We start from the raw sequence: 1,153,433 nt of genomic DNA on the forward strand, positions 1-1,153,433 counted from the left end.
GATTGGCAACCAGCCAATAGCAGCAGTGCAGATGCTAACTGATGATCCACACTGCACCTCAGCAGGAGTTCTCCACGTGTCTGCTTCTCCTGCCTTCCTGCGGGTCGGAAGGATCCTTACTTGGCCAGGAAGATGATGCCCCTCACAGGGCTGTGAGCCTGTTAGGGGAAAACAAAGACCCTTAGAGCCCTCGCTCGTGATAAAACTATCCTACATTGTACCCTTATGACCCCTGGGACAGTCAGGTAGGTCTGTGGTTCCCAATACTGTGTTGCTTAAGAGTGTTAGGGAAAACAAAACAATATTTAAATTGCACGTGAATGTGAGTGCATTTCTTAATTCCCATCATTTAAAACTCCTCATCTAGAAAATACATATTGCCACTGGAAAATGGTATGCCTAGTAACCAGTCATCTTTAATTTAAACTAAGGAACTGTAGAACCTAAAAAGTGCTGATCTTAGTGGTTCTGGATTAAATATCACCTTCCTCTTGAGTTTGGTCAGTGAAAAGGAAAAGTTGGGAGAAGTTTCTAGAGCACTGTGAAATCTCCACTCTCTTCATCGTAGGTGAAAAAGGAAAATTCCCATCCTTGGAAGCCTTAAACACTACTCAGAGAATGTTTGGCCAGTCTACCAATTGCACAGTGGAATTTGAAGGAAAATTAACAGCATGATTCTTAAGAAAAAGATAAGTGCTATCATTAGTATTAAATACCTTAAACAATGGAAATAGGCTCAAATATTTACAGATGAAATATTATAATGTATGTCTTAGAATTGTTTCAAAGCAATAAAGTGAGAGAGGAGTAAAAGATTTAGAGATGAACAAGGTTGGACATGTTGAAGAAAGTTATGCAAACTTGGAAATAAAAGGATGACTGGGTGTTTTTTCAATGTGTTTCATAGACTATCCTCTGCCAGGCCACCCAAGGATTAATTAGGTCTTACGTTATAGTTCCGCCAACTTTTTCTGTAAAGGCCCCAATTGTAAATGTTTTAAGCTTTATGGGCCATTTAGACTTTGTCACACTACTCAATGGGCTATTGTTGCCTGCAGGCAGCCATGGACAGTCTGAACTAGGATCTGCTTTAAGGCAATAGAAAGACAAGCTTTTATACCTTGACTAGAAAAATTAACTCATTAAAATTTGTCTTCATCTCGCCTCTCTGGTGTGAAATGAAGAAAGTCCAACATATTAATGAGTATAAATGGCCTATTTCTAAGAAAAACTATGTAGATCTATAATCGTTCATCTTGTTTCTAGAAAGTCATAAACAGAGGACAGTTTATAAGTTTGCCAATTTCCTAAGACAGGCCTATATTCAGCTTCTTAGCCACATGGTGGTGGATGCATCAGAGTTGTGATACTGTATTTTCTCAAAACTAAGACATCATCAATTTTATAATCTGCCACCAATTCAAAATGGTTAATTTTTTTCTAATGCACAAGGAGGATGGTAACCCATCATTCGCTACACTCTAGCCATGAGGCAAAGAAAAATATACATGCAATTTGTTCTTAACTATTTACTATGCCTGATGCTGGGTACTATATTCTCCCTTGCTCAAGTAAATCATGTCATCGTTTATAAATGAAGAAGTAATTTTATTCTGCTGTGATTAGAGAACATACTTGTGTGATTGCAGTCCTTTTAAATTAATGGAGGTCTGTTTTATGGCTCTCCTGGAGAATGTTCCATGGGTATGTGAAAAGGATGTGTGTTCTGATGTTGTAGGGTGGAATGTTCTTTAGACTCTATCATGCCTAATTAGCTTGTCATGTTGTTCAAGCTTTCTGCTTTCTTGTTGATCTCCCGCCTGTTGTTCTATCCATTATCAAAAGCAGAATATTAAAGTCTCCAGCTATTACTGTTGAATCAGCTATTTCTCTCTTCAATTCAATCAGTTTTTGCTTCTGTATTTTAGGAATAGGGCTCTGTTTGTTAGGAGGATCTGTAAGTGTTATGTTTTCCTGGTGGCTTCATCCATTTGTTATTAAGTGTCCTTTGTCTCCAGGGACAATTTTTGTCTTAAAGGCTATTTTGTCACATATTTGTATAGCCACTCCTGCTCTTATTTGGTGACTTTTTGCATGGTAAACCTTTTTCCATTCATTCACTTTCAGCCTATTTGTAATTTTGTATTTAACGTGTGTCCTATGGAGAGAATATAGTTCGATCGTGTTTTTAATTAATTATGCCAATTCTGCCTTTTGGTTGGAATGTTTCGTTCTTATATATTTAATGTATCACTGATAAGACAGGACTTACGTGTGCTACTTTGCTGTTTGCTTTCTGTATGTCTGGTGTCTTTTTGCTCCTTCACTGCTTTCTTTTGTGTAAAATAATTTCCACCATACCATTTTAATTCCTTGGCGTCTCTTTATTGTATGAGTTGTTTTCATAGTGGTCATTCTGGAGATTACAATTAACATTTAAAACATGGATCGATGGAAACTTAATTTCAATAGTATGCAAAAACATTGCTCCAATATATAATTCAATTCCTGTCCTCTTCCTTTGTGCTATTATATTATACAAATTATCTCTCACTATGATATATGCCTATCAAAATTTAATAATTATCATTGTATGCAGTTGTCTTTTTAAACTATGAGAGAAGGGAAGAGTTATGAACAAAAATACATTTATACTGCCTTTTCTATTTCTTATGTATGTGCCTCTTACTCTTTCTTTCTTTTTTAATTTGCTCTTTATTTCTTCCTGTGGATTCAAGTGATTTTCTGGTGTCCTTTCATTTCAGCCTTTTAAAGGGCTCCCTGTAACTACTTGTAAAATAGGTCTGCTAAGGACAAATGCTCTCAGTTGTTTATCTGGGACTGCCTTAATTTCTTTTTCATTTTTTATTTATTGATTTTTATTTTATTTATTCATTTATTTTATTTTATTTATTTATTTTCAGACAGAGTTTCACTATGTCGCCCTCAGTAGAGTGCTATGGCATCACAATTCACAGCAACCTCAAACTCCTGGGCCTAAGCGATTCTCTTGCCTCAGCCTCCCAAGTAGCTGGGACTACAGGTGCCCACCACAATGCCCGGCTATTTTTTGGTTGTAGTTGTCATTGTTGTTTGGCAGGCTGGGCTGGATTCAAACCTACCAGCTCCAGTGTATGAGGCTGGCACCCTAGCCACTGAGCTACAGGCACCAAGCCTTCTTTTTCACTTTTTAAAGGGAGTTTTGTTGGATATAGAATTCTTGGTTGACAATTTTTTTTTTCTTTTAGCACTTTAAATATGTCAGCCCACCATCTCTGGCCTCCATGGTTTCTGGTGGGAAACAGTTGTTAATCTTTTTGAGGATACTTGTATATGAGGAGCCACTTCTCTCTTGCTGCTTTCCAGATGTCGATTGTGATGTGTCTACATGTGGCTCTCTCTTACTTTATCCTACTTAGAGTTTGTTGCACTTCTTGAATGTATAATGTTTTTCAACAAATCTGGGGCACATAGTCAATGTTCTGGTAAGCAATTCACAACTCCAGCTAAGCTTCACTTCATGCTTTCGCACAGCCATAAGCTCATCAGGATGGAAGATTAGGGCCTTTTCAGGTCTTTTTCTGGGAACAGGCACCACCCTGTATAATATGCTCAAGGACTCCTATGTCTCCAGTCATATGTCAATGCTTTTCAAAACCCCCTATGGAAATTTTATTCACCACTTTTTCCATTTTTTGGTCATTCTCTTATTAGCCTCAGTTAGTATCACTGCCTCAGATAGGTATGATGTTAAACAACTGTCAGGGATAGTTTCTTTTTCTTGTTTTTTGGGACAGAGTCTCACTTTCTTCCCCCCAGAAGAGTGCTGTGACATCACAGCTCACAGCAACCACAAACTCTTGGGCTCAAGCGATCCTTTTGCCTCAGCTTCCCAAGTAGCTGAGACTACAGGCACCCATTACAATGCCCAGCTATTTTATAGAAACAGGGTCTTACACTTGCTCAGGGTGGTCTTAAACTCTTGAGCTCAAGCAATACACCTGCCTCAGACTTCCAGAGGGCTGGGATGTCAGGGATAGTTTTTAACTAATGCTGAGTAGATAGAGGTGTTCCCACAGAGCAGGTCAATTAAAGACAAGCCTTGAGAAGGGAGCCTTTCCGTGAGCTGCCACACAGGATAAATAGTGACAATTCTCTGGAGATGGGGATTTGGGAGAGAGCTGCAAACCTATTCGACACCCCCAATGGCTGCTATTCTGCTGGTTTTTAGAGTCATGACTGTGAGGTTGTTGGTCGCCCTAGGTAGACTGCCATGGCTACCACAGATCTGGAAAGTAGGGTAAAGGAAGCTGGTCAAGTGAAATGCCACAAAGCTCTCTATTCTCCCTGAGATTTAGCTATTTTTCTTGAATAAATATTCCTCAGATGGTTGCAATCCTTTGGTTAATTTCCAGAGTTCTGAAAAACAAAATGGTTCTCACAATTTTTGCCCATATACTCTGTGCTTGATTATCAGAAGTTTTTATTCTACTATTCTGGAAGCACTTCTCCAGATGAGAAAATAAAAGTTCAGGTAGGTAAACTAGTTGTCCAAGGACATACTGCCAAGCAGTGCCAAAGTCAAGATTTCAAATCCAAAGTTTATACCTACTTTACAACCAACTACCAACCACCACACCAGTTTTCTGTAACTTCTGTTTAGATAATAAAACACAAAACCTCCATTATGTATACCTTTATTTGGATGTATTTTTAACAAAAACCTTTCACATCAAATCTCCATCTTTGAACTTTGCACTGTCATCCCAACAACACCCTCCCAGCACCATTTTCTATAAAATATGTTCTTGTCACAGGCATCTTATTCCCTTTTCGGTCTACTTCCCTTTCAACTCTTTCGTGGCTATACTTCTGTGCCAGCAGCTGCTGAGCACTTACCCCGCAGGTGTATGTTGGTGAGGTTTATCTCCAGGGTGAGACTGAGTGCCAGGCTCCGATAGAAGGCCCTTAGGCAGGGAAGCAGAATGAAGAGCATGTTACGCCAGGGGTTGTTAACCACAGCACCTGAATGTTCTATCCATTTTTCAGGAAAAAGTGAGGAGGGGTAAGCTTTAGCTCTCTGTACATGACAACTAATAGTTAAAGAGGAGAGAGATCCAGAGTCTGGAAGAACGCAACAAAATTATGTTCAAATCCTCTTGAACTAGAAGTGTGCTTAAGGCAGATTCTACATTCTTGAGCAGTAGCCTGTAATAATAGTAATGGTAAAAGCTAAATCTTGTACCGGGGTGCCCAGCTGCACTATTTATTATAAAACTTGAAGTGTCGGGATGGAGAGTCATTTGCTGCAGTGGGGTCAATGTTACAGCTCTTGACATCTCTCTTTATGGGCTCAGTGGCCCTGAACGAAGATGACCATTTCACGTACTAATAGGGCATTTTTTAATGATCTCCTTGACCTTTGCCTCTGGGCTCAGCAAGAAGAGTGATATGATGACATTGTTTAGCAGAACCAAAGAACAAAACCTGAAGAATCTAAGTTTAAGGAAGCTTAAATTCAATGATACAATATAATCCTGAGCATTTAATTAGTTAATACCTGCCCTTTCCCACAGAGCTTTTATAACCTGGCTGCACAAGAAATCACCTGAGAGCTTTAAAAAAAATCCTGCGGACTGGGTTAGACCTCAGACCAATTAAATTAGAACTCCCCAGGGAGGGACCCAGGTTCTTTTCTTTTCTTTCTTTTTTTGGGGGGGTGGGGGTGGGGTGGGGACAGAGTCACACTCTGTCACCATGGGTAGAGTGCTATGGCATCATAGCTCACAGCAACCTCAAACTTTGGGCTCAAGAGCTCCTCCTGCCTCAGCCTCCATCATAGCTGGGACTATAGGCCCCAGCCACCACAACACACTAGTTTTTCTATGTTTAGTCGAGACGGGATCTGCTCTTGCCAAGGCCGGTCATCAGTGCTTTTTAAATGTCCTCCTTGCAATTCTAATGTGAGAACCACTGAGCCCTGAACTAATGCTGGCAGATTTAGCAGACAAAAAATACAAGACACATAGTTAGATTTACATTTAAGATCAATAGAATTTTTTAACGTATGTTATATCCCTTGCCATATTTGGCTTCTGCTCCTAGTAAATTACTTGCTATTTATTTGAAATTCACATTTAAATGGGTGTCTGGATAGCCCAGCTCTGGTGACTGTTAATGAGAATTTTCACCTTTCTTTCTTTCTTTTTTTTTTTGAGACAAAGCCTCAAGCTTTCACCCTGGGTCACAACTCACAGCACCCTCCAACTCCTGGGCTTAGGTGATTCTCTTGCCTCAGCCTCCCGAGTAGCTGGGACACCCGGCTATTTTTTGGTTGTAGTTGTCACTGTTGTTTGGCAGGCCCGGGTTCAAACCCGCCAGCTCCAGTGTCTGTGGCTGGCGCCTTAGCCGCCTGAGCTATATAGGTGCCGAGCCAATTTTCACCTTGCGTTTGTGCAGCTGTTTTTAATCGCTAGGTAAACACCTCAGTAGGAGAGAGCCAGGGTGCTAACCTCAGCGGTTCAGGCTACTCTTAGAGGATGCCAGTTAGGAATTTTCTCGTTAGCCCTTTAGCAACACTGCCCCTTTCATCCCGTATTTTATCTGGAAACCCTACAAAGGACAAAACTGAAAAATCAAACTAGAGAGGAACTAAAGCCCCATTCACAGAGAAGTTTCACCGGGTGTAGGTTCCTGAGGAAACCAGGAAAGGGGATAGGTGAGGGGAACTGCAGAGACCCTCTCCAGGCCCCTCCTGCGGCAAGACTTCAACCCGTTTCCTTTGTGCGTTTTTTGGGGGGAAAGGCCTCCAATGTTAGGAGACTTTGCACAGGAGCAGGAGAAAAGGAAGCTCCATCTTCGTGTTCCAGAACTATTGGACGTCAGACCAATTAAATTAGAACTCGGGCTTGGTCCGCCGTTGGCTGTCTCCATGCAGGTGACCCGGTGCACTGCTGTCGGGCTTGACTCTGCACCATCAGGGGACCCCGACGCGGGAGGACTCCGGCACCCGCGGGCCCGCCGGGCCGGGGGTGGCGCGGGAGGACCGAGCTGCGGGACGCGCCGTCCCGGGGGTCGTCGTCGCGGGCGCGTCCCCGCCGCAGGGAGGCCGGGCGGGCACGCAGGGCCTGCAGCTTCCCGGCGGCGAGATGGGGCTGGGGCTCCGGGGTGAGGTGACCGCACGGCACTGATTCCGTTTTGCCCCATTCTGCGTTTACAAACAGAGTGTGGCGGGGCCGGGGGGCCGGAGAAGGGAGCCGCAGTCCCCAGCCCGGGTCGCCCCCACGCGGCGGGAGGCCGCGCCCCGCACACGCGCGCCGCCCGCCCGGCCGCCCCCGCTCCGCCACGGGCCGGGGCTGCGAGCGCGGCTCCCCGAGGAGAGGCGGAGCTGGCCGGGTCCGGAGCCGCCGGGGGGGGCTGGGGAGTCCCGCGCGCGCCTCGCGTCCCGGAGGCCGCCCGCCCCCACCCCGCTGCGCCCCGGGGCCGAGCGCGGCCGCCCGAGTCATCTCAACCCGCGGCGTCCCCTGGAGGGTCGGCAGGCCCGGCCCCCACGTTTGCTGTCGCGGGTGTAGCGGCGCCACCGAGATGTTCCAGACCGCAGAGGGGACGGCGGAAGCCTCGGGAGGCGCCATCGGCCGTGCGGGCCGCGAGCACCTGGGCCGGGCGCCGGGCCGGGGCCTCCGCGAGACCGAACTTGAACTCGGCCGCGGCCTCGGGGCGGGGCGGCTCAGGCTGCGAAGGCTGAAGATTCCTTGCTTGGCAGAGTCGGGGGACGGGGGGTCGACAGAACGCAGATTCAGTGTGAAGGAGGGTGAAGATCGTTTGGTTTGACTGATTTCCTTTTTCTTCCTTCGTGTTTGTACAAACCACGGACATCAGTGCTTTGCGGGGTGGGAAGGAGGAAAAGTGTTTTTTTTTCCTCTTTCACATTTTGAGTATTGGGGAAACACAACACTTACGGCTTAGAAGAGAAGGAATTTGGGAGAATCAGGGAGCGAGGATTGGGACATGTCTTTAAAGACGTTATTTTCACAATCTGTGTGCGAGAAAAATATTGCCCTTTGAGTTCTGTTCATACATCATAACTGGTATTTATGGGATCTAAGCACACCAATACACCACACTTCACAAGGTCATTACTCTAGGTTACTGTAGTAACTGTCATTTAAATGTCACCATTGAGGGATGCGGCTTAGTTCCGTGAATAAAGGAGTAAATAAGAATATTGGGGAGTTATTCATATTTAGTGGAAATTATTGTCATGTGAATGAATGACAAATTCAGTAGGGGTGGCTATGTGATTTAAATGTACACCCATTTGTTTATTATATTTATCTGTGTGTTTAGGACTGCAGCGTAGACACAGCACTAGGCAACCTCCAAATATAGGACTCTGAGGTGTTAAGGATTATATTTGGACGTCCCCACCCCCACCCCCACCCCCAGGGGGACCAGAACAAAGCCAGAGAGAGCAAGAGAATGTGATTGCTCCAGGGCGGGGACAGACTGGTGTCACACAAGCAATGGCACAATCATTTATTTATAGTTCTAACCAGAAAAGCAGACCCGGAGCAGCACAGTACCAATTTATTTTGCTGCCTGAACCGATGAGCAGTTGCTCAAATGTCATTGACTGGGAAGGTTGTGCAGCTCACTCTGCTGCTGAGTTACAGGAGGCTTTGAAGCTGGTCTAGACACGATCCGTAATAGTCACACCACCTATCATGGCAGGTGCAATCCTGCCCAGTGGAATCAGCTCAGTGGGGGATGATGGCTGCTTGTCACTGCTGACTAGTCTCATCAAATGCTGCTTGGGTAGAAATGAAAGTGGCCCATTTAGTCCCATTAACAGAGCAAAGTGGAACAGAAGTTAAGGTTTACCTCTAACAACAACAAAAGTAGATTTGGAGTCAGGAGCAGGGACAGACTTGTGTGGCCCACAAGCCACAGCACGCCCACACAAGACAGAGGCTCCATGTGTGTCCAGGGCCCTAAATGTCTAACACACCCATGAAATCAGGACAGTGAGCTAGGAAGACAGTACTATGAATAATCAGAGGACAGAGCATTTACAAGTGTAAGAGTTGGCCTGGCGTAGTGGCTCACACCTGTAATCCTAGCACTCTGGGAGGCGGAGAATTGCCTGAACTCAGGAGTTCAAGACCAGCCTGAGCAAGAGCAAGACCCCCACCTCTAGTAAAAATAGAAAAAACTGAGGCAAGAGGATCACTCTAGCCCAAGTTGGAGGTTGCTGTGAGCTATGATGCCACAGCACTCTACCCAGGGCTACAGCTTGAGACTCTGTCTCAAAAAAAAAAAAAGTGTAAGAGTTGGGGAAGGCTTTCACACATGTTGACTGCTGCACTGGTCAAGAAGAAAAGGCCAAGGTCACAATAAGCACGGTGGGCCTAGCACACAGGAAGGAAACCAAGGTGGAGATGGCCCAGGATGCCCACCCTGTGTGGTGCCTGGTGGGAATGCTGATATGTAACTTGAAGCTGGTGCCCCCTCTTCATGAAATTAAATGTTTACAAGAGGCCAGAAATTTCACTCCCTAATAAATATTAGAAGTTAGCGGCCACCTCTGATTTTCTAAATAAATTTTTAAAAAGCTGCAGGCAGGAGTCAGAGGACTGTAGATGTTTCTTTAAGCACATCTGGCCATAGTGATTACAGGGCAAACCAAAACAATAAAGAGAACTAGATGCTGAGATCCTAGTATAATTGTTTTAGTGAAAGAATTCTACTCCACTGAGGTGACACATGACATGAAAACAAATCAGAATACCACCAGCCACCTGCCCTGCCCTCCAGCGTGAACTCTGGAGTGAACAGGGCAGTGGGAGGCAGCCTTCCCTCAGTCCAGCACGAGGCCTTTCCCTGCTGGCTGCGCTGGGGGCACTGCAGGAAACTCACCTCTCATCACACCAAAAATGGGCTCAGTTCATTTGCTCTCTGCAAACGTAGCTCTGTCCCAGGCCACTCAGCAGATACTGAGCTTTCTTCCTTTTTTATTTAGCCTCCTGGTCTCTAGTCTTTCCTCCAAACAGCAAACAGCTCCCTTGAGCAGCTTGCTGAAGAGTATCAGAATTATGACTGCTGCCCTCAGTTAAAGGAAAAAAACAACCCGCTTTTGTCTTACTTCCCCCTCACAGGCTGTGTGTATAAGTCTCTGAAGCAGCTCTGGTTTTCTCTTTACAGACACAGTCCTATTAATTTTGTCTGAGAGAACGCACATTCCCCTGTTCACAGTTGCTGGACCATCCCAAACAGCACTTCCAAGACCCCTACTTTGTCTACCGCCCATTCCCTATCCTATGGGGGCAGGGACTTCCTTCCCTTTTTGGCTGCATTAGTCAAATCCTCTCTGTTGATCTGGAGTGCAGTCTGGGAGAGGTTTTCCTGGAGGATCACGGTGCAGGCACATCACAGGTAGAAGCTTGGGCAGCCCAGGGTCTTACTAGGCTGTGCCTGAGGAGAGCAGTTCTGAGCAACTTGGACAGGATTGGAGTTTTTATCCATTCATTTGCAAATAATATGAAAGCCCTTTCATATATTTCAGAGAATTGGAGATAAGTGCTGTGGGAAATCCCAGGAGAAGATGTTTCCAGGTTTGCAAGGATCAAGGATCCCCACAGACACCACTGCACTGGGGCCTGAAGGACAAAGAGGAGTCAGTCACAGCGAGAGGGGGCGAAAGACAAGGCTGAACTGGGAGGAGAGAGGGTAGTGATACCGGAATTTTGTTTTCAGTGGGTTCTTGGTGTCCGTGATTTGTAGAATAAATCCGCAACCACAGATCAGTGGTAAGACAGGATTTATTTACAGAAAAGAATACAGAGGCTCAGCGCCTGTGGCTCAAGTGGCTAAGGCGCCAGCGACATACTCTGGAGCTGGTGGGTTCAAATCCAGCCCGGGCCCATCAAACAACAACGACAACTGCTACCAAAAAATAGCCGGGCGTTGTGGCAGGTGCCTGTAGTCACAGCTACTTGGGAGGCTGAGGCAAGAGAATTGCTTGAGCCCAAGAGTTGGAGGTTGCTGTGGGCTGTGATGCCATAGCGCTCTACCCAGGGTGACAGCTTGAGGCTCTGTCTCAAAAAAAAAAGAATACAGAAACACCAGAGCTCCTGGCAGAGAGAGAAAACCCAAGTTAGGAGAGAAAAGCTAGCTCGTTCTGTCTCTCTCCCTGTCTGTCTGTCTCTGGGCTCTTTGTCCAGGGGTATACATAGTGGCATGGGGCCCTCTGTAGTTACATTTAGAGTATCTGCGACCCTATGTAGTTACATTTAGCGCCTCTGGGTATGCCTGGGTCAAAAATGAATGGCTACAATTCCTTTCATTCCTAGGCCTCAGAAACTTACATGAAATTGACCAGACCTAGGAAATGGGGGGTTCCCTGTTCAGCAGTAAGTGCAAGGGGAGGGAAACCTAAGATGCTGGTGTCTCCCCAAAAGTTGTCTGGCCCCTCTGGCTACTGGAGCCTCCTGCAGTGTCCCCACCCCACCTGCCACCCCCAGTCTACCCTCCAGACCGCTCGTTTCCCTCTGCTCCCCGCCACCCCACCAATACCGCCAAGGCGGTGGTAGCAGGCCCACCCTCCACCCTCCCCTGCAGCTGGCCCAGAAGCCACTTGTTCTGTATCAGTAGGACAGGTGGAGGGAAGAGGCAGGAAGGACCTACAGATTCTGAGAAAAGAGAGTGAATAAAAGGGAAAGATGAACTGGACAAGATAGTCAAGAAAAACTGGCAATTGTCTCTGATGCCACCGAGTTGCCCCTGCCCCTGGACAGCCAGACGCACTCCTGGGGACAACGCCTTTGTGACTCACAGTCCATCTGCCTCACTGATGGCACTGACGCTCTAGGAAATGAGGGACTTGCCGGTGCGCTCACACTGTGCTACCAAGAGCATCAGGTGGTTCTGGAAGGACCTCAGTAAAGAAAAACCCAGGCACAAATAAAGTTTGGAAGAAAATGCATTGAAATGATATTAGCTGTTAGCTATTATTACCTGTGGGTGGTAGAATTATGAATGATTTTAACTTCTTCCTTTTATATATGTTTATTTTCTGTTCTATGGTGAACATGAATACTTGCACATAAAATATTTAATGGGCTACTAGTGATCTTCTAATAAAAGGGTTCCTTGATTAAGTTCAACATAATGGCATTTGATCCACCTGTATAAATGAAAAATTAGGACCATCTCATATTCAATGGGCAGGTCAGCGGAGGCAATTTGGGGAGTGTCTCATTTATATGTAGAATATTGCCGCTGCCACCACTGCCACCACCCCACTCAAACCACAAGGGCAGGGACAACACTGTCACCCTCTTACTATCTCCTGTACAAGCAGATGTGTGTTTAGTAACTATTGTTAAATGAAAGACTACATATTTTGAAAAGATGAAGCCCTGGCGCATACCCAGCCCACTGGGGGAAATGCGACATCTCCTTGCCATGAAATTATCTTACCTCATGACCTCAGAGCCTGAGGGATTCCCTAGGTGAAAATGAACCCCCAGGATAGTTTCTGACGTGGTCCCAATGATCCTGTCTCCGTGTATCCACTCCACTATGTAAATCTCTTTCCTCAGAGTGTGGACGGGCCCCAGCAACTTGCTCCCAAGGAATAGGATACAGAGATGGTGGTGGGATAGTCGCTTCTGGGACTAGATGACGACAGGTCTTACCTCCATCTTCCCAGCACTCTGTCTTGCCGACACTCCCTTGTCCGCCTGCTCGCTTGTGCTCAGACACCTGATGGAAAGGCCCACACAACCAGGAACTGACCGACAGCCGACGAGGAGCTGACCCCTGCCAGCAGCCAAGTGAGTGAGAAGCCTGCAGCCTTGGGAGAGACGCAAAGCCATTCCCGCCCTCGGAAGAGGCAGGCTAATGAATTAATGCCCTTTCTTTGCTGTTTTCATTTTCCTTGAGTTGTATTCCTTATTTTCTAGGGTTCACTGTGTTGTTGGTTATTCAGCAAAGTCACTTCTCAGTTTACTGTGACGGGGGAGTGGGGACCACAGGTGTGCAAACCACCTGCAGAGTAGGCAATGTTGGAAACACCACAGCCACGTCCAGAGGTGGCCCCTCCAAGGGACACTTTGTGTAGAGGGACAGCCCCTCCCCTCCCATTACTCAAGACAGCAGCTTTCTTCCTTAAACTGTAACCCCTCTTTTTTCTGCCTCTAGACTCAACCTTTTTATCTTAGAAGTAGAAAAACCTAAGTGATACAACTCTCAAGTGCCAGGGAGGGAAGGTGCCCTGCCTAGTCTCACACCACCAGTCAGGGGCAGGTGATGAAGCAGTGAGAAGGCCTGGCTCTCCTGCTTCTGGCCCAGGACAAAGGTGTGTCCCAGATGGAAACCTCACGGCTAATGTTCCTGATCAGAACCTCGAGGCTAGCTCATCTTAGACAGCCGAGCTTGTCTCTCTTTCGGTCCCACTCTTTCTCTTCATGTGGCTTCGCCATCTTGGGTCTTGGTAACTGCAACTCAGCAGCATCACCCTGAAGTCTCCCAGGAGACTTGGTTTTTTGGCTTAAATTCTCCTGGTTTAGTTTTTACCTTTATTAGTGAGGTTATTGAACACATTAATTTTAATAGTTGATGGGGGGTGGTTTCAGCTGTGTCACTGTGAAATTACCGGGTCTCAACAATTATTTTGAAGCCAGCCATTGGTGGGGAAGAGAAGTCTACACAGATGATAATCTAGTACCTGATCTAGGACTGTTGCATGAGCAAACATGCCCCACAGATAGAAGACTCAGCCAGGACAGGAAGAAAAGCCCCCGGCTCTGTGGTAAGCCCTTCTCCCTCATGAGTGAAGAGTCTCTCGTTACTGCTTGGGACCTGCCTCACCGAACATTTGCAATTTTTAAGAATGGAGCTATAAATATTACCTGGAATACTGGCAAGGTTGGTAATTACCATATTACCAGGGTTGGAAGCTCGAGGAAGTTTAAGTAACTTTCTCACAGATATACAATATCAGGACTACAAACCCGTAGACTTTCTGACCTTAAACCCAGGACTCTCCCCTACAAGAGTGATTCTCATATTTTAATATGCACTATACTTATGTGGAAGGCTTGTTAAAATATAGAGTGCTGAGCCCATCCTCAGAATTTATAATTCCACAGGTTTGGGGACAGTTTCTTTCTAACACGTTCCCAGGTGACACTGCTACTGCTGACTCTGCAGCTTTGAGAACTGCTGCATTTTAACAGACTTCAGGCGGATGGGTCCTAAAGGCTGCCTTCTGCCACACATGATTCAAATAACCATGATTTAAAAGAGTACTCTCAAAGATACTATAATGGAGGGTTGTGCGACTCTTGCCTCTAATCTCAGCACTCTGGGAGACCAAGGCAGGTGGATTGCTTGAGCTTAGGAGTTGGAGATCAGCCTGAGCAAGAGCGAGACCCTGTCTCTACTAAAAATAAAAAAAGTAGCCTGGTGTGGTGGCAGGCACCTGTAGTCCCAACTACCCGGGAGGCTGAGGCAGGAGGATTGCTTTAGCCTGGGATTTTGAAGTTGCTGTTAGCTATGATGATGCCACAGCACTCTACGAGGGCACAGAGTGAGACTCTGTCTCAAAAAAAAGATACTATAATGGAAAGTCAAAGCTAAAATAGTTAGCAGAAAGCTAAAATGACTAAGAATAACCTTAGTTTGAATTCAATTACTTATTAATGACATTTTTGTCCTAGGAAATGTTAAAGGAATTACCAAAGATATATTTCCACTCTTTGATATCTTCAAAAATCATAGCATTCAGTCATGGAATTGGATTAGCATATAGAAAATGAAAATAATATGGCTCAGCGCCCATAGCACAGTGGTTACAGTGCTAGCCATATACACCAAGGCTGGTGGGTTTGAACCCAGCCCAGGCCAGCTAAGAAAAAAAGAAAATGAAAATAATAATATACATAGCTGGATTAAGAAAATGTGTGGTATCAGATTGGGCAAGGTGGCTCATGCTGGTAATCCTAGCACTTTGGGAGGCCAAGGAGGGTGGATTGCTTGAGCTCAGGAGTTGGAGACTAGCCTGACAAGCAAGAGTGAGACCCCATCTCTACTAAAAATAGAAAATTAACCAGGTGTGGTAGCGGGCACAGATATTTAGGAGGCGAAGGCAGGAGGATTGCTTAAAAAGGAGTTCAATAAAAATGTATCAATAAGTTGTTTGTTTGTTTGAGACAGAGCCTCACTCTGTTGCCCCAGGCTAGGGTATAGGAGCATTAGCCTAGCTCACAGCAACCTCAAACTCCTGGGCTCAAGTGATCCTCCTGCCTGAGTTCCCAAGTAGCTGGGACTACAGGTGCCAGCCAGCATGCCTGGCTAATTTTTCTATTTTTAGTAGAGATGAGGTCTTTCTGTGTTGCTCAGGTTAGTCTTCAACTCCCGAGCTCAAGCGAACGTCCTACCTTGGCCTCCCAAATTGTAGGATTACAGGCATGAGCCACTAAGCAGGGCCAAGTATCAATAAATTCAATGGAAGCCAGAGAAAGGAGAAATCAATATTAACCGGACTAGCAAGGTAAGGCTTTACAGAAAATTTAGGTTTGAGACTTTGAAGGATTGTATTAAGGGTATCTGCTGCTGTGTAACAAACCACCCTGAAACTTAGTGACTACAGAGCTATTGTCCTGTCACGGTTCTATGAGTGCACCGCTAGTCAGACAGCACCCGGGACTGGAGTTACATCAAGACTCGACGGGAAGGGAGGGGAGGGGGCGGCGTAGCTCTGTGATTAGAGCACTGGCCCCATGTAACAGGGGTGGCAGGTTCGAACCTGGCCTAGGCCTGCTAAACAAATTTTAAAAGACTCAACTGGGCTGGTTGTCCAAGGTGCCATCTTCACTCTCACGTCTGATGTGTCTGCCTACTCCACAGGGCTTCTATTTCCAAAAGAATTGTGGGAGGGGGAGAAGAACTGGATTTCTTAATGACAGTTCAGGTCTCTGAAGAGACAGGAAGTAGGCTTGGTGCCCGTAACTCAGTGGTTAGGGTGCCGGCCACATACACCAGGGCTGGTGGGTTCGAACCTAGCCTAGGCCTGCTAAACAACAATGGCAACTGCAACAAAAACATAGCTGGGTGTTGTGTCCCAGCTACTTGGAAGTGAGCTGTGATGCCATGGCACTCTACTGAGGGTGACATAGTGAGACTCTGTCTCAAAAAAGGGGGAGGGGGAGTAAAAACTGGCACTTGCCTTTAAGAGTAGGCCTGGAATTGGCATTATGACTTCTGCCATATTTTGTTATTGGAACTAGTCACAGGCCAGATTAGAGGCAGGGAAAGGCATAGACGGCATCCCTCCGCGACGTGGATGACGGCCACCTTCAGAGGTAAGTTGCCACTGGGAGGCAGGCAGAGGAGTCAAGGCACAGCATGAAGGAGGAAGGGTGGGCGACCAGCAAGGAGAGACGTGAAAGCTTGGGTGACAGAAAACGGGAGGAGCGAGCCGGACCTGACAACACTGGGAGCTGCAGTGAGCTCCCAGGAGGCAGAGTGGCTTCCAAGTACAGACGTGTCACTGCTTGCCTCCTGGCAGCAGGGCTAAGCAGTTCCCATGCAAATGTCCACGGGACAGGCGTGGCCGGCCACTGTGGATCAGAGTTCCCAGAAGGTGCACACAGGAGGCCAGCAAGCGCAGTTCCGCCTGACGGGAAAGCCTGTCGCTCAGATAAGGGGGTGGGGGGCTGGTGATGTTGTCTTGTCCTCTAATAAAAGCTCACGGCAGGATTGGAGAAGGAGACAGGCGCCCAGGGGACCAGTTAGCAGGCCGCAGCAGCACAGGCATTAGAATTCGGTGTTTGAAACCGCCTCCTCCCTCTCTAATGAATGACAGTGTAGCCCTGATAGGGAGCAGGCCTAGAACATGACGGGCTGTTCAAGTTGTTCCAGGTGCTGTGTCATCTCCGCTAAAGATTTGATTCCGTCTATATGAAGTCATCCGATAAAACTTGTAAAATGACAACACAGGTCGAAATGATTACGGGTATCAAGGCTTTATTGGGCACACCTGGGCGATCACACCCAAAGTGGCAGAGAAACCTGAAACGGAGCGTGCATTGCTCATGATTCAGAAGCACCTACCTGGTGCACAGGCAGCTCCCGGTTGCAGGCTGGCCCTCAGGAGGGATTGTGACTGTTGCTCTCACCCAGCTAAGATGAGCACGTATCTGTAAGACAGGTCCCCAGCAGGCTGCTTGTGTGCTGTGCGTGCAATCCCAGCTGCTCCTGCTCACCACACTCCCTGCCTCTGACGCCCTGCCAAGTACACAGCAGTCTCAATACATACCTGTCTGAGGATGCATCTCAAAGTCTGTACAGCCTGCAGGTGGTGATGGTACGCGCAGATTACTCAGCTCTGCATTCTGGACGCTGCCAAGAGCTCTAAGGATACAGTTAACTATTCAGAGAAACAGAGGCCCTTCCTACTGCCAAGTGCCCAGCACAGTATTTAAACTCAGCTCTGGGATGCAGTGCATTGAACAACTTCTCTAAGGAAAATAGTGGCCCAAAGTCAGCGAGACAAAGTGGCATCTCCCGTCTGTGACCCTTCCGTGACTCTCTATCCCCACTATTTCAAACACCTCTCTCCAGTCTACTACTTCTGTTCTTTGCTGTCATTCAGCATTCTTCCCCATTGACCTTGCAGGTGATGAGAAGGGATGGAGTTGGCAGGTTTGTGCATTTTGCCCCAGCTTGGACCATTGCTAACTCCAGTCTTCCCTAGTAAAGGGGAAAGATGGGGAGAGAAAACAGCCAGGGGAATGGAATAAGAGAGAAAAATGAGGAAGAAGGTGATCACAGCAAGGGGAAAGCACAGTGGAGGAGAACGTGAAGACTGGGGTCATGGAGGGCACCCCCAAAGCCCTGGCAGGCACGTAGTGAACAGAGCTCACGCACCCGGCAGCCAGACAGCCCTGCTCTTCCAGGCGCGTCCTCTGCTCTGCTTTTTTTCTCATTTCACGGCTTAATAGCACTTGTCTTAGAAAGAGAGTTAAGTGATAAAATTTGGGTTAATCAATTTTAGACATTCAGCTGCTTTGCTAAATGCTAATGTTAAATGCTTTCTACTGCTGCTGTAATAACTAATGACAAACTTAATGGTTTAAAACAACACAATATATAGCCGGGCGTTGTGGCGGGAGCCTGTAGTCCCAGCTGCTCGAGAGGCTGAGGCAGGAGAATCGCGTAAGCCCAAGAGTTAGAGGTTGCTGTGAGCCGTGTGACACCACAGCACTCTACCCGAGGGCGGTACAGTGAGACTCTGTCTCTACAAAAAAAAAAACACAATATACTGTCTTGTAGTTCTGGAGGTCAGAAGTCTGGAATGGGTCTCACTGGGCTAAAATCAAGGTGTCACCAGCTTCTGGAGGCTCCGGGGGAGAATCATTTCCTTGACTTTTCCAGCTGCCAGAGGCTGCCTGCATCCCTTGGATGGTCACTTCCTTCATCTTCAAAGCCAGCAGGGTAGCTGGAGCCCTCACATGGCCTCACTCCTATAGTCACATCTCCTTTTTTTTTTTTTTTTGAGACAGAGTCTGTCACCCTGTGTAGAGTGCCCTGGCATCTTAGCTCACAGCAACCTCAAAATCCTGGGCTCAAGGGATCCTCTGCCTAAGTCTCCCAAGTAGCTGAGATTACAGGCCCCAACCACCACAACCAGCTAGTTTTTCTATTTTTAGTAGAGATGGGGTCTTATTCTCTCTCAGGCTGATCTCTAACTCCTGAGCTCAGGCAATCCACCTGCCTTGGCCTGCCAGAGTGCTGGCATTACAGGAGTGAGCCACCGCATCCAGCCACATCTTCTCAGACTCTGCCTCTCTCGACTGCTGTGACTACATTGGGGTCACCTGGTTAATCTCATGGTCAGCTAATAAGCCCCCTAATTCCATCTGCAACCTAATTCTCCTTCGCAATATAATCTAACATATCCATAGGTTCTGGGAATTAGCACGTGAATGTCACTGGGGACCCCATTATTCTGTTCACCACAGATACTTGACCTTGATGAAACTATACAATTTTCATTTCTTCCCTAGTGTTCTTAAAAACCACAAAACCAGGCCGGGCACAGTGGCTCCTGCTCACGCAGGCTTGTGTACGACACGAGTCGACTGCCTCCTTTACTTTTGCAGTAGTGAATACTTTACTTAATGGTGCGCTCTCTCTCCTAATGATCAGAAATCTGTTGCTAAAGTTTGTCTCTCCCGGGGAGAGGACATGTTTGTGTTTTTGTTTTTTTTTTTCCTTTGAGACAGTCTATGTCGCCCTCAGTAGAGTGGTGTGGCGTCACAGCTCACAGCAACCTCAAACTCTTGGGCTTAAGCAGTTCTCTTGCCTCAGCCTCCCAAGTAGCTGGGACTACAGGTACCTGCCACAATGCCCGGCTATTTGTTGTTGTTTTTGTAGTTGTCATTGTTTGGCAGACCCGGGCCAGATTCAAACCCAACAGCTCTGGTGTATGTGGCCAGCGCCCTAGCCACTGAGCTACAGGCGCTGAGCCATGTTTGTTTTTCCTAGAACAGCTGATACCCCTCGCTGGCTCCCTGAAGGGTTGGTAAGACATGGACCCAGAGAAACTTCTTGTGCCACCCGTGAAAAAGCTGAGATTGGCCAGGCGCAGTGGCTCATGCCTATAATTATAGCACTTTGGGAGACCAAGGTGGGTGGATCACTTGAGCTCGTGAGTTCCAGACTAACCTGAGCTACAGCGAGACCCCATCTCTAACAATAGCCGGGCATTATGGTGGGCACCTATAGCCTCAGCTACTTGGGAGGCTGAGGCAAGAGAATCACTTAAGCCCAGGAGTTTGAGGTTGCTGTGAGCTATGACTCCAGGGCACTCTACTAAAGGCAAGGGCAATAAGTGAGACTCTGTCTAAAAAACAAACAAACTAAACAACCCCCCCACCCCCACCCAGGAAATCTAGGGCAGGTGCCGTGGCTCCCACCTGTAATCCTAACATTCTGGGAAGCTGAGGAGGGTGGATTGCTTGAACTCATGGTGCTAGACCAGCTTGAGCTAGAGCTAGACCCTCTTCTCTAAAAATAGCTGGGCTTTGGGGCGAGTGCCTGCTACTTGGGAAGCTGAGGCAAGAGAATCAATTGAGCCCAGGAGTTTGAGGTTGCTGTGAGACATGACCCCACAGCACTCTACCCAGGATGACAAAGTGAAACTCTGTCTTAAATGCAAACAAAAAAACAAAAACAAAAAACCCAAGAAATCTGAATGCCAGTCATTTGTCTGTTTTTCCTTGTAGGGGTTTTGTGGAAGAAGTAATAATCCTAACTGTCTGTCATTTAAATAAAGAAGAGTTACTGTTTTTCACTAAGATGGCATTAACCACAATAACAACGTTACATGGGTCATTACACAAATTTTGAAATACACAGAAATCAAGAAATGTGAAGTCCATGCAGCTAGAAACAAATGAAGCCGTCCCAACAACAATGTCAGGCCGAGCAGGTTGCAACTCGCACGGGGCAATCAGAAGGCTGCTGTGGACTGCGTTTCTTGGAAGAGAAGTCACGGACCGTAACACAGTTGTCTTAGAATTTTTGTAATGACCCATGTACATACTGCAGTGAAGAGAGTCCCTTCTGCAGGGGTTACCGCATGCTGTTGGTGCCACCTGTTCTGGCCAGGGCTGCCTGATTCCCAGGGGCAGCCAGCCAAGGGGGGCCTTAGGGACATGATGATTGGGCAACAGACAGATCCATGGTTACTTGTTTGGGTCAGTTTTGTAGTCTCTGTAGAACTCTGGCCATGCAAAATGTCTCCTATTTATTTGTTGTAAAGCAATGTTGTAAATCGCTGCTGTAATTGCCAGCAAGCAGGGAGAGCGCTCAAGACCCCACCGGCTGGACTCACTCAGTAAAGACTTGGACTGGCTGTTGTTTTTGGCAACGCTGACACCACAATTAGGCATGGAAGACAGAGTTAAAATGAGCAAGGATTCGTTTTTTTTAGGAAAATAATACATTTCTCTTTTTTATTTTTTACTGAGCTCTTTCATAAATATTCCTTTAAACTGGCAGCCAGGGCCATTTTCCTGATTGAAAAGCCCTCTTTTAAAATGATCAGGTGGAGGCACGTGTGTGTGTGTGTGTGTGTGTAAGAGAGATTATAACTGAGATTATATGAGAATAGTCAGCATTTGAAAAAGAACTATTAGACTACTTCAAATACCTGCTGCCATTATGGAACTCCTTCCTGTGCCCAGGACTTTGCTGGGCTTTGTCGTTTGTGACCTTCAGAACCACACATGGTAGATATTACAAATAAGGAACTGAGAATAAAGAGTCACACAGCGATTAAACTGCAGAGAGGAAATAACTCCCTGGCTCCTGACTCCTAAGCCCTGGCCTCCTCTTGCACCGCATAACTCACGGTAGAATCATCTCATGTCTGTAGGTAAGTGGTGGCAATGGAAAGATGGAGGCATTGCACTGCTGAGGTGCTGAAGTCACCAGGTTTCGTCCATGTCTCCTCAATCAACCAACCCCCTAACCCACAGCAACACCCCCAGTTTCCTGATTAGTGACCCATCTGGAGCCCCATAATGAGTCAGCATGATGTGACTCTGAGTCTACCCGTATTTCTGATGCCACCTCACTTCTCAGAGACAGCTGTTTAATACTCAGGAACAAATGAAGAAACTAGGAAACAGGAAAGAATAACGGGAAACTGAGCAAAGAAGGAAAAAAGAGACAAAAACTAGAGCACGTTTTTCTGTGTAAGAGGGAACAGCTCGGTTTTGTGGAACACCGAGAAAGCCACACATACTGTCTGCTGCGGGATGACCAGAGAACCTTGTTCTGTGAAACGTGGAAATAATGATTTTCTATTATTTACTTGGCCTCTTTAAACCTCATCCTCAGAGGAAATATATCTTTGAACTCAAATTCAATATTTGATCAAACCAAACAATTAAAAATGTTAATTAGAAACCAACAAAGCCAAAATCAACAAAGCCTAAATATTAAGGAAAATTCCAGGGCCCGGCATGGTGGCTCATGCCTATAATCCCAGCACTCTAGGAGGCCAAGGCAGGTGGATTGCGTGAGCTCACAGGTTCAAACCAGCCTGATTCAGAGCAAGACCTCGTCTCTGAAAATAGCCGGGCGTTGTGGCAGGCACCTGTAGTCCCAACTAATTGAGAGGCTGAGGCAAGAGACTCGCTTAAAACCCAAGAGGTTGAGGTTGTTGTGAACTGAGATGCCACAGCACTCTACTGAGGGTGACAAAGTGAAACTGTCTCCAAAAAAAAAAAGGAAAATTCCTCTTCTGAATGAAAGTTCCTGAGTAATAAATTCGTTCTTAAGGTTAGATGGTTTATTAAGCCTTTGCAAGCTTTTAGTTTACCGGAAGATGTTATTATTGATAGAATTCAGTTTTCCTATGAACTTGGTGTTATTTTCACATCTAAGAAAGCGTATTGTTGCATTATGAGACATGGCCTAAGATCATGCAAAAACCTTCCCTAAAGTCTGGCAATTTTCCCAGGCTTTACAAAATGTATAGCTTCCAACTGTTGTTGCAACCAGCCTTCAAAATAAGGGGTTTCTGTAACTTACCTTACTGAGGGAGGTGGGTGGGATCACAGAATGATACTCAATTATTGTTAAATAAAGAAATGTATATTTATGTGTATGTTATCTGACTCAGACTTATCTGAGCAACTTATTTTCCATGGCAAAACAATTCAAGTAAAATTGTCTTATTTTCTGGACCCCAATTCCTACTAAAACCCTCTTCCTTTGGAGCTAGACTCCAAAGCTTCACAGATGGCCCATCACATGGAGAGAAGCAGGGACAGACTTTTAGCATAGTCTTCTACATTGTATCATACACCTTAAAAAAATTGTAACTTTTGGGCAACACCTGTGGCTCAAAGGAGTAGGGCGCAAGCCCCATATGCCGGAGGTTACGGGTTCAAACCCAGCCCCGGCCAAAAACTGCAAAAAAAAAAAAAAAAAGGTAACTCTCCATGAGAAAAGAACATGATATGTCATGGCCTGAGTTTCAACTTCAGGATCCTTATCCAAAATAGACTCAAGTGGACAACGGAAGTGCTTGAAATTTTCTGCTTATGGCATAAACATTGCTATTGCATCATCCAAGTAAATAATGTTAACACTTTAGCATTATTCATACCAGCTATCTAATCACTCTGTTGTTTTTTTACTTAGGCAGGTCAGTTCAGAGTCCAGAAAAAGGGTGGGGAGATTTTAAGGGTAGAGGCCCTGGTGAATGAGAAGCCAGAGTGAAGTCACTGGAAACCATGGGTAAAGATAATGCCACTGCCAGGGAGAGAGAGTGATGGAGACTGACACGTACAAACAATAATTATACGACAGGCAGCCTTGTGTTAGGTATCTGGCACATATGGACAAGTAAGATTCAGAGGAAAGAGAATTTTTGTGCTTACTTATAGTCATTCAAGCTACATTCAAATATGTCTTTATGTTGTTTTATTATATGATTTATAGTTAAAAGAAAAAGGAGGAAAGGATGAAGGAATGAAAGGATGAATTTACTTGAGTAAAATATCGATGTGGCAGAAGGTGAAAATGTATTCAGTTTTAAATTTAAAAATATTACACTAGTGGCTCCAGTTTTCTGCTGGTGTATTATAAATCGCCCCAAACCACAATCATTTTCTCATTGTCTCTCATGGGTCTAGGGTTTGGCTGGGCTGGTCAGGCAGCTCTTGCCCAGGGTTATTCACACAGCTGTCATCAGATGGTGCTGGAGTTACTGAAGGCTTGCTAGTCACCCAGCTGGAGCCTGGGCTGAGAAGACTCCACTTGGCCTCTTCTTTCTCTTTGTGATTCTCCTACATGGTCTCCCCAGTGTGGTAGCTTTGGGGTATGTGGTTTTCCTACATGGTAGTTCAGGGCTCCAAAGATACATGTTCTGAGAAAGAACTCAGCGGAAGCTGTCTCACCTCTTACCGCTCCATCTTAGAGCCACACAACAGCTGAGGCTTTTAGTCACAGGCACCACCCAGACCCTATCAAAGAATTAGTGAACACATTTTTAAACCACCACATTATTTACATTCTTCCCACATGCAAAATACACTTACCTGCTCCACCCCCTCCCAAGACCTTTCAAAATTCTCAACTTGCAGGACATTAGACTCAGGCTCAAGGTGCAGAATTTTACCCCTGAAATCAGATTCAGATGTTGATATAAATCCTTGTGTGTGGCATTCCTTCAGGTCTAAAAACCTGAAGAGATAAATCATCTGTCCCTCGCACACCCCATACATGCTACAAGGTAGGATAACCACCATAATCCCATTCAAAGTGGGAGAACAAGCATAAGAGGCATGTAGCCGTCTTACTTGAAGTGGAGAGTTTGACAAGCCTGCTTCCTGACTGCAGAAGGTCCAGGATCCAAAGGTCTTTTCATTTTGAAGCCATTATGTTCCTTATAGTTGATGCTAGAGATATTTCTACTAGTACAATTTTCTTTTTTTTTTTTTTTTTTTATTTTCTTTTTTTTATTGTTGGGGATTCATTGAGGGTAGTACAATTTTCTTAAAAACTTTGTAAGCTGCCTATGAATCTTATTGGAATTAACTTCTACTAAATAAAAGCTACATCCACAGATATTTTTACCTTGAACTCCCTGTAAAGCTGCTGTAGATCAATGCCCTTGTTTCTTAGAATCCCTGTTGTTTAATGGAGAGAATCCTAAGCCTTACCCTTTTGTCTTTTTTTTTTTTTTTTTTTGCAAGAATCCAGATGGCACCACTTTAAATCTGAGGTCCAAAGAAAGAATTTTATGGTCAAATTGCTAGCTTCATCTTCACTTTGATAAGTTCCTGTGAAAGGATCACGGGTTTGACTTTTGTCCTGAGTTTTGTTTTTTTTTTTTACTTTATGAATATTCTGCTGGAAGAGACTAATAGTCACAAAATGGTTTTATTTCTAACCCAGCAAGTCCTAATTCTTTTACATTTCCTCTAAATCTGCTTGAAAACTGAGTAACTTCCTGCATAGCTCATCAGCCTCTATTTGTATTACACACAACTTGGAGAAACAAGGGGAAACTTTCAAACTTCAGCATGAAAACCCCATTGAGGCTGACCCATGAGTTCATTAAGAACACTTCCTATTTTCACATTATCACAGGTAACATTTTTGCTGACACGGTGTTGCACTCATCTGCCACCTGAAGAATGACTTGGACCCCACTTTAGGTATAAATCAGATGATTTATTACACCTGCGCAGGCGGGTTGCTGCCCCAAAGGGCAAACAGCCCCGAAATGAGGAGCAGGCTGATTTTTATACCATTTTTGTGCTGTGTTGGCAGGCAAGCTGGCGAACACAGAAGCAGAACGTGGTCAGTTATCTCAGGGACGGGGTTACAGAGTTGACTCAGGGGAGCTACAGCATGGCTGTTGGCAATGGGACAAACTTAGTTTGAGAAACTAAGCTTGAGAAAGCTTTCACCATTGTTTTACCTGTGGCTAGGAGTTTTGGGAACTCAGAGAACTTCCTTATTCTATTTTGAAACCTATTCCTGGATTTCGCTGGGGGGTGGGGAGGTAGTTGAGATGTGCGGGGACTCAGGCTGAGACACTTAGGGGCCTTTAGGGGCCTTTTTGATGGGTATTACATTCCCCACTGGTATTTTTGGGAATCAAATCCTTGATTCATTTGTGTTGCTGGGAAGGGGCTGATAATGGGTATGTATTCAGGGTTGGGCAGGGAACTTTCATTTTTCAGGTTCAGGTGAGTTCAGATATTCTCTAGGCACAAACTCTCTGAGTTTCAGCAAGGTTATGAACAAAGTAGTTCTAAACATTTTGGATGGTTCCACACTGACTAAGGAGTACACACTTTAATTTTTTTCTCTAGATAAAAACTGCAGCAAAGACCTAATAGACACAGGCCCAACATGAATAATGTCTAAAAGTTCATATTTACTCTTACACTTTCATATTCTCAAAACCAGAACCAGAACACTTTCTCATATAGTTTTTAACAGGCCTGTGGGTGATCTAACACCCCAGAGGTTGATTGGACGTTTGCTTTCATTTTAATGGTGTTTCTGGTGATGGGTGTGAAAACACATTTCTGGGAGCCCCCAACTGGCCAGTAGGGCTGAGGCTCCCCATGCCTCCAAAAGTTTCTGACAGGGCAATAGCTTGGCAACCTGAGGTCCCAGTCTCTTTGGCCTTTCCTTAGAGGCTCTACACAAATTACAATTGAATTTAACAAACAGTTACATGTTTTTCTAACAATTTACAACAAATAAGTACAACAAAAATACCATAAATAATTATACTAATGTCTGCAGACACTAGTTAAAATCAGATGTTAAAGTGGCTTACCTCCAGAGGTGGACTTACAGGTGAATTTAGGAGTGATCCTCAGCCAGTCTCCTGAGGGCTTCAGGTTCTCTGAGGACCCTGGGATGTTTTCCAGGGAGCGCCTCCCCTCAGAGAGACCACAGCCTGTCCCCCTCCTGGAGGTCGCCTGAGGATCAGCAGAATACATGCCAACCACAGTAATGCCAAGTGGCTGCTGTTTTAAAAGTAAAGAATACTGTTTCTTTTCTTTAGTTCTAAATGAGTAATTGATCTTGGGTCTTTTGCTGAATGCTAGCACTTACCTTAAGACTATTTGTAACATAGCAACCATAGTTTTTTAGCAGTCAAAAGGAGGCACAGTTTTACTAAACTTTGTAGTAACTCTTTAATTGCTGGAAAGAGAGGGTTTTAATCAAGTGGGTTAGGGCAGTGGGAGACATAGGGGCTAAAACAAATTGTACATTGACACATTGATAGACAACAAGAAAACAGAGATGTTGTCACTTAGACCTGGAATTGACCAATCTTCGAAAGGAATTTTGACAAACCATTGGAAATAGCAAACACAAATTTAACAAAGAACTCACACACACTAGCCAAACAAATCAAAGACCCACCCTCTGTGAGTCCTAAGAAAAGAAACTGACAGACTAGGGACTCACCCTCTGTGAGCCCAAAGGACAGAAAAAACAGACAAAACGAAGACTCACTTTCTGTAAGTCCTAAAAGGAAAAACTTGAAACAGACCAGAGACTCACCCCTGTAAGTCCAGCATTAGACAGACCCGGGACCTGAGGCATTAGACAGACCAGGCAGACTTGAGACAGACTAGACACAAAGAAGACTGACAGGTTTCACACAATCTCACTGACATGGAAGAGGAAGTTCACCAAGAGACAGAAAAAGGACCAAGAAACCAAGAGAAACAGACTCACATGATACAGACCTGGACTCACATCCATGAGCCCTGCACAGACCTGGGATGGGAAAGACATCTCCCCCCCGCCCAAGGGACCAACCATGTAGTTACATCTAACTGGTCTGGCCCCCCACCCCAAAATCTCTAGAGATCCAAACAAACTTACAAAAATCACCCGGGTATTACTGATTAATCACCAATTACAGAAGTTTTGGAAACCTATGCCCTGGCTCCACACGTCTGAGGACTCTGGGGGCAGAGGAATGTCTCTCTGAGGCCTTCCCCTGGAGCCTTCGGCAGCAGTGGGCCCAGGTTGGGGTCCAGGGGTGGTTATCTCACTGGGACCTCCAGAAATGTTGTACTCATCTGCCACCTGAAGAACGACTCGGATCCCACTTTAGGTATAAATCAGATGGTGATTTATTACATCTGCGCAGGCGGGTTGCTGCCCCAAAGGGCAAACAGCCCCGAAATGAGGAGCAGGCTGATTTTTATACTATTTTTGTGCTGTGTTGGCAGGCACGCTGGTGAGCACAGAAGCAGAACATAGCCAGTTAGCTCAGGGACGGGGTTACGGAGTTGGCTCAGGGGGGCTACAGGGTGGCAGTTGGCACCGGGACAAACTTAGCTTGGGAAACTAAGCTTGAGTAAGCTTTCACCATTGTTTTACCTGTGGCTAGGAGTTTTGGGAACTCAGGGAACTTCCTTATTCTATTTTGAAACCTGTTCCCGCATTTTTCCCAGGGTGGGGGGGTTGAGACGTGTGGGGACTCAGGCTGAGACAGTTAGGGGTCTTTAGGGGTCTTTTTGCTGGGTACTACAACGGGATTTTCCTCCCACTTCCACTTTTTCCTCACTTTCCTTTAAGTACCCACCAAACCTCACAGGTCATGCTTCTTCTGTGTCTCTTGAAGGCCTTTCTAACTGATCCCTGCAGCCCAGCTCCAAAGCCACCACCCTGCTTTAGGCTTGTTATACTAACACTCCATTTCCAGGTCCCCAAGTCAGTTTGGCTTATCTGTTCTTATGTAACAAGTCACCCAAAACGCTGGCTGAAAGAACTCTTTTTCTTCTGCCTTGCGGTTCTGGACGATTATTGTTCAGGCATCTCCCCAGCTGGCAGGCTGAACGGCAGGTGCTGGAATCCTTCTTGGGCTTGTTTGTGGCCACCTTGCCTGATTTGGGAAGACGGAACTTGCAGGGGCAGGCAGAGCAGGCTCTGAGATGCCTAACTCAATGTGATGCTCCCAGAGTCCCTCTAGCTTCCATGCCATCCTCCTGGGGTCCTTCCAGCCTCAGTCCATGCTGTCCTCCCGGGGTCTCTCTGGCCTCACTCCCTGCTGTCCTCCTGGTGTCTCTCCAGCCTCACTCTGTGCCGTCCTCCTGGTGTCTTTCCAGCCTCTCCCCTTGCCGTCCTCCCAGGTCCCTCTAGCCTCACTCTGTGCTGTCCTCCAGGGGTCTCTCTAGTGTGGCAGCCCTACCTCCAAATGCAGGGGGAGGTGGAGAGGGTCGGGAGAAGGGGTGGGGCCACTGCAGGTGGACAGGCTGGGCCACCGTTTATGACTCTGCCTCAGAAGTCACATAGCGTCATTTGTCATTCTCTACTTAAGTGGTCACAAAGGCCATTAAGGTCAACAGAACACAGACTATTATTGTTTTTGAGACAGACTCTTTGTTCCCATCAGTAGAGTGCTGTAGCGTCACAGCTCACAGCAACCTCCAACTCCTGGGCTTAAGCAATTCTCTTGCCTCAGCCTCCAAAGTAGTTGGGACTACAGGCACCCTCCACAACGCCAGGCTATTTTTTGTTGCAGTTGTTGTTGTTTAGCAAAGACCCGGCTAGGTTTTAAACCCGCCACCTTTGGTGTATGTGGCTGGCACAGTCACTAGAGATACTAAAGATGTCAAAGATTTTGCATACATGTTATTAAACCACCACAGCTGCAAAAATAAAAGGATAAAAAGGTAAGCTTAGGATAGGTTTTTGAAAAATCATAGTATATTCTATGGTGGTGGTCCCCAACATTTTTGGCACCAATTTTTTCTTTTATATTTTTATTATTACTTTTTTTTTTTTATTGTTGGGGAATCATTGAGGGTATGAAGAGCCAGGTTACGTCGCTTGCATTTGCTGAGTAATGAAACTCCCTCTAGTAATAGGGGACAGATCACGGTGGGGGAGACCTAGATCCCAGCCGACCCAGTTTGCGGTGGGGTCCGCACTTCTACGAGAACCGAAGAGCTGCTTCTCCGGCAGGTGGCCCCTCGGGAGGGGATGCGCGTGATGGGGAGCAGCCCTGCACCCCGAGGCTCTGCGCACCTGCCACCAGCTGCAGCCTGTGCAGCCCGATTCCTTACACACTGAGGGCTGCTCAGGTGTCACATACACACAAATGCATTAAATCATTTCAACTTTTGTTTTCTGAAAGAGACCTATTTCTTTTTTGACCTATTGAGAGACTGGGAAACTTGTGAGGAAAGCCCACAAGTTCTAAACTAGGGGTCTGCTAACTATGGCCTACACGCCCCTGTGAGACCACCACGCTCTCCTTGCTTACCTTTTCTTACATTAACCGAATACTTTAAGACCTGACATTTTGTCACAACCACCTTTATACATTTCACTGACCATGATTCTTGGAGAAGAGGAATATTATTTTTACCAGTCACATAAAGGGATACAAAAATTATTCTTTAATAGAGAAGAAAAAAAGGGGGGTGGGGACATGACAGACATGATAAAGGAAAAAAGATGGACCCTGGACCAAAATGCCAAGAACTCATTTTGGAACTTTCATACTAACTTTTTGGATAACATGTTTTGTTTTTGTTTTCTGACTTTCCTGGAACCCTTGGAGAATGCTGAATGGTGGAAAAAGAGTGGTGTGGTTCAGATTCCCTGTAATGAAGGACGCCATGAAACAGAATTAGGAGTTTACAGAGTATATTTAGTTAACTTCAGAATAATGAATTCCACAAAGCTCATGGTCAGCAGAGAATACTAACAGTATTAGTTCTAGTATCTATAAAATAGCAATTATCATTAACACTAGAAAATGTCCCTATATGTAGTAAATTCACGTTTGAGTTCAAAGTCTTAACTCTGAAAAACAAACAACAAAAAACCCTCCAAATTTTAACTCTTGAGTCTAGATGGTGGTTTATTAAGCATATCCATGGTAAGAGATACTAAATTAAGATGCTATTGTGAGGCTCGGCCTGTACCTTAGTGATTATGGCGCCGACTATGTGCACTGAGGCTGGTGGGTTTGAACCCAGCCTGCGCCAACTGCAACAACAGAAAAAATACCCAGGCGTTGTGGCAGGCACCTGTAGTCCCAGCTACTTGGGAGGCTGAGGCAAGAGAATTGCTTAAGCTCAAGAGTTTGCTGTGAGCTGTGACACCACAGCCCTCTGCTAGGGTGACATAGTGACACTCTGTCTCAAAAAAAAAGATGCTATTGTGATGTATACCTTGAAATAAAAAGCAAAAATACCAGTACTTCTAACTTTATAAGAATTCTCTTGTGTCTATGAAGATGTTTCCATTAGTTTTATTTCCTTCAGTATTATTACACACACGTGTGTATGTCTAGCATGTGGTAAGCATTTAATAACATGATAATTTCTATGCTTAGTAAAATGTGAATCAGTTTTTTGGTTATAATCAAATTATTGGTTATACCTTTACAGTGTGCTAAAATATTCAAAGTAAGGATAGTACTCAGTCAAATATTTAGATTACTAGATTGGTGGTGTAGATATAGAAGAATGAGCTAATTGGTAAGAATTAATATATATTAATGGAAACACTGTGTTCTGTATTAAAAACATACGCAGTGATGGTTAAGAAAAAAATTAAGAGATTAAGTATTAATAGAAACACAAAAATCTAATTGTGGAACAATTATTATAGTTGATCACTGCACACTTGAACCTGCATAAAGTAAGTAAAAAAGAGACTATGCTTACTGTGCTTTGACCTTCTGAAAATAATTAATGATTTTTAACATTTTTCACAGCATACCTAAGATCCTCTCACAGCACACCGGTTTAAATCACTGATCGAGACCTTTAAGAGTGCACAATGAATACTGTAGCAGATGCCTGACTACCTTGTGGAGAAATTTAAAAACAGTGCACACATTTCGTGATGTATTCTAAACATTTTAAGAGTTCAAAGAAGTGGGCTGGGCATGGGTGCTCACACCTATAATCCTAGCACTTTGGGAGGCCAGAAGTTTGAGATAAGCCTGAGCAAGAGCAAAAGCCTGTATCAACAACAAAAAATTAAGCTGGTGTGGTGATGCACACATGTAGTCTCAGCTACCTGGGAGGCTGAGGTAGGAGGATCACCTGAGCCCAGGAGTTGTAGGTTTCATTGAGCTGTGGATGACACCTCTGCACTCCAGCCTGGGCAAGAGAGTGAGACCCTGACAATCAGCCCAGCAGTCAACACATACATACACAACCATAACAACTTCAGTTCTGGTACTAGGGCTCTAAAGCAGGTGGCTGACTAGAACTCAGATTTTAGAACTAGAAAACAACTCAGGTGGCCTGTGAGTCACTATGTCCTCACTATATGTTTATAATTACTATTTTAGAGAGATGTATTCCTATTAGAATGCAAATTCTGTAACATGGAGATCTTTACTGCATATCCTTTTGTGCTAATTATTATACCCAATACTTTAATAGTTATTAAATTACTTGTTAAATAAAATGAATGAATGGATTTATCTGGAACATATTCATTCTATGAGTTTCATTAAGTAACAAAGAAATTAAAGGCAGACAGAATTCTGACAATTTACCTAAAGTCTCATTAAGTAGTAGGTACATGTGTTTTAAAAATAGGAAAATAGGCCAGGTATGGTGGCGCAAACCTGTAATCCCAGCACTCTGTGAGGCAGAGGTGGGTGGGCTGCCTGAGCTGAGTCCCAGACCAGGCTGAGCAAGAGCGAGACCCCCATCTCTAAAAGTAGCCGGGCACAGCCGGATGTTGTGGTGGGCACCTGCAGTCCCAGCTACTCGGGAGGCTGAGGCAAGAGGATTGCTTGAGCCCGGAAGTCTGAAGTTGCTGTGAGCTACGATGCCAATGCACTCTACCAAGGGCGACAAAGCATAAGACTCTGTCTCAAAACAAAAAACAGGAAAATATATTTTAATTTGCTTTATGTATGTTCTTAAGAGATTAGTCAGCTCCTTCTGCCATCTATTACAGTAATATTAACTCAGTGTTAGTGCTAAGAGTGAAACTAGCCCATGACCTGTACCTATATGGTTTCCTGTTTAATTAGGGCATTTAAGTATACTGTGCACAGCATTGTTAAAACAGCAACCTCTGAATCTTCATACTCCTTAGTACTTACGTTCAAAGTGAATGAAACACCCATAATTGTTTATTACTCATCCAGGCAGCAGTCATGCAATTTTTCTTCAAAATAGAGCATTACAACTCTATTACAACAAAATACAGCATTACAACTACATAAATGATCCAAATTGCCAGTGTCTGTGGACACTTTTCTGTCCTTTAATTTACACTTTTTTGACCCTATTTGGTTTCCTGAGAAACCCTAACCTCTCTGATAAAATACTCTGAATTATGGAACTAATGGAATTTGTAATCTGACTCAAGGATATGGTATATTTTCAGAAAGTATTGTTTGACATACAGTACTAAGAAGTAGAGACTTACCCTTAAAAGCAACAGAAAGTCTGCATCTTAGAGTTGTTCATATCTGAAATAACTAAAGGACTAAAGTTATACTGCTGGGTGTCAATGGTATGGGTTAGAAGGTCCTATTCACAAATTCAGCAGCCAGAAATTGTTTAGGCACAATTCCATCACATTTGAACAAAATAATGCTTTTAAAGAAAGGTAACTGGAAAGTGGAAATTTAACCCAAAAAACTATCACAACTTAAGAAACACTACATTCCACACTACACTAATATTTCTCCTAAATTCAGAGGCCACCTCAGCATCACTGGTAGAGAACACAGTATTACAATGTAAGTCTAGACTATCACTGTGGACTGCAACTGCCACAGCTCCAAGATCCCAGGGCAACAAACAGAACTGAGAACTCTTTAAAACTTCTACAATTCATTAATGCTTTTCTCACCTGAAGTACCTTTTCTGTTTTCCTTTGGGGCAATGACCGAATGGTACCCACCAGTGATAACCTAACAAAAACATCTTATGAAATTCATTAGATAATAACACAGGTTAATTTTCATATTTTTGCCTAAGTATCTAATTATCAGAGACACCGGCACCGATGGCTTTTTGGGTTTTATGGCATTGGTCACAATTCTTTTACCGATCTGATCGAATTCATGTTTGAAGATGACTGTCTTACTTGGCTTTTGTTGGATTAATTATAATTAATTATAAGGAACAGAAACATACTTAAATACTAGTATCTCCTCTGTCAGCTTTCCTTACCAGGGAGGAGGTGAGGTGTTATAAACAATAGGGGGAGACTATGCCAGTTACACAGAAATCTCAGCCTTCTTGCTGAAGAGCTAGTCTCTGCTGTCAGGTCCCTCTGGTTAAGAATCCTTCTGGGGCTACTTCACAGGACACACTGCATGAGTGCACCCTTGCTGTCTTGTCTACCTGTCAAAGGCGGTTTTATTTTAAATATCTTATAAACAAAATTGATATATATAAGATTAACAACCAGGAACTCTTAACTTTGAAGCGTGAAGCAAAACTGTGCTCCTGAAGAATCTTCTTCATATGGTGTGTCTGGAGTACTGTAATGTTTGTTTTCTCCACTTCCACCTGAGGATGGGATTTATTAAAATGTCACTACCGTAACCCAGCTTTTCTTTGGTCTTGTAGGTATTTATTGAGAAAGGCACTCAAAATACTGCTTTGTTCCTTCTCATCAGTGGCTTTTTGCAACTACAAATTGCTCAATGCTTCACAGCAGACCTTTAACAAAAAGTTAATAGTACCAAATAAATTTCAATAAATACGAAGACTGGAAAGCTGTATTTTTGATAAAACATATTCATCTTGTACCAAACTGTCAACAATAAAAAATGTTCAGTTGGTAATTTTCATCAATGTGTAGAGAAATGTTAAACAGCTGATTTATTTTTAAAACAGGAGACTAGACCAGAAACATTAACTACGGGACTTAAAAATTAGCTGGTGTCACTATTTTCTCTTACAACTTAACAAGAAAAACATGGAAGTACCTTTACTTCCAGCAAATCTAAATAAAATATTACTACTGTGTGAGCAATGCATAGTTGTGGATGAAATTTACTTTAAAAACACAAGATAAAAGGACGTAGAGAATTTATTTGCTGATCCATTTAAAGTTCAATAATTACTGGCAGAATTTGTAATACTTTAGGGCACAGATTAACAACTGTTGATTTTCCATAAAAATGATGATGGTGCAGTGGGTTCAATGATTATTTCTGATGGTTGAATGAAGTGTTTTGACAAATGAAATTACAGTACAATTAGTTTTATTAGTTCCTCTACAAATCAATTTAACATAGCACCCCAAAGGTTTTTGGTGTTTTAAGAAAACAGGCGCTTTTAATAAAGTCTTGAGTTTGCTCTTTGATATCAAGAAAGGCAAACTTAAATTACCAATAACCAAGTATACTCTGCATTTTAAGATTCAAGTTAGGTTCTTCCCATTCCTTCCCACAGAGAAGCGGCTCCATCCAGATGAGATCAGATAAAGGTCACACTTAAGGCTAAACCAAAACCCAATCAAGATACATTTGCTAGTCACTGTCAAATTACAAAAGTACCAAACTCCTATTGAAGGGGAGAAAAAGATTTTATTGATCTTGTTATTATTGCCTAATTTTTTCAACGGAACATCAAAAACCACAGAAAATTGCTAACAGTCAAAGCTAATTAATCCTCGTGAATCAAATACCAGTTTTTAAAAAACGTACTAAAACTGACCACCTAACCTACTTCTCGGGGAAAATAAAAAAATACAAGTCTTTTCCAGCCTCCAGAGTTTTTAGAACACCAAGTATCCAAACCACATTTTCTCTACAAAAACTGTGCTTTCTTATCGGGACTCACTCTTGAATCAAAACGGGCGTTTCAAACCTTCCATCCTTTCCCCCCCAACACACAAAAACGCAACGGTATAAACACAGCGCAGAATCCAAGGCCAAAAGACCAACACCCCACCCGCCACACTAGCAGAACCGGAGCACCCAAGTTAAAGGGAGAACAGAAACAAAATCGCTCACAGCAGTTTTTATTTATTTATTTTTCACGTCTTACATTAAAAAATAAGTCTGAAGAGTGCAATTAACCACACATCCTAACTATCTTCTCCTGGAAGGAGTCGCGAAGTTTAAACAACTCGACGTCGTTGTAGGCGCCCGCTGTTAAAGGCACCGCTGACTTGACCGAGCGAGCTCTTCCGAAAACCAGACCCACAGCACCAGGAGCAACTGCGAGTCCGGGTGGACGGCGGGCAGCCCGAGCGCTCCCACCGCGGCCCCGGCGGCGAGTCCGCGGGCGCCGTGACCGTCACTCGGGCGCTAAGTTATGCGTCGGCATGTCACAGCACCCCGCTCTCCCCGAGCCAGCGGCTCCAACGCTCAGCTCCAACCCACGCTCCCAGCGAGTCGCCGTCCGGCTGTCCCCGTGACCGCTCGCTCCGGGACGGCGCGACACTAACGGTTTCCGCGGAAGCGGGCTGTCCCCGCGCCCCCGCAAACAAAGGGGATTCCCAGCCATTGTCCTCGGCGCGCTGAGCATCACCAGCACTAGCAAGGCAGTAGCTTGCGCAGTTATCTCCACAGCGGGCAATGTCACAGCCCGACCAACAGCACAAACTACTACCTCAGCCAGGGCCCTGGTGTCGGGCGGCGCGGGACCCCGGCGCTCCTCGTCCTCCGCCGCCGCCGTCCCTTCCCCGCCGCGTCCGGAGCCCCCGCCCCGCCCCGCGCTTCCCGCAAACTCCGCGCGCCGGGGTGGGGGCCGGGGCAGCTCCCACGTCAGCGGCCGCTCTGAGAAGGGGGTGGAGGGTCCCGCAGACAGAACCGCTGCTCCCCTGCCCCGAGGAGAGCGCGCTTCCCGGGGCCGCTCCGGCCAGAAGATCGGCAGCGAGAGCGCCCTGGACGCCAGCTGAGGCTGGACGGCCCCCGAGAGGCGACGAACGGCGCCCCCACGCGTCGCCCGCTCGGGGCCACGGCCGCGTCTCGGGGCTGCGCCGCCCGCGCCCGGGGTGGGGGCTGGGCGGCCGGCCAGGTGCCCGGTCCCGCCCCCCGCCCGGCTCTCTGCGCCGGCGAGCCCGGGGCACGTCCCGCAGGGGCGGCCGCGGGCCCCGGCACCGCGAGGCACAGAGCCGGGAAGTGCCCAGGCCGCCCGTTCCCGGCGTCCCTCCATGAGATCCCGTGCAGCTCTGCAGGAGGCGAACGCAGAACACACAAAAAAAACCGTGAAACTGAAGCCGGGTTGGGCGGCGATGGCGGCGCGAGCAGACACACGACCCGCCTCGCGCTCCGCTGCTCCAGTGCGTCCAGGCGAACCATAGAGATCACTTAAGAGGCGCGCGCGCTGCCCCCGCCACGTGACCGCCCCGGCCGCCATCTTACATCCGGGGCAGAGGAAGCGGCCCGTGCCCCGCCCGCCGACTCCGACGTGCCGCTGGAGTCTGCCAGAGAGTTGAGGCACGGCGCCACGTCACCGCAGCGCCGAGGCCGCGGGACCGGCCCTTCGCCCGCTCTGCGGGGCAAGGTGGGGCCGTCCGACACCCAGACGCTCCCCTCTCTCTGCCTGCAGATAAGATGGCGGCGCCTCCTGCCGCCTGGTGGACACGTCGCAGCCCGGCCGGGCTCCGAGTTTCCGGCACCTCCGCCCCTCCCCGGCGAGGGCGCGGCCCCGGGCGGGCGGCGCGCCCAGCTCGCGCTAGTGCGCAGGCTCCTGGAGCTTTGGTTTGGGTTCGTTTCTTTAGTTTTTAGTTTTTTTAAGGCTAAGTTTGGGAGAAGGCCGACTGGCGTGAGTCCTCATCCACCCTAGGCCTAGGCAACTTACTTTTTTTTTTTTTTTAATTATTTTTGCCTCTCATTCAGGGATTTTCGTAGGAGATTAAATTCTTTCAAAAGAAATGTTAGAGCTTGTCAGATAAAATACGGGATGCCAGATACGTCCCATGTACTAAAACTGATATATATCTGAAATTCCAACTTAACTGAGGATCCTGTAGTTTTATTTTAGTCTTCATTACACGTAACAAAAGGAAGGAATGGAGGGAAATGAGAAGCGGCAGCCACAACTTGGCGCTGACTTTGATTTCACAGAGGCCAGCAGGCCAAGGTCTGGAGCAAAATTTGACAACAATGCATACGTAACATCCGTGTACAATTCCTTTTCTGCAAAAAATTTTTTTTTTCTTTTAATTTTTTGCTGATACAGAGTCTCACTCTTGCTCTGGATTGAGTGCTGTGGCCTCAGCCTAGGTCACAGCCACCTGGAGTCAAGCCATCCTCCTGCCTCAGGCTCCCAAGTAGTTGGGACTATAGGAACATGCCACAATTCCCCCAGCCAATGTTTTCTATGTATTTTTAAAATTTTCAGTACAGAGGTACTGAGACTTGCTCAGGCTGGCCGTGAACTCCTGAGCTCCAGGGATCCTCCCACTTGGTCTACCCAGCGTGGCAGCTTAGTCGCACGAGCCACCTGACCCACCCTGTGTTTTCTATTTTTTATTTCTTAAGCTATCACAATATAATTTTGGACAACAGTTCCTCTGGGCCAAGAGTCTTATTGCAAATTAAAAATTAACACTTTTGTTTCTATTCTATACAGTATAGATCAATTTCTTGTACAAATTTTTGAATTACAAAGTGACCTGCTGGGCCAGGTGCAGTGGCTCACACCTGTAATCCCAGCACTCTGGGAGGCTGAGGCAGGTGAATAACTTGACCCGGGGAGTTCCAGACCAGCCTGAGCCAGAATGAGACCCATGTCTACTTTTCTATTTCTAAAAATAGAAAAACTTGCCAGTAGTCCCAGCTACTTGGGAGGCTGAGGCAGGAGGATCACTTGAGCCCAAGTATTTGAGGTTGCTGTGAGCTTGACGACACCACAGCACTCTTCCCCGCTTTCTGGCAGGGGTGATACAGTGAGACTTTGTCTCAAAATATAAATTAAAAAATAAGAAATGATCTGCCTGACATGTCTCAATATTCTTATGTGCATATTCAGAAAATAAAATATAGTTGGATATGCTTTTTGACAGATAAATGTTATGCTAATGTTAAACATTTTAAAGTCATATGAAGGTACTTCATTTGAGATAGCCAATCTGAACTATTTTTAAGTATTTGTACATGTGTATGCATATATGATACACTTGCAATTAAATGCCTTACATGACAAAGGATAAACTGTCCATCATAATGATTCTTACCAGAAAATCTGCAGAAACTTCACACCATCCAGTACTGATAAGCAAAATTTGGGCTGCTGTGGCATCATCTCAGCCCCCTAACTGCACAGTGGATCACGTTATTCTGCACCATGGCAAATGTCCTTTGTCATATGGCATAGATTTTTAAATAGCCATTAAAGGGTTGTTTGATTTCGGTATACAGATTTGTTAGGGAAATAAAGTTTACAACAGTCATCACACCACGTTAAGGGTATCACTTAGATTCCTCTCCAGTTAACCTGTTTTTGACAGTGCTGACATCAATATACTCACTATCCACAATGTTCTGTTACCATCAACATTTTATTGTCCTCCACCATATCCAGAATCTAAGTATCCTTTCCAAATAGCACCACACTCAGTCATATCCTTTATCAACACAAGAAAAACCACCAGTTTCCTATGTTAGCTTTCTGTACTACTCCTATTCTCTACCCTGCTTGTAACTTAGTTTAACTTCTTTTGTTTAATAATTTACTCTTCAAAATAATCACTCCAAATCCCTGCCATCTCAAAGCTAAACTACTCTCCTCAGCTAAAGGATTTCATGAATGGCCTTAACTCCTCACAGCCAACCTTGTTTCCCAGGACCAAAGTGGCCCGCCCTCAGTTTCCTTCTAGTTCACAGACCTGCCTGTTCATGTTGTCTTTGGCTGAAATACCCTCCTATATATTCTTTAGACCAGTGTTTTCAACCTTTTTTATCTCATGGCACACTTGAACCTATAAACTTCCATGCTTAAATTAATTCTTAAAAGTATAAAAAAGAATATACTTACTGTGCTTTGAACTTCTTTCAAAGATAATGATATTTAAAATTTTTCACAGCACACCTAAGATCCTTTCACAGCACAACAGCACCCTGGTTGAAAATCACTGCTTTAGGCTTGGTGTCCATAGCTCAGTGGTCAGGGCACTGGCCACATACATGGAGGCAGGCATGTTCGAACCCGACATGGGCCTGCTAAACAATGGCAGCTACAACAACTACAAAAAAATAGCAGGGCCTTGTGGTGGGCACCTGTAGTCCCAGCTACTTAGGAGGCTGAGGCAAGAGAATCACTTAAGCCCAGTTTGAGTTTGCTGTGTGCTGTGATGTCACAGCACTCTACAAAGGGGGACATAGTGAGACTGTCTACAAAAAAAAGAAAAAAAGAAACAGAAAATAACTGCTTTAGGCTCTTCCAAAATCTACCTAGCCATCAAGGCCCATTTTCAGATCCATCTAAGGTTTCCTATTTCGTGATCCTATATTAATTGTCTTTTATTGCACTGTGTACACTTGTTATATTCCCTGTAAACTGTGAACTCCATTAGTCTTGTATTCAGCATTTTATGTTCATGGTTTCCTTGACTAACTGTAGTAAGGACCTGAGAGCCCCTGATGATTTCTGTCATGTACGGCAAGCACAGAGTTATGAGTAACAGAGCAGATTCTTTATACTCAGCATGTGTTGTCCAATACAAGGGTCCTTACCATGGGAAGGTACAGGGTTCGGCCCATATTTTGATGTGTTCCAAATATATTTTATTTCCCTAACTATCACAGACCATGTGCCAGGCACAGAGCTTCACAACACTTTTTTTTTTTTTTTTTTCAGTTTTTGTCCAGGGTTGGGTTTGAACCTGCCACCTCCGGCATATGGGGCTGGCGCCCTACTCCTTTGAGCCACAGGCGCCACCCTACAACACTCCTTTTTAAATTCTAATTAACAACTGTGTTAAATACCACTATGAGCTCCATTTCACACAGGAGAAAACCAAAGCCGTTTACTGAACTTGCCCAAGTTGACACGCTTAGTACAGAGTTAGGATTTAAACTGAAGAAGTCTGGCCCCAGACCCTGTGCTCATAACCACTATGCTGTTACTTACAACATCTTAAAGACCGATAAGATGCTTTAAAAAGATAAAATGTTTTAAACCTGGACGATAAAAAAAACTCAATGAAACTTGGGAGGTCACAGTCATTACACAAATCTTTTCTTCCACAGTATTTGAAGTTCTGTCCAACTATATTTATCTCAATGCCTAGTCTAAGAAGTAACAATTGCCTCACAAGTATTTTCAATTTATTTCAGTAAGGCTTATATTTTAATGGAGTGGGAATAATTTTTATAAAACATGAGACTAACATATTGGAAAGAACTGATTTTGAAAAAGACAGACATGGTGACCTACCCAGACTTCAGGTGTGTGACTCTAAGCAAGTCATTTCAACCTCTGATCCCTGACTTCCTCTTCTATAAAATGATAATAACTTTCTTGTAAGATGAATTGTGAGGTTTAAAAGGAATATGGGTAAAGCCCTAGCTTACATGTGCTAGGTACTCCAGAAATGGTGACTAAAATTAGGAATTAGAAAAATTGTAACTATATCTGGCTATACTACATACTAAGTAGGAATTTTTCTATTTCAAATGTTCACTGCATAACTCGAAAGGAATTTTAAAACAATTTTTCTTTGAAAGGTAGAGAGATGGTCTGTGACATGGATGTAGATAGGCAGTCTCAAAATAGTCTCACCAAATTAAAAAAATTCTCATAAAATAAAGATTAAAGGGGTCTAACCTATACTATGTTTTTTATTTGACCTAGCATTTTACTCAAAGTTCCAAATCTACTTTTTGTTTTTTTTTCATTTTATATATTAATGATTTTAACAAAGCCCTCAAAAACATTCCCTCTTTATTCCATACTCTTTTTTTCCAGATTGACGGTACTTGTTAAACTTCCTAAGCATATCTAAAACATTGCTTATAAAGTGTTTAAACAGACCCGATGACATGAGATGTCAATGATGTTTTGGGCCTAATGGGAATAAGAAAGCAAACACAGAGTATATTAAAGACAAAGCATTGATCAGATCTAAAGGTAAATGACCAAAGTGGTTATGATTTTCAGTTATAATGAAAAAACTAGTACTGCTGTAACAATTAAAAACCTAGAATCCTGCTTAATGGTAACTGTAAAGCAAATTGAAGATCTACACAATTGCAGTTACACCTATGTAGCTCTTCTGAGAAATCTATCCTTGATTACAAAGAAAAGTTGAGTTTGAGGCTAACAGACATTCATGATTATAATATGTAAGTGATACATCTCAACAACATAAAAATTGTAAAGAGAAAGTGTAACAACAGTGGTATTACTTTCAAGAACTGTGCTGGGAACTAAAAAAGAATCTCACAAAATTAGACAAATATATCCAGTCTGACATAAACACCATATGGTAACTGCTTTAAGAGACAGGAATTGTATGTTATGTGTTAAAATTATGACACAGAGGTAGTAAAAGCTGGAAAGCAAACAGAATTTGCAGTTGGGTCTTAAGCCTAATATTTTATTTTTCTGGATAAAAATAAGATTTCAATATTGTAGCTTTGCAATATTAAAGTTTTGTCTAGCAAAACTTTATACAAGGAAGCAGTTGCCATTATATTGCAAAAGTTTCCAAATAATGGCATGCGATTTAGCAGATCCTTCCTGGCTGCACCATTTATTGAATTTTAGTTTAAAATAAAACTTAATGTCACTACATTTGCAGCAACTGAAAATGGTCTCAAAATTCAGTAATTTTCTTTTTCTTACCCAAGGGGCTAGAATGAATCCCGTAGTATAATCAGGAATGTTTTAAGTGCTCTCTGGTCACTGTGAGCACTGAGCACGCGGATACCACACACCTTACAGAGACTCAAAGAGAACTGTAACATTCTAGGTCTTCCTATCAAAGAATACTGTTTTTCAATAGACAAATATTAATAGAAACAGTTGAAATAAATGGGCAATATGCTTCTTGAAAGTAGGCAGTGTCAGTATTATAAATCAATAAATAATACTTAGATAATATAAATCTACAATAGTTTAGTGCTTGCTTCGCAAAATAATCTCCCCGAAATCCTACTAACCCCCCCCAAAAAACCCTGATGTACATAAATTTTAAATACTTACCTTCGAGAAAAGTAGTATAATCTTTCTAATCACATAACAAAAAAAAGACATGCAAGCTCAGCTGCTATATCTATCATATTTGCAGTAGCCCCATTTTGTAAGCAGCTTGGCTGCTGAATCCTGTGCACTCAGAAAGACATTGGAGCTACGGTCTCTAATTACTTAGCCTTGTCCAGCTATTTCAAAATGGCAGAGGAACTTTACCTCTGCAAAAAGGCAACAGTGGCCAGAGTGAAAAGTATCTCCAGCACCTCGTTAACAGAACAGTAGTCAGCAGTGGTTCTACCGCGAATAGCTCTACTTCTTGCAAGGAACAGGGGAAATCAGAAGAGCTGAACAAAAGGCAGCAAAGAAAGAGGAATGAAGGAGAAAGTCAGGACAAGTATAAGGAAGAGGTCAAGGAAAACATAAAATTTTAACACGCACAAGAGGGAAGGAAAAGAGAAAAAGTGATGCCCAAGATCCAGCATCTTCTGATGCTGGAAGAACCAGCAAACAGACTTTCATGATTGTTAACATGTAACTGAGACATCTCAACAATGGAAAAATGGTAACGAGCTGAACCGGAAGCAGCAAAGAATGACTTAGTATACAGTAAGTAACAAGTTTATCCAACAACTTGAAATAATTGGTGATTTACACATTATTATTATTATTTTTAATTTTTTTTATTTTTTGTGGTTTTTGGCTGGGGCTGGGTTTGAACCCTCCACCTCCGGCATATGGGACCAGCGCCCTACTCCTTGAGCTACAGGCGCCGCCCTACACATTATTATTAAAAGGAAGCAGCTGTGACAAGTTAGCATGCCTAAAGTTAAACAAGAGGCAGTGTGGCTCATGGGTGCCTCCCAGGAAGAGATTACTGAGGATTTGCATTCACAAGGGGAATCCCCACGTGTTCTTTTTTTTGTAGAGACAGAGCTTCACTTTATGGCCCTCGGTAGAGTGCCGTGGCTTCACACAGCTCACAGCAACCTCCAACTCTTGGGCTTAAGCGATTCTCTTGCCTCAGCCTCCCGAGCAGCTGGGACTACAGGCGCCCGCCACAACGCCCGGCTATTTTTTGGTTGCAGTTCGCCAGGGCCGGGTTTGAACCCGCCACCCTCGGTATATGGGGCCGGCGCCTTACCGACTGAGCCACAGGCGCCGCCCGCCACGTGTTCTTTTAAAGAGCCGACACTCTGAGCTCAATTTTCCAATCCTGAAAATTGGATTTGTAAGAAATTTATCTAGCTCCTCTGAAATGGTTTGTAAGTCAAGATACAAAGATATCATCTTTCTTTCTGAATCTATAAAAACTTTTCATTCAGAATGAAAGCACTATTCTACTTTCCAGAAATGCAAAAATTTTAATTCAAAGGATCATAAAGCATTAAAAACTTTCCTGTTTACAAATTGGTAACACACCATGTGGTATGAACTCCTGTTCTTTTTATGAATGATAATTAAGAAAAAAAGTAAAATTCACTCTAATAATGTAGATAAATCCACCCCAGGAATACCAAGCATAGTCGAATGTGGTGCTTTATATGTATTATACAGGATCGGTTCATCTGCGAATGCTAAACCTAAGAGGAAATCTAAGGCAATGTTCTCACAGAGACCATTTTGTCCAGGTGTGCTGCAATTTTCTATAAAAAACTGTAACCTACAATATTTTGGGGTTGGACACTTGTACATTTCAGGGTCTTCCACATGTCCACTTAATTTCAATGGAATCACAGGCATGGGGCTCCCGACAGTGTCTGCTCCAGCCGGACAGACTCTGCCTACAGCAGTCTCCTGAGGACTTTGGTGCCCACCTGGATTATTTTACATTTGAGGAAAACAAATTAGTCATTATATAATAACTACACTGCCCCTGACGCTAATGTAATAATGACCACCTCATTTGCACAGAATATACTTTTGAGTTTTCTAACCTTGTTCAATATTTTATGCGGATTTGCCCTCGGTTTTCCTAACTGATCCTTTGGCTCAATGGCTACCTGGGACTAATGGCACCAAACTCTGACAATAAACAAAATACTCAAAGTCATACTGAGAAAGGACAACGGATACTTGGTTGATACTGGCTTGCTAGAGTTTAAGTGAATGCTTCCTCCAGAATGAAATATGCGCACTGAATTGTTCATCTCTTCCCTTTAGATGCTACATACAATTAAACATAGGAAGAGCCAGAACAATAATCATACAACACAGATGTTAGCTGTTAATCTAATAAAAAAAAAAATGAAAGCGTGAAAAGTGGCTCTCTAAGCCAGACTTTTATGCATTTTGTTTATTTTGGCACCTAACAGGCTCCTAATAAATGTCACAATTGTATACAATAAAACTAACAAAACTTTAACACCAGTTATAATGAAATACTAAGTAAGACATTACAAAACCATCTCCCCCTAACCCCCCGGCAGTAGTAGTATTATAGGAAATTAAAAAGTAGTCTATGTAAGTTAACAAGTTATTTTCTTTATAATGGAAAAAAACAGTTAGAGAAGGACTTTATTAGTCATCCAAAGTTGGCATATGCTTGTTGTCCTGCGATGTGTACTAGACAGGCACTCTCAGTAACAGGTCATGAGGTGAGGCTGAAACCCACGTCTAATATATATCACAAAGAACATTTTTACTCCTGTTTCAAGGGCTAGTTATAGAATCCATTTGTGCTATAAAATGACCTTAGCTTTGACAGCTTCCTTTTTGAATCTCTTGGCATCCAGTAATTTCACAGAGCCCTGTTCTTCTGGCCTGAAGAACCCAATTCATACGAATAGGACAAGGGCAAGGTGCTCACCTTTCCAGGGCTCAGGATATTTTAGAAAATGCAACCTATGGGAATGCTTGACTCAAGGAAACTGTAGTGACTGCTGGAGAGTGGCGGGAGATATTCTGGGCAGAAAACTCTCTCAAATAATTATACCACCAAGTGGGCAGCCCACTTGCCTGACACTAAGCTTGGCACTGATTATCACATTACGTGGTGTTAACACACGCAGCACATTCCAGCACAAGGTTAGAAAACTCAAAAGTATATTCTGTGCAGTATTCTGAATTGCTCGGCACAGTCCGGTACTGAAAGCTAACACAGCATTAGCTCTAAGTACTCAGTCTGAATAAATGTGTGTTGCATAAACTAGACTCATATGTAACTTTTTCATGGGAGACTATTCTAATTGTAATTAATCTGTTATTTCTGGAGAAGAGAGATATTTTTACTTCCTATAAATTCGTGGCAATATTTTTAACATGGTACTGAAATGGTATACTGTCCTTGTTATTATATTACAATCCTTAATCAGTGATTTATAGATTTTTCTAATTCCCATTTTAACACATCCAAACATAGAAAATAAATTAAATACACAGCTCAAGTGACTTTTTGTTTTTTAACAACTTTCTTTAAGGAAAATGCTGAAAGCATAAAATGCCATATTTTACCTTAATTTTTGGAGAAATTATAAAATAGAAATTCATTAATTTATGTAAATAAAAATGTCCCCTCAAAAAAAGTCCTCACATTTTTACAGATAATAGTGCAAATTAAATAATTCACAATTACAATAGCCTCAAAATTGTATCCCATTTCATTACCTAATTCTGTTATCTTCTTGCAGTTTTCTGATTATTCTAGTGAGGCTGAAATTTATGAATTCTATTAAAATCAAAGTCTTTATAGTACATTAAAATAATACTGAGACCGCTATGATCTCTTATGAATAATTTGTTTTAAACATCTTTGTCTTCATATAAATTATGAAGATTTAACTCAGAAGAAAAATATTATAATACCATAATCCATTAAATAAAAAATACAGTGAGCTAAGTCAAAGTATTGTAAGAAACAATCAAGGTAATAGACTCAAGAGCACTTTTCTTCTTCATTAGGATGGGAAAGTGAAAATAAAGTTAGCATTTTACTCTGTGACAGCAAGTTCACAGCACTTCTAAACACTTGCCTATCTCCAAAAATACACTTCTCATTGTTTTATAAGAACACGCATTTCATACTGTGAGTTAGCATAGTAATTTCTCTTCTTGAAAAGACGTTACAAAATGAAGCACTGAAATGAACAAAACCTCACAGGCAAACTTTAGGAAATCTGAAAGCATCTTGCCTGGATCATAATTAAAAGACAGTGACAAATGTTGTTAGTCAGGGGGAAAAAATCAGTACAAATATAAAATGCAAAAAGTTTTTAAAAACCAGACAGAATATAAAACAGACTTAAGTGAAAGCTTGGAGAGAGATTTAGAGAAATGAGGTGTGGTGGAGGCACAGTGCTACACTGTATCTCAAAGTGTTAGTCAATAACCTATGTTTCAAAGTTGCAAAATCAACAAATCAGAACGATCTGTTGCTTTGTTTACATGATCTTTCAGGTCAGACGTTTGTCACTTATACATTTAAAATAAGCATGAAGCTAAATGTATGATTACATGATAAGCTCATCTGCTGCATAAGAAGGCAAATTATAAGTAAAGATGTAAGCAAACAATTTTGTATTAATACAGCTTCAAGCATTTAACATTATCAATAATTAAAAAATTTAAATAATAAATACAACTATTTTATACAGAACTGTACCATTTATTATACACACAAGTATATCAGTTCCCTTTGTTTACAAAGGCTGGTTATGGATAATGTGGAATGTTACAGTACCATCTTGCATAAAATTCTAGTACAATTTTGTACTTGAAAAAGGGTGCAAAAACACCAGCCTAATAAATGTGACTGAATTGAAATATCTTTTCTTTCTTTTAGAAAGTACATCATTAATACACACACCACAGACTGTACATAAGCTCACTTTTAAATCCCCAACTGAAGACACAGCAGCAGGCAGACTGTGGTATTAACCGTCCCTCCCACCAGTTTAGTTTATTAAAAGCTTGCACTGCTCCTCATTCAAAAGCCTTTGTTGACATGTAAGCTTGTAAAAGAATTACCGATCCCAGGTAAGTACAATTTAAAGGAGGCCAACAACAGCTGCCGAGATTATTTGTCGTAAGAAATGTCCTTCCCACAGAAGACTCACTTAGGAGCAAACATCCTTTAGGATAGCCTTCAAATACACTGTAGCTGGTCAAGATTCTCCGTTTTGAACTCTGCATGCTGGTGGCTGCATGAAATCCTTAAAGGGCACTAGAGCCTCCTTGAGTGCAGAGCACACTTCTGAGGACGAGCAGGTGATGCATTCTACTAGAGTCGGGTATAAGGCAATTACTTGTGCCCACGTATTTCCATCAACTGTAATGCAAAAGTGTAAAGCCTCAAAAAAGGGTAGATTCAAATAGCAGAGCTTATCCAATTAATATAAAAACAACCCTTTAAATGCAATTGTTTAGAAAAAATTCTGAATAACGATTCTATAAGCTCACAGCTTTTCATTTTTAGATTTCCTGCTATATTTAACTAGGTATGGGAAAAACATATAGTCAGTGTGCAGTCATCAATACCAAGACATTTGAGAAAGTATATTTTAAATGGTACTTTGATTTGTGAAGGCTTGGGAAGCTAACAAAGTAATTCAGAGTATTATCCAAACCTTTGGCATTGCAGTGGGACTGCCAGAGAATAAAGTGCACATCTCAAGAACTATCCACAATTCAATATTTGTTTAGTTGTCTGGTAAAAATATAAATCATTTGAAATATGAAATACATTCAGTGATTTTTCTAATAATGTGTTTAATATTGGTTTTATAGGTCCATTCCTCCACTGTACTGTTCACTAATCTTCAACAGGCATCACTAGAAGTAGGCACCAGTGGGGAGGGACCAGTCTGCCTCCCTCTCCACTACTGTGAATACCTACCCTGTTTCCCCGAAAATAAGACATACTTACAGGAAAGATAAGATGTCCCCTGAAAATAAGACCTAGCGCATCTTTGGGAGCACACCTTACAATAAGACACTGTCATATTTTCGGGGAAACAGGGTAGTATGGCCAAACGCTACTTTCTGAATGGGCCCAATTAGCCACCTTCTTACACTCTGAGACCACACGCTGCATTTCTGTCCTTCGGGAAGCGCTGTGCATGGAGCTGAGCACCAATACACAACGAAACCTCACAGCTTTTTGTTAGACAGGAAATTCTTTGTGGAACACGTCTCAAATCTGTAGAGTCTGAAAGAGTCTACACTAGGTGTAAGGAGCTTTTTAGACTATTTTTCACTCTAATTTACTGGGTGTCAGTTGCTTAAAATTCTTTCTGAAAAAAGGCGTTTGGTGTTTGGTGTCCCTAGTCAAGTCATTTAATTTTTCTTTATCTCAACCTTGTCTGAGGTACAATAAAGGAATGAGTTTCTTAAACTAGTGTTCCTCAATTCACTTCTTAGGGAAAAGTTCATGGTCAAGTAAGTGGCAGATGTTGCATCTCTCTCTCTGTTTGGAGACGAAAAGTGCATATTAATTACAGGCTTGCCGTAAAAGAACAGATTTCACTTCACCTGACCAAGGGTTTCCAGAATTAATTTGATTATGGCAATTTTCCCACCCAGTGTCTACTGACCATCACCCATCATTAATGTCCAGTCCTTTCTGTGTATCTTAGAAATGCTGAACTGTTCTTTTCCCAAACAGGGAAACCTCTTTCACTTGGGGTAGCTGTGGGAAGAAGAAAAGAGGCGTGGGGGTACTGAGTTTGGTGAGGGTGGGGAATGTCAGGAAAGATACTGTTCTGCTTTTGTCTGTCTGTTTATTAAGAATTCAAATCACATTTCAGTTGCAAAAGAATTCTGCTGCTTAACAGAAAAAAAAAAGTATTAAAACCACTGGTCTAAGAAGTTTCTAACAGTCTTCCCCAGTTGCCTTCTGTGACACTTCACACTAGTTATCTAAAAAAAGATAACACAGATTGACACCTGTCCAGGGTGTCCAGATGGGAAGTCAACTGACCACATGAATTTTTGGTTTATCACAGGAAAACGTAAAAATACATTAAAATAAAGCACAAAAGAAGCTTCCAATTCCTTAAACTATAATATATTTGTTTAAAAACCCACCATGCAACTTTGTGGAGACTTTGGCTTAACTATCAAAAAGAATGAAAAAGCTGTAGAAATTGACATGGAAAAATGTGCATGGGAGTCTGTTATGTGGGGAAAAAGGAACACAGGACATGAGGTATGATGTGGGTCACTGTGCACATTCATCTGTACACAGAACTGAGGGTTATCAGAACACGTGCTTTGTATTTACATAATAGACTGGAGGATCTACGAACTAATAAAAATGGTTGCCAATGGTAAGGTAAGAACTGGGCATAGAATAACGGAAAGAACATACTTTAAAAATTCCCCATATAACTTTTTATATATTTTGGATTTTTTTTTTTTTTATTTCGGCGCCTTATTCTGTTGCCAGGGCTAGAGTGCAATGGTGCCATCATAGCTCAGTGCAACCTCCAACTTCTGGGTTCAGGGAATCCTCCTGCCTCAGCCTGCTAAGTACCTGGGACTACAGGTGCATGCCCCCAAGATTGGATAACTTTAAATTGTTTTCTTGTAGGCTTAGCACCCGTAGCTCAGTGGTTAGGGCGCTGGCCACATGCAACGGGGCTGGTGGGTTCAAACCCGGCCCTGGCCTACTAAAACAACAACAACAACAAAAAAGCCAGGCATTGTGGTGGGTGCCTGTAGTCCCAGCTACTTGGGAGACTGAGGCAAAAGAATCACTTAAGCCCAAGAGTTTGAGGTTGCTGTGAGCTGTGATGCCATTGCAATCTACAGAGGGCAACATAGTGAGACTCTGTCTCAAAGAAAAGAAAAAAAGAATTTTTTTTTTTTTTTTGTAGAGACAGAGTCTTTAATACCTGGGCTCAAGTAATCTTCTCACTTGGCCTCCTAATGTGCTAGGATTATAGGCGTAAGCCACTGTGCGTGGTTATTTTTAGATTTCTGAGTCATGTATATGTACACTATCTATTTATAAATTTAAATAAAGTTCAAGTAAAATGATAGAAACAAAATCCCCGAAACAAAAAAGTCCAACAAATGCCTCTTTCCCTAAAACAAATAACGACAGTGCTACGGGTTTTGAGTACTGACTCTATACCTTGAATTCAGCCAGTCCCCTGAATTAGGCTTGGACTGGTTATGAGCAGTATGAGGCTGGGCATTCTTAAGTTACCTTGTTCATTCTGTTTTTTAATGAAGCTTATCAGTTCCTTCGAATAGGTTATAATATCACCATTATCTTGTATAGTTACACTCAATTTAAATTTTCACTTAACATGCCCAGAGGCATAACTGAAATTTGCCTACATAATTTTTAACATTGAGTTAGATCATTTATAATTATTACACTGCCCTATCCATGGCCCATGAGTTTTGTGAGTTTTCCTTTTTTTTCCCCCCTTTATATACATTCTGGTTAAATTCTTTTTTTTTTTTTAATTAAGAGTGGAAGTCTCACTATGTTGCCCAGGCTTGTCTTCAACTGCTGGGCTCAAATCATCCTCCTGCCTTGCCTCCTAAGTGGCTGGAATTATAGGCACGTGCCACCTTGCCCAGCTTCTGTTAATTCTTGACAGCTGCCTAAATATCACACAAAATCATGCAAGTCCTATCCATTTCAATATACTGGCTACATGTAGTGTATCCACAGCAATAACATGGAAAATAGGGCGTTTCCTGTTTATGTCTTAAGCATAGTATGTCTTTAAGAGTCAAATTTATCCTGTGACCTAATACAGATTTTACTGGTCTTTAAGAAGTTAGTGCATAAGCTCTCTCTCTGAAAAAATCAACCAGAACATTTGTTTTTTCTTTGTTTTGAGACAGAGTCTCAAGCTCTCGCACTGGGTAGAGTGCCATGGCGTCACAGCTCACAGCAACCTCAAACTCTTGGGCTTAAGCGATTCTCTTGCCTCAGCCTCCCAAGTAGCTGGGACTACAGGCGCCCACCACAATGCCCAGCTATTTTTTTGTTGCAGTTGTCATTGTTGTTTAGCTGGCCCAGGCCGGGTTCAAACCTGCCACCCTGGTGTATGTGGCTGGCGACCTACCCATGAGTTACGGGTGCCACCCAATCAGAACATTTTTTAATGAAAATCCAAGCCTGGAGCGGTGGCTCACGCCTATAATCCTAGCACTCTGGGAGGCCAACGCAGGTTGATTGCCTGAGCCCAGGAGTTCGAGACCAGCCTGAGCAGGAGCAAGATCACATCTCTACTGAATATAGAAAACTAGCCAGGCATGGTTAGTACTAGCGGATGCCTGTAATTCCAGCTACTTGGGAGGCTGGGATAAAAGAATCACTTGACAAGAGCCCAAGAGTTTGAGGTTGCTGTGAGCTATGACGCCAGAGCACTCTACCCAGGGCAACAAAGTGAGAATCTGTCTCAAAAAAGGAAGAAAAAAAAGAAAACCCAAATCTACTCCCTGATGGAATGAATTCAGGATCCTCCCCCAGGCTTTTTCCTAGACATTCCATCCCTCCCTTGGGTTGAATAAATACAAGTGTACTACTTCTTAGGATATAGTATAATACTCACCTTTTTAGGCCAAAGTACCAATGGGTGAATTTTAAAAGCAGATTTACTTCACTTATATTTGAAAGGAACAAATATCCTGACACTCATTTATCAGTGATTCACTGTAAATCTCTTTCTTTAAGTACTAGAAGTGATGCTACTTAAAGTGCCAGTCTGTCACAAAATGAGGAGCTTGTACCAGAATGCAAACGAACACACTTTCTTTTCACAAAAAAGAGAAGGAAGCTGAAAAAGAAAAGTCAGCGGGACCAGACAGTGTGTCCAGCAACAGTACTGATTTCCATCATGGTGCCAGCTCCTCATCTCGTTCCAGACCAGTAACAAACTCTAAGACCTGTGGTTGGTCCAGTATGCCACACTTTGAAAAGCACTGCTGTAGAGGATTCAAACTAGAAAAAATATGATTCAAAAAGCCTCTCAAGAATTTTACAATTTAAGGGAAGATGAGTCAGGTACCTGTGTAACTGTAATACAAATACGATACTTCAAGACAAAGGAGTACATAAAAGTACTATGAGTTCAATGAAAAGAGAAATGATTTACCTTTAAGAGACTAAAAACAGAGCTTAAAAGTGGGGTGGCTCTAGGCAGGAACATGAAACTCAGGGAAGACTTGAGAATTTTAGTTTGGTAGAAGAGTAGGTTGAATGAAATCTAGTGGGAAACACGGCATGAATAGATGGAGTCAGATTATAGTACTCTTTGCAATCCGGCAGGCAAACGAAAAGGATTGTTTTGTTTTGTTTTGAGGGGATGAAAAAATAAATGAGAAAGGCAATTCTTTGGAAAAATCATTTCTGGCAATAATGTAAAGAATGGATTGGACAAGAATGAGTAACAGAAAGTGGAAAACAAGTTGGCTGTGGTGGCTCACGCCTGGAATCCTAGCACTTGGGAAGTCGAGGTGGGTGCATTGCCTGAGTTCAGGAGTTGAAGACCAGCCTGAGCAAAGTGAGACCCTGTCTCAAAAAATAAATATAGGTCTTAGCACTTGGGAGGCCAAGGCAGGTGGATTGCCTGAGCTCACAAGTTTGGGACAAGCCTGAGCCAGAGAGAGACACTGTCTCTAAAAATAGCCAGGCGCTGTGGCCGGGGCTTGTAGTCCCAGCTACTTGGGAGGCTGAGGCAAAAGGATCACTTGAGCCCAAGAATCTTAGGCTGCTGTGAGCTGTGACACCACAGCACTCTACCAAGGTAGACAAAGTGAGACTGGATCTCAAAAAAAAAAAGAAAAAACAAATAAGAACTATAAAAAAGTTCAAAGACATTTATATAGCTTATATCTAGAAAGTAAATCAGCATAAATAGAAGATAAAAGTCCCCCCCATAAATCAATGATCTTCTATGTTAAAAATGAGATATGAATTGTTCATGCAATACCCTGAATTCAGACCAATTTAAAGAGTCAGCTAAACTGCTACATAAAAAATTAAAACATTACAAATTAATTTTACTTAATTGACATTTTTTTTGAGACAGAGTCTCACTATGTTGCCCTTGGTAGAGTACCGTGGCGTCATAGCTCACAGCAACTTTAAACTCTCGGGCTTAAGTGATTCTGTTGCCTCAGTCTCCCAAGTAGCTGGGACCACAGGCACCTACCACAACGCCCAGCTATTCTGTTGGGCATTTGTTATTGTTGTTGATTTAGCAGGCCAGGGCCAGGTTCGAACCCGCCAACTTTGGAATATGTGGTGGGAGCCCTACCCACTGAGCTACGGGCACCGCCTACTTAGTTGACATTTTAATGGACTTGAAGCTTTCTTGTCAGGAGAATAGAGAAAAGAAAGTCTGCTGCCTACCATGTTTCTAAAATTTAGCTCATTTAATAGAACCAGAAGTGTCCATCACAAATAGCTCATAAACATGGGTTAGAACGAATGAGTTTCTAAGCGCTCACCATTCTCAGGCTGAGTTTTCTTCAGGGAATCGATGAGAGTACTCACTGCTTTTAAAACAAATATGATTTCTGTTACTTGCTGCCTAAAAAAATGATGGGAAATTATTTCCATTAAGATTTTCAAATATGCCATGTGTTTTTTTAAACTAGGTTTGTACAAATAGATGTACGTTGGAAGGATACTAAACATGATAAAATGTAAAGTTAATGTAAGGTTTAAATTCTTACAAAAGTAAAAATCATTTTATTAATAAGTACTTTAGTGTACAAACTAGATTTATAGTTCTTACTATTAGTTATTAATTAAAAAGGAGAAATGCAATCTACTTGTACAAATCTAAATTTATTTGGAAGGTATTTCATGTAACTACTTAAAATTAAAACATTTTAAAATACATACTTTTAAAATTTCTACACAAAAGCACCCACTAATTAAAGAGATTTGCCAAAGTATTTTTAAATGGGAACAAAGACTACTAATACCACCTGGCACGTATTTTACTGTGCTGTTAAAAGTACATTCAAAATTACAATGGTACTTACTTAACTTTCTTTCTTTTTTTTTTTTTTTTTGCAGTTTTTGGCCGGGGCTGGGTTTGAACCTACCACCTCCGGTATATGGGGCCGGTGCCCTATAAATCCTTTGAGCCATAGGTGCTGCCCTACTTATTTAACTTTCTAACATTACAAACAAGAAACGTGTTCAAAAACAATCCTAAGGTGACACTATCTGGAGATGTCAGCAATGAAGAAGGAACTTGGAATAAAGGATCAGCCAGGGTAGCTTGATATGAAGCCCCTCTGCTCTGCAGGGCTCTCTCCCCCACCCGGTCCTTGGTGGGAATCTGTACTACCATTCTATACACAGAACTTTTTAATACTATGACAGTATTCTATTTCAAGCCTTCTTTTTGTTTTGTTTTGAGGGGATGAAAAATAAATGTAAGCACAGAAACATTTCATTGTGTCACAATGTAGCTTTTTAGAAAACAATTTAATGATACTGCAACAAACATATAATGCAATATAATTTCAGAGGACAATTATTAATAGGGCTCAATTTAAAGGCAGTAGTTAAAAAGAAAATACCTAAAACATAAAAAAGAAGTTGCTTTCTGAAGTCAAACAATGTTATAATAAATTATCTAATAAATAATATTACATTCAAAGCAACTTTATTACTGTATTTCCTAGCATATTTCAGAAAGCAATTTTGATTAACGAATTTTCAACCATGCCCATAACCAAATTACTAATATATATCTTTGGAATGTTTTTGTACATAAGTTTAAATATGAGAAATTATAATTTGTGTTCTAGAAATTCAAAATACACTGGATCTTAAAAGATGAACTACACATGGCTAATAAGCACTTGTAATTAAAAAAAGACAAACTACTATGCAACTTTTTCATTCATCAAATTAGAAAAAGATAAAAATGATAAATTAGCAAATAATTTTAAAATGTTAAAAATTGAGAAAAGGGGTACTGATACATACTCCTGGAAGAATGTAAATTGGCACAAATCTCTGGTAGGCAATTTAGTAACATATATCAAAAGCTTTACAACATCTGTATCTTCTGATAGATCAATTCCAACTCCACAAATCTACTTGAGTAAATAAGAATGTGCACAAGGTCTAAGGGCAGTGACCTGCCTCTCCAATACTGCCTGACGAGATGGGAACGAAAATGATGTTCTTTCCTGACTTTGAAAATGGTCTTCTTATGTTATTTTTTGTTTCTTTCCTTTACTTCTTTTCCTCCAACTTTAATTTCCACATTAAAAAAACAGAACTGCACCTGAACTCTAATTTATGACTGCAGGCTTTGATCAAGCCTTGTTCACAGCCCAACCATGATGAGCCTGGCGTACCAGGAAGGTCTAGAGCGCCTTCCACCGACACAGCACGGGCAGATCAATCGGTGTAGTTCCTAGGGCTTAATTAAGCTGATTAGGTGAAAAGAAGAACTAAGATATGGCTCAGAAGTAGAGGAAACCCAGCAATGACCGCAAAGATGTCCCTCAAATGTGGTTTATCTGTGATTTTTACTCTACAGAAATAGCATCATGTACTCGTACCGATCCATACATCCTCACTTGAAGACGTATTTTGGAATTCAAAAATTTTTTGAGACTCAGAAAGGTTATTTGGTACATATATTTGTATGACAGAGGTTATTACTTAACCTTCATGAAGAGTCTGAAAAAGCACCTTGTTAATAAACACCTTAATATGTCTGCAGCAAAACTGATGAATATTTATAAAGTACAGGATATATAAAAGTATGAACAAACTCAGGTTAGTTCAGATCATTTATGAAAACATTTGCTTTTCAGAGTGTTGTTATTAATAATTATGACATTAGTGCATAATAAAATAAAATATATACCTTGGAAGAGGGCATTTGCCACTTAATCTTTCATCTTCTATGTAGTGATGTAGTACATCTTGGGACCTTTTTAAAAGCACTGAGAGTGCCATTCTTGAGATGTAGCCTTCTTGAGGTGTTGTGACTTTATTACTGAAGGAAAACTGAAGCAATGTTTCAAAACACATTTTAGAAAATTCCTCTCTCAAACGAATATCAATCTCTGCTTCTGTAAAATTAATAATTTTTGATGATTAATAAAAGTTAAATCAATGCAAGTTAATGATAACAACTCTTAGCAAACTCAGAAATTCTCCAATCTAATGAAAGGCATCTGTCAAGAACCTATAGCTAACAGCATACACACAGGGAAATTGTATGTTACACATGTATGTGTTTATGTGTGGCTCTCTCGCATTCTGTTAATGTGTATTTTATATACATATCTATACACTATATACATATACACACACACACACACACACACATATATGTGAGAGAGAAACAATTTTTTTCCCTCACGAAATCAAAACAAGGCAATACTGTGTACCCTCAACACTTGGACATTTTTCTTGTCTCGGTCTTTTCATTAACAGCACTATAAAATGCACCTGGCAATGGTTTTCCACATGGTCAAACCTGCACTCATCTCCCCCACTGGCCCCTCTAGTGTAAGGCCCTTTCGGGAACAGGCCCTCTGCTTGGACCTGCGCTCGGTGCTCTGTCTGGCTCTACCTGGAGCTACCTGGGGACTGTTTACATTCTCTTTTGTGTTGGAGCCTACTTCCCAGATCTTAGGCCTCCTCTTTTCTTGGGTAACACCTTTATGTTCATGAAGCATATCCTGAAGTAGCTTCCTAAGAAGGAATAAATGGGAAGTACAATTTCTGAGAACTTATACTTCTGAAAATGTCATTATTTGCTGTGGTACTCAAAGTATGGTTCCTAACAGCATCAGCATCACCAGAGAACTTGCTAGAAATGTGAATTCTAATGCCCCACCTGGTCTTACTGAATCAGAAACTCTGATTATGATGTATGCTGAAATTTGAGAATTACTGTTCTACACTCACACAAAGCCAACAGTGTGCCTGGGCATGAAGCTCCCTGTGAGAAATTCTTCCCATCTGAAGCCCTCACACTGATGCTTCCCTGTCTTCGGCATCCCATACTGCTAAATGTTGTTTGATAACAGCTCTTTTGTGTTTTTTTCTTTCTGAAATCTTTTAGGATCATCTCCTTACCCCAGGTATTCTGATACTTCATGATGATGTGCCTTAGTGTGGGTCTTTTTTCTTTTACTGCTCTAGGTACTGAATGAACATGTTTATTTTTTTAATTTATTTTACTGAGACAGAGTCTCACTTTGTCTTCCTGGGTAGGGTGCCATGGTGTCATAGCTCATAGCAACCTCAAACTCCTGGGCTCAAGTGGTTCTCCTGCGTCAGCCTCCCAAGTAGCTGGGAGTACAGGTGCCTGCCACAACGCCCAGCTAGTTTTTCTATTTTTAGTAGTGACGGGGTCTCACTCTTACTCAGGCTGGTCTCAAAATCCTGAGCTCAGGCAATCCGCCTGTCTCGGCCTCCCAGACTGCTGGGACTACAGGCATGAGCCACCGTGCCTGGCCCGAGTGAACATTTTTAATCTGGAGGTTATTTCTTCAGTTCCTTAGTTTATTGCTTTGAGAATTTCCTCTCCTAAATTGTCTTTGTTCTCTCTTTCTGGAAGGCTTTTATCAAATGTTAGGCTCCCTGGATCCACTTCATTTCTCTCCTTGTATTTTCCACATTTTTTTTTCTATTTACCAAACTGTTTCCTTAATGTGTTCTTCCAACCCTTCTTTGAACTTGCTATTTCAGACATCACATTTTAGTTTTCTACAAGTTCTTTCTTGTCCTTATTGTTCTGTTTTCATAGCATTTTTTCTATAAAAACTTTTTGTTTCTTGGGTGTAAAATCTTTTATCTCTCTAAACATCCAATTATAATTTTGGTTTTATGCTTTCTATGGTTCTGCATTTTATCTGTTTCTGCCCAGTTTCTTTTACTCTCTTTTTAAAAATGTCTGTGAGGTTCAGCTGTCAGATCACAGCTCAAGTGTGGAGAAGCCGTGACCACTGGAACCCGTGTGTTTACAGCCTTGCTTAGCAGGCAGGACTCTATATGTGCATGTGGAAGGCAGCTTCAAGCTGGTGCTGAGAAGACGTCTGTGATCTTTCTTGTCTTTGTACAGAGATCTTATTAGAAAAACCACCAGAAAAGCATAACTGGTAACTCAGTAGCTCTTGTTCACCTCAGGATATTCTTACCTAATTTTGAATATTGTTCTCAATATATATTTTATAAAAATTATCTAGAAATTATTATATACTCTAAAATAAAAAGTTGGCTACATTAAAACAAACGGGCTTTAAAATTTTTTCTCTGAGATTCTCAGGTCTGTTAAATTTTATCATTTAAAAACTGGCATAGGCTCAGCATCAATCGCTCAGTGGTTAGGGCACCGGCCAAAACGCAGGGGTTGGGTGGGTTCAAACCTGGCCCAGGCCTGCTAAACAAGGACAACAACAACAACAACAAAAATAGCCAGGCATTGTGGCAGGTGCCTGTAGTCCCAGCTACTTGGGAAGCTGAGGCAAGAGACTCGCTTAAGCCCAAGAGTTGAAGGTTGCTCTGAGCTGTGAAGCCACAGCACTCTACCGAGGGTGACATAATAAGACTCTGTCTCAAAGAAAAAAAAAAAAAGGTAAGAAGAAAAAGAAATTGGCCTAGAAGAAATAGTTTATGAAGTAAGGATGAGAGACATCTAGTGGTCAAACTGTGCACATAAATGCTCTTTAAACTGCTCAGCATAAAATAATGGAAGCTAATCCAGTAAATTCTGAGTATTAAAAATAAGCATGGGATGAATTTATAATTTCTTAATCTTCTCACAGAAAAAACTGCATTATGATGCACAACTTCATTTAAGACTTGACCTCAGGTTTAGAAAAAGAATAGTAAAAAGCAACTTAGGTATCAGTTCCCAATAAAGGCCGCATGATATAATAAAAAGCATGTAGTTCTTTTTAAGTATGAATCTGGCCTCTAGCCTTAAGATCGTGAACAATTTTTCACCCTTTCTAAACCATTTCTTTTTGTGTAATGTAGTGGTAACTATCCTGATAGAAATGTGAGGAATGAGGTAACATTCTAGCATACTGTGCACATAGTTGGCATTCACTAAATGTTAGTTCCTTTAACAAATGCTAACCCTCATTATTTATTTATTTATTTAGCGACAGAGTCTCACTCTATCACCCTCCTAGAGTGCCGTGGGGTCATCATAGCTCACTTCAACCTCAAACTCCTGGGATTAAGCGATCCTCCTACCTCAGCCTCCCAAGTAGCTGGGACTACAGCTGACTACCACAACATCCAGCTAGTTTTTCTATTTTTAGTAGAGAATCTTTTTTTTGAGACAAAGTCTCACACTTTGTCACCTTTGGTAGAGTGCCACAGTGTCACAGCTCACAGGAACCTCAAACTCTTGGGCTCAAGTGATTCTCTGGCCTCAGCCTCCCAAGTAACTGGGACTATAGGTGCCTGCCACAATGCCCAGGTCTTTTTTTTTGCAGTTTTTGGCTGGGGCTAGGTTTGAACCCACCACCTCTGGCATATGGGGCTGGTGCCCTACTCCTTTGAGCCACAGGCACCACCCATGCCCAGCTATTTTTAGAGAAGAGGTCTCACTCTGGCTCAGGCTGGTCTCCAACTTGTGAGCTCAGGCAATCCACCCACCTCGGCTCCCAGACTGCTAGGATTACAGGCATGAGCCACTGTGCTGGCCTACCCAAGAGTCTTAATCTTGCTTAGGCTGGTCTCAAACTCCTGAGCTCAAAGGATCCTCCTGCCTCAGCCTCCCAGAGGGCTGGAATTATGGGAGTGAGCCATTGCGCCCAGCCTCATTATTTCTTTAATAGACTAATTGCAGGCAGAATGGGGAGTGAAGATCCCATTCTTGGTAAGGGAAAACACTCCCAGAAAAATGGGAAAACAGAGAAATAAGCTGAGCAAGGCAGAATAAGAACAGGTTAGCTAGTTTACTTTTAAACCAGCTGCTAAATTCCTTATCTGAATAGTTCCTGCTTCTCCTGGAAGCCTGGCCTGTAGGGAATACAGCTTACAAACACCCTGCTGGGTCTGTAAATAATCCAAAGAAATCACGGCTGCAGAGAAAGTTGCTAGGCCTGGAAAGAAATATTAACCAGGCCATTTCCTGCCCAGTCAACAAAGCAAATACCCACTGTGGGGATTTGTATTTGAAAAGGGCAGAGATCAAGGTAACAGCCTGAGCCCTGAAATGTGGGGAGGAGGGCTTGTGTACCCCCTTATCAAAGAGGAAGATGCCTCTGGGTGGAGGTCAGAGGAGAATTCTTCTGCTCCACTGATTCTTCTGAGGAGACTGACACCCTCGCATCTGCTCCACACTCAATCAGTGAGGATCAGCTTCTGCAGGAATCTGTGTGTGTGACCCAGACAGGAGGCTGCCCCCACACAAGGCTCAGGGTTCAGATTTCTCAAGGCTGCTCAGACCCTTCAAGTTAATGATTATAGATAGAATGAAAGCTGACATGCTTACTCAGAGAAACTGCTGATGTTTTTGTTCCCTTCCTCAGCTTACCCTTTGGGCTAAAAGAGATAATAGCTTTCGATTTAAGCTGAGTGGAACAAACACTCAGGGTCCACAAGCTAGCGCTGGTCCCCTGTGTTTCCACCTTTGAAAACTCTATTCTGCGTGTCCTGTCTCTTTATCTCTCCCCACTTCTAACCTTACTTTTTATTCAGTCGGCACCAGCTCCACAGGTCTTAAAGGACCCTGCCCTCAGGACAGGACCCCAGTGCTAACTTTGTAATTTATAGTCCTGAGAGCTGGGTATTAATATCTTCATTTTAAAGATTACAAAACTGTGACTCACAGAAGTCAACCAGCTGAAGCAGCAGAAGACACATTCGCTGCTTCCCATGTTCCGCTGCCTTTCAAAATTGATGACTCCCAAACCTGGGAGCCTGTGTCCACCTGCAGTGATGTCCCAGGTCCCACAGAGCGCCTTTCAGTTTAACTCATCAGTGTGTAAACATGACTGCCCATATCCAAAGAATAGTCACAACACGTTCCCCTCATAAAGTTTGACGTTCTATGTTTCATCCCTAAAAATGTCCTTACCCATCTCCAGTTTTACATTTACCACAGAGTAGATTAAATAAATCTATTTTCAATTTCTTTAAAAGTACTTCATACTTTCTAATCAATTAAAAAAGTCATTAAAATAACAAACCTGTGAATGAAGATGACTGAGAATGTATTGAGCCCTTGTTGAGCATGGTCATTATCTGACCAACAAATTCCTTAGGAATGAAGTTGGCATAAGGCAGTATCTCAGTGCTGATGAGTTGAACTACCTGGAACAGAAGGGTACATTCAAATGCTCGTTCTGTGCTTGAAAGAGGTTGACTGATTCAAGCCATAATTTCTAGAGTAAAATTAAAATTAGATTTTAAGAGAAAATCAGTTAAAGAATCCACTTTGACAGCAGTACACGCACATTTTAAAGTTAATACACAAAAGGGTGGCTACCAGTCTGCTTCCCTCATCTGTCAAAGTAAGTCCTTTTGAACTACTGTTTAGGGAGTTTCAAAGGCAGTATGTACAGCTGGTTAAATACGGATAATTCCAAACAACAAACATACTGATCAGTTTGGACCACAGACCATTCTCAAATATGTGCTCCCTGACTGATGGACTTATCCTTCCTAACAGGCGGGACGCACAAACGATGAGGCCCTAACAGACCCAAGGGAGTCACTGTGAAAAGGTCAGTGCCTTTAAAAATCAACATTTAACTTCCACAAGGTTTAATGCTTTTAGGTTCAATCTTAACCTATTATTCTTTTAGCTAACTTACAGTTTTCACGTTTCTTCTTTGCTTTTAATAAATGGTCACAAGAAAATGTTTTAAATAGTTTCCTCACCTCAACATCAATACTTTCGTTTCTTTGAAACTCTTGAATAGAGAGATTATCTGGAGGTATGCTAAAAAACAAACAAAAAAACAATTGATTTTTAAAGGTAAAATATTCCCTGAAAATATAAACAAAAAGTAAATAGTATTCAAATGACAAAAAATTATATTTTCTTACCTAGGTTGGGACATTATTTTTTATTTAAAAGAATATTTTCAATTAAAGTCATTAGTTTAAATGACTAAGCTAACTACAAACACGATACTCTAATCACAAAAACACTTGGCCCAATCCTTAACTAAATAAAATCTGTAGAACTACACTTCAATACTATGAATAAAAAAAAAAAAAGAAAAGGTAGAGGTATTATATCATATATATCATACCACTGTGGCAAAAATTACCATTGTGATGATACTTGAATTCATTTATGTTGGTTGTGATTTAAGAGAGCCTTAGTCAAGCTGAATTATTCACTCAGAGAGGGGCCATTAATCATTAATTTACAATAAATACAACGCATTAAAGATTTTTACAATAAAGATAGAAGACATCTTCAAAGAAGAGGATGGATTCAGATTTTCTAAAACAAAAATTTATTCCAGCAAGAGCCAAGGAAATAAACAGTTCTGAGAGAACCGAGGTGGATTCCAGATGCTATAACTCATAATAAGAACAAAGAGTCAAATGACCATCGACTTATTAAACAGTAAAGTATTAAGTATTTTAAAATAGCTGAGAGTGAGGTGGTAATTCTCACAATAATGACAGCTAATCTGAGAGAGCCAGCCATGTGGTTAGAGCTTCATTTGACTCGTCTCCTATGACCCACAGCAGTGCCCAGGTAGTAATTATCACGCAGTAACAGAGCAGCTGAGGGCAGAATCAGAATGGCTCACAGCATGCCAACGACACACCACGAGCAAATGCTTGGCCACAGCTTGAACCCAAACTTACCTGATATTTGAATCTACATTATTCTCTTGAGCCTACATTATTCTCTTTAATGTTGTTGATATAAAAATAATACGAACACATTCGAGTTGAGAGGTATAATACGTGATTTTATATGCAGTAGGGTACCAGCCCCTGGCTGGCTTGATTGAGATATTCTTCATTCAACAAATGTCTCCTGAGTTCCAACCACTTTGCATCAGGTACTGTATTCTTGGTGTTCGAGATCCAGCAGTGAACAAAATGGACTCAGTTCATGTTTACAAAACTTACATTTTGGGGTCCACACCCTAGACTAATCACAATCTGGTTACAGGAACTAGAGGAAAAAATTTACAGACATGTACCCAAACCTAAACCAGTGTAGGGATTTCACTACCACTCTCAAATAGCTTCACAGATACATCTGTGTCTCTACAGATAAAAGTTATGTTTAATTTCAATTTATAACCAAGTAATTTGTTTAGTAATATTAAAAGATTTGTGAGGTTGATGGAGGTAACTAGTAATGGGCTGATTATTAACAAAAAATAAATGAAAATCTTATTAGGAACATACACTAATAATATTACTTGGGTCATGTATCAGAAACACTGGGCTGGATTGTTAAAATGTCTTATGATGAAGGAAGAGAAGAGAATAAAAACTAAAAGCCGAGAGGCTCACTCCTTCCAGCGCCAATGACCCACAAATCAAGAAATTGTTCAATTGTGTACAGGCTGAGTACCCTGATGCCGGGCCCCAAACTAACGGTATTTTATATTTTACTTTTTTTTTTTACACTTTCCTTATCTCATTACTTTATTGACAGGATCTCTCTCTGTTGCCCAGACAGGAGGGTGGTACCATGACCACAGCTCACAGCAACCTCGAATGCCTCTGCTCAGGGGACTCTCTGGCCTCCAGGTGCATGCCACCACACCTGGCTACTTTCATGGGTTGATTATAGAGATGGGGTCTCCGTATGTTGCTCATGCTGATCTTGAACTTCTAGGCTCAACCAATCCTCCCACCTCAGCCTTCCCAAGAGCTGAGATTACAGACATGAACCACTCCACCTGGCCTATTTATTTTAATTTATACTTAGTATTCTTACAGAATCATATTAAAAAAATACTGGTTGAGCTTTAGAAAATGGTGATGATTTTTTTTTTCTTTTTTTTTATTGTTGGGGATTCATTGAGAAAATGGTGATGATTAACAGAATTTACCAATAAATTGTAAGGGGAGATGGTAAATAGCTACAAATGGGCCACACAAGATCTTTAAATTCTCCGTGTTTGAAAAGTGTATAAGTAATTTGAAAAATCCTTTTCATTAATTTTTATTTAAAAATAGCCTTCAAAATGACAAGTTATTGGTATTTTTTGTCAGTTCTCTCTGTATATTAAAAATGTTTCTATTGTGCTATAACTTACACTAAATTCACCCTTTTAAAGTAATCACTTTAGTGCACTTTAGTATATTCATAAAGTTGTACAACCATCACCATTTACAATTCCAGAATATTTTCATCACACCCAAAAGGTACCGTGTACCCATCAGCAGCTGCTCCCCATTGCCCCCTCCCCTCACCCCTAGGAACTGTGACTATTTCCTGCCTGCATGGATTTCTCTATTCCGGCTCATCCCATACGTGACATTGCACAGCACACGCCCGTGCACCTGCTTGCTACACTTCATGAGCTGTTGCCCATCTGCGTCTAGCCAGGCTCAGTTTTGCATTCTTTTTCCTGACTGAATAATTTTCCATTGTTTAGATGTACCATATTTAATTCATCAGCTGATCGACATTTGGATTGTGTTCATTTTTTTGGCTATTATGAATAATGCTGTAATGAACATTAACATACAATTTTTTTTAAATGTACAAGGTTTTGTGCAGACATGTGCTTTTAACTCTTTTCAGTAGTACTTATTAAATTTTTTTTTTTTGAGACAAAGTCTCACTTAGCGTCCTTATCCACCATGCTCGCTGCTTCTGAAGCAATACATTTACAACATACCCAACATATTCATGGGCAAAAAATTTAAATTAAATAATACTACGACTATAGTAAAATTATATAAAATTTGAAATACTATATTATTAGGCCTTTGGTTCCAGTGTTTACTTTGCTGTGTAAAAAAAGCATATAAAAATCTAAATTTAATAAAATAAGGACAAAATCTGCAAAATGAAGAATGTTTAATAAGAAACTAGAGAATAAGGAAGATGGCAGAAAGATTCAGCTATAGAAAAAAAATCCTTTTTTTTTTTTTTTTTTTTTTGAGACAGAGTCTCACTTTGTCGCCCTGAATAGAGTGCTGTGGCATCACAGTGCACAGTAAACTCCAACTCTTGGGCTCAAGTGATTTTCTTGCCTCAAGCTCCCAAGTAGCTGGGACTACAGGCACCTGCCACAACGCCCAGCTATTTTTAGAGATGGGGGTCTCGCTCTGGCTCAGGCTGGTCTTGAACTCCTGAACTTAAGCAATTCATCCGCCTCGGCCTCCCAGAGATCTGGGATTACAGGCGGGAGCCACTGTGCCCAGCCAGGAAAAGAAATTCTTAACGAAGTTTCACTTAAAACAAGAAAACAAAGAAAGCCCAAAATACTTGTTACCAGTTTGTTAATAGAGGCATCATGCATATACAGACAGGTAATAAGGAAAGAAAAAGAATAAGGTTGAATTTCTTTATATTTGAGTTAACAGTGATTTGGGCTCTTAAGTCCACAAATGAACTCAAATTTTCAGGGTTACTTTAATGCAAGGGCAGTGCCCGTAGCTCAGTGGGTAGGGCGCCAGACATATACACTGAGGCTGGCGGGGTCGAACCTGGCCTGGGCCAGCTAAACAATGAAAACTGCAACCAAAAAAAATAGCCGGGTGTTGTGGTGGGCACCTATAGTCCCAGCTACTTGGGAGGCTGAGGCAAGAAAATTGCTCAAGCGCAAAAGTTTGAGGCTGCTGTGGGCTGTGACGCTATGGCATTCTACCAAGGGCAATGTAGTGAGACTCTGTCTCAAAAAAAAAAAAAAAAAAAAAGAGAGAGAGAAAATAAATAAAGATGAAAGCGAAACTTGTCTGGGTATGGTTTGCTAAGTACCTACAATTTTTCCTCTAAATATAAAGACTAAGCTTGCTGGGCAGTGCCTGTGGCTCAAAGGAGTAGGGCTCTGGCCCCATATACTGGAGGTGGCAGGTTCAAACCCAGCCCCGGCCAAAAACTGCAAAAAAAAAAAAGAATAAGCTTGCAATGGCACCAATAAAATCTCTAGACTGAGAAGTATATAAGAAAACTAAACAAATTCTGACCATTTGCAGAAACAGAAATTAGGATCACCTGTTATTACTCCCAATTCTGAAATACCAGATAAGCTTTTATAGAAAAAAAGTAAGTTAATCTTAATGCCTGCATACCCCCAGTTGTTTACTGAATGACTAACCCACATAAGCATGCTGAGCATCTCCAGTTCAATCACTATCGTGGACCCATCTGATCACTGTCCAGGTGCCTGTGGAATTTTTTTCCTACAAGTTTATCAAATTAATAATTTAAGTGGCTTCAACTTAATAATCTGAAATGGTTATACAGCAGTACATGGTGTGTTGTGTTCATAATCACACAGTTTAAAAAATGATTAATAAATCAAAACACTGAAAAATCTTGGTAGTCACAGAGCTGCACCAGTGCGGCACAGAGGGGCTCACTTGTGTGAGATGGACTGCAGACCGCCTGGCTAGTGCAGCAATTACAGCTAAGTCCATTGTTAATGAAGGACTCACTGCAGGTCGGCATTCCCTATGAAAACCTTCTGTGATGATGGAAATGCTGCCCAGTATCTACACAGCCCACTGTGGCAGCCACTTAGCCATACATGGCAACGAGTACTTAAAACATGCCTGGTGAGTCGTAGGACTTTTATTGAAAGTTTGATTTGAATTAGTCATTTGTAACTGATGACTAGTATTGGTTCTGGGTAGTTTTTTTGGGAGACCGAGTTTCACTCTGTCACCCTGGGTAGAGTGCTATGGCACCATCATAGCTCACAGCAACCTCAAACTCTTGGGCTTGAGCAATCGTTTTGTCTCAGCCTTCCAAGTAGCTGGGAAGCTACTGATTCAATGTCTGCTTAATTTTTTTTCTATTTTTAGTAGAGACAGGGTCTTGCTCTTGCTCAGACTGGTCTCAAACTTCTTTCTTTTTTGTTGCAGTTTTTTTTGGCCAGGGCTAGGTTCAAACCCATCACCCTAGGTATATGGGACCAGCGCCCTACTCCCTGAGCCACAGGCACTACCCAAGGTCTCAAACTTCTGAGATCAAGCAGTCCACCTGCCTTGGCCTCCCAGGCAGCTAGGATTACAGTTGCGTGAGCCACTGAGCCCAGCCTAATGACTAGTATTATAATGGATAGCACAATTACAAATGGACATCAGCAAACTCCTCATTCAGAAAATTTACTGTGTCTTCCAGTCATCCTGTTCTAGGAGGAGGAGTCAAAATAGTGTCCTTAACATAAGCTTCAATTAGGTATCACACAGTGAAAATTCCACCCTTCCACACAAGTGAACATTTAGCTGATCAATACATTGCTACCGGTCCATCTACTCTTGATGTACACTGATTCTCTAAAATTTCCTCTTGTAATGCCAAATGGGCACCGGATTAAAGACTGGATCTTCCAGCTGGGTGCACCAGCTCACATCTATAATCCTAGCACTCTGGGAAGCTGAGGTAGGGGATTGCTTAAGGCCAGAGGAATTCAAGACCAGTCTGAGCAAGAGTGAGATCCTGTTTCTACAAAAAAAAAAAAAAAAAAAAATTAGCCAGGTGTGGTGGTCGACACCTAACATCCTAGCTACTTGGGAGGCTGAGGCAGGAGGATCACTTGAGCCAAGAAGTTGGAGATTGCTGTGAGCTTTGATGATGCCATGGTACTCTAGCCTGGGGTGAGGATGGGTGGAAAGACCCTGTCTCCAAAACACAAAAAGGGATCTTCTTTCATTAAGTTACAATTTTTAGGATACATTCATATGGTCTTATATATAAGACCTGTCTTACAACCAAAAACACTGCAAAAAGCAAAAATCTCTGATGCTCACAGGTAATGCACTCAGTGAATAAATGCCTAATCCAGCTGTTTTGTATATAATCTAACAACCTTATCAATTATGTGTACTTTCCAAGTGAATAAAAATCATTTTTAGAGAAATGATAGAATGTACTACTTCTTCAAAGACTGTCTTAAAAAAAAAATAAAAATTGATAAGCTGACCTTTTAGTAAAGAGAAAGTCTTCAAAAGTACTGGCTAGCTCTGGCCACATGCTGTCAAATCTTCCTGAGGAAGCATGCTGCCGGGCAACAGGCAGGCCGACAGAAAGAACTCTGAGAAGTGAAGACACGGCCAGTCTCCATGTGCTTTCAGAAGGGCAGGAGTACTTCAGACTGAGGGGAACCCTGAGGGTCTGAAAAGGAAGACAGTTTCAGGTGAGTACTAAAACATACACAACTGTACTAAAAAAAAAAAACTACAGCAGAGAAAAAACCAGCATAGGTATTTTCATTTAAAAAAAGGATATCATTTTCTAGAAATACCAATTCTCAGACAAATCCTACTGCCTATCCTACTGCCTAAATACACTTTTAAATCCTGTCTCCATCTTATAAATAAGGACCCTGAATAAGTAACATTTTTGAACCTCAGTTTTTCATCATAAAAAATAGGGATATCTCTGAGAAGTTAAGTGTAAGATGGGAAACTGACAATCCTCCAGCTTTTCTCAGCCTGATGTTACGGAGTTAGAAAATTTTGCCACAGTTCTCTTAACAAAAAATAATTTGGCTGATGTGGATCTCTCATCCAAAAACAGGTCAGTGCTAAAAAACTGTATCTTTCCTCTGTTTAGACACGTTTAGATGCACAAACACCACTGTGTTACAGCTGCCTGCCGTGCCCAGTACAGTGCTCCAGGCCCACGCAGCCAGGGTGTGCAGTGGGCTGTGCCACCAGCTGTAAGTGCACTCTGTGATACACACACAAGGACAGAGTCCCCTAACAACACACTTCTCAGAATGCGTCTTCGTCACCAAGTGATATGTGACCATTTTCCCACCAGCATTTAGGGAAGGACAAGTACAATGAAAAGTATCATTTTGAAGTCTTATGTTTCATCTCTAAAATTCTTTGAATTTTAAATTCTACTCTAATATTTTAATGTACATTTTTTTCCCTTTCCCAAATATTCCAGTAAAATTGAAAATTTAAGGAGATGATTTGTCTTTGACCATTGAGTGTACAGTGTAGCTTCTAAGCTACGGTCAGTGACCATGTATAGGGCCTTATCTTTGCAATAGACCAACTTTTCAGATAAGTGGCTTCTATTAGAAGGACGAGTTTAGTGGGCCAGAGCTGACCTCTCTGGTATAGCTCTATTTGGCAACTAGAACACCAGACTGACCGAAACCCACAGGAACAACCCAGAGCAGCATCAATGAACAGTTCTGGCATACTGTCGGACAATCTGCCCTAGATTGAAAATTCTGCTTTTGCAGAATAATTCTGCCTTGAGCAAGAGAAAGAGTAGAAAAGACAGACTTTCATATTTCAAGAACACAAAACCTAGTATCATCCCCCTCCACAGCAATTACTGAGTATTCACATGGAGAACCTGTGAACCAGTAAGTATTAGCACAATGTGGGTCTCCACTAGCAGATATTTAGCCTACCCAGAACCTATCAGTATTTATCCCCCTCCTGCCCTCCATCTCCACGCAGCCCATGGAGTTCGGGAATTAGGGCAAGGAGATGATTAGTTTATTAAGCCAATCAAATCCTCTCCATTTCCCTGGCCACAATTGCTCATTTGAGTAGGTATGAGACCAAAGCTGGTCCACCTAAGATTAATTTTAGGGACTTACGCAGTATAGTGTGACAGAGGTTCCCATGTGCAGCCCCCCCACCCCCCCACTGGACACATAATCCTTTCCTGGGCTACAAGTGAAGACACACAGAGGACACACACGGCCTGCAGAAAGCAGGACAGAGAGAAGGAGACCTGCTAAGTCACCACATCAACCAATCTCAAAGCCTTCCTTCCATCTTTGAATTTTCCAATTAAGCACACCAAAACAATCTCCTTTATTGTTACAGATAACTGGTGTCTAAATATGTCATTTGCAACAGAAGAATATTAAATAAGGCATGAGCCATTTTGAATTTACATTTTCTAAATCAAGTTAAAATAAAAATATAATTTACTACTAGCTTTAATAGTTTACTGAAATTAAAGAAGTTTAATATTAAGCATAGGTGATCTATTCAATTTACGCATTTTTAAAACATTTAAGCAACTAATGCAGGGATGGGCCCAGCACAGGCTCAGTAAATGTGTGCTGAGCTTGGAATCTCAGTTCCTAGTCACAAGGCTCATGGAAAGAAGAGCCTGTCCAAATAACCACAATATGATGTCATAAGTGGCATCACCAAGTGGGAATACACAAAAGGGATCGTTAATTCCTTTAAAAACACAAACTGATTCATGTCACTCTTAGTGTTCAATCCTTCAGGGTTAAAAAATGAAGTCTGACCTTGTGGAGATTTCTGAGGCTGACAGCTGTCTTCTCAGACTTATTCCAGGTCCTGGATCTCCTTAAATGGAATTTCTCAACATTTCTTAAAAATACACCATGATCTTTTATGGTGCTTTGTTTACTTACAGTGCTTCCCTCTCCCTTTTTTTTTTTTTTAATTGAGACAGAGTCTCACTTGATCACCCTTGGTAAAGTGCCATGGCATCATAACTCATAGCAACTTCAAACTGTTGGGCTCAAATGATTCTCTTGCCTCAGCCTCCCGAGTAGCTGGGACTGGAGGTGCCCACCATAACACCTGGCTATTTTTTTTTTTTTTTTTTGTAGAGACAGAGTTTCACTTTATGGCCCTCGGTAGAGTGCCGTGGCCTCACACAGCGCACAGCAACCTCCAACTCCTGGGCTTAAGCGATTCCCTTGCCTCAGCCTCCCGAGTAGCTGGGAACACCTGGCTATTTTTTTGAGACAAGGTCTTGTGCTGTCTCAAGCTGGTCTCAAATCTGTGAGCGCAGGCATTCCACTCGCCTTGGCCTCCCAGAGTGCTGGGCCATGCCCGGCTGCTTCCCTCTCCCTTTACCTATCAAACTCTTCTTACTCCTTCGAGTGTCACTTCTATAAATTCTTGCCAAAATCCCCTACACCAGCAGTCTCACCCTTTTGGTGCCAGGGAATGCTTTCATGGAAGACAATTCTTCCACAGAGCAAGGCTGAGGGGTGGGGAAGATGGTTTGGGGAGGATTCAAGCACACTACTCTCACCCTCAAATCACCAGGCCTCATTTTCTCAGGAGGAGTGTGCAGCCCAGACCCTCACATGAGTAGCTGCAGCAGGGTCGTCCTGCCCCTGTGACGATCTCGTGCTGCTGATCTGATGGGAGGTGGGGCTCAGGCAGTGACGCAGGTGATGGGGCAGCTATGAATCCAGACAAAGCTTCTGCTCACCTCCTGCTGTGTAGCTCGGGTCCCAGCAGGCCACGGACTGGCTGGTCCCTGGACTAGGGCCTAGGAACCACAGCCCTAGACAGTTTTTGTCTATGGGAAGAACTTTGGTTCAGCATTCACTACCTGGCATCGTTACATGCACATCTCAATGGATTCTCTTTATTATTGTTAAGACATAAGTAGCACTGGTATTACCCGTTTTTTACACATGACAAACACTCTCAGACAAGTCCATTTGTCCAAAATCATAGAGTAGTGAGTGAGCAGCAATGGCCTATTCTGAGTCAGGTCAAGGAGGATGCAAAGCCTCCCCACTCTGCAATGCCCCGAGCACATCACCTGCCGGATGATTTTATTAGTACTTTGCCTTTTTCTATTCCTATATTGAGTTATTAGATGTAAGACTCTGTCTTGTTCATTTTAAAATCTTAGCATTTAGTACCTGGGAATAGAGAAGCTTAAAAAATCACTCAATAACTGAGGAGAAAAGGTATAGTTCTGGTGAGGTAAGCAATGAGGGGTAGAAAGCAGAGTTACAAACGTTAAGGAAGAAAGATCTTTAAGAAGAAAAGGGCAGTACCATGCTAAAGGGCAGACAATTTAAAAAGGATTTAGGATTTGAAGGTTTGGTTTTCTGTAACTTGGGGAAACCAGTTTCTGCAGAGCAATACAGAGCAAAAGGGTAATACTCAGCAGGTAAGAGTGAGAGGTGGCCAGGTAAGGGCCACAAGCTGCTTAAAAGAGTCTGGAGTAAAGAAAACCCAGAAGAGGATTACAATTTGAATAGGCAGTCCAGTGAGGAGAAAGTTCTTACAGTATAAAAGGCTAAAGATGCTGAAAGGAAAATGAAAGGGTCACCAATAAAGACAGGCAGGGAGAGAGAAGGATTTACACAAAGACAAGGATGAGTCCCGGAACACAGAAAGGCCTTCTCCCATGGGGAGACAGTTCAGAGTAGTCTGTTTACTCAAGAAATAGAAGGTACATCCATACGCTCGTTTGTCCTTCAAAATAAAGGAGAAAACGAGAAATAAGCCAAGAGGAATGGGACACAGTCAACAAGAAATAAACTTAAAGCTCGTTTCCCATGCACTAAGGAATTGGCTCAAAAAGACAACATGTGTGATCAGTTAGTGGAAAGGATGGACCGCATGGTGTATTCTCCTCACACGCTTGTCAGGGGAAAGTCACTACAAATAACACAGGTTGTATTTCCTCTCTATCCCAATATAATGATAACATGAATAGTTACTTAGAATAATTTCAATAATATCGTCATCATCTCATGAAAGTGTACAAATGGCAAAAAAGTACCTTGATAATGTTCTGGAGCACTTTCTCGGCCACCACTGCTTTGTGACAGGCTGTTTTTTGGTACAAATCCACAACTACTTCTAAAGACCTTTCAGCAAACGGCACATAATTCAAGGCTACCCACTCTGCCTAGAAAGTAATATTTTCACATGAAGTTAAAAATAAATGGGAATAAATAAAACCATATTGTTTTCAAAAAGAAAGCATCTCTGTCAAAGTTTAGGCCTCCACTTTAGGTCAAAGTACATCACATGCAAAGTTTTCAGAGTATGTACTTCATGAAAAAGTAATTTTCAACCAAGCAAAAATTAAAACTATTGAAAAAACACATAAAGCATTTTATCAAATACTGAGAAAGACGTACTTTATTTGTTGCCAATAGGTAAGGACAATTTGAGGAAATTTAACTCACCGGTGCAAATAGTTGGATCTATTGTGATTCCATTGTGTTGGAAGACAAATAGAATGAGAAAAGTTAATACATATTAAAACTACTTTTTGGTCGATATAAATTGTAATTTTTATGTTGAGTTAACAAAATCAGCATGTGCATGCATTCAGAAATTTACTTTTCCCCTAAGCCAAAACAAAGTTAAATTTGCCAACTATGAATGTAAAAGTCTTCTAAGTAAAATCCAACTAAATTTCACACCAGTAGTGGACACCTTCTAATTTAGCACACACAGATTTCTTCATCTTCCATTACAGGTTAAATAAGATTAGACCTGGGGATTTAAAAGCCATTTTATATGGGGACAGGGGACCCAAGAAAGAAGTGCAAAGGACTGACACTTCTCAAGAAAAGACACATTGTAGAGTAACAGGAAAGGCCAAACTCCCCAAAGAACCAGCTGGAAGAGGAAAAGTCATAAACAAGAGAAAAGGAACAGAGAAATGGTTTCCCAAATAATGTTTCTGTTCAGCTTAAACTGTTGAGAGACATATGTAAGACTGGGAATGAAAAAATTTCTTTTTCTGAGGTTATCAAAGTCCACCTTAAGTGGAACTGACAGAGTAAAAAAAATTTTAATAAATTACCTGATTATATTTTGCATTTGCTATGTGCTTCGTTTCCAGCTGTCCGTACTGTGGAGGTTTACAGGAGAATTCTACAAATGCCAGCAACTGGTCAAATATGGCTGGATACATTATCTGCATGTTTTCTGGCCCTACACAGATGGCCTGTAAAAGCAGAATATTAACATTAGGACAGATAATCTGGACTCCACCATGTACTGTATGTGCACTTGCTTAACCAAAGGATCTTTTTTTTTTTTTTTCTTTTTGAGACAGTCTCACTATGTCGCCCTTGGTAGAGTGCCTTAGTGTCACAGCGCACAGCAACCTCAAACTCTTGGGCTTAAGTGATTCTCTTGCCTCAGCCTCCCAAGTAGCTGGGACTACAGGCGCCTGCCACAATGCCTGGCTATTTTTTGTTGCAATTGTCACTGTTGTTTAGCTGGCCTGGGCCGGGTTCGAACCTGCCAGCCTCGATGTATGTGGCCAGCGCCATAACCACTATGGGCACCGGACCTTAACCAAAGAATCTTTTTTTTTTTTTAGAGACAAAGTCTCACTTTATTGCCCTCGGTAGAGTGCCATGGCATCACAGCAACCTCCAACTCCTGAGCTTAGGCAATTCTCTTGCCTCAGCCTCCTGAGTAGCTGGGACTACAGGCGCCTGCCACAATGCCCAGGTATTTTTGTTGCAGTTTGGCCAGGGCCGAGTTTGAACCCACCACTCTCAGTATATGGGGCCGGTGCCCTACCCACTGAGCCACAGGCCCTTAACCAAACAATCTTAAAGACTGTCACATCACATATATTATACCATCTTTTATAAGCCCTGAAGGACTCCTATTTTAAACTATTAAGAAATTAAGTGTAGGCTAAAGGCATTATTCAGCTAAAAAAATTTTTTTTTGATAAAAGGTATTACTTATTCCTTAACAGAGTGGGAAAGAGCACTTAATGTCCCAGGCCATCCTCTGGTTCTACAACCTAAGAATTTGTTCAGCAATATGACCATCAGCCATGGAGAAGGCTTCACTGACCAAGACCACATTGGCCTCTATCTAACTGGTTATCAGTTGGTTGAAATAACAGCTGATTTCTATACCAGCCCTGGTCCACTGACTTTAACAATCATGAGCACTGCAGTTGGGAAAATAAATCATCTATAAAATTGGTTTCTAAAAGAAAAGCATATATTAAATTTTAATAGGGCTGGGTATACATAATGTCTAATGTATCTGAATATATTGATTTTAAAATATTTTAATATAATAAGATTTTAATGAATAGTAACTAGTTTTTCTAGATTACTCCAATTAACTTGATATTGCATATTTTAATTATTTCAGATGTGTTGAAAGTAGTTAAAATAAATCTTATTTCTTTTTTCTAGTTACAAGTGTATTTTCTCATCTTACCCTTCCATATTTGCTTGTTTTAGTGTCCATTTCTCTGTCATAAAAATATTTATGATATTATTTATAGGGTGTCTAAAATACATTTGTGCTTTACAAAACAAAAAGTATGATCACTTTATGCTGGAGAGTATAATATATCCTCAAAACACTAAGCCAAAATTCAAAGCATTTAAAATCTTTAAGGAATTTCTTTAAAAACATATGTACAAAATTTATTTTTATGGAACCATGGCTTTTTCTTAACTTATCAGATAACAGGTTAGTTTTCTTTTCCCGCTGAGATGCAGCCATTTGGCTGTACCTGGAGCTGTAGAAGAAATCACCCCAGGACGTGAGTGGACAAGCAGGCGGCCCACACCTGCGTCAGAGCGTCTCCCAACCACCATGTGAACGGGTAGAGTGGACACCTCACAGAGTCTCCCAAACGTGGTTATCTGTGTCAGAAACTATGGAGCCTGAATGGTAAAATTTACAGCCTAAAAGAATTCTCTTTATTGAGTATAAAAAACTACACAGTAATGACTGTGGAAAAGAGACTGAATTACTCTAAGTGAATTCTTTTATTTTCAATGACTAAGAAAAAGCTTGAGTGAATACCTGAAAAAACTAAGTATCACAATTTCTAAGTATCTGAGCACCAAGAAATCCCTATGCGTTTTGATTTTCAATGGTTCTTTATAAAAAGAAAACATATGAATAGTATTATAACCGATTTACAGAGCAATTCTGAGATCTTAAAAGCAAAATATGGAACCTACATTTTCTTTTTTACAACAAACTCCACAGAAGAAAAAAAATTTGCTGGCTTTTCTTCAGTATTCTGAAATTTGTACATTAGAAAATCCATAGAATGAACCTGATAAGAAATTGGAGGATCTGTCCTTGAAACTATGTGTGTGAAAACAAGGAACTGGACATGTGACTTCTGACCTGGTTCAAGGTTTTACTTGTTAACTCATTTAACAATGATCGTTCGGTGCCTGCCACGTACCAAGGTCTTTGCTAGAGAAGGTGATGCAGCCACCCCAGCTAACACTTACTGAGTGCCTGACAAATGATCTCATTCAATAGTCGAAAGTTATAGATTTATTAATTTTCTTTTATAGATAAGGAAGCTGAACTACAGAGAGACTAAGAAACTCACTCTCATACTTGTGCACAGAATAGCGCTCACTGCACCACTCCAAGGCGCCACTCGTACACATTGTGAGGACGTCCCATGCAGCCAGACCAGCTAGCCCGGGGTGTGTGGGGGGGTGGGTGGGTGAGGCAGATGGGGTATCTAGCCGCCTGACGTCAGGAAATTTGGCAATAAATAAGACAGATGTAGTCTCTTGACTTCAGAACTTAATAGCACAACACACAGAGAAAGCAGATGATCAAACCCCCAGTTCTGAGGTATAAAGGCATACCTCTCGGGCCAGATGTGCACCTCTCTAGTGACGGCACACTGAAAGCCCTGATGTCAGCACTAGTCAACTCATCCGTATAACAAAACACTTGTACTCCCCTAATATTTTGAAATTAAAAAATTTCCCAATTGCTTTATGTATGCTAAAATAACTGGGCAAAAAAAAAAAAAATCAATTAGCACATACAATAACTAAGTCAGGCTGGCTGGAAGGCAGTGGTTCGAGAACCAAGAGGAGATGGTCAGCCGGAAGCCCTGAACAGCATCAGAGCACCGAGGAGGAACAGCACAGACACTCCTCCTTAGAAAGGGAATGTGAGATCAGAAATGTGCTCTTCCTTCAGGAAGGAAAATAGCTTTTCATCAGTAAAACGTTTTGCGGGATAGCTAATAGTTTAAGGACAAAGTCTCAAAGCAAGTAAATTTTACTGGTGCAAAATTTGCTGACACCTATGGAAGAAAATATAAAAGTACTCCAACTGATAAAATGCTAATTTTTCTGTTAGGAAATATTAGTGAACCATTAAAGATCTCACATTCAAGGTTTATGAAAAATCACAGATAGTCACACAAGTAATAAAACAATGGCTAGTGAGAAAATAAAGCAAAAATGTTACTAATTAATGTAAAAGAACAATAACAAAGTTTCCTAAGTTTCAGACTGAAGGTGTATTTTGTTTTAAAAGCTATTAAAAGCTCAGAACAAATTCCTAATAGTTGGGATAAATGATCCTGTTTGTTTCTCATTGCTAAAGCAGAGTTTATTTTATTATTTTATTTTGAGACAGAGTCTCATTCTGTTGCCTTCACTAGAGTGCAGTGGTATCACCACAGCTCCCTGCAACCTCAAACTTCTGGGCTCAAGTGATCCTATTGCCTCAGCCAGGTGAATAGCTGGGACTATAGGTGCATCACCACACCTGGCTGATTTTTTCTTTTTTTAGTACAGATGGGGTCTCACTCTTGCTCAGACTGGTCTCCAACTCCAGAACTCAAGGAATCTTCTCCTGCCTCAGCCTCCCAGAGTGCTAGCATTATAGGGGCAAGGAACTGTACCCAGCCAAAAGCAGAGTTTTTAAAGAATAAAATTTATTCTACACCTATGTGAAAGACCTGGATGAGGATACTAGGTAATGGGCATCCCAAAGGCTTGTAATTTTCTTTTCTGATCTAACCTCCATTCTCTCTAGGGCAGTCTATAAGCATCTTATTTGCATGCCCAATCTTGGGGAAAAAGTAATTATTAACAGGCTACCTTTTTCCCCACTGAAAATAAAAACAGGTATTTTGATTTCAGTGACGGATAACTGATATCCGTACACTAGATTTGTTTAAATGCCAGATTCTTTTATTTTTATCTATTATTGTTTTTCCACAATTTGTTTCCCTGCATAATGCACTTAAGAGTTGAAAAGATGAAAACTTACTGCTCAGCTAGACTTCCTCCCAAGCTAATTAAGAGGTATCATGGTATATTAGAATTCAGTAAGAAACTTAACGAAAGTTTTCATTATTCTAGTTGGGCAGAATGGATCAGTTAATTGAAAAACATGATTTGCATTACACAAATAGCTACTGATAACATGCATGCTCAGAACCTAGTTCCACTCTAATTTTGTTAGTTCCTGGCTATTCAGTTGGCATGTTTTTGCTTAGCATTTTGACTGTTACAAATTATGCTATTATTTTTCTTGACAGTCTAAAAAATACTGGGTTTGACCTGGTCTTGCTTGTGGGTTTTTTTTTTTTTTTTGAGACAGAGTCTCACTTTGTCGCCCTCAGTAGAGTGCCACGGCGTCACAGCTTGCAGCAACCTCTTACTCTTGGGCTCAAGTGATTCTCTTGCCTCAGCCTCCCAAGTAGCTGGGACTATAGGTGCCCACCACAACACTTGGCTATTTTTAGAGATGAGATCTCACTCTGGCTCAGGGTGCTCTTGAACCTATGAGCTCAAGCAATGTACCCACCTTTGCCCCCCAAGTGCTGGGATTACAGGCATGCGCCACCACACCCAGCCTGGTCCTGCTTGTTAATTGGAACATGTTCAATGATTTTGGGATAATTGTTTTTAACAGTTTTTTTTTTATGTAATTCCAAAATACAACTAAAAATATATCTCTTTTTAAAATTTCTGTGAGAAAAATACTTTTATTATTTTATTCTTTTTTAACATAGGCTTATAACAACTTTGAGCAAAATTCAAATACAGATAAAAAATAACAAAGGGGGGTGGAGCAAGATGGCGGCCGAGTAACAAATTCCCTGCAACTGGACACAGTGAGTCTGGGGAGATAGGACTCCAGGCATCTCTGGCTGGTGGGATCTGCCTATAATCATCCCTTTGAGGATACAGGGAGACAGCGAGGGACTTCTGGACCCCAAGAGGAGGACAAAAACAGTGGAAAACTGGCAAGTGGTTGCATGTGTTCGAGCAACCTAATCCCGCCGGCAACAGTAAGTACAAGCAGCAGTAAGACTGCAAACCGGAAAGGCCTTACTTGTGAACTGTTTCGGTGTTTTTGGCTTGGCACTCAGTTGAACTGCCTCGGGGAGAGCTTGAGCAGGAGTGCAGAGAACTTTGGGCATTATTTAGGGCCCCAGACTGAGCCCCTGAACCAGACGGAGCTAATAGTATTCGGCTGTGGGCCGCAGGGAGCCATTGTGAGAGAACTGCCCAGGCAAGCTCCACCCTCAGGGTCCCAGAGCAAGATCGGGCGGGAGCTAGTAACCTAGTGACTGAGCAGCCTAAGGGCGGGGACTGAGCTGCCTTACAGCCTTAACCCTTAGGGGCAGAGTGAGACCAGTTTTAGCATACTGGAGACTCGAGCTGTTGCCCTGGGTAAAGTGCCATGACGTCACAGCTCATAGCAACCTCAAACTCCTGGGCTTGGCGCCACCAGGACCTCCATAAGAGCTGCACCGCAACCCCCGATCAGTGACCCGTGCTGACTGCTCGTCTGGCCAGGGATACTGGTAGCTGCGTGCCCTCTGGAGGCCTCCTTCCCTCTGCGCAGAGCCCTGCTCCTGGCCAGAGACTGCAGGAGCCTTGGGCTCTCTGTGCCAAAGTCACTGGGTGCCAGGCACTCCCAGAACTGGGTGCACCACCTCCCGCCCTGTTGCTGGATCCAGGTATGTCACACGCCGGAGCTGCTTCCACAACCAGAACTCCCTAGCTGGGACAGCCCCAGAGGAACTACACAGGGTCACGCCCTACAAAGATCCAGCAACAACAGAGTGATCCCGCTGGGGTCTAATCTTGGAGAGACACCTCCCCAACTCTGAAGATGGCCAGAGGCAACGGTGAAAAACAATCAGGAGGTGAAATCAACAGAAAAACTCTGGCAATGTGAATAATCAGAATAGATCAACTACTCCCCCAAGGATCAATGGGGCAGACACAGCACAAGATCCCATGCACAAACAAATAGCTGAGATGTCAGAAATCCAATTCAGAATCTGGATAGCAAATAAGATCGAATTAGAATTCCAAGCAGTAACCCAAAAGATATCTCAAGAATTCAACGAATTCAAAGACCGAATGACCATAGATTTTTTTTTTTTTGTAGAGACAGAGTCTCACTTTATGGCCCTCGGTAGAGTGCCATGGCCTCACCCAGCTCACAGCAACCTCCAACTCCTGGGCTTAAGCGATTCTCTTGCCTCAGCCTCCTGAGTACCTGGGACTGCAGGCACCTGCCACAACGCCCAGCTATTTTTTGGTTGCAGTTTGGCCGGGGCCGGGTTTGAACCCGCCACCCTCGGGATATGGGGCTGGCGCCCTACCGACTGAGCCACAGGACCAAAGATTTTGGCACATTGAGACAAGAAGTTGCAGCCCTCAAAGATCTGAGAAACACAGTTGAATCCCTCAGTAACAGAATGGAGCAAGCAGAAGAAAGGATTTCTGACATTAAAGACAAAGCTTTCGAATGCTCCCAAACTCTCAAAGAGGAAGAGAAATGGAGGGCAAAAACAGATCACTCTCTCAGAGAGCTCTTGGATAATTCTAAGAAAACCAATATTAGTCTTATAGGGATCCCCGAAAGCGACAAAGTGGCTTCACAGGGCACAGAGTCTCTTCTCCATAAGATTATGAAGGAGAACGTTCCAGAAATGCCAAGAGATTCTGAAATTCAAATAGCAGATAGTTTCAGAACTGGTAAATATGAAATAACAACAGACCCCTCAGAAATTCAAAAAATCCTTAACGAATACAAGAAACTCTACTCTCAGAAATATGAAAATTTGAAAGAAATCGACCAATACCTGGAAGTATGCCACCTACCAAGACTTAGCCAGAATGAAGTGGAAATGTTGAACAGGCCTATATCAAATAGCATCAACTATAAAAAATCTCCCCAAAAAGAAAAGCCCAGGACCAGATGGCTTTACGTCAGAATCCTACCAAACCTTTAAAGAAGAACAAGTACCTATACTACTAAACCTCTTCCAAAACATAGAAAAAGAAGGAATATTACCCAGCACATTCTACAAAGCAAACATCACCTTGATCCCCAAACCAGGGAAAGACCCAACAAGAAAAGAAAATTATAGACCAATATCACTAATGAATATTGATGCTAAAATACTTAATAAGATCCTAACAAACAGAATCCAACAGCACATCAAAAAAAAATTATACACCATGACCAAGTTGGATTTATCCCAGGGTCTCAAGGCTGGTTCAATATACGTGAATCTATAAATGTAATTCAGCACATAAGCAAACTAAAAAATAAGGACCGTATGATTCTTTCAATTGATGCAGAAAAAGCAAAATTTTGATAATATCCAGCATCCCTTCATGATCAGAACACTTAAGAAAACTGGTATAGAAGGGACATTCTTAAACTGATTGAGGCCATCTACAGCAAACCCACGCCAATATCGTATGAATGGAGTTAAATTGAAATCATTTCCACTCAGATCAGGAACCAGGCAAGGCTTGCCCATTGTCTCCATTGCTCTTTAACATTGTAATGGAAGTTTTAGCCATTGCAATTAGGGAAGAAAAGGTGATCAAGGGTATTCACACAGGGTCAGAAGAGATCAAACTTTCACTCTTCGCAGATGATATGATCGTATATCTGGAAAACACGAGGGATTCTACTACAAAACTTTTAGAAGTGATCAAGGAATACAGCAATGTCTCAGGCTACAAAATCAACACCCATAAATCTGTAGCCTTTATATATACCAACAATAACCAAGCTGAAAAAACAGTCAAGGACTCTATTCCTTTCACAGTAGTGCCAAAGAAGATGAAATATTTGGGAGTATACCTAAACAAAGGACGTGAAAGATCTCTACAAAGAGAACTATGAAACTTTAAGAAAAGAAATAGCTGAAGATGTTAACAAATGGAAAAACATACCATGCTCATGGCTGGGAAGAATCAACATTGTTAAAATGTCTATACTACCCAAAGCAATATATAATTTTAACGCAATTCCTATTAGAGCTCCACTGTCATATTTTAAAGATCTTGAAAAAATAATACTTCGTTTTATATGGAATCAGAAAAAACCTCGAATAGCCAAAACATTACTCAGCAATAAAAACAAAGCAGGAGGAATCACGCTACCAGATCTGAGACTGTACTATAAATCCACAGTGATCAAAACAGCATGGTACTGGCACAAAAACAGAGAAGTAGATGTCTGGAACAGAATAGAGAACCAAGAGATGAATCCAGCTACTTACTGTTATTTGATCTTTGACAAGCCAATTAAAAACATTCAGTGGGAAAAAGATTCCCTATTTAACAAATGGTGCTGGGTGAACCGGCTGGCAACCTGTAGAAGATTGAAACTGGACCCACACCTTTCACCATTAACTAAGATAGACTCTCACTGGATAAAAGATTTAAACTTATGACATGAAACTATAAAAATACTTGAAGAAAGTGCAGGGAAAACTCTGGAAGGAATCGGCCTGGGTGAATATTTTACGAGGACTCCCCCCCAGGCAATTGAAGCAGTATCAAAAATACACTACTGGGACCTGATCAAACTAAAAAGCTTCTGCACAGCCAAGAACATAGTGAGTAAAGCAAGCAGACAGCCCTCAGAATGGGAGAAAATATTTGCAGGTTATACCTCCGATAAAGGTCTAATAACCAGAATCCACAGAGAACTCAAATGTATTAGCAAAAAAAGAACACGTGACCCCATCTCAGGGTGGGCAAGGGACTTGAAGAGAAACTTCTCTAAAGAAGACAGAAGCACAATCTACAAACACATGAAAAAAATCTCATCATCCTTAATCATCAGAGAAATGCAAATCAAAACTACTTTGAGATATCACCTAACCCCAGTAAGAGTAGCCCACATAACAAAATTCCAAAACCAGAGATGTTGGCGCGGATGTGGAGAAAAGGGCACACTTCTACACTGCTGGTGGGATTGCACACCAATACGTTCCTTCTGGAAGGATGTTTGGAGAATACTTAGAGACCTAAAAATAAACCTGCCATTCGATCCTATAATTCCTTTACTACGTTTATACCCAGAAGACCAAAAATCACAATATAACAAAGACATCTGTACCAGAATGTTTATTGCAGCCCAATTCATAATTGCTAAGTCATGGAAGAAGCCCAAGTGCCCATCGACCCACGAATGGACTAGCAAATTGTCGTACATGTATACCATGGAATACTATGCAGCCTTAAAGAAAGATGGAGACTTTACCTCTTTCATGTTTACATGGATGGAACTGGAACATAGTCTTCTTAGCAAAGTATCTCAGGAATGGAAGAAAAAGTATCCAGTGTACTCAGCCCTACTATGAAGCTAAATTATAGCTTTCGCATGAAGGCTATAACCCAACTATAGCACAAGACTATGGGGAAAGGGCCAAGGAAGGGGAAGGGAGGGGGGAGGTTGTGGTGGAGGGAGGGTAATAGGTGGGGCCACATCTACAGTGCATCTTAGAATGGGTACAGGCGAAACTTACTAAATGCAGAACACAAATGCCTACATACAGTGACTAAGAAAATGCCATGAAGGCTACGTTGAACAGTTTGATGAGAATATTTCAGATTGTATATGAAACCAGCACATTGTACCCCTTGATTGCAGCTATGATTTAACAATAAAAATTAATTAGTTAAAACAAAAAAAGAAAAATAACAAAATATAATCCCCTTGGTTATTTTCTAATCATAAAAATACTTTACTGAAACTATTATTCCAAACAGTCCATCCTTATGTGAAGACACACATGGACAGACCAGAAACGCGGGTGGAGTGAAGCAGGACGCACAGGCCGCTTCTTAAAGACTCAGACTGAAATCACCTTTTAAATATATCAGAAAACCAGTTTTTTAAACAAGTAGATCTTGGCAATTCTGAATATATCCCAAAGTATACACAAATGACTATCCTGATGATCTAGAATTTATCCTCAAAAATATAGCAAAGTAAAAAAAAATTCCAGAGAACCATATGTATCATTGCTTAGACAGCCGCTGAAATCACATTACCTTCTGGAGAACATCTAACGCGGTAAGGACAGCTTCCTGTAAACTTGTCAGAACTGCTTCAGTATAAGACGGGAGGATAAAAGGGGAGGCGTCTGAACTTATGGGGACTGAAATGGCACTGTGCAGTATGACGCCCAACTTCTGCAAGTCATCCATGTTGAAACCAGTTTTTATGTGTTGGTAGAGAGCTGGAAATATCTGAATTAAAGCTGTAAGAAAAGGCTGGCTGGGAATGAAAGTCAGTTTATCAAAAGTAATAGGAGGCTTCGTGCTTTCAGATCCAATTCTATACCAAGTATTCCATGCAGCCCACCAGAGATTCAAATCTTCAAGCTCATCAGTAACTATGGGTGGCTCGGAGCAATTGTATCTTCCAAGTCTTTCTCCAATGGAGTCTGTTCTTATAAAAGGCCTGCTCAGGCCAGTGCCTGACAGGGACCCGATGAGAACAGGCACAGGGACATTAACTACAGGTGGTGTCTCCGGCTTATCTGAGTCTCGGACAGGAGACACAATCTGTAAAATTTCCTGGAAGCTTTTCAGAGCAGCCAGAGACACTTCGTTGTTCTTGCTGAGTGCAGCTGACTGTATGTGGTCGAGAAGAACGTCCCAAGCTCTTGGAAAGTCTCCTATTTAGAAAAGGAAAAATCACCAAAGTGATCAAATGTTCTCTTAATATTAGAGGGCTGAAAGCATATTTGCTTTATTTTTCTGCTTCAATTCCCACAGAACTAGAAAAAAATATGATTAGGTACTAAAATACTAACAATATGAATTAAAATCATCACAACTCAAAAATCCAGTAAAAATTTTCAGATGTAGGGGCAGCGCCTGTGGCTCAAAGGAGTGGGGCACTGGCCCCATATGCCAGAGGTGGTGGGTTCAAAAACTGCAAAAAAAAATTTGCAGCCCCAACCAAAAACTGCAAAAAAAAATTTGTTTTCAGATGTAGGAACAAAGGGCACCAGGAAGAGGATAATTGGTATATTAAATAAAGTTTAGGTCTTATAAACGAAATTCTAGATATGCACGCACACGCTTATACAATTTTCTAGTACACCATTTCCTCTATGGAGAAAACACACCATAAATAAACTGTCCTTTTACAAATGAATTTGTCCCTCTCATGTGAAACTGAGTCTCCTGACCCACTATCAGCAGAGCATAAGCTGAATGACAGCTGCTGGTGTCCACTGACAAGACTAAATTCACTCCTGTGACTGACTAAATACATTTACGACAAAGCTCTCCATGGCCTGTTTGTTTCCATGAGGGTCAAAAACAAAAAAACACACAAAAAAACCCTTTTCCTTGCACAATCAAAACCTATAGCTTTGTTAATAACAAGGATAATTATCCACGTCAACTAAAATAATGCAAGTCAGAGAAATTGATATTTCCCAAAGCAGTATAACAAAAGTGTGCTATGAAGTATATAAACAATGAGGGTTTAAATACTTTTATTTTGCTAAGGCTATAAATGACTAGATTTGTTATTTTAAAAAAAAGGGATAAAGCCAAATCCCTGAGGAAGCATTCAGTTAACAGGAAAACGGAGCAGGTCTGCTATAAACAGTAGGTACCACCTGCCTGCTCTGAGCAAACTGCACCAACAGCCAGTGCCGTGCATCTTCCCCTCCATACGCCTTTATTATTTTTTTCTTTGAATTTTGCTTTCAACTGGCTTTCACTCATCTTAGTCTGAAGGTTTTTTAAAAAATTTTTTTTTTCTTTTCTTCCTTTAGCGATTCTCTTGCCCTTAGCCTCTCAAGTAGCTGGGACTACAGACACCTGCCACCATGCCCGGCTTTTTTTGGTAGAGACGGGGTCTCACTCTGGCTCACTCCATCTCAGGCGCAATCTACCCCCTTGGCCTCCCATAACGCTGGGATTACAGGCGTGAGCCACCACGCCCGGCCTCCATGCTCCTTTATTAAAAATTGAGGAGTCCGGATTATACTTAAGGAGAAATCTATAAACTATTGTTGAAAGATGTTAAAGAAGACATAAATAAATGGAAATACATAAAAAAAATTGAGGGGGATATACATGCAATAAAAACACAGATTTTAAAGTAAACTGTCCAAACAGTTGTCACAAGTTACATTTTAAAACTACCAAACAGGTGGCATCCATAGTTCAGTGGGTAGGGCGTAAGTCACATACACCCAAGGGTGGTGGGTTCGAATCCAGCCCAGGCCAGCCAAACAATGACAACTACAACCAAAAAACAGCCAGGCCTTGTGGCTGGCTGGCACCTGTTCCAGCTACTTGGGAAACTAAGGCAAAAGAATGGCTTAAGCACTCCATGGAGGGCCACATACTGAGACACTGTGTCAAAAACAAAAAAGAGGGCGGCGCCTGTGGCTCAGTGAGTAGGGCGCCGGCCCCCTATGCCGAGGGTGGCGGGTTCAAACCCAACCCCGGCTGAACTGCAACCAAAAAAAAATAGCCGGGTGTTGTGGCAGGCGCCTGTAGTCCCAGCTGCTCTGGAGGCTGAGGCATGAGAATCGCGTAAGCCCAAGAGTTAGAGGTTGCTGTGAGCCGTGTGACGCCACGGCACTCTACCCAAGGGCGGTACAGTGAGACTCTGTCTCTACAAAAAATAAATATATAAATAAAACTACCAAACAGCTAACACACTTCTGCCTGTTGCCATCCCAGTTAAAAAGTCAGATAAAACATTCCATTTGCCAACTGGAGTGGTGACGTAAGCTCAGGTTTAGAGTATCTTGTGACATTTAACACATTTTATGTCTAGAAATACGTCCTCTTTCTAAAAGAGCAGGTATAATTATTTATATGATTATGTTAAAAATAATAAACTTTATTTTAAAATATTACCACTTTCTAGTCTTTAAGTTATTAAAAAATTAGAAAGGCAGAAAAAATGTCCTTTGCCTCCATTTCTAAAAAACTAAATCTGTATCTAAACGTTCTTACCTTTTAAGATAATGTATCACGGAAGTATTAAAATGATGCTTATTTTGTCACAACTCAGCAAATGTAGAATGAAAATTTGTGCATTTCACTGTATATAAATTTTACAAAAAAAAAAAGAAAAACTAAAATTAAAAAATAATATACATCAAGTCCTAAAGTGCAAAATGGACCAGATACCATCAAGTATTTGTTTCTGGGGAAAAGTACAGGAGAAGAGCAGCATACAGAAAGAAGTGCTGTGGGATGAGTGAATGTGCTCGTGCTTTAACTAAGGAGGCTAAAAGCCAAACGTAAAATAGCAAGTGAAACAAATAAACATGCACAGCACACTCACAACTACAACAAAAACATCTCTGCTCACCTTTCTCTACCTTTCCCCCATTACTGCCATCACAATCTAAAGCACAGTGATCAGCACACTAGTATTTAATCTCAGGACTACTGACATTTCTAGTTGGACGATCTTTGTTGTGGGGGCTGTGCTGTGTATTGTGAGATGTGTAGCATCATCCCTCCCCATCTGTGACAATTAAAAATGCCTCCAGAATTGCTAACTATCCTATCTGATATAAAATTGGCCCTTTTTGAGAACCACTGATCTACGCCACCAACAGCCTCTGAGCAATCTGACAGCAGCCTATTGCCCTTCCTTGCTGCTACTCTATTCCACTTGCACCAACCAGAGTGATTTTTAAAATTTTTATCTAATGATGTCACATTACAGCTTGAAACCTTTTCATGGTTTCCGTTCAACGCTCTTAGGAGAAAGTCCTGGCTGTCTAACACATTCTACACGGTCTGGAATCTCCTGACCTTGCGCCCTGACTGGGGATCAGGCTTTTCCTTACTCTTGTCATCCCAGATCTTCAACATGCTGCATCCTCACCATCCCTCTCCCCTCAGTCTTCTGTCTCTTGTTCTATCTGAAACGTTCTCCAAGAAATGAATGAAAACACACACACTCATGCACACAGCACACATAAACACACAAACTGCAAGTTAAGAATTATTCTTGGGTAGAAGCATTACATATATTTTAAAAAAATCTTCTATATTTTCCAAATTTCCTTTAACACGAATTACTTCTATAATGAGAAGAAAAATGTATATATACCTAAAGGCTGAAGTAAATATCTTCTAGTGTTGAAGATTCTTGCTACTCCAGCCAACGTTAACACCCACGTCTCAGCCCACTGCTTCTCTGCTGTGTCCCTTGAATGATGAATGAGAATATTGCCACCTCCAGACTCAATCTTTTCTTTGTCCGCAGTGGTAGAGGACTCTCGAACACGGTCCAATAGATGAAAGAGCACCTAAATATTTATAAAAATGTCACATAAAATGTATTGATAATAAAGCTTAAGAAACAGTGCAAAAATCTAAAAATTATTATAAGAAATATACTTTACAATATTATTAATCCCCACATATTAGAGGAAATTGACCAAAGAAGTAACCACACATTCTTATGTTTATCCTTAAGGCACTGGAATGTGAAAAATAAAAATAAATTGGACAGAATATAAACTAAGACTTGTTGAATCGAGGTATCAACGGAGCATCTGTGGGGCAATGTATAAAATAAGAACAAAAGCTAAGAAGGGGTCTGGGCAAAAAAATAATTAATATCACAAGTGTTATCACCATAACTGAAGCCCTAGGGCTAAATGAGGGTATGTGGGAAAAAACCAACAAGCAAGAAGTAAATGGGATGGGGAATGAAAAAATAAGAGCAAAGAAAAGAAAATAAAAATTCAGCACAAATAAACAATGCTGAATGCTACCAAAATGTACAGGATGAGATTAAGCAGAGGCCAGAAAATTTGGCAAGTAGGAGCCACCTGCAGGATGAGAACAATTCCTGTGTTTCTACAGTGAGGTCTCTGAACCAGCAGCATCAAGCACCCCCACGGAACTTGACAGAAGGCAAATGCTCAGGCCCCGCTCAGGCCAAAGTAACCAGAAACTGGGGGCGGGGCGTGCTATAACAACTGGGTGCTGTAACAAGTCTTCTGGGTGATTCTTCTACACTCCAATGTTTTAAAGACTCTGGGAGAAGCAGAATAATCTGGAAATCAAATTACAAGGGATAAGGGAATGTAGGGGAGGTGAGGAAAAAAAATCATTGAGAATTAGGCAGCAAAATGATTAAAAATGACGCTTGAAAGAAAAATAAGAATCAAGTCTATTTGAGGAAGAGCCAGGAGACGATGCTGATACAGAACACAGAAAAACACAAGGCTTTTACTATAAATACATACAATTTTTACTTCTCAAGAAAATAGAAGAATGAAAAAAGAAAACAGTGCTTTTAATTATTTTAGTAGGGAACACATATTAATTTTTTAAGAAGTCATTTTGGGTCTGTTAAATTGAAAAATTTATGAAAGTAAAAAATTATACATATAATATTAAAATGAAAGAGATGTTAGCAAAAAAAGACTTTTTTTTTTTTTTGTAGAGACAGAGTCTCACTTTACCGCCCTCAGTAGGGTGCCATGATGTCACAGGACTTACAGCAACCCGCGATTCTCCTGCCTCAGCCTCCCCAGCAGCTGGGATTACAGGCGCCCGCCACAACGCTGAGCTATCTTTTGTTTTTTTTTTTTGGCCAGGGCTGGGTTTGAACCCACCACCTCAGGCATATGGGACCGGCGCCCTACTCCTTGAGCCACAGGCGCCGAGCTATCTTTTGGTTGCAGTTCAGCCGGGGCTGGGTTTGAACCCGCCACCCTCGGTATATGGGGCCGGCGCCCTACTCACTGAGCCACAGGCGCCACCCAACAAAAAAGACTTTTAACAAAGAGAGAAAGCTAATAAGTGTGGATTCTATAGGAAACTTTTAAAAGAGAAAAAAGAAAAAAGTTGAAAATGTGTATTTAATACATATGTTTATACATGTATAATGTACCATTTGGAGGTCACTTTTGTTTGTTGTCTACAGTGTAAATAAATTTCATTGCTGATATTCTTTTACTTCTAAAATACTATTTTGATTGCATTTGAATTGCATGTAGACCTCAAAATTTAAAAAAAAAAAAAAAGCTTTCCCCTCTATTGTAAGGGATTGATTATCCCCTATGGTTCAACTTGTTTTACCATTTATAAAAGCAGGAAAACAAAGAGAGAGAGAGAGAGAGAAGGGCAAAGGCAGAAACTGAGGCAGAGGCAACAGATGGAGACAGAAACAGAGAGGTAAGGGTCTGACATCTGACTCTGTGTGAGGTCCAACTGAAGACATGACAAAGCTAATATTTTCTGTTCTATCAAATAACACAAATGCATGAAAATTCTCCTTTAAAATCAATAGGAACAAGTTTAACTGAAAAGAATCTAAGTGCGTCTCAGTTAACAGCTGACTGCTTCAGCTGCTTCCCAGTACCTTCCAGATGACAGTGTGCCAGGTGGAGTGCTGCAGCAGCGTTCCGTGTGCTCCAATGGTGGAGAACAGAGTCTGTCCCGCACTCTTCCTGACAGCAGGGCGGGGGTCCACACACAGTTCACCCAGTTTCGCATAAAGACAGAGCCACAAGCAGTCAAACGGGGGTGCGGGATGGAACGGCCGATCCAAAGCCACGCCCTTCTCTTCCGCCTGCTTTCGCTGTGCTGCCTCTTCCTTATTTAATTCTTTTTCAATAGTGTCCCCTCTTTGGAAAAAATAATCTGAAATATTCCACTGAAAGGCAAAGTAAAAAAAAAAAAAAAAATCACTTTATTCACAGATTTTGTTTTAAGCACATAGATATGCAACACGTGGTTATTTTATCTTTCAGAGAAAAACCTTTAAAAGATCACTTCAAAAAAAACCTCTTTCATGGTAGAACAGATTAAATGAAAACATTCCTTTCTCTGTCAACATCTCTACATGATTTCAGGAGCAGTGAGGGAAAAATCTGTGCTAACACTAATTTTTTATTAGCTTTTTATAATGAAAAATTTCAAGAACATACAGAAAAACAATGATGTAGTGACTAGATTATCATACCCACTACCTAGAATATAACAATTGTTAACTATAAAAACTATGAAACCATAACCATAGTATCATTGCCATCCTAACAAAAGTTAACAATTCCTTAGTATCGTTTAATAATAAATTTGTGATTTCACATAAGAAAACAGCTATTATTGTCTCCAAACATCTCTCAGGATTTCACTGTCCACCACAGTACAGTTTGCAAATGAGAATCACACCAGTGATAAAAACGCAGACAACCCAGTCATCTGAACATCACTGTAAAATGAAGGTGGCAGTGTCCTTCAGGAATTTAAGCAACAATGAATTAACCAACCATTCTTGGGGAGCAATTATATAACAATATGCTTACATTTTTTCCATGACTATTTTTAATAATAAAATATAGCTGTCCCTTGGTATCCATAGGGAATTGGTTCCAGGACCACCAACAAATACCAAAATCCTCAGATGCTCAAGTGGCTTATATGAAATCATGTAGTGTGTGACATACGCACACACCCTGCCATGCACTTCAATGTCTACGCGACTTACAATACTTAACACAGCGTAAATGCCTTCTAAGTACGTGTTCTACTATATTGCTTAGGTAATATTGACAAGAAAAGTCTGTACGAGTTCAGTGCAAACACAGCCATCTTTTTAAAATATCTTCTGCCCCTGGTTGATGAATCCACAGATGTAGAATTGACGCACACGAAGCCTAATTTATTCAGTTTTAAACAAATGCATATTTAGAATAGCTCGTTGCATGTTTATTTAGTGTAATGTTGACTGAGATTTCCCACAGGCATACCTCATTTTATTGTGCTTTACGTTTTCGAGATAGGGTCTTGCTCTGCCTCCTGGCCTAAAGTGCAGCGATATCCTAACAACTCACAGAAACCTCAAAGTCCTGGACTCCAGTGACCCTCCTCCTGAGCCTCTCCAGCAACTGACCACAGGCCTGTGCCACCACACCTGGCTCATTTCCTCCCTGTAAGGGTCTTACTCTTGCACAGGCTGATCTTGAACTCCTGGCCCCAGGTGGTCCCTCCCCCTATCCTTCCCTGTGCCAGGATTACAGGTGTGAGCCACTGCGCCCGGCTCGTGCTTCACTTTATTGCACACGTCACAGATACATTTTTTACAAATTGAAAATCTGTGCCAACTCTGCACCGAGCAAGTCTATTCTATCAGCACCATTTTCCCAATGGCAGGTGCTCTCTTCACATCACAGATTTTGAGTCTCAAGTGTTTCAAATTTCATTATTATTTTATCTGTCGTGGTGGTCCGTGATCATATTTTTGGTGCTACCCTTATAACCGGGGGCACACAAAACACTCCAATGTAAGACAGTAAATACAATCAATAAATATAGGTGTTCTTTACTATTTCATTGACAAGCCACTCCCCCACCTTTCTCCCATTCTTCAGGCCTCCCTATTCCCTGAGACACAGCAATATTGAAATTAGGCCAATTAATAACCATACAATGGTTTCTAACTGTTCAAGTAGAAGGAACAGTTACATGTTTCTCTCTTTAGAACAAAAGCTAGAAATAATTAAGATTAGTGAAGAAGGCATGTCAAAAGCTGAGACAGGCCAAAAGCTAGGGTTCTTTTTTTGTGCCAAACAGCAAGCTAAGTTCTAATCCAAAGGAAAAGTTCTTGCGGGAAATTAGCAGTGCTACTCCAATGACACACAAATGATGAGGAGTTGGAACAGCCTTGCTGTTCACACGGACAAAGCCCGAGTGGCCTGGAGAGATCCAAGCAGTTGCAACACCCCTGAGCCACAGGCTCGTCAGAGCGAGGCCCTAACTCCACTCCAGGAAGGCTGAGAAGGTCTGAAGCCTGCAGACGTTGCTTCGCAAGGTTTACGGAAAGACACTGTCTTCATAACGTGCGAGTGTAAGGTGAAGCAGCGAGTTATCCAACGATTGATCTAACACCCCCAAGGAAGGTGGCCATACTAAAGTACAGATTTTCAGTGTGGACAGAACAGCCTTCAACTGGTAGAAGGTGCCACTTTCATAGCTGGAGAAGCGAAGTCAATACCTGGCTTCAAAGGCAGGCTCACTTCTTCATTAGTGGATAATGCAACTTGTGACTTGAAGTTGAAGCCCATACTCATTTGCCAGTCTGAAAATCCTAGGGCCCTTAACAATTACGCTGACTGCTCTGTTTTGCCAATGAAAAAGCAAAGTCCAGATAACGGCACATCTGCTAACACTTTGGTTTGCTGTTTTAAGCCCACTTTTGAGACCTACCACTCAGAAACCCAGATTCCTTTCCAAATATGACTGACATGACGACTGGTCACCCAGGAGCTCTGATGTAAGCGTACGGGGACATTTATGCTGTTTCACACCTGCTTGACACCACCCTATCCTGCAGCCCAGGGATCAAGGAGTAATTCCAGCTTTCAAGTCTTCTCACTTAAGAAATACATTCTGCAAGGCTACAGCTGCCACAGACAGTGATTCCTCTGAGGGATCTGGGCAAAGTAAAGTATTTACTATTCTAGATGCCATGAAGAGCATTAGTGATTCATGGGAAGAGGTAAAAAATCAACATAAATAGGCATTTGGAAGAAGCTGATTCCAATTCTCAGGGATGACTGTTGAGAGGTTAAAGATTCAGTGGAGTAAGCCTTTAGAGATGTGGTGGAAACAGCGAGAGAAGCAGAATTAGAGGTGGAGCCTGCAGGGGTGAGTGAACCGCTGCCCTCTCCTGACAGAACCTGAATGGATGAGGAGTTGCTTCTTATGCAAGAACAAAGGAAGTTTCTTCTTGAGTTGGAATCTTCTTCAGGTGAAGAAGCTGGCAACATTGTTGAAATGATAACAAAAGATTTCAATTTTAGAATATTCCCTGAAGTTAGCTGATCAGCAACAGGGGTTGGGAGAACTAACTCCAATTTTGAAATAAGTTCAACTGTGGGTAAACGCTACCAAACAGCACTGCACGCTACAGAGAAATCTTTTGTAAAAGGAAGAGTCAATCTATGCAGCAAACTTCACTGTTGTCTTATTTTAAGAAAGCCACTCCCACCTTCAGCAACCACCACCCTGGTCAGCCACCCCCACCTTTAGTAATCTGAGGCAAGGCCATCTACCAGCAAAAATATGAGATTCACTGAAGGTGCAAATAAATACTTTGGCAATGAATTATTTTTAGATTAAGGTATACACACTTTTTAGACAATACTATTAGAAACTTAATAGACTATGGTATAGTGTAACTTTTATATGCACTGGGAAGCCAAAAACTTAGTGTGACTTATTACAGTATCTGCTTTATTGTGGTCTAGAACTGAACCCACAGCATCTCCAAGGTATGCCTGCACTTCCACATTCTAAATGTATAAAATGAGGTTCAAGAGGTTAAAATTTAACAATTAACCAAAGTCGATCAGAATTAAAATACATGTGTACCTGTTTCCAGAGCCCAGGCTCTTCCAAGATGAGACGTCTCCTGACAGCTAACAGATCAGTGTTTACAGCCTGCAGGACTACGCAGAGAGTAAAGCCTCTCACTGCAGCTTTAGTCACTAACTAGCAGGAAATGAAAATGCTGCTACCAAAGTAATATTTCAAATCAATTTTCCTTCACACAAGTCAACAGATTTCCCTTGTGTGTACTATTATTAAATCCTCTCATAACAAACTCTGCAAAAGGCCACTCAATGTATGAACATTGTTTCAAATATTCTCCTGTTAATAAATGATTTCTTTTTTTGAGACATGTGATATAGGTTTGATACTTAGAGGTCATTTAAACAATTCCCATAGAGAAGTAAATGCCATGTTTGCTTAGCTTTCACTCCTAACTGCTTAACAGTGATTTCTAAATCACACTATTTTTCTTTTTTTCTTTTTTTTGTAGAGACAGTGTCTTACTTTATCGCCCTCGGTAGAGTGCCGTGGCCTCACACAGCTCACAGCAACCTCCAACTCCTGGGCTTAAGCGATTCTCAGCCTCCCGAGTCCTCAGCCTCCCGAGTAGCTGGGACTACAGAAGCCCGCCACAACACCTGGCTATTTTTTTGTTGCAGTTTGGCCGGGGCCGGGTTTGAACCCGCCACCCTCAGTATATGGGGCCGGCGCCTTACCGACTGAGCCACAGGTGCCGCCCCTAAATCACACTATTATACAAAAGGCCAGTGATACTTACCAATAAACCTATCGAAGTTAAACTAATATTAAGTTCTTGGTTATGAAGACCAAAGCTACCTGCAACATCTACGACTATTTGCAGGCAAGTGCAAGGCATCGTTGGTAGAAAATCTGTCACAACCAGCTGAAGACACTGGAATGCAGTTCGGATCAAGGATTCTCTGAAAACATAAATGTATACTGATGTTAAAATGCAAGTATAAAAGTACATATCTTACAATAATTTGAATCAAGCAAAATGCTTTCAACTTGAACAAGAAAACCTCTAATATGCATCACAGTACTTCAACATTTATATAAATGTAAAAAAGATATATTAAGAAATAAAATCGGTATACAGTTACTTCCCCCCACTGCATCCTCAGGACTATATGGTGCCTCACACACGTCAGTGCACTCGGCTTCATGAGGGCACTGAGCTCTTTCATTCTTAACTCAGAAAATGAAAATGAAGCTCCCCTACAGTGCATGCCCATATACTGTACCTTACTTAGATCTTCAAACCAATATAAAATTCTATAACTTGTCTGTGAGATAAGAGAACATTTTGAATTTCAAACAAAGAGAGTAAGTATTTGGTTTTGTAGAAAATAATAGTGAAAATGGCAATTACGACAGCTAACATTACTGGGTGCCTAGGGTGTCATGTACTTTCTAAGGATTTTACATGGACTAATTCATTTCATTCTTATAACAAATGTCCTATTTTGCACACTGCATTTTAGGTTGAAAGAAGAAACTTAAGTTTGATCTAAAGTTGATCTCTTTTCACTTTAATCATCTCAGAATTTTATAGTACTTAAGAAAACCTATTACCACAAGTACTGAAGAACAATTAATTTTCCTAATTTTCTCAGGCATCTAAAACCCCTACACTAGTCATCAAAGCAAGACTGTGAATCTTGCTATAGAATTACAAATTATCCAACGTCTGCAAATCTCCCACTGTGATATTCTACCCTAAACTAAACAAGCCCACACATTCCCTCCAAACACCCTGTTCCCTCTGCACTCCCTATTTAGTTAACAACAACACCACCATTCACTAAACCGCCTGAATCAGAAATGCCGGTGTGATTTCTGACTGCTCCTTCTCCCACTGCCTCTACAGTCAGTCTGGTAAGTAGCTGGAACTCATCTCTTATTTCTAGAGAGCACTTGTAGGATCTCTCATTTCTAATCCTCCCCTCCATGCCGCTGTCATAGTGATAGCTGTCAAATGCACATCTGATCACATCATTCCTCTGCTTAAAATTCTAAAACGTCTCCCAAATGTATTCAGGATAAATGCAAATAGCTTAAAAGCATATACGGTCCTTCACAATTTTGGCTCTGCCACCCTCGCACTGGAGCCCTCTTCTCTTGTGGTGTTAACAAACTACAGTTGCATGTCACTTAACGATGGAGGTAAGTCCTGAGAAATATACCACTGGGCTACATCAAGGAGTGAACTTATAGAGACAAGACAGAGTAACCACTGCACACCTGCCATACAGACACACAGCCACACACCCAGCCACTGCTGCTGGCTGCACGCCAACTGAAAGTATGCCAATTATTTACACACCGAACACTATATAAGCACAGAAAAGGAACAGTGACAATACGTTATTGTACTCCATGGGGCCACTGTAGCACATGTGGTCTGCCACTGACTGAAACATCACCGCAGTACATGACTGCACTTGCTTACTAGGATCATATCACCAGGGCAGGAGGTATTTAGCTGTGTAATCAGAATAACCAGCAAGTATAGTATTTGGAATGCAATAAGCACAGGACAAATGTTTAATAAATAAAGAAATTAATAAAGTCATTTCAAGCTATTTCTTAAATTTCCCAGTATATACAGGCAAGTTGAGCAATAAACACTATTTCACATCGTTCTCTTTAGGCAAACTAAACCCAATCTTTTGATATGTCATAAAATTTGTTAGGTTGATTCATTTATCTCATTGTAACAGCTTTGTATTTTGAGGCTGGGTACAGTGGCTCACGCCTGTAATCCCAGCGCTCTGGGAAGCTGAGGCAGGTGGATCGCTTGAGCTCACGATTTCGAGACCAGCCTGAGCAAAAGCGGGACCTCAAATACTAGTCAGGCGTTGTGGTGGGCGCCTGCAGTCCCAGCTACTTGGGAGGATGAGGCAAGAGAATCGCTTGAGCCCAGGAGTTTGAGGTTGCTGCAAGCTAAGACGCCACAGCACTCTACCGAGGGGGACATAGTGAGACTATGTATGTCTCCAATAAAACCTTGTATTTTTGGATGTCATATACATACAATTTTCCCATCCTTCCAAAACAAAGATAATCCCTAAAAATTCCCTATAGTCACTTGATAGTAAGGAAAAAGTATTATAGGTCTTAGACTTCAGCAAGAAGAGCATACATAAAAAATTACCACAACCGTAATGTTTTAGGATGGAATGATTCCCTTTCTACCTTTATCTTTTTAGTATTAATGTTAAACACTTACCCTTGATCATTTCTGATTGCTCCCATGACTCCGAGCACTAACGGCCACCCAGGCCCGAGACTGTCTCCCTGACTCTGCAGAATCTGCAGCACACACTCCAGTTGCTTGAGTCGAATATCCGGGTGGTTGATATTGGACATCTCCTTTAAGGGGTTCAATAAAAGCAACTGCAGCCTCTGAAAAGGAGGCAAAAAACTAATCAGGAAGAAAAGTACAAAAAGACAGGAATGCTTTGCCTGTAGTCCCGGCTATTTGGGAAGCTGAGGCAAGAGAATCACTTAGGTCCAGGAGTTTGAGTTTGCTGTGAGCTGTGACACCATGGCACTCTACCAGGGCAACAAAGCGAGACTGTCTCAAAAAAAAAAAAAAAAAAAAGAAAGAAAAGAAAAGAAAAGACACTGATTACAGACCTCTGTATATTTCACTGAAGGAAATATATCTCTATCTGTACTGGAGAGACAAAACAATCTCCAATTTTTAAAATCATTTTTAATGTATGTCACATAAATTTAAATTTGAAATCCTCAAGTGTGATATAACAATAGAAGCTATACTACTACTAAAAAAAAGAATAAGCACAGATGTTAAACATAACATAAAACTACAAAATCTGTTGGAGAATTAAAACAGAAAAAGCCTTCTGGCCAGGCATGGTGGCTCATGTATGTAATCCCAGTGCTTTGGGAGGCTGAGCTGTGAGGATTATGTAAAGCCAGGAGTTCAAGACAAGCCTGGACAACAGAATGAGACCTTATCTCTACAAAAAAATGAAAAGATTAGCTGGGCATGGTGGCATGCCCTGTAATCCTTGTTACTTGGGAGGTTGATGCAGAAGGACTTCTGGGCCCAGGAGTTTGGGAATGCAGAAGCTGACTGTGCCACTGAACTCTAGCCTGGGTGACAGAGCAAGACCTTATCTCTAAAAAAATAAAATAAAATAAGAATACTCTGTTCTATCCCTTTCAGCATCTGAAAGCACTTGCTTCATTTTTAACTTTTTTCTCTCCAAGGATTCATTTATTTGGTTCACTGAGTAAACATTTTATTAAGTTCTCACTATGTGCAAGGTATTAAACTAGACATTGAGGATATTAAAATAAATGAAAAATGTTTTCTTTTCAAAAAAATTAAACTGTACCAGGAAAAATTACGAACTCGCTAAAAGCTAAGCTCTGTAAGCTCTATGATAGCTCCCCTGTCTTGTCCTTCATTCATTCTGGGAGCTGAACTTCATGATAACATGTGAGGTGGACCTGCGGAATGCGGCTATAATCCCACACGGTGATGAGGGCAATGGGGACAGTTTCTGATGCCACATTTCTGCTAAGTCCTGAAACAATACAATTCTAGTAGAGTTTCTAAAAAATTGTATAAGATATATATGAATGATAAAGTTAGGACAAAGAATTCATGATAAAGTAAACTATAAGTACAAAGTAACTTAAAATTATTAAAAACGAAAGCCCTTTTCCTTGTGAGTGCCTTTCCTGACACTTGTTTTCTCCTCATGTAAGAGTAGTGAGAGAAATAAACTCAGAAGCAGCTAAGGACCAAAGCAAAAGAGGTGCTGAAACAACCCTCAGCACTGCATGGAGAGAGATGCCTGCAGACCAAGAGCCCAATTCCAGCTCATTTAACTTAGCGCAGTGTCACTTATAAGGTGTTTTAAAATGACAATCCTAAAAATCTCATACCTTCTGTAAGGGATCCAGGATTTACATATAAAATAGAATATTCAGTTTAAAAAGCACTACCAGAATATCATCCACTTGATATATAAAGAAAAATCATCTATGAGGGAGGATAATTTTATATTAAGCATTCTTTTAAAATAATGAGATAAGGTTTTTGTTGGGTTTTTTTACCTGGTTTTGTGAAAGTGGAGGGTCATGGTTAAATGTTAATCCTGCTTTAATTAGGGAAGTTACAGCTTCTGCTCCCCACTCTCTCATTCGGGAGTTTGGGTGCTGGCACACCTGAATACAGACATTTAACAAAATCAAATGTTTAACTAAGAATCACACAACAGTTTGAGAAAAGAAACATTAAAACACTGTTTTCTGTTTTTTTTCACATTTTAAAAGTTTTATCAGATGTTTAATAAGGGCTGGAGAAAAAATTATATCTAAAATGTGAGTCAGCTTACCTTCTGAATAGGACCAAGAGGAAGCAGTACAGAAGAAAAGAGATGAAGCCAAGTCAAGTTACAGAAAAGTAAGCGATATGTCAGCACAGTAGAGAAGCTGATAAAGTTCCCAGTTAAATGGACCCTCATAAGCAATGTACTAAAATTAAAAAACTTTATTTGTTGACATTTGAGGACACTGTCCAATAATGAAATCTACATCCATCCTTTAATCATTCATATAAATAATCCAAATAAAATGAAAAAACCCTCACATCCATCTGTTTTTTCCCTAAGAATAATGATTTTATCAAGTTTCTAAAATAACATGAAATGGCCATGGTGACCTAACCCCAAGCTGAGAAGCTGTGGCTATTCAACAGCAGCTAATTACGAAGAATCACCCAACGTGGATACAAAACAATGGAAATTCAGGTAAGATTCTCCAGCACTATCTATAATTAGTGATGTCACATAGGTATTTCCCTGTGTAGTAAGCTATTTCATAACCACAGCGAAGGCCGTGAGTTTGTGGTATTCACACCAACACTCACCCTCAACTGTCCTGATGCTTCAGAACTGCTTGAAACTGAGGAGGACCAAGAGACTGTATGGTAGAAGAACAGATCCCAAGCTAACAGCTGACTTCACGGGCATTCCTCACCTTAAAATTTCACCCATTTGCAGCCATTAAAACCACTCCACTCCTTCACCAAACCAGTTACTACACAACTTTAATCCTTCATAAAATATATAGACAAGTGCAGGATCAGGAAAGGAAAAAACAGTTAATGCTGATTTTTTCAATGGTCATCTGAAATCATTAAATGTTCATGTCTATTAAAAAATTATAATTTTAAGAAAGAGATTTTACCTCAAGCAGATGGCCAGTTAGAGGTCTCCATAAAATTTCTATTCGGTGCATATTAACTAGACCAGTTTCTAACAATTTGGCAACAGCAAAAAGAGATGGCTCCTAGGAAGAAAACACATTGCATAGTGAGTACTCTGACTGAAAATAAAACAGAATATTCTGAAGAGCATGAATGAAAATAAAGTATGATTAGTTAAGATAAAGTTAGCAATAAATGTCATGACATGATATCATGACAAAATGTCAGATATTATGAAACAAGTCTTCTTGCCACCTTAAGTACCCAGAATAGCTCCTAACTGAAAAATTTGGTTAGGAAGAGAATGTTCTAACATTCTCTTCATTTTTGAAAATGAAACTATACTAGATGCACAGACTGGCTAGTCTTCTGACCAGAAGGAAAGAAGTCTTGAAATGCCCAGGCTTTATGTGTGAATGTTAGTTCAGTATTAAAAAAACAGAGGGTCAATTTACACAAAATCATAAACATTAAACAATCTTCTGCTGAATGATTATTGGGTCAAGAATGAAATTAAAATAGAAATCAAAAGATTCCTCAAACTGAATGACAAAGGGCACACAAGTTATCAAAACTCTGTGGAATTCAGCAAAAGCAGTTATGGTGGGAGGAGGGATTCAGAGCCTTAAGTGCCTACATTGAAAAAACAGGAAGACCACAAATTAACAATACACTTTCTCAGCACTTGTTTCCTCCAACCCTTCCTTAAAAGTCACATCTGCTCTTACCACTCTCATAAAATTATACACAGTATTCTTCAAGGACAATACTAAACTATTAATCATCAAATCTCCTATTTTTCTCATTAATTATGATTTCTTGTAACATTTTTCTCTTTTGATTTCCATGAACCTGTCCTTTCCTATCAAATTCTTACCATTTCTTCAATATCCAGCTCCAATCACACTATTTCATTTTGATTCATCTTAACTCATCTTAATAGAAATACACACTAAAAACATGTTATGTAACAAAGAACCAAAAATTCAGAGAATACGTCTCATATCACTTAATCTCTGTATTATTTATTTAGCCTCATGTGCCATCTAACTTAACCATCCAGTAGCAGACATGCTCTTTGAAAGCATTATAGAAACCATGTATTTCTTTTCTATCTCCTAGCAGAATGTCATGTACATAGTAAGACACTCTTCTTGTTGAATGAGTACACAAATTCTCAAGACTACCATCAACTTACATAGAGTTCATTAAAATAGTCTGTTAAAAATATTATGGCCTTATTTCCAAGATATAAATAACCCCAAATTTCCCTATGCTTGCCAAGTATAATGAAAAATGATATTTTTAGTAGTATAGAATTTTTTTAAACAAATTTTTTATTTTCCCTATTGTTTCTAGAGACAGGGTCTTGCCATGTTGCCCAGTCTGGTCTCAAACTCATGGACCTAAGCAATACTCCTGCTTCAACCTCCTAAGCAGCTGGAACTGTAGGGGCATGCCACTGTGCCTGGCCACAAAATGTTCTTGAACATCAATATTCAAAAGTACCACTCTACTCATTTAATCAATTAACAAAGAAAAATTTTGATTTTTAAGGTAAGGAGGACCATTACCTTCAGAAAGAAATGATTGGCTCCTTATTTTCCATCCCAGTGAAGGCGAGAAAGACTGAGACATATATTCCTTGATGTAAATTTTGTATTACCCCAATCATAAATTATAATTACAAGTATTATTGTGGCATTTTACAGAACCTAATTATACAAACTGTATTACATTATTTTACAAAAATATTTTAATGTACAATATATAAAAGAAATGGGCATAATTTAAAATCATATTACAATACTTAAACATATCACAAGCTATGTCCTCTTTATTACCCCTTCAACAAATTACAATTATAAATGGTAAAGACCCAAAAGAATATGGTTAATATATAAGCTGGGTACAAGAGACACACACCTTATATGTATAACTAATGTACCAAATTTAAACAGAAAACTAGAACATCACACCTTATTATTTCCATAGGCCATATCCATTGCTTCTAAAGATAGAGAGCAAAGTGCATTTATTAAATGATGCAATGATACATCATCAAGATACCTAAAAAAAAGATGAAGAAATATGTTATTTTGATTTAAAATATATAGCTAATAAGAATGCTTTTTTATCAATTTAAAAAACTGACTTACTGTGAGCTTTCAAACAATCTTGAAAGTATATTGGAAATCACTGGTAAATCAGTCATCACTGCCGTTGTTAGAACCTAAGAGAAGAATAAAGTTAAATGTTACCGGTGACATCTGGGGAAGCACTAACTAGGTAAGGAGCACTAGAACTTACTGTGCTGGGTCCTTCCACAGCTCGTCCGGGTTTCAAAGCACCGCCACTGCTAGGTTTTAATCCCAAAATCCATACAAGATGCTATAAAATTTTAAAAAATCAAAACAAAATTTATAGAACTATAAAAAATTCTATTAACTAAAATTCAGTAGTAATTGCTAGTGACTAAAATTGAAATCAGTATGCCTTTAGTAACTAAAATTAAAATCATAAAAAATTTTACCAAACTTAGGCCATTACAAGAAGCACTCCATCACTTCCGATTGAGTCATGTCTTTATTTCCTTTCCAACCTGCCTTTTTTCATACTTCCTATTTATTCCTTAGACCTGCCCAAAGCACTAATAGGCATTGCTTAGATTAACTGCTAGGCAACTACATATGAAAACAGCACTGACCTCTGATCCAGACACTATAACGTACCTGGAGAGTTGCCAAGACAAGTTGCCAGGATGTTCCCAGGACAGCCCCGTGGCAGTGCGCCAAGTTAAGTAAAGTCCTCATACACTGGATATTTTTGGAAGTTAGCTATATTTTAAAAAAGGATATATTTTTAAGAATTGTTATGCATTCTTGAAAACTAAAAGCTTATGAATCAGCATTAATATGTTAAAGGATTTTTTAAATAAAAAACAAAAATTTAAGAAAACAGGTTAGGATAGTTTTGTAAGGAACAAATTTATTTGATTAAAAGTTGTTTTATCAGGCAGCGCCTGTGGCTCAGTGGGTAGGGCGCCAGCCCCATATACTGATGGTGGCGGGTTCAAACCCAGCCCCGGCCAAACTGCAACAAAAACAAAAAAATAGCCGGTGTTGTGGCGGGCGCCTGTAGTCCCAGCTACTCAGGAAGCTAAGGCAAAAGAATTGCCTAAGCCCAGGAGTTGGAGGTTGCTGTGAGCTGTGACACCACGGCACTCTACCAAGGGCAATAAAGTGAGACTCTGTCTCTAAAAAAAAATTTAAGTTGTTTTATCATATTATAACTATATAATATGTCAAGTGCATAAACTACTTTCCTCTAAATATATCACTCAGATAACAGAAAGTAAGTGTACTTGGCAAACACAAAGAAAGCGTACAGCAGGTTTCTTGACAGTTAAGTAGTAACCATGAAAAAGCCAAGTCTATTACCATTACTGTCCCCTGAGGCTGGACTGCCAGAGGCTGACCCACTGCCACAACTTGCTGGTGAGACTCACTTGATGGGCTTATCATCATAACATTTTGGCCCTGAATGGAGTATGCTAGAACACAAAGGAAAGCCTAAGTAATTAAATTATACTTTTTATATTGCATTCAAAGTAATATCATATTTTAAAATAATTTGCTTAAACCAGGTTCAGCCATAACACTGACTTAACTATCAGTAACACCTATTCTCCACATGCAGTTTTAAAACTCATGAATTGCAAAAACCAAGACAACTTAAGTAAATATTATATAATTTTCCACATAACTTGTAAAAATTCTAAAACTTTAGTAATTTCTTCATAATCAAAATAGAATTAAGGCACATTAAATACCTTTATACATTACCCGTGGTACACATTTCTAGTTAGTGATAATACATTTTCAGTTTGTAAACTGAGTATCACATTTAAACTTATGTGTAACAAATTTGAGTGTTTCTGAGTGTCAGCTTAACCTAAGAGATTGCAAACATTACTATTCTACTAGTTCTATTTAAAAAAATCACAACCACTACCATTTATTTCAGCAGTTATTTTTAGTTTACAGATTTATTTTATCCTCACAATTACTGTTTAAATTGGTATTACAAGTTGATTATCTCCTAGTTGAAATGTTAAAGATCAGAAGTGTTTTAGATTTCAATTTTTTCAGGATTCTGTGATATCATATTACATATTTATGCATGTTTTTGTATAACACATTTGCAAATACTTACATTTGCATTGTATACTTATTCAGTGAGCATTTCCCTGAGCATCCATGTGGGTACTCAAAAACTTTTGGACTTTAGAGCATTTTGGATTTCAGATTTTTGGATTAGAGATACTTACCTACGTTATTCTCCCACACTCCCATTGTTTTAAATAGAAGAAATTAAAGCTCAGGGACATTAACTTCCCAAGGTCACAGAGGTAATGAGTGGGACAGTGGAGGCTAGAACTCAGAATGTCTACAACCTTTTCTCCACACTACGCCCCCTCCCAGACAGAACAAGTCTGAGGCTTACATTTGTTGGAAAGCATAGCCGCAGTGGTGGTATTCAGTACAGTGAGAGCGTAATGGGGAGGCAGGGAGCCTTTGCATATTGCAGTGATAAAGGCATCTCTTGAAGTTACAAGGCCCAGTCTTCCACAAAGAGCAGCCATGGTCAGTTCAGCTTTCAAAATATTCTCAGTGGCAGCTTCATCTGTGCTGAAAACAAAGTATTTTACTTAATCTGAAAAACTTTTAATTTTTTTTTTATTATTTCAGACTAGCATAAGGGTACAATTAGGTTACATTGTTTGCATTTGGTAAAGTCCAAGTTGTAGTTGAGCCCTTCACTCAGGAGGTGTGTCATATACCCCTATGTTGTACCCATTAGGTGAGGGCTTACCAATATTAACGTATTCTCAAACACAATGTAAAATTAAGTATTCAATGAAGTTTTATGAAAATTTCTATGAAACTGTCAAAATAGTACCATACAATAAAAAAAAATAGTACCAACATACTTAAGAAGGACTTTTGACTAACATAATATTTGAAAATTTGAACTGGGTAAAAGAAATGTATAACACATATATTTATTATTGAAGAAAATGACCAAGAACACAAAGACTTGAAATATCAAACATTTTAAAATGAGCAATTTCTTTAATCCTAAAGGAAAAGAAGAAAGAAAGTGAATAGAACCATTATCATTGCAAAAGCAGTAGTAAGGCTTGAAATGAAAAAGGCACTCTATAGCTCTAGGACCGTATTTCCCACTGAACACCATGACGATTCTGGCAAAGGGGAGGCAGGGCAGGATAAAGAAGGGAGGTGCCAGAAAAGAATGGCATTCCACACACACACAAGCTAACATCAGGAAATAATTCTTGGGACAAATTTAAGTAAACCATCTTAAGGACGGGTTGTTTTTCTGTAACTGACGCAGTGCGTATAAAGCTGAAGGAGACTTAGTACCTGGCATCCAGGAGGAGGGAGAACGCGGCGAGAAGGCCACACCAGCAGGCGTTCACCATCTCTTCCCAAACAGCCCTGCTGACTGGAAGAGAGAAAGCAGCACTTCATCACAATTACAGATGTCAAATTATTTATCAACACGGCAAATTCTAAAATCTCTTCAACCACTTGACTAGATGTAAAATATTCCATCAACAACTCATTTATTAAATCCTAAAATTCAATATTCAGAATGTATCTGAAAACTTAGAAGCCACACTATAGTTTCAGACTTCAAGAAGTTTAAAACTAAGTTGTTTTAAAATACCTATAGTAAGATCTTACCAATTAACTGACTAATTTTGTTTTTAAAAATACCTAACATCAGACCCTATTTCCTTCCCCTTCATCAGGCCAAACTTTCAGCCTGTGTGACCAGGTGGGAGTAAGGTGGGAACAGCATAACAAGCTAGTTCAGCCAGAAGATTAGTTACACCTACTGGAAATAAAGCAAATAAGTAAATGCATTTAGCAAAATGGGATCGGGTTCCTTCCTTCCCTGAAGAAAGGAATTACAAGTATGGAAGAAAAGAATTACAAATATGGAAAGTTAAACCTTGTGGAATTGAACTGGCATGACATCACTGGGTACAATGTAGAAACAGAGAAATGTTTAAAACGTGGAGAGACGTGTAGTGTGCGTGTGTGTATTGCCTACTCAAGTAGTCAGAAGCTACCGAGTACCCATGTAGAGTTTCAATACTATTTTCTCCTAAAAGGAAACATGAATGACACTGGGGCTGGACAAGAGACATCCAAGATAAACTTAGAACATCTTACACTACTAAACAGTAAGGAAGTGCCCAAAAGATGGCAAAAGGACACAGGTCCAGCTTGAAAGGGGTTCCACTGGCCAAGTTGGGGTCAATCTGAGCACTGGACCAAATGATGACAGTCAGAGACTGTAATCCTCTGAATGAAACAGGAGCCCATAATTCTGAATGAAAATAATTTTTTTTTTAACTTGGTAGTATCAATAAATGAACACATTTTAAAAAAATTTTAAAAATGGAAAGGGAAAATCATCTTTTTATAATAGACATCTAGGAGTATTTCTCCACAAAAACTTAATAATTAGCTTTGCACTAAAGAAACAGGCTGATATTATATTAACCAAATGGTAAGAGTGGGTGAGCCAAATTGATACTGTATGCTTCCTAATGTACTGATAAGATAAATAAAACACAGCAACACTGCTGTGCTAGTCCTGCCAAAAATGAACAAATTGAATCTAATTTTGAAGGAAGATAAAATAAACCTAAATTGACTAGCCTGTTCTCTTCAAAGTCACACAAAACAAGGAGAAACTAAGGCACTGCTCCAGACTGAGGGACAGTTAGAGACGTGGTGACTGAATTCAATATCTGATCCTGGACCAGAAAGGACATCACTGAGGCAACTGGCAAGAGCAGAGGCGGCCTGGACGGAGGGGACAACATTGGACTATGTTGAATTTCTGATGGTGACTGTACTGTGCTACACAGGGACTGTCTTTATTTTGAGAAAATACACATTAAAGTTTTAAGGGCTACAGAGTACCGTGTCTACAACTTATTCTCAAATAGGTCAGAACAAAGTATACTCATATGTATGTACTCAGAATGGTGAGACAGGGAAATGGTAAAGCACTAACAACTGAGAAATCAGAGTGAAGGATGTGTGGGAACTCTTTTGCAAATTCACTGTGAATTGCAAATTATTTCAAAATAAGAAGTAAAAACTTAAAATCATAATATCATACCTATTTCCTTATCCATTTGGTCTGATGTTGACTGTAAATCTTGCTGTTCTGATGAGTGTGTTGGTGAAGAAGCTTCTTCGGTGGCCGCTGGACATTCTGTTTCCATCTCTCCTAACTCTCCTTCAATCATACTAGTGATTCCACGAACAAGGTCCAGCAAACAGTGGAATGCCACAGACATGGCGTAACCTTCTGGGATAGTTGGTGGCTCAACCTTGTCCAACATCTCTAGGCTGAAATTATAAAAAAATTAGAATGCTAATGAGTAACCAGATAATGAAAAGATATAAAGCTATTTTTATAATTTATAGACTATAGAAATTAAGATGAACAGAACAGCAAAAATAAAGGGACATGGGTGGTATCTGTGGCTCAGTGGATAGGGCGCCAGCCCCATATACCAAGAGTGGTGGTTTTAAACCTGCCCCTGGCCGAACTGCAACAAAAAAATAGCTGGGTGTTGTGGTGGGGTGTTGTGGTGGGCACATGTAGGCCCAGTTCCTCGGGAGGCTGAGGCAAGAGAATCGCCTAAGCCCAGGAGTTGGAGGTTGCTGTGAGCTGTGTGATGCCACAGCATTCTACCGAGGGCAATAAAGTGAGACTCTGTCTCTACAAAAAAATAAAATAAAAAATAAAGGGACATTACCAAGTTTGTTTCATATGGAGAAGGGATCCCTTCATAGTACTCTAAAAACTAACTAGAAAAGTTAAGGCCTGGCTTGGTGCCTGTAGCTCAGTGGTTAGGGCGCTAGCCACATACACGGCAGCTGGTGGGTTCAAACCCAGCCCAAGCCTGCTAAAGAACAATGACAATAACAACAAAAACATAGCTGGGCATTGTAGCGGGTGCCTGTAGTCCCAGCTACTTGAAAGGCTGAGAAGAGAGAATCGCTTTAGCTCAAGAGTTTGAGGTTGCTGTGAGCTGTAAGGCCACAGCACTCTCAAGGGCAATATAAAGAGATTCTGTCTCAAAAAAAAAAAAAAAATTAAGGCCTGACCATGGCAAAACTAATTTTTTAATTTTTAATGATTTATTTCTTCTTTCTCTCATGTTGTGCCAACATTTTCATTAATTGTTGATATTAGAAAAATATGGACTTACATAAAAAATATAACAAGATTAAAACAGATTATAAAACTTCTCAAATTCTAGCCGGGTGTTGTGGAGGGTGCCTGTAGTCCCAGCTACTTGGGAGGCTGAGGCAAGAGAATCGCCTAAGCTCAAGAGCTAGAGGTTGCTGTGAGCTGTAACGCCATGGCACTCTACCAAGGGCAACAAAGTGAGACTCTGTCTCTAAAAAAAAAGAAAAAAGAAACTTCTCAAATTCTGACTTAGGTGCTTTTAAAATAAGGTGCCATCAAATCAAATCAATGCTACAAAGAGGAAGATACTTTCACACTGGGGAAAAATTTATCCCTTTTCTGTAAGCTCCCCAGCTCACCTATGCTACCAGTACAATCTGCCACCAGGGCAAGAATACTACTTAGAGTGGGAGTGTTTCTAGTTTAAATTGCAGGGCAGTCTCCATAGTTAGACAGAAGGGACAAGGTCTACATCTGACATCTCAGTGGAGTAGCCACAGGTAATAATTTACTCTACATTCCCAAAATAGCATGAAGACACGTGCACTTGTATTAATTTTAAAAGAAAGCAGTTCCACAATCTGGCCAAATACTTGCTCTTTCTGGAGTTTCGTTTTCTCCTTCCTCAAGCACACATCTTCGCTCTCTCCCTCTGAGGTTGAGTCTGCTCAGAATCCTGTCCTCAGAGAGACCCTTTCTGTCCCCAGTCACTCTTCATCCCCTTTGACTTTCTTTCTCTTCAAAAATCAATCACTACCTAAGGTGATACATCATAGTACATCTTTTTTATTTATTTATTTTGAGACGGTCTTACTTTGTCGCCCTCAGTAGAGTGCCGTGGTGTCACAGCTCACAGCAACCTCAGACTCCTAGGCTTAAGCGATTCTCTTGCCTTAATCTCTCAAGTAGCTGGGACTACAGGGGCCTGCCACAACGCCCGGCTATTTGTTGTTGTTATTATTGTCATTGTTGTTTAGCAGGCCTGGGCCGGATTCAAACCTGCCAGCCCCAGTGCAAGTGGGTGGCTCCCTAACTACTGAGCTACGGGCACCGAGCTGGTACATGTTTTTTAGCTACTACTTCAGTCACTAAAATCTAAGCTCAAAGAAGGCAGGAGTTTTGTTTTGTGTTGGGTTTTTAAGGCTGTAATTGAGGCAGGGAGGTAACTACGGCCTCCACTAGGGCCGACAGCGACCCCTGGACAGTTGACCATGACATGCGCGGCACCACCCTCTGCCCCACGGCAATGATGTGTAAGATTAGGTAACTTCAGTATTTTATAAAGAACAGCAACTATTTCATTTAAAATGTTTAGTCCTCTATGACTCTATACTTTCATAATTTTAGGCAAAATAAAGCTACATGGTAAAATTATCACCGTGATCATCTATACTTATGGTCTAAACAAGACTCTGGTTCATGTTTCTTTTTTTAGAGATAAATCTTGTTGTCTGTGTTGCCCAGGCTGGACTTGAGCTCCTGGAATTAGGCAATGCTCAGCCTCCCACTCTGTTTTATATTTTAAGTTTTGATTACTGTCATTAGAATGGTGTTTTGATCATGCATACCGATTACTCAAAATATGTCTAGAACTGTATCACAGTAACTGTAGCAATGTTAACCTGTGTGATACTGGTTGGTTGGTTTCTTTTTTTTTTTGGAGACAGAGTTTCCAAAATGGTAGAGTGCCATCGCGTCACAGCTCAGAGCAACCTCAAATTCTTGGGCTTACGCGATTCTCTTGCCTCAGCCTTCCAAGGAGCTGGGACTACAGGCACCTGCCACAACGCCTATTTTTTTGTTGTTGTTGAAGTTGTGATCATTGTTTCAGCAGGCCCAGGCCAGGTGCAAACCCTACACCCTCAGTGCATGTGGCCGGTGCCGTAACCACTGTGCTACGGACGCCGCACCTGGTTGCTTTATTTCTATAAGCATTTCACTAAGACTTAAGAAAAGCCTGTACTATACTACTGAATATGTATTTGTTTAACTGGAATGGTTAATAACAATAAAACAGATATGGAGTCCACTGGACAATTAATTATAAACTAAAATTTTCATGTGTTAAATAGAAATAAGAGAAATGAAGCAAAACAAGAAAAGATTAATTTGCTTAAGGTAACTCACTTAACTATTGGAAGACCTGAGTCTGAGAAGTCTGCAACCAAGCTATATACTGACACCAAAAAGCTGTATAGGACAGCTGAACAGATTTTGTTTTATCTTGTTAACAGTCTATAAATAACATAGAATAAAAAAATTTAGTCCTAAATAAAATTTTCAAACTACGACAGAAGAAAATGAGCTGTAAAGTACATTAGAAATACTGGGTCCACAATTTAAAATACAATGCAAAGAGAAGCATTTTAGGGTGAAATACCATTCCCAGCAATATCATTCCTGATAAAACAATGCCACTACTTCTTACTAGGTGGCTTTAGCACTGCCTTGAACTGTTATGGTCAGAATAGGTATCCAGGTTCCTCGATACTCAAATGCTGGCAGCAGAGTGACACTTCCGCCAATCCCCACCATCCCTGAGTTCACTGGTGCTGAGACTGAGCCTCCTGAACTGTTGTTTCCTGTCACAGAAGGGGAGAAAAGCGAAGAAACCAATTTACTACTTGGTTACAAATCAATAACATTTAAACAACTTGCCAATCTTTCTTTTTTTTATTTTCTCTATACATATACATGTGTTTATTTGGTTTCCACTTTTTGCCTTCGCAAAATTAAAAAGGCTTAAATTTTTTTTTTTTTTTTTTTGTAGAGACAGAGTCTCACTTTATGGCCCTCTGCAGAGTGCCGTGGCCTCACACAGCTCACAGCAACCTCCAACTCCTGGGCTTTAAGCAATTCTCTTGTCTCAGCCTCCCGAGTAGCTGGGACTACAGGCACCCGCCACAACGCCCGGCTATTTTTGGTTGCAGTTTGGCCGGGGCCGGGTTTGAACCCGTCACCCTCGGTATATGGGGCCGGCGCCTTACGGACTAAAAGGCTTAAAATTTAATAACAATAACAATGTTTAACATAGGGACTGGAAACAAAAATCTCGTAAAGAACGAACAAAGATAAATACATTCAGAAAAGAAATCAGACGATTGGTGCAACAAAATATTGAGCAATAATAATAATAATGCAAAAAAAGTAACATTCACATTGTCAGATAAGAATGTCTATCATAGAATGCTTTGACGCTGAGGTTCAGTACGGAGTTATCAGTTAACTACTTCTTTTTATTTTTTTTCCAAAGTCTCAAAAACTAGACAATATTTATAAATAAAAATAAAAGATAATTTCAAAAAACAGATCATGCCAAATCTTATAGACAACAGAAAAAGAAGAAATACTTCAAAATCATTCTACTTCATCTGGATACACTTAATACTAAAATTGGAAAAAATATATAATTATAAAGGGAAATTACAAACATAATTCACTTATAAATGAGGATGCAATATCCTAAACAAAATATTAACAAGTTGAATTAAAAATTAATGTTCGAGTAATATACTTTGGTCAAAATTAAATCCAATTTATGTGAGAATTAGTCACTATTTTCTTTTCTTTTTTTTTTTCTTTTCCTCTCCCTTACCTCCTCCCTTCTTCTGTCTGCTCGCCCCTTCCCCCATGCCCCACCATGTCATTAATTGTCATTAATTGTCCTCATATCAAATTGAGTACATAGGATTCATGCTTCTCCATTCCTGTGATGCTTCACTGAGAATAATGTGTTCCACCTCCATCCAGGTTAATACAGATGCTGCAAAATCTCCATTTTTCTTAATGGCTGAATAGTATTCCATGGTATACATATACCACAGCTTGTCAATTCATTCCTGGGTCGAGGGGTATTTAGGCTGTTTCCACATTTTAGCGACTATAAATTGGGCTGCGAAAAACAGCCTAGTACAATTGTCTTTATAATAAAAGGTTTTTTGTTTTTTTTTTGCCTTCTGGACAGATGCCCAATAATGGGATTACAGGATCAAACGGAGGTCTAGTTTGAGTTCTTAAAGGTTTCTCCACACTTCCTTCCAAAAAGGTTATTAGTTTGCAGTCCCACCAGCAGTGTAAGTCTTCCTTTCTCTCCACATCTGCGCCAGCATCTGCAGTTTTAAGATTTTGTGATATAGGCCATTCTCGCTGGGATTAGATGGTATCTCAGGGTGGTTTTGATTTGCATTTCTCTAAAAATTAGGGATGATGAGCATTTTTTCATGTTTGCTAGCCATTCGTCTGTCTTCTTTAGAGAAGATTCTGTTCATCTCTCTTCCCCATTGATGTATGGGATTGTTGGTTTTTTTCTTGTGGGTTAATTTAAGTTCTATATAGATCCTAGTTATTAAGCTTTTGTCTGATTCAAAATATTCAAATATCCTTTCCCATTGAATAGACTATTTGCTTTGGTTGTTGTCTCCTTGGCTGTACAGAAGCTTTTCAGTTTAATTAAATCCCATTTATTATTGCTGTTGTTGTTATTGCCATGGCAGTCGTCTTCATAAAGTCTTTCCCCAGGCCAATATCTTCCAGTTTTCTCCTATTCTTTCTTTGAGGATTTTTATCGTTTCATGCCTTAAATTTAAGTCCTTATCCATCTTAAATCAATTTTTGTGAGTGGAGAAAGGTGTGGATCCAGTTTCAGTCTTTTACATGTGGATATCCAGTTCTCCCAGCACCATTTATTGAATAGGGAGTCTTTCCCGCAGTGTAAGTTCTTGTTTGGTTACCGAAGATTAGGTGGTTGTTAAGTTGTTGGTGTCATTTCCTGGTTTTCTATTCGATTCCAAATGTCTATGTCTCTATTTTTGTGCCAGTACCATGCTGTCTTGACCACTATGGCCTTGTAATACAGCCTAAAATCTGGTATGGTGATATCCCCGGCTTTGTTTTTATTACTAAGAACTGCCTTAGCTATGTGGTTTTTTTTTTTCTGTTTCCATACAAAACGCAGAATCATTTTTTCCAAGACTTGAAAATAGGATGTTGGTATTTTAATAGGGATGGCATTGAATTGGTAGATTGCTCTGGGAAGTATAGACATTTTAACAATGTTGATTCTTCCCAGCCATGAACATGGTATGTTCTTCCATTTGTTAAAGTCCTCCGCTATTTCCTTTCTTAGGGTTTCATAATTTTCTTTATAGAGGTCCTTAACCTCTTTTGTTAGGTATATTCCTAAGTATTTCATTTTCTTTGGGGCTATGTTGAAGGGAGTTGTGTCATTAAATAACCTCTCATCTTGGCTGTTGTTGGCATATACAGAGACAACTGACATGTGGACATTGATTTTATATCCTGAGACATTACTGTATTTTTTGATGACTTCCAAGAGTCTTGTGGTTGAGTCTTTAGGGTTCTCTAAGTATAAGATCATGTCATCAGCAAGGAGTTTGACCTCATCTGCTCCCAACGTGCCAATTTTTTTTTTTTTTTGCAGTTTCTGGCCGGGGCTGGGTTTGAACCCACCACCTCCGGCATATGGGGCCAGCGCCCTGCTCCTTTGAGCCACAGGCGCCACCCACAATGTGCCAATTTTTAAAAAAATTTTCTGGACTATCAGAATGGTTATTGCACAAATAAACAAAATTTATCTATTTTGTCTATTAGAGTCTCCCCGTTCCCCCAAAATACCATTTCCTTTTTTATATAAAAGCCACCAGAGTTAAGTAAAAATACTGACAAATTTATTAGTATACCTCTTGTTAGACCACTTTTTATCAGAGGTGACAATAAAGATTGATGATGATTCCCAAACTTAAATCAGGTTAATCCTTTTTGTTAAAAGAGACAAACATACCTCCCAAGGTAGCAACCACTTTACTTCTTTAAAGAGAGGGATCAAATGAAGTTTCTTCTAAAATGAACATTAGCATCTAAACTTTTATTCGTATGTGATTAAAAGAACCCAAAGTATATCAGAGAAGAAAATCTACTCTAGAAAGAAAGTTGCCTCAGTAAGATCAAATTATTCTTCAAGTGTAAATCTTCAGTATAAATGTATTTAGATAATCCAAATTTCTCTAGTCACAGGATTTCTACAAATTGTCCTCTGAGAACAGTGGATTTGTAAATTATGGCAGAATATAAAAAAAACAAATACGAATATGCCTTTACCAGCTTGGTTGGTTGTAGCAGGATTCCCACTAGGAGGGACGAGAAACAAAGACTGGATAAAAGATCCCAGTGCGTTCACAATATCACGAAACACCTTGGTGGAATGCTGTTTCATATCGTAGGACTGGCAAAATGACCTGTAAAATAATTTAAAATGTTTCTGGGAAAAACACGGGACTATATTAAACACTTTTAACATTTTTTATAGGAAGTGATATTTAGGAAAAAGTCTTACTAATTGAGATCAAGTCCCTACAAACATCACTGTGGCTGCATTAAGTCAGTAATTCCAGACTGATGTTGGTCACCAACCTCCCAGTTCTTTCCCACCTTAATCCGGCCCCTCTATAAATATACAATACACTATTTTGTTTAGAAATCACAAAGATTTAAATCCTTCCTAATTTGTAACTTATTGATTAATAAGTATTAACCTATCTACTTAACAAAGTAGCCTGGAAGTCCTACCTTAGTAGCTGAGGCTGTACACACAGTCTGTGTATTGATTCCACTGCGACAGCACGTAACCACTGTGGTTTATCTGCATCCAGAAATTTCACCAGAAGTGACAGAAATATCTCACATTCAGTTACCTAAAAAGTGTATTATTTTCAATCAAAAAGAAGAATTACAAATCACATTCTTATTCTTAACTTAGTGCCATGGATAAAACAATAAAGCCTTTTAGAATTGAAATACGATATATATATATATATACACACACACGTATTTTAAGGGCAGGGTCTTTATTATTCAAGCTGGAGTACAGTGGCACAATCACAGCTCACTGCTGCCTGAAACTCCTGGCTCAACCTTACAAAGTACTGAGATTACAGGCATAAACCACCGCACCCAGTTCTAGATTTGAAATAAAATTCTTAATGGAAAGTGGAGAATTAAAGAAGTGAAAAGTGGTTATATAAAAAAAGTTAAGAGAAAAAACCACAGCATCTCTCTAAATATATCCCTGAAAACGAGAGCAATCTGGTAACATGGTTAACCTGTGAGCCTTACTCTTCAGAAAGCACACGGCACCATCATGCTAACTCCTGCTAATTTCCCAGGAGCAAACACTATGTAAACTGCTGACATGATGTATGTTTACCTTTCAGTAAACCCCAGTTTTCCCACACTTCCTTTTGCAGATTAGGAAACAAAGAGGCAACAAGCCAAAGGCAGTAGTATAAATTCTGCAGGAGCAAAGCAAGAAGGAACCTATAGTGGCTGACAGGTGCGAGGCACATATGGACTTAACACCGGGCCTGGCATCGCGGATTACGTGTTAGCTACACCACTGTGTGTGTTAGCAGACCATCTCAGCAAGCTCTTTGTAAGTGATGTTTAAAGCATATTCAAGTCATAATTCATTATTTGTCTAATGACTGAAGGAACAAACAAAACTAACCAGTTGATTCAAAGGCAAGTGGGTTATTATTGTCATTTATTACTTGAGGACACAGCAGGACCTCTGAGAAATAAGAATTAAGCTAATTTTGTGCTCACTAGGCCAAATCGACCCTTATTTCCAAGCAGATGCAGCAGGTTTTTGGAGGGGGGAGCCTCAAAATGAGTGAGCCATAATGTGAGACAAAATATTTGGGAAACACGGTAGCCCTCAGGACTTCAGCTCAAAGTCTTACCTGCTGATATTTTCTAATTCCTTTAATTATTTTTAACTGAACGCTTAACCACAGGTTCCAAGATAGGAGAGAGAACCACTGATAAAAACAACTTTATCCTCAGACCACTATGACAGAGACAGTCAATGTCCTACACACAATACATTTTAGTTTAAAAGAGCTGGGTCAGAAATTAGACGGCTCAGCCTCTCCATCCAGCAACCTTGTGGATGAGAACACCTAGGAAGCCCCCCCACAACCTGTTTTTTTAAATAAATAAGAAATAAAAAATACGAACACTTTCCTGAGAACTTAAATGAGAAAAATTAAGAATAAAAACATCCCCTAAACGTGATGAAGTGCCACTCGAATGCAGAGAGCATTTATTCTAAATAAATGATCCATGTTTAGGGACGAAACTTAAAAAAAGAAGGAACACAAGAGGCTGCTGCTTCTCTCTATTCCCCACCACGAAAGACTCACACGGGAGGACAGACGAGGACAAACCAGGCCACACATCTAAACGCTGTCATGCTGGGGACCAGGGCTTCAACATACTAATTTTAGGGGATGCACTTCAATCTACAGGACCAAATTTTGTAAAAAGATATATAAGTTGGTAGGTCCTGGTTAGCAACAGAAGCAGAATAGAATTTTGCATTTGATATAATAAAGATGTAACCATATTGTATTTCTAGAGAACAGAATGCTTGGTTCTCCATGACTGACGAATGGATGCAAAACAGAAAAGGAGGCCGGGCGCAGCGGCTCAGCCTGTAATCCCAGCACTCTGGGAGGCTGAGGTGGCAGGATCACTTGAGCCCAAGAGTTCAAGACTGGCCTGAGCAACATCATGAGACCTCCATCTCATATAAAATGATAAGCTATAATGTCTCCTTTGCCACTTCAAATGTCAGTTGAGTATTCTGTGTTTTTAGTCTAGGTTAGGATTTGTCAACTTTGTTAATCTTTTCAAAAAACTAACTCTCAGTTTCACTGACTCTGTTTTTCTATTCTCTATTTTATTTATTTATGCTGTAATCTTTATTACTTCCTTCCTCTGCCATCTTTGGGGTGTAATGTTTTGATCTCAGACCTTTCTTACTCTTTTTTAATGTAGGTATTTATCACCACACACGTCCCTCTTACTACTGCTTTTGCTGCAGCCCGTGAGAGATTGGTATGTTGTGTTTTTATTTTCATTTGTCTCCAGATGTCTTCCAACTTCCTTTGTGAGCTCTTCTTTGACCCACTGGTTATGAGGGTGTTGTTTACCTTCCTCATATTATGACTTTTCCTATTTTCCTTCTGCTGTTGGTTTCTGGTTTCAGTCCACCGTGGTGAGAGAAGATATTTGGTATAATCTCCACCTTTTTAAATTTGTTAGCCTTGTTTAGTGGCCTGCTAGGTGGCTGCCCTGGAGAATGTTCCTGAGCTCCTGAGAAGGACGTGTGCCCTGCTGCTGCCCAGGGGAGTGTCCTGCATGTCTGTCAGGTCCAGATGGGGACTGTGCAAGTCCCCTGTTTTCTTACTGACCTTATGTCTGGTTGTTCTACCCATTATTGAAAGTAGAGTACTGAAGTCTCCTACTATTACTATTTTGGCTATTTTTATTAATTATAAATAAGGTTATAAATGCTAAAAAATTATACAGTACTAAATCTGACTTAACACAAAATTAAAAGAAATACATACTATTCTTTCTGAGAAATATTATTTGAATGTGTAAGAGTGAATCATTATATTATTAGCATTATGGTCATGTATATCACAACATATTCCATGTCCATATTGTGCAAAATAGATACAACATTGGACTGGAAGTCAAAACGACTGGTTTCTTTCTCTCTCACTCTTTTTTTTTTTTTTTTTTTTTTGAGACAGAGTCAGGTTGAGTGCAGTTGTGTCATGGCTCACTGAAACCTCAAACTCCCGGGCACAAGCGATCCTCCTGCCTCTGCCTTCCAAGTATCTAGGATTATAGGTCCCCACCACAATGCCCAGGTCATTTTTCTATTTTTACTAGGGTCAGGGTCTCACTCTTGCTCAGGCTGGTCTTGAAATCCTGAGCTCAACCCTCCTCCTACCTGGGTCTCCCAGAGTATTAGAATTACAGGTGTGAGCCACCATGCCCAACCTAAAAGAACTGATTTCTAATCTTAGCTATTACCAAATTTTTAATGTCTTTGCTTTAATTTGTTTATATGAACAGTATAAATGAAAGCAGTATAAACTACTATCATTTTAATTGTCCTTTAAATGAGGTATGAATAATTAGCTAAGAAGCTCAATTCCTAAACCATAATTCCTATGCTGCTTCAGATAATAGGCTGTAACTCTTCTTGACATATAGTATAGATACCCTATAAACATAAGTAAGATTAAGGAAAGGACAGAAGGACCCTTCAGAGCACCTAGGAAAATGCCTGTAGGTACTCAAGAACAGTCTGCTGCAGTGAACTGAAAAAACTGAACACACTCTCCAGACCACTTTCTAAAAAGAGTGCAGGCTCAGAACCCGTAGCTCAGTGGGAGGGTACCAACTACATACACCGAGGCTGGCAGGTTCAAGTCAGGCCCAGGCCTGCTAAACAACAAAGACAACTACAACAAAAAATAGCTGCGCATTGTGGTGGGCACCTGTAGTCCCAGCTACTCAGGAGGCTGAGGCAAGAAAATTGCTTAAGCCCAGGAGTTGGAGGTTGCTGTGAGCTGTGACACTACAGCACTCTACAGAGGGTGGCATAGTGAGACTCTGTCTCAAAAAACAAATAAATAAATAAACAAACAAAATAAATAGTGCAACCTGCAATTATATGCACAAATGTGTGGAAACTGGTACTCACCAACAGACTGTAAAACTGCTTGATGAGAACAGACACTACTCTCAGCAAACGCATGCAGATGGGAAAATAGGGTTTTTCAACTGGTGCTGGAGAAGATGAAGTGCTGGAACCTTGTCTGAACTTTATATTTGGAGAAAAGAGCTTTATTACAAGAGGACATACCCTTTCTTTGAGGAGGAAACTAAATTCCTGGTGCTATAATGCAAAAATAAAAAAAAAGAAAAGGAAAAAAATTAACTTAGTTTGTACTTGATACTTCCAAAACACAGTCTTACTGAAAAATAAAACTTATTAACTTATAAATTTATATATTTTATAAATATATTATTAATATTTATAATATTAAATAAATGTATTCTGATTAATAACTTAGTTTTATTATAAATTTATGTATTTTATAGTTTACACATGACTTCAAAATTCATGTTGTGCTCAAAGGATCTAAGATCAAAATAACCAATATTTTAAGACATTTTTAAAAGAATATAAATTTCAAAAGAACATTTAATGATTTTAGAATAATTGGTCCTTATTACTAGGAACTTTAAGCTGGACACTAGTAATTAAAAACGTAAGAAACAGAGGATTACACAAATTCAAACAAATAAAGAATTTAAAATAGGCAGCTGAGAAGACTAGATTAATAAAGCCTAATAAGTTACATAATTCACTGATTTTATTTTGCAAGAAACAATTCCATCCATCCAAAGAAAACTTAATAATTAACTTAAAGTTTTGTTCTACTTGAATTGCTTGAACAGAACATGATGTCCTGGTAAAACATACAATGACAAATAAGCATAATTATTTTATAAGTCTGGGCATCCTGCAGAGAATCCTTAAGTTTTACTTACAGGCACAGCATAACCTAATTAATTCTCTGCCTATATAAGCCAGAGTAGTGCCTCTTTACAGCCTGGTCTGTATCTAATGACTAAGTTCAAACATACGCTATTTTGTTGTTTTAATCATCCAAATTTCATTGAACCTATAAACACTGAACTATAAAAAATCATCCAATTTCATCTTTCAATCTTACAGAAAAAGAAACTAAGGCACAGAGCAGTTTAGTTGCTCAGAATCACAAAAAAATTTTTTTTTTTTGTAGAGACAGAGTCTCACTTTATGGCCCTCGGTAGAGCGCCGTGGCCTCACACAGCTCACAGCAACCTCCAACTCCTGGGCTTAGGCGATTCTCCTGCCTCAGCCTCCCGAGTAGCTGGGACCACAGGCGCCCGCCACAAGGCCCGGCTATTTTTTGGTTGCAGTTTTGGCCGGGGCTGGGTTTGAACCCGCCATCCTCGGCATATGGGGCCGGCACCCTACCGACTGAGCCACAGGCTCCGCCAGAATCACAAAAATTTTTAAGTATCTGTAATAAAATTAGATTCAAGAAAAAAAAAAGGAGAAATTAACAGATAAATAAGTCTTACTTCATCTCACTTGAAGATAAGCTGTTAGTCACCACTGACTTCCAGATGTACACTTTTCCACACTTTTACATGTGTTTGAATGTACTTGTCTTCCCCCCAACAAGTGATCTTAATGAGGTGATTTGAAATTCTACTCTCACACCTAGTTTCTTTAACTAACTGAAATGAAAGAGTATAGTTAAGCCCATTTTCACATTTAACAAAAATAATTATTTTATATATTGGTTAATACATAAATACGTCTTCTCTGTTCTGTTTCTCCCTCACCACTCAACCCACTACAGGGGCTCCTGCCCCGTCACCCAGCAGTCCAGGGCCAGCTCTCATCCCAGTCATCACTCCCTGCGGCCAAAGCAAACCAAGCGCTGCCTTTCTGGGGCACGTTGACCAGAGCTCTTATAGGCACCTGACCTACCTGACTGCTTGTTCCTCTTAAACCTCCCTTGCTTTTGTTTTTCCTTCTGTCACCCTCTCTCAGCCCCGCTCCGGCCTGTCCGGCCTCCTGTACACACTCGTCCTCTCCTGGCAGCCATTCTAATGTGGACGCTCCCTAGAGTTCCAAAGGCCGGGCCCTGGGTCTGTGCTCTGTGTTCTCGCCATGGGAGATCTCATTTGTGTTGTATCTTTAATTAACAACCAGATGCTGGGGATGTTTACATTTATAACTTCAGGCCAAAACCTTGAGATGTACAAGTCCAGAGAACATTTTGTGTCTCACAGATACCTCAAAAAGAGTACCATAAAACTGAATACTCTATCCTTTGTGATAAAAATTCTATCATAAAGAGTCCCATCTTAGCAAATGATTCATGATCCAACCAGAAAGCCAGCAGTCATCTTTGGGACTGCCTTTTTCATTGCTCACTGCAATATCTCACTGATTTATTCAGCAATTTCTTGCTTACTGCTTATTATGTGCCAGGCACAGTGCTGGGGAAGAGACAGAGGATTCAGTTTAATTTTCAACGTTCCTGCCTTAAGGCTCACTTTTCTAGAAGAGAAGACAGATCCTTCCTTGGGGTCACTGCCCTTGGAATTCCTCCGCATGGAGCACTCTCTTCCTACCCCACAGAGATCTCCAGCTACTCCTCATCCTTCATGTAGGAGCTAAAGTATCCTTGACTTCCCAGCCCTCCACCAGGTCTGGTGCCCCTTACCCATTTCCATAGCATATTTAACTTTTCCTCACAGCACTCATCATGTCCGATCAATTCAGTTAGTATCTTCCTTCCGCTGATAAGTGCCATAAAGGCAAGGATTTTATCAGACTCATTTAGCTGTATATTGGCATGAAACACACAGACCAGCACATTTTGAGGGACGGGTAAATTTTGGTTGAATGTGTTAAAAAAAAAAAAAAAAGAATGAGAATGAGGAAGGAAAAACATCAAAAAAAAGAGTTATCAACTGAAGCACTTTCACAAAGGACCGAAGGACTTGTGTCAAAAGCTATTTTAGATGTGACAACTACAACAGGGTTGGGCAACACACGCACAACGGAACAAGTCAGGAAGCTAATGCAGCGACTCAGACACCAGGCGATGGCGGCGTAGGCCAGGACAAATGTGGAAGACGCGCAAGAACTGACTAGATCCTGGATATATTTTTGAAGATGATGGCAGAGATGTGGGGTGTGAATGAAAAAGAGGGGAAAGGAGGGTCTAATTTAGGATCTGGATCAGCATGAGTTCAAATCTCAATACCACCACTTACAACCCAAGAAACCTAGGACAAATTACTTAACCCTCTGCCAAGTCATAGCTTTTTCATGTGTACACTGGGACTAACTAGAACTTCTCAGGCATTTGGAAATATTAAAGCAAGAATAACATATAAGGAATTTCACACATAGTTTATAGAAGGCAGTCAAAAAGTGGTAGCTATGATGACTACAATTTCACACGAGACCTTCTGTTACTATTTCCCTGGATCGGCACTGGTTGTTCTATAATATCTGCGATCAAAATAGGATGGTTTTAGGAGTTCATAATGGCCTTTATATATAATAATCATATTCTGTTTAAAAGGTACATTTTAAAAACTTACTTCTATAATTATAAACTTTAATTAATTTTATATAGTATATCTAAATACTGCTTATTCCTAGTATAAGAAAGGGAATCATTAGTAACTACTATTCATTATCACCAAAAGCATTTAACAATGGCCTATTCCAAGCCAAAAATATGAACCATTTAAAAATATTTTCACAGGGTGTGACACACCTATTGGGGGCAGGACACAATTATAAGAGGGACTTTACCTAACAAATGGAATCAATGTAACCTGGTTCTTTGTACCCTCAAGGAACCCCCAACAACAATAAAAAAGAAAAATTTCAGTTCCAAATCCTGAGCTAAAAGGTTTTATGCTGTCGTGGTATCTGATTCACTCATTCTGTAGGTAAAAGCAAACAGTAAAACAGACCACCAGGAAGGCAGCAAAGTAGGCAAAGAAGCTAGATGACCCCTTAAAAGACCAAAGTTACAGTTTAAGATCTGCTCTGCTCGTATCTAAAGAATCCTGTGGAAATCACTCAATCAATTTTGATATTTACTTTTTTTGCATTTAAGTTATTTAAAAACACATAGCTGTATGTAAACAAGTAAAAAAATCAACAATTTCTTTAAGCTTTTAAATACTACAAAAATAGTTCACATATCACCTTTCCTTCATAGATTCATAGGCTGGGAAATGTCTGACTAAACAGTCTCTAAGGAGTCCTTCTACTATTAACATTTTTAAAGTGCTGGGGCACTAAAAGAAGTAAGATAACTCTAAATTGATATACACATGTCTGAAGTCTGAGGCTGTAATTCTTGTATCTTATAATTAATGTGGGGGAAAAATGCATGATACTGTCTTAAAAACAATCTGTAAAGAAAATTAAAGATTAATTTTGTCACAAGAGACAATAAATGGCTTACTTGTAAAAAGACTTGTGGAAAATCATTCAGGACCGACTCAAGTAACTCCAGGCCGAACGTCCGAGTCATTTCCGTCATACCCACAAGCCAGTAAGGGGCGTCAGCATTAACTAACTGACACAGGTCCTGGGAAAACAAATCAAACAATTTCATGTGCTAGAATTAAGTGTGCATTTAAAAATCCATAATTCATAAAACTGACCAAAAAAACCCTCTCTCCTCATATAATAGTTGTTTTTGCTCATTAGAAACCAAGCACTGGTAATTCAAATTTTGACAAACTGTATACTTGACATATTACAAAAGTAAACGTTTAAACTTGGCAATATACATAAGAAAAGAGACAAGTAGACAGATAAATGTTTAATGTAACATACTTTTAATAAAAATAACCTTTTAAACCAAATTGATAAAATCTCAGTATAGATTAATCTTACTTTAATTAAAATGATTTATTCATGACAAGTAAAATAAAAATCAGGTTATTTGTTATATAGACAAGTTTGTTATTTAAGTTTTTCTTGTTAAAAAAAATTTTATAATTTGTCGCCCCTAATACACCTGTTTTCTAGTTGTAGGTTTAATTCATTTTACTTCCTTAAAGTGAGTCATAACATTCTATTATGTTAATTACTAGTAAATGTAGAAGTTGTTCTTTAACGTATTAGAACTACTTTAATACTACTTTTGACATATTTTTAAAAACTTCACATTAAAAAAACTAAATCAGACAAAGTTCCAAAATCAAAACTTTCACTCAAAACTATATTCTATAAAGAAATTACTTTTATCAACTGAAATACCTGAAAAAGCATATACGCGTCCTTAGCACAAGGTCTGAGGGTGCTGACAGACCTTCTGTTACTATTTCCCTGGATCAGCACTGGTTGCTCTATAATATCTGCAATCAAAATAGGATGGTTTTAGGAGTTCATAATGGCCTTCAATAAATCATATCATGTTTAAAAGGTACATTTTAAAAACTTATTTATATAATTGTAAACTTTTAATTATAATTTCAGAACTATGCCTCCAAAATAAAAAAATATAGAAATATATTTTTATATAAAATGCCACAAAAATCACTCTTTATTACTTTACATTTTACTTTAATAAGCTTACTATCTTTTCCTAGCACTCTGGGAGGCTGAGGTGGGTGGATTGCTTGACCTAAGAAATTCAAGACCAGCCTGAGCAAGAGCAGGACCCTGTCTCTACTAAAAACAGAAAAAATAGCCAGGCATTGTGGCAGGCACCTGCAGTCCCAGCTACTCAGAAGGCTGAGGCAAGAGGATTGCTTGAGCCCAAGACTTTGAGGTTGCTGCGAGCTATCACATCATAGCACTCTACCCTGGGCGACTGAGACTCTCTCTCTCTCAAAAAAAACCAAATAATAATAATAATAATAATAATAATAATAATAATAATGCTTACTATCTTTCCATACATTTGATTTTCCCAGTCTCCCATTCTCCAGCCCCTTTTATCTCATGGATTTGAAATTCACATGATCTTTAAATGTACCTTTAAATATCAAACAAACATATAAAAGTTTACCAAAAGGTTAATTCGTCTACTATCTCATCATTATCAAGAGAATTAAGTGTCTGACTGATGTGCCACCATTACTGTGTAAGTTTTGGGCATGAACTAGCTAGGAGTTGGCTAGCACAGCGTTTCCCAGGTTAGCATTTCTTTTTTTTTAATTTATTTATTTTTACTTTTTTGAGACAGGGTCTCCCTCTGTCACCAGACTGGGGTGCACTGGAGCAATCATAGCCTACAGCTGAACTCCTAGGTTCAAGTGATCCTCCTGCGCTGGCCTCTCAAGTAGCTGAGACAGCAGGCAAGGCACCCTGTCCAGCTAATTTTTTCTATTTTGTGTAGAGACAGGGTTTCAGTATGTTGCCCAGGCTGATCTGGAATGCCTGGGCTCAAGTGATGCCCCTGCCTCACTCAGCCTTCTAAAGCACTGGGATTATAGGCAAGGGTCACCACTCACAGCCTCGGGGTATCTTTAACTACTAAAAAATATATCTAAAAGGACCACATTCTCTGTAAGTTCTGACAGCCTGTTTTGAGTAAATGTTGTCTTAATGATTACTTGAAAAAAAAAGAGGTTTTAAGTATTTCTACCTTATTAGAAAGTATTCAGGTGGCGCCCATAGCTCAGTGGATTGGGCACCAGCCACGTACACCGAGGCTGGTGGGTTCGAGCCCTGCCCTGCTAAAACAATAATGACAACTGCAATAAAAAACAGCTGGACATTGTGGCAGTGCCAGTAGTCCCAGCTACTTGGGAGGCTGAGGCAAGAGAATTGCTCAAGCCCAAGAGTTTGAGGTTGCTGTGAACTGTGATACCATGGCACTCTACCCAGGGAGACAGCTTGAGACTCTGTCTCAAAAACAAAAAAGAAAAAAAAAACAGTATTCAATGACATATTAGCATTTAGAGACAAACAGCTTAAAATCACCAGTCCAGGAATTATACTGCGAATTACATTGTGAATATATACAACATTCGAACTGGAGAACTGCCCTGTTTTTTATATAATATGACTTTCAGTATCTTAGCCAAATGTAGTACACTGTAAGATTAATTCTTTAACATTCCAAACTACTAGAATTCTACCTGCATTCTTCCCCAAGGAAAAATACAGAAAAATCAGTATACCAAACTTAGTGAAAATATTCTGAAAAACCAAGAGGTAAAGAATGCGTGAAACTGAGTGAGATAAAGCAGACAGCCTGCTTGTAACTGGTGATCTTTTCAAAAGATCACGCACAAAATTTATTTTTCATACAATAATCACAAATGAAAAAAAAATCACAATTTCTATAGTTAAAAGTTATGGTAGAAATTATAACAAAAGAGAATATCTGTCAGTTTCTAAGTTTTTAGAAAATGTTTTAAAAACACAAAGATCTTTTAATTATAATAGAAGTATTTGATCAAAGCATCTAAAAATTAATCTTTATGTTATATATAAGTATTCTTCATTAACATATGGTTTTTTTGTTTTTTATTTTTGAGACAGAGTCTCACTCTGTCACCCTCAGTAGAGTGCCGTGATGTCACAGCTCACAGCAACCTCAAACTCTTGGCCTTAAGCGATTCTCTTGCCTCAGCCTCCCAGGTACAGGCACCCACCACAACGCCTAGCTATTTTTTGTTGCAGTTGTCATTGTTGTTTAGTTATCCCGGGCCAGGTTCAAACCCATCAGCCTCGGTTTGAGGTTGCTATGAGTTGGAAAGGAAAAGTCAGCGTATGTGGCTGGCGCTGTAAACACTGTGCTACAGGCACCGAGACTCATTAACGTATGTTAAGGGACACAGATTAAAATTTACCTGAGGAAAGCCTACTTTTGAAAATTTATCCTTAAGAAATAAGGATAATGGAAAAAATATATGTATGAAGACACTCAAAACAGTTCTAAAATATCAAAAACAACATAAGGGTCTAATAGGAGGCAAATTCATCAAATTACAGAATAGCTACAAAACATAAAGTGGCCATTAAAATTTCAATTATGAAGATTGAAGAATAAAATGATTAACTCATAGAATGTGATGTTTGGCTAAAAATACACATGATGCAATATTTGGCTTAAAATGTAGTATTAATCATCTTCAATATAAAGTGATGTATATATTAGAAACGACCATGGAAAATGAACAGTCTGCTCCTTAGGGCAGAGTCCCCAAGGGACTGGTTTCATGGAAGACAATTTTTCTACGCACTGGGAGTGGGGATGGTTTCAGGATTATTCAAGCACATTACATCTTCACCTCTGATCATCACAAATCAGATTTTCGGCCTGGCGTGGTGGCTCACACCTGTAATCCCAGCACTCTGGGAGGCCAAGGCAGGTGGATTACCTGAGCTCACAGGTTCAAGACCAGCCTGAGCAAGTGCCAAGATCCCGTCTCTAAAAAAAAATATAGCCGGGTATTGTTGTGGGAGCCTGTAGTCCCAGCTACTAGGGAGGCTGAGACAAAAGGATCACTAGAGCCCAAGAGTTTGAGGTTGCTGTGAGCTATGATGCCACAACACTCTACCAAGGGCGACATAGTGAGACTTTGTCTCAAAAAAAGAAATCAGATTTTCATGAGGAGCAGCAATCTGGATCCCTCACATGCACAGTTTACAGTAGGGTTCCAGCTCTTTGCTGAGACTTTAACGTCGCTGCTTCTCTGACAAGAGCAAAAGCTCTGATGGTGATGCCAGCGCTGGGAGCAGCTGTAAACACAGAGGATGCGCCCCTTGCTTGCCCGCCTGCCACTCACCTCTTACTCTGCAGCCCCATGACCTAGGGGTCAGGGACCACTGCCTTAGGGTAATAAAACTGTGAGGGATTTATTTTTTTAACTGCCATTATTGATATAATAATGGTGTCAAAATCTGTTTTTTAAAGTATTCTAGTTTTTAGGTATTCTAAGGCAAAGGCTGAAAATTAAAGAAATAGCATCATGCATGCGAGAACCACCCACTCAAAGGGGAGCAGCTGTTCACCACTTTACCTCTGTGTCGCTCATCCTCAGCAACCATCCTCTCAAACACAACAGTCACGACTTGTCGTACTGTAGCAGCAGCTGTATTATTTGTAATATTATCTTTTGTGAAGTGTAGTCGAAAACAAAGAACAATTGCCTGAAGAAACAATTTTTATTTAGTGTGAAATAAGACTGAAGATCAAGACCATTATCTTTATTTTATCAGACGTAACCTGAAATTCAATAATTTATGTTTGGTTGCTTCAATCCCAGATATTAAAAGTCTCACTCTTTATATAATAAATCTATTTTAAAAATCCTCAGATTCTGAAATAACAAACTTTCAGTAAATACACAGCCACATAAAATTAGCTAAGGTAATGTGAAATATACCTTTTAAAATTTGGTTCTTTTAACATGTACATAAAAATGTGTCATGTTTTTATTTATCCAGAATGACTTGCTTTGCAAAAGTACTAAACCTTTGTCTATCGCTAAATCATTTGGAGAAATACTATGTGAATTTGCTAAGCACATAAATAAATAAAATTATAATGTTTTTAAAAGGAATCATTAGGTGTCATTTATATGCAACAAACTACACACAGAGCATTTCCGTCCCAGAAGTTCCCCTGTGCTCCTTTGCCATCCGGTCTCTTCCTCCATCCTTAGCCCCAGCCACCCACTTGCTTTTTTCACTACAGACTAGCTGCCTTTTCTGCAATTTGATATAAATAGATCACCCTGTAAAGCGTTCTTTTGCATCTGGCTTCTTTCTCTTGGAATATCTGTGAAATTCACCATGCTGTTCTGTGAATTGTCAGTTTGTACCTTTTTATTACTGAGTAGTAGTCCACATTCTGCTTATCCCCTCACCTCCTGATAAGACAGGTGGGTAGTTTCTGGTTTGGGGCTGTTAAAGAAAGTTGCTATGAATATTCATATATGAGTCTGTGTGAGGACATGTTTTCATTTACCTTGGGTGAATGACTAGGAGATGAATGGCTGGGTCATACAGTAAGAATAGGTTTAACTTTCTAAGAAACGGCCAGTTTCCCAGAGTGATTTTATAATTTTACAATGCTGCCAATAGTATGTGTGAATTCAGACCTATCCCATGTCCTCAACAACAGTTGATATGGTCAATCTTTCTGAACTTTAACTACTCCAGGGGGTATGCAATGAGATCTTCTTGTAGATTTAATTTGCATTTCTGGTAAGTAAAAATGCTGAGCCTCTTTTTCACGAGTTTGTCACCCATGTGAATGTCTGATTTTGTAAAACGTCTGTTGAAATCATGTGTCCATTTTTTATTGAGTTGTCTTATGAATGAATTGTAAGAGTTCATTACATAGTCTAGATACAAGTCCTCTGTCATGTATTTGTGAATATTTTCCCCCATCCTGTGGCTCTCTTGTGATTCATGAATTTTGTGCCCTAAGAAATCTTTGCCTAGTCCAATATAAAAGATTTTCTCTTATGTGTTCTTCTAGAAGTTTTATAATTAAACAACAAATCATTCTTGGGAAAAAACATAGTACTAGTTTAGATTCTACTCCTTATCACCTTAATTATATTAAAAATTTAAAGGAAGCCATTACATTTTAACATAAAGGAAAGGCACAGCACATAATTACATAGAAGCTTCATATTACTCAGTTTTCTATCATTTCTTTCTTTCTTTCTTTTTTTTTTTATTTGGCTGGGGCTGGGTTTGAACCCACCACCTCCGGTATATGGGGCCGGCACCCTACTCCTTTGAGCCACAGGCACCACTCTTTTTTTTTTTTTTTTTTTTTAGACAGAGTTTCAGTTTGTCACCCTTGGTAAAGTGTCGTGGCATCACAGCAACCTCAAACACTTGGGCTCAAGCAATTCTCTTGTTTCAGCCTCCCAAGTAGCTGGGACTACAGGCGTCCGCCACAACGCCCGGCTATTTTTAGAGATGGGGTCTCGCTCTGCCTCAGGCTGGTCTCAAACCTGTGAGCTCAGGGAATCCACTCACCTTGGCCTTTCAGAGTGCTGGGATTCCAGGTGTGAGCCACCATGCCCGGCTTCTATCATTTCATTATACTTGATTTTTCATCCCAAAATATTTAATTTCCAAATTAACTAACACAATCAAATAAATACTATAATCAGTTCTTACCCTTTTAGGTCAAATGATAACCTTTTATAAAGTTTTAAGTATCAAAACAATGATAGCTAGAACTATATATAACAAAAGTGTATATAAAACATTCCGTATAGCAGGTATAAGCTTAAAAGAATAAACCGTTTGCAATTAAGTAAATATCTCAGCTGATCCCAGAACATCACTGAAACAGCCCACACAGCACAAGTGACAGTGCCTCCCTACTCAGAGGCCAGGCCTCCGTAGAGGTCTGCCATCACAATGACAGCTCAGAAAGTTCCTTAGATAATAAATTGTTAACCTAAGGCTATTCTTATATTCCTCTGTACTTTCTGTTCTTTAGGAATATTCCATAATAAAAACACTTCTTAAAAAGTGAAATAATACCATATGACAATGGTTGTATGCTCCAGAGAGGGTGGGGAACAGGAAGAAATGGGAAATATTAATAGCTACCATACATGGACTTTCCCCAGTATGAATGCTGAAAGGATATGTGCTCAATTTTAGCCACTTAGGAGACAAATTACAAGTAGCTGGTTTAATATCATACACGTGTGAAATTATTTTTAATGGGGGGTAGGGAGAGCTACCACAGGAATCTAAAATACCAAGACAACACTCACATCTTCCCTTACTCCACCTTTCCCTGCTCCTATTCTTCTGCTACTTTTACTGTTACCTATTTCCTATTCATAACTAAATCTGTTACTAGTACCCAAGGGGCTTTTCTTAAGTACTATACTCTGACTTTCTCCTAACCTAGAGAAAACAAAGTGGCGATGGCTAGTAACATGCAATGTCAATCATCACAACAGCCACAGGGAAGTTCAAACTGCATCAGGCTTTGACGCCTCAGTCAGCTTACTCAAATACTGCCTCCAAACATTTATGAATTCTGGCAAATAGGTTCCTACCTTAGAAAGTGCCTCGTCGTGAACTACTGTATTGGTTGTTAAAAGAACAAGAACTGTTTGAAGTAACTTAAGTTCTTCAAGACTATTTTCCATTAGCTGCCAAAGCATGTTAATTATATTTCCAGCTGCAGTCTGTAAAATAATTATTTTAATTATGACCAACAATAAAATATAGGCATTTATGTCCCCAAATAAGAAATGATATACAAACCTTTCCTCACTTAGAGAGGATTTCATGGTCATAATAACAAAAAGGGCACTTTTAGACCTATATATTCAAACACATCTCTGAACTAACTTGGGACTTATTAATCAACTAAGTTTCTCCTCAAAAAAGTAAATTTCTTTACAATATAATATCCTAGTTAAATATAAGCAAATGGCAACATGCAAGTCTGAAATACCCAGTCAAAATCAAAGTTCATTTCCATGATAATATGAATCTATTTGGTTTGGACATAAATAATATGGACACATGAGGTCTGACAATTAACTTCACAAACTTGCCAACATGCACTTACAAACGACTTGGTAAGGTCTCATAACCTTGGTATGTCAGTGTCCAACAGCTGTGTTTGTGATGACATGCGGTGGCGTCTTGCTAAGTGCTATTCATTATTGTTGTTGCAAGTTTTTGTGTGCCATTGCAAGAATGCTGGAGCTTGAATTAGAATAACAAACAAACATTAAATTTCTCATTAAACTTGGCAAGAGTGGAACTGAAATCAGGGACATGTTAGTCTAAGTTTATGAGGATGATGCCATGAAGAAAACAGCAGTGTATAAATAGATTAAACATTTTTCTGAGGCCAGAGGAAAAGCAGCACTGATGAAGACCAAGTCAGGGTGCCCAGTAATGAGCACAACTAATGAAAACAATGCAAAAATCCATCAAACTACGTGTCAAAATCATCAGCTGACTGTGAGGAGGGTAGCAGACCAAGTCAACACTGATAGAAGAACAGTTAGGAAAAATCTTAACCAAAACTCTTGGCCAACAACTCATGGCTCTTGCATCATGCACCAGCTCACATGGCACTGTCTATGAAGAAATTTTTAGCCAGTAAACAAATAACTATATTGGAACACCCTCCTTACTCACTTCTTCTGGCCCCCAAATGACTTTTTTTTTTCCTTACCCAAAGGTAGAGGAAATAGTGAAAGGAAAATATTTGGTGACATTCAGGACATCAAGGGTAATACAACCATAGCTCTTGATGGCCATTCCAGAAAAAAGGTTCCAAAATTGCTTTGAAGGGTGGACTAGACCCCAGCATCAGTGCACAGCCTCCCAAGGGGGCAATTCTAAGGTGCTGAGTTGGTACTCAGCAAGGAGGTGGGCAGCACTGTTTTCTAGGATGAGCTCCACAACTTAATTGTCAGACCTCGGACATAAATCAACTGTGAGTCTGCTGTTTCTTATACGTATGTATTACTTCATCTACATTTTACAGTATGTTACAGAAAAAACAAAATACAACTCAAATTAACAACACATTTGTACATTTAATTTATCTAATATTGTTTAGGAAACTATATTAAGGGCAAATGAATGTACCGTGTCTATCCTTCAGAGTACAAAATTAAGATACCACCATCAAATTTGAGAGCAAGATACAAATTCATAGTTATGAAATAGTTTTTGTTTTACCATCATCAGGTTAGGAAAAAAATACACAAGTTAATGAACAACAAATTATCACTTCGGATAATCCAGGAAATAATCAGGGTTTTCTCTCCTACTTTACAAAAAAAACTGTATGAATTAAATTAAGTAACTATTTGGTGACATAGAAAATTTGCTTGATTCTCAAAATTGTCACCTATATTATCAAACTGTAACTTCTCAGGTTACAAATGACTTGACAGAATGTACTTCATCTTTATTTTTATTTGTGAGTGTTTACTGAGAAGACAATTTAGCAATATTTTTTAAATTAAGCAGTTTTCTCCAAGCACACTGCTATTCATAAAATTGTTTTATATTAAGTATCATGTTTGTTACATTTGCCCCTTAAAACTCCTAATTCGACTCTTAGGAGCAGTTCAGATAAAACCTCCGTTATTACCTCGGACACGACTTCATGTGACATGAGTCTCTGAATAGCAGCCAAGCACAGCTGAGTGATCTTCGGTTCTTTGGTCCCACAACCCATGAGAAAAGGCTGTACAACCTCCGAGCTGTTCTCTTTCAATGCTTTATTTAGAACACATACAAAAAAGAGTATTAAATATAATTTATAGTTAGGAATACTTTCCTTTACATAATTACAATCAGTAGTGATAATCTTTAGGTTTTTAGTAGTGACACTCTTAATAAAACCACTTTATGTAAAATAAACATTAAAATAAACACCAGATGTCAGATAAATACTGCAGACTCTGTATCTGCCTATAGCCTGAACTACTAAGCTTTCCCACACCCTTCTCCTAACACTCCGTCCTTTGGTTCTCCTCCATCCTCGGTTACAAACTCTTCAGGATATGGAATCTGAGTTCTGTCCCACCTCAGAGAAGAACTCTGTTTCTTCATACAGAACAGGAGGGAAAACATAAATAAATATTCATAGTCTAGAGCAGAGCCTTAATAGTATACCCAACACTGCCATCACATGTGTAAATAAATATTTAGAAACTCCCTAGAATTTTATTATGTGCATTATATATAATTATTACATTATATTTCCACAGTCCTAATTTCTTCTCCAAGAAACAAGACACATCTCACTAAAAACAATTAATGTTATTTGACATTAACATAACATCTGTTATGACTGAAACAGAACTTTAACGGGTACGTATGCCACAATTCCAGACTTTAACAGGGTGCACATGCCACAATTCCAGACTTTAACTCCCACCTAGTTGACTCGCTCAAAAGTTCGAAGTGCCAACTAAAATGTAAAACAATAGAAAATGCACAAACTATACATAATTGAACTTACAACATTAAATTAAATCAACACATATTTACTGAAAGATGACACAAACATGAGTAAGACAGGTTTGTCATCCTTTGGGAATCTGAATAAATAACATGGAATTCCAAATTAAGAGAACATGAACTTGTAAGTGATATCTGTTTCCAAAGTCACTAACTCCACTATTTATTTTTTGAGGCAAGACATGTAATAGACACATACATTTAAGTTTTAAAATGTTTTTTAAAAGTATTGAAAGTCATCCATAATCACTATTAAAAGCAATAACATTAATTTTAATCATTCAAATTCTCACCTTTCTCTTCCCAAAGCTGTCTTTTGGGATGTTAAATTAAGACTACAGTTTCACACAGTGTGCTCTGCAAAGCCCCTCAGTATGCCTGCATGAATCACTGATTTATTTGGCACAGCTAAAACAGCAACTATGACTTGCAAAGCCAAGTTCCAAATGGGCTCCCTCTCCTAATTCCCTCGCTTTTCTATACACAAAAGTTTTGATTCAAACCTGGAGACACAAATTTTCCTTAACAACATCTCGAAACATTCATATGAATGATTAAAAGACAGCTGTAAAGCTCAGTATAAAGCATTAACAAAGTGACTAACCACCCTGCCATATTCCATCCCGCTGTCAGGATGGATGAGACTACCCCATCTCTGCTTAACACTGCTCACTACTAAATATTACTGAGGCAAATGATAACACAAGCTTGCAAGAGTAACAAGTCACATTTATAACATCTATGACGTCAGCATGTCTTTCTAACTTGGAATCACAATCTTACAGAGTATATAGGGCATGATTTGGCCCAAGAGATGCAGCAAGTAGGTAGGAAAGCCAGAATTTGTAAAAACCATGTATCGTCTACTCCTGGTTCACTATTCTTCCCACAACACTACGCTGCCACTCTTTACGGCCAACAGCAGCCTGATAATAATGTAAATTAAGGGGACCCAATGCTCTTCACTAAGTTATCTGCCTGAAATTTTCAGAAAAATTAAGAAAATGGAACTTGTCTTCATAAAACACCAACAAAAAACGTAGTTATAGAGTCCAAGATGCTAATGATTTTAAGACATACCAGTTAAACTATGACACAATGCTTTCTAGTCACTTAGAAATTCTCTTCACAACTTCATCCTCTGGCCATCAAGAGCTCTGGGCTGCCTCCCTTCTTGGAGGAGTATTTCACTACTATCTCTGAGATTTTCTAAGCCAAGCCAATGACACCCATTCCGCATGCTTTGAGGCTGGTGCTTGTTTGATCAAACCATAAGATGTTAACAGAAAGTTTGGACAACTAGAAAGACATTTTAAATAGCAATTAAACTCAACATATATGATATCAACAATGCATGCAGCTGAACTGATGTGACAGCAACACGGAGAACTGTAAACGAGTTCGTGCACACACTACAAAGAAAACCACACCACCACCTGCTCACAGAGATTCTGCAATGCCACCAACTGCAAGAGGCGCACCAATGTGGGGGTGTTAGAAAGTGAAAAAGCGTATCAAGAAAATACGGCGAGTCATAGTGAAGTGCTGTACACACCAGTTACAGCAACGCCCATCAAGCAGAGGGAAACATAGGTAGGAAATAAAAATAATTTTATAAGTTTTATTTTACTATAACTCAAAGAAATCAAACACCTCTCTCTCACCTCTTCCCACCTTTGTATCCTCCTAATTGATATGAAAATATCATGGTTAAAAAAGGAAGTTTTTATGTTATTCAGAATACAAGATGATCAACAAATCTATTTATTCTAAGTCTTTTGAAGTATAGTTTGAAAAACAAAGATATATCCAACATATCTAAATCACAACTAAGAAAAAAGTTACTGACTTACTTTTCTTTCAAAAGTGAAAAAGGTCCTACAAAGCAGAAACTAATCTAGCTCTTCCAGTTGAGACATATCCTCTCTCTACAATAATTTTAATGATATGTTAATGAAGTACAGCTTTATTTAATTCCTTCCTATGGTTTTAGATCTAAGAAGTCACATTGAGGAAAAGGCTGTACAGCCATACAAGGACATCTTGCTTTAACCATTTTCTCTGTCATTCCAGAAAAAAAACAAAACAAAAAGTAAGATTCTTTTTCATCAAAACGACTTCAATTTCCATAAAATATATAAAAATAGGTTTTGGAGAGGAAGAAAAAAATTTATTTTCCACCTACATCCCTTAATAAACATAACTAACAGAGTAACCCTGTATGTCAATCAATACTGTATTTCCAGAACATACAACCATGAGACCAAAAGACGCACTTCACACACCTGCAAGAGATCCAGGCCCCCATATCCTAGGGAGATCCCCGCTGTGAGCAGTTTCACTGCATTATTATAGTTTTTATCCTGAAAAAAAAGAATTAAACTAGGATACCCCACTATGCATCACATTAAAAGTTTTACTGTGATAAATGTAAACATCGATTAAGTAATAAATTTCAATTCTTGTGAAAAAAATAAAATGTGACTTAGACATTTTTTGTATTCTCAAAATACTAAAAATCTAGTCTGGAAAAGACTGATAGACCTAACAACATTAAAATAATTTTAGTGTGTTTGAAAGGTCTGAAAATATATTTAAATAATTAAAAAATTAGGACAAATCACAGGCAATTCCATATCAAAGGCACATGATGGGTGGCGCCTGTGACAGGCTCAGTGAGTAGGGCGCCGGTCCCAGGTGCCGAGGGTGGCGGGTTCAAACCCAGCCCCGGCCAAACTGCAACCAAAAAATAGCCGGGCGTTGTGGCGGGCGCCTGTAGTCTCAGCTGCTCGAGAGGCTGAGGCAAGAGAATCGCGTAAGCCCAAGAGTTAGAGGTTGCTGTGAGCTGTGTGAGGCCACGGCACTCTACCCAAGGGCAGTACAGTGAGACTCTGTCTCTACGGGGAAAAAAAAAAAAAAAGGCACATCATAGGAAAGAGAAGAACTATCTGAAAACAGAAGTTGGTTCAACTGGTTAGTAATTTTGCAAAAGGAAAAAAAAATTAAATCCTCATACCACCCTACATATTACTAGTTAAGGGAAAAAAAACCCAACCACAGAATAAAAATGACTATCAACTCTGTAGAAAGAGAAGGGCATCCTAAGTGTTGACCTACAAAAAAAATCAGAAAACTTAGTATAAAAATAAAAAGTATCTAGACAGTGAAATTAATATGGGGAAAATATAACATGATAAGAAGTCAGTATTTTTGCTACATAAATAGCTCAAGCAATTTGATAAGGAAAACACAAAAACTCAAATGTAAAATGAAAAAAGAAACAACATGGAGAAAAATGTTCAACAAAAAAAAAAAGTTAAAATGAGAAGTCATCTGCCTGCTCAATTACCAGAAAGATTTTTTAAAATACTAATTCTGGCAAGAATGTTATAAAAATACATTTATATATTGTTAGTAAAGGTCTAAACTTTTACCTTTTCGGAAAGCAATGTGGCAACACATTCCAACAACTTTAAACATATTCATACTCTTCAAATTTGTAATCTCACTTCTAGAAATATATCATAAAGAAATAAATCTAAAGCCAAAACACACCTAAGATAAAGAAATGGTTAAATAAATCACAATCCACTTGCTGAAACATCAAAGATGTACATTTTAAAAGATAGCATTAAAGAAAAATACTCATGATATAATAAAAGATATGAATCGTAGGATATAAAAGGATATAAATTCAAATTCACAAAAGAAAAAAATCCAAGGGAAAAATAAAAGCAGAGTATACTGTAGACAAATTATGTATGTGTAATCTCTCTGCCCAGCAGGCCAACTTATGAACACAGCATTGTTTACAGCTCCTGTTGTCTTCCAGCCTGGATTACAGAAATAGTATTTCAACAGATCTCTGCCTCAGTGACAGTATGGAGAAATATATACTACCCTCTGCTGTCAGAGTAAATTTACTTAAAAATATAAATGTGAATGTGTCACTTCCCTGATTCAAACCTTTCCCATGGTGCTGCTCAGCACAGCAGGTGACGTTCCTCTGATCTCCTGACACCCCGTCCCCTGCATGCTTTATGCTCAGGCAGTACTTGCAGATACGTCGAGCTGTACACACAAACCCTAAGTTGCCCTCTATCCTTTATCTACCTAGCTGACACCTCTTCAGGCTTCAGATTCCCAGGCTGGGATAAGAGCCTCCCTATGTTCCCATAACAACCCTCTCTGTGCTTCCATCTCGGCATTCACCACACAGTATTAGAATCATTTAGAGTCTGTCTCCTTCGTTATTCTGTTACATGATTGACATGAACTAAAGGTGACAAAACTCGCACGCTCAAACAATTACAACATGTAAAACTAAAGGCAGAAAAACAATGGAGGCAGCGCTAAGAGATTCAGCTGCACCTTGATGTGAGTTGTTCATCAGCCTGCAGTTAAGGAGTGCGCACTTCTTCCCACGCCGTGTGCTAAATACCAGCAACACAGGAAGAAGACGCTGACCCTGAGCCTGACCTCAAAGAGTATGTCATCTGGAAAGGAAATTTTCTGGTAAAAGACTTGGGAAAGCATAAAGGAAGGAGCGGATAAGCTAAACAGAATGAATGGCATGAACATACCTGTTGTGCACTTTTCCCGTGTTTCCATAAAGACTGAAGGTGAACTGCATTACCCATCTTTGTATCTCCCTACTGACTCTTACAGAATTATTTATTTATTAAGAAATACTGCAGGATCTATTCTATAGACATTTGTACAATATCACAAGTACATGTACTGACAAGACAAAATATATTAAATAAACAGATAAATTACCTTTTTAATGTCAGAAAAAAATTCCAAAGTATATTTATTTATTGCTACTTGAGTTTGAGAACTTTTATTTTTTATTTATTTATTTATTTTTTCTTTTGAGACACAGTCTCACTTTGTCACCCTCTGTAGAGTACCATGGCATCACAGCTCACAGCAACCTCAGACTCTTGGGCTCAAGTGATCCTCAGCCTCCCAAGTAGTTGGGACTATGGGCAACCACCACAACGCCTGGCTATTTTTAGAAACAAGGTCTCTCTGGCTCAAGCTGGTCTCAAACCAGTGAGCTGAGGCAATCCACCTGCCTCAGCCTCCCAGAGTACTGGGATTAAAGGCGTGAGCCATCGGGCCTGGCCAAGTTAGAGAACTTTTAGTTAGACAAGATAAGAGCAAATGGGCCAAGTACTGTTATGATGAAAGTTAACGAGAACTTTTAGTTATCAGACTGTGTCAATGTGAGAAAGATGAGAGAAAAACATGTAAGAAAATATGAACACGAACCATATGTGGTGATTATTAAAAATTCTGTATGTATACCGACAGGAGCTGAAAGCAGCTATAGGAGAGCCAACCATTATGGTTTGGGGTAGGAATAAAACACAGTTTTAAAAGATCACAACTTCATTGCCTTGTTACAAATACATATTCAAAAATCAAATTACATAATTTTTATATAATACATGCCTTCTCAATTTCTAATATATTGTATGGTAGGATAATAAACACAATTTGTAATATATAATAGTCAAATGTAAGATTAAGGCATGCAGTCTTGTAAATGAGAAGCTTCGTGTTGCTGCTCTCACTTGAGAAGTTTTATCTTTAAAGAAAAAGGGAATTTTGAGATAATGATGATCTGTACATCTGGACCAATGCTGACATTACCTGGCATAGCCTTCCCAGTGATGTCAGCACTCATGACAGCAATGAAAACAAAGAAAAATAAACATTAAAGGAGGATGCTTACAAGAAGGGGAGGTGTAAAGCGAAGATTTATTCTGCAATATAAATAATCTTCCCTCAGGAAATAAACCTAAGAAATCTAGAAATGTGTGCTAATTACCATTAACTTGACTAGTTGATCCTAACTAAGGGCTTTGATTTTTACAGCAACGCTTTATATTTTCTGCATATACAAAGACATATGAGAATTCATTGTCCCATCTCATTTGAGACCCCTCAGTTGTTTGATGTCTTTGATATTCCTTACAGCACATAAGTAGTGTCCTAGAAACTCCTCCAGTCTCCAGTAAATACATGTCAGGAAACAACAACAACAACAACAAAATCAACCAAAATTTTTTCTCAGTATTAAATAAAAGTACACTACCAATGTGGTTTCGAAACTGTATACTGACCATCTTCATTTTAAGAGGCTTAGATTCTCAAGATGACAGTGTCTATAAATCTACAATTTTTAGGCATTAATTGGTATAAACACTTGGTAAAAAGTATTAGGATGAAGTTTAAGAGCTGATATACCTCCTCAAGTACATGGCTCTGGAGACTTTGAAGATTACAGCTGTATGTACAAAGATCTGCTTTAACATTACGTGAATAAAGCTAACTGAATTGAAATTAATAGCCTATCTATATATATGAAACTCATACAGAGCCAAATTTCTATTATTCATCCCTAAGATTAAATAATTAGCCATTTTACCTGGAAAATGTATTCCAGTATAAAACACTGGAATAGATGGTGATCCTCTGAAGAAATCAATCTTTTTATTATTTTTTTAATCTTCTACCAACTATAGTACCAGTGAAAATTTCTATTAGGGGAGAATAATTAGGGACTTACCATGTTACCAGCAATAACATTAGCAGAGGTAAATGTCCACAGTGATACTCTAATATAGTTGGCCTAGGACAAGTCTCCAACACAGAAATATCCAGGTCATAATTTACCTTTAAACACCAATTTCTCCACAATAGCTAATCCAGCAACACGTATCTCCCATTAAAACCTGCCTGCCCACCCTCCCAGTCCAACCACAGACACCTTTGCTTTACCCACCACGTTCACTACACCCCTTCTCATATAATATGTACACACATTATGCACATCTGTCAATAATATTATAAAACTATTTGGTATTTTGATAGACTGTTCAAAATCAGGGAGGAAGCTGTGAGAAAAAGATGCAACTTAGGAGAGTTAACTCTAAGGGCAAATTCAGAAATCCACTCTTGCCCCACAAATTCCCCCCAAAACCTTCATTTCATTTTGTAATGAAATTTTGAAATTTACTGATACCCTTTTCAAAAAATGTAAGGTTTATGGGAGTTAGAGAGTTAGTATCTGCACTCCACATTCACTACTGAACTGGAAGTGCAGACTGAAGAGCAATCAAGTGCCGGCTGCGGGTGAAACACTGGGAGGGGCAGCTGCTCTGGAACCCACCACACCACGCGGCACTCTGCAGGAGGGCAGGGCTCCCAGCACTCCTGAACTTGAATTTGGTTCCAACACTTATCGTATGACCTTGAACAGGTAACTTAAACTCTGCACCTCCACTTGCTCTATTATAGATGAGATAACAGCCATATTTCCCCACAAGGTTGTCTTATGTAAAATACTGGCATAAGTGCCTCACGTACATCAGCTTCTCAAAAAGAAAAAAGCCAGTTTCCCTCTTTTCCATTTTTATTGTAGAGGCAAGAATAGAAGCCACCAAAGAGAGGAGGAGACTGAAGAGAGAGAGGGCGCCAAGGAGAAAACTCTGGAAATCTAAGTTTAATCAAGAGAAGGTAAGAAGCCCTTCTGTTCGCTTCTCCCCACTCCACTCCCATTCTCTCCTCACGAACATACAACCTTGTTCCCAGGACTCAAAACTGACAGCACAACAAATTATACAAAACTACATGATGAACTGTTTATATTCCACTAAAGACAAGACAGGTCTGGGAAGGTGAACTGAGAACTGATCTTTCATTGAATTCAATCAACAAGTAGTAACTGAATGCCTTTCGGGGGAAGGTGTATCTCAGGTGGTCAGCAAGAGGTGAGGGAGAATGCAAAGACGAGCAAGAAAGAAATGACTGCCTTTCAGGAGTCAGTAGTCTAAACTTTCTGAATTCAGAGATTTTACCGCATTCATCTTGGGGAAACAGAGTCAGTTCACGAGTCCGGGCTTTTACCTGTTCTGTACCATGAACATTGCGGGTTAGGGCATGAGGAAGAGACAGTACAGGAGACTGATGGCTTCCTTTTTATAAGATCTTTTTGCTATTAGTCAAATTTTTGTTAATTGTTAAATTTTTAATGTAAAAAATTACCTGCCAAAATTTCGGTGTTTCGTGCAGCTATTGTTTTAACTTTTATTATTCCTGATTCAGCAGCCTGTAAGAATAAAAATAATTAGAGCATAAAAATTATTATCAACATGAATTATCCAGGGAAAAGAAGTTACATTTAATGGATAAGCACACAGAGAGTCGGTCACTATCACCTTTTTTAGTTTTCAAAACATCAGATACTGAGCCCATCAGTGACGAGGACACTGAATGTGATAAAAATACCATTAATCTGATTATCTACATGTAGACTCAGCACCACAGCACACTGCCTCCTCTGCCAGGCAGACACGGAATATCTCCATTCCCTACAATTTAAATGTTCACAAAATAAAAATAATAAAACAAAAACCTAATGAAAATGATAAGGCTCCTCTTCGGCTAATTATTTCACACCTCCCTCCACCCATTAGAAAAAAAAATTGCAAACCACTGCAAAATCAAATAAAACTACTGTTTAGGATAAAAAGAACTGGTTACTTTTTTGAGAATGAATAACCAACCAATTTTTATTACTTTTCAGTTTATCTTTAAACAGTTAAGCTTTCATAATGTGCCTAAAATACTTCACCACAGTATGGTTAGCTGCAACACCTGCAAGTCATACAGCATTCTGCAGAAGGCCACAGAACAGTAGCCACCGGCTACATGTGACTTGTCATACACAGTCTGACAATTAAGTTTGCAAACTTGCTACCATGTGCTTAGGATGACAGCACTGTACCCTTGGTACCCCAGTGCCTCGCAGTTGTGTCCGTGCTGGTATGTGGTGCTGTCTTGCTGAGTGGCCGTCATTACTGTCATGTGTTTTTGTGTGCTGTCATGAGAACATTGGAGCTTGAATTAGAACAGCAAACAAACATTAAATTTCTTGTTAAACTTGGCAAGAGGGGAAGTAAAATCAGGGACATGATAGTCCAAGTTTATGGGGATAATGCCATGAAGAAAACAGCAGTGTGCAAATGGATTAAACAATTTTCTGAGCCAGAGAAAGATGAAGAGAGGCCAGAGTGGCCAGTAACGAGCAGAACTGATGGAAACATCACAAACGTTCATCAAACTGTGAGTCAAAAATCTTTGGCCGACTGTGAGTAACGAGCAGAACTGATGGAAACTTTGCAAACATTCCTCAAATCGTGAGTCAAAAGTCTTTGGCTGACTGTGAGAAACACAGAAGACCCAGTAAACATCAACAGAGAATCAGGGAAATCTTAACTGAAAATCTTGGCATAAGAAAGGTGTGGCTCTCGCATCGCGACAGTGCACCAGCTCACACAGCACTGTCTGTAAGGGAGTTTTTAGCCAGTAAACAAATAACTGTATTGAAATACCCTCTCTACTCACCTGATCTGGCCCCCAATGACTTTTTTCATTACCTAAGATAAAGAAAATATTAAAAGGAAGACATTTTGATGGCATTCAGGACATCAAGGGTAATATAACGACAACTCTGATGGCCATTCCAGAAAACGTGCTCCAAAATTGCTTTAAAGGATGGACTAGGGGGCTGGCTCTAGTACACAGCTTCCCCAGGGGAATACTTTGAAAGAGACTACAGTGATATTCAGCATTGAGGTATATAGCACTTTTTCTACGATGAATTCACGGACTTAATTGTCAGACCTTGTATAGCTAGTCTAAAGTAAGTAATCTGTGCTCTAAGAGTAAAATAGCAAAGTTCTGAAGATTTAGTATAAAAAAAGAATGTAGACTATCCAAAATATTTATAGTGATTACATATTGAAAAAGTATTTTGAAAATATTGGTTTAAATACAAAATATTACTAGAATTAAATGTCTGTTTCTTTTTACTTTTAAATTAATTCAAAAGTACATGTATGAATTTTATTTATGGCACATTATATTTTTATTGGACAGTACTGACATATAATATTGATGTATTATTTCCATCACAGAAACTCACAACATTTTTACTTTCTGGAAACATGGCTATTTTATACATACACTGGTATCTACACCTTCAAAGATAACACATATACTCATAAAAAGTTATATGTCTGAGCTTTCCTATTAATTTGCTCATCCCTGCTCAGTTATTGTTGCCTCTTGCTGCTTGCTAGGGAACTAGTGGCAGAAGGCCCTAGAGGGTTAAACTAATTATAAGAGAACACCAGTGCACTGTGCGCTCTTTGATGACCAACAGATCCGTGCACAACGGAGACGTCGTAGCTGCACCACTGGGAGTGGACCTCCATCATTTTGTTGCCTCCACGCATGTGAAACCCTTGCTTATATTTGAAGAATTCCCAACTTCATTAATTTTGGTACAAGAGCCTACCTTCCACTCCTGAAACGGAAAATGCCAGACACCTGCCTTCCTGCATGCCCTGGCAGCCGCCACTTACCCCCCAGCCCCAGAGACGCCCACAGGGACTGTGAACATGGAGCCTGGCCACAGCAACAGTGGGGGCAGAACCAGGGCCTGGAGTGACCAGTGGGCAGCAGTGCAGCCGGCACCCCGCCGCTGCTCAGCAGACAGCACTGGTCTCACAGGCATGAGCACCGCCCTGCTTCTAGCTGCTCAGCTCCCCTGTTCAGCCTTCTACCAACTCCGAGAACCACTCAATAGCCCACCGGCATATTTTATATCTGCTTAAATCAGCCAGAGTCAGCTTTCATTGCTCACAACTAAAAAGGTTAATAGAAACACTTACTTCTAAAACTTTAAGAAATGAAAATGTTCCAAATTAAATTAACATGGCTACTAGTAGAAAAACACAATCAAAATCAATTACTTTAGGGAAAGATGTGATTTTTTTACTTGAGGCAGTGTGTATTAGAAAGACTAGAAGTCTAAAAAAAATCCCAATGCCCAGATTGCAACCCAATTAAATCTGAATGACTGCTGGTGAGAGTGAGGCACGGGTATCTTAGACTCTCCAGGTGACTCCCATACACAGTAAAATCAGGAGACTACCCCAGTAAAGCAAGCAGGAGATGGTAGTAACTGAGGTGGAGGAAGTGGTCAGATTCTGAATAGTACTTTAAAGATGTACAAACCACAGCAAATTCACCATATAAAAATTAAATAGAAGAAATGAATCTGTGGTCACTGAACTGTCTTCCACCATCATTTTCAAGTTTAACTTCAGCTCTTCTCATTATGCACCTATATACTTTGTGTGTGTCTAACTTCAATATGTGGTTTTGCTTCTGTGTCAACAGAGATTGATTAAACTGAACCGTCATAAATAGTATAATTTGTCCTGACTTCCTGAATTCCACTGATACCCTTTTAGAAAAATTTTTTGCCCCTCATCTTAAGAGTCCAAAGGCAAAAACCTTTATAGTTTCAAAATCTGTCCTGTAGCATGCCAGGTATCAATCAGTAAAGGATCTCAAAACTGCCAGACACTGTTCTGACTTCCTAAGATGAGTAAGAATTGAATCATGGGTACATCTGTAGCTCAGCGGCTAGGGTGTTAGCCACATACACTGGAGCTGGCGGATTTGAACCCAGCCTGGATCTGCTAAAACAACAATGATAACTGCAACAAAAAATAGCTGGGCGTTCTGGCGGGCACATGTGGTCCCAGCTACTTGAGAGGCTAAGGCAAGAAATTTGATTATGCCCAAGAGTTGGCGGTTGCTGTGAGCTGTGACGCCATAGCACTCTACCGCAGGCAACACAGTGAGACTCAGTCTCAAAATAAATAAATAAAAATAAACAACAAGGAAAACTACAACAAAAAAATAGCCAGGCGTTGTGGCGGGTACCTGTAGTCCCAGCTACTTGGGAGGCTTGAGGCAAGAGAATCACTTAAGCCAAAGAGTTTGAGGTTGCTGTGAGCTGTGATGCCACAGTACTCTACCCAGAGCGACTAAGTGCGACTCTGTTTCAACAACAGCAAAAAAAAGTCAAAGACTTAAACATACTGCAGTATTTAACACTTCTTTTTTTTTTTGGTTTTTGGCCGGGGCTGGGTTTGAACCCACCACCTCCGGCATATGGGACCGGCGCTCTACTCCTTGAGCCACAGGCGCTGCCCAGTATTTAACACTTCTTACTCTTGAAAATTAATCTTTCTCAGAAAATAATTTCCTCTTTTTCGCAATACCCTTTGCTGACTCCTCTTTCAAGACTACCTAAAACACTGTCAGCCTCATTTCTCACCCAGTAAACCCTTCCTCAGTGACCCTCCCTGTATCAGCAGGTTCCGCTCTGCAGATTCAGCCAGTGCAGATCAAAAATACTCAGGGTGGAAGGGAACAATAAAAAATAACACAACAATTAAAAAAAAAGAAGAAGAAATATAGTATAACAACAGTTTACACAGCATTTACATTGTATTAGGTATTAGAAATAATCTAGAGATGGTTGAAAGCACATGGGAAGATGTGTGTAGGTTATATGCAAACACTACATTTCATATCAGGGACATGAGCATGCACAGACCTTGGTGCCCCACAGGGATCCCAGACCCACTCCCCTGCAGATACTGAAGGATAACCATAATTCCATGGTGGTTTTTTTTTTTTTTTTTGCAGTTTTTGGCGGGGGCTGAGTTTGAACCCGCCACCTCTGGCATATGGGGTCGGCGCCCTACTCCTTTGAGCCACAGGTGCTGCCAATTCCATGGTTTTGAATACTTTCTAAATGCTAAAACTCAGAAATCATATTCCTATTCTTGACCTGTCTCCTAAATCATATAGCTTATTCATTAAACTAAATGTTTAAAAGTTGTTCAAAACAATTAAGGTTAATAATTAATTAAGGTATAATATTCTGAAGACATTCAAAACAGATGTTATCGTCTCCCCCAAGTCCCACCTCCCCGCAGCTGGAGAGGCCTGTTTCCACTCCCCACAGTCCCTGGGTTTCTACACAGCAGTGTGACTGATCCAGTCACTGCTCAGATATCCAGGTTCCCTCTCCCATCTCAAATCCAACCAGCCACAAAGTCCATTCAGTTAACATATCTTGGGCCGGGCGTGATGGCTCATGCCTGTAATCCTAGCACTCTGGGAGGCCAAAGTGGGTGGACTGCCTGAGTTTGAGACCAGCTTGAGCCACAGCGAGACCCCATCTCTAAAAATAGCCAGGCGCCTGTAGTCCCAACTACTCGGGAGGCCAAGGCAAAAGGATGACTTGAGCCCAAGAATTTGAGGTTGCTGTGAGCTATGACGCCATGGCACTCTATTGAGAGTGGCAAAGTGAGACTCTGCCTCAAAAAAAGCAATATATATATATATATATATATACACACACACATATATCTTGTACTCTCTTTCTTCTCAGATTCCACTTGCACACTTTAGTTCAAACTCTCATCATCAACCTAAAGGCAGAGATATCTCCACCTGCACTCCTGCCCTCCTCTGCCCACTGCCTCAATGCCGCAGCAGCTCTTGGCCTGCAGCGACTAGTGTTTCTCACACTTGAGGACAGTAATAGAGGATGTCTTTTAAAAGGGAAAAAAGTCTCATGGACCTACTCAGTCACTGAAAAATTAAAATGTATGTGTAAATACAATCAGGAATATACTCTCTATAGCTCTTAAACCAGAAAGCCAACAAATTAACAAATGGAATACAAACCCGAATCAGCCCTAACTTAACGGGACAGGTAATGCTCTGCTGAAATTAATCCACCAACACCATGAAGCAGCTACAGATGTAGGTGCAGGTCCTTCGTTCTGTCACCCTTCTAGCCCCAGGAGCAGTGATGGAAGTAGAGTCTCTCACCATTTCTGTCTATGACAAATATCGCGATGTCTTTCCACCTTTAGTACAGTCTACGGCTTGTACCGGGACCTCGCCCCACACATTTGTGTTTCTTCATTCTAGCCATGAGCCCCTCAGCCATCCCTCTGCATCACCAATGCCTTTCACAGCACCGCCAGACAGGAGCTACACAATAAATTTTTCTGAAGAAACAGACAAAAAGTTTTAAATAGTATCAGAAAGACTTGTTGGTGTGTGTGTCTAAATAGCATCAGAAAGACTTGTTGGTGTGTGTGTATATAAATGTACATATATTTATATATACATATATACCAATTCAAATTCACTTGAAGGGTGAGGGAGAGGGAAGGCCTTGAGTATCTCACTAACTGAACATTCCAGAGGAGGTTGGATTCAGAGCCGCGAGGCCATCAGGGCTGCCTCTGCCATGGTCCTGCTCCGCCCAGTTCCCAGGGCAGGTTCATCCTCAGGCTGCTTCCGATCTTGGCCACCCCACGCCTCACCATTTCACATGACACTATCTAGGAAGAAAGAAAGGGTCTCTCTCCGCAGCTCATGAGGAATAAAGAGGAAGCTTTTCCTTCCCAGGAGCACTTGCTAGAGTTATGTAGCTCAGGCAAGAACAGAGGTGGCGATGGGGGGGTGGGGGGAGTTTAAAGTAGATTGAGCTAATTGAGGTACCCCTGGTGTCAGGAGTGAGAACCTGAACAGGTGAAAATGAGGGAAGAGTGTGGCCACTGTAGAAGGAAGCAAACAGGAATGGATGGCAGGGAAGTAATTAACCAGCGTCCACTACTAAGAACTACATACAAACTAAAAAAAAATCAATGCTGCTTCCCTTCACAAAAGTTCTTGTTCTGCTTTTTTAAAACATATATATTTTTACAACTTCTATGAGAATAAAGCCTCAAAATTTAAACAAATTTATCAAAGGTCAAAATTAATTATTCACAGGACACAGCGTAAAACAAGAGCTAAAGAAGAAATGTGAAGACAGGCGTGGTGGCTCAGCCTGTGATCCCAGCACTTGGGGAGGCTGAGGTGGGTGAGCCCAGCCTGCGCCAGAGCAAGACCCTGTCTCCAAAAAAATAAAAAATAAATACAAAATCCAAACTAACAGCAACTTAGATAAAATAATGAACTCAGGGGACAAAAGGGAGGTATAGCGCTGCCTAAAGACCAGAGATTTTAGATGTCAGGTAAAATCAACAGACCTAAGTCAAGTCCATACTTGGAAGTACTTAACAGATGTAGAACACTCCCTACACCACAACGAAACCAAAAAAATTTTCTTCTGTAACAACCTATTATTCTATAACCCTAAAAGCTCCTAAAAATATATACCTACATGATATTCTATTCAGAGCTTCTGGCTTCTAGAAAACAAAATAAATTTTCTTTAATGTAGCAAATGAAAGAATGGAATGCAGATTATGTGAAAATGGCTGAGAATATCCAGGAGGTATGTCTATACTGGACAGGTGGTATGCCTTTTCCTTTCCTTAACAACTTAACCTTCCACAGTTGTTAGTAGCACCTCCTATACACACACAAATGCTCTGCCTTACAATGGATAGAAAAATTAATAAGACCCAATACAGGAGTTACGTAAAAAAGAAAAAATACTTAAAAACTCTATCAGAAAAGAAATATTTAAGAGTTACAAGGAAATAACTTTATAGCTTACAGTTTAACTTACAAGGAAATAACTTTACACCTTAAGAAAGCAGAGGAAACACATTAGACTGACGAGCCAAGGCAGGAGGTGCAGCTTGCACTCGGCACAGTTTCATGAACAAGCACGAGTGAGTGAGTGAGTGAGTGAGTGAGTGACAAGGAAAGAAGATCAGAGAACTGTCTCTAAAGTTGACTCCTTCATGCAACAAATGGATGGGCAGCATTGAAAGTGGGATTCCATGAAAGGCAGCATTTTATTTTAAAAAGAAAAGAGAGGTGGCACCCATAGCTCAGTGGTTAGGGCGCTGGCCACATACACCAAGGCTGGCGGGATCAAACCTGGCCCGGGCCAGCTAAACAACAGTGACAACTGCAACAACAACAACAACAAAAAAAAAATAGCTGGGCACTGTGGTGGGCGCCTGTAGTCCCAGTTACTTGGGAGGCTGAGGCAAGAGAGAGTGTGAAGTTGCTGTGAGCTGTGACACCATGATACTCTATCCAGGATGACAGCTTGAGACTCTCTCAAAAAATAAAATTAATTAATTTAAAAAAGAGAGAAAAGATGAGGGAGGCAATTATAAACCAGCAAAAGCAGCTCAGAAGCCCACCATGAAAGTGGGAGCAACAAGAGGCCTCGGAGACTGGCTGGCAGTGCACTCAGGCTAGAGCATAAAGCAGGTGAGGAAGAGGCCAGGCAGGAGGGGCGGGAAGGTCAGCGGGGTTCAAAATGCTCTGCTTAAGAGTTCTGTAAGTGCAAAGCAGTCACTGAAGGTTTCCGAGTGATTTTAAGTATATAAATTTGCTGGTGACGTACAGAATGGTTTGGGGTCACGTATGCCATTAATGCACATATAAGGCCAGGCATAATATAACACCTGGAAGCAGGATGATAGCTCAGAAAACACAAATAAAGGAGAGGTATGCTAGAAGTCACAGAGCTAGAAGGAGCAAGTGAGGATGGACAGAAAGCACTGAGGGGGAGAAGACAGCCAGGCGCGACCAGAGTGCACAACAGGGCAGCGCAAGAGACCACTAACGAAACAGCAGAGATGGACAAAGGATGTTCTGAGGAAAAGATTAAGTCCAGTTACAAGAAGGTCTATCTGAACTACGTGAAAAGTACGACGGTAGACGTGTTCAATGGACAGCTGGAAATACAGTGAAGAGAGCAGAGTGAGTGGAGGTTTCAGAATCATCAGCATGGTACTAAGGCCAGAGGCAATGGGCGTGGATGACAGTTTCAAGAGGGTGAGCTAGGAGAAAGGTCAGAGGACTGAAGAAAGAACTTGGGGCACAAGTAAAGATTGGGAGAAGGGGGGAGAGGGAAGGGGGAGGGGGAGGAGGAGGAGGGGAAGGGAGGTAAGGTGAGGGAACGGAGGAGAAACAGAAATGTGTTATAAAAATATAAAAGTCAAAATGAAAGTTGCCATGTGGAGGAAATGACTGACCAATAGTAATAAAAAATAAAGTGTGGTAAACAAACGGGAACAAGAATACAAACAAGTTGAGCATGTTTTAAAGGCATATGCAACAGGATGTAAGGAGAAGAGGGTGAGGATGGATCCCCATGGACTCACATCCTAGTCCCCCAACTTTCCAGCCCTATGCAAATTAGTGAACCTCTCTAACCCAGTTTCCTCATCTGTAAAATGAATTTAATGTGGCATGTTGCATTAGAGTCTATGGATATAAAGTTCTCAGCCTAATGCAAAGGCTATTTACTTAACCTTGAGTCAACTTCATGAAAACAAGGGCAATTTCTCTTTGATTTTTGTATTTCCTGCTATGCTGTATACTTACACTAAGTTCTATGACATTATAACAGTAACAGCAAAACCCTCTACTTAGAACATGGTTGAAAAACTATGTTATATAAACTATACTTACATAAAAAAGGAAAATAATTCAATTTTTGAAGTATATCTTCCTTTTTGGTTTCAGTCACAATGTCTTTTATTTCTTCTATGTCACCAAAGCACAGGTGTCAAGAAGGCAATCAATATATTATTTCAGTTCAAAGATTTTAATATATAATGCCAGGATGTATTCTAGTATGCTTGCAGGGGAAAGAACACAACATCAAGAGAAAAATAACGACCGTACATTATAAAATACTAAACCAAGCCACCTCCAAGTAAGCAAGTAAAGATTACCCAGCCTGCGTTCTCTGCTGTCAGAATGTCCTAAAGCTGAGGTCTTAACCCTACAAAGAGCCAATGACTTACTTGAGCCACAATCCCCCCAAAATCTGGTTAAATGGAAAGTCTGTCATAGTAAGTAGAAAGCATATGTCTCCCTCAGCCAGTTAATGTGGAAGAACACTGGATACTGAGAAACTCTGCATTTTAAGGCAAAAATCTTGGCCAAGCAAATTCTATCAAGCTTGAGTAGGCAACAACAGAAAACTTACAGCACATAGTCTGGAGAGACTACTTGCAATTTTTTATTTCCTTGGTTTTGTTGTTGTTGAGACAGAGTCCCACCCTATGCCCTGAGCAGAGTGCAATGGTGTCATAACTCACTGCAACCTCAGACTCAGGCTGTAGGCATCCCCCTGCCTCAGCCCCTGAAGCCCCTGGGATTACAGATGCTCACCTGGTACCCAGTTGGGTTTTTCATTTTTTTAATGAGTCGGGGTCTCACTCTCCCTCAGACAAGTCTCGAATTCCTGAACTCAAACAATTCTCCTGCCTCAGCCTCCCACAGCACTGCGATTAGACGTGAGCCACCACGCCTGGCACCACTTGCAATTTCTGATGATTTATATAAGCCCTTACTGATTCTACAGCATTAAAAATAGAGGGGAAAATCCACACAAAACCCCAGTTCCGACCACCTCAACTCCATTCCCTTTACTCTTCTACCAAAGTAAAGTCTTCCTGGACTTCAGGACCCCAATCTGCAACCCAGCATGCCCACTATTCTCCCAACTCCTACCCATCCAGCTTCTCACTCTCAGACCCCACTGCTCTTTGATTAAATTGGTGCTGCCCAGTCTTAACCCTGCCAACTTCTTCCAATCAGTCAAAACAGTTGGCTTTCCTTCTTTGGGAATCCAACCTAGATCTCACAATCCACCATCGTTTCAACCACTTTTCCTATTAAGACTCTTAAGCCTCCTACAAGTCCCAAGTCAATTTCTCCTCTACTTCTCCTAAGTGACCCACTGCTCTTCTCAAACTTCCCACCCTCCTCTTCTTTCGTCACTGAGTACACCTAGCAACAAGCTTGCTTCCTATCTTACCAAGAAAACAGAGGCTACAGAACAAACTGCCCATGACTTCCTAACTCTCCCCCATGACCCTCATCCAAATCCACTTCTGTTGTCCTTCCAACAGAAGATGCCGCGTCCCTCATCAGACTGAAATCCCATTCACACACAGTGCCCTTGAAAACCCAGCTTTCTCAGGGATCTCGCTCTAGTAAGTTTTCCCCTTTGCTCTTGTATCTTTAACCCTAGTCTGCCCACCTGCCTCTTTTCCTTTGCCGCTGTTGTTCCCCAAACCTCTTTCTCCGGCCCTTGTGTTCTCACTCTACAGGTGCACTCTTCCTGGTCCATCTCACGTGCTCCTGTGGTTTCATGTATAAATGGACATTCCTAAATCTGAAATCCTAGACCTCCCTCTGAAATGTCAACCTATCACTTTCAAACACCTACTGGTCAGTTCCACTTGGATGTCTCACATACATCTTAAACTTAACACATTCCTGTCTATTCACTTCCCCCAAACACCCGCTCCTCCTGTATTCCTTCCCTTACTGACCTACCTGGTTTCCTAGACAGAAACCGGGGAAGCAACACCTATTTCTCTCTCTCTATTATATAAAAAGTCACCATGCCTTGATAACTTTACCTGCTAAATCTCTTTTCAGGCCATGTGCGGTGGCTCACACCTGTAATCCCAACACTCTGGGAGGCTGAGGTGGGTGGACTGCCTAAGCTCACAAGTTCAAGACCAGTCTGAGCAAGAGCAAGACCCTGTCTCTAAAACTAGCTGAGTGTTGTGACAGAAGCTTGTAGTCGCAGCTACTCAGGAGGCTGAGGCAGGAAAATTACCTGATCCCAAGAGTTTGAGGTTGCTGTGAGCTGTGATGGCACAGCATATTACCGAGGGCAACAAAGTAAGAGTCTGTCTCAAAAAAAAAAGAAAAAACCCATCTCTTTCCAGTCCATACTTTCTTTCTCTGCAGTCTAACTCAATGAGAGTAACTTCATGTCTATGCCTACTACCACCTCAATACAGGAAATTATAACTTTTTAAAATTTGCTCTTTTTGCCTCAATCTCAATGCCTTCTAATTAATTTTTCCTGCCAATACTATTAAGGCAATGTTACTAAACAGGCATTTAATCGTATTACTCCCCTTAAAAAGTGGACTCCCTGTAATTTTAAGTATGAAACTTTACATGAAATACAGGCAGTTATTGAGTTACAAACATCCCACTCATGTACAACTTGCACTTACAAATGGGGGCTATTACAGGGATTAGGCAAATGCACCTGTTCCAACTTACATACAAATTCAGCTTAAGAACAAACTTATAGAACCTACCTCATTCATAACCCAGGACTGCCTGTACAAGCAACAAGTATTATTTCTTCGGCCAGGAATGACCGCCACCCCCCCACCCCCAACTTCTGTCAGCTAGCTTCTACTCCTTCTGCAAAACTCAAGAATTAAGAAATTAAATAAAAAATAGGTTGGGTGCCGAGGGTCACGCCTGTAATCCCAGCATTCTGGGAGGCCAAGGTGGGTGGATTGCTTGAGCTTAGGAGTTCAAAACCAGCCTGAGCAAGAGCGAGACCCTGTCTCTTAAAAAAAAAAAAAAATAGCCAGTGTTGTGGGTGGCACACACCTGTAGTCCCAGCTACTTGGGAGGCTGAGGGAGGATGGCTTGAGCCCACAAATTGGAGGTTGCTGTGAGATATGATACCACAGCACTCTACCAAGGGTGACAAAGTGAGACTCCGTCTCAAAAAAAAAAAAAAACAAAGGAGAGAATTAAAAACTTTCTCTGAACACATTTCCAGGCTAAATTAGATTCTCCTCATCTGTGCTTATAACTGAGAAGTAATCAAAGAGTTCTTATTCATGAAATATGTAAAAATAAAAAACTTCAGAGGTGACTGCCTCTAGAGGCCACTGAATATCAGTTACAGAGAAGTGACCACAGAAGGCTTGAAAATAAGCAAAGAAATTCATACAAATACTCCCAAACGAATGAGCTAGTACAGTTATGCTAAAAAAAAAAAGTTATGCTGATAAAGCATGAAGATTTATATTTAAAGACCTAAGAAAAACAGAAAGAAAAAAGAGGAAGTTTATTGCTGGTATTATTTAATCATTCACAACTAGAAAATAGCCAAATCTTATTTTTAATTTCAACTATTATAAAATGACAGAATGAAATTACAGCTACTACAAAAAAAGTGAAGCACTAGAGCCATGAAAAGTACTATTTAATCTCTATTTCAAGTTTTAAAAAAAACTTTAAATAGAGATTAAATATATAATTTCTCAGTTCATTCTTGTATATTTAAAAAGTACTGGAAAATGAGACGCATTCAATTAGAACAGTATTATATCAAGTTCTTGAGTAGCCTTATAAATAGTTCAGCATGGGTACTTTTCAGCCAACCCTGAGAAGACACCGGGCAAGTGTTAACTAACAAACCTTTCTGCAGATGAAAAAGCTTCTTATACTTAGAAGGGCTCTGCCCTAAGGTTTACCTGACACCCGAAGAGAAAAAAAAACAAAAACTTACCAGTTCCTTAAGGAACAAAAGCCCAACCTTGGCACGGCTATTTATTCACCATGAAAAACTTAATTCAACCAAAATCTCTCTTGAAAGTCAAAGCATCCTCCTATTATCACTATTACATCATCCTATTTGTAAAATTTGACTAATTACATCATCCTATTTGTAAAATTATAACATAATTAAGATCATTTTTCGATTCCTAAAGTAAAGCCCCAAGCAAGTGTCACGGGATAAGGAGTCCAAATTCTTTCATTCAATAAATTCTTATAGATCATGTACCATATACAAAATTACGTATCAGAAATAATCACAACAAGAACTACTTTTATTTCACAGAGTAGGTGAAATTACTAAATTACTTTCCCTAGCCAATGTTTAAGTAAAAGAGAATGAGCATTTATTAAAGTCCTAAGACTAGGAATGAGTGGAGTTCCAAAACTTTGTAAGTTACCTGTTTATAACTCCAAATGTATTTTCTAGTAGAAATAATGTAACAAATGGCAATTAAATTCTCAACATAGCCCACAAAGTCATATAATATAGAGAAACCACAGTTTTTATATGAATTCTTAGAACTAGGAATGGCTAGTTCCATAAATTATGGTTGACATTAAAAATAGAATTTGATTTTTTTCTTAATTCAATTATTTTCTAAATGGCAGCATTTCTCTCACAGTTGAAATGATCTAAATCTTTAAAATACACTGAAACAGCCTAATTCTTTAAATTTACTTGTTATAACTAAAACAAGTATCAAAACAAACTAGTGACTATCTAAAATAAAAAACCATCACAATGGCAATCTTTCCAGAAGTAACGCTTCTGGCTTCTATCATTGGGTAATATTTGCTCACTTTATTAAAGAAACAGATGGAATTTGTTGAAGACTGATAGCACTTAAAGAAAAATTAAGACTCCTCACAAGCCTAAAGTTCAAACTTTATCAATCAAGTTCTAATTACAGAATCCTCAAAATAATAAAGGTAAAACATTTAAATAAGTTGAAATATGAAATTCCTTGGCGAATTTTTAGGGCAAATAGTAAACAAAATTGCAGGTAAACCAAACCATATTAAATAGGAATAAAAGTAATTACTTTTATAAAATCACCAAAAAAGAAATATAATTTAAAAAATGAGAAAAAAAGTTGAGCAGAGTGTTTCGAAAACCTTAACAGAATTAAAACGGCATCTTAAAAACCCAATACTAGCTCGATTTTTAAAATTTCAACTCAGAAACTATGTGGAGTATTATTATTAACTTGACCGCTTTAATAATACTCTTTTGCTCTGACGACTTTCCCATACATAATACAATAAAAACACTCTTTAACCCTATTTTACAGCTGAAAAAAAACTTAAGCTCAAGGAGGTTATGACGCCAGAGATTAAATCATTTGCTTTGAGTCCAAACCCAAAGTTCCCACTGCAGTACTGCTCATAAGAAGGTTTAATATGGTTTCTGTGGATCTTCCGTACCTGTCTTGAATTAAGTGGCTCTGGCTACTTCATGGGACCGATAACAGAGCTGAGTTGAATGAATGACACCCGCTAAGAAGAAAAGTTGTTTCCAATTTAGTGACATACTATAAACGTGAGAAGCAGAGACTTTACAACGAGTGGATAATAGTTCTTAGGAGCGACAAACGCTTAAGTTTTTCAGTTCTGGCTTGGTCAGCGAAGGCGAGTATTACCTGAATCGGTTCACTCCACGAACTTTATTTCTCAACCGAGAGGACAGGACAGGGGAGAAAATAAAAGCGCCTCTGCCCTCCCAAAACAACCCACCGACTCACGAGTCTGGAAAGGTGCGGGCCGAATGAAATGTGAGACAAGACGGAGGCTGGGGCGCCTTCTCCCGACGTGGCCTGAAGCTTACCTCCTTGACAGGTGGAAATTTCTTCTTGCACTCTAGTGACAAGGCCCGTAAGTCGCTCTGCATGTTCTCCAGCAGCTTCTTCACCGCCTCGGGGCTATTAGTGCCAGACATGGTCTTCCAAGGTCCGAGCCAATTTCCGAGAGGCACAAACAAGCTCCGAAACTGTCAGCTCCTGGGGGCGAAAAGCAGCTCCCCGCCCGCGCTTCTGGCCCGTAAGGCGCCCGCTGCTTGGGCTCCGCAGGGGTTCTGCCGGGCCTGGGCTGCGAACCGCGAGCTTGTCCGTGCGCCCCCCGCAGCCTCCCTCCCCGCAAACCCTCCGGCTTCTCTCGGAGGCGACCCCGCAGCCGACCCGCCCCGTTAGGCTCCGCCGGCTCTGGCCGAGGAGCCCACAAGGCGGGTAGGTCCCTCCGGGTGCCGCGGGGCCCGGCTGCACAGGGTGTCACCAGCCAACCTAGCTAGAAACGTCAGCCTCGGCTCCTCAAGCCCCCAAGATTCATCGACGCCATTAGCTGAGCCGCCCACAATTCCGAGCGCGGCCGAGACACGTCAGCCGCACTTCCGGACACCGTGCCCCCACCCACCCAACCCGCCACGGCCAATCAGGGCGCGAGCGGCCGGCGGGGCAGGGCCGGGGACGTGGCCTCGCTCGGGGCAGGCGCGCTTCCGGATAGGGAGCCCGAGCCCCAGCCCCGCCCGCGGCGTCCAGTGGGCGGGGAGCAGAGTTTGCTACGTCTAGATTCGCCGAATCTTTCGTGACAAATCCTTGAAAAGAGCCCTTGTATTTCAGTTTAAACAATTTGCTTCCTTTTGGATTCATCTTAATTTGGCTTGTCCCTTTTATTTCTACCTCCTTGAATAGCCTATCTCTTGTCAATTTTTATTTTAAAGCTCAGCTGGTGCACATACTGCTAGTAGTCTCTTATTTTCCTAATCTTAAAATGGACCTGCCCTCTGCCTCGAATCCTCCCATCTAGCTCTCGGTAAAAACCAAAGTCCTTCAGTGCCTGATCGGGCCCTCCCCTCCCTGTCCCGCCCTGTCCCCGCCGGACTCTGCTGGAAGGAGAGTTTCGGTCGAGTCAGGCGCTTCTCCTCCCCATTCATGTCCCGGCTGTGTCTCCAGCGCCTAGAACAGTGCCTGGCATAGCGTGGGTAATCAGTGAATATTTGTTAAATGAATGAGTACCCTACTAAAAATCAGGGTTTGGGGGCTCAAATAAGGAACGGATATAAAAGCATTCATTAGGACCGAGGTGCCAAATAATTTACGTGAGATGAAAGCCAAACAGAATAATCTTCATCTGTGCTACTCCGAAGACCCAGCTTAGTATACTTTTGCGCTGACATTTTGCAACTGCTAAGAGGGAAGCAGAGAAAGGTAGAGAGGAAAGTAGGGTAGAGGTAAGAGATGAAGAAACTAGCACTTTGAAACAGCTAAGTTGATGACACCTTTTCAAGATGAACCCTGAGATCGTCGGTGGGCGGCACTGTTTGTCTGTAAAATGTGAAAATGTTGTAATACACGCACTTTGTAAACTAAATAATTTCATTTTTTCCCTTCTGATAAGGTGGCAAAGCAAGGTTGGATCAAGGTGGCAGATGAGGTGATAGTGGTGAGCTCCTAGAACAGTAATTTGGATCGTTTGTGCCTATTACAACACTTCACAGCTCCTATGGTGTAAGCTTTATGTATGAAAACCTATGAATTTAGGGGAAAAAAAGTTCAGATGGAATATATATGACAGACATTATTCTTGAGGTCCCAGGGTGCTTTCAAAAATGATCCTTTAATAATTAGCCCAGTAATGTAGGGGTCAGTTCTCAGGCCTTGTCTTTCACTGCGTAGCCAACTTTTCATTTGAATTTTTTATTACTGGTAACTTTAACATGATTGACTCAAAATATCTTCAGAGTCTTTTACATCTCAATTACATGCAGTTGAGGAAATGCAATTGGAATTCATTAACTAAAAATAATACTTAAAATTATTTGAAAAGCTTTAAAAAAAAAAAAAAACAAAACCCAGACTCTCTCTTTTGCCTAATTAGAGTGCAATGGTGTCATGGTAGCTCACTACAACCTCAAACTCCTGGGCTCAAGAGAGCCTCCAGCGTCAGCCTCCTGTGTTGCTGGCACATACCACCATCCCTGGCTAATTTTTCTTTTCTTTCCTTTTTTCTTTCTTTCCTTCCTTTCTCTCTCTCTTTCAGTAGAGATGTCTTGTTCTTGCTCAGGTTGGTCTTAAACTCATGAGCTCAAGGGATCCTTATGCCTCAGCTTCCCAGAGTGGTAGGATTACAGGCAGGTGCCGCCTAAGGTATAACAATTTAATTATAGGTATGACCTGTACCTAATGTTCTGTACATTTCTTTTTGACAAATAGCTATGTACATATGCCAAGAGAGATTGCACTCCCCCAGAAACAATGCATGGCTTTATGCCAAACCAAGCAAGTTACCAAATAAGCAAAAATAAGTTTTTATTCTACAAGTTAAGAAATCAACTGAACTGTCTCGACTCCCATAGCACAGTGGTTACAGCTCCAGCTATGTACACCAAGGCTGGTGGGTTCGAACCTGGTCCAGGCCAGCTAAACAACAATGACAACTGCAACAAAAAAATAACTGGGCATTGTGGCAGGCGCCTATAGTCCAGTGGGGATGCTGAGGCAAGAGACTTGCTTAAGCAAGGGTGACATAGTGAGACTCTGTCTCAAAAAAAAAAAATCAACTAAACTTTGAAGTTAGCATTCCAATAAGTAGAATAATTTTCTAGAAGCAAAGACAAATATTCAAATACATACGTTTGTACTCAGTGTTTCAAGAAACACTTACAAAATTATAGCACACCTGTAAATGTTGATATGGATATCAAACTATCTTCTGTGGCTACAAATTGTCTTCATTGAAAATTACATTAATAGGTGACACCCATAGTTCAATGGGTAGGGCACTGGCCACATACAACAGGGCTGGTGGGTTTGAACCCGGCCTGCACCAGCTAAAAAACAACAACAAAATAGCCGGGCGTTGTGACAGGTGCCTGTAGTCCCAGCTACTTGGAAGGCTGAGGCAAGAGAATTGCTTAAGCCCAAGAGTTTGAGGCTTCTGTGAGCTGTGACACCATGGCACTCTACCCAGGGCGACAGCTTGAGACTCTGTCTCAAAAAAAAAAATTACATTAGTAAATGCCTGATCAGGTGGCACCTGTGGCTTAAGGAGTAGGGCCCCGGCCCCATATACCAGAGGTGGTGAGTTCAAACCCAGCCCTGGCCAAAAACTGCAAAAAATAATAATAATAATAAATAAAAATGAATGCCTGATCAAATTAACCTTTTCTTACCATAACTAATGCTTCCCCAGCATTGTCATGTCATAGTTAAACCTCAGGCTTTGAAGTCAAAAAGCCCTAAATTTGACTCAGCTCTTTTGGTTACTACTGGTGACTCTAGAAAGTTATTTAACTATTTATTCTCAACTTCCCCAGGCTAATGTGACCTAATCCAAGTGTATTCCTGAATTCAGCACCATGGGAATAAGACAAACTGTTGCCTAGGTGTCTGTGAAACTCATGGTGTCAAGTGCCCTTATATGCAAACTTGTAACTCCAGAGCTCTTGTCTGAGATCCAGACAAGAATGTCCAACTGCCTGTTGGATATATTTACCTGTCAGTCTCATGGGCACCTCATATTCCTTCCCCAGAAGGAGGTGGTCATCTTCATACCCTGCCTTTCTCAGAGAGAGGCCCCACCATCCACCTGCCTGCCCAAATCAGGAAACGGAGAGTCAAACTGGGCTCTTCTAATGTGAATTGAATCCAGCTGGTTCATCTTCCTTCATAACTTTCTAAGTCATCCACTTCTCTCTATTCCCACTAGCTTAGTCCAAGCATCATCATCTTTTACCTGGTTTAAAATAAGTTACCAAAATGTAATCCCCACCTCTTGCCCAATTAATTTTCTATACCGGTCCCAGATTGCACTTTTTACATTCAAATATGAAGCCTTTTTATGATTTTCGATGGTTGTCAGAATGAAGTTGAAACTCCTATAGGTGGTATACTAAGTATGTTCTTTCAGATACCTGAAGCAGTAGAATGTGAAGGACTAGTCATGTGAAAGTAACAGAGAAAGAAACTCCAACCACAGAGTCAGAATGTCCTGTGGGAACTGGAAAGTCCTTTGGCATCTGTAACTTCCTGATCAATCTCAGAAGCCAAGGTGTTTTGATACCTCCTCCTTTCTCCGATTAATTATTGCCAAGATAGACTCTGTGTTTCTGCTCCTCCCGACCAATCGTCTCTGGCCCGGTTCTGTGAGTCCTCTGGATTCTGCTTCCTGCTGACGTCAGCTTCTCCGTGTCTTCATGGCTGACAACACAGCAGCCTCTCCCGCCTCTCTTCTTTTTGGGTCCATGTACCTTCTGTCTGTCTGCCCTACCAAAGACATACTTTCTCTTTCTGTGTCACGCTTAAATGTCTAGCTAGCAAGAAAGAATCTAAGTAATTTAGCATGTTGAATACTCATAGAGTATTTCAGTTTTGCTGTACATTTTACTGGGCCATGTCCTAGGGCGCTGAAAAGGATACAAGTCACCTGCCAGTGGAGTGGGCTCACACCGCTGCTCCAGACAGCCTGGGTCAGGACAACTGGCTTATGAGGTCAGGTGACAAGTTCACTTGGTACAGAAAATTGGCATCTGTGCTGAAGAAAATGCTTCCCAGATCTTTTTGTTGAAGGGGTTAATAGGGAATGTTATTTGCAAATGTATTTATAAATGCTTTCTTTCCCACTTTTTCTCAGTAATCTTTAAATATTTATAACTTAAAGTTTGTATGATTGTAGATTAAAACTGTTCAACTCTTAATAGCTGTTATTAATTTATTTTATATTTATTTTTAGTTAGTCTCATGCTATTATTTTTTCCCTTCATCACTAATCCCCTATTTCAGAATTGCTTTTCCTGAAATTAATTTATTTCTACAGTTTTCTTTCTCTAAGAATTTTACTTAGTCCAGGAATGATCAATCTTTAATGCCAGTTTGTACTTGCTCTCCATGTATTTCTTAAAACATGTTCTCAACCTTTCGTTTTCAGAATTAAAACTTGTAACCTGCAACTGGTCTAAATTACATACTTGCTGAAGAATGCAGATGATACCGTTAGGGAATAAAGAAATGATTGCAAAGACAAATTATGAGTAGAGAACCTATAATTTGCTACTTCAAATACAGTATTAAAACTGTGTTAAATTGCTTACATGTTTTTTGTGGTTACTCTCAAAACATTTTTTAAACACGTTATTTTCTGTCATTATTGTAACTCCTCTAAGAACATAAACATGATTTTTATATGGGTACATCAAAGTTTGGTCCCTGTTGGGTGGAATGGCAGTGACAGTGAAGCCACACTGAGGCCCGGGTTTGTAACAGGGTGGCTGTTAAATACAGAATGTCTCAAAGTTGGTCCTTCCCAAAAGGATGGTATCATTCAGCTTCTGGAATGCAAATGGTGCACCAATACTCCGCTATGGCTATGAGAAAGCAGAGGAAACAGTCACCCCACAGATGCCCTCCACACCTAGCAGCTCACAGGATGCTTTAACCAGGCAAGGGAGGGGGGTCAGGATGCAAACTTGCAGGATCCCTTGCGTGTGGCAAATGTGGGGATGGAAAAACTCCCCAGCAGAGGGTTCTTACAGACTCTGTCATTCTTGGTGTTGATGACTTCTCTGCTGATATTTAGTGTTAACAATGAATTATGTTTATTGAAAAGAGATATTTCTTCAAGTACTTGTTATTTTATTTTTATTTTTTTAAACTTTATTAAATCATAACTGTGCACACTAATGCATTTATGGGGTACAATGTGCTGATTTGGCCAGGAGGAGAGAGGGTGTTTGGGGGGACCTCACCTAATGTGCACAATGCAATGGTACACTTCAAAACTATTAAGAGTAGAGTACCAATGACTTCTGTTATTTTAACACTGCCTTCGGGCTCTTGCTTTGCTCTCTTAGCTTGCTTTCAGCCTTGTTCTTAAGACCACAGCTGATTGTCTGGACTTCCGCAGACTATCCTAAAACTCTCTCTCCATGTCTCACCCCAGAAACCACACTAATGGAGGCTCTGGGCAGATGTACCCTTCATCTTCACTCTGAACCATCCTCGTGACTTGTTTCCCACCCCTGTCCCTGCCCTGTGATTTCATTAGGGGTTCCCCAAGGCAGCCCTAAGAAGAGATCTGTACCAAGTAAGTTATTAAGGGTGTGTTCCCAGGAGGTACCAGCCAGATAGTAGGGAAAACTGGGACGATGCAGGGGCTGAGCAGGCAAAGCCTCCACCAGGGCAGAGGAATTTCAGGGAACTCACTACCTCACACAAATCGGCCATGGCTAAGGGCCCCTCATACCCTTTGCTCTTTGGTGGGGGGAGGGAGTACTAAGGAGCTAGAGAGGCCCCAGACCAGTCCTCTGGAGGAAAAGCACACCAAAGGCAGGGGAGCACAGAAGTCAGGAGGAGCAGCAGAAATGATGAAAGGGACCACAGTCCAGCAAAAGGCTCACTATGCTGGGCTTTTTTTTTTTTGAGACAGAGTCTCACTTTGTCGCCCTGGGTAGAGTGCCGTGGCATTATGGCTCACAGCAACCTCTAAATCTTGGGCTCAAGTGATCCTTTTGCCTCAGCCTTCCAAGTAGCTGTGATTACAGGCACCCGCCATGATGCCTGGCTATTTTTAGAGACGGGATCTTGCTCTAGCTCAGGCTGGTCTATGAACTCATGAGCTCAGGCAATCTACCCACCTCGGCCTCCCAGAGTGGTGAGATTATAGGCATGGTCATTACACTGGTCTTACGGGGCTACCTTCAATCATCGAGATGAAGGCCACTCACTGGCCTGGTCCAGATCAGTCCTCCCCCAAGACTCCCTTTGTTCACCATTGGAGCAGTGCTCCCCAGACACACTCAGCCCAGTGTGCTCCACCTGGGCCAGGTTCATCCTTCCCAGGTCCCCACTCTTCCTGCACTGGGACATTTGGAGAGACTTGATTGTTACTACTTGCGGGGTGTGCTAACAGCATCTATAGGTAGGACTAATGCTAAACATCTCATAATGCACAGGACAGCCTGTCTTCCTCCTCTCGACCCCAAAGAATTATCCACACCACAGTGTCAATGGTGCTGATGCTGAGAAATCAGTTGTAGTGGTGAGATCACTGCTTGCTTCTCCTGTGTTTGAAACTCTGGTTTGTAACTTCTCTGGCATTCCAGCTTTCCTATGAATCCCCAGACCCCTCCCCAGACTGAGTCCAAGCCCCAATCATGACCACCTGCCTGGATGTCAGAACACCGCCTGCGCCTAGGTCCCCTGTGTCTAGGGGCTTTGTCTGCCCACACGGCTGTACAACCAATTCCTCTAGCTGGAAGTTCTTGAAGTCGGTTATCTGTTCTGAATATTAACGTCATTTGTTGCTTGTTAACCTGTTCTTGAAAACCAAGTGCCGCCTCCCATCTAGACTCCTTCCCATGGCTCAGCTTTAGTCTGGCCTCCTCTGGCCTTTTCTTCCCACTTCTCGCCTGCTGCTGCTTTTTCACCAGATGAACACACAGAGTTTCATACTCTCATCCTTCCCGGGCCCCATCTCATTGCTGTTCACAAGTCTGTGTCCAGCTGCTTTACTAGACACCTGCGCATGTGCTTTAGAGCTAGAAGCAGGCCACAGGAAGCCAGGCATCACAGCAGGAAATCATGCTCGGAAAAATCAGAGAGGGGGTCCATGCAAGGCCGTACCCAGACCAGGTTCTGTCTCGCAATTCCTCCTCTAAGTCAGAAGAGAGATGAGAGTTGCCATTTGTGGGGCAGCTGTGTAGGAAGCTCTGCCCTCAACATGTTCACTATCGTTTAACTTATTCTTCGTGAAAAGTGTACTGTGAATTAAAAATGGAAAAACAAACACCACATGTCCTCGATACTAAACTGGAGCTAGTTGATCACGTCCGTGGAAGCAAAACTCGACAAAATTCAAATAGGTGGGCAGGAGCAGGGTGGGTGAGTTCTCACCCGGCTGCACGCTGTTCAGGTACATTGCACATTTTCTGGGTGAAGGGCACACTTGTAACTTTGACCTAGAATATGTAAAAGCAAATTATGTAACTAAAATCTGTGTACCCCCATAATATTCTAAAATTTTAAAAAATATTATTTCCACTTTACAGATGAGGAAACTGGAGCTCAAAGAAATTAATTCACTCGTGAAATGTCTTCTTGGCAGCAGGTGGTAACTCAGGGTTCCGGGTCAGGAATATTTGACTCAAAATTTGTACTCCAGCCTCGTCTGACATGACAGGTGACCTATGGACTGGGCTCAGTGGCTCACACTGGTAATCCCAGCACCCTGGGAGGCTGAGGCAGGAGGATCACTTAGGCTAAGGAGTTTGAGACCAGCAAGAATGAGATCTTGACTCTATTCAAAATAGAAAAATTAGGCTCAGCACCTGTAGCACAGTGGTTATGGTGCTGGCCACATGCACTGAGGCTGGTGGGTTCGAACTGGCCTGGGGGCAGCTAAACAACAATGACAACTGCAACAACAACAACAACAACAAAAGAGCCGGGTGTTGTGGCGGGCGCCTGTAGTCCCAGCTTCTTGAGAGCCTGAGGCAAAAGAATCGCTTAAGCCCAAGAGTTTGAGGTTGCTGTGAGCTGTGACACCACAGCACTCTACCAAGGGCAACATAGTGAGACTCTGTCTCAAAAAATAAAAAGGAAATAGAAAAATTAGCCAGGGGTCATGACATGCACCTATAGTCCCAGCTACTAGGGAGGCTGAGGCAGGAGGATCACATGAGCCTGTGAGTTTGATGTTGCTGTGAGCTATGATGATCCCCTTGTACTCTAGCTGGGGGGACAGAATGAGACTGAGTCAAAAAGAGAGAGAGAGAAATAAGATTTTCCCATGAAAAAAAAATCTTGAGGCCTGTTTCCTCAAGACCTAAAGCAGTGGCTCTCATCCTGTGGGTCGTGACCCCTTTGTAACAATGAATGAAAATACATTGGGGGTGGTGCCTGTGGCTCGGTGAGTGGGGTGCTGGCCCCATATGCTGAGCGTGGTGAGTTCAGACCCAACCCTGCCCAAATTGCAACAATAAAAAAAAATTAATAAATAAAAAATACAATTGTGGCATTAGGAAGGTTGAGAACCACTGACTAAAGAAAGAAGAAAGGAAGGAAGCGAGGGAGGGAGGAAAGGAAAGACAAAGGAAAGGAAAAGGAAAAGGAAGAAAACTGTCCCATGAAGAAATATCTGGTAAAGCTTAAGGCCTGTCTCCTCCCTTCATCTTCTCCTAACATCATCATACTGATTAGAAACTTCCTTTCAGGTTGCTTTTGTTTGGCAAGAAAGACCCTTGGGTTTGTCATAACCCTCAGTACATTTCCCCTTGTAAGGCATACTCCATTAAATTGTAACATTATGTGTCTGTCTTCCTGCTACACTACAGGTTCTTCAATGGAAAGGCCCTAGTGTGATTCATACTTAAACACTCCTGGCAGCTGGGGGGTGTGTGTGCGTGTACATATGAGTAAGCATGTTACAGATATTGAGGCTTCAATGAACGTATGTTTTAGTTACTGGATTCTTGTCCTTAATCAGAGGAACAAAGGTACTGAGAAGGCATCAGGCAAGGATTTAAGCAAAAGGAAACAAAACAGGGGCCTGGGGCCTGTGCCTTGGGCGACTTGCCCCCACGGAGAGCGCTGGGATGAACCTGCAGAAGGAATGGCCGCCATGCGTCTTTCCCCAGATAGCTGCTTCCTCGCCTCAAGAAAGATTTGTTGAGTGAGTGCCTGTTACATCTAAGACGGCATTTCTGTCTTCAGATTTTCAGATCCTAACTGTGAAAATGCCAAGTCACTGTGAAAACAGCTGTGCGTGTCATATGGTGTGGGTCGGAAGTACATGTCTCAAATCTTTGGAATAAAGAATCAACTTTTTCTGAACTCTGGAAGATAGAGGTTTTTAAAGATCAAACAACTGTTACGTGAAATGCAAACTATCAAGTATACAATAGTGGAGGAGAAATAAACCACCGCAGTAAGAACTCTCATTTGGAAAATGATTCATGATTCATATGGCAGGAGGACCAAAGAATCGCTTCCCTAGCAGTGAAATCAGTTTCTTGGTGGCTCCCTGAGAACACCGGCCTCCTGTCCAGCGTCCTCTGAAGCCCCTGCTCTGCCTTAGGAGGGGGTCCTCCCTGCTCATTACACTTTAAGGCGAGATCTCACAAGGGTAGTAGGGAGGTGGCCTTCACAGCGTTCAGAGCCCACTTTTTGCTAGTACATATTGGGGAGCAGAGTGGCTATTTTAGAGTTTACTAATTTCAGTTTGCTGCAAGTTTGAATGTCTTGCTTTTGCTATCATTTTTGACACATCACGCATATATTTATAGGGTACAGTGAGATATTTTAATACATGCATACAACATGTAATTAGAATATTTGTCACTTCAAATATTTATTATTTGTTCAGGGAACATTTAAAACCTGCTCTTCTAGCTACTTGAAAATATACAATAAATTGTTAATTGTAGTGACCTCGTAGTGCCGTAGAACATGGCATGCGTTATCCTTATTCAACCTCTGGCTTCCCACCCTACGTGGACCTGAGGAAGAAGAGGAAACACCTCCCAGAGGTCCTGAACTTTGATACGAATACAGAGATGGAATACAATTTGGGGATTATTGTATTATTTATTAATTTTTTTTTTTTTTTTTGTAGAGACAGAGTCTCACTTTACGGCCCTCAGTAGAGTGCCGTGGCGTCACAGCTCACAGCAACCTCCAGCTCTTAGGCTTAGGCAATTCTCCTGCCTCAGCCTCCCGAGCAGCTGGGACTACAGGCGCCCGCCACAACGCCCGGCTATTTTTTGGTTGCAGTTCAGCCGGGGCTGGGTTTGAACCCGCCACCCTCAGTACATGGGGCCAGCGCCTTACCTCACTGAGCCAGGGTGCCACCCTGGGGATTATTTTAAAATCTTCTTCTTTAGTAACATCAGTCCACTTTATTTAGACTAGTAATTTATCCAAACGAAGGACATTTTCTAGCTTTCCGTACGGTTGGAGACGGACATGTCTTTAAATTCTGGCCACTGCGATGTAAGTGGTAAGACTGAGAAAGCTCAGCTGAGGGATCGCTGTGACCTGCCGTTCCTTCTGTTTCTTACCTAGAAAGCAGCAGGTGTGAGGGTTGAACCTCTGAGCAGACGCCTTGTACACCTGAGGCTGAAGCCACAAGCTAAGAACAGTGGAGAGAAAGGCGTCCCTGGGTGGCGCCTGTGGCTCAAAGGGGTAGGGCGCTGGTCCCATATGCCAGAGGTGGTGGGTTCAAGCTCAGCCCCGGCCAAAAACTGCAAAAAAAAAAAAAAGAAAGAAAGGCGTCCTTTTGTGATTTCGTGCAGCTTTGTCAGCCCCGTGTTGCCCACTTCTCCGGATTCCTGTCACATGGGAGAATTAGCCCTTATGTATCTCTGCAGACGGGTCTCCGTCACCAGCTGCCACTGAGCACAATTTGTAACTGGTCTGGGTTTCTTTTTCTCCTGTGGGAGATCAGTCACCCGGTCTGATAGAGTAAGGGGCGCTTGGGTTCTTGTCCTTCCTGCTGAGTTTAGGCTGGGGAGGTGGGGAGGGACAGGGCTGAGCCCGGGCTGAAGGTCTCAGCTGTTGACCACAACCTTTCCTTAGAGACTCTCTCACCTCTGTAAAAACAGCAGCACCGAAAGAAGACAAATTCCCCATGCTATGATACAGTAGTTGTGAGGTTCGGGGAGGGAGAAGAGGATTTTGTAGCCATGTACAGATGCCAGACTGGCCACCTCTTCCGCTGTTCTAGGCTAGGATATAGGTCCCTAGCACAGCGGGTTGGGCTGCGTCCTTCACTGCTGTGTCCCCCGTGACTGCACATAGCAGATATTCAATAAATACTTACTGAACAAATGAGGTCCAAGGTGTTAGACGTCTCCCTGCCTCAGGGCTGCTGCATTCCTTTTAATCAAAAACTAAATCATATCATTCAGAAGCACCTGCAGTGCCCCCAAACTGCCCCTGAGCCCCCAGGCTCTGCAGGAATCTGTTGGAGGAGGATCTGTTCTATAGTTTGAACAGTATCATTGTGGGATATATTCATTAGCTCGGGCTGTTATAATGGAATATCATTGTCTGGGTGGCTTAAACAACAGAAATTTATTTTCTCACAGTTCTGGAGATGGGAAGTTTTTTTTTTTTTTTTGTAGAGACAGAGTCTCACTGTACCGCCCTCGGTAGAGTGCCATGGCGTCACACGGCTCACAGCAACCTCTAACTCTTGGGCTTACGCGATTCTCTTGCCTCAGCCTCCCGAGCAGCTGGGACTACAGGCGCCTGCCACAATGCCCGGCTATTTTTTGGTTGCAGTTTGGCCGGGGCTGGGTTTGAACCCGCCACCCTCGGCATATGGGGCCGGCGCCCTACTCACTGAGCCACAGGCGCCGCCATGGAGATGGGAAGTTTAAGATCAGGGGGCCAGCAGGTTGTTTCTCGTGGAGCCTGTCCTCTCCCTTTGTAGAAAGCCCACCTCTCACTGCATTTTCTTTTCTTTTTGTGAATGTGGAGAGAGATCTCAATGTTTCTTCCTCTCCTGATAAGAACAGCAGTCCCATTGGAGTAGGGCCCCACGTTTATGACCTCACTGAACCTTAATTACCTCCATAAAGTCTAAACATAGGGAACGGGAAGTTAGGGCTTCAACATAGGACTTGAACGTGGAATTCAGTTCAGAACTCTAAAAGAGGGTATTTGAGGAAAGCTTAATAAAAGGGCTATTTATAAAGGTTTGCGAGCTTAAAAGAATTCTTAGGGAAGGGAAAGCACTCTGAGCTCAAAAACCTGAGCTATCACGCCCCACCTGCCCCGAAAGGACCAAGTGCTGGACCCTGGGGAGAAGGTGAGCACATAGCCGGTGCTGCCCTTCCTATAAACAAAGCCAAGCCACAGCGCACCTGCGGGCAGGGCCAGGCGTTCTGCCCTCACACCCTTCTCTCCCTCTTTCCTCCTGCCAGTGTCTCCTGTTGGCCAAACCCAAGAAGGAGCCCAAGAAGAGAAGGAGAAGAGACCCTGTCAATAGTTGATTAGGATCAGTTTCCTACAGAAAAGAGAAGGGAAAGGGTGGAGTGGGCTTGGAAGAGAATATAGTAACATACGCAGCACAAGTGGCCGTCACACACCGGGCAGTTACGCGATCTGTATTGCACTTTTCCACGAAACTCTTCCCTGTCTGTCACTGCCAGGCCCTGAGCAGATACCCCGACTGTCTTTGTCAGCATGTCCCCTACCTGCTGGCATCTCCCTGGATCCTACACGTTACGGTCCCTACCTCTGCCCACAGCATCTACCTGTTCTCAGGGACGGCTGCAGGGAGCATGACGCCTTTGATCAAAAAGATATTGTAGTCACTGTGCGTTCCTTTATCTGAGTACATGGGACACCCTGTGTACTGTCCCCTTCAGCCCCTGTGTTAGCAGACACTGACTACCAGTGCCAGAGTTAACAGTATTCTCTGTGTTCTTTACTAAGCATCGTGGGGCCTCTAGTGTCACTTTCTTCCAATTTAACCAAATCATCCTCTTTCTAACATTGAACTAGATAGCTACAGTAGACTTGGAAGATTTTGTGAAAATTAGCCATCCCCAGGATTGTGTAATTCTTGGTCTCTCCCACTTCCTGGCAGGCTGTCACTACAGATGGTTCCACTTGCTACAGCGGGACCTCTGTGTCTCAGGAGGCATGTGGGTTGATGGTCACAAACTAGGAATATCTGTATGAAGTAAGACTCACTCCATCCTGGATCATGAAATCACAGCCCCTTAGCCCAGATCATAAATTTAAATCCTTGCTCTGCCAAGGCAGTAGATTGAAATGGGAATTTTCACCAGCTTTACACCCCAGTCTCTTGGGCTCATACCTCCCCAGATCAAAGTGTGTTAGAAACTTGATCCACCAACTCCCACAGTGAAGTGTGGTGAATTGATACCTGGGTACATCCCAACTTTGTGAGCTCTCCAGGACCCACTTTCCTAGGATTTCACTGGTGTGTGTGTTAGACAGAAAAATGGTCCCCCAGAGATATTCATGTCCTAATGGAAGCTAGGAATATGTTACCTGCTGTGGCAAAAGGGCCTTTGCAGATGTGACTGGGTTGAGGACAGTGAGGCGGGAATATTATTCTGGCTGTGCTGCAGGATGACACTGTGTATGCCACATACACATAGAGAAAAGAGAAACAAGATTAGAATGAAATAGATCTAGACATGTCTTGGTACATTAGTGAGAAGAAGCTCTGACTCTGAGTCACAGAAATCCAGAACACAGTGGCTCTATCAGGATTGGAGATTTTTATTCTCTTATAAACACACAAGTCCAGGTTGGGGGCATGATGGTGGTGGCACCGTGGTGGCATCCCTGCCCACACTCCCAATGAGGCCGGTCACCCACCTCATCTTTGCCACGGATGGCTTTCTTCCGGACAAGCCTGTGGGGAGAAGCCTGAGGTCAGAGGTGGTGACTGGCTGATACCTGGAATGTCCATTGTCACTTCAGTTTCCTGATACCAGAGGAATAGTAATGAGGAGAAAGGAACAAAGCCTTCTGTCTAATGCTGAGTGTTAGCGGGGCTCTGACAGCTCTATTTTCTCCATAAACTCAGCAACTATTATCTGCCTTTTTTATTCTATTCCCTGTTGACTGAAGCCCCTTGAACTGTTCTATTGCCGAGAGCAAGACAAGCAGCTGAACAGAGATGATGGCTGATTCCCGTGACTCCTCTCCGCACCTCCAAGAGCCTGAAGGGATTTTATATGTGAGATCCACCAGGGATGTCTGTGTCACCTCTCCCCTGCTCAAGAGACTCACTGACTCAGACCCACAGCCTCTGAACTCAGGCAGGGCTGAGTCCAGGGCCTCCCCAGCCTCTATAGGAGGCTTTGGGGGCTCAGTACAGCCCTCAGGTCACATGACACAGAGCACAGGCCACTTCGAGGAGGGAGACTGGTGCCGCGGGGCTCAGGGTGTCTCCCACAGAGATCTCCACTGCTCATAACCCCATCCTGGCCTCTGAGTCCCAGCATTTGGTTTTGCCCTGTAGCCTCCTCACACCCACACAGATGGTCTGGGAGCTTCGGACAGGACCATCCTGCCTCTCTAACCTCTCCCTGCCTTAGCTGGGCCTGGAAGGGTGAGGAGGTCCCCATCTCAGGAGGCTCCAGCCAACGTGGAGAAACAGGAAAGGAGAATCATTCCTTCTATGTGAGATCGGGCCTGGGTGGAGGGCTCCTCACCTCGCTGGTGTTTTCCTTCCCAGGCAGGGGTGAGGACGGTTCTGTCCCGATGCAGGGGAGCAACAAGAGGAAGAGCCCCAGCCCACACAGGAAGCCCAGGAGGACGTCTGCCACCCAGGAAGTGGAGCAGGGGTTCAGCCACCTGGCACTGACACTTTGCGCAGAAAAGAGGTGTTTCTCCATCTTCTGAATCCACTGTTGCTCTCAAGCAGCTGAGCCCTGGGTGTTCCTTTGGGCCTCTTGCCTGGGTGGGGCCCATCACAGAGCTGGGGCCTCCCCATCACAAAGGGCTCCTGAGGACGGGGGAGGGGTGGCATGAGGGGAGGGGGGACTTAAAGGGAACTACAGACAGAGTGTGGTCTCTATCAAAATCCTAATGACATTTTTCACAGAAATAGAAAAAAAAATCCTAAAATTTCTGCAGCACCATGAAAGACCCCAAATAGTCAAAGCTACTTTGACAGAAAGAACAAAGCTGAAGGCGTCACATTACTCTATTTTAAACTGTATTACAAAGTTTTGTGCATTTTAATTAAAATAGTATGGTACTGGCATATAAACAAACATGTAGACCAAGGGAACAGAATAGAGAGCCCAGAAATCAATCTCCTTGTTACAATGAACTTACCTTTGACAGTGGTGCCAAGAATCCACAATGAGGGAGTTTTAGCCTCACCAACAAATGGCATTGGGAAAACTGGATATGCGTATTCAGAAAAATGAAATCAAATCCTTATTTCACACTAATAGGCTCAAAATGAAAGAAAGACCTACATGTAAGACCTAAAAACATAAAATTCCTATAAGTAAACGTGGGGGGAAAACTTTACAACACTAGTCTCAGCAATAATTTTTTTTTCTTTGCAGTTTTTGGCTGGGGCTGGGTTTGAATCTGCCACCTCTGGCTTATGGGGCTGGTGTCCTACTCCTTTGAGCCACAGGCGCTGCCCAACAATAATTTTTTAGAATTTACACCAGAAGCACAGGCAGCAACGGGAACACATCAAATGAAAAGGCTTCTGTATGGCAGAGAGCGAGGCATGAGGTTGAATCAAAGTAAATAGCCTCTGCACAGCAGGAAAGTCAGCAGAGTGAGGAGACAACCTATAGAACGGTGAAAGGGTTATACCCAAACTACATGAGGAACACAACTCCAAAGGACCCAAAGAGATAACTTTTCTAAAGAGATATAATACAGATGGCTGACAGGTGTATTAAAAGATGCTCAACAGCACTATCTTAATAAATGCAAATCAAAACCACACAGAGGTGTCACCACACACCTGTTAGGATGGCTATTATAAAGTCAAAGGACAACTACTGTTGGGGAGGATGTTGGGAGGACAGCCCTGTATATATTTGGTGGAAATGTAAGTTGGTACAGCCATTGCGGAAAGCGTATGGAAGTTCCTCAAACAAAAACTAGAGTTACCCTCTGATCCAGCCACTCCCCTTCTGGATACCTATCTCCACAGTATATAAAATCACTGTCTCAAAGAGGGGCCCGCATGCCCATGCTCACCACAGCATTATTCACATAGCCAGGACACGGAAACAACCTAAGGGTCCATTGCCAAAGAAAGGGAGAAATCAACTGTGTGTGTGGGGGACATTACAGAACGTTAAATAAGCCAGCACAGGCTGGGTGCAGTGGCTCATGCCTGTAATCCGACTACTCTGGGTGGCCGAGGTGGGTGGATTGCCGGAGCTCAGGAGTTCAAGACCAGCCTGAACAAAAGCGAGACCCCCATCTGTACTAAAAATAGAAAAGCTAGCTGGGCATTGTGGTGAGTGCCTGTAGTCCCAAATTCTGAGTAGGGTTTGACCTCTGGGAGGCCAGGGACCCTGGTGACAGCTGTGAGACCAGCGGGGAGGGTGATGGCTTGGCCCAGCCCTCCCCATCCGGCGGACGTGGCCCAGTGACAGCCACGTTCTGGAAACGGTGTGGTCCTAGGGTAGCCCGGGGTGGGCCTTCAACCTGGTGCTCACAAACTTATTAACCGAAAACCCGTGGAGGTTAAACAAGGAGCCGTGGCTGCGCAGCGTGGGCGTTTCTCTCCATCCCTGGGATTGAGACTGTCACATAAAATGGAAAGGCAGAAGTCTTTGTTACCCAGAGGTCTGAAAAGGGACCAAACGTCATGGGAAAACCGAATTGGCAGTCAAACCAATGGAAACTTATTTAAACTCACCAGTTTTAACCTGGAAATGCCCGACAATCATTGTTCTACACCCCAGGTGTACAGTTTAAGAGTCTGAAGCTCCCGCACGTCAAGTTAGAAGATTTCTCTTAGCCAAGTCTCGGAGGAATCAAAGGCCGCGCTCTGCACGGCTGGACACGCCTGCCACCTGCCGGCGGCTGGAATTAACTACAACGAGGCCTGGGAGGACAACGCGCCAAACCTCGCAACTTTTTAAATGAAAGATAACTGGTCCTTCTGTACTTGGGTAACATTCTTAGTTTATTGTCTTCAAAAGGCAAAGAGAGAGGGAGAGAGGGAGAATCTCGTATTTCTTACTGCCTTCCCCTCCTCTCCCTCCACCTTACTGCGCTGTAATACCCGGCTCGAGTACTGGTTTGGTTCATTACGGTGTAAGAAGACAGAGCCAGTATGTTTATAATTCAGACATGATCCCCAGTCTAAAGCAACGTCTGGCATATGGAAGGTGCTCTGTAAGTGTTGAGTGAATGAGAGGCAGACAGAGAGAAAGCTGGAGAGAAAGACTGAGAGGGAAGAGGAAAAGAAAAGGGACTTACTCTTCAAGGACTCTTCCCTCTATGCAGGAGGTAGATTTATTTAAGGAGTACTAATATCACCCTACCTGTGTGCCGGGAATAGGAAACAGGAGCCCAGTTAATTTGCCTAAGCAGGCGTTGCCGTAAGCACTTTACAGATACTCTTACCTAGTCCTTATAAGAATCCTGTCAAATGAATACTATTCTTTGTATTTTATTTTATTATTTTTTAAATTCTATGTATTTTACAAATGAGACTAGCAGGAAGAGCTAAATTCCTCACGCCTGTAATCCCAGCACTCTGGGAGGCTGAGGCAGGTGGATTGCCTGAGCTCAGGAGTTCAAGACCAACCTGACCAAGAGTGAGACACCCCCCTCTTTTTTACTAAAAGTAGAAAAATTAGCTGGGTGTGGTCTCTGTTATTCAGGAATCTCAGTTACCTGGGAGGCTGAGGCAGGAAGATCGCTTGAGCCCAACAGTTTGAGGTTGTTGTGAGCTATGACACCTATGCACTCTGTCTCAAAAAGAAAAAAAAAATTAAATCCCCCAATGCTAAATTGCTAGTAAATGGTGGGGGCTGGGATTTGGACCCAGGTGGTCTGGCCCATAGGTCACATTTTCAACCAGCAGCATGACACTTCCTCTCTCCAATGGATATGAAGAAGAGATTGGAAATTGAAGAGGAAATAGTTGCACAGGAATTATACCAAGTGTTTCGGTAACTCACTGGGACGGCGGGAGTGTTGTCTGCTGGTGTTATTTCAAAAGCCATGTCTTCCTCCAACTTCTGACGTTCTCCCTTCTGCTTGGCCTCCCCTAATGTTGGAGCTTTCAAGTACAGTCTGCATTTCATTCAAGGAGTTATTCTGGTCCAGAACTTTTAGTGTTTCTTTTTTATGATACCTCTTTGGTAAATCTCTCATCTTGTTTTTCTGATGTCATTGTATTGCTTTTCGAAATCTCCTGGATGTCCCCAAGCTGCTTCATCACGCAGTGTCTAATTCTTTTCTAGGAGTGCGTGATTTTCCCTTTGACTGGATTTGTTTTGGGGGAACCGCTGCCTTCCTCAGTGGCCCGGGGGCAGTTGTCAGTAGAGGCCGTGGCGACGTTTTGCTGGGCACAGGGGTGTACTGTGGGGCAGACTTCAGGGCCCAGTGGGGGCAGCAGTGGGCAGGAGTGATGACTGCTGACGCTGGTGTCAGCAGGACCAGCCCGGTGGGCTGGTGGCCCCGGTGCCTCGCTCGCATGCCAGTAGTGGCCGTGGTGGGCTACGCGGGGAACTCCAGCGGCGGGCAGGATGACCCTCTGGGTCTCCAGCAGTGCCGGCGGGTGCGGGGTCGACACCTACAGTCCCAGACAGCGCCCCGGAGGCGGGGAGGGACCCCTCTCTTTCCCTGGGACCCCCAGGCACAAAGCCACAGCCCCTAAAGGGGTCACAGTCACCAGGCACAGCCCCTGTCGGGCAGTCCCCGGCTGTGCCTCCAGTAACGCGCAGAGGGAGAGGCGTCCTGCTGTCCACCCGCGAGCCGGAGCGGAGGCTGCCGGGCGGCGGGAGCGGCGTCACTGTCGCTGGGGGTGGGCTCACCTTCCACGGCCCCGGGGCAGGGAGTCCCCAGGCTCTGGAGAGTCCTAGGTTTCCTTTGTCCCAAGGACCGGCTTTTTGCTGTGCCGCGCCCTCCTTTCCCGGGTGGAGGGATAGCGTCCTCCGCGGGCTAGAGTCCCCGGGACCCCGCAGCAGCCCCCGGGGAGGTGCGGTCCCTACTCGGGGCTCTCCCAGTCCGCGGGTGTGTGTGCGTCTGGGTGTGGGCGGGGGGTGACCACCCATGGGACGCAGGGCGCGGACCCAGCCTGTCCCCGCTACGCTGGCCCCTCCGCGTCCCCGTCCTCCTGTCCCCAGCCTGTCCCCGCTGCGCTGGCCCCTCCGCGTCCTCGTCCTCGTGTCCCCGGGTGCTCCGCTGACTTCTTGGTGAGACTTCGGCGTCGTCTCCCTGACTCTCTGTTCCAGGGGGATTATCTACTCGGGATTTTGGTTCTTTCTAGAGAGGGACGAAGTCCAGCCAGTGTCTCTGGTCCGAAGAGAACGTGTCGCAAGAACAGCGCGGTAGGAAGGGCCGGGTGAGCGAATTTTCTCAGGCGCCCGGCGGGCTGTGGGGTCGGATGGAGAAGCCGCGAGTCCGCGATGACCGTCCCAGCCTGAAAACACATCTATTCATTTCTTTAGTTTTGGCTTAATAGAAAAAGGTCCTCAAATCTCAAATTATAGTTTAAAAAGTTGTTAAAAAGACACATGGCATTGAAAGCGCACCTACTCTTTGTTTCAACTTGAGAATTGCACATTTGAGATGAATGATTATAATTAGCAGAACTCAGCAAACAGAAGAGATTAATTGCTACAGTAGAGATGGCCTCAAAGGCTATTTACAGATATTGTGAGAGTTTTTAAGAAAATAAAATGTTAAAACATCTGTGGCAATGTCATCTTTAACAAGAGGAAATGTTGGTTGAATATAGTGATGATATTTATATCATCATATATGCAATACCTTGAAATCTATGTATTTTGTGAAGCTCAGTGTACCATGTGGTACTATACACAAGCCTTACATATATATGCTTAGACCAGCTGTTGGAGGCATTTCTCAATGATGACACTGCAATTGATTTGGTCACCAGTGTGCACCCTCACAGTCTAATAATGCACTAATGCGTGGCTCACATACCTGCAGTATTGGGGGAGAAAGATGTAGAAATTACTCTCAGTGATGGAGATTTGACACAGACCCACAGGAATTGTCCTCCTGAAGAACCTGAAGACTTTCCTGATGATGTATGCCACCTTTGGTTCTAAGGACACCTTTAGTTTGTTGGTACATTAATCCTAGAGGGGTAGAACGATGCCCTTTGTTAACTTAGCACTTTCACTTCATCAGCAGCGGCTTCATTGAGGCACTTCCCCTTCAGATGGCTTCCTGCATTCTTAGTCTGCACATGAGTGTTTTTGGCTTGTTCAGTGACGCCTAACCGTTCAGGTGTATGTAGCAAAGAAAAGTAGATAATTATGTAACATACATGTGTAATTTACAAATACATTAATTTTATATATAATCATTGTTAGGTGAGGCATTACACCCCGTACAAGTTACCACCTTTTGTTTAATCCTCTCATCCAAATAGTCTGATGAGTTAGGATTTTGTTTTTGTTTTTGTTTTGAGACAGAGTCTCACTCTGTTGCCCAGGCTAGAGTGCTGTGGCAGCAGCCTAGCTCACAGCAACCTCAAACTCCTGGGTTAAAGTGATCCTCCCAGGCCGGGCGCAGCGGCTCAGACCTGTAATCCCAGCACTCTGGGGGGCCGAGGCGGGTGGATTGCCTGAGCTCATAGGTTCAAGACCAGCCTGAGCCACAGTGAGACCCCATCTCTAAAAAATTGATGGTATTGTTGTGGGCACCTGTAGTCACAGCTAGTTGGCTGAGGAAAGAGAATAGCTTGAGTCCAAGACTTGGAGGTTGCAGTGAGCTATGATGCTACAGCACTCTACCAAGGATGACAAAGTGAGATTCTGTGTCAAAAAATAAAAATAAATAAAGTGACCCTCCTACCTCTGCTTCCCGGCGTGCTGAGATTATAAGCATGAGCCACCTCACCAGCATGTTTGTCTGCATATTACAAACTACTCAAATAACGCTAGAAATTTTTCCTCTTACATAGAGAAGTCTACACTTTTATTAATAGGGGTTTATTTGAAACAACTAAAAAAGAGCCAGACAAAATATATGAAATAGTATTTCTCAAGATATTAGAAATTCATTAACAAAAAAACAGTCATCACTGAGAGACGGGAAACAAACAAGGTGAGCTTTATAATTTCTCAGCTCACTGCCTTGAGTTTTGGGGCAGAGAGGGAGAAAGTGGGTGGAGGCTGGTGAGCACCCTGGGTTGAGATGGAGCTGAGAGTCCAAGGAAACTAAGGCAACTGCAGTTTGCAGGACAGAGTATTAGAGAGGAGATGTTTGCTCAGGAAGAGCAGCTGTGCAGAGCTCACCCCTTCAGTCCTCTCACTGGGGTACTGCTGGTCAGGGGGCGTGTGTGAGAAAGCAACCTGAGTCTGGGGGGAATATCATGCAGAAGAAGGGCAGCAACTGACTGTCACTCACAAAGGGCTGGGAGGAGTCCCTGTTTGGGGAAAAACTGACAGCATGGGAGGCCCAGAAAGTCTTGTTTCAGTAGCCCTAGACTGAGCCCTCCTGAGGACCTGTCAAAACAAATCATAAAAGCAAGATGTGAAACAATCAAAGTGTTTCCAAGTAATTTCACTGCATCCCAGAACAAAGCTCAGTCGTGTTTGTAGGAGAACAGAAAAATATCCAGTACAAAAAGCTAAAATTCACAGGTTCTGGGATCCAATTGAAATTACCAGGTGTGCAGAGCGGCAGGAAAGCATGATCTGTACTAGAGAGAATAATCAAACAATCGCACCAATTCAGAACTCATAGAAACATTGAATCAGCAGAGGAAGACATCAAAGCAGACATCAAAACTGCCTGTAGGTCCAGACGGAAAGGGCAAACAGGTACTTTTTAAAAGTCAAAAAGTAGATAAAAAACTAATGAAATTATATTCTATCTATCCCAAGTTAGGGACCTGGAAAATATAAAAGAACCCAAAATGAACTGGGAGGTAAGAAAGATACAAAGTATTTGATAAAAAAATACAAATATGGGATTACTGTCAGGTTAGATAGGACAAGAAAAGGTTAGTGAACTTTAATATATTGTGATAAAAATTAACCAAAATGAAACATCAAAAAATGAATTCATAAAGATGAAAGCATCCTCTGTGAGCTATGGGGTGAAATTTAGGGACCAATATATGTAGAATCAGATTCTTCAAAGGATAAAAGAGAGAGATAACAAAATACATTTGAAGAAATAATGGTTGAAAATCTTCTAAATTTGGTGAAATAACTATAAACCCACAGATCAAGAACAACAAACTCTGAGCACATAAAATATTAAGAAGATAAAACTAAGGTGCCTCATGCTCAAGTTGCTCAAAGCCAAGATAAACACAATTTTATTTTTCTTTTCAATCTTTAGGCTTTTTTATTTCTTGCCTATCTAGGACCTCCAGTACAATGTTGAATAGAAGGGATAAAAGCATAGAATTTTGCATTTTACCTGATTTTAGGAGGGGAAACAGTATTTCACCAGGAAGTATAATGTTAGCTGTAGGTTTTCTAAAGATGAGGAAGGTCATTCTCAATCTCAGGTCACTGGGATTTACTCATTAAAAGTATTGATGTTGGCTCAGCTCCTATAGCTCAGCGGCTAGGGTGCCAGCCACATACACTGGAGCTGGTGGGTTCGAAGCCTGGGCCCGCCAAACAACAGTGACAACTACAACCAAAAAATAGCCAGGCGTTGTGGCAGGCACCTGTAGTCCTAGCTACTTGGGAGGCTGAGGCAAGAGAATCACTTAAGCCCAAGAGTTTGAGGTTGCTGTGAGTTGTGATGCCACGGTACTCTTCTGAGGGTGACAAAGTGAGCCTCTGTTTCAAAAAAATAAAAATAAAATGAAAGCATTGATGTTGAGCCATATGTATGTCTTCTTGTTGAAATGTCTGTTCAAGTCTTTTGCCACATTTTTTCTTTTTTTGAGACAGTCTCACTTTGTCACCTTGGTAGATGCCACGGCGTCACAGCTTACAGCAACCTCCAAGCTCAAGCGATTCTCTTGCCTCAGCCACCCAAGTAGTTGGGACTACAGGCACCTGCCACAACGCCTGGCTATTTTTAGAGACAGGTCTCGCTCTTGCTCAGGCTGGTCTGGAATCTGTGAGCTCAGGGCAATCCACCTGCGTCAGCCTCCCAAAGTGCCAGGATTGCAGATGTGAGCCACCATGCCTGGCCTTTCCTTTGTCAATTTTTTTTTTTTTTTTTGTAGAGACAGAGTCTCACTTTATGGCCCTCGGTAGAGTGCTGTGGCCTCACACAGCTCACAGCAACCTCCAACTCCTGGGCTTAGGCGATTCTCCTGCCTCAGCCTCCCAAGTAGCTGGGACTACAGGCGCCCGCCACAACGCCCGGCTATTTTTTGGTTGCGGTTCAGCCGGGGCTGGGTTTGAACCCGCCACCCTCGGTATATGGGGCCGGCGCCTTACCGACTGAGCCACAGGCACCGCCCTCCTTTGTCAATTTTTAATTGGATTAATTTTGTTTCCTTGCTGTGAGTTATAGGAATTCATTATATATTTTAGTAACCAACCCTTTGTTAGATATATGGACCGAAAATATTCTCTCCCATCCCATAGGTTGACCTTTTATTTTGTTGGTGATTTGCTTTGCTGTGCAGCTTTCCAGATTGATAAAGTCCCACTTGTCTGTTTCTGTTATTGGTGTCATATCCCAGAAGTCATCACCAAGACCAGTATCATGAAGCTTCCCCCTTTGTCTTTTAGGAGTTTTACAGTTTTGGGTCATATGTTTAAGTCTTTAACTCATTTTGATTTGTTTTGTACAGTGTTTAAGGTAAAGGTCCAATTTCATTCTTTTGTGTGTGGATATCCAATTTTCCCAACCCCGTCTGTTGAAGAGACTATCTTTTAATCCATCGTGTGTTCTTGGCGTCCTTGTCAAAGGTCAGTTAACAGTGTATGTGTGCATTAATTTGTGGGCTCTCTAGTCTGTCCCATTGGTCTATATGTCTGTCTTTATGGGAATATCATAGTGTTTTAATTACTCTAGTTTTGTAATACAGCAATTTTAACTTGCATATGAGCTTTATGGCCACCCTTTGTTTTTGATATCAAGAAGTGTTATGCTTCCAGCTTTGTTCTTTTTCAAGATTGCTTTGGCTATTCTGAGTTGTTTGTAGTTCTACATGAATTTTAGGATTGTTGTTTTTATTTCTGTTAAAAATAGCAGTGGGATTTTGATGGAGATAACTTTGAATCTATGGGTCACTTTGTGGAGTACAGACATCTTAACAAGGTTAAGTCTTCCAATTCATGAACGTGGGACGTTATTCCATTACTGTGGCTCCTTCCTTCATCAGTGTTTTATAGTTTTCGTTATGCAAGTGCTCTACCTCTGTGATGGTTTATGTGTCAGTGTGACTGGGCCACGGGGTACAGACATGTGTCCAGTGTTACTTTGGGTGTGCCTGGGAGAGTCTTCCATGAGACTAACATTGAGATCAGTAGACTGAGTGAAACAGATTGCCCTCCCTAACGTTGGTGGCTCTCAGCCCATCACTTGAAAGGCCTGAAATGAACAAACAGACTCACCTCTTGAGTTAGGAAAATTTCTCCAGTCTTTTCTTGCCTTTGGACCAGAGTGGAAACATGGGTTAGTCTTGGGTCCTGACCCTGCTGGCTTGTGGACTGGAATTATTTTTCTTCTCTTTTTTCTTTTTGTTTTTATATTCATGTTCTAAATGATGGACTGGAATTTATGGTGTCAGGACTTTGGACTTAGCCTGGAACTGTACCACTGGCATTCCTGTATCTCCATACTCAGCCTCCACATTGCAAGAACCAGTTTCTTATAATTCCCAACCCCAACATTTGTTTTGGTTCTCTGGAGAATTAGGATTAATACAAGGGGTTAGAAGGGAACCTTAAGATATATAAATAGGATCTTGCTTTTTAAAAAAAGCATGGAGATCATCCTGGTAGCAGAGTAGAGAGAAGAGCCTGGTGCTGAAGACACTATCACGGGGAGTGGCCTTGAATGCTTCGTATTTTCAAAAGTGAGATTCTACGTTAGAGGCTGCCAAAGACACACGGTTATTCAATATTGGCTAAACTGAAACACAGGCATGTGTTCCCTTACTCGGTGTCACTTTATTGCAGTCAGGGCATGTTTTCCAGACTGAAGGCTGGGGCAGCCTGCGTCAAGCAGGCCATGGGCACCACTGTCCCAGCAGCCTGTGCTGACTTTGTGTCTGTGTCACGTTTTGGTGATTATGGCGAAATTTCAAATTTATTATTATTTTGGCTATCATAGTGATCTGTGATCAGTGATCTTTGACGTTACCGTTATAACTGTTTTGGGGTACCATGAGAGGCATGCACGTAAGAGAGAGAACAGTCGGTAAGTGCTATGTGTTCTGACCACTCCAGTGACCCAGCTGTCCTCCATCTTGCTCCCTCCCTGTGGGTCTCCCTAATCCCTGAGGCTCAACCATATTGGAATTAGGCCAGTCAGTAAGTCTTCAGTGGCCTGGAAGTGTTCAAGTGACAAGAAAGGTCACGTCTCCCACTTTAAATCCATAGACAGAAATAATGAAGGTTAGTGAGGAAGTGCGTTGAAAGCTGAGATCACAAGACCTCCTGCTCCACACAGTCGGCCACAAAGTGCAGGCAAAGGAAAGTTCTTGAAGGAAACAGTGCTGCTCCAGCCTCACACTAATAGTAAGAAAGCAAGTCAGGCTTACTGCTGATATGAGTAAAGTTTGAGTGGTCTGGATAGAAAATCAAACCAGCCCACAATATTCCCTTCAGCCAAAGCCTCTTCTAGAGCAAGGCCCCAGCTCTCTTCAATTCTAGGAAGCAGAGGTTGCTTTCTGAGGTTTAAGGAATGAGGCCGTCTCCTTAGCACACGAGTGCAAGGGGAAGCAGCAGGTGCTGATGGAGAAGCTGCAGCGAGTTATCCAGAAGATCCAGCTAAGACAATTGAGCAAAGTGGCTACATTCAAGAATGAATTTCCAATGTAGAAGAAACTGCCTTATATTGGAAGCTGCCTCCAGGACGTCCGTAGTGACAGAGATGTCAATGTCTGGCTTGAAAACTTCAAAGAAGAGGATGACTCTCTTGTTAGGGGCTAATGCAGCTTGTGACTTTAAGATGAAGCCAATGTTCATTTGCTATTCCAAAAAACCCAGGGCCCTTAAAATTATGCTGAATCTACTCTGTGTGTGCTCTATAAATGGAAAAACAAAACCTGGATGAACCTCATCTGTTTACAGCAGGTTTACTGAAAATTGTGAAATCAACTGTTGAGACCTACCACTCAGAAGATTCCTTTCAAAATATTACTGTTGACAAATGCACCTACCTGGTCACCCAAGACCTCTGATGGAGGTGTACAAGATTAGTGTTGCTTTCATGCCTGCTAACACAGTATCTATTCTGCAGGCCATGGATCAAGAAATAGTTGCAATTTTTAAGTCTTATTATTTAATGTTTTGCAGGGCTACAGCTTCCATAGATTGTGATTCTTCTGATGGATCTGGGCAAAGTAATTTGAAAACCTTCAGGAGTGACCATTCCAGACACCATTCAGATCATTCATGGTTCATCAGAGGAGGTCAAAATATCATCGTTAACAACATTTAGAAGTTTATTCCAACCCTCATGAATGCTGTTGGAAAGTTCAAGACTTGAGTGGAAGAGGCAACTACAGATGTGGTGGAAATAGCAAGAGAACTAGAATTAGAGGTGGAGTCTGCAGATGGGACTGAGCTGCTGTATCTCATCATAAAACTTGAACGGATGAAGAATTGCTTTTTATGGATGAGCAAAGAAAGTGGTTTGACACGGAATCCTCTGGTGAAGATGTGGACATCAAGAATTTAGAACATTCCATAAACTCGGTTGATGCAGCAGTGACAGGGTTTGACAGAACTGGCTCCAGTTTTGAAAGCAGTTCTGCTGTGGGTAAATGCTGCCGAACTTCACCGTACACTGCAGAGGAATCGTTTGTGAAGGGAAGAGTCGGTCTCTGCAGCAAACTTCATTGCTCTCTTGAGAAAGACACTGCTCACCTTTCAGCAACCATCTCTCTGATTAGTCAGCAGCCATCACCACTGGAGCAGGTCTGTCCATCAGCCACACACAGATTACAATACACTGTTCAGATAAGCATTTTTTGGCAATAAAATATTTTTAGATTAAGAACATTTTTTTAGACATGATGCTATTGGACACTCACTCCAGTGTAAACATGACTTTCATATGCAGTAGGAGACCAAAAATTTGTGACTTTCTTCATTGCACTATTTGATCTGGAACCGAACCCATGATATTCGGTTGTGTGCATGCCCGTACCCATAATTACTACTAAAATGTACCTGCTGCGTAGTGAACTGTGTCACCCCAAAATTCACGTTGAAACCCTAACCCCAACATGATAGTACTTGGAGACGGGAGTCTCTGGGAGACAGTACCTTCAGGAGCAGTCATGTGGGTGTGGGCTTCCTGATGGTATTAGTGTCCTTACTTATTATTGTTAGAGACACAGTCTTGCTCTGTCGCCCAGGCTGTGGGTAATGGCATGATCATGGCTCACCGTAACCTCAAACTCCTCGACACAAGTGATCCTCTCGCCTCAGCCACCCAAGTACCTAGAACTACCAGCACCTGCCACCATGCCTGGCTGGTGTCCACCTCATGCCTTCAAGTGATCCTCACATCTGGGCCTCCCAAAGTGTTGGGATTACAGGACTGAGCCACTCTGCTTGATCTATGCCTTTATAGACACAGGCACCAGAGAGCTTGCTCTTCTCCCCATCACGTGAGACCACAGTGAGAAGACAGCCATCGCTGAGCCAGAAGAGCACCCTCATGAGAACAGCATGCTGGCCCCGCCTCAACTTGGAGGACACGGATTTCTGTTGTTTAAGCTGCCCAGTCTATGGTGTTGTCATGGCAGCCTGAGCAGACCAGGCCTGTATCCGAACAAAATAAAAGCCATAAACTTTGGAGTTAAAATGATCACCTTTAATTCAAATTACTTTAGATGATGATTAATGAAGCCAGGGACAAAAAGGCAACATAGTTACTGTCTGCCACAGGCAAAGGTTCTAAATTTATAAATTGTGAAATTATGCTCATAAATAGCATTAAAATCATATTAGTATGTAACTAGACTCTGATGCCCCAATAACATGTTAATTTTCAAGTTTACAACCACATGAAGATTTTTGCTCCAAGTCTTTTGTAAGAGCTAGGATCAACATAAAAAACACCACAAATATTAATTTGACTCATTTTATTGGTTATTTTGCTAAAATTATAAATGTAAACCTTAACAAGGCCTTCAAAACTGGAATGAGCCTTCTATTACCAAAGTCTTTTATGAGTGCTAATGTACTACTTTAGATGTCCGCAATAGGAAACGCTGCCTCATTTTATAAAACCTGGCATTTTCAAGTGCCACATCTACAAACTCAGTCCTCACAGGAGGCTGGAATAGCTTTATCATGGTGAAGACTAGTTCAGGGGTTCATGGTTTGGAGCTAGCTGTGGTGCAATGGTTCTAATTAAGAATGTTTCCTATCATATTTCATTATAGACATTATTACCCAAATATCTATGATTAACAACAGCTACTGTTCAAATCTGTTCAACGCATACAATAGGCACATGGCTTAAAAGTGAATGTAATTCTGAGTTTTATGAACTGAATAGCTTTACTTTATTAGTTACTCAATATTTAAGGAAGTCCTATAGCAATTTTCTCAAATTAAAATTGTGACTGTAATTTTCCCATCTTTACAATTTTTTTGTTTTCTTAAATGAGGGCAATTCTAAAATAATTCGTATTTGCTTTACATAAATTTTGGTGCACTGATAATTCACTGCAATGTGTTAGAAAAAGATAACCCTTGGCATTTCTATCAGGGAGCTCAGAGGTCTTAGTCTTCTTGGGAAATGAATTAAATAGGCATGATGGGATTACACAGAATTAGGGAATTAAAAAATTGTTCACTTGATGTATTGGAAGATGGTTCTGACTATAAAGAAAATTCAATGCTTCCCTTACAGAAATGACTCATGGTCAGAGCAGAGTAGGCACACATACAAAGTTAGGTGGACAAAAACATTTTAATACTTCGGGCTGAATTATTTAAAACCTAGCATGCCTATGAATCAATGAACAGAAGAGCAGTTAAGAGATGTTAATGTAGCATGTTCCTTGTAGAGTTTAAAAGAAGAATAAGTACTGGGGTGGCGCCTGTGGCTCAAAGGAGTAGGGCGCCGGCCCCATATGCTGGAGGTGGCGGGTTCAAGCCTGGCCCTGACCAAGAACTGCAAAACAAAACAAACAAAAAAAAGAAGACCAAATACTGTTAAGAAAACATTTTAATAACAGACTTGTATTTGAGATGTTACAACGTTGTAAAATTTCTAACAGATTTTAAATAGGAATGAAAAATGCAGTGGTATTTAAGGTTTAAAGCAAGAGCCTGGGAAATATCAAGAGTTTGTGATGACTGAGAAAGATGTAAGAATACACATCTGGGAAAGATTGTTGGGATGTTTTATTTATTGTTTACTTTTATGTATGTAGATTTAACTCCAGCTAGCAACAAATTTGAAGGTCACATCAAATGAAACTAACTTTTTCTTTCATCAAACTATAATATAAAGAACAAGCTACGAGTTCCTGACAAGAGGGAAAAAATTTTTTAGCAAAATTGAGCACCAATTTTAACTAGAATTTTCTACAGCAGAACATAGTCAATTACCAAAACAAATTAAAAGATTTAAAATATTTGAATTTTGTACAAACTGAAAGTCTGTACTATTTCACAGCATTTCCATTTAAAAGAACAATTTCCAAAGAGTTTGTACTTTTTGCTTTGTAGAATAACATATGCTACACGTTTCTAGGAAAAACCCACCAACGCCCATTTGACAAACCTTTCCCCCCATCCTCTGAGACTCTAGTGCAAAAAAGTAAGCCAACTCTGTCTTCCTTGATCAGTTTATCCACATTCTGGACTCCCTTAATAGTCTAAGGTCTTTTCACCACCCTGGCAAGTTACAGGCTCCCCACAGCAGAGATGGGGAGTAATTAGACCGTGGTACGAAGTGGGGTGAGCATGTTTCTTGATGCATATATTTGCCAAAAATAATTTTTGAACTGTCTGTTTTACATTGTCAGTTTAAAAATTCTTTACCCCATCATTAGTGAAAATGAGGCCTGCTCAGTATTTGAGTTTTTACCATTTACATTTGATCTTCCCAATCTGCTATTTTAAAACCCATTCTACATGGCTCATAAAAATTTGAATATACTTAACTCATCTTTAAACAATTTTTGCTACCTGACCTATTTGGAAATGATTTTGCTTAATATGTAATAAATATGAGTCAAACGCATGCGCACACACTTGAAATGCTCCTAACCTTAGAATGCTATCATACATTATTTCTCACTAGAAAAACCTGGTAACAAAACAGGGTATAACACAGAGCTGCAACTGAAAACATAAGGAAACTCAGCAAGGAAATAAATACACTCACCTTTTTCTTTCCCTACTGATGAAGTAGCATTTAAAAGAATTCCTACGTATGGTGAAGAAGAACTTCAGAGTCACTTGGGAATATCAGTGTATTTTTGAGAAGCTGTTTCAAAATGTCTTAGGTTGTTGTTCAAAGAAAAAAAATTTGTTAAAAAATAGAAAATACAAATGAAGGTTTCTGCTCTTAAAATCTCTGGCTCCAGAAATGCGACTTATTTCCTTCTTACTCCGCTGTGATTTAGAGGACCTATGGTTCCTTTCCATAGAAGAACTCTCCACATTTCTACCTTCAGGGGAACCCTAGACAGAATGTGCTCATCTGCACTGCCCAGGCCCAGGAGAGCAGGCGCTCCCTAGGCAGCGAGGAAGTTGGAAGCAGGCAGTAATGAAACGCATTCTCTGTAGAGAACTTAAAATAAGGCTAAACACTGGTGGGCTTTTTCCTGTCACCTGCACCAGTATTAAACACTGTCAGTAACCACATATTCCTCCTTTCTGGGGTGGAGGGCTCCTACTACTCCCCCCTGCTCCTTTGGTACACCATGGAAGGAGACTCGACCGGTATTAAACACTGTCAGTAACCACATATTCCTCCTTTCTGGGGTGGAGGGCTCCTACTCCCCTGCTCCTTTGGTGGACCACGGAAGGAGACTCGACCGGTATTAAACACTGTCAGTAACCACATATTCCTCCTTTCTGGGGTGGAGGGCTCCTACTCCCCTGCTCCTTTGGTGGACCACGGAAGGAGACTGCCACTTTCATCTCCTGGCTTATTTTTTGCAAGATGTCCTCACCTCAGTGACATTAGTTCATAAAAAGCACTGCCCTTACGCTCTATTTTGGTACTTGCTGATTTTCTTCATGCCCAGTGTTTTGGTTTTATATTCAGTTTCAGGAGAGCAAGGACAAATATGGGACGACTAAAAGAACACAAGATTATGAGAGAAAGCAAAATATTTAAATCAACTATCAGGCTGCAACTTTTTCATGGAGTTAAAATTAAAACTAATTTATTGATGGAAAAAAAAAGTCCTAAAATTCAGGTTTGTATTTGGGGAAATGGAAAAAAGGGTACACTTGAGTTAGATGAACAAGAAAACAAGCCACTTTTTATTTACAGTTTAATAAAATAGTAAGAAATGTATATAAATTGACGTTATTTTTAAAAGGAAAAAGTCAATGTTTCAGCTGGTTATCTTATTCAAAACTCAATATATTGAGCTCTAAAGGTACTTTTGTAAACAGTCATGGGACTTTACGATGGCTATTTAGACTGAAGAAATCAGTCACGAATATACCACATAGTTTACAAAGCCCATTCCCGTAAGACAGTTTCTCACTTGAGTTCTTAGACGCTGTGGCACAGAGAGGTAGGTATGAGCTTGAGGACACAGTCTGGCTCTACCACATAGCAGCCGTGTGAACTTGGGAGTATTACTTAAATGCTTTGTATCTTGGTTTTTCCATACGAAAAATGGGGATGATGCCTGTCTCCACCTCATAGCTGTTGTGGGATTAAATGAAATCATGCATATAAACACTTTAATGTAGTGCCTGGTATCTAGTAAATCCTCAGTAAATGCTTGCTAATATTATTATTACTTTACAGGTGAAGAAACAGACTAAGAAAGATCAAGTTTAAAGGCCTATACAATTAAAGTGGCAAAGCTAGAAGCATAAATTCTAGTTTGGATATATCCCTACTACCCTGTATTACCTATGAATATCTCCTTTTAATTAGAAAAGGTATTATTCTTTTGCACCATTTTTATTTTTGCAGCTGAAAATGACATTTGAGTTTGACAGACTCAATGGTATTATTGACATCATTTCTTTTAGAAAAAGAAGTTAATTATAGACATTAAAAGGGAAGGAGTCTCTATGGAGAATCAGGATGCAGATCCTAACCTATGTTCGGAAAGAGTCAGCTTTGACCTTTCTTTAAACCTTGAGAAATGGAAACACAGTCTATTTCTTAGTTGGCAGAGAGGAGGAAGAACGTAAGCTCCGTGAGGGGTGGGATACTTGTTTACTGCTCTATCTCCAGCGTGCTAGAACAGTGATTGGTGAACAAACATTTGTTTAGTGGACAAATATTAAAGTTAAAAAAACCAATTTTAAAACATGCCCTCACCAGCAGGATTCACTTTGCTTTGATGCACTTTCCTTTCTAGGATCAACTGCTACAACTAAGAAGTCCAGCACAGTCATCTACCCATAAAATACGGGATTTTTATCAGAAAACTCAGAGTAAGAAATAAAGGACTACATGAGGCCTTGAGTAGCTTTATTGAAATCTGTATAAATAAACATGCACATTTCAAATGTGAACTCAAGTGAACTCAAGTGCAGACAAAATTTTAACCTCTGTCATGCAGGAGGTTAGTTTACATTAAAAAAAAAAAGAAGAAGAAAAAAAGAAAGAAAAGAAAAAAGAAAAACCCAAAGCAGCTTTTAAAATACCAGGATGAAAACCAGCTTTAATGTCAAGATATAAAGCAAAGCCATGATCAACATACCTCATTTATCCTGGTCAAATGCATTTCTTTTTTTAACTTTTAAATGCTAACATAAATAAATAATTTACCAAAATGTGCACTCACAGAGTGAACTTTTATTTACAATACACAATTTATAATCTATTGTATTTGATCAGTTCAAGTGAAGAACATTATACTTTTTGCTTTAGTAACAGTGGGACACAAAGCAATTTCTCAGGTAGTCGGTATGTGACATGTGCCCCAGCATTTAAATTTTCTATTAAAGGCAGTATTGTATGCCAATTGACAATACATTCTTTCAACTAGATCAAAGGGAAAAAGCAGCAAATAAAAATGTCTCAAATGTTCACACATATTTTTGGCATCCTGGATCCTTGAATGTGGTGAACTGAAATCAAATTCAAGGTGTGTAGCTTTATATACTGTACAGGTGTTGACTCTGGAACATGCAAATGCCATTTCTCTTGTAACGAGTTACTTTCTGAGAAAAGCTGTAAGGCTATGGTGAATTCCATCAGGAACACACAAAGAAAGTTAACAGACCTACCTTTATAGCCAATTGTTCATTAATGATTTAAACGCCAGTATATGAAAAAAATCTCTCATCTAAGCTTGATGCAATTATTACTATGGATACAGAATACTATTAAGTCTGTCCTTATATTACAATAACTGGGAAAGCTAAGGTTGCCGAATTACCAAAAAATGGGGTAGAGAAAAACAGACAGCAAAAATTTTAATTTTGGACCAACACCAGATTAAAGATATGCATTTTAAAGCAAGTGAAACACATTTGAATGTCTAAAGAATACAGCAGTAATACTTATACTAAATAATGACTTTCGATGGAGCGTGAAATCTAAAAACTGTTTCCACAGTGGCAGTAAAATGAATATAACTTTCTGAATTTTTAATGATACTACAAAAGAAAATAACCTTTTCAGGATTGTTTCTTGTATCATGATTTGGTTTTTTAATAGGCCCACGATAACTACCAGGATATATTTGAAAATGTGGTTTTCCAAGAAAACTGCTGCAGTATTTATTATGCCACATTGACACTGCAGCTAAGGATCGTAGTAGTCTATATGGCAGCCCAATGCACGTGAACTAGATTATCCAGAAACTAAGTTCAGCCATAGTTCTCTTGCAGTTATATTAGAGCAAAATAAATGACCAACATTCACAAATTTAACATTTGTCATCAATTAACTCACATCCAAAAAATTAAAGAAAACATAATTCATCAAAACAGCAGCAAACTTAAAAGGGATTTATTTGTGATTTCCTATATATATTTAGCTTGTAAATACAAGACTGTAAATGTAGTAAGAGACAATTTCTGTTAAAGTTTTCATTGTGTTTCACTTCAAGTACTGCACAAGTTAAAATCTGATAAAGGATTTACATTCGGTTATCTGAAACTCCCCATCTCAGACTTGTGTTTTAATGTGGTGGGTAACTTCAGCATCCCATAGACACCACAGCAGGAAAGTCTCTTTTATGGCTTCTAGACTTTCTTCAGTTAGTGTGCATACAGTTCTCGTTTTCCATATCATTGTCATTGTCATTGCTATCTTCATCACTTTCTAATGGGACGCCAGTGGCAGCTGAAGCACCTTTAGTTTCCCGGTCAAGAGAAAAAAAGCCAGTTCCACTGAAAGTGTCTTGTCTCTGGTAGAAGAGGACATAAGCTGCTTTGGACTGTCAAAACAGACGAAGGGCATTAGATGGTCATGCTTCTCCAAGATCACATTACATTTAGGACCAATTTTCAGCTAACCAATTTTGGTGAGAGGACATAAAATCAAATAGAAAAATGAGATTGAATTTAAGATTTTTTTTTGTATATAAAGGAAGAATGGTCACTAGAATTAAAATTCTGTATTCTTGAAATTATTTGGACCAAAAAATAAATGCAATTATATCACAGATGAATCTCGTTCCTCTAACATGAAATAGAATTCTATGCCTGCTTTCCTACTGTCTCTGGGGAAAAGATGAGCTGCTTTCTAATACGAGTCCCTTCCCCCGTGCCTGCTGGAGAATTCAAACATTCCTACTATTACTGAAGGACACGGTCCCATCAAGGATGAGTATCTACTGGACTCTTCTCTTTAGCATCAAAAATTACTTTTGTCTCTTCCCACAATGATCCCTCTCCACCCTGCCTTCTTTTCAGAGGCCCCCTCTGCCTCTTCCTCTCTGCCTCCCATCCCGCACTCTCACACACAGTCCTCAATTCTGATTAATCTGACTTTTGCTCAAGGAATTCTGAAGAAATGACTCTCAATAGGTCAATAACCTCCTAATAAACAACAAGTAAGTGGCTTTTTTAGTTCTTTCGGTCACTCTCTCACTACTTCTTTTTTCCTTAAACCATTTTTGGCTTTGGCGACAGTGCTCCTCCTTACGTCTCCCGCTCTCTCTTCAGCTTCCCCGTCAGAGTCTGCTATGAACTCACCACACCTGGCCCTTTACATCTGTACATCTGCAACTTTATTTATATCTAACATTAACCAAGTGCTATTAATTCTGTCCAGTAACTATCTCATAAATCCATTCTCCCCTTATTCACAGTCACTATCACTGCTCTAATTGCGTCATTACGGGTAGCCTCCCGCACGGCCTGCTTCTTTCCTCAGTGCTTTATATCTGTCTTCCACAGTGTTCTCAGGGAGATGTTCAGACACAAATTTAATAATGTTATTTTATTGGCTTCTTAGTCTTTAAGAAAACCTCTAAAAAACCAGCATGTCACTTTTCTTGATCTGAGAGCTAAATTTATCTTCAGCCTAATTTTTCCTTATATTCCTACAAGAGCTTTTCCTTTCAGTCATACTGAGTTACTTGGCATTCCCTTACAATGTCACGCCATGTTGTGCCTCCCTGCTCCTGTAAGTACTGTTCTCTTTGCTTAGAACACCTTTGCTTCTTTTCTAATTACTCTTATTTGTACTAGCAGACTAGGGTCAAAAACTACCTTTACTACATGACTTCCCTGCAGTGGTCTCCTCCCCTCAAACTCTCCCTCAAGCGGAGGGAGGCAGCTGTTCATTTTGTATGTAGCCACAGCAAGATATTGAATAGTACTCATTATGTTGTAATTGCTAATTTACTTGTCTGTCTTCTTTAGATTGTAAACCTCTTGAAAGCAGAGACGGTGTCTTTTTCACCCTGTTGAGAATGGAGGCTGATGTATAAAACATACACACTCCCCTAGATATAAGGCACTCAAATACTTGTTGACTCAGTGAAGAATCACCATTGTTAAAATATAAAGTAACATCCAATTCATATACTGTACAATGATAAATTGTTGATCTAAAGGCTGGATTAGGGCAGTGTTGTTAAAGAGACTTAGAAGTAGGATGTGGGGATTGTAGGATGTTTGGGGTTACAGTTAAGGAGGAGAAAAGAACTGAGAAGTGCAGGACAAAAGAAATTTGGAGTTTAAATGTAAACCGAAACTGGAATTAACTTATGCAATTATACAGTTAAAAAATATTCATAGTGTTCAAGCCTCTGTTAAATAGACAAAGGGAGACAAGCAGCAGTGTACATGAATGTACGCAGCCCCCGTCTAGGGGACAGGGGAGGCGGAGAGGGGAGGAGGGGAAAAGAGAGAGAAACAAGTCAAAATTATTTCAGACCTAATTGTGTAATGAGAGAACTAAGCTATCTCCAAAGTTGGGCTCAGATGTTTATTAATTTACTCAAATATTTGAAGACTTCAGCATTATAGACTGAATAGCTAGTCCCTGTGGAATATATAATTTAATCTGGGAAATAAAGTCCAGCAGTGTTCCTCACATCAACAAAAATCTTCCGTATAGGAAATGCCACATATGCGAATGCTGAATCTCTCACTCTTTGTTATACTGTAACCAGTAAAATCCATGGGTATGCAAAAATTCATAGAAAATAAACTCTTATCAAGCAATCCTCCCTCATCCACTATCTGAAAATAAAAATCTGCTGTGAAGCACAACTAGGGCCAATTAGGACAATAAACAGAAGTGTGAACAGATGAAACCTCTGCATTTTCTACTATTCAGTAACAAGTACACAAGTATTAACCTTAAATAATCTATGATTTGTTTTATCTAGTTATGTTATTTTGAGCTTAAATGCTTAATTGTCATAAGGTAGGATAAGACTTTAAAGATTATAGGTATAGTGAGGCACTTAAAGGATTATTTTTTTTCCTCCTTTGCCATTCTGATTTTAAGTAGTCAATTCTAGAAAGGTTAAGAGCTGAACTTCCTTTCTAGAGGAAAACTTAATTGTTTTATTAGAACCGCCATTCATATCAAATACTACCAGAAAAAATTTTTCACTTTGCAATTTATGCTTTTGTTAGTGGGCAAATGTAGAAGACAAATTTCCATTTAGTGGACAAGTTTACATTTCCTTAAACCACAGCAGGTCTCTCTTAGAATGGTTAGAATAAGACTGAAGTGTTCTGTGAGCCCTTTAAATTAACGTATATTCACCCTTTAAAACAGTGATTTTTCTAGAAAATATAAGACACTTACCACAATTTGCTCTTCAGATGCAGTGGAAACACTACTGTCATCAAAATAGTACCATTTTCCATCATCTTTATTTTTTGCAAAAGCAGTATCTAATGAAAAAACAATCATTTTTGTGACTAAAATGATCTTGTTTCCTGGGGAACCCTTATCATCTCTATATAAGGAATATCTATTATTAACAAAATTACATGACAATTATCTATTGAAGCCTATTTATTACATATTAAACTGATTCAATTTATTAATTTCAGATGCCTAAAATACTTTTCATAAGTGAAAACACTTTTTTTTTTAATTGAGACAGAGTCTCACTTTTGTCACCCTCTGTAGAGTGCTGTGGCATCAGCTCACAGCAACCTCCAACTCTGGGGCTCAAGTGATTCTCTAGCCTCAGCCTCCCTAGTAGCTGGGACTTCAGGTGCCCGCCACAATGCCTTATTATTATTATTATTATTATTGTTGTTTAGCAGGCCCAGGCAGGGTTCGAATTCACCAGCTCCAGAGTATGTGGCCAGTGCCCTAACACCATTAAGCTATGGGTGTCCAGCCAGTTAACACTTTTAATCCCAGGAAAAAGCAGATTATTATTATTTTTAGAGACAGTCTCACTTTGTCACCCTCAGAAGAGTACCATGGCGTCACATGGCTCACAGCAATCTCCAGCTCTTGGGCTTAGGCGATTCTCTTGCCTCAGCCTCCTGAGCAGCTGGGACTACAGGCTCTGGCTACAACGCTCAGCTAATTTTTTGTAGATACAGAGTCTTTCTTTGTTGCACTGGCTGGTTCTGCCTGGGTCTCCCTAAGTGCTAGGATGTGAGCTATTTCCCTGCCCTACTCTTTAACAAAAATAAAGTCAGTCCACTGTATCTGTGGGTTCCACATCTCTGGATTCACCTACCCAGGGATCAAAAATATTCAGAAAACAAAATTCCGTGAAGTTCCAAAAAGCAAAACTTGAGCCTGCCATACTCCTAATACCACACTGAATCCACGTGTATGAAGTCATGCATAGGTACTGTGCTATGTGTTAGGTATTATAAGTGATCTGCAATGATTTGACTATATGGGAGGATATGGGTGGGTTTTATGAAAATACTACACCATTTTATATAAGGAACTTGAACATCTGTGGATTTTGATATCTATGGGGGATGGTGTTCTGGAATTAATCCCCCACTGATACCAAGATACCCAAGGGATGAATGAATGTACAGAGCAAGAAAAAGATAAAATGTGATTGATGAATCTCCAAAACTTTCACAGATCTGCTTTAAGTTATAAAAAAATGCCCTCTTTCCCATCCCCTACTTTGTGTAAACTACCCTAAAAAGTGACCCTTCAATAGGGTATAGGGCATAGATTCTAAATAGTTCCACCCATTATAAAACTCAAATTATTCTTCTCAAATAAGTTATTGGGGTACTATCCTTGATATGATTGAAATCGAAGGGCAACATTCTCTACTAAGCTACCTGTTTGGGTGATATTCAGAAGGGAAGGAAATGAAATTACTTTGAAAGTAAGGTAAACATGTATGTAAAAGTTAGCCTTCCTAACTGGTGGCCAAAAAATAATCTAAAAGACAAACCAATCAGCCAACCCACAGTAAACAATGGTTTAAACTCTAAGTTGTTTACTTAATAATTTTATTGAAAATCTACCATGTGGAAGTAATGTACCATATTCTACCCACTGTTGGTTCCAACTCCCCGAAAATCAAGCATACAGAAAAACCACAGAAGTAAAGGAAATCTAGGGTCAATGCAACCAACAATAAATCGAGAACCCCGTTGAGAAGACTAATGGCACGTGAGTGTGAACTCCCGTGTGGGTGGGTGTGTGCAAGGTGGCAGAGGATGGCGATAGAGTGGCTGGACACAGCAATGAGAATATAGGAAAAAGCTTAATTTCACTCTGGGGACAATCACTGCCTGGTTCTTCGGCAATACTCAGCTTACCTGAGTCAGTCATATTGTTGTTGCAGAGTCCTGGTAGGTTAACAAAATATTTGACCACTAGTATGACTAAATCCCATGCATTCTGGCTAAAAATCAGCTTTGGTGAGGAGTTATTTTAAAAAAATAGCAATGGAGTGAACACATTCCTTTGAGCATGATCTTGCCAATTTCTCCCCGTCCAGCTACCTAGGGCTTCTCTGCTAAGCTGCTGCTATGATGCTGTGTTGTTTATGGCCCTGTATCCTTTCTTAAGTCTGAATACAGTTGGTGCTGGATGAAATCATTAGTGTGCTGTGAGTCTATCACTGCAGAACAGACGCTGCACTTAGAAAGTAAAAGAAACACATCCTCATACTGAATAAAAAAAAAATGTATGTGATCTTTAAGAGACAAATCCTGCAAAATGGCCCAGAGAGTTTGTAAATTATCAAAAAAAGTTAGTTAATACTTGTTAATACCTGAGAAAAAGACAGAAGGCACAAAGGAGAATATCAACTCATGGTAAAAGGAATAACACAGTAAGAAGAGCTACCTATTATAGACATAAATACTACTAATAGTGCAAAGTAACAATTAATAAAACTGTTGGAAGAAGGAGATAAGTCCCGAAAAATTACTTTCAGGGCCAGAATGAACATAAGAAACAAAACCCAGTGGAGGCGGAGGAAGATGGCAGCCGAGTAACAGCTTCCTTGCATCTGGGCACCGTGAGTCTGGGGATATAGGACTCCAGGCATCTCTGGCTGGTGGGATCTGCCTATCATCACCCGTGAGAGGATACAGGGAGTCAGCGAGAGACTTCTGGACCCCAAGAGGAGGACTAAAACAGTGGAAAACTGGCAAGTGGCTGCGTGTGTTCAATCCGTCTAAACCTGCCCGCAACTTCCACAGGCACGAGAACTTAAAGAGCAAGAGGAAGTGAAAGGAAAATTAGGGCAAGGAAACAGATAAAAGAAATCACCCATGAGGAAGAATCAGCAGAAAACTCCAGGCAACATGAAGAACCAGTCCAGAACAACCCCGCCAAGGGACCATGAGGTAGCTACTGCAGAGGATTCCACCTATACAGAAATGTTAGGAATGACAGAAAGGGAATTTAGAATACACATGTTGAAAACAATGAAAGAAATGATGGAAACAATGAAGGAAACTGCTAATAAAGTGGAAAATAACCAAAAGGAAATCCAAAAACAGAATCAAATCAGAGATGAATGATATGAAGAATATAAAAAGGATATAGCAGAGCTGAAGGAAATGAAACAGTCAATCAGGGAACTTAAAGATGCAATGGAAAGTATAAGCAACAGGTTAGACTGTGCAGAAGAAAGAATTTCAGAGGTAGAAGACAAAGTTTTTGAGATAACTCAGATAGTAAAAGAGGCAGAAAAGAAGAGAGAGAAAGCAGAACGTTCACTGTCAGAATTATGGGACTTTATGAAGCGTTCCAACATACGAGTTATAGGAATTCCAGAAGGGGAAGAAGAATGCCCCAGAGGAATGGAAGCCATACTAGAGAGTATTATAAAAGAAAATTTCCCAAATATCACCAAAGATTCTGACACACTGCTTTCAGAGGGCTATCGGACCCCAGGTCGCCTCAACTCTAACCGAGCTTCTCTAAGACACATTGTGATGAACCTGCCCAAAGTCAAGACAAAAGAAAAGATTCTGCAAGCTGCCAGGAGTAAGCACCAGTTGACCTACAGGGGCAAATCCATCAGAGTGACCGCAGACTTCTCTAATGAAACTTTTCAAGCAAGAAGACAATGGTCATCTACCTTTAATCTACTTAAACAGAACAATTTCCAGCCCAGAATTCTGTACCCTGCTAAGCTAAGCTTCAAAATTGACGGAGAAATCAAATCATTTATGGATATACAAACATTGAGGAAATTCGCCACAAGACCAGCTCTACAGGAAATATTTCAACCTGTTCTGCACACTGACCACCACAATGGATCAGCATCAAAGTAAGAACTCAGAAATTAAAGGACAGAACCTAACCTCCACACTGATGCAAAAGATAAAACTAAGCAATGGACTCTCACAAAATAAGATGAATAGAATACTACCACACTTATCAATTATCTCAATAAATGTTAATGGCTTGAATTCCCCCACTGAAGAGACATAGATTGGTTGACTGGATTAAAAAACACAAGCCATCCATTTGCTGTCTGCAAGAAACACACCTGGCTTCAAAAGACAAATTAAAGCTCCGAGTCAAGGGTTGGAAGACAATTTTTCAGGCAAATGGAATTCAGAAGAAAAGAGGAGTTGCAATCTTATTTTCAGATACATGTGGATTTAAAGCAACTAAAGTCAAAAAAGATGACAAAGATGGTCACTTTGTATTGGTCAAGGGAAAAATACAACAAGAAGATATTTCAATTCTAAATATCTATGCACCCAATTTAAATGCTCCCAGATTCTTGAAACAGATCTTTACTCAGTCTGAGCAATATGATATCTGATAATAGCATAATAACAGGGGACCTTAACACTCCTCTTACAGAGCTGGACAGATCCTCTAAACAGAAATTAAACAAGGATATAAGAGACTTAAATGAGATCCTAGAACAACTGTGCTTGATAGACGCATATAGAACACTCCATCCCAAAGATAAAGAATATACATTCTTCTCATCACCCCATGGAACATTCTCCAAAATTGATCATATCCTGGGACACAAAACAAATATCAACAGAATCAAAAGAATTGAAATTTTACCTTGTATCTTCTCAGACCATAAGACACTAAAGGTGGAACTCAACTCTAACAAAAATGCTTGACCCCACCCAAAGGCATGGAAACTAAACAATCTTCTGTTGAATAACAGATGGGTGAAGGAAGAAATAAAACAGGAAATCATTAACTTCCTTCAGCATAACAACAATGAAGACATAAGCTACCAAAACCTGTGGGATACTGCAAAAGCAGCTTTGAGAGGAAAATTCATTGCTTTAGATGCCTACATTTGAAAAACAGAAAGAGAGCACATCAACAATCTCACAAGAGATCTTATGGAATTGGAAAAAGAAGAACAATCTAAGCCTAAACTCAGTAGAAGAAAAGAAATATCCAAAATCAAATCAGAGATCAATGAAATTGAAAACAAAAGAATCATTCAGAAAATTAATGAAACAAGGAGTTGGTTTTTTGAAAAAATAAATAAAATAGATAAACCATTGGCCAGACTAACGAGGAATAGAAAAATAAAATCTCTAGTAACCTCAATCAGAAATGATAAAGGGGAAATAACAACTGATCCCACAGAGATACAAGAGATCATCTCTGAATACTACCAGAAACTCTATGCCCAGAAATTTGACAATGTGAAAGAAATGGATCAATATTTGGAATCATACCCTCTCCCTAGACTCAGCCAGGAAGAAATAGAGCTCCTGAACAGACCAATTTCAAGCACTGAGATCAAAGAAACAATAAAAAATCTTCCAACCAAAAAATGCCCTGGTCCAGATGGCTTCACTCCAGAATTCTGTCAAACCTTCAAGGAAGAGCTTATTCCTGTACTGCAGAAATTATTCCAAAAAATTGAGGAAGAAGGAATCTTCCCCAACACATTCTATGAAGCAAACATCACCCTGATACCAAAACCAGGAAAAGACCCAAACAAAAAGGAGAATTTCAGACCAATCTCACTCATGAACATAGACGCAAAAATTCTCAACAAAATCCTAGCCAATAGACTACAGCTTATCATCAAAAAAGTCATTCATCATGATCAAGTAGGCTTCATCCCAGGGATGCAAGGCTGGTTTATACGCAAGTCTATAAACGTTATCCACCATATTAACAGAGGCAAAAATAAAGATCACATGATCCTCTCAATAGATGCAGAAAAAGCATTTGATAAAATCCAGCATCCTTTCCTAATTAGAACACTGAAGAGTATAGGCATAGGTGGCACATTTCTAAAACTGATTGAAGCTATCTATGACAAACCCACAGCCAATATTTTACTGAATGGAGTAAAACTCAAAGCTTTTCCTCTTAGAACTGGAACCAGACAAGGTTGTCCTCTGTCACCTTTACTATTCAACGTAGCGCTGGAAGTTCTAGCCAATACAATTAGGCAAGACAAGGTAATAAAGGGAATCCAAATGGGAGCAGAGGAGGTCAAACTCTCCCTCTTTGCTGACGACATGATCTTATACTTAGAGAACCCCAAAGACTCAACCACAAGACTCCTAGAAGTCATCAAAAAATACAGTAATGTTTCAGGATATAAAATCAATGTCCACAAGTCAGTAGCCTTTGTGTACACCAATAACAGTCAAGATGAGAAGCTAATTAAGGACACAACTCCCTTCACCATAGTCTCAAAGAAAATGAAATACCTAGGAACATACCTATGAAATCCTCAGAAAGGAAATAGCAGAGGATATTAACAAATGGAAGAACATACCATGCTCATGGACGGGAAGAATCAACATTGTTAAAATGTCTATACTTCCCAAAGCAATCTACCTATTCAATGCCATTCCTATCAAAATACCAACATCGTACTTTCAAGATTTGGAAAAAATGATTCTGCATTTTGTATGGAACCGGAAAAAACCCCGTATAGCTAAGGCAGTTCTCTGTAACAAAAATAAAGCTGGGGGCATCAGCATACCAGATTTTAGTCTGTACTACAAAGCCATAGTGCTCAAGACAGCATGGTACTGGCACAAAAACAGAGACATAGACACTTGGAATCGAATTGAAAACCAAGAAGTGAAACTAACATTTTACAACCACCTCATCTTCGATAAACCAAACAAGAACATACCTTGGGGGAAAGACTCCCTATTCAATAAATGGTGTTGGGAGAACTGGATGTCTACATGTAAAAGACTGAAACTGGACCCGCACCTTTCCCCACTCACAAAAATTGATTCAAGATGGATAAAGGACTTAAACTTAAGGCATGAAACAATAAAAGTCCTCCAAGAAAGCATAGGAAAAACACTGGAAGATATTGGCCTGGGGAAAAACTTCATGAAGAAGACTGCCATGGCAATTGCAACAACAACCAAAATAAACAAATGGGACTTCATTAAACTGAAAAGCTTCTGTACAGCTAAGGAGACAATAACCAAAGCAAAGAGACAACCTACACAATGGGAAAGGATATTTGCATATTTTCAATCAGACAAAAGCTTGATAACTAGGATCTATAGAGAACTCAAATTCATCCACATGAAAAAAGCCAACAATCCCTTATATCAATGGGCGAGAGACATGAATAGAACCTTCTCTAAAGACGACAGACGAATGGCTAACAAACACATGAAAAAATGTTCATCATCTCTATATATTAGAAAAATGCAAATCAAAACAACCCTGAGATATCATCTAACCCCAGTGAGAATGGCCCACATCACAAAATCTCAAAACTGCAGATGCTGGCGTGGATGTGGAGAGAAGGGAACACTTTTACACTGCTGGTGGGACTGCAAACTAGTACAACCTTTCTGGAAGGAAGTATGGAGAAACCTCAAAGCACTCAAGCTAGACCTCCCATTTGATCCTGCAATCCCATTACTGGGCATCTACCCAGAAGGAAAGAAATCCTTTTATCATAAGGACACTTGTACTAGACTGTTTATTGCAGCCCAATTTACAATTGCCAAAACGTGGAAACAGCCTAAATGCCCACCAACCCAGGAATGGATTAACAAGCTGTGGTATATGTATACCATGGAATACTATTCAGCCATTAAAAAAAATGGAGACTTTACATCCTTCATATTAACCTGGATGGACGTGGAAGACATTATTCTTAGTAAAGCATCACAAGAATGGAGAAGCATGAATCCTATGTACTCAATTTTGATATGAGTACAATTAATGACAATTATGGTTATGGGGGGGGAAACAGAAAGAGGGAAGGAGGGATGTGGGTGGGGTCTTGGTGTGTGTCACACTTTATGGGGGCAAGACATGATTGCAAGAGGGACTTTACCTAACAATTGCAATCAGTGTAACCTGGCTTATTGTACCCTCAATGAATCCCCAACAATAAAAAAAAAAGAAACAAAACCCAGAGACTAATGATTTGAAAAATACAGACTAAAGAATTGATCAGCTTAAACTATCAGATACGCAGAATTCTGTATTTGAATGGGGAATATAGCCTTTTCCCAAGCATTTAAGAAACAGGCCATGCATGTATTAAGCCACCTTGCACAGCTTCAAACTTTTAATGATTAATATAATATAGACAATGCCAATTGTTATGTAACAATATTAAAAACAAAATGACAGCTGAAGAAAACTCCATATATCTAGAAACTAATCGTATGATTAAATAACTCTGGGTTAATTTTAATTAGGAAATCATAAAGGAAATTTAAAGATGCACAGAATTGAAAGATAATGAAAATGATATAGTTCAAAATTCATGGGACAGAGCTAAAGTTGTACTTAGCAGAAAATTTATAGCCTTTAATACAGGAAAAATAATGGAAAACAAAAAGATAAGCATTCAACCCAAGAAGCTGGAAAAAGAGTGACATGGCAAACCCAAAGTGATAGTAAGAAAAATGTAAGGAAGGGAAGGAAAAAAATCCATGAGACTAAATATATAAATACATACAATAATAAAATAAACATTTAATAAAATAAAATGCTAATTCTTTGAACAGACTAAAAATATAGGTTTCTAGGAAGACCAATTAAAAAAAAAATGAGGAAAGGACAAAAAAATAGCACTTGAGCATTATAAAACACTATTCTCAAATAAATTGGAAACCCTAAATAAAATGGATATATTTTTAGAAAAATAGAAAATGTTAAAATATACACAAAAGGAAAAAGAAAACTGAATAGACCAATAGCATTACATAAATAGCAAAATCTATGGTTGTGAAGCCACTGGTGGCTTTGTAGGTGAATTATACTATACTTTCATGAATAGCTAATCCTTATACTAGTTCTCAGCTTGTTCTACTTAATCTTGATTCCAAGTAAGATTACAATACCAAAAAATTACTTAACCATTTCACTCATGAATGAAATTGTAACAACCCTAAATAAAATTAATTTAACCGAACCTACCATGTATCAAAAAATACCTAAAGATAAGGATGTATCTTATATATATCCCAGGATATATCCCAGGAATGCAAAGATGGTTCAACAGACATCTCCCCACTGGCAGACTGTTAGAGTCATCTTGGAGAGCAACGAGCAACCCATAAGCACTCACTCAAACCCTGTGATCTCCCTTTTGTGTGTACAGCTCAAAGAAATGCACAGGAGACCATAAATAATGGTGCGTCTCAGTCTGACGGCAGTAGAAAGTTAAAGGCAATTTAAATGTCCATTATGAGGTAAGTGGAGACATAAGATATGGTAGATGTAAATCCCGAGTGGTGAGAAGCAGCATACTAAATGGATTCAAAGGAACATAAGTAAGTCTTGAGAAAAAACATTAAGAGAAAAAAGTAGGATCTATTGAGATCTACAGTACAGTACCAATTACGTAATGACCAAACGTGCATGATTTACAAGAGTCCATGCATCAGACATATTGGAGAGGGAAGGGGAGGGGGAATGGGGAGGCAGAGGAGCCACAAATGGACCAACGATGTTTCTTCCTGTGCTTTGAATTGAGGAGTATGATTAATTCAATCCTCTATACCTGAAGTTAAAAAAAAAAGGTTCAAAAGCTGATTGCTTCATAAATCAATACTGAACTACTATATGCAAGACACATCACATTTTACTTTTAAATAGTAGTAACTATCTTAAAGAAGAAAGGCTGTAGTTATTCAAACATCATGATCTGGGCTAAAAGGTAAATTATCAACTTACAATGTCCTCCTCCCATCCCTCCATAGTGGTTGGAAACAGCGATCAAATTATAGCGGCAAGGACCTGCATTTGGATTAATTAAGAATTCCGACATATCCAAGTCACTGTTTAAAAAATAAAGCAAATTAATGTTTTCCTTAAATGCAATGAATTCTATTCCCATCTGCCATTGTTGTTACATATACATGTATATGTATGCATATATCTCATGAAAGGCGTTATCAAGAGCCAAATAATTCTATTTCAAAAAAATTTTAATTTATTATTATGGTTACATAATAATTAATGAGCCAAATAAGTCTTATGAAACAAATCATACATGTACTCCCGAAATTTGAATGTTTTGGCAAAAATTTGCTCAGGGGATATGAATTTAAAAATGCCCTACTGAATGTTGTTACTCTGATTAATGGTTTTATGCTAATACATTCGACTCTTAGTGTTTTAGGAAAAAGAGACATCACCATCTACCATCTGGGTCCAAGGGTTGCATTTTATTTTTAAGTCACTTTATTGAATGATTTATATGAAGAAAAATAAAGAAATCATAATAACTTTATTAAAAATTAAAAAAATTTAAATAAACCAAACTTTTTATTCTACTTTTTATTCTCCATTTCCCTGGTTTTGATGACCTATTATGCCCAAGGTGGGCAACATCGCTTGAATGAAACTATTCATAATCCATCATGTATGAACCTAGAAACTATCTTGTAAACTGACTGTTATTATTTCTAGTTCCTCTTGTACCTGTATTATTAAAGAACAATGATTCTAAACTTCAGATATATCTCAAGAAATACTGTATTGTCATTATTTCTGATTCTTTTGCTTGCCTTATATCAAATGTCATAGTCTTGAAAACTTTTAATAGGACACAATTTTGTTAAATATGACCTTTTATGTTTTTGCTCAATTGCAAATCATTTTAAATTTATAAACACTGATTAGAATGAGCAATGCAATGAATATTTTCAATTTTCTATCACTTATTTCCTTCTGGTCACCTCTAGACACATTTGCCTTCAACATCTGTCCACTTCCTAATTGTGTCATGCAAATTTTTGCAAAATGGGATAGTACTGAGTTCTTGTTGCAAAATAATTATGTGATCAAGTTCTTCCTGTTGAATAAAGTGAGCGAGAATACAATGTTCCCTTTGTCTTTCTGAATTCTCAATTGTGTTTAGTGAAAATTAAAAAAAAAATTTTTTTCCCCAGACTTCTTTATACCTTTTTTACAAATATGATGTCTTATAATGGCAATAAGAAATCTGAAGGATGATTTATTACACTACTGTGTTATCCTTCAAAGCAATTCCATTATTCTGTCCTATGTTAGTCTTTTAAAAAAGAGTATATTTAATAATAATTTATGAGTGGGGGCAGTGCCTGTGGCTCAAAGGAGTAGGGCGCCGGCCCCATATGCCAGAGGTGGTGGGTTCAAACCCAGCCCCGGCCAAAAACTGCAAAAAACCAAAAAAACAAAAAAATAAAAAAAGAGTAATTTATGAGTAATGATGAAATCATTTCTGGGAAAAACAAAGCCACTAAGTCCCATAAAATATCTTAGGTTTATAAACAGACCAAGAACATATAAAGTAATTTAACACAAAAGGAATTATTTTTAAAAGTGTCTTTTCTCTTTGGTTTTTGGAAAATCTCTAAGAATAAAAAATATGAAATACCAATCCTTATTAATTGTTAGAACTACTCAAAAATAAACTCAAATACTGGGTATGATGATATTGGATGTTTATTTACTGAGGGGTAATAACAAAAAGCATCACATAAATCTGAAAAAAGTTAGAGCTGCCCAATGCTTAAGAAGTACCAGACAAAACTTACTTGATAGGAAAATCAACTAAGGTATCCAATTTGTCTCTCATGTATCGACTGTAAGAAAATCGCTTGAGATGTACCACAAGTACTGGAGGGAGGGACCATAAGTCCAATTTCTTTGTGGCTTGCTGATGTTCTTTACAATTAGGACAATACCTAAAAATAAATGATGAGGGTTATATTATTTACATTTTAGTACGCTAAAAAGACGTGGGTCAAAAATCTGTGCTAAAGGATAGTTACTGGAAGATCTCAAAACTTCTGGGCTCTAATGGAATAACAGCACAAAATAAAGCACTATAATTTTCCATGTTTCTTTCAAGATGGCTGTACAGCTGAAAAATTTTGGGAAAAAGTAACTGAAATTAATAACCAATAGTAAAATAGCTATTATGGAAAATATAGCAATGAGATTAAAGCTTAGCACAGTAATAACACTTTTAGAGATATTCTCATCCCTCTTACTGGATTATATTGTATAAAGAATGCTAATTGTTATTTAAAATATCAAATATAATTTAGTAATTACTTTTTCACCCTGACATAGCACGTACCTCCGAATAAATACTTAAAATAACTAGAAACAATTATTTAATTTTGTTTCTTACCAGGGATCTTCAGCACCTAGCTTTTCTTTTGTTGTAAAAAGCTCAATGCAATCTTTTAATTTCACGAAGGGTTTTTTTGGAGGTTTATATTCCACACTTTCATGTTTTTCAAAATCCTAAAGAGAAGTATTTCTTGAGTTAAGAGAACAAATGAAATAAAACTCATTTTAGTGATACCATCTTACTACAAATAATAATGAAAACTCCTAAACTTTCTCAAAAGACTAATAAAGCTTATTTCAGATGATATTTATAGAATATACTTCTAAATAACTCCTGTATGTACCTATATGGATGACATGTAAACATAAAACATGTTCAAAACCATCTATGAACCATTTTTTAAAAAAGGTATTTTTGTAAAGATTTTCTTTTCTAGTTCATGACCAATGTTTTTACTGGCAAAATAAACATATTTGTTAGAAGCAAAGGGTGTAACAAAACATGATCGACTCTGGTAATAAACAAAGTATATCAAGAAGAGACAAAAGGAGTGAGTGGTGACTTACTTCAGCAGCATTTTCATCAAAGTATCTTTTTTTCAATTCAGGATCCCAATCCAAAGCAAGAAAAGATCTTTCTAAGATGAAAAACATATTTTTCTTTAAAATTTAATATGCCTTCAGGTTAAAATTACTGTATTTTAATGTTAGGATATATACCAGAATCAGAATAAACACAGAGCAATCTTTTCCACTTGCACTAGGTGATGAGGACAAACATTATTCGATCAGGTATTCAAATAATGCGAATTTTAAAAAAAGATATAAAATTTAAGCAAAAGTTCAACATCCATTTAATAAACATTGACATATACCTTATTCTACTTAGACATTAAGGCATTTCATTTAAGATCTGAAATAGAAAAGTAATTGTCATTTTCGGTGATAGGGCTATCGGTTTGCATCCAAAAAAATAACATACGCTACGCATTGAGTGTTAAAACCATTTTATACAAACACTTACCATCTAGCCTCAGCTGCCTATCATCAAATCGTATATGCCTGGTATCGTCTTTGATGTAGTTGATGTCAGTATTGCCTAAGTTGTTGAACTGGAATGTAAACAGTCGTTTTCTGTGTCCGGTGAGTTGACCTTTGCAAGTTTCCTCAGTACATAATCCATTTTCAGAATCATTATCTCCCCCAACTGAATCTTCAGACTGACTATTCTCATTCTCTGAGGGAAGTTCTTGATCCTGGCTGGATTCATCATCTGGCTCATCCGTTTCCATTTCACCTAGTTTTAGATATTAGAGATCTTTAAGTAAACCCAATGTTACATTTTTAATTATTTTTCTTAGGTTTGCAATTTTTTTAGTTTTTTAATCCCCATCTTCTTAAGTTTTTCTCTGAACAATAACCTAAGTGAAAATTTTTACAATTTAAAAAGAAAGTCTTACTTGGTGAGCCTTCCTCGTGTATGCCGTTTGGGCCATTCCCATTAATATTCTGGTCCTTACAGCAGTGTGGGGGTCCCTCAGTCTCTTCAGTTTCAGTAGATATTTTGACATATCGGCTTAAATAAAATCAGAAATCAAACAAGTTCAGTTCTACATAGGTAAAAACAAAGTATTCCATTCCATCAGTAAAATAAAACCTTAATGCAGTAACAGTGGCCATCCAGTAGATTCAAGCATAAGCTCACACTTAAGATACAGTGCTGTAAGTGTAACTAGTAATTTGTTTGGCTCTCCTTTCTTTTATTTCCAACTATTCAGTGAATAAAAATGTTTTAGTGACATAGATAACTTGCATAATGCTTAAGTCAGAACTTTTAGTGTGCTTGTCACCAGAGTAGTGTTCACTGTACCTGACAGGTAACTTTTTATCCATCACCCTCCTCCCAACCTCCCCACTCCTTGGTCTCCAACATCCTTCACGTGTCTTTATGCCCATTGTTTAGCTCTTATCAGTGGGAACGTGTAGTGTCTGTCTTTCCATTCTTGAGATATTTCTCTTAGGATAATGATTTCCATTTCCATCCAAGGTGCTATAATAGGCATTATTTCTTTTTCTGGTTGAGTGGTACTCCACAGTATATATACACCAATTTTCCTTACCAAATCACGGATTGAGGGACACTTAGGTTGTTTCCAAATCTTTGCAACTATAAATTGCTTGTCTTTATAAAAATAATTGGTTACTTTTAGGGTTTATATCTTTCTTCTATACGTTAAAAATTTGTGGCAAATAATTTCTCAACTTAAAAAGTATATAAAAACATCATTTAGATGATACATATTATTGCTAAGAACACTTATATTTGTATAATGTGATTTTTACGCATGGGTTATAGAATTATAATAATTAGGTATGTAAGAAAGAATATTAAATATGTCAGCTACAAATGATAAAAGAAAAGGATTAAATAGTATTGCTGATTACCTTATAATTCAAGCCACGGTTTAAAGGAAGGCAAAAAATGGGCTGCCTTACCATGTGATCAATCATGAACTAGTAGTGTATATAAAGAAATGAAGCATTTGACATCTGTTAAGATTTCAGAGTACATATGTATTTTAATTATTATTATTATTTTTTTTTAATTTGGCCGGGGCTGGGTTTGAACCTGCTACCTCCGGCATATGGGACCGGCGCCCTACCCGCTGAGCCACAGGCGCCGCCCTGTATTTTAATTATTGAGAAATTCTTATTCCTTTCAACTGTAAACATGTTCAAAACCATCTATTTTGTTTTGTTACCCTTTGCTTCTAACAAATATATTTATTTTGCCAGTAAAAAAAGGGTATAAAATAGCTAAAGACTTTATGCTTCCTGGGTTTGAAATTACCATTGTGTGTTTTTACATGAATAAGAAAGTGGATTAGACTACAAGCAAAGATGAGATAATACAGTTATCCACTAAAATATACCACTACCTTGCATGTTTATTTTTATTAGCTCTTTTATATTTTATTCTCATATTTATTTTGTCAAAGTAGAACTATCTGGCACTTACCACATCCTCAAAAGCAAGAGATTATAAAGTTTATCTTCAGTATTGTTTCGTGGTACAGCCATGAGAAAAGGCTGACCAAAAAGTGAAGACCCAGTATGGTGGGTATAACTTGAGTGTCTGAATTTTTCTCTTAGGCAAACAGGAATAATCACATGCTCTGTATCTTCTGTCCTATTGATATTAATTTCAAACCTACAAGGACAAAACTGATCATAAACTTTCAAAATAAAATAACATAATTTATGTATTTCTTTTAATTATTTTCTCAAGTGATGTTTTACACAATGAATTTTATACTTACACATAAATATCATCCCGTTCCATAATACTACTAAGGTTTTCATCCATGGCGAATATTCTGTGAAATCTGTGATTGTATATATCAGTAACTATCATCTGAAAGAAAATATATTTTTAGTAAGCTGGTTTCAGAACACTGGAAAACTCAACATCAGTCTATACAGTCCAGCCCCAAACAACTCACCTTATCTGCAGGAACGCCTGACAAGGCAGACAGTGCTGCACACAGATCTACTATGTTTCCAATTTTGGGGACAACCACTTTGTACTAAAAAAGAAAAAAAAAAACTTTAATAAGTTTATTACTCTGGAAAAAATATTCAGTAGTGAGAATGACCTTGTGGTCCCTTCCTACATTCATGTGGCTTTTGGCCCCCAGTGTCTGTCTCCAACCTTGCCATCATCCTGGGTGACAACGTCCACATGGATGATTTCTTCTAGCCTGTTACTTGGCTCTCAGTTCAAAGATCTACATTTGCATTCAACTGTAGTCAACTTCTTAGACCAGGAGGACCTTCTTCCTTCTGGAAATTCATTCTTATCTATTTTTGCTTGCACTGAGATTTTAGTCTCTCCCTCTTTCCAGCTCCCTACTAACTCCTTGCCCTTCCATGCAAGCCCACCCAGGCATGTGCCTCCTCATTTCAATTACTCTATGCAGAACCTCTGACATCTTTGGTTCTCAGTTCTAGTCACTCTTGCTATTTACTTCTGTTTATTCAGAGCTGCTCCGATATGCTGGAGAGAATTTTCCACCTTTAGAGGACAGTGTGCTACAAATTTACAGCACCCAGCCTCACTCAACTGACCCTTCAACACAAAATAGCTCTGTGTTGCTTATTTGCTTATTCTCTCATGTCTATCAAGTACTATTTAAAAATCTCTATCTAAAAGTCTTCCTATTTTACTACTTCTCCCTTTATATCAGCAGAATACCCACTTTACTAAGAAAGCAGAAACTATTTTATAGAAAAATTTCCAACTTCCTACACCCCTACAAACTTTCTTGAAACCATACAGGTTCTTTTCTCTCTCTTTTAAAACACATGAAAAGATACGTGTTTCTCTTCCCAATCAAGGCCAATCCTACTATCTGTGTTCTGAATCCCATCTCATTCTGCTGTCTCTGGGGCCTAACCCCAGCTATTCTTTCTTCTATTTTATCTCAACTATTTTGCATAAGCATTAGACTATCTACACATCTCTCAAAAAAACAAAATAGTCTCTCACTGCTCTAGTAATTCCTCTCCAACTATTCCCCCCTTCACAAATAACTTGGTTAACAGCTATACTATCATAACTTCCTTACCTCCCAGTGACTTCTCAATCCACCTCCTAGCTTTTGTCTTCAATGCTTTATATTTTACCTGTTTCCAAGGTTACTGATACTGCTACACAACTTAATCTTTACCAGTCCTTAGTGGTAGGTTACTCTTTGTGTTCATTCTGTGTTCTCCTGTAACATTCTGTAAAAGCACTTTTCACACTATATGACAAGCTTCTTGAGAACAACGACTAGAAACACCATTGTATTTCCGGCGCCTTGCATGGTAGGAGAGCCTAACACATACCACATGTTCAATATGATTATTAATAAATGTCAACGTTTATTAGTCTAACTTTGATGATGAGAAAACTCATCAAACAGACCGACTCAGCTTATTTCACTTTCCTTCCCTACTAGTTAAAGCACAGTGTTAATGAGACTATCATTTTGTAATTGAGTTGTTACTGCTTTTAGGTGGGAGGAAAAAACCACAAACAACCCCATTTCTCTGTTATAACCATGGCTCTAACCTCTAGAAATCTTGGTTACCATGTGAGAAAAGTGGCAATTCAATAAAATGCATGCTCCTGGAAAAATAATTTAAAGCCAGTTTACTGAACATTTAGTACCTATGCCTTATGGACTTCTGGGTATCCCCCAAAGTCCCCATACATAAGGAAAGGGGGAAATTGTAGTGAAATGTACCTTAAATATTTACAAAATATCCTTTACGTGTCTGCTACCTCTGTGTAAAATTTTGTAATGAATATTTTGTAAGTCAAAGTATACTGAGCTACAATCCCCCATTTTCCCTATGTATGGCGACTTTAGGGACACCCTAGAATGTACTGTAACTTAATGCAACCTGCCCCTACATAATACAGTTACCTTATGTTATCAGCATGGGAAAGTATAGTCTTTAACAAACGTGTTGTAGAGAAATACAGCATCTACACTTGTTTTCTATTCCAGTGAACTTTTACTCGCCGTGCTTATATGCTCTCGTTTATTGCACTCTATTCACTGGCATACGTGCAAAGTTACAGGATAGAGAGCTGAGGTATAGTTTAGCACTATCGTAGTTCTCTCCATTGAAAAGAAGATTGACAATTCTGTACTTACAAGCAAGTGAATGACTGAACATCTAAAGGATATTGTTTCAGAAATGTCCACACATATTCCCCAGCCAGAAGTAAAAGCAGACTTTGACTTGCCTTGCTCACATCAAGGCTAGTATTTAGCAACTACCCAATGAAATACTAGCACGGAAATCACGTTCAATGAGTTGATGAAAGGAAACGAAGAAAAGGCACATGAAATGGCTGCAGTCTGCACAACTGAGTGCATGACTGGTCTCTGCTAGACTTCAATTACTTGAATGAAAGGACCATATTTTTATAAACGTTATACATATCCTGCTCTTATTGACAGTAAGCCTAAACACTTTCCTCAATGAATAGTGAGGTCGTAATTTTGTTCTAAGCATAACTGTCATATAGATTTCATGACTATTATGCACTAATAAATTGAACTATTTGGCTAAAGATTTATACAAAATAATCTTCTAAAATAAGAATCGTATCTGCCTGGTTTTGTGAACACAGCTTTATACGTGGTAGGTGCCTAATAAATATTTTAGTAAATAAAATTTTTGAATACTTCTCCATCATATATATATATATATATCTCCCCGTCTATATAGTACAAAGGTTAGAAATGCAAAGATTTACAAGGTTTCCTATCTTCAAAGAACTCATGGTCTAGGGAGAAAGAATTAAGTCAAAGATCATAATAAAATTTGGTAAGTATAAGAATTCAGGAGAACAGAAGGTAGAAGCAGCCTACATTTGCTGAGGTGGGTCAAGTGTCATAAAAGGACTAACTAATTTAAAAAGAAGGAAGAAAATATACTGTTTCACCCCCAAATGTGAAATTATCCAATTAAGTATGCACTAGGCGATGGAATTAGGCAGACAATCAAACTAAGGCCCAGCACAGGGCTTTTGCATAGAATAAGCAAAATGTGATACTTCAGATTATTAAAAGTTAGGGAACATTCCTGAACCAAGTATTTTGGTTAAGTGAATTTATTCTAAGTTCTTAAAATGCCTAAACATGGCTGGTTGTGGGGGCTCACACCTGTAATCCCAGCACTCTTGGAGGCCAAGATGGGTGGATTGCTTGAGCTCAGGAGCTCGAGACCAGCCTGAGCAAGAGCGAGACCCCATCTCTCCTAAAAATACAAAAACTGAGGCAAGAGGATTGCTTGAGCCCAGGAGTCTGAGGTTGCTGTGAACTATGATGCCACTGTCCTCTACTAAGGGCAACAAAGTGAAACTTTGTCTTAAAAAAAACAAACAAAAAGGATGCCTAAACATTGCGGGAATTTAAATATACTATTATTTTATCGCATAAATTAAAATGTACAGTATTAATTTAGCTTCCAACAGCCAATAAAAAAGAAATTATAATTAACATTAAAATTAGAGTTAGAAAATTTCTTAAGTGTAGTTACTCTATAAAATCTCTTATACAAATAAATACTATCATCGAATTGCATTTGAAGATTCAACACTAATTTTTATAAAAATAGTATTAGCTGGGGAAATAATCACTACTTACCTGCATAGGCTTAGCAAGCGGATCCATTCTAACTAAATAAACTTCCAAGGTTCGTTCTTTTTTCATGGGCAATGGAAGTGTCAAGTAACAAAAAGGATCAAATGTTACAGAAATCTTAGCACACTCAGGACAAACTAAAGTTGATTTGAATAGGCCATGAAATATATCTACTATGATAGAATCATTTCGTTTTAAATGATTTTCCCAGGCTTCTTCTGCAACCACCTATAAGGATAATAAACACAAATTACAAAGAGGCTTCATAAAATTATAGCAATGGTGGCAATATTATCGCTCAATTTACCTTATCTGGTCTTCCATCAGCATCTTTTAATTGTATATATGGTTTTTTCCTAATTCTATTCAAATCCTCATGTAATCCATCTAACAGGAAAGCTAATAGTTCTTGACAGTCTTGCTGCTGATATCCAGAGAACTGAGGTGCAAAACGTCCTACTTGTGTCTGTAAGAAAAGTAAAAACTATAAAATCAGTGTGAGGAGAAGCAGCATTGATTTTTTAAAAAATGTACAGTTAAATCTTTGTTATTCACGAATTCCACATTCGTGGATATGTTCAGAGCAGTAAGAAAATTTGAGTCACCCAAGATACGTGGCTCTTGTGCTAACTATAAACAAGCGTCCTTTTGCAGTTTATTTAGTGTTTCAGGTGTTCACATTTTGTGCTTTGTGGTGGTAATTTCAGCATTTCAAACAGCCCTAAGCACAGTGCTGAAGTGTTAGGTGCTGCTCCCAGGCACAAGATGGCTGCAATGTGCCTTATGGAGGAAAAAGATGGGTGGTGAAATGAGCTTCATTATGACAGGAATTACAGTGCTACTGGCCTTGAATTCAAAGTTAAGGACTTAATAATATAGTATATTTAGTAGGTGCCTTTAAACAGAAACACACATAACACAAATTATGCACTGAGTGGCTGATGAAAATGTTGTGACCGAGGCTTGGAGGAATCAAAACCTATTACTTTCCTAGGAGCGATAGCTCAGTATTTACGTTACTTTTGTGTTTGTGGTAACTTCATGGAACACTGCTGTGAAGAACAAGAACTGACTCTACATAGAGACAGTAGGAAATATCTGAGTTGTACTTTGGCATTTCCAGTAAGCACTCAGCAAAGTTCATCTGTGGCAAAACCATTAACACGTGTATTAATCTTTGGTTTCAGATTTTGCTGTCATAATTGTTTCACTATTTGTCAAAGGATTTTCCAGATGTTCTTAATTCTTAGATCTGGGTCTTCCTGATGCCTACTCCTGAAAATGTTTTGATAGGCAGACAGAATGAGACAGGTTCTCATCCCTGCTGCATTACCACATACAAATAATTACATTATCTAAAAGCATTTTAAAAATGATTACCCATAAAATACAAAAGGAGTGTTCACTTGAGGAAAGAACAAGGAGAAAATAAGATAAAGTTTTGTACAAAGGATGGGAAACATGAAGACTTAAAATTAAGTGTTTTGACATTTTGCTCTTGGTCACTAGAAAAAAATTACAAAACTCCTAGTGTTTGTGTGAGTAAAAAGAGGATGATTCATAGCGATCACAGAAATATTTGTGTTCATATGTGATTTTCCTAGTTTTTGTGATACTAAGTATTTAACTGATGAGATGGAAAAGAAAATGAAAAAGTCAGATATTTAAAGCCTATTTAACACATAATTTTAAGAGAGAAAAATCTAACAAAATGAAACTAATTAGAATGATGGGTTTGTTTGCCCTAGTTTGTCCAAAGTTTATAATGTTAAAAAAGATGAATATGGAGTATTCTGACTTGCTGTTTTAAAAATATTTTCTAAAAACATTGTTATGTAGTTAACAAAATGCTGCCTACTTGACACCTTTTAGGAATGCCATTTAAATTACTTATATAAGTTATGGCTTAACTCTGCTTATGTTCTTTAAAAGTTTAAAATTTCTCCTAAGTCTCACCTACATACTTAAATTTTTTAAACAATATAAAGCTAAACTTCAGTTCAATTCTTATTTGAATAATAAACCATGCTACTTAAGATATTGATTCTAAGAAATAACCAATTCATGAATATGAATAAAAATAAAGTCTAAGGATTATATTGAAAATACACTTGATATTTACTGCTTATTTTGCAGACTAGTTTCATCTCAGTAATTTTTCAAACTTATAGTGATTCTCCAAATAAGTTCTTAAGAGTTCAATGATATGCACAAATTTACTCCTTTATAGTCATATAAAATACATTCTCATAAATTTTCCAAAGATGTACTGTACTCTAAAACCCATGAAAATGTTCATTGCTATGTCTTTAAAGTCATTCTTTACCTACTGTGTATATTTCAAGCATACATGTCAAATATATTAACAGTAGAGTATAAATGTCTAAACACAACAATTGAATAAATGAGCTGCATGATGTTTGATGTGAACATTCTAGATTGTATAGTCAGCACACTGTACCCCATAAATGCAGTAATGTACACAGTTATGATCTAATAAAAAACCATATCAGTGTTCCATACAAGTGTTCCTCAATCTTTTTTTCATTATTCCTTCCTTCCTACTTCCAGATTCTTTTCATACCTTTAAAAAAAAAAATTAATCAATTGCCCCATACTCCACCTTGAAATTTTATACCATAGATATACTGTGTATCAATTTATGTATTATGTTTCTTTGGAAGGTCACAGACCACTGTAATAGCTATTATTTTTCATAACCCCTCCCAAGAACCAACTTTCACCTGCTTGGGGGTGATACAGCCCGTGTTAAGAATGCATTTACCACACTAACCTTAAAGGCTCTTGGGGTCACATAGCTGAACTTTCCAGACCACATTTGCTTGATCAGTTCAGCATAAGATTTAGCTATTTCACCTCTCATTCCTAAAGGATTGTCAAAATTCAGTTCTTCTTGGTACTTATCATTGAGGAAATATTCAGTAAGTGGAGGTGTGTTGCTCAAACACTGCAAAGAACAAAATATATTTCCAAGTGTAAGTAACCATACCTACATTTTCCTTAAAAAAAAAGTTAAAATACAAAAATTTACTTGCCATATCATATAAAGAAAAATTTTAATGATGTTCTCTTGCACTAATAACTGGTCAAAGAAACACTCAAATGATGTACTCAACTATTCGTTTCTCAAATTTCAAATCAATTACGTTCAATAAACAAAAATTCTAGTATTTGTTGCTATAAAATCTGTATTAATTTTAACCACAGCAAACTACCTGTTAACTAGGAGATAAGCTTAGAGTTTTCTTTCCTTCTTTTACTTGAATGGTAGAAATTATGGATTGTCTGCTCATCCCAGGCACCTGTACTGAGATACAGCGCAAGGGAGAAATTCACTTAGTAGAAGCCTTTGCTGCTTCCACTGTTAATTCTTTATTGCAAAAGAGCAGCTTTTAAATCTTTCATTTGGTCAACCATTTTTAGAAGGAACAGTACAGACTGGCTGAGCCTGAGCAAACACACTTTAGTTATGTGAACTCTAGGTAAGTGTGTTCTCACTTCTTCCAGCTCTTCTTTAATATCATAATAATTCAATTTTCCTTTATGGTAAAATAAACACTATGAGTAATTCTCCAACTCTTTCCCACTCTCAATTAAAGAATTCAGTATTTACAATAAAATGATGACAGAAGTACAGTTTTCCTACAATATTTTATTTCAAGATGGAGTAATTTTAAGTTAATAATACCATGTAATTTGATCTCAATAGGACCCAATGTTACTTTATCAATTAGATGTCTAGACCATGCAATGGCTAAAACAGACATTCAGTCATAAGTAACATTTTTTTACTGCAGGAAGATATTTGTCTTGGAGTCATGTGACAAAGTGCTGTAAGAGAAGCTAGTTGATAGCATGTAAAACACTAGAAACACACTTTTGTCAGAGCCTGAATTTATATTAAATCAAAGTTTTTCAAAGCTTGCTTATACTAATTGCTATTAAGTTAGATAGGTTTAGTAGCTATGAAAGGTTCAGCTTGCTGGATTTATACAGATACAATATGAACTGTAACTATATACCACGTATGTTTAGCTATAAAACTTCAAAATAAGCATATTCAACTTTTACTTAGATTTTTGAAATAGATTATATGGCTCAGTTTTGTGGTTTCAATGATAAATCAACTTATTTTTACTGAAACAATCATAATACATATTTAGGAATTTTCTACATAATAAAAATATTATTATCTAAATTGTTAGTCTGGCCTCGGAAGGAACAAGGGAGAATTTCTTTTAACACAGAATTGGTTATTAGGTGATTTTTAGGAAATAAAAATAATATAAACAGTCAAAAATGTTTGGGGTGGGCTATACAGACCTTTGGAGTAAAATAAATTATCATTTTTACCAGTAAAAAAGTCTTGTATATATGACCAAGAGAAAGACTCCAGTGCGGGAGGCAGTTAGGGAGAGGGCACTTCCCTATCTTTCTTTTTAACTCCTTTTATCTCTCAACATCTCTCACGATCTTATACTCCTTTTGAGTTTCATTTTCTCTTTTTTTATGTATTCTATGTCCTTTAAATTATAAAACACAGCTTTGGAGGGAGAGCCAGGCAATCTAGAATACATCATGGCTATACAGAGCATAGACACGCTATCACTTAGCATCATCTGATTTAGTGCAAATGGGACCAACAGTAAATAGTCAATTAGGCAATGGGAGGTTAGATAGGAATTTCCAAAAATTATCAATTAGTTTTCAATCCTTATATTTGACTAACTCAGAATTATGCTAAGACTTTAAGATTCTATTATTGTCAGTTAACACAATTATACAATTCATATAAAGAATCACATTTATGGCTTTCCCAAGCATCTCGAAGATCCAAGTTGTACAAATATAAATGACACTGAACTTTAAAAAAAATTAATTACTGAACTTTAATAATTATTCACGTGTCTTTATTTTGGTCAAAGCTTACAAGTATCATTGAACATTTTCTAGCTTTCCAATGGCACCCAGCATGATCTTCCTACAATGTGCAACTAATCATGTCTCTTCCTTGCTATAAATCTTATAATGGGGTTCCTTGTTTACAGATACGAATCTCAAATCCTTAGGATGGTCTGTCTTTTGTTTACCAATGTAGCCTCATCCTTTCCCAAAGCCTTTACTTCATCTTGTTCTAGCCTTATTTGTCATTCCTTGACCTCCATATATTCTCTCACTCAGTATGTTTTCTGAGTGTCTACTTTAACTGTCTACTTTAAAAAGTACCTTTTTGGCCTTACTAACTTCTATTAATCCATCAAAATTTAGGTATCCTGTTTGGCAAATCTCCCTAGATTCCCTTATACTGTTATCTTCTGTATGTTTCCATAATGCTTACTGCTCACTTTTATTATAGCACTTATTTTATAACATACTCACACTTTAATTCTTGGTTTGTTTTGACAAACACACTGACACCTCTAAGGGAGCATAAAACATGATACACTTTATATACACAGCTCTAGCCCTGAGTACTACATCACCTGACACTGAGCATGTGTACAACAGATGTATGCTTACTAAACATGTTTTTGCATATATTTACTTAAGTGTTTTATCCTTTGGCTTTTTACTTTTTTTCTTCAATGTTTAGCGTGTGCTCCATAGAATAAAGTATTACTAAATTAGGAAAAATATATTTGATTGTAACAATTTCCAAAGTATCTTCAAGAACTTCTACCTATATATGAAACCCAAAGGACACCACCCATTCAGAAACTCTGCCCTTTTGACTGACTTCTCATTCTGCACACTATCTGCTCTGTAGTGATCCATTGCTTTGATTTTTAAAAACTCCAAGAAACTGAGACTTATTATCACAGTATCACATGCTGGTTTGAAAAGATTAAAATTCAATATTAAAAACTAAATAATAAAACACAAATAGCTTTAATAATAAGTAATTGCCCATTATCATCTATGAAGACATAATAACTTATATTTAAACTTAAGCTTTTTTAGTATTAAATGGGCCCTAATAAGCATTCTATTTGTTGAACATATTTTAAGAAACTCACAAGCTACACTTTTCTAATAATTTACACAAACACAAATAAATACAGAAATTCAATAGCCAGTGTAACTATTTTACTAATATACAAATCATAATTAGTTTAAAAACTCAAGTGATGTCAGGTGTTTTTCTTTCATCTTGAAAATATCATCAATATACTTTTCTCTCTCATCTTGAAAATACCATCATATTAAGAGTATTTTTTTTTTTTTTTTTGAGGCAGTGTCTCAAGCTGTCATCCTCGGTAGAGTGCCATGGCCTCATAGCTCATAGCAACCTCAAACTCTTGGGCCCAAGAGATTCTCTTGCCTCAGCCTCCCACACAGCTGGGACCACAGGCGCCCACCACAACACCAGGCCATTTTTTGGTTGTAGTTGTCATTGCTGTTTGGCAGGCCTGGGCTGGATTTGAACCCGCCAGCTCTGGTGTTATGTGGCTAGTACCCTTACCCGCTGAGCCACAGGTGCCGAGCCAGGAGTCAATATGTTGTTAAATTAGTATAAAGACAAGTTCAAAATATGAAAGGTTCTCTTATGATTTTTGGTATAAATATAATTGGAATAAAGGTCAAACAACTAAAATATTTTTATGCTCCGGGTGATGTGTTAGTCTGTAATGGCATCATTTGGTAGAATAAAGAAGCTAGTTTCTTAAAGTTGGTTATTATGTAGTTTGAGCCTGCCACAGTGGCTTACGCCTGTAATCCTGGCACTGTGGGAGGCTGAGGTGGGGAATTGCTTGAGTTTAGGAGTTCAAGACTTGTTTGAGAGTGAGACCCCAACTCATTAAAAAAATGAAAAACCCAGCTCGGTGCTGTGGTGAGTGCCTGTAATCCTAGCAGTTTTCAAGGCTGAGGCAGCAGGATGTCCACAGCTCGAGTCTGAGGTTGCAGTGAGCTATGACATCATTGCATTCTGCTCAGGGAATAGGGTAGGACTCTATCTCAACAACAACAACAACAACAAACAAACAAACAAACAAAAATCCCCAAGGAAATATAAAGAAAACAATGTAGTTTGATTTGAAATTGCTTTATGGAATTGATTATTTGACTTTTCACAACAGGTTACCTTATAAACCTGAACATCTTTGGCAATTATAAGAAAATTTGATGCTTTGGCTGGCTGCCATTAAATATGATATGTAATGACAATTTTCTTAATTTCAATAATAGAAATCATAACCAGGGTTCTGAAGTATCTATCTTAAAGATTCTTCTGTTATAAAAATGTCATTTTCCTATCAGCTGGGACTATTTCAAAGCAATTCCTTTCTTAAAAACATGAGTATGTTAAAAGACTTACATATGTATCCATAGAAAATTCTCTTTTTAGCCTGTAAATTCCCTTTTTTCTGAGCGATATATAATATGGACTAAAAATCATATAACATGTCTCTTGCCTATGTGGAAACAGTTCTTACTGTCTATGCATCCTGGACTAAAACAGAACAAAACTCACCCTTTCTTAACATACATGGCTGTTCTTAGCAAAAACAGAATATAGATGAACATATCACGAAAAACAAAAGGGATTATATAAACAGTAAGTATGTCACTTCTGAGGCTACTTACAAGTTTTGTGACAATCTACCAGTTTCATGCTGTTTGGAGCTATGTCTTTGTTAATTTATTGGAGTCCAACTGCCTGACAGTGACAAATGTCAAAGCCTCAGTGTTTTAGGAGGACTTAGGATTTATCACCAATAACCTGGAGTCCAAATGTGATGCAATGTGACTGATCACGAAACACAGATCTTCAACCACATTTTTGTTTATATCAAAATTATATCTAGAGTTGGTCCTAAAACTGGGTAAGACTTTGCAAATATCATGTTAAAAATAAAGCAATAATCAGACTAACATAAAAGATTCTGTACTAACATTTCTAAATTTTAATGTAAAAGAAAAAAAATTTACAACAATGAACAGATAAATGTACTGGTTAACTGGTTAACAGATAAATGTTAAATATTTTTACATTTAGGTTTTTCATAACCCTTATGCAAGTTTAACAGTGCACAAAATTGACAAGAGCACTTGAAGACTGATGGACCGAAAAACTAAACTTTATATTTAGAGTGTGGCAGACTTTTGGCATTCGCTGATTCAATCTTAATGATATGACTGGTTGGAAAGTTCAGGATGGAAGCTATTATGAAAAGCTGTTGATCCGTTAGGAATGGTAAGAATGGCTGGCACGTGTGCAAGCCACTCCTTTAGTGAGCAGAAGTGACCAAGTACCTGTTCCTCAAAGTAGTTTGTGGTTCTCTATTTGTGCTTGCAAATGAATTTTATATGGGAAACTGCAAGGAATAAGAGTATTCTTGAATTTGAATTAGGAGTGGTAAGACATATTCCTTACTCTTAATGTATTAAGATTGAAACTCTGCATGCATTCCAGCCCTTCTTAGAATATTCTTCCCCTATAACAAATTCCTATTTATTTGTTAACACTTTAGCATTTCTTTCTAAATGTTGTATCTTCCTTACTACATCTCAAGGAAAAATTAAGATTCCCTCCTCTGGATTAATGCCAAACCTTGAACTCACTTGAGAGCACAGTACACGTCTTACTGGTCTTTGCTCCCTGGGATCTAGCACGGTGGCTGGCACATAGCTCACTAAAGGCATGCTGAATGAGGAGAACTTGTACGGCAGGAAGACTCAAAGGAGTCCTTCGAGAGACATAGAACAGTGGGAAAGCACTCGACTGTAAAGGAGATCTGAGCTCCACCCTGTTATAACTCTAATCCAAAAGTTCTATAAGTTTAAAAATTAAAGTCCCAATAATGCCTAAAGAGGTTTTCCTAATAAAGGAATATAACCATTGCGAATTGCCCCAACAACTACCAAGATAAATCCACAAGTGAAAGGTACGTGAAGGAAAAACAATTTTTTTTTTTTAGGAAAATTTCTATAAGGACTGTTTCCCCAAAATCTTCGATTTGGAACTAGACATAAAAATTCTAAAGAGAATTCTTCTAAATAATCCAATGTTTCATCCAATGGACATTCTGTGATGTGGGTCAATATATATAGACCTTAATCTACTGCTACCCTGCAGAACTATTTTAAGAAAGAATGTATAAACCATTCAAATATTTTATAAAGTAGTAATTCTCTATGAAAAATTCTCTAGGTATAAACATCTTCCCTTAATCTAAACATTCAAAAACTTAAATGTTATATGAAATACGATTTTCTTTCATAATTACTTGGAAAGATGCAATGCATTGCACGTAACTTTCCTTTATATACACATGCACACATCCTATTGCTCTTACATTACTTTCAAAAGTTCTTACACTAAGGAGGTTCTAACCAATAAAGCTCATGTTTCTAGAGTTCTTTGAGAAAATGTAAGTGATGTAAGAGTCTCAATTTTATATTTTGTTATAAAGTTCTACATAGATTTTTTTTAAATTGATGAAGTCAAATAAAGCACTATATAACCAAATCTCAAGTCTGTAATCAACATATTTTAAAAATGAATAATTAATAGCCATCCCAATAACTTGTAATGAATCTGGAATTTCCCCAGTACCTGGAAAATAGCCAAAGTAATCCCCTTCAAAAAGAGAAAGTTGTCTTTTGTAATGCTGAATATGAACCACTCCCTTTCTGTTCAGGTGCTCCAGAAGCCCAATTCTCAAGTGATCATGTATGCTCACTATTTTAGTAAACCGGTAACTAGAACAGGAAAGAAAACAAACTTAATTTTTGATTACCTAAAGCTTTTGAATTGTGTAACTCATTTTGTAACTGATCAAAATGTAATGCCACTCACAACCTTTTAAAAAAATAGCTACACCTTCTAACTGACCAATACTAAAAATAAAAACCCAATGTAAAATAAGGGATTCATTCTTACTTATTTTCTTATAATTTAAAAAATAAAATCTAAAGTAATCCATGGTTAAAGTCATCATAGAATACCCTCAAGTATTTTTTTTCTACATTTTAAGATTAAATTTTCAGATTTGCCATGTCATTTGTTTTCTAATTTGTCATGATAAGAGCAAAAGCATTTTGAAAAGGTACAATATTGTAAAATTCCAAAGCATTCTATTAATACTGGGATATTGGCTCTAGTTCTGTAATGACACAGTAGATGATATAGGAAGGTCAAGAAACAACTACAAATACAGGCCAATCTCTTTATTAAGTAGATTTAACAAATGAGATATTTTAAGCCACTTAATATTTTTATTTTTGTTACATTTTTTCTAGAAAAAGCAATCTTATTACATTTGAGAGATCAATTCTGAAGATCTTCACATATTCTGTGGAAGCAAATGCAACTACAGACCTGTTTGCTTTACATTTTCATTCTTTCCTCAAGCTTTTAAAAAAGAACAAATTGGCTGGGTGCTGTGGTTCATGCCAATAATCCTCACCCATAGTGAGGTCAAAGCAGGAAGATGGTTTGAAGCCAGGAATTTGAGACCAGCATGGGCAACACAGCAACATCCTGTCTCTATAACAAGTTAAAAAAATTAGCCAGGCATGGTGGCATGTCCTTGTAGTCCCAGCTACCTAGGGGGCTGACGTGGGAGAATTGCTGGAGCCCAGGAGTTTAAGGTTGCAGTGAGCTATGCTCATGTCCCTGCACTTTAGTCCGGGCAACAGAGTGAGACTCTGTCTCCCAAAAGAAATAAAAGGAATAAATAGAGATAAGTAAACCATAAATAAATATAACTTTCCTCTTATTTATTTTTAAAAACTTTTACTATGTTTCCCCCCTTGACTAATTGATTAATAAAGAGAGAACATGATACTCTACTTAAAAATAATGGAATTTTACATAAAGTAAATGTATTTTTAAAGGCAAGGTCTTTGAGCTGGGTAAAGATGTTCTAACACTTTAATAAATATCACTAATCTGGTCTCTATGCTGAAGGCATGAATAAAGTTAAATTTCACTTAAAATCCCTGCTCTTTCCTTCCAATTCTACTGTATTTCTTTTTCACATACTACTTCAACTCAATGAAGAATTATCATCAAAGTTCTTGACACATGAGAACTGATGGAAAACATTCTGTTGGCTAGGAAAAAAGTGGCAACACTTTTCCTCAACAGGACTGAGAAAGTTCTGAGAAGTCTAAGTTTGTCAGAAAGACAACCTATTACCCGCAGTGAGTAAATTCTGTAACTAGAGTGTCAATGTTAAAAAAGCCATGATTAATGTAAAGACCAATTTTCACCTTGTAAGCAAAAAGAAACTGGATAGAAGACTCTTACGATACAGATAACTGTAGAAGTCTCTGCAATAACGATCATTAGACTATCAATAGGCTATAGGCTTCAGGTAAGGTATTTTTAAATAATGTTTAAAAACTACTAGCCTATTATAGGAATGTCTGATTTTATTTTATTTATTTATTTATTTTGAGACAGAGCCTCAAGCTGTCACCCTGGGTAGAGTACCATGGCATCACAGCTCACAGCAACCTCCAACTCCTGAGCTCAAGCGATTCTCCTGCCTCAGCCTCCCAAGTAGCTGGAACTATAGGCACCTGCCACAATGCCCAGCTATTTTTTGTTGCAGCCGTCATTGCTGTTTGGCGGGCCCGGGCTGGAATGGAACCTGCCAGCTCAGGTGTATGTGTCTGGCGCCTTAGCCGCTTGAGCCACAGGCACTGAGCCTGATTTTATTTTTTATTTGTTCAGGTATTCACTTTATGGGAAGTACGCTAAAGCCAAATGATTCTAATAATATTAAGAAAGGTTAGTGTAAGTTATATTTATTTTAAAGAACTAAAGCTTATGAATTCAATTTTAATTAAGTTATTTTATCTCCTACTCCATTAATAATTTAAAACTAGCTAACCATAAAATGAAAGTACATATTATCTTTTTGGGCAGGCAAAATAGCCCAAGGATTTATGAACATATGAACAAGCAGTGGTTCTTTTCAATTTCTTTTATGTTCTGTTCCCTGCATATAAAAGTCAGTAAAGAAATAACTCTGAATAAATGAGTATCAAGAACTGTGTGGTTTGCTGACCTTTAGTTCTCCTGATAAGGCAGACAGGGACAGAAGAAAAATTTGTAAAAAGTTTAACTTACTACATTTTTAAAAAGAAAATAATAAAAAGCCATATAATTCTCTGTATCATTTCATTACAGTAGACACATAACTGACAATAAATAAGCAGCTGAGTTGAAACAGAAATTTAAACATCATGTGACAGCATAAACTATAAAGGTGTCTGATTATTTACATAATCAAAAAACTTTAAGTTTATCTAAATATTTAATAATTCAACAAATATTCAGTAAGAGAAGATCATTATTTCAAGAGCCTCTGTAAGTATACAAATAATGTTCAAGAGATTTTTTCATGTCATTCACTGTGCAATCCTTTAAGGAACTACCTCCATGGTGGTACTGGTACGATCTGTCAAGCTGTGATTAACACAGCAGCCCACTCCAAGTGCTGTCAAATTAGTTACATTTGCAGGACATAAGCTATAATATTTTTTGGGCCTTATATATATTATAGTTCTTTGATGCTTCAGTTGCAAATAAATATATATGATGTGCTATAATGCTTTTAAAAATTATTGTGCTCTTCTAGAGTTTACATGGCTCTGGAAATGTCCTTAATCTAGTACAGCTCAAGTTCCAAGTGTTTCTAGTAAATAATTTTCCTAATGCAGTGATTCTCAAACCATCTGTGTGGTATGACTAATTTTTTTTTTTTTTTGGTCATTCCAAGGCCACAGAATGTTACAGAAGATAACATAAAAGGAACCACTAGAAAAATGAAATTAAAAACACCAAAAAGTGCCCCATTTTTTAATTATTCGATTTAATACATATAAAGTTACCCTAGTAAATTGTTAGAGTTTTTGATCACTTATAATTTTTGCACTCATTTCCCTGCTGCTCAGAACTGTCTTGCCCACAGATACACTGTTCTACTGTGCTTACTTTTATCTGGGATTATACTAAACATTGGGGATATAAAAGAAAACTAAAGACAACCTTGGCTTTATGATTTTCACCATATATTACATATTTCTCCAGGAGAAATGGATAGAAGGGGGAAAGTGTGAGAAAGACAACTATAACAGTAACAGTACACACAAAGAGGTTCGAAAGATAGTGAATTCTTCTTCTTCTTTTTTTTTTTTTTTTTTAGAGACAGAGTCCCACTGTACCGCCCTCAGGTAGAGTGCCATGACGTCACACGGCTCACAGCAACCTCTAACTCTTGGGCTTGGGCTTACGCGATTCTCCTGCCTCAGCCTCCCGAGCAGCTGGGACTACAGACGCCCGCCACAACGCCCGGCTATTTTTTGGTTGCAGTTTGGCCGGGGCTGGGTTTGAACCCGCCACCCTCGGCATATGTGGCCGGCGCCCTACTCACAGAGCCACAGGCGCCACCCAAAAGATAGTGAATTCTAAGAATTAACAGTAATTTTACCTAAAGAGGCATTCCATTAGGTGATGGGAAATTTGTTTCACACTATCATAATCATATTTGCATAAATAGTTGATTTTTAAAACAGTAAATCTAGAAGTAGTGCACTAAGTAGACTGGAAGAGGACAGATGATGGAACAGAGAGACATTTCAACAGTCTGCATGAAGGATGCTGAAATACTCAAGTAACAGATTATCAGGAGAGGACAAGACAAATAGAAGTGATATTTAAGAAGCAGTATAAACAGGACCATGTTTTTACTAGATGAATGACTGTACCTACAAGGAAATATAAGAAATAAAACAAGCAAGCTTAGTCTTAGTTTGAGTTATATGCAGTTTATCTTGGCAGGAATGTCCATTTAACAGTTACATATTGGAGGGAGAGTCAGAAAGCAGAATTATGGTTACAGCAATTTGGGATTTGTCAGTATGCAACTTGATGTCAGAATCTCAAAGGTAAAGGAGTTATGACAAACCTAGCAAACAGGAAGTCAAAATGACCTTATCAAAGCAATTTCTGCAGGGTGGTATGATGGTCACAGTGATAACAGTATTTAAACTTATATATACTTATATAGTGCTAAGCCCCTCTTAAGCACTTTATCTTCATTTTCCAGGTGAAGAAACTAAGAAGTTTTTATCTAGGGTCACACAACTTCTAAGAACTAGGATTTGAATCCTGGTAGTCCAGCTCCCAAATTTATGTTTTTACTCACCATGCTATGTAACTGACAGACTGCAGTGAGATAAGGACCGAATGGGAGATAAGAAACTAGGGAGAAAGCCAGACCCTCCTTTTCAAGGCCATGGGTCCCTCTTACTCTACTGCCCTTTTAGAATACTTGACTAGGCATCTGTGCTGAAAGGAAGAAAGACAGCGAAGAGATGAGGTTAAAGTATAGAAAAGAATACACAATGTTAACAAGCCTCAGGGAAGATGATATAGTTTATAGGAAGACGGTAGTATCATAATGACAGATACATTTTTGGTATGGCATTCAATGAGACTACTGTTAAGCATATGAGGAATTTCAAAGTATGTTTATTATACCAGTGGTTCTCAACCTTCCTAATGCCGCAGCCCTTTAATACAGTTCTTGTGAGACATGACTCACAGATTGAGAACTGCTGTATTATACTATTAAAGATTTCCTTATAAACCAGTAACATTTTTGTCACAAATTTGCTTCATTTTGAAAACATTATTGAAAGCCTTCTGACAAAGTATATAACATAGTACTTAGAAAATTTTTAGAAATTATTCATAATTCTAGACAGCATTATCTATATACCACATCCGGTTTGTAACAGAGGCACTATAAATAAGCATTATATATTGCTCGAAATATTTCAGAACTGGCACAAAACAAAACAAAAAGCAATAATAGCATACAGAACATTCTACTATGTGTTTATTGAGCATATGAACAATGTTTTTTGCTATGGCAAGATAATTTGTGATACAGGGGTTTCTGTGATGGAAAAATATAGGAACAAGCATGAGCTATGCTGTTACAGTTTGTACCTCTAATAACTCTATTTTACAACCAGATGAATAAAATATGTCATATACTTTACTAAAGGAATTCAAAACCAAACTCAAATGTCACCTTCTTGGTGAAGCCTTGCTTATTTCCCAACGACTCTTTATTCTTTGACTCCATGATATTTTGATGATAATGCTTCCCATTATATCACTTTTTTAATAGGCCACACTACCTCACTGTAACCTTGAACTCCTGGGCTCAAGTGACCCTCTGCTTTAGCCTCTTAGGTACCTAAGACTATAGGTACCCACCTATATCTGGTAAAATAAAAATCCCACCATGTCTGGCGAAATCTAAAAAATAAATTGTAGGTATGAGGTCTACTATGTTGCCCAGGCTGGTCTCTAACCCCCTGGCCTCAAGCAATCCTCCTTCCTTGGCATGAGCCACCGTGCCTGGCCTGTATTTCACATTACATCTTATTTATTTATAATGTGCATCTTCATTAGATGATGTGCTAGATCATGTCTAAAGCAATGCTTGCACACAGAGATGTTAATGGGTGTTTGCTGGATCAGCCAAATAAATTAGCTAATAAAAACAAGGAAACCAAGTAAAAAAAAAAAAAAAAACAAAACAAAAGAAATAAAACAAGAAAACCAGTTTACTTGCTCTTAATTCTTTTGCCTGGTTCTCTCTCCAACCCTAGACAAACCTAATCATCTATTTTAGGCATCACGTGACCTAACATTGCTGGAGAAAATCTCAACTGAATAAAATTGTATCATTCTAAATTGATGAACACCAACCTCAAATGAAATCTCAATACTGCTAAGTAACTTACCCCTTTCATTCTTAGCTAATCATCTGGTCTGGTATTTCAGGACATTGAAAGCCATCACAAATTCTAGAAAATACTTGCATCCATAATCCCTTTCTTTACTCCTACTGACACAGAAGGGTCTTTTCTCCAAATGTTGCATTGTAGGGTTTAGTACTGGGACATCTTTTTTTTCACAGATGCCATCATTCCGATGCAACCCTTTCCATGATTTTAAATACCATCTACAACAGCCGTATTTCTATTTCTAGCCTAGGTCTCTGATTTTATATTCCATACAAGTATATCCAACTGCCTATTATCACTCTGCTTGGATATTTCATGGGCATCACAAATTGAACATGCCTAAAATTGACTCATAAATCTTCTCCCCACCACAAATCTACTTTTCCCACTGTGCTCTTCCTCTTACCACTCGATCTCATTAGATGATGAACAAGCCAGAAACTAAAGAAACACCTAAACACCTAAAGAAATTTCCTTTACCTGCCATTACTCTGAGTGTCTTCTATATGCCAGACACTACTTCAAACCATTAATGTGTCCACAGCAATGACTATAGGTCCCTGTACACATGGATCTTACATGTTTGTGTGTGTGTTTATGTATGCTGGAAATCTGGGGAGGTCAGACAGATAAGCCTGCCAGATGGTCATGAGTCCTGCATAAAAAGTGGGTGTTACTATTTTATGTAGTGACTAAGGAAGGATCTGACTGATAACAGAGACCTAATGGAAGAGAGAGATCAAAAGTATAAATATTTATAGAGGAAGAACATGATAGATCTAGGAAGCTGCAAGTCTAGAGATCCTAAGGCAGAAACATTCTTTGCATGTGCAAGAAGTCCAGAAAGGACTGAGCGGAATGAGGGATGTGACTGTAGAGGAAAATGGTAGGAAATGAGCCAGCAGGAGGACAGATAACAGAGGGTCTGACGGTCTCTGTTAAGAACTATGGCTTTTTCTTCTTAGTAAAGTATCTCACGAATGGAAGAAAAAGTATCCAATGTGCTCAGCCCTACTATGAAACTAATTTATGGCTTTCACACGAAAGCTATAACCCAGTTACAACCTAAGAATAGGGAGAAGGGAGAGAGGGAGGGGCGGAAGGCAGAGGGAGGGTGATTGGTGGGATTACACCTGCGGTGCATCTTACAAGGATATATATGAAACTCAGTAAATGTGGAATGTAAATGTCTTAGCACAATAACTAAGAAAATGCCAGGAAGGCTATGCTAACCAGTGTGATGAAAATGTGTCAAACAGTCTATGAAACCAGGGTATGGTGCCCCATGATCACATTAATGTAGACAGCTATGATTTAATAATAATAAAAAAAGAACTATGGCTTTTGTGGAGTGAAAAGAGAAACCATTTAGTGTTATACACAAGGAGTAACAGCAAATGCTTTAAACGTTCAAAAAAGATATCTCTGGCTGTTTTTTTAAGGACAGACTATATGGGTGGTTAAGGCAGAAGTAAGAAAACCAGGTCAGAGACAAACGCAATAAGCAGATGAGATGGGGGAAGCTTGGAACCTTTGAGGGCTTTTAACTCACTGAAATCCAACTCTCCCTATGTGACCTGGCTTTGTTCAAACTCATTTTGTCCCACTCTCCTTCACATATCATTGCAAAGGTACTCCTTTTGGTTCCTCAAACCTGTCCATTGTAGGGCTTTGTACAGGTTTTGCTCCATCTTACTTCAGTTCTTATCCATTAATGTCTGTCTACTCTCCGGTCACAGCTGGGATGTCACTGCAGGTGGGCACAGCACTAGTTTAGACGAGGTGCTCTCAGGTGGGCACGGCACCAGCTTAGAGGAGGTGCTCTCAGGTGGGCACAGCACCAGCTTAGAGGAGGTGCTCTCAGGTGGGCACAGCACTAGTTTAGACGAGGTGCTCTCAGGTGGGCATGGCACCAGCTTAGAGGAGGTGCTCTCAGGTGGGCATGGCACCAGCTTAGAGGAGGTGCTCTCAGGTGGGCACGGCACCAGCTTAGAGGAGGTGCTCTCAGGTGGGCACGGCACCAGCTTAGAGGAGGTGCTCTCACGTGGGTGCAGCACCAGCTTAGACGAGATGCTCTCAGGTGGGTGCAGCACCAGCTTAGAGGAGGTGCTCTCAGGTGGGCACGGCACCAGCTTAGACGAGGTGCTCTCAGGTGGGCGCAGCACCAGCTTAGAGGTGCTGCTCTCAGGTGGGCACAGCACCAGCTTAGACAAGGTGCTCTCAGGTTCCTGGCGTTTATTCAAAGCTCTCTCTTTCCTTCAGTATGCTTATCTCCTCTACTAGTTTATATCACAAATTCCCTGGAAACAAAATCTATTTTCTTCATCATGGCATAATCAGTGCCTATCAGAGTGAAAGGGACCTTGTAGGTATATCTTACTTAGAAAAGTTACTCACCTTGATCAGTCTTAAGATAACACTCAGAATAACCTCTAGTTTTTGAAAATCAACTTTATTATCAAAGGAGAAAAAATACCCACCAGTGATACGATATATTTAGAAGAATGAAAGCAATTATCAAAGGAGTTTTTGGAAGGCAGCTATGCTCACGACTATACTGCCAACGCACTTAAAAAGAGAAGCATTTGGATTGTTTTGAACATTCAGACCATCGAGTGAGTGTGTGTACAGCCTCCTAGAGAGACTGTTTTGAACAGCACAACCATAATGCTCTACTTTTGGGAGAGCATCTTGTATTATGGGGGCCATTCACTTGCCATAAATATAAAAATACTTTTAATGGACGTATAATACTATGAATATACTTAATGCCACTGAACTAACTATACGCTAACAATGATTAAAAATAGTAAATTTTGTTATAGCTGACCACCTGAAATACACTCAAAGCATTTCTTACAAGCTAATTAGAATCATTTTGAAAAAATATTATCTCAGAATGTTCTAACAACAGTTTTAACCCACTAATTAACTTGTTTTAGTGACTGGAAAATTGCCTAAATTCTCTTTGCCCCAATTTCCCTGTTGGTGAAATAAGAAAACTTATGTTCTAACTCACAGACTTCGGTAAAGAGAAAATTAAAAAAGTGAAAATAATACAAAAAGAACAAACTGTATTATACAAAGAAAGGTACTGTTATTATTACCAGAGGTTGTAATTCAATACTGGGCTGTTAAGATTTTAATGTTGACTTATAAGAGAATTAGTAATTTACTTTAGATATTACTACTTACAGTTATCAATGGTTTCAGTGACTCTTTTCCTCCACAGAATAGTATAGTTTATAAATCACTGTACTATTTATAATGTAATCACTATAAAGAAGTAATTGATTTCAATACCAGGATGGAAATTTTAAAAAAAGTGGTTGATAATATTTAGCAACTAGTTTCCATACACAGGAGAACCACTATAAGTTGACCACCCAAGGGACTGTAACCAGTAAGGAACTAGGCCTACTACACCAATGCATGTATACATGTGGTGAAGGTCTGGACTGTGAAAATTAGGTCAACTGAAGGAGGTGTTCGATGTAGGGAGGCAGTCAACTATGGAGGTTCTATATAAAATACTGAACCGAAACATCAATTATTGTCTAAGTGACAATGACATTAATAAAGTAACCATGTGTAGTAAGCACTGTCACAAACTATTTCTACTTATAAAGTAAAACAGAAGATGGTACCAAGATAGTGACATTAAAATAAAAAAAATTCCAATAGGTGAGGGCCTTTTATAAGGAAAGCCTGAACTGACTAGAATATCAGCATCTACACTGTATAAAAGAGACAGGCACAGGAGGACAGCAAGGCAAGCCCTGATGGGGGTCCAGGGTGGCTTTTATCTTTTCAAGGATCTATCAGTACAATCTCCTATATTTTCTAGAGACTGTTCAATAATACCAATTTATACATTAAAACATAAGCGTGACACACTTTAGGATCTTCTAATCAAAAAAGTATTGAATATTAATATATATTTAATAAAGGAGGAAAATATGTATTAGAAAAGATTATGAGATCAAGAGAATGAGCTGCTAGTAAAAGTAAATTTGGAACTAGTTTTCTATTCCTGTTAGTTTTTTTGTGGGGTGGGGATAAATATGTAGTTCCCGTTATAGACCACAGATTGACATTTCTCACGTATTCCTTTCAATCTCAAACAAAGATCACTGGAATAATTATAAAAATCAACAACATAATTCAGTCTAATTATATCAATAATTTCTGTTATTAGATGTAATGACTGCAATACTACCTAGTAAGTATGTTATTAAACTGGTGCTGAGATCTTTTTGTAGCCAGAGTAGTAGAGAACCAATCTGTTTTAGAATCAGATATGAAAAATTGTGATTCCTTAAAAGAATCTCTATTTCTCTGAGATCTTTAGTCATGTCGTTTTCCTATTACAGAGTCATTACAAAACATTTAAAAGTCTGTATTAATTCAGAAACAGAGCATTAATCTTGGAGAAATTTGTTTATTAACTGAGAAGAATGTAAAAAGCAGGCAAATCAGATGCTTCCAACCTGAGATTTAGCAGGGCATATTTTCATGACAAGAAATCACTACTAGCCCAGTTACATAAGTACAAGCTATTTTTTTTGAGCTACCACTTCTTCCCTAGTTGTGAATACTATATATTCTTCAAAACATTTGTAAGATTGTTATAGGCATACAACAGTTGTATATCTTTAGAGGGAACCTAAGATGTTTGATACAATCATACAACATGAATTAATCAAATCAGGGCAGCTGGGCATTCATCACCTCAGGTAGTTCTCCTTTCTTTATGGTAACAACTTAGCAATTCCACTCCTTTATTTATTTTAAAATAAACATAACTCATTGCTGACTATAATCACTTTGTTGTGTTATAAAACACGGTTCATTCTATCTAACAATATTTTTGCACCCACTGGCCGTCCCTACTTTACCCTCCCTGCCCTGTCTACTCTTCTCAGCCGCTGGTAACCGGCACTCTATTCTGTCTCCGTGAGACCACTTGTTTTTAGTATTTAGCTCCCATATAAGTGAGAACAGGTGAGACTTGTCTTTCTGTGCTGGATTTATTTCGCTTAACATAATGTTCTCCAGTTTTACCCATGTTGTTGCAAATGGCAGGTTTTCTTTCTTCTTTAGTGACTGTGTAATAGTGCATATTAAATTCACACAGACCTATACTGCGTATACTCTTTCTGAAAATAGTCTGCCTGAGAATGCAGGTCTTTCTCCGTCCTCGTCTCTCTTTCTAAAAGGAAGGAATACTCCTCTTTTATTCCAGCCCAAATAAGGAAAAAAGTAAAAACATCCATGTTGAGAAAATGAATGGTTCTAAGGCAAGTAACATTGTTCTCATTTTTTGGGTTTTGTCAAAATGTGAAGAACACTGAAGCCATCATTTGACTAAACATATTTTTCATGATAGTGTGTTATACAATTTTTAGCAAATAATGTGAAAAAACTCAAATAACTGAGGTTAATATCCTAGATTAGAATGAAAACCTGCCCTAGAAAAAAGTGGTTTGGATTTTTAGTTAGCTACATACTTGGTTTATCAGAATAAGACATTTTCTTTAAGATCTTAAACTTTTTTAAAAATTGTCTTATGTCTCAAGGGTATTTTTCTTTTTTTGTAAAAACTATATTCATTTAAATATAAGGTTGGTAATTTGAATAAAATTAGAAGTTTCATGTTAAGCTGGGCTTCTGAGAAACTGTGTTCCAGTAAATGCAAAAAAAAAGAAGATCCTAAGGTGAAAGTAGGCTACTTAATATTTAATCATATTTCAAAGCTATGAAACAATGTCACAGAAACAACAGCTTCAGTAATGACTTTTCCACTGTTTTACAATATAATGGAGATCCAGTTTCTTAAAAGAACGCTATTTCTGTGTCTTACTCATTCTCTGAAACCTTCGCAATAACTTTGAACTTTCTCTACTAACATTCTTCTAAATTCACTAAATATTTTTTCCCCTAACTCAACAGATCATAGAGAAATGATTGACTTCAAAAATGCTTGAAACCCCAGCTCATTTTGTTTTACGACAAGAATAACAAGTCTTTGATTAGCAATTTTTTCTTTCCTGCAGTTTTTGGCCAGGGCTGAGTTTGAACCCGCCACCTCTGGCATATGGGGCTGGTGCCCTACTCCTTTGAGCCACAGGCACCGCCCTGATTAGCAATTTTTTTCGATGACTTCCTAGAATCTATTTAAGGAGCCCTATACTATGTCTGAGTAAAAAGACTGAAAACAACCATCTTATGCCATGCTACTTTCCAGACGAAAAGAACACATCACTCCCTGCTTCAAATCCATCTGAAGAGTTGCTTCATCCAGGAAGCCCATCGTAAGCTTCCTAGGTAACCTTCACAGTGTGAAAGAGTTGGTGTGCTCTTCAATCTGCTTAACTAACACTAACTAAAAATATTTCCAATGATGCAAATGTAAGCACCTAGACATTCTCTAACTGGAGGAAAGGAGGTTACAATTATTCTGCCATCCTGTGTGCACCACCAGGACATGTGGCATCTGCCTACTCAGGAGGCTGTGGCAAAGGGTAAACTGAACTCAAGAATTTTAAGTTTCAGAGTGTCCTGTAGGCTGAATATCTGTAAACAGGTGTACATTAGTATATCCCTTCCCTGTCAGTTTGGCTCAGGATAGATAAACTAGCACAGCTCAGAGAGGGCGCAGACGATAAACATCATTATTGGCGATAATACTATGTGAAAAAGAAAAGGCCATTCAATTATTTCTTCTTTGTCTACCAGGTCCTGTCAAAGTAGAATAAGTCGCAGGAAAGGAGAATACAAGAGTTACAGAAGATAGACTCAGAATCTTTCCAGAGTCATTCGTTTAACTCCTTGAATTAAATAAAAAAAAAGGATAAAATAATATCTACCTAATACCTACTCAGTATTTATAATGTGCCAGTCACTATTCTAAGAGCATTACGCTCCTCGATCATTTAACACTTGCAAAATTCCTAAGATACAGATATCATTATTTTGTCTTCTGAAAACAGAATTAACTTGTCTAGGGTAATAGTTAATAAGCAGGAGACCTATGTTCTTAAAAACAGTTCTAATGCTAAAAAGTAAAATGTTTTAAAATCACGATATTTAGACTATCATCTTCCTAAGACCAGGATATAAAGTCCTCAGTCTCTATGGGGGACTGGTTACAGAAGCTCCTCTGCCCTTGTGGATACCAAAATCCACGGATGTACAAGTCCCTGAAAATAATGATGTATTTATAGACAACCTACACAGATCTTCCTACATATTAAGTCATCTCTACATTACTTATAATATGTGTATCTAATATAATGTAATATAATACATATATCTATGTAAACAATTGTCATAATGGACTGGGTGCAGTGGCTCACACCTGTAATCCTAGCACTCTGGGAGTCTGAGGTGGGTGGATTGCCTGAGCTCACAAGTTCGAGATCAGCCTGAGAAAGAGCAAGACCCCATCTCTAAAAATAACTGAGCATTGTGGCAGGCACCTGTAGTCCCAGCTACTCGGGAGGTTGAGGCAAGAGAATAACTTGAGCCCAAGAGTTTGAGGTTGCTGTGAGCTATGATGCCAAACCACTCTACTGACGGCGACAAAGTGAGACTCTGCCTCAGGAAAAAAAAAAAAAAGTCATAATGTATTGTTTTTTTATTTGTATTTAAATTCTTGTTATTTTTAACCTTTTTCAAATATTTTCAATTTGCAGTTAAGTGAATCCTCAAATATGGAACCCATGGGATATGGAGTGCCAATTGTCCAAAAATATCTTACATACCTTTGACATTCAATAAAGGATATTCATCAGAAAAAGCTAATACACTATCACATTAGAGAAAATCTTGTGCATCAATATAATTAAATCAAGTAACAATATAATGTTGAATCTCACACTGTTTTTTTTTAGTTTTTCATCATGGGTGATCAAAAGATTTCATTATCTCAAGGCTATTCACGGGCTAAGCATAACCCTCTACATAAAAAAAAAAAAGAAAAGGTACGTTTTTCACATTCATTTTGTAAGATTTGTCAATAATTACACCACCTGATGTACTTAAATGATCACTCTTTTTTGGGATTATTGGATTAATTTAAGAGATTATATTAAAAGTCAAATTATCAGTAGAAACATTATTTTACAATATTTTCTCAAGTTCATGAATAACCTTCAATTTTAAAGAAATTACAAGAAAAGTTTGGGGAAAAAGTATAACTGAAGAAATGGGTCTGAAAAAAATTATTTAAAGAATCTATTCTATTAGTTCCCTATTACCTTTTTTGTCTCTGGGTCTGGGGACCTGAGACCTCACAAGAGTGTTTGTGAGACAGGACTAAAGGCTGCTGCCACCATTCTGTATTTCCTCTTAAGGTAAATTTTCAACTTGAGAGGTGACATGTAAACCAATTAAAATTCACAGATGTTTAAAGAAAATAAAACTAAAGTCCTAGATTTTCTAATTCTAGATATGGATTAAAAGCCAAAAGCAGCAAAAATAGTAACTCACTTTTCCCTTTTCCAACTTGTCTGAAAAGTTTTACTTTTAGGAAAAGGATAGTTTCCAACTATATTAAGATACAGATATGAAATAATATCTACTGCTTAAAATACTCACTGAATTTTTCATTAAAATTTTGTAATTATTATCCTCAAATTATAAACCATCATCCTTATGGCTATATTTCAGATGAAATAGTGAAATATATTAAAAACATAGAGGGTCAACAATAGATCTACCAAATAAAATATCTTTGAACAGAAGCAAAAATAAGCAAGATGAAGTTTCTTACACTGTAAACATAACACATGAGAAAACTAAACAATGCCAAATCTAGGTCAATAAAGCTGGCTGCAAGATTTAATTTTAATACCCACTTTTAAGAAACTACACTTGACCGAATGGAGACAATACTACACAGACAGATGGAAGGTACAGAGGATGAGAATGCAAACTGCCTTGGAGGAAGACGAGAATGCAAACTGCCTTGGAGGACGTCCTTCTGAAGGCTGGCCCTGGCCTCCCAGGATGATTAGCATGAACACCAACTCTTGTTCTCTTGTCACAGATTCAAATTTCTATTGCTTATGTTGCCAATTTATTTTCTTAATCTTTGTGGAAAAGCACCAAGATTGTTTTTTTATATTAGAGTATTTAAAAAAACTCAAGCTAACATCAAGCCTCTGGTACCAAAGTAATTTTGGCAGAGTTAAGCTTAGCACCCACGCACTTCACTTTGTCATCAAGAATTGAGGATACTAGTTCATTTGGGGTTGTTCTTACCAGATGAGTTTCCTTTTTCCCCTTTCAGAAAAATAAAGATAAAAATTTAAATTTTCTTATGTTTAATAAGGGCTAAGATCCTTGAAAACCAATTCTAAATAAAGTAGTATTCATTAGAGTATGAACGGTATTACTTAATCAAAGAAGATTCAAAGGAAGAATTTATTAACCTATATCGTCTTTGTCTGAACAGACAGCCTATTTCCCAAGTGATTCAACTCTAAACCAAGAAATCAGAAAATGACTTATTATACCCTCCCCCCCATTTCTAAAAGATCACTATTTCCTGACCTATAGAATATGACAGTTAACTTCCAATTTCTAAGAATGCTATGAAGACAACAGTTGATTTAGGGGATAGGATTGGTACAAAAAGTTCACTTAGAATACTGAATGGTGAAGAGTCGTCCTTTCCTCACACAGAAAGGTAAGTAACATTGTCTTTATTAATCTATACTCTGCATTTGATCTCTATCTTTGGAAGCTGCCTCCTGGGCAAAGATGATTCAATATTAAAATAGAAATAAAGAACAAAAATATTAAAAGACTTAAAACTAAAAATTCACAATTCACAAAAAAGATTTACCAAAAAAGGTTAAAAGTACCAAAAATGATCTACCTTTATTTTGGGCTTTTATAAACACAGAAATTTTATCTGTAAAAATTAAGACTGTAATAAAATAATCAGCCCTAATTTTACACTTTGTAACAGTGATATTAAAAATATATAGCTCTTATTACTTCAGAATTAAGGACTTAAATATTTAACAAGTTAAATTGGAATAAAATATAAACAAGAACAGAAAAGGAGGGGAAGCTCCACAGGGAAAAAAAAAGGTGGGGTGTGATCGCTTATATCCCCCAAATTAAAAGACCTTTAAGAAAAAGTGATTAAAAATGTATGTAAAAGGAGGTTCACAAAATTTTCTTTTGTAAAATCAGTTTCCTATTAAAGCAAAAAGGACTTCTATTGAATAAAAGATGGAACTCACTCCTTTTTCCCCCTTTTTCTTAGAAAGCCTAAGTTTTCTGTTTGGAATTCTATTTTTGCATAAGGGGACATTTAATCTTCTACCTTACGGTAATCAATCTCATGTCAACTGAAAATACCTTACTACAAGTAACAGAATGCATGCGTCAGATGTGTATGCTTAAATCTTTCATGAAAATATAAACTCTCAAAACACATACAAAACTTATATTCTAACATAAAAACCCAATTCTATTTTTCTTGTATTACAAATTTCCATGAAACATGAGTTTCACCTTGTTTAGAAAGACCTACCTGAATAGCTGAGTTCATGAAACACGTATTTCCCAAGTTACTTAGGCCACAGAGGCCTGGTTGTTCATTGTTTCTTCCAGGTTCTGAATAATCATAGTTCTTATAAGCAGTATATGATGGGAGACAATAATTTGAGTTTTTCACACTGGAAGAAAAGAAGTATTTTTCATAATGCAGCCAATTGTTTTATAATATAGTTGAAACAAACAGATTAAGCCTATTTATGAAGATAGGTGGTCAACTGTTATTTTTTTTATGAAGCACTCAGGTATTTTTTAAGACTTGAACCTCGAACAAAATACTGCCCCCTTAATTAAGATATTCCTCATCCAGTCAACAAAATCTCTGCCTCATATACCACACCAGCCAACACAAGCCACGATTATATCTTTCTACCCTTGATTAATTGGAGCAACGTCACAGCTCACTCCATTCTTCATTGCTCCGTCAAATTTAAAGCATTCAGACTTTAAACACCACCCACAGCAATAAATCATCTCATTTATGTCCCTTTTGCCTCCTGCTACTGTAACAGAGTGAGAGGAGCAGAGACAGGAAGAGTCGTGCTTTAGTTACAGGTAAGAGCAGAGACTTCCAAAGCCACTGTGAAATCACTGTTCTGAGGTACTGAAGATTCTATTTATAGTTTCTATGCTAGATCAGCAAAAAAATAAAAATAAAAATCTAGTGTTCAAATGTGGAAAAAAATCCTGGGTGATCTAGTGCAAACATGATTCTAAACAAATACATCCCAATATTATTTGCTACTCATTTCTTCTAGTTTGTCAAAATATAGCTTATTCATTTAGAGAAATTGTACTTATCAAGATAATTTGTACTAAAATAAATTTAATCTTTTAAAAACACATAATCTTTTAAAATTTAGAAAATCAATAATTTTAGAAGGAACCAAGAAGTCATTAAATAAGTTAAATGATTCCTTTTTTTAACATATAAAAATATTTATGCTAGATACTCTGGAGCATACTTTATCTAGAATGAAAATATTTATGCTAGATAACTCTGAAGCATACTTTAAATCTTTTTTTATTCATTAGAAAAAACTTGAATGGAAATCAAGACTATTTGCTAAAAGCAAGTGCTGATATAAATATGGCTTTACAAATGAAAATGATGAATCAGTAACTCCAGCAATCTCAGCTGGCTACAATTTATTCCTGGTATTGTTTTTTAAAAATATTTTTTCTTATGATTCCAAATATTTCACTTTATTGTTCTATATACCATTCTTTTACTTTAATATTGTAACAGTTTAAGGGAATTATATACACACAGACTGTTCCCCCCCTGCAAGCAGGTAAAACACATAAAGCCACATAAAAAAATTATACAGAGTGCTAGCCCACTAATATTTCTGCAGTTTTTAAAAGACTACTCCCTTTTCCACAAACCAAAAGAGGTCAACTCCCTGACTCTCAAAAAACAATCTGCCCTGAGATAAAATAAAAAGTAGCAGATCCCAATCAAAAGTAACCTCAATCAATTCAAATTCAGAATTGCTGGACTTGTAGCTATTTATTTGTTTTCAACTAAAAAAATATATAAAGCCCAAATTAGGATTCAAGTATGTTTTTTGTAGATCATTATCCTTATGATTCATGTTATTTTATAATCTAGTAACTAATAAAAGGCAAAGCACCTATTAGCAATTCTGTATTTGTTTACTCACAATTAGATTACTGAATTTAATTCTGGTAAACAAAAAAAGCTGAACTATAAAAAAAAACCTTTTTCTTTTATTACTCTAAGTGATGCTAAACATCAAAGTCTTGTGTAAATAGTAAAAAAAAAAAAAGTAAGCCCTGCATTTCCTGTACATTTTGCGTGTTACAGAAGAAAAAAAACACATATTTTGGCTGTAAAATTATAGTAAAATTTAAGCAGCCAGAGCACACAGGAAAAGTATGCCACACCCCCTCGCAAGGGGACAGACCAGCAGCACATTTACATCAGATGTCTGTCTGCCCACTGGACACAAACGGGTACCAGAAGTGCTACTCTTTTCTGCGGCAACACGATGTGATCTGATGGATAGGAATTTCTATTACTGAGAAATGAACAAAAACGTATTTACAAAGCACAATTTTGGTTTTGTTTTTTAAAATCTGAATCCTTAAATGTTACCTATGTTTTAGTTTAAATGACAGGGAAGGCATATTCACCACTAAAGACTGAGATAGTCTAGATGCTCAAAGATGATACAGAAAACCAATGAATTAAAAATACTTTAATATCATCTTGATTGGTCATTTATAGCCCACATATTGTATAAACTCTAAATTAGTGGTTCTCAACCTTCCTAACTGCCATGTTGTTACAAATGGAACAAAGGGGTTGTGACCCACAGGTTGAGAACCACTGCTCTAAATCAAATATTAAAACTTACCATGGAAAATATCAAAATCTGCAGTTTACACAATTCAACAAAGTACACGGAAACCAAGGCCCTAAATATAGCCTCTATTTTTAATAATTTTCATTACTATTTTTGCTAATTTTTTCCTGAAGATCTTAAGCTAGTTACCATCTTTTAAGGATATACTACTTTACAAAAACAAATTTACATTAATAATAATGAAAATTTTAATACTATACTAATTGTGAATTTTAAGTCTATTATCTTTATAAAGATACATTAAAATGCAATAATTATTTTGTGGTAAAATTGTACCTTATTATTCTACAAAGCTTTCAGACTGACTTGAATTAACACTGACATTCGACATTATAAACATTATAAATACATAATTTAATCCTCATAAGTATAATTATGCCCACTTTGCAGTTAATGAAACAATGCTTTTAGCTAATTAACTTATCAAGAGCCAGATGGCTAGCTCTGGTGGTCTCCAAAATTCACAGTTTTTTTTTCATTGCTTAATCTCATACAGGGAATCATTATCATTTCAAATAAAAAAGATTTAAATGAATTAACAGAAAAATAGAAAGGCACTCTGAGATAGGATGTCAAATTAAGACCATAAGTACATTAAAAATATTTTTCCAAAGGCAGTGTTAGTAATATATCAAAGCAAATATAGCAGGGCAGAAAAATGTAAGTAATATAACTATCACCAGAGAAAAAATTTTTGGAGATATTAAAAAATGTACTTAAATTATAATTGAGGCAAAAACACAAACTCTATGGACTAACAGATAAAATTACAGCACAGTGTAAAGAAACTATGTTCCAGTAATGTACTCTTCATAATACTAGTTTTTAATAAAAATTTTGTTAAATGTGAATTAAACCATTCCAAGTATACTTTGCTATTACCTCTAGAAATGAAAAATTTTCTAACTTAGCAATGTACCAGTGTAGGACTGTTCAAGTCTTAAACCTGTAAATAAATTTCCTATAACCTTCTGTATTATTTATAATTGCAGACTACTTCTACAAACATGAAGTTTCAAAAATGCACTTAATCTAAAAAGGTCACTACCTATTTTACTTTAAATTAAAGAAAATACATTTACCTCTAGTTGAAGTCTTAAGCTGCTATGTAACTCCACCAGTGGAACAAAAATTCAAGAAGCAAACTTTATGTGAAATAACTGTTTAAATTAGATAGTGTTAATTCAAGTTTTTTTTTTTTGGCCGGGGCTGGGCTTGAACCTGCCACCTCCAGCATATGGGGCCGGCATCCTACTCCTTTGAGCCACAGGCGCTGCTCTCAAATTTTTAAACTTAAAAAAAAAAAAAAAACAAAAAACAACAACAAAAAAAACCTTTCTGTTTTATGAATGCTTAAGTTCTGTTCCTTACTAAGAAAGGTAATCTATACATAACATTTACTTTTAAGTACCAAATGATCACAGCATATCCATACTTCAGGTTGGTATTAAAATTCTCTATTATGAAAGGAATATTTTAGTGTCTAAATTAGAAAAATATAAATTAGATCAAAATATAGTCTAACCATAGGAGTAGAAACTTTAAACATGTTTTAAAACATAAAACCTAATTCCTGTCAACAGTTGTTACACTCAGAGGTTTTGAGATTAGATTGTCCTGTCCTATTTCTATGATGAGAGGGGAAATAAGACAAAAACAGTAACATATTAGACCATGTACACAAATATGGTGACTCTGGTCAAAGTCATTTGTGTTCAATACAGTCTATATAATGTTAAAAACCTCTCCAAATTTTGTGTGGGTAAATGAGTTCTCTTTTATTGTAAACGTGGGAGCCATCTACACTTGGTAGAAACATAAAAAATATTTTATTTACTGCAAAAAAGTTAATTTTGATAAATTTAAAGATATAAAATACAAACTGAATTACAGGGGGTACTTGGGATTTCACAGTGTCTTTAATATTTCACTGTTACAGTACTATGTAACGCTGTTACACACAGTGGACATCCCTTTTTATGAGTTAATGAAGTAAGGCTGTGATGTTTTAAATCTTCTTGATTGGCCAGGCACAGTCTGTCGTGCCTGTAATCCCAGTACTCTGGGAGGCTGAGGAGGGTGGATTGCCTGAGTTCACAGATTTGAGTCCAGCCTTAGTGAGAATGAGACCCTGTCTCTAAAAAATAGCTGGGCTTTGTGGCGGGCACCTGTAGTCCCAGCTACTTGGGGGCTGAGGCAAGAGGATAACTTGAACACAAGAGTTTGAGGTTGCTGTGAGCTATGACGTCACAGCACTCTACCGAGGGTGACAAAGAGAGACTCTGTCTCAAAAAAAAAACAAACTTCTTGATTCATACTGGCAAACTCTTCAAGAAATTTGTACTAATATTCCAACCTTTCCAAAAAAACCCCTTTAAGAATACATATTGTTTAATTTTCCCCGAAGTCATTAAGATGGCAGAAAGTATATGGGTTTTTTTTTAAGGTTTTAATTTACTTATCCTTAATTGGTGAATGTGAACATTTAAAATGTTTATGCCTCATCTACTCCTTTTATTTTTACTGCGCAGTGTGTTATTTGCCCATTTTTCCAAATGTCTTAGAAAATGAGCTTTATACATTATGAATATTTATCTTTTATTTATCACTTGTAGCAAGTAATTTTTTCCATTTATTTGACTCTTTTTTAATCCAAACAATTATCTTGGATTTAACTTATAAAGAGAAATTCTCAAGAGTTATTAAACTTTCTCAACAGTATTTCCTGCACATTCTGCCCATATCCCATGAGTCTGAAATGGAATGCTTTCTTATCATAGTGAATCTTCTCCATCCAAAAGTCTGTTTCTGGGCTTTGTGTTTGACCCCACTGATCTTTATGTGTATTCTTGGGTCAGTGCTATGCTGTTTGAATTTTCTTAACTTTATAATATTTTCTTATCTTTATAATCCAGTGTGATATTTAATAACACTATTTTTCTCATTATTTGTTCCCAAAATTATTTGAATTATTTTCATTTATAATTCAGATATGTTAGAATCATTTTATCTAACTTATCCCTCAAAATATGAATTTTAAAGAAAAATTAACTGAGCCTATAATTCAATTATTGGTGTTATTTTAAAGATTATTTTGCAAATAGCTTTAGTCTTTTAGAATTTACTACTGGGATAATCAGATGCCATTTATGAACTGAACAAATAGTGTAAATATTTAACTGCATAAACACTGTTAATCTAATACATAAACCATACTATATGTATTTTAAAAAATAAAAGGAAGATAATCATCTCTAGATCAAAGTTTTTCCCATAATTTGATTGGACTAAGTAAACATAAGAAAGGCTTTCTTTTTACCCTGTGTTTTTTGAGATAGGTCTCACTGTTGCCCAGACTAGAACGCAGGGGTGTCATCATAGCTCACTCAAACATCTCAAATTCCTAGTCTCCATAAATCCTCCTGCCTCAGCTTCCCAAGCAGCTCGGATTACAGGCATGAACCACAATCTCTGGCTAATTTTTAATTTTTTTGCAAAGATGGAGGTCTTGCTATGTTGTACAGGCTGGGCTGGAACTCCAGACCTCCAGTGATGCTCCCACCTTTGCCTCCCAAAGTGCTGGGATTACAGGCCTAAGCCATGACACTTGGCCTCTTCTTTCCTTTTTCAATAAAATATGGCAATTTTCAAAGTAATACACTTAGAGTCAGATGTTACAGTGAAGCCTAAATGACTTCCAACCTTTTCTCTTACACAATATAGCACACATTTTCACAAAATTTCCATAAATTCCAAGATTCTGAATTTTATTTGTCATGGGGCTACGGAATCTCTGGACTTAAGAAAAATTGGTTGCCTTTTTAATAAACATAAAAATTTGTATGTGCTTTCCAATTGAGAATCACTGACCCATACCTTAAAAAAATAATTTATTGGTGGGGCATGGTGGCTAATTCCTGTAATCTCAGCACTCTGGGAGGCTAAGGCAGAAGGACTGCTTGAGACCAGCCTGGGCAACATAGCAAGACCCCTGTACTACCAAAAAAAAATTTAGTTGGTTGTGGTAGGGCACACACCTACACTCCTAGCTACCCCAGAGGCTCAGGTGTGAGATGAGGCTACAGTGGGCTATGACTGGAGCATTACACTTCAGCCTGGGTGAAAGAGCAAGACCCCATCTCTAAATACAGCAAAAACAAAAACAAAAAGTCTTTATTATGAGTGACTATATGACTAGTTCTAAAATGGCATCTGAAGTTCATATTCTTCCTAAAAAAGTGAGTTCTACCAAATTTCTATATTTCAATAGTGTTTTGTATGTAAAATTCTGGAAGTGCTTTCTTTCAGTAAGCTATTTTTATATATATATTAAATGAAGTAGTTTATAACTGCTTTCTTTCTTGTTAAGTTAATCATGGAGTAACTGATAATAATTTGAAAGAAAACCAATTTTAATGCATTAAGTCATTTACCCTAAATTTTAGATACAAGAGATGTTTTGCAACCACAACAGGGTGATCAATTAAACAAAGAGTTTTTAAGATTCAGTGCTTACTTTCTGTTGTTGATGTTGTTATAATTATTTGATAGAGATGAAGGAGAGATCTTTGGTAAAGTTGAAAAATTGGATGCACCTGGGGACCTTTAAAAATATGAAAATGTTAAATTAGATAAAAAAATGAAGAATTTTGAAATTAATTATGAAATAAAGAAAAGAACAGATGACAATGTTTGTAGTAAATGAATGCTGGAAAACAGATTTATGAGCAAAATCACTGTATCTCCTCTGGTTTTCAACTTCCAATATATTTTTCCTTATAAGACACAATGATACAGAAGGGAACTCTTTTCAAATAAAATTTATCAAATTTAATATGCAACTTGCCCTTATTTCTATAAATCTTCTAACCCAATATCCCATTTCTGAGTTTGGGTAAGCATTACTAACATTTTACAATCAATTTCCATAAATCAATGGAATTAAAATATTTTGCTTTGTTTCTTCATAGGTACCATGGCATTCTAATTATATACAACACTGACACAGTTCAGAGAATATTTTCAATTCTTACAAATTTAAGGCAATGGGGATAGAATAGCATTAAGAGAATCCCAAGCATAATCCCAAGAAGTAATATTTGGCCAAAGTTATTTCTGGAAAGATGAAAAAGATCTAAGTCTGATTATATTTACATACCTCACTAATTCAGAATCTTTTTGAAGAAATCTCAATTACTATCAGTTTTTAATCAACAAATATGCTTTAAAGGCATGATTTATAATGAACAAATATGACAAACAGGAATGATTAAATGACTTAAAAGTCTCTGAAAGATTTAATTATCCTTGTAATTTTATAAACAATTTAACTTTCCTAGGCAACATCTAGGTCATGGGCTGTAAAAAGTTAAGTTTTAGTTGAGTACTCAGTGGTAGTAAATTCTGAATCAGTAGGTCCAAGGTGATTAGTTTTTAAAAATTTATCTTCTCTACTCAGGTGCTAATAAACAATGAAATGGTCTATGGGTAGGAAGTATAATCTACAAAATCTGCTTTTAGATATTTGGATATATTTAAATATGTATATTTACAATGTACTATGCAGAATAAATGGTGGTAACAAAAGTTCTTAAATATAAGAAAATTTAACTTTTAAAAGTTTTTCTTTTTATTTCAGAATATTAGGAGAAACTCATGTTGTTTACATACATTGTTTTTGCACAAACTGAGTCAAGGTTATAAATATGCCTCCCACCCAGATGGTGTGCAGTATACTCAATAGGTTAACTTTTAAAGTCTTATACATTATGAAATCTTGGAAAAATTTTTCTTTTTTTGAAAGAGTATTTTTTCTTTTTTTGAAATAGGGTGTCACTCTGTCACCAGGGCTAGAGTGCAGTAACATCATCACAGGTCACTGCATCTTCACACTTTTGTGTTCAGGTGACCCTCCTATCTCAGCCTCTCGAGAGCTGGCACTACCATTCCTGGCTAATTTATCTATTTTTGTGGAGATGGGAGTCTTGTTCTTTTGCTCAGGCTAGGCTTGAACTCCTTCCTGACCTCAGGTTATCCTCCCACCTCAGGTCTCAAAGTGCTAGAATCATAGGCATTAGCCACTGAGCCTGTGCCTTGAAGGAGGCTCTTTCTGCTGATGAAGGGATGGATTACACTAAGTGGGACCTCCAGTTAGGTGCTTTTAACAAGATTTCATTTTATATACTAAGCTTAAACACAAAACAATGACCAAAGTTTTAATATGAAATTATGTAGAGAACATATTTAAAAAGTAATTTTAATAATCTATATCCTGGTCTTTTTGCTTCCTTATTAAGAATTCTAAATTAGGAGGAAAAAATCTAAATTGATTAGATTTGAGTTATAATAAATTTAGGAGGTTAACTTTTCAAAATGTAATCCATTATAACTTTTCAGAAGTACATATTATAAGCCAAAACATTCCCTGAATCTTACTTATAGTATAAATTACAAAATATCATTACTTTATCCAAAAAAGTGGATGCATATAGTATATATTCTAAATATATATATATTTCTTTTGCGTTTCTATTAGTGATTAGCAACTCTACTGAAGGACTGTATTCAAAGAAGAAAGTGAAATGCTGTGGAGTTAATCTGTGTTTTCAGAGCTCCTGTGGAATTCATTCAAACACTCAAACATTTATTACGTGATCACTGTTCTACATAAGCTTCACCCTTGCTAAGTACGGAAACAGAATGACAGACACAGTTCTTGACCTCAAACAGCTCACAATGTAATAGACAAAATGACATATAAGCAAAACAACTATACAACAATATAAGTGCTATAACAAATTTTATTATAAAATCTTGTGGGTAGTGATATGAAGTGATTTAAAAATGATGTGCATTTAGAGGAATAGGAGGGAACTAGCAGTGACAGTATTCTAGGTGTGAAAATATAGGACTGAGGAAACTGTGTTTAGGGAATTACCAGTAAACCAGCTAGACTGAAAGAGGAGGAAGCAAACAGGAACAGGAATGGAGTAAGGCAGCCAGGGGATAAGGAAAGGGCTTTTATGTTCTACAGAGGAATCTGGATTCCATCCGATTGTTCTGAGGCATGTTGACAGATTTTAATAGGGTATCAATAAAACTAGATTTATATTCTAGAAAAATAATTCTTGAGGAAGAGATAAAGAATGGGAGATCAGTTGGGAGACTAAAAGTAACAGAGGTGAGGATTACTAAGGACCCGGGTTAAGAAGGTGGCAGTGGACGAGAGCAACAAGTCTTGATGTTCAGGGAGCAGTTCTCAAAGCATAGCCTGGGGACCCAGGGGTGCTCTGAGGCGCTTCCAAGGTATCCGTGAGCTAAAAACTATTTCCATAACACTACACTGCTATTTAAATGTTATATGACCTCCTTCACTGAGTGAAGAATTTGCACAGATGGAACTTCTAGAAGCAAAGGAGGTAAAACTGTTGATACCTGAATGTGCATAAAAGCAGCAGCCCCAAACTACCTCCCACCGTAAAAACAAAGTTTCACTTAACAACATACACACTGGAAAAATAAAAATTATTGATTTTATTAAATCTTAATCCTTAACTGTACCTTTTCAGAACACTTTTTGAGAAACTGGGAAGTTTGCCTAAAGCATCTCTGCTACATACGGAAGAGTCACAGCTGCCACGAGGAAAATGATCTGAGCTGCAAGTGGTACTAGTCCCTCTTCGTGATGCCAGCCTTTTCACTCTTTTATATTACAGTGTGATTGCCTGTGCTTATTCAGACTTGGCTATCTACCAGGTATTTTCTCAAAAATGAATGAAGAGAACCTGTCACTTCAAGGCAAACAACTGGAAATATTTGCTGTCCATGATAAAATTCAATCTTTCAAATAAAAATTAGCATTTTGGAAAACTGGACTCTGCCCCCATGAACTTCCCAATACTTAGAAGCTTTTCACATGAGATTGGTGATATGCTAACATATGTGATGGAAAGATACTGTCATATAAAAAGGAGTCAACATCTGGAAACTGCATAATTCTGAGTCAATATTTTCCAAATGAACAAAATGCCTGAGTTTATGTATGGAAGACTTTAACAAAATAAATAATGAAGTAAAAAAATTCACTGATAATTGTTTCAGATTACACATTGAAATTAACCTTTAAGACTTAAACCACCACTGTTCAATTTCTGATATGGCATGAATTAACTGAAAATATTCCTCCCTTTTTCAATTATATCTGTGTGAGGCTGAATTTTCTTTATGTACTTCAAGCCAAACGATATGTCATAATAAATTAAATGCAGAAGCACACACAAGAATTTAGCTATCTTCTATTCAGCATATATTAAAGAAATTTGCAAAAATGAAAAATAATGTTACTCTTTTCAGTGATTTTTTGTTTTCAAAAGCAGTTATTTTTTATAAAAATGTTATGTCAACATATGATTTAGTTTTAAAATAAATATCTTAAAATGTACTTTAATTTCTTACATGAAAATCATTAATAGATACAACCCACATAAAAAGTTCTTTAGGTCTTTAATAATTTTAAGGCTGAATTGGGGTATTGAGATCAAAATGTTTGAAAACTTTAGGTTTACGAAATAGAGTCTCTGACTATCAGATGAGAAGTGTGGTTGAAGGAGGAATTCAAGGTAGTTCTGAGCTGGTACGTGAAATAGGGACTACAGGAAATGGACATGGTTTAGGTTGAGGGAATGGGAGTAGGTGGGGTAAAAAGATTTTCTTCAATCTGATATGATGAATCCTATGTGAAATTGAGGAAAAATCTGGAATTCTGAACAGAGGTCTGGGCTAGAAATACAGAATAACATGTATGTGTCAGAGCAGTGAGCACAGAATCTATCACCTACTGTTTGACACCTACTGTGACATGACAAACGAAGTCTTCCCACAGGTAAAGCTCAACTAGAACCATTTCACATGCCGTTACACACGTCACCTGTCAATCAATTCCAATTTCTGACCAAGACTATATACAGCCCTAAGCTAGCAAATATTCGTGGAGTTAATGTCAGGTTATTTAGGGGTAGACTACAGTCCTTCAGTTATCTTTCTGTGATGTAATTTGGAAATTACACTGGTCACTAAATGGTTCTGCTCTAAGTGGCTTTCTAGACAAAGGCGAGAAGAAATGCTTAGAATACTACTCGATGACTGGATACTACTAACCTAGAGTTACCTAATTTTGGCCAGTTTGGGCGAGGTGTAACATAAGGTGTAATGTGTTGTCTCTTAATTAAGACCAAAAAAAGGTAAGACACCATTTAGCTAAGGTGGTTTCATGAACAGAGAAAACTCCACTTTACCCTTAACGGAAGTTTAGCATTGGAATGTCCTTAAATCCACTATGTTTCACGCTCAAGCCTAACTCGAGCCTCTTAATTCAATAGAAAAACACAGCTTGCTCTTGGTAAGTTAACTGAATATTTAACAAACATGCAAATCTAATACCACATTAAGCAACCAAAATATACAGCAGTTAAGCCTATATGAGGAAAAGCAGAGAGGGGGAAGGAGGGAGAGGGGTGGGGCCTTGGTGTGTGCCACACCTTCTGGGAGCAAGACATGATTGCAAGAGGGACTTTACCTAACAAATGCAATCAGTGTAACCTGGCTTATTGTACCCTCAATGAATCCCCAACAATAAAAAAACAAAACAAAACAAAACAAAAAAACGACTTCAAGGCTGGGCGCGGTGGCTCACACCTATAAACCCAGCACTCTAGGAGGCCATGAACTCATGGGTTCGAGACCAGCCTGTGCAAGAGTGAGACCCCTACCCACCCCCGTCTCTAAAAATAGCCGGGTGTTGTGGTATTCAGGAGGCTGAGGCATGGGGATCATTTAAGCCCAAGAATCTGAAGTTGCTGTGAGCTATGACGCACTACGGCACTTTATCCAGGATGACAGAGTGAGCCTTTGTCTCAAGAAAAAAAAAAAAAAAAAAGAAAGGACTCCATATTTTTTTTCAAACCTAACATTATATAAAAACCTAACTTTATAAAATCTAACACTATAAAACAAAAACTATCTTCAACTCTTTTTTTTTTTTTTTTTGTAGAGACAGAGTCTCACTTTATGGCCCTTGGTAGAGTGCCACGGCATCACACAGCTCACAGCAACCTCCAACTCCTGGGCTTACGCGATTCTCTTGCCTCAGCCTCCCGAGTAGCTGGGACTACAGGCGCCTGCCACAACGCCCAGCTATTTTTTAGTTGCAGTTCAGCCGGGGCCGGGTTTGAACCCACCACCCTTGGTATATGGGGCCGGCGCCTTACCAACTGAGCCACAGGTGCCGCCCAACAAAAACTATCTTATTAACAAAAACAAGACTACCTTACATACTATTTCTAGCAATCATCCTAATATAAGTTTTTAGAGACAAAAAAAAATTTTAATTTTGCGAAAATTAAACACTTTTACTGTTGTGAGATACAGATTAGTTCAATTCAATAGCATTTGCTGTGTGCCTCCTACATGCCAGGCAGGCGTTAGGGACTTAAAGATACACAAAAGAGATTTAAGGAGTATATATATAAATTGCATTCTGTAATTTTATTTTTGCTCCTTATTGTGACTGTTTAATTTTATGCATTATATTTATAACATAAAGCATTCCACTTTTTAAAAATAAAACTGCAGTCACTTTTCTTCAGCCATTATCAATCTCAGTACCAAACTTGCAACCCATTTTAATTTTCAACTTTATTATACAAATTTTGAAACATACAAATATTCATGTTCTCATTATCATTCACTCAGTTTCAAAAATTAACATTCTTCCAGCTAAGTCAGAAGTTTAGATTAAAAAAAGTAAAAAAAATTAAAAATTAACATTCTAACATTCTTATTTTGTCTATAATCCTTACATTTCCTTTTGCTGGAGTAATTTTAAGCCAATTTTAGATACTCTTAATTTTACCTGTAAATGCTACGTACACATCCTACCAGATAAGGTATCTTCTTTGTTTTAATCACTCCATACCATTAGCAGTTCCAATTCAACAGCAGTTCTTGTTCTAATTTTTGCCCAACAATCTTGAATTTACTTTTTTCCTCCTAATTGGTTAGTTTGAATCAGGAGTCCCCAAAGGCCCATATGTTTGTAGATCAATTCTAATAACTACATAAGCCCTTACTGCTCCTATCAGTTAACTTCATCTCTGATTTCACCTCTTGTGACTACATTTATTTTCCATTTGTCTTGATTTCTGCATCTATATTGTTAATCTTGATTTACAGGTGTTACTGTAAATTGTTCAAATCCTTTTTGGAACAAACAAGAGAAAAAGGAAGAAAGTATCCAATAATTATTTGGGAGAACCTGTGAATGTCAAGTCTGTATGATAATGATACACTTAAATTATATTCATTTAGACATGTAAATAATTGTTAAAATTTTTTAACTTCCATTAAATTTAGATACAGCTTTTAAATTAAATCTAACCCTAGTTAATCTTGACTGTGATCAGGCTCTGTTTGATAAAACTTGGAAGTCAAAGGCAGCAGTGGCAGTAATCAGCAAAGTTTTATTTTATAGAGCACACTTAAATTCATAAGCAGGTAAGTCGTACTTAAGTTTGTAAGCAGACAGAATACACCTGAGAGGGAGGTGTGAGTCTCTTTGCTGTGAATGAGGAAGGATGCCTTCTCAACTGTTCCCTTTGTAATTCTTTAATTCCTAGTTTTGCTCCACCTAACTTGTTTATGCATTTCTTAGCTCATCTTTATGAATTTCTTTCACCTAGGATCTTATCAAGCTGACTCCACACTATTCTTAACCAGTGTCTCCTTTGGAAAGAAATTTTCTAAGATACTAATAGGGCATTGATTAATCATGGGATGCTAACTAGCTTGTTCTTTAAATAAAGTTTCTATTGATCAAGCTCTCTGTAGGGGTCTTGCAATTTGAGCAGCGTCTGAATTTTAAACCTTCTGACCGCCTAGGTCTGCTTCTGCAGTAGCCCTGAAGAGTCCATCTTCCCTGCCTTGCTCAAGTCTAAGCTTAGGAACTGTTTTCCTCTTACTCAACAACTGCCCACTTTTGTCTCAGCAATTGCCCACTTTCCCTTTCTCCTCCTTACTCTGTCCTCTACCTGTCCCTCATAGTAAGTATAGTGAAATGATAGAAAAATTATTAACTCATAGTTTCTCATAAGGACTAAAATCTCTCTGCCAGCTGTCTTTCTCTTTCTCACCCTACCAGCCCCCCCCAATGGATTTCTGTTTTCACAAATCACTGAAGAATCCAGCAGACAAATGAAGTATAACTTCTTTTTACATTCACTAGTTCCTTTGTTTTTTAGAATGTGTTCCCATAACCTCAAATGATTCCTGAGTGTCCCAGACAAACAATGGAACATGAACATCAGAGCTGAGGATCAGAAACATCCAGAAAAATGTCTTCAATCTTGGAGAAGGAAAAACAGACGTTAACATTCATTCATAACACCTTGTGCATTTTTGTTCTTCCTTCAATTCAGCTGGCCACTAGACCTCCAGTGTGGGCATTCTTTCTTTTCCTTCTTTGGGATGCCATGCCATTTCCCTGCTCTTTTCTTTCTTTCCCTACTCTCTCCTTCCCTGTCTCACTGCCTTTCTTTCTAAGAGAAAATAAAGTCTATACGTTTATATCCTCATCTTGGCCTAGAGAATCTTTTTCTCGTCCTGTGCTCAGCACCTCCCTGGCATTTCCATCTTAACAGGTACTAGGTTACACATTTATTTATTTATTTATTTATGAGACAGAGTCTTAGTATGTCACCCTCTAGGTTATACATTATTTATTTTTGAGACAGAGTTTTATTATGTCGCTCTCGGTGGAGTGCTGTGGTGTCACAGCTCACAGCAACCTCAAACTCTTGGGCTTAAAGTGATTCTCTTGTCTCAGCCTCCCAAGTAGCTGGGACTACAGGTGCCCACTACAACACCTGGCTATTTTTTTGTTACAGTTGTCATTGTTGTTCAGCTGGCCCGGGCCAGGTTCAAACGCCAGCCTCAGTGCATGTGGCTGGCGTGCACATGTGCTACGGGTGCCGAGCCATAAGTTATCTTTATACAACAGAAAGTAGGTAGAAGTTTTAGATGTATTAAAGATCTGTTTAATCTGTGTACATATTCAAAAGAAAATCAGCATACTTATTTAAGATCTCAATGAATAGTAAATTGGGTAATCTCTAAGTACAGAATTTCACAGGTTAGACAACTTAAATATCAGTATGTATAAAAGCAATCTGTTGGTTAGTAGTAGTACATAGGAACTTCATTCTAACATTATTACGCCTTTCCTGTTAGTGACAAAAACCTAGAAGAGATACATATTCAATCAACAGATTTGTAAGTAGCTTCTCTTCCTCTCCTAGAATCCTATCTCTTCAATCAAGTCTCACCTTATTTTTCTTCTTTTAATACATTTCTTAATGAGCACTCTACACCAGCTGTTCCCTTTGCTGACTATTTCTCTCTCTTTCCCTGTTATCTATCACTCATTCCCACCAGCTGTCTGAATACTACAGGTTAAACAATGGTCTCTATTTGTCAAGTGCATTAAACTTTCTGCTCTGTCTCTCCCATCTCTGCAACATTCAGCACTGCTGACCAGCCCTTACTTCTTGGACCTCTTTTCTCTTGGCCTCTGTGACAAAACAGGATCAAAACTTTCCTGAATTTTCATGATCATTTTACTTGATCCTTTAGTCCTGTATCACTCTGGGACACCTTTAAGGTGTTTAGTATTTTGATCTTTACATACAGACTTTCATTTCCCACTACTAGGACTATGACTCCATACCTGCAATTCTCATTACTCTCCAAGATTTGCTTCTCTATCTTTAATTGTATTTTAGGCAGTTTTGTTTGGTTCCATTATTTCAAACTTTAAAGTCTCAGAAAAAGCCATACCATGTCTGTTTCTTTTTTTTGTAGAGACAGAGTCTCACTTTATGGCCCTCGGTAGAGTGCTGTGGCCTCACACAGCTCACAGCAACCTCCAACTCCTGGGCTTAAGCGATTCTCTTGCCTCAGCCTCCTGAGTAGCTGGGACTACAGGCGCCCGCCACAAGGCCCGGCTATTTTTTGGTTGCAGTTTGGCTGGGGCTGGGTTTGAACCCGCCACCCTCGGTATATGGGGCCGGCGCCTTACTCACTGAGCCACAGGCGCCGCCCCATGTCTGTATCTTAATGTGAACAATTATTAGTCTTTCTCTGGCTCGGGTGGGTCTGGACACTTATTAAGCGAACTGAACTCTTCTTGCTTTTCTGGTTCTGTTAAAATATTTCTTCCAGGTCACAGAAGACTTTCAGCAGATAACCCTTGGATCTTGTACGAGCAGGGGACCGTCATCTCTGTCATGGCACGCTGCCACCTCCTGAGCTGCAGGGAACCACATGCTGAGTTGCCTTCCAAGAGGCCCCTCACCTGACTCAGTGCTGTCGCCATTCTCCATTTTTGGCGGCAGCCCATCTTCTTGCTGACGATCTTAGTAAACTTCCACTGTTAACTCTACTCACTCTGGTCCTCTGCAGTACCTTTCCACTTTTCCAGTGGTGGCAAGACCAATCCTGGGACCACTCCAGATCGCATTAGCCCCGCAATGATCAACACCGCATACTAACTTGCTAGGACTCGAGGGGTTGGAGGAAGCAGCTTCTTTGGGAGTCTTGTTTGTCCATCTTTTCTGCTGCAAACCCCTGACTAGGTCAAGACTACCTCCAGGATCTGGGACACTGGTCCCTATTCTCCAGATACCATCCCTTAGGGATGGATGTCTAAGGGACAGACTGGGTCTCTTTCCATTCAGTGCCATGGACCATGCAGGGACACCTGGCTCCTCCCTGGTGAGTATCCACCCTAAATCCTTTCTCTCATCCTATACACCTATACGGGCAATTGCCATTCTGTTCCCCCTCGAGATTCGCCACTGGGCTATCTCCTCCCCACCCTGAAAATGGTTTGATTTAAATATTCTCCGCGATCTCCATAATTTCATAACCCCCAATGGCAAGTGGTCTGAGGTCCCCTACATTCAAGCTCTCTTCTTCCTTCAGTGGCCCCTCCCTTTGTCAGGACTGAACTGGGAAGGGACGGGCTGACTTTGGCTCAGACCTTACTTCTGTTTTTTTTTCTTTAATAAATTCTTCTTTGGTCTCTGGATTAGCCTCTTCTCATTTCCGCAAACTAACACCTATTTTAATCCTGTACCCAACGACAATAACAAGATAAAATGAAAGGAGATTTAAAAAAAATCTGTAAAAACGTAACAAATTACAGATTTGGAAATATTACCCTTCCCGAATCTCCCTTTATGCTTATATTGTCACATTTCAAATTGAAGATGAGTGTTATTAATTTACAACATGAAAGGAAGGAATGAGGAGGAGTGAAAGAATAGTTTGGAGCCACCCTTTTAAGTCCCACAAACTAAAATCACTCAACATTCCACCTCTAGTATTTGAACAGAGTTAAAACTGGTTAACAAACTTAAACTTTCACAGGAATTTTAAGTTTACTTTCTGTAACCTGTGATAACCATGTCACTTTTAGTATAAAAACAAAACTGTACATGACAAAATTTATGAATGTTTCAAGTAATCAGAACCTATTAGGCTTATAAATACTTAAAAAGTCTCAGTACAATGTATTAGTTGTTAAAATGAAATCAACACTTTACATAATAAGTTTCCCAACGTGTATTTTAATAACTTTTAATCAGATAGCTCTATGCACCAACTCTGAATCCATTTAGTTTTGCAGTTATAGATGCAAATTGAGCTTACTCTCTAAAAAAGTTTAAGTGCTAAGTGTGCAATATCAATACAGATGATGCAAAACAAAACAAAACAAAAATAAATACTATAGGGTTGCCTACATGCTTATTACCTACTCCCACTAAACAGCAGTGTGCAACGGCTCTATTATTACAGGCTTCCTGTTCCCAAGCAGCACACTGGAGAGGAAGAACACTGCTATGGCCCTGGATTAACTTTACACCTAGTGTTTCAATATCGATTTGGAATTCTGTTAATCACACCACCACAAATGGTAGGTGGACAGTGTATACATTTATTAGCATGGTTTTTCCATTTGACTTTTTTTTTTTGGTAGAGATAGAGTCTCACTTTGTCACCCTCAGTAGAGTGCCGTGACATCACACAGCTCACAGCAACCTCCAACTCCTGGGCCTAGGCGATTCTCTTGCCTCAGCCTCCTGAGTAGCTGGGACTACAGGCGCCCGCCACAACGCCCGGTTATTTTTTTGTTGCAGTTTGCCCGGGACCGGGTTTGAACCCGCCACCCTCGGGTATATGGGGTCAGCACCCTACTCACTGAACCACAGGCGCCGCCCCCATTTGACATTTTTATTGGCTAAAATGTCAACTCATGCCATATCTAGTTGATGGTGAATTCATCTCTAGATGTTTTCTAGTCCATGAAAATTATCTCTTCAGAATCATCAGTGACTCTGAACATTTTTACACCAAACATCTAATCACATGTCTTTTGTCAGTATTTTTTTAATAACTGAAGAAAATGAATTAATTAAATCAAATTCTAATGCTACTCACAAGAAGAAACTGTTACTTATTTCAGAAGAAAAGCAAAATTTAGATCCTTTTAAAATAATTTCAAATGCATCCTTTGAAATAAATATACCTGAATGATGTAAAAAAAAATTAATATACAATTTGATCAAAATTGAGTACAGTTGTACCTCAGAAACTCTGGCTAAGGAATAATGTTTAACATTACACATTCTGGTTAGAATAAGGGTTAACTCATTGACATATGTTTATTTTCTTTTTTTTGTAGAGACAGAGTCTCACCGTACTGCCCTCAGGTAGAGTGCCGTGGCGTCACACGGCTCACAGCAACCTCTAACTCTTGGGCTTACGCGATTCTCTTGCCTCAGCCTCCCGAGCAGCTGGGACTACAGGCGCCCGCCACAACACCCGGCTATTTTTCTGTTGCCGTTTGGCCGGGGCTGGGTCTGAACCCGCCACCCTCAGCATATGGGGCCAGCGCCCTACTCACTGAGCCACAGGTGCCGCTCTAGGTTTATTTTCTTTTAATGAAACCCCAGGCTTCCAGTTACTCTGCTTTAAAATTAATTTTTGTAAGTACAAAATTTAACTGGCCACACATCTCCCACGGAATAATTAATCTACCCAAAGATATCATGTGTGGAAAATTAAGAGTCATATATTTAACAGAATAAAAGCTTAAAGGAGAGAAAACCTTTTTAAAGGTATCATTAGAAAAGATGTTTTTGAGAGGTTCTAAGAAATAAATTTTTTTTTTTATTAAGTCTTATATACATAGATCATGAATACATTTATGCCTTTGTGGGATTCAATGTGTTGATTATTTGTACAAACTGGAGTGCTTACAGCCTACTAATTAACATAGCTTTCACCTCATTTACTTAATCACGGTGTTAAGACATTTGTGTTCTATACTTGATAGATTTGACTTGTACCCTTGCAATATGCTCCATAGGTGTGGTCCCATGATTAAGAGGGAGGGAGGGAGGTCCCACCATTAACCCTCCCTCTATCGAACCACCCCCCTCCCTTTTCCTCCTTAATCCTAGGCTATAGTTGTGATTAATCTCTCATATGAAAGTGTGAGTGATTATAAATTGATTTCATAGTAGTACTGAGTACATTGGATATTTTTTTTCCATTCCTGAGATACTTTACCAAGAATATTTTCCAGCTCCATCCATGTAAACATAAAACAGGTAAAGCCGCCATGTAAACATAAAACAGGTAAAGCCGCCATCTTTTTTTAAAGCTGCCTAGTATATGGTATAATACATATACCATAATTTATTAATCCAGAAAAAAGATTCTTAAATACTAGCTTAAAAATACAAATTCTTTAGAAACTATTATAAGTTCTTAAAAAATGTAACTAGATTAGGAATACAAGTTCTAAAGATCATTGTTCTTTAAAACTGAAACACGAATATAGAGATGATAAATTCAAGTTATATGTTGATATCTACACAAAACTTCAGTTAGAAAACTTATGAGTATTTTCTTGTAAGTTCTTAAGATTCCTCATACAGACTTTGAGCTGTGTTAGGTGCTGATTAGAAGCTTACACATAAGGGTCGGCCCTGTGCTCAGCAGTTAGGCCACTGGCCACATTCACCAGGGCTGGTGGGTTTGAGCCCGGGCCTGCTAAATAACAACTACAAAAAAAAAAAAAAAAAAAAAGTATATACATATGCTTTTTAAAAATAACTACAAGATCACGTGTTTTAAATACATTTATATTTTACCTTTAGCATTTCCTCCCAGGTAGCCCCAAAATTTATATTCCAGTTGAGGATACATAGTTTCAGTTCTGATAAAAATGAGCCTAGTACAATTTCCAGACACTGAGCACATTTAAGCTTCTCTGTTTCCGGTGGTATAGAACAGCTAGACAAGATACTAACATGCTTTCAGTGTCTCTATCATAAGAAGCCAATAAAATACAAATATGTGGGCTCACTATAAGGCTTGTATTTTGTTGGTTTGGGCTAGGAACCCTGGAAGCTTATTAGAAATAAGTCACATCCAGATTTACTCAATCAGAAATTCTGCAGGTAGGACTCAGTAAACTGTGTTTTAATAAGCTGTACAGTGGCCTTCTATCACCGTAGTACAACTTTCATTATTTTTCCTTGGCCTGTGACATCTTAGGCAGGAACTAGTTATGTGCTACCCAGCATGAGCACTGGACAGATGCCATGTTAGTGGTATTTATTACAACTAGCACTTTCACACTATTTTGAGGGCCAGGAGTCATCTTCTGATAGATATAATGACAATTTTGAGGAGTATAAACAAGCTACTCTATATCTTAAGTTTTTTCCTGAAGACCTAAAATTACATGCCCTCTGTGAGAGTTGAATTTGCCTAAGTTACATCATGTTCTTTTAATGTGCTATAAATGAATACACAGACAGTCCAACTTTTTTTTTAAAAGGTGGCATTCATCCAGAACAAAAGAATCTGTATCCTTGCTTCAACTATACCGAATATAACCAAAAACAAGTGATAACTTCCTCAAACTTTCCTTTTTCCCTCCTCTATCTTCTTATTGTAAGTACATAAATTATATTGAATTATAATTCTCATTCTGTTTATCAATTGTATGTTTTAAAGTTTCATCTAGTTGTTAAGATCTCACCATTGTTACTACCGTCTCAATTTTTTTTTTTTTCATTCTCTATGCCAGTGATAGATATTTGACCAGGCTGTTTCCTACTCCTTACTACAAGCAACACAGCTAAAGAGATATACATCCTCAAAGACCTGTGTGAAAGTGCTTGGTCGGTGCGGGTGCGTGTGTGTGAAGTCTTGATTTAATTCAATGCTGATTGGTTTATGGGACGGAGGTTTTACACTCCCATCATCAGTGCTTCCACATTCTAACCCAAAGTTTGCATCAGCAACCTTCTAAATTATTTGTCATTCTGATGGGTAAAATCTTGCATCTTATACATTATTTCCATTTTTTCTGTTTACCAATGTTTATCTTGGGTGTCCACTTATTTAAACTTTCTTTTCATATCTTTGGTCTATTTTTTAAAAGCTATTTTCCTTTTAGTTTATTTATGGCAGTTACTTATGTCTTATAGGCATATTATCCCTTGTAGGTTTTAAGCAACTTCATTGTCTAATTGTGCCACATCATATATTGAGTTCTTTAATATACATGAGTCTGTCTGAACTTAGTAGTTTATTCCCCCAGCCTATCTGCCTTGCTTTTACTCTCATCATGCTGTTTTTATTATTAATAAAACATATCTATGTAGTAATTCTCAAGATCTAGGAAGTCTAGTCTCCTCCTTTCCTCTTGTCAAAACTGATTTAGCCAACCCTAGACCTGTATCTATCTGCATTAACATAAGAATGAGTTGGTCAGGTTTCTTAAGTAGTCAGAAAAGAATTTGGAATAGGAGGCACTTACATGACTGATTTAGTGAAAACGAATTACTAGGTTAAGTAATTTAGTACATGACAGTCTTTGTCTTCCATGGTAATGAATTTAGAACTTTTCCTGTGATGGTTTTATTCATTCTTAACTGGGTTAGTTTCTGTTACAATTATTTTCTAAGTAGTTCCTCATAGTATACAGCAAAGGCTGGAAACGTGTGGCTCACAGGCCAGATCCAAACTTGCCACCTGCTTATAAAGTTTTATCAGAACACAGCCATGCTTATTTGTCGACACAATGTCAAAGATTACCTTCATGCTACCCAGCAGAGATGGTTGTGACAAAGACCATATGGTCCACAAAACTGAAAATATTCATCTGGTTCTTTACAAAAAAAGATTGCTAACCCCTGGTGCAGAAAAAATCCAGCAGTTTTTATAAATTAATCTTGCATTAGAAAATATTACTGGATTTTCTCAGTTCTAGCAGTCTGCTGATTGTTCTGGATTTATGTAGATGATTATATCATACAGTGAATTTTATCTCCTTTCTTATCTTCTAGACTTCTCTGGATTGTGTTCAAAATTTCTCAATGAAATTATTTTTGCTAGAGACTTTGGGTATACAGGCTTCATCAAGTTAAGAGAATTCTCTTTTATTCTTAATTTTCTGAGAATCTTTTTATACACAGGTACAAATATCAAAAACATTTTTCTTTTGATAAGTATAATTTGATAGTTTATGACATACTGCTACATAATACCATGAATGAATACTTAATGTTGCTATGCCTTAATATTTGGCATCCCTATTAAACTTCAGGCCAGTGAAAACTGGATTCCTACTGGATTTCTGTGCATCTCTGGCACAGTTTCGTTCGTCACCACTGCACTACATGTGTATGGTGTGTTAGGTATTACGCAAGAAATGGTGTTTTCTTTTATTCAAAGTACTACTGTTGTTTGATTAAATACAAATGATGTACTAGCAGATAGGGAAGATAAAAATATAAATTACTCTTATCTTTCAGGTTAAAATCAATAATTTTAAGTAGAAAACATTTTTCACGGCTGGGCATGGTGGCTCACGCCTATAATCCCAACTCTCTGGGAGGCTGAGGCAGGTGGATTGTCTGAGCTCATGAGACCAGTTTGAGCCAGAGTGAGACCCCATCTCTAAAAACAGCCAGGTGTTGTGGCAGGTGCCTGTAGTCCCAGCTAATCAGGAGGCTGTGGCAAGGGGATCACTTGAGCCCAAGAGTTTGAGGTTGCTTTGAGCTATGATGCCACAGCACACTACCAAGGGCAACAAAGTGAGACTCTGTCCCCCCAAACTCCATCCCCCCCCCACAAAAGAAAACATTTCTCAATCTTTGGAACTCTTGGAATTTTTATATGAACCCAGAGCAATTTAGTAATTTCAAAAATTATTTAAAGATATAATAAGTATGTAACAAGTATGTAACAATCTAAACATAAATGAGAAAAAAAAAGTAATTCTACTGTAAAGACTAACAGTTGAGTATTCACCAAGAAAATGTTCCTAACATCCAAATCTTCATCAATTATGAAATAAAACTGATTCACTCCACGTTTTTTAAAATATATTTTATTATAGGTTACACTTTTATACTAGGTTCTAGCCATGTATTACATCTAACTAAGTAGGGTAAGATAAAAAACCACCTCCATGAAATTAATATGTTTAGGCATTTTCTCATGACAAATTTAAACAAAAAAACTTCACAAGACAAAAAGGATAGATAACCACTAAAGCTTTAAGAATGATTGTTGTACATTATTTCACTCCCAAGTAACACAGTAGCCAGCGTCCTTTCCGATTTACCTGTCCAAGTTTCACCCTGCTTGGCCTACAGGTGCTGCTGGGAGTGTACAATCTCCTTGAGGAAGTACATCTCATTTTGGGGTCAGTCCCCACCAAAACAGTATAGCAGAGCACACTCCTGTCTAGGCTCAGGCCCTTCCTCTGAAGTACATGATGATGTCAGATAGTTTGGCACCCAGAAGATGCATTTTAATGTTGAAGAAAATAAAGTAGCAGGCATTTTTTTATTTGCTAAGTTGACATTTATTAAATTATCACTAATTTAATTAAAAATCATTATTTTAGGAATTTCAAAGTACAGCATCACAATCCCATATAAGAAAATCTGAAATTCTGAAGCTCTGAAAATTTAAAAGTTTTTTTCACAATTATTTGGCAGCAACATGACCCTGATATGAGACTATTTACAGTCCCTGTTTATCCCACATAGCGTGAATATTTGCTGAAGGAATGTTAACATTGTTTGATTACAGAGTACCCCCTAGAACTTTATAGAAATGTTATAATAACAGGCAGGACATGCATCATATTACTTCTTCAAAGTTTGAAAACTCTATGTATTCAAATATAACTGGCCTCAAGTGTTTTTGATAATGGAGTATAGATATAATCATTCTAAAACAGTCAAAAAGATTCCTAATTGTTCTCTCATTTATCCTCAAAAGCGTTCATATACTCTTCTATTTTCCACTTTTTTTATTCTAAAACATTTTTAAAATAAAAACTATTTTAACATCAGATTTATTCGGATAAAGAAGCTTGATATTTTCTTGGTACTTTAAAAAAATCATCAAAAAGAGCTTCAAAAAAATTAAACAAAGTTTAATAACATAACTATATTAGACAATGCAAAATTCTCATTTATAACATACACTGTACCTTCTTTTAAGATACTTAAATTGGAAGCTTTTTAAATAGTAATGTATTAACTGAAGTGCAAATTTTAGATAACTTCATACTAAGAATAAAATATTAAAATATAAGTAAGGTATGGATTTTTGCAATATACAATTAGGTTCTTCTATCATTCTGGATTTCATTATCTGAAATAAAAGGCTTCTAAATCATGTAATAAGCCATAGAAGTGGGAGCACTTACTTAGGAGTAGAAGGACCCCTGGGCCATGTTCCATCTTCATTTTTCTGTTCTATTACTAACACCTGCAAATATGACACAATAAAAGAAGTGTTTTTCCATAACTCTGAAGTTAGAAAAGCTTTAGAAAATCAGCTGAATATACTGAGAAACTAGAGCAACTCTGTGATTACTTAAAGGATACAGTAAAATAGGTGAAGTGGTATTTGCATTTTGATTCCAAAGCTGGGCAAGGGAGACAAAAGATCTCAGACATAAGAAATCAGCAATTAGTGTGTGAAGGAAATAAAGCAAACTATGAAAAAGATTAAACCATTCTATGTAAATAGAATGTAAGTTCACTGAGTTTAGGGAGTACATTTTCTATTTGTATTGGTAGCATGCAACATAGAATTGTGCAAATAACAGAGGCTCAATGAACGGTTGTAGTGGTTGTTAAAAATGCTGACACAGGATCTTAGCAAACTGTTATTATGCAAATGCTGAGGAATGGTGACACATAATTCCAAGTTAGAGATTTTATGAAATTTGGGGACTTGAAATGAGTGTACATATACACTATCACTATGTAAATGACATAATCTTTTAATATACAAATGACAGAGTCAGAGCTGAGGAGTTCTCTGTTGTAGCACGGTTGAAGTAAACAAAAATTACCTCTAATAAATGAAAATGACAGGCTTAGGCAGAGCTATACTTTACTCTAAAACATTCCTAAATCCTTCCTCACATCTTTTGATCTAAAAAAAAGTCTTTCTTCTACTTTTTGCTATGGGTGAGTCTGTGCAAAGAAGAAAAACTTACCAAAAATAGTTAAATTAGAAAAATAAATATCTGATAATACCAACAAGAAGTTAGTATCTAAATTTCCATGAAAACTATAATACAGACAATATGAAGTGAAGTAAATTCAAGGCATAAAAAATTTGCATACATTCAATATACTGTTTCATTAATTCTTCCTTAAAGTTGCAACTTTGTAACCTACTCTAACATGCTCTTGGTAATGTAGTTTTATGTACTGTATGTTTCTAGGATATTTAGAAGTTGGTTCTTGGATCCTAACCACACATTTCAGAAAAGATGTCAAATAATAAAATATTAATTATAAAATTTTTGGATCTTTGTTAAAAGAGCATGCTAATAAAACATTAAATTCATCTTTATAATATTTCATACATTAAAAAACTCACATGATGTATTATATATTTACCACATGAAGAAACAAGTTCATCATGTACCCACCATCCTGATCACGCTCCTCTCCTTACCTACTGGAGACAATCATTGTCCCAATTTTCTAATTATCATTCCAATTCAGTCTTATATTTTTTAAAGATTTATAAAGCAGAACTGAGTGACTGATTTTTAACTTCTGAAGAATATTTTCCTTTACTGTAATTCATAGCTATAGCAACACTCACACACAAATGACATGTAAAATACACACACACACATTATAATCATTAGGAAGACTTAAGTTAGTTATAAGAAGAGATTCTAGATATAGAAATTTTCAATGTAGCATTTAATATCATTATTTAACCATAATATTTAATTCCTAACAGTATTTATACTTAAAATTCCATGTTTTTAGAACCACAGATATTAATGTTGAAAGCTATCAGAAATGTTAAAATTCACTATTCAAATGCATAATTTTCTAAATAAAATTTTGCTTCATAGTTAAAATGTTAACTCAGGATGAAAATATTTTTAGAAAGATTTCAAAATATAATTACACACACAAAAGGAGAAGAGGGAAAGACTACCCATTCTGGAAGGCATACTCTTCCATTATACACCTTAGTTTCACTTTCTAATGAGGAGATTTTCAACTGAGTTAAAAAAAAGTCCAGGATAGTGTTTAGTTCATTTATCACCAGTCATAAAAGAACTGGTATTTAATATATATTCTCTGAAATATTCCTATTCTCAAAGACCAAAAGTCCTTATGGATGCTTCATCCTGCTAAACTAATTTATTCTCTCATGCAAACATAAATACATACATACCTGTCAAGAACATTAAATTATTTAACTTCGCTAAGCCTCAGCTTTCTAATGTATATGATGGAAAGGATCATGTCATAGGATCACTAATGAGATTTAAAGAAATAATTCTACATAACCTGGAGTTACCTCAAGGCCAGATGGATGGCAACTAGGGAACGAGGTATACGTCCACTAGAAGATAAAAGAAAGAGCTAGGGAAGGAGCATTAGCTAATTGGTGGAGTTCAAGGTCTTTAATTTCACTACAATCACGCTTTTAATTATAATACACTGAATTTTGTAAGAATTCACTTAAGAATATAATGGCTAAAATAATTTTGAAAATCACTGTGTTTTTATAGCCTAATATAATGCGCAATATATAGTAGCTATTTAATAAAAATTAATTTTCTTGGTTTCCCTGAATTTTTCCACAATTCGGTATCATTGATGTCAATTGGAATTTTTAAATAAAACAGAACTAATCAAAAGTTCTCAACGCACTGTGTTAGGTACTAAAAATAAAAATAAATAGAACACAAACTAACCAAAGCAAGGACCTCAAAATCTAACTGAGAAGCTTAATACACAAATATAATAACTAATACACATATACATAAATTATGGAAGGGAGCATTTTTTTCTCCAAAGTAGAAACATCCTATATTTCAATGGATATTGAGAAAAATAGGGAAAGTTAAAGAGATGACGTGACATTTGAGTTGGAATAGAAGGATGAATAGTCTGATATGGTCACCCTGTAATATATGATGGGATGGGATGGTTAATGTGAAAATCTGTAAGGTATAAAGGGCTTTTTGCTGGGTGGATATAGGACTGGGAAGAAGCACACCTCACACAGATGGAAAACACAATGGAAGGCACAGGAGTGCAGAATAGTACCGTGTGTTTAGGAAACTATAAGTAGTTCAGCTTGGCATTCCCAGAATATACACCAGAAAAAGGATAACATGAAGATACTGGAAGAACAGGCAACAGGTTACACCATGACACGCATGCTGGTTCAAGTGCCTGGACTTTACAATCAGTATGGAGCCAGGAAAGGTTTATGAAAGGAAAATAGTGAGGTTTACATTTTAGAATGAGTATTCTGGCACAAAAAAGATTGAGTGGACACATGAGCATGGAGGTAGAAGGGTCTGTTGAGAGAATATGAAAGTTAAGGGCTAGAATTGGACAGAAATTAATCAAGAAGTGTTCAGAAGGGAGAATAAGTATGATTTGCTGATTCACCATCTTCATTTCTTAACATCTTAATCTCTTTGAATTATACCATAAAAAAACAAACAAAAAACTGGGAGCTGATACCATCTAATAAAGGTTGGCAAACTGTGGTCCAGCTAGCCTGCTGCCCTCTTTTGTAAATAACTAGTTTTGTTAGAACACAGCCACACCTATCTGTCCATGTGTCATCCATGGCTACTTTCATGCTACTACAATGGCAGAGTAACAGTCGCCACAGACACCGTGTGGCCTGTGGAGATGGATATTTATTATGTGTTCTGTTACAAATAAGCTAACCTATATTATATGTTAGCTTTTTAACAAAAACTGGAAAGTCATTTCTCTTGAACAAGTAGATTATTCCCAAGCTCAGGGGTGTGTGGGGGTGTGGGGAATCAAAGTTATAGTTAGTGACCAGCAGGGATAGAAAAGAGATGAGTTTAGAAAGAGGAATCCAGAGACAGTAGAATTACTATATGTTGTCAGGATATCAATCAAAGTTTGTGAATCCAAAAAGCTTCATGTATGGTATGTTTAAAATAAACAGTATACTAAGTAATACCTGTCCTTGGTATAAACCAGCATCCTGAATGGTGCTGTCTGGCTTGTTCAGAGGTTCAAATGTATTACTCATGTATTTGTTCCACAATCTGGTCTCCTTTTCATCTGGAATACTGAAGATTTTTCTTATTTCTTTTTCAATTGTATCTAGATTAAAGGAGGAGAGATAAGTAAATACAATAAATATCTTAAAATATACCACATACAGTTTAATGCTTATCAGCATAAAATTTTAAATTTAAAATATTGATAGATGAACGAACATATTAAAATCTCATGGTAACCTCAAATCAAAAAACCTATAGCAAATACAAAAAAAAAAATAAATAAAAAGCAAGAAATTATAAAACACACTACCAGAGAAAGTGACTTTTAACAAAGGAAGACAAATGAAGAAAGAGGACACGACACAGCCAGAGACGAAATAGTAACACAGCAGCAGTTAAACCCTTACCTAGCAATAGTGACAGTAAATGTGAACTAAACTCTCCAAAGACACAGAGTGGCTGAATGGCTAAAAAAATACGAAAGCCAACCATATGTTGTCTTTAAGAGATACACTTCACCTATAAAGATGCACACAGAAAAAAGATATCCCATGCAAATGGAAACCCCAAAGAGGAATAGCTATAATTCTATCAGCTAAGTAGATTTCAAGACAAATACTATAAAAAGAGATAAAGGGGTTAATTCAGTAAGAGGCTACAACAATTCTAAATATATATGTACTCAACACTAGAATACCCAGATAGATTAAAGCCAATATTATCAGAACTAAAGAGAGAGAGAGACCCCAATACGATAACTATTAGAGACCTCAACACTCCATTGTCAGCAATGGACAGATCATCCAGACAGAAACTCAACAAAGAAACACCGGACTTAATCTGCCCTATAGACAAAATGGACCTAACAGATATTTCTAGAATAGCTCATCCAAAAGCTGTGGAATGCATATTCTTCTCCATATCAAGGACAGACTGCATGTTAGGATACAAAACAAGTGTTAATAATCAAAATCATACCAAGTAGTGCTCTGACCACTATGGCATAAAACTAGTGATCAATAACAACAGGAACACTGGAAAATATACAAATACATGGAAATTAAATAATATGCTCCTGAATGGCCAGTACATCAACGAAGAGATTAAGAATGTAAAAATTTCTTGAAACAAATAAAAAATAATATATTAAAACTTATGAGACACAGCAAAAAGATTAATAAGAGGGAAGTTTACAGCATTAAGTGTCTACATCAAAAAAGAAGAGCTTCAAATAAACAATGTAACAATGCACCTTAAACTAGAAAAATAAGAATAAACCAAACCCCAAATAGAAGACAAAGATCAAAGTAGAAATGAATAAAATTGAAACAAACAAAAATATACAAAAGATGAACAAAGTAAGTTTTTTTTAAAATATAAAGAAAATGGATAAACCTTTTAGCCCAGTGGTTCTCAACCTGTGGGTTGTGACCCACAGGAACTGTACTGAAGGGTCGCGGCCTTAGGAAGGTTGAGAACCACTGCTTTAGCCAAACTTAAAAAAAGAAAGAAGAGCCAAATAAATAAAATCAGAGATGAAAAAGGAGACATTATAACCGATCCTGCAGAAATCTAAAGGATTTAGAGACTACTATGAACAACTACCTGCCAATAAATTGGAAAACCTAGAAGAAATGAATAAATTCCTAGGCACATACAACCTAACAAGACTGAACCAGGGAGAAATCTAAAACTTGAACAAATCAATAACAAGTAATGAGACAGAAGTAGTAATAAAAAGTCTCCCATCAAAGAAAAGCCCAGGACCCAGTGCCTTTAATGCTGAATTCTCCTAAGTATTCAAAGAAGAACTAATAACCAATCTTATTTAAACTATTCCAAAAATTTCCAAAAGATTGAAGAAGGAATACTCTCATTTTATGAGGATTGCATCACCCTGATTTTAAAACTAAAGAAACAACAAAAAAAAGAAAACTATAGGTTAATATCTCTGATGAACAAAATTCTCAATAAAATACAAACCAAATACAACAGATTAAAAAGTTACCCATCATAATCAAGTGGGATTCATGGGGGCACATGGATGGTTTAATATACGCAAATCAATCATTGTGATACATCATATCCACAGAATGAAGGACAAAAACTATATGATCATTTTAATTGATGCTGAAAAAGCATTCAATAAAATTTGACATCCTCTCAAGATAAAAACTCTCAAAAAATGGGGTATAGAAGGAACTTACCTCAACATGATAAAAGTCATGTATGACTAACCCATGGCTAGTATCATACTGAATAGGGAAAAACTGAAAGCCTTTTCGCTAAGATCTGGAACAAGACAAGGATGCCCACTTTCACCACTCTTATTCGACATAGTATTGGAAGTTCTAGCTAGAGCAATCGGAAAAGAGAAAGAAATAAATGGCATCCATATTATAAAGGAAAAAGTCAAATTATCCTAGTTTGCAGATGATATGATCTTATATCTAGAGAAACCTAAAGACTCCCCCCAAAATTATGAGAACTGATAGACAAATTCAGTAATGTCTATATCTGAAAGATACAAAAGATACAAGATAAAAAATAATATGTAAAGATACAAAATTAATATACAAAAATCAGTAGCATTTCTACATGCCAACAGTAAACAATCTGAAAAAGAAATCTAGAAAGTAATCCCATTTCCATAACTATAAAATACAGGAATAAACTTAACCAAAGAAGTGAAAGATTTCTATAGTGGAAACTATAAAACAGGGATTAAAGAAATAAAAGAGGACATATAAAAAAATGAAAAGATATTTCATGCTTGTGGATTGTTAGAATCAATACTGTTAAAATGTCCTTACCCAAAGTAATCTATTAGATTATACACAATCTCCACCAAAATACCAATAACATTCTTCACAGAAATAGAAAAAATAATCCTAAAATATATATGGAACCACAAAAGACTTGAAACAAAGTCATCTGACCAAAAAGAACAAAATTAGATGAAACATATGATCTGACTTCAAAGCTATAGTAGCCAAAAGAGCATGGTACTGGCATAAAACAGACATATAGACAAACGAACAGAACAGGGAATCTAGAAATAAATCCACACATTTATAGTGAACTTATCTTCGATAAAAGTGCTAACAACATACACTGGGGAAAGGACAGTCTCTTCACTAAATGGTGCTGGGGAAATTGGTATCCATATGTAGCAGAATGAAACCAGACACTTAGGTCTTACCATATGCAAAAATTAAAACCAAAATAGATCAAAGACTTAAATCTTTAAGACCTGAAACTATGAAACTAACCAAAAGAAAACACTGAAGAAACTCCACAGGACATCGGCAAGACCTTGAGTTACATACCACCAAAGCACAAGCAACCAAAGCAAAACTGAATGAATGAAATTACATCAGGCGAAAAACCTTCTTCACAGCAAAGCAAAAAAGTGAAGAGATGCCCAATGATATGGGAGAATGTACTTGCAACTTACCTATTTGACAAGGAATTAATCACTAGAATAAATAGGGAGTGGTAACTCGATAGGAAAAAATCAAATAATTTGATTAAAAAATGGACAAAGAATCTTATAGACATTTCTCAAAAGAAGACATACAAATGGCCAACAAGTATATGGGCCTTGGTGTGTGTCACACTTTATGGGGGCAAGACATGACTGCAAGAGGGACTTTACCTAACAATTGCAATCAGTGTAACCTGGCTTATTGTACCCTCAATGAATCCCCAACAATAAAAAAAAAAAAAAAAGAAAGAAAAAAATGCTCAACATCATTAGTCATCAGAAAAATGTGACTCAAAACTATAAGATACCATCTAACCCCAGTGGTAACAGTTTTTATTTATTTATTTATTTTTTTGTAACAGTTTTTATAAAAAAAAAAACAAAACAAACCCAGGCAATATAACGAATGATGCCAAGGATGTGGAGAAAGGGTGAGCCTTCCACACTGCTGGTGGGGATGTAAACGAGTGCAGTCACCATGAAGAGCAGTACAGAGGCTCCTCAGAGAACTGGAAATAGAACCTGGTAAGACCCAGCAATGCCACAGTGAGGTATATACCCAAAAGTAAGGAATTCCGTATACCAAAAAGATATCTGCATTCCCATGTTTATTGCAGCACTATTCACAATAGCCAAGATTTGGAATCAACTCAAGTGTCCATCAATGGATAAATGGATAAAGAAACTGTGGTACATATTCACAGTGGAATGCTATACATCCAAAAAATGACATCTAGCCATTGGCAAAAAACACAAAGAGAACTGGAGAATATTTTGTTAAATAAAATAAGCCAAGCACAGAAAGACAAATCTCCTAAGTTCTTAATAATATGTAAGAACTGAATATTAATCTTATGGAGGCACAAAGTAGCATGATGGTTACAAGAGGCTGAGATGGGTATGAGAGGGGAAAAGTGAGGATAGTTATTGAGTGTAAAAATACAGAGAGATAAAATGAACACTATTTGATAACACAATAAAATGACTATAATCAGCAATAAGTTAGGGTATACTTTAAAATAACTAAAGAGTGGAACTGTAATGTTCCTAGCACAAAGCAATGTGAAATGCCTGAGATGAAGGATACCGCAATTACTCTGGTTTGATTAATTTACATTGAATGCCTATGAGGAAACACCACCATGTATCCTGTAAAGGTATATAACAATTAAGTACCCATAATAAGTAAAAAAAAAAAAAAAAAATTAAAAACACAAACAGGAAAATCTTAAAAGGTTATAAAAAGTTCAACTTTTTATAAAATATAATTTGTGCTATATGGAATGAACTTTAACTTCTGACATACATTTTAATATATTTTCTGAAGACATGCAGTAGTTAAAAATATGATTGAGGGATTTTTAATTATAACATGGCCAATTTAAGAACAGTTTATATTAAACAGAACATAATTTACAGTTCAAATAGCTAAGTAGAATATATGGATACAATGAAAAGGAAAGTGCCCTGTTTGAAGAGATGTCTGTATTACTCAAAATTTCGCATTTTCAATACAACACTATGTGTTTTTCTTCTTTCTAAATCAGTTATCTTAATGAGGTTGTTTTTTAAAACATCAGCAATTTAACCTGCATAAAATAAGACACAGGATCATCTACATATTTGAGAGTACAGATGCAACTTAGTTTTAGTACCTACAGTTAAATGAATTTTAAATTTTTTTAAATGTTAGAAAAATATTAGATAATACTGTTTAATTCTGGTCAATAACCTACCTCAAGGAACCTGTAATTAAAAATTTTTATTATGTAATATGGAATACTTTAAAATTTTAGAATAGTTGGTTAGTTTTGAAAAAGCATTACTTATAAAATATCACACTTAATATATGGTCTCTGAAGAAATATAAAAACCTCTGCCTATCCTACATAATTAAATTTGGCCAATTACAGTGACGATTCAGTTGGCAGTGAATGTTCTTTAACAGTCTTGCTGTCATGAGATTTTGACTAGGGCATTAAATCAGTAGTGAATCTTACAGCATATCTCAGACCTTAAAGCAAATTACCCAGAATCATTAAATAATTACATAAACACATAAATATACTGACAGTATATTTTGCTTTCTATTTTGGTGGGGTTGAATTTTTTTCTTTTTTTAAAAATAGAACGTGGTGTACAAAAAAATGCACTAATCATCTACATATTGTGATAAATTTCCAAAGCAGACACACCCATGTATATAGCACTCACATCCAGAAACAAATGATCTACCTAGGAAGGAAAGCAGAGGAAGAACCCAAGGGAGGGAGTTGTGTTAAGTCTTTCTATGAAAATAGATGTTTTCCAAATGTCAAAAATGCAGAAAGTAGTAACAAATATAAAAGAGACAACCACTGTTAACTTTTGACATTCCTTCTTCCAGACCTTTTTTTGTTTATATAGATATTTATGTACATAATATAATGTACAAGGTAGAAGTTTCTTCCTTAAATTTTGTAATCTTCTCAGACATGGGGAAGAACATTTCGGACAAAAGAAACACAGAGGCCCTGCGCTGTAAGTGTGCTGTATGTTTTAGAACAGCTTGGCACAACCGTGAGGCTGAAACAGAATGAGATGGAAACCAAACCATGAACGTACTTTTATAAGATTATATAGAATTTTGTGAGCTACTAAAGTGTTTCTATGTTAAGGGAAGCTGCCGAGGCGTTTAGGGAAGAGAAGTGGGACAACATTACTGACTTTTTAAAAAAAATTTACTTCTGCTGCTAGGTTGAAGAACAAACTACAGTGAGTTGAGGCTGAGAGACCAAGCCACCACAGTAATCCAAATGGAGGTGGTAGCAATAGCAACAGTGTTAGGTGGTCAGATGAGCATAAATTCTGAAAGAATTGCTAAGAAGATACATTTTAGATTACATGCAGGCTGAAAAATAAAGGGATCAGAATACCACCAAGGTTTTTGGTCTGAGCTATTAGAATAACACAAGTGGCAATTACTGAGATAAAAAAATGATAGGGTAGTAGGTTTTGAAGGGAAGGAAGAGAGCTTAATTTTATAGATGGCAATCTTGAGATGCTCATCAGATACACAAGTGAAGATATGGAATGGCTGAAACTAAAATTATGGAAGAGTTTTGCACAGGACATATACTTTTTTTTTTTTCTTTTGAGACAGTCTCACTTTGTGCCCTGGTGTCACAGCTCACAGCAACCTCAAACTTGTGGGCTCAAGCAATCCCCTTGTCTCAGGCTCCCCAAGTCTGGGACTACAGGCAACCTGCCACAACACCTGGTTCATTTTTCTACTTTTAGTAGAGACGGAGTCTTGCTTTTGCTCAGGCTGGTCTCGAACTCCTGAGCTCAAGCAATCCACCTGCCTCGGCCTCCCCGAGTGCTCGGATTACAGGGATGAGCCACTGTGCCTGGCAGGACATATAAATTTAAAAGATAACAACATGCAGAACATATTTAAATCCAGGAGAATAGATGAAATCACAAAGGAAAAGAGGAGTAAGCATGGAGACATTCTAATGTTTTGAGATGAGGAATATGAAAAGGATCTTACAAAGGATTCTGAAAAGATGCAACCAGTGAGAACCCATGCCCTGGAAGCCATACAAACAACATTTCTAGATGGAAAAACAGTTTACTGAGTTAAATTTTGCTGGCACATTAAGAAAACGGGAACTTTCTAAATTACCACTGGATCTGGCAATGGTGAGTGCAGGAGACACTATAACAGAAGTAATGCCAAAGGACTTACTGGTCCTTCTGGTAGGGTTGAAGCCTAATGTAGTAGGCGCAAGAGAAAATGGTAGCAGAGAAAGTGGCAGCCAGGAAGTAGAGTGCTGAAATTGAGATTTGGCAAGTGCAGTTATAGATAAAGACAGTCCAGAGAATAACTATGGAAACTGGTAGCTGAGGCTAGGTATAGGTCAAGACAATTGGAATTAAGAATGTCAAGGGACTGAGTGCATGTGTTTATTTTATCAGATGTTTATCCAACTGTACTGGCCATTTATAAAACACATACAGAGGTAGAAAAATACTAATATATATAATAGAAATAAAACCATTGTGAAAGACATTTCAAGAAGGAATAGTTAATAAGACTTTCAACCTATTATATTAAAAATTTTATAAGCATAAAGCATTTTTTTAAGTTTTATACCCCAAATTATGTGTTTAGTGGTTATCCTTAAAGGAAAATAAAACTAAAGACTATCTACCTTACTAGAACATATTAAATTCCCAAATATATCAGTTTAGAGAAATACATATTTAAAGACAACTATTTTTGTCCTGACATGGTAAATAATTTAGATCTTGACTATGGCTGTCATTTTTTTTTTATTGTTGGGGATTCATTGATATCATTTTTAATATATAATCAATATAGGTAGTACTAGTTGAAAACAGAACATTTTATTAATTTGGTAATGGAAAATAGGCACTTATATTTCCTAATTCTGTTTATATAGGGTGTATATTTATATACACACACACACAGACACACATACACACTCCCCCACATGTGTGTATATATATATATATTTTTTTTTTTTTGCCATCTTCAGTTTCTTATTATTCAGATTCTTTGTTTCAAATCTCACCTCCTTAAGAAAAACAAAATTAAGTCTAATTAATACCTCCAAAAGAATATTTCTTTAAGAGGTAAGACTCTGGTATAAGAGCCCTGGCTATGAAGTTAAAGTTCTGGCTCTACCACTTGATACCAGGGTAAACTCAGGGAGATTCCTAACCTCAGCTTGATCCATATGATGATACAGGGTTGATGAGATTCAATCAGAAAATTCCTGTAAAATGCCTAAAACACATTAAGTGTTTAATACCTATTAAATTACATAACTTGTAACCATGAAGTCCCTAAAATTCTGACTTAATTTTTGTAAAACTTTCTGTTTAAGAAGATTTGCTCTAACTTAGATTTTCAAACTTTCTAAACTATGAGCTACGATAAGCAACCGTGATCCAGGACACATATTTATCTGTTGATATTTTGTATTTTGATATTTGCCATTCAATTCTCTTTACTCCCCAAACTGTTTAATGAACCACCAAAGTATCGACAATCCAGTTTGAAAAACAATTGATCTAATACAATAAGAAACTGTAGCTATACAAAAACTCAGTTCATATACAATTTTAAGGTATATAGCCAATGTATTAAATATATTACAGTATTAGTATATTTAAACTATGTTGATTAAAATCTGTGCAAGATCATAAACTTTTTGAAGCAGAGATCTTTTGTAAATTATATATCTCCTTGACAAATTCTTACATGGTACTTACTATGAGAAATCCATAATGCTTATTTTGAATTCAGCAACTAAACCAGTTACTGATTTTTGTGATTTTTAAAATACTCAGTAAAATAATGTTCTAAAATAATACTGCTGGTGGTCTCATATTTATATATAATTTTCCTATTAAAAATGAGGGGGAGAAAAAATACCAAATTTCTAAAATAACTAGAAAACATCAACTGTAGTAACTGTTTTAAGAGTTATCTTCTCATTTATAATCCAATTGGCTGTAAATTTCAGAGATTAGCCTGAATAATTTTAATAGACTATCCTTCTTAGACAAATTTATAGATTCTTATTGTGTATATACTCATATAATTAACATAATTTTCATATATTGAAAACTTTCAGTTTTTAGCATGTAGCAATGTTTTATTTTCCTGAATATACATAGTCCATAAATCTGGAAATTCAAAAGTTAAAGAATTTATGCATAATGATAATTATAATGAAATCACATTTATATGTGAAATTTTTCATATTTTATGCATTCATTTTAGAAAGATGACTGTATTTACTGAAATTGAGTCTCGAGCTTATAAATGTTCTAGTTAAATAAACGGTGGGGGGGGATAAATAGTTCCTAACATTAGGTAAAAACATTAGGATTAATTAAGCATTGGGTGCCTGAAAAAATTTACTTCATGAAAAATGGGAGTTAATAGTATTTTCTTCCTGTGAAATAGATGAGTGCTAAAGGAAAACTTATAAAGTACTTTCATTTACTCTTGAGTCAATGTGCACTTACTCACTGGCTCTAACAGAACATGGTACACAGTTCTGTAATGCGTGAATTTGCAACCCTCTCATCCATGCTGAGCTCTGCACATCCTGTGTCCCTGTACTATCCATTGGCATTTCCCAACAAGATCAATGTTATTACCATTAATCTTGTTTTCAACAACTTTATTAGAAATTAAATATATCTACCTCTGATAATTTGAGTTGTGTTTTATGAAAAAAACTGATTTTTACTAAGTTTATAACCATTTATTTTAAAAACACTTGCTCAATATAGTCTTGACCATAAAACGTGGCTTTTATATAAAAAACTCACATATTTTAATACCTATAGGTATTTAAATATAGAATTAGGTCCACTTGTATTTGGTTCCACGGTTTCTTAACCTAATTAATAAAAAAATCAACGTGTCAATGATAAGCCTTAGCTACTTAGCTGTTTTTAAAGTACACACGAATAAACTAAGAGATTAAAAAGAAATAACCAATTGCCATTTTCTGTGCTACCTTACCAGGTTCTATTGAAGTAGGTTTTTATTTACAGGTCTTCTTTATGTTATAAACTGACATATACTTTTCAAGTGCTAAATTAAAATAATATTTTATTAAAAAAATGGCATAAATGTTAAACTCAATAAGTAAAAAGTAGTAAGGAACAATAATAATTCAACAGTATGACAAAACACACTGGCCAGGCGCTGTGGCTCATCCTAGCACTAAGGGAGGCCGAGATGGATGGACCTCCTGAGCTCACGAGTTTGAGCCCCGAGCCTGAGCCCTTTTCTAAAAATAGCCAGGTGTAAAAGAAGATGAAATATCTGGGAGTTTACCTAACAAAGGATGTGAAAGATCTCTATAAAGAGAACTATGAAACTCTAAGAAAACAAATAGCTGAAGATGTTAACAAATAGAAAAACATACTATGCTCATGGTTAGGAAGAATCAACATTGTTAAAATGTCCATACTACCCAAAGCAATATACAATTTTAATGCAATCCCTATTAAAGCTCCACTGTCGTACTTTAAAGATCTTGAAAAAATTATACTTTGTTTTATATGGAATCAGAAAAAACCTGGAATAGCCAAAACATTACTCAGAAATAAAAACAAAGCTGGAGGAATCACGCTACCAGACCTCAGACTATACTATAAATCAATAGTGATCAAAACAGCATGATACTGGCACAAAAACAGAGAGGTAGATGTATGGAACAGAACAGAGAACCAAGAGATGAACTCAGCTACTTACCGTTATTTGATCTTTGACATGCCAATTAAAAACATTCAGTAGGGAAAAAGATTCCCTATTTAACAAATGGTGCTGGGTGAACTGGCTGGTGACCTGCACAAGACCAAAACTGGACCCACACCTTTCACCATTAACTAAGATAGACTCCCATTGGATTAAAGATTTAAACTTAAGACAAGAAACTATAAAAATACAAGAAGAAAGTGCAGGGAAAACCTTTGAAGAAATCGGCCTGGGTGAATATTTCATGAGGAGGACCTCCAGGGCAATTGAAGCAGCATCAAAAATACACTACTGGGACCTGATCAAACTAAAAAGCTGCATAGCCAAGAACACAGTAAATAAAGCAAGCAGACAGCCCTTAGAACGAGAGAAGATATTTGCAGGTTATGGCTCCGACAAAGGTTTAATAACCAGAATCCACAGAGAATTCAAATGTATTAGCAAGAAAAGAACAAGTGATCCCATCACAGGCTGGGCAAGGGACTTGAAGAGAAACTTGTCTGAAGAAGACAGGCGCTCGGCCTACAGACACATGAAAAAATGCTCATCAACCTTAATCATCAGAGAAATGCAAATCAAAACTACTTTGAGATATTATCTAACTTCAGTAAGATTAGCCCATATCACAAAATCCCAAGACCAGAGATGTTGGCATGGATGTGGAGAAAAGGGAACACTTCTACACTGCTGGTGGGAATGCAAACTAATATGTTCCTTTTGGAAAGATGTTTGGAGAACACTTAGGGATCTAAAAATAGACCTACCATTTGATCCTACAATTCCTCTACTAGGTGTATATCCAGAAGACCAAAAATCACATTATAACAAAGATATTTGTACCAGAATGTTTATTGCAGCCCAATTCATAATTGCTAAGTCATGGAAGAAGCCTAAGTGCCCATCAACCCATGAATGGATTAATAAATTGTTGTATATGTACACTATGGAATATTATGCAGCCTTAAAGAAAGATGGAGACTTTACCTCTTTCGTGTTTACATGGATGAAGCTGGAACATATTCTTCTTAGCAAAGTATCTCAAGAGTGGAAGAAAAAGTGTCCAATGTACTCAGCCCTACTATGAAACCAATTTAAAGCTTTATTATAGCCCAAGAATATGGGGAAAAGGGAGAGGGAGGGGAGGGGAGAGGATGGGCGGAGGGAGGGTAATTGGTGGGATTACACCTACAGTGCATCTTACAAGGGTACATGTGACATTTACTAAATGTAGAATATAAATGTCTCAACACAATAACTAAGAAAATGCCATGAAGGTTATGTTAAATAGTTTGATGAAAATATTTCAAATTGTATATAAAATCAGCACATTGTACCCCACGATTGCATTAATGTACACAGCTACGATTTAATAATAATAATAAAAAAAATAGCCAGGCGTTGTGGCAGGCACATGTAGTCCCAGCTACTAGGGAGGCTGAGGCAAGGGAATTGCTTGAGTATAAGAGTTTGAGGTTGCTGTGAGCTGTGACGCCACCATGGCACTATACTGAGAGGGAGAAAGCAAGACTTTGTCTCCAAAAACAAAACAAAACACAAAGACAAGACACACTGTCAAGGGTGGGAATAAATGTTTATGCATAAAGTCTTAAAATGGTTACCATCCAAGTAGCATGTAACAGGGAATTACAATGAAGTATCTAATAGCTAAGGTTTTAAAAGAGAGAATTACCTATTGTGTCAGCTTTGCTAAATCTTCGAGTTACAACATTGTTCATGTTTCCATTTTCACAGAGCTTCAATTCTGTGAGATACACCTCTACTTTGCAGTGCTTTACAAACATACCCTGTTCCACCACCTAAAAAACAAAACACAACAAAGCAGAGTCAGCTACCTCAGCATACTCCACTCTCTCTAGTAGCAGTACAGGAACACCCTGCAGACCTCTAAGGAAAAACAGTTTAACAATTAAAACCAGTGAATATAAAACAGAAGATACTGGACAGCAGAAAATTCAAAACCAAGAAAAATTTTGATATTTGATATAGGAATAATCATTATTTAAAAACACTAAGCTCACAGTTTAGAAAAGCACTCTCGGGCGGCGCCTGTGGCTCAGCGGGTAGGGTGCCGGTCCCATATGCCGGAGGTGGCGGGTTCAAACCCAGCCCCGACCAAATTAAAAAAAAAAAAGAAAAAGAAAAGCACTCTCTTGATCTATGATGATACTTTGGTACACCATAAATAATGAATATATTCAGTTATTTACAATGAGAAAGTTTACCCAAAATGACTTTTTCTTTCTCCCTCTCTATATATTACTAATATAAATACAGCTCCCTTTAAAGATATAGACATAATTCTAGTTGTTAGTAGTAATCCTCAGCAGAAAACCTTTAAAAAGTTAAAGTTTTATACAATTTCATCTAACAATGGCTATCTTATCACTCTGTATGTTAAAATAAATCATTTAAAATGATAACTCCACATTACTGCTGCCAATATCTTCAGCTGTGGCCTTGTAACTGATATGTTAGTTTTATCCAAAAATGACTTTGTTTGACCTTTAAATTCATACTTAGTAATCCTATGCAACAAATTAAAAAAAGAAGCTGTTAAACACGTAAGCAATAAAGCATAAAGGGAGAAAATATGTACATATTAGGGTCACCTTTTAAGTAAGTATATTTCCTTTTGATCTTCTAAAGGTTAACTGTAGGATTTCAGTCCTGAATACTGTTTCTGAAAATAGTAATAGGCCTGATATGTGATACATTAGAGAAATATGGCAAAAGGGAGGCTCCAAATGACTGCTGGGTATACTCACAAGCTTACATCAATTCTGTAAAGGACTTAAAACCTTGTTTTTCACTTGCATGGAAAATTGTTTCTGTGCAAAAAAAATTCAAATGCAGTTTATCTAGCATTGACTGTCTAATCCAATATGAATTTTTATGATACTCTGTCATATAGATTATAATTATGCTTACTAAAACAGGTAACAGCCTGCATCTCTCTTTCTGTTAATAAACTAAATTCATTTATAAATTAAATACATATATATTATAACTTAACTACTAAAGTTTGTTTTAAACCTCTTGTTCTTATTTACTTTGAGATTAAGAATGTAGCAATGTCTTTGTAACTTGTAACTTGTAGTTATATTTAAACAGAAAAACAAGAAATCAAGTATTCTTATCAATCAGAAATTTCTGCTCTAGGAATCAATATCTGAGCAAAATCCCCAAGTAATACTGCACTAAGGTAGCTATAATATCCTGTAGGTTTGTTAAAACTGAGATAAACTGCAGGCTTGGGTTTTATAAAGAAAAAAAAGGCAAACTGTATGATCAACAACAGAGCAGGGAAAGGGATATGTAGGGTAAAATAATAAATAAATAAATAAAAGAAAATCCCTCATTATGATTTATATTGAGGCAAATGTTTTCTAAATAAAATAGCCCTTTTAAAAATAACAATTTTTATAGTACTATTTCCTAGAAAGAACCTGGTGATTTACCTGTCAAAAGTCATTGTAACATTTATGAAAATGAAAACATCAAAATTATTTCAAAATCTACACTACTGGCAATCAGAATTTTTCTTATCTTTTTTTTCTTCTTTCCAACACATTATGCTAAAACCCTCCTCATTACTAGTCAGATATTGCCGCACCCTCGGCACCAAGCCGCAGCGAGGTGGCGCTGTCCGCGTTGTAAAACGACGGAAAGGAGGTCTGTGCTCCCCGGAGCGAAGCCCCCAGCACTCCCAGTGTGCGCAGCGACAGAGATGTTGCCCAGCATGCTGTTTTTTGTCGCATTAACCTAAGGGTATGGCTTTCTGTTACAGTGTACGTGTATGTTAAGCTGAATGTCTGTTTGTCCTGATAAGTAAGCAGTAAGTCCTTGTCAGAATGAACACAATGATAGTTGATCCAGAAACAGCACTAGAAGTATGACTGTGCCAGACTCAGTGGCTCCAAGTAAGCCTGCACAAAAGCAAGTCCCCACCATAAACGCCAGTGGGAATGCAGGCACAGCAAACAAGATGTTCCAACACGACATGCACCATCACCACCCACAGTAAAACTTTCCTTAAAAAACATCTTACTTCACTACATTTCTAATCAATCAAATCACAATAGAATAAGCACATATGATTAATAATAAGCACATAATAAAAGTATATATAACCAACATTAACTTAAAATTTATATATCTAATAAGAGCCTTAAAACAAATTATGCCTTTACTATTACTTAAACACAAATGTAAAGAATTACACTATACTAACATTCCACAGATAAGAGGAAGCAAGAGGAAGCAAGTAGTTTTCGCTGATAACCACTAACCTTTGTTCTCCTTAAGGGCAGGATATTGAAAAATAGTAATGAATAACTACCCACGTTTGCAAACTTAAAATATAACTTGTAAAAATACTTTGTGTAACCTGTAATGCTTTGTGTAAAATGTATAAATACCAACTTCTGAACTCAGTAAAACGCAGCTGCATACTTCACCAAGTGCTGTGTGGCAGACTGTCATTCCTGCGTCGACCTTTCAACTAACCTGACTCCGTTTCCCTGCTTTCCCTCGGACTGAAGCCCACCGACAGGGTGGTCCGCGGCAAGATATGCCTGTATTTCTAAGATGTTACTACCTCTAAAAGTAATATATTAACAAGCTATTCTTTTTTTTTTTTTAGGCGGCACCTGTGGCTCAGTGAGCTATTCTTTTTAATAAAAATTTTGAATTTGCTTGCACACTGTTATTTGAAAGGACCACACTATATGTATTATCGAAGCTACAAACAATAGTACCACAAATGAAAAATAATTAGTGTATTTATGAATCAGTGTTCTGCCCACTGCAGACTGTTTATAGTCTTCTCTATATTGTTCACATAAAATCTACATTCATTACAAATGTTTCCCTGAAAATAACTATTGGAAATGATGGTTATGAAGATTAATAGAAAGAAACAAAGCTTATAAAAAACAAGGTACATAGTTAAATTTACTTAATTATTATAACCATTAAGATATACCTTTGAAATAAGATTGGAAGCGGAATATTCAGAGATAACAGTTACATTTCAGAGTTACGGAAGACAGTTATAATGCTTACTCTAAGTGAATTTTAACACTATTACATTACCACAAATAAAGAGTGAACATAAGGAAATCTAGTTCCTTGTCCAATCAGGGGTCCTCAAACTGCGGCCCGTGGGCCACATGAGGCAGTGGGACTGTATTTGTTCCCGTTTTCTTTTTTTACTTCAAAATAAGATACGTGCAGTGTGCATAGGAATTAGTTCATAGTTTTTTTTTTTAAACTACGGTCTGGCCCTCCAATGGTCTGAGGGACAGTGAACTGGCTCCCTGTTTAAAAAGTTTGAGGACACCTGAAGACTTATGACTATGTTTACATTGGTGAAACCCTTTCACTAATTCACAGCCACAAATGAAGGTGAAGTCTCTTTACAAAGAATGTGAGAGAAATACAAGTTTATGCAGAATTAAAATAAATATAACTTTTATTGTTTATTTTTTGCTATGAATTATAGGGCATTTTGTACAAAGCCATAAATATATTTGACGAACCTTATGTAATCTACTTTCGTATCTATGTGTGGAAGTAGCACAGAAAACTTACTTCATTCCAAGTACCTCCCCACCCTGCAATGGAGTGAGAAATGAAAGTAACTGCTAATGAAATTTGGTACTATGAAACAATTGAGCACCACTGGGCATAATATAGATTTGGTATTTTGGAGGAGCTAGCTACAATTATATCAGAATCATGAAATATTTGTGGATGAAACATTACATGTAGGATTTATTTCCTATGTAATATTTAAGAATTATGATTTCATGTTGTTACTGTTATTTACTTATGTGTCCTTACCATTCACATAAGACGATAAAATGCCGACGTGGTAAGATGAAATGAGGTGAATGATGCAGGCATTACAGTGGAGCTCTCACCAGGGACTATTATGCAGCCTTAAAGAAAGACGGAGACTTCACCTCTTTCATGTTTACATGGGTGGAGCTGGAACATAGTCTTCTTAGTAAAGTATCTCAAGAATGGAAGAAAAAGTTTCCAATGTACTCACCCCTACTATGAAATGAATTTATAGCTTTCATATGAAAGCTATATGAAATATAGCTTTCGCACAAAACATAACCTTATAGATACTCCTATTTTAAAATGAGGAAAAATAGGAGGTATACAAAGAGCCAATGGTAAAGAGCAATTATGAAACCTACTTGGGCAAATACTAGAAGTTCCTTGACTAGGACACAGTTCCACCTTTGCCTGAAAATGACTTTTCATAACATTTGGTTCTGCTCTCTGAGTCATCTTATTTTCAAGACTTAGCACATGTTTACAGCTGAGTAAGTTTAAAGCCTGATTCCTGCATATAACTGCCTGGGAAGTCAAGGGCCTCTTTCAATTTATACTGTCTCTGAGGTTAAAGATGACAGTGGTTCTGATGTACGGTTTATAAATGATTCTCTCCAAAAACAATGTAGGTCTCCACGGGCTCTTACTGGAGTTCACTCCATTAGCCAAAAGTCACACCCTCAAACGCCTGCTAGGGTTACATCCCCTCTACCTTGGCTTTATATAGAGAAGGCTGAGGGACCACCCTTCAGCTTCTCAGGAGCTTTATTGTTCTTGGAAGCCACCTATTGAGAAGACACCCTCAATATTAATGAGAAGACAATCTTTAAGCACACCTTTATGTTTTTTAAAGGCCCTTTTGTTTAAAAAGTACTGAGGCATCAACTTTTGATTTTTTTGAAGGAATTTTATAGTCAACATCTTTGGCTTCAATTTTAGATCATGCTTTTCTGAAAGTGCCCTGAGTTTGATCTCTGCTAAGAAACATTACTTAGTTTTGGCACCATCTGCCATCTGGAAGGGCTTCAAATCTTCAAAACTGGTAAATGGTTGGCTATGTTTCATTTAATAGTCCTTCCTTTAGCTTTGTCTTATCTCACATCCAACTAAAAGTAGAACAAGAGGAAACTAGGCAGTACTTTAACAATTTGACAGATCTCAACTTTTTTTTTTTTTGTAGAGACAGAGTCTCACTTTATGGCCCTCGGTAGAGTGCCGTGGCCTCACACAGCTCACAGCAACCTCCAACTCCTGGGCCTAAGCGATTCTCTTGCCTCAGCCTCCCGAGTAGCTGGGACTACAGGTGCCCGCCACAACGCCCGGCTATTTTTTGGTTGCAGTTCAGCAGGGGCCGGGCTTGAACCCGCCACCCTCGGCATATGGGGCCGGCGCCTTACCGACTGAGCCACAGGCGCCGCCCAAGATCTCAACTTCTTTAGGTGCATTTTTTACTTCTCAGTTTCCTGCAGGCAATGTGTTGCTAAACTTTCTACTGCTACATAATAAAGGCCATTTTCCAATAAGATTTTCCTCACTTTCCTTTAAGTTCTCACTGGCAGCCTCTGCAAAGTATACTATTCTACTAAGTTTGTTCAAGGCCCTTTAGGCTTTCATTAATACTCTTAAAAAGTTCTTACAGCTTCTCCACACTGCTGAGCTCCAAATCTACTACATTTCAAGTTATTGTTATGTCAGCGCCCTACTTTCAGGCACTAGAATCAGAATTAGTTATCTATTGCTACATTAGCTATTGCTGCATAAATTACCTTATAACTGAATAGCTTAACACAGCAAATGTTATCTCACATCATTTATGAGGGTCAATAATCTAGAACATCTCAGCTGACTGATCTGGCTTAGAGGCTCTCACTACTGTCAAGGCATGGACTGGGGCTTCGATTACCGAAACTAGATCAAGAGGTCCACTTCCAAGGTCACTCATGTGGTTGGTGGCAGGCCTCCATTCTTCTCTGTGAGCCAGAGATCTCAGTTCCTCACCATATGAACCTCCTCATGGGCTGCCTGAGTGTTCCTGCCATATGCACTTGAATCCTAAGTAAGAAATGACAGTGCTAGAGTGTGTGTGTGCCTACGAGGTGTCTTTTATAAGCTACTCTTGAGAGAGATAACCGTGAGTTCTGCTATACCCTACTGGGCACACAAGACCAACTGTGATACAATGCAGAAGGGGAGACTGATGAGAATATGGACACGAGGAACTGGGAATCATTAAAGGACACCTGGGGGCTGATATCTTAATTTACAAGATAATATTGCTGTGTAGTTTAATTTTACACATATTTTTGGCTTCATAAGAAGTTAGTATTATTGTTTTAAATAATATATGTTAAAATTTCCTCATAATATTTACATTTTGCCAGTTTACATTTTTCCTAGTGTCGTCAAGCTTTCATTTGGAATAATTTTGCTTCCATTCTAAAGATTATTTTGTACTTTCTTGTCTGCTGGTAATAAATTCTATTGGTGTTTATTTGTCTGGAAATGGCCCTTTCCACCTTCATTTCTGAAGAGTCCTTTCCTAGGTCAAATAATCTTACACTCGCAGTTATTTTCTCCTTCTTAGCATGTTGAAGACAGCACAATGCTTTCTGGCTTCCACTGTTTCTCCTGAGAAATCATTTCTTTGTCTTACCCTTACTTTGAAGATAATATATTTTTTCTTCTGGTTATTATCAGAAATATCATTTTGCAATTGCTTTTCATTATTTTTATTTGATATGGTTTTGTTTTGATTTTTCAGCTTGGGATACATGGATGCATGGCATTTCTTGAATCTTGATACCTTTCCCAGCGCGGGACAATTCTAAGTTTTACCTCCTCAACTATGAGCCCTGTCCTAAGCTTGCTTTCCTCTCCTTTTACAATCTCAATTATACACATATGTACACACATTAAACTTATTCACTATATTCAATGTATGTCTTTGGTTTTTTTTCTTTATATTTTCCATGCTTTTTTCTATAAGTTGCAGACTATATTTTCTATTGACAAATCATATAGTTTACAAATTCTCTTCAATTCCATTTAGTATTATTCTCAAACAGTAAATCATAATTTTTTCATACTATTAGTTTTAGAACTTTATTTGGTTCTTACCCTACTTTGCAATTCTTTTATTTTTATTTATTTATTTTTGAGCATAATAAGCACAGTGTTTTTAAGTCTAATAACTCTATTACCTTCGATTTCTTAGATCTGTTTTTGGTTTTTTCTCTTGGATTTTGGTTCCGCTGTATTTCCTGCTATATATATACATATTTATATGTGCCTGTTTTCTTTTTGTTAAATTTTTAAGTTGAGCAGTGACACTACAAATGAAACATTCTAGAAGTGCCTTGAGGCCCAGGAACATGTTTCAATTTCATTTCTTCATTACAGTTAGTGGTATCACCAATCTTAGATTCCTTAATGCAATCAGAGATGGGTAAAATTCAAAGTTGAATTCAAAGTTGGGCTCCAAAGTTGGACCCTATAAGGCCCCACCTATTTAATTCTTTAAGTTCCACCTGCATCAGTCATGTAGGACATAGTAAAAACGCAAAGTCAAGGACCCACTAATTTAATCTTGAAGGAAGGTGCATCTTTAATAAGGACTCTAGGGAATTTTATACACATTAAAGTATGAAACCTATTTTATAAGCTGAATAAATTCTATTCACCTTATTAAAAGTTAAGTACAGGGCGGCGCCTGTGGCTCAAGGAGTAGGGTGCCGGTCCCATATGCCGGAGGTGGCGGGTTCAAACCCAGCCCTGGCCAAAAAAAAAAAAAAAAAAAAAAAAAAGTTAAGTACATGGTCTCCTAACAGACCTCTCAAACTTTTTCAATTTATGTTAAATTTCCATGATTCTTTTCTCTTAAGAGCAAAAAATGTGTTAGATTTCAAGAAATCTCAACAAAGACTCTTTCAAATAGTAATAATGGCAATAAAATTATTAGTTGATCTGTTTGCCATACAGATTAATGTATAATATTATACATTACACAGTATATAATATACTACATTTATAAGAAAAAAAGTATGTCATTAACATTAAAGTAATATGGTTTAATACATTTTAAGATAATCTGGACACAGATTTTAACTGAGAAATAAAATCCTTCTATACTGTTTTACAACTGAAAAGGCTATCCTTCAAATGGTCAAAACACTTCTTGGCTCGGTGCTTGTGGCGTGGTGGTTATAGTGCCAGCCACATATAACGGCCTGGGCCAGCTCAACAACAATGACAACTGCAACAAAAAAAATAGCAGGGCGTTGTGGTGGGCACCTGGAGTCCCAGCTACTTGGGAGGCTGAGGCAAGAGAATCGCTTAAGCCCAAGAGTTTGAGGTTGCTATGAGCTGTTATGCCATGGCACTCTACCCAGGGTGACACAGTGAGACTCTTTCTCAAAAAAATAAACAAACAAACAAACAAAAAAACCCCCACAAAACAACACTTCTCCGGCAATTGCACATAAGGCAACTAGATCATTTGATAGGTATATAAGGCTAGCATTCCCATAACAGAGGAATTCGAATTTTGAAATGGATCAGTGAAATTATGGAACAAAAGTAAACTAAACTACATTAAATCAAAGATACATTCAGGAGCTATTTAAAATACAAGATCCAAGGTTAGCTTCTAACATACCTAAATCGTAGATATATAAATACAAATTATTAATATGGCAATTCTATAGCATCAGTTCCAAATAACTTCAAGAATGGAATGGTCTACTAGAGGTTTTTTATCTTTGTTTTATCTAATTCAACTGTTTTTTTTAAATTCAACTTCTTGTTTCTATGTAGACCCCCCCAAAACAGATAAGTAATTATGCCAAGAGATTTTAGTCCTCCCCACCCCCGCCACACTCCCCCACTCTATCTTGAATAAATGATCAAATATTTGTGTAAGGTTGGCTGATTTTCCTTGAGTATTTGGTATTCTACTGTAGCAACACCCTCATTATCACTTTTTAGTCCCCCCAGATAAGGAAACTGGTTAGCTTTTAATGTGGCTATAATTTTAAAACTTTAAAATAAAAAATGAGAAAGAAAAATCTACATTTTCAAGTTTAAAAAATGTTTATGTTGAAAAAAAAAATCATCAACTTTTAGTTTCTTCACTGTTTTCTAATTGTTTTATCAAAAAAAGAGTCCAACACAGAAAACAGGGTCACGTTGCTACATCTATAACCTGATGTGACTACAGGGTCAAGCTGCCTACATCTATAACCTGATGTGACTTTTAGAAGACTTTGATGTTCTCTAACTTTGTCCTCATTTCTTTACCTTAAAATGGGGATAAAGTTACTTACCTTGCAGAGTTTTCTCTCTACAGAAAGGGTCAAACTAGCCAATAATACGTAACGTTCTTAGAACAATGGCAAGCTTAAGTAAGCCTTCGTTCTGTTACCTGTTAGATTGTTATTGTAATACAGTGTACAGTGCCATTTTGCTGGCCTTTCTCTCCAGTATATGTGACAAATCTTCACAATCCATTTGAATTAACAATAGAAGTGAATCATTCAAGAAATACATATTAACTTATCATTAAAAAGTACCTTTCGTGCTATTGGCTCCTGACCTTCCATCAATGTATACCAGCTGACAAGTTTATTCCAGCCCTCAGTTGGCAACAGTATATAATCTAGTTCATCAATAAGATGTTCCTTCAGTGACTGGGCATCACCATCTACAAAGGAAAAATAAACCCAGTACATAAAAATAAACAATAATACACACAACTGAACACTTCAGTTTTACAAAGTTACAAATTAAACTCATAAAGACTAATTTAAGTATTTAAAATGGTAAGTCCTGGAAAAAGCTCTGAAGAGGATCAAATACCCCACATATCTCAAAATAACCTATTGCTTTAAAAACTTAATTTGTATCATTAGTCAAAAAGTGCTTTAAAATGTAGTTTTTCTTTATTAGGTTCTTTAAAAAATACTAAAGAGTAATTGTTAGCTGAGAGACTTGACGGAAGAGTGTTTTTCAAGTATTCTGAGTATCATCAACTAATATAGAAAATTGGGAAGCAATTTAACAAACTCGATCACTCTAAGACACACAGGCTGAGAAACCATGACGGAAACCATGAAAGGCAATCTTGCGAACCATCTCATTATTCCAAAGTCCCACAATCTGGATTCCTCCCAAGATCTAAAATGAAGATAATTGTTCAGATGTAGTTCTGATTCTATGATCTACTTTCAAATTTCTTATTAAACTCAAATTTAGTACAGGGAAAGCCAGAGATCTAGAAGAAATATCTGGATTCATACCTATACCACAGTCCTAACTCGAGACTTATTTGTTATGTGGATATTTGAATTTCTAAAGTGCAGAAACAAAAATAGCTCACTGAGTTATATTCAACTTAAAGAAATTTTTCTTGTCTGAGTTAGTCTTAATTAACATATGTGGAGAGCAAAATTATTTCTGGTAGCATTTCAATAAAGAGAACATACTATTCCTAATAAGATTTAACAACAGAAATCAAGCAGGAAAACACTTAAAGAATGTCACTTACTCTGTTTTAAAATAGAATTAAAATTTAATAGAATTTAATAAAAATTTTAATAAAATTTAATAAAATTTAAATTTAATTCTATAATTAAAATTATAGAATTTTGCATTTTCTCGATTTTTATATGAAGATAGCACCTGCTTTCTGTTACTGTAAGCAAATTTCTAGAATCTTATAGAAAAACAGTATGTCTTCTTTTCTGTTTGGTTTCATTCATGCTGTGTAATTATTTTGAGGTCCATCTGTTTTTATGTATTAACAGTTCATTTTAATTGTTGAACAGGATTTCATTATATAGATATATTACAATGTTTACCCATGTGGGTGTTCGTGGGCTAGTCATAATTTTTTCTATTACAAATAACAGCGCATGGACAGTCACATACAACTCTTCACATGGATACTTTTATTTCTCCTGAGTAAACACCTGGGAGTGGAATGACTGTGTCCTACAGTAAATGTATGCTCAGCTTTTTAAGAAACTGCCAGGTTATTTTCTGAAGTGGTTGGACTAGATTACATTTGCAGAAACTGTGTATGAGGGTTCAGTATAGATTAGTCTCCCAAATTTTAACCATCTTTAACACAGTTACAGTGGTACCTTCTTGTGGGTTTATAACCTTCATTTCTATAATACTAATGATGCTGAATATCTTTGTATACTATGTTTGCTTTATAATATTATCTTTTTTTGGCAAACCATTTGTTCAAATCTTTTACCTACTGGGTTTTATGTTTCCTCAAATGGCTTTTAGGTATTACTCTACGTTTTCTGCATGCAAGTCTTTTATCAAAGACATGATTTATAAACATTTTCTCCCACACTGTGGTTTGTCTCTTCATTTTCTTAGCAGTGTCATTTGAAGAAGTTTTTATTACTGATGAAATACAATTTATCAAAAAAACCGAACACGAATAAAAACCATCAGGCACAGTTGCTGAAAAAAACCAAAAAGCAATTCAACATATTATTTTTTCTTTTAGTAATCGTGCTTTTTTGTATCAAAACCAAGAAATCTTTGCTTAATACAGTATCACAAAGACTTTTTCCTATTTTTTTCTTCCTATAAGTTTTAGTTTTTATTGTTAGTTCTAAAAATCCATTTTGGGTTAATTTTATATATGGTGTCATTTATGGATCAAAGTTCAGTTGTTTTGCAAATAAATACACAAATGCTCAAGAAGTATTTGTTTAAAATACCATTTTTTTGCTACTGAATTCCTTTTGTATCTATGCTTCAAATCAAATTATCATATACATGGTATATGTAGATCTATTTCTAGACTTTCTAATCTGGTCAATTGATCTATCTGTCCTTACACCAACATCAGACTATACTGATTATTACAGTTTTGAAATAAGTTTTGAAATCAGAGTTAAGTTCTATAATTCTTAAAAAAAATTCAAAGTTGTTTTAGCCTTCTACAATATGTGTATTTCCATATGAATTTTTAAATCAGGTTTTCAATTTCTATTAAAAAACCTATCGGACAACTGAATATCCAGAAGCAAAAGAATGAAATTAGACTGCTACTGCACATCCTATATAAAAATTAATTTAAAATTGATCGAAGACATAAATGTAATAGCCCAAACTGTAAAACTCTTGTAAAGAAACACACGTGTAAATCTTTATGAGCTTGGTTTCAGTAGTACTTTCTGTCACCAAAACAAAAGCCACAAAAGAAAAAAATTAGGTAAGCTGGACTTCATCAAAATTACAAACTTTTTGGGCGGCTCCTGTGGCTCAGCGGGTAGGGCGCCGGTCCCATATGCCGGAGGTGGCGGGTTCAAACCCAGCCCCGGCCAAAAAAAAAAAACCACAAAAAAAAAAAAAAAAAAAATTTACAAACTTTTGTTGCTTCAAAAGATATCATCAAGAAAGTAAAAAGACAACCCACGGAGTGGGAGACAATTTTTGCAAACCATATACCTGCTAAGGTCTAATATCTAGAATACAAGGAACTCGTAAAACATAACAAGAAAAAGAAAATGCAAGTAAAAAAATGGGCACAGGATCTGAACAGACATTTCTGCAAAGACAATACGTACCCTCACAGAGCAAGCAGATCAGTGCTGTCTGTTGATCTAGGTGTTGGGAGGGAGAGAAAATAAGGCGTGACTGCAAATGAAAACAAAGCTCCCTCCTGGGGTGATGAAAATGTGGAATTAGATGATGTTTAAACAACTTTGTGAATATACTAAAAATCACTGAGCTGTACAATTTAAAAGGATGAATTTGTCAGTATATGAATTCGATCTCAATTTTTAGAAAGGCTACTAGGAATATGATTTGGAACTGTGTGCCACTTTACAATACTGAGTCTTCTGACCCACCAACATAATTTCTCTCTTTATTAAGATTTTAATTCCTATTTGTAGTTTTCAGTGTACTGATCTTATACCGATTTTGTATAATTTATTCTTACGTATTTTACATTTTTGACACCACTGTAAAATGTATTCTTAAAATTGTTCGATAGCTCATTTTTATTGTATAAATTACTATAGATTTTTGATAAATGATCTTGTATCCTGTAAACTAAACTCATTTAATTCTGGTAGTTTTTTTTTTCTGGACTCTGTTGAATTTTCTATACAGACATAGATGTCTATGCGTAAAGACATTAAGAAGTCTATTATTGCTCCCTGTAGGGTCTGTACGCCTTTTGCTCTTCCTCCCTATTGCGCTGGCTAGAACCTCAAGTACAATTTTGATCTAAGAGCTGAATGCACCATTTTTCTTACTTTTTCCTAATGTTCAGAGCATTCTTTTGACTATTGAGTATGTCACCTGTGGGTTTCTCATGGATGTCCACTACTGGTTTAGGAAGCTTTTCAATTTTACTCTTTTATCTGACTTGATAGATCCTTTTAAAATATATTTCTATATTATATAAAAGATAAACAGAATTATAGTTTCTTAAAATTCTGTTACTTTTTACATTTATGTGCATGAAGGACATTGGTCTAGAGTTTTCTTCTCTTGAAATATTTCCATCAGTTAATGATGGTTTCACAGTACAAGTTAGGAAGTGGGCCCTCTCAATTTTCTGAAGAGTTGGTAAAATTGATATTATTTTTTCCCCCAAATGTTTGACAGAACTTCCAAGTGGTACCATCTGAGCGCAGAGCATACTTTGTGGGAAAGTTTTAGACTACAAATCCATTTTTTAAAAACAGAGGGCTATTCAAGCAAATATTCTTTTGGAATGAAGTCTGATTGTGTCTATCAAGAAAATTGTCTTTTTTATTTAATTTGCTAAATTTATTGACATAAAGTTCACTGCCCTTTCAATACTTCTTTGTTCTATATTAATGTTACCTCTTGTGTTCCTGATACTGGCAATTGTCTTTTTCTCATGATGAGTCAAACTAGACATTTATCACTTCTATTGGACTTCAAAGGCACACAGCTTTTGGTTTCATTGATTTTCTAAAGTTTTCTTTTCCCATTTGATTTCTGTTCTGATACTTACTATTTTGTTTCTTCTGTTTACTTTAGGTTTAACTTGCTCTTAGTTTTCCATTAAAGTTGGCAACCAAGGTCACTGATTAAGACTGTCCTTTTGTGTTGAGTGCTATCAATCCCCATCTGCATAGTAGTTGGCTGCCTTCCACAAACTTTACTGTTTCTGTCTTCAATTTCCTTTAGTTTCCTTTTTGAATTGTTGACTGGTCCATAGGTTATACAGAAATATGGTACTTAGTTTCCATGCAGTTGAGGATTTTCCAGCTATTTGGGGGCTATTACTAATAATTTATTGTACTTTGGTAACATATTCTGTATGACTTGAATCCTTTTAACTTTATTGAGACACATTTTATGGGCCAGAATATGGTCTATCTTGGTAATTGTTCTGTGCATACACTCGAAGTGAATTTTTATTTTGCTGTTGTTGTTCAGTGGAAGGTTTGATAAATGTCAATTAGGTCATGTTGATTAACAGTATTGCTCTTTATTCCTTGGGTTCATGAATCTGGACATCTATTTCCATTCCCCAATTTGGAAAGCTGTGGCCATTATTTCTTGGAATAAACTTTCTGCCCTTCTTTCTTTCCTCCTTCTGGAACTCCCAAAAGGTGAACGTTGGTTCATTTGCTAGTGTTCCTTAAGTTCCTTAGATTTCCTTTAGTCTTTCTCATTCTATTTTTATTCCTCTGACTGGATAATTTCAAACAATCTGTCTTCAAGTATGTCAATCTTCTACTTGCTGTCTAAAACGTCTAGTGAATTTTTCAATTCATTGTTATTTATCAGCTCCAAACCCTGTTTGATTCTTCTTTATAATTTCTAGCACCTTGTTGATATTTTCATTTTTCTGATTTTGTTTAGTTGTCTACATTTTCTTGTAACTAAAGGTACAGGGTGTCACAATGCTTGCCATACATATGTAGCTAAACGTACCTTTATTTACAAAATGTTCGTTATATGTTGATATATATTAAAAAATTAAAAATAAAACAAAATATAATATGAGCTGATTAATTTCTCATGTATGGTGACCTTTGGGATACCCTGTACTACTTTAAGACAATTATTTTGAATCCTCTGTCAGGCACTTCATCTCCATTTCTTTAGAATCCATTTCTAAAAATTTATTTTGTTTCTTGGTGATACACTTCTCTGATTCTGCAAGCTCCCGCAGGTTTGCACTGGTGTTGTGCAACTAAACAGCCACCTCTCCCAGACTCTATGAACTGGCGTTGACAAGGAAATACCTTTACAAATCAGCCTGGCTAGAGATTCTGGAAGCCTCTGAGACTTCTATGGATGCATCTTTTCTGTACCAGCCCTTTGAGCGGCACAAAGACTGGGACACTGAAGGCAGACTCTACCTCTTTTCCACTTCCCTCAGGGATAAGGCTCAGGTTCTGTGCCTTCTCCCAATACCGCAGAGCTATGGCATCTTCAGCAAGCCACCAATCCCTTTTCCTCTGCTTCTGACTTCCCCTATGTAAGTGAACTATGACAGTTCTATCAGGCACAGTGATGCAAGACAGTGTGCTCCTCAGGTCGCACACTAAAGGCCACAACACCTCACTCCTCTCCTCTCCTGGGAAAGAAGCCTTGGGTTCTTAGACTTCTCTCAATTTCATAAAGCCTTCCAGCTGCAGCAGTCGCCTGCCCCTTCCACTTTGTAAAATGCCTTCTGGCATCAAAACTATGCTGATTCCAGCAGCATCCCACTGAGGCAAAACAGAAACCACTCTTTTTTGAGTAGGGCACTAAAAGGCTGGGCAGTTAGACACATGCTCTCCTCTCTCTCTCTCCTGCCAAGGGAGAGGTCCTGAGCTGTGATGGTCTCTCTCAGTGCTAAACCACACAAGCTTAGAGGGAGGGGCTGACAGGGGCAAAATGAAATTGTTCTTTTTACTCGCTTCAATGTGGTTATTCTCAGTTTTGTGATCATCTGGAGTAGACATTTAACTGGACCCTGGGCTTCTCATAAAGATACGGTGGTCCATATGTCACTGTTAAATCAGCAATGCTATGGGGAATGTGGGCTGGGACTTCTATAATTTTACAGTTGTCACACTCCTCAACATATTTTCAAGTGATGCCATGAGATGGATGTATAATCCAGGACTATTATGTTCTCTTGATGAACTGTCTCATCCCACGAATCACTATGAAGTGACCCTCTACCCCTGGCCTGTTATTAATACAGGCATTCCAGTTTTCTTCTGACAGTGTTAGCATGTGCTTTAGCTTTTTATTGCTGCCTGCCAAATTCCCATAATAACTGGTAAGAAAACACCACCCATTTATTATCTCCCAGTTCTGAGGGGCAGCAATTCAAGTGGGCTCAAGCGGACTCTATGCTTAGGGTCTCCCAAGGCTGAAGTCAACACATCGGCTGTGCTGGGCTCTCTTCTGAAGGCTGTAGGGAAGAATCTGCTTCCAAGTCCACACAGGGTATCAGCAGAATTCAGTTACTCAGGGTTGTGAGTGAAGCCCTATTTCTTTTCTTTTCTTTCTTTCTTTTTTTGAGAGACAGCGTTTCACTTTGTTGCCCTTGTTAGAGTGCCATGGTGTTACAGCTCACAGCAAGCTCCAGCTCTTGGGCTTAGGCAATTCTCTTGCCTCAGCCTCCCAAGCAGCTGGGACCACAGGTGCCCGCCACAACTTCTGGCTATTTTTTGTTACAGTTTGGCCGGGGCTGGGTTCAAACCCGCCACCCTCAGTATATGGGGCCGGCGCCTTACTCACTGAGCCACAGGCACTGCCCTGGAGCCCTATTTCTTTGCTGGCAGTCAGCCTGAGATCTCTGTCTCTAAAGGCTGCCTGATTTGAGTGTCAGGTGGTCTCTTCCAACTCCAAACTAGTAATAATGTAATGAACTCTTTTCTTGCTTTGAAATTTCTGACTTTTTCCCCACTAGTCAGAGAAACTCTGCTTTTAAAGGACAGGTTTAAAGGGCAGGTGTAATTAGATTAAGTTCATCAGGATAATCTCCTTTTACCATACACCATAATGAAGGGGGTAATATCTCATCCTATTCAAAGGTTTTACCCCTAGTCCAGGGGGAAAGGATTATAGAAGCCTAGGGTACCTGGGGGTCAGTCTTAGAATTTTGCTTTCCAAAGCATGGCATATCTTTTTCCATATCTTACGTTTTATCTGTGTCTTTACATTTAAAGTGAGTTTCTTGTAGATAGTAAATAGTTGGGTCTTAATTTTTTATCAAATCTATAATCTTTACCTTTAATTGGCTGTTTACATTTAATGTGATTATTCATAGTGCTAGGCTTATTATCTTTCCTTGGTTAATTCTTCCCACTCTTTTGAGGGAGAAACCTTTTCAAAAAGGATTGTTATTTCTTCTCATTATGTGTCATATTTTCCTTCTTTGCACGGCAGGTATGATTCAGTCGGATCTAAGATGCTATAAGTTTATGTTGCTGGATTCTGGATATTCTTATATTCTTAAAACACTCAAGTTTTGTTCTGAAATGCAGTTAAGCTACTTGGAAATAGTTTTATGTTTTCTGATTAGCAGGACACAAATTAATTTCACCCAATTACAGAGGTAAAACTGTTCTCAGTAAATTACAAAGTTTTCCATTCTAGCTGCTGGGAACCCAAATTATTCCCACTTTTATATAAGCCTTGATAATTACTCCCTCTGATTCTTTTAGATGGCTCTCTCCCTAGCCTAGGGTAGCTTCCTCATGTACAACATGCTGATCAACACACAACTGAAGACAGCAGACAGATTCTCAGGAGGTTTTCAGGTCTCTCTCTCCAAGCTGCCTGCTCCTCTTTGGTATGCTCCTGAAAATACTAACAGTCTCTCTGCACTTAAAAACTAAGGAAGATGGGTCTGGTCTGGATGGATTTCTCCTTCCTGTGCTGTATCTTGGAAATTCTTTGTAGTAAGCTGAAGGCAAGCTTACCGCATTTGTCTTCCATCTGTCAGGAATCACTGTTTTTTGTTGCCTGACATTCAGTGTTTTAAAAATTGCTGTTTCATGTATTTGTCAAGGTTTTAGTTAGCTCAGGTGGGAGGGTAAATCTAGTCCCTGTCACTCCATATTGGCCAGAAATGGAAGTTCTGGCACTTATGTTTTATTCCCTTTAAATGCAGTAAGAGGTATAGAAAGACTGGCAACTAATGACAATTGCAGAAAGTTAATCCAAAAACACAATAATGTAAATATATATAAGTGCTCCTCAACTTTAAAAATAGGCACATGTTCATTAGGAAAAGCAATATTTTATAGCATTTCCTCAAAATAATCAGAGTGCTTTCTAATTTACAATCTTCATTTAAATATTTAAACAATAAAACACTTACATCATAAATGAAAAACAAAATGTCATGATACAGAATATCCAGTTATAATAGGATAATCTAAGTTCATTAGGTCAAATCTAATCATGCAAAGACATTTCTAATTTATTATCATTTTCTACATTCAATCCAGTAACTTTATTTAACGTATTGAAATTTAACATATTTACAATTTGACTGAAGAAAATAATGACCTTTCAGAAGTCCAGAATTATCAATGGGTCCAGGATATACATTTTGATCTCCCATCTGGTACTTGTCCCAACTGTCAAAGCCAACATATTTTTTCCACTGTTTGAACCAGCGACTATCAACTAGGTACCTAAAAAAGAAAAGAAATCAGTTAAAATTCCAGGAAATACAGAAACAGTAGAAAAGTTATCTATTTTTGGTATTTCATTTTATATTAAAGTACTTATCTACTTCAAAGAACTAGTGACAATAACTACAACAATGACATTTAGTGTTTGGAAGAAAAATACTTCATTTGTATAAAATATTCTTTCTACTGTTCTATAAATATATATACTACTTGAGGATAAGTACTGACATAATTTCTTTTTAATTCTTGATAATACTTCTTTTTTCTTTTGAGACAGAGTTGCCCTCAGTACAGTGCTGTGGCGTCACAGCTCACAGCAACATCCATCTATTGGGCTTAAGCAATTCTCTTGCCTCAGTCTCCCAAGTAGCTGCCTGCCATGATGCCCAGCTATTTTTTTGTTGTAGTTGTCAGTGTTCTTTAGCAGGCCTGGGCTGGATTTGAACCCGCCAGCCCTGGTATATGTGGCCAGCACCCTAACCACTTAGATACGGGCACTGAGCCCTGATAATACTTTTAAGAACATGCAAGTAATAGGCATTCAAGAAAATACCAGGTTTTTTTTTTTTTTTTTTTTTGAGACAGTCTCACTCTGACTAGAGTGTAGTGGCATCATCATAGCTCACTACAACCTCAAATTCCTAGGCTCATGTGATCCTCTTGCCTCAGTCTCCTGAGTAGCTAGGACTACCAACGCTACCACAACACCCAGCTAATTTTTCTATTTATTGTAGAGACAGAGTCTTGTTCGGGCTGGTCTCGAACTCCTGGCCTCAAGTGATCCTCCTACTGCAGCCTCTCAAGTGCTAGGGTTACTGGCCACTCACTATACCCACCCAAGAAAGTATTTTTCAGTTGAACAAAAATTCAAATAATCTTAAGGATCAATCAAAACATTTTAAAATGTAAGGTATTAAAATAAAAAATAATATATTTAATATAATTTTTAAAAGAAATTTAAAAATACAATATGCTCATTTTATGTACTTTACTGTGCCTTTCAGGAGGGAAGAGAAGTTGGTCACTAATGGTGTGCAAGGTTAATTATAATAATTATAATCAAACTTTAAAAAAACCCTTAAAAATAATTGAGCTTCTTTATCAAGAAAAGTTAATAACAACAATATTGTCTCTAACTGTTCCTTCTACAATTGTAAAATCTGTTTGGGCAAGCACAATTGGTTTCTGAATGTTTTCAAAAGGGCGATATACTAAGTACTGTAGGTATTACTGAAACTATATTCATCTTATTTTCAACTACTTATACTTAGCTTCTGATCAGTCAGTGACAGAAAATGTAAAGTAAGTATTCACTAGTAAAGAAAGCATTAAAAGAAACATAAAGCCAAAAACTTAACAAATTTATTCCGACTATAATATGCCTACTATGAAATACTGCTTTGCCACTGGCTCATAATTACTTTAAATTCTTTTCCAGAAACATTTCTTCCACATTTAATCAGGTCAATTACAAACAAAATGAAAAGTAAAGGTTAATGAGATATTTAAAGCTCATATATGTAAAGATGTAGGTAAAAAGTTTTGTTAGGAAATCATCATTCTAATGTTTCTGTGCATACCACATACAGCCCTGTAAGAGTAAACGCCCATAGTTATGTCTGAAAACAGTAAAGAAAAGGCATCAACCTAACTAAATCTCATAATTCTTAAAGAATATTCATGAGCAGTTTAATTCTCTAAAGGTGGATATGCAGAATTATCTATGTACCAGTTCTCCAAACCCACTGTCAGGGTTATGCAACTTAAAGCCTCCACAATGTGGAGTTAAAGATTTCTGAGAAAAGAACTGTAGGACTAAGTCTTAAGAAAACCTTTCTAAAATAAACACAAACTGTTTTCTTTGCAAACAAATGTCATTCTAAGATACATTACTCCTATTCTCATTCAGTTAAGTGTCTATTATTGTTCCAATTTCACAGCGTCTTAATTACCTTATTGATATTTTTAGGGCAAGTTCCTCCAGCTTGTTTTGCCTTAGCTATCTTTGGTCATCTGCTTTTTCACATGAATTTTAGAATCAGTTTATCAGGTTCCACAAAAATTCTGAGTGGAGCTGCATTAAGCTTACAGGTTAATTTGGGGGTAAATAGCCATCTTTATAAAGCTAAGTCTTCTCATCTATAGCCACAGCTTATCTCTCCATTATTCAGGTTAATGTCTCAATAAATTTTATAATTTTTTCTCACAAAGATAGAACTTATTTTGTCAGATTCATTCCTAGAAACTTTATAGTTTTTCTATGTGAAATTTTGTCTTTTCCAATCAATTACATTTTATAACTGTAGCTGAGGACAGAAATGATTAATTTTTTAAAGTGACTAACCTTATATTCATCAGCCTCCTGAACCCTTAATAGTTCTATTTGGTTATGGATTCCTTTGGATTTTTCTATGTAAAATATCTTATTATTGATGCAAATAATGTGTTTTATCTTTTCCTTTTTAATTCTACTCCTACTTTTTCTTGTTTCATCACTGGGTAGGACATCTAAAATAATGTAGGTTAAGATACAGCAGACATTTTTGTCTTGATTTTAATGGAACTATCTAAAATTTCACCATTGGGTAGATTTTTGATAAACATTGTTTTAGGTTTTTGATAAATACTGCTTATTAATTTAGAGAGGTTCTCTGTTATTCAACATTTCTTTAGACTATCATGATTAAGTGTTGACAGTGATGAAAATTTTTTGCACTTACAAGGTTTTTCTCTTGTACTATACTGAATAAAACTAGGGTAGTTTTTCTTCTACTACTTTCTAAGAAAGTAGTTTGTAAGGACAGAGACGATCTATTCCTTGATTTGGAAGTGCTTATATAAAAAGCTATTGTCAAGTCTAACATGTGTATACCTTGAGAGGGTAGATTTGGTCTGCAGTTAATTTCCTTTTTTTTATTTTGAGACAGAGCCTCAAGCTATCACCCTGGGTAGAGTGCTGTGACATCACAGCTCACAGCAATCTCCAACTCCTGGGCTTCAGCAATTCTCTTGCCTCAGCCTCAGCTGGGACTACAGGCACCTGCCACAATGCCTGGCTATTTTTTGGTTGTAGTTGTCATTGTTTGGCAGGCCCGGGCCAGATTTGAACCTGCCAGCTTTGGTATATGTGGCTGGCGGCCTAGCCGCTTCAGCTATAGGCGAAAAACCTCCAGTTAATTTTCTTAAATAGTTACTAGGTTTTGCCTTTAAAACAAAATGGCAGAATTCTCAATTACTTTTCTTAAGTATTAAATAGTAATCCCATATACATTAAAAATAGAAATATGGACTTGAGATAAAATTATGAAATTACTCACACTTTCTTATGAAAGACAGATCACAAGTATAGCCCAGGATGAAGGAGAGAAATGGAGGGGGATGGGAGAGGAGAAGGGAGGTTTGATAGAGGGAGGGTAAATAGTGGGACCACCCCTATGGAGCATATTGCAAGGGTACAAGTCAAATCTATCAATAGAACATAAATGTCTTAACACAGTAATTAGGTAAATGAGGTGAAAGCTATGTTAATTAGTTTGATGTAAGCACTCCAAATTGTATAAAAAAATCAACACATTGTACCCTGTAAATGCATAAATGTATTCATGATCTATGTGTATATGACTTACTAAAAGGAAAAAGAAAAATGTCATTTGTAAAATTTACATTAAAAACTGCGGAAAAGTATTGAAATTGTATTTATATTTACTTAAGAGATATTTCTAGAACATGAAATTCTGTCTTCAAAGTACTTAATAAGCCCTTTAGTTATGTAGTAGTCTCCCCTTATATTAATACATTTTTTCATTCTCCATGGGTTCAGTTATCTGTGGGTTCCATTATCCATGGTGAACTGTGGCCCCAAAATATAACAGTACTACTCTTGTGTGTTGGGCTATTAGTAAGTTAAATAAAGGTTACTACAACATAAACACTATAATACCTCGACATTTGATCTGATAACAGGTGAGATGGCACAAAATTTCATCACACAACTCAGAACAGCATGCAATTTGATACCGATGAATTGTTTACTTCTGAAACCTGCCATTGACATCACAGTGCTTATGTCACTCGCCTCACTTCATCTCATCACACAGACATTTTACAATTTTGTATCATTACAAAAAGGGTGAATACAGCACAATAAAATATTTTGAGAACACATTTGCATAACCCTTATTACAGTATATTCTTATAATTGTTCTATTTTATTATTGTTGCATTCTGTGCCTAACTTGTAAGTTAAACAAATTACTGTGTAGGTATAGTAAAAAACAGTATCTGTAAGGTTTGGTACTATCTGTAGTTTCAGGTATCCATTTGGGGTCTTGGAACATACCCCCACCATTAAGGGTGATACTGTCCTGAACTAAGAAGTAACTTATTTCTGTATAATGATATTATTATGACTAGGGACTTTCCCATCTGATGATATTACAATGCTTTCAACACTACCTTCAGGTGACAAAGGGCATTATACAGTTATTTCTATGACAGGCATCTAGATGTAATTTATAGAATTTGTGGTAATGAATCATCAGGGAAGCAGAAAGAGAAATACATCTACTTCAGAAATGATGTATGATCTTGTAGGTGTATCTAAGACAGACAAGAATGGACAGTGTTAGTTCAATTAAAGATTTTACTCCAGGGCGGCGCCTGTGGCTCAAGGAGTAGGGTGCCGGTCCCATATGCCAGAGGTGGTAGGTTCAAACCTAGCCCGGGCCAAAAAAAAAAAAAAAAAAAGATTTTACTCCAAGACATTTATAAAGATATGTTGCACTGTGAAATCAACGAAATCTGCCAAAATCTCAATGTTCCTCAGTGTGAACTGATAAAAACCTAGGACAGAATCAACAGATGACAAAACTATAAATAAGTGAACAAAGACCCAAATTTATACATTCTCAAGAGCACAAAATGTTCAGTGTACTGTTAGAGTCCCGAAAGATCCTATTGTAGCTTCTGAGTTTCTTTTTGAATAGATGAAACTATTTGTCAAGATTAGAATTTCATGGCTTTTATTCCTAGACTTCTTAGACTAAAAGGCATGAAATAGCAATTGTTACAAATAGTTGCAACTATGATTCTAGGTTGACATTTAGAATCCTTAACATTGCCTATAATGCTCTGCCCCTATCTATACCTTTCTAGTTTCAGCTGTCCCATTTTTGTGTTTAGATCCAGTTAGATCCAGTTACCCAACACCTTGACACATCATTTTCTTGCCTCATGGTCCCCACTATCTAGAATATTCTATCCCTGAATATTTGTGAGCCCAACCCCCAAATTCATATTAAAATCCTAACCCCTCAAATGATGGTATTTGTGAAACGATTAGGTCATTAGGGCAGAGTCCTCATGGATGGGATTTATGCCTTTATAACAGAAGCTCCACAGAGATACCACATCCCTTCCACTACATGAAGACGTGGCTAGAAGGTGCTATCTAAACTCGAAGATAGGCCTTCCCCAGACACAGAATCTGCCAGCACTTAGCCATTTTGGAATTCCCAGCCTTCAGAAATGTGATAAATGTTTGTTGTCTTTAAGCCAATTACTGGCACTTTGTTAGAGTATTATAGCTCAATTGGACTAAGACATACAGTTGACTCCTATAAACGTTCATGTATCAGCCTAAATGTCACTGTCTAGGGGAATCCTTCCATAAACCTCTCCCCACTTTCTCTGTACTTCTGCCCAGTCAGGAAGAAGAAAACCATGATGGCAATTTTATTCTCCTAGATACCAAGGCTCTTTATTAAGTTACAGAAATTACTTTCAATAACAAAATCACTACATTTGGTTGTTACTCTTGAGCTAGATGCATAAATCTGAACACTTTTAATATACTGGCTCATTTACTCCTTTAATTTATCAACGAGGTAGGTTCTTTTATCATAATTTCATAGGTGAAGTGCAAAGGCACAGGGAAATTAACATGCCCAAGGTTATAAAGCGCCAAAGCTGTGATTAAGAAAATGTGATATTGGTATAGATAGAAGCAAAAAGACCAATAAATGTAGCACACATTAAAAAAGGAACCAAAGCTGGACACCAGGGCGTGTGGCTATGTGGTATATAACCTCAGCTACTTGGGAGACTAGGTGAGAGAGCAACGCAGCAAGACCTTGTCTCAAAAAAAGGAAAAAGAAAAAGAAAAGAAGAACCATGCTCACACATATGTAAGGATATGATATGTGTCAAAGCATCATCACAAATTAGTAGGGAAGAAAAGATTATTCTATAAAAAGTACTGGGACAACTGGCCATGAATATGGGAAAAAATAAATTTACAGCTCTACCTCACGTAGGCAGTCTGTTTTAAGGCTTGTTTTGAAAATCTGAATGTTGTTACAACACAACTGATCAACTCAAAACCACAATGAAATATCACTTTACATCTGGTAGGATGGCTATTACTCAAGAAACAAAAGATAACAAGTGTTGGTAAGGATATGGAGAAATCACAACCCTTATGTTAGAACCCAACACTATTGGGTAGGAATGTAAAATGGCACACCAGCTATGGAAAACAGTATGGAGGTTCCTCAAAAAATTAAAAACAGCTGGGTGTGGTGGCTCAATTCCTGTCATCCGAGCACTCTGGGAGGCTGAGGTAGGTGGACTGCGTGAGCTCACAAGTTTGAGACCAGACTGAGCAAAAAAACGAGACCTCTTCTCTACTAAAAATAGAAAAAAACTGAGGCAAGAGGATCACTTGAGCCCAAGAGTTGGAGGCTGCTGTGAGCTATGATGATGCCATGGCACTCTATCCAGGGAAAAGGCTTGAAAGCAAAAGCTTGTCTCAAAAAATAAAAAAAATAAATAAAACAACCTTATGATCCAGCAATTCCTCTTCTGGGTATATATCCAAAAGAACTGAAATCAAGATCTTGAAGAGCTAACATGCACTCCAATGTTTATGGTAGCAATATTCATAATAGCTAAGATGGGGAAACAACCTAAACGTACACTGATGGATAAAATGATTAGGAAAATGTGCTATGCACATACAAAGGAATACTGTTCAGTCTGCAAAAGGAGGAAATCCTGCCACATACAGCAACATGGATGAACCTAGAGAGCATTATGATAAATGAAAAAAGAGTCACAGAGACAAATAACTCCATGATTTCACTTATATGAGCTATCTAAAATACTCATACTCATAGAAATAGAGAGAATGATGGTTCCCAGGGGCCCAGTAGAGTAGAGAGCAAAAAGGAGTTGATGTTCAGAGGGTAACAAAGTTTAAGTTATGCAAAGTAAGTTCTAGAGATCTGTTGTACAACATTGTGCCTACAGTTAACAATAATGTATTGTGCACTTAAGAATTTAAGAGGGCAGATCGCATGTTAAGTTTTCTTACTACAATATAAAAATATGGCTGGGAGTAGGCTCATGCCTGTAATCCTAGAACTCTGGGAGGCCAAGGCAGGAGGATCATTTGAGCTCAGGAGTTCAAGACCAACCTGAGCAAGAATGAGACCCCGTATCCATTAAAAATAGAAAAATTAGCCAGGTGTCTTGGCATGCACCCATATTCTCAGCTATTTAGGAAGCTGAGGCAGTAGGATCGCCTGAGCCAGGAGTTTGAAGTTGCAGTGAGCTATAAGGACACCTCCGCACTCCACCCAGGATATCAGAAAAAAGACTCTGTTTCAGGAAAACAAACAAACAAACAAAAAAAGCTGACACAGATCATCCCTGACCTAGGATAGCGGGGCTTTCTAAGTCTAGATTCTAGACTTCATGATAGCGTCAAAATGACACTCATTAGGTAGAAAGCACTGATACAATGATTCTGTTTTTCATTTTCAGTAGACAATAAAGTGCATGAGATATTCACCACTTTATTATATAATAGGCTGTGTGTTAGATGGTTTTGTCCAAGGATAGACTAATGTAAGTGTTCTGAGCACATTTAAGGTAGGCCAGGTTAAGCTATGTTTGGTAGGAAAGGTGCATTAAAGACTTTTTTTTTTTTTTTGTGATTTTTGGCCGGAGTTGAGTTTGAACACGCCACTTCCGGCATATGGGACGGGCGCCCTACTCCTTGAGCCACAGGTGCCACCTAAAGACATTTTTTTGAGTTATAATATTTTCAACTTTTAACAGGTTTATTGAGCTGTAACTTCACTTTAACTAGGGAAGCTTCTGTATACATTCTTCTGCTGCATAACTACTTTGATCAAAGATGAACAATATATACAATGATGGCCCTATAAGATTATAGTGGAGTTGAAAATTTCCTATTGCCTACTGACATTGTAGCCATTGTAAAAATACAGCATAACACAGCACTGTTCTGTTTATGGTGATAGTGGAAACAAACCTACACATTGCCAGTAGTACATAGCAATACAATTATGTACAGTATATAATACTTGATGATGATAATAACTATGTATATATTTGCTATTTTTTAAACCATTATTTTAGAGTATATTCCTTCTACTTATACATGTATAAAAAAGTTAACTGTAAAGGAGCCTCAGGCAGGTCCTTTGGAGGTATTCCAGAAGGCACTTGCTATCACAGGCGCCATCATGTTATTGCCCTTGAAGATCTTCCAGTGGGAGAGGACATGGAGCCAGAAGACAGTGATGTTGATATCTTAACTCTGTGAAGTCCTAGGCTAATGTATGTATTTTAGTCTTTACCAAGAAAGTTTAAAAAGCAAAAAAATTCAAAATAAAAATAGAAAAAAGCTTATAGAATATAGGATTATAAAGAAAATATTCTGTACAGTTGTACAATGTGTTTGTGTGTTAAGGTCAATTGTTACCACAAGAGTCAAAAAGGTTTAAATTGAAAAGTTTCTAATGTAAAAACATTACAGTAAGCTAAGGTTAATTTATTATTAAAGAAAGAAAAAATACGGCTTGATACCTATAGCTCAAGGGGCTAAGGTGCCGGCCACATACACCAGAGATGGTGGGTTTGAATCCAGCCAGGGCCTGCCAAACAGCAATGACAACTACAATCAAAAAATGGCTGGGTGTGGGCGGTGCCTGTGGCTCAAAGGAGTAGGCTCTGGCCCCATATACCAGAGGTGGTAGGTTCAAACCTGGCCCTGGCCAAAAACTGTAAAAAAAAAAAAAAAAAAATGCTGGGTGTTGTGGCGGGCACCTGTAGTCCTAGCTACTTGGAAGGCTGAGGCAAGAGAATCGCTTAATCCTAGGAGTTGGAGGTTGCTGTGAGCTGTGATGCCATGGTACTCTACCCAGGGCAACAGCTTGAGGCTGTGTCTCAAAAAAGAAAAGGAAAGAAACATATTTTAATAAACTTAGCAAAGTTTATTATTTATTATGTACAGTGTTGTATCACGTCTAAAGCAGAGTATAGTCTTAATGGTTCACATTCACTCATTGCCTCACCCAGAGCAATTCCCAGTTCCAGAAGCTCCATTTATGGTAAGTGTCCTGTACAGGTATACCATTATTTATATTTTGTACCATATTTTAACTCTATTTTTTTCTATTTAGACATGTTTAGACACACAATTACCATTGTGGCAAACTGCCCACGGTATTCAATACAGTAATATGCTGTGGGGGTTTGTAGTCCAGGAGCAATGGGTTCCATCATACAGCCTAGGTGTGCAGTAAGCCAGCTGCGCCATCTAAGTTTAAGTACACTCTATGATGTTCACACAACAATACTGCCTAATGACACACTTCTCAGATGATATCCCTATCACAAAGTGATGCATGACTGTAATGGGGAAAAATTTAAATACAACTTACGCGTATGTTAAGCACTATTTCATTCACAAGCAGGGCCACAACTAAGATGAGACAAGTGAGAGGTCTAGAACCCTAAAGGTCAATGTTACCTTAAATTTTATGCCTTAGGTGTCTTACCCTAGTTTTAACTGAAGAAACACTAGGTGAACACAGAAATGATCCAGCTTTTCTGACCAGCATAGAAATGCACAACACACACACAAGCCAAAGAAAGAGCTGCCTGAATCACGGGTGTTACGAGCCACCTCCCCATCTGCTGTTAAGCCTTCCTGGCGTATTTCAGATCATCACCTCGCACCACTGCACACCCTTCTGAATCCCATTTCCATAAGCAAACTTCATTTTTAAAAGAGAAATGTCATGTTACTGTGGCATTTATATATTTCTTAACCATTTAACATATATAAAACAGGGCTACCATGTTTTAGCCACCTTTTTTAAAAACATGTCTCTGACCAAGCTTTTGAGTGTTGTACCCCAATCCTATTTTCCCTATATGCCCTGTGGTTTTTACTGCGCAATTCTTGTATAGCACGGTGATTTTTAAGAACATATGCTGTGTTACGGCAGAACTAACTATAGAATAGTAAATCAAAGATATATTCACAAAGTAAATGTGAAAAGCAAAAGTACAAATTTTTGAAAAGATACAGAAGAAAATCCTTGTTACCTTAGAATATAGAAAGAGTTAAGGCAAAAAGTAACAAACTTAAAAAGACTGATAAACTTGCCAAGATTAAAATTAAAAGCTTCTATTCAATAAAAAATACCATCAACTAAAGAGATAAGATAGACTAGAGAAGATACCTATACTGCATACAATCAACAAAGGATAGCATACATGAAAAACTCCCTTAAATTAATAAACAGAAGAAAATCGGGCAATTTACAGAACAGGAAATCAGAATAGCCTCTATAGATGAGAAGATGCTTAACCTCATTAGCAACAAGAAAAATGCAAAGTTAACACCACAAAAATACCATGTCATCCCCATGAAACCGGCGAACACATAAGCATATGTACATGTGTCAACAAAATCAAACTTGGAAAAGATGTGTAGTAACAAGAATTCTTATACTTCAGGATGGTGGGGGCAGGGTAAACAAGAATCCTTACTTTAGAAAATAATTTGGCAATGTCTATTAAAGATGAAGACGTACAAGCCATACAATCATGCACTGGCATTGAGTTCTACCCTACAGAAACTCTTGCACATTTTTACAAGAATAAAACCATACAGATATTTACTGAAGCATAATTTGTAAGAATGAAAATTGAAAAAAATCTCATGTGCTATTTATACTATGAAATACTACATAAAAATTGAAATGAAAAATGTTAAGTACATGTATTAACAATAAATCTCAAAACTACAATGCTATCAACAAATGAAAAAAGGAAGCTGCAAAAGCATGTATACAACATATTAAGATAATGTGAATACGTACTTACTGCCACAATAGAAAAATTTGAATATGCCACAAATATTATATATTACTTATAGACACATGCATATGCAGTAAAAGTAGAAACAAAGAATTATAAAGTTCAATTTCAGCAGAGTAGCTGTCTCAGCAAAGGAGGGAAGAGGATGGCATTACAGGGAGTTATTAAACTGTAATGCTTTCTTTTTAACTAAGAGGGGTTTAGTGTATTCAATGTATTTTTGATCTATGACATTTTCAACTTTTGATGGGTTTATTGGGTTGTAACCTCATTGCAAATGGAGGAGCATCTGTATACATTCTTGTACCCAGTAATAAAAGGACGGACTATACTACTTACAAAATTCCCATAAGATTATAATGGAACTGAAGAATTCCTATTGCCTAGTGCCTACCATTGTTACAATGGTAGCTGTTGTAACACTGAATCACAACACAATCAATATTCAACTGTTTACAATGATGCTGGTGTAAACACACCTACAGACACTTACCCTGCCAGGAATATAGCACATGAAATTAGGGATACAATACCTGATAATAATAATAAAGACTATGTATATTTTTGCTTATTTTATTGTACTTTTAGATTGTTATTTTAGACTGTACTCTTTCTACTTATATTTTTAAAAGTTCACTATAAAAGAGCCTCTGGCAAGTCCTTCAGGAGTTGTTCCAGAAGGCACTGTTAGCACAGGAGATGACAATTGTGTTTTAAATTTCTTTATACTCTTTTTTTCTTGAAATATTACACTAAACATGAGTGTATGTTTTCTATTAATATAAAATAATACTTTATGTATATACATCTTCATGTATACGCACACAGAATGAAGTACAGGCAAATGAACAGACTAAGAATAATGTGGAGGCCAGAAAAACGGGCAGTGTTAAATGACAAATGAAATTTCATGTATAAAAATAAGAAAAACAATTATAGTTTAATTTTTTAAATTGGGATAAAAATATATACAGTAAAATGATTAAGATGCATATAGTTTTAGTTCACTACTGTTTGCTTTTTAAAGAAATTCATAATTTTATATTACCTTTTATATTTCTATTTTTCCCAAACAGATGAACTTACATTAGATTTTAATAAAAAACTACATAAACTTTGAATTTTTCTTTGGAGAAGTAGAATTTATTTTTATTTATTTATTTATTTTTGAGATAGTCTCTCACTATGTCACCCTTGGTAGACTGTCGTGGTGTTACAGCTCACAGCAACCTCAAACTCTTGGGTTTAAGTGATTCTCTTGCCTCAGCCTCCCACATAGCTGGGACTATAGGCGCCCGCTACAATGCCCGGCTATTTTTCGGTTGTAGTTGTCATTGTTTGGCAGACCCAGGCTAGATTAGAACCCGCCAGCTCCGGTGTATGTGGCTGGCGCTCTAGCCGCTGAGCTACAAGCGTCAAGCTGAGAAGCATAATTTCTATTACCAAAATATGATTCTGATACATAGTAATGCATACATTCTTGGTAAATTATTTCCTCTGGCAACTAATAAATAAGCCAGAGAAATAAAAATTATGGGACGACAACTCACACCAAAGGAAAAGCACATAAAGTACACATGCTTTGATATCTTGGAAGACACATAGGCAAAACAAATAATAAAAAATCCTGAAAATGACATATTTACTAATTTGAAGATGATCAAACTTTAGTGCCAAATACCACATTAAATCACAGACTTGCAAACACCTAAAACTGATCTAAATACCAATGTGCAACCACTTGTAATAGTCTAACAAACAGAGGAGTAAATAAGTGCTTTATAATGAACCGACTAAATTTCTTATACAAAGTTTGGAATAATATTGAGACATATGATTGTGCTCCTATATGAAAAGTTACAGAGTAAATGTCCCAATGTATGATCTATAAGATCATTTTACGATTGAGGCTTCTGCCTATGGCTTAATAACTATCATTTCCCCATTTCAGTGAGTTACAAGGGATTTTATGAGGATGCCTCATACTTGGTCATTACCCAGGATGTTTGCACACCAGTACATCAGTATGATTAATGTCAACATTTTTGGGGTCCAAAATTACTGCAGAAACTCATGGAAATCAAAGATCTGGGGTCTTCAATCTCTTCAGTCCTTCAAAGATGTTCTGAAATCCTCCAGTATGTCTGCAGCATAGTCTTCTCTATTCTCAGTAATTATTCCAACTCTTTGCCAGTCTCGCCAATGAACCATTAGGTTGAGCAGACAACCTTGCTATCTACTTTACAAGGAAGGTAGAAGCCTCACAGCCTCACTTCCGTCACACTATATTGCACCATCTCCATTAAGTTGAAAAGATAACCTTGCTACTTACTTCAGAAGGAAGTGAGAAGCCTCAACTTTGTAACATGCCTTAATCTTACTTGATTCTCCTACACATCAGTGGAGGAAGTAACTGTCCTTACATTCCAGGCCAATAATTTTCGATCTAATTAATTTCTTTCTGCTTCCTCGGATGCTGTTCACCTAGATAGCTCCTACCCTCTTGTTTTTCTCTCTCTCTCTTCTGGCTTTTTCCATTCATCATATAAACAGAAACAAGTCTTTTCCTTGTTTCCTTCTGATCTCTTGATTCACATACTCATCTCCTTCTCTATACCCATTTTTCTGTCTTGTCCTTACAGTCAGCTTTTCTTAAGTTTCTCCTTCTTCAATTCTCGTCTGTTCTCCCTACCCCAATGGACTCTCACAAAAATCACCAACTACCTCAATAAATCCAAAGGGTCAATAATTTTATGTATCTATTAATCCTTTAAAAATTAACCTCTGTGATCCTACTGTTTGGCTCTGGTATGCAGAGCTGATCTCTGATTTCTTCCTTTACTGTTCATCTTCTCCTATATTATAATTCATATTAATAATTCCAAAATCTGCATCCTCGAGCCAGTCCTCAAGTTCTTGAATCAGATTTCCAATCCCAACTAGTCCATGTTTCTTGGATTTTGCATAGAAATTTCAACTTCAAGTTGTCTATCATCTTCACCTCTGCATTTATTTATTCTCTAGTATTCTTTTAGTAAATGACTTCATCAGTAATTCAATTTCCCAGACCAGAACCAGAATATTATCCTATGTCCCTCTGTCTATAACATCCAGTAACCAAGTACCTTCAGATTATATGTCTGCCCCTCTCGTCTTCATTCTCAGAAAAGTATTTTAGTTCTCTGTACTTCCCCTTTCCCACCATTTTTAGTGGCAGTATAGCAGCTGTCTTATTTATCTCTCTGCTTTAGCTTGTGCTTGCTTACGACCTGTCTTCCATTCTGCTGCCAGAAAATTTTTCTTAATTATTTGGGATTCATGGAGGGTACAAAGTATTAGGTTACACTGGATTGCATTTGTGAGATAAAGTCCCTCTTATAATTGTGTCCCTCCCTCAAGAGGTGTGCCATGCTCTGTGACCCCCATCCCCCTCCCCTCCCCACTTGCTCATTTCCCTACCCCCCCCCCCCCCGTCTATTAGCTCATCTACTGCCTTCATATTAGAATAGAGAACGCTGGATGCTTGCTTCTCCATTCCTGTGATGCTTTGCTAAGAATGTGTTCCACCTTCAACCAGGTTAATACGAAAGATGTAAAGTCTCCATCTTTTTTGATGGCTGAATAGTAGTATTCCAAGGTATACATATATCACAACTTGTTAATCCATTCCTGGGTTGGTGGGCATTTAGGCTGTTTCCACATTTTGGCAATTGTAAATTGAGCTGTGATAAACAGTCTAGTGCAAATGGCCTTATGATAAAAGGACTTTTTTTCTTCTGGGTAGATGCCCAGTAATGGGATTGCAGGATCAAATGGGATGTTTAGTTTGAGTTCTTTGAGGATTCTCCATACTTTCTTCCAAAAAGGTTGAATTAGTTTGCAGTCCCACAGGAGTGTGTTCCCTTCTCTCCACATCCACACCAGCATCTTGCTGCTAGACATTTTAAAACACAAATACTATGTATGATCATATCACTCCTATTTAAACTCTTATTATCTATGGAATATAAATGTTTTAGGTTTATATCAGGTTTGTGTACAAAATGTCTTTCCATTAATTTATTGTAAATTTATTTATCTTCCTTTTTTTATTTAACTGAGTGGGGAACCAAAACTCAAAGAGGTTATGTGACTCGCCAAGGTCAAACAATACCACTCACTGGGGACACAGCCCAGCACTCTCTAGTTTTCAGACTCTGAAGGTCGGTGTTCTTTTCACTACATTAAACTTTATTACATTTATATAACAAATGCTTAGTAAAATCATAAATACCACCCTCCATCTTTATGAAACAGTAAGGGTTCTTATTTAAAAGTGAGGTAGCAGAGGACGTGTTATTTCCAAGCTATTAAGAATTGAAACACTTATTTAACAGACAACTTCCAACAATTTCTATTCATTTTATTTATAGAGAAAATGAGTATTTTCAAAGTGGGGCATCTTCGGTAAATAGATTTCTGCCTATCAGGAACTTGATACAAAGAAAGCCTAGTGTTCACACTACATCTGTATGAGAGTCGTGTTTTCCTATCAGTATCATACATAAGCAAAAACACTATCTTTAAATAAATTTTCTAGAACATGGGTAAACACTAAATTGTGAACAAATTTTTCACACCCAATCTCAACTTGTTTTCATGTTTATATATTCTCTTATTTTGTAAATATGAATTCTAAGTTTACTATAGAAAAAGTATTCCATTAAAATTCCATTTCTGACACTGCTTGCTCTGAAGTCTTAGAAAAGCTACTCGGCAATAAAGTCCTTAGATTTTTTACCTTATAAATGGGAATTCATTCATTCAAAAAAATGCTGAATGTCTACTACATATACGCTATTTTATTACATGTAAAGCGGTTAGCAAAATAGCCCTATGTCCCTCTGTTCATGGAATTCAGAATACAGTGGAGAAAAACAACAGTTATCAAGATAGCAAAATACTATGGTAGGAGCTATGAAAGCTTATAATGGGGGCTCTATTTAGAATAAAGGAAAATCTTTCTAAAAATGTAATGCTGAATAGGAGTTACTACAGGAAGAGTAAGAAGAAAAACCATCTAAATGGAAAGAACAGTGTATTGTAACACCAGAAGAAGTGTGAGAATTTTGTATGCTGGAGAAATTGACTAAACGAAGTTAGAGTTTATGACAAGGAGAGGAAAAATGCTAGATAAGACTGGACAGTGGGCTGGCACTCTCCAGTTTATCTAGCGTTAGTAGACTAAATAATGCCTTTAAGGCAATGATAAGGATTTTCTCCTAAGTACATTGGAAACCACTGAAAGATTTTTAAAAGGGAAAAGATATGATTTAATTCCATGAAGACCACTGGGAATATCTCACAAGATTACTGGGGAGGATTAAACACATGTGAAATGCTTAGCAAATAAAAAATTCACATGTTGTTATGAGTACTTCGAAAGGTCTAAATTGTAATAGGCTAAATCTTCTGAAGGTATCAAGAAAGACGACTTGTACCATGGTCAGGATAGAATAATTTTCAATGGCTCTGGAGAAGCTTGAGGGCTTCTGAGTCAATATTAAGACAGTTTTCGAATGTAGTAAAGCTATGGTAAGAACTAATAAGGCCAGATTTTAGGAGGGCACGAGGAATAGAAGAATTTCAACAGGTGTTTGGTGGTCTTATACACATTAGAAGCAACTTTAAAAAAGATATATAAGAGCCAATAAACAATTCAGAATAGTCTCTGATTTAACAGAGTTTAAAAGCAGTATGGGAAAATCCTGATAGCAGGATTTAAGAAACCAGACAGACAGTGAATACATACTTGTTTTTTTTTTTTTTTTGGATTTGTACACGTTTATGCTGATAACTCCAGATAAACGTTCCTGTTTAATTGCCTAATACTGATATAAAATAATCTTGTTTTTTAAAAAAATCCTGTCTTGCTCTGCAGAGTGGGCACAGACACTCATTATTTCACGAGTAAGAAAGCATGTAAAATTCTCAGTCTAATCCAACATAACACACTTCATCTCAAAAAAATATTTACAACTATTTTGTACAAAAATAACGGTATAAATCATTCTGGATGCTAATTTACTCTTATGACTAATATCCTTAATGAAATATTTAAATTATATTTGAATGTGATAATATAAGCCTATTTTTAACACTAAAGAGATATTGATAGTACCTACTATTTTAAACCATTATCAGTAAGATACTCACTGATTTTTTAAGTGCTACAAACTTAAACTCAGAATTTCATTGTTGCAGTAAATCTTAACTTAAGAAAACTATTAAGTGTTTTCAAATAAACCAGTGGCCTGGTTTACCTCCTTTCTATGGCTTAATTTTGAATTTCAAGCATTTCTAACCTATTTTCTGCTCTGCACATTAAAGGCATCAGTTAGCAAGAACTAATTTTTATGACCTCTTTCAGATCTAAACTAAGACAAATAAGGAACTCAAGAAGGAGGCCAAGTGATAAGGTTTTAAACTATTCATCCAGAATACATGCACACAATATCTTAAATAGTACGCATTTCCATACTAAAGATATCCTGCAACAATATCTGACATGTAAATCTAGATAATTATATATGAAGCAGAAAGGAAATAATAATTAAAAACATTTGACCCCCACTATATATATATTTCCTCAACTATGTTTAACTTTTCTGCATTGGAAGAATTGGGTTTGGGAATAAAATAATAAAAATAAATGAAAAACTGGATCTTCCCTCAAAACATCCTTATAACCAACTTTATTTTTCAAAAAAATTTGGTATCATATGCAGGCATACATTATAATTCTAAGAATAACAACAAGCATCTATGTATATTCCATCAAACCATTCACCTAAGGAAATTATTACAAATACTCGTGTAGCCCCCTATAGACCCCTCTCTTTGCATACCCTTACCCTGAATTTTAGCACTTATGATTCCATGAACATTTCTATACTTTCCTACATAAATGTATTTTCATAAAAAATATATATTATTTTGAATGTTTTTACACGTTCTTTAAATGGTGTGATGTGACTATTTTTTATTGAAGGATTAATGTGGGGTTTGTCCTTTTCAGAATGCCGTATCATTTCCAGTTGCGGCTCTCCCTTTTCTATAGACATGCGGCACTGTAAATGTCTTTGTGATAAGTAGCACACTCACCTATGTTCTTAATGTAGTGGCTGTTTGTGCTTTGGGGGGCCTGAAGTTAGGAGTAAGAGAGAGATCTGTGAGTTATATAACACATAGCATTCAGTGCGTAAATAGTACTATCCGGATACTTCTAAGAAATAAAGGGCTGAGGGAGATTTCCAATGAGAGAAGGTAAGAAGACAGGCTGCTAAAAAGAAAAGTGTATCATTTATGTGGAATAAGAACACATATGTAAGAATATTTACAAGACAACATTTCAAAACAGTATAAAATAAGAGGGCTAAAACAAACTTGAAAAAGTTTCTGGAAGCCAACTTCCAGATTTCAAAATTTACTACACATCTGTATTAATTATGATAGTGTGGTACTGGCGTATGGACAGACAGCTACATCAAAGGGAGAGTCTAGAAATAAACTTTTATTTTTACAGTCAATAGATTTTCAACTAGGGTTCCAAGACAATCCCACAGGAAAAGGATAATCGTTTTGACAAATGGTGCTAGGACAACTGGATAGCCACATGCAAAAGAATGAAATTGGACTGCTGCCTCACACCGATTTCACAAAAAAAAAATCAACTCACTTAAGTCTTTAAATATTAAGAGCTAAAACCATAAAATAGAAAAAAATATAGAAGTAAATCTTCATGAGATTTGGTTACATGAAAGCCTTCTTAAACACAATACCAAAAGCACAAATGACAACAGAGAAAAACAGATAAGTTGAATTCATTAAAATAAAAACTGTTCTTCAATGGAAATCCTCAAGAAAGTGGAAAACCCATAAAACGGGAGAAAATTTTGCAAATCACCTATTTAATAAGGACCCTGTATCTAAAATATATTCATATAAAACAGTCTTTCAACAATAACAAAACAACCAAATTTTTAAAATGGGCAAAAGATCAGGACATTCAAAAGACACACAAATGGGCAACCAACAGATGAAAAGATGCTCAAAATCATTAACTATCAGGGAAGTGCAAATCAAAACACAAGGACATGCCATCTCACACCCACCAAGATGGCTACAATCAAAAAGTCAGTAACAAGCACTGACAAGAATGTGGAGGAAATGGAACCCTCACAGGCTGTTTGTGGCAAGTTAAAATGGTGCCGTGGCTTTGTAAAATAGTCTAACAGTTACTCAAAAAGTTAATCAAAGAGACCCAGCAATTTTCCTTCTAAGTATATACGTAAGAGAAGGGACAACTTGCACATGGATGGTCATAGCAAGATTATTTATGATAGTCAAAACCTGGAAAAGCAAATGTCCGTTAACTGTTAAAAGGATAAATTAAAGGTGTTATATCTACACAATGGAATACAGCATTCATGCACATTCAGTCAACCATTTCAGTCAACAATGGACCACACTTACCACCATGGTTTCATTATATAAGACTGTACTTTTACTGACCTTCTATGTTTAGATACAAGCAGTCCCTAGGTTACGAATGAAATATGTTTTTTAGGTTTGTTCTTAATTTGAATTTGTATGTAAATTGAACAGGTGCATTTACCTATTACTTTGTAATAGCCTCCGTTTGTAAGTGCAAGTCATATGTTGGATGTTTGTAACTTTGGGACTGCTATAAATACCACTGTGTTACAAATGCCTACGGTATTCAGTACAGTAACGTGCTTTTCAGGTTGTACCTTAGGAGCAACTGGCCATCCCATACATCCTGGCAGCACCTAGTGTAAGTACACTTACCATGCTCCCAGGACAAAACTGCCTACTGACACGTTTCTCAGAATGTGTCCCTGTTGTTAAGCAACTCAGGACTATATTATTCAGCAATAAAACAAAGAAATATTGATACAGGCTACAACATGGGTAAGCGTAAAAAAAATTATGCCAGTCATAAAACTACACCTATTATGAGATTCCATTTATATAAAATACCCAGAATAGGCAAATACATGAAAACAGAAAGTAGATTAGTAGCTGCCTATAGCAGGGAAGTGTGGGAAGAAACGGCAGGCAAGCACTAATCCCTTTTGGGGATGATGAAAACATTCTAAACTGTTGGTTGCACAATTCTGTGAATAATACTGAAACCCAGTGAATTGGCCACTTTAAGTGGGCAAGTAGCATGGTATGTGAATTATATCAAAATAAAGCCATTACATACCTATTTTTAAAAAGCAAAGAGTGGAGGTGCCACAGGTTTGGATGGCCTTATTAAGGATGATTTCATAAAGATTGATTTTGAGCTAGGTTTTTGAAATGAAGTCAGGAATTAGATATATTTGAAATGATAGAAATGATGTATAAAGCCCCCCAAAGCAAGAAAAAGCAAAAATTTGCAGAAAATGGGAAAGACCATCTGTATCAAAGCAAAGATACATTAGTCGGAAATGAGACCGCTAAAACTAAAGGCTAAACGAAGTAGCCCAGAAAGTTCTACAGGCTTTTCACGTGGATAACAGATGAAAATAGTATTTAACTAGTCTGGCGACACTGTCAGCTCTTGATTTTAATACTTTCAAGTATTCACCTCTCAAAAAGTTGCTTCCATATTCTGGGTATGACTTTATCATTCACGGGCAAGCAGTACAGTTAACAGTTTAAAATGCAGTCTTCAGAGTTAAGACTGCCTAGGTTAGGAATCCTTGCTCTATGTGTATGAGCATGTACATTCAACTCTATAGCTCAGTTTCTGTGTCTGTAAAATGAGAATACTATCGTTTACTTAATGTATGCAAAAAGTTCTTAACATAGTAAATAAAAAATAAATTTTGTAAATGACAGCCATGACTATATGGTACAAACGACCATTTAGCTACACCTCTCCTGAGAATTAAAAACTTCAGTTTGAAATTCATTCAAATCTATGAATATAAACTTGCCATCTTTATCAAAGATAAATCTTTCAACTAAACTGTTAAAACTTTGTCAAGCTATACTAACATACAAGTAAATAAGAGAAATCAATCCAGATTATCAGGGTCTCTTTCACCATGGTCAAGGAGCTTCATGCCCTTTTTATTTGAGTAATTAACATTGTCTTTAATCAGGTTTTGATTTAACTGGCTCTGTAGAACTTAAAACTGCCTGACTTCAGAGCCACTCTTGGGCTTGCCTGTACCATCCTTTGACTTCTTTCATAAAGGAATTCCTTTCTACAGGTACTTCTGCTAAATGATTTTCTCTAATAGTGGGGAATCACCACACTAATACCTAAGTCTTCTTAAACTACAAGGAGAGTGGAAGGCAGAGCTAGCATTCTTAGCTCATTTTCTTTTGGAGGAAAAAAACAAAGTCATTACTTTATACAATTCTGCAAAGAGGTGGCTGACATGTAGAGAATATTTTGTAAATACTGTGTAAAATTTTGTAATGAACATTTTGTAAATAAAAGTACATTTAGCATAACCAAATGCAGGTTACTTTTCGGCCTTATATTACAATTAGAGTTTACTTCCTTCTTTTGGAGGAGCAATTTTTGATCCTTCCCTCAAATACTTACTTTTAATCTATATCCAAAACTGAGGCCCCTTACTATCAGTCTTGTGCCAGGTTTCTTTACTAGTGACTTTTTTGTCACTTCTGGATGGTGGAATTTAAACTACATTTAAACAGGAAACTACATTTCTCTGTTGTATAAAATAGTTAGGAGAAATAGCCTAGAAAAATGACTTCAGGGGAATAAATATGAGATACACAACGTGAATTACGGTGGTAAGTGAGTAAATGAAAATAAAAGGTACAATACGGACTGACAATACTCAGGGAAGAAAAAACTAGTAATTTCTGAAAAATTCTACATGGGGACTAAGTGTGAAAAGAAGTCCCCATGGCTTAATGAAATACTGTTTGAGTTATATTTGAGTAGTGACAGCATTAAACCATCTTTAATACTAAGAACTTATCCTTAGTATTAGATATCTAGTTTTTTAAATCATTATAAACCAGGAATTTAAACTAGCTCTGAAATCATTAAACATAAAGTGAGGTAATAAGAGCATGTACTTAAAAAGTGGTAAGAGCATGCCTTAAGTGTAAAGCATTTAAAATAGTAGCTGCCACTGATTAAGCATTTAGTAAATGTTCACTGGCAATGGTACTATCTATTACCTGTGGACTATGGGCTAACCTATTAATTTCTCTCAGATTCTTCACTGTGAAAAAGAAATGTAATACATATTTTGTCCTTATTTTGAGGATCAACTTTTATCAGTTATTCTTAACCTTCCCTTTATCTCTCTGCCAAGATATCCAACAGTTTCACTTCACTTTCATCCATAATCATGGCTTAAAACAATGAAATGATTCTCTTTCTTTTTTTTTTTATTGAATCATAGCTGTGTACATTGATATGATCATGGGGCATCATTCATTAGCTTCACAGACTGTTCGTGAAATGATTCTCAAAGTGAGGAAAGGAAGAATCACTCTAAAGTCACATAGAAGGTAGATTCGTTCAATGACTAAGATAGCAAAATTGACTGTTCTAACTAGCAGCCATGCTACCAGAACTACAACTTTTCAGGAAAATGCTCAAGAGGTTTATACCTCTTGTGTGTGATTGTGCCTGTACCTTCCTTCCACTGTCTTAATTTAAATGTTGGGAAACTTCAAAAATTCATTGAAAGAATTGTTTCTGGAAAAATACTAGTTGGTAAACATGGAACATAAAACACCAAACATTCATATTTATGTTCTCTGTGCTGGACTATTCCTCTAGATTTATAATCCCAAAGAAGAGCTTCACATATTTGTGACTTAGAGTAAACCAGTACTTCCTTTTTACAAGACAAGCTCAAAGTATCCTATAAGATCTTACTACCTGCTTGATTTGTTATTTCTATAAAGCTATCTTAAAAGGGACCACATTTCTTCTAATAAAAGTTTGATTATTGATAACTGAAATTTAAAAGCTCAACAGTAAATGATACCAGATTCTTTTGTTTGCATGAACTCTTTTTCTGTATATTGTTATTTATCTATCAATCTTTTAAACATGCTTGAATTTCCAGAAGCAAGATGTGATTTTCTATATATTGTATCATACCTAAACTGAATAGTAACAACAGACAAGTGTTAAAATGGCTGAATTCTGCTACTAAATATAAAATAGATTCCATTTAAAAAGAAAAAAAGGTCTTCTCTCCTACTTTTTAAAGTGGAATGATCTTCTAAAATAAATCTTTAAACTAAGAAGCAATATAGTACTATGATTTAAGGGCATGAACTAAAGATCCAGACTATTTGGGGTCAAATTCCAGCTACAACACTGTGTGAACACTTCTCTGAGCCTAGGATTCCCATTTTGTTAAATGTGAATAATAGCATCACTACCCTAAATTGTGGTGATGAGTAAAGGAGTCAATATGCACTTGCAACAGTACCTGGCACACAGTGTTTTTAAGTGTAATATTATAGGTCAAAGAGGCATGGAAAACTATTTTTTTCTTATTATACTTATGTGCAAACAAAATTAATAACTGTCATAAAACCAGTTTTCAAAAAGGTCACTTATTTAAAATCTTGTATGTGCTAATGGGAAAATGGTGCAATTTAGAAAAAATAACCCTAAGTTTCACTAAATAGATACATGAAATCACTGACTAGGTCTGAATCTTCTTGGCCTAATAAAGTACATTAATTCTGGATTCTTTAACAATTAGAAAAGGCTTAAAAAAACTTGCTCTTTAGATTTTTAAGCAAACTTGCTTTTTAGATTTTTAAGCAATTAAAAAGTAAAAACATCCTGTCCTGATTTTCACCAATTTACCAATGTTAAAAAAGCTCTTCCTTTTGGTTTCATTTCCTATAAATGATGTAATACATATATGCTCCACTCTGGTACTAAACATGATGGCACAACTAAAATTAACTGTAACAGAAACAGTAATACAAAACTTTCTTTAGTATGTATATACTAAACAATTTGGAATTCATGTTGATTAACAGTGTCCCTTTACATTATTAAGTCATTTGTGATTGTAAGAAGGTTCTTTTCTGTTAGTGTCAAAGTTCCACAAAGATAAGGGACCAAATAAAATAAAACCTAAAAGATTTCTAACTAAAAGTAAAATTGGAGGGGAAGTTTTAAAAACTGAAATCAACTGTTCTCTGCCTAAAACCTCTCCAGCAACTTAATGAAATGAAAATGTCATAAGACATTATAAACGACTCTAAACACAAACTAGTTACTCTCCAAAGTTACCCTGAACCTACTAGGTATTACAATTTATACAAAAATGACATGCAGTATTTTGCTAAATTATAAAATTATTTACATATAATCAGCAAATATAATCATACATAAAAACTACTGAAAATGACTGGTAGATGAGTAACATTTAACAAAAGTGGAAAAAATGAAGCAATGATTTGTAGTTACGTTTATTTTCTAATAATAAGATCTATTTTATTTATTTATTTATTTATTTTAGATTTATTTATTTTTTGAGACAGAGTCTCACTTTGTCACCCTCAGTAGAGTGCCATGGCGTGTGATTCTCTTGCCTCAGCCTCCCAAGTAGCTTGGGACTACAGGCGCCCACCCCAATGCCTGGCTATTTTTTGGTTGTGGTTGTCATTGTTGTTTAGCAGGCCAGGGCCAGGTTTAAACCTGCCTGGCCTTGGTGTATGCAGCCAGCACCCTACCCACTGAGCTATGGGTGCTACCAATAAGATCTATTTTAAATGAAATCTCTAATGGAAATATTCTATAGTCCAAAACTTTCCTAAAATACATGTAATGGACTTTAAGCAAATTTTCTTTTTGCTTCATCAGAAGAAACCATCATCTATCTAAAAGTTGTCTTTAATTCATCCTAAGCTAAACAATTCTAGTTCATTTATCCAAAAAGGATATAATTCCTAAATTCTGACTTAATCTTGTTCATGGTTTTCTGACTATTTTACTGGAGCTGAAACAGATCAAAATGAGATCAACTCGGAGACCACTGCTTTACTTCTTATGCAGATCAATGTTAACTTCCTATGTCACCTTTTTAAGAGGTATAACTAAGAGGTATAACTTTTTAAGAGGTATAACTGCACCAACTGTTAACTTCTCAACACAAGTACATCATAAAGTGTGTTTCTCTTCATCTCAGACTTGTATAACTTCATTTCATCCCCGAAAATCAGTATGTAGATAAAAATCATTCGCTGCTGACTAAGGGAAACTACAGTACTCACACAGAATCAAATAAATCTTTATACTTGTCTAAGTATTAGTTACCGGAGCTATTATGAGACAGTCCTTATTTGCAACGTGCTCAAGAACTAATTAGTGAAATTTATTCATTTTAATGCATTTTGACTGTAGCATCAAACATCTGTATTAAACTTTCCTATAAACTTACAATAAACCACCATTTTTTCCTCAATAGCCCAGTCTTTCTGAGATGGTTACATGCATACACCTAGACAATGTTCCGTTTGCCTATGGCTGGTTTCAGCTATAAAACAGGATTTGCTCAAATACCCCAAAGACACTAACCCGAAGACTAACAACTTAGAAGAGACTGAAAAGGCACATATTATGAAAATTTGCTTTTTTAGACTCTTAAGCAATTAAAATGTAAAAAATTCCTTAATGTCACTATTTGTGCCCTTATTTTCACCAATTTACCAACATTAAAAAAGCTCTCCTTTCTGATTTCATTTCCCATAAATGATGTACTATTGAAAAAAGGAACAACTTTCTAGTTAAGTTTCAAAAACATAAGCCCAATAACTAAATTATCACATATCCCTACTAGTTCTGTATTTATAAGCTAATCAAACTTGTACTTATCAAATTATTCTCCTTAAAACACTGAATCAAACTTTTCCTCTACACTATTTTTTTGGACAGATTTCACCTGCTACTTTGCAATTAAACTGGTTTACGTATAAATCAAACTTTTCTGCAACTCTCAGTACCATATTGTTCCTGCAGTGTTTTTGCTTTAAATAAAGGAAACAATGAATGCTCTTATCTAAATATCTATCTGGCCCTCAGTTTCCTTTTCTTTAAAATGAAATGAAAGCACTGAAATGACTCAAATTCATGAACCATCTGCATTTGGTCTTATACATCTATAAAACTATTTACAGAAACTTTGTTAAAAAACAAAACTGCACTGACTCGAGAAGTACCAAACTTTAAAAAGTTTAATGCCTATAATACACGTATTGTTCTATTATCCTGTAATGTAAACAAAATTCAGTATATCAAAGACATACCCACATCCTAATTTAAGAATTTCTATTTTATGGAAATCTGCCTTTATCTTTATATGAGGTAGTAAAAGGCAGGGCAAAAATGTTTAAATGTTCTTTAACCTACAATGGAGAATAGGGATTGGTTTCACCTGTAAAAATCTACAGGCCAAGTTAAACATATTTGTCCTAGGAAATGCCCAGTTTTCCCACAATAATAAATATCTTAGGAACATTCCAATATGAACAATGATTATTAAGTCATTTGAAGGTCCTATTTTTTACTGTAGAACCACAAACACACGTATCTACTTACATCCTTACACATTTTTATCATATGAACACAACAGCCTAACAAATTAAGCGAAAAGTACCAAGACTTAGATCAAGGTACTTAAATCAAGTCCCAAGCCTGCCACTTATGAGCTTACTTGAAAATAATCACAACATCGCAGGTTTGTCAAGAGTAAAGGGTGGAGATAAGAAAGTAAGTAAAATATAGTATCTCATAAATATAAAATATTTAAAATATTTAATTGGATCAGGATGAAACCCCTAAAATAAAACTATTACTGCACTTCATAGAGGAAGATAGTGAGGTGCCATGATTTCAGCCAACTTTCCTCAAAGTCACACCGAAAGACGAATGGTAGAACTGTGATAAAACTGAGGTCTAAATCTTCCGCTCCCGAGAAAACCCTGTAAATTACATACCACTGTTAACATTGGCAGTGGGAAGTGAAAATAACTTTTTATTATAATAAAGAGACACGTTCTCCTCCATCCCCCCAAGAGTACTTTCTCTTCATGTCACACATTCACATATTTAAGTTACTCTGGGCGCCACTTGATATGGCCGACAAGCATGAAAATACCCACACACCTCCTTAAACGCACATCCTTTGGTATTTTGCAAGTTTGAATGTTAGCAAGTTACTTGAGCCTCAAGCGGACTTATCTACTTTTTGCAGGCCTACGTTATCCATCAGGCAGAAGGGCAGGGCTGCACTCGGGCAACGCGCCGCTACAGCACGGACCACGTGGGACCTCTCGCCAGCCCAAGACCCCAGTCCGGTCCCTCCTTCTGACAAGGAACTGGAAACCGGGCTTCCTTCCTGGTCAGTGGAGCCCTGACACATGCCACCTGTGTAGCACAGACCGCAAACATCCTCCCGCCGGCCTCCCGGAAGACCGCAAGGACCAGAATAATGAGGAACTTGGACGCCGACGATTCCGGGAAAGGAACCGACCGGAGAAGTAAAGCCGGAGACACGATGACAAGCGGCCGGACGGGGACCTGTCAAAACAGTGCAGGACTCTGCCAGACGACCGTAACCTCTCATTCAGGAAGGCCTGAGGTGGGAGCGGCGCTACGGAAGGAGGACGAAGAGGACCGCGCGAGCCGGAGCCGCCGGCGCCGCCCGCACGCCGCGCAGCAAGCTCGGCGAGCCGCGCACCCCGGCCGGCACCGCGGCTCCAACCTTTGCCCTAACATTTCGGGAGCAGCTAAAATCCTGCCGCCCAAGGCGGCCACCGCCGGACCTGACCGCACCTGTCACTAGCGAAAAGACACCAGTCCGCAGTTCCCGCCCACTTCTCCACCACCCTCTGGCAACCGCGGCCACTTCAAGCCTTTTTGCTCACCAGGTGTCCCCTTTCCGGAGCGAGGTTTTGAGCAGCGTCGCGATGTCAGAACGCTGGGTGTCCAGATCCGCCGCTCCGCCTTCCGCCATCTTCTTCCACTAGCGGTAGCGGAGGCGGCAGCGACGGCGGCGGCACGCCCCAAAGCATTGTGGGAATGGCGTCCCCGGCCCCGCCCAATCGGCTGGTCGAAACCAAAAGAGCAGTAAGAGGGAGGTGTCTCGGAACAAGAGGCGGCCCTGGGGACCACCAGGGTGCGCGGCCGCGGTCTGCTGCCCCCCATCGGCTCCCGCCCGTCCAGCATCTGGCCGCGGCCGCCTGCGGCCCGGGACTGCCGGATTTTAACTCTACTCGCTGACGGCTCGGCGCGCTCTTGCTGGAGCGAAGCCACCGCCGGGTCGGTTGTTCCCCAACTTCGCCTTCCCCTCCCTGGTTCCCACAGACGCCGAAAGCCCTCATTTGCGCGCTCACTCACGCCGGAGGGTGGAGTGGGGCGGGGGGCGTGGGCACGGCCGAGACATGGCAGAACCCTTGCGGCTCGCTGACTCTGGGCTTTGCGTTGCGAGTGCCAGAACCTGACTCGGGGAATTGGCACAAAGAACAATCCGAAACCGAACGCTTGGCCGCGATGCCCTCCCTGGGTTCCACCCAGCAGTCTTACTTCTGCTGTAGGTGGGGACCTTGTATAGTCTCTTTGTGACACCTCTCGGGCACACCCAGACAACTGAGCTGCAATGGAAAACATGTCCCAGTTCCTCGGTGAACGAGGAGTAAAATACGGGCAGCCTTGCACGAGTCTCGGAACAGCGCGGGAGAGTACAGGGGAAGGGAGCGTGCGCGGCGCCCGTCTCTGCGGCTGAGAGCCTCCTCTCCCCACGGTGTGGTGCACCTGAAATGGAACCACATAAAACCACCTATGTGAAGTCAACAAGTATGTTCCAAATGAGGAAATCGAGTCCCTGAAAAATCAGATGCCAAGGTCACACAGTCGGCATGTGGAGAGGCAGGTTCCAAAGCCCACGTGCTAGACTATTATTAAGGTGTCCAACCTTTTTTTTTTTTCCTTCCGCATTTGGGAAGAAGAAAAGTTGCGTGGGGCCACACGGTAAATACACAGACTAACAAAAGCTGACGAGCGCAAAAAGGTGTGTGTGTGGGGGGGCTTGCATACTTTTTGGGATACTGGACACCACAGATAAGCTAAAACAGTCCTCCCAGAAATCAGCACAGGGCCTCAGGTTGGACACCCTTGTACGGTACAGCACATTCACTACCTCTTAGGAAAAACTGGACTAAAATGTAAGCTTCATAAGAGCTAGAACTGTGTTCATCTACTCCTAGTGGCTGCAGAGATAAAACTTCTGCCTAATAAGTCAAAGCCACTAAATGTTTGTTTAGTGAATGAACTGTACACAATTGCTTCCATATTTCCGAGCGTAAAGATGTCCAGAGATTTGACTGTAAGATAATAATATAATGTAAAAGTGTGTAAAAGATGGACAAGAATCCCCACATAATTTCTCTTGTTTCTCCTCTTTTAATGCCGACTGATTCATTTTGGCAGGAGTGCTGTAAAGCTGGGTATAGTTTTGCTAGTGGGACCTGCTCAACCCTTCCAAGTGAAAGCAGTGTGTATTGGCATTATGATTTGTGTATATCAGCATTTTGATCGCTTGTTTCTGTGTAACAGTCTATTTTGCTTGATCTGACAGTCTCAGAACAACATCAATCTTGATCTGACAGTCTCAAACCAAGTTGCAGTTGCTGCTATTTCTTGTATTACTTGGATTTTTTCCTAATAGGTTAAGAGAGTTTCTCTAACCACAGCTACCCTCAAAAGGTCATATTTCTTTTTCCCTGAGGGTCACACACACACACACACAAACACACATACACACATTTCCACCTATTCTCTGAAAGAGAACTAAATAATTTTCCAAAGAGAGGCAAGCATGATATGGGAAAAATACGTTGGAACTACAAGAACGTGAGTTCAATTCTCACTTCAGCCTGTAGCTGCAAAGCCCTTAACTTTTAGTTTAATCATAAATTTGAGTATAATAATCCCTACCTTAAAGGATTTTTATCAAGAATAAATGAAATAGTGTTTATTCCCTGGGAAAGAATAGCCAATCAATAAACACTGATGTTATTTACTGATGATAGGGTGAATTGCATAGTGTGTGAATTATTGCTCAATAGAGCTGTTGAAAAAAGCAATAGGGTCTTTGAAGGCAAAACTGTGCCCCCTGTCATTTTCTTAACATAATGTAACCAATACTTCATTCCTACTTAGCTGTCCAGTTTCCCTTCGAAGAAAATGCATTTTTGAGGTGTTGAAGCCTATGTATAACCATACAGCAAAGTAAAATCATCTTTTCTTCACTTGTACCATGTTCAAGACAGCAAGGTAACTGAATATAGATGTGTAAATTCAATGTCAGCCTGAATTATACATCACATTTATGAGTTCATTTTGTAGACCTAATTGTCATTGGAGTCAGGAAAGAAATAATTACCAGTATTTTATTTTGAATCTATAGAAGAGGAATTGAGGCAAGTAAATGGCAGAACCTTCTAACCTGTTAGGAAAGAATCCAAGGAATTGAAACCAGGAATTATGGCTGCAAAATCTAGAAGGTTTAGGAAAATTTCTATTTTCTATTGACCTTAATAATTTGTTTACAGCAATCAACTTTTTAGTAACCTCAGTCTATCAATTTGTGGAAATCCTGCATACTTTACTAATGCTTTTTCTCTCAATTATAAAGAGAAAAAAATACTGTTCATAAATACTAAATTGATTAGGGTCTACATGCATACATCCCTACTGAATAAGTAAATAAGTCAATGAAAAAAGCTACTTCACTGTGAATCACAGATAATTGAGTATAAATCAGGATTGCATCTGTTTACTGTTTATGAATGTACTATTTGCTTGGTGACTGGTGTTACCTTCTCAGAACCTCTGTGTCTTTCATTTCTATTTAAAACTTAATTTAGAGATTTGAGTGGGGAAGAGGAGTGTACTGAGAATTTTAGGAATTAGGCTCAACATAAACAGTGTGGACCTTCTATAAAGTCAGAATTTGTTTTGAGATTAGAGATACTTTGGAAAGAATGCCTTGATCTTCTAATAATTCTCCCTCTGATCACTGGTTCTTAAACAATTTCTTTAAGTTTCTTGTGTTCGAGAATTAAGAGATGGGACTTCAAGAGTAAATATTTTAGGAAGAGAGTAAGGCTTAAAAACAGGGGGGTCAAAGAAAGCCATTTTCAGCTGGGGGTGAACCAGAGAAAGAAGAAAAATCACCACTTTTTTTTTTTTTTAACAGATTTGAATGGAGGAACGTACAAAGGAGAATAAGCTTTGCCTACTTCACAATTTTGTGTGGGGCTGGCTACACGAGCCCAAGGGAAAATCTACCTAAAGTCTAAGTGGATTTTGCAAATCATATATATATATATGCACACACACACACACACACAAATACACATGCACGCACACACAGAATTAGCACTTCCCCTAAAAGAACATTGCGTGGTGACCTGGCTGTCTTTTATTTCTCAACTCCTTCTGTCCTTGATCTTCAAGAATAACTGTCTCAGTTTTTCTTTCACCACAGTCCTTCCTCTGCAGTATTCCCCTGATAACCCCACCACCTTCTCATTCTCTTCACCTCTCTTCACCTTTCATGCTTTTCTCTTACATAATTTTATAATTCCCTTAGCCCTTTACCAGCTCTCTGAACAGCTAAAAGGCAGGGGAAAGGCGGGGGAGTAGTGCAAACACCAAAATAGCATGTAGTAAAGTGCTTAATCTGTTAATGATATTTTGAAACTTGAGAGATGAATAAAAATTGTAAGTGCCACGATGCAGTTTTGAAAGCTTAAAAACAAACCAGAGAGGCTCCTTCTTCCAGAAAAGTGTTAGGTTTTGATAAAGAGAAGGAAAGTGTAGTGAAATGAATCTAGTGCCTTTTACAAAGAGCCTGTATGCTTGGGTTTTGCCCCTGGCTGGGTGCCACTACTAGCTGGGTAACCTTGGCCAAGTTATTTAATCTCTGTGAACATTCGTCTTCTCGTTACAAAATAAGGTGATTAGACTTCAGGGGCCAAAACTCAAATACTAGTAGGGATTAGATAAAACTAATGGGAATGAATGAAGCAATTTTTTTGTTGTTGTTAGATAGGGAATTGTGAGGTTGCTGTTGAACTATCTGCCTCAAGTAAAGGTATTTCCATTTTTAAAAATTATAAAAATAAAACTATATCTCTGACCCTATAGGATCTGGAAAGTTTAATTTTGCCATGGGCGTAAAGTCTACAGATTAATTTGGGTTTCTGTTTATCTTTTTTAGAAGCACAAACAACATGCTGTAAAAGCTGCCACTACCTTGAAGTTTGGTGTCAGTCTCCTTTGTAGGAGATTCTCAAGAAATGGTGATAGAACTAAACCAATTTGAATCAATAAACAAATCAAGTAGTCTAATGGGTCTACAATTATGGTAAAATAAATCCTAATTAGACATAAAATATTATGCAGATCCTAGATATTTAAAAATCTAATATGCGTGTATGGTAAGAAACCTTCAAGAGAAAGTTGATTCATCCCATTCAATTAAGGATGATACAGTCAAAGTTGATAGCAGGAAATATCTGCTTAATTTATATTTGTAACTTACATTTATTTACAGAAATCTGTAAACTTTTTTTTGTTATTTACATTTGTTTACAGATTTCAAGGTTGATAAAAAAACTACTGCATACAATGTTAAAGCGGTCTTTGAGTCTTTCTCAAGCCTCATAAGAACAGATGGAATTCAGAAAAGTAAAAATCATTTCAGATGTGTAGATCTTTTGTTTTAAATGGGCAAGTTAGATAACGTGTTGATATTAACATTTTATACTTGATCATTTTTGCTATAAATCAGTTTCATCCAAACGCTTAATGATGTTTTCTTTTCTGCCCATGGATATTGAAAATCCACACAACCGAACCGAAGCAGGGAGCTGCAGCGATCCCATGATTCTGCAGCTATAGAGATTCCAGAGGGATTAAGTTTGTTTTCTCCCAAGAGAGGATTGAATTATTAAAATATTCTGTTTGAGCAATCCATCTCTTCCTTTTGGCTGAGATAGAAAAAAAAAAAGATTTTAAACTGCTTACAGAGAGTTTTAGAACAATGTAATAGCAGATTTCATGTTCCAGAAGTGACGGAAACCTTGGAGTTGGCATTCTTTATGATGTTGTCTTCCAGGCGTCTCTAAGCATCGGGACACTACAGACCACACAGTGGGTTTAGGTGAAATGAAAAGGCACCAGCCATGAAAACAAAACAAGTTTAGAGATTTTTTATACAATTTTGCTGCTAGCCAGTATGCTTCTGTCTAAGCCCTCTTGAACTATTTCAATTATACATTTCTAAAATTATTAATGGCCTGAGGCTGCCGTGTAAACATTGGACATGATTTCTACAGCATGAGAGATGTATGAGATGCACAGAATAATGTATTTAATGGAAATGGAGATTTACTAGGATATAGTGGAAAGATTATACATTTTAGAATCACAAAGACCTGTATCTGAATGCCCCATTCTGCACCTACTCATTCTGTGATATTGGAAACTAATTTTCCAATCTGTAAAAGGGTGATAATAGATTTCTTTTATGCTGGGCGTGGTGGCTCACGCCTGTAGTCCCAGCGCTGTGGGAGGCCGAGGCGGATGGATTGTCTGAGCTCAGAGGTTCGAGACCAGTAGATTTCTTTTATATGATTCATTCTAGAGTGAAGGAAATAATGAAAGTGAAATTCATATAGAGCTCAACGTGTGCTAGCAATTATTATTCACAAAATATTTGTCCCCTTTATGCCACGGGAGCTACTAAATTTGAATGTCTAAACGAATGGCTCACTCCTGTAATCCTAGCACTCTAGGAGGACGTGGCAGGTGGATTGCCTTAGCTCACAGGTTGGAGACCAGCCTGAGCCAGAGCGAGACCGTGTCTCTAAAAATAGCTGGGCGTGAGGAAGGGTACCTAGAGTCCCAACTAGTAGAGAGGCTGAAGCAAGAGAATCGCTTGAGCCCAAGAGCTAGAGGTTGCTGTGAGCTGTGAAACCATATCACTCTACCAGGGGTGACAAAGTGAGACTCGGTCTCAAAAAAGAAAATAATAAAATCACAAAGCTGCTATGCAATGATATAAACAGGTGTGTTAAAATTAGTAGTGCCCATGTCAGAGAAACCCAGTGCTGATGGGGCTGGGAAGGATGATGCTGTTTTTGTTTTCAAGGCAGTCTCACTCTGTTGCCCCAGGCTAGAATGCCATGGCATCTAGCAACCTCAGACTCCAGGGTTCAAACAATCCTCCTGCCTCTGCCTCTTGAGTAGCTGGGACAAGAAGGATAACATTTAAAGTAATATTAAAAGTCTAGCTTTACTCACCATCTTTTCTGTGAAACTATTCTTAGGGATAAAGTAATGTACTTAGAAGCTGATATGGGGGTCATTATGAAAGTTTTAAGATACACAAAAATTAAGAAATGTAAAATCCACATGGATGGAAGCAAATAGAGCCCTCCCAGTACCCCAAATGAGTAGAGCGATTAGAACTTGCACAAGTGAATTAGAAAGGACGCTGTGTTTCTGGGAACTGACAAAATGGGCCATCATGCAGTCTGTCTCAAAAGTTTTCTAGTGACCCATATAGAATATGGTACAAAAATAATTTATACATTGCGAATGTTCTCTAATTCTAGACATAACAGATCAAAAGCATGTTTTAGAACCACCTTTCCTGTGGTGTAACAGCATGGAAGGCAGAATAGTGGCTCCCCAAAGATGTCCATGTCCTCATCCCAGAACCTATACATACGTTACCTTGCCTGGCAAAAGGGACGTTGCAGATGTGATTAGCTTAAGGACATTAAGATAGGCAGATTACTCTGGATTATCTAGTTGGGTCCAGTTTAATCACCCGAATCCTTAAAAGTGGAGGAAACTCCGCTGGCTATGGTTAGAGAGTGATGTGACTGCTCTTCTGAAGCCTCCAGAAAGGGCGAAGACCTTGCCAATCCCTTGATTTTAGTGCAGTGAGATTCACGTCAGACTTCTAACCTATAGAAATGTAGGATAATTCTTCTGTTGTCTGAAATCACCAAGTTTATGGTCATTTTTTCTGGGAGCAATAGAAAACTAACACAGATTCAGCACCCATAACTCGGCACTCCGCCGAGGGCAATGCAATGAAACTCTGTCTCAGAAAAAAGAAAAAAGAGAGAGAGAAAACTAACACAGACAGGTAGTAGAACAGCCACCTTGAGGAAATTGAGATACGGCCGAATATATTCACACATAAAATGGACCTTTGCGTTTGTCTACTCCAGCCCCACACCAACACGTGTTATATTGTGGATTACAATGATAAGAAATTGGACTCACTAAGACATAAACTCTGGACTACTAGTAGACAAAAGTATACAAGATATTTTTAGCAATGAGCTCTAAAAACTAGCCCAGTACAGGAAGTAATAGCCTTACATTAAGCATTCACTGCATATGAAGACAGGCCATGCCGTTGCTTTCCTGCCACGGACGTCACTCCTCCTGGTTGTTGGACCTTGGACGATGCTTTAGTCTGTTCAGCCTGCTATAACAAAATACCATACCCTGGGTATTTATAATCAACAAAAATCATTGCTCATGGTTATAGAAGTAAGCTGGGAAGTCCAAGATCAAGGAAAGAGCATATCTGGTGTCTGGTAAGGACTTGTTATTTGCCCCATAGAGGGTACCTTGTTTCTGTGTTCTTGCATGGCATAAGAGTGGACCACTGTGTCCTCAGAGAGTGAAATTGTCCTGGCAGCTTCCTTTGACCTCTTTTATATGGGTATTAATTCCATTCATGAGGGCAGACACCTCATGACTCTGAGTTCGGGTATGTGAACTTGGCAGAGGCACTGACATTCAGACAAGGCAAACCCATCCTGGGACCTCATCATCAGCTCCCTGACTCTCAGGTCTTTGGACTTGGTCTGGGACTTACACTGTTGACCTTTGGAGTCAGAATGAATTATACCATTGGCTTTCCTTGGTCTCCAGTTTGTAGGTGGGAACTTTACATCTGCATAATCACATGAGCCAATTCCTATAATAATCTCTTATTGGTTCTCTTTCTCTGGAAAACCCTGACTAATATAGTCACTTTATAATATGGTTACATTAAGCTTCTGTGGTCCATGTTCTTAATCTTTTCTATACCCCTTTTATCCAGATGAAATGATCTAGTAGATAACACCTGTAGTAGACACTTTTCTACCAAAAACATTTACCTGTGATTGCATGACAGGTTTCTTATAACCATTTCACAATAAAGGGAGAAAGCTGATGTTTACTTATTCATAGTTTATCTCAATATATGGGTACAAGTCATAAAAGGATCATTTCTGCACTACAGATCCATTCACAGATGGTCATGAAACCCAGCCAGCAGTTCCTAATGGTAGAGCTCTGGGTTCTACTCCTGCTTGTTTACTTTGCATAGAAAGAGTTTAATCAAGGGCCTGAAAGGGGAAATATTGGAAGATCGAGGCCTAGGAAACCTGAGGAAGATGTATGTGAGTGGACCTATGGGATGGGGACAAAGCGTTAAGAATTTTGTATTACATGTGAACCACAACCATAAAGCAAAAACCATGGAAGAGGGTTTGACTAAACAGACTGCCTGGCTCCAGTAGTTGACATCAGCCAGCCTCTGTCTGCAGAGCTGGAAGAGGGAGCCCGAGATTGAGATGCTGCAGTGCAGGGGCAGCAGGGATGGTGACTATCCAAGAGCCCACAGCATGGGTTCCTGTCACCAACAAAGATTCACCTATTGCTTCTGCCATATGTCCAACCTGCCAGGAACAGAGAACCATGCTGAGCCCCTGACATGGACTCATTCCTGGAACCATACAACCAGTTAATACATCGAATCCCTTCTCTTCTGAAAAGTGTGATGCTTCATCTGGATTGGAGTTGATGTATATTACTAGTGTGGACCTTTTTTCCCTGCCAGTTGTGCCTCAGGCATTTCTACCATCTAAGCACTTGTAGAATGTTTGATCTCATGTCACAACATCATTCATAAAATCACATCAAACAAAGGGATTCATTTTATAACTGCCAGGGTGTGGTGGTGAGCACCTGCCTGTGTGATTCACTGGTTCTCTCACATATCCCACCAGCTAGAACTGCAAACGGCTGCTGGCCCGATAGGGCAATGGCATGGCCTATTGAAGGATCAGCTGAAACACTGCCTCAGGAACAAAACCCTATGTGGTATGAACTCTAAATCGATGACCAATGTATGTTGCAGTGCCCCCAGGAAAAAGAATTTACAGGTATGGCAATCAAGGGATGGAAGTAAAAGTGATGCCGTTGACTGTCACCGACCTCAGAGCTGGAACAATAGGAACGAGGGTCGGATAGCACAGTGGCATTTGGCTTCTAGTGCCCACGCACCAGGCAGGGAGGGGAGTGGGCATCTGGGCAGGGCTGTCATCCTGAACAGTAGCTGGAGGTGCGGCTGCTTTTATACAATGATGCAGAGAGGAATGTATTTGTTATCTCTTGGTACACTCTTGCCCAATTTTGACGGTAAGTGGACTAGTAAAGTATCTGTGACCTGAAAAAGAAATAGTGACTCATGAGGATAAGCAACAGGGTCGTCCTGCCAGGTAAGCCACCAAAATCAGCAGAGAAGCCAGTCCAGGCCAGGGGAATTATGAGCGGGCAGACAAGGAAGGATGTGTTGGGGATTACATACGTTGGAGGGCTTTGTGGTGGAAGGTATTTATCTCACAAACTTTCTTCCCAAGTTTTGGAGCTGCTCCCAAACCTTATGCAAAGAAGGAGACCTGAGTGTGCATGAGGTGAACTGAACTGGGTGACGTCCTGAGCCTGGAAATCTGTCAATTCAGATTTCCCTGAGTATATGCTTCAATCCACAGCAGTGACCGGTGGATTTTTGAAGGATAAAATGAGAAGAAGTCAGGGGGCAGTTTCTAAGTTGTTTACTAAAAAATTATCAGGGACATGGATGAATGAGGATCATATTACGCAACTCATGGTAACATTTTAGGTAATTTATCACCTAGTCTGAAACTACAGGGAAGAAAAGGAAAAACAAAATTCCTTTAAACAAATACCCCCAAGCGAGAGACCTGACAGAAGTCCCATGCTCTTTCTGTGCCTGGTAAGTTTTGCATACCTTACATTCCTTAGACTGCTCTGAGTCACTTTTCTTTCTCATTTTCCCCGTTTGATCAAGATCTTTCTTTTCTGCGAGCACGAGGATGGACATTCTAAATGCGGGTTTGTCCCGTGCCACTGGGAAGGCTCATTCCTAGTTTTGTCCCACCTGAGAGGGAGAGAGAAGAGGTAATAAGGCTCATGAATTTAGTGAGGTCTCAAGACCGAGTTGATCCAGGGACAGAGAAATGGGCTTTCAGGCCACCTGCTTACAGAGGAGCTTTGGCATTTTATGTCACATCTAAGTGACCAGCTGTCATGATTATTTGGTTGTTGATTTCAGACATCTAGAAATATAAAACGTAACCAAGCATAAAAGGTACGATGCAAATAAGGACAGTTACTAAAAAGATAATTTGAAATCCAGATCTGAAATTTGTTTGTATTTCTGGAGGTTACCAATCAAACAAATCTCGTAAAGAGGTTGTCTTTCTAACATCTTGTAGCCATTTAGCCTTCTGAGTGATTTTTTTTTCTGAGAATCCACTTCTCCTGAAGTGTTAATGTAGGTACAAGTGAGCTGGGCAACTGCACAGTATCCATCCTGTTTAGCTAATAGACAGTCAAGGGCTTTTCAATTATCAAGGAGTACACAAGGGAATTTAAAGATTTTCCTCAGGCTGCATGACATTTCTTGTGTGTCCAGTCATGGCAGAGAGATTCTGGATTTTATCTCTGTTGACATATACTCCTGCACTTAGACCCAGGATGTTAGAGTGTGCTCAGGCCTGTGCTGTCATTACAGCCTGTTGGGATTCTCTTTAATGTCTGGCGAACAGCTAGGAAGGAAGAGTGTTACGATTTTCCTTAAGAAAAGACAGAGGGATAACGAGTTGTCCTAACAGGCAGAGAGAGTCCTTCCATTTGCCATCTACACAGACATTGATGTGCCCAACCTTGAGTTGGGGAGTCTGTTCCTAGTACACAGACATAAACAAAAAACAAAAGACATATCTTAGTGAGGTGCAAGCTGTTTCTCCAAGGGTGTTTTCATTTGTGTTGTTTGTAGGCAATATAGAGAGTACATTATCAAACCGGGAATGGTTTTTCCAAAGCTTTCCAAAATCATTAACAGGCGCTGCCATAATCAACTTACATTTTGTCCTTTAATGTATTTTGTAAGTAGGTGAGAGAAAGACGAGGAGGTCCTGGGGTAAGTTGTCCCACATGAAGACTTGTAGACACCCTTAACCAAGGGATGGAAACTTTAACACTTTGAACAATTTTTACTTGAAAGATTAAGGTAGGTGGCGGAAATTCTAAGAATATAGTCTCATTGGGAATGGCATCAAAATTGGTAATGGTGACAGCTAATGGCATGTGTTGATCATGATTGATGGTGGAATTAGTGACATATCCAGCCGTCAGCGAGGGTTCCTCCTATTGTAGTGCTTTGGGGGTAGTGTAACTAGGGTATTATCTTTCTAAGTGGTAAATATTTAAAAAAGAGATGGAATAGAAAGTGAATTACCTTCATTTTGGTATAAAAGATGTCAAAAGGAAAATGATAAGAGTCTAGAAAGAATTTTTTCTCTGTGTGTCTGAAATTCTCAGAGACCAGGTCTTGTATCTGGCAAAAATAGTCTATACATATTTCACTTACTTCTCATCCTAGTCTAAAGAATAAGTTGATTGCCTGCGGGTTACCTTCAGTTGGAGATTTTGGTGACAGAAAATATTCTTACGGGGGGTGGTGGGGGCGGCTGCCTTTTTAAAATGAGAAATGTGGATCCGTGAGTCAAGGCCTTTGAGTTTCGCTGTATGGGTATGGGTTAACAATACCTGACGTGGTCCTTTCCAATGTGGTGGAAGGGAGTCCTCTACGTGATGGGTATTGCAAATACGCAGAATCTCTGTGTTGGAGGGCATGATCGTGATGTCTTTGTCTCCCAAGAGCTTGCTGTTAAAAGAATCCTTACTTATACAATTTTTAATGAGAAACTTTAGGCCTTAGCAACAATGAGGACTAGCACTGGTCAGGAAAGCTGGTTTGTAGGCGCATTCATTTAGGCTCATAGATTTTCCTGTTGTTATGTCAAAGAGAGAGGGCTGATGTTTTCCTGATGAGTAGAGTGTAAAGTTAAGTAATACCCATGGAAGAATACCTCAGGCCAGGGAAAGCTGAAAGTTTGTATAGTTTTTTCCAACGGATGTTTTATTATCCTATTTTTGTGTTCCACCAACCAGGAAGATTGGGGGTAGCATATACAATGAAAATGATGAAAAATTGGCTGTAGGTTGCAAACAGACTGAATTATTTGAGCAGTGAGATGGTTTCCTTAGTTGTTGTGAAGCTCAAAAAAACAACAACAACAACAACAACTCCGATAGAAGGAATAATTTTTTTCTGGCAAAATTTTATCTATAATTTGGCCTGTAGCTCACAGCATGGGAATGCCTCAACACAGTGAGCAAATGTGCAATCATGACCAAGATATATTTGTGTCTTTGAGATGGAGGCAGCTGGACATGATCCAGTTGGTATATCTCAAAAGGTCCTGAGGATAAAGGGAAACATCCTAAGATCCGTGGAGCAGTTTTCCAGGATTGTGCTCAGGACAAATAGTACTGTGAAAGTATATGTTTTGAGGAATCATAGGTGATGATTTATATGATATTGTTTTCCCCATGACATCAATTTGTCTGGATTTCAGGGGATTAATTCATGAACATGTGAAAAGGCTAACTGAATTCTAGGGGAAGAATCGGTCTATCATTTGGTCTGTACCATAAACTTATTTCAGGGGAGAATTAGTCCTCCATTACTTTTACAAATGTTTAGCTCTTTTCCAGAAGCCTTTTCTTGTGCTTCCCTTGTGACGTTTTAATGGTGCATGCACCTGAAGCTCAAGACATTTAGTTCTTGAGAGGGGAAAAACATCGAGGGCTGCATTTTTTGTCACAGTCTTTTCCGTGCTTGACCTTACCTTTAGGAGTTTCTAGTTGTAAATATCCAGGATTTTTTCTGGTGGCTAATGATTTAGGTTTTTGAATAGCTTCCAAGAGACCAAACACCTGCTGGCTATTTCCAATGAGTTGTCCTGAAGAAGTCAGGAGTCTGTGTTGTTTCCAGAGCATCCCTGAATCATAGCTACTCTGAATGTGAATCTGCTGTCTGTATAAATGTTGCAGCCCCACTTTTCTGCTAATCGACAAGCTCTGGTTAAGGCAGTCAATTCTGCTGATCGGGCTGCCCTTGCCTCTGGGAGAGTACTATCTTCTGTGACTTTAGTCACAGAGACAATGGCAGCCTGTACAGTGTTTTTCCAGAATCGCTTTTTAAGTAAGAGCCATTGGGAAACCAGATTACATCAGCATTGTCTGTAGGAATCTCCTGTAAGTCCTGTGCAGGAGTAAGGAAACTAAGTCATACCAAGCTACTAAACAATATTAGGAGCATTAAAAGAGAACATAATTCTGAAATGAGAGGTCACTTTTCATTGATAATATGCCAATGCCCGTATGGAAATCCAAAGAGTCAATCCATAGACAGGCAGCAGTGCTGAGCGAGGTTGCTGCACTTAGATCAACACACAGATATCAGAAGAATTATTATTTTATTTTTTGGCCGGTGCTGGGTTTGAACCCACCACCTCTGGCATATGGGACCAGCGCCCTACTCCTTGAGCCACAGGCACCGCCCCAGAAAAATTCTTAACCTAAGCAAGAACCAACTGGAAAATAAAAACAACAAAAAACTCATTCCCATTAATAACATTAACTCTAAGTCACTTGGGATAAATTTAACAAAATTATGTAGATTTTTTATGGTTCAGAATGATAAATTTTTTGAAATCATCTCACAGAGACTAAGTTAATGAAAAGATGTATTATGTTCATGGATTGTTAAACTCATTATCATAAAGATACTAGTTAATTTCAAGTGAACATGTAAAATAAATGTAATTACTATAAAAAGGATGGTAGCATTTTTCATGGAATTTGATAAGGTGATGCTCAGATTTAAGGGTACAACATCAAGAATTGCCAAGTAAAATTTGAAGAAAAAGCACAAGGTGTGATGGGAGAAGTTGTACTGTCTGACATCAAGATTTATAATCTACTGCGTCAAATATTGTGATGTTAGTAAGTTTATGGACAATAGGAAAAAATTGAGAGCTTGGAGTCAAATGCATCCAGGGAAACTTAATATTTGACAGAGGTTCCATCCCACAACAATGGAGCAATGCTGCATGATTCATTAAGTGGTGCTAGGACAATGGAATAGTCATAGGGAAAAATAAACATAAGATTTCAATTTCATATCAAATACAAATTTAATACCAGCTGTGAAAACAGAACTTAGAAATTTCAGAAGTTAAGGGAATGTATTTATATAATCTAGGTAGGGAAATCTTTCTTTTATGAGACACAAAATATCAACCTTGAAGTAAGAGGGTGACAAATTTATCCATACTAAAATGAAAAACTTCTGTACAATCTAATATTAAAACCATTAAAAGATAAGCCACAGAATGGAAGAAGATATTTGAAATGCATATTACTGGCCAGGCACCATAGTGCACGCATGTAATCTTAGCACTCTGGGAGGCTGAGGTGGGAACCAGCCTGAGCAAAAGCAAGACCTGCATTTACTAAAAATAGAAATACTAGCCAGACATTGTGACCGGGGCCTGTAGTCTCAGGCATTTGGGAGGGTGAGGCAGGAGGATTGCTTGAGCCCAGGAGTTAGAGGTTGCTGTGAGCTATGATGACACAGCACTCTACCCAGAGCCCAGGAATTTGAGGTTGCTGTGAGCTATGATGCCACAGCATTTTACCCAGGGTTTAGACTCTGTCTAAAAAAAAAAGCTCCTACAATTTATAAGGAAACTCAATGGAAAAATAAGCAAAGGATGGGAAAATTTATGAAAGAAGAGAGCTTAACAACAATCAGTATATCAAAATTAGTAAATAGGAAAATGCAAAACAAAAGTGCAATAAAATACCATTCCACATCCCTCAGTTTGGCAAATTTTTAAAAAGTTTGAGATTATCTTGTGTTAGAATGTGAAGCAATGAGAATTTTAATACACTGCAGATAGGAGCAGAAACAAGGAAAAACCACCTAGCATGACAATTTCGTATTCAGCAAAGTTGTAGAAGCTCAGACCTCACACCTCCACTATTTTACATCTTGGGATCAACCCCAGTATAACTTCCTCAGGTATCCAGAAGGAGAGACACTCAAGTCTATCTGCTCCAGCATTATTTATTACAGCAAAAATAGGAGTAAACCAAATAGAAAACCTTATTAAACCTGGTTTAATAAACTATTGCATGCCCAGGGAATAAATTATTATGTTTTAAAAATTTATCTCATGAAGAGTATATAATCATATGGGAAAAACCTTGATGTACTGTTATCTGAAAAGATAAGATTAAAAATGTGAATGTGTATATATAGCTATAATATATACGTAGCATGATCATATATACAAGGTGGACATAAAGTTCGTGTGCAACTTAAAATAGTTTAACATAGTAAATTGCCCTTGAACTTTACGTCCACTCTGTGTATCTACTGTATATTTTATTCATCCCCAATCCTCAAAAATAACCTTTATCAGTAAGAAAAAAAAAAGCTAAAGGAAACATCCTGAAACAAAAATGGTTGCATTCAAGTGGTGGACCATGGATGATTTTTTCTTCACTTCTAGTTTTCTTGTGTGTGTGTGTGTGTTTAATTTCCAAAGTAAGCATGTTGTACATTCCTAATAGGGAAAAAAAAAGAATGTTGAGCAACTTGGAGGGTGATAAAAAGAAGATATTGTAATTGATATATTAACTAGGTAAATCCATTTGGCCTGGGCATTTAAAAAAATAATTAGAATGCTGCTAATTACAGTGAATGGTAAATAATACCCATAATGATTAGAAAAGATTGCTACCAAGCCATCATCAGCTTTCTGGATTTACAGTGAGGTTGGTTTATGCTGGTTGAGTCCCTGGCATTTAAACACACAATAAAACACAAAATCAGTCACTCTGTGGTAGCCTTTACAAATGATCACGAGTAGATGCTGTTGTTTGGATGAACTGCATAATGTTTTTTAAAAAATTACTTCATTTGCTTGATAAACAGGAATGGCTGTACGGCTTTATCCAAGACTCCTAGATACAAATGGGTATTTATAAATATGTAATTAGGCAGCTCTTAAACCCAAATCTGCTAGAGCTGCACTTGTAGGTTCAGCATCGCAAGTCTTCAAGCCCTTCTTGCTGCGCCTTCATTAGTGGGGATACAGCAGAGAGGCTTGACAGTCAGACACAGTCTACGTGGGAAAACACGTGATGGAAGACTGACTTCCAGATGGTCTTTCTTATTATGAAAATCTTTCATAAGTAAGGGTATTTTCATTTTCTTAACATCTTAAATATGTTAATATTTAAAAACCTTAATAACTAGTTTAAAGTCTTAGTAATTTAGCCTATGGTTTGATTTGGTTTAACACAAATTTGTTATACGCTTTTCAGGCCATTGGCTCATTTAAAAGGACTAAGCAAATATGGCTTCTGAAAAGAAATGTGCCTTTTCTTATTTATTTATTTATTTGTTAAATCATAGCTGTGTACATTAATGCAATTATGGGGTACAAGGTGCTGGTTTTATATCTGAACGTATTTGAAATACGTTCATCAAACTGGTTAACATAGCCTTCACTGCATTTTGTTATGGTGTTAAGACATTTAGATTCTACACTTAGTAGATTTAACAAGTACCCTTGTAAAATGCACCAAATGTGCCTTTTCTTAACAAAAAGTTTTTGATGAGAGTTTTACAACTTGGTTAGTTTCCATTACTTACAGATAATGTTCACAAGGGTGTGTATGTTTTGGTCTATGTTAATTTTATTACAAAGTACTATATTTTCTCAAACTAGGTAGCTTTGATTTTTAATCCTTATATGTATTGTAAGTATAGTCACAAACTAGATATGCAAAATAGTGTGCAATTAAATTTGAAGAATAAATAAAATTAAAAATATACATTTTAAAAATATAGGAAATTACACAAAGTAATCAAACACACGTCTGTGAAATGACCAAAAATAATCCTCAACAGTTAATATTTTGTTATATTTGCTTTATCTTTTCATAATATAGTGATTAAAAAGTAAGATATGTTGGAGTCTTTTGGCCTCTAATCCAGCCCTGTTTTCTTTTCCTTTTTCTATAATTTTAATGTGTCCTTCTATCTTCCCTTCAAATTTTATCCTTTTACACACATAAAAATATGTCTAGCGAAGTCATATAATACTTTTTTGTGCTTTAAACTTTGTTTAAATGAATTCGTTCTGTAAAAATCATCCTGCCAGCTGCTTTTCTTTGGCATTATTCCTGTGATATGCTCATGTTGATAGATTGTACTGTGGATTGCTTTTACCTGTTACATCATGTTCTGTAATTTGAACACATCAAAATTATTTACTTATTGACTTATTCCTCTTTTGATGGACATTTTGATTTTGGCCAGTATTTTGCTTTTACAAACAATTCTGAAATGAACAGCCTTCTATGTGTCTCCTTGTAAATGTGTAAGAAGTTTTCTAGGGTGTGCATCTAGAAGGAGAAATTTTGAGTAATAAAATGTCTGCATGTTAAACTCCATGTATTTTACTTACTTTTTACCAAAGTACTATGCCTAAATAGTTGAAATTCAATAAATACAGTAAGAAGTATAACATAAAAATTGTAGTCCCTTTTTCTATCATTTCTCATTCTTCTCCTTAGAAGTCACCACTATTTCACTGTTAAGAATTTATTCTTTTTTTTTTTTTTTTTTTTTTGTAGAGACAGAGTCTCACTTTATTGCCCTTGGTAGAGTGCTGTGGCATCACAGCTCACAGCAACCTCCAGCTCCTGGGCTTAGGCAATTCTCTTGCCTCAGCCTCCCCAGTAGCTGAGACTACAGGCGCCCACCACAATGCCCGGATATTTTTTGTTGCAGTTTGGCTGGGGCCAGGTTTGAACCCACCACCCTCGGTGTATGGGGTCCTCACCCTACTCATTGAGCCACAGGTGCCACCCAAGAATTTATTCTTATATTTGTTTCCATGAAAAAATAATATGGGTTGGGCACGGTGGCTCATGCCCATAATCCCAGCATTGTGGGAGTCTGAGGTGGGAGGATTTCATGGGACCAGGAGTTTCAGACCAGCATGAGTCACCTAGAAGACTTGGTAGCTGCAGAAAACATTTTTTAAGTTAGCTGGGTACAGTGGCATGTACATTTATTTATTTATGACAGAATCTCACTAGCTCATTGTCTGTAGGGTAGTAGGGTGCCATGGTGTCTTAGCTCACAGCAAGCGCAAAGTCTTGGGCTCAAATGATCCTCTTGCCTCAGCCTCCCAAGCAGCTGGGCTATTTTTTAGAGATGGGGTATTGCTCTAGTTCAGGTTAGTCTTGAACTCGTGAGTTCAGGTAATCCACCCACCTCAGCCTCCCAGAGTGCTGGGATTACAGGTGTGAGCCACTTGCCAGGCCATGGGCCTTTAGTCCCAGCTACCTGGGGGCTGAGGTGGGAGGATTGCTTGAGCCAAGGAGTTCAAGGTTACAGTGAGCTCTGATCACGGCACTGTGGTCCAGCCTAGACAACAGAAAAAGACCTTGTCTCTGCCATCATCATCATCGTCATCACCATCACCATATGCTGCCATCTCTTGATGATTAATCGTGGACACCCACTGTTTCTATTCGGGAATGTAAGCACTGTAGCTCCTCCCAGCTTCTCTCCGTTGAAAACATCCTTAACACCTTCATCTTGACTTTTTGCCAGTCCATCGGCTGCATCCTCTGCCTCGATGCCCTTGCCTGCCCCTTTCCTATCTTTCTTAGACTTCCCTTTGCTGTCCTTTCCCTTCTTTCTGAGCTTAGATGGAGCCAAGTGGTGGGGAAGGGTCCCACTGCTAAGTATGAAGGCTTTTCACTATCTTCATCTGTGCCTGGTGACCTTCAAACTGGTAACAATATATTTTTTTAACCTTTCTGAAACTAGGTAGCACAGGGACTTACATAGGTGGGTTCATTATATTCAATAAATGTTTGTTGCATAAAAGAACTCAAGCCCCTTGGATGAAATGCTTGTTTTTTCACTGAGAAAATTGACGTTATAAGTCCATGGAATGTGATAATAAGGGTTTTGTTTTTTTTTTGAGACAGAGTCTAACTATGTCACTCTTGGTAGAGTGCCCTGGTGTCACAGCAACCTCCAACTCTTGGGCTTAAGCGATTCTTTTGCCTCAGCCTCCCAAGTAGCTGGGACTACGGGCACCCGCCACAACTCCTGGCTATTTTTGTAGTTGTTGTTGTTGTGGTCATCATTGTTGTTTAACAGGCCTAGTCTGACTTTGAACCTGCCAGCCCGGGTGTATGTGGCTGGTGCCCTAACCTCTGAGCTATGGACGCCAAGCCAGATAATAAGGGTATGTTTAATAGCAGGTCACTATTAAGGATTCTTCCATTTTGAGCGTAGAATTGAAAATAATAAAAGTTTGGTTGGGTATAATTTTTCCAACAATAAGTAACATACAAATCTCCAAGGATTTACCCAAGCCTACAATCAGTTATTTCCTATGTCAGAAAACAACTCTGAAATGACAGCCACCTTTAATTGTTACAGATTTGCATGCCTGATAATTAGGAAACCAATTAAGTATTATTTGCTGACTAAAAAATTACACAACAGAGGAAATAGGAAGTTACAGTGCAGCAAATGAAAGCAGCAGTACTTATAAATTCCCGCTGCCTGACTCAGGCAGCCTTTGCCAGGCGAGTCTACTCTGGTTGAGGCCAGGCGAAAAGCTTCTTGAACCTGAGAACTGCATTTGGCCTCCACTGGAGAAATGCTAGGCTGCTATAATGGTCATTCTTCCCTTTGATTAGCAGCTAGAAAAATCAGGTTTTGACATGGAAAGGAAAATAGGGACAGCTATAATTCAAATAGCAATTACCAGCATGCCCCATTGCCAGCTCTGCAGAAGTACCCTCTATTCTGGGCCCCCAGCTCCCTGACATGGTCATGGTCTTCAGAGGGAGTGTCCAAGCATAGAAATGAGTTTGTTGTACTGTGCTGTGTCCAGTGCTGATGGCGACCCACCAAATCAGACACACCTCTTCAAAGGCTTCATCTAGCATGTTGCGTGGGTAGATGGGACACATTCTGGAATGGAGGCCTTTGTTCTGGTCCACCACTGGAGATGGCAAAATTTGAATAAACTGGTCAAGTAAGATCTATCTATATTCCTTATCAATTTATCTTGGTCCCCACGGACTTGATTTTATCTTGGGACTTAATGACAATATTAATAAAAATAACACCACCAATAATAATAATACATTATAATAATGCAAAAGTTTGTGTAGGGATCTCTATTATAAACTATGGAATAAACTACCTTCTGCCACACAGTGAAGGTATTATTAATGTTAGTATTATTTTTGTTAATGTTATTATATGATGTTCTAATATATTTATACACAACAAAACTATATCATATATTTATTAGATAATATATCACATATATTATATACACCATATAATATATTATCATACAATATATATACCATATGTTTATCATATAATATATTTATTATATAATATGTATTCTATAATGTGCATTTATTATATGACATCTATATGACTGGAAACATTTTATTTTGAGATAGCATCTTGCTATGTTGTCCAGGCTGCTGTCACACTCCTACGCTCAAGGGACCCTCCTCTCTAAGCCTTCAGAGTAGCTGGGATTATAGTTGTGTGCTACTGCACCTGGTTGGAAATATTTTTAAATAATTCCTCTATTTCTTTTATGGAGAGCAGATCTTTAGTGCTATCGAAAGAATCATTTGATAACTGTTCTAGTTATCTTTTCTGTATATAATCCACCCCAAATTTAATGGCTCAAAACAACAATCATTTATTTTTGTCATGAATCTGTAATTTGGACAAGGCTCAGTGGGGATAGTGCATTTCTGAGGAGCCTGGGTAACTCAGTGGCAGGGGACTGGACTTATTTGAAGACACATTTACCCAAGCATATGACAGTTAATGCTGGTTGCTGTCTGCCACTGCATCTGGGGCACTTGGTCAGATGGGTCACTTCCATATGGCCTCTTCAGGTGGCTGCTCTGCTTCCTCACAGTACAGTGGTGCGGAAGCATTTAGCATCCTTCTCACCATCCTCTATTGGTTGAAGTAATCACAATTATCTACCCAGATAAAAGGGAGGGGATTATTACTTGATGAGAAGAGTGTGCGTGTTATTCTATAATAATATTTTTATTATAAAGGTTTGTATAAGAGTATGAAGATGGGAATCATCCAGAAGATTGGGTGGTCATTAGCAGACTGATGGTAGGTAACGTCCAGAGAGAAGATGAAATTGCTTAGGAAGAGTATATCAAGAAAAAGATGTAGACAGAGAGTGAAACGCTAAAATAGAACTTACAAGATGGGCTTATGAAATGAGATATATTGTAGTGTTCACCTTTGGAAAAGAAAATCTTCCATGGTGAGAATGGAAATTGAGTAAGGCTGAGAGCTAAATTGCTATTCACTGTAGATTAAATAGTCATGGAGAAGACTCTGGAAGCACAGAGAACTGAAATTGGCCATGAAGGAGAAAGGAGAGAGACAGCGTGGCTATTGTGGGAATAGAAACTCTGAAAAAAGATCTGTGGTCTTCAAAAGGGATTTGGAAGAACTTTTGCTTTTCCATTTCATAAAAATCTACATATTTATCAATGCACTTGGAATCAGACTTGTTTGTTTGGAATTGCAATGATGTATTCTAATTGGCTTAAAGGAAGCTACAGGGACAGAGCCAGTGTGGTCCAAGGATACCTCGTCGCATTCAGGATATATATATATATATATATATATATATATATGGATATATATATATATATATATATATTCTAAAAATGCACCTACACATACAAATGCTATGGACTGTAGTTCTGCCAATAACTTCCAAATATAAATCATTGTAATTAGATTTAGTTCAAGAAACATTTATTAGGCACTTATAATGTTTCAGACAATCTTAGCTGTCAGAGCTATACAGTCGAATAAAACATATTTCCTTCTCTAAATCTAGTGGGATGGCCAAGTCTATAAATTGGAAGTTTCATTTAAAATCTGTGGGGATTAAAGGTTAGGATTATGAAGCCAAGATGCTTCACTACGAGTAAATTACTTATTTCTATAAGCCTTAGGGTTCATCATTGATAACATGGAAAAGTAATAGTTTTTGCTTCAGAGAGCTGTTGAAAGAATTAAATGAGAAAAAGTACACAATGTAGCACAGACCCTGGCACATAGAAAGTGCCCACGAAAGTGAACAGTAGCACCAAAGTTCTTCCCACTCTCCTCCCTCCAAACACACTCTTCCCCCTTTATTTCCAAAATCGATTACTGACCTCACTATTCACCCAGTTACCCAAAGCAAATACATGGAAATCGTCTTTCGTAATTTCCTTTTCTTCACTTTTTACTTGAAATTAATCAAGGGCTTAGATGATGAGAGCAAAGCCCCCATGATTAAGATTGATGCTCTTATTAAAGAGAACTCAGAGAGCTTCCTTGCCTCTATAGCACGTGAGGACACAGTGAGAAGACAGCCATCTGTGAGCCAGAAAGTGACACCTCAGCAGACTCAGAGTTTGCTGGCACCTTGATCTTGGACTTCTCAGCCTCCAGAGCAGTAAGATACATTTATATCAGCTATAAACCCCCAAATTTATGGCATTTTGTTTTAGCACCTAAATAGATTAAGACTCTCAGATGGTAGGTGGTAGAGATGGAATCATATAGTATAGTATACCATAATCATATAGTATTTGTCTTCTTTGTGACTGGCTTTTGCGAACCAGCATGAAGAGTAAATGAACCAGGGTGGGAATGGTGGGGAATTGAGAAAATAAATCACACAAGAGACATAAATCACACGAAAGACAAAGAGTTGGGATTGGAAGGTCTGGAGCAGCACCCAACTGTGTGAACAGCTTTATTTATATAGCACCTAAACAAGGTTGCTTATATTAACACTGTTGCACATCAGCAAGGGCAGCAAGTGGGAATGTTTTTGTCTTATACAGCTGAGGGGAAGTAATTGGATAAGTAAAAGGAGTTTTATCATAAACAATATTCTTAAGGACATACACATAGGCTAAGATTTTTTATAGTACAAAATACTATCTGGTACTCCCCAATACTAAAGCAATCAAGGAACTCCATGTAAAGATAGCCCACTAGTACATGGGGTGAAGATTAACTTTAGGGAGAGAAGGTTGTGTCCTTCTTCTTTTTTTTTTTTTTTGTAGAGACAGAGTCTCACTCTACCGCCCTCGGGTAGAGTGCCGTGGCATCACACGGCTCACAGCAACCTCTAACTCTTGGGCTTACACGATTCTCTTGCCTCAGCCTCCCAAGCAGCTGGGACTACAGGCGCCCGCCACAACGTCCGGCTATTTTTTTGTTGCAGTTTGGCCGGGGCTGGGTTTGAACCCGCCACCTTCGGCATATGGGGCTGGCGCCCTACTCACTGAGCCACAGGCGCCGCCCGAAGGTTGTGTCCTTTAAGGCAAACGATAGGAAAGTATACAGAAGCTATGTGACTTCTGGCAAAGGGAGTAAAAAGGAAGGACTATTGTTGCTTTAGGAAGAGGGGAGAAGAAGTTCGGGGTCATTCCTTGAACACACCTTCAAGGCCGAGGGGATTTTGCTCCTCATAGTCCACAATGGCTTATTCCACGTAGTATGATGTTGTCAAGTTTCCCCATGTTGTAGCATGTGACTGATGTTCTTCCTTTTTAAAGGATGAATAATATTCCATGTGTGTGTAGGTATATGTACATGTGTGTGTGTTTTTATCTATACACACACACACATGAACACATGCACACGCATGTGCAGGAGTCTGACAATTAAGTTAGTGAATTTGCCACCATGTGCTCACACTGACAGCACTGTACAATCAACTCAGTAAGGTTTCCTAACCTTGGTATATTGGTGTCTCACAGTTGTGTTCATGTTGACATGTGGTGGTGTCTTGCTGAGTGGTGTTCATTGTTAGATGTTTTTGTGTACCCATGCAAGAATGTTATAGCTTGAATTACAGCAATAAACAAACATTCATAAATTTCTAGTTAAACTTTGCAAGAATGGAAGTGAAATCAGGGACGTTAGTCCAAGTTTATGAGATAATGCCAGGAAGAAAACAGCAGTGTACCAATGGATTAAACATTTTTCTGAGGGAAGAGAAAACATTACTGATGAAGAGAGGTTAGACAGGCCAGTAACTAGCAGAACTGGTGAAAACATTGCAAAAATTAGTCAAACTGTGTCAACATCACAGGCTGACTATGAGAGGTAGCAGACCAAGCAAACATTGATAGAGAAATGGTTGGGAAATCTTAACTGAAAATCTTGGCCAACAACTCATGACTCTTGCATCATGACAATGCACCAGCTCACACAGCACTATCTGTGAAGGAATTCTTTAGCCAGTAAACATATAACTATATTGGAACACTCATCTGATCTGGCTCCCAGTGCCTTTATTATTATTATTATTATTATTATTATTATTTTACACAAAAGTAGAGGAAATATTGGCAGGAAGACATTTTGATGATGTTCAGAACATCGAGGGTAACACAGTGACAGCTTTCATGGCCATTCTAAGAAAAGAGTTCCAAAATTGTTTTGAAGAGTAGACTAGGTGCTGGCATTGGTGCACAGCTTCCTAGGCAGAGTACTTCAATGGTGAATGTAGTGATAGTCCAGCAACGAGGTATGTGGCACTTTTTCTAAGATGAGTTCACAAACATAATTGTCATACCTCATTTTGTTTATCAATTCATCTGCTGCCGTATGCTTGGGTTGCTTCCACCTTTTGACTATTGTGAGTAATATGTTCATGAATGTGGGCACACCAGTGTCTGTTTCAAGTCTCTGCTTTCAATTCTTTTAGATAGAAACTCAGAAGTGGGATTGCTGGGTCATGTGGTAATTCTATGTTTAATATCTTTGAGGACTAACTACTGTTTTCTAGAGCAGTTGCACAATTTTAAATGTCCACTTTATTGATAGTGTCTTTTGATGCACAAATTTTAAAAATTGTACTAATGTCCAATTTCTCTTTTTTGTTCATGTTGCCTATGCTTTCAGTATCATATCCAAGAAATCATTTCCAAATTCAGTATCATGAAGGTTTTCCCTGTTTTCTTCTAAAATTTTTCTAATTTTGCCTCTTACATTTAGGTCTTAATCTATTTTGAGTTAATCTTTACATATGTATGTTCAAGGTATTTTTGTGTGTGAAGATCCAGTTTTCCAGGTCCTATTTATTGAAAAGACTGTCCTATCCCAAATGAATGGTCTTGGCACTATTGTCCAAAATCATTTGACCATATATTACTTTTTTTTTTTAATCTATAAAGTTTAGAATCAGCATGCCTATTTGAAAAGTCCTTTAGGGATTGCATTAAATTTATAGATTAATTTAAGGAGATTTTACATCTTGATGAAGTTGAGTCTTTCCCATCAAGGACAGGGTAGGCTTCTTCATTTGTTTGTCTTCATTGTGACCTTTAACCCCATTTAAAAATGGCCTTTATATAGCTGTTGCACAGTTTTTTTTTTAGTATATTCTCAGGTATTTTTAAATTTTTATTTTATTCTTTTTTATTGTTTGGGATTCATTGAGGGAACAAAGAATCAGGTTACACTGATTGCGGTTAGTTGTTTAAGGTAAAGTCCCTCTTGTAATTTGTTCTGCCCCCAAAAAGGTGTGCCATACACCATGACCTCCCTCTCCCTGATTCCTCATTCCCCTGCCTCCCCACCTCATATCAGCTTATCTATTGCCTTCATATTAGAATAGAGAACATTGGATGCTTGCTTCTCCATGCTTGTGATGCTTTACTAAGAAGAATGTGTTTCACTTCCATCCAGGTTAATATAAAAGATGTAAAGTCTCCATCTTTTCAGTGGCTGAGTAGTATTTCATGGTGTACATATACCACAATTTGTTGATCCATTCCTGGGTTGGTGGGCATTTAGGCTGTTCCCACACTTTGGCAATTGTAAATTGAGCTGTGATAAACAGTCTAGTGCAAATGTCCTTATGATAAAAGGATGTTTTTTTCTTCTGGGTAGATGCCTAGTAAAGGGATTGCAGGATCAAATGGGAGGTCTAATTTGAGTTTTTTGAGGTTTCTCCATACTTCCTTCCAAAAACGTTGTATTAGTTTGCAGTCCCACCAGCAGTGTAAAAGTGTTCCCTTCTCTCCACATCCATGCCAGCATCTGCAGCTTTGAGACCTTGTGATGTGGGCCATTCTCACTAGGGTTAGGTAATATCTCAGGGTGTTTTTGATTTTCATTTTTGTGATGATCAGGGACAATGAGCATTTATTATTACTATTTTTTTGTTGTTGTTGGGGATTCATTGAGGGTACAAGAAACAAGATTACACTGATTGCATTTATTAAAGTCCCTCTTACAATTGTATCTTGACCCCAAAAGGTGTGTCACACACCAAGACCCCACCTCTTCTCTCGGCTCTTCCTTTCCCCACCCCTCCCTCCTTCTTTCTCTCTCTGCTCTCCCCTTCCACCACCCCACCATGTCTTTAATTGTCATTAATTTTCCTCATATCAAAATTGAGTACATAGGATTCATGCTTCTCCCTTCTTGTGATGCTTTACTAAGAATAATGTGCTCCACTTCCATCTAGGTTAATACAAAGGCTGTAAAGTCTCCATTTTTTTTAATGGCTGAATAGTATTCCATGGTGTACATATACCACAGCTTGTTAATCCATTTCTGGGTTGGTGGGCATTTAGGATGTTTTTACATTTTGGCTTTTGTAAATTGAGCTGCAATAAACTAGGTAGTGCAAGTGTCCTTATGATAAAAGGATTTTTTTCCTTCTGGGTAGATGCCCAGTAATGGGATTGCAGGATCAAATGGGAAGTCTAGCTTGAGTTCTTTGAGGGTTCTCCATACTTCCTTCCAAAAAGGTTATATTCCTAGGGAGAGTTTGCAGTCCCACCAGCAGTGTGAAAGTGTTCCCTTCTTTCCACATCCACAAGAGCATCTGCAGTTTTGAGATTTTGTGATGTGGGCCATTCTCACTGGGATTAGATGGTATCTCAGGGTGGCTTTGATTTGCATTTCTCTAATAATTAGGGATGATGAGCATTTTTTCATGCGTTTGTTAGCCATTTGTCCGTCTTCTTTAGAGAAGGTTCTATTCATATCTCTTGCCCATTGATATGTGGGATTTTTGACTTTTCTCATGTGGATTAATTTGAGTTGTCTATAGAGCCTAGTTATCAAGCTTTTGTCTCATTCAAAATATGCAAATATACTTTCCCATTGTGTAGGTTGTCTATTAAGTTTCATTAAGTCCCATTTGTTTATTTTTGTTGTTGCAATTGCCACGGCAGTGTTCTTCATAAAGTCGTTCCTCAGGCCCATATCTTCCAGTGTTTTTCCTATGCTTTCTTTGAGGATTTTCATTTCATGCCTTAAATTTAATTCCTTTATCCATCTTGAATCAATTTTTGTGAGTGGAGAAAGGTGTGGGTCCAGTTTCAGTCTTTTACATGTGGATATCCAGTTCTCCCAGCACCATTTATTCAATAGGGAGTCTTTCCCCCAGTGTAGTTTCATTTCCTGGTTTTCTAGTCAATTCCAAATGTCTATATCTCTATTTTTGTGCCAGTACCATATTGTCTTGACCACTATGGCTTTGTAGTACAGCCTAAAATCTGGTATGCTGATGCTTTTATTACTAAGAACTGCCTTAGCTATATGAGTTTTTTTCTGGTTCCATGCAAAACGCAGAATCAATTTTTCCAAGTCTTAAAAGTACAATGTTGATATTTTAATAGGGTAGCATTGAATTGGTTGATTGCTTTGGGAAGTATAGACATTTTAATAATGTTGATTCTTCCCAGCTATGAACATGGTATGTTCTTTCATGTGTTAATATCCTCTGCTGTTTCCTTTCTTAGGGTTTCATACTTTTCTCTATAGAGGTCCTTCGCCTCTTTTGTTAGGTATATATTCCTAGGTATTTCATTTTCTTTGAAACTATGGTAAGGGAATTGTGTCCTTAATTAGCTTCTCATCTTGGCCGTTATTGGCATAGCAAAGGCTACTGACTTGTGGACATTGATTTTATATCCTGAGACATTACTGTATTTTTTGATGACTTCCAGGAGTCTTGCCATTGAGACTTTGGGGTTCTCTAAGTATAAGATCATACTGTCAGCAAAGAGGGAGAGTTTGACCTCCTCTGTTCCCATTTGGATGCCCTTTATTTCCTTGTCTTGCCTAATTGTATTGGCTAGAATTCTCAGCACTATGTTGAATAGTAATGGTGACAGAGGACAACCTTGTCTGGTTACAGTTCTAAGAGGAAAAGCTTTCAGTTTTACTCCATTCAGTAAAATATTAGCTGTGGGTTTGTCATAGATAGCTTCAATCAGTTTAAGAAATGTGCCACCTGTGCCTATACTCTTTAGTGTACTATTTAGAAAAGGATGCTGGATTTTATCAAATGCTTTTTCTGCATCTATTGAGAGGATCATATGGTCTTTGTTTTTGCTTCTGTTAATATGATGAATGATGTTTATGGACCTGTGTATGTTAAACCAGCCTTGCATCCCTGGGATGAACCCTAATTGATCATGATGTATGACTTTTTTGATGATAAGCTGTAATCTATTGGCTAGGATTTTGTTGAGAGTTTTGCATCTATATTCATTAGTGAAATTGGTCTGAAATTCTCCTTTTTAGTTGAGTCTTTTCCTGGTTTTGATAGCAGGGTGATGTTTGCTCCATAGAACATGTTGGGGAAGATTCCTTCCTGCTCAAGTTTTTGGAATAATTTCTGCAGTATGGGAATAAGCTCCTCTTTGAAGGTTTGATAGAATTTTTTTGGTGTGAAGCCATCCGGATCAGGGCATTTTCTTGTTGGAAGATTTTTTATTGTTTCTTTGATCTCAGTGCTTGAAATTGGTCTGTTCAGGAGCTCTATTTCTTCCTGTCTAAGTCTAAGGAGAGAATGTGATTCCAAATATTGATCCATTTCCTTCACATTGTCAAATTTATGGGCATAGAGTTTCTGGTAGTATTCAGAGATGATCTCTTGTATCTCTGTGGCATCAGTTGTTATTTCCCCTTTATCATTTCTGATTGAGGTTACTAGAGATTTTACTTTTCTATTTCTAGTTACTCTGGCCAATGGTTTATCTATTTTATTTATTTTTTCAGAAAACCAACTCTTTGTTTCATTGATTTTCTGAATGATTCTTTTGTTTTCAATTTCATTGATCTCTGATTTAATTTTGGATATTTCTTTTCTTCTGCTGGGTTTAGGCTTAGATTGTTCTTCTTTTTACAATTCCATAAGATGGCTTGTGAGTTTGTTGATGCGCTCTCTTTCTGTTTTTTTGAATGTAGGCATCTAAAGCAATAAATTTTCTTCTGAGAACTGCTTTTGCAGTAAGTATCCCACAGGTTTTGGTAGCTTGTGTCTTCATTGTTGTGCTCAAGGAAGTTAATGATTTCCTCTTTTATTTCTTCCTGCACCCAACTGTCATTCAACAGAAGGTTGTTTAATTTCCATGCCTTTGTGTGGGGTTGAACATTTTGTTGGAGTTGAGTTCCACCTTTAGTGCCTTGTGGTATGAGAAGATACAAGGTAAAATTTCAATTCTTTTTATTCTGTTGAGGTTTGTTTTGTGTCCTAGGATATGATCAATTTTTGGAGAGTGTTCCATGGGGCAATGAGAAAAATGTATATTCTTTAGCTTTGGGATGGAGTGTTCTATATGCATCTATCAAGCACAGTTGTTCTAAGGTCTCATTTAAGTTTCTTCATTTAATTTCTGTTTAGAGGATCTGTTCAGCTCTGTAAGAGGGGTGTTAAAGTTCCCTGTTATTATGGTGTTTTAGGATATCATATTGCTCAGGCTGAGTAAAGTTTGTTTCAAGAATCTGGGAGCATTTAAGTTGGCTGCATAAATATTTAGAATTGAAACATCTTCCTGTTGTATTTTTCCCTTGACCAATATAAAATGACCATCATTGTCTTTTTTGACTTTAGTTGCTTTAAATCCACATGTAGCTGAAAATAAGATAACAACCCTCTTTTCTTCTGAAATCCATTTGCCTGAAAAATTGTCTTCCAACCCTTAATTCAGGGTTTTAATTTGCCTTTTGTAGCTAGGTGTGTTTCCTGCAGACAGCAAATGGATGGCTTGTGTTTTTTTAATCCAAACAACCAATCTATGCCTCTTCAGTGGGGAATTCAAGCCATTAACATTTATTGAGATGATTGATAAGTGTGGTAGTGTTCTATTCATCTTATTTTGTGACAGTCCATTGCTTAGTTTTATCTTTTGCATCATTGTGGAAGTGAGGTTCTGTCCTTTAATTTTTGAGTTCTTACTTTGCTGTTGATCCATTGTGATGGTCAGTGTGTAGAACAGGTTGAAGTATTTCCTGCAGAGCTGGTCTTGTGGTGAATTTCCTCAATGTTTGCATATCAGTAAATGATTTGATTTATCTGTCAATTTTAAAGCTTAGCAGGATATAGAATTCTGGGCTGGAAATTGTTCTGTTTAAGTAGATTAAAGGTAGACGACCATTGTCTTCTTGCTTGGAAAGTTTCATTAGAGAAGTCTGCAGTCACCCTGATGGATTTGCCTCTGTAGGTCAACTGCCACTTTCTCCTGGCAGCTTGAAGAATCTGTTCTTTTGTCTTGACTTTGGACAGGTTCATTACAATGTGTCTTAGAGAAGCTCCGTTAGAGTTGAGGTGACTTGAGGTCCAATATCTCTCTGAAAGGAGTGTGACAGAATCTTTGGTGATATTTGGGAAATTTTCATTTATAATATTCTCTAGTATGGTTTCCATTCCCCTGGGGCATTCTTCTTCCCCTTCTGGGATACCTATAACTCGTATGTTTGAACACTTCATAAAGTCCCATAATTCTGTCAGTCAATGTTCTGCTTTCTCTTTCTTCTTTTCTGCCTCTTTAACTATCTGAGTAATCTTAAGAGCTTTTTCCTCTATCCCTGAGATTCTTTCTTCTGCATGTTCTAATTTGTTGTTGATACTTTCTATTGCATCTTTAAGTTCCCTAACTGACTGCTTCAGTTCCTTCAGCTCTGCTATATCCTTTCTATATTGTTCATGTCTTATTTGATTCTATTTTTGGATTTCCTTTTGATTATTTTCCACTTTATCAGCAGTTTCCTTCAGTGTTTCCATCATTTTCTTCGTTGTTTTCATCCCATCTGTGTTCTAAACTCCCTTTCTGTCATTTCTAACATTTCTTTATGGGTGGAATCTTCTGCAGTAGCTACCTCACAATCCCTTGGGGGTGGGGTGGGTGGGTGTTTCTCTGGACTGGTTCTTCATGTTGCCAGGATTTTTCTGATTCTTCCTCATGAGTGTTTTCTTTTATCTGTTTCCTTGCCCTAATTTTACTTTCACTTCCTCTCGCTCTGTAATTTATCATGACTCTGCCCTAGGGTTTCAATGAGTCCTTTTGGTACAAGACCAGAAGGATGAGAAGATCGAAGAGCAAGAAGGGAAAAAAAGATTTTAAAAAAAGGAAAAAGAAAAGAAAAAAGAGAAGGGCGAGGGGGATTAGTAAAAGGGAATATTGACAAAAAGAAAAGAGGCACAGAAAGAGGGAGACAGAGCAATATCTGCAGAGTACTTTGTCCCAACTTTATTTTTTTTATTTATTTTTTTTATTTTTTTATTTTTATTTATTTATTTATTTTTTTTTTATTAAATCATAACTGTATACAATGATATGATTATGGGGCATCATACACTCACTTCATAAACCATTTGACACATTTTTATCACAGTGGTTAACATAGCCTTTCCAGTGTTATCTCAGTTACTGTGCCAAAACATTTACATTCTACATTTACCAAGTTTCGCAAATACCCCTGTAATATGCACCACAGGTGTGATCCCACCGATTCCCCTCCCTCTACCCACCCCCCCCTTTCCCACTTCCCCCTATTGTTAAGTTGTAGCTGGGTTATAGCTTTCATGTGAGAGTCCCAAATTAGTTTCATAGTAGGGCTGTGTACATTGGGTATTTTTTCTTCCATTCTTGGGATACTTTACTAAGAAGAATATGTTCCAGCTCCATCCATGTAAACATGAAAGAGGTAAAGTCTCCATCTTTCTTTAAGGCTGCATAGTATTCCATGGTATACATATACCACAATTTATTAATCCATTCGTGGATCGATGGGCACTTGGGCTTTTTCCATGACTTAGCTATTATGAATTGGGCTGCAATAAACATTCTGGTACAAATATCTTTGTTATGTTGTGATTTTTGGTCTTCTGGGTATATGCCCAGCAGAGGAATTACAGGATTGAATGGCAGATCTATTTTTAGATCTCTGAGTGTTCTCCATATATCTTTCCAAAAGGAATGAATTAATTTGCATTCCCACCAGCAGTGCAGAAGTGTTCCCTTTTCTCCGCATCCACGCCAACATCTCTGGTCTTGAGATTTTGTGATATAGGCTAGTCTCATTGGAGTTAGATGATATCTCAAAGTAGTTTTGATTTGCATTTCTCTGATGATTAAAGATGATGAGCATTTTTTCATATGTCTGAAGGCCGTGCGCCTGTCTTCTTCAGAGAAGTTTCTCTTCAAATCCCTTGCCCAGCCTGCGATGGGATCCCTTGTTTTTTTCTTGCTGATGCGTTTGAGTTCTCTGTGGATTCTGGTTATTAAACCTTTGTCAGAGATATACCCTGCAAATATCTTCTCCCATTCTGAGGGCTGTCTGCTTGCTCTGCTTACTGTGTTCTTAGCTGTGCAGAAGCTTTTTAGTTTGATCAAGTCCCAGTAGTGTATTTTTGAAGCTGCTTCAATTGCCCGGGGGGTTCTCCTCATGAAATACTCACCCAGACCAATTTCTTCAAGGGTTTTCCCTGCATTCTCCTCTAGTATTTTTATAGTTTCATGTCTTAAGTTTAAATCTTTAATCCAATGAGAGTCTATCTTCGTTAATGGTGAAAGGTGTGGGTCCAATTTCAGTCTTCTGCAGGTTGCCAGCCAGTTCACCCAGCACCATTTGTTAAATAGGGAATCTTTTCCCCACTGAATGTTTTTAATTGGCTTGTCAAAAATCAAATAGCGGTAAGTAGCTGGATTCATCTCTTGGTTCTCTATTCTGTTCCAGATATCTACTTCTCTGTTTTTGTGCCAATACCATGCTGTTTTGATCACTATCGATTTGTAGTAAAGTCTGAGGTCTGGTAGTGTGATTCCTCCTGTTTTGTTTTTATATCTGAGTAATGTCTTGGCTATTCGAGGTTTTTTCTGATTCCATATAAAACGAAGTAATGTTTTTTCAAGATCTTTAAAATATGACAGTGGAGCTTTAATAGGGAGTGCGTTGAAATTATATATTGCTTTGGGTAGTATGGACATTTTGATAATGTTGATTCTTCCTAGCCATGAGCATGGTATGTTTTTCCATTTGTTAACATTTTCAGCTATTTCTTTTCTTAGAGTTTCATAGTTCTCTTTATAGAGATCTTTCACGTCTTTTGTTAGGTAAATTCCCAAATATTTCATCTTCTTTGGCGCTACTGTGAATGGGATAGAGTCCTTAACTGCTTTTTCAATTTGACTGTTGTTGGTGTATATAAAGGCTACCAATTTATGAATGTTGATTTTGTAACCTGAGACGCTGCTGTATTCCTTGATCACTTCTAGGAGTTTTGTAGTAGAGTCCCTAGTGTTTTCCAGATACACAATCATATCATCTGCGAAGAGCGAGAGTTTGATCTCTTCTGACCCTATATGGATACCCTTGATCGCCTTTTTTTCCCTAATTGCGGTGGCTAAAACTTCCATTACAATGTTGAAAAGCAATGGAGACAATGGGCAGCCTTGTCTGGTTCCTGATCTGAGTGGAAATGATTCCAATTTAACTCCATTCAATATGATATTGGCTGTGGGTTTGCTGTAGATAGCCTCTATCAGTTTAAGAAAAGTCCCTTCTAGACCAATTTTCTTGAGTGTTCTGATCATGAAGGGATGCTGGATATTATCAAAAGCTTTTTCTGCATCAATTGAGAGAATCATATGGTCTTTGTTTTTTAATTTGTTTATGTGCTGAATTACATTTATAGATTTACGTATATTGAACCAGCCTTGAGACCCTGGGATAAAACCAACTTGGTCATGATGTATAATTTGTTTGATGTGTTGCTGGATTCTGTTTGTTAGGATCTTGTTGAATATTTTTGCATCTATATTCATTAGTGATATTGGTCTATAATTTTCTTTTCTTGTTGGGTCTTTTCCTGGTTTGGGGATCAGGGTGATGTTTGCTTCATAGAACGTGTTGGGTAGTCTTCCTTCTTTTTCTACATTTTGGAACAGGTTGAGTAATATAGGTACTAATTCCTCTTTAAAGGTTTGGTAGAATTCTGACGTGAAACCATCTGGTCCCGGGCTTTTCTTTTTAGGGAGGTTTTGTATAGTTGATGCTATTTCTGATTTGTCCCAACTTTAAATACCCCCAGCCTCTGGGGGTTCTGGGTTTCCTTGAGGTCAGTAGCTCTTTGCCAGCCTGTTGAGACGTAGTACCACACCTCCACCAAATAGAGAGGAAAGATTAAAAGGCTATAAATCAAACCAAAACAAGCAAACAGAAAACTTCATGGGATAAAATTGGGGGGAAAACCAAATAATAGAGGTAGAAACACTAGCAAAAATGAAGTTCTAATTGTTAAAGAAGGCAACAATGGAAAATCATATTTAAACTAGAAAAATGAAGAAAGAAAAGAAAGATAAAAAGGAAAATCTAGAGGGAAAAATGTTGAAATGAAAAAAACAAAAACAAAAACAAAACCCAAAACAAAGCAGTATATATATCTTGCTGACTATTGCCTGGGCAATAGGTGATCTTTTTTTTTTTTTTTTTTTATTGTTGGGGATTCATTGAGGGTACAATAAGCCAGTTACACTGATAATAGGTGATCTTTTGACGTTATTCACAATGCTGATACAGCTAGATGAGGTGGAGACTGGAGGCCTCTGCTGATTTCTTAAACCCTGCAGGGTGGACAACCTAAATCTCTCCTCAGCCCACTTAAAAGGCACTTTAAACTGTGAAGCTTGGCTAAGCAGAAGCTTTCCCAGGAAAGCATTTGTTGCTGGGATCACTCCTGAAGTGGCTGCATGCTTACCCAGTGTGCCAAAACTGCTCTCAGTCTATGCCCGTGAGGTCCAAGGCTGTAAGGTGTCTCAGTCTCTGCCTTTAGGCTGCTCAGTTGCTAGATTACTCCCTTAAGGTCTCCCGCCAATCCTCACTCTGTAACCCTGAGGGCCGAGCTTGCCAGGGCAGTTCTCCCACAATGGCTCCGTGTGGCCTACAGCTGAACACTATTAGTTCCATCTGGCTCAGCGGCACAGTCTCGGGTCCTAGACAACACTTAAAGGCCTCCATACTCTTGCTCAGGTTCTCCTAAGGTAGTTCAACTGAGTGCCAAGTCCAAACAAAGACAAAACAGCTCATAGGTAAGGCCCTTCCAGACTGCAATCTCACTGCTGCTGTACTTACAGCTGCCAGTGGGATTAGACCAAACGAACACACGCAACCACTTGCCAGTTCTCCACTGCTTTTGTTCTCCTCATGGGGTCCAGAAGTCTCTCAATGACTCCTGTTTCCCTAAAGGGATGTTTCTGGGCAGATCCCACCAGCCAGAGATCCTGGAGTCTTCTCTCCCCATCTCACCATACCCAGTTGCAAGGAAGCTGTTACTCTGATCGACACTTGACAATGAGCATTTTCTTCAAATGTTTTATCTTTTGTTGTTATAGGTAAGATCTTGTCTTGATATCTTTTAACAGGTTGCTGTGTGTATACATGAAGACATTTGAATTCTTTTGTTTTTACTTTGTGGAAAAAGAACATCTTTGAATCTTTATGTTGATTGCATGGCAGAACATGAGGGGTCACAATTTTTACTTATTCTTTAGTAATATTTTTTGAAATTCTTTTTAATCCACCATAAGGCATCCCTGGTAGTTTCTTTGTATAGATCTTGAGCTGTTTTTTTTCCTGAGTACTCATCTTGAGGAGGGTGGCTTTTCCTGGACATGGTACAGCACTGCTGATGGGTCATACTGGGGAGAAGCCAGGCTGGTGAGACAAGGTGAAACTTCTCTAAGATCCCCAATTTTTATGTGTGTGTGTTTAAACCTTTGCTTCTTCCCATTTGATGGAGACTGCATTTGTGGGGTTTCTTATAATGCAGTGTCTCTTTTCATCCCTCTATCACAGGACAGACTGCTTCCTAAAATAAGAGTTGCTTGTTTTAATCTTTTTTTTTTTTAACCACACTCCATCTGTTTCTTGAATTTTTTGTTTAACATGGTTGAAATCTCTACTCATCTCTTTCCCCCAATTTACTGATTTGTAAGAGTTTTTTATATATTTTGGGTACTAACACTTGGTGGCTTTGTGTTGAAAATATGTCCTCTCTTCTCTGTAGGTTCTTTTTTCACTCTTTTATGTTGTCATTTGATGAGCTTAAATTCTTTATTTTAATGCACTAAAATTTTTCACATCTTTTTGTGTGTGGTTTAAAAAATAATTTCTTCATCTAAGATCATTAAAAATAGCCTCCTATGGTATTTTATAAAATCGTTATAACTTTACATTTACTTCTGCAATCATCCTGAAATTCATTTCCATGTGAGGTTGTGATCCAATTTTGTTTTTCCTAATTGTCCCCAGGCCCTTTACTCACCAATTCTCCATGCCATCATATATCAAGTATTCTCATAGAAATAGATCTCTCTGTGATACCAGTTCTGAGTCACTGATTCCGTTGTTCATCCCTGCGCAAGTACCACACTGTCTTAGTTATCAGGGTCTTGATTTTTATTTTTTTATTTTTACAAACTTAATGCCTAGTAAAATAAGTTGAGCAGTATTTCAATATTTTCAATGTTTTTGAACAATGTATAATTAAGAAAGTAAAAATGACCTGTATGCCAGCTACACAGAGATGATTATTTTTATCTTGTAATTTTGTTTAATATATTTTGGTTTCTTCTTCCTTCCTTCTTTCCTTTTTTTCCAAACAGACTTTATTTTTCAGAGCAGGTTTAGGTTACTAGCAAGGCTGAGCAGAAAGTACAAGGTGCCCGCATACCCCCTGCCCCCACACATGAACAGTCTCCTCACTAACAGCACCCCCCCCCCAGTGGTACATTTGTCACTATCGAGGAACCTACACTGGCACATCCTTATCACTCAAAGTCCATGGTTTACATTTAAATTCACTCTTGGCATTGACTATTCTATGGGTTTTGACAAACTATTATAATGTCATACAAAGTTGTTTCACTGCCCTAAAAATCCAGTGTGCACCACCTGTTCATCCCTCCCTTCTCTCTAACTCCTGCTAACTCCTGATATTTTTACCAGTTTCCACGGTTTTGCCTTTTCCAAAATGTCACATAGTTCGGATTTTGCAGTGTCGGCCTTTTGGGGTTGGCTTCTTTCCCTTAGTGATACGTAAGTGGGGTTCCTTGGTGTCTTTCCAAGGCTTGATAGCTTATTACTTTTTAGTGCTGAATAATATTCCGTTGTCTGGATGTACCACAGTTTCCCCACTCATTTACTGAAGGACATTTTGGTTGCTTTCAAATTTGGGCAATAACAAATAAAGTTGGTATAAACATCCATGTGTATAATTTTGTGAAGACATTAAATTTTCAGCTTATTTGGTTAAATACCAAGAAGTGCGAGCTGGATTGTATGGTAAGAGAATATTTAGTTTTGTGAGAAAGGGCAGAACTGTCTTCCAAACTGGCTGTACCATTCTGCATTTCCACCAGCAATGAATGAGAGTTCCTATTTCTTCACATCCTCACCAGCATTTGATGTTGGCAGTGTTTTGGTTTTGGCCATTCTTATAGGTATATAGTGGTATCTCATTGTTATTTTAATCAGATATTTTAAAAACATTTTTTAATCTTAGTTCTTATATGTCATTTCTCATTTTGTTAATTTACATTCTCTTCCTTTTCAATAAGTAGGCTTAATTGTGTAATTTCTTTTCAAAGTAACAGTTTTTAAATTATATTTATTTTTCCTCCCAGTTTATTGTTTCAATGTGACTTAATACTTTGTTCTAGTTCTAACTCCTTTAGTTTTCTTTTTCTTCCCTGACAGTTTCTTTTGCTTTTAGTGAGGTTTTGCCTTTAGTAAAGGCATGCCACACAGTATTATTTTTAGTGACATTTCAATAATTTAGTTGTTTAGAAATGCTCTATAACTTTGTTCGAGGTTTTCTTTTTAACTGTCCAAAACTTACTAAGTATTTTCAGTTTTCATCTCAAATTCTCTTTGCTCTATCAATCCCTAGATTAAAACAAAATGTCAGGTCTCTAGGTTGTCTTGGTGACTCTGTGAAAGAATGAGTTTTGTGTTGTGTTGTAAAGTTAATGTGCTAGAATCATTTGTTTATTTTAGTACTCTGTTCCAGGAGGAATACTTGAAGATACAGTTGCAAACTAATGGGAGAGTTTTTATGTACCGGATGAATTACTTATATTAAGAGCAGTTAGATTATGGTCCATGATTTAATTATAAGTTTGGTGAGCAAATTTATTTATTTATTGAGACAGAGTCTTACTTTGTCACCATTAGTAGAGTGCTGTGGTGTCACAGCTCACAGCAACCTCAATCTCCTGGGCTCAAGTGATTCTCTTGTCTCAGCCTCCCGAGTAGTTGGGACTACAGGCACCTGCCACAACACCCGGCTTTTTTTAGAGACACGGTCTCACACTGGCTCAGGCTTGAACCCATGAGCTCAGGCAATCCATCCACCTCGGCCTGCCAATGGTGAGCAAATTTAAACCCTTATAACAAGTAGTGCTTATCACTTTAAATGAACAAAGCTTCTTTAGCAAGTGTCTCTTTTAACAAACATGCAATCTCAAAACTTCAGGCCCATAGCCCTTGGAATTTTACTATTAATTATACCTTTTAAATATTATAGAACAACTCTTTGTCTTTGGTCTATAGAAATTCAGGTTTATGTTGATTTAGACTAAATATAGATTTAATTTAAATTTCACAGTTGCTGTAAGTAAATATTCTGTAAATGTTCCTGTATCTACCAAAGCTTCACATACCCCAGACACTTGTGCTAGCAACCTCTTCATTTTGTGTTTTCCATGAAGTGCAAATAAAATTGTGACCTATAGTTTCACTTACAGTGTAACCAAAGCCAATTTTTCATTTCTAACTTCAAATAACCAAACTGATTTCTTTTAGTTCTGTATTTGAATTTTTATGTCAAAGAAAGTTTTTATTTTCAGAGCTAAATCATATTTTTCTTCATCAATTTGCAGAGATATAAAATTGATATGAAGAACTTTTAATTTTTTTGTTTTTTCAGAATTGTTTACTCATTTAAAATTTTTTCTTTTGCTATATTCACCTATATATTTACTGTTAATAATTAAAATGCTATTTTGTCCTCATATTTTCTTATTTAGTATAAATTATAGTTTTCATATATTACCATTTTAATCTTATCATCTCAAATCGAAAATGCCAAAATGTCTAGCTACTTTGCAAGTATGATATTATTGAATCTCCTATGTAAATGTGTAACTGCCTGAGAAAATGTCCTTCAGAATATCTTTGGTAAACAGACAACTATTGCAATTTAAATGTCCTTTTGATATCTACCCTGATTACCCTTGCTTTATTGACTTTGTGACTTGCAATGAGAAAGGAACAAAATGTAAAAGAGAAAGAAAATAAGGAGCCACAAATAACATATTATATTCAAGAATATTTGAAACATCTATTTGACTTACAGATTTAAGGGTTTCATAAAGATAGTAGTATTACATTATAAAATACAGAGCAGGGCTTGGCAGGTGCTAAATATTAAAACGAGCAAATGAAATTCAGAATTCTCACAGAAAGCAAAAAAGAAGTACAGTTTGGGTTAAAATGTTTAGCTTCGTCTTTGCTGAATAACAAATGGAGCATTGCTGTGGGCTGACATGGTCCCCCACTTCAGTAACTGGAAAACCAAAAGCCTCCCAAACTGATGACAACAGCATTTCAAGTAATGGCGGAAGGGTGTTAATCAAAGGTGAGGGAGACCCGTTTCCTTTCCCTTTACTGGCTCCTTTTCCTTCCTTCCACTCCTTTTCTTTACAAACAAGACATTAATTCAGCTTTGTTTTTAAAGAATTTGGAGGTAAAGCTTCCTTCCCTCCCCTCATCTTGACCTGCACAGTCAGTGAAGTTTTGATAAGTACATGCGTATCTACCTTAGGTAGGTTTGCAAAAAGTTTATTGACAAATATCCCGGGGATCAATATCCAATATCCACGGGGAAGCCAAGGAAGAAAGAGTGGCCGGAGGCAGGAGTGCACTGTGGTGAGCTGCCGCGCCGTTGCACCCGGCCTCAGCCACCTGGAGGGAGGCTCTGGAGCTGGTGCTGCCCTTCACGTTTGCTCTACCTTGAAGGCAGGGCTGGACCTTTATACTTTTTCATCCAGATTAGTTGCTGGACGGTGTGGTACCCCCAGGAAAGGAACGTGATCTTGGGCAAGAGGCTCTCTTTAGCTGACCTAGGTGGGTCTGGCAGAACTTAACCTCAGTTTTGATCCTAATTTGATCATCCCTGAGAAGGTTCTCTCTCCTCTCTTTGTCTACCAGGGCTCAGTAGCACTCCAGACAGGGGTGTGTGTGTGTGTGTGTGTGTATGCGCGCGCGCGCGTGCAGTCTAACTCACTACCTCAGATGGAATGGTTCATTTCTCCTTAGAGGCTTGCTGCAAACTCCGTACTGTATCTTTTTCAATCAATACCTTTAATACTGAAGGCTCAGCCAGACCACATGGCCCAGCACTGCTGCCAGGCCCTTTCCTTCTCTGGACCCTGCTCACAGCTTGTCACCTTTCATGCCGCCTGGTGAATGGGTCAGAGCAGTATTTGCTGGTGTGTAGTAAATGTGCTGCTTCCAGAACCCAAAGCATAATGCCAAGCATTGTGGTTCCTTTTTCGTGGAGGGAGATACAATAGGCAATAATCATTCTTTAGTTTAGAGAGGATGTGATGGCTCGTCCCAGACCACTGGACTCCCATGTGCTACTTACATGGTCTTCCTGTGAATTTAGGGTGTTTAATTTTCACGTTCTTAAATGCATGTGCCAAGCCCTGTAACACACAAGCTACTTTTTGCTCATCTGAGTCTGTTAACACAGTTCCATCACAGTAGGAACCAGTGCTGTGTCCTGCCAAACCATCAGTTCAGGTCTCTTTGAACGGTATTATGCCTGAGGGCAAAAGAATAAACCTAGCTGGGTGAGGCTGCAAACATATACACCTATTAGCTCAGGTGAATTCAAACTTTGTAGTTCTGATTTTGCCAATAGGGATGGAAAATGACCTGTTATTCAGATCAACAGTAGTGTACCATGTACTCAAGGTCACGATAACTTCTCTAGCAAAGAGGCGACCTCTGGGACAATGGCTGCAGTTGGGACTGCTTTTTTGGTTGAGTTTGCTGGTGGGGTCCAGGCCGGTCAGCTGAAAGGGAGTATGATGAGAACCAGCATCCATGCATCCTTTTGTCTTTAACCGTGGCATTAGTCTCTGCCGCTCCCCCCAGCCAGGGATGAAATACTACCTTTAAAGATTTCCTATCTTGGAGCAGCTCCAGAGATTTTAAATTAGCTTTCTCTATTGCGTAGGTGTTAGTCCTCAGTCCAAAGAACCCAGGTGAGGGTTCTGCTGATAACCGAGCATGTCCATTGTAATTATGCGCTTAGCGACAGAGTGGTGATGACTGGATGGGTCTGTGGACTCGCTGTTGGCCAATACCCCATGCATTACTGTCACCAGTGGAAAGGCTCTTTCACACCTAAGAAAGGAATGTCAGTATGTGCACACAACGGAGAGATAGTGACCAAGTTTATTGAATGACAACAGACAGGCTGAGCAAAGGTTTGTGCAGATTTGAAAGTCCACTCCCAAGAGAGGAAGTGGGTGGGCTGGAAAGGAGCAACCGCCTGGAAGCCTGAACAGCTGCTGTTTCTACTTGTTGAAGGCAAAGGCAGCTGGGCGGTCAGTGTTGATGCTCCATGAACTCACAGTTCTCCTATTTTTCCCACAAAGGGGCGGGGCTCAAAACCACAATGTTAACTTACTGCAATTATGATATGATGGGGGAAGGGTGCAATGCTGGGAAATTAGTGGCTCTTTCCTTCTCCACGGATGTTTGTTCCATCCTGTTGACTACCTTTTGGTTCTGTTCTCTCCTCCCTTGCTCTAACTACCTAACTACCTCCTCTACCATTGCCTCTCTCCTCATGCTGGTACTCTAACCGGGCCATCAAAAGTCCCTGGAGTTTGGCTATTTTCTTAGTTGAGAAAATGGCCTTAGGTGAAGCCCCTTTGGGGAAGGATTAAGTAAATTATCTTATTTACCTGTCATGGTGACGTAGGTCCTTAGAGCTCCCTCTTGTGTTGGGCAAAACCCTTTGAGCTTTACTAGTGGCAATTTCTACATAATTTCATTTGATGTTCACTACGAACCTTATAATTCAAATATCTGTTATGAATGATATTAATGATATCGGTGCCCACACTCCACAGGTAAGACACCAAGATTCAGGGAGTTTAATTAGATCACACAAAAAAGTAAAAAGTAAAAGTAAAAAAGTTACAAAATCTGTATTTGCAACCATATCTTTTTTGGTTTAGAAGCAGTGTTATTTTTCTTAAGCCAAATTGTTTCCTGGAGAGTCAGTGGCTGCAGTAATTTTGCACCCAGTAAGATTGTGTTCGGATAATTCTTTGTGTTTGAAAAGCGGAGGTGAATGGCAAGAGATTGGTGAAAATGTCAGCACTTTCCTAGGCTACCACATGTTTTGGAAAATGTGTTATTCTTTTGTCTGATTGACCGGCCTTTTCCCATTTCAGGTTATTCCCTATGTCAGTGCAACTACCGGGAAGGGAGAATTGGAGTGACACAGGACACGCAGGACTACCTTGGGGACTGCACATCTACATACCATTCATAAGTAATTTATGAAAAGTGACTTATTAATAACCCCAAATGTGTATCAGTGGAAACTGACTTTTGTTCCCTGACTGAGACATCTGGGCGTATGAGTGTCTTGGAAAGTTTTGGTCTCTTATGTGGATATATGAGACATCTTATGTAGAAATAAAGATTTACCTCTTAATAATCTCTGTTAGGGGAGAGCTTGCAACCTCTTTCCTGCTGTAGATCTGCCCTCTTTTGCTGTGAGTAGGAGAGTGGCTCTCAGCACTGGAGTAGGCTGTGAGTGGGACTGGTTGTCAAACTCACAAATGGAGCTTTCAAAGATAGTGTCTCTTAAATGGTGACTCTGCTGATCACTGATGGATCATGTCATCCTGGAAGGTGGGGATGATGGGTGTATTAGTTTGCTAGGGTGTGGTGGCTCAAACTGCAGGAATCTATTTTTCTCACGGTTCTAGAGCCGAGAAGGCTGAGATCAGGGTATCCTCAGGGCTGGTTTTCTGATGCCCTTTTCCTCGGCTGTCCTCCCACATCTGTGTCCACATTTCCTTTTCTTACAAGGACACCAGCCATAATGAATTAGGCCCCCCTTAAAGGCTCTTTTTAACTTACTTACTTTTTAAAAGACCTAATATCCAAAATCCAGTGACATTCTGAGATATGGATGGTTAGGATCTCAACACATGAATTTGGCAGGTGGGGAGGCAGGGGAGGGACACAATTCAGTCTATTATAAAGGGAGTTTTTCCTTGCATTGGTAGTTGATCTCCTATATAAAGAGCTAGGTTAGGGTCTTGCTATGTGGCCCAGGCTGAAGGGCAGTGGTGGGATCATAACTCCCTGTAGTCTCGACTTACCAGGCTCATGGGATCTTTCTGACTCAGCCTCCTGAGTAGCTGGGACTACAGGCTACTACACCTGGATAATTTTCAAGTATTTTTGTAGAGAGAGAATCTTGCTATATGGCCCAGGCTGGTCTCCAACTTGTGGCCTCCAGTGCTCCTCCTGCCCTGGCCTCCCATAATGTTGGGGTTGCCTCCAGTGCTCCTTCTGCCTTGGCCTCCCAAAGTGCTGGGGTTGCAGGTATGCAGCAATTACCTCGTCTTAACCTGGGGTGCCTGAAAACTTCAAGGGGACTCCCAGCTCGTTGAACAGTTTGTGAAATTTTAGAAGTTTGGGTTTCTGTAGGTTCTCAATGGCTCCTAGAAAGGCTAAGAATCCAGTGTGTTTACATAGTCGTGGTGTAAGCTGGGGATTCAATTCAGCATCTTTACATTTAATAGGCTTTTTTTTTTTTTTCCTGAACACAGATCTAGGAACCTACTCTCAATTTTAAAAATTATTTCCATGAGATGGGCACATTCTGAGCTCCCCAAAGTACATAGAATCTCGAAAGGCATCCCATTTATAAGTTGGGACTACCTGCTATTGGAACAAAGAAGAATAATTGAGTTCGTGGCTGGTAAGCATTTTTATTCTTTAGCTTGGATTATAAATTCTAAAAGATAGTACCATATGTAGGAGTACCTAATAGCAACTTGCACTTTTAATAATTCTTAAATAAGTTGAAATTAAATTATTTAAGAAATCATCCTGAAAACTAGACGTTAAAAACAGTACAATGTGGGATTTTTTTTTTTTTTATTGTTGGGGATTCATTGAGGGTACAATAAGCCAGGTTACACTGATTACAATTGTTAGGTAAAGTCCCTCTTGCAATCATGTCTTGCCCCCATAAAGTGTGACACACACCAAGGCCCCACCCCCCTCCCTCCGTCCCTCTTTCTGCTTCCCCCCCATAACCTTAATTGTCATTAATTGTCCTCATATCAAAATTGAGTACATAGGATTCATGCTTCTCCATTCTTGTGATGCTTTACTAAGAATAATGTCTTCCACTTCCATCCAGGTTAATACGAAGGATGTAAAGTCTCCATTTTTTTTAATGGCTGAATAGTATTCCATGGTATACATATACCACAGCTTGTTAATCCATTCCTGGGTTGGTGGGCATTTAGGCTGTTTCCACATTTTGGCGATTGTAAATTGAGCTGCAATAAACAGTCTAATACAAGTGTCCTTATGATAAAAGGATTTTTTTTCCTTCTGGGTAGATGCCCAGTAAAAAGCCAACAATCCCATATATCAATGGGCAAGAGACATGAATAGAACTTTCTCTAAAGATGACAGACGAATGGCTAACAAACACATGAAAAATTGTTCACCATCTCTATATATTAGAGAAATGCAAATCAAAACAACCCTGAGATATCATCTAACCCCAGTGAGAATGGCCCACATCACAAAATCTCAAAACTGCAGATGCTGGCGTGGATGTGGAGAGAAGGGAACACTTTTACACTGCTGGTGGGACTGCAAACTAGTACAACCTTTCTGGAAGGAAGTATGGAGAAACCTCAAAGCACTCAAGCTAGACAATGTGGGATTTTTACTCTGGATTCTAAACCACGGCTTTAGCGTTCCTCCTGACTGCTTTCTGACTGTGCCTCTTACCCAAGTAGGAAGGGATTGAAGAGTAGCCTGGTATGTGAGCAACTGTCTAGGCTAAAGCCAGAAGAAAACAAAAGCATTTACAGTGGCTCCTGGATGTGAATTGATTAAGAGATGGATCAAAATTTGTGACCTCAGAAAATTTGTGGCCTTCCTGGGGTTAAGAGTATACATTTCACTAATACAAATTTCATAGCCTTTAATATAATTATTTCCACCAAACCCCCCGCCCCACCAAATTACATTATTTTTAGCTATGTGGCCTGTTTTATATAATTTCATAGTCACCTGGTTTTTGAGCTCTAGAATAGGAGGCAAAGACTTTCAATAGCAATCATTTGTTTGGGTTTATTTCAGGCATCTCTAGACACTCTAATATTAAAAGTTTTAATCTTCTGGGTATAATTGTTACCTTGAAATTTGCATTTCTTGGACTTACGTGGTTAGGTGTATCTTTTATTTTCCCCCAAAGAATACAACAGTTAAGAAACTTGTGTATCAGCACAGTTGCAATTTATTTATTTCTCTTGAGAATTGGATTACACCTTTCATAAGTTAGAATGCCAAATGAATGAAAAAGAAAGCCTTATCAAATGTCTAATTTTTATTAGGACCTTTTGTTTGGGAAAGCACATGTCAGTCTCAGCTCTTCCGACAGGCTTTTAGAGGAAAGCAATTCTATCTGCCATGGACAGGGCACTGATACTTGAGGAATAATTATTCAGCAGAGAGAGGACAAGAGAGACTTTTCCTTCATGGCTATTAGAGGACTTTGGTAGGCTCAGCTACACTACCTTGCAAACTTGCAATGTGTCTAATGGTGGCTGAGATAAGTTCTTCCTAGAGGATATCCCTGTAGAATTAAAAGCATGATCATAAAAAGATGGAAATTTGCTTATCCACAACTCATACAGGACTAAGCTTGCAGAAGAGGCTTATGTGAAATAAAGGGCTCAGTGAAGCACTCCTCACAGGGGGATTCCCGGGGACGTTGTCGAATTTCCCCAATTAAATTATTAAAATGACAGGAAGGATTTTGGGTCTGGGATAGTTTGAAGACAAACTTTGGAAATAAAGGAAAGCTGAGTATCTTTTGAAACTTCCTTCTCACTTCTGTCATTCGATGGTGAGTATACACCAAGTTTCTTTCTCCTACTCTTTCCCAGACTTACTGTGCCTTGAATCCCAAGGATTATTACATTATGATCTTTAACAGTATTTATTGCCTGACTACAAGCCTCATACAAGTTGATAATGTTTTCTAAAGTGGGTCATTAATTGTCAAGTTACCACTAATAAAGTACTGAATTTTGGGAAGTTTTATTTTGGATGTAAAGTAGTAAAGTTATCCCTATAGCGTCCTTTTAACTGACTTGCATTAATGCTACTTTCTTCAATGGAAGAGAAAGGACTTACAGGAAAGGAGCTAGGAATTCTGAATGATCTTAGTACATACACGAGAATAGTTTCTATCCTTTGTGTGGAAACTGGCAGAGATGGTGGGAGCCACTATTCCAATCCGGAACCTTGCACATTTGGCCACTGTGTTAGGGCAGACACCCTCCCTAATATATATCGAATTTCCTAATAGAGGTTGACCCAAACCCTGAATGATTATGAAAGACATACTACTGTTAAAAATCTTTTCCTTCTCAGGCTCAAAGTTCTATGCCATTTTTCTGCTTTTAAAATTAAAAATAAACACATACTCTTTTCCAGTGATTTTCAATTGGCGTGCCGCGAGAGGATTTTGGGTGTGCCATGAAAATTTTTAAAGATCATTAATTAAACTATTTTTGAAAGAATTCAAAGCAGAGTAAATATATCCTTCTTTTTTACTCTTTATTTTGATCAACATAATTTAAGTGTGCTTTTAAGTGAATTTAAGTGAAATTTAACTATAGGTTTAAGTGTGCTGTGAGATGAAAAAAGGTTAAAACACACTGCTCTATACCCATCTCTAAAGCGCACTCCTCTTTGTCACCCATCATTTTGTGATGGTGTCATCATTTCTGTTCCATTAGATCACGCATAACAAAGGCAGGTGTTATCGCGCACAATCCCCTGGGTAGTGAACCACTCCGGCTGTGTTCTCACTAGTACCTCTGGCTGTATGTTGCTCACTTGTATTTGCTATTACAACACCTGGTAGAACTTGATTTCTATAGGTTTCCTATCAGTCATCTAGCTAGAGACTTCTCTGAACAGCACTAATATTGGCAGTTCCACTAATGTATTTTGTTGTTCATGTCCCTCATTAACCTTTATATTAAAAAATGCATGAAAAGATAGTGTAACTCCTCTTATTTTTGGCTGCTTCCTCACATACAATTAGATTTTATCTAACTTCCTTTTACTACTTTTTATTTTTTTCTAGCATTTTGGAATGGGTGTACATCCTTTGAACGTATGCTACTTAAATTTTTTATATTTAAAAATTAGACTACTCATTTTCATGTGCTTCTTTCTGTGGTGTAAATATCTTCACTATGTACAAGCTTTTACCATTCAAAGACTCCAGAACCTTTACAATGATTTGTTTTTGTTGCTGAAAACAGACATTATAATGCTTGCCTGTACAAATGTTACGTCTGCCTGCAGTTGCTCTGTTTTGACACTGGGTGGCCAAGATGCACAGAGAAGTTGAAACTGTCAAACTTCAGTGTAGGGATATCCATCATGTTGCCTGACAGGATCATGTTATTTGTACAGGGATCTCTGGAGTGTTTGAAGGGAGAAATTTCAGTGTTTGAGCTTGAGCTTTCTGGAAATAAGTATATCACAAAATATGTAAAATGAAAAGAACGCTAGACTGAGAATTAGGAGATAAGTTCTTGGGCATGCTCTTAAGTCAACGTAATTTAATTATAATTCGGGCAGTTCTTACTTTTTAACTAACTTACTTGGGTAAGTTACTTAATCTCTGAGCCTCAATTTATAAGTCAAAAAGCGAGACAATGTCTCTTATAGAACTATTACAAAAAGAGATATGTATTAGTTTTCTTTCTTATTTTTCTTTTTTGTCCTTGCTTAAAAATTTATAAACATTGCCTTCTACTCAGCTTTCATTCAAAACAGCCTGTAATGTGTGGTCAATTAGTTCGGTGGGTTTTACTCCCCCTTTCCCCATTTTTAACCTCATTCTGAGGATGAACAAAACTATGTACTGCTAATATCTATTTAGCCAGCAAACAATACAGGTAAGTGGGGCTTTAAACTAAAGGCTGGGAGGATGGTGCCTTCTTAACATTAACTCATCGCAGTCTGCGCCTTCAGAATGTGCCTTGTCACGTGAGGTCTTTGGTTCCCTGCTAAAGTGAGAATCTCTCTGCTTCCCACAACCCTGCAATGGGAAAGTAGAGATAGGCAAGAGGGCAACAATGAAGTCAAAGGCCAAAAGCAGTTGAGTTAATCCAATAAACCAGGCAGGAAGAATGAGCTTTAGAAGAAACTTTAATTGCCTGGGATTACTACCAGCATGATTCCATGGCCACCTATGTGCTGCCTACCCCGCTGTAAACATCATGTGATCTCAGCCTAGCAGGTTATTGAGAGCTGTTTTCTACTAGCAAGTGGTGTCTGTAAATCATTTCTTACTGCCTTATGCTATAGAACCAAAATGTCTAAAAGGCTGATATTTAGAGAACTGAATAGTCATCCCATTATTACATATGTAGAAAGTGTTCAGTGCAATTAAAAAAAAGTTTGTTTTTCTTCTACTGTCATGAGGTCACAGGCCACTACTTTTTGTGATGCCTGCTTGGTCTACATGTCTGCGGCCCGTGAAATTATAGAGTTACCTTTTGACTTTCTGATGACCCTTCTTTTTTTGTTTGCTGTTCTCAGTCATTTAAGCCAGACTCCCATCTTTACAATTTTTCAGACAAGAAGGAAGTGCTTTCCTCCGATTTCAGATTTTCCTCCAAGCTACTAGGAAACAAATATTAGGCATTCCCAATGGCTCTTTTGCTCCAGTGTCTGCAGCTCAGCCAGCATCGAGGCTGGGAATGAGACTGAGGTTGCCCAGTTCACCCAACCACCTCCGTGGCTGACCTCAATGTTCCAAGGAGTGAGGATGTCTGGATACTAGAGAACTGGGGGGAAGGAGGACTGAAGCCCAGCACCTAAGTTACTACAGGGAAGGGCTAGTGCTGGGCTCAGTGGGAAGCTGGCACTGGGTCTCTGCCTCACCTAGATACCCTGGCAATCTGGGCACACTTAACTTGTAGATCAAATGAGTTGGCCAGGAAGACCTGAGGCTTCTGGAGTCTAAGGCTGCTTTTCTTTGATGTTTGACTGACAACAACATTGTGGTGAAGGGGAACCTCCTTTGTACCCTAGCAGCCACTGTGGTTCAGCTGTTGGGGGGGAAATTGGGCTTCACTTAACTATTTGGAGATGAGGGCGAGTGCTAAGAACTGCCTGGAAGCTGCTGAGTGGAGGGAGTAGGAACAGCGAGTGGGTCTCTGGAGGTCCCCAAGATAAGGGCGGCAACAGAGGCGCTTGTGAGCCTTTGTCTCTTGTGTGCTGGGTGGGGGGCAATGAAGAAGGCTAGTTTTATAGACCATGCCAGCATTTTCCAGGGTTTCCAGAAACCATGTGGAACTTTATAGCTAGATGAATGTAACTCTCGTGATCAGCAGAATGGAGGCTTGAAATCATTACTATTGTATATTACAATCAATGTCATCTATATGTGTACTACCATTATTCTGTAATAATGTTTACATTAATAAAAGTGTTGAAATAAAAAAACCGCAACCATATATTGTTCCCCAATCTTGTAAGCTGAGGCATGTTTGTCACTTATCCACTTATGCCTGCAGTGTTACTGGGTGAAGTAGAAATGTGCCCAGCGGCATTGGGCGGCCTGGAAAGGAGCAAGGCGTGTACGTTTCTGTTTTCATAGTACACGGCCTTCTGGACAGCCCTGTATATCTGCAAGATGTGTGCAGTCTAATGTGAGAAAATCCATAAAAATGAGTCAGTGATAACACAATGAGATAAGTGTTAAGGTGGAGGGAAGTACAGGTGTTTGGGAAGACGAAGGAGAAACAGTTAATACACTGGATTAGGGAATTAGGGACACTTTCTTTTCTGAGAGGAGGTAACTCTTGAGCCTTCATAAATGAATTATAGCCAAGCAGACAGAGGTTTTTCATAGATGCTGTATGTGGGGGGTGGGGGGTGGTGGTGCGCCAAAGAATTCAGTCCGTTTTACTCAGAGAGCCATGTATAACGTATTATTCATGTCATGAACCCAACACTTTGAAACGCAGCAAAAAAGAAACAAACAAAAAAATCAAGAAGTAAAATCTTTACAGATAAAGTCTATGAATTACCAAAATAGATATTGTCAGGTCCCTGTATGGAAATTTGACATGAACACTGCCTTAACAAGTCAGATTTTAATATAAAGTTGATAGATTACAATTATAAAGTAAAGCCTAGGGATTAACATGTGGGTCATTATGAAAGTTTGGAGATACACAAAAAATCAAGAAACATAAAATCCACGAGGACAGAAACCAATGAAGCCGTCCCAGCAAGTTGAAACTCTCACGGGTGAATCAGAAAGGGCGCTGCTGACGGTGTTTCTTGGAGTGAATTAATGGCCCATAACACAGTCCTTCCCAAAGCTTTCATTGTGATCCACGTATAAGGGTTAAAGTATCTAAATACATTAAATCTCGGAAAATATGTGCTTTCTAGAGAAACAAAGAATTATGGGGACACGTCCCATCGTTGGACGGATTGCATCACATTACACTGATAAGAGCAGCAAATCCGGAGACTTAATATTCAGGACAGACTTGCTCTTACCCAAGGTAGCCGTCCTTTGATCTGGGACGGGAATGCTGTGCTTTCCACGTTAAAGGCCAGGCCAGCCTGTTGGACGATTGAAAGACGTGAGGCCTCATTTTCCCAAGCTCAGGTCTCGAGGGAGGCAACGCGCCCGCTCACTGCAGACTGGAGTCAGGGAGATCTTCCTAGCTGAGCTGGACCCACATTGCCAAGCCACAGAAATGTGGACTGAACAAATGTTTCTTCTTTAAGCCGCTGAGTTTCGGGGTGGCTTGTTGCCTTTGTCTACTTCACGCAGGCTGGTTTTCCTGCCTCTGTTCTTTCTCGTGTCACTTTGTGGGGTAGCCCTCCTGGCTTATCTTCCCGGCGTATGTCTGTCTGCTCACTGGGCAAGTTTGGTTTTCTGATTATTTACTGCAAAGTGTTTATGGCATATTTACCATTTGTTAGGTGCTGTGCTAGGTGACGCTGAAAATGAATGACATGCATGTCCTTTTGGCAGATGTGGAATGAATTCTGTGCTCCCTTCTGGTTACCTGATTGCATGAAAAAATTCTGCAAATGGTTTTTAAGAAACGTAAAAAAGCCTTAAGCGATAAGTGGGAGAGATGTTACTGCAAAAGATAGAAATCAGTCGGTTGGCACCAAATAAGTACAACAAGAGGAAGCCAGTGGGGTGGACGGCCTGCAGGCGGCGCTCTTCCTCCCTTGTGCTATAGGAGAGGGGTGGACGGCCTGCAGGCAGTGCTCTTCCTCCCTTGTGCTGTAGGAGAAGGGTGGACGGCCTGCAGGCAGTGCTCTTCCTCCCTTGTGCTGTAGGAGAAGGGTGGACGGCCTGCAGGCAGTGCTCTTCCTCCCTTGTGCTCTAGGAACTGGGTGGACGGCCTGCAGGCAGTGCTCTTCCTCCCTTGTGCTCTAGGAACGAGGAGGACGGCCTGCAGGCGGTGCTCTTCCTCCCTTGTGCTCTAGGAACGGGGTGGACGGTCTGCAGGCAGTGCTCTTCCTCCCTTGTGCTCTAGGAACGAGGAGGACGGCCTGCAGGCGGTGCTCTTCCTCCCTTGTGCTCTAGGAACGGGGTGGACGGCCTGCAGGCAGTGCTCTTCCTCCCTTGTGCTGTAGGAGCAGGGTGGACGGCCTGCAGGCAGCGCTCTTCCTCCCTTGTGCTCTAGGAACGGGGTGGACGGCCTGCAGGCTGCGCTCTTCCTCCCTTGTGCTCTGGGAACGGGGTGGACGGCCTGCAGGCGGTGCTCTTCCTCCCTTGTGCTGTAGGAGCGGGGTGGACGGCCTGCAGGCAGTGCTCTTCCTCCCTTGTGCTCTAGGAACGGGGAGGACTGCCTGCAGGCAGCGCTCTTCCTCCCTTGTGCTCAAGGAACGGGGTGGACGGCCTGCAGGCAGTGCTCTTCCTCCCTTGTGCTCTAGGAACGGGGTGGACGGCCTGCAGGCGGCGCTCTTCCTCCCTTGTGCTGTAGGAGCTGGGTGGACGGCCTGCAGGCGGCGCTCTTCCTCCCTTGTGCTGTAGGAGCAGGGTGGACGGCCTGGAGGCAGTGCTCTTCCTCCCTTGTGCTCTAGGAACGGGGTGGACGGCCTGCAGGCGGCGCTCTTCCTCCCTTGTGCTGTAGGAGCTGGGTGGACGGCCTGCAGGCGGTGCTCTTCCTCCCTTGTGCTGTAGGAACTGGGTGGACGGCCTGCAGGCGGTGCTCTTCCTCCCTTGTGCTGTAGGAGCGGGGTGGACGGCCTGCAGGCAGTGCTCTTCCTCCCTTGTGCTCTAGGAACGGGGAGGACTGCCTGCAGGCAGCGCTCTTCCTCCCTTGTGCTCAAGGAACGGGGTGGACGGCCTGCAGGCAGTGCTCTTCCTCCCTTGTGCTGTAGGAGCAGGGTGGACGGCCTGGAGGCAGTGCTCTTCCTCCCTTGTGCTCTAGGAACTGGGTGGACGGCCTGCAGGCAGTGCTCTTCCTCCCTTGTGCTGTAGGAGCAGGGTGGACGGCCTGGAGGCAGTGCTCTTCCTCCCTTGTGCTCTAGGAACGGGGTGGACGGCCTGCAGGCGGCGCTCTTCCTCCCTTGTGCTGTAGGAGCGGGGTGGACGGCCTGCAGGAGGCGCTCTTCCTCCCTTGTGCTGTAGGAGCCTGGTGGACGGCCTGCAGGAGGTGCTCTTCCTCCCTTGTGCTGTAGGAGCAGGGTGGACGGCCTGCAGGAGGCGCTCTTCCTCCCTGTGTGCTGTAGGAGTGGGGTGGACGGCCTGCAGGAGGCGCTCTTCCTCCCTTGTGCTGTAGGAGCGGGGTGGACGGCCTGCAGGCGGCGCTCTTCCTCCCTTGTGCTGTAGGAGCGGGGTGGACGGCCTGCAGGGGGCGCTCTTCCTCCCTTGTGCTCTCAGGATCAGTGTTTAAGCAGCCGTCCTCAAACTGTGGCCAGCGGGCCACATGAAGCGGTATGTATTGTATTTGTTCCTGTTTTGTTTTTTACTTCAAAATAAGATATGTGCAGTGTGCATAGGAATTTGTTCATAGTTTTTTTTTAAACTATAGTCCAGCCATCCGAGGGACAGTGAATTGGCTCCCTGTTTAAAAAGTTTGAGGACGCCTGGTTAGAGCCTGAGTTTTAGCACCTGTGCCTTGCAGAACAGGGAGAGGACCTCATTTAATTTTTTTCTCACTTTGCCTTTCCCACTAATAACGTCTTTCTGTTCTTACTAATGGACTCACTGGCTAAAGGCTTTTCTTATCCTGGTCCAAATGATTTTTGTCTCCCTGTAATATAAAAGATAGCATGTTTTACTCATTGAGGTTTGGGGAGGGGCAGAGGGGGCTGCAGGCAAAACCAAACCAAAACAAAACAAAACACCACCAAACCAAACCAAACCAAACAAAAACCAAGACTGGTTTAGGATTAAGGTGAATCTGGTTTGACTCCCGGCTCCACTGTTTAATGACAGGCAAATTAAAACTCATTTTTCTAGATATGTAAAATGGGGTTATTTCATTTACTTTATGCGGTTTTGTGGGGATTTGAGATAAGGAGTTGAGATAACATATAAAGCCTCTAGCAAAAAAGCTTGAAGTGCCTCAGAAACTCTCCCACAATGGCTGATGGGAATGTAAAAGGCCACAAAAACTTTGGAATATACTTTTTTTTTTTTTCAAACCCAGCCATTCCATTCCTAGGTGTAAACTCAAGAGCAATAAAAACATACCTCCGCCCAAAGATTTCTCCACAGGTGTTCGTAGCAGCTTTATCTGTAATATCTCAAACAAGAAGTAACCTAACTGGAATCCTACTGGAATGAATTCCATTCCTCAATATGGAATACTACTAAAAAAAGGAATGCCTTACCTAGGTAGAAGACAACATACATGTGTTCTCAAAATAATTATTCTTATAGAAAAAAACTGGTTCAAAAAAGAAAACATATGATTTAATTTATATAAATTATGGAAAATGCAAAGTAGACCAGCAAGAATCTAGCTCAGTGGATGCTGGGAGAGGAGTGGATGAAGATATGGATCACAAGGGGGCATGAGGCAAATCTGGGGGGAACATTTGGTATTTTGACTGTGGTGATGGTTTCATGATTATGTGCACATGTTAAAACTCATCAGATTAGGCTGGGTGCAGTGGCTCGCACCTGTTATCCCAGCACTCTGGGAGGCAGAGGCGGATGGATGGCCCGAGCTCACAGGTTGCAGACCAGCCTTAGCAAGAGTGAGACCCCATTTCTAAAAAATAGCCAGGCGTTGTGGCAGGCACCTGTAGTCCCAGATACGTGGAAGGCTGAGGCAAGAGAATTGCCTGAACCCAAGAGTTTAAGGTTGCTGTGAGCTGTGATGCCACGACACTCTACTCAGGGTGACAGAGTGAGACTCTGTCTCAACAACAACAAAAACTCATCAGATTGTGCATCAATAGCATATCAATTATACTTCAAAATAATGTAGTTTTTTAAAAAAGGAAAAAATGAAAAAAAACCTTGAAGCTTACCGAAGTTGTATTTTAGGAAGCCCTCAGAACATGGTGGATGTTATGATAGATTACAATTCAGTTAAATTCACTATTTAAAGAAATTATCTTTTACTGCTTAGACTCGAAGGAGCCAGTTCAAACAAATACAACCATATCCCCTCATAACCTCGTCTTTTTTTTTTCTTTTTTAGAGGCAGAGTCTTGCTCTGCTGTCAGTGGTGTGATCATAGTTCACTGCAGCCTTAACCTGGGTTCAAATGATCTTCCTTGCTCAGTCTCCCAAGTAGCTTGGACTACAGGCATGCACACCACACCAGGCTAATTTTTCTTAAATTTTTTTTTGTAGAGACAGGTCTCACTATGTTGTTCAGGGTGGTCTTGAACTCCTGGTCTCCAGCAGTCCTCCCACCTTGTCTTCCCATAGTGCTGGGGTTACTGATATGAGCAGGCCTATACCTTGTCTTTTAATGCTTGCACTTCACAGATATTGCTTGTTTTACAAATTGAAGGTTTATGGCAGCCCTGTGTCCAGTAAGTCTGATGGTGCCATTTTTCCAACAGCATGGTTACCTGTGATCAGTGAATTTTGGTGTTACTACTGTCATTGTTTTGAGGTGCTACAAACTATGCCCAAAGAGAAGGGCAAACCTACTCCACGAATGTCATTTAACCCAGATGTTCTGACTGCTCACCAACTGGCTTTGCCCACCCCTCTCTCTCCCTCTCCTTTGGCCCTCCTATTCCCACCGCAGTATCGAAACTAGGGCAGTTCATAACTCTACAAAGGCCTCTAAGTGTTCAAGTGAAAGGAATAGTCACACGTCTCTTGCTTTATATCAAAAGCTAGAAATGATGAAGCGTAGTGAGGAAGGCATGTCAAAAGGAAAAATAGGTGGAAATCTAGGTGTCTTGTACCAAACAAGCTCCATGCCAAAGGAACGTTCTTGAAGGAATTTAAAGGTGCATCTCCAGTGAAACACAAATGGTGAGAAAGAGAAACAGGTGTATTGTTTCTTTCTTTTTTTTTTTTTTTGTAGAGACAGAGTCTCACTTTGTGGCCCTCGGTAGAGTGCCATGGCATCACACAGCTCACAGCAACCTCCAACTCCTGGGCTTAAGCGATTCTCTTGCCTCAGCCTCCCGAGTAGCTGGGACTACAGGCGCCCGCCACAACGCCCAGCTATTTTTTTTTTTGGTTGCAGTTCAGCCGGGGCTGGGTTTGAACCCGCCACCCTCGGTATATGGGGTTGGCGCCTTACTGACTGAGCCACAGGCGCCGCCCTATTGTTGATATGGAGAAAGTTTTTGTGGTCTGGAAGCGAGATCAAACCAGCCACAATGTTCCCGCAAGCAAAAGCCTAATCCAGAGCAAAGGCCTAACTCTCTTCCATTCTAGGAAGGCTGAGAGATGTGAAGAAGTTGCAGAAGAAAAGTTTGAAGCTAGTTGAGGTTAGTTCAAGAGGCTTAAGAATCTGTCTCCATAAAATTCAAGTGCAGGGCGAAACAGCAAATGCTGATATAGAAGCTGCAGCAAGTTTTGTTCAGAATATCCAGCTAAGATCGCTGATGAAGGTGGCTACACTATAACACGGATTTTGAATATAGACAAAACTGCCTTCTACTGGAAGAAGATGCCATTGGACATTCATAGCTAAAGAGAAGTTGAAACCCAGCTTCATAGCTTCAAAGAACAGGCCGACTCTCTTGTTAGTGGCTAATGGAACTTGTGACTTCAAGTTGAAGCTCGTACTCACTTATGATTCTAAAAATGCTACGGCCCTTAAGAATTAATTAATTCCTCTTTAAGTGGAAAAACAAAGCCTAGATAACAGCACATCTGTCGACAAGCATAGTTTGCTGACTATTAATTAAGTCCACTGTTTCAATATTGAGATACTTTGCTCAGAAAAACAGATTCTTTTCAAAATATTACTGCTTGTTGATAAAAAAGCACCAAAAAAACTCTGATGGAAGTGTACAAGGACATTAATGTCATCTTTGTGCCTACACCCCATGGATCAAGGAATAATTTCAACTTTCAAGTCTTCTTATTTAAGAAATATATCCTGTAAGGCCATAGCCACCACAGATACAGTGATTTCTCTGATGGATCTGGGCAAAGTAAATTGAAAATCTTCTGGAAAGAAACCATTCTTTTAATGGGTGCCATTCAGAACATTTGTGATTCATGGGAGGGGGTCAAAATAGCAACATCAACAGGAGTTTGGAAGAAGTTGATTCCAGCTTCCATGGATACCTTTGAGGGGCTCAAGACTTTGGTGATGAACTCCCTGCAGATGTGGCAAAACTAGCAAGAGAACTTGAATTAGAGGTGGGGAGCAGGCATGACGGAATTGCCAATCTCATGATAAAAATGGATGAGGAGCTGCTTCTTAGGAATGAGCAAAGGAAGCAGGTTCTTGAGATACAATCTACTTGTGAAGGTGCTGTGAACACTTGAAACGACAACAAAAGACTTAGAATATTTCACAAACTTAGTTGATAAAGCAGTGGCAGGGCTTGAGAGGACTGACTCCAGTTAAAAAAAATCCTACTGCAGGTGGAATGGCATCAAACAGCATTGCGTGCTACAGATACATCTTTTGTGAAAACAGAGTCAATCAGGGAAGCAAACTTCATTGATGTCTTATTTTAAGACCTGCAGAGCTACCCTTCAGCAACCACAGCCCTCGTCAGCAGCCATCCACCTCGAGAAAAGACCCTCCATTAGCAAAAAGAAGGCCTTGCTGAAGGTCCAGATGATTATTAACGTTTTTTAGCAATAACATACTTTTAAATTAATATATGTACTTCTAAAAAAGGTGTAATACTATTACGGGCTTAATAGACGACAATAAAGTAGTTGTCTATTTTGCACCGGGGAACCAAAGAATCCATGTGACTTGCTTCATCTGATGTTTGTGGTGGTCTGGGACTGTACCTGTACTGGTAGATACCAGGAATTATCAACTCAAGACTTCTATTAAACTAGGAGGGTATTTGCCATTTTGTTCCCCTGGAAGAGAAGGCAAAAGATTTTGTTCTTAAATCTTGGAGGTGATGGAAATGAGAATACCTTGATCTAAAAATTACTGGGAATGATTTATCTGGATATTTACAAAATGCACAAACACTCTTACAGATTTTAGCATCATGTAACTTTGTATAAGAAATTGTTATATTTTGAAATTAATCTATGCATTTATGTTAAAGCTCTTTTAGAATCTGTCTAGCAGGTTTTCTGGTCCTTACCAGAAGACCTCCTCCTTCAAAGAAATTATACATTTGTTCACTTTAATAAATGATTCATATGCATGTAAAAACATAATGAATTTTATTAAGAAAATAAGGATGAAAATGTCCCATACTTAACCAGTAAAAATTGAATTTTAACAATGTGATAGAATTATAGCTTTTCCTACAATCACAATGAATAAATTAGAAGCTGAGATTATAATGGATGCTATCTATATACGTACACGCACACTCATATATATAATTTTTTGTGTGTGTGAAAAAGGAGAACCAATGTTCTCCTAAAGTGATTCTGTCTGTATGTGGCTTTTCCTCTCAGTTCAAAGTCACAGGGTTTCCAGTGTCATTCCTGCTTGGATTCCACCCAACTATTTAACACAGCAAATAAAAATTACTGTGAGAGTTGTAATCAAGTGTGTCCCACCTGGGGCCTGTGGGCGCATGCAGTTAATGCAAGGACTGTTTTACTTATCGGAGGTGTTGTATATTGCAGAAATTATGGACGGGCCTCTTTTTTGCTCATCAGGTTTTGTTAGTGTCTGTTTATTTAATGTGTGGCCCAAGACAACTCTTCCTTTTCCAGTGTGCAGTGGAGAAGCCAAAAGGCTGGGCATCCCTGAGTGGAATGAAATAATCCTTGGTCACATGACAAGAATCATTTGCAAGGCACTGTTTCAGGGTATCTTGGAAGCAAACGAGTGCCATGTGATAGATGAACTCAAATCTGCAATAGTACAATTAGTTAAAACTGTAAAACCTGCATTATTTAGTTTTGATGCCTTGTTTTAAATTTCAATTAATCTCAGTTGTTCTTTAAAAAAAAGAAATTCTTTTCTTTCTTTAAGCCGCCACTAAATTATCAAGTTAAAACAGAATTGCTTTGTTATTATACATGTTTTACAATTTTTAAATATACAGAAACATTTTGAAAGCAAACTCTTAAACATTAAGTTCACAAAATCTAAATGTTTTGCTTTAGATATTTTGATTTCTAAATGTTCCAGGTCTCCTAATGTGACTTTGAAGTAATAAAACCTTCTTATAAAATTGGTGGCATTACCTTTTAATAAATGACCGCCTCAACCTAATTAAGTGACTTCAGGTCTTTTAGATACAAACTATAGCTGAGTCAGTAAACAAGTTAAGATAAAATCACTAAGTGAAGGACATACTCTTTAACGTCTCTTTGTCATTAGTATTATTTTTACTTTCAGAGTTGGTGAGGGGAGATACCTAGTTTACCAGTGGTTCCAATGACTTAGAGCTACAGGCACAAGGCTTCACAGCTGGAAGGAGTTTAGCTATCTCGACAGCTCCTAGCCTAGTTGAATGAGAGTTCTGAACATTGGTTCCAGAACAAGATCTTTTTGTTATGCCTTACTGGTAAGGAACTGTACATTTCCTGGGTCAGAATTCTCTTTCTTCGTTTGGGATTTTCTTTTTCTCAATCCATTTTCACTATTCATTCATTGAAGTTTTGCTCATCGCCAAGGTTGGTCAAAGTGAGCCTAAGAAGACCCTTTATCAGAGCACTCGTGCACGCGGCCTAAACCACCCCCGGGTTTGACCAAACCCGGAAGGATGTGACCTTCCAGGGTCATGCTCTTAAATTCCTGGGACTATCCGGAAGTTCCTTTAGCAAGAGCTTTGCTTACGTAGGGCTGGAGGAGAATCCTGCCTGTAAATCCATGAGAAGGTGTAATTTGTAAAAATGCAAAATCCCTGAGACCATCTATCCTTTCCTTTTGTTTGTGGGAAAAGTGGAGTCCTTCCTCCCATTAGCGTTCGGACTCGGCTCTCCTCTAGAGGGAGACACAGTCCAGCTTTTGCTCCAGTATCCGCCTTCCCTCATTTTTTACTGTCTCTTTCTTCTGCAGGAGCGTCGTTTGCTCTCGGCAGCGGCTGCGGGGTGACACAGCTGGCTGTCGCGAGGGAGACGCAGGGAGGCGACGCTGCCTGGTCCTGCCAGCGCGTTTCGCTGCTGAACTCTGGAGTGTCCGGACCGCTCTCTCCGCTTTCTGTCTACACTGCCTCCCTGGAGAGCCAGGCTGGGTGGACAGGGGACTCTGCCCTTTACTGTGACTTTCTAAGAGCTGGCCGTCAGCGTCTTCCGACAGCACCGCGCCGGGGTGGGCCGCGGGGAGGAGGCTTTAGTAGCTGAACCGCTTCTTTCTCTCTGGCGATTTGGATTCGTTTCCTCGGGCCCCTCCTCCGCTCCCTTCCTTCTCTCCTCCCGCCTTCACCGAGGTGACAGGCGACACCTGCTCGCCCGTGTTCGATATTGGAAACTCCCACCTTCTCGGTGGTGACGGAGCCAGAGCACTGGTGACCGGGGGACAGCGGCGGGGACCTTACCTCCGGCCCACGATGCCGAGAGCGGCGGCGGGTGGGCTGCGCGGGGCCGGGGCCGCGGCGCTCGGAGGCGGAGTCCAGCGGCCGCAGCTGGTTCGGGGCGGCTGCTGAGTGGACGCGAGTCGACGGCGCCCAGGCTCGGAGAAGACGCCAGCGGGGACCTGTCTGCCCAGCGCGGGGACAGGGGCACCGCGACCGAGGGAGCAGGGAGACCTCCGGGGCTCAGCGCCGCCCCCACCGGAGAGCGGGCCCTGCGGGAGCCGGGGCTGAGGGCGCGCGGCGCGGGCTGCCGTCCTGGTGGGGACCGCTCGGTGCAGCCGCCCTTCCCCGGAGCGCAGGGGGCGGCAGAGAGGGACGGAGGACGCGTGTGCGTGAGAGGGGACGCCGCGCGGCGGGGAAAAGTCTCGGCTGGGCGCTGCGGGCGGCCGAGTTGGACCGAGTGAGGGCGGCAGTCGCAGCGCGGCCGCTGAACCCGGGACCCGCAGTCGGCGGGGCTGAGCGGACCGGCGAGGACCGCGGCGGCCGCGGGCGCTGCCCCGGCTCCGGGACCGGCAACCTTCTCTCGGTCAACGCATCTTTGATTACTTGGAGACTGGGGACGCAGGAGAGGGGACCAGAGATCGGGCGCGCGCGCTCCACCCTCGGCACCTGCTTCGGGGGCGTTCCGAGGTGGATGTCGAGAGATTCCTGAGCGCTCTCTGCCCTCGGAGGAGCGAACGCGCGCGCGCACCCGCACGCCTCGGCGAGCGCACCGCCCGGCCCGGGCTCCCGATGCCCCTGGATGGTGACGGCGCGTCGGCGTCTCGGGAGCGATGCGAGCGCAGTGAGGCCGGCGCCGGCCCGCGGAGCTGCAGAAGCGTCGCGAGGTGTTGCCGCCACCCGGGAGCGGGGCTGCAGGTGGGTGCGGGTCGCGCCTGGGGCCCCCGCGGGCACGGTCTCTCCTCCCCTCCTGGGGGGCCCAGGGCTGTAGGGGCTCGGCCTGGGAGGACAGCAGGCGAGGGCGAGGCTGGTCCAGCCACCGGCGTCCCCCCTGCCCGCGGTCGGGGTAGGGCGGGAAGGGGACGGCCGAGGGGGTCAGCGCAGCGAACGGAGGCTCCAGGAGCCCTTCCTGCCCCAGGTCCCTGGACACAGCAGGCGACTGGTCCAAGATTAGAGTAGGTTTTACTCTGATTTCTCCCCTAGACCGATTCGGGCCGGTAACTGTCTGGACTCCTCATTAGGAGTTGGGGGTCGTAGTCCAGGAGGATCGATGGCGTGTGTAGGGTCGCCTTTCTGAAATCTCCACTTTATGCCCACTTCGGACTAGTTCACGCTCAGGCTTGTCTGCAGAGCGTGGGTGTTTCATAGATTTCTCCATCTCTAACTATTTTCATAAAGAATCATTTTGATAAGTTCCTGGGCCCCTTTTACTTAAAGGTTGGTTTACATTTGGGAAAGGACGCTTTGAAATAAAGCTTTTACCTGTCAAAGGCAGACGAGAGAGCTTTGGGGAAGGAGCCTTTGACGATCAGCGTTCAGCAAAAGATCTGCTTTGGGAAACTAATGGTTTTCATTTCTTTATGGATGGATGTCTCTTGTTCTGACCTATGGCTTTGTTGTCCCTTCCCCCTTCCGTTCTGGAAGGCCGGTAACTGCTAAGAAGTGTTTTCCTGAGGCTACCGATCTTCACTGATCGGGGAACGTGTGATTCGCAGAAACTGCCTTTGCAAAGGAAAGTTTGCGATCCATCGCCCGGTTTCTTCTAGAGCTGTCCAGCCGGCTCTTGACAGGACGGCCCGTGGGTGCTGGCGGAGCCCTTGAGTAGCCTGGTGGGCGCTCCACTTCTCCACCAGCGCTAAACAATTGCCCGAAGCGTTTGGAATCCAATGTGCACTTGCGTTACCGTAGCGGCTGGCTGAGTTTGGCTTGTGGTAGTAAGAGAGAAAACATCCTCATTCTGTGAGTGGGAAATCTCCTCTTGAATTTTACAAAATTGTTCGTGGAAAAGAAAAACAAAAAAACCCACCTGAAATCCGTAGGCAACCTTTTCTCTAAATGTGCCCCTACAGCCCCTAGTACACTAACTGTCCTTCACTCAGGACAAGACGCATTTCAGTGACTATGGACTGGGTGATAATTATCTGGTTCCTGTCTTCTTAACTAGATTGTTTTAGACATCAACATTCAGACTGTTACCAATTAACACTCTAAAACTGCTCCATTCGGCAATATAAGTTAAGACAAATGAGTAATTAATTTAAGATTTCATGTGTAAAGTGCTAAACCAAAATAACTAGCAAAGGAGATGAAAACCCAGAGCATTAAGATTATTTGCATTTACTCCAGCCTCTGTCTGTTGCAAATGTACTCTCAGACTGGTGAATCATTTGCAGTTTCAAAATTGGCACCTTAACAGCCTGTATTTTAAATAACTGGTTCAATGTGTTTAATTTGTCTCTTTCCCTACTTTATTCTGTGCTGAATCTCATCCTGAGTCAATTGTTTGGGTTGAGCTTTTTGGAATTCTAATTTTTAAAGCCATCAGTAACCACCCTGGAGCTTATTTTATTTTCATTTTTCTAATTTTCAACGGAAACGATTGGGTTGTATTATTTGTAGGTAGTATAAGGCTCTGAAGTCAGTGCCACCTGAATACTTAGGCACAGGTAGTCTTTTAAGAGGCAAACACAATTTTAATGTGTTGCTGTATTCAAATAGGCATTTTTTAAGATTAAAACCTTGATTCATTTCTTGCCTTTAAAAATAGTATAGCGCTGTGGTATGTGTCTTTTAAGGAAGAACTGAACACCTATACAATTGCTACAGGTTAGGCTGGAGCAGAATTAGGGTTTCCCAGCATGTGTGATTTTGAATTAGAAAAGTATTAGCTATTTTAGCAGTGACAAATTGGGAATGAAGATTCACTGAGATGCCTATGAATCTGTGTCAAAATAGATGCCTAACACTTAGAGACTGCATTGTAGTATTAACTAAGCATCAAGTTATAAAACGTGATGATGACATGGCTGTGAAAAGATCTGGTTTCAGATAGAGCCATTTTTCCTTTTTAAACATTTATCTAATAATGAAACTTTGGGTGTGTTAGAAATTTTATAAAAATTATTTCATACCTTATCAGAAAATTTTAGTAGTCCTAGTTCCTAGGTCCGGTATCTTCAGTATAGTACCTTGATGAGCGTTTAAACATGTATCTTTGAATTAAAAATACACATTTTTAGGGTTGATTTAGCACTAATTGTGGGTTATGGATTACCCTGTACAGGAAGGGTAAGATGTGTCTCTCCAGCCTTTCCCAGACATTTAACTCAGCTCCTAAGCAAAGGTACTTTCCGATTGTGCCCAAGTTTAGCTGTGGCTGCAATTTGATGAACATATCTATTGATGAACTCTCCAATGCGTGTCCCAAACAGGAATGTTCCCAAGTGTCATCAGTTATTTCTAACATATTTGAACAGATGAAACAACTAGAGTGCAAACAGTTCAGTGCCCCTGCTTTTACTCCTGCAGTATTTTATTAGGGATGCCTCATTAAGTTGCATCATTCTGCAGCTGTTTTGTTCACTGAAGATTGAAGTAAAAATAAGGGACTTTGTGCAATGCAGTTTTGTTTTCTTAATGAAAAATCATAAGTTGAAGTAAATAAGCATTCTACATAGTCCCCTTTGATCTATGCCTGACATTTACAAATGCAATTCATCAACCTGTTATTAGCAGGGCTCCATCAAATCAGTGAGAAATGCATTAGCATGACCACTGCTGACGTGAAGGCCAACCCAGCTGAATCGCCCTCATGTCTGGCCCACATGCTTGTACAGTGTTTTAGATGATGCATCTTGCTTTTGAACCACTGATTTTGTAACACCGTGCAATATGGTGAATTTGCCATGTTGTTTGAAAATTCTTTGGTTAACTTTATTTTGAGCAACTTAGAGCATATCAAACTCATTATTCCATTGTAAGAGAAGGAAGGCTTTCACATTGAGTTACCATGAGTCTTTTTAGAGAACACTTTTAGTTCAGGTTTGGCACATAGTCTGAAACGGGAGATGGACAGGAGGGCCTAGCAAACAGACACTTAGAAGTTAGTTTCTGTTTTTTAGTTGTCATTGGTCACTGACTTATTGGGTAATTTTCAGAAAGTCTGATTTTATTCATTCAGCATTGACATGTCCTTGTCAATGAAATAAAGGTAACAATTTTTGCCTTCTACTTGTTCTTACAGAAATTTTAGAGGAATGTTTAGACTTACTGGCATGTGGAGAAAGTAGTATTTAAATATATTTCTTTGCAATATTTACTTGTCTATATAATCTCTATTTACATGTATATATGGTTTTAATGACACCATGTAAGATACTGGTTTTGTGTTAAAGGGGGGGCAAGAACAACTTTGTAAAAAAGTTATATATACTTATATAAATAAATATTATGTGTGTATATATATACACACACACACACACACATATATATATATATATATATATTTGCAGTTTTTGGCTGGGGCTGGGTTTGAACCCACCACCTCCAGTATATGGGGCCGGCGCCCTATTCCTTTGAGCCACAGGTGCTGCCCTGTTATGTATATTTTTATGTACATAGTTTTTCACTATATTGCTTGATGTGAACTTCAGTACAACTGTATCCATTGTTAACAAGGTTGATTATAATTGAGTTGCACTGTTTGTACCACTGTTACATACAGTGTATTTTTCTCTTCTTTTTTATTTTTCGAGATACTTGCTAGACTACCTATGCAAAAACAAAAACAGAAAATAAAACCCAAAACACAAATTTTCCCTCTGTAGGGACACTCTGGGATGTGTTTATTGACACTACAACTGGGAATTTCAACATATTCTAAAAACTGAATTTTTCTGTGTGCTGTCTTCATTAAACACATGCCTCTACCATCAAAAAACACAAACAATGCGTTACCTTGGAGTACACTTCTGTTTTATAAATGACATCTACAAAATTTCCAGATGTGTATACTCTAAATTTATGTTGGATTCCTAAAACCCACCTGTTCCTAGTGTGTATACCACATGGATGTGTTGGGTTTCAGCCTGGGCCGTAGTGGTAGGCAAACTGTCAGACGGTTTAGACGATTGATTGATTGGTGTTGCTGTTGGAAAATACGACTGTTAGTTTGCTTGGGCATCACATGAAAAGTATCAGCTATAAGAAGAACATTCTATTTTGTTCACAGTGGTTCACATGGGGTATGAGAAAGATAACTGAGGAATGAAAGCGTATAAGTTCATATCAGATAAAGCCCTTTTAATCACTTCTTCAGTCTTCTGAGTTACTCCATAGCAGCTGTAATTGTTTAATGATTTTCCCTGAATGGCCAGTTAGCAAAGGCACATCTCCCTTTCCCCTAGCAATAGCGCAAATGTAGTCATTCAATTACATTTATATTTACATTGCTTCTTTTATACTGCGGTTTTATGCGGTAGATTTTGAAAACTCTTTACAGAGAGATTAGATAATGTGATAATGTTGCGTTCTAGCAATTACAGTGATAGTCTGAATTTAGTCCTGTAACAAAATGAAGACAACCAGCCAAATGCTTCTCCTTGTGCTGTGTAAAGATAGCTCTCCACACGGAGCTTGGAAAGTTCAAAGTACCTTTTGATGAATGCAAAGTTTGTTTTACTACATATTTTTATATTTTTACTTTTTCCCCTCCTGCTATGAACTAGTCACTCTATAATTGCACGCATGTGAACGGGCAGCTGTGTTGCCCTTTAAAGGTCATGCAAAGATTCTAAACCTTTCAATTTGCAGTGTTAATTGCCTATGGCCTCCTGTTGTTGCATATGGAGCTTTCTTTTGAGCTTAATACAGAACAACATTTTGGCTTTCTTTCGGTTATGCAGCTCATTATAATCTACCCTATGAAAATATCTGGAGTAGGCACTAGAACAGAAGATTTTTGGAAAGGTGTGTTTGTGCTTTGAAATTAGCTTCCAAGCCACAATGGCTTGGGCTATGAGGAGACAAAATTCTTTCTGGCGCAAAATCACTGAGCATTGAAAATTAGTTATCTATATCTGAAAACCTCTGCTGTGGTTTTATTTGGTTTGGGGATGAGTTTTTCCTCTTTCTTTTTAAGACATCCTTCTTGGAGATTGCAATAAGAATTGTGTGCAGATATTCCAGGAAGGAATAGGCCTGCTCTCTTCAAAGGATACTGTGCCCTCGTGTCCGTAACACGCTTGCTTTGTTATCAAAAAGACCATCTATAAAAAAAAAAACAACAAAGTGTGTTATTTGTCCCAGTTTGCTTTTTTTGGCTTCATATTCATTTTATATGTGGATTGGAGTAAGGAAAGGTAGGCAACTAAAGAAGGATTATGTAGTCATGGGGATCTCAATAACAACACCTCGACCCAGTGATAGAACACAGAGAGTGGTAAAGTACAGTATAGCCTCTGTGAGTTGACCTCCCAAGGCACTTTAAGAAACTGGCTAACTACGTGGCCAACATAAGGAACTAGGCCTGCCGTACTGATACGTACATGTTGTGCATGTCCAGTCTATGAAAATTAGGCCAATCAGGAGGTAGTTAATATAGGGAGGGGGTCAGCCATGGGGGTTCTACTGTATTATAGAAAAACAATATATATACCTATATTCTTATCTGTATTAACATATGGACAATTCCAAACTCACAAAAGCCCAGGAGAGTACTGTTTTATTGAGGTAGAAAACTGTGATTATTATTACTGTTTCTTTATTAGTTTAGTCTTACCTGGTTATAGGTATACAGTGAATGGCACACTCAAACTTTTTGGTGCTGGAGTATTCAGAAAATTTCTTTTTGGAAATGGCAATGAGACAAATCAGTAACTGTGGCCTGGTCCTGATTTTGTTTGCATTTTCTTCAGAAAGTACAACCGAGTTGAATGGAATGAAATAGCTCTAACTTTAGTTTTTTTTTTTTTACAATGTACGAAGAGAAAAGAGGCCCACATTACAGTGACGCTGACCCAAGGCCAAGGGCAGCAAGAAGGGCACTGAATCTCATACTTCATAAGATAGAGGCCCCATTTTGAGAAACTTTTGGGAAGCTTAAAGTTCAAGGAAAATGTCTAACTTTTTTTTAGGTTAAGTTCTTGGAATGTTTCCTACTAAGATGTGTGTTTGGCATTATTATAGACCCCTTCAGACTGATGGTTGATAAGTTTACAAATATACATCCAGAATTGGGTCAAAACTTAGACTTTTCTATTTGAAGATATACTTGCTTCTTACAACATTTGTTGAGTAGCTAAAATTCATTAGCTTGCTGTTTGGGTTAGTAGATAAATTTTGGAACTTGCTATTATAAAACCAGTGGTACAGTGGTAAGAGCTCTAGAGAGGCTTTTGTAGATTTAATAATAAATAACCATGTGACCACAAGAAAATCGCTTTATTTTTCTGTGCCTCAGTTTCTAAGTCACATATTTTCTTCAGTGCAATTTTTAAGGCAATAAAAAGTATATTATTCCTGTGTGTCAAGACCTACTATATACCATGGCATGGAAGTACGGTAATATAGCAGGGCTCCTTTTGCCTTTTGGAGCTTATGTTTTAGTTAGGAAGTCAAGGAGAATCCAGCACATGGTCTGTGGAGTAACCTGTGAATCCCACCCCCCACCAAATGCTTTTCAATAACTAATCTGTAAGAATTTTGCAAGATCCTAGTTTTATAAGAACAGGTGGTTGTGATGATGATGACGATGATAATGATGATTTCAGTAATGTCTAAAGACCATAGACCTAGGGAAGTAAAATTGAATCAGTCTAAATCTGAAAATTCCACTTAGTAAATGTGCTTAGTCTGCGTGATGCTGTTTTGTTGCAAAACAAGTGATGGGTCATGGGTCTTGGGCTTCTCAGGGTTTTACTTACATGTCTTTGCCCTACTGCTAGTTTTCATAGGCTCTGAAATGAGTTTGATCAACCCAAGTAAAGCTACCCTAGCAAATGTGAATCATCTTTACACAGGGTAGCCATAAAGGTCGTGTGCAATTTAAAATAGCGTGCAGTCTAAAATTGCGCACAAACTTTATGGCCACCCTGTATATTATATGACAAATACATTTGTTCAAAATCTATGTATGAATTTGAGAAATTATAATTCTTGGAAAAGCCTATTGATTTGTTTGATAAGTATTTGTTGGGCACTGTCATAGTTTGGGCAGTTACAACACAAACACCATAGACTGGGTGACTTAAACAGTAAACACTTCTCACAGTTCTGGGGTCTTGCTGGAAATTCCAAGATCAAGGCACCAGCAGATCTGTCTGGTCAAGGCCATCTTCCTGGCTTGCAGGTGGCTTCCTCCTCACTGGCTCCTTGAGGGGGGAGAAAAAAAGAAAGAGAAAAAGAGATCACCTTTCTTCTTCTAAGAGTATGATCACATTCATGAGGGCTTCTCTTTCATGACTTAATTACCTCCCATGGCCCCACCTCCAAATACCATCATGTTGGAGATTTAGGCTTCAAATATATGAATTTTGGGAAGACATAAACATTCAGTCCATAATAGGCACTCTCTAGGTGCTTGGGGGTGTCTTGGTAAACCAAAACAGATAGATGTACTGGAAATATAGATAAAATAGATATTTAAATTGATGCAAATATAAATATAGATATTTAAATTTATGCAACTATATGGACCAGGTTCCACAAGGCCTTACATTAGTGCCTCTTAAACTTCTACAGGCACAGATCACCTGCAGGGGTTTTGCAAAAATGCAGGCTCTGAAATAGGTCCTGGGATTCCACATTTCTAATGAGCTCCCAGGTGAAGCTAACACTGTTGGCCCATGGACAAGTTTCCTGTGATTTTATTCCATACGTTCAAAAAAGTGGGAAGTCTCCAACATTGACCCCTTGGACAGGTTTTCCCTACACCTGGCCACTCACCGTGAATGCTTTTCTCATCGCCTCTTTCATCTGAGCCCCGTTTTTGTGTTTTGCTTAGTTTTATAGCCTTCTGTTTAGAGAACATATTTTACCCCCAAAGCATAAATCACAAATTGTCTGCTCATCACATATTAATGCAAATTTGGTTTACTTCCTACAGTTTGAAGAAGTACGCTGATTTATTTCAAAGCCAGGGCATTATGCTATACATTGACACATTCTAGCAAACAAGGTCAGTTTTAGCTCTCCAAATCATTTCTGAAATTTCAACAGTAATTTATTCCTTTGAGGGCTTCAATGTAAAAATTTTGGCCACAATATCAAGATTTTTGTTCCACTTGAGTACCTATTAGGAATGAGTGGGAGGATGGAGTTGGAAAGGGATGGCTTTTTCCTTGTGTGTTTATTGGGTTCACAACTTGAATATCTCTTTCTTTTTTGTAAAAAAATTCACCCTGCAAATTTAAATAACTTCCCAAAAGTGGTCTCTTTAGGATTGAGGAGACCTAACACCTTATGATTTGGAAAGTTTGAACTTCCTAGATTCATATATTAGTAGCATTTTTTTTCCTTAACCAGTTTTGCTACTGTCAAAAGATGTCACGCATAGCTTAGGCAGATGACCCCATTCTACTGCTGTATGGTGCCATGGCATCATGTCACAGCTCAGGTCACAAATATGTTGTCCTCAGTTTTGTCAGTGACGTGGAAGTTCTCATGTTCCTTCTGCTGGCATGTATCAGTTACAAACTGAGATTAGCATTAGACATGGCAGTCTGAGGGAGTGGAGCCATTGGTTTGCTTTTAAGTTGTATGATTGATATAGTTTGCAATAGTCATGCTATTAAATCTTACTCAATTTTTTTCTTCTAAGTAAGTGCTTAGAATTTTCTGCTATACAAAATATCTTTCCTTATAGCTAAGTAGTGATATGAATTTGTTTTGCTGCATCTGTTAGATTGTAAGTGCTGTGAGGCTGACCTGCGTATATCTTAATTCTATTGATTCCCAGTGCTGAGCATAGTGCCCAGCACGTCGTAGGTGCTTTACTTAGTAAAGTACCACTTAATGGAAAGGTGATTAGTAGTTACACATTAGTAGGGTATGGGGGGACCAGGGGAAGGTCGGGGGTGGGTGGGTAGGGGAAGGGTCTGTAAAAAGGAGAGGAGGCCAGTCCAGGGATGGGGAAAGCTTTATTACAAAAAGGCAGGAAAAGAGCTGAATGGAGTCTGTTCAGGAGCCAGCTCAGCTTCCACATAGTTTCAATGGGCTTTTATCCCCTCTAATCAGGGGCGATGAATGTGGAAGGGGTTCCGGAGTCCTCCTTTCTGGCAGGGATGAATTTTTGCCCTCAGAGCAAATCTAGAAGATACTGCCTTAATTGGCCTCCCGCTGGGGCCAGAATGAACACCCAGGAACACCTGTGTGAAGCATTTCAGGGCGTGATCAGGTAGTTTGGTTTCTCGCCTGCTTTTCCCCACTAGCTGTCTCCCCAAATGGCTGTGCTCTTGTCAGGGCCGTAAGGATTTTTTTTGCACAGGATGCATTTTTGTATGTTTCTTCAATGTGCGAGGAATTGTCACTTACTCAAATTGTGTGTGTGTGTGTGTGTGTGTGTGAGAGAGAGAGAGAGAGAGGCCATTTATTCTGACCTATTCTAGGCAAAAGATCAAGGACTAAAATAAATTAAGCATGCTACTGAAATTCCAATTCTTTCTATAATTTATGGTAACCTGGAGATTTAGAGACTACATATGCTTATGATTTTACTGTTGTATAAATTAAATAATATTTGTCAATGTCAAATTTAAGTGTTGTTAATCACATGTGGAATATACTTTGATTGCTTCTTGTCAATAACTTGACTCATTCATTAAGGAATTTAAAGCCATTTTTTCTTATATACATAATTACCATTTTCATAATCTATCATGAACCGGATTTCCTTTTTTATTTTGTGCCATCAGAAACACTGTGACACCATTGTTTGCAACTTTGATATTAAAATTACTTGTTATTCTAATTCTGAATACTGTTTAGTACAGACAATATGCATTCAAATATTTATTGATTTTATTTTAGTCCTCTGGATTAAGTAAAGCTTTTAAATGCATACTATCCTAGAAAATTTAACAAAATTAAAACTCTGACTATACTTGATTATTAATAAACCCATGTATTTAATACAATCTAAAACAGGTCAATTCATTAGATCATAAAAACTTCTAGTTGAATATTTTTTTTCACATTTATTTTAAAGGATTGCAGGATAGCTGTTATATATTAGCCTTCCGGATATTTAAAAGCTTTCTCCAAACTCTTGCATATGATATATTCGTGTTTGAAGTATAACACATACTTCTGGGACTCTTTAATGATTCTAAAGGCAGGGATTAAGTTGAATGGACCTGATTTTTCCGTGTGCTGTCCCAAACCACCCAGACTTGTATAATTACTGAACTATGGCTTCAGTAGAACATATTGAAAATGATTAATCTATTCTTCTTCTCCAACTTAGTCCTAAACATGAGGTTAGTAAAAAATTCAGGTACTATATAGTACTGGAATTCTGATTTAAAAAAATCACTAAATGGGGCGGTGCCTGTGGCTCAAAGGAGTAGGGCGCCCACCTCATATGCTGGAGGTGGCATGTTCAAACCCAGCCCGGGCCAAAAACCGCAAAAAAAAGAAAAAAAAAAAATCCCTAAATGCAATTAAGACCAAGCTGACTGCACATTGGTGAGTGTTCCCTTGGAACAGAGGCGTTGTTACACATTTAGGACAATTGGGTGAGCGGGGCTTTCCTTGGCCTGCTATTGTCCTAGTAGGTGACTTCAGAGTTTGCAGCTGATATTTGACTGCATTTTTAAAAATCTTTATCAACTTTCCTGGGCAGACTGAAGGGAACCAAGAGAAAAAAGCAGATAGGGACTGTGAAGGTGGCAGTGGTGGAATTCTGTGGGATATGGTGGAGAAGAGATATTGGGTAGGGAGTCAGGTGGAATGACAGTAAGGGAGAACATAGAGAGCAGGAGGGAAGTCTGTTCCAGTAACTTTATAAAGAAAAGAAGAAATCCTCGACCTCTGAGAGATGGAAGAAGTTGGACAAAGTGTTAATCCATTGTAATTCTTGGGGGACAAAAAGATAAAGTGGCAATGAACTGAAATAAGGTTATAGGGCGGCGCCTGTGGCTCAGTGAGCAGGGCGCCAGCCCCATACACCGAGGGTGGCAGGTTCAAACCCAGCCCCTGCCAAACTGCAACCAAAAAATAGCCGGGCGTTGTGGCGGGTGCCTGTAGTCCCAGCTGGAGGCTGAGGCAGGAGAATCGCCTAAGCCCAGGAGTTGGAGGTTGCTATGAGCCGTGTGACGCCACAGCCCTCTACTGAGGGCAATAAAGTGAAACTCTGTCTCTACCAAAAAAAAAAAAAGAAATAAGGTTATAGAGGAGAGAAAAATGCAGTGCCAAATCAAATCCCCCCACTCCAACGTTGTGTAAACTCTATTCAAGAACGAGAAATTTCTGTCAATGCATTTTACCAAACTAAAAGTCAGAAATAATGGGTCCTAGTTCTGACTTTAGCACCACATAGTCATCTGCCCTTGAAGTTACTGAACATTTTCAGCGTCAGTTTTCTTGTTGGCCTTCACAATGCTTTAGATTCCTGGAGTGCTATAAACTAAGGATGACCACGTGCTTCTCTGCTTTTTTCCTGTCAGTGGGACGTAACTCAGTCACTGCTTTCTCCCTAGACTGTGAACTTCGTGAGGTCAAGGAAGGTGTCTTGTTCTTTATCTGGCACCACCCAAGCCTAACCGTTAATGAGGCATTGGATAAGTGTTTTATAATTGATGTATAATTTTTTATTCTAAAATTCTAAATGATCTCCCTCTTTTATTTCCATAAGAAACAACAAATAATGTTAAGTAACAACTATATTTTCATAGTGTTGTATTATTGATAAAACACTTTTATACAAGTGCTTTATTTGATATTGTAAAATGGCTGTGAATTGGGGACGGCGTGGAAACTCTGATGGAGAAAGGCAGAATCAGTGAGAGGCTGATCTGAACCTCTCAGGATGCTAACTACCCTTTTATTCGATAATATCTTTTCAAGGATGTTTAAAAAGTGATGATTCTTGGAAGATAATGTCTCCCCCTGGATGACAGGGAAGATTTGCTTACTGTCCAGTGTATTAAAAATAATCTCACCCTTCTGGACAAAGGGCAGGTCTGCTGCAGTCTGTGATAAAAGGTCTGAGTTCCCTAAGTTCCAGATTCCTTAGCTACGACACAACTGACACATGTGCAGCGTTCACACGGGCTCTTTTGTGTCACTTCTGTGGGACTTGGGGAGAAAGAAGTGGCTCACGTGGTTTTATGCTTCCTACCGTGCAATGGATGATAAAGTCCCCTGTCTCTGTCCCAAAAGTCTCATGTCTTCGGCCAGCATGAAATATGGGGGGCTAACTCATGAATTTGTAAGTAAGGTAAAAATCTCAGACCCTTCATGATTCTTTTTATTTATTTATTTATTTTTTTAATTTATGTGATTTTTTTTTTTTGGTGAGGCAGACTCTCACTGAGTCACCCTCCGTAGATTGCTGTGGTGTGGTGTCACAGCTCACAGCAACCTCCAACTCTTGGGCCTTAACGATACTCTGGCCTCAGCCTCCCAAGTACCTGGGACTATAGGAGCCTGCCACAAGGCCAGGCTATTTTTGCTTTGTTGCAGTTGTCATTGTTGTTTAGCTTCCCAGGCCAGGCTCGAATCCACCAGCCTCCTCTGTGGATGTGGTTGGTGCCTTAACCCCTGTGCTATGCACCCCCGCCCACCCACACCAGCCTATTTATTTATTTAATATTTTTCTTCTCCTGCGGTTTTTGACTGGGGTCGGGTTTGAAACCGCCACCTCTGGTATATGGGGCCGGTGCCCTACTTCTAGGAGCCACCGGCACTGAACTACTTTTACCCTCCCTCCCTCCCTCCCTCCCTCCCTCCCTTCTTGTTTTCTTTTTTACCAGTTTTTGCCCAGGGCTGTGTCTGAACCTGCCACCTCCGGCATATGCGGGGGTGGGGGGCACAGGCGAACTCTTTCAACTAACTGATTTTTGGGAGGGGGCAGTTTATTTCCCCACCCACCACCTCTGTATATGGGGCCCGCACCCTACTCCTTTCACCCACAGGCGCCCCCTTCATGATTCTTGATGGTATTGCTTTCTGAGCCAGCGAAGGAAACCTGTGTTTCTTTCTCTCCTTCCTTCCTTCTTTCCCTCCCTCCCTGCCTCTCGTCCTTCCTTCCTTCTTTTTCTTTCTTCCCTCCCACCCTTCCTCCTCCTCCCCTTCCCTTTCCTTTCCTTTCTTGAGAGAGTCTCACTCTGTTGCTGTGGGTAGAGTGCCGTGGTATCATAGCTCATAGCAACCTCAATCTCTTGGGCTCAAGTGATCCTCCTATCTCAGCTTCCTGAGTAGTTGGGACTACAGGCATCTGTCACAATGCCCAGCTAATTTTTTCCATTTTTTTTTAAGTAGAGATGGGGGTTTCATTCTTGCTCAGGCTGGTCTTGAGCTCCTGAACTGAAGCAATCCACCTACTTCGGCCTTGCAGAGTTTTGGGATTACAGATGTGAGCCACCGTGTCCAGCTGAAACCTGTGTTTCTTTGCTTAGTTTATTTATGTCTACTCGAGTAGCCACCCTAAGTAAAATTGCAACACAAATGAGAGACCTTTTATACTGAGGTCAGGCTTTTAGTACTGTCCATGGTAGCCTCTCTTGAGCTCACATTCCTCTGCCATTTGGAAAAGTTATTTGGTGGCAGTAATAGACATAGATTCCATGGGGGCAGGAGGGGAAGCCAGGGGGACTAGCGAGAGAGCTATTTCTGACATTCTGGTGAGAAGTGACCATAGTTTGATGAAAAGAGATGGAAGAAAAGATGAAAAGAAGGGGCAATTCAGGGGCAAGAGATTGGACTAACTGGTCTTGGGGAGTGGATGTGTGGACGTGGGAGAGAAAAGAGCCAGGAATGGGGTCTGGCTCATATGGCTGGTGGTGCTGAAAGAGTTAGATCCTCAAAGTGACTGTGGTCTTCCTAGAGGAAATAATTGGGCTTTAAGCATTTTGAATTTGAGATGCCTTTGAGATACTCAGAAGAAAATGTAAGTGAGTGCTGCTAATTTTGGGTTTGGAGTTTAGGACAGAATTATGGCTTAAGATACAGGTTTGGGAGTCATCAGTGTACTGGGTATTTGTTGAAACCTTCTGAATGGATGAGATCTCCTAGGAAGAGAACCCTGGGGGAAAATAACAGTATAAAAGAACTTGAGTTTGCTTTAAATGTCAACGGAAAGTCACCTTTCTCTCCAAGTTTTTGCCCAGCTTGCAGCAACTTGGCCTCAAACACCACAGAGTCCCACTTTCCCAGTAAAAACATGCTGCCTAGAGAAACCGATGGCAGCAGGGGTAGAGAACTGGGGGGAGCGCGGGGGTGTGCCCAGAGTTCTACGCACAGAAGCTCCCTGTTATCTCCAGAATGTCACAATTCAGCGTGGACAGCAACACCGGGATGGGACGAAAACGTTCCCCCTGTGGTCTTTGCTCTCCATGAAGATCGGCAGACGTTTGGAAATTTAAAAACTGGAGCATTTACGGTGTGCCAGGCACAATGTGCTAAATACATGATGTGAAAGATTTCTTTCAATCTGCATGGTGATTCCAGAGTAAAGTACTACTGTCATTCCTATTTTACAAATAAATGGCTTGACTGAGGCCACACAGCTCCTAAGAAGAGAAAATGAATCTCGAACACCCCACTTTCGGAACTGAATTTTTAATGGTACAGTAGCGTGTCTCAGTCAGACTAATTGGAAAATTAGACTCATTCTGATTAACAGCATGTTGACTCACAAATGGTCTTGATTCAAGTTATGTGAATTGATTCAATTTCTGGAATTCCTAAGTAGGACCTGTTTCTTTTAAGTTTAGAATTGTATCATTAAAAGTATGCTTCAGTATGCATGGCATTCTTTGAATGTATCTCGGATTTCCCATACATGTTTTTCTGTGATTCTCCAATTTATTTGATGACAAGCTTTGTTAAGTAAAAAGATAAAGAAGTAGCATTCAAGAGAATTTGAAAAATTCATGTTATGTGTATAAACTCAAATATTTATTCCTTTGAATAAAAGAAAAAAACCCAGCTCCTAAACAAATGTGAGTGAAAGTGTGTCTTTTTCTGGAATTTAAATTCAGGATGAAATATTCTATCAAATTTATCTTCCAAAAATCTCCCGTGGGTTCTTTGCTGTGTAATAAGTGGTTTTTTTTGAGGTGGGGTAGGAGCAGCCAAGGTAGCCACCGGTTGCAGAACTCAGTTGCCTCTGTAGGACATCAATATAAGACTAATTAGATGGCAAATGGTGAATATTGAACAGTGCAACCTTTTAATTTTCTGATTAATGAAAAGACCTCATGAAAACATTAATTATATTGGGAGAATTCAGACAATCCCTTTCCAAGTAAATCCTTTTTATTAATTTTGTTTGTAACAAATGGCTAAACGAGACCGAAAAATAGATTTTTCCCCCTAATAACGCGATGCTACTGGCAGGCGGCAGGCATTGTCTGGTGCTATGAATAGTAGGCCTCCGTCCTGGAGGGTTACGATGTTTTAATAAGATAACAGCATTGAAGGAGGAGTAGCGTACTGCAGCTGCGCCATGCTTTCCTTCCACTCTGTCTTTTGAACTGGCTGTTGGAAAAGATGGGAACATATTGGATCTCTTTTTTAAAAATGAGAGGTTTTCTGCAAGTTCCTTAGTGATTTTTTTAGAATACATGTATGTATACATATTGTATGTTCTTTGTCTACGTAATTCACGTTCTTGGTCTCTATTAGAATTGTTGCTTGGAGAAGGGAATAGTAATTGATGATAATTTGTCTTCATTATCAGTAAGTTAAGTATCAGTAGTGGTTGTGATCCAAAATTATAAACAGCAATAAAAAATTTCTTAGCTAGAGCTAAGAGAAAAGCCCCTTGCGAAAGATAAGATCCAAAGTCATAACAAACAGCAAGGTAATTCCATTTGAGAGACACTTAGTCAAAGATGATAGAGCAGTTTTATTTTAAATGATTGAGGATATGGCAAAGTGAAATATCCTATAAAGGGAGCTTATTATAGACACTTCAGAAAAAAGAAAAATGAAGAAATGGTAATATTATCAGAACACAAGTAGGCACTTCAAACATTTTTATTATTGTTCACATGATTTTTAAAAATAATCTTATAGTTTCAAATCAGGAAAAGACCTTGGTGTACATCAATCCAAACGTTTCACTTTATAAATGGGGTTCCAAAGCCCAGAAAAGTAGCCAGACTGACTGCAGGGCACACAGATAGTGGCAGAGCCGAGCCTGGACCCCCGTTTGCCAGCTTGCCAGCTTGCTAATGGGGTGTTTCTACCACATGTAATCTTTGTCAGCTTTTCACAGATTCAAAGTTCTGGGGGGACGTTTGGGAAGGCACCCAATTTATCTTGCTTTCTTGTACTGACTTACAGGTTACATAAACATCGATTCAATTAAGGAAAAAAATTCCCCAGAGAAAAGAATGCTAAAATTTCATTCAATAATTTGTTCTAAAGTTTAAAACCCTGTTTGTCAATACTTTGGATACCTAGTAAATAAAGCAGAGAATGTCCTTATTCTCCTGGAGTCTAATTAAGAACACACATTTGCAAATGAGGGTGCTTCTGCTATATTAGAAAATATTATCTTAAAATATTGGAAGACAGCATTGGATCAGTGGACAGTCATGGAAGGAAAGATTTTGATCCAAAATGAGGAAGAATATTATAATATGTAGAGCTGTCCAAAGATTAAGAGTTCTTTGCAAGTGGTAAATTTATAATACTTGGAGAGTTCATAAAATTGTAATTGGACAGCTCTTGGGAGAACATTATTTTGAGGGCATTCAAACAGTAGATGGATACTTTATTAAATTATCTTTTTTTGAACTTCATTATGGGTAATTTAAATTTTATATCCAGTGGATTTTGTGTAGCCTTTATTTTATTTGATACCCCCTGACGTTTGATCTACGTGACCACTCCCTTTCCAACTCAACTCCCCGCCCCCAGTGATCTTAGGAAGCCCTATTTGTGGTTCTCCTCTCATGTCGGTGATTAATTCCTTCAGAGCCTCCTGGCTGTGCCTCTTCCTTGACTGTTTCTTGAAATTATTGGTGTTTCCAGCACTTTGTCCTTGGTGTGTCTCTCTTATCAACATATTTATATTTCTTTGTTGAGCTCATCTATTCTCATCACTTGACTACTGACCAACGTGCCCATGATTTCCCAGTCTGAGGTTCCAAATCTGATTATCCTGTGTATTCCATGTCTCTCCATCTGGATGTCTCAGAGGAATCTCAGACTAAACACATCTCAGATCAAGTCCATTCCCTACTCCTTCAAAACCTGCCTCCCTCTGTTTTTCTTTGCCTGTGAATAATATTTAAATCTGTCCCAGGACTAAGAGTTGGTAAAGAAAGTGGGGACTTTCCAACGCTAGAGGTGGTTGGCCACGTCATCCACTGGATCGTGTAGATTAGAAATGCAGACACAGGCTTAAAAGACACTGATTGGAATACAGTCCAGGGCATGGGTCAATATTTAATAGACCATGGAGGGGTGATATTACCAGATACTGAGGCTACTTTTTTTGGTGCTGCTTCCCAGGAAGATAAAACTATTTTATGGGAAAATTGCAGAATGACCTTTTTCTACATACTTTCAGTTTAGACTTTCTGAAAGGGATATTGATGAAGAGACCCTTCAAGGTCTTTTACATTTTTTGGAAACAGTCCTTATTCTGTGAATGTAGCAAGGATGTGACCCTGACATTTATTGAGTGCTCCACATTGGGCCATGCCTTGAGTTTGGAACCTTTAAACATGCTAGCCCATTTATTCCTTACAGTGGCTGGAGGCATCAGTGTCAATATCCTCATTTGATGGCTAGTTACACAGCTGAAGGCCACTGAGCTTATGGAGTGACTGAGCTAGAATTTGAACACAGGTTGTTTGAATTTAAAGGCAAAGTTTTGTTGCAGTCTTCATTTGTTTTCTTCTTGGTATTTTTTTTTTTTTTTTTGTAGAGACAGAGTCTCACTTTACCGCCTTCAGTAGAGTGCCATGATGTCACAGGACTCACAGCAACCTCTAGCTCTTGGGCTTCCGCGATTCTCCTGCCTCAGCCTCCTGAGCAGCTGGGATTACAGGCGCCCACCACAACGCCTGGCTATTTTTTGGTTACAGTTCAGCCGGGGCTGAGTTTGGACCCGCCACCCTCGGTATATAGGGCTGGAGCCTTACTCACTGAGCCATAGGCGCCACCCTCTTCTTGGTATTTTTAATTTATCAAGATCATTGGTATTTTAATTATATCTTTATACTATATGAAAATGCTTTGCATGTTCATCTAGCTTTGAGTGTGCAATTAGTGTGTATTAGGCACCTATATTATATTTACACTGAGTGTGACACCCATTAAAAAGAGGCAGTTGGGTGGAGGAAGGGTTAATTGATGGGCCCACACCTACTGGTGCATCTTACAAGGGTACATGTGAAATTTACTAGGTGTAGAATATAAATGTCTTAACACAATGACTAAGAAAATGCCATGAAGGCTATGTTAACCAGTTTGATGAAAATATTTCACATTGTATATAAAACCAGCACATTATACCCCATGATTGTATTAATGTACACAGGTATGATTTAATAAAAAAAAAAAAAAAGAAAAGAAAAAGGAAAAGAAAAAAAAGGGGCAGGCGTCAGCCTCTTCTGTGAAAGGGCTTTTGACGTAGTTGGCTGCGGTATTACGGAGCTTTTTGTTTGGTCCATCATGAATGTTGTTGAAAAACATTTTAAACTGTCCGGGATTAATCTTAATGCCTGTGGCACTTCATCTCCCCCACTGAATTCTTGCTGTTACATGATCTTAGAAAGTCTTTTTGGTGTATTGATGACTATATCATTTGGTAACACCAAGAGAGACTTGTATCCAGATGGAGTTATTGGGGCCCTTGTTTGAACACATACGTAATCTGGATTTCCATCTATTAAGACTCCTACCTTTTGTAACAAAATCACTTACTTATTTGCCTTATTTATTAGAGTATCTGATCCTTGGGGGCAGGGACTGTTCTTTGCCTATTTCCTGGCACATTATCGTCCTTTGTAAATGCTTGTTGGAGGATAAAGGGAGAAAGAAAAGCAGATAGGAAGGGCATGGGGACAGGGAGGGAAGGACGGAGCGTCTTTGTCTTGAATCTCCTAAGCCTCCACTTTTGTCAAAGAATATTATTGCCTGAGATGTTTTCTTTCTCTGAAGAATGGTTTTCGCTGCACGGTCCATACTGTTTTCTTTTTGACAGGGGGCTTTTGTGATAATAAATCTTCTGCGGTTTCCAGTTACATTAAAAATATATTTGTGAGAGGCAATACAGTTACACCCTGACCATCTTCCTAATCCTCCATGAATTTTTAAAATAGACCTGCAGGCCTGTGGCCAATTTCTTAGTATTATAATAGATTTATACATTTGTTTTTGCTTGATCTCAATATTACCAGCATGCGGTGCATCAAAAGGGAAGAACAGAGGTTCTTTCAGGTAACCTGTGAAATTTTTGCCTGCTGGGGGCAGGGTCTGCCTTTCCTAGACAATTTAGTACTATCTTAGTCTGAGTGGGCTGCTGTCACAAAATGCCATAAATGGATGGCTTGTACATGTAAACAGCAGATATTTATTTTCATGGTTCTGGAGGCTAAAAGGTCCAAAAAGTCCAGGATCAAGACGCCAGTGGTGTCTGGGGAGGGTCTTGTTTCTCCCGACAGGCCCTTCTCACTGTGTCCTCGCGTTGTGGGAAGGGCAAGCAAGCTCCCGGGGCCTCTTTTGTATGGACACTAGTACCATTGTGAGGGCTCTGCCCTCATGACCTACTCACCTGTTAAATGCTCCACCTCCAACATCGTCATCTGAGGGGCCAAGACGCCAACATAAAAATTTTAAGGGACATGTTCAGACCATAGCAATTACCAAAGGGAATGGGGTGTCGGGAAAAGTTTTCTTGTTGCTACAACTTTGTTCCCAGTTGTCATTTTCTCTCAGTACTGTCAAAGTACAGAACCTATATTGTAGAATCTGAGATTGTTTTGTAATGCAAGATTTTAGCCCAGCAGAGCTAAAAAATGGTGTATGGACGATTTGCTTACTTTTTCTTTTCTCTTCAAATTCAGCATGAGTTAATTACCTATTAGTAGAGGAATGATTATTGATAATGAACAATAATAATAATGGTGATTATACTAAAATAAAACAGTGGTGCTATGATGTTTAATTAGGGAGCCTATGTGACCCCTTAAATGTGGTGGGTCATAACAAAGTGAATAGTATAATGATGCTAGATTACAAGCTGTTATGCTAAAATACGGATCAATCAAGAAATGCTACAGCAGAGTAAAAAATAAAACTAAGAATAAACAATTTTATTTTTATTTATTTTAATTTAAAAAAATTTCAGGATATTATGGGGGTATAAATGTTTTGGGTGCATGAATTGCTTTTGTACAGTTTGAGTTAAATTATAAGTGTGCCCCTCACCTGCAGAGTGTGCACTGCACCTGTTAGCCCCTCCCATCCTGTCCCTCCCACCTGCTCGCTTTCCATTGAGTTTTACTATCAAATGTGCTCATGGGTATTGATGGATTAGTTCCAGTTAATAGTGAGTATGTGTGGTGTTCTTTTTTCCATTCTTGTGGTACTTCACTTATGCAGGCAGGGTCCTCTAAGACCTATGGAACTGGTGGCTATTGACTGAAGAAAAATAAAAAGTGGTGAGAAATAAAAGACAGAACTTGCAGAATAGAGTTTTCAAGGGTGGGAACACAGGGGACCCCTTGTGGGGCTTCAGAGAGTGGCCCTGAGTGTTCATTCCATCCAGCTTTTCTCGAAGGCTATTTTCTCATTTGCCGAGAGGGTAAGCTGAGGAAGGGAATAAAAATGTCAGTAGTTTCTCTGAGTAAGCATGTTCTTGTTCTATCTATAATCATTAAGGGTCTGGGCAGCCTTGAGAAATGCAGAACCTGAGCCTTGTGTGTGGGCAGCCTCCCGTCTGTGGTCATACACACAGATTCCTTGGGGGAGGTTAGACCCCTCTAGTTTCTGTATGGAGCAGATGCAGTGGTGTCAGGCTCCTCTGAAGAATTGGTGGAAAGGAGGAATTTTTCCCTTATCTCCACCTGGAGACTTTTTCCTCCATGATTAGGGTACAAGCCCTCCTGCCCGTATTTCAGGATTCGGGCTGTTCCCTTGATCTCTGCCATGGTCATTATACAAATCCCAACAATAGGTATTTGCTTTCACGGTTGACTGGGCAAGGGATGGCCTGGTTAATGTTCCTCCCCAGGTCTCGCACCTACCTCAGTTACGGCCATTGTTCCTGTTTACGGACCCAGCAGGGGTGTTTGCAAGCTGTATCCCTTACAGGTTAGGCTTACAGTAAGAGCAGGAACTGCTCAGACAAGTAATTTAACTGCTAGTTTAAGAGTAAGCTAGCTAAAATGCTTTTATTCTGCCTTGCTCAGCTTATATCTCTGTTTTTCCCCTTTTCTGGAGGTGTTTTCCCTTGCCAAGAATGGGTTCTTGGGTCCTCATTCTCCCTGCAACTTAGAATGGTCTCCAAGTCCATCCAGGTTGTTACAGATGGTATTAGTGGCTACAAAATGTTCTCAGTAGATGAATAGCCAAGGTGGTCTGCTACCTGGCAGAACTCATATTGTAGTTGGGGTAGGTAGGTTTGTGTGGTCCATCTTTGGTGAATCCTATCGAAAAGTAACGAACACATGTGTAACTCCACAGAGTTAATAAGCAGACATGGAAATGGAAGGACGTAAAGCAGAGTGATCTATCTCGTGATCCTGGCTGGCTTGATGTACAAGTTGGATATGTTTCAAAACTAGTATTTCTTTTATGCCTTGGCAACATTTCAGAAGAACCTGCATCTGGAAGCTAGCCATACTGGTGGGAGATTTCTTTTCTCAAAGATCGTCTAAAGTACTCACCCAAGGCTAGTGACTCAGTATCAGATTCACTTGACTTAATTTTTAAAAGTATTAACTTTTAATTATAAAAGTATTATATTTTTAAAGTATTAACTTTCACTTACTGTGATGATAACACTGGACTCTGACATGTGTTTTCTTTTGTTTCTACCTTTTGAAAAGGGACATCAATTGTTTTAGGCTTCAAGAGTACTAGTAAGTCTTTCCCTAGGGAAACTTTTCCCAGTGTTCTCTTTTGGCATCCACAAATCACTGGAACAAGAAGATAAACAAGAGGGCAGTGATGGGGCTTGTAGAGACCTTGAAAGACATATAATGTATACGAATTGTCTCAGATGCCTAACTTATTTCTCAGCTAGGTGCTTATGTTGTAAGCTCGTTTTTATTATACACCTCCGGCTCCTTTCTATTACACAGGTACTATCAGTTATGAATAGAGTATATTAACAAAAGCATTTATTCAAAAAGGCCTGCTATTTATTTTAAAATGCCTGTTTCTCATGCTACTTTTCTGGGTCTAACGTATTATCACTCTAGGTGGTGTCACTCATTATAACGCACACTCACAAAATTTTTACTAACTGCATTTTAGGGGACAGTAAGCCCTGCAAAGCTCGGTAGTACAGGCACTTGCCACATTACAAATTGTTGTGTGCTGAAGAGAGATAGCACATAGCCTTGCCAGGGAGCAGTCGTGACACCAGTCTCTAAAAAGCCTGAGAAGTCAGAATCCAGATCATTTTGTTCATATCTGGAGACAGAAACACGGACAGCAAGACAGAGAGACTTCCTAGCTGGCAAAATATTAAAAGTTAAATTCTGGGTCCCTAACTTAGGTCCCCTAACTGGAGAGTTTACAGGATGGTGAGGGCTAGGAGCAGAACCATCAGTTAAGAGGCTCTTGGAGTATTTCTTGCCTTGGTGGTAAAAAACAGAACTAATGTGATGACAGTGGAAAAGGAAAGGAAGAGGAAAGGAAGGATCTGATAGAATTTGCGTTACTTATGAGGGGCTGAGGAAGCTTAAAGGTATTTCTATGGTATCTCTCTCTCTAAGACTGAAAAAATTACAGAGATGGTAACCCCTTGAATGTAAGGGTTTTGTGCTATTTTGAGGGAAATATGATGATATTTGATTCTGGACGTGTTATAATAACTTTGAGATAATATTGCAACACCTAGATATTCAGTGGGAAACCAGAACATTGTTGCTAGATTAAAGAAACATTAGGGCTGAAGATAAATGCTTTGAAGTTATCTGCACCCGGAGATTATTTGGGAATATATGTGATCTCTGAAGGATGAGTACAGGAATTCAAGGGTTGGAGTTTGGAAAACCCTGTGCTTTGTGCACACAAGGAAGGGGGGACAAAGTAGGCTCGGAAGGAGTGAGTGGTCAGAGAGGTGGGGCTGGCTTAGCGTGCTGCGCTCAGGCTGAAGGACAGTCAGTGTGGGCAGTGCAGCTCAACAGAGCAGAGAGGGTGGGAGGAGACGGGACTGAGAGAGGCCGCCTGAGTCTGAGGTGGCAAGTTATCCAGAATGGAACTGAGCAGGCTTGCTTCCTGAAGGTGGATGTGGAGGTCCAGCCCTTCTCTGTATGGGTATTTTATATGACACAACAGTTCAGTATAACCCAGGGAATTGGGGAAATAGTATTAGATGCTTCAAGGACCTGCATTCCAATTTCAGCTCTGCCTCTAACTAGTTTTCTAGCCTTGGGCAAATCATTTAATTTTTCTGGGCCTCATCTGTAAGTTGGGGAAGGGGAAGGGGAAAGGGTAGGGCTAACTCCTGCTACCATGCTTGCATTGCTAAATCACCAGCTGTTGTTTATGGGACCCTTGGTGCCAGACTTGGTACTAACTACTTTGTACCTTTTCTTTCACCTATGGGGTCTTTAATATCCTTTCTGTCTAAAATTTGGTGATTATTCTAGAATGCATGAGAAGCACTAATCATTGAAACTACTCTGAAATAACCAAGATGATGTCTGCAAAATCCTCTACTTTGATTAATTGCTGGGTGGATTTTAAAAAATTATAATAATTATCTTAAATTATATAAAAAATATAAAAATAATCACATGAATGTTAATGCCTAAGGCCTGGACCTTGGCTAGATTTAAAACTTGGGAACATCCATAGGAAGGAGCACTTGTAATTTTAGGCATAGTTCTTTTAAAGATAGATTATGTTTATTAAGAATTTCAATGACAGAATTTTTTTTAAAAAGAAGTCAATGTTTTAGTATGTCTTTAAGTTCCACCACAATGATGTCCTGAGTATAATAAGTATCTTCAATTCTTGAACAAAATAGATGTTCTCAGATTCAAGAGAGGAGAGTTGTTGAGAAACTAAGTGAAACTTTGGCTGCCCTTCAAAAACCTCAAGTTTACCAAATTGCAGATCAATGGACTCAGTTCTTAGTGAAACTTCTGAGGGAAAGCCCTGTACAGAATGATCCATAACATAAGCCCAGATGTTCTTTGAATCGTACTTGCGAAAACAAATCAAATACTAGATTTCTTATTTCAGTTTCTTTGATTGCCTGAAATAAAACTATTCATAGCGTTTTCATTTTCTGTTTTCCAAAAATAAATTATAGCTCAGCTATGATTATAGAAGTATCTGTTGAAGTGAACATCCTTTTAATAAATCCCCAAGAAAAAGTTAAGATGCAACTTCTTTTCTTAGTTCTCCTGACCTTCCAATCTTCATGTTTTTAACGAATCCATCAGAAGAAATACAGCGTGTTAATACAAATGGTTATTGCTGATGGCCATCTGTGACTTTGTCCAGCTTTTTCAAATTCCTTTGCAGTTATGATGAACCAATGAGGGATTTACATTACTTTGAAGACAAACCAGAGTATTTGCCATATTTAAATAACAGCCTTTCTCTAAAAGCATCTGTCTTAGAATGCAGATTTTACAAATGAAAGAGGACATTCTGCCGGCACTTACATTTCTGCGACTGCTCATTTGGTTTCAACAAATCATCTCTAAATAGGTAAGACACCTCCCTGAAAAAGAGAAGGAAGGTCAACGAAACCCACTTGTCTCAGCCACTGTGGGAGACAAGAAAAGTGCAAGCAATGGTTGCTTCAGGCCTAAAAGGGAAAGTGTGGAAACAAAGAAGAGGTTTATTTAGGCAGCCATGCTGTTTTACTTATTTATTTTTTATTAAGTCATATGCACACAGATCATGAATACATTGTATACCATGGAATACTATGCGGCCAGGCCATTTTAGTGGCAACGCCCCAGATTGCTGTTAGCAGTACAGAGATAAAACAGGTCATTGTGGTCAGATTAAACAACAACAATAGCAAAAAACCCCAGCTCCCAAGAACAATGAAAAGTTGATTTTTGTGTTTTTTGTGTGTTTAGAGATTCTGTCTGGAATTAGGCTCATCCTTGCAATTCTGTCTGGAATTGAGGCTCATGCTTGTAAAGAGTCTGTAGCACTGAACCTACACCTTCAAATTTCTCGGGGGCGATCCTTGCTTACTCGTGTGCTACTCCCTTCAGGAACAAGCACAGCTGAATTTTGTATTCTAGCAGAAACTCTTTGTTCTGACATGCAGATCTTTGTACTATTGTCCTAACTTTCATTACTGGTCTGTCTTCTAAACTCCGGTGCACACCTGACTTTTTAACGTGATGAGAATACTCAGCATTTCCAAACATCCTTTATTTCTGCTCTTCATGCTTTGTTCATGAATTACAGAGTCTTCTATTTGCAGTGTCACCTTCCTTCACTTAGGACCAGGAAGAATCATCTCCATCCTTCAGACCTCGACTAGCATTTCTTTCATAAACTGGAAGTTCTCACGCAAAAGCAGAACTTTTGTTTTCTTAGATAAGGGGAAATGCCACAGAGAGATATGGCACAGAATTCTCTTAGTCGATCTTTTTTTTGATCTACATTTCCTTCAAATTGTAAGATTTTATTGTGTGACATCAGAAATCAAGAGGGAAATCTTAGTCAAATGGACAAAGCAAATGTGTTGGGACAAGAGAAAGTCTACAGGGGACAGGACGTCGCAGTGTCCAGAGCTCACCTAGGGGACTGTTGGAGAAATATAATTAAAAACCAAATCCCCTTCTGGTGCAAAATAAAATAAAAAAATAAAAAAAACCCAAGAAAATCTTCATAAAGGTAGAAGAGAAAGAAAACAGTTTTATTATTGACCAAACATGAAACCAGAATGTGGTGTGCGTCACGGGCAATCTGCTCAGAGACGACACAGAGAGAGAGGATCTCGGTGGATTTCTTACCATGTTCAGTAGACACAGATCATCACGTGTGTGTTGCTCTAGAGAAGCACCAGGTGTTACACGTGGTTCCTCCTAAGTGTACTTGGTAGTCGGAGTGACCACCAATGTTAGCTAATAGGATTTAGCTAAAGGAAAAATAAACTTCGCATATCTTTACAGGAGATGGCTTCCCAACGTAGAGCAAGATGCTGCTAAAGTTAGGCTGCTGCCCTTCCACAAAACTGGGCCACAGGGGCCTTTATCGTCTTCAAAGTTTACATTTCTAGGAGATGGTTCCCAGGAATGGGAATTAAAGATTTTGTCTGACATGAATATCTTTTTTTTTTTTTTTTTTTTTGTAGAGACAGAGTCTCACTGTACCGCCCTCGGATAGAGTGCTGTGGCGTCACAGCTCACAGCAACCTCTAACTCTTGGGCTTACACGATTCTCTTGGCTCAGCCTCCCGAGCAGCTGGGACTACAGGTGCCTGCCACAAGGCCCGGCTATTTTTTAGTTGCAGTTTGGCCGGAGCTGGGTTTGAACCCGCCACGCTCGGCATATGGGGCCGGCGCCCTACTCACTGAGCCACAGGCGCCACCCATGAATGTCTTTTTAAGACTAGCCCTTAACACTAGCAAGAGGTTTATGTCACTTTTAAAAAGATTTATGTGCATTTCCAAGAGACAGTTAGAATTACAGGTAAGTTCTCACTCAACTTTGTCAATGTGACAACTGTGGCTTCCAGTGAAAGGATGTAGCAGGAAACCAGATTCACCAACGGCTAATTAACATAAATGAGAGTTAAATTTCCTTGACATATTTCTGGTCATGGAATCATTGCCACAGTTCTAAATAAAGACCCAAACATTTCTAATATTAAACACTGAAATAAGAGTGACCTATCTGTGCACTTAAGAAAGATTAATATAGACACATAGAGCGTTTTCTACCCAATGTTTGGTGAGTCAGAGAGTAACAGCAGTTGTAGTCGTGGTGGGTTGAATCAAGGAATAAATGTTTGCAAAGTGAAAGTTGTAAGGAGCACCCTCCCAAGTGCAGTTCATAACTGAACGGTCGACAGTTGGGACCTGCTCACTGCGCCCTTCCGTGCCACCTCACTCCTGTAGACATCACAGGTTTTTATTTTACAGTAATTTTGATTTATTCATCATTCACTTTTCAATCCACTTACTCTACTTCAGGGTCTAGAGTGGCTAAAGCTTGTGCTGGCAAGTCACGGTGAACGGTGGGAACCTGCCCTGGACGGGGCACCAGGGCACACTCCCACACACCCATGCCCCTCACCGGACCACGCAGACACTCCAGTGCACCCAGTGGGCACAGCTTTGGTGTGTGAGAGGAAACAGTGCCTGGAGAAAACGCATGAAAACATGGGAAGACAGTACAAATTCCAGACGGTGCCTTGGCCGGGAGTTGATTCTTTTTCTTGATGATGATGTGACGAGGCTGGCTATGGAACAAGATGATGTTATTCAAGCGTCTGCTGTACAAGTTTTGCTAAGTAGATACTCTAAGAAAAGGGATGTTGGAGGGGATTCTCTTTCCTTATCAAGCAGAATCAAGCCTCTTATTTTTAAGGTGCATTTGCCCTTACAATACCAGCTCAAGGGCAACGACTAATTTCCAACTCCTCTGTCAGGTGAGTAAGGGAAACAGGAATTGGTCAGGTTCATGCCTATAGGAAACCCACCTTTATACTCAAGCCCACTTGCAGTTAATCATATTGAAAAATCCAGAAATTGGCAGTCAGTGTATTTTTCCCTTATGACATGTAACTTTTTGTCATGTGTTAAAGTTACGTGCATGCCTTGTCTCCTTTGAGTGACTTGGGTCCCTGGAGGGTAGGCAAAATCTAATTTCTTATTATTTTCTAACTTCATGTTTAGCAGTATTTATCCATATCTTAGCCTGACTTACCGTGCTAAAAGCTGGGGTACAAAGATGAACATAGAAAGACCACCGTTTATTAGGAGAAACCAAGTTAATACAATGCAGCTGGCCAAGGTCTTTTATTGAAGTGTGAACAAAATGCTCCACCAACTCAAAGGAGTGAGAAAGTACCTGAAGGATTCTGGACGGCTTCCCTCTGGAGCTAACGTTGGACCCCGGTAGAAACTTCTCGCATCAGCTGTCTAGATGCACATTGACAGACACATTGGATTTTTCTTGTACCCGATCATCTTTTGGGATCTTAGAACTGTTAGGGAGCGAGGAGAGTCCAGCAGGGGCATCCTGTGGAGGATGGGCACGTTGCATGGTTGGGTTCCCAGGCCATTTGTCAAAAAGGACTTCAGATGTATCCTTGACACTTGCTACCTTACCACTCTGAGCTCTCAAATGATACGAACACTGGCACACAGAATGTTTGGTAGGAATTTCTTGAGCTGATTGACTTGGGTAAGGGTAGAAGAGAGGTGAGCTGAGGAGCTCAAAGACATAACTTATCAGGGCAGTGCAGGAGTGCAGAACCGGGCCTATCGTGGGCGTCTAAGAACTTCCCACACAGTCTTCCCTGCTTAATCTTGATTGCACTGAGCTTAGTTCAAAAGCTGGGACTTATTGGAAAATGCATCCATGTTATTCAGATTCTGCCATAAAAAATATTTATTGTGGCTTTCCATTAAAACAACCTGAAGTTCTGACACTCAAAGGAACACACTGTTCCTTTCTTTTTTTTTTTTTTTTTTTTTATTTTGGCCGGGGCTGAGTTTGAACCTGCCACCTCCGGCATATGGGACCGGCGCCCTACCCGCTGAGCCACAGGCGCCGCCCGCACACTGTTCCTTTTAGAATATTTCTTCTTGAGTTATAATTCCTAAACGGGGGAAATGCATCCTACAAGACACTTAAGAATTTTATGGTGCTCAGTAATTCACCACAGTCTACTCACTTTATGGTGGCAGTACTGCTCGTAATGATAGCACAACTATTTTTATTAATGGCCATTTCAATGAAGATTGTTTCTCCGGAATTATTAGACGCCTTCCGTTAGTTTTTTACTTTTGTTTTATTCTCTCATGCACCCACTATTTTGAAAATGATTGACTACAACACCTTGTGTGGCAATACCTTAAGGAAAGAACTTAATTATTTAAAAAAACGTCTCTCAGCCGCATTAACACATTTATGGAGACAGAGGAGTTCTTCAGTGCCAGATTATGCTGCGGAACAGGACAACAGACAAAATTATGTCCCTTCTGCGATGAGTCTTTTGATAGCCTGAAGCGTAGTGATTTTTTTAGAGCTCCACATTGACTTATGAATTTGGTTGTCATGCTTGTATGATAGGAAAAGTTACTACCTGTTCCTTCTAAACTGGAGTATTTCAAGTAAAGATGAACATTTCTTTCCCCCTTTTCTTGCTTCAAATGAGTTGGAGAAGGAATTGAATGCCTTATCTTTTGATGCCTCTTCTGTGTCACTGTGCTGGGTCTTTAGGCTTTGTAAGTACATGAACCTTTTTTAAGTGATGGAAACAATTTGGTAGATTAACATTCTGTTTAAGTAGATACCTTATTTTTCTAATCCTGTCTTGGAAACCAGAGAAGGAAGAATGGCATTTACTTTAAAAATGTGATCAACATTCTAGTGCAAATGTCTTTTTTTTTATGTTTTTGGCTGGGGCCAGGTTTGAACCTGCCACCTCCGGTATGCGGGGCCAGTGCCCTACTCCTTTGAGCCACAGGTGCCACCCTAGTGCAAATGTCTTTATGGTACAATGTTATTTTTTCTTATGGGTAGATACCTAGTAATGGATTAAAGGATTAAATGGGAGGTCTACTTTTAGCTCTTTGAGGATTCTCTATACTTCTTTCCAGAGAGGCTATATTTGCAGTCCTACCAACAGTAGATAAATGTTCCCCTCTCTCCACATCTGTGCCGACGTCCGCAGCTTTGGAATTACGTGACTACGGAGATGTGGAAACAGCGCAAGTGCCCCTCAACTCACAAATAGATGTAAACTGTGGTGTACGTATCCCACGGAGTACTCTTCATCCATACAGAAAGCTGGGGCTTTACAGCGTTTGTATTGACCTGGATGGGTTTGGAGAACATCCTCCGAAGTATCACCAGAATGGAAAAGCAAGCATCCTATGTACTCAATACTAATATGAACTGAGTGGAGGAATAACTTCAGGCCACACGAGGGAAAAACACAATTAAATTCGTGAAGGGGGAGAGTGAGGGGGAAGAGTGGGGAAGAGTTTGGGGAGTTCTCACCTAAGGGCACAGTGTAGGGGTTTACAGCTCCCCCTGGATGAGGGGCTCAACTACAATTTGGACTTTACCTAATTGACACAAACAATGTAATTTAATCATACGTACCCTTATATTAATCTGAGAAAGAAAAAAGAAACTTGTCTACAGTAAGGCCAGTTGTATTTTTACAACTATGTCATACTAAGTGGGTTGGGCAGGAAGAACTGAGTGAGAACAGAGCAGAGACCCAAGTAAGGCTAAGATGTAAGGCACAGATTTGGGGCGACCTAGCAAGTTAGGAGTTCTTAGTCTAAAAGATTCAGCTTGTGGGTCTGAAAAGACTCACTGTACACATTTCCACTGAGAGTGGACAGAGTCTGGAACAATATCTATTTCTATGCTAACAAACTCTGAAGAACTCACCAGGAGATGGTCTGGGGCAGCTCTATGCTGTTTTCTTGAGGTATTTTAACTCTCCCCCTCTGTAGACTGGTACCAATAATACGTTTAATGAAATATTACCTGGGGAAGAATTACATTTGTGATTTGAGATCCCTACACCTGTGTGCCACAGCCTAGTCCTTTTCGAGCATTTCTCGTTACTTTGTCACATGTAAATATTGAATCTAAATAAAATTTGAATTAATGCAAGTCAACAAATACTTACTGAGATCTACTACTGCTAGGCTCTATCTCTTTGGAGTATATCAGCAGTAGAAATGCTGACTATGGTTTAAAGAATTTATTTGGGATAAACCATGAACGCATTGACTTTTTTCAGAGAAGTTTATAGAGAACATGATTTAGCCTATGACCATCAGAGCCATCTGAGATTGAGACATTCCCTATTGTAGTATTTATATGTGTCACACACGCACACTCACGTGCACACACACACACAATTTTCACCCAAGTGCTCACTGGAGCCCTTTGTGATGAGCCCTGCTCTGGCTGTAGAACCGTGCACAGGATAGACAGTGCCCAGCTTCTTACATTCTATATTAGTGGGAAGGCATAAGATGGACAAACCGAGTAAGGTATGTTAGGTAAAGGTGAATTCTGCTGTAAAAGCAGGGGGATGGTGAAGGACTCTTTTAGGGTAAGGAAGGCTGAGGGGGATGCCAGCTGTTTTAGTCAGAGTGGTTGTAGATGTGCTCTCTGATGAGGTGACAGCCACGTGGAAACTGAGAGGGGGCGGCAAGTCCAGGAGTCCTGAGGTGGGATGAACTGGTGACTCGATGAGGCAGAGGGGTGACAGGAGAGGGCAGACTTGGCTGCAGGGGTCTTGTCAGCCAGTGACTGTAAACACAGGTGTTTCCAGATGCTCTCCAAAGAATCTGCTGCTTCATGTAACTGACCCTGTAATACCCTACATGTTCAGATTGCATTTTAATGTTCATTTATGTTCTGATATTCAACAAAAATTAGATTTCTGTGCCAACTTTTTCTTTTTAGGGCACTATAATTATATGGTCACCAAGGCAGAATATTCTCCTAGTGTCTTCTTTCCTAAATTGACTTTTTTTTAAAATTAAAAAAATCATCCTTTCCCTAAACCACTTTCTGTTACATGAAAAAAATTCAGAGATTTCTTGAAAGAAAAAATACAATAAGTCTGTTATATGTTCTTGGATATTGAAGTTCAGTTTTAAAAGTTTTGTGCTCAAAAAAATATATATATTTTTGAGACAGAGTCTTGCTGTGTCGCCCTGGGTAGAGTGTCATGGTGTCACAGCTCACAGTAACCTCAGACTCTTGGGCTTAAATGATTCTCTTGCCTCAGCCTCCCAAGTGGCTGGGACTACAGGCGCCCGCCACAACAACTGGCTATTTTTGTTGTTGTTGTTGTTGTTGTTGTCGTCCTTGTTGTTTAGCTGGCCTGGGCTGGGCTCGAACCCACCAGCCCCAGCGAATGTGGCCAGCGCCCTAACCACTGAGCTACGGGCACCAAGACATGCTCACATATTTTTATAGTTGTCTTTTCTTTTTTTGAAGAAGAACATTGAGCTTTGAGAGATTCTAATTCACAACCTGCATAATTACAAGTTACTTTTATCTCATACAAATGAGGCCTAAGGCCATATATACCCCATTTTTAGACAAAAAATAAGTCATCAAAGATAATAATGTACTCAAATAAAGCAAAAAGTAAAAAAGAAAAAACCTTTTATACTTTGTCTTAATATTATAGAACATACCTGAATCACATGTGTTTTTAATTTATGTTGTTCAAACTACACAGGAAAAAGAAATTCACTCCTCCTGTTTGCTTTAGGGATGTGTGTGTGTGTGTGTGTAGGTGTGTGACCATCTACTTATATATTAGGTAATATATATAAATTTATAACTTAAATTAAATTTATATATTACCTAGACATAATGTCTAATACATAATGTATACATATGTATAATATATATCTATATGGTAGAAAAATTATATTTTACTTACATGTCTTACATGTCTTAAAGACTTACATGTCTTTTTCCATGACATTGTATGTACATGAAAATTGTATGACATTTCGTGCATGCAACAAAAAACAAGTTCGTTAGTTTTATGGTTAACAAAATACTTTCAAATATATTGTCACTTAGTTCTCCGCACCAACTCTGTAAATGATATTGACACAGACACTGCTAGCCTCCTGTTCCTTTTCTTTCTTCCCTCCTATACTAATATAAGCCTAATTTTGACAGGACTGGAAATGTGTTCAGGTGTCAGAACATGTCCCTTGCTACCAAGGGTGGCATGTGCCACAGTTCTATCTGGGGAGCCACACGTGGACATCTTCCGTGGTGAGCCCTCTGCCCCATCCTCCTCCTCTGCTCACAGGCCTTCCTTTACCACAGGCACAGTGGTTAGCTGGCTCAGATTTCATGGGATGAGAGGGAGAGGTCAGGAGAACTCCAGTGTCTATAGCCTTGGCAATCTTGAATTACCACGCTCACTCCAATAACTCCTTACTGCTGGACTTTCGTTGTATGAAAATAACTGTCAACATTTGTTTATCAGTATGTAATATGTTTATCAGTATGTTTATCAGTATGCTAATATAAATACATTATTTAGCTAGGTTCAGTAGCATCTGCCTGTAGTCCCAGGAGACTAAGGCAGGAGGATCACTTGAGCTTAGGAGTTCAAGTTCACACATGTGAACAGCCACTGTACGCCAGCCTGGGCAGCAGAGCGAGACCCTGGTATGTAAACACACACACACACACAGAGTACACACAGTTGTGTTTATATCTCATGTTGGAGAGCCAGTGGTTTAAAGCCCATGGTATATAAGCGGCAGTCTTTGGGACTTGACCACAAGTCAAGCATGGGCACGCTGTCACCCATGCTCCTTTTCACTGTGCTACACTGGTTTATATGAATCACAGTGTGTTTTGATTGTGTATTTCCTGTTATGCTCTTCTTAGAAATCTTATCTAATTAGATTGAACCATTTCTCTGGAGCAAGAAGTAATGTTCTTCTTCTCTATTTCCCAGATCACCTAACACAATAATGGGGTGTGATAAGTCAGGGGTCAGTGGACCAAACACGTGCCAAAGGCAGCAGATGAAACTGGTCCTGCTGCAGTCACCACCTTGCTCTGGACAGCTACCAAAAGCCACGTCTCAGAAGGATCATCCCTAGCCCTTCTACCTTCACATCATAGACTTCTAGTTCCAGTTGTGGAACTTAGAGGTAGTATTCATTCATTTAAAAAAGTTATTGAGTGTCTCTTTCATGCCAAGAGCTGGGCAAGGTGGTGGTGCTGTGTTATCAGTGTGTGTAGACTCTCTACATTATGGAAACTTAGAATCCAGACCTGTGTGGCTACCGCATCCCCCTCTGTCATGGGAGATGTCAACACATCACAATACTTTGGCATTTTTTGCCTAATAGCAAGAGTTCAACACATTCTTGGAGATTGGTTAAAATTGAAACATGAATATTTTCTAGAGAACTGGCTCTATTGTAATATAATTTGACACTTCAATGGCTTTTAAATCGATGTCTTTAGAGCCACAATTATGCTGGTTGATTTGAGCGAATGCAATTACTCATGCAAGTGGCTGCAGCTGTGTACAGCTAGGCTAAAATTATTCACTGCCCCATCAGAGCTCTCTACCTCACTCCGATGGAAGAGTGAGTCAATGTCAGAAAAGCATAACACAGATCTTAAAGCAGGAGATGAATCGTGCAAGGAGAACGTTGTCAAAACATGCTTGTCCATCCTTGAAACCAGATTAAGCGATTTTGGGTTCCAAGTCTCCAAAGAATTTAGGACCCCTTCAGACCACAGGCAATCAGTCCATGAATAATAAAATCTCTAAACAGTGAGTGAGTCATCACATGTTCATGTTATTGTCTAGATCAAGAGTGAATTCCTGAGTTTGGGGAGCATCAGGGTACCTTATCTTCTTGGGGGTCTTCTTACTCCTAAACTGCTTTATCTGAGGAAGGAACCAACATCAGTTCCTTTCCTCCAAACTACAAACTCCCAGTAGTTTGCAGGAAATTATATTAATTTTGTTTCTTTCTTTACATTGTTCACTGCACATACAAAATGATATCTGAGAATATGACTGTGATTACAGAATGCTCCCTAATGAGTGTGGCAAGAAAAACGTTCCAGCATCGTCTTTGCTCTCCCCAGCACAGTTGACGGTGGTGGTATAACAATGCTCTCCCATTTCCAAAGCAACAGCATTCTGCTTTTTACAGGTAGTCCTACTGTTCAAGAGGAGTGCACTAAATCAGAAATGTCTGCTTTATTGAAAATATTTTTACACTACAGCCTTATATTGTGTTTCCTATTCCTCCCTAGAACCATAAACATCTAAAGGCTAGTATTACTTTGTTTCGCTAGTTCACTGGGTAACTGTGTCTGATAAGTAAATGGAACAGAACTGAAGAATTTATTTCTTGAGTCTTGTTAGTATTCCTAACCCCATAAATAAACTTCTCTAAATAATAGAGTCTATTCTAAGGCGTGATATGGAAGCTCCGTTGGGCAAAAGTGTATGTAGAAGTAGAGATTTCGATTCTAAGTACAAGATACACAAATCTGGAGGAGAAGATACTAGGTTGCCAACACTTTTCTGGCTAGAAAAGTGGAAAAAATACAGTTGAAATCCGAGTAAACTGGCTGAAGGATTTTCTTCTCCGTGCCACTATATATCTGTGTTGCTAAATTGGTACTAAAGTCTTATTGTGAAGTATCAAGCCTTTTCTGTGTGTCACTAAATAACTATACAAACATCAGCTCTCGCAAATGGACCATATATATTGTCATGTGGACAATTAAAGTAGAGAAGATTTCCCTTTCTGTAGGGAACACAGAAATGGAACTTCAACTTTAGGCTTCTCTGCAAGTGATGCATAGGAACACTATCTTTCTCCATGGAGAAGGACTTTCTACAAAGGACTAAACTGCAAGGGGAATGTGGCTGTGGGCAGTGGGCAGGTGCCGTGGGCAGCTTTCAGCAGGGGTTTGGTGCTCCAGGAGGAGCCAGCAAGGTAGGTGCTTACTGGCCAGCTGACGATAATCTGGGTTGGCTCCCATTGTTGCATTTGGCCAAAGTGAATACCTTTCTAGGGTGGTGCCTGTGGCTCGAGGAGTAGGGAGCTGGCCCCCTATACCAGAGGTGGTGTGTTCAAACCTGGCCCCGGCCAAAAACTGCAACAACAACAACAAGGAATACCTTTCTTGCCTAAGGGAAGGTAATGGTGGTGACGTGAATGTGAGCAAACCTGTGAAATTAAGCGGCTAACTTCCATGGCAGCTACATGAGATCTCAAAAGGCTAAAAAATAAATCAGTGTTTTAGGTAAAACTACACACAGACCTAATGTGGTCGTGCCTTTCTCCTTTTTTTCAAATGACAGACTTCAGCACACTTGAACATGCCTATTTCCATACAGGAATGTGTTACCTGACCCTGTCCACTGATAAGCACACATTGGGGGTAGGTGGGTGGGAGCAAGGCATTTAGGCCAGTTCCGTGTTCTTGGCGCCAATAATACATCTAATGTGCTCCTGCTTGTGACTCTATTTTGAGGTCGCTGTGTGTGGTAGTGGCAGTTAATGTTTTTGATGGGAAGATGAGTGACATGATCAAAATAGACTTGTTAGGAAATTAATCTGACGATTGTAGGATGGGTTAGGACATGATGATTTGGGAGGCTGAGGGAGAAGCAGGTAATGTTGGTTATCCACCCCTCTATACAAATTTAATCCAATGCCCTGTCTTTCCAGGACATGCTAACTTATTTTATTTATTTATCTATGATACTGTATCCACTTAGATACGAGACAGGCTACAAATAAAGGTGCATGTACAGAAAAAATCATGAAAATAAAATAAAGGACAAGAGCCATTCAACCAAGATCTGTTTTAGAAACAGCATCATGTTTATTCCAAAATATTGAGGAGGAAGGAATCTTCCTCAACATGTTTTACGAAGCAAACGTCACCCTGATACCAAAACCAGGAAAAGACTTAACTAAAAAGGAAAACTTCAGACCAATTTCACTAATGAATGTAGATGCAAGAATTCTCAACAAAATCCTAGCCAATAGATCACAGCTTATCATCAAAAAAGTCACACATCATGATTAAGTAGGTTGCATCCCAGGGACACGAGGCTGGTTTAACATACGCAAGTCCATAAACGTTATCCACCGTATTGACAGAAGCAAAAACAAAGACCATATGATCCTCTCAATAGATGCAGAAAAAGCATTCAATAAAATCCAGCATCCTTTTCTAATTAGAACACTGAAGAGTATAGGCATAGGTGGCACATTTCTGAAATTGATTGAAGCTATCTATGACAAACCCACAGCTAATATCTTACTGAATGGAGTTAAACTGAAAGCTTTTCCACTTAGAACTGGAACCAGACAAGGTTATTCTCTGTCACCATTATTATTCTACATAGTGGAACCCCAAAGACTCAACCTCAGGACTCCTGGAAGTCATCCAAAAATACAGTCATGTCTCAGGATATAAAATCAGTGTCCACAAGTCAGTAGCCAATATACAGCCAAATAGCCAATATACAGTCGTCAATATACAGCCAAGATGAGGGACTAATTAAGGACACAACTCCCTTCACCATAGCCCCAAAGAAAATGAAATACCTAGGAACATACCTAACAAAAGAGGTGAAGGACCTATATAAAGAAAATTATAAAACTCTAAGAAAAGAAATAGCAGAGGACTTTAACAAATGGAAGAACATACCATGCTCATGGCTGGGAAGAATCAGCATTGTTAAAATGTCTGTACTTCCCAAAGCAATCTACAGATTCAACACCATCCCTATTAAAATACCAACATCGTATTTTCAAGACTTAAAATGATTCTGCATTTTGTATGGAACCAGAAAAAACCCCATGTAGCTGGGCAGGGCCTGTGCCTCAAAGGAGTAGGGCACCAGCCCCACGTGCTGGAGGTGAAGGGTTCAAACCCAGCCCCGGCTAAAACCCATGTACCTAAGGAAGTTCTTAGTAATAAAAACAAAGCCATCCCTATTAAAATACCAACATTGTATTTTCAAGACTTGGAAAAAATGATTCTGTGTTTTGTATGGAACCAGAAAAAAACTGCGTATAGCTAAGGCAGTTCCAAGTAATAAAAATAAAGTTGGGGGCATCAGCATACCAGATTTTAGGCTGTACTACAAGGCCGTAGTGTCAAGACAGCATGGTACTGGCACAAAAATAGAGACATAGACGTTTGGAATCGAATAGGAAGCCAGGAAATGAAATTAATATCTTACAACTACTTAATCTTTGATAAACCAAACAAGAACACACACTGGAGGAAAGAATCCCTATTGAATAAATGGTGCTGGGAGAACTGGATATCCACATATAAAAGACTGAAACTGGATCTGCACCTTTCTCCACTCACAAAAATTGATTCAAGATGGATAAAGGACTTACATTTAAGGCATGAAATGATAAAAATCCTCAAAGAAAGTGTAGGAAAAACACTGGAAGATATTGGCCTGGGGAAAGACTTCATGAAGAAGACTGCCATGGCAATTGCAACAACAACAAAAATAAACAAATGGGACTTCATTAAACTGAAAAGCTTCTGTACAGCCAAGGAGACAACAACCAAAGCAAATAGACAACCTACACAATAGGAAAGGATATTTGCATATTTTGAATCAGACAAAAGCTTAATGACTAGGATCTATAGAGAACTCAAATTAATCCACAAGAAAAAAGCCAAAAATCCCATATATCAAAGGGCAAGAGACATGAATAGAACCTTCTCTAAAGAAGACAAACAAATGGCTAACAAACATATGAAAAAATGCTCATCATCCCTAATTATTAGAGAAATGCAAATTAAAACCATCCTGAGATATCATCTAACCAAGCGAGAATGGCCCATATCACAAAATCTCAAAACTGCAGATGCTGGCATGGATGTGAAGAGAAGGGAACACTTTTACACTGCTGGTGGGACTGCAAACTAATACAACCTTTTTGGAAGGAAGTATGGAGAAACCTCAAAGCACTCAAGCTAGATCTCCTGTTTGATCCTGCAATCCCATTACTGGGAATCTACCCAGAAGGAAAAAAGTCCTTTTATTAAAGGACACTTGTACTAGACTGTTTATCACAGCTCAATTTACAATTGCCAAAATGTGGAAACAGCCAAAATGCCCCCCAACCCAAGAATGGATTGGCAAGCTGTGGGTTTGTTTTTTCTCTCTTACCATCAAAAGTTTCCATAATTCCAGTAGCTGGCATTTCATGTGGTTTCTTTGTTTTCTTACTAGAATTTTACCTATTCATAATTTCAAGTTTACTTGTATCTGGGATTGAGGCAGAACTTTGCTATAAATTATGAAATACATATTGTTTTTTTTTGATCACCCGTAGTCACAGATCTCACAACCCTTTTGAGCGTTGTCCCTTCCCTCAGCGATGGGACTATTGGTAGGTGGCTGCTCTCTGCTGAGTTCTTCTCTGGAAACTGCCCCTGGCTAGAGAGAGTTGTCTCATTCAAGATTCATGTTTGTGGGGCAGCAGATATCCAAAGACTGGCCATGGCCTCAATTCAGACATCTTTGAGAGGCTTTGCCGACTTCAGAGGTTCCTCGAGGGATCAGCTGAGACATTTGTTGGGACTTGGATAGAGTTCAGCTTCTTGCTCTGTCTATCCTGTTTCATTCTTCCCCTCTCCCTGGTCTAGACAGCACTGCCCAATAAATACACTTCCTGCATGTATATTTCCATCACAGAGTCTGCATTGTTACCACTGTATGTTATTTCATGTATATAATATTTTGCATGGAAAATATATTTCATTATCCTTGTGCTTAGATATAAAAATTAACTCATGTAATAAAATTTGTCATTTGTTTCAATAATTAAAAAAAAGAAACAGCATCATGTTTTAATAACCTTTATTTCCTTGGTACCTGTCACTGTGCTTAGCACCTATTACTCAATTGATGTTGGCAGGATCAAAGGAGCACGGAGTGACAAGTGGAAACACAGCGTCTGAGGCTGGGTCCCTCTGCCTCCTGCTCTGAATGCTAAAGTGAACTCTTGATTTGCTGGAAGCTGAAGGCAAACCCAGAGAATCACGAGTTCTTTGGTGTCTTAAGAAAAGGAAACAGGAGTTTTTTTCTGTCTCTCAGCTGTAATGGAAGTAATTGTGTGGATCTTTATAAAAGAGATGTGGACAATATCTTTGATAGCAATTTCACAAATAAGGTGAAATTTTGTCATATTGTAGTTTCTCATATCGACCCCTGATAAAGGCCAAGGCATAATATTAAATTATAGTTCTGTGAGGGCATTTCTGTGGCCTGGTGCGAGCTGAAGGAAATTGCTTATTCCTTGTAGCTGAATACTGAAGTCTAAGCCTCAAACATAACACTTGCATTTGGTGTGGGTACAAACACACTGCTTTTTTATGATAGTAATTTGTAAAATAAGTTCAGTTGCTCCTTAAGGCAGCTTTTATTCTTATTTGATAAGTCCAGGGGATGTTCAGTTCATCAAAAGAAATTCATATAGCAAATCCTCATTTTTGGCAGCAAAACCATTTTTTCATACAAAGCCTTAGATGGAAGCCCTAAAGTAGCTGAAATCAGATCCACTTTGGTGGCTGATGTGTGAGTGGGAGAGAGGGAGTGGGGAGGGCCTCATGTCTGACTTTCCCATCACGGTGGAGGTCCCTGTGACACTGCTGAGGAATCCCAGGGCTCTGTAGAGTACGGGTTTTAAAAATCTTTTAAAGAGCTTTAGCTTTGCCTACACCTAGTCTTATCTGTTGTTCTTCAGTTCTCCAGCACTTCATGGGACTTGAATTTTAATTCTCAAGAACCAGTTCTGTTTCCTGCGGATTCTTGAGAAATTAGAATGGAGAAGGTGAAGAAATATCATATCAAGAACACACAGTGGACCCATGAATCTTTTTTGTCTTGAACTCAAAAGCCAGTGACATAATAATGAAAGCTGTAAGTCTGTGCTGAGGCCAGTTCAGGGCCAGGCTGAGGCCGTGTCCACCCTGGCAGAGGTGCGCCGGTTGGGCACAGCCCAGGAAAGAATTCCAGGGGAACCTGAGATTATAATGCTAGCTGATGGGATCAAAGAAAATATAAATTTTAAAAGGCAATCTGGCTGGAACATCTTAAAAGCCTATGAATCCCTCAACAAGGGCAACAAACATAGACATTAAGTCATATCAATTTTTTTTTTTTAATTGAGGAGGGGTTTGTACTGGTATTGGAAGAAACACGTTCTCATTGAGCACAGCAGCTAACTCAGGAAAGTCTCTCCAAGGTTACTGAAGACTGGTTAGATAAACCTCCCTGCCTATGACCATTTCTAAGTGGTCATATTCTTTTTTTTTTCTTTTAGAGACAGGGCCTTGCTCTGTCTCCCAGGCTGGAGTGTGGTGGCAGGATCATGGCTTATTGTAACCTTGAACTCCTGGGTGCAAGTGATTCTCTTCCCGTAACCTCCCAGGTAGCTAGTACGACAGTCATATGCTCACTTGCCTAGATAATTAAACAATTTTTTGTAGAGACAGCAGTTTACTGTATTGTTCAGGCTGGTCTTGAACTCCTGGGCTTGAGCAATCCTCCCCACCTCGCCTCCTGAAGTGCTGGATTACAGGTGTGAGTCACTACTCCTAGCCCTTAGGGGTCATATTTCCCAAAGGGCTCCAGTGTTGCTAAGGGTGAGCCACTCTCTAGGATCTCAGGCTCTGTAAACAGTTGAAAACTCTCCAAGGAAGATTATCAGGTTAGATAATCCTCTATTTGATTTTTTTATCTTGTCACATCTTAGAGATTTTTAGTTCTTATCATATAGTCCAGAGAACTCTTAAGAGTCATTGAAAAGGTGACATTTTGCCTCGTAAAACCTGGGATCATGGTCCTGCTTGTGAGGGGATGCTACGTGGCACCCCGTTGGCTGGCACTGGGGCAGAGAGGTTAAGCACCCCCTATACTAGCACCCCCGTAATGGGTGCCTCTCACTGCACTCCAGGTTAAGAGGCAGAGGCCTTGCTACTGCTGGTCATTTCCCAAGCTGAACCCCGCCCCCCCCCCCAGTTCTAGCTTATTAAGAGGGAGCTTTGCAGGCACAACAGAGTGGCAAGCTGGGGAGTGCAGCCATGTAGACACCAAGCAGAAGGAAGGTGAACTGAGGGACTTGGGGAGCACTTTTGTAGACTTGGGAGTGCCTGCTAGAACAGGAAACCACCACTCCAGGAAAGATGTTAGATTTGGCAAAGGTTTGTGGTTATCTCTGTAGGGGAAGAGAGAACTAGTTGAAATAGTAGGGTAGAGAGGAGGCAGAGGGAGAACAGCCAACATTCTCAACATTTGGCATGGCCAGGAAGAGGCATACACTTTTTATTGGTCACATGGATACCAAAAGATAAGGCCTTAAGGTGCCTTCTTGATACCCCACCCAAAAGGGCATCCCCATAGCAGCGCACAGGGCAGGACCAGCAAAGGTCAGACCACAGCCAGGCTCACGTCCAGGAACTGCATGGTGAGGACACTTGCACAGTCGGCTGCAGAATCCACAAAGGAGCCTCCCGGGAGAGCAGGGAGTGGGACGTTTTCTCCAGGTTGCTCATCTGTGGCCCGCCAGCGGCAGCCACCATGCCGTTTGAATCAGAGACCGTTCTGTGTTTCCCCCGAACAGGAAGAGACCCAGTGGAGAGGGGACCCAGAGGCCAGCCGCTGCCCTTCAAGTGAAGGAGGAGGATGCTCTAATGAATGCATTTTTTCTGCTCCATTTAAGTCTCATATCATGAACTAAACAGTGGTGAGGTAGGCAAAACCTTTGACTCTGATATGAGATTGGCAGGTTAGATTGGACAATTATTAAAAACAACAGCTGTTTAAGGAATTTCAGGGTCTCCCTAAGATGTTGTTAAATGATCTGCCTTACCAAGGAAGGGAGAATCCACTTAGGAGGCTTTGGAGAAAACTAGAATCATTTAAAACTAGAATCACTGAGGACAGGCTTCTAAATAAACCTAGTTACGAGTTATGGTTTATTAACACTGCTGGGTTGGACATCAAGGCCTAGTTCATCTGACTGAGGCATAACTACCAGAACGACTTCTTGTGAAGGGCAACATTTGCTTCCTCCATCAGTCCATCTTGGGAGGGTGGGGCATGGCTCCCAGTGGCATCTGATATAGGTCCCTAAAGTCACAAGCTCATAAAGTGGCAAGTTACTTAACCTGCAAACCCCAGTTTATTCATTACCAAAAGGGGAATATTATCCTACCAGTAGCCAGAACATACGGTGATAAAAATTCCTCCCTTATCAGGTGGTGAGAATCACGTGTGCCTGGCATCAGGGTGCTCAATGACTGGTTGATAATCATAGAAACAATCATGATCAATCATGAAGGGCAGTTTCAGTGCATTTTCACAGAAAAATTTAGTTTACGAGTTTCCTGAATTACCAGGGTCAATGATGAGCGTGTCTCTGCCAATCCCAGAAGCCTGAGCTGGGTGTGGGATTTACCTTGGAGTCCCTCTTACGGATCCAGAAAAGGCCTGTGCAGACTAACCACATAGAGTCAGTGCTCGGCTTCCCCCGTGTGAAGCGTGGCTCTTATTATAGCTGGCTGACTTGGATTAGCTCTTACTGTTTGCAGCTTAAATTTTTTTTGAAGAAGCAGATAAATATATAAAGCCAACTCAGAAGTTTACTTAGTAAAAAAAAAAAAAAACTCCAGTAAACTACAACATAATGTTTATTTATTTATTTATTTATTTATTTTTGAGACAGAATCTCACTCTGTCACCCTGGGTAGAGTGCTGTGGCATCATAGCTCTTAGCAACCTCAAACTTTTGGGCACAAGTGATTCCCTTGCCTCAGCCTCACAAGTAGCTGGGACTACAGGCACCCACCACACTGCCTGGCTATTTTTTAGAGATGGGATCTTGCTCTGGCTCAGGCTGGTCTTGAACTCCTAAGCTCAAGCAATCTGGCAATCTCGGCCTCCCAGAGTGCTGGGATTATAGATGTGAGCCACCACTCCCGGCTATACAGTAAAATTTAAATTGAAATAGCAGTCAAAGGGCCAGGCAAAATTCTTTGAATGCCGTGGATAGCAAGCTGGAGGTTTATACTCAAACAGAAGGCAGAGACCCGGAGTAATGCAGGTAAAGCTTCTATAGGTGAAAGCTGGGGGCGCCTCTCTGGAGAGCTTGTCACCAGGGCCAGGGCCTGGAACCTTTGCAGGCAGACAGTGACAGTCTTGACACACTTCAGAGAGAGGCATACCCATCAGCAGAGGCGAGACCCCACCCCGCAGTGCTGCCCAGCCAAGCACATGGTCAGTCATGGATGAGCACGTGGGGTCCAGACTCACAGTCACTGCTCCCTCTGAAGCTTCTCCCAGAGTTGCTTGGGGGGGCTTCAGACCTACCTTCTCTGTATGGAGTGACAAACTCTATCACTAAAAGGGTGCCAGGCATCTGTGATCAGATTGGTGACCTTGGACCACTTACTTAGCTTCTCTTTTGTAGTTTCCAAAACTACAAAGTGGAGAGAAGAGATCTATCCCAGAGCCAAGGGTGGTTGTGACGTTTTAGAGGAAGGACATGTGTAAAGTGCCCAGCACTGGTGGGGAGCTGTGCCCTGAGAAGCTGTCACGGGGCTTTCCAGGCAGGGCCGTCCTCACTCGGCCCCACTGCTGACTTTTGGATCTGCCATGAGCAGCCTGCAGTTTTGGATCGGCTGATCTCTTGAATTCCCCTATTCCTCCAGGACATAGCTCATTTCTGACAGCACTCTCTGTATGCCCTAGACTCAGCGCAAGCTTGTGGGTGGGCGTCCGCCTGAGGAACAAAGTGGACACGTGGTCAGGTTGGGTTGAGTGGAAGCCGACGCAGAAGGTCGGGGTGTGATATGTTTATTAGGGCCTGACCCTTGTGAATGTTACGAGGGTGAAGCAGGATTCGGGGGAGGGAGAAGCTGAACTGTGGTGCAGGCCCGATGGAGCCTTGGTCACCTTGGCAGGGAGCTCCCTCTTCATGGGGTTGTCCTGCTCTCCTGCCAGCCTGTCTTGGCCTGATATTCCCACCCCGCCCAGATATGGGCGGCTCCAGAAAGCCTTGACCTCGGCAGCTGCTAGGAAGCTGTAAACGCTGAGAACAGATTTCTTGCTGGAGAGGAGGAAGTTTTCCTTTGAATGTCTACCCAAACATTTTTTAAATGAAGAAAGCCATACCCCTGTTGCAGGCACTCCCTCAGAAAACCACTCATAACCTGCAGACACTGGTCTGGGGCAGCGAGGATAAAAATTGAATCCCACAGCCAAATTACAGGAAACTGTTAAAATATTTACAGTAACAGCTGCCAAGTTCCCAGGACAAATCTCTTCATAAAACCCATTTACCCAAGAGAACATCTTGCTCTGGGGAAATAAAATACACATCGCCACTCTGCTATTGTCTTCTAAAGTATTTGTAATAAAAAATACAAACAAACAATAATAAATGACAATGTCCTTTCTCTCTTCCTGTTACTTGAAAGAACAAGAAACCAATATTTATACCCAGTACCTACGAGGTAGAGAAAAAGTGATTAGGTCAGAGTTGGGAGACTTTATTTTCATCATGGCTTGCTTACTGTGTGACCTTGGGCAAGTCACTTCTCAAATATAAATCTCAATTTTCTTGTTGGTACAGTAAGGAAATTGGGCCAGATCCCTTCCAGCTCTAATGTGCTGTGATTTTGAATAATAAGAAAGCCTTTCACCGAAGTCTCGACTCTTCTGTCTTTATCATGTGCCCTGGCTCAGGCGATACGACAGACTTGTCACTGAGGCCTGCCCCTGGCCATGCAGCATGAGAAATGGAGCAAAGCTTTCCTCTTGTGCAGACGTTGACTAAGGCATCCTGCCTCCCTAAACAGGAGAAGGGGTATTTATGAATTCTTTGAATTGCTGTGTTTACTTTTATATCAAAACAACAGGCAAATTATAAAACAGCAGGCCTCATCCTCATGTTCTGTAATGTTGTGAAAGTTTGTGTTTTGCTTTTCTATGAAGAGCTCCTTGCAGTGCTGAGACTCTGGGGGACGTTTCGCTTATTCTACTCCTCTGTCCATGGCAACCCCTAAAGGGGGGAAAGGAACCCTCCCTACAAAATGCGTGTGAATTTCTCAGCCCTGAGCAGTGACTCTGGAGGCTCATTTTGCAGTGTAGGCTACGCTGGTGGAGGCAGCAGCACGTAGCTGGATAATGACTGTCTTGGTGACTATTGGAGTCTTCAGGAGTATTCAGACACATTTGCTTAGTTATTTGTCCTTATTTCTCCTGAACACACCTTTCTGCCAGTGACTGATGAGGTCTTTGCCCGGGTGGTTGTTAGAAGTAAACAGCTTTGGAAGGATTCCTTCTTCTTTTAACCACACCTAACAGGTTCATAAAAGCACATGATTTCTTCACTTATATATCTAATTACTTCACAAAAAAAAGGAAGGAAATTATTCTTTTCCCCCATTTCTGGTCCTTGGGTGGCAGGAATGTATTAATTCTTGTGGCATTCCTTACTGAATTAAGGAGAAAGTTGGCAAGCCTGTTTAAAATGTAAAGCTCACACCTCTTCTGAGAAAGGTTATTTTAATTTTAAATGAACGTATCCATTGTTTTAGATGTCTTAAGTGGTGTGCTGAACTGAAAAAAAGACGTGAGGCTGCCATTTGGCTGTGCCCAGGACCGCTCGCGCCCTCAGAGGCTGCGTTTAATTGGAGTGCAGTGGTGTGTGCAGCAGCCGCCACCAAGCAGGTGCTCGAGGACTGCTCTGTTCAGCGTCTCCTACTGGGCCATCAGTTGAGACTGAGGTGCCAGTGGCTGCTCACTCACTCACCCATTCACCGACTGTTGACAGTGCGCCTTCTACGTGCCTGGCATTGTTTTAGGAGCTGAACGACAGCGGTAAACTATCCGGCAAAAATTCCTGCTCTTGTGAAACTTACATTCTATAGGGGGAGGAAACAGATCATAAGCAGACAAGTGACATTAAAGGAGCGTCAATGGTGGTGCATGCTAGGGGCAAAAAATAACCAAGGGCAGGGGATACAGAACAGGCAGGTGGGATGGGAAAGACCTCGCAGTGGAAGTGGCAACCGAGGGAAAGACTTAAAAGATGCCAGGGCGTTTCTGATGGGGAATCTGGGAAGGCACATTCCAGGCAAGGGAATAAGCAGGGCAGAGTCAAGAGGTACATCCAGGAAGCCAGTGCGGCAAGACTGGAGTGGTTGGTAGGAAGGATTTCAAAGATCCCAGGTGACAAGAGAAGTAGGGATGGGGCCTGACGGAGCTGGGCCTTGTAGGGCTTTGTTAGGCATCAGGTTTTACGCTCTGCTGGGGGCCAGTGCAGAGCTTGAGCAGAGGAGAGAGGCTGTGGTCTGACAAATGGTCTGCAAGGATCACTTTGGCGGCTATGCTGGACTCTGAGAGCCAAAGGTGGGAGCTGGGACCAGTGAGGAGGCCGTTACAATAACCCGGGTGGGCATGTTGAGGCTTTGAAGAAGGGTGGTTGAAGTGAAGGTGGTGACAGGAGTTGGGGTTCTTCTGATGGGGTTAGCCACATCCTCTAAGAGAAAGGCCCAGGCTCTTATGTGTTTTCCAAGCATGGTGGATGATCACACCATGAACTTAGCTGTGGGGAAATAGGCTGTAAGGAGGAGAAAGTGGACTTTGGAATTAGAGAATTCTGAGTTAGATTCCAAGTTCCATCATCTACTGACCCTGAGACCTTGGGCAGATTAGTTAATCTCTAGGTGCCATGCTTTTATCTGTTTTTGAGTGGGAATGATATTAAACAGCTGGCAATGTTCAAATGAAGATTTAATGTGATAATATATGTGAAAGCAACTGGTACAGGGATTGACATACCTAAGTACTTGATAAATAATAGCTCTCTTCAGTTCCTCATTAGCTGAAATATGGTCACTTACAACGTAGCTCAATGGATCATAGCTTGTTTGTCCATGAACTATACCCATGTTCCTTTGACTCTTTGGACAGAATCCGTGCAGGGCATTTCCCTATTTATCTGTCCTTGAAGTAGAAGGCACGAAAAATAGGAGCATTTTGCTGCGTAGCTGTATTGGATTGAAGACAAATTCCCAGCAGTGCAATGCTTTCCCCCTGTGAGCTTCACTTCCATGTTCAAGGTGAGAATTCTCTCTGACATAGAGACTTCTGGTGGGTGCATTTCCATATTTCCTTTGAGAATAAAAACTTAAAGATTATGATCTTCTGTAAGGGGTCCTTGGCCCCAAAACATGACCAGCTGCTGTTCTATTCAAGCTTTCCTGAGCCAATGGCTGTATTCTATATACCACTCCCCACTCCTAAGAGAAATTGTTGCCTACTCTTGCTAATTCTCTTAACAAATATTTTACCACAAACACTTTGTGGTTGGAAGATGTTTTTCTGACATCTTATATTTCTCAGTCATCAATATCTTCTATTTTTGACTCCCCCAGCCACTGCTAATTATAAACTTCTCTGCTCAGATACTGTTTATAGCAAAAGCTTAGGATGTCTTTATACCTGTACTTAGCGTCCTCACGAGGTATGGAGACAGTTTACTGTTCTCTGTGCTGTGTTTCCTCCAGACCTGTGGGGGAAATTGTGTTCTAAAAAGTATGTCCTCTGCTATTTGTTGGAATAGAGATATTTAAATATTGGAATGAGATTGTTTCCCAGATGGGAAAAAAGCCAGTCTCCTTTGAAAATTAGCAGAGTTGACAGAAGAATCACAATGGATATAAAAACTGGCCCATTCTGCACTCTTCTGGGTTTTTTTGGTCAGTATCTGCGCTAACATTAAAGGATTCATAACAATTGTGGATCACTGTATTAAATACATTTTAAGATTATTGGATCTTCTAATACATTGATCCTTGGATCCATTTTTATATAAATTGATGAAAGTGAATACTTTTCCATCTGATAAAGTCTTCATAACTTAAAAACTAAAGGTTTTCCCCTTGCTAGCTAGAAATCACACCCCAGATACTGCTGTGAGTGCAAGGCAGTGAGTTGACGGAGACGTTGGGAGATTGCAGTGCGATGCTGCCGTCTAGGCAGGGATGTGTCAAATACCGTCTCGTCAGCACTCACCATGGTGCATCTGCGTAAAAAAGCACATTCTCCTCCTGAGGCACATGGAGGCCGGAAGCGGCAATCTGGGCGAAGAAGCCAGGGGTTCCTCCCATATGAGGGTGATTTCTCCTGAGACTCGTGTTTATCAGTTCTCATCACAGAATAAGCAAATCCTCATTCTTTAACTGGCTCCTGACCAGCCCAAAGGGAAGCTTTTCTAATAGCACTTTATGTGATTTTTCCCTTTATTGCACAATACAAACTGTGTTACTGACTTAACTTATGATATTCAGAAGTGGAAGCATTTGGAAGTGGCAAATCGGTCTCTGAGTTTGCTTTACGAAACCTTATTTTCTTGTTTAATTTTGTGTTTTACCTTGCTATATACAATCTATTCTTCATTACGTTTTTTTTCCTTTCTCATGTTTAATTTTATTTTCAAATAACCCTTTGCTTTATGTCTTCAGTGAATTTTCTCAATACTTCTCATGTTGTGGTAGTAACACTCTGATGGCTCTGTAACCTTGGGATGAAGATATTTTTACTTTTTGTTGAGTAGTTGAGTTTCTGAATCATAAATCTGATGGCAATCTTGTGACACCTGTCACGGTGGTGCTGAACAATTTATTGAACTATCTAGTCCTTCAGAACTGGCATTTTGTTTGATAACAAGTTAGTGAAGTCAGATTTTGCTGAGAATGTGGCTTTGCTTAGGTTATTTGGAAAAAGTCTCAAAGGTTCACTTTTTCAACAGGCTCTTCTGACAGCCTCAGATTTAGGTACTGATCTTTTTATAAGAGGGAAGGGGACAGGTTTTATCAAGCACCTATTATGTGTCCCAGTTGTGACCAAGGGACAGTCCTTGCCTCCACAGAGCTTACAGTTTACTATGGATTAGGGATAATTAAGTAATGTCACAGTGCATATGATTAGTAGTATGACAAGGTATTATTGTAGTGAATGGTAGGGAGTCCCCCTAATATTTGGGGCCTGAAGAAGGCCTTCTAGAAAAGAGCGAAGTTAAGCTAAGAACTGGTGGAACAGTAGAAATTAGACAGGTTACAGGAGTTGAGATCGGCAGGAGAGTGGACAGTGCTGGGATGAAAGAGGCTTCTGTGGGGGGAGTGATTCGTGCAAAAAGCACTTTGAGGAATGAGAATAAACCTGGAGACCTGCAGAGCACAGAAGTGCGAGTGGCCTGGGGAGGACCAGGAGTTGGAAATACTTCTTTGACAACTGTGTAGTGACAAGTACGTGCCCGGTGCTGGTGACAGACTAATGAGGCAGAGGTGTTTCCTGCCCTCTAGGAGTTGGTTTTCTAGTGAAAGAGACACTACGTAACTAAGGAGACAAATCAAAGCCATAGAGTGTAGACTGTGACTCGTGCTGTTGATACCAATCAGATGTCTTAGCCTGGAGTGCTATGACGGAACACCAGAGACGGGGCATCTCAGATGGCAAATATTAGTTTCTCACCGTCTGGAGGCTGGAAGGGTCAAGATCAGTGTGCTGGCAGATTGAGTGGAAGCATCATCTTCCTGGAGGGCAGGTGTCTGTCTTCCTCCCATGTCTGCCCTCATATGGTGGGCAGGAGATCAGGGAGAGAGCAAGTGAGCAGCCCCCTTCACAGTGGGCTGGTCTTTTCCTTTCCTTAGAAGGGCGCTAATCTCACATGGGGCTCCATCCTCATGACCTCATCTAACCCTAAGTGCCTCCCAGGGCCCACCTCCAGTACTGTCATAATGGATATTAGGGCTTCAACATAAGAATTTTTTTGGAGGCGGCGTCTGTGGCTCAGTGAGTAGGGCGCCAGCCCCATATGCCGAGGGTGGCGGGTTCAAACCCAGCCCCGGCCAAACCGCAACAAAAAAACAGCCGGACGTTGTGGCGGGTGCCTGTAGTCCCAGCTGCTCGGGAGGCTGAGGCAAGAGAATCGCGTAAGCCCAAGAGTTAGAGGTTGCTGTGAGCTGTGTGACGCCACGGCACTCTACCCAGGGTGGTACAGTGAGACTGTCTCTACAAAAAAAAAGAATTTTTTTGGAACACAATATTTGGTCCTTATCAATAGTACTGTAAAAGCAGTCTGGCAAGGGTTGCAGGATTGTTCAGGATGACCTGAGGGAGGAAGCGACACTTAAATTGGATCATAAGAAAAAGCCAAGCATAGGAAGGGGAAGAGAAAGGTCCTCTAAACAGCAGAAATAGTCTTTACAGAGGCCCTTCCTCAGATAGTAGAGTGATGGTTGAGGACCTGCAAAGAGGCTAGTGTGGCTGAGCAGAATAGCTTGAGTAGAGGGTTGTGAGATGAGGTTGGAGAGGTGATCAGGTAATCCCTGCCTCAGTTTTACAGAAGAGAAACTGAGAATCTGTCTGCCCAGCACTGGTCCCGGCACTGGCAGAGATACTAGTCCAAGCCTGTACACTGCAGGATTGTCCAGGCCTATGTTCGTTCATTCAGTCATCCTACTAACTAACACTGTTTGGCATCTACACACCATGCTGTGGTCCAGGGGTGCAGTATTAAGCCAGATCTCCAGGGTCCTCGTCTTCACTGGGCTGGGTCTTTCTCTTTTCCCTGAGTCACGTTGTGTCCTTGGAGAGCGAAGGGAAGACAAGAAAACTCTATCTTGGGCAATGGAAAAACAAAGTTCAAAAAGTCTGACGTAATAAAGGAGAGAGTTGCTCACATAATAGAAATAAGTCTTTCAGGATGATTAAATCTCCATCTTTATTTTTTTCTACCCGTCTCTGTTATCGCCTCAGTTTTTCCCAATTACAGACTTCCTTTCCACATTCCACACTATCTAAAAGGAGAGAAGGTTCCAGAATCTCCCTTGTAATTTCTGAGCTTTGTGCTGCTTGTGTTGACCTTGACAGAGGCATGAGAATTCTCAGAATGACTGGCTTGGGTCTGGGTCCCATGTTTAGTGCTGAACTAAATGTGACCTGGATGTTTCCCGGTATTGGGAGTCACCACCATGGAGAGTCATGCTGACATTTGGGAGTGTGTTCGCATGGAACTTACTGTGTGGACATTAGGGAGAACGTTGGGCTGTCATGGTGCTGCTCTTGGCATGTGTGTGAAAACTTACATTTAACAGATGAGGGACCGGAGATCCTAGGGGGCCTACAATTCACAGAACAGGCCTGTGCCACAAAGAATTGCTGCACATTCTGCAGACCTTTTGAATGTGCTTCTGGATGACATCTACGGGAAACATTTCATATAATTTTATGTAATTAATCTGAAACTAGATATCAGCTAACTCTGTTTTTTGGAGGGCTCTATTTTAACATACACTGAATTTTCTGGAAATGCAGCTGCTGGGTGTATTGTGAGAATACCGTGCTTTGTTTCATTTAGAACTTTTCCAAGATTTGTTCAACCATTTGAAAAACCGTATCGTAGGTGGGGTGGTGCTCTGGTATTTGGGTCCTTTGGGCAACGCACGTTATCACCCACATAGTGAGGTGTCTCACTTCATGGTCATGCCTTGGAAAGGTGTAGGAAACTGACTACACTATCAAGCCATTGATTTACATGTTGAAATACTTTTTAAAATAAATTAATTTTATTTCTACCATATGTTTTATTTATTTTGAGCATTATCTTAAAATTTTGTGCGAAGGTAATTATATTCATAAATTTTATTTTAATAAGGAACGGACATTTATGATATGAAGGGATCGTTGGGTTTTAAAGCGTCGAAATCTGTTCTTAGATACAAGAACCTCAGAGTTGGGGATTGGGGTCAACCAAGGGAGAGTTGAAAGAGACACCGGGAGATGCCCACAGCGTCCACTGAACGCTCCCTGCTTCTGAATCATGGGCCTTTCTCAATACAGAAATGGTCAACATTCCATATTTTTAATGGTAAATGCATGCTGAAGAAAAATCCAGATTAAGGTAACTTCCTGTGACTATTAAATCATTTATTTTAAAAAGCAATTTAATTTGGGAGAAATATAATACACTTTTTATTTCATGTTGAAAACTTCACTTTATTGGTGTAAATTCTAAATTCTCTTTTTTGCCTTAATTCGGTTTTGGGCAGGTGTCTTTCATGCTCTTGTTCATTGTTTTGACACTGTTTTCCATTTTGGTGTTGTCAACTCCATGCACTCTTTGAGCATCTTCAAGGTTGATAAAGCATTAATCCTGACCTGGCAATGAAATTATCAATAGAAACAACTGAAATAAATTATGAGTCAAGAACTGTCATGGAAATAGGAGGATTGGAATGGAAGGCAGCAAGTAAAAAGCTCATAATAGGGTGGCGCCTGTGACTCAAAGGAGTAGGGCACCAGCCTCTTATGCCGGAGGTGGTGGGTTCAAACCCAGCCCCAGCCAAACAAACAAACAAAAAAACTGATTAAAAAATGCACAACGGGTGGCTTGTCCTGTTTAGTAGGTTGAAGAGTGAGACCAAAGTTACAGGAACAAAATGGCCATTAAAGGTAGTTAGGATAGACATTTTCTCTTGTTACAAAATTCACACTCCAGTGAACTCTATGTGTTGCCTTGACTTAAGTAAATTAAAAAGCTATGTTATTTTGGCTGTAATGTATTTGGTGAGGTGTTCATATGGCCGCTGTTCGAATGTGGTCCTGGGAGTGGCTTAAGAAGCTCATCTTGGATGTTACAGATGCACAGTTTAGAGCCACTTGAATTTTACAAAGGGATGTGTCAGACGCTTCTCTGGTCATCTCCCAAAGTTCTTCACTTCCAGCATTGTTTAAGTTTTTTAAAATAAAATAATCGATTTATATGTATAGCAAAAAACAAAAATATGTCTAAATGTGAAGGAGCTGTTTGCTGTTGAGTATGCTTAAGTACACAGAAAAAGTACAAATGTTTTTCTTTTTTCTTTCTCCCTGTGTGTGGACACTATCCAAAAGGTCCTCACAGTTTAAGGGGTCAGAGGCGATCTACGTGTTCTGTAATTACTTGGCAGAGGTGGCTCTAATATTTTGCTTTTGTGCCCTAAATTCCTCGCTGCTGAGAACTAAGTCCATGTTTTTTCAACGCTTCATCGGTGCCATTGCCCACCCCCCATCCCCACCCCCCTGCCCTGGACAGAAGCCAATGACTTACACAGCGTTGTCCCTTTTCATTAGCGCAGCTTTCAGTTTTAACATGTTATTTTGTGTCAGCTGGCTTTCCTGGTCTTGCATCAACCTTGTAATCAGTAGCTCACATTTTGTTAAGCAATTTGTTGATGCTTATCACTTGTCAGGGGCTCAGTTTGCTAACCACTGACATGATTTCACTTTCTTGTTAAGAAAGGGATTTTGCAGTTTAATAAAATGCTACCCAGCCTACCTTTTCCTCTCCTCTCTCTTCTCCCTTGCTTGACACTCGCCCTTCTGACACTTTAAGCAGATGGGCAATACCGGTCGGGTGTCACCTAGAGAGGACCACTGTGGAAACTCTCCCAGCCTCTGTGAACGTCCCCTGCCTGGTGCCTGCCAATCTGTGGGAGCTTAGGAAATGTTGAAGGAAATAAAAAGAGGAATGCATGTAAAAAATAATTTCCCTACATCCTAGGGGGTGGGTGAGCCAGTAAAAACATCATGAACTGGTCTTACTTTATTTGCAATATTAGTTTGTATATTTACTTATTCTTTACCTCCTTTAATGGTACATTTCATTTTCATCACTTCAATTTTGAGCTAAACATGCAAAGTTTTTTCTTCTCTGCAAAATTTACTCCTTCGTTGAGTTTCTAGAACAGTAGGAGTAAGTCAGAGGTCTCGGGCAGCAGCTGAAAAGATGTGAATTACCTTGTTTACTGAGAGGGAAGGAAAGCCTGGGGGCTGCTGGGGATATTAAGTGCTAGGCTGTAACTGGGGTTGTCGGGTCCCTCAGGCCTCCAGTCCGTGGGGAGAAGGGAGAATTTGGCAGAAGAACCCCCCTTGTCTTCTAGTTCACTGTCACCGGTAGCTGCTACAGTGTGAGAGAGCCTCAGTCCTGAGACGGCAGAGCGCTGGGGTCACTTCCTCACCTGTGTAACTGGGAAGCAGGGTTGGTGGGTTCATGTAATGTGCTGGTTAATGGAATGTCACTAAAATGTGACATAAGCACTTCACACTTATCAGAATGGTTGTGGGGAGACGGAATATTACTGTGCCCTGGATCTTCAGTAGTTGCCACAGATTATGCCCTCAAGGGCAGGAGTTCTTGACTGGGGGCAGTTTTGCCCTGTAGGCAGTGGTCCCTAACTGTTTTGGTGCTGGGGGCCAGTTTCATGGAAGACAATTTTGTGGAGGGGTGGTGGGGGTGGTGGTGGTATGGGGAGTGGGTTTTAATATGAGTCTGTGAACAACTGATTTATTATGGTCTCTCTGGGCAGCCAAACCTCGGTGCTCCTGATAATCTGTATTTGCAGCCACTCCCTGGTGTTGGGGTCACTGCCCCAGCTTCATCTCAGATCCCCAGGCTTTAGAGTCTCACCCGGACCCCTCACATGTGCAGTTTACAGTGGAGGCTGACAGCAGGGGGACTCAGGTGGTGATTCAGACTTTGGGGGAGCAGCTGTAAACTCAGGTGAAGCGCCCTCATCATCACCTCCTGCTGGACAGCCTGGTTCCCAACAGGCCACAGACCTTCACAACAAAGAATTAGCTAAGTACATTGGATGCTTGTCCCTTCCCTTCCGTTCTCTTCCCTTCCTTTCATTTTCCTTTTCCTTTCCTGTCTCACTTTGTTACCCCCAGTAGAGTGCCATGGCATCACAGCTCACAGCAACCTCAAACTCTTAGGCTTAAGTGATTCTCTTGCCTCAGCCTCCCAAGTAGTTGGGATTACAGGCACCTACTATAATGCCCAACTATTTTTCAGAGATGGGGTCTTGCTCTTGCTCAGGCTGGTCTTGAACTTCTGAGCTCAAGCAATCCACTCCCTCCGCCTTGCAAGTTCTGGGATTATAGGCATGCGCCACCGTGCCCGGCCAGATGCTCGCTTTTCCATTGCTGCGCTATTTTATTTAGCAGAGTGTTCTCCAGATCCGTCCAGGTAAATGCAAAGGGTGTCTAGTCTCCAAGCATACGGTAGAACAGTACTTCATGGTATACAAATACTACAGCTTATTTATCCATCGAACCACTACAGGCCCACACAAGAGAAAACACAATTAAATTCAAGAAGCAGGGAGTGTGGGGGGTGGGGTGGGGAAGGAGGGAGGGAGAGAGTTGGTGAGTTCTCACCTAGTGGGCATGACGTAGGGGTGTAGGGCACATCTCCTGGGTGAAGGGTTCAACTGCAACTGGATTCTACTTAACAAATGCAAACAATATAACCTAATTGTACCTGTATATTAATCTGAAATTTTTAAAAAAGAAAGCATCAGAATAAATAAATAAATTCTTTGGAGGGAAAAGACAAAAAAAAAAGAAAAGAAGAATTTTATCTGGTCCAATATGTTGATAGCTCTGAGTCTGAGAAACCCTACTCAGAAGGTGAGCACTTTTTATCAAATGAAAATTCAGTAAAATTTGGTTAAACTACAACATGATGGATGGTGAGGAGCTTTGGGGATTTAGATGATGATTGAGCACCTTGCGGAGCATCCATGCCTTCGTCAGCTCCTGTTGCTCCTGTATCTGTGAAGGTGGAAGTGCTGGTTTGTGATGATGCCTGGTTGTGGGCAGGTGAAGATGTTAGGCTGTGCCATAATTATATAAAGGGACTCAGTTTATTCTTAAGTCATAATGGTTGTTTGAGTTAGAATCACTACTTACTTGTTTCATATAAATAGAATTATTTGCTTTTCACATTATAACACAATTAAACATAACTTGATCTTTGTTAATGAGTTTTTAATCTACTTTAAAAATAACAGGTGGCATGGCCCTGGAAAAGCACTTCTGTTAGCATAGCTGCTGTCACCATACCCTCAGCTTTTATTGTTAGGTTACAGGAAACACACACACAAAAGAAAAAAAAATTCTACCATTTGGATAAGTTTATTTGTGTGCATACATCCAAGAAAACAAAAGATAAATGAAAGAACCTATTTAGTCATTGGTCGGTGGGTTAAATATTTATTGTGAACTGTCTCATTCACTTCTGGTCTAGCGCAGTAAATAAGATAGAACTTTTTATTGTGTTGTTACTGATTTATTTGGAAAATAATAAAAGTTTAAAGCATGAGACTGAAATTAATTTTATACGTATGTAGTAGCCCCTTGCACATGTGGAAGGTGATCTAATGTCCGGTGTTCACAGCTGTGAAGATGTAACTGGTAGGACCTGCCTACTGCGTGACCCTGACCTTGTCCATGGAACCACGTTTTCCATTATGAGGTGATTAAGGAACTTATCACCAGGAAGTGGGTTTATGTAATCCATGATTCCTCTTTGTAGTAAGCGCACATTAAGCAGCTAATATGTGCCTGCCTTTCTGGGAACAAGGAACGTAAATGTGAATTATGAATACTCCTGCCATTTTACAGAAGGTGGTTCTGGGGAGAGGGGAGGGAGGATGGTGTGGAGTGCGGCAGGAGGGGTGAGGGAGGTAGAGTTCTGTGAATAAGTGGTAAGAGAGGGGACATGAACGTGAGAGAAACAGAGTCTGCCCCTTACACCTGTGCTGGCCTCTTGTTCTTTACCTCAATTTGTTTTTAACCCTTTCTGTTGGAAACTTTTAACTCTCGGCTATGTTGAATAATTAGCCATGGGATGGGAAGGGTAAACACAAGCTTAATTTACGTTCTTTTTACAACCTCTGAGTTTTCAAGGAAATGAATTATCTGAGCACAAAACCAGTGCATTGATTTTGTCATAGTTAGCAATAACAAGCGTGTGGCTCCGAGGGCCATTAATCTAATCTCCGAATAGATTAACATCGAATAAACAGTGAAAATTCTCAAACCTATGTATTTTTCAGTTTCTATTTTAAAGCATAATCCTAATTGAACTTAATTTTTTTTTTTTTTTGTCCTAGAGGGCAGCAATAAAATTGATCTGGACAAACTGCTGAGATAGAATTAAAAGAATGTCACTCAGGAGCTTTAATTTCAATGTGTCCCAAAGATAACACATTATTTTCCAGCATGTTCTGGTTTCTTTCTTCCTTCCTTCCTTCTTTGCTCACTCCTTCCCTGCCCTTCCTTCTCTCCCTTCCCTTCCCTTCCCTTCCTTCTTTCTTTCCTCCTTCTTCTTTTTTTTTTTAATTAAATCATACCTGTGTACATTAATGCAATCATGGGGTACAATGTGTTGGTTTTATATACAATCTGAAATATTTTCATCAAACTGGTTGACATAGCCTTCATGGCACCCTCTTAGTTATTATGTTAAGACCTTTATATTCCACATTGAGTAAGTTTCACATGTACCCTTGTAATTATCCCCCACCAATTATCCTCCCTCCACCCCTCCCATGTGCTGGTTTCTTATTCCCTGCCCAGTTTTCTTGTCTTTATTGTGCCTCTTATGAATGTATTTCTTTCCAGTATTGATACCCTAAAATCTGTTTTCCACATTGCTGTCCGAGTGAGCTACAGAAACCACAAATTGTGAAGAGAATGATATTAGCACATCACATTTAGTTGAGTATTACTGTGTATTCTTCTCAGTGTTTCCATTTTCACAATATAGAAATTACTATCACCTCTATTTCAAAGAGAAGAAAACGGAAGCTTATAAGTAACTTGCTCTAGGTGACATACCTAATATGTGATGTAGACACTTTTTAACCCCAAACATTTTAACTTGGGAGCCCTGCCTCAGAGCTTGCTCTGCTCTGCTGCGAAAGACCTTCATTGCCACCTCAGAGCCTACCATGAAATGTAAAGTACACTTATTTCCCATTTCATGACTTTAATTCATTTTTGAAAAACCCATTGCTAAATGAAAAGTTAAAGGTGAAAAAAATCCATGAATTTTTAAAAAATGTCTGGTTAATGTGTGGGTATAAACAACTAGGTTATAGTATTTGTGCTTGTTAGGTAGAGTCCCTCTTGTAGTTGTGCCCTGAACCCAAAAGGGGTGCCATATACCCTTATGTTCTGCTCATTTAAAATCCATTAATTTTAATGAGAAAAATTATAATAGATTTTGCCCTAAATTAAAATATCTCAACACTTTTCACAGAAAAATGTAGCAATTCATAATGAAAATGAGTTTGTATAAATAATAAACCACAATGTGAAAGTAAGTAAACCTAATTTCTACAAAAAATAAATGTTTATTATACTCCTAAGGAGAAGGAAGAGATGTGGGAGTGGGTGAAGTGATGGAGGTGGGGGTGATGGGGGAGATGAAGGTGATGAATGCGCGGTGAAGAAGGTAGGGGTGATGGAGATGATGAAGGTGGGGTGATGAAAGTGATGGAGGTGATGAAGGCGACGGGGGTGGGAGTGATGGATGTGATGAAGGTGATGGGGGTGGGAGTGATGGATGTGATGAAGGTGGGGTGATGAAAGTGATGGAGGTGATGAAGGTGATGGGGTGGGAGTGATGGAGATGATGAAGGTGGAGTGATGAAAGTGATGGAGGTGATGAAGGCGATGGGGGTGGGAGTGATGGAGATGATGAAGGTGGAGTGATGGAGGTGATGGGGGTGGGAGTGATGGAGATGATGAAGGTGGAGTGATGAAAGTGATGGAGGTGATGAAGGTGATGGGGGTGGGAGTGATGGAGATGATGAAGGTGGAGTGATGAAAGTGATGGAGGTGATGGGGTGGGAGTGATGGAGATGATGAAAGTGGAGTGATGAAAGTGATGGAGGTGATGGGGGTGGGAGTGATGGAGATGATGAAGGTGGAGTGATGAAAGTGATGGAGGTGAGGAAGGTGATGGGGGTGGGAGTGATGGAGATGATGAAGGTGGAGTGATGAAAGTGATGGAGGTGATGAAGGCGATGGGGGTGGGAGTGATGGATGTGATGAAGGTGGGGTGATGTAGGCGGAGTTGGTAGCAACCTATGTAACACAATATGCAGCAACTTATGTAACAGGATATGTAGCAGCTTATGTAACAACATGTTTAGTGCTCTATGTGGCAACCTATGTAGCGACCTGTGTAGCAAGATGTGTAGGAACCTGGACAGCAGACTTGCAGAGACAAAGTGGCAGTTTTTTTTTTTTTTTTTTGTAGAGACAGAGTCTCACTTTATGGCCCTTGGTAGAGTGCTGTGGCATCACACAGCTCACAGCAACCTCCAGCTCCTGGGCTTAAGCGATTCTCTTGCCTCAGCCTGTGGCAGTTTTTTGAAAAATACACGCAATCTCTAAACATTAACGAACAGACCTTGGCAGTCGAATATTGATCAGCTATGGAATTCCAGTGTGGGGGTTACGCTTGGGAGAGGGGAGCTTGTTCTCAATAAATGGCAGCTGCGGAGGTTGCTGGGGCCTTTTCCCAGACATGTGTGGGGCAGCCCACCTCCTGCAAGCTTCGAACTTACAATTCATTGTCTGGCTTGCTTCCTTGGTGACGGCACCAACAGGAGGTGATGGAGGTGGGGGTGATGAGGGTGATGGAGGTGGGGTGATGAAGGTGGTGTAGGTGGGGGTGATGGAGGTAGGATGATGGAGGTGGGGTAATGAAGGTGGTGTAGGTGGGGGATGATGGAGGTGGGGTGATGGAGGTGTGGGCGACGGAGGTGGGTGTAATGGAATTCTTCTTCGATAGGTGTGCAGTTTCTTTCTGTCCCATTTTCTTCACCAATTCTTCAATCTTTTGGGGCTTATAATTATTTTGTACTCAAAGTTCACTTTATACTGATAGCACACTTACAGAGCAAAATAAAGGCTGCATCTGAGACTAATTGTGCCACCTAAGTCCATGATGAAGCAGCTCTTGCACACAGGTGATAAACTGACGCTTTCTTTTCTTCTCAAAAAATGTTTGTGTTCATTCAAATATGGTGTTTAATTCAACATGTTCCATAAGACGCTTCCTGGTAAGTGCATCTCCCTGAAACAGCAACATCAGTATCTTGTTTCTTATTGTAAAAATAAAATTGTTCAAAAACTGGGATGACTTTTCAAAAGCCATAATGGTGAGAAATTGTTAGGTAAGAGGTCATTACAGAGTAAGTTTATACTTGGCTTAAAACATCCTCCATGGTCCTGCCCTTCCGTCACTCCCCCAGCTCCTCTTTTCCCACTGTCTGCCCCATCTGGTGCTTCAGACCTGGGTTCTCTCTGCTTGGAATATCCACTTTCCATCCTATGCAGATACAGTGGGTTTCAGAGATCATTGAAGAATCTCAGCCTTTGCGAACCTCAGCATTTCAGAGGAGGATGCCAGCAGACTTGCTCCAACTCTACCCTGGAAGGGCACGTTCTCCTTACAGTCCTTGTGAGACAACATCTGCCTTCTGCCCTGGAGAGAGAAACTATCTTTACCTTCCAAGGCAGCTTGGCATATCAACATTTCTGAACAGCTAGTCTGGAACAAAATAACCTGTTATTGTCTCTGATGGGAGAGACCATGGAGAATTGTCTCCCAGAGGCAGCTGCCCTTGGCACATTGTATTAAAATTATCTGTAAGTGTTTGGTTGGTGACCTTATTTAGGCAAGAAATTGTATCCTTTTTCATCTTTTTATCCCCGTCATTGAGTATGGTGCTTGCCAGAGAGTAAAGAATCAATGTGTTTATAAAATAAATGAATAAATGAAGGCCTTTACAAATATGCAGAATATGGGAGCCATATTCATATACAAATTATTTTATATAGAATAATTCATTAACTTACATTAAACACAACTGGATTTTAAATGCCATACAGGCCATAGACAACCAGCTGATTTCCCATGATCTGGACTCTATTACACTTAAAAAAATTCTCATTATATAACAATAATATCAAATTCAACACTTATTATATGCCAACCACTGAGTTAAACTCTTTATAAATAATGCCTCCGTATATGCCAATAAACTACCCTGTGAATAGTATTATTACTATCTTTTAGTGGGAACAGAGACTCACAAAGAGAGACTTACATCGAAAGCTGAAGTAACTTGTTCAAAGTCATACAGGTAGTCAGTGGTGGTGATGGAATTCGAACCTAGGCAGTTTGACTCTGAAGATTGTGTTTTGACGGCTTAAATTATTCAGCTTCCCACAGGAAAGGAAAATATCTCAGGATTCTGCCAGTATCCATCCTGGGATCTGGACAGGTTCTGTATTTCTAAGCTGTGGACTATCCAGTTCCCTGATTCTACAAGATCCCCCTACAAGTGAGTTAAGACACATTTATTATAGAATGCTAGTTCATCTTAAGGGAAAAATATAGTTATATATAATTTCCAGGCTTTTAAAGGTCTTAGATAAATTTTCATTCTTTTCCCTGGTCTGATGGTTTGTTTTAGGACAATTTAACCATTCTATTTTATAATAAGCACCAAATCGATTTAATGAGAGGTAACATTTCCTTTTAATAGGAATCAATATCTACCATTTCCACTTTGACGTATCAGTTACATATCTGTTATCTTTAGAAAATGGGGAGTGTGCTCTGTGATTTTATTTTATTGTGTGTGTGTGACTGTGAGCTTACTATTCTCTGTGCTGTCAGGTTGGCTGGTCTATTCAGTAATGTTACCGACAGCTGTGACATGGATTCCTTTAGCAATACGTCTTTTTCTCACTTGCTCAGAAGCCTTTCTCAGATCTGCATTTGTTTCTGATGAACAGACGTGTAATCTAGATTTTATATCTTGAAGTTATTTTCTTCTGGACAGCTTTATATCAGTATTGTTGCAAGCTTTGCCGTCCCCTGCAGAACTCTACCATTCTCCTACAGACAGGAATAAACAGGGGCAAAATTCTGGTATGTGTAGCTTTTCTTAAAAAACACCTGTCTTCATTTTTTTGCTACTAATTTGTACAAGTCCTAAATCTTTTCTGTTTTCAAATTGTCACATGTTGTTGGCTATTGACCTTAAGTTTGGGTTCAAACAGGAGACTATTCTGTGGCACGGAGTTTCCTAACCTCCAGTTCTGCACAGCTGCGTGCTGCACTGCCGCAGGCCCAGCAGAGGGAGCCCAAGTTCATGAACAAATCTCAGAAGCTGTTTTGCTGACTCAGATCTAGGAATTCTTTATCCAAAGGTGAACGGGTGGGGGAAGTCAGACTGTGTGTGTCTGTGTGTGTATGAGAGAGGGAAGAACAAAGAAACAATAGAAAGAGTTAGCCACTCAAATTTTAAGATTTCCCACTTCAAATGTGGGAAGTACGTCTTTGAAAGAAAAATAAGAAAAGTGATGGAGAGAAATAGTTGATTTTCAGATCCCAGGAAGATACTTTAATGTTCTATACATAAAACTACTTTTTATCCCCCTTACTTTTCCAGTTATTCTGTTCTCCCTTGAAAACTTTTCACATTGAATTCTTAGACATTCCATTTCTTATGATGTCTATGTTTAGGGAAATTTCCCAGTGAAGTGTTTTTATCCCCTCCCTTAGTCTATTGCCTCACAGGCCCACATGTTCTTTGTGCATCTGCGTCTGAGGTGGAAACTCCTGGAAGCTATTTAAGTTTAGGTGAATGTTTATTCAATAGATTAATCAATTAGTCCACCAACTGTCCAAACAGCGATTATTGAACTTTTGGTATTCTATGAGGGGTGTGTGTGTGTGTGTGTGTGTGTGTGTGTGTGTGTGTGTATGGAGAGGGAATCTCAGTAAGGAGAGAGAACCAAAGCTACTTTCTGTCCTGTGAACTGACTTGTAGTTGAGTAAATCAATGCGTTTGGTTAAATACGAGCCATGGCGTGACTGAACCCGGCAGCAGCTGAAAGCCGCACGGCGAAGCAGAAGCAGGTGTCCGGGAAGAGATGCGTAGATCCCTGTGGCTGGAAGAGCCTGGATGGTGTCCGGACGGTGCGGTTGGCTGGAAGCTGACTGACTTCACCCGGTGTGGGAGCAGAGCAGAGGGCGGTGCTTGGCGTGGAGGCGGCACCGGGTGGCGGTGGAGAAGCTGCTGCTCTGTGCGGCCCGCGTGCTGCCACCGCGAGAGGGCGCAGCGCACACCAGGCCCGCGGGAATGGGCGCTTCTGGGCATGCGCAGTGCCAGAGTGACCTCCAGGCGGCGCTCCCGACCCTGTGTTACGTCATCAGTCGCTCGACCGTGAGGAAGGTGTGAAGAGGCAGGAACCCTGCCTCCCCGTGAGGCAGGTGTGAAGAGGTGGTTACAGATCTGAATCTCCATCTCAGCCAAAAATAGCTGTGCGATTCAGGACGAGTATATCAACCTCTTTGTGCCTAGGGTGGCGCCTATGGCTCAAAGGAGTAGGGCGCTGGCCCCATATGCCGGAGGTGGTGGTTTCAACGCCAGCCCCGGCCAGAAAATGCAAAAAAAAAAAAAAAAAAGGCACAGTAAAAACAGTACCTATGCCGTGGAGTTGTGATGGCTAAATGAGATAGAAGGTAAGTGTTAAAGGAGCCCTGTGGGCCGTCTTCAGCTGTGACGGTCACAGAGGGGAGGAGCTGCCCAGAGGGATGTGGCCGCCGTGAAAGCGCGGGAAGACTCCGCTGGGCTGCCGGTGAGGAAACCGTGGGCCTCGTCTAGACTGCTTTGTCTTTTACTGGTTGATAGTTTTGAAGCGGACCAAACGGCTTAATATCATGCTGGTTCAATTCACAATTGCCAAGACGTGGAATCAACTCAAGTGCTCATCAGTCCTTGAATGGATTAACAAACAGTGGCATTTGTATACCATGGAGTACTATGCAGCCATGAGAAAAGATGGAGACTTCGTATCTTTTGTGTTTACATGGATGGTGTTGAAACACATTCTTCCTAGTAAAGTAGCTCAAGAATGGGGAAAAAAATTGCATCCAATGTACTCAGTATTAATATGAAACCAATATGTAAACAACTACACGCCCACACAAAAGAAAAACACAGGTATAGTCTAGTAAGCGGAAGAGAAGAAGAGGGGGTAGGGGAGAGAATGGGGAGGGGAGAGAAGGGAAAGTGATTGGCGGGATCCCACTTAATGTGTACAATGTGAGGGTGTTCAGTGAGTCCCCTGGGTGAAGGGCTCCAACTGCAACTTGAACTTTGCCTTAGAAATGAAAACAACGTAACCTAAACATTTGTTCCTTCATATCAGTCTGAAATAAATAAAATTTAATTTAAAAATAATTTTTTTGAAAAGTCAAGTAGTGGCTGCTGATGGGTACAAAGATTTCTTTGCAGGGCAATGAAAATATTCTAAAATTAGATAAAGGTGATATTTATACAACTTGGTGACTATACTCAAAGCTATTCTACATTTTAAATTGGTGAATTATATGGTATATAAATTATATCTCAGTAAAGATATTTGTAAATTAGATGACTTCACTTCCTCGCTCTCAGTCAGAAACAAAGTTGACACTTCAGTAAGAGCAGTGCTCATGTGGAAACCAAGGGCTGTGGTGTTTCTGCATTTCCAGCTGTTTTTGAACCATGGACAAAATGTAAGCCCCAGGAGAGCAAAGGCCACATCTGCCTTGCTCACTCTTCTTTTTCCTGGGCCTGGCTTTACTCACATTTCACACGAATGAGTTGGTGATGGAATGAATACATGGTTTAGAGAATGGAGCCTGTCTCCCTACAACTCTATTGGCCATCTGTCCCTGACATATGTGGAGCAGGTATTACTATGCAATGTGTTGAGGGACATCAGGTATCTTCTCTGGTGGTTTACCAGTGCCCTCAAATGAAATCACTTAAGTTTTAGATCACTTTGTAGTTTAAAAATACTTTCTCATACATTGTATAATTTCTGACAGCATTCATATGAATTATTATTTCTTCCAATTAATAGGTTCGGTCACTAAGTCTCAGTAGAGTTAAGTGACTGCTTCAGTATTACGTACAAATTATCACGGACTTTGGATTTAATCAGAGATTTCTTGATTATGAGAACAAAGGATTTTCTTTCTTTCCGTTTTTTTTTTTTTTTTTAATGGCACTGTACTTTTTAATATCTGACTTGAAAGCCTCGTGATTTCTATTTACTCCTTCAGGGAAAATGGGACCTCTCTGAACTTCTGATATGGGTATATATTGGTAAGATTAGGGAAGGTTATCAGGGAAGATACCAGTGGTTCATAGGAGATGGGCAGAGCCTTGTGGTGAGGAGAGGTGGAACTTCCTGGGGTAGTTCAAAGACAGTGTGATGTGTCCCTTGGAAATGGAGGGCCTGGAGGGGTTGCTTCACCAGAGGTTCTGAACAATGGTAGTAAGAGCGCAGAAAACAGACAAGACAGAAGATGAGGATTTAGAAGACTTACACTGGGCATTAAACATCTTCACAGCTTTAGGTGGGGCTGGTCATGATGTTGAGTCAGCTGAAAACCTAAGGCTGAGGAACTAGTAGGGTAGGATTTTATCTGACTGCATGTACTTCAGGAAGGGAGAGTTTGGAAAGACTATTTTTTAGTCTCTCACCTTCTTTCTTGGCTTTGGAGAAAAGCCTTCGTTAAATATTTTAGTAACATTCACCATCTTCCATGCCAGTGTTTGCAGTATGGTCTGAAGCATGCCTGGGAGTGGGTGTTGCTTATCAAATTTGCCACTGTTTCTAGTCTAAATTTCCTACATCATGAAATTACTAAATGGACTCTTTAAAGAGAAGGGTCTATTTAATGAGACCCATTTAATGAGACTGTTGAAATGTGCGGCACTATCTCCGTTCAGTGCTCAGTAATTGCAAACATAATTGAACCCAATTAAAGTTGTGGGTGCATCTGTTATGTGACTTATCATACGTGGCCCCATTGTAGATTTTTTTATGACTCCCCAATTATATTATGAAGCAAATTTTTATTCCTTAAATTATCTAGCATGGTGCTTTGCTCCTAGTAGATGTCCAGTAGATGTTTGCAGCATAGTTTGGGAGTTAAACCCTTTCACTTTTACAAAAATGCAAGGTAGTAATATTGTGGGGCGGAAGGAGAAACAAACTCCTCTAACTAATGGATATTTGGCCTGCTAGATCCTCATTTGTGACCCTTTATTCATAAGGTAGAGGTCAATTGTATTTCATTTTAAAGCAGCTTTCATAATAACTGATGTAAAAATGATGTAAATTAAATCATAGTAGGAATGCAAAAAATGAAAATGGAAGTGGATACGTGGTGCAATGATGATGCTTGCCTTTTCCATATTCCTGATGCTTTCTGTGGTTGGTGTGTGTGCGAATTTGTGTGTGTGTATTTCAGTTAGCCAAAGTGATGTTTAAATATGTGCTGGTGAGAGGATTGGGAATGCTTCAGGGAAATCTCTTTCATGTTTCTCTTATTTTTTAAAGATAGAATTAGTAATTTCAATTCCTATCATGCAAGAGTTTCTTCGAAAAAAATTTTTTCTTTCATTTAGAAAACATTATATAAGTAATTAGAATTTTGTGTATGTATTATATGGGGATAGCTTTTTTAAAAAACAGTTATGTAGTAATAACTTCCTATAACTACAAATCAATGCCCAAAGAGTAAATAATTCGTTAAATGTCTAGAAAAATATTAAATTAGATCTTTATTAAAAAAATCACCTCCAGGAGGATTAAGGATTTAACTGTCAAATGCAAATTTTAGTTAAAAAGTACTGTCAGAAAGTACTTGGTTAAAAATATACATGAATATATTTTAGACCTAAATATAGAAGAATATGCCTTAAATAATGCCTAAAACATGTTAACTATAAAAGAAAATACATAAATTTTATTATATTAAAATTAAGAATTTCAGTTCATTAAGTGACCACTTAAAGAAAATGAAAAGTTATGACAGACTAGTTCACAATTTGTATGACTGACAAAGGACTGGTGTCAAGAGCACAAAAATAATCTCTTACAAATCAGTAAGAAAAATAAGTAAAAGTCCTACATAGACATTTCATAAAAGGAGGAAACTGATACAACCAACAAACCTATGAAGAGGTGTTCATTACATCACATCACATCCATTAGTGATCATGGAAACCCAGGTAAAGACAGTAATACCCAGGTAAAGACAGTAATGATACTGTATTACTCTCCTGTTGGGGAAAAATTGGAAAGCCTGGTAATATCAATTATTGGAGGGGATATAGATCCATTCGACATTCTTAGCTGGTTGGAATGCAAGCTGGTATAATCAATTTAAAAATATTGAACATTTTGGAAAAATCGAACATTCGTATACTCTGCGGCTCCCAAATTTTACTCTTAGGTAACCAATGAAACCTTTGTACAACAAGAAACATGTTTTGCTGTATAAAAAACAACCAGAAAACAACCTGGATGGGCATCAGGAGGAGAGTGGATGAATAAACTGTGTTGTGGTCACAATAAAATATGACACAGTAGTGAAATGAATGAAGTCGAGCATGCAAATAAGGACAAAACTTAGCAATATGATACTGAGCAAAAAAAAAGTTCGAAAAATTACATGTGATGATGCATTTTATAAAGTTAAAACAACTAAAATATCCTTTTAAATATGCATAGATAAAACTGTTCAATACAACAAGGAGGTCAAGGGAATGAGGAGTTTGAGACGGGGTAGGTGGTTGTTTCAGGTTTGAAGAATGAGAGCAACATCAGGTGAGGTGACCAGATAGTGGGATGTGGGTGTGATCAGAGCCTTAGTATTTGTTTTGGTGGGGAAATGTATATGTTCTTATTACATTATTAAAAATGGATGAATAAATAAAAGTGGGTTATACAGGTACCAACGATGACAGCATTTGTGAACCAAGGGTTGCTATTAATCCAATTCTATACACCTGAGATACCAAGAAAAAGAAAAAGGAAAAGATGAAATAGCCCCTCAAATATGAGAATGTCAAGGAAATGCAGTTTTTGACTATATTTTAAGAGTTGACACGGCAGGCTATATTTTGTTACTATTTTTTAATATTATTTATCAATGAATTACATAAAATAGTTTAAAAAAACTCATTTCCAGATTATTTTATTTATAACATGTAAAAGGAAACATAAAAATCATTCCACTAATTTTCTTTGTACTCATTTAAATTATATCTTACTTATTTTCTAAAGAAAATTCCTAAAAATTAAGGCATTGTCTGAAGCCAATTTCTAATGTAAAAGTATTTAACATTCATAAAAATATTGAAATATTTAAAATGTTGAACTTTTTTATACACAATGTTATGAAATGTAAATAGTTCTATTCATGTGAATATAGCATAAATTAACATTTTATCTATATAAACATAGTAGAGTAAATGTTAAATGAACCATAATCAAAACTAATTCAAGTTAGATCAACAAAATATTATTAAAAATTGTTTAACAAAACTATAAAATGAACCAAAATGTTGGTAAATATTTAAATATTTATAGTATAAAAAGTTTATAATCATGAAAGCAATGTAAAAAACCACAAAGGAAAATACTATTTAGACAAAAATTAAAACGTTGAACATTTAAATAATCAGGTTAAATACCTACATCTGTTGGAAACATGTGGGATCTCAGGCTGAATACTATGGGTCAGTATGTGGAATTTCAGATGTAAATATCTAATTTCCTAAAACACATTTCCTAAACAGTTTTTTTTTATATTTAGAAACCAAAATTGAAAGCATCCTAGAATAGCAGAATGAAATCTACTGTACATTATTGCAAATGTAACACACTATGGATATAACAGGGGCACATACCAGGTCCAAACAAACTCAAGGACTGGTGGATAAGAAGCATAGAAATTTCAGCTCATAGAAGCAACCAGCAGCCTTTAGAATTTGGAAATCCTGTTTCGTAATAAAACCCAGAGAGTCATTCACATCTGTATTAGTTTGCCAGGGTAGCGATAGCAAAATATTACAGACTGACTAATATTATAAAAGCAGAAATTTATCTTCTCAATATTCTTAAAATAGAAATCCAAGTTCCAGGCAGATGTGGCTTTCCTTTAGGCCTCTCCCATGCCTGCATCTCTGGTGTAGCCCCTTCTTTTAGGGACACTAGGCATATTAGGTGAGGACCCTATACCAATAGCATCTTTTTTTTGAGATAGAGTTTCACTTTGTTGTCCTTGGTTGAGTGCTGTGCTGTCACAGCTCACAGCAACCTCAAACTCTTGGGCTTTAAGCGACTTTCTTGCCTCAGCCTCCCAAGGAGTTGAGACTACAGCCTCCCACCACAATGACTGGCTATTGTTTTGTTGCAGTTGCCATTGTTTGGCCCTGGTGTATGTGGCCACTGCACTAACCACTGAACTACCGGCACTGAGCCACCAACAGCATCATTTTAACTTAATTACCCCTTGATATCCCTTATCACAGAATAAGGCTGTTTTCTGAAGTCCTGGGGATTGGGACGTCAACATACAAATTTTGGGCAAACAGAGTTCCACCCATGGCATTCCTTTCTGTGGCTGTGATTTCCATGACTTAACTCTCATAATGAGAGCCTGCCGTTTTCAGGTCCTGTTCGAGGCCCTGGGACACAGTCTGAATGTCACGATGTACAAAACATGAGAACCCCAAATAAGAGCAAAAAATTTTGATATTAAATTTGAAAATTCCATTATCTCCAAATCTTGTCATTTTTATCAAGGACTAAAGGCTTCCCCCTTAACTGTTTGAGAAAATTTACTATTGGATAAAGAAATCGCTGCTCCACACCCTCCGGAGTCTAGAGTTTACTCCGTGGCCCTGAGCACAAGAGTGCAGCCTCCCGGCAGAAGGACACCTGTGATTAGGAGCATCTGTCATTGTGGCCATTGCGGTGGGCTCATATGTGGAACCTCTGTGTTTCCTCGGTCCACAGGTCTTATTTAATACCTGAGCTGAGTCTTCTCTGACTGTAGCCCACGGGCTTCTTGCATCTGTGGTAGCTCCTGCAGAGCTGACTGCCTGTCTCTTGTGAGACACTACTCGGGTGCTTCAGAGTGAAATTTGGGTAAACCGCAAGTGCACATTTGGAGTCCGAGAGTCCCAAGCATACTCTCCAATTCTGGAGAAAGCCTGATGAAAGTTATTTTCATTTTTTCTAGTAATAGACAAAAGAACTAACATTTCTTTAAAATGTTATTTTCCTAGATTAGCTAATGATTCCTTCTTCTCTCTGAAGTATTCTTTTCTGTTATTCCCTTGATTCTCCCTTCCCTGGGAGGCTGGATCACAGAAGGATACAGGGAACATCAGGGTCAAGGGATTTTACTGAGATGGAGGCAGGTACACCCTTGTGTGGGGCTGCCATGGGTGGTGAGGAACATCAGTCCCCTGCGTGGCTGGTGACCAAGGATGGGGAGGAATCTGTGCGTCAGGGTGGATACTGCTGTAGATAAATGGAGTCTGAGCATCAGATTCACTCCTGATGTCCTGCACCTTGGTACAATTCCACTCCCTCCATACAGTAGAAGCCAAACACCTGGGGAAACCAGTACTGCTTGGGCAGGTGAGGGTGGCCGTGAGGTTGGAGGGACTGTGTCTTTCCATGTACTGAGATGACACGTCTATCACACAGTTACAGAAACACACTTGGGGCACTGTAGACTCCATGTAGTATTTTAGTTTAGATACAATGGCCTCTGTTAATAAGGACTGAAAAAGATTGAGGTGCAGCATGGATTGACCCAAGGCTAGAGGCTCAGGAACGGCACAGATCTCAGCGGAGCTGTTGGAGCCACAGCGGCATGTGGAGGACCCAGCGCAGTCGCGAGTCCCTCTGCGGGTGCCTCTCGGTCATCCACGCCTGGACATGCACCAGGGGCCCTCAGGAGGCACAAAAGGGGACCTGATTTTTGGTTGTTTTCATTTGTAGAATATTTTGGTCAGGGTGAATTTCTCTTCTAGATTTAGAATTAAAACTAAAATGGAAATTAGCCAAAGTATAGGGGACGAATTACTCAAAGGAGGCCAGTATTGTGAGAAAATGTGTACAAATAAAGGTATTATATTGAAAGGTATTATATTTAAAAAATTAGCATTGGCTTAAATGACCAAAACTCACATTGTAATTTAACGAACCCATAATTAAATCAGCCCAATTTTTAATTAGGTGAAGCCTTTGAATTAGAATACGGCCTAGATAAGAATTATGACAAAAAAAATTAGTAATCAAAATAAAGTTCTTGGAGGAATCTTTGGAGGCTCTTGGGATTATGAATCATACCAGGAAAAGCAACCTTTATAAATACAACAGTGACGCTTCCCATGATTATGCCTGGTAGTTTTAAGTAATGGCTTAAAAGCACAAGCTTTGGACTTGAGTGGACTCTGATTCAAAGAATGGCTCTGTAATTTAGGAGCAATGTGAGTCTGGGCAGTGCGTTTGCCTTTCTGTAAAATGGGAATGTGAGCACAGCTCCACAGTATAGCTGTGGAAATTCAATCTGATCACATAATTAACGTGCCTGGCACATTTTTTAGCAATCTGACCTGATATTTTAGCATGATATTGAATGTTGTTCTTGCTTGGTTTTAACACAGTATCTTCAATTATAGATATAATTTCTGCATTTCTAAACAATTTCATTTTGTTACACATTAGGAATCATTTTTATATGATAAAAGATTTCATATAGGAATGAGTCACAAAGTGTGGCCAAAAAAAAAAAAAATACTATGAAAAGATGGTGAATGAAAGAATAATTTTTTTTTTTTTTATTAAATCATAGCTGTGTACATTGATATGATCATGGGGCATCATTCACTAGCTTCACAGACCGTTTACCAAGTTAATATTCTTTATAGCTTCTTATGGAAAATAGGAAAAAAAGAAGATGACTTTATAGCCTCTGGAAGATACTGATGATGATATGAAAATAATAAATACTACAGTAATTTGTATTCTATTTTGTAGCATTCTTATTTCAGTCATCCAGGAGATTTTAAACTAAAATAAAAATATAAGGCGTGGTGGCTCAAGCCTGTCTAATCCTAGCACTCTGGGAGGCTGAGGCAAGTGGATTGTCTGAGTTCAGGAGCTTGAGACCAGCCTGAGCAAGAGTGAGACTTCCATTTCTAAAAATCGCTGGGCATTGTGGCAGGCGCCTGTAGTCAGTCCCAGCTACTTGGGAGGCTGAGGCAAGAGGATAGCTTGAACCCAAAAGTTTGAGGTTGCTGTGAGCTAGGATGCCACAGCAGTCTACTAAAGTCGACAAGGTAAGACTGTCTCAGAAAAAAGAAAACAAAACAAAATAATAAGCTTTCATATGCTAAGTATGAAAGAGGAGGTTGTAGTCATGAATTTGTACTGAGGAAAACAGTCTAGAGCCATTGATAAATCCAGTAACGTCCTAATGAAGTAACCCTGCTTCCAGATCTCTGGCTAGTTTCCTTTCTTAATTCAAATCTTACTCAAGAGAATAATCTTGGGAGGGTGATAGATGGGATTACACCTGCGGTGCATCTTACAAGGATACATGTGAAACTTAGTAAATGTAGAATATAAATGTCTTAACACAATGACTAAGAAAATGCCAGGAAGGCCATATTTACCAGTGTGATGATGAAAATGTGTCAAACTATTTATAAAACCAGTGTATGGTGCCCCATGATCGCATTAATGTACACAACTATGATTTAATAATAATAATTAGAAAAAGAGAATAATCTTACCTCAATTCAGTAAGTGGGAATCCTGGAAAATATCTCGGGAGAACTTAGACTCAAGGTGACTAGACTAAAATTAACAAGATTAAAGTGAAGAAAAGTGACTTGAAAACTACTTCAGAAATCACTATTTTACTTTTATTTTTGAGATGGAATTTGGTTTGTTTAGAGAAATTGAGTGCAAGTTAAACTTAGAACTCTGGTGGAATTATTCCATCTTCCCTTTGGTGATTTTCCTGTTTTTCCATCTCACATTTTGAGGAAACGGCAGTAGCTTTATTTTCCAGTAACTTTATCAACTCTTATTGGTCCCCCATTCTCAAATTTCTTTTTTTCAAAAATACCACAGATATTTTCTACTTTTTGTCCAGAGTAGAGAATGACCTGATTTGTTTTTGCCTTTAATGTTTATTAATTGGTCTTATTACTGGAGGGGCAGACAGAGGTGAATCTTCACAGTGTGTGGACGTGATGCGGAAGTCTTGAGGAATCTGGAGAGAGCAGCGCCTTTCCCTGCAGAGATCCTGTCTTGACCTTCCTGATGGACAGAGGAGTGGAGAAGGTGATAGTTGTAAGGGCTGGGTGTCATTTCTTGGGAGACTCTCTGCTGAAGTCAAAAGGTAGCCTTGATCCTGTGGAAACAACACTCCGCTGCGGTGAAATCAAGCTCTTTCCAGGTCTCTCACTTGCTGCTGCTACTCTAGACAGTGAAGCTATTTTAACTTTTAATTTGCTGAAAGGCAGATGAGGCAGCTGTCTTCACAGTGGGACATGGGGTGAGTGTTGGAGGAACAGCTTCTCTCTTCCTGTAAATTAAAGGGAAACACACGACAGGGAAAGGGAGGTTTACTGTTGCTCTGCGCTTTCCCGTTGGGCAGGCCTTGGTGCCATCCTCATGGCACTGACTCTGCGGGTCCATTCTGCTTTCCGTTAATTTGCCAAACACATCAGATCTGAGGGCAGGGTTTAGGTTTGACAGCATTGAAATTCCAGCCAGGAATTTGAACCACCCCTTCCCTTCTGCCTCTTGCTCTATCTTCCCAGAAACCAAAAACTAGACAACGTTTTCGATAATGTCTGAATTTGGATCCTCCTTTGTGCTGCCATTAAATCTTTTTTCTTTATGCTATTCCATGTTATGATAGCATTTTCCTAGACAAACTGAAGCACATTTAGCAAGAACTAAGATGCCACCTGTCTTTCCTTGGATGGGCCCTCTGTCAGCAACATGGTAAGCGCTGCGTAGGAACTATTAATGGCCACGGCTTGGATGGTTCCTTCTGATGCTGCCCTCTCAAGCTCTCATCAGAAGGCTCTCCTTTCTGCATTATCCCCTGCTGACTTCTGGTGGTTTGGTTTTATTTGGCTATTGATTGGTATTACACATCCCTCTTAATGCTGACGTTAGATGATGCTTTATCAGAGCACTTAGTGGAAAACTACTGTATGTAGGTACAAAGTTCATGAAATAGTTTGAACTACTTGTCTGGGACGGATCATTCGCCAAATGTATGTTCTAATGGTAGGACTGATTTGACTCACTTAACTCATCTCTGTTACACATTTTACGTTTTGTAGGGTAACATGCATTATTTAGATGAAAGCAAGACTCCCCTGTGTACTCAATATAATACATTCTTCATGGCTGATGATGGTCTAGATAATCTCAGGCAGGGGGAGTCAATTGTTTCCCTTTGGTTACCATTACAAATTTACTTCTGAACAAATTAAAAATGCAATCATCTTCCTTGTCCGAAATGGACAGGAAAACAAAGCCTTATTAAGAATTTGCTTTTCCCTTGGTGAAATATATTATCAATAATCATTTCAGTCCATAATGCATGTGGTTTGGCGTGACGTATTAATTTGTGCTGATTTAATGGTTTAGAAACCATTTTCAGTTTGCTCCTTTTACTTTTGATTTTCTCTTCTGGGGACTTGTGGTAGTCACATAACTTCCGTAGATGGGTTGGAGTTACGGTAATCACACTAAGGTCAAATAAAAATTAAAAATGAGAGGCCTAATTCTCCCTGTTGACAACAAAAGAAGAAACTCCCCCCACTTTTTTTCTTAGAGCATTTACTTTTGAAAATTTGTAATTATAAATACTCTCTCCTCTCCTTGAAAGGCACCTAACTGCCTTTGAAAACTTGAGAGGCCCAGTGTCAGGTCCTTGAGGACCCAACAGCCTTCCCTTTGAAATGTGAACATCAAGGCGTACACCATTCCCGTTTCCCAGGTTCTGCGACAGGGTGAGAGCCTAACTTGACCCCTCCTTGCAATACTTCCTCCTCTGGTAAAGATCTGAGAAATTTGTTTCTCGCCAGAGAAAGCCATTTCACTAACACAGATGGTCACCCCGCTTACCAGGTACATTTGGGGCAAAGTAGGTATGCTGTCAGGTCCTCTTAAACAAGGAATAACTTGTTTGTCTTGAAAATACGTAAAATGTTCTATTTCTGTCTAGTTCTGTCGAAATCTTTGCCATCTCTAAAACAGAATGTCTATGATTACATTGCTTTTGGGTTTAATGCTTATTCAATAACAAAAAAATGTTTTCTCACTATCCTTGTAGGTAAGATTTCCGGGTTGAGAGAAGACTTTGTTTTTAATTATACTCCCTCAACAACAGACATGGACTATTTTGTAAAAAAGTAACCCTCTGACTCACTTGTGTCTGTACTTGTTCTGTGTCTTTCTTTAATCAGCTGTTCAATTCAGAGAGAACTCTGGTGGCTGAAATCACTGAGAATTAATCAGTACTGTGCAAAAAAGGAAAACAAGACTGTTTCATTAGCATTTAAATTTTTTTTTTTTTTTTTTTGCAGCAGAACAGCATTCCAAATTCAACTGTGAAAGCTATTATGAAGATAGGATTAGCTAAGTGGTACGCTTGTCACTTTTTCCTTTTAATTATTACTAAATAAATTCTCTCAAGCAATCTATTTTTAGGCTAATTTTATTCTATTAAAGTTATCACTATTCATTTTAAATATCACTTGCTTTCAATTATATTGTTGTAGGATCCTGCAAAATGTTAAACGTGGCATTGCTAACTCAAAGGTGACTTGTGGCCCAGGAATGATTTATGCCTGTGGAATTGCAGAGGTCTAAAAATAGGGCTTGATGTTACATTAATATGTACTGCGGTACACAGGCACAATAGGGTTAGAGGAGGATGGAGTTTCATCCCTAACTCTCAGTTTCCTCGCTTTTGTCTCCGACTCTGAGCAACGCCTGTATAATTAGACTTTGCTCATTTGTCACTTGTATCTTTTATCTGTGTGTATCCCACTCTGCCCTCCAGCTCCCAGGTGTTCTCAAGGAAGGATGTAGCCTGTCAATGGCCATTCTGCACAACTCCAGTTGCTGCTTTAATTGGAAGTCATCCTTCATAGACCGGACTGGAGCATAACAGATCATTGCTGCTAGGTTCTGATGGGGTAAGTGTGGGGGACTCTGACCTCAGGAGGAGATCCGAAATGAAAGTCTCCGGCTAGATTTACAGAAAATATTACAGATTCCAAGAAGGAGTCTGTGTTAGCAAGAATGCCAGCAGTTCTGGGGCAGCAACATTCGTGAATAAACAGCGAGCAGGCTTTTGGTGAATGTTTCTTCTGGTGTGCTGATGCTTCTGATTTCAGCTGTAACGGATGTGAGATGCCGTGTTGAAAGATGCCTTTCTACAACCTTTCTGAGTGCACTCTGCTCAGATGAATGGAAGTCATGAAATTGAGTTCACACATCTATTGACGACAGGCTAGAGGTTGCGTGAGCATGAGGCATGAGGATGTGCTGTAGAAAGAGAAATAGGGGCGGGTACCCGCCAGAATATACATTGGAAACTAAGTTTGTCTCCTCGTTGGAAGGATTGCAGTAGACATAATATATTTTATGCATAACATATCTTATACATAATATATTATGTCACTAATATACATAATATATTTTAGAACTGATGTCATGATATATTTTATCTTTATCTTTCTTTGAGGTGATGAGGAAACTGGGTTCAGAGTGCAACCTTGTATCATAATAAAGTATTGTTCAGATTTTGGAGGTAGCTCGGGAGTTCCATAAAGCCACGGTGATTTAGAACCCTTCTGACACTGTTGTTCAATAGATAGCTCAGCTCTTGATGTTTACTGGAAAAGATCTCAGCAATAATTTTACGTTCTGTGAAGGCTTCTGGGTTGCTGTGCTGTGAAGCACGTTGTGCTCATCACCAGCTGCCAATTTAAATACACGCCGGGCAAAGTAATCTCATTTTCAGGAAGTGTTAAGTTGATCTTAATAAATGTTGAGGTTTAATTTAATTGTGACATTTAAGTTATAGTTTGTGAAGAAAATTACCTCATGCATTCATAACATAAACTGTTGAAAAGTCAAATTACTGTAGTCCATTTTTAAAAAATGGATTCAGCAAATATTTCAAAAATAGCAATAGTTTTTACCTGAACCCAGCCCATTCCACTTTAATCCCAAGTAACAGCCCAAATAATCTCCCCTGATTACTTACTTTAAGCTCAAAGAAAATACATGTCATCAAAAGGGGACAAAGCATTAGCATAATGAAAGCAGGAGTAAGTTCCCTGCTGCAGCCTGGGAGAGAGCTGTGAGGGGCGGCAGCGGCTCCCGCCCGCGCTCCACCTCAGCGGCCTACCAGGCCGACTCCTGCTTGCCCCACACACAGCCACAGTGCTGTTGCTTTTCTTCTGCCGGTCTTTCCCTAACCTCCTGTACCACCCACGGCCAGAACTAATTACCCTCTCATCGTCCTGTTCATATTTTATTAGCTCTACTATGCGTTTTAGAATTTCTCTATTTTTACATTTTCCTCCTTCCTTTGACTGTGAGGTCCTTGAGGACAGGAATGATTCCTTCTCATTTCAGTCTACCTTGGTTAATGCTAAACTTGGTACTAGATGTGAAGTTGGTATGCAATGAACGTTGAGTAAAATTTGTAAAAATGGAAAGGGCTCTCAAAGAGATTTCAGAAATGGTCCATGGTCCCTGTGGTGTAGCAGAACTCCCTGTGCAGGTGGTGACGGGACACGCCCTCTGATGGACTGCTCTTATAGGGGCGCCACCCACTGTCTTGTGGCCCGCCAGGTGTAGAGCTTCCTGGGAATCCACCTGCGTACTATGGAGCTTTGTTTTTCAGAATTAGACCTATGTGGGAGCGTTCTCAGTCTAGGGAAATTTGATTGCCGAGAACTACATGATGAGTGTGTGTCTCTAGGTAAACGCAAATGCCTTCGATGTGTATCTCCACCTAGGTTCAAGTTCATGAGAAGCATGATTATGGATCAGAGTTGTGCCTATAGGATCATTAAGGAGATGGTCTGATAATTTAGCGTCATCCATGGCACTATGTGGGTTAAATCCATTAACTCAGTTTGGGCTCTTGGGAATCTCAAGTGGGCACTGGCTATTGGTCAAAGAACTTAATCTGTGGCATGCTGGCTCCCTAAGCTGCCCTGATTTTTGAGGGATTGCTTAGTATCCTCAGAACCTCTGTTAGGTGCTGGTTTATTCTAGAGCACTCTTGAAAACTCGTTATTACCAGATAATGTGCTGCTAACCTGGGCCATTTGTGCAGTTTTGAGTGTTCGTACACCTGTATCTGAAATGTGTGCCTGTATGGGTATGTTTTAAGCCAACACAATTCAACAATATTCTATAGGAAAACAAGAAGTGTCATATCACAGTGACTGGGACCTCTCTTTCAGATGTGTCTCTACCATTTGAACTTCTAGCCTCAGTTCAGACCAGGCCACTGTCTTTGTTTGGAAGCCTATGTTCTGAGTCTTTGTTTAGAGTCTATGTTTGGAAGTCAGCTAGTTTAATAGAAATCTCAGACCCAACTGTATAAATGTTATTTATAGCCACTTTTCATGTACAGCATGTGGAGGCAATTTTTTATCTCCAATTTTCCTCTCTGAAATTTCAATCCTTTAGTATATAACTTTTCTTGGAAGTAAGGAAATAAAACCAAGAGGGCCTCTGAATATAGTGATTTCAAGGACGTGGCTCTCAAAACACAAAATTGACCCTTTGAGTTCTCCTAGAATTTTAATGACTCTTAATAAACAATCTAGTCTTCTTGTTTCCCATCCAGAGAAGATTGGAACAGGAAACTTGAAAGCGTGTGTGGGGAGATGCTGTAACAAAGAGGATGTGTTCGTGGTGGTATGATGACAGCAAAGTGGAATAATCAGAAGTTCTACCTTGAGGAGTAACAAGGAAAAATGGAAAAATATCTGTATTGATAATAATCCCTGAAATATTAAGAAAATGTTCATTATTTTCTATTTTAATAGGATATTTACATCCAAAATTTCTTCCCATTTTATAAGCATTTACTGATTAAAACATGGTCTAAATGAAAAAAAAAATTGGTAGCTGAAAGGAGACAGCCTGATACGGTGAAAACACAGGACTTGGGGTAGGATGGAGTTGCATTCTAGATCCTCCTCTTTGACTTCAGTGATGTGGGGAGCTGCTCCATCCTATGCGCGTTGGTTTCTGGTCTGTAAGGTGAAGGTGGCGCTTCACTGCCATGCAGGGCTGCTGGGGGGCTGGGAAGAGAGAGAGAGAGAGAGAGAGAGAGAGAGAGAGAGAGGCCAGGAAGCCCAGGCACGTTGCTGCCTCTGAATGTATTATTTGCCTCCTCATGTGCTTGGTGAAATTTATCTGTCTAAAACACCTCATTCTCAGTGAGATTTCACTGCATTGCTGTTTCTTTGATTGGAAATTAAATTTATAATGTACATTTCAGATGATCACTGGTGCGCCTTGGTAGTGAAGTGCCAGCGTGGCCTAAGGTTTGGAATACTATTTGTTTTCTAGCTTTGTGAGGTTTCTGGGATGTTATGACTCTCTGTGAAGAAGGAAAGATAAATTTCATTTATTGTCAGTGCTACTGAAGTTAAGAAGACTGGTCATATTTTTGTGTTAAATGCACTTTTAATATAGTTTGGATAATGCTTCTGGGGTGTGTTGCAGTTCACTTTTTTTCATTTACTCTTAGGTGGTTCTTGTCATCATTATAGATCTTATTGACTTGGAGGATGTTCTAGAGACTTACACTATTGATTAGGCAGACCGTTTCTGTATTTTGTGATTTGTCCGTATTTACTTCTTGTATCATCATTACTACTAGAATCAAATTGAGAGTCCCTTTCTGCCATAGAGTTTTCTATGGTATGTATGGAATTAAATAATTTTATGAGCACTACCTAATTCCCTTAAATTTATCTAAAATATGCCATGAGCATTATAACCTCAAGTGATATGGTTTATTAGATTTATTAGGCAAAATTTAAATATGTAAATATAATTTATAAGCTTCCCATGGGTGTCTAATTAGGCTTTAATTTCTGCCACTACAACTAAATCCAGTAAAATATACATAGGTCTCTAAGTCATAGTACTATCTCTGAATGTTAATTGGTCAAATATGAATTCATATTTTTGTATGCTTTCAACTTTAATATACTTAAGTCTCTAAGATCATATCTTTACCGTAAAGAGATGATTCCTAAGATTTTGGGGGTAATTTTATAAGCCAGGACTAATTCTGCTGCAAGTGACAGAGAACTCCAATTCAAACTTGCTTAACAAAAGGAGAATTAATCAGCTCAAGTAGGTTGGAATAATACTGGAGTAGATTTCAGAACTGGAGAAAAAGACATAAAAATCAGAGACTTGATTAGTGGAACCAAGGAATCAGTGATGGAAAGAAAGCTATCTCCTTTTTTTTTGCCTGTTTTATTACATATATATATATATATATATATAAAATATATATATATATATATTTTCCATACATTCATTCTATTTTAGAATTATTTTTATGTGGTGGGGAACATGACCAGGGCAGCCCATGCCTGGCAACTCCATTTAAAAGCAGCTTCTTTTTCTTCACGTGCATTTATCAGTGTCAAGGAAAGCTCTGATTGGCAGCCTTGGTCATTTGCCCATGGGGAGGGTTGGAGAGCTTGCTAACCGTGGGTGGGTTAACCTCTGCCATGCACTCTTGAATGCTGCTGAAGCTCTGATGAATGTTACAGATCTCGGCAGGAGAGTCTCCAAGCACAAATGCATTGAATCATTTGCATATTTTTTCAGGAAGTTATGGACTTAAAGACCCCTGTGATAAAATGTTAAAACAAAACCATTCATCATTGAAACCAAATTTTGGCAGATATATTTTCACTTCCAACGTAGTAAACTCTTGCTGGTAAATATATATTAAAAAATACATATTTGTCCCATAGAATTCAAGGAAATGTCTCCTTAAAATATAGGAGAATGTAAAGACTTTGGTTGTCTGGGGAATTGACTTCTCAATCTTACATCTTTAAATTTTGATGACAAAGCAGCTTCCAAGCACAGTGAACACAGTTGAGAAGAGCCAGAACTTTCATGCTGATTATTTGATTTGCTACATGGAAGAAAAGAGAGAACTCTTAAGGGATGCCAGTGTCTCCAAGCCAAGTTCTTCCATGAAGGAGCAGACGAGGGTCACTGAGAGGAGGTGAGACCCGCCTGGACCACTCGGGTCCCTCGCGCTTAGCCTCCGAACTTCACTCTTGCCTTTACAGAGTTTTTTCCCCACAAAACAGGTAGAGCAAAGGTTTAACACGTAGTTAAGTAGATTCCATCAGTACTGCTCATTGGCCACCCTCGTGTTAAAAATATTCAGTGTGACCCGCAAGCCACAACCCGGCTCCTGCTTCTCCCCCACCTTACTAAACGCCAGTGCCCCTTTACACTGACTGGTGCTTCCAGTCCTCATGAGTGCCGAGCCCTGATTCTCAGGCCTCTGCCTGGGCTGCATCTTACGCCTTGGAAGCCTCCTCTTCACCTTTCCCCTGCTCTGCTCCTTATCCCTTAGGGCTTAGTCTACCTCCGCACAGAGGCTTCTGAGCTGGACTTGGACCGAGCTCCCTCTGTCACTCCCTAACCAACTTGTAGCACCACATGTCGTGGGGACGTGCAGGTGAACCTCCTCCCCCATTTGTATCATGAGCCCCCTGCCATTCAGACCAGGTCTGGTGGACCCCCTATCCTGTGTGCACTGTAAGTGCTGAGCCATTCAGACCAGGTCTGGTGGACCCCTCTCCCGTTTGCATTGTAAGTGCCCTGCCATTCAGGACCAGGTCTGGTGGACCCCTCTCCCGTTTGCATTGTAAGTGCCCTGCCATTCAGGACCAGGTCTGGTGGACCCCTCTCCCGTTTGCATTGTAAGTGCCCTGCCATTCAGGACCAGGTCTGGTGGACCCTTCTCCCGTTTGCATTGTAAGTGCCCTGCCATTCAGGACCAGGTCTGGTGGACCCCTCTCCCGTTTGCATTGTAAGCGCCCTGCCATTCAGGACCAGGTCTGGTGGACCCCTCTCCCGTTTGCATTGTAAGCGCCCTGCCATTCAGGACCAGGTCTGGTGGACCCCTCTCCCGTTTGCATTGTGAGCGCCCTGCCATTCAGGACCAGGTCTGGTGGACCCCTCTCCCGTTTGCATTGTAAGCGCCCTGCCATTCAGACCAGGTCTGGTGGACCCCTCTCCTGTTTGCATTGTAAGCGCCCTGCCATTCAGGACCAGGTCTGGTGGACCCCTCTCCCGTTTGCATTGTAAGCGCCCTGCCATTCAGACCAGGTCTGGTGGACCCCTCTCCTGTTTGCATTGTAAGCGCCCTGCCATTCGGGACCAGGTCTGGTGGACCCCTCTCCCGTTTGCATTGTAAGCGCCCTGCCATTCAGACCAGGTCTGGTGGACCCCTCTCCCATTTGCATTGTGAGCGCTGTGCCATTCAGGACCAGGTCTGTTTAGTTCACTTGGTGCCTGATGCAGTGTCTGGGATATAATTCTTAATAAGTGCTTTTTGACCAATCAGTGAAGAAATGGAAAGAGAATTGTGGACTTAGAAACAGCTACACCAGCCAACTACGGAGGTAAGGAATGGTGAGCGGGTGGTGAGCGGGAGACATGTGATGCTCCTAGTCAGAGAGATAACACAAAAAGCCCACAGAACAGGGTCACAACCCAGGGCTGGGAGCGGTGTGACTCAGGCACATGTCCCCGAGGACATGCACAGGCACACGGGCTGCTGCTCACCAGCCCTGAGCGGGTCGGTGTGATGTTGGGGAAGCATGAAAACCAGGGTTGTGCAGAGGCTGGGAAGAGATGGCACATTGTGTGAGTGACCAGCGAGCCACCCATGGTGTGTGAGTGACCAGTAAGTCACACACTGTGTGGGAGTTACTTACTCGTTCCTGTGTTTCAACACTAGCTTCCCTGGAAGATTCAGCTTCATTCGTAATACTGACTTATCATTATCAAAATATTGGATATGGCATTGTATACTTCAGGTTTTTCATTAAAATAATTTAAAGACGACATTTGGTCATTCATCTCATTCTGGGAATAAAAGCAGAGACTCAGTTGTAGCTGGGATTTATAATCCTGGGCACTCCGCTTAGTAAACCTTTTGGAGCTATGATTCCTCTGGTTTTTCAGCTACTGTTCCACGTTTGTTGTCTATGAGCAGTGTCACAGTGTGACATCCTACGTGTCTTTATGTCTTAGCTTTTTTAATTTTTTGCAGTTTTTGGCTGGGGCTGGGTTTGAATCCACCACCTCCAGTACATGGGGCCAGTGCCCTACTCCTTTGAGCCACAGGCTCCACCAGCTTTTAAAAACATTTTTAGGGTTTGCTTTTAACTCGAGTGCAGTTAGAGCAATGCTCCTTCACCTGTCCCATCTCCTCCGTGGTGCTCGTGTGATTTCCGTGTTTGTGTTATTTGAAGTATGTGGACGCTTCCCTTTTGAAGGAGCATCTCTCCATCTCAGTGTCCATCCCAGATCCATCTGGAGAGTTGGGTTGTGCTTAAAGATTAAGAGCCGCAAAGCAGCTAAGATTCCCCAGTAAGAAAACCAGCAGCCACCCCTCTGCTTCTCTTGACAATGGCCCCACATCTTATCAGAGATGCCAGTTTTATGGTCCTGGGAAGTGGTAATGAGAAAAGGGGTAAGAAAGATATAGTGATACAGAGACACACTTTGATGGGTCTTTGCGAAATCTTCCTTTTGGGCCAGACCTGTACGCTCCTTTGCTTGCAGCTAAGCAGAACGGGGTCCTTCTCATCCTTCACGTTTCCTCTTCAATTTGTGGTGTCACGACCTCCGAGAGGGATCCAAGGCCGACCAAGTCACAAGGACTGATTCAAACTGGAGGACTAGAGGAAAAGGATTCTTTATCTGTGAGCAGTGTTAGTTTTCTTCCGTATCATAAAGACAGAAAGTAAGCAAAGCAGGAATACACATGAGCTGAACAGTGATGGGGAGTCAGACAGATTCCCGGAACCTCGTGTATTTTTCAGAGGCTTGTTGAAAGCTCAGTAGAATCAGATGACCGTCCCTTCAGGTAAAGAGCACTTTGTGCCTTCTAACCGTTTTTAGGCTTGACTGGAAACTTGGCGTAGTAGCTCATGGGGGCACCTTATTAAGAGAATCTCACTGGGCTGCTGAGCGGCCGCTGGGCCGCTCATTTTCTTGGTGGCCGTATTTACATGACATTCACTGGTGAGCCACCTGGTCTTCCAGGTCACTGCACTGGGCCTGACCGTGTTCTAGACCTTTCCTAACCACTCCCTTTATTCTCTGCCTCAGTGTCATTTTATGTCCCTCATAATTATTTATTTGTTAACTGTTTACTGACTGTCTTCCCCTTAAGATGTTCACCACAGCAGGGTGGCCATTATGTCCCTTCTCTCACTTGCAGGCTCCGGGCCTGGCACTCAGAGACTTCCCTACCCTCCTCTCATAGTGTCATCCGTAGGGTGCTGCTACAGTTGTGTGTATCATGAGGTAGGACACTTTTCTAACATGCTGCAAATTCGATCACTATATTCCTTCGATTCCCTCGCAAGGCCGTGAGTAAGTGGCCCAGTGCCTGGGATCTGGGGATGGGCGAATAGTACAGCGATACAATTTCAAATTTGTCCTAACATTTGGAGACCTGGACAACTAAGAAGAATTTGTCACCGTCAGATGTTTTTCTGTTTTTTCTTCTCATCCCTGCATTTATTGTGACCTAATTTGTTCTGGCAATCTGGCCGATATTCTACGTAATACAGCACTGGAGTCAGTGAACCGGCTGTAGGTTGAACTGTCTGTGCTCTTGTCTTGCCCTGGTCCTGGCCTTTTGAGTTATGTGATTTTTGATGGTCTCGCGCTGCTTTGATTTTAGTTTCTTTGTTTGCAAAATGAAGTGTAAAACAGAGTGTATCTTGTAAAGTTCCTTTGAGGAGTTGTGATTGTGCCATGCAGGTAATTCAGCGCGTCCTGCCGTCCTTCCCTCTCACACCACACGACGGAGCAGGGCAGTTTAAAGTGACAGCAAAGCCACTGTGTGGCACGCCCTGAAATGACACATCTGAAATCCATTTAGTGCAGTGTATTTTTCTAAGTTTTGGAAAGTGGGGTTTTTCCCTTTAAAAAAATTGGACAGAGTTCACTTAATTGTTGATGCAGTCGAAATTCCTAGACTGAAAGAACTGAAACCAAAAAATAAAGTTATGAATGGATGCTACTGTGTTGTATAATTTAGGCTATTCGGTACCTCGTTAGTGCAGTAGCTATCACATCAACCTCGTATTTTAGGCTGGATATCATGCATTTCCTATTTTTGCTTTTTCAATAAAATGTCTCTATTACAAAAAAAGAGAAAATGAACTGATCTGCTTTGTGTGCTTGGCCTCGTGGAGGAAGCTTTCACTGTTAGCCAAAAATGCATAAATATGTGTGTTAGATCATTCCGGGATCAAATTAAGGATTACGTATGTTCCGTTTTTTCTTACGTATTCATTTGAAATTTTAGAAAATAAATGTATTTCTCTCTAGAATTATTTCTTTTTTTTTGTAGAGACAGAGTCTCACTTTATGGCCCTCGGTAGAGTGCCGTGGCCTCACACAGCTCACAGCAACCTCCAACTCCTGGGCTTAGGCGATTCTCTTGCCTCAGCCTCCCGAGTAGCTGGGACTACAGGTGCCTGCCATAACGCCCGGCTACTTTTTTGGTTGCAGTTTGGCTGGGGCCAGGTTTGAACCCACCACCCTCAGTATATGGGGCCGGCGCCCTACCGACTGAGCCACAGGCGCCACCCTCTAGAATTATTTCTTAATAAAGAGCCCAGAGCTCCCCTTCTCAGTGATACAGATATTTTTAAAGTTGGGCAGGGTAACTCTGGGAAGGATGGGGAACGTTAGCTCCTGGTGTCTTAGGGATCGAAAGTTACAAAATATCCCCGGGAAGAGTTTTTAAAACACAGAATTTCCCGACTTTAAAATGAGCGTGGTTGATAAACTTGACAATGGCTGCCCGTAGGCTACGCGCCTTTCAGCCCTGCTGCACTTGCCCAAAGCAAGTCTAAATCTTCTTGTTCAGACTTGCCTTCTGAGCAAATTTACAGTTTTTTTCAAGGACATTTGCCTTTGGAGCTAAATCTTGCTTTCAATTCAAGATGGAATTATTCAATTTTATCATGTATCTAATTTATTTGGCTTGATACTGAATAGTGTTGGTTCTTTAAAGAAAAGTATCCACTCTCAAAGTGTAAATGTGCCCTTCGAAGACACTGCAGAGTGTGATACAGGCTTTGGCAGGGCTTTCGAAGGTGGAGTTCTGAAACTGTCCTGAGTGGATAGCAGCAGCGTGGAGTAAGTGCAGCCCTGTAAGACCATCACCTTAAGGCGAGTGATATGTATTTGGATATATACATTCTAGTGGTTAATGTTTTTATAGCTAACATTTATAGATACCCCATGGAATCTTATTAACTCTTTGCTTTTAAGATATATAACCAATTTGAAGTCAAAATTCCTTTGAATGTGTGAATTCTATCAGTTAAAAATATCCTTTACCAGTGTCTGTACACAATCTCTTTTTGTCATTGCTGTATCTTGCCATTAAACACTTATCAGTCTAATTACACAAATTTGAAATCTTCATTTCCAATATTACTATTACCTTGATAAACCCACAGAATATGCACGAGCGTAGCTTATGTTGAAGACATATAACCTTCAGCCTTGGTTTTCTATCACAATGCACTGCTGAAAAAGGTTCTATAAAGCCATTAATATTTTCCCAGAAGAATAATATTGTTGGAAGATGTTCTCCTAACCATTAACTGAAGAGCAAATTAGATTAGTGATGTAGCAATTATGCATTATAATGGATTATGGTAACAGCTAAATTTCTTGTAGTAGTTTAAAATAATGAAGTTGTTTACTAAGTTCTACAGACTATCCACAGACATACTAGACATATTGATTATAAAAAGGTTATCAGTGGACTACAAAGTGCTTATATAGCAAATGCAACTTCTATTGATATGCAGCTTTGATTGGAAACTTATGTCTGACAATAAAAAGGGATAATTATTCATTTAATTACAATAGTAGTGGGGAGATGGTTTGAGTGAGTTTAAACATTATGCTCTTTTTTTCATTGACAGGACCTCCTTTTGCAGTTGGAAATGTAAAAAATATCGTTATCATTGACCTCAAGGCCACCTTCTAATCTCCTGTTGATATGTGTTCAATACATTTGTTAACGAGGTTGATTGATAAATTGATTGATTCCTTCAAGAAATATGTATTGCATGTGTACCATGCTCCAGGTTCTGTTTTAGACATTTGGGGCATTAGAAGTTAGAGGGGAAGAGCAGGAGGCGGTAAAGAAGGCTGAGAAAGAGTGGAACAGAAAACCAGATGAGTCTGGTGTTCCTGGAGTCAAGTGAGGAAGATGTTTCAGGGAGTTTGGGTGATTGTCGCTGTCAAGTATAACGGATGCTAAGAACTGACCGTGGCATTTATGGAAATGGGGCACCATTTGTGGCCTTGATGGGAGTGGTTTTGGCAGGAGGAAAGGCCTGACTGCAGAGAATGGGAGGCTAGAAGCTGGAGACTGAGTTTAAACACCTCCGTTTAAGGCGGCTTGTTGAGGAGAAATGAAGTGATAGGAGATGGAGGTACAGGGATGAGGGGGAAGAATGTTGGTATTCAGGACAGAGAAATCACAGCATATTTATGTGTTTGTGGTAGTGATTTAGTAGAAGGGCTATCTGCTTACGTAAGGGGAGACAGAATGGAGCTGGACCAATGTTCTCAAATTGGCATGAGGGGCTGGGGTCTAGGCACAAATGGGGGTTTTATCCAAATCATCGAGAAATGGTAGAGTATATGGGCATAGATTCCAATAGGTAGTTTGATTTAACACCGGGTGCTATTTATTCTTTTAAAAATACATTTAAATGTTTAAAGGGTTCAGTATTGTTGCTAGTATTGCACCAAATAATGATTAGCTGGAAACAATATGTCACTCCACTGGCTATTCTGTTGACGGTCATTAGAATGCTTTACTCTTCTTCAGAAACTCATAGCAAATCTTCATAGCAAATCTTCAAAGGGCACTTTAAAATTTGGAGTGGGTGTGAGGCAGTTCTGAGGCACTGTTGCGATTGAGCTTGCGCTTTACCTGCAGGTTGCCAAGTCCTTGAAGATGGGGGATCCTCACCTAGGTGTGGCTGTTAGTTTAGGACCTTCAAGTAATTGCACTGGAAATAAAGTAAGGAAAAACGATGGCAAATAGCTGTGTGTGATGGGTTTGGAGTGCTGGGTCAGACTCCCAACCGAGCCTTCGGTTATGATGTTCTAGCTGCCTCTACAGCAGCTTTGTGGGTAGGTTGGTGCACCTGCTAGTGGTGGGAAGATTGTAAGACACGTGGCATAAACACAGAGGCCTGTATCAAAGGAGATGTTACATAAGACATTTCTATGAATTATGTAAGTATATCCATTATGTTAGAGAGGAAAATATTAATATTAACATTTAATACTAAGTTAATAATTAACACAGTATGCAAAGCATGTACCAGGCTCTGTTGTGACGTTATATAATGTCCAATGGAATTCACTACCTGGAGTGAAAATAAGAAATATAGACAAAAGTGTTAGAGTTGCTTAGAGGAAGAAATAAAATCACTGTGGACTGGAATATCTGCAGGATACATCTTTTGTGAAAAAGGGAGAACTTGGATTGGGACTTCAAGCTAAGTCTTTGTCTCAGTGTCTGAGATAAGCGAAGAATGTAGCTGTTTCTGGAAAAGTGCTTGGTACCGATTAAGCACTCCACAAAGGCCTGTTTGACTGATTTTGCTGTATAATGTATGGATATTCAAATATTTTGTTCAGATTATATGAAAGTGGAAGAACCGTGGAAAATAGGTGTAAATATCTGTGTCATACACAAGATAAAAATCCCGCTTTGCCAGCATTATTCAGTCTTGATTTGTGGAAGTCTAACTCTGGCCCAGCCTGGCTAACCTCGGAAGGATTGATGAAATGTTTTAACAGAAATGGCAGATCCGTGGAAAGATCGGAGCAACCCAAGAGCCAGATATCTTGGCTCATTCATCTTGATCTCACTGGGGATATTCTCCCTGGAAAACGAATGCTATAATTTGGATTACATACTCTTTACAAAAGAATGTTGTCACGTTCAGGAAGAACAAAAAGTGAATAATCAAATGACTGCGGCAAAAAGGGTGACAACAGACCAGCTCGTCAGTTGACACTCAGGCTGCAGCACTGGGATCGATGGCGACTCTATTTCCATCTCCAACGAGTCCTTAATTGTCAAAGGAGAAGTGTCTTATTTACAGTCTTGAGGCAAGCTCTTTCTTTCCAAATCAGCTGACGACGCCAAGTGATGCGGACTGTTTTGTTTTGAAGAATATCAAACTGCAAAAGCAGGCTTCTATCTTTCCAAAGTAGAAACATACTTTCTTTGATTTTGCAGCATAATTTCGATATGTGGCAGAGTTTGAAAATTTACTATTAGAGGGTGGTGCCTGTGGCTCAGTGAGTAGGGCGCTGGCCCCATATGCTGAGGGTGGCGGGTTCAAACCCGGCCCCGGCCAAACTGCAACAAAAAAATAGCCGGGCGTTGTGGCGGGCGCCTGTAGTCCCAGCTGCTCGGGAGGCTGAGACAAGAGAATCGCGTAAGCCCAAGAGTTAGAGGTTGCAGTGAGCCGTGTGACGCCACGGCTCTCTACCCGAGGGCAGTACAGTGAGACTCGGTCTCTACAAAAAAAAAAAAAAAAAAGAAAATTTACTATTAGATTATGGGTGTGTAAATGACTGCCAGGAGATTTTATTCAGAGTCCAATTGCCTATATAGCTCATCACCGCTTTGTAGAAAAAGCTTTTCAATTCAGACCATTAATTGAAATTCTTGAAGAAGGTCCTCAAGAGTTTAACTCTACCAGACTGGAGGCTGCAAATGTATTTTAAAATCATTTTGGAATTGTTGTGGAATCCAGTGGAAATTTAATCCACTGGAAAAGCCAAGATCTGAATGTGAATTGAAACCAAAGGTGACTAATGTTAAGTAGACTGAGCGGTCGCTGTGGTGGCCCGAAGGTAGCTGTGAGTGCATCACAATTTTTAGGCAGTCTCTGAGGACTCGTAATGTTTAGGTGGCACAGAAGGCTTCAGAGATGACATGTAAATGTTATGTAACTTAATTTAGGGCATAGGATTCAATAGTTAGTAAGGTTTGGTAGGTCTAAGTTGAGGCAACAGAATTGCTTAAGCCCAAGAATTTGAGGTTGCTGTGAGCTGTGATGCCACAGCATTCTACCAAGGGCAACATGGTGAGACTATGTCTCAAAAAAATAAATAAATAAAAGGTTTGGTAGGTCTGTGGAAGTCTCTGTGATTAAAGACCCTGCTAAGGGGATAAAGCAATGGTGGTGGCAAGATGAATGATATTTTCATAAGCAAAAGCTCGCTCAAATACGTTCCTGGCAGCTGTTGGTCTTCTTGACAACGTGCAAAAATAGTGGCCTTCCCCTGTCGTTCTAATCTATGGACTTGTCAGCAAGTATCTGTTTCATTTCTGTGGTTTTCAAAAGATCATTCAGATGCTTCCGTGATCCCCGTGATCTTCTTTTTCTCCCCCTCCCTTTCACATGTGTACGTGCCGGGCAGGAGCTGAATTTAGACTCTACTTAAGTCCTGGTGCTCTCTATATCCTGTTTGGCTCCTCCTAAGGCAATCAACTGACACAACCAATTACTGACATTAAAACATCAGCATTGAGTCCTTGGGCTCTGCCAGGGTTTTTCTATTTAGGGTAATACTGGAAATCAGAGGATGTCGATGGTTCACAAAGCCGAGGCTTAAAACATCGTGGAAATTTTGTGTAGCAGGTGTGGTAAGAAACGCCCCCTGAAACACAGCTGATCTTTCTGTTTGCTTCCTTCCTCAGATCACTTTCACCTGACAGTCCCCAGTCGATTACCAATCACTTTTTACAAAAAAGAATATCAGTGCCTTGAGTAGTAAATGACAATTAAGTTTTTAATCTCAACTAACTGGCTTTCCAACGTTAACAGAAGGGACTGGTTGTAGTACAGGCTTCGGTGTTAATTTACGGTCCACTCAGGGTGGCCTGGAGTTCTGCTTTGGCCTGTGGATATCTGTGACCTTTGGGATTAAGGAAAAAACTCATTGCTGTTACTCCTCCTTTGGATAAAGGAAAAGAGGAAACTATGATGTATTCTAGAAACTGCGTGTGTGTGTGTGTGTGTGTGTGTGTGTGTGTGTGAGAGAGAGAGAGAATATATAGCGGGTATTTCTGCAGGCCACATCTGCTTGTGTTTTTCCCAGGATGCAAAACAATAAAAATTTGACACTCCTTGAAAATACCTCAGAGGGTGGCAACTTCCCCATATCCAAACATTTCTTGCTTTCCCATTTTACTTATAGCTATCCCCAATGCTTTTAATTTACCTAGATGCTAGGTATTCCTGTGCCACAATCTTTCCTCTTAGGAAGAATTCTCACGTAGCCTCAGTTCCTCATTTTCAATGTTTTTCGGAACGTGTTCCCAGCTCCATTTTCCATGGCTCAGGCAGGCTCTCAGCAGAGCAGCCTTTTTGGAAAATTCTCCTTTCTCTTTGCACGGTGCGGTGCACCCAGGGCCCAGCAGAGCCCGCTGCACCACCGCCTTCCCAGACCCCAGACCAGTGCTGCGTTCTGTGTCTGTCTGAGCAGGGGACTGACGGCACCCAAAGACACACTCCTGTGTGTGCTGCTCTTGCCTGGGGACAGGTCTTTTTCTCTTTATTTTTTTTGACCAGTTACTTAAACTGTGCTTTAGTTTGTTAATTTGATTTGCCTTATTTCTTTCCTACTGAGTTTTGGGGAATACACACCCTCTTCTCTCACACACATACAAATATATATATAACTGGGAAGGAAAAGGAAACATAAAATTATTAGGGGATTGTGGACAAATAGGACTCGTGACTAAAACAAATGGAGTCTAGGGTTTCCATTTTCTTTCCTTCATTAAAACTGTTAATAACACATATGTGAAACATCAATATCATACATTGGGCTCAAGCTGAGGCGTTCTCTTGGATTCTTCTTCTTCCTTTATTCCAGGTAGGGCAGGCAGCCAAATGATTTGTTGCAGAAACATGGATACTATTGAAGTCACTGACAGTGCAGGGCCCTGGGGAATCAGAAGTCAGGCCTGCCTCCGGCACATGGGGACGTGTGGCCGCTCTGTGCACAGCTCCATGAACGTGCCACCCGAGCACGCAGCTGCCGTCTAGCGAGGCACCACCATCTCTGCCCTCGGCTGTCACTACCACTTCTGATGGCTCTGCTTTGAGTCTCACCCTCCTGGGATTCATTTCCTAGGCAGTGGGCAGAATAATCTCTTACAAACGAATGAGAACCCTTGATTCCCTTGCTCAAACATCCTACAGCGTTTCACGTTGCCTTCAGAAGGAAACGCACACTCCTTCCCCTCCCCGGGAGATCACCCCGTGTCAGCCCGACCACGGGCCTTTCAATGGGGGCTTCCCTCCCTTCAGGTGGGGAGCTCACGCCTGCAGCAGGGCACCCTCCCTCTTCTCTTTGCCTGGAATGCTTGTCCCCAGGTCTTCTCTGAGTCTCCTCAGATGTGGCTTCCGCTGAACACTCTCACGCGCCGCCGTCTTCGGCTGCCCCGAGTCCATCCAGTCACCGTGCTTCTTTATGGCCCTTCCCCTGTCTGAAACTGACTCACACATCTGCTTTTTATTGTGGTGTAACACACGTAACATAAAACGTGTCCGTGTTTGCCCTTTTTGAAGTGTTCAGTCCAGTGATGTTAAACACAACAGCATTGCTGTGTAACTGCCACCACGGTCCATCTTCAGAACGGTTGTATCTTCCCAAATTGAAATTGTGTTCCCGTTAAACACTAACTTCCCATTTTCCCTCCTCCCAGCCCTGGCAATCTGCATTCTACCTCCCACATCTGTGAGTAAATTTGACCCTCTACATACGTAAGAAGTGGACTCAGACGGAATCTTTTCTTTTTGTGATTGGCTTATTTCCCTTAGCATACTGTTTTCAAGGTTGACCCGTGTTGTAGCAGGTCTCAGCGTGTCCCTCCTTTTAAAGGCTGAGTAATACTCCATCCCGTGTGTATATCACATTTTGCTTGTCCACTTATCTGTCAGTGGATACTTGGGTTGGTCTCACCTTTTGGCTGTTGTGAATAGTGCTGCTGGGAATGTAGGTGCGCAGGCATCTGGTCAAGTCCTCGGCTTCAGCTATTTTGGGGACTCCCCAGAAGAACGCCTGCTGGGTTATACAGCAGCTCTGTACAGGTCTGTCTCCTCAGCAGGCGGCCGCTCGGCGTGCCAGCCATGAGTAGCTCTCAATTCCTATGCATCCTGACCGACACCTGTTATTTTCTTTCTTTTTGTTCTTTTCATTTTTCTTTTCCTTTTCACCACACTTACGGGCTATCTCACGGTGGTTTTGATCTGGATTTCCCTAAGGATTAGGGCTTCTTGGCCATCTGCGTATCTTCTTGGGAGAGACGTCGACTCAGGCTCTTTCAGATCAGAGTGGTTTGCTGTTGTTGAGTTGCAGGAGTTCTATCTGTCTTCTAGATGTTATTTCCTTATCAGATATACAATTTGAAAATACTTTCTCCTGTTCCTTGAGTTGTCTTTTTATTGTGTTGACAATATCCTTTTTGCACACAAGTTTTTATCTTTGTGAAAATCTAAATTATCTATTTTTTCTTCTATTGTCTCTGCTTTTGATGTCATATCCAGGCAAGCATTGCCAAATCCGACGTTTTCTTTTTTTTTTTTGTAGAGACAGAGTTTCACTTTATGGCCCTCGGTAGAGTGTCGTGGCGTCACACAGCTCACAGCAACCTCCATCTCCTGGGCTTAAGCGATTCTCTTGCCTCAGCCTCCTGAGTAGCTGGGACTACAGGCACCCGCCACAATGCCCGGCTATTTTTTTTTTTTTTTTTTTTTTGTTGCAGTTCGGCCGGGGCCGGGTTTGAACCTGCCACCCTCGGTATATGGGGCCGGTGCCCTACTGACTGAGCCACAGGCGCCGCCCCAAATCCGACGTTTTCTTATTAGTCTAAGAGTTTCAGCTCTTGCCTTAAGTCTTTGATCCATTTTGAGTTAATTTTTGTGTAGCGTGCAGGCCCTTTTTTCATTTCTGTATTTGCAATAAAATATGCACTCATTCATCTCCTCTCCAGTCCTTTAATTGGAAATTGGCATATGGTAAAATATGGGACAAGTGCATTTAATAAGACATATCTTATCTTAGAAATATCTAAGCCAGTAAATGGCCACTGCTCAAAATCATAAAATCTTGTACCAACATTAGAATTTACTTTTTAATTTAAATTATATCAGTCACCTTCTGGGCCAACTTTTGTTTCTTTTGTAAACATGTGGCCTAGAAGTTATACTCTGGGAAGCATTGTTAAGTAGACTTAACTTATCTCAGTCCAACCATATTGGGACAAATTTAACATGACATGAATATAACATTGAAAACTCTTATTTCATCTGAAGGAGGAGTGAGGGCAGTGAACTTCAGAATAGTCCTTTCTTTTTTTTTTTTTTTTTTGCAGTTTTTGGCTGGGCTGGATTTGAACAAACCACCCCTGGCCTATGGGGCCGGTGCCCTACTCCTTTCAGCCACAGGTGCCGCCCAGTCCTTTTATTCTTTACGTTTCGTAGCAGATGTCTCTTCCCTTCCATCTTGGCTAGTGTCTCTGTTTACCCGGGGAAATCACGTTGTTTTCACCATTCTTAGCCTTTGAAGCATTGAACTAAAATCACCTTCTGGATGACGGGGACGCCACAGCACCGGGTCACCCGGTTCTCTCACCTTCTGGATGATGGGGACGCGGCAGCAGCAGGTCACCTGCTCTCTCTCCTGAGGAGGGTGAGGGTGGCTGGGAGGAGGTGGGGGGCACTCCCTTGTGGATGGCTTAGCAGGTGTTGTGTTCTTCAGGAAGGTATCAAGTCTGGACCGAATGGTTTATTTATTCCTCTCATCATTAGGAAAAACAAACAAACAAAAACCCAGTTGTTCACCCTTATGACCGAGTGGGAACTGGGGCTGCCGCCTGCTGCCCCTGTCCAGTGTCATGGAGAATGTCGTGTGGCACATCACGAGCCTGGGAAAGACCAAAATTTAAAATCCGAAGGGTGGTTTCTCTGAATATGTGCCACTTTTGCAGCACCGTAAAAGAGAAAAGTCGTTGCAAGCTGGGGGCCTGTGTATGTGTCTGTATGAATCTGAGGACTCTGCCACGTCTGTGTCCTGTCTCTACCTCTGGGCACGAGTGCTCACGACGGGCCCAGCACGAGGCCTCTAACCAGGACAGAAAAGCCCAACAGACGTACAGGAGCCACGGGGGGAGACCTCGCCTTCCACTGTTCTTCTCCCGCCTCTTGGGTCACAAAATTTCTCTTCTTATAGAAGCAGTTGCAGACTTAACTCCAAATTCGCTCTCAGGTGTTAGCAAATATTTTCAGCTCTGCATTAGTAAATATTCTGAGAGACCTCCCCGCTCCATGGGCCACCCTGCATGGCTCCGTTCCGTGTGGTTTGTGTCATACCTGCCTTTGTGTGGCTCTGTTATTGTCAGAGAAGAGCAAATAGAAAAATGCTAATGATTGTCATAATGGAGCTCATTATTTAAACAGGTATTAGATAAGTTGTTAGGTATTTAAGTATTAAGCATGTAATTGGGAAATGGTTTTGTGCTCTCAAGAAAGCTCTCCTGTAAACTTGAATTTGAAAATTTTAAGAGGGGAAGGAATATAAATAGGTAAGAGAAGATACTGGAAAAATGTAACACAATTGCCGGTCAATTTTGTCTCTCTTTGCATACCTATTACAGATTCTGATGAAAGGCTGGCCTTTTTTTTGCAAATGTACTGTGTACTGTTACTTAAACCATAAATCTCTTGAATGTAGAGTTCAGTTTAAAAACACCCTGGGAATACTGACGCGGCTCTTCTTATGTGTGTTTTGAAACACACTCACTCAATCACACGCAAAGAGAACAAGGCATTCTCTAAGCGACAGTCAGCAGTGGTCAAGAATTCAAATTAGATGATAAAATATATAAAAAGCCATGTAAGTGCTGAGGTTACTAACATGGTGGAAATGTTCTAGATATTTTAATGACAGAGAAAAGTCTGTCAAAGTGCCAGTACACTAAAGATGCTCCTACACTGGGTTCTAGACTATTTAGCTAGCCACTGATACAGAAAAGGGGATATTTAAAAATAGGAAACATAGTTCTCTGTCTCATATTAAAACTTTGAGAGACCAACCAAAGTTGTGAATGGCAGGATAAAATTTTATTTGTAAAAGATGGTCATGTCTTTGCAGTCAACTATGATTTGTGCTTGCAACTATTGAAGCATTGCTCAGGCTAACATGGATGAAAACTTACCCCTATTTTGTTTTGATGATGGGAAGGAGAGAGGTTTTCAGGAAGAACAGAGGTAAACAATAAAACCTGATGTGATATACATCAGAGAAATGTAACTGGATGTTGACTAGGCGGTGTCCAGTAATTTTTTTAATTTTAGATTAATAATAAAGGTATATACAATTAGGTCACAGTGTTTACATTTGTTTGGTAAAGTCCACGTTGCAGTCGAGCCCGTCACCCAGGAGATGTGCCTTGTCCAGTAAACATTATCCTACTTTGTAGAAACTCCTTTTTTTCTACAAGAACTCCCCCCCCCTTTTTTTTTAAATTTCAGATTTAATGTGAAGGTACAAATGGGTTATGATGTTTATGATTTTAGGTAAGGTCCCTGTTGTCGTGCCCCTCACCTAGGACGTGTGCTGTATACCCTTACGTTGTGCCCATTAGGTGAGAGCGCTCCTGTCCCCTCCCTCCCTCTCCCTCCCTCTCCCCATCTTGGGGAGAACGCTCTTCTAATAGTGGGAATGCAGAGAAAGAAGAAGTCACCACCATTCTGAAAATTGCAGAAACTCTAACAATGCATTTTCCACCCAAAGCAATGACTCAGATCAGATCAGATCAGCCACATCAGATCCTTCCAGATTCGTTATCAGATCAGATTGCTGCTTCAGTTATAATCCTATTAATGAAACAAAAAAAGAACACACTTTACTCCCCAGTGCCTGGATTTAGAAGAAGTTTGGCAAGTGTTTATGGCGGCAACAGGGCTCCTGGTGGAGAGCCTGGATCCATGTCTCAGCTCTACCGTTTCCTGGCTGTGGGATCTTGGGCAAATTTCTATTTTTGTATTTGTTTCCTCAGCTGTGAGAGGAGCTTAATGTAGCATCTGCTCTAGAAGGGTTGTTGCAAAGATTAAATAGCAAAAAATACTACAGAATATTGTAGACCCACAGTCACTGTTTTATGTGTTAACTGTTTTTTTTAAGTGAGTGATAAAATTATACAAATTATTCTTAGAGGCTCTATTTTAAATTTTTATTGAACATCCTTCAGAGTTCAATTGAGAGGATCCACTATGGTGAGTTGCTGACTGGTTATTATTTCAGTACGTGATGTGATTACTGTCTTCTCTGCTTCACTTCCTATCCTACATGGAGAGACCCCATGTGCTCCAATGTTTGGGCTCTCCTTGGAGACTGAGTGAGAAATCGAGCTTCACAGATGAACGTCTGCACTTGCTAAGCTGTGTGCAGTCAGGGCTGTGTCCTGTGCATTGGGGTAGCCCCAGTGCCTCACTGTCTGGAGCCACATTTGGAACTCAGCAGGGCCCAGTGTCAGCTGCATCAGCTAGCTCTGCCCATGTGCCCTGCCCTGTGGAAAGTAATGCAAACGAGATGTGATCTTCATACACGAAAAATAAGCTGCCACCACTAGAGCTGATGGGAGCAGCCATGTAATCAGAACCTCAGGCCACAGGAAAAGAAAACTGGCATCTGCTCATGGCTCTGCTCCTCACATGCTAAGGAAAAATTAGTTCACCTTTCTTAGACTTGTTTTTTTTCTACCTGTGAAAAACCTGTGTTATATAGATTTTTAATGATAAAATGAACTACAGTAATTGCAAAGGTGGCTTCAAAAGTTAAAGTAATTGTAAGGAGGGAGGGGGGTGGGGCCTTGGTGTGTGTCACACTTTATGGGGGCAAGACATGATTGCAAGAGGGACTTTACCTAACAATTGCAATCAGTGCAACCTGGCTTATTGTACCCTCGATGAATCCCCAACAATAAAAAATAATAATAAAGAAAAGATATTATTACAATTCTACAAGTAGGAGTGATATTTAGGCTAATCTTTTAAATCAAGATCAAATAGACCATTTGTCAAAGGCTTAGGAGGGAGCTTCTTTTCTTCGACTGGTTGTATAAATTATGTGAATTTTGTAACATAAACATGCTACGTGTGGCGTGTAATCATACAAAATGAGAATCGTGGTTTTATAAATTATGAAACTGAAGGCCAAAGACATTCAAGGATTCAGTAGATCTCTGTTGAACAATGTACAGCTTTTAGAATTTTGCGAATTTCACAGAGGGTCCTGTTGGAGAAGCCTAACCAGTGGTAGACATCCATTCCTGGGCTTATGAGTCTTTTGTCCTATTTTTACTTGCTTCTCCCTGCCCAGAGAATAATTCCATTTTGTGCACGGTTATGTGGCAGGAAAGAATTGTTATTAGCAGAAAGTTCAGTGTGGTGGGCAGCATTTTAAGATAGTTCCCACGGTTTCTGCTCTCTGTATACCTTATGTCGGGGGTCCTCAAACTTTTTAAACAGGGGGCCAATTGACTGTTCCTCAGACTGTTGGAGGGCCGGACTATAGTTTAAAAAAAAAACTATGAACAAATTCCTATGCACATTGCACATATCTTATTTTGAATTAAAAAAACAAAATGGGCACAAATACAATATTTAAAATGAAGAACAACTAAAGTTAAATCAACCAACTTACCAGTATTTCAATGGGAACTATGGGCCTGCTTTTGGCTAATGAGATGGTCAGTGTCTGGTTCCATATTTGTCACTGCTAGTCGTAACAAGTGATGCAAGTGTGCATTAGTTAGTCCCGAGACAGAGAGGAGGAGTCGAGAGACAGAGAGGTGGGGAGTCGGAGAGGGCCGCACACATTCCACACATGCGCACTGTAGCAGGGCAGGCGGCGGTGGCAAAAACACCTGGAGGGCCGGATCAATGTCCTCGGCAGGCCGCATGTGGCTCACCGGCCATAGTTTGAGGACCCCTGCCTTCAAATGTGGTCTTCTGTGAATAGGGGAATTATCCCTGGTGAGCCTGACCTAATCAGGCAAGCCTTTCACAGAGACTGAGTTCTTCCTAGAGAAGGACATTCATGGTGAGTGGGATTGTTTTCTTTTTTTTGACCCACGATAGACTCTTGGTTGCTTGCTTTGAAGGTGGAGGGGGCCACATGGCAAGGTATGCAGCTGGCTTCCAGGAGCCCAGCAGCCTCTGCTGACAGCGCTTTGAATGGGGACCACAGTTCTACAGATTTGGGGAACTGAGTTTCGGCCCCACTGTATGGTCTGGAAAGAGGACCCGAGCTCTGGATGAGAATTCGGTCTGGATGACCCCTTGATTTTGGCTGGTGGGACTGACATGGAGAAACCAGTCTCTGTGCCTGGACTCCTGGCCTGTAGCGCTGTGAGCTGATGAATTGGTTTGTGATAGTTTGTGATGTGGCAGCAGAAAAGTTAACAAAAGAGTGAAGGAGCCAAGGGACTGGCTTTGCCATTAGTGTCCTACTTGAAATACTTTTTTTGAGAAGTTTCATCTGATAAGTGAATGGGTTGGATGAGATTAATCTGAATATTGTGGATTATTTTGAGCCAGAAATATTGACTTTAGATCATGGATTTAGTAACAACACTCAGTTAAATTTTTATGGAGTCAGTATTGCCTACAGTCTCCTTGGTATATCAGGAATATTAAATAATTTGACATTATTGATATTAATTGATACAGTGTAGGAAGTCAGACAATTAAGTTCGTGAATTCATCCTAGAAAAAGTGTTCCGTACCTCACTGCTGAATATCACTACAGACTCCTCCGAGGCGCTCCCCTGGGGAGCTACGCAGTGACACCTGTGTCTAGTCCACCCTGAAGGCACTTTTCCTGGCGTGAGTTCACAATCGTCAGACTGTGTACAATGGCCATTCCAGAAAAAAAGTTCCAAAACTTCCCTGAAGCAGACTAGGTGCTGGTGTAGGTGCACAGCTTCCCGAGGGGAGCACTTTGAAGGGGACCTTACTGATGTTCAGCAGTGAGGTACAGAACCCTTGTTCTAGGATGATTTGCAAACTTCTTTGTCTGACCTCTTATATTTGATTTGGGGAGATGTGTATGTGTATGTGTGTGTGAGAGAAAGAGAGACAGATGAGACTAACAGACATTCAAATGTGTCTCGGTCTTTGGGACCAGCGATTTCTCTGGGCGTCTTTGCATGGATAGGTGTCTCTGGAGGGAAGAGTCTTAGGGGGTGTTAGTGTGTGGCTCTTGCAGAGAGGGAGGGCCCTTGCCAGTGATGATACGGCATCATGAACACAGTCTGACTCCAAGGGCAACATACAAGCCCTACAAAGGGAAAGGCTACAGTTGAAAGCCAAGGCATAATTTCTAAGAAAAATTTGCAAAACATAGACATAAGCTCAGCCACGTGGATCTGCAGGAAGCAGAGTGAACCAAGGTGGACAATGTTAGTGTTTTTCCCTCTTCTTGGGAGGTGTGTGGCCTTGCTGTGGTGACACAAGGTGCAGGTAACGATGGAGGTGCCCAGAGTCACCCTGTCGGAGCTGAAGGAGCCTGAGACTGTTTGTGAAGAGGGACAGGCAGGACAGCTAACATGATTGGAATGTGAGTGGAGAGTATGTAGCAAATTAGGAAGGCGTTGACTTTGAAGTCCTTATCACATAGAAGTAGAGCCCTTCTGTAGTTTGAAGTCCCTATGATTCAGAAGTAGAGGTGTTTAACATACAGCTTCGGCACTCAGAATGAGGTTTGTGTTGAAGATTTTGATAATCAACATAGTGATACCAGTTGAATTCTTGGATGTAGATGAGATAATCTTAGGAGACGCTGGAAAACACTGGTAAGTTGTGACAGAGTCTGGACAAAAATTGTGACAAAGTGATATCCTTACAGCCAAGGAGAAAAGAGATTTGATATCTTTGTAACATTTCTTGCATGCTTTATAATACCCGTTGCAGAGTCCTGGAGGAATTTAATGATCCAGTCATTAAAAGAAATTGCTTCTCGAAATCAGCTCCACTTAATGCTGATTCTGGTTCCTTCACCACCAATATCACTTTCCTTTTAAAAATCCGGAAGAAGTAACCAAGCGTTTCCTCTTTTCTAATTAAACAATCATTACTTGCTAATTTAAGAAGGAACTTCAATTTTTAATTTGCTTTTATGTGAAAGAAAGCTTATGCGATGACTTTGAGCCAAAATATCAGTGAATATTTCTTCGTCAATTAACGGAAACAATGCCGAATAAAAGCCTCCTCATTAAACCACGCTCATATGTTTTTCAGCTTCTAAAACCACTAGTGTCAAATTAATTGAGAGAAGTGTCTGTACACTGTTGGTTTTAAGGAGAGACCTCATCAAGTCAGCCAAGAATAATTCTCTGGGTTGGTAATTAATGACTTTAATAATTTATCTAGTGTTGAATAATTCCTTTTATAGTTAATGGATCCATAAATAATTGTCTAGGATTAGAAGAATATGCAATATTTTTATTTATATGAAACATTCCAGAAAATTAATCAGCTAAACCTAGTCTAATGAGGAACCTAAAATTCACTGAGGCTTCATTTCTTTCAGATTCCCACTCATGGGTTCTTTTCTCCTTTTCAGAGGCCCTAGTTTTATATTATTGGACTTTGATGCTGCCTCGAGCAGCTATTTACATCTTCAGGGCCTCCGGAAAGGCTACACAATCTGAATGCTAACCACCACGATACTTATAGGGCTAAGGAATAAATTATGTCTTTATTCCTATGCTTCGCATGCACAATAGAATTGTTGGCTAACCCTGTTGGAAAAATAATTTAATGGAAGCGATTGTTTTATTTCCTCCTTTTGGTGAGTAGAAGTATACTTAAATACAGCGTGAGATTGGGTGAGGAATGCTCTTGGAAGATTCTTGGTCATTACACACCGGCTCGTGTGTGACCTTAGCAAAAGAGGAATTTGGGGGAGTAACGAGAAGACTATTAGATTTAACTGGGGCACATACTTTGAAAACCCTAAAGAAAACTTTAAGATGCAGAGAAAAATAGGTAGTTATCCCAACTGTGTTGTCAAAAAGACTTTGCAGAAATGTGTGGCAGAAAAGTGATTTTCAAAAAAGCTTTTGCACTGAAAAAAAAAAAAAAAAGCTTTTGCACTGGAAATATTTATTTTTAATCAGTTTCTGTTTATAATGCCTTAAGTCTCACTGAGTCACCCTCCATTCTAATAAAATCTGAAGATAATGTGGAGGCCTTATCTTAAGAGACTTTAAACTTTAACATTTTTCTTTTTTCTTTTCCGATCTCTCCACGTAGGCTCGTTAGATCTTTCAGAATTTTACAAATTATTCCAGACATGCTTAAATATGAAGAAGCAGGAAAGTCTGATCCTAGCTAATGTAAAATATAACAACAGACAAAATTCACTTCCGTTTTGAGATATAGGGTTTAAATCAGTGTTATCTACGAAGTCAAGCATTAAAGATATTATCACCAAGGGAAACTGTAATGAGCCCAGAGAGCTGGGTTTTGGTTGATTTCCTTTTTGTGCCAGTGGACAGCTGTGTAACATTCACAAGTCACCTAACTGGTGTGAATTTTAGGTTAGGGTATATAAAAAAAAGGGTATAATGAAGAGAGAATGCTTCTGTAAATGTTTTCTATACACACAAAAAAATCAAGTTTAAAACTGTATAATTGAAGTTAGTCATGATAGCAATAGAATAATCAGAAAATTATAATTTTATTTGTAGCTCATGCGAGTGTTTTGATCAGTACTTTTTTTTTTTTTATCTTAAGAGACAGGGTGTCTGTCACCCAGACTGGAGTGCCGTGGTATGTGTGATTATACCTCACTGTAGACTCAGACACTTGGGCTTAAGTGATCCTCCTGCCTCAGCCTCCCAAGTAGCTAGGACTATAGACCCATGCCATCCCACCTGGTTGATTTTTAATTTTTTTTTGTAGGGATGGGATCTCACTAGGTTGCTCATGCTGGTCTTGAGCTCCTGGCCTGAAGCAATCCCCTCACACCTTGGCCTCCCAAAATGCTGGGATTACATCCAGGAGCCACCACACCCAGCCTTTATCCTTAAATAATGTGATGGATTAATAAGCCTGCAAGAGTGAAAACAAAAGCTTTTATTGCTAATTAACTATAAAACACATGTATATGTGTGTGCTCGTGTGTGCATAGAAATATATGACCTGCTGGTTAGGGTAGGCTAAACTTCTCTAACAAGTAGACACCAGATGGTTAAATAGTAGTCTAAGGTCCCTGTAAAAAAAAGGAGTGTAATGAAGAGAGAATGCTTCTGAACATTAAATGTTTTTATCTGACTGGTGGCTTTGAGGAGCACGGCTGAAATGGCCATTCTAGTTATGAGAAGGGAGGGAGTCTAATGGGGTCCAGTGACTTTCATTCAAGGAATGGTGGAATTCACACATGTTGGTGTCACCCGTACCCCATTGTTAAGAGCTTAGACACGCGGCCACACCAGCCACGAGGGAGTCTGGGGTTGTATGGCCTCTAGCTTGGCATCCATGTCCCACCTACAAATTTATTCCTATCAGAGAACAGTCATTTTCAGTGGGTAGGCAGTATGCTTGTGTGCCCAGCGTAATGGGCACTACTTTTACTTACTTCTCTATTAATGGAATACATAGGACAGGGAGCAGTTTACCTATGAAATGATGTATCATGTAAACCAGGGGTCCTCAAACTACGGCCCGCGGGCCACATGCGGCCCACCGAGGACATCGATCCGGCCCTCCAGGTGTCTTTGCCACCGCTGCCTGTCCTGCCACAGTGCGCATGTGTGGAATGTGTGCGGCCCTCTCCGACTCCCTGCCTCTCTGTCTCTCGACTCCTCCTCTCAGTCTCGGGACTAACTAATGCACACTTGCATCACTTGTTACGACTAGCAGTGACAAATATGGAACCAGACATTGACCATCTCATTAGCCAAAAGCAGGCCCATAGTTCCCATTGAAATACTGGTAAGTTGGTTGATTTAACTTTACTTGTTCTTCATTTTAAATATTGTGTTTGTTCCTGTTTTGTTTTTTTAATTCAAAATAAGATATGTGCAACGTGCATAGGAATTTGTTCATAGTTTATTTTTTTTAAACTATAGTCCGGCCCTCCAACGGTCTGAGGGACAGTGAACTGGCCCCCTGTTTAAAAAGTTTGAGGACTCCTGACAACAGTGTTTGGCACATAGTATCAAGTACTCGAGTGATAGCTATTACTACTTACACAGTCATTTAATGGTAATCAACAAGAGTGTTGTATTCTTGGTACAGTGCTTAGAATCTGAAAATGTAATAATGCTAAGTCCGTCTTTCATCTGTGACAAGTTTCCTGTAGTCATTAAGTATTTAAAATTCCTGTAGATAAAAGGACTCTGGATCGCTAGATGTGAATACTGCGTTTATTAGCTCGCTTCATGCTGCCTCTGTGAAAATAAATTGATGATTGAAGGATGTGGCTTCGGAAGTAGGAGTAAAATAGGCTTTCTTATTTTCAAGGCATTGTATCTTGTTGTATTTGTTAGCTTTGAAAAAAACTTTCAAATATGTCATGTTGCTGCAAATGTTCTAAAGTTAATAAATTTATCCCTACTCAGTAGTTTTCACACATTATGTATTTGTTCATAAGACATGTTACTTCCCAAACAATTAAAATGCATTAGAGATTAGAATTTGGGGCATTTAGAAAAAATCCTTCCTTTTAAATGAATCCTTTAATTTCAAGATTAAGCAAGATTAAGTATTGGAATTTTTGCACTGCAAAAAAATAGATCCTCACGTCTATTTTACGTTTTAGCGTACCTGTCTCTCTCTGGAGATTCAGCTTTGTCAAAGCCAGAATATTCAGACAACAATGGGTCTGACAAAGTCGTGCCTAAAACATAATGATGTATGTGGGTAAAACTCTGTGGGTGTGACATCCTGCCGGCTGGAATGCAGTAGTGCCTGGTGGGGCACACAGTTTTCAAATCCATCTCAACTTTCCTATAAAGTATCTTTCTCCTGTGTGTATGTAACCTCTAGGAAGGAAAAGGATAATAACACATATGAAACTTAAATTTTTGTTACCTGAATTGTTATATGTAAGAAGTAGGTGTAGTTCAGTTACTATTTAATGCTGTGCTAGGCAGGTTGATCAGCTGAAAACAAGCTACACAAAGACCTCCTGTTCAGACGTGTACACTACTTACGTTTAAACCAACAGGCAGTCACAATGGCCCTGAGTATGTGGGAGGGCTGTCACATCTCGTTACCTCTCTGGCCACGGGATAAAAGGGTTCATTTTTATCCATGTCCTTCTGTGTAGGACGATCTGGGTGCTGTCTGAGTCCACCTGGCTCTGGGCCTGCCACTTTATCATGGTAGATAACTAAAACTGTTCTGGGCACCTATTCTGTAATCACAAATGGATCTAGCAAATTACAAAAAACAGGGAAAGCACTCACCTGAAGTTTGCCGTTAAATAAACCTGAAGTCAAATCTGTGCTCTGCCACTTGCTGGCTGCGCTACCGTACAAATTACCTTTTCTGAACGTGAGTTTTCTTTCTGTGTAATTCCACCACCTCACAGGCCCGATGTGAAGACTAAACGGGGGGAAGAGGAGACGTGTTAAATGCACGGGGGATGGAGGGAGCAGCGCCCCAGTGGCAGGGCCGTGTCCAGGGAGCATCGGGATGCAGTGTCTGAGTTCCAGTCTCTGTTTCTGGCCTTCCTCCTGGCCCTGATCTCTGGTGCCTGCTTTCGATTTCCGTAATACCATGGAATGAATAGCACTTCCTGGTATTTTAGTTTTTAAACTAAAAAACAAATAAAACTAAGAGCAATATTTTGGTTTTATTCATTTTAGCGTTTACTCTGTCCTCCGCTAATCATGGAGAAGGGATTTTGAAGGTCTCAGTGGCCTCCGAAAGGAGCAAAAACTTTTCTTCAGGTTGATGGTCTTGCTCTTATCATCCAGTAACTGTGTCCTCACACTGATTTCTCCCTCTACCTAAATCGTCCTCATCTTGAGTGGAAGTCAGCTGTTCGGTGATGGGGACTTGTCTGTTTTCACTTTGCCCCGCCCTGTTTCTGTCATTCAGCATTTTAATCTTTGGGTGGGCCGTTTTCCGTGTTGAGGGCACATATGCCCTGGCACAGATCCTCACGTCTATTTTACGTTTTAGCGTACCTGTCTCTCTCTGGAGATTCAGCTTTGTCAAAGCCAGAATATTCAGACAACAATGGGTCTGACAAAGTCGTGCCTAAAACATAATGAAAGAGGTTTAGTCTCCTTGTCTGTCAGATACTGTTAATTCTTATAAATATCAGGCTAGATCAAATCACAGGTGTGTTCTTAATAAAACACTAAGAGCTAGTGTGCCTGGGCGTCTCAAACCAACTCAGCCAAACCAAACCACCTTCCCCCCACCCTCTCAATCTTACTTTTCCTAACCTTCCCATCTCAGTGCTGGGACTGTCATGTACCTGGTTGTTCAACCCAAACGTCTAGAAGTCAGCCTTCCTCCATACAGTCATTCCACTGGCCCGTTGTGGCACCCTATCACTGCATGAATAAAACAGTCGGGACATGGATTAGAAGTACCTGCTTGCAAGAGATGGGCTTCCCACAGATGCAGGGAAAGACCCGAATCACCTCTGTCCTGGCGTTTTATTGAAGCTTTAAATAAAGCTTCAATAGGGGCCCACGTACTAGGACCACTTGCTTAATGGTCACTATGTGCTCTTTCCCCATTGGCTTGACTCCCACCCTGTTGCGCCACAAATGTTTAAGGCACAACACCTGCTTGGTAACGAGTGACCGACCCATCTTAACTTATTAACACATGCAGTTGCTTGAGGGCTTATCTCTGGGCTGCAAAAATCTCCCTGCTGGCCCAGAGATTGTCCCGCTCCCAGCGCCTCCCTGTGGTATATACAACCTAGGTTATTAAAATTATTGCACCTTTTTACAACATCAAAGAATAAAATAATTATCCTATGTGCAACAACAACAATAACAACAACAAAAGAACTGGTGACCACTTCTACAAGCCTGATGCTCAGTCTCCTACAGTTGTGATTAACCCTCTACTTAAAACGTGCCCCACATCTGTCTCATCTCTTTCTCTGACGTCTCTGTCCAGGTCAACATCATCTTTCTTTATAATCCTCCCTTGGATTGTTTCCCCCACCAATCCACTCTCCATGGAGTAACATTTCAGAAATGTAAGTTAGATCACCTTACTCTCTTGCTTAAACTCCCCCACTGCTCCCCATGTCACCTAGAAGAAAATCCCTCCCCTTCTTCAGGCTTGCAATGGCCCACGTGGTGGTTCTCTTGCCTCCTCTCTGCTTATTTTGAGATCTTGTTCTTGCCCTCGCTCTGAGGCCCTGGCCACATGCTAAACTCCCCCTGGATCTTCAAAGATGGTTTCCTTCTTAACATACAAAGACCGGCACCCTTCTCCCAAGTGGCCGGTCTTGTTGCTTTTTAGTTTTTCCATAGTGGGTATCACCCTCTGATCCCTGGGCTCCAGCCTCCTGAGAGGGGCCCTGTTCTCTTCCCCACGGCATCCCGGCACTTTGAACTGTGTCTGTCCACAACAGACTTAATGCATCTTACTGAAGGACTTTACCCCCCTTTTATTTGAGTAACACCCCTTCCAATTTGCATTTTCACATTAATTATGCAAGAGCATTCAGATTCAGTGGGTTGTACCGATTTATTTCACATGTTCAAATTCTGTAGAAATTTGGTGCTGTCGAAACATTCATGTTTTATAACTAGAAGCTGGTCAACCAGACTATACTAAACCAGACACTGCCCCCGCAATTATGAACAGGAGAAACCAAAAACAGAGAAAGTAAATAATCAAGTGTGTACTGACAACTTGTGACACACCACAGTGGTAGTGAGGTGTTCAGAGTCCAAGGCAGTTAGGGGATTTTCTTTTTAATTGGGAAACTGAGATGCTATTTTTGTTTTTGAATTGCAAATGATTCTGAATTTGACTCATATCATTCTTAACTCATTGGATAATTCCATTTTTTTTTTTGCTTTAAGTGTAGACGTAACTACTAGCAGATACTAGAGAATAAAGCTACACCATTCTCTCCATCAGTGAGGGGGGATTCAATATAAACTCCCCAGGCAAAGAGCAGGTACCAGTGGTTTTGGGTTTCAGTTAAATGAAGTGGAAGGGAAGGACGAGGTTGTTAATGATATTTGTTTTTGCAGTTATTGCTCTTAGCTGGTCTACTTTAATCCCTATTTTTTTTTGGTATGTATTTGATGAGTTTAGTAACATATTTTTTCTCTCATACACACTTTTTTTTTTGCAGTTTTTGGCTGGGGCCGGGTTTGAACCCACCAACTCCGGTATATGGGATCAGCTCCCTACTCCTTTGAGCCACAGGCGCCACCCCATACACACTTTTCTTGTCTGTTTAAAAATCATTGTATCCTTCGAGGTTTGCTTAAAAAATTGTCATTTGTGTCAGTGTTGGAAAGAGATTAAGATGTCTCTGTAACCCATTGCTGTTATCATACCTAATTCAATACACCTTTTAACCTCAAATTCCCCAATAATGTTCTCAAAATAAAGTGGCACAAGCAATAAATATCTTTAAAAAGAAACTGCCTTCTGTGTCTTTGGAATTTCCTCTAGTGCAGTGGTTCTCAACCTTCCTAACATCATGACCTTTTAATATAGTTCCTCATGTTGTGGTGACTCCCAACCATAAAATTATTTTTGTTGCTACTTCATAACTGTAATTTTGCTACCGTTATGAATCATAATGTAAATATCTGATATGCAGGATGGTCTTAGGCGACCCCTGTGAAAGGGTCGAATGACCCACGGGTTGAGAACCGCTGCTCTAGTTGATTGCTGAGAGTTAGTCTCAGATGACTCATGAAAGAATAAATGAATGGGTGAATTAATATCATTTTCAAGACTAACAAGTAAGTAAGGGGAGCATATAAATGTCTTCAGGAAAAAGAGCACCTTGCAACATCGTCAGTATTAGGAAGAACTTAACACGTGTGCATGGACTATGACAAGCATTGTATTTAATCCTAATAAAGGCATATTTATTTTAGAATGGGTCAGCAAACTTTTGCAAATTAGTGGTGAGTACCATGGGTGTGCGCTTTGGAACCGAGGCAGCGCACTTGGTCCCTGTTGGCGTTGTTCTTGTCATGTGGATGAACTAAAATTTGAACTCCCCAAGGGACTAGTTGAGTCCTGAGTAGCAATATGTAATATTACTTGTTTCCTTTATCCCAAATACGAAAAACAGGAATTTGGACTCCACAGACACCTGTAAGGACCTTGCTTACACGTTACCTGGTACTGAGGAGCAGCCCAACATGTGTTAGCTGGAGTTGTGAGAACAGGAAACATTTCTTGTTTGCTGTCCCCATGCCCTTGGGAATTGTCGGTCTATCAGAGTACAATCTGAGTATCCTCCTCACCTATGTAGCTTCTGAAGGTGGCTATTTGTCCAAGAGGTGCTAAAGCCCCGGGAAGCTGTGTCCAGGTGTGCTCCTAACTTTGGGGATGCATTGGGTATGTGCAGGGTGAAGGATTAGAGGCCATCCCTGTCCCCTTCCACTCATAACAAGAGCACTAGATTAGTGATTTTCAGAAAATAAACAAAACATATTATAAAGAAATCTCTGTGTTGATTCTTTCCTGTCCCTATGCCGTTGGGGATTTGCCGTTAGGGTCACAGATAAAGCAGAAAGGGTAACAGGCTGTCATGGAGTATAAGAAGGAGTCAGCCCAGAAGGTGAGAGACCAGTACGGAGCCCAGAGGCCATTTAACAAGGGCGTCCACAGATCACTTCAACTAATCCTCGCTGTGGAAATTGCGGCAGAAAATCACTCTGCTTCTTTTGTCATTGAGGCTTCCAAGCTGGCTTTGTTCATTTCTAGAGTCCATGCTTTGTGATGTCCCTACCTAAGCAATTTAAAACTTAGAAGATTTATAGAAAACTTGTGACATTCAGGCTTTAATGATTCCGAGTGGGCATTGAAGTTGGTAACGCTGATGCATTCAATTAGTAGTAATTCATTATTTCTGCTCTTAAATGATTGCCTATGATCATTAATATTTCTGATGGATGCAATCATGGAGACGGGTGGTTTTCATTCCCCAGTGATTCTTGACAATGGCCGGGCAGTACAGACCATCCGAAATCCTTTCTAAGATAATATTTGGCTTGGTGAAGGAGGAATTCTCTAAATTGATTTTTTTGAATAATATTTTGAGACTTTAAATTTTTCCATTTCTGTATTCCAACGGCAAGTGAGCCCATCTGATGATTTCGCTGGCATGATGTATGAGCCCCTCACATAACTGTTGTAAGCCCTGTTCTACGAAGGCAGGTGCAAGGCAAGATAATTGCTCTTTGGGTACCGGCAGGAAAAATAGCTTAGCTTCACTATTTTTCAGTTTTTTTTAAAGAGAGGAGTGAGGTTATAAAAAGAGGATGACTCCCTCTCATCTCTTTCTTTCACAGTCCCGCCCTACGACTTTGTCAGTGCCGAGAGGCTGCTGTGGCTGAATTTCCTGGGTACCTGACTCTGTGCATGGGAACCGAAGCCAGGCCAGAGAGCTGCAGTCAGCGTGGGTGGGTGGGGGGGTGTTTGTAGTTTTAAATTTCCAGAAGATTAACTTTCCAGGTCTAGTTCCTACCTTTCGTTTATGTATCTATGAAAACATTTATCACGTTTCCCGCATCAAAAAATAAAAATATAGAGCACTGGAAACCATTTTCCTAAGTGAAATGTCACAAGAATGGAGGGACAAACACCTGTACTCAGTTCCAGATGGGGACTAATCGATCAACACTTCAGTGCCTATATGGAAGTAAAACTCTATGAAAACTGTGCAGGGAGCTGGGGTGGGGGAGGAGAAGGGCGGGGCAAGGTCACAGCCATTGGGTATAATGCATGTTATCCAGGTGAAGGGCACACCTATAACTTTGACTCAATCTGTACAAAACCAAAATATGTAAAAACAAAAAGTCTGTACCCCCTAATATTTTCAAATAAAAAAAATACACAGATCTGTTTTGACTTGCTCCAGCGTTTGTATTTTCATGGTGAGGTTGGTAAGTAAGCCTTATTTTTTTCTATTTTTGTAAAAGGAATGATAGACCAGTGGCTGTAGAATTGGATTGTTATGGAACTGTGGAAAAGAATTTGTAGAAGTGAAGATTTGAGACTTATAATCTTCTTCCCCAAAGAAAGCAAAAAGTAAAAGGAAAAATTATTAAAAAGGAAAAAAAAAAGGGCAGGTAATAAAGACACACAGCCAGGTTGAAATAAATCATTTAAATAATGTAAAAATGCAAATATAATTGTAAAGTCTGATGTTTTATTAGTTTTCTAGTGATATCTAGATATTTAAAAGACCACCTGAATATTTTGTGAACATTTCTTTTGATATTGTAAGGAGAGTACATATTCTGTCTGACATTTTACTGTTTAAAAAAAATTATTTTGGAGAAGAAGGGTTATCTAAGCCTTTTATTTGGATGGGGAATTCTGTTTTTACTTTTCAGTTGCTAATTCTCAGTTACTAATCCTTTCCCTCTGAAAAAATTACCGTTCCAACACGGAAGTGACGGGGCTTATCTGCAGTTTTTCCTACACGCACTAGTGCTCTCCAGATGACACTGACATTAGTAATTGTAGCCAGCTTTTTAATAAAGTGATGTGGTCCTGGAGGCTATTGGTGTGTTCTGTAACTGACTTGCAAGGCAAAGGCCCTTTATTTTTCTTTTGTTATTTTGTGGATGATAAGGCTGAGCGTACATGTAGAATCAGAGTTCTCCTCCCCCCTCACTAATCACTGACACACACACCTGGGCACGCACACTTGGGGTTTTCATCAGTGTATTTAGTGCTTCCTGGCTGGTCAAACTGTATGATTTTAAAGATTGACCACGTCTGATGATCCTTTGTATGATACATAGTAAGAATAAATATGAAAAAGTTTATTTTAGGCTCTGGGCCCATCCCCAGAGACTATTGGTAGTCACATTTTTAACTCTCAATACTGATTCTACAAGGCTGGGTATGATTTGGAATTTTCAACTGCCCATGTTTCAATATTGTTATGGTGTTTTCATCACTAAGATAAGGGAGGAAATGAGAACCCAGGGGTTCTCCACTGTGATTGGTGATTCCTTGTTCACAGAACTTTAACCTGCAGCAGGTTGCTGAATGTTTGACTTTCATGGTTTAGAAATGCCTGGTCCTGTTCATTCCTCATACAAGTATTGTTGACATTTGGACAGCTGTTTGGTATGGAGGTTTTTCTTGGAAGTGAGCTATATCACCTTAATGAACTCTTTCTTTGTAAAATATATCAGTTGCATATTACATTCTGATTTTATGCAAAGCTTGTACTCATTATGAAAATACCTTACAGATAATGCTTGTACCATAACTGTTTTTTGGAACTAAATTCCTTGGAGGAAAAACGAGTCTGCATGATTTTAATCTTGAAGGAATGTGGTGTTAAAATATAACAAAAACAGCTATCTAAAGTTAGGAATTATGTGTGCATATGACTCCAGTTTGTTAGTCAAAATAGTAAAATTAATATTGATGAGTTAGAATGATATTTACAACAGAAGCTGAACCTCTAGTTTATAAAATGGTGCAAATTTAATGCAGACTTAATGTGAGGATTGTCCGTAATTCCCTGTGTTCCTGTAGTGAATTACTGGAAGTTCTGTGGATTACATGAAAAGTAGGCTCATTTGAAAGTGATTATTGATGACCATTTTGTTAGAGGTTCGCAGGCATATAGTGAAATAATGTGCATCTTTATTTATTGGGGAATGTAATGCAGTCATATAAGTTACTGTTTAGAAAAATTATGTTGTATTTGTAGTAAACAGAATATTTAATGATTCTATTGAAGAGAAATATGCAGGGTGCCCCAAAGGTCATCATATGTAGAAAAATTAACAAAGTGGTAAGGCGCCGGCCCCATATACCAAGGGTGGCGGGTTCAAACCCGGCCCCGGCCAAACTGCAACCAAAAAGTAACCGGGCGTTGTGGCGGGCGCCTGTAGTCCCAGCTTCTTGGGAGGCTGAGGCAGGAGAATCGCTTAAGCCCAGGAGTTGGAGGTTGCTGTGAGCTGTGTGAGGCCACGGCACTCTACCGAGGGCCATAGAGTGAGACTCTGTCTCTACAAAAAAAAAAAAAAAAAAAATTAACAAAGTCATATTATATTTTATATTTTTAATATTCATATGTTAACATGTAGTGAAATATTTTATAAAATTTTGTAATGAATATTTTGTAAATAAAGGTACATTCAGCTACAATTTCTCATTTTCCCTATGTATGTATGGTGACCTTTGGGATATAGTGTAGTTCAATTTGGATAGTTTTTTACTTAATAGATTTAGGGGGTATAAATTAAATTCCATTACATGTACATGGTAGTGAAATATTGCACCACAGCACAGTCTGTCTCAAAACTTTTGTAGTGACCTGTGTATAATGGTGGAGTCTGGGTGTTTGGTGCACCCATCACCTGAATAGTGGATGTCATTCCCAATAGGTAGTAGTGGACGTCATTCCCAGTAGGTAATAGTGGACATCGTTCCCAGTAGGTAGTAGTGGACGCCGCTTCCAGTAGGTAATAGTGGACGTCATTCCCAGTAGGTAATAGTGGACGTCATTCCCAGAAGGTAATAGTGGACATTATTCCCAGTAGGTAATGGACGCCATTCCCAGTAGGTAATAGTGGACGCCATTCCCTAGGAACAGAATTTTGTCAACAAAAATGAGCAAGAAATGGATTCTCCCCTGGAGCCTCCAGAAAGGAACTCAGCCTGTCAACTCCTTAATCTTAGTTTGATGAGACGCTTATTGTACTTCGGACCTACAGAAATGTAAGATAATACATTTGTATTGTTATAGGTCACTAAGTTTTACCTCTCCACACCATTCCCAGCAGATTGAGACAAGGAAGTAGGGGTGGACCTTCTTAGATGCAACTCAGGGTGGGGAGAAGCCCAGCTGGCCTGGCCTGGACCCTCTACTGCTGAATCCTGGAGCAGCAGAGTCAGGAAGCCCGTCGGGTCACAAGGAAACCCCATATCCTATTCCAGAAATTAGTCTTAATCTTATCCCCCAGCAAGATTCCCAAACTGCAGGCAAGAAGCTTGAGTTTTCCCTCAAGGATAGAGAGCACATAATTGAGAGAGTTAGTGAACATTTTGAGACAGTAGATTTGATCTGGAGAGAGAAGTCACATCTGATTCTAATTAACATGGCCAAGGAGGGGAATTTTGTTTTGCATCTCTCTCTCTTTTTTTCTTTTTTGTTTTCTGAGCCTCCCTGGGGCCTCTTTCCCCACTCTCACTGCCCTCACACTTACTAGAAGGTTTATTACTAGGTAGAATGTGAGCCACCTGTATTCGCCGATCTGTCTTCACAAGTTGGGGAGTTCTCTGGTCTGACACCTGTGGGTGCTCCGTAAACATCGAACGAATGTATGCGAAGCTTCCCGGGGTTTCTTCGGCACCTTACAGTTGTGCTGATTCTCATGGTGCTTCCACTTTCCAACTAATTCTCCTGTCTCATTAAATGAGCACTCTCCTGTGGCAAACTGATTAAATCCTATTGTGGGGTTATACTGAAAACATAGCATATTTTTCTCCCTCATGTCACGTGGCTGCTTTTCCATGACCCTACTGTAGCATCTGTAGCCGTGTGTCACTCAGTGATGGGGACACGTTTGGAGGAATGCACTGTTAGGTGATTTTGTCATGAAAGCATGTGTGCTTACACAGACCTGACAGCACAGCCTACACACCCAGGCTGTGCCATACAACAGCCTGCTGCTCCTCGGCTGCAAACACGTCCAGGATGTTACTTCACTAAGTACTGTAGGCACCTGTAACACCATGGTGAGTATTTTTGTATCTAGACATACGTAGACATGGAAAAGGTCCAGTAAAAATATAGTATAAAAGATAAAATCTGGAATACCTGTACAGGGCACTCACCATGAGTGTGGATTGTACGACTGAAGTTGCTTTGGGCGGGTCAGTTAGTGAGCGGTGAGTGACTCTGAGGACCCAAGGCATCACTGCCTGCTGCCGTAACCTTTGTAAACCTCTACACTTAGGCTGCATTAAATTTATGATAAAAATTTTCTTAAATAATAAATTAACCTCAGCTCTCTAACTTTTTTTACTTTGTCAACTTTTGACTTTTGCTAACTTTTGACTTTTTTAGTTTAGTTAAACACAAACACTTTGTACTGTTGCACACAAATTCCTTTATTTATATCCTTATTCTATAAGTTTTTCTCTATTTAAAAATTTTTAATTTATTTTTTACACAAACACTTATTTTGTCAAAAATGGAGACATGCACACACACGAGGCCAGGGCTCCACAGTGTCGGGGGCATCAGTGTCACTATTCTTGGCCTCCACCTCTTGTCCAGCTGAAAGGTCTTCAGGGGCAGTAACATACACAAAGCTATTGTCTCCCACAATAATGCCTTCTTCTGGGCCTGGCACAGGGCGATTCACGTCTGTGATCCCAGCACTCTGGGAGGCCGAGACGGGTCATTCACTTAAACTCAGGAGTTCAAGGCCAGACTGAGCACAGTGAGACCCCACGTCTAACAATAGCCGGGCGTTGTGGTGGGTGCCTATAGTCCCAGCTACTTGGGAGGCAGAGGCAGGAGACTCCTTTGAGCCCAGGAATTGGAGGTTGCTGTGAGCTGTGATGCGACAGCACTCTACCCAGGGCGACAGCTAGAGGCTCTGTCTTTAAAAAAAAAAAAAATCAATGAATGGTGTCCTAAAATTTTGGGGGTAAGATTCAGATCCCTTAACATAAAGGGCCCGACGTTACGTGGATCTACCATTATAGGAATTGATTCCTAACTGATTTCTCTCCTCCCCCCGACACTTTTATTCTAATCACACTTAAATTCATTAAAGAGGGGGAGGGAGGGCAGGGAGGGTCTTGCCTGTAATCTCAGCACTCTGGGAAGCTGAGGAGGGTAGATTGGCTGAGCTCAGGAGACCAGCCTGAGCAAGAGCAAGACCCAGCCTCTGAAAACAGCTGGGCGTTGTGTTGGGTGCCTATAGTCCCAGCTACTTGGGAGGCTGAGGCAAAGGGATTGCTTGAGTCCCGGAGTTTGAAGCTGCTGTGAGTTATGATGATGCCACTACATTCTACTGAGGGTGACAGAGTGAGACTCTGTTTCAACCCCCCCCCCCCAAAAAAAAAATAATGCCTTCTTCTAGAATACTTATGGAAGGAACTACCTGAAGCTATTTTACATCTAACTGTTTTTTTAGAGTATAAAAGTATACTCTAAAATAAGATAAAAGTTATAGTATAGTAAATGTGCAAACCAGTAACTAGTATTTGTTACCGTTATGAAGTGTCACGTACTGTCTGTCACTGTACATGCTGCACGGAGGCTGGCAGCATCCCCACGCGGAGGTGACCGTGGGGACATTATAGGGGGTGTGACGGTTTCAGCTCTGTTATGATCTGTGGGACGTCCTTCATGTGTGCCGGTGCCGTCATATGGTGCATGACGGTATTTACAACAACGTCCCTAGAGTCAGCTGCCTGTAGGGCTTCAATTTGGTGGCTGCTTGGTGAAGAGGAGGCGAGAGGATATTTAGTGGAGGATTTCCAGAGGTTGCATCCTGAGCGAAAACCTCCACAAGCTCAAACCCTTGTGCAGAGAATCAGGACAAGACTCCTGGCCAACGGAAAGGGTGCGATAATTAGTGTATGTAGTTTTAAGTTACTAAGTTTATAGTAATATTGTTTTAAAGCAATAGATAACTAATACAGATCCACAAAGGCTTTAGATACTGTAATTAGTAGACACAACATACAAAATAGGTTCAATAGAGTTTAAAGAAATAAAGATGGGATTAAAATACACACAAGAAACAAGAGAATACAGAACCGATGAAACACATTTGAAAAATAAATACAGCATCTAAATGAAAAATATAAAAATTGACACTAAAAAGGGGCAGCCTACAGAACAGGCATAGATGAAACGGTATCTGCGGCCTCTGAGGAGAGCTGAGCACTGCTCAGAATGCACGGACCCGAGTCTTGGGCTGACTTTGCTGGAATTTGCTCCCTCAGGCTGCTTCAAGGCTTCTCCTGTGCCCCGTTCAGGTTTCTGGCCCCCTCTTGAGCTTCTGGTCTCTCTCCCGGTGCTCACTCTTGACAGTGTTTTCCTCCTGGTGGTGCGTCATTCCTTAGCAACTTGGCCTTGCTTGTTTCCCAGCCCCCCAGGGACTGCTCTCCACGCCTGGTGCAGCAGACCCACGTGCTACAATAACCCTCATTTCACAGCAGATTCTCGGTGATTACTTCTTGAATGAAGGAATGAATGAAAGGCACAGAAAGAAAGAGAAAACAGGAAAGCCAGGCCGCGATGGTGAAACACTTGGTGCTGCCAGAGCCACTGCTGCTTGGCTTACATGTTTGCTTGCTCTCTGCCTCCTGGAAGGTCAGACCTCCAGGGAAGGCCCGGGATCGTGTTGATCACTGCTGCTTTCCCAGAGCCTAACTCAGTGCCTGGCATATTGTCTGTACACACTGCTTAAAAAAAAATAACCAGCGACACGTCATGGATGGCCACCCAAGTGCCCATTGACCCACGAATGGATTAATACATTGTGGTACATGTATACCATGGAATATTATGCAGCCTTAAAGAAAGATGGAGACTTACCTCTTTCATGTTTACATGGATGGAGCTGGAACATATTCTTCTTAGTAAAGTATCTCAAGAATGGAAGAAAAAGTATCCAATGTACTCAGCCCTACTAGGAAACTAATGTATGGCTTTCACATGAAAGCTATAACCCAGTTATAACCTAAGAATAGGGGGAAGGGGGAGAGGGAGGGGAGGGAGGGGAGGATGGGTAGAGGGAGGGTGATGGGTGGGATTACACCTACGGTGCATCTTACAAGGGTACATGTGAAACTTACTAGGTGTAGAATATAAATGTCTTAACACAATAACTAAGAAGATGCTGTGAAGGCTGTGTTAACCAGTTTGATGAAAGTATGTCAAATGGTCTATAAAACCAGCACATTGTACCCCACGATTGCATTAATGTACACAGCTATGATTTAATTAAAAAAAAAAATAACCGGCGACAGTTTTAGTATCTATCTCAACACAGTTTTGGGAGAAGTAGGGAATGAGGAGGAGGCAACAGTGAAAAGCTGATCGGCTGGGAATTTTGCAAACTTGATGAAAGATACTAATTCTTGGGTTTAGGAAAACCTAAGGAGTCCCAGGTGAACCAGTGGAAATGTCACTGCATTATCACAGAGTGTAAGATCTTATAGTCACCTCAATGGTAAAGACAGATTCCCCGCAAAGGAATGAAAGATGTAGCTCACATCTCAGTTGCAAGAACGGAAGCTGGAAGACAGTGGAATAATATCTTAAATTATTAAAATAAAACAATTACCTAGTTGTAATTTTATAGTCAACGAGTTAGTCTTTCAAGAATGAGAGCAAAACAGAGATTTTCAGATAATTAAACAGAGATCTTTATCAATGGTCCCTTCATTAAAGGATGTTATGAATAATGAACATGAAAATTATTTCTTGTGGGAGATCTGAATGCAGGAGGAAGTGGCGGTGGAAGAAAATCAGAAACTGTGGTTACGGCTAAACTGATGCCCACTGCATGAATCGTTAGCAATAACGTCTACTTAGTGTGGTTAAAATGCAGAACTTAAATATCTTGGCAATAGCATACAATTGAGGGTGGAGGGTAACAAATGTCTTAAAGTCTTTCTAATTTCTGAAAGTAAGGTAAGCGATTACGGTTAATATTAGATTTTACCTTGCTAAGTATGCATAGTAAAATTTTAAGGATAAGACTCAAAGAAGAGGGTTCGGGTACATATTTTCCAAATTGGGTGAAGTAAAAAAGTGGAATGAAAAAGAAAGAAACTTTTAAAATAAGGCAAGAAAAGGAGACAAAAAGCACAGAAAATGACAGAAAAATATAAAGCACAACAAAACAGAGTAAGAATAAACCCAGATGAAATAACAACTTAGAAAACAGAGGTAGGGGCCACAACGTTGAGAAGACTAACAAAATTAGCAAACATCTAGCAAAAGGGATTGAGAGAAAGAGACAAAATAAGGAAGGGAAAAGAGGACGTAATGAGAAAGGAGCAAGATCAGAAAGATGTTGGAAATAATTTAATGGTGATAAATTTGAAAGCTTAGACAAAAGTGGAAAAATATTAGAAAATCACTTCCTACAGAAACTCAGAAAGAAATAGAAAACTTGAAAAATTTTATGAGCATTTAAGAAGTTAAATCAGCTAGTAAGAAGGATGTCACGAATCCAACACCAGGCTCAGATGCTGCATCCCGGGGAAGGCCATCCCAGCGTTCAAGGGACAGGTAATTTCGGTCTCCCACAGACTTTTCCAGAGACTCACAGTGGGAGGTGCAGCACATTCATGACACAGACCCAGGAAAGGACAGTGCAAGAGAGAAAAACTGTCGCCCTTTCTCAAGAATGCAGATAGAAAATGCTAAACCAAATACTGGCTAATCGCTTCCTGACAAGGGTTAAGATCCCCTCCTGGCCTCTTCTGAGAAGACTTCTGGTTGTTACTGTTACAGAGGAGGCAGGCGGGTCTCACTTAGCCCACTGGTGAGTGCAGTGCTCAGCGTGCTTGAGGTAGTTTCATTTTCATGGCCAAATATTTGTGATCTGCGCACTGTTGGGTATCCTTGAGGAAGGGCTGGTGTATGTCTAGGTGTGAAGATCCACATCAGAACAGTGCCCAGTGGCTGCCCTGGAAGTGGCAGGCTACAGAGAAGGACCTCAGGACAGCAGGGGTGTTGTGTGGGAGCTGAGGTTTTTTTTGAGGGGGGTATGGATCATGAGCTTCCAGGTTCCTCAGAGTCTTAGAATAATTTCTCCTGCCAATACACTCTCTTATCACTGGTCAGACCTCATACAGATACTAGTTGTACTACAAAATTTATTTCAGTTATTATATGATACACGGATGGTTGTGTACATCTGGGTAACTTTTGTAAGTCGGGTGAGTTTCTGCTTAGTTGCTTTTATGTAATGATATTCTATTCACACTTTCAATTAGAGGGAATGTGGGTTATTATAATAGCATATTGTTAAACTGAGAATGTTTTAGGGAGGTATCAAGCTAATGTGTGGGCTTCCTTGTGCTACTCAACTTCAAATATTCACCACCCCTCAAAAGAATTAGAGTAAGAAGATAGAGCAATAAACAAAGAAAAAGTATTATTTTCATGTTTCAAAAACGTAAGACGTGACATCAGCAATGAATTTGGGCTTTAGGGCAGAAGATAATTTTTCTATATTTGTTAGAAGTATAGATATTGTGGGAATGTATTGAATTCTTTGGTTTTGAGTAGGAGAACTACATAGATAAATTGAAAGCAAGAGTCGAGAGTTTTGTATTTTACTCTGATTCTTACATTTATTCATCAAAGGTCTTTGACAGTAACCTGTGGTAAGAACAAACGCGGTTAGATGTCAGGTGTATTTGATCACAGAATACTGTTAAGGTTTATTAATTTAATTTCCAGTGTGGAGTTCCAAGCTTATTTATCCAGGGTGTTAGCTGGCATTTCTTATAAATGCCTACTAAACAAAAATGCTTAATTTAATCAAATCATTAATTATTTTCTTTTCTGGAGGCATACATAGCTACAGATATAAAGAAACTTCCATTTTACTACCTAAGAGAGATTTTAAAAATAGTAATAATAACCTATTCATTCCACTTACCTCTCTTGGCCTTCGAGAACAGTATCATTCCTGATTCCGTGGAATGATGGGGTGTGTCCAGGTAGGCTAAGTGTAATCCAATGTACTCACCTAACTGAAAAGTGTTTTCTGAAAAGATACTTTTATTGTGTAGTGATATACTCTAATGCCTCTATTCTTTTCTATTTTATTCTAGTCTGTCATTTTACTAAAAAAAAAAAAAAAAAAATGCAGGTTGTGAACCACTACATTGATTTTTAGGGCCCGTCAATAGGTCATATCCCACAGTTTAAAAAATGCTATCTAAAATATAATCATATTGCTAATCTCGTTAGATAACTGTTGATCTCTATTATTCAAAATCTAGGTGTAGTCGCTTGAAATCATTTCTTTTCAATTTTTCTAGTCTGTCATTGCAATGGTGGCACAATAGTAATTGTGACCTGCATAACATGTAATCATCTTTGATAAGTTTAATTCTGCAATTGAACGTTGTAATTAATGACAGTGGAAACTGAATGTTAAAATATTTATACTTACCATAGTAAAGAGTTGACTGCCTGTATGTGGGGATATCCGATGAGCAGGTTCTATTTCAGGCATTCATTTTTTTATCATTCTGGAATACACAGGTTAAGTGTTGACTGTTGTCTAATTTTGTTTGTGCCACTGTACAAAATGCCAATAACTGTGTGGCTTACAAACAAGAAGTTTATTTAGTTTGCCTATAGTTCTAAAGGCCGGAAAGTCCAAAATCAAGGTGCTGGTAGATTCAGCCTTGTGGTTTGTAAGTCTTGTTGAGTCTTCACAGGATGGAATCAGGGTAGGAGCTCTGTGGGGCCTCTTCTATAAGGGTGCTCAACCCTTTCGTGAGACCCTCACCCTTATGACCTAATCACCTCCCAAATGTCCCACCTCTTACTCCCAGGACAGTAGCCATTAGCATTTCACATAAACTTTGGAGGGATGCAAACATTCAGCATATAGCAATAGTGATCTAGAAAAACATACATGTTTGAGGATACTTTTTGTTTTTTAATCTTATTTAGAAGATAAAAATACTGTTTTAAAAATAAGATCCTATGATCAACTCATAATGTTTCGTGTCTTAAATTGTCACACCATTTTATAATTTTCCATCCCTGACACCACCAGTAAATGGAGGTTCGGAAACTAATGCATTTTAAAATGCCGCGAAGTGTGCACAGTGTTACATATCTAGAACACAGCTTTCTAGAGTGTTGTTTTATGTAAAGTCGCAGCTTTCACATTTCAAGTATCAGGAAGAGCTTTATAAAACAAAGCATTAAATATGAACTGCTCCATTTTTATTCAAAGTTTATGAGATTGTAGACGTTCCATTTTATGGCCTTTGCTTTAAAATGCAATTCACATTAAAATATACCTTCTCTTTCTTTTTAAAAATGAGTTTCAGTTGACTGGCGCTTTAAGTATCTTGTGTCTTTTATCTGTTTTCTTCAGGCTGAAGACATTGAGGTGCTCTGTCAGATCTCATGGACTGAGATTTAAGTATCCTGGAAGTTTAATTTTGAAATGTTGCTTTGTTGGCAACACAGTAGGCAAGTCGTTATATTAAATCTAAAGTAGTAACAGTGAAAATATAAACCTTTTACTGTCATACCCACATTTGAGTTTGTGTTCATGCAGACCTTTGCTTTTCAGGTTTTGGGTCTGCTTGATTTTGCTGTCCAAAGACATTGCTTTGGTCTCCTGCCTGCAGGAGCAGCCCTGGTTATCCACTGGCACACACAGCCGTATCACACATGTGTGTTGAGAGGCCCTTGTCATCTGCTGGCACACACGGCCACATCACACACACGTGTTGAGTTTAGCTCTGATGTTTCTCCAAACTGCTGGATCTTACTTCTCTTTTCTGTGTGGCTACAATCTCTGTGATTTGGGAGGTCAAACTATAGGAAGTAAAATTGCATATAATAAAGAAAAATGAACATATTACTAATTACTTACATTCATTTGGCTTTGTTTTTTGTTTGCTGTTAACTTTTCTTTTTCCTTTTTTTTCTTATTAAATCATAGCTGTGTACATTGATATGATCATGGGGCATCATTCACTAGCTTCACAGACCGTTTACCAAGTTTCACATATACCCTTGTAAGATGCACCGCTGGTGTAATCCCACCAATCCCCCTCCCTCTACCCACCTCCCCCCTCCCTCCCCTCCCTTTCCCCCTTCCCCCTATTCTTAGGTTGTAATTGGCTTTTTAAAAAAATGTGCGAAGCTGTGTTTATGCGGATTACTAATCTTATCTAATGTAAATCTCATAGGTTGAAACCTGTTGTTTGCTTAGTCACTCGGCTCTCAGATTGGAGACTCTCATTCCACTGTGTGGTGTGGCTCCTCACCTTGTAAAAGAGTGAAAAAGGGTCCAGGTGTCCCTCAACGCTGTCTTAATACATGGAGTTATTGAAACCCATCGTGTTGGCATTGCTAATGCTCTTCTTTATTTTTTGCTAACCAATAAACATTTCATGTCGGATCACATTAGTCTAAGTTACAAAAATTTTACTTACATATCAGTTGGTTTCATTTCAAAGTTAGTAAAACACCATTTATGACATTCATGTAATAATCTTATATGCTCTGTATCTAACTTTATTTTGGATCTTTTCAATTTTTTATGTGTAAAGATGCTCTGTCAAAATTATAAGGAAAGAATAAGATCATTCTGAAAGACTATACCAGGATAATGTATATATACATAAATATATATATTTTTTTTCAGAGCAGCAACTTGACTGACCAAACAAGTAAAAATCTACTACTGAAAAAGTACTAATCCGGGTTGTAGTGAATATACAAGAAACTTGGAGAAAGGAAAATTATTGCTTGGGAAAATATACTAAAATGCTTTCAAAATGTTGATTTGGATGACAATGAAATAAATTAACTCTCATTCTGTTTGTCTTCATGGTACCCTTAATAATTGGTTTACCAGTCCTAGGAGATTAAATTTTGATGTTTGTAATATTTTGACTTAATGTTCATTTCAGGAATTTCTGTGCAAAACAATAACAGCAAAAAACCCCAACCACAAGCCTTTCAATTCTTTCTGCCCATCCCTTTTACTTCTTCTTCTTCTTCTTCTTTTTTTTTTTTTTTCCTTTTTGTAGAGACAGAGTCTCACTGTACCGCTCTCGGGTAGAGTGCCGTGGCGTCACACGGCTCACAGCAACCTCTAACTCTTGGGCTTACGCGATTCTCCTGCCTCAGCCTCCCGAGCAGCTGGGACTACAGGCGCCCGCCACAACGCCCGGCTATTTTTTGGTTGCAGTTTGGCCGGGGCTGGGTTTGAACCCGCCACCCTCGGCATATGGGGCCGGCGCCCTACTCACTGAGCCACAGGCGCCGCCCTTCTTCTTTTTTTTTTTTTTTGAGACAAAGTCTTACTATGTTGCCCTTGGTAGAGTGCTGTGGCATCACTGCTCACAGCAACTTCCAACTCTTGGACTTAAGTGGTTCTCTTGCATCAGCCTCCCAAGTAGCTGGGACTACAGGCACCCGTCACAATGCCCGGCTGTTTTTTGGCTGCAGTTGTCATTGTTGTTTGGCAGGCCTGGGCTGTGTTCAAACCCACCAGCTCTGGTGTATGTGGCTGGCGCCCTAATCGCTGAGCTACAGGCATCGAGCCCCCTTTTACTTCTTAAATGAACCAATGCCCATTTAACTTAATGTATCATGGTCACTTCCTGGTCTTTTTGCTAAGATCAAGTGTCACTTAATTTATGAAAAAAGTCAGAATGAACCGATTTCTCTGTAAAGTTTCGAGTAATAGTTACCTTAATAACTTGTTTTAAAGAAATGATTGATGCTAAACCTGCACTCCCAATCATCATGATGTCCAGTTTGTGACTAATATCTCCATAAATCCTGAAGGTTCTCGTAAATCATACATTTTAAAGCCATTTTCTGTTTTTATTATTATGGATAGATCCATAGGGTGCATGCGATGCTTTGACACAGGCATATAATGTGAATTAATCAAATCAGGATAATTGGGGTATGTATCACAGAGGCATTTATCATTTCTTGGTGTTGGACGCATTCCAGTTCCACTCTTTTAGTTACTTTACCGCATACTCTGACTTATTGTTGATTGTAGTCACTTTGTTGTGCTATCAAATACTGTTCCTTCTATCTAACTGTATGTCTGTGCCCATCAACCATCCCCACGTTATCCTCCCTTCCCAGCCTCTGCTAACCGTCCTTCTACACACTGTCTCAGTGAGACTCACTGTTTTTAATATAAGTGAGAAGACCTGAGATTTATCTTTCTTGTGCTTGGCTTATCTTAAAACCTATCTTTGTATTTATGTTCTGGCTCAGATCACAAAGTTCTGTAACAATTAGAATTTAGGCACAATAATTTCCATCATTTTAACAGAATTGATGGAGCCCATTGCCCGTTATTGATTGCCGAGTGCTAGGAAGACAAGTGGAGGTAAGTAAGCAGAGGACTGTCCAAAATAAAATATTAATATCTAAAAGGGTCTAATCACTAGTTGCTTAGAGTACACAGGAAAGTCTTCCTAGAGAGGGGAGAAACTGAACCAAAAGGAGATATTGGTAAATGTCATCAAGGTGTCTGAGTCACTTCAATTCTTACCATTGAAATGAGAGCTGGCAAACTACAGCTCTGGGCTACTCGCAGCCACTTCCTGCTTTTATAAATAAAGTTTTATCGAAACATAGCATGGTCATTAGTTTGTATTATATAGTGTTACTTTTGTTCTACAAGAATAGACTCAGTGCAGCTGAAATCAGATGGACTGCAAAACCTCAAATACTTACTATATGTTTCTAAAAAGAAAATACTTGTTGATTTATGTTCTAAATTATATATGAAACTTATTTGCAAGATCGCTTCAAGTTTCTGTCTTCTTGTGGACAGGTGACAGGTATGCCTGGTGCCTGCCTCACTGTGGGCACCAAAGAAATGAATTACATTGAATTGAAGTATTCATTAAGGAGAAACTGTGCATTTTTGAATTTCTCCTAGAATTCCATTTCTTGCCGGAAGCTTATGTAAAATACAGTAGGAAAATAATTTTAAATATCTGTTTTCTACCCCTGACCTTGCAACCCTTTGTAAGAAGAGACAGTGCTTGGTTTATCTCTGTTGTCAGCACCAGCAAGGAGTGTGGTCTGGTGTGCTTGTGAAGCCAGCTGACCAGCTGGGTGGTTGGTGTTCTTTACCATGAAGTACCGGTGTGTGTTTCTGGATCTGCGTGAAGCCCTTTTCCACGAAGCAGGAGGAGGAGTGAGGAGCCGTGTGTAAGGCTCACTGGGCTGAAGACAGTCAAGGACTGCTGAACGCATGGATGGGAGAATGGCAATTAGACTCCTAGCTGTCAGGAAGCCCGGCTCTGAACTATTAGAGCAATATCAGAAGCTGATTTACCAAAAAAGTATTGTTTTTTTCCTCCTCTGGTTAATTCAGCAATGCTAATGATGCTGTTAAGGTGCATTCCCTAGGGAGAGTGGGCTTTCAGACCTGAGGATGTTGGCATTTGGAAGTCCTGGAGAACTCGTCCAGACTGGGAGATGGGAAGGGATTCAAGTCTGCTTTCTTTGGCACTGATGAAAAGGAGGCTTAGTTTAAGGATGCTTAGTAGTTTGATGGTAAAGGACTAACAACCAGCTCTCTAGATGGGAAGAAAAGCTCTGCTATGTAGTGTTTGCCAGTTTCCATGGTGCAGATACTCCCAGCACTGCTGATGACTTGACATTACTGTACACCAAGTTGGAAAGAGGCACAGAACTGGCTCTCAGGAGGGAGCATGAGCAGCCTTAGTCCATGGCTATTTAAAGTTCTGTACTTTGCTGTGCATCACGCACTGCAGAGTATAATGTGCACCCATGTATTTGGCCAAAACTTTTCGGAAAAAAATCTTTCCTTGTAATATATTGGTATAGTTATTGTTCTCTAGAGTTACACTCTTTTTTTTTTTTTTTTTTTGTAGAGACAGAGTCTCACTTTATGGCCCTTGGTAGAGTGCTGTGGCCTCACACAGCTCACAGCAACCTCCAACTCCTGGGCTCAAGCGATTCTCTTGCCTCAGCCTCCCGAGTAGCTGAGACTACAGGCACCCACCACAACGCCCGGCTATTTTTTGGTTGCAGTTTGGCCTGGGCCGGGTTTGAACCCGCCACCCTTGGTATATGGGGCTGGCGCCTTACTGACTGAGCCACAGGCGCCGCCCTAGAGTTACACTCTTAAAGCAAAAACATAAAAGAATTAAAAACATTTGTGTAGATATGGAATGAGTACAACAATGCACATTCTTAATTTCTCCTCAAAAATCAGGGCATTAAAAAGTGTGCATCGTATCCAGCAAAATCCGGCAGCTTTAGTTCTTGGCTGGGGGTGGTTCACTGCCAGGTTAGTGGGAGCTGTGTAATTAAGCACTAAGTGTAGATGTGACCATGCATTTTATTTTCATGAGGAAGGTGTAGAATTGTGCAATGTTTCAATAACGTTTTTATCCGTTTTATCTTTCGACATCTTGCTAAGCGAGGCAATTGTAATTTTCAAAATCCGTGTTTCCCAGAAGGCTGGAGGGCATGTCTCAAGAATTTGATTTGCTCTTCGGTGGTAGTAACAGTAAAAGCATCTTGAAATTCTCTCTCTGAAAGAATGGGCCATCTTGAAGGTGTGTGAATTGACATCCTTGAGAAATGTTGCTGTGTACCCCTCCCGAGAGGACTTGGTGTAAAAATATACTTTTCTCCACTTAACTACGCGTCTACTGATAGTTTCTTGGCAACTGAGTGGCTTGGTGGCTGGCTGCTTCTTCCTGTGACTCTACCTTGAGATATTTTGTCTGTGTTATTCAGTCTTTGGACGTCTGCCTGTCCTCTGGTCTGTGCGTGCCCGTGTGTGTAGTCCCAGCTGAAATAGTCACACGTCGTGAGTGGAGCTGCTGTCTGCTTTGCCATGACTCAATCTGGACAACTAGGCCGAGGCCTTGCGCTGTGCAAACTCATTTAGTTCTCTATTTTATTAATCTATCACCTGGAAAATTCGCATATTGAGTTTAGTTATAATAAGACTTATTTATAACAGAATGAAACGAGTGGGGGGCAAAAGTAGTAATCATAAGTAGTAATGATTTGATATAACAACATTATGATCAAATGTCGAACAGTATAAAGAGTGATAAGTGAAGATTCAAATTTGGGAAACAGAATTTGGAAAAAATGAACTGCTAAATGAGGATTTAAATTCCCAGTATCTCACAAGTATTGTTAGTCTTACATCTGCTCTTACCAAGGCTTTTCAACTCAGATGTTTGAGAGACTATTTCCTGATAAGAAGAAACCTCTATCTTCAGATGGTCACGAGAAAGAGAATCATGTGACAAGTTTTGCCTCAGATCATTTTATCATACTACAGTTTTTTTTCCTTTAAAGCAGTATGTGGTTGTGTTTTTTGTTTTTTTCTTGTCATAGTATTTTGAAGACCTTCACATCTAGCACTTGTGGAAAGGTTTTATTCAGGAACATTCCAACTGCCTATTTTCCATCTTAACCTTTATCCGGACACATCCTGGCGTTCCAGGGAATCTGGGACTACCTTTTTCTGGAAGGCCTGTAGATATAGGCAGAATCAGTAGGTTATTTCACTATTTTAAAACTCCTTCCTAGGTAGTAAAATGACAGTAACTTTATATTTGTTATAAAGGCTGCGTAGACCTTAAAGAAAATAATTTATTAATGATGTGGTTAAATTAAGTTGTTCTGCTTAATAGGTTTTTATAAAATATGCCAGCTAACACTTTCGATAAATAAGTTTGAAAACCTACATTGGAAATTAAATTAACAAACCTTAACTGTACTCTGTGATCAAATAACCCTGACATCTAACCAAATTTGTTCTTCCTTATTTCTGAGGTTGTTTCCTCTGTAAACCTGAATATTGGCGGTAGTAATAAATGTTTATTATGCAGAGCTTTATCATTTATAAAACAATGTTACCTACACCATCTAATTTAATCATCACGATGATCCTGGAACATAAGCTGAGCTGACACATTAAGAGAAAATTGAGGCTTAGAGAGGTTATGACTTGCCAAATCCTGGGTATAATGCCACTTATCTATAGAGTCTCCAAACTCCAGGTTTTCTGACACCTCCCTTCATTTGCCTTCCTCCCTCCTTCATTTTCTACTTTATGTCTGTGTCACAGAGGTTGTAAAGAGGCATCAGGATTGACCAAAATCTTTTGATAAGAGCATGTTCCTTGCCTGTTGATAAATCAGTATATTTTTTATGCTGTGGTTTCTGAACTAATTATTATTATTATTTTAATCTCCTAAAGATCATTTTAAGATGATCTTTTTTTCCACATGCATTTTAGATGTGTGTTAGCCTAATGAATAAAAAAATAGAAGTGTGCTTTAAAATTCTTGAGATTTTGTAAGTAGTATGTTGAAATATCAAGATCTCCTAATGAACGGAGGTATAATCTGTCAAATAACCATTAAACCAATACAGATCCCCTTAACCACATGTTGTTGGTTATTCATGTATTGATCCCGACCGGTGTCTCTGCTTATTAGGGAGGCCTAAGTTGTTAGAATGAAGTAGGCCAAATAACAATTGTAGCAACATTTGCTCAAACTGGTACTAGATTATACATTGGTATAAAGTTTCTTTACTAACATAAGTATTGTTTTATAATGAATATGTTCTGTGTAGACAGTAAAAATAAGGGCATTTCAAACTTCATTTTAAAATATTTTTATCAGTGAGATAACAATAAACCAGATCCAGAAGAAACATGTTTAAATGTTAGCATCTGTTTTTTTTCCTTTAGCACTTGCAGTGATTTATAACCCATACTAAATTAGGTTCTGCATATCTTTTTGTGTAGTCGGTTGAGATAGAAGATTGCAGAAGTTTTAGGTTTTATAGTATCTTTTTTTCGCTTTAATCTTTGTTTCTGATCAGTGAGCCAAGAGCTTCCTAATTGGGTAGCAATAAATCAGCATAGGAACTGACTTATCCTGACTCATTTTTTCCTCGCTCTGATATATAACAAACATGGGAGTAGGTTGAATTCTGGGATCAAATATGATCAGAAACACACTTTCATCTTTTGCATCCAGTCTTAGTTTTTAAAGTGCAAATTGCAGAACTCTTGCTTTCTGAGCCTGTCATCATGGCCATCAGCGACTCGGACCTTCGTATCCCTGTCTTTCTGGGGCCACCTCTTTCCCTGGTTGGATTTCTTCCTTTCTAATTTCACCGTTCCTCTGTTTTTTTCCTCAGATTATCTTTGGATCACAGTTCTTACTCTCTGTCAGCTGTCAGATCTCTCGCTCTGGCGTTTCTCAGGCAGGCTGCTGGTACTCTCTGCTGCCTTTTGTTGAGTCCGCGTGCAGTGCTGGTGGGGAAGCCTCCTTGCTGTGAGTTAGGCCTGTGTCCTGAATGGTGAGGCTTCCCGCAGATGGTCCTGGGCCGGCATTGTAATGTGACTGATTTGGGTAAGGGGAGAGGAAAAGGGAAAAGCGTTTTGATTCTTCACACATGGTATTTGTCAATTTTTAAAAACAGGAGCATTTAAAATAGCCCCAGGTTAATATCTGGTATTCCAGCATTAGGCTGGTGTTTTCTAACATGAGTCAGGGCGGAAGTTTGTAGAGCATAATTCTGAATGTACAACATCTTTTCTGATAAATATTTTTGTTACTTTTGAATATTTTATTTTTGGCTTAAAATTTCAGAATCCACATCACTTTGCTTGCAAAGAGAGGGATCAGCAGCTTTGTTGGAGTCGTAACGTCTCTCTGGGGAGGACCCTGTGTGCCTTGTATGATGAAGTCTAGATCTGCCTCTTATAAATTATTCCTGGGAGAGCATGGAACTCATTTTTTTTTTTGTTTCTCAGTCAAGTTCCAACCCAAAGCATATAGTATTTGATGAATAACTAATACAGAGAATTAACAGATTAAGAGAATGTGTGAGCCCAAGCATGACCAGAGAAGTTGGGAGGGAAGTTATCAGCATAAAAAATGGTGGAAATGACCCGGGCAGCTGGAGCATGAATGAAATAATTTAATTTGTAGGAACTCATATTTCCTTAGAATTATGTTCTTATTTCTTGTTCTGGATGACCACGAAGTGGAGAATATCTGGCCTCCATGTCCACCACACAAGCTTGTTAGGTTTCCCCATAAAGAAACAGGTTGCTGTACCCGGGCAGTGGTTGATGCTGTTTTTCCTTCTAAAGGGGTGTTGTTTCCGGTATCTGGGGCCTTCACAGATCAGGTACAGGGATTTTAGAAGGGCCCAAGAAACACAGATGGAGACACTTTTCTGCCAAATTTGAGGGAGAAGCAGAAATCAGTCTGACCAGCCTGGGTCTCTTTCTGTTCTCACATGGTCTAGAAGCTTGCAAAGGATTGATTGCTTGCCTTCTTTTTCTGTCATAACTGGGAAAGATTTTCAGCTCAGCTGTTCAATCAGTATTTGGACAGCAGTACCTAAAAAGGACGAGAAAAGTAAAGATGAAAGACTCTCTACTTCTCCTGGACTTTTCCAAAACCAATCGGCCCCCAAGTTGTTTGGCATGTCAAATGATGCCTGCTAAAGACTGTTGATTCACAGACAGGCTGGAAACAGACGGCAGAGCCAGGCCAAGCGGGAAGGGGTCTGAGTGGAAAATCACTTGGCACCTCTGTGTTCACTAATCTTGGCTGTGTCAGGCGACGGCTGCCTGGTGTAAGCCAGAACCCAGATTATTTAAGCTTTCCTTACTTGGGAGGAATGAGAATGCCTGGCCTTGTTTAAGGCCCAGCATCTGGTGCCGGCTGCTCCCTTGTGGTGGTCCCCATCCCAGACTCTGACTACTGGTGTCCTGGGGACTCATTTCCTCTTACTACTTTGCCTGTAATTACAGAGCTTTTGTCACTCTAAATTGTATAAAAATGATAGCAACCTTAATATGTTAGTTAAAACACTCAAATAATTGCTACCCTAAAATGCTCCAGGCAATTCAAACAGCAGGCAGTAACAGGAGGACTAGAGGAGATTTTGGAATCTGAGTTTTTCTGATATCTCAAAAGAAAAAAAATTTACAGGTTTCTCAACACCCACTGCTGGCTTTCCTTCTCAGAAAGAAGGTAAGGAGATACAGAAGCCTTGGCTCATCCTGTTAGTGGGTTCTCAAACACTCTGCGTCTGAAAATATGCATTTCAAAGATTTAAAAAAGGTTTATAAAATATGTAGAATAGTTACAAGCCTCGTGAGTAATTAATAGGAGATTTTTGAATTAAAGAGGATTAAATTTGCTTTAGAATGTTAGAACAAGTGTCACTTGTAACTTTTCTGTACTTTCCTTTATTTTTTCAAAATAGTTATCATAATTGTTAATGCTGCCTTCAATCTAATGCCATCAAAGCTTTTACAAATCTTAATAAAATGTCCCAGCATGTGGTTTTAATCAATGTGTAGGGATTTATGATTTTAATATAGGATGGAGCTATCACATTTATGCAAGATACAGTTCTTTCCTTTGAAGAACTTAGGCTCCTTGCAAAATGCTTAATGTACGATGACATATTTCTAAAATTACTTGAAGAGAAACAAGATACCAATAAGTAAAATTTAAAATTATATGTAATTAACTCTTTGGATTCAATTACCATTCTAATTTTTCTTAAAATTTTTAAATTTTAATTGTTTTTATTTAAAAAATTTCAGATTAATATGAGGGTACAGATGATTAGGTTACATTGTTTTATATTTCTTAGGTAAAGTTCAAGTTGCCGTTGAGCCCTTCCCCTGGGGGTTTGCTGTGTACCCTTACATTGTGCACATTAGGTGTGAGTTTACCAATACCCCCTTCTCCCTTTCTCCCTTCCCCCCTCCCCCAACTTGATTTTAATTGTGTTTTTGTTTTATGTGAAGGTGTAGTTGTTTAGCTATTGGCTTCATGTGAGTATTGAGTACACTGCATATCTGCCTTTTCATTCTCGTGATACTTTTCTAAGAAGAATGTGTTTCACCTCCATCCAGGTAAATACAAAAGATGTAAAGTCTCCTGGTTTTATGCCTGAGGAGTGCTCCATGGCATACATATGCCGCAGTTTGTTAATCCATTCGTGGACCCAGGGGCACTTGGGTTGATTCCACATCTTGGCGACTGTGAATTGAGCTGCAGTAAACAGTCTAGTGCAAATGTGCTTATGGTGAGATGATTGTATTTTTCTGGGTAGATATTTCATAATGGGATTGCAGGATCAAATGGAAGGTCTACTTTTATCTCTGTGAGGGTCCTCCAGCCTCATCCCTAGCGGCTGTGTGAGTGTGCAGTCTCAGCAGCGCTGCAAAAGTGTTTCCTTCTCTCCACATTTGTGTCAGCATCTGCAGCTTTGGGATTTTGTGATGTGGGGTTAGGTGATATCTCACAGTGGTTTTGATTTGCATTTCTCTGATGATAAATATAATTTTGTTATTGTTGTTGAGGCAGAGTCTCTGTTGCCCAGGCTAGAGCGTGGTGTTGTCAGCCTGACTCATGGCAACCTCAAATTTCTGGGTTTAAGTGATCCTCTTGCCTTAACCTCCTGGTTGCTGGGACAACAAGTGCTGGCCACAATGCCCAGTTAATTTTTCTACTTTTAGCAGAGATGGGGTCTTGCTCTTGCTCAGGCGGGTCTCTAACTCCTGAGCTCAAGTGATTTTCCTGCCTCAGCTTCCCAGAGGGCTAGGATTACAGGTGTGAGCCACCACACCCGGCCAGAAGCCATGCTTTTAATTAAATGAAACTATTATTAATCCTTCTGAAATGAAGCAAAATACAAACATACAAATATTTTTAAGTAAAATAATATTTAAAATTTCTATTTTAGGATTGAAAATAGCCACTTATAAATGTCACTTCTGTCATCATGAGGGACATCTGTCTCTTCTTTTTTTGAAGATAGAATTTTTCTTTTATAAAAAAACTGATACCTGTAGAAATTATGGAGTTTTGATGATGAGTACCCTAGGGAAGGGGAGGAAAGATGCCGACAGGTCTGCATTGGGCCATCTGCAAGCAGTGGCTGTCATCGTAGACCGTGTTCAAGACTGGCTGATGTAGCACAGTTAACCTTGGCAGGAAAGATGACAGGTGAAGGCTGCCTCACGGGAATGGGACAGGCTTTGGGAGGATAGATGTGTTCAATCCAGCTGATGATATGCTGGATACATTATAAAACTGTATAGTAACAGACAAAATATAGGCTCATCACACAGTTATACATGCTTTGATAGGTAAGATACAATGTATACAGAGTTATACATGCTTTGATAGGTAAGATACAATGTATACAGAGTGATACATGCTTTGATAGGTAAGATACAATGTATACAGAGTTATACATGCTTTGATAGTACCTGATACGATGCAGGTACTCAGGGTTCTGGGAAGACATGAAGACTGCTAGGACCTGAGAAAATGTCCAGCCAATTGCAGGATTTCAGCCATTAGAACAGAATTCAGGGCAAGCCTATTTCAACGGGAGACTAGCCAATAGAAACTAAAATCTCAATTCTGGAAAAGTACATGCCGTACGCATGTTACCAAAATAAAAAAGCCTTGATTGCAGAAATTAGGACTAGTCCCAGTGATCAGGATTTGGGTGGAATCATCTGAACTGGATAAGTTGCCAAGGATGCTTATGCTGGTTCTGCCTGAATGTAAGTTTTGGGCCAGAAGTGTTCACAGTCTCCCTCTGCAAGGTCAGGACTGGCCTGGACATGGGCAGAGTTAAGCCTTCAAGGGTTTTGTTTGTGGGGAGACAAGAGCTTGGGAACAGATGTTACTCCCCAGGAAGGACTCCCTGCTGTCCTTCACACCTGCAGCAGAAGATGGAGGGAGCCATCTTAGAGACTTTCCATTCTGATCAGTGTTTAAATGCATTTTATACAGTATTGCGGCTACATGGATAAATTAAATGCCTTTAGAGATCCTTTATAGCTTTGTGATTCTGAAAATAGACATTTAATAATAAAGAGGAAGCAATGTCATTTGCTTTTCTGTATTGTTGTGTTTTAAGCAATATTGAAATCTTTTAGACCTTACAGCTGAATGAAAAATTGCCTTAAAATGAAGCAGGATGGTCTTTGAAAAAGTTTTTCTAGTCCTGTGAGAAATCTTTATTAAACCATAAAGCTTTATTTAATCTTGAGTATAGCAAGAAAACATGATGTTAATAAAAATACTTAAATCTGATATTGTAATGTGCCATATGGTTTGTGTCTCAAGATGATTTTGTACTCATTATCAAAGAGAGGAATCAGGAAGACGATTCCGATGGTGACCTCCAAATTCTGCCTGGAGATTTCCCGGGCATCTAGTCAAAGTTGTTCGCCTTCCTAGAAAAGCCACTTTACTAATGTGTTAGTAGGAAAAAAATATTTTATTTTGACAGCAATAAACTCTGATTACCTTTATGTGAAGGTTTCGTCAATCACTTTATACATAAGCCTTCTCAGATAAAGGTCTTTTGACAATTTCTGTGAAGTTTTTTTTTTTTGTTTGTGGAGACAGAGTCTCACTTTATTGCCCTCGGTAGAGTGCCATGGCATTACACAGCTCACAGCAACCTCCAACTGCTGGGCTGAAGCGATTCTCTTGCCTCAGCCTCCCGAGTAGCTGAGACTACAGGCGTCCGCCACAACACCCAGCTATTTTTTGGTTTGCAGTTCAGCCAGGGCCGGGTTTGAACCCGCCACCCTCGGTATATGGAGCCGGCGCCTTACTGACTGAGCCACAGGTGCCGCCCAAGAGGACTTTACAATTTTTTTTGCAGTTTTTGGCTGGGGCTGGATATGAACCAGCCACCTCCAATTGCCGTGAAGTTTTAAAGCTATAGTTTAATAAAACCACTTGGTGGACCTGTCTCATTTCAATAGTTACTTCATGGAGTTCATCAGCTCACAGAAGAGCCAGGTGCGGTGTTGTGCAGAGAACTTGAGTTTCAGGAGCAACAGATGTTCCGTTTGAAGATCTATCTATCTATCTATCTTTTTTTTTTTTTTTTTTAACTTCTTACCAGGTCCCTGATCTCGGACAATTTACCTAACATTCCTATGTTTCCTGACCCGTGAAAGGTGAATGAGTCCCTTCTCTCGGAGTGTTGCAGATGTTAAATAAGGAAACAGTTAAAAATTAGTACATACACCTGAGCTGGCAGGTTAGAATCTAGCCGGGGCCCACCAAACAACAATGACAGCTGCAACCAAAAAAAAAAAAAAATAGCCAGGAGTTGTGGCGGGCGCCTGTAGTCTTAGCTACTTGGGAGGAAGACGCAGGAGAATCGCTTGAGCCCAGGAGTTGGAGGTTGCTGTGAGCTGTGATGCCACGACATTCTACCCAGGGCGACAGCTTGAGGCACTGTCTCAAAAAAAAAAAAATTAATACAGTAATAACTACATGTTTATAATTTCATGAAGAGATTAATTTTTCTCAGCTTCAGTTTCTGATTTAAACAGTTGCCTACCTCATCAGATGGTTTTGAGAATTTGTGATAAAATCATTCTCAAAGATAAGGTCATGTGAGACACGTTCCTTATCCTTTCCTGCTAACAATTCAGATGCTCCAAAATGTCTTAAGGTTTCCTAATCACATGTCCAGGTGAAGTTGTTCTCCTCACTAGAAAGGTCATTTTAGAAGGAGGATAATTACTGGGGAGATGGCGTGCAGCTCTCCCACCCCGCCTTCTCTCTCTCTGTCCTGTGCAGGCCGTGCCCCGCCTGCAGTCGGGCCTCTCGCCCCTTTGCCGGGCTTCCTTTTGTTCCTGTAAATATTGGTGTATTAGGTTCACAGGGCTGCCATAGAAAAGTACAAAAACCTTGACAATTGAAATAACAGGTATATTGCGAGACAGTGTGGAGGCCAGAGTTCCACGTCCGGGGTCTGCAGGGATGTGCTGTCTCTGGGGTCTCCCAGGGGAGCCCGTTCTGCTGCTTCCGGGGTCTGCAGGGATGTGCTGTCTCTGGGGTCTCCCCGGGGAGCCCGTTCTGCTGCTTCTAGCCTCTAGCACTGCTTGGATCCCCGGCTTCTCGTCACACGGCTTCTTTCTATGTGTCTTTTTTGTTTGTTTTTAAGACAGAGTCTCACTTTGTTGCCCTGGGTAGAGTGCTCTGGTGTCATAGCTCTTTAAGACAGAGTCTCACTTTGTTGCCCTGGGTAGAGTGCTCTGGTGTCATAGCTCACAGCAACCTCCAACTCCTGGGCTCAAGCCATCCTCTTGCCTCAGCCTCCTGAGTAGCTGGGACTACAGGTGCCCACCACAACGCCTGCCTAGTTTTTCTATTTTCAGTAGAGATGGGGTCTCCCTCTTGGTCAGGCTGGTCTCAAACTCCTGAGCTCAAGCAATCCACCTGCCTCGGCCTTCCAGCGTTCGGAGACCACAGGGGTCAGCCACTGCACCGGGCCCCTTTCCATCTGTCTTTTGTTATCGTCTGTTTGCATGTGTTTGTCTCCATGTCCAAATGTCCCCTTTCTGTAAGGAAATTCCTGTTGGATTGAGGCTCATCCTACTGATTCATTTTACCTTGATCAACTGTTTACAAGTGAGTTTGTGTTCTGAGCTATTGAGGATTACGACATCCACATACTTCTGGGTGAGGGGACACAGTTCAACCCGTTAACAGTGTTCTCAACGATTCTGACTTCTCTCTCTTCGGGGTCCTTTCTCTCTCCTTAAGTGATTTCAATCTGCTTGGTGACTTTCTTGACAACATGAAAAGAGTGTGGTCTTTGGAGTTGGACTGTCATACATTGGACCCTGCCTATATTTCACTTTCTAGTGAGTTGAGAAATGTAAGCATCATAGATGTTTATTTCTGCAGGCCTCGGGGTGGGTAGAATACAGGCCACATCCCCCCAGTGTGTTTCCCTTCAGCGTGCTTAGTTTACCAGGTTAAAATAAACACCCAGAAGCCACCCTGAGGTGGAAAACGAATCAGAAAATACCAACTGCAAAAATGTTGCTCAAATGTGCTGTACAGATCAGCAGCATTTGCATTACCTGGGAGATTTTTGAAAATGCAAATTCTTGGGCCTCACTCCAGCCTGCTGAACCAGAATCTGCAGGGCTGTACTGTACACATCTGCCTTGGTGATAACAATGGGATGTATGAATTCATTGCACAAATGCACATGCATCTCAGCCCTGGTCGGCATACAGGTGGGAGAGCCCTTCTCCCCTGCAATCCCCCCTTCCTTGAGTTTTAGCAGTATTTCCAGGCACATTTATTACAAAGGCAGCATTGATACTGAGGTGATGTAACATTAATTTTATCTGAGTTACCTTTAAAAGTTCTATTCTAAGCTCCATTTGGCAACTGATCTCTCTCAACATTGCTTAACGCCCTGCTCTGGACCATCGAGTCCCTGCTTTACAGTGCTTGTGCAGAGTGAGGAAGGGCCCAATAAAATGTCTTTTTTTTTGAGGAATATGTTATGCACATCAGCCTCCTATTATCCTCTCCACGAGGACATGTGCAACATAAATTATAGTGATTTATTAGGAACGAAGAACCTGTTCTAGTGCCCTGACTCAGCAGCTTCATGGAGTGCTCTGTAAGGAGGAAAACATTTGTCAGAACAGATTCAGAATAAATAAAACAGAGAACTATTGCATAGAGTTTAACACACCAAGTGTCATGTGCATGAAATTTGTATGTCATTGCAAGCCGGTGGATGGGTGCCTCTGTGCCCGCATGGTAGTGCTCTGAGTCTGCGTTTCCCCTGCAGTTGAGATACTGGTGTCTCAAATCCAGTGTAGGGCCTAGAATTTTTTTGTGTGTGGATCACTTGTGGCAAGGACAGAAACTGTAACCTTGATTTTGAAAAGATAAAGAGGCAGATGTTGCCAAAGAGCGAGGTGATGACGTGCTGTCAGGTCAGCGCACACGGGGTGGACAGCGGCTGCGTGGGGCTTGGGAGGCATCCAGTTTGTTCCTGAGAATTTTATGACTGTCATGTATAACGTGAGTTATTTCCATTTCTTTTAAAAATCAAGACTTGAATCATACTCTTAGTGGAAAGGGGGAATGGGGGACCCAATATGTTGTACTTTCTCCCATAACATTGGTAAGTGCTCAAACACAGTGAGGCTCACGGTATTTCACTTTCCCCCTTCCTTTGTGTATGTCTAGAAGCTTTTTAAAAATTGTAGACAGGCATCTCTTGGTATGGGGCAGGGATGGGGACTGGGTCCAGGACCCCCCACAGCTATCAAAATCTGCAAATATCAAAGTGTGTTATATAAAGTGGTGTAGTGTTTTCATATAAATCACGCATGTCCTCCTGTGTTCCTCAAATGATAACTACATCACTCATAATACCCAATACAATGTTAATGTGATGCAAAGGGTTGTTATTTTGCATTTTTATTAGTATTTTTATTGTCTTATTATTTTTAATTTTTTCTGAATATTTTCAGTCTGCTCTTGCTTGCAGGTGTAGAGCCTGCAGAAACACAGGGCTGATCGTATGCTTAAGGTCCGTGTGATGTTTTGATAGACACACAGGTAGTGCAATAGTCACCACAGTCAAGAAAGTTAATGTATCTCTCATCCCACATAATTACTTACTCACTTCTTTTTTTGTGGTAACAACATCTAAAATCTATTCTTGCAAAAAATCCCTAATGCAATACGATATTATTAACTATAGTTCTCATGTTGTATATTAGATCTCCAGACTAGTTTATTCTGTGTGTTCGATAGTTTGTATCCGTTGACCTATAGCTGTTCATTTTCTCCCACCTCCCCTCACTTCAGTAACCACTATTTTTTATTCTCTATTTCTGAGTATTTGACATTTTTAAAAAAGCATTTCATGTATAGTTGAGATTCTGTGGTAGAGATGTTTTCTTACATACTAATGGAATAAGAAAAGTGATTAAAGTAGATATTCATCAATGTAGATATGGGTGTACATACTTATTTTTATAACATTTATTGAATAACTACTGTATAACTGGATCTGAGGGTATATTGATCATCAAGATATGTTGTTCCTCCAAAAAGATTTTAACCTATTTTAGTAGAGGAGATTATTAAATCGTAATTTATTATTGTCACTTACATTTATTTATCCCTGATCGATTATGCTTAAGGTCACATGATGCTAATTGCCACATGATTGCTAATTATGGCTTTATCTATAACAGCCGTTCTCAACCTGTGGGTTGCGACCCCTTTTTAACCATGAAAATACATTGCAGCATTAGGAAGGTTGAGAACCACTGATTTATAAAGTAGTTACTTTTAAATTTTGGTGTGCATTACAGTTTGATATGCACATTCTCTTGGTGATATTTCAAAAGCGAAGATGGGCTGTCCCTGTTTCTGGTGAGTTTCATTCTTTTAAGTCTGTAGTGGGTATTGTGTTTGTATATATTCGTGAGGGACAGTGTAGGTCATTGTAACTCCTGCCAAGTTCATGACTCTCTGCTTTAAGTGCTTAGAAGCAGGCATGGTATTTATCATTTACCTGAAGGATGAATTAAGAATTATATAATATATATATATTTTTGAGACAGAGTCTCAAGCTGTTGCCCTTGGTAGAGTGCTGTGGTGTCACAGCTCACAGCAACCTCAAACTCTTAGACTTAAGTGATTCTCTTGCCTCAGCCTCCCAAGTAGCTGGGGCTACAGGCACCCACCAGAATGCCCAGCGATTTTCTTGTTATTGTTGTCATTGCTGTTTAGCCTGTGCCAGGTTCAAACCCGCCAGCCTCAGTGTATGTGGCCAGTGCCCTAACCACTGAGCAATGGGCACCGCCCAAGAATTATATAATTTTTAAAAAGTTAGGAATTTGCCTGAAACTTTGAGGCAGAGTTCAAGAGAGAACAATTTAATGACAATTTTGGCAGGTGGAGCCCGAACCTGCTTCGTGGGCTGGGGGGCTCCATTGCTGGTGTTTTTTCATCCCCGTTGGCTTGTGCTTACTGGTTTGAGCGACACTCACCTGGCACAGAGCGGCGCTGTTTGTGGGCACAGATGGAGCAGGAACAGCGAGTTCACTGCAGGGCCCACACGTGGGAACAGCAGGAGAAGGATGAAGGCTGCAGCCAGGGCGCCGAGCAAAATAAACACCGCCTGGTCATTGAGGAATGCGCCCGACTCTCACTGTACATACTGGTGCACGTAGCAAAGCTATTAGGAGTTCATCCAGATTTGCCATTAAATTGCATAATAAACACCTTCCAGACACTCATTAAAATAAAAATAACTCACAATGTAGCAGAATCGGAATAGACAGACACTTCAGTGGGAGACTATGTGTTTCTCCTAAGATCAGAAGGAACTGTGTTACCGGGGCGGAGACAGTGATTGGCTTTCTCTTCTAACCAGTCAAGTCTCCCGTGAGCACATCGGAGACTTCTACAGAAAACAGAATTCCTGCTTCTGGAGGCACAAGTTCTTTGATGTCAGTGTTTGATATATACTTTGGTTTTGATATTGATTTCCTAGTTTTGTGCTGTATCCTGAAAGGAACATAATACATCATCATTGCTACACATTCTCTCTTTGAATAATCTCCGTCTATGGTTGATTTCCACCCTTCTCCCAGCCTGCAGATCAGAATTCCAACCGTTCATCAACCACCATTACTGCCAGGCTGAAATCTCCCTGCAGACCCCTGAGCAGGCAGTGGGAGCACAGAGCAGGCGGGTGCTCCAGCACTGTGCCTGCTCTGGAACAGCTCCGGTTTCTCTTCTGCGGGCCTGGAGAGCTTTCATTTGTCTGGAAGCTGTAGAATATCCTCCTGTCCTACCCAGACTGTTTGAAAATGACTCATTCCCTTCTTACTGCTTTAAGCATAAAGGGCAAATTTATTGACCTCACCGGTGAGGCCCTAGGGCAGTGGTTCCTAATCAGGGTGCTCTTGTCCCCAAGAAGATGCTTGGCCAACCCTGGAGATGTGACTGTTTCTCCCCATGAGGGTGGGAAGGGGTGCTTTTGGGGTCCAGTGGGCAGAGGCCAGGAAACTGCTAACCACCCTACACTATTCAGGACAGGTCACCACGACAGAGAATCGTCGACCCCAAATGTCAGTGGCTCTGAAGTCCAGCATGCATGGAGGGGTGTCTAACCCATGGCCAGCGGGCCACATGCTGATGATTTGAGTACTATTTTGCTTATCTATGGTGTTGGATATCATTAAAAATACATGCAAGGACCTTTTATTGTGTTCATCAGCTTTCATTAGTGTTTCTGTATTTAATGTAGGCCCAAGGCAAATCTTAATCTTTCAATTTTCAGCAGAGAAGAAAAAAGGTTGGACACCCTGGGGCTAAAGGCTCTGGCCCCTGCTGGCTTCACTAGCTTCATTTTCAGCGACCCTCCCCTCACACTCTTCTCTGCCAGGCATGCTGGTCCCTTCATATTCTGTGCCAAACCTCCGCTCTTTTATATTAGAGCTTTTCTGTTTGTGGCTCTCCCTGCATGGGTCCTCTTCCTGCTTCTTTGACTTGCCTAGGAGGACTTAACTCTGAACCTGTGCGAGCTCAGCTAACAGCACCCCTCAAAGAAGCTTTCTGCACCTCTGTGAGGTTAGACCTCTTCCTCTTAGAGCACCATGAACCTGCACCTGTGTGAGATTGGACCCCTTCCTCTTAGAGCACCAGGCACCTGCACTTCTGTGAGGTTAGACCCCTTCCTCTTAGAGCACCATGCACCTGCACCTCTGTGAAGTTAGACCCCTTCCTCTTAGAGCACCAGGCACCCACACCTCTGTGAGGTTAGACCCCTTTCTCTTAGAGAACCATGCATCTGTACTTCTGTGAGGTTAGACCCCTTCCTCTCAGAGGACTATGCATCTGTACCTCTATGAGGTTAGATCCCTTCCTCTCAGAGCACCATGCACCCATACCTCTGTGAGGTTAGACCCCTTCCTCTTAGAGCACCAGGCACCTGCACTTCTGTGAAGTTAGACCCCTTCCTCTCAGAGGATTATGCACCCACACCTCTGTGAGGTTAGACCCCCTTCCTCTTAGAGCACCGTGCACCCACACCTCTGTGAGGTTAGACCCCTTCCTCTTAGAGCACCATGCACCTGCACCTCTGTGAGGTTAGACCCCTTCCTCGTAGAGCATCATGCATCTGTACTTCTGTGAGGTTAGACCCCTTTTCTCTCAGAGGACTATGCATCCATACCTCTGTGAGGTTAGATCCCTTCCTCTTAGAGCACCATGCACTCTGTGTCTGGGACCTTATCAGCATTTCTAATTAAATAATTGACTGTGTAATTGGTTGTTCATATCTCACCTTTCCCATTAGGATAGAATTTTCAGCAGGGCAGGTGCTATTCACTGCGGTGTCCTCAGTGGAAGGCACAGTTCTTTGCCCTTGATAGTTACTCAATACTTATCTCTTCAATGAATGAGTCATCAAGTGAGATAATGTGTCTGACAGTGATTTACAAAGAATTAGACCTGTAATTATTTTTGACACGTAGTGAGATGACTTCTCTCCTCTAAATGTATAATGGATTTCTACTTAAACCAGTATCTGATGTTAATCACATGTGGTTTTATATGTATGTGTGTGTAGTAGTTAATAGGCAAAGTAGAATGTGGATGTGATTATTTTGATACAACAAATGTAAAGTCACTTTTGTTTTTTTTTTTGCAGTTTCTGGCCGGGGCTGGGCTTGAACCTGCCACCTCCAGCATATGGGGCCAGGGCCCTACTCCTTTGAGCCACAGGCACTGCCTGTAAAGCCACCTTTTTAAAAATTTGCATTTCATGCTCTCTTTATTCCACTCTCTCACCTCAGTTATACATGACTTTCAATTTTCCTTTATTTTTGTATTATTTGATTTTTAAAAAATTAATGAATATTGCTTTTATAATAAGAAAGATGATTAAAAGTTTATAATTATATTGAAGGCAGACCAGAGTCTAAGATTATATAATCTGATTCCCTAAGCTATAATTTTATAAGAGTTTAAAAATATTAACATAACCTACTAGTGACTATGGAGAAATCTGTGAGAAATTAAACTGAAGATTGAGAATGTGATTTGGAGGAGGGAACAAGGGATCGCACTGCATTCTGCTCAGCTCCCCTGTTTGACACCACTCAGTCAGACACGGTTAGTGTAATTGTGCAGCTTACACAAAGCACAGGTGTTTGTCCTCTCGAGTTTTCAGATGGAAAACAGACTGAATATCCTTATTAAATTGATTAATCTATTTATTACCTGAAACAAATTAGAATGAGCATTACAGCTAAAGAGACTAATAAGACAGTTTGAGTTATAGACCATAATATACAAGGATGTCCCAAAGTCACCCCTAAGGTCACCGTATGCAGGGAGAAAGGGACATTGGAGCTAAATGTACAAAATATTCACGACAGAATTTTCCACAATATTTACAAAATATTCTCTACATGTTGGCTGCTTCTTTTTTGAGCAAACTTTGTTTAGGCAGCAGGGTTTTTGGGATCTGATCAAATGCAGGAAAAATGTGTGAAATTATAAAAAGTGAACCTTTTTCGTAGGGGTTACGTACTGGTTCAGTGATCGACATCAAATGAAAGCTTTTTCTTTTTTTTTGAGACAGAGTCTCTGTTACCTGGGCTAGAGTTCTGTGGAGTCAGCCCAGCTCGCAGCAACCTCAGACTCCTGGGTTTAATCGATCCTCCTGCCTCAGCCTCCTGAATAGCTGGGACCCCGGACACCCACTACAATGTTGGACTAATTTTTCTATTTTTAGCAGAGATGGGGTCTTGCACTTGCTCAGGCTTCTTGAACTGCTTGCTGACCTCTATAGATCCTCCCCACTTGAGTTCCCAGAGCGCGGGGATTACAGGAGTGCGCCACCGCGCCCAGCCAGAATGAAAGCCCTTTTTGATCGTTATCTATTTCCTGATCTTAGGGTTTTGGGAATTCTTAGTTCACGGACATTTAGCTCTCGAGAATATATGTATGATCATGAAAAACCCCATAAAGTGAGCGGGCATGTGGCTGCATTTCTTAAGGAGACCAGGAGGGGTGATATTTTTGCCAGAGGGCGACTCAACTCGCAATTCCAGCCTTTGAGAAGCAAGAGTGACAGTTTGAGCTCAGTCCTGCTCCACGGACAGGGTAAAATAACGTTTGCAGAGCCTGTCTGAGCTGGCTGTGTGTGGGCTGGCCGTTCACGGACAGTCCCTGCAGGGCAGGTCCTTAGCTAGGGGAGAAGAAGAGATTGAGGTTTGCATCATAAATTTTTATTTACTTTCTAAATCCCCCGAGGGTAGAAAAAGATCCATGAGGAAATTCCAATCATTGCTGTGAGGAAAGACCTATTCTTTGGTGAGAATACTGCTTCCTCTTCTGATTTTATTTTTTTAGATAAACAGAAGACTATGGGGACCTTCGTGCACTACTTTCTTTACTTGATTAATACAGAGAGGAGCTGAGGACACTCTCGATGCCCAGAAATACAGGTGGCTCCAGGCAGGTGTGCTGTTTTTACCCTGTTTAAAAAGGGACCACAGATTTTATTGTTGCACGAAGAAGTCTTCTGTGAGGGTTTCTTTTCTTTTTGTTTGAATACTGCTATGGAACTTAAACAATAAAGAAATTCAGACAGATAATATGATTACCATGCTGGATGGTCCTGAAGTTGTCAACACTTCCTATTAGTCCGAATAGGAATAATGCTAAAATTATTAATAGTATGACAGATACATGTGTTAGTACAAACATAATGCATTTTACTCCTTACGGCCTTTTGACATATGTTTGATTTGCAAAATGGTTCTCAGAATGGTCGAGGGAGATATTGGCAAAGCTCGATTAAATTCAAATGTGCAAGCCAGTTATTGCCAATATGTTATGCTGGATTCCAGCAGAGAAATTTGGGGTCGAACCAAACTGGGAAAGGTCATATTCCTTAATGATGTTCGCCCCTGCACCCTCTCTCAGCTGGGTGTGCTTCCCACCATGGCCGCATCCTCCTGCTTCCTATTTTGAATATGATTTTGTTGTTAAAATCACTGACAGAGATGTTTGCAGTTCACCACTCACCACAGACCTCTGGGACTAACACTGGCTATGAATTTCCAGCTTGGTACTGGGCCATCCACACTGCTTTCTACAAAGCACATTTCCAGGCACATTTTCAATGTTATTTACATTATGGACCATGTTTTCCCAGTATGAAGATAAAAGGCAAGCGGGGCCTAATTAAAACCTCTGCTAATGTTAAGAAGAATTAACTTTTTGTTTCCTCACAGTATTCCTCATAAAATGCTAGCTCTATTCTTCTTATCAGATAAGAAACTAAATTGGCTTGGAAAAGGCATCTGAGAATAAGAGTGCAATATAAACATGAAAAAAAGATGGGCAGTAAAGGCAGCCACCATAAATATCTGAATTATGCTTCAAGTGCTGTGAAATGTGTGCAGCCCCGGAGCGAGCCCCATTCTGTAACTCGGAGATCTGGGGTTTTCACTGAAAGAGAGAAATTTGCAGTAGAGTTGACTAGTAAACTTGCAGTCTCCAAGTTCTCAAGGCATGTCTGCACGGGCAGTGTGCTTTCTCTATTCTTTTCTGTGGATTTATCTGGCCTCAAGGGTCTTTTGTTTGGTTTGCTTTTTTGAGATAGGATTTTGCTCTGTCAACCAGGCTAGCACACAGAGGTGTCATCGTAGCTCACAGTGACCTCATACTCCTGGGTTCAATCAATCCTCCTGCCTCAGCCTCCCACGTAGCTGGGACACACCACCATGTCTCGCTAGTTTTTGATTTTTTTTTTATTTTTATTTTTTTTAGAGACAGAGTCTCACTTTATGGCCCTTGGTAGAGTGCCGTGGCCTCACACAGCTCACAGCAACCTCCAACTCCTGGGCTTAAGCGATTCTCCTGCCTCAGCCTCCTGAGTAGCTGGGACTACAGGCGCCCGCCACAACGCCCGGCTATTTTTTGGTTGCAGTTTGGCCGGGGCTGGGTTTGAACCCGCCACCCTCGGCATATGGGGCCGGCGCCCTACCGACTGAGCCACAGGCGCCGCCTAGTTTTCGATTTTTAGTAGAGAAGGGGTCTTGCTCTTGCTCAAGCTGGTCTAGAACTCCTGGCCTGAGGCAACCTACTGCCCAAGCCTCTCATAGTGCTGGGATCAGAAGCACTCAGGTCCCCTCCTCATTTCTCAGAGTGGCTCTGTGGCTTCCGCTCCCCCTGTCCCATATCACCTGTGTCTTAATTATTGGGCATTTAAATGTGTGCCTGGACGATCCACCCACTGCCCTCGCAGCTCCCAGGACCCCCCTTCTCCGTGATCCTGCCTTCTGACCTCAGTTCAGCAGGTCCTTGCTCGGTCCAAACACAGTTGCAGCTCTTCCTTGGTCTCCGTTCCCAGACTCCTACTCCGATCACGGGGGGCTCCACAGATTCCACTGTGTCTGTGACTCCATCTGAGCTTTATCTTCTCAGCAGCAGAAAATGGAAGAGAAGGGTGGTAGGAATGGGCATCGCGGGTTCTCCCTATAGGGTGATTTTGTGCCTTAATATCGCTAAAATAGACTGATGAAATCATGGAACAGGTCATGGTGATTATTCTTTATTTACATGAGAGGACTGATGGGCCCTTGGAAGGTGGTAAATGTGCCCTGTGTTAGTCCTAAGACCGTCTTTTTCCCAGACATCACTGTGGTGATGTCGCTGTACTTGTCTTGATTCTCTAGAAACTTCTCTGCAGTATGCCTGGTGTGGGTGGGGTGGAGAGACAGTGGGAGACACCACTTACATGGTCCTTTTCTGGGGCCGTGACAAGGGCTGGACTCGGCACCTCAGTCCATGGTTACTCTAGAGAGACCTCCACCCATTCTGAACTAACCTTTGGGGCTATTGCCCATTTTCTTGTCTGTCTAGTCCAAATGTTTTGGCATTTTCAGGGGAAAAGAACAGTTATCCTGTCAATATGGCTTGTCCTGCCATGTTGTCTGATACCTACCCAGCTTCTCGTGCGAGTTCAGTCTCCTCAGGCAGAGGCCATGGAAACGATCTAGTGCTTAGGATACCAGAGTTGGCAGCTTTGCAAGCAGATGACCTGCTAGTCATTATCTGTATGACCCTAGATGAGTTTACTAACCTCTTAGAAATACAATTTTATTACCTATAAAATGGTTATGGTAATACCTCCCTAACAGACATTATATCAGTATTAAAAAGACAATGTATAAGTGAATCTGTCCAGTACATCAGACCCATGCTAGGTCCAGTCAACTCAACCAACCAAAAAACCCTTACTGCCATGGGCTGTTTCCTTTACAGATTATAAATCGTAACGGAATGATTTGACATAGCTCATCTGATTTCATTTAGACTCAGAACATAAAAAGATTGTTGAAAACCAACTAGTGAGGCTTAAAATGTTACCTAATTTTAAATTAAAAAACTAAATATGGTGAGGACATTTCTCATTTTCAGCATTTGGCACACATACTATTCACATGCTATTGATTTTTATTCATTTTCTAAAGCAGATCTATTGTTTACACACTATGTACACAAGTTTTGGCCTATGCTTTAAAAGGGAAAATGATTATGCTTTAGTAGCCTGTTACCACAGTACAGATAACAAATGGCAGAGACTCCTCCTTGGATGAGAAGGAGGGTGAACAAAAACAACAAGGCACAGGGGAGTGGCATGGGCCCCAGTTTGTCCTTTGGGGTGGCTGTGCTGGCTGTGATGGCAGGTGTCCCTGCTCCTGCTTAGAAAACAAAGTTGGTTTTACTCATGTTTGTTCTTGGCTCCCACCTCACAACAGGTGGCCCGTCAGGCTGTACTCGGCTGCGGAGCTGCTGGTGTCAGGAGCTCTGAGTGCCTTCTGCTGTGATTACAGAACAGTTCAGAGGGAAGTCAGAACTGAGTTTACATAGCTGGTGTCAACTTACCTGTACACTCACGGAGATTCTGGGGAATCCATGTGATTTTCTTTCATGCTGTGTTGACTTGCTTGGCTGTAGGGGACTCCAGAATCAGCCACGTGGTGAGCATTCCATAGCTGGTGCTGACAACTGTCCCGTGATGTCTCTGCATTGAGCCTTGAGGAGAAAAGCTCTTTCTCCAGGACCTACGGGTTCCTCCTGCAGACAGAGAGGTAAGGTGTGAATAGGAGGGTGTGGGGACTCACTCTGCAGGAGCTGAAGAATTGTCTTCCAGCTTTTGGTCCACATGGACTAGGTCCTTGAGCCCAGCTCAGCTTGCCACTGTATAAGAACAGGCTATGTGGGTCATTATGGAAATTTTGAGACAGAAAAATCAAGAAACATAAAATCTGCACTGATGGAAGCAAACGAAGCCTCCCAGCACCTCGATTACCACGTGAGTTGAAACCTGCACAGTTGAGTCCAAAGGTCGCTGCCAACTGTTTCTTGGAAGTGAAATGAAGGACCAGTCTGTCTCAGAACTTCCATAGTGAGCCATGTAAATCCACAGAAGACAAGTAGGCACATTTGATTTTGCATACATGGCTTGACAACTCGATGTGGTGCTAGGTTATGTGCTCACCACCCTCCTGTGCAACTCTGGGTACGAGGTTAATAGGGAAATTGGGCGGGGGGGATTTTCTCTCTCAGAGTAAAAACACAGGAGCATTGCCTCACTTCAACTGTAACATGGCCACATGAAAATTGAACTTGATTAGTCTACATGGGCGCCTGTGTCTGCTGCAGATGATTTAGCGAGTAAAGACCCACACTGGATAGTCACAAACCTTTGCCAAAGAAAGAGGATGGCTGATTGGGTAGGTGGAATTGGGATTAGCCTGCTGTCCTCAGGAATCTGGAGCTGGTGTTGTGATTCTGCCAAGGGTGCTGGTGGTGCAGAGGGAATATACCGTGTAGCCCGTGGGTTTTACAGACAGATACCTGGGTAGAATCTCTACTTTGCCATTTTCTATCTATGATGAATTGAGCAAATCAATGAATCCTTATATAATTCAGTTTCTCTGTTTTTAAGATGGGCATAGTATCTTTTACATAGAAGATTTAGAATACAGAAATGTACCTTAGGCACAGGTTGGTGTGTGGTAAAAAACACTACCTAGCAGCTTCTTTTTTGGGAGAAAGGGTTAAAAGCTATTCTCTTTAAAGTAGAACAACTGAGTCAGAAAAAAACTCATCAGATTGTTTTGGGGTTCCTATATGAAAAGTGCTATACAGCTATAAATATTATCAATCGTAACATAGGCACAAAAGAAAACTAAGAATGTTTTCTCAGTTTGTTTGTCACAATAAATTTCACTTTTTTAGAAGTTTTAAATTTGCGTAACTTCTTTTGAGGATAAGTTAAATCTACCCAGTCGCTTTTCTCGTAGCTACTCTGTTGGCCCTCATCAACTTTCTAGTTTGTTAATTTGTTTGATTGTAAATATTATCCTCTTAGTTCTTATCCCGTTTCTAGGGCAGCACCGAAGAGGTGTATGCTGAATATTAATTCTTTGTCTTGCAATCACACAAATGTAGTTCAAAATAGAAACTTATATGCAAATTATCGGTCCAGCCTAGAACATTTTCATTTACATATTTTAAATTAGTCTGCTTTCAGTTCAACGATTTTATACTTATAAATATGTGGCAGATGTTGCATAGCTAAATTTAAAAATTAGAAATAATTATTGTAGAAATGGTGCTTTTGTACATGCCATTCTGTAAACCGTGGGGGAGTCATTATTTGAAAAGAGAAGAGAATTCTTTGGGAAAAAAGTCTGTCTTTGAGCTATTGATTTTTAAAGGAAAAACCCTAAAATTATTACGAAATCAAGTCAGTTAGGCCTGTAATTTCAAACTGCGTTCTGATTGATCTCATGCTGTTTGATACTGCCGCATAAGTGATTGCTAGCAGGGTCAAGCGTTTAAATGCAAATTTATAATTCTAAATGCTTTTCTTCACTGAAGCCATTTTGGTTAAGCTCAAAGTCACCATGATATTTATCACAATTTTGAGTACCTTTTGAAGAGAATAAACTGAATAATAGCATTATCTAGCACGTCAGAACACAGACCATGCCCCGGGCCTGGGACCAACACACAGGTGGACGAGATGGACACTGTCCACCGGTGGAGTCACACAGGAAATGCACACCTGGAAAGGCGAAGATGAGCTGTAGCTGGAGAGAGAAAATCAGATTGTTCTATTCTTCTTTGTGTTTTTTATTTTTATTTCAGGTTAATGCGAAGGTACAAGCAACGAGGTTACAGTATCTTGAGTTTGTTAGGTACAGTCCCTTTTGTGGTTGTCCTGCACTGGGAGGTCTGCCGTGGACCCTGACGCTGCTCCCATCGGGTGGGAGCTCCACAGTTCCCTCCCCTCCCTTGTTCCTCCTCCCCAACACGTGACTTGACTTGAGTTTGTCTCTTAAGTGGGTGTGCATTAGATCATCTAGTATTGAGTACATTGATATTTCTAATGACAAGGCTTGTTACCAGAATTTACTAAGAAACTTGGAAATTCACATGAATGAGAGGGAATGAGACCCACTCTGGGTTTGCCTGGTTGTATTTCACGGGGAGACCTGGCAGGGGGTTTGGGGGCAGACCCCCAGGGGGCTGTCGTTTTCCTTCTTCTGTTCTTGATGTGGCTTCTCTGACTGGACGCATTTATGTCTAACTAGTCAGGTACACCTCTCTGAAGCCTTCAGGGGAGCACCTCAGCAACCTTCTCAGGTCACAGGTGGTTTATCAGAGGGTTGGAGGAAGGTGATCAACTCATTTTAATTAATCCTTTTCATGGTTAATGTTTATGTTCATCTAAAAAGGATGATATAGAAATCTCTCCTAATTGTTATATTTTTGGTAAGATTTTTTTCCCTCTTGGAATGTAAATGATTAATGATCCTCACGGATGGAGTTCCTGCAGGTACTGAAGTATACATGTGATGATGGCAGAGCGGGGTTGGCTGTTTGCCCTGTTCCCGTCCTGCCTAGAGCACTTATTTATTTCGTGTTCCTCTGCAGTAGGCATAGTAGGTCCTCAATATTTTTATTTGATATATTTTTCTATAGGTGAAGACTCTGGTCTGCATTTTTATTAAGATAGAACAACCAATTTTTAAAAACCAGAGCCAGAAAATGAAATTTGAATTGTTCTAATTTTTCTTGTAAAAACGTATTTGTCATTATTAGATGCTTTTAATGCATAATGTTTAATATTTTCTAGTAAGGGTAATAAAGAGTAAGCTAAAACAGATTTATTTAATTTTTTTACAATAGCAATAGCAAAACAACAACAAGAAAATGTTTTGGCTAAAGTATACCCTTTCTGCCTGAATATGGTTGATAGGTTTGATGTAGAAACTGTTTCCTATATGTACAAACAGTCCAAGATAACATTATTTTTGGATCTGTGTCACCCTGAGAGAAGGCTGACAGGCGTTTGTCGTCAAGCGTGAATCAGAATGGTTTCTCATGTGGGACGTTGACTTCATCTAGCTGTGAAGGAAGAACAGACTGCAGCAGCTGGGCTCTAATCTAGCACCAGGCACCTTGAGCACGCCACACAAGCATTTTATCAGCACCACGCTCTAACCAACTGAGCTAACCGGCCAGCCTGCACACAAGCATTTTAAAGGAAGCTGTGCCTGGTGGGACTCCTGTCTCTATCTAGGCGGTCATTCACCTGACCCGTCCATCAACCATCATTCATTTCCTATCAGCATGACAAAGTCAGGTCACGCCCTCTGTGGGTTTCGGGGCTGCTTTTCCAGTAGTGTAAATCAAGTCTGTGCTCAGAACTGGGGGGAGCGAATGCTGAGAGCGTGGACTGTTCAGATTCTGCTAGTAAGACAAGTATGAATGATCATGGAGATTTATGGTGGGTGAGGGGGCGGAGGCACCTGCGTGATGCAGGAGTGTCCACATGGGAGTCGTGTAAGAGGGACAGCCACAAACAGTCCTTTCAAGCAGCAGTGGCAGGACAAGTGGTCCTGATATTGGGAGACTTTTAATTAAGTCAGACACAAAAAGACACTTTGGAACTTATCAAAACTTGTGACTTTCCACAGTCTTAATCAATGTCTGCTTAACTCTTCTGTAAACCTTCTGATAAGGTGACTGAGGTTAGTTGCCCTCTGGCGATAAAGATGGTGTGATGTGCAGTGAAGAAAAAAACCCGAGTGAGACATAAACATAAATGGGCAGTTTTTTTTGAGAGTTCTGTGATTTTCCCTATACTCAATTTTTTGCTTCAGTTTGGCAGCAGGCCAAGTTCGGAGTGCGAGGAGCAGATGTCGCTGTGACGCTGTCCATCCCTGGTGAGCTAGAACAGCGCGGCTGGACAAAATGCTGTCATTCCCTCTCCTCTTGTTTTCTGGTGAATCTCTGGAGATCTAGAAGAAATTCCAGATACACTTCAGCACCTTGCTAGTTATAAAACCCTGGATTCAAATTCCTGGTCCCCAACTCAGTTTGTAACCTTGCACTGGTGTGCGGTCTCCAGTGGAATGGAGAGGTCTTGCGTGTCATCGAGTTCATCTGATTTTCCAGGAAAGTGTTTATGTCTATAAAAACATCGTACTTTGGGCGGCGCCTGTGGCTCAGTGAGTAGGGTGCCGGCCCCATATACCGAGGGTGGCCGGTTCAAACCCGACCCCGGCCAAACTGCAACCAAAAAATAGCCGGGCGTTGTGGCGGGCGCCTGTAGTCCCAGCTACTCGGGAGGCTGAGGCAAGAGAATCGCTTAAGCCCAGGAGTTGGAGGTTGCTGTGAGCTGTGTGATGCCATGGCACTCTACAGAGGGCCATAAAGTGAGACTCTGTCTCTACAAAACAAAACAAAACAAAACAAAACATCGTACTTTATATCCTAAATGCATATATAGTTACCAAATTTAGGTCTTAACTGAAAAAATAAATTTATCTGATAAAGGAAAATATTTAGAGGTCCAGAACAATTTCCTGCATCTTTTATCATGTAAATGAAGGCAAAGGATGCCCAGCATGGAGGAAGGTCCCTCTCTTGTCCACAGCAGAGCTGCTCACCTTCCCTTACCCTAACCATTCCCCCTACTGCAGCCTTGTTACTGGAAGTAGCAGTCCCTGGTCATTAGTTTTACTCTCGAGAAACAGGCCCCACCTGCCAGCCCTGGGCTCTGTGTGAAGCGGTGACTTCTGGCGGTCTGCTCTCTTCCTCTGCCCAGTGCTCATGAATTCCCCTTCTCTCTGACTCTGCCTCTTTCTGCCACAGTCTCTCTTTTCCTCCTCGCCAGCATGCCCACCCACAAAGCTACTTAGAAGGTGGTAGTTCTAATACTATATAAGAAGAATTTCATGGACTAAATGTCCCCGACAGTATACTGCTGGGTGAGGAAACTGGCAAGGACCCGGAAACTGGTCCGGGTCTGAGGCTGGTGGTGTTGCTCCCCTCATTCAGCCCTGGGGGGCCCTGGGCATGAGGCCTGCCTCCGGTGTGTGCTGGTGTCTTCTCAGCACAGCTCCCTGCCTGGTGGACACTGAGTCAGTAGCTTTAGTGGACAAATGAGTGATCACTCCAATATCTGTCCTGCTTGACAAAGACAGTTAAAGGTGTGCTACAGTGGTTCAAGTCTATTCACTGGAGAGAAGAAAAAAATACGTGGTTTGAACTTGGGGGCGGCGCCTGTGGCTCAGTGAGTAGGGCGCCGGCCCCATATGCGGAGGGTGGCAGGTTCAAACCCAGCCCCGGCCAAACTGCAACAACAAAAAAAAAATAGCTGGGCATTGTGGCGGGCGCCTGTAGTCCCAGCTGCTCGGGAGGCTGAGGCAAGAGAATCGCGTAAGCCCAAGAGTTAGAGGTTGCTGCGAGCCGTGTGACGCCACGGCACTCTACCGAGGGCGGTACAGTGAGACTCTGTCTCTACAAAAAAAAAAAAATTTCCATCCAGAAAAGGGTTGAGCCTAATCATGATATTTTATATATCCAGTGCAACAAGACTTACTTGCCAAGGTGATATGAGTGAGGATGGAGTGAATTAATGCATCTAAAGCATCCGGGAAGTGTCTGTCTGGCACACAGTAATACTCCAGAAGTACCAGCTTTTATTGCTGTGATTATTATTTTATTAGGAGAGAAAAAATGAATGAGAATGATGGGATTGTCTGATAAGAATGCTTATTCTTTTTAGACAAAATAATCCACCCAAAACACAATGTTGTGTTTGCCGTGCCAGAAAAAAGGCATTAACTTCAGTTAGACTGCTTCTGACAGGTTTGCTATTCTAAAATATGAAACTGATTATGTCTCAGGGCTTCTTAAAATCCAGCAAAGACTTGCAATGGCCTTCAAAATGAAAGTTGAAGTCTTTTTATTAAAAAAAAATTCAAATGAGTATGAGGGTGCAAACAGGTTACAGTGTTTGCGTTTGTTAGGTAGAGCCCCTGTTGTAGCTGCAGCCCTCACCCAGGAGGTGTGCCTTGTACCCTACATTGTGCCCATTAGATGAGAGCAAAAACTCAAAATAGACCTTCCTTTTGATCCCGCAATCCCATTACTAGGCATCTGCCCAGAAGGAAAAAAATCACTGTATTGTAAGGACATTTGCACTAGATTGTTTATTGCAACTCAATTTACAATCGCCAAGATGTGGAATCAACACCAAGTGTCCATCAACCCATGAATGAATTAATGAACTGTGGCATATGTACACCGTGGAATACTATTCAGCCATAAAAAGATTGAGACTTTATATCTTTTGTGTTAACCTGGATAGATTTGGAGAACATTCTCTTTAATAAAGTATCATAAGAATGGAAAAGCAAGAATCCAAAGTATTCAATACTAACATGAAGCCAGTAGATGGTCTAATGCCCTCCCACACAAGAGAAATTTGAAGTCTTTAGCGGGACATATAAGGTCCCCCATCATTTGGTGTCTAAACTTCATCTCTCCCAGTTTCAGCAGCCCTTCCTCATTCACAGTCCTTCCCCAGAGCCTGGGCTGTGGCTCCCATATGCTCCCGCAGCACATAAAGTCACGAGCTCCTCATGGCCTCCCGCGCTGAGCCGTGTGCACCTGCTTCTTTGTTCCTCTCCAATTAGCCCTTGGTTTATTCTCCCCAGTGTTTAGCATAGGAATCAGCAAACTTCTCATTTTGGTAAATATTTTTGGATTTTCAGGCCAGGCTGTGTCTGTTGCAGATATTTAGTTCTGCCATCGTGTCGCAAAAGCCGCCGTAGGCAACATGCAGAGGAGTCAAGATGATTGTGTTCAAACAAAGCTTTATTTACAGGCACTAACTTGACGAATTTCAAGAAATCATGTGTCATGAAATAGCATTCTTTTTTTTTTTTTTTTTTTTGTAGTTTTTTTGGCCAGAGCTGGGTTTGAACCCACCACCTCTGGCATATGGGGCTGGCGCCTACTCCTCTGAGCCACAGGCACCGCCCGAAATAGCATTCTTATTTGGATCATCTTATCCATTTAAAAATGTAGGAAGGATTCTTAGTTTGTGGGTCAGATGAAACCAGGGCCTGTGTGATACTTGCCCATCCCTGGCCTAGGAAAAAGCTAGAGATGGTGCTCAGTACATGCAGGTGGTGGGGAAGTGAGTGACGGAGTGGTTTCCACGGGAATCATTTTCAGATGCAGGGAGACTCCTTACAGCTATCTGCTGCCTGCAGTGAATGCGATCTGACTCTGATGTAGAGTCTAACAGGGCGGATCCTGAATCACTTAGCGCTCGCCTTTGGTCCTGAGGGAGCTAACTTTAACCTTCGCCCTCCCTACTTGTCCGCCCACCCGTCCAGCCTGCCCCTTCCTGACATCGGGGCTGGAAGTCATCGGCACAACTAACTCAGTCTCCGCAAACACCGTGCCTACTTCTGCCTCAGCCTGTGTCTTGTATCTCTTTACTTAGAATTTTTTTTCTACATAGTGAGTTATTATTTGTCTCTCAGAATTTAGCTCAAAACTACCTATTTTGGAAGTAGCGTCTCCTTTTTTCTAGGTGGCAGTGAAGGACTGGGGGTGGTGGTACAGTTACGTCCCCTGAGTATTTCTGTGGGGCTTTGGAGACATCACTAGCACAGCACTTCTCACCTTGTATTTGAATGCTTATCTTTGTTGTGTTGCTGTTTTCTGCTATGTTCTGAAGTTAGTTTTATGTGCCTTTGCCAGTATGGAACTTGGCATTCGTAGTCATTTAGTAACAAACTAATAAAATGAAATGTTTTCAGTTGAAGGTAAATTCTCCATATCCTGTTGAGATGCCTTGGCGTCAGTTTAATCTACAATGACGAGATTATCTTTAAATATTTACAGTGAGGTAGCCTGAGGGTTGAGCCTTGAAAAGAATAAAATTAAAACTGAATGAAAATGTAAGTATGATCAAGAACTTGCAAATAATTGGAAACTCAAGAACCAAAAGCATCATGTATGGTGTAAAAGATGAGTTTTAAAACTAAATTTCAAACTTAGCTGAATTGAAATCTCTAAATGTGTTAAAGAAATACTGTCTTTTTTTTGAGACAGAGTTTCAAGCTGTTGCCCTCGGTGGAGTGCTGTAGCGTCACAGCTCACAGCAACCTCAAACTCCTGGGCTTAAGTGATTCTCCTGCCTCAGCCTCCCAAGTAGCTGGGATTACAGGCGCCGGCCACGGCTCCTGGCTATTTTTTGTCGCAGTCGTCATTGTTGCGTTAGCTGCCCTGGGCCAGGTTCAAACCCACCAGCTTCAGTCCTTGTGGCCGGCGCCCTACCCGCTGAAGTCATACTGTCTTTAAGTCTTTGCTTGTGTGTGGATAAATGGTGACACCAGTTAGACGGTGTTTGTATTCTTTTCTGGAGAGAGATGACAGTGTTAATAATGGAGCTTTCACAGTGAAGTTTAATGGATTTTGACTAATAATTGTGCTGTTCCAGCAAGTTTGCTTTTAAAACTATTCTTTGGTGGAGTTTACCTGGAGAGATGGGCGGCATTTTGTAATGCGCATTAATTACGGGGCCATTATAACACGAGCATTTTATACTCGCTCAGTTCTCCTCTACTGTGGGCACACTCAGCATCTTATATCATCTCTCTCCCCATTTCCATGGGGAAATTTTCCACCTTCTCCCACACTGTAAGTTTTCAATTGAGATCAATGTTCTGAGTGGATTTCTCCATAAGTGCCTTGGGAAATCTCCCTAGGAATTGAAAGTATATTGTCATGCAAGGTGGGTAAGATGGCTCCCGGTTTTGGCCACTTATTTCCGTTCATTCTGATAATTATAACACAGGGCGATGAGTTGGGGTGGTAGTTTGGTTGTCATCGTGATGGTTTCTGAGTGTGGCTGCCTGTCTCCTTACTGAATGAATCACTTCCTGATGCTTGAAATCAGCATGTGTTCAGCTGGTACAGGTGTTTATAAAATATAGGCCATGTTAATGTGAAAAACAAGAACAGTCATGCTTTGCTGAAATTACCTGGTATTTAACTTGGAGAAAGCCATATTTTTCAGGGAAAAAGTCCTCTTGCAGTTAAAGGACAAAAAAGTGATGGGTGTATAACAGAATGTGCTCCAGAACAGAGGTGTTTTAGCAAGTGCCCCAACCTCTGGGCCATCGGTTAGCTGCCTTAAATTAAGACAGAATATATTCTCTTATACATTCTCTGGAGTAGAAACCCTTTACTGATAGGAATTGTGTCATGTATCTTTGTGGCTATGTGGTACTTGGCACAACTTATTTTTTAAAATTTCAAATTAATATGGGTATAGCAATGTTTTGTATGTAAGAAGAACACACATTTTCCAAATTAAATTTTTATAAAGAGTTCAGATTATTCAATTAAAAGTAGTGATTTTAAGATGCTTTCTTAGAGTAAATTTTCTAAATGTATGCCACTTCTGTAAGCATTTCATTAAATGGTGGTATCATATCCATTCAATGAGAGCCTACAGATTCTTAGCTATTGTTTGCACATTTACTCACATAACTTTCAAAACAATGGTATAAGGTTGTTATTAACCCTCCCCCCTCAAGGAAACTGAGGCTCAGGAAAATTAAACAGCTTGAATTTCTGTGGACAAATAATAGCATTTACTTTACAGGGTTTGTTAGGATTAACTGGGATGGATTAGGGAACAAACTTTCTGGTGCGTGGTAAGCCCTCAGAAATTTAGCTGTTATTATGAAGACTGTGCAGCTAAAAAGTTGCAGAGTTGGGATTAGATCACTGATCTGTTTCACTCCAGAGCTCTCCCTCTTTTTGTGGCTGCTTTCTAACTCCGTGGCCAACATGTGTGGTGCAAATCATTATCCTTCCTATTACGATTTCCTGGAGGGCAACGCATGAGACTTTTTCATTTGTATCATCTCCTAGCACCCTGAAAACCCAATAATAAATGGGTTTATTTGTTAAAGCATGACTGGCTTGGCAGTGGCTCTGTTTCTGGTTTTGTTATCTCTATGAAGGATTGGGAGGATGTTTGATTCTGAGAAGAACTCAGAGGAGCATTGCTGCCTTATTGCCTCACATTTTATATTAGAAAAGGAGGTTTTTTTTTGTGCCCTAGTAATGTGCCACCTGCATCTTGATTCTAAATTTTGTTTCCCTGATCCCTGTGTGAAGAAGAGTGTGAGGACAGAGTATTCAGGCAGAGTTAACATTTCCTAATTAGCTTTACTAGTATTTCTCAGTTTCATCCTGAAATCATTCTTGGTGGTTATATCCTTGGGAATTTTTAAAGCTAAGCTTTTTAACTTGAGGGGTAAAAATTTCCTTGTGTTTTAGAGGTGAGAGAATTAAAAAACCATCACTGAGTCTTGGAGAGCTTTCCTGAAAGAGAATTTAAGTAAAAAATGTGCTGTCTGTGCCCTGGAGGTTTGTTGCTAGTCACATAATGAGCCATCGTCTGTCAAACGTGGCTGTCTCCCTTCACGCGGAGTTCCTGCCATCCGTCCGTGCTGTTTCTCCACATTTGTGCCTGCGGAGCTCTGAAAAAAACCCCAAATCCAGCACCCAGAGTTCTTCACATGCGCCTGGTAAATGACGACCTTACTGCCTGGAAGTGTCACTGCTGTGGGCAACAGTTTTTTCCAAAAAATTTTTTTTGTGTTTTATTTTTATTGTGGCAAAATATATACAATATAAAATTTGCAGTTTTAATTATTTTTAAATACACACCTCAGTGTCATTAAGTATATTAAGCCAATGTCACCATCCATCTCCAAAACTTCTCCATCTGCCCAAACTGAAACTCTAGCCTGTGAAACACTGAGTCTCCATCCTCCTGCCCCTCCAGCTCCCAGAAGACACCATTCTGTCCGTATCTGTGAGCTGAATTACGCATGTCTTCGTTTTAGAACTCCATCATTTGTTGGTTTAAACCGAGGCTCATTGTCTTCTGTTTTTTCTTGTCGTGGGTTGTTATCTCATTATCTGAATTGATGTTTCACTGCCAGATCTATGTGAGGATATGATTTTCTTGCAGTAAATATACTACTTTGCTAACATAGCTTTTGTAGCATTTTCTTAGTTATTTTGCTAAGACCTTTACATTCCACATTTAATGACAATGTGTCAAACGATCTATGAACCAAGTGTATGGTGCCCCACGATCATACTAATGTACACAGGTATGGTTTAATAAAAATAAATAAATATAAAAAAAATACTACTTTGCTTCCCCACATAGCAACTGTTCAAATTTCATTATTGCACCATGAAGGCAAGAACTGTTTCTACTTTGCTCACCACTGTATTACCAGTGTCTGGGACATTGTTTGCACTTTGAAGAAAATCAGTATATATATTTGTAGCATAAACAAAGGCTTATTTAAACAAATATTTACTTAAAATTTATGTTTCGACTATGTAGACAACTAGCTAAATTAAGAACTCTGGCTTTTCCTTTCTGGTCTCTCTAAAAATGAGTCATGGTGATATAAACCAAAGGTTACAGGCTTATGTGTCCAAATCATTTGTTTGTTCCTTAATTTATTCATCAGATATATACTAAGCACTGTTACTGTTGGAGGTGCTGGCTGTGCAATGCTATGCAAAATAAGCCTGATTCTTGAATTCACAGAGTCCTAGTCGTGAGCACAACCATACGAAGTGAACACATAGATGATATTTTAGCTGCAGATTATGAGGGGAAAAAAGATGAAGTGCTACCAGAGAGATCAAGGATGGAGCAGATAGCTTTAAATTCAGAGTGGAGACATGACAACTTTTCGTATTTGTGAAGACCTGTGTTCTCATGTTGGAACTTGTTTGAAAGACTTGAGGAGCTAGGATAGACACTTTTAGAAAACAGATTTTGGTTAATTACAGAAGAATTTGCTAATAGAGCTCTTCAAGGGTGAAATGCACAGTCTTCTTTTTAGGAGGCTGTCCGCCCTATCCCTGGAGCTATCTGGACACAGCCATCTGGGGCTGTGCACTCTGCACTGGCAGGTTGGTTCCTAGACCTGGTTGGTCATCAGAATCACCAATTCACATGGAAAATTAGAACTCCATGCTTAGTATTTAATAGCTGTGTTTCATAAAGCCTCTTTGAAACTGACTTTGAGCTGCTGTGTGGTATATTAGTTATGACAGCCAAAATGAAAAGCATCTGCAAACGGAATGTAATTTTAAATTATTTTCAGCTCACAAACACGAAATAAATTACTCAGCCTTGTTAGTTAATATGCTCTCTGATTAGGCCCAAATATTTCTGTCTTGCTCCCACTGAATTCAGTGTGGCATAGTATAGAATTAAAATCTGTGATTCCAGTAGGGTCTTTCTTACTATGCGTTTATATAACCCAGTGGAGTAATATGTATTTTAAAGATTTGGTTAATGTCTTCCAGAGGAGCTCACTAAATATTAGTCAACGATCAGATATCAAGCACTTGGGAGTAGCTGCTGTGTCCCAGGCACTATTTATGGGAGTGGGTCCCAGCCAGATGGTTAATTTCCATTCCATACACATACATATGTATCCCTATGTATACACACACACACACACACACACACACACACACACTTGAGACAGAGTCTCATTGTCACCCTGGCTAGAGTGCCGTGGCATCATCATAGCTCATTACAACTTCAAACTCCTGGGAGGCTCAAGCAATCCTCCTGCCTCAGCCTCCTGAGTAACTGAGACTACAGGTGTACACCATCATGCCAAGCTAATTTTTTTAAAAAATCCTTTTTCGTAGAGACAGGGTCTGTCTGGGCCTCAAGTTATCCTCTCCACTGGCCTTGCATGGTGCTAGGACTGCGGGCCTGAGCCACCACATCCAGCCCACCTCTTCTTGTATTGTTGAGACCCGTTGGGTAGACTTTGTAAGGTAACACCTGTTGCCATTATACCAATTATTATAAAAGTGTAATGGTAGTTCGACTTTTGATTGTGCTCTATTTGAAGGTGACTGTGCATTATTGCCTAACTTATAACTGATTGGTCATGTTTACACCTTTCATCTTCCACAGTGTCTAACTGTAGCTGGTCAATATTCGAAGCCTGAGTAGGTGAGTGAATAGGATAAGTTATTAAATGGAACAACTTGACTTCAACACATTCTACTGAAAAGCAATTTCATATTATTGCAACTCATTAAATGATTCCATATAACTTACAATGTAGTTGATTACTCACGCTATGGTATTAGGGTGATTTTTATAACAGAGTTCAGTCCAGCAGAGCCCCCAGGCTGAGTGATGAGGACACAGTGGTATGGAACAGCTGGGTGTGGACTTTGTCTGAAGAATTCAATGTTGGAATTTTGGATTTACTGTTGATTTAAGGTTCAAATGGAACCATTAGCAGTGGGATGTCTGCTTTGCTTTTCCTCGTGGGGTGTTTATTAACATACTTACTTTCACAATACGTTCACCAGGAAAACTGTGTCCTACTTGATCCTGTGTGAGTTCAAACCTGTTCCCTGCTATGATTAGAGACTCAGGGGTGAGGAGTGGCAGGCATCAGTTTCTCTTGTGCCACCGTTCCAGCAAACACCACAAGTTTATAAGCTATGAAGCTTGAATTTATCTCACTGATTTCCATGCACTAAAATTCTACCTCCTGCATAGTCCGATAATCCAATCCTTCTTAAGCAGCCTGCCTTACTGAACTTACTCATTTACTGACGTTTTGTCCATAGATTGCAAATGCTCAATAATAGGCTACATTCACATGAAAGCATCTGCAGATAATCTGAATGTTCCCCTTGTAAATTTTCATGATTTTAAATTAAACATGCAACCTGGAATGCCTCTTGGGCAAGAAATTAATTCCCAGCATTGTCATAAGGCGAGTGTGTGAGTCTGTGCTCTCGTTACGGACAGAGTTTAGGGTGGCGTTTGTATCATGAGTGCACTTCCATAATTTTCTGAAAACTACCTTTCCTTCCAATATTTAGGTGTAAGTGATACTCCCCTCCCCCCCAACATTGCAATAACTGTGAAAAGAGAATTTTATTTTTTCTCTTCTGAGAGCATTTTATTACGGAATATTCAGCAGCATCATAGAACCAAAACCATGTTTGTCAGTTGACAGGTTAACCCTGGAGTGCTCTGTTTTAGATTGGATTATTTCCCTTTAAATTTCCCAGTGTTTGCTTCTGTAGAATACTTTGAGGGCTGAGATGAAGAAAGTCTGAGACGGACTAGTTTAGATACAGTTTCCCTCCTGTAGAGGTTTTTTGTCTACTTGTGTGCTTAGAGAAAAATTCAGGAAGAATGTAATCAATGGAAGTTTGCAGGTACTTAGAAAAGTAGGACATGTCTCTTCCTGACCACAGGCACCTCTGCATCTCATGAAGCATCTACAAAGGGTGAAAAAACAACAATACTCTGTTACAAACCAAAACTCTGGTTTACTTTTTGGGGCAGGGGTGGGGATGCTGAAACGTGAGAAAGATGAGGTGTGCGCCTCCCACTGGTTGGTACATTCACCTAAAGGAAAATTAAGGTGCCAAAAATAAGAATTTTATTACAGACAAAACTGTTTTGCTTTCTATGTTTGCTTTAGGAGAAATACAGACTTACCAAACATTTAATGACGTGACAGACAATTACCATTTATGCGTGACTCTCCATGACCTGGCGTATACCCGGTGGGTTAGAGTTCTCATCGTCACCACTAGAGCACTTTTATTTATGTCTACTGGATATAACCTACAATATTAAGTGTTAGAAATTCTAGATTCTTGCTGTAATATTGAGCAAGCACTGTGAAATGATTAAAACATCTGAAAATCGTATGCAAATAATTGTCGTTTTACTTAAGGTGAGCATTCTCAGAAGGTCCCTGATGGTGACTATAATATATTTAGCATTCAGGTACTGAGAGCTCAACTAAGCATCTTACAAATGTGGTGGTTGGTTCTAGCTCTGTTTTACAGATGACACCAACATGTTCATTGAAGAGCATAGTGGGATTGCTGGTGTTTTAACTCTTGTATCTTATCCAAGCTCAGGAGCTCACTGGATTCCTTGACTACAATTTTAAATTAACGTTTTCATATATTTTTCACCCTGGAAAAATACAGGAAAATATAACAATTAATGATGGATTGTGTGTTTGTTAGTCACATTTAAGTGTGTTATGGTTTCCTTATGCTGTTTTTGGCATTGGAGGAACTATTTGGGGGGCAGCGTTCAAAATATATTGAATTATTTAAACATATGCTATTTTGTCATGAAGGCATCAGTGTTTGAAGATGGTGGGAAGGGAAGGAAGATGAGTTTATTCTATATGGTCAGAAAAGTTATTATAATGAAAATAATTTTTCATGATCTGGGAGTTAGTAGACCACAGTTGAGAGCTAAGATATGCTTATTCTTTGAATTTGTAACCTTTCACAATTTTTAAGAATATTGGTTTCCTCATCTGCCAAACAAGGAATATAATTATCTTATTTATAGGGGATAAAAATGGATGGAATGACATAAAGTATCACTTCTTTTTCTCTTTTTCTTTTTAATTGTTATGGGTATGTAATAGTTGTATATCTTTATAGAGCACATGTGATATTTCGATATAACCTTATGATGTGAATTAATCAAATCAGGGCAATTTATATCCGTCACCTAGGGCATTTATAATTTGTTTGTGTTTAGGAACATTCTGGGGGAGATAAGGTGGGGATGGTTAATGTATCACTACTGATGGCTCAGTCAGTTGAAATAATAACCAAATTTTATAGAACTGTATATTTTTATGTTTGGAAAGGCCAAATGAGTGTCTCTAAATTGCTCCATACCTAATGCTTAGTGTCTCTTTCACTTTTCTTTGAAAGTTTTTCATGGTATAATGTCATCCCCCAAATCAGAAGGCTTCTGTACCATGTTACATCTTTTAGCACCTTTACCGGGTTTAACGCTATAAGGTCCAGTAATTAAGTTTGTAAACTCATCCTAGAAAAAGTGCTCACCTTTACAGGGTTTAACACTATAAGGTCCAGTAATTAAGTTTGTAAACTCATCCTAGAAAAAGTGCTGCAAACGTCACTGCTGCATCACTATAGTCACCTTCAAAGTTCTCCCCTTAGGAAGCTGTGCCTTGACACCAGAGTCTGGTCCACCCTTCAAAGTGATTTTAGAACTCTTTTCTGGAATAGCCATCAGAGATGTCATTGTGTTACCCTTGATGTCCTGCATATAATCAAAATGTCTTCCTTTCAAGATTTCCTTTATCTTTGTATAAAGAAAAACATCATTAGCATCTAGATCAGGTGAGTAGAGAGGGTGTTCCAATATAGTTATTAGTTTACTGGCTAAAAACTCCCTCACAGACAGTGCTGCGTGAGCTGGTGCATTGTTGTGATGCAAGAACCATGCATTGTTGGCCATGATGCTCAGTGAAGATTTCCCTGTTTCTCTATTGATGCTTATTTAGTCTGCTATGTTTCTCACAGTCGGCTGACAATTTTGATGCACAATTCAATGACTTTTGAAATGTTTTTATTAGTTCTGCTTGTTACTGGCCTCCCTGACCTCTGCATCAGTAATGCTTTCTCTCCTGTCGGAAAAGCATTTACTCCCTTTGTACACTGCTGTTTTCCTTATGGCATTATCCCCATTTCGTGGACTAACATGTCCCTGATTTCACTTCCACTCTTACCAAGTTTGATGAGAAATTTACAAATGTTTGTTTGTTGCTCTAATTCAATCTCCCACCTTCTCACCACGGCACACAAAACAGGCAACAACAGTAATGGACATCACTCAGCAGGATACCACCACGTGTCAACACAAACATGGCTGTGTGACACTGATACACCGGGTCATGGAACTTTATGCAGTGGTTGCTACGGTGCTGCCAGCATAAGTGCACTGTGGCAAGTTTGCAAACTCAATGGTCAGATCTGATAGGTATCATCTTTGAATGTCTAGCAGCTGTTAGTTCCTAGAACATAGTAGGCACTCAAAAAAACTTTATCACGCTTTAAATTGCACGTGAACTTTGTGGACCCCTGTATGAATAAGGAAAGAAATACAGCTAAGGAACTTGAGTTTTCTCCCCTGTTTTTTGATAGCTCTGCAAGAAGAGTGAGTGTAAGGGGGTAAGATGATATCCCCATTAAGGAGACCTTTGTCATCTTTTGGTCTCATGATAACCCCACATTTATTTTGCAAGATGTTATAAAGATATAAAATTATGAATTTAATATGATTATTCTAGGTTTTACCAAATACTGAAGTTCCCATGGCTTTGCTTTTTTTTTTTTTTTTTTTAAAGCTGATTATATGTGCTGAAGGATTTTCCCCTGTGTAGAAGAGTTAGTGGAAGATTTTTGTTGAGCAACATGATTAAATAGTAAAAATTTACTGGTTTGAAAAGTTGGTTGAGAAGATCCCAGTATGATTGCAACAATGGTCTTTCTATCAATTTCTGTTATTTGATTTTTCTCTATTTGACCCAACAATTTCAAAGGCCAGTTCTTTCATCATGTACAATATGAGACCTAAAGTGTTGTCAATAAAATGGATAGTGTCAGACATTTTTCAAAACACCAAATAACTGCAGTCATTTTCCTTGTGTGTAACCCTGATGCATCTAGACAGCACTGCCAGAAAGCGGCTAGGAATATTTGGATGCATTAGCAATTTCATTGTTTTGTGAGTTCTTTTGTGATTATAAAAGCATACATAAAATGTATTCATCCCAAAGTCAGGTTTTATAGTAGGGATATTTTAAGTAGATCATTATATTTCTTTATGATGTCTTTCAGGCTTGCTGCTTTGGGATCAGACAGAAGATATAATTAGGTATGGTGGTGTGTTAAAATACTTTTATTTTAATAAGATTTGGCAGTGTTGTAATAAAAAAAAAAAACCAGTAGGTCCCGGCATATGCTCACACAATTAAAATTTGTTTTTCTCTTTTACTCCTTTTCCTTTTTAGTTCTTAAAAAACATCCTTCTATTCTAAGCTCAATTAAGAAAATGTAGAAATTTTGTGAAATATTTAACATTTAACTCATTCCAACAATGTGGTATTTTTATAGATTATTTTTAGTTGCTATATTTTATTGGTCTTAAAATATTTGATCAAGAGGAAAGGACAGTAATCCAGAAGAAAAAACAATTGTGTGGTTATGAGGACATTATGTTAAGTGAAGTAAGCCAGACACAGACACACAAAAAACAAATATTTTATGATCACACACACATGTGGAATCTGTAAACATTGATCTTGTACAGTAAAGAGGAGGAAGGTGGTGACCAGAGGCTGGGAAGGACAGGTTGTAGGACAGAGACTGATCAATGGGTACAAAGTCACAGTTAATAGGAGTAAATTCTTATGTTCTGTTGCACAGTGGGGTCACTCTAGTTAACAATAATGTATTGTATATTTCAAAATAGCTAGAGGAGAGGATTTAAATGTTCTTATCTCCCCAAAATGATAAATGTTTGAGGTGATGGATTTGCTGATTACCTTGATTTGATCATGACGTGATGTATTCATGTATGGAAGCATCACACTGTACCCCATAAATATGTACAACTATTATGTGTCAATTTAGGATAGTATAAAACTTTAAAAAGTTGTTAAAAGACTTCTGATGGGAAGGGAGGATCAGGTCTGTTTTTTCAAGATAATCTTTCTTTATAAAATCACAGGATAGGGCCCAAGAAGCCATTCAAGGCAGAAATTATCTCTGTAATGTTCTGGTAAGTCCATGTGTTTATCGGTCCATCAGATATTAAGTGATTACCTATTATGAACCAGGTACTCTTGTAATCATTGTGAATAGACTAGTGAACTAAATAAGTCTCTGCCTCACAGAACTTGCCTCCTAGGGGAAGATACAGATTATAATCAAAAGAAAATCTCTGTAATAGTAAGAGGTGGTAAGTGTTAGGGAGAAAAACAGGGTAAAGGCACTTGGTGGTTTTGTATAGGGTGATAAGGGAAGGTCCTGTTGATGTGGGGACACTTGTGCAGAGCTGTAATGAGCTGTGGGAACAGGCCGTGTGTCTGTCTGAGTCAAGAATAGATCAAGGGGTCAGCATGTGCAAAAAGGCTCCTGGGGTGATGTGCTTGGTGTGCTGCTGAAATAGGGAAGGGTGGGTGTAGCGGGAGCAGATGCTGCACAGGGGGAGAATTCTAGGAGAGGTAGCCAGGTCACAGATCTCAGAGGACAGGCCTTCATCATCCTTCCCAGAGTTTCCCTCAACATCTAGCATGCTTCATGGGCAAGATATGTTTCTTGACACCCCGCAATAAGGAATATGAGTTTTCCATTTAGTGTCAGGAGATAAGAAATATTGTGCTAAGATTAGAGAGGACAGTTTAAGGAGCTTATCAGAGTCCGAAGCATATATGCTTGTAAGGAGCATTGTGACAAGCTAGGGACCCATCTCTCTTTTTGCTTTGTAAGCAGATATTTTAAAAGTTGATGATTTATTGATGAGCAGTGATACAAAACAGGTGGGGAGAAAATAATTTGGTCACTGAATTTGATGACTTCCATTTAAATGACGATATTGATGCTTATAATCCATACTTTGAAATTGATATACCATTGACATTTTCTTGGTAAAATATGATTAAAAAATTGAGATGGCTCCATCTGCCCCAGAATGATTTCCTTTTCTCCTACTAGCTGTAACCTCTGTTTGACTTACTAGTAAAGCAGAGTGCTGAAACAAATCTTATCATTCAATTTCAGCTTCTCTGCCTTATAAATCTATTTTATTTCCAACATTAAGTACTTATACTATGACATCCTTTAAAAAAATCAAGCATTTATAAGCTCGTGTATTTCAGGTCTTCAGGTATGTCCACATGCAGGTGAATTTACAGGTTCCATCACTTTGCTTTGTTTAAAGTATGACAATTTTCCTCTTCTGGCCAGCAGAGGGCACACTTCACAACCCTGCCTGCCTTTGTCCAAAAAAAAAAAAAAAAAGCATTGATGAGTTAGAAAGCTTGGTTTTAAAAAACAACAAACAAAAGCTTTTTAGTTTGATCAGATCCCTGTAATGTATTTTTGGTGTTGCTTCAAGATAAAGTATGCAATGCACTCAGTACTATTATGAAACCAATATATAATCACCCACACTTTCATATGAAACATAAAACACAACTATAGCCCAGGATGAAGGAGAGAAGAAGAGGGAGATGGGGGAGGGGGGGAGGTTGGATGGAGGAAGGGTAATCTGTGGGACCACACCTATGGTGCATTTTGCGAGGGTACATGTCAAATCTATGAAGTGTAGAGTATAAATACCTTAACACAATAATTAAGTGAAGTGAAGGCTATGTTAACCAGTTTGATGTAAGCATTCCAAACTGTATGTAAAATCAGCACATTGTACCCCATAAATGCATTAACATATACAGCTATGATTTAATAAAAAATAAAAATAAAAACAACAAACAAGCAAAAAGCACCAAACCCCCCTCCCTAAATGCTAAACTTTTAAATCCCTCGCACATGGCTTACAAAAACACACAGTTATCAAAATGGAAGCGAATTTAGGATCTAGGCAATATTCTTATTATCAGACTTGATTTTATACTGTTCAAAATCATCTAGGAGAGGTTGAAAGTAGTTTTTATAAATTGAAAGAAGAAATAAAAATACAGCAATTCTTGCTGTGAGTCTTTATAGTATTAAAAGAGGGAAAATAAGTTTACTTTGCTTAAAAGAGCTTGATATGAAAATATTGAAATGCAAATTTGAATAGATAATTTGAGGGTAGATTGGAGCCTCAAATGCAGCTTTTTTTGTTTTTTTCTGAGACATAATTTTCCACTGGCAGGTATGTGGCATGAGACGTGGGTGGAGCCACTATCTGTGCAACTTAGGACAAAAACCTGTCCACACCTCCCTTTGCTAACTTGTAAAATCCGTGCGGTAACACCTGCTTCATCTGTGTGTCTCACTGGAAAGAGGGGGAGGGGCCAGGGAGAGAACCTGCATTCTAGTCAAGCCCTGGAGCGTTAGACTGGACATTGACCATCTCTGGACTTACTTTGCCTGCTGTCAGAGTAAATAGTTTGGACTAGAACCCCTAGATTATCTATAATATGGATGATATGTGGTCCCTAAAAGCACTTTTATCCTAACATTTCATATTAAAATGTCTGGTAAACTCTAAAGTTTACTAGCATACAACGAAGTGGTGAAGAACGCCTATCCTGTACTTTAAACTTAAATTATATTCCATCTTAATATCCAGTACACATATCTGTATTCTGAAGCCTGTATTTAAGATTATATTGGAAAGAGGGAAAAAGAAAGGCGAAAATGGAGACAATGAATAAAACTAGATATTTCCCCCATTCATTTTTATTATATTTATATTATGTTATTTATATAACATGATGTTTTATATGTTGATATAGACACATGGTAAAGTGATTACTACAGTCAAACATATACACATACACATTTGTCATTCACAGAGCCACCTTCTCCCGGTGGTAGCTAAACACTAAATTGCCTACACACATTCCTAGTAAATTTCAGGCCACACAATGTCGTCAGCTGTGGTCCCCAAGCTGCAGATGAGATCTCGGTGGCTTCGTGCTTTCTGACTGAGTTTTCTCATGAAGTTTACCCCCACCCCCAGTAACCACCATGCTACTCTAAGTTTCCATTCATTATCCATAAATAAATAATTCCATTGTTTATTCACAGATTCTGTGAGTAAACAGGATTATGTACCATTTTTCTTTCTTCTTTCAGTTAGCATAATGCCCCCTGGTTTCATTCATGGGAAGGTCTCACTTCTTTTAAGTCTAATAATACTTCACTGTGTCTATGTACACATGTACCACAATTTCTTTATTAGCTGTCCGACGACCCATAATCAGGTTGTTTCCGTATCTTGGCTGTTGTGAAAGTGCTGCCGTGAACACAGGAGTGCAGAGGTCTGTTCATGGTGCCCAGCTCCTTTCCTCTGGGTCTTAGAGAGAAGAGAGAACGCTGGCTCACAGGGTAGTCCTAGGTTAGCGTTTTTGAGAACTCTTCAAAGTTGGGCATTATGACTGACCTTCAGAGAAAGTAGAAGTGTGCAAGAGTGACGCTTCTTCCCAAGCACCTCCTTGGGCTACAAACTCAAGCGACCCTGGAGTTAGAGACTCGTGCTTAGAAATCCCTTCCCTTGTTCATCAGTTTACTCGCTGCTGGTGGCCTTGCTCTGTGCTTGTCTTACAGGCCGTTTGTACCTGTCACATGCCCAGCAGACCGGAGACACCCATTTCTCCCCTTCCTACTCACGTCCGAGCAGACTAGATGCTTTTACAATACGGCTGTTGTCAGCTCAAGAAATTTCTCTCTCTTTAACATCTTTTTTGCTTTCTTCCTCTTGTAGCTATTGCCTAGTAATATCAGAAGCACCTTTGTACTTCCCTCTTCATTTCATTTAGGTGAGTTGAGAAGCAGCTCACCGAGGGCTAGAAGCTGCAGAGCAGTGCCGCCGAGCCCCTCGCAACACGGGGGAGAAACCACGCTTGGCAGTGAAATAGATACAACCATCGATTGCTAAGAACATCGAAAGGGCCTCAAAGTCTCCTTGAGAATTGGCATAAAAATTTCCCATTTTTCTTTTTACCATCTTTAATTAACTGGGGCTGCTTTTAAGTATTTGTATCTAAGACAAAATAATATTTTACTCATTTATTTTGGGTTTCTGCTTAATTGATATTATGATGGTCTGTTCACTGCTATCTACTTATAGTATCTTAGATCACTATAAATTCAATGTGCTTTTGCAGACAGACTTGTGCATTTACAATGAGGACATGTTTATTTCTCATCTATGCGGGAAAAGGTAGAAATCAACTTTAGACGGCAACATCGACAAAACTACATTTTTGTAGTTTGGAAAGATTGCAAATGAGGAATCTGCACGTTTTTAACACAAGTCTGGTTCTGGTTCTGTTGAGATCCAGTAAGTCACACGTAGAAGCATAATAGGTTTAAACCATCTAGATATATTTATTGTGTGTTTACTGTGTACCAGGCATCATTCTAGGCACTTGAGATATGTAAGTGAATAGGACAGATCAAAATCTTTGTTCACATGGAGTCTAAATTCCAGTAGTGGACAAAGGAGAGGGAATGAACATAAATACATTTAGAGCAGAGCAGACAGTTAGTTACAAGTGCAATGGTTAAAAAAAAAATAGAGCCAGGGTATGAAGGATTGGGACTGCCGGGCTGAGGTCAATGGGTTGCGATTTTAAATGGGGTTTCAGGGCAAGCCTCCTTTAGAAGCTGGAAAAATTGAAGGCAAAGGAGAAAGTCATGGGGGTGCATATAGGATTAGAGCTCTGGGGTAGAAGCATGTCTGGTGGGTTGAGGAGCCACGAAGGGACCCAGATAGCTGGATGAACTGTGTGAGTAGAAGGCAGGCGAGTCAGACAGGAGGGGATGGAATTTGGAGGTGGCTTCACAAGCCATTGTTGGAACTTCGGCCTTTACTCTGAGTGAGATGGAAGCCACTTGGGAGGACTGAATAGATCAAGGACACAATCTCATTTACATTTTAAGGGATCCTTTGGGCTGCTATGTTGAGGACAGACTGAGGTGTCAGGGGACTGAGAGTGTGGTGGGAGGGGAAAGCGGTCAAGCACAGACGCGGGGAGCCACTCCCCTGACTGGCCACGGGACTGAATCTGAGTAGGGTAGAGAAAACGTCAACGGGGTGAAGGACACTGAAAAATTAGTAGGATTGGTGCTCTGCTGGAGCCTGTGGGGTTTAAGCACCGTCACAGTGAACTAAGGTACAAGAAGGAATGAGCTGGAAGATGTAGGGTACCCAGGGGGTGTGATGCGTGAAATTTGGGTTTTAGAAGGTTTGTAGGTGATAACTGTGGAGAATCTGACTTGGAAGTGAGCAGCTAGGATAGGGTGCAAGGTATAATCATTGTGGGAGAGAGAGTCAGACAGAGGCTAGTAGTGTTGGACAGACTACCCCTATATGAGCCAAAATTTAACAGAGGTTGCGTTTTAGAAAGTCATAGTAAACCAGGAGCTAAAATTGCCAAGCAATGAGTGTCACTGACTCAGGTGTGTGGAAACAGCATCCGTGGTGAGGGTTGGGGGTGATACAATCTGATGAGATGAAATTCCAAGCCCAGAAATGTTATGGTGGAGAGGGGAAGAATTGTCAGAAAGCTGTAATGAGAAGCCAGGGCACTCGCCTTGCTCCTAACTAGACTGGGTTACACAAAGGTTGTAAGAGGAAACCAAAACTTAAGAGCCGTGCATCGGAGGCTGGGTGCTCAGGGAGGAGCCAGGACTTCTGTTAGAGAAAGAGGGCAAAGGTTACGAGAGGACTGCCTTCCCACTGGAAAGAGAAAATACAGATCGCCTTTTATGATTGAACCATGGGTGCCTCCCAGAAAATTTTATCTCAAGGAATAAAGTCTCTGAGTATTTGCTGAATACCTGCAGTATACAAAGGACTGTATCCCAAGCTGTACACAGGCGCAGTGAAGCACAAGCCACTGTAAGACTCTATTGCAGTGACCTGCTTCCTATATGGTCCCCAGACCCTGAAGATTTTTCCCCTAGACTGGACAAAGGAAATGAACCATGTGGTTCTACAGGAGAAAGAAGGGTAGGAGGGTTGGGGGTCCCCCTCGCTGGGAGTAAAACCATCTGGGTCCTGTTCATATTATCCCAGGGACTTTCTGAGACAAGGTCTCCCTGTGTTGCCGGGCTGACCTCCAAGTCCAGGGACCCTCTTTCCTCAGCCTCCTGAATGATCTTTGAATTCCAAGTTTTATTTGTATTAAAATATTTCTTTTTTTTATTGTTGGGGAATCATTGAGGGTATGATGAGCCAGGTTATACTGCTTGCATTTGCTGGGTGAGGTCCCTCTAATAACATTGTCCTTCCCCCAAGAGATGTGTCAGTATTAAAATATTTCTTTGCAACAACATCACTTAAGAGCAGCTATTACAGGTCTCGTAGTTTCTTCTGATTTTGATCCATATGTGTATATGGTTTTTAATTAGCTATAATCACATTTTTTTGTTTTACTTTTTACATATAATGTGAATCACTAGACACTGTGTTAGCTGGTGAGTAAGAGGCCAGTCCAATACATTCCTTTGGGAGATGAGGGGCAGAAAGAATTTTAGTCACATGAGTAACTATATGGCCAGTTTGAGGCAAGAACAGAAATCCAGTCTTAGTGGTCAATGAATTTGTTGAGATGTTCTTGCCCTGGCCTTTTGTAATTCCTATAGAATATTAAAAAATTACAGTGATGCTAGTCCCGAGGGTGCTGTTCCTTAGGGTGCTGGTCCCAAGGGCGCTGGTCCCAAGGACACTGGTCCTGAGAGTGCTGGTTCTGAGGCTTTTTATCTACATAAATATTTTGTTATTTTTTAATGTTTTCTTTTAAAAAGTATGAAAGGAGACATGACATTGATTTCAATGAAAAAACAAATGAGCTGATTGAGTATCTGGTCAGATTTATTGTGGTGTGTCTCTCAAATTCCTATCAATTTTTGTTTGTCAGTATTTTCTTTATAAAGGTAAGAACATTTCTGAGAGTGCTGTGTCAGCTAATATGGGGGAGAGCCCATAAGAACCGAGATGCCACTCTTCCCTCCACTGTGTAGGTTTGAGATGGGCTTTATCCATCATTTGTGATAAATGTTATTCAGTTTCTCTCTGCCTCTGTGGCAAGAGGAGCTAAATCCTTAGTAGACAGCTCTGATTGCAAAGGCTTTCTTTACATCTGCCTCTGTGCCAGGCACTGTGCTGAGGGCTGACATGCACTATCTCATTTAATCTTAATAATATGGGACTACAGTACCAGTGTCAGCCTCTTCACAGGGATGAGGAAAGAGGCCGGGAGGTAAGTCCTTGCTTGGGAGTTTCAAGTGGTTTTCTATAGGAATTTATTCATGAGCACAGAGCTGGGCATGTGACAGGCTCTCTGTCGCCAGCTAAAGACTGAGTCACTGGTAGTGGTGAACAGACTTCACTTTTAGAGATGCATGTCCATCGTTTCCTCTCTGCACTTCACCTGCTCACGTGATTCTGTGCAAGGCTTTTGAGCTCTGTCCTTTAGTTTTCTTGTCTAGTACATGCAGATGCTAATAGCTGATAAATCTTCTTAGTTGGATTCTTGTGAGGTTAAATTTGGGTACTGTGATGTGAAAGCCACTGTTTGTAACAAAGTCAGCTAATTGCATTTGTGTGCTGAGTGGTGGGTCTTCAGGCCACTGTTGAGAGGGTGAGGCCTGCTTCGGTTGAGTAGTGCTTTGAATTTGTCCTTCAGTGGAGTCAGAGGGGGAAAAAACCCTGGAGAATAGAAGAGAACTGTTTCCTGTGGTATTAAGATCCTCTTACAGCCAGGATATTTTTCAGTCTTAAGTCAGGAGAGTAACAAATGAGGAGGGCTGCGTGTGGGCCAGCCGTGTCACCAGCTGAGTAAACGTGCCCTTCCTTGGCACCTAGCTGGGGCTGTGGCATTGCCGCAGCTGAGGTTAGCACTTGACTGAATCCTTGGGCTGGGAGAGGCTGCCCGCAGGACGGAAGGCGAGTCTCACGTTGTCTCCATGAGATGTGTGGTGGGATTAGAAAATGCCACTTGTGCCTTCCTGCTGTGGGCAGAATTAGCTGCGGAGGACAGATGTCTCTCCCCAGCTCCTCCCTGTTTTTCTTCAATTCTATTCTCCAGGTGCTGCTTCTATTTTTGGTTTTGTTTAAAATCAAGCTACCACCTGTACAGGGCAGAGGCGGTGGTCTGGTAGGGGTTCAGAGTACAAAGGCGGACGGGCCTGAATGCGGCTTCCAGCCGTCAGCCCTTGGCCACGATATTAGCTTCATGGTGCCTCAGTTTCCCTAATGTAAAATGGGAGGCAGAATAGTGCACAGGTAATAGAGCTGTGAGGATTAAATGTCTTCATATGTGTAAAACATTTTGAACCGTATTTATCCTCTGGTAAGTAAAGTAAGTAAAAGCATCGGCTGTTAATGTCTGAAATGCTGTGTAGGGAGGGAACGCAGCACCCCCTTACCATGTATCTACCATACAAACGGTGCCTATGATAAAAGGGATTATTTGCTTTCTTATGTCTAGATTCAGTATTTATGAAAACACTTTTTTAAAGATGTGGGTAAGGGGAGAAGATAACAAATGAACATGAAAAGGTCTTTTTTTAAAATAAAATTTTCTGGGAATATTAAAAATACTATTCTGTATTACATTTATTAAAAGAAAATCCATGAATCTGACATCTCACAGCTGCGGCTGAAACTTGGTATTTTCCCCAATACTGATGCCTGGAATGACAGGACCAGGCAATCACACTTTGAAGGAAAATTTCCACTCTCTTTTCACTTATTCTGACTTATTCCTTAAATCCCTTTTAGAATTTGTTCATTCAATTTATTTATTTTTTTAATCTTTTAGAACAGTGTGTCTAGGATTTTGTTGCTCCTCTGGACTTGTACAGTTTGCATCTGACCTGCGCTGTCCTGTGGATCAGGACTGCTCTTCTTTGTAAATAGTGTGAACACTGTGTAACTTCCCACAATAGTTTTATACATTCTCATTTCAAAGTGCAATATGAACAACTTTTTGTCAAAAAATATTCATTTTCGAGAAAACAGTGCTTACGCAGAACCAGGGTGCCTCTTTTTCTTTCCCACGTAGGCCATCGGGACGGCCTCTCACTGCCCTCCCGGCTCCGCCCTGACCACCAGCTCACTGCTAACCGCAGGCCTTTGCCTGCCGCTTGTTCCTTTTGCCTGAGAATTTCCCCCAGATATTCTTATGAATCTTTTCATGCAGATCTTTACTCAAATGCTTTTCCGGAGACACCTTCTTTGAACACAGCCTCTCCTATCACTTCCCACTTCACTGTTTCATTTTTTATCACAGCACGTATCAGCCCCCGGTGTATCATCTATGGACTTGGTTATGGCTGGCTTCTCCCACTGGAACGTAACCTCCAGAGAGTGTGGGTTTTGTTGTGTCCACCACTGTTAATTCCTACAAGAGAGGCTGGCTTATGGTAGGCAGTCTGTGTGCAATGAAGGAGTGAATGAAGTGTGGAGTGAGTCAGCTTGACAAGGTGTCTCCTTAGGCAGACTTCATCAGCGTCTTATCTGAGAGCATGCCCTATTTTAAACTAATAATATTGTTTTCTTCTGTAAGATGGTAAGAATAGAGATGGCGGGGATTGTGTAAGACTTGAAGGCTTCTCTCTCCAAGCAGAGCCTGAGACCAGGGTTTTCATAAAAGTAATTTATTCTTGGAGCTGATCACAGCGTACAGGGGTGGAGCACATGGGGAAAAGGGAGAGAGGAGGAGTGAATGCCGGTCTAAGGTGCATTTGTGAGCTGTTGACACCTGTGGACAACTGTGACTCAATCCTGCTGGGCAAACTTGGAGAATCAGTGCGTGATTCACTTGAGAACTGTGCACCTGAGACAGAAGGTGGGCCATTGATGTGTTAGCTCCCAGACCTGAGACAGAGGGTGGGGCATTGATGGGTCAGCTCCCACACCTGAGACAGAGGGTGGGGCATTGATGTGTTAGCTCCTAGACCTGAGACAGAAGGTGGGCCATTGATGTGTTAGCTCCTAGACCTGAGACAGAAGGTGGGGCATTGATGGGTCAGCTCCCACACCTGAGACAGAGGGTGGGGCATTGATGTGTTAGCTCCCACACCTGAGACAGAGGGTGAGGCATTGATGTGTTAGCTCCTAGACCTGAGACAGAAGGTGGGCCATTGATGTGTTAGCTCCTAGACCTGAGACAGAAGGTGGGCCATTGATGTATTAGCTCCCAGACCTGAGACAGAGGTTGGGGCATTGATGTGTTAGCTCCCAGACCCATGGCACAGAGGTTGGGGCATTGATGCATTGGTACCCACGTCCTGCACTGCCCCTTAGCCCTGCCCACTCCAGGTTTGCACATTTGCTGGAATGGCCAGCAGCTCTGTGCTGTTGTACTTGGCTGCAGTGTGAGCCCTCCTAGGAATCTGAGGGGAGGTGCTGTCAGGGGACACCTGAACACAGCTTGCAGATGAAACACCAGCTGGAATTGAAAGGGGTGGGAGGATGGGAGATGGGTTGGGGCAAGAGGCTTCTGACACATCAATCCCACCTCTTCTCCTCTTACTCATCTTTATCTTGATTAAACTGGTTCTTCAGATTCTTTAAGGGCAGGGTTTAGGCAGTTTCCTATTATCTCCAGTACTTTGCATGGTATACGGCAGGTGTTGAATAAATGCTTCTTGACTATTTGGCTGCCTTATTACATTATCCCATATTCACTTACTTTTAATGGCACCCTAGAAAACAAAAAATTATGGGATAGTGAATATCTCATCAATAAAATGTAAAAAGAAAAAAAAACAGTCAACTGATGGATTAATCAAGTATCTTTTGGGGGAACAAGGCAGACAGTCTTATGAGGATATGGTCTACATACCAGACAACTCAGCCATTTAAAGTGTACAACTGAAGGATTTTTGTGTGTTTACCGCTTTAGGAAACCATCTCATAGTCCATTGTAGATGATTTTTATCTTTGTAAAAAGCCTCAACTCTTCAGCAGCCCCTCTGGGTTTCTCTGGCCTACCCCCGGCTGCAGGCGATCACTCATCTACGTCCTGCCTTTATTAATTTGCCTCCTCTGAATATCTCACATAAATGAAGTCGGGTGCCACACGATCACACGTGCTCTGAAATGCTGCGCGTGGTCATCCGCTTATTCGTTGTGTATTTCCCGAGTGCCCACTCTGAACCAGGCATGATGCGAGGCCTGGGGAGAGACAGCAGTGGGAAGGGCGGGCAGTCCCAGGCTGTGCTCTGGTGGAGAAGACCCCCCAAAACAGCCAAGCTCTGAACACACACGTGAGATAATTACCAAGATAAATGCTGTGATGAAACGTCGTGTACACTGAGAGAAAACGGGGTGGGGAAGCCACGGGGAGGGAATCGTGAGGTCACGGAGACCTCTCCAAGGAGGCGACGTTGATGCTGACGTCCACAGCCCTCGCAGGAGGAGGCAGAGGAGTGCGCTGCACAAAGGGAAAGCAGCTTCTGCCGAGGCTGTGACGTGGAACGAGCTTAGGCTGTGTGGGAAACTGGAGACAGACAGTTGTGGCTGAAGAGCAGTGAGCGAAGGTGATAGGAGGAGGGAGGTCATGTTAAAGCTGTGGCGATTGTTAGAAGCAGGTTGGATTTTCCCCTCTGTACGTGCTTATGAGAAGCCTCGGAGGGGATGACACGGGAGAGTGAACGATTTGTTCTTAATAGGACTGCTCTGGTTGAACGGCTGCTGGAAGGAACACGAGGCAGAGAACAGTCAGGAGGCAGCTGCAGTGGAGCAGGCTGGCAAAGCTGGGGGTCTGGCTGGGCTGGTGTCCATGGACATGCAGAGAGGTGAACATGCTCAAGATACATGTACAGCATAGATCGGCCTAACCGTGGGCACAAGCCCAGACTAACATTTAGAGTCCATGTACCAGAGGGGGAACCAGAAAGAGGGACTCCCAAAGTCTCCAGACGAGGAGGAAGAAAGTTGGGACTATAAAGTCGTGGAAAGCAGAAAGGACGGAGCGGACAGTGTGTGAAATGCTACCGGATGTACAAGGGGGACCCTGAAACAAATCAGAAGGAGGAGTTCATTAAAATTGGCAAGATGACAGTCATTTGTGACTTTGGCCAGAAAGCTTTTGATGGAAAAACGAGGAGAAATATGATTCGACTGGACTGAAAGAAGAATGGTGTGAAGGAAGGAGGTGGTTTGTACAGAAACTCCTCGAAAGTTTAGCTGAGAGGGAGCCTAGAGCAGGGACTGGAGGGGCAAGTTAGGTAAGGTGCCCCCCCGCCGCCAGGTGGGGTGTTTTGGAGGGTGCTGAGTGTTGTTGAGAATTACTTAGGGGAGGGTGAGACTGAAGTTTCAGAAGAGGGGCCGCGAGAGGAGTCTTGAAGAGGTAGGAGGCGGGGAGGGGGCACAGAAATGGCTGGAGACACTGGCTCTCAGTGAGACCGTGACAGCTCTGCCCAGTGAACGGAGGACAGCCGGCGGCCGTGAAAGGCAGTTTTGTCTGCTGAGGCCGTGACGGCGACCCGGTTGTACCTTGGCGGGTTCCTTTTCTGCAGTGGAGCTTTCTGAATTTGGGAGGATGATGAACGTTGACGTTAGGTGAGGGACGTGGAGGAGGCCCTGGGCATGAGCACACAGGAGAGAGAACGCAGTGTGTGTGTAACATCCAACCCAGTCTCGCACACATGGGCAGGACTGTTGGGTACCAAGTTGTGGACTGTCAGCTTGTGGAGGGTCTGGTGGTGAGAGGTTTCTAGCGTCAGACTGAGAAGTGCAGACTCATTCCACAGGTGGGAGAGAGCCGTGAAGGGTTTTAGGGGCAAGGGAGCACCGAGAGGAAAATGATGGTTAAGGGACTCGAGTCTTCCACCTGCCGTCAGTGCAGGTTGGAGGGGGACAGAATGGAAGAATTCAAGGGGCAAATAAAAGACCTGCTCTCATACAGTTTCGTCTCTGTATTAGAAAATTGCTTAAGATTTATTTCAATGTCTGGTCCTAAAAGTAATCGTTCATGAAATGTCCTCAATTTACAAATGGGGAAACTGAGGGATTAGCAAAGAAAGGAAAATCCTGACCTGTGAGACTTTCTTTAGTCTGATAAAACGGGCATCTACTCTGGTGTTCCCATGCCCAGTGACGGGAATCTGAAGGGCAACAGTAAGGTTCATAGCTCTTGATACCCAGACAGTGTGTGTTCTTTACTTTTGGTATCTTTTGGTTAATACGTCATTTAGCCTTCCTTAGAGACAGTCTCCATGACCAATATCTGTGGCAGAAAGACACTTTAATGAAATAGGTACTAAAAAAAAAAAATCCCTAAATTTTGTGCGTTGGGCAGATAAGACCAACAGGTGCATGTAAATTAGAAAACTATAAGCAAGTATTTATACTGGGGGTTGCTGTAGCACCTCACAAACTTTAATGGAGATGTCGGTGTGATTTATATGGATGAGTGGGATGTCAGAAAGGGAAATTAACAGGAGAAGTAGTAGACATCTGAGATTTACAGTCTGGAGGAGTGCTCTGCAGACATGGTAAGAACTAGCTCAGTTTAGGGACTAGACGTGAGTATAGAATGTCGGGTGAGCAGAGAGGACCAGTGGGAAGTGTACAGACTCTGGTGGAAACCCCAGAGCCTCCACTTTCAGCTGTGTGATCTGGGATGTGAAATAGACTTTCCCTGGAATTCATCTTCCTCATCTACATAGTAGAGGTGATAATGTCTGTCTTCAGAGTTTTCATGAAAGTTTGACACCAGGGAGGCATTGGGACTGGCGTTGGGTGTGCAGGGGCTGGTATTTACAGCACCCTACAGACAGAGTGATCCATTCGGTCCGCTCCTCCCAGGAATATGTGAATAAACCACGCACCGTCCTTGGTTCATATGGGAAACCCAAGCTTCCCTTCTCAGGGAACTCACAGTCTTTTGTTTTTGAGACAAAGTCTCACTCTGTCACCCTGGGTAGACTGTGTGGCATCATCATAGCTCACAGCAACCTCAAACTCTTGGGCTTTAGCAATCCTCTGGCTTCAGCCTCCTGAGTAGCTGGGACTATAGGGATGCACCACCACACTGGGCTAATTTTTCTATTTTTAGTGGAGATGGGGTCTTGCTCTTGCTCAGTCTAGAGATGGAATTCATATTCTTACAGAGAGATGTGTGTCGGGAAAGAAGGAAGTGTGATGTAGCTGGCACGGAAAAAGGAGTTTGGGAGGTTGGGGGGAGCCATGGTGAGAAGAGAGGGGCCAGATCAGGTGGGGTCTGGGGTAAAGATGCTGAGTTTGACTCAGTGAAATGGGAAACCTTCTAATGCGTCAAGGGGAGCAGTGACATGCTTTGGCTTAGATTTACATTACAGGCTCACTCTGGCTGCCGTGTAAGAACAGACTGTAGGGAGACCAGGGAAGAGGCATGGATGTTCTTGCAAGAAAGAAATCCAGGTGGGAGCAAAGAGGTCTTTGGGTCAAGGTGGGAACTGTGAGAACAGGTGAGTCGGTGGGTGTATTTTCAACAAGGAGCTGGTGTGATAGGCTTTGCTGCCAGATTGAACTTAGATTATGAGAGGAATAGGGGAGCCAGGCAAGATCCTTCTGAAAGGAGCTGTCATTTGCTGCAATTAGGGAAAGTGTAATAGTAGCAGATGGGGGGAGTAATTAAGAGTTCTAGAGGACATGTTGATTTTGAGTTTTTTTTTTTGGACCTCCAAACAGAACCAGACAATGAAAGCTGGATGTGTGTCTGGATTTCAGGAGATAGGGACAACCTGAGAGTATAAAGTAGAGGGAAATTGTCCCTGAGATAATTTTTAAAGCCATATGACTGGAGGAGATGAGCCAGGAAGGTCGGAGGTGGGGGAAGGAGGGATGGCGGGGGGAGTGTGTGTGTGTGTGTGTGAGAGAGAGAGAGGTGTGAGGGTTGAGCCCAGCTGCACCAGTGCTTAGAGGTCGGCGAGATAAGGAGGAGCCCAGCAGAGAAGACTGTAAGCTGACGTAGGAAGGGAACAGAGAGCAGTGTCCTAGAGACTAAAAGCAAGGGAGTGTTTCAAAAGCTGGGCAGGATAGGTAACGTCCTGAGAAACCACAGTTGGTTTGGCAACATTAAAATCACTGGTAACCTTGACAGGAGCTGTTCCAGGGAGACTAGCAGGAAATAAAAACTAATTAGAGTAAGTTCAATAGAGAATGAAACAGGAGACTCAGAGACAACTCTTCTTAACGAGTTTTGCTGTTTAAAGGGAGCAACGAAATGAAATAGGGAGGATCAGAAGAAATTATTTTTAAAGCGTGCAAATGTAGTGTGCATTCACGTTAATGGAAAAGAGCCAACAGTAGGAGACATTTACTTAATTGAATGGTAGAATTCATGTTACAAGTTGTGAGGAATGTTTGGATTGTGGATGATCATATAGGGCTTTAAAATCCACTGGTTGACTTTAGACTGTCTATGGTGGACAACAAGAAGCCTTTGGAGAGTTTTGAATTGAGCATGACGTTAAAGCTTACATCCATGTATACATGCTTACAGTAAAATTTATTGAACTGATTTATGGTTTAATGAGGTATGAGCATCATTATCTCGAATTCCCTTAAACATAGTAGAAAATTCTCTACATCATAAATAGCCCATTTTAGGTAGACTTAGACTGCGCTATGTAACATTTACTTTCCAGGTGTTAGCTTATTTAATCCTCCCATTCATTCCAGAAGGTAGCGCTATAACTGACCACATTTTACAGGTTAGGAAACTGAGGCACAGAGATTTAGCAACTTTTGCTAGGCAACAGCTGTGAGTGGTCGAGCCAGGAATTGAAGTCAGACTATATGTTTCCAGAATAAAGCGTAGAGCATCTTGGTGTGTTGTCTCTCTTAGCTTATTGTGTTCTAAATTTCTAATTACTTTTGGACTAGGTGCGGTTTGTGGGAATTCATAACAGGTCACTATTTTCCTCACCTAAATATTCTGCCACTCCATTTCTATTCTACAAATTGTATTTTGTTTGCTGTAGCTCACGTATATCGTAATGAGTCCGTCCTTGTATATAATTACATGTCAGGTGCGCACAGATTCTGTTGCATTCATACAGCTGACAAACTCCTCTCCACGTGGTGGTCAGAGGTAGACCCAAGCAGTTGGAAAGGCTTTGACAATAGTTTCTTCATAATTGCATGTTGCTTTATTGTGGGCTGACCACTACCACATAAGTAATTACATTTAATTTTCACAACAACCCCATGTATTAGTCAGAACAGATAGAAATACTGTAATTTAAACAAATAAAGAATCAGACATTGATGGAAATTGGCACAGTGCTTAGCTCAGAGCAGATGATTAATAAATAGCTGAATAAAAGAACAAATGGACAAATGGTTTGTAGTCACAGCCACAGAATTTGGAAGAGCAGAATGGTCATAGAAAGCTGAGGCTCCTCCCTGGTAAGCCAGGCTTTTTTCTCATTATACTGCAGCTGCTTTGAATTTTTTATCCTTACTTTTAAAATAAAATCCATCGACTCCCAGGTATTAGCAGTTAACTAGAGTGGTGAGATGGAATTCTTTCCTGGCTGCCACTCACATTCCGAGCTGTTTTCTGATTGGAGAGTTGGCGTGATGCCACAGGTAGTAGACATTTCTTTGGGTCGATATTCAATTAATGTCCCAGCAGACTGTTAACAGAGACTGAGTTGTGGGGAGTGCTGTTTTGGAGGTGAAATGGACGAAGAAAGATGATTCTCAATTACTGAATTCATTAAAATACTGAGGGAGATTATTTACATGGTTAAGGGCATTGGTTGTTCTGACTTGGGCAGGCTCCGGTCTTGGGTAACTGGTATCTTTTCCTCTGCACACCGCTCTCTCCATTGTTTTTAACAGGCTATGAGGGCACTGTCCTTTCTGACATCCTATTTGGGGGCACTTTTATAGTTTGCTTCAAATGATTCAATGCCTGCCAGATGCACCTTTGAACTACATCAGTTCTGGGGGCGGGTCAGGAAGTTCCAGCTCTGGCATCCATCTCCCAAAACAAGCTGTGAGCTGGCTCTGGCTTCTCCGTGTTGAGAAGGAGGGCAGTGAACAGCCTACCCCGGTGAGGAAGGTGATGGGAAGGGGTAGCTGGTGCTAAGGGTTTTGTTAAGTGTTAGCGACTTGGGAGCACATACTTTTGCATTCTGTCATACAGGAGTGATTTCACAGCTGAGGAACTGTTAGAATGTGGTGAGCATTTGTCAAAATGGTCTGTGGGGGAAAAGTTAATGGGAAGGCCTGGCTTTTCACTGTATCTTAGGCAGTAGATCTTTGGGGCGAGGAGGGATAACAGTTCATTTTTATAAGAGGTAGCTGTCCTCCTCCTCTGCGGGTCACTGGCCTCTCACACACCTTGATGACAGCACGCATGTAACCCCATTTCAGGGTTCTAAGCTGCTGTGTAAAGCTGGTGAGCACAGCCTGTAGGCCCCACTTGCAGCTGGCTTTATGGTGGGGAGCGTGAAGGTGCAGTGATCCTTACATTTATCATCTTAGAGCTTCTGATCATACAGCACACTATTAACTATCTCCCTCAAAATTTTTTTCTGATCAAGGGCACTTATGCTCTATGCAAGAGGCATCTGAGCAGCTGAAAATAGCTTCATTTGGGGGAACAAAATTAATCCTACTTACAGGCACCCCTGCAGTCTTTCTGGGGTTGCTTCTTTTGAAATAAGGATGAAATTGTATTTCTGAGTGTAAAAAAAAAAATGTCTGCTTTGCTTGTTTGACATCAATTAAAAACTTAGAATCCCGTATGAGGCAGCACTTAGCAGAGAGCCCACGCTTGCACAGACAGCCTCCTGCCAAGGAACGTTTGCAACAGTATTTGGAAAGACAGTTCAGTACAAGAGACAGCACTCTGTTGTTGGGCCAAGTTACATCAGCAGAATACAACATGTCTTAGCTAAAACCATAGTTCTGATAGGATTTATTTGTGGAATGATAATTTAATGATAGGTCCTTAGCTTTGATCAGAAATCAAGGTAAGAAACAGCTATTTAAAGACTTCTTAAGCAAAATTGCAGCACACAAGTGGGTGTTTTCAATAAACAGCTGTTGAATAAATGAATGAATTGAAGAAACTGTGCGCTTTGCTTCTTAAGGTCTTCTGTAGGAAGTATTATTTGAAAACCTTCTGCAGTGTTTTACTACCAGGGGAGTTTGTCTTTCCGTATGAATTCACATGCTTCTTTTTGATTTCATCACTTCTTTTTTTTTTTTTTTTTGTAGAGACAGAGTCTCACTTTATGGCCCTCGGTAGAGTGCTGTGGCCTCACACAGCTCACAGCAACCTCCAACTCCTGGGCTTAAGCGATTCTCTTGCCTCAGCCTCCCGAGTAGCTGGGATTACAGGCGCCGCCACAACGCCTGGCTATTTTTTGGTTGCAGTTTGGCCGGGGCCGGGTTTGAACCCGCCACCCTCGGTATATGGGGCCGGCGCCTTACCGACTGAGCCACAGGCGCCGCCCGATTTCATAACTTCTTAAATGGTCTCTGATCCATTTTAATCTTCAGCTAAGTTGGTTTAAGAATCTTATTATTTTTGATTAATTTTTTTTTTAAATTTCAAAATACTCATGTTTTCATTACACAGATACCTCCTTGCATAATGTGTAAGTCAGGGATTTTGGTGAACTCTAGAGGTTGTAAACATTTCAGTAAACAGCTGTTTGAATAAATGAATGAATTGAAGACACTGTGCATTTTGCTTCTTCAGGTCTTCTGCAGGAAGAAGGATTTGAAAACCCCTCCAGTGGTTTACTGCGAGGGGAGGAGTAATATGCAGCCCCAGCAGCAGTGCACCCCTGTATCTGTGTGATGCCAGCATCTATTGTTTATTTGACTTTTTAGTAATGTCCATCTAACAGGGGAAAGGTGGATTCTCCTGGCGGCTTTAATTTGCATTTCCCTCATAAGCAGTGATATTGGGCATTTGTTCCTATGTTTCTTGACCATTTGTCTATCTTCTTTTGAAAACCTTCAGTTCATGTCTTCTGTCCACTTTTTAAAGAGGTTGTTTATCTTTTCAGAGAACGGACTTCTTATTTTCTCCATCCTCTGTATGTTTATCTCCTTCCCATTTTGGTTAGTTCTGCTCTGAGCTTTGTTATTTCTATTCTTTTGCTGCCTTTCAGTTTATTTTTCTCTTCTTCTCCCAGTTCCTTGAGGTGTGACATTAGGTTGTTAATCTGGGATCTTCGTGTCTGTCCCTTGCAGGCATTTCCATATGGGGACTTTCCCATGAGCATCACTGTCCTGGATCTCACGGGGTGTGACCGCTGTATCCCCTTTGTCATTCAGCCTGAGGAGTATCTTGATTTCTGTCTTAATATCATCACTGATCCAAGGATTGTGCAGCAGCAGGTGGTTTAATTGCCATGATTTTGTGCAGATTTGCGTGTTTTCATTGGCATTGATTATGGTCTGATTTCAGTTTTACTTTGCATTTTCCGAGGCTTGTTTTATGGCCTATGTTATGATCAGTCTAGGAGTACATCCCATGTGCTGATGAAAAGAAGGTATACGCACCAATTTTAGGGTAGGATGTTCTGTAAATGTCCCTTAGTGCATTTGTTCTAGAGTCTTATATCAATCCAGTTATTATCCTCTGCTTCGAAGCACCTGTCCCTCTTTGCTGGGAACTCTCCTACTCGGTGAGGAGACAGAGAGCTCCCTGTTGGGGCCTCAGTGACCTGTTCTGGCAGATTGAGTTCACGTGGGCCTGGGAGGCCAATGCGCTGAGAGCCTCTGGTGTACCTGTTCTTTGTTCTGTCCCCTGTGATTGTCACAGTCTACACCTGTGCTGGATGATCTTGTGGGGAGTGGTGGGTTGTTCCTCAGGCTGTATTGGAAGCTCAGGTTGGGGGTGGGTAAGACCCTCTCCAGTGGGGCTGGCATCGTAGGAGATTACTCTGCCCAGGTCTCCCTGAGAGGTGACCGTGGAAGCTGGGTGAGACTATCTAGGTAGTGGTCATAGGTGTCCAGGAGCTTACTCAAGCCAGGTCCAGATGCCATGATAGCTCAAGACTAATGGGTCCCCTGCAGAGTACTGGACCAGGAGGACGGTTCCTACCAGGTCACATGGGGGAAGGGGTGCTGGCTGGTAGCACTGGAGCTTCATGGGCCAGTTGTGGGGCCCAAGGGCAGCTAGTGCTGGTGATGGCAGCGCTGGAGCCTCAGGGTGGAGCTGCAGGCCAAGAGCAGTGGGAAATTGGGGAACTGGGACTGCAGGGCCCATGGACAGCTGTGGGTACTGCATGGGTGGGGCCACAGGTCGTTTAGGGGTGTTATCAGGGCCTCTGGGCAGCTGACATGCTCCCCTGTCCATGTCCCCAAGAGACAGTGACATCTCCTGTGTGTTCTGTTCAAATTCCCCCTGGTGAGACGGGGGGCTTACTTCCAGTCACAGAGCATGCAAGGCTCTGCTCAGCTCGGCTCCCTCTCTGGCCTGGCAGGTGATAGGGAGGCTGCTGGAGCAAAGCTCAGAGCCCCATGTAGACCTGGTACTGTGGACCCGAGAACTCACAATAGTGTCAGTTGTAGCAACCCCAGGAGGGAACTCCCAGGACTCTGTCGTGCCTGTTCTCTGGTGCAGTGTCACTGCACAGACTCCAAGCAGTGCCCTAATCAGTCCAGAGGGCAGAGTGAGGTGAGGGCCTCCTCCCAGTCTGGCCATCGTTCCTGCTGGGGGGGCAGAGCCCCAGCATTCTCCTTCTGTCCTCCTCCCCTCGTAGACGCCTCCCTGGATACCTTCTGATCTTGCAAAATGGATGGTCCAGTCACCTTCTCCTTCATTCTCAATGTCTCCCATCACTTCCTGGTAATTCACAAGGCTCTTTCCAAGAAGGCCCATCCACAGGTGGACGTCCACTTGCAGCTTTTCATCCTCTTCTTGAGAGCAGCAGGCATGGGCTGCTGCTTCTAGGCCACCATCCTGACCCTCCTCTCCTGTATTTAATATTATAAAATATTCTCTAGATTCTAAATCTTTTATCATCTTAGCATGTACTTAGCCTGTTCACCATCTACTGCTGTACATTTTTTGAGTCCTATTGGCGATTGAAGACAGCGTATATTATATATGAGAAGGAAACCGACAATGAAATAATATCCCTAAACAGCTTCCTCATGAGAAAGGGATGCTCTCATTGAGACCATGGAGCAGGGAGCTGAGTTCAGTCTTGAGCCATGATGACATCCCTGTGACACCCCCTCAATGTGTGTTCTGCCAGAGCAGCCTCCATCCTGGCTGTAATCCACTGGACCCAACAGAAGCACCCATTTGTCTTCCGTGGAACAACATTAATTGAACACGGATTCATTGTTTTGATAATTTATAATATTTATTTTATACGATTTAAGCCTTTGGGAAATTTATTGATTTTAATTTGCCTCAACAAACATTTGCTGAGAGCCTCAATTTAAGAATAGCAGATTTTTCTCTTGAGCTTTTGAGTACACACTGTCGGGGCAGCTTCTCTGCCCATTCATTCCCTTCCACAACAGAGACTCTCTGTAAGATGTCACATTATTATTTTATTTACCAATTCTGCTAATTTACTTTAGGCGGAGAAGCAGCCTGAATAATTTAAGGGCTGTTAGATTAGCCTGTTGGGCTCTCGTGCTCTCGGAGGTGAACCCTTGCTCTGGCAGAGCGCAGACTTCCTAGGCTCTTGGTAGTTCAGCAGCTGGCAGGGATAAGCATTCCTGGTAGTTCCAAACAGAGGTGATTTTCATTTTTAACAAGGCCAAACGCAACTGTGCATGATACCCCAGGCTCAGGAGAGGTGCGTCAGCATGTTTGTGCAGAGACGAGTTCACCAGAACCATTAATATTCTTGTTGTGGACCTTGATGGATCACTGGCTTGAACAGCAGGCCAATGCCTAGGTCCAGAATAGGTTCTAACGGAAACGGGCTATACTTTTGCTCACTGTTTATTGCCTTTTAAAAATTCAGCTACTTGTAAAGAGGAAGCCGCAAGGAAGCATGTCATGACATGTGAGTTATGGGCCCGCTGCCCTGACAAGAAGCTTAAGACCTTACTGCAAGTTTCTTTTCTTTGAATTTTGAAAAGAAAAACAAAACAAAACACATTTTCTCTCCCCACTTGTGAAATGGGGTGCTTAAAATTATAGCAAAATTTTGATTTTAATAACTGTTTATATTTAGAGAGGGAATTCAGCTACATAGGATGAAAGGCAATAATTTTTATGTTCTATTTTAAATAATTTCCCAACATGTGGGCCAGCTGACGTGCATTTTCTTGACGGAGAGACTCACAGTAGATGGTGACTTTGGCGCTGGAGACTCAGAGACTCTGAGCCTCTGACCTGGACCGTCCATTTTTCTTCTCCTGTCATGTCCTGTTTATGTAATGTCAGATGGTTATGTAATTATTCAAAATCTGAATTATTTTAGTTTTTAGGCATACAGAACAAAGTGTGTACACAGACTTTTTTTGATAGCATATAGCACTTCTTATTTTTATCTGATGCTATTAATTCTGTTTGGAAGGCAGGATGAGTGTTACTGCTGAGGAACTTAAGTTTTTTTTTTTTTTTAAACGAAGTGTCACAGCCAGAAAGTGATAGGTCATTTTTTAGATCATTTGACTAGATTCTGTCACTCTTTTTACTTAGAAAATATACTGCCGGTCAGTGCAGACTCTGGGGCATGGGAGCAAAGAGAGCCGGAAGGGAGCTGCCCGGGACCAGTGGTTGCCTGAGGCATAAAACAGCAGCCCTCTTTTGCTAGCAATACGGCTCACTACCGAATATTCTGAACCCACACCCCCTGTCTCCCTGGGCATCCAGAGACTGTGAATATAGGATTTGCCTGAGGCAACTCCAATTTGCAAACCGGGGAAACTCCCAGGGCAGGGATGACCCAGAGGTCGGCTTTACTGAACCTAAGACGCACCTGGCCCTCAGGGGATCGGCAGCCTATGGACAATACAAGAGCAAAGACAAGCTGATTTGGAACTCAGGGGAACTGCAAAGTTGTTCTGTTCTGTTCTGTCAGTAACATTAATCAGGGGCGAAACTGGACCTGAGTGAAAACCCCCCAACCTTCATCAAGCGCCCGAGGTTATCAGGCCTCACCTCCTCCTGCTAGAGAGAGGCAGAGCAAAGCCACCTTGCAGACTTCCTTGTGATTCAGGCAGGTGCAAACTCTTGGAGGACTGATTCACTACAGGCAACTGGGTCAGCCAACTGCAGGGCTATCAGTGACTGGGTGTGACAGTGGTGCAAGGTGGGGAAGGAGGCAGCAACCTTCCCAGACTGATTTATAGGCTGGGTGGCTTCTCCTGACTCCACGCAGCACTGGAACAAGCCATACCAGAGTAGTCACCAGACCCCTGTGATCCAGCTCCCAGTGACCTCTTAAACTCTCTCACCTGAGACAGGTGCAGACTGAGACAATTGATTTGGACATTTTTGAACTGAACCAATCACCTGAGGACAAATCAGGTGGTGCCCTGGGTGCACGGTGGTAGGAAGGTTTGATTTTTCTTTTCCAACTGTTTGCCAGTGGGGGGCGGGGTGACTTAATTGCTGATATTTCTCCACAGCTGAGACTTCAATCCAGAGTATCTGTTTCACTAGGGTGGAACAGAAACCAGCTGAAAACAAGACAGAATCACTTAACCAGACAGGGCCCCAATTTCTCAGGCCACAACACTGTACAGGCCCTCGACAAAGCCCCAAGGGAAAAATTCAAAGGGAGTAAAACAACCAGGGGGCGGAATCAGTGGAAAAACTCTGGTAACATGAATAACCAGAATAGATCAACCACCCACCCCCAAGGAAAGATATGGCAGATGTAATTGAAGATCCCATTCATAAACAACTGGCTGTTCATAAACAATTAATAAAGTGGAATTAGGAATTTGAGGAGAAATTCAAAAGTTGTCTCAAGAGTTTAATGAATTTAAAGACAAAACCACCAAAGACTTAGACACACTGAAGCAAGAATTTGCAGCCCTCAAAGATATGAAAAATACAGTAGAATCCCTCAGCAACAGAATAGAGCAAGCAGAAGAAAGGATTTTTGACATCGAAGATAAAGCCTTTGAAGGCTCCCAAACTCTCAAAGAGGAAGAGAAATGGAGAGCAAAAATGGATCATTCTCTCCGAGAGCTCTGGGATAATTTGAAGAAGGCTAATATTCAAATCATTGGAGTTCCAGAAACAGATGAAGTGGGCTCGCTGGGCACAGAGCTCCTTATGCATGAAATTATGAAAGAGAATTTTCCAGACATGCCTAGAGATTCTGAAATTCAGATAGCAGACAGCTTCAGAACCCCAGCATGACTCAACCCCAATAAGACATCCCCCAGGCATATCATAACTAACTTCACTAAAGTTAATATGAAGGAGAAAATTCTCAAAGCTGCCAGGAGAAAGAAAACCATTACCTTCAAAGGGAAGAATATTAGAATGACTGCAGATCTCTCTGCTGAAACTTTTCAAGCCAGAAGAGGGTGGTCACCGACTTTTAATCTCCTAAAGCAGAATAACTTTCAACCCAGGATCTTGTATCCAGCTAAACTGAGTTTCATTTATGATGGAGAAATTAAATACTTTAATGACATTCATATGTTGAAGAAATTTGCCATAACCAAACCAGCTTTTCAGGATATTCTCAGACCTATCCTCCTTAATGACCAAACCAATCCTATACCACAAAAGTAAACTCACTCTGAAACTTCAGATCAAACTCCAATTTCCACACTAGCGAAAGGATTAAAAATACTCACTGGACTTTTGAAAAACTCGATACCGAAATCTTCACCAGACTTATCAATATTCTCCATTAATGTGAACGGCTTAAACTGTCCTCTAAAGAGGCATAGGTTAGCTGACTGGATACAAAAACTCAGGCCAGATATTTGTTGCATACAAGAGTCACATCTTAACTTAAAAGACAAATACAGACTCAGGGTGAAAGGATGGTCATCCATATTTCAGGCAAATGGTAATCAGAAAAAAGCAGGTGTTGCAATTTTATTTGCAGATACAATAGGCTTTAAACCAACAAAAGTAAGGAAGGACAAGAATGGTCATTTCATAATTGTTAAGGGTAATACTCAATATGATTAGATCTCAATTATTAATATCTATGCACCCAACCAGAATGCACCTCAATTTATAAGAGAAACTCTAACAGATGTGAGCAACTTGATTTCCTCCAGCTCCATAATAGTCGGAGATTTCAACACTCCTTTGGCAGTGTTGGATAGATCCTCCAACAAGAACCTGAGCAAAGAAATTTTAGATTTAAACCTAGCCATCCAACATTTGGATTTAGCAGACATCTACAGAACATTTCATCCCAACCAAACTGAATACACATACTTCTCATCAGCCCATGGAACGTACTCCAAAATCAATCACATCTTAGGTCACAAGTCTAATCTCAGTAAATTTAAAGGAATAGAAATTATTCCATGCATCTTCTCAGACCACCATGGAATAAAACTTGAGCTGAGTAACAAAAGGAATCTGCATACTCATACAAAAACATGGAAGTTAAATAACCTTATGCTGAATGATAGCTGGGTTAGAGATGAGATTAAGAAAGAAATCGCCAATTTTTTGGAACAAAACAACAATGAAGACATGAACTATCAGAACCTCTGGGACACCGCAAAGGCAGTTATAAGAGGGAAATTTATAGCACTGCAAGCCTTCCTTAAGAGAACGGAAAGAGAGGAAGTTAACAACTTAATGGGACCTCTCAAGCAACTGGAAAAGGAAGAATATTCCAAACCCAAACCTAGTAGAAGAAAATAAATAACCAAAATTAGAGCAGAATTAAATGAAATTGAAAACAAAAGAATAATACAACAGATCAATAAATCAAAAAGCTGGTTTTTCGAAAAGGTCAATAAAATAGATAAACCTTTGGCCAACCTAATCAGGAAAAAAAGTAAAATCTCTAATCTCATCAATCAGAAACAACAAAGATGAAATAACAACAGACTCCTCAGAAATCCAAAAAATCCTTAATGAATATTACAAGAAAGTGTATTCTCAGAAATATGAAAATCTGAAGGAAATTGACCGATACTTGGAAGCACATCACCTTCCAAGACTTAACCAGAATCAAGTGGAAATGTTGAACAGGCCCATATCAAGTTTGGAAATAGCATCAACCATACAAAACCTCCCTAAAAAGAAAAGCCCGGCACCAAATGGTTTCACGTCAGAATTCTACCAAACCTTTAAAGAGGAATTAGTACCTATATTACTCAACCTGTTCCAAAAGGTAGAAAAAGAAGGAAGACTACCCAACATGTTCTGTAAAGCAAACATCACCCTGATCCCCAAACCAGGAAAAGATCCAACAAGAAAAGAAAATTATAGACCGATATTACTAATGAATATAGATGCAAAAATATTTGACAAGATCCTAACAAAATCCAGCAACACATCAAACAAATTATACATCATGACCAAGTCGGTTTTATCCTAGGGTCTCAAGGCTGGTTCAATATACATAAATCTATAAATGTAATCCAGCACATAAACAAATTAAAAAACAAAGACCATATGATTCTCTCAATCGATGCAGAAAAAGCTTTTGATAATATCCAGCATCCCTTCATGATCAGAACACTTAAGAAAATCAGTATAGAAGGGACATTTCTTAAACTGATAGAGACCATCTACAGCAAACCCACAGCCAATATCGTATTTAATGGAGTTAAATTGAAATCATTTCCACTCAGATCAGGAACCAGACAAGGCTGCCCATTGTCTCCATTGCTTTTTTTTTTTTTTTTTTTTTTTTTTATTTTTATTTTTTTGTAGAGACAGAGTCTCACTGTACCGCCCTCCGGTAGAGTGCCGTGGCGTCACACGGCTCACAGCAACCTCTAACTCTTGGGCTTACGCGATTCTCTTGCCTCAGCCTCCCGAGCAGCTGGGACTACAGGCGCCCGCCACAACGCCCGGCTATTTTTTGGTTGCAGTTTGGCCGGGGCTGGGTTTGAACCCGCCACCCTCGGCATATGGGGCCGGCGCCCTACTCACTGAGCCACGTCTCCATTGCTTTTTAACATTGTAATGGAAGTTTTAGCCACCGTAATTAGGGAAGAAAAGGCGATCAAGGGTATCCATATAGGGTCAGAAGAGATCAAACTTTCGCTCTTTGCAGATGATATGATCGTGTATCTGGAAAGCACCAGGTATTCTACTACAAAACTCTTAGAAGTGATCAAGGAATACAGCAGCGTCTCAGGTTACAAAATCAACATTCATAAATCGGTAGCCTTTATATATAACAACAATAGTCAAGTAGAAAAAACAGTTAAGGACTCTATTCCATTCACAGTAGTGCCAAAGAAGATGAAATATTTGGGAATTTATCTAACAAAGGACGTGAAAGATCTCTATAAAGAGAACTATGAAACTCTAAGAAAAGAAATAGCTGAAAATATTAACAAATAGAAAAACATAGCATGCTCATAGCTGGGAAGAATCAGCATTGTTAAAGTGTCCATACTGCCCAAAGCAATATATAATTTCAGTGCAATCCCTATTAAAGTTCCACTTTCATACTTTAAAGATCTTGAAAAAACAATACTTCATTTTATATGCAATCAGAAAAAACCTTGAATAGCCAAGACATTACTCAGAAACAAAAACAAAGCAGGAGGAATTACGCTACTAGACCTCAGACTATACTACAAATCAATAGTGATCAAAACAGCATGGTATTGGCACAAAAACAGAGAAGTAGATGTCTGGAACAGAATAGAGAACCAAGAGATGAATCCAGCTACTTACCATTATTTAATCTTTGACAAGCCAATTAAAAACATCCAATGGGGAAAAGATTCCCTATTTAACAAATGGTGCTGGGTGAACTGGCTGGCAACCTGCAGAAGACTGAAACTGGACCCACACCTTTCACCATTAACTAAGATAGACTCTCCCTGGATCAAAGATTTAAACTTAAGACATGAAACTATAAAAATACTAGAGGAGAGTGCAGGGAAAACCCTTGAAGAAATCGGTCTGGGAGAGTATTTTATGGGGAGGACCCCCGGGCAATTGAAGCAGCTTCAAAAATACACTACTGGGACCTGATCAAACTAAAAAGCTTCTGCACAGCCAAGAACACAGTAAGTAAAGCAAGCAAACAGCCCTCAGAATGGGAGAAGATATTTGCAGATTATGTCTCCGACAAAGGTTTAATAACCAGAATCCACAGAGAACTCAAATGCATTAGCAAGAATAGAACAAGGGATCCCATCGCAGGCTGGGCAAGGGATTTGAAGAGAGACTTCTCTGAAGAAGACAGGCGCAAGGCCTTCAGACATATGAAAAAATGCTCATCATCTTTAATCATCAGAGAAATGCAAATCAAAACTACTTTGAGATATCATCTAACTCCAGTGAGACTAGCCTATATCACAAAATCCCAAGACCAGAGATGTTGGCGCGGATGTGGAGAAAAGGGAACACTTTTGCACTGCTGGTGGGAATGCAAATTAATACATTCCTTTTGGAAAGAGATATGGAGAACACTTAGAGATCTAAAAATAGATCTGCCATTCAATCCTGTAATCCCTCTACTGGGCATATACCCAGAAGACCAAAAATCACATCATAACAAAGATATTTGTACCAGAATGTTCATTGCAGCCCAATTCGTAATTGCTAAGTCATGGAAAAAGCCCAAGTGCCCATCGATCCACGAATGGATTAATAAATTGTGGTATATGTACACCATGGAATATTATGCAGCCTTAAACAAAGATGGAGACTTTACCTCTTTCATGTTTACATGGATGGAGCTGGAACATCTTCTTCTTAGTAAAGTATCTCAAGAATGGAAGAAAAAGTACTCAATGTACTCAGCCCTACTATGAAACTAATTTAGTGATTTCACATAAAAGCTATAACCCAGTTACAACCTAAGAATAGGGGGAAGAGGGAGAGGGAGGGGAGGGAGGGGGGAGGTGGGATTACACCTGCGGTGCATCTTACAAGGGTATATGTGAAACGTGGTAAATGTGGAATGTAAGTGTCTTGGCACAGTAACGGAGAGAATGCCAGGAAGGCTGTGTCAACCAGTGTGATGAAAGTGTGTCAAACGGTCTGTGAAGCGAGTGAATGATGCCCCATGATCATATCAGTGTACACAGCTATGATTTAATAAAAATAAATCAATCAATAAAAAAAGAAAATATACTGAACATGAGAGAGAAGATGGTGCCTGGGGTCACTTAGTGTGTGCTGCGTACTTGGGGGCTCCAGGGGAAGTCATCAGGTAGCATGAACAAAATGGTTTCGGGGTGATGGGTGTGGGCTGCGGCGGGCGAGGAGGCTGTGACAGCGCAGGAAGTTCCAGCGTGTGCTCCGCAGTGCATGCTGCATTCAGAAATGACCCACCCAGGAAGCGTGCAGACCTGCATTTCATATCTAAATGTGATCATCAGAAAACAATTTTATATATAATAACACAACTGCTTAATCTCCAAAGAAAAAGAAAACAGTCCTATTTGGTAGTTCTGAAAACCATAATTCAGCAGAAATAAGTGCAGGTAGGTCTTTTGCCCTCCTTTCAAAATGGGAACAACTGAGAAAAAGAGAAACACACTCTCAAAAAGTTAGACAAATAGGAAAAACTCTGGAGGCGGAAGGTGCTGGCAACTTATTTTCTTTTTCATGAACTTTTATGCTTTCAGATCAGTGTGTTCCTGCTGTGTTCCAGACGGGGAGATGTGGGGGTCACAAGTAAACATAAGAAACCTGCGAATTTACTTCGGCTCACCAGAGACCATTTCAGTTAGGTCTTTAAAAATAACTTCTCGATAAGTCCATGCATTCTTAGATCAACGTATTCCAAAAGAACAGGTGAGGTGTGATAAACCAGTACTGTTTTCCTCCTCTCAATAGTTGGAGACCAGAAGACCTAAGGCTGCTTGACCTTGGTGGGTCCCAGGAGCTGGGGTATAAACAGGCAAAATAAACCTCCAGTCAAAATTATTTTCAGAGAATTCCTAGGCCCCTTTCTTTGCCCATATTTAGGCTGTATTATGTAACTCAAAGTAAGTCCATTGTTTCCCCCAATCTTGGGGTATGCGTCCTCGGGTCTCATCATAGGATCTGGTCTCTTTGATTGGATTTCTCCTGAGAAACGAGGCTTCTGAGAGTAAATTGCACCATCAGCCCAACTTCACATTCAGAGCAACTTTCCCGTTCTCCCTGTCTCTCAATTACATTTGAGAATGGTGTTTAAAATTTCAGTTCCTTTCACTCTCCTTGAGTTTAGTCAAGGAGAGTCTGGTGTACCATATAAGTTAGGATGTTTATTCCTATCCCAGTGCCTGTGGACAGGTTGGTTTTCTACCTTGCTTGCTGACAGCTCACAAACACATCCTCATAAGTTGACACTGCTTTCATTCTGTTGCAAAATAAGCCTCACAACTTAATGAGGACAAGTTAGGTAGCCACTAAAACTTTTCCAATTGTCGCTTCCCGGGCCCACTGTTACTCAAAGATGTGGTTCTGTCTATGTGTAAATTTATGCACATGGATTAAATTAGTACTGTGATAACTTATTTAAAGATTTAAATACTGTCTCATGTACAAAAAGAAATAACTGAAAATGCTCTTTGGAATGATGCAATTCTGTGAAGACTCCTCCTAGCTACTCCCCTTTAGTGACCTCGAATCTGAAGGGGTCTCTAAAAACCCCACAGAGGCTTGAAAGGTACCTGATGGAAAAAGGCAACTGGCTTGGCCTTTTCTGCTGTTTTTTCATGCTTGCTGCTGCTGACTAACCTAGCCCCATCTTCTGTGCACAGTTCAGCGTGGCAGAGGGGAGAGAGCAACGGGAGTCAGAAGACCTGTGTTGTACTGAAAGTCTAGGCCCCCTCGTCCTTTCCCCCTGCAGGAGCTGCACAGAGGCGGGGTTGGGCTCCCCTGTTTGTTATTGTACCTTCAGCATCTGTTGCGGTCTGAATTAGTTTGTTCCACAAATATTTGAGCACCTTCTTTGTTCCAGGTACTGCTCTGGGTTCTGAGGGCAGAGCAGTGGGCAGGTAAACGACATTCTGGCTCTCGTGGTGTTTGCTCTCCAGCATGAAGATGTGCGCGGGGAGGGAGAACTTCAAAGGAAGATGCATGTGGGGAGCAGAGTTGAAGGATAGAGGCTGGGGGTAAAATATGTGTGTGTGAATGTGAGAGAGTATGTGAGTGTGTGTATGTGTGTGAGAAAGTGTGTGAGAGTGTGAGAGTGTGTGTGTGTGAGTGTGAGAGTGTGTGTGTATGTGTGTGAGTGTGAGAGTGTGTGTATGTGTGTGAGTAAGTATGTATGTGTGTGTGAGAGTGTGTGAATGTGTGTATGTGTGTGAGTGGGAGTGTGTGTGCTGTGTGTGTATGTGTGTGTGCGTGTGTTTGTGAGTGTGAGAGTGTGCATTTTGTGTGAGAGTGTGTGTATGTATGATAGAGTGCGTGTGTGTGCGAGTGTGAGAGTGTGTGTGTGTGTGTGTGGGAGGTGCAGGCTGCATGGGGTCCTAGGTAGGGGAGCCTCCTGCTGAGCTGACCGTGGCAGGGCCAGGAATGAGGTGACAGACTGAGCAATGTGGATATTCGGAGACGGAGTTCAGGGCTGAGGGAACCACAAGAGACTCTGGGATTCTGGTGTGTGTGGTCACAGGACAGGGGTAATAATAGTAAATTCTAATGGAAATGAGTAACCCTGAGCTCCAGGGGTCCAGTGCAAGGACTTGGGGCTGTAGCTTTACTGGATGGTGGCTAACAGCTGGTTTTCAGTCTCCCGGCAGGTTATCACCCTGATTTTCCTGATGCTTAAAGTGAAGGGGCCTCACGTTGGTCTCCAGGTGATTGATAATCTTAGGGACCTAGGACCTAGCATTCTACCCTTTTCTGTTTTTTTTTTTCATTGTTTGATGATAACAGCAGACGTTTCTCAGGCTGAGAGTCAGTGGCGATCTGAACGGCAGTTTCTGCTGATTTTTCGCCCCAGGGGTATCATTATGGGTCCTTTGGGTAAACACAGGGGAGTGGGTGTATGAGAGATGTAGTTATTGTAAAGGAAAATAGGATGTCCCATGGGAAATGTATCCTATTTTAGCATTGTGTTGCTTGTTAGCCCCTGATGGTCTCTTCCATTTTAGCTGTAGCATAATTTTACCTTACATTCCACTCCAATTACATTCCAATTGTTGGCCTTGTGCTATCTGAAATAAAACTTAAAAACAAACAAACAAACAAACAAACAAACAAAAAACCCCCCAAACTCCTCGCAAGAAAAAACTACATTTGAATAGAATGTGGATCCATGTGGGTGGGAAGGGATCTGAAGAACTCTTATTAAATATATAAAACTCACCTGGGACAGAGTTTTATTTTTCTAAATGCCTTTTGGTCTCCCACTTGCTACTGGGAATATCATCATTCTTAAAAGCAACCTGGAAGCACTTAGATTAACAGAACACCTAGGGAGTAGATGCTCCATGGACTCTAGAGAAAATTCCCACAAAGGTAAAGGACTGCGTGTGATTTTCTTTCTCTTTCATCCCTCTGAGTGGTACTTGAGAAGGCGAGAATAGTATCCCTAACCAGGGGACAGAGGAGTAAGTTGTGGAAGACCCACACTTAGTGGGGACGCTTAGAGACTGCAAACCAGGTGTAAATAGAGCGGTGTGGGTAGGGGTTAGGATCCCGCATAGGTATGAAGGAGCGGGTGTGAGTTAAAAAAAATGGAAGAGATAGTCTAATACTACTTGTATAAATTAAACACATTTGTATGAACTTACTATTTTTATAAAGATTTGGGCAATATTTAAAAACATAAAGCAAAGAATTTAGAAAAAGGGCCTTGTGGGACAAGGGAGGGTCAGGAATAAATTGGAAATTAAAAGAAGAGAGACTTTCAGGGGTGACATGTGCTACTGAGGAATACAACTCCATCACCTCTGTTGAACTTGGGGTTCAAAAGACAAAAGTCATGCATATATCTATTGTTTGGAAATCAAATTGTGTTTTCCGATTTTCTTATATTGTGATTCTAGGGATACATTCCTAGGGGGGAAAGAGTATCTGGAATTATTCTAAAAAATTCATGAGCAGGAGATACACTTTAAAGATGATTTATGGAAAAGAAAAATCATTTTATAAACAAGCATTTGCAATACTGCTTCTGTTCAGTGCTGCATTTAGAATATACTTTCCTAGGACCCAGGGTTGAGAGGGCTTACCTGCAGGATATGGGGGGTTGAACGCACAGCACTGTTAGTTTTTCTTTCTTTATTTCTATGATGCTTTGTTCTTGGAGGCTCCTTTCCCGGTCTTGTTTGCTGTCTCTCCATCTTTCATTAACTTATTATTATTATTTTTTTCCAAGTGGCTTTACTGTGAGATGCAGCTGCTGTGGGGGAGGGGTGAGGCCATGGCAATGGTGATTTTTTTTTTCTCTTTAAGATAGGTTTTTCTTTTTCTTTCTTTCTTTCCTTTTTTTTTTTTTTTTTTTGCTTTCCTATTATTTTTTCTGTTCATTTCTTAACTTCCTTCTTACTAACTCTCTTTCGTTTTTCGGTTCTGAGGACGCTTTATCCAATTCAGGACATCTTATGGGCAGGACTTCACCAAGTTGCTAGAACATACTTCACTTCCCTCCCTTCTTACTCTTTCTGGATCTTGGAAAAGGGTGGACTTACCCTACCAGCTGTGAGCTCTGAAATGATGACGCAGTAAATGAACGTTGATTCGCTATATTTTCTGTATTTGTTCCTTCTTAATTACTGTGATACAACCAAAACCCATGACCTTTGAGATGTTTTTCAGTGACTTAATTTTAAAGCCTTTGTTGATGATCTCCTTCCCACATTTATCCAGCAGGGAAGTGATTCACAATTCCGTACACCATTTCCACTTAGTTATCGGTTCCTCAAAGGATAATTACTATTTACCTAATTATGTAGACAGTGCTCTACAGCACCAGGCTAATTAGACAATGCATTGCACAATTACAAAGTGACTGTGGTATTTGGGGGAGTTTGTTTGGCCAGAATTTATTTTGATGGTAATTCATTGGATAGCAAAAGAGAATAAGGTGAAGTTTTCTGCAGGAAAATGGCAAATGTTATTTAGTTTCACATTATAACCTATTATAGAAGCAAAGTGTATTCTTCCATGAAAATGAATTCCACATGCTCTCCTGGTTACTGGAGAAATAGGCTCTTGGTCTTTTTGATTGGAAGACAGTCACATGTATTAACTGAGGAAGTATTGATCATATCCATGTATGCCTAGTTGGGAGAGCCATGAAAATGCAGGCCAGTCTGGTCAGCTCCTGCCCACCTGGGACTTCAGCTCCCACCGTCCCCTTACGCTTGGCATGTGGGCTGCTGGCATCACAGCTTCTGGAAGGGAGTCCCCCCCCCAAATGCCAATTTCTCTGCTCCTGCTTCTCAGAGGTTCTGATTCAGCAGGGCTAGGTTGGGCCCCTGAAATACACATTCTATCCAGATAGACTCAGATGCTCCCTGGTGAATCCAAAGCATCTTCCACATTGCAAGCCACTGAGCACCAAGAGGGAATCTAGGTCTGGGGTGTGGGGACTACTGGCTGGGTCGTCTGTGTAGTATTCTGCCTGGCATAGACGTATGCTGATGTGCCTTCCTTTCTCTTGTAGGAACCGTTGCCCCTCCTTTTCAATTTCAAAATACCATAGTTTTCATTTTGAAAATTATTAAGTCCTCCCATTAGTATATTTGTCACATTCATTGGCATGTATTTTGGAATGTGGGATCTGATACCCACTATATGATGAATGCCTATAAGGATATGAGTCACCAAATCCACTTTTAAACTTATTTTTAAATTTCAGAATAATATGAGGGTACATGCAATTACGTTACATCATGTGCACTTGTAAGGTGACATCCAAAGTCTGAGTTGTAGCTGAGTCCTTCACCCAGAAAATGTACCATCTACCCCTACATTGTGCCAGACAGGTGGGAACTCACTGAGTCCCCTCCCAGCTCCCCCTTCCTGAATTTAATGGTGTTATTCTCTCTTGTGGGCCCATAGGTGTTGATCTACTCTTTTCAGATTAGTCTGAGTACATAGGATACTGGCTTTTTCATTCTTGAGATATTTTACTTAAGAGAATGTTTTCCAAATTCATCCAGGTAAATACAGAAGATGCAATGTCCCCACTTTTTATGGCTGCGTAGTATCCCATGGTCTACACCAAATTCCCATGAGAAGATGTTTATAGAGGCTGCTAGGCCTTTTGGATATTTACATTAAATTCTGCTTTCAAAATAAGCATTAATTTTGTCAAGCACTCAAATGACCTAAGCGTTTTATATACATTGCTCCTTTAATCCACACCGTCTCCTGCTGAAAGAGGTAATGTTATTATACTCACCTTCCCTGGGGAGAACATGGCCACGGGGAGGTGAGGGAACTCACCCAGAGTCACACAGCTCATCACATGGTCATTGCCAAACAGAATCTGGGCAATGCTGCGTCTGAGCTTCTTCATGATGGGCAGTGTTGTAGGGATGCTTTCATGATTTTTATAAAAAGAATTCTTAATTTAAAGAAGGCGAAACCCAACTGAAATGAGTGGAATGATCGCCTCCCTTTCCACTCCCCCCACCCCCGTAAGATTGATCTTACAGTGAGAGAGACAAAACAAAAAGAATAGATTTATACTCCAGGAAGCTAAAAAGACTTGTAGAATTAAATGAAAGCAACCAAGAGAAAGTGAGGCTTTTAAGAAGAGTAGCAGTTTCACGTTGTTGGTCTACCAACTACAAGACACACAAATATAATTTCATTTTTCCAGAGGCCAGGTATAGGACTGCTGAGTGGACTTCATGAAAGAAGAGGTTTTCATCAGGAGGGCCTGCTGACAGCAGTGTGTCCATCGTCTGGGCTTAGCAATGGAAGCCAGGACATTCAGCACACGCTTGGCAGATGAGGTCAAATAGGAAAGTTAAACAATAAGGCATTTTCGCTCGAGGGCTTTATAATATCTCTAGTGTGGATGGGAAGAGCATGAGCTTTCTTTCAGGGAAGGAGATAATTAATTTAAAAGTGCTTGTTAAATATTAGCAATCTGGAACCATTTTAAAATTTGGAGATAAAATATTTTATTTATCTAGAGATCTTGCTGAGAGGAGAATTGAAATGCTGATCACACTAACCATTTAATGAAGCTGAGGTGGAGAAGTGTATATGAGTCTTTCATTTGGAATTAAAGTACAGTAGTTTCTAATGCGATTCATGTAAAAAGTTGCAAAATGTTTGTGCTTAGAAAGAACAGTTTTTAAATTGTCTTATTTTCTCTTTAGGGTTTCAATTATAATAAACATGGCTGCCCAGATTCAAACTAAAAGCTGATTTTCATGATCGGTGTGTGTTTCTTTTTACCTGCCAGGTGGGCCTGCTTTAACATTGTTTCTATGCATTTAAGTGTGTTTTTCTCTCACGTGGGCACCTAGTTGTTTATTGGTTTCACGTTCGTAGTGAGTACCCTGGATGCTTGCTTTTCCATTCTTGAGATATTTTACTAAGGAGAATGTTCTTCAACTCTATCCAGGTCAATGCAAAAGATGTACACAATGTGACCTCGTCATTTGTACCCTCATATTAATCTGAAAGAAAAAAGAAAAAAAGTTTCTATGATTTTTATTTTCACACTGATGCACAAGTTGTGAAATGTTTCACCAAAAATATCACAATATGTTGTCTAGCAACTGACGATTGACAGATGTAATGAAAGGAGACCAGGCCCTTGGATTGGATGGTGACAGGTTCTGCCATGATGGTGGAAGCGTCTCACGGCAACTCAGATCGCTGGGAAAAGCACATCACCGTTGGTCGGGTAACTGAGAAGTCCCACAGTGGTTCAGTGAAGAAGCTGAAAAGGCAAAGCCTATCATCTTTGACTTTTTCATCTATTAGCAATTTTTATTAGCTGATGAAGAGGGAAACATGATTTTCAAAGGTTTGGCTAAAATTCAGGTTAGTTACTTATCTAATCCCACCATCTGACAAAGTCCTCCCCCTTTGTTATTCCCAGCTTTCCTGGGTGTGATGGACAAATAGAAATCGTGTACATTTTGATATACCATGTGATTTTTGATGTGTGTATACATTGTGATGATCACCACAGTCAAGCTCCGTAACATTTCAACCACCTCCTCCAGTTCCCTATTTTTTTGGTGGTGTTAGAACACTTGGGATCTGGTCTTAGTCATTTCCCAGTACATGGCACATTATCAGTTAACATGCCACCACTGTGCTGCCTGGTAGGTCTCCAGATCTTATTTACATTATAACTGAAAGTTTATACCTTTTAAGCAACATCTCCATCAAGGGTTTCCTTCTTGATGGTTCACGGTAAGACTACCAGTAGCTAAAATTGCACCTGCTGCTATATTAGAAACTGTGGGGATAATTTTGAAATGTGCCTTATTCACAGTAGTCAAGATGTGGAAACAGCGTATTTGTTGACAGATAAATGGATAAGGATAATGAAATTGTGGCTGGGCATGAGGGGTGGCTTACACCTGTAATCTCAGCAGTCTGGGAGGCCCTGGTGGGAGGATCCTTTGATCTCAGGATTTCCAGACCAGCCTGAGCAAGAGCGAGACCCTGTCTCTACTAAAAATAGTAAGATTAGCGAGGTGTGGCTACTCAGAAGGATCACTTGAACCTAGGAGTTTGAGGTTTCTGTGAGTTAGGCTGATACCACAGCACTTTAACCTGGGAAGTAGAATGACCCTATTGCTCAAAAAAAAAAAAAAAAAAAAAAAAAAGGTGGCACCTGTGGCTCAGTGAGTAGGGCGCCGGCCCCATATACCGAGGGTGGCGGGTTCAAACCCAGCCCCGGCTGAACTGCAACCAAAAAACAGCCAGGCGTTGTGGCGGGTGCCTGTAATCCCAGCTGCTCGGGAGGCTGAGGCAGGAGAATCGTGGAAGCCCAAGAGCTAGAGGTTGCTATGAGTCCTGTGACATCATGGCACTCTACTGAAGGTGGTAAAGTGAGACTCTGTCTCTACAAAAAACAAAAAATAATAATAAAAAAAAAAGAAAACGTATCAATGGAAGAAAATGGAATATTATTCAGCCTTTAAAAGGGTATCTTTTAATTTGTGATAACATGAATGACCCTGGGGACATATGCTAAGTGAAATGAACCGGACACACACAAAATATTGCATGATTATATGAGGAATCTTTAAAAAGGTGAGATACTTAGAAACACAGAATAGAATGTTCATTAGGAGAGGTGAAAGTGTGGGGGGTGGAGAGATGTAGGTCAAAGGGTATGAAGTTGTAGTGATGTCTTACGTTGAAGTCCAGAGGGCTGATGTACAGTCTGAGGATTATAGTTAATAACATTGTATTGTGCACTTGTAATTTTCTAAGATAGCAGACAGTAGGTGCTATTGCCATGCACAAAGGAAGCAACTGTGTGACGGTGGACATGATAATTGGCTGGACCCTAGAGTCATCTCACTATGTACGGAAGTGTCAGAACATCACCTGCACCTCCAACACACACAATGAGAAAAAAAAAAAAAAGAAATCTGTTGGTTCATCTGACTTTGACCCCCAGATACCCATTTATAACAACTACTAAATCTTTCCCAAATGATTGGCTGTGTGGATGTGCTCCCCTAACTTTGTCATAAAATATCACTTAGCTGCTACGGAGACAAACTGGTGGAAAGTGAGGATTTCTACCAGCCAGCCAATTTATGAAAGTTAAAAAAGAAAAGAACGTGCTCCCCCACCCGTGTTTATGTAGCACTCAGGTTTGCCCACCAAAGGAAATTGCACCCATTAGTGACTGAAATACTAGCATCCCTGCAAGTCTGCCATGCCCGTTGTGCACACCTGATCACGCCCTGCCCTGAGCACGGCTCCAAAGATCAGACGCTTCTGGTGGACCGCTGCCCTCACGGTGTGAACCCCACTTTTAAGCTTTGTTTCTGCCTAACAGCACATCTAATCATGCTTTATAAAATCTGCTTCAAATGATGCTAAAACTTTCCTGTGAAATATCTTCACATAAAGGTGAAGGTTTAATAAACACTTAAAAGTTGTATCACTCAATCACTGAATTCATTTACCCGTTCTGCTGCACCTGAAATGTGATACACAGTTTGTTCATGTTGAGCTGATTTTCAAGAAAACCAGAGTGTCCAGAAACTGCCAATTAGAATGGGGTGAGGGGTAAGACCTGACCTTTACTTGCTTTGAAATTATTCCATCTCTCAATCTACTTATGTAGTTGGAAACATTTTTCTACCACCAAAATTCTTTCTTTTTGCATTTTTCTAAACTTACACATTTGGCAAGAGTGGTGAATAGAAAAGGAGTGCATGTTTATATTAATTCTATAGAGATGGAAAGTTCCAGTCATGTTAATGACAATGGGTGATACCCTTTTCTTTTTATATTGATTAGGCCATTTCTGTCTTTGTTCTAATTTTCCATATTGCAGTTAATATAAAAGCTGATATCCTTACTAGAGCATCGTAACATAATACTCTTATTCTTTTTTGGAGATTTAGTAAGAATTTTTATTTATCAGTGAAGTTATTTTGTTACATATCTACTGGTCTTAGTGTTATAGGCCTTGTTCTAGTTTAGAGCACCAGTTCATCAACTTGACTGTATATTTGGAGCTTTAGAAAAGAATGATGTGGGATTTGGAAAGTGACCTAAAAAGAAAAACAAAAACAAGGATGGCCCAGTCCCATCCCTCCAGAGATTCTAATTTAATTGGTGTGGGGTGAGGCCAGGGTCTAGAACTCCCAAAGTTTGGGAACTGCTGTGTCAAGGGCTAATCAGGCTTCCTTCAAGGAGTTCTGTATAACCCAGTGGTTTCCTATCTGGTCTCACCTGGGATGCTGAACAAAAACAATGAGGGCTGTGCCCCACCCTAGGAGATTGTGATTTAATTGCTTTGGGTGGTGCCTTGGGATTTGAAATTTTAAAAAGCTCCCACTCGATTCAAATGTGAAGACAAAGTCGAGAATCACTGCATCAACCTACAATTTAAAAAAATCTAAATGATATTTTCTAAGGATGTCAAAACTTAACATGTTTGCAACATGCAGTCATCTTTGAAGGAGATTAAAATAAGAAATGTTTTTTTCCTCTCTGTTAACATTATATAAAAAGTGAGACAATTAGAGGCACTTAGAATTCTTATTTTAACAACATGTTTATACTGCACTTTTAATTTGCATTTATAGGTATGCTCCTAAGTAGACCCAAATGACCTTAACTAACAGTGTCTATACTCTGTCTTTGACAGGTATATAAAAACATGCATTTATTTTAATGAGAGTTATGTGTTGGAAAGGGAAAAGCAAACTGTTCTTTTGTATAATTCACAGAAATATCTTTATCTGGGCTGGTAACCTAGTGAGTGTTCTATTTTTTTGGTAGTAGCATTTGGAATAGGGTTTCCAGGTAGGTGGGTACATCATTTCTGGAGTGTTACTCCATGTATTCCCGGTTTTGTGTGAGACAGACCCTCTGCTTCTGATCACGCATTGGACTTGAGCTACCTGTAATCCAGTTGACCCTGTGCACCCCTGAGTTCCCTCAGATATTTCCTGTGCGCTGCTTTCTCTTTGGCGCCGTTCTGTGGCTCACCTGTGGTCCCCAGTGACTTAGTGCTGCCAGTGATCTTTATTTCCTGTGACCAGTTTGTTCCCAGACACTCCGTATCAGCATTTGACCTTGATCTTGTTCTTGGCATTCAGCTTTGCTTCTTCATTTCAGAGCCTTCATTCTGTTCAGTTTTTTTTTCACTATTCAGTCCTTTCCCCATTTCTAGCCCCAGATGATCCTAATTCCCTTATACCGTGCATACCAGTCAGGGTTGGGCTAAGAAAACAGCTCATTCTGTGAATTCCTAACGTGGAGTTTTAAATGCAGAGACTTAGGGTTCATCTGCCCTTAGAAGGGCCGGGAGAGTGAAGCTGGTGGCAGCTGGGGGTGCCTCCTGAGTAGGCGAGTGCCAGGCCTCCCGTCCACGCAGCTTTCCCTCCCGTGCGGGTGCTGCCGGGGCCTTTGCCCCTCACTTGACTCCTTATTAAACCTGGCTTCTGTTCCTCTGTCAAGCTCTCTCACCAGGATGCTGGATAGATGCAGGAATATTGTGTAATTTACCACTTCCTCTCTACCTGTCTGTCCCCCGCTCATCCTCCAAGGCCCAGGTGACATTTCTGCTTTTTCACTCTGTCTCCCGTCACTCTTCTCCACGTGACTCTCAGACGAGCCTGCTGTGTGCACTGCTTGGATTCCTCCTCACTCCTTACTCTCCCTGCTTCCCAAACCCTCCATTTCTTTCCATTTCTTCTTTTAAGCGTTCAGTAATGATCTGTTTCCCTACATTCAGGGACTTTCTCTTGGTCTTTGTTCTTCTGGAACTAACGGGCCCTGGGACACGTGGAGAGCCTTCTCCCTTTTGAGATCCTGCAGAGGGAAGAGCAGGTATTCTAGAAGTGTTCTCCAGCCTGCTGGCTCCCCCCACCCTCCCTATAGAGAATGAATCTCTCAGGACAATTCCCCCCCCTTTTTAAAAATAGATTTTTCAATTTTTCTTCTCTACTCCCAATGTAACCATTTTCGTCTGGGTCCTTGTGACGATTCCTCCACTGGCTTTTTAACCAGTGACTCTTGTCTCTGCATCCACCTTTTCAGTGACTTGCCTCTCAATTTTTAATGCATGTTTGTCAACTAATCAATTATCTTAAAATAATTCTTCTGTTATATGGCCTTCTTGCCAAAGGACTTAGTTTGTCTTACCCTCACAATCTTTTTCACTGTTATAAAGTCCTTCATAACGTAGGTTTGATTTGCCATTTAATTCTTAACATCTTAACAATTTCCATAGAAAAAAATATATCTTTTGTCCAAAATGGTCCATTCTCCTATTCCAGATGTGTTGTTCCTTCTTTGTTTAAATCTTGCTTGTCCTGAACAGTCAGTTTTGTTCTTACCACGTTTAACAATTATGGTTTCTGACACTGTAGTTTTTCTTTTGTGACTTTTATTTGTAACAAGACCAATATTTGGGGAATAAAAAAGTCAGGGTTTTTTTTTTTTAAGAAAATGTTATTCTATCAATTTTTTTGTTAACAAATTCCACCAGGTACAATTTTAGTCATCATCAGTTCTGTTCTGTTTTGATAATATCTTCTAGTAATCTCCATAATGAATTGCCTAATTGCTACTTTTTATAATTTCTTATTTATTATGTTTTTATTTGTAATGTCAGGAATAGAAAAAATACAATTTTATTCTCTCTATATTTTTGTTTGTTTGTTTTAAGGACAAAGACAGAAATTTGGTGGACAACTGGGTCAAAACAGTGAGACAAAAGTATTTTTAGGGTTGAAAATGGTAAGAGCCCAAACTTGTGTGTGGAGTCTGTGCTTTCTTGGCCTGGTTGTCAAGGCCCTTAGCAGCCAGCTGCACTGTGTTTTCCTTTCCCATCTTTCCACTGAGCGTACATCTGTATTTGTCCATTGTTTCAGCTGTACTGGATTTCTGGACATTCACTTGCAACTTGCTTTTTCTCATATCTGCGTCTGTGTCCTCGTGATTCCCTCCGGATGAAATACCCCTGTGTCTCTTTGGCCTTGTGAGTTTTCACTCTTCTACAAGGCCAAGTTCAAATGTTTTGAGTTCTCTCCTTCAAGCTTAGAGGACATCTCCTTCCTTTGTACTGCTGTATTATTATTTTGTGCCTTCTTAGAAGTATTCAGCATGTCACGTTCTCCAGTCTTCTCCATTAGACTGTGAGGTCACCAGAGGTCAGCAGCATGTCTGCACATGTTTTTACTTAGTCCCTCAAAGGTCTTTCTCTGGAAATACTTATGGAGCAAACCCCTTCAGCATTTCACCCTATGTAGTGAGTAAGGTGAGATTCAGGCAGTCAGACCAGGCGCGCGCTCTCTCTCTCTCTCTCTATATATATAATTTATTTATTTGTTTATTTTGCAGTTTTTGGCTAGGGCTGGTCCTGAACCTGCCACCTCCAGTATATGGGGCTGGCGCCCTACTCCTTTGAGCCACAGGCCCCGTCCCAGGTTCTATATTTTCAAAATAGTCTACATGTATTACTCACAAGGTCATCCAGGATTCTGGATGCCTTTAGACTTGGCCTCTGCTAATTGTCACTTTTCATACTCTTTGTAGAGTCTGAGTCTCAGATAATAGGCTCCAAGTTGGGGAGAAAAAGCATAAGTTAGATTTTTTTTGACTGGTGTATGGAAATCTTTGTCCTTAATAATATTTTATTTAATAATAATGGATGGATGTTATGCAGTCATAAAGCATTTATTGACTACTTTTGGTGACATTATGGCATTATAGAAACAGAGTACTCTAATGTCATAAAGGTATATTTCTCGACTTGGGAAGCTTCTAATTTATTTAGAAGAGAAAGGAAAAAACGAGTAATACTTGCTCATTGTTTACTGTCTGATAGTCTGTGATTGCTGCATTTCACACACATGAGTCCCACTGATGCTTGTTTCACTGATGAGGAAACGTGGGTCAAAATGGTCCTGACCTCACTCCCTTGGGAGGGGCAGAGAAAGAATTTCCAGGCAGCCAGTTTTGCATGTTTTTACAGCTGACACTCTGTTAGCCTCATCTCTAGTAAAATGAGATTTCACAGGGATATCAATGCTCCTGAGGGAAGTTCCGGCTTCTTTTTTCTGTTGGTTTCCTAATATAGTTGAATGAAATAATGATTCTCATCTCCACTTAACTGAAGAACATTGTTTTAATGGTTGACTAAGACAATATGTAACAAATGATTAGCTCAGTGACTGGAACAGAGTAACCTGCCAACAATTGGAAGCTATTGTGATTTTTGTCTTGCTTGATCACAATACCTGTGAGAAACAGACAGGCACAGAGATCTGCACACATTGTGACGGACGGAGCAAGCCCGGGATGGCTGGAGCAATGATGCCGAGATCAAGACCCATGTGCATTTCACATATTTTTATATAATGGTTTTAAATTAGCAAGCAGCTTTAATGTACATTGCTAAGTCACTGAAAATATGAGGGGCTGAAGTATCGGCTTATAGTACTACGATTTGTGTGTAGAACACTAACGGAACTCAGAGAAAATGGTGCTTGGCTTGGAGAATGGAGTGAGCCTGGGAAGAGTGAGATGCCAACTGGGTTTCAGTGGATGATGCCCTGATGGAGGAGCTGAGGAAGTCATGCTGTGTAGGCAAAACCACACGATAGAAGGTCCAGATATAAACAACCAAGTTGAACATGGAAGAGAAAAATAAGGCCGGCCCAGCAGAAATGGAGTTTTAAAACTTCATTTTCTAAACCTCTACTTCCATCTCAAAGGGTAGCTAACATGAGAAGGGACAAGGAACGCGTTTCTAGAGTGTTTCAAGTGATAATCCAGGTTGGTGATGTCTGCTCAGTGGTGATATTTGCTGAACCTAGAAGACCTCTTTAAGCAACGGGCATCACCAAGCCGGACCCAGGATTGCAGAAACCTGGGACTGCAGACCTGCGTCTGGCCTGCCTGGACTAACACGACAGTGGTGAATAGAGCATCTTGATCTTTTCCTCCAGTCACACAACTCTGTGCAGAAGCAGGGACTTCATAAATTCTGAGTGTGAGTCCTTATCTGGCTGCCCTCTTCTGATACATCTTTTTACTCCTCCTGCCCCGATTCCTGATTGCTTTTCAAGTTCAGAACAGAAATGCTCCAAAGGAGGAGCATTTGCATCCTCCAAAGGAGGATGCCTCTGTGAACGTTACTGTGAGTGGGTCAAGGAGTTGGTTCAACTTTCACTTGAGTTTCTGGCACCTTGCGTTATTGTGGATTGAATGAACGGCTCCTGCCTGCCAGCGCTCTCTGCTGAGCTGCGCTCTCCGTCGCACGTGTGCTGTGCCGGCGCTCTCCGACGCACGGCGTGTGCTGCACTGCGCTCTCTGACACACGGTGGTATGTGCTGCGCCGGCGCTCTCCGACACGGTGTGTGCTGCACTGCGCTCTCCGACGCACGGCGTGTGCTGCCCGCGCTCTCCGACGCACAGTGCGTGCTGCGCCGCGCTCTCCGACGCACAGTGCGTGCTGCCCGCGCTCTCCGACGCACGGCGTGTGCTGCACTGCGCTCTCCGACGCACGGCGTGTGCTGCCCGCGCTCTCCGACGCACGGTATGTGCTGCGCTGCGCTCTCCGACGCACGGTGTGTGCTGCGCTGCGCTCTCCGACGCACGGCGTGTGCTGCGCTGCGCTCTCCGATGGACACACGGCGTGTGCTGCGCTGCGTGCGTTTCATTCAGGGTGACAGAACAAACAACGGGACCGTGGCGTGTTCTTTAGAATCAAATCATTTTATTAGATACGTGGTAGATGGTTATTAGATGCTCTGTAACGTGCCCTTTACATTTAAATTCATGTGAGGACTTTGTATACCAAGACTTTCACTTTCCTCTGGTGTCAGACTTGTAGGGAGCTGGAATAATTCCCCATCTGTCATTTTTTTTTTTTTTTATTGATGGGGGAGTAGGCCTTAGGTTCTTCTCTGTAACCCCACTAGCCTAGCACAGTGTTTATATTTAACACTCAGTGGCTAATTAATGTCTCTTGATGGGATTAATTTTTGTCCAGCCTAGAAAAGTACAAATGATGCTCTGAATAATTAACACCAAATAATGCACGTGTAGAAAAAGAGGCCACTTCTTCAAACCTCACCTCTTCTCTGAAGCCTGACCCACAAGATCCCTGTGACCAGGTCCCTCAGTACTTACCATCTTTAATTTGGAGCAATATTAAAATATGCTTGTGGTCTGTATGTTTTCTGCGTGTAGCTTACCTGGGATATCATGCTACCCGTCTACTGCTCACAGGTATAAACTTGCTTAACGTGATAGAATACGTACGTGTGAACATGGAAAAGCACACACGCAGAAAAACGACTGTTTCACTGTCTGGAAAAAGACGAGGAATTTCATATTTACTCAGGAAACCTCCCACTCTAGTGTTGTAAATGTGCTCAGACACAGTAGTTTAAAACACCTCCGATGAGAAAGTAAGAGGACAGAGGTGTGTCAGTGTCACGGGGTGCAGAGCAGCGGCTGTGAGCTCTGTGCAGAGGGGGGTGACAACCCAAGACCCGTCCACTGTCCTGTGCTGCTGCTGAGCTCAGCTCTTTTCCAGCTTAACTCTGTAAGTATTTATCGAGCGTTACTATTTGCCCAGCCACAGACTTGATGATATGGATGATTTTGGAGATGATTAACATCGCCACATCCATAAAAACAACAACATCAGAAAACAATAAGTGTTAGTAAGTGGAATAGCTCAAATACATCCCCTCCAAACACTCAGATGCTGGAACTCGAAAACCAGTGTGTGAGGTCTGGGAAGTCTAAGGCCAAAGCTCTGGGAAGTTTGGGGTCTGTGCACTTTCTGGCTCACAGACGGCATGTCTGTCTAGCTGTGTGGTGGGAAGGGCTTCTTCTAGAAGGCCACTAATCTCATTTCTGAGGGTTCTGTCCTTGTGACCTAATCATCTTTCAAGGGCCCCACCTGCTAACACCATTACCTTGAGGGTCAGGATTGGAGGCGTGGATTGTGGTGGTGGTGGTTCATAGTAACTGGCCTTTTGGATTCTGGGGACGCACTGACCATTAACCTGTGAACTCTTTTTTGAAACTTTTTGGTGGGAAACCTAAAAATGTGTAAAGCACATGTGTATAGCCTAGTGAAGGAGGCATGGATACACTTTAAATGCAAATCCCATCGCAGTGAGTGTTGTCATGTAGTGTACAAATAAATGATTGTTGAAGACATAAGAAAATTATCCTTATGGGGGAGAGTAGACAAAATGAGAGATGGGTTAACGTAGAAAGGCCAAATGTCATTTGGACTGAGTGTTGAAGGATGGATTTTGATGTGTGGAGAAAAGAGGTGGTAGAGAAAGAAAGGACCAAATGAGTACTTCTCCTTGTGCCAGACGCTTAGAGCTCTTTTAATATTTGTCAATGAAAGGATGAATGAAGGAAGAAAAGCGGGAGGTGAGGAAAGCAGAGGAATAAAGGAGACTTTATGCGGCTGATGTGGTGGAGTAAGTGGTAGTGCCCACACCCAGGAGCCGGACACAGGGTAGATTTGATGTAATCTGAAAACAATGAGATCTGAAATATAAACTACATCTGTTAATTAAAAAAATTAGGCACAAATCAAATAAGTAACAAGAAAAATCTTGTGGTTCAGGTCCTCATCCACTCAGGGTTTCATTTTTCAGAATTATAAGATTGGCTACTTGATTATCCACTTTTTTTTTTTGCACCACAAATAGTAAGTAGAATATTATTATAAAGAAAAAGACGGTATGATCCAGCCCTATGTGCATAAAATAACTATTTCAGGGAGCTAACTTGGTTTACTTGAATTATTTTTTGAATTGAAGTTGAGAAGCAGATTCCTTAATAAAATGACTTTTCAAGACTTGGGGTTAAAATAAGAGGATAAAAAGGAATTCCCGTAAGTTCAATACTTAGGATAAAGCACATAATCTTTAAGAATAACCAATGAATGAAGAATAAACATGGCATTTGGTGGGTTTTGATGCACATCAACTATAAGTCGTGAAAGTATTGTTGTCATTGAAGTGCTTACTGTGGGCCAAGTTTGAATGATTAAATTCTAGTGAAAAGAAAAACCAATAAGTAGCCCAGCTTTCGGCTGGTTAGAGGAAATAAGTCTATACTCTGAAATCAAAACCCAAAGTAAAAGAAGTCGTTATATCAAAAAGACACTGGGACTTGAATGTTTATTGAAGCGCAGTTCACAATTGGGAAGATGTGGAATCAGACTGAGTGCCCATCAGTGGAGGAGTGGATAAAGAAAATGTGGTGTGTTGGGGTCTAATATGGTCCACTGCTCAGCCATAAAGAGGAACAAAGTAATGTCATTTGCAGCAACTTGGATGGAATATCAGTAAAGTATCTCAGGAATGGCAAAACGAACACCATGTTCTGTCTAATAAGTAGAAGCTGAACAGTGCACTCTGTCATGGAGTGGTGTGGGGACATTCTAAACTGAGAAGGGAGAGGGAGGGCGAAGGGATAAAAAGTTACCTATTGGGTACCATGTACTCTATTCTGGTGACAGGCACACCAAAAGCCTTGACTTCAGAATTATATGATTTATTCATGCAACAAAAACACTTGTACCCCCTTAATATTATGATATAAAAATTACTATATATATGTATTCCATATATAAAAAATATATATATGTATAACTGAAGTTGCATGCCAGCTCCTGTGTGTGGAGAAAGCACTAGATCTGCTGACCTCAAGTGGATGTCTATTTAGTCTTTCTGTTGGTTGCCAGGTTTGTCCTCTTTAAGCTGTGGCTTCTTAATCTGTAAACAAAAGGGAGGAAAGTCTGCCCCACTGGCTTTAAATTTATATGAAAGTACTGTGGAATATGAGACATTATTTCAAGCTGGAAGCTCCCAGACAAGAAAAGTAAAGGCCTAACTCTATAATCAAATTTTGATTAAAACCATATAATCTCATCAGGAAAAACCGACCACAGTTACATAATAAACGTAAATTGATAGTAAACACAGGAAAGAAGAGTTCTATTTTTTCTGTTTTCATCAGGTTGTACATGCTAATGAGATGTTGTAAATAATTTACTTTATGGCCGAAGCAAGGCAAGTTTCAGATTGGGAGATTTTTTTTTCTTTCCTTTTTTTTGGTGAAGATAGAGTTGCTATAATTAAAACATAGGCTCAAAGATAATGAAAAATATGCTGAAAGGCAGTATGATTGAATTGTACAATTGATTAAATGGCCAAACATGGACTTAGAATCAGAGGGTGCAACTTATGCTGTTGTGGGACGGGAAACCAGAAGTCTGGAGCTGGGTCTTGGGCTCTTTGAGAGTCGCTCCGAATCCACTTCCTCATCTGAGACGTGGGAGTCATGATTAAGCACTTCTCACAGGATAATCTTGAAGACAAAATGCATCAGTAGAAATTCAGTGAACAATGAAACTGTATGTAGCAAACATACTTAGCCCCTGAAACATGCCCAGTGATGTATGAGGTGGTGGGTTTACAGAGACAGTTACACAGCTTGTTTCCTCCTTAAAGGACACTTCATGTCGTGGGCTTGGCCCTCACTCCCGTGTCCTGATGCCACTTGGTAGAGTCGTGTGCAGAATGAACCTGGAGCACCAAGGATGGAGCACTGAACCCAGAGACATTTTCTAGAGGAAGATTTTGAAGATAAAATCCTGATGTACAACACCACACAGATTTCAGTTTGTAAGATTTATACCCATGACATGATGAATGATAAGGAAATGATCATGTTTCCTATCAAATATAAAATTTAAAGTATGAAATTAACGATAAGAATCTGAATTTAAAAATTAAGCCCAGCGAGCAAACCAGCCGTGTTATTCCTCAATAACAGTGGTGCACACCAGGCTTGATACAAATCAACTAAGGCGACTATGTGGTGCCTGCCTGCAGTCCCAGCTACTTGAGAAGCTGCGATGTGAGGATCCTTCCAGCCCCCGGAGTTTTACACCAGCCCCGGTGACAGAGTAAATTAAAATGGTGCACTAGAAGGTCTGATTAACTGTTAATTTAGGAAGTCATTGCAAGTGTCTAAATAAAAAATAGAGATGCTTATGTCTGCCTGAAAAAAATGTGAACATTGAAAAATAATATGTAAAATCAGTTTAATCAGTCTCTCTTTATATCGGATGTTTCATGGTAGGCATTCCCCCTGTGTCCCTCTCCACACAAAGACATGATGGTCTGTGTTTAAGTGCTGGGCACTTTTGGGGTTAACGTGGCCCCCCTTTTTGTTCCTACTTAGCAAAGCATATATCTAAGATATATATCTGTATTGAATAAAAACAAGTAATTGAAACAATAAGAAAATTTACTGAGTTGGCCAGATATGCTCCACATAAACAGAAATGATCAATAGATTTTCTTTACTCAAGCAAGAAATACCTAAAAACACCATCTTTGTAATAGTGCTAAAATGGTAAAATTATTAGAGCTAAATTTAAACAGAAGAATATGGGTCTAACATGAAGAAATTGATGACATCTAATGAAAACCATGGAAGAAAATTTGAATAAAGGGATATAGACACACCATGTTCTTGGATGAGGGAGGCTGTATTGTGAAAGGGTCAACTTTCGCTAAATTAACTTATATACTTAGTGTCATTTTATTTAGAAATGCAATAGATTTATTTTTATTAGATTAAATGATCTTATGGTTCATATGGAAACATGAATATCTGAGAACAGATAAGAAAAGTGAAAAATGAATGGGAAGGAGACATTTTTTATATCAGATAACACAGCCTACTATAAAGCCACTGTAACCAAGTTACTGTAAAATTAGTGAACTGTACTTACAGGAGGGACTAAATATAAAATAAAGAATATGATAAATATGATGAATTAATATTGACAAACATATGGCTTCTGTTTCTTCTGGAAGAAAATAAGAGTGGATCCCCATCTTATACATTGTTCAAAAATAAATTTCAGACAGACTAAAATGTAAGGAAAATAAAAATTCATAAATGACTCAAAATATGCAGTGGTTAGGAAAATCTTAATCAAGACTAATAACCCATTGCCTACAAAGAAAAAAGAAAAAAAAATTTGATTTCTTACAAATTTAAAACCTGAATATAGGAACCAATACCTAACATAGAGTTGGTAATGACAGAGAAGACCTGGAAAAAAAATATAAATGATGGTTACTATCTGTATAAACAAGAATATTGGCCAGGCAAAGACAAACCTGAGAAAAATGGATGAATGTTATGAATACATGATAAATACAAGTGGCCAACGAACATGAAGCAATACTCAAATTTATATGTAGGATAAATAAATTTATGCAAATAAAAGTAAAAACTGGATGTAACTTTTTAATTATTAGAATGGCAGAAATTAAAAAGGCCTGTAATATAAATCACTAGTAGTGACATAGAGAAAAAAGTTATTTATGTATTGATGGAAATGGGCTCTTTCAGACGTCTTTGGAAAAATTTAGAAATGCATTGTCGGGAATTTATACCATAGAAATAAGAGCCTCTACATGTAAATAAATATTACAGCATTTTTGTAATGAGAAAGCACTTATCAGCAGGGCATAGTCATACTTTGCAGCCATTAAAGAAAATAAAAGGAAAATGTTAGAGCTATACCACATAGCTTAGAGACTTTCTGTGAGGCTGTTTTTGTGTAAGAAAACAGAAATTTTAATATTTTGACTCAATTTTAATAGAACATTGAAGAATAAATTCTATGTATACATCTGTACCCCATGTTTCCGTGCACATTTGGGTTTGTGCAGGATTATAGGAGGAGATGTGAAGGGACACCACAGGCTGCTGGAGGAGGGTAGCTGTGGGGTCAGGGCGAGGGGCTGTTGTGGACGGGGCTGCAGGAGACTAACCAAGAATCAAGGTTGCAGCAGTGGCTCCGCCTTATCATCAGTGTTCTTGACTGCTCCTTTCTATTTCACCATGTTTAGCACGTGGCTTTAATTGTTGTGGCAGCAGCAGGGATGCATTATGTCCAGGAAGGAAGTGAGGGAAAGAGGCAGTGCGCATACACGTATCAGAAAAGTGAAAACATTCCCAAACCATCCCACAGACATCCCCTTGTATATTGTTGAGCAGAACCAGGCTATAGACCACACCCAACTAAGGGAGGCGTGGACTTTTGGCTGCGTGCACAGTGGGTGCAGACTCTCTCCTTGTGAGGCTCCTCTGAGCCCTCTTTTCTCCTTGGCCTCAACCTTGGCCCCTGTCCTGTCTCTGGCATCCCTCCCAGCTCCCCCAGTCTCAGCCACGAAGCACGCTAAGTCAGTTTAGGAAGAATTTCCCCACTATCACAGCTCAATTCACAATTACCAAGTCCTGGAGGCAACCCAAATGCCCATCAACTCATGAATGGATTAACAAACTGTGGCATATGTGTACCATGGAGTACCATTCAGCCATGAGAAAAGATGGAGACTTTATGTTTTTTCTGTTTCCCTTTTCTGGATGGAGTTGAAACACATTCTTCTTAGTAAAGTATCTCAAGAATGGAAAAAAAAATCCATTGTACTCAATACTAATAGGTAGCCAATATGTAAACAACTACATGCCCACACAAATGATAAAACACAAATATAGTCTAGCAAGGGGGAGGGAGCGGAGGGAGAGTGATTGGCTGGATCCCACCTAATGTGCACAACGTGAGGGTCTTCAGGGAGCCTCCGGGTGAAGGGCTCAACTACAACTTGAACTTTACCTTAGATGCGAAAACAGTGTAACCTAGAAATTTGTACCCTCGTTAATGTGAAATAAAAAAAGGAAAGAATAGGAAAGAATTTGCTCACTCTTTTTTTTTATTTGAGCATTTATTTTTTTTCCAAAGAAATTCATGCAGAAAGATAGAGACAGAGACAGAGAAAAAGAGAGAGCAAGAGAGACAGAGCAGGTGCTCACTCTTGATGTGGAATCAACCTTGCTATCTGCTCAAGTTGCTCATCTCCCACCTCTGATGTCTAACCCTAACCCTTACCCTTGATGACTCCTCTTAGTAATTCTCCACCCACTGGCCACTTCACCCTGGACCATGGCTCTCAATCCCCAGCGGTCTCAATCTGAGCCTGAGCTCTCTCCTATATTGCAGTAGTCATGAATGAAAGTGTGCCCTACTGTTTTAACAAGTATCAGAATAATTTTTCTTAAGCAGGGACCACTCTGGACAGAAGTAGAGCTCTATTGGCTGAGAAGAAAAGTAGGGTGGGTATTGGAGAAGTAACTGTGTCTGTGACAGCCTTATCCTGAAAGCTAGTCATTTCCATTTCAAAAACAAATGTGGACACAAAGCTGAATCCTTATGAGTTCAGAACTTAGATTTAGCTGCTATCGTCTGTGCCAGGGATATACCTGAGAACTCAGTGAAAAGAAGCACGTGAAACTCTCTACCTACATGTATTGTAGAAGTATTGTGAAGCTTTAATGAAGCTAATGGTTAAGAAGTGATTTGAAGAAAGTTACTCCAAGTACACAATGCACCGGTAGATAATGTGTGAGTAGTTTCACAAAACCTGGGTAACTGTCAAGTAATTAAAGGCAAATGCACTGAAGCTGCTGCCCCGTGACTTTTCTTGGCACTCACCCGAGGTTGACACACCCATCCAGGGGAGAGCAGATCTCATACCGTTCTGAAAGGGTTCTGTAAACATCCTTATTCTTCTTTTAAAATCACCCTCACCATCTGCTAGTAAAAAAATTGAGAGGGCTGCCTGTGAACTTAGCAATTAAATGTGCTAATACATTGGCAGGAGAAAATCATAGTCACACTTGTTTTTTTCTTTTACAACAACAGACAAAATTCTACCACCATCCTCAAATTTAAAAAAAACAAAACAAAACAAAAACCACCATCTGTTTTTCTGTGAAAACAAAACTTCAGATTCTTAAAAGAAAAACAAACCCAACGACTTTTACAGATATTATTATGTATACTGAAAATGTAGTCATTTAAAAACTTTCTTTATAAGAAAAATTAGGGTCTCAAGGCAAAGGAATCATCAAACCAGTAATTACTGTGTGTTTTCTTTCTTTCCTTTTGGATTTTGAGAATATGGAAAAACATGACTGTAAATTAGGTGTTTTGTTAGTGAAATCTTTTGTCCACCTACAAAAGACAAGGATTATGTATTTTTTCTCAGTTTAATAAATATTAATGTATGGAAATTAGCATGTATAAAGCCAATGAAGGAATATATTATTAAAAAATTCTTTACAAAGAATCCACTGAAATAGAATTCAATAAAATGGACTCTTTTGACCCTGGTTTAGAATATTTGAAAACTTTTAGCAAATGCAGCTATTGATTACTGTTATTTCTGTGGTACTTTTTCCCACTTAAATCTCATGCTTTTATCTTCTAGAGAAATTGTAATTGAGACTAAGTTAAAAAATTTGTATATATTATCGACCTATTTAAGTTTTTTTTTGAAAAATACTATGTTACTTGAACTATTTCTTTTTTTATGACCCCTTCCTTGTTTTTTTTTTTTTAATTAAATCATAGCTGTGTACATTAATGTGATCATGGGGCACCATACCCTGGTTTTATAGACTGTTTGACACATTTTCATCACACTGGTTAACATAGTCTGCCTGGCACTATTTAAGTTTTAAAATCACTAAAATTGTATTGTGAAATCTGGGACATTATGAGAGCTTCCTGGTGCCAAGAAAATGTAATTTTCTAATTAAAATTACCATATGTGTTTTTAACTAATGTTGGGTTATGTCCATTGCTCCGATGTCCAGTGTGAAAATGATGTTCTGCTGTTGTAAATTAAGAAAGCTGTGAGGTTCGTGGGTTTCTACTCTTGTAGTCCTTTTTTTTTTTTTTTTTTTTTTTTTAGCCCTCCTCTTGACTGTGGGGTTTTAGCATTTAAAATTAATTTAATATACATTTTGGATAAACTCAGCTTTTCTAGAAACATCTATTGTATGAAAGTAAACAGCATAATATCGTGGTCTAGATTTTCATCTAAATGGTACAGTTTATGCTTATTTGCCCTACTATAGGTCTGTTAACACTTTAAGAAATAAATGGCAGCTAGTAGGTTTACAATCCAGATATTATTTTATAACTCTAATGATATGTGAGACTTAAGATTCACCGTCTTTAGTAGAACTAATTTCCAGATAATGCAGTCTACTCTGTCATGACCCTCCCAGGACCATGACGTGAGAGTTGGGAAGGGTTATAGTGCATTATATTATCTCAGTACCTGGTAAGCTTCTAAGAGTTATAAAGTAAATGAAAACTTTAGGCTATCAATCTTTTCTGAGGTTTAATGATGTTGTATAGGTCAGTGAACCCTGAAATAGGGCTTGTTATGACACAAAGTTCCTCAAGTCGAATAACTGTGTGGTAAAGTAATAGGTAGAGGTTTTTGTGGGCACTAAAGGTGCGTTCACATTCATGAGTTTCCCATACTGCACCAAATTGAGATTTGCATCGAAAAAACACTATATAACAAGTAGCTCATGCAAATAAAATTAAACACCATTTGGACAAAGTTCCATCTACATCATGCACCCAAGTTATGTGTCTTATCAGCTCATGTCAACCCCACTGATACATCTCTAAGCAATAACGCCACATGGTGCTTTTTTAAACTATTCTCATTATACACATATGAAAAATCCAGGTAATGATAAAATTTAAAACAAAGTATTAGGAAGAAGGATTGGGGAGAGAGGAGGGAGGTATGTGGCTCCTCTTGGGGGAGGGACACAATTATAATAGGGACTTTACCTAACAAATGCAATCAGTATGACCTAATTCTTTGTACCCTTAATGAATCCCAAACAACAATAAATACATACAAAATAAAAACAAGATAACAACAACAAACTATGCTCCCACTAATATGCTTTTTAAAAAAACGCCTGTGTAGCACAGTGACTCTCTCTTGGTGCCCGAGTTCCCGTGCTGCTCTTCTCCGTCCTATGTGACACCGTGACATGTGGCTTTCCGTGGTACGGAGTTTCTCCAAGCCTGTCCTGGTTGGTTGATGATGTTGGTGGATGAGGTGCAGCAGGTTGGGGAAGGGACAACTGAGGGAACCTTCTCCGGTTGTACAGAAATCATAAAACTCTCTGTTGCAGCCTGTGTGTGACTGGTGAGTATCTTCTTGGCTGAAAGCACTGGTCAATAATCGTACACATTTTTTTCATCTAGGCTAAAATTCCACCAATATAGCAAACAGCTATAAGAAATGCGCATTTCTCAGTGAGTGAATGGTAGTGGTTATTAGTCTCAAAGAAAAGCCCAATGTCCTTATCCTACAAGGTGACTGCACGGGAATTGTACCTTTTAAAAAAGTTACTGTTTCTCAATCATTTTCTTGACTTGGAAACTGGTGTGTTGGCTTGTACCTATTTTGTAGGAGATTAATATCTTTTCCATTTAACTTTTTGTTACAAAGACCTATAATCCAACTCAAATAACCACCTTAAAAAATACGGGCGAGGCAGATTGTGGCAATGTAGAGTTATGGTTTTTATTCTTAGGGGAGTGTCATTATTTTTCTTTGGAAAGTACAAACAGTGCCTCAGCGTGATGCTCTCAGGGGGAGTAAGAGGTTTTCAGAACACTGAACTGGTTAAATCTTTTTGTCACTTCTCTTCCCCTTGAAAAGAGGCTTATTTCTTCACGGAGGAAATGATAAACAGGCGGAAGGATGGGATGAAAAGCTACTTCCTAGACGTGCCTGGAGTAAAGTTTTGTGACTTTTTATTGATGATTTGGTGGAAATCTAGCTAGACAGGTACTGTGTGTTCCTGATCATCTGCTCTCCATCAACTGTGCCCGGTTCTACTCCCCCAGTTCTTCTTTGCTTCTGATCATACTGTGTCTCTAGCACAGACCCAACCCCACCAACCATCACAGCTCTTATCCTTCAACATACACGTTGAATGTCACCTCCTACACCAACCCTTTATCGCCATTACCACGCGTGGTGTTTCCCTCTCATTTGGACGGCTAAAATAATTTGTCTGGACTTCTCACAATCATGTCTACTCTTCTTTAGGTACTGTTTGTGTTGCCACATCACTCTTTCTTGTGAAATAGCATAAAGCTCCTGGAAATGGATGCCATGTGCTGTCCAGATTTAAGTATCTAACCAGTTGGAACTTTAGGCGTAGTCAATTTAAGGGCACCTTAAGGATACATTCATACATCAAATAGCCCTGCAAGATTCTATCACGTTAGCCGTTTCCTCAACGCTCACATCTACTCAAGTGAAATTATTCCTGAAAGTATAACCTGGTGATATCCAGAATAAAAAGACATATGTAAAAATTGGTTTTGGTGCTCTGGGCTATTTTAACAGAACATCTCTTTCTATGTTTGCAAAATATAAAAGGAGAGAAATGATCTAAAAAATTTCACCTTGGGACAAAAACAGGCACTTGAGTGTCTATATGGTCGCATATATAATTTCATAGATAGTCTCATATTTAATCAAATAGAGTACTTGACTCTGAGACATGTGAATGATTTCCTCTTAAAAACTCTCATTTGTTCCATATATTTTTTACAGCTTTAGATATGAAATTCCTAAGGTATGAGAATCCTAAAGATTAACAAATTGGAAAACGATGGTATAGGTCTATCTATCTATTATCTACCAATCAAGGGGTCAATTGCTTCTTTTTTTTAATAGTGGGGTGCAAGTATCTTGCTTCCAAAAGTCTTTCTGCCTTCAATGCTCTAATATCATCAGTTCTTGAATTTTATTATGTTGGTCTCAGCAAGACAATTATTGAAGTATTGGGAATTAAGGGAAGAAAGCCCAGAAGTTGTATGTTGCTGTGAGCTGTGACGTCATGGTACTCTACTGAGGGTGATAAAGTGAGACTCTGTCTCTACAAAAAAAAAAAAAAGAACTTGATCCAAAGCACAGGGAATGAAAATATAAAAACTCTGGATGTGGTATAAGAAGTGAATTGAGGATGGAAAAGAATTGACATAAACCTCCAATACTTAATATTTCACTTTTTAATAATCCTTTTTAAAAATTTTTTTAAAATAATCCTTTTTATTGAAAGTTTTATAGCTTCTTTATCATTACCTCTTAGATAGAGAAAAACAGTGAAACAATGATCTAGTGAAAATACCAACATGTTGATTGATTGGCAGCTTGGACATTTTTACCGGAGAGAGTCTACAGTGGAAAATGGGCAGCACAGATGTCACCTTGGCTCTATCCATTTGCTTCTTGTCAATTATCACCTAAACAGATGACGGCTTTTGCAGACACTTGGGACTGGACATGTGTACACACACACAGAGGCAGGAGAGTGTAGGGTGTAGATGAGAATTATTGTCATGCCCATCCATTTTCCTTACCCCTTGGTCATCAGTAACACTGGGAAGAAGTCAACTTGCTACCGTGAGTTTGGCCATCTTTGGTAATTATAGCACTTAAATGCTTTGCACTTTTTCCTCAAGTATGTGTTAGTTGAGCTATATTTAACTTTTTAAAATAAAGTGAAATTTTCCCCTTACAGAAATTTGAGATAACAGCCATAACCACTAAGACCAACCAAAATAGATGCACAAGTTGCCTGGTGTGGCAGAGGAAGCCTCAATTCATAATTCTGACATCTGAAACTGGAATGGTGATGACATCATCGGGATCTTAGGGTTGTGATATATTCGAAGTAAGAGAATTATTAAGGTCCTGTTTAGAGATGGTGATAAATGTCAGCAATGGGAAAGCAGTGACATGGCAGCTGGGAGCTCCAACCATGAACAAACTGCTGGACCAGTGTAGGATGCCAAAAGCAGATGGGACATGGCTCTGATTGATACTGGTTGTGTGACCTTGGACAAGTTGCTTAAGTTCTCTGGATCTCAGTTTCTTTCTTTGTAAAATAAAGGGGTTAAGTGATTGCTGGGACCCTTTGATTTCTAATATTCTATGAACTAGGCATGTGGGAATTCAGACTGCAGCAGTAATGTGAATTTGGAGAGACAGTGGAAGATACTTTGTAGTATCTTGGCTTCTTGGTGCTCAAGAAGAATAGGTGTAGGTAATCCTAGTGTTTTGCCTAAGGCAGATTTCCATATTTCTCTTGGTCAATTTTTGACCACACACACAGCTTATCTTTCTTTTTAACCATTGAGATGATAGGTGTTTATTTTAGCCCTTATCATTGTAACTTCAGCTAAATTTTGCTTGCTTATCTGAAAATATCTTTTTTATGCTCAGATTATTTCTGAAGTCAAAACAAGCAGATAGCATGTCAGTGTACTTTTCAAAAAACATTTCAGAAATAGGAGGGTACATATGACTAGTTGCATCATTTGCGTTTGTAAGGTAAAGTCTGAGATGTAGGTGTGTCCTTCACCCAGGAAGGGCGCCATATACCTGTGATTATACCTGTTAGGTGGGAGCTTACCCATACCCCTTCTCCCCTTCTTGAATTTGAGTTTTTTCTCACATGTGCATATTGTTGTTAATTTACAAGTTTTAACCTAGTATTCAGTACACAGGATGTTTGATTTTCCATTCTTTTTAAAAAATTTATTCCAGGTTAATGTGAGGGTACAGACAACCAGGTCACAATATTTGTATTTGTTGGGTAGAGTCCCTCTTATAAGTGTGTCCTGCACCCAAAACGTGTACCATACCCCCTACGTTGTTCCCACTAAGTGGAGCATACCAGTCCCCCTAGCCTTTCCTCCACCCTCCTCCCCCTCTCCCCAACTTGAATTGAAATGAGTTTTTCTCCTCTGTGGGCATGAATTAGATCATCTGCTAGCTTCGTATTAGTATTAAGTACATTGGATATTCGCTTTTCCATTCTTGTGATAGTTAGGAGAGAGTGTTCTCCAATTCTATCCAAATTGTACCAAAGATTACATCTCCACCATCTCCATCATTTTTATGGTTGAATAATATTCCATGGTGTACATATACCACAGTATATTAATCCATTCATATGTTGGGTTGTTTCCATATCCTTGTGATTGTAGATTGAGCTGCTATAAACATTTGAGTGCAAAAGTCCTTATCATAAAATAACTTTTTTTCCTTTGGAGTAAATAGCTAGTAACGGGATTGCAGAATCAAATGGAAGGTCTACTTTTAGTTCTGGGAAGATTCTTCATGCTTCTTTCCATACAGGCTGTGCTAGTTTGTAGTACAGCAGTGCAGCAGTGTTCCCTTTCTCCACACCCTCGCCAACACCTGCAGCTTTGGGACCTTGTGATGTGGCCGTTCTCACTGGGGTTAGGTAATATCTCAGGGTGGTTTTGATTTACATTTCTCTAATAATCAGCGATAATGAACGCTTCAAAGTACTCTTACTTTTTATGGTCCCTTCTCTCCCTGTCATTTCTGGTCCTTCCTTCTAGGCATGTAAAACAATAACAAAATTAAAATGAGTACATTGCAGCAATTTCATATCCCTGAGACTCCTCTACTTATTTCCAAAATAAGAAAAGCAGAAAGGCCAGACTCTAAAGATTTACTTAAAGTTGGAATATCTTTGGAGAATCAAAGATTTTATTCTACTGTAAAACTGTGAAGTCTTTGATAGGGAAATAATAAAAACTAAATAGCTTTTGTGGCATGGCTTTGCTGCCCATTTTCAGATAGATTTAAAAAAAATAATAGCTAATATTCTGAGATAATAAATCTATTATGTATATAATACACTCACCCACTCACATTAAAAAAAATTAACACATATTTTTCATATGCCAAGCTCTATTCTAAATATCTTATAAGTGTTAACTTATTTCATGCTTATTTTATATATGAAGCCCCTGGGCCAATGTATTTTATATATGGATTTACTAGTTAATTGATTTCATGATCTATCTATCTATCTATCTATCTATCTATCTATCTATCTATCTATCTATCTATTTTTTTTGGCTAATATTTGCCTCCAGGGCATTTTTTCCCTGGGTATATGTGGCATGTGGCACAGGTACTCAATGTAAGTGATGTGGACAGATAATTTGGTGAGAGGAAATCAGATACAGTAGATGTGGACACAATTGTATATTAAAGCCCAGATGCTCTGTGGCACCAAATGCCATTCATTGGGCATCTTCACCTCATAGAAGTGTAAGGGGTGGGGTATTATCATGAGTCCTTTTTCCAAAGGGTGTCAAGCACAACATTAATGACAGTCCTTCTAGAGCCCATGAAGGTACATTTCATGGGATTGAAATTATGGCACATTTTTAGCTTTGTATGTTGATTTCTTGGCTCATTTTGAGACATAGTGTATGCTTCAGTGTCATCTGGAGAAGGAAAAGTGACACTCTCTGTTCTATTTGTGATAGCTTCTTTATTTTTCCTTCTGTGCCTTTCATCTCCTTTTTCTCTATAGCTTTTGTTCTCCAGACACAGAGTCACCAAGGTTTTCCACTGTGGTTCTGACCTTCCCCCCTCCTCATGCTCATGGTTTATTTCATTTCACATCCAATGGCCAGTTGTCTAATTGGAGCCACAATACTTATATACATATGTGCACGTTTATCATAAGCATGCTCATTAATCCCTTCTTTGTTATTTTTAGTCCGTGAGGTTTTCTGGGTGATGAAATAGTCCATGTAGCTGATATATATATATATATATATATATATATATATATATATATATATATATATATATATATATTTAACAGCAGACTTCTTTTATTGTAATCATTTTATTTTTAAAAATCTTTCTAAAATGTATCATGTATTAATACTTGCCTATAAAAAACACGTACAATTTATGTTAAATAGTAGTGGCGACAGAGGACAACCTTGTCTGGTTCTAGTTCTAAGTGGAAAGGCTTTCATTTTTACTTCATTCAGTAAAATATTAGCTGTGTGTTTTTCGTAGATGGCTTTGATCAGTTTAAGGAATGTGCTACCTATGCCTATACTCTTCAGTGTTCTAATTAAAAAAAAGATGCTGGATTTTATGGAATACTTCTTCTGCATCTATTGAGACACTCATAATGTCTTTGTTTTTGTTTCTGTTGATACAGTGAATTATGTTTATGGATTTGCGTATGATAAACCAGCCTTGTATTCCTGGGATGAAACCTATTTGATCATGCTGTATGACTTTTTAAATGAGAAGTTGTAGTCTATTGGCTAGAATTTTATTGAGAAATTTTGCATCTATATTCATTATTGAAATTGGTCTGAAGAAATTGGTCTTAATTAGGTCTTTTCTTGGTTTTGGTATCAGGGTGATGTTTGCTTCGTAGAGCATGTTGGGGAAGATTGCTTCCTCCTCAATTTTTTGGAAGAATTTCTGCAGGATAGGTATAAACTCTTCTTTGAAGGTTTGATAGAATTCTGGTGTGAAGCCATCCAGACCAAGGCATTTTTTTTTTGTTGGGAGATTTTTTTGTTGTTTCTTTGATCTCAGTGCTTGAAATCGGTCTGTTGAGGATATCTAGTTCTTCTTGGTTGAGTCTAGGGAGAGGGTGTGATTCCAAATATTGATCCATTTCCTTTACATTGTCAAATTTCTGGGCATAGAGTTTCTTGTAGTATTCAGAGATAATCTCTTGTATCTTTGTGGGATCAGTTGTTATTTCCCCTTTTTGTTTCTGACTGAGGTTACTAGAGATTTTACTTTTCTATTTCTAGTTAGTCTGGCCAAAAGTTTATCTATTTTATTTACTTTTTTTTCAAAAAAACCAACTTTTTGTTTCATTTGCTGCAAGTTGTAGCCAATACAATCAGGCAAGAGAAGGACATAAAGGGCATCCAAATGGGAGCAGAGGAGGTCAAACTCTTCCTCTTTGCTGATGACATGATCTTATACTTAGAGAACCCCAAAGACTCAACCACAAAACTCCTGGAAATAATCAAAAAATACGGTAATGTCTCAGGATATAAAATCAATGCCCACAAGTCAGTAGCCCTTGTGTACGCCAGTAACAGCCAGGATGAGAAGCTAATTAAGGACACAATTCCCTCCATAGTAGCTTCAAAGAAAATGAAATGCCTCGGAATATTCCTAAGAAAAGAGGTGAAGGACCTCTATAAAGAAAATTATGAAACCCTAAGAAAGGAAAGAGCAGAGGATATTAACAAATTGAAAAACATACCATGCTCATGGCTGGGAAGAATCAACATTGTTAAAATGTCTATGCTTCCCAAAGCAATCTACTGATTCAATGCCACTCCTATTAAAATACCGACATCATACATTCAAGACTTGGAAAAAATAATTCTTTGTTTTGTATGGAACCAGAAAAACACCGTATAGCTGAGTGCTTCTTAGCAATAAAAACAAATCTGGAGCATCAGCATACCAGACGTTAGACGGTACTACAAGGGTGTAGTGGTCAAAACAGCATGGTACTGGTACAAAAATAGAGACACAGCATCTGGAAATGAGTTGAAAACCAGGAGATGAAACTAACATCTTCTAGTCACCTAATCTTTGATAAACCAAACAAGAACATACACTGGGGGGAAGAATCCTATTCAATAAATGGTGCTGGGAGAAATGGATATCCACATGGAAAAGACTGAAACAGGAGCCGCACCTTTCTCCACTCACTAAAATTGAATCAAGATGGAGAAAAGATCTAAATCTAAGGCATGAAACAGTAAAAGTCCTCAAAGAAAGTATGGGGAAAGTATCACTTGAAGATATGGGCCTGGGAAAGACATTATGAAGAAGATTTCCATGGGAATTGCAACAACAAAATATACAAATCGGACCTAATTAAGCTGAAAAGCTTCTGTACAGCTAAGGAGACAATAACCAAATTAAATAGACAACCTAAACAATGGGAAAGGATATTTGCATGTTATGAATTGCACAAAAGCTTGATAACTAAGATCTACAGGGAACTTAAATTAATCAACTTAAAAAGAGCCAACAATCCCTTGTATCACTGGGCAAGAGAAATGAATAGAACTTTCTCTAAAGAAGATAGACAAATGGCTAACAAGCATATGAAAAAATGCTCCTTATCCCTAATTATCAGAAAAATGAAAATAAAAACTACCTGAGATACCAGCTAAACTAGTGAGAATGTCCCATATCATAAAATCTCAAAAACGGCAGATGTTGGCATGGATGTAGAGAGAAGGGAACACTTCTACATTGCTGGTGGGACTGCAAACTAATACAACCTTTTTGTAAGGAAGTATGGAGAACCCTCAAAGAACTCAAGCTAGACTTCCCATTTGATCTGGCAATCCCATTAATGGGCATCTACCCCGAAGAAAAAAAATCCTTTTATCATAAGGACATTTGCATTAGACTATTTATCACAGCTCAATTTACAATTGTCAAAATGTGGAAACAGCCTAAATGCCCACCAACCTAGGAATGGATTAACAAGCTATGGTATATATATACCATGGAATACTATGCAACCATTAAAAAGATGGGGACTTTACGTCTTTTGTATTAAAATGGATGGAAGTGGTACACATTCTTCTTAGTAAAGCATCACAAGAATGGAGAAGCAAGAATCCTATGTACTCAATTCTGATATGAGGACAATTGATGACCTAGTGTATGGTGGGGGGTGGGGGAAGGATACAGGAAAAGAAAAGGAGGGAGGGGCTGGGAAGCCATGGGGTGTGACACACCTTTAGGGGACTGGGAACAATTATAAGTGGGACTTTACCTAACAAATGCAATCAGTGTAACCTGGTTCTTTGTACCCTTAATGAATCTCCAACAATTAAAAAAAAAAAAAGAATTGGGGAAAAAACAGTATGATAATTTAAAACAAACAAACAAAAAAGAAATCACACCATTCAACCTCTTCTTGGGAGGGTCATCTGTCAGCCTTGCTCTTCCTCCTGTGCTCCGTGTGTGAGACCTCTTTTCCCTGTACTGAATATCCTCAGCTTGCTATTGAAGTCGGCAATTCTTCTAACTTTCTTTTTGTTTGGTCTCATTTGTCAATGAGTCTTCTTCTAGCAGCATCCTTTTCTCAACCCTTAAATTTGAGCATCTAATTTGGAATTTTGATCATTTAGGGCAAAATTCTAGTCTAGATGAACATGACTGTAAACTGTATACTCAAGAAGTCAGTGGATTCCAGTCTAAAAAGGATGCCCCTTTCCTATGGAGTAATGTCTTATAAAGAGGGTTGATGGCAGAAAGCTGGCTCAAAGCCCATGTTTACTTACTCTTTACTAGCTGTATGACAATTACTTATTGCTGTGAATCCTCCAGTCTACTATCCACTGGTCATTATAATAGATTCTGGGTTTATGGCTGAGAAGAAACAATATAGACTTTGCTGTGCCAAACTAGTAAGAGAAAAACCAGCCAGAAACAATCATGTTATTGTTTTAAATAACTCTTACAACTCAACAACCAAAAAATCAAATAACTTAATTTAAAAATGGGTAAATTACATGAATATACAGTTCTCTAAAGATGATATACAAACAGCCATTGAGCATATCAAAGATGTTCAACGTCAATGGTCTTCAGAGGAATGCAAATCAAAACCATGAGACATCACTTCCTATCCATCAGGTTGGCTACCATCAAGAAAATAGAAAAGAAGTAAATGTGGGCAGGAATGTGGAGAATTTCAAACCTTTGTGCACCGTAGATGGGGTTCTGAAATGATGCAGTTTTTATGGAAAACAGGATGGAGATCCCTCAAAAAAATTAAAAATAGAACTGCCATATAATCCAGCAATTTCACTTCTGGGCATATATCTAAGGCTGAAGGCAAAGTCTCAGAGAGATTTGCACACAGTTTTTCATAGCAGTACTATCTAACATAACCAAGAGGTGTAAGCAACCCAGATGTCTATCCACAGGTGAACGGATAAACAAAATGTGGCATACACATGCAATGTGGTGTTATCCAGCCTTTGAAAGGAAGGAATTCCTATCACACGCTACATGGATGGAACTTGAGGACACATACTAACTGGAATAAGCCAGACACAAAGAGACAAATATCGCAAGATTCTGCTTCTAGGAGGCACTCAGCATAGTCAGATTCATAGAGAAAGAAGATAAAGTGTGGTGACTAGAGGCAAGGTGCAGGGGGGAAAGGTGTTGTTGATGGCGGATGTAGTTTCAGTTTTGCAAAATTAAAAAGTTCTGAAGATCTGTGTCATAACAATGTGAATGTACTCAATGTTGCTGAATTATACACTTAAAAATGGTTAAAATGGTAAATTTTATGATATCTGTTGTTTCCCATAATAAAATGCATATAGGGTGGTGCCTGTGGCTCAAGGAGTAAGGCGCTGGCCCCATATACTGAGGTGGCAGGTTCAAACCGGGCCCCAGCCAAAAACTGCAAAAAAAAAAAAAAAAAAAAAAAGCATCTAAAACAAAATACCTCCTAAAATAAGTTACCAGCAGTTTTTAGTGTTGTATTAGGGTTCCTTTAAGAAACAGAACCATCAGGAGAGTCTCCCTCTCTATGTATCTATAAGTATATGTATGATTTAGTACAAGAAATTAGCTCTGGTGATTATGGAGGCCGTGATGCCTGTGATGTGCTGGTGGAAAGCTGGAGATGTAGGAGAGCTACTGGGCTTTGTTCTTGTCTTGACCAGGGGGAACTGAAGGTGTGAGTTGCAGTCTGAAAGCTATCAGGTCTTAGACCCATGAGGAGCTGGTGTTTCCATTTGAGTCTAACGGCAAGAAAAGACTAATGTTCCAGTTCACACAGTCTGGCAGGATGAGATTCCTCTTGTTCACGGCAGGGTCAGCCTTTGTGTTCTGTCTAGCTCTTTCAACTGACTGTACGAGAACCTGCTGTGTTAGAGCAGTCTGCTTTACTGAGCACACAGGTTCAAATGTTAATTTCATTCAGAAACATTCTCACAGACATACCCAGAATAATGTTTGACCAAATATCTGGGCACCCCATGGCACAATCAAGTTGACAGGTAAAATTAACCACCACAATGTTAGCAATATATGATGGGGAACAGATTCAGAGGACCTACTTGAACAAAAGAGTTGGGTTATTGGCATTTAAGGTGGGACAGGAGGGTTGAGCAGAACTGGGCTAAGGGGAGGGGCAGTCACCTAACTTCTGTTTACTTCATCCTGCAGATGAAATGGAACATGGGCTTTAGAGCTAAGATGCTGAGGTGTTGCTGTTTTTGCATAAAACATACATACAATTTAAGAATTGCAATGCAAGCACCCAAATATCTATCACCCAGGTCAACAAACAGATCATTTACAGCCTTCTCAAAACTCCCAGGATTATAATAAATTCTCTCCTCTTACCGGGAAACCAGGATCCTGTCATGTATGGCAATCATTTGCTTGCTTTTCATATTTTTACAACCTACATATTATCACTAAATAACATAACTTTGTTCTGCCAGGTTTTGTGTGTTAAGTGAATAGGACCACTTTGAATATATTAATCAGTTTTTAAAGTGACCATCCAAATCTCTGATTGTCTTACTTGCCTTATGTCCAAGATTTCTTTGGGGGGTCTCACTATTGCCTTCATATGCTTCAATGAATCACATTTGCCTCCAGTTGACTTCTCTTGGTTTACAGATTTGTAAATGTTTGTATTAGAATCTGTTTGGATTATAGTCACGGTGACTGCAGATCTCAAATATTAGGGACTGTCTGGATTTTAGTTTTGCCTTTGGCACTTACTGAGTGTGTAATCTTATGCTGGTTGCTTAACTTCTTCACTCTGCAGAATGGGGATAATAACAGAACCCACAGCACGGAGTTGTAAAGACAGAAAAAATTAATATTTGTAAGGTGCTTACCACAGTGTCAGGCATACAGTAGTCCTCAGTAATGGTTAATAATCATAACAATGAAGGGTTCTTCTATAGATTAAATGAAAGAAATGTGTTAGAGCACCTGTCGGGCACATAGTAGGTATTCAGTCATTCTTATTATAATTTTTATTTTTTTTTCTTTTACTTTCAGATTAGTGTGGCTGCTTTCCAGGGGTCCAAGGTTTTCATAAGTCTGACAGTGGGGTAAATGGGATATTTCCTGAAGTATGCCCGATGAGATCTTTTGTATCTATATCCCATCACACACCCTGTGTACAACTCTTAATTCAACAACTATTTTTGAGGCTTACTGTTTCAGGCTTATGCTTGTAGGACCTGAAATTGAATGATATATCCTTGGTTCAACATGGGGAAGTCCTGTAGGGACAGGGATGCATAAAGCTTAACACATGATGGGGCTGTGGACAGGAACACCTTGACTTTCAGGGGTCAGTGAATTGACCTTAGAGTATATATTTTTGGAGCAGAATTTTAAAGGATAGGTAGAAAATGGCTCACTGAACTAGGGTGGGGTTTTTCACCAAAGAGATTGGAGAGTATGTGCACGTTTCCAGAGTGGACACATCTTAAGGTCCCTAGTACATCATCATTTTTCAGTTGTAGAGAAGCTTGTGATGAAACAGATGTCACATTCTTAATTTTAGCAAAATCTGATTTTGCGTACCCTATTAATCCATTAGACCACTACCGTCTAACAAAATATAATCTGGGCCACTATGTAATTTTAAATTTTCTAGTGACAACATTAGAAAGTAAAAAGAAACATTTGAGATTAATTTTAGTGATATATTTTGTTTACCCAATATATCTAAAATATTATTTTAACATGTAATATATACATATATAAGATTATTAGTACTACATTGTAAGTGTTTTTAGATACTAAGTCCCCAAAATTTGGTGTGCCATTTAAAGTAACAGCATATATAATCCAGACTCTAAATTTTCGTCAGAAATACGTAATCTATACTTGAATTTTATAAAATTATGGTTAGGAAATAGATTTATATATGTGTTTACCAAAACCAACATGAATGGTTTAAAATAACTGGATCAGGCAGAAACTTTAAATTAGTTATCATTCAATAAAATAAAAATAAGAAATTCACTTTTTAACTCACGCAAACCATGTTTCAACTATTCAATAGCCACAGATAGCCAGCAGCTTCTATAGTGGACAACCTGGTGTTAAACTCCTCCCCGTTGTGGCCGGCTGCTAAGTGCATTGCTGTAGTGTGCTGGTGCTAGCTGCGTACCTCTTGATCCATTAGCCCGGTACTGTCCACTGTTCCCTTCCCTGAGCTCCCTCCTCCTCCATTCTGCACAGTCTACTTGCTTCCGTCTTCAGACCTTTACTCAAGTGTCACCTTCCCAGACGGGCCTCTGACCTACACACACGCCCACTGCTAGCTACACGTCTGTGTAAATGAGAACATCATGCCCACTCAGGGTCATGACTCTGGTTCACAGCTGGACAGGTAACAGGCTTCTGGGCGAGGCGCACCATAATCTCTGTGACTGTCACCTCTAGAGCAAGCTGCCGGCAGGGCTGCCTGGAGCCAGACTTGTGCAAAGAATAAAGCCGTAAAGCACGATGTCTTGTTGAAGCCTCGAGGGACTTAGCTCCCACCTCCACCACACGTCCCCCAGTCCCTGTCCTCTTTATGTTCTCTACAGTATCTGTCACCATCCAGGAAGTTAAAACCTAGGGCCTCTGGTTCACAGACTGTTAAGAATTCCAAGGTGGCAACCGCAGCGCCTTTAGTCAAGTAAAGGCTGTGCTGAGCCTGGGACCTCGAGCAGTGCCACTGGTCTTGTGCGGCAGGAGCTGGCACTGCCACTGTCCCCACTCGTGTGCTCTCTTTGTCATCGTTTTCTACTCCAGACTATAAGCTTGATGGGGCCTGAGATTTTTCTGTTCTGTTCTCTGTTACTTCTGCAGCAGTTAGAACAGATTATTTTTGAATAAATGAATGTGCTAGCACAAGGCTATCAGCTTTAAATCTGTTAGCCACAGAGCCAAGTGTGCAGATGAGGAAGCCGAGTGGGGTGTTCTGTGGCCCCAGGGCTGTGTAGGTGGGCGCAGGTGTTCCGATAAAGGAGCAGTGAAATTCAGTAGCTGCCCCAAGAGCGAGCATTTCAATGCCAGGGCATGGCTCTTCCTCTCTGCGTCCCACTTGAAGCAGTAACTTACTTTTGAATTTTCTGGTTCCAGTGGGTGAAGAGAACAGTCGCGTGAGGACAGGTCACCACCAAATGCATTCAGCCTGTTTCTCCCCTGTCACTTGAAAATACCCTTGATAATAACTTCACATACTTTTATAAGTGTCATAAATTATCCCATTTGTTCCACAAAACAAGCCTCTGAAGTGGAGATAAGTTGTGTTTGTCATGATTTGCGGATGTGGAATTTGGATCCACATTACCTGAGATTGTGCAACTACTCAGCTGAGAGGCTGCTAGAACCCAGGTTTTTAGTCTTATTTCTCTTTGTGTTTTGATCTTTTAAAAAAATGATTTCAAAAATTTATTCAAATTTGTGCTTTTTGAGAAATGTCTACCATTTTTCTATTTTTGTGTAAGGAATATACTGAAGAATTTCATATTATGTTTTCTTAAAACTATGATCCTTGTGAAGCTTGTATAAATCCCGAAATGGAGTATAGATACTGTGTCAACGATGAAGGTGGCTGATATGGATGGACTTTGAGACTGCTGTGGGGTGGCATATGAGGCATTTGGGGAGGTGTTTATAAACCTGCAGCTGGATGAATTGTTTTCGTGATTCAAGGATTAAATGGCAAGGCAGTCTGGAGTTTTTGATGAATTAGAGCTTGGTGAAATTTTCCGAGGAACTATGACATAGGCAGTTGTTTACAATGAATTTCTGTCAATTAAGAAACATTGTATTTCTGGGAAAGGTAGCTTAAAATGTTTCTTATCAATTGGGTACTTGGTTTTTTTGTTTTTTTTTTTTTTGCCATGGACACTCAATACTTACTTCTGGAAAATGTTGTCAGAACCAGACATTTTATTTTTAATTTTTTTTTAAATTTATTTTTATTGTTAAATCATAGCTGTGTACATTAGTGCAATCAAGGGGTACAATGTGCTGGTTTCATATACAATCTGAAATATTCTCATCAAACTGTTCAAAGTAGCCTTCATGGCAATTTTCTTAGTTACTGTATGTGGGCATTTGTATTCTGCATTTAGTGATTTTCTCTTGTACCCATTCTAAGATGCACTGTAGGTGTGGCCCCACACATTACCCTCCCTCCACCATGACCTCCCCCCTCCCTTCTCCTTATTTTAAAAATAAAACAATCTCAGAATTTTAACATCAGGGTAAGGATATAGCAGGATTAGCCACACCCAGCATTTTAAGTCACTTAACCTAACTAAAGTTGAATTAGGTGCTAATTTGTCAGGGTTTGAAATTCCTTCCCCTGCTTTGAGTCAGAGGAGGGAATTTCATTGAAGAGTTCCAGCTTTCTCTTTGGTGTTTGACCACTTAATAGGGATATTTTTCTGTTAAATAACGTCTATGTTGTGAGGATTTATAATGAGCTTTAGAAATACTGTGTACACGCTCGGCACAATTCCCGGTTTATAAAGCATTCAACAAAAGGTTGTTATTGTTCTTACTGTGTCTACTACCATTTAATAACTTTGAAAAGTAGTAGACTTATTTTGTCTATTACTGTGCAATTATTTTAAACAGGAAACATATTTTTAAGCCTATAGGTTGAAGTTCTGCACCGGTAACTTTATATACATTGCCTTATTTAATCCTCATGTCATTCAAACGAGGTGGTCTTAACCTACTCATATGTAAAGGTGGAAACTACAGCTCAGAGCTGTAAAACTTGTTTTCATTACAAACCTTTAAGAGATAGATCCAGGGTTCGAACTCAGTCTGTTTGATCCTAAATTCTGTGTTCCTTCCTTGACGGTATCTAGGTTCAAAAATAAATCTAGAAATGAGGCAAATTCAAGTTTGCACACAAAGTTTCCTCCTGGGTCCCTTACCTTGACCTCACTAGGTCTATTTTCATCATGCAGAAGCAGTTTGAGGAACTTGATGACAACTGCAGCTGGGAAAGCACTGTTCTGTTAACTGTCATGGTTGTCCCCAGTCCAGCCGGGCTTCTGTAGTTCTCTAGCCACAGCATGTTGTACTCATTGCCACCTGTAAGAAAAACTCGGACCCCACTTCAGGTATAAACAGATGGTGATTTATTACACCTGTGCATGGGGTCACTGCCTTAAAGGGCAAATGCACCGAAGAAAGGAGCAGGCTGGTTTTTATATCATTTTGTGCTGCGTGGCAGGCAGGCTGGCGAACACAGAAGCAGAACGTGGTGGTTAGCTCAGGGACGGGGTTCAGTGTGCGAGTTGGCTCAGGGGGTAGCTCGGGGCAGGGTTACAGTGTGGGAGTTGGCTCAGGGGGTAGCTCGGGGCAGGGTTACAGTGTGGGAGCTGGCTCAGGGGGTAGCTCAGGGCAGGGTTACAGTGAGTTGGCTCAGGGGGTAGCTTGGGGCAGTGTTACAGTGTGGGAGTTGGCTCAGGGGGTAGCTCGGGGCAGGGTTACAGTGTGGGAGTTGGCTCAGGGGGTAGCTCAGGGCAGGGTTACAGTGAGTTGGCTCAGGGGGTAGCTCGGGGCAGGGTTACAGTGTGGGAGTTGGCTCAGGGGGGTAGCTCGGGGCAGGGTTACAGTGTGGGAGTTGGCTCAGGGGGTAGCTCGGGGCAGGGTTACAGTATGGGAGTTGGCTCAGGGGGTAGCTTGGGGCAGGGTTACAGTGTGGGAGTTGGCTCAGGGGGTAGCTCAGGGCAGGGTTACAGTGAGTTGGCTCAGGGGGTAGCTCAGGGCGGGTTTCAGTGTGGGAGTTGGCTCAGGGGGTAGCTCGGGGCAGGGTTACAGTGTGGGAGTTGGCTTCAGGGGGTAGCTCAGGGCAGGGTTACAGTGAGTTGGCTCAGGGGGTAGCTCGGGGCAGGGTTACAGTGTGGGAGTTGGCTCAGGGTGTAGCTCGGGGCAGGGTTTCAGTGAGTTGGCTCAGGGGGTAGCTCAGGGCAGGGTTACAGTGTGGGAGTTGGCTCAGGGGGTAGCTCGGGGCAGGGTTACAGTGTGGGAGTTGGCTCAGGGGGGTAGCTCGGGGCAGGGTTACAGTGTGGGAGTTGGCTCAGGGGGTAGCTCGGGGCAGGGTTACAGTATGGGAGTTGGCTCAGGGGGTAGCTTGGGACAGGGTTACAGTGTGGGAGTTGGCTCAGGGGGTAGCTCAGGGCAGGGTTACAGTGAGTTGGCTCAGGGGGTAGCTCAGGGCGGGTTTCAGTGTGGGAGTTGGCTCAGGGGGTAGCTCGGGGCAGGGTTACAGTGTGGGAGTTGGCTCAGGGTGTAGCTCGGGGCAGGGTTTCAGTGAGTTGGCTCAGGGGGTAGCTCAGGGCAGGGTTACAGTGTGGGAGTTGGCTCAGGGGGTAGCTCGGGGCAGGGTTACAGTGTGGGAGTTGGCTCAGGGGGTAGCTCGGGGCAGGGTTACAGTGTGGGAGTTGGCTCAGGGGGTAGCTCGGGGCAGGGTTACAGTGTGGGAGTTGGCTCAGGGGGTAGCTCGGGGCAGGGTTACAGTGTGGGAGTTGGCTCAGGGGGTAGCTCGGGGCAGGATTACAGTGTGGGAGTTGGCTCAGGGGGTAGCTCGGGGCAGGGTTACAGTGAGTTGGCTCAGGGGGTAGCTCAGGGCCGGGTTACAGTGTGGGAGTTGGCTCAGGGGGTAGCTCGGGGCAGGGTTACAGTGTGGGAGTTGGCTCAGGGGGTAGCTCGGGGTGGTGTTACAGTGAGTTGGCTCAGGGGGTTACATTGTAGCAGTTGGCACGGAGACAGCTTGGGAGACTCAGTAGCTTGGGAAACTCTGCTTGAGTAAGTTTTCACCATTGTTTTACCTGTGGCTAGGAGTTTTTAAGAACTCAGGGAACTTCCTTATTCTATTCTGAAACCTGTTCCCGGATTTTGCTGGGGGCAGGGGGGAGTGTTTGAGACGTGCAGGGACTCAGGCTGAGACAGTTAGGGGCCTTTAGGGGTCTTTTTGCTGAGTCAGTTATTACAAGGAGACAGCATCTTGAGGCCCCGATACGCCTACTAGTAGCTAACACTTGACTTGGTGGCATGGTAATGCCACAAAGAGTCTACCATGCAGAATAATTTCCAGTGAACCCTCCGAACATATTAAGGAGTCAACTCTCTGCCAGGAAGAGGGCAGCTCTGGGAAGGTTAAGAGAGCCCTTTGGATGCAGAAAGTTGGAGACTCAGTGACTAGAGCAGCAGTGTGTTGGGAAGCGGTCCTGAGCATTGAAAGAGTCAGGATGCGTCATTATCATTTCTCTCCCTGATGTACCCCTGTCTGTTTTTCACTTTTTACCTCTGTAGCTTTGTCTGTTCCCAGCCTTGGAAGCATCTATTTATCACTTTCAGTGATGGTCACCACCTTAAGATCCTTTTAACATGTGATCCAAGTAGAAAAGGAATGTGCAGTCACAGCCTCTCATCTCCTGCCGTGGGTGGCACTAACCGACTGGGATCAGTGGACTACCTGTGTGGTGACCCTGCAGTGACCACTCCTCCAAGGAAATCTACGGACTGGTTTTATCCTTCAAAATACTATTTGAGTGCTTTTCATTTATGTATATTAATAATATCCATCATATTAGTACCTTGGATAAGGAGATTAGCTTTCTCCATTTCATTTAGTGTGATTCAGTGATTTATAGTGTTATCTGATGTGACTTGGGTGAAAAAGGAAAGGTATGGGGCTAAGGAAGAAATTTATGCTTAGGAATAAAATTTGTAAGGAATGAAAACATTCATGAAACAGAATTATCTTCAAATACAATTTTGTAGGCAGGCAGGAGCCCTGTATATAGAATTTTGATTACAGAAATTTCTTGGCACATACCTGATACAGAGATTGGCCTGCTGTATATTACTTTTTGTGTTCCAGGAGAAGATTTCCCAAAGAAGATAATTCATCTGATAAAGTTGCTGTATTAGCCCACTGTGCATTTTAAACCAAAAATCTTTGTACCATTGCAAATTGGCAGTGACCACCAGGGATGCCTGGAGCTGGGGTTAAACTGCTCCTTCCAAACTGGAGATTTAAGTAGCTTGTTTTCCTTTCGTTTTTGAAACTACTGGGAGAAGCAGAACACATGCAGGATTTTATTGCATTGTATAGAGTTTCTCAAAAGACCCCAGGCAGGCTGCAGCAGAATGACCCGGTAGATGTGTGGGTTGCTCATTCATGGCTTCCATGGACTATGCTTATTACAGAAGGACATTAAAAGGTATCCAATTTCACAGCAGCTGGACAGTGCTAAGTATTCACACAGCGTACGGTTGGCCACTGTGCCCTCTTTATGGCGCGTATTTGAATTGGAATGTTACATATTTGCATCTAATTAATTTTCATGTATCATCGAACCAAGGTGCCTGAGATTTCCAGTTTAATGTAAGCACAGAGCATGGGCTTTGATTTTGGCGCTCTCATGGCGGGGATTCGCTGTGGGTGCTGAAAAGCAGTATATGGGATGAATCAGAGTCTCTAGCAATCCTAGAACCGAAAAAACTGACCATGCACTTTCACCAGAATGCCTTTTGAATAACTGTAATTATTTATGGTCATGATTAAACTGATGGTGGCCTGAGGAGCAAGCACTCATTGAACAGCAAGGTTTCTTTAGCTACTTGGATATGTAGTAGGAGGAAATGAACAGTCTCTCACCTGTCAGTCTGGTGTTTATGAAGCCAGCTATCACCAGGCTTATGTGGGCTTCAGGTTCTCACTAGATCTGTAAAGACATTAGCAACAGATCATTTTTGCCATGGATCCTCTCAGGATTTGCAACCCAGGCCATCAGAGGCAGGGCTCCTCCTGTGCCGACCTTGTGCCTGTGGCCCCTGACAGGTTGATCGCAGACTTGGGGGTTCATGGGAATTGGTTGCTGTTTCCCTCAGGCACAGGGCTGTAAGAGGAAACAAACCAATCTGAAAATACATTGAAATAAGTCTGTTGTGGATATTGACTGAGCCTAATGTCCTAAAATATTCAATATATGAATGGTTAGCCCCATGGATGGAGGTGATGCAGAGCATGGAGCAGGGCAGGTGGGGCCAGGGGCTTGGTGTCCAGCGGTTTGAGACTTGGATTTGCTCTTGAGTAGGTGTGAAGTTTCAGAGCAGAGCAAATAATAGTCTTTAGTGAGGGCGTTGTGAAGAGGGATGTGAGAGTCCGTGTTTAATCACGGGGCTGCCAGACGCTGAGTGCTCCGTGCTGTTACTGAGGTGGCTCCTCATACTCAGGGGTCCAAATGTGGAAGTGTCTTTGTCATTTTTTATCTGAATTTAGTTTAGGTATCAAGACTTATTTTTACTGGGCACTTCTGCTTTAAATCTTCCATCTATTTTGTGTAAATAGAGCCAACGTTCCTCTGTTTCCCTTCTCACTAAGACTGATCCTCAGCTCCAGAGGACTCTTGAATCATTTTGGCATCAAGGATGCGTCAGATGTCCTGTGATGCTTTGCACTTGGCGTCTGAGGCTGTTGCCTTGATACATGGTTTGTTATTTCCATGTGGAAACCGCACAGTAATTGATCCAGGGGCCCCTCCTGCTCTTCCATTGCTGACTTGGCCTCACTGGGCTCTTGACACGAAATTGTTCATTCGGTTCTGCGGACCTTCCCTCCCCACAGTCCTTGTGCCCTGTTGGTGTTCCACGATGTTATAGTTCTTGTGATGACTATTAATCATTCCTTCAGAAGAGTGTGCTTGAGATCAGGATAACACAAACTGACCAGGGTACTAAGGACGGCTTGCACAGCCATAGATCTCTTCAGGGTCATGGTGGCCCATGGGCAACTGGTGATGGAGCCTGTGAAAACAGCTAGTCTCTAATTCCTGATGACTATAGCTGAGATGTAAATTCAAGTGTTTTGTTCCCAAATACGGTGTTCTTTTAATTGTTGCCATTGCATTTATTTTGTAAACGGATATGTTTTTCTTAGCAAGTTTTTCTTAGAATTTTAAGAGAGCACCTGCCCTCCACCACCTAAGAGCCCACATCCACCAGATCTGACCCCTGGGTCAGCAGCAGTCAAGAGGGATCTGTCCACTGGAGCCGCTACTGCCGTGTAGAGCTCCTGAGTCCACCTCAGGGGTTGAGAGGAAACTCTAGATCAGTGGCTCTCAACCTTCCTAATGCTGCGGCCTTTTTTCTTTTCTTTTTTTTAAGAGACAGAGTCTCACTTTGTCGCCCTCAGTAGAGCGCTGTGGCATCACAGCTCACAGCAACTTCCAGCTCCTGGGCTTAGGCGATTCTCTGTCTTCAGCTTCCCGAGTAGCTGGGACTACCGGTGCCCGCCATGACGCCTGGCTATTTTTTGGTTGCAGTTTGGCTGCAGCCCTTTAATACAGTTCCTGTGGGTTGAGAACGGCTGCTCTAGATGCTTTTTCATTATTTTCCGTCCACTCAGCTTCACTCTGAGAGTTTGCTTTGAGCTCACTGGAACCAGCTTACATCCTGTAACAACCCAAAGAAATTGGAACTATGACTCTCCTCATTTTAATGAAGAGGAAAGATGGGCAACACAGGCAAAACCCAGGTACTGTCGGGCTGCTGGCTGGAGAGGAGCAGGGCGGACGCCCACTGCAGGTGGACAACTTAGGACTGGTCTGGGTCATGCTGCCCTGAGCTGTTATGAGAACGAGGCTGATTAAGACCCTGCAGATGGGTTGTAATTAAAGACCTTGCAGGTGGGCTCTTTTGAGAACAGAGTTAATTAAGACCCTGGGACATTTCCAAGAAGCAGCGGATACTCCTCAAATTTGTGTGTAAAACCCAGAGGCTGGGCCTTTCTAGTGCCTGCAAGTCACGAGGACGGGGCCCACTCACTGAACAAGTCATTAATAAACTTCCTTTTTCTTGCTAAACCTTTACTTGCTCTTTTCAATTATTTTGGTGACTACCTTGAGCCATGGTGCCACTCTTAAGCGTATTAACTCAGGTCTTTCTGACTCGGAACTCTTGACTCTGCACTGGTATTTCCCCCCAGAGCCTCAGAACCTCCTGTCACCCTTGCTGCAGAGGAAGACTCCGGGGCCTCCACGGGAGGCACGGAATCAAGATGGAGGCTGCTGGCCTCCATCCTTGGAGATTCTGACTTCCAAGCATCTGTAACACACCTAGTTAATATTCATTGAGCAACTTTGCTTTCCTGGCAATTAATTCCTGAGAAAGTAAATGGGGTTAGCAATATCGGGAGCTGCAGTTTAAACAAGTATGGTTCTTGTGCCTGATATGTGAATGAACAACTCAAGAATTCCTGGATTACCAAGTACTTTCTCTCTAGAACTACATACATCCATAAGCTTCACAGAACTCCTGAACAAAGTCTCACTCTGTTTTCGGAACATAATCACTGATGCTCGTTTATGAGGTGAGGCTCTGCCAGCCTATTGGCCAAAGTCCTTTTTTCGCTCTGTGGCTTTTTTGGCCTGGAGATCCATGCCTCATGCAGGAATTATGTGACTTTGATAGACCTGTAGCCAGGTGACAGACAAATATTCTCATTCTGTCTTTCTCTGATCCTTGGTAGAGTTTCCCCCCACTAGGAGTAAGGGGCCCAGCCTGCTTTACCAGGCAATGTGAAAAAGTCACTGCCCCAAATACCCACCAGCTCCCTCCTCTGTCCCCCACCTGCTGAGCTTTCTGGTATGTCACCCTACAGGGCACAGACCAATTATGGGGTGGGGGAATTATGAGGGTGTGAATGCAATCAAATAAGAGAAAGAAATGTCTCACCAAAAGTGATCTAATACAGTCACGGAATGCAGTGCCTTGTGAGGTAGTAAGCGCCCTTCCTTGTCCATAACCAAGCAGAGCCTGGACAAGGCTCCATAACTGTCGGGAATCCTGTGTAAAGAACTGAATGTAACTATCATCTGATTATTAAGGAATACTAGATGTTTAATTTATCACTGGTGAAAATTATGAATAAATGCTTTTGTGTACTCCTTTCAAAATGCTGTCTAGATTGGATTCATACAGAAAGTTTTATGTTTTTTTTTTTTTTTTTTGGGGTTTTACTATTTTATTATTTCACAAATGATTTGTTTTTTGAAAGAGTTTCCCTGCCCAAGGATTTCAAATCTGCGTTTTAAGGCAGCTCCTCCAGGTTCTCCGGCAGTTGCCTCTCACCTCCCTCCCGTATCCTTGCACATTTAAATGGCAGGACAGGGGCCGGGAGACGCACATGACTCACCTCCCTCGCTGAGTGCAGGTTCTCACTACTCCCAGGTGGGCCTTTAGATTAATTAGACATGAATGACAATGATGTGAGTGAACTTATCATAGTTAATGTAGCTATTAGGAATATATTTTCTGGCAGCATCTGTACATAATTTAGATAAGGAAGCATAAAACCTGAAATAGATCCTTCCTTAATTATTTTTCAAGGAAAAGATGGAGAGTGCGTTAGATTAATTGGATTTTTCAATGTGATTCTGTCAGTTGGGAGTAAGACATTGATCTTGAACCCACTCTTCCAATTTACTGTGACTTGTGGCTCAGGTATCCCCACTTAGAATTTTTTTTTTCTAAATAAAAGTGGGATGAAAGCAAAAGCCAGAAGTAGGCAAGGCACTAAACTTAGATACTAAAGAAAAAAAAAGCAAAAGCATAGGATCTCAACCAAAAGGTGAAAAATGGAAACACACAATGAAAAGTCTGCCAGTAAGTTTTTAAACTTCAAAGATGACTTAACAGTTGTGCCTTACTTTGGGAAGGTCAGTTACAGCTACAGAGTAGAAACCTTAAGGGCATAACCATAGCCAGCACTTATTAAACCTTTGCTACGTATTAGATTTTGTATCAAATATTACACATGCTGCATCACAATTTAATCCTCATAGTCAACCTTTGAGGAATGTAGTGAAATATCCTGATCCGTATTACATGGAAGTTAAGGAGGAAACACGGACTCAGGTTAATTAACAGGCTGAATGTTAAGGAGTTGATAGTTTCAGAGCTGAATTTCTTAACCCAGATTCATCAGACTCCAAGACCTATTTTTTAGCTCTGAAGATACCTATATTCTCCCTTTATTATACTCAGTTTTGGATCTCAAGTTTAGCTGGAGCCTGTTCAAAAGACAGTGACTTTAGTGATGAAAGGTTTCCTGGCATTTCATGGGGGCAGGGGCTGAAGGCCTGGGGGATGGCTTGGATCTGTCAGCGATGGGGTGAACTCCATCCCCTAGTATCTGAAAATACCTATTAAGGATGGGGACTCGGATTTGATTTACATGATGTGAGGGTGACTTTTGTGTGTCACCTTGGCTGGGCTGAGGGACACTCTGCTGGCTAGACCATTTCTTGGTATGTCTGTGAAGTGTTTCTGGAAGAGTAGCATTTGACTCCATAGCATCCTGGCATGTTGGCAGTGCCAGGGAACTAGTGAGCACCTAGATAACTCCAGCAATGTTAAGAGTCCGGTGCGGGTCAGCAGGGCAGTGGGTATAGCCTCTTGCTGAGCCTTCCTCTTTTAGTCCTACGCTTTTGTTACCAGGCTGCACAATAACTTCCAAAGATGTGTGTTTGAATAGTTGTTTCTTATGTCCCTTTTATTATGAATATAGTTATACCATAACCCTCAGAACGCAAATGTTTGGATCTGGTGAGGGACTGGGACTTTATCACGCCCAGCCTCCCCTGGCTCTGGCTGCCCTGAAGTCCCCAGGCCGGGGATTTTGCCCTGGAGGTTTGTGTCCTTGGACTGGCTTGTTGCTTTCTTGTGTGAAGGACGTGAGCTCCCGCCATTGCCCAGCCCATCCACGTTTCAGGAATCACATTACTGAGGAGGCAGGTTGCATGACAGATACTAAGCAGGTGTTTATAGATACTCGGAAGCCAGAAATGTGTTCGTTATCCACTTGCTTCCTGTGATTCACACCCTCCTGGCTTCTGTCCTTGAAACAGAGAGGAATGTGACCAACAGCATGAGGCCAGAATCACAGTGGGGCTGTTGAGTGCCATCTTACATAGCACAACCTTGAGTAAATTTCTTCTCCAATATCTATCCTGGTTTCCTTCATTGTTAATAAAAGTTATTGAAATATGACACACAAGGTCCTAGCACTCCAGTAGGCCAAGGTGGGTGGATTGTCTGAGCTCAGGAGTTTGAGACCAGCCTAAGCCGGAGCGAGACCCCATCTATAAAAAGTAGTGGGGTGTTGTGGCAGGTGACTGTAGTCCCAGCTACTTGGGAGGCTGAGGCAAGAGAATTGCTTGAGCCCAAGAGTTGGAGGTTGCTGTGAGCTGTGACTTCATAGCACTCGATAGAAGGGGGCAAAGTGAGACTCTGTCTCAAAAAAAAAGAGACACAGACATGCATTGGCACAAACACAGCTGTGAGACACTGGCACACCAAGGTCATGGACCCTTGCTGGTTTGCGTGGTGCTGCCAATGTAAGCTCACTCTGGAAAGTTCACAAACTTAATCATCAGACTTGCTATGATGACAGCTCTGATGGTCATTTCAGAAAAAAGTGTTTTCAAATTGCTTTGAAGGGTGGTCTAGGCACTGGCATGGGTACACAGCTTCCCACGGGGAGGACTTTGAAGATGACCATAGTGATATTCAGCAACGAGGCATGTAGCACTTTTTCCTAGGATGAGTTCACAAACTTAATTGTCAGAGCTTTTGTATATACTATGGATAGATGTGTTTTCTAGTAGCCACATTTCAAAAATGAAAGAAGTGTGAAGTTAGTTTGCACAATGTATATTTTATTTAGGTCAATATATCCCAAATGTTCTAGTTTTAACATGTGGCTCTGGTCAGAACTCCGGTGTTCAATCGCCACACGTGGCTGGGCAGCCGTATCGGCCAGCACAGCTGTCGAGGGAGAGCTGCTCGTGCTTTCCTATATATAAACTTCAGTGAAAACAGCGTGTTAGAGAGGAGTGAGCACTCCAGGTCTAGCTCTGCCTCTTACTAGCTGGGGGGCCCCATGCACAAAATGGGGAATTAGTAAATACCCTCATGGAGCTGTTTGGAGGTTTAAATGAGATAAAGTAAAGTGCTTGCACACAAGCTCTGGATACATTGCAACTATCAGTATTGTTAGATTCCATTGGGGAGTTTGGATAAAATTTGTAAATTCCTCCTGAATGTGGGCTAGATGAGGACTGTTAGGGGGACAGGCATTGATTTGTACTTGGCTTTGGTTGGCTATAGCATGAATGTGGTCCTGTGTTGTTTGTATTTTGTCCGCTCCCGGCCTTCACCTCCCCCTTGATTCTTCTCTCCTGGATGTTTTTCTGATGTTTCCCCTTCTCGAGCTCTTGGTGTCTCTTCTGCATATTCCCTGTGATCAATCCTGGGCTCACCCCTAGCTCTGTCTGTGACTCTTTGCCCTGACCTGATGTTTGCTTTTCACATCTCTGGCACCAAACCTAGTTTTGTTCTTTTCGTGCTCCAGAGAGCAAATTAGGACAGATAACCCTGACAGCTGAATGCACCGAGATGTGAGCTTTCTAACGATTGGGGGGATCTTCAGTTACCTGTGCCTCACCCTCACAGTGAATTCACAATGAAACTTCATTTTTCAAACAAAGAGATGCTGATGGAAGGTGCCGTAGAGTAGAGAGCATTGTGATTTAGATTCAGATTTGCAACAAAGACGTAGGCACCACTTAGTGCCACTTGGTGGTCCACAGAACTTGCTTGACTAGGGAATGAAGCAATGGCGGGGGATTTTGCAATGTTGGAAGCAATGTTGGAATTTTCGCAGGATTAGGCCAATCCCAGTCCCTGTTTGCGGGAGTGTTGGCCAGAGCCTGAATCTGGATGGGCAAAGACATGACAGGAGCACAGAGATTTAGGGAATGAATCTTCCTGCTGCCGAGTGATTATAAGAGTTTTAATTATGGTAAATTGCTGTATTTTTTTTTTTTTTTTTTTTGTCAAATGCAAAATCTGAACCCAAAGAAGCTTTCAGATCCAATCTTAAATGATTGGTTTAGAAAGTAAAGTGAGCATGGCTGTTTGTTTCTGGAAATTGTGAGGGTGAAGTGCCAATAAGCCCCACCTTGGTGAACATCTGGACATGACGTAACTCTTCAGCCATGCGAGAAATAAGCAGGCAAATTACTGGCCTTATTTTTACAAGTCCTAAAGACAGCACTGAGCCATCTGATCTTTGAAATAAATGCCTCCCAAAATAAAGTTGCCCAAATCATTGGCAGTGTTAGGGCTTTGAAGAAACACAGATGGTTCAGAGTTGCATGGGGCAAATTTATCCGCAGTGTTGGCAAAGGGAACGCTAATTAATTATAATAGGACTGGCGGGTGCTTGTTCTGCTGTGTGGCATCTTGGCCTTTATCTAGTTTTAAGATCCAGCCTCTTTCACAGTTTTTCCTTTAAGTGTATTCTTCCTTCTTGTAGTAAATCTCAGTCTATAGCATGAATTTGGTAAGAATTATGCATGATCTGTGGTTAATTCCTCTCTAGATATCTTGACCAGCCTCCAAAATCTCATTGTTATCAATGGTTAAAGTTTCTCATAGTTATGTTCTATTTTCCAATTAACTTGGGAGCTCCTGGAGGGTAGGGGTGGCTGTTTGTCCAACTGTAACCCCCAGCCCTGCCTGGCAGGCTCATGTGGATTCTTTCAGCGTCAGTCTTTGCGGAGACTGTCCTCCACCGAACTGAGGCCTGCTGGAGTCACAGCCATTCACCCACCCGGGTAGCTCTTGCTGTTGGCTGAGTTCAGCTGGCTTTATTTTCCCAAAGTCAGGAGAGGGAACGGCTCACTCCAACAATTTTCAGTTAGTTGTATAAATTATGTTCCTGAGACTCAAATTGTATATCAATGAATAAAATAAGAAAACACCTCCCTCCCCACAATGGATTATGTCCCTGAATTCCAGGAATCATCCAATTAGTTCAACCTGTGTTTGGAGGGGCTGAAAGGGGAGTATGGATGGATCAGCAGAAGCCCAGCCCTCAACACTCACTCTTAAACACTCATTCATTCTGACACACACACACACACACACACACACTTACACACACACATACTAAATACCTCTCAGGATGCTCTTCTGAGCGGTGTTGTATTGCGTTGAAAGTTACTGACACAGTTGAATCCTTGAGGTCAAAGATTTGTCTTACTTATCTTTGTCCTTTCACAGAAAATAACACCTTTCCACATTTTAAAAGGCAGTACAGGTAAGTATATTGTTTGTTCCTTTTAGTAGCTTAGAAAAAAAATTTTTTTTTACAAGTAAATTGTTTTAAAATTTTTAATTAAATCGTAACTATATACATTTATGGGGTACAATATGATGATTTGATATACAATGTCTTCAGAAGATTCCTCTTAGTGAATCTTCTAAGCTTTGGCCATTCTCTTTAAGACCTTACCCAAGTTTTCCACTCTGAATTCCACAGGTGAGGGTGGAATTTGTGGCAAAACTAAAGGCCTTTAGATAGAACCACTCTCAAAACATTAGCAAGGACTCTCCTGTCCCTTAATGATTCTTTACTTCATCTTCGACTGCTCATAATTCCTCCCCACGTGACCGTCTCTGGGCCGCCTCCCCTGGCCCTTGCTGTGACTCTGCACCTGTGGCAGACGTCCTTTGCTCCCTGTACACACTGGCCTTTCACAGGGGCTTACCTTCTTCTGCAGCTTTGCTCCCATCAGCCTCTTTCCTGGCTGCCTCCCAGTCTTAACTCTCTCCCATGTTCTGAAGACACACAAATGTGTGTTTTCTAACCCAGATGTCAGTCCCTAGGCTCAGAGTCTAATGTACAACGTCCCATGGGCCACCTCCCCCCCGAGAAGAGTCATGCCTGTCCTGTTCCTGCAACCCCAAGTACCATTAGGATCCTTTGAAAGCAGATGACTTTCCTCGTATTTTGGTAGCTCACCTCCATTTTTACAAATAAGACGATAGAACCTTGAAACTCTCTCGGTTTCAAGGTGCAAATGCCTGTTACAGTTTATGAATCTGTGACTGGCGGCTCATCCCCTCGGCACCCTGGATTTCTTTCTCTCCGGATTTCCTGGTACATGAACATCCTTCCGGTGTCCACGGGATTATAAACTGTCATCTCTTGTAACTCTCTGGCAGTGAAATGCAGGCTCCTTCCTGCAAAATGTGCTTCCTGAAATTGCTCTATCAGATCACTCTAGGATTAAAAATTATACTTCAAACCAGAGGATGAATGGACTTTGGGGAAAAGTTAATATCGTCTTGGTTTAGGTTTGCTAAGAATACAACATTCTGATCAAAAAGTGAAATGTAGGAATGGGAAAGACCGTGAGATATTATCTAGTATTCTGGTTTATTCCCTCATTCTCAGCAGGGAGTAAAGGTATGCCTCTGTGGCTTTAGGAAGATTTACGGTGAATTTACACCAAATAGGTTCATGTTCTTTGATGAGACCTTATTTACTGGATCCGTAATTTAGTGTCGTATTTTGGGTGTCTCGCAGTAAGGTTCATGGCAGACTTAAAGTTCTGGGAATTGTTAGCATCATGTATCACCCTGTTTGCTACTTTTAAGATCCATGTTCTTCATATTTTCCAGAGCCTGCCTGGAGCCTACATCCTTGTAGGGTTTATGACATCATCCTCATAACTTGCCAAGGGTGATTTTCTGCAATGTGGAAACTCTTCAATATTTTCAAGTGACTATTTAGGATATTTGTATGTTTTCTTGACAACCCATCAGGAACTAATATCATGTCTCTGCAGTCATGCTGAATTGGTCGTATGCCCTGTTTGTTAAAAGGGAGATTAAAAGGAGGTATGTTACTGGGTAGTTACTATGGTTATGACGGTTAATGACGGTTACTATGTTACTGTCCTAAGGTTACTATGTTACCAAGAGCTAACAATGTGGTTTTTCTCTATGTATACTCAGATAAATTGATAAAGCATTAAAAAAGACAGGGTTTGTGTGTGAGAGAGTATGTCTGTGTGCTAACTGGCCATAAAAGGTTGGCAAAGGCTTATTGTTCAAGAACTTAATAAAGTGAGTATTTGCCTGTCAGTGATTTTTATAAAGCTACTTTCCTTGTGTATGAAAAAGGAATTCTGAACTATGCTTTGCTTTTGTAACTGAAGAGGACAAGAGCTTTTCTTCTGATTAAAATCTCATTTCATACTAATTTGATACTAGGACTTTTTCCTGAAGACCTTTACCGTCTTTAACATATGTAACAATGATCTGTCTGGTGATATTGAGATTAACTGGCAATGCTGATTCTGTACATTTATTTAACACTTTGCAGTTTACACGTTCATTCATACAAAATATAAAACTTGACCCTCAGTGTTAATGAAATAATATCAAGACCAGGTTAGTTTTTGTGAGGTTAAACTAATGATTTATTTTCTTTAATTTGGAACATCATTATTGTAGGTATTTATAAGTCTCTAAATTAGAATCTTGCTGTTAAGGTAGTAGTAATGTTGGGTTATTAAACTCTTGTTTCAAGAGAACTGACAATTTACTGTTCTTCTCATGATCATTTCAAGTAATTAGCACTATTATTACAAGGTCTGATAACAGCCTAGGCTTCTGAAGAGTAATGTAATTTCTTATGATATGAAAGGATACTGCCTTTCTAGAGTAGTCATAAAATAGTCCCTGTACCCTATAGGAGTCTCATATACTACTGAATTAGTAGTACAGTAATTCTCTTCAAAACAGAATAATACTACTTGGTTATATTCCTAGACTTAACCACCTAATTGTTAGGAAGTAGAGGTCTGGGGACTACTCAGTACCTTTTACAATAGCTACAAAGAAAATAAAACACTTAGGAATACATTTAATCAAGTAGGTGAAAGCTATCTACAAAGAGAACTATGTATCACTCAGGAAGAATATTGGAGATGATGTAGACAGATGGAAAAACATAAAACATTCCATGCTCATTGATTACCAGGATCACCACTGTTAAAATGTCCATACTGCCTAAAGTGATTTACAGATTCAATGCAGTCCCCATCAGAATACCATTGTAATAGTTTAGTGATTTAGAAAAAATAATTCTATGATTTGTTTGGAACCAGGAAAGAGCCTGAATTGCTAAAGCAACCTTAAACGAAAGGAACATATCTGGAGGAATCACCTTACCAGACTTTCTACTGCAAGGCTACGGTCACCAAAACAGCATGACAGTGGCATAAAAATAGGGAAAGAGAGACGCAGACCAATGGAACAGAAAAGAGAACCCCAGAGGTAATGCCATCCACGTATTGCCACCTGATCTTTGACAAAGCAGATAGCAATATATATGGGGGCAAAGAATCCCCGTTCAGTAAATGGTGCTGGGAAAATTAGATGCCACATTTAGAGGATTGGAACATGATATATACTTGTCACCACTCACTAAAATCAATTAAAGATGGATTACAAATTTAAATTTAAGATATGAAACCATAAAAATTCTAGAAGAAAATGTTAGGAAAACTGTTCTAGGTACCGGCCTTGGGCTAGAATTTATTAAGACCTCAAGATCAATTACAGCAACCACAAAAATAAATGAATGGGACTTGATTAAATTGGAGAAAGCAGGTGTGAACAGCCAAGGACGCAGTCATCAGCGCAAACAGACACTTGCAGGCAGGAGGAAAGATTCACACGTGGCACATTCAGTGAAGGGAGAACTACCAGAATCTACAAAGAACTCAAGCAAATAAGCGAGAAAAAAATCATAGGCCCCATTCATAGCAGGGAAAAGACTGGAACAGAAACCTTTCCAAAGAAGATAGATTGTTTTATTCCTTCTGTATTCCTTTCTGTCTAAGAAATCCTCTGACCACCAGGGATGGGGGGTGGGCGAAGAAGATAGACTAATGGCCAATAAACATATGAGAAAATGCTCGGTGTCACTAATCATGAGAGAAATGCAAATCAAAACCACCATGAGGTCTCACCTAACGCCTGTGAGAATGGCTTTTTTTTCTTTTTTAATGAAAAAAGTCATTTATTTTTCTAGCAGTAAGTTTTTACAGAAAATTTTTTATAAAAGTATTAAATAAATCATAATGGAAGGTGTAGCATTTTAAAATCATAACAGAAGGTGTAGCATTTTATTAGTTTTTACTTAGGAAGCAAAACTTTCACTTTATCCCAATGTTTTCTTCAGAGGTAGCCTTTGTTTTTACTTCAATGAGTTCTTCTACTCGTGCCAGAACGCTTTCGATCAAATCAAATGTGAAAAGAGCTGAATATAGGACCTTAAGTTGCATTTCAGGAGGCATCTTAGGGAGATCCTCTCCACCTATGGTTATAGAACAAAGATCTTTAGACTTCTGGACTTCTTGGCTCTTTTCTTGGCTGTTTTTAATTTCTGCTTCATAATGTGCTTTTGACATATTAAGTCCTGTATGGAGAGGCTTTAGGAAATTATTCTCAATCTTCCCGAGTTCTGTCCATAATCCGGTTTGATTGTCATTTTCATTATCTCTGATAACCAAGTACCTCAATAAATTTAATGAAGCCATAATCCTATCTGAGTTTTGCAATAAATCTGTTTCAGCACCCTGTGGGAGAAAGAGTACCATATCTAGAAGGGAAATCAGCTGTGGTCCTGTAAACCATTTGTTGTTACATGTTCTCTTTAATGATATGTCAATTTGATTTTTGATATTTTGAATAATAAAGGCCTCGACACCTGAGTGATTACTTGTATTCAATAAGCACCTAAATAATGTATATTTGCCTTGTGAATCCAACTTGTTAATGTATAGCTGCAGCATAGCTAAACTCTTTTTCCTCAATGTCTCAATGGGGCAAACTGTCATTACTTTAACTAAACCCTGAGGTACAGCAAGAAAACTCTTGATTTCTAAGTAGTGGTAAAGTAGACTGTTGTCTTCTATTCTCAATAAACAGTTCTCTAGTAGATCCAATCCTTTGGAGAAAACAGACTCTTCTGTTCTCTGCAGGAAGACTTCAATATGCCCCATATTAAACTGCAAAAGGTACAACGGGGTTAAGACCATTGGAAGCTGGTCGCTACTGATGCCCTGTACAAATACTAGATATGCCAGAGAAGCCATAGAGTTTGCTAATTGCTTGTCTTCTTCTTCCTCAAATTCAAGTTAATCCCAAGTCCTCTTTTTCCTTCCACGATTAAAAATCATTTTGGAGAAAGGATGTCCAATTGCTGATAAAAAGCATATTATTTCAGATGCAAAACATCTGAAAGGATCATTTCCAGCTTCAGATTGTTCAAGGAATTGTGCTTTCAGCAAAGGGCATTTCAAACTTTCGAAACAGAATTTCAGTAATTCATCCTTTAACTTTTCGTTCTCTGGTGAGTTTTCTTTGTCATGGACGACTTCTTCCACAAAAGGCTTTGTGAACTCTATTAAGGCCGTGCAACCCTGACAAAGCCCATAGTCATCTGTTTGTGCATGTTCCTTTAAATATGGAACGGGAAGAAGACGCAGCTGCCTCCAGAGGGTGGACAGTGCTAGTCCAACCGAACATGCCTTGTCGTTATGAAGTTTCTGAATCACTGTTTGTAATGGCTGAAGTAAAAGAAGGATAATTTGGGATATCTGTTTTCCAGAGGGTTCTTCAATCAGTTCAAGCAAACCCAACAATAATTCTTTTGGATTACATAACTTCACTAATAAATCAAGCATCAACAAATAAACTTTTCTCTCATCATCTTTTTTATCATTCCTTAAAAGACAGCGAACAACAGGACCAACCAGATTCCAGCCCATATGCTTGACGACAACCTTATTCTCTTCATTTTGCATAATTTCTAATAGTTGCTCTGTATACCCCTTCCTCTATGCATCTTTGGCCAGCTAACTGAAATAGGCCAAAATCATCATCTTTAAAGTTTTGCTCTCCTAGGATTTGACATCTCCTTATTATGGATTGAAGTTCTTCCACAGCCATTCCTAGTTGTTTTTCCTAGTTTCGATGCTGAAAAGTACAGCCATATCTGCAGCCCCACTCCGAGAATGGCTTTTGTCAAAAGTCCTGAAACACTAGAGGCCGGCCTGGATATGGAGAGAAGGGAACATATCCTCAAAGAACTAAAGGGAGACCTATCAATTTGATCCAGCAATCCCACTCCTGGGCATTTACCCAAAGGAAAGAAAAGTCATTTTATAAAAAGGACCTTGCACTGGAATGTTTATAGCAGCACAACGTACAGTTGCAAAGGTGTGGAATCAACCGCAGTGCCCATGATTTAATGAGTGGATAAACAAAATGTGATATATGGAGTACTACTCAGCCTTAAAAATGAATTAGTATCTTTTGCAACAATCTGGATGGAACTGGAGACCATTCTCCTGGCTGAAGTATCACAAGCATGGGAAAATAAATACCACATGTACTCACTGTTAAATTGGAACCAACTGATCAGCACTCATGTAGACAGAGGGAAATAAAACTCAGCAGAAATTAAGCAGGTGGGAGGAGGGAGGAGGGGACGGGTGAAATCACACCTAGTAGGTGTGAATACTATATCTGGTGGTGGGCATACTTATAAACTGGACTCAAACAGTACAAAAGCAGTCCAGGCAACCAAAGAATTTGTATCCCCATAATATTCTGAAATTAAAAAAAATCAAAAAAGGGAAAGAACAAAACCTCTGAATTTCCCATGGGTGCTGAATGTACAATATACTCTGACTGCTTTTTAGCATCTATTTCTAAATGGCAACATGCTAAAGATATTACTTTAAGAACTATCTTTATTGTCAAATAAAATCAATACATTGAGTTTTTGTACTATTCCATTGAATTGAAGGATTGAGTAAGGCACACTGAAAATTTGTAAATAAACTTTTTTTTCATTTTATGTCCAAGCCAATATTTAGAGTATGATTTTTGCTAGTGGAATTGAATGAATCTAATTTTTTATTCCTGATGTGTATTGAAATTGCTAGGGGAAATCAGGTAGGACAGGAGTTAGTATAACATGGTTAAGAATCATAAAAATATGTTATTTATTTTTTAATAAAAGAAAAATGTCTTTTGTGCTAAGTGTGTTGCCTTCTTTAACTTGGTTGATCATCAGTGGGAATAGTATTATTAGACTAATACACTGTAAACTAATAGACTCTAAATTATTTGGCATCGAGTACCCAATCTTATTTTATAGACCTATGACCCAGCACAGCACCTGGCCGAGTAGGTGCTCAGTGGATATTTGAAAAAGGAAACGTACAAACTAGTACAAGGCAAAGGCAGATTTTGAACTTATATTTAATATCTCTATATTCTCACTCTTCTTACTCTGACTTTAAGTACAGAGTTTTTTAGGGAGTTTGTCCCACCAGGGAAAAACGTGAAGCGTTTTCTTTTTGAAGCAGAGTCTCACTCTGTCTCTCTGGGTACAGTGCTGTGGTGTCATCATAATTCACAGCAACCAATTGCAATCAGTGTAACCTGGCTTATTGTACCCTCAATGACTCCCCAACAATAAAAAAAAAACAAAAAAGAAAAAAAATAATTCACAGCAACCTCAAACTTTTGGGCTCAAAAGATCCTCTTGCCTCAGCATCCCAAGTAGCTGGACTGCCAGCTCCCACCGTGTGCCTGGCTAGTTTTTCTATTTTTAGTAGAGACAGGGTCTCTGTCCGGCTCAGGCTGGCCTCAAACTCCGGAGCTTAAGCAGTGCATCTGCCTGAGCCTCCGAAAGTCATAGGATTTCAGGCGTGAGATACCATGGCCGGCCAAAATATAGTATTTTTTTTTTAATATACTTAAATGTGGTATTTTCAATTCCATGATAGTCCGTGGTTTTGATCATTCTAGGTGACTGTCATCCTGTTTTTTATATGTGCTCTAATTTCATGAATTGAAAAGCAGATGTACTGAAGAAAGGCGTGACAGTTTTCCAGCCTTAATTTTTAAGATGAGCTTAGATTTTCAGAAATTATTGTTCTTCCAGAACTAAAATGCAACATAATATACAATTTAATCCAGTGATAATCCCATTGGTGAGAAACCGAACCCTCCTTTTGTGTTTCCCATCAGTGGTTATTCTCTGGGAATCAGTGGACTCTGATTCTTTTTTTTTTTTGTATAATCCTTAAATGTATCAGAACTCATACTGAACAGTGAGTTCTGAGTTGCAAAAGAAGATATGTTTTTTGGAGCTGTCCTTAAGTCTTTGTCCACAAGTTAAAAAGAAACACAAGTTCTATATAATTATTTTCATAACACTAGGAGGACAGTTTTATAGGATGAAAAGGTTTAGTTTTCTTAGTCTGTTTTTTAAAATTAAAAACATTTTCTAAAAAATATATTGTATTTTTGATCCGAATGTTCAAACTTTTACCTTGGAGATTGTTTACCTTGAGCCTGGAGTGGTGGCTGCCAAGCCAGGGGCGCCGCGTGTGTGGTGTATCCTTAGAACACCACCCCTGGCTGCCATCACTGATGGTGATCAAACTCCCATTTCATCTTTATCAAATTAATAATATATTTGACACAGAAGGGTACTTTGAGGTTTCTATTTCTAACTTCTATGATGTTGTGTCAATTTTTTAGTGTCCCAGTTGCATAGCTTTGAAGACAGAGAGATATTCGGCAATTTCAGATGACAGATCTTGAAAAGAAAAGCAGGAGTTGCCAAAAGCCAGGCATTTTTCTCAAATTACTAAAACGATTATTATTCCATTGTCTGAAGAGGCAGATAACTTAATGAGTATAAATTGCAATCGACTTTGTAGAGAAAACGCTTTTCTCTTGAGTTTTCTCAGCAGTAAAAATAAAAGTGAACTTTTTGACTTCGTGAGTGCAGTTGCATTTTTGACTCATACGGAGTAATTTACAGAAAAACCATAGAAAAATTAACTGATTATTTCTTAAAATTAAAGAGTAGCTCACAAATCAAGCAATTTATCTAAGGTTATTAAATTTGACATGAAAATAGAAAGAATCCAAGGCCCCATTTTGTGGAGTCTATTGGTATCAGGAAAAAGGATGTTTTAAATTTTATTTTTTAAATAAATATTTGGGTTATGGGTAAATAAATAATATGGGTTATGCATTGGCTCATGGGAGGCTGAGGTGGGAGGATTGCTTGAGGCCAGGAATTTGAGACCAGACTCAGCAACACACCAATACTCCATCTCTATAAAAAAAAAGAAAAAAATATATATACACACACACACACACACATATATGCCGAGTGGGGTGGTGTGTGCTTGTGGTCTGGGCTACTTGAGGGGCTGAGGCAGGAGGATCACTTGAGCGGAGGAGTTTAAAGTTGCAGTGAGCTATGATCACACCACTGTACTGTAGCTGGGATGACAAAGCAAGACTCTGGCTCAAAATAAAATATTTTTTGAGCCATTCACTGTTCTAGATTCAGTATCTGAAAACACAGTAATGAACAAGGCAGAACAGGTTTCTCTTGTGAAACTTAGCTGCTAAAATATACAAAAAAATACAGAAATACACAAATCACAATGTAGAACCTCCCTACATTGGCCACCTCCTTAAGTTGACCTAATTTTCATGTACTGGACACGCACCATGGTGCACATGTCAGTACAGCAGGCCCAGCTCCTTATGCCGACCACCTCCATAAGTGGCCCAGTTTGTTACAGCCCCGGGGTGGTCATCTTACAGAGGTTCTACTGTAGTTCATTGTGAACTAGTTGCATATTCAATTAAGAATTGGGCATCTTCAAGTAGACAGATAACAGGCTCCTCAATTTCAATGTGTCCCAAGCAGAGTGATACATTTTCCTCCTGGCTCAGACAAGATATCATGATTGGAAAAAAAATTGTGCATGACCAGGGAGGAGGTCTTAGTGAAGCCCCTGAGGTCCTACAGGGAAAATGACAAACAGAGAAGGTGCTCACGGGACCTTAGGCACTGCAGTGACCATTCAGAGGTCAGCCAGAAGAGCAAATGTCTGAAAAGATGCAAATTAGGGCCAGAAATAGATGCCATTTGAACATTTTTAAAAAGCATTTAATAATTTTATTAAAGACAGAGTTTCCCTATGTTGCCTGGCCTGCCGTTGAGTTCCTGGGCTCACATGGCCCTCCTGCCTCAGCCTCCTGCGTAGCTGAGACTATAGTGGATGCCATTTTACACCTTCTAGAGTGCCAAGAAAACAGAAGCCTTTTTATACCAAGTGTTGGCAAGATGTGGAGTAATGAAAACTTATAAACTGCTGCTGATAGGGATGTGAGTTAGGACAACCACTTTGGATAACAATTTATATTATCTTGTAAAGTTAAAGACATACATTCGCTATGACCAATACTTCCTTTCTCATGTATAAACCCCAGAGAAATTCTTACACATGTGAATCAAGAGATGGTATAAGAACACTTCTAGCTGTGTTGTTCATAATGGAAAAAAACTGGAAACAACCCAAATGTTCCTTAACTGGAAATAGATGGGTGTTCTTTGTCACATTCACACAATGGATGGTACAACTGTGGAAAGGAATGAACTACAGTCGGATGCCCCAACACATACCCATCTGAGAAATACCATAGTTCTTTGCTGTTCTTGGCAAGTTGGCCCAGGACCTCCCTTGGATAGTCAAGTCCCCAATGGTGTTAGTGTTTGCATATAACCTACACAAATCTTTCTACATACTTTAAAATATTTCTGGATGGCTTATAATGCCTAATACAATGTAAATGCTGTGCAAATAGTTGTTATACTATTATTAAGGGAACAATGATGTGGAAAAAAGTCTGTACATGTTCAGTACAGATGCAAATATTTTTCAGAGATTTCGGTTCATAGATTCATTTGAACATTGGCTGAATCCATGGAGGTGGAAGACAAGGATAGGGCCTGTGTGATGTTGAGTAAAAAAGCAAATTTCAGGAGATTACACACAGTATGACATCGTATTTATTAAAGCTGAAACCAAGCACATTGAAATAACCTATCAGTTAAGGATGTGCAGCCAACACCATTTTATCTCAGGGACTTGGGCATTCATACCAAGGATTTTAGTATCATCAGGGGTTCTGTGACCAGTCCCCACAGAAACCAAGGGACTCTTTTTTCAAGAGAAATGGTAATGTTGATGTTATGGGTTTAGTAGGTAGTGGTTCACATTTATTGTTATGCTTACTAATTGTACCTATGTCGCCTATTTTCAGATGTATGAAATAGTGTAGAAAAGTAATGTTGCCTCAAATCAGTTATTATTGAGATTGTGTTGACCTTCGATATAAATGAGACTACCCAGGTTACGGTGTGACCAGAGCTTTATGAATCTGCCATGTGCCATTTGTATCACAAATAGCTTGATGGCAGGCAAAGAAAGGAAACATCCCAGGTAATGCAAACAGTTACATCTCTTTTAAAAAACTTAGTTCTGGGGTCTTGGAGGAATCAGAGGGCGTAGTCAGCATTTCGGTTGACAATGTGACATGTTGTTTAGGGATTGCTGAGCCCTCTTCCTTTTTCCTTTTATTCAATTTTAGAAGGGCTGGCAAGATAAGAATAAAGAAAATCAGATAAATCACCTGCCAAAAGGCTCATGTGTAAGGGAGAGGCAAATAAAGCAGAAGCACTTGATTAAAACAGGCAGCCTGACCCTGTGAGCTGAACCTCTCGGGGCACAGGGACAGCAGGGGAAGAGCTCCGAGCGTCTGAAGTGGACCAGTAATACCAGGAACAACCACGTGGCTGTGAATCTAGCACTTGCCAAGTACCGTGTATTTAACTGAAGAGATAATTGTATGCAAGTCTGTGGAATCCCTGGGTAGATGAAAAATGTGGAGTTTGGTAGATTATTAAATATTTCATAATGTTTTTTACATTCATGAAAGTACAATACAATTAGATCTTGGCTTAGTTGGTGCTCTTGACTGCCATTGTTAATTTTTTTTTTAATTCCAGAATTTTATTAACTCTCAACCCCAGAGTCATTACTTTCCTTGTGCACTTTATACTTAGCTTCGGCTAAGTTGAAGGCTTTAAATAAATATAAAGAAATGAAAAAAGCATGTGGAACTGGCTTCCCATTGCCGCCTCTATGGGTATAGATTTAGGGACCATCCGACGGATGCACCCACCTTTGATGGTTGGATGCCTTCTCTTTCTCTCTGTCCTTTATCTTTTCTCTCACTAAATTGCAGGATGGATTTGTGGGTTTATGAAATACTTACAAGGCAGTCTTTTGTGGGGAGGGATATTTTCTATATAAACCAGATTCTCACAGTATTTGTATAATCTGCTTTCTGACACGTAAAGTTAAGATACGAGAGTCTTGGGTTGTGTTTTACTTCTGACTCAGGTCCTCGGGCACTGATGCTTCATTCTCTCCTTCATCCGGTAAACACACGCAGTGAGCAACTGCTGTGTGCTAGTGCCAGGGGGACTCCTGAGATGTGATGACAGTATCACTGTCCCAGCCTCCAAAATGTTCGCCTTCTGAGGGGATTTCCCCAATTCACGATTTAGAGGTGTGAGGTGCTAAGCGTTTGAACTGTTAAGGTTGTTTAAAAGCAAGCGTGGAAGTTATTCTTGGGAATGTCAGCCCTTGTGAATTCTCGTCTCCAGCTCTCTGCTTCACTATATTTGCGTCTGTTTTGGAACCTTTGAGCAAATCCCAGGTGCAAAGGTCAGGAGGACCTAAACCTAGCTAAAAAGGCTGGCGTATCACTGCGTTAATTTTTGGGAGATCTGTTTCACTTTTTGAGTGGGTGATTGGGTAGACTGGGGGAGGGATACTGGATTCTTTGTGGAGGGTGAAGTGATGTAGAAGGAAGGGCTTTTTGTTTTTATTTATTTATTTTATTAAATCATAGCTGTGTACATTGATATGATCATGGGGCATCATTCACTAGCTTTACAGACTGTTTACCAAGTTTCACATATACCCTTGTAAGATGCACCACTGGTGTAATCCCACCAATCCCCTTCCCTCCACCCACCTCCCCCCTCCCTCTCCTCTCTTTCCCCCTTCCCCCTATTCTTAGGCTGTAACTGGATTATAGCTTTCATGTGCAAACCCTAAATTAGTTTCATAGTAGGGCTGAGTACATTGGGTACTTTTTCTTCCATTCTTGAGATACTTTACTAAGAAGAAGATGTTCCAGCTCCATCCATATAAACATGAAAGAGGTAAAGTCTCCATCTTTCTTTAAGGCTGCATAATATTCCATGGTGTACATGTACCACAATTTATTAATCCATTCATGGATCGATGGGCACTTGGGTTTCTTCCATGACTTAGCAATTATGAATTGAGCTGCAATAAACATTCTGGTACAAATATCTTTGTTATGATGTGATTTTTGGTCTTCTGGGTATATGCCCAGTAGAGGGATTACAGGATTGAATGGCAGATCTATTTTTAGATCTCTAAGTGTTCTCCATATCTCTTTCCAAAAGGAATGTGTTAATTTGCATTCCCACCAGCAGTGTAGAAGTGTTCCCTTTTCTCCACATCCACGCCAACATCTCTGGTCTTGGGATTTTGTGATATAGGCTAGTCTCACTGGAGTTAGATGGTATCTCAAAGTAGTTTTGATTTGCATTTCTCTGATGATTAAAGATGATGAGCATTTTTTCATATGTCTGAAGGCCGCGTGCCTGTCTTCTTCAGAGAAGTCTCTCTTCAAATCCCTTGCCCAGCCTGCGATGGGATCCCTTGTTCTGTTCTTGCTAATGCGTTTGAGTTCTCTGTGGATTCTGGTTATTAAACCTTTGTCAGAGACATAACCTGCAAATATCTTCTCCCATTCTGAGGGCTGTTTTCTTGCTTTACTTACTGTGTTCTTGGCTGTGCAGAAGCTTTTTAGTTTGATCAAGTCCCAGTAGTGTATTTTTGAAGCTGCTTCAATTGCCCCGGGGGTCCTCCTCATAAAATACTCGCCCAGCCCGATTTCTTCAAGGGTTTTCCCTGCACTCTCCTCTAGTATTTTTATAGTTTCATGTCTTAAGTTTAAATCTGTGATCCAATGAGAGTCTATCTTAGTTAATGATGAAAGGTGTGGGTCCACTTTCAGTCTTCTACAGGTTGCCAGCCAGTTCACCCAGCACCATTTGTTAAATAGGGAATCTTTTCCCCACTGAATGTTTTTAATTGGCTTGTCAAAGATTAAATAATGGTAAGTAGCTGGATTCATCTCTTGGTTCTCTATTCTGTTCCAGACATCTACTTCTCTGTTTTTGTGCCAATTACCATGCTGTTTTGATCACTATCAATTTGTAGTATAGTCTGAGGTCTGGTAGCATAATTCCTCCTGCTTTGTTTTTATTTCTGAGTAATGGCTTGGCTATTCGAGGTTTTTTCGATTCCAATAAAACGAAGTATTGTTTTTTCAAGATCTTTGAAGTATGACAGTGGAGCTTTAATAGGGATTGCATTGAAATTATATATTGCTTTGGGTAGTATAGACATTTTAACAATATTGATTCTTCCCAGCCATGAGCATGGTATGTTTTTCCATTTGTTAATATTTTCAGCTATTTCTTTTCTTAGAGTGTCATAGTTCTCTTTATAGAGGTCTTTCACGTCCTTTGTTAGATAAATTCCCAAATATTTCATCTTCTTTGGCACTACTGTGAATGGAATAGAGTTCTTAACTGTTTTTTCAACTTGACTGTTGTTGGTATATATAAAGGCTACCGATTTATGAATGTTGATTTTGTAACCTGAGACACTGCTGTATTCCTTGATCACTTCTAAAAGTTTTGTAGTAGAGTCCCTAGTGTTTTCCAGATATACTATCATATCATCTGCGAAGAGCGAAAGTTTGATCTCTTCTGACCCTATATGGATACCCTTGATCGCCTTTTCTTCCCTAATTGCAGTGGCTAAAACTTCCATTACAATGTTAAAAAGCAATGGAGACAATGGGCAGCCTTGTGTGGTTCCTGATCTGAGTGGAAATGATTCCAATTTAACTCCATTCAATATGATATTGGCTGTGGGTTTGCTGTAGATGGCCTCTATCAGTTTAAGAAATGTCCCTTCTATACCGATTTTCTTAAGTGTTCTGATCATGAAGGGATGCTGGATATTATCAAAAGCTTTTTCTGTATCGATTGAGAGAATCATATGGTCTTTGTTTTTTAATTTGTTTATGTGCTGGATTACATTTATAGATTTATGTATAAAACCTGGGATAAAACCGACTGGGTCATGATGTATAATTTGTTTGATGTGTTGCTGGATTCTGTTTGTTAGGATCTTGTTGAATATTTTTGCATCTATATTTGTTAGTGATATTGGTCTATAATTTTCTTTTCTTGTTGGGTCTTTTCCTGGTTTGGGGATCAGGGTGATGTTTGCTTCATAGAATGTGTTGGGTAGTCTTCCTTCTTTTTCTACCTTTTGGAACAGGTTGAGTAATATAGGTACTAATTCCTCTTTAAAGGTTTGGTAGAATTCTGACATGAAACCATTTGGTCCCGGGCTTTTCTTTTTAGGGAGGTTTTGTATAGTTGATGCTATTTCTGAACTTGATATGGGCCTGTTCAACATTTCCACTTGATTCTGGCTAAGTCTTGGAAGGTGACGTGCTTCCAAGTATTGGTCAGTTTCCTTCAGATTTTCATATTTCTGAGAATACACTTTCTTGTAATATTCATTAAGGATTTTTTGGATTTCTGAGGAGTCTGTTGTTATTTCATCTTTGTTGTTTCTGATTGATGAGATTAGAGATTTTACTCTTTTTTTCCTGATTAGGTTGGCCAAAGGTTTATCTATTTTATTGACCTTTTCGAAAAACCAACTTTTTGATTTATTGATCTGTTGTATTATTCTTTTGTTTTCAATTTCATTTAATTCTGCTCTAATTTTGGTTATTTCTTTTCTTCTACTGGGTTTGGGGTTGGAATGTTCTTCCTTTTCCAGTTGCTTGAGATGTCCCATTAAGTTGTTAACTTCCTCTCTTTCTGTTCTCTTGAGGAAGGCTTGCAGTGCTATAAATTTCCCTCTTAGAACTGCCTTTGCGGTGTCCCAGAGGTTCTGATAGTTCGTGTCTTCATTGTTGTTTTGTTCCAAAAAATTGGCGATTTCTTTCTTAATCTCATCTCTGACCCAGCTATCATTCAGCATAGGGTTATTTAACTTCCATGTTTTTGTATGAGTATGCAGATTCCTGTTGTTACTCAGCTCAAGTTTTATTCCATGGTGGTCCGAGAAGATGCATGGAATAATTTCTATTCCTTTAAATTTACTGAGGTTAGACTTGTGACCTAAGATGTGATTGATTTTGGAGTAAGTTCCATGGGCTGATGAGAAGTATGTGTATTCAGTTTTGTTGGGATGAAATGTTCTGTAGATGTCTGCTAAATCCAAATGTTGGATGGTTAGGTTTAAATCTAAGATTTCTTTGCTCAGCTTCTTGTTGGAGGATTGATCCAACACTGCCAAAGGAGTGATGAAATCTCAGACGATTATGGAGCTGGAGGAAATCAAGTTGCTCATGTCTGTTAGAGTTTGAGGTGCATTCTGGTTGGGTGCATAGATATTAATAATTGAGATCTTATCATATTGAGTATTACCCTTAATACTTCAAATATGAAGTGACGAAATATTGAAGTGACTTCAAATACTTCAAATATGAAGTGACCATTCTTGTCCTCCTTACTTTTGTTGGTTTAAAGCCTATTGTATCTGCAAATAAAATTCCAACACCTGCTTTTTTCTGATTACCATTTGCGTGAAATATGGATGATCATCCTTTCACCCTGAGTCTCTATTTGTCTTTTAAGTTAAGATGTGACTCTTGTATGCAACAAATATCTGGCCTGAGTTTTTGTATCCCATCAGCTAACCTATGTCTCTTTAGAGGACAGTTTAAGCTGTTCACATTAATGGAGAATATTGATAAGTCTGGTGAAGTTTTGGGTATTGAGTTTTTCAAAAGTCCAGTGGGCATTTTTAATCCTTTCACCAGTGTGGAAATTGGAGTTTGATCCAAAGTTTCTGAGTGAGTTTACTTTTGTGGTATAGGATTGGGTTGGTCATTATGGAGGATAGGTCTGAGAATATCCTGAAGAGCTTGTTTTGTTATGGCAAATTTCTTCAACATATGAATGTCATTAAAGTATTTAATTTCTCCATCATAAATGAAACTCAGTTTAGCTGGATACAAGATCTGGGGTTGAAAGTTATTCTGCTTTAGGAGATTAAAAGTCGGTGACCACCCTCTTCTGGCTTGAAAAGTTTCAGCAGAGAGATCTGCAGTCATTCTAATATTCTTCCCTTTGTAGGTAATGGTTTTCTTTCTCCTGGCAGCTTTGAGGATTTTCTCCTTTATATTAACTTCAGTGAAGTTAATTATGATATGCCTGGGGGATGTCTTATTGGGGTTGAGTCGTGCTGGGGTTCTGAAGCTGTCTGCTATCTGAATTTCAGAATCTCTAGGCATGTCTGGAAAATTCTTTCATAATTTCATGCAGAAGGGCCTCTGTGCCCAGCGAGGCCACTTCATCTGTTTCTGGAACCCCTATGATTCGGATATTCGCCTTCTTCGAATTATCCCAGAGCTCTCAGAGAGAATGATCCATTTTTGCTCTCCATTTGTCTTCCTCTTTGAGAGTTTGGGAGCGTTCAAAGGCTTTATCTTCGATGTCAGAAATCCTTTCTTCTGCTTGCTCCATTCTGTTGCTGAGGGATTCTACTGTATTTTTCATATCTTTGAGGGCTGCAAATTCTTGCTTCAGTGAGTCTAAGTCTTTGGTGGTTTTGTCTTTAAATTTGTTAAATTCTTGAGACAACTTTTGAATTTCTCCTCGAATTCCTAATTGCACTTTGTTAATCTTGTCTGCAATCCAAATTCTGAATTCGATTTCTGACATCTCAGCCAGTTGTTTATGAATGGGATCTTCAATTGCATCTGCCATATCTTTCCTTGGTGGGGTTGATCTATCCTGGTTATTCATGTTACCAAAGTTTTTCCGCTGATTCCACTCCATTGTTGTTTTACTCCATCTGATTTTTTCCCCTGGGGCTTTGTCGAGGGCCCATGCATTGTTGTGGCCTGAGAAACTGGGGCCCTGTCTGGTGTGGTGGGGCTAAGTGGTTTTGTCTTGTTTTCAGCTGGGTTTCTGTTCCACCCTAGTGAAACAGATACTTTGGATTGAAGTCTCAGCTGTGGAGAAATATCAGCAATTAAGTCACCCTGCCCCCCACTGGCAAACAATTAGAGAAGAAAAATCAAACCTTCCTACCACCGTGCACCCAGGGCACCACCTGATTTGTCCTCAGGTGATTGGTTCAGTTCAAAAATGTCCAAATCAATTGTCTCAGTCTGCACATGTCTCAGGTGAGAGAGTTTAAGAGGTCTCTAGGAACTGGATCACAGGGGTCTGGTGACTACTCTGGTGTGCCTTGCTGCAGTGCTGCGTGGAGTCAGGGGAAGCCACCCAGCCAATAAATCAGTCTGGGAAGGTTGCTGCCTCCTTCCCCACCTTGTACCACTTCACATCCAGTCACTGATAGTCCTGGAGTTGGCTGACCCAGTTGCCTGTAGTGAATCGGTACTCCAAGAGTTTGTACCTGCCTTTGTACCTGCCTGAATCACAAGGAAGTCTGCCAGGCCGCTGCGCTCTGCCTCTCTCCAACAGGAGGAGGTGAGGCCTGACAACCTCCGGCACTTGATGAAGGTTGAGGGGTTTTCACTCAGGTCCAGTCTCGCCCCTGGTTAATGTTACTGACAGAACAGAACAGAAGAACTCTACGGTTCCCCTGCAGAAGAGAAGCTGAATTGAGCTCCAAATCAGCTTGACTTTGCTCCTGTATTGTCTATAGGCTGACGATCCTCTGAAGGCGAGGTGCGTCTTAAGTTTAGTAAAGCGGACCTCTGGGTCAGCCCCACCCTCTGAGTTTCCCTGGTTTGCAAGTTGGAGTTGCCTCAGGCAAACTCAGAGTCTCTGGTTGCCCAGGGAGACAGGGGGTGTGGCTTCAGAATATTCGGTAGTGAGCCGTATTGCTAGCAAAAGAGGGCCGCTGCTTTATGGCTCAGGCAACGGCCGCTCCGGTGTAGCTCACCTCCAGCCAACCGTCCTCTCTCCGCTCCCGTACCCCAGAGTCTGCACCGACAGGCTGCAGCCCTGCACTGTCTACACCCCTCGAACTATCGCCCAAGAGTCCGGACCCCTGGGGGACAGGCCTCCAGACCTTGGAGCAACAGCAGAGGGGAGTGCAGGGAGTGCTGGGAGCCTGGGGTTGCGGGCAGAGAACACATAGAGGTTTACACAGTTTTATGCCTGGCCGTATTGTCACCAAAAGACGGCTGTCGCACTGTGCCTCAGGGAACTGCCACTCCAGTGCAGTCCCGTCTCCGCCAACCGACCGGGACTGGCCTCCAGACCCCAGTGTGAGTGAAGGGGAGCGCTGGGAGCTCAGAATTCCAGGTAGAGACTATATACAGTTTATACAGTTTTATGCCTGGCGGGAGGACACCATGGCACGCTAGTAGGGGAGGTAGGTCCAGTTTTTAGGGGGTCTCTCCTGTGGAGTGTAGTGGGAGGACCTTTGAACTCTGCCCGGTTGTTTGTGGGGCACTCTGAGCCGTTCTCATGGGGGAGGGGACTCCCGTCCACTTGGTGATGGATTTTGTACCTTTTGTTTGTATCCTTGTGGTCGCAGCTCACCTCAGCGGGGTTGACGTGCGTTCTACAACCTTCTCTCTTAGTGCAGCTCAAATCCACCAGGTTACTTGCTGAATTTTTGTCCTTTAACTCTCCTTCTGGATGGGAGCCTCTTCCACAGAAAACTGAGTTACCAAAGATCGGCTCCCTTGCTCCACTTTTTTTCCGCTTAAAAAATAGGGTGAAGGTTGGGGTGAGGGGAGGGGAGGGAGGAACGGCTTTTTCAGCGGGATTAAGATATCTGTCACTGGCTTACTGCCTTAGGAAGGGTATTAAGTTGTTAAAGAAAATCTTGACTATGTCTCATATTTTCTCACTCGGTGAGAGTACAGTTCTTTTTTTTAATCATCTAAGTTTCATCGCTCCGTCTCCCCACAGTCCTTCTGACCAGGTGCACACCTGTCTGTCCACCGTCCATGGCTCTGGCCATGCCTGGTTACCCACTACCTGCGAGGCCCTGCCAGGGGCACAAGGCCCTTGGCCTGTAACAGGGCTGAGGTCATGCTCTGTCTGGGCTCCTGTGTTCATACACGCAAACCAAGATAAATGTTATCCAAAGATGGTGCAGATGGAAAGTTTAAATGTTAGTAAACATTCTGAGAAAGAGGCTGTTTAATCTGTACAGTGTAATAGATAACCACATGTTAAATAGTCAAGATTTCTTTTCTGCACTCATATTTCATCAGTTCTAAAAGTGATATCAGTTTGACGTCAAGTGTAGGGTATGGCTAGGAGACAGATTTCTTTAAACATTGAAAAGAGGATAGTGTTGTTTAGCTGAGTGTCGAGTTGAAAATATAGGAACCAGGCAAACAATTTTGTTTATGAGGCTAACACTCTTTTGTTAATCAGAACATAAAGTACTATGGGCTAAATAATTGTGTTCATTTACCAATATCGTCAGGACTTCAGGTAATGGACAGATGGCTGCGTGTTACTTAGAGAAATGATCTGAGGATATATCTATTTTAAAAACTATCTTCACTGTTTCTCTGTGTGCTGACCCAGATGTGGCACCGTCCCTGAACCCCTGGTTTTCACTGTGGAGTGGATTCAGTGCAAATGGTCACATTAATGCACCCATTGCAAAGGTCAGGAGGGTGAGGGTTGTTCCCACCGCAGCTGACCTTTCTATCTCTGGAGCTTGGGAGATTTTGCTTTCACTTTGTATCAGCAAAACTTTTCTATTTAATGATGTATGTCAGGAGACAGTTGTTATGGAAAAATGTTATTTAGAAATTTCTGATTTCCACTTAGAAAAACCTCGAATTTGACGTTGCGACAGTTTAGAGGCTACTTTATAGTTCCCCATATTCATGAAAAATAAAGGTAACTGTGGGAACATAAAAGAAAGCGTGGCTGCTTTGTTTTCTAAACAATTATCTAACAATCACTCATTAAGCTATCACAGTGTCTTGAAACAACCAAGTTTGAATATGTCTATTTTTTGTGTGTGTATAGACCATGGCTGAGTAATTTTGCACAAAGTAAAATGCCAGAGAATATTTGATTCTAAGTGGAGTATTTTTGTGTCCGTGTGTCTTTTGTAGCTGTTTATAAAATTCCACACTCACACTCACTGGTTCTTTCTGTTCAAGTGGAAGCATCATCTCCACGACTATTAAAAGGCAGCCCATCCATCCTGGTTTGGGTCATATTCCCTCCTGAGGGCTTAGGTGCCCTCATTTTCTCTCTCCTTCCTGAATCTTCCCCTTCCCCCATCCACCGGGTTGTTCCCATCCATGCACATATCCGCCTGTGTCTCCGAAGCCTCACGTCCTCCCGTAGCTGTCAGCTGAGTTTTATCCTTCCTTTCACAGTGAAGCTTCTTGGAAGAGGCTTCTATCTTCCCTGCATCCACACCCTCGTTATACACACAGATGTACACGGGCGTGCATTTATTTATCTAGTCCATAAACTTTATAACATACTTTAGTATAAGTGTATCCTAGGCAATATTTTGAGGATATTTATACTAAAAAAGTTATTCATCGTATCAGAAATTCAATTGTAACTGGCTGTCCTGTGTTTCCCAGGAGCTCTGTGTATGTGTGGTGTCAAATCCCACCTATGTACCCTAGAGAGCTCCGAGTTTGAGCCTCCAATGTCCAAGTCACGTCTTGAACATCCGTCTTCTCAAACTTGATATCTTCAAATACAAGCATTCATTTCCATTTCTTTTCTATCTTACTAGCAACACGAATGCTCATCTAATCCTTGAAGCCAAAAATCCAGACTATATCCTTGATTTCTCTCCTCTTTCCTACCCTCTCATCAAATCTCTGTACAAGTCTTGGGTTCTATATATTAAAAATATATCACAAATATATTTACTTTTCTTCATCTCCACCAATAGCTGTGTAGGTCAAGCCGCCCTCCTCACAGCTGCCTGGACTGTGGCCCTAGGCTCCCCACTGTTTCCTGACCTCGGCCCCTGCGACTCCTTGTTCCTGCTGCAGCACTTTTTCATGTGATCTTTACACAGTGTAAGTGGGCTGACATCCGTCCACTGCCCTGCCATTTCGGAGCCTCTTTCATGTCCACATTTCCATGGCTTCTCATTGCACTTTGAATAAGCCCTGATTCTTTCTCACAGGCAGCCCGGCCCTGTGCTCTGACCCCTGCCTGGACCACCCTTCTGGCTCGTGCTCATCCCTCCTCTCACACTCCCTTCCCTCTGTTTCACTATTTCTCCAGTCCTTGTCCTTTTCTTTTGCCCCCAATATATCCCCCCTTTTAAATTTTGATGCAGCTGAGGCCTCCGGCTGAATCTCCCCTCCACCTTATCTGACAATGCTTCAAGCCAAACCCTGCCACCACCAGCTGTCACGTGACACTTGTATTTTTCTCAGAGCTCTGACCAATACATGGGATTATCACATTGGTAACTTAAGTATTCGTGGATTTTGTCTCTCCTGGATTGTAAATTTTGAGGGAGGGACTGTGTCCCTTGTGTTAATGACTTTGCTTACCACTCCAGCATGGAGCGCAAGAGATTCTCACTATATATCTGCTGACATCACTGCTGAACGAGGTTCTCACTACGTATCTGCTGACATCACTGCTGAACGAGGTTCTCACTACGTATCTGCTGACATCACTGCTGAACGAGGTTCTCACTACGTATCTGCTGACATCACTGCTGAACGAGGTTCTCACTACGTATCTGCTGACATCACTGCTGAACGAGGTTCTCACTACGTATCTGCTGACATCACTGCTGAACGAGGTTCTCACTACGTATCTGCTGACATCACTGCTGAACGAGGTTCTCACTACGTATCTGCTGACATCACTGCTGAACGAGGTTCTCACTACGTATCTGCTGACTGCCGCGGACCGCCAGTCGAATGAGTCTCAGTCCGAGGGCTTTCAGGGCGAGAACGGCTCAGGTTGATTGAAAGGGCGACGCAGGAAAATGACAAACTGCCACACACCAAGGATGATGAAGAAAGCAGTTGTACTTTACTGATTTTTAGGCATGGTATTTATACATTTTTGACAATGTCTTACAAACTACAAAAGATATTTTTATGACTTGCTGATGCTTACAAAGTTCTTATCGAGTTTTGTAGATGGGAGTAGTCAACTGTCTTTTCTTAGACAATGTTTCTGCCCGTAAGGGGGAACAAAGGACTGCTGCTTATCAGCAGTTACTCTTTTACTTCTCTTTATCTATGTTTAAACCTTCTTTCTTTGTAAAACTGTTTTGTTCACATTTTGTATTTTTATATTTTTATATTTGATTATGATTTTTATGTTGTTAGTGAATTGATAGTGAATTATGTATATGTTTTAAGTGTATAGTGACAAAATTATAGAGAAAGCAATTTCATAGAAAACTTATTTCAAAGAAACAGTTTCAAAGGGACATAAGGTAGAGATAAGAGACCGGAGGGAGCGGGTATCTGGTAGGAACATCTTAACTTATCATCCCTGCATTCTCTTGATACATTGTTTCAATTAACTGACCTTTATGGTGGGAACGTGTTCCCTTGGAGACATTTAGTCTCCATTGTATAGATGAAGTCATGGATTAGTAAGTCATTATGTTTATTCTTAGTTTCTGAGGACATTCAAGCAACAATTAACCATTCAACTCAACAAACAAGTTTCAAACAGGTTTCAGGGTAAAGGTTATTCAGGCCTTTATGCCGCACCTCATGAATTCTTACGTTCACTAAAAGGCATGCTAGGCAACTTATGCGCTGCTGTTGCAGGCCAGGGGGACCGGGGGCAACGCTCCGGGGAGCACTCACCGCCTTACCACAGTTTTTACAACGCGGACAGAGCCATCCCGCCACGGCTTGATGCCGGGGGTGCGGCATTTCCCCCTTTTTTGTTAATGAAACGTAGCTCAAAGAGGTCTTGGCGAACAGCCTTTAAGGAGGAAAAGACACAACGAAGGAGACAAGGTAACAGTAAAACAACACAGAATATCAAGCATCCAATAATGACAATAAACACAATGTACTGAATCCAGGACACAGGATTTAAAGATTTAAGATTGTCAGAGAGGGATTGAGCCAGTGAATCAAGAGAAGTGCTAGGTAAATGAGCTTCACTGATGGCAGTGATATCTTTTTGAAGAGTATGTAAATCATGTGTAATATCATTGTCCTTCCAGACACCCTGTAGATGAGCTTTAGTTTTGTCCCAGGAAGTGGACATATTATAAGGTAAAGGAGTTACACAAATAGCAGGAAAGGCAGAATGACATCTGGTTTGAAGTTTATGTTGTATAAACTTTATATCTTGTCCTAAGGCTAAAACTACTTCTTCTAGGATGTTAAGTTTTGCTTCAAGTTTATTATCTATGCTGGCTTGAGTCATTAAAGCTAGAGTTATGTTGCTGATGAGAGAATTAACAAAGTGAGCTGTGTGAACTTCTTGAACCAAAGCAGTAGTGGCTACTGCAAATGTTGTGACTATAGAAATTAAAGCTAAAATACCGAGAATTAAAGCAGCTACAAACCTCTTAGGTCGAATTAACTGATTAACAGTATGTAAAACTTGTAAAGTAGAATTATTATACCAAGGATCATCTTGTAAATCAACAGGTAATAGTACATAAGAGGGTCTTTTAACAATTAAAACAGAATTAAACAAGCGTTCATTGAATAAATCAGTAGAAGTAAGACAATTTGTAACTTTACAAGCGGTACAAGAAATATGATAAGAGCTTTTAGATTGTGTAATAGTTAAATACTTATTTGGAGCTAAAAGTAGAGCATATGGATATCCAACACAAGTTCTTACTGACATTGCATTTGGTTTTGGCATATTAGGTTTCTTTTCTAAAATTAAGTTGGATGCAGCAACAAGTCTAAATAAATCATAGTGTATTTGAGTTTTATTTTTGTCTTGAGCTACCCATATGGGCTCAACTAGACCAGGTGTGAACCATCGTCGTATTGGTTGGGGAGTACCAGACCACTGATACTGATGAAATTTATCTAATTGGTTCGAGAAATATTTATTATGATCAAAACAAGAAGTAGGAGAATAATCCCAGATGACTGTGTTTGAATTTATAGGAGAATGCTTGTTGGCAGCATTTGGGAATCCACAGGAAAGCCAAGTAGGTGTTTTAGTTAATGATGATTCCCAGAATTGATTTTTATTTCTATATTTTTCTTTACAGTTAGGGAGAGGTAATGAGTTAACAGATAAACAGGTTTCATTATAATTAGGACTTCCAATAGTTTGTAACTCATATTCCCAAACATAACGTCTATTTGCATCATGAGGATCTGGAGCATCAGTTAAAAATACCCTGTAGCTAGTAGGTAAACAAAAAGGAGGTGTGTTGCCTCTTAAAGTAAAGCAAATAGGCAAGGAGTCGGCTTTGCCAGTGAAATTAATTAAAGCCGCAGCATGATGTCTGGATTCTGAGTCAGTTAAACCTCCTAAGCGGATAGAATCATTAGAAAGAATTTTTATGGGGTCTGGATCTAGCCAGCCCACAGGGTGTAGCAGAGGAGGATTAGGCACATAAGACCAATAAGCTGCAGTTTCTACCTTAGGAGTAGAGATTAGTGATAGAAACGCAAGAAAGTACATTGTAGGAGTTAGAGGGTTTCCTTGAGATATGAGAAGTTGTTTAGCTTGTTTCACCAGGGCACGGATCTGTGTCCACGTGGTCTTGGAGGGTTTCGGTGAAATTTCCACAGTCGTCCTCATTTGTGCAGATAGGATCTTCATCCGCCGCAGGCGTTGTCTTCTGCGGCGGGGTCTCCGGAGGAGCCGGTTTGATGAGCCGGTCTGGAATCCAGACGGGAGAGTCGGCATCCTGTGGAAATATGCAAGCATAGCCTCGTCCGGAGGTTAACAATACATCAGGGCCTTTGCATTGGCCCGATAATAAATCTTTCCAAAGAACTTTAGGAAGGGTGGCAGCCGATTGTGGCTGCCAATGGGAGAGAGCAGGGGTTAAATTATTGGAGTTTACATTAAGGTGATTTAGGACGAATAAAGCATGGGTTAAAATATGATGAGGAGAAAAATATTTATGAGCTTTTTGTAGGCGTTCAATTTGTAATTTTAATATTTGATTAGTTCTTTCAACAATCGCCTGACCCTGAGGATTATAAGGGATCCCCGTAGAATGAGCAATTTTCCACTGTATACAAAATTGTTCAAATGCTCGAGAGGTATAAGCTGGAGCATTGTCTGTTTTTAATTGATGAGGAACACCTAGCTGCTGAAAGCAGTAAAATAGGTGTTGTACAACATCTTTGTAGGCCTCGCCAGGTCTTGCAGAGGCACAGATAAAATGAGAAAAAGTATCAACAGTAACATGTACATATTGTAATTTTCCAAAACTAGACACATGTGTTACATCCATTTGCCATAATACATTGGGGCGTAAACCCCGAGGATTAACACCAAATTTTAAAGGATGATGAGTAACAGGACAGGATTTACACTTTAAGACTATTTGTCTTGCCTGTTCTCTAGTAATTTGAAACATTTTTCTTAATGCGTTAGCATTTTGGTGATGTAAGGCGTGGCTTTCTTCAGCGTCGGCCACTGATGCCACTATAGTACGTGTTAATAAATCTGCAGTGGCATTTCCTTGGGCCAAAGGGCCAGGTAAATTAGTATGTCCTCTTATGTGACCAATATAAAATTGATTATTCCTTTGCTGAATTAAAGTTTGTAGTTTCTTTAATAAAGGTAAAATAGTTGAGGTTCCTGTTAAAAGAGCAGTTTCAAGAGCCGGAAAAAGAGAAGCAATATACTTTGAATCTGTATACAAGTTAAATTTTTGTTTGAAATTATTAAAGGCCGAGATTAGAGCCCATAATTCTGTTTGTTGGGCAGAGGCTTGTGTGACCTCTTTAATAAGAGGAGACAGGCCTGGGCTAAAAACTACGGCTCGACTTGTAGAGGAGCCATCTGTGAACAAGGTTATTGCGTCAGACAGAGGCTGTTTGGAACACATAAGAGGAAATATAAGTGAAACTGTTTTTGTAAATTCAATTAAAGGATGTTTAGGATAATGGTATAAGATTTGACCTGCATAGCCTTGTAAGGTCAATACCCAATCATCATTATTTTGAAATAGTTGTTCCACTTGAATTTTATTATAAGCAGTTACAATTACATGAGGATCTTTACCAAATAATTCCCGTGATTTTTTTCTTCCTTTATCAATTAATAAAGACACCAGGTATGGATAATCAGCAACAATCTTTGTCTGAACATGTGGTAAATGAATCCATTCTAAAATACCTTCCTGCCATAGGCAAGCTGTAGGAGTATACTCAGTAGAAAAAATGAGTAAAGACCATGGGTTTTGATAATTAATTTGTTTAACCCTAGCTTGAGTTAAAGCCTGTTTAACAACTTGTAAAGCCTGCAAGGCTTCTGGAGTTAAATGTCTAGGGGAACGGGGATTAGAGTCTCCCTGTAAGATAGTAAACAAAGGACTAAGGGTTCCCGTAGTAATCTTCAGAAAAGGTCGAATCCAATTTATTTCTCCCAGTAATTTTTGATAATCATTAAGAGTTTGTAATTTATCTCTCCTTATTTGCACCTTTTGAGGTGCAATATAGTCAGAGTGAATCCATTGTCCCAGATAACTTAATGGTTTATCTCTCTGAATTTTCTCTGGGGCAATGACTAAGCCAAATTTAGTTAATTGTTCTATAGCCTTTTCTAGCATTAGCTGTACTTTTGGCAGCTCAGGATGAGCTAGCAAGATATCATCCATATAATGAATTATGTAAGCACTAGGAAATTGTTTTCTCAGTGCTGCTAATGCAGCCGCCACAAATTTTTGGCATAAGGTAGGGCTGTTTTTCATGCCCTGTGGTAAAGTTTTCCACTGATATCTTTTAAACGGTTCCTGTAAGTTTAGAGAAGGAACACTGAAAGCAAAACGAGGACAGTCCTCAGGATGTAAATTAATAGTAAAAAAGCAGTCTTGCAGATCTATAATTATAAGTGACCATTGTTCTGGTACTGCTACAGGAGACGGAAGCCCAGGTTGAAGGGAGCCCATGTCTTCCATAATGGCATTTACTGCTCTTAAATCTTGTAAAAGTCTCCATTTGCCAGATTTTTTCTTAATGACAAACACAGGAGTGTTCCATGGACTAGTGGATTCCTCTAAATGACCTTTATCTAATTGTTCTTGTACTAAAATTTGTAATGCCTGTAACTTTTCTGTTGTTAGGGGCCACTGACTAACCCACACAGGAACATCTGTTAACCATTTTATCTTACAGGCATAGTTTTCTGCAGTGGCCCCTATGAAAAACACTGATCGTTCAGTTGATCCCCTGTGACTAGTTTCATGTCTAGGACATGTAAAAGATCTCGTCCCCATAAAGTATAGGGTAGAGAGGGTAACACATAAGGTTGAAAGTAAATTTTCTTGTCCTTATATTCACATAACAAATGAGATGTACTACGCATGACACCAGAAACAGAACCGAGACCAACTAAAGAAGACCCAGTTCGATGAACCGGCCAGGATCTCGGCCAGTCGGAGGCAGCAATGCAGGTTACATCAGCGCCTGTGTCCATCAGGCCCTTAATGGGCCTGCCTTCTATTTTCATTTTTAACATCGGTCTATCATATAAATCATGTATAAGAGCCACACAATCTTTATCAGTAAATCCAAACTGTCCCTCTCCCCTGGCATCATGTAAGTGATAAGTGGGGAGTGGTATATATGGCAACAATAGTAATTGAGCAATTCTTTGTCCCTTATGAATTTGTGTAGTTTCTACTAGAGACTTTACCATGACTTTAATTGTATTTTCAGTATCAGAATCGATTACTCCTGGAACAACTTCAAAATGTTTGGTGTAATTGGAACTTCGTCCCAATATAACACCAACAGTACCTGGTAATAACTTTCCTTTTATTCCTGTGGGAACTAACACAACACCATCATGTTTGGATATGATTATATCTTTAGAACTGGCAAGGTCTAAGCCTGCACTGCCAGGAGTCCCACGTGGGAGATCATGAATTGTCCATTCAGGTGGTATACAATTAATAGTAGATGTGGGCTCTAACTTAGGTCGTACTGCGGTAGAAGCAGGAGACTCTCCCTTGGAGTCGGGGCTAGGAGAACGCCCCTTATCTAGTTTTTTGTCTGGTTGGTATCAATAAAGTTAGCACCCTTGTCTGACAAGGGGGTTCCATCTTTATGAAATTTAGATTTACATTCATTTTTCCAGTGCCTGCCCTTCTTACAACGAGGGCATGGTCCCGGGGGTAATCCACGGGACTTATTATTATTATTATTAGCACCGGTGGATTTCTTACAATCCTTCTGTATATGACCTGGCTTCCCACAGTTATAACAAGTGGGTAAGTCATGTGGGGGATTACACCCAAAACATGTATTACTGGGGTCTCTATCAAAAGCACCTTTAACATATGAACTAAATTTCTGACCCCGCATAGCTGCAGCAAACGCCATTCCCTGGACAATTGCTGGTGAGGCATCCATGCATGCTTTAATATAATCTTGTAAGGTACCTGTTTTCCTGAGTGGACGTATTAAGTCCTGACACAGCGTATTTGCATTTTCCCAAGCTAATTGCTTGAGTAATAATTCTGTGCCCTCTGATGGTGGAAGCATTCTATTAATAGCTTCTTCCAGGCGAGAAATAAAGTCAGGATAGGACTCTTCCATACCCTGTTTTATGCCTGCTAAAGTTGTGCCCTTGGTTCCCGGAGGAGGTATTTTTCGCCAAGCGGAGACTGCATTATGGCTGACTATCTCTAAAAATTGTCGGGGTAGTTTAATTTGATTTTCAAAAGAAGCAAATTCATCTGTCCCTAGAAGCATGGACAGCGTGGGCTGTGCTTTTCTTCCTACATGTTGATTAATACTTTCTCTACATCTATCTTCATACTCTGTTCTCCATAAAATATAATCACCTGGGGAAAGCGTGGCTTTGGCCGTTTGCTGCCAATCATACGGGGTAAGCCATTGACTGCTAATTGATTCCACAATTTGTAAGGTATAAGGGGCAGAAGCTCCCGATGTACGGACAGCCTGTTGCAGTTCTTTAAGCGTCTTTAACGACAGAGGTTCCCAGGTGGGTGGTGCCCTATCCTCAGTGGGAAAGCGTACCGGGAAAGCAAATGTAAAATCTCCCTGCTGACGGGCTTCTCGCACCGCCGCTTGAAAGCCCGCGGGCGGCGGAGGGAGACAAGGAGGTACGCGGGGAAGCGGAGCTTGTGAGGTTGTCTTAGATGTGACTTTTGGGACACGAACAGCCGGGTAAGCTCGGCGGGGGTGAATAAAATCATTCATTCTGTCCCTCTCATCTGGTTTAGTAAATTCATCGACCACATCCCACTCGTCACTGTCTGAGGAATTATCGACCGGTGGGAGTGGTGGTAGAATGTCTTTGAGCGTTGGAGCCGAAGGGACAACGCTCTCAGTGTTTGGTACCGGTTCAGGATCTTTAAGAACCTCGGGGGGAACCTCATCAGGAATCGGTGCCCCTTTAGATTCAGGATCACCAACCTCCGAATCAGTTTCTCTTATAAATGCTTCTAAAAAGGTATTGTCAGCTAAAAGTTCTCTAACTTGTAACCATAAAGGAAAAGCCTGAGGGGGCAAGACCTTCTCTCCATGTTCTTGCATGTATTTCCGCATTTCGCGTCCCACTCTCTTCCAGTCGGAGAGAGAGAGAGAGCCTTCCTCCAGAAACCAAGGACTAACCAACTTTATGAAATGTATAAGCTCCTCCAACCGTTTGAGAGACACATGAAAACCATTTTTCTCTAATAAACGCTGTATCATGACACTGAGCATGTGTTCTTCCTTACCCAATGTATGCCCCATGTTGTCCTGCGGATTACTCACACTTAACCGGTCAGCCTTTACCGGCGGGACTGCAGCTCCCTGGTGAGAGTCGCCTTCAATCTGAAAAAGAGAGGAAAGAAAGAAAAAGAAAGATCACCTGTCCTTCAGGTCCCTGTTCGAGGCGCCAGCTGCCGCGGACCGCCAGTCGAATGAGTCTCAGTCCGAGGGCTTTCAGGGCGAGAACGGCTCAGGTTGATTGAAAGGGCGACGCAGGAAAATGACAAACTGCCACACACCAAGGATGATGAAGAAAGCAGTTGTACTTTACTGATTTTTAGGCATGGTATTTATACATTTTTGACAATGTCTTACAAACTACAAAAGATATTTTTATGACTTGCTGATGCTTACAAAGTTCTTATCGAGTTTTGTAGATGGGAGTAGTCAACTGTCTTTTCTTAGACAATGTTTCTGCCCGTAAGGGGGAACAAAGGACTGCTGCTTATCAGCAGTTACTCTTTTACTTCTCTTTATCTATGTTTAAACCTTCTTTCTTTGTAAAACTGTTTTGTTCACATTTTGTATTTTTATATTTTTATATTTGATTATGATTTTTATGTTGTTAGTGAATTGATAGTGAATTATGTATATGTTTTAAGTGTATAGTGACAAAATTATAGAGAAAGCAATTTCATAGAAAACTTATTTCAAAGAAACAGTTTCAAAGGGACATAAGGTAGAGATAAGAGACCGGAGGGAGCGGGTATCTGGTAGGAACATCTTAACTTATCATCCCTGCATTCTCTTGATACATTGTTTCAATTAACTGACCTTTATGGTGGGAACGTGTTCCCTTGGAGACATTTAGTCTCCATTGTATAGATGAAGTCATGGATTAGTAAGTCATTATGTTTATTCTTAGTTTCTGAGGACATTCAAGCAACAATTAACCATTCAACTCAACAAACAAGTTTCAAACAGGTTTCAGGGTAAAGGTTATTCAGGCCTTTATGCCGCACCTCATGAATTCTTACGTTCACTAAAAGGCATGCTAGGCAACTTATGCGCTGCTGTTGCAGGCCAGGGGGACCGGGGGCAACGCTCCGGGGAGCACTCACCGCCTTACCACAGTTTTTACAACGCGGACAGAGCCATCCCGCCACGGCTTGATGCCGGGGGTGCGGCAGCTGACATCACTGCTGAACGAGGTTCTCACTACGTATCTGCTGACATCACTGCTGAACGAGGTTCTCACTACGTATCTGCTGACATCACTGCTGAACGAGGTTCTCACTACGTATCTGCTCACATCACTGCTGAACGAGGTTCTCACTATATATCTGCTCACATCACTGCTGAATTAGTGGTTTTCTACAATAGATTGGTGCCATAATATAGTGCGAAAAGTCCAGCATATGGAATTTGCTTCTTTGGAAAAAATATATATAAAATGGAAATATTTCCACTCCTCCCCCCCCCTTGTGTTATGATGTTGAAGTGGACACATTGGTGAAAGAACAGCAATTAGCACCAAGGATAACCCTGAAAATGGTTTCATCTGCTAGTGTGCGCTGGCTCTGTCCCTGGGGACAACCTGCCATACTGCATCCAGCCAGGAGCCTGCAATGAATTGTCTTTCAGTGTCAAAAATCAGCCTGTCCAAAGGCAGAGGAAATGATTTGTGGCCTGAAGATTAATATTCCGGAGAAGCTGTCCCTGAACCCCTCCAGCTACTTATTTGTTCTGCCATTAAGACTGTGTTCCTTCTGGTCTGGGAAATGCTTTGCGTGAAACGGCGTCTTTGCTCTGTACACAGACACGTCCTGTATCCCAAGATGGGCTTTCCCAGTGAGGTGTGACATTCATTAGCCCCCCTGGAAAATGCAGCCTGCTGACACAGACCTGGGTCTCCATCTCACAGTTGCTCTTCAGAGCCAGCACACACAGGGTAACTGGGGGAAGCTGTGATGGATGAAGCAGAAAGAAGATTGATTTTTCACAAGGTCCCTTGTACCCAGAGTAATGAGAGTGGCAAATCACTTGCTCACTGAGCAAACGTGACAGGAATGTCATGGATCAAATTTATATTTATGCAAACACACTGGGGTCACATAGGTGGGCACTTGGCAAAGTGACCTCATTTTTGGAAGATATCTCTCTAAATCACCAGCTTGCCCTCGGAAGCCTGTCCTCAGCAAAAGCTGTGCAGTAGCTGCCTAAAAAACAAATACTTCTAATGAATAATGTAATCACCGTTGTACAGTAAGACGCAGGATAGATGGTGGTGTCATTTGAAAATGAGAGTCTTCAACTCACAGGCTATTTCTGGTGTTCATCTTGGATTTTCTGGCGGTGGAACATAAAATATCTACGTTAATAGAGTAAAAGAAATGGAGTGATTTATCCCAGTCATCATGGGCCTTTCGAACCTCTCATTTGATAATGGAAAAAATCAGCGGTTGATGGGGAAGTGGATAATTTTTCTGTGTGTTGGCAGTTGGAAACGCAGGGAACACAGGCTTCTCAGAACATGTGGGCAGACAACACAATTTGGAAAGCCTGTAAGTGGCAGAAAGATGTGCTACTAGTGGAATGAAGACATGGCAAGATTCCCAACACAGTGGTTTGACACAATTCGCTTTCAAAATCACTGCTGATGCTTTTAGCTATAAACTATTAAAAAAAAACATTAAAATATTAATTTTGTTCTGTTAATGACTCTAAAAGTCTGCTAATTTTAGCAGGTAGTTCTGCATTTAGAGCGATTCTTTGCTGTTTGCCATTCATTTGTTGATTATTCATACCTCATGCTCTGACAGCCTGGTCTGTGTCTGGAACAATGTTAAATGCAAGGTGTACAGAGAACCAAGGAAGCAGCTGGGCTCCCAGGCAGCTCATTCCTGGTAAACCAGATTATAATGTAGAATACTTCCAGAGAAAATGAAGGTCACTGGGCCTAGTTGGGGTGTAGTCCTGGGGAACAGGGCAGAACATGTCATAAGAGGGGTGTCACCTGCCTGCATCTCACCCCTTAGAATCTTGACTATAATACTCAGCTGTGTCAGCATAGCCAAACATCCATAAAACAAGAATGGGGACATCCTTTCACTCCGTGCCTATGTGTCATGCAGCTACTTATGTGTTAGCTAGTTCAGTGGTCAGGGTAGATTTCTTCACTTTGCGGACAAGGACACCAGTGGAGAACAAGATGAGCTAACTTTGCCCAGGTCACTCAGATAGTGATCAAGGCTGGTGAGGTGCTACTGTAAATACTTCTGTACAGTCTCCGACAACTCCAGAAGAGTTGAATCTCCACTGGGAAGGAACTTCTGTTGGAAATAACTGAACCTACATTTTGGAATAAAAAATAGGCTCTGAAACATACTATGTGACTGACTAATACATGTTTATACTCAACTATAAATGGTACAGAGTGAAACTCAGTTTTCATTCCTGGGACCTACTCATAAGCATCTGGTCGTACCCACACTGGGGTCCACTCCCAGATTCTTTTCCTTTAGCTTGTTTTGACCCTCCCTGCGCTCACACCATCTTTGCCTTCTACCAGTGTGTGTTAAACATCGTTGCATCCTTGTTGGGACTTCTAATTTTTTTATCCTAGGAATCTTTTTATCCCCTGTTTTCACTGTATTTTTCAGAAAGATTAAATTTTAAACTATGTTTTGCACAATGTGAGTGATCAGTGATGTGTTACTGTAGCCTGGCCTGGTCTCCTGTTTGCAGGAGGATGTGACCACAATCATTCCCTTCTGGTCCCTGGCTCTGTGTTCTTCTCCGGGTGATGAGTTCTTCTTTAGACTGTAGTTAAGATTTGAATTTATTTTCAGTGAGAAGAGTCCTGATTGGGACTGGAGCCGATGACAAACTCCCCATTTGCCAGGAGCATGGATATGTCCAGGATCTAATCATTTAGGGATGGCACAGTTTCATCATCTCATCTCCTGACTGTGGTGTGGCCCACACTCGTAGCAGCGTAAGCAGTATGAATGCGTGTTCTGTATTTTCGGCATCATTCTAAATGCTGCATCCTTCGTAACTAATTTAGGAATAAGGCTGACCCTGGTAGGTAAGAGGCATTATTTTTTTGCATTTATCAGACAAAGAACTTTTAGACAGATAGTAAGCTGGTGCTCGAGATCTTCCGACCAAACAGTTAATATTTTATTGGAGACAAATTAAATTTGTCCTAGGGAGGAGTATAGAAGTCTTATTGGAAGAATTAACAGAGAATTTCAAAAGGCATTGATTTTTCTATTCGATCTTGTTTGTTGGAGATGGGAGCCTATCCAGATAGTGTGTACCTATGGTTGAGCATTTGTTATGATCAGGGCCTGCTCTGAGAACTTTACCTGTCTCAGGACATTTAATCCTCATAGCCATTGAAGAAAGCATTATTATTTCTCCATTTCACAGATGAAGACATTGAGGCACTTGATGGCTTTATGCTGCTAAATGTGAAAGTTGGGATTTCAATCTAGGAGGTCTGGTTCCTGAGTCACCTACTCTTCATTTCTGCTATCCCACTGTTAGTTTCAAATGAGATGGTCATAGTGATGGCCGATAATGCCCACCAGCCTGTCAGTCCCTCACCACACGAGTTCATCTTGTGCTATTTTAAGTGCCAATAACATCTTTTTTTAAAACATATACATTTCTTTCAATTAGAATATAATCCCTGAGTGATCAATACCAGCCAATGGACACAGATGCAGGCCGCTGGGACCCAGACTACTCCACTCTTAGCGTTCAGTACTGGGGTGGAGCCCAGTGTGGGTCCTTGGGTAGGCAAAGCAGGGTGCAGAGGCGATAAAGCAAAACACAGGCAGAGTATCTTGTGCAGGGCAGAGAGGTACAAGCTGGCAGTCAGTGTCGGGAAAGATTATTAGGAGGTAGCAAAGACCAGGACTCTCTTTCAGGGATGGCATTCTAGGGGGTTGGCAAGAACAAAAGAGGTCATTTACAGGGCCTCATAGGCCCAAGAGAAGGAGGCAGGCCTGGGAGGATGGCAGATGCTATCTTTATAGTACTAGAACGCCGCATGAGAGCCAAACTGACAAATATGATGTGAGTTCCATGGTAATGGGCTAGATCGCCTAAAACTTTTTATTCCAAATTTTAGGTCTGACTGTAACAATTGGATTGAGGTTGGAGTTTAAAGGGGAAGGAGACAGGTTCTGTCCTTGGAAAACTGCTTTTTCCATATCCATATTCTATCTCAAAATTAAGCAATTATTGGTCATTATTAATGATGAGGGTTATTTCTGGAGTTAGATGCACTCCACTGGTTGTACGTACCAGGTTCCTCTCTGATTAGTTCTTGTGATCAAGTGAAGATAGGAGCTTCAGAAATGCTGTCTACTATACCAGGGTGGAGGGGGAATCCTGAAAGGTGAGGAGAACTAGTTTGTCTCCTATTCTTTTCTTCTTGGAGAATATCAGTGGTGCTCTTCTTAGATTCTGGATCCATCGCTCCAGGTTTACCTCTGATACTTTTCATAGACTTCAGAGTGGAACCGACTACGGTGACTTGTATCCCCGCAGGCGTCTCCAGGCTCCCAACTCCACGTCTTTCCCCAGACTGTTCCCTTGACTTGACACACCTTTATTACTATCTCCACTCATTAAAATCTGACCCATGCATTGAAGTTTAGTTCAACATTTATTGCGGACCTACTTAGGGTCAGAAATAGCAAGGGTTCTTCAGGTGTGCTAAGCGATTACAAAGACTATGGAACAGCTCAGATAAATGTGTCTATTCTATCCTGAATTTTTCCGAAAGAATTTGAGAAGATCAGAAGATTGAGCTGGGTTAAAGTGATTTAATTCAGTTCATATAACCAGACTTGAGTGTGGACATGATAAGAATCGAACCTGGAATTTTGCCACTTTGCTACATTTTTCAAAATTTCATGAGGGCACCTTTTGATTCCCTAAATTGGTTCTCTTTCTAAACCATGATAATTCTTTATTTAATATTCATGCATCATTCTCTTATATGACCTCCCAAATCTTACTTTTATTCCTTTACTTCTAGTCCTTTGTAGGAAGGAAGAAACTGGGGCTTACTAATCTTGGTATCCTGTACAGTGCCCACCAAATGGCCTTCATAAAATAAACACTCAATAGTGGCTACTTTGAATGAACATATGGTATTTCTTCAAGCCAAACTTTGAGTAAGCAGCTGCCTTTCCCTTAAGTCTGCCTGGGACAGCAAGTGTGTCTGTAGTAGGCATTTAGTAATTATTCCAATGACACATGTCTAGTAAATAAAGCTTTGAGGGTGTGACTTCAGGCTAAGTGTTTTTCTGAATTTAATTAAGAGATGTCATTATATTCTTTTCTTTTTGGAAATCAATGAAAAGCAAACAATACATCACAAACTTATAATCTGCTTGTTAGCTGAAAGAAGAGTTTTTTGTTTAGTACCTTGTCTTTAAACCTTAAATTAAAAATTTACAACCTTAAACAGAACGTAGGCCTCATGTGTGCAGAAACCTTGGTTGTCATTCTTGCAGGCATGTTTCCAGGGGTTAGACTAACAGAGGGTGTTTAATAATATTTGCTGAATGATCAGTTGACCTGTAGTTTCATTAGGTGTTGAACTTTTGGCTCTTTAGACAATATGTTTCTAGGATTAAAGCTTGTAAGACACTTTTATATAGGTGATGTATTTTGATCCCTGCAACAACACTGTGTGTTAAGTCAAGAAGTATTAACTTCCTTTTACAAAATGATCCACTGAGGCTCAGAGGGATTAAATGACTCTACTGATCTTCTACCCACGCAGGTGGTCATGTCTTGGATCTAAGTATTCCTACTCCAAATCCTGTGTTCTTTCTGTGTCATCATGTAGTCAGCAGAGGAGATAAACACAGAATAAGACGTCAGCCAGGGAGATCAAGATCAGCTCTTTGGAAGGTGCTTTCTGGAAAGTTAGACTCAATACATGGGAGTTAGGCATCTGAAATGTGTGACCAGCAAGGAATCAATGGCTCTGCACTTGGTGGAAGAGCCTGCCTACCAGCCAGTTCTGAATTGTCCTCTAAGCCTTAACCTGGGAGAAAGGCTGGGCGCAGCCCTTCCACTCTGCTTTTATTCTCTTTGCCTCCATTTTCCAGCTTATCTGAACCATAAGCTATTTAAGGCCTCAGAAGTTTACTGAAGTCTTCTAAGTCTCCTTTTGTGCTCTGCGGTTTTTGTTCCTTTCCACTGGAGAGAGCCAGCTGACTTCACTGGTACTTTTATGTTTTGCGCTTTATTGTTTTCCACTTGACGCCAAAGTGCAGATGCTCTGATTGCTACTTCCAGCTCAAGATGTCAGTTTTCCAGTGGGTCCTTTTCTTTCTTTCATTCATAATTATAATCTTTATGTGCCACTGCTAAAGTATAGAGTGGAAACATCAGACCCTGCCCTTGCAAGAATAAATATTCTGCTTTTAGCCCCTGTGTTCTCCCGTGGAGGGCAAACGTAGTTTTGAGTTGCGTTCATACATTAAACGTCGTATCTGAGGACCGTAAAGTACTCTTGTTACCACGGTTACTGGATGGACCAGGATTCATTCACTTGAAGTCTAAGACTAGGCACAATTTTCAGTGATGGTAAAAAAGCAAGACAGGGGAAAGAACCAATTCATCAGAGGTTATTTTTGTCTTTATTTGCTCTCTTCCCACTTAGCTTTTTTTTTTTTTTCCTGATCCAAGTCAGAGTTCATAGTTCATGACTAGAAAGTGCCATCTTTGCTAAAACCTGTTGAGAAACATGATGCTCCAACGTGAACCTGCATACCTGTGCTCTCAGATGATGTTTGGCATACAGAGTGTTCCTGAAAATGGGATTTATTAAGAAAATTTTAAAATGGAGAGATTTAAGATATAATTCTGGATTTCTGTCACTTCATGGAAAACGGGAGTATGAAGCTCTTCTTCCCGACGTTGTTCACCCAGCTGGAGCTGAGAGGGTCCAGGAGATGAATTAGGTAGTTTGAACTTCACGGATTCACCAGCCTGGGTCCTGCTGGCCCCATCCTAGTGCTGGCTCTGCCACTTCTTAGCTTTAACTTTGCAGACATGGTCTTGTACCTAAAAAATCCCAAGACTCCACCTGGAGACTCTGAGAATTGATAAACAAATTCATCAAAGTCTCAAGATACAAAATCAATGTATATAAATCATTAGCATTTCTATATCATGATACCAATCAAGCTGAGAGTCAAATCAAAGGCTCAATGTCATTCACTATAGATACAAAGAAAATAAAATATCCAGGAACATGCTTAACAAGGACTGAAAAATCTCTACAAGGAGAACTATGAAACACTGAGAAAAGAAATTGCAGAGGACGCAACAAATGGAAAAACATATCATGTTTATTGATTAGCAGAATCCACATCATTAAAATATCCATGCTGTCCAAATTGATTTAGATTTACATATTCAATTCAACCCCCATCATATTACCAATGACATACTTTACAGACCTCGAAAAAATAATTCCAAGCTTCGTTTGGAACCAGAAAAGAGCCCAAATTGCCAAAGCAAATGTAAGCAAAAAGAACAAATCTGGAGGCATTACATTTCTGATAGTAACTAAAACAGCATGAGGTCAGTACAAAAATAGAGAGAAAGAGCAATGGAACAACAGAGAACCGAGATATAAAACCGTTTATCTACAGCCAACTGATCTTTGACAAAGCAGACAACAGTATAGGGAAAAAGAATCCCTATTCAATCAATGGTGCTGGTAAAATTGGATCACCACATATAGAAGAATGTCACTGTCACTCACCACTCGCAAAAATTAACTGAAGATGGTTAAAAGATTTAAATGTAAGGTATGAAGTAATGAAAATTCTAGAGGAAAATGGAAGAAACACTCTTTTAGATACTGGCTTAGGTAAAGGATTTGTGAAAAAAAATCCCAATGGCAATCACAGCAACAACAAAAATAAATAAAAGGAATCTGAATAAATTAAAAAGCTTTTGCATAGCAGAAGGAAAAATCAACAGAGAAAATAGAATGGGCGAAAACGTCTCAAGCTCTGCATCTAATAAAAGGGCTAGTAACCAGAATCTACAGAGGACTCAAGCAAATCAGCAAGGAAAAAACAAACAACCCTGTTAAAAATTGAGCAAAAGACACGAACAGAAACTTTTCAAAAGAAGATAGACAAATGGCCGGTACACATGAAAAAGTGCCCAATGTCACCAATCATTCGGGAAATGCAACTAAAAGCACGAGACCTTACTAGTTAGAATGGCTTTTATTAAAAAGTCCCAAAGCAACAGATGTTGATGTGGAAAGAAAGGAATGTTTGTGGAGTGTTGGTGGGACTGCAAATTAGTACAGACAAAATAAATTTAAAACGTCACCACCCCAATAATTCACCATTTCCCCCTCCTTCCCACTCCTCCTAACCTCTATTTTAGATTATCTCTCAATGAATTTTGAATCATACAGTATTTGTATTTTTCTCTCTGGCTTATTTTTAAGATTTGTTTATGTTGTAGCATGCGTCAAAATGTGCTTTGTTTGTAAAGTTGAACAATATTTCACTGTTTGTTTATGTCACAATTTGTTTATCCACTCACTGTGTTACCTATTTTAATGTGATTCAGTAAGAAGTCTGATTTGTAGACTGCTAAACATCTTAGAAAGCATTTTCATGTTCATTGTACATGGCAAGAGGTGTGTTAACTCAGGGATTACTGGTTAAATTGTTGCTAAACTGCAGTGGTGTCTGGTACAGTTGTTTCATGAAATATTCCACCTGATGTATCTTGAATTATTATTCCCAACAACTGAAGTAAGATCATATAAATCGGGAGGAAATAGGTCGGTAGGTGTTCAGTGAATATGAAATCAGCATGGCTCTATTTGGGGCTCGTCCTGCATCCTGCTGTAATATGGGGCTTTCCTCTGCTCAGGGTGTTCTGTGGGCCATTTCTCTAAAATAGAGTTAGGTAATAGGCTTCCACCAGCACCTTGGGACTGAATTTCACAATATAATACATTTCTCAAGATTGCACATTTAAGCACTTGACTGCTGCTTTGCAGAGCGATTGTACAGTGCAGGAACATGTCTGCATCATCACAGGGGAACCAAATTCATCTGTAAGGAAAATGTTAGGGGAGGAGAAAAGCAGCTGGTGGCAAAGAGAAGGTAGAGTTAGTACGTAACATGTGACTGATTTTATTCCTAAAGTGAAGTGAGTCTAAGATACTGGGAAGGGTAAACAGAGTGAGATTTTAGAAGGAACTGAAATCTTATCGCAAAAGGAATGTACTAGAAAGGAAGGCACACAGAAGCCTCTGCAGGGCAGGTGCACAGCTCAGGACGCGGCATCTTTGCTTCTTGAGCAGTTGAGTGCTCAGTTGCTTGAGCTATTAGCTGAAAACTGAGTTTGGTACTTTGTTGTATTAAGATCTGCTGAGGATCCTCTCTTCCCTCTCAGACAGCTCATCAACAGGTGTTCTGCACAAACATCGGGACATACAAGGAGCACGTATAAAATGTAACTATAAAAACGTGTGGCTGCCGGCATCCCTGTGTCTCTCATTGTGCCTCAGCAAGTAGCTGTGCTTGGGGGCTAGATGCTGCTGTATGTGATTGTCAACTGAACCGTTCCTTTTATTCTACTTTACTTGTTAGGGACAAGGTCTTGCTCTGTCACCCAGGCTGGAGTGCAGTGGGGTGATCGTAGCTCACTGTAGCTTCAAACTCTTAGGCTCAAGTGAGGCTTCTGCGTCAGCCTCTCAAGTAGCTGGAACTACAGGAGTGAGCCGCCCACCCTATCTTGTTGTTTAGACATGGGGCCTCACTGTGTTACTCAGAGGCTGGCTTTGAACTCCTGACTTCACCTGGTCTTGCCTCCGCCTCCGTAGTCATCGGGATTACACACATGAGCCAACACACCCAGCTCTTGAATTCCTACTCTTAGGGAGAAGTGTTAACTCTGGTGAACTTGATTAAACCATCTCTCCTTGGACTCCTTCCGACTGGTTTCTTTTGAGGACACAGAATGGCAAGCCTTGTAACGCAGAGCTGCCACTCCCTTTATCTCAGGTTGTCCTTGTAACGCAGAGCTGCCACTCCCTTTATCTCAGGTTGTCCTTGTAACGCAGAGCTGCCACTCACTTTATCTCAGGTTGTCCTTGTAACGCAGAGCTGCCACTCACTTTATCTCAGGTTGTCCTTGTAACGCAGAGCTGCCACTCACTTTATCTCAGGTTGTCCCTGTAACGCAGAGCTGCCACTCCCTTTATCTCAGGTTGTCCCTGTAACGCAGAGCTGCCACTCACTTTATCTCAGGTTGTCCTTGTAACACAGAGCTGCCACTCCCTTTATCTCCAGTTGTCCTTGTAATGTAGACCTGCCACTCACTTTATCTCTGGTTGTTTACTTTTGTGATTTTCGGTGGTCAGGTTGCGATGTGTTATTGTTGCTGCCATTTCTGGGATGGTGACCTGAGGGCTGCTTTGGGTGCACACTGCAGCTCTTCTATTCACACATCTCTGAGGAAAGCCTGTGCTAAGTGCAGGTTTTATATTGTGATGGTGTATTGACTGAACTGGAGGGGTGAACTCACGAAGAGAACAATCCTTCGTATCTGTAGCCGTAGTCACAGTGAAAATAAACATTGTTCTTGGACTACAAACTTCATCCTAACAACTTTAGAGATAATTATTTTTTATTGAAATAATTTGCTTGAGGAAGCCACTGAGAAATTTGAAGTGGTCTTTAATCCTTATTTTTTTTTTTTTAATTCAATCATAGCTGTGTACATTAATGCAATCATGGAGTTCAATGTGCTGGTTTTATATACAATTTGAAATATTTTTGTCAAACTGGTTAACATAGCCTTCATGGCACATTTTCTTAGTTATTGTACCAGAATGTTTATTAGAGATAATTTTTTATCATTCTCACTCATTTTTTTTTTTTTTTTTGGAGACAGTCTTATCCTGTCGCCCTCAGTAGAGTTCTATGGCATCACAGCTCATAGCAACCTCAGACTCTTGGGCATGAGAAATCCTCTTGCCTCAGCCTTCTGAGTAGCTGGGACTACTGGTGTCCTCCACAATGCCTGGGTAATTTTTTCTGTTTTTAGTAGAGATGAGGTGTTGCTCTTGTTCAGGCTGGTCTCCAACTCCTGAGTTCAAGGGATCCACCGGCCTTGGCCTCCAAAAGTCTTGGGATTACAGGTGTGAGCCACTGTGCCCAGCCCATTTGCACTCATTTTTTCACTCTTTTGCTGGTGTGAAGTAGGAGGAGCTGAGCTGAAGGGGATTCCTTCTGTGCCTCATTTCCTAAGAGAACATGTGCACCAAAGCAAAAGGTATCAAAGTGCCAAACTAGTCCCAGGGGTAACAGAGGGAAGAAATGTTCAGAAATGGTTCCTTTACCACAGATGATTCGCATTAATAGCTGTAAAAGTCTTGTTAAAAAAAGAGAGAAAATATTTTGTTATGAACCTTGCATTTGAAATATAGATCTTATGTATAGAGCTATCTCTCTTTTACCATACATAATCACAACATTAAATACTAAGTTTGTGATTTATGAAAGGCTACTTATAATTGTGACCTGTAGAAGGCTACACATTGGAAGTTTTCTTTCTTACTCCATTTAGCAATGTTCCACCCAGCAGTTGAGAAATGTAGCCCTCTCTGAGTCACACACCAGTGGGTGCTCTCTGGACTGTCTGTGTCTGCAGAGCGTCTGCCTGTCTCCTACAACCTGCCACACTGTCACCCAGCATCATGTAAATGCAAATGTCTCTACTCCCGTTGGTACTTTTGCCTGAAGTTTTCATTGAAGACGAGATCAAATATAAAAGGTTTTCTGTTAGCAGAACTTAATTATTCAGCCCTCTCCTTAACAAACCATCAAAATTTGGTGGTACTCAAGCATTTTCTATTAAATTGCATCAACTAGGCTTACTCGGAATTTAAATCGCTTTTGTATATTTTAAATTTTGGTTCAATTGAACTCAAATTTGCTGATGGCTTATTGTTTGATAACATATATATCTGGATAGAGTGGTTCAGTCTGAAATCTCATTTTTGGTCATCTCTTATAACCACAACGCCTTTTACGTACTTATTTTCTTTGGGAAGAGCTTATTTGGATCCTGTTCATAATTAAAAAAAAATAAGTAAACTCATGGTAAGGGCAGTGGCACTGAATCCAAAACAGAAATGCAGGGAAAATGCAGTTTAAGGTGAATGTTGTGAAATGAAAAGAGATATGAATTTTAATGATGGATGCACTGACTCTAAGCTCTGCAGTCACCGGGAAACGGGTAAAATGCCTCCCCTGGGCATGTAAGGGTGAAAGACCTGTGTTTAATGTTGCTTCTTGGATGCTTGTGGTGCTCCTAGGACGGACATAGAACGTAATCAGCTGGTTATTCCTCTTGGAATAAAGAAATCAATTCCAGGAGCACTTCCGACGACTGTGTCGAGCTAACGTTTCCTTAGACTGCTTACTAAGTGATGAGATCTGTGCTGGGTACTTACACAAATAAGCTCAGTGAGGTGGGCACTCCTATCCAAACCTTATAACAGGAATACTGAGGCTTTCTGAGCATAAATAGCGTGTGTTTACCAGCTAGTATGTAGCCGTGTCCCAACCCCCTGTGTCTGACTTTAAACCCCATGCTCTTAGTTGTCATGTTACACTAAATCTGCCAGATTTTTAATTGGAATAAGCAGTTCAGAATTTTCTCAATTGGCCAGTAGGACAGTAGCCAAATTAAAGAAATAGTTTTTATCCACCTTGTATGAGAAGAGTTGATCAAAGAACAAATGAAGATTTCATTATTTTAATCTCTACTATCCTCTATAACAGTCTGAGCATGTTTTTCCTTAGACGGGCTTGATTGCACATAGAAGTCAGTATTTATGTTTTGCTAAAATAATATAGTTGAAAACTAGGGTAAGGTTGGCCATTGCTTTAAAATCATGTGACATAATTAACTGGGAATTTCACGTGGACTGCATTTTAAATGGGCATCTTGTATTTTATCCAGCAACCCTACCTAAGATTGTTACTTCTGGTGTAGTGGTTCCTTTTGTTCTAATCCCAATAGGCTGGTGTCTCGTGGACCTCGGACACTTTGCTGTGAAAGTTTTAACTCACCATTTACCAAACCACGTGGTATGTACAAATGGTAAATGGTGCACCATCAGATCTTGATCATTTTATAGCCCCGTAGGGCACAGAAACGGGTTACAATAGTATTTCCTTTTCCAGTATTATGGCAATGAGGTGATTTTCTTTTGATAATTTTCTAGTTAACTAAGAACTAGCTCTTAATTTATCCTTTTCTTAAAGTGCACCCTTGTCTAAAACACACAGTGCTTTTAGGTCTCCCTACCGAGGATTTGGAAGGTTGCTCACTTCCCGGTGGGATGGGCACTGCACCAGGAGGTCTGGACTGGGCACTTGCCTCTGCCACTTCGTACTTGTCTTCAAATTGTTCTTTCAGATTCTCATATGTAATCTGGGGATTCTAATATATGAAGAGATTAGTTTAAAGAATTAATGTAAGGGTGGAGTGAGACATTAAGTGAGCCAGCATGTTTTGACGTGTAAAACTAGGAAGAACACATGTAGCAATATTACTGACCCATGCCAGCATGCTGTTTATTCTAATGACATTTCTGTTGGAAAAAATAGATGACATTCCGATTTCATAGATAGATAGGAGGGCAAGGGATTCACGTGTAATGATGGATACACAGTGATAAAGCTCAGCCCTAACCATTCCAGGTGTTGTTCTAGTCCTCCTATAAATATTAAAGGATTGCTCTATCATGGCTTTATAGCATTTTTGTGTGTTTGGGGTATTAGACTTGGAGCTTTAGAATATTATATGTTTCTGGAGAAATCATTTAAATGATAATACATTTCTATGCCATATCATTTCAATCTGTGGGTGGCAAAAGCATTTGTACAAATCTAACTATTTGGCGATATACTGCCAGGCATAAATCAATAGTGCTTCTGGGCTTTTGTACCCACCAAAATTGCAGCATTGTCGAGAAATGAATGGAAGTGTAAAATTTGGGTGAGGGAAGTAGGTAATTGTGGTTCTTAAATGAGGCTTGTATTTGCTGCCAGGAAATCCTTAGGAACCAGTAGAGCTTTCTTGGCGAAATCTCTGGGGTCAACTTCTTACTAAACAGAATCCAAAATGTAAATTGATTGCCAAACACTGATATATCAAATAAATGAGCATTTTAAAGTAATTATTTCAATTCAGACAGATTTAAGAAGCTGACTTGCATTCCCTCATCTGTGTTTTAAAGTTACTTAAGAAAATATGACCCCATTAGGCTAATCATATGACTGGCATGTGAAAACACAACTCTGTAAAATTTGATGGTAATTTGTAAGATGGGAAGTGCAGATACTCATCTTCAATAGAGAAGTGTTGATTAAAATAATGTGCTTTGTAAGTGTGGCTTGACATACTATGATGTCCTGATATTGGGTATATGCTATGAAATGAAAACAAAAATTGTTATGAGAAAATAAAAATTAACTGCCTCAGTTTTTGGATGATGTAACAGGCAACATGTGTGAGGACATGTGACAGGTATGAGTCATGTGACTACCTGCTAAAGTTTTACTCTATGATCTCATACAAAGGACACGCATGTGAGTCTGCTGTGATTTAACAGTTACCTACACTATCTAATCTCCATTCTTCTATCTATCTCAGTGCTGACTGCACTACCTACCTCAAAAATAATTGCTATTTCAGCAAATAACTTAGATGTACATACACATCCTCAGTATTTATCACAAATTGCTAGTCAGGTTGGCTGTTATTGGATTAAAAGCAACAACACACTTAAACTTGTGGCTCTCCATGTTCTATTTAGTAGTAGTATTGTAAAAATCTATTAGCAAGAAGAAAGAATAATTTAGTTTTGGAGGATTTATTTTGTTGCTATAAAGATAAGGAAATTAAAATTAATAATAATAATAAGTTACCCTTGGAGAATGCTTCCATCTATAAATCCCCGTGCTTATCATGTTTTTGGAACTCACTGGAACGTTAACTATCTTCACTTCGGTGTCTCTAACTTCTTTCCTTCTTCTAGCTCTTTGCCTTCACCTTGTTTGGATCTAGCTCACCAGCCCCCTGTTCTCTTCTCTACAAGTTTCTTGAAAGAACAATCTGTTTGTGATTTCCACTCCCCGCCTCCCACTCAGTTCTCCTTCCCACCCCAGCTGCCGTCATTCAACAAATAGGTGCACTGTTCTTGACATCAGCATTCGTAGGTGCTGAATAGAACGGAAATTTAATTTTTTTTAGTTAAAAGAAGTAATAAAACGTCTCCATTTAAAAAACTCCCTCTTTTCTTGTGATTATAAAATCAATGCACATCTTCCTTCATCTCTTGGATTCCATGACCCAGGTGGTGTCAGTGTCCGGCCCTCGTAGATGTTGCATTTTTAATGGGAAGAAGACAATGAACATTTGCACAAATGAATAAAGGATATTAAGAGAGAAGGAGAGACTGCAGGGTGTGTCTCTCTGGACCCTGGAGGACAGGAGGCTCTGGACGCGACCTCTGTGGAGGAGATTACGTAAAGCTGAGCACTGTGCAGGGATTGGAGGAAGAGCCTTCTGGGCAGAGGAAACATTCAGTGCAAGGCCTAGAGCAAGCGTGACAGCAAGGACGGAGGGGAGGCCCATGTGGCTGAAGCAGGGCCATGAGGGGCCTCGGATGTGGGGCGAGATCAGAGAGGGTGAGAGGGAAGATGATCATGGGCGTGAGGGGCCTCGGATGTGGGGCGAGATCAGAGAGGGTGAGAGGGAAGATGATCATGGGCGTGAGGGGCCTCGGATGTGGGGAGAGATCAGAGAGGGTGAGAGGGAAGATGATCATGGGCGTGAGGGGCCTCCGACGTGGTGCGAGATCAGAGAGGGTGAGAGGGAAGATGATCATGGGCATGAGGGGCCTCGGATGTGGGGCGAGATCAGAGAGGGTGAGAGGGAAGATGATCATGGGCATGAGGGGCCTCGGATGTGGGGCGAGATCAGAGAGGGTGAGAGGGAAGATGATCATGGGCATGAGGGGCCTGGGATGTGGGGCTAGATCAGAGAGGGTGAGAGGGGAGATGATCATGGGCATGAGAGGCCTCGGATGTGGGGCGAGATCAGAGAGGGTGAGAGGGAAGATGATCATGGGCATGAGGGGCCTCGGATGTGGGGCTAGATCAGAGAGGGTGAGAGGGGAGATGATCATGGGCATGAGGGGCCTCGGATGTGGGGCGAGATGAGAGAGGGTGAGAGGGGAGATGATCATGGGCATGAGGGGCCTCGGATGTGGGGCGAGATCAGAGAGGGTGAGAGGGGAGATGATCATGGGCATGAGGGGCCTCGGATGTGGGGAGAGATCAGAGAGGGTGAGAGGGAAGATGATCATGGGCGTGAGGGGCCTCCGACGTGGTGCGAGATCAGAGAGGGGAGATGATCATGGGCATGAGGGGCCTCGGATGTGGGGCGAGATCAGAGAGGGTGAGAGGGGAGATGATCATGGGCATGAGGGGCCTCGGATGTGGGGCGAGATCAGAGAGGGTGAGAGGGGAGATGATCATGGGCATGAGAGGCCTCGGATGTGGGGCGAGATCAGAGAGGGTGAGAGGGAAGATGATCATGGGCGTGAGGGGCCTCGGACGTGGGGAGAGATCAGAGAGGGTGAGAGGGGAGATGATCATGGGCATGAGAGGCCTCGGATGTGGGGCGAGATCAGAGAGGGTGAGAGGGAAGATGATCATGGGCGTGAGGGGCCTCCGACGTGGTGCGAGATCAGAGAGGGTGAGAGGGAAGATGATCATGGGCGTGAGGGGCCTCGGATGTGGGGCTAGATCAGAGAGGGTGAGAGGGGAGATGATCATGGGCATGAGGGGCCTCGGATGTGGAGCGAGATCAGAGAGGGTGAGAGGGAAGATGATGTCCGGCTTTGTCTCCCGTGAGAAAGTTAGGTAATAAAATCTCTCATTTCAATGAGTAGGTAAATTCTAGGACTTTAAACAAATGGTGTAGCTGGAGGGGTATTGTAATCTGATTTACATTTCATAAAATCTGGTCCCTGTAAGGGGATCAGCTGGAATATTCTACCCTAAGGATTGATTTCTGTATTAGATTCTGTGCCCTGGGATAAGCTAACATCAGGTTTGTCTGAATCTTAGGTAAATGTATATAAATCTTCTAAAAAGACTTAAAAATGTATTTGCCTTACAGAACCTTTCTTTGAACAGAAGTGTCTTAAGCTCAAAGGGAGGCCGAGGGTTCCCGGTTCAGGCCCTGTTTTTAGTCTCCTGTCTGTATCCGGCTCCTCATGCTTTTTTCTTCCCACATTCTGGTCTGTACACCAGTTAAATTTACTTTCTGTTTTATGGGGAAATGATTTTTCTCACAGCATACTGGGCTTATGGGGAAGGATTTCAAATGACCCCAAAGTCCGAATCTCTTGAATGTAACAGAAACATGTGGCACAGAGGTGACGAGAGGGAGGCAGTCCAGGAGATTTAATTGCCGCTCTGCACGTGGACAGCTTTTCACTGCAGCGTCCTTCACTGCCAAGGGGACCGTCACTCAATTTCCCCTTTCCCAGTGCTCCTCGCGATGCGCTGTGGCCAGGGGAGCAATTTCAAGGTTTCATCTTCCAGGTGTATTTACCCTTCAGTTTCCAGCTTCTTTTCACTCAGTTTTTGCTCTTGTAAAATTCACTTAAATTTTGCTGTTTTTACAGATGAATGTGACAATTCCAAGATGTGGTGGAAATTTTTAAACTGGGTCCTGGTGGTTAGCAAATAGAGTGAGAAGGGACTGTCCCTTCCACATGCGATCTGGGGCAAGGTCAAGAAGAAATGTATCCTTCAGATTTTTCCCTTGAGGGGGAAAGGGAAAATTGTCCTTTTGTCAACCGTCCCCCATCACTGCATCACGTGTCACTAGGCCCAAACTTGGTTGTTATTAAAAATCAGAATGAAACAGGGTGGCGCCTGTGGCTCAAAGGAGTAGGGCACCAGGCCCATATGCTGGAGGTGGCCAAAAACTGCAAAAAAAAAAAAAAAAAATCAGAATGAAACACGTTGCGAACCAGATTGTCCCCTTCTTGTGCCCTTCTTCTCAATTTCCCACGCCCCCTCTCTTTTCTCTCTCTCTCCCTGTTTGTTCTCTCCTAATTTCATCCTAAGGAGATGACACGCACTTGCACCCATCTTACTTGGGTACTTACCCCATTTTTTGACGTGTACTTGCACCCCTCCTATTGACAGCTACACAATACCCTTGGCCGGAAGGCACCACCAGCACTCCACAAATAAACTTACCAGTCACTAAGTGGACTCAGGATTAGGCCTGTGGTGTTCACAGGCACCTGCAGGGTGGTCTTTGTCTTTGGGACTCATATATGAGAGTGTTGGAGGGAGATAGGAAGTAGATTGTGACCCTGGGGCGAGTGTTTATTACGCATAGAGGAGGGTGCCCACCCCAGCCTGGAGCAAACCCTACGGGAAGAATTCCCGCTTGCACCATGCCACGTCAGCCTGGGAGGTGAGAGTTAGCTGGGAGCCAGTAAGGACGTTTTATAGAATTAAAATATAGACCATGAGTGTGTCTATAATCACGTGAAGAGTTTAAGCGAGGATGGCTCAAAATCATAGTCACCTATTTGGCTACAGCATGAAGTTAACATTACTTACATTCATTACATTCCGCCAGCAATACTTATCCAGCACTTAACAATAAGTACTGCACATAGAGAAGTTAATGAAAAAGGCAGACATAGCATCTGCCGTCGGGTCCGGAGGAGGGTGATGTGGGGCGGGAGTCTGGCGAGGACACTGTGGCCGTGAGAGATTTGGTGGTTTGAGTTGCAGTATTGCACTGGGTAGATGTAAGTGTACCCATGTAAGGCATATTCAGGGGGTAGTGGTGACACTCGTGGTGATTGACTGGATGGGAGTCGAGGTGGCATGCGGGATAAGAAACAGCAGTTGTTACAGCCTTCCAAAACTTGACCTATGTTCTCCTTTCTTTCCTTACTGTGACAGCCTGGCAAATTTCTGGGTGTTTCTGTTTCCATGTATCGAGTGATCAGATCTGTCACTCCATTGGGTGGGCACACGATGGTATGGAAAAAAATGATGGGTCCTTGCCCTTGTAACAGAGGCCATATGCGCTGGGAAAGTGATTATCGGGAATTATGCTAAGCAGCTCTTCCTGTCAGATGAGCAGCCCTTTCTGCTTCCATCTGATACACAGTACAGTCCGGTGGCAGGGACGGGATGGAGAAGGGGCGGGAGGATGGTTCAAACAAATGTGGACGAAGAGAAGAATCTTAAAACAAAACTAACAGTAAAATTGCTGGGAAAGGAAACTAAGGCAATAGAAGGGAAGATTTGAAATGGGCATTTGGCTTACCCAAAACAATACTAACCTGGACTATTTATCTGAGAGGCTTCCTGAGGCTATAGGTATCCTATGTTAGTCCAAGAAGATTCCCAGAAAATGTTTCTTAAAAGGCATACTTAAGAATGTAGCTCTTGTTGAAAATATATGATTAAATTTGTTGCACTCAGAATTTTCTAAATATATCCCGCCTTTGTTTTTTACTAATACTGATTAACATTCTGCAAAACTGGTGCCTGACAGAATGCATGGAGCCTCATTGAGTGATGATCAGAGTAATGATTTGTTTTTTCTATGCCTAGTGTTAAACCCTTTACCTGGACTGCTTGATTGAATCTTCATACCAAGAACACAAAGAACTAGATATTACTATCATCGTCATCTCCTTGACAGTGAAGATACTCTGAGTTATGAAGTAATTTGCTCAAAGTCACATAGCCGATAAACAGGAAGTGTGATTTTGAACCCAAACAGTCTGATCTGAAAGCTCAGATAACTATCCATTGTGTATCATCTTTGACATGCCACACGACTGAGGTCCAAGGGGGTCTGCAGCTGTCGGTGCTCCTGAGACTGCCTGGAGTCACCTCGTGGGTGAGGCTGGCCTCCCAGGTACAGGCCAGTGAAGGGGCCAGGTATTTCACATCTTTTATCTCATACTACAGCAGAAGGAACAGAAGCAGCAGATTGAACAAAAGTAAAATTATGTACAGGTCCCATAGTTAGCAGCCAGTAGAGCTTGGACTCCAACCCAGACAGTCTGACTCAGGAGTCCATGCTTATAAGTCAAAATGTTGCTTCCTCAACCTCTGAATTAATGTGCACGGCTTCCCCAAGCCCAGAAATGTTAACATATCTATATATTAAAATACCTGACATATTTATTTTTTTCATGCCTTTTATCCATGTGTTTGAGATTGTACAGTCATCATCACTACCAGCGGCCAGTGAGTCATATTTCTGGATAATGGAATGGTTTGAAGCGAAGATATCAGACAAAGAATAATTTAAAGAGAATTCAGGAGCAAGAGGAATCAGGCGAGGTCAGGAAGTGAACCCAGGAAGTTGCATTAAACCCAGGGCAGGTGAGGGTCTGTGGGCCAGGCAGAAATGGAGTTCAGCACAGGATCTAACACTGAAAGGCACTGGGCAACAGGGAAGTATTTTATTTCCCTCACAAATAAATGGGGATGGATATGATTTCATATCAGTTTTACTTATTCCTTAGCTATGCAAGAGTTCATGTGAGAATTTAAGGATTAGACAATCCAGGGTTTGAATTTTCACTTTACCATGAAATGTGACCTTAGGAAAATTTCTAAATTTTGTCCTATCTGAGACCGGCTGGACAAACCTCCCATCACATTTGTTCTGAGATCGCGTGTAGAGTGCTGGAGGAGTTATGTGCTGACATTTCATTATAGGCAGCTCTTATTCTCTTATAACATTTTTTGGTTTCCCGAGTTTAAAGGGCTCCACTTGAAAATGTTAATTTGGCATTTTTCATTCTGTTTTTCCATTTTTCTTCCTCTTCTAATGAAGTGCAGCAAAATCGATCCCAGTAGCATGGGGTTGCTGCAGCAGAACTGTGTGCATTACATGGTGAAGGCCAGTTTGCAGCAGGAAGGTCTGCAGCCAGCTGCCTGGTGTTTGTTTTTTAAAGCACATTAGGGATAATAGATTTGAAGTGACTTTATTCTCTGCAGGAATTCATCTAAGCAGTTTTATCTAAAGTGTTTACCTTGACCATTTGACTGGGCACTGAGGAAGAAATTTTTAGAAAATAAAATAAAATCATGAGGAGTCTATTTAAAGATTATTCAAAGGATTGTACTTTGAGTTTTGTAAATAAGTTGAATCTACCTTTTATGAAGAGAAATATGGTAATATTTCCAAACTGATTTGGGCTATTGTTCAGTGGACTGATACAGACTAAACTGGACTATGTGTATTTCTATCATATCAATGTACTTTGGAAAAATTCCATTTTTTCTGCTCTGTGAATAGCATTTTAAATACATGAAATAAAATATTTAGAATTTAACTGGGTTAAGGTGTTATGGAAGGCTTTAAATGTTGCACAGTTACAATGGAAAGCAATGATTTCACATACTTAGGATTTTTATTTTATTTCATTTTCAGGATGAGTAAGAGACAATTACAGAAAGCAACAAAAGGAAAACTGCTAATAATAATATTTCTGGTAACCTTGTGGGGGAAAGTTGTATCCAGTGGCAACCATCATAAAGGTAAGCCGTTCTGCTTTCTTTCTCAACTATTGGTAGAATGTCACTCCTATTCAGGTAGACTATTGTGTTCTGTTTCCACTGGCCTATTAAATTTTACTAGGTACAGGTTTCCCCTGACAATTCCCTTTAAGTAAAAATGCAGAGAGTTATTCCTAAGATGACTTTGGCAGGGAAAACATATTTCCAGAATTACTTCCATTTCTGAAAATAGTGTTCAAAGAAAATGAAATTGTATCTCTGCCTCTCCTTGCCTTTTAAGATAGTGATGTTAAAATGTTAAAGATGAGTTGCAGATTGCACTCATCCTCATAAAGAAAGCATCTTGAATAATGTGTGCATTCTTAATACGTCTACATGTAAATTTCTTTTAGCATTTTTTTGTGGGTCATGTTTCTTTATGTCAGAGTTCCACTTGGATCACCACTAATGCTCCCCTGAGGATGGTGCTCAGCAGCCTCTAGTGTGCTGTGGAACAGAGTGAGAATATCTGTTCTCTCAGTGTGTTAAGCTCGACAGTGGCTCTCTCTGTACTCTTTCCTGGCCACAAGACTCAGTATAATGAATAGCTGCCTTTTCTAAGTGAATTAAAATAGGGCTATTTCTGAACTGTTCCTACCATAATCAAGTATTCATAACCTGAGAAGTCAATTTAGATTTTTCTGTGAAATATGACTTTACAATTCAATTCTCAGTTATTTACTAGAAAGGCTAGAAACTAGCAGCTTACTTTCTTATTCTATTTTTAGACGAAGGGAGAATTAAGACTGCCTTGAATCCTGTAACCCACAAACTAGGTGCACACATCCATTTAATTAGTATTACACAAAACATTGCCACCAGAGGGAGGAAAGATGCGGTGGGGGACTAGTGTCTGTAAGACAAATCTCTTCTGTATTTAAAACCAAAAGAGACATGTTGCAAAATGGAATTTGATGACGATTCCCTGTATTTCATAATCCTGTTTTCTTCCCACAGTGTGCGTGCGCTTGCCTGTGTGTGTGTTTCTATGTGTGTGTATAAACATATTTTTTCTCCTTTCCTTTAATACAGCACGCTCATCTACCAAGCACATTTTACATTTTCTTTAATGATTGTTTTCAGTGTAAAATTAAAAAGGTGTCCAGGAGGACACTCCCTGTGGCTCCAAATTGGCAACAGTGAACCAGATCTCAGAACCAAGTAGCATTAAATACTCACCTTTTAAAAGAGCTGCCAACTGCAGGGGCCAGGCCCTGCCTTGGGCTGCACAAGAGAACCATGCCATTCCTTCTCTCCCCAGTGCTGGTGGCCCCAGCCCCTCTCCCAGCCTATAAAAGTATACTTGAGAGAAGTGGGGGAATTCGCAGGAATTGTGCCTGGCACAGCAAATGTTCGTGATAAAGGTACTTTCTCATCTGCAAAGCCGAGCTGTGGGGTCTCTATGGGCGTCACCCATAAGGATTGCCCGTGGTGTGTGTTGCGTGCCATGCTTAAAGCTGCTCTAAAGAATCTGTAAGTTGTGTTGTGTTCTGTGCTAACTCCAGAACTAATATTTTTTATTACATCTTACCAAGAAAATAGTGCTTGAACATAAGAAAGTACACATGGTGTCAGAAAATTTCCCTAAATTGCCAGACCCAGTACATTATTAGAAAATAGAGTTGTTGTTTTTTTACTTATTTTTTCTGTTCCATTTCTATTATGCCACTGATATTTTGGATGAAGATTTTATGAAAGGTCTCTCCCCTCTTTTCTCCTTCCTTCCTTTCACCTTCTTTCCTTTCATTCTTCCTTTCTTTATACTTTCTGTAGGAAATGCCCTTTTTGTTTAGAGCTGTTTTACACATAAAATAATAAATGTAATGTGTGTGTAGTTGTAGATCATGTTCATGAAAGGTGCGCTGGTGTCCTCACTGTCCAAGAAATACGGGGGTGTGATCTCCCCAGGAATAAAGCCCAGTCTCTGGAGATATCTGGGTGTCTCTGGCTGTTGGAAGGCTATATTTACATTCTACATGGTTATGGCCAGAACCTGGGATCCTTCTATCACATCTCAAAGGAGCAGAACATTTTTCTCTCCTTTTAGGAAGGGAGGGGAATGGTTGTCTTTCTTCTGAATATAAAGAGAAAAACCCACTGTTTTTTGTTGCTCATCTTTGAGTGTTTGGCTTCTTATGTGGGATGCTTGGTTCGGCTTCCATTAGGGTTAAAGCTTAGGGCGAAGCAGGCCAGTTCACATATGACTTATGGATAGGCAATTCATAAGAATCTTACAAGGGTATATGTGAATCCTAGTAAATGTGGAATGTAAAGGTCTTAGCAAATTAACTAAGAAAATGCCATGAAAGCTATGTTAACTAGTGTGATGAAAATGTGTCAAACGGTCTATGAACCAAGTGTATGGTGCCCCATGATCATACTAATGTACACAGCTATGATTTAATTAAAAAAGAAAAAAAAAAGAAAAAGAAATCAGTTTCTCATCCAGAACACTCTGGTGAGAATTCAAGATGATGACTCCGGTCGCACTAACAAGCATTGCAAACATCAACTCATTTAATCTTCACAACAGTCCATCATGTAGGTACTATTTTTAGAACCATTTTTACAAGGCAGAAACTCTGACAACTAAGACAAAGAAAAGTTCAGTTGATGGTCTCAGATCGCCCAGTTAGTAGCTGCTGGAATCAGGACTCAGATGGAGCTGGGCTTGCCTCAGCCCACTCTGCTGGAAGTCTAGGGCTGAATTTCTTCTTGTTTACACAATTTGGGTTTTAGTTGACTTGTTGAATCTGTAGATTGGTGTTTCTCATGAACTCTGCAAAATTTTAGGCATCATCTCTTGAAATCATAGTTTTTCCACCTTTATCTCTGCTAACCAGGACTCCGGCCAGCTGTCAGGCGGATGCTGCATTTTCACTCTCTTCTCCGTGTCTTTGAATCTGCATTTTATATTTTTCACTTTCAAGTCTCTCCACGAATTCTGGGATATTTATTCAGATCTTTCTGCCGCACTAATTCTTTGTTTCCTTGGGTCTAAACTGCTCTTTAATCTAATTATTGAGATTTAATTTTATTCATTATATGCCATTAAATTTCTTCCTTCCTCTTTCTAATGTGCTTGCTTTTGATCTGTTTTTGTTATCATTCACACTTTCCATTTCTCTTGTATATATCATACATGTATTTGCACCTAATGATTGTATTTTATGAAATTTGTTTTCTTTCAGTTGCTCTCATGCTTGATCTCATTTATTCTAGAGTTTGGTTAATTTTTCTTGTAATTTTGTGAGCTGGTCATTGGAATCCTATCTGTGAGAATCTGAAAGGCCTCTGACTAGGATGCATTCTTCCAGAGACAATTTGCATGTGCCTTGAGTCTTCCTCGGGTTCCCAGGAAGCAGAGGCAAGTCAGCAATTTCTGTTGATGTGATTTATTGAAAGAGTGCTCTCAGGAGAAGGGGAGGAGTGAATCAGGATAGAGCTGGAGATCAAACACTAAACACAAGTAGAGTCCCAGCTGGAATAGCCTGGTGTGTTTCTGTGGGGAAGCTCTGAAACGTGAATTGTTCTACTGGGATCATCCCTCCTTGAGGCGGGATTGACGGCCTCTTCAGTCCTGTGTCTGCTGGGCGTTGGCTATTGGTCTGTTCCCCATGGTAGGGATCGGCCTCCCTAGGGAAACAACCCCTCTTTAGCATAGGGGAAGTCTCCAAACAAGGGCGTGTCTGTCGACTGTAATCACCTAACGTCTATAGCAAGTGGAGGAAAGGCACACAGCAGGCCACTCCCTTCAGATTCACCTGCTTCTCGCATAGAGTCACTCTATCTGGGCAAGGTTTCTCCAAAATTGGTCACAATTTCCAAGAAAACTTACTTGAGGAGGAATAGTGGGGGTGGCACCACTAGTGCAGGTGGCATCAAGGCCATTATTGATACCTGTTATCTGCCCTCCCTGACAACCTAGATTTTTCTCTCTTTTAGCTAGTACTTCTACTTATATAGGAGACTTGCCTTTTGTTTTCCTGAGGATTCTGAGCCTTAGATTACTGTGCTCTTGACAGCATGGTTGTGCTAATATATTGATATTTATAACTGGAAATGAGAATGTCATGAGATGCCCCAGGGAAACTCCCAAGTGCCTGATACATTCTTCCTCCCACTGGCATACAGCAGGTGCCCTCTTATTCATGGTCATCAGGTGATTTCCCTCATCAATTATTAATGACTTTGTTTTCTGGCTAGTTTATAAGTATGAGGAGTCCAGATTGAGCAGGCAACAAATGCATGTTTGTGTTGAGTGGGACTTTCACTATTTTCATTGGCAAAGTAGGAATAAGTACTCCTAGTCTACAGGTCATTCAGGGATATTTCAGATGGGATATTTCTAATGGAAAAGTCGTTTGTTTACTCTGCAATCTTTGAGTGCCTACAGTAAGGGCTGAGAATATAGCAGCATGTGAAAGGGACAAAAGTCTTCTGTCTTTATGGAGTATTTATCCTACCCTGTTTTCCCCAAAATAAGACAGTGTCTTATTTTAAGGTGTGCTCCCAAAGATGCGCTAGGTCTTATTTTTAGGGGACGCCTTATCTTTCCTGTAAGTAGGTCTTATTTTCAGAGGATGTCTTATTTTCGGGGAAACAGGGTAGATGACAGAAAATAGATAACAAAGAAAATAAATTAAAAGGTATATCGTATGGTATGAATGCTCTGGAAAATACCTAAAGGAAGAAAGAGGTATAGGAAGTGTTTGGAGGGATTATAATTTTAAATAGGTCTTTGGGTAAGAGCTAAAGTTGCCAGAGGAGCCAGTGGGGGTGGGAGTATCTGGGGGGTTGGAGGCGACAAGGAGAGGGTGCATGTGGGGCAGGCATGTGAGGGAGAGAGAGGGGGCCATTACGGAGCAGGTGAATGCAGACAGTGAAGGAATGGAATAAATAGCTCCACCAGTGGCCGTTCTCAAAAGCAGCCGCATGGAGAATTGTTAGTCCAGTGTCTGAACACCATGCAGGGACAGTGCAGAAATCCACAGCATTTGGACTTGAAAAACAGATGTCTGAAAACCAGAAACAGTTGTCATCTTCTTAATAAAATCTTTTGTGCTTTGGGAACTAACAGTCCCTCACACACAGACAAATAAGTTTACTTCTCAAACTGCCACAGAAAGATTCTTACAAATTATATGGAGCTGGGCATTTCGGGAGGATTAACTCCAAGCACGGTGACAGCTGGTCAGAAAGAATAAACAATATTTCCCCCTTGGAAGCAATTATGTGAGGTGCAGCTTCTGGTATTGGGGATTGGAAGGGAAACATTTTAGTTTAGGACTCCAGGTTCCCGACAGAAATATATAGTCTTTAATCTTAGAAGGCTAATATGTTTTCTCGTCTTTTCTTTTCTTACCTGCTACATCCAAACTAAATCTCAAGAGAATGAGTCATCATTGGGTATTCGGGTTATAAAGGAGTTTGTAAGAGATACATGTAGGTGAGAATTATACAGATAAACAACCCCCTCAAAGTTAGTTTGATTAGCTCAGATTGAATCTTTGAGGGCTGTCTGGAAAGTATCCAGGCCCATCTATGTCTATTTTTCATCTTACATGACTGGGTACTTTCCAAACAGCCCGCACATGTCAATCTCATGGCAATGCAAGGTAATTATTGGTCTGAGTTCGCACTTTTGATTGAATGGATTTTTTTCCCCCAAATGCTCCCAAATTTTAAAGTTTTATTTTATGTTTAATTGACACAGAATAATTGTACCTATTTAAGGGAAAGTGAGATGTTTCAATACATGTATACAATGTGCAAAGATCAAATTTTAAGTAGTAATGTTTAGTTTAAAGCCTGGGTGGAATGGCCATTAAATGTTTTGTTCTGATAGTTCTGAATTTGTTTGTTGGTTCATTTGAGAGCTTATTCATTCCTCCAAACACCTATTCCATGAAACAAAATATATAGGGAGTGTTTGTTAAGTGATGGGCTTTAGATCAAATCTGGAGATGTAAAGGTGAATGAAACAGACGTGCCCCATGTCCCCGTGGAGCTTACAGTATGATGAAGGCAGTATCATTGGTCCCGTAATCACACAAATAAATGCTTTCTTACGAATAGCATTAAAGTGCTGTGAAGAGAGAACTTTGGGGTGGAATGCATGTATAAACTGAGATCGGTGGTAGGGGTTCTAGGGAAGGGAAACTGATGCTGAGATCTGAATGGGGATTGAGGCTGGGGTGAGTGTCCAGGCAGGAGCAGCCGCCAGGGCAAAGGTGCTGGGACCCTGGGAAAAGGACTCTCTGGGGCTGAGAGGAGGTTGAGAGGAGACAGCCAAGACGATGGTGCTGCACCCTCTGTGCGGACCTGCTCAGAATGCCGATTTTCTTATAGTTAAAGTGGCTTCATCCAATTTAGCTGGGAAGATACGAGGTTCTTCTGGGCTGATTTACAGCTGATACACCATAATGTTGAAGAGCACTGATGTATAATTCATAGTGTCTTAAGAATTTGGTTGATGAAACCAATTGGATTAACATCCCAAGAATAAGAATCATGGCCAGAACATAAACGGACTGTATTTCTGAACTTTTAATAACACGTTTTATGAGGTGTTTTATTGAATTTTCAAACAAATATATGTTTATTTGAGAAACTTTGGGAAAGTTTATCCATAAACATATATTTTAATTGGGACATGGACAAACATTTTATAAATACACCCTAAATTTCTTTCTCCTTTTTTCCCCTTTCTTTCCTCTTCCCTCTTTCCCCTTCCCTTCCCTTCCCTTCCCTTCTCCTTCCTTCCTTTCTATCTTCCTTCCTTCCTTCTTTCCTTTTTGAGACAGAGTCACACTTTGTCACACTTGGTAGAGTCCTGTGGCGTCATGGCTCACAGCAACCTCAAACTCTTGAGTTCAAGTGATCCTCTTGCCTTAGCCTCCCAAGTATCTGGGAATATAGGCACCTGCCACCATGCCTGGATAGTTTTTCCTTTCCTTTTTTTTATTGTTGGGGATTCATTGAAGGTATAGAGAACCAGGTCACACTGATTACATTTGTGAGGTAAAGTTACTCTTGTAATTATGTTCTGCCTCCAAGAGGAGTGTCATACACCGTATAGTTTTATTTTTAGTAGAAACAGGGTCTCACTTTGCTCAGACTGGTCTTGAACTCCTGAGCTCAGGCAATTCACCTGCATCAGCCTCCCAGAGTGCTAGGATTACAGAAGTGAGCCACTGCACCTGGCCCTCACCCTAAATTTCTTAACAAAATACTTTATTGGTAGGTTTTTGGAGATATTTTTATTTGTTAATACTAATGTAAACACCTTTCTGCAACAATTTTTGTTCACATTTAGTATAAATTTGCTTTAATAGATAAAACGAATAAGCACTTCTGGGGTCAAGAAGAAGAGAATGTTTAGGTGTGTATCATCCAACTCCAGGAAACTGTAAGTCACAGGAAGGTGGTTTACATATGGAATTGATGACAAAAGTGTGGGAAGTGCTGGAGAAGAAAACAGGGAATAGCGATGCTATTACCCATATTCTTGTGACTTTCTGAAGCTATTACTGCCCCCCAAGGTGGGCGAGCATGAAGCAAACTGCTGTCACATACAGGTCATGGCTGTGTGTGTGCTGCTGGGGTTGCTGTGAGAGTCATTCCCACTTCCACTGAGGAGGAGACGAGGAGCCATTTCTCTTGTGATGCTGCAGGAGTTGCCTGGGAGGCTGAATGCCCCAGCACGGCCAGACTCTGCTGAGGCTGCTGATGCACACGGGCATCCCTTCTGCCCTACCTCAGCCCTTCTGAAGCCAGAAGGAGGGAAAGAAAGGAGTGGCTCTTTTTTTCTGTCTTCCTTTCTTATAAGTGCCTTTGTCGTAGAAGTGGATTCCAAGATAGAATTCCATGTACAAGCAATTTCTTGGAGGGAACACCAGGGAGACATGAAGGGAGAAGGTACGTGAGTAGAAGGAGGTGAGACTTGAACCAGGATGAGGGTCCAGCACAAAGGACAAGGAAGGAGAATTGAGCAGGAAGAGCAAGTTGAGTCTGGGAATCTGGCAGCAGCGCTTCCAGCCCCCTCCAATACAGAGAGGAATTTAGAAGGCTCAGCGTGTGAGAGGGGAGTAACAAGTTCCTGTCACAAGAATATTTACGTATATGGTGGATCACTTTTAATTTTCTCACAGTAGTATATAAAATTTCCCATCACGCGATTCTGAAAATATTGGCTACCAATTTTTTTTAAATTAAAAATCTTTAACTTAGAAGGTCCATATGTAGTCTCCTATTTATGCAGTATTTTAATTTACACTTTTGAGTACTAATAAATGGGTAAAGTTAATTTTAAACTATTTTAATTTTATTTGGATTATTTGTCAATTTCTTTGCCAATTCCAGGCTTTTGTATTTATCTCTTTGACAGATAACCTCATATAATTATTTTTTTGATTTCCTAGAATATTTATTTATTTTAATTATTAAATCATAGCTGTGTACATTAATGCGATCATGGGGCACCATACACTGGTTTTATAGACCATTTGACATATTTTCATCACACTGGTTAACATAGCCTTCCTGGCATTTTGTTAGTTATTGTGTTAAGACATTTATATTCTACATTTACTAAGTTTCACATGTATCCTTGTAAGATGCACCACAGGTGTAATCCCACCAATCACCCTCCCTCCACCCATCCTACCCCTTCCCTACACTCCCTCCCCCCCTTCCCCATATTTTAGGTTATAACTAGGTTATAGCTTTCATATGAAAGCCATAAATTAGTTTCATTATAGTAGGGCTGAGTATATTGGATACTTTTTCTTCCATTCTTTAGATACTTTTCTAAGAAGATTATGTTCCAGCTCCATCCATGTAAACATGAAAGAGGTAAAGTCTCCATTTCTCTTTAAGGCTGCATAATATTCCATGGTGTACATATACCACAATTTGTTAATCCATTTGTGGATCAATGAGCACTTGGGCTTTTTCCATGACTTAGCAATTATGAATTGGGCTGCAATAAACATTCTGGTACAGATATCTTTGTTATAATGTGATTTTTGGTCTTCTGGGTATATACCTAGTAGAGGGATTACAGGATTGAATGGCAGATCTATTTTTAGATCTCTAAGTGTTCTCCAAACATCTTTCCACAAGGAATGTATTAATTTGCATTCCCACCAGCAGTGTAAAAGTGTTCCTTTTTCTCCACATCCACACCAACATCTCTGGTCTTGGGATTTTGTGATAAGGAGTAATCTTACTGGAGTTAGATGATATCTCAAAGTAGTTTTGATTTGCATTTCTCTGATGATTAAGGATGATTAGCATTTCATATGTCTGTAGGCCGTGTGCCTGTCTTCTTCAGAGACGTTTCTGTTCAAGTCCCTTGTCCAGCCTGCGCTGGGATCACTTGTTCTTTTCTTACTTATATGTTTGAGTTCTCTGTGGATTCTGGTTATTAGACCTTTGACTTCATATAATTCTTAAAGCGTGGCCACATTCATTAAATATTTTCAGTTTATATATTTTTTAAATTTAATGCTTAAAATGTTTCCATATTTCAGAATATAAAATAGCATAAAGTATCACATAAGAAAATTGAAAAATATTTTAATATATAAAGAAGAGACTTTAAATTTGTAATCCAATACACATATGCTATTAATTCTCAAATATTATTCATATATTAAGAATGTATTATGTCAATACATTTGTATCCTTTGTTCTCACATCATTTTATTTTGAGGATTTCTTCATATTATTTGTAAAAGTTTAACTATATTATTGAGCATTTGAGCTGTTTTCTATTTTTCTTTAGTAAAAATAATGCTGTATTAAGTATTCATCTGTACAGCTGTTTTTTCCCATACTTAGGTTAGATTTGGAGTGGAGGAATTAGTAGGTCAAAATGCTTTAAATCTTAAAATATTGGGTTTTCATAATGGTATTTTTAATTATAAAAATGATTTGTGCTCATTTTAGAATATTTGGAAAGTATAACATAAGTACCAATAAAATGAAAATGATCTATGACTCCTAAAATGTTCATTTATTAACATTTATACATACTAAAATATATATGCATTTTGATATATGATGGCAAGTTGTGAACCTCCCAATTTGCATTCATTCGCATCAGCAGGGAATGAGAGGGCCTCCATGAAAAACCCTCATCCACACTGAGATTTATCATTCTGCATACTCTTTGCCAATTTCATCTTGTTAATTTGCAATTTTTAATTGCCAAAGGTGATAAATAAAACCGTTTATTGGTTTAGCGACCATTAATATTTTTATTAATTACCTTTTCATGTCTTCTATCCCTTGTTTTTATTAGCAGACATTGTTTTCCTTATGGCTTTGTATGAGCTCTTTATAAATGATGAACACTTGGTCTCTCCTGTGTTACTGTAGATTCAACTTTACACAGCTGGTCTCTCAGCATACAGTGAGGAAGGAGAATCCCAGAGGTCTGGGAGATCTGAGTTTAATCTAGGCTTGTCCCTTTACTAGCTGGAGGTAATTTTTTTGAGGAGGGAAGAGGGCAATATGGATATTTTTAAGGTAGTTTCTTTTGTTTTTACCTATTTACTTTCTACTTTTCTTGAAGCATATTCTCTAGCTGTTTCTTGAGAAAAAATATAAATGGGAGATTTTTTTTTCTTGTTAAACATTGCTATCTAAATAAATATGTTTTTATTGTATCCTCATATTTAAGTGGTAGTTTGGCTAGGTATTAGACGTCCATGGAGGGAATCATCTCCAGTGGACGTCTGAAGTTATTTCTGTGTTACATTTTTACTTGTGATGTTGCTGCTGTGTAAATCTGAGATAATTCTCACATATAATTCTTCTCCTTTGAATGTGACCAGTTTTCCTCATCCTGCCCTCTTGTGCTTGACTCTGTTGTGTAATTTCAAAATGATGTGTGTGTTGGTGGAGATTCATTATCATGAGTTGCTGAGCACTGAATTATTGGACTTTTATCAGACAATTCACATCCTTTAGATGTGAGAATATTTCTGGAATCATGTGAGTTTTTTCCCCCCTCTTCATTTCTAGATTTCCTGTTGGCTGGCTGTTTGACCTGAACTTGTCTTCTAATAATTGTACATTTTCTCCCCTGCCTTCATCTCCCTCTGTTTTTTTTTTCTTTGTGTGTGTATGTGTGTAAGTTTTTAGAGATTCACTCAATTCTATTAACCAAATTTGTGCAAATGTCTTGCACACTTTTAATTTTTAAGAGCTTTTTATTTTTGTTTTTGAATATTTTGCTATCCACGATTTAAAAATATTTCTTCTTGCATAGACTCTCAAGATTTTGCCCCTACTTTTTTATTTTAGTTTCTATCTTCCATTCCAGCAGAAGCTTTCCTCAGATAATTGATAATTCTAAACTGTCTGCTCGGGAAACTTTAAGCGTGTCAGTGGGACTTACAAAATTTGAGATTTAATGTAGGACAGTGTGGCAGGGCTCCTTTTATTGGACAACCACCAATGTTAGTATTTTTAGGTTTTCTCTTTTGGACTAGCCAGGTTCCCGACATAAGAGTCCTTTAATTTTTGCCTTAGCATGTCAGAAAGCTGACAGGTTAAGAAACAGAGTGGAGCAAAGTGTATATTTTATGTCCAATGTTCTATGATTTTTTTATTTCCTTTGTTTTCAGAACGGTCCCCTTGTCTTGTGACCCTTAGTTCAGAAACATGTTTTTCTCTCTCTCAGATAAAAATAAATAGATTTTAAAACCCTCCTAGCTTTTACCAGGTTGTTAGATGGGCAGCTGCCTGGTCACATGCAGTGATGGAGGATGGAGAGTAACCAGAAACTGAATTGCTTCTCGGACAATTTTCACATATTTTCCCAACTCTCACTCCCTCCAGCATGGACCTGAGACTTCTGGTCCGCCATTCTTCTGGCAAAGCTGTTTCCAGTCTAGAGATTCTGCTTTCTTGAGTCTAGTCATCAGTTTCCAGATTTTGTTACTGTTAGCCTCCTATGTAAATGCATATTTTTCAATCCCCTCTTAAAATCAGAGCACACTAATGGTATTTTTAATTTTGCTATTTTCATTTTAATTTTCTTATGCTCTTCCTTACCTTTTTGCTCTCTCTCTTTTTTGCCCACGTAACTCCTTTCTGGTTTCACTGTCTTACTCTGCACTCAACTGTTGTAGCTCATCTTTCATCCTCAGTTTGAGCAAGTCCATGTTTCTTAAACTATATGGAAGTACAAAGCAGAAACTTTGTAAGTTTCATTTTTGCTTCTTGTAAAATTTAAACTTTTTCCAACTTATTAAGGTATTATTGAAAATAAAAATTGAGAATGTTTAGGTTATAGTATGTGATGTTTTGACACATGTAACGTTATGAAATGATTACTACAATCAAGTCAACATATACATCATCTCACATAGTTACTTTTTTGTGGTGAGACCTTGAGACCTACTTTGTTAGCAACCTTCTAACATATAACATATTCTTATTAACAATAGTCACCATCATATATGTTAGGTTTCCAGTACTTATCTTATAGCTGAAGGTTTCTACCTTTTGACTTCTCCACTCCCCACTCTTGTAGTGTGTTTTTAAATGATGCTGTGACATTGCTTTTAGAGTACTATATCTTTCTCTCATTTAGAGATACATTTTTATAGGTCTTGTTTTTTATTCCTATTTTTCTCATTCTTTTCTGTTATTTGTCCCAAACTAGCTCTTGAATTTTCCCCCTCCTGTTCGAATTTTGCCTCAGAATATAAACAGGACCTTCTGCAGCTGTGGCTGTCCCCACTTGGGGACGACGTCTCTGCCCAATTTCTTCTTAGTGTTTGTTGGAGCTGCTTTGACAGGCACCAAATAGATGCATTTTATTTTGGACTCAATAGAGCTTCCTTTCTAGGTTCCCACGACGTTCTTCCCTTCTCCTGGTTCTGCTGCACTGACGTCTAGAAGAATGTCATTATCCTTCTGGTTTTCTGTTTGGCCTCTCAGAGCATCTGTTTAATTCCGAGGGCCCAGAGAGCATGCTGAACAGCTTATTCACCATTGCACAGCTCACCCTTCATTCTGTTCTGAGTTGCTTAAACCAGAGTCTTCAGAATCATTCTTGACACCTTTCTTGCCCTCTCTACAGTGTTCAGTCAATTGTGAAATTCAAATACTTGTAATTCCTAATTATCTCTCAGATATGAACATTGTTCTGATCTCCATGGCCTCTATCTCCTTGGAACTGTAGCAACTCCCTTGTCATCCAGAATTTCCTGAAACTAATCCATTCTCCACACAGCTGCTAAAGTGAGCTTTTGAAATAAATATTTGATAATTTTACTTTTCCATCTGAAACCTTTGAGTTTCAAACTTGTAACATGGTTGATCAAGCCCTGCATGGTTTATCTCTTTTTTCTCTGAGCACTTTCCTTCTTACTGAGAATGATCCAGACACATTTTCTTTTGCAATTTCTTGAAGGCTCTATGTCCCTTGCATGCTTTTTGCATTTAAACAAATTCAAAGTTATATTTAAGAAGTCTTTCTCTCTATGTGTTTTTCAAAGGATAAGGTTTCCTTTTCAGTTCAGAATATATTTAGGGGAATGGTATTAGGAGAGTTCCATTTAAAGTTAAAACAAATGAAGCAATTCTGCTTGTATCTAATATGCTGTCCTGTGCATGCTTTGTTTATTTGGGCTTTGAAAGGAATATTCTTGGAGAAGTGGGCAAGATAGCCAACTGAAGCCAGCTTTCCACAGAGGCTCCCATCCAGAAGGAGAGATAAAGGACAGAAAATTCTCAAGAAAGCCTTGAGAATCGTGTAGCCTGCTACAAGTCTGTGCTGAAACAGTGGCATGGGTGTAAAACGGGGATTGCAGAACAAGGGAGTCAAGCAGAAGAGGGAGTAATGTGGCTGGCAGCAGAGCGGGTTGACTATGGTGACAGGGCTCACACCCTGGGTTAGATTTTAGAGAAACACTTCCCGTTTCTCTTGGCTACTACAGGGAGCTAGGCCTCAACCTCATGGGCATCTGTGGGTGGAGCAGAACTGGGACAGAATCACAGGCTCTATGAGTAGTGGTACTCCTGCGGTGGTACCTGCCCAGGCATGGTATGGCTGGGACTGAGACGCAGTCTCTGGGAAAGTTCACACTGCTGCAACACCCGCCTGCAGTGGGACAGGGCTGGGACAGAGGCTCAGCCTCAAAATACACCTGGTGGTACCTGCTCCACAGTGGAGCACAGCTAGGATAGAGACACTCCACGAGAGTATGTGCAGTGGTGGCACCCACCCAGGGAGGGGCTGGGACAGATTTGCACCTCTGTGAACTCAAATTACACCTGTCCTACTGCGGAGTGTAGCTGGGACAGAGATGCAGACTCCACGTGAGAGCATGTGGGGTGGGGCCGGGACTGAGTCACAATTGCTGTGAGCACAAAATATGCCCATGGTGGTATCCACCCCCAGCAGTTCAGGGTTGGGACAGAGACACTGACTTGGTGAGTGCAAAATATGCCCTATGGCATTGGCCATCAGTGGATGGTGGTGAACACACCCAGGGTCTGTTGCTGATGCTGTGCTCCCCAAAAGTTGTTGAGCACTAGAGGAAGCTGTGGTGGCAGAGTATAGCACAGGAGGAGGCACTGATCCCCCTTATCTCAGGCAGGCCCATATCCTTGTTGCTTTCATCCAATGAAGGGAGCCAGGCAACAGCCCTGTGGGGTTACCAGGTGTGGGGCGAGGCTGTGGCATAGGGCAGGGAAGGAGGCACCAATTCCTCCGACCTGACTCTTTGCCTGGGTAAGCCTTCCTGACCCCTTGATTACCAGAGAAGCCAAACTCCAGCATCTTGGGTTTCTGGGTCCAAGCTGCCTGTGGAACCCTATCGCCAGATTGCTGGTCACTGATTGAACTCTCTCAGTTGAGCAGTGATTTGTACTGCCCAGGATAATAGGTTTTGGAACTATTGACTTGGGCTGTCCACCTGGGGACCCTCCAAAGTTGAAATGAGATTGTGTTGACTGGGAGGAATTGACTCCTTCTGCAGTAGTTGTGAGAGGAGCATGGGAGATCTCAGTTATCTGTATCTCCCCCAAATTGAGATATTAGCCTAATTTTGTGACTCAATAGGATCAGATAGAGGCTGGATGACTACAAGTCAGAGCCAGCTAACCCTATCACACCAATTTGGTCCTCAGAGTCTCTAGATGCAGGTCTGAAAGGGACCTTTGTAAGGCTGTAAGGAAAAAGCCATAACCACTAATACCCAACTCTTTGGTAAAGGGCTAGTTAACTACAATTCCTGGAAGCCCTAGTTCAATCACACTCTACCAGTTTGAATACCCAAACTATAGAAAATAAACATGGGACAGAACCAGAGGAAGAACTCTGGCAACATGAATAATCAGAGTAAATCAATTCCCCCAAGGAATGACAAGAGGGATATGTCAGAAGTAGCCATTCAAATAAATGTCTGAAATAGAATTGAGAATATTGGTGGCAAATAAGATGAATAAATTGGTGGGAAAGATCGGTATTGAAATACAAAAAGTTGTGCAAAATATGTCTCAAGAAATAAATGAATTCAAGGACAAATTCACCAAGGATATGGATGTAATGAGAAAGGAGATAGCAGAGCTCAAAGAAATGAAAAAATTATTCAAGGAGCTCTGAAATACAGTAGAATCCCCCAGTAATAGAGTTGACAGATGGAGAGCAAAAACTGATAGTAATAGAGTTGGCAGATGGAGAGCAAAAACTGACCTTTCCCTGAGAGAGTTGCAGGACCAAACATTTGTCTTATAGGAATTCCTAAAGGAGAAGAGGATGTCCTAAAGGCACAGATGCTCTACTCCAAGAGATTATGGAGGAGAATTTCCCAAGCATTGCAAGGGATGCTGAAATTCAGATATGAATGTCATTGAAGTATTTAATTTCTCCATCATAGATGAAACTCAGTTTAGCTGGATACAAGATCCTGGGTTGAAAGTTTTTTTGCTTTAGGAGATTAAAAGTTGATGACCAGCCTCTTCTTGCTTGAAAAGTTTCAGCAGAGAGATCTGCAGTTATTCTAATATTCTTACCTTTGTACGTTATAGTTTTCTTTCGCCGGGCTGCTTTGAGAATCTTCTCTTTCATGTTAACTTTAGTGAAGCTAATTATGATATGTCTGGGAGATGGCTTTTTGGGGTTGAATCGTGCTGGGGTTCTGAAGCTGTCTGCTATCTGAATTTCAGATTCTCTAGGCATGTCTGGAAAATTTTCTTTCATAATTTCATGTAGAAGGGCCTCTGTGCCCTTGGCTGCCACGTCATCAGCCTCCGAAATTCCTATAACCCTTATGTTATGTTTTTTCGAATTATCTGAGAGCTCTCTGAGTGAGTGATCCGTTTTTGCTCTCCATTTCTCTTCCTCTTTGAGAGATTGGGAGCGTTCGAAGACTTTATCTTCAATGTCAGAAATCCTTTCTTCTGCTTGCTCCATTCTGTTACTGAGGGATTCTACTGTATTTTTCATATCTTTGAGGGCTGTAAGTTCTTGTTTCAGTGTGTCTAAGTCTTTGGTGGTTTTGTCTTTAAATTCGTTAAATTCTTGAGACAGTTTTTGAATTTCTCCACGAATTCCTAATTCCATTTTATTAATCTTGTCTGCAAACCAAATTCTGAATTCGACTTCTGACATCTCAGCCAGTTGTTTATGAATGGGATCTTCAATCACATCTGCCGTATCTTTTCTTGGGGGGGTTGATCTATTCTGGTTATTCATGTTACCAGAGTTTTTCCGCTGATTCCGCCCCATGGTTTACTCCCTTTGGTTTTTCCCCTGGGGTTTTATCGAGGGCCCGTACAGTGTTGTGGCCTGAGAAACTGGGGCCCTGTCTGGTGTGGTGGAGCAAAGTGGTTCTGTCTTGTTTTCAGCTGGTTTCTGTTCTATCCTATTGCAACTTCTACTCTGGCTTGAAGTCTCAGCTGTGTGGAAAAATCAGCAATTAAGTCACCCCGCCTGCCCACCTCTGGCCCCAGTTGGAAAAGGAGAATCAAACCTTCCTACAATCTCACACCCAGGGCACCACCTGAAAAGTCCTCAGTCTATTAGCCCAGTTCAAAAGGTCCGAATCAACTGTCTCAATCGGCACTTGTCTCAGGTGGAAGGGTTCAAGAGGTCTCTGGGAACTGGATCACCGGGGCCTGGTGACTCCTCTGAGACAGCTCACTCCAGTGCAGCGTGGAGTCAGGAGGAGCCACCCCGCAAACAGAGCAGTCTGGGAAGGTTAACGTCTCCTTCCCCACTTTGCCCCTCCGTCGGACCCAGTCACTGGTATCTCTGCAGATGGCTAACCCAGTTGCCTGCAGTGAACAGACACTCCAGGGGTTTGCACCTGCCTGAATCGCGAGGAAGTCTGCCAGGCCCCCGCAGACTGCCGCTATCTAGCAGGAGGAGATGGGGCCTGACATCTTTGAGTGTTTGATGCAGGTGATGGGAAGGAGGTGTTCACTCAGGCTTAGCCCCGTCCCTGATGGATGCTGCTAACAGAACAGAACAGAACAGACAACTTTGTGAGGTTCTGTCTCTGTTCCTGTCGTCGCCTACAGGAGACGGGCTGTTTTGAGTTCAAACGTCTTTGCTGCTGGAGAATTGCGTCTGAACACCTCTCTGGGTCGGCCCCGCCCTGGAGGCTTCTGGGTTTGTGAGTCGTGACACAGGTGGCCTCCTCTGGTTGCCCAGGGAGACAGGGGGTGTGGCCTCAGAATATCCAGAAGTGAGCGTTCAGCCGTTAAAGAAAAAACGGCTGTTGATCTACCTCCAGGGAACTGCTGCTCTGGTGTGGGCACTCAGGCGACCCTTTTCTCCTCTGTCCCGCGCCCCAGAGTCAGCACTGAGCGGCCGCAGTTTGTGCTGGGTCCACACCCCTTAAGAGATCCCCCAAGAATCAGAACTCTTGGGGGATGGGCGCCCAGACCCGGATTGGGAGTGGGGCGGGGGGAAGCTAGAGTTTCATTCAGTTTCACGCAATACTACGGTCCGGGGAGGGCTCCTGCACTGCACCGCAGGGAAGTGCCGCCAAGGCTTGATTTCCCCTCAGCGGAGTGCCCTCTCCTCGCTCACGTATCCCAGAGTCAGCGCTGACCTGACGCAGCTCCGGCACTGTGCACTCCCCTCGAGAAATCACCCAAGGAGCCGAACTCCGGAGGGATAGGCCCTCAGACCCCGAGTGAGAGTAGGGGCTCTCAGCTCTCAGCGGGGAGGCCAGAGTCTTATTCAGTCTTGTGCCCGGGGAGGGCTCTTGCACTGCACTGCAGGGAAGTGCCGCCAAGGCTTGATTTCCCCTCAGCGGAGTGCCCTCTCCTCGCTCACGTATCCCAGAGTCAGCGCTGACCTGACGCAGCTCAGGCACTGTGCACTCCCCTCGAGAAATCACCCAAGGAGCCGAACTCCTGGGGGATAGGCCCTCAGACCCCGAGTGAGAGTAGGGGTTCTCAGCTCTCAGCGGGGAGGCCAGAGTCTGATTCAGTCTTGGGTCCCCTATGCCCGGGGAGGGTTGCTGCACTGCACCGCAGGGAAGTGCCGCGAGGCGTGACTCCCCCTCAGCCCGGTGCCCTCTCCTCACTCGGCGCGCCTCAGAGTCAATGCTGACCAGACGCAACTCGGGGACTGTCCACTCCCCTTGAGAAATCACCCAAGGATCCGAAGTCCTGGGGGACAGGCCTCCAGACCTCAGTGGGCGGGAGGGGAGCGCCGGGGATTCAGGGTTGCCGGCAAAGGATTCCCAAAGTTTTATTCAGCCCTATGTCCGGCAGGAGAACGCCACGGCACCCCAGTAGGGGAGGTAGGTCCAGTTTTTAGAAGGTCTCTCCCGTGGAGTGTAGTGGGAGGGGCTTTAATTTCTGCCCACTTGTTCAATTGTGGGGCTACAGAGCCGGTCTCATGGGGGAGGGGGACTCCCGTCCGCTTGGTGGTGGATTTTGTACCTTTTGTTTGCGTCCTTGTGATCACAACTTGCCTCAGCGGTGTTGATGTGCGTTCTTCAGCCTTCTCTCTTGGTGAGGCTCAAGTCCACCAGGATACTTACTAAATTCCTGTCCCTTAACTCTCCTTCTGGACGGGAGCCTTTGTTGAAAGCTGGCTTCAGTCCGCCATCTTGTCTCTCCTCCTGAAATTCAGATAGCAGTCAGTTTCACACCCCAACACAACTGAATCCAAATCCTAGACACATTGTGATTAATTTTGTCAAAGATGAAGGAGAAAATTCTGCAAGCAGCCAGACATATGAAAACTATTACATACAAAGGGAGAAATATCAGAATGACTGCAGAACCCTCAGCTAAAACTTTCCAAGCAAGAAGATGTTGATCATTGACCTTAAATCTCCTAAAACAAAATAACTTCCAGCCAGGATCCTGTATTCAGCTAAACTAAGCTTCATCTATGATGGAGAAATCAAATACTTTACTGACATATACATGTTGAAGAAATTTTCCATAACTAAACCAACTCTCCAGGATGTTCTGACTCCCATCCTCCATAATGATCAGCAGAATGGTCCATGGCCAAAGTAAACTCACCCAGAAACTTCTGAACAAAACCTAACTTCCACAGCAGGGAAAGGACTAAAAATATGCACTAGACATTTGAAAAACATGACACCCAAAACACTATCATGCTTATAAATTCTCTCAATTAATGTGAATGGCTTAAATTGTCCTCTTTAGACATTAGGACAGCATAGGTTGGCTGACAGAATACATAAACTCAAACCAGATATTTGTTGAACAAAAGAGTCTTACGTTACCTTAAAGGATAAAAATAGACTCAAGGTGAAGGTATGGACATCTATAATTCAGGTAAATGGAAATCAGAAAAAAGCAGGTGTTGCAATTTTATTCACAGATACAATAGGATTTAAACCAACAAAAGTAAGGAAAGAGAAGGATGATCACTTCATATTTGTCAAGGGAAATACTCAACATGAAGAGATTTCAATTATTAACATTTACTCACCCTACCAGAGTGCTCCTCAACTTATAAAAGAAACCCTAACACGAACAATTTGATATCTTCCAGCACTATAATAGTTGGAGACTTTAATATCCCTTTGGCAGTTTTGGCTAGATCCTCCAAGAAAAAACTAAATAAAAAAACCTGACACTACAGCAAATGGACTCAACAGACATCTACAGAACATTTTATCCAGTGGTGGGGGGGGGAGGGGAAAAATACACGTTCTTCTCATCAACCTATGGATCATGCTCCAAAATTGATCATATCTTAGGACACAAGTCTAACCTCAGTGAAATTTAAAAGAATAGAAATTATTCCTTGTATCTTCTTGGACCATCACAGCATAAAAGTTGAACTTAACAGCAACAGGAATCTTTATACTCAAACAAAGACATGGAAACTAAATAACCATATGCTGAATGATAGCTGGGTCAAGGAATAGATTAAAAAGTAAATCACCAAATTTTTGGAACAAAATGAAACTGAAGACACAAATTATTGAAACCTATGGGATACTGCAAAGGCAGTCGCAGGAGGGAAATTTATAGTATTGGAAGCCTTCCTTGAGAAAACAGAAAGAGAGCAAGTTGACAACTTAATGGGACATCTCAAGGAACTGGAAAAGGAAGAACATTCCAACCCCAATCCCAGCAGAAGAAAGGAAATAATCAAAATTATGGCAGAATGAAATGAAATTGAAAACAAAACAATCATTCAGAAGATCAATGAAACAAAAAGTTGGTTTTTTGAAAAGAGTAATAAAATTGATAAACCTTTGGCTAATCTAAACAGAAACAGAAAAGTAAAATCTCTAATATCATCAATCAGAAATGATAAAGGAGAAATAACAGACTCCTCAGAAATCAAAAAAATCCTCAATAATTACTATAAAAAACTCCAGTCTCAGAAATATGAAAATCTGGTGGAAATGGACCAATACCTGGAAACATGCTACCTTCCTGGTCTCAGCCAGACAGAATTAGAAATGCTGAATAGACCCATATCAAGCACTGAATAGCATCAACAATATGAAATGTCCCAAAAAAGAAAAGTTGGTACCAGATGGCTTCATGTCAGAATTCTACCATACTTTCAAAGAGGAACTGTACCTATGTTACATAACCTTTCCTAAAACATAGAAAAAGAAGGAATACTCCCCAACACATTCTATAAAGCAAATATCACCCTGATCCCCAAACCAGGAAAAGACCCAACAAAAAAGAAAACTATAGACCAATAATGTTAATGAATATTGATGCAAAAATATTCAATAAGATACTAGCAAACAGAATTCAGCAACACATCAAAACATGGTTATACACCATGATCAAGTTGGTTTTATCCCAGGGTTATAAGGCTGGTTCAACATACGTAAATCCATAAATTTAATACATCACATAAATAAAATAAAAAACAAAGACCACATGATTCTATCAGTTGATACAGAAAAAGCTTTTGATAGTATCTAGCACCCTTTCATTATCAGAACACTCAAGAAAATAGGCTTAAAAGGGTCATTTCTGAGAGAGGCCATATACAGCTAACCCATAGCCAAAATCATATTGAATGGAGTAAGATTGAAAACATTTCCACTTGGATCAGGAACTAGGCAAGTATGTCCATTGTCTTCACTGCTATTCAACATAGGAATGGAAGTCTTAGCCATTGCAATCAGGCAAGAGAAGGCAATCAAGGGTATCCCAATGGGGTCAGACGAGATCAAACTCTCACTCTTTGTGGATGATATAACATTATACCTGGAAAACCCCAGGGACTCAACTACAAAACTCTTTGAAGTATCTAGGAATACAGTGCATCTCAGGATACAAAATCAATACTCACAAATCAGTAGCTTTTGTATATGTCAACCATAGTCAAGCTGAAAATATAGTTAAGGATTCTATTCCTTTTACAGTAGTGATGTAAAAGTAGAAGATGAAATACCTGGAAATTTATCTAACAAAGGACCTGAAAGATCTCTATAAACAGAATTATTAAACTCTGAGAAAAGAAATACCTGAAGATGTTAACAAATGGAAGAAAATACCATGCTCATGGTTGGGAAGAATAGACATTGCTAAAATGTCTATATTATCCAAAGTAATGTACAGATTTAATGCAGTTCCTATTAAGGCACCATCATCATACTTTAAAAAGCTTGAAAAAAATGGTACTTCATTTTATATGGAATTAGAAAAAAACCTCGAATAGCAAACACACTACTCAGAAATAAAAACAGATCAGGAGGTATCATGTTACCAGACTTCAGGCTATACTATAAATCTATAGCGATCAAAACAGCTTGGTACTGGCAAAAAAATAGAGAGATAGATGTATGGAACAGAATAGAGAACCAAGGGATGAACCCAGATGCTTACAGTCATTTGATCTTTGACAAACCTTTCAAAAACATTCAATGGGGGAAAGATTACCTATTTAACAAATGGTGCTGGGTGAATTGGCTGGTGACGTGTATAAGAATGAAACTGGACCCCCGTCTCTCACCATTAACAAAGATTGATTCTCACTGGATAAAAGATTTAAACTTGAGATGTGAAACTATAAAAATTTTAGAAGAAAGTGCAGTGAAAATGCTTGAACAAATTGGCCTGAGAGAATTTTTTATGAGGAAGACCCCCTGGGCAATTGAAGCAACACCAAAATTATATTACTAGGATCTGATAAAACTAAAAAGCTTCTGCACAGACAGGAGCACAGTAAATAAAGCAAACAGACAGCTTTCAGAATGGGAAAAGATATTTTCAGGTTATGCTTCTGACAAAGGTCTGATAACTAGAATCCACAGAGAGCTCAAACTAATCAATAAGAAAAAAATAAATAACCTCATTTCTATGTGGGCAAGAACCTTCTCTGAAGAAGACAGATGCATGGCCTACAAACCACATGAAAAAATGCTCACCATCTTTAATCATCAGAGAAATGCAAATCAAAACCACTTTGAGATATCATGTAACTTCAGTAAGAAGTTAAATCCCAAAACTGCAGATGTTGGTGTGGATATGGAGAGATGGGAACACTTCTACACTGCTGGTGGGAATGCAAGCTAATACAGCTTTTTTGGAAAGAAGTTTGGAGGATACTCAAGGAACTAAAAGTGGACCTACTTTTTGATACTGCAATACCCCTAGTAGGAATTTACCCAGCTGATCAAAAATCGTTTTACAACAAAGACATTTGCACCAGAATGTTTACTGCAGCCCAATTCATAATTGCCAAGTCATGGAAGCAACCCAAGTGCCCACTGACCCATGAATGGATTAAAAAAATTATGGTATATGTACACTGTGGAATACTATGCAGTCATAAAAAGATGGAGACTTCACATCTTTTATGTTTACCTGGATGGAGCTGGAACATATTATTCTTATTAAAGTATCTTAAGAATGGAAGAAAAGTACCTAATGTATTCAATACTACTATGAAATCTGTATATAGTCACCTGCACACTCATATGGATGGTAAACATAACTATAGTACAGAAAGTAGGAAAGAGGGGAAGGGAGGGGGCGGCTGGGAGGAGGGAGTGTTTTATGTGGGGGGGTATCCAACCTAATGTACATAATGCAAGGGTACATTTCTATACTATTAAGAATAGAGTATGAATGTTTTTACCACAACAAGTAAGCAAGGAGATGGTTATGTTAATCAGTTAGATGTAAGCCTTCCACATTGTATATCAAATCAGGACATTGTACCCCACAAATGCATTAATGTACACAGTTATGGTTTAATAAAGAATTTTTTAAAAAGACAGGAGTATTCTTTAATTGCAGTGATTTCCATGCTTGTTTATAGTAGATGGTTCAGCAGATTTTTTTTTTTTTAATAAACTCAAAGCAGAACAGGTATACCATGAGGAGAATAAATCTTGCTGTTTCAGAAAAAGAATATAGTTTTTTTGATGTTGGTGGTTTTATAATCATTGAGTGAAGTTATGTTATTACATAGCTTTGCATTTCCAAAGAAAGAGAGATGAAATTCATACAGCTTTTGCTCTCTGTGACCATGTACAATTTATTAATTAAAAAGTATTTCTATTTCCCCGGGTGAGCGAAAGGAAAAGAAGAAAAAACAAGATAAGAAAAGAAAATAGTGACTAATACTCACATAAATTGGATTTAATTTTGACCAAAGTAAATTACTTAAACATTAATTTTTAATTCAACTTGTTAATATGTTGTTTGGGATATTGCATCCTCATTTATAAGTGAAATATGTTTGTAATTTACCCTTTATAATAATATATTCTCTCCAATTTTAATATCAGGTGTACCCAGATCAAGTAGAATGATTTTGAAGTATTTCTTCTTTTTCTATTGTCTATAAGATTTGGCATGATCTGTTTTTTAAAATTATCTTTTACTTTTATTTATAAATATTAGTTGTCTATTTTTTGAGACTTAAAAAAATAATAAGAAGAAGTTAACTGATGACTTCATACTGAATCTCAGAGTCAAAGCATTCTATAATAGACATACTCTTATTTGACAATGTGAATGTTACTTTCTTTACATTATTATTATTATTGCTTAATATTTCAATGCAGCAATTCTCTGATTTCTTTTCTGAATGTATTTATGTTCATTCATTCTTTACGAGGTTTTTGTTTCTAGTCCTTATCATAAACATTGTCATTGTTATTAAATTTTAAGCTTCTTTAATTTTGTGAAGGCAAAAAATGGAAACCTAATAAACACATGTATATGTAATAATAAAAAAAAGTATTTCTTTCTAGCATTGTGCAGCTGTCAACAAGCATTCCATAACTTATTTTAGATAACTTATTTATGGTATTCCTGTGACTGGTCCTCATCAGTCTTCCTAATTAAAGGAAGTTACAGGTCTTGATTCTTTAACTTAGAGTTTGCTAATACTTATTTACCTAGGGAAGTGTTTCTCAATCTTTTTTCACTTTTTCTCTCTAAGGAGATTTTTAAAGACATTTAAAATCATTTAAAGCCTAGTTGATCCACCTCCCTTGAAGTTTTACTACTGCATATATAGTATGTATCTGTTAATGTACTATGTGTATATCCTTGACTTATAGATAACAAGAGTAAGACTTTTTTAACTCTTATAAACTAATTTTCACCCCATGCATATGATACTATCGCTGCTGAAAATGTGTGACGTAGAGTTAATTTGTTCTTACTACAATACCTATTTCAGAGTACTATTCTTTTTGTCATTAATCATCATGTAAAAAAGGCCTAAGGGCATCGAGATGTAACAGGCTTTAAGAACCTGGGGGAGCTAGTATAACCTACGAGATCGACCATCTGCATTTTAAGGAGTTTACACGGAAAAATGAAGGAAATGATCTTTTATACATCTTTTTTTTTTTTTATTGTTGGGGATTCATTGAGGGTACAATAAGCCAGGTTACATTGATTGCAATTGTTAGATAAAGTCCCTCCTGCAATCATGTCTTGCCCCCATAAAGTGTGACACACACCAAGGCCCCACCCCCCTCCCTCTGTCCCTCTTTCTGCTTCCCCCCTCCATAACCTTAATTGTCATTAATTGTCCTCATATCAAAATTGAGTACATAGGATTCATGCTTCTCCATTCTTGTGATGCTTTACTAAGAATAATGTCTTCCACTTCCATCCAGGTTAATACGAAGGATGTAAAGTCTCCATTTTTTTTAATAGCTGAATAGTATTCCATGGTATACATATACCACAGCTTGTTAATCCATTCCTGGGTTGGTGGGCATTTAGGCTGTTTCCACATTTTGGCGATTGTAAATTGAGACATCTTATAACTAGTTTATCTGTATGTATCTCATAAATGCCATAAAAAATCTAGGAAGATGATGGCCTAACAAACCACTTAATGTTTTGTGCAGTCCCACAGGCTTCTAGTTTTAGATCTGTGAATCTCCTTAGCAAGTCACCCAACTATACTGGTTCATAATTTTTACAATCGTGCAAGTTACCAGACCACTAGAAAATAATTTTAGTACCTTCTATGGTTTCTCCTTTTTCACGTTGAGTTTCTTTTCTATAGCACTAATATATTAAATGTCTGTGTGATTGGAATTAATCTGTTTAGTAATTTAAGTGTTGTCATATTTAGATGTTATGAAAATAAATAAGCAGGACACGAATCTGCATATTAAATTACTGAAGAAAATGACTGCTTAGCTGATCTCTCATAATGAACATGTCTACTTCCCTAAACAAAGTGTGCGTGAGTTCCCTGTGAGTACAGAAGCTGCATTTGTGGGGTACACACATGGAAAGACTAATTTGAAATAGTGTTTAACATACCTATCTGGCGAAGAAAATATGGAGCCAGAAGAGTTTAGGGTTTGAGTTTAATATCCATGGACAAAACATTATCTCTGAACATGTTAATTTCCTTACTTGTAAAATAGAAATAATAGTGCCCATTTTCTTGGGCTGTGTTGGTGTAGAGCTCAAAAATGATAATGCTATGAAAAGTTTTTCAAGTTCCCTAATATATATGTTATTATTATTTTTGCTATATACAAATATTAAACTTTACTAAAATTAAAATTTATTTTCAAAAATATGGACAGTTTTGAAAGGCATTTCTTGGGGAAAAAAAATTAAAGCATGAGTCACATTGGGAGCATTTTTTCTCTTTTGAAATATGATACAAGACATACAGCAATCGGCTCCTTAATTCTCCCCTTCATTTACTTTTGCAAATGTGTATCTGTGGCAGTATTCTCAGGAAACTCAGCATCACTTGTTAGCAGGAAAATATCAAGGTGCTTTATAATGAACTTTCGAGTTACAACTAGCTCTCTGGGAGGTCAGAGCTAAGAGAAATCAATCAATTGAACAAATTTCTCCTAATTTGAGACAAATTGCATTGGAGTTATGAAGAGAAATAAAAATCAACTGTAGATAAAAGTGACAACTCACTAATAGAGGATCCAGGGACAAAATATTTCAGCCTGCCACTTTAATAAGCTATTGGGTATTTGTATATTAGTTATATCCTATGTGTTATTTTCTAATTCTGAAAATATTTTTCCCTGAACAGATGTTACTTAGCTAAAATCACACTTCCTGTTGTTCTTGTTTCCTAACAGTGATACGTTACCATACCACTGTTAGGAGATACCGTGGCAGATACGCCTCTAGAATGCTAATGCCCTCCAAACCTTTGGGTCAAAGTGCTTTAAAAATAATTATATGTTTCTAAAGTCTGTGTTAGATGAAAACTTTGGTAAGATAGCTCATTTTGATGGGGAGAATCCACTCTTTTTAGGGCAATCACATTGACATACAATTAATTATGTCCTAATATGCTTCTCTTACACAATTGATATACATATGAAGAGTTTTTCAAAGTAATTTATACATGTTGAGTATTAAGACAATTAAATTTCAGAGTTCTATTGGTTTATCAAGTTCTATTGGTTTCTTTTCTTCCAAAGACTTGGTTTCCCAGTAGTTTATTTATCATTCACTCATTCAACAAATACATATAAAGCATCCGTTATGCGCCCGCCACTATATAAGCACCAACACTGTCAACATGAATAGATTATTGTGCTCTGAAGGAACTCATCTACTACAGAAAAAAACACCTTTGTGCAATCAAACAGTGAATACAAGGAGTATTTAACAAAATCTTACCTGTCCACGGACAGGGGCAAAGCGTGTGCTGTGCACACGTGTGAAACAGCAGCAGCAGCAGAAGTGACGCACTGAAGCCCACTCTCGTAAGACGCTGGGAGGTGCACAGGTGTGTGTCAGCTCGACTGGGTCAGGGAAAGTAAGAGGTGGCTGGCGCATAGTGAAGGAAGCACAGACTTGTGTGAGCAGTAAGGTAGAGGTGGTTGGAAGGCAGCTAAGAGAAGAGTGAGAAATCTGGGTTGGGAGCAAGGACAGAGGGCGTCTGTAAGCTGTGACCACAGAGTAATTTGTCCAGTGAAATACCCCTGAGAGATGAACTCAAGTTTTCACTTTTTCTGGAGTAATAGTTTGCATTTTGACACTACAGACCTTTCACCAGACTAACTTCACAGTTGTTGAGATCTCTTTGTATTTTTGTGGAGGAAATTAAATACCTTTACCTAAAGGTGACTATCACTTTCAGAGGTGTCTTTGGGCAGGTGGTGGTTCTTGGGTGCAATTAGAGTTCTTGTTTAATCGAAAAGCGAGTTTTTATTTTAACTGAAAGTGTTCCAAGTTATGTGAGCAAAATCTTGATAGTTGTTATCAACGAAAACCCTCATATTATGGAAGCATTTAAAAATAGTTATCTTTTATGATTTTCTTAATTAGGTATTTTCTTCTTGAATCTCTTTACATACTCTTATGAGTTCAGAGTTCCTAAAAAAGTCATAAATTTTTAGGAAATTATCTCATCACCATAGGAAAATGATGTATCACTGTGGTAGAAGTATTAGAATGATTACCACTCATCTTTCATAGGTATTTTTGGATTTGAATCTAATCATTTATAAATTGCTATTGGAAGTGGAGATGCATATACATTTGCTCTGAAGCAAAATAGAATTCAGTATCTTAATAACTGAAAGAAAGTATGCTGAGGAATATGGGCCGTCCAACCACAACAATAACATTTCTAATGCATTAACAGGTACAGAAAATGTCTGTTCATCTGTTACACCAGACAGTGACAGCACCGGTGAAGATGCTCTAGGGTGTCACTATTGATCGGTCTTAGAACTGCCATCTTTCAAGGTGGAATTTCATTGCTTTTTAGCTAAAGTTTAATATTTCAAAAAGGGCCTGGATTCCCAATCTGGACGCTAAATATAGTAATTTTTATTTTAAAATATAGACCAATAAGGGCTTTAATATCATTGTGCAAAGCAAATAGAAGCTTGTTTCCTATAACAAATTCTGTAGCTAGTTTAGTGCAGCTGTTCCCTTGTGGTGTTAGTGAAGGAATTATAATCTTATAAAGTGGGATTAGACAACCATTTATCTATTTTATCAATAGGAACATCCTGGACACTTTCCTTATATCTTATACATTTTGTGTATCTGTAGAACCTTACTTTTGGTGTCATTTATATGAGTGCTGATGACAAAATGCCCTTAGACTTTAGGGTTATCAAATAGCTCCTTACGCCTCTGGACATACTGGGGAACTTTAAACTATGTGGTTGTAAATACAAATTCGGGACTTCAAATGTCTTTGGAAAATGGATAATTGTCCTGGAAAAATACTAACCTACCATAACCTTTAGGGAGTTTAAAAAATTGTCTCAAATCTGAACTTCTCTCAAAGACTTAATACCGACTCTTCCTAGGGACAGTTACTGTGCTGAAGACTCTGTTTTTGTGAATGAATTAAAATTTTCTTGTGGAGTCATAATATTACTTGATACAATGTTTCAAAACTGAGTATATTGGGATCCAGAATTTGGGCATGACCAAGTACTTGGGCATGTTTGGAATCGCCATATACTTTTCCTTTTTTTTCTGGTCTAGAGACTGTATCTCTCATTGAGTAAATTAAAACGAGGCAACCTAATTAAAATTATTAAAGATAACTAAAATGCCAGTGATCTCACTGCATGGCCTGTGTTACATTAAAGAAACACCCACATTTTTGTCACTGCTACAACTGCTGTGGACGTGAGTAGGCTGGCGCTCCCCAAAATATATAACACCAACTCAACAATTGCCTTGGAAACTTCTCAGAGTTTGTCGTTTGACTTTCTTCTCTTTATGAAATATCTTTGTGGTTGGTTCTCTGCTCCCTTTCTCCCCCCCCTCCCCAGGAACCTGCCGCTGTCTGTCAGGCAGACTATTTCATCATGTTAATTCCTGTGACTAGGATACTATTTTGTAGCGGGTCCCAAGCTCAACATGATGGTGAATTTCTTTGAACTTTAGATAATATGTATTTTATATGCATTTTAACCTAAAAATACAGAATGTGTGTACACGTTTAAGTTTGGTGATACAGCCTGATGAGGTTGCTTCGTGGCATGTTTTCATGGTGGGTAATAATCCACCATTTGGGATGAGAAGACAGCCAGTGATCTGCACAGACGGGGTGAGTCTCTATGAACTAACAAGGAATTCTCCCAGGACTGGTGACTGTCCTTGCTGCTTCTCAACTGTGCTGTGACACTTCCTTGAAGCACAGTGCCTTTCTGTTTTAGCAGAACAGAATTATTATTTCTGTTTACTTTTATTTCAAATCAAATCATAATAGGAATCTTCAGATGGAATAATCTTTAAAACCCAGTTCCTATAAAAATAATCCATTTTCACTTAGTGAAGTGCTTAAGTTTCAGTAATACAAATTTCTGTATCTCAAAGAAATAATAACCATTTAAAAACACGTAGAAAACAGCTTTCTCGTGTGCTGTTGTAACAATAATGAAGCAAAATGTTCCTTCTATTTTGAAAAACAAATGGCTTCCTGTATACAGTTCAGTTCTGAACCCTGAAATAGAGACTGGACCAGATTTCAGTCTCCCCGAAAATGCCTGGAAAGAGTCTTCAGAAAACACTTAGAAAGTTGGGAATCTCATTTAGAATTGTTTGCCGTGCAGTGTCAAACTACCCCGTTTTCCCAAAAATAAGACATCCTCTGAAAATAAGACCTACTTACAGGAAAGATAAGACCTAGCGCATCTTTGGGAGCACACCTTAAAATAAGACACTGTCTTATTTTCGGGGAAACAGGGTATTAAGCTAAGGCTGAAGTATCTTTTTATTGGCTACAATGTTGAGCCGGTTTACAGTGGAGTTCTCATTGGGTCTCATTTGGCTGTTTTAGGGAAAAAATTATTACATGAATAATGAAAAAGTGTAAGTTTATAAAACTGTCATCTTTTAAAGCACCACCTGCCTCAATAACCCACATTTCTGTATAAATTATTAAACATTTTTAGAACTACTTCTTATAAACTAGGTTTATATTATAACGCTCAAAATTTTGTCTCCCCAAGAAAGCATTTGACCCAGAGTTTCAGCCTGGAACGATGCTCCAAGTTCACACATTCTCGCTTCCCATCCATCGGGACTCGCTCTTGGAACCCTCCTCCCCAGCCGGCAGCTTCATGTCTTACCACAGCTTGCTGCTTCAGAAGTTCGTTTATTGCAGTGTTTGGAAAGAGCAAATTGCTTGAACTTGTTTGAAAGTTGCACTTCACATCTTTTTAAAGTTGTTTGTATATTTTTGTGTGTATCTGTGTAACTTATTATACCGTGTCTCATGGGCTCCTGTATATAACGGGCACCCACTTTTTGTTTTAATGTCTAAAGCAGAGTGAAGGTGGCTGCACAGGGGCGCCTGTCTCCTGGGAGAGGTGTGGGGCTCAGAGCCGCTGCCGAGAAGCAGAGAAGGGGCCCCCGTGGTAGGTGGGAGGGTGGGGACGACCCGGGCACCCCCTGCCCCTTCCACATCCTCTCCTTTCCTATTCCCACCCATGCCCATCGGTGTGAATGTGGCTACTGCTGTTGTGCTGAGAACCCCGGGGGCTTATCCCAGGGAAGCCGGGGTGCTTGGGGAGGTGGGGCCCCTGCCCTGGACCCTGCAGGCAGACCCTGCCCCGCTGGCTCCTCCTCTCTCACAGCTGCCCCCACTCTGAGGCCCCAGGACCCAGCACCGAGGAGGAGGACCCTTGATGACCCCCGGTGAGCATCCTACCTTTCCATTTCCGCTGAGCAACTAGACCATGACTCCCTCGAGCACCGTGACCTTGGTTCCTCAGTAACGTCAGAATGAAAGGTGCTGGCCTTTCCTAGGCTGTCCTGCAGGTCAGCTGGGGTACTGGGTAAGATGAGACTCCGACCCACACCCAGGTACACTGAACCAGCTCTCCGGAGACAGCCCTGGGTCTCTTGTTAACATGCAGCCTAGGTGGTTCTTCCCACTGACAAGAACCTGGAAATTCCCAAGTTTGGAAATTACACCATCTCAACATCTAAGGGGTCACACAAGTCAGAGGCTCAAAGTTTCCATCTGTGGGCTCAGGTACCCCTGAAATTGTGTGGTTCACTGTAGAGCTCAGGGGTCTTCCTTCGTAGCCTGGCGTCCCAGGACCTCAGCATGCGGCTGGCGGACAGCAGGCCAGGCAGCCTGGACAGGACAGGGGCTGTGGCCAGGAGCTGGGCGGGCAGCACCGGCTTGGCGCTCACACCCACTTCCTGGGAAATGAGCCCCCGGGGTCCTCAGCAGAGTGGCAGTGGCCACATTCCCACCGAAGGACACGGGTGGCAATAGGAAACGAGAGAACGCAGGGATGGGGTGGGCTGGGGGGACGGTGGGAGTGGTCAGTGTCCAGGCTGTGCGGCTATGCTCACCTGCCACCAGGCTGGCTCTTGGCTTCTTCGCAGGGGCCGGCCTTGCACCTGGTGCCTCTTGTGGGAGTAGAAGGAGCCACTTCTCGGCCAAGTCCACCCTCGTTTCGCCGAGGACCCCGCCCTGACCATCGCATCGCTGTTAGCGGTGTCCGTCCTCTTCCGAGGTGACGGTGGCGGCCGTGTCCGGCGTGACTGGCCGGTCAGGGGCAGCTGGGGAGGGATGTAGAGTCTGGGGTGCACTTACCGTATTTAGGGATTATTTTTCATACAGACATTGCTGTTGTTTTCTGGAGTTACACTTTAACGCATACACATAAATAAAAGACTTAAAATATGTATACATGTAGAATCAGTTCTGCCCTTGTGTGATGTCTATCCTTATTTTTCTCTCAAAAATTTGAGCAAAAAAGTGTGCATTATACATAGAAAAATATGGTCTCCCCTTTCAGACTTAGAAGGAATAACCTCTAGGGCATGATTTCAACCAACTGAAGGAGACAGCAGGGCCTTGCCTGGCCGTTTCCTCCGCGTTAAGGGACCTTTGCGTGTCCGCTGATGCTGGCCTTCCTTCAGGCCTCTTTTCCAGATTTAACATCCCCAACTCTTTCAATTACTCATCAAAACCAGACTTTTCCTTTACGATCTTACCTCTGTGTATTAGAGATTACTCTAAGTATGGATTACCCAAAGCATAACAAAATGTTAAATACAGTATCCTGACATTGTTCTGCTTTTTCTGCAATTGTTTGGTCAACTTCATTTTCTTCTGGCTTCCCCTAAATATAATTTTTCCACTATCTAGAGTCCCACTGCTTCCCAAGTGGTACATCAACTTTGCTCTGAGAACAGAGTGCGGCAGAGTAATTCAGTAAACACAGAAGGAATTTCTTTATCTGGCTTAGGGGATCTCAAGTCTCTCATTCAGAAAGGACTATCTAAAATGGCCTTTCACAATTGCTAGTTTCCCCCAGGTGCTTTAGGTGAGGTAAATTGGTACTGAGTTTTGTCTCCATTCTCCTGCCTGGAGGCCTGCTGCACATATTCTGTGCCCCAGGGAGCTATTCCCTCAGTTTCTCTCTCCTCACGCTGGGTGATTCATCTCAGCCTCCCTCTCTCTACGCGCCAGGTTCCTGCTCCCCGGTGAAGAGCTCTGCTTCTCCACATGGCCACGCATCTTCTCCCAAGTTTATACAGCATCCGTGGGAAGCACTGGCTGAGTCCAAGACTTGGGTATTTCAGGATAAAGTGAAGAGTCCTCAGAAAGAGCCTTTGATTGCTTTGCCCTGCTAAGTGGCCCTGACTTAAGAGACTTAAGAGATGACGTGATGACCTGTGAAGGGCATTTCAGAGAGAAGGAACGTTGACTTCAATGTAGAATAATGCTTTGGTTTTGCCCCAGTGTTTTGGTCTGTTGTTACTATTTTGTATTTTTCATTTCTGAATCAATTAAAGTGTCATCAGATACTTAGGGAGCCTCACATCTTTGAGATTTCAAAAGGAGTAGGATTCATTTGAATTATTCCGACAGAGATGAGTGTATGTTTTAGACTGATTCCTAGGAAGTAAATTGGAATTTGACACAGGAATCTTGTAAATGGGCTTATTATAAAAATCTCACAAACCTGAATAAACCCGGGTTCGTTCAGAATCTGAAATGTCAGACATTTCAGAAGATTTGTACCTGACATTTTCAAGGATGAAGGAGTTCAACTTAAAAAAAAAACTTAAACTATTCTAAAATAGAACTTTGGAATGAAGGCAGTGAGTTGGACTTGACATTGGCCATTTGATTTTCTAAAATAAAGAGCGAGTTTTGCCGTGGGGGAGGAGCTCTTTGATAGAGCAAAGTAAACTGTTTTTGCTTCTTTCTTTCCTATCATTTGTCCCTGTGTGCACAGTAAACCTATACGGGTGTCTGGAAAGCTTCTCCACCCGTGGTTGTGTGACTATTTTTTGTATACACCTTTGAATCACGAACAAAACAGACAGTGCTTCCATAGGAAGACAGTGGCATTCAAATTCCCTGATGTTATTATTGTCACAACTTAAAGCTTATCTGGCATTGACCAGTCTTTAAGTTGAGGGACAAGGAATTCAAATCAAGACTCAGTTTATCTGGGCTCAGTTTGGCCTTCCAACTCTCTCTTCTTCCTTGACCGGTTTGAACACCCCATGTATTAGAAAGCTGGCTTTTAACTTTCTTTTTTGACACATAACAATAGCATACATTTATGGGGTCCAATGTCATATTTTGGTGCATGTATACATTATGTAAAAATAAAATCTGGGTTTTTAGCCTATTTATTACCTCATATATTTGTCATATCTTTTTGGTGAAGATTTAAAATCTTTCCTTCTAGCTATTTTGAAATATACAATACAATGCAATCCCTAAGAAAATACCAATGACATTCTTCATAGAAATAGAAGAAAAAATCCTAAAAATTTGTATGTAAACACAAAAGACTCGGAATAGTCAGAACAATCTTGAGCAAAAATAGTAATGCTGGAGGCATCACACTACTTGATTTCAAAATATACTATAAAGTTATGGTAACCAAAACAACATGGCAATGGCATAAAAACAGACATACAGACCAGCATAGCAGAATATAGAAACTAGATACAAATTCACACATTTATGCCTGATTTTTAATGAAAGATCCAGGAACACTCAAAGGAGAAGCACTGTCTCTTTAATAAATGGTGCTGTGGCCAACTTTCTACCTTTCTCCTCATTGAATCAACATCTATAAATGGTGTGTTGGTTTAAGACAGCTTTGTCCCAAATACCTTAGTTTTGGGAGAAGAAATCTCATATTGTCTGTTATTCAAATTTTGAATAAAGGCTGACAGACTTTGACAAAATGTAAAGGAGAAAAAGAAGAAGTGGGGAGGGGAGGAGGAGGAGGGGAATGAAAAAATTGTGTCAAGTAATTGTAATAACAAGAAGTCACGGGTGGCACCTGTGGCTCAGTGGGTAGGGTGCTGGCCCCATATACTGAGGGTGGCAGGTTCGAACCCAGCCCTGGCCAAACTGCAACAAAAAAAATAGCCAGTCATTGTGGTGGGTGCCTGTGGTCCCAGCTACTCAGGAGGCTGAGGCAAGAGAATCACCTAAGTCCAGGAGCTGGAGGTTGCTGTGAGCTGTGATGCCATGGCACTCTACTGAGGGTGACAAAGTGAAACTCTGTCTCTTCAAAAAAAAAAAAAGAAGTCACATAACGCACTTCAGACACTCAAGCAGTATCTTCAGGACCTGATATCTTTCTCACTCTCTCCTTCTCTTGGTCTCTCTTCTCTTCCTATTTGACTTTATTCTCAGGGTTAACATGGTGGCCAGATAACTGCAGCCACCACTCTTACCCTTCATCAGCCCCTGGGATGAAGGGTTTAAGTAGACTTGGTGCTCGTGGACTCACCTGACTGGCATGGGCAGGCTGTTGCCAGGCTTTTTACTTTCATTGCCTCTTGTTCCAGCAGGAGCCATGGGTGAGCATCGTGGGTGCCTGTGTGACTAGGCTTCGGGCCAGTATGGGGTCTGTTCTGTAATTGAGATCTTGACTCTTTCACGTTGCTGGTTGGCCTTGCTTGGCCTTGATTTCACATATTGCTCTAATTTCTAACTTCTGACTGTTGATTTTGAATTCACCTCATGACCTTCTGAATTCATCAAATGCCCATCTGTCCACCGTCATCCTCACTTCCCCACTGCCTTCGTGTGACGGTCTTTGAAGAAAAACTGAATTAAAACCCACACGAACAGAATCAGATCATTGTTTTCCTTTGCTCCTTTAATAGGCTGGTCACGAAAATAGTAAACTTTTGCTTTAACTGGAGACCTTGAATATTTAAAAGGAGGAAAACATGTAAGTAAAGGGAGGCTAGATAATTTCTAAAGTATCACAGATATTGAAGGTGAAAAGCTGTGTTGGGAGTTTGCTTAGAAACATAGATAATTCCCTGGCAACTAGTATCAAGTTGCCTCACTCTATACCTTAAACATTTAGGCTGGCTCACTTGTTCTACGGTCTCCTGGTCCCCTGGTTTAGGCTCACGTTCCTAGAATCCACACAGTTTGTCATCTGCTCTCTGGTTGAAGGTTGTATCATTGAACATTAATACTTGTGCAAAATTAAAGGAAGGTTTGTCAAGGAATGATGGAGGTGGATGTTTAATATCTAATCAGCCTCAAAACAAAAGTAAGCTTAAGAAATTGTAAAAGATAAGAAGTTGGTTCCTGTGTCAGTCGAACTGACTGGTTGTGAAACACGCCAAGTGGCATTATCACTGATTTATCACATTCATGTTATAAATATCCAGGCACGATGAAATGCAGAACGGAGGCACTTCAGGCACACATATAAAAATAGACTTGAAGCATATTAAGTCAGAATTAACCTAAAAATGCCACTGCTTCCCACTTCATAATACACCAAGTCACAAGTCTGTGCTCCGCTGACTTGACTGCTGAAGCGTTGGGTTCAAGTTTGAGTTACTGCCTGTCTCAGGGCAGTGGGGACTCGCTGCTCCAGCGTCATCTCCGGCTCAGCCCCTGCCTGTGCTCTCTGCTTCAGACATTCTGAGAACTCGAGCCCATGGACATCCTGCACACTCTCAAGCCCCAAACCTCAGCTCCTTTGGTCTGAAACCTTTCCCCCACATCTATGCCAACTCACCTGGCTAGTTCCTTCTCTCTCTCTCTCTTTCTCTCTCTTTTTTATGGGTAAATTTTTTTTTTATTTTTTCAGGTTAATTTAAGGGTACAAAGAATTAGGGTAAATGTTTACATTTGTTAGGTAGAGTTCCTCTGATAATTGTGTCTTGGCCCCAAGAAGTGTGCCATATTCCCTCCCCCCCCCTTTTTTTTTAATTTGAGATGGAGTCTCACTCTGTCTCCCTGGGTACAGTGCTGTGGTGTCATCCAAGCTCACAGCAACCTCAAACTCTTGGGCTCAAGTGATCCTTCTGTCTTAGCCTCCCAAGTAGCTGGTATTACAGGCACCTACCACAATGCCTGGCTAGTTTTTTCTATTTTTAGTAGAGATGAGGTCTTGCTCTTACTCAGGCTGGTTTCGAACTCCTCAGCTCAAGTGATTCTCCCACCTCAGCCTTCCAGAGTGCTGGGATTATCAGTGTGAGTCACTGTGTCCAGCCAGCTCATTCCTTCTCATTTTTCTGCTACCGAATCTGATCCTTCTCTTACACCATCTTAAGCAGCTACCAAGGCATCACTCTCCCGTGAGGCTCCCAGTCCCTCCAGCCCAGGCGGGGTCTTCCCTCGCTGCTCTCCTGCAGGAGGGCAGGCTTGTCTGTGCCTCTGCAGTGTTGCTCTATCCGTGTCTCTCTTGCCTGTCTTCCCCGCTAGTCCGCAAGTTCCTGGAAGACAAAGGGTTGTCTGATCCAGAAGCATAGGCAAGTTTCAACCTCCAGGAGAGCAAGTTTGAGGGAATGTTTACTCTTGGACCACGTTACATTCATGTCCCAGTAATGTAACCTTGTCTCTTCTAAGGCAGGGTTTCTCAGCCTTGGCATTATGGATATTTGGGGCCAGGTAATTCTCTGTTGTGGGGCCCTGTCCTGTCCATTGTAGGATTTTACCAGCATCCCTGGCTTCTGCCTATTAGATGCCAGCAGTCCCACCCCGGACACATACTCAGACATTGCCAAATGTCCCGGCAGTGTTCCCTTAGTTGAGAATCACTGTTTCAAGGTTTTTTCATTATTATCTTTACAAATGTTTCATTATTTCAAAATGATTGAAAAATATACCTTTTAAATAACGTGTCCTGGAAAATCAAATGCTTATCTTCCACCCCCCACCCCATCTCACTCTCAGCCACACTTCCACAGCGACTGGCATATAACAGGTGTTCAAAATGTTGCTGAAGTATTAATAAATGCCTGGGCAGAACACGTATTTTTCAATCACTGAATTGCCTTTTTTTGCTTCAGTAGGATCAATGTAAAAATTGCTCCTGGGCTAAATCTTCAATCCTATTTGTCCCCAGAAGGCTTCCCGTGATCCCAGCTCTCCCTGCCTGACTAATCCCATCTCTGATGATTTTTCTTCCCGTCTTAAAGGATTCTGTCAATGCTGTGTCTGCTTTAAGCCTTGATAAATGTTGTCTTTCCAGTCCAAACTGTGATTTTCCTCTTTTTACCTGTGTATGTGAATTAGCATGCTAGGTGTGAAAGCTAGAGAAACTCATTCAGTAAGCTTTGGGGAAAGGAGGGTTCATAGGTAGCACAATACAGGGTCTCACAGGACTGCGTGAAGGACAGGCGTGATCCAGGCACTGGAAGAGGAACTTACCTGCTACCAGGAGTCCTTTTCTGTCTCTGCCTCTCATCTCCACATTTCTCTGACATAAACCTTATTTTCTCCTCCTGCCACATACACAGAACAGAGTTGTAGGGACGTGCTGAGTCCACTTCCTGTATTGACTATTCTACCCTCAGACAGGCTTTGATTCCCTTCCCCCAAAACGGCTCACCTTGGGTCAAATGCCCCTGCCCACATTAATTAGCGCTGACTAGGAGCTAATCTCACATAAAAAAGACGTAGCAACACAGAGTCCTCGGTTCTGTGAGCCGTAGAGCCAACTGAACTGTTGTCTACTCAACTGGCTAATTATTTTTCATCCTTCACTGCTCATTGCTAATATAATTTCCTCAAAAAACCATAATTACAAGCTCTTGTAGTGCCTTGCGCTTTTTCATAATACTTATTAAGATTATAATTACCTTTTTATTGGTATAATATGTTTGCCATCTCCCCCCACCGACCCAAATGGGAGTTTCTGGAGTGCAGTAACCATGTCTATCTTGTTCTGGGTTATCTTCAGCAATTAGCAGTGAGTCTTGCAAAGAAAGAGCCTTGCAAAGAGCTACCTGATAGGTAATTATTGAAGTAGGCATGAATTCTTGGATTCAGCCTCAAAATTTCAGACACAGTAGTTCAGACAGATAAGTGATACATTTGAGATACAGTTAAAAGAGTCTAATTCATTTCATTTAAAGGAACATTAATGGATTTCATATAATATGTGTGTTGTCTACACCAAGTACATGTCTCTGATATGTAAGTACTGTCTGTAAGATTAGTTACATGTTAGCTGCTTTGCGGTATATTTAACTGAGAGGAAGCGTCCATAGTAAGAGTTAAATGTAAATAAAGAACAACATTCATTTTTATTCCCACAAGGAGAGATATTAAAGAGTGGAGGAGAAGTCACATTTGGAAATAACAAAAGTGTATCACTTAATCTTTGATTTTTACCAAGTAATAGCAATAGAACAAAAATAAATAAATGACATTGAGTGAGAGAGAGACTCTAATAGATCACAATCTGCGTCAAATTTGTGGTTAAATTATTCATAAGATATAGACAAGTTTAGAGATGAAAGATTATGGAGTGATGATTTGACTGCGTAAAAATTGAAAGCTGAGGTCAATTAAAAGCATTACAAATAAAATTCTAGAGGCAGACTTCAGAATTATTTGTGATGAATAATGGAATAACAGCCTAAATCCATTAACAGTCTTATCCAAATCCATAAGGGGAAAAAAACTGAGAAACACTTTTATAGGTTAGCAGGGATTCACAAAGAAAGAAGTAAACAAATTCATAATAAACATACAAGCATTGGTTTCATTTCACTATTAGTTTGCTAAATGTATAACAGTGACACACATATTCAGGGGCTATTCAGAAAGTATCCAGCCAGGTGTGACTATTTTTCCTAAAACATGATTGGACAGTTTCTGGACAGCCCTCTGATAAACAGACATACGTTCTGTATCTACATACACATCCAGGGTGCCCATAACGTTTGTGTGCACTCAGTTTGCACACGAACTTTATAGACACCCTGTATATAATCTCAAATTGGCAAAGATTATGAATACTAAGTGATAGCTCATTTGCTAAAATACACCAAAAAGACACTCATTAACTACTTAGGAGGAATATATGTTTTCAGAGACGTTGCTTTGAACTGAAAAAAAAAAATCAACTTGGAAAGATTTTATAAGAGCCTTGATTTTGTGAAGGAATAGTTTTTTAGTCAGTGGCGTTGGGACCAGCAACAGTTAGTTAGTCTGATAGGGGCTTAAAGAGGAAATTACAACATTTAAAACCTGCAAAAATATGTATTAATTCACCCATATGTGATGAAAAACAAGGTCCTTTACTTTGAGATGTGCCCTATGAATAGAGCTTAGAATGTATTATCTAAATTTCCCAGATGGGATTCAAAACTCTAAGACAGTTATTGAATAATTTGAATATAGAGTTTTCTCAGATACTATTTTCCCTAATATATTTCAGTTTTTGCTCATACTAATTTCTTAAAAAAATGTGTTTGTAGTTACTTCTCTTTGTAACTACAAACCTAGGCATTTTATATCCAAATAAATAGCCTCAGTGTTTTTCCAAGTTTTGAGAAGCAACAAAACAAAACAAAACAAACAAAATCAAAAAGCAAAACAAAACTCAAGAGACAAATAACATCAGTTCTTAAGAATAGCTAATTCAATGATATAATTATAGTAATAAATGATATAAATATGTTTTGGGTCACATATAAGTGATTCTTGGTAAAAAGCACAAAATTTAACCAGTAAAAACAAGAAGCCAGCTAACCAAAATATGCAGTTTAGAGAAACTATTAATCTAAGGCTTGCAATAGAAAGGATTAGATTGTCTAAGTGGAAGCTGGTCCATTCTTTCAGTAAATGATAAGTGTGATAGTGTAATACTGTCTTCTTGCTGAACCGAGGCTTGGTAAGAATGAACACTTTACTTCCAGAGTTTATAACAAGATCTGGTGCAAACCAGGTGTTCAATAAATATCTGTTGAATGAAGGAAGGAATAGAATGTTTTTACTCTTTAATTTAGTAATATTTTACTTCTAGAAATATATATGAGGAAAAATTTAGTCCTATGTCGAAAATCTATGTTTAAGGATGTTTATTCAAAGATTTCTTTTTTTTTTTTTTGGCCGGGGCAGGGTTTGAACCTGCCACCTCCGGCATATGGGACTAGCGCCCTACTCCTTGAGCCACAGGCGCCGCCCTCAAAGATTTCTTTTAACGACACAAAAAATAGCTGTAAAGTTGTCCGTTGAAACATTGTTTGCAATAGTAAAAATCATTCAATGTTATGAAAACAATCATGGTAGTGTTTGGTAAAATATTATACAGTAATTAAAAACATTTATTTCCCAAACACTAAAATCCTTTTTAAAAATAATATGGAAAGTGCTCAAATTTGATATTAACATTTTTAAAACTATAATAAAAATTATGTATATTATTATTATTTCATATTTATTATAAATATAACAATTTATACTGACGCCTATCAAAGCCTGGAAAGAAAGTCAGTACTGTTAGCGGAAATTCTCTTGGTTGTGTATAATTTTTATTTTCTTGTCTACAGGTTTTATGTATGATTTTATAGTCAGAAGAAGAAAGGGAAGTTTGGAAGTAAACTTTTTTTTCCTCAGGCAATGAGAGAAGATGGATTGGCATTTAGTTAGAAAAGCAGAAAGCAGTCAGAACAAAGCAGCTGAGATGACAAAAACAATTACAGGGGACCGTAGTCTTACAGGAAGACACATTTTAAAAATGACAGCAAAAAGATCATGTTCCAACAATTAAGTTTGAAGTGGCTAGACCCACGAAAGAAAAAATAATTATGTGATTTGATGGAGAGAACAATTGGTGTGGCTTCAATAATTTATACGATATTATCCATTTTATTGAATAGAGAATGATGAAGAAAAACAGCTGTCATTTAATCAAGGGAGGATGAGAATCCAGTCAAATAATAAATCAACTGTTAGGGTTTTACAGCTGAACATTTCTTGCAGTTTTCCTCACTTACTTTTAGCTGCTGGTTTTGTTCACTGTTTGAAGTTATCTAATTAAGATCGTCCCCCATGAGTTGATGTCTTCCCCAAGTAGGGACTGGAGCAAACAGGTAGGGACCTTTTGGCAAACATTGCACAAGGCTTTGTACATCAGGTCAGCACCCAGCTGTGTGGGGACTTGTAACCTGCAGGGTGCTGTCCTGGAAATGGAGCTGCAGACCGGCCTGAAGGCGCTGTCAGTCCGCCACAGTTCCCTCTGCAGAAGCCAAAGTCACTGGGTTGGGCTCAGGTCAGTACTGTGAATCAGCGGAGTTATTCCTAGCAGAAATCAGAGCTGATGTGCAGGTAGGCAGTCCAGCGGCAAGCTGCAGCCCCGACAGCCCAGCGCTATTGATCTTTCTGACTTCCTGCTGATGCTGCCAGCTTTTCATTTCTCCTGGGTGGAAAGAAGCCGGAGATCTCTGTACGTTGGACACATGTTCACAGTCGGGCCCCAGAGCAAAGGAAGGGAGATCAGGGCAGAAGCTGATCTGTGTTGATTCCTGGTGCCTGTGGGGATTAAGGGACCCAATGTGTATAGAAGCAAAAGCATTTAGGTAAGTGTCTGGCCCGTGGAATAAACACAGTGTAAGCGATTGTTGCTACTATTATGAAGTAATGAGGAAAAGGAGTAATGAACCTCAGTAAGAAGGGATGATGGTAAAGAGATATTCCCTGGGTCTCGGAGGATGAGCCCTCTTTCGATGGAATTAGTAGGTACAGTCATTTCCGCCCTTGGTGTATGGACCAAACTTGGCTGGAATCATACAGGAAATTTGCTAATAATAGAGTGTCTCTGGGCTCTATCCCAGATCTTACAGGGAGCTTTATAAATGTGTATTTTAACACCCTCCAAAATCATTCTGATCCACATTCTGGTTTGGGAGCATTAAAGTTGGAGTGTGAGTGGAGTGCAGCCACATAACGGATGCAAAGGCGTGTGGCATCTTTGAAGAACTGAGCTGCCCCAATGTCTCAGCACAAGACAGTTGGGGGCTGTCTTTATGCAGGTAGGCCTCTCTCTCTCTCTCTCTCTCTCTCTCTCTCTCTCTCTCTCTATATATATATATATATATATATATATATATATATATATATATGGTATTATGTAAAGGAGCTTGAGTGCTACATTGGAGATACTTGCCTATACTCACTAGGCAATAGACATTTCTTAAAGATGGGGAGGAACTAAGAGTAATGTGTTTATAGACCCAAGAATCAGAAACATACATTTGAACATTTCTGGAGGAAGCAGTTGGAGAAAACAACGGTGCATTATTTCATTGCGATTTGTGGTTCTCAAATTTAGTTGCCCTTAAAACTCTCCTGGCTAGCTCTTAGACAGTAACCATGCTTTGGTCCTAGTCTCAGAAGATTTGATTTAGCTTTAAAGGGCAGAGAGTGTGTGTTGATAGCATGTAAAGATTTCCTGGGGTATTCCGGTGCTCAGCCAGGCTGACAAACCTCTGCCTCATCAACGCACGTGTGCATCGGTAAAAATCTTTCACAATTTCTCGCTCTTGCTAAATGTTCTTTGTCTTCTTACCTTGTACCTTTCAATTGGCGTTGTTCCCTTCTTTTTGAGAAAGTAAAAGCAGTCAGAAGGGCGCTTTGACGTCCCACACAGGGCAAACCTGTCACCCACCTCACTCAGCTCGCCCCTCTATCTGTTAGAGCCACGACTCGCCATGCCCTGTTCAAGGTGGACCCTCCGTGTTACACCAAGGGCATCCTTTCTCACCAGCTCGAGGGCTTCACTTCTTCAGTTGTGCCTTTTCCTCCTCTGCATTGCTGTTATTTAATCTCTACTGGATCATTCTTATTAACATAAAGACACACTTATAGCTCACTTTTTAATAAAACATTCTCCTGACCTCTGACTTTACCTTCTGCTTCATTAATTTGCTCCATATTAGAGCAAAATTCCTTGGATGAGTCACCTAAATGTATTTATTACCTTTACTTTTTATCTTTCCATTTGTCCTTTTAAAAACTTAATTCAGGCTTTGGTTTCTGTTACAGTACAACCTCCGTAAGGTGACCACCCAAGAGACTGTAACAAGGTGGGCAACATATGGAGGTGGTTGCCATAAGGAACTAGGCCTGCTGTACTGACATGTATCTGTGGTGAATGTCTGGTCTATGAAAATTAGGTCAACATAAGGAGGAGGTCAGTTGGGGGGACGTGGTCAACTACGGAGGCTCTACTGAAGTTGTCTGAAACCGCTTTTGTCAAGGTCGTCAACACTGTACATGTTTCCCAAACCAGTAGTCAGTCCCTAGCACTCTCTTTACTTGACATCCCCATAGGTGATCACTTAGCTTTGCAGACCCTCTTTCTTGGTTTTCTCCCAGCCTCACTGGCCACACTTCCTCAGTCTCCTTGATGGGTCCTCCTCGTCACCCTGGCTCAGTCTTTGGACCTCTGCTTTTCTCCAGACTTCCATGGTGTGGTCAACCAGCACTCTGGCTTTGAATACTGTTTATACACTTCATGACTTACAATTTTTTTAAGTCTCCAGCCCCAACCTTCCCCCTTCTTCCCTAGTTGTATATCCAACTCATTAAGTGGCATCTCCACTTGTATTTCAAATATGCATTTCAGACTTAGCTTTTATACCATCATATCTTGGCTCATTAATTTCAGTCCCAGTTCTGCTCTTTCCTCACAGGTCCTCATCTTCATTCTCCAGTGGCTAAGGCAAAATTTTGGAATCATCATTGAAACCTCTCTTTTCCCTCACCCTCACATCTATCCATCAGCAAATCTTGTTGCTATCTTCAAAATAAACACACATTCTTAGCTTTTTACCACCAGTATAGCTATCACCTGATTTGGCTAGGGCAGTTGTGTGCATGGCTGTAAATATCACTCTCCTGTATTCTGAAAGGTGAGCTAATTTTGGCAATGTCATTTTAGCCACCACCCTAATCCATTTTGGTATCATCTTTTATCTGGGTTATTGCTCTTGGCTCTCAGTAATCCCCCCAAGCTGGTGCTTTTTCTCGGCAGTCTGTTCTCCAAACAATGTGTCAGATCGCTTTTCCTCTCAACAACTCCAGAGCTTCCCATCCTCAGCCGTGGTAGGTGGGGGTGTACTGTAGGAATACATCCCAGTGGTGAATACATTTTTTTTCTTCTTTTAGACAGAGTCTTACTTTGTTGACCTCTGTAAAGTGCTGGGGCATCATAACTCACAGCAACTTCAAACTCTTGGGCTCAAGTGATACTCCTGCCTCAGCCTCTGGGGTAGTTGAAACTATAGGCACCTGCCAGGTAGTTTTTCTATTTTTAGTAGAGACGGGGTCTCACTCTTGCCCATGCAGTCTCAAATTCCTGAGCTCAAGCAATCCACCTGCCTCAGCTTCCCAGAGTGCTAGGATTACAGATATAAGCCACTGTGCCCAGCCCTGTGGTGAACACTGTAGAAACTTCCTCATACATGTCCCTGTGTGTCCCTTGGGAAAGAGCTTGGTGAGTTCAGTAACCCAAACAAATACACCAGGAGCCAAAGTTCATAGAGGCTTAGTCTTGTATCTCAACCAGCTGGAACCGTCAGCCTTCTTGGTTGTGAGGGCAGGTGAGGAGAGAGACTGAAGAATCCTGCCTGATCTTTTTACTGCTGCAACTCAAGGATGACGTATTATTCTCATTCATATTTCATTGGCCACATCTAGTGAAAAAGTTTTGCTCAACTGAGAAGTGTCTTTTTTTTCTATCACCTAAAAGGAAAGGACAACCAGCATTGTGAATGTGTATGTCTCCCATGTCGTTTTAGAAAAAGACCAAAGCCATAATGTAGCCTGAAGATGATATCCAGTCTACCCTCTGGTCTCCTTTCTGATCCCTGTCCTGCGTCCTCACTCTGCCCTCTGCTTCCTTGTTTTAGAACTCTGATCACATGCATCTTTCTGGAATGATCTCTCTATATGTAGAATCAGACCCTTAGTTTCCATTAGGTATCTGATCAAATGCACCTTGTTCTATGTGTTTTCTATTACTCCCTGTATATGTAGAATCAGACCCTTCATTTCCTCTCTATTTTCAATCTTGGTTCCTCCAACTCACTTTATATTCTTTAGGGTATTTATTTCTCCTTTGGCTGTTATATTGTTATATGCTTATTAATTTTGTTTTGTTCTTCTGTCTGTTCTTACTAGAACGCATATGCTATCCAAGGAAGGACATAGTCCGCGTGGGACACAGCTGCCTAGATCCAGTCCCTAGAACACACATTGCAGGTGTTAAATAAATATGTATTAAATGAATTGATGAATCTATCAAATGATGATTTAAATCATAGCAATGAAATAGCTAGTCAAGGGGAAATGACGGAGTGAAGGATTGAGGAAGGGATCTGTGAAAATGCCTTCTTTTAAGAGTTTGCTAGAAGAAATGAGAAATTCATTGGAAAAGATTGAAACAGGGAGGTTCATGATGTGCTATGCCATGATGTAAAGGTTAGACAGAGCTTTAAAGACTGAGTGCTTGCAAGCTCGAAAAGGATGAAAAATGAGTAGGAAACAGTCAGAAATAGAGCTACAAATGCAGGTTTTACATTGCTAAAAGTAAGCTACCCCAAACTTAACGTCAAAAAGCACAAGTATTTCATGTCACGAATTCTTCTGAGCAGGAATTTGGACAAAGCATAGAAGAGATGGCTTGGTCTCTGCTGGGAACCCTTGATTGGCTTGGAGTGACCCAACTGACTGGGGCTGGGATCATGCACCACCTTGTTCACAGGTACCAAGCCTGGCCAGGTATAACCTTAAGACCAGGGTTAGTGGAGTGTGTTGACCACAGCCCCTACGGTAGCCCTCTCCTTTGGCATGGGTTTGTCATAACCTGGTGGCAGCGTTATTTCTGAGATGGCGAGTCTGGAGGGAACACCTGGCTGGTGTATTTTCTGACAAACACATATAGGATACACGACCTTTTCTGACTTAGTCTAGGAAGGCATGAAATGTGATTCTGCTGCTTCACAACGCTGTGTGCAAATGAGCCACTGAGGTCAACAGGGGTGCAGGGAGGGACTGGGGAGGGATGTGGACTCCAGGTCTGCACTGGTGAAAGGTCCCCCTCAGACGCAGAAGGACAGTGGGGAGGAAGGTGAAACCGCTGCCGTCTTTGACAATCCAATTTGTGACAGTTGGTAACTTTTGATAAAAAATATTTATATACTGGGCGCACCTGTAGCTCAAAGAAGTAGGGCGCCAGCCCCATATGCCAGAGGTGGTGCGTTCAAACCCAGCCCTAGGCAAAACTGCAAAAAAAAAAAAAAAAAATTATATACTATTTTCTTCAAGAAGTGTGATGATAAAAGAAAGGAGATAGGTTTGGAATGGAATATTTCAAACTCATTTTCAAGTAAAAAAATGAAAGTGGTTAACAAAAGAGGTTAAGTGACCTGTATAAAGGGCACAATTTGGGGGGAGCCGATCTTTTGAAGCACATTTTTTTCCTAAAACTTCTTTTTTATATTTTGTGTTCTTTATCTGTATGTTAAGTTGATTTGAAATCATTAGATATTTTTAATGTTTTATGCTTACAAACAAAATAATCCTGAAGAGATTAGAATTATGATATTTTCTATTATTCTACTTTATATTACTAATTTACATTTCATATTAAGTTTTGGCTCAGAAGATACTATATATGTTTTTCCTAGTTATCTGGCTAAAGAATTTTTTTCCTAATATTTATTAAATATGTGTATTTCCCTATTTATTTGATTTTGGCATATTTTAGATCATTTTGACATAATATTAATAGCTTTTGTTATTAAATATAAATATTATAGCATTTTACTCTTAGAAAGATAAATCTGAGTTAGTGACTGAGATAATTATTCAATATTTAAAGCACGGAAGGAGATTATTTTCTCCAAATCACAGGATCATGTACTCCCAATGGATCACAGCAATTCTCTATCTATACCCAATTTTTCTTCATGGTGTGATTAGAAGTGGTGATAATTTACACGTTTCCTGACTATTGATTACACACAAGTTCAGTGATGTAGAAATGGTATTGAAAGAGGCTTTTGACTGTCTGGGCTTCTCAGGGTCATGTCTGAAATCCAAACCTAACGCTGGATTTGGGCTTCATGACAAGGCTGAAAAGGCTGAAACCAAACTTTAGTCCAGCATTATTAGCCTTCTCCTTATAAGAATACAGGAGTTCTGAGAATAAATGTGTCCTGAGACTTTTTTCAGTTTTAAATAGATTTAATTAATACTCACAAATGTCTTACTAATGTGACATTTAAATGAATTTAATTTCAAATTTAATTGGGCAAGTAAACAAGAGCATTATTAATTTATTCACAAATACTTTGGTTTTCTGATTCAGACTTTCCGTTGGAGTCATCAGATGGATAATGAAAAGTTTACATATTACTATTAATTCTCTTTAATTAAACTTCTAAAATGTAATGCTGAAATCTATCAGTAGTGAGGTCCAAGAGATCTGATTGAAATCAATTTGATTAAACTTACTGAATAGAATTTTAAAAAAATTCCTGAGAACTATATATTTGCTTAATTTATAGAAGGACAGTGCATGATATTATTGAAAGCAATTTGGTTATAAATAAATTGGTCGTGATATACTTATGTGATTTAAACATTGGTCAAGAAATGATTTGGGTACTTTTTGTCAAATATTGGCAAACCATTTTTGATTTTATAGTCTATGAGCTATCACCCCCACTGTTTTACCGTGTACACTTCCAAAGTGGGTTCTATTGTGAATTCTACCACTTTGGTAGATTTATGTTAGTCTAAGAATTCTAGCAAACTGTACTTTATTGTCAGGACAAATGAAAGAGTAATGTTGCCCACAAACCTATGAATTTATGACCGTGTGTTGAGGCAACAATTATTGATTTTTACTTATATAATTCTTTTGTTTTGTGATTCTTGAATTTCTAACCAAATGGTGGGTAATGAAGCTGATTGTTTTCATCATCAGAAAATAATTGACTTTTTTTCAGTGCTGTTTGCTGTGTTACCAGATTATTGACTCAAAGCAAAATTTAGTCAATTTACACCTTCTCTGACACACAGAATATTTGACACAGTAACAAGAACTGATCTATTTGCTGAGGGGAAATCGGGATACCAGGCTGTCTGGGGTCACAGGTTGTTTTAAATGAGTTCATTGAACTTTCAGGTGTCATTAATAAACTGGTAAATAAACCTTACTTGATACACTGTGGCCAGTGGAACTCAGGTCAAAAAGATAGACATAGTCACATTTAATAGAACTAGTAAATGTCCCTGTTCATTAATGTCTTTATTCTCAAAAGTGAGAACTGGTGAAAGATTACACAGATCATCTCTTGAAGTAGGGAGTTCCGTGTTATTGGAGGATTGCCAAGCAGGAATTAAAGACCCATTTGTTGAACATGTGGAGGATATATGCATTATTTAGAGATTAAAAATTTCCCCAACAATGATCCACAGAACAGTAGTGATAAAGATGTTAATGTATATTCTGTTTGTTTCTATGGCTGATTGCTAGGGTAATTAAAAAGTTAAACATGTCCATCTAGGACTATCAGGTTTTTGGTATGCTAATATGAACTGTGAGTGTTTCCAGTAGGGAATGAATTTTAACTGTTTTCTAGACCTTTTTGACTTTGTTGTCCTTTATTCTTATCTCATAAGACTATTGTTTATCCAGTTAAATAAAAGTTCCCCCATCAGGGAACTCCACACTGAACATTACATAGAATCATTTCTAGCTCTGAGATTATTTCAATATGATCATTTTTTTTCCAAAGTAGAACTACAAATTTGAAAAGAAGTTGACATGAACCTGATGTCTAGGAAGAAATAATGGGAGGGGACCTCCTACTTCCTCACTAAGGGACATGACTTTCTTGGGCTCACAAGGATACACGTTCAGCTATGTGACAAGATCCAAAATGATTGTGGTTTAGACAGGACAGAATATCATTGCTTTCTCATACACTTCTGGAATGGTTTGAGGGCGCCACTGTGAGAATTCATGAAGTGAGAAGAATCTGTCTTGTTGCCCAACCTTCCCAGTGTGAACTCCTCATCTCCATGGTCCAAGATGACAAAAATGGGAAGGGGAGGGTAAGCCACTCCCTTTCTGAGTTACAACCTGGAAATTGCATGTAAGGCTTCTATTGGCATCACTTTGACCCAGGCTGAATTATAGTGACCCACAACTGCATGGGGCTGGGACCCGTTTACTCTGAATGGTTGTGACTCAGCTCCAGGTTGCAGAGGAAGGGAAATGTGAACAGTTCAGGATGGTCTGGTAGTCGTCATGCACAGGCCGTGTGGTCGGAGCAGTTTCTTCCGATATTTGCAAGGAAACATTGCCACTAGAAACTAAAACTGTATTTCCATCATTCCCCTTAAGTATATAACATAAAACCCAAGAAAATTTAGCAAGTATAAAATGTTAATAATAGCTCTAAGTGTACATGAAAGACAGAAGATAGAAAGCCCCTGAATAAGTGAGGGGATGAACACAGGATAGAAGGTGCACACTGCGTCTTCCTGTGAGTCGGAACAGAGAGGCTGTGGTCACCAGGAAGTTAATGAGTACTGGGTCAAAAGGCTGTGCAACTCATAGTCACCCAAATATTCAGCAATTATGTGCATTGAGGCCATTGATACTTTATATTTTTGCATAACATAGACTCTCCAATTTTCTTTTACTTCAAAATGTTTTGTCCTTCTGTAGTTCTCAGATTTCATGTTTTTTTTAAGCACTTAGTAAGCAGTCATTTTGCCAGCTATTTTATACCCACTTTCTCATTTAATAACCAGTTTAAAATTCACACACACACACACAACTATAGGTTAGCTAACTTAGACATTAAGAACATCTTTTCTACATAGTACGGTGTTAAATGCTACAGAGATGTGAAAAAAAGAATAGTGCTTAGTTATTGCCAGGCTGTGTTCTACCCATATTCTGAAAATGAAAAACACAGAAAACAAGAAAATTTCCAAAAGAAAATGCAAATTATAGGACTGGTAGGCATGGTGTTATCTGCTTGTTCTGGAGCTAACACTCCCCGTCAAGAAACAACTTGCTTTTCATAGCTGAAAGCATAAGGTGTTAGATTCCTGCATCCCGCTGTTATTACTTCAGCTCCGTGCTGTATGAAGAAATAGCAATCGTGTCAGAAAGCTGCCCAAAGAATACATGTGAATAACGTCGGATTTTCTGAAACTTCCATCAGTCCTTTTCACTCATCACATCTTTGCATACGTTGCATTTTCATAAATCCAGTGCCTCACTTACACTGTATGCAAGATGGAGGTCTTTTTTTCCATCAATTTTCCCAAAGAGAAAAGGGACTTGCTGTGTTCCAAAGTGCATGTGTGCTGAAAATTGCAAAATTATATTTTAAATTTGTGCTTTATGTATTTCTGTGGAGTCCTTTTATAAAACACCTTTTAAAAAAATATTTTAAACCTACTCAGACCAGAGCTCCCCTTTTGACTTGCTATAGTAAGACAGAGACACAGCCTGAAAAACATTAAGAACACTGATCTCCCTTTCACTTTTCTTTCTTTTTTGTTTTCTGAGACAGGGTCTCATTCTATTGTCTGGGCTAAAGTGCAGTGGCATCATCATAGCTCACAGCAACCTCAAACTCTGGGGCTCGAGCGATGCTCCTGCCTCAGCCTCCTGAGCAGCTGGGACTACAGGCGTGTGCCACCAGGCCTGGCTACGTTTTCTGTTTTTGTAGTGACGGGGTCTCGCCCTTGCTCAGGCTGATCTCTAACTCCTGCTCTCAAGCAACCCTGCTGCCTGCGAGTCCCAGAGTGCTGGGATTACAGGAGTGAGCCACCACGCCTGGCCGCCCCCAATCGTTCTTGTTATTTGAGACCCTTGTTGCTTTGTGATCTTGAAAGGACACAATAGGCACGACCAGTTCTGTGTTCTTTCTACCAGTCTCCTGCTTTACCCCCTGTAATCCCAACTCTCACCTGAAACTGCAGATGTCCGGCGCCCTTTACCAGATCTCCTGGATTATATCCTCCTTTCTCCTCCTCACAACTTCCTCACCAGCCTTTCAATCCAACATGTAGCAAACGTAGCTATTTTCTCCCCACAAACCAGTTCTGCCTCTTAACTCTTCTGCTTGTGCTCACGATGCCTCTACCCCCTGTCGTCCAGGTGTGAGACTCCGGAGCTGTTTTCACTTTCCCCTCTCTGCCCCCCAACCCACACAGTCAGCTGTGCTCATTCCAGGGTCTACAGCCAGGAAGTCTCTCCCTTCCGTCTTGATCCTCCTTTGCATTTCAGCCTCACCCCGGCGCACTGTGGCCTGCACTCTTGCTTTTTCTGATAAGCCGTATGCTTTTTTAAGCCCAAACAATTGTTTTCTGAATGTGCCTTCCATGCTTACCTGTAATTGCCTTGATTCACTGGGTTGCAATTCAGATGCTGGCTGAGTCTTCCAGGGGTCCTCAAACTTTTTAAACAGGGGGCCAGTTCACTGTCCCTCAGACCGCTGGAGGGCCGAACTATAGTTTAAAAAAAAAAAAAAAACTATAGGGTGGTGCCTGTGGCTCAGTCGGTAAGGCTCTGGCCCCATATACCGAGGGTGGCGGGTTCAAACCTGGCCCCGACCGAACTGCAACAAAAAAAAAATAGTCGGGTGTTGTGGTGGGTGCCTATAGTCCCAGCTACTTGGGAGGCTGAGGCAAGAGAATTGCTTAAGCCCAGGAGTTGGAGGTTGCTGTGAGCTGTGTGATGCCATGGCACTCTACTGAGGGCCATAAAGTGAGACTCTGTCTCTACAAAAAAAACAAACAAAAACTATGAACAAATTCCTATGCACACTGCACATATCTCATTTTGAAGTAAAAAAAAAACAAAACGGGAACAAATACAATCACACCGCCGCAGTTTGAGGACCCCTGCATCAGAGCTCCAGTGGTTAAGAATCTGCTTCTGAGTTCCCTTCGGTTATTGGCAGAGAGAACCTGCCCTCTGCTCCCAGCACCTACTAAGCAATTCCCCGCAGCACTGGCTCCCCTGACCCCAGGCAGCTCGCTCCTACCCTGCTGACAAGGGAGAGACACCCTGGAGCTAGTTTAGTGGCGAGAATGTCATATATAACATAAAATCATCATGGTGTGGCATTCCATCACTTTGCTATCTTTTCTTGGTTAGGAGCAAATCACAGGTCTCTCTCTCACACAAAAGCAGGGGATTCTTACAAGGGTGTGAACACAGGGGCTGGGGCTCTGGGGCAAGCTGGAGGTCTTGCCAATGTCTATTGGCCTGTGGTTTTATTTGTTCATGGAAGAGGCCTGTCTCAGTTTCTGCAGTGTTATTCTGTGAGCCTCTCCTTCTCTTTTCCCTGAACATTCATGCCTGAATTCTCACTGATAAGATACAGATGCCGAAGGACCTGACAGGTGTCAGGAGGAAGCAAAACCATCATTACTCGGTGAACCCACTGTGGGGTTTATAAGATCCAGGAAGAGCAGGTTCACCCATACAGAATGCCCCAAGCAGGAGAACTTGGGAGGTTAACTACTTATTTTCTTGACTTGCAAACAGAAATGCTGAGAGGTTGAGTGATTTGCCCAGAATTGAAGCTATGTTTCTGGGCTACCAGCAGACCCTGAGGTCTAAGACAGCAAAGTTCAAAGGTAACTCCACTGAAATTTATTTAGTTAAAAATAATTTACTGAAATTAGTCTTGATACCAGGAAACTGCCTTTGGAATGTCTTTATAAAAAGTTAAAAATTGGTATTGCTGTAAAAATTATACAGATATTATACTCATTTTGGTATATGACGAATAAAAAGAAAACATTTTTTCATATGACCTTTAAATGAAATTTTTAAATGATATGCTAGCTATTAGTTTATTTAAAGAGAATAAAAATAACTACATTGTTATGTCTTAGTTAGATAAAACTCTTTAAAGAACATATATGGAATAAGTGAGTAATTAAAATGATCAGTCATGAAGACTTGAAGCACCTTGACGGTGAACCTTGGCTATGGTTCTGGCTATTTTTCTGTTCCTGACTAAGCGCTCTCTACTCCTTAAAGCATATGTGCTTCGTTTTTCCTTCCGCGTGAGTCATTCATTTGCTTATTTACACGTTGATGTGTTTTTGTGTCTTCTCCATCTGCTAAACAGTATACTGGCCCTCGGAGTACAGAAGCCAAGGCTTCTTTCTTTCTTTGGATCATTTCAGAATCCCCTGGGGAAGGAAGAAGCATAAACAAAATCACCATGGAGTTTTCTTTTTTTTAAAAAACTTTTTTTTAGATTTTATTATTTATTTATTTATTTATTTGTGTGTGTGTGTGTGTGTGGTTTTTGTCCGGGGCTGGGTTTGAACCCGCCACCTCCGGTATATGGGACCCGTGCCCTTCCCCTTTGAGCCACAGGCGCCACCTGTTTTAAAAACTTTTTTTTTTTATTGTTGGGGATTCATTGAGGGTACAATAAGCTAGGTTACACTGATTGCAAGTGTTAGGTAAAGTCCCTCTTGCAATCACGTCTTGCCCCCCAAAAGTGTGACACACACCAAGGCTCCACCCACCTCCCTCCGTCCCTCTTTCTGCTTCCCCCCCCATAACCTTAATTGTCATTAATTGTCCTCATATCAAAATTGAGTACATAGGATTCATGCTTCTCATCATGGAGTTTTCTAAGGGTGTAGTGACATGGACGAGCTCTGGAGAGATCGTACAGGGAGATGGCGTCCTCTGAAGAGTTGGGGAGGCCTTGGGAGGCAGTGAGATTTAACAAGAGGGCAGCACGCAGGGACTGGCTCTCTTCCTGCGTACTGGTCTCTCTGTCTGCATTCTGAGGCTTCCCAGTTGCGTTTTCTTTTTCTTTCTTTCTTTTTTTTTTTTTTCAGTTTTTGGCCAGGGCTAGGCTTGAACCCACCACCTCTGGCTTATGGGGCCGGTGCCCTACTCCTTTGAGCCACAGGCGCCACCCCCCAGTTGCGTTTTCTTCTCACTTGGAATTACATAGGTGGTTCTGAAGTTTCTGTAGCTTGCAGTAGGGGCAGGAGTGACAGAGACGGCACTCAAGCTCCTTGTGACTTAGATAGTAGCTCCCAATTTAATGCTATTCAGGACCTGTGGCAAATAGGCACATGTATGGTGGAGCGTGGAAATGGGTGATGTGTTTGAATCCGCGGTGCTCCAGTTACAAGACTTAGTGGGTGAGAGAACCACTTCTCAGTATTTTGAATTCATGTTTTTTTCATCTTCAATGAAGAGAGAGTTGAGCATTTTTTTAACCTATAGTAGCCACAGATTGGATTAGTACACAAATTAATTTTATGTTTTAGTGCAAACAGATCCTTCAGAATGGATGAGAGATCATGACTGCTAAATGTGTTAAAAAATGAGATTTTCCATGAAACCTATCACAAAATTTCTTGCATTTCTTGCTTTAGATTGTAATTGATGTTCTGTCCTTGCTCAGTTAAATTCATTAATTTAATCACTTATAACTGTAATGATCTATAAAGTGGGGCGAACAATTCCAGTTTACTCCAGAGGTGGGTTCTGAAACTTGAAGGTGACAATGCCTAGGAAAATGCCCTATGGACTAAAAGCTCTACGGGATGCAAGTCATTAAAAATTTTGTGTACTGAATTAAAAACTCTCTTTTCTTATGGAAACAAGTTTTGAGGGATGGTGAAAAATGAGTTAACTTTTTAAAAAATTTCTCTGAATTTAAAACCTATGAAGTCAGTTATTCATCGTTATAGTTAATATTTTTTTGGACAGGTGCAAGTGCATAAATATGTTCTTATTAGAGTTCTGAGTTGTGAAGGTATATGATTGTCAGTCACAGTCTGTGATACAGACAGGTTCCCAGGACAGTCCCTGAGTAGGGCTTGCTCTTGACGGGTGTCTCTCCCCTCCCATCCTCCTATCCTTGCTTGTCTGTTTTTTTCTTCCCTTTTCTCCTTGCCATCCAGTTCTTTTAAAAGATAATACTCAGTAAGTAGTTACAGGTTAAGACTTTCATTTAGGTTCTGGGAGAGAACTTTTATTTAACTGTAGGCATGTCTTTTTTTTTTTTATATTTCTTAACTGCTTCCTAGATTAGCTATTAAAAAGAGCCAGTATGAACAGATGCCATATAATAAAAATTTGAGAATTTTCAAGTCATGAACATATGTTATTAATACTTTATCATCAGAAGTATTTTACCTTCTAGCTAGAGCATGTGAGTTAGGAGACATATTCTTACATGCAGTGATTAGTCTATGTTGTAATGAGATGTATCAGCTCCCCCCATTTAATTATGTGTGTGTGTGTGCGCACGCGCGCGTAAAGTCCAATCAGATGAAGTGTCAAACCCATAGGTAGCATAGATAATATGTCTTTAGAAAAGAGAAGAAAAGCAACTAATCCTTGAAGGAATCACTGTTATCTGTAGTCAGTAAAAAAAGCTGCCTCTTTCACTAACCAGTTAAGGAGGGTATAGACTCAGAGATGCATCCATCCACTGACTGGGCAATATTTTCAAAACAGTGAACGAGAATCTCCGAATAGATGCCTTTGTAAAAAATATTACATAGGATTTTAGTGCTAGAATTCCAATTAATCTATCTGGTCCTACTCATTCATTTTATGTACAAGATCCTAAGAGAGGCTGGGCGCCTGTAGCTCAGTGGTTAGGGTGCCGGCCACATGCTCTGGGGCTGATGGGTTCAAACCCAGGCTGGGCCTGCTAAAAAAACAAACAACAACAACAATCAAAATCCTAAGAGGCTAGGTGAGTTTTTGAATTTCCAGCTAGGAAAAAATTTCACACCAGAATCCATCTCCTTTTCCAGTAGAGTTGTTCTCACTTTGTTTTCTCATACATTTATTCCCAGGTTCATCAAATATTCAGTGAGTGCCTTGTTTCATCGGGCAAAACAAACAGTGGTATAATTAAGCTTGATTTCTCATTTCTTTTCCTTCTCTCTCTTCCCTTTTCTTCCTTCCCTCCCTGTCTTCCTCCCTCCCTCCCTTCCTCTAGTCTTCCTTTTGTATTCCTCACTCTGACAGATATTATTCTGAATATTGGGAATTCCTAAGGGGCAGAGAGAGGGAAGAGAGATGGATAGAGTGATAGATGCATACAGAGAAACCACACTAATACTACATATCAGAGTTAAATAAAAATTAATGAGGGAATGGGTTTAGATGTTACAGTTAACCTCAGCTTGTATTTCTTGTCATTTTTTGGATATATTGAGACAGTTTTAGGGTTCAAGACAGTATATTAATTATTCATATCATATTATTTCAACTACCTGCTCCTTTTCATCCCCACGTCACCATTTTATAAACTTTTCATGTTAATGTGAATGAAATCGATGCATCGTGGCCAAGTCAGCCCTGATTCCCAGTGGATGGAGTCTTTGACATAGTGGGGTGTGTTGGTAACTACCGGGGTGGGAGAAACCAATGTAAATTCAGTTTTCTGTATGAATTTAGCACTGAGTATTAAACCTTGCCCAAACTTTTTTCTTAAATATTTTCTGGATAGGACAGAGAGCCTATTTTCAAGATCACCTAAAACACTTAACAAAATTAAAAGACCAAGTACAATTGTTTTTTTTATTATTCCATAAACTTGTCTATTGATTTTAAAAAGAAAAATACACAATGATTTTGTAACTTAAAAATTTTGGAAAGTTTCTTCTCCAAGATGGTGTTGAATTTATGAAATTTAATGAACTTGCATAGGAATGGATACTGAAAAGTGCCTTCCGGGACTTCTGTCAGCTTCTCAGCACCAATTCATGAAGCGGAGACCAGAAGCTATCTGAGCTGTCATCGTTACGTAATAGGTAGTAAACATGTGTTTCCGACAAGTGAATAGTTAGCTAATTAGGCATCTGGATGAAGTGGGATTTTGGATTCTTAATTGCATAATTCACCCTTGAACATCTGCCAGAGGAAAAATGCAAAGATAACACAGAAAGTGAGGAAAGCTAGAGGCTGGTACACAGGGAAGGGTGATGCCATAGCTAACAAGTTTTTGACTTCAGATCCCTAGCATGATTTGCACAATTAATACCATTTCTGTAATTATCCAGCGATAATTTGGTTTTGCATAAGAGGTATTCTAAGGATATGCCATTCAGCTGTTCATAAGAGAAGAGCTTAAATCTGCTTATCTTCATATTTTACCATTGGAAAGAGTCTTTTCAGCATGAGAAAATCGATGGATGCTTTGGATTTGATGATATCAGATGGAATAAGAGAAGTTAAAAGTATATTCTCAGAAATAATATTTTTGAATAATCGTACTTCTTAGATTACATTTAAAACTAATAGGTTTTGAAAATATTTAACTCTATAAATTTATCAATGCTGTCTTCTCTTTTTCTCTCTTTAAGTCAAAACTAGTATTTTTTAGTGCTTTACAGAAACCCACTCCCACTGCTGTTTCTCACCAGGATATCGAAGTAACACGGGGAGCTGAGGGAGATACTGCATATGAGGCATTTCAGGGAAACCAAAGTCGGCACTCAGCGACATGACCATCTCTTGCCACTCAATCTTTCTTATTATGTAACTGTTTTGAGTAGAACCATTGGATATTAGAGCTAGAACAGGGCAAAGTAATTACTTCAAGGATTTTCATGTGTTTCTTGGAGTAGTCGTGAATTGGAAACATCTCAGGTGTGACTAAAGGAAGGGTGACATCTGGGGTCCCACTCCCACGTGCCTCTGAGCGGTGCTCCCCTGGGGGCTTTGCTCTATATGTCTGTGTACAAGAGCATTTGACAAAAGTGTCTTTTCATTTAACAAAAGTTTAAAATGCACTAACTTTGGTCCATCCCATCAGTGTGGTTGTTGAGACGACAGACCCTGGAGGGTCTATTATTTTCCCGCTGCTAAGCACAGGTGAAAGAATGTAAGTACTGAAATGAGTGATTTTCATGGAATGGGATTTGACAGATTCTATTTGATTCAGAAAAGGACAGATATGACAATATAGAACAGACAGAATGAGCTGAAGATTTGATGAAGATGTGGATTCCATTCTTGTGGTGAGGATGGCGGCATCCTCCTGCGAGTGATGAGGACGAATGATCCAGCTGGGCACTTGGGAGAGTCTGTCCTGGCTGGTTGGCAGCCTTGGGTGTTGCTAAAGGATGATGGAACCGAGAAGTGAAGGTAACTGAATAGCAGAGGCTCCCCAGAGCCGTCACTGTGATTTACAGTTTCTGAGAACGAAGTTTGAAACATTTGGGGGAAGAAAATGCCTGGAGCAAGGTAGAGGTTGGTTGAGGAGTCTGCTGAATTGTATCAATCTGTCATTTTGAGCTGGTTGATTTATGTTTATTTTGGCCAGTTTTATATGTCACTGTTATTGCTTTACTAAAATTCACTCATTGTGGCCTTTTTATGGTTGCTCTGAGCTGTCCTAATCTGCATCAGAACTGGAAAGAGTAATGGCCTTGGTCTTTAAAGACTGGGGCATACCAGTTGCCACTTAACACAGAAAACACCTTTAAAACACTCACTTTAAGATGATCTTTGCAGTAGGAAAAAATAGAAAGCTCTCCCTTGAGGGAAATAGTCTTGTCTGGGAATTGATTGTGTGTGCGTATAAGATTTCCAGTAAAGCCAAAGCATGTGAGTTCCTCGTCACACATTCTCTCTCTGTATAGTGTATTTTGGCACTTTCATAGTCTCTTAAAAATGTTATCTTCATAATAATTAAGGCATATCATTCTAATATGTATTATTTTCATTATTATCATTGTTACTTTGTGATTGGCTAGGCCTGGTCACATGCAGTGGAATAAAAAGATAAGTTTATTTTCCTTTATAGAGTAGGAAATTAAGACTCAAAAGTTAAGGCTCCACCCTGGTTAAAACTCTTCTCTATCTTTCATCAAACTTGGAATCAATCTGAACTCTTTGAGCTGGTTCACACAGCCCTGCCCCATGGACTGCTGATGCTCTGCAGCTTTGTGCTGCTCCCCGCCCACCATGCCCGCCTCACCGCTGTGGCTGCTCTTTATGTTTACTGAGCGCATCAGCACTGCTCTTCACATCAGCCCTGCACTCTCCGCTTCCTCTGGCTTGAATGCTGTTCCTCAGCCTCTGCACATGACGTCTCTTGCCTTGTTTCCCTTGGCCAACCCTTTCCACTCTCTGTCATAGTCCTGCACTTGACACCCTCATTGAAAGAGTCACGATCTTCAGTTATCCTGCTTACTGTTTACAACTATCTGTAGTCTTTTCTAGAATGTAAGCTTCCTGAGGTAGGTTGCTTATCTATTATATTAGCGGTGTGCCCTAATATTGAGCAGAAAGCCTGGCATTATTGGTGAGTAATCAATGGGTATCTCAGTAGTAATAAAAGTAACCCCTCCTGAGAACTTACTTTATGCTTTAGATGACTTAATTTATCTAGGCTTCCCAACGGGATGAGGTAGGGCCACTTATTTTCCCCATTTTGTTAAGGAAGAAACTGTGACACAGAAAAGTAAAATAATTATCCCAAGGTCATAAGCCAGTGGCAAAGCAGGATTTGACCCAGAAAGTGTGACTGTAGAGTTCATATTCTTAATTACTATCCTACCCTGGTAGTTTAGCCAGGAAAAGTGATGTTGCTCCCTCCCTCCCTCCTTCCCTCCCTTCCTCCCTTCCTTTCTTTTTAATTAAGTCATAGCTGTGGACATTAATGCAATCATGGGGTACAATATGCTGGTTTTATATACAATTTGAAATATTTTCATCAAACTGGTTAACTAGCCTTCCTGGCATTTTCTTAGTTATTATGTTAAGACATTTATATTCTACATTTAGCAAGTTTGACATGTACCTTGTAAGATGCACCATAGGTGTGGTCCCACCTATTACCCTCCCTCCAGCCATCTTCACCCCCTCTCTTCCCCTCCCTCTCCCCTTTCCCCATGTATTTGTGTCCCCTTGGGAGATGTTTTTTTCCCCCTACCTCTGTGTGTTGAATTCTGCCCATTCATTGAAGGCCACATTAAGTGCTGTTTTCTATAGAGAGTGTTCTGACTCCCTGCTACAAATGACCTTGTTCATCTGAATTCTCATGATATTCTGCAATATTATGAAACATTTATCATATAGTGTATTTTGTTGTAGTTATTACTGTGCATGGTTTATGTTTCCCACTAGTTTCTAGCATACTTACATCATGGTTTGTGTCTTTTGTGTATTTGTATGTCCCACAGTCTTTGAATGTCTTCCCGCCTTGCTCATAAACACTTCCTACATGCATAAGCAATGAACATACACCTTTGGTTGTTTGTATTGGTTTTTTCATATGCTCTTTATTCACTAACTGCGTCACAATAGTCCCACCCATGGGTGTTTGAATTCCCTTCTCTGCTAATACTGTGCAATCTCAATCAAGCCACCCGACTTCTTCATGCTGTGTCTTGTTCAGCTGCAGGGTTTTTCTGAAGCACGTGTTGTAATGCGTGCAGGATGACACATTGTAGGCACACAGGAAATGCAGCCAAATTATGGAAATTGCGACGCTCATGAGTATCACTACTGCTGTCACTAGAGCTTGTTTATTAATCTGCTGGTATTGTCACTTTAACACCTTCCTTTCTGGGCCGGGCATGGTGGCTCATGCCTATAATCCTGGCACTCTGGGAGGCTGAGGTGGGTGGATTGCCTGAGCTCACAGGTTCGAGACCAGAATGAGCCAGAGTGAGACCCCATCTCTAAAAATAGCCAGGCATTGTGGTGGGAACCAGTAGTCCCAACTACTCAGGAGGCTGAGGCAAGAGGATCATTTGAGCCCAAGACTATGAGGTTGCTGTGAGCTGTGATACCATAGTCCTCTACTGAGGGCAACAAAGTGAGACTCTGTCTCAAAACAAAACAAAACTAAAATCCCTTTCTGAGAAATGTTTATTTTTAGTTAGATGTCCGTTGTATAGCATTAATGTAGTTTTTCTCCATTGTGTAGTAATTTGACTACATGTACTAATTAAGGTTACTCTAGCTTCTGAAGGAATAAATCACCAGGCTGGGTGCAGTGGCTCATGCCTGTAATCCTAGCACACTGGGAGGCCGACACATGGATCACTTGAGCTCAGAAGTTCAAGACAAGCCTGAACAAAAGTGAGACTCTGACTCCACTAAAAATAGAAAAATTGGCTTGGCATTATGGTGGGCACCTATAATCCCAGATACTAAGGAGGCAGGAGGATCACTTGACCCCAGGAGTCTGAGGTTGCTGTGAGCTATGCTGCCATGGCACTCTCTCCAGGGTGGCTCTGTGAGACTCTGTCTCAAAAAGAAAAAGTAAACCACCAAGTTTCAATAGGCTAACAAAGTGTAAAATTTTGTTCCTACCCTTTCGGCAGTGGCAGGGATGGCAGTAGGTCGATCTTACCACCTTGACTCAGAAATGGACTGACTGGAATCTTGCCACCCTGACCTACAAGCTGACCTTAGGTGGGCAGTCACATCTGGTTAAGGCAGGGTAGAGAGAGATGGCTAAGGATTGTGTGGAGGTTCTTATGACCCAGGCCAGGAAGTAAGACACCTCAGTTCTTTTATTCTGTTGACCAGAAATTAGTCAAATGAGCCCAGCAAACCACAAAGAAATCTTGGAAATGTAGTCTTTCCCTGGGCAGCTGCTTTCCAGAAACAACTGAAATTTGAAAGGAAATAAATATCTGCCACATTATTTAACCTTTGTTAATGCTTAGACATTATTAGCACAGTCACTTTTAAGAAACAGAAATCATAGTTTGTGAAACAGTAAGTCTGATTGGCTCCTGATTGCCAGCATTGGTTTTGCTAGCCATCTATTCTTCACATGAGGCTACATTTAACCTTCATGAGTTCCCTAATAGGTGGAAACATCTATGTTTAAAAACACCACTGTTATGATCTAAAGTTACAGATATGCCTTTTTAAAAAAAGAAATTCAAAGTGACAGTTACGTCTCCTTTAAAATAATTTTCTCCCCTGGGCGGCGCCTGTGGCTCAAGGAGTAGGGCGCCGGTCCCATATGCCAGAGGTAGTGGGTTCAAACCCAGCCCCGGCCAAAAAAAACAAAAAAAACAAAAAAAAATAATTTTCCCCCCATTAAAGTAAGAGTAGAACTCATTTTAGAAATCTGGGTTTGTTTGATACACTGAAAATCATGGAGCAGAGTTTCTTAAAATGTTGGGTAGGGCTTATGTTGAAAACAAATGTTCTGTTGTACATTTGTCAATATTTTGGGAACTAAGTTACAAAGGAATAAATTTATATTTATTTCTCTACAAGGAAAGTCTTTGTTCAAACAGCAAATATCACGAGAGAAGAATGTGATTCCTGAGAGGACTCTAATACCCTCCGGTGATTCCTTTGCAGACCTGTAAGGGTGGCCAGTTATGTCTGCAGAAAACTGTGGGGTTAGGAAGTTGCATAGAAGTCAGTACATTACCATTAAGTCACCTGTGCTTGTAAGTTCTGAGATTCCCTTTTCCATGGCAGAGGTGGCTGTTAAAGCTGAGAATGGTAAAGCAGGTTCAAGAGCATACTTACTGCTTACTAAGCTTTGCTACCCTTAATGATGGGTAGAGGTTAGAATAAAAAATCAAGACCTGGGGGTGGATGCAAGATGGCTGACTGGAGCCAGCTTTCCACAGAGGCTCCCATCCAGAAGGAGAATTAAAGGACAGAAGTTTAGCAAGTAAGCCAGTGGATTGGAGCTGAACCAAGAGAGAAGGTTGACGAACGCACATCAACCCAGCTGAGGCAAGCTGGGACCCCAAGCATACAAACAAAAGGTAAAAAAATCCATCACCAAGTGGATAGGAGTCCCCTCCTCCATGAGAATGTCTCACAGTAATCCATATAAACAAGTGAGCAGAGTTCAAAAGTCCTCCCATTTTATCCCATGGGAGAGACCCTCTAAAAACCGGACCTCCTTCCCCTACTAGGGTGCCACAGCACTCTCCTGCCAGGCATAAAACTGTATATATTCTCTACCTGCAATTCTGAACTCTCATCACTCCCCTCTACTCTCACCCCAAGTTCTGGAAGCCTGTCCCCCATGGAGTTCAGATTCTTGGGTATTTTCTTGAGAGGTGTGGTCAGGGCATGGACTGCTGCTGGTCAGTGCTGATTATACAGCATGGGAGTAAGGAGAGGATGTTCAGCTGAGAGGGAACCATACAGAAGCAGTGGTGCCCCAAGTCCCAGAGCAGCAGCTGCAGCAGCAACAATAGGGCTCACACCCCTGGATATCCCGGAGTCACACCCCCTGTCTCTGGGCAACCAGAGGAGGCCAGGCATCTTCTCCAGTGGCAGCCACTGGTGGAACAGATCTGGGATGGAAATTCAGGCCCTGTGAGTAAAGGGTATGTCTGAGGCAGTACCAGCCGGGGCAGAGCATGGAGACTAGAATAGGCATGTGCAGAGACAGCAACTCCTAGGGCGGGGATGTCCCAGAGGGCAGCTTTACTGAGCCTAGGACTCACCCGGTCCACAGGGTATCATAACTGAAACAAAGGCGGGCAGGCAGAGGCTGGAACTGACAGCTGAGTCCCAGCATAACCTGGCTGCCACAACTCAAAACAGCAGCTGAGACCCAAACACCATCTGATCCACAGGGGAATATAGCCAGGACAGAAACAAATTTTGCAAAGTTGTTCTGCTCTGTCAGCAACATCAATTAGGGGTGGGGCTGGAACTGAGTAAACCGCCCCAGCCTCCATTAAGCACCTGAGGTTGTCAGGCCTCACCTCCCCCTGCTGGATAGTGGTAGAGAGCAGCAGCCTGGCTGAGGAGACATAAATCTCCCGGTGACTCAGGCAGGCACAAATACCTGGAGCATCTGCTCATTGGAGGGAACTGGGTCACAGCCCTGTGGGGTTACCAGTGACTGGATGTGACAGAGGTACAAGGTGGGGAAGGAGGCATCAACCTTCCCAGACTAATTTATTTTCTGGGTGGGTCCTTCTGACCTCATGGAGCACTGGAGCAAGTCATACTCAAGCTGCCAGTAGACCCCTGCTATCTAGTTGCTGGAGACCTTTTGAACTCTCCCACCTGAGACAGGTGCTGACTGAGACAATTGATTTGGACCACTTGAACTGGGCCAATCACCCGAGGACTATCCAAATGGTACCCTGGGTGTGTGGTTGTGGGAAGGTTTGATTTTCCTTTTCCAACTGTTGCCTGTGGGGGGATGGGGTGACTTAATTGCTGGTATTTCTCCCCAGCTGAGACTTCAACCCAGAGTAACTGATTCACTAGGGTAAGACAGAGACCAGCTGAAAACAAGACAGAGCCACTTAGCCCCACCACACAAAGCAGGCCCCCATTTTCTCAGGCCATAGCACTGTACAGATCCTTGGCAAAGCTCTAAGGGAAAAGATACAGACACCAGTCCCAGCTTTTGGGCAAAGGGCTGGTTAATCACTGCTCCTGGAGCCCCCAACCCAACTTTCTTTATCTGCTCATCTAGTCAAACAGTGTAAAATAATCATAGGGTGGAATCAGTGGGAAAACTCTGGTAATATGAATAACCAGAGTAGATCAACCCCCCTCCCCAGAAAGATTTGGTGGACACAATTGAAGATCCCATTCATAAACAGATGGCTGAGATGTCAGAAATCGAATTCAGAATTTGGATTGCAAATAAGATTAATAGAATAGAGGAAAAGTTGAAATTAGAAATCCAAGGAGCATTGCAAAAGTCTCAATAATTCAACCAATTCAAAAACAAAAATTACCAAAGATTTTTGACACATTGAGACAAGAATTTTCAGCCCTCAATGATATGAAAAATACAGTAGAATCCCTCAGTAACAGAATGGAACAAGCAGAAGAAGGATTTCTAACATTGAACACAAAGCTTTTGAACGCTTGAAAACTTTCAAAGAGGAAGAGAAATAGAGAGCAAAAACGGATCATTCTCTCAGAGAGCTCTACGATAATTCGAAGAAAACTCATATTCGCATCATAGGAATCCCTGAAGGTGATGAAGTGGCTACAAAAGGTACAGAGGCTCTTCTTCATGAAATTATGAAAGAGAACTTTCCAGACATGCCAAGAGATTCTGAAAGTCAGATAGCAGACAGTTTCAGAATCTCAGCACAGCTCAACCCTAATAAGACATCCCCCAGGCACATCATAATTAACTTCATTAAAGTTAATATGAAGGAGAAAATTCTGAAAGCAGCCAGATGTATAAAAACCATAAACTATAAGGGAAAGAATATTAGAATGACTGCAGATCTCTCTGCTGAAAACTTTCAAGCTAGAAGAGGGTGGGATTCAACTTTTAATCTTCTAAAACAAAGTAACTTTCAACCCAGGATCCTGTATCCAGTGAAACTGGGTTTCATTTATGATGGAGAAATTAAATACTTTAATGACATTCATATGGTGAAGGAATTTGCCATAACTAAACAAGCTCTCCAGGATATTCTCAGACCTATCTTCCATAATGACCAGTGCCATCCTCCACCACAAAAGTAAACTCACTCAGAAACATTTCATCAAATTCCAACTTTCACAGTGGTGAAAGGATTAAAATGTCCACTAGACTTTAAAAAAAATAAATACCCAAAATTCTACCAGGCTTATCAATATTCTCCATTAATGTGAATGGCTTACATTGTCCTCTAAAGAGGCACAGGTTGGCTGACTGGATATAAAAACTCAGGTCAGATATATGCTGCATACAAGAATCTCGTCTTACCTTCAAAGATAAATATAGACTCAGGGTGAAAGGATGGTCATCTATATTCCAGGCAAATGGAGACAGAAAAAAGTAGTTGTTGCAATTCTATTTGCAGATACAATAGACTTTAAACCAACAAAATAAGGAAGGAGAAGGATGGTTATTTTGTATTTGTTAAGGGTAATACTCAATAGGATGAGGTTTAAATTATTAATATTTATGCACCCAACCAGAATATGCCTCAATTTATAAGAGAAACTCTAACAGACGTGACCAACTTGATTTCCTCCAGCTCCATAATAGTCGGAGATTTTAACACTCCTTTGGCAGTGTTGGTTAGATCCTCCAATAAGAAGCTGAGCAAAGAAATTTTAGATTTAAACTTAACCATTCAACAATTGGATTTAACAGACATCTACAGAACATTTCATCCCAACAAAACTGAATACACATTCTTCTCATCCACCCATGGAACATACTCCAAAATCAATCTCACCTTAGGTCACAAGTCTAACCTCAGTACAAGTAAAAGAATAGAAATTATTCCTTGCATCTTCTCCAACCACCATGAATAAAAGTTGAACTCAGCAACAACAGTAATCTCCATACTCATACAAAAACATGAAAGTTAAATAACCTTATGTTGAATGATAGTTGGGTCATAGATGAGATTAAGAAGGAAATTACTACATTTTTGGGACAAAATGATAATGAAGACACGAATTATCAGAAACTCTGAGATACTGCAAAGGCAGTCCTAAGAGGGAAATTTATAGCACTGCAAGGCTTCCTCAAGAGAATGAAAAGAGAGGACGTTAACAACTTAATGGGACATCTCAAGCAACTGGAAAAGGAAGAACATTCCAACTCCAAACCCAGCAGAAGAAAAGAAATAACCAAAATTAGAGCAGAATTAAATGAAATAGGAAACAAAAGGATTATACAACAGATTAATAAATCAAAAAGTTGGTTTTTTGAAAAGGTCAATAAAATAGATAAACCTTTGGCTAACCTAACCATGAAAAAAAGAGTAAAATCTCTAATTTCATCAATCAGAAATGACAAAGATGAAGTAACAACAGACTTCTCAAAAATTCAAAAAATTCATAATTAATATTCTAAAAAAACTTTTTCTCAGAAATATGAAAATCTGAAGGAAATTGACCAATACTTGGAAGCATGCCACCTTCCAAGACTTAGCCAGAATCAAGTGGAAATGTTGAACAGGCCTATATCAAGTTCTGAAATAGCATCAACTACACAAAATCTCCCTAAAAAGAAAAGCCTGGGACCAGATGGCTTCACATCAGAATTCTACCAAACCTTTAAAGAGGAACTAGTACCTATATTACTCAATGTTTTCCAAAATATAGAAAAAGAAGGAATACTTCCCAGCACATTCTATGAAGTAAACATCACCTTGATCCCCAAACCGGGAAAAGACCCAACAAGAAAAGAAAATTATAGACCAATATCACTAATGAATATTGATATAAAAAATATTCAACAAGATCCTAACAAACAGAATCCAGCAACACATTAAACAAATTATACACCATGACCAAGTGGGTCTTATCCCAGGGTCTCAAGGCTGGTTCAATATATGTAAATCTATAAATATAATTCAGCACATAAACAAAAACTTAAGACCATATGATTCTCTCATTTGATGCAGAAAAAACTTTTAATAATATCCAGCATCCCTTCATGGTCAGAACACTTAAGAAAATTGGTATAGGAGAGACATTTCTTACACTGATAGAGGCCATCTACAGCAAACCCACAGCTAATATCATATTGAATGGAGTTAAATTCAGATCATTTCTACTCATATCAGGAACCAGGCAAGGTTGCCCATTGTCTCCACTGCTGTTTAACATTGTAATGGAAGTCTTAGCCATCACAATTAGGGAAGAAAAGGTGATCAAGGATATCCATATAGCGTCAGAAGAGATCAAACTTTCACTCTTCACAGATGATATGATTGTATATCTGGGAAACACTAGGGATTTTACTCAAAAACTCTTAGAAGTGATCAAGGAATACAGCAGCATCTCAGGTTACAAAATCAACATTTGTAAATTGGTAGCCTTTATATATACCAACAATAGTCAAGCTGAAAAAAACAGTCAAGGACTCTATTCCATTCACAGTAGTGCTAAAGAAGATGAAATATTTGGGAGTTTATCTAACAAAGGACATGAAAGATCTCTATAAAGAGAACTATGAAACTCTAAGAAAAGAAATAGTTGAGGATGTTAACAAATGGAAAAACATACCATGCTCATGGCTGGGAAGTATCAACATTGTTAAAATGTCTGTACTACCCAAAGCAATATACAATTTTAATGCATTCCCTATTAAGGCTCCACTGTCATATTTTAACAATCTCAAAAAAAAAAATACTTCATTTTATACGGAATCAGAAAAAACCTCGAATAGCCAAGACATTACTCAGAAATAAAAACAAAGCAGGAGACCTCAGACTATACTATAAATCGATAGTGATCAAAACAGTATGGTATGGCACATAAACAGAGAATTAGATGTATTGAACAGAACAGAGAACCAAGAGATGAACCCAGCTACTTAACGTTATTTGATCTTTGACAAGCCAACTAAAAACATTTAATGTGGAAAAGATTCCCTATTTAACAAATGTGCTGGGTGAACTGGCTGGCGACCTGTAGAAGAATGAAACTGGACCCACACTTTTCACCATTAACTAAGATAGACTCTCACTGCATTAAAGATTTAAACTTAAGACATGAAACTGTAAAAAATACTAGAAGAATGTGCAGGGAAAACACTTGAAAAAATCTACTTGGCCTAATATTTTATGAAGACGACCCCATGGGCAATTGAAGCAGCATCAAAAATACACTACTGGGACCTGATCAAACTGAAAAGCTTCTGCACAGCCAAGAACACAGAATGTAAAGCAAGCAAACAGCCCTCAGAATGGGAGAAGATATTTGCAGGTTATGTCTCCAACAAAGATTTAATAACCAGAATCCACAGAGAACTCAAACATATTAGCAAGAAAAGAACAAGTGATCCCATCTCAGTGTGGGCAAGGGATTTGAAGAGAAACTTCTCTGAAGAAGACAGGTGCATGGCCTACAGATATATGAAAAAAAGCTCATCATCCTTAATCATCAGAGAAATGCAAATCAAAACTACTTTGAGATATCATCTAACTCCATTAAGATTAGCCCACATCACAAAATCCCAAAACCACAGATGTTGGCATGGATGTGGAGAAGAGGGAACACTTCTACACTGCTGGTGGGAATGCAAACTAATACATTCCTTTTGTAAAGATGTTTGGAGAACACTCAGAGATCAAAAAATAGATCTGCCATTCAGTCCTACAATTCCTCTACTAGGTATATATCCAGAAGACCAAAAATCACATTGTAACAAAGACATTTGTATCAGAATGTTTATTGCAGCCCAATTCATAATTGCTAAATCATGGAAGAAGCCCAAGTGCCCATTGATCCACGAATGGATTAATAAATTGTGGTATATTGTACACCATGGAATATTATGCAGCTTTAAAGAAAGATGGAGACTTTACCTCTTTCATGTTTACATGAATGGAGCTGGAACATATTCTTCTTAGCCAAGTATCTCAAGAATGGAAGAAAAAATACCCAATGTACTCAGCCCTACTATGAAACTAATTTATAGCTTTCACATGAAAGCTATAACCTAATTATAGCCTAAGAATAAGGGGAAAAGGAGTGGGGGAGGGGGAGAATGGGTGGAGGGATGGTTATTAGTGAGACCACACTTACTGTGTATCTTACAAAGGTACATGTGAAAGTTACTAAATGTAGATTATAAATGTTTTAACACAATAACTAAGAAAAAGCCAGAAAGGCTATGTTAACCAGTGTGATAAAAATATTTCAAATTGTATATAAAACCAGTGCACGGTACCCCATGATTACATTAATGTACACAGCTATGATTTTATAATAAAAAATTTTTTAAAAAAATTAAGGCATAAAATTAGGAAGAAAATCAAGTGGTATTGCCAGTTAAAATGTTGTAGAACAATGCTTTTTTAAATTTAAAAATGTTCTAAATCATGAATCTTTCACTTAATACTCAATGGCTGTGCTATCCTTTTAGTAAAGAGCCATGTAGATGGCCTAGTTTTACTATAAGTGTCCTGAGACTTGGTCAACTAAACCCACGTGAACCACATCTGAAAGAATGATCTCCACAGGAATGTTAACTCCGTGGAAATGAAAACGAAAGAACTTGAAAATAATACGTAGCATACTTTGATGCTGAATATGTGGGAGATGGTTTAAGTGTCTCTCTTTCATTACCTCCAGGTAGTCCTGTAAGAAAGGTGCTATTCTAATGCCATTTTAAAGATAAGGAAGGTAGGTAACCATCACTATTTTAAATATGAGGAAATTAAGGTCCACAATGGTTAAGTGACTCACCTGAAGTGAGCTGACAAGTCATGTTAGGCCTGTGCTGTGAGCCAGACCCTAGAGGCTGCACACGGAGCCTTTGCTTTGTGCCTCTTCATAGCTGTGGTCTTGCACATACGCTTTCAACCTGTGTGTTTTCACAGCTCCAAACGTGGGTGTCTTCATGATTCATCCATTTCCCATAACTAAGATTTTTAGATTTCTTTACCAGATTTCCTTTCCATTTTGCTGTTATTTTCATTCACTTTGGCTTGCATTTAGTAAGCACTTGCTAATTGCAAGTTGTGCTGCGGGCGTGTGCTGGGACATATGGCTGTGACAGCCTTGATCCCACTGATTGTGATCTTTCCCTCTGTCAACCCTTCTTGCGTTGCTACTTCCAGACTAAGTCCTTCAACGTTATTTTCACCTGGAAATCTCAGCTCTTGGGCCTAAATTTAAAAACAGTAATCCAACCTCAGTGTCCTGCTGACCTACTAGAACTTTCCCCTCCTTTCTACCTGTAATTTTCATAGGTTGTTTTGCTTATCAGCTTAACTGATGGAAACTAACTAAAGGGTTAGTTTTTCCGTGGAGTTACTACTGGATTATCTACGTAGTGCACCATGCACCACACACACACGTGATTATGTGTTATTTTTCTAATTGGTACACATTCATACACAAGTGTAAAATAAAAAAGTATAAAAACCATGCATGTTCCTTGCATAAACACAGCACAATGTGGGGGGAACAGCAATGCTCTTACATCCCCCCCACCCAAGCAACTGATCTTGGAAGTTTGTTGTTGCATTCCATTCTTGTTTTTATTGGAGGCACCACAGCTTATGTATATTTGTAGTTGAGTGCTATGTATTTCAGAGTTACCTAATAAACAGTTTAATAGTTGTGCCTGTAGCTTAGTGAGAGGGCATCAGTCACATATACCCAGGCTGGTAGGTTTGGACCTGGCCCGGGCCAGCTAAACAACAATGACAACTGCAACAAAAAAATAGCTGGGCGTTGTGGTGGGCACTTGTAGTCCCAGCTACTTGGGAGGCTAAGGCAAGAGAATAACTTAAGCCTAGGAGTTTGAGGTTGCTGTGAGCTGTGATGCCATGGCACTCTACCTAGGGCGACATAGTGGGACTCTGTCTCAAAAAAACAAACAAAACAAAAAACAAAACTGTTTAATATATTAATTTAATTTATTAGCTCCATCATCTACATGAATAGATTATTAAAATACAGTACATTAATGAGTTCCACTTATTAATGTATCTATACTTTAGAAGGTAAAATTACATTAGTTCCTATATCCACTAAATATAAGGCCTACTCTGCAGGTAGATATTCTTTCTGGAAATTCAGAGAAGCATCGCCTCAGACAGCTTGAGAGATACATCCTGCACAAAGGAATTACTTCCCACAGTCATGGTGTTACTGTGATCATCTCCACCACAATATTAAATACTAACCAGTGTTATAGACAATGAATATTTTTCAAAAATTTACTTGGAAAAAATTCAATATACACTTTAAGTACATTTTATTTAAAAATAAAAATAAAGATATTTTTCTAAATCTAGCATGATATAATGTAATAAGCTTTGAAATTTAAGATTTTGAATAAAAATTGGGTGTTTCCATACATATATACAATCACGAATGAGGTAAAGTATAAAATTCACTAGTATATTACACAGCTCTCAATTGCTGTGAGATTCTAATTCACAGAAGTGCCAACTGCTGATGTGGTTCCCCCCTCCCCAAATATTGCAGGGTTACTAATGTTTTTGGTTACATAGGTTGCTTTTGTAATGTCTGAGTCAGAGTTATACGTGTGCCTGTCACCCAGATAATGTTCATTGTATCTGTTAGGTAGTTTTTGCTGATTCCTTCTCTCCCCTCTTCTCTCTTGATTTCCATTGTGTTTTATTTCCCACTATGCACATGTGTGCTCCTTGGTTAGTTCCAGTTTAATAGTGAGTGCATGTGGTGTTTGTTTTTCCATTATTTAGATACTTAGGATAATGGGCTCTACTTCCATCCAAATTGTTGCAAAGGCATTGGTCATCATTTTTAATAGCTGAGTAGTATTCTATGGTGTACATATACCACATTTTGTTTATCCTTCTATGATTTGATAAGTACTGGGTTGATTCTATATCTTTGCAACTGTGAATTATGATGCAGTAAACATTTGAGTGAATGATCAACAGAATAAATGACTTCTTCTCCTTTAGGTAAATACCCATTAGTAGGATTGCTGAATCAAATGGTAGGTATACTTTTAGCTCTTTGAAAAATCTTCATACCATTTTCCATAGAGGTTGCAAAGGAATAAATCTGGAGGCATAACCTTACCAGACTTAAAACTGTACTACAAGCCTATTGAAACCAAAACAGCATAGTATTGCCACAAAAATAGAGACACAGACCAATGGAACAGAATAGAAAACCCAGACATAAAACTGTCCATATACAGCCAATTGATCTTTGACAAATCAGACAAGAAAATGCAAAGGGCAAAGAATCCCTATTCAATCAATGGTGCTAAGAAAATTGGATTGCTACATGCAGAAGAATGAAATAGGATCCCTGTCTCTCACCACTCATAAAAGTTAACTCAAGATGTATAAAAGACTTAAATATAAGGCATGAAACGTGCATTCTGGAAGAAAATGTTGGAAGAACTCTTTCAGATACAGACATAGGTAAATAATTTATGAAGACTACCCTAATGACAGCCATAGCAAAAACAAAAATAAATAAAATTGGACTTGATTAAATTAAAAAGCTTCTGCCAGCCGAAGGAATGATCAACAGAGTAAATAGACAACCTACAAAGTGGGAGAAAATGTTCACAAGCCGTATATCCAATAACATTCTAAAGTATGCACTATATTTAATAAGCAAAATCTACAAAGAACTCAAAAAAATCAGCAAGAAAAAACATCAGACAACCACATTCAAAAGTGGACAGAAGATATGAACAGAAGCTTTCAAAGGAAGATAGAAAAATGGCCAATAAACATGAAAAAACACTCAGTGTGACTAATCATCAGGGAAATGCAAATTAAAACCACAATGAGATACCACCTTACCCAACTTAGAATGACTTTTATTAAAAATCTCAAAAACAATAGGTGCTGCACAATAAATACTGGCAACATTTGTGCTACATGCTAAGTATGCTTTTTTGGTTTCATTGTTCCTGTAGTGCACAGAAAGGCTTGCTTTGTTGTTTCAAAATGTCTGATAATTTTTATGTAGAAATATGAATGCTATAGAAATGGCATAGGTGACTTCCTAAATTCCACTGGAATTTTAATTTTTTGTTAGTTTTGAGTCTTGATTCTCAAAGTTATGAGGTGTATGATGTTAGTTAAATTGTTTAACATCTACGTGTCTTAATTTCCTCATTTGAAAGGTAGAAATAATAATGGGTATAAGTATGAAAGATTAAGGTGAGGCTTAAATGAGTTGATGGGCGTAAAGTACACAGCAAAGTGGGACCTTGAAAGTGCTTCAAAGGTGCTAATCACTCTTCCCAGAATAATGATTCCATAAAGTGCTGTTTCTATGACATTTGTTTTTATATAAATGTAACAGACTCAATAACCGTGACCCAGATGTATAGTATAAATGGTACCCAGAATCATTATAAAACAAAATGAATCTCTAGACTTAGTTCCCTGCCTCAGACTTTCCCCAGTCCATTTCCAGGGTGGCATTAGCACACACATGTGTCACCTGAAACTAGTTGGAGTATCCATCGCTCTTTTGTCCTTTTCTCTTGAAGACAATCAAGGAGAGTGTTTGCTGAACTCATTCAAGTCTCCCTGAATTTGAAGTGGGGAGAAGGTCTCATAAACCAGAATGGCTTTGTTTATAGCAAGTTCTTGGCAGCTCTGTTTATGAATCTTTATAATGAGTGACAGATATATTTGGAGATGGACATAATATCTTCTGTGTTAGCAGCATTAATAGCAAATTAGACACTTGTGTCAGCTGCTTGTTAAATTTTGAAGGCTTATAAAAAAGAAATGTGAGTCATAACGTTTTTTTTTTAATTTAAAGTGAGAAATCCATTATATTATTGTCTCGCTTGAATGAAAACTGTGAACTGATACTTTAGGTCTTAGAAGAATCTGCCTTGTCTATTGAAGATGATGAATCTAGGCTAAGAAACTTTGAACAACTACACTGAATGCAGTACTATTTCTTTCCTCAGTTTGCTCGGTGAATAATAATGGAGCTAAAAGTACTTTTCTTGTAGGCTTATTATGAGCATCAAAAGAGTTAATAAATATAAGATGGGTGAACTCACTTGGAGTATAGGGAGTGATACCTAAATTATAGCTATTGTCATTGTTACTGTTCTAAAGTATGCACTGTATTTTTGTTATTTCGGTGGTTATTTTTTTTATTTTTATTTTTTTTTGTGGTTTTTGGCTGGGGCTGGGTTTGAACCCGCCACCTCTGGCATATGGGACCGGCGCCCTACTCCTTGAGCCACAGGCGCCACCCATCGGTGGTTATTTTTTTTAATTAAATCAGAAAGAGGTAGATCATGTATACATTAATGCATTTATGGGTTACAATGTGCTGATTTCATATACAATTTGGAATGCTTATATCATACTGGTGAATAAATCCCTCACCTCATTTACTTAATTATTGTGATAAGACTTTTATACTCTATACATAATTGTACCCTTACAATATGCAACATAGGTCTGATCCTACCATTCACTCTCCCTCCATCTGACCTCCCTCCTCTCCTTTAACTCCCACTCCCTCCTTCATCCTGGGCCATAGTTGTGATCTATTCTTCATATGAAAGTGTGACTGATTGTAAATTGGTTTCATAATGGTACTGAGTACATTGGATACTTTTTCCTCCATTTTAAAGCTACTTTACTAAGTAGGATATGTTCCAATTCCATCCATATAAACATAAGGCTCCATCCATCTTTTTTAAGGCTGCATAATATTCCATGGAATACACATACCACAACTTATTAATCCATTCATGGGTTGATGGGTACTTGGGCTTCTTCCCTGACTTGGCTATTATGAATTGAGCTGCAATGAATAATCTGGTGCAACTATCTTTGTTATAAAGTGATTTTTGGTGTTTTGGATATACTCCTAGTAGAGAAATTGCAGGATCAAATGGCAGGTCTACATTTAGATGTACCCTTACACTGATTTCCAAAAGGGACATATTAGCTTGCATTTCACACTGATTTCCAAAAGGGACAAATTAGCTTGCATTTCAACCAGCAGAGCAGAAGTGTTCCCTTTTCTCCACATCCACGCCAATGTCTGTAGTTTTGGGATTTCATTATGTGAGCCATTTATCTATCTACAAAAGTCATTGTGTAGTAGATTTTAGAAATTTATAAATATGTTAATTTAAATAAATCAGTGAACTATAGTTTCACACATGTATAATAGCAAATTGAATAAAATTTTAGAAAAAGACATATTTTGTTCAAGTGTTATGTTGTACAGAGAGACTGATACTGCATATGCTAAAGGGGGATTTAGACTAATTTCTATGTACGTAGTTTGCTGCTTTTGATTGTATATATATATTTTTAAATTAATATGAGGATATACATTTTTAGATTACAATGTTGTTACTTCCAAGGTAAAGTTCAAATTGTAGAAGACCTCTTTGCCCAGTAGGTGTGCTGAACACCCTTGCATTGTGCACATCAACTGAGATTCTGTCAAATGCCCTCCAATTGCCTTTACCGCCCCCCCTTCACCCTTCCCCCTTGCTAGACTATTTTTGTGTTTTGTCATTTGTAAGGACATGTGATTAGTTAGATACTTGTTTATGTTCTGAAGTCTGGTAGTGTGATGCCTCCAGCTTTATTCTTTTTGCTCATTGTTGCTATGGCTCTTCAGGGTCCTTTGAGGTTCCACACAAATTTTAAGTTCATTTTCCCTGTTACTGTGAGGAGCGTTCTTGGTGTTTGGACAGTTCTTGCACTGAATGCATAAATTGCCTTGGTCATTTTAACAACATTAATTCTTTTGATCCAGGAACATCGGATGTCTTTCTATTTATTTGTGTCTTCTTCAATTTTGTTCACCAGTGTTTTATAGTTTATTGTAGAGCTCTTTCAGCTCCTTAGTTAAATTTATTCCGTGGTATCTTATTTTTTATAAATGGGATTGCTTTGAAGCATTCTGTGTAACTGACGTGTTAGGATAATCCTTCATGTTTTTACAGTTCTTACACTAAAGAAATGATAAATGGCATCTCACTACCCTTTTTCACTTTTACTCCATGTGGAGTCTGGTTTTGACCTGATGACTTATGAATGTTCTCTTGAAAGTCAGCAAATAACTTTTCTCCATGAGGGTCCTCCTCAGCCTTTCTACAGTGTTGGCACAGCTGCCTACAGTCTTCCTCTGCAGCCCGTCTCCCAGTGATTTCTGTACCTGGATTTTCCCACTTCTCCTGTGTACCTGGACATTTCTTCCCCTTTGCTGTTCTCCTCCTCTTTTCCTCCATTTCTAAGCTTTTATCATTGCGTTTTTATTATTTCCATTCTCTTGTAACTCCAATGACTTCACCATGTTGCAAATCATGTCTTCACTCTTTTCTCAGGCCAATAAATGTCCTGAGTTTTTGCTCCACATTTGCAAATATTTGATGAATTTCTGCTGTAATGTTGAACTGTGACACTAACTCAAGTGTCTAAATAAAGTCCTCTCTGGGCTTTTTTTGTAAACAAACAAACAAACAAACAAACAAAAAACAATTCTATTATTTCATTGATGTTTCTGTCCTGAAGCTTCCCATTTATAAATTTAAATTACATAAAACTGTCAAATTTATCTTCTGAAAGCAAGGTTCCAATTATAAATTCTTCAGCAAGCTTTAAACTTAAGTACAGCATTCCCAGCCAAGAATACCACCAGGTTCTTAGGGTTATGGTGAAGATTAAAAGCTGTCATAGGTGAAGGTGACTAACACTGTCTGGCATATAAAAATACAGGCAATGTATTATTCATGGCTCTATTATATTATCTCCTGATCACTAATTTTATGACTTCAATTTTTTTTGCCTTTAAGTGAAGTGCCATTAAATTAATTCTATCTTCTTAATTATTACTCATATGGAAATGTCCCTTACTGAATTATCATTGTAGATAGCAGTATTTATTTGTGAACAATGTGATTTATTTGTTTTATACAATCTTGAACTAGAAGGAGTGCAAGAGTAACACTTCCCAGAGCTGGAACACCAAAGATCTCTGTGTTTATCCAGACTTCACCGCACAGGTAAACACTTTACCTTCTGGATCCTTCCTTTGTCCCCTATAATTGGAGAAATGAATGTATTTCTGAATACATTACAGAGTTACCTTACAGAGTTACCGTGATCCTTGGGTAACTGTCCTACCCTTGTTCCTTTGAGCTCTCGGAGAGGCTCAATCCTTTATTTCCACTTCCAGACAGTTAGTATGACCCAAATTGGGGCCAACATCCTATTGGCAATGTCCAAATGCTTAAATAGCTAGTAAGAAATGTAAATATAACTATTTACAAAGTCTAAGTAGTTAAAGTATGGCTTCCTCTAAAAAGTTACAAAAAAAAAATTCTGCTGAGTATAACTGTATATACCATAGTATTACTTTTTTGTGAGAAGAAAAAGAGAAACAAACATGTGCTGTGGGAAATAGAAACAGACTGTGACGCTATCTCCATCCACCTAGTGTTATTATCTCACACAAGTCTGGAAGTTAAAAGTGTGTTTAACTTGCACGAGTTGGTAAGACGCAGATATGCAGATTTGACGCATCATTAGAGACCGAGCTGAGGTGACAATAAAGGAAGCTGCGTTTTTCAGCTGTTTCTTGCTGGGTTCAAGCTATTGGGACTTGGTCCAGTGAAGGAAAAATGGAGAATAAAAATTGTTGATGCTGAGTGTTTGCTCTGAAAGATCATGTAATGTCTCATGTAGCTGAGTCAATATCCTTGTCACTGGTCTGTAACATATTTCTGTAGGACATTTAGCAATGTAACATGTGAGTATAAGATCACTTTGCCTCTTGGCAGTGGTCCCACGGTACTACTGTTCCTGGTCTGGGTTCCCCTTTCCCTCACTGTTCACACACTCCTATTGTTCTATTTTATAGAAACATCACTTCTTAACAATGACCTGTGTGTTCCTAGGAGAGTCAGCTTCACAGAGACAGAAAGTAGACTGGTGTCACTTCTTAACAATGACCTGTGTGTTCCTAGGAGAGTCAGCTTCACAGAGACAGAAAGTAGACTGGTGTGGTCAACTCACACAGATGGAGGGTAGACAGGTAGTTGGTAGTGGTAGAGGGAAATGGGGGCAGGAGGGAGGGTTCTTACTTAATAGGTACAGAATTTCAGTTAGGGTAGGTGAGAAATTCCCAGAGATGGGCTAGGGGTGACAGTCACACAACTGTATATGAATGTCCTTACTATGCCACTGAACTGCACACTTTGTAAAGATTGAAATGGGAAATTCTGTGTTACATATAATTTAGTCGATAAAAAATGAGCCACATTGTCAAGGGCAGTGATTTTTACACTGCAAGTTGTGATGCATTATCTGGTCGTGAAAGCAATTTAGGAGGTCATGGTCAACATTTAAACACAAAAGAAAGAGTAATGAATGGAACTAAACAGATGAGTGCATTGCTCATAGTATGAATACGTGTTGTTGAAACTTCTGCTTCATCATCATAGAGCCAACCGGCGTCAGTACGGTGGTTACATAATTGTACAAGGCTGATGTCTCGTTCTCTTTAGTTAATGCCCTATTGTGACAGATGGCCCATGTCATCCTGGTCATCAGAATTTGAAAACAACCTCTGAAAGTAGATACTGTATCATGATATAAAATATATTTCTTACTACAGTCGAAATTTAAAAAATTGTAAGGCAAACCTTTCACATAGGAGAAAATCTAATGGACAGGCAGTGAACCCTTGCATAGACAATACAAGGACCCAGTGTCCAGCTCATGCCTGCAGTTTTACCTGTATCCTTGGCAATAAAGTTGTATCTGTCCCCGTGGCCCTGGGAGGATTCTCGACTTTGCACCTATTCGGAGGTACATGTTCTTAGCAGGGCTGAAGCACTGATGGAATAAAGTGAGCCAGTAAACCCAGAAGACTGAGTCGGATGGCTGAAAACCAGCCAGGTCCTAGAGTTTCTACGTGGAGAGCTCCATCTGTAGTGTTATATATTTTTTTCCAGAATTTTGTGCCCAGCTGAGTCTAGGCCAATTTGCTGTGTAATTCGTCTAAACCTTTTCCTCATTCAGCAGCTATAAATCCATCCAATGTCTATCACAGCTCCTGGGCAGTGTCCTGGGACAGTATGGGGATAATGCCACTGGATATTAGTGCAGAGTTCTCTCGAGAATTCCCACATTTCCGTTTTCCTTGATTTTTTCCCAAAGGAGCAAAAGTCTCTCTTCACAGATGGCTGTTTCTGGTCACTGGCAGGCAAGCTGATGGATGAATTTTTTTTTTTTTTTTTTTGGCACTGAGCAGTGGAGCATGCTTGCAGGGTGGCAGTGGCCAAGTATAGCCTTTCTTTTCTTTCGTTTTTATGTGTTGGGATTCATTGATAGTCTTGGTTTTCATGGCTACTGGAGATAGTGCTGGTGTGTGATGCTGTGTGAACTCCATTCTCCACTCCACATTCAATTAATTGGACTAAACAGGTTAATTGCTCACTGAGACCAGCTGTTCCAGTCGCTGTGCCGTAAACATTCACTAAGACTCACTCGTGAATTTACAACTACTCTCTCTGGAACTAGTAGTCCGACGTAGGGAGTCTAGTGGCTGTTGGAGAGGGGCATGGCATAGTCCATCTTCTTTACCTGTTCTTCCTAGTTGTTGGATGTGTTGGTGTGTAGACATTCATGTTAAACTATAGTGAGTAAATTTCAGGTTTATGGTGACTCCATGTCATTTCCCATAATGCAAGAAGAAAAGGATACTTCGCAAAATTGTTCAGCACTAAAATTTAAGACAAGTTAAGGCACCTTTTTTTTTTTCCTTATATTAATCACAAAGATAAATAGCCAGGCTTAAAACTGCTAAACACTCATGATTTTTCAAATCAAAGCATAATTGTAATAGTAATTACCAGTTACATTGCTTGATTTATTTTATTTAAGAAATTTCTTTCTTAGATCATGAGAATGATGTTTATACTATTTTCCCTCTTGTTTTTTTTTTTCTTTTTAAAAATCCATCCTTCTTGCATCTTCCCATCTCACCCTAGCCCCTAATTCTCAGGCAGCCCCTGTCTACTTTCAGTTGCTATACATTAGTTTGCATTTTACTATAATTTTATATAAATGAAGTAGTGAAACTTATACTCTTTTTAAAATATGGCTTCTTTCACGCAGCATAATTATTTGAGAGGCATCCTTATTGCTGTTTATTTCAATAGTTGACTCCTTCTCACTTTTCAGCCGTGTTATATTATATGGTAGTATCAAAGTCTGTTCATTCATTTACTTGATGCAATTTGGGTTATTTTTCGGTTGGTGTTAGCGTACGTGTGTGTGCTTCTCTCAGGATGCCCAAAAAGCATATATACACTTTAAGAGATGACATCTAGGTATTTTCAACGTTGAATTGAAGGTACTGTTACTGGTCAGGTGTGCCTACCTACGCACGTCCATTTTACCTGCAATTTTTATGCTTTTTGGGAATGATCAATTTGAATTCAAAAAAGATCTCTTAAAATGTGTGGGCATTTTTTGGTATCCCGGTATAGATCTATATACATAGATACATATTTATGTATGGATGGGTCTATCTGTCATTTACCATCTGTTTTTCTGCTATAAACATTTATTTGCAAGTGTTTGTCTTGAAATATGTTTTCATTTCTTTTGGGAAAATTCCCGAAGTATAATGCCTGAGTCATGTGGCAGGTGTATGGTCAGTGCTTTAAAACAACTTTTGAAGTGGTTCTATTTTATGTTCCTACTAGGAGTGTTATGAAATTTCCATGCCTTCTACTTCCTTCATGTTATTACCAATAGTTGGCTCAGTGAATCTTTTTAGTTTTATTAATTCTAATAGGTATGTGGAAGGTGGGTGTGGATATGTTTCTGGGTTCTTTATTCTGTTCTCTCGTTTGTTTGTCTGTCTTCATGTCCCTCCTGTGGAGTCTTGATTCTTGGAGCTCTGTAACACATCTTCATTACCAGGAAGTATCAAACTTTTCTTTTCTCCTTCAGGGTTTTTTTGGGTATTTTAGGTCATTTGTTTTTCTGTAGAAATTTTAGAGTTTTCCTGTGAAATTCTACAACATTGCCTGCTGGACTTCTGGCGTCAGTTAGGACTGCAAATTATATAAAGAACATTATGGATAAAATTGACATTTTAATATTGAGTGTATTAACCTCTGGAAAAAATGTATTAATTGATTTACATTCCCTTCATTTCTTTTAACAATGTTTAGTAATTTTCAGTATATAAGTCTTACACAGCTTTTTCAGGTTTATCTCCGAAATATTTCATATTTTTTGTGCTACTTTAAATGATATTTTAAAAATATAATTTCTACTTGTTGCTTACATACAAATAATTGATTTTTGTATATTAAAGTTTCATTCCTTGACCTCGCTGAACTCACTAGGTTTTAGTATCTTTTTTGTAAATTCCATGGGGGTTTCCACATAAGAGATTGTACTGTCAGCAAATACACATGTGCTTCTTTCTAATCTGGATACTTTTTATTTTTCTTGCCTGATTGAACTAGCTAGAATTTCCAGCAAAATATTGAATAAAAATGGCAGAGTGGACATCTTTGTCTTGCTCCTGATTTCAGAGAGAAAGTAGTTAGTCTCTCACAATTATGTCTGATAATTGTAAACTTTCTGTAAATATACTTTATAAATCTCAAGAAGTTGTCTTTTAGTCCTAATTTGCTTAGAATTGTTTTCTTGATCATGAGTAGATGGTGGGTTTTGTCAAATTCTTGTTCTGCATTTATTGAGGTCATTATTTTTTCAATTCACTAATCTGGGAAATTCCATGGATTTCAAATACTAAACAAATTCTGCATTCTTAAGAGGAACCCTAACTTTGTCACTCAGTGCTATCATTTTTATTTATATTGTTGGATTTGTTTTGTTAAAATTTGGTTTAGAATTCTTACATTTGTGTTCATGTGGAACTTTTTAATAGTTTCCTTTTCTTACAACATGTTTTAGTTTTATTGTCAGGGTAATGCTGGTTCATAGAATAAATTGGCGAGTAGTCAGTAGTCAGTAGTCTTGAAAGGGTTTTAGTAAAATGAGTACAATTTCTTCCTTAAATGCTTTGTGAAAGTAACATGTGAATCAATCTGGGCCTAGACTTTGAATCGTGAGAAGGTTATTAACTACAAATTCAATGTCTTTGATAGATGTGGGCTATCTGGGTTACCTGGCTCTTTTTGAGTGAGGTTTGATTGTTCATGTTTTCAAAGTATTTGGTCATTTCACATAAATTTCTTAAATTATTGACACAATATTGTTTGCTGTTTTTTCCTTATCATCATCCACCTAATCTGTAATGTTGTCACCCTTTTCATTATTTTTTTCTCCTCCCATTTGTTCTTGATCACTCTGGTTTGAGGTTTATGAACCTTGTTGAACTTCTCAAAGAATCAGATTTTAGTTTTATTGATATTCTCTATTATTTTTCTGTTTCCTATTTTACTGATTTTAATCCTGATCTTTATCATTTTCTTTCTTTTATTCTTTTTACTTAGGTTTAACTTCCTTCTTTTTTCTTAAGATAAAAGCTGAGGTGCTGCTTTCTCTTATTATGCATGTTTAAGATCATTATTTTCTCTTGAAAATAAGGTGAACTAACCACCTTATTCCTGTTAATATTCTTCTTTCAATTCTGCTAATATTCTTTGCACTGGAATAAACTTTGCCTGAAATCAGGGTACTTACACCAGCTTTTATGATCAGTATTTGCATAGCGTGTATTGTTCTATCTTTTTTAACCTATTTGTGTCTTTGTATTTTTTTTTTTTAATTTTTTTTATTAAATCATAACTGTATACAATGATATGATTATGGGGCATCATACACTCACTTCATAAACCATTTGACACATTTTTATCACAGTGGTTAACATTATTTTTTTATTAAATCATAGCTGTGTACATTAGTATGATCATGGGGCACCATACACTTGGTTCATAGACCGTTTCACACATTTTCATCACACTAGTTAACATAGCCTTCCTGGCATTTTCTTAGTTATTTTGCTAAGACCTTTACATTCCACATTTACTAAGATTCACATATACCCTTGTAAGATGCACCGTAGGTATAATCCCATTAATCCCCCTCCCTCCACCCCCCTCCCCCCTCCCTCCCCTCCCTTTCCCCCTTCTCCCTATTCTTAGGTTGTAACTGGGTTATAGCTTTCATGTGAAGGTCCTAGATTAGTTTCATAATAACGGTGAGTATATTGGGTACTTTTTCTTCCATTCTTGAGACACCTTACTAAGAAGAATATGTTCCAGCTCCATCCATGTAAACATGAAAGAGGTAAGGTCTCCATCTTTCTTTAAGGCTTCATAGTATTCCATGGTGTACATATACCATAATTTATTAATCCATTTGTGGATCGATGGGCATTGGGCTTATTCCATGACTTAGCAATTATGAATAGGGCTGCAATAAACATTCTGGTACAAATATCTTTATTATGATTTGATTTTTGGTCTTCTGGGTATATGCCCAGTAGAGGAATTACAAGATTGAATGGCAGGTCTATTTTTAGATCTCTAAGTGTTCTCCATATATCTTTCCAAAAGGAAGGTATTAATTTGCAATTCCACCAGCAGTGCAAAAGTGTTCCCTTTTCTCCACATCCACGCCAACACCTCTGGTCTTGGGATTTTGTGGTATAGGCTAGTCTCACTGAAGTTAGATGATATCTCAAAGTAGTTTTGATTTGCATTTCTCTGATGATTAAAGATGATGATCATTTTTTCATATGTCTGAAGGTCACGCGCCTGTCTTCTTCAGAGAAGTTTCTCTTCAAGCCCCTTGCCAGCCTGCGATGGGATCCCTTGTTCTTTTCTTGCTAATGCGTTTGAGTTCTCTGTGGATTCTGGTTATTAAACCTTTGTCAGAGACATAACCTGCAAATATCTTCTCCCATTCTGAGGGCTGTTTGCTTGCTTTACTTCCTGTGTTCTTGGCTGTGCAGAAGCTTTTTAGTTTGATCAAGTCCCAATAGTGTATTTTTGAAGCAGCTTCAATTGCCCGGGGGGTCCTTCTCATAAAAAACTTGCCCAACCCAATTTCTTCAAGGGTTTTCCCTGCATTCTCTTCTAGTATTTTTATAGTTTCATGTCTTAGGTTTAAATCTTTAATCCAGTGAGAGTCTATCTTGGTTAATGTTGAACAGGCCCATATCAAGTTTGGAAATAACATCAACCATACAAAATCTCCCCAAAAAGAAAAGCCCGGGACCAGATGGTTTTACGTCAGAATTCTACCAAACCTTTAAGGAGGAATTAGTACCTATATTACTCAACCTGTTCCAAAATGTAGAAAAAGAAGGAAGACTACCCAACACGTTCTATGAAGAAAACATCACCCTGATCCCCAAACCAGGAAAAGACCCAACAAGAAAAGAAAATTATAGACCAATATCACTAATGAATATATATGCAAAAACATTCAATAAGATCCTAACAAACAGACTCCAGCAACATATCAAACAAATCATACATCATGACCAAGTCGGTTTTATCCCAGGATCTCAAGGCTGGTTCAATATATGTAAATCTATAAATGTAATCCAGCACATAAACAAATTAAAAAACAAAGACCATATGATTCTCTCAATTGATGCAGAAAAAGCTTTTGATAACATCCAACATCCCTTCATGATCAGAACACTTAAGAAAATCGGTATAGAAGGGACATTTCTTAAACTAATAGAGGCCATCTACAGCAAACCCACAGCCAATATCATATTGAATGGAGTTAAATTGGAATCATTTCCACTCAGATCAGGAACCAGACAAGGCTGCCCATTGTCTCCATTGCTTTTTAACATTGTAATGGAAGTTTTAGCCACCACAATTAGGGAAGAAAAGGTGACCAAGGGCATCCACATAGGGTCAGAAGAGATCAAACTTTTGCTCTTCGCAAATGGTATGATAGTATATCTGGAAAACACTAAGGACTCTACTACAAAACTCCTAGAAGTGATCAAGGAATACAGCAGCGTCTCAGGTTACAAAATCAACATTCATAAATCGGTAGCCTTTATATATGCCAACAATAGTCAAGTTGAAAAAAAACAATTAAGGACTCTATCCCATTCACAATAGTGCCAAAGAAGATGAAATATTTGGGAGTTTATCTAACAAAGGACGTGAAAGATCTATATAAAGAGAACTATGAAACTCTAAGAAAAGAGATAGCTGAGAATGTTAACAAATGGAAAAACGTATCATGCTTATGGTTGGGAAGAATCAACATTGTTAAAATGTGTCTTTGTATTTTTGGTAGATTTTCAAAACATTTTACTTGACACATAATAATTATACAGATTTACAGGGTATGCTGTGATGTTTCAATACAGGCATAGATAGCACAGTGATCCAATTGGGGTAACTAACATATCCATCACCTCAAACTTTTATCATTTTTTTGTGATGGGAACATTCAAAGTCCTTTTTTCTAGCTATTTTGAGATGTACCACACCCAACTGTTAACTTCAGCCATTCAGCTTTGCATTGCAACTCCAAATGTTATTCTTTTTTTCTAATTATAACTTCATACCTGTTCACCAACCTCTCCACATCTCAACCTTCCCCCACAGTCCCCAGTCTCTGGTCATGGGTATTCTATTCGCTAATTCTGTTTGATTAAAATTTTTAGGTACCACCTGTGAGTGAGATAATGCAGTAATTGTCCTTCCATATCACTAAACATGTTTTCCAAGTTTATCCACATTTTCACAAATGACAGGATTTTATTCTCTTTTATATCCAAATAGTATCTCATTGTGTAGCTATTTGTACATCATATTTTCATATTTTCTCTTTCTTTTCATCTATTGCTGAACACTCAGGTTAATTCCATATCTCAGCTATTATGGACAGTGCTGCGGCAAACACAGGAGTGAACGTTGGCTCTTTGACTTGCTCATTCATTTTCTTGGACATGTGCCCTGGAGCAGCATTGGTGGATCATATGGTCATTCTATTCTCAACTTTCTGGGAAGCCTCTGTACTGCTTTCCCTAAGGCCTGTGCTAATTTACAGTCCCACCAACAGTGTATTAGGGATTCACTTTTTTCTGCATCTTTACTCTTCTTTTGCCTTTTTAATCATAGTCTTTTTAACTTTTTAGGGGTTTGATGATCTCTCATTGCAGTTTCATTTGCATTTCTGTAGTAATTAGGGATATTGAACATTTTGAATACACTTATTGGCTATTTGTATATTGTTTTTGAGAAACATCTACTCAGGCCTTTTGTATATTTTAAATTGCATGTTTTTGTTTGTTTTACTACTAGTTGTCTGAATCCCTTATATATTCTGCATATTAACCCCTTATCAGATGTATAGTTTACAAATATTTTCTTCCAGTCTGGCCATTTTTTCTTCACTCTGTCAATTCTTGCTGTGCAGAAGCAATTTAGTTTGATGATTTCTTTATTTTTGCTTTCGTTGCTTGTGCTTTTGAGATCTTATCCAGAAACAGTCCTTGGTCAGTTTAATGTCATGAAGCTTTTCTCTCACATTTTCTTCTAGTGATTTCATAGTTTCTCAGTATACATCTTTCTTTTATTTAAGTCTTTAGTACACTCTGAGTTGATTTTTGTACATGATGAAATGTAGGGGTCCTGTTTCATTCATGTGAATATAGATATACAATTTTCCAAGTACTATGTATTGAAGACATTATCCTTTCTCCAATATGTGTTCCTTGGCAACTTTGTTGAAATTCAATTGGCTGTAGATGTTAAGACTTGTGTCTGGGATCACTTTTCTGTGCTGTTTGCTATATGTATGCTTTAATGCCAGTACCATGCTGTTTGGTTACTGTAGCTTTGTACTGTATTTTGGAAGTCAGGTAGAGTGATGATGCCTCCAGCATTGTTAGTTTTGTTCAAGATTATTTTACCTATTAGTCTTTTGTGGTTACATACAAATTTTAAGATTTTTTATTTTCTATTTCCATGAAAAATATCATTGATATTTTGATATAAATTTGCATTGAATGTATAGATTGCTTTGGGTATTAGGTATTGGGTATTAACAATATGAATTCTTCCAATCCCTATGGATACAGAGTATTTTCCCATTTGTTTTATATTCTTCAATTCCTTTCATCAATTAATGTTTTCTAGTTTTCATTGCAGAGATCTTTCATTACTATCATTAATTTTACTCTAAGGTATTTTATATTTTGTAGCTATTGTAAATGGGAATGTTTTCTTAATTTCTTTTTTTATGCAGTTCCCCATTAGTGCAAAAAAAATGCTACTGATTTTTATATGTTGACTTTATATGCTGGAATTTTACTGAATTTGTTTATTCCAAGAGCTTTTTGGTGGATTTTTTGGCATTTTCTCTATACATGTATAAAATCATGTCCTCTGAAAGTTGGAACACTTTGATGTTCTCCTTTCTAGTTTGGATACCTTTTATTTCTTTCTCTTGCCTAGTTGTTCTGCCTACAACTTCTAGTACTATGTTGAATTGAAGAGGTAAAAGTGGGCATTCTTGTCTTTTTGCAGATATGAGGAAAAAAATCTTTTCCCCATTTAGTGTGATTTTTGCTGTTGTTTTCTCATATCTGACCTTTACTGTGTTGAGGTACGTGCCTTCTATATCTAATTTGTTGGGAGTTTTTACCATAAAGGGATGTTGAGTTTTGTCAAATGCTTTTTCTGCACTTATGGAAATCATAATCATATGGCATTTACCCTTTTTTTTCTGTAAATGTACCACATTTATTGATTTGAGTATGGTAACCTATCCTTGCATCCCTGGAATGAATTATACTTGATCATGAACAATGATTTTTTAATTGTGCTATAAATTCTATTTGCTACCATTTTATGGAGGATTTTTTGCAGTTCATCAGGGATATTGGCCCACATTTTTCTTTCTTTCTTTCTTTTTTTTTTTTTAGAGAGACAGAGTCTCACTTTGTTGCTTTCAGTAGAGTGCTGTGGTGTCACAGCTCACAGCAACCTCCAGCTCTTGGACTTAGGAGATTCTCTTGCCTCAGCCTCCCAATATAGCTGGAACTGGCCTGTAGTTTTCTTTTCCTATTGTTGTAATTTGCATGGTTTCAGTGTCAGCCTAATACTGGATTTGCAGAATGAGTTTGGAATTACTCCTTCTGATTCCATTTTTCTGTCATAGTTTGAGCATAATTAATGTTAGTTATTTGTTAAATGTTTGGTAGAATTCAACAGTGAAGCCCTCAGATACTGGGCTTTTTATTTTGAAGGTATAAATATAGACACATAGAGTAGAATAGAGAAGATTCCAGAAATAAAGCCATATAGATACCACCAACTGATTTTCAATAAAGTACACAAAAACATACACTGGGGAAAGGGCACCCTGTTCAATAAATGTGCTGGGAAAATTGGATAGTCACATGCAGAAGCGTGAAACCGGATCCCAGTCTCTCACCATAAACAAATATTAACTCAAGGTGGATTAAAGACTTAAATACAAGACTGAAACCAAAAAAATTTTAGAAGAAAATATAGGAAAAACTCTTGTGAACATTGGCCTATGCATGAATTTATGACGAAGGACTCTAAATGTAGCAGTAACAAAAATAAATAAATGGGACTTGATAAAACTAAAATGTTTCTGCGTAGCAAGAGAAATAATCAAGAGAGTATATACACAGTCTTTAGAATGGGTGAAAATGTTTGCAACTTACACACGTGACAAAGGACTGATATCTGCAGTCTACCAAAAAGCTCAAAGAAATCAGCAAGAAAAACAACCTCATTAAAAAGTCTGCAAAAGACCCGAACAAATTTTCTTCAAAGAAAATATGCAAATAGTATACAAACATATGAAAAAAATGCTCAACATCACTTATCATCAGGGAAATGCAAATTAAAACCAAATGAAATACAATTTTATCCCCATCAGAATGGCAATTAAGAAAAAGCATAAAACAGCCGAGTGCCTGGACACGGTGGCTCACACCTGTAACCCCAGCACTCTGGGAGGTTGAAGTGAGTGCGTTGCTTGAGCTCAGGAGTTTGAGACCAGCCTGAGTAAGAGCAAGACCCCATCTTTAAAAATAGCTAGGTGTTGTGGCAGGAGCTTGTAGTCCTAGCTATTCCAGAGGCTGAGGCAAGAGAATCACTTGTGCTCAAGAGGTTGAGGTTGCTGTGAGCTATGACGCTACAGCATTCTACCAAGGGTGACAAAGTAAAACTGTCTCAAAAATTAAAATAAAAAAAAAAACAATATAGATGTTGGCCTGGATGCAGTGAAGAAGGAACACGTATCCACTGTTGGTGGGAATGTAAACTAGTACAACCTCCATGGAAAAAAATATGGAGATTTCTTCAAAAAGCTAAAAATAGGCCACAGTTATATCTAGCAATCCCACTACTGGGTATCTACCTCGGCATGGAAATATTTACTGCAGCACAATTCACACCTGCAAAGATACAGAATCACCCTAGGTGCCCATCAACTTTTGGGCTACTCAGGACTACTCAGCCATATAAAAGAATGAAATAATGTCTTTTGCAGCAAACTAGAGACCATTATCACAAGTGAAGTATCTCAGGAATGGAAAGACAAACACCACATAGTCTCACTTATGGGTAGGAACTAAATGATGGGTATGCACAGTTATAAAAAGGTATAATGGACACTGGAAGCAGAAAAGCGGGGAGATGGAGGGTTGAGGAATAAAATTTGCCTATAGTATACATTCATTGTACATTTTTCTGGTGACAGGTACACGAAAAGCCCTGATTCCAGCATACAGTTCATCATGTAACAAAAAACACTGGTACCCCTTAATCTATTGAAATAAATAATTTAAGAAATATTATGTGCCTTGCATAATCGAATGTGCTGTACTTTTATACAACTGGCAACACATGAGTAATGAGCTGAGCTATGATATTAGGATGGTTACAGTGTCACTAGGTGATAGGGATTTTCCAGCTTTATTGTAATCTTATGGGGACACATTCCATCATTGATTGCAGGGCCATTGGCAGCTGGTTATGGCTTCCTCTGGAGAAAACGTAAGACTAGTTCTTTAGACATTTAAAATTATTAAAGTATCTTCCAACATTCCTAGATTAGGGCTTATAGTACGTATCTGGTCATACTGTGATCAAACCATTTGCAAGTGTAAAAGACTAGGATTTGGAATCTGAATACCTGAGTTTCAGTCTTGGATGTATCACTTATTAACTGTGACTTTGAACAAGTTGTGAGTCTTCCCTTCTTCCCTGAGACTAATTTCTGGAAGTGCACAGGGTGGCAACTCATCTTGCCTACCCCATATGTGGTTCATGTGAGATAATACACTTAAGACAACAAATTAAATATCCTACTCTGGACTCTTCTTAAAGATGATAGTTGATTATAGGCAGTATTAGGTGAAAGTTAGGAAGAGTTTGCAGTTGAGGGAAAGAGTTTAATTTAAAGAGTAGTATGAAGAAGTATTTAATGATTACTAACAAATTAAGGATGAGCAAGCCAGAGGATGAAAGTGTCTTTCTGTAAGATTTTTTTCTCCAGTGCTACCACAATATGTTTTGATAACATGGAATAGCGATATTATAACCTGAAAATAATGTTAAGACTATTCCTCTTAAAGAAATATATTTTAGCTAAGTCATTTTTTCCAGTTTTGTGATCAATTTTTAATTTTCTCACTATACCATTTTTATTGATAATTTTATCCTATTTCTAACAATTATCACATGGATTTTTGGAAATAGTCACATATAAGACATTCACTTGTGCTACCTCTGATTCAGTAGTCAATAGATAATATAATACAAATTTCTTCATACACTAAAAGTGCACAGGTACATTGTGTTCCAAATTCTTCCAGAAAGTTTACAGCAGGATTGGCACTTTGTAGACTTCATCAAGGCAGAAGAGGGGCACCTTACCTATGTGTAGCTTTTACTTCATTGACAGCCAGTGGAAATAATTTGGGCTTTGGTTTCATAAAAAAGAAAAAAAGAAAAAACTTCCCTCTAGTATAGCATGGTATGTTCATTTGTTGTGATTCCTTATGAGTCAGAAAATGATATAGAATCAACCTAGTTGTTCAACAACAGATGAATTGATAAAGGAAATATGGTGCTTATGTGTATGCATAATGAAATACTATTCAGCTATAAAAGGAATGGAATCTCGTCAATCATGACAACATGTATGGAACAAGCCAGGAAGAGAAAGTTGAATGCTGCACGGTCTTACTCATTTGTGGAAGTTAAAAATAAGTTGATCTTATAGAAATAAAAAATAAAAGATTCTAGAGTCTGGGAATGGTGGGAGTAAGGAAGGGATATGGAGATGTTTGTTAAAGGATACACAATTATAGATAAGATAGAAAAAAATAGGTTCTAATGTTCTATAGTGCTGTAGGATGGCTGTAGTTAACAATAGTATATTATATTGTTTCAAAGAGCTAAAAGGAGGATGTTGAATGTCCCCAAAGAAATGGTAAATGTTTGAGATGATGGATATGCTAATTCCCCTGATCTGATCACTACACATTCTGTGTATGAAAACGTCAGTTATGCACTCCATGAATATGTGGTATTGGTATATGTCAAGTACAAATAAAAGGACAAAGGAAAGTGAAGTAGAAAGAGCAAAATGAATAATTAAAAATTAGAGTTTGGGGACACTAAATATATGAAGCTTCCCTTTCTGTAACATAAATTTGAATTTTTTTCGAAAAGTGGGAGGGAAATATTAAAAGACATCTCATAACTCCCATTTAGTTTAGTTGGGACTAGTGACAAATTCCTGCCTTTGTTACCTTTTGAGAGAAACATTTAAAAGCTCCAAATTTACCTCTGAAACATTCTCTCACCTTTACTAGACTGTGAAAGATTCTCTCCTCAAGCCCTCTTTCCTCTGTGGATTAGAAGCCCTTCTATGTTGTAGTATTGATCTAGTAAAAGGAACTGCACAAAGTCAGGTCTTGGATGGTGAGGCCGGACATGCTCTGGGGGCCAGAGGTGGACAGTGTCTCAGACCCTCCTGAGAGGCTCTTTTTGAAGTCACTCCCTTGAGGTGGTTGGCACCTCCCACTGATCCCAGGTACTGGCCCCACTCTTCTCACAAAAATACAACTTCTCAGCCCTTCCCCAGCCCCCAACTTCAGATGATTTAATGCGGGAGGCGTCTCCTGGGGTTCTCACTCATGCATCTTCCCTTAATTGACTTTCTTCACTTTTTAGAGAATGTTCTTCTATCAGAACCATCCAGAAGAGTTAGATGATGACTCATCTTCCTTCTCTCCTTCCCTCCCTTTTCCTGTAATTGGCCTCGTTATTCTCACAGGAGAAAGCATGACTCCCTAACCCTTGGTGACAAAACACAGGATATGCAATATTTATGGAGTAGCCATGCTGTTTTTGTGCCTCTGATTTCCACTTAATCTTCCACTTATTTATGATGTAAAGTTGATTGTCTTGAGTTATTTAAGTAAACATACCAAGAATCTCCTCTGACCAAACAAACTATGAGTAAAAGCCTTGAAATGGCACAATAAGCTACATAAATATGGAAAGGACATTCTTCCTCTACACTTAGTAAAATTAAATGTTCCTGAGGTGTAAATATAGGGTACTGACTTTTCCATTTTTAGTGGAGTCGCTGATTTTATCGTGGGACCTAAGGGTCACAGTAAATTAAATTTAAAATAATTTTAAATTCTAAGCACCTCTATCCTTACGAGTGTGCAGGTACATTCTCTGCCCACCTCCTTTTTCTGACATGATCTGCTATCAATAAAACAAGTAACGTCCTGTCTGGGATAGGAAGAGAAGGAAAGAAACTTCGTTCACTTCATATCTGCACATGTGCCATGCTCATTCTATAAACATTTATTGAACATGTACTTTGTGCCAAATTCAAGAAATTTCTGTCTTTGTAGAAGAAACCATTCTTTTTTTTTATCATTAAATCATAGCTGTGTACATTTGTGCAATCAAGGGGTACAATGTGCTGGTTTCATATACAATCTGAAATATTCTCATCAAACTGTTCAACATAGCCTTCATGACATTTTCTTAGTTATTGTATGTAGACATTTGTATTCTGCCTTTAGTAGGTTTCACCTGTACCCATTTTAAGATGCACCGTAGATGTGGCCCCACCCATCACCCTCCCTCCACCCTAACCTTCCCCCTCCCTTCCCCTCCCTTGGCCCTTTCCCCAAATTCTTGTGCTATAGTTGGGTTATAGCCTTCATATGAAAGCTATAAATTAGCTTCATGGTAGGGCTGAGGACATTGGATACTTTAAGAAGAAACCATTCTCTTTTTTTTTTTTTTTATTGTTGGGGATTCATTGAGGGTACAATAAGCCAGGTTACACTGATTGCAATTGTTAGGTAAAGTCCCTCTTGCAATCATGTCTTGCCCCCATAAAGTGTGATACACACCAAGGCCCCACCCCTCTCCCTCCATCCCTCTTTCTGCTTTTCCTCCCCCCCCCATAACCTTAATTGTCATTAATTGTCCTCATATCAAAATTGAGTACATAGGATTCATGCTTCTCCATTCTTGTGATGCTTTACTAAGAATAATGTCTTCCACTTCCATCCAGGTTAATACGAAGGATGTGAAGTCTCCATTTTTTTTAATAGCTGAATAGTATTCCATGGTGTACATATACCACAGCTTGTTAATCCATTCCTGGGTTGGTGGGCGTTTAGGCTGTTTCCACATTTTGGCGATTGTAAATTGAGCTGCAATAAACAGTCTAGTACAAGTGTCCTTATGAGAAAAGGATTTTTTTCCTTCTGGGTAGATGCCCAGTAATGGGATTGCAGGATCAAATGGGAGGTCTAGGTTGAGTGCTTTGAGGTTTCTCCATACTTCCTTCCAGAAAGGTTGTACTAGTTTGCAGTCCCACTAGCAGTGTAAAATGTTCCCTTCTCTCCACATCCACGCCAGCATCTGCAGTTTTGAGATTTTGTGATGTGGGCCATTCTCACTGGGGTTAGATGATATCTCAGGGTTGTTTTGATTTGCATTTCTCTAATATATAGAGATGATGAACATTTTTTCATGTGTTTGTTAGCCATTCGTCTGTCATCTTTAGAGAAGGTTCTATTCATGGCTCTTGCCCATTGATATATGGGATTGTTGGCTTTTTTCATGTGGATTAATTTGAGTTCTCTATAGATCCTAGTTATCAAGCTTTTGTCTGATTGAAAATATGCAAATATCCTTTCCCATTGTGTAGGTTGTCTCTTTGCTTTGGTTATTGTTTCCTTAGCTGTACAGAAGCTTTTCAGTTTAATGAAGTCCCATTTGTTTATTTTTATTGTTGTTGCAATTGCCATGGCAGTCTTCTTCATGAAGTCTTTCCCCAGGCCAATATCTTCCAGTGTTTTTCCTATGCTTTCTTGGAGGATTTTTATTGTTTCATGCCTTAAATTTAAGTCCTTTATCCATCTTGAATCAATTTTTGTGAGTGGGGAAAGGTGTGGGTCCAGTTTCAGTCTTTTACATGTAGACATCCAGTTCTCCCAACACCATTTATTGAATAGGGAGTCTTTCCCCCAAGGTATGTTCTTGTTTGGTTTATTGAAGATTAGGTGGTTGTAAGATGTTAGTTTCATTTCTTGGTGTTCAATTCGATTCCAAGTGTCTATGTCTCTGTTTTTGTGCCAGTACCATGCTGTCTTGAGCACTATGGCTTTGTAGTACAGACTAAAATCTGGTATGCTGATACCCCCAGCTTTATTTTTATTACTAAGAACTGCCTTAGCTATACGGGGTTTTTTCTGGTTCCATACAAAACGCAGAATCATTTTCTCCAAATCTTGAAAGTACGATGTTGGTATTTTGATAGGAATGGCATTGAATAGGTAGATTGCTTTGGGAAGTATAGACATTTTAACAATGTTGATTCTTCCAATCCATGAGCATGGTATGTTCTTCCATTTGTTAATATCCTCTGCTATTTCCTTTCTGAGGATTTCATAATTTTCTTTATAGAGGTCCTTCACCTCCTTCGTTAGGTATATTCCTAGGTATTTCATTTTCTTTGAAACTATGGTGAAGGGGGTTGTGTCCTTAATTAGCTTCTCATCTTGACTGTTATTGGTGTATACAAAGGCTATTGACTTGTGGACATTGACTTTATATCCTGAAACATTACTGTATTTTTTCATGACTTCGAGGAGTCTTGTGGTTGAGTCTTTAGTATAGGCATAAGTGGTACATTTCTAAAACTGATTGAAGCTATCTATGACAAACCCACAGCTAATATTTTATTGAATGGAGTAAAACTGAAAGCTTTTCCTCTTAGAACTGGAACCAGGCAAGGTTGTCCTCTATCACCTTTACTATTCAACATAGTGCTGGAAGTTCAAGCCAATACAATTAGGCAAGACAAGGAAATAAAGGGAATCCAAATGGGAGCAGAAGAGATCAAACTCTCCCTCTTTGCTGAAGAAACCATTCTTATGCTGCAGTTTGATACCCGCCAGAGTACAGGGGAGGGACAAAAGATGTCACATGCTCATAATTTCATAAGCAGGAATAAACTTAATTCTCTCAAGAATAATTAGGCACGTGAAGTAAATGCTTATTCATATAAAGCTGTCTTAACCAAAACAGGGAAGCATTATTCGACAATTCTCTATAAAATGAAAGCTAAGTTTTATATGCCTTATAACATCCCTTTGCAGTTTTGTTTCTGTCTCTGACAGATCTCCTGTGGGCTCTAGGCATGTTCCTTTCTTGCCTGGGGCTGTCCGTCCAGCAGTCACTGGTCTTTCAGCCGTGTTTTATTCAGGTAATTTTCAAACAACATATTGACCCTCCGATGTCGTGTTGAAAATAAATATATAAACCATTTTAGCATAAATTCTCTATGAACAAATGATTTAAGAACAAAAGACTTAAGATTCCATTTTGGAACCTCCTAGAAAAAAAATACTATAAATGTCAGTTGTGTTCTTCCTTATCAGGAAATTAAAGACTTTTTGGAATGTTTTGAGGGAAGCAGCTTTAAAGACATCACTAAATATTTTAACTAAATACAAAATAGTTTTGCCTCACCTAAGCTCATAAATACTGTGTTACATATAATGTCAAGTTCAGTTAAAACTTCTCCTAAATTGTAAATCCCCAAATTACAGAGGAACTTAAATCTGATGAACTAACAAAAGAATGGGGAAAAAAATCTTTGCAAACTTCTTCTTTACACCTACCATTTAAACTTATACCTTTGGGCTCAATTATTTACATGGATATATACACTTTTTTAGTAGCCATTTATACCACTGTATATGACATACTATTCCTCCTGATCTGAGCCAAAAAATCCAAAGATGTAGAAAAATTTAGTGGACATGAAATCTCATACCTTTCCAATTTTGCTTTTTTTTTTTTTTTTGTAGAGACAGAGTCTCACTGTACTGCCCTCGGGTAGAGTGCCGTGGCGTCACACGGCTCACAGCAACCTCTAACTCCTGGGCTTACGGGATTCTCTTGCCTCAGCCTCCCGAGCAGCTGGGACTACAGGCGCCCGCCACAACACCTGGCTATTTTTTTCTGTTGTAGTTTGGCCGGGGCTGGGTCCGAACCCACCACCCTCGGCATATGGGGCCGGCGCCCTGCTCACTGAGCCACAGGCGCCGCCCCCCAATTTTGCTTTTTTAATTAACACCTATCTCCAAGAAAAAGTAAACATTGCCGGCCTTCTGGATTTTTAATTGTAGTTACTATTATTTTAGTTCAATTATTTTATTGGCTGTGGGGCTGTTGATTGTTTGTAGCAGTTTATAATTGTGTTACAACATTTTTTTTATTACAATTATTAAAACTTTTAAGATATGTACGAATTGATTATATGTCCATAACACTTTTAACACTGCAGGCTTTTCTTCTTCATCTTCTTCTAACTGATAATATCTGTAATGGAGGAGCAGTGGGCTTTTGCTCTCCCTGAGGCTGTGGTGCGCACGCACACACGTGTACACACACACACACACACGAATTTGATGCATGTCATAGAAAGAAAAGTACAAAAACAATGTCAGATTTTAAGTACAGTGATATTGTAAAGTCTAAGCTACTTCATAAGATGTGCTTACTAATCCTTGAACTTCCTCAGTAATCAAGCCAGATGGGGTGGACTGTGTTTGAAGCTGCAGGGCAAAGACATCTCAGACCCCAGCTTCTTTTGGTCCCGCCTCAGTTGGAGGTAGATGGGGCAGATTCTGGCAAAGCTACAAGTCCCTGTTAGGTTTGTCGAGAGCCTCATTTTCCCTCTTTTATTCTCCACATCCCCTTTCCACCCTTCTGTTCTCCTCAGGCTTCCTGATCCCCAATCCAAGTAGCAAAGGACCTCATCATGACCCACATGTACCTCTGATTGGCTGATTAAGCCACCACCAAGATGCCTTTGACCTCAACTAGCCTTTGATTTCTGATCCCAGGAGAGGCTTTTTTCCTTGTTAGAAAAAACGTTATTTCCTCTGCAAGCTGACGAGAAGATTGCTTTTTAGGGTGAGGGTAGGAGAGGGCTCTCAGGAGCTTCTGAAATTGCAGTGGTCTGACTCAGGCAAATTTAATTTAGACTTTATGATATTTGAGCTGTCTAAGCAGATGATATACAACTAGCCCCTGTAAAAGAAAAAATTGCGCTGGACACCTGCTGAAAACAGAAAAAAATACTTTATTCAAGGCTATTGCAATAAGGTTGAAGATTATTTTGATAGAGGAGACAGATTGAACTCTATTCCAGTGAAACAAAAGAGAGGAGGGTTTTTAAAGACTGGAGTGAGCAAGTGGGAAAATCCTGGGGAACTCTACTGGGGAGATCGTGGCTGCGAGGGGGCCACCTGTGCTTGCTCACTGGCGCTTAGCAAGGTCAGGCTGCTCCCGCCCTGCAGAGATGGCAAGGGGATGGGGGTGGCAGCGGCGGTGGTGGGTGGGGGGGCGGCTTTCCTGATCATTAAATTTCTAAGGGCTGTCTCCAGGGTCTTTGAGGAAGATATTCCTGGTTTGTGAAACCGGCAAGGGGCTGTTAGAAGATTTATATCTCAAAGGAGCAAAGAAAGAATTCACAAGATTTTTAAAGTAAACAGTCTAAGAAAAGGGATGCCAGGGGCCCATAGTCAGAAAGAAACCTGTCCCAGTTTTGGTTGCTTAGGGGAACATTCAGGGTCTCCTGGCCACCTGCCTTCCCATGTCCCCCCTCTCTGTCCACACCTCCACGCTCTCCCCTCTGCTCAGGAGCCTCACGAAGCCTTCTGGTTCTTGTAGACGTGCCTGAAGTTGACCTGGTGTCCCTGCATGATTGGTTTCTTCCACGGGTGAGACTGCTGGAATTTGTCGTGCTCCACGACCTTGCGTGCTCATTCTCCTGATTTAAATCTGGTCTCTGCCATGTCTCCCATCTGCCCCGTGGCTTGGAATCACGTGCTTTATGTTCTGGACTATTTGACATTGTTCTCATATTGCAATTCTCCTTCTCTGATGTCCTCAGACAAACCTCTAAGTGCCATGTTATTTACGCCTTTGGCTAGAAAGTTTTAGTTAAGATTGATATGACATTTGGCTGTGTACTCATCGTTAAGAGAGATATTGAGGATTAATATCTATAGTCATAAAACAAAGGAAAAGAAAATACCCAGTAAAAAGACACTTAGATGCACCAGCATTGCTTTTGAGAGTGAGGGCAAGTGGCCACCTGCTTTGTTCCTGGGGAAGCCCCCAGCCCTTCCCTGCATGTACTTTACAGGTTTTACAGGAAAGGAGAATACAACTGATTTATCATCGCACACAGCGTTTATCCCTGCATAGGAAAATATGCTCCCTCCCAATTGATTTTCTTCTTTCCTAGGATTTATTTCCTTATACCCACCGAGAGAAATCAGAGGAGATAATAATTCATAGCAACACTTTTTAAAAGCTAGTCAGAGTAAGACCACAGGCAGCAGGCTCCAGCAGAGCCCTTCGGGGTGGGCTTTGGCTGTGGGCAGTCTGCCTTCCGGTTTGCGCCCAGCACTGCCATGTAACAGCTGTTTTTCCCGCATGATTGTTAACAGCAGCTCCAGTACTCTCAGATGGTCCTACGCGGAAGGTAAACTACATAGTCACTTTAGGTTTGCTCCATGCTCTGGTCTCTTCTGAGGTTTCTCAATCAGATGTGTAGTGATGGTGCACTTCTCCCCCTGCAGCTCTCAGAGTGACAGTGCACATTCTCATCCCATCAACCTCTCACAGTGACCATCCCCCTTCTCACCCTCCAGCTCTCACAGTGACTGTCCACCTTTTCACCCCTCCAGCTCTCACAGTGACCGTCCACCTTCTCCCCCTTCCAGATCTCACGGTGACCGTCCACCTTCTCACCCTCCAGCTCTCACAGTGACCGTCCACCTTCTCCCCCCCCCAGCTCTCACAGTGACCATCCACCTTCTCCCCCCTCCAGCTCTCACAGTGACCGTCCACCTTCTCTTCCTTCCAGCTCTCACAGTGACCGTCCACCTTCTCCCTCCTCCAGCTCTCACAGTGACCGTCCACCATCTCCCCCCTCCAGCTCTCACAGTGACCATCCACCATCTCCCCCCTCCAGCTCTCACAGTGACCGTCCACCTTCTCCCACTTCCAGATCTCACAGTGACCGTCCACCTTCTCACCCTCCAGCTCTCACAGTGACCGTCCACCTTCTCACCCTCCAGCTCTCACAGTGACCGTCCACCTTCTCTTCCCTCCAGCTCTCACAGTGACCGTCCACCTTCTCCCACTTCCAGATCTCACGGTGACCGTCCACCTTCTCACCCTCCAGCTCTCACAGTGACCGTCCACCTTCTCCCCACTCCAGCTCTCATAGTGACCGTCCACCTTCTCCCCACTCCAGCTCTCACAGTGACTGTCCACCTTCTCACCCCTCCAGCTCACACAGTGACCGTCCACCTTCTCACCCCTCCAGCTCTCACAGTGACCGTCCACCTTCTCCCCCTTCCAGCTCTCACAGTGACCGTCCACCTTCTCACCCCTCCAGCTCTCACAGTGACCATTTATCTTCTCACCCCTCCAGCTCTCACAGTGACCGTCCACCTTCTCCCCTCTCAAGCTCTCACAGTGACCGTCCACCTTCTCCCCTCTCAAGCTCTCACAGTGACCGTCTACCTTCTCACCCCTCCAGCTCTCACAGTGACCGTCCACCTTCTCCCCCTTCCAGCTCTCACAGTGACCGTCCACCTTCTCACCCCTCCAGCTCTCACAGTGACCATTTATCTTCTCACCCCTCCAGCTCTCACAGTGACCGTCCACCTTCTCCCCTCTCAAGCTCTCACAGTGACCATCCACCTTCTCCCCTCTCAAGCTCTCACAGTGACCGTCTACCTTCTCACCCCTCCAGCTCTCACAGTGACCGTCTACCTTCTCACCCCTCCAGCTCACACAGTGACCGTCCACCTTCTCACCCCTCCAGCTCACACAGTGACCGTCCACCTTCTCACCCCTCCAGCTCACACAGTGACCGTCCACCTTCTCCCCCCTCCAGCTCTCACAGTGACCATCCACGTTCTCCCCTCTCAAGCTCTCACAGTGACCGTCTACCTTCTCACCCTCCAGCTCTCACGGTGACCATCCACCTTCTCACCCTCCAGCTCTCACAGTGACCGTCCACCTTCTCCCCACTCCAGCTCTCATACTGACCGTCTACCTTCTCCCCACTCCAGCTCTCACAGTGACTGTCCACCTTCTCACCTTTCCAGCTCTCATACTGACCGTCTACCTTCTCCCCCTCCAGCTCTCACAGTGACCGTCCACCTTCTCTTCCTTCCAGCTCTCACAGTGACCGTCCACCTTCTCCCTCCTCCAGCTCTCACAGTGACCGTCCACCATCTCCCCCCTCCAGCTCTCACAGTGACCATCCACCATCTCCCCCCTCCAGCTCTCACAGTGACCGTCCACCTTCTGCCCCTTCCAGATCTCACGGTGACCGTCCACCTTCTCACCCTCCAGCTCTCCCAGTGACCGTCCACCTTCTCCCCCCCCCCCAGCTCTCACAGTGACCATCCACCTTCTCCCCCCTCCAGCTCTCACAGTGACCGTCCACCTTCTCTTCCTTCCAGCTCTCACAGTGACCGTCCACCTTCTCCCTCCTCCAGCTCTCACAGTGACCGTCCACCATCTCCCCCCTCCAGCTCTCACAGTGACCATCCACCATCTCCCCCCTCCAGCTCTCACAGTGACCGTCCACCTTCTCCCACTTCCAGATCTCACAGTGACCGTCCACCTTCTCACCCTCCAGCTCTCACAGTGACCGTCCACCTTCTCACCCTCCAGCTCTCACAGTGACCGTCCACCTTCTCTTCCCTCCAGCTCTCACAGTGACCGTCCACCTTCTCCCACTTCCAGATCTCACGGTGACCGTCCACCTTCTCACCCTCCAGCTCTCACAGTGACCGTCCACCTTCTCCCCACTCCAGCTCTCATAGTGACCGTCCACCTTCTCCCCACTCCAGCTCTCACAGTGACTGTCCACCTTCTCACCCCTCCAGCTCACACAGTGACCGTCCACCTTCTCACCCCTCCAGCTCTCACAGTGACCGTCCACCTTCTCCCCCTTCCAGCTCTCACAGTGACCGTCCACCTTCTCACCCCTCCAGCTCTCACAGTGACCATTTATCTTCTCACCCCTCCAGCTCTCACAGTGACCGTCCACCTTCTCCCCTCTCAAGCTCTCACAGTGACCGTCCACCTTCTCCCCTCTCAAGCTCTCACAGTGACCGTCTACCTTCTCACCCCTCCAGCTCTCACAGTGACCGTCCACCTTCTCCCCCTTCCAGCTCTCACAGTGACCGTCCACCTTCTCACCCCTCCAGCTCTCACAGTGACCATTTATCTTCTCACCCCTCCAGCTCTCACAGTGACCGTCCACCTTCTCCCCTCTCAAGCTCTCACAGTGACCATCCACCTTCTCCCCTCTCAAGCTCTCACAGTGACCGTCTACCTTCTCACCCCTCCAGCTCTCACAGTGACCGTCTACCTTCTCACCCCTCCAGCTCACACAGTGACCGTCCACCTTCTCACCCCTCCAGCTCACACAGTGACCGTCCACCTTCTCACCCCTCCAGCTCACACAGTGACCGTCCACCTTCTCCCCCCTCCAGCTCTCACAGTGACCATCCACGTTCTCCCCTCTCAAGCTCTCACAGTGACCGTCTACCTTCTCACCCTCCAGCTCTCACGGTGACCATCCACCTTCTCACCCTCCAGCTCTCACAGTGACCGTCCACCTTCTCCCCACTCCAGCTCTCATACTGACCGTCTACCTTCTCCCCACTCCAGCTCTCACAGTGACTGTCCACCTTCTCACCTTTCCAGCTCTCATACTGACCGTCTACCTTCTCCCCCTCCAGCTCTCACAGTGACTGTCCACCTTCTCACCCCTCCAGCTCACACAGTGACCGTCCACCTTCTCACCCCTCCAGCTCACACAGTGACCAACCACCTTCTCCCTTCTCCAGCTCACACAGTGACCGTCCACCTTCTCCCCCCTCCAGCTCTCACAGTGACCATCCACCTTCTCCCCCTTCCAGCTCTCACAGTGACCGTCCACCTTCTCACCCTCCAGCTCTCACAGTGACCGTCCACCTTCTCTTCCCTCCAGCTCTCACAGTGACTGTCCACCTTCTCTTCCCTCCATCTTTCAGAGGTGTTGTTATTAGATTATATTCTCTCCGAACCCTCTTTCTCTCACACACACACATGCACACCCCTACCTGCAAGGAGAAAATGTAGCTCTCAGACTACTGTTTAAGTAAAATTTAAGAAATACTGCCTTGAGTACAATGTATTGTGCAAGGATGTCTGCCCTCAGGGAGCGCAGATCTTTCCAGTGTGATGCTGAGCCTGCTTGTCCTTCCCAGTGGGGCTCATTGCCTGGTGTTTTCACAAACAGAGATTTGGTGGTGATGTTTTATTTACAGAAAGATTAGCCAATGCTTTGAAAATGTAACCCTCCCCACCCTTATTAATAGGTCCTATTTTAAGAATGATATTGTTTCCCACTGGTCTCTTTAAGCAAACGGTAACTGTAAAATGATCTATTTTCCTTTCTTGGGCTAGAGTCCATTCCCAGAAGCTAGTGGGGTCCAGATGGTGATGGAGGAAGGTTACTCTTTAGTTAGAAGTAGACATTAGCATTAGCATTTTACAAAAGAAGAAATAGAAGTTTAGATCAAGCACATAGTTTGTTCAAGAGCACAGCTAATAAAGAGGACCAGGGCTCAAACCCAGTTCAATGTCTCTCCAGAGCTCGTTTCCTGAGTCACCCCTCTAGACTGCTTTCTAGCCAGGTCATGATTTTTTCAATGTTTTTCTTCTCCATGAGGGCAGGGAAGTTATCTTAGCCCACCACAAGCATTTAGTAAATAGTAAATGAATGAATTCTTGAGGTCATACATGAGAGAGAAAGGAAACAAGACTGAGAGCTACAGGCAGAGGGTGGCCTGGTGTGGAGTCTGAAAGGCCAAGTCGTGGAGGGCAACTCATGTCATCAGCAAGGAGTCAGTGGGACTTGACTAAGAGTCCCAGGCAAGAAGCCAGGGAAGCACTGGGGCATGGGTATACCCAGGTCATCTGCTCCTAGAATGGGGTTTGCTGGCACAAGAGTTTGACAGTTTTTCTTCCTTCTTGTCCCTTAGATCAGAGAGACTGGGTACGATCGTGGCCAAAAAATACAGTTAACCCTCAGATTGAGCCTTTACAAAAATACCCAAAGGCAAAGAGGCGACCACTTTATATCTGAGTCTCATTTTGTCTCCTAACAGTTCCGTGAGGTAGATACCACTGTTGCCATTGCGTGACTGGGTCATCTGTGACTTTCCAGTCACAGAACTGGAGGTAACACACCGTAGTAAGATTTCTCATCCGGGAGCGTCTCACCCTGGACAATGAGCTCACAGTTGTCTCTTTTTTACAAGAACAAGTTGAGAGTTATGAGAATGCTATTACCACCCTGGTAAGAGGTCACTGCCAACCCCACATTTTCTCTCATGGTGATTAGGCCATCGGTGGTACTACTTCCGACTTCTCCGCAGGGGCGAAGGGAGATGTTATTTCTATCCAGAGCAAACGTGTACAGAATGCTTACTGAAGCCAGATACTGTTGTGAGTGCTTTACATGTAGTAATTATATTCTTAAAACAATGCTATGATCTTTTCTCATTTTATAGATGAGAAAATTGAAGCATATAGAAGTTAAGTAACTTGGCAAAGATGACCCAACACCTAAGTGTCAGGATTAGAGTCTGAATCCAGTCAGTCTGGCTGTAGAATCTGTTCTCAAGTACTCACACTGGTGTGTTCTACTGACTTGGGGATAAGAGTATAATTTACTGAGGACTAGATCTGCAAGGTAGTTTCTCTTAAAATTGTTGTCATCTGTCGCACCTGTTGTCCTGAGTATCATTCTCACAAAGATACTGTGAGTGTCCCTGGATTTGGTATAACGATAGTAATAACAACAGCCAGCAATCTCACCCTGGAGAATGAGCTCACAGTTCATTCTGGCACTGTCTACATGCCAGACAGTGGTAAGAACTTTACTTTCTGGATCTTACTTAAGCCTCCCAGTAATACTGCACAGTGGGCTTATCATTCTTGATTTGCAGATGAGGAAACTAGAGCTATTGTGTAAGCAACATGCTCTCAGTCACACCGCAGGTCACAGCCGTAAAGAAGCGGGCCAGTTGGTCTTACTTCCTCTCATAACCAGCAGCCGCTCTGCTGCCTCTCACCAGAAGGCCACCTCGTCTTTGATTCATTAATTAGTTTTGCTGGATGATGGCCATTTTACACTGCCCAGGAGGGTATGTTACTGTACACGCTTACTTCACTTTTAGGAGAAAAATGCAAATTAGCAAAAGAACAAACTAACCCCAGGGATCTTTTCAAGAAAATAAATTCCTGGAAAGCCACACACTTAGTACCCAGTTACTGCCAACGTCATGCTGTGTCCTAAGTTCTTTCACCTGTATAAAGGCACACTTTCTGCATGCCCTGGGACTGCATATGGATAATCATGGCAGAAATTAATACTGAGAAGTTAAATTGTGGTTAGGAGAGAGTGTTTATTCTTTACAAAAATTTCTATTAGCAATATTTCAATGTCAGTTTTTAGGTAGCATCCCTACTGGGGTTAAATACACATATATGCAAACAAAACAGAAATATAGACTTTTATAGACCATCCCCAAACATGCACATAGAAATATAGAAACTTAGACCCAAAGGTTCCAGTTCAGGAAACTCAGTGAGGGCAGAGCCGCTGGCTGGCTCGGCAGGTGGTCAGGATCTCCAAGCACAGATGAAGCATCTCCTGGATGGATTCCCTGCGGGTCCCCCTCTCCTGGCTGCCCCTCCCTGAGGTGGTTTGACAACAACTCTTTCCTTTATCTCAGCAAAATCTATAGTTATTGTCTTCATGGGTCCTTTATCACTTTATTTCACTTTATTTTGTCTTTAAGATTTTACTTTTTAAGAGCAGTTTTAGGTTTGCACCACAGTTGAGAGGAAGGTGCAGAGATTTATCCCTGGGCCCTACAATTTCATTTCCACCCAAAGTCAGTGGCTCGCGCTCAGGTCTGCTCGGGGCTTTCCCTGTCTTTTGTTCTCTGGCTTTACACAAGTGAATGGTGACTCCTGTCCACTGCTGTAGCACCACACAGTCTGTTTCCACTGCCCTGAAAGTCCACTGTGCCCTGCCAGCTCGTCCTACCTGTCCCCTGAGCCCCCGTGACTGCTGCTCTGTTTATGTTACCGAGTTTTCCCTTCTCCAGAGTTTCGTATAGTTGGAATCACTCAAGGGGTGGCCTTTCCAGCTTGGGCTTCTTTCTCTCAAAAACGTGCATTTAAGTTTCCTCCAAGTCTTTTCACAGCTTGACAGCTCCGTTCTTTTTAGCTTGAATAATATTCCATTGTCCGGATGTCACACAGTTTAGTTATCCATTCATCTTCTCAAGGGCATCTTGCTTGTGTCCACGTCTTGGCGGTTGAGAATAAAGCTGTTATAAACATCATGTGCAGGTTCCTGTGTAGAGAGAAGTTCTCACCTTCTTTGGGTAAATATCAAAGAGCATGACTGCTGTACTCTGAGGTAAGGAAATACCGAGTTTTGTAAGAAGCTGTAGAACCGTCTTCCCAAAGTGGCTGCACACTTGACATTTGCAGCAGCTGTGAACAGAGTTCTCGCTGCTCCGCATCCTTGCCAGGGCCTGGTGTTCTGGACTGGGCTGTTCTCAGAGGTGTATAGTGGTAGCTCTGTGTTTGAGTCTGCACTTACCTGGCCACTTACCACATGGAGTGTCCTTTCACGTGTGCATTTATTTATCATCTGTGTATCTCCTTGGATGAGGTATCTGCCAAGGTCTTTGACTTGTTTTTCAAAATCGAGTTGTTTGTGTTCTCCCTGTTGAGTTTTAGGAGTTATCTGCATATTTTTGATGACAGTCCCTTGTCAGACGTGTCTTTTGCACGTATTTTCTTCCAGTGTGTTTCATTCTCTTCACTGTGTCTTTTGCAGAACAGAAATTTCTAATTTTAATTTAATTTTAATTTTTATTTATTTACTTTTTTCGAGACAGAGTCTCACTCTGTTGCCCTAGGCTAGAGTGCCATGATGTAGTCGCTCAAAGCAACCTCTAACTCCTGGGCTCAAGTGATCCTCTTGCCTCAGCTTCCCTAGCAGCTGGGACTACAGGCACCAGCCACAACACCCAGCTAATGTTTCTATTTTTTTTTAGTAGCAACAGAGTCTTGCTCTTGCTCAGGATGGTCTGGAACTCCTGAGCTCAAGCAATCCCCCCCACTTTGGCCTCCCTGAGTGCTGGGATTACAGGTGTGAGTCACCACACAAGGCATTTATTGTATTTTTAATGAAGTCTAGCTTATGTATTCTTTCTTTCATGGACAGTTTGTTTTACTTTTTATGTGCATGGCTCGCTCTCTCTGCTGCCTTCTGAGCTCCTTGAAAGCAGAGATGGTTTTCCCCTGGGTCTCATAGTCCCAGGAGTCAGCACAATGCCTGGCGCTTCATCAATGTTGGGTGAGTCTTTAGCGCGTGAATGAGTTGGCCCCAGTCTCATGGTGAGTTAGCAGAAACAGGAGCACAGATTTCTTCACTTGCTGACAATGATTCTCCTAATACATTTTGCTGCTTCTCTATTTTAATTTGAAGCTCATGTTATAAGTGAATACTAAAGTCATTTTAAGGGGAGATTTTCAGAAGATATCAACAATAGTAACAAAAACTTAATTGACGTGACAGTGTAAAATCCTTACTCAGTGAAAAGGTTGTACAAAATGTATGTTTCTAAGAGCTACTAGCATTTTCCCTCTAAAAACTACAAAAAAAAAAAAAAAAGGCTGTGTCTAGTCCTCCTTAATAATTTGACTAAGGATTTATATCCTTTTGATCTAGAGTGACACTCAGAGCCTGGATGTTCTTTATTGAAATTGCTGAAGTGTAGAGGGAAGATAACCTAAATTTGCTTTCCATGCCAATCACTGGGAACAAAGCAAACCTTCCATGTGTGAGAATAGATTTTGCTGGATTGTCATTGGAAGGCAAAGATTTTGTTCCTTTTTGAATAATACTGATATCTTCTATTTGTAGAGCTCCTGCTGGCTTCAAAGAACACCACCTGTATATGTATTAAAAAAAAAAAAACAATAGTATACAGAAGGGGGTGGAATTATGAATCTATAAAATTAGATATAGGAAATAGAAGTTTATCCTTCTTTCAAGAGATAATCACTTCCTAAAATTAAATGACTTTGGTACCCCTGGCCATCTAAAAATGTGTATATATCACACCATGTATTACATTTTTAGAGCTAAAGAGAAACTCAGAGATCCTTCTGATTTTGTCGTTGAGGAAGCTGAAGTCAAAATAAAGTATTTTCTCAAAGAATGATCCTGACCGGAACCCAAATCAAGAGCTTCTGTCCGAGTCTAATGTTAATTACTTCTCTGATGAGCAGATTTTCATTGATTACGTTGGAAGTTTCTTCTATAAATTACAAATATGCTTAGCAGACTTCTTTCTTCATTACTGGATTATATTAAATGTTCCACCATCATATATGCCAACTTCCTTATTTTACAACTGGTAAATTGTGTCTTAGTGAGCTTACCTAGAAAAGATTAAACCATCAGTTTGTGTCAGTGCCAGACTGTAAAATACAGTCTAGTTGTGAGTCCTGGAGAAAAGAAAAGGGGGTTTGATGCCCAGGAAGACACTTTTGTTAGAGCTGAGGCTTGAGCCACACCCTCTGGCTGCAGGATCCTCAGCCACCCACTATGCTATTGGACCTTTTGGAATGACATTAATCAAGTTGATTTGTACATAAAGAAATGTGAGGCCGCAGACTGACATTATAGAGCTGTTACACTGTGCAATTAAGATTAATGACATCACACAGGTAAGAAATGTAGCCAAGATACGGATTCCACAAATTCCCTTCTCTGTTTCTCAACACATTCAGTGACTAAATGAAGTAATTTGTTAGTGTGAAGGGATTAAAAAAAATCTCTTAAACTTTGACTTTCATTTTCTTTGGTAAATCTGAGTATCCTCCTTATAATGAAATCTATCAATTCATAAACTCATAGAAGTTTTGAATTGGAGGGAAGTTTTAAGCCAACATCAATTCTAATTCTAGTTTTATTTCTTCATTTTGAAAATAAGAAAAGAGACCAGAGAGCTGGAAGCCCTGCCCCAGGTCGCACTGCGTAGGGGAAGGAACCGTGCACTGGGGCCCCTGTCACCTGCCCCAGGTCCCACTGCGTAGGGGAAGGAGCCGCACACTGGGGCCCTGTCACCTGCCCCAGGTCGCACTCTGTAGGGGAAGGAGCCGCACACTGGGGCCCTGTCACCTGCCCCAGGTCACACTCCACAGGGGAGGGAGCCACACACTGGGGCCCTGTCACCTGCCCCAGGTCCCACTGAGTAGGGGAGGGAGCCGCGCACTGGGGCCCCTGTCACCTGCCCAAGGTCGCACTCCACAGGGGAGGGAGCCACACACTGAGGCCCCTGTCACCTGCCCCAGGTCCCACTGCATAGGGGAAGGATCCACACACTGGGGCCCCTGTCACCTGCCCAAGGTCGCACTCCACAGGGGAGGGAGCCACACACTGGGGCCCCTGTCACCTGCCCCAGGTCCCACTGCGTAGGGGAAGGAGCCGCACACTGGGGCCCCTGTCACCTTCCCAAGGTCCCACTGCATAGGGGAAGGAGCCGCGCACTGAGGCCCCTGTCACCTGCCCAAGGTCCCACTGCGTAGGGGAAGGAGCTGCACACTGGGGCCCCTGTCACTTGCCCCAGGTCCCACTGCGTAGGGGAAGGAGCTGCACACTGAGGCCCCTGTCACCTGCCCCAGGTCCCACTGCATAGGGGAAGGAGCAGCACACTGGGGCCCCTGTCACCTGCCCAAGGTCGCACTCCACAGGGGAGGGAGCTGTGCACTCAGGCCCCTGTCACCTGCCCAAGGTGCTACTCCACAGGGGAGGGAGCCGTGCACTGGGGCCCCTGTCACCTGCCCAAGGTCGCACTCCACAGGGGAGGGAGCCGTGCACTGGGGCCCCTGTCACCTGCCCAAGGTGCTACTCCACAGGGGAGGGAGCCGTGCACTGGGGCCCCTGTCACCTGCCCAAGGTCGCACTCCACAGGGGAGGGAGCCGTGCACTGGGGCCCCTGTCACCTGCCCAAGGTCGCACTCCACAGGGGAGGGAGCCGTGCACTGGGGCCCCTGTCACCTGCCCAAGGTCGCACTCCACAGGGGAGGGAGCCGTGCACTGGGGCCCCTGTCACCTGCCCAAGGTGGCACTCCACAGGGGAGGGAGCCGTGCACTGGGGCCCCTGTCACCTGCCCAAGGTCGCACTCCTCAGGGGAGGGAGCCGTGCACTGGGGCCCCTGTCATCTGCCCAAGGTCGCACTCCTCAGGGGAGGGAGCCGTGCACTGGGGCCCCTGTCACCTGCCCAAGGTCGCACTCCACAGGGGAGGGAGCCGTGCACTGGGGCCCCTGTCACCTGCCCAAGGTCGCACTCCACAGGAGAGGGAGCCGTGCACTGGGGCCCCTGTCACCTGCCCAAGGTCGCACTCCACAGGGGAGGGAGCCGTGCACTGGGGCCCCTGTCACCTGCCCAAGGTGGCACTCCACAGGGGAGGGAGCCGTGCACTGGGGCCCCTGTCACCTGCCCAAGGTGGCACTCCACAGGGGAGGGAGCCGTGCACTGGGGCCCCTGTCACCTGCCCAAGGTGGCACTCCACAGGGGAGGGAGCCGTGCATTGGGGCCCCTGTCACCTGCCCAAGGTGGCACTCCACAGGGGAGGGAGCCGTGCACTGGGGCCCCTGTCACCTGCCCAAGGTGGCACTCCACAGGGGAGGGAGCCGTGCACTGGGGCCCCTGTCACCTGCCCAAGGTCGCACTCCACAGGAGAGGGAGCCGTGCACTGGGGCCCCTGTCACCTGCCCAAGGTCGCACTCCACAGGGGAGGGAGCCGTGCACTGGGGCCCCTGTCACCTGCCCAAGGTGGCACTCCACAGGGGAGGGAGCCGTGCACTGGGGCCCCTGTCACCTGCCCAAGGTGGCACTCCACAGGGGAGGGAGCCGTGCACTGGGGCCCCTGTCACCTGCCCAAGGTCGCACTCCACAGGGGAGGGAGCCGTGCACTGGGGCCCCTGTCACCTGCCCAAGGTGGCACTCCTCAGGGGAGGGAGCCGTGCACTGGGGCCCCTGTCACCTGCCCAAGGTCGCACTCCACAGGAGAGGGAGCCGTGCACTGGGGCCCCTGTCACCTGCCCAAGGTCGCACTCCACAGGGGAGGGAGCCGTGCACTGGGGCCCCTGTCACCTGCCCAAGGTGGCACTCCACAGGGGAGGGAGCCGTGCACTGGGGCCCCTGTCACCTGCCCAAGGTGGCACTCCACAGGGGAGGGAGCCGTGCACTGGGGCCCCTGTCACCTGCCCAAGGTGGCACTCCACAGGGGAGGGAGCCGTGCACTGGGGCCCCTGTCACCTGCCCAAGGTCGCACTCCACAGGGGAGGGAGCCGTGCACTGGGGCCCCTGTCACCTGCCCAAGGTCGCACTCCACAGGGGAGGGAGCCGTGCACTGGGGCCCCTGTCACCTGCCCAAGGTCGCACTCCACAGGGGAGGGAGCCGTGCACTGGGGCCCCTGTCACCTGCCCAAGGTGGTACTCCACAGGGGAGGGAGCCGTGCACTGGGGCCCCTGTTGTCCATTCTGCTTTTCGTGGCTCTTTCTACTTTTTGTGCCATTTACCTCAAGAAGCACTTGGGCTGCAAAGTGCTCCTTCCTCAGAACACAGAATTCCACATGTTGTTACTCTGGGAAAACCAGTGTAATAACTAATTGGGGACATTCTAATTCTTGCTTTTTATCTCTTGCCACTAGAAAAATGGTATCTATCTATCGATCAACTGTCTAAGATGGACTGTTTCCCCTTCATTGTCATTTTAGATGGCCTCAGGGTGATCCTTCGGAATACCACTTCTCACTGTGAGGTAAATGTAGCAAGAGTGACTGTTGGATTGAAACGAGTCTCTTTCTCTTACAAGTGGAGCTAGAGAATACTTCTGATAGTTAGCCTTGTTAATTATCACTTTAATTTAAAAAATGAAATCATTTTGGGGTCAAGAAACAAGAGACATCATGGAGATTACTGAGGGCAGAAGATGACTCCTTGAAAACTATTCTGTAAAAGGTTTTCAAGACTTCAGGAAGAATTTCAGGAGGACTTCAGGCAGGGTGGATCCCCGGGGCGCTGACATGACCCCCGCTGCCTCTCTCTGCCTCTCTCTGCTCCCTGCTCAATCTGTCTCCTGCCTGGCTTCCGTGTGTCTCCTTCTTCAGCACCATTAGGCAGGTGCAAAGCTCTCCACCTGTCACCTGACTCCTGATGGCAGGCCCCCTTTTGGCTCACGTGTCTATTTCCACCTTTCAGTTTTGTGGCTTTTTGTTCAAAATCCAGATTCGATTGATCTGGGACCTCTTTTTCAGAACAGGCCTTACAAGCAGAAGTTTAGATAGAAGGGGCCGCTATTCCTATGGGTTCACCTTTGTCAACATCAATTCTCATTTAAATTGTAGATGGAGAAGATGTTCGTGATTGAGTCGAGAGGCAGTGAGCCTAAAATTTATCCCAGGGGTCCATCTTCCTCTGTTCTGACCCTTTCTCTTAAAGAGACATATTCTGGTCGAAAGTTTGTTTTTGTTAATATCGTATTATTAAAATGAGATTTTTATGGTTATAATCCCTTAGTGGTAAAGTTTTTCTTATCCAATAATTTTATTTATTTGTTCTTGGAAAAGGGAAATTGTTAAAAACAAAACATATTTGTAAACATGTCGTTGACACTTGGCTATTTTCTCCCCGATTGTACTGACTTCATAAATATGGGAATTTTTGAAATTTCATTATACTATTTAAATGACCATTTCTTTTAATTAGATTGCTTCGGCATGAAAGTCTAAAAATATACTCTATTTCCTCATTCTAATGAATTAAAGTGAGAAATTAGCTGTCTCAAAAAGTCTTTGTTTCAGCACATTTTTTTTTCCATCCAAAGTGATTTGCAGCGCCCTAAGCCCACAGCTAGCTTGTATCCCGGATGCCTATTGGTGCATGTAGGGATGGTTTGCTTCTGCTGAGAAGGTGTAATGCAGACTCCCCGGGGAGCCAGCCAGGCTGGGCAAAACTACTCAATAGGAGTCTACAGAGGCAAACAAAAGTTCAGACTCAATGAGACAAATCAGAATGCAAACAAGAGCTGAAATCTAATGTGGAGGAAACCAACCAGGAAGGGATTCACAGCCTCATGCTAAATTTACTCTCTTCTGTTGCTGAGGTGTCAGATTGAATTTTTTTTTTTCACTTGCATCTCACATCAACACAAGTGCCTATCTATAGACTTTTTGAAACATGAAATTAGAACTTCTATACAAATAACTTTCCCCAACAGCCCCGTCTTTTGTCACTTACACGCACGTCGCATCACTTTGATATTCATTAATTATACTATAGTAACAATAAAGATAATTATATTTACTAACATTTAAGTAATGGTATATGATTTAAAAGCAGTTTAACATGCATTATCTCCTTCTGTCTTCATAAGGACTCTAGGGAGCCATCTTGAGATGAACAAACCAATGCGTTGAAGATTGAATGGACTTGGTTAAGGATTTAGGCTTGAACTCAAGAGTTTCAGGGCCAGAGCTCAGGTCTTTTCAAGGCTCCCTGCACTGCATGTGAGGAAGGTAGGACGGTCCCTGCACCCTCCACTTCCTCGGGATCTGCAGTCTGTCGCGTGGGGTTAGAGCCCCATAGCAGGGCTCATACGACAGTGGTTATGGTCATGATTTCTGCAAGCAAATCGTCTGGATTCTTATCTCTAATTTTGTCTCTTACTAGTTATGTTACCTTGGGCAATTTACCTAGCATTTCTGTGCCTTAGTTTATTCATCTGTATGTTGGGGATAATTATGGTTTCCTTGTCAATGGTTGTCATGCTGATAAAATGGACTAGTTCTCAGCATACAGAAAATATTGCACCAGCAATTACCATCATTCTGTAAATTGTTCGTAGAATTTATCAATCATTTTTACCTATGGAATGTGAAATGCATAGGTTTGCATTCTTATTAACCTAAGACCTGACTTGTGAATGATCTCTATAAATACATTGCTCTACTGTGCACCCATATTTCATATCTATTCATGGGTATTTATAATTGGGGCACAGGTGATTAATCAAATGTGACCATAGTATGTGTATATATGTGATGTATTCAATATTATTTATCATATATATAATCCTTTAAAAGTCTATGCATATGTGCAAACCAAATGCCATTTAATTCGAATTTTTGGCCTATGGAGAAGTTTCTTTCAGTGTATAAAAAAGCAGTTGGAGACAATGGTCTTGGTAAAATGCCTATGGACTTTATGCATGGGTATACCAGTCATAATAGCTTTAGGAATTCCTAAAAAATATTTAGGAATCTTAAAAATGTTATTTAAGAGACAGTCTTTTAACGCTATGTTTCCAGACCACTGGAGGGCCAATGGTCCTGTTGTTGAAATGAGACTTAGGGGTTATAACCTTGGAAGGCAATAATTAGACCTGGTGTCCTCGTGTCGTGAGAATTTAATGAGACCTACATGTCTGTGCTATCAGTTCATGGAAACATAGGAGCCAACACTTTGTGCACATGCATCACATCTGTGGAGGAGAAGTGTTACAGAGTTGTTTTTTTTCCCCTTTGGTGACTTGGGAATTGTGTCATGAAAAAAATTGTTCATTCTTTTTCATTTAAGTCTTCTCCAGGGGGTCTTGCATCATTTTAATATGATGCTAATTGATCTTCTGTGAAACCTACTTTGTTAACTTGGAAATCCACAATCTTTGATTAGGTTAGTTTATTATGAGCTCTGTCTGAATATGTGTAGAAAATTCTAGTAACTGCTTGAATTTCCTACCATCTCATTAACGTTTTAAAGAAAAAAACTGCAGGAATTAGTTTTTACCTTCTTAAATGGCTTGTTTACTGTGTATTGACCGCGTACCACCTACTGAGCAGTTGACATGAAAAGTTAGTCTTTGTCTACAAGAATTTGGTTTTCATAATAAGAAGTTAATATATAAAGCAGACAAAAAGGAAAACTATACATATGTGTGCGTACACCATCCTTAAATTCTTCTAGGTGTGGTTCCCTCTTTGAAACAGTCACTTGGCATATTTACTGGCATATCAAAAAAAAAAAATTCAACAGTTGATTTCTTTCCTACACGTGGCTTCAAACTCTCTGAGCACAAGATTATCTGTCTTCCTATCCATCTATCTCTCTAATTTTGTATTATATTTTTAACTGTTCTGTTTTTAAAAGGTTAATTCTCCCTCTCCCCTTCCCCACAAAAAGCTTTACATCTTCAGTTTTAATAAAAACAACAAAGGACGAGAGAGATTTTCACCAAACACACTCAACCTGTGTGTTGGCACATTTTATTCATACTCAGTGAAGAGAAGGACCAGCACAGGGAAGCCCTGCGCCTGCCACTCTCCTGCGCACCTGCCTTGAACATCTCCCAGAATTAGGGCTTTGCTCTGGGAGGGAGGGCGTGGCCTCCTTCCAGTGCAGCTTTTACTTCATCCTTCTCTCAAATCTAACCTGGGCTCATTATTTCACCTCCTTTCTCTTTCAGGAAGAAAGGGGTGCCCTTTCTTCACTGGAGCATTACCCAAATGCACTGCAGGATAACTTCTTACAACCCTTCAAATACTAGTATGCATAAAACAACATTTTCTTTTTCATCTTTATTCTACATTTGCTCAGATAAGCTGGAAGGATCCAGGTTGTGAGAAGTGGTGTCCCGTTGACTTCTCCAACTGACACCTGTGGCAATGTCCCTCCTATTGACAGTCTGGGGAGCAAGGGAGGCTGTGCTCTGGGGTCAGGGCAGGCTAAGTTTGTGGCAGTGACAAGCAATCTCCTAATTTTAGAGGTTAACAACAACATGGACTTATTTCTCACCTATATGTCTATTGTGCTTGGTGGGGACTGTATTCCATGTCACCTGGAGATTCAGGTTAACGTCGCCTCTACCATCAAGAACGAGTTGGTCACGGGTGGGAGAAACATGATGAATTGCACTCTAGTGCTTAAAGCTTCCCCCAGAGCTGATACGATCTGTTTCTTCTCCTAAGAGACTCCTACTACTTGAGCTGTCATTTCACTGAACAAAGCAAGTTGCTTCCCCACAATCTAAATTTAACACAGTACCAGGTTTGTCCAGAAGGGAGGGAACCAGAAATACTTGGTGAACAGCACTCAGGACGACCCCTGCTACTTTGTCTCATTATTTTTCTTGTCAGGAGAAGTAGAAATTGATTTTGCACTGGAACAGGGAAAACAAATGAAGAGTTACTAATTCTTTATTTCCCATATACAGTAAAATTTCCTCATAATAAAGACAGTAAACGAGGCTTGGTGGTGGGATGAAGCCACTTTCCTGGGAGGGAGAGGTTGGGGGAAGCTCACCGTGTGCTCCTGGCTGCTGGAGAACGGGGGGAAGGGAACGGAGCCCCAGCTGCCAGCACACACTCCCCAAGGCTGTCTGGGCTCAGGGATCTCCCCACCACCTGCCACCATGGCCATCAGAAGAAGCCCCAATGGTTCTCCCTGGTTTCCATTCAGGCATCCAAAGTAATCTGTCGTCATGAGACATTTATCCCTGCTCTGCCCTGTAATTTCACCCCACGGTCCATTCTGCTGTGTTTTCTGCAACTTCCAGTGTGTGGGAGCTAACTCCCCACCAGGCGTGCCCGCTGCTCCTTCCTGGTAAATTCACTTTCTGAGGTATCTACTTCAGACCCTATTTTTCCTCTTAAACATCTCTCATATTCTATAGGAAAAATAGCAGCAATCAGATAAGAAACTACCTCATCTTCCACCAGCTAACCCACTCAGACCCACCCGCCTGTGTGCCTACACACTCATCCTTCACTCTTCCTGAGATGGACTGTGTCCCCACATCAGTCGAATGCCACCTGCCAGCTGCCCTGGATCTCAGTTCCTTTTTCCTTCCTAAAGAAGGAAATTTACACATTTCTCTCCCACCTGGCCATTTTCTCATTCAGCAAGTAAGCATGTGTTCAGAGCATCCATTCAAAAACTCTGCTGACTCCCTGCCGCCTCTCAGCTACTGCTCCATTTCCTTCTTTCCTTCACAGAAAACCTCCTCGAAAGAAGAGCTCATAACTGTACAGTCTCACCTCCCATTCTCTGCTAAACTTACTGCAAGGATGCTTTCATTTTATCATTCCATTAACATGATTTTTTACCGAGAGCAAATGCTGATCCACAGCTAACACATGCAGTTCTTACTATGGGCAGGCAGTGTTCTAAACACCCTGTACACATTAATTCATTTAATCTTCGATTAACCCTGTGAAGCTAATACTTTTTTTTTTTTTATTTTTTGAGATAGAGTCTCACTTGGTTGCTCAGGCTAGAGTGCCGTGGCCTCATCAGAGACCATAGAAACCTCAAACCCTTGTGCTCAAGCTGTCCTCTTGCTTCAGCTTGCTGAATAATTAGGACTACAGGCAATTACCACAATTTTTTTTTTTTTTTTTTTTTTTTAGTAGAGACAGGGTATCTTTTGCTCAGGCTGGTCTCAAACCCCTGAGCTCAAGCGATCCACCTGCCTCGGCCTCCCACAGTGGTGGAATTGCAGAATGAGCAACCGGGCCCAGCCAAGATAATACTCTAATCATTGTTCTCTTAGACATGAACAAAACCTGTCAACCACAGATATTAGCTAAGTTGTCCAAGGTCAGTTATGAGAAGAGCTTAGATTTGAATCCAACTACCCTGACTTTGAAGTCCATGCTCTTACCCACTACACTGTGTTACTTTTTTTAATGGCCAGTTCTTTCTGTGTGTCTAATTGGACCTTTCAAGGCATTCAGCCCAGTGATCCGGTGTCAGGCTGCTCTTGTCCTTTTTGCTCCGTGAGCACCCTCACCCTGTGACCTTGCTCACCACGCACCGTCTGCAGAGCTAGGTCTTTAAAGTCTGTATCCACAGCCTGGATCTTGTTCTGAGGCTTCATTTCACAAACATTACTGCCTAGTTTACATCTCTCTGTGGGGGTCTTGTCAGGGCCTCAGACTTAACCAGCCCAAGCAGAAGGACAGACATCCTATCCTCACCCACCTTCGCCACATCCCCCTTTCCCCAAGCCATTTGTAGCACCACCCACTTCTCATCCCTCAGTCTGATCCCGAGAGTCATCCTTGATTCCTCTTTCCCTGACAGCTCACGTTCAGTCCATTGGCAAGTCAAACCCCATCTCTGCTGCTCTTATCTAGTCTAATCTCATCCTTTCTCCTGGACTCCTACAGCCTCTTCATAACCAGGCTCCATTCTTACCTTTCCAATCCTGTCTCTGAAGAGCAGCCTGAGGAAACTTCTAAATCACAGATGAGACACCACCGTTTCCACACCAAGGCTGTGCCCTGCGAGGAGAGTGCAACCCTCTGTCCTTCCCCTACCACATCAGCTTACATCTTGGACCCATTTCCCTCGGCCTCTCAGCTGCCCGCCGCTGCCCAGGGCTACACCGCTCGTTCGTTCCCCTGTCTCAGGGCTTCGTCTGCTGCTCCTTCCATGAGGAATGCTCTTCCTTTCCTAGGCCTTCGTGCTGGACGCTTCCTTCTCATCTTCCAGTTCCCCATTCAGGCTATCCCCTCAGAGATTCACCTTCCTTGAGACTCTTAAAAATTACCCTTCCATCTCTGCTCAGCCACCCCCACGCATGTCACTCTGCTGTACTTTCTTCAAGGAGTTTTTAAACCTAGCGTTCCCCTACTCAGTAACTTGGTTGCTTATTATTTGCTTTATTATATAAGCTCCTCGACGTCAGGAGCAGACTGTGTTCTTCATATTCACTGTTGCATTTCCAGGGCTCAGAACTGTCCCTAATGTGTGGCATTTGCTTGAAATGGGACTAAGTGAAGTAAAACATGCAAAGCAGAAATTAGCTTGTGTCCTACAACATCAAGCAGTCAGTAAATTAAAGAAAATGGGCTCATCCTTAGCAAAGATCATGTTTTCCAAAGCACAGTGGATGGGAACAGAAATCTGGCTTTTAAGTTTTTAGCTTTCACAGAGATAGATTTAAATTCTCACCAAACACAGAAAACATGCCCATTTGTGTCTACAGTGGCAGAAAAATCTTTATGACCTTGAAAATGGTATCCACCTCTTGAAAGTTCTTTGGAGGAATCTGTGCCAAAGCTGTATGTTATCTTGGTCTCACGTGGAGGGATAAGAGGTGGTCAATATATGTGATTTGCTTAGAAAAATCTAAACAAGTTTTCTAACCTGAGTTACCACACGCTGGTTTCTCCTATTTCCAAAGGGAAGCATTAATATAAACGCATGTTCTGTTGACCTTATTTGCAATGGGTCTTAGCATGTTTATACCATTAAACAACTTCAGATTTCCTACTTTTATACTTAATTTTATGGTTTCATATCAATCAAAAGTTTTAAATTTCAGATAACATGAAGTTTCAACAAATGTGTGATTTTGATTTAAGCTGATAAAACTTGTTCTATGACTGTTTTGATGAAGAAGTGCTAAGTACAAAAGATCAAACCTCTGTCATAATGTGATAAATGAAGTCTAAAATTTGCGTCACTTCCCCAAAGCTCAGTGACCTTACTTAGAGGTTGACAAAATGGGTGTGAGAGCCTGACAACTAATTGGATGGGGTTTCCAGGCAACTGGTTATCAGATATAAATTCATCCAAGTTCGTGATGCTGTTTGGTGAAAGCATTCAATTGTCCTCTCAGGCAATTGAAAGGAATGATTTTGGGTTCTAGGCCTGGCTAGAACTTCCAGGAAAATGATGGCAATTTCAAGAATTGTTCAGTTAGTTCATTTGTGGGGAAACTGGGCAGAAAAATACTGAAGATGTAGATACCCACCTTCTCTCTCTCAGAAACTGGCCCTCATTTTCTCCCCCAAAAGAACAGAAGCTTTCTCACCACCCACCAGCTTTCTGAGGCTGACCTCAGCCCCACGGCAGGGTACTGTGTCTGGGGGGTTGGTTTACTTTAATGCAGTGAGCAAAAAGGTATGAACAAATTCACATGCAAATAAATAAGTTTTTTTTTTTTTTTTTTTTTTTTTTTGGCTGGGGCTGGGTTTGAACCCGCCACCTCCGGCATATGGGACCGGTGCCCTACCCGCTGAGCCACAAGCGCCGCCCAATAAATAAGTTTTTGATGGCCTCACACATTACCTCTTCGTCAGGCTGTTTTAACAGCCCACTTTAATTTCGGCACTACTTGTTCCTGCTTCACCAAGCATTTGGTGGCAGACATGTTCCTACCACATTTAGAAAAGAATTCAAATCTGCATTCTGGAGCTTGCCTCATTGCATCTCTGGTTTCATGCATGGTGGGCCCCTTCGGAGCCACATTTCATGTACTTCTACCTTAAAAGGACGGGGAGTGTCCAAAGCTTTCTCAACATTACCTCTTGTTTTTGTCTGTGCAGCTCACCATGTTAAAACGGGAACTTGTGAGGTGGTGGCACTCCACAGATGCTGCAACAAGAACAAGATAGAAGAACGGTCGCAGACGGTCAAGTGTTCCTGCTTCCCCGGGCAGGTGGCCGGCACCACGCGGGCTGCTCCGTCCTGCGTGGATGGTGCGACTTCCTTGCTTTCCGTGGTAGCTCAGCTGGGGACCACGTACCCCAGAACCTCACTAGAATGCCACCAACCAGAGTCCATCTGGGGGACCACACTGTCAATCCCATGGTTGACACGAGGGTATTTGAAGGGTGTTTCGGAATTTAAAACCGTGTGCAGTTTTGCTCTACCAGGCATAATAGCGAGGTTCCGCTAAGTGAACATGCTTGTTTTGATGCTGTGGAGTATTGATTTCCTGGGTGATGGTGGGGGGACTAGCATGTATAAATTAATTGGGAAAGGAAAGATGAAAATGGATGATTTAATAGTATAGGATCCTGAACCAATGGATGTTCTCAAGAATGAAAAAAACAATGCCATATAAATATTCAGTGAACATTTAGTTGTGGATGGAATTCACTTTAAATACCTATTTTTATGAAGATGCATCAAAATATCAATTTCTTTCTTTGAGGGTGCCCCTAATTAGACTATAAATCTTAGTACAGGTCCTTCTAACTGCTGCTGTCATGAACAGTCATTCATTAAGTGCTCCGATTAGAGGGTCTATTTCTTGTGATGAGGTTGTGGCTCACAGTAAAAAAATAATGTGACAACTCTAACAAACACCTGCTGATTTTCAGCCTACTGATGGGAAGTGGCACATTGATTTTAACATATTGACTCTACATTGCTAACAGGCCCATTTCTCCTAGGCTTCTTAATTGGTGCGTAGTTTCTTTTTAATATTTTAGTTTTCATAAAGCCTATATTTTCACCTGAAAAACCCTTCAACATGGTGCCTATAGTTGACAATACTGTATTGCACACTTACAGGTGTGTTAGAAAGATAGATCTCATTTTAAGTGTTCTCACCACAATAAAATAAAATAAAATAAAAAGGTGGTTTTTTTTTTTTTTTGAGGTAGAGTTTCTCTCTGTCACCCAGGGAAGAGTGCTATGGTGTCAGCCTAGCTCACAGCAACCTCAGACTCCTGGGGTCAAGAGATCCTCCTGCCTCAGCCTCCTGAGTAGCTGGGATTATAGGTGCCTGTCATAATGCCTGGCTAATTTTTTATATTTTTAATAGAGAAGGGGTCTTGCACTTGCTCAGGCTGGTCTTAAATTCCTGAGCTCAAGGGATCTTCCTGCCTCCACCCCCTAGAGTGCTGGGATTGTAGGCCTGAGCCACCACACCCAGCCAAAAATTCTTTTAGTTAGAAGATCTTGAATGGTTTGGTCTTTTTGAACAAAAAAGAGAATCAAGCCTTAAATTCCAGTCTTTCAAGTGATAGGACAAATCAGTGGCTTTTGTTCTTCAAATGTGCGCGTGGAGGACAGTAGCCGCAGACAGAAAGCATTGAGCTGATCGTTCTCTTTCACAGCCTCCATAGTGGAGCAGAAATGGTGGTGTCACATGCAGCCGTGTCTAGAAGGGGAGGAGTGCAAAGTTCTTCCAGACCGGAAAGGGTGGAGCTGTTCTTCTGGGAATAAAGTGAAAACCACTAGGGTAAGTGAGGGGACAGCCAGCCTGGAAAAGCAGGATGTCTCCAAACTAATAGTGAATGAAGGCATCTGTAAGATATGGGTCATTAGGAAAGATTTGGCATATACAAATATGTCAAAATAAGTGATATTTATTATTTATCATAATAAATGTTATTTATCTAATAAATAAACAAATACTGCAAGTAATAGGAACTTTCCTCCGCCGAGGATGTGTGTTAAATTCTAGGACAGTGACCTTACTCCTCTGATGTATGAAAATCTGAATTAATTCTGGGATAAGTGTATTTTATATATTGCTCTTATTGAAATTTTCCAACTATTTTTTTTTTCAGTTTTATGAAAGTAATTATTTTGATCTCCCTGATTTCTGGATCATTAAACACTGAACAGTTTGCAATCATTGTAATGGGTTACTGAGGAGAGTTTCAGAATCTCAGAATCAATACACAAAGAATTCTTTTAACGATGATGAGGTATTTCATTTTTGAAATGACTGACCTCTGGGAGATGGGAGAGAAATGAAAATCGCTTTGTTCTTTGATTTTTTAATTAGCTACGTGGATATTCTGGACTAGCAGGATTTGAATCCTTTCCTTCTTGAATTAGTAAATAAAGGTTTTTTCTTGGTTTGTTTTTTGATTTGAGGGAAAGAAGACTATCAATTAGAGTTGGATAATTGAGGAATACAACAGAAAAATGATATAGGAGATATTTTATAAAAAATAACATAAAACTTGAGATTGGTTAGTTTTGATATTATTTAACATATCCGTTTTTACAACTTGTCTGGATATAGTCCAAGGATTAGTTTATAATCTTATCTAGATGTATGATTCAGTTTGCCAAGTCTCAAATGCATTGACTAATCAGAAATACATGAAAGTGATTAAGTTTCAAATAGCATAAATAAAACCTGCTTCGTCAAATTATTCTTGATTCTAACTTGTTAGCTAAATGTTGCCATACTTTTCCAAAATATAGTGAGTCCATATTCAGTTATGTAGAATAATTATTTTATTTATGAATTAACACATAGCACAATCCATATGAATTCTGACAATATAAAATTTCCGGGAAAGCTATTTATGCCATGACAATATTTTTCCTCAATGCTATCAATTTTCAGCTAAAAAGTTCAAGATTCTGAAACAAATGAAAAAAAAGTAAGCTCCCTACAACCAAATTTTGTTTTTAACCACTTTAGCAAGCGAAGAAGATTAACATTTAGTGTACACTTAAAATGTGTGCCATGTACAGAACAGAGTGCTTTAGTGAATTAGTTCATCTAATCGTCTTACTAGCCCAGTGAAGAAGATAATAGTATTATCCCCCTTTTATATAAGTAAACCAAAACCAAGTTAAGTGACTTCATATAGAAATATAGCTAAATAATTGGAAGCCAGGGTTCAAAACATATAGTCCCATTCTAAAACCTAATCTTTTATAGCCTGTATTTCACTAGATAATTTGACTTGTTCTTAAGTAACAGTGATAAAAATTTCCTATACTTCCTTTCATCAAAGGTCAACCTTTAAAAATATCTTTAACTTTCTGGATCATTGAAATTAAAAGGTCAAGACCATGCAATCTCAATTCTCTTAGAAAACATTTCTTTTTAAGAAATGCTGTTACCCTCTCTGTTGGCTCTGTTCACAATGATCCAAAATTGAGTCACTGTTTCACAAATTCTTCTTGATATAGTAAAACAAAACGAAGTCTCGTGAGTAGAGAGAAGCACATGTACACCCTGGAATTTGATTTAGTTATAAGGTATTATTCCACCCAGAGTCAATAGGACTTTCTATTTTTACTTTGTCTCTTTTTCCTTAAAGAAGAGCTGGTAATGGAGGATCTCATTTGAGACATTGTAGAGAGGATTCCTGCAATAGTAGGTGTTTGGATTAAATTACTTTTAAGATCTCTTCCAATTCTAAGAGTATATGATTCCTACTTAAAAAAGGAAAAATCATCATGTATCATAGAAGAGAAGAAGGCTTAAAAGAAGCTTCTTGAGTATAATCGAAATAAATTATTATCCTTTTTTTAACCGTCACAAGGAAAAGTATTACTCACAAAATGGAGCTATTTAGACATTTACAACTAAAGGAACATCATGGAATTCCAAAGGGCTAGGCAAAGATATGTAATTATATTTGGATCACAACAAAAAAAAAAAAGAAAAAAATTGGGCAAGTTTCCCGGATGCCACACAAGAAGCAAAGTTTTGAGATCATCATGTTATTATTGCTCTGCCATCCCCACTGAAATGAAACAGAAAGTGTAGGAGATAAGAAAAATTCGCGAAATAGCTCTGGGTATAGTATTACTTCGGCTGCAGTGGAAATGTTAGAGGTAGTTTCCACTGTGCATGAATAGCAGTGGATTATTAAGAACTGGAGTTATTATTTTAATCATTGTTTTTGTCCATACACCTGTCTTGAATAAGGTGGTGTGGCCACAATAAGCCAAGAAGTCATTGGAACCATAATTTGGCAGGTCCCAGCCCCAAATAGATCATCCAAAAATTACCCAGGACTAGGTCATGTTGTAACTCAAGAGCTGCTCTCAGCCAAAAGCTGTTTGTGTTTCTTATGCAAGATATGTCAGTCTTATGGGATTAGCACTGCAAGAAAAATGGCTTGAGAAATGATAAAAATTTGCAGTAACGTGCACCTTCCCTTATAATTGCCCATATCCAATCTGGAGTGCTTGGATAAGGCTAGTGTTAGAAAAAAAACACAGCCAGCCAAAGCCATCAATAAGGCTCGCGTGGCCGCAGCAGAGACAGGGGGCACCTTTCAGAATTGACTACAAATAAGGGGCTTAAAAACTCCCTATTTAAGATGAATTTGAAACCTACATTGTACTTTCTACAAATGTAAATTAAACTGTCCCCCTGTCTTTTGTCAGATTCAGGAAGCTTTTTGTTCTGACCCATTTTCTACTCAAGGGGAAAAGGCAAAGAAAGACCCATTTTTGGAGCATCAATATTTTGTTGCCTGCATGTCCTTCAAAGCCCGGAGCCCCAGCATCTGATCTGGAGAGAATGGAGGAGGCAACATTTGTTTCAAACCCTTTTTCTTATTCTGCAGGTGGAAAACTTAATGACTACCTATGACATACCTCTTGTATTACTTTTAAGATCTCCTAAGTGAAAAAGAAAGAAAGGGAAAGTCCTATAAGCCTTTTAATTCCAAACTCACTTTCACAGATAAATAATAAAGAACTTTTCAAAGAGTCATTAATAAAAGAATAGTCTTTCCAGTGTGAGAGAGCACATAATTATATTCTAATTATACAACAGAAAAGGAGCAAGGGTAGAGGTGCTGGAGAGCTTGTAAGATATGAAGAAAAAAGTCTCTAACATTGGTGGAATCATTAGAGGAAAGACTATGGTTCATTTTTTTTTTTTTTTTATGTTTTGATATTCTTTCTCCCTGGAAGATCTAAAGGAAATAACATTCTGCTTTTAGAATTTTGGATTTGCCCACTGTTATGGACACCAATTCCCAAACAACAGTGGTCAGTGTAGTTTTTATGTTTGATTTTTACCAAAGGAAAAACGAACTTAACTTTGTGTTTTACAGGATTTTATATTGTCATTAGAAAGATTATCTTTATAAATCACAAATTCCAGGTCTATTGACTTTTCATATACTTTAAGATCTTTTCTGGGTAATTTTTAGCTAATAGGAATTATCTCACCTTTATTCATTTAAGGTGATTTAAGCAAAAAATACCTGTCATTTTTGAATGTCCTCTCAAATACAAATGAGTTTTATTTCGATTATGATTTTATTTCGTTTTATTTTGCAATGAAAATTAACAGATATTAAGCACTTCCTGTAGGTAACATTCTATACTAGTGCTCGTATTATAATCAAAAACAACAAATGCAAATAGGAAGCATTTATTTAGCTCTTACTGGGTGCCAGGCTCTCTGCTGAGTGCATTACGGTGTCATCCTGCTTAATTTACCCAGCTGCAGCAGAAACTAGAGGGAATCCAGAGATGTACCGTACCGTCCTGACCCAGACAGGGTGTGCACCCAGGGGGGCGCATGAATAGTGTGAGCTGCGTTATTCTTTATCCATGAGCTGGCCATTGACAATAAACACTGGAATCGATGGTAAATATAAGCCAAGGGTGACGTTGTTATAATAATGGGATTGCATAAACCTTGAGTTCGGATTCCTTGTGTGCACAATAAACAAACAAATAAATGAAAAATAAAGAGGATATTGAGTTAGATTCAGTTCTAAGTTACTTTAACTAGTGTTTATGTTTTGGTTCCATGTTTCTAACTTCCTTTCCTGCTAAATTTATTTGACATTAATAACTGGCTAAGACCAGAAGATAGATAAGTGTTACGTTTTTAATTCTTTTCCCTTATGGAGAAAATAAATAGCATCTAATGAGGTTTTGCTGATGAAATCTTCCAGTTGTCCTCTTGCAGACACTACTGTATCTTATCCCAAAGCTCAGGGAGTCTGTTCAGTTGGTGGATCTGAACAGCGTCCGGGAATGTTACTTCAAACCTAAGGCAAAGGGAGACGACTGTGAGAGGAAGATGTTCGTTTCCTTACCCTGCAGCTCATGCTTGGTGTGGACTCCGCGTCATAAGGCCTCTCTCGCCTGCAGATTTCAGTGTGCGTTTGGGAAGGTGCAGCACTTTCTTCATCATCACTAGCAGGCATGTGCCTGTCCATTTACCTCATCTTACTCCCAATCAACTCTAAACTATACTCTGGTCCACAGCACAGACCTTAATGACCGCAAGGGCTACGGTTTCTACATTACATTTATGGTTCCCACAGTGAGAAATACATTTTACATAGGAACCCAGCACACCGCACACACTCACACACGCCATGTGGGAAGTAAAGGTGCATTCTCATATTTTTGTTTTATTATTTTCTTCCCTCCCTCCCCTCCTTCCATCTCAACCCCATAAACTGGTTTTATCACCTGCTAACCTGCTAATATGTTGCAACCTAGAGTTTGAAGAACACTGCTTTAGGAAGTGATGTTTGATTGTTCTCCGTCTGCCCCATGGAGCTGATAGCCACTGCTAACTTGTAGAGTTACAAACTACTGAGCAAACAATTTTCAAACCTATTTACCTTACACATTTAAATTTTCAGTATGTATGTGCAATATTTGGAGAGTAAAAATTTCATGAGATGTCCTCACAAAATATCGATTTTGTGGGAAAGAGTAAGTATGCTGTGTGTATTTATTTATCTAAGAGGTCTTTGTGTCTCCTATTGTCAAATTCTGTTCTAAGTTGTGGGCACAGCAATGACAAAAACATAGCAAAACAAAATAACAAAAATGTAGGAGACTTCCTGTCCTTGACGGGCCTGTGTTCTCTTGGGGCATTTTAGTTTTCTGCTCCTGCCAGCAAATCATCACAATTTAGAGACTTAACGCAGCGCCCACTAATTACCTGCAGGTCAGACATGTGGGCAGAGGGCGGCTCAGCTGGGTCTCTGCTTCAGCTTTCACAAGGCTGAAACCAGGGCTGGGTTCCTCCTTTTTACAATGGGTCTGTCCTTTCTGGAGGCTCTGGGGGAGAATCTGTTCCCAGGCTAAGCCAGGTTATTATCAGAATCGAGGCCCTTGTGAATATAAGACTGGGATGCCTAATTCCTTAGGGGCAGTCATTGGGACCCTCCCTCCGCTCCTTCAGACACCTGCTTTTCTGGTCACAGTCCCTTCACCTGAAGGCAGCAATGGCATACGGAGTCCTTCTCATGTGTTGAGGCTCTCTGACCCCCTCCTCCTCCCTCCTCTGTCGTCCTCTCTATCATGTCTCTCCGAAGGACTCTGCCTTTCTCTTACGCTTTTAATTTTAAGTCCTCAGGGGATTACCCTGGATCCACCTAGCAACTTCACCTATATCTACAGAGTCCTTCCACAGCAGTACTTAGATTGGTACTTGTCTGAATAATCTAGAAATGTAAACCTTGGGGATATGTCTTTAGGATTCTGCCTACCATAGAGGAGGAGAAAAAATAAATAAGTAAATGAAGCATATTAAATGTTAGATGGTGATAGGTGCCATATAAAGAAATAAGCAAGGAGGGAAATGGAGAGTGCTGTGTGGGGGCTTGCGTATCTGATTGAAGTCATGGAGGCGGAGGATGGGCCATGTGGCTGTCTGGAGGAAGAGCTTCCAGGAAGAACGAGAGTGGAGGTTGGTGCTCCCCTGGGCAAATCATTTGGGGGCCGGGGGCAATGATGCTGTGGATGGAGTGGGTAGAGTTAGGGTTAGAAAGGCATCAGGAGGCATGTTAGCTGTCTTCACTTTTATCCTAAAGAAATAAAACAGGGGCACTGTCATTAGATGGAAGAGAATGGTGGAAGAGTACGTATGTTTTATGTGAATGTATCCAATAATTCTAGGTCACGACACTTAATGAAAGCAAAATGTGGTACAGCCCCTTGAATCTGATGTTTATTAAGAAGCGTAGGTGGGCATTCTTGACTCCAGTGATGAGAAATACAGACATTGAGTGCATGAAATTTATATCAGGCAAGATTTAAAATCTCAAATTATATGGAGATTAGAAACAAGACAAGTAACATGTAATCACTATAACACGACCAAGTTTTGAATAAAGAGAAGTGGATAGAATAAACTGATGTAAATAGATTAATATATTGAAGGTATTTTTTTTTTCAATTAGATATTGAGTTTGAGGTAGGTAAGACACAAAGGTAGATATCACAGAAATAGCATTATTAACAGTAACATTTTAAATCTGGTGTTTTAAATTTGGAAGTGCCTTAAATAATTAAACTATTTTAATAGGGCCAAGAGTCTCTGTCTTGGCATTTGTTTAGAGAGTTAGAGGAAATTAGTGCCAAAAATAGGTCATCAGGCTATATTTCCAAAATGTGGCCTGTATTTTATAATTAAAATGAAAAATGGGTAGTGTATGATTGCTTTGAAGTTCTTGTAAGATGTAGAAGCTTCTACAGTATTTGGGTGAGGTGTTTAGTTGTAGAAGTGACTCTGAGTATTGCATGTATAATCTCATAGTTAGCCATGAATGTTCGCGTGTTGTAATAGAACCCAGTTTGGGAACCACAGAGGACTCTGACCCACCGTCAGGTACATCTTCATGTCCTGTGGACTAAGAGGCGAGGGAGCAGTGCCTCGGTCTTGTATCCAATGGCTAATGGGTTTTACTTTTAGCATTTAGGATCTTGATATTTGTTTAAAAGTCAGTATTCTTGGGAGAGGCAAAACTTTTATCTGTGTTTGGTTATCTGGATTGCCTTAATAAAAGAGAATAGAACCCCATAGGACTTGGAGTATAGGAGCGTATGTTCAAGGAACCATATTTAGTGGTGACTATCCATTTTTCCCCTATAGTGAGTGACAAAACCTCCTATTAAAAATATAGGAGACCTTTCTTGAATGCATCCCCTCATGGCTCTCTCTCCCCCTACCCCTCACATGTCTTCAGTGGAATTTAAATCTCTTGATCAATAATTTCAAATCTAATTTTATTTTTTTAGCCTGGAGAGGGAAGTGAAGATGTAGTTGAGAAATACAAGCTAATTTTTCCAGAGCTCAGAATTCCAATTCTTTCTTTTCTTTTTCTTTAGACAGAATCTCATTTTGTGTCCTTGGGTAGTGTGCCATGGTGTCACAGCTCACAGCAACCTCAAACTCTTAGGTTCAAGTAATCCACCTGCCTAAGCCTCCTGAGTAGCTGGAACTACATGCATCTGCCACAATGCCCAGCTAAGATTTTCTATTTTTAGTAGAGATGAGGTCTTGCTCTTGACTTAAAGGTTGAGTAAGAATCTACCAAGTCCACTAGGTCAACTTCTCAGAACAAACATCAAAGAGGTTATGCAAAGTTGTGAGGATGTAGCGGACCCTATCTTGCTCACAGAATTGAAACTGGTTCATGGGATAACTTCACATATGTGAAGGGAAGTAGATTATTGGACGTCCCTTGGAAGGGAATTACGGCAGGCTGAGTTTGTACCATGACAGGCTTTTAAATGCCCTGGTAAAAGATGTGGATTTAATTCCTAAGTAATGGCGGGTCATTGAAGAACCTTAAGTGAGTAGAGAGAAGGGTATGATTTACACTTGGGAAGTCCATTTGGCTGTGGTCAATAGAATTTAGAGGAGTCTGAGAAATGGGCCTGAAATAAGGTAGGAAAGTGATATAGTGTAGGTGTGGAAGGCTAAGAGATAGATTTGGTAGGACTTGGTATCTAAGTGAATATGAAAAGTGAATGAAAGAACTTATTCCAGACTCAAAAAATATATTTCTCATATATTTCTGGCCTTACTTATTTGGCAATAGGAATTGATAAAGAGATTAAGAAGTGGAGATGATCTAGTAATTTGATAGATAGGCCTGGAAATAAAGACAGAAATCTGGAAATCATTATTCTCTAGATACTATAAAATGATCAATTAGGAAAGCTCTGGAAAAGGGAACATATAGAAAAAGAAGAGCGTCTAAGAGAATTCATGAGCAAATGCAGAAGAAGGTGCCTGCTGGGGAGCAGGCATTGTGGACAAAGGTCAGGAGGAAGCCCAGGAAGGACCAGAGTCTGGAAGAATCCAGAGGGAGAGATGTCCAGGGATCCAGGGCTGCCAGTTGATTCAATAGGAGGTGGAACCTAAACACAGATTATCTTCCTTTACATTTCTTTCTGAACGTGAGATTTGCAAGAAATACTGGAAACTCATTTTCCATAAAGTAAACATTATTTGCTTTTTCATAATTTTAAAACTTGTCTTCTAATGAGTTGGTGTCATAGGAAACACACTATAAACATGCAGAATATACATCCATTTAAAACAGATGCATTGTTAGAAATAACTTGAAAAAATAAGAATGAATATGAGTCTCTTTAGCAGAACTAACGAACTCCATTTCAGGGAAGCTTGTCTGTAGGTTGGTCCATTCTTTCACTCTGAGAAGGTTAAGTGTGACGTCTGCCAGGTGCCAGACATGGTGCTGGGCTTCAGGGATGCAAATTTAAAAGAAAATCATGACTCTTTTCTGTTCAAGAGTTCACAATTTGGATAGAAACCCAGTAAATCACTGTCACATACAGAAGTGGTGGGACAGAGGCCCATGCAAAGGCCATGGGAGCCATTGGCAGTTCAATCTTGCATGGCCCATAACTCTTTTGAAACCCAAGGATAACAGATTGTGATGCCATTCAGGGGCAATTTATTATAATCTGTCTCGTTAGTATGCACTGACACAACAAAATCAAAATAGTATGTTCCATAATGTCAAGATTAAACTCAATTATTTTTCACCTTTATATCTGGTATTGTACTACCAGAAGAGAACAAAAAGATCTGACAAAAAATTTTCTCAACCAAACCATCTTTCTATATATATATATATATATATTTTTTTTTTTTTTTTTTTTTTTTTTTTTGAGACAGAGTCTCACTATGTTGCCCTGGGTAGAGTGCCATGGCATCACAGCTCACAGCAACCTCCAACTCTTGGGCTTAAGTGATTCTCTTTCCTCAGCCTCCCAAGTAGCTGGGACTACAGGCACCCACCACACCACCCAGCTATTTTTTTTTTTTATTGCATTTGTCTTTGTTGTTTAGTTGGCCCAGGCTGAGTTCGAACCCACCAGCTCCAGTGTATGTGGCCAGCACCCTACCCATTTTTGAGCTACGGGCCAACTATGCATAGAGGCCAATCCAACATTGAATAAGTCATTTTTGAATTGTAAGTTTAAACCATTAAAAAATATGTGTGTGTATATATATATATGTATACATATATATGTATGTGTGTATATATGTGTGTGTGTTAGTATGTGTTCATACATATATATATATATGAGAACGGACAGGAGAGAGGGAAGGAAGGAGAGGGGAAAGAGATTTTGTGTATAAAAAATTGGAGACACAATAATAACTCTAATTACATTGAAAATAATTTAAAATTCTCACCAGCAAGTGAGAATATTGGAACCTTACAATAACATTTCACATATTTGTTAATGTTTTAAGCTTATAAAATACTTTGAAAATCCTAATATATATTAGTTACAGCAAAATCAGCCAATCACTTGAAATGCAATGTAAGATATAAAATTCAAATTGGCAAATTAAAAACAAAATAAGCAGAAGTAGTTATAGCTTATACTAAGCCAGAGAATTTCATGTTTAATATTTAACTTATTAAATGTTTAATATTTGACTTATTAAAAATGTTATTTTGACTTATTAAAAATGAGTTATTTAGGCTGGGTGCAGTAGCTCAGGCTGGTAATTCCAGCACTCTGGGAGGCCAAGGCAGGTAGATTGTCTGAGCTCAGGAATTCGAGGCCAGTCTGAGCAAGAGTGAGACCCCGTCTCTAAAACTAGCCAGGTGTTGTGGTGGGGACCTGTAGTCCCAGCTACTTGGGAGGCTGAAGCAAGAGGATCACTTGAGCCCAACAGGGGTTGCTATGAGCTGTGACGCCATGGCTTTCCACCAAGGGCAACAAAATGAGACTCTATCTCAAAAAAATAAATAAATAACAATAAAAATGAGTTTTTTTAGCTGTGATATATACTATTTGTGTCTGTGGTTCAGTATTGTGGCATTTTTGCTCCTGTTAAGTAGCTATGTTGGCTTCTCATGATTTATGGTGAGATTAGTCTCAAGTTGACAAAAGGCTGTTTTGTTGAGGGTATGCTCACCATTTGCTATTTTGTCTTGACCTTTCATTGCTTACTCTTGCCTGGTGATAGGCACATTTTACCCTTACATTGCATCTCCTATTTTCTTCTTGGCCTGTTAAAAGAAAACAATGGGTGAGGGGGAGGTGGGAGAGGCAGAGACACAGACAGAGAGAAAAGCCAGGCAGTACAAATTCATTTTCAGAGGATGCTTGCTAATAATTGAATGCAATCTCTGCCTTGAAACTTTAAGATACCCTATAGGTGAAAGGGCTGTTTGAGTAATTGTGGGGAGAGTTGGTTCGGTCAGTTTGTTTCTAAGATTCATACACTACAATGCTTTTATTCTATCTTGAAAGAAATAAAATTGAGTTTTAGCAGACATTTCGGCTGACAGCTGGGAGAATCTAAACAAGTGTTGTGATTAGAAATCTCAACCCCCAGCTTCAGTTACAACATAGGATTGATTTATGAGATTACTGAAGGCAAATGTTTGGCCATACAGCCAACCATTGTTTCACAAATGGTTGAGGTTAAATTTCACAAATGAGATCGGCTTGCTGAGCACACCCCTGCATGTATGTAGAGATGTGAACCCTTTGTCTTTAGATGATAGCTTTGAAGGTTTCTTAGATGGGCTGTAAGGGAATGCCTTTAGGAATAAAGTTTATGATAAAATCTATTAATGGTAACTTTTAACAAACGCACATTTTACCTATGTAATGGTCTAATGAGACCCTATTCAGAGAACTATGTCATATCACTATATGATACTAAAAGTAAAGATAAATATTCATAACATGAGAGAAAGTGTTCATGTGGGTGAAATTTAAAAAATCTCCAGATCGTGATAAGAATTATTTTCACTAGTAAGAGTAACGTCTCCCTAAGGGTTTGGCCTTTCTAAGATTACCAAAATTAGAGAAGTGGGGCTATTGTTAGAATGTATCAGGTAATTTTTAATTCTCCATGTTATCCAACGTGGCTACTTGGGGTTCCGAATGCAATGCTAACTCCTAACTCATCACTGTCCCAGAAAAACATATGAACCAATATCATCCTCTCATTTCTTCTGTACAGTGATTCGCTCGGCCTAATCCCCACAAATGGACACCAAGTCCATCTCCTAGTGAACACGTGCCTAGTATGCCTGGCCCTTGCAGGATACTGCTCTGTGAAGTCTGCTGAGAGGAGGCTGGGATGTTAATGCTGCCGCCGCTTTGATGCAAAGTTAGGTGTGTGTCGCCCTGGCTGAGCCTTGCTGATCATTTGTGGACATTTTCCTCTCTTTCCTTCAGTCTTCTGAGACTTTACATATCTTTTCTTTGCAATAGGCCTATTTGATTCTCCAGCGGGAAGTTCCCTGTATCCCTTTTTATGTAGTACAAAATGAGAGCTCTATAAACCAGCCAGGAGTATAGACCACATTCTGTTCAGAATGCATGCCAACCACTCTTTATAGACCATGAAAGAGGAGTGACCACATCCATAGAGGGCGATCTTTAAACTCCAGCAGAAAGATTTTCAAGAAGTGCTGTCATTGTTGCCCCATTACCAGATGTTCCTGTGTACTCAACGGGGGATAGGTAATAGGAGTTGTATATTCAGAATGATAACAAGTTAAATATTATGATGGATAATATATGTTGATTTGGCTAGGCCAGAGTGCCCAGATATATGATCCAGCATTTATTATTATTATTATTGTGTCTGTCAAGCTATTTTTGCGTGAGATTCATGTTTAAATTAGTGGACTTTGAGAAGCAGATTGCTTTCTAAGGGCAAGAGTACAAGGGAATGACATCCTCTGAGCAAGATGGAATTCTTTAGCTGATTGTTTTGGTTTGATCTGGCCTTCCACATCAGATTTCTGGCTCACCAAGCCTCCACTGCTGTGATTTATTTCCTTAAAATCTCTCTCTCCCCCCCCCCATATATATATATACACACATACATATGTATGCAATATATATACATACATATATATGTAATATCTGTATATACGTATATATGTAAAATATATATAGTCAAAATCATTATGCTGAACTTGAGACTCATGGAGATGCCACTTTAGATGGCATATTTTCTGATTTCACACACATTAGAAGGTTTTAAAAAGACATTTTGAAAAGCCATATCTTAGCCCACCTGTGCTGCTGTAACAAAGAAATGATAACAAACTGGGTAATTTGTGAAGAATTATTCCTGACAGTCGTGGAGGTCAGAAGTTCAGGATCGTGGCACCGGCTGATCCGGGGTCTGGCAAGGGCAGCTCTCCGCGTCCCAGGTGGCTCCTTTGTGGGGAGGACAGTGCGCCCTCGCGTCGTAAGAGGCGGAAGGGCCGAGGAGCTGGCGCCGTGGGAAGCTGCGTGTCAGGGCCTCGGTCCGTCCCTGGGGAGGAGCCCTCACCACTGTCACGTAGGCAGCACCTCTGTCATTAATGTGACAGCCCAAGCAGTTTCAGGTTCGCAGTCAAGTTGACAGTGACACGGTAATTTCCCATGTGCCGTCACCCCCGCCTGGGCAGCGTCCCCCTTGCTAGCGCCCCCACCAGCAGGGCCTGCGTTGCCCCCAGGAGGGCACGCTGCCACGTCACCGCGTTATCCCCAAGGAGGGCACGCTGCCACGTCACCGCGTTATCTCGAGGAGGGCACGCTGCCACATCACCACCGACGTCAGCGGTTTCTCACGCAGCGTCCACTCCTGGCTTTGAGCCTTCTGTTAGGTCCAACCAACTCGTGGCCTTGTGGACGCCACTGTGGCATCGCCGGGAGCTGCCTCTGGTTAAACAGACGCTGAGCCTGCGTCTCTCTCCTGATCCTTGGCAGCCACTCGCATTTTATATTTTCATCGTGCTGCCTTTTCCCGAGTGTCACATGGTCTCCAGCTGCACATGCTGCAGGGGAAGCCACTGTGGACCCGGCCTCTGCCGATGCCATCGGGAGCTTCTGCACGTGGACAATTACGAATAAAGTCGCTAGGAACGTCCACACACAGATTTTTTTTTTTTTTTTTTTTGTAGAGACAGAGTCTCACTGTACCGCCCTCGGGTAGAGTGCCATGGCATCACACGGCTCACAGCAACCTGTAACTCTTGGGCTTATGCTATTCTCTTGCCTCAGCCTCCCGAGCAGCTGGGACTACAGGCGCCCGCCACAACGCCCGGCTATTTTTTTGTTGCAGTTTGGCTGGGGCCGGGTTTGAACCCACCACCCTCAGCATATGGGGCCGGCGCCCTACTCACTGAGCCACAGGTGCCGCCCCCCACACGGATTTTTGTGGGGACCTAAGTTTTCAGCTCCTTTGGGAGGATATCCAGGAGCGCTCCTGCAGGCTCTATGGAAGGGCATGTTTAATTTTGTGAAACCTCTTGAGCGCGCTCCAGGGCGGCCGTCCTTCCCCGGCCGTGAGTGACAGTCGCTGCCGCTCTGCCTCCTTCAGCTCTGGGGTTCCTGTTCTGGATTTTGGCCATTCTCAGAGGTGTGTGCAGCAGAGTTTTGACAAACTTTTATGACCTTCCTCCAAAGGTCACCTGCCTCTTACCATATCTGTGAGATACAGATCAGTTAGGGAAGGGCAGACTTTGAGAAGACACAGCAAGGCAAGCAAGTCATTTAAAAAAATTGTCATCCTAAATTATCCAAGCCTGCAATAATGAATTTTTGTAGAAAAATAAGTTATTATACCAAAGAAGATGATCTCATTTTCTCCTCGTATCCCGTACAGCAGAGCCAAGAATCACAGTCATCAAAGCATTCTGGAACTCCATGCCTAGCTACTTAGCTTACTGTGTAGACAAGGAGATCGTATTCCTTGGGAGAAGAGTAAAACTCTACCTTGATTTAATAGGATTTCTTTTTTTTTTTTTTTTTTAACAGAGCCTTACTCCATCACCCTGGTAGAGTGCCATGGCATCAGCCTAGCTCAACAGCAACCTCAAACTCCTGGATTCTAGTTATTCTCCTGCCTCAGTCTCCCAGGTAGCTGGGACCACGAGGTGCCAACCATAATGCCCAACTAATTTTTTCTATGTTTAGTAGAGAAAAGTTCTCATCCATGCTCAGGCTGGTCTCAAAATCCCAAGCTCAAGGGATTCCCCTGCCTTGGCCTCCAAGTGTGCTTGGATTACAGGCTTGAGCCACAGCACCCAGCCAATAATATTTTTGCATGAGAAAATTATATACTTCTGGGTGGGGGAGACAAGATGGCGGACTGAACCCAGCTTTCCACAGAGGCTCCCGTCCAGAAGGAGAGTTAAGGGACAGGAATTTAGTAAGTATTCTGGTGGACTTGAGCCTCACCAAGAGAGAAGGTTGAAGAACGCACATCAACACTGCTGAGGCAAGCTGTGATCACAAAGACGCAAACAAAAGGTACAAAATCCACCACCAAGCAGACAGGAGTCCCCCTCCCCCATGGGACCGGCTCAAGAGCCCCACAATTAAACAAGCGGGTAGAAATTAAAGGTCTTCCCACTACACTCCACGGGAGAGACCTTCTAAAAACTGGACCTACCTCCCCTACTGGGGTGCCGTGGCGTTCTCCTGCTGGGCATAAAACTGAATAAAACTTTAAAAATCCTTTGCTGGCAACCCTGAATCCTCAACACTCCCCTCCTGCCCACTGAGGTCTGGAGGCCAGTCCCCCAGGAGTTCGGATCCTTGAGTGATTTCTCAAGGGGAGTGGACAGTCCCCGAGTTGCGACTGGTCAGCACTGACTCTGAGGCACGCGAGTGAGGAGAGGGCACTGGGCTGAGGGGGAGTCATGCCTCGGCGGCACTTCCCTGTGGTGCGGTGCAGCAGCCCTCCCCGTGCATCAATACAGCCAGACATAAAACCGAATGAAACTCTAGCTTCCCCTCCCACTCTCACTCAGGGTCTGGGGACCTGTGCCCCAGGAGTTCGGATCCTTGGGTGATTTCTCGAGGGGAGCGCACAGTGCCCGAGCTGTGACTGGTCAGCGCTGACTCTGAGACACGCGGGCGAGGAGAAAGCACTCTACTGAGGGGGAGTCACGCCTCGGCGGCACTTCCCTGCAGATTAGGTGCAGCAGCCCTCCCCGGGCAACATTACGGGGCCGGGCACAAAACTGAATAAAACTCTAGCTTCCCCGCTGAGAGCTGAGAGCCCCTACCCTCACTCGGGGTCTGGAGGCCTATCCCCCAGGAGTTCTGATCCTTGGGTGATTTCTCGAGGGGAGTGCACAGTGCCCGAGCTGCTTCAGGTCAGCACTGACTCTGAGACACGTGAGCAAGGAGAGGGCACTCTGCTGAGGGGAAATCAAGCCTTGGCGGCACTTCCCGGTGGTGCGGTGCAACAGCCCTCCCCGGGCGGGCGTAAAACTGAATGAAACTCTAGCTTCCCCCCACTCCCAATCGGGGTCTGGGGGCCTATCCCCCAAGAGTTTGGATTCTTGGGGGATCTCTTGAGGGGTGTGGACCCAGCATAAACTGCGGCCGCTCAGTGCTGACTCTGGGGCATGAGACAGAGGAGAAAAGGTTCGGCTGAGTGCCCACACCAGAGCAGAAGTTCCCTGGAGGTAGATCAACAGCCGTTTTTTCTTTAACGGAAGAATGCTCACTTCTGGATATTCTGAGGCCACACCCCCTGTCTCCCTGGGCAACCAGAGGAGGCCACCGGTAAGCGGGGGATTTCCTGACACTGCTCACAAACCTGGGAAGCTTCCAGGGCAGGGCCGACCCAGAGAGGTGATCGGCAAACCTCCAGTAGCCAAGAGGACACAAACCTCCAGCAGCAAAGACGTTTGAACTCAGAACAGCCCGTCTTCTGTAGGCGATTTTGGCAGGAAAAGAGACAGAACCCCGCAAAGTTGTCTGTTCTGTTCTGTTCTGTTAGCAGCATCCATCAGGGACGGGGCTAAGCCCGAGTGAACACCTCCCTCCCATCACCTGCATCAAGCACTCAAAGATGTCAGGCCCCATCTCCTCCTGCTAGATAGCGGCAGTCTGTGGGGGCCTGGCAGACTTCCTTGCGATTCAGGCAGGTGCAAACCCCTGGAGTGTCTGTTCACTGCAGGCGACTGGGTTAGCCATCTGCAGAGATACCAGTGACTGGGTCTGACGGAGGGGCAAAGTGGGGAAGGAGATGTCAACCTTCCCAGACTGCTCTGTTTGCTGGGTGGCTCCTCCTGACTCCACGCTGCACTGGGGTGAGCCGTGTCAGAGGAGTCACGAGGCTCCTGTGATCCAGTTCCCAGAGACCTCTTGAACTCTCCCACCCGAGACAGGTGCCGTTTGAGACAGTTGATTTGGACCTTTTGAACTGGGCTAATAGACTGAGGACTTTTCAGGTGGTGCCCTGGGTGTGCGGTTGTAGGAAGGTTTGATTCTCCTTTTCCAACTGGGGCCAGAGGTGGGCGGGCAGGGTGACTTAATTGCTGATTTTTCCACACAGCTGAGACTTCAAACCAGAGTAGAAGTTGCAATAGGATCGAACAGAAACCAGCTGAAAACAAGACAGAACCACTTTGCTCCACCACACCAGACAGGGCCCCAGTTTCTCAGGCCACAACACTGTACGGCCCCTCGATAAAGCCCCAGGGGAAAAACCAAAGGGAGTAAAATAACCATGGGGTGGAATCAGCGGAAAAACTCTGGTAACATGAATAACCAGAATAGATCAACCCCCCCCAAGAAAAGATACGGCAGATGTGATTGAAGATCCCATTCATAAACAACTGGCTGAGATGTCAGAAATCGAATTCAGAATTTGGACTGCAGACAAGATTAATAAAATGGAATTAGGAATTCGAGGAGAAATTCAAAAGTTGTCTCAAGAATTTAACGAATTTAAAGACAAAACCACCAAAGACTTAGACACGCTGAAGCAAGAATTTACAGCCCTCAAAGATATGAAAAATACAGTAGAATCCCTCAGCAACAGAATGGAGCAAGCAGAAGAAAGGATTTCTGACATTGAAGATAAAGTCTTTGAACGCTCCCAATCTCTCAAAGAGGAAGAGAAATGGAGAGCAAAAACGGATCATTCACTCAGAGAGCTCTCAGATAATTAAAAAAAAAGCAATATAAGAATTATAGGGATTTCTGAGAACGATGAAGTGGCCTCCAAGGGCACAGAGGCCCTTCTGCATGAAATTATGAAAGAGAATTTTCCAGACATGCCTAGAGAATCTGAAATTCAGATAGCAGACAGCTTCAGAACCCCAGCACGATTCAACCCCAATAAGTCATCCCCCAGACATATCATAATTAGCTTCACTAAAGTTAACATGAAAGAGAAGATTCTCAAAGCAGTCCGGCGAAAGAAAACTATTACATACAAAGGTAAGAATATTAGAATAACTGCAGATCTCTCTGCTGAAACTTTTCAAGCCAGAAGAGGGTGGTCATCAACTTTTAATCTCCTAAAGCAAAATAACTTTCAACCCAGGATCTTGTATCCAGCTAAACTGAGTTTCATCTATGGTGGAGAAATTAAATACTTCAATGACATTCATATGTTGAAAAAATTTACCATAAGTAAACCAGCTCTTCAGGATGTTCTCAGACCTATCCTCCACAATGACCAACCCAATCCTATACCACAAAAGTAAACTCACTCAGAATCTTCGGATCAAACTCCAACTTCCACACTGGTGAAAGGATTAAAAATGTCCACTGGACCTTTGAAAAACTCGATACCCAAAATTCCACCAGACTTACCAATACTCTCCATCAATGTGAATGGCTTAAACTGTCCTCTAAAGAGGCATAGGTTAGCTGACTGGATACAAAAACTCAAGCCAGGTATTTGTTGCATACAAGAGTCACATCTCAACTTAAAAGACAAATACAGACTCAGGGTGAAAGGATGGTCATCCATATTTCAGGCAAATGGTAATCAGAAAAAAGCAGGTGTTGGAATTTTATTTGCAGATACAGTAGGCTTTAAACCATCAAAAGTAAGGAAGGACAAGAATGGTCACTTCATATTTGTTAAGGGTAATATTCAATATGATGAGATCTCAATTATTAATATCTATGCACCCAACCAGAATGCACCTCAATTTATAAGAGAAACTCTAACAGACATGAGTAACTTGATTTCCTCCAGCTCCATAATCGTCGGAGATTTCAACACTCCTTTGGCTGTGTTGGATCGATCCTCCAGCAAGAAGCTGAGCAAAGAAATCTTAGATTTAAACCTAACCATCCAATATTTAGATTTAACAGACATCTACAGAACATTTCATCCCAACAAAACTAAATACACATACTTCTCACCAGCCCACAGAACTTACTCCAAAATTGACCACATTTCAGGTCACAAGTCTAACCTCAGTAAATTTAAAGGAATAGAAATTATTCCATGCATCTTCTCGGACCATCATGGAATAAAACTTGAATTGAGTAACAACAGGAATCTGCATACTCCTACAAAAATATGGAAGTTAAATAACCTTATGCTGAATGATAGCTGGGTCAGAGATGAGATTAAGAAAGAAATCGCCAATGTTTTGGAACAAAACGACAATGAAGACACAAACTATCAGAACCTCTGGGACACCGCAAAGGCAGTTCTAAGAGGGAAATTTATAGCACTGCAAGCCTTCCTCAAGAGAACGGAAAGAGAGGAAGTTAACAACTTAATGGGACATCTCAAGCAACTGGAAAAGGAAGAACATTCCAACCCCAAACCCAGTAGAAGAAAAGAAATAACCAAAAGTAGAGCAGAATTAAATGAAATTGAAAACAAAAGAATAATACAGCAGATCAATAAATCAAAAAGTTGGTTTTTTGAAAAGGTCCATAAAATAGATAAACCTCTGGCCAACCTAATCAGGAAAAAAAGAGTAAAATCTCTAATCTCATCAATCAGAAACAACAAAGACGAAATAACAACAGACTCATCAGAAATCCAAAAAATCCTTAATGAATATTACAAGTAACTTTATTCTCAGAAATATGAAAATCTGAAGGAAATTGACCGATACTTGGAAGCATGCCACCTTCCAAGACGTAACCAGAATCAAGTGGAAATGTTGAACAGACCCATATCAAGTTCAGAAATAGCATCAACTATACAAAACCTCCCTAAAAAGAAAAGCCCGGGACCAGATGGTTTCACGTCAGAATTCTACCAAACCTTTAAAGAGGAATTAGTACCTATATTACTCAACCTGTTCCAAAATGTAGAAAAAGAAGGAAGACTACCCAACACGTTCTATGAAGCAAACATCACCCTGATCCCCAAACCAGGAAAAGACCCAACAAGAAAAGAAAATTATAGACCAATATCACTAATGAATATAGATGCAAAAATATTCAACAAGATCCTAACAAACAGAATCCAGCAACACATCAAACAAATTATACATCATGACCAAGTTGGTTTTATCCCAGGGTGTCAAGGCTGCTTCAATATACGTAGATCTATACATGTAATTCAGCACATAAACAAATTAAAAAACAAAGACCATATGATTCTCTCAATTGATGCAGAAAAAGCTTTTGATAATATCCAGCATCCCTTCATGATCAGAACACTCAAGAGAATTGGTCTAGAAGGGACTTTCCTTAAACTGATAGAGGCCATCTACAGCAAACCCACAGCCAATATCATATTGAATGGAGTTAAATTGGAATCATTTCCACTCAGATCAGGAACCAGACAAGGCTGCCCATTGTCTCCATTGCTTTTCAACATTGTAATGGAAGTTTTAGCCACCGCAATTTGGGAAGAAAAGGCGATCAAGGGTATCCATATAGGGTCAGAAGAGATCAAACTTTCGCTCTTCGCAGATGATATAATTGTGTATCTGGAAAACACTAGGGACTCTACTACAAAACTCCTAGAAGTGATCAAGGAATACAGCAGCGTCTCAGGTTACAAAATCAACATTCATAAATCAGTAGCCTTTATATACACCAACAACAGTCAAGTTGAAAAAGCAGTTAAGGACTCTATCCCATTCACAGTAGTGCGAAAGAAGATGAAATATTTGGGAATTTACCTAACAAAAGACGTGAAAGATCTCTATAAAGATAACTATGAAACTCTAAGAAAAGAAATAGCTGAAAATGTTAACAAATGGAGAAACATACCATGCTCATGGCTAGGAAGAATCAACATTATCAAAATGTCCATACTACCCAAAGCAATATATAATTTTAACGCACTCGCTATTAAAGCTCCACTGTCATATTTTAAAGATTGAAAAAACATTACTTCGTTTTATATGGAATCAGGAAAAACCTCGAATAGCCAAGACATTACTCAGAAATAAAAACAAAACAGGAGGAATCACACTACCAGACCTCAGACTTTACTACAAATCGATAGTGATCAAAACAGCATGGTATTGGCACAAAAACAGAGAAATAGATATCTGTAACAGAATAGAGAACCAAGAGATGAATCCAGCTACTTACTGCTATTTGATTTTTGACAAGCCAATTAAAAACATTCAGTGGGGAAAAGATTCCGTATTTAACAAATGGTGCTGGGTGAACTGGCTGGCAACCTGCAGAAGACTGAAATTGGACCCACACCTTTCACCATTAACTAAGATAGACTCTCATTGGATTAAAGATTTAAACTTAAAACATGAAACTATAAAAATACTAGAGGAGAATGCAGGGAAAACCCTTGAAGAAATTGGTCTGGGTGAATATTTCATGAGGAGAACCCCCCCGGGCAATTGAAGCAGCTTCAAAAATACACTACTGGGACTTGATCAAACTAAAAAGCTTCTGCACAGCTAAGAACACAGTAAGCAAAGCAAGCAGACAGCCCTCAGAATGGGAGAAGATATTTGCAGGGTATATCTCTGACAAAGGTTTAATAACCAGAATCCACAGAGAACTCAAACGCATCAGCAAGAAAAAAACAAGGGATCCCATCGCAGGCTGGGCAAGGGATTTGAAGAGAAACTTCTCTGAAGAAGACAGGCGCACGGCCTTCAGACATATGAAAAAATGCTCATCATCTTTAATCATCAGAGAAATGCAAATCAAAACTACTTTGAGATATCATCTAACTCCAATGAGACTAGCCTATATCACAAAATCTCAAGACCAGAGATGTTGGCGTGGATGCGGAGAAAAGGGAACACTTCTGCACTGCTGGTGGGAATGCAAATTAATACATTCCTTTTGGAAAGATATATGGAGAACACTCAGAGATCTAAAAATAGATCTGCCATTCAATCCTGTAATTCCTCTGCTGGGCATATACCCAGAAGACCAAAAATCACAACATAACAAAAATATTTGTACCAGAATGTTTATTGCAGCCCAATTCATAATAGCTAAGTCATGGAAAAAGCCCAAGTGTCCATCGATCCACGAATGGATTAATAAATTGTGGTATATGTATACCATGGAATACTATGTAGCCTCAAAGAAAGATGGAGACTTTACCTCTTTCATGTTTACATGGATGGAGCTGGAACATATTCTTCTTAGTAAAGTATCCCAAGAATGGAAGAAAAAATACCCAATGTACACAGCCCTACTATGAAACTAATTTGGGACTCTCACATGAAAGCTATAACCCAGTTACAACTTAACAATAGGGGGAAGTGGGAAAGGGGGGTGTGGGTAGAGGGAGGGGGATCGGTGGGATCACACCTGTGGTGCATCTTACAGGGGTATTTGCGAAACTTGGTAAATGTAGAATGTAAAGGTTTTGGCACAGTAACTGAGATAACGCCGGAAAGGCTATGTTAACCACTGTGATAAAAATGTGTCAAATGGTCTATGAAGCGAGTGTATGATGCCCCATGATGATATCAATGTATACAGTTATGATTTAATAAAAGAAAAAAAAGAAAATTATATACTTCTAAGTTTCCAAAGACTCCAAGGAGGCTCCCAGAGTTCTGGTGGTTTTGCCTTTGTCATTCACAACAGATACATTGCCAGGGGCTAATTATCTATCTATCCGTCTGTCTATCTATCCACCCATCCATCCATTTATCCATCTATCTATCTGTCTCTATATCTGTCTAGATCCATGTCTGTATCTAGATTTATCTACGTATATTTATCTCTATCTGTCTGTCATCTATCTTCTATATATCTACTCATTAACCTCTGTGAGAAGTGGCTGGTATGATCTTCTGAGAAAGCTTCAACAGTGGCATAATGATTAAGGACCTAGTGTCAAGTCAGGTTACTTGGGTTCACATCTTGACTCTAGTGGCCTTGAGAAAATTATTTTACATCTGTGCTTGTAAATTTACACATCTGTGAGACTGGGACAGTAATATACCTATCACATAGAACTTTTATATGGATTAGTTAATATTTGAAATGCACTTAAAACTTCCTGGCAAGTGTAAGGACCACACATGCGTGTTATGTAAAATATGTAAATTGAGAAAGTTGTTCATAGGCTAATAAACTGGATCAGCTTTCTCATAACTCAAATCTGAAGATTATTATTTCACAATTGCCAGTATTGTTAAATAAACGCTAATGTGAAGATACCTTGAGATTTCCATAACTACCTTTGTTCATATTTAAATTAGGGCTTTAAAGAGAAAACAGAAATTCACTGGGGTGGGGGTGGGGGTTGTCTGTCTGCTCCTTCCCTCTTGAAGAATAACCACAAAAATTTCATCCTAGATAGAAACCACGGAGCTGCACTAATTACCTTCCAGGGTTTGTAATGGGCACAGAGTCTGGGCCATCCCAGCGCTTGCTGTAGACGCACTCGGGGAACCTGTTGTGCTAATCAGTTGTAAAGGTGCTCTTCCTGAGTCTGTGCTGGACACGCAGCGTGTCCGTTCTTTCTTTGTAGCGGTCAGACACTTTTCAGCACCAGCCCTGCAGGACTCGTTAGGGATCCAAAGCAGACAATTTTTTTTCTGACCATTATCAACATTTCCTCAACTAGTGTTTCTGTTTCCACCAGTGCAATTCAAGGAAAGCCTCACACTAAAACCTCTTTATGGTTAAAATGTTGTGCTAACTGGAGAGGGAGAGGTGTTATTTTGGGTTATGTGAGACATCTTAGTGTGTGTTTCAGTTTAGTTTTCAGATTTCGTAGTAGTTTGCTGATGGCCATTTGAGATGGGGTTGGCCTAGAGTGGTTGGTGCAGCAGTAAAAGATATTTATTGAATGCTGAGTCACCCTTACCCATTTTGCTATTACTAATACAATGCTAATGCTCTTACTAAATCACAGAACACCAACCAGAAACTCATACAGAAAGTGTTTATAGATACTTAGCGATTAGCAGAGGCCAATACCTATTTATAGAATAACAAATCTAAGTGATTTCATAAACCTCAGTACATTTTAACCCAAACCTGTAATAATATCTAAGTTTTTGCTCTTAGGAGACATTATGTGCAGAATATAACCTCTTTATAATTTTTCTGGACTGTAGCATAACTTTTGAAAATAAAGCAGGCTTTGTCCTATGCTTTGTACAAGAAATAGCCCAGCTTTGTGAAGGACGGTCACAGTACTGACAAGCCAGAAAGGTACTCCTGTGGACTGCTTCATTATATAACTAAATTTCATATTTGGTAATAGCAATAGAATAATGAGACTAGTTTTAAATAGATAGATCTATGTTTTTAAAAGTATTTCAAAGTACAATTTGAAAGTGTTTACAATTACTATCTATTATATTCTTACTACAGGAATAATTTGGACCTTTGAAGCAGTGTGAAAAGATAGGGATTTTCTTCATTTATAGGTGAGGAAACTAAGGTTTTTGTGGTAACATGGCTGGGCCATGCAATTAATAGATAGCCAAGTCAGGATAATGCCATGACTAGATGATGGTGTAAAGCCCGTGCTCCTAACTATTACTCTATCCAACTGCCTGCCTGTTTCTCTGAAAATCTGTGTTCACCATCGTCTTCATCATCACATCATCAGTAGAAGAACATTCAGTGTGTGTAGGACGTATTACATCTTGGCCAGCTTTTAATTACTCATGGTAAAGAAAAAAATAAATAGGAATTAAAACCCACATACAATTATCTTTTTTGAATTTAGGGCAATATTAGAAAATTTTCATTCTAATAGAAATTTTCTTTCAATATAATTTAAAAAATCTAGTGCTAAACAAGAGAATATTAAATAATATAAAATTCTAGTGTTTGGATTTTATTTTTTTTCTGCGACAGAGTCATGCCGTGTCACCTGGGCTATAGTGCCACAGCCTCAGCTTAGCTCACAACAACTTCAAACTCCTGGGCTCAATCCTTCTGCCTCAGCCTCCCAAGTGGCTGGAACTGCAGATGCCACCACAGTGATAGCGAACTCCTGAGCTCAAGTGATCCTCTCAGCATCCAAGAGTCTTAGGATTATAGGCATGAGCCACCACACCAGCCAATATTGCAGTGTTTTAAATAGATCTTTCTGTAAGAAGCCTGTTTGACCTCCTTGTTATACTAAATCTTTTTTCTCACAGGGAATAGTGTGTGCCATCACTGTAATGTAATTCTCAGAGTTCATGACCCTGGACCACAAAACTAGCCGATAATATGATAGTCAGTCTTTCACGTTACAGGCCCCATACCTCGTCTTTATGATAGTAAAGTTGAAGAAATTAATGCAGTGTTGTATGAAGAACCCTTGCTAAACTTAAACATTTATTAGCAACCTGATGTGATTTAGGAGATTTCAGAATTTTTTTATGCTTCAAGGAATGCTCCTTGTCTGCCTATGATAATGGCTGAAATTCCTGTATTAGAGCGTCATTCATTCATAGCTTGAAGCTCAATATTCAAGAGCTATTTAATAATATTTAAGTTTCTATGATAAGGGTAATTACTTTATCTCGTGATGATATAATTATTGTCCATACTAGGTCATATTTCTAGGATAAACTTAGGATAAATGAGAATTAGAACTATTCTAATTGGAAAACAGACTGGAAAATATAGTTATCCCAACTGTAAATATCTTAGGTAAGTTCTAGTTTAAGCTTTAGATGAAAGCAAGTTTAGAGGCAAGATGCAGATTAATATGACTGTAATCAGAGGTACTATGCAGGTGGAAGATTACTAAAGATAAATTTCAAATATTAAATAATTTTGTTGATGACTAATTAATACCAAATACATCAGTAAGTTGAAGCCACATAACATAACCTTTCTTGCTGACTTTCCTCAGGAAAGTGCAGAGTCTTGAATTAAGGGACAATTAGACAAAGCAGCTTAGAGACTAGAAGGGCACTCTGGGCCTCACAAGACCCAGGAGACTGTCAGCGACCAGCAAGAAGAATGGCCCTGGGGAAACTCTCTTATTCCTGACTAGAAGCCCGAAGTGGTAAACCCTAAGAGTAAGAGGGAATGAGAAGTAAAATAGCCCTCCCAGGGCTCAGTGTGAATCATATTAATACCTTGCACTTTTATTGAAATAAACATGGATTTTTAGGATACACTTAGCAAAAGCAGCTGTAATTCCTCCCTGGGAAGATCCCAGGACTTGTCAGTCTACATGGAAAAATCAAAATGCAAGTATATGCTACTTAACAGAGATACATCTCAACTATGTGGATGAAGAAAAATTAAAAACAGAATGATTGCAACATGCAGACAGCTAAAGAAAGCTGATAAAATAACATTAATACAAAAAAGAATCTGCAGCAAATATTTTTTCTAAAGAAGGGCATTTATTAATGATACAAGGTTTAATTCTAGATAATATAAAATTTTAACAATAAAAAGTTTAGTTCCTTAGAAGGAAACCACACAAATGATTTTCTGCTTACATTAACACTCATATCCTATCTCCATTTTCACAAGAATTAGGAAAACTAGCATTTCTGAAGTTCTTCTCACTGTGGCCAGGCACCGTTCCACACGCTTTACACACATTTGCCCATTTAATTCCCTCAACCATCCCGTGAGAAAGGCTTTATTATTATCCTTATTTTATAGATGAAGAGATCAAAGTATCAAGTTGCTACAGTTCCCTACCCCAGTAAGCAGCGGAGCTAGGATTAAACCTGACAGTCTAGTTTCCAAACTGGGAGAAAGCATATTTGAGCGGGAGGAATGTGATAGGACCAAATCATTTCTGACTTTCTCTCTCATGCATGTTTGCCATGGATGGGGTGAGGGGGGCGGGTCTGAGATATTCCATTCCCTCTGCTTCATATATTAGTTCAAATTCTTCTCCATCCCTTCCTTTCAGAACCTCCTAGAAGCCCAGATGTGTTTTTTTTTTTTCTTTTGTCTCACAACTGAAGTCAGATTTCTCTTGGATTTTATGAAGCCAGAACTGAAGTGATTGAGTGTATGTGTGGGGTGGGGTCCCTGCGACGTCTTCCCTGTAGACGGGCCTGCTTGTTCCACACTGCTTTTCTGAGTGGAAAACCAGTCCAGAATGGAAGTAAACTAAGGAGTACATTTTTTCCCATCGATAGTTTAAAAAATGTAGCAGGGAGAAGTTCTGTTGCTTCTCTCTCTCTCATTACTCTTTCTATTCCCCAAATCAAAGCTGCCATTGTGTCAACAGAAAGAATAGTCACTCTAAAGCTTATAAAAAGAGGCCTGTGTGGCCTCCCATGTCCGTCCAGCCTCTATCTAGTTTTACCTTCCGGGAACAAGGCTTCTCCAGAGGGGAAGTTACAACAGTAACATCCTTGTGACTCCTTTTTTTGTGACCCCGTGACAGCAAAGGCCATACTGCTTTTGCCCGTGACATAACCTTAGTGAATAAACATAGCACTTACCATGCACACTTACATTCGTTGAGTAAACACGGGAACAAACACAGGCACAAACCTCTGTGACACCGTGTCCTGCTGCGTTCCTTGTGGCTCACGCCACTGCTGTCGCCACCCTGCTCACTGGCCTTGTCTGTAGTTGCAGAAGATACTGTTCCCTCTGCCCGAAATGCTCTTCCTCCAGCTGTCAGCTTTACTGGCTCTGATGCCCCTAAACTTTTACTGACCCCTCACATTCTCAGTAAGTATCACTAGTCTATGCCAACCAAAAGTAGACATCTCTGCTTCAAAATATCTCTCTTCTTCTCAGATTGATTTTCTTCCTTTTAGCACGGCCTAAATCACATTAAAATTGTTCTCACCATGTCTGTGATTTGTCTAACTCTCTAGAGAGCCAGTTCCGTGGGGACAGTGATTTTTGTTCTTTTCTTCATTACCCAGGCAGTGCCTGCCCTTAGTAAGTGCTCAAAAGATGTTAATCAAATGATGGTGTTTAAAGCCCCAAATGGGAAACCATTTTAAACCAGTAGAATGACCGTATTTTGACTGGATGGATCGGGAACTATAACAAATAGTCTGAAACACAGACTATGTTCTTTTATTTTTTCTTTATTTATTCATAGCTGTATACATTAATGTGATCATGGGGCACCATACACTGGTTTTATAGACTGACACATCTTCATCACACTGGTTAACATAGCCTTCCTGGCATTTTCTTAGTTATTGTGTTAAGACATTTATATTCTACATTTACTAAGTTTCACATATACCCTTGTAAGATGCACCACAGGTGTAATCCCACCACTCACCCTCCCTCCGCCCGCCTCCCCCCCTCTTTTACCTCCCTTTCCCCCTTCCCCCTATTCTGAGGTTATAACTGGGTTATAGCTTTCATGTGAAAGCCATAAATTAGTTTCATAGTAGGGCTGAGTACATTGGATACTTTTTCTTCCATTCTTGAGATACTTTACTAAGACGAATATGTTCCAGCCCCATCCATGTAAACATGAAAGAGGTAAAGTCTCCATCTTTCTTTAAGGCTGCATAATATTCCATGGTGTACATATACCACAATTTATTAATCCATTCATGGATCGATGGGCACTTGGGCTTTTTCCATGACTTAGTAATTATGAATTGGGCTACAATAAACATTCTGGTACAAATATCTTTGTTATGATGTGATTTTTGGTCTTCTGAGTATATAGACAAATTATAGGATTGAATGCCAGGTCTATTTTTAGATCTCTAAGTGTTCTCCAAACATCTTTCCAAAAAGAATGTATTAATTTGCATTCCCAGCAGTGTAGAAGTGTTCTGTTTTCTCCACACCCATGCCAACATCTCTGATCTTGGAATTTTGTGATATGGGCTAATCTTACTGGAGTTAGATGATATCTCAAAGTAGTTTTGATTTGCATTTCTCTGATGATTAAAGATGATGAGCATTTTTTCATATGTCTGTAGGCCATGTGCCTGTCTTCTTCAGAGAAGTTTCTCTTAAAGTCCCTTGCCCAGCCTGTGATGGGATCACTTGTTCTTTTCTTGCTAATATGTTTTAGTTCTCTGTGGATTCTGGTTATTAAACCTTTGTTGGAGACATAACCTGCAAATATCTTCTCCCATTCTGAGGGCTTTTGCTTGCTTTACTTACTGTGTTCTTGGCTGTGCAGAAGCTTTTTAGTTTGATCAAGTCCCAGTAGTGTATTTTTGAAGCTGCTTCAATTGCCCGGGGGGTCCTTCTCATAAAATAATCGCCCAGACCCATTTCTTCAAGGGTTTTTCCTGCACTCTTTTCTAGTATTTTTATAGTTTCGTGTCTTAAGTTTAAATCTTTCACCCAGTGAGAGTCTACCTTAGTTAATGGTGAAAGGTGTGGGACCAGTTTCAATCTTCTACAGGTTGCCAGCCAGTTCACCCAGCACCATTTGTTAAATAGGGAATCTTTTCCCCACTGAATGTTTTTAATTGGCTTGTCGAAGATCAAATAACAGTAAGTAGGTGGATTCATCTCTTGGTTCTCTATTCTGTTCCAGACATCTACTTCTCTGTTTTTGTGCCAGTACCATGCTGTTTTGATCACTATCGATTTATAGTACAGTCTCAGGTCTGGTAGCGTGATTCCTCCTGCATTGTTTTTATTTCTGAGTAATGTTTTGGCTATTCAAGGTTTTTTCTGATTCCATATAAAACGAAGTATTTTTTCAAGATCTTTAAAGTATGACAGTGTAGCTTTAACGGGGATTGCATTAAAATTGTATATTGCTTTGGGTAGTATACGCATTTTAACAATGTTGATTCTTCCCAGCCATGAGCATGGTATGTTTTTCCATTTGTTAACATTTTCAGCTATTTCTTTTCTTAGAATTTCATAGTTCTCTTTATAGAGATCTTTCACGTCCTTTGTTAGATAAACTCCCAATTATTTCATCTTCTTTGGCACTACTGTGAATAGAATAGAGTCCTTAACTGTTTTTTCAGTTTGACTATTGTTGGTATATATAAAGACTACCAATTTATGAATGTTGATTTTGTAACCTGAGACGCTGCTGTATTCCTTGATCACTTCTAAGAGTAGAATACCTGGTGCTTTCCAGATATACGATCATATCATCTGTGAAGAGTGAAAGTTTGATCTCTTCTGACCCTATGTGGATACCCTTTATCACCTTTTCTTCCCTAATTGCAATGGCTAAAACTTCCATTACAATGTTAAAGAGCAGTTGAGACAATGTGCAGCCTTGTCTGGTTCCTGATCTGAGTGGAAATGATTTCAATTTAACTCCATTCAATACAATACTGGCTGTGGGTTTGCTGTAGATGGCCTCTATCAGTTTAAGAAATGTCCCTTCTATATCAGTTTTCTTAAGTGTTCTAATCATGAAGGGATGTTGGATATTATCAAAAGCTTTTTCTGCATCAATTGAGAAAATCATATGGTCTTTGTTTTTTAATTTATGTGCTGAATTATACTTATAGATTTACGTATATTGAACCAGCCTTGAGACCCTGGGATAAAACTGACTTGGTCATGATGTATAATTTGTTTGATGTATGGCTGGATTCTGTTTGTTAAGATCTTGTTGAATATTTTTGCATCTATATTCATTAGTGATATTGGCCTACAATTTTCTTTTCTTGTTGGGTCTTTTCCTGGTTTGGGGAGCAGGGTGATGTTTGCTTCATAGAACATGTTGGGTACTCTTCCTTCTTTTTCTACCTTTTGGAACAGGTTGAGTAATATAGGTACTAGTTCCTCTTTAAAGGTTTGGTAGAATTATGACGTGAAACCGTCTGGTCCCGGGCTTTTCTTTTTAGGGAGGTTTTGTATGGTTGATGCTATTTCCAAACTTGATATGGGCCTGTTCAACATTTCCACTTGATTCTGGCTAAGTCTTGGAAGGTGACGTGCTTCCAAGTGTTGGTCAATTTCCTTCATATTTTCATATTTCTGAGAATACAGTTTCTTGTAATAGTCATTAAGGATTTTTTGGATTTCTGAGGAGTCTGTTGTTATTTCGTCTTTGTCATTTCTGATTGATGAGATTAGAGATTTTACTCTTTTTTTTCCTGATTAGGTTGGCCAAAGGTTTATCTATTTTATTGACTTTTCAAAAAACCAACTTTTTGATTTATTGATCTGTTGTATAATTCTTTTGTTGTCAATTTCATTTAATTCTGCTCTAATTTTGGTTATTTCTTTTCTTCTACTGGGTTTGGGGTTTGAATGTTCTTCTTTTTCCAGTTGCTTGAGATGTCCCATTAAGTTGTTAACTTCATCTCTTTCCGTTCTCTTGAGGAAGGCTTGCAGTGCTATAAATCTCCCTCTTAGGACTGCCTTTGTGGTATCACAGAAATTCTGATAATTTGTGTCTTCATTGTTGTTTTGTTCTAAAAATTTGGCAATTTCCTTCTTGATCTCATCCCTGACCCAGCTATCATTCAGCATGAGGTTATTTAACTTCCATGTTTTTGTTTTTTTTTTTTTTTGTAGAGACAGAGTCTCACTGTACCGCCCTCAGGTAGAGTGCCGTGGCGTCACACGGCTCACAGCAACCTCTAACTCTTGGGCTTCCGCGATTCTCTTGCCTCAGCCTCCCGAGCAGCTGGGACTACAGGCGCCCGCCACAACGCCCGGCTATTTTTTTGTTGCAGTTTGGCCGGGGCTGGGTTTGAACCCGCCACCCTCGGCATATGGGGCCGGCGCCCTACTCACTGAGCCACAGGCGCCGCCCAACTTCCATGTTTTTATATGAGTATGCAGATTCCTGTTGTTACTGAGTTCAACTTTTATTCCATGGTGGTCTGAGAAGATGCAAGGAATAATTTCTATTCCTTTAAATTTACTGAGGTTAGACTTGTGACCTAAGATGTGATCGATTTTGGAGTATGTTCCATGGGCTGATGAGAAGTATGTGTATTCAGTTTTGTTGGGATGAAATGTTCTGTAGATGTCTGATAAATCCAAATGTTGGATGGTTAGGTTTAAATCTAAAATTTCTTTGCTCAACTTCTTATTGGAGGATCGATCCAACATTGCCAAAGGAGTGTTGAAATCTCTGACGATTATGGAGCTAGAGGAAATCAAGTTGCTCATGTCTGTTAGAGTTTCTCTTGTAAATTGAGGCGCATTCTCGTTGGATGCATAGATATTAATAATTGAAATCTCATCATATTGAGTAGTACCCTTAACAAATAAAGTGACCATTCTTATCCTTCCATATTTTTGTTGGTTTAAAGCCTATTGTATCTGCAAATAAAATTACAACACCTGCTTTTTTCTGATTACCATTTGCCTAAAATATGGATGACCATCCTTTCACCCTGAGTCTGTATTTGTCTTTTAAGGTAAGATGCGACTCTTGTATGCAGCCAATATCTGACCTGAGTTTTTGTATCCACTCAGCTAACCTCTGCCTCTTTAGAGGACAGTTTAAGCAGTTCACATTAATGGAGAATATTGATAAGTCTAGTAAAATTTTGGGTATTGAGTTTTTCGAAAGTCCAGTGGACATTTTTAATCCTTTTGCCACTGTGGAAGTTGGATTTTGATCAAAAGTTTCTGAGTGCGTTTACTTTTGTGGTAGAGCATTAGGTTGGTCATTATGGAGGATAGGTCTGAGAATATCCTGAAGAGCTGGTTTGGTTATGGCAAATTTCTTCAACATATGAATGTCATTAAAGTATTTAATTTCTCCATCATAAATGAAACTCAGTTTAGCTAGATACAGGATCTGGGGTTGAAAGTTATTTTGCTTTAGGATATTAAACATCAATGACCACCCTCTTCTGGCTTGAAAAGTTTCAGCAGAGAGATCTGCAGTCATTCTAATATTCTTCCCTTTGTAGGTAATGGGTTTCTTATGTCTGGCTTCTTTCAGAATATTCTCCTTCATATTAACTTTAGTGAAGTTAATTATGATATGCCTTATTCAGATTGAGTCATGCTGGGGTTCTGAAACTGTCTGCTATCTGAATTTCAGAATCTCTTGGCATGTCTGGAAAATTCTCTTTCATAATTTCATGGAGAAAGGCCTCTGTGGCTTGCAAGGTCAATTTATCACTGTCAGGGATTTCCAATGAGGCGGATATTAACCTTCTTTGAATTATCCCAGAGTTCTCTGAGAGAATGATCCGTTTTTACTCTCCATTTCTCTTCCTCTTTGAGAGTTTGGGAGCTTTCAAAGCCTTTGTCTTCCATGTCACAAATCCTTTCTTCTGCTTGCTCCACTCTGTTACTGAGGGATTCTAGTGTATTTTTCATATCTTTGAGGGCTGAAAATTCTTGCTTCAGTGCGTCAAAATCTTTGGTGGTTTTGTCTTTAAATTCATTAAATTCTTGGGACAACTTTTGAATTTCTCCTCGAATTTCTAATTCCGACTTTTGAATTGCTGCTTGAATTTCTAATTCAAAATTTTCCTCCATTTTGCAATCCAAATTCTGAATTTGATTTCTGACTTCTTGGCCAGCTGTTTATGAATGGGATCTTCAGTTACATCTGCCATATCTTTCCTTGGGATGGGGGGTTGATCTATTTGCTTATTCATGTTACCAGAGTTTTTTCACTGATACCACCCCATGATTGTTTTAAACCATTTGATTTTTCCCCTGGAGGTTTGTTGAGGACCCATATAGTGCTATGGCCTGAGAAAGTGGGGACCTGTTAGGTGTGGGGCTAAGTGGTTCTGTCTTGTTTTCAGCTGGCTCTGTTTGACCCTAGTGAAACAGTTACTCTGGGTTGAAGTCTCAGCTGTGGAGAAATACCAGCAATTAAGACACCCCACCCCCTACAGGCAACAATTGAAAAAGGAAAATCAAACCTTTCTACAACCAGACACCCAGGGCACCACCTGAATAGTCCTTGGGCGATTGGCTCAGTTCAAAAGGTCCAAGTGAATTGTCTCAGTCAGTACCTGTCTCAGGTGGGAGAGTTTAAAAGGTCTCTGGCAACTGGATTGCAGGGGTCTGGTGACTACTCCGATATGGCTTGCTCCAGTGCTGCGTGCAGTCAGGAGCCACCCAGCAAACAGATCAGTCTGGGAAGTTTGATGCCTCCTTCCCCACCTTGCATCTCTGTCACACCTAGTCACTGATAGCCCCACAGGGCTGTGAACCAGTTGCCTGTAGTGAACAAATACTCCAGGGGTTTGCATCTGCCTGAATCACAAGGAAATCTATTTCTGTCCAGCCAGGCCACTGCACTCTACCTCTATCTAGCAGGGGGAGGTGAGGCCTGACAACCTCGGGCGCTTGATGGAGGCTGGGGGGTGTTCACTCAGTTCCAGCCCCAACCCTGATTGATGTTACTGACAGAACAGAGCAGAGCAATTTTGTGGGAATTAGTTTCTGTCCCTGCTAAACTCCCCTGTAAAAGAGAAGCTGTTTTGAGTTCCCAGAGCCTGTGCCTCAGGCCCTGTCTTTGCTCCTGCAGGTCTGTATTTGGTTACCTGTCAGATATAGCCTCCTGTCTTCCTTTGTCTATAGGCTGATGATCCCCTGAGGGCCAGGTGCATCTTAGGCTCAGTAAAGCGGGCCTCTGGGTCAGCCCCGCCCTGGGAACTTCCTGTCTCTGTGCATGTGTTTCTAGTCCCCTCGCTCCACCCAGGCTGGTACCGCCGCAGGCAAACCCTTTACTCATGGGGCCTGCGTTTCTGTCCCAGATCTGTTCTGTGGTGGTTGCCACCTGAGTAGATGCCCGGCCTCCTCTGGTTGCCCAGGGAGACGGGGTGTGGCTTCAGAATATCCGGGAGTGAGCCCTATTGTTGCTAAAAGACTGCTCCTGCTCTCCACCTTGGGGCACCACCAGTCCAGTGTTGTTCCCTCTCAGCTGGCTGTCCTCCTCTCACTCCTGTGCTCCAGAGTCAGCACTGACCAGCTGCAGTTTAGGCCCTGTCCACACCACTCAAGAAATCACCCAAGAATCTGGACTTCTGGGGGAGGCCTCTAGACCTCAGAGTGAGAGTGGAGGGGAGTGCTGGGAGCTCAGTGTTGCAGGTAGAGAATATATACAGTTTTATACAGTTTTATGCCTGGCTGGAGAATGCTGTGGCACCGTAGTAGTGGAGGTAGGTCCAGTTTTTAGAGTGTCTCTTCCGTGGAGTGTAGTGGAAGGACCTTTGAACTCTGCTCGTGTGTTTGTGGGGCACTCCAAGCCATTCTCATGGGGGAAGAGACTCCCGTCTGCTTGGTGATGGATTTAGTACTTTTGTTTGTATGCTTGGGGTCGCAGCTCGCCTCAGCAGGGTTGATGTGCATTCTTCAACCTTTTCTCTTGGTGCAGCTCTAATCCACCAGGTTACTTGCTAAATTTCTGTCCTTCAACTCTCCTTTTGGACGGGAGCCTCTGTGGAAAGCTGGCTTCAGTCAGCCATCTTGTCTCCACAGACTGTGTTCGATGGTGTTTAAAGCCCCAAATGGGGAACCTTCACTGAGACTCACACTTGTTGCTGGCATGAGTCTCTTGGCAGTTTCACTTAATGGTTTCAGCTTCAGTTTCCCCAGCTACACACTGGGGCTAATAGTAATTGCTAATAAAGACTAACAATCGTAACACCAATGAGTCATAAAGGGGACTATCTCACATAAAACCCTGAGTGATACAACACAGGGTGAAGTTCATAAAGCTGTCTAATGCCAGCAATTATAACTTCAGATATGGGAAGAAGGGTCATCTGGGTTTCCAATTCCTGGAGGAACAGAATGATCAGCTATTTTTGACATTCTAGTCAAGACTAGAGGATTTTCTGTACTTCTAATCAAAATTAAATTCTTTTTGCCTTTTAAAGTACCAGTCTCCATATTTAATGAAAAAAAAAAAGGCAGGGGAAATATTGGGCATCCCAAACCAAACCTAGAATATATAATTCTAAGTGTGTGTGGTGCCTGCACAGTATTACTTGGGAGTTGTGCTAGAGTGGGTGATTCTGTGTGAGTGTAGTGGTGCATGAATAGTATTATTGGGGAATCACAGTGCTAGAGTGTGTAATTCTGTGTGGTGTGTGGGTGCATGTGCAGTATTATTGGGGAGTCACAGTGTCACGGTAATCTCTGTATTTGTTTACTATGCTCCATTTATATTTGTTGTTATTTCATTTGCACCATTTTGTCTGATGTCAAGTGAGCATGTGATTCCTCAGAGTGGGACAATTGTCATCACCAAATAGTTCACGAAAAGAATTCCCTGATACTATTAAACAGCAGTATGGAAATGACTCAAGAGAGAAGTGTATTTTTTTAAATAGGATAATTTTTATCTGAAATGTTAACTGTAATAAATATGCCAGTATCAACCTTGATGTACTCATTTGGACATTTTCCACATTTCAAAAGATTAGTCTGATACCCATTAGAGCATCACAGATTGCTATTATCTCCTTGCCTTATTATTTTCAGGAATTAATTTTGTTTAAAAATCAGACCTTTTCCAAATGAGAATACATTTTTATATCTGGGGTGAAAATGTGAAGTTGAATGTCGGGACCTATGCATATCTATAATTTCAAATCTTGAAACCACAGAATCATGGGAATAATCCTAGAAAAATTAAAAATAGAGGAACTGACCTTCTGGGTCGCCTAATCATTCCCTTTGCTATTTACTGAGAATCTAAAGAGTAGCTGTAGTTTCCCTTCCTCTAAAATTACTCATCACTTTTCCCTTTAAACTTGTTTATTTATTTATTTTTTCACTTCTTAATTTATCTATCCATCCACCTACCCATCCCTCTATTGTTTCAATCTTTCATTTAATAAATATTAGGCATCATAAGTGTGCCTGAAATACTGCTTAATACAGTGGAAACAAAACATACGCTAATTATTTATGCTAGCAGTCTTTTTCTCCCGTAGCTCTTGGTCGGTGAAAGAAACAAACAGGTCAACAAGTAATCATAGTATGATTAAATACAGACATTTTATAATAGCACAATGACAAACTTTTGACTGGACGGATCACAAAGTATAAGATTTCTTTTGGGGTTTGACCCAGCATATTTTGTATGAAGCTAAAACAAACATAAAGATAAGGAAGCAGCAATGGGCGTATCGAGTCCCAGCCGGGTTAAATAGATGGGCATGGCCGGGGCTGAGCTTACGTCTTCTGGGGGTGCTTTGGAAGAAGGTGAGAGAAGTTGGGTGGGGAGGAGTCCAGCCATGAAGGGCCTTATATTAATAAATCATAAACAGGAGTTTGGAGATGAGATTTCTTTCTGTAAATGGAACACTGCTATAGACTTTTCAGGATGTGGGTGGCAAAGAAGAGGAGCAATTGCAAACAGCAAGACAGGTCCAGGAGACAAATTAGGAAGTCATTGCAATCATGCAAACTGGATAGAATAAAGGCCTTGAGGGAGACGGTGGCAGCACCACAGGGCGTAGGAGGCAGATTAGAAAGATACCAGAACCTGGGCAGAGTTAAAACACGGGAGAAAGTTGTGCAATTCTTAAAATTATTCAGCAGGAATATATAAAATTAAGAAGCCTAGACAATGTGCCTGGGACCAAAAGTTCCGCTCTTCCTCAGATGGTCATTTTATTCTTACATTTTCTAGTTCCATAGGAGAGATTTGAGAATAATGATGATGGGAAAAGAGGTCTGTTCTTACTGCTCAAAAACACAAAGTATTTCAAAAATTTGAAAGAATCCTTTTCTATTAGTTTTAAGTATTCTGACCTCTCAAGTTTATGTAGAAAATGTTCTCTATTTTGATTTTTATACTACCCCAAATCTTCTGTTGTCTGATTCTAAATTACTAGCCGCTCTGCCATGTGACTTGTTATATACTATGATTATTCATATTTTTCTCTAAACTATTAAATCATTATCCAAATATTTTAAATTCAAATAGTATGTTTAGATACCTCTGGAGTACATTGGGAAAGAGTGTAAAGAAAATTTTGGAAGTCTATCTGTATCTATAAAATGACATAGATATAGAATTATAACTGAAAAATACCCATGCAGACTGTTAATGAGGATTACCCAATTGGTAATGAGTAGTGAACCATAAAGTTGGCTAGAAAATTGAGTATCTATGGGTGACTAAATCCATACACTGGTTAAATAACTTGGTCCTGGCCAGGAATGGTGACTCTTACCTTATAATCCCAGCACTGTGGGAGGCTAAGGGGGAAGGATTGCTTGAGATTAAGAGTTTGAGACTGGCCTCTGCTACATACCAAGACTATCTTTACTAAAATATTACATAAATTAAAAAATAGCTGGGCACGATGGTTCATGTGTGTACTCTCAACTACTCGGGAAGGATTGCTTAAGTTTGGGAGTTCAAAGCTACAGTGAGCTATGATAATGTGCCTGTAGCTTGGTTAACTGAGAGAGACCTTGTCTCTAAAATAATACCAATCAGCAACAGCTAAGCTATTGTTACCCTATAAGTGTGTGTGATTCTAGTTCATTCTGCAGCAAATTATAAATTACTCTGGGCATGGGTGTTTAGGCAGATGTATGAATGGTTAAAATAAAATATTAAATATTTGAATTTTAATTGAATGTTACTATATAATACTTTTACTATTTTTTTATATTAAAGTGAGCATATGTTGATTTCTATGTATTTTCTTCCTTGCCTTTAAGGAACTTTATTCTTAGGCTCATGTTGAACGCTGCCCAAAATAGTTAGGAGAAGTGTTTACTGTGCTTGCTTTGATTTTCATAAAAACTGTTTATTTTAGGTCTTACTTAATGGATGTCTTCTTGAGATTAGAAATAATTTACTAAGTATTTATAATCCTCTAGGAGAGAAACAAAGCTATCCCGTTGTGACCTTTTTTTGGAGGTAAAGGACGTTATTGTCTCGCTTTACGCTGTTTTGAAGGCTCGTGTTCTGTACTAACCTGAGCAGTGGAGTACCCGACACGTGTTTGTTCCTTAGGCAAATGTGTAAAACTCTTCAAGTTTGAATGGAAACGTAGGAAGAGAAGGTTTCCACCATGGTGACAATTTTTGATTTTTCCATGTTCAAAAAACTTTTGGCTCCATTTTGAAGCACTAGTTGTGACGAATCCTAGGGTTGGTCGGATTCTAAGAAAGAGAGAGAAGTGTCATTGTGAAATAAAGATTCAAAACAACTCCAGAAATGAGCTCCCGGCTCCATCTGTGTCTCGCGGAGCAGCAGGTGTGTCCCTGAGTTAAGAGGGTTCACTGTGACCCTCTCTTCCCTGTACTTTCCTCAGCGCCACCCATTTTAGGGGACAGGGAACTTGGTACAGTTTCAGGGGATCAGAGGGCAAAAGGACTGCTTTAGTGGTTACTAAAGAAAGACACCAAATTATTTTTGTGGCAAAGTGAGGAGCGACACTGTTCCTTGAACAGAAACAGACGAAATTGAAGGACTGGGCCGCACGGAGCTGGGTGTGGTCACTGACTCTTCACTGCCCCCTCCTGTGGCTCTGCGGCCCTGCTTTCCAAGAGCGCCAACCCAGACTTCTGTTGGGGCACACCTGCTATTCTTTGAAGATTAGCATGAAAAGTGTGGAGCCGTCAGACTTTTACTCAATCTCCATAAACCAAATGAAGGTCACCATTCTTAACTAAATATGCATTCTGTATATATTTACATCTCCCCACAACTTGTTATCGTATATCAACATCTAAGAAATTGCAAATAGCTAGATTTAAAGATTCAACTTGATCGACTTTGGATATTTAACACTACTAAACTGAGGCGATTTTCGTTAGAAAAATCCAGGGAGGATTACATCTGAGGAATAGCAAAAAAAAAAAAAAAAAAGCATCCAACGTATTAAACATCACTGCCCATGCTACTTTGTCCTTCAAAAAATGGATTTCAGTTTGGAACTTATAGAAAGGGTTTGTTTTTGTTTTCTTTTTAATAAAAGATCTATCACATATGGAATGATTGTCTCTGAATTATTTTGAAGAGCATAGGGCTGGGGGTAGAAAGCGTGTGCTGCTTCTGGCCTGTTCTCAAACCCGGCTGGTATTTCCTCTGTCCTTCCACCAGTTACTTCAAGTCCTCTATGGAGTCACAGCAACTTACTCTTCATTCAGATGGGGATCTCAAGGAAAGTTTGTCACTGAAAGCCATTTATAATTGTAACTCCAACCAGATATGAGAGTTAAGAGAAAATGCTGCTCTCGTAGTAATCTCTAGGTTACTAGAAATTTGATTCCGAGTTTTAGCCCTTCTTCTGCCTAAACTTCTCTCACTTACCGTAAACTCATTTTAAGCACATTTTTACTGCTTACTTTTGCAGTGAGTCTATAGTTGTAGAGGCCGGTGATTATTGACCAGATTTTAACTTCCAAAGCTTTGTGGCAGAAAGTGGATACAAACTATCTGTTCAAATTACTCATTTGTAAATGGGAGGCAAGTCTAAAAAAATGAACCTAATATCAAATTTAGCAGATAAAGTACCTTACAGTTGAATTCAGAATCTTGACTGTCTCTAAAAATGTGCGAACTATGCTGGCATATGAAATTAATATCTCAAAAATACACATACTAAGATTTTCTCAGTTATTTAAAATAATGGTTTTCCTGCACCATGGATTTTTTGGATGTTCCCAAGAGAATACTGCTTTTTCTATATGCTGTTGCCTTTAGTTTTTATCTTTATTATTATTATTATTTTCTCCTCTACCTGAAACAAATAGAAAGTGCATATTCTGGGAGATTAGGTTAAGGAGAAGGAAAGTCTTGTCTTAATACTTTAAGTCCCAAAGGATTTCATTAACTAGCTAAAGAGAAAGTGGAGAAGGCTTTGTTTTGCTAACAATGGATGTTGTCCAGAGGGAACGTCATCAGTTGATCTGCTCCGCGGGTGAATGTGTGTAGATGGCAACACAGACAGTCATCTGCTCCCGTGAGTCACAGGGCTCATGGCCGGCACACTGCACAGCTTTCAGAGTTTAAGAATGAGTGTAGGTCCATCTGTTCAAAGATTCCTTTCCAGAAGAGATCTTCATTTACATAGCACAGGAAGCTGAAAGCTATTGACAGATGTTGTATTGTGATAAGAGCTCATGAGTTTTGCAATTCTTTTTTTTTAATATTTTTAATTTTTAATTTTTTTCTTTTCTTTTTTTTTTTTTTTTTTTGAGACAGAGTCTCACTTATTAACCCTCTATAGAGTTCCATGGCATCGCAGCTCACAGCAACCTCCAAATCCTTGGGCTTAGGAGATTCTCTTGCCTCAGCCTCCTGAGTAGCTGGGACTACAGGCGCCCACCATAATGCCCAGCTATTTTTTTGTTGCAGTTTGGCCAGGGCTGGGTTTGAACCCACCACCCTCAGTATATGGGTCAGTACCCTACTCAATGAGCCACAAGTGCCGCCCTGAGTTCTGCAATTCTAATATAACGATTCAGCCTCATAGAAAAATGAAGTCTTCATAGTGGTCATACCACTGGTGAATTTGGGTTACAACACGATGAATCAGGACAAAGTTTTGTCCAATTTGGAAATAACGCTTCTTAAGAAACATTAACAGTAGTTGGCGGCTGGAAGGGAATGAGAAGCTCTCTGAGTCCAACCAACTTACCAGACAGATAAGAAATCTGGAGAGGCAGAGATTGTAACTGAGGTAGCTAAAATTCTAAAACTAGCAGATAGTAATGTTTGTATGAAACTCTGGTCTTCTGACTGGTAGAATAAGACAGCCTCTCCCCAGTCATATCTAGTCTTCTGGTCCTCTCCAGAAGTCTAGGAAGGTTACGGACCAAGTCCAAGGAAATGTTCCATTTTGTGCTTTCACAATGGACACACACTGAGTCACACCTAAATATAATCAGTTAGCTACAGAAATGATCTCTGTTGTTTGAAACAATTATCTCTCCACTCACCCAAGGCTGTTTAATTCTTCAAGAATTTATAGAACAGGTAACTGAGAATAGTACTAGGTCATTTTGTGGAAATGCTGATTCTAGATGAAGAATAAAACATATTCCAAATGTTAAAATAAATGCTCAGGCAAATCCAGTGCCAGAAGTTTTTTGGAGGTAAAATTAAAATGTGGTATTACTATAGGATGGTTTTTAGGGTTATAGGAATCATCTCCATCACCATGAAAGTAAAATGTAGGCTTAATTTTTTATATAGATGGATATATTTATAAAGGTGATTCAGATGTCATTGTCTTGCCTTACCTGAAAGCTACCTGGCCAGCTTGCTCCTGCATGGGTATCTCAGACCAATAGGTGCTTTCCATTTTGTAATACCTTGTTGCATAAGGTGCTTTGCAATGGGACAAGTGCATTCGTGTACAGTTATAACGAACCTAATGGCAGCTTTTCTCTAGCTTAAATGAGAAAGCCTGCTACTGTAGAGTAATGATGTTTTAATGGCACATTTGGTGTACAAAAAGTGAAGCAAGAACTTAATTCACGTACTTGTGAGAGCTGCATTAAAAAATATATATTTGCAGTGAAGCAGCAATTATATTTCAAGGAAAGAAAAGTTCATTCAAATCAGCCTGTAGGATTATGAAGGTACTCTATTCTTCCTGTTACCTTTGTGGAATAAGTTAAATTGATTGTAATGTTGGTTTGAAATTGTGCCTGCTTGTGATGTTATTAAGCAGCCGTACTATAAAAATTAGATGTGTACTGAGATTCAACCTGCTGCCTCATCTTAGAAACATTGCAGGTTTCCTTGCCTTCCAGAGAAATGTTCAAATGTTGTTTAAATTATGTTCATCAGCCCCAAAATAAATGTTTCTCTAATAACATGGCTATTTCAGTGAAAAATTGACTCTCTTTTTTTAAATAAAACTGACTGTGATATTCACAATGCGCTCACTCTTCTATTCTGGTTGTAGGTGACTCATTTAGTATTCATGTGAACATAAATCCTGTTCAATAGTTCCCCATAATAAGATTTTAATAACCACATTGGAGACGAGAATATCTTATTTTGTAAATCAAGCTAATCTATAAGATTCATATTGCTGCCGCAGTGATTTGGCAGTGATTTCATGAATTTATGTAGACTGGCAAACTGAATGACCAAGATCCAGAAGGAATCTGGGACGTGGGGTAGAACTCAATTAAGGCAAAACAGTATCAGAGGAATCGCCAATAAAGGAGAAGGGAAGTTCCAAATCTGCATTGGTTTTGACGCAACCATATCCCATTTACTATTCGAGCCCAGATAAAGTACAGTGCTGATTTCCTAAATACACATCCTGCATGCAAAATCTGATGGCACCTGTGTCCCTTAGGAAGACAAAGAATTAGAGGGGAAGTGTGTGTTTGAGAAGACTAGCCACATGTGCTTAGAAATAATCAGAGGTAAAAAGTAGAAATGTGATGTGTTCAGATGCTTACAAACGCACACGCGTCTGAATAATAAGTTACTATATTGTCCTCATCGGGTGCCTAGTGGTGTTCTAAGCATGTGACCAATTTACTTATTTATTCTTCAGCTGATCCAACCTTATAATACAGACACTGACAGCATCACTGTTTTGCCCAGGATCACACAGTAAGTTACCAGCACATCTGAGGGTTGAGTGTAGGCAGCCTGATTTCAGAGCAAATCCTTTTAACCACTGTTCTTTCTTGCCTTGTCTGAAAAGACAGCATCCCTCCCAGAGCTAGCCAAACAGCATGTTTCATTCCAAATATGGGATTTTTTAAAATATATACCTCATCTCATTTACTTAGTTATTGTGTAAAGACATTTATACTCTGTACTAATAGATCTGACATGTACCCTTGCATTATGCACCATAGGTGTGATCCCACCATTCACCCTCCCTGATCTGACCTCCCCCCCTCCCCTCCCAATCCCCTCTCCCTCCTTCATTTTGGGTCGTAGTTGTGATTTATTCTTCATATGAAAGTGTCAGTGATTATAAATTTGTTTCATAATAGTACTGAATACATGGGATGTTTTTTCTTCCATTCTTGAGATACTTTACTAAGAAGAATATGTTCCAGCTCTATCCATGTAAACATAAAAGAGGTAAAGGCTCCATCTTTTTAAAGGCTGCATAATATTCCATGGTGTACATATACCACAATTTATGAATCCATTCCGGGGTCGATGGGCACTGGGCTTCTTCCATGACTTGGCTATGATGAATTGAGCTGCAATGAACAATCTGGTGCAAATATCTTTGTTATAAAGAGATTTTTGTCAGATATGGGATTTTTATTATTAACAAGACTATGAAAAGAAATAAGTGCAAGATGAGTTACTGTGAGTAATAGAAAACTGACTTTAATGAAGTCAATGTGTTTGTAGAAACAAGAAGAACTACACGGATGTCCAGTAGGGATCCTGCCCGTCCCCTTTTGTGCCCTGTTTAGGAATTGCCCCCGCACCACCTGCTATATTTAAAAAGCGTTTACTGGGACCGGCACTCTGCAGGGATTATCTGCTGTAATCATAATACTCTGTTACACACGAGGAGGCTAGGACTGGGGATTTCAATAATTTATTCAAGCCTACAATGTTAGCATGTGATAAGGTGGGGACTTGAATCCAGGTGTCTGCCTGACTGAGCCCAGACTGTTTGTCACTTTATACTTCTCACTATAACATGTCACCTCCCACTGATGACCTAGTCAGCAGGAGTTGAACAGAGAAAAAGGGAATTTTAGAGCTCAATTTTAGAGAATAAAATGATTTTAAGATTTAAGAATTTTACAGAGGAATAAGTGGACTCTTGAATTTCCTTCCAGCTTTCTAATTTGCTTTAACCTGTGGATAGACAGAGGAAATTTCACAATGAACAAGCTATAAAATGGAAACTGTAGCGCCATATGCCGAGGATGGCGGGTTTGAGCCCAGCCCTAGCCAAAAACTGCAATAAAATGGAAACTGTATAAAATAATGGACTTACCCTAATTTCAAATGTAATATCATATATGCCATTCATTTTATTTTGTTTTCTCAGTTTAAATTGATGAACTCACTTGAAAACATGATTTTAGTATGAGTTTTTGAGAAATCCAATCAGGACGCAATAATAGTTGTGTTGGCCTGGGAGAAGTGGATGCTCTGATCTTGAAGAATTAGCACTTTTTGCTTAATGTTGGCAGATTGGCTTTTCATGCTGGAGGGGGATAGCTTTGTGCTTGTGACTGGAGAAGCTGTTTCTATTCGTCATTTTGCCAGGGTCCAGTGGCCCACTCATTTGACTTACCACAATGGCTGGAGTGCAGCCCTCCAATAAGATTTACAGAAAGAAGAGCAGCTGTGCAGAGTATGGCCTTTGGAAGGGGAAATTTACTGAGATAGTGATTATAGCACAGGCAGCTCAAGGCATAACCGTAATGGCTCAAGGACCATTCCTCTCCCTCGTGCGATATTTTATATCTATTGCCCTCAGAACAGGAAGGCAGTGTGTATTCATGGTAGCAAATGCCATTTCCCATCTTGTAAAACCGATTTTATTGCAACCTTCTGTTTTCAGTTACTGAAAACTTGCTAAAAATCTTTGTTAGAAGGTAGAACTTTTACTGTTTGGCCATTTCTCAAAAATACGGCTTGAGTGAAAAGAGAGTGGTATTTAAGTTCTAAAAAGATGGCACTGCTTAATTTTGTATTTAAAAATTAGGTCTGCTTTTTAAAATGTTAGATCCTATAAGTATTGCTTAAGCAATTCTTGCATATCAGACTATTCCCGTTGATAAATCTACCAAGGATAAAACAGCATTGAATATGTTTTCCCCCAAGTAGCATGCAGGAATTTAAACTTGGGTTGCTCAGACTTATGTAATGAGTATGTAAATCATTAAAAGGCCAATTTTTGTTTGTTTGTTTAAGTTTTAATGTTGTTTTAAAATGCTGTAAGGATTTTGCATGTTAGGCTCTCTCTATTGGTGATGATGTGCCTCTATTCAGAATCACTTCCTGTATATTTTTAAGCCTTTTGTCTTGCCATTTCATTTGGTGTAGATCGGAGGGTTGTGGGGGAGGATGCTGATACTTGTTCACACATCATCTTTATATCACGTGGAAAAGCAAGCTGGAACTCCTTCAGTGTAGGCCTTCAACTTTTCACTAAATGTTTGTGTGATCTGTTCATTCTATTTTTGGTGGCTGTCTTGTTAATGCTTTGTGCATTAAAAAAAAACCCACCTCAAATATGGAATTTTTATTTTCATAGTCCTGCAGTGTTGACAAAGCTAGGAGTTTTATGAACAATATGACACGTGATTTTCACGGCCACACCACCACTCGGGCCTAAGCACACAGCTCTGCAAGCTCAACCATCGTCCGTCCTCTGGTCAAAATGAAATAATTACAGAAAGTCAAATCTAAAACAGATTGTCCACTTTTCACCTGATATTAGAAGTCATGTATGCCCTACCATTTCTCTCATAAAATGTGCAAGGGTATTTTTAAGATAAATAATCTAGGACTATTGTGTAAAGCTTGAGTGTAGGAAAAAGTCACTTTACTTTCATTGTAATCTATGCTTATTTTGACAATTATTTCTTTTGAGCCTGTTTAAATTTTATTGTCTGGCAATTCTTTTAGCTGATGGAAACATAGTATCATAAAAATGTGTACTTATGATATCTTCAAGGGTATGATCCTAAATATAGTATACTTATATTTACACGTATTTATGTTTCCGTGTGTATATATATATTTTATCTGTAGACATGGAAGAAAAATTCATTTTAGCTACATTTGCCTTTCATAGTATACTGTAGATTTGGATGTCTATTTATAAAGTTGTGTTAAAAGAAAGCTTTAACATATAAATAGTCGAGGGAGTCATTCTTCAGCTTTATTTAAACTAGTAGAGTCAAATATTTAGTGTGGGAAGGAGATGTAGGAAGCATCTACTCTGCTCATGGGCAGAGGACTTAGAGTCCAGCCTGAAGGGGCTCCGGGGATGGGTTTGCCACCTGCTTCCATGGAGCCAGCACAGTGTGCTCCTCCCATCCCCTTCTGCTGTGTTTCTCTGGGTGCCCATACGGAGTCCCCACAGAGGCTGGTCTCTAGCTCTGTCTCTGTCTCTCTTTTATTTACACACACACACACACACACGCACATGCACACACACGCATGTACATGCACACACAGATGCACACACACACATGCACACTCACACGCACACACACTCTTCTACACACACACATTCTTTCTTTCTCCCCCACCTATCCAACCCCCTTTCCTGTCTTTTCAGCGCTAGTTTTGGAAATATGGTCCACATGTTATGTTTCATAATTTTTCCTAGGGAAACTCCTACAGAATAGGATTTTTAGAAAAGGCCAGGCCATCTTTCTCAGCCAATGGAAGCAATGATTGTGCTAAATTAATGTTTATGGAGAAAGTTGATCTCACAATAATGTCTGTGTTTTTCACAAAGATCGGCTCTCTCCACTAGCAGCCTGTGACAGAAAGTCCGTAAGAATAGTCACATTTTCTTCCCACCTTCTTATACCAACTCCCTGGCTGAGATCCCATCACAGAACTTGTACACACCGACTGCTGAACGTAGACAAATCGATAATGACTTGGTTGCCCTGACTGAGATATTTGATCTGCGTCCGGATCTTAAAAGTTATTAAGCTGCTTGTGTGACCCTCCATCCTCTGTGGGGGGATGTGCAGGCTGACCTTCCTCAGGCATGCCCGCTGACCACAGAAGTGGCAAGGGGACCATCTCCGTGCAGGAAACGCATGTTTGATTTTTACGTCTCCCTTTTGTGGTATGATTTCAGATTAGCTAGGGCAGAGACAGTGTGGACCTGGCTTATTATTTTGTTTAATATATTCCCTTTTCACAGATGATCAGAAAACAATAAAACAAAACAAACAAAAAACAGGCTTTTGTAAATGTTTTATCAGAGGACACATAGCTGTGTCACTTAATGGATAAAATCAAAGTGCCCACAATAATTTAAAAAATCACTTTTCGTTGTAGCCATTGCTATTAAAGAACTGTTAGGTAATTCTTTCTAAATACTTTATTTGATTTAGAGTAGAATTATAAACTCAGTGCCACAGCAGAAATCTCTCCCTGCCCCTCTTGGCACCCCCACCCCATCTTCCTGTGCATTTATCTGTTTCTCTCTCTGTGTTTATGTGGATATCTGTATGTATCAAGTATTCCATCCATCTTTGTTTTTTTCCTGCACACAAATGTTCTTTGGACTTCAGTAGTTGTGAAAAGTCAGTATGAATCATCCTCCATAATATTCGAAATAGCATTAATAATATACTCTAATCCGTTTTATGAGAATTTTTAGGTACCCTTGAAATCTGGTAAAACATTTTCCTATTCTTCATTGTTTCTCTCCACAAATATATTTTTGTCTTCATGAATAAATGATTTTTTTGGGAATATCATTGAGTCCAACAGGGCCTCAATTTTTAGACTGTTTATTTCGTGAATGGATCTTGTGCAGCTGACCCCCCAGGGCTGACTTGAGAGTGTGGTCTGATCCTGTTGCTGTGAGCGGAACGTCTTTCTTCACTGACGCCCAGTACAAAGTGCTGTGATCTTCAGGTCTGCCCATCCCGTCTCTGCGACATCAGGGATCCCACAAGCATTCTGGTTTGAGAGAGGCATCATTGCTGCCAGTTGAGATTATCCTGGTCATGGTAATAGCCATTTGGGTAATGTGAAAGTTGCTCCAAAAATATTGTGAAATGATAATGATAAAATATTGGTATATTTTTATAAGCTGGAGACACCTGAATAAGGGTAATCCTTTAAAATTCAGCAATGTATTTGATATAGCAAATTGCAGGTGTTTGAGTTACGTGTTACTGTCTCGTGTTTTGTTTTAAGTCTGTGTTATGAAAGGCTAATTATATTTCCTTCCTCCTTTGTAGGTAACCCATTAACTAAGGCTAAGTCAGGTGCCCCTCAAGGCTGATTACATGGGACGTATGCACAGAAACTTAACTCCTGAAGTGACCTGCAGGAAGATTTTTATACTGCTCGGGAGACGCACTCCAGAGTCTATTTCTAAAGGATTTCTCTGGACTCTTTCTTGAAATCAAGACTTTCAAAAAAGATATGAACTTCTATGTCATGAAGATTTAATATTCAAACTGTGTTCAACTTGTAAAATTGCCACAAGAATTTGAACTTGGCATCCTCAGAGGTGGTGAAGAGTTGTTTTTTCCAGGGTGAGGTTAGAGACAGTCACCTTTTGGATTATCGGCTCCAGATGTGACGACTGTTCTTCTTTCTGAAAGCTGTCTCCCGATTGCGCTGTTCTCCCATCATGGACGTGTTCCTGGGCCCCGTGTTCCTTGGCTAGTGCAACTACACACAACTTCAATGACAATTTTTTTTTTTCCTGAGAACTTCTTTGGCATGGTAGACTGAGACAATTTTAATTATATTCTAATACTGGAGCTCGGAAGGCCTACATGTTTTAACATCTTAAATTTGCTTTTGTTAAAGGAATGGAAATATATATCCACGTGTAATAACTATTGTTGGCAAGTAATAGCTATCTGAGTAAATCAGTCATATAAGAATATATAGACAAGCTGACATATCTCCCCCAGGCTAACAGCGCCCTCCTGCAGCTCTTTGTCAGTTAGATAGGTAGTAGTTAGACCTGGATTGCCATTTCATTATATAATACTTTTATCTCTCCAGCACACTCCATTTCAGTTTTTTTTTTTTTAAGTAGGCTTTTTCTTTAATTTTTTTATGTTTACTTTTTCCTTTCACAGAAATCAGCAGTGAACAGTCATATTATTTGGTCGCCTTCAGTTTCAAAAACTTGCCAGGGTGGCAGGTCAGTTTCTGGTTTCTTAGCTTGAATGTTACTGAGATTTCTTCTGGTGTTTCTGTTTTTAAACTGTCCTTTCTATCTCATTTTAAAAGACTGTCTCTTCCTCAGCCCCAGTGACTGTTTGAATGCTTACATATTTGTTCAGCCTGTTGGTAGGAAAAATTGTTCATTTGTTTTGGCCTCAAATTTATAAATATTTGCTTATAGTTGTCTCATTCAAATAATTTCTTAGGCCAGTATTTTGTCCACATTTTTGTAGCCATTTTAACATTTGTGGTTTTCAGTGCTACAGGAAAGTCATAAATATTTAAAGGCCTTAAACATGTATGTACTTTTTCCCCTAAGTTATTACAGAATGTATTATTTTATACTACATTTATGTTGTTTGATTTGTGATGTGAAGGGAGAGAAGAATGGAAATTTCATAGCCATTCGTAATAATATTGTGTGAACTTATAATTTGAGGGAACATAAAGGGGTAGACGCCTGTGTTTTACTCATTTTAGACTGTTCAGAAGATGTTTCAGAAATTGTCCTATTAGAAGTTCTGTTATGTAGAGAAGATGTGGAAATATTTTGTTATTTTAAAAACTCACTGACATGGCCAGTTAGGCACCGGTTTTTCCCATAATGGAGGCTCACAGGTCCTAAAGAGCTTTAGTTCTTAGTTTGTAACAATATTCAAAACCCAGTATGTTACTCAGACTCTTTTTCTTGGGAAGAACAATTAAAAGTATAAACTTTGTTAAAAATTAAACTTAAAAAGCATACTTCTGACATCGACCTACAAGTCTGCTGCCTCATAAGTACATGAAATGAAATGTTTTCCTTCTCCGTTTTAATTATGCTCACAGCTAATTAGATGGCTCCGAGTGGATTTTCACAATGCCTCGACTACATGAAATCATAAAGAAAAGACTAACAATTGTGCTGGAGTTTTTGCATCAATTAGAATAGCATTAGTTTTTCTTTACAACAAAGATGAAAACTACTTTATTTTAGAAATTATGAATTTGTCCTAGGTTTGTTTGAATCATAATGCTTCTCATTTTTAAAACAATGTCCTCTAAAAAACACTGGAAATTCTGTATAATATACAAGTGTAATACATGCATATTAATAGAGAAAAATACATGAAATTTCAAATATACTAACTAGATTATCCCCCATAAGATAATGTTGTGACTATTCAGAAAAGGTGAATAAAATTGGAATATAAAATGAACTGTCTTTCATAAGTTATATTTGGAGATCTGTTTTCTTGTGTTTTATTTTAAAAGCACTTCAGTTATTATCTAGGAAAGCTTTGAACCCATGAAGAGGCTGACATAAATTCTTCAATTTTTTAAATAAAGATCCATAGCAAATCTTGCCATGTCACAAAGTTCCGATGCTTGATTTGCGTCTTTGCTAGGAAACGGTTGAAATAGATACATGTTTATACTGGTGCTAGTTGCTCACATCTTGACTATGAACTTAATTGGCATCATTTTTAGCAATATGGAAAATTCATTTTATTTTGGTGACTGTTAGACATTATGCACTGTTCTTCTTTAAATATGTATTATATATGGAGATTATTCAACTATTTCACAAATATGACTGATTCAGCCTTTAAGTTTTTAGAAAGACTCTTTATTTTAAAATAACTTGAGAGTCACAAGAAGCTACAAAAGCTAGCACAAAGGGTTTCTAGGAGAACTTTCCCCACTTTCCCCCAGTAATAACATTTTGCAAAACCATAGAACACTGTCAGAAGCAGGAAAGTGACATTGACATACTATTACTAAACTCAATACAGACCTTACTTGGATCTTACCAGTCTTCAAGTGAACTGTGTGTATGTGTGTGTGTGTGTGTGTGTGTGCGCGTGCGTGCGTGCATGTGAACATGGGTTAGATAATAGTATGAGAATGTGGGCCCATGACAGACCAATCTCTCCCCTATTTTTGGAACAGCATCATATAGTTTTATTTCACTTTATTTTCAAGCGCTCTTAACACAATAGAAACTTCCAGTTTTAATATCAAACAGCACCATATATCAAATTTGGTAATGGCTTTCAAATATGGCATTGGTTTTAACGGGAGGGAAGAGATCTGAGATGCTGCATCTATGGTTAAAATTAAAAGAGAAAAAAGACTTTGATCTTGTTCTTTTGTTTCCCCTCAGTAAATCTTGCACTGCTGTGCCATGCTATACAATTGGGTTTGACTGTTGATGATACACAACAACAGCTGACATCATGGTAATTAATTGAATGAGCTCATGAGATTGATCTTTTTAAAGTTTAGATAATTTTCTCAAATCTTAGAGGATGCATCCATCTGAAAGAGCAATATACGCAAAGACAAGCCCTTTGTCATTTTGACTCACTAAATGGAGAGAATTAAAATGACATCAGACAATCTGCTTAGAGAAATGGACAGGTTGGGAGAGATGTGTACTGGTCCTCTGTACCCCTCACCCACATAGAGAACTCACAGTAGAACATTACTGATTCAGACTAGGCTCTTCCTTCCTCCTCTTCCCCCTTCCCTCCCTTCTTTCTTCCTCCCCCACCTCTTGCTTTACATGTATAATAAGGGAAAGAGCGTTAGAATAGCTGTATTTACAGATTGCTTAGAGCTTTCTTCCTTATTGCTTTTACCTGCCTGTGTGAGACTGTGAACGGTAGAGTACAGACATTACAATTATCTGGCATTTAACTCATAGTTATTGAATTCTTACTAGGGACAAGCACATCAGGCTAGATTCAGTTTTGGGATTAGCTGGTTTAGTCTTAAGAATGGCTTTTCAGATTATTTCAACAAGTAATTTCTAGATGCCCTACATGTGCATAACACTTGTGTTAACCAGTGAGAAAGTGAGTACCTAAAAGATTTAGAAGTATTTTGTTTTGATTTATTCATATCTGTTTTTTTTAATATATTGAAAGTTATTAAATGGTATGTTCTATGCCTTGAACGTTTTCCTGGAATATGCAATTTGTTACACATAGCGATTGAACGTCATTCTAGAAGTTATGTGATCAAGGCAATGCATGTCCAAGCTTTCTTTTTTTTTAAAGACAGATTTTTTTTTTTACATTTTTTAAAAAGCAAAAATGAATTTGAAAGTCTTAATGAAGACATATTGGGGGTATGAAGATACATTAGAGAGGATTGAAATAATCTAACAGAGAGCAATTGAGGTCCTGAGCTTAAACTGTAACAGGTGAAATGATGGATTTCAATTCTTGTTGCCATTTAAATTATTTGAGGAATGGGGCATTTGGGAGAGAGAAAAATGTGAGACATTGCTGTGGGCAGTGATGCTGACCCCTGTTCAGTCTTTTAAGGGTGGAACCACTGATGTTGGGTTAGGACTATCTCTGGCAGGGGTGCTGACCCCCATTAGCACTTTCAGGGGCGGAGCCATTGACACCCAGTTTGGTCTTTTGGGGGTTGGGGTGCTGATGCCTGGTTTGGACTTCCAAGGGCAGGTGAACTGCCCACTTCAGATTTACAGGGTGGAGGTGCTGATGCCTTTGCCCTGACTGGTTGGTGATCTTTCATGAATTGGTGGTCCACCAGAGGGGCTGGGCTCCATCCTCTTGTGTATGCTGTTTGAAATTGTCTGTGGATTTCTACTATTGGGTAATTGGAGACCCTTTGAACTCTCCCTATTTATCAGTGACTTTAGTGTGTGGGTCAATCTGTTTAGAGCTCTAGAACTGGGCTGTCCTTCCAGGGTGTCTCTGAGGTTGAGAAGTGGTTGTTTTGAAGTGGGAAAGGATTGAATCCCCTTCACCAGCTGTCACTGGTGGGGACAGGGCACCACAGTTGCTTGTATCTCTCCCCAGATGAGATGCCAGCATAATGCCTCAACTCCTTAGGATGGGATAGAGGTGGTTGAATTCAGGATAGAGCCAACTTGCACTCTCTTACTAAGCAGATCTTCAGAGTCTTCTGCTATAGCTCTGAAAGGGACCTTTGTAAGGCTGTAGGGGAAGACCCACACTCATAAGCCCCAGCTCATTGGTTAAGGGCAAGTTAAGTCTACTTCCTGGGAACCCCAATCCAATCTTACCCTACCACTTTTAATAGCCAAATTGCAGAAAATACTCATGTGGTGGAATCAGAGGAAGAACTCTAGCAATATGAATAATCAGAGTAGATCAACTTCCCCAAGGAATGACAAAGGAGATAAATCAGAAGATACCATTCATAAAAAATGGATGAAATATCAGAAATAAAATTCAGAATATGGATGGCAAATAAGATGAATAGAATGGAGAAAAAGTTGGAAATAGAAACACAAAGAGTAGTTCAAAAGTTGTCTCAAGAAATCAATGAATTCAAAGACAAAATCACGAAGGATATGGACATAATGAGATAAGAAATAGCAGAGCTCAAGGAAATGAGAAAGTTATTTGAGGAGTTTCGCAATAGAGTTGAATCCTTAAGCAATAGAGTTGAGCAGGCATAATAAAGGATCTCTGAAGTTGAAGACAGCTTTTGAACACTCCACAACATTCAAAGAGGCAGAGAAGTGGAGAACAAAAACTAAAGAGTTGTGGGACCACTCCTAAATTTCAAACATTCATCTTATCATAATTCCAAAAGGAGAAGAAGATGGTAATAAAGACACAGATGCTTTACTCCAAGATACTATGGAAGGGAATTTCCCAAGCATGGCAAGAGATACAGAAATTCAGATAGCAGACAGTTTCAGAACTCCAGTAAGATTACATCCAAATAAAGCATCTCCTAGACACATTATAATTAACTTTGCCAAAGTTAAGATGGAGGAGAAAATTCTCCAAGGAGCCAGACATAAGAAAAGCATCATCTACAAAGGGAGAAATATTAGAATGATTGCTGATCTCTCAGCTGAAACCTTTAAGCCAGAAGAGGATGGTCATCAACCTTCAATCTCCTAAAACAAAACAACCTTCATCCCAGGATCCTATATTCAGCTAAACTGAGTTTTATTTGTGATGGAGAAATCAAATACTTTACTGACATACACATTTTGAGGAAATTTGCCATAACTAAACAAGCTCTTCAGGATATTCTGACACCCATTTGCTATAATGACCAGCACAATGGTTTGCCATCAAAGTAAACCCATCCAGAAATTAGGGAACAAAACCAAACTCCCACAATGGTGAAAAGATTAAAAATATTCACTGAACCTTTGAAAAACATGACACCTAAACATTATCATGCCTATCAATTGTCTCAATTATGTGAATAGCTTAAATTGTTCTCTAAAGAGGCACAGGTTGTCTGACTGGTCCAAAACCTCAGGCCAGATATCTGTTGCATATAAAAGTCTCATCTTACTTTAAAGGATCACAAAGGACTCTGGGTGAAGGGATCATTATCTATAATTCAGGCAAATGGAAATCAGAAAAAAGCAGGGGTTGCAATTCTATTTGCAGATACAGTAGGTTTTAAACCAACAAAGATAAGGAAAGTTAAGGTTGGACACTACATATTTGTCAAGGGAAACACTCAACATGAGGAGATTGTGATGTTTAACATTTATGCACCCTACCAGAATGTGCCCAAATTTATAAAGCAAACCCTAAAAGATATGAACAATTTGATATCTTCTAGCACTATAACAGTTGGAAATTTTAACACTCCTTTGGCAGTTCTGGATAGATTCTCCAAGAAGAAACTAAGCAAGAAAATAATCGACTTAAACATGACCCCAGAATGAATGGACTTAACAGGCATCTACAGAACATTTCATCCTAACAAAACTGAATGTACATTCTTCTCATCAGCCCATGGATCATCCTCCAAAACAGATCATATCTTAGGACACGAGTCTAACCTTAGCAAATTTAATAGAATAGAAATTATTCCTTGTATCTTCTCAGACCATCACAGAATAAAAGTTGAACTCAACAGCAACAGGAATCTTCATACTCAACTAAGTCATGGAAACTAAATAACCTTATGCTGAATGATAGCTGGGTCAAAGAAAAGATTAAGAAGGAAATCACCACGTTTTTTGAACAAAACGACAGTGAAGACACAAATTATCAAAACCCATGGGGTACTGCAATGGCAGCCCTAAGAGGGAAATTTATAGCACTGGAAACTTTCATCAAGAAACCAGAAAGAGAGGAAGTCAACAACTTAATGGATTATCTCAAGCAACTGGAAAATAAAAAACATTCCAACCCCAAACCCAGCAGAAGAAAAGAAATAACCAAAATTAGAGCAAAATTAAATGAAATTAAAAACAAAAGAATCATTCAGAAGATTGACAAAACAAAAAGTCGTTTTTTTTTTTTAAAGATTAACAAAATTGATAAACCTTTGGCCAACCTAACCAGAAAGAAAAAAGAAAAATCTCTAATATCATCAATTAGAAACGATAAAGGAGAAGTAACGACAGATTCCTCAGAATTCAAAAAAATCCTCAACAATTACTACAAAAAACTCTATTCCCAGAAATATGGAAATCTGGAGGAAATGGACCAATACCCGGAAGCATGCCACCTAGCTAGACTCAGCCAGAAATAATTAGAAATTTTGAATAGACCTGTATCAAGCACTGAAATAGCATCAACTATATGAAATCTCCCCAAAAAGGAAAGTCTGGGACCAGATGGATTCACATCAGAATTCTACCAAACTTTTAAAGAGGAATTAGTACCTATGTTACATAACCTTTTCCAAAAAAAGAAAAAGAAGGAATACATTCAGAATTGTCTAATTCTAGAATTAGACAAGGTTGTCCTTTGTCTCCACTGCTATTCAACATAGTAATGGAAGTCTCAGCCATCATAACCAGGCAAGAGAAGGTGATCAAGGATGTCCAGATGGGGGTCAGAAGATATCAAACTGTCACTCTTTGTGGATGACATGATCTTATACCTGGAAAACCCCAGGGACTCAACTACAAAACTCTTAGAAGTGAACAAGGAATACAGCAGTGTCTCAGGTTACAAAATTGATACTTACAGATCAGTAGCTTTTATATATACCAACAATGTCAAGCTGAAAAAACAGTCAAGGACTCTATTCCTTTTATCCCTAGTGCCAAAGAAGACGAAATATCTGAGAATTTACCTAACAAAGGACGTGAAAGATCTCTGTAAAGAGAATTATGAAACCCTGAGAAAAGAAATAGCTGAAGATGTTAACAAATGAAAAAACATACTATGCTCATGGCTGGGAAGAATCAACATTCTTAAAATGTCCATACTACCTAAAGCAATCTACAGATTTAATGCAATCCCTATTAAAGCACCATTGTCATATTTTAAAGATCTTGAAAAAAACACACTTCGTTTTATATGGAATCAGGAAAAAACTTGAATAGCCAATACATTACTCAGAAATAAAAACAAATCAGGAGGTATCATGTTACCAGACTTCAGGCTATACTATAAATCTATAGTGATCAAAACAGTATGATACTAGCACAAAAATAGAGAAGTAGATATATGGAACAGAAGAGAGAACCAAGAGATGAACCCAGACAATTGACGTCATTTGATCCTTGATAAGCCTATCAAAAGCATTCATTGGGGTGAAAGATTCCCTATTTAACAAATGGTGCTGGGTGAACTGGCTGGCGACCTGTAGAAGAGTGAAACTGGATCCTCACCCTCACCTTTCACCATTAACAAAAATTGATTCTCACCGGATAGAAGATTTAAGACATGAGACTATAAAATAGTAGAAGAGAATGCAGGGAAAATGCTTGAAGAAATTGGCCTGGGAGAATTTTTTATGAGGAGAAAGCCCCTGGCAATATAAGCAACACCAAAAATATATTACTGGGATCTGATCAAACAAAAACTTCTGCGCAGCCAAGAGCACAGTAAGTAAATCAAACAGATAACCTTTAGAATGGGAAATTTTTGCAGGTTATGCTTCCAACAAAAGTCTGATAACCAGAATCCACAGAGACCTCAAACTAATCAATAAGAAAAGGGAAAATAACCCCATTTCTTTGTGGGCAAGAGACTTGAACAGAAGATTCTCTGAAGAAGTGAGGCATCTGGCCTATAAACACATGAAAAAATGCTCATCATCCTTAATCGTCAGAGAAATGCAAATCAAAACCACTTTGAGATATCATCTAACTACAGTAAGATTAGCCCACATCACAAAATCCCAAAATGACAGATACTGAGTTGTATGTGGAGAGAAAAGAACACTTCTACATTGCTGGTGGGAATGCAAGCTAATATGGCCTGTTTGGAAAGAAGTTTGGAGAATACTCAAGGAACTAAAAGTAGGCCTACTGTTTGATCCTGCAATTCCTCTGCTAGGTATGTACCCAGATGATCAAAAATCATTTTACAACAAAGACATTTGCACTAGAATGTTTATTGCCAACCAATTCATAATTGCCATTCATGGAAGCAGAATGGATTCCAGTGCCCATCAACTCATGAAAATGGATTAACAACTGGTGGTATATGTATACCATGGAATACCATACAGCCATAAAAAAGATAGAGACTTTATCTCTTTTATAAGTTTACCTGGATGGAGCTGAAACATATTCTTCTTAGTAAGGCATCTCAAGAATGGAAGAAAAAAATCCAATGTACTCAATACTATTATGAAACCAATATATAATGACCTACACATTCGTATAAATGATAAAACAAAAATATAGTTTAGAAAGAAGGAGGGAAGAGGAGGAAGAGGGGAGGGGAGGGGGAAGGCGGGAGAAAGGAGGGTATTTAGGTGATCTCACCTAATGTGCATGATGCAGTGGTACATTTTTTTTTTTTTTTTTTTTTGTAGAGACAGAGTCTCAGTGTACTGCCCGCGGGTAGAGTGCCGTGGCGTCACATGGCTCACAGCAACCTCTAACTCTTGGGCTTACGCGATTCTCTTGCCTCAGCCTCCCGAGTAGCTGGGACTACAGGCGCCTGCCACAACGCCTGGCTATTTTTTTGTTGCAGTTTGGCCGGGGCTGGGTTTGAACCTGCCACCCTCGGCATATGGGGCCGGTGCCCTACTCACTGAGCCACAGGTGCTGCCCCTGCAGTGGTACAATTTAAAACTATTAAGAGTGGACTATAAATGTCTTACCACAACAAATAAGTGATGTCATGGTTATGTTAGCAAGTTTGATATGAACTTTCCACATTGTTTATTGGATCAGCACATTGTACCCCATAAATGCATTAATGTACACAGTTATGATTTAATAAAAAATAAAGAAGTGAAAAAAATTAAAAAAATTATTTGAGGCTCCTTTGAACATATCCATTCTCACCCCTGCTCTCTGAGATTCTTTAATTGGCCTGTGATTAGGGCCTGTGCGTATTTCTTACCCAGCTCTCCAGCTGAGTCTAATGTGCATCCAGAATTAAGAGCTACTACTAATGATGGGTTTGGCCAAGGTGGAAAGGCTGAGATCGGTGAAGAGAGTGGATGAGGGAAAACTCCAGCATTTCCTGAGCCTACTACAAAGGTATAACAGAGATACAATGAATTATGAGAGAGAAACTCAGATGAAAACAGGCCGAGGGGCAGGTAGAGACAACGCGTTCATTTTTTAAGCGATTTGAGTTTGATGTGCCAATGAAACATTTAGAAGGGTCGTGGTAGATAAGAACTGAACAGGTTTCATTGGATTTGTAATTAGAGATTATTGTCAGCCTTGGAAAGAGCAGTTTCCATGAAATTTTTGTAGAATTAAGATTTCAGTGGATTGAAGAGTGGAGGAGAGATTTTAAAGTGGAGTTAGAACACATAGACTTTTCTTTCAATAGCAGGTGAAAAAAGTAAAAGAGGGTAGAGGTTATGCAGAGGGGGCAGAATTAAAAGCATGGATATTTTTTAATATAAGGCAAAATAAAAGTATATTTATGTATGATGCAAGGAACAAGGCAGGGAAGAGAAAGAGATATATAGTTTAGGACTGAAAAGTGATGAAAAAATGCTCCATAAGGAAGGAATGTCCATATTTTGGTAGAGAGAAACACATAATATGTGAGGAATAAGCACAATCAAATTCCATAGAAAATCTAATGGACTAGAACAGTGAACACACACTTGGTGTTAGATCTTTGGTGATCTGTGGGGACCTTCAACAGGGCAGTATTGGTAGTAGGGTAGACCCCGAGTCAAAAGCCAGTCATTGAGTGATTGATTGCCAGCTTGTGCCTGGGCTACTGGATGTAGTTAAGCTACAGCTCTGAGATCATAAATAGATGAATGAGAGATAAATTAAGTCTCTGAATCATTATTTGTAAAATGGGCACACTTCAATTGTCTAGTTCATAGGATTGTTGTGACTATTAACAATGAGTTAATACACATGAAGGGCTTTGCACAGAATCTAGTACAGGGTGAGCATTTACTAGAAGGTGGTTCATTAATTGTAAAAGATCACAGTTTTATTTGTTTTGAAACTGTGTAAACATCATATTGATAGAAAATAAATAAATTGATATCTGGCCTGCTAGTACATGTAGTAAATAGGAGAGGAAGCTGGAGAAGTTTTACATTTAAATCACTTTTTAAAGAATCGTGTGTTTGCAAGAAAAGTAAAAGAGTGAAACTTGGTGACAGACTAACTGAAAATATTTTTGGAGAGGCCAGAAAGGTTTATAGACTGAGGATAAAGTGTAAGTAAAGAAGCATAAATTGATTAAAAAATAAAGAATGGATCAACCTTCTGGAGGAAGGAGATGAAGGCAGGAATGTTGGGTGGAAGTGTTACTGCAGGAGGGGAGCATGTGTGTCTTCTGTTAGAACGCACAGTGAACAAGGATGCGCGAGCTAGAGAGCAACTTAGAAGGGAGGACAAGACGTGATGCTCCTGGGTCTCTGGGCTGAAAGAATGGCACACAGAGGGCTTGAGAGGATGAGACGCATCCGGTGAGCACTCCAGGGACAGACTTGGGTTTATAATCTCCAGTGAGAACAGGAAATAAGTGAGACAAACTTCACTTTTTCTAGAGACCGAGAGAACAAGAGACAATAAGAGCAGAACGTGGAGCATTTAGTTGGTAGATACATGTCATCTCCATCAGCGTTGCCATATGCACAGAGGACAGGTGAAAATGAGTGGTTGAGATCATTTTATGTGATAATAGGCAAGGTACAAAAAATAGGTTAATATCACGTAAGTACTTGCTGCATGCCACAAGTTCATTCTAAGCACTTTACACGTATTATTTAATAATTTTACTTGAGACAGGTGTTATTGTTATTAGCACTCTGAAATAAGAAAACTGGAGCATGAAAAAGTGAAGTCATTTCCCGAGTTTCAATCATAGCAAGTGGCAGAGCTTGGATTTTAACCTCTGTAATGGTAAATACAGAGGGTCTTAGTTTATATGCCTTGTAGGGGTATATCATGGCCCAGAGGGCAAGTAAAATAAAAGGGGTTAGTGTTTATAAAGGTAGGGAGGGGTTTGAAAGCAAAAAGCAGTTTTATTAGGGAAGAGGAGCAAGGGAAATGGCCCATTAATTCTTTGACAAATATTTTTGTGCCCCTACTATATGCTAAGAACTGTTTTAGATGTCGTGAAGAAAATATCATTAACCAAGCTTTACCTTTTCTTCAAATGATATCCCTCCTGGGAGGGGTAATAAGCTCAATTTTTAGCAACTTAGCTTAAAGATCTTCAGATAAATTCCATGATGCAGAGTCTGCAGGGCAGCCCTGGAGAGAGGGGCGTGGGGTGGCTGGAAGAACGGAGATTATGAAGGATGGGGAGGCACAAGCCTCCAAAAAGAAGCCTATTGTTTTGATGAGGGTAGATCATACCAATAATTATGAACCTCAGTAGTCCCTCAGTATTTTAGAGCATAAGGATGTTAACAAGCAGTTTGTACTCTGTTTTAAAGTTTTATGTTTGGGGTGCCTATAGCTCAGTGGTTAGAGAGCCAGCCCGTGCACCAAGGGTGACAGGTTCGAACCTGTGGTGGGCCTGCTTAACAACAACAATAACAACAAAAATTATGTTTGATTTTTGACTTGGGAGTAAGGTTTTCTGTCTTTGTGTCCACTCACAAGGCACCAAGGAAGAGTCCTTGGCGTGGGGTGTCATTACCTACTGCTGTGTAACGCTGCCCAAACACAATGGTGTGAAACAGTAAGTACCTGTCACTGGACCCACAGCTGCTGGTCAGCTGGGAGGTTCTGCTGGACTCGACTCACTCCCATGACTGTCGGTATCTGTCTCTGAGGCTAGACTCACGCTCTTGGCCTTTATTCATATAGCTATGTTTAAATTATCAAAATTCCCACCATAAAATTAAATGAAGAACATTGAGAGGTTATCATACAATTATCATTATGAGATTGTTTTGAAAGAAAGTTTTCCCAGAACCAAACTGCCAAGGAGGACATAATTCAGGTTTATACAAAGGGTATGTGTGGGGTTGGGCAGGCCGCTCTACTGTTTCTGTAGACTTACTTTCATGTATTGGGGTTACCACATGTGTTGTGGTAACCCCAACATGTGCTGGGGTGTCTGCTGGTCTGGGATGGTCTTAGACGAAACAACTGGGCTACTTTCAAGTGGTGTCTTGTCTTCCAGCGAGCCAGTCCAGCTTGGTCTCACAGGAGAAGCACAGTTCTAAGAAAATGATGATGGAGCGGCCCAGGCTCAGGACCATACATTCTGTTGGCTGAAGCAAGGCCAGCCCATGTTTCTGGGGTGGAGAAAGAAAATCCACCACTTTATTATATTCATTGTTATTATTTCAGATTAACATAAGATGGTTAGGTTACATTGTTTGTTAAGGTAAAATCCAAGTTGTAGTTGAGCCCCTCACCCAGGAGACATGCCGTGTACCCCTACATTGTGCCTGTCAGGCGAGAGCACACCCATCCCCCCACACTTCCCCTCCCCCTCCTCTCTCCACCCTCGCTTCTTCTCCCACCACTTCACGAATTTAATTTTGTTTTTCTCTCATGTGGGCCTGTACTTGTTCGCTACCAATTTCATTTTAGTATTGCACACACTGGTTACTTGCTTTTCCATTCTTGTGATGCTTTCCGAGAATCCACCTTTTGATGTCAATGGCTAGAAAGTCACCTTGCAAAGTTAGGTTCAAGAAAAGATGAAGGAAAATTGGGGCCACCTTTTTGATCACTTATCACTAGTGGCTTCATGCTACTCTTATTTCCCTTAAATACACAGTTTGCTTGTCTGTCCATGACATCTTCTCAGCCCTGATGTGCTTCTGATACACATCAACTTAAAGTCCTTCAGTGGCCCCCACTGGTGTCTTCATATGAAACCCCTATTCTCAACCAAACGTACTCAGCTGCTGGGATCTGGCCTCTGCCACCTTCTCCCTACACCCTGGTCTTGCGCTGTTGATCCCATCACACCCAAGTCCCTCTCGGTAGTTCTTTGAATGCACTCTGCCCCTACAAACATCTCTCTTGTCTGTGAGGCTCGACTCACCCCCTTGGCCTTTCTCTATTCATATACCTATGTTTAAATGACCAAAATCTCCACCCTAAAATTAAATGAAGAACATTGAGAGGTTGTCATATGATTGGTGAGATTGTTTTGAAAGAATGTTTTCCCAAAACCAAACTCCCAAGAAGGACATAATTCAGGTTTATACAAAGGGTAGGTGGTATTAAATATTTAATCTTAGTGGCGTGTGTGTGTGCGTGTGTGTGTGTGGCCATATACATGGCTAAAATTTTACGGTTAGAATTAAAAATATTTCACATAGAATTAAAGTTGCTAGTGAGGTGATTATCTGTAGTCCATGCTCAAAGCTTCTTTTTTGATGAAATGATTTGAGACAGAAAAAACAAACAAAAACCCTGCAGCTTTGCTACCACTGCCTGCCTCTGCCAAGTCTTCCCTGACAGCTCAGCTCTCCAGCACACTCACTGCTTTCCCTCACAACTGCGTGTTTATTTGCTGTTTACCTAGCTTCTGCAATCCTCATCTTTTCCTCTCCATAATCTTGTTGGGTGGCAGTGCCTGGGGTTCAGCAAGCAGGCAAGACCGTGCTTCTCAAAGGGACCATCCAGTGATGTAATCTGCACTCCATGGGCATAATCAGTAGTATTGGAGTTTGATTTTTGTTGATTGAATGACTTGCAAATACCAAATATCAGCTGTTGGGGAAGATTCTGGCAAACGGAGCATGATTGTGATTTGCTATGCAAATGTCACGTTAATCTTTTGTTTTCTGGCTCATAGTTAAATCTCTTGTACTGCACATCAAAAGCGTCACAGCTAAACTATCTGAAGGATTAATGGCCCCTCATAATTTTTGTGCTGCTGATGGCAGAAGGATTTATCGGATCACTGGTGTCAGTGTAGGCGTCTTGGTTCTCCTGGAAAACATTTCCTTTTCTGTGTTGAAAGCATTAGGAAATGCACGCAAATTATAATTTTAAAATGTTTGCTCCAGAGTACACTAACGATCTATTACTATTTCACTGTCAAGTCATTTCAAGTATTTTTCTGAAACACCCAACTGTTGATCACCTTTCCTGTTCACACCATCAATGCTTTTTTGGTGAATTTTTTTCTGTGATAACTCTCACAGGTTAATTTTTGAGATTTTTGATTCTTTGTTGTTCTGTCGTGACAGCTACAGATGTTTGTTCTCACTATCTCTAAGCACTAATAGGTGCTTAAGACATTGTCAGCTGAATTACTTCTGCAGCCTGTCTAATGGTGTCACGTGAGACTCATTTTACTGTCCACAATTTACCTTCTGCTAAACATTAGGCCCTTTTTCTTGTCTTGTAATTCCCGTTTAGTTTTCAAAAGTTAAAAAGGCCATTTTCTCTTGGAGGGCTCTTTACAGGATCCAGTCTCAAAGAGAACTGTGTGGCAGTTGAGAAAGAGAAGGTGTTGAGAGATCTCTTTTTGTCCCTTACAGGTTTACTGAGAAAGAATACTTGAGAATGTTTTATACATAATTACTTCACAAGGAGCTTTTTAAAATCCAATCACAAGATTTCTAATTTAAGTGGAAAAACAGGGTGAAAATAAGTTCTGGGCTCACTTAAATCCAAAACATTATTTTGTAGAGTACCAAGTCAGCCTTGGGAGTGTAACTGGGGGAGGCCTTCCTAAGAGCCCTGTTTATCCGTACAGGGTTCACAGGTGGCATTATGATGAGTCTCCTGCATGTTCATTTAATTTCAGGGGTTGCTGCACTAAACAATAAACCAAATTTGAGAGCCCGAATCCGGATGTGTCTTGTCACTTTCTTTTGCAGTCAGTTCAATCAAATATCATTCTATTCAATTGACTATAGACCAGGTGAATTTCAAGTAAGAGGAAACTCAATCTGAGTGACAGATTTTCTCTAAAGTTACTTTTGTTTGATTTCATCTTTCTTTTTTTTCCTTTTATTTCTTGTGAAACTACATTGTGAGAAGGAAATCAGGATGTCAGTATCCCTGCTGCTCCTGTGCTTCTGACTTGGGGGTTTCGATGAGTAAGTGCAATTGCTTTGTATAGGCCAAGTGTGGTTGCACCGGTTGGGCACTGCACAAATCCAGGAAGTACCATTTACGTACACCATTGTGCACATGGCACCAACTAATTGCAGGGTTTTCCCATTGTGAAAGAGGTATTCATCCCTTGTTCTCTTTCAAAAGAATATGTAACGAATGAGCACTATAGAAATGTTGGATTTTTGACTTGGGCACTATTTGAGGGCCTTGCAGGAAATCTGAGACCTGAACTGATAGACTGTGACCCTGGGAAATCAATTTACTCCAACTCTTAGGGCCTTAGTTTTCTCACCTGTGAAATATAAATAATATCTGTTCTCTCTGCCACTAAAGACTATTGTGAAAATTAAGTGAAAGATCGCTTAGTTATCTGCAAATTTAAAAGTGATGGATAAATGTGTTCTAATATCATTATCATTATTAGAATGTGTCAGAGACGACTCATGGCTCTCAATGCTCTGGGTGAAATCTGTGTAACATTTTCCATCACTGAGAGTTATTAAGCTCTAACATCACATTGTTAATTAAAACAAGGTCAGACTAGACTGTGGCTTTTACAAGTTTTTAATATTATAATAATTACAAGCACTTTGTCTTTTAAGCATTCACAGATTTGAGTAAATATTATGTGTACACGGCATTCTTATGCTGTTCTAAGCATGGAATCATCTTATATTTGATCTTCTCACTCCCAATTATTAATGAGACTATTTTTCTTCAAAGACCAGCTCTAAGTTAGTTAACAGTGTCAACTTAAAGACCAAATTAAAACAATGACTTATTTTAATTAAGTATTTACTTCACAAACATTTATTTTTTAGGTGTCATCGATGGCTTTAAGCTTCCTGTGAATTTTAACTCATTCAATCCTCATAGCAAATTCATGAAGTAAGTACTCTTACCGTCTGCATGTTGCTGATGGGAAAATTGAAGCAAGTTGAGGTTCAATAATTTGCACAGGTCACACAGCCAGTAAGTGGCAGGGAAAGATTCAAATCCTGGGCATTGGCCTACAGTCTTGTTCATAAACGGACTTGTTACCAATTATGGAGTTTTCTAAAAATCTGTGCAGGCAAACCCTGTAAGTCATGTGAGTAATGCACAGAGATTCCCGTAATATTTTAGGTCACTTGATTTGAATACTGCACAAATAAGGCCAGATTTAGAGGAGGAACTCTCAACATAGATTAAGACTGTTTATTTTTATAGCTAATGCTTCCTGTGCACTAGAAACAAGAGATGAACAGTGCCCAGCAGCACAAGAGGGGCAGGGTGAGTCCTCTCCACTGAGCAGAGGTCATCTCTGAGTGTTTACACCACTACCCTAATGCAGGATGCGCTATCACAAGTCAGGGTTCCTCAGGCTTCTCCATAAATGTCCTATTATTCTAAGGCAAAATCTTCATCAAGTGGGACAAACTGCCACATGAAGTTTACTTGTCTTTTGTTTAGAATTACGTTGCTCACTCTGGTTCCACTGTATCTGTGTTAACATCATGGTCGAAGAGATTCTGTGTTCCCTAGAATTACTGTGTGACCTACACTGGCATATGCTAACTCTTTGTACCTAAATCCAACCCTTATTATTCTTTCAATCTTTGGAAATCAGAACCACATTTACTGTCCCCAATCATCAACATTACCTGTGATTCCTCAGTGATTACTATTCAAGGATATGGTGCTCATCTGAGACTTCTGTCATTCATTCTGAAAAATAGACCACGTGAAATCATAAATCCATTAGAAGAATCTCGTTCCTTCTTATATATGCACCTGATGTCTTATTCTTTCTGTTAATTGCCCTTCTGCCCTGGAGAAGTGATTCCTAGTAATTCCTGAGAAGGAATTAGAGAATGTGCATTTTAAGCCATTCCTACTACAAACCAGACCCTTGATTTATTTGATTTCGTTTTGTATATACTAAAGTCATGTGGGAATATACTTAATTACTGTGACTTTAGAGGAGAAATTGATTCAGGTATATAAGTTACTATCTGAGAGCTACAAAATATGTATCAAAGAGCAAAATGTCAAATTGAATCCTTCTCAGACTGAGCTACTTACACAGTACTCCCCATCTGAGCTACTTACACAGTACTCCCCGTCTGAGCTACTTACACAGTACTCCCCGTCTGAGCTACTTACACAGTACTCCCCGTCTGAGCTACTTACACAGTACTCCCCGTCTGAGCTACTTACACAGTACTCCCCGTCTGAGCTACTTACACAGTACTTTCTGTCTGAGCTACTTACACAGTACTCCCCATCTGAGCTACTCACACAGTATTTCCTGTCTGAGCTACTTAAACAGTAGTTCCTGTTATTTTTTTGCAAATTTCTGAACTATCTGACAATATCTAGCCAAAACAGAGGGACTTCAGTTTGCGTTTAAGAGAAATTAAAGAGATTATTTAGTTGTATTGGAATTTTCCCATGTCTTCATTCCTGAGTTCCAGTTAATATTTACATGAGTTTGTATAACACAAGCATACACTTAAAGTAGTCTTATGTTTTGCTTATAATGTTTTTAAGTAATTGGAGCTCATATTTGAGTCTGTGTCATCACAATGATACTTTCAGGGGAGTTTCCCTCCATTTCCAATTGCTCATTCTCAAATGAACTTTCCGTTTATAGGAATCCACTCATAATTTTGACTAAGTAACATGCTTTGATATGTTCCAAGACAGACTTGAATCCTTCTGCAGTACCCATATTAATCCACTCAGGATTTCTTTGGAATGCAGAAAACGTGAGGGTAGATTGGAATTTTGATGGCTGCTTTTACTTAGAATTACAGTTAACAAGGTTAACAACTTGAAATATTTGGCCAATTGTAACTTATGCAGTATATTGGTTTATCCCATTAGTAAGTCTGGAAAGATAAAGCATCACTCACAACAAGCGAGGGCTTTAGTTTTACTCTATCGGATCTCTGTAGCCACCATGAAGCATGTTCTAACCCGAGTTCTGTTATCAGCTCAGTTAGATTATTAGTAATGCCTTAACATAATAAATATATTATATACAATATATATAGCACACAATAAAATATATTAAAATATTTTAGTCACAGATTCATGCCAAATATAAAAAATAAAATTGGAAGGCTGCTAAGTTGGGTGAATAGTTACTCAGCTTATTCACTTTTGGGACATCTATGTATTGAATGATGATGTCTTGATTCAAAACACCGAAGAAAGATTTTCTTTTCTCTATTTAGACTTCCCATCTGGGAAGGTCATTCATACTTGTGGCTACTCAAATCTCCCTGATCTGGTCACGGAAGCCAACCTCATTACTTCAAGTGCCTAACTGACATCTCCACTCAGATGTCTAATTCTTACCTCAAATAGAACATGGGAAAAACGACTTTTACTTCCCCTATGATAACTCCCAAACCTTCTTCCAGTTTTGCAAATAAATTTACCATATAATCTGTTTCTCGTTCTGAAACTTTGGAGTCATCTTTGACTCTTCTGTTCTTACCCCCAGTTCTAAGCTGTCAGTAGTGAAATTCCCTGCATGGCTTCACATGCATCTTTTTTTCCATCTCCTTCTATCATCCACTCTAATCCACCATCAGACGAAAGAAACAGGTTTTAACTGATCACCCATTCCTATCCCCACCCCTTACTATAATCTGTTCTCTGCAGAATAGCCAGATGAACCTTTAAAAATATAAATTAACCTTTCAACAGATGGCATTTGGGTATGTGGAGATTCATAGGCAAAACAAATTAACAAAAAATATTAACCTAAACTTCACATTGTATATGAAAATTAACTCAAATTTAATTCAAGATGATGGACTTAAAGGCAAAATGTAGAACTATAGTGTTTTTAGAAAAAAATGCAAGAAAATATTTGGGATATAGAGGTGAGCAAATAACATTTTTTTGATTTGATGCTGAAACATGATTAATTAAAGGAAAAATGGTAAATTGGACCTCATCGAAATTTAAAAAGAAACTTTTGCTTTGTGAAAAATTATGTGAAATATATGGACTTGGAGAAGATATTTGCACACACACACATCCAATAAAGAACTAATATCTACAATACACATGCAGACAGAACTCTCAAAAATCAGTAATTAAAAACCAAACCATCCAAGTGAAAGACGCCTGAATAAAGATTTCACTGGAGAAAGTATAAGACAGCAAATAAGTCTATGAAAACATGTTGAACATTAGTAGCCACTAGGAACAGGCAAACGAAAGCCCCAGTGAGCTGCCACTACACGCCAATTAACATGGCTAAAATGAAAAGTCATGGCAATGCCAAAGGAAGACTCTATCAATTCTGTTACTGTCATAGACGTCACAGACCAAACCGTCGCTTAAGTAACTGTACGTAGTAACAGGCAGCACTGAACAAGTGTGGGGGAAGGTGGCGTTGTGTTTGTTCAGTCTCAGTGGTCTCAACGTACTCGTGAATGGGTAAACTGATGAGTGGATGCTTGTCTGCAGGGGGAATGCAGAAAATTTTTCATTGCACAACCACTACCTTTAAGCACCTAGAAAGTTAGAGGGATGGAGAGTCACTTTTCACTGTCTTACATCTCCCTACCTCCTTGTCTCAGGGTGTTAGAGTGTTTTCATTTGCATGGAAACACCGCAAAGCTATAAATTGGGAAATGTCTTTATTGAAACACAACCTGTCTGGTAAAACCATCCACGTATTCAGAGGAACATAAGGCACTCAGAAACACGAGAGGGCTTTGTAAACGCCATAGAACTAATCGTGGTGAGTGCAAAAGTCCTAATGATTCCCTTTGTAAAATCACGGCATTGAGCTTCATGGCTCAGAAAGTTCACTAAAGGATGGACAACAGAAAGTTCACATCCGGTTCTGGCAGAAATGTTGCCTTGTTTATCATGATCACTGTCAACACAAAACCTGATAGAATAGCCTGAATTTGCAGCAGCTAACACGGTAGAACTTGCAAGCAAAGCCTGATGATTTTCTAGCCTTGACTGCTGGGTAATCCTGCTGCTCTGCCTAGAAATCATGGCAAAGGGACTTGAAAACAATGCTCCATATGCCACAGTTGCTAGAATTGTTCCTCAGATTCTCTTGTCATTTTTCATATGTGGGAACTCATTAGACACCTAGAGGAAGAACATACGGAGGGAGCAGTGATGCTGTTGGCAGCAAACGCTGTGTGACAGTGTGTTCATATTCTGAAAGTTCCTGCTGTAAACAGCTTAGTAGAAATAGCAATGGCTGCTTTTTCATGCATTAGGTAGTGACATAATTATCCTTTCCTTAGATACAAAAACAACATATTCTTGAAACAATACATTTACTAGCCTCCTGGATAAAGAGGTCTTCTTCTGTAATTATGTTTTTCCAATATTGAGAGTCTAGTTGTTGCATTTCAGGGATTGTAATTCTTCTACAGAAGAGAGGACTCTGCTGGAGTTCCCTGTAGCTGAGACCTCTCTTCCGATGGAAGTATACGTACCTTAAAACAACAGGTGCTTTAGCTCAGTAATAGTTCAGAGCTTAGAATTTGCAATCAGAAAGACCTGGGTTCCAGTTCAGATTCACTGCATGGAACAGTCATTATTCATGGTCTCAAGTAGCAGTTTTATCATCCTTAAAGTAACAGCAATAGCATCTAACTCAGCACGTGTGAGAATTTAGTGAAATAATTACAGTTATGTGGGTTCTAGGGTGAGTTGTTGTCATCATTGTTATTACTATTTGGACAGTTTCAGAACCAATGCACTTATTTACAAATAATCTTTATTCTACTAGTCTAAAGGGTAAAGGAAGAGGACATTTAGTTATGAAAACTTGCATTTCTTCACTGGAGTGAAAATTACCACAGTGAACAAATACCAGGTTCAAATAAGTCAAACTACAAGTGTTGACACAGAATTCCTTGTTTTCTTGTTACTTGGGGTTGACTCTCTAATATTCAGGGGATTTGTCATATACTCTTGTCATCTTTAGACAATTTGCTATTTTAGCACTCAGGTCTCTGCAGCGGCACCGTGATAAGGAAGGTCTGTTATGAAATATAACATAAGGTCCCGTCTGGTTCTTGCAGTTCATGAATTCTGTTCTGCAAACCTTGGCCTTCGCACTGTCCCTGATGCTGATGGAAAGTTTTTCATAAGAACAATAACTTTCTTTAAGGCTGCCATGATCGCATTAATGTACACAGCTATGATTTAATATTAATAATAAAAAAAGAACCATAACTTTGAGACACAATGATAGGGAAAAATCAAGATTTGAAAAGCAAACCTTTATGTTACTTTTTTATAATAGATATTCAAATGTCAAGATTGCAAGGAAGCAATTTTCCTTGAATTCACATTGGACTTCTTTCAGGGTCCCAGGAAATTGTATGGTAAATTTTGTTTCTTTTCTTTTTCTTTTTCTTTTTTTTTAAGATTCTATCTTCAAGAAGCTTCAGAAAAGTGGGAATCTTGGAATTATGGATTCAATATAAATAGATGCTTGGGGAAGGGATATCAAAAGTAGATTACCTTTTATGATTCTCTGTGCTAATCAAATTATCCTGGTATTTATTATGTTTTCACTTTTCAAACCTTCATAGAAATAAGCATAATAAATTATGTGAGGAGACAAAACTCGTTCAGTTTTCTTCCCTGTTGAACAGGTTGAAAAAATAATTGTTGCTAGTTTTTCCTCATGTAGATGAGTCTTGATCATTTGAGAAAAAAAGATATTTCAATTTGTCATTCTAATGTGTAGAAAAGAACCACAGTTCTATTCCCTCAGACTTTAGCCTGGAGTTTCAGTCAATCGGGGTAGACAACTGGTCATCACTGTGTTTGTTATATAGAGACAAGGTAACTGGGAGCAACAACAGAGCTACTTCATCAGGATGGTGAGTCCAAAGAAAGGATGTTATCTAAACAGAAATAGTTACACAGACATGAAAGGTTTTATTCACACATGCTACGTGGAATATAGAATGAGCCAAAGCAATCTTAAGCAGAAAGAACAAATCCAGAAGCATCACATTACCAGAATCCAAATCATAATAATCATATAAGATGATAGTAACAAAAACAGCATTTTATTGGATAAAAGCAGACATGCAGTTCAATGGGGCAGGACAGAGAAACCATAAATGAAACTGTATACCTATAGCCAACTTATTTTTGACAACAAAAATATACACTGGAGAAAGGGCACCCTATTCCATAAATGGTGCTGGAAAATTGGAAAGCCACATGCAAAGGACTTAACTGGACGCCTGTCTCTCACTCTGCACAAAAATTGACTCAAGAAGGATTAAATACTTAAATGTAAGACCTGAAACTGTAAAAATCCCAGAAGAAAACTCAGGAAAAACTCCTTTGGACATTATAGATGCACTCCATCTATGTCTACTTTTATACCTGTACGATGCTGTTTTTGTTACTTAGGAAATGAATTTATGACTAAGACCCCAAAATCAAATACAGCAAAAACAAAAATAAATAAACTGAACTGAATTAAACTAAAATGTTTCTACACAGCTGAAGAAATAACCAACAGAGCAAACAAACCACTGAACGGGAGAAATATTCACAAACAACATATCTGGCAAAGGACTAATATCTAGAATCTACAAGGAACACAAAAAAATCAAAGGAAAAACAAACAACCCTATTAAAAGGAGAGCAAAAGATATAAACAGACGTTTTTGAAAAGAAGATACACAAATGAACAATAAACATGTAAAACAATTCAACATTGCTACTCATTAGGGAAATGTGAATTAGGACCACAGTGAGGCACCTCCTTACCCCCATCAGAATAGCCATCATTAAAAAGTCAAAGAATAATAGATGCAGGGATGGATACTATGAAAAAGGAGCAATTATTCATTGTTGTTGGGTATGTAGATTGGTACAACCTCTATGGAAACAGTATGGGGATTCCTCAAAGAATTAAAAGATTTGATCCAGTAATCTCACTGCTGGATCAAATCTTATCTGCCCAAAGAAAGAGAAGTCATTATATCAAAAAGACACCTGCACTTGTGTTTATCACAGCACGATGCTCAATTTCAAAGGTACAGATTGGACCTATGTGTCTATAGACATGATGAGTGGATAAAAAAATGTGATATACTCAATACGTGTCTACACTGATGACATTTATATCTTGTATCTCTTACAGTTTCAGAAGTCAAACATGACCTGAGTATTACAATTTTCATGCAGGTTTTCCTTTTCTGAAAATGTGTATACTTTTTTTGGTACCCTCTGTAGACACACATGTGTGTGCCTGTGCACACACCATCAATACTCAGCCATAAAAAAGAATGAAGTAGGTTCTTTGGCAGTCATTTGGATGGAACTGGAGGCCATCATCCTTAGTGAAGTATCTCGGGAATAGAAAAACAACTACAGATAGTCACTGATGAATGGGAGCTAAGCAATGGGTATGCACCATCAAACAGAGTGGTGTGATGGACTCTGGAGACTCAGAAGGGGAGAGGGTAGGAAGCAGGTGAGGCTTCAAAAATTCCCTGTCAGGTACAATGTACACTATTCAGGTGGCGGGTGCACTAAAAGCCCCAACTTTACCACTATACAATTAACCAAAGTAACAAAAAACCACTTGTACTCCCTAACTCTATTGGAATAAATAAATGGTACAAAAGAATTATTGAGATAGTTGAAGCTGAGAAGTACCTTGTGGTGTCTTTTCTTTTCAGGTATAAATCAGCCTGGCAGAGGCAATGAAATAGTCGGATGGCGCATGAGAAACACTGGACTCAGCTTGGCTGAAAATGAAGGAATTTAGAATTTGGTAATATTCAGGTCAAACAATGCTGAGGGCTAATTTTTATGTTAAATACCTTTTTCTATAAAAGATGATTGTACTTAAAATTTGCAGCATTGCTTGTGGAACCAAAAAGGATAATGCAGAGGGAAAAAAAAATTGCCCAGATATCCACTAGCTGTATTATATTATAGCAGCATATAGCTGTTTTATGGATTTAATGTAATAGTTTTAAAAGGTCATTTAAATAGGAAGACGATTGTCAATCTCAGCTCTTTAAGCATTTGCTTTCGGCAAAATACATCAAGACTTATGTTGATGGAACTTCCAGGACCAAGCCTGGGTTTGGGGTCAGCCCTGCCCGTGTCCAGCTCAGGTATATGGAACCCCTACACGGGGCTAGGAAACAAAATATCACACTTTCTAAGCTAAATTCTAACTTCATAAGAAAATCCTCTTCTATTTTCTTCATGAGCATACTCGTATATGTCACGCTATGCATCATTACTGTTAGGCTCAGTAATTCTAATCACCACCAACATACACTGGCAAATAAACGTACAAAGTTCAGAACCACGAAAATACGTACAGAGGGAACAGAAAGAAAGCAGAGGTGTGGGTTTCTCAACGTTACAGTGAGAGTCTTATGGAATAGACTTGGATTTTCATTGTGCCATACGTGAAAGAAAATAGTAGTGGAAGGATGTTTAAGAAAAGAAAAATATTCCTAAAAACCAACATGTGATTATCTGTGAATGAGCACGTGTGCAAATTGGAGGGAACTTGTAAGCATTCTATACACAGGCAATATTTTGGAAACGCTCTATCTTGGAAAAAGCTGTGTCAGATGAGGATTCCCAGCTGAAATACTAGATGTTACTGGCAAGTCGGGGGGACGAGAGCAGTTACTTCTGGGTCACCTGTGACAAAGATTCCTCAGCTCTTGCCTAGAACCCACGTGCAGGATTTTACATGTTCCCAGCTGACCTTGGGCCTGAACTTAGTAAAAGGTTCTCTCGCTGCCTCTATCTAGACAAGTTACTCTGTAACTGCCCCATGAGACAACCCAGCGTACCCAGCAGAGTAGGCGTGTTACTGATCAATTCACCTCAGTGTCTTATTGCACACTTCCCTCACTTCCAGAAAAAAATGTTATATGACAACTGAACGGCTTTTGAACTTACACTTTGAGGCCTGCCCAAGTTTAATTTAATTTTAAAGCAATAATCACCACACCACGGCAAGTGTGATGGGAAATGTTAATGCATCAAAGCAGGGACACATTACATTTCATTACATTTAGGGAAAATCTGTTTGATAGGCAATAAACATTAAAGCTGAGAGTTCTAATTTTTTACGAAAAGCTCTCATTTTATTTGTTGGGTCATGCGGTATTTCCTACATGGGATTTAAATGTCAATAATATTGAACTGGCTATTTAATTTCTATTCAGACCATTAAAATGGGGTCCTTTTTTCAACTAAAAGTTACAAATGATTCTATATCTTTGTGATTCAAAGTGAGCTTATAAAGATTATTAGATTATTATTATGTAAAGTGAAGAGTCGTCCTTTCCCAAAGTGGATAAAAATCATAAAGGGCAATGTTCAAAAGTAGGTTGACATTAGTGATTCCAAACTGAAATTTGATAAATATGTGTTTAAATCAGAAAAAAAAAATCCTTCTCTGTTTATTAAAGTGGGATCCTTGTTTTCTAAATTTTATGTAGTCTTTACCTTTTTTTCAAATATCTCCTTTGGATAGCATGACTCCAAATATATCAGATTGCCTAATTTAACCGGGTTTCCAATACCTATTGTGAGATATTAAAACGACAACAAAACATAACCTTAATCACTAAGAATTCCTAGAATTTTCATAAGAGGACAGCAGCAAGTACTTTACTTATTTTTTATTTTAGCCACGTTCTCTTTGAAAGACCCTAAAGTGACATCAATAATCAGCATAAGACCTAGAGAAGCTATGGTTTATTTTTTCTTCGTCTTTCAGAAGTATATGCATTGTATTATAATAGACAGAGTATTAGAATTTCCAAAAGAAGAGGTTCTTTGATCTGTCTCAAAGCTGGGACATTATTTAAATGTATTTTGTTGGGTGAATAGATATAAACTCAATCAACTCATTCACAATAAAAGCTCTAGTGCCCTGAGCTGCGTTTCCCGTTATAACCCGTCAAGGTGACTTCTCTGTTTCCCTGGCTCGGCTCTGCCGTGGTGTCACTCCTGCAGTGATGGAAGGCTTGCACAACACTTACTCATGGAGGATGACATTTCAGGAGAAGGAAACCTCCCCCCTGGTGCAGAGGGAAGTGTTATGTTAATGGATACAGAGAACATGCCATGAAACAGCGAAATGAGCAGATTCCATTTTTAAGACTTGGAAATCACGAGACATCAATTGCTCCTCATAAGGGATGAATCCTTGTCAGTGAGGTTCCCTACTCAGCTCACTCTCCACCATTCTGCCCAAGATGTACTACAGAGACTCTTAAGTTTTTACTTCGTAAATGGTGACATTTTCCTCGTGCCCTTGAAAATAAGCAAGCAATGGAGCCTTTTAGATCCGTTTTTGCATGGCGTTTAACTTGAAATACAATGGAGCTCGAGATGACATTTGAAATGGGCTAATATATTTTATCAAATGGCACTTTCAATAAGCTCTATAAGCTTCATTACCAGTTTCCGGGCACAGTGAGTCTCAGAGGCTCTGACCATCAGTCACCACGGAAACATGTAGGAAAGGATAATCTCAAACACTGCGGAAGTGTACGTATTTACAGCCAATGAAAGACAATAAAGATTGCAGACCTGGGCAGAGATCACATCGTATCTTAAAATAATTCATAAAAATGATTGAGATTATTATTAAAACTGATCATTATTAAATCAGAGGGTAACAATAGTACGTAACTGTCAAATGCTTTTTGACTATTCACCACATGTCTGCAACTATCCAAGTGCTTTCCCTTATTTCTCATTTAAAATAAACATGATATCCTTTTTATAGAGGAGGAAACTGAGCCGTCACCTGTTTAAATAACTTGGCTGGATTTGAAGCTAACAAGAGTGGGTGTGTGCTAGCTGGAAGGGCTGCAAAGCCTGCTGTTTAACCAGGATATACAACCACCCCTCTTGTTTTGCAATGCTATTTTCCTTCTTATAGTCCTAGAAATATTGATGTACAAATAAGTACTGTGCTAGGAGACAGTTATTTTTCTAGGAATGGAGGAGCAGTCTCTTGACAGTGAAATAAGCTGAAAATCCTCACAAATACTGATAGTAGTATCTTTTAAAATTGTGTAATCCGATTTCTATGCAACTTTCTAAAGATGCTGCTGTTGCTTGCAGCTCAGCAGAGTCATAGAATTCTCCTATTTTTGAGATTAACCTACACTTTTTATTTGAATGTTGCTGCGATCCATGTGACGGCAAACCAAAAGTGTGGCACTCAGAGTCTATGACTCCAATAATCTAGTTTGAAGAAGTTATGCTAAATGTGCTCTTTGGAAAGATTGCGGTGCAAGTTAATAGTGCGTTCCTTCCTGTATTCAGATCAGGAAATGCTCAAACAGTTATGAAAGCTCTCTGCCGCAGTTTCAATATCTTATTAGTAAGGAAATGGTGAACACAAACGCAGTTGAAAATCTGACCTTTCAGGATCCCTTAATGAAAAAAATGTTAGTTAACAGTCCTCGTGTGAACTAGACCAAATGAGTTACTTAGCATTTATAAAATGGTTACTGAATGGCAATGACCCATCCAACCGTTCACCTCACCATCCATCTCACCCAAACAAAACAAAAAATGCATTTTTATTTATGTGCAGCCTTCTTGTTAAATTCAACCCTGCTAGCTCCCCACCAAATGCAACTCTCTATTTTTCCAGTAGAATGTTAGCAGAACAGAAAATTCCTTTGGACTGGGCTTTAAGATGAATTGTTCAGCCTCTCTGGGCAGCGGGGTTGGAAACTCACTTCTGTCATGATGAGATACCCAGAAAATGGTAGAGCTGCCCTTCTAGCTTTGGCCACGGACAGCTGCCGGGGTCGGAGGCTGCACACGAGGCTTGGTAGAAACAAACTTCTGTCTTACTTGAACCATTGCTTTTTGGGTATCTTTGCAGTAGCAATGTGACATACTTTCTGATTTTGGAAATTAAAGATATAGCTGGTTTAGACTAAATGTATTAAAAGTCTCTATCCTCATGTTTTGTTGTTTTCTAACCCTCCCCCCCCCCATTTTTGGTTACAAACACGTTTGCTCACCACATTGATGTGATTATTTCCTTGTGTAAGTTTTGTTTTGAAAGCTGCAGGTAAGTCTCATGTTATGCGGATAGCTACACTTGTATACGCAATTCAGATTTTTAGGTGGAGCCTTTATCAACTGTATTGAACAACACCAGCCTGTATTTTCCTGTTTGCTACTGCACAGATCCATCTGACCTGTGAGGTGAGGTGGTACCCCTCTCAAATCTTCCTGCAGCTACAGGCCAATTGTCACTTCTCTCTGGGTGTTACAGGTTTTGAAGACGAGGATAATAGGATTGTTTTTGGTTATTGGTTGCTCTGGACTGGGAGTGTACTGGGTCAATGATGACGTTGACTGAGTCTTGTGAAAAATGCTACCCCATCATTATTCAGAATTCTTACTATTTCTACTTTCTTTGTTACACTATCACTGTATCTGTGTATACTGTTCATGAAATATGTCTGTTTATAGATATTGTTTCCTTCTTTCATTAAACTTTCCTGAAAGTTATAATTTATCCATACCTTATATGACAGTAAGAAAGAATTGGTAAAGTTTTACATGCCTTTTTAGTGTGTTTAGCCAAAATAATGAGGAAATAAGAAATAACAAGAAAAGCAGAAAACCTTTTCTAAACTTCCACACACAAAACGAATAAAACAAAGAGCATAATATCCAAACAGTATATTGGTAAAAACTCTTTATTTTAACGCACAACAACCTCTTTTTCACTTTTCTAATTTCATGTCCCTTAAAATTGAGAAGAAAAAGAAATCCACGGAACATCATGCAATTAGGGGAAGATCCACTGGGCAAGAAGCTAACGGATCAACTGGAGAGAGCTGAAGGCATGAAGTGGCTCCCCGGGGGGCTGAGGACAAGCCCCTGGATAAAGGGAAGAGGAGGAAGGTCGGGGATGCTCGTGGCTCTGCCGTCAGCCGAAAGTGCTGAGAAGGGAGGGAATGAATATCCCTTGAGAGGAGATTCAGTCTGAGGGCCGTGGGCCTCTGCTGTGAGCTGCAGTGGGAAAACCCCACTGTAAGTGGAAATATGGCTCTTCTTTATTCAGATGCCACTGAGTTGACGTTTTAATTTATTTCTTGATAAAAATGCACATTGCCATTAGCTTTAGTTATTAGTTTGTTATCGTTCCAGGCAATCCTTTGAGTTCTTGCATGTTGGGTTTCAGAGAAAAAATTTAGGGATGCTCATCAGATAGATCACTGTGAAATAAGGGCACGTTTAAGTTTTGCTCTGGTCTCGATGCTCCAAGTCCCCACCTATTAAATAGCAAAAACTCTGCTCTTTTCCCTGGATTCTTTCTCAGGTACTTTCCCTAAACCTCAAAGACACTCATTAATCTAGGAGTGTGCTTCTCACTGGGAGGTCTGTGGTCCACTTGAGATGGAGTCATCAGCATGTCAGCTGGTCAGCGCTGCTGCAGTCCGCTGGCCTTCCCTGGCCGAACCACCCACAGTGTCTGTGGGGAGCCAGGCTCTGATGCTACTGAAAACCCCCAGATGTCTGTGGCTACTGCTTCTATAACAAGGTAAGGGAGAGAATGGACCTGCATTCATGTAGTCACGGGCTGCACTGAGGCACCCTTGGGGTCAAAACTGGCTTTATGTCTCTCTGGGAATTTGCCCTTTGATGCTTCCTTAAAACATGAGCAGGTGTCAAGGAGGCTGGGTCATGATGGATTCCACTATCACACGTGTCCTGACGGAGCCTCAGCTGTCCTCTCCTGATACACCAGGGTCTGAGGCTGCGCCCAGATCACTATCGCAGGCGACTTTTTCTCTGTGTGTGAGTTTCTTCTCAAAAGCACTGGTGTTCACTTTGAAGTTTAGTTCCAATGGCCTTATCGTAGCCCATCAAAAAAAGTTTGTGTTCCCAAACCCCAGAGAAGATCTTTTCTTTTCCTCTGGGGGAGAATTGTCAGCTTCCCAAAAGGAAGAAACTTGCAAATGGAAACTTTCAAAGATGAGCTCTGCCCAGCTCCATTCACTACCATTTAAAATACTAATAAAAAACGGTCCAAAGATGGGTGATGAGGATGTTAAAAAATAGCATTTGACTCAGAACAAAAATCAGAAATTTAAATATTCTATGATTCTAAATAACTGCAACATTTGGGAGAGGATATGCTAAAAAAAGTTCAATCAAACTTGGTAATGTGGGTTTCGTGTCCTGGTATCATTGATAGTCATATTGTGTCAGCAACACGAGGTGGGTACAACACGCCCATGTGAGCTGGACATGTGTGTAGTGCAATGCAGACTGGGTCAAAGATCCATCCAAAGCTTTCAACAACTCTGTTAAAAAAAATGTATGAGCTGTGATTTGCTGAAATCTGTGTTTCTCTCCTCTTTCTTTTCTTCATGCTTCATTCTGCAGGCCATTGCTAGTTAAGGTGTTTGCTAACCCTTAACCCCCACAAAGACCTCTCTGCGACTTTTCTGGGACTAGATAGAGACAACAACTAGAAAGGAATCTATTAAACTCATGCATTAAATATTCAGTAGGACACCGTTTGGAATCATATGTATTTCAAGAGGTTACAAATAAAATACAGTTACTCTTTCTAGGAAAGTCTGTTCACGTGTGGTTAGGATGGAAAATGGATGATAGAGTTTATGGTTTCAAAGCAAAAAAATAAAAAATAAAAAGAGTAAGCTAAGAGTGAAGGCCCTGTTGATGCCACTTGTGATGAGACTGGGGACTCTGCTGTAATTTCTGAGGTTCCTGCAGGTGCACTTTAGAAAATGTCCTAAGATTGCTCATTTCCGTACTCAGTAGGCAAGGCTACTTGTGCACTTGCCATGGTTTGGACGTGGCTTGCTCATCCCCACCATGTCTCCTGTTGAAATTTCATCCTCAGTGTGGGGGGTGGGAGGAGTTTGGGTCACAGGGCTGGATCTCCCATGAGTAGCTGGTGACCTTCTCCCAGCAGTGAGTTCTCACTCTGAGTTTCCCAGGGGATGGTGGTTTCCAGGAACCTGAGGTCTCCTCCTCTCCCTTTGATGACTCCTCCACTCTCTTGCCTGGAGTGGAAACGCCTTAAGGCCCTCACCAGACGCAGAAGCTGCTGCCGTGTTTCTTGGGTGGCCTTCGTTAACAGTGAGCCAAACAAACCTCTTGTCCTTATAAAGTATCCAGTCTCAGGTGCTCCTTTATAATAAGGTGAAAAGAATAACACGGTGCTGCGAAAGAACGTACGGTCCACTTTACAGAGATGACTGCAAGGTGGCTTCCTCCCTGCCCTCTGCGCCTTCGGGTGCCAGTGTCATAGCAAAGGAGATTTGTGGTAGTTGGAATGCAGTTCTCTGCTTTTATAGACGGGGTTTCAGAGACTGTGAAGCATCAGGAGTGTTCATTGTGGAAATCTTTGGGGGAAAACACTAAGTATTTTAGAAGAGAGAAGGATTTTTCCCTTTCAGTGGTTTTAAAAAATGGTAATGTATATGAAGCGTCTATGGTGAGCATGAATAAATTAGCAGGCTGGCAAGGAATATAGGAAATACAAGTGAAGAAAATGAGCTCTTTTTTAAAAAATAGCTTTCACATCAAATGTAAACGAAGCAAAATATTTTGGCTAATAATGGAGTCTTCATAATTTTTTTTTTTTTACAAAAAATAAAAAGGCAACATTTGTATTCAAGCTAGTTCTAGCTTAATTAACCTGTGATTGTCTTTGAATGAAAACCTGCCCTGGTGTTTGATCCCCTGACGTCTTCTCCCCCGAGGACTAATCCCATCTGTTCACGGGCAGCACCACTCTCCAGAGTCCTCCCAGAGTGGTGTTTTAGGCCCTGTTTCTCTTTGGTCTTTCTCCTCCACCCTCCATTCAAACCCCCTCTTAGCATGGAAGGCAGCAGGCCAAATCCGTCACACCCCTCGGCTTACACTGTGGCATAATTGATGTACCGCTGTGTATGTTCCACAGAAGCATTTGTGTAAGTTATAGAAATAATCTCTCATGTTGGAAAAAGACACTGTCCCAGTCTGTTTGGATGGCTGTAACGGAACACTTTAGGCTGGGCAATTTGTAAACAACAGAAACTTCTTGCTTATTGTTCTGGAAACTGGCAAGCCCAGGCCAAGGCAACGGCACATTGTGTCTGGCGAGTGCTGGCGGCTTCTCAGACGGCCCTTTGGTGCTGGATCCTTTGGTGGAAGGAGATGGCAAAGGGCAGGCGAGCTCCTTCAGGGCACTTATCTTACCCACAAGGACTCTGCCCTCAGGACCTAATCACACCCTTCCCAGCAGCCTCACCTCTCAATACCAACACACTGGGGACTGGATCTCAAAGCCTGAATTGTGGAGGGACAATTCAGGCCACAGCAGATGACCCCAATAAGCCTGTGAGAAAGACTGGAGTCAGAAGATTTTGTCACCCTCAGCTCACAGACTGACCCTGCTAGAATAGGATGGCTGATGTTTCCTTTTATGTTTTGTAGTTTACAAAGATATTATTCTCGTCATGAATGGCCTTGATCGTCACAGTGAGCTTTGAATTAAACATTACTAGATCCATTTTAAAGACGATGAACCTAAGAAACAACAAGGTTAAGAGATTTGTTTATAACGAGCAGGGGCTGGATTTAAACCCTCCTACTACCAACAATAAAAATTGTAACAACTGTGACTACTTTTAATACTAGAGGCTGCGTAATTTCATTCATTAGAAACTCACAAGAACCCCAACTTCTGGGTCAGAGCCCTGAGAGGAGGGGGCTGTGGGCAGTCTCTTCACCCTTGGTCACACGGCAAGTACAGGGGGAGCTGGGACTCTAATGGGACAACATGGCATCTTCCCAAAGGCTGTACTGTGTACAGCCTTCCTCATCATTATCCCTGGCCCTGCTCTGTCCCTCTAACTCCCTCATCCCTAGCTTTTAACTGAAGCTCACTCTCATAGATCTCCAACAATTCAAAGCCTCAGCCGGATTTATAGGGGATTGCAGAAATCTTTGTAATTACCCCTCTGCTGATAATCGATTTCTACATTTCTGAAGAGGAGGCCCCCCAAATAAGTGTGAATGGAGAGAACGAAAAACCAGAATATTAAACCAGCTTTTGGGAGGCTGATGCCTGGGGCCAGCCTTCTGCATTTCTAGCTCACGTCCTGTTCTTTTACCTGACGTATGTTTAAGCTACATCACGCTTGGGTTGCTGTTGTTAACAGTGTCTATTGATTTGAGCTAACTTAACTTTTCCAGGCAACACACAGTAAACAAGAAAGAACTTGGTTTTCATTTCATCATCAAAGTACAAGCACCATCTGGATGTTTCTGTTCTTCAATAAGCTCCAATCGCTTGGACTGCACAGGACTGCCTACTGAATTGTACAAGAACATGTAATTAGGAACCATAAATGCAGCTGGGGTTTACACGAGACACATCTGGATATGCTTCTGTAGCTCGTTCCGTTTGCATCTTCTGGCTGGTCTGTTTCCCTGACAAAATTGGGTCCAAACTATAGACCTTCACATATTACCTGGGAATGCTGGCACACGAGCTGAGTGTAATTACAGGTAACGGAAAAGAAAACAAGGTTGAGTAGCGGGGCTCTCAGCACTTCTGTTGTTGTTGTTGCTACTAAGGTTAGGTTTGAGTCCTAGATTAGCAAATTACCAAATTTATAAACTATAAAATTTAGAAAATGCTCAAATGCTCAAATCTTCTTTTATACATCTACAAAGTAGCAGACAAGTCTGCTGTGGAAAGCAAATGGTTTAAATTACATAATAGGTCTTTGAAAAATTATAATTCAAATATATTACATATTTTTTCTCATCAGTTCCCATAAATAAGTGTTGTATATCCCAGTACTGTTCTTCCATCTCCTAACAAATATTGCCAATTAACTATAGTAGTCGTTTCAGAGGAGTGTGTATTTATATGCTTATTCATTTATTTACATATTAATATTTATACTGACATTTATAGAACACAGCGCTCAGGTGGTCACTACCAATTGTCCAGGGGTGTTGGCCATAGATAAACTTGCTTCCTCATCCTCGTCTAATTTATCACACTTCCTTTGAATTCAGAGAAATTACAATTTATTCACTGAGTTTGCAAACATCTATTAATCCAGGAAAGTTCCTGGACGCTGATGATAGAACTGTTAACAGTGTGTGTATCTGATTTCCCGAGGCCCCCTGTCTGGTGGAAGAGCCGGCACGGGAGCTGGTCACAGTTCCAGCAGGGAGATTAGGAGGTGGAGATTAGGAGCATTCGCTCCCCACCATCTTGAGATTAGAGACCGGTGGGCTGGGCGCGGGCTTTCTAACTTATGTCGGCGTCTTCACCCCTAGGTAGATGGGGGCAGTGAGAGCGTCCAGTGCCACAAGGTATTGTGTCTTAAGAATTAGAAGCCACATTCTTAAATTCAAAGATTTCTTGGAACCTATTTTTACTAGAAATTAGCTTATGTAAAAAGGAAAAATGAGGAAGAAATGAAAAGGCATCATAACTGAGACAAAAATTTATCTTATTGCTTTGTAAGCGTTCTGGTTATTTCTTTAACATTTTTTGTTTTATAAACAATTGTATGTACAGTCCTTAGTTAAGAGGCCATTTTTCTTTAAACTAAAAATCCATTCACATGGTCTGCTAAATAAAAGCACAGCAGAGGAGATGATGGAGGGAAGCATTGGAAGTGGAGAACTTCACAGCACCTTGGCTTTGTGAATGCTCATCAGTGCTTTTAACTTATTCAGGCTCTTCAGGGATGGGGCTATTTTATGAAAAAGGAAGATAAAGTAGGGAAGAGTAAGAAATGGTCCAAGCAAACGTATGTCATGGAAAGTAGAAACTCCATCCCTGACAGAAGGGCAGGTCATCCCACGGCAGCTGCTCTGCCATCCTGGCCGGTTTGCCTCATTCGCCTCAACCATGACCTAGCCACTTGCTGCCACCACACCGATCCAATTTTCCCCTCTCCTGACCTTCTATTCTGCTTTCCCTCCTCTTTTCAACTCTCCTTTTCATTTCCGATTCTTCCCTTCCCTTCCGAGCTTTCTCTCTCTCTCCTACCCGTACCTGTCCTTTCCTCTTCTCTATTTTGTAGCTTGTACTTCACTTGTAACTTTTAATACATTATTAGTGTATTATTCAGCTTCTTTTAGTTCCTCCTATTCCCAACTCTGTGTGTGTGCGCGCGCATGTGCGCGTGTGCCTTGCATTTAAATGATTCAAGGGAACAGACTGGGTTAAGTCACTTCCCAAAATTAAGTTCCCTCCTGAAAAGGCTTCTCCAGCCAGGTGTGCCACGAGGCTGCTGGCCAGTCTATGGAGAGGTGCCTTTGACCCAGACAGTTAACCCTGAGCCTGTATGTGTTGAAGCTAGGATGGCAGGATCAATGCTGAGCTTGTCAAATAAAACTTTCCTAGTTAAACAGGCAAGGAAAACTTGATTTAAGATGATTTTAACAGAAGAGAGAGACTGAACTCACTGAAGAGGCAGAAGAATTTCCAAGTGCTGGAGTCAGCTAGTGAGACCATCCTTCACAAATTAATAAACTGTGGTGAAAAACTCTGCAATGGCACAGAGCTAGTTAACAACAATGATATTGTGCGGCGCCTGTGGCTCAGTGAGTAGGGCACCGGCCCCATATGCTAAGGGTGGCAGGTTCAAACCCAGCCCCAGCCAAACTGCAACAAAAAAATAGCTGGGCGTTGTGGCGGGCGCCTGTAGTCCCAGCTGCTCGGGAGGCTGAGGCAAGGGAATCGCGTAAGCCCAAGAGTTAGAGGTTGCTGTGAGCCGTGTGACGCCACGGCACTCTACTTGAGGGCGGTACAGTGAGACTCTGTCTCTACAAAAAAAAAAAAAAAAAAAAACAATGACATTAACCAGCCTCTGTCTCCTGGTTTGTTTTCCTTTAATTTCTACTCAGGAGTCACACAGCTGATAGTTATAAAGATCCTTAACTTTCTCCATATATTTGAAGCCTGAGAGTAGTTTCCGAGATGCCTTCAAGGCCCTGTGTTCCAGTGGACTGGCTGACCCCTGCAGACCAGCAGCCCATACCAAGAAATTGACTCAACTGCTATTGCAAACCCGACCCGGGAAGGAACTCAGTATGAGAAGTAAGATTTCTGCACCTCTATAATTTTGCCCTGAACCTAGCCACTTAGAAGACCCAATTCCCTAATCGTTTTCCTTTCAAACTATCTTTTAAAAGCCTTCTCCCAAGTCCTTGGAGAGAAGGATTTGAGACATTCCTCTCCACCCTGGCTTAGTGCTCTTTCTCTGCTGTGAGCTGACCATCTCAGTGTCTGGGCTCCTCCCTGGGCAGTGGGCAGAGCAGCCTGGCTGGGCAGTGACACTGGTGGGAAGGCGTGCAGGGAGGGCATTTAGTGGCAAGGTTGGGGAATGCTGATTGGGGCTTATTGCAGCTGGACTCCTTTCCCTATAGAAACTAGAGGTTGGATTTTATCTTTCCTGGCGTTCATATTTCAAAGTGATGGATCCCAGGTCTTTGAGAAAACTGTGTCCTTTCTCTAAGTTCTTGGGTTGGAAAACTGGCAAGAGCCTGGGTGCGATTTATATCTCCAACAAGCACGAAAAGAATTTACCGTCACAAGTGTTTTTAAAGTAAATATAAGAAAAGAGGGATCAGAAGCTTAGAGTTGCAAAGAAACCTGTCTAAAATTTGGTCAGGATGAAGGTGATTTTAAGGCCATCTTGGTCAACCTCTAAGTTAAGAAACTGTACAGTTATGAGTGAAGGAATTAAAAATATTTCACCCCAAACTAGACCCTTTGACGTATTTTGAGACGGGTTGTTCAGAGGGCCTGAAAAGAGACGTGGTCTGCACAGCTATCTCATGTGGAGATGATTCTCATCTGCAGCGTCCGCATGGATATGATCAGGCTTTCTTAAGGCTTCCCTTGTCAGTACTGCAGAAAGCTCAATTGAGTCTGAAACCTTTAAATGTCTGAAGGAATCTGTTCTCTCTGAGGGCTGCTACCTGTGAGATTTCATCTGTATAACACGACTGCCTTTGCTATCCGGCCTCCTTTTCTCCCCTTCACCTAGTCTGTTCTGCTACAATCCAAACCCCCTTATTTCTGTAACCTCCAGATGGGAGAGATGGAATACAAGCTTCAGAACCCTATTGGGAGTTGGGGGATAATGGCTCTTTTGTTCTGCCGTGTTTTCACAGTTACAAGTTTGTGTGCCTTTTTCTGTAATCTCTTCTTGTGTGTTGATTTTTCAGTGCACCTTCACAGGGTGAAGAGGAAGCTTTTCTTTGGCTCCAGAAGACACTTTCAAGCTTCAGGATCTGTTTGTCATGTTTATAACTGTTCCCCTAAGCTTATCCTGACCTCAAAATGCAAATGTTTCTTTCACTGCTTTGTCTCACTAACATTTCCTAGTCTTCTCCTTTCCTAAGGTTTTTAAGAAAAATTTAGCAAAAATCTTCCATTCTTAAAATGCCATCCCTTCAATTTTACCTTGTACTGAACTATCTATCTTCAGTCTCCACATGTAAGATACAGACTGTACATCCTCCTTGCTTTCCTCCAGCTCTAAGATTCCATAGCCAATTATTTTTGTTGGTCTTCAAAAGAGCATTCACCACATACCTTATTTCCCGCATGCTTTTTGTTATACAAAGGGGGTTAGTGCTCACCAACTTTATGTTTCAGAGATGTAATATCCTTGAATATGACCTTGAGATAATGTTTTCAAAGTTACAGTACCACATTGGACAAAGATAAAAGCTGGGGGATTTTAACTAGATTCATCGTAATATTACATTTACACTGTGGCAAGCACATAAAAAACAGAATGTTCTCCCAAGAATGTCAACAATATGAATAAGGGGCAAGCAGTGATTATGTTAATAGAAAATTAGCAAAACAACTTAGTTTGGGGATTTGTTTTTCACCAGGGCCTTTACTTTTTTAAAATTCTCTCTGTTCTTTCTTTTGCTGTCTTGTTTTTTTCAGGAGTCTTCATAATGATCTATCAGTGAAAAAACTAGGGAGCAGGAATACAATACCAGAAGGTTTGATAGTAAAAGAATGTCAGGGTAGAGGACAGAGAGGTTATTAAACGAGTAGAGATAAAAACAATCCAGAGTAAACCAGCAGCTAACCAAACAACATGACTATGGGGAAGAGCCAAACTGCAAACACACATTTTAGATGACTGTAGAGCTCAATTACTCTTTGCAACAGAGCATCTGAGAAATAAGGTCTTCAGTGACATGAAAGTGCATTTTTGTCTGTGTGGAGACTTCTACTGTCAACCAGCATATTGCACAGAGCTAGACCAGCTCCAAAATTGATTTGTGGTTGAGTCTTCGGACTTGGCAAAGGTCTGTCAGTTGTTAATCTCAGCATCTATTAGAATGTTCTAGACATTGAAGATACAAATATTCATTATTCAATTCATTTGGTGTCAGTGGGAGAGGGAGCACTCAAAGCAATGAATAATTATGTTTGCTAATTTCTGCGACCCAGTCTAACAGGCATTGAAGGGATGAGAATTCTCCACTGTATTTTGTACATGTCCTTCATCCCCCCTCACTCCTGTGCCGTCTTCTCCACCCTCTTTTGCACAATATCCAGTCCTTAACTCTGTGACACCCCAATCTCTCCTCCCTTCTTTCTCAATAAAATCCAAATTAGCCAGTGGCTCCAAAGTGCTCAACATCCACTCATCCATAGAAAAAAAAGTCCTTCCCTTTTGGGAGAACCAAATTTTTTCACCAACTGTTGTTGGAAAAAATAGAATGGAAAACAAATTCTTCTTATAGCCCAGAAAACCTCTCCACAAAGGTAGTAGATAATGAAAAGTTTTATTACTGAATAAACATTAAAGAGAAATATGACAGGCATCACAGGCAATTCCTCACAAGAGATTGCAAAGATAGAGAGAAATTGCACTCTTTTATATGGCTAGGCAGATACAAATCATTACATACATATTCTCAAGATAAACAATAACCAGTCCTCAAGGAAGAAGGTTTGACGGCACCATCTATTACCTAGTTCATGCCAAACTTACCTTGCAATTGGGTTGATCATCTGTATTAGTTACTGGGTTTTAACAAAAGAAAAATAAACTTACATCTTTACAAGAGGTAGTTTTGCAACTTGGAACATGGTCCTTGCTAAATTTAGGCTCCTACTCTCCCATAAAAAGAGGATGCTTACACTTCAACAAGAAGGACCCCAGGCCCATGAGAAAGACTTCTCTGGGTCACAAAGCCAGCCAGCAAGATGCTCATTTAGCTTCTGAAAAGATTTACATAGATTTCAAAGAGACAGTGAAAGGATTTTTACAACTCTTACAAAGTGAATGCTGAAGAAAAGGGAGTGGGGAGAAACAAGTCTTTTCCTTTATTTTCAACAAAAAGATTTAAACCTCTTAGTTTTAATTTGTATTTGTCCTCACACTGTTCTTGCAATTATCCAAAAATGGTGTGACTTATTCTGCCAAAGTCCTATAAAATTGTATCCCTTATTTCCTAAATTGGAAAAGTCCTGTGGTGGCTGCTAAGCATTTCCAAACAAAATGTTATGCTGTTGGTGCTGTGATTGATTTTTGTCCGCACTAGCTATCAAGTGGAGTCACACTGTCCTCAGAAGTGCAGCTTACGTTGGCTTAACTTACTTTCCATAGATTGTGGTCAGTGCCCAGCACAATATTCTTGCAAATTTAAGGGGCTCCTAGCTTGCCGTGGTTGCACTTGACTCTAAGCTCCCACTGTGACAATTATCTCAGTGTAGGGATCCTCTTACACTATAATTCTCAGTATCCCTGCTCTAGATGTAGATACCCCAGAAATGCAATTCCTTCCTTTAGTGTTGAATGTTTACTCAGTGTTTGGAAGATGGGAAAGAATACATTACACTAATAAGCTTCACGTTAATCTTAAAATAATTCTGCCCCTAAGTCTCATTGTCATATTCAAAATTCTGCCCGAAACCTACCTACGGTACTCTCTCCTCCCCCCTTTCCTCTTTCCTTTCTATTTCCTACCAGGATTTTTTCTTTGTTGTTAATGTAGAACAATTTGATGACATATTTGAATTTAAGATAGAGGCAACCAACGCTTGGAGGCTTACTTTTTCCCCCTGGCTGAAAACAAAAGGGCTTTCTAATAAAGGTAATTTTCTCTAAAAGGGATTCTGACACCAGCTTTTAAGTTAATACAGCTGTTACAGCCTAACCAGGTTTATTGCTCCCTCCTGGAAAGGAACCAATAGGCCAAGACAGCAGGTGTTAACAGTAGAGAAAAGGTTTAATGTGGCAGCATTGTGAGAGAGGAGGGGAGGGGAGGGGAGGGTAGAGGAGGGGAGGGGAGGGGAGGGGAGAGGACCTTCTCAAATCTGTCTGCCTGAGGATTAGGGAGAATGGTTTTTTAAAGATAGTTTTGTGAGGGCTAGGGCTAGGCAATGGGGTCTCCCAATTCACTGGGTTGGGGCAGAATCACAGGGGTGTGGAAATTGTCTTCCTGTGCTGAGTTATTTCCTGGGTAGGCATCCAAAGACCAAATGAATCAGGTCTTCCTGCAGGGATCTGGTCTGGATGGGTTGGTTGGTCCGGTGGAGTATAAGGCCTGGATGATCTTTCAAAAATTAGCCTTAGGTTTCACAAAGGAGATGTGATCTGTGGAACAATAAAGAAAGGTAAGAATCTTTAGACCCATCAACTATATGACTCCTGAATAGTAAGCGATCAGGGGAGCAAGCTGGGAAACAGTGGCTGGTTTGTGGAGTTCAGGCCTCTCCCACATTTCTCACCCTGTGGCTTTTTATTAACATTATAAAGGGGTGTTTCACAGCTATTATTTACCTACTTGAAAAATGTAATCATAGAATATGATAAGATAAGAAACAAATTAACTTAAGAAATGGGGTTATTAGGGAAAATAGGTTTAGGTTAAATAAATATAATTTTACCGTAAAATGCACATTCTAGGGCCCTCTGTGTTTCTTAGAGGAGGATGAAACATTTCCATGCTTCAGAAATTTTTTGCATTCTGAGGGAGAGGTGTATACAAGGTAGCATCAGAAGATCGAGTGTCAAAATAGGGCCATAGGGACAAAGCCAGGAATGCTGATTACTCTCATTGGGAAAATATTTGAGCTCTTTAGGAGTACAAGTCTGGGGAAGGGTATTTATAAGCAAAGGCATGAATTGGCAATAGTCACCATGTGTAGACTCAAGAAGCATCAGATAGGCCTGCCCAATCAGAAGACATGAGGAAAGGTGAGGGAGGAGAAGTAAGCTTGGATCTAATCCTAAGGGGCCTTGGGTGCCCAACCAGGACCATAGTATTATATTTATCCTGGAGTCAGAGGGGGTATGACAGAAGACTTCTGAAACAGGGCAAAGACCTAAGCAGATTCATAGTTTTTAAAGTTATCTTTTAATATTCCATCCATTATGAGTTGCTATTTAAAAGCTATTTTTGAAAACTTTTTTTCTCAATTCACAAACACAATTCTCTACTTACAAGAAGCAGGGAGAAGGAATTGTGTGTTATATATGTTGTGTGTGTATGGCTCTAAGCAGAAGTTGCTGTTGTAAACATGGTTTCTAGATTAAAAATTAGGTTAGAGATAGTTTTCTTGGTTATCAACAGAAAGATCAACTACAAAGATTATTTTTTCCATTCAATTTCTGTGTAAAAACCAAAAAGTATAGGATACAAGTGGCAGGTATTTGTTTTCAAAGGGTGGGTACATGAGCTTATGATATTGAATTATTGGGACTAGGTTTTGGATAATTTCACAGGTGATAAGCATTTTACTATCAGAAATTCTGTAAGAATAAGACTTTTCTCTCCAGGAGGAGACTAAATCACCAAATTACTAAATATTGTTATTATTGAAGGTTAAAGTGTCTAGCTATTAAAAAACTACTAAGCCTGTTCTGAGATATCCTATTTCAGAATTCTGCCCTCTCTTTCAGTTAGAATTGGGTGCCCAACCAGGGCCTCATTGAAGAGAGTATTTAATATATTCTGTTTCTACAAATGGTTAATCTTTTCAGCATCTTTGATGAGATGACCTGATGTGAAAACACTGCAGGAAGATGTTAACAATCATCACAGTCAAGTAAGAAATAGGATGCATGTGATTATTTCATCCGTTCACATTCCTTCAAAGGTCTAGATTACCTAGAGAAAAAGATTAGCTAAGAGGAAGCTGCGAAATTACTTAATTCAAAAGGTTTCAAACTTATTTATCATGGTGTGATGGGGGCTGGGATGTGTTATTTGAAGAGACTAAAATCCAGTGGGGGAGAAACAGCCTCGGAATTGACATAAGCACAACAGGAAGTTCACTCACACTGACAGGTTATTATGTCGGAGATTCATATTTCTGCTTCCTGACATTTTATGCTAAATTTGAGCTAATACATCATTACAAACATGGTTTTTGTTTGGTAAAGTGAATTAGAACGGCACGTGAAGATAGGAATTAATGGTGTGCGAGGTTATATCATAATTCACTTTTTTTACTGGTTTCTGTTGATGAAGAGAAGAAGCATACTGAGTGAAAGGCCCTAGCCATTTTTGTTCTCTTAGGAGGCAATTGTTTTTTCAATCCATCCCCAGTAATATTTCTGATAGTGTTTGAAATAATCTTTCTATATTGTTTAAAATATTAGCAGACATCAAAATATTCTGTTTGCATAGATGGGGCATTGGACACCGCAGTACTTATTTTGAGTTTGATTATAGATTCACACTTGTAGTGATACAATATTAATAGCATTATCCCCTGTGTTTTAGTGAGCAGTGGAATAAATTGAGAAGTCTTATAAAGGTGACACATGAGGCTAAATAGATTGTCTTGGTCGTGTGACTTTCATACCCCTCTCTGTTATCTTAATCTATTGCAAGAAAGAAGATCAAAAATGTAACCAGTCCTGGCCCAAGTCGTCTTAAACATAATACTACATCCCTGTCTCTCACATTAAGTTATAAGTCTGTGTCTTTATCCATTCATTTTCCTTAGCACACGTTTATTGGATCCAAGAAGAATTCCTTATATTCCTCTCTCCCTTTCCCCTCTAAAAGAAGTGTTAAAATATCTGTATCCCATTGGGATATTGGGTCATCGCTCTGTGATTCTTCCCAAGAGCTTAGGAAAGAAGCCTCTTTCTCTTATTGATCTGCCTTAAGTGAGTTGATCTTTCACAGAACTTTTGGGGGAAAGGAAAAGTTTTCCCCACAATCCCCCATGTGCAAGAAGAAGGGCAGAGTCTCAAAACATCATCCTGAGTCAAAAATGTCAGACAGAAAGGCGCACGCTCTCTGGTTCCGTTTATATGAAGTGGCAAAATTGTAGCTAGGAGCAGGGATTGACTTGGGGAAGGGTGCCAGTGAACTTTCTGGGATTACACTGATACCCTATTTATCTTTTTTTTTTATAGAGATAAGGCCTCACTTTGTTGCCCAGGCTGGTCCTGAACTCCTAGCCTCAAGGGATCCTCCCACCTTGACCTCCCACAATCCTGGGATTACAGGCTTGAGCCACTGTGCCTGGCCAGTACCCTTGACAAGGATTTAAGTTCTACAGGATTATGTATTTGTCAAAACTCCATACATAACAAACGTGTACCTCTGATTTGTGCATGTCATTTATATGGTAGCTCAGAAAAGAACCATACAGAGCCGTTGAACTCTAGTGAATATTTTGCTTCTGGTGAAGCATTCTGATATTTACTTAGAAATTCCTCAAAACATAGAATAGATGGTGGGTGAATAGAGAAGTGAGTAACTGGAGAGATTTGTGATAAAAAAATAAAATGTTAATTGTAGAATCTAGGTACTGGGATATAAGTGTGTTTGTCATACAGTCCTTAAGTGTTTCTGTAGTTGGGTTTTCAACACACAATGTTGAGCAAAAACAAAAATATATGGTAAGTGGGGAAAAAAATCAATGGTGGGGAATCAGGTAGGCTTATAAACACTTAAGTGATGTAACTACTTGAGATACAGGCTTAGTAATACAAATGAATTGAAAGAGATAACAGAAGATCAGTAAGGAGCTAAAAAATATTATCACTAAAATAGAGAAAGTGACTGGGCAGAGTCTAATTTTAGAACCCCCGTTATTCAAGTTAGACAAAGGTACTTTATCTGGGCTGAATGAATTGGGAAAAAAGTTTCCAAGGAAATGACAGAATAAGAACAAGCAGCCTCAGCTTCTCTTAGGCAGGCTGGCAAATGGAGGGCAGGCTAAAATTCAGTCCTAATCATACAACTGTGCAATTCTGTCTAGAGGAGATTTGAAACATCCTTTAAGTGCAGAAGAAAAAGTAAAATAAATAGTAATGCTGTGAGATGTGATAGATACATATGGTTTAAAAAGACCATATAAACCATTGCTAAGTTGAGAAAATAAGTAAAATAAATGAAGCAAGCAGAAATCAGACATTAAAAACAGAAGAAGCATTTCTTGAACTAACAGAAAGACTAGAGCCTTTGCAAAGATGGAAATACTTTACCATGTTTCAGGGGAAATTAAATGAAAGATACACTGCAAAAATTTTGATATGTAAGTAAGGAATCATCTAAACATTAGGCAGAATTAAAAAAAATCACTGTGGGCTCATATTTCTCCTCTAACAATTTATGCTTGAAGGTAATATATAGATACAGATAGATAGATTGATATTACACACACACACACACTCTCTTAAGAGGACAAAGTAGCAACATAAGGATTATACACATATATCTAGTCAAATTGACATCAACAGAAAGATATTAGCCATTATTTTTCTGCGAAGAAATTCATCACTCAAGTACTTTGTTTACATGTTTTACAAGAAGACTGAGAAAATAAATTAAGGCCTTGTGAAAGAGAAATAATAGCAACAGGGTAGAAATTATGTTTGATTTTTCTCATTTTACCCCTAACCTGAGATGTGACCAATATGTGACCTTGATAATTATTTGTTGAATAAAAGGAGGAGAAAGTGAACAATTGGCTCTGAGCAACAAGAGCAATTATCTAAATTATTGTCATTAATACCTTAATAAAACTAATGCAATATACAAATTATTTCTAACAGTGAAGAGAGAATATTAAAAATAACAGTAGCAAATTACATATTATATAACACAGGCTGGCAGTATGTGTGGAATATTGGCAAGAGATTCCTCAATTTACAATCAAAGGAAAGATCAGAGGGGAATGCATTTAAAAAACTGTGACTTTAAAATTCAGTCCTTAAATCATTTATTAAACATGTCTAAATTCTACATATCAAGCAGATTTATGTCTGAGATACAAGAATGAGGAAAACATCATTCCTGTTTCCAGAGTTACCTGTGGCTGCTGAGCGTGTGAGAGGTGTTCTGAGAGTGAAATCTACACTGGGTTTCAAAGACATAGTACAAAAGTAAGTACATAAACATTTGGCTAATAATATTTTACACATTGAAATGATATTTTAAATATAATGGGTTAAATAGAACAACACTATTAAATTAATTTTAGTTTTTTGTTTTCACATTTTACTTTGACTTTTAGAAAATTAAACATATTTGTGTCTTGTGTTATTTTTCACTTGGATAATTCTAGTCTAGAACATGGTTCTGAAACTACTGTTGAGTGAATGCTTCTATAAGGATGAAAATTTATGTGTGAAAAAAGACTTTTCCAAATGAAATAATTTGGTTAGTTATTACACAGGTTTTTCTTTAATGTATGCAGCAATATTTTAACTTTACAAGAATTCTTTAAAAGATAGCCTCCACCATCTTTTTCCTTTGTGATCTAAGGATGCTATTCTTCTCAATAAGAGTTAGAGTTTATTTTCCCTCCTCTGGAATCTGGGCTGGCCTTAATTTTTCTGACCAATTGATCATATAAGGAGTCATTTTAAGCAAACTTCTGAGGCTAGATAAAAAGTCCTGAAATTTTTGCTTGGGATTCTTGGAACATCTTTTCCTTGGGATTTTCCTTCTTGGAGTCCAGCCACCCTGTAGGCAGAAGCAAACTTTACATGCTAAGACCAGGCGTAGGCACTTCAGCGGGTAGTTCTAGCCCTGTCTCAGCCAAGAGCCAGCATCAACCACCAGCTGTGACAGTGAGTCATCTTGGGCATCCACCTCAACTGAGAGGCTAGAACTCTGTCATTTGACTGAAACTCTTAAAGACTAAGTTGAGTCCAGTCAACTTGGAGAACTGTGTTGTAAGCCATTAAGGCTTGGAGAGGTTTCCTGTATTTCAAGCATTTTGACCATTAGGAATATCTATTAATAGCTCCTAAGCTAGTGTTTCTCAGAATGTAGTTTATGAAATAATATATATAAAACTATTAATTGTTATTTTTTTTGAAAAACTTTGAGATAATCACTAGCACAGCATACATATTTTTATAACAGAACAAGGAGGAGCAAACAGAGATGGTACAATGAAGGACAGAAGCTTAATGGATAAGCAGAGGGAAAATAAAATTAATGAAATACAATGAAATAACAAACATTTGGGTTATAATACAATTGAGTAAAGTAAAACTTAAAAATAGACTTTCAGTAGGCATACCTATTTTTCAATCAAAAAGATGGACAAATAGTCATTAAGTAAAAAGCTGCTAAAACCAAAGCAGGGTATTAAGAGTATACAGAAGAAATTTAAGGAAAAAAATAATCAAATACAACAAAGAAAGTCTTTTCAAATTCCTGCAAGTTAAAGTCTATGTGAAATTACAACAGCAGGAAAATTTATGTGAATCAAAATATGAAAATAAATTTTAGGAATCCAAGGAGAAATGGACAGAAACCTAATTACACTTGAGAAGGTTAATGTCACTGTCGTCTTTATTGTAAGAAGTCGTCAGAAATTAAATGAGGACATGTCAGTTTTGAGTGACAGAATTAATGAAATTGGATTGATAGAAATAGATTAATCCCTGTACCTAGAAGTAGAGAATATATGTTCTTTTCAAATGTCCTTATAAGTTTGGCAAAATACGTTTGCAATATACTAGGCAAAAAAAATAAATAAATAGTCATCTTAGTTCTACAAGGAAGAAATTAAAGGTGTTACATTATTTTTTGTCTCATGTTTTATTCTAGTAGCTTTGTAGTTTATACTCTTACATTTAGGTTTTTATCCATCTTGTGTTGATTTTTATCTACAGTGTGAGATAAGGGTCCAATTTCACTCTTCTGGATGTAAATACAGTAGATCCTTTGCAAGTTGGCCACCCAAGGGACTGTAACAAGGTGGTCAACACAGGGAGGTGGTCAACATAAGAAACTATGCTGTAGTGATACATACATGTGGTGCATGTCTGGTATATGGAAATTAGGTCAATTGATGGAGGTGGTCAATGTATGGAGATGGGCAATAATGAAGGTTCAACTATGAGCAGTTTTCCCAGCACCATTCATTAAAGAGACTCCTATCCCCTCAGTGTGTATTCTTGGCAACTTAGTTGAAAATCAGTTGACAGTATATGCATGGCTTTATTTCTGTATTTTATCTCTGTATTCTACTTCATTGTTCTGATTTTTCTTTTATACTACCACCATACTATTTTGATTACTATAGTTTTGTAATATAATTTGAAATCAGGATGTGTGTTGTCATTACCTTTGTCCTTCCTTAAGATTGCTTTAGCTCTCTGAGGTCTCTTGTGGCTCCATAAGAATTTAGGATTGTTTCTATGTCTGTAAAAATTATCATTTGAATTTTGACTGGGATTGCATTGAAGCTGTAGATAACTTTGAGTAGTGAACATTTTAACAATGTTACTTCTCCAGTTCATCAATGCAAGATAGCTTTATTGATAGCTTTTCATTTATTTGTCTTCTTCAATTTCTCTCATCAATAACATATTAAAATATTCATACATCACGATCAAGTAGGATTTATCCTTGGAATGCAAGGATGATTCAGCATACACAAATCAATAAATGTGATGCATCGTATTAACTGGATGAATGATAAAATTGATCACTTTGATACATGCAAAAAACTCATTTAACAACCTTTCATTATAAATATGCTCAACATATTAGCTATAGAAGGAATGTGCCTTAATGTAATGAAGGTCATATACGACACATCATGTTCTATGGTGAAGAGCTGAAAGCTTTTCCACTGAGATCAGTGCTAAGACAAAGCTGCCCACTCTTACCACTTCTACTCAACATAGTACTGAAAGTCATAGCCAGAACAATTAGGAAAGAAGAAGAAACAAAAGTCTTTCAAATTGGAAATAAAGAAGTTAAATTGTCTGTTTGCAGATAACATAATTATATATATAGAAAACCCTAAGGGTGCCAGCAAAAACCTTAACGTTAGTAGACAAATTTGATATAATTGCAAGATACAAAATCACCAACAAGGAATTGTCTGAAATTATTATTTTTTTTTTTTGTAGAGACAGAGTCTCACTTTACTGCCCTCGGTAGAGTGCCTTGGCATCACATGTCTCACAGCAACCTCCAGCTCTTGGGCTCATGTGATTCTCTTCCTCAGCCTCCCGAGCAGCTGGGACTACAGGTGCCTGCCACAATGCCCGGCTATTTTTTCGTTGTTGCAGTTTGGCTGTGGCTGGGTTTGAACTCACCACCCTTGGCATATAGGGCCGGCGCCCTACTCACTGAGCCACAGGTGCCACCCTGTCTGAAAAATTTTAAGAAAACAATCTCACTGTGAGAATAGCATCAAAAATAGGCCAGACATGGTGACTCATGCCTATAATTAGAGCCCTTTGGAAAGCCAAGGTGAAAGTTTGGCTTGAGCCCAGGGGTTTGAGGCTTTAGTGAGAGATAAATGGTTCATTGAACTCCAGCCTGAGTTATGGAGAGAGAAAAGATATTGTCTCTAATATGTGTGTAAAATGTTAGTGTTGTTGCTTAAAATTAAAAAAATAAAACATAAAATAAAAATACTTAGGAATGAATTTAATCAAAATAGTGGAAGATCTGTTTTACTGAAAACTATAAACTCCATCTATTCTCTTTGTTAAGGAAAACAAATGCTTTTATAGTAATTTCCTAACACTCACCCTTATGACAAAAGGTTGGTCTCTTAGCTACCCTAACTATAATGAGCCTGGGAAATTGAGTGAATGATTTGTTCAGTGTTTATAATGAGAGGTAGGCAATGAGGTAGGGATCAGGAATGGCCACGTGGGTAGCCACCAAAAAAATGTGTGCTCTAATGTTCCACATTTTAGAAAAACAGTATGTTAGGTAGCTATTAAGATTATTGCCATAAAAAAGAAATTAAAAAAACTATCTAAAATTAAAAACTAAAAAAAAAAAATCACCATAAAGAATTTTTAATAATACAGCAAATAGTTATGACACATTAAGTAAAAATGTAGGGTATGTAAAAGCAAAATATTCTAGCAGTTGTATATATGCATGTATAACACATTCATGAACTCATAGATAAAAGTAAAACGTACTCTAAAATATTAGCAATGTGGTTATATAATGGCCATCTGCTTTTTTTATGCTCTCCTAGGAGTTACCCATGTTTAAAAAATATAATTATATACAATATTTAAAACAAATTTCTTTTTATAGAAATTTAATACTCATTTGCAAATCATAATTTGAATAAAATTTGCTTTTTGCTTTGTGATACTTGGAAAATCATAGCCACATTTCACTTCTTTGATGTAATAGTCTTAGGGAAGCGTCAAGGTGGAGCCTACCCAGAGCAGCTGGCATATGTGCTTGCCTGGTGTGATGACATTGGCTTCAGATGTGTTTGTGTTGTGATGCCAATTTAAAGGATCAAAGCCCTGAACTGACACTTTGGTGATCTTGGCTTTGTGAAAAAGGGCTCTAAACAGAGTCCTCATGTACAGAGAAAAGAAAAATTAAGCAAACAAAACATCCCCCTCATGCTGTGCAGTGATCTGAGTGCAGAGTGTGGACAGGTGATCCCCCCAATGGCCACCTCCCTAGTAGTGCCCCAACCCCTCCCCGACACTGGTGGTGATGGGTGACCATTAGCTAAAATGCATTGTCCTTGGGGGACTATTCACACCATAGGTTCCCTTAGTTTTTTCCTCCGACGACTGATGATGTATTCACCTTATTGTGACTCATTTTTGAGTTTTATTTTGATTTCTCTAAATTGGTGTAGTCAGATTTGAACTCCAGTTCAGTAGTCCTAGAGATGTACTTTCTGCATTTTTGAACTTTTTGTGCTTTTGAAATCTAAGAGTTATTTCAGCTCCAGGGACAATGTGTGGGTGGCAGGATGCTGCCTCAGGAGAAGTCAAATTGAATGCCTTCTCAGGGTCAACTGAAAGTTCCATTCATCACCTCTGGTAAGATAACCTTGCAGTCTGAGGGTAAAGGGTGGGAACTATTTTTAGGGGCATGTACTCAGACTTACATTTTAAGGCATGGGAACCGTGGGGACAGGAGTTGGGGCTGTGAGTGGTGTGGAGTTTTACTCACACTTTATCCCTCACCCAGTCAGTGAAGCTGTTCTTGTACCTGTGTTCTTGTACTCCTGTCCAGAGTCAAGGTCAATTCTGAAAGGATTTGGTCTCTCACTTAGAATTCTTTTGCTTATTTTTATATATATTCATGTGTGGAGAATATTATCTTTCTTCCCTGGAAATTTAATTTTTTTGCTGTAAAAATTTGAAACATCTGATGTATTTATATATGATTATTATTGGTATTTTTTTCTCCTCTGGCATTTACCAATGTGTTTCAGTTTTGATATTCTACCTCTTCTCTTTTTAAATGGAATGGATTGTTTTCCTTCCTCAGACAACCCTCTGCATACCGCAATATGGCTGAATAGCCAATGTAAGCATTGCCTTGGATTTTAATATTTATGGGAACCCATGTAAATTCATGGAATTTTGATTCAAATGTATCTGACTTTTAGGATTAACATATCAAAATGACAATAGTTGATAGTATTACCTATTTGTATTTCAAAGGGTTTTTAAAAGATAGGAAAAAATAATTAACCATATTAAGTTTTGAACCTCACTAAAACTGGTTGATTTATAATTGCCAATTTAATTTGAGGAATATATAGGTCTTTTATTATGCTTGCTGTTTTATAAGCTGATAAGAGTAAAAGCTTTAAAAAATGTAAGAAATGAAACTCTCTTTTTATCTGATATGGCTATCACCTAAACCACTTCTAATTTTTCAGGCTAACAAAAACATTATAAATAATTCCTGTATGCTATACTACACTATTATTATATACTATAAATACAGTAGTTTATATGTGTGTTTACTTTTTAAGCATTTAGCAGTAATATAGAGATACCCCCTCATCATGAAGCCACAAAGTAAAGATCTAAATCAAAATTTTACTTTACAAGATGCATGTTGTCTAAGGAATTTGTGCATAAATAGTTTATGGTGCTCAATGGTGAAGTTGCAATTATGGAGTTGGAAAGAGCTGTTCTGGTCACTACAGGAATAAACAATCAGGCAGTGCCAAAGACCCTAGATAACTGTACTCAGCAGGCTTCTTGGAAATGGTTATTTGAAGAATTTCCAGTAATATTTTGATATTTCCTATAGTATCTAGAACAAGGAAATCCTGTCATTTAAATTACTCTGATTTTCAGATTCTACCATCTGTCTCTTGCACACCCACACACCTTATTATTGATTTCCCAAAGAGTTTATTCCTCTCATTACTTTCTAGAGAGTGATTGATGAATATACCCTCACAGTCACTTCTCTTGAAATGAGGGCAAGCGTATAAAATCGCCCTGTTGTTTTTTTCCAGCGTGAGTAGGTGTATATACTCAGAAATAATTTCCATGAGTTGGAAATCTGATTGAGATGTTGGCAACAGTGAAAGAAGAAAAGAGATTTGAGTGAGAACTTAAAACAAGAGGTTTAATGATGAGATTTCTGCCAGCATCGATCGCACCCTTTTCACAATCAGTATAGCACATTTAAGCGATTCTCACATGAATAGTAAAAGGTAAGAAACCGGGGCAGCCGTTCATCATGCCAGCAGAAACAGTCTGTATACCCTGGCATTCTGATCACAGCACCATTTGTAGAAATCACTGAACAAATGTTCACTGAGGGCTTACTATGTGCCAGATATTGTTCTTGGCAATGAAAACAATGCTAAGAAAAACATTGTTCCTAAGCTGAAGAACGTAGAAACCAGCTAGAATAAAGGCGGGTAAATATATCATCATACACAACAGCATTTGTTATGACCCGTGCGACATAAAATGTATCTTAAGTAACACACTCCTTAGCTGCTTCAAAATGGTAATGACAGTAAGCCAAAATGTGTTTTATGTTCACATTACAAAAGTGTAATTCCTAGAAGCAAGAATAGAATATACCTTCCATATTACTCCCTCTCTGTATGTCTGACTAGTCCTGAAGCTCCACGAGGGAAAGGGTTGAGATGGCTTCGTTCACAGAGCCACGCTCAGCCCCTTTCACAGAGTAGATGCATGATATCTCTTGAATAGTATTAGTGAGAAAAAAAAGGGTTCAGGACCAATTCCCAATTTAATGACATTCTTATTTACCTCTCATAACATCTTAACAACAATGCATGTCTGGGCCAGGAGACCTGTGACAATACTGCACATGAGAATGGGCATTTGTGTGGAGGATGTAATAAGAGACTGACTTATCCTGGACAGAACATGTAAGTGTAACCTGCTTAGACTCTCAACATAACAGAGATGGGTCTTTCCTGACATGTAAAACATGTCTTAAATTTTCAGCACTGAGATAGTGTCCAAAGGAAAAATATTTGCCACAATGAGTAAAGCCATCTGTCCAGGCAGGGGATGCAGAGGCCAGAGAGGCAGGTGTGTCCCTCCACGGGCAGACGGAGGGGAGAGGATGGTGTAGTAGCTGCCCCTTATCTGTGGATTCACTTTCCACAATTTCAACGACCCATGGTCAACCACAGTTTAAAAATATTAAGTGTAAAGTTCCCAACATAAATACTTTGTAGGTTTCAAATTGCATGTAGTTTTGAATAAAATGATGAAATATCATGCTGTTTCACTTTGTGGCACTCAGGACACAAATCATGTCTTTGTCCAGTGTATCCACATGGCACATGTTACCTGCCCATTAGTCATACAGTGACCATCTCAGCATCAGATTGGTAGTTGCACTACTGCAGTGCTTGTGTCCAAGTAACACTTATTTTACTTAACAAGAGCCCCCAAACACAAAAGTAGTGACGGTAGCAATTAGGTTATGCCAAAGAGGAGCCACACAGAGTTTCTTTTAAATAAAAGGTGAAAGTTTTTACACTTAATAGGGAAAAACGTGTGTTGAGGTTGCTAAAATCTATAGTAAGAACAAATTTTCTATTTGTAAAATTGTGAAGAAATAAAAGAAATTTGTGCTAGTTTTATTGTTGTACATCAAACTGTAAAAGTTATAGCTACAGAGTGTGATAAGTGCTTAGTTATGGAAAAGGCATTGAATTTGTGAGTGTTGTGAGTTTAAAATAGCCTGTCATTACTATAAGATTTTTTTTTAATTTTTAAAAATATTTAAAAAATTTTTTTTATTAAATCATAGCTGTGTACATTAATGCAATCATGGGGCATGATGAGCTGGTTTTATATACAATTTGAAATATTTTCATCACACTGGTTAACATAGCCTTCCTGGCATTTTCTTAGTTATTGTGTTAAGACATTTATATTCTACATTTACTAAGTTTCACATGTACCCTTATAAGATGCACCATAGGTGTAGTCCCTCCCTTCACCCTCCCTTCACCCATTCTCCCCTCTCTTCTCCCCTCCATTTCCCCATATTCCTAGGTTATAATTGGGTTATACCTTTCATATGAAAGCTATAAATTAGTTTCATAGTAGGGCTGAGTACATTGGATACTTTTTCTTCCATTCTTGAGATACTTTGCTAAGAAGAGTATGTTCCAGCTCCATCCATGTAAACATGAAAGAGGTAAAGTCTCCATCTTTTTTAAGGCTGCATAATATTCCATCGTGTACATATACCACATTTATTAATCCATTGGTGGGCACTTGGGCTTCTTCCATGATTTAGCAATTATGAATTGGGCTGCAATAAAAATTCTGGTACAAATATCTTTGTTATAATGTAATTTTTGGTCTTCTGGATATATACCTACTAGAGGAATTATAGGATCAAATGGCAGATTTATTTTTATATCTCTAAGTGTTCTCCAAACATCTTTCCAAAAGGAATGTATTAGTTTGCATTTCTACCAGCAGAGTAGAAGTGTTCTCTTTTCTCCACATCCACACCAACATCTCTGGTTTTGGGATTAGGTGATATGGGCTTATCTTAGTGGAGTTAGAAGATATCTCAAAGTAGTTTTGATTTGCATTTCTCTAATGATTAAGGATGATGAGCATTTTTTCATATGTCTATAGGCTGTGTCTTCATCAGAGAAGTTTCTCTTCACGTACCTTGCCCAGCCTGCGATGGGATCACTTGTTCTTTTCTTGCTAATATGTTTGAGTTCTCTGTGGATTCTGGTTATTAAACCTTTGTTGGAGATGTAACCTGCAAATATCTTCTCCTTTTCTGAGGGCTGTCTGCTTGCTTTACTTACTGTGTTCTTGGCTGTGCAAAAGCTTTTTAGTTTGATCAGGTCCCACTAGTGTATTTTTGATGCTGTTTCAATTGCCCGGGAGTGTGTGTGTGTGGGGGGTCGTCCTCATAAAATATTTGCCCAGGCCAATTTCATCAAGAGTTTTTCCTGCACTCTCTTCTGGTATTTTTATAATTTCATGTCTTAAGTTTAAATCTTTAATCCAGTGTTAGTCTATCTTAGTTAATGTTAAAAGGTGTGGGTCCAGTTTCAGTCTTCTACAGGTTGCCAGCCAGTTCACCCAGCACCATTTGTTACATAGTGAATCTTTTCAAACTGAATGTTTTTAATTGGCTTGTCAAAGACCAAATAATGGTAAGTAGCCGGGTTCATCTCTTGGTTCTCTATTCTGTTCCATACATCTACCTCTCTGTTTTTGTGGCAGTATTATGCTGTTTTGATTACTATCGATTTATAGTATAGTCTGAGGTCTGGTAGCGTGATTCCTCCTGCTTTGTTTTTATTTCTGAGTAATGTCTTGGCTATTCGAGGGTTTTTCTGATTCCATATAAAACAAAGTATTATTTTTTCAAGATCTTTAAAGTATGACAGTGGAGCTTTAATAGGGATTGCATTAAAATTGTATATTGCTTTGGGTAGTATTGACATTTTAACAATGTTGATTCTTCCCAGCCATGAGCATTTGTTAACATTTCCATTTGTTAACATTTTCAGCTATTTCTTTTCTTAGAGTTTCACAGTTCTCTTTATAGAGATCTTTCACATCCTTTGTTAGATAAACTCCCAAATATTTCATCTTCTTTGACACTACTGTGAAGGGAATAGAGTCCTTGACTGTTTTTTCAGCTTGACTATTGTTGGTATATATAAAGGCTACTGATTTATGAGTTGATTTTGTAACCTGAGACACTGCTGTATTCCTTGATCACGTCTAAGAGTTTTGTAGTAGAATCCCTGGTGTTTTCCAGATACACAATCATAGCATCTGCAAAGAATGAAAGATTGATCTCTTCTGTGCCTATATGGATACACTTGATGGCCTTTTCTTCCCTAATTGTGATGGCTAAAATTTCCATTACAATGTTAAAGAGCAGTGGAGACAATGGGAAACCTTGCCTCATTCCTGAACTGAGTGGAAATGATTTCAGTTTAACTCCATTCAATACAATATTGGCTGTGGGTTTGCTGTAGATGGCCTCTATCAGTTTAAGAAATGTCCCTTCTATACCAATTTTCTTAAGTGTTCTGATCATGAAAGGATACTAGATATTATCAAAAGCTTTTTCTGCATCAATTGAGAGAATCATATGGTCTTTGTTTTTTAATTTGTTTATGTGCTGAATTATAGTTATGGATTTACGTGTATTGAACCAGCCTCGAGACCCTGGGATAAAACCCACTGGGTCATGGTGTATAATTTGTTTGCTGTGTTGCTGGATTCTGTTTGTTAGGATCTTGTTGAATATTTTTGCATCTATATTCATTAGTGGTATTGGTCTATAATTTTCTTTTCTTGTTGGGTCTTTTCCTGGTTTGGGGATCAAGGTGATGTTTGCTTCATAGAATGTGTTGGGTAATATTCCTTCTTTTTCTATTTTTGGAAAAGGCTGAGTAATATAGGTACTAGTTCCTCTTTAAAGGTTTGGTAGAATTATGACATGAAGCCATCTGGTCCCAGGCTTTTCTTTTTAGGGAGATTTTGTATAGTTGATGCTATTTCAGAACTTGACATAGGCCTGTTCAACATTTTTACTTGATTCTGGCTAAGTCTTGGAAGATGGTGTGCTTCTAAGTATTGGTCAATTTCCTTCAGATTTTCATGTTCCTGAGAAAAAAGTTTCTTGTAATATTCATTAAGGATTTTTTGAATATCTAAGGTGTCTGTTATATAAAAAGCCATTATCTTTGGCTTTTTTGATTGATGAAATTTGAGATTGTACTCTTTTTTTTCTGATTAGGTTAGCCAAAGGTTTATCTATTTTATTGACCTTTTCAAAAAACCAACGTTTTGATTTATTGATCTGTTGTATAATTCTTTTGTTTTTAATTTCATTTAATTCTGCTCTAATTTTGGTTATTTCTTTTCTTCTACTGGGTTTGGGGTTGGAATGTTCTTCCTTTTCCAGTTGCTTGAGATGTCCCCATTAAGTTGTTAACTTCCTCTCTTTCCGTTCTCTTTAGAAAGGTTTGCAGTGCTATAAAATTCCCTCTTAGGACTGCTTTTGTGGTGTCCCAGAGGTTCTATAATTCATGTCTTTTTTGTTTTGTTCCAAAAATTTGGTAATTTTCTTTTTTATCTTGTCTATATGATCCAGCTACCATTCAGCATAAGGTTATTTAGCTTCCATGTTTTTGTATGCGTATGCAGATTCCTGTTGTTACTGAGTTCAACTTTTATTCTATGGTGGTCCGAGAAGATGCAAGGAATAATTTCTATCCCTTTAAATTTACTGAGGTTAGACTTGTGATCTAAGATGTGATCGATTTTGAAGTGTGTTCTATGGGCTGATGAGAAGAATGTGTATTCAGTTTTGTTGGAATGAAATGTTCTGTAGATGTCTGTTAAATCAAAATGTTGAATGGTTAAGTTTAAATCTAAAATTTCTTTGCTGGGCTTCTTATTGGAGGAATCTATTAAACTGCCAAAGAAGTGTTAAAATCTTGAACTATTATGGAGCTGGAGGAAATCAAGTTGTTCATGTCTGTTAGAATTTCTCTTATAAATTGAGGTGCATTCTGGTTGGGTGCATAAATATTAATAATTGAAATCTCATCATACTGAGTATTACCCTTAACAAATATGAAGTGACTATTCTTATCCTTCCTTACTTTTGTTGGTTTAAAGCCTATTATTGTATCTGCAAATACATTTGCAACACCTGCTTTTTTCTGATTTCCATTTGCCTGAAATATAGATGACCATCCCTTTACCCAGAATCTATATTTATCTTTTAAAGTAAGATAAGATTCTTGTATGCAGCAGATATCTGGCCTGAGTTTTTGTATACAATCAGCCAACGTGTGCCTCTTTAGAGGACAATTTAAGTCATTCACATTAATTGAGAATGTTGATAAGCCTCGTAGAATTTTGAGTATCGAATTTTTGAAAGTCCAGTGGACATTTTTAATCCTTTCGCCACTATGGAAGTTGGAGTTTGATCAAAAGTTTCTGAGTGAGTTTACTTTTGTGGTGGAGGATTGCGCTGGTCTTTATGGAGGCTAGGTCTGAGAATATCCTGGAGAGCTGGTTTAGTTATGGCAAATTTCTTCAACATGTGAATGTCATTAAAGTATTTAATTTCTCCATCATAAATGAAACTCAGTTTAGCTGGATACAGAATCCTGGGTTGAAAGTTATTTTGTTTTAGGAGATTAAAAGTCGATGACCACCCTCTTCTAGTTTGAAAGTTTTCAGCAGAGAGAGCTGCAGTCAGTCTACTATTCTTTCCCTTGTAGGTAATGGTTTTCTGACATCTGGCTGCTTTCAGAATTTTCTCCTTCATATTAACTTTAGTGAAGTTAATTATGATGTGCCTGGGGGATGTCTTATTTGGCTTAGTCATGCTGGGGTTCTGAAACTGTCTTTGTACTATGAGAAACTGGGGACCTGCTTAGTGTGGTGGGGCTAAGTGGCTCTCTCTTGTTCAGCTGGTCTCTGTCCTACCCTAGTGAATCAGTTACTCTGGATTGAAGTCTCAGCTCTGGAGAAGTACTGGCAATTAAGTCACCCTGCCCCCACAGATAACAATTGGAAAATGAAAATCAATGCTTCCCACAACCACATATCCAGAGGACCACTTGGATAGTCCTTGGGTGACTGGCCCAGTTCAAGAGGTCCAAATCAATTGTCTCAGTCAGCACTTGTCTCAGGTGGACAGTTCAAAAAGTCTCTGGTAACTAGATAGTGGGGGTCTGCTGGCAGCTCAAGTGTGACTCACTCTGGTGCTCTGTGAGGTCAGACGCACCCACCCAGCAAATACATTAGTCTGGGAATGTTGATGTCTCCTTCCCCACCTTGAACCTCTGTCACACCCAGTCACACCTGCAGGGCTGTGACCCAGTTCCCTCCAATGAGAAGATGCTCCAGGGGTTTGTACCTGCCTGAACACAGGGAGATCTATGTCTCCTCAGTCAGGCTGCTGCTTTCTGCCACTATCTGGCAGGGTAAGGTGAGGCCTGATAACCTCAGGTGCTTAATGGAGGCTGGGGCAGTTCACTCAGTTCAAGCCCTGCCCATGACTGATGTTGCTGACAGAACAGAACAACTTCGCAGAATTTGTTTCTGTCCCGGCTATATTCCCCTGCAGATCAGATGCTGTTTGCGTTCACAAAAACTGTGACTCAGCCCTGGTCTGTGCCGCTGCCCAGTCTCTGCTGAAATTGTGTTGGGGCTGGCTGATTAAGCTCACACTTAGTTGTCAGTTCCAGCCTCTGCCTGCCCACCTTTGTCTTAGCTATGATCCCCTGAGGGCCGGGTGCATTTTAGGCTCAGTAAAGTGGTCCTCTGTGTCAGCCCCACCCTGGGAGTTGCTGTCTCTGCACATGTGTATTCTAGTCCCCTTGCTCTACCCAGGCTGGTACCACCATAGGCAAACCCTTTACTCATGGGGCATGCATTTCCATCCCCAATCTGTTCTGCCAGTGGCTGCCACCAGAGAAGATGCCCAGCCTCCTCTGGTTGCCCAGAGAGACAGGGGATGTGACTCTGGTATGTCCCCAGGGGTGTGATCCCTATTGTTCCTGCTGCTGAGGTTGTTGTTCTGTGCCTTGGGGCACCACTGCTTCTGTATGGTTCCCTGTCAGCTGACTGTCTTCGCCTTACTCCTGTGATGCAGAATCTGCACTGACCAGCAGCAGTTTATGCCCTGTCCACACCTCTTGAGAAAATACCCAAGAATCTGGACTCCATGGGGGACAGGCTTTCAGATCTCAGGGTGAGAGTGGAGGGGAGTTCTGGGAATTCAGAATTGCAGCTAGAGAATGCATACAGTTTTATACAGTTTTTTGCCTTGCGGGAGAGTGCCGTGGCACCCTGGTAGGAGAAGTAGGTCTCTCCTGTGGGATAAAATGGGAGGATGTTTGACCTCTGATCACTCATTTGTATGGAGTACTACGAACCATTCTCATGGGGGAGGGGACTCCTGTTCACTTGGCGATGGATTTTGTACCTTTTTTTTGTATCCTTGGGGTTGCAGCTCACCTCAGCAGGGTTCATGTGTGTTCTTAAACCTTCTCTCTTGGCTCAGCTCAAATCCACCCGGTTACTTGCTAAATATCTGTCCTTTAACTCTCCTTCTGGGCAGGAGCCTCTATGGAAAGCTGACTCCAGTCAGCCATCTTGCCTTTGCCCTGTGAGCTCAAGTTTTTTATTCTAAGATGGTTTTTAATACACTTGATTTTGGCCAAAAGGCTGAGAAACAATACTCTAAGATGGTTTTTGTAAACCTCATTGTACCCATAAAACAAAAACCCTTATTAAATACACAAAAAAATAAGAGATTCAAAGCATATTGCTACAGGATGTTATCACACCACAAAGGAAGACAGCAAAATATCCACCAAGTAACCTGAAAACAACATTAAAAATGGTAGCAATATGTTCTTGTCTACTAATAATAACTTTGGGCGTGAATGCGTTAAATTATCCAATCAAAATACATTGAATGGCTGAATGGATAAAAAACAAGATCCAACCATATGCTGCCTGCAAGACTCACTTCATTTTAGAGAACATACACAGAGGGCAGTGTCTGTGGCTCAAAGGAGTAGGGCGCTGGCCCTGTATGCCAGAGGTGGCAGGTTCAAGCCCACCCCCGGCCAGAAACTGCAAAAAAAAAAAAAGAACATACACAGAGTGGAAGGGGATGAATGGAAGAAGATACTCCATGCATATGGAAACCAAAAGAGAGTGGGGGTAAATACACTTAGACAAAATAGACTTCAAGTCAAAAACTAAAAAAAATAAGAAAAGACAAATATATAATATATATTATATATACTATACATTATACATTACATATTATACTATATAATAAAATTGTCAATTCATAAAGAGGATGTAATAATTGTAAATATATGTGTACCCAGCATTGGAACAGCTAAACACACAAAGTGAATATTGATTTGAAGGGAGAAATAGACTACAGTATAAATATTGTAGATGTCAATACCCCACATTCAGGATTGATTGAACAGATCATGTAGGCAGAAAATAAAGAAGTATTGATCTTGAACAAACATGTTAGAGAAAAGGGACCCAACATATTTACAGAGTCTTCCAACCAGTTGCAACAGAATTACACATCCTTCTCAAGTTCACACAAAGCCTTTTCCAGGATAGATTATATGTTAGGCCATAAATAAAGTCTTTTAAAAACAATTTCAAATTAATATGAGCACACAAATTTTAGATTACATTGTTCTCACTTTCTAGATAAAGTTCCAGTTGTAAAAGAGCCCCTCACCCAGGGGGTGTGTTATACACCCTTGCAATGTGCACATTAAGTACAATCCTGCCTCACACCCTCCCTCCTTCTGCCAATTGTCCCCCCACCTCCCCCCACCCCCATACTAGACAATATTTGTATTTTATTGTTCATATGAGCATGTTTATATATTGGTTTATATTGTTTATATATTATTTTCATATTAGTTTTGAGTATACTGGATATTTATTTTTCCATTTTTGTGATACTTTACTAAGAAGGTCTTTCAACTTTTTTGTACCAGAATGTTTATTGTGGCACGAAACAAATCTTAAAAAATTTAAGAAGATTGAAATCATCTTGAGTCTCTTTTCTGACACAATGACATGGAACTAGAAATCAAGAACAGAAGGAATCCTGAAAAATTTATAAATGCTACAGCTGGAAATTAACTTGCTTCCAAACAACCAGCGGATCAAAGGAGAAACTAAAATGAAAATTTAAAAATATCTTAATGCTAACAAAAATAAAAACAATATACTAAAACTTATGGGATGTGGCAAAAGCAGTTCTGAGTGGGAAGATGACAGCAAAAAATGTGTGTGTCAAAAGGAAGAAAGATCTCAAATGAATGACTAAACATTAACCTTATGGAATTAGGAGGAAAAAGCCCAAAGTTAGCAGAAGGAAAGAAGTAACAAAGATGAGAATAGAAATAAACAAGAAACTAGAAAAACAGTATAAAAGATCAGAATAAAAAGGATGTTTTTAAGAATAATCAACAAATCTTTAGCTAGACCAATAGAGAATAAAAAGGGCAGACTCAAAGTCAGAAACTGAAGAGGCTTCATTACAACTGTATCACAGAAAAACATGAGATCATAAGATACTGCAAGGGGCAATCATATACCAACAAACTGGATAACCTAAGAAAGAAATGAATGAATTCTTGGATGCATACCATCTGCAGAGATTCAATCAGGACGAAACAGAAAGTCTGACCAGGCTAATTACAAGTAAAGAGACTGATTCAGGAACAAAAAGTCTCTCATCAAAGAAAAGCCCGGGACCTGACTTCTTCACTGCTTATCTCTATCAAATGTTTAAAGAATGAATACCACTCATCCTCAAGTTCTTCTAAAAAATTGAAGAGTGAGGAATACTTTCTAACTCATTTCATGAGGCCAGTATTATCCTGAGACCAAAACCAAACAAGTGCACTACAATGAAGAAAAATATAAACCATAACCCTGATGGACATGGCTGAGACAATTGTCAAAAAAACACTAGCAAAGCAGATTCAACAGAACATTAAAAGATCATTCCCTATGATCTATATTAAAAGATCAAGTCGGATTTATTTCAGGGATAGAAGAAACAGTCAACATATATAAATCAATATATGTGATACCTCATATTAACAAAACAAAGAACAAAAATCGCATCATCTTAATGTAGAAAAAGCATTTGACAAGATTCAATATCCATTTATATAAAAACTCTCAACAAAATAGCTATAGAAGGAACAGACCTCAACTCAATAAAGACTAAATGCTGTCCCCCAGGATTAGCAACGATGCAAAGGTGCCCACTTTTGACACTTCTACTCAGCATTAGTACTGATATTCTTAGTAAGGTGTTGGTAAATAGTGTTGGAAAAACTGATATTCGTATGCAGAAGAATGAAATAGGGTCCTTATAAAATATACAGAAATCAAAGCAGATTACAGACTGAAACATAAGACATGCAGCTATAAAAATGTTAGAATTTGGACAATGATTTCTTGGCTGAGACTTCAAAGGCACAGGCAACAATGTAAAATTAGACAAATGGGATTGCATCAAATTGAAGTGCTTTTGCAAAGCAAAGGCAACAATTATGACAGGCAAGAGGCAACCTGCAGATTGGGAGAAAGTATCTGCAAACCATGCAACAGGTCAGGAGTTAATATCCAGAATGTAAAAGGAATTCGAAGAACTCAATAGCAACAAAACAACCCAATTGATAAGACAGAAAAAGTACCTGGACAATTATGTCTCAAAAAGAAGACATACGGATGGCTGAGAGATACATGAAAAAATGGTCAGCATCAGTAATCATCAGGGAAAAGCAAATTGAAACTACAGTGAGATGTCTCCTCACACTTGTTAAGCCATTATCAAAAAGACAAATGGAAGCAGGTGTTGGTGAGGCTGTGGAAAAAAGGCAACCCTGGCTCATTCCTGGTAAGAATGTAAATTAGCGCAGCCATTTTGAAAAATGATATAAAGCTTCCTCAAGAAACTAATAATAGAATTATCATACAACCCAGAAATCTCACTTTTGGGTCTGTATCTGAAGGATTTGAAATCAGTATGTTGAAGCATCTGCATTCTCATGGGCATTTCAGCATTATTCACAACAGCCACCATGGGAAAGCCACTTAAACATCCATCACTGATGGAACGATGGATGAAGAAAACGGGCTATGTATACACAGTGGAATACCAACAGCCTTATATGAAAAGTAATTCTGTCATTTGTGACAATAGGGATAGACCTGGAGGACATTCTTCTCAGTATAATAAACCAGTTACAGAAAGAGAAAGACTATATGATCTCATTTATATTTGGGATTTTAAAAAGTCTCACAGAAACAGAGGGCAGAAAGGTGGTTCACAGAGCTGAGAGGAAAGGTAAGGGTAAGGGGGAATGCCCATCAAAGGATACAGTTTATTGCAGCTCAGTTCACAGTTGCCAAGTCATGGAAGAAGCTCAAGGGCCCATCCACCCATGAATGGATTAACAAATTGTGCTGGGGCGGTGCCTGTGGCTCAGTGAGTAGGGTGCCAGCCCCATATACTAAGGGTGGCGAGTTTGAACCCAGCTCTGGCCAAACTGCAACAAAAAATAGCTGGGCGTTGTGGTGGGCACCTGTAGTCCCAGCTACTCAGGAGGCTGAGGCAAGAAAATCACCTAAGCCCAAAAGCTGGAGGTTGCTGTGAGCTGTCATGCCACAGCACTCTACTGAGGGTGATAAAGTGAGACTCTGTCTCTAAAAATAATAATAATAATTGTGGTATATGTATGCCATGGAATATTATGCAGCTTTAAAAAAAAGATGGAGACTTTACCGCTTTTATGTTTACATGGATAGAGCTTGAAAATATTCTTAGTAAAATATCTCAAGACTGGAAAAAAATATCCAATGTACACAGTACTATTAAGAAACCAATTTATAATCACTTACACTTTCATATGAAAGATAAATCACAGCTATACCCCAGGATGAAGGAGGGAAGGGGGAGGGGATAGGAGAAGAGGGGGGAGATTTGATTGAAAGAGGGTAAATGGTGGGACCATTCCTATGATTCATATTGCAAATCTATTAAGTATAGAGTATAAATGTCTTAACACAATAATTAAATGAGGTAAAGGCTATATTAACTAATTTGATGTAAGCATTCCTAATTGTATATAAAATCAGCACATTGTACCCCATAAAGGCATTAATGTATACATGATATATGTGTTTATGACTTAATAAAAAAAAAAGGATATAGTTTGGATTAGGCTGGGAAAGGAGAGTTGGTGATCTATTGCATATCATGGTAACAACAGTTAATAGCAGTGTGTTGTTTATTTCAAAATTGCTTTAAAATAGATTTTGTTTTAAGAGAGTGCTTATTGCTATGATGTCCAGGGTGGAGTGCAGGGCTGCTGACAAGCATAACCTTAGTTCACTGCAGCCTCCAACCACAGGCCTTAGGTGTGGTGGCTTCTCCTGGCTCAGCCCCTTGAGTAACTGGGATTGCAGGTGCAGACCACTGCTCCTACAAAGAACAGGTTTTTAATGTTTTCACCACACACACAAAAATGATAACTTTGGGAGGGGATGGATGTGTTAAGCAGCTAAATTTAATCTTGACCACAAACATCATATTGTATCCTATAAATACACAAAATGATTGTCATTTAAAAATATATTTATCATGGAAATCTGGTATTAGTCATTTATATGCATATGCAAAATTGTGTGCATATTTTATTGTCCATCTCCCTCTGTGTTTATATGAAGTGTATCTCTGTGTATATCTATCTATTCCTTTACTGGTCTCCTTCCTGTTATGACCCTTTATTCTTTTTATTATTATTTTGAGATAGAGTCTCATTCACTCTGTTGCCCAGGCTACAGTGCTGTGGCCTCAGCTTGGCTCACAGCAACCTCAAACTCTTTGGCTCAAAGAATCCTGCTTTAGTCTTCTAAGTAGCTGAAACTACAGCCTCCACCACAATACTCGACTTTTATTTCTATTTTCTGGAGAGACTCATTTTTCTATTTTTTGTTCTCACTCTTGCTCAGGCTGGTCTTTTTTCCCTCAGCTCAAGGGATCCTCCCACCTTAGCCTCACAGAGTCCTAGGATTACAGGTGTGAGCCACCACATCTGGCCTGCCCCTCTATTCATTATGTGTGTGTGTGTGTATATGTGTGTATATATGTATGTATATGTATATGTATATGTATACAGACATGACTATAGTTCCTATTGGCAGAAAGGAGATATACCTTGTGAAACAAGAGTTCTGGAGATGGTGGCCACAAGCAAAATAGGACTTTGTTTCTGGCAAGGCAACTATGTTAAAGAGATTGCCATTTATTCTGTGGGAGAGGAAAGAGTTTGGTAACATGAGAGCCTTAAGATTTTAGGGGATGGAGCTTCCATAGGCCATAGAGGTTGCTGAGATCTGGGATTCAGCAAGATAGGGGCCTGGGTTGGCCAGCCCAAGGGAGCCTTGGGGCCTCGGCTTATTCAATGGATTTTGCCATGTCATCTGACAGCCCAGGCAAGAACACATCTTCATGCTCCCAGGTGGCCCTGGCTGCTGAGTGTACCCACTGCCCTCAAAAACAATTAAGGATACAATTGGAGCTGGTGGGGTATGACTGTCAGCCCTCTGCTTATAGGATTTGGAGTCCAGGCTGAAGCCTGGGGGCATCTTCACTCCAGGGGAAGGGCTCTGGAGATCTAACAAGATGATTACATTGCTCTCCAACCTCCAGTGTTTCAGAACGGGAGACCAGAAGTCTTCAAGACCACATTGCAGAGCCAACAGGTTGCTTCCAGTATGGGTGGTCTTCATCCTTGGGCACTACCTGGTGACCACCTTCGGAAGGGGGAAAGAACCACAGGTGCAAAAAGTGGTCATTTTACCCCTGGAGTCAAAATCATGGCTTAGCTTCCAGCCAGCAATTGTTATTTATTCTCTAGTGAAATTCTCTGCAATTAGTGCCTGTCCCCTACTGAGGCCTTTGCACCCTCAATGGAGTCTTTCCACCCAGGAATTTGTTGTGCTGGCCAACTGGTCTTAGATGAACTCCAGCTAAAACCTGAGATTGGTGAGCAAGTTATTAGCTACATAGGATCCTAAGGTTACACAGACATTACTTTCACTTAAACTCATATTATTCCCTTTAGTTCAAGTAGGCATCTCTTCTGGTCCTCAATTAGTCACAAACACACAGCAACACACACTTGTACAAGTAACATTTTGACCTGCTTTGGTGCATTTGACCTCCAGCGTGCTGGAGTTCAAATGAGTTTCATTTCCTCTGAAACTCGTGTTGAAATTTGACTGCCATCGAGGCAGTATTGGGAGGTGGAAGCTAGTGGGAGATATCTGGGTCATGGAGGTGGGATGTCTCATGAACAGATTAAAGATTAATGCTGTCTTGTGGGAGGGAGTTCTCACTCTTGTGGACTGGATCAGTTACTGTAAGGGCAGGTTGCTGTAAAGCCAGGCTGCTGCTGGTGTTTGGTCTTTCTTTGCACAGGGCCACTCTCCTTTCTGATTCTCTACCATGTTCTGACTCAGCCATGGCCTTAACCAGAAGCCTATCAGATTCTGGAGTCATGCTCTTGGACTTCCCAGCCACCAGACTCATAAGCCAAATAAAATGCCTTTTCTTTATGAATCACCTAGCCGCAAGTATTCTGTTATAGTAAATCTGAGTGACTAAGACTCAGGGGTAATCTGTGCCATCCCCAGTTCAATCTGGCTAGTTTTTCTTGTCCTCACTGCAGTACATGGAACTTGAGGATCTCAGGTGTCTTTGGCAAAAGTATACACATGTTATTTATTTATTTTTAGTTTCCTGAAACTCTATAACTAACTGGAATGATTTACTGGTAGCAGTTTTTATTTAATAATTACTTAAAGCACAGATGTGACATCCATAAGCTAAATAGGAATTTGCTTTTTTTTAAATTTTTTAAACAAAACAGGTCTTCAAGTTTTTTTTTTTCATTTTCACCACTTTTGAAGAGGAAAATTTCTATCTTTCAATGAAACAGGTCTTCCATTTTATTTCCCATGTTCTTTTTATCCCATTCTCCCCCATACCCCACCTTGTTAAGCAATACAATCTTTTTCTGAGCTTGTGCATTTCTGGGCTTACCCTGAGCATAGCATTCAGGAATAGGTGGGCCCAACCACTTATAAACTCTTTTCCTTTCCTTTCAAGGAAAAGAAAAAGGGCACGGTGGTTTTCACCTGTAATCCTAGCACTCTGGGAGACGGAGGTGGGTGGATTGCTGAGCTTACAGGTTCGAGACCAGCCCAAGCAAGAGTGAGACCCCATCTCTAAAAATAGCCAGGTGTTATGGCGAGAGGCTGTAGTCCCAGCTATTTGGGAGGCTGAAGCAAGAGAATAGCTTAAGCTCAAGAGTTGGAGGTTGCTGTGAGCTGTGATGCACAGCACTCTACTGAGGGTGACAAAGTGAAACTCTGTCTTAAAAAAAAATAAAATGAGCATCTCATTTTCTGCCTTTTGAGTTGTGTCAGCTGATATAGTTTTATAATATTTTGTAGTTGCATTAGATTTGTTGCCTTCTGTCTCAGATGCAATGCCGTTTGGTGTCATCCATGATTTGATTCTGAGAATAATTCACCAATGTAATTTTTCCTATAATGTCCTTCCAGTGACATAAACCAATTGATCTGATGATGAAGTGAAAAATGTTCCAGGAGGAAAGTTGGAAAGTATACATGGGAGAAGTGCATTGTTCCTTCTTTCCTTGTCTTTCCATTGTTTTCTTTTCCATTTTTTTTTCAAGACAGAATCTCACTCTGTTGTACCAGATGGAGTACTGTAATCATAAATCATAGCTCACAGCAACCTCAAACTCCTGGGTTCAGGTAATCCTCCTGCCTCAGGCTCCCAACACATCAACACAACACCCAGCTAATTTTTTTTTTTTTCTATTTTTAGTAGAGAGAGAGTCTCACTCTTACTCAGGCTGGTCTTGAAATTCTGAGCTCAAGCAATCTTCCTGCCTCAGCCTTCCATCTCTGTCTTTACAGAGATCATTATTATTAATGTGGTCATTAATAATAAGAAATAAGAGTATCTGAATATAACAGAGATGAAAATGTTTGGCTATGTCAAAACTAGGAGCGTGAAATCAAGTCGTGTTTGGAAAAGTATGAGAGACACAAAACTACCTAGGTAATGCTTGCACTTCCCTTTAAAATTCAGCCTTTAATGGCTTTGTCCAAGTCCTTTGCAGCCATAAATATTTAATGAAGGGCTAAATTGGGAAGGTATTTAAGAAATGGGCCATCGTGGGTTTTAATAACTTCTGTGCTTCTCAGAGCTGCCCAGTTGTGCAGCCGTCTCTGTGGAATCCCGTGACTCTTCCCATTGTGGATTTGACCAGCATGTCAGTGGCTATGTCTTATGAAGGAGGATTGTCATGGGCCCAAATGAAAGCCCTTGCCCAGAAGTAACTATCGAGAAACAACTGGCCAAAGGCATTGACATTCCAGAGTCTAGAACATAGATTTTATTTCAAAACCAGAGAGCACATCGTATCAGAAGAGTTGACTGGGGTCTGAGTGCTCTTCAAGAGGAGACCAACTCCAGCAGTAGGAATAGCTCCAGCCTTGGACTCAAGAATACTTACCCAAAGAAGCCAGGGGAAAGCAAATATCCATCACTAGGTCACAACAATATCCTTGTTCAAGCTTTAAGATTAATCGATTCCCTAGAATTGCTACCAGGGAAGAGTTGGCTAAACCAACAAGTATTTCACAATCCAGAATTCAGATAAAATTTTTGAAAAGAAGAGCTCAGTCCCCTACAGACAGCAGAATAGACCCGTGAATCCCTTGGCAGAAGACTTAATTCATAGACCTCACCTGACCACTCAAATGAAACAAAGCAAACTCTCATGGCTGAGCAGCTCTCATCACTTTCTTCATTCTGATGCTCACACCAAGGAAAATGCCAGAGTGACAAGGACAGTGAGCATGTTGGCCTGGATGTACTGCCCTTTTGGACCCTACTCTGCTGAAACTTGATAATCCTTAGCAACAGTTGCACGGTCTGGGTCAGCAAGACACCCCCATCTTATGCAGTGGTGGTGTCAGGAGCCTCAGGGTGTGAGGGTCACATGGGAACCTCGCAGGCCACTTCAGCCTGCACATGTTGAGATGTACTTGTGGCGGGTGCAGGTGCTACTTCATCTGCTTATCAATTATCCCAGCGCCCTGCAGAAACATCATATATTTTAGATTAATACCTGTCAACCAGAGTTTGGGGGAAAACCACGACCTTTTCTGAGTCTAGAGCCATAGAAGGAGGATCTTTCAACACCCAAACCAGCATAAAAGGAGGATCTTTCAACACCCAAACCAGCCCTCAGAGAGGAAGAATTATGGGCTCTGTTCAAAATGCTGTAAAGGCGTCAGCTTCAGGAGGAGAAAGGTGTCACTCTCATCTCCCCCATTTCAGCCTCTTTTCCTTGGACACAGAATCAGGGTGATACAAAGGAGGATGAATGATGAGTACATCGTGTTTGGGGGGCAAGGCAGATATAAGAAGCACCAACCACTTGGAAACCCAAAGGCAGTTGTTTTGACTGGGTCCTGTGGGCAGCACTGACCTCTGTTCTGCTTAGTTTTAGGCATTCCTGGCCTAAGGGATTGTTTCAAAGCTCTGTACTGCCCATGAGTGAGGACCAGGCTGTGGACATCTTCTCCTCATCCTGATGGACCAAAGCATTCTCATAACAGACATGACCTTTCTGTGATCACCATGCACTGGGCAGCCTGGAAAACGTGAACTGGAACTGAACCAAGATAAGAATAATAGCTCTAAGAGAGACACATCTGCACATTCTCCTCTTCTGGAAAGCTCCCACATCCACCTGAAGGCAGATGGATGAGTAGAAAATGAGAGAACGCTGTGTTTCCCTGCTGTGTGACTTTATGACAAGGTTTTAATTCTAGCTCTGACAGTTTGAAAGGGAGCTGGAAGTTAGTTCACTGTCCATCTATCGGTAACTGACAACGCAAGTTTACATCCATAATAAACTGAATAGTTCTCATGTCTGATGTTCCCTTGGAACATTTACACATAGAGAATATGGCAGGGCAAGTTAGACAAGCAACTCTGAGGTCGTTAAACAAAAGGCACTAGTGTTACTCTGCCCACGTTGTTAGCATTTTTGTATTTGTTTACACGCATATGTACCCACAATCCTGCTCTTTCTATTGTAGATAAATTACATGTCGATCTTTAAAAACATGTTAGTGCCATAGTAGATACAACTGCAAGTTTCAATTCACTATTATAAGAAGTTTATCTTTCTCTTCCATATTCCTTAAAGAGGTGTTCTAGACAGGCAGGTAGCTCCCAACAGTGATGTAGAAACCCAGCCCTCTTCATTCATGTGGCTTTACCATGTTTAACACATGGCTTATTAGGTGGTCCTCGGGGTTGTCTCCCTCCCAGCCAGTCAAAGGAGAAACAGAGCATGAAGAATCACTTCTGAAGATGTCCATGAACGTGGGTCTCTCCTGTATTTCAGAGGAAACGCAATAAAGGCAGGTGCTCACAAGAAAGCTGAGATGGGTTTGGTAAACGATCAACTTGTCTCTGCCCAGATCAGATAGTTAGACAAAAATTCAGCAATTTCTAAAAGGAGCATTGAAGATAAGGTCCCATGATAAGAAAATAACATCTGTGTACAGACTTAGGAAATAAGAACTTCGTGAGATCCACAAAGACCAGCACAACTTTGACAACCCCAAAAGAGACATCTTAGCAGGACTGGTACAATATTAGGCTAAAGGTTTTCACCGTGCCTTAATGAAGATTAAGAGGATTGGCATAATACTCGAACGGCGTGCAAAACTTTTCTAAAACTAAAATTTCATATAAGTATATGAAGTAATATGCATATAATTCTCATTCCATAGTGGCGATTGTCATCCTTAACTAAGTATTTTGTTGTTTGCAAAATAAGGTAAACAATCTTTTTGGTTGTATGGGTATTCTCTTAGGTTGATATCTATACAGGTGGGACTAGCTAGACAATTCCATTTAAGATTATGGCATCAAGAATGAAAAGATCTGAGTAAGCAGCCCCTTTATTGTTTATGGATTTTGTTTGTTTATTTGCTTGAGACAGAGTGTCACTCTGTCGCCCAGGCTATAGTGCCATGGCCTCAGCCTAGCTCACAACAACCTCAAACTCCTGGCCTCAAACAATCCTCCTGCCACAGTGCGCAACCAATTTTTCTATTTTTAGTAGAGATGGGGTCACACTCTTGCTCAGGCTGGTCTTAGATTCCTGAGCTCAAGCAACCGCCTCACCTCAGCTTCCCAGAGAGCTAGGATTACAGGCATGAGCCACCACATCTAGCATAATTCATGTTTGTTTAAAAGCTTCCATAGATGTAGGAATAATTTACTCCTCAAAGGAAAAAAGGGAAGGTTACATAAAATATTCTGTGCCAGAGCTCGGTCACGAGAAAGAAGTTGGCATTCACCATGTGAACAAAGGTTAAATGGGCGGGTGAACAGGGATTGGCATGGGGGTAGGAAACCAGGTGGAAAAACATAACATGGAGTTGTAACCACATCCCAGCAGCTCATATTGAAAATCGAAGGAAGTATGTATACAGCAGAAGGTACCACACATTTGCTTTAATTTCCTTAGAAAAATCTCCCATTTGGTACTTGTAATAATGTCCCTATATACTGATCCCTTATTATATAAATATCCATGTGTCTTAAACGATGTGGATAGACCCAGCCACAATGCCTCCTAAAACTTTAGCAACTTAGGCCAGCCTGCGCAAGAGTGAGACCCTGTCTCTAAAAATAGCTGGGTGTTGTGGCAGGTGCCTGTAGTCCCAACTACTTGGGAGGCTGAGGCAAGAGAATCATTTGAGCTCAAGAGTTTGAGGTTGCCATGAGCTATGATGCTACAGCACTCTACGGAGGGTGACAAAGTAAGACTATCTCAAAAAAAAAAAAAAAGAAAGAAAGAAAAGGAAAAGAAAGAGTTTTTAGAAAGATTAGGCTTGATTCAGCCAGGTTAAAGTAGTTGTGAGCCAAAATAGAATATATTAGACATTCAGTATTTGTTGAAAGAAAGAATGGCAATCTGGTAAGTGGTTAATAATAAGAGGAATCTAGGTGACATGTGACACTTAAAGTATGTTTATGGCCAGGTCAATTTACTTATGTACAAAATTTATATCCAGGAGAAAAGGTCTAACGGGACCTAGATTGATGGTAAAAATAGTAAAGTTCAGTGCAGGAGGGATAAACTATGGCAGAAGCCCAGTTACTCCACAATAAACAGAGGTAATGTTAGATTTTAATTTAGTAGGTTTTCAAGTTGTTGAGGCTTACTCTGGACATTGGGTCTTCAAATAAATGTAAATTTCTCTCTTATTAAAATTCTTCCTGCTTTGTCCAGGAATAACTGAAGAATCAGACATAACCTGATTCTGGAATGAAAAGGTTTTATTTATAGCATCTGGGAAAGACTATGATCTATCTTTTAGCTTGTAGAGTGTAAGCACTTTGGAAATATGTGCAGAGTCTTTGATTATCTGTTTTGCATTCCCGTCCATTTATTATAGTGCTAGGGCTCCAATAAATAATTGACATAAAGTTTGAAAATAAAATTAAATATTACAACACCTTCCCCCCCAATAAACAGCCCAGAATATAATAAAGACAACGTTCCAAGAGTTAAAACTGCCAGGTCTAATACTATCTGTGTATTTCCTGAGAGCAATAATGATGAAGACAGTTAATTTTTTTTTCTTTCATCCAGAAAGGTGAGGGCTGCATCAACTCTTCTGGATAATAAACCTACTTTCTCTAAAATCTATGCGGTTACACTATACAAATTTGATTAGATCCCAAATTTCTGAATCTGACTCTTGTTTCCCACTTAGCATCCAACGTAAGACATGAGACATGACGCTATTAGTTTCTACTTCAATATTTAACTTTATTTTCTAAGGTTGGGACATTTTTTTCCTTTTAACTAAATGAATGAGATATTTCCTTTCCACTCACCGTCTACTCCATGAGCCTCCATCCATTTTCCTTTTCTCTCGGTTATATTAATTTTTAGCCTGTGTCCATTGCATTCCTTCTTGTTTATCACGTTCTCGTCAGTGTTCCATCGGGGCATCTCTTGGGTCTCCCTCTTCTGCGTTCTGTGTGCCATCATTCTAGTCGGGTTCAGTCATCTCTTGGCTACATTCCCTCAGGTATGTCCACACTTAGAGTCCTTGATCCTGGTCTCTCGATCGTCAGTGCCTGCTGACTATTTCTTGATTATTTATCTTAATGCTATTCCTACAATGTCATTCCATATATTAAAGATGTATGTTCTACTTTGCATCATAAATCCAAGCTGCTCTGAGAGCTTTCTATATGACCTTCCCTTTCTCACCCATCATCATTTTCTGTTTCTGTGTGTTTGAAAACAACCTATTATATTCATCTAGCATCTTGGAGTTTATAGGATACTTCAGAAATCTCATTCTCCCAATAAGTAAAGTGGGCATAATTATGTCTATTTTACAGAGACCCCAAAATATGCACAGTGTGTTAATGTCACATGACTAGCAAACAGCCGACCTCACTCATCTGTACAAAATAGCTGCTAGTATTTGTCCTTTATTATTTATTTCTCGTTTATCCTTTGCAGTTTTTCTTCCTTAAGATTTTACTTCTTTCTCTATGCAGACATCTGTAGTTATTTTAGCCTAATTTTATCCTTTTAGTGAATTAGTTTCTATTTCAAATATTTTAACTTTATTTTCTAAGGTTGGGACTTTTTTTCCTTATTTTTTTCTTTAAACTAAATGAATTGAGAGACTTCTATTTTTACCTTTAGAAGTCAACATAGATCCAATTGATCAAATAATCCAATCTGGAGTAACATTTCCTGCAGAGAAAGTCTGAGAACATTCTACCCTAGAGGAACAGAACATCAAAGGAGCCAGTTTTCAAATGGGAGGCCATATTTATCTTTGGGAACACTATTCAGGGAGGAACTTCCTGGGCGGGGCTTCCTGTTTTCCCAGGAAGTAGCTTTATGCATAGCAGAAGACACAACATCTGACAAAGTGTGGCAGGTGTCTGTAATATTCAGTAACATGCTGTACAGGTCTGTAGGCTAGGAGCAATAGGGTATACTATACAGCCTAGGTGTGTAGTAGGCTCTGTCATCTATGTTTGCATAAGGACATTCTACAATGTTCACAAAGTCAGGAAATCACCCAGGGGCCCATACCTCTGTCATTAAGAAACACACGTCTAATACATTCATATATTCATTCATTTGACAAGCACTTATTAAAACAAAAAGGAGGAGGCGCCTGTGGCTCAGTGAGTAGGGCGCAGGCCCCATATACCGAGGGTGGCGGGTTCAAGCCCAGCACCGGCCAAACTGCAACAAAAAAATAGCCGGGCGTTGTGGCAGGCGCCTGTAGTCCCAGCTGCTCGGGAGGCTGAGGCAAGAGAATCGCCTAAGCCCAAGAGTTAGAGGTTGCTGTGAGCCGTGTGACGCCACGGCACTCTACCCGAGGGCAGTACAGTGAGACTCTGTCTCTACAAAAACAAACAAACAAACAAAAAAGGATGCACCCAACCTGCAAGGGAATTAGAATGACTAGGTGAAAAAAAATTCATCCAAAGGAATAAATATAATACATTGAAGACAAGTCTAGAAAAGCAGTGTGTCTGAAGCACAATAGGAGGGCTGTGGTAAGCCGCTCTCTCGGTATTTCAATCACTGAAAACTAATGCTACTTTGGAAACTAGATGAAATTGGTGATGCAGCCATGTTGGTTAATTTGCATTTCAACTCTCCAGATTGGTGGCTTAAGTGAATTTATTCTGAACAAGTTGAGTTCTCTAGGCAGACAGGTTGATGCATTGCATTTCATTATTTTTCTAGCATCACGTGTTCTCCCTCAAAGTGGAGCAGGAATTGAGTCCGTAGCTTGGCTGAACTGTTGTTTTAGGCTTATTAACTTCTTGGATGTAGCCCATGAACACTTATGTTCGTGTGAGAGAGGTTATGGAAATATCTGTAAGTGAGTTAAGTCAGTGGGGGGTTTTCTCTGAGTGCAGACTCTGGAAGTGGGGATTCACTAAAAGAGCCTGCTATGAAAGCCACTGTTTGTAAGATCTGACTGATTTTATTTGAAAGCATAAGCTGTGGGCATAATAAAAGAATATAATTATTGAACTGTTTTGTCATCTTGTGTTAATTCAGCTGGGGTAATGAAATTCAAATTAAGCTCTATGCTCTGGCAGACAAGCAAGGTCTGTTATAAATATATAGTAAAGTCAGCAAGAGATTCCACTAAATTCTTATGGGTTCCATTGTTAAGTGGCTCTACTTTCTTGTGGAATACATAAACAATTTAAGGCATATTTCTTCCTTACCTGTAAATAGGTCCTTAAACAGCTGAGACTAATGCAAACATCTTTCATTCTAACTTAACCTCTACATAATCAGAGGCAACAACAAGAACTACTGGGAATAGAACAAATCCTGTGTTTTATACTTAGAAACTGTGTTAGCAACCACCCTCCCATGAGCATTCCTGCAGAGTCGCACCATCCTAATGCTATTCTGCCAAGCGACAGCAACTGGTTGTTCTTTTATGTGTTAGAAGTAGATACAGGCTAGAATGAGTTATATTAATGTGGAATTGTGCCTCGACACAAGTCCTATTGTTCAATAGTTGACCTTGGTGGGCTTTTCCCTCAGTGGGTTACCTGTGCCGACGAGACCTTGAAATGACACAGATGAGAATGGGAAGATTAAAACAACATGTGAAAAAAGGAAACTTAGAAATACCAGCCAAATATTAATTACCCATTGTAGAAGCAGCTCTGTGGGATATTTCCTCCCCACATCATCCCTTCTGGTATTACGGAGGTGGTGCTTAAGATCATTACAGGAAATGGGCTCAGACTTTGGTTTCATACTGCTGGCTTGTTAAAAGAAAGGGCTTTCACCTGTGTTCCTTCCCAGTGTTTAATGAGCTGGTGTGTCTACAGTCATTGGAAAGGAAGGTACAAAATGTACCTGTAAAGTTATATTAGCAAGTTATTAGCCATTTGAAATGAGTGTAAGGAGCATGTGGACGTGGGATCAATGGGATGGCACAGTTAGTGCAGGGCTTTCATGGAAAAAGCAATTCTGAAACATAATTGCTAATAAAAGATCTATTAATACTGTAAGATACACTCACAGGTTAAATCTAGGGAGTAGTAAGTGGTGATGCTTAGGAAATTGGTGATTCAAGTGGTATTAGGAGCCCTACCAATGTTCCCAGCCCACTCTGGAGGACGCCCCATGTAACGTGTGCTTGGTAATAAATTTCAAGGCAAAGATATACTTCAATGGAAAGTTTAACCAACTTTTTTGTTTTTTCAAATGTACTGCTTGCACTACAATTTCAGAACCTCTAGCCTGATGGCCAACAGAGCAAAACATTGAGCTCAGATAGATGGGCAGGGTCCGTAAGGCTGTGAGTGCCCGCGTGTGTCTACTGAACATAGGCTCTCCCAGAGCACGCGTGTGCCTGGGCTCAGGGAGGGGGCTCTGCAGCCACGCCGGGTCTTACACGGCTTGTTTTCATGTTCCTTTTGTGTCTGGTTCCTTCGAAAACACTGCGGGAGACGTCTCAGTGTCGGCGGGCCTGGTACAGAGTCAGAATTCTAGGAACACGATCACAACCTCACAACTTCTCAGCAACCTCCACCTTTTTATTTCTCTCATCTTTTTCCACCCTGTGGAGTAAACCTCTTCTTAAAAAAGAAAAAAAAAAGAAGAAATGAAGCAAAAAAACTAAGAGGAGCATCTAAAGTAAAAAGCACAACAAAATGACAGATTATATTAATCCTCAATGTGATAATATAAATATTAAACCAATATTAAAGTAAGACCATTTGCTAATTGGCAAAAGAAGATAATCCTTTTAAGCATTTTCTCCCTGGTGTGATTTCTTCCCTTTCCTCTCTGAGGTCTCTCATCTGTCCATTTCTTCTCTATTCTCTGCCCTTGGAATGCATGACATGTTTCCACAGCTGAAGATCTGAAGATTAAGGCGACTCTCCCCAGTACTGTGTCATAAACTCCTGTGGGAGTTACTGTCACTCATTTTTTACACCTGTCATTTAGCATAGTGATAATTAAGTATGTTTACTACCAAATAGGATGGCTAATTGTTTTCAGAGATGAATCAAAATATTAATAATATTTGCAAATATTAATATTGCAAATATTAATAATATTTGTGCTGGGCACCTGTAGTTCTAGCTGCTCAGGAGGCTGAGGCAAGAGAATCCCTTAAGTCTAGGAGTTTGCGGTTGCTGTGAGCTATGATGCTACAGCACTCTACCAAAGGTGACAAAGTGAGACTGTCTCAAAAAATAATATTTGTGAATATGCTTCTTCATACAAGTAATCTGATTTAATCTATATAACAACTATACATACATATACACACACATACATATATATGTACACATCCATTTGTTTCAGGTGAGAAAACAGGTTCAGAAAGTGTAGGTAGCTTGCTGTGTTTATCTAGCCAGGAAATAGCAGAGTTAGGACTTAACTTGTTTTGTTTAACTCATATTTAACTTTCTGATTCACTTTATTAGCTTTGTGACTTTGGAGAGATTATATCACTTATCATTGTCTCGGTTCCCTTGTCATCAATTAAAAATAAGGTTGGTGATGCTATAAACTGCTCACCTGTCCTGGACATGCAGTGTTGGGTTGCCATTGTCAGTACTCAGGCGCCAGAGCTTGAACTTCTTGAAATTTGATGAATGTTAGACTCACCTGGGATCTTTATTACCCTGGGGTCGGCTCTGGTAGGTCAGATGGGATTTTGGATTCTGCGTCTCTGAAGCCTCCCAGGTGACACCAATGCAGGCTGCCTACCACTTTGTCTTCTAAAAAAATAATGGAGGCCAACATCTCATTTCTCCTTTGGACAAATTATTCAGCCATGCTATTTTAGCAGGGCATTTTGTGGAGATTGTTTTTAATCATTTTCTATGCCTCCTATTTCGTCTCCTCTTGAGGAAGGTAGCCTGGTCCTTTCTTTAGCTTCCTTTGTCTCAATATATATCTTGGGGGAGGATAAAGAATCATGTTACTCATATTAGAATGAGATGAAATGGATTTCATCCTACTGTCTCTGGAAACTTGAGCTCATAGAAAACATCAAGGTTCTAAGGGTCTCTTAGGAAGATAAATGAATAATTGTCAATTGTAACTGTCAGATAAGAAAAGGAGGTGGGGGCGGCGCCTGTGGCTCAGTGAGTAGGGCACTGGCCCCACATACCGAGGGTGGTGGGTTTAAACCCAGTCCCGGTCAAACTGCAACAAAAAATAGCCGGGCGTTGTGGTGGGTGCCTGTGGTCCCAGCTACTCAGGAGGCTGAGGCAAGAGAATCACGTAAGCCCAGGAGTTGGAGGTTGCTGTGAGCTGTGACGCCACAGCACTCTACCGAGGGCAACAGAGTGAGACTCTGTCTCAAAAAAAAAAAAAAGAAAGAAAGAAAAGGAGGTGAGAGGATAAAGGAGAAGGAGAAGAGGGGGAGAAAAGAAGATGAGAAGTGGGGAGGAAGGAAGGTGGGGAAGGAAGGAGGGGGGAGAAAAGGAAAAGGGGGCGATGCTTCAGACCGGGAGGAGGGTAGAACTTGGCGACTCCTCATGCGGAGGGTCCTCTGCCCCATTCCCTGGCAGAGCTGAAGGAAAGGGCAGAACCTACAAAGGTGTCTGTCGAGCAAGGCCCAGACACAGCAGGACTCTCGGCACAAACTCCCTGTTCCTTTCTTGGTCTAGGTCCAGCAGTATACTAAAGAAAAAAGTTCACAGCAGACAGGATGGGCAGACCAAGGTCGAGTCTCCCTCCACACCATTGCCAGCAACAGAGAGGAAAACACGTCAAAACCAGAGAAAACACGTCACAACTGGCTCTATCGCTGGGCAGAAATGAAGGGCCAGAGTGTTTTAAGAGCGATGGTGGTGGTGGTGGTGGGGAGAGTGGGGTGTCCTCAGGCTCCGGCCTTGCTAATTGGCTTTACCCAAAGGAGCAGTAAACTCTCGCCTGGTTTTTATGACAGGAGGTAGTTTCACAGCTGGGGCAAGGCACCTGCAGAAGCTGGGCACCCTCCCTCCTAGAGGGAGTAGGAGATGGGCCCTACCTTCCCTGGTGATGACAGGGCAAAGGGATGGCTCCCAGGTTTCTAGAGAAATGTTCTTGCCTTGTAAAACTGCTTAGAGGCTTTTTATTTACATTTCAAAGAGGCAGACAAGTTTTCTAAGGTAAATGCTCTAAGCAAGAAAGCAGAGTCAGGAAGAAGCCTTTCTGAAGTTTAATCAGCTGAGAGAAGGTGAAAGTCCACTTGGTCAAGGGCGCTGGATGTGAGGAGACAGCTTGGCTCCAGTCTGACCAGGTTTCACCTGACGTGCTACCTCCTACTTTCTCTCTCAAAGTCCTGACTTGGAGATTCTCAGTACCTCTCCCCCAGGTGATCTAATTCACTAGATCCAAGTATTTTAGTGGCATTGTTCTAGACCAGTGTTTCTCAACCTTTTTTATCTCGTGGCATACTTGAACCTGCAGTTAAACTTCTGTGGCACACTTAAACTATATTGATCAAAAAAGGAAAAAGGAGAGAGAGGGAGAATATACTTACTATACTTTGAACTTCTTTTGAAAACAATTTAATTGATGACCTTTAAAATTTTTCATGGCACACCTAGGACCCTCTCAGGGCACATGCCACACCAGTTGAAAGTCACTGTTCTAGATTGTTTGAAGGATTCTAAGAGGTATGTGTTGAAGTCTCCATGGAGACAAGAATATATATGTCATGGACATTTCCTCTCAGAGGCTAATTGTGTGTCCAGCCACTGTCCCAGCCTGCAGGCCAGAGAAGGGCGTGCTGGAGTCTCCCTGGAGGAGGCCGCTGTGGGACATGGTCATCTCCGTGCCTGGCCCTCTTCAAATTCCTGAAACTAACTGGGCCACGCTGCACACTTCCAGATCCCTTTTGTTTTCATTACCTAACCCCTTTGTTCTGCTTTCTCATTTCTTATTTTAAAGAGAAAAATAAAATAGTAACTCCTTTAACTCCCTTTTCTTAAATAAGACCCTCTGCTTCCTTCAGGCTGTTATGCTTGAGACAGGCTTTCTCCAAATAGCAGAGCGTGACTGTGAATGCAGAGCAAAGACTTGCTGAGGACCCTGAATACACCGTGCTCAGGTTCCTTCATTTAAAAGGCTGGCCTTCACCTGAGACCTCAGGTCACTTGCAAACTGCAGTTCCATGAACACCACAAATGTACATGCATACGCAGTGAGAAAACTAAGTTCACAAACTCACCCTAGAAAAAGGGCTGCAAACCTCACGGCCGACTATCACCACAGTGAGCTTCAAAATACTCCCCTTGGGAAGCTATTTTACTGTTTTCCTGGAATGGCCATTAGAGATATGTACGGTCACACCAGGTCTGGCAATTAAGTTTGTGAACTCAATCTAGGAACCGTGCTTTGAAGGGCGGACTGGGCATTGGCATCAGTCACAGCGGGAGAACTTCCACACTGACTGTCCTGATGCTCAGCAGTGAGGGGTGTAGCACTTTTTCTAGGATGAATTTGCAAACCTAATCGTCTGACCTTGTAATCTGCGTAGGGTACAACCTCCACAGTTGACCACCTTCCTGTATTGACCACCTCCTTCAATTGCCCTAATTTTCATAGACCAGGCATATACCACATGGACACATCCGTACAGTAGGCCTCATTTCTTACGTTGGCTACCTCGATATGTTGACCAGTTTGTTACAATTCCTTGGGTAGTCAACTTACAGAGGTTCTATTATATATCATGATCCAACAGCAATGATAATAACAGGTAGTTCAGATTTTTAAGAAACAGGTGATTGGGCAGTGCCTGTGGCTCAGTGAGTAGGGCGCCGGCCCCATATGCCGAGGGTGGCGGGTTCAAACCCAGCCCCGGCCAAACTGCAACAAAAAAATAGCCGGGTGTTGTGGCGGGCGCCTGTAGTCCCAGCTGCTCGGGAGGCTGAGGCAAGAGAATCGTGTAAGCCCAAGAGTTAGAGGTTGCTGTGAGCCGTGTGATGCCACGGCACTCTACCGAGAGTAGAGTGAGACTCTGTCTCTACAAAAAAAAAAAAAAAAAAAAGGTGATTTCTTTCTCTATGTTTTTTTAATTACAGTATATTTTTGCAGCTAATAAAGCAGGTTTTCTCAAATGTCTGACTACATGTCGATTTCCATCGTAAAGGTTTAGTCAATGGCTCTTTCAACTGTAAGATTTGTGAGGATTTCCAGGAGGCCGAGATTTACAGCAGGCTGGGCCCCTGCCCTCTGTCCTTTGGTTACCATCATCTCCTTAGCAATCCCTCCAAAACCTCACTAATTAAACTTGAATTGTTCAAAGGGAAAATGTTATGTTTCACCAGATGTGGTGTTAGTAGCATTAATTTTTTGATCTAAGTAATATTTATTTAATTCTGACTTCGTTCTAAGCCACTTGGGATGTTTGCTGGTAGTATTAGCATTCAAAAAGAATAGGACGAAGAGGGCAAAGTGTGCTCAGTACCAAGAGAAGCACACACCAGTCTCTTAGTGAGGGACCCCTGTGTGCAGAGTGGCCAGCCGGGGATGGTCAAGGGAGTAGTCTGAGAAAACGAGTTCATGGAATGATTTGAGGAAGAATTGTCTGCTTTGCAGGGGGGAGTTGCTTAGTGGTGTCTGAAATAATTTGCATTTCAAAGCTATTTATTTGGGGGCAAATATAAAACATCCCAGTAAGAAAACCTTGGCTTAAATATACTTGAAGATTCAAACTGAACTCACTGATAGGGGAATGATTCTGTATAAGTATTAATAGAAAAATCAACAACATTGTTGGATGGGGTATCTCATGCTCTTCTGAGTTAATCATAGACACTGAGGGAAAGTAGGCATGTTTGGGTCTAGCCCTGCTACTCCCCAGAAGTTTGGACACCCCCGTACCCCTCTTTATTTTCTTTTCAGAGGTAAAGGTAAGATACCTTAGCCTTATATTTGTTAATTCCCACAGGGTGTTGATAAAAGATTAACCCCACACCTAATAGGATAAATCCTATTAAAACCCTTGCTAATCCTATGTAAATGATTTTTTTTAATTTATAGGCAAAAATAAGCAAAAACACTTAGATTATTTTATGTAACGTAAAATAGACAATAAAATCATCAGGTAAGTTCATGTTTATGTTTTTCTCTTCTAAAACTGTAGGATCATCATAAGTAATCCCTCAACCTCTTTCCTGCCCGAAGTAAATAAGAGCTGGGGAATATGTGGGTGGCAGAAAAACTGGAAAGGAAAGGGGTTTATAAGTGTGGGCAGGAGTCCTGGAAAGCAGAAATATGAGAAGCCATAATACTAGGGATGGTATGAGGGGGCTGAAGTAAAAATAATCATTTCACCGTGTCTTCTTTTAGGACCAACTCTGGTGCTATTTATTTAATAGCTATAAAATCTGTAGTTGAAAGTTAATGCAATCAATATCTGGGACTTACAAATTGTTGTGCAACCAAACTCCAGCAGTCAAACCCATATATTACATTAGCAGAGGTGCCCTCCTCCCCATTTTCCCATTAGCTTGAAAATAGGGAATGAGAAATATTAAAAGGCACAGACAGATAATGGCTGAGCCGGAGAATTTTAAATAGGCTTCCTATTTATCAAAGCTGACTTTTACCATCCCTAATAGATAGGCAGCTTTGTGACCCAGAATGAAAAGGAAATGCTCTTTCACTAAAGAATCCTAGGCCTATGAAAGGACTTTTTTTTTACCCCCTTTGGGAAAATTCAAAACTTCTGAGTAAGAAATTGCTCTGGGGACACACATCAGTAGTGTGGCACAGAACGCTGGCTGTTTGTCTACCCCATGGAAGATCATTATCGTCCAGGGGCTGCCGTCACCTGCCATGTGAGCGAGACACTTAGATTGCTGCCCCTTCTCTTTTAGGCTTGATGATAAGACCTCCATACACAGACCTACTGTGCTAAAGTAGGTCTTGTCTGAAGGCTTCAAGCAACTGACATGCTACTTCATCATTAAAGTAATTCTCCATGGGAGTCTAATATCATGATGTAATGATTAGTCGATGTAAAGTCTGTGAATAATCCAAGGATATTTCCAGGTCTGTGACAATAGAACTATTCCATTATAAAGTCAAGTGATACCATTTTTAAAAAGCTTTAATTGCTACCAAATGCAATTGCTGCATTTAAAGCATCATCTGAGACTTCTGCCTTCTTTCATTTAACCTATTGCTTTCTTGCTTTTACTTTCTATTTCTATACTGAATAGAAACATCTCTCCAAAAGGGTTTTAGACTCTCTGTCTCATTTCCTCCCTTCCTACCAAATCTATCCCTCTCTTTATAGCCCCCAGTCTGGTAAATGGTGCGGCCAGTGGCTCGGATGCAAACTTTGGTGTCACCGTGACCTCGGCTCATTTTCTCACATCATGTGTCTTCTTCATTAGCACCTTCTGTCCCTCATTTTTCAAAATATACCCAGAATTTAGCCAATTTCGATTGCCTTTATTACTCACATTTATTCAAGCCACCAAATCCCTCACCTAGATTATTGCTAATTGCCTTTTAACTACTTTCTCAGTTTCTATCATCATATCCTACAGTTTCTTCCCAATATAGGAGTGAAATCCTTTTGAAACACTAATCAGACCTCGTTACTTACTTTTTTGCTCAAAACCCTCGGGCTTGTTTCCATGGTATTTAGAATAAAATTCGGAAGCTTTCCCGACAAGTCCTACATGATTACCTCTCTGACATTCCTCCTTCCACTTCTACTTGCTCAGAATCCCGCTGTCCTTTTTGATGTTTCTGAAACCCGTCACATTCCCACTCCGGGTGTGAGCACTGCCCGCTCCCTCTGCCTGGAAGACCCTCTTTCCCTCCAACACCAAGATACCCACATGGCTCATCCTCATTTCCTTCAGGTCTTTACTCCAAACCCACTTGTGCTATGTAAAGTATCCCTGCCACCCACCCCACCTCCATCCCTCTCTGCACCTGCCCCTTTCTCCTCATGGCATGCATCACCATCTGTCATTGTATGACATAGTAATTTGTTTATCCTCTTTTTAATCTGTCTTGTTGTCATGCAGTGGAGGAATTTTCTTTTTTGTTCCCTATCTTACTCTTGAGACATAGATGTAGTACTCAGCCCAAAGTAGACACTAAGAGAAAAAGTGTTGGACAGATGAATAGATGCTACTTTTTCTACAATGCTTTCATGTTTTGGGAATTGATTAGTACTGATTAACTGATAAGTTGCATATTTTAAGTTCATCTTCCAAAATCACGTTTACAAAAATAAAAAATTGCCTGACATCTGCTCTTTAAAATGTAAAATTCTAAATGTCCAAACCCAAAACAAACAAAACAAAAATTATCCCATAGTCTAAAACAACCCAATTAGGTTAAATAATGCCTTATGCATGTACTTCTGGCTTGAGCCAGCTCATCCAGCTACTACATCTGTTTATATTAACGGTTTGACTGGGATAACACTATATTAGACTACATGTAACATTTGATTTTCAACTTTATTAAAATACACTAATTCAAGCCACACCTTTTCTTTACTCATCGCCTCTCCAACATTTTGTTTCAGAGCCTCCTAATAATATTTTCCACAGAGGTCAAGCCCATCTGCTTGCCATTTTCCTTGGAAGGGGAGTCTTGCTGATGTAAGCTTTTGATAGTATCCTGTCTTGAATATTGGAATTTTCTCTCCTCTGCATATCCAACCAGTAGCATCATGAAATTGAAGTAGCATCAATTTCATTTTCCATTGTATCCCTGTGACTGCTAAGGTCTCTAACACAGAAGAGGTGCTCACTGGAGGAATTGGCATAATGACTTCTAGTAATGTATTTCTCTGTTACAGAGTGTATCTTTCCTCTGCCTGTCTGCTTTCTGCTGTAAAGATTTAAGGTATTACTCTTTCTGAAGCTACATGGGACAGGCTAAGGGAAACTGCACAAGAAAACGCTCCATATAACTCTTGCAGAAGAAAATGGGCTAAAAAACTAGTGCAGCATCAATCACCTGTGCTTTCTAATAATGATGAGTTAGCGTAGCACAAACAACACAGTGAAATCTTGGGTTGTGCTAACAGACAATTTCCAAGTAAATTGAAAATATTAGGAGAGGCTCAACGAAATTTTTTTCCTATTAACATGTCAGCGGGACACAGCTTTTACTCATGGGCATTTCCTTCTAGGGCACCTGTAAAACTAACTTTGGTGCCAAAAAAATTGATAAACTGTTTTTAATTGCTTAAAAACAATAAAATATATTTCCCAAATTTCTGAATTTAATTTTACATTCATAAATATATTATTACCAGAGAAAATTGGAATGTGAATTATAGCATTTATCTAATATTCATGAAAATATAATAAGTAGGAAATTAAAAAATATATATAAGTGGATGTGTTTTAGGATGTTTCCATCAGATACAATCAGGGTTACTGCCTATGTTCACACATTTTTTGAGAACTCCTTAGTAAAGAAAAATTTTAAAGTAGCTTGGAAAAAATATAATAGCTGTGCTAGACCATTTGTGTTGCTGTAACAAAAGATGTGAGACTGAGCGATTTACAAATAACAGAAGTTTATTTCTCATAGTCCTGGAGACTGGGAATTCCAAGGTCACGGCACTGGCACTTTAATGTCGGGTGTCTGGTGAGGGCTGCTCTCTCGGCCTCAAGAGCGAGCCATGTTGCTGTACCTTCACCTGGTGGGAGACAGAAAGGCAAAGGGGTGAACAGCTTCCTTGCACCTCTTTTATAATCGCATTCATGAGAGGAGGTTTTTCATGACCTAATTGCCTCCCCTGAACCCCAACCTCTTAATTCTGTTGCATTGGGAATTAAGTTTCAGCATGAATTTTAGAGGGGACAAAAACATTCAAACCATAGCAGCAGCCATCTTCCAAATTTATTTTCCAAATAAAATTCCTTTTCCTAATACATAAATGGTCTGGGATAGAATCACTTAATTTCAATGGTCTTGATAAAGATTAAATTCAGAAAAGCAGAGCAAGAAACTGCCCAGAAACTCTGGGTGCAGGGCACCATGGGGCACATTTATCTCTCGATTTTAGGCCCAATCACTTAGTGTAAGTAATAAGAATATTCCTGGACATCATTTCCTCACCAGAACAGTCAGCAATAACAATCATACATACACAGGTATTACTACAAACCACATTTATATACCCCACTACATTAAAACAGAATCTAAATGTATCCCCATCTCAACTTCCTTTGAGCCAGATCCAGAACATACCCACGGCTTCTTCAACGCAACCTGATAGGAAGAGAATTGTGAAGGAGGGAAAGTCAGCAAAAAAGAGTGCTCTGAAATTGATTTAAAATTTCTTTTGCAAATTTCAACACAGCATAAAACCAGGACAATATCAGTAAAGTCTCTTTCAGTTCTTTGAAAGGAGTGTCTTCATGGGAGAGGCACTGAAAGTTAACTTTGGTTGGATTCTAAGGAAACTCCGCTTTGGAGGTGTTGTATATAACACACAAGACCAGTCCACGGGGCATCTCAAAAAGATGGTGTCCTTTGAGGTTCGTTCTCTCAGATCCAGCTCCCAGCATCACTGGATGAGGTAGAGAATATTCTTTCAGTGTATTTTGTAAATATGATAAAGATGGAAATGTTCCGATAGCACTTTTACTAAAATTCAAAGGTCTCCATCTCTTATGTCCCCACTTATATTAGAAAAAAATTATTTTCAAAGGGGAAAAGACATCTATTTGAAAACATAAATAGATCTTAATACTCTTATATTAGTCTAATTAATATTAAACACTACCTTTACTAGGCTTCCAAATAGGCCACACACACAGCAGACTATCATGTAATTAGACTGTCAGCATTTATACTTAAGGTGTTGTTTGCTTGAATGGAAGGACAAATACATCACGATGTATTATGACATACACAGTGAAGGAGGGTATTGATACAAAGCAGGGATTGTCGGTGGGAGAGCTGAGTGAGTATGAGATGCAAAGCAGAGTCAGCCCACCACAGAAAGGACGGCCACAAAGAAATGCTGTCATCAACAGTACTGTACTAAATCTAATTTTGTACATACCAATTTATAATTATTTTATTATCAGCAACTGTGGTAGTACATATGAAATTCTTATTTTCCTAATTCTATTAAATTTGGATTATAACTCAGTTTAATGCTAATCTGAACTAGAAAAGTTTCAGGTTTATCAACTGACTATTAAAATTGACATTTGAGAGCATGATGCTTTATGTTTTATATGACTTGATTTTTAAGGGGTGGCTGTCTGAGTTTGCTGTAATTGCAAACAAAAATTGGAGATATTAATGTATCCTTAATCTTATATTTGCAAAGTCCATTTTCCGAATTAATATTGTTAAGTCAAAACTGAAATAATACATTAGATATACAACTAGATCTGAAGCTTCATCTTTTAACCATTAGCTCTCAACTTTGACAATTTAATTCTAGCATCACAACATCATTCATCACAGTAAAAAAAAATTAAATTGTATTGGTTTTGTAGGTTTTTTTAGTGTTTAATATTTCAATTTATTTTCGTTTTATAGCATTGTGTCCTAAAAACAAGGAGATTTTATATCTAGCTTTATGTTTGTTCAATCTTTTTTCACTTTACCCCAAAATTAAAATCAATAGTTGTTACTATATTTTGTTCTTTGAAAGTAGTTTCTGCATTATTTTATGTTGTAGAAAGACTGGAAAAATCAACCATAATCCATAGCTGAAATAATGTAGTAATTGCCTTACCTTATAAAAATAAAAGGAGGCAGGTGTTTTTAGAGAACCATTTAGCTACATTACCTGGAGATGTCCAAAAGAAACAGAAGCATCACTTAATTATCAGAGCTCTTTCAAAGTGATTGCCCATGGAAGAAAAGACAGAATTAAAACTTTGGTTGACTACAACTGTAATTGAATTAGAGCACACAGATTAACTTCTGAGCACAAGAATCCAGTATTTTTACAGACAAGCCCCAGAAGCTTGGCTTAATCAAACATGGCTTTGACAGCAGCAATAATATTATTGTTGCCATATGCCTTCCCAAGCTTCATCGGTGAGAGGAAAAGTTAGAGAGGATGGATTAAATGGAGTGTTAAGAAGGGGAATTATCTCTTATCAAGGTATTTCCTGAGCATCTTCACTTATATTAATACATTTCTTTTGAAGAATATGGACTGTAGGAAATTCAAACATTGCCAAGTAAAAGGATGAGTATCTTTGCCTCAGATATACACTGCCTTAGATTTTTCTAAATCACGCTACGAACATTAGCTAAGACTTATCTTAAAATCACTAGTGAGTAACCAAGACACTTTGACAGAAAATTAAAAACTGTTTTTATATAGTACAAGCATGATGATTGTTTTAAAATCATGTCCTTTAACTCACCTGCTTTGTTACAAAGATTAACGAGTCATGTTACAGCTGTTTTCATTTACAGAATGAATGTCTTTAGACAACTGAGATCAGCAGTATTTTATTTTTGCATGTTATGTTAAAAGTGATTAATGGAACATAAAAATTAGAGACTGTCCACATAGAAAAGCAAATCTAATTAAATTGCTGAGGCTCTTAGTTATAGGTAAACATTAAATTTACATCATTAAGATATTAAGAAATTAACTAAATGTGACCATTTGTAATGTGATCAAGTTCTAATTTGCCTATTGATGTATTTCTTTCAGCCAGAAAGCATCATACATTCTGCATAGCCATAGCTATTGTAATTATTTCTTAATGTGCCTTACAAAAAGCATTATTTGAAAGTTGAATTATGTAAATTCCTTTTGTACTTTGTTCCATTTTAGAAAATTTGTGTAATTCAAGGTAAGACTGCTGATCAGAGACATCAGCTGCCAGATCATTTCAGAAAGAATGAAAAGTTTCAGATGAAAAAGGAAAAAAGAGGGCGGCGCCTGTGGCTCAGTGAGTAGGGCGCCGGCCCCATATGCCAAGGGTGGCGGGTTCAGACCCAGCCCCGGCCAAACTGCAACAACAACAAAAAAATAGCCGGGTGTTGTGGCAGGCGCCTGTAGTCCCAGCTGCTTGGGAGGCTGAGGCAAGAGAATCGCATAAGCCCAAGAGTTAGAGGTTGCTGTGAGCCGTGTGACGCCACGGCACTCTTCCTGAGGGTGGTATAGTGAGACTCTGTCTCTACAAAAAAAAAAAAAAGAAAGAAAAAGGAAAAAAGAAATCCAAAAGAAAAAAAAATCAAAACAAAACAAACAAAAAACCTCCAAACATGGCCTGGGTATAATTCTAAGGGGAAAGGGTCAGAACCTACTCAGATTCCATGGGAAGTATTCGCAGAGAAGAATAGGGAGCAAGATGAAACAAGCAACAGAGATGAAACTGCAGGAGGCTCGGAGCTGAGTGGAAAGGCAGGTGGGCATGTTCGTTTCGCCCTCCCTCACATATTTTTAAGGCAGCAGGCTCCTGAGCTGCTGGAGAGCCTTTCTATCCTCATGGGACCCCACAGTGGTGAAAGACACTAGTGAACTAGATTCTTGAGGACAAAGCCCAGGCTGCCAGCTGGCTTGGAGCCATTTCCAAGGGCCACAGGCCCAGCTGAAGAAGGCAGACACTATGTTGCTTCTGCACCCACAGGTGCCTTTGACCTCCCCAGGAAAATGTTTCCCACGCAAACATTTCCCAACTCCACCCCAGAATACAGGAGTCATAGGGGATGGTGAGTCCTGTGTGACCCCAAAGTCTGGACATGCCAAGTGGGCTGCCTTCCAGAGAGAGGACAGAGATGACCAGAGGCCAGCTTTCCTCCATTCAGACTGTTTTCTCCCCTTCCTCTCCGCTAGCTGTGGCTACTGAGAGAGACAATTGAGACAGAGCTCTTGGAGCAGCTGCTTCCTGTAGTTGTGGCACAGAACTATGCAGGGCTCCCCCAGAGAGTGGAGCTCAAACCTTCCCTCCTAAAGATCCACAGCAGACCACAGGGTGTTTGGGCTGTGAACATCCTGCTCACTTGCCCTCCCCACTGCTGTGCTTCTGGCAGCTCCATCAGAGCAGGGCATGCCCAGCAGAGGGACATCAGACCTGCTTGAGCAGCCCACAGGCAACAAGATGCCAGCCACTTCTCCCTGCACAGTCAGGGAGTGATCTTCAGGGACCCAGGGACAGGCTCACGGGCCAGTTCCCCTACCCACAGCACGGACTGCATAGAGGGGAGAGCTGTGAACTAACTAACCTCAGGAGGAAAGGGAACAGAGGAGTGCCGTGTGGATTTGAGTCATAGCACACTCCTGGAGCACTCCTCCCTCCACAGAAGACTGCACTCATGGTCCATGGCAGGGTCCTGGACAAAGAAGCTCCCACTGCCCAGCACCATCAGAGACATGTGGTGCGTGTGTGGTCTGGACTCCTGCCCACCAGAAGATCTGGAGGAGACAACAAAGCAGGGAAGGGGAGGCAAGTGAAACCTACTCCTGACATCCATATTTGGGTCTTAGATGACCTCGCCCAAACAGCAGGTTTCTGGCTTGGTGGGGCACTAAGCCCCTCTCTAGTGGCCATTACTGGAAGTCTGGGAGGGACGTTTGATCCCTGCAAACACAGCACCTTTACCAGATTTTTGCAGCCCGTGGTGGAGAGTAAGGACTCTGAAAAGGACTCTGAAAGTTCCAGAGCCTGCCCACCACCTGGGGCTTTTCAGGGCTTCTTCTGAGGGGCTAGAGCTGCAGGCCCCCAAAATAAAACTGTTCTTTCTGGCAAGCATCAATTACTGACAGGGAGGTCAATTTGTACAACTCTTTATAGCACTTCTTGACTCAGTCCTTCAGGTAAGTTTGATTCTCATCCACAGGCATCATCTCCTTTCTCAGACTCTAAACTGAGTATGCCCATATAATTCACACTGTTAAGACAACAGGACTGGGGAAAGAGAAAGTATTTCAAAGACCTTTATCTCCCCTCATTAACTAGTGACAGGGAATCTGCACACACACACAGCTTTCCCCTGCTATGGCTCACAGATAACTAGCATCTGAGGAAATCACAACACTAGGGATATCTATAGGCATCCACTGAGGACCTAGATCCCCATTAAAGCACCCACAAGTAAAGCCAAATATTCTTACCCAACATACACTACAGGCACACCCTAACAGAGGGACAGAGGAGGAAAAAACCCCATATAATCAAAAGAAAACCCCAAAGCAAGAAATGATATCTGTTCCAGATGAGAAGAAATCAGTGCAAGAACTCCAGAAGTATTAAAAACCAGAGTGAACCGTGTGGCGCCCATAGTATAGTCATTATGGTGCCGATCACATGCAGTGAGCGTGGCGGGTTTGAATCTGGCCTGGGCCAGCTAAACATCAATGACAACTGCAACAAAGAAATAGCCGGGCATTGTGGTGGGCACCTGTAGTCCAAGCTACTTGAGAGGCTGAGGCAAGAGAATCACTTAAGCCCAAGGAGTTTGAGATTGCTGTGAGCTGTGAGGCCACGGCACTCTACCAAGAGTGAGACTGTCTCAAAAAAACAAACAAACAAACAAAAAGAGTGAATGGACACACCCAGAAGGGTACAGCAACTCTCTAGAGATGTATCCCAACACAATATCATCCCAATGAAAACACGGAAATGACAGATAAAGAATTAAAAATATGGATTGTAAGGAAGCTCAATAAAATCTAAGAGAGGGCGGCGCCTGTGGCTCAGTGAGTAGGGCGCCGGCCCCATATGCCGAGGGTGGTGGGTTCAAACCCAGCCCCGGCCAAACTGCAACAAAAAAATAGCCGGGCGTTGAGGCAGGCGCCTGTAGTCCCAGCTGCTCGGGAGACTGAGGCAAGAGAATCGCGTAAGCCCAAGAGTTAAGGTTGCTGTGAGCCGTGTGACGCCACGGCACTCTACCCGAGGGCAGTACAGTGAGACTCTGTCTCTACAAAAAAAAAAATCTAAGAGAAACAGAAAACCAGCTCAAAGAAACAAGAAAAATAATCCAGGAAATGGAAGAAAAATTTACTAAAGAGATGGACATTAAAAAAAGAGAGAAAGAGAACTTTTGGAAATGAAAAATTCATTTAAGTAAATATGAAACATAGTGGAAAGTTTTAAGAATAGATTAGATCCAGCCGAAGAATCTCAGTGCTTAAAGACAACTCTTTCAAATGAACTCAGTCAACCATGAAGAACAAAGAATGAAGAGGAATTCTACAAGAACTGTGGGATTGTGTAAAATGGCCAAATATGAGAATCACGGGCATATCTGAAGGTGAAGAAAATGCACGAGGTCTGGAAAGTCTATTTGGGGATATAACTGAGGAAAACGTTCCTGGTCTTGCTAGAGATTTAGATATCCTGGTACAAGAAGAGCAACGGATATTTGAGAGATTCAGTGCAAAGAGGCAATTACCATGATATATGGCCATCAAACTTGCCAAAGTCAGCCCAAAGGAGGAGTTCCTATCAGCTGTGAGGTGAGAATATCTAGTAATTTACCAAGGAAAATCCACCGAGCTAACTGCATGCTTCTGGAGACCTTACAAGCCATAAAGGATAAGGCTCCTTTATTCTTCTTGAAAAGAAAGACTGCCAACCTAGAATTTTATAACCTGCAGAACTAAGTTTCATATGTGAAGGAGAAATAGACTCTTCCAGATAAGCAAACACTGAAGGAATTTGTCAAAATCAGATCTTTCCTGTAGGAGGGACAAATAACTGGATTATACATGGACCAGATGATGGACACCCACCAGGGTAAGGCTGCCCAAAAGCTAAAGCTCAGAGTTCAAATAGAACAACAATACCACAAGGGGTGAAGCAAAGCAGTGAGGTACCACCCAATGTGATGAACAGAACAGCCTCCCACAGACACATCCTATCAATCAGTATGAATAGTCTGAGTGCCCCACTCAAGAGACATAGGCTGGATGAATGCATGAAAAAATACAATCCAAGAGTCTGCTGTCTCTGGAAACACATCTAACCCATACGGACTCAAGGCAAAGAGATAGAAAAAATATTCCATGCCAACAGAAACCAAAAGAAGGCAAGTGTAGATATTCTTGTATCAGGTAAAATTGACTTTAAATTGACAATGGATAGAAAGACGATGGTTTTTACATAATGGTAAAGAGATCAACACAGGAATGCCTGGATTCATAACACAAATTCACTAGATCTAAGCAAAGAGATAAAGGACAATATTTTAATTGTGAGAACTCAATATCCACTGATGGAGACGGACAGATCATTCAAGCAGAGTATATAAACACTGGACTTAAATGGGACTTTAGAATAAATGAGCCTAACAGGTATTTACAGAACATTTAATCCTAAACCTATTTACATACATTCTTTTCATGAGCACATGGAACATTCTCTAAGTCTGATCACGTGTTAGGCCATAAAATGTCTCAATGAAGTAAAAAAAAAAAAAAATATATATATATATATATATATATATATACACCATGTATCTTCTCATATCATAGTGGAATAAAACTGGAATTAAACTCCAAAAAAATCACTTCTTATTACACAAAGTCATGGAAATTAAACAATCTGCTGCTGGATATTTATTGGGTCAGTCAATGAAGAAATTAATACAGAAATCAAAAGATTCCTCAAATTGCATGACAAAGTAGGCACAAAATCTCTGCATTTCAGCAAAAGTAGTCCTAAAGGAATTTTCATAGTCTTAAAATGCCTACATCACAGAGACAGAAAGACCACAAATTACCATCTTATGACATGTCTAAAATATCAAGAAAGAGAAGAGCAAACCAAACCCGAAGCCAGCAGAAGAAAAGAAAGAACAAAACTCAAAGCAGAACTAAATGAAGTATAAAACAGAAAAAACAAACAAAGAATCAACAAAGAAAAATTTGGTTTTTTGAAAAAAAAGACAAAATTTATAGACCACTTGCTAGATTAACCAAGAAAAGAATGGAAAGAAACTGCATAAGATAAATCAGAGGTGAAAAAGGAACTATTACAACTACTACCACAGAAATATAAAATTTATCATCTGTAAATATTAATACTATGAAAATCTCTTCACATAAAGTAGAAAAAATAGATGAAATGAACAGTTTCCTGGAAACATACAACCTCACAAGACTCATTCAAGAAGAAAAAGAACTCCTGAACAGAACAGGAATGAGCAATGGAATTGGAGAACTAATAAAAAATCTTCAACAAAACAAAAGCCCTGGACCTGATGGATTGGCAACCAGATTTTCTCAGTCCCACAAAGGAAAGCTGGTATCTACAGTGCAAAAATTATTCCATAACACCAAGAGGAGGGACTCTTCCTCCAACTCATTGTATAAAGCCAATATCATCTTGATACCTGAGCCAGGAAAGGACACACCAAAAAAAAAGCTATATACTAATATCCCCTATGATTACAGATGCAAAAATCCTCAATATTAATAAAATTAAATAGTACATCGGCTCAGCACCCATAGCTCAGTGAGTAGGGCGCCAGCCACATATTCCGAAGGTGGCGGGTTCGAGCCTTGCCTGGGCCTGCTAAACAGCAATGACAACTGCAACCAAAAAATAGCTGGGCATTGTGGTGGGCACCTGTAGTCCCAGCTACTTGGGAGGCTGAGGCAGGACAGTTGCTAGAGCCCAAGAGTTTGAGGTTGCTGTGAGCTGTGATGTCACAGTACTGTGGGTGACATAGTGAGACTCTGTCTCAAAAAAAAAAAAAAAAAAACAAACAGTACATCCAAAGAATACTCCTCCATGACCAAGTGGGCTTCATCCCAGAGATGCAAGGATGGTTCAACATACATGAATCAGTTAATGTGATTCACCACATAAACAGAATCAAAACTAAAGACCATATGTGATCACCTAAATAGATGTAGGAAAAACATTCAATGAAACCAACACCTTATCATGATAAAAATCCCCAACAAACTAGGCACAGAAGAATTATTTCTTAAATTATAAAAGCTATATATGACGAACTTGCAAATAACATCATACTGAATGGGGAAGAACAAGGAAAGCGGGCCCACTGCTGCCACTCCTATTAAACATAGTGCTGGAATTCCTAACCAGAGCAATCAGGCAAGAGAAGTGAATAAAGGGCATCTGAATTGAGAAAGAGGAGGTAAAACTGTAACATTTGCTGACAATATGATCTTATATCTAGAAAACCCCAACAAGAGCCTCCTGGAATTGATTTTAAAATTTTCAGCAAATTATTGGTATACAAAATCAATATCCAAAAATCAGTAGAATTTCTATACACCAGTAACAGTCTTGCAGAGAGTCAGATCAAAGACTCAAAATCATTCACATTCACAACTAATTCACATTCAAAAATAAAATACTTAGGAATATACTTAATCAAGTAGGTAAAAGATCTTTACAAAGAGAACTTTGAGACCCTGATGAAGTAAAGCATCAGTGACACAAATGGAAAACATATCATACTCAAGGATCAGTAGAATCAGTATTATTAAAATTTCCATACTGCTCAAAGTGATTTATAGATTTAATTCAATCCCCATTAAAACACCAGTGTCACATATCATAGAAAAAATAACTCTACACTTCATCTGGAACCAGAAAAGAGCCTAAATAGTTGAAGCAATCTTAAGCAAAAAGAAAAATACGTAGACATCACATGTCAGACTTCAAACTATACAATAAGGCTGTAGTTGCGCAAAAGTGGAGACTGATGGAAAAGAGCAGAAAACCAACATATAAAACCGTTCACATCTGGCCAACTTGTCTTTTACAAAGAAGACAAAAATATACACTGGGGGAAACGAGTCCTTTTCAACAAATGGTGCAGGGGGAAAATGGATAGCCACATACAGAAGAATGCAACAAGGTCTCTGTATCTCACCACTACCAAAATTAATTCAGGATGGATAAAAGATTTAAATGTAAGGCATGAAACCATAAGGATTATTGAAGAAAATTTAGGAAAAATCCTTCTAGGTATCAGCTGAGGCAAAGAATTTGTGATTAAGAACCCAGTGATAATTACAGCAGCAGCAGCAAAAATGAAAGGGCCTTGGTTAAATTAAAAACCTTCTGCACAGCTAATGAAATAGTCAACAGAGAAAATAGACAACCTACAGAATGGGAAAAAATATTCACAAACTATATATTTGATAAAGGGCTAATAATGAGTATCGACACAGAACTCAAGCAAACCAGCGAGGCAACAAAAACAGCTCTATTAAAAAGTGAGCAAAGGGCATGAACAGAAGCTTTTCAAAATAAGACGGACAAATGGGCAATAAACTTGAGGACATGCTCATCATCATCAGTCACTGGGGAGATGCGACTTAAACCTACAACGAGATATCACCCTATCCCTGTTAGAAAGGCTTATATTAAAAAGTCCAAAGCCAATAGATGCTGGCGTGGTTACATAAAGGAACACTTATACATGCTTTGTATGACTGAAAATTGCTACAGACTCTATGGAAAGCAGCATGGGGATTCTCTAAGAACTAAAAGTGGAGCCATCATTCAATACAAAAATCTTATTACCAGGTTCCACCCAAAGGAAAATAAGTCATTTTATCAAAAAGACACATGCACCTGGGTGTTTATTGCAGCACTTAAGTATTGCAAAGATGTGGGATCAACTCAACAATCCATCAATTCACGAGTGGATTAATAAACCTGGTATATGTAAAACAGGGAGAACTATTCAGCCATAAAAAATAAGTACTTAATGCGTTTTTCAAACAATTTGTTTGGCACTGTAGACCATCATCCTAAGAGAAGTATCTAAGGAGTGGAAAACAGTGAGGACACGTACTAGCTGTTAAACTACTGGATGAGCACACGTGTGTACAGAGGACAGTAACACTCAGGGGAAATCACGCGGTGGGTGGAGCGTGGGGAGGGAAGAAGGGTTGGGTGAAACCTACCTAACAGGCACAAGCAACACTATCTGTGTGACAGGCACATTACAGCCCTGACCCAAGCACTTCAGAAATGATCTATGGAACCCAAATCATTTTTACCCCCTTAATATTTTGAAATAAGAATGATTCTTTTAAATGTACAGATTCCTTTGTTTGAAGAGGGGAAAGGTTTTGTGGTGGCATTTCTAGGCCCTTGGGTGTCTTTCGTTGTGTGACTTTCTTTATTCTTCACAGACCCAGCTATTGAATAATTATTGTTTACCTGTAGCAGGTGTGGTTATAGACTTCAGAGATATAATGTGCAGAAAAAGAAAGTAAAGAAGAGGAGAAATAAAGGGCAGTGTGGTGAGACGGAAAAAATAATTAAAAGAAAACAGTAGTGATTAAAAAAAAAATCAGGCTCTGAGTATTGTTTTAAAGGAAATAAACATTTGTCCCTACTGGGCGTCCTGAATTTAGACAGGATGCTCATGTGATGTTTGAGATAGATCTCTTAACAATATCCAATCATGCAGAAATCTCTGCTGAGTCAGGTCCTTTCTCTTGCTGGCAGAGAGCAGGGCTACAGGCGAATCTCATCACGTCCCTAGATCACACAATGAGCAGACAGCAAAGGGTTAAGCCAGGTGTCAAGATCCGCTCCTTATTTACTGATGCAGTAATTAAAAGCCTTCTCTGCAGAGGATTGAAAAATGGGGCAAAAGGGCCAACCATGGTGGCTTATGCCTATAATCCTAGCACTTGGGAAGGCTGATGTGTGGGGATCACTTGAGGCCCGGAGTTTGAGACCAGCCTGGGCAACATAGCAACACCCTATACTTAAACAACAACAAAAAACCAGAAAAAGCTGTTTTTGGTGGATCATGCCCCTAGTCCTCATCATTGGGAAGGCTGAGGTACCTGTATCTCTCTTGAGGCAATGAGTCGGAGGCTGCAGTGAGCTACGATCGTAACACCACACTCCAGCATGGGCCACAGAGCAAGGCCCCATGTCTTTATAAACAGGGCACAAAAGCATAGGATTATTTAGGGAGAATCCTTCATGAATCTTTAGTGTGGGTTTTATCCTCAGGGCAATGGAAAGCCACTGCACAATTCTAACCAAGAGTGTGACATAAAGGATAATTCTGTCTGCAGTTTGAAGATGAGACAATGGGAGAGCAAATAGAGACAGCAGGAAGGCTGAGTGGGACGCGGTAGCCATGAGCTAGACTGGCTGTCACAATGGTGGCAGTGAGCAGTGTGGAATCCCACGGTCACGATGACTCTAGGGTCATGACCTTGCTCCAATCAAAGAAACCTTGCAATGTGTTCTCTGCTTTTTCAAGGGTTTCTTAAGTAGGGTAGGGATGGAGTGAGGTGGATGGACTCAGGTTTTGTCTGGAAGATGAACTGAAAGCACTTTCTGTTTGACGCATTTTTTAAAGAGGGGAAAAGAGAGTCAGGGGCTCCACGCACCCCTTGTGAACCAGCCTCCCCTGAACCATTACTGGTCTCGGTGACACCACGCCCTCCCGTGTTTCTGTGGCTCTGGTGCATTCCCCCTACTCTCTAGATCAACTCTTCTCTAATTTTGTGCCTGGGTAATACCGACTAATCTTTCAAGTTGTAATTAAAATGTCACTTACTCTCTGAAACCTCCCCCATCTAAATTAGATACTCCTCTTTGACCTTCTAAAGACTCTGGGCATGTACTCCTCTGGAAGCAATTACCGTGCTGAACCACAGTTGTTGATTTACATGTCAGACGCCCCCAACTGCCGAGTGGAGGGTGCTGACTAGACGGGGAGGGGCCTCTCCTCTTGGCCTCCGTCTGCTCACATTTTCCTTGGAATATGGTAAACTTAAGATATGTTTGTTCTGAGATTTCACACACAAATTAATTAGTCGTTACCTTCATCCAGTTCAGAAGGTGATGCTTTTGTTGTAGCTGTGAATGTAGCATGCACTGGAAAATTGCCCCCTCTTTGTTGTGTGTGTCTTAGACGACATAGGAACACTTGTTTAAATTACGAAATTGAACGTTTCTATATGTCCAAGCAAAAACCGCACTGGATAAATTAAAACAGGTGAGGAAGACTTTATTCAAGATTATTTTGATAGGGGAGATAGCCAGAACCCAGTATGAATTCAACTCCTGTAACAAAGGGTGGGCGAGTTTTTTAAGAGCTGGGGTGGAGAGAGGATTAGGCCACACAGTCTGCTGGCTGACCTTACCCGGGGGAAATGGAAATTTTCTCCTCTATTAATGACACGAGGCAGTGTCCCAAGATAGAGCAAGGCGCCCAGAAAAGTCAGGCTGCTGGCTGCCCCCAGGGACTGGAGGCAGCTACCTTTCTCAACAGTTATATTTCAGAAAAGATGGCATTAAGGTCCCTGAGAAGTTTCTAGCTTGTAAACCTCAGAAGTGGCTTTCACATTTGGTAGGAGCAGAGAAAGAATCCACAATTGCAAGTTCTCTAAGGTAAGAGCCCTGAGGAAGCTCAAGGACCAGAGTCAAGAGAAAGTGTGTCTGAAGTTTAGTCAGGACAAGTGCTCTTAGTCATCTTCCAGGTTTAAGATTATGTTTACTGTGTTACCCTGTAGGAGCATAGACGGTTACGTACCCACTTTACCATGTAAGAGGTGAATTCTGGTTCTACACGCCCTGTATCTGTCCATCAGATATCAGGAGATGTTCTCTCACTCTTAACAATGAGTATTACAGATTCCCAGGAGCCGGGGACAGGGGTGTCACGACAACTTTGTTTTCTATTCAATGAGATCATCTAGTCTGATTTACAATTCTCAAAATAATGTGCTTGGTAGATTTATTCACAATGTTTCTAAGATCTAAATTTGTTGGCACAAATTTAACTGAGACTGAAGATGGCCCTTCTGACCACAGGGAGTTGTAGCAAACTCCATTTTATTTTATGCAAAACTAGTGGGTTCAAAGACTTCATTTCTTCTGTCAAGGCCGTTGAAGGGTTTGTTCAAAGAAAGTTTCAGCCTTGGTCTTACTAAATTTTCAACAAACATGATCTCCTCCAGAAATTAAGGACATGGCTTCCTCTGACATGAGTGGAGTTGTTATTTATAATGGTGGGAAGGCCACTCCTCTTTACCATGGCAGAGTTTGTACAGCAGAGTGGTTTGGGGAATGCTGGGTGTTTCATTCAAATATAAAAACATGGTTTATTTAAGAATATTTGATGATGAATTCCCTCATCTCTTGTTCTCATATGTATCTGTTGCAGACTCATCACTCATTCTAAAAATATTTTCATCTCATTAACAAAACACTGCTGTCTCATCATTTTGATAAGGAAGGAGCACATTGTGTGACCACTGGGTGGTCAGGACTTCGGCCGTCCGGCTTTCTCATCCCATTTCACAAAAAAGAGACTGCCCAGATGATGGATTCACAGGAGGTCCTCAGTCTCCGTGGATTTGATAAACTGTTTCTGAGTGACTCTGGCTACACAGGAGGCTTACAAGGGACACCAGAGAAGGCTTAACACCAAAACATTGAAAATTGGGGCAGGGAGAACATGGAAAACCATTTGTGCTTGTTTGGCTGGCATTATATCCTTTCCCAGCATTTCTCTCTCCCTACAGAAAGAGGATAATTGGTATTTTAAATTATATAATTTTTGTGTTGAAGCTGTCCACTCTGGCCATGCTACTCAAAGCATGGTCTTTAGATCTCGTTAACGCTGATGTCACCTGGGAGTTTGTTAGAAATATTGAGTGTTTCGGGCGGCACCTGTGGCTCAGTGAGCAGGGCGCCGGCCCCATATACCGAGGGTGGCGGGTTCAAGCCTGGCCCCGGCTAAACTGCAACAAAAAAATAGCTGGGCGTTGCGGCGGGCGCCTGTAGTCCCAGCTACTCAGGAGGCTGAAGCAGGATAATCGCCTAGGCCCATGAGTTGGAGGTTGCTGTGAGCTGTGTGACACCATGGCACTCTACCCGAAGACCATAAAGTGAAACTCTGTCTCTACAAAAAAAAAAAAAAGAAATATTGAGTGTTTCACCTTACCCTAGACCTACCATAGCAGAACCCCCAGATATTCATATTCATATCAATGTTTGAAAAGCACTGCATTAGGGAACAAACTCTTCTGTTTATTAGTAAAATACAACAAGTAGACAATTTACAATAACAGCAAAGCAATAGAGGGTTAGGATTTCATTTAGCTTTGAGCAGCAGAAAAGTTGGCAAACAGATGTTTAAACAGATGTGAGCTTGTAGAAATAATCGAAGATCATGTGAATAAAAACAAATAGAGGCTATCTATTGTGAACTTTCCATGGCAAAGGAGTCAGACGCCATCATTTGCTTTTGGTAGAGACAAAAAAGCACTTGGAAGAGCCGGGAAGGCGCGCAGAGGGCACAAGGCGAAGGGCTCCTCTAGTGCCCTAACTGTGGGGGGTTGGTATGCACTGGGGGATAACTAGATGTAGGACATTTTATGTCATTGGTCTGGGGAGAAAAATTGGCTTTCTGTTGCTGGTCCTGAGTTGTAAAGAGGAGAAGGCGTGAACGCGGGGAAGTTGGCCACCCCCTTCACACAGCGCTGGCATTCCTGGCCCGCTGCTGCAGACTGTGGTTCAGCTTTCTGAGCTTTCCATGGGGCTCAGGGCTCCACTGCCTTCTGTGCTTTGGCTCCTGTCTGTATTTTCAGTCTCTCAGGGTCAGTGTTGCTCACATGGAAAGCAACCCAGGGTGGGCTTCCAGGGATTCCATAACTACACACGGAGAGTCACCAGCCTCTCTCTACCATTCTCTTAAGCACATGGCTTGGATCTCATGGCAGTAAAAAGAAATGACTGCTATAACCCCAGGCGTCACAATTGAATTGTGAGCAGTGGAATTCATCAAAGGATAAAGTAAACATACCACCCACCTAAGCCTTCTCTTTGAAAGGATTTGTTTTTTGATTTAAGGAAGAAAACTCTCTCGGGGATTTCTGTACCTTATTGCCAGCCAGAACTTGGTTACCTGGTCACTTGTGGCTATTACAAAGCTTGGGATGTTAGTATTCTGCACACAAGTGTAAACCAATGTGTAAAAGTGAGCAAATCATCTGCAATTATAAAGTGAAACAATCCTGCTAGGACCCAGCCTTCATACCTAAAATCATAGTTACATCACTCACAGAATGGACGTCCATGTTTCTGTTCACATTATATTGTTCCCTGTCTGAATTATGTACCATAACACGTATTAGCTGTATTCACACACAGACTCCTCATTTAGACATTCAGATACTTGATCCCTGTTGCCATGACAGCACCATTATGGGAACTATAATTATCCCATTTTACAGATGAGGAAGGTGATTTTTCAAGGTCACAAAGCCAGGAAACTGCTGACTAGACCCAGCTGGTCTAACTCCAGAGCCTGTGCTCTTAACCACCTCTATTCCCCCTTTCATTAAATACACAGTTGCATAAATGATAAATTCAAGTTAATGGATATAAATTAATGATATGACAGAAAGTGAAAAGAGCCACAAGAGTGTGTAATAGGATACGCAGCCAAATTTGTGGCAGATAAGAGAAAGATTCTCTCAGAGGTTATCTTTAGCTAATAGTTGATGAGTCAGTTGGAACCAGGTAGATGAAGAATTGGTGAAAGATTTCCAGGTCGAGAAAAAAACACATAAGTGAAAACCACAAGGATGAGAGTGCTGTGCATAAATAGACGTGCAGGACCCAGCCAAGGACGGCCAAACAGCTGCGCAGACTGAATCACAGAGCTCCGGAGCCACCATTCCCCGGACTAGGATGGGAGACACCCGTGTGGCCCTGGCTGGAGCACAGGACATGATAAGGGCATGATGGGGACTGGCGGTTTATGGATTTTGGATTTGAATCTCATCACACAAGGAAATTACAGAGAAGTTTAAAGCAGGGCAATGATGTACTTGTGCTTTAAAAAAATTCTGCGAGCTAATGTGTGGGGGAATTGTGAGGAGATGGGCCCGGATCAATGTAACAGGGATGTGGGGAACTGTGCAGCAGTCCAGGTGAGCTGACTTACAGCTCGGCTTAGGAAAAGAGCAATGGAGATAAATATAGTTGGAAATGTTGTAGAATAATCTTGGGGGGGGGGGAGAAAACTATTCCTTTGAACTTTTTCCAGCTACTGGTTTCATTTATTTCTCACCATGTATAGTAAACCCCCCGCCCCCCCAGAAAAAACCACTATCCGTATTTGCTGTCTCTATCTTCTTACCTTTCACTCTGTCTTGGAATCACTATTAGGCTTTCCTCTGTCCTATTCTACTTTAGACGGCACTTGTCAAAGTCATTGCCAACTTTAATCTTTCCAAATTCAATGTCCACGTTTTGATCCTCATCATTCCTGTCAACGAGAAACATCTTTCCTTTAAAGATATAACCCAGAATATCCACATATATTTTCTAAAGGATTTGATCCTTAGTCAAAATCTAAGCACATGGTCATACCCTGCCCAGGGATGCCACAGCCACTACAAACTGGACAGCAGGGTTTTGTTCTCTTGTGGTTCTGGAGACCAGCAGTTGGAAAGCAAGGTGCCAGCTGGACTGCGCTCCCACTGGCGGCTCTAGGGAAAGATCCTCCCTTGCTTCTCCCGAGTTCTGGTGGCTCTAGGCATTTGTTGGCTTGTGGTAGAATAACCTAATCTCATCTTGACATGGAATCATTTTCCGTGAATGTCTCTGTGCCCCTTCTCTCTTCTTAGAAGGAAGCTAATCATTGCACTTGAGCCCCATTCCCTCACACCCAGAATGGCTTGATTATACTTTCAAAGACCCTGTTTCCAACAAGGGTCACATTCTGAGGGTTCAAGTGGACTCGATTCTGTGGGGATCCCACTCAGCCCACTGCACACCCCTGTCAGGGAAGCACAAAAATACGGCATTTTCTGGAGAGCACGGACTTGGTGAAAAATAAAGGTTCTATTTCTGTGGGAAAGAAGGCTCACCTGATTTAGGGGAAATAAGTTGTCTCCTTTATTTTTCCTGCTTTGTTTAATGTTCACCTCGTTGGCTGCTCATGTTCAGTCTTTTGCATTGGTTTTATTTCCTTTTGTCAGAATGTCATGTTGATGAGACTCAGGCCTCTGTTTTTTAAATTTCTCCTCTCTAAGTCGTCACATTCATTAGGTGATCTTTCCCAGTCATGGTAATTTATTCTTGGATGACAATTTATCAACAAACCATACTATTCACAAGCACAAAGGAATATTTAGGAAAAGGTTCTCTTCAGCCACTATTCCTACCACATAGTTCTCACCTCAGGAATTGACTTCTGTAGGTCACTATTACGGATGGTCTACATGTGTACAAGCAAATACATGCCCCTATGATGTGTGTGATATGTGTGAATGTGTGTGCCTGCCAGAGCTTGTATGAAGACCCTATTTTTTTTATTTGTAACTAAATATGAATTCTGGCATATTATATAGCTCACCATGCTGCTTTCTAACTTTAAAATATATCTAATATTATTTCATGTTATGATTCCTTATTCTTTTCCACGGTTTCATAGTTTCTGTTTTATATATAAACTTGCCAACATCTATATCTATTCAAGCAACTCCATCTAACAGACAGATTGTTCCCAATTTTATTTACTCAAATATAAGTTGGAGGAAACTAGATGTCTGACCAGATTCAAGCTGCCAGATCATCTCAGAAAGAAGGAAATGTTTTATATGAAACAAACAAACAAATATAGATCAGGTATAATGCCAAGGGGAAAGTCCCAGAACCTACCAGAGATTCCACAGAAAGAGGTTGCAAAGCAGAACAAGAGCAAGATATCAGCAGCGATCCACCCTCCAGAGGCTTGGAGTCCAGCAAAAAGGGCCCTGGGCACTTACAATTATCTGAAGAAAGTTGGTATTTTCTCCTTCCCTCACATCTGTGGCTGTCAGCAGGCTTCCAAGCTGCTGGAGAGCCTTTCTACCCACTCAAGTCCAAAAACTGCTGCTACCAGTGAACTGGAAGCTTCTTGTGGACAAACTTCCAGGCTGCCAGACCCCTGGGGGTCGTTTCCCATCCACAGACCCGAGCAGACAGGGCAGGCACTGTATTGCGTCTGCACCCACTGTGCACCTTTGTCCTCCCAGCCAGGTTCATCCATCAGTTTCATCTTGCTCATTTCCACACAAAAGGTGGAACTCTAGCCCAGACTGTGGGAGCCACAGGGACCAGTGGGTCATCCAGGGGATCTGCATGACCCCAGAGCCTAAACATTTGGGTAGGCTGCCTTCCAGCGACAGGGACAGAGACAGCCAGAATGTTATCTGTCCTTCATTCAGAATCTTTTTATTTTTTTTAATTTTTTTATTAAATCATAACTGTATACAATGATATGATTATGGGGCATCATACACTCACTTCATAAACCATTTGACACATTTTTATCACAGTGGTTAACATAGCCTTTCCGGCGTTATCTCAGTTACTGTGCCAAAACATTTACATTCTACATTTACCAAGTTTCGCAAATACCCCTGTAATATGCACCACAGGTGTGATCCCACCGATTCCCCTCCCTCTACCCACCCCCCCCCTTTCCCACTTCCCCCTATTGTTAAGTTGTAGCTGGGTTATAGCTTTCATGTGAGAGTCCCAAATTAGTTTCATAGTAGGGCTGTGTACATTGGGTATTTTTTCTTCCATTCTTGGGATACTTTACTAAGAAGAATATGTTCCAGCTCCATCCATGTAAACATGAAAGAGGTAAAGTCTCCATCTTTCTTTAAGGCTGCATAGTATTCCATGGTATACATATACCACAATTTATTAATCCATTCATGGATCGATGGGCACTTGGGCTTTTTCCATGACTTAGCTATTATGAATTGGGCTGCAATAAACATTCTGGTACAAATATCTTTGTTATGTTGTGATTTTTGGTCTTCTGGGTATATGCCCAGCAGAGGAATTATAGGATTGAATGGCAGATCTATTTTTAGATCTCTGAGTGTTCTCCATATATCTTTCCAAAAGGAATGTATTAATTTGCATTCCCACCAGCAGTGCAGAAGTGTTCCCTTTTCTCCGCATCCACGCCAACATCTCTGGTCTTGAGATTTTGTGATATAGGCTACTCTCATTGGAGTTAGATGATATCTCAAAGTAGTTTTGATTTGCATTTCTCTGATGATTAAAGATGATGAGCATTTTTTCATATGTCTGAAGGCCGTGCGCCTGTCTTCTTCAGAGAAGTTTCTCTTCAAATCCCTTGCCCAGCCTGCGATGGGATCCCTTGTTTTTTTCTTGCTGATGCGTTTGAGTTCTCTGTGGATTCTGGTTATTAAACCTTTGTCAGAGTTATACCCTGCAAATATCTTCTCCCATTCTGAGGGCTGTCTGCTTGCTCTGCTTACTGTGTTCTTAGCTGTGCAGAAGCTTTTTAGTTTGATCAAGTCCCAGTAGTGTATTTTTGAAGCTGCTTCAATTGCCCGGGGGGTTCTCCTCATGAAATACTCACCCAGACCAATTTCTTCAAGGGTTTTCCCTGCATTCTCCTCTAGTATTTTTATAGTTTCATGTCTTAAGTTTAAATCTTTAATCCAATGAAAGTCTATCTTAGTTAATGGTGAAAGGTGTGGGTCCAATTTCAGTTCAGAATCTTTTCTTCATCTCCCCCTCTCCCACACCATAGCTTCCAAGAGAGATGATTGAGCTGGGGCTCCCAGGAGCGGCTGCGCCTGCTGTTGGTGAATGCACCACACTGAGGCTTCCACAGACAGTGGGGCTCGAACCATTCTTCTTAAAGACCCACTGAAAACTAAGGGGTATTTGGACGGTGAGCTCCCTTCTCAGCAGCCCTCCCTGGAGCTGCTTCCTCAGCTACTCCATAAGAGCAGGGCATACCCCAAAGGAGAGAAACAATGAACCTTCTTGAACCCCGTAGGCAACTCAGGGTTAGCATACTTCTCCCTGGAATGGTAAGGGAGTGATCTTCAGGGACCCAGAGACAGACCCACAGGCCAGATCCCCTACCTGCAGAACTCCATCACATTGCTCAGAGCCCAGAGGGCAGATTTGTGAGCAAATCACAGGAGGAGAGGGGTGTACCTGGGCAGGACCGAGAGGAGAGTGCAGTGTGGATCTGAGCTGCAGTGCATTTGTGGGGCTCGCGTCCCCCATAGGAAGACCATGTTCTTGGCTGAGGGCGGGAAGCTCTCGCCCCACAGAGCCGGTGCTGGGGAGCAGAGGACTGGGGCACCTGGGAGCAGGTGGATGCCGAAAGAAACCACAAGACAGAGGAGGAAACAGAGGCCTGAAAGCTGCTCCTGACAGTCCGGCATCAGTCTCAGGTGGCCCTGTGCCCACTAGCAGATTTCTTGGTTGGTGGGGGCACTTCAGCCTCTCCCTGGTTGCCATTTCCAGCAGCCTGGGTGGCACATTTCACCACTTTTGAAATAGCTTCCAACTGGATTTTGTGGAACTTGAGGGCGGGCTCACCTGGCCCACCCTCCGCCTGGCCTAACTCCCCCACCTGCCTCTGCTGTGGTGGAGAGTAAGGACGCACTGAAAGTTTCAGGGCCCTGCCCACCACTCGAGGGGCTAGATGTAGTCTCAGGTCCCCCACATGCTGCAGTCTGTTCCTCTGGCCAGTATGACCTCCTAAAAGGGAGGTTGGTTTGCACAGCTCTGCAGTCTGTTCCTCTGGCCGGTGTGACCTCCTGACAGGGAGGTCAGTTTGCACAGCTCTGCAGTCTGTTCCTCTGGCCGGTGTGACCTCCTGACAGGGAGGTCAATTTGCACAGCTCTGCAGTCTGCTCTTCTGGCCGGTGTGACCTCCTGACAGGGAGGTCAGTTTGCACAGCTCTGCAGTCTGTTCCTCTGGCCGGTGTGACCTCCTGACAGGGAGGTCAGTTTGCACAGCTCTGCAGTCTGTTCCTCTGGCCGGTGTGACCTCCTGACAGGGAGGTCAGTTTGCACAGCTCTGCAGTCTGTTCCTCTGGCCGGTGTGACCTCCTGACAGGGAGGTCAGTTTGCACAGCTCTGCAGTCTGTTCCTCTGGCCGGTGTGACCTCCTGACAGGGAGGTCGGTTTGCACAGCTCTGCAGTCTGTTCCTCTGGCCGGTGTGACCTCCTGACAGGGAGGTCGGTTTGCACAGCTCTGCAGTCTGTTCCTCTGGCCGGTGTGACCTCCTGACAGGGAGGTCAGTTTGCACAGCTGTGCAGTCTGTTCCTCTGGCCGGTGTGACCTCCTGACAGGGAGGTCAGTTTGCACAGCTCTGCAGTCTGTTCCTCTGGCCGGTGTGACCTCCTGACAGGGAGGTCAGTTTGCACAGCTGTGCAGTCTGTTCCTCTGGCCGGTGTGACCTCCTGACAGGGAGGTCAGTTTGCACAGCTGTGCAGTCTGCTTTTCTGGCCAGTGTGACCTCCTGACGGGGAAGTCAGTTTGCACAGCTCTGCAGTCTGTTCCTCTGGCCGGTGTGACCTCCTGACAGGGAGGTCAGTTTGCACAGCTCTGCAGTCTGCTCTTCTGGCCAGTGTGACCTCCTGACAGGGAGGTCAGTTTGCACAGCTCTGCAGTCTGTTCCTCTGGCCGGTGTGACCTCCTGACAGGGAGGTCAATTTGCACAGCTCTGCAGTCTGTTCCTCTGGCCGGTGTGACCTCCTGACAGGGATGTCAGTTTGCACAGCTCTGCAGTCTGTTCCTCTGGCCGGTGTGACCTCCTGACAGGGAGGTCAGTTTGCACAGATCTTACAGCAGCTACCAACTCAGTCATACAGAGTGTGGGAGAGTCTTACCCACAAAGATGGCCTACTGTCTCAGAGACTAAAATGGGCATGAAAATACCATCCACACTGTTAAGAAGACCATAGGACTGAGGAAAGAGAGGGTATGTCAAAGATGTACATATTCTCTTATCAGCTAGAGTCAGGGAATACACACACACACACACACACACACACACACACACCTCACCCCTGCTGCAGCTCACAGACAACTAGCACCCGAGGAAAACACCACACTGAGGATGTCCATGACCAAGACATCCAAATAGAGCCTAGACCCACATCCAAGTGCCCCTAAGCAAAGCCTAATGTTCTTACCCAACACATGCTATAGACCCATGCTAACAAGGGGGAGAGGAGAAAAAGCCCCACATAAGCAAAAGAGAACTCCAAAGTGAGAAGTGATATCTGCTCCAGGTGAGAAGGAATCGGTGTAAGAATTCAGAAGTATTAAAAACCAGAGTGAACGGACGCACCCAAGGGGGTTAAGCAGCTCTTTAGAGATGGATCCCAACACAATATCACCCCAGTGAAAATATGGGAATAACAGAGAAAGAATCCCACATATGGAGGAAGCTCAATGAAATCTAAGAGAAAATGGAAAACCAAAACTCACAATCTAGAAAAGCAATCCAGGAAATAAATAAAAATTTCACTAAAGAGATAGACATTGAAACAAAAAAAGAAGTTATGGAAATAAAAAAATTCATTTTAAAAAAAGACAGTGGAAAGTTTTAAGAATAGACTAGACCTGGCAGAAGAAGAATCTCAGAGCTGGAAGGCAGAGGAATAAACACAGCGTACAGGGAACATGGGATTGTGTAAAACAGCCAAATATACGAACCATAAGCATCCCTGAGGGTGAAGAAGAAGCAGCACAGGGCTGGAAAGCCTGCTTGAGAGCATCACGGAGGGAAACGTTCCTGGTCCTGCTGGAGATCTAGAAAAGCAGGTATAAGAAGATCCATGCACAGCCGGGAGATTCATTGCCAAGAGGCAACGACCCAGATACACAGTCACCAGACAGGCCAACGTCAACACAAAGGGGGAACTTCTGAGAACCTTGACATGAAAACATCAAGTATCTTACATTAGACTAACTGCACACTTCCCAATGAAGACCTTACAATCCAGGAGGGACTGGGAACCCATCTGCAGTCTCCTCACCCAAAACAACCACCAGTATAGAATTCTGTATCCTGAAAAACTAAGTTCCACATATGAAGGAGAAATAAAGACTTTTTCAGACAAGCAAACACTGAGGGAATTTGTCACGACCAGACCTCACCTATAGGAAATACTCTGATGGGCGTTAACCTGGATCAGTGCGATGCACCAGAGTAAAGCCCATCTGAAGGCTAAGGGTCAGAGCTCCCATAAAACAAGGCCACAAGAGGTGAATACAAAGCAATAAGGTGCTGCCCAACAGGATGGACAGGACAGAATCCCACAAGGTAATGCAGGGAATCAGCACGAATATACTCAATGCTGAACTGTGTACTTGATGAAAGATTAAATGGTAAAAAAAAAAAAGAAAAGCAGTTGAAACAAGAATATAGTTTGTTTAAAAAGTCAACTTGAACATATGTGAGGATAGCCCCAGGCTATATTCTTAGGAGGGGAATTGCTGGGTCAAAGGATCTGTGGAATTTTTTTTTTTGACAGTTACAAATAGCCCTCCCTAGAGTTTGTAGCTATTTAAATTTGCAGTAGTATCACATGGAACACCAGTTTCTTTATGTCATTTCCATATTTTTTAATCATTATTTTATGTACTAATATATGTTGATAAAGACCGTGGGCTGATACATCTGAATTTTGGCAATTGGGCATGTGAGGTAAAGGCTTAAGCATATTATGTTTGAGTGATTTGCATTTTTCTATAATGAGAGCTGTTTATTTTTCTCATTTTTTAGTTAGAGTTTCAATCTTTTTCTTACTAATTTATAGGAGACATTTTTTCCTTGGGGAAATTAGCCATTATCTATGATGTGAGTAGTACAAATTTGTCTCTAATTATTTTTACTGTACCATAAATTGTGATGTATAGTTTAAAATTTTTTATCTCATTTATATTAACCTTTTCTTTTGTGGTTTCTGAGTTTTGTTTCATTTTTAGAAAATCCATATGTCAATTTTCCTACTTATATTTTTAAAATTGGCAATTAAAGAAGGTGAATGGAACACTTTTCTTGACTTGTCAGTAGGAATCTTGGCAGGATAACAAATAGACCCTGTTGATGAAAGGCAGGAAGGAAAGAAGAAAGAAAGGAAGGAAGGAAGGAAGGAAGGAAGGAAGGAAATAAGGAAGGGAGGGAGGGAGGGAGGAGATGAGGGATGGAAAAAAGAAAGAAAGGGAAGAGAGAAAGAAAGAAAGAAAGAGAGGGAGGGAGGGAGGGAGTGGAGGGAAGGAACAAAGAAAGGAGGAAGGGAGGAAGGGAGGGAAAGAATGAGCAAGAGAGAGAGAGAGAGAGAAAGAAAGAAAGAAGGAGGAAAGGAGGGAAAGGAAGGGAGAAACGGAGGGAGGGAGGAAGGAAGGAAGGTTGGTTCATATTTTCAATCTATGAAGGTTTCCTCCCAAAATATTTACCCTGGTCTTAAGACTTTAGGTGTAACTACCATTTACAGAAAGTATAATGGAAAAGGAAACACTTTCAATTAAACCATGAAGAAATAATCCAATAAGCCCAGGAAATAATCTAAAACATTCTAGGAGAAAACTTGACCATCTGACCCTCTTCACCAAAAGAAAATCAGCATCATTTTTTAAAAGTATGAAGTCTTTTAGCTTAAAAGATGTAACTAACAACCAAATGAAATCTGTAATTTTTCATTAAGTGCTGTGCCAATTTTTTTAAAGGTAAGTATTTATAGCTTGCTGATGAAATCACACATCAACAAATTCAAAATTATGTTATATTTAAATTGTTTCCATAATATGTCAATTTTCTTTTCTTTTTTTATTATTAAATCATAGCTGGGTATATTAATGTGATCATGGGGCACCATACACTGGTTTTATAGACCGTTTGACACATTTTCATCACACTAGTTAACATAGCCTTCCTGGCATTTTCTTAGTTATTGTGTTAAGACATTTATATTCTACATTTACTAAATTTCACATGTACCCTTGTAAGATGCACCACAGGTGTAATCCCACCAATCACCCTCCCTCCGCCCACCTCCCCCCTCCCTCCCCTCCCTCTCCCCCTTCCCAATATTCTTAGGTTATAACTGGCTTATACCTTTCATAGGAAAGCCATAAATTAGTTTCATAGTAGGGCTGAGTACATTGGATACTTTTTCTTCCATTCTTGAGATACTTTACTAAAAAGAATATATTCCAGCTCCATCCATGTAAACATGAAAGAGGTAAAGTCTCGTATTTCTTTAAGGCTGCATAATATTCCATGGTGTACATATACCACAATTTATTAATCCATTCATGGATCGATGGGCACTTGGGCTTTTTCCATGACTTTGCAATTATGAATTGGGCTGCAATAAACATTCTGGTACAAATGTCTTTGTTATAATGTAATTTTTGGTCTTCTGGGTATTTACCTAGTAGAGGAATTATAGGATTGAATGGCAGATCTATTTTTAGATCTCTAAGTGTTCTCCAAACACCTTTCCAAAAGGAATGTATTAATTTGCATTCCCACCAGCAGTATAGAAGTGTTCCCTTTTCTCCACACCCGTGCCAACATCTCTGGTCTTGGGATTTTGTGATATGGGCTAATCTTACTGGAGTTAGACGATATCTTAAAGTAGTTTTGATTTGCATTTCTTTGATGATAAGGACGATGAGCATTTTTTCATATGTCTGTAGGCCGTGCACCTGTCTTCAAAGAAGTTTCTCTTCAAGTCTCTTGCCCAGCCTATATATTTGGGAGTTTATCTAATGAAGGCCGTGAAAGATCTCTATAAAGGGAACTATGAAACTCCAAGAAAAGAAATAGCTGAAAATGTTAACAAATGGAAAAATATACCATGCTCTTGGCTGGGAAGAATCAACATTGTTAAAATGTCCATACTACCCAAAGCAATATATAATTTTAATGTAATCCCTATTAAAGCTCCACTGTCATACTTTAAACATCTTGAAAAAGTAATACATCATTTTATATGGAATCAGAAAAAAACTTGAATAGCCAAGAAATAACAACAAAGCAGGAGGAATCATGCTACCAGACCTTAGACTATACTATAAATCAATAGTGATCAAAACAGCATGGTACTGGCACAAAAACAGAGAAGTAGATATCTGGAACAGAATAGAGAACCAAGAGATGAATCCAGCTACTTGCTTTATTTGATCTTTGACAAGCCAATTAAAAAAACATTAAGTGGGGAAAAGGTTCCCTATTTAACAAATGGTACTGGGTGAACTGGCTGGCAACCTGTACAAGGCTGCAAGTGGACTCACCATTAACTAAGATAGACTCTCGCTGGATTAAATATTTAAACTTAAGACATGAAACTATAAAAATACTAGAAGAGAGTGCAGGGAAAACCCTTGAAGAAATCAGTCTGGGCGAGTATTTTATGAGGAGGACCCCCCCAGACAATTGAAGCAGCTTCTAAAATACACTACTGGGACCTAATCAAACTAAAAAGCTTCTGCACGGCCAAGGCCAAGAACACAGTAAGTAAAGCAAGCAGACAGCCCTCAGAATGGGAGAAGATATTTGCAGGTTATGTCTCTGACAAAGGTTTAATAACCAATATCCACAGAGAACTCAAACGTATAAGCAAGAAAAGAACAAGTCAATTTTCTTAAAACAAATTCACATATTCAGCACAAGTGTCACATTTGTATCTGTGCATTGTCCACAGTGTGCTGACAGGATGACCATCAAGCCCTCTGGAGCGTTGGCTGGGCAGTCTGAGGACAGGTGAGGTGCCAATGGTGCACAGAGATGTCTGCAGAGAGGTGGTTGGTCTGGAGGACAGGTGAGGTGCCAACGGTGCACAGAGATGTGTCTGCAGAGAGAAGGTTGGTCTGGAGGACAGGTGAGGTGCCAATGGTGCACAGAGATATCTGCAGAGGTGGTTGGTCTGGAGGACAGGTGAGGTGCCAACGGTGTACAGAGATGTGTCTGCAGGGAGAGGGTTGGTCTGGAGGACAGGTGAGGTGCCAACGGTGTACAGAGATGTGTCTGCAGAGAGGAGGTTGGTCTGGAGGACTGGTGAGGTGCCAATGGTGTACAGAGATGTGTCTGCAGAGAGGAGGTTGGTCTGGAGGACTAGTGAGGTGCCAACGGTGTACAGAGATGCATCTGCAGAGAGGAGGTTGGTCTGGAGGACAGGTGAGGTGCCAACGGTGCACAGAGATGTCTGCAGAGAGGAGGTTGGTCTGGAGGACAGGTGAGGTGCCAACGGTGCACAGAGATGTCTGCAGAGAGGAGGTTGGTCTGGAGGACAGGTAAGGTGCCAACGGTGTACAGAGATGTGTCTGCAGAGAGAGGTTTGGTCTGGAGGACAGGTAAGGTGCCAATGGTGTACAGAGAGGTCTGCAGAGAAGAGGTTGGTCTGGAGGACAGGTGAGGTGCCAATGGTGCACAGAGATGTCTGCAGAGAGGAGGTTGGTCTGGAGGACAGGTGAGGTGCCAACGGTGTACAGAGATGTGTCTGCAGAGAGGAGGTTGGTCTGGGGGAAGGTGAGGTGCCAATGGTGCACAGAGATGTCTGCAGAGAGAAGGTTGGTCTGGAGGACAGGTGAGGTGCCAAGGGTGCACAGAGATGTGTCTGCAGAGAGGAGGTTGGTCTGGAGGACAGGTGAGGTGCCAATGGTGCACAGAGATGTCTGCAGAGAGAAGGTTGGTCTGGAGGACAGATGAGGTGCCAAGGGTGCACAGAGATATGTCTGCAGAGAGGAGCTTGGTCTGGAGGACAGGTGAGGTGCCAACGGTGTACAGAGATGTGTCTGCAGAGAGGAGGTTGGTCTGGGGGAAGGTGAGGTGCCAATGGTGCACAGAGATGTCTGCAGAGAGAAGGTTGGTCTGGAGGACAGGTGAGGTGCCAATGGTGCACAGAGATGTCTGCAGAGAGAAGGTTGGTCTGGAGGACGGGTGAGGTGCCAATGGTGCACAGAGATGTGTCTGCAGAGAGGAGGTTGGTCTGGAGGACAGGTGAGGTGCCAATGGTGCACAGAGATGTCTGCAGAGAGAAGGTTGGTCTGGAGGACAGATGAGGTGCCAACGGTGCACAGAGATGTGTCTGCAGAGAGGAGGTTGGTCTGGAGGATAGGTGAGGTGCCAACGGTGTACAGAGATGTGTCTGCAGAGAGGAGGTTGGTCTGGAGGACAGGTGAGGTGCCAACGGTGCACAGAGATGTGTCTGCAGGGAGGAGGTTGGAGGGAGGCCACGTTCTCTGTGGGTTAGTGTCTTCAGAAATAAGTTAATTCTGTATACGTGGTGGTAAGCACTGACTATATCTGGTAAATGAGAGCATTCAAGTGGAAAAATGTGGTGGGAGAAAGAAGCTTTCCTAAGACATTGCACTCGGGGTTGGTGGTGCATAGAGTTAGATCCAGGCCGAGGTCCTGCTGGGTCAGAGAATCACCAAGACCGCTTTCTCGGGCCAAGCTGGAGGATTCTGTGGTTTGCATGTTAGCCAGGATATGTCGAGCCTCCTCTTAGGCTTTTAGTTATGGTAACCTTGACTTCTTATGCAGCCCCTGAATTATCCCAACAAGGCTGACACAAAATTTGGAGGTTTTCTAGGTAGCCCTGGGGTTTGCAGATGGTGAGACTGATTACGGCCTCTAGCCAGAGAGAGCTCGTTCAGGAAAGGCACACTCTGCTTCCCGTTGCCTGTGCACAGACCTGGGCCAGGGAAAGACAATCTGCTGGAGTTATGGGAGTTAAAAATGTATTTGTTGCAGGCAGCGCCTGTGGCTCAAAGGAGTAAGGCACAGGCACCGTATGCCAGAGGTGGTGGGTTTAAACCCAGCCCCGGACAAAACCTGCAACAACAACAACAACAACAACAAAAATGTGTTTGCTGTTACTGATTTGCAATCAGGATTGGGAAAATACACGGTATGTAGCAAGCTCAGAGATTTTATAACTAACGTAAAAAAAAAAATTAAAACTTTTAGGAAGGAGGGATGCAAACGTTTTTGATGGAAAATGGAGTAGGGCAAGACAGATTTAGAATAGAAGAAAAATCACTGGTGCATGTGCTTTGTAGGAGATAACAGCATCGGCATATTCAGAAAAACATTGTCCTCCATTGTAGAGCTTCCCTGGCTATTAGGCCGCTTCACGGTACGCTTTTCGTAGCTTGTCAGGCCTTTGTATCTGTGTCTAATGTGAGAGGATAAAATCCTTTATCGAGCTGCTCACCTCAGTAAATACACGCAAATGACTTTCTTCTTTTTTTGCTGCTTCCTTATTCTTCCCTTCCTTGCTCCCGAGTTCTTTTATCCCTCATCCTTCTATCACCTTATTCTTTTCTCTTTTCTTTAGTTTTTGATGACATTGAAAAAACTTATAAATTTTTAATATATGCCTTAGCACTAAATCATAAGAAGAAACAATACCCCGTCACTGAATTTATACAATTGTCAAACGAAAAAGAAACTTTTTTCTCTTTTGTCAAACAGGCCTCATCAATTCTACTAAAATGTCATTTGATCTTTTATTTCACATTGTTGAATGCTTAATAGAAATTTAGTGTATAGTTCTCAGATCACCGGTGCACTGGGTTTCTGTTGTTGCTATAACAAACCACCACAAATTCAGGGGTTTAAAAGAACCCAAATTTATTACCTATGTATTTCTCTGGGCTGGAAGCCCAACACAGGTTGCCCTGGGCTAAAATCAATGTGTCAGCAAGGCTGTGTATCTTTCTTGGGGCTCTAGGGGAAAATCTGTTTCTTTGCCTCTTATGGTTTCCAGAGGCCACTAAAATTCCTTGTTTTCTGGGCCTGGTCATCCATCAAAGCCAACAGGTTGCATTTCTCTGACCATTTTTCTCTAGTCACACCTCCAGGTGATCACCACTGGGAAAGTTTCTCAATTTCTTTTTTTTTATGATTTAGTTACATATATATATATATATATATATATATATATATATATATATATATATATATTTACACCGATTGCATTTGTTAGGTAAAGTCCCTCTTACAATTGTGTCTTGCCCCCAAGACACCACACTGAGACCCCACCCCCTCCCTCCTTCCTCTCTGTCTGCTCTCCCCTTCCCCCACCCCCTACTGTGTACTAGGTCATTAATTGTCCTCATATCAAAATTAAATACATAGGATTCATGCTTCTCCATTCTTGTGATGCTTTACTAAGAATAATGTGTTCCACTTCCATCCAAGTTAATACAAAACTGTGAAGTCTCCACGTTTTTAATGGCGGAATAGTATTCCATGGTATACATATACCACAGCTTGTTAACCCATTCCTGGGTTGGTAGGCATTTAGACTGTTTCCACATTTTGGCGATTGTAAATCAAGCTGTGATAAATTGAGTCTAGTGCAAGTGTCCTTATGATCGAGGAATTTTTTCCTTCTGGGTAGATGCCCAGTAATGGGATTATAGGATCAAATGGGAGGTCTAGCTTGAGTGCTTTGAGGTTTCTCCATACTTCCTTCCAAAAAGGTTGTACTAGTTTGCAGTCCCACCAGCAGTGTAAAAGTGTTCCCTTCTCTCCACATCCATGCCAGCATCTGCAGTTTTGAGATTTTGTGATGTGGGCCATTCTCGCTGGAGTTAGATGGTATCTCAGGGTGATTTTGATGTGCATTTCTCTAATAATTAGATAATGAGCATTTTTCATACGTTTGCTAGCCATTCATCTGTAGATCCTAGTTACCAAGCTTTTGTCTGATTCAAAATATGCAAATATCCTTTCCCATTGTGTAGGTTGTCTCTTTGCTTTGGTTATTGTCTCCTTAGCTGTACAGAAGCTTTTCAGTTTAATGAAGTCCCATGTGTTTATTTTTGTTGTTGTTGCAATTGCCCCGGCAGTCTTCTTCGCAAAGTCTTTCCCCAAGCTGATATTTTCCAGTGTTTTTCCTATGCTTTCTTTGAGGATTTTTATTGTTTCATGCCTTAATGCAAAAGACTGAAACTGGACCCAAACCTTACTCCATTCACAAAAATTGATTCAAGATGGATAAAAAGGCATGAAATGATAAAAGTTCTCAACTTTTAAGGATCCAAGTGATTAGATTGAATTTACCTAGAGAATCCAGTACAACTTCTCCATCTTGAAGTCTTTAGGCATAATTGCACCTGGAAAGTTCCTTTTTCAGAGAAGGTATCCTATTCACAGATTACAGGGCTTAGGATATGGGCTTCTGACAGGGGTAGGGGAGGCATTATTCTGCCTTCCACAATGCCCATAAGAGTCACCTGGGTGGGTTTCTTGTAATTAAAAAAAGGATTCTTGCATTTTACACTGGATTCATAAGATGGAACTCTAGTAATTTGCACTTGTAGTATCTTCTCTGACATTTTCCTGCCTGCTAAAAGTTGAGCAGCACCGTAGCCAGCGGGACACTAGTACAAGTATCCTTCCTTTTACTATCTTCTCTTCATTATAAGAAATAAAGTTTAAAAATCAATACACCCCTTTCTCACCCTTTCCCTCATTTTATGTATCATTTTTTTCCTATGAACAAGTCTAAATTAAGTTGCCTTGGGAACTGTGAACAAATGTTTACCGCCGGACGACGTGCATATTGGCGAATGAGGTGGTCGTGGAACGTTGTCCTAGTTATTTCCAACTCCTAAGCATAACTATGATATCTTTAAATGGATCTTAAGATTTTCCAGCCATTTAGTTTTGGATAAAAATATACCATGTATAAATGAAATAACACCTACCAGATGCTATAGTACAATTTTCAAGACATCTACTTTGTTTTAAAATGCAGACCTCTATAGACAGAAAGTGCTATCATTCTCTTTAGCTACTTAAATTTAGAATCTGGAGTTCAGTCAGTAGACCACAGTGTCTATAAAGTGAATTGAGTGAACAGTAAGTAACTCACAATATGGGACGAACGGTAATCCCTGTGCCCTAATAGCTGGACACAAGGGGGCACATTAGGGGCTGAATTTCCTTCATAAATTGGAATGTCTTGTGGTAATAGATGTCATCTAGGTCATTATTGTAGCTTTTAATTAGCATAGTTATTCATTTAAAGCTTAACATTATGAATGGCATGTGAATACATTAGTATCCATAAATTAGTGTCTAATTTAGAAGTGTTTTGAAAGATAGTTGTATTTTTGGTGAACTTGTACCTGGAAGTTTTCAATAATGTCAAATTATGATCTTTTAGACTTAGAAGATCAAATTTAAATATAATATTAAAATAAAAATAGAACCCTGCTATATACCATGCAGTTTTGTGACATTTAATAGGAATATAAGAGAAAGAAATCATGGCTCAGTGGAAGGATGGGGCCAAGAAATATTACAGTAAATATAAGAACAGCTGTGTCAAGGCCGATCCTCTTGCTGAATGGAGTAGGTGATGTATCCTTTGAGCTGCTCAGAGAAGATTATCTCCTAAATCTCTTCTCTTTATTGAGATTTTTAATCAATGAGACTTTATTTAATGAGAAATTTATTTCCTTTCGAGGCTTACATGTTGGCCTCTTCTTGAGATTTTCCTTAAAAATGCAAATATTCTTTGGTGAGGTATCACACTGAATATCAAGTAGGTTAAAATTGAAGAGTTTAGTTGACTTGTTTCACCCAGGTTAGGAAGGCCTGGGGTGAAGCAAATGATTGCTGCAAGATTAAGAAAAACACAGAAAATGGAAGCTGGATGTTCCTAAAAGCTGCTTCATGGTTTGTAGCTGTTCATGGTTTGAAACTCAGAACAAGATTCTGTTCACAGGTCAAGTCCAGTGGGAGACAGCATCCCTCAGTATTTTATCCTTCTTCCAAAGCCATGGATCCCTAAATGTTGGATGGCAATAACACTTTTCTCAGAAAAGGAATACACTTTTCAGTGTCCTCTGTATTTTTATATGGCCATGAGGCTTTGTTCTTGGCCTGTAAGAGGAAGTGGGGTGTACGATTTCTGAAATGCGTCCTCAAAGGCAGGCAAGACTTTGTTTTCACTCTCCAAGCCCTGAAATGCAGAAATGCTTGATTTGGACCAGTCATTCTGGTAGATTTTTTTTTTTTTTCCTTTAAAGACTGAGAGAACAAAGGACAGAGGGAGCCTGTGTTTCCAATCTTCAAAGACTCACACCACCAGCTCTGAACTGCCTAATGTCCATGGAATGAGAGCTCATCATTTTTCCCAAGCCATTGTTGTTCTGATATTTCTGATGTCAGTAGCTGAGTCAAATACTAACCTAAACAGCAACTTTAATAACTAATTCCTTTCTCTACTGGTTTAAGAGCCAACAGTGCCAGGAAGAAAAATAAGTAGTAAATGAGCGAGTGGGGGGCAAACATATCAAATAAAAGTACATAATATTTAATTTTTCTTTTACCCTCTTCTTTCCAATCACCCAGCACTCAGGTTTCCCCCTTCTATTCTCCTGGGTTCTGTTCTTCGTCCTACACCTGCTCACATACAGGCATTCATCTGCTGATTCAACGATGCTTGGACACCCATTGGGTTTTGCACAACCGGGTTGTATGAAAGGAATACAGTACCACAATAAGACATAAATAATTTTCCAGGTAGATTTTGCATTTCTTCAAGTTACAGGGCTGAAATTGGTCTTAGAAATTCAGGGAAGCCAGACCTCATTTCACACTCAAGGAAACTAAGACTCCAGTTTGCAGAATTGCAAACCGAAACCTGAGGCTCTAATATTTGTCACCAGTGCATTTTCCCAGTTTTATTTCAGCATTTCCCATAGAAAAGAGGCCTCCTCAATTGGGGGGGGGTGATATTTAATTTTGTAATTTAATTAAGGATTAATAACTATGTTCTAAAATTTTGACCCTAGACAAATATATGTGAGAGCTTCACGTAAACTGCCTCTGCTTACTGTATCTCTCTCCCTAATGCCGTGCAAATGTGCACGTAGGGGTGGTGACTTTGGAACTCTGGATTTTGGTTTGATTTTGAGAAATATTGCAATATTTTATTACCCAAATAAGAGTAATTTTAATGGAATTTGTGTAATGGTATGGAAGATATAGCTGTATCAGTGTAGATTGGCTAGGAATTGAGCTGTTAAATTGGAACTTAGCTCCAAATTTTCCTGTAGAAGATTTATTCAAAGTGGTAAAAACTCCCTAAATTAATTGGGAGGTTTGAGTCAAGAAAACAGACCAGAAGCAGGGATGTTTTCACATTCCATGGCTGTGACTCCCTGCTCACCTTCTTCCTGTAGTGAAGTTTTAATGAACTGCTGGGAAGGGGGCGGGGGCAGTTTGACTCTCTGGGAAGCTAACAACATTGGGCTCCAAACCCCACACAGATGGCACGCCTTAACAAAGTTGCGTTTTCATATTTCGATTGTTCAAAAATACCTTCTACAAAGCTGATGTCTGTTTTGTAGAGGGCGTTTACACAGTGAGGAAGGAGCTAAATGAGTTGGGAAAAGCAGGTGAGACAGCTTTAGGCATGTCTTTCTATTGTAACAGAAAAGATGTTTTAATTAGTTGTTTACAATGTTTCCTTAGTAAACACGAGCTGGTATGTATATTTTAGATTTCTACCCTGTTTTCAGAGTGACAAACTTTAGTTACAATCTCTAGTATAGTTTAAATCATGCTGAAGGCCTGGAGCTGGTCCAAAAGCTGCTGCGAGCATCTCTTCATTTTGTGCAGTGCTCTGGGCTGGGCTTCCTGCTCTCCGGAAACTCAGGGTCTAGTGGGGAGATGCGGGTGACTAAAGGAGGGAGGGTGAGGGACTAACTCTCCCTGGAAGAACAGGAAAGGTTTCATGAAGTGCTCTGCATGAGCTGGTTGCTGAAGGGTGTGCAACATTGTGTGAGACAGATGAGGTGGGGTGGGGAGAGCAGTCCAGGCCGAGGAAAAAGCAAGTGTGAAATCTAGGAACGTGAGCAGGCGTCTGGCCTGTTTGGGTCATAGTAAATATTTCAGAGTAATTGCAGAACTGAAGATTGTGGCTTAAGCGAAGCCAGGTATGTTGCCCAGTGAAACGTTTCCATCGTCTGCAGGGACCTCTTCATGCTTTACCACGCTCCTCTGTCTCCTGAGCCTCATTCCACCCTGCCCAGCCTCTCCACTGCCTGCTCGTGACCTTGCCTCTCACTGCAGTGAGCAGAGGTCATCAGAAGAGCACTTCCTCCTCTTCCCGCCACCACACCTATAAATACATGCCAACCTGTGGTGCCCATTGTTTCCTTGTAGGGCAGTGATTCAGCAGAGAAATTATAAGCAGCCAATCCTGTGTTTTGCACCCCATGCTTTTTGACTTCTCGTGAAATTTGCCTTCTGAGATTTCTTCCTCTGATGCTTCTACAATCTTCTCTCTCTCTCTTATTATTGCCATCAGATAATAAATGTGCCCTAAGGAAAAAAAATAAAACAACCAACAAACAAAAGCAAGTATTGACCTCACATCCTCCTTCAGCTTTTGTGGTCAGAACAGTACCCTTACACACACTATTCCAGGCATACTCTTCAAATTCCTAACTCCCTGGGTCAGGAGACCAGCTCTGGCTGGTGCACGGCAGGCGAAAGTGACACCCACCACTAAGAGCTTAGCACTTTCTCCACGGATCCTTTCTCTGCCTGGTGAACTTAGAGGCCACATGTTCCAGATGGCAGAATATATGACGGGGGGTCGGGAGCTCATCATTAAACACTGCATGAACAAGGCACAGACATTTATTATATCAAGCCCTTGGGGCTGTCTAGAGAGGCAGCCGGCATGAATCATCCTGATGAATAGAGTTACCTCTTTACTTCTCTGCGCTTTCCACAACCCAGCTTCTGCAAAGAGTTTTGTAAACACTTTTTCATCTTCTACACACGCATGTCCCTCCAGTTCCCTGTTCTCTCGCTAAGGTTAATGCCGTAGTGCAGAGGGAAGGACATTTTTTTATTTTTTGTATTTATGTTACTAGACTTAGTAGAATCTAATGTTGTCACCCCCTCTTCTTTGCAGTGGTCTCTTCTCTGGTCCCAACCTCCTTTCTTCTCTTCCAGCTCTTTCTCTTATTTCCCTTTAGGGATGTCTGTTTCTTTTCTCAGTTTCTCAGTAGCAGAGTTCCAAAGATTTCATCTAAGATCCTGTTTATTTCCCATTCTGCTCTCTTTTCTTTGGTTACTTTGCACAGCTTACAACACGATCTATGTGGTAACAGCTCCCGGATTTCTTCCATTCAGACCTCTGTTCTGAGTTCTACGCTCTTCATTTGATAACCAAATGTTTGCTGTTTTCACCAGTGTTTCCTACAGGCATCTCAACTTGATGGGCACAAATTCAGGTACAGATAAACCACCCATTTCCCGAACTGTTCTTTTCATCTTTGCACATGCAGAAATTACCCCACTACTGTCCCTAGTTTTGAAGTCTGGAATATTGGAACCATTCTTGACAAGTTTCTATCAACCCACATCTCCAGCTTTGCAAAGGTTCATTATTCGGTTCAGTTGAAATATATTAAACTGCACTGCACTTGCTCTGTCTCTCCCCAAGCCTTGAGCTGTAGAGTTTTCTGACTGCTTTTTCAGCTCCCAATCCAATCTCCTGGTTCATTTTCCATTCAGCAGTCAGAGTAATCTATTAAAGTCTCTCTCTTAGAGATCTAAGAGATTTTCTGTTTGAGGAAATGGCATAAATACAAATAACTGTTATGCAAAGAATCACTTTAAATAAACCAATACAATGTGAAATACACGAAGAGCAGCTTTATGACTAAGATGGTCGGGAAATGCACAGTAAGTCTTTAGCCACAAAACTTACTTAAAACCCCATCCTGGTGCCACACTCTCAACAGAAGGACAAAAAATATCTCTTTTGCTTAAACCATTACTTTGTTTAATAAGTTGCATAAATTACACGGTGTCTGATTCGGTCGCCGATTTTCCATCTGTGATAAAACAAATTTTGGCAATAAAAAGTGTATCATGAGATCTGATGATTGCGGACTTGTTGTTGCAGGTTCCACACATGGTTTAGTGTAAGTGGTAAGTGACAGAAGTTATCCAGTGAGTTATCTAACCGCGCTCACGAGTGCAGATTGCCGCAATTAACTAACTGAACAGTCACTATTAGCATTGAACCCAGTAAAAATAGAAATTTACAAATATTCTAGATTATGACCCAATTCGTTTTGGGAGAGTTTTACTCTTCGGTGTTCTTTCTAACCAGCAGTTCTCAACATTTTGGGGGTCACATTCCTTTGACTATATTCCCCAGAAAAGTAGGCACTTCACAAACACACATTCTTATCACTTCCATTGCAAATTTTCAAAAGATTTACCATCGTTATCAGTAGTTGATTTTACACAGTGAATGTTTTTTTATAGCAGAAGTCTGTGTGTGGGTGTGTGTGTGTGTGTGTACGGGGGTGGGGGTGGGGGGAGGTATCGTCTTGGACTGTCTTATAAACGTGTACTATGCCATTTATTGAAATGATAGCTGTGAATCTCATTTTTTCTTATCTCGTAACAAGTATTATTTTCAGTGATTTGAAGAGTTTAAATCTTTTGAACAGGGCAAAAAGAGAGAACTCCAACATATGGCAACCCGCATCCTTTGTCAAGGGAAGAAAGCATGAATGGAGAACACCACGTGCGTGCCCTTCCAGTCTTCCAGCCTCTGCACAAATGTGGCGTCTTCTTAGCAGTGCAAGACAAACCCTAAAAAAGGAATAAAGGGCAACTATAAGACTTACGTTAGGAACACTCTCAAATACCAGGATCCCAAAGATTGTCATCACAGTCCTCTCCCCTTAGCCAGATTACATGTGCTGTTTTGGTTTTCGGGATACTCATGTTGTAACAAACTTTCTTCCTGGGAGAGGCTCAGGCTGATTAAAGTTGAGTGTGGCTTTCAGCTGGCATCACATATTTCAGCTTTACTGCAACTTTCCAAAAAGCTTAACTTTAAAATCGTTCAATTTTAACAATTAACTAAACATTGTTAAAGTTTTCTGCATTGTTTTCCCCGTAACCCCAGCCAGGGTCCTGAGATGGAGTTTTGAAGTCATGGAGCAGGTATAAGTTAAATTCATCCACCGTGACCGAGACACCGCTGGCTGATGGTGATAGAAGCACTCTGTGAGTTGCCAGCATACCCTGATGCAGTGTGGCTTGGCCAATTAGAATCAACAAGCACATGTTTTTGTACACGTTAAGATTCTAGTTTTTTTTTTAATATGTAAAATAGGAGCAATACTATCGACTTCACAGGATTGCAGAGAGGATAAAATGTCTAATTTTTTCAAAAATATTTAGCACGATTTACTCAGTGGGTTCTCAAAATGCATTTATTCAATCTGGATCAAACTCACATGATTGATACTAATTAGTGTTAAATTGTGCATTTGGGGGTTAGAAAAGACCTTGGACAGTTTTTCCCAGCCCACTTATTGTGCAGGCGATAACAGCCAGGAGTCGGCTTGATTAGAATTTCACAGCTCATGGCTGTCCTGTGGCTGAAACTCTGGTCTCTGATACACAGCCCGGTGGGCTTTTTACCAGGGCACACTCTGATGCAAGAAAAGTGACATAGGCCACCGCGTATGACCAGCCATCATGTCACAGAGCCTGCTTTTGTTGAGAGAAGCAGAACACGTCACAATTATCCAGCTATGGTGTATGAAGAATTGAGTTCAAACACGGCTCTTCTGTTTGCTGTTGATAATTTCTGGCAAGTCACATTGCTCTCAGCAACAGTGTCAATAACAGCCCTCTGACCTAATTGTTGCCTCATTTAGATAAGAAAGAAAATTAGTGAATGCACTTGGCACAGGGTTTTAAACAGAAAGCGTTCAGTGAATGTTTGTGAAATTTGGGTCCGTGCTGTGAATTCCCTTAATGAACACTGGCAATCTAGCTTGTTTAGATGCCTCAGGTGTTTTCTTTGCCCCAAACTCTGTAAATAATTCTTTAGCTCTCTGGTTCTTGATGCTTGTGGGAGCTTAGCTATGAATAGTCTTAATACAGGGCACCCCCAAAGCCGCCATACACAGGGAAAATGGGAAATTGTAGCTAAACGGAACTTAATGTCCAAAATGTTAATTATCAAATTTTGCAAAATATTTACAAAATATTCTCATCGTTTTGTCTACCTCTTCGTGCAATTCTGTAATAAATATTTTGTATTTAAAGGTACGTTTAGTTACAATTTCCCTTTTCCCTGTGCATGGCATCTTCTGGGAAACCCCGCAGTTAACTTACTAAGCCTGCACTTCCGTCACAGAGATTGAAGGGTAGTCAGCCTGCAGAGCACTGACGCCAAGGCTTTAGCTGATCTGTTTGTGATTGGGGGACTCTCATTATGCTTCCCTTTAGCTGCTCATGCCACCTGCAGCCCTGGGGACGCCAGACAGGTGCACGCTGCTGCCCGGCTCTCAGCCGCGAGATGGGAGACTGGCCTGCTGGTCTTACTTTAAGGACAAAGTGACCTCTAGAAAGGGATTGCTCTTAATTGAATCTATTTATATGCTCCTTTATTTCAGCCAGAGCACTGACCCATGCCAGGAACTCTTCTGCCCAATGGCCAGCCCTAAACTGATGCAGTACTTGACCTGTTACACTCCATTTCCCGAGCCATGGTCCTGACAGCCATTTCCATAACCCCCAGAACTCGGACATGCCTGGGACAGCAAGTTTTTTCGTTATCAATTGTCTTCCCTCCAACTAGCTTTCAATATGACTACTCAGTTATTGGCAATATATTTTTTTGCTTGCTATTAATCATATAGCTATGTGCTGCTGGGAAATTTCCTTATGGGACTCCTTCAAATTCAGGCTGTTATTCCCCTCTCAGACCTGTGCTGTGGTGAGGGCCTCCACCTGGAGTTCTTCTTTCCTTCCTCAATTGTTCGGTATTATTTCGATTTCCCCTGTGGTCAATAATAACTTTTTTTGTTAATAGAAATGTACTGAACTCTTAACAAATATTTGGTTTCTATAATGGTTGTTATGAGTTTATGAATGGCTGCTAGTTTAAAAGCAGATTTGGATGCTGTTAATCAGATTGTGGTAGATGTGCACGCCTTGGGAAGATGTCCAACACATATTGATATATTCTTAAATGAAAAGTGAACTGTAGAATAACATTCCCAGCATAATACACATGCATTTGTATAAATAAATGTAAAAATATCAATGAACAGAACTAAGAAAAAGGCCTGGAAATTAATGTCCATACTGTCAACTATAATTTTCTCCATGGGACGTAATTAAGAAAGATGTCCACTTTCTATTTTATACACTTCAGAATAGTTTGACTATTGGCTATAAATTGCTATTTTAATAACTATTTAAAATAGAATGAAATGAGTCTTAAATATCAAGATATAACAAAATAAATTGGAGAAGGTTCAAGCACATATATATTGTTCAAAGAGAAAGCTCTGCTGTTTTGAGTGATGCTGTGGGGAAGAAGGGATGTGGTGACATCTCTTAGGAGACTTTCTTAACATTTAAGTTTTATTTTTAAACTGAGTTACTTATTATGTCCCCCCTCCATCATTCTATTATATAAAATAATCATTTTTAAACACATTTGTGTAATCTAACATATTTAAGATTCTTTAATTAGGGATGTTAAAGTATGGATTATTAAGCCTCTTCCAACATTAGTCATTTATCTAGACATACATGAGTAAGATTAGTAGTGAAATATGTGAGTTAATAGAATGGCTAAATATACAACATATCAAGTTAGGCATAATAGTCTCCTCTTCTGCTGGTGGTCTGCGACATATTTTATAACATACGGTTCTGTAGTGTGGTGTTGTTGTATTGTGTTCTGCCCAAAATTAGTTGAACACACTCACTTCATCTTTTCTTATGGGTGGGGGAAGGGGAAACTTTCTGCAAGTCAGTCTGTAAAAGAAAATGTTTGCACTGGACACTTGTTAAAAATGGCAAGATGGATTTTATGTGAACTAACGCCATTAAGGGGAGAGTCTGCAGTATAGAACTGAGCTTGACTTCAATCCCAGCAGTGAAAGCGAGGGGTTGACAGCCAAGAGGCAGGATGAGAGGTGGTGAACGGAATTTCACAAGGAAACTTGACCAAAGTTAGGGAACTTGCTCAGACAAGAAGCTGACCAGCTTGATTAGCAGGAGTCTTGCTGTGGCCAGCGTTGAGGCCACGTCCAGAAGAGGCTCAGAGGAATTTGACTAGTTTGGACAAGGAGGAAGGTTTTGTCCTGTACCGTGATGGTGTTTACGTGATGGGATATGACCTATTACAATGTATTCACAAAGATATTTTATTAGTAAGGGGGTATAGGGATAAGTTGATCATTGCTAGAGTTCTTTGCATAGTACATTTCCACATCATTGCACCTGCTTATCCTAGAAAAGTGATGTGTGGGTTTGCTTGTTGCATGAAAAAAGGGCAAACATCTGATGCATTCAGGTTCCCCAAGCAAGGCCATCATTTCTCACGTGTATTAGAGCATGTTGTGGAGTGCTGGCTACAGCCAGTGCCTGGACCCATGGGCATTTAGCTCTAACCCTTCATGCTTTGTGAACGTGGGCAAGGTATTGACTCCTTTGAGGCCTCTGCTCTTTGTTGGTAAGAAGGAATAATAGTGACGACTGTCACAATATTAGGTGGATTAAATGAGCTTAACTATGTAAAGCTCATGTCTGCAGTAGGTATTTATGAGAATGAAATATGTTTATACACATGAGTATATTTAAAATTATCTTGCCCATAGTATGTGGTAAACAAGTGCTCTTAAGTCTGTGATGTTATTTTTCTTCCTAGGATCCTTTTTTTTAGGGTCCCTTTGGCCTTTTCCAAACCCCTTCCTAGAAGTGTCTCTATACCCCCCGTGACAAGTCTGAGATTATTCTCTGTACCATTCCAGCAGCGCTGTTATTACTTTTCTGCTTGGGGACTTTTTTACAGTGGTGAAAGTATTTTACAGTGGTGAAAGTATTTCATTACCTTTTTTACAGTGGTGAAAGTATTTCATTATCCTGAGCAAAGGGTGTGAGAGAACTAAGGTAGCTGTTTAACAATGGGTACTGGATTCTCACAATCATGTGTTTGATGATTTCATTGTACGATTTATATAGGTGCAAATTGAATCAAACCACTCCTCCACCTCAAAGTCTCCAGTGCTTCTTATCGTGCTTAAACGTCCAGCCTACAGTGTGAACTTGTATGATATAAACTTTTTCTGTTTTTCACGTTAAACCCTTCACAATAAACAACTGCCAGTCCAGGGCTTTCTGCAGTTCATTAAATTTGCAAGTGTCTTTTGGCCTTGGGGTCCTTTTCTGGGCTGCTCCCTCTGCCTGGAATGCTTCTTCAATTTTTTGCACGGAAGTCCTTTTCTCACCACTTTTGCCTTAATTAAAATTATCTCCTCCTCAGAGATAGACACTAAGCACCTCTGTCTTCCTTCTCATTAGGGCCTTCTTTCCTTCATGAATAAGAACTAGAAGTGTAAATTATTTCATTGATTTTGAAACTGTTTTTATTGGTATTCATCACTGGAATGTCATGTATGTATGGCTCAAATTATACATTTACAAATGATTATTGATGAAATTTCTCATCTTACATCTTAGCTATTTTTTTTTTAAACACAATGCTTAAATTTCACCTTGAAAATGAACTTTGTAGACCTTAATGTTGGTGGGAAAGCTATCATTAAATTAATTTCTAAAACCTGTGGAAATGGTTTTTATTGGATCAACAAATTCCCTGCCTTGTGAACCCATGAAAAATCTATGCTGTGTTCAAGAAGTGAAACAGATTGCTTAGAAAATTACAATGAACCTGTCTATTTTCATCTTCTAGTTTGAGATAAAAGGAGGAAAAGTGTTAAATCTGTTTACTTTGCTTTCAGTTTTCATAATTAAATGCATTATTCACAGTTAGGAAGGTTTATTGATACACTCTTACCTCCCCTGGGTTTCTTTTTTTTTCCCCCATAGCTTCACATAAGGGTTTTCTCCCCCCCTCCCCCCCCCTCGCCCCAGCCTCCCTCACCTGTTTTCAATAAATGAAACTAAGTAACTTTTTCTTGCCTAATCGAGTGAGACTTTCCAGGATCTTATACTTTGTTGATGTATATTTGGATTTTCTTACAATTTATATTTGCCTCTGATCATGTTTATCTTTGAAAACAACTTTTTCATTTTTGTAGTGTCATACCTATTATATTTAACTGAAATTTCACAATAATTCTACAAATATTTTCTTTTCTTTTTTTTTTTGGGGGTGTGTTTTTTTTTTTTTTTTTTTTTTTGGCCAGGGCTGGGTTTGAACCTGCCACCTCTGGCATACGGGACCAGTGCCCTACTCCTTGAGCCACAGGTGCCGCCCTACAAATATTTTTCTGAGAATCTGTCATGGCCAAAGTACCATACTAGGTACAATGTACATGTTGGCAAATTACAAAGATTCAAATTCTGGACAAATTCAAATTAATATTATTCTAATTTAAAAGCAGGAAACATCACTCAAATACTCGATGTAACTTACATAGGATCTTGCAGGTGCCCAAAGAGGGTGGGCTTTCTGCCTCTTTCCAGTCACATCAGGCATAATTGTCAATACACAAGAACCGTCCCAGCGGCTCTTCCTACATACAGCACAGGGGCGTCAGTATTTTCACCTGCCCAGCCTTCTTTTTCCTGGTGTAACACATGTTATTATTGTGACTATTATTTTAGTCTATGTGGTTTGAGTGGGGATGACGCTGCCTCCTAGAATGGGTACATGACTCCTGCCTGGCCAAACAGAACAGAATAACTCATTTTATTGAGTTATTATTAACTTCATTTTTTGAGTTAAAAGTAGACACGAGAGCAAGATAGAAAGTCACTGGCTAACTGAGGAATTTTCTGGAAGAATTAGAAAATGACGCCCTCTTGCTTTGTGGGTAGAATGTGAGTGGAAGATACTGACAACCTTGAGTGCAGAGAAAAGTGAGACCTGCAGGTCCCGACGTCATCACTCGCCTCCTATCTGATGAAGCATGAAGAAAAATATTTCTCATGAACTTTTCATTTATTTGAACCAATAGATTTCTTTTAAATTTAATCTAGCTTCGAGGGACTTTACCTAACAATTGCAATCAGTGTAACCTGGCTTATTGTACCCTCAATGAATCCCCAACAATAAAAAAAAATAATAATAAATAAATAAATAAATAAATTTAATCTAGCTTCAAAAAAATTGTCATCAAAACTGCCAAGAAAAATGCACGTGTTTATTGTTGATTGCACATTGAGTCATTATCTCCAGAGGAACATAAACAAACTGGGCAAATGCTCAGAGGTTATTGCTCTTTCCCATTTGATGCTTGTAGGAATCCAGAGCGCCAGGAAGGGACAGGATGACAGCCAGAGTATGCAGCCTCGGGAGCCCTGAGAACATTACAGTAGCAATGTCTCATTTCTACGGAGGTGCAGAAGCAGACCCTGAGCTTCACTTACATTGACTGTTAGAAAGGAGGCAAAACTGAGTTGTAACATCACAGTTACTCTGCTTTTCACTGTTAAAAAGAGACATTTTAACAGATGTATAATAACGTCCAATGGGCTAGTTATATTGAAGTGGAAACAGATTTGTCTCAAATAAGATAGTGGGGATGAAGATTGAACCACAGAAAAGAGACTTCGGTTCCAGATGCGGAAGAGTTCTTTAAATAGATTTTCTGAAGAGTAAATGGATGGTTTTGAGAAGTAGCTTATAACTGGAGCTTTTCATTTATATGCCAGATAACCACCAGGTTTGATGTGACAGGTGATTTAGGCACATAAAGGTAGACTGGACATGAATCTTTTTTCTATCCTTTCTAATCCTGGGATGTGACAGTTCACTAAAAATAGTAATCCAGCTCAATTGATCAGTTAGGCTGTCCAGGTCATGGGAACATTCCATTTCTCCAGGAAAGAGACATTTATTAACCATGTACATTTGCATCTGTCTGTCTATTGAAATGTGCTAAGATAAGGAAACAAGACTCTCAGAGAAATATTTTCATAGTAGAATTCTTCTTTATATTAAAATGACTAGTGAAAAACAGACAAACAAAACCGCAGAAGTTCTTAACTGGAGTTCAAAAAAAGTGAGAATTTGGCAACCGCCCAACTATTTCTGTCAATAGAAACTGCCAACTGTAAGATTTAAGTAATGAAGTGATTTAGATTTCTAGGTCAATAAAATTAATTATGCAATTAACAAATCCTCATACTTTAGCCTGTGAATCATTGTTTTTCAATTGCTGTGTAGTTTTTAATGTGTAAAAACTTTATTTTTAATTAAAATTCCATATTTAGTTATTAAAAGTAGTGAAGACATGCTCTTTTCGGTGCACGGTAAAGGTGGGATTCCTGACGGATGGGAGCGTGTGCATTGTGGAGAGACAGAGGAGGCAGCACTGAGGCTACAGCTCGCACAGCAGCCCAGGAGAGAGTCAGCCTCGGGGTCAAGTCTTTGCAGGATTTCATTATAGCTAAGTGACCTTGGACAGGTTATTAATTTTCTTTAGTCTCAGTTTCTGCATATGTAACTAGAGATGATAAAATCTATGTTGAGTTTTAATCTCAGTTCATATTAACAGTTTAGCTACCTTAGTTTTATACTTTCCTTTCTCTTATCTGTTATCTCCTTTTTAAGTCCTACTCATTTTTTTACAACAAGCTTAATGATTTCCTGACCCCAAATAATATCTCTTGATCCACGTCATATTCATCATACTGCCCTCAGCTGTTACTTTACCGTAATTATTGTAATTGCAGTTAGACTGTCTTTTCATATGCTGTTATGATTTTATTTTATTTTTTATCATTTTATTATTACTTTCTTAGTTACTTTATTTAGATTAGCAAATGTAGCCTGCAGGATAGCATTATTGAGGAATTTGTTAAATTTCCTCCGTTGTCTGCTGTGTGACTCTGCTCTGTGACTATCTCATGTCTTTGAAAAGAATGTGATTTCTTTCTGTGTAGGGTCTTGAGTGTTTTATATTCTTGTTTATTAGATTAATATTATGTCTGTTAGGTTAATTTGAACGTATTAATCATATCCTTCATAGCATTACTTACTTTTCTTATGATTTACCTGTAATTTTTTGAGAGAGGTATCTTAAACTCTCCCAATCTTATTGTGATTTGTCAAGTTGTGTATGTGTTTTGTCTTGGTTTTGCTTGTTTTTCCTTTATATATTTCAAAGCTATGTTCTTAAAGGTATAAAGAACCAGTAGCTATTTTTTCACTCTGGGAAAGATATTCTTTTAGGCAGTGTAAATATTTCTTTGTTCCTTGTAATGACTTTCTTCTTATTTTATTTTATTTTAATTATTTTTATTGTTAAATCATAGCTATGTACATTTGTGCAATCAAGGGGTACAATGTGCTGGTTTTATATACAATCTGAAATATTCTCATCAAACTGTTCAACGTAGCCTTCATGGCATTTTCTTGGTTATTGTATGTAGACATTTGTATTCTGCATTTAGTAGGTTTCGCCTGTACCCATTCTAAGATGCACCGTAGGTGTGGCCCCACCCATTACCCTCCCTCTACCACAACCTCCCCCCTCCCTTGGCCCTTTCCCCATATTCTTGTGCTATAGTTGGGTTATAGCCTTCATATGAAAGCTATAAATTAGCTTCATGGTAGGGCTGAGTACATTGGATACTTTTTCTTCCATTCCTGAGATACTTTGCTAAGAAGAATATGTTCCAGCTCCATCCATGTAAACATGAAAGAGGTAAAGTCTCCATCTTTCTTTAAGGCTGCATAATATTCCATGGTATACATGTACCACAATTTGCTAGTCCATTTGTGGGTCGATGGGCACTTGGGCTTCTTCCATGACTTAGCAATTATGAATTGGGCTGCAATAAACATTCTGGTACAGATGTCTTTGTTATATTGTGACTTTTGGTCTTCTGGGTATATACCTAGTAAAGGAATTATAGGATTGAATGGCAGGACTATTTTTAGATCTCTAAGTATTCTCCAAACATCCCTCCAGAAGGAACGTATTAGTGGGCATTCCCACCAGTACTGTAGAAGTGTGCCCTTTTCTCCACATCCATGCCAACATCTCTGATTTGAGGATTTTCTTATGTGGGCTACTTTTACTGGGGTTAGGTGATATCTCAAAGTAGTTTTGATTTGCATTTCTCTGATGATTAAGAATGATGAGCTTTTTTTCATGTGTCTGTAGATCGTGCGTCTGTCTTCTTTAGAGAAGTTTCTCTTCAAGTCCTTTGCCCACCCTGAGATGGGATCATTTGTTCTTTTCTTGCTAATACGTTTGAGTTCCTGTGGATTCTGGTTTTTTAACCTTTATCGGAGGTATAACCTGCAAATATTTTCTCCCATTCTGAGGGCTGTCTTCTTGCTTTACTTACTATGTTCTTGGCTGTGCAGAAGCTTTTTAGTTTGATCAGGTCCCAATAATGTATTTTTGATACTGCTTCAATTGCCTGGAGAGTGCTCCTCATAAAATATTCACCCAGGCCAATTCCTTCAAGAGTTTTCCTTGCACTTTCTTCAAGTATTTTTATAGTTTCATGTCTTAAGTTTAAATCTTTTATCCAGTGAGTCTATCTTAGTTAATGGTGAAAGGTGTGGGTCCAGTTTCAGTCTTTTACAGATCGCCAGCCAGTTCACCCAGCACCATTTGTTAAATAGGGAATCTTTTCCCCACTGAATGTTTTTAATTGGCTTGTCAAAGATCAAATAACATTAAGTAGCTGGATTCATCTCTTGGTTCTCCATTCTGTTCGAGACATCTACTTCTCTGTTTTTGTGCCAGTACCATGCTGCCTTGATCACTATCGATTTGTAGTACAGTCTCAGGTCTGGTAGCGTGATTCTTCCTGCTTTGTTTTTATTTCTGAGTAATGTTTTGGCTATTCGAGTTTTTTTCTGATTCCATATAAAACAAAGTATTATTTGTTCAAGATCTTTAAAATATGACAATGGAGCTTTGATAGGAATTGCATTAAAATTATATATTGCTTTGGGTAGTATAGACATTTTAATGATGTTGATTCTTCCCCGCCATGAGCATGGTATGTTTTTCCATTTGTTAACATCTTCAGCTATTTCTTTTCTTAAAGTTTGATAGTTCTCTTTATAGAGATCTTTCATGTCCTTTGTTAGGTATACTCCCAAATATTTCATCTTCTTTGGCACTACTGTGAAAGGAATAGAGTCCTTGACTGTTTTTTCGGCTTGGTTATTGTTGGTATATATAAAGGCTATAGATTTATGGATGTTGATTTTGTAGCCTGAGACATTGCTGTATTCCTTGATCACTTCTAAAAGTTTTGTAGTAGAATCCCTGGTGTTTTTCAGATATACAATCATATCATCTGTGAAGAGTGAAAGTTTGATCTCTGCTGACCCTATGTGGATACCCTTGATTGCCTTTTATTCCCTAATTGGAATGGCTGAAACTTCCATTACAATGTTAAAGGGCAATGGAGACAATGGGCAACCTTGCCTGGTTCCTGATCTAAGTGGAAATGATGTCAATTTAACTCCATTCAATACGATATTGGCTGTGGATTTGCTGTAGATGGCCTCTATTAGTTTAAGAAATGTCTCTTCTATACCAATTTTCATTTTTATTTATTTATTTATTTATTTTTTTGGTAGAGACAGAGTCTCTCTTTATGGCCCTCGGTAGAGTTCCGTGGCCTCACACAGCTCACAGCAACCTCTAACTCCTGGGCTTAAGCGATTCTCTTGCCTCAGCCTCCCGAGTAGCTGGGACTACAGGCGCCCACCACAACACCCAGCTATTTTTTGGTTGCAGTTTGGCCGGGGCCGGGTTTGAATCTGCCACCCTCGGTATATGGGGCCGGCGCCTTACCGACTGAGCCAGAGGTGCCGCCCTATACCAATTTTCTTAAGTGTTCTGATCATGAAGGGATGCTGGATATTATTGAAAGCTTTTTTCCATGTCAATTGAGGGAATCATACGGTCTTTATTTTTTAGTTTGTTTCTGTGCTGAATTACGTTTATAGATTTACGTATATTGAACCAGCCTTGCGACCCTGGGATAGATCCCACTTGGTCATGGTGCATAATTTTTTTGATGTGTTGTTGGATTCTCTTTGTTAGGATCTTATTGAGTATTTTAGCATCAATATTCATTAGTAATATTGGTCTATAATTTTCTTTTCTTGTTGGGTGTTTCCCTGGTTTAGGGATCAAGGTGATGTTTGCTTCATAGAATGTGTTGGGTAGTATTCCTTCTTTTTCTATATTTTGGAAGATGTTTAGTAACATAGGCACTAGTTCTTCTTTAAAGGTTTGCTAGAATTCTGACATAAAGCCATCTGGTCCTGGGCTTTTCTTTTTAGGGAGATTTTGTATAGTTGATGCTATTTCAGAACTTGATATAGGCCTGTTCAACATTTCCACTTCATTCTGGCTAAGTCTTGGTAGGTGGTGTATTTCCAAGTATTGGTTGATTTCTTTCAGATTTTCATATTTCTGAGAGTAGAGTTTCTTGTAATATATGTTAAGGATTTTTTTCATTTCTGAGGGGTCTGTTATTATTTCATCTTTACCATTTCTGATTGATGAAATTAGAGATTTTACTCTTTTTTTCCTGGTTAGGTTGGCCAAAGGTTTATCTATTTTATTTATCTTTTCAAAAAACCAACTTTTGGATTTACTGATCTGTTGTATAATTCTTTTTTTTTTTTTTTTTTTGTAGAGACAGAGTCTCACTGTACCACCCTCGGGTAGAGTGCCATGGCATCACACGGCTCACAGCAACCTCTAACTCTTGGGCTTACATGATTCTCTTGCCTCAGCCTCCCGAGCAGCTGGGACTACAGGCGCCCACCACAACGCCCGGCTATTTTTTTGTTGCAGTTTGGCCGGGGCTGGGTTTGAACCCGCCACCCTCGGCATATGGGACCGGCGCCCTACTCACTGAGCCACAGGCGCCGCCCCTGTTGTATAATTTTTTGTTTTAAATTTCATTTAATTCTGCTCTGATTTTGGTTATTTCTTTTCTTCTGCTGTGTTTGGGGTTGGAGTATTCCTCCTTCTCCAGTTGCTTGAGATGTCCCATTAAGTTATTAACTTCCTATCTTTCTGTTTTCTTGAGGAAGGCTTGCAGTGCTATCAATTTCCCCCTTAGGACTGCTTTTGCGGTATCCCAGAGGTTCTGATAATTCGTGTCTTGATTGTTGTTTTGTTCCAAAAATTTGGTGATTTCCTTCTTAATCTCATCTATAACCCATCTATCCTTCAGCATAAGGTTGTTTAGCTTCCATGTTTTTGTATGGGTATGCAGGTTCCTGTTGTTATTAAGTTCAACTTTTATTCCATGATGGTCTGAGAAGATACAAGGAATAATTTATAGTTTTTAAAATTTGCTGATGTTAGATTTGTGGTCTAGGATGTGGTTGATTTTGGAGTATGAGAAGAATGTGTATTCAGTTTTGTTGGGATGAAATGTTCTGTAGATGTCTGTTAAGTCCAGATGTTGAATGGTTAAGTTTAAATCTAAGATTTCTTTGCTTAGCTACTTTTTGGAGGATCAATCCAGCACTGCTAAAGTGGTGTTAAAATCTTCAACTACTATGGAACTGGAGGAAATTGAGTTGCTCATGTCTGTTAGAGTTTCTCTTATAAATTGAGGTGCATTCTGGTTGGGTGCATAAGTATTAATAATTGAAATCTCATCATATTGAGTATTACCTTTAACAAATATGAAGTGTCCATCCTTATCCTTCCTTATTTTGATTGGTTTAAAGCCTATTGCATCTGTAAATAGGATTGCAATGCCTGCTTTTTTCTGCTTTCCATTTGCCTGGAGTATAGATGACCATCTCTTCACCTTGAGTCTATATTTGTCTTTTAATGTAAGATGAGATTCTTGTATGCAGCAGATATCTGGCTTGAGTTTTTGTATCCAGTCAGCCAACCTGTGCCTCTTTAGAGAAGAGGGTCCCGACGCAGCTCTTACGGAGGTCCGGCAGGCGCCGATCACGGGTCGCAGCGCAGCTATTCTGGAGGTCTGGGAGGGTGCCAATCGCGGGTTGCAGCCCAGCTTTTATGGAGGTCTAGGAGGGTGCCAATCGCGGGTTGTGGTGCAGCTCTTTTGGAGTTCTGGGCAGGGCCGATTGTGGGTCCCGGCACAGCTCTTCTGGAGGTCCAGGAGGGTGCCAATCGCGGGTTTTGGTGCAGCTCTTTTGGAGTTCTGGGCAGGTGCTGATTGTGGGTCCCGGCACAGCTCTTCTGGAGGTCCAGGAGGGTGCCAATCGCGGGTCACAGTGCAGCTCTGTTATGATTTTAATCTCTTTTCCTCTCTTGCCTATCATAGTCATTTCTGTAACATCATTTCCTTATACTGTACCTGGCATATAGTAGCTAATAAATATTTGCAAAAGCATAAATAAATTCTCAATAATAATTCAGTGAGATAATGTGTATACCAAACAATTAGAAAACAGTTTCAGTATTGTAAGAAACTTATTAATAGAAGCTTTGTTCCTTCCACCACTTTCTCACCAGAATCTTGTCATAGATACCATCAAAATATAAATAGTAACAACCAGAAATTCATAGTAACAACCAGAAATTCAATAGTAATATCCAGAAATTCTGCTGTAAACAGCAGAGCTCTAGAATTTACTTATTTTGCAAAACTGAAACTTTGTGCCCGTTAAGCATCAACTCTCTCTTTCCTTTTCCCCTCAGATCTTGGCAAATACCATTCTATTATCTAGATTTTTGGCAATTTTTATTTCATCCTAGTTGAGTAAGTAGGGAAAAGCCTCCCATGAGAGAACAGGACATATATTAAAGGGAAAGTTGCTGTGTTTTCTGTGAAGCAGAAAGATGGTGGTGGAATTGGTTAATGAATAATTGTTTCCAATTGGTCTATCTCCCATTTGACTCACTTTGCATGCCCAGATGAGACTGAGGTCAGATCAGGAACATGTTCCTGAACTTGGTATACGTAGAATGGTTGGTGCGGCCACAGTGAGGAAACGTGTGATGTAATCACTGACATTCTGGAGACAAACAGCATTTATACAAAGCAAGCAGAGCTGGGAACAAAGGAAAGGGTAAAGAAAAAGAAGGCAAAAAGCCTTGTGAGAGAGAGAGAGCACTGAGCTCAGTGAAACAGACATGAACATTTCTTTGGCTGTGCAGAAGCTTTTTAATATAATTAAGTCCCATTCATTTATTTTTGTTGTTGCTCTATTTGCCTTTGGGATCTTAGTCCTAAATTATTTTGCCTAGGCCTATGTATCAATTTTCTTCTAGAATTTTTATGGTTTCTTTCAAGATTTAAGTCTTAAATCCATCTAGAATGAGCTTTTGCATATGGTAAGAGATGGGGGGTCTTGCTTTATTCTCCAATATGTGACTGTCCAATTTTCCCACTCTCTATTAAACAGGGTGCCCATTCCCCAGAGTCTGTTTTTATCTGCTTTGTCAAAGATCAGTTGGTCATAGCTATGTGGTTTTAGGTTATGGGTTCTCTGGTTCCACTAATCTGTTTCTATTTTGATATCAGTACCATGCTATTTTGATTATTATTAATATAGAGCCTTGTAGCATAATTTAAAGTTAGGTACTATGATTTGTCCAAGTTCATTATTTTTCCTTAAGATTTATTTGGCTGTTGGGTTCTTTTTTTGTTCCAAATGAAGCTTAGGATAATTTTTTCTTGGTCGGTTAAATAAAATGTTGGCATTTTGGTGGTAATTGTGTGGAATCCATGGATCACTTTGGGTGGTAGGAGCGTTTTGAGGATGATCATTCTGTTAATTCCCCAGCATGGAACTTTCCCACCTGTCTGTATCATCTGTGATTTCCTTCATCACTGTTGTACAGTTTTCCCTGAGCTCTTCTTTTATTTCCTTGGTTAAGTATATTTCTAAGTAGTTTATTTTCTTTGTAGCTATTATAAATGGTAGTGAGACTTTGATTTAACTCTTAGCTTGGCTATTATTAGTGTGTAGAAATGCTACTGATTTGTGTACATTGATTTTGTAACTTGAGACTTTGATGAGTTTATTTATAATTTCTAGGAGTCTTTTGGGTTTTTTAGATACAAAATCTTTTTGCCAGAAAACAGGGATGGTTTGACCTCCTGTTTTTCTTTATTATCTTTTAGAGACAGAGTGTCACTTTGTCACCCTCGGTGGAGTGGTCTGGCTAGGACTTCTAGTACTATGTTGAATAGAAGTGGCAGTAGTCTTGTTCCAGCTCTTAGGGGGAGCGAATGTTAACTTTTCTGCATTTAGTATAATGTTGGGTTTGTTATATCTGTCTTTTATAATATTGACACATGTTTCATCTGGAAATCAATAGAACAAACAGAGAATTTAGAGAATGACAGAAAATATTTTCCAAGTATACAGCTGACAAAGGACTAATATCCAGAATTTACAAAGAACTCAATCAAATCAATAAGAAAGAAATTAACAATCTTATCAATATGAAAAAATGTTCAACATCACTAGTCATCAGAGAAATGCAAATTAAAACTACAAGGAGATACCATCTTACCCCTGTCAGAATGGCCATTATGAAGAAGTCAAAAAGCCGCAGGTGGGGGTGTGGATGCAGAGGGAAAGAAATGCTTGTACACTGTTGGTGGAGCGTCCAACGCATATGAGCCTGTGCAGAACAGTGTGGAGACTCCTGGAAGAGTTACCAGTGAACCTACAATGAATATAGCAATCCCACTACCGGGTACACACACAAAGGAAGAAAAATCATTTTATCAAAAACCCACCTGCACTCATATGTTTACCACAGCATGATTCACAAGTACAAAGTTGTGGAATCAACCTATGTGCCCATCAATTCATGAACAGATAAAGAAAATGAAATACACGTAAGCATACACTTTTCTTTATATATAAAGAAAACCGGCCAAGTTTTGTCTCTTGCTCACACCTTCGTCAATTCCAGAGGCTGGATTTGTTCCAGGGTTTGACTAATTCCCAAGTACTACTCAGCCATAAAAGGGAGTAAAATAATGTCTGTTGCAGCACCCAGGATGGAGCAAGAGTCCATTATCTTAAGGGAAGGGTGTCAGGAATGGAGACCCAAATGTCGCATGTTCTCACCAGCAAATGGACCCTAAGCAGTGGGCATGAACAGGAATAAAGAGATGCGAAGGACAGGACGCTGGAGAAACTAAGAAGCAGGATGGGAGGGAGCTGAGGGGTAAGAACTTCCCTACTGGGTGTGCTGAACGCTGTCCAGGTGCAGGCACACTGAGAGCCCTCACTTCAGTGCGATAGCATACATTCTTGTAACAAAAACATTTGTACTCCCTTAAAGTTTTGAAATAAAATTAATTAAAAATTAAAATCTTTTCTCACCAAAAAAATGACATTAACAAAATATTAAAGAATGCAAGCTTGATGCAAGTTCTGCATGGGGAGAGTCGGGAGAGAGAGGGGCCCCATCTGAAGCCTCTGTTCTGTGATGGGCAGGGCAGGGGCCTCCTGTGTGGTCCTTTTGAGTCCTCGTTATGGCCCAATCAGCTGGGTCTCATTCCTGTTTTCATCTCCCAGAAGAAGAAACAGACCCGGGCCGGTTTTGTCACTTGCTTATGCTCACACCTCAGTCAGTGCCAGAGGCTGGACTCAGTCCCAGGTTTGACTAATTTCAAAGCTTTTTTTAAAAAAACAAAAATCATTATGCCACAGTTCCCAACTCAAAATCTTTCTTAAGCTATGTAGGTAATATAAATGGACAAAATTGGCGGGGTGTGAGGCATCACAGGTGGAGGGCATTTAGGAAACTGGAGCTTGAATGCTGCATTTAAAAGGGGCCTTGTCCTTAGCTCCAGGAGGATACTGCTGCATGGGAATCTGGACTCAGATCTCCAGACTTCATAAGACAAGCTAAGAATTTGTGATTTTTATGTGAAATGTCTTAATTTGATGCTGTTAATTAATTAGGTATTTCAGAAAGGTATTTATTAAGTAAAACTATTTAAAATTCACCTATGATATTATTTGGTTACTTCCTAGTAATTTGTCTGTCTCTAAAATACCTGTTTAATAAACATATCCAGTAGTTGATGTTTAGTGAGCTCAACTTATCTTTTTCCTTTCCGTGTTAGCCTACAATGATGATTTTATGACTAAAGTTCTAGAAGCAACTATCAACTATATCTGAACAGGGAATAATTCATTCCATAACTAGTTTAAATGAGACCAGCTAATACTTAGAGAGCACTTCTACTGGCCAAGTCATTATTCCTAGAGATTCACAAAGATCAAACTCATGGCAACCTTCACAACAAACTTATAAGTTAGATGTTTTAGTGTTTTCATCATTTCATTGATGAGGAAATTAAAGTGAAGAGAAGATCACACAAAGATATGTAACACAGTTGGGGACCGAATCAGGGAATTGTACTGCACAGTAAGCAAACTTGGGTACCGCACTCCTAAAATACATTATGTCCTTGGGGTGACCATTTTCAACTGGGTCAGTCTATATACTTGTTTATCAAAAGGACACTATAAGAAATAATAAAGGTTAAATGACAAGCATACATCATGGGCAATAGTGGGTAATTAATATCTTTCTTTTCTCCTCCTGAAAACTAAAGACATTGCTCAGAATTGTTATCTAAACAGAATCACCTGATTACATCTTCACAGAGTTGATATATTTTAATAAGAAATAAAAATGAAGCAAATTGACCTGGCAGGGTGGCTCATGCCTGTAATCCTAGCACTCTGGGTGGCTGAGGTGGGAGGATCACTTGAGGTCAGAGGTTGGAGACCAGCCTGAGAAGAACGAGACTCCTGTCTCTACTTAAACTAGATAAATTAACCAGCTGTTGTGGGTATTGCCTGTAGTCCCAGCTACACTGGAGGCTGAGTGAGGCCAGAGGATCACTTGAACCCAGGAGTTGGAGGTTGTTGTGAGCTAAGCTGACACCATGGCGTGATAGCCTGGGCAAGAGAGTGAGACTCTGTCTAAAAATAAATAAATAAATAAAAAGCAGGATTCTCCATAATTTCTTCCAAAAAGGTTGTATTATTTTGCAGTCCGACCAGCAGTGTAGAAGTTTTCCCTTCTCTCCACATCCACGCCAGCGTCTGCAGCTCTGAGACTTTGTGGTATGGGCTGTTCTCACAGGGGTTAGGTGATATCTCAGGGTGGTTTTGATTTGCATTTCTCTGATATTTCTCTAATGATCGGGGATGATGAACATTTTTTCCAATGTTTGTTAGCCATTCATCTGTCTTCTTTAGAGACAGTTATATTCACCTTTCTTGCCCGGTGATAAAAGGGATTATTGGCTTTTTTCATGTTGATTGAGTTCTCTGTAGATTCTAGTTATCAACCCTTTGTCAGATTGATACCCTGCAAATATTGTTTTCCATTCTGAAGGCTGTCTTTTTTGCTTTACACACTGTTGTGACCTTAGCTATGCAGAAACTTTTCAGCTTAATTAAATCCCATCCTTAATTTTTGTTGTTGTTGGAATGGCTGCTAAAGTCTTTGTCTTGAAATCTTTCCCCAGTCCAACATTATAAAGAGTTTTCCCTACACTTTGCTCTAAAATTGTTATCATTTCATGTCTTAGGTTTTGGTCTCTTATCCATCTTGAGTCAATTTTTGTAAGGGGTGAAAGGTGTGGGTGCAGTTTCAGTCTTTGACATGTGGTTATCCAGTTCACCCAGCACTATTTGTTGAATAGGGATTCTTTTCCCCACTCCATGCTTTTGTTTGGTTGATCAAAGATCCCATGACAAGCGGAGACTGGTTTCATCTCTTGGTTTTCTATTCTGTTCCATATGTCTATGTCTCTATTTTTGTGCCTATACCATGCTGTTTTGATTACTATGGACTTGTAATATTATCATCCTATTTGATCCTGTAATCCCATTACTAGGCATCTACCTAGAAGAAAAAAAAATCGTTTTATCATAAGTACATTTGCACTAAACTATATTGCAGCTCAATTTACAATTGCCAAAATGTGGGAAAAACCTAAATGCCCACCAACCCAGGAATGGATTAACAAGCTGTGGTATATGTATACCATGGAATACTATTCAGCTATTTAAAAAGATGGAGACTTTACATCTTTTGCATTAACCTGGATGGACGTGGAACACAGTCGTCTTAGTAAAGCATCACAAGAATGGAGAAGCAAGAATCCAATGTACTCAATTCTAATATGAAGGCAGTAGATGAGCTAATACAAGGTGGGGTGGGTAGGGGCATGAGGGGTCCGGGTGAGGGGAGGAGCCAGGGGGATGGGAGTCACAGTGTGTGACACACCTCTTGGGGGTGGGACACAATTAGAAGAGGGACTTTACCTAACAACCACAATCAGTATAATCTAATTCTTTGTACCCTCAATGAATCCCAAACAATAAAAAAAACTAAAAATAATAAAAATAAAAATATAAAATAGACAATGAACTTTAAGGACACCATATATAATCATGTTATGGATAAGGTCATTTTATAAGAGAATTTTGATATTCTTAAGCATAAATGTATATATTTTTTCAAAGGAACATTGATTTGTACATCAAATTGATCATGATGCTGTTTCCATAATGTCTAGTAATACTTTTATAATGATCTTTAACACATACTTATCTACTGTTTAATTTCCAATGAGACAAAATAAAAATATTTTTAATAAAACATATGCCTTAGATAATAGTCTCACTATGGAGTAGACTCAAAAGGGAAAGATGTTGAGAAGGTTTCAGGATTTTGAGAGCCAACCAGTGAGGCTTTCTATAATGAAACACCAGAACTTGACATTACATAGCAGGCAAGCTGTCCTTTCTAGGGGATGTTACCAAGGACAGTCATTACCAACTAATGGTGTCAGATTCATGGGAAAGACCACAGATACTCCACTGAAATAGGAAAATATTTCAGAATCACATAGTTTGAGTTTAGAATAAAATGTCCTATTCTTTTCTCTGGGTATTTATTTCAAATACAAAAAATATTTTAAAAATAATACTAAATAGCCTGCCTGTGCCCTGCTGGGACCAGGTGAGAGACGTGAACTCAAACCCCAGACCCACAGCGATGAGCCGCTTTGCTGCAGACTCCTGAGAAGGCGTCTGCAGACCTGCCAGGAATGGTGTGGGACCAGACAGCAAAGCCGTGGGCTTTCCCCACCTTCAAACTGTCTCCAGATACGTAAAAACCCAAAAACGACGACAAGGGGTTCCACATAAACAAGCAAATGGCCAGCTGAGCTGCAGGGGCGCTGAGGTGTAATCCCTGGGACCCCCCAGCAGAGGCGGAAGGAGCCTCGAAACGGCAGGCTGGTCCGCCCAGATCACGACCCAGGACGGCTTCGGGGTCCTGACCCACATCGGGCCAGATCCTGAGGCTTCGGGGCTCTCGTCCCAAGGAGACAGAAGCCCAAGGATAAGGGGCCAGGGTGGATGTCCGGCCGACATTGCGTTGTACACAGGCAGACGCACGGAGACCTGGACGGTGTGTTCTGGAATGTTCTCTCCAGAGATGGGGTGGGGGAGGGGCTGGGGACATGGAGAGAGACATGTTCGGGAGTCCGAGACGGCAGTACCCCCGGCGTTAGAGACAACCAAGTCTCAACTAAACCAGGAAAATGAGGAGGAGGGCCAGGTCCAGTAGGCGAAGACTCCCCTCCAGGAACCGTTTCCAGTGGGAGGGAAAACTTCCAGAAGGAGAAATCAAGTTTGGGACAGGGCCCAGGCTGGCTCCGCCTCCAGCCCTTGGTTCTTGGCTCGAGTTGCTCCACCCTCCACTGCGAACAGCTGCTCGAGCTCAGACACGTGCCATAAAAATGGGCCACGATGCAGTCCTGACCCACTGTGGGAGCCTCAGTGGTCAGCGTGTCCACTTCGGCTGCGGTCGCTGCCTCGCCTCGGAAACCCGTGGTCAGCGCGTCCTCCAGGCTGATGTCCACCAGTGGCCGGGGAAGCCCAGATGCTGTGGAAGCATGTCTGCATCTGTGGAAACAGGATGGGTATTGGCAGGGAGTGCCCCAGGGAGGGGGGCCCAGCTAGCGCAGGGCCCACGGGGCTGGCCAGGTGCGCTTTCCTCCCGGGACGGCACAGGGTCTGGCCGCACGCCGCCTCCTCCCGGGTCGGCACAGCGCAGCCGGAGGCGGCCAAGGAGCGTCCCAGGGTCAGGGGCACGGAGAAGAGTGCGCTGTGCCTGCGGCCAGCTGGGCCCCAGCCCAGGGCCCAGCCACGGCCAGACGCTGAGCAGCTGTGCAGAGAACCACAAGGAATCACCGTGTCCTGGGGAATGACCACCAGCACTTGCTGGTGCGGTGAAAAGACAGTTGTTACAGACCTGGTGACAAAAGAGCCTGCCACCTCCTGTGAATTGTTCTTAACCCAAATCGAGCTGTATTCTTGGTCTTGTTGATAAGTATTAAACACAAGATCAACAAGCAAAAAAATAAAAAAAAAATACTGAAAAGAACAAAAAAGCAAATCATACAAATTTACATAATAGCAAGCATTCAGGTATGGGACATAATCAGGAAATTAAGCATAGTTCCTCTTTTTCCCAATAAAATATTTTTCCACAAATGCTATGATTAGAAAGATAAAACTCCACACCTTTAAACAAATTTTCCTGAGCTCTCCACTTTCTTTTCAAAACATGTTGCTATACTTCTGAAATACATTATGTAAATTATCTCTCTACATATATTAGTGCAGTAGGCCATATGGTATCTGGTGTTATAAAACCCTACCATATTTTTAGGCTTTTGCTAAGGCAATTACGTTTTAGACGCAGATTAGAACACATACTCAATGATTATAGAAATTCTGAGAGGTATAATTTTGTTTACTTGACATGACTACTATAAAACTTTTAATTATAAGCTTTTCTGTCACATTGTTAGAGAAAGGTTTTTAATTCCTCACTGTTCCTAAATATAAACTTCTTTTATACTAGTCAAACAAAAATTGCTATAAATTTATGTTGTAAACACTAATTTTGCGCTTATCGAAATTACTTTGTGCCTTAGGGAATAAAGTATTTCTCTAATTTGTCAAGTAGCCAAAGGCCTAATTTATTTTTATTTTATACTAAATAAGATTTGAAGAATTTTATTTTATTTTATTTTGGCATAATTTTTGTAACTAAGGATCTCAGGATTGCCCATTTTTAGGGAATTAATCTGCACCTTCATGAGATGGCTTGGATGTAATTTAAGTATCTCCCCTAACACTGTGGAAGGGAGACAGCTGAATGCTCCATGCCTTTCAGGGGGCTTGGAAAGGTAAGACGGTGAAATAATTGGAAAGCAATATAGGAAAGGATTTACAAAAGTTGAGGTTGTAAAAGAGACAAATCAGGAAGTTGTGGAGGTAAGAGGTCAGGCAACAGGCATTCCTATGGAATAAAGCTGTGTCAGGGCCAGACTTGTTCAGGAGACTTTGTGCAGGAAGTGAGATTTTAACTGGGTGATGAAATGACTCAGAGCTACATATGCAGAGGAAAAGAGGAAGGGTACTCCAGACTCCAGAATCCACGGTCTATGGCACTCCAGATTCCAGAATCCAGGGTCCTTGGCACTCCAGACTCCGGAATCCAAGGTCCGTGGCACTCCAGATTCCAGAATCCAAGGTCCATGGCGCTCCAGACTCCAGAATCCGAGGTCCATGGCACTCCAGAATCTAGAATCCGAGGTCCATGGCACTCCAGATTTCAGAATCCGAGGTCCATGGCACTCCAGATTTCAGAATCCTAGGTCCATGGCACTCCAGACTCCAGAATCCGAGGTCCATGGCACTTCAGATTCCAGAATCCGAGGTCCATGGCACTCCAGATTCCAGAATCCAAGGTCCATGGCACTCCAGATTCCAGAATCCAAGGTCCATGGCACTCCAGACTCCAGAATCCAAGGTCCATGGCACTCCAGATTCCAGAATCCAAGGTCCATGGCACTCCAGATTCCAGAATCCGAGGTCCATGGCACTCCAGACTCCAGAATCCAAGGTCCATGGCACTCCAGACTCCAGAATCCGAGGTCCATGGCACTCCAGACTCCAGAATCCGAGGTCCATGGCACTCCAGACTCCAGAATCCAAGGTCCATGGCACTCCAGATTCCAGAATCCGAGGTGCGTGGTAGGGATCTGCACTTCATGTGTGTGGGCAAAGGGGAGCCACCTAGGGGAAAAGCAGACTCTTACTGGAACAAAGGAAACACAGGATCCTACAACTTGGACAGATGTGACAAGCCATGTTTTTATTTTCTTCCCTGGGTGTGAATGGTGGTGGAATTACAATCTAAGAGACTCTCAGAGAAGATTTACTGGGTGGTTCCTAAAGCTGTATGCTTAAAAGAAAAACGGGAAGCCAGCGCTGCTGTCTAATGACTGATTTATTCAACCACATGTATTGAACATCGTGTCAGTCCCAGGCATCTTTCCCTGCGCTGAGACACCAAACAAAGCAAACCGTTCTCCCTCCCTCAAAAACTTCACCAGTAAAGAAGGAGATAGGTGAATCATCGAGATAACTTGGACACGCAGTATACGTATTTCACAGTGTATCACGGAGGGAGGAGGGACTGTTTTGAACAGCACAGACTAGAATGTCTTTAAAAATGAGGTTGGTAGAGCCACTTTACATATCAATAACAATTAAAAATGAAAAATTGAAGAAAAAATGAGTTGATATCTGAACTTGACAGGGTGTTACCCAGAGAGAGGAAAGTACAGACGAGTTTCTGGCAGGAAGACGATTTGTCAGGGGCACACTGCTGAGCCTGAGCCAGGCAGGGCCCGTGACTCCACACAGCTCCGGGGCAGTGTGTGTTCGTGTTGGACTGACTGCAGGGGAGGGGTGCAGAGAAAGTGGCCCTGAGATGTTTCGCTGCCCTGGGGCCACCTGCTTGGCCCTGAAGGCCAGGGCGAGATGAATGGCATGCCGAGCTTATTGCTGGATGTGAAGAAGAGACTGGATGCTTCTGTTACATGTCTCCAATCATAAAAGCAATTTATGAGTCTCACACTGAAAAGCGATACTGTCAGTGGTGTTACTTCCTTCATTGAACTTCAGATTGGCTTTACGCTGCTCAGTTACAAGCACCATAAACTCTCCTGTGACCTTGTCTTCTGGTTGGAGCCCACATGGCTGCCCCTGGATATTATTGGCAATCCAGAATTCATTGCTGAGTCGTTGCAAATGTGCCACAGGGTTTTGCTTTACAGACGTGAAGTACATTGCTCTGTAGGTGAGCATTCACTGCTCAGACTCTGGTGGAAGTCTCCAGCTGCCCTATCCCTTGCCCTTACCTGGAGGGTAAGTGGTTCTGAGGCTGCACAGCACACCTGCATGGGGCTTTGGGGAAAGCAAAGGAATGTGCAGAATTTCGGCTGTCGACCATTTGTGATATGTAGAAACTCAAAACTATGCTACATGTGATGCTAACTGGCTCATTGACTTATTTGTTTCTTTAAGCACTTATAGAAGTCCACTGCATTAGGAAATCAAAGTCAAATAAATAAGCCATAGTGCTTGCCCTCCGAGCCTTCTCAGAAAAAGTGAACATATAGAATATGGTGAGGCATTTGCCATTGGGAGCTACACATTGTGCTCATGAGGGCTAGAAGTGGGAACACTTAACCAGGTTGATCTTGAGGCATCAGGAGAGATTTCCTGTAAGAAGTGATGTTTGGGTTGATGGACAGCCTGATGATTCGGGAAAACTGGTGCTGTCATTGAGACTGAGCCAATCATGAAGGCCCAAATACAGTCAGGAGATTGCATTTTATATTTTAGATAACCATGTGCAAGAAGGGTTTAAATAGGGAAGAAGTACAATCCAACTTGGATTGTTAGGAAGTGCATTTCAGTGTCAGAGAGGGCTGGAGAGGCTGGAATACTGGGGCTGCTGCAATCTCCGAAGACCTGACAGAGCCCCAGGAAGGCTAGTGCAGGTCATCAGGGAAAACGGAAAGGGAGAGGTGAAAGAAGTGAGAAGTGTTTATGTGTTGTGATTAATGTGACTTTGGTACTTAGATATGAAGAACAGAGGTAGACAAAAATCTTCAGAACTTGGGTAACTCGTCTGTGACTCTGAATTGATTCTTCTTGGCCACAAATGGTCAGACTCAATGCATGTACCAAGCCCTAACGGGCACCTTAGGATGCAGTGGTTTGCTTGGCCCCTCGGTCTTTCCTCTTCTGCTTTTGGGAAAATAACTTTGACAACAGGTAAAATGGTCATGCTCAGTTGCTGAGTGGGAAAGAGGAGGCGAGGGAGAGGGAGACGGAGGAGAGGGGGCTATTGCTAATGCTGAGTCTTGGTAAAATCACTTTTGAAGAAGTAGCAAGTTAACAAGCTTTAGACTAGGGGATGGTGAGGATGGTGAATGCTTAGTTTTGAAGTGAGCTTAATTTAGGTTTACTGAGACTCAGCCCAGGGGTGGTCTTCTGGCCAGCAAGTTTGAAGCTTCGAGGATAAGTGATTCACCAGCAAGAAGGTGAAAGTTGAAACCACAGTACAAGGGTAAGAGAGACAGATAAATGAGCTAGTATTTTACAAATCAGAAGGTGATATGATGAAAAATAAAGTCTTGAATAATGCTAATTCTTAAAAGGCAGTGTAGAAAAATAAGATATTGTGGTTAGAGAGTGAAATTCAATCGGGGATATGGACCCAGGTCAGAGAGTTGGAAAAGGTACAAATAAAATAGCCCAAGGTTCCTGACTTTGAGGATATACATTTTAGAAAAACTGTTATAATTGGTAATGGTTAAAAAAAGTAACATGCAAATTACTTATGCATGCGAATAGAATTATGCAAATAGAAATTATTCTTTAAAAATAAGCACAAAACTACTTTTTTTTTTTTTTACTTCTATAAAAACCTATTTAGTTCTAAGTCAAAGAAAGCCTGGCTCCTACAAGACTTACTAGCTCATATTAGCAATTATGTTCAGAATTAGTCCATGAAAGGTGCCATTTTAGGTCAATTTTCCCTAGAAGGAAGCCTAGGAGTAGACAAGATTTGAGTCCAAGTCGTTTGTGACGTGACCCCATCAGCACCACTCGTGGAGTGGGGAGTAGGCAGGTCAGAGGGAAAAAGGAACGTGTTATTCTTGCAGGCAAGAGGGTGCTCACAGGAATTCTGACTCTCTGCCCCATTTAACTGCCAAAAGTACCAGATGAGCCAGCTTTTACGGACAGAGAAAACCCACAGGCAAGCATGGATGCTTGCGATCAGCAGCTCTGAGCGTCCACGGGGACGCTGACTGCACAGGGCATGCGGGCAGGGCACGCACAGGCACCCTCGCCCCGTCCCCTCCTGCCAGCCTAGACTCTCTGTTTCCCCACATTGTCAAGGTCGCCTGGTTTTGTCACTGAGTCCTTAAGTTGGCAGCTTTTACAGTAAGTCACATATGTATAAAATACATTAGGCAGTTAGCGAAAGCAGCAGCCGTCACCCAGTTGAAGAAATATCTCCAGTGTGCTCAGACCGTCTCCAGATTCAAAAGGCCTCCCAAACATGGAGATACAATGACTCTTTCTCAGTGGTGAGACATGTGAGGTAGAGGGTACAGTAGCTTCCTTAACACGGGTCAGGGAGAAGGTCCGGGTGGAGCCGGGACCCTTCATCCTCGTAGGGTTCTCACCTGCTGTCTATTTCATAGGTCCAGCCATTTCCTCTTCTAATGAGCTCGGTATGATCACCAAGCCGCACTTGCTGGGCTGCTGGCTGTTTGGAATATCGAGGTTACCCATGTCCTAGAAGGCCTGGTTTCTGTGGAATAAATATCTTGTGCCAGAGAACAGAAAAATTAACACAGACCCCTAGGAAGACTTGGAGGTGCTCCAAGCGAAGGAGTTCCTTGGGGTTTGGAAAGGTTCCAACTGCCAGGTGTGGGTTTGCAGAGGCCATAGAGGTGAATTATAGGGTATTGTGGAGTCTGCTCGTCATTTAAGTGTTTGGGATCTGACTGGAAGGGGATATTGCCTCTAAATGACACTGTGTTGGGGAAGGGAACAGTTTCAGGGGCTTCTGGACCCCATATGCATGGATCCAGGCAGAGGTTCTGCTAAGGGCCAAGTATCTCTACCACATCTCAAGGTCACAGAGTGGGTCTGTGGACACAGGGGGACTCAGCCTGCTATGAGACAGACTTGGGCTAGGACTTCATATGTTTCCACTTTGAAGGAAGTCCATGAAGATGTTTTGATATTGATAACAACTCTACTCATTATCCACTAACTTTAGAAAAATCTAGGAATTCATCCATTCTCTGTGGCAATTACTCTCACAAATGTTTTTGGTTCACTTTGGGGAAGAGTCAGCGATTGCTGTTGTATGTACCTCCTGTGACACCAGGTCCTCTCCAGTGACACCAATTGCTCTTTAATGCGCCTGTGTTTACGAACTGCCTGTGTCTCTTCCCTCTCTGCCTAATTTGTGGCTTTATCAAAGGAGGCTTGCCAGAGATTAGGAACCTAGCTTCTGCTGTAGCACAACTCAGAAAACCAAATTCTGAGCTTGATTCTCAGCACGGTCCTTCCTCTGCCTGCCTATCAAAAGAAATGGGAACAAATTTTGATAGTTGGATTACTTTTTTTCCTTTAGGGACCTTTGGCTAATAACAGCAGCCTATGAATTCCATAATGATTATAGTTAGCAGTGCTCCCAGGTCTCTTTTTTTTTTTTTTTTTTTGCTCCCAGGTCTCTTAAAGGCTAGAATATTTCATAAATGTGTGTGCTGTCTTCCCTCTATACCCATCCAACCTACTACAGGTGAATTTCTTTCTTTCTTTTTGTAGTTTTTGGCTGGGGCTGGGTTTGAATCCGCCACCTCCGGCATATGGGGCCAGCGCCCTATTCCTTTGAGCCACAGGCGCCGCCCCAGGTGAATTTCTTAATCTTGATCTTATCTCACATCAGGGATCCAGGGATCCCACCACACAAGCTGACAGGAGGAGTCTGTTGTCAATTGACTAGCAATTTCTCTGATTCCAGAATTCCACCGTAGGGCTACTCAGGGACCAACTAGCTTAAGTTGGATTCTCCAAGGAGCAAACTCTAAGGCAAAGTACTTGTGCGCTTTATTTTGGAGAGGATCCTAGGACACATTGACAGGGGAATGGGAAAGTGAGAGAACAAAAGCAGAAAGAAAGTACAGGTTATTCCCACCAAGGGGCAAGGAAGCTGGGGCATTTATCCCTCAGTCTCCATCATTGCTTTATGGCTGTTCAGTCTTCCAGGCATTTCTGTCCTCTGCTGGGCCCAGCCTGAGCACCATGGCAGTCAGAGGTGCACGTCAACACAGAGCAGCGGAGGCGGGCGGCAGCAAGCCATAGGGAGCCACAGGCAGGGCAGCGATGTCTGCCCCCGGGGCTGTTAGTTCAGAGCTTAGACCACATCACAAGGGGCCGTATTTAGTGTTCTTCCTCTGGAGTGATTTCATTACCAGGCTTTACATGGGCTCACCCATAGCATCAGGCTTACATTTTTTTTTTTACCATTTTCATTATAGCAGAAGAGAAACTTCTTGCCTGAGAACTTAAAACTGGTCCTCGACTTAAGTCTCATCAGTGCTAACTGGCCAGACTTCAGGCAGATACTGTCTCTGAGACATCCTGTGGAAACACGTGGGTGCGATGGACCCCCTGATCTGGCCTGGGCATTGTGCCCAGAGAAGGCATTTGCTACACCCTAAGTGCACAGTGGGAGACTGGGGCAGGGTTGCTTCTTACAAAGCAAAATCTCCACAGAAGAGTGAGTGGGAACCAGGTAGTAAAAACAACTTGTACTACCGCTTGTTTAAGAATCTCTTAACAACAGTCTTGGGCCATTTGCTCTGATCCGGGCTCACCGAGGTGAAGTTGTTAGTCAGCTCCTTAGGTCTCATTTGCTTCACAATTTCTCTTCTGTGCACATTTGAGATGCTGCATTACTACCAATTATGCCACTTGTTTTGGCACAGGCCATTTTTCAGTAGAGATGTTTTCTATTATCAGTGAAGGGGTAACATACTCAACATGCATTAGGTGAACAGATGAACCAGTCAGAGCAAGGTCCCCATGTTTCGGGATATCTGGGGAATTGAAAGGAAATTCACATTTATCAAGCACCTGCTATTTTCCAGGCTCCACGCCAGGAACTTTGTGTGCCCTTTCCCTTCTAATCCTTACAACCATGTGAGGAGGTTGCAACCACAGGCATTGTCAGAGGTGAAGGCTCACAGGGGTTGAGTACCGTGCAAAGCTCTTTCAGCTGGCACAGGGCGGAGCTTGAGGCCCTATTCTAATGCTGTTGGCCCCATGTATACTGGGCATCTTGTGATTTGGAGAGGAAGTTAGTGATTGTAATTTCTCATAAATATGGTGACACTTCTGTTAGGAGGCAGCAGCTATCTTTAAGGGAAATCTTCACATGACCATGACCATGTTCATAGGAATGATCTTAAAACCATCAGATGTAAGGAGAAGCAAATTCTGTTCGTTTCCACCCCCCACTTTTGGCTATTAGAAAAATGCATATTTAGTGCTTTCCAGTGTTAACATCAGGATGAAGCTCAACATTTTCTTCTACAAAAGAAGGATGTAAACGTTCCCTCCCAGGTAGCTGCTGAGTATTTGAGAGGCGCCTTCCCCTAGTCCTCTAGCATGTCTCCATGCAGGCACCGTGGGGCACGTGATGGTCAGTCTCTGATCACAGCACCTGAGCCACCATTGCCATCACCAGCCTGCACGATACTTTGGAAGATAATGTGGGAGGACACGGAATATGTTTTTTTAAATGGTTCTTACCTTTCATCTTTTCAGTGCACATTTGATGGAAATTGTTAGCTTCGAGGTGGAGTACCTTTCTGGCTATTTATTTATTTCCTCTTTATTGTCTCAATCACAGTATTTTTGGATAAGTAAGGAGACCCCTGAGAGGGGCCGTCAGAACTGGGCTCTCATCTTATCTAATGCAAATAACAATAGTATTAATAATAATAGTAAAAATGGCAATATTAAAAATGCTAAGTATTCATTAACTCTACTATTTACAAATAAGCTTTCCTTGCTAATTAGACAAATATTGATTGAGCACCCATTATGTGATAGGTCTCTAGGCAGTTTTCTATTCACTGCAGATATATTAGGGAATACAACAAGACAAAGATAACTGTCATTGTGGCCTGTGATGTTGTGTGTGTGTGTGTGTTGAAAGAGGGATGAAGAGAAATACCATAAACAAAATAAGTGAAAGCTGGAGTATTTCAGCAGTGAGAGGCTTTATAAGGGAAGATAAAACTGGCAGCAGCTGGGGAGTCCTTGGGGCCATGGAAATGTTACAATTTAAAATTGGGCACGCAGGAAAGATGCATGGGTGATTTTGAGCAGAGATCTGAACGAAGCAAAGAAGTGAGGCGGGGAAATCCCTGGAGGAGGAGCTTACCGGGCCTTGAGGAGGCTGCATACCTGGTGCCCTCCACGGAGAGCAAGGAGACCACAGTGGTGAGAGCAGGTAAGTGAGGAAGAAATCATTTCTGACTGAGTGAGAGATGTAATCCAGGCCAGGTTGGGTAGGGTTTCCAGGGCACTGTCAAGACTTTGATTTTTACTCTCAGTGAGATGGGAAACCATTCAAGGATTTGAACTACAGAATTGATGCAATTAGATCTAGGTTTTAAAAGTACTATTTGAACTGTGTGAGAATGAAAAAGAAGCCGTTTGCCTAATTGGGGAAGCAGTTAGGAGTCTGTTGGAAGAATCCAGCTGAGAGGTAATCATGTCTCAGCCAGGTGGTCGTGTGGTGGGAGTAAGGAGCATCATTCTTGGCTAAGCATTTTATAGACAGTATCTCAGTTAACTAGCTTTAAGGATTTGCTGGAATAATTTCACTGATCTGCATGTCAGTTTCATCATCTTTAAAACAGGAACATAAAATGGGTTTTATGTCTCAATATTGGCTGAAGGACATACAGTTACAGCTCTGGGGAGGAGCCCTCTGTGCCTGTTGAATGTGCTAATAAACTGGGGGTTCGGGCAGGATAGAAGACTTAGGGGAAAGGCAGGTTCCTTGGGAAAAGACAGAGCCTATAGGTAGAGATCTGTGAGAGCCCATGGTCCTTGTGAAACTGAATGTCCACACAAAATAAAGAGAAACAGTTTCAAAAACTGGTTCTAAAAATGAGGCATAGGAAAGAGAAAATTGCGGAAGAGTATAATCTCACTGGAGGCCCCAGAGAAGCAATTTACACCCCATTTGGGGATCAAAGCTATAGGAAAAGAAATAAGAGGCTCAGTATGTATATTGCGCATATCAAGTACCGCATACTTTCTTACAGAAAATATTGGAAGTTGGTTGTTGGAATAAATGTGCATAGTTTGTTCATAACAACACTGGGGGGCGGGGAGAAGCAATGTGGACAACAGGAGTCCATGTTTTCCTAAAAAGTTCACACCACCCCACTGTAGAGAAAATTATTAATCTCTAAGAGGAACAGACACAATTCCCGGGACATCAGAGGGTCCACCCCTCTGCCGGCTCCCTCTGCATCTTCGTCCTTCATTCAGAGGAAGAGGCTTCTGTTCACAAGCCCTGCGATTCCAGGTGGGGGGCTGTGCAGTGGAATAAAGGGGGTATCGTCAAAGGAGCCTGTCTGTGTCCCCACACGTGCGCAGCTTGAGAGTTGATTGGTCACGCAGAGTGATTTAAGAATATAAACATTTTGTGCACAAATAGGATAACAAGAACAAAAGAGAGATTCAATGATTTGATCTATTATCTGGATCAACGTCAGGATAAATTGCAAAGACAGAAGAAGGCCAGTGTCCAGCTCCTTTGCCCCACTGCCCTGTGATTCGCTGTCACCCAGCCTCTCGGCTGCCTGAGACCCCGCTAAGCCTATCTGTGTTAGCATAACTGCTGCTTTGCTGAACTTCTCACTTTTCTTTCAAACTGTACCTTGCCTGATAACTGTTCTCTTTCCCTGTTGGTCCTGACCAGGTCACAGCAATGGCCTGTTCTGCAGAGCTGCTGCCCCAAGCTCTGCTGTCTCTCGCCCTGGAGGCCAGACCCCGTTGGCTTCCTCCTGCACCTCCGGCTGCTCCCGGGCTGTTCCTCTACTCACTCCTGCCTTTCTGGTGTTCATATCATCGTCCTGGTATTTTCCTTCTTAGTACTTAGATACTCAGTTTGAAATGCATATAAGGAAGCCATGGGAGATGTTAAAGAATCATTTGAACCTACGAGTCAGTGGCTCCCCAGGCATAGTCTGAACTGGAGAAGAGCGTCTAGGAGTCAGAGAGACTGCACTGTGAGGAAAGCCCCAGGCGTGAGACGGGCCACACAGAGAGTAGGCTTGGAAGAGACATGTGCCTTAGAGCTACCCAGGGAAGCCCAGTCCTTAAAGTTCAGGTAAGGAACATTCAACGGGCAAAGGAGACTGAGCAGGCGTAGCATTGGAGGTAGGAGGCAAGCTAGGAAAATAAAGTGTCACAGGAGGTGAAGACAGAATGTAACAGGAGGTAGGGGACAGTCATTAGCCAGAGCCGGTGGGGCATCAACCCGTGAGTGTCTGTGGGATTTAATGACCCTGATGTCTCAGGAGACACTATCTGGTGGAGCTGGTGTGGAGGTAGAAGCCAGCTGAGAGGGGTGTGAGGGCAGAGTGGGGAATGAAAGAGAGGTGCTCAGTAGGAACATCTCTTAAAGTTTGTGAGGAGGAAGATGCTGATGGAACAGTAGCTACGGGGATACGTGGAGCTTAAAAATGTGCAAATTGAGGAACGTGGTTAAACAGAGGCGGAGTTTTGTTGAGGGAAGATAAATTGTTCACACAGAATGACAGATGGAAATAAAGAGATGAAAGGATCATGAATGACAGATGTAATGAAGAAAAAAAGGAAATCTTCAAAATATTATTAATGTGTTTTGAGAGAAAAGGGATGTTTTTGTGGGCTTTAGACATGAAAAAGTGAATATTTCTTGGCTGTTGAAAACATAACAGCAAAAACAAGTAATTCCACCCAAATTAGATGGTAGAGCTAGACACAGAAAAGAGATGGTTTAATAACTAGAAGAAGATTTCTCAGAAGATGGGGGGCAGGGACGGGAATCCAGAGAGAGGGGATTGTCGTAGCTGGAGGGATAAAGGAGTGAAGGAAATGACGGGCAACACATCTTTCAGGTAGGTTTCTTGGTGGGAAATTGAATTTCTATAAAATGGCATTTATATATTTTTAGGTGAACTAAGATGAAACGAAAGGAGATTCTTTAGAGCAGTGTTTTTCAACCTTTTTTAATCTCACGGCACACTTGAACTTATAGTTAAGGTTCCACGACACACATAAATTATGTTGGTCAGAAAAAAAAAAAGAGTAAAATAGAGTACACTTACTGTGCTTTGAACTTCTTTCAAAAATAATTTGATTAATGATCTTTAAAATTTTTCATGGCACCCCTAAGATCCTCCCATGCACACGTTTGAGGATCACTGCTCTGGAGCATGACTGCCTGGATCGGAATCCTGCCTCTGTCTTTCACCATACTTGGGCTTCTTCTTCTTTGCCTCAGTTTATCTATAAAATATAATTGATGATAGTATTTGTCTCATGTATTAGGTGAGTTATTAAAAGCAAAACACTTTGAAAGTTCTCTACCAAGAAAGCTCCATCACATGTTAACTATAATTATTATTATTTTTTCATTACTATTATTACATAAATGTAGTGATAAGCATGAGGCTGTTGATGGACTGTGATACAAAGGGAAGGAGTAAGGTTTGTGACAGTCACTGTGATGTGAGAGACTTCAAAGTGACAGGAGAAACACAGCTGTCGTGCAGAATGAGGGGTCAGTGATCACAAATCTCTAAGACAAATTTCTCCACCAGGGCTTAGCTGTTTAAGTGCAGCTATGGAAAAGACATGGCAATTGGATTCATCCAAGCTGATGCAAGGGTTGTTTGGTTTTTATGGTCCTAGAGAAGATTAAGGTGACAAAATAGTGAAGTGTATTGATAAATGGTGGGAGTGGAATATTATGGGATTGTAAGTGAACACATCTGGGTGCTGCTAGATAGGGAGATGGTTGAGGTGCCAATGGATGAAGGATTAGTTGGGATTGAAGATCAGATAGAGAAAAAATCGAAAAACACAAGTCTGTGTTCAGAGGAAGGAATTGGCTTTAGTCCTGCTGGAGGCAGAGCCATTTGGGGATGCTTCCCAGGCCCACGTGACTGAAGGAAAGAGTCAGTGAGGGTATCAGGAGATGAAGAATTCTCTCAGTTAAAACCCTCCAAATCAACTCAAGCAAAGCAAGCAACAAATAAAATATATTGGAGCCACACACACACACACACACACGTGGTGCCAAAAATATATATACATTTTAAGAAATCTTGTTGGAAGTAAAATTGATTATTTCCAAAAACCGTATGAATTGCAGATACAACGGCTGTGCGTCATGCTTCCTGTTATAGTTCAGTACCTTTAATTCAGCTTTGAGAAGCAATCCACAGATAACATCTGTAAAATGTGGACACAGTTTTCGGGTACGCTCTGTTTATATGTGGAACCACTCCAGGGCAGCATGGCCCTAAGCTGTCTATACAAGTGAATCCAGAACTCTCAAATCAAGGGATGTTCTGTGTCTTTCCCGCCTCCCGCCTGAGAATGTGTATCTGCTTCAGTATTCGTGGTCAGCACCCTGGCCTTCATGGTGTGGCTGGCACATCAAGAAGGACACTTAACACCTCCAGATATTAAATATCTTTCTGTTCAATTGACTCTTAGTCTTGGGAGGCAAGATGTGATTGACACAGCTTGGATCGAGTATCTTCCTTGGTTTAATCAAGCGTGCCCGAGGAATGAGTCAACATCCTCCTGCCAGGACTCCCAGGGGTCAGATTCTTGCACAGAAGGTCAGTTCTCAGAGAAAGGGGATCGAGACATCCAGGAGATGTCCGTGAAGGTGTTCGTCAAAAGCCTTTGGGGAACTGAGATGCCAGGATGTTGGAGGCAGTATTCAATTTAACCCATGATCATGGCAGGTTTTAAGGGGATAGACTGTGAGCTTGGTGTCCAAATTGTCATGGGCAGAGTGGTGTTATCCAGAAAAATACTGTGGAGATTCATGTAGCATGGACCCATTCAGTCACTCATTTTAAAAATTGCGTTATTATTTTTGTAAGGCTGAGCTTCCCTATGTTTCCCAGGCTGGAGTACAGTGGCTATTCACTGGCACAATCACAGAACACTGTAACCTTGATCTCCTGGCCTTAAGCCGTCCTCCCACTTCAGCCTCCTGAGTAGCTGGGATTATAGGCTCATGCCCCAGTACTTGGAAAGCATTCATTCATTTTTAATCAATAAATATTTATTCAGCCTACATATTGTGACAGGCATTGATGACAGAAGACCAGTACCGCGAACTGGTAAGGACCAAGAATTATGCAGGCAGGGATCTTCACTCCACTATTTATTGCATGTGTGGCATTGAGCAAATCATCTGGCTCTCATCTCCTGAGATGGTTTTCCCTTTTGAAAAATAGAGAAAATAATCCTTATCTCTGACTTTTAAGAATTAAATGCTACAATACTGGTCAGGGTACTTACCTTAGAAGCAGATATAGAAAGAGCCCCAAACATGGCAAAAAGCTAATAAATAAATAGTCAGATTGCTCGAGGATGACAGGCCAGTAGAAGAGCAAAGTGAAAATTCCCCTAGTTCTGTGCACAGATCTTTGGGGCATGGAGGTGAGACTGACTTTAGGGAAGGAGAAGGCTCCGGGAAAGCTTCCAGCAGATGCTGGGGTGGGTTGAATTTTGACATATGCATTGGAGTTCACCTCACAAACAGAAAAAGTACATTCAAAGGTGCGAGGCATGAAACCATATGCCTCATTCCCAGGGCTCTAAGTAGTGGAGGGTGACTCTGGAATAGCCTTATTTGTTTATGGTGATGGGGCAGGAGAGAAGGCTGGGTGTTACAGGCTGTCAGTAGCCTCACAACTTAAAATGGTGTTTAAATGTTATTATAAAAATTAGAACCATATAGAACTACATGAGAACCATTGGCAGAGGCAACATTAGCCCCATTACTAAACATGGGATGGCAGAACAAGGAGGGCCAGGGGAAGGCAGGCTTAAAACAACTTGGCCTTGTTACCGTACCTGGCACATGTGATCACGAGGTGCTAGACGGCAGAGCTCTTTCTGCTCAATCTAGAGAGTTGGGTCCCAACAGCTTAAGTGTTAGACCCAGGCCGTGGTTTGATGATAAAATACATCCACCGTGTGAGTCAACTGTCCCTATAATCTTAGTGATGGGGGTGGCGATGGGAGTGGGTAGGAGAGGAGCTTAGGTCTGTGACATGCGGACCCCAAATCCACGTCCCTTCCACCTGTAGCTAACCCTTTCACAAGGGAGGGTGTGCCAGGGCTTACCCCTGGGAGCACTTGTGCAGTGGGCGGCAGCGCTGGGAACAGAGCTGAGTGAGCTGATCGTATCTGGGTCATCATCATGAGGGAGCCCAACCCGCCCAAGCAGAGGGAGGGAACAGAGGTGCCACTATTCCACAAATTCTTGCCGATGAATATTAGACTCCATTCAAAGTATTTCAGAAATATTTCAAAGGAAAATACATAAAAACCTTAAGAGGTTTCTTCTGCATAAAAAGTAATTCTTAATGGCTAAAATTTTGGTACAGAAGAGACTTTACAGTGGCAGACAGAAGACAGGTGGATCTTATTCTAAGCAATAAATGTGATTGGGGAAAGACACAAAGATTCATTTTATTTATTTTTTTTATTAAATCATAGCTGTGTACATTAATGCATTTATGGGGTACAATGTGCTATATACCATTTGAAAGATGACAAACTGGTTAACATAGCCTTCACTGCACTTTCTTAATTATTGTGTTAAGACGTTTATACTCTACACTTAATAGATTTGACATGTACCCTTGTAAAATGCACCATAGGTGTGGTCTTACCAATTACCTTCCTTCCACTCATCCTCCTCCCTACCTTCCCCTCCTCCTGCTCTCCCCCTTTCATCTTGGGCTGTAGTTGAGTTATAGCTTTCATGTGGAAGTGCAGGTGATTATATATTAGTTTCATAGTAGGGCTGAGTACATTGGATACTTTTTCTTCTATTCTTAGATACTTTACTAAGAAGAATATGTTCCAGCTCCATCCATGTAAACATAAAAGAGGTAAAGTCTCCATCTTTCTTTAAGGCTGCATAATATTCCATGGTGTACATATACCACAATTTATTAATCCATTCGTGGATCGATGGGCACTTGGGCTTCTTCCATGACTTGGCAATTATGAATTGGGCTGCAATCAACATTCTGGAACAAATATCTTTGTTATAAAGTGATTTTTGGTCTTCTGGATATATACCTAGTAGAAGAATTACAGAATCGAACAGCAGATCTATTTTTAGATCCTTAAGTGTTCTCCAAACATCTTTCCAAAAGGAATGTATTAGTTTGCATCCCCATCAGCAGTGTGGAAGTGTGCCCTTTTCTCCACATCCAAACCAACATCTATAGTTTTAGGATTTTGTTATGTGCCCTATTCTTACTGGCAGTGGTTCTCAACCTTCCTAATGCTGCAACCCTTTAATACAGTTTCCTCAGGTTGTGTGGTGAGCCCCAACCATAAAATTATTTTTGTTGCTACTTCATAAGTGTAATTTTTCTACTGTTATGAATTGTAATGTAAATATCTGATATGCAGGATGTGTTTCGGTGACCCCTGTGAAAGGGTCATTCAACCCCCAAAGGAGTTGCAACCCATAAGTTGAGAACGGCTGCTTGCTGGACTTAGATGATATCTCAAAGTGGTTTTGATTTGCATTTCTTTGATGATTAAGGATGATGAGCATTTTTTCATGTGTCTGTAGGCCATGACCCTGTCTTCTTCAGAGAAGTTTCTATTCAAATCTCTTACACACAATTAGAGGGATCACTAGTTCTTTTCTTATTAATACATTTGAGTTCTCTATGGATTCTGGTTAACAAAACTTTGTCAGAGTCATAACCTGCAAATATCTTCTCTCATTCTGGGGGCTGTCTACTTGCTTTACTTACTGTGTTCTTGGCTGTGCAGAAGCTTTTTGGTTTTATCAGATCCCAGTAATGTATTTTTGGTGTTGCTTCAATTGCCTGGGAGGTCCTCCTCATAAAGTATTATCCCAGGCAAATTTCAAGAGTTTCCCCTGCACTCTCTTCAAGTATTTTTATAGTTTGTGTCTTTTTTTATACCTGGAAAACCCCAGGGACTTGACTACAAAACTCTTAGAAGTAATCAGAGAATACAGCAGCATCTCAGGATACAAAATAAATACTCACAAATCAGTAGCTTTTATATATACCAATAATAGTCAAGCTGAAAAATCAGTCAAGGACTCTATTCCTTTTACAGTAGTGCCAAAGAAGATGAAATATTTGGAAATTTACCTAATAAATGACATGACAGATCTCTACAAGGAGAACAATGAAACTCTGAGAAAAGAAATAGCTGAAGATGTTAACAAATGGAAAAACATATCATGACTGGGAAGAATCAACATTGTTAAAATGTCCATACTACCCAAGGCAATATACAAATTTAATGCAATCCTTCTTAAAGCACCACTGTCACACTTTAAAGACCTGGAAAAAATAATACTTTGTTTTATATGAAATCAGAAAAAAACTCAAATAGCCAAGACATTACTCAGAAATAAAAACAAATCAGGAGGAATCATACTACCAGACTTCAGACTATACTACAAATCTATAGTGATCAAAACAGCATGGTACTGGAACAAAAACAGAGAGGTAGATGTATGGAACAGAATAGAGAACTAAGAGATGAACCCAGCTACTTATTATCATTTGATCTTTGATAAGCCTATCAAAAACATTTAGTGGGAGAAAGATTCCTTATTTAACAAATGGTGCTGGGTGAACTGGCTGGCGACCTGTAGCATACTGAAACTGGACCCACACCTTTCACCATTAAAAAAAGTTGACTCCAAATGGATGAAAGACTAGAAATCCATTTTAGCACAGAGTATACTACATAAGAACTAATTCTTCACAGGAAACCATAGTTTCACTCATACTTTTCTCAAAACATACCACATGTAAGTGAGATTGTGCAGTTTATCACTTTGTACCCCTTACATATATACAATTATTGTCAAAAGTAAAATCTAGAAAAAGTGAAAAAGACACCAAAAACAATTGCTTCCTTAAGTTGTCTTTCTAGCTTCACCCTACATCTTGCAGCTGTAAAGACTGTAGACATGGTCAAACATATTGTGTCTTAGAAGCTTTGAGACTTACAGGCTGATGATTTTCTCTCTCCCCTTCTTTCCCTCCATACCTCTGAGATTTTGTCTTGACTCAGAACCAGGTCTTTGTTTTTAATTTTTATTTTTAGTGTTCTTTACCTGATTGCACTCAGTTAGGTCACATTCTGTACAAACCTTCAAAGAGAAGAAGGGGCACTTAGAACTTAATCTTTAAAGTGCTGATTACCAGTTCCTTGATTTCTCTCTGGGGGCCCTAAAAAGACCTAAGTACAGAGAAATGTTTGGAATTAATTTCCCTTCCTCCCTCCCTCTCTTCCTTCCTTCCTCACTCCTCCCTCCCTCCTGAATCCTCTGAAAGTACACTCAGATTTGAAAGTGATGATTACAGATTTTTTAAGCTATTTATCTCATAGTTTTTATTTATAAAACCCACTTTAGTTTTGTCCCCAAAGGATTGTGACTTGGGGAAAATCTTTTCTTATTTTTTCACATGCCAGAGATTTTTTTTTTTTTAAGAGATTAAAATGTTCTTTGTTTTTTCTTTCATTTTTGATTCATCCTGTGTGGTCCCATCTTCCTCTCCTCCTCGTCTCCCCTTTATGGCCTCTGGCTCCCCCCACATCATATCTGGAACAAGATTATTACATCAAGTGATCTCTTTTTATGAAGTTTTCTCATCAGCGGCTTCAGTGTAAGTCGGGTGTGCAGAGATGTGATTTACCACCACTCAGGACAGAAAGATTTAATGTATTCACACCTCTGGAAGAGTAAGATGAATGAAAAAACGCCTGGGAATAAGAATGGTGGGTTCCCTCACTAACCCCTGCTAGAGTGGGAAGTTGGCTGCTGAGGCAAATGAATGGAGCTCACTTAGTGAGATGCACGGTGTTTGGAATTCAGGTAGGATGTCGCTGTACTCGCTGCTGAATGTGAGCACTGGATAAAATGCCTTGTCCTGTATGGAAAGGATCAACTCATCACCCTTATCATAAGTGCTGTGTACAGAATTGAGCAGAGGGAATGCTGAGTGGGGCTGCAGGGGAGGACAGTGATGTCGTGCTTTCTGAATCAGGAGATGGTGAAGCAGGGTAGGAACCAGCCATGCGTGTGAATAGAGAGATGTGCGAGGTCTGACAGTTACGTTCACAAACTCATCCCAGAAGACATGCTACACCTCATTGCTGCAGTCACTAGATGGCCAAGAGGAGCACGTCAAAGGTCACTGCAGTGATATTCAGCAATCAAATATGTAGCACTTTTTCTAGGATGAGTTCATGAACTCAACTGTTAGACCTTCATCCTGTGACCCCTCTGATGGCCATTGCAGGAAAAGAGTGACAGAACTGCTCTGAAGGGTGGACTAGGTGCTAATGTCAGTGCACAGCTCCCAAGGGAAGGACCTTGGAGGTGACTGCGGTGATATTGAGCAAAGAGGTTTGCAGAACTTTTCTAGGAGGAGTTTATGAACTCAATTGTCCAATCTCGTCTGTCCTCATGCTCCAATATTTGATTTTTTTTCCTTTGAAAACTAACCTATTGAGCTTAAATGAGAGTTGACCATTTTTTTAATAAGGTTTTTGACCATAAGGCACTCCCTTATGGTTTTGTCTTAAACCTGTTGTGATTTTGCAAAACAAATATCAATGTCAGTGATATTTGATGTTTTGAGGAAAGTTCTACATCTGGTCCTACATAATGAGCACCTTCCTTTCTGGCTGGGGTTCTGGACTGTGGGACTACTTTTGGGAAATTCTGTATTGTGTTTTAGGATTTTTTTGAGTCAAAACTTGAACTTTTTATCGTTCTAGAATAATTCTCTCAATTTTCTTAAAGACTCTCTCAAAACATAGTTCATGTATCAATTTCATCAGTCACTGTGCTGCTTTAGAATGTGTGTGTGTGTGCACATACATTAATATTTCTGAGAACTACTCTTGACCTGTGTGTTAGAATTACTGAAAAATAAAGCTCAGGAACCTACCTTATTACTGAACACTGAAGGGAATCTTATGTAAACTAAAGTCTAGATCTATTCATATAAAAAGATTTAGGAAAAATTAATAAAGAGCATGTAAATTCCCACTTTTCTGTGTGTCCTCTGTATCTGAGTTTATTTGGTCCTCATGTCACACTACAAGTCGGTCATTATGATTTCGCAGATGACAAACTGCAAAATGAGTTAGGTACAAAATGAGGTTTTATCTAGTCTAGTCTCAAAGCCCACCTTCTTTCCTTTAGGGCACGCTGACCCCTTCACCCTCAAGGTGGACTGTGTCCCTGGGACTCTCCTCAGCTGCCCTGTCCTGTCAGCCAAGATAAACAGACACTCTTGTGCAATGGTCTACTCTGAAGTCACAGCATCTCTTCAGCGGCGTCACCCACTGTCCCATCTCACTCCTTTATAGGTAGTTCAAACTCAAAACAAGCTCGGATGATCATACATTAGTGTTTATTACGTGCCTTGCTCTGCCAGTCCATCCACAGGCTGCTCAGAGCCGTCACAGCAAACACCTCACAAGGCGTTGACCTGCTGCTCCAGGAGCATTTCGGTTTGTGGGATTTGACCCTGGAGCTTTGGGTCTCAGATCACTGAGCCCTGTGATGACCACTGTTCCTCTCTCTGGTCAGTCTGGTTTATGCACTCAGGTACTGTCCTCTGACACGAGAGTTGTTATTCATACAGCACACATACACATCAGTTACAGTTGGCTAAATGTGACATTTGAGTACCAGCTTTTAAATTTTGGTTACCAACCTCTTGGTACCAATTCCCTTTTAGAAAATTATTTGGGAAATTAGATTTGAGTGCTGTTCTTTTGACTTACGTGCTGCGCTGAGCAGCAGTGTCACTCTGAGGGTTTACCAGCAAGAAGGCAGAGAGACTGAGGGAGGCGTGCCCTGGGTGCCACCTTCATCATCTACCAACTTAGTCACATTGCAGGTCGCGAACTTCTCACCTACTGTTCAATCCCTTCCTCCTTTTCTGTGTCCTCCCATTATTAATGTCACTGAATCCTGGGCAACCACAAACTTGTAAAACAGAAAGGGATCCTAATTTCCCAGCACTGCTCAGGCACATCCTCTCCTCTCCAGCCCGTCCATCTTGGTGAGACCCTCATGGTTTTCTCCTTTACTCTTACCTTTTAACTGGTTTTACTTCAGGCTTCTCATCCTCAATTATCATACGTGGTTTTCCAAAGACAAACTTGCCCTTTTGACTCCCTGCTTAAAATCATTTAATGATTTCCCTGCCCACCTGCCTCTCCCTCTACTACCACTGTCCTTAACTACTTTAACGGGTCAATCTCAAGCCCAGCCTCATCCCAGACGTTTTGCTGTACTAGAAATAGTGTGGTGTCCTGAAATGTGGTCTTGTCAATGCTTCAGACGTGCAAATATTCCTCAGGTCAGCCCAGTCCCCCGAGTGTGGCCTCTGTGTCTAGCAGGTCCGGCCCTGCCCCAGCATGTGCCCTCACCTCATGCTGTGGAGCTTTCTGTGCTCCAGCAACACTGGACTTCTTCCAGCGTCTCCTCCTCACCACTCCTGCTCACCACGTGGCCTTTGCACATGCTATTTTCTTCATCAGTAAAGACTTTCCGTATCTACTAACAGAGTTAAATCTTACTACTCTTAGAAAATCTTTTATCCTCACAGTGTGACCAGAAGATCCTCTGGTGGGTAGATGAGCAGAGACCTAGGTAAGCAATGTCCAACATGCAGTCCATGGGCCACATTCCGATTTTGTGAGAACATTTTTGGCCTGTCTGTGGTGTTGGATATCATGAAAAACATGGGTGGATCTTTCTTTTGCTAATCAGCTTTTGTTAGTATTTGGAATTTAAAATTTTGCCCAAGACAAGTCTTCCCCCAAGGTGGGGCAGAGAAAAAAAAATTTAAAAGACAACACCTCTGGCCTGCAGACTCTGAATATTGAATCTTTTCAGCCATCTCAGCGGTGGCCCAGTCAGTCCCGTCAGCAGGCTCCTGAACTCAGGGCTTCCCTGAAATTTCTGGCTTTGGAGTTAGCCCTACAATTTTGGATGTGGCCAGCAGGCCACCACATGCCCATCTACAGCAGCGTCTTTAGATCCTCAAGACACTCATCCTCATCGAGTTTATTCTCATTCTTTCTTGGGAAAGACCAAGTATAAATACAGCATGTGAACACATGAATTGATACTTGTAACTATGTAATTATATTAATATGTGTATGATTACATATGTGTGAAATGGTGAATCTATCAGGACACATACTGATGCAGTGAATGCTCACATACGTGCGTGCACACACACACACTATTCCACAATTCCACTAAGCCTGAGAAGGGGGCCAGGTAAATAGACATGTTAAAAGAAAACACATTCAGCCTTCACTAACCCCCCTTATTCTCCTGCTGCTGCCTCTGCCATGTGCCAAGCGCTGTGATAAATAGCTCACGTACATTGTCTCATGTGACCACCCTCTGATGAGCTCTGCCTTACAAGTGAGATTGTGCAGAGACAGGGTTAATTGACTCACTCAAGGTCCCATGGTTGTCACAGGCCCAGGTACAAATCCAGGTTAGAGAACTCAGGAGCCACTTTAACCCCCAGCATCTTGCTCAGCTGAACTGTCTGACCAGCAGTAGCGGCAACTGTGAGTCGTTTAGAAATTCAGCTGCTCAGTTCTACTCCAGACCTTCTGAAATGGAACCACAAAATTAACGAGATCATCAGGTGATTCATACACACTTTATGGTCTGAGAAGTACTGTGACAGCCACGTGACTTTTTAATTTCATAGGGAGGTCAACTTTCTATTTCTCTTCTCTGAAAAAGAATATTTTCTTGCTCTGATAGTATATATTTGCTTCCTGCATTTGTAGTGATAGGTGCAGGAAAAATAGGCCTATATCTTCTCTTTGGACAATTTGAAGTTTGTAATCTTTAGTTACTGTTCATATTAATCTCTAAATGTTAATGTACCTGAGATCACACTTCATCTGCTAACTACAGAATTTCCTAGGTGACAAATATTTGGGGTATGTTTTGTGAGTGAGAATATGGGAAAATCAATGGCTCAATTGTTTTTTAACTAAAATGTTTGGTATAAAAACAGGATTAAGCTACAAGAATCCTTGTATTAGCCTGAAGTGATTGTTTAGCTGAAAGAAAATGTTATTTTTGTTTGCTATTATATTTGGGTCTGGAAGGCTTTTTCATAAAGAGAAAATAAATAGGAGGCAGAGTTTATGGGATTGTTGAGTGTGAGGAAGGCAGGGAGCCCTGGAAGCTCAGAGAAGTGTGATGACGTCTGGTGCAGAGGAGCCTCCCAGCCGGCGTCACGGCGGGACGTTAAAGGATGCTTCCTGGTGCCAGGTGCTTTCTGCACAGTCTGAGCTGATTTTGTTCATCTCTGTTGTTTCTTGGCCTCATCAGGGGCCTTCACTTGCTATTTCCTGTGTTTGCCTGTGTCCCAATTGAGGCACCTTCGTGATGGTGACAGCCCTCTCAGCAGCTTACTGAGGATCATTTGTGCTGGTTTGGGGCCACGTCCTAATCTGTAAGGTTTGGGAAAGCTGAGCAGGGCTTGAGTTTTGCTGTGTCCTGTGGAGTCATCTCAGGCTGTTTAGTTAACCTCTCTGAACCTTTCTTTTTACATAGAAAAATAGGAATAGCAATGACTCTCTCACAAGGTTATCGTAAGTCTTGAATGAAGACACGTACCAAGCCCTTAGCATGATGTCCGTCACATGCTTAGCATAGGCTGAGCATCCCTAACTCGAAAATCTGCACTCCCAAGTCAGCAGGGACATGGCACCACAATCGAAAAGTCCTTAACTGATCTCACGGTATAGTGAAACACAGTCAAAACTTTGTTGCGTGAACAGCATTATTTTTAAAATATTGTATAAAATTACACTTGGGCTATACATATAAGGTACATATGTAGCACAAGTGGACGTTGTGTTTAGACTTGAGTCTCATCCCCAAGATATCCCATTATGTACAGGCAAATATCCCCGCAAAAAAAAAATCCCAAATCTGAAACATGGTGGTACCAAGCATTTGGGAAAAGGGATTCTCAACCTGTATTCAAATTTAAATTACTTCACCACGAGAAGTTTACCTCCTATTCTGCTAGCCATGAAAGAAAAAGTTGTTTATAATTTATTTCATGTGAGTGTGGATGGTGTGTGTGTGTACATCGGTACTGGCATGGGCTGGAAGCCGCCCAGGGCCTGGTCTGGGCACTGGACACCTCTCACTGCACTGACTCTGCTCATAGGAGGACTCTGTCTCCGCACCCCATTCTGGAGAGGAGGCAGGGGATCTGTCTACAGCACAGATTTTCAGTGGATGGAGCTGCTTCTGCTTCTGGATCCTGATAAAGCCATGGGCAGTGTTGCTCAGGGCAGGCAATAAGAAAGTATTAATTGCTTAACTATTCTATCAAGGAGACCTTTGAAAATGTTACCAGGTAGCATAAAAGGCTAAATTAAAAATATATTTGAACATTTACCACCAACCCCCATGGTAGCAGGTTTGGTATTAGGAAATAAGTCACTGTGGAGGAAGGAGAGGGAGGGGCTGAAAGAGTAATTTCCAGAAATGGGGTCTCAGTGAACAGGGACATGGCCTTGACTGAGCCTCCAGCCCGCACAGACAGGCCGTAGTCGGCGTGACGGGCAGCAGCTTCTGGGAGGCAGTTTTCTTCAGCGCATGGAAGGATTAAGAACTCCTCCGGGAACAGAAAGCTCACCCTGAACAATCACACATATCTCTAACAGCAGAACATTCTAAATCTAAAGTTTACTAAGATAAGAATACATTTATATACAATTTCTGCCCACTCCCACTGTCCCCTCCCCCTCAAGGCCATTTGACAAAATAGAAGGAAATTTGGGAAGTCTTCTGCGTGCACCTTGCTTTGTTGTACTCATCACAGACCTGCCCCCAGCCTACTTCCACTGCTGCTATAATTAAAGTTGTCCTAAGCTCTATTTGCCTCTAGAAAAGAAAATGGGAAGACCTCACAACCGCCAAACACCTTGCTGACGGAGGGTCACACTGCAGCCTGAATGACTTTAGTGGTGTAAGCTTAGCTTTCTAAAGTCGAGCCTTTCATCTTTCATTGTGGAATAAAATTGTTGTCTTCCTTCTTTTAAAGAAAATGCAAGATTGAGCACGTGGATAATTTTTCCCGTAGAATTTAGATGGGGGTGTCTTCCACATGGGAATAACACACCCAGTGAATATCTTACTCCACCCAGGAGCTCCCTCACCTCAGGGGGCTGGGCTGGGGCTCCTGGGCTGGAGGCTCTGCAGGGGCGACGCTGGGCCCTGAAGACGCCCCCCGCCCTCCTTGTCTTCCCTCTCTCCACCTTTTCCCTTTGCTTTCTTTCTTCTTTACCCACTCTTTCCACATGACTTTTACCTGCCACTGTGTAAAATAAAATCTATATGTTGTTTTGGATATCAGATACCATTTTAGCTAATTTTAATGTAATTATGCTGCCTTTCTGATGAACTATTTCTAAGTGTCTATATCTTGAAAAACCATATGTACTGCCATTTGTTAAGTCATAGCTATGTGCCAAAAACTATGTACTTTACGCACCTGTCCTCACTTAACGAAGTTTCATCATCTGTCTCATTTTCGTCCAGGAAACCAAAGGATAGGTAGGGTAAGAAAGTTACCAGGCAAATGGGATCCGATGATGAAGAGGCAAATTTAGTCCTATCTGAGCCTTGATAAATAATTTAGTGAGAAAGACAGCAACTCAACAAGAATCCTCAATATGGCATGATTGGTTCTTTGCTAGAAAAGCACATTCAGGGAAGGGCCAGCTGTCCAAGACTTGGGTGAGGTTGGGTGGATGTTTTTGTAAAGAACGATGTCTGGGCTGAGGCCTGGGATCAATAGTGGTTAGGCAGCAATGGCAGAGTAGACCAGGTGGAAGTTGCAGAAAGTCAGGCTTTGTAGGAAGTGAAGGAAGTTTCTTATGGCTGGTGTGTGAGATTCAAGAGGGGATGATTATGAGCCATTGATAAATTGCATTATATAGCGAAGGTAACGAAAAAGCAAAGGTTTTAACCATAGAGAACGATACGATTAAATTTGTCCTTTTTTTATTTTTTCCAGTTTTGGGCCAGGGCCAGGTTTGAACCCACCACCTCTGGTATATGGGGCCAGCGCCCTACTCCTTTGAGCCACAGGCGCCACCTTAAATTTGTCTTTTTTTAAAATTGTTTTTATCGCTTTAGGGAGTACGCATGCAGTTTGGTTACATGGATATACTGCCTAGCAGTGAAACCTGGGCCGTTTGTGTGACCACCAGCTCATAGTCTAAACTAACTGCACAAGTCCTCATCCCGCACCCCCCCCCCACATCTCCAACATCCACTGTGCCCTCTCTATGTCTGTGTGTGCACATCGTTCAGCCTCCACTTGTAGACGAGAACATTCCTTAGTTGACTTTCTGTTTCTGAGTTATTTCAGTTAAGACAATGGCCTCTAGCTCCATCCAGGTTGCTGCAAAATGCATAATTTCTTCCTTTTTTTTTTACGGCTGAGGAGGGTTCCACGAAGATATAACCTCTGTTTTCTTTATCCAGTCATTGGTTGATGGGTACATTGGTTGATTCCGTATCAAGGCTACTGTGAACGGTGCTATGATAAACACACGGGTGTAGGAAGGACCAGCCTGACGGCACTGGGGGGAACAGGGATAGAAGGAGATCAGAGATGGGCCTGGCTGGGAATCTGTGTGAGAGAGGATGGTGGCTGAACTTGATTAAAATTCAGGGCACAGAGAAATGAAGAGACTTAAGAGATATTTTTTAGGTAACTGGATTAAGGGACTGGATTCCTAACCTGGGGGACAGTATAATCTGTTTTTTAAGAGTGTGTGCTCTGGGGACAGAGTATGTGGGATTAATGTCTACCTCCACTGCTTACCTTCTGGGTGGCCTTGGTAGGGCATTCAACTGTTACATGCATCCATTTCCTAACCTGCAAAATGCATCCTGGTGAAGGTCACCTGAGCTCAGACCTATAAAGCACATGGAAGGGCGCTTAGCCACAGTGAGCCCTCAGCACAGATTAGCGATTACTTTTTGTGCTACTATCCAGCTTTCTGACATAAAAAGCCTATTCATTCACTGAATTCATATTCAGCGCCAGCTACGTCCCAGTGGTTCATTCACTCTTAGGGTTTTAATTTTCTCATCTGCAAAATGATTGCCTTGGAGAAGTTCTCTGGGTCGCTTCCAGCTGGAATTTGGTTAGACTAATATTCATCAGCACTGGGACTACTGTGCTGATTAAGTTGCAGTTAAGGAAAAAGGGACTCATTTCACTAACCAGGCCTCTGTGTGTCATTTGTCAAGCCTTCTCTGCAGTGGAAAGCAGGGAGGAGGAACGTAATTGATTCCACAATTCTGAGCGACTCCCTATTAAACCACAGAACAGGGGATTTACTCCAGAGCATTTAGTGACTTAGCAAGAATGTGCCACAAGGATTACCAGGTTTACCTGGGCTAACATTGAGTTTACTTTCCCAGATGTTATTAAGGTACTTTAAACAAAGCAGTGTGGGAGAAGGACAGAAAGAGAAACAAAACCAGTCACTGTTTTGGTTCCAGCCTCTCCTGGGAGGAATCAGAGGCGCAGGCCGACAGGTAGGCTGGGAAACTTCCTAGAGTTAAAGGTGTTTCAATGGATTTCCCACTGAGTTGAATAATGTCACCTACAGCTGCCTCTTGCACTCCAAAGGTTGAGAAAAGGATGATTAAAAAGTAAAACCTTTACAACAAGAATGTAGCATTAGCTCTTGTCTGTCCTGGAGCACCTGCCCTCTACCATATTTCACTGCATCCCTTTTCAGTTTGCTTATAGCCCATCTATCAACCCTGCAAGTAGGCTGAGAGTATCACACTTAATTTCCAGAAGGTTCGCAGAGTTCACATAATTTACCAGGCCCACACAGCCAGGCTCGGTTACTTTGTTTAAATTATCAATTAATTCCAGGCGGCGCCTGTGGCTCAGTGAGTAGGGCGCCGGCCCCATATGCCGAGGGTGGCGGGTTCAAACCTAGCCCCGGCCAAACTGCAACCAAAAAATAGCCGGGCATTGTGGCACACGCCTGTAGTCCCAGCTGCTGGCGTAAGCCCAAGAGTTAAGAGGTTGTTGTGAGCCGTGTGACGCCACGGCACTCTACCCGAGGGCGGTACAGTGAGACTCTGTCTCTACAAAAAAAAAAAAAAAAAAATTATCAATTAATTCCATTAACTGTTTTATTTTTTACTGATAATGCAAGTAATATGATTACTTGTGGGGGGGACACCAAATGTATTCATGAAAAACATACTACCAATCACCCCCACATTTTGACTAAACTCCTGGAAATATTTCGAGACATTTCTTTCTAGGCCACATTCTCTCTTTCCAACCCACACTTCCCACATAAGTACTTTTTAAAGAAAATGTTATACGGAGAGAAAATAAGTCATGAGGTGAGAATGAAGTAGAAAATAAATACAAACGCAAGCTGCTTCACTCCTTTATGATCACAATGACTAAAATATGCAAACTAGTCCAGAGGTTCTTAGTACATACACACCACACACCGCTCTGCTGAGAAAAAGGGGTTCTTATAGTTAAACGATGGAGCCTGGGTCACAGGTCCTGAGTATGTGGGGGCAGGTGGGGGGAGCAGACAACAGGAGAGAGGGGGTCGTGGACTCCTGTTCTCTTACAAAGTTGTAATCACATTATATTTACAAATTTCTTCTTTTCAATGGACCTTATAACATAATCATTACTCCTGTTCACATAAACTTTTCATGAGCCTAATTTTCCATAAAGCCAATAATAGCTCCTACAGAGCTGTAACAATTCTGGGGCAGTCTAGGTTTAGAAAAATTAAATAATCATAGGAATAAACCATGTCAAGTTCCCTGCTGGTAGCTATTTGGGCTGTCTTGTTTTTTCTTCATTATAAATAATACGAACATTTTCAGGTGTTAAAAAATGTCATTGATGTGGTGGTAATGCCACACACGAAAAAATCTGACATTGCATCTGAGTGTCATCACTCACAAGTTGAGATTCGTACTCTGGATAAGCCGCCTCACTTCTCTCTGCAAAATACTCGTTTGCACAATGAGAATTGTAATATTTGTCATTTTGCTTTTAACACTTCCTTTGTAAATGCAATGAATAGAGAACTAAACAAGTAGACAGTTAATAAACAGCACGAGTTATTATTACACAGGACTTTGTCTGCTGGTCTTTAGTATTTTAGATTGATTTTAAAGATAGATTTATTAAATGAGATTGTGGGAAATGTGGAGTTTCATTCAAGATTCTTGATGTGTATTGACAGATTATTTTCCAAAAAGTTTTGTCAATTTACTCACTTTAGAAACATGTGAGTATCATCTCATTATAACCCTTCTAGAAACATTACATGATGTTTATTTATTAGTAAAAAAGGTATCTTATTTTGACTTATATTTTATTCTCATTGACAATAAGCATTATTTCAATTGTTCATTAACTATTTCAGCTTTAATTTTATAAACTTTGTTTTCATCAAGAGATTTACTAACTTTTAAATAGTAAGTATACATCTCTTACAGGGTTTTTGTCTGCCTTATATATTTTGGTTTACTTTATACTGTGTGTGTGTGTGTGTGTGTGTGTGTATGCAATTACTTATTTAAAGATGTCTTTTTTTTTCTTAGACAGAGTTTCATTCTGTCACCCAGGCTAGAGGGCCATTGCATCAGCCTAACTCACAGGAACCTCAAACTCCTGCCTCAGCCCCCAAGTAGCTGGAACTACAAGTACACAACACAACATTTGGCTAATTTTTCTAGTTTTAGTAAGAGGCAGGGTTTCACTCTTGCTGGCCTCAAACTCCTGAACTCAAGCAGTCCTCTCGCTGTGGCCTCCCAGAGTGCTGGGAGTCTGGTGTGAACCGCCACACTCACTCAAAGATTTCTTAAATGTCCTATTTCTTCAACTTTGTCCATTATGTTTAAGGTCAGAAATCCTCTCTTCCAAGGAGAAGAAGTATACTTATTTTCCTCTAGATATAATCCTGGTTCATTCTTTTTTTTAAAGGAGGAGATTAGAAAAGATGAGAGTGACTTGGATATGAGATTTTTTTTTCTTTTTAGCAGAATGATGTCCAGAAGTTCTCTCTTTCTGCCTCAAACAATGGAGAGCACGAGAGCCCCAAATATAATATGATATTTGGCAAAAATCCAAGAGTCAAGGGTGCAGCGGGTGAAGCGCCCAGGGCCCGGGAGAAGACAGGACTGGTGAACTCACTGTGCCAGGGCCAGGGCAGAATCCCATCGCTGGCCCCCTGACGAAGGTGGCAGGGGTATTACTGACAACCCTTGAGGAACTGGTAATCGTGAAATTGTACTTAAAACGCAGTCCTCTGAGCAGCACAGGAAGCTCACAGGATTCACCGACAGAGAAGAGAGAAAGCGAACCTTTTGCAAGAGAATGCAAGTGACAGAAAAGATGTCTTGTTTTCTTGATTAAACACACAATATGGTATTCCTTCTTTGTTACACTAATGCACATGTATGCTAATGCTGAGGGGCCAAAATGAGCAGTAGGTGAGGGTCAGAGCAGTAGAATACTAACGGGCACATGATATCCATCGGTCACAGCCAAGGGTTTATGGGGACGGCCATTGTCAGTGTGAATTTCGAGATCATTTTTATCAGCTGCATATATGTTAAGTCTATATCAGGCAGTTGTACTTCAGGGTCTGGCCCTGCTAGCAAAGGATTTGGATCAAAAAATATAAAGGATTTGGTGCTGGTGGGAATGCAAAATGGCACAGCCACTGTGGAAAACTGCACGGAGGTTCTTCAATAAGGGACACAGAATTGTCATGTGACTCAGCAATTTCACTTGTAGGTATATAAACAAAAGAAGCCGAAGGAGGGGCTCCACCAGCCACGTGAACACTGATTTGCACAGCCGTGTTATTATTCACAAGAGCCCAGAGGTGAATGAAACCAAGTTTCCGTAGACAGAAGAACTGATAGAAAAATGTGAGGTGTGCATGCAAAGAAATATCCTCAGCTGGGAAGAGGAAGGAAATTCTGACAAATAGCACAACAGGGACGAACTTTGAGAGCATTTTGCTGAGTAAAAGAATAAGCCAGTCACTGAAGGAAAAATGCTGTCTGATTGCAGTTATGTAAAAACACCTAAGAACTCAGATTTGTGGAATCAGAAAGTGCAATGGTGGTTGCCAGAAGCTGTCAGGAGGGGAAGATGAAGAGACGGTGTTTGATGGGAACAGAATTTCAGTTTCAGAAATGGAAAAAGTTCTGATGAAGATTGTACAACAATGAGAATGTCTTTAAGGCCACAGAACTGTGCACTTAAAAATGTCTAAAATGACCAACTTTATACTGTACATATTTTCCCAAGTAAAAGTAAATTGTATATATTTTCGACTTAGAACCTTCTTCATAGCCATCTGTATCATATATAAATTGAACACGATTGCTTAATAAAGTAACATCACCTGTCAAATTAATGTTGTAAAATTTGTTATTGATTTTTATGGCTTGGTTAGTATTTTTAAATTTTGTTTAATTGACAAATAATAATTGTACATATTCACGGAGTACACACTGAAGTTGAGATACACATAAAGTACACTAATCGGATCAGGGTGATTAGTGTAGACATTGTCTTAAATCTTTATCCTTTCATTTATAATTTTGTTTAGGTTTTATACATTTGGAATAAATATATATGACGTTTATTACAGTGTTTCATGGGAACAGAATTTCAGTTTCAGAAATGGAAAAAGTTCTGATGAAGATTGTACAACAATGTGAATGTATTTAATGCCAATTTAATGTTATAATTTTGGAGTAAATATATATGACGTTTATTACAAGTTATAGGTTCTTGTAACAAAGCAAAAAAATGTAATGTGGCACTCACAGCTAGGAAAAATAAGATTGGAGACTCAGGATTATTTAAACTAGAGTCATTATTTTATGATTATCATATATAATCATTGATTATATGTGTTTCTCTGTTAACTACTTACTGTTTTGCTAATTTATATGAAGCTCATCTACAGAGTGTCCAAAAAGTCACATACATAGGGAAAAGGGAAAATTGTAGCCAAATGTACCTTTATTCACAAAATAATCATTACACAATTCTACAAAATATTTATAAAATATTCTCTACACGTTCACCCCTTCTTTCCACACACACAAAGCTCTTCCCTCCAACTCATAGTGAACATGTTCCAAGATACCTATTGCTATGTGAGTTTAATATCAACTTGTAGGGCACCCTGTATTGTGATGTTTGGGCCATTTAATTGTCCTTTATCTTTAAATAATTTCCAGGGGTTTTGCTGAAATGACTTATATTTTGGCTATAATAGTCCTCTGGTTATAGTATGTTTGCCTAGGGAAGTACTACCTGTTACTGAATCAGCCAGGTCCATATTGAAGTTGCCCAGACACTAGTTACCATAATGGGTCTTCATCAAAAGCTGTCCCACCTGTGGTGACCCCATCTTGCAGAATGTCCCCTGTATTGTGCTTATGACTGATTTGGCTACAGCAAATTGGTTGTTCCAACAGTCCCCTGCAGGCTGCCCTTGGAATTCTGATTCGGGTAAAGTGTATTTGCTCCCCTGATGCTTTTTACTCTTGTAACCTGACTGCAAACTATTAGAAGGAAAACATGTCCAAGAGTTTGGGCTGCTACAAGCACCAAGTTTTTGGAAAGTCCCTGCTGCTAGCCAATCAGAAGTGATTGAAGCAGTCATTTAGAGGTAGTTTTGTCCAGAGGTTAGTTGAAAATGTTGCTCTTTTCTTTGATGGCTTTATATTCACTGATGACAAGGAGTAATCCCTGCCGTCCAGGGAACATTGTAAGACGTAGTAATATAAAAAAAGAGTACATCTAGACACTTATTTGCCACTGATTTTCAATCAAGATTGTGTAGGTGGGAACTCCATATGCAATAAAAAGTTGAATATTGGTCGACAGGGGATCTGAAAGGAGTTACCAGATGATATTAACAAGGTACACATCTGTTGTTCTTCTCTGTAATAACTACCCATATTGTCTGGGTTCCAGTCGGTCTGTATTTTGGAGAGTTTAACGCATATGCCTATCCATAGCTATGGTCATTTAGTTTCAGAAGCAAATATTGGCCTTCTACATTTCAAGGACTGAATCATGAAACTGGGTTTCTGAAGAACCCATTTAGATGATACGTGGGTTAATGTTGCCTGTTAAAAGTAAAATAGGTTTAATTTTTTCACGTTATCTCTGAGTCTCTACAGTCAAATGTGTGCTTCTATCCAGCTACCTCATCTGACATTCCTAATCCTGTGTCCTGTTTCTTCACCACCTTTTGTGGCATTTTTAGTATTGTGCTGAGGTTATAGGCCATAGATAAGATAGATCCATTCCAGTGTGTTTTTTAAAATATGAGCTATCTTAAGAGTATCCCTGTACACTTTAGTGGGTGGCCCTCTGAGTTGGTAGCATCCTGTAGCTGGTGACCCAGAAAACAGCGCTAGTCACCTGCCGCTCTCTGTCACAGCAGGAGAACATCAGTTTGTTTTCCTCAGGGCTGGATTCTCCCAACTCTGGGCTGAGTATAAATAGTTTATTTTAAATATTTGATTTCACCAATTATAATGAAAATTACTATTTTTTTAAATGAGAATTTTTTTGATGATCCAATTGATTTTCTCTTCCTTGTAATTTGATTTTGATTTAAAATTGTTTGGGATTCACCGAAGGTACAAAGAATTAGGTTACACTGATTATGGTTGTTGGATAAAGTCCCTTTTATAATTGTGTCCTGCCCCAAGAGGTGTGCCATCCACCGTGACCCCATTCCCCTTTCACCTCTCCTCTCCCCACTTGCTCATTCCTTTTACCCCCACCCTGTATTAGCTCATCTGCTGCTTCATACTGGAATCGAGTCCATTGGATTCTTGCTTCTCCATTCTTGTGATGCTTTACTAAGAAGACTGTGTCCTTCCTCTATCCAGGTTAACACAAAAGATGTAAAGTCTCCACCTTTTTTAATGGCTGAATAGTATTCCATGGCATACATTTACCACAGCTTGTTAATCCATTCCTGGATTGGTGGGCATTTAGGTTGTTTCCACATTTTAGTGATTGTAAATTGAACAGAAAAAGAATCCTTTTATCATACAGACATTTGCACTAGACTTTGATTTTCTTAATAACATTCACCTAAATGGATTCTTCAGAAATCCATGGAGCTATGTTATAATGTTCTTAGGAACATTTTCTTTTCTTTAGCTTATTTTAACAATATAGTACATAATACATATAACATACAAAATATGTGTTAAGTATGTTATCAGCAAGGCTTCCAGTCAACAGTAGGCTGTTAGTGGCAAATTTTTGGGGAAGGCAAAGTTACACGCAGATTTTATTTTATTTTTTTTAAATTTTAAGTAAATTTATTTCAGGTTAATGTGAGGGTACAAGCAACCAGGTCAAAATGTGAAAATTACTATTGATAAGAAATCTGGAGTGGGTGATCTACTGGAAGGAGAGGGGTGAAGAAAACAGTAAGCTTTTCAGGGGCATGAACCACAGAGCAGTGAAAGTGGATTAACGCTTTATTACCTATCACACACGTCCCTTTATTAAACTGCAAAGCCCAGCACCAATGATGACCCATTTGCAATGTAATGTATTCACTCCCTCTCTCCCTCTCTCCCCCCTCTCTCTCCCTCTTTTCTGTGCTCTCTTTTTTTCTTCTGCTTTTTATTAGCACCGATTTATGTTTTTTTAAACTGTATTGCTGCTTTGGCAGAGACTCTAGGACTCTGTAGAACCATCACAGGCTGCACGAGGTGGGACCTACCACGGCTCACGGCAGGTCACGTCGTACAGCAAAGTGGAGGACTATGTAGCGTATCAGCTTGGCAGTTAGAGGATGTGCTCTTCTGCCCGACACACCAGTGAGACCTCTAGGGTATCACCTACTCTTTCTGAGCCTCAATGTTTATCATCTACGAAATAGTGATATTTGTCAATTTCACTAGCGGCACTTAGAACAATTTCCAAAGTTATTGTAAATGCAGCCATTTAACAAATACTTACTACATATGTTCAGGGTATTTTATGTACATTATTAGCTCATCAAACCTTTAAACTACTCCATTTAAGTGCCTTGAAAGGATCAAAGCTGAGGTTTTCTAAGAACCCATCTATCACTAATATGATATTTTGGGCTCTTAGATAGAATAGAAAGCCTAATTCAATTTTGACATCAGATAATGACATTTTAGTATGAATATGACTCAAATATTTCATGTGACATACTAAAGTGAATACGCACAGTTTATCTGAAATTAAAATTTTACTGAGCACCCTGAGTTTTTATTTGCTGAATCTCACAATCCTACATATGGTGATAAAACATTTTACGGGGAATTGATTAATAGATTGGAAGGAAATTTAGTTTTAAACACCAATTTCAACTTAATAAGATTAGATTGAGTTTCAAAATATCGTGATAGGAGAGAAAATGGGGGACACTTATTAGAAAAGGGGGGATATTGCCAAGAGGAACAGGATCAAAAAAGGGGAAAAGGTGCCATTCTAAAGTTCTCAAAGAATTGCTGCAGTATTTTATTTATTGTTGTTGTTTTTAAATTTACTATTCAGCCATAAGAAAAGATGGAGACTTTACATCTTTTGTATTAACCTGGATGGCGGTGAAACACATTATACTTAGTAAAGTATCACAAGAATGGAAAATAAGTATCCAACGTACTCAATACTAATATGAAACCAATATACAAATAACTACATGCCTACATGAAAGAAAAACAGGATTTTGAGGTCCTTATTTTTTCCTATTTTAGGGCTGAGGAAACAAAAAACTCAACCTCAGAGGTAATAAAATGTGAAAAGAACCTGGGCCTGAGTCCACTTCTGTTTGACTCTTAGCCCTGAGGGTGGGTTGTTTTTGTTTTTGCCACCAGACTTTTCTTCTTTTAAAGGTAGCCAGAGAGGAAGCTCTTCCTTCTTTCTTAGAAGAACGCAGGAGGGCTTGAGGCTGTTTTGAATGTGGGAGATGAAGAGGCAGCAGGATGAGGGAGCTCCTGCCGGAACTCTTTCTGATCAGTTTATAAAGCAGCAGCAGCAGCACAGAAAGTAGAGACTACAGCGTTGGAATTTAGGGCTTAAGAAAAATGGAAAATGTTTGGCAATAGTATTGTGGGTACTCTGAGAAGCCAATTAAAATCTTTCCTGGTCAATTAGTTAGGAGAACTCATTGGTTTTGGATAGCAGCGATCAACTCTCCAGTCAAGGGGAATAACTGTGATTCTGTGAGGGTCTGATTAAGAAGAGGAGTCATGTTAGGTGATAAGAGGAGGGAAATGACATAGGTTTTAGACATGTGGCCTTGAGAGCACCTACGTGGAGACATCCATAGACCGAGTCCAATAGTAAGGAACCGGGTTAAATAAAGATAACAATAAATGGATAAATGGATGAAAGGAAAAGTAACCAAGAAAGAAAAGTAATGACTAAATAGTAAAACTATGCCGTGTGCAGACATTCCATGTGTGCGCTCTGACCCTCCAGCAACAGTGGGAAGCAGGCGTTATGGTAATTTGGGGGATTCTCTTATGTTAAAACTCTCACCAATATCAGAGACAAGGTTGAAACCTGAGTGCCCGGGTATGTAGGGGAGGACAGAGCATACTCTGGAGGAAAGGAAGTTTATGTTTAAGGGATCAGTTGAAGGGGAAACAATAGAACAAGTTAGGAGTAGGTGAAGGATTACGAGAGCCCAAACTCAAAGATGTGGAAGAGAAACTTTTCAAAAAGGAACCATGAGTCTAGAGACACTGGTGTGTCTATTTGTCTGTACAAGGAATGAGAGGTTGACACGATTTCTCCACTGAGAAGACAGGGGATGGCCTCTTAGAAATCAGTTTTAGAGGCTGGTGTTAGAAGTCACCTTGCAGAAAGTTGTGAATTAAATATAAGTGGAGAGGGTGAACGTTTAAGTTTAGGTTAGTCTTTCAGGGTATGGGAGAAGGGTGTGCTTGGGGAGAGGGCAGGCTAAGCCCTCAAGTCCACTTCAAGTCTGCTGCTTGAAGAAGCAGAATTATAGCGGACGGTCTGTGTATTAGCCTCCTATTGCTACTGTGACAAATTACCACAAATTCAGTGTCTTAAAACAACACACATCTATATACTACAGTCCTGGAGGTCAGGAGTCCAGCATGGGTTTTGCTGGGTCAGAATCAAGGTTTCTGCGTGGTTGTTTTCTGGCCAGAGGTTCAGGAAGAACCTGTTTCCGTCCTTTTGCAGCCTCTAGAGGTTGCCTGATTCCCCAGGCCATGGTTCCTTCTCCATCTTTAAAACCAGCAACTTAGTCCCCAAATCTCTCTCTGACTCTCTCTTCCTCTTCCTTTCTTTTACAAAGACCCTGTGATTACATTAGGTCTACCCAGGTAGACAGTGTAATCTTCCCAATACAAAATCCTTAACTTATACCTGCAAATTCCCTCCCTTTTACATATAAGGAAACATATTCCTATATTCCAGGGATGAGGATGTGGGCACCTTTGGTGAGTATTATTCAGCCTATGAAGCCTGATTTTTTTTTTGATAATAACTCTTCTTAGAATAGTGTTCCTTCTTCTAGAAATAACTCTTCACTTCATTTATGTGGACACTCAGGGAACTGTTACGTTCTTACATGGACTCGCTCCCTGACTACAGTTAATTGATACAATTTGGGCACCCCATCCAGGATGCCAATCTCTTGGAACCTAGAGAGAAAGTTGTATGAATCTCTCGTAGAAGCACTCACATATAAACTAAGAACCCCAACACAAAATAGGTCAGATAAAAAAGGAGATATGCTTGAAGGGAAATCTCGGTATCTTATGAAAGAATTGAACCCCTGAGTCACCAGAAGGGCAAAAATGCAGCTGGGCCTTAGAAGTCAGAGGAGCTCAAGACACCCAGCGGCCATCTCCAAGTCTCATCTCTGCTTTCATAATGATATTTTAGCCATAGTATTGTCCTATGCACAGTTGGTACATTTATAATGAGAGAGGAGACACAGAAGGGAAGCAGAATGACTTCCTGCTTATGCCCTGGAGACCTTCCTTCTACCCTTCTTGGTACACAGTTCCTTTCAATGCTTCACAGATGGTCAATTTTTCTTTCTTTTTGTGAGTAACATTTGATAGCAAATATGTCATATGGAGTATCAGTAAAGTTCTGTGTCTTTTAGAATCTAATTATGAACTTACCCGATCTCTTCTTTCTCCCAAATTTCTCTACTATTGGTTCCTTTTCCCAAAGATTTGTTCTATATGATTTCCGATGTTCAGAAATTATAACTTCTTTTCTAATAAGACAGAACAGAATTGCTCTATTTTGAGTGAAAATAGATCATACTCTTCAAGAATTCTTTTAAAAAAGTTATGTTTATTTACTTTAAAGTAATAACATCCCAGATGGTCAGGACCCCGCATACCATTTATTAGGATTAGTGAAATATACAGGTAATCATAAGATTTTCTTAAGTTTTCAAAAGTACTTATATGGATACTGTATATCTAGACAGAATTTTATTAACTATTTTCTCCTCTCCTAACACCATTGTTTTGCAGAAAGAGAAAGACGAGTTGTTAATTACTTATTATATTCCTGGTCTTCAGAGCTACTGGGATCTGTATTTTCCAAGATTCCTGGCTCGGGTCAGTTCTATGCCTTTTTAAATCCCCCTCATCACATTAGCTCATTTAGTCATTAAACACGATGTTTGATAATGACATACTACGGACAGGTGCTGGGGGTGTGGTGATGAGGAATTGACAGTTCCTCTGGCTGTGGAACTTGTGAACGAGTTGGGTAGGCAAACAAGGAAATGGGCACTAGAGAGAATTAGGTACACGTCCCTTCCAAGATAGGAGAGAATTGGAAAATTTTAGAAACATAAGGGATTTACGGATTTGTTATCCCCATTCCGAGGGGCAAGGATCTAAGGAGACCTGGAAAAGAAATGCATTGCAACAATTGACGTGGTCCTGTGGAGAGCCGACACTTCAGTGTTGAGGACGAGCGGGACGGCTGCGGGGACCCAGCACCCTGGGCTCCTGAGTCTAGAACATGTGCTCGGGTTTTGACTTCATCTTACTTTGTTATCAAGAGTGAGGGTGTCATACGGACAATCTATGGCAGGCAAGTTATATGGAGTGAGCTCTGTAGGGAGATGCTACTTGTAGGGTGGTCTTAGGAAATTGACTAAATCTGCATCTCCCGTTCTCCTCACTAGTAACATGATTAGATGCATCTGTTTATGTCCAAGGACACTACGGCTCCAAGTGGACCTATCTTTAGATTTTGCAGTATTTTCTGCAGTGTCACCAGCATAAAACCTATCTCAAAAACTGGCCCTAAAATAAGGGTGGTGGAATTGCATAAGCAGTGAGCATTTTTCTCCTTCTCCACCCACTTTATGTTGGAGGACGGCAAGAAGTACTATAAAAAAAGAAAACCTGTGTAGTATCATCTGGCTCCATGTTTCCCAAATTATTTTACCAGGGAGTCTTTTTCTTTCTCATTTTATTTGTGAAAATTATAAGGAATTTGCTATCCACACATCTCAGTTTGGACTCTCTCAAGCAATAGGAAGTAATAGGAAAGAAGGAAGATAAATTGAGCACTTATTAAGGGGCAGTACTCTGATAAACACTGGGAGCATTAGCATGGAAGGACCGGCCCTTGCCCTCGTCAGATTTACGGTTTTCCAGGGGAATACTGACATCATAAATTACAGAAATACATTTTAAATTACAATGGTGCTAAACCTTCAGGGCAATGAGCTTTCTCTTCTCTACGTGGAAACACATAGAGGTGTGAGTCCCAACATGAATGTATTCATCGATTATGCCTTCTGATTTAATCTTCATAGTACCATTAGGGGGTAGGTGTTATTACACTTCTACACTGCTCATCAGGGGTCTTCTGGGTTCAGCTAAACTTCCAGACTATCATAGACTACCATAGCCCACATTTGACACTGGGACTCTGAGAAGGCTGTATGGGACAGGGACATGAATGCCATCAGGAAGCGTCACGTGGAAGTCCATGTAGCTGTGCAGCAGACAGCTCAAGTGTTAGGAGATGAGACTCAAGATGAGATTCATCAGAGTTTGACACCTGGTCCTGACTTGGAAGCCTTAAGTCCACAGAGCCAACAGCTCTTTAAACAACTCTACAGCTGCAGTTTCTAAGATGCTTTCAAGGAAAATGCTCATTACAAGACTTTCTGCTTTTGTGAAAGTCCAAGTCATGGTTTTTACCACCAGATATTCATAGTAAATTTCTACTTTCTACCCTGTCCAAATGCAGTTTATCATGCAGGAGTTATTTGACTAAAGTTACCAGGTGGCTGAATTTTTATGCTGTAGGGAAAAGGGCTTTGCAATTTCTGTATTTACTGGTGCAAAATGGTTAATTAATTAGGCTAAGGTCACTCCTCTGGGAACGAGGAAGCAGTGGACTTTCAAGGTCAGAACCCAGGTCTGTCTCCTCCTGCAAGTTCATCTCTTTCCATCCGTGGAGTGTTGTTTACTAGAGAAACACGCCTCCGAAGGGGGCAGCAGCCAACAAAAACAGGGCATGTGCAGGAAGACATTAGCCCAGAAAAAAAACAGGGATAATTTCTTCTCTGAAACAGGAGGGAAGGAGGAGATGAGAGATTAATTTTAAGATAATTAAGAATTGACAATGTTATTTTCAAGATTTATGAGTTTTACAATAGCAGGCCTCAAAACATCCCAGGATCCGTTTTATTGATAGGTAGAGTGATCTTTCAATGTGCTGTATTCATTTCTAATTAACTTTAGGGAAAGTTAGTTTCTCAGGCAGAGGAGTACGTGGTACTAACTTAAAATTAGAAGTTATAAACATCATTGTACAGCAGTCATTCCACAGTTCCAGTTTCTGTTTTCTATGTGAATGAATACCACGATTCCTTCACATTAACAGTTGTAAATGTTTAGTAATAACCTACCTCACAAAAGACATTCTTTAAAAAAGTCTGATGTCCTTCACAAGGTTACTGGACGAATCAAATAGTTAAACTAAATCAATTCATTTGGTTTAGAGCTAAGGGGAAAGGAAGCATATGTACATAAAAGCTTCTTCTAAAAGATTGACACTGGGACAATTGAAATGAATTAAAATGAATACAAGGGGTCATCTTGAGCTGGTGTAGTAGAGTCTGTTCATTTAGCAAGGTAAGACCTGTTTTGTCAGATGCTGAACTGTTCTGGGCACTGGGCTGGAATGTGCCAAGGAGCATATTCCACCTGTCAGTGGATTGGCGCAAAGTGCTCACATTGTTTTCTATGTCGTTATGTCAGTGGAGTTTCAATAGAGAAAAGGAAATATGTGTAGTAGCTTAATGGAAAACAGAGGTGTTTAAAAATGCTGAAATGAATGTATTCAAAAATGGCTTGGTTTAACATGAGACTGCAGCAGTTTTCAAAATGGGATTCCTGCTCTATTAAAATGCCTAGTTACAAAATAACTTTCAAAGGTCGTGTCATGATTAAGACATAATTTTTCTGTGTGTATGATTAAATTTATTAACAAATTATAAAAATAACTGTCTTCATTTTATTTAGACAAAAATTGTCTAAGTTTAAAAACAAATTTTTTTAAAAATCACAGATAAAGTAAAGGAAGTTTCCCAAAGAAATCGAAACTCCTGATGAATGAGAAAGAAGTGAAGCCTCCAAAATCTAAAACAGTGGTTCACTCTGAGAGTTGAGAGCACTCACTCTACTGGATTTAGAAGTTTAGGTAATACTTTCTATATTTCAGTGTATCTCAACTCCTCAAAATTAAATGAAGAAACGAAACCTCTCTTTGCTGATTATATAACAACACAGATACAAGCAACTAAATTTAATGTCAACATTTACAGTAAACTTTTACACTTGAGATACTCTGTTTATATTTAGATAGCCCAATTTAATTCATTGTGGGCATTTTATTCTTATTTTCAGATGGTTTGAAGCACTGAAATAGGTGTTAGAAAACTATACTTCAGGGAGCTGGGTCCTGAGTTTTTGCAAAGACACTCTCCCCTGCTGCTAGGGTGGTGGTTCTGACTGATTCCTTGTGAGGCCCCCGCCGATGTTAGCATTCTCATGTTACGATGACATTAGAGTTCAACAGTCTTTAAAACCATGATTTATTGCAATCGTTTTCAAAATGGTTCTGTTATCCCACGGTGTGCTAGGATTACCAGGAGTAATCCTAAGTGGAGGAATCCAAAGCATGGTGTAAAAATTTTCTGGACTCATCTAAGGGGCATACGGCATCCACCTTATGGGAATATCTGGAGTCTTGTTTTCCTCTTTTTCTCTTTCATGTTTCTTATTCCATCTTTCTACCACTATGGTTTCCCTCCAGATCCAGACTGCATCCTTGGAGACAGTGAAGGATCTTTTGTGTCCCTGTGCTACTGAAGCAGAAGAGATAATAGATCATTCTGGCTCTTACGTGTCTGAGTGTGATGGGAACATTTCGATCCTTCACATTTTTCAGAGGGAAATAACCATAAAACCAACAAAAATTTATCATGCTACTTTTGACTGTCTCTTTTAGCTACATTTTACAAAATCTATTATAAAGCAAGCTGACTCACCTACTTCCTCATTTATTTCACCAAGGTCGTCTTCCTAAAGGAGAGTAGTGGGTAAAACCTTGCCCTGACAGGTGTCAAAATCATCCATTATACCTGTCATCTATTATAGTGTAAGGAATTACCCAAACGCTTAAAGGCACAATCAACCACTATATTCTTATGCTTACAGGTTCTGTGAGTCAGAAACTCAGAAAGAGGATAGCGAGGATAGTTAATCTCTACTCTGTGACGTTTGGGCCACAGCTGGGAAGACACAGATGGCTGCGGGGACTTGCAGGACTGGAGACTGGATCTATCCAGAACCTTCTTCTCCAACGTCGCTGGGTGATTTGCCTGGTGATTGTGCTTCTTCAGGGCAGGGAGAATTCAAGGTAGTCAGACGGGTAGCTCAGAGCTCCAAGTGTTCCCATAAAATGCAACAGGTCTGCATGATTTTATACAAACGACCCCAGAAGACGTGATATTAAGTGCACTGTACTCTCTTGGGTGAAGTGGTCCCAACTCCATCTAAATTCAAAGGGAAAGGGAACACACAGACCACATCTTCGGATAGGTGGGGTGTTAAAAGAATCTGTGGCCATGTTTTAAAACTATCACACTCTCCTTTTTAAGGTTATATTTGTTTCTTTTGGCTTGTTCTTTTAGTTCATGTCACCCAATCTCTTTCTAGCAACCAGGCGATGCTTTAATATAAGTGGAGAAATAATCCCACTAAACTATGTCCAGAATCTTCTTTTCCCTCACCTTCCATCCAATTTCCACTGGGCCAATTTCGAATATCTTGCATCATCCTCTACATTGCTTGAATATTAATGAATAAAATATTAATAAGCAGCAACTTGGGGAAATTTTTTTCTAGAAGTTGGTTGTCTGGCTGGCTTCCTCAATATTTCAGTAATGACTTCTCTCTTAAAACCAGGCAGACTTGACTAAAATGACAAGACCACATCCTTTAACTTTTGCTTCTTTTAAATGCGAACCTTATAGAGTTTGTCCTAACATAATGTAAAAAGTAAATGTGAAATTAGAGTATAAACTGTAAGATATATGGCACACTTTAATTATTATGAATATTCGCATGTTTTCGCATACTGTTTTCCTGATATTTACTGTAGGAAGATGTGTCCTATTATCAGTTGTGGGAAAAACTCTATGCCCACTTTGTTAGACCAGGTCGTGACTGGTGCTATGCCCATTGTGAATAACATTGATTCAGCAATTTGACAACTATAAAGAGGAAGAAAGCTTGATAAATATTACATCATCTTTTACTGATTACACTAACTTTTAGACTAATTTCAAAAAAGGACAAAACGTATACTCACAAGTTTTGGGAATACTATGCTATTTACATATATAAATAATTATATTAGGAAGCAGGAGTTGTAATTCTTAAAGCAGCAAGAGGGAATTAATTAAACCAAATAAGTGTTGTGAGTCATAAACCTTTATCATTGTACAAGTGACTATATTTTCTAACTAAAAACCAGAATGTGCTGACAATGCAATCTAATATTTAACACTATGATTGAGCTGGAAAATTTGGATTATGTGCTTCACATAGCTATGTAGAAACATTACATAATTGTTTACATATTTTTTCAGCATAACACAGGCTAAGTTAAATTCACTGATATTTAAATAAAATGCAATGATCTCGAGCATAACTCTGATCATTCAAAATGAATCCAACACAGTGCTGTAATTTCCATTATCTCGGGTGGTCAGTGGCCAGAATGGCATTTGACTATAAATGGCAGACCTATAGAGGCCTGCTATAATTTTTTAACATAAATGAGAAATTTGAAGCACAAACATATGCTGAGGTTTTATTTGTCTATTTACTTCGAGTCTAAAATCTTGCGCTTTCTTTTAAATATTACTCAAGCAAATATTTTTAGCCTTATTATGTAATTTCAAGAAAGAGACTCTAGCTCTATCCTAGGGTGTTCTCAATTATGCAGGGTCCTGTTTGTGAGCAGAAATGATGCAACTCTTAATACTGTTTAATCTATCATCAATAAATAGAATGCATTATTGTATTCTTTATGTACTTATCTTTTGAAAGGTATCTATGAAAATTAAGTAGGAATAATAGAATTATTCAGTATTGTTCTATTGAGTTGTCAGATCCATTTTGGGTGATTGATCTGACTGCCAGCTGGATTGATTGTTAAGATGACCATTCACCCTGTACTGGACCAGAATCTATTTAATAGTTCATATATGGACATGGAATATGATGGATTGGCACTTATTTCAAATAGTTGTGGATTTCTTGGCTAGATTTAAATTGGCAAGCATGAGGCAAAGTTTTCTATGGGTCATAAAGCAAAAAAAAAAAAAAAAAAGCCTAAAAACTACTATAAGTAGAATACTTTTCACTAAATTTCATTCACTTCCATGATTTTTGAGTTGCAGAATAGTATGTTCTTCATAAAGTATTCTCATAGGGCAAAAAATGTAATCATTAGAAACTTACCCATAAGTGTATTTGTTGCATCTTACAGGAAAATAAAGGGGAGTTTCTTGCATAAAAATTAAAGTAATTTTACAATTGAGACTACAAATCAACTAGGAAATAATTAACATTATAATAGGAACAAATCCTTATATATAAATAATAACTTTGAACATAAATAGGCTAATGGCTTCACTTAAAAATTTAGGTTAGAAGAATAGATAAAACTAGAATCTAATAATATGCTGCTTACAAAAAATTTGCCTAATTGGTAAAGACATAGAATCAAGGTAAGTGGGTGGGAAAACACAGTCCATTCAAACAGAAGCAAAAAGGGTCAATGCTTATGTCAGATACAGTAGGCTTTAAATCAACAAAGCAGGCGTCAATAGCTATGAAAAACAGACTTTAAATCAACAACATTAAAATAGAGAAGAAAGTCATTATATAATGATAGAGAGAGCAATTCAAAAAGAAGAAATTGCCCTGAATATACATGAGTCCAACACCAGAGCACCCGGTTGCAAAAAACAAATACTAATAGACCTAAGAAAAGAGATAGACAAAAATACAACCGTAGAGGGTCTGTCAACACCTCACTGACATCACTGAGCAGATCGTCAAGACAGAAAATCAAGAAAAAACAAACTGGAATTAAATTGTAAGCCATAACAAATGGACCAAAAGGCACTTACAAAACACTGTCCAATAATCTCAGAGTATACCTGCTTCTCACAAGAACACGAAACATTTTCCAAAATAGACTTTGTTCGGCCACAAAATGAGTCTCAGTGAATTAAAAAAAAAATCAAGTCATATCAAATATCTTCTCAAACCACAGCAGAATAAAACTAAAAATCAATACTAACAGGAATTCTTGAAACTATACAAATACATAGAAATTAAACAACCTGCTCCTGAGTTATCTTTGGGTCAATCATAAAACCAATATAGTTATTAAAAGTTTTTGAAATTAATGAAAACAGAGTCACACTATACTGAAATCCATAGGAAACAGCCCAGGTAGTGCTAAGAGGGCAGTTTATGGTATTAAATGCTTACATAAAAAAGATTGAGAGGTCGCAGATTAACAAATTATTGTGGAACCTCAACGACCTAGGCAAATAAGAACAAACCAAATTCAAAGCTAGAAGAAGAAAAGAATTACAAAAGTCAGAGCAAAACTAAATGAAATAGAGACCAAAAACAAAGGATCAATTATATGAAAAGTTGGTTCTTTGAAAAGAAAACGAAATTGATAGATCATTGGCCATATTAACCAAGAAAAGAACAGAGAAAATTCAAATAAGCACAATCAGAAATGAAAAGGAGACATTATAATTGATACCACAGAAATTAAAAGAAGATCAACAGGTACTTTTATGAGCCTCTGTATGCTCATAAACTAGAAAACCAAGAGGAAATAAAAAAAATTCCTGAAAACATATAAGCTCCCAAGATTGAACAAGAAAATATAAATCTTGAACAGTCTGATGAGTAGTGAAATTGAATCAGTAATTAAAAACTCTCTCCCCAAAAGCCCAGGACCAGACAGATTCACAGTAGAATTCCATCTCATATACCTAGAAGAACTGGTGCCCATTTTACTTAAATTGTTCCAAAATATCAAGGAAGAAGAAAAATTCCTCTTAACTCATTCTATGATGCCAATACCACCCTGATACCAAAGCCAAGTAAGGACACAAGGAAAGAAAATTACAGACCAACATCCCTGATGAACGAAAATGCAAAGATCCTCAACAAAATCCTAGTAAACTGAATCCAACCAACACCTACAAAAAGATAATACACCACAATCAAGTGGGGTTTCTTCCTAATTCCTTCTTGGGTTTGATTAATTTGCTGGAACAGCTCACAGAACTCAGGGAAAAGCTTATGCTCTCGTTTACTCTAAAGGAGGTACTGTTGTGCCCAAGAGTTCCACAAAGACCACGCTGTTAAGTTAAATTTCAAGAGGATTCCTTTTATTGAAGAGCCAGCTGGTGATTGCCTCAGGGTCCAAACGTGGGGTTTCTGAAAGCAGCCCGAGTGCTGAAAGGGTTGGGTTTTTAAGACTTGGTTTGCATCCTGGTTGGTACGTAGGCTGTCCAGGTGCATTTGGGTAGGGTAGCAAGTAAGCATTGTACAGAAGTAGAATTTTGTGGTTAGTTATATGTCAAACATTTTTGTTTTAATATTTTCTCTCTGTACATCTTAGTTTCAGTACTTTCCCCCCACTGATTCTTGGATCATAAGTTAAATCATTAATTTTAACTTGAATATGGGTCATTTGTTAGTGGTTATGTTTTGAATTATCTGTTTATTTTAGTGGTGTGGGTATGTAGATTACATCTTTTTCTTTTTTTATTTTTTTTATTAAATCATAGCTGTGTACATTGATATGATCATGGGGCATCATTCACTAGTTTCACAGACCGTTTACCAAGTTTTCTTTTTCTCCTGTTTTCTTAAAGTTTAACGTTTTGAGACACCAGGAGTTTCCTCAGGCTTCAGCCATGCATGGACCAGCCAGCTTCCAGTATGTGGCTGGTAGGGCATGTTGACCATTTTAAAAGTTACTTATCTACTTGTGAGGCTGAGGCAAGAGAATTGCTTGAGCCCAAGAGTTGGAAGTTGCTGTGAGCTGTGACATCATGGCACTCTATCAAGGGTGACAGCTTGAGCAAAAAAAAAAAAAATTACTTTTGCTTTTTATGGGGCAGTGAAGTTCTCTTTAGTCAGCTAGGAGGAATTTAGGTGAGTGTTTCTTTCATCTTAACTGTTTTTTTTTTTTTTAACTTTTTTTTTTATTGTTGGGGATTCATTGAGGGTACAATAAGCCAGGTTACACTGATTGCAATTGTGAACATGGTTAATTACTACTGATAGAGATGAAGTTAAGGTTGGGTTTAGTGTAAGAGAATGAAACTATTTAGCAGTTACTTACAAACATTTACAAGTGCTGGATTTCAAGGCTAAGGTTTATATAATGAGAACATTAGTATTCTTATTTATAAACTTAGCATAGTTTTTAAGATAATACATAGTTTTAAGACTCTCTAATAAGACTTGGATAATTCAAGTGAATAAGACTTGGATAATTCAAGTGAATATTCTTGAATACTAATTGAGTGTGGGGTCACTTATAAGGCCTGTTACAGTTACATCATTTAATGGGAAATTTTCATTCAGGTTTCAATTTTTTTTTTTGAGGTATAAGATACAGTAGCTAACGTTTAATACTGTACAAATTGTCTAGTGTGACTAACAGGCAATCCTTGTTGAGTTTCAAGGTTTCAGAGGAAATAGGACTACTGTATATAATTTTATACTCTGGTCAGTTTCTTAATTTCATTTAACAGATCAGTGTATTAAGACAGTTAGGTTTCATTTTATGAGTTGACATTACAGACAAGGCTGGGATTTAATATAGGTGGGTCACAGTTTCTTTTTTCCTTGGACTATTTCTTTTCTTTCTCCAATTTTTTTTTTTACTAAAGACAAATTATAGCAGAACTAACTTAGTTACTAAAATAAACTATACCTTTAGTATACTGGGTCTGATTATTTGCATAAAGTGTAGTAAGAATAATTATTAGCTATTTAGTCTTTCTTTTCTTCTCTTTCTTTCTTTCTTTTTTTAAAATTGGCTTTGCTGGAACCTTTTATAAGGAATCTCAGGTTAGACCTGAAAGTTTTTCATGAGTCCAGGTTTCATCTGTGCCATTAGATACCTGTACATATTGGGTAAATTCTTGAGGTTTCTAAGTACATTTCAATTCTCGGACCTGTTAGAAAGTGACCCTCGTTACTTACCATAGATTAGGAAATGTTATTGGTGGGTATCTGGCCAGTTTTTCTGAAGGTTTTTTTTTTTTTTTTATTGGTCTTATAAAGTTAACTTTAATTCCTTAAAGTAGTCTGGACACTTCTGGAAATGCTATTCTAGCCAAAGCCTTGGTAAAATAATCAGTGTCTTTATTATGTTCTATAGAACAATAGATTCTTATTGAACTTATGCAAATAATTGTGTTGTTAGAAATTAAGAATACTTATAAATGGCTTTTAAATTTCAAAGAAATCAAGGAGAGAGAGAAAAATAAATGTTTCAGGGTATATGCGAAACTTAGTAAATGTGGAATGTAAATGTCTTAGCACAATAATTAAGAAAATGCCAGGAAGGCTATGTTAATCATTGTGATAATAATGTGTCAAACGGTCTATGAAACTAGTGTATGATGCCCCATGATCATATCTATATGATTTTATTAAAATTTTATTAAAATAGCTATGATTTAATAAATAATAATAATAAAAAATAAATAAATGTTTCAAATTCTGTTTATAACATACATTGTTGAAAGTTATAAATAGTTTAAGAGACAGAAAATGGTTTTCTTGACTTCTGGAAAACAGAAAACACAGACTCAGCAATGTTTCCAAAAAAAAAAAAAAAAAAAAAAAAAAGCCACAACAAATTAACCTAGTTTCAGGTAACCGATTTCTGTTCTATTTGGAGCTAGGTTAGCAATACCCATGGACATGTTAATTTTTTAATTAAAATTCTAGAAATTTGCTTTTAGCTTGAAAGTATTTAATTTTCAGTGATGTCAGAAATTTGAATTTAAGAGAATTCATCAGTTTCTCTTAATCTTCCTTGAAGGAAACACTTTGGACTTAGTACAAAAAACATTTTTTTGAGATTAATTAGGATGGTGCCTGTGGCTCAAAGGCGTAGGGTACTGGCCCCATATGCCAGAGGTGGCAGGTTCAAACTCAGCCCCAGCCAAAAACTGCAAAAAAAAAAAAAAAAAAAGATTAATTAAAATTATTATTGATAATATATACTAAGATAGATCAATGTTTTATAATACTGAAATATATACATAAATATAATTTATATAAAATTAACTACTATTTCATTTTTTAAAATGTTTTCTATATATTTTTAATATATCAAATAAGTCTTACATTTCTTTTCGAAAAGACCAAATTTAGGGTTTTGATTTTGGAAGTTTTGTTAAATATTAAAGGTTTAAAATATTTCGTTAAATAAGATTATAAGTTAAAAGATTTTAAAGGTAATACATAGTTAACTGTATTACATGTAAATTTTTTTACAAATATTCTTTCATGGGTTTCTATTTTTCTTTCTTTTTTTATTCTTAAAAATCCATTTTTTTTTTTTTTAAAAAACAAAATCACAGTGTACTATGAAGTTAATTATTTACTTGGCTAGGCTGATAATTAGAAGGTTTAAAAGGTAAGAATCTTTTTCTTTAACAAAGATTCAGTTTTCTAAATAATTTAAATAACCAAATTATTTTACAAATGAAGGACAGTTACAAGATTTTCTTGTTTAGGGCTAGACAGAGATCTATTCCCTTTTTAGGCTTAGAGGAACTCAGAAATTTGACTATTTCTTTTTCAGAATTCATTTTTAAGCACAAGTCAGCTGCACCCTGAAGACCACATTCTTTTTTTTTTTTTTTGTAGAGACAGAGTCTCACTATACCGCCCTCGGGTAGAGTGCCGTGGCGTCACACGGCTCACAGCAACCTCTAACTCTTGGGCTTCCGTGATTCTCTTGCCTCAGCCTCCTGAGCAGCTGGGACTACAGGCGCCCGCCACAACGCCCGGCTATTTTTTTGTTGCAGTTTGGCCGGGGCTGGGTTTGAACCCACCACCCTTGGCATATGGGGCCGGTGCCCTGCTCACTGAGCCACAGGCGCCACCCAAAGACCACATTCTTTAGATAAGTTCACAGTTCAATCTATAACTTTAGAAATATTACAGAAGTGGTAGTTTTATCATTTTTAAATATTTGGATTCTAATAACAGGCTTAAAATTAATCTTATTTCAAAGAAAACTGTAGTTGCCTGAACAATAAGTTTCTTGAGTTATTTCTTTTAAAAGTTCTCTATTTTTCTGGAGACACAGTTACAACAGTTTCTTACAAGTTTTTTTTTTTTTTTTTTTAATGCTTCAGTACAGTTTTCAGTGGGGTGGGTTTCTCCATGTTTTCCATTCTTTTCCTTCAAATAAACCACAGACAAGTCCTAGCTGGGATAAAAATTGAGATATGGACAGGGGTCACTCACACAATCGTTTCACCCTGTGAATGGGGTGGGGGGCACGAGAGCCCACCTATTGTTATTCATTTCAGTCAGTCTTCAAGTACTTACATGTACACAATTTCAACCTTTTCCCACCCTATTTTCTAACCTGAGCAGTCTGAGCTTTCCAAATAGCCATTTGAAACTTTCTCATTACTGCTGTTCAGAGTCAGCCTGCTCCCAGTCCTTTGTCATGCAAGATTTACATTTGCATTCTCTCATAAAGAGGACTTGTGGTAAAAAGAATATGAACAAATTCACCTCCCCCTGGGGCTTCACACACTGGGAAGAGGCTAGGAGTCATGGAGGAGGTAGTTTCTACATGGAGAGAACAGGTGCAGAGCCAAGCTGGGGGTTATTCACTAACTCGGTTCATACATCAATGTAAGGGAACTGATCAGGGTGGTCAGGCTTCCCCATGTGACTGATTTCCAAACCTGTCAGCATAGGAAAGGATCAAAGGAACCTATAGGGGCCAGTCCACATGAAAGGCTGTCCACTCCAGTTCACAAAGGGTCCTGAGGAACCCTTTGGAGAACTTTACTCCATATTCATCACTTTTGTCTGTGGAAAAAACATTTTTGAAATGTCTAAGGAGGCAGTTCAGGGAGAAGTCTAGCTCAGAAGAAGAGGAACTCCTGCTGAACAGAGCAGAAGCACAAACTATAATATGTTAACTAGACAAACAACATGGAATACAAATGAACAAAAGTATACAAATCTAAATCGTGCATTTGAGGGCAGGGCTCCACACTGGCATCCCAGTGTTCCTAGTGACAGGTGTTGACACACATTCTGGGAGGCCCAGTAGGCCAATAGCACTGCAGCCCAGGGTTCCTGTTTCTGACAGGCTGATAGCCTGGGAGTCCGAGGTTCCTGTCTTACAGGTTTACAGGACTAACCTCAAGTGTATCCCTTGAGGTTAAAAATCAAAGTCTCTTGTTACCTTCCCCCTGCACCCCAACTTTTCCGAGGCCTGAGGCCAAAGCACTGATGTCTCAGGGGCAGTAACGTCTTACTGTCACTGACAGGGCTGAGGCTCCCCAACAGTATTTCCATATTTCTGGTGATGGGTTGCTTTACCAACAAACGCCTTTAAGAGTCTCTGACGGGCCAATAGCCCAGTAACCCAGGGTCCCTGTCCAAGGCTCCTGTCCTTTTGGTCTTCCCTCGGCAGTCCCTAAAGGCCCTACACAATTCACAACCAACAAATATAACAAACAGTTATATATTTTCACAACAGTCCACAACAACAAATAAGCACAACAAAAATGAACACAATAGTTACACTAAATGGCTGCAGACACTAGCTAAAATTCGATGTTTAAATGGCTTACCTCCAGAGGTGGACTCACAGTTGAATTTCAGGGTGATTGTCAGCCAGTCTCCTAAGGGCCCTGGGTCCTCTGGGGGCCCTGGAATATTTCCAGAAGGTGCCTTCCCTCACAGGGAGCACAGCCTGTTCCTCTCTTGGAGGCTGTCTGAGGATCGGCAGTGCCAGGGTCTGAAGGATCTTGTTGGGGCCTCCAAATGTTGTGTCCAGGAGTTCCACAAAGACCACACTGCCAAACAAGTTAAATTTAAAGAGGAGTCCTTTTATTGAAAAGCCAGCCGGTGACTGCCTCAGTGTCCCAACATGGGGTTTCCAAGAACATCCTCGAGTGCTTAAGGCAGGCGTCCTCAAACTGTGGCCCGCAGGCCACATGAAGTGGTGTGAATTGTATTTGTTCCCATTTTGTTTTTTACTTCAAAATAAGATATTTGCAGTGTGCATAGGAATTTGTTCATAGTTTTTTTTTTGAACTGTAGTCCGGCCTTCCAATGGTCTGAGGGACAGTGAATTGGCCCCCTCTTTAAAAAGTTTGAGGATACCTGGCTTAAGGGGTTGGGTTTTTAAGGCTTGGTCTGCATCCTGGTTGGCACGGAGGTGGTCCAGGTACATTCAAGTTGTGTAGCAAGTAAGCATTGTACAGAAGTAGAATTTTGTGGTTAGTTAGTTATATGTCATACATCTTTGTTTTAATATTTTCCTCCTATACATCTTAGTTTCAGTACTTTCCCTAACTGGTATTGTGTAAAAAGTCAGTTCAGAAACAGTTGGTACCTCCCGATCTGTTTCCCAGGGAGTTAGCCAAGTAAGAAACTTGGAGTGAACTAGAAGCAAGAAATTAATTAGTACTTTCTCATTTATCTTGGGAGTGAACTAGACTTATTCCATATTTTTGGAAAGCTTGCATTCTGGAAATTTGCCAGGAATTAACTGGTATTTTTCCATTATAGCCTAGGTCTGACACCTTTCTGTCTTAGCCTAGGCCCACTAGGCCTAACAGTACAAAAGCCTAGGATCATAAGGGAAGGAATAGGGGAAGGAGGGTGGAGTTTTTATGCTCTCCTTGATCTTGTTACCCTCCCTGTGCTCAGCTCTCTGGAACCTCTCTGAATCCTGTCTCTGTGGACCTTTTATGGAGAGTACATTGTGTAGGTGTGACCTATAGACCTGGATATTTATGATTGGACAAAAACACTCTGAATGCTAACAGACCGAGTAGGGAAACCCAGCAAGGCTGTGTTTCTAGTATCTGATCTAGTATCTTCTGGGCCTTTCTGTGCAGTTCATCTTCTTCCATGGTATGGATCAGGACTCTCTTTGGAATGAAGGTCTTATAACCCAGCAGTCAGATTAGAGCGCTGCCAGTGGAAGGTGAGAGGAGGGAAGGTAAGGTCAGAGAGAAAGAATGTTTTCTGAGGCCTGCAGCACCCAACCTTATAACCATGGCTTTGAGAGCTATGAGCCCACACCATGGATGAAAACCATATGTGTACTTATGTCCTAATATCACAAAGTATTTGGCAGGAACAGATTATACCATAAATGTTACATATCCACTCAGATGAATTGTATTTTAAAATTATTACCAAAATTAATATTATACAGATTAAAAACATATAGATTACACACATACATCTCTATTTTTCACTTATATTTTTAGTATGATTTACCTGACTAATTCGGGATGGTGTGTTTTAATTATAGTTACTCCCAAACCTTTATCGCCTGCTTCTGTTGTACAATTGATCCCACTTAGGATGTTGAAATAAAATAAGAGATTTTCTTTTTCTTTTTTTTTTTTTTTTTTTGTAGAGACAGAGTCTCACTGTACTGCCCTTGGTAGAGTGCCGTGGCGTCACACGGCTCACAGCAACCTCCAACTCCTGGGCTTACGCGATTCTCTTGCCTCAGCCTCCCGAGCAGCTGGGACTACAGGCGCCCGCCACAACGCCCGGCTATTTTTTTGTTGCAATTTGGCCAGGGCTGGGTTTGAACCCACCACCCTCGGCATATGGGGCTGGCGCCCTACTCACTGAGCCACAGGCGCCGCCCCAAAATAAGAGATTTTCAAAATAATTGTTTTGCATGACTGTATGTTGCTAGCAATGGTGGTGTGTGACTCTGATACATTCATGGGAAAAAGGAACTACATATAAAAAGAGTAATATATAAATATAAATCATTTATAAGAATAGATGCTTATTATGCAGCCACTCTGAGGGCTTAAAACAAGGATTTTTGATGATTGTCACCATCACTTTTACATCTTCAATCAATACTCTATTAACTACTGCTACCTTTTATATATTAAATTTAAGTTAATCACCTTTATCTTGCATCTCATTTTCACCTTCACTAGCCAGAAAATAATGTTATTTGCTTTTTGTAGATGATTATTTTTTTTAATGTACAGTGGACATAAAATCCTCATTAATCACAAAATTCATTTCATGTTATAAAAGCTCATCAAAGTAATAAATAGAATAATTGAGGCTTTTCAATTCTCCTTTTCAATTCAGCAGAGTGGGCCAAAGAGCCCAGAGCACTGCACTCTGCATTTTCCATTTGTGTGGAGTAATAGCCTGGACAGAAGAACTTTAGAGCCTGACTTCCATTAACATTCTCTCAAATTTCAGTCTCTATCAGGGAGTGCGTTTTAGACAGGCCGTGTGTGACATATGCTCTCATTGTTCAGCTAGACAACAAGGGTATGTTTCTGTCTTAGAGCTTGTATGAGATTTAAGAAAATAAAATAATGAAAAAAAGTGACTTATGTTTCTGATATTTTATAATGAATATTGTTGCCTCCATAAGATAATTTAAATTCACCTTTCCATAATGATTACATGATCTTAGTTTTCTTCACTTCTCTCTAAATCAAGGCCTAACTAATGTATAATCAGAAAGATGAGTTATCCTGGATGGTATAGAGATGCTATATTTTTTGGAATTGGTGAATTTACACAGGAAATCTGGTAGATTGCCTTATCAGATCTACAATTTTGCTCGAAAAATTGTACATAAATATAAATCAATATAGAATGTATTTCTGCACTTACAAATACAGTTTGATTTTTTAAAAGCAAATAATGAGAGTTATTCAGTTTTAACGTGTACCAGTCAAAATAAACTTCAAAAATTACATAGACATCTTTTCACACATCAAATTTTTTTCAGTGCAGCCATCTCAAATTTGAATGCATAATGGAACTTCTTGAGGCACTTAACTTTAAGAACTGCATATAGGCTTTTTTATTTAGTGACAAATTTTAATTATTGTGTTGGGTCCAGAGCAATTTGCAGAACAGGTGTACTATGACTACATTGATAATTCTAGCAACCAATGAAGAAAGGTTTTAGGGATGTTTTATGTGGCTTTCGGCCCCATTGTGTGATCATCAGGAGACAGACAATAAAGTGTCTCTCTATTTAGTCATAATTTCATTTAGCTAAAAATAGAATACATGAGCAGGTAGGCGCCACAATATTAATGGTGCTTACCAAAGAAACACACCTAATCTTGATTAAATGCTTTTGTTTCTCCCCCAAATGGGTGTGAGGCAAAAACAAAAAAACAAACGACAGCAAAAACCCAAAGTGGTACCATAAAGCATGTCTTGTATAAAAGTGGCGGTGTTGCTCGCGGCAGGTACCAACCTAACAGTGAGGCTGCTCCACAACGTGGTACATGATCAAAGTGGTTGCTCTGGCTGCCCCTGCCTCCAACTTTCTCACTCTCTTGAGAACCTTTTCTAAATCATTCCCAAAGATGATGTTTTTCTGTGCTCTATAAGAAACATTACACCCCCTTTAAACAACAATTTTTAGGAACTCATTTACATGAAAGAAATAGCATCTCGCAAATAGACAAGATTGTGCGTGTACAAATAGTGAAAAAGAAAGTGAGGATGGCCGTGCTGTGCGGCCGACCCTGGAACTTGCACTACTGGGAATTTGTTTTGCGCTGGGCCTATTGCAGGTAAAGCACAGGGATGGGCACTGTGCTTTAGAGTCAGAGCTTAAGGTTTTATTTTTGCTTTATTATTGAGAATAATTTTTCAACAGATATAATTATTCATAAGTGTGATTCCTGAAAATATTAATGCTTGATAAGAAAGGAAAATTTATAGAGCAGACCACCTTGTTCCAAGTAGGCACTTTACAAACTAGAAATTGCTTTTTGTTGTTTTAAGTTGTTTCAATCTCTGGTTAAAGATAGTAAAAGCTATTTTTAAGTTGTTTCAATCTCTGGTTAAAGATAGTAAAAACTCTCATATTTACCTTTATTCTCTGTGAAGTCCCATTAAAAAAAATAGCAAAGGAATTTATAACAAGATGTAACATCACATCTATTAGTGATTTTATATATAGTATTTATATATATACTATACGTTTATATAATAATTATATATAGTATTTATATATATAGTATTACTATATATTTATATAGTAAAAACTATTTTTAAGTTGTTTCAATCTCTGGTTAAAGATAGTAAAAACTCTCATATTTACCTTTATTCTCTGTGAAGTCCCATTAAAAAAAATAGCAAAGGAATTTACAACAAGATGTAAAATCACATCTATTAACATCAGGAACTGGAAAGTTGTGACCAATATTTCCAACTCATCAGATTAAAGAATGTGGTTCTTGGGCAGCGCCTGTGGCTCAGAGGAGTAGGGTGCCGGCCTCATATGCCTGAGGTGGTGGGTTCAAACCCAGCCCTGGCCAAAAACTGCAAAAAAGAAGAAAAAAAAGAATGTGGTTCTCAAGCCAGTGATAGGGAAAGATGAGAAATAATTTAAATACATTAAGAACTTTCTTGACGAGGAAGTTAGATACCTAAATTCACTCTAGCTTATCCCTTCGAGACTCAATACTATGAAGTTTAGTCTTCAAAAAGTATAAAGCAGGGTGGAAATATTGTCCACAAAACTTGAAGTAAAATTTTGCACTGAAGGTTGAAATCCCAGCCACCTTCCCTTTAGGCAGACAATCTGATAAGCCTAGGATATGAAGATATTGCAACCAGGGCTCCTCAAGTAAATTTCCTGGAGTGAATCTTGCCATCATGACAAGACCCGTGCCATGCCGAGAGCATCCAGTTAACTTTTTAATACTTTAGAAATAGGTCTGGGCACAAAGTTGGAGATCTCAAGATTTCTAAAAAAATTGTCTTCTGTGAATGGAAGAGTCTAAAACTAACAAACAGAAAAACTAATAGTGAGAGTTCTTTTAACAAAATACAAACAGGGCTTGCTTTACATCAAATATTTATTGAATCACTTTACTTGTATTAGTCACTCACTATTCAGAAGTGCTCTATCATTCATAGTATTTACAGATAAGGAAATGGAAGGGCTGATAAATAGTGAAGTTAAAACTGGAACATAGGCACTTAGTAATTGCCAATAAATACATTCCATTGCCTCCCAATTTAGAGCAAATGAAGACTTTTAAGGGAAAAGAAAACATTTAAAATGTCGTTAATACTTTGATGAGACGCTATGTTCATAAAATTAAAAAAAATGCTACAAAAACATGCATTTAGATGCAAAAGTTAGCTCTTAGAGGTTGAAAATACAGTGTTGTAGAACAGAAACACATAAAAAGGGATAAGAAGAAAATGACAAGGAAATCTCCTAAAATAGGACAAAGAGAAAATGATATGAACAACAAGAAAGAAGAGATAAAAAGATTAGAGCACCAGTCTAGGATGTTCCACACCAAAATCAGAGGAGCAGGAGAGAGAAAATTTTAAGTGGAGGTTAGAAAAGCAAAGAAATAGGCTGGGTGCCCGTAGCTCAGTGGGTAGGGCACTGGCCACATGCACCAAGGGTGGCAGGTTCAAACCCGGCCTCGGCCAGCTAAACAACAATGACAACTACAACAAAAAAATAGCCGGGCGTTGTGGCGGGTGCCTGTAGTCCCAGCTACTTGGGAGGCTGAGGTAAGAGAATCACCTAAGCCCAGGAGTTGGAGGTTGCTATGAGCTGGGACGCCACAGCACTTTACTGAGGGGGACATAGTGAGAGTCTGTCTCCGAAAAAAAAAAAAAATAAAATGAAAGAGTAAGGTTCATCAAGAGTAGGTCTGCAGGCCAGGCAAGACAGCCCATGCCTGTAATCCCAACACTGTGGGAGGCCCAGGCGGGTGGATTGCTTGAGCTCACAAGTTGGAGACCACCCTGAGCAAAAGCAAGACTCCAGTCTCTACTAAAAATAGAAAAACTGAGGTGAGAGAATTGCTTAAGCCCAAGAGTTGGAGGTTGCTGTGAGCTGTGATGCCACAAAACTCTACCAAGGGTGACATAGTGAGACTCTGTCTCAACCAAAAAAAAAAAAAAAAAAAAAGTAATGTAATAACTATTATTTCAGAGAATTGAGGAGAGATTTACCCATTGTGGGAAGTGAGTACATAGAAAGCTATAAAATGAGGAAACGCAATGATAGAGAAAACAAAATAATCATGGCAGAGAAGATGAGTCAGCTGTGATGATTACGCTCATAGTCAAGTAAAACTGATGGAATAATTTATTTTAACCAAATTCAGAAATTAGAGGGCTGGGACATGTAAATGTGTGAGGACAATATCTATCTGCTTACTTTGTAGTCCCTGCAACTGAAAATGTAATTTCAAAGTATCACTATGAGAAATTTTTTAGGGATAAAGTGGTAAATACGAAAAGATGTTGCTAAAAATGAATCCTCTGGCAAGAGCAAATGAGCACAAAATGGTGCTGTTTTTAAAAATCATCCTTGTAGGATTTTCAGCTCCTTAACTTATGGGTATGTGCAGACATAAAAATAAATCTGAATTACTTGAAAACTTTTCACTCTTGTGCTGTTATATCTAAAAGGTAAGAAATGTTTAAGGATTTTCATCATTTCATTACAATCGGAAATCGCAAAGGCGTATCTACAATTCGGGGACTTACTTATTTTTCTCGGAATTAATGTAATTATCTATTGTAATTTATTGTCAAAATCTTTCTCAGACTATAGAAAATGTCTCCAAGCTTTAGGCTAGTGTGACATCTGAAGCATTTGCTCGTAGCTGGGCCCATGGGCACTTAGCTGAGGGAGCAGCTCGGGAATGCTTTCTTCGGTATTCGAATGCTCTAATAATTTTACGCATAGCTCAGCTCCCATTCTTCATGACAGAACAAAGAAATCCTACACTTTGAGTGCCAGTGACACTTTGGGTTTTCCTTTAACTGAAAAACATTCATCAAGGTGAAATGAGAGTTTTCTTCAAGATCTTTCCCTCTCTGTAGATAGGAAAATTTAACAGAGGTTAGAGTGAGTTAGAATCAGAATTAATTCATTTCCTTAGCAAATAAAACATAAAATTCTCTCATGACAGTGCTTAAAAATGACAAAAGATTGAACTTCCCAGAAATAAATCCATGAAAGGTAAAAGTGGCTTCTCTTTTTCCTGTAAATCTTAGGAGAATTTAATGTTACTACAGTGCTATAAAAGGAAGGTTCATAATCCCAACATCCAAAAATGAGACCTAGTTTTACAAGTTAATTTCTAGCCCTTTTGAATTGTATCTTTTATATAATTTCATAGTAAAAATTCTTCCTTCATTTTTTACTTTTTCCCACTAACCTTACACCGTAAACTTTGTTCTTATACAGCATTTATATATTATAATTTTAATGCCTACATAATATTTTTTTCAATGTCTGTGGTATATTTTACTCAAACTGTAGAATGTACATATGCATGTTCGTGAGGTTATTGCTTGACAACACTGTGATCTTTCCAAGTGTGCATCTTTTTCTTCCATTAACTTTCCTTTTTTTTTTTTGTAGAGACAGAGTCTCACTGTACCGCCCTTGGTAGAGTGCCGTGGTGTCACATGGCTCACAGCAACCTCTAACTCTTGGGCTTACGTGATTCTCTTGCCTCAGCCTCCCGAACAGCTGGGACTACAGGTGCCCACCACAATGCCCGGCTATTTTTTTGTTGCAGTTTGGCCCAGGCCGGGTTTGAACCCACCACCCTCGGTATATGGGGCCGGCGCCCTACTCACTGAGCCACAGGCGCCACCCCCATTAACTGTTCTTTATGACAGATTTCCTTAAATGTTATTACTCTATATGGAAAATATGGACATTTTGGTACTTATTATATTTTTTATATTGCTTGCATAAAGAATCTTGCTAACTTAAAACTTAGAAAGCATGGTGTAACCCTATGTGTTTTATCAGCAACATAAATAGCTTTGAGGGGTAACTCTCCCTTCCCCACAATATGACAGAATTAGAATGGTCTTGTCATTGATTTAATATGCATTTCTAAGTTTAGCAGTGAGGGTGAACGATTTTCACCCTTATACTATTTTTTTATGCCCTTGGTTGCTAATGATTTATTCATAATTCTTGCCTATATATCGTTGGGAGTCTTTGTTTTTTTTTTTCTTTTTTATGAATCCAAACGTAGTCTATGCACAGTGCGGTCATTAACTCTTTGTCGAACACGTTTGCTAGACTGTCGTTTCCTTTACAACTCAGTTTTACTGATTTATATCGTAATGAAGCTTTTGAAATTTTGAGCTGGCAATTTTTATTTTATTTTTTTTTCCTTAATTTTTTCAAACAATAAAACTATCACCAATGTCTTCACTAGAACATCTTTCAGTTCTGGGCATTAGTAGTTTTCTGCTATTTTTTCTATAATTTTGTGTTTATATTTCAACATTGTAACATATCAGAGGCTACTTTTGCTGTATGACAAGGAACTGAACTACTAAGTCCCTTATCAGCTACCAGCGAGGGAGTGGACGCCACCAGTTGCATTTTGGGGGACAGGGAATGGGGGTGCCATTTGTTGTCTCAGTCGCAGAGGAAGAGCATGCTGTGATATGCATCAAATTGCACAGGTGTTTATTCAGGTGTGAGGAGTACACTCTCGTAAAAATGTCTAACTTACCCAATCATGAGGCCCACAGGGGTGTCCAACCTGCAGCCTGTGGGCTGTATGTGGCTTATGTGAGGATGTTTTTGCTTATCTATGGTGGAGGTCAGATGCCCAGATCATTTTTTTCCTTTCATTTATGTTTGTGTATTTGATGTGTGGCCACAAACAACTCTTCTTATTCCAATGTGTGGCAGAGAAAAAAACGTTTGGACACCCCTGGTAGGGGATATTGAGAGACCAAGAGCAAGAACTGGGGGGAAATGGTGGGATAGTTATGTTCAGTTTAAGGTAATGGGCAGCACTGGATGTTGGGTAGGGAGGATAGAAAGAATTAGAATAGACCCAGACCAGGTCCTCCATCAGGGAAATTCAAGGAGCCAAATTCCCCATACAGGAGAGGAACACATAACCTGGTGGATGTTGTCATTCTCATAGTAGTATAAACTTATCTTTCTTCGAAACTCTTACTTGAAGAAACGTATCTTATATACATATAAGCTCTTTCATAGCATTGAGTAATTTCTGGACTCCCATTCTATAAATATAAACAAAATAAATGCAGCATTAATCAATATTTACTAGACATCTAATGTGGATCAACCCTGGATTATTTTCTGTATAATAATTCAGGTCGGGCTGCCTGAATTGCAGCTGCCAGTAGCACTTTCTCTGCTGCTGATATGCAAACTCCTGTGTCACACGCTCTGGAATGTCCTTGGCTGGACCTCAGCATCCTTTGCAGCCAGCCAGTGACCTCAGCCCCTCCCTCTCAAAGAGTCTGGATCTCAGCGTGGTAAAGGGAGGCCAATGTGGGTTGCTCAGCCTGGAGTTAGGGATTTCTCTCTATTTTGCTGTTCTTGTGCTCTTTAGAGTTCGTTATACAGCTTATTATATTAATGCCCTTATGTTAAGATTCCTTCTTCAAATAACTGTTTCTCTCTCCTACCCTGTCTGATAAATAAGTTTTCTCATTTGTCACTCACCCTTTTTTTTAATTATTTGCTGACTTATGTGCTGCAACTGGGGACAAGTAGGACTAGATAGTCCATATATTCTGTTCGAGGGGTAAAAAAGTTAAAATGCACTCACGCCACACACACACAGATACAGCTAAAGTGTATCAGTACCTCTTATTAACGCAGTTACAGGTTCTTTCAACTTTCAGTTTTTCTATTTGTAGGTGGAAAAATAACAGCCATTTTATAGCACTATTCTGAAAATAAAATGTAAAAATCCATGTAAAATCTTTGGTGCACTTCCAAGATAAATGCTCAATAAACACCAACTGTTGCTGTTTTTGTCATGAGTAGTCTCATTGATAGAGGTGAGTACTGAAGGAAAGCTTTGGATTTAGAACTTGGAGAGGTCAATTTATTCCTGTTCCATTTTCTTCACTTGCTCCCTCCTTCCTTCCTTCCTAAATGGCGACCTCAGCTCTCCAGGGATCATAGCTGAGGTAAGAAACATGCAGACTGATTTCTGCCGGGAGTCGGGGGTCCCAATTCCCCCAACCCAGGTGACCTGGTTCCATTACTCGGCGGAGTTAGAAAGTTGAACTCAGGTACTGAAAGCGAAAGTCAGTGGAAACTGAGACTAAAACTGGAGCGTCCCAGTTAGAACCTACACAAGATTCAGGGCAACCAAGGGAGATTTTATTTAGGAGGAACAGAGAAAGTTTAGAGCACTCCAAAGAGAGTTGGTTTCTGAAACAGAAAACTCGAGAGGTGGGAGCGATGGAGACAATGGGCTGGGGGCGGGGCATTAAATGCGCCATTGGAACTTGGCTGCAAGTCTCTCATTGGCCGCTCTGCGCCTCCCGCCGTACTATCCTTTTCTATTGGTCATTGATGGTCTCTTTCTATTGGTCACTGGTTACCCAGGTTACTTCACACCCACATTCTACGAGCTCCAGACTTCCTTCCTGGTTCAGCAGGCCAGGTTTCCTCCCAGCTCCACGAACCCCCTTCTTAGTGTTCCTGTTCAATTTCAACTTGATTTCTTTTTCTGTAACGTGTTGCTCCTTCCATGAGGTGAACTTTGTGAATTAAGATGTCATTACTTCTTTGATACACAAAATAGACTCCTAAAACTTCATGAATTTTAAAAAAGTGAATACATTATATATATTGTATATGGTGTATTCTATATGTGTGTATAAATTATATATGAATATGTGTATATATGAAATATACATTTTAATACACATTATATTTAAAATACATAATATAAAATTATATATACAAAATATGTGTGTATTATTTCTGTGTGTATATATTTTATGTGTATAAAATGTGTATATTATTATAAAATATGTATATTTTATGTATGTACAATATATATAATTAATACATTATATATAGAAAATGTAAAATTTGATGGTAATACATGACAATAGCTTTCGTCTTTACCATCTTGACAGTATGTCAAAGGAAAGTTAAATTGAAGATTTTTGAGCTTTGAGATGCCACAAATGTATTAGAAGAAATGCCTTTGAAATGTTTATGGCTTATCTGACAGATTAATCGATTAGCTGTGGTCCTTCAGGGAGAGGAATGGTTGACAAAGGTCGGTAGAAATCAGTCTTTTCAATGGAAATAATCAGGGGTGACCAGATGCCATGTTTGGAAGTGCCTTGGGCTTATTATTCTGCCAAATCTATCCACACCTTATTTTCTTGGCATTTTTTTTCCTTTTGCACAGTTCGTGTTTCCTTTTTTTAACCATTTCTTTTAGTTTTGCTTATTTTTATGCTTCTCTTATATTTTTTTTCAGAATTTTGCATTTAGCTGCAGTAGTCTCACCCCCGTTGTGCTGCAAGCGGCATGTGAGTGCCACCCCATGTGCAAATAGGAAGGAGTCTGTCTCAGGGAGAGAAAATTCATTGTTAATAATACCCACAGGACACAGATGTTTAAGACAGTTTTAGAAGCATGAGAGAGTCAGTTCTTTAGATGTCAGCATCATGGGCCCAGATCTAAAACATTAAATCAGTTTGCCATTTAATAAATAGGCAGAGCATAACTATTTCAAAATACTTGGAGGATTTGAAATAGCAAGCTGAAATAACTTGTGATGAAAATTTAATGACCAGGCTCATTTATGAAGTGACACATTTTCTTTCTCTTTCCTTTTGTCTCCTCTCTCTCTTCTCCCGGCTTTCTCTGTTCTTCTTATTCCTAGTCCCTTTCCTCTTACTTTGTTTCCATATGTATGATATGAATAATGCATGAGAAAGAAAACAAGTATAAAAAGTCATTAATTGGTGTCAACTTGCATATTTCCAGAAAGCTGATGTTTCCTTTGTAATTGTGCTTGTTGTTGCTTATTAGTAAATAAACAGAGAAGAATAATTATACATTGTCTCCTATTTTTTAGCTGAGGACTAGCTTTAATATTAACTTTGTAGAATGACAGATTAGAGAGGCACTGAGTCAAAATAACCCAGGTCTATGCAGATTTTGGGGGCTAGTGCACAGATCATCTCTAGAGGGGAGTATATAGCACATATCTGTACCTATTCTAAAATTCATGTAATGGTATTTTGGTCACATATTTTTGGATAGTTGAGTGCTTATTGCATAATTCACTTTGATTTGAATGATTTGCTTTTTCATTAATTTTTGCTTTGCTCTTAATTTCCTCCTTCAGTTCCTTTGCCTTATTGTTCTGTGTTTTGGACTTTTAACCCCTTTTTTCATTTTCTGCCTATGAGTCTATTCACTTTTTGACACTTCTTTCCCTTGTTCTCACTCTTTTTCCCCTTGGGATTTTTTAAATGGATGAGCACGCATCATGGGCCTGTAATATTTAATTGCACACTGAAGCATGCCCATCTCTACGGTACGAGCCAACAAATAGATCTCTTGATGGACTTGTTCATGTGGGATTGGTCTCAATGTGATATTTCCATATCAGATCTTTTTTAATTAATAGAATCAATAGCTTCTGGTTTTGCTGTGGTGAGTAAAGATGTAGTGATGGGAATTCTGATTTTAATCAGATCTCCTTCATCTCTGCTTTAAATGATAGACATTCTTTGTTTGACTTCAAGGTTATTTTCTCTTTGAAGAAATTGTGAGACATCTTTGCCTTTTTTAATTTTCTGGGATAGATTCTCTTTTTCAAAAAAGGAAGAGGGAGGAAAGAAGAATAAAAGAGGCTGTAATTGGTTTCATCTTTGGAGGAAATGTGACACATCAGGTGAGAAGACTACAGGGTTAATTTTTGTAGTATTATGTAAGAAATGGTATATATTCCAGAAACAAGGGGAATAAAGCTACTTTTTGTCTTTCTCATATGCTTGCTCATGGTTTTTGCGTCCTGTTGATTTAGAGGAGGAAAGATGTCCTCTCATTCGCTTCACACACCCTTTCCTGAAGATACATGTTGTCCGTTATCAGTTTTGGAAGTGGTTTGAAAGTGTTTGGAAGCTCAAAATAGGGTGTGGGTTCTATGACTCTTGTAAGACGCCAGGGAACAAAAGGGTATAGTCTGGATGAATGCAATTCGACCAATACAAATCAAAACGTTCCTAATTTCTGTGCTTGCCTGTTCATTAACACTTGCCTACTGTGTTCTTTTTACAGGCCATCTCCGAGTTACAAATATTCCACTTATGTATAACTTGCAATTATCAATGAAGGCTATTAGATTAAGTCCCTGAGTTACAAGCATCTGACTAACCTACAACTTACACTTATGAACAAAGGCTAATATAGGCTAGGTAAATGCACCTGTTCCAACTCACATACAGATTCAACTTAAGGACAAACCTACAGAACCTACCTTGTTCGTAACCCGAGTACTTCCTATATCCTTCTCTGGGTCTCATATTAGTCCCCTACTGTTGTTATTTATGTCTGATCTCAGTGAGGCCAGACCTCACATTTTGCCCGAAATCCTAGACTTGAGCATGTGAGCTCTATTCTCTAAAACATCTGCGTTACCTTAAACCCTGTTCTTTGCTCTCCTACTCCATGGGGAGACTCAGAACAGTGCAAGAGATCCCAGTCAAAGACCTAGTATAAAATAGGATGGAGTTTGTTGTTCAGTACAAATAAAAATTCCCCCTTTATATAAACCTCCGGGAAATGCAGTTTATGCAAGGCTACTCTGCTGTCCAAAGAGTATACATTTTTAATGATGTAGTTCTTAGTAAAAACACCCTGTTTTTTTTTTTTTTTCATTCTAGCATCTGATTTTACTTACTTAATATTTAATAAGTTTCTAGTAAATGCTATGCACTGGGCAAAGCACACAGTGGTGAACCAAACAGGTAAAAGTTTCATTTTAATTCCTATGAGTTCTCTTTCTTTCTAACCTAATTGATGATAGCTGGAGAATTATGGGGTGTGTAGAGCTTTGTTCTTCTCCTTTACAGCACTGGCCACTATTTCAGTTAAATAATTCATTTTTTAATTAGTGGTTTCACATCTCTGTCTCCTAGTAGAATGTTAAGTTTATATAGATAACACTACATCAGTCTTTATTTCTGCTGAATTGTCACTGGTTAGCTCATTGCTTTGCAGACAGTCGTATTTAACAAATTTGAGTTGAATAAATGAGTAGATCAATTCCTCAGCCTATCATTACTAAACAATAAACTCATTGTCAGCATAAAACCCTGCTAAACCTTCTATCTAATGCCCTACACAGAAATGACACTAGAAATTTCCCAATAGCTATGTCTAGTCGGGATCAACTTTACTGTCACGAGCAAGCAGTAATGTCTTGGCCAATGCTCCCTCATTAAAACTGCTGAAATTAAGCTCCAAAAATACCACTGAGTGCATGTTCTTTTGCTTTTAGCCCTGTGGGCCTTATCACACACAACACAGATTCAACAGATATACCTCCCGAGAGAGATAGAACTTGTAGACCAAGGGAAAGGAGGGGTCTACAGTCCTTACCACGCCATTCCCCATGCTGCACTTGCTGAGGGCAGAGAGGGTTTCAAAACTTGTTTTCACTCTGCAGAGCAGGAAATACTGATTCTGTCTCACCAGATCAGAAGAGGGAGAAATGTTATTAACACTGAGGTGTAGCGAATGATGGTCCTTCAAAGATGTCACCGACCTAATCCCTGGAACCTATGACCTTGGTAGGTTACATATGGCTGAGGGGTAGTAAGGGAGCAGATGAACCTGTCAGCTAATCAAATTACTTTGAGATGGGGAGATTATCCTGGAACATCCTGGTGGATCAGGTAATCACCTGAGTCCTCATTAGAGGACGAGGGAGGCAGAAGAGCAAGAGCTAGAGAGATGACAGTGTGAGAGTGACTTGGCCTGTGCAGACGGAGAAATGGAGCCAAAGCCAAAGAGAGTGGCTGCCATCGAGAAGCTGGAACTGTAGGGAGAAAAGTTCTCCGTTAGAATCTCCAGAAGGAACATAGGCCTTCTGACACTTGATTTTAGCCCAGTAAGACCCAGATATGACCTTTGGAACTATGGGATAACAAATTTGTTTCAAGCCTCTAAGCTTGAGATAATTGCTGCCGCCATGCTAGGGAACTGGTACAAGTGCATCCCAGCAGGTGCAAGAGCAATGTCATGTTGTGAAGGACAGCCTGTCATCTCAGGTTGCCTCCGCGGAGAACCACAAGTTCTCTCTCTCTCTTTCTTTTTCTTTTTTTTTTTTTGGCCGGGGCTGCTGGGTTTGAACCCGCCACCTCTGGCATATGGGACCGGCGCCCTACTCCTTGAGCCACAGGCGCCGCCCTCTCTCTCTCTCTTTCTCCCTTTATTGGGATAAACTGGCAGTGTAGTCAGACATTCAGCATGTAGGCTCCATGTGCAGATATAGCCAGGACAGTCACGCACCACACAGTAACCTGCCAGTCAGGGGCGGGTTGCACACACAATAATGGTCTCATGAGATTATCCCAAAGCTGCCAAACCTCTATCATCTTGTCTAGTTGTAGACATTAAAGCATCATAGAACAAGTCATTACCTTTGTGTCTGTGGCAATGCTGCAAAAGCAAACCTGCTATACCATGGGCTGTAGAAAAGTACAACACATGCATTTATGTACAGTGCACAATTCCTGATAACAACAGTAGACAGTTATTACTGGCTTATGTATTTACTATGCTCTTAACCATTCATTGAATGGGGAGTCATGCTATTTTTATTAGAAGTGTTAAGTATAAAACAGCCTGAGGCCAGTCCTTCACAGGAATACGGAAGAAGGCATTGCCATCACTGGAAGTGACAGTTCCATGCCTCGGGTTGCCCTGGAGACCTCCAGGGGGACATGATGTGAAGGCAGAAGACAGTGACACTGATGATCCTGACTCTGCGTGGGCCTAGACTAAGGTGTGTTTTTGTGTCTTCATTTTTAACGACGTTTAAAAAGCAGTGAAATAGATTTAAAATATTGAAGAGTAGAAACAGGCTTATAGGATAAGGTGTATGTTTGTTTGTGTCCTGTTTTTTAACAAAAAGGTTTAAACATAAAATAATAAAAAAATAAAAAATAAAGAAGAGCTCGCAGAATAAGGATATAAATAATAAAAGTATTTTTGTGTAGCTGTGCGATGTGTTTGTGTTTTAAGTAAATGTTATTATGAGTCTGAAAGTTAAAAAAATTATAAAATAAAAGTTACAGTAAGTTCTGATTAATTTAATACTCAAAAAAGTAAACAATGTCTCATGAACTTAGAGTAGCCTACGTGCACCATGTTTATGAAGTCTGTGATGGGATATAGTGATACCCAAGGCCTTGACATTCACTCACACCTGCTCACTGACTCAGCAGGAGCAGCTTCAGTCCTGCCGGCTCTATTCATGGTAAAAATGTCATCTTGTATTTTTTAACTAATGTAGAGGAATATGGGGTGATTGTAGACAAAGACTTGGATATTGGAGAGAAGTTGAAACTATGAAAAAGGGGGGTAATATATGTGGATGGCGTGGAGACTTGAGTGATTTACAAAGATTACCATAAAAAAAGGCACACGAATACACACTTCCTATAGTAACCTGGATGGACCTGGAGATTACTTCTCCTATAGACAAATACTGTCTTTAATATTCTTTAGAAAATAAACTTTGAGAACTATTTTAGATTTATGGAAACATTGTGGGCCCAGCACAGTGGCTGTAATCTTAGCACTTTGGGAGGCTGAAGTAGAAGGGTCCACTTGAGCAACGTAGCAAGAAACTGTCTCCACGAAAAAAAAAAATAAAAAAAGATAAAAAAAATATTACCCAGGAATGGTCGCGCACACCTGCAGTTCCATCCACTTGGGAGGCTGAGCCGGGAGGATCGCTTGAGCCTAGGAGTTTAGGTTGCAGTGAGCTACAATGATGTTGCTGCACTCTGTTCCAGATAACAGAGTGGAACAGTAAAACCCTGTGGAGAGGCGAGGAGAGAAAAATTGCAAAGACATTGGTATTTTTCCATGGGAAAAAATGTTTACATGTTCCACTCAATAGACCATAGATGTTTGGTGGTATAATATTTGCCGTGACAAAGAAGCATAGATGACAACCGTACTCCTGTCTCATGAAAGTTAAGTTACAATGGAATGGGGCTGAATGACTCAACCACTCCGGCCTCTGCTTTCCTGATGGCATCTCCCGAATATGTTGAACGTGACATTTGCTGTTTCAGTCTTTTCTATGTCTGTTTCGTTGAGGGACTGTGAGCCCCTTGAAAAGGGTACGCTGCTTTGCTTATTACTCCCCTGGCCCCTGGCACAGTGTCTGCAGAAGGCAGGCACTGTTTGGTGAGTGATGATGGGACGTGTGGTGTTGGTGACACCGTGGTGGCCTGGCAGAGAATGGGTTAGAAAGTCACAGAAAACTTCATGAAGAAGAGCTTGAGGAGGCTTCTCAGAGAAGGGGCTCAGCCTCTCATCACTGAGCCCACATAAATAAAGGAGGCAGAAAGAGCTGGGGGTGGGGTTGCAGGTAAAACGCAGAGGATAAATACTATAATGAGAGTGGGGCTCGTGTTGAGAATGGAAGTTTTCCGCAGAGCCAGTGAACGTCTTAGTGTGACTGCCATGTGATCATTCCATGTTTCTTCTGCCCAGGACTCCTTGGCTTGCCCTTCCTGGCCCTCTTGCGACATTTTACTCTTCTGCAGACTCTGAGTATTAACCATTTTAGTAATGTGTACATTTTAAGTGTATGAATTCTTGGCTTGTTTTATCTTGAAGAAAATATCCCCCACTGAAATTTAACTTATTCCTTTGGCCCATATCCATTTAGTTGTTTTTAGGTCAGTTCTTGAAAATTGGAGTAAAATGTAATACTGTCTGGCATCATTAAGTGTTTTAAGGCTTTTTTAAAAAAGGATCCAATAGAAAGAAGCATAAACTAACTATGTTGTGAGGTTTACCTAGCGGTTGAGACTTCCGCTACATGAAGAAATCTGTAGCTATATCTATGTTCTGTTCATCTGAGGGTGTTTCCTTAGTGAGTACCGACATCAACATTTTCTTTCTTTCTTTCTTTTTTTTTTTGCAGTATCTGGCCAGGGCTGGGTTTGAACCCGCCACCTCCAGCATATGGGGCTGGCGCCCTACTCCTTTGAGCCACAGGCACCACCCTGACATTGACATTTCTAACAGTTGTAATTATTATGAGTGCCATAGGTATATTGGACTTTTAAAAACCACACCCTGAGTTAAAAACAAAAGTAAAAAGACACGGCAACTAGAAACATTCATCTTCCTTAGTCTGGCACCTACAGAAGTCCTACTCTCCCACAACCCTGCTGACGCTGCAGCACCTGCTGGAGCCCTTCGTATCATTCCTCTCCTGCACATTTACCTACTTTGATTCCAATTTTTCAGGTTAGATGTCACTTCCACTCAGAAGCCTTCCCTGAAACACCACGTTCTTCATCTCACCAGAAAATAGAGCACACAGGGGATCTAGTACACACCCTGGGCTTATGACTAATGTAGCGATTCTCACACTCTGTGCTGTAATTGCTAACTTACTTGTGTGTCCACTTCACTAGTATTCATTTTTACATCCTTGACATCTAATACATTTCTAGTATTTTCGTGTTATATCCTTGACGTATAAAGCATTAAGGTCTGTTACTGAATGAATGATTAAATGAGTGTTTCATTGATTTTTGAGTAAATTTTGCTACCCAGGAAAGAAAAGAAAATTCAAATTAATTTATTGGTTTATGATCTCATACTATGTCAGGTATAATGTATTTGTTTTCTTTTCAAATTTTAAAATATTTTATATTGCAAATATGTATATTAAAGTGAATCTCAAATGTAGGTAACTTTTAAATGGTGATGATTATTATATGCACGTCTATAACCCAACAAACTAAAAGGTACCATATTTTATTTAGAAATTTCCTGAATTAAGAAAAATTGTGATTGACTGCCATGTTCTTTCCTCTCAGATATATTAAAACATTATTATTATGAAGCAAATTAAATAAAAAATAAGAATAAAAACAAAGAAGTCAGAATGAAGCATCACTTATTTATAAATGTAAGAATCTGGAATACATTTGAATCAAGAACCATCTAACCATTTCTAGTGTCTGAAGTGTTTTTGGTAATTTCCCAAATTATTGGGGCTCGAACGTGATGAGTATATTTACTTACATTCTGTTCAGTAAGACTGAATGAGACTAAATGAGATAGCTTATTTGACAGATTTATAACCTATTCTCAAAAAATGTACAGGACTGCTAAGAAGAAAACAAAAACTTTTCTGAAGGTCTGAGAGAATATTTGAATAAATAAAAATGTATATTGTGGGGAGAATGAATCATTACATATAGTAAAAAATCACTCTGCCCAAAACAAAATTTTAAATTAAGACTGATTCATGTCCACCAGAATTTTTAGAATTTTACAAAATTATACTCAAGTATATAGAAACACTTACACGTGATAGTACCTAAGAAAATTGTGATGATGACTAATGAAAATAGAGTTTTTCATTTTATAAAGCTACAGAAATTAAAGCAGTGCGGTAATGTCACAGAATGAGATGGGTCCATCTGATGTGAGAGACCCAGACATGGGTGGCAGATTTTGGGGGGATTTCATTCAAGTAAAGGTAACATTTCAAATCAGTGTGTAAAAAGATGGGGCATTCAGTAAGTGTGTTCACAAAACTAGTCCTTGGAAAAATAAATTGATATTTGATTCCAACCTTACTCCTTACAATGAAATAAATACTACCTAGAAAATAGGTGTGTTTATTCTTTATTCTTTATATATTTATGTATTTTTATTAAGTCAAATACACATCGATCATGAATACATTCATGCATATGTGGGGTACAATGTTCTGATTTTTTTAATACACAATCTGATGTTGTTAGATCAAACCAGTCAACATAGATTTCACATCATGTACTTGATTATTGTGCCAAAACAGCTATGTTCTACACTTGACAGATTTGACTTGTACGCTTGTCATATTCTCCATAGGTGTGGTCCCGCCTTTTATCCTCCCTCTGTCAAACCTCCCCCCTCCCCTCCCTTCCCACTCCAAGGTGTGTTTATTCTTATTACATGTCTCTATCATAGGTCTCTATCGTAGGTCCTCTCTATTGTAGGTCTTTATTAAATGTTCTCCAAGATTGGGAAGGAAATTTATATTTAAATGCTTGCCTTTGTCTATAGAATTATCACTATTCTCCCATGCTTATGTAAATATACACACACAGATAAGCTCCTATAAATGGTGATCTTTTTTTGCAATTGTTTGTTTTTATTAAAATGAGCTCGTTTAGTACTCAATGTTTTCTAATGTCCGTTTCCTGCTAACAATGTGGTGCTCTTCCATCTGAATAGCTATTGGTTAAATACACGGTTCTCCCTAACTGCTCAATATGCCCCTGAATGAAAGCACCACCATTTATTCAAACATCTATCTGCTGTTGTCTCTTTAAGTTGTTTTCTCTATTAATTTTTCCTGTGACTAACACTGCAATGTATTTATCTGTGTGTGCTTGTGTGTGTATGTATTATCTCATTATATATTTTTTTTCTGTGAGAATGTTTCCCAAACTGGAAAAATTCAAAGGGTCCATGCAATCTTAATTTTAATAGGTACGATCAGTATAGTTTCTAAAATGTTTGTAGCAGTTTATGCTTTGATTATTAATAAAATTAAGATGTACATTTATGTCCTTACTGTTGTAACACTGAAGTTGCGTCTAAAACTTTTTGCCAATCTGATGATTGAAAAATAAAACCTTATTGTTACTTTTATTTGCATTCTTCAGGCTACAAATGAGTTTGAAAAGCTTTTCACGTAGTCATTGGCTATTTGGCTTCTAGCAAAGAAGTTAGAATAAACCATTCTTCATTTATAAATCATAGGGACATAGAATGCATCTTGGATTAAACACCATTTATCTGACCATTTCTGAGCCCTGGACCATGTCTGGAAGTTTCCTGAGTTCCTGGGTTCAAACATAACAAGTGTATGTAGCTCAGTTTCTTCTGCTTGTGTGAAATTCTCATTCATGTTACTTGATGACCTTTCTTGAATTGTTTCTTTTTCCCTCGACTGATACACATTGGTTGATATTAGTGTTATTGGCCCTTTATCTGCTTCAGATTTCCATACTAAAATTTTTCTAAATCTACCCTGCCTGTGGACTTTATCTTTAACATATTAATACTTTATCACACCCTTTGTAGCCAATGCCTTTATGTTTTGCTTTACATATTTTCGTATTGTTATCTTTTTAGAAGGAATTCACTCATTCGAAATCTATACTGATAATCTCCTAATTATTCTTCTAATATAGAATCCCTGGCTGAAACAAATAATTGCGTTAACATTTGAGATCCCCATGACTTCATAGAAAAAAAGAAAAACTGAGAAACAATCCAACTAATTAATTTACATTTAAATTATTTGTCTTAATTTTATTTTTTTCTATAAGTACCTTTATTAATGATATTGTGCATTTCAGCAAAATATTGCTATGATAAACATTCATAACTATTCCTAAAAAAGAAATAGCATATTCTTCCTTAAGTTTATTGATATATATATATATATATATTTTTTTTTTTTTTTGAGACAGAATCTCACTCTGTTGCCCTGGGTAGAGTGCTGTGGCATCGCAGCTCATAGCAACCTCAGACTCTTGGGCTTAAGTGATTTTCTTGCCTCAGCCTCCCAAGTAGCTAGGACCATAGGCACCTGCCACAATACTCAGCTATTCTTTAAGGTTACTAAAAATGTTTCTAATAACATTAGAATTTTCAACCATTTCATTGTTAAATTGGCCAATCCTCAAATGCTGCAGCATAAATGCCCATAACTAGTTTATGAGGAGATAAACAGGTGCGAAAACAAAAAATAAAGCACAAAGAGTTTGGCAGGCATTTGTTGGAGACCAAGCTTTTAGTTCCAACACCTACTGCTCTATTTGTAAAAGAAAATTCTTTAATTTTATACATGGATACTTAAATATAGTTTGTCTGAAGATCTGCCATTCAGAATGTTCACAGGATTTATTTAAAATTCAGAGCAGCCCTGTTATAGCTCTTCTGATCTAGGTCACAGCTGCTCCCGCGGCCCAGGTTGGCTCTTCCTTCCCTTCCCACATTGTGCTTCTCTTGGTTCTTCATAAACATTATCTGCTTTAAACTGATACAGTCCGTGGAAGCATGAAGTACACACGGATAGCTTTTACCCAACTTGCTAAGACGTGGAGAACGCTATGTTCTGCCTAGTTAAAAAGTGAATATGGCTGTGATGTCCAGAGTTTGCCAAGAGATGGTGACACAGAGGCTGATCAGTGGCCTTCGGTTCCGTTTATGTTGATAACATGCTCACATCTGGTTTGCTCAGGCAAAGGTTGGGGTTTCAGGATATGTCACAAAATGAAGAATTAGAAGTTTAGAACCAAATAGCGTGCAGAGTGAATGCGTTTCCAGGTCTTGAAGTTCAGGGAGGTTCGGAGTCACAACAGAGGGGTCACTGAGCATTAGGACATCCATGTAAGTGTTGGCAAAGCTTTAGATTATAAATCCCTCAAAGATTGGAAAAATTAAAAAGTCAGCATGTGTACCTAAAATTAGAGTAGAAATCCTGTCTAATTAGGATGGTAAACACATACCAAAACAAGAAACACTGCAACACAGCAGCCGATGATCCAGGGAAACGCTGCTTGTGACCACAGAGATCATAGACTTGGCCACTTAGCAAGAGAAAGGGCAAAGAGTTAGAATAATCTTTGTCCAAACATAGATGGGTGCTCTTCTGTGTTCCTAGGGGCTGACGGAGAGGGAGTGAGGGGTATTAATAGCAAACGACCTGGCTTAGAGGTAACCAACCTATCTGCTTCAACTTAGAGACAGTGATGGGGCTTTGGTATTATTCCTGGGGGCACCGTCCGGCCTGCAGATGTAGCTTGCATAGAACCACGTGGAAAGGAAGCACAAGTTACGCAGTGGAGGGGGAAATACATTCATCAAAAATAAATTTATTGAATACTGTTCATCAATAAATTGTGATGGTATTCCTTAGAAAGTTGTTCTACCTACGGCAAAAAAGCATCCCATGCTTTCTGCTTTCATGCAAAAATATATCCAGAGAATACCTGACTTTAGGATGATGAGGTTAAACTGGCATTTCTTCTTTATCTTTCTAAGAATTACCTCAACCCAGTGAGAAATATCAAATGTACAAAAATCTATTTTTGTGAAACTGAGAAACATCTAACCCTCCCTCCCCCAAATACAAAATACACAGAAGAGATAAAAGAACCCGGAAGACTGGGCAGGAGGCAGGTGGAGAGAAGAGGAGGAAAGGGCACCCCTGCCCCGTGTCCAGGAGAACAGGAGAGCGGGGCCTGGAGCTGAGGCCACGCCCTGAGGCACCAAGCCAACGTCTTCCGTTTACAGCAGCATCAGCACGATGGTTGCTTGCTCTAACGATGGAGTGTTATTTGAACCCAGTTAAATCTCTAAAAGCAGATGAGAAATGAGATCTTTGGAGAGATCACACTGGCCACGTCTGTGGGATTCCAGCAGAGAAGAGTCTCCGCACTGCGTCCAGCTCTGTAGTCCAGTCCACACCAGCACACACAGTCCTGGGTCGGAGGAATGCCACCATGGAAGGGACGTGGTCTTAGCCCAGCTACGAACATTTATTTGGAGCCTATTATGTGCTTTTTATGTAGAAAGAACCCCAAATAGACATTTCAATAATCTTACAGACTCGGTCATAATTGTGAAAAAGCCAAAATGCCAAAAATATCTAAAATTATTATTTTTTAGTCTGGCATTTTTCAAAATAGAGATACAGATTAAAGTTAAAGAGTTTTACCATGGAATATTATGCAGCCTTGAAGAAAGATGGAGACTTTACCTCTTTCATGTTTACATGGATGGAGCTGGAACATATTCTTCTTAGTAAAGTATCTCAAGAATGGAAGAAAAAGTACCCAATGTACTCAGCCCTACTATGAGACTAATTTAGGGTTTTCACATGAAAGCTATAACCCAGTTACAGCCTAAGAATAGGGGGAAGGGGGAAAGGGAGGGGAGTGGGGGGAAGGTGGGTAGAGGGAGGGTGATTGGTGGGATTACACCAGCGGTGCATCTTACAAGGGTGTATGTGAAACTTGGTAAAGGGTCTGTGAAGCTAGTGAATGATTCCCCATAATCATATCAATGTACACAGCTATGATTTAATAAAAAAAATAAAGTTAAAGAGTTTTATTATTTTTAGAGGAAAGTAAATGTTCACACAGTATTATTGAAGATGGCTTTTATCATAATAAAGTTTTGTGTGTTTCTTTAATATACTTATATATTTTAAAGTTTGAGAAAATTATTCCTTACAAAATAACCATTATTTATGGAAGACAAATACGAAACAAATGGGATAAAGAGTAGCAAATGCTTCCTTTTGTGGGTCAGGTCCCAATGAGCCTGTCTGTGTTCATTTGTAAATTTATTATGAGTGCCTATTCTCCACAAGCTTAAGGAAACTGAAGGAGGGTAAGATACCATCCTGGGCTTCAAGCAGATCACCACTTGAGGAATTAAACTATTCGCATGCATACACTTTATTAATCAGTATAATATTTAAATATCAATATTGGATCTCTCACTCAGAGGTATAAGAACATTTGCCAAAGGGATCAGGTCTGTTCATCTTTGTAACCCGTGCTCTTCACTAGGCTGTTCAGGCTTCTTGTTCTCCTGAATAAATATCAAGGCAGAGTGTTTCCTTACAAGGTACTCACACGGGGTGGCCATAAAGTTCACGTGCAATTTAAAATAGAGCACACGAACTTTATGGTCACTCTGTCTGTGAGAAGTGATACAAATGGTAAATGATATTTCTATAGCATATGCTATCACCCCTAAAGAGTTCTGGGAATTCATTTGGCAGAAATAAATTTGGCAGAAATTAATATCTTACTGCTGGAAAAACTGAGAATGAGAGAGGTTCTCAATTGCTTAAGGTCAAGGCATTAAGTGGTATTTTTAGACTAAGCCCAGAACATTTACCTCAATTATTTAAATACAGCCTCACTCATGATAGATGGAGCCTAAACAACAGTGTCTTAATCCTTGATTCTTGTTCTTGTATTTTTGTTATATCACAGTCCTGAGAGGTGAACAGTCATCTGGGAGGCAAGCTATGGTTAATACATATTTTCTGCCTCTCTGTTTAGGAGAGCCATGTGAAGCAGAGAGATGGTATCAAAATATTTCTTTAATAACTGACACTTTAAACCTGGCTCTCCCTTGCAAATGTATCCAGCAGCCATCTGCCTCTCCCCACCTCTTCTGAGACCTCTGTGGTCCAAGCCCTCTGCGTCTCTGGACTGTGCTATGGTAATGCTCTTCCACCTGGTTCTCGCTTCTCCTCTCTCCCCCTGCTGAATGTTACAGCACGAGTCGGGCCTTGAACGTGTCAGCGGCTTTCTCTCACCCTTATGTCAAAGTGCGATATTTTCCCAATTTCCTGTTGCCTTCTCGCTGTGTCCTTGTTCCTCTGTTCCAGACGACTGGGTCAGGCGGCTTCTGGATGGAGCCAGGCGCGTTTCTGCCTCAGGGGACTTGTATTTCTGTTACTTCTGCCTGGAACGGCCTTCCCAGTTACCCACATGACTTGACCATCCCCTTCCCAGGCGGGCATTCCCTCTAGCCTGCTGAACACATAGCCCTGTTTTTTCCTATTTCCAAGCTTTACTGTCTCCTTAGCACTCATACCACTTAACACACTCTCTCGTCTGCCAATTTATCTCGCTCATCATCTGTCTCTAATTGAAACTGCACGAACACAGAAAGTTTTGTTGGGTTTTGTTCAATGCTGTATCTCCAGAGCCCAGAACAGTTGCCTGCCGCACAGAAGCTGTTCAATAAACATTAATCAAAAGAATAGATTGTAATGGGGAGCCATGAAAGCTGTACGAAATCAAGGCTGGTGTGGAGGAAGAATGAGATGAAGCTACAAGATAATTGGGTGTTGAAGCCTGGCATACCGGGATAATGGCATTACAAGTCTCCTAACTTCACTTATTTTCAAGGCCATGCGACACTTTTTGTAGTCAGCCCACCCCACTAGTTACAACTCCAATGTATGGCGGTTGACTTCTTTAATGCCATTGGTGATTGTTCCATTTTTTTTTCCTAAGGAAAATAAGTATCTTCAAACATGCAGTGAGCATTTACGATACGTTGTTTTAATCATTTGGTGTATATTATCCCATTTAATCCCATCTTACCCCATTTTTACAAAACAGGAAACAAATTGAAAGAAACCTAATTAGCTTTCCCAAACAGTGTGACTGAGATATGAGCCCACAGATGAACCTACAGCATCATTTCTCAGGGCCCCAGACAGAAACAATGCCATTATCCTGCATCCCACAAGCAGTGGTGTGGCCCGCGCTCCAAAGTCTCCCTTCACAATCTTCCCTGTCATCTTTCTTGGCTTCTTAACATAAAAGTTGTTACTCCCCTATTCCAGGCTAACACTGCCATCTCTGATGTTGAACCCACTCTTCTAATGATGACTTCTGCCATCTTGAATCTTTAACCCTTTCTGTGCACTGGCTCCTTTCAAGCAAATATAGATCTAAGAGTCTCCCATCTAAAAATTAATCAGGAGACGACAAAAGTAAACAGTAACCTCTTGTTCATTCTGCATCTGTTTCTCCCTGTGGTTACAGAGCTTAGTCAGGCGTGAACCCTGCTTATAGTTTTTGTCTGAACTTTATATTACCCTAGTCATCGGCATTTCCTTATCAATCCACGTATTTTGTGCCCAACATTTTGCTGAAGTTATTTACATTTCTTATTTATAAATGAATGTTCCCTTAGATAAATTCCATGAACCATTTGCTGATGCCTGAGTCTCTCCTTTTTGAAATCTTGTTCTCCCTTCTATCCTATAATCTCAGTCTTTCCTGAACTGTTTCCTCCTTTTTCTTTTCTTTTCTTTTTTTTTTTTGGACATTTTATTCTTCATATTTTTTCAAGGTTACTCTTCCACCACTTGCTCCATTCATGGGGGAGGGATGTGAACAGAGTTTGTTCCCCGGCTTATAACTGCTCTCATCCTATCTGCTCCCTTGGGCATTCTTTTTTGCTGCCTCAATGGTTTAAACTTTATGACTCTTATTTATGACTTCCAATTTTATGACTCAAATTTATGTCTCCAATATCCCTCACTCAGACCTCTTTCCTCAGGCCCATGTCTGTATTTCTAATTGCCTATTGGATATCATAAACTAGATGACAACAGGTATCTCAAAATCAGCACAACCAAAAATAAACACATAATCTAGCCGATCTATCCTCAGCTTAAGACACAAAACAAGATATAAAGGAAAGTCTCCTCTTCTCTTGTTTTTCCTGATTCTGAGAATGTCCACTTCTCCTACTTGTACAACTCAGAACCATGAGGTTTATCAGACTTTTTCATTTTGTCTAAACCCATGGTTAAGTGGATCCCAAACACATTATACCTGTCAAATACTTTTTAATGGAGCACCCCCCCTTCATGATGATTGGCAATGATTAATAGATGTTCAAGTTATTTCTTGATTGAATTAGTTACAACATCCAAACTCTCCATATTGATGCACTTAATTTTATTCTATTTCTCCCCAATTTGTGATCCTTTACTGGGGTGTCAGAGTAAATTTTCCAGAGACTAACTCTGCTCTTGTATACTTGCTCTTGATTGCTGTCCATCACACCTAGGATAAAGTCCAAATCCCTTACGTGGACATTTAAAGCTGGGCTAGTGGGTCACATATCTCCCTAGAGTCATGGTTCATCACCTGCCTACTTCTACACAGCACAACTCTACACACGAGCATGTGTGCACACAAACGCATTTCGTATGCCAGTCATACTGAAATGAAATACAGTTCTCAGATGCATCGGATTTTGGTCTTTTGCTACTTATATTGCATTTTCTGGTCACAGTAGTATTTCTAGGACTATTTTAAATGCTACACATACACATACACAATACAAAGATAGAAGTTTTCTACTATAAATTTCTAGGTTGCTATACCACTCTGCTGTTTGCCTAGAAAGAGGGGACATTCCTGTTCATGATAGTCTGATTTCTAGTCCAACATGATCTTGAGATGCACCTGAGCACATGATAATGGAGTTGTGCTGTCTCTATCATAATTTTACAATATGATAATCTTAGAAGATATTTTTTTCTTTCTATGCCTTAGACATTGAACTGAACTTCAACAGAAGCTGCAATTCCAGGCATTCTAGTTATCATAAATTTTGTCAGTAACTGAATTCACCACCCATTCTTCTTGTCAGTAGAAAAGAGGAAGAAAGGGCTTATTATTGGATAAGTGAAGTCAGAACACTTCCATAGCAATCACGATACTAAATCAAACAAATGGAAGCTGGAGACACAGGATCAGACACAACAGACGCCTCCGCATCACCCCACTGTGCGTTCATCAGTGTTTCATTCTCTTTCAGATCTAAGCTATAGATGGGTCACAGATAAGAACTGGGAAGCAGTGTCACAGAGAAAGCAAGAGTCTTCCATGTTTCTAAACTGGGAACAGCCTTTTCCTTCTATTTCTTTCTTTTTCTTTTTTTGCATTTGTAATATTACTTTGCAATAGTGTCTTATTAGTTGAATGCAACAGGAGTGGTGTTTACTTCTAGCAAATTAAAAACGAAGACAAGTTAACTGCCTTCATGGTTGAAGGGTGGGCTATGACACAGATTCTGTCCATGGTCATAGACAGATGCTTTTTTGCTCTTTACTCTACTTGGTCAGACTCCCTTTCAGTGAAAGCCCAGATTCCAGTTAGTCACTGCTTCCAGAGGATGTGCTGTTGACTGTCGTGTACTGTGGTGATGGCTGCGGGGAGTTCCAGCAACCTCTTCACATGCGCTTACAGTGGGACAGGAGAACATGGAGACTACCGAGAAGCATGGAGGGGAGTGGACGCTTGTGCTCTATTCAGATTCCTTCCTGCCTCCAGGGGGTGAAAACAGTACTGTGACCTCTTGACAGTTGCCATTGAACTACCTCCAAAAGAAGGTAACGTCTCTTCTTTCTTGTTGACTCCTGACACGAGAAGTCCAACATATCTTGGTGGCAACCATGACGTATAGTTCAAGATCTTTCTTGTGTTCTCCTGAAAAGATTGAACCCTCTTTAGACACAGGCATTCCAGCCCTAAATAGCCCATAGTTGAGGGGATGGGAAGCTGGAAGTCCCTTCGTGTATTGTTGAAAATAAGAACCAATCAATCCTGAATCTAGGGCTTTTTCCTGTTGGGGAAATAGCACCATATACTGGTCTCTGATTTAATGCACATGCCACTCCCTGAAGGATGGCATCCCATACTTCAGAAAGAACCTCTGGATGGTGAGCCAGCTGTGCATTTGGAAGGGCAAGCCAGTGCCAGCTTTTTCTGGATGACGCCATGTACGATATAATTACTTGGAACGGTTAACAGAACCTGGGAAAAGCACATGGAGAGGGAAGGAGAGTGGCACTATGAAGGGAAAGTTCACATGTTGGGGAGAAAAAGGAAGGGGACTTTATCAGCACTGGGGTCATTTTGCTGCATTTATCCCTCTCTCCATTAACCTCCCTTTTAAGCACTGTGTGTTGTTATGTGACTGAGGCTGGTACGTATTTGCAAGTGTTCAAATTGCAGTGGAAGTCTTTATCCTGGAAGTATATATATATATATATTTTTTTTTTTTCAGTGTTTGGCCAGGGCTGGATTTGAACCCGCCACCTCCACCTATGGCATCTGGGGCCGGCGCCCTACTCATTTGAGCTGCGCCATATATATATATATTTATATTATATATATATTTATATATATATATATTTTTTTTAATATGACAACTGAAAAGAGATGAGTGAGGCTTCCAGGCAGGACCCAATTAATTCATAAACTAACTGTTGAATAGCCAAGAGTGGCTCGCACTTCCACTTTATTCAGAGGGTCATATCAGTGTGCAAATGTCAGAGTTTTCAGAAAGTGTGAGATGATTAGCTTGACAATGACTTCCAGAGTTTCTGCATTGTAAATAGAATCATGTAAGTGAAATGACAGTTTTCACGGTGTTTGGAGAGAGTCTTCCCATTATTTAGCTCTGCCTTGGGGTGTCGTGATTCCCATATCATTTAGGTCATACTGCTTCACAGAAATTCAGTTAATTAATTGTGATTGGTTGGGATTTGAGCATTGTCTAGAATTTGCAACTTTGGGCATTTAGAAGACAGTGTATCAGCAATGGCCAATAGGTACCTTGGGCTTCATACAAGGAGAAGAAAGTTCTGGGAAAAATCTGACCCCAATCCTGCATTCACCTACACCGGCTCTACCCTTTATGGAGCAAACTTCCTGCCAGAAATACTGGTGTAGGTTTTTACATAGGGTGTTTGATGGAGAGTGCCCAGTAAAGATAGTGGCTAAGTTTTCCTCAAGACAAGAGCATGTACATCAGTTGACCCCTAAGGTAACCTAAGAGTTTCCAGAGATTTATGACATTCCCTATTGTGTGAGCAGCTTACAGATGTTTGGCACATACACTGGAAAAACACAGCCTGACCGCTGTGAAGGGACTTTCATTAGAGGACCTGGCTTCACACTGGAAGACGTTGCAGGCCCTGTGTTGAGCAGCTCACAGGCAACAGGGGCGGTTTCCTTTTGACGGCTGGTGTTACACCCAAGTGTGGGGCTTCATGGGGGCTCCGAGCAGAGGGGGGCCTGTCCTTTCTCCTGCATGTTTGTTCTCTCAGACTTTGTACCATTAGTGAGACCCTGGATCCTGTGGTTACTCAATTTATAGTATGAATAAGATAGCTTATTTGAAGCACTTTGCTTATTGTGAAGGGACACTCTATAAATATCCAAGGTTTTATTTGCGGTACATTAAAGCTCTCATTATTTTTTACCCTGTTTGTTCACGTAGTGTGTACAGCCAAACAATGTGAAAGAATAGTGAGTAGTTATATTAAGTACAAATAATCTATATGTTTCACAGTACTTTATACACATGTTTATGTTGCAATTTCTCCATAAATAAGACAGAGTACAGTACTTTGGGCTGTTATAGCTTCCATTATCCTGTCTAATACAGAGCAGGGAAATAATTTTCTTTTATCAAATGAGCCAATTGTAAAACAAATGATGCCAGTAGGTTCATTTGTTCAGGTGTGCTTGACGAGTAATAAGATGGTGTTAAATTGAGTTTAATGGAAAGATTACCTAGACGGTTGACCCTTGACTGTGACCTGGAGATTGTCTGCTTTCAGTCATCTGGTTCTGGCAGAGCTGTGGCAAAGGCCCATATTTCTGTATAGCTAGCTATCAATGTTTAATTCTTAAATTGTTTTGTACCCCACTCCTATTGAATGCAATAGCTCCCCATTGAAACTTTAGTAGTGGTAGCAACTTGTAGAAAGCATTTCTTCAGTCATTTAGTACACTAGATAGACAGCATTTGCATGTAGAATGTATAAGAAAAAATTAGAAAAGTAGCTGATTTTTTTCTTTTTTTTTTTTCCATTTCCTTTTCCTTGTCTTTTTTTTTTTTTTTTTTTTTTGCAGTTTTTGGCCAGGGCTGGGTTTGAACCTGCCAACTCCGGTATATGGGGCTGGCACGCTACTCCTTTGAGCCACAGGTACTGCCTTGAATTTTTTCTTTAAATTTTACTTTATTCAATTATACTTTTTTTTTTTTGGCCAGGGCAGGGTTTGAACCCGCCACCTCCGGCATATGGGACTGGTGCCCTACTGCTTGAGCCACAGGTGCCGCCCTCAATTATACTTTTTAAAGAGCATTAAAGTCTTCTACTCTTTTAAGGGTATTTATCACAAAATTTTGGTTGGGTAAAAAGATGCTTTTAAAAAAGACATTGGTATGGGCGGTGCCTGTGGCTCAGTCGGTAAGGCGCCGGCCCCATATACCGAGGGTGGCGGGTTCAAACCCGGCCCCGGCCAAACTGCAACCAAAAAATAGCCGGGCGTTGTGGCGGGCGCCTGTAGTCCCAGCTACTCGGGAGGCTGAGGCAAGAGAATTGCTTAAGCCCAGGAGTTGGAGGTTGCTGTGAGCTGGGTGAGGCCACAGCACTCTACCGAGGGCCATAAAGTGAGACTCTGTCTCTACAAAAAAAAAAAAGAAAAAAAGACATTGGTAAGTTCAAATTAGATTTATTAAAATGAAAGTAAATTCGCTTGACACAACTCAGTTTTATAGACGTAGATTTCTTTGGTGGATGAAAAATAATTCATTAGTGTTATTAAATTCACTCCTAAATAATGCACTGATACTTATGTAATTAGAGGAGCTCTCAGAATGTACTAAGGTTTTTCAAAGTGTGCGATAAGTATTAGCCACGAACAGGTCATTGCTACAGACGTTTCTGGAAGGCTACTGAGGTCCTCGGCCTTTAATCATGAGAAACTGATCTCGATAGAGAAATGAGTTGCTAGATAAAGTTCATTTTGTAACAAACGTTAAAATTACTCATGATTTCCTCTAACTCACAGTAATACAATAATCAGTTCTTCAGAAAGAGACCTTCAAACCGCTGGGAGTTTGACATGAACAGAATTAAACACAGAAGGTTCATGGCTTTGCTGCCCGGTCAGCGACGTTTCTCGGGTGCTCGGTGGGGTCAGGGTCAAGTTCTTCAGGAAAGGAAGCGGGTGGGGGGACTTTCTTGCCCTCCTGCCCGGCATGGGCATCTCCTGTCCGGCATGGGCATCTCCTGTCCGCCTCCGAGCCCTGCAGGGGGCAGGGTTGCCGGGGAAGCCGCAGCTCTGGGAGCGTGTCCTGCAGGCCCCGCAGGGGCCGCGTCTGCCTCCCTGGCCAGCGTCCAGCTCCGGTGTCTTCCCGGTGAGTTTCTCAGGGTCCCGCCTCTGACCCCAGGTGATTTGCAGGCCAGACTTTCCTGGGTGCCCCACGCAGGTCTCTGATGGATTCAGAAGCATCGAACCCAACACGCTCTCCAGAGAGGCCACAGCCCCACGCCAGGGGCGGCTTCTCAGTGAGTTTTCTGGACACCTCGGGCAGTCAGTTCTCGGGGTGGCCTAGGTGCCCACGGCGGACCTGCTGTGGGGCAACGCTGCACCCTGGCCTGCGGGGTCACCCACACCCCTCCGACGATAAGGTGGACACCCCTGGCCGGTTTCTACAGGTGGGGAATTTCCTTTTTATCTCCTGGAGTAGTTAATTCCTTGTAAGTAGTTTATATTTCTTTATATTGTTCTTCCCTGTTGATGTTTTTTGTATCGTTTCTGTCTCCTGATTGGACTCTGTCTGATGAGGGATTAAGAATGTGGAGGTAATTACAGCAGTTCACTGAAAAACTTCATTAGGATGCGATTAAATCATTCCTTACAAGAATTCTTCAATTTATTAGTGTAAAGGCACTACTTTAAAAAAAAAAAAAAGACTACATTTAAAAATGCTTTCAAAAACTAGGGAGGAGCTGGATAGAGTTAAACTATTGAATTTGGTTATCTTTCTAAGGTTGAAATCTTATTTTGACGTATTTTCTTATTTTCATACTGCTGATTATTTAATATTAAATCTTCTTGTTTTTTCCTCCTAATAGTTGATCAAAATCTTATTTATATTTTATGATTACCTTGTATATTTATGTATCGCTTTCCTTGGAACACAATACTCACATAAATCATTTTTTTGTTTGTTTTCTTTATAGGAAGACATATTCCTATTTCTAAAGGTATATTCATTGTATTGTGAAAAATAACTCTCATGTATGCATAAATATCTATGTCTGTATGTATTTATAAATATACACACTTTGGGAATGCAAGCTTTTTATACATAACTATGTTAAAATAATTTCTAATTTATAGTTACTTTCCTACTTAATTGTAAAATTATTTTGACATAACATAAATGACCAGATTTTTATTTAGTTCAATTTAGTAATTTAAACATTTTGTAATGTTCAAAGATCTGGGTTGATTCTAAAAAAAAAAAAAAAAAAAACAATGAGTAAAGTCAGGCTGCTTAGTGAAATAAAAAAATTAGTCCCTAACATATGTGGTAGTATATAGACAAAATAATTAGATGTTTTTTTCATTTCATTTAGCTTTTCCTTTCTCACTGCTGTGTTTTAGTTTCAAAGCTGTTTAAATTGGCTGAGTAAAATCTGCTGATGTCGACAATAATCAGTTACTGCCATATACAGATGAGCTGCAGGTGTGAAGGTGCCGGCATTGTAGGACTCGGAGAATCTCTCTCTCCAGCTTCACTTTCTCATCTTCCCTTTCAAACCCATCTACTGATCTTACTCTCCAGGCCTTCACTATCTTATTATAGCATGTTAAGCCTGGTTTTGATTTCTCAGCCCAGTCTCAGGTTGGAATTTGAGATTATCTTAGAACCATTCTTGGCCACTCTGGAACCTGCAGTCTAGACTTGATGCCACCCTCAAAGCTGCAAAGGAAGGGGCTGTTGGCGAGGACTGCATTGCTTACTATACAAAGAAATCTCACAGCACATGGAAAAATTAAAGTATCTAACTGTGAGTCTTCTGAACAAGCCTTGAAGCACGTTTTAAAAACTTAGGTCAGGTACATGCTCCCCCCCACTCCCCCGCCCCATCTCTCTCTCTCTCTGTCAGACATATATGTGCACAGAATCACAGACACATGCTCAGATACACACATTTATTTACACAATTGCAGACATGTGCTGCTGAAATAAATGCTCAGCATTATGAGTCTACCCTGCCCATTGCTTGTGAAGCCAGGGAAGTGACCCTGCTTTTTGGCTTGTGAGGATATTGAAGAGATGCCTCAGCTAAAGGCAAAGATTGGGGGTGCATTGTTCATCTACAGTGAACAATGGTTCTATGAAAACAGGGGTTCTCATCCCTCGTTGAAAATTAAGATCAACAAGGGAGCTTTTAAAAATTAATGCCCGGACCCATCTCCAGAGCAATTATTTTAGATTCTCTGGTGGTGCGGCCTGAATATTAGCCATGTTTTACTTAAAAGCTCTCCAGGTACTTCTAACGTGCAGTCAGGGTGAAGGCCCACTGCTCAGCTCTCCTTTTTAACTCCATTGCTGCCAGTATCAATCTCAGCTCGGCTTCCAGCGGCAGGACCGTATCAGACTTTCTTTGCTGGCTATTGTTTTGCTGATTTTGCCCCTGTAGAAATTATTTCTAATGACAGGTCAGCTAGTATTTATTAAATATCTACCACAAGAGACTGTTTGGGGTTCTGACAATAAGGAGGTGAACAAAACAAGATCCCTGGCTTGTTGAGTAGCTAGGAACACAGGCAATAAAAAAAACTAAATAAATGTAGTATGTCAAGTGATGGTAAGTGGTATAAGGAGAAATCAAGCCAGACCAGGCAAGAGAGAGTTTGGGAGCAGGGAGAGGCGCACTGTAAGGTGGTGTCAGGAAAGGTGTTTCCCATAAGGAAATATTCCTCAGCTACTCAGGAGGCTGAGGCAAGAGAATTGCCTAAGCCCAAGAGCTGGAGATTGCTGTGAGCACTCTACCCAACCCAGGGCGACAAAGTGAGACTCTGTCTCTAAAAAAAAAAAAAAAGAAAAAGAGAGAAAAAAAAATTGAAGAAATATTCTTTAGGGATCTTGCAGAAGTGACTGATTCATGTTGAGATTTAGGGAAATATGCTTTTAGGCAAACAGAAACAGAAAAAATAAAGGCCCAGAGGACTCAGTCTATTTTAAATGATACTTAGTGGAAGATATTTAAGTGGTGTGTCCAAACAGAATATAGGTGATCTTTGCAGAAAATTTTGCAAAGTGTATTTTAGTTTCTTAAGCAACTTTGTGGAGGTATAATTAACATAAAAAGAACACAATTAAGTTGATAGTTTGAAGTCTGACAGATGTATGTACTCAGTCAATCATTGCCAAAATTAAGATCTAGAAAGTTCCCTTTTCCCTTTGCTGGCAAACTCTTCTCCCTATAGGCTACCGGTGGTCTATGTGCTATCACTATTGATTCATTTTGTCTCCATCTCTGAAATGGAATCACACTGTCATGAAATAAATTGTCTTCCCCCACCCCAAATTCATATGTTAAAGCACTAACCCCCAATTTGACTGTATGTGGAGATAAATCCTTTAAGGTGGCAATCAAGGTTAAATGAGCATATAAGGTGGGGCCCTAATCCAATATGTCTGGTATCTGTTATTTTTGAGTTTTGTTTTCCACATCTGCAAAATAAATAAATAGCTGCCTTGAAAATGTATTATTAGGGGTGGTGCCTGTGGCTCAGTGAGTAGGGCACCGGCCCCATCTACCAAGGGTGGCGGGTTCAAACATGGCCCCGGCCAAACTGTAACAAAAAAATACTGGACGCTGTGGAGGGTGCCTGTGATCCCAGCTACTCGGGAGGCTGAGGCAAGAGAATTGCCTAAGCCCAAGAGCTGGAGGCTGCTGTGAGCTGTGACAGTACAGCACTCTATAGAGGGCAACAAAGTGAGACTCTGTCTCTGAAAAAAAGAAAAAAGAAAAAATGTGTTACTAGGATTACTTATAATATACATTGCTCATACTTATTGAGCCAGGGATTGAAAATACACCATCTTATTGCGCATAGCATTTAAAATACATTATTTTATTCTTCTCAAATGTCTCCGGAGTATGGTACATAATTATTATTTTTTTTTTTCAGATGGAGGATTAGAGTTTTCCAGAGAAACAGAGCCAAGAGTATATATATGTGTGTATATATACGTGTGTGTGTGTAGGACTGGCAGGCTGGAGACCCAGGGGAAAGTTGCCCCTGATAACACAGCGGTAGCCTGGAGGCAGAATTCCTTTGTCCCCAGGGACTTCTGTCTTCTTTTAAGGCCTTCAAATGATTAGACGAGGCCCACCCATATTATATAGAGTCATCTGCTCTCCACTTTCACAACATCTAGATTGGTGTCTGTCCAAATATCTTGGCACTGTAGCTGAGTTCACACATAAAATTAACATTCATGGATAGTGAAGTTGATGTACCAGGAAAGCCTGCTCAAAGTCATCTAGGGTTCAAGTGGTAGAAGAAGTTAACGTTGAACCCAAACCACCTAACTCTGTAACTCGGGTGGTTAGCCAGCACATTTATTATTTGAATATCTGGCACAATTATTTTTCTTTGGGTAAGCAACTACCTTTATTTAGAAAAGTAAGACTAGAGAACCTGAGTGAAAGCTAAGTAAAAAACAAAATCTACACAGAAACATCTAAATCACCATGGAAAAAATTAGGACAGGATTGCTGCTGGGTTTTTTGTTTCACAGAAGTAGATGCAGGGAAAAAAATCAGATGAGGGAAGAGGGGGCTGGAAGTGTGGGGGGATGAAATGAGAGCATTTCTGGGACTAGGTGGGTAAAGGGCCAGTGAAACTCCACTGGAGAAGATGGCTGAAAACCATCGGACAGGTGCCGACACCTGCTTTCCCATCTGAAGGTGACCGTATCACACATAGCCCCACTGTACGCAGTGTGGCACGCTGAGGGCTGCATCAGTTTCAGAGGAAAGTGTCTTTGTGAATAATAGCTTACATGTCTTTTGTGGCTGGCCAAGGTGAAGGACAAAGACCAGATTTACCCTTTCCCCTGAAACAATTAAAAAATTGGGAAAAACATATTATGTAGCTTTCAGATATTGACAATCTTCCAGTCTCTCCAAAGAGATGGAACCGAGAATTCAGGAGGCCATGGCCGTCAGAATTCGCAGAGGGAGCACAGTGCTTCAGAGAGAGGAAAAGAAACCCAATGCACTCACTTAGGAGATTGTCCAAGGTCTGCCTAGTGTGCTCAGCTGAGCACTCACTAGCCCTCACATAGGAGGAAATTACTGAAGGCCAAGGAGAAAAGTACCTGGAATGAGTAAAAAGAACAATCCCTGTGGCTCACCTGCAGCCAAGAGGGAATAGTGGCTGTGAAAGCCAGCCAGTGTGTGAATTGTGAAGTGCAGGGTGCATCACACAGGGTCTCCAGAATGGGATCGCCTCGGTAGTTAACCCTAGATCAAAGGCTTTTCCAGTTTACCTAACAAACCTATTTTGGTTTTCTCTAGGAAGGATGAAACTGTTCTTATGTAACATAGGTTTGTTCTAGGAAATAGTTTTAGAATACTTATAGAAATACAACATTTCCAGATCTGAGGAGGGAAAATTCAATCAAATATTACCAGGCAAGAAAGGAAGCAGAAAAATAAAGCCCATAATGAGGAGAAAAATTAACCAATGGTTGAAGCAGACTCAGACGTGATACTGATTACAGCGTCCCCAAAGTACAGACATTAACACAGTGTTACCCTCCACATGTTCAAGACAAGGAGATACAACCAGCAATAGTATCGAGCTTCTAGAGATGAAAACTATTACTGTGACCTCTGAAATAAAAATGCGCTGGAAGGAATTAGTTGCAATTAGACATTGCAGAGGAAAAGATCAGTAAATTTGGAGAAATAATGATGGAAACAACCCAAAATGAAATAGAGATGGAAAAAATAAAGTGGAACATGTTCTTTTTCTGATACTATTTTAAACACTTCACATATATTATCAAATTTAATCTTAATAAAATACTAAGAAAGTACTATTCCTATCCTGATTTTACACATGAATAAACATGCACAGATAAATCAGTGAATTCAACATTGCGCATTAGCTAAATGCCTAATGGTTAGGTTGGTTCCAGAGGCCTGCAGTCTGATAATCCTACAACCACAGACAGAGAGGAGTTAATACGAAGCTAGAAACTGGAGCTCTGCAACCTACATTTAAATTCTAAAGCTACTGAATAATTCACAGACTCAGTGTAGGATGGTATTATAGAATTGGCGGAGGTTTTATCTGAACTGGGGTCTGGCGAATTCCTCAGCACGATATTCCAATTTATAAGTTCTCTCTGTGCAACTATGAAATTTTCCTAATTATTTTTTACACTAATGGTTTATTTTGTAGTTTTTAATTGATTCTTGTAAGTGTCAGAGCTCATCCCTTTGCTTTTTAAAGTTAAATTACTTCAAAATCAATTATATATGCAAGAACGAACAGCAATAATCAATAACACTTAAATGCTCATGTCTGGCCACCAGTGCATTCTGTGGCCTCCCTGGACATGTACTGGGCATGTGGGTCACCACCACACCTGTGTATCTGCAGGAGTTTCTTCAGGGTCCATGCCCTGAGTGGAATTGCTCTCCATATAATATACACATCTTCAACTTTTAGGATGCCAAATTCCTTCTCAAAGTTGTTTTTATCAATTTATACTCCCCGGTGGTATAGTATAGCTCCTGTTAGTGCACATCCCCCACAAAACCTAGTATTTTTACACATTTTGCTTTTTCCCACTTTCATTTGCAGATTGTTTTTTTCCTCACCTTTCTATCTCTAGATCCTTAGTTCCACTGAGACTCAGTTGGCCATCACTGGGTATTTATTTATTGAATGGATGAATAAAGTTTAGGGTTTAATTCTGGTTGATTGAGTGAATGGCAATGCTATTAATAGACATAAAGAGAAAGGAATAGAATTTTGAGAGAAGTGTGACAAAATTGTTTTTGTGTAGGGTAGGTAAAATTTAAAAAAAAAAGCTGAAATGCAGTAAAAACCTATATTGTCCATTAAAAGACACAGTAGCAAAGTCAATTGAAAAAATTCACATATTGCTGTGATCTCTTTGTATTGCTGACTCGCAAAATTCAGTCAGATAAGTAAGGATAAATTACTTGCACCATCTTATTTTTTTAAGATTAATCATTTTCTTTATAGCAGACAAAGGAAGAAAATCATCTTGTCTTGTTTTAATATTTTAAAATCTGTCAAGAAAGCATTTCAAGCTGTGTATGTCTCTTAGTTATCACTGATATTAAGTCCTTGAATTCTTTATGATTAAGACTGCATGTTGAGATAAATTAATCATTTGGAACTAACCGGTCCTGATTCATCATGAATGATGAATTGCCCCTTATTTTTAAGAGAAGATGTAAGCGGTGCTAATGCGTTCACCAGGATGAGAACTATTTCAGTATAAAGAGTCAGTGCCCTTAGAAGTAGGAAAAACAAAAAAACCTGAAGCCATAATACATTGACCTACTCATTGTGGCTTACAAAGCACAGCAGAGTTTTATGCTCACCATGGATTAACTGAATGTTTTAATTCACTGAATATATTTAAACTGGCTATGTGATGAGCCTTATGTTCCATAAATAATGGTGCAGAATTTCTCTTTAATTTGGTGATTGCTGCCCGGGCGCTCCGGCTTTTCAGCATGTCATTACATTGCCAGATACACCTGTTTTCTTATTAAGGCAATAATGGTATAACAGTACTTTGATACTTCGCTTTTTATTTCAGTACTCTTTTTATACAAAATCACAACCATATACTCCTTTGCAAAGTGAAGTTTCTACAAAAAGGGCTGGATGCTTATTCTACTGAAAACTGTAGTTAAATTCAAGAAATAAATGTAGTTTTGTAAGGTTCTTCAATACCTGTAGGCGTTCATTTGTGTATTAGCAGATGTAGCTTATTGGATTCAGGAGTGTTGGTAAAGTGAGCCTGACCTTCCGAGGATAAGACACTCGGGATAGGCAAAAAACAAGGGAACTGGGGCGTGGCCAAGGGTATGCTAGTGGCACCCATATTTTCATTCACTTATTTACTTGTTTTCTCATTCAGTTCTATTTGGCTCTTTTAGGGAGATACAATCCCAGAGTATAATTAAAGAATTATCACATGTAGGACAGCCCCTGTGGCTCAATGGGTAGGGCACTGGCCCCGTATACCAAGGGTGGTGGGTTCGAACCCAGTCCCTGCCAAAGCTGCAACAACAACAAAAACAATACCTGGGCTTTGTGGCAGGCGCCTGTAGTCCCAGCTTCTCGGGAGGCTGAGGCAAGAGAATCGCCCAAGCCCAAGAATGACGCCACGGCGTTCTACCGAGGGTGACATAGTGAGACTCTGTCTCTAAAAATAAATAAATAAATAAATGAATAAATAACTATCACATGGAAAGAGCTTAACAGAGTGGTGGAGAGGTAGTCCTATGGGACCTGAGGAAGGAAGGATGTACAGAAGTTGTTTTCACCCCCAGAGGACCCAGGGTAGGTAGATGGAACGGTAACTAGCAGTGATTTCTCTGGTGTTAGGAATAGTTCTTACTTCTCCTGAGAATCTGACTTGTTTTAAGTTTTCAGATTTTTGTTCCATCTTTATTTGTTAGAGCCAAGTTTGTGACGTCCCTATAGCTCCTTTGTTGGCCTTTGTGATGTACACTTTTACATTCCCTTTTATAATGATTTCCCCCTGTCGTTTCTCTTTTCTCTCTCAGCTTAAAATTCACATTACCTTCATAATTTTTATAAATGCTTAAAATCCATTCTTAAGTCCACTCCAAAACAGAGGGTCATATTTGGAAACATACATACAAAACCCAGAATGAAATGAAATTGGAGTGGGGTCAAGATGGATACAAGTTAGGGCGCCAGCCCCATATGCCAGAGGTACAAACCCAGCCCTGGACAAAAACTGCAAAAAAAAAAAAAAGAACAAGAAGTTACAGAACAGGGTAGGCCACCCCTGTGTCCTGCTGCCACGGAAGGACTTGGCGTCAGCCTTCCAGAGGAAGCACAAGGCGTTCAGGTCAAGGATAGCAGAAGTTCAGCCTTGAAATTGCATTTTTCTTTCTATGTCCATGGCAGGTGACTAATCATATTTTCCCCCTTAGCTCACTGGAAACTTTAAAATATTCTTTGAACATAAAAGTACAGTCAACTAGTGCCAATAGATCCCAGCTTACAGATAAGCTGAAACTTCATTTTTGTCTATGCTGAGATGAAAGAGGGAAACAGAATTTACAGCACCTATAGGATTAGGTTAAGGAGAAAGACATTTACTTAATAAATACTGGCAGTTAATTAATGGGGGAACACCAGCTCAATTGGAGAATTAAAAATATGCATGGATACACTAAAAATTTTATGTTTTATATATATGCATGTGCATTTTTCAGTCTTTTGACATTGAACTAAGACTTTTCTTTTTCACTGATTTGGAACTCAGCATCATCCTTTTAGCATAAATCATACCTGTAAGAAAACATCTAAGATTTCCAGTCTGAACATCTTAAAATAAAACGAGCTCTTAATTATGCGTAAAAAATGCACTTTTTGAATAATTCTAGATACTTGTGACATTTTTACTCAATATTTTAAAGTTAACAGCCAATAGCAATATTTTAAATATAAATCCCATTTATCAAGTCTTTCTGTATTATTCAAATTAGTTTCCGCAGAAAGCGTTTTTTTCACACTCTATTTATATAATATTAATAAATTGCTTTATATACTGAGATTGACATTCCAACTTGTAGAAACAGTTTGTAAACCAGTGCTATTGATTTGCCAGTAGAAGAAGTAAATAAAAATGTTTGCAAATAGTTTAATGGCTGTAAGTGTTCACTATTTCTGGACATCAGTCTTCATAGAGGGAATGGTTGGTATTGGTTAATTGGGAAAGTATAATTACTAGAATTTCTGTTTTATTTCTTTATTTTAGAGACAGGGTTTCCTATGTTGCCCAAGTTGGCCCCAGTGATCCTCTTGCAGTCTCTCAACATGCAGGAATTGCAGGGTGAGCCACTGCACCTGGCCTCTATTTGTCTTTGATTAATTCCTATCTCCACCTGAAAAGATCATCCTCCAGATACCCCCACTGTTTTATCCAAGTCACTACTCAAATCTCTCTTTATCAGAGAACTCCTCCTGACAAACTCATCGAAAATAACCCTCAATTTCTCTATCATTATCCTGGGTTCCTTTTCCTCTCCATGTTCATCATAACTTGATTAATTATATATTCCTTTTCTGATCAGGTGTCTCTTCAGATCCCAGAACAGGCTTGGGAATCAATGCCTATGTGGGGTTCTTATTCATGCCTGAACTTTAACTGTTGCTAATAGGTCAGGAAGACAGGGATATGTCTGCCTCATGCCCTGTGTTTTTTCCAGCTTCTGGCTAATGCCCTAGAGTGATTCTTTCACTCACTATGTGGTCCGCACGTTTACACTGGGTGGTTTGTGCACCAAATATCCCATCAGAATGAAATCTCTTTCCAGCAAGTCCTGTTACATTTGTATGTTCAGGATTTAACCCCAGTGGTATGAATTCCTCACAGAATTTATTGTGTGATCCAAGATGTAGAGTTGGAAAGTGTTAGCTAATTGTGGGATATTCCCTGGAATGTATGATGAAGCAAATTATGGAAGTGCCTGTGTGTTGAAGGTGAGAATAAGCAGAGGTCTCTGAGACAGGAACAGAGGAAAGAGTTATTAATAGAATATTTGTGGAAAGAATCAAAATAATCAACTCTTTTAGCAACTTTAGCTTTTGGTGGATCAGATACGCATTGTTCCATAGCATCTTTTTTCTTTTTAGCAGATAAATAAGAATTTATTAAAATTACTGTTTCTAACAATACAAAAATTTAATATTAAGGTATGTTTGACTCACACCCTGGTATATGAAGCAAAGAGAAATATAATTAAGAACTGGCACTCCTTATCAAATGGGTTATAAAATATTTGGCAGATTTGCCTTTGTGTTATCCTGTCTCACATGCCATGTAAAGCTGTCATGAGCAAACGTTTTGACCCCAATCAAGAGCAAAGTATAACTTTATATCAATTTATTAACGAGAAGCTGTTCACGCTTGAAAATTAAAAATGAGCTATAAAGAGTACCATGTAAGACGTCCAAATACTGGTATTTAAATTTCTCTGAAGTAATTAAGCAAAAGAAGAGATGAAGACTTTATTTAAGATGAGAGGGCTAGTAAAGTGGATCCCGCTATGGCACAACTGTCCAGTCAATATTCTGCTCCTCTGAGATGACAGTTTGGAAAGGGCTTCAGACTCCTTTAAAAAATATCACACCCACTAGAATAAGATCACATACATTTATGCTGATTATTTTCCCTGCTTTTTTCCCCATTTATAAAGTTCAAAGGGCTTCTTAAAGTATGCTAAACTGCAATGTTTTCATCCTTTATTAAGGCAAGTTTGTGAAAATAATACACCAGATCTCTTCACAAACCTTCAGCATACATTTTTAATGTAAGAAACGTACGAGAAAATGTTTTATAAAAAAGCTCCTCAAAGACTGTGAGCCCAGTTGACTTTTAAAAGACGCTCCTTTCTTCATCCCAATTTCCAAGCAGTATTCATCACCTTTAGAGACAGTTTGGTTAAATGCTGGACAACATCCACTCAGCTCCAACCCTGAGGAATTTCTGCTGTGTGATGGGTGTTACCTGCCAGCTTACGGTCTGGCCTTTTGGAAGTTGTTCATTTTTTGCCTTTGTTTTAACTTGATGAGGCTGTGTTAGGAGTCTCACCTGAGACTGTACATCTCGATGCTGCAAAATTAACGGGCTGGTGGTTCTCCATGAGCCGCTCTGTACTGAGGGCATATTCAAACCGGCTACGGGTCATCGTCCTTCCCAGATTAACTCCCAGCGCCTCATGTGACTCGCCTAATACGCGCTGCTTTACAGCTGGGGTCTCCAGCGCCTCATGGCCGCTCATCGCCTGGACCGCTATGAACAGCCCTGGCGACAGTGCCTTCGGGGCCTTGGTTGCGAGGTGGCACCCACGGACGCAGTCCCCGGAGCCTCGGCCCTTGACTGCGCCCCGAGTGGAGGCCGCGGCAGGTGCATCGCCCGGGGCGCTCGGGGGCCACTGGGGTTTACCGTGTTCCAGGGTCATTACTGACTCCATTATTCCGTCTTAGACTGACTTCTATTTTTCTATGCAGTCTATTGTTCTAGATCTTTTAATATTTAATCGTTATTAACGTTTTTATGGAATTATATCTCGTTTCTTCAGTGGTAAAATATTTTGGAAAGCAGGCCCGCCTCCAGCGACACAGCACCTCCCCGCGCTGAGCGGCTGGACACCGGACGGTCGGTCGCCTCTGCAGCGTGATGACTCGTGGAGACACTTCGGGGGGTGCTGGGAAGCATCTGAAACAAGTGTTGAAAATTCAAACCCAACGTTATTACACGTTACGTACTTTATCCTCACATTTATACGTGTTGGCACCTGCTTACTTAGAAAGACTATGGAGGATGTGACTCAGGGTCACATAGAAAGCAGTTCAGGACTGGTTTGTCGGTAACATGACTTAATCGTTTAAAAAAGACAGCGTTTGATGAGTTCAGTTGTTTCCTTAAGCACAATTTTTATTTCCTGGGTTTTCTTTTTTATCCCTGCTAGTAGAAAATGATAAAAGCAGCAGAGTTTCAGTTTATTGCTGTGCCTGTCATCATTTCAAGGAAAAAAAAAAAAAAAAACTAGGACAAATCTAAATTTAGGATAATATGTAAGTGATTCTAACTTGTCCCAGAGTGAGTCTGTGACCTCTATGTCAACCAGGCTAAGAACTACAGAACATAGGATGTTCCAGCTCAAATTAAAGACATCCTGTCTCATGGAAAGGCTGCAAACAGACATTTTGTGGAGTGTACAGGTTTTTAAAGGAGAGTTTACCACTCAACCTGCTTGCCTTTTCTTCTCATTGATTTTTTTAATAGCAGAAATGTTTTCAAACTTCCGCCAGAAAATGGGTTTCTCTAAAGAACCACAAAGCTCCTTTGAGTAGCATATACGGGCATTCTCCTTGGTATCTCTGACCATAGAGCATCTTTTAAATTAGATATAGGTGCATTTGATTTTTATTATTCTTACCCATATGTAATGTTTCTGTGCTTCCAGAACTGTCTTAAAATAACACTGTAAGAGACTTCATTGCAAAGTGAGCTCCAGCCTTACAGAATACTTGAATTCTTTATTTTTCTTTCTTTTTTTTTTTTATTAAATCATAGCTGTGTACATTGATATGATCATGGGGCATCATACACTAGCTTCATAAACCGTTTGACACATTTCATCACACTGGTTGACATAGCCTTCCTCACCTCTACTATGAAACTAATTTAGGGCTTTCACATGAAAACTATAACCCAGTTACAACCTAAGAATAGGGGGAAGGGGGAAAGGAAGGGGAGGGAGGGGGGAGGTAGATAGAGGGAGGGGGACAGGCGGGATCACACCTGAGGATACTTGAATTCTTAACTTGAAAAATAAGTGCTAACTGGCTTACAAATCTGATGGCTCTGACTTCAGCAAAAAACTTGACATCATTTACCTCCTTGGGTAATATTATCCCCACTTCTTTGGGTAACAGCCTTAAGCACTGGCCTGCTTCTCTATCGTGTTATTTTTTTTAGAGAACTCCTTTACTTCCTAAGCTTTGAGTTTGCGTTTCTAAGTTGGCTTCAAAACCTTTATCAGCCTCACTTCTATTCAGTGCTGCAGACAGATGTTTACCTGCTGGTCATTTCTAATTATAAATCTACTCATGACAACCATTTTCAATGTCAAGAGCCAATGATAATATTGCATGTAACAACCTTCGCTCTCTTTTACATTTCCTAACTAGTCTTTTTTTTTTTTTTTGCAACGAAGTATTAAGTAATCATAATACTAGTAATGCAAAGAAAGTAACGTTCACATTGTCAGATAAGAGTTATGTCTATTATAGAATGCTTTGACTCTGAGGTTCAGTATGCAGGCATCAATTAACTACTTCTTATTATTTTTTCCCCAAGGTACCAAAGAATAGACAACTAATATTTATAAATAAAGATAAAAGATAATTTTAAAAAATAGATCATGCCAAATCTTATAGACAACAGAAAAATCAGAAATACTTCAAAATCATTCTACTTAATCTGGATACATCTTATATTAAAATTAGAAAAATATATTATTATAAAAGGGAAATGACAAACAGAATTCACTCATAAATGAGGATGCAGTATCCTGTATCCTAAACAACATATTGACAAGTTGAAGTAAAAATTAATGTTTAATTAATGTACTTAGGTCAAAATCGAATCCAATTTGTGTGAGAATTAGTCACTATTTTCATTCTTCTTGTTTTATTTTCTTTTCTTTACCCTCACCCTCTCCCTCTCTCTGTCTGCTCGCCCCTTCCCCCATGCCCCACCGTGTCATTAATTATCATTAATTGTCCTCATATCAAAGTTGAATACGTAGGGTTCATACTTCTCCATTCCTGTGATGCTTCACTGAGGATAATGTGTTCCACCTCCATCCAGGTTAGTACAAACGCTGCAAAATCTCCATTTTTTTTTTTAATAGCTGAATAATATTCCATGATATACATATACCACAGCTTGCCAATCCATTCTTGGGTTGAGGGGCATTTAGGCTGTTTCCACCCTTTGGTGATTATAAATTGAGCTGCAATAAACAGTCTAGTACAAGTGTCCTTAAGATAAAAGGGCTTTTTTTTTTTTTTCCCTTCTGGATAGATGCCCAGTAATGGGATTGCAGGATCAAACGAGAGGTCTAGGTTGAGTTCTTTGAGGTTTCTCCATACTTCCTTCCAGAAAGGTTGTATTAGTTTGCAGTCCCACCAGCAGTGTAAAAGTGTTCCTTTCTCTCCACATCCACGCCAGCATCTGTAGTTTTGAGATTTTGTGATATAGGCCATTCTTGCTGGGGTTAGATGATATCTCAGGGTGGTTTTAATTTGCATTTCTCTAATAATTGGGATGATGAGCATTTTTTTCATGTGTTTGCTAGCCATTCGTCTGTCTTCTTTAGAAGGTTCTTATCTCTCTCCCCCATTGGATCTATGAGATTCTTGGTTTTTTTTATTGTGGATTAATTGAAGTTCTGTATAGATCCTAGTTACTAAGCTTTTGTCTGATTCAAAATATGCAAATATCCTTTCCCATTGAGTAGGTTATTTATTTGCTTTGGTTGTTGTCTCCTTAGCTGTACAGAAGCTTTTCAGTTTAATTAAATCCCATTTGTTTATTGTTGCTGTTGTTGCTATTGCCATGGCAGTCGTCTTCATAAAGTCTTTCCCCAGGCCAATATCTTCCAATAAAATCCAGCATTTGATAAAATCCAGCATCCTTTTCTAATTAGAACACTGAAGAGTATAGGCATAGGTGGCACATTTCTTAAACTGATCGAAGCTATCTATGACAAGCCCACAGCTAATATTATATTGAATGGAGTAAAACTGAAAGCTTTTCCTCTTAGAACTGGAACCAGACAAGGTTGTCCTCTGTCACCATTACTATTCAACATAGTGCTGGAAGACTATGGAAGACTACAATTAGACAAGACAAGAAAGTAAAGGGCATCCAAATCAGAGCAGAGGAGGTCAAACTCTCCCTCTTCGCTGATGATATGATCTTATACTTAGAGAACCCTAAAGACTCAACCACAAAACTCTTGGAAGTCATTAAAAAATACAGTAATGTTTCAGGATATAAAATCAATGTTCACAAGTCAGTTGCTTTTGTATATGCCAACAACAGCCAAGATGAGAGGTTAAAGACACAACTCCCTTCACCATAGCCCCAAAGAAAATGAAATACTTAGGAATATACCTAACAAAAGAGGTAAAGGACCTCTATAAAGAAAATTATGAAACATTAAGAAAGGAAATAGCAGAGGACTTTAACAAATGGAAGAACATACCATGCTCATGGTTGGGAAAATCAACATTGTTAAAATGTCTATACTTCCCAGAGCAATTTACCGATTCAATGCCATCCCTATTAAAATACCAACATCCTATTTTAACTTGGAAAAAATGATTCTGTGTTTTGTATGGAACCAGAAAAAAACCTGTATAGCTAAGGCAGTTCTTAGTAATAAAAACAAAGCCGGGAGTATCACCATACCAGATTTTAGGCTGTATTACAAGGCCATAGTGGTCAAGACAGTATGGTACTGGCACAAAAATAGAAACATAGATATTTGGAATTTGAACAGAAAACCAGGAAATGAAACCAGCAACTTACAGTCAACTAATCTTCAATAAACCTAACAAGAACGTCCACTGGGGGAAAGACTCCCTATTGAATAAATGGTACTGGGAGAACTGGATATCCACATGTAAAAGATTGAAACTGGACCCACACCTTTCTCCACTCACAAAAATTGATTCAGATGGATAAAGGACTTAAATTTAAGGCATGAAATGATAAAAATCCTCAAAGAAAGAATAGGAAAAACATTTCCTAATTATTCTTGATAGTAATATTGAGGATGCTGTGAATAAAGTTGCAGATGCTGGAGAGAAGCTGTGCTGGAGGCTGCGCAGTAGACTCAATGCACAGTGGAAGTTGTAAGTGATGTCCAGCTTGGGTATCAATCTGCGTCAGGGACACGTCCATTCTCTTCATCTGATCAGGCAGCTGAAATACACTTCCCTAATGACATCATTTCTGTCCCTCTTTCCTTTTATCTGATCCCACATGTCATTTGTGGTTTTAGTCATCACTTCTTTTATCTTATAGAAGATGCCATTTTCAGTAAGAAAGGTCAACAACTTATCAGATAAACTTTTTAGCTGAATAAACTTCTGAGAAGTGTCTAAAAAATTGAACTTCTTTATTCTATAAAATGCCTCAAAGCCACTGTTCCTGTGACATACACACACACACACTTTTTTGTCATTTAGATAGACGTATGCTCAGCGTTTCCTCAGGGAATTAGTCTTTTTAATAAAGAGTATTTTTCTGAAGACATATTCCAATGCCATCCCTCCAATATCAATGATTGAAAATGAAGAGTGTTCATATTTTATTATGATTTCAAATTCAGATCATGATAATTAGTGTTCTGTGCATTTGAATGTACCTTCCAGGTACCAGTATGATCTAGTAGAAAATGTGTGGTGGTTGTACTCATCAGACTGGGCATTAAATCCTAACTCATTAAAATTTTTGGGTCAATCACTTCCTTGAAGAATTACCCCAGATAAGTCATTTATCTCTGCAAATACAAGATTTTTCACCTTTTGATAATGATGGAAAAAATGTGCATCTTGTGTATTTGCTTTAAAGGTTAAAGATAATTTGTGTAAAGTGCCCTGCACATAAAATATATTCAAAGAAGGGTAGCTAGGATTTCTGAGGTCACTGGTATTATTTCCAACCATCTTCTCAATTTTATTTTGGTGATTAATTTTCTGTGCCTGCTGAAATAGGTTTCCATTCTATAGCATACAAGATTTCATCCAGTTTTTGTTCTTTTATTTATTCTACCAGTATTTGCTGAGCACAGGGGTGCTCAGGAACTATGCTAGACATGGATGGAAAAGCCCAAAATTGTTTTAGAGCTCCAGCTCTAAATAGAAAGGCAGATAAGTAAAAGAAATATTTAAAAAAAAATTTATGAGTACTTGAAATATCTGCAGAGCTACAGGACCATTTGCCATAACAGATACCCCAGTGCTATTTGAATAATTTATCCCGGTTAGCCAGGCCTTCTCACCTCTTCTTGGCCATGTGCCGTGCTTTTCATCCTTTGTCATGATCCTTCTCTTCTGGGTTCTTAAGAAATGGATGAGAAGTATAAATTTATTTTCGTCAGAGACACACAAAGACAAGGTCTATGGAGGGAGGATAACGATCACCCAGCAGACTGTTGGCAGCTATGTTCCCACGGAAAGAATGGGCTGATGTGTCCATTTTCAATGTATCCTTCTTGAGGTCTAATTCACACTGTCCACTGCACATAGTTAATACGTACGAGTTGATAACTTTGAACTATGTCTTTATCCACAAAACCCTTACATCAATCACAATAAGAACATATTCATTATCTTATGGGTTTACTTCTGCTATTTTTTTAATCCCTCCCACCTGCCCCTTCATGTCCCTTTTCATTACCAGGAAACCACTCATGAGCTTCCTATCACTTATAGATTAATTTACATTTTCTAGAGCTTTATTTAAATGAAATTAAACTATATACTCTTACGTTTGTTTGTTTTCATTCAGTATGATTAGCGATTCATCCATGATCACATCTGTACACAGGTACTGATACCTGTATTTTCATTTATTAATAACTTGTTTCTTTTAATTAATAGTATATCATTGTGTGGATATACCACAATTTATTCTAGGTTTTCAGTTTTTGTTGATTATAAATAAAGCTGCGATGAATATTCATGTACCTACTTTGTATGAATGTGTCATTTTTGGAAAAGCTTCTATTCTGGTCTTTTGCCCACTTTTATGGGTTTTTTAAATTGTTTTCTTGCTGATTTGCTTGAGTTCATTGTAGATTCCAGTTATTAGCCCCTTATTGGATATGCGGCAAGTGAATAATTTCTCCCATTCTTTAGGTTGTCTGTTTTGTTAATTGTTTCCTTGACTGTACAAAAATTTGATTTAATTCAATCACATTTCATATATTTAGTTTCATTGTTTCTGTGATTACCCCTGGGGTCTTCTTCACTAATTCTTTGCCTGTGCTGATACTTATAAGACTTTTTTCAATATTTTCGTCTATAATTCTTATGGTTTCATGTGTGAGATTTAAGTCTGTAATCCCTCATGAATTCCTTTTAGTGAGTGGTGAGAAATCTGGATTCTGTTTCAATCTTCTACACACAGCTACCCAATGTTCCCAGCAACATTTACTGAACTGGGCTCTCTTCCCCAGTGTACACTGCTGTCCACTTTGTTAAAGATCACATGGCAATATGTGGGTGGTTTTATATGTGGGTTCTCTGTTCTGTTCCACTGGTCTATGTCTCTATTTTTGTGCCCATACCATGCTCTTCTAGTTTCTGTAGTCTTGAAATGTAATTTGAAGTCTGGTAAAGTGATACCTCTAGATTTGTTCCTTCTTCATGGTTGCTTTGGCTATTTGGTTTTTTTCTGGTTCCAGATGAAGCACAGAATTATTTTTCCTGAATTTGAAAAATATGGTGTTAGTATTTTGATGGAGATTGCATTGAATCTGTAAATCACTTTGGGTAGAGTGGCATTTTAACAATGATGATTCTCCCAATCCATAAGCATGATATGCTTTTCCATATGTTTACATTATTTGGAATTTCCTTCCTCAGTGGCTTGTAGTTCTCTTTGCAGAAATACTGGTTACATGTGTTCTAGGCACTTTATTTTCTTCACTGCTTTCATGAAAGGTGCTGAGACTTTGATTAGATTCTCAGCTTCACTGTTGATGGTGTACAGGAATGCTACTAATTTCCATATATTAATTTTGTAACCTGAGACTTTGCTGAATTTATTTATCAATTCCGGGAGTCTTTGGGTGGAATCTTTGGGGTTTTATAAATATACAGTTACATAATCACTGAAGAGTGATAGTTTGACCTCTTCTGTCGCCAGTTAGATGCCCTTGATTTCCTTCTCTTGTCTGATTGCTCTGGCAAGGACCTCCAGCACCTGTTGAATAGGACGGGTGACAGTGGACATTCTTGTCTTATTGATAACAAAGCATTGATGAATGCTTTCATCTTTCCCCCATTCAGTATGATGTTGGCTGTGGGTTTGCCATTTATGGCTTTTATAATTTTAAGATATGTTCTGTCTGTATTTTTTAAAGACGCTTTATCATAAAAGGATACTAAATTTTGTCAAATGCTTTTTCTGCATCTATTAAGGTAATCATATGATTTTTATTTTGGGTTCTTTTTATGTGGTGGATCATGTTTATGGATTAAATGTGATTGAAATATCCTTGCATCCCTATGATGAAGCTCACGTGGTTGTGGTGAATTATTGTTAATTTATGTGCTGCAGAATTCAGCTTGAATCCTCTTATTGAAGATTTTTGTGTCTATATTCATAAGGGATATAGGTTTATAGATTTCTTTTTTGGTGTGTTCTTTCCTGCCTTTGCTATCAAGGCAATACTGGCTTTATAGAATGAGTTGAGTAGGATTCCTTCCTTCTCAATGTTATAAAATAATTTCTTCAGTAAGTGTCTTTTGAAATATTTTGACTTGGCTTGGTGCCCATAGCTCTGCGTAGGGCGCCAGCCACATACACCAGGGCTGGCAGGTTTGAATCCAGCCTGGGCCTACTAAACAACAAAGACAACAACAAAAACAAAATATCTGGGCATTGTGGTGGGTGCCTGTAGTCCCAGCTACTTGGGAGGTTGAGGCAAGATAATGGTTTAAGCCCAAGAGTTTGAGGTTGCTGTGAGCTGTGACACCATGGAACTCTACTGAGGGAAACATAGTGAGACTGTCTCAAAAAAAAAAATATATCTTTTGATCATTTTTTAGGTTGTATGATTTTTAAACTATTGTTTCAAATGTTCTTTGTGTATTCTGGATACAAGTCCTCTATGAGATATATCATCTGCAATTATATTTCCCATTCTTTGGCTTGTTTGTGTGTGTTCTATGAAAAGCAAAAATTCTTTTCTTTTTCTTTCTTTTCTTTTTTAGACAGAGTCTCACTTTGTCATCCCAGAGAGAGTACAGTGGTGTCACAGCTCACAGCAATCTCAAACTCTGGGGCTTAAGCAATTCTCTTGCCTTAGTCTCCCAAGTAGCTGGGACTACAGGTGCCCGCCACAATGCCCAGCTATTTTTTTGTTGTAGTTGTTTAGCTGGCCCAGGCCAGGTTCAAACCCACCACCCTTGGTGAATGTGGCTGGCACCTTAACCACTGTTCTACAGGCACCGAGCCGAAAAGCAAAAATTCTTAATTCCAATAAAATCCACTGTGACATTATTTTTTCTTTAAGGATCATGGTTTTGGAATTGTTAAGAATTATAACAGACTGTTGCCTAACCCATAATTATAAAATTTTCTTCCATATGTTCTTTTAAAAATTTTACAGTCTTAAAATTTATATTTAGGTCTAAAGTACATTTTTATTTAATTTTGTATGTGATGTTGACTACAATGGCCATAATTTTCAATGATGTGTTTTGGACACCATACTATATATTATAATAGGATGAACAAAATTGAGGAGTATGGAAAACTGGGAGGTAAGAAAAATATATGACAGAATCAGGGGAGGAAAAACATTATAATATGCTTGACTAATGATTTTTGTGTTGGGTCCAATAAATTAAGTGCTTAAATTCAGGTTGAGTAAAACATAGCTTGATAGCAGAAGTTAAGTATAAAGAGAATAAATTAGCAATTTTAGGTATCTTAAAAGCAATATTAAATAAACTATTTTATGTTATGAAATACTCTTTGCTTCAGCATATTGTACCAGTCTACTCTAGTTTGTTTTCCAACTTTGTACTCCAACATTATTTTTCATAAATGTTGAAATCTCACTCACCCCCCATGGCTTCACAGTTTTTCTTCAGCATTTCTGCTACAAATGCTGAGCTGTGCTTGTCTTTCAAACTCTGTACCTTGAAATATATGGACTGATGTCACTTTCTTCTAACTCAGATATTTCAAATTCAGAATTTTAAGTTCAAATCTTAACCAGGATGGATCCTTCTGTCTTCACAGAAATTACTCTCTTCTGGGCAGAGTGAGTTGACACTCCTCTGCTCTGTCACTTCAGGTACACCTCTCTCCAGCACTGCATTGTATGTAAGCATTTAGCTTTTCTACACCACAGTCAATGGTTACTACTCTTTTTTTTTATTTTATTTTTAATTTTTTTTTTATTGTTGGGGATTCATTGAGGGTACAATAAGCCAGTTTACACTGATTGCATTTGGTAGGTAAAATCTCTTTTGCAATCATGTCTTGCCCCCAGAAGGTGTGGCACACACCAAGGCCCCACCCCTCTCCCTCCTTCCCCCTTAAGAAAAGAGGTGACTCTTTATCAAGGGATGACAAACAAGAACTCATTCAGGGAAGAAGAATGAAGATACTAGAAGATTAAAAATCTTAGCTTAAAAAAATTTAATGAAGCTAAGGGCCTTTGCAGAAAATTCAGGGTGGGGGGCTAGGTTATCTGAAGGACTTTATGTGTGGAAATGGAGTCAGATGCCCAGATTCAGAGACCTGTAGTACAGCATGATATAGATATGACATTGTGAGGTAACTATAATGAGAAACTTGCTTTTAAATAGTTACAGTTGATGGAAGTAGAATTATCCATTTTAAGAGCTTATTATTGTCAGCAGAGCTTGTTCAATATATATTCTATGACTACTTGGCAAAAATGTTACAGATGAATTCAAAACATTTGGTGACTCTAGATGAAAGTCCATGTGCAAAAATGTGTGATTATTTAAACTTGGAACCCTGAACTCTTTATTCAGTCATTATCCAAGACTTGGAGAATTTTCACAAATGTCTCCCCATCCTCTATAGCCCCTTCCCTTCCTGGTACATTTGATTGCATGCCCTTTCACTGGTATTACCAGACTGTAAAGGAAAAAGAATTCTAGCAATTAAGGTGGTTTGGTCCTTAATTGCCATTTTTTGCATCAATGCCTATATTTTCTAATTCATTATGTACACAACAGAGATAGCTTGAAGATTGCTATACCAATCTTACACTTGCTCCAAAATTCTCCATGAGGATACTTCACTAGGAATCATGGCCTGTAACTGAAAGTTGTGGAGCTTGTTCTAACTGCCTCTACCATAGTCTTATTCATTTCCTCTGATCCTTTCAACAATCCTGTGAAATATTAGTATTATCCTTATTTTCCACACTGAGAAATTTGCTCAAATTCATTTAACTAGTAACTGGCAAGGATGGAAATGCACTTTCGTCTGATTCCAAAACCCAATTGTTAAACATGATGCTTTACAATCTTTCCAAACACTGTTCTGGCCCTTAGAACTTGGATTGTTCAACCTGTTTGCCAATCCCTATTTTCCACTGATTATTGGCCTACATTAACTTATTTTAAATGAATCAATCTGTTCATCATCCTTCAATCATTTCTGATCTATTTTCAATATAATAGGGCAACTTTATTTTCAGTATCATAGGGCAAATTTCTTAGTTTTTCTGAGCTTTAGTTCCTTTCTGTAGAATGAATATAGGTAATACGACTTATTTCGTAGGACTAATGGATTAAACGAAATACTTATATAACATCTTTATATAGTCCAAGAATCTATTAAGTTTTCAGTAAACATTTTAGCAATCATTATAATCATTACTGTTACACACTCCACAAAATCTAATGAGAATTATGTAACTATATTTTTGAAATTTATAATAAAAGCACCAGGTAGATTCACACTTGATCCTAGTAGGTATTTATGAATGCACTGTAACTCTTACTATGGAGGGATTCCTAAATGCAAATACACTGAGTTATTTCTGGCCTATTTTGCATATGGGCCCTCTAGGAAAAATTATCTGAGTATCATTTATTAAAATTAGTCTACATTAAAATATTGTCATAGTATTTGTTTTATTAATGTAGTATTGTATACATATGCCATACGTTTATAATGTTATATATTGAATTTTAACTAAAGATTCAATTTCAAGACAATTTAGCATTTTTCCCCCAAGTAGTTTTAGGGCATAGTAAGATAAAATGTGTGAATTTTAATATTCTGGATATAAATGACAAGAGGATCTACAAAAGTTACAAAAACTGTTTAGTGGGGCGGCGCCTGTGGCTCAGTCGGTAAGGCGCTGGCCCCATATACCGAGGATGGCGGGTTCAAACCCGGCCCCGGCTGAACTGCAACCAAAAAATAGCTGGGCGTTGTGGCGGGCGCCTGTAGTCCCAGCTACTTGGGAGGCTGAGGCAAGAGAATTGCTTAAGCCCAGGAGTTGGAGGTTGCTGTGAGCTGTGTGATGCCACGGCACTCTACCGAGGGCCATAAAGTGAGACTCTGTCTCTACAAAAAAAAAAAAAAAACTGTTTAGTGCACCCACATTTTGTGTATATAAGTGTTATCTTCTTTATTTTAGATAATATCTGATTTAAAGAAAACTAGCTTGGGGGGGTGACATGAAAGAGAAAAATAATAACTTTAATTTAAAGTTTTGTATTTTTGTATTTTTATGTTTTCTACAGTAGGAATTTTAAAATATGACGCGTTAACTTACGGATAGTAGGAAGCATAAACACATACCAAGTATTTACAAGGTGCAATGGGACAAGATGTGGAAGTGAAATTGGCTAGAGAGGGAAGTGGGACAGGTCAAGAGCAGAAAGAAAGCGCAATCAGAAGACTGCCAAATTTCTGAAATTTCAGTGCAGCTTGTAGACTGAGGGACGCTGGTAATAATATGTCAATGGGAATGCCTGTGGCAATGCTGGTTGTGTTTTTATCAATGTAAAAGAGGATGTTTGTAAAGATTGATATGAGTGTTTTGAAGTCTACTCCTATTGTTCTTAAGTATCTTTGATCCTCAATTACAGGCCCTATTCCCTATTCCCTTTGTGACTATTATTTGAAAATGGTAGTTAAACATGGTTTACCTTCTATTTTTCACTCTGTATTCAATGCCTTATTTTTTGAAGTTGTGTTATGGATGGTGTGCAAGTGTGTGTGCACATGAGTGTGTTCACGCACATGTAGGTAACACAAACATGAGTATTCTGTTTCTGTTCTTATGGGAGCCATAGCCTACAGTTTTTTTTGTCTTCATCTAGTGACCAAATAGCCTTTAATCAACATATGCAAAACATGTATTAGCAACACTCATGTGCTACTTAAGACCATCTGTAATATCTGTAATATCTGTGTGTCAGATGAAAGAGAAAAACTGGTTATGTTCTACATTTAACGACTTAATCATTACTGTTTAATACAATATCAAAAATACAATACGCTCACCTGAATACCTAAATGAAAAAGAAAATAAGAAAACATTCTTTCAAGTTTTTTTTTTCCTTAATGAAGTCAGTCTGTTAAGGGAAAAGGCTTTCTGAAATGGAAGAAATCTTTATTTAAAGCAAAATGTGATTTTGTCAATTTTTTTCAGCAATGTGAGTGTGCATGCTTGGGAGTCCATGAATTTATAAGTATAAATATATTTAAATATATAATAGTTTATTTAAATTCAGAATTTTGTAGCATAAATGTAGAGCATAACCACTTTCAAGTATTTCTTGTCTGGAACTCTTGAAGTTAAAATCACTGCATTCCTAAAATGTAATCTGTTTCAATATTGATGAGGTGGTGCGGGGAGTGCTCACAGCAGTGCAGTTTGCTCAAGGAAGGGCTGTCGTTTGGCACAACATAGGGCCAACCCAGGGAAGCACAGCATTGCCTGCAGACTGAAGGCAAGAGGGGACAGCCATCAGAAGAGTTCACTGGTGCTGCATTAGAGGAGTGTGAAAACTTGTAGAATGTGGGCGTGGCAGCCCTCAAGGACTGCCTGACATTCTCCAGTACAAGTGATGAAGTGACTGCCTTGGTGTCCAAAGTTACAGGAGCATGAACACCTGCATCTGTGCTCACTGCCTACTGAAGATAGCAGGAAGGCACCTCATTCCAAGGACTAGTCCACCAGGCCCTACAAGTTTCTCCAGCCCTTAGGTTCATTCGTGTGTCCAACGTGCTTGAGGGACAACACAAACAGCCTGCCTGCACCATGCTGGCTACTAATCACCCATGAAACTGTGAAAGACATGCTATGCTAGTCATCAGGAGCGGTGAGCTTGCTGTGCCTCCTTTGCAGAAATGCGCAGTATTTGGGCAATTCTATAAACATGAACGCCAGAACTCCTGGGGTCCTGGAATGGTTCCACTGCCGGAGGCCTGAGCGTCCTGGAGGAGGAAATGGAGATGCGGCCCATGTAAATTCTGACAAGGTCCCAAGGGCGCTCCACTCATACGTCACTGTCATCCTCAGAAGTTTGCAGGTGACGAGACTTTTCTTCGAAAAAGCCAAGTGTGCAGACCTCCTGAGGCCTGGCGGCAGGGTCGGAGCCTCCGTGTTTAAGTCTAGCCTGCGCTTTCTCCAGTGCACGCTTCTAACTCACTGTTGGAGTTTCAGCGGGATAATTCATCAGCATCGCAGGATGCTAGCAGAACCCTCCCACACCCCCGAAACGCAACACCCAGAAAGGCCTTCAGACGCTACTAAGGCTCTTTAGGGGCAGCAAAATCATCCCTAGTTGAGAACCACTGTTTTACCATTTGTTTATTTCTATGAGTAACATATGAGCCTTCCACTGTTTCCACTGAATCCTCTGGGTATTAAAAGAGTTCTCTCATTTTTACTACCCAGACTTTATTGTCTTCTAGCTTTATATGAGCTCTGGAAATTGCTTTCTTTACAGTTCCCTGAGTTTTTTTTTTTTTTTTTTTTTTCAGTTAACCTTGTGAAGTTTCTGCCTATGCATTTGTGGCTTAATATTTAGCAGCAGATTCAAGGAAGAGCCTATGAAAATTTCTTGAGTTCCATCCTTCTGTAGCTTCCATTTCCTGTCAAATTGTGCTGCAGATTTCACCACTGTTCTCCACCAAATGCTCATCCCTATCTCTTTGTTTCAGTCCAGATTCCAAACAACTGCCAATTGCCACGGTCCAGAGGAATCTCTCGGACAAACCCAGGATACATTTCATTCTTTCCTCCATCACAGTGAGACCCTGTCTGCTGACTGAAACTTGAAAACCGTTGCTCAAATTTGTATTATTTTTAAATTTTATTTTAAACTTTTATTTATTTTGTAGCATTGTTGTTTGCTTTAAATGTTCCATGTATTTCGTTTAGTATTCTAGTTGTCTGTGTCGGCAAGGTAAGTCCAGTCCCATTTACCTCATCATAGCTGGAAGAAGAGTTCCTTCCTGCCCACCCTCTTCTTAAGATAAACTTCTGGGCCAAGTTTTCAGTTTTTTCCATCTTTATCTTCTCACTTCCCTCCTCACTCTGACTCGCTCTAATCTGTTTTCACTTTCATCACTACACTGAATTGCTCCAGCACCACTGAATGATTTCTGTATCTCTTAAGTCACTTGGCATTTTTTTTCTTTCGCTCTTCAGGTGTCTAACCTTTCAGCAGAGTTAGGCATTTTTGATTACTATCTCCTTCCTTGGAAGAAAACAAAAGCAGAAACAAAACAACAGAACGAAACCAAATCTACTCTGTTTTCAAGACACCTGTCATCCTGGCTGTCCTTCCACATTGCTGGCAACATCTTTACAGTTTTCCTCTTTTCCTTCCAGTGGTTAGAAACCCCACAGCTTGGACCCAGACCCCTCAGCTGGGCTTACGCATTCTACGTTCACTTGCTAACTGGACACCTGCATGAAGAAATTCCAAAGAATACCAAAGGTGCTATCTCAGAGACATACCACTTGCCACAAAACAGGACGTCCCTCCTGAGTGCCTTATCCATCTGCCAGTGCTGATAAAGCCATCTTCAACAACTTTCTCACCTTCACTCCTGCGCCATCCATCACTAAGTCCTGTCAGGAAATTGAACCTCCTAAATAGCTTCTAAGTTCATTAACTTCTTCCCCTTCTATCCCTTATTAAATCAACTTCATATTTTTCAAGTCTATTGCAACAGCTTTCTAAGCAATCCTTCTTTATTTGCACTGGCTTCTATAGAACCATTTTTTTTTTTTTTTTTACCCTGGAGCCAGAGTAATCTCAAAATGCAATCTAGTTATAACAACCCCTGCTTAAGTGGGTTGGGTGGTATCCAATTGCTTTTAGAATAAAGATGAAAATCTTTAATATGACTTGCTAAAACCTGCTGGATATGTCTGTCTTTCCTTTTCTGCACTCAAATTTTACTGGGCTGTTTTCAGTTCCTTGAGTTAAATGCTTCAAAGAGAGCCTTTCTCCTGCATTCCCATGCATTTGCATAAGTGAGCTCTTTTTTTCTAGAACCCATCCCTGTTCATCACCAGCCCTCTCCTCCAACTGCGTATCTGCAGGTATTTCAGTTCCCGGGCTATTTCCTAAAATCAGGCTTTTGTTGACCAGGTTCGCTTCTTCCATTTTAAGTTCTTACAGAAACTTCATATGTTCTATTTCTGAGGCGATCCTTTAGCTTTTGTTTGTCTCTACAACTGTGCAGTGACCTTCATGACAGGCACCTTTATCCTGTTCCAGATGTTTTTCCTGTTGTATGCGCAGGTGAATGGCCAAATGAGTGAATGGTGGGATTATCTTATTGACAAAGTTGGAAGTCAAAACCATGCAAACATACAGCACTACCTGATGTTTATTTAAAATAAGTAGAGTATTGTGACATGCATTAAAAATCATTTTCAATGTATTCTGCAGAAAGAATTGATTTCAATTTCCCCTGCATAATTTGTGTGCTTCTGATCCACAGTTTTACCTGACACGTTGTTTTTATTAAAGAATGAAAAGAAAGGGCGGCGCCTGTGGCTCAGTCGGTAAGGCGCAGGCCCCATATACCGAGGGTGGCGGGTTCAAACCCGGCCCCGGCCAACCTGCAACCAAAAAATAGCCAGGCGTTGTGGCGGGCGCCTGTAGTCCCAGCTGCTCGGGAGGCTGAGGCAAGAGAATCGCTTAAGCCCAGGAGTTGGAGGTTGCTGTGAGCTGTGTGAGGCCACGGCACTCTACCGAGGGCCATAAAGTGAGACTCTGTCTCTACAAAAAAAAAAAAAAAAGAATGAAAAGAAAACCTGTTTTGACACCTCATTACTCAATACCCTCTGATTTCCAGTCCTCAGCCCGTCTGAACTGCATTAACAGGAGCAACTCTCGTTTTTCAGATTCCTTTGACTCCTTCACTTCTTTAGCATGACCGGCCCAGTTTCTGTCGGAGTTAGTTGCCCCTGCCCTGTTCTGCCTTTCTTAGTCTGCTGTTGTGTCCTGATTTCTTTCATTGGAATACCTTGCCATGGTTAAGCACTTTTATGAAGAAGTTGCTATAAATCTTTAAGTCACTCTAAAACAGAATTTCCACCATTTCTGCTTTGTGAAGTTACAACAGCTCATCCGCTGTTTCTCTCTTTATCCTCTCCCATCCTCTGCCAAATAAATAGAAGCCATGAGATAATGGTTGCTATGTTTATTTGATTATGTCCTCACTAGATTCAAATGCCACTCTTTCTTATGTCTGGTTACTCTGGTCTGTATCCCTGTGACAACTCCTCCAAGCTGGTTGTATATTAGGCGGGTCCCCTATTCCAATCTCATCTCTATGTTAGGAAACAAGTAACTTACTATTCTCCTGCCTCCTGTCTGGGGTGGGGAATGATTAAATGTGTTTTACTTTTACCCTTGTTTTCTTAAAATATGTTATTTTCTATTCTCTGTCTTTTATCTTTGAAAGAAAATAGACTTCATATTTTCAAAGGCTAATAGCTCTCTACTTAAAATTTACAACTGTCCCCTTTCCTTGTGTGTTATGGATCTTTATTGTCAGTAGCGCCCTATCATATATCCATCATCTGTATGTGGAGCAGGTGTGTGTGTGTATATTTGTGTGCACATAATGATGGAATCGTCTTAAATTGACAGTAACGCTGGAGATCAAGAGCATGCCCAGCACAGGGCTATCCAGACACGCAGGAGTACATGCCCATCGAATGCTGTCCTTGCTTTACTACCTGCGTTCTTAAGCTGAGTCATGTGAATTTTGCCTCTAAATTCTACTAGAATTGCTTTTGAGAGTTCTCGACAACCTCCCAGCAGAGCCGCCATATCCTCTTCTAAGATTTCACGTTTCTGAAATTCCCCATGGCATTTGATAGGGACGGGCAACCTCTCTATGAAAGACCTGTTCTTTGTATTTGTGATTTTGTTCTCACCTGACATCACCTTTCAGTTCTTTACTGGATGTGATTCCCTTTCTTCTCCCCTCAAAAATAAATCTCTATAAGTGAGGGTTTCTCTTGCAATATTAGCATCTTTAACTCACACATTTCAATCAGTTTTTGATCTCTGTTAAGGATCCTATGTGACTCTATTCTCTTCCTTTTAAGTAACTGAAACATCTCTAGCAAAGGCTTAGTTGCTCAAGCCTCAAACACATAATGTCTAAAACTGAACCATCGTACACTTTAAGGCCTCCCCACTTCTCAACTACTTTACTTGTGAAAGGAGAGAACTGGGTTCTGAGGCATTAGGCTTGGACATTTGGGGACATCTTCAACTTCTCCTTTCTCCCATACAGGTAAGCGGTAAGTCACTTTAACTCTTTAAAAACATATAAACCAAAACATGGCACATTTTGGAGTGTATATGATTTCATAAAGATTAACCAATAACTCATCAGAATAATTTTGTGTGTGTTGGGGTGAGGAGTTGGGCATCACCTTGTAGCATCTGACTCTGCGCTGCTGGACAGTCACAGAATCCTCGCTGGATACAAGGTGTAGCCTCGTCCTCACATGTCCGCTGATAGAATGCTTCCACTTACAATACTACATTCTGGTTTTTACATCTTTTGTCAAGCTATGCCAAGGATGATGTTTTGAGAAATGGTTCCCAGTTTTAACTCTTCACCTTGAACATCCAGATACAGATATACACTACAAGCAAGTCTCATTTTGTAGCTTTATGGTAACTGAGGTGAGTGGAAGGAGACGGTTCTTACACACATGCGTATAGAGGATAACACGGTGTCCCCCACCCCAAATCCATGTAACTTGTGAACATAACCTTTTTTGGAGAAAAAGTCCTTTGCAGACATAAGTTAAACACCCTGAGATGAGAAGATCACCTTGGATAACCCAAGTAGGCTGTAGAGCCAACCACGGCTTTCCTTACTAGAAAGGCAGAAGGAAACGTCAAACTGACTTTTCTTATGAGAAAGGCAGAAGGAAACCTCAACTGAATAGAGAAAGACACCATGAGTGGAGGGGACAACGTGCTGAGGAAGCCAGAACCCTGAGAGACGTGAGTACTGTGAGCCACTGGAAGCTGGAGGAAGGCAGAGAACGTCTTCGCTCCTGGGGCCTCTAGAGAGAGTGTGGCTTGTGGACCACTTGATTTTGGACATCTGACCTCCAGAATCAGGAGAAAGTAAATTTCTATGGCTTAAGCCACCAAGATGATGGTAATTTATCATGACAGCCACAGAAACTACTACAATAAATTTTAGTTAAAAAAATTTGTGCAGATCAAGGCTGTTTGTATTTATTATCATGCCATGCTGTCCCTCCCTGTTTTAATTTAGGCCTCCATACGATGTCCATATATGCTTTGATACAACACTGAATTTGTAATACTTGTCTAGACCATCTCAGGCCATGTGAAAGAAATCGCTTGATTTACTGAAGACATGTTTGGTACTGAGCAGACCCTTTGCAATTTCTTTTGAGGCAGGCGGTTTACATTTCACTTGCCTGTCTGTTTAGATGGAAGACAGGAGGAGAACTAGCCTTCATATCTAAGTTCAAACCATGCCGCACTGCCCACTGACTGCCTCGAGGCTAAATGCTCCCAATTACCTGAAGCTTTTCAAGTTGGAAATATTTCCCAAATATTTACTCATTATTCTATTCTTCTTTTATCAATTGATTGGCTGTTTGGGGAGAACGCTTTAAATTCATATTCATAAACTTCCAGACCTCTCAGAACCCACTCTAATTGCGATCTTTGGTAGGCCCTCAGTGAATTTCGTTTGTTGATGCTATTATATATACACGGACCCTATCTCATCTAGAAGGTATTGATCACTAGTTACGTGAATTCACCATATTTGCTTCCCTTCTAGTTTTGTCAGTGTTCACTAAAATGTCATGTTTAAAAAGAAATGAAAGCCCACCAAGATGAAGAATGAAAGAGATATCTGTACACAAGAAGCTTTATGAAATTTTGCACACAGAAATGTAGCTGGAGAGACGAGGAAGGAACAGAATAAGGTGCCCTCACAGTGCTGTGAACAAGAAGAAAGTTAGACTCGCCAAATCCCAGGGATGTTCCCATCACAAAGGGGCCACTTAAAACAGAAGGCAGGGACAACTTAGAAAATTTCAGATGAGGATTGATTAGAGGCCAATATTTGGAGAAATCGATGTTTTCTCTCCCTTCTCTATACTATGAAAATGGTATTTTCCAAGTGTTGATATTAGAAGAATAGAATAGAAAAAAAAAATGAAGGTAATTAGCAAACAACAACAGAAAATTCCTTAGAATTGAAGTATTAATACACCGGTCATCTGTCTGAATGGAGGCACCAGCAGACCATTGAAATGGATGAAATACGCTCATCATTAAGCATGCCGTGTGAAACTGCAAATCTCTGGGGGAAGAGAGCATGGCCTAAAACTTTCTAGGATAAGGACTGGGCCCTGGGCAGAAAGAAAGAAGCAGCATGCAATGATCCTGTCCCATGCAGTACGCAGTGCCAGGAGTTAACAGCAGTGATGATTTGACAGTCTGAAAGGTATTTGCAATCCAGAATTCCATGTACAACAAAACTATGGATTAATTACAGGAGTAGAATAAAGACCTTTTAAGATACGAAGGTCATATAAATTTTGCCTCATTTACAAATTCTTGCTAAGCTATAGGAAAAAGTGTTCTGGTCAGATGAATGAGGAATCTACATACTAAAACAAGAGGTGACACAGTGTATCCAGAATTGTTCTAAAACTTTAATAAATCATGTAATCCTTATAACAATCTTGTGAAGTGCATGTTATTATTATTCTCATTTTAAAATGGAAAAAAAAAAACCCATCTGAAACAGAGAGACATGAAAGAGGCACAGACAATAAGTGGTGGAGGTGGAATTTGGATCTAAGCAGCTTGGCTCCCAAGTTCATGCTCATTAACTACTCCTGAGTCCTTCGGAAAGTCACATATGAAGGAGGGAGAAAAATTGGAAATCCTAGGCCAGCAGCTCTTCATCCGGTCCCTACCTACTCATATGAGAGGGATTATGACATTATTATAAAGGTTGCTTTTTATCACACACAATCCCTTACCCTTTCTTATCCTTTCAAAAAGGTTACATCCTTGATTTTACTGAAAATATTTATCATCCTTTAAACTATAATTATCTATGCTTGTATTTCCTTTTATAGGCAGCAGCTTTTTCTTCAGGGTGTTAGCTTGTTGCCAAGGCTTAAAGGACAACTCTGAATTACTAAGTGTTACGTCCAGGTTTCAGACAGAAAGAAGCACACACGGGAGAGCTGGAGGTACCTTCTACAATGCATTTCATGGCTGAAACTGTGTCCCTTGGCCACTCATAGCTGCATAAAATGTTGGAAAATTGTACTCTTAACTCTTCTAGCCTCTAAAAAAAAAAAAAATGCCTGACACAGTGAAAAGGCTTGGAAATGGGTGTTGGATCAGGTTACTATTTGTTATTAATTTCAAAACTTTCTGTTGCAAATATTTCAAAATGGAGGATGATATTAATAATGAACAATTTATTTAAAGCCATTGTATTATTGGAGTTACTCAACTATTACCATATTTTCCCTTTATATCTTGAAAAGTGACGTGTTATAGAACAAAAAGGAAAAGGTGAGCTAAATATTACAACCTTAGTAGCACAGCAGACACTTTGGTAATGGTGGACATATATTACCTCACTTAACCTTTATAATAAATGTAAGTGATATTTCTCCATTTTAGTATGAAAAACTGAGTTGAATATATTAAACAGCACATCTAAGTCACCCAGCTCGTAAGACTTGCTGGTGGGAGGGGACACAAGGCTGCTTTCCTCCAATGCTTGAGCTATTATAGTGAACCACTTAGCTTCTAAGAATGGTAGGGAGGATTTTCCTTTTGAGCATATAGACTCCCATTTTTTATTATATAAAAAAATATATAGTGCTGCTGAGCACTGTGAATCCTACACGCAAATTCAGAGTTGTTCCTTCTGAGAGGTCTTGTAAGTTACCGTATCTAAAACAAGGTAGGAAGTGTCACAAGAAACATTAGAACTCCCAGATTCTGAAGAATTTGAGGGTGAAGGTGGTATTTTCGTATTTTTCCAGATGGAGTTCATAATTTTCTATAGGTGATTGATTGTTCACAATTGGCTGTAAATATATAAATAATAAAATATCTAATATTTAGGGGATCTTGACTATGATCCCCAAAACTTTTCATTTATTCCTGTCTACTAAACTATTTCATAATAACACTATTATCTTTGCTTTGTACGATAGTCTGCAAGTTCTTACAGGATAATGATTTACTAGAGATAAAGAGTAAGATCTCTAAGTTCAAAGCTGATAGCTTTAACCTCTTTGCTATTTTTATGTCAAAACCTTTTACTAGACCACAATGGAAAGTAAGTTCAGTAATTTATTGCCAGCATAGGAAAGAATGTCAAATAATAGTCTGGTTGAGAATGAAGAACAGAAGCCAAATTCATCCTTCCACATGCTTTTTCTTTAAAATACTATACTGTTTCTTTTTATTTTAGAAGAATGGTGTCTGTTATCTGTAGAAAAGTAGACAATTCAGGATAAGTATCTGTTATGGGACAGAAACAAATGAGACAAATAGGGCTAGAACAAGGCCTATTCCTCCTGCTGAAGGGAACTGCTGTTAGGAATGTTCTTGTAGGTCCAGAGAACGTAGAGAGTCTCACGGATAGGAAGGAAGGGCTGGATTGAGATTTCATTGTTCGGGAAAGATGGTGGGAAAAAACTTCTATCGATTAGGCTATAGTTTGTTTATATTCCCCCATGTGGGTGATGGGGGAACGCTAAGCGAGCTCTGTGATCAGGGTCTGGGCGGAGCCTCCACCAGCTTCAGGACTGGAGGGACCCGACCTAAGACTGCAGAACTGCTGGACACCCAAACTCTCCCCCCAGGTCAGAATGTGAGGTCAGATTGTGACATCTATCAGGCAAACTAACACTACCAGTGATAATAACCAACATCAAAATTTAGGGGGAAGATTTCTTCCAGATAAATAAAAAAGAAAATAATCTGAAAGTAACTTAAAAATAAATCTGCCAAGATTGGTCTAAGAAATAAAGAAGAAATGGTATCCACAAAAGGAAGGTATATTATGGAATGCAGCAAAACCTGTCAGCAATAAAATAAGAGAATACGAATAAAAGTCTTTTGTAATTTCTGGAAATAAAAATATTCTTCAAATAAAGGAACAAAATCTGAGTGCAGAGAAGACACAATTACCTTTATCATCACTACAGTTAAAAAAAAAAGTCCTCTTCACTATGTTTTGGTTCATTAACACTATAAACAGTACGGGGAGGGCATTATGTTCATGAACCGAAATACAAAGGAGCAATCAGGGCCTTCATTCACGTACAATAATGATTACTAAAATTTTGCCCTACATTTTCCTTTTGCCTGTTTTCAATTTTTACTAAATGAGAAGTAGATTAATGGCATGCCACGCTGGTACTTGTGACTTTCTATAGTTATGTGACAGAGAGTTAAAAATGTCCCCATAAATCTTTTTCTCCATATATTTGAAAACATTGCTCTTTTGTGGGATTGTTAAAGAGTAAGTTTTTTGGGCACAATAAAAAATAATAACCTATTCCCCATGTCTGGACTTCTTATTGTCTGTATTCTAAAATACTTGCTGGCTTTGTGAAGGCAAAACCTTAGTCAGAAATTCAAACGATGTAATAGAAGAGAAAAAGGTCTTTGGATAATAGATTTTATTTTATTATTTTTTTTTCCTTTTTTTTTTTTTATTGTTGGGGATTCATTGACGGTACAATAAGCCAGGTTACACTGATTGCAATTGTTAGGTAAAGTCCCTCTTGCAATCATGTCTTGCCCTCATAAAGTGTGACACACACCAAGGCTCCACCTCCTTCCCTGCGTCCCTCTTTCGGCTTCCCCCCCCATAACCTTAATTGTCACTCATTGTCCTCATATCAAAATTGAGTACATAGGATTCATGCTTCTCCATTCTTGTGATGCTTTACTAAGAATAATGTCTTCCACTTCCATCCAGGTTAATACGAAGGATGTAAAGTCTCCATTTTTTTTTAATGGCTGAATAGTATTCCATGGTATACATATACCACAGCGTGTTAATCCATTCCTGGGTTGGTGGGCATTTAGGCTGTTTCCATATTTTCGCGATTGTAAGTTGAGCTGCAATAAACAGTCTAGTACAAGTGTCCTTATGATAAAAGGATTTTTTTCCTTCTGGGTAGATGCCCAGTAATGGGATTGCAGGATCAAATGGGAGGTCTAGCTTGAGTACTTTGAGGTTTCTCCATGCTTCCTTCCAGAAAGGTTGTACTAGTTTGCAGTCCCACCAGCAGTGTAAAAGTGTTCCCTTCTCTCCACATCCATGCCAGCATCTGCAGTTTTGAGATTTTGTGATGTGGGCCATTCTCACTGGGATTAGATGATATCTCAGGGTTGTTTTGATTTGCATTTCTCTAATATATAGAGATGATGAACATTTTTTCATGTGTTTGTTAGCCTTCATCTGTCATCCTTAGAGAAAGTTCTATTCATGTCTCTTGCCCATTGATATATGGGATTGTTGGCTTTTTTCATGTGGATTAATTTGAGTTCTCTATAGATCCTAGTTATCAAGCTTTTGTCTGATTGAAAATATGCAAATATCCTTTCCCATTGTGTAGGTTGTCTCTTTGCTTTGGTTATTGTCTCCTTAGCTGTACAGAAGCTTTTCAGTTTAATGAAGTCCCATTTGTTTATTTTTGTTGTTGTTGCAATTGCCATGGCAGTCTTCTTCATGAAGTCTTTCCCCAGGCCAATATCTTCCAGCGTTTTTCCTATGCTTTCTTTGAGGGTTTTTATTGTTTCATGCCTTAAATTTAAGTCCTTTGTCCATCTCGAATCAATTTTTGTGAGTGGGGAAAGGTGTGGGTCCAGTTTCAGTCTTTTACATGTAGACATCCAGTTCTCCCAACACCATTTATTGAATAGGGAGTCTTTCCCCCAAGGTATGTTCTTGTTTGGTTTATCAAAGATTAGGTGGTTGTAAGATGTTAGTTTCATTTCTTGGTTTTCAATTCGATTCCAAGTGTCTATGTCTCTGTTTTTGTGCCAGTACCATGCTGTCTTGACCACTATGGCTTTGTAGTACAGACTAAAATCTAGTATGCTGATGCCCCCAGCTTTATTTTTATTACTAAGAACTGCCTTAGCTATACGGGTTTTTTTCCGGTTCCATACAAAACGCAGAATCATTTTTTCCAAATCTTGAAAGTACCATGTTGGTATTTTGATAGGAGTGGCATTGAATAGGTATCGAATAGGTAGATTGCTTTGGGAAGTATAGACATTTTAACAATGTTGATTCTTCCCATCCATGAGCATGGTATGTTCTTCCATTTGTTAATATCCTCTGCTATTTCCTTTCTGAGGATTTCATAGTTTTCCTTATAGAGGTCCTTCACCTCCTTTGTTAGGTATATTCCTAGGTATTTCATTTTCTTTGAAACTATGGTGAAGGGAGTTGTGTCCTTAATTAGCTTCTCATCTTGACTGTTACTGGTGTATACAAAGGCTACTGACTTGTGGACATTGATTTTATATCCTGAAACATTACTGTATTTTTTGATGACTTCTAGGAGTCTTGTGGTTGAGTCTTTGGGGTTCTCTAAGTATAAGATCATGTCGTCAGCAAAGAGGGAGAGTTTGACCTCCTCTGCTCCCATTTGGATTCCCTTAATTTCCTTGTCTTGCCTAATTGTATTGGCTAGAACTTCCAGCACTACGTTGAATAGTAAAGGTGACAGAGGACAACCTTGTCTGGTTCCAGTTCTAAGAGGAAAAGCTTTGAGTTTTACTCCATTCAGTAAAATATTGGCAGTGGGTTTGTCATAGATAGCTTCAATCAGTTTTAGAAATGTGCCACCTATGCCTATACTCTTCAGTGCTCTAATTAGAAAAGGATGCTGGATTTTATCAAATGCTTTTTCTGCATCTATTGAGAGGAATATGTGATCTTTATTTTTGCCTCTGTTAATATGGTGGATAACGTTTATGGACTTGTGTATGTTAAACCAGCCTTGCATCCCTGGGATGAAGCCCACTTGATCATGCTGAATGACTTTTTTGATGATAAGCTGTAATCTATTGGCTAGGATTTTGTTGAGAATTTTTGCGTCTATATTCATGAGTGAGATTGGTCTGAAGTTCTCCTTTTTGTTTGGGTCTTTTCCTGGTTTTGGTATCAGGTTGATGTTTGCTTCATAGAATGTGTTGGGGAAGATTCCTTCTTCCTCAATTTTTTGGAATAATTTCTGCAGTACAGGAATAAGCTCTTCCTTGAAGGTTTGATAGAATTGTGGAGTGAAGCCATCTGGACTAGGGAATTTTTTGGTTGGAAGATTTTTTATTGTTTCTTTGATCTCAGTGCTTGAAATTGATCTGTTCAGGAGCTCTATTTCTTCCTGGCTGAGTCTAGGGAGAGGGTGTGATTCCAAATATTTATCCATTTCCTTCACATTGTCAAATTTCTGGGCATAGAGTTCCTGGTAGTATTCAGAGATGATCTCTTGTATCTCTGTGGGATCAGTTGTTATTTCCCCTTTATCATTTCTGATTGAGGTTACTAGAGATTTTACTTTTCTATTTCTCGTTAGTCTGGCCAATGGTTTATCTATTTTATTTATTTTTTCAAAAAACCAACTTCTTGTTTCATTAATTTTCTGAATGATTCTTTTGTTTTCAATTGCATTGATCTCTGATTTGATTTTGGATATTTCTTTTCTTCTACTGAGTTTAGGCTTAGATTGTTCTTCTTTTTCCAATTCCATAAGATCTCTTGTGAGATTGTTGATGCGCTCTCTTTCTGTTTTTCGAATGTAGGCATCTAAAGCGATGAATTTTCCTCTCAAAACTGCTTTTGCAGTATCCCACAGGTTTTGGTAGCTTGTGTCTTCATTGTTCTTATGCTCAAGGAAGTTGATGATTTCCTGTTTTATTGCTTCCTGTACCCATCTGTTATTCAACAGAAGATTGTTTAATTTCCATGCCTTTGGGTGAGGTCGAGCATTTTTGTTAGAGTTGAGTTCCACCTTTATTGCCTTATGGTCTGAGAAGATACAAGGTAAAATTTCAATTCTTTTGATTCTGTTGATATTTGTTTTGTGTGCCAGGATATGATCAATTTTGGAGAATGTTCCATGGGGTGATGAGAAGAATGTATATTCTTTATCTCTGGGGTGGAGTGTTCTATATGCATCTATCAAGCACAGTTGTTCTAGGGTCTCATTTAAATCTCTTATATTTTTGTTTAATTTCTGTTTAGAGGATCTGTCCAGCTCTGTAAGAGGAGTGTTAAAGTCCCCTGTTATGATGGTTTTATCAGATATCATATTGCTCAGACTGAGTGAGGTCTGTTTCAAGAATCTGGGAGCATTCAAATTGGGTGCATAGATATTTAGAATTGAAATGTCTTCTTGTTGTATTTTTCCCTTGACCAAAATAAAGTGACCATCTTTGTCTTTTTTGACTTTAGTTGCTTTAAATCTACATGTATCTGAAAATAAGATTGCAACTCCTCTTTTCTTCCGAATTCCATTTGCCTGAAAATTTGTCTTCCAACCCTTGACTCGGAGCTTTAATTTGTCTTTTAAAGCCAGGTGTGTTTCTTGCAGACAGCAAATGGATGGCTTGTGTTTTTTAATCCAGTCAGCCAATCTATGTCTCTTCAGTGAGGAATCCAAGCCATTAACATTTATTGAGATAATTGATAAGTGTGGTAGTATTCTATTCGTCTTATTTGGTGAGAGTCCATTGCTTAGTTTTATCTTTTGCATCAGTGTGGAGGTTAGGTTCTGTCCTTTAATTTCTGAGTTCTTACTTTGATGCTGATCCATTGTGGTGGTCAGTGTGCAGAACAGGTTGAAGTATTTCCTGTAGAGCTGGTCTTGTTGTGGCAAATTTCCTCAATGTTTGTATATCCGTAAATGATTTGATTTCTCCGTCAATTTTGAAGCTTAGCTTAGCAGGGTACAGAATTCTGGGCTGGAAATTGTTCTGTTTAAGTAGATTAAAGGTAGATGACCATTGTCTTCTTGCTTGGAAAGTTTCATTAGAGAAGTCTGCGGTCACTGTGATGTATTTGCCCCCGTAGGTCAACTGGCACTTACTCCTGGCAGCTTGCAGAATCTTTTCTTTTGTCTTGACTTTGGACAGGTTCATCACAATGTGTCTTGGAGAAGCTCGGTTAGAGTTGAGGTGACCTGGGGTCCGATAGCCCTCTGAAAGCAGTGTGTCAGAATCTTTGGTGATATTTGGGAAATTTTCTTTTATAATATTCTCTAGTATGGCTTCCATTCCTCTGGGGCATTCTTCTTCCCCTTCTGGAATTCCTATAACTCATATGTTGGAACGCTTCATAAAGTCCCATAATTCTGACAGTGAACGTTCTGCTTTCTCTCTCTTCTTTTCTGCCTCTTTTACTATCTGAGTTATCTCAAGAACTTTGTCTTCTACCTCTGAAATTCTTTCTTCTGCATGGTCTAACCTGTTGCTGATACTTTCCATTGCATCTTTAAGTTCCCTAATTGACTGATTCAGTTCCTTCAGCTCTGCTATATCCTTTTTATATTCTTCATATCGTTCATCTCTGATTTGATTCTGTTTTTGGATTTCCGTTTGGTTATTTTCCACTTTATTAGCAGTTTCCTTCATTGTTTCCATCATTTCTTTCATTGTTTTCAACATGTGTATTCTAAATTCCCTTTCTGTCATTCCTAACATTTCTTTATAGGTGGAATCATCTGCAGTAGCTACCTCATGGTCTCTTGGCGGGGTCGTTCTGGACTGGTTCTTTATGTTGCCTAGAGTTTTCTGCTGATTCTTCCTTATGAGTGATTTCTTTTATCTGTTTCCTTGCCCTAATTTTCCTTTCACTTCCTCTTTGTCTTTAAGTTCTCATGCCTGTGGACTAAGGGTTACAGGACCAGAAGTGTGAGAAGGTTGAAGAGCAAAAAAGGGATGAAAGAAAGGAGGACCGAGTGATAAGAAGAGAAAAAGAAAAATAGAGAAAGGAGAGGGGGTGGGTAAAAGGAATATTGACAAAAAGAAGAAAGGCACAGAAAGAGGGAGACAGCCCAATATAGGTGTATAGTAGTGTACTTTGACACAACCTTAAAAAAACCCCACCTTCTGGGGGTGCCCAGTTGGGTGGTTCCCTTGAGGTCAGCATCTCTTTGCTAACCTGATCAAACACAGTACCCCACCTCCACCCAGTAGAGAGGAAAGACAAAAATGCTATAAATCAAACCAAAACAAGGAAACAGAAAACTTTATGGGATAAAATTGGGTGAAAAACCAAATAATAGCACTAGAAACACTTGCAAAAATGAAGTTCTAAGTATTGAAAAAGGCAGCAATGGGAAATTATAATTAAACTAGAAAAATTGAGAAAGAAAAAGGATCTGTATGGAAAAGGTTGAAATTAAAAAACAAAACAACATCAGCAACATCAAAATAAACAAAAAAAAACAACCAAACCAAAAAAAAAAAAAAAAAAACCGCAACCAAAAACAAAGCAGTATGTATATGTTATTGAATATTGTCTGGGCAACACCTGGTCTTCTGAGATGTTAATCACAGTTCTGATACGACTGGAGGCTGCTGATTTCTCAAACCCTGGCAGGTAGACACCCTAAATCTCTCTTCAGCCCACTTAAAAGGCACTTTGAACTTGTAAATTTGCTGAGCAGAAGCTTTCCCAGGAAAGTGCTTGTCACTGGAATCACTGCTGAAGTGGCTGTCCACTTACCCAGTGTGCCAAAACCGGTCTCACTCTGTCCCTGAGGGTTAGGGCTGCAAGGCGGCTCAGACCCCACCCTTAGGCTACTTGGTTGCTGGGTTACCAGCTCCCACCTGATTCTAGGTCTGCGACCCTGAGAGTGGAGCTTGCTGGGGCAGATCGCTCACAATGGCTCCCTGTGACCCACAGCCAAACACTATTAGCTCCGTCTGGCTCAGTGGCTCAGACTGGGGCCCTAGACAATGGCCAAAGTTCTCTGCACTCCCGTTCAGGCTCTCCCCATGGCAGTTCAACTGACTGCCAAGTCCAAAGACACCAAAACAGTTCACAGGTAAGGCCTTTCTGGTTTGCAGTCTCGCTGCTACTGAATTTACAGTTGCGGGCATGTTTAGACAGATTGAACACACGCGACCACTTGCCATTTTTCCACTGTTTTAGTCCTCGTCTTGGGGTCCAGAAGTCTCTCTCTGACTCCCTGTATCCTTGCAGGGGTGATGATAGGCAGATCCCAGCAGCCAGAGATGCCTGGAGTCCTATCTCCCCAGACTCACAGTGCCCAGATGCAAGGAAGCTGTTACTCGGCCGCCATCTTGCTCCCCACTGTCCTGGATAATAGATTTTTATTGTTTTTCTACTTTTTCTTTCCTGCATTATGGGTGCCGAAACAATAACCTTAGTGAGTGTGTCAACATATCTCTTGGAACACTTGAAATTGTTCTATTATCTAAACTGAATTAAATATTTTTCTGTTTGCAACATAAAGCATTTTAATTACAATATAAATTATATGGTACAACCATGTATTAGTAAACAAAGAATTAATTTATGTTCTTTCTGAGCTTATCATTTGTTAATTAATTTGTGTGACACCAAATGACTGTGTTTTGAATTTAGTTTTTATTTAATTATAACTGTATACATATATGGGGTGCAATGTGATGATTTCATATACGATGTGGAAAGCGTAAATCAAACTGATTAACATCACCTCACTTATTGTGGTAAGATATTGATAATATACTCTTAGTTGCATTGTGCCAAATGACTCTTACAAATGCAAACATCTTGAGGCCATGGAGATTAAAGTGTGATTACAGATATTCCAGTGATATCATAATAGTTATATTTATAATGCAGAATTCCTCTCAAATACCAATACGTGACCTCGTTGAATCTGTATCAATAGCTGGCATCCCACAGGATGCCTTGCCATTATTACTGTCAGTCATTCATTCGAGTTCTGGGGAATGAAGCAGATTCAAATAGCAAAACCATCATTATTCAGAAACCGTGTCATGAAGTGTGTGTGTTTGTGTGTAAATGTGTGTATACATGCACCTTGTGTTTCTGCATGTGGTTAACGCATACTCGCAGCCTGAGCCTGAGGTCTGCGAACCGCTAAGATTAAGCGTATTTTGGAATGCTTTGCTAAGTTATGGTGAGGAGGGACAGAGAAGCCTCTGAGGAGGGACTTTAGCCTATATGCTGCAAGGATATCCTTTGGTGAAATGTTAATGAAAGAACGACTCTGAGGACAACGATGTGTCTATTACTCAACTATGATTCAGACTTCACCTTATACGGATTTATAAATAGGTCTTAGGAAGAAAAGGCTCCATGATGTTAAGACTAGAGTGGTTTTTCTTCCATTAAAATTTCTGCAAGTCCTTGTAATTCTGGAATACCATTGACTTGATTTCACTTTATTGCTTCAGTTCTTGATCGTTAAATGTGTCACATGGAATCTTCTTCTAATACTCGGTGAATTACTGGAGTCTGGTACTGATCTAGGTCTTATATATGAATGAAATGTTTCAAGTAACTTTCGTTCATAGTCATCTAACTTTATCTGTCAATATCCTCTATTGAATGAAAAAGGAAGGGATAAATCAACAATCATCTCTAGAAGTTTGGGACACTCTGCTGCCCCTCTTGCCACCACCATAGCCCGTATTCTCTTTCCGTTAATGTAGCAATGAGTAGGCTGTATTGTGGAGAATGCAAGGTTGCTGCTCTTTTAAGTTTTATCATGGGGTACATTGTAATAACAAAGAAAGCAATGGGTGATTACAAAAACACAATTTAATTACATCTCTCCTGGGCATCCAACTAATATGTCAAAGTTCGTAACTCCACACTGAGCTCTGATCATCCCACTGAACCTGCTTCTCTCCAACCTCTCCTATTTTAGTCATTAGCAATTCCAGCTTTCCAGATGTCCATGTGAAAAGCCAGAGACAAGTGGCGTTTTCTCAGCATTTCAGTCTCTCGTCTATGTTGGGTGATGCTTTCACCTTTAACATAAAAACATATCCCAGAATCTCATCACTTGCACACCCACACACTTGGACCAAGCCTTCAGTTCTCCACTTTCCTTGGCAATAGCCTCTTAATGATGCCCCTATTTGTACAGTAGCTTTCTTCATCTATACACAAGTCAGCATCCAGAGTGGCCTTTTTAAATCAAAGTTTGATTATATTTTTTCTTTGCTGAAAATTTTCAAATGTCTTTCAAATTCTCTGCAGAGTAAAAGCCAAAGCCCTTTTTTTACTTTACCATAAAAGCCCCTACATGATCTCATTTCCCGTTATTTCTTCTCCAACTTCTCTATCACCAACATCTGCTCTAAACATAACAGGCTTCTTGCCATCTTAAAAATCACCGAGGCGAACTCTTGTCTGACAAGTTACTTTTTCTGTTTACTACCCTATTTAAAATTACATCTTGTTTTCCCTTCAACCCAATTATTTATACTTACCTCTTTATCCTCATTGTTTTCCCCTTGGCACTTTTCTCCAATACATATTTTATTTTTCTCTTCCCATAAAACATATGACTAATGAAGGCAGAGTGTTTTATTTATAATCTTTCTCACTAAACCACCTAAAGCAGAGTAAATGCTCAATAAAGGTTTTTGGATTAAAAATTATCTATGCTGCACAAGGCAAGAATGAAGTTGAAATCATTCCCTTAAATAAATAAGTGATGGTTACACATGCCAAATCAAAACCACCAAATGCATAATACAATCGAAAACAGCCATTATGCTATCTTGAAGATTTAAAAATCAGTAAAGTCTACATATTATAATTTTGTATCGTGTATTTTTACTCCATTTATATACCCCTGTTAAACTTATTAATGTTACACTCACTCTTCAATATATTAAAGCTTATTCAAAAATTTTAAGATGTAGGTGAGGTTAGCTACATTTATTTATTTTTATTCACAGAATTCTATTTTTTACCTTTTTTTTTTCAATTATGTGCATGCTAGTAAAACGACTTTTATATGTAAAGATCAAGTGGGTGGTGTTTTTGTGTTCACTCCCCCACCCAAATGCTTCCTTGTTTTATCAATCAACAGACGTGCCCATGAGAGGATGGCCTGAATCTGGATATGATCAGCCATCTGTGCTTCCTGAAAAAGCCTCACACATACAAAATCACAGCATTACCATCGGCTTTGAGGATGAGGGGCAGTAATATTCTGTTCTGGAAGTCCCAGCCACTGTGATCTCTCTGGACTGCACCTGTGTCTCCTCAACTTTGAGGGTCACTGGGTTCTATTTCTCCATTAGGTCCTACTTCCTTTTTCAAGACATATATAGCTGATATAATTGTAGCCTTCACTTTGATTTATTTTTATTCTTCCAGGGATCATAACTCTGCACTGTGTTGGTCAATATCAGAAAACTGCTGTGCCTCGTGGTTTTTCTTATGGTTTATGGTGAGAGGTTAAATCCGGTCCCTACTATAACTTTTTCTTTGGGAGCAAAAGTTCATTACTAAGTCATTAAAATGCAGATAACCATCACCTGAGTACAGGCACACTAGCTATGTGACTAAACAACAATTGGATTTATGAGATACTCAAAAGCTAATAGATATGTTAGTGTTGGAAAAATCAAAAAAAATTTTCAAAATGGCAAATTTAAAAAGCATGTTTATGTTTTCCAAGCATCAATGTCCATGCCCTTCCTAATGACGTATGTATTCCTTGCTTCCCCTTTAATTATGTTTTCTTTTTCATATATTAGGAATAAAGACACAGTATTAGGCTGTGTCATATATGAAAATATGATGAAATGCCAGTTTGTTATTATCTGTGTAATGTGAAAGTAATTTGCCTTCTCTTGATTTTACCTTTTTTATATGTAGAATGGAGCCCACTTTCCTCTTTCACAATCTCTTCTATTATTAAACTGGACAAATTTATAGTAAGGAATGTAGTTACAGCACTTGGAAACACAAAATCATACCTGACTGCAAGAGACCATTTCTGGAAATACTGGCACGTTAGTACTTCTTCCAAGCAAGACAACCAGGGGACATAATTCTTACATTTGGAAAGAGTCTTAGGAGACAATCCCGGCTCCTCTCCTAAGGTACTTCTGAGCCCCACAAGCTCCCACCAAAAGCAGTTTCAGCCGGTGAGAGTGAGAATCCCTTGTGATTCTGATAGTCTTCGTGAGGGAAAGTTCCAACAAGCAGACAATCCACAGGCGTGCCCTTGGCACGCAGCTTTGTTATTAACAACAGCCCTGTATGCCTTCAGCTAATACAACTTTAGTATTTAAATTCTGTGCACAACAATCCTATGTTTATTGTATTTGGTGTCATAACTTCGCTACAACACAACTCGCATTTCAGGTATTTTGAGTACATTTTCTGAAGAGTATTCCCTTTGGAAAGGAAGGATAATGGTTAAGAGAAAAATAAGAACGTTTTATGCAAATAGAGTCACTCCTTCCGTTGCTCCTTACAGTTTGAAGTAGTGACTATCTTCATTGTGTTCCCGGACAACTCTGAAGTGACAGTGATGCCCAGTGCAGGTGGCCATGAGCCATTGTCACACAGAGTCAGGTGAGAGCGATGCCCAGTGCAGGTGGCCATGAGCCATTGTCACACAGAGTCAGGTGAGAGCGATGCCCAGTGCAGGTGGCCAAGAGCCTGTGTCACAGAGTCAGTGAGAGTGATGCCCAGTGATTTGATGAATTTTAGCGTATACTAGAAGGTGAGAGGTGTTAAAGAAAAATAAGAGTATTAGAGTGTTGACAAGGGTGTTAGTAGCTTTAAATATGGAGACTTGTACCCTAAGAATGTGGAATTAAAATGAAAATCTCATGGATAAGAACCATGTTATTTTTCTTTGTGTCCCTCAAAGAACTAATAGGCTGATGACATGGTTGGGAATCAATGTATTTACTTTTTCATTAGCAAGTGCTTATTAAATAATAACTGATTTTCCAGGTACTAAGCTGAATGTTGAAGTAAGGATTCACATAGTTAACATGTTCTCTGCCCTCGTGGTATTTATTGCTGTGAGAAGGATCCAGCAATCACACACACCCAAGCTAGACATCCAAGCTAGAAAGGCTTCCTTGAAGAAGGGCTATTGTAGTTGAATTAATTTTGGAAAATGAAGGCGAGAAAACAACACATTCAAAGGATAAGTTGTAGTACACTTATAGACTAGGGAGGGTATCATGGAATACTGTGAAAAACGAGAGATGAACCCTGGCTGCACCTTGCAGAACAGATCACAAATTTCCATGTTTTAAATGGGAATGGAGAGAAACCGAAGTGATTGAATTTACCTATTGAAAGGACGACCTAGATGCAGGTAAATAACGAGTTTGAAGGAGATAAGATAGGATAACACATGAGTCAGAGAGGCTATTGAGGCAGCATAAGGTGCAAGGAATTTTGGGTTGCTGCGTTGGCAGCTGTGCTGGACAGAAATATATGTATTCTTGAGATTTGTGGAAGGCAAAATGGACAGGACTTGTTGATCAACTGTGAGGCTAAGTGGAACAAGAATGACTCTTACTCACAAAATACTTCCATTTTTAGTGACTTCATTTAAAAGGAGATGTGAGGTTTCAGACCTATTGATTTCAAAGTGTTTTTGAGACATCAGAAACGAATGTTTAGAAGTTGACACTCTCCTCAGTCCATTTTGTGCTGTTAAAATAGAATTCCTGAGACTGGGCTATTTACTTTGGGGGGCTTGAAAGTATGTGGTTAAGGTGCCAGCAGGTTCAGTGGAGAATTCCATTCTCCTCTTCCAAGATGGGGCCTTGGGTGCTGCACTCTCTGGGGATCCTTATGCAGCAGAAGGTGGAAGGGCCAAGAAACAAAAGGGGGCAAACTTATGTTTTATAATGGTGTTAATCCCACCCATGAGGGAGCCCTTTGGCCAGTAACCCTCCAAAGCTCACACCTCTCAACACTACCACATTGTAACCCCATTTCAATACGAGTTTTGGAGGAGACACATTCAAACCATAGGAGTTACCTTTGTGCATCTAGAACTCAAAAGTGTATTATAGCTTAGAAAACATGTTTGTGATGTTCATTTCAGAAACTGATAAAATGTAATAAATATAATGTCATAAATATAATAAATGTAAACTGTAATAAAAATAATAGTAGTTTTACTTCTGATATTCTTATTTAAGAGATAGTAAAATAGTACCTTGAAGAGAATGACCAAGGGCTTTATCTCTTTTATCCTGGGGAAGTGTTTATCCCAGGCACAAGCTCCCCACATGGCCTGTGGAATATTGGTGCTAATAGCTTCATGCTCTGCACATATGTGGTGTGCTGTGGGTTTTGATAATATCCAATTGCAGAATCAAGCCAGACAACTGTAATTTGAACTCAAAGTCGGTCTTTATTGACACATCTCAGGCTGTGAACAGAGGACTGATCTTTTTTCTTTAAGCCACAAATACATGAATAAATGTCCTTGATGATATGTTCAATATATATTCATATTTGAAAACCAAATATATATAGGTGTTTAGTTTTTAACATTTTA

At 40.1% G+C, this 1,153,433-nt stretch overlaps 5 protein-coding genes and 2 non-coding genes across 17 annotated transcripts; 2 read left to right on the forward strand and 5 right to left on the reverse strand.

Annotated features, from left to right (window-relative positions):
- Positions 1–35,525: 35,525 nt before the first annotated feature.
- Positions 35,526–37,620, reverse strand: LOC128562607 (bcl-2-binding component 3, isoforms 3/4-like). The gene has a single exon (XM_053557728.1). The coding sequence runs from the start codon at positions 36,882–36,884 to the stop codon at positions 35,820–35,822; it is 1,065 nt and encodes a 354-aa protein (XP_053413703.1). The 5' UTR covers positions 36,885–37,620; the 3' UTR covers positions 35,526–35,819.
- A 9,629-nt stretch (positions 37,621–47,249) lies between these two features.
- MON2 (MON2 homolog, regulator of endosome-to-Golgi trafficking) lies at positions 47,250–158,507 on the reverse strand. 5 transcript variants are annotated; one of them, XM_053555230.1, is made up of 35 exons: positions 157,986–158,507; positions 142,940–143,003; positions 134,007–134,134; positions 131,938–132,069; positions 128,914–129,043; positions 125,195–125,292; positions 124,392–124,517; positions 120,032–120,226; positions 116,035–116,159; positions 115,567–115,703; positions 111,878–112,031; positions 108,367–108,599; positions 106,587–106,668; positions 105,646–105,830; positions 104,580–104,692; positions 103,872–103,976; positions 103,450–103,530; positions 103,299–103,372; positions 103,119–103,209; positions 101,121–101,222; positions 99,987–100,097; positions 98,122–98,297; positions 95,647–95,809; positions 90,895–91,188; positions 88,627–88,825; positions 84,570–85,198; positions 74,279–74,422; positions 73,653–73,670; positions 73,241–73,369; positions 68,670–68,860; positions 62,464–62,524; positions 61,770–61,893; positions 56,474–56,681; positions 54,078–54,160; positions 47,250–47,928 (listed from the first exon to the last, which is right to left on the reverse strand). In XM_053555230.1, exons 1-35 carry the CDS (start codon positions 158,094–158,096, stop codon positions 47,765–47,767), a joined length of 5,160 nt encoding a protein of 1,719 aa, XP_053411205.1. In that variant the 5' UTR covers positions 158,097–158,507; the 3' UTR covers positions 47,250–47,764. The 5 variants fall into 5 exon arrangements, with proteins under 5 accessions (XP_053411205.1, XP_053411206.1, XP_053411208.1 ...); XM_053555231.1 differs by lacking the exon at positions 73,653–73,670 and having other exon boundaries at positions 157,986–158,501; XM_053555233.1 differs by lacking the exon at positions 142,940–143,003 and having other exon boundaries at positions 157,986–158,069.
- Positions 158,508–193,097: 34,590 nt separating this feature from the next.
- USP15 (ubiquitin specific peptidase 15) lies at positions 193,098–330,820 on the reverse strand. Of its 4 annotated transcripts, XM_053555346.1 has the most exons (22): positions 330,685–330,820; positions 302,411–302,538; positions 293,446–293,576; positions 283,701–283,827; positions 271,187–271,332; positions 267,390–267,451; positions 249,045–249,131; positions 242,113–242,257; positions 218,551–218,724; positions 216,064–216,222; positions 215,760–215,984; positions 212,055–212,138; positions 211,872–211,966; positions 211,571–211,762; positions 210,012–210,127; positions 209,576–209,848; positions 209,119–209,189; positions 208,610–208,725; positions 208,008–208,157; positions 206,161–206,264; positions 196,378–196,466; positions 193,098–193,543 (listed from the first exon to the last, which is right to left on the reverse strand). In XM_053555346.1, the coding sequence occupies exons 1-22, from the start codon at positions 330,771–330,773 to the stop codon at positions 193,361–193,363; spliced, it is 2,946 nt and encodes a 981-aa protein (XP_053411321.1). In that variant the 5' UTR covers positions 330,774–330,820; the 3' UTR covers positions 193,098–193,360. The 4 variants fall into 4 exon arrangements, with proteins under 4 accessions (XP_053411321.1, XP_053411322.1, XP_053411323.1 ...); XM_053555347.1 differs by lacking the exon at positions 249,045–249,131; XM_053555348.1 differs by lacking the exons at positions 242,113–242,257; positions 249,045–249,131; positions 267,390–267,451; ... (3 more) ...; positions 302,411–302,538; positions 330,685–330,820 and adding an exon at positions 225,337–225,469.
- A 58,769-nt stretch (positions 330,821–389,589) lies between these two features.
- Positions 389,590–389,651, forward strand: LOC128562947 (U7 small nuclear RNA). Its single transcript, XR_008373639.1, has one exon. It is a non-coding gene; the product is annotated as a U7 small nuclear RNA (small nuclear RNA).
- A 2,978-nt stretch (positions 389,652–392,629) lies between these two features.
- TAFA2 (TAFA chemokine like family member 2) lies at positions 392,630–873,540 on the forward strand. Of its 4 annotated transcripts, XM_053555353.1 has the most exons (6): positions 392,630–392,891; positions 699,163–699,269; positions 821,001–821,153; positions 822,522–822,646; positions 824,478–824,533; positions 871,273–873,540. In XM_053555353.1, the coding sequence occupies exons 1-5, from the start codon at positions 392,776–392,778 to the stop codon at positions 824,487–824,489; spliced, it is 513 nt and encodes a 170-aa protein (XP_053411328.1). In that variant the 5' UTR covers positions 392,630–392,775; the 3' UTR covers positions 824,490–824,533; positions 871,273–873,540. The 4 variants fall into 4 exon arrangements, with proteins under 4 accessions (XP_053411328.1, XP_053411327.1, XP_053411329.1 ...); XM_053555352.1 differs by lacking the exon at positions 824,478–824,533 and having other exon boundaries at positions 871,273–873,538; XM_053555354.1 differs by lacking the exons at positions 392,630–392,891; positions 824,478–824,533 and adding an exon at positions 469,994–470,117 and having other exon boundaries at positions 871,273–873,539.
- Positions 649,785–651,615, reverse strand: LOC128561303 (glomulin-like). Its single transcript, XM_053555350.1, is given in 2 exon segments — positions 649,785–651,497; positions 651,499–651,615. Coding segments are annotated over 2 exon segments (1,797 nt in total). The 3' UTR covers positions 649,785–649,817.
- Positions 653,755–653,877, reverse strand: LOC128563018 (small nucleolar RNA SNORA40). Its single transcript, XR_008373692.1, has one exon. It is a non-coding gene; the product is annotated as a small nucleolar RNA SNORA40 (small nucleolar RNA).
- Positions 873,541–1,153,433: the final 279,893 nt, after the last annotated feature.

The sequence above is a fragment of the Nycticebus coucang genome, chromosome 12 (genome assembly GCF_027406575.1).
Source record: "Nycticebus coucang isolate mNycCou1 chromosome 12, mNycCou1.pri, whole genome shotgun sequence".
NCBI lineage: Eukaryota > Metazoa > Chordata > Mammalia > Primates > Lorisidae > Nycticebus > Nycticebus coucang.

Coding starts and splice junctions, on each gene's coding strand:
- LOC128562607 (XM_053557728.1), bottom strand. CDS start 36,884: ATGGCGGCCGGGGCGGTCACGTGGCGGGGGCAGCGCGCGCGCCTCTTA.
- MON2 (XM_053555230.1), bottom strand. CDS start 158,096: ATGTCTGGCACTAATAGCCCCGAGGCGGTGAAGAAGCTGCTGGAGAAC. Junction 103,210..103,298: donor AGATTGTTTGAAAGCTCACA/GTAAGTCAGTTT, acceptor TCTTTTTTTTAG/GTATCTTGATGATGTATCAT. Junction 62,525..68,669: donor GACTTTCTCTTTACTAAAAG/GTCAGCTTATCA, acceptor TTTGTTTTTTAG/CATACCTCCAGATAATCTCT.
- USP15 (XM_053555346.1), bottom strand. CDS start 330,773: ATGGCGGAAGGCGGAGCGGCGGATCTGGACACCCAGCGTTCTGACATC. Junction 249,132..267,389: donor AGGGGTCCTTCTACTCCTAA/GTAAGTGCTCCC, acceptor ATATTTTTAAAG/GTCCCCAGGTGCATCCAATT. Junction 206,265..208,007: donor TTAGTTGATTTTCCTATCAA/GTAAGTTTTGTC, acceptor TTTTTTAAACAG/TGACTTGGATATGTCGGAAT.
- TAFA2 (XM_053555353.1), top strand. CDS start 392,776: ATGGTGACGGCGCGTCGGCGTCTCGGGAGCGATGCGAGCGCAGTGAGG. Junction 699,270..821,000: donor CAGTGGCAACCATCATAAAG/GTAAGCCGTTCT, acceptor TTGTCTGTGCAG/CTCACCATGTTAAAACGGGA. Junction 821,154..822,521: donor TGCTCCGTCCTGCGTGGATG/GTGCGACTTCCT, acceptor TCTCTTTCACAG/CCTCCATAGTGGAGCAGAAA.